Source organism: Argiope bruennichi, chromosome 10 (assembly GCF_947563725.1).
Source record: "Argiope bruennichi chromosome 10, qqArgBrue1.1, whole genome shotgun sequence".
NCBI classification, from domain to species: Eukaryota; Metazoa; Arthropoda; class Arachnida; order Araneae; family Araneidae; genus Argiope; species Argiope bruennichi.
The window spans coordinates 5,919,474-6,997,348 of NC_079160.1; the positions used below are offsets into that span (position 1 = coordinate 5,919,474).

Consider the following 1,077,875-nt stretch of genomic DNA (forward strand, 5'->3'; position numbering starts at 1 on the left):
TGACAAGAATTTCAATGTAAATGATGAAATCAATTTTATTCAACAGAAACATTCTAAATACTAAACAACAGTTTTTTTTTATCACGAATAAAAACATTATGTTGAACAATATACTTTTAAAGCAGAACATTTATGAAATTTTTTTTAATGTTAAAGTTACATTGAATGAATATCATAAAATAAAACATACAACACAGTAAATTTAATAAACAAGAATAAGGTCATGATATATATATATATATATATATATATATAAATAGAGAGAGAGAGAGAGAGAGAGAAGTTAAATAGGATATAAAGATGAGTTAGAAGAAACACTTTTATGCTTTTATAGAATTTTATACTTCAAAATTGATATGTTAAAAAAATGGGGGAAAAAAAAAAGTAAAACATGCATGTAGCAATGAAGTTGGGAATAAAAATTATATGATAAATGCTGATATGGAAATTGATTTTCAATGAAAAGACCTGTATTTATTAAAACAGAATGTAAACAATGTCAGTAAAAATATCGTTGCGGACGCCTTTTCTATTACAATTCACTCAAATGATCAAAAGATCTCCAGATGAGTGATATACTCACGAAAAAGTGTATTAATCAGTGTTCTTAAATGCAATTAACGACCTGATTGCATATCACAGCTCTTTATTAACGGACAAAACACATTCAAAAACAAACTACACTATTTACAAGATGTTGCCATACAGTACAAGCTAAATCAAAACAAAACAAATAATTCTTAGGTTATAGGTGGATGGTTTGTATTCAGACATTGAAAATAATATTGCACAATCTTAAATTGAACACATACATAAGACAAAAAAATAAACAGAGTGAAATGTTTTACAACGTGTTACATACTCCCACCTTGCAAAGTGATGGGTTACAAACTGAACTTTGCAATATAAACAAATTGAAATTTATAATACTTAATTCCTCGTGAAATCTGGTTTTAGTATGGTGTATCTCCTCAGAAATATCAGTCCTTTCAACAGGAGAATTGGGAACCTGCTCAGCAGGTAAATCAGGAACATGATCAGCAGGTGAATCAGGAACATGGTCAGTAGGTGAATCAGGAACATGGTCAGTAGGTAAATCAGGAGTCTTCTCAATAGATAAGCCACTTTTTCCTGAGGTCTTCAAAACATCAATTTCAGTTTTTGCTGACACTTCCAATGGATAAAGCCTTTGGAAGGGACGGAACCTCTCACCATGGGAGGTTCTAATTCTCGCTACTCTAGGGACACCATCTTTGCCAGGATAAACCTCCAAGATAACACCAAGAGGCCAGTCAATGCGTCGAATATTGTCATGACCAATCAGTACAACATCGCCCACTTCTAAAACATCACTTTTCCTTGTCCCTCTGTGGACCAGAAGAGCAAGATATTCATTTCTAAATCTTTGTCTAAGATCTTCACGCAACTTCTGCAAATATTTGGTGCGCTTTACCAACGAAGATCGATCTACTTTATCTAAATCTGGCGTTTCATAGTTGCTGTTTCCGTGAATAAACATGGCTGGAGTCAAAGGTAGCAATTCATTTGGATCATCTTGTATGTATGTCAACGGTCTAGCATTGATTATGGACTCACAGTCACATAAGATGGTTAGGAGTTCTTCATAATTTATAATAGATTTTCCTAATACTCGACGTAAAAGCTCTTTGAGCATTCTCACAATACGCTCCCACCATCCACCCCACCAGGCTGCTGTGGGTGGGATAAATTTCCAAGTGATTTTCTGAGCAGTTGAGTACACAGAAATTTTATCCCAATCTAATGCTCGCAACGCATTATTTGTCCCTACGAAATTAGTACCGTTGTCACTGTAAAGTACTGAAATCCTGCCTCTTCTTGCAATGAACCTTCTTAAGGCTTGAATAAAAGTATCAGTAGTGAGTGATCGGACTAATTCAAAATGCACTGCTCTGTAGACAGCACAAGTAAATAAAACAATCCAGGCCTTTCCTTTCGACTTAAGATAAAGAGGACCTGCATAGTCTACACCTGTTACTTCAAATACCTTTGTCTGAGTAACTCTATCTTTAGGCAGTGGAGCGAAGGGTACTTCAAGATGTTTAGCTTTATAACGCTTGCAAATCACACACTCAGAAAGAACCTGCTTAACTAATCTTTTGGCTCTAATTATCCAAAATTTCTCTCTAAGCCGGGCAAGTAATATTGAAGAGCCTGCATGCATTGCTTTTATATGCTCCTCACGAATTAATTTTACTACAATATCATTGGCAGGTAAGAGAATTGGGAACTTGAAATCTTCCTTCTCACAACTATCTGCTAGTTTGGTTCTTATTCTCAGAAGCCCATCTTCATCTTTAAATGCTTGCATTTTAGCAAGAAATTTCTCATCTTGAAAGGCATTTGACTGCATGGACTTGAAACACAAAATCTCTGCTTGTCTGAATTCTTCATAGACTAAGCTTCCTTTTAGCTTGGTTGCATTTGAAACGTTATGAATAAAACGTAGAATCCATGCCACTACTCTGATGTTTCTACTATAGGTGGAAAAATATTCACTCTTTATATCTGTTGTTTGAATATTCACCATAGAGGTCACGATAGCTCTTCTCTCTTTATTCACTTCTTCCTCATTGACATCTACTACAACATCACTAACAGGCCATTCATGAGACGAAAGATACAACCAACTGGGACCTTCCCACCATTTCGAACTGCAAAGCTGCTTCGCTGAACACCCTCTACTCGGACAGTCCGCTGGATTCAGTGATCCAGGAACGTGTCTCCAAGCTTTGACTGGTGTCAGCTTCCGAATTTCTTGAACACGGTTGTAAACAAATACACCCCACGGTTCTTCTCTCTTCAACCAAGCCAGCACAGTAGTAGAGTCTGTCCAGAAATAAACATTGTCTGTTGGAAACTCTTTCAAGACAGTGGAAGAAAGACGAGCAGATATAGCAGCACCAAGAAGTTCCAGCCTTGCAATAGTTGTTTCCTTTTTCCCACAAGGTGCAATTCTAGTTTTACTCTGCACCAGTTGTATGTGTACAGAGTTTCCACTATCAACTCGTAGGAAAACAACCGCAGAATAGGCTAGTTTGCTTGCGTCGCAAAAAAAATGCAATGAAATATGCTCAAATCCGCTATCACAGTGTAACCACCTTGGTACTTTAACATGCTTCAAATATTCCAGCTCCATTAGCCACTTCAGAAAATCTTGACGTGTTTTTAGATCTACTTCTTCATCCCAACCGATTTTAGATTTCCACAAATTTTGTAGCCAGAGTTTTGGTAGTAGCAACACTGGACTGGTAATCCCCAAGGGATCAAACACTTTGTGGGAAGCAGCAAGAATATTTCTTTTCGTGATTACCTCTTCCATTAGTTCTCTCAAATCAGGAATATTTATTGAAAGAGTATCACAATGTCTGTCCCAAATCGTTCCCAGGATGATTGTAGGACTTGGTATTGGATCAGATGGGCTAGAGTGCTCCCACCCTCGTAAGTCAAATTTTCTTTCAGCCATGATCTCCGTGGCTACATCAATAAATCGTTCTAGCTCCGACTGGGTTTTGACGCTTGCTAAACAATTGTCCACGTAAAAGCTGTTCATCAACTTTTGAATAATGCACTCAGGGTATCTTCCACGGCCTTGCTGCGCTTCTTCCAACTTTCTCTCCAAGTGGTATTGGATTGTTGACCCAAGCAAGAAAGGGCTGCTGGAAACACCAAACACCACTCGGCAATGTCGGTAATGTATGAGTTCTCCTTCTTCACTGTGCCACAAAAATCGCAGGAAATTTCGATCCTCCTTATATAGACTTATTTGTAAGAAGGCCTTCCGTATATCAGCCGAAATGCCAAACCTATACAGTCGAAACCTTGTTAACATGGAAGGGATCAATTCAATCAAGTTTAATCCCTTTTCCAAACAGTCATTGAGGCTGACCGCTCCCTTTTGTTTTGATGAAGCGTTAAAGACGGGCCTAATTTTCGTAGTGCTGTTCGGCTTCACCACATGTCGATGGGGCAGATAGTGACAAGCGGACTTTATTTCCTCTTGGGGAACTTCTTCAATTATGCCTTCTCGTTCCCATTCTTTAAAGACATCACCGTATTCTTGAAATAAGTTTTCCTTCTTCAGCTTATGGGTTGTCACTTGCAACCCTTTGAGTGCCAAATTGAAGTTGTCTGGAAGAGGCAAATGACCGTCAAGCCAAGGTAGGGAGACAAGGAATCGCTCTTCTTCATCGACCTTGACAGTTCTTAAGAAGTGCTCCATCGACGCTTTATGAAGCTCCTCTTTGGTTTTTTGTTCTGAAGGATCTTGGATCCCCAAGGAATCTAATCTCCATAATTGGGAGATATCCATCTCTTTCACAAATAGGGAGGCCACCAGCATAGCATTGCATAATGACGACATCTCATTCTCAGGAACTTTACCTGACAGAGTCCAGCCAAGTAGTGTCTCCATGGCAACAAGCCCACAGGATAGAACTCTACGCTGGCCAGTCATGAGCTTCCCTATCACATCTGAACCAAGAAGCACTTGAACAGATTGTGGCTCCTCCCCTACATCTGATAGCCTGATCTTCATCTCACGGAGCTCTGTAATCCATGAACCTGGAGTGACTGATGAAATTTTGTCACATATAGATGGCTGGTCTAATGCTTCCAGGTTGCATGTAACACTGTTGTCTTGATTTCTCAGTTTTATCCTATAGCAATTATGTTCGCACTTGTCAGATTTAATGCCCCCAAACAATGAGTGCATCAGAATTTCCTTTCTGAGTGGGATATATCCCATTTTCTCAACAACATTCTTTAATACATAAGTCTTTTGTGACCCAGAATCTAGAATTGCCCTAACTGGGATTTCTTTGTTACCACACACCATTTTTAATTTCAACGTTTGGAGGAACACCCTGGGACTAGAAGTGTTGTTGGCCATATTAACTTCAACATTTGGACTCTTATTCTCACTCTTGAATGAATCTTGATTCTTAGCCTCTAGAGACTCACACATAAGTGGGACATGCTTTTTCCCACATATTACACATCTTAAAAATGCCTTACAGGAACGAGATGTATGCTTTGGTGTTAAGCAAGCAAAACAACATTGCTTCTCTCTTAAAATATTATACCTTTCAGCCAAACTCATCTTCTGAGCTTGAAAACAGTCTGGGCTCGAGTGTTTCCCAGTACAGAAAACACATTCTTTCTTCACTTCTTTTGAAGTTGTAGTCAATAAATTGGCAGCTGTAGGTACCTTTTTCATTGGAAAATCTCTTACTTTTTTCTTAAATGATTGGCGATTTTCATCTGCACCCAAGCCAAAACCAGCCATAGCCAAATTAATTCTTTCTTCGCCCTCCGTTTCTGCTTTAAGAAAAGTCATCAAGTTGGTTAAACGGTCTTTAGCATCAGTTGAGACTGCCGAAGAAGCACTTCTATTCCATGCTTTCAAAAAGTCCTCTTGAAAACAAGACTCCACCATGGGATAAAGAATTGAAGCACACTTATCAGTAGTCACTCCTAAAGTCTCTAAGGCTCTCAGATAAGATTCGAGTTTATCATAGAGAGATGTCATCGATATTTTCTCATGTTTCTGAACTGAGATTATCAACTTCAATAATTCCCGAACATAAACTTCTACTAATAGTTCATCTCTCCCAAATCGTGCTTTTAAACTTTCAACTGCTTTGGCATAATTGGCTGCTGTTGCCGGGAAGCTTTCTACTACTTCTCGGGCTCGTGATCCATTTACAGTAGCTTGCACAAGATATTGAAATTTGTTCTCAGGCGCGATTTCATCATCGTTATGAATGTGTTGAAATTGGCTCCAAAATTGTAGCCAATCTTTAATATCGCCATTAAACTGTCTAAATTCTAATTTTGGCAGATTAAATTTCTTTTTAGCACCAGATATAACAGTATTTTGAGACTCACCTGTAATTGGCAACGTTGCTCTGATTCTCGCCAATTCCAGTTCGTGTTCTCTTATTTTTCCACTTTCTTCGTATTCTGTTTGCTTTTGTTTTTGTTCTTCTTTTAGTTTTCGCTGGCTCACGGCCGTTACTAAAATATTTGTCACAAAGTCTGGATCATCCAAATACTCTTTGCTATTCAAAATAATATCTTTCAGTTCAGAAATTTTTACCTTATCAGGCAGTGTCTCTCCAATTTCTTCTGCTACAAACAACAAGTCCTCTTTCAAGAAGCCCTTAGCTGTTTTAAACATGTTTGTATTCCAAAACAATGTCCTGTCGCGTAACGCCAGAAATGTAAACAATGTCAGTAAAAATATCGTTGCGGACGCCTTTTCTATTACAATTCACTCAAATGATCAAAAGATCTCCAGATGAGTGATATACTCACGAAAAAGTGTATTAATCAGTGTTCTTAAATGCAATTAACGACCTGATTGCATATCACAGCTCTTTATTAACGGACAAAACACATTCAAAAACAAACTACACTATTTACAAGATGTTGCCATACAGTACAAGCTAAATCAAAACAAAACAAATAATTCTTAGGTTATAGGTGGATGGTTTGTATTCAGACATTGAAAATAATATTGCACAATCTTAAATTGAACACATACATAAGACAAAAAAATAAACAGAGTGAAATGTTTTACAACGTGTTACACAGAAATCACTGAGGTGCACAATGGTATAACGTGATATTATGATAACAGTCAATTTCAGTTTAAATACAATAAACTATTGACATTTCATTTTTAACAATAGAAAAGTTGTTTGATATAAATTCACTTTGAATACATCACAAATCTGCAAATGTAATTAGAAAACTAGTAATAATGCTTTCTGGAGTCATCCATTTTGCTCTTTTGTTATTAGACATGATTACCCAGCAATAACTGAATAACATAAATTACTAAAAGATAAAGAAAACTTTAGGGTTCATAATAACACCCTATAATGCATTTTATTATAATGCTAAAAACTAAAAATCAAATGCAAAAATTATTTGACGTTAATTAATGGTTTTTATACTTAACTAATTTATATATTGAATTAAATGACATGTGTTTTTAAAACTTAAATATATATTTCTTACATATAGCATTCAATTTATCAAATTAAGAGCACTTTTAATAAAATACATCAATTATATATATATTATAACAGTCAATAAGAAAATTCAATTTTCAGTAGTTAGTAAAGATTTCACTTATTAAATAAATCTTTAAGAATTTATTCACTTCCACCTAAGTTTAGCATTATAGCAGTTGTTATTTTTACAGCAGGATTTTTTTTACTTACATTAATTAAATTTAGATAAGATTTTTTAGAAAATGCAATGCCCGACATTTAGTGTCTGCCGCTTTATGCTACTCTGAGTAATTAATGCCTTTAAAAATAGGTTTGTTATAAAGATGATCTTACAGCGACCAAACGGGCGATAAATGACGGTTTGTTTCGCCAGCTGGCGACAAGTAACACCCACACCTGTGGAGATGAACTTCGCTCCCCAACGAAAACGAGTGATTCACTTCCTGGCTTCGTCAACCTGCTCTGAACTTCTGCCTCGCGCTGGTCGATGGACATACGTCCGTTGTATCATCATCTATATTCGTTTGTTTAATTCGTAATTAAATTTTATTATTGTTACTCTATATGGCTGACAGTACTTTAATTTAAGGTAAATTTGGCAACTCGTTTTAAGCCACGCACCAAAATCTTTCTCCACATTTCTCAATGCTGCATCTTTTCTACATTTCTGTGTTGGATGCGAAAAAGAAAACATCGTAAGCATTGCTTTGGGTTATCAATAAACAAATATACTCTTTGTCTTGTTAGCCATATCTTAATCTAATATGGAATGATGATACCAAAAATTGTGATTAAGACAGATTCTGAAGGATTATTTGCGTATTTCCTAGATACAAAAACGTCTTAATTCATAGATTCATAGTATCTTTAGAAACAACAAACTTAAAAATTCAATAATATATTACTGTTGCTAATCTGAATTAACAACTATTTTCAAAATAATATTTATAATTATTAAACTATTTGTGAGTTACTTTTAAAGGAAATATTTATAATTTGTGTCGCAACAAAATATCATCCTGTTTTGTTCCAAATGCGCAACTCATAGGTCAAATCTTTTTGCAAAACAATATCGATCATCATTCTTGTTCTTCATTCAAAGCTTTTATTCCAAAAGCTGTTTCTAATAAACAGTATCTTTGAATTCTTCTCCAATCTCTGAGGTTTTTTTAATATCTATTGAATGCACTCTTCAGGCATTAGGGGATAAAACGGCCTTTAATAACCCAAAATTCCGTTCTCATCCTCTAATCCTATTTCAATCAATCAATCAGTGTAATAGTGATGGGAAATCTCGTTCATTTGAAAGATTAGGCTCAAAATCGTTCGTTCACCAATTTGACCCGTTCGTTTCAGGTCGTTCGCGAACGATTTCGACTCTTCGAACGAATGAGTTAGGCTCTTTCGTTCGCGAACGAATGAATTAGCTCTTTCGTTCGAGAACGAATGAACTAGGCTCTTTCGTTCGAGAACGAATGAATTAGGCTCTTTCGTTCGAGAACGAATGAACTAGGCTCTTTCGTTCGAGAACGAACGACATTGTTGCTTTTCACTCATTACGTCACTGGCCAAACCGGAAATTTCCGGTTGTATTGAGTCTCGTAAAGAAAGGTGACTTCTACTGTAAGTGTTTACTTCTCGGCGCATGCGCTGTTATTTTGCCATATGCAGTTCTTTCTGAGAAGCAGAGAATGGGGGAATTCATAGAGTCTAATGATTTTTTTCCCCTCTCGCAGGTGGGAATGAAGGAACAGGCTTTGTAATTTTGATCTTTTCTCAGTTATTCTACTGCCTGAGATTACAGTGTTAATTAATGGTTTTTTAAAGGCGTTTTTTTTCCGTTTTTACTTTTTATTTAATTATGAAATATCTTTCATGATTGGTTATTTTGGCAGTACGGAGTTTCCTATTACGTTTAGATAATTCCATAAAAAATTAAGCTCTGCTTACTAAGTATAAAAGTATTTCGTTTTACGAGATATTACATCATTTTAATATTGCTCAATAAATTTTAAAGTAACATTATAAATCATCATTTAGTTATATATTTATTTATTCAGCTTTTATTTTTATTTTTAAATTTTATTTATTTATTTTTACTTCCTAGAATATATGCCAATAGTCGTGTCTACGTAATTAAGGGCAGGATTCATTTAGAACTCGAGCTTTTAGAATTTTGATATTCCTATTGTTTTATACTTGCACAAATTTCATTAGATTTTTATTGTTTAAGAGCTATACTATTACATTTATTCTTATATATGGTTACTTGCATCTTTTATGTTCTCTCTTTAGTAGAAAAATATATCTTAAATTATCATTTAATAATTTATAATATGATAAGTAAAAGATTGTTCTTGCCTTACAGGGTGCGTAGTGACAATCTGCTGCAAAAGTAAAGTACTTTTAAGCACCTTTGTATAAGTATGCATATGTAAACTGCATATTTTCTAATCATAGAATTTTTTTTTAATTTTATAACAATATATAGTTTTTACTGAAAAAATCTTATTATTAAATTTTAATATTTATTTTTCTATTTGCACAATATCTTCTATTGTAAAATTATGCTTTTTTGGATTTGACAAAAACATAGAAATAATTATACAAATGAAAAAAATATTAATACCAAAAAATTTAAGTAAACTTTTATAAGATTAACAATAAAGATTTATGAGCTTTTCCAACATTTCTTAAAATTAAAATAAAATATACATGAACATTTCTGAAAATGCCGATAGTGATGTAGAAGAACAAATGATGCATTTTCAATATGACCTCAAATTTTGTGTGTGATTTTTATAGAAGCAACAACTATTACGATCAAACATGGCTGGGATAGAAAGAGTATTAAATAATCATTCTTACTCATTCTATTAAGTAAGTAGTGCTCGTTCAATTAAGTAATTTTATTTGCATTCTTATAAAGCTAAAAACTAAAGCTTACCTTTAGTTTTAGTTTTAGACAGTCGTATGATCATCATACGACTGCCTAAACTGCCATGAAATTGATTATAGAAAAATGCCAAGTTCTAAATAAGTTTTTAAAATCCTTTTTAATAGAAATGATTAAAACAAAATTTTTACTCAAAACTACACTTATAGTCACAAAATTACATACCAAATTTGATTATTTTAGTTCAAATTAGTTATTGTTGAGTTATCGCGTTTACATATATCTGAAAGTACAGACCGACATGCGGTGAATCCCTTGTTGGTTTTGGCACACAATTTGACAGATGTTTATACAATAGATACTAAATCTGTGTACCAAACTATCTAGCTCTCTTCGTTTTGTAGTTACCATGCTAACTTATATTTGAAACAATCAGATAGACAGATTTCCTATACACAGATGTTGCAGAAAATTTGATCGAAATCTACAAGTTTGGTGTGAAGACCGCATACCAAATTTCATCCATCTAGCTCAAAGTGCTTTTGCGTATAACATAAAACCAATTTTAACCAAATAGCAATAAGAATAAAAGCCTTTTTCCTCTTTTATAATTATTTTAACAGCAGCAAAATAATACGATTCAATGATTCGAAGAAGAAATATCATTTTGAATTTCATTATAATAAAAGTATTTGTTATAAACTGTGTCCACTTATTTCTCAGAAATTATTTTTAAAAAATTACATTCAACCAAACAAAATTTTTATTATTCAAATGCGACTCTTTTTTAACCTTTAAAATGGTGTTAAAATAATTTTTATGCGATAATATGCTTTGATGTTTTGATAAAAACACATTAAAATTCTATTTTTTAAAGTAAATTTTGAATTAAAAGTTTGAGAAATCCGTTTTTAGTATGCCTCTAACGTGCAAAAAATAACTTCCCAAATTTCATGTTCCAAATTTCAATGGCTTTATGCTAAGCATCGATCAGGACAAGACTTTATATAAGAAGAGAAATTTCATACAAAATTTAATAATACTTTATAGTTTTACCTAAAGATTTTCCAGACGTTCCATTTTTTTTATCGCTGTGTTTGATTATAATTTATTAATTACGGAAAGACGCGTTTGATGTTAAAACATAACATTGAAATAGTATATTTCCATATTTATTAAAATCATTGCTGCATCAGAAAATTTAATCATTCGAGAGGGGTTTTTTTTCTTGTTTTTTTTTTCGTCCTTTTTTTCCCTGTTTATTTTAAAAGTTATTGATATAAATAACTTACTGTAAGTACTTAATTCTTATAAATTTTAATTTTGTATTACTTAATTCCCAAAGCAATTGCTTGCATTTATTTATTAGAATATAAAGAGAATAATATTCTAATGTTGAAAACTTATTAAGATATATGTATATTCAAATCTAAGAAATAACTTTATTAACAATGTAAATTTTAAAAAATTACTAAATTTATTCATTTAAAATGATAGAATAGTAACACAGGGCAAATAATATTTTATGGAAAAAAATATTATTTTTTTTGGTCGATATATACCAATTAAAATTTGCAGGTATCCTCTCAAAATTATCCAAATCAAAACCTCTTATTTCACTTCCAAACGATTCTGCATACCCACAATAATAGTTAGAAGAGAACGCTTGCTAGCATTTTTTTAAAATTATGTTCGTTGATTTAAGCAATGCACAAAAGATATAATATCAGCCAATTTTCAAATGATTTACAAAATTCTTTAAGGAAGGAATATTTAATTTGCTATTTTATAATTAAAACTGCTTCAAGAACTGGTAGGGAGAAGATTGAGCCTCGAAAAATACTTAATACTATTTTAAACACAGTTTTCTGAAACAATAAGCATTTTAATTCATTTGTTTTTTTAATTTATTATTTTTACATACTTTCCGATATTTGTAAATTATGTGTTGGGCCTAAAAGTTGGTCGAATTTCGGAATGGAAATAATTTTATTTTCTATCAAATTTGATTTCTATTCAATAATCTGTCCCGAGTTATCTATTTTCAGAAACTTCAATATAGTCCTCGCTATCAGAATAATTTTCTAACAAAGTAGAAATATTTTCTTCTTGAAAAGAATTTGAAATGTCAAATTCAGCATCTTCCTCATCACTTATATCAAATCAGATTCATCTAAATCTTCACAGAGTATTTTATTAATTTCTTTTTGAATTAAAACTTTCCGATAACCCGGCATTTTAGCAAGAGATTTTAGTAGCTGCAGAAAGCGCACTGTAAATTAAGCATCTACCCTCAAATAATTTTTGGAAACATCAATCAACAGTGACAGGGGGAACGGAAGCAACCACTGTTAAAAAGACAAAATCGCCCCCACCGTTTTACGACCCTATTGAGAAAAGGGGAAGAAAATAAACAGGTGCCATTTCCGCCGTTCCCGTTTTTGTCTTCTTATCTGTAGGGGGTTCACGCATGAAATTAGCAAGTTCCACACCGTCGTTCGCGAACGGAAATAGCCAGGTCCACACAGTTAATGAACGGGAATAGCCGGGTCCACACAGTCGTTCGAGAACGGAAATAGCCAGGTCCACACAGTCGTTCGAGAACGGAAATAGCCAGGTCCACACAGCTAATGAACGAAAATAGCCGGGTCCACACAGTCGTGCGGGAACGAACGACTTACTCAGAAGATAGCGACCCGATTCAGTTCGTTCACTTAGAGGTCCCGTTCGTTTCGAACCGTTCGTTCGCGAACGACCCACCTCTACAGTGTAATAATTTCATTTCATTCGCGTTATTAAATAGATGTATTGATTTCATAAAAAAACATAATGTCCAATAATGGTGATACTTTACATGTGAGAATTTCTTTTTGAATTAGAAATATTTCATTTTCACTACAAGCGAATTATTTATTTAACATTCCAAACTTTTTTCTAGATTTTAATTTCTGCGGTTATATCTTGGGATCATCAGCTGGTGCGAAATCTACTAGATGAAAACCAAGAATTTTCTTTTTCAGTTAGTTAAGTATTTGATGTTGAAATTCCTCGGTTCTTTTGATGTGTGCATTTTTTAATTTACTCAAGAGTATTAAAATAATGAACATTGCATTAATTTACTATGTGTGCGTTATTTGTTTAACTTAGAAGAACTTTTTTAAGTTTGTGAATTGTAATGCAATCTGTTTTAACATAAAAAAAGTTTTAATGCAAAAAGAAAAGGAATATTTGTTAAGTTTAAATTTTTTTTACTATTTAAATGTATTAGCGTCATGTTGTATCTGAAACCATTATAAATATTTATTTAAATTATATTTCTGATTATTGTCATTTTTTAAAAATTTAATTATAATTTGTTAAAATTTTTTAAAAATTTATTTAATTAAGTTTCAGAGCCAATTATACCATTCTAACCATTTAAAGTTTTCAATTTAGTTATAATATGCTGTTTTACATTGAGGATTCACTTGTTTGTTGATAGCACCTCATTTGTTGGTAGACAGATTTGAAAGTAAAAAGCCACATTATTAAGTAATATGTTGTCTCAAGAAATATTTGAATAATTAATTTTTAGATATCAAATGATTGCATCACTTGAAACATAATACATAGCAAATAATATGGAAGCAAAAAGAATATATGATTAAAATAATATGTTTGCAAATAATAAAAATTTTTGGTTCAGTTTCAGGATAAGTTGAGCTATTTTTGAAATTTTATGTTGTTTCCAAGATTATCCAATTTCTTCTTGGAACATTTAAAACAGATTTGAATTAAAAGTAAAGACTTGAAGTTTAATGGTAGTTTTCACCATAACAATGGTTTGAAAATTCACGTGGAATGTTTGGGATTATTATCATACGAAAAGATAAAAAATCATCTTAGAGATAAAAATTTTTATGTACTTTTGTTAACTGTCTTTAGAGACTGTTTAGATGCATATCTTTGTAACATTGAAGTAATTCCAATTATTTAACCTCAAGCAAACTTTTCTATCTTCATATTTTTAATTTTTAATAAGTTTTTTTGTTAAATGTCTTGAATTAGTTTGTTTCGAGTAATTAGTGTTCTAAATAACCCATAAAGGCTGTTTAAACCCAGTATTCAAAATAATTATTGTATGGAGTGTAAAGGTTCTCTATAAGAGTCTAAATTGTTTTCCATTAGTTTAATTCCCTAGGAAATTCTTCATTCTGATACAGTATATAAATATGAGCTGAATATCCTCTTGAATCTAATTTCTTGCCATGTGAGGAAAAGGATTTTACTTCTTTAGATAATGCAATTCTTCTAGAATTTGTATAATTCCTAATATATTCAGTTATTGATGGTGACCTAGCACCTCTGACTCTGACATTTTAAGTCATTCTAGATATAACTTTGCATTAGACTTAAGATTACATTAAAAAAAACTTTTGTATTTACAGTTCAATTATGATTAAGTATAATATTAATTTGTAGGTATATCAATTTGGGTATTTCTTGTATATTGAAGGTGTTAAATCACCCCTTGTTCAAATATGATTTTATCAAGTTTAGAAGATGTTAAAAATGCCCATACAGATTCGAATATAATTTAGTTAATTTTTATTTTTAGTTAATAATTTTTTTATTATTTCACATCAAAGTTACATTTAGTTTTAAAAAAAATAAAAATTCAAAAGCATTTACTTTTGAATTTTTTCTAACTTTTTAGTTTCACTTTTAATATTGATAATCAATATGCAAGAAAGAAAATCATGCTGGATACCGGTTGTAAATATGCTTGGGTTTGTTCCTCTAGTGTCAAATAATTTCTCGGGGGAACATTCATTTTTGTAATATGAGGCTGAATTCAAAATTTGCTGTAACATTTATGTATATATATTACTTATTATTCACTGTGCATGTGGTTGTAATAACAGTTTATTTATTTCATCTGTTAAATTTAATTTGGATATAACAGGTAAAACTAAAACAAGAATTTAAAATAAGTCTTTTGTCTTTAAAACATATTTATTCCATTTGCTTTACATTTTAGAGCAGAAAAAATCTTTTGCATGTAATTTGCAATGAATCAAAGAAGTCTGAAGGAAATTGTGAGCAGCTAACATTTTTCAACATAAAGAAATCAATTATTTACATGTTGGTAGATGCTGGAGTTGACCTTGAACAACTTGATGAGGTTTTTTTTTTTAAATTTCATTTTATTAAAATCAGTGTATTTGTGTATTTAAAAAAGTATAATTTTCATAATTCTTATTCACTATTGATTTTTTAAAAATCTTTTAGTATAAGAATTTCTATTTGTTTTACAAAAATATTATGTTTCTTAACACTGGAATTGAGAGGGGGCGGGAAATGTGTGGAAATAGTCTCACTTAAAAATTGTAAGAAAGATTTTGCACATTTTGTTTTTATTGTGTTAATCATTGCATGTGTTTTTTTCATGCTAAAATACTAAAGAAAAATGGTGCCTATGCCTAGCATTTTGAAAAATAAATATTTTGATGCTTGTTTTCTAGAATTTGCCTTTTTGTTAATTATTGAAATCTATTTTTTGCATTAGATATTATTCATACATAGCATAATCATTGTATTGTGAGATAATATTACTTTAAAATTATAAATTACAAGCTTTATTGCTTATTGATGGGAAAATAAGTAATGTCAAATTTTTATTTTCATGCTCTCATATTTCCATGCAAGCTACTAATTACATTGCTCATTTAGGAATACTTGAAATGCATGTTATTGGCAAACTTAGTAAATAGACTAACATGATATCTTTGATGATCAATCATTGATTGTAATATATATAATATTTTGGGTGATTTGCTGGCACATTGTTAATACATTAGTACTCATTTTGTAGAAACCCTTGTGTATCCAAGTCATTAGATTTTGTGGTTTCTGAATACTTCCTATAAAGCTTTATTACACTGTGTGCATGCTACTATTGCCAGTAGATGGAATGAACTCCAAAATTTTATTATTCTTTTATGATCATCTGTGAGGATAACTGGGTTAAATTATGCATGACATGATGAAAGAAAAGCATATAGACACATTTATAACTTTTTAAAAATTATATGTTTCCAATCTTTTTGTTAATAATTGTTCCTTTACAGAATTATAATATTTCTTTTATGCAGTGAATAAACTCGTTACTTAAACTCGATGATTATTTTGTAATTGCCTTGCATCTAAGAATGTATGGCTTTCCATAATATAGGAACCATTATACATTATAGAATAAAGTTTTATGTAGAAATCCCTTTAAGTTATGCTACTTGTAAACAATTCTTCAATTATCATTTGAGGACTGAAAATAATAGTGAAGCAACATATCTAAAATTAAATTTTATTTTGGAACAAATTCATTTTGTATAATCTGGAAATGTTTCCTTTGTTGAATCTTCTAGATGTGCTTCTGAATTAAATTATAATTTTTGTTATTCTTTTAAAGTCAAAATAGTGCAAATCATAAATTTATGTTTTTAAAAAGGCTGGCAACACATGTTTATTCTATGTTGTGAAGAATGAAGATTGTGTGATATGTGATGTTCTTCTGCAGTGTGGAGCAGATATGTGGGCAGAGACTGAGGTAACAGGAAATTTGCTTACCACATATATAATACAAAATCAAACCTTATTTTGCTTTTAAACTATTGTATCTTTTGGTTTTCAGTTTTATTAATTCATCTTTTTTTACTTTAAATTCTTTCAGATTTATTGATTGAGAGATATTCCCATTCTTTTTATATGCATATTTATTTTCAATAAACTGTAAAAGGAAAATGTTTTTTTGAAAAATAATTTTTAATAAGAATTATTTTTAAGCATCGTGCTTCTGATATAATTTGGTTGATTATCGTTTGTTAATTATTCATTGCAAATAAAAATGTTATTTTCACACCATTTTGTTTTTTAAAAATTGGTAGAAAATAAAATTTTAATACCAGAAAGGAATGTCATTGATTCAACAAAAATACATTATATTCTTTACAGTTTTAGATAAATATATATATATTATTCTTTGCATTATCTAGACTTGAGGTGAAAGAATACAAATGGAGTAGTAACGAAATGTTATGCAGGATGGTGACAGAACTGGGAAATCAGTGAATTTTATCAATCTAAAAAAGTTAGAAAAATTCATGAAAATATATATATATATATATTTTAATGAAAATTGTGAATGCTAGAATTTTGTGCTGTTATTTCTTTACATCCAAAGCCTAATGTCATCAAAATGATCATAGCAACAGCAATCACGGACGGCTTTCATTTCAAGGGTATATTGACATCTTTTTACTTTTATTATGATAAGAAGAGCGATAAACTGATGAAAGTTGCTTACAGCAATCTTAATGAAACTTTTCAAAAGTTCAGTTTTCACTTTTCAAAGAGTGAACAAATTTTAGATCAACATGCCTTTCAATACAAAAAATCTTGCAATGATGCTGCAATGATGTTGTATATATTAAAGATAATTGTAAACTGCCTCATGATACCAGTAATATTGGGGGAGAATTTTTGATCAATAAAGATTATGTATGGGAGCATATGAAAGAGCAAACATTCATTGCAAGAAGAACTGTTTATGACAGCATTCATTCATTATTAGATATTATGAATAATTGGAAGTATCATAGTAATTGTTTTTAAGTGTGAGGAATTAATGGGCCAAATATGAAAAATATAAACAGAAGAAAGAAAAGGAATTCTGAAAAAATTTGGAAAGGATAAAAGGAAGAAAGAAGGAGTCACAATAAAAGCAAAAAAAGTTTAAATTCTTTAAATAGCTCAAAAAGAGATTTTAAGAGTTGAGGAAGAAACTGCAAGCTTTGAAATTTTGTAAAAAGGAGCTTTTAAAACTTTTTAATTCATTTAAAATATGATTAGTTGTTTTAAACCTTTTTTTTATTAGCACTCTAATAATTGATGTTTTAATTTTGAAATTAATAATTAATTTTTTATAATTTTTTTGTATTTTAATTATAATTGGCATGCATTTGTTAATTGTTACTTAAGTTATTGTCTTTAAAGTAGTATCTTACGTCTTGCATTATTTGTAATGATAAATGGAATTTTTTAAGCGAACTTTTATTTATTTATAAAAGCATAAGTTTAGTTTTTGATTATAGGAGTAATTTCTTATGATTTGTTAAAGAAAAAAAATGAAATAATATTTTGACAGTTTCTTTTGTTGAAATCTTTGCTAAAATTTATATTGTTAGGTGCTTATAACCATATTATTTTTATAATTTTTTAGGGCATTCTTTTCTTTTTTAAAAATTAAATTTCATGGAAATACATTTTTTTATATTCAATAAATCATAAAAATGTTTTTAATAATGTATATTATATACATACAATGATTTTGAGGAGGGAGAAAGTCAGGAAACTAATAAAACTAATAACCATAAATAAGGGAAATATTGCAAGCTTAGTCAGTGAAATTTTCACAACTTCCACAGTTAGCCTCTTATGGAACTGGAGCTTTCTAGAATATGTGTTGTTGCCATACTTTTGAAAATAAGCATGTGCATACATTCAATCATATAAATATTGAATGTCATTCTTTGATATAGCTATCCATGCTTGTTATACCTATTCAAAAATATTGACTAAATATTGAGGCATATAATAAAAATGAATCCTAAGTTAATTCAGCTGTAAATCTAGATCATAATATATTATCAACATTGTTAAGAGCATATCAAGTTATTGTTGCAGTGGAGCTTAGAATTGTGATGCTGGAATAAAAATCTGATAATTTTCTTTGTAATATAATAGTGTATTAAATCGTTCTTTCAAAAAATAATTAGGAAAAAAGGAAACAGCTTCCATTCCATTCAAATTTCCAGTCAACTCTTTCATAGCATCTCTGAGAATATCTGTATATTAAGAGTAAACGGTAAAAATGCAATAAAATTTTTGAATGTTGGAGCTCAAGAAATTTTCTGAAATAAGATTTTTTTTCTCCGTATTAAATTTTCATTTCTTAAATTTAATACGGAGATAGATACAAGAGATGAGACTATCTTAGAACAACTTTAAGACTTAACTTTAAGAAACTCATTTCAGATATTTTATTGATATTATATAAAATAATTATGATATTATACAGTATTCAAAATACAATTATGTAATGCCAAATGTATGATTTTAAAATAATAAGAAAGCTCATAAAGACAAAATTTCATAGTAAAATGCAAATTTTATTTTAAAATTGAATAGTTTCTCCATAACTCATCTTTTTTTTTTTATTTGTCTTGTAATTTTTTTTTTTTTTTTTTTTTTTTTGTAGCTTTATCATCCATTCTTAATAAACAATGCGCTAATAATTTAAAGCCATAATTTAAGTATAATTTTTAATCTCTATAAAATAAAATTTGAATCAAAATTTGCAATTTGTTATCGGAATGATAACAATGTGCGATGACATTCAGAAAAGCTTTCAATCTTTCTTGTTTTCTTGCTTTTCCTCTTGTCATATTTTTTTCTTTATATGCTTCCAGCTTTTCTACATCTCATTATTTAGAATTTCACCTAATTAACTGAGTACCAATGGTGAAAGCTGTATTGTATAATATGTAAGCATTGATGTTGTCTGTGTTTATAATTGTGACATAAATTTTGTAGTTACTTTTATCAATTTATGTTGCATTTGTTCATTTTATGTGCTTGCAGTTTGGTATATCTGTGTACGAATATGCTAACAGTTCGTCATCTGATGAGATGAAAGATATATTCCGTAAATATTTTGTAAGTATTCAATTTTCATTCTTACAAAAATGTAAATATTTTTCATGTTAACTTAGCATTAAAGTAGTTGTTCCTTAAAATATTGTTTTTGTAAATTATATCTGTAATGTAAGTGTACCTTTTAGGGGGGGGGAAGTGCCAGGAAGGAGTAACCATAACAACTCTGCAAAATGACAACATTTTAAAATTAAAAAGTAAACTGCAAATTACAAAAATGTGATTTATATTTTTATAACAATTAAAATGGGTCCTGGGTCCTCTGTATCTGACACAAACTCTTTAAAAATTGCAGTAATTAGTTTTTTGTAATTGTTTTTAAAAGTACCTAAAAACATGAAATAAAATCAAGCTTTGGGTGGTGTGAATAGTATTAAACATAATTCATTTTCAATGTTGAAATGTTTTCACAAGTATTATTTACATGAAATAGCCACAAGATGTTGCTTTGCATGCAAACTTTATTAAATGAAACAGTACATTGTTTTAATAAAAGTTAAAAGAAAAAGAACTTATTTTTCTGACAAATATTATTACATATAATAGTGTTTAATTTTGAAATCCCCTTATGGCATTTTTATTGAAATATTTTTTTGAGAAAAGTTCAGTCAAATTTTAGAGATGATTATAATAAATGATTTTCTGACATTCTTGTAATTAGCAATGCACAGATGTCTTGAATTCCATTTTTAAAAAAAATATAATTTGTCATATTCTAATTTTTTTTTGACAATTTATTAAACTTTTTCAGTTTGCAAGCATCTAAATAATTTATGCAAAATTCCTCTAATATTGTTTACTTGTATTTGTAAAGGTTATTGGTTTTCTAATCAGCTACTGTATTATCTACATTGACCTCAATAGTGCCAAAAAAGAGATTTTTTCCAGATAACTGAATATATGTTTCTAGATCTTGCTCATAATTTATAAATACACACATAGAAATTTAAACATACTAAGTTTGTTATGTTTTTTTTATCAGTTGGCCATGATTGAATAAATAATATCAGAAATCATGCTTATTACTTAAAATACATGCACTCAATTATATATTTTAGAAAAACAATGAACAACATTTAAAAATGTCTTTTTCATCCTTGTTATCAACTTTTCAAATATTGATTAATAAGAGCTATTATTTTCATGAAAACTACTGTGACAAAAAGGATCTTCTTCATAATAGTCTTATCAATTATTATGAGACTAAAATTAATTTCATATCTTAGTGGTGGACAAAATTTGATTAATTTCATATCTTTTTGTATAAGGTAAACTAATTTCTTAATACTTGAGCTTTGTTGTTATTATATGAGCAAGGTTTAGTATATATTTTTTATTACAATTATCTTTTTTTCTATTAATATATTTTGTTTGATTAATTTGGGCTTTATTGATTAATAACAATTAGAATTACTAACAATTATTAAGGTGGGATCTGGATTATTGTTTATACCCTGATGTACTTAATTTAAATTAATTATGGTGTAAAACTAAGTCTCATCTGATAGTCTCATTCTTTATTAATTGAGTTCCCATTTGAAACATTACCGAGCATCAAGATTTGAATTAATGATTCTATTAGTATTTTATTATGTAAATTTTGATATTTTTTATCTGCTATTTTTTTGTATTTCATGCACTACCCCTTCCCGTTTTCATTTGTTAATCTCTATGACTTTTATGTCAAGACAATAGAATTTCTTTAAAATTCTATCCATTAATTTAGTGTAAGTTAATGTTTATTTCAGCCAGGTCTTTGGAAATCGGTTGAATGTGAGGATATTTATCAAGTTCGAAGACTAATAAATCTATGGTGTAGAACAGATCTTTCAAAAGTGAGTGAGTAGTATTCTTGAAAATAAACAATAGCACTAAGAGTTTCTTAAATTTTGAGGATTTTCTCAAATGGAACTAGGCAGAAAAATATCTTTTTGTTAGATTGTTTAACATCTATATAAAAAATTTTGGAAATAATTCTTAATGAAATTTTCTACAAGTCTCGTAGATTTTTTTTTTTTCTTTTTTTCTGAGTCTTGGAATATTTCAAAAATTTTCTGATTAAAATGGCATTGAGTGTAGGAAAAAAAATTTAAAAAGCCACCAGGACCACTTTATCCAGTGCACTGTAACTCGGATTAATCCATATGATCAGGTATGATGGAACCAGACTTTCAAAATTCCATATTGACAAAATTTTTAACGACATATATTTTATTTTCCCCTACTCTTTATTATTATTATTATTATTATTAAGTAGGGCATTTTTGTTAAGCTGAAGAAGCTGAAACACCTAGTTACAATTATTATGAGACATCAATCATGACACTTAAATTTATTTAAATAGTCATATAATATATATATATATATATATATATATATATATATATATTTATTGTTGATAGTTAAATAATTGCAATTTATTTGTTGTTCTAAATATGTTCTCATTACTAGATTATTTTACTAGATCTAGATTAAAGTACTTATCTTAATTGCTAAGTGTTTATAAAGAATATGTCTGTTCCTTTTTTATATGTTGCAGAATCTCCCAAAAATATTGAAATATTAACAGCTGTTTTGTTTCTTTTATGGGATGTGCTTAATATATTTTTTACCTAACAAATACTGTTTTAGAAAGTTCAGTAAAATAGTTGGAGGCTTTCAAATCATTTTGCACCTTTTTGATGCATTTATTTTGCTTGTTAATGTAGTTATATTTGCGTATTCTGCTCTTCCGTCCAAATTATGAATTAATTTGTGCAGCTCATTTGTAGTTAAAATCCATTATAAATTATGTTTTAATGATAGGCATCCAGAGATCATTTATACTGTTTTTTTTTTTTAAATCAAAGACCTTAGAAAATTTAAGTTAAATTTGTTTTTTATATTACTAATAAATGTTATGGATTATATACACTAAAAATTATGCAATAGAACTTACAAAATCAGTTCTTTTTAACTGTGTAATTGCCTTTATTTTCTATTTGTATATTTAAACATCTCGCATTTGATAAGCATAAAGTGTTAAATTGTTTGGTATTACAGGCTTATTGTGTTTTTATTTCCTTTTATATAAAAAAAAATTATTCCCTAACTTTTGTTATTTTGATTTTTTTTGTAATTCTTTTTTTAGGAGGGGTAGGTATATTTTAGGTGTTAAGCCGAATGTAGATTATTGGTAGATTTGATTCTGTAGAGTCTTGTTATAAATTCAAAAAATGTATTTATAATTGATGAACAAAAAAGAGAAGCTGTGTATGACAAAAAGAATATCTATTATAAACATTTACTTTGTTCAGAAGTGATATCTTTAACTGAATAACATTTTATCTCCTATCTTGTAGTATGATCAGACAAATATGGAAATTGGTCTCCTTTTGTTAATTATAACAAAATTTGAAATAATATTAGAAGAAACAATATAAGGCTTAATAAAAAGGAAATAATTTAGATAGAGAAATACTGATGTTAATAGATGCATCATTTCATTTCTTTTATATTTTTTGTCCATTTTCTAAAATTATAGACACATCTTAAATGAATTCTTATTTTCCTGTTTCCTATTGATTGGGCAAGTTGATTTTTGAAACTTGCTATTTGTGTTCAAAGAGAGAAACCTCCTTTTTGTATTGTCTGTTAATTTTATACTTGCATGTAATCATTTTATCTAAATTAAATGATGCTGTATTTATTGTTTGTAAGTTACTGTATCATTTTTCTGATTTAAAAAATGCTTGTAGATTATCAAAGTAGAATTATTTTTGTTGTAATACCTTTTTTTTTAAATAAAATATTGAAATAATGATGTAGTTTGAATTGTATCTTCTTAACTCTTTTTTATTATAACTTTCACTTTTTATATTTGTTTTCTTTATTCATATTTAGGATGGAGCAATGCTTAAAGATATTGCTCTTAGTACTGGAAATGAAGAGATAATAAATTTAATTCTTGGCATATTTGATTCTATGGTATGATATTTAAAATTTCTATAAATGGCAGTGTTATTCTAGTTTCTCTCTTATAAGGAATTTTCTTAATTTACATAATATGGATTATTGAAAACATTAAAAAAAAATGGAAAAGTTTGTGGTTTTTTAAAAAAAATTTATATTTGTCCTCTAAAATGCTTTTTAATACCTTTGATGTACAATTTAAACTCTACTAATTTTGATGTACAGTATAAATTTTTATTTAAAAATATAAATGAAATATATTACAGATTTTTGTTTTGCATTATTTTATTTTATACTTAACCTTCATATTGCATACTTAATTTATAAAATACATGTAAAAGATTTTTAAGTTAATGTTTTCTATGGCCCAAAAAATTATAGAAAGAATGGAGACCATCTTGATTCTATGTTTAATGATCACTTTTAAAAAGAGCTATTAAATTTTGTATGGTAAATTTAAAAATTATTTATTTTATTTAACAAACAGAAAAAATAACTAAATAAATGAATCAGTATTTTATGGATTAAAAATTTACTTTCATCTGAAAATTAATTTGAATGGCAAAATAAATGCAAATTGTGCAATGAAGGTAAGACAAAAGAACATTTTTTGCAGATTGTGAAGTTTTTGCTCATTCAGTTTAAAGTGAGGGAGAAACATCAAAAGAGTTAACATTTTATTCTAATTAGATAAGGGGTACTGGAAAAAATTCGAGATGGGTATTTAAAAATCAAAGCAGACATATATCTATATTTTGTATATTTGTTATTATTTGCATATTGTATATTTTTTATTTATTTTGTAATTTTTTATATTCTCCCTCTGATCAATATGCATTTAATTATTTTATTTAGTTCAATATTTGTATATTTTACATTTTTAGACTTCAAATATATTTCCTTTCTTGTGATACATTATGTCTAAAAGACACAATTAATTGTTTCAGTTTTTCTCCCCTCTTTTATATCTCCAGTCTCAGAAAGTATTTCACTCTTTTTTTTTTTTTTTTTTTTTTTTGCAATAGTTCTACTTTTCATAATGTTTTCTTTTATTTAATCATTTCTTTATTTATCAAATCATTTCTTTTATTTAAGATTTCAAATAATAATTTCAAAAAGTATTGTTTATTCAAAAAAGGCTTTAACCAAACAAAACGAAACTAAAATTTAAAATAAACCAAAATTAAACACTCAATAAAAGTTACTTTATATATGGGACATGAAAACTTTTTTTAATGAAGAATCATGCTTAGTTTCTAAATATTATTTTTATTTCTTCACTTATAGAAATTAATATATCATATTTTTGCAAAGAATGTAAAAGCAGTTCGTTTATTACTTGAAACTAACCATCAAAGGGTGAGGCTTGATCTTAGAAAAATGGTGAGTATGCGAAAAGAAATTATAAAATAATTGAATTTATGATGTATTAAGTTAAGTATTGCCTTTAATAACTATTTTAAATTCTACATAAATTATACTTATGTATTTATGAAGAACACAAATGTCTGCTTGTAAGAATAATATTATCAGTTTCCTAATGATCTTAAATAATTGATTTAAGTATTTATACTACCTTTTGATATTAAAAAATTTAATTTTAAATTTGCAACTTCTACTTAGCCAGCGTATTTCTTGCCATTTTTTAAGTATATTTTTATGTTATTCGCAAGCAATCATGTACACAATAAATATTATCACATTAAATAGTATTTTTATATTGGTTGCTTATACATTTATTGAGATGATCTATAAAATAGTTTTTGTTTTAGTTTGGTTATTATAGAAATCATAGAATACTTTCAGATTATTAATTTCAGAAATATTATCAATGAATTTAGTTTGCTATGAGCTCATTTTTCATATTTATGGGTATTTTTTTAGATTTATGATTTTTTATACATATATTTTAACTATTTATGGGTTTAATGTACTGCTCAAATTTTGTTTTAAATTTTGTGCTGAAATAAAAGATAATTTTAAAGTACTTATAGATAGATAACTTTTATGGGCCTGCATTTAATAGTTGCCTTAAATATAGAAAAAAAATTTTAATAAAAAGAGAGCAGAAATTGAATACCTTAGGCTCATTTACAACTTTCATTTTTTTTAAACATTTAAATTTCATTTCTTAATTTTGATAAATTCAGTATTTTCTTTCCTACTAAAATGTTAGTTATTCCAATCATATATTAGGTACCTGATTATCTGTTCTCAGAACAAAAACCAAAAATGCTGACTCTCGCTACTATCCATTTCTAATTTCTAATAAACTAAAGGGTGAGGTTATATTGTATTTTTGTTGCACCCTTAGAAGCTTCAATTCAATGTTTCATGATATTGTGCTAAGGTAATTATATTTTTTTGGCATTCTACAGGATAGGCAATTAAACTAAGCTGTTAATTTTGTACAAATATATGGTCAAGGGTAAAAAAGTAAACCTTGACATGATTTTTAAAAAAATTCAATTAATTAATAATTAGCAGAATAATGGTGTATTAATGAGATGGTGCACCCTTAGGAACTTCAGAATTTCATGATAGTGTGCTGAGCTAATTATATTTTTTTTGGCTTTGTACAAGATTGACAATTAAATTAAGTTGTCAATATGTTCAAATATAAAAAAGTAAATCTTGAATTGATTTTTTTAAAATTAATTAATAAGTAGCTGAATAATTGTGTATTCCTGAGATAACCTGATGTGGTACCAATTTAATTGTTGTACTTTTCTGGCATAATTTAACGTAAATTTTAATGAATTTTTTTCATATAATTAGTATTTATTTCACTTAAGAAAGGAAAATTAGCTTCATTATTTCATAAAATCTTTCATTCCTAAGTTTTTATTCAATTCAAAAGTAATAAAAATATTATTCTCAATCTTGCATATTGACTTAAAAACCTAACAACAATAGTAGATACTTTTTCTTAATTTCAACTCATTTTTTTAAAAAAAAATATATTAATAAGCATGGTTTATAATATCTTATTTTTTATTGTGATAAAAGGCAATCCACTTTCTTTGCTTCTCTACCAGTTTAATTACTCAATTTCTTTTTCTACATCTATTTGAAATTAATGCATGAAATGTTTGTTTCTTTGTTTGGGTTAAATGAGAAACAGATCATAAAAATCTATTTTTCCCATTAGTTTTGATAGAATTATTTTTAGCTTAGATCTTAAATTCAGCTTTTTACTTATTACAAGAAATTAAAATGATGGGCATATATTGGTTAATTAATTTAAATTATATTTTAAATTCAATTTTTAAATTATAATTTTCATATTATTTATTTAACTTTTAATATTGTTAAGATAATTTGCAAACCAGTTGCTCACCATAGGTGGTTAATTATGTTAATAACTTTAAAATTATGCTGATTTACCTCCAACTAAGCTTTGATTCATAATTTTTCACTGGTCTAATTAATTTCCTTGAAAATATGTTTAATTATTAACTTCTTAACTTCGGAATTTTTTTTTGTGTATTACAGAAATAATCTAAATGAATCTTTTTAATTTTTCGTATTATTTGCTCATCACTTAATAATGAGCACAAACTTTTTGTTGTTAAATATTTCATAGGAATTTAATTTGTAAAGCTCTTAGCTGAATACATAGGCGATATTCAGTTTCTCAATCCCAAGTTGATGAGGAATTAATATCCTTTGATGTGAAAAATTATTCATGTTAATGTTTTTTTAAATAAGCATTTTATCTTTGCTTTCATGTTTCAACTGAATTTTCTGCTTCATAGAGTGATAGAGGAGCTCCCATTATATATTATCTTATTCAATCAGAAGAAATAGCTATCATTGAACTTTTTATACATCATGGATGTCAGCTTTATACAATAATGCAAGATGATTTGGGGGTGAGTGAAATTAAAGATGATTAGCTGTTAAAATTGTGCAATAACTATATTTTGATGTTTAATTAGCACAATGATTTTTTTAGCATGACATGCCTGTGCTGTTTTCAGCTTTGAAAGCAGAAACACCTGTGAATGTAGTTGAAGCTCTTTTACCTCCATGTAAACCACTTCAGGAAGAAATGCTCTACAAAATTCTATACAGGGTATGACAAATTTCTCTTTCTTGATAAGACAGTAGGGAATACGGGCTTACTAGACTTTTAAATTCATATTATGCCTTGGGATTAAAGCTTGGAACAAAAACTTTGAGCAAAGTTTTTTTTATGTATTACTTTTCTTAGTTTTATCCTTTAAAGAAAACATTTAGGTGATTGAAAAAGCATTTACTTTTTATAAACATCCATGGTATATAAATAAAGGTTTCTGTAGTTACAATCAAGTCCAATTCTGCTGGTTGTGGCTGTACAGAAGTTAGGAGCTGCCGTTTAACAAAATGCAGGCTCGGTCTAGAGCTTGGCAACTTGCTTAAAAAAATGGACAATTAGCTATATGTAATTTGAGATTGATCAAATGTGTAACACAAAAGTCAAAAGTTTTTGTAATGTGCATGAAATTTTAAAAGAAATTTTCTGGAAATTTTGTTAATATTTTCTTCTCATTTTTTTTTTTTTTTAATTAAGGAGTTTTAATGCATTGCTTTAGAAAATGAGTAGTATAATTTAGGATGAGAGAGAACTGAAATTAAAGGCACAGTTATGACTTTGCTTCTGAAACAGCATCCAGTTATGATATATTTTAAAGAGAAATTGAGCCTATTTAAAATGCATATTCTTTGAGATTTGTTTCCTCTACTTAACTGAACTTTTACCAAAAATCATGATAATTTACTTCCTTAATACAAAATTTGTGCTGCACATGTGTTGATTTTTTTTCTACTAATAAAATAATTTGCAATTAGATATTTTGTTAAAAGAGTTGCTATAAATTTAAAAAAAAAAAGCATTAGTTAAATAGTTGCTTTATATTTTTATTTGAAATCAATAAATTTTTGAAACAATTTTTTGGTGTGCAAAGTAAAATATAAAAGCTCCTTCGAGGATCAATTTTGCTTCAGATATTTTTTTTTCTATGAATCCTTCATATGATTATCTTTAAATATTTGGCAGATTTTTTTTTCTTGATCTTTTAAAATATTTTTAAATTAAATTATAATTGAATTACATCTCTTGTGTTATCACAGAATACAGCTCTTGCATCTTACAAATTAATAGATTAGTTAGACATAGTTAAGATAACTTTTCAATCAATTTAAATGGTTCACAGGAAAATTAAATAATGTTTCTTATTGTAGGGTTATACTGTATTGGAAGTAGCATTAGCTGAAAATGTAAACCTAGAAGTTTTCAGTTTATTAATTGATAGAGGAGGTCCACTACTTCTTTGTGAAAGAAATCAGGTTAATATGTTTTTATTTGTTCCTGTAGTATAATTTTATTCTCTGAAAGAATTTTTTTTCTTGCTGACTTTTAAAATTTAGTTTTCATTTAGTGGTTACAAATCAATTAGAAAAGAGAAATGCTATAATAAACCTTCTTCAGATGTATTATATATATATATATATATATATATATATATATATATTAGTAAGAATTTATGAAATCTCTGTACCTTAATTAAAAAAAATTAAAAGATTAGATTTAATGGTAAGGTATATATACATTTTTAAAAGAAAAATTTGTATAATTTGGTTTATTCCTGATGATAATAGAAAAATAATTATTTGTATAAAAATAGAATAATTTACTTAAAATAAACATTGGAATATATATAAAAGTATGAAATATAATGAAGTTGTGATGAACAATTTATATCAAGAAGATGAAGAGAAATCAACGGAATAGGCTGTTTGCCAAACATTGATTTTACATTTGTAAGATTTTTCATTCCTCGCTGATTAGTAGGGAGAGTAAAGAAAATTACTTTTTTGCTATGTATGCATGTTTTATCGTGCATCCCCCCCCCCAATTTTAAGTCTTGATTCACTTTCACAATTTTTTTCCCCTGTTAAATTCATTTGAACAGTATGCGAATTTGATGTTCTAATTATTGTAACAAATTATGACTGACTGGAAATTAATTTAGTTGTTTTATTTTTTATCAGATGAATCAAACAGTGAGGGACTTGGCTATTGCTTCTTGTAAAGAACAGTATCTGGATATTATCGACTCGGTAAATATTGCAAAATAGAAATAATATATTGAAATTCTTTTTTTTTGTAATATACTTTTCTATGTTATAATACTTTTAATACATTATTATATAATATATTTAATATAGTGTTATAATAGTTTTTCCATCTTAATATACTTTTCCTTTCACTAAAGATGAATGATGATTTAAAAATATTAAATATTTTTTAGATTGATATAATGACAAAGAGTTCATTATAATTTTTCCAATTAGATATTTTTTATAAAGTTACCAAATATTTTGGTCATCGATAACATTATTTGCAAGTACAGTCGTCAATAACAAGAACAAAAAGGAACACCTCTATAACTTTGTTATTTATTATCACATCTGTACAAATTTTTTATTGATGTATATAACTTAAAGAACAGATTTGTTTAGGTATACTGATTAACCAAGTTAATTAGTATAATTAACTAATTGGTATTTCGAAATTTCTCCATTATGGAAATCAACATTTTTCAATAATGTGATCCACCTAGCTTTTTTTTATGTATGTGTATCAAATTTCGCACTGAGATTCATTGTAAATTTTGAGGTAACTCCAGCCCCTCTCCCCCCAAGAAACCTCAATCCATCAGGGATCGTATATTAAGGAAATCTCGATTTATTAATAGCAAAAAGGAAGGGAGGTTTCTTTTCTCTTTTTCATTTACAGGAATTTTAAAAGAATAATCAAAAAGATAATGAGTATAATTTGAAGTGTAATTTTGCAAATTATAAATACCTTTTGGGTTTTTATATAATAATGGAGCATTTTCATTACTTTAAAAAAAGTAATTTAACTACATGAATATTTAAATATTCACCATTTTGCTATCTTAGCTGACACCACCCAATAAAATTAAAAGCCAGCTTAAGTTTTAAGGTAAAGGAAATATATTGTATAACTCATTTAAAAAAATCATTGATCTGTTAGATCTGAATAATGTAAAGGCATTTTAAGCCAATGAAATTAGTAGTGTTTATTAAAAGGAGGGAAATTCACTTTAAGGTGGAAATAATTCTTAATTCAATATGTGATAAATTTATAAAAAAAATACAAGTTCTATGAATTATAGATTATTAGTCAAGTATAATTGGTAAAGTAATTGGTTTGTAACTCTAACTAGTGAAAGTGAAATAAAAGTAAAAAAAAAGAAAAAGGAAGTGCTGAAACATAAGCAAAAAGAAGTTGAGAAAGCTTTATTTTTTGGCATGAGCACTTAAGAGGAAAAGATGTGACTGGGTGAATATTGCAGGAAAAAGTTTCGTAATTTAAGCAACAAATTGAAGGACAAACTTCAGAGTTCACTGCTAGTGATGGATGGTTAGATCGTTGGAAAAAATGTTTCGACATTTGTCAGACTATCGTAAGTAGGGAAGCATTATTTGCTGATAAAGAGGTTATAGTTATGTTCAAAGACAATCTTTTCAAGCTTATAGAAAGAAAACAAAAAAAAAAAGGAAATTTCTGGGAAGCAGTTATACAACTTCTATGAGACAATTAAATTATAAAATGGTTCCTGCAAAAACATTTGTAGCAAAAAAAGAAGCCCTGCACCATTATGCGAGAAAAGCAAGGGACAAGCCTCCATTTTGGTTTGCAGCAATGCAACTGGAAATCACAAGCTTAGGCTGACGTTAATAGGAAAATCTGAAAAACTCAATAAGAAGTGAGAAAATATGTATTATAAAGTTGGGTTCTGGTATAAAAACTAGTATTGGCGGGCAAAGAATTGAGTTCATAGAACTCTGACCTATCTGGCTTTTTTGCTATCTGACCTGCCCTTCTGCCACATTAGTTTGGATACTCGGGACTGTACTGTAATATAAAAGCCACTTGGCCCCAAACACTGACCCAACGTAAAAGCTCATAATATTCAGATATGTTATCAAGGGCTGCCTGCCATCAACCATTCTATATTTTTGTGAGAAATCTAACAAGTTATACATTCTGTGTGGGAAAAATCTCCTTCAGAGTTTCCAACCATTCCATTATATTGATTTTGAAGGCTTTGTTTTTATATGAATGTCATGCCCCACACAAGCGTCAGCAATGGTGTCTACATCCTTCCTCTGCATTTCGAAAGATATTGCAAAATAAAACCATAATAGAGGCCTCTGTCTCAGCAAATGGATGTCATCAATTTTTGGCAACAATTTGACAATCTCGCAACTTTGAAGTATAGATAACCATTTTGAATTCTCTACCATTTTGTGCAAATATAACCGAATATAACATTTTTTTACTTATATTATTATAACTATACTTTTGTTGTAATAAGGTACAACATGATTAAATGGGTTTTATTGCTTTTAATCACTTTTGGAGATCTTTTTAATGTTATCGATTTAGTTATGAATCATCAATTTTGTAGAAATACATCTTATCAAAACTAAAGAAAGAGTTATTTAAAATTATATTTGTGCAATACTGATAAAACATTCTAATTGGTTATTTGTGCTTATGAAATAGAGGAATCAATTGACAAATAAAACTAGTAAAATTGGTTTTTCGGCTGTGTCTGAGTTTTAGTTTCAATATCTCTTGAAAATGAAGGTTGATTAAAAAAATTATCTTTATAGTGACCCTAATTTCGTTAGCATAATTTTCTCTGATTTTTAATAAATTTTTAAAAGTTATTTTGAACATTATTTGTTGAAATATTAAATCTACTTCATTGCTTAATCACATGTATTATTCATACTCTCTTGCCAAATTATTTTCTTCCGACATTTTTATTTTTTGTTACATAGGGCTTTTTTTTATTAGTTGAATACAATTTTTTAATAATAAAATCATATAATTTCTTTTAATATGCATCGTTAATTCTTGCCTTTTAAAATTGTTGCAATTTCTTTTAATTTTGGGACCTATTTTGTTTCAGATTTTTGTACTTTAAAATTTTAATGCTCCCAATCAACATATATCTTTGTTTAATTGTTTTTAGCTTGAGTTTATTGAATAGGATTTTATTTTACTTGATAATTTTTTAATTTTATTATCCAAAAACTAGAATGTAATTAAACGTTACAGTGAATATGAATATCAGGTTTTTTTCTTACATAAACAAACAGAACAAATAGATGCATGTGTGGCAGATAATTTAAAGATAAATAATAATACTAAATAAAAATGGTACTATAATATATTTTGATATTCTTTTAATTATAATTCAATCGGATTATTAATCATTATTCCTAAAAGGCATTCTATTTGATAAAATGAAAAAAAAAATTATTAATTATTTATAAATTTGTTTTATTGGGCACAATTATCAGATTAACTAAGTTGTCTGATGACTAATTTGTTTAATGTGCATTTTAAAGTTTTAACATGTTCTTAGTTAAATAATCTATGGATGATTTCTGTTCTATAACCATTACATTCTGTATTCACTCAGGAAGATTGAGGAAATCAAAAAATCAGTATATGAGGAAAAAAAGGTTTTTTACAATTTTACTTTTTGTTTATTTTTGAAGTTTTTACATCTGGATTCAATTTCATTTAATATAATTCATTAATTGTGTTCATTCTATATTGTAAAGCATTTCACATAAAAAAACTTTTTGATATAATCTCCAGAAATAAATTTCGAAATTCATAAAAATTGTTTTATATATACTTTAGATATTTGTACAAGACACATTATTTATTTTTGCGCTAAATATTGCATTTATTATTATATTATTATTATTCTACTTACTTTGGAATACTATCTTAAATAAAAAAAATCTCAGCCAAGCATCCCCTTAGTGACATAAAAACTGGTGGACATTGATGGGGACAAAACAACATGCATTTCTGTCATAATGTGCAAAATCATTCTTGAACTATGTAGTATTTTAAACTCAAACTTTTGTTAATTATTTTTAATTAAATAAGTATTTTCAATTTTTGCTCTGTATTGCATATAATAATTTTTTGGCTTTGCGTTTTTAAAAATGTATGCTCGCATCTAATGTGTTTAGAGTGTCTCATCTTGGATTCTTTACCCCTGGAAATATCCTGGGAGAAGACTGAAATTGGCATTGTATGGGTGGAATCTGGAAGCCATTGAGGTGAACAAATTATTTTACATCGAGATAATAGGTTGAAAGTTTTAGAAAATTGAATTGTATTTAATAAATTTAAATGAGAAGAAAATAATTACAAAATTCTAAGATTCAATTTCATTTGATTAAAGTTCTGAAGACCAAATCAAAAAATATTGCTTTGATCTTATGATGTTTTATTTTGCTGTCAAGACAAAATGAAGCATTTGTTATTTTATTCTGGTTTCTACATAGTGTTTTTTACTACTTATTCCATTTTCTAACTTTCTATTTCAAAAATATTTTCAAGATTTTATATATTGTCTATCGAAAATGCGCTGAAGAATTTAATACACATGACTGTTTATTGGAATATATAAAGTTTTTAATCACTGTAATTCAATGTTGATTTTAAAGTATCTGAAAATGCTTCTATATAAAATAATCTCAATGTACTGAATTTTCAAGTTGCATTTTTAATATGCTATTTATTATAGTATGTTTCTATTTATTGCTTTTTCACTTTGAAAATCTCTGATTTTCTTTTAATTTAAAGGATATAATTTAAATTACTTATAAATAAGATTTCTTATTATTTTCATTTTTTTCTTTAAAACTATTTGCTGCTACTTATTATTATCTTTTATTTGGTATTATTATTATATTGTAAATAGTTAGCTTATATATATATATATATATATTGTATATGTTTGATAAACAAATTTCGTATTTCTATTTAAAACAATATATAGGATTACATATTTTCTTAACAAACACTACATTAAAACTATTTAAATCCATGTTCTTATTTTATTTATTTGTGTTTCATTTATAAAAGTTATTTCTAGGAAGAATTAAAAAGGAATTTATATGTGGATGATTATTTTGTTCATCACAAGCCATTACAAGTAAGATATTTTTTGAGAAATGCCGTAAACTTTCGGAATTAATATCTGTGTTGCCATTCTCTAAAAGATGCAATATTCTTCTACAGATACAAATGAAGCAATTAGCTGATGCTATAGAGAAAGGTGACATGAAGACATTTCTGGAAATAGAATCATCTTTGTCTGAATTAGATGATTCTGCAAATTTTTTATGGCATGGAAGAGTTGTGGTAAGTTAAGCTATTTAAAAGGCATTTGGAACAACTAATATCTGTTGTCATTTAAAAATTTTCATTTTCAGGAAAAGTATCAACTTTATTATTTTAAATCGGAAATAATTTGAATTTTATATCAGATTTTAAAATCTACTTTCAAAAAATACAATTAAATAGAATCTTTTTATTCGCTGTGCTGATTATTATAAATACTGCGAAACCAACATAAAATTCATATATAAAAGCCTTTTAATGAACAATGAAAAATATTTTTTTTTCTCTCTCATTCTCTCATATTATCTGTCTCTTTTATGCAAACAAATAGTAAAATCTTCGATTTATGAGATGGTGGCAGGAGTGTTTGAATTCAAGGTTCTTCACCTTCATGCATGACAATTGGGTACAAAAGAAGTTGCTTAACAATAACCTTATTTAATAGATTGTAATATCTTGGCTTTGAGAATGGATGTATCAAAAATTTGTCACACATATAGGCTTCATGCATGTTTAATCTAGATTCGAGAATTAATAAGCATCCTATGATGTGATAAAGATGTTTTAGTTTGCTTCAAAATCTAAAGTTGATACAGATTAACCCTTTAAAGGGCCATTTTTTTCTAGTCATATTATGTTAAAATATTTTTAGACTTGAAATTAGAATAAGAAAAGGGATTCATTTAACTTATTAGATAAATTTAATTTGATTAATTAATTAATAATTAAGTAACAAATCAAGACGGATCATTTTGTGTGAGATAAAGAACTGAAGCATCTAAGTTTCTGCCTTTCTAAAAATTTTTGTCAGAATTTATGCCAACCTACATAAATTCATACAAAGATTGATAAATTTGGTGGGAAGCATACTTCCCACGGCCCTAGAAAGGGTTAAACTAAACAAAAATAATTTTAAAAAATCTTGTTTAATTCCATTTTTTATTACTACAGAAATCAATTATGCAAGCATTTTAATTGGCTGATGTAAAGAAATGTTACAAAACACACACACACGCACACACAAATATATATATATATATATATAAAATATTTTCTTGTAGGATGATGGAATGCCTCATCTTCACAGGGCAGTACTTCACAATCAATTGAAAATGGTGGAAATAATTCTTTCTGCAAAGCCATCAAAAGAATCGATTGATAATTTGTTTGATCAGGTATGTTGCTCTGAAAATATTTTGAGAAATAATAAATTAATTTTTTTAAAAAGGAAAATAGAATAGAATAGTTTGTGGAATAACTGTAGAATTTAATTTTGAAATAAAAAATATATTTTATAGATGATCCATGTGAATAGAGATCTAACCAATAGTATGGAGCATGCTAGTCCCCAAAGGTAAAAAAGTAAAAAATAATTTTCCGGATTTTTAATACAAAATTAAATTATCCCTGCTGCTTTTTTTTTTTGTATTAGAAATCACGCAAAAATTTTAAAAACAGAGAAAAATGTATTTTTTAAGAGTTTATGAAAATAAAATATACAGTTTTAGCAAATTGATGCAACTGCACATCACTTAAAATTTGACAAAAAAAAAAATGTCTCATTAAAGTTAGGAAAATGCCAGATAGAGCCATATAAAAATTACATCTATACTTAGTATAAAATGAAGTCTCCTGAAAGCATCTGTATATTTGAAATCGAACAACACTTAACTGATATTGGAGATGTTTGTATCATTTTGTAGGGCATATATTAGGGAAGTTTTCAGTATAACGAAGTCCAGTAAAAAAAAAAAAAAAAAGTCTTATAATTGCGATTTTAATTATTTTCCTACTACTATTGACGCATGCGTAAGACAGCAGTATTTGTGCATCCGCGCATGTGCGAAAATCTCAAACCGCGCATGCGCAAATAGCAAGAGCTGTTGTATGCATATGTGATACATTTCTTTGTTTACGTCTAATTTTAGACAGCGATTCAAACCTCATTATACCCAAAAGAAGGAAATCCAACCTTGGCCGGAACACATTAAATGCCAAAAAGCTTCGTTTATTGCGTGATAAGGAAAACGAAGAGGAAAGAAACGTTCGGTTATCAGAGAAATAAAGCCCACATAAAATAAAATACACATAAGTAAAGAAATAATATCAGAGAAATAAAGTCCACATTTATTATAGAGAAGGAGAGTTTTCTGATGAGCGAAATAACCGTCTTTCTTTAAATCGCACTGCAACTTAATTGCGGAGACAGAATGAATCTCCCGAGGAACGAAATGATCGCCTGTTTGTTGACAGCGAAAGACATTTAAATTTCAGATAGGGGAGAAGAAGTGAAAAACAAACGTTCCTGACATTTGGTTTGAAAAGGAGTACTCCGCACTGAATTACGATGCATGTGTGGATTACGGAAACGATGCTTCGGTTTCAATAGGGATAATGTCTATAGTCGGACCATATCGTTCAGCTTTAAAATGTTAAGATGAATCAAAAGGCATGTGTCGTTTACAAGGGAAAATTAAATTGAAGAAATCCTCCCCCCTCCTGAACCATCACATTTACTTCTTACTAATGAACACCATCTTTACTCGATACTCCAGACCAAGTTTATTATTCAATGGACACAGTTGTGGATAGTGAAGAAGATTTTCGTTATCCAATTGAATTTTTAAATTCTCTGAATACATCTGGTCTTCCACCACACAAACTAATTTTAAAAGTTGGTGCTCCTACTATTGGCTGAACTTTGATATACAGTCATTTGGCGCCTTGCGAGGTTGGCAATTTTTTGGTGACGCTTTGTTTGGGATTACATTGCCGCCATTTTTTTTACTACTATTTTACTGTATTTCGATCTTTCCTGTTCATTTCCCTTGATTTTTTCCTGCTGTACATACTCCTTCTGCTTACTTTCATTATTTTCGATTAAACTTTCTTTATTATCATTATTTTTAATGCATTTATTGATTTTTTTTCTTTATTTCCATTAATATGCTGCAGCGTTCATCGGAACCTTAGGATTGGAAACGCTATTACTGCCATTTGCGCCACAATCGGCCATTTCGCTAGAATTTGACGTTAAACTATATTTTTGAGGAAAATTATTGTATATCAAAGTTGTTCCTTGAGGCAGTACTTTTAACTGGCTCTGGTACTGGAGAATCAGTTTTAATAGCAAAGATCCTTCTCATTGCGCCAGATTTACCGTTTTCTTTTAAAAGTGTTCAGTTCCCAGTTAGGCTCTGTTTTGCATGACAATAAATAAAGTCCAGGTACAAACGTTTCACACTGCTGGAATTGACTTAAGAGATTAATATTTTTATCATGGAAAACTTTTTGTGACACTTTCTAGAGTTACATCCAAACAAAATCTTTTTGTCTTGGCACCAGGAGGAAAAACGGCCAATATAGTTTACAAAGAAATATTATGAAGCAAGCTGAATTTGATTTTCATAACAGATTATGCATAGTTGATAAAAAAATAAAGTGTGGAACAGTGAGTACAATGACTTATTTGTATATTTTTAAATTTTAAAACAGCTTTTCTATTGTATATTTTAGTGAATTGTTTTGTCTATGAACATATCTTATTTTTACCTTTTTAACAGTCTAAATGTTTCAGAATGTGTGCTATAAAAAATTGTTTTGTGGATATTTTTAATGATTTATAAATATTTTTTTATGTTTGTTTGATGTTTTGTGACATACCCATGTCATATCGATTGGAGGCTAGACTTATGCTGGGTTTACACTCGGCCAGTAGGCAACACATGCGCAGAAAGGGACTGACTTATGTTTGCCACAATTTCATAAGATAGATTTAAGCATTCCATGCTTGCTATAAATTGTCGTTTTGGCGCCCCTGAATTTTTCTTTTTCACTGCGTATCGTATTGAAACGATGGATAATTACACAAAGAAACTTAGCAAAATTTTAAAAAAAGTCAACGTTCTCAGTTTGCAAAACTATAGAAAAAGAAAGATGGCAAATAAAAACACACATACATACACAATTCCCCTCAGAAAGAACAAAGAATGTCGGAATGAATCTATGATGAGTGATTAATTTTTTCACTTCAATAAAACAGCCAAATTCTACAAACGCACGCGCAGTAAGAAAAAAAATACAATACAGCGGCATGTTGTTCTGCCCGTCGGGACAATTACTTGCCATCGACAGAACAGCATTTTTTAGCCTTTGTACGCATGTGCTGCCTATTGGCCGTCTTATAACTGGCCGAGTATAAACCGGCATTAAGTTTAAAGCTAATTTTTCCTCCTGAATGCTATGCCATGGGCAATGCTATGCTGTTATCTATATTAAATAGTATGAAAGGAGTAGTTTTAGGAGTAGTGTACACTGGCACATGTGGCAACTTTTGGCAAATGTATTCCTTCAACAGATTACGAAAAAAAAATGATAGCTAGAAATAAATGAAAACACAAGATTGAGACCACATAGACACAAAATCTTTGGACCTTATCTCAAAAGTGGTTATTAATTAATTAACGGATGATGACACAAAACTACTTTGGGTCTCATTTGAATGTCTATAGAATTAACTTCCTGATAATGCTAGTAAAGATATCTTGTTTTGAATGTTTATAATATTAAATTTTGATTTCAATGTAATTTTCTAATGTGTATGTAAAGGATATGGCTATAAGTGAGAAAAGCTTAAGACTGTTACACTATTCCTGAATTTTATAATTTAATTATTCTTTAATGAAGATTGATTCAGAAGAAAAAGACAAATATGTCTTGTTTAGAAATTAGATGAGACAAGTGACAATCTTTATGTCTACTAAATAATTAGTAGACAAGTTAGATGCTATGTGCATCTAACTTGTCTAAGGCAGTGCCATGAGACTAAACTAGTATATTGTCACTTTTCAAATCACTGTGTAGAATGCAGGCAAAAAATATCTATGCCCCATGTTCTGTTTACATTCACTATACCGGTGGTTAGTTGGCTCTTTAAACTTCCAATGTATAATTTCTGAAAGTAGCTTGAAACTTTTTTTAATCTTCGTTTTAGTTCTTCTGAATGGACCAACATAGAAATTGCCAATGCCATTTAATTTAGCATTAAATATAAATAGTACTTAAAAAATACTTGATTTATGATGAAAATAAAAAAAAAGCATATACATGGAGAATATAATTATATTTCCTTATTTTTTTTATAATCAGAATCGTCGCACAGCTCTTCATTATGCATATGCAAGTGCTTCTATGAAAGAAATTAGAAAACTTCTGATGACTTATGGTTGTTCAGAACATGTTTTAGATAAAGTAAGTTCTTTCACTTTGAGCAAACAAATCTCTTCCAAAAACTTGGTTCAGTAGTGATCTAAGAATATTTATTTTTTCTGCATTATTTATAATTACAGCAGCACTGAAGAATTAAAATTTTTGTAAGTATGATGTACCCATGCTAGTTGTAACTGTAGAAGATATTTTTATAATATAATTTTATAAAAATATGTAAATTTTTTGTTGTATTAATTCTACAGGATACTCTGATAATATTTTTATACATCATTTATAAAGCTAGAAACTCAAACTTACATTTTTGCTACTAAAATACTTTTTTACATATAGGTATAGAAAATCCATATGAATTCCTAAATTTGGTAACTAAAATTTGTATTTTAATACCTATCCGTATACACATATACAATATTAGAATTAGTTTCATTTGTGGAAAATACATAAATGTTTAAATCACTATTTACAAAAATATAACCCAAAGAAATTCTTTTTCTTTAAAAAAAAAATTAATAAGCACATACTAGTTTAAAATAATGGGCAAAAAAAAAAAAAAAATCTTAACAAGGTTTCTACTCAAATCTGGAAAAAAAAAAAAAAAAAAAAAAAAAAAAAAATCCCTGTATGTATACTGAAGATACAAGGAAATATATGAATAGAATTCATGTGCTATTTATAATGGAAAATAGTTTTAAGGAGTAGAAAAAGAAAAGAAAGGAAGCAACAATTTAACATTATTCAAAATAATATATTAAAAAAATAATTTTATCTTTATTTATTATCTAGAATTCAGCAAGACAAAATTTATATATTGAGGGAAATACATTACTTTTCGTGCTGTTTAACTGTAAGTCATACAAAATTAAGAACTCAAGTGAAATAAAACATTTTTGTTATCATGATACAAATCATTTAATGATTACTTAACACAAAGTATTATAAATCAAGACTACTTTTTTTATTTAAACATTTTTGCCAATTCAAATATTTGGGCATCCGTTTCTAAAATTTTTGCAGATTTTTCAGCCATCCGTTTCATGGAGGTACCAGACCTAATCCATAACATATAACATTTCTATATGGCCCAACGTAAAGCTATTTCACTTTAAGTGAACATATGCGAAAATATTTCTGACATATCACTGAAGGCTTTAAAGGCGGAATGTGATGCAACACGTTTTAATGCCTATAAAAACTCAGCTTTAAATGATTGTCCTTGAACTAAAAAAAGTTCGAAATCAGTTTATTTTCGGGGATTAAATCTGATGTTTTCGGATTTACATGTCATCTTTACCTGCATTTCCTAGTCCAATATCAATGATGACTCTTTTGAAATGGCACACAGTCTTCTATGTTTTCCTCATATGGCATGACTGTAAGTGTCCATATTAGGCTTATTATCTTCTTACAAAGCGTACGTAACAAATGGATTTTGTGGAACTTCACAAATCCATTCAACAAAATCAGGATTGGATTCCTTTTAAACGGATTTTGAGAAGCCCGTTGTTTTAAAAAAAAAACTCTGATTTACTTTGAATAAGCTGACAATTTCTCAAATAATAAACAATGAGCTCAAGTATGGTAGACTATCACTGCGCTTCTTCAGATTGAATGTTCCTGCTGGAGAAACGCATTCTTTTCTTTCATGCAGTTACGAGTCTCTCGCATTCTCGTTAGCTGAAATTCGGGAATCCCATGGAAGAAGAACAATTGAAACTAGATTGATCTATACAGAAAAAAAGGGGACGAGTTTCAACGGTTACACCAATTGTTTAGTTTTTGGAAGCTATCATGACTACGATCATGCTATCATTCTACTCTTGCAGATGAGGGGAAAAAAAAAAAAAAAAAAAAATAAGAAACTTAAAATTCCCTGTATTTGCGTTTTTTATGAAAATTTCCAAATTTTCCTGGTTTTTTTCGACCGATTTTTAAATTCCCTGTGTTTTTCCGGTTCTCTCGGTGGTGTGGAAATCTTGTTTGAAATGTACCTATAAATAATAAAACATTTTAGGTAGATTCCTTTTAGAAAGATTATCAGTTATGATAGTGCTCATGGCATGATGTTTAGACCTCAAATCCAAGCTCCATTCAAAAATTATAAATCAAAAGTATTGGTCAGATTGGAATAGGAAAGAAAATCTTAGATGAGTCATTAGTAAGACAAACAATTTCATTTCCCCCAAATTTTTTCATTATCTGCATAATGAAAGTATTGTTTTGCCTAAAAATTGAGTTGGCACATCAATATATGCTTAGTTCTTGCTTTGACAAAGTTATGATGATCTTGTAGCAGGATCTCTGTTTTTCTAATTTTATCGGAAATGAGTAAAATATCTTGGTAGTACTTAGGCAACTACTAAGTGCGATCTCCCGAAACTGTCTCGCATCTTCTAGTAAATGTACTTGTGTTTTGTTAATTGTAAGCCATTGGGGAACAAGGTTTACAAAAGAGTCTATTCGAGTGCAAACTTTGATAATGAATCACTGGTAAATTGTCAGTACATAAATATGAAAAAAAAAAAAAAAAAAAAAAAACTATGTGTATTTGGATGTCTTTTTTCCTTCTTCCAAATTTTATATATTTAATTAAATATATGAAATTTATGCATAATTACGTCTATATGTTTATGAAAGAACAACACCTTCACGGATTTGGTTTCAAATTTGATATATATATACTCTTTAGATTTAAATCTGTATTCTATATTTTATTCAATTAACTTTCTCCGTTTTGTAGTTATTATATTATTTTGCATTTGGACAGTCGAACAGACATACTTTTCCTAAATGCAGGCTTCCCATTATCCTTGAAAATTCTTTATATTTTATTTTGCTGTACTCGGGGCCCCGGTAAAGTACTTGATTTTTAGTTGGGCTTTTCAAAAAGAACAAAATTCGCAACCGATTTTTTCGATTCGCGGACCAAAATAAATAAAAATTAAAAAATAGATATCCTTTTCTAAAAACGTTGCTACGATTTCGTATTGCATTATAATAGTCAATTTTCAGAAAAAATTAAATTTGAAATTAACATTTTCTCAGTTATTAAATCTGAACACATATTCCGATGGCTCTTATGCTAGGAAATACTGCTATTTCAAAACTAGTTTCCATTAAGATTTTTTTTTAATTTTATTTTCACTCTCTTTTCTGATAATTATTATACCATATGAAATCATTAAACAACAACTTAAAAAAAAATTTGTGGTCTGCAAATTCGGACCGATAAAAAAGTATTTATAGTCATTTTTTTTAACAAAAGTGAATTTTTCGAAAAGTAACGCAGATGTCAATCTAAAATTTTTACTAAGCATTTCCATCTGTTCAATACATCTTTAAATGGAATTACAAAAGTTCCTAGAATTGAAAAAAAATTAAATGTTTTAAAATTTAAGCTTTATAAAAATGTATACCAGATATAATTAAGCTATTTTAACGTCAACAACTCTTTATGTTAACTTTTTAAATATTTATAGATTTTCAATGTAAATTTTTCCACTCGCATAATAACTTTTTATTTAAAGGGGGAGAAAAGGATTTTCCCACTCCACTTCTAATCCAGGAACATAATTGTTTAACGTAAGAGACCAGTTTTTAAGAATCGGTTCAACAATTTAAATCAATAAAATGGCTACTATGTATTCCCCCCAGAACAATTCAAATTGACTATTGGTTTTGCCTTGAGAATTCCCTCAATTAAAAAAAAAAAGTGTTTTAAAAAAGATATGGGAGAGTAGACCCATATAGGGGATGGAGAGTTGATATGGGAGACAGACCCAAACAGCTGAGATCTGGCAGAACTGAAATGGTTTTTCAAGGTTGGTGAAAGTTATTTGTATAGCCCTTGTAAGGATGCATTTATATTTGGCATTATGCCATAAATTCGGAGTATTATTCTGTTTAAGAGTCTGGCTGATCTTAATATTTCTTGCATAATGCTTGAAGAGCATTCAGCCAATCATTGAAACAAAGCAAATGAATTTATACTTTTTGTTTTGGAATGTAAAAAAAGAGCAAGCAAGGGAGTTGAAATTAAATGTGTGGCTTCAGTTTTAATGGACCATTCCACAGATCAACGATATTTGACAAGATTTCATTTGCTTTGGAAAAGTTGAATTTGAGAAATATTTTATCCATTTCAATATATAGTCCATCAGAAATAGGAAATTTTAGAGTTTCTGATGATGAAATTCAAAAAGAATTCTTAAATTCGTTAATAAATGTGAGTAGTTGTAGCCTGCATATTAGTTTGAACCTATTAAAAAAATCCAAATTCATTCAAGCAATCAAAATGAGGAACAATTTGGTATTATATTTTGTGAAAAACAATTTACATTATATATGTAACAAAGCTGTTATAGGTCAAGCAAAATTTTCTCATCATTAATCAAAATTATTCAACCGTTTTTTACACTTTTCTATATAGGCAATCTACTTTTACCGTATTTAACACAGGATATGAAAAAGATAGTCATTGTCTGTTTGAAAACTTTCAATGCAATGAAAATTAATATTATTGAAAGCTTAAAAATGGTAAGTAGCATTTCTTTGATTTTTCAAATAAAGATCCATATCTCAATATCACAAAAAAAAAAATGATATTGGTTTCTTTAGTGACAAAATGAATTATTAATCAAAACACATTTCAATGAAACAACCAACAAACAGATTTGAAATATGAATGCCAGATTTTAGTATGCACTTTCATTTGTAAAATTTTGGATAATTTACTTCTTAATTCTACACTCGCTAGAAGTATGAGTCTTCAGAATAGTTGATCAAGCCCTGCTATAACAAGATGAAAGCCATTTAAATTGTTATGAATTGCAAACACCTACAAGAAAAAGAATATGATTCTATTTTAATAGAATTGATAAGCTTTCTGAATGATGTGGCTTGCAATTCAGTATAATTTGAGGAGACCCAAAACCGAATTGAAAAGTTCAAAAGCCTTATCAGAATCAGGTGGACTGTGGAATGTTTAAGATTCTGATGACATAATCCCATGGCGAGACCACTGTTGAAAGGGAATTTTTCTTAAATAAAAATACTGATGCTAAAAAACTTAAAGAAGAAATCTATATAGTAAAATATTTGGTTTTAGCTGAATTGAAAAATTACAGTGGAGTACAAAATTTTCAATTCACAATATGCAAAAAAAAAAAAAAAAAAAAAAGGCCAAGCGAAGATTATAGTTTCAAGAAAAATTAAATTATAATTTAAATGAAGAATATAAGAAAATTACATTGCAAATAAACTAAGTGATTTAAAATTTAAAAAAAAGATGAAACTTTAAGAGATGATTTTTAAATTGCAGAAATCTGCAAATAAACTAATTGAAAAGGAAGAAGTTTAGAGATTTCCACTGCACAGCAGAATCAGATAGTTTTAGAAACTGAAACTTCAAACATTGAAATTTAAAATAGTTTCATTGCACACTTTTTTTTCCCAGTTCATTTATAAATAAAGATTTCTTTTAATTTGCATTTGTCTCTTGCATTTTGTCCTTGTTTTTGCCACTTGTCAAAAGTAAAGTTTAAAAGATTTTTATGGAATTAACAATTTTTTAATGAATTTTGTTTCAACTAAATTGTGAATTGGCTAGAAGTATAAGTACTTAAAAAAGGTTTCAAGATCCCAATACAAGTTTGAACTTATTAAATGAAGATGAGTAGAACAAATATCCTTAATGCCTTCTTTTTAATCCCTTAAGCATTTAGAAGAAGTAAGCAAGAAAATAATCATACATTTGAAAATTAATTACGAAATTTATTATTTTCAATTCTATATGTAACGTATATAATTTCATAATCCTTGAATTGTTTTCCTCAATAAGAGTGTGTAGCTTGGAATGGATTTCGCACAAAATTTGATTTAAATAAATCAACACCTACAAATTTGGAGTAGATATCATATGCCAAATTTCATCCGTCTAGCTCAGATCATTTTTGAGTTATGTTCACAGACAGATATAATATCAATAAATCCCTCTCGGCAAGCAAAAAGGCAAAGGTAGATTCCTTTTCGTCTAAGTTACAATTGTGAACTCCCTTTCAAAACTTAGACAAAACCAACGGAAATGGTCTTTCCGAAACATTCTCGCATACCCTCCAATTTATTTCCCCATAAAATTGTGGACCATGGATATGGATAAGGCCACAAGTACCTTGAATGGCATTCACTAACGCCATACAAAGTACAGATCTTTGGCACTATCTATTATTTTTATTGAATCTATTTTGAGAATGCTTGTTTTGGACTCCTTTTTGCAGACTGATTCAACGAATTTCATCGATTTAAGCCACTGCGTTTATGAATTATCGCATTTACATGCATGAGAAAATGTGGCCCAACAGATGGTCAATCACTTGAAAGATCTGGTTCAAAATTTGATACGAATCCCCATTTCAGATGCTAAACCCTCTGGACAGATTTTGCTCAACATTTGACAGAAATTTACAAATTTGGTGAAAAGACCGTATATGAAATTTCATTTGCTGCCTGAAAGCATTTTTTGAGTTATCTTTGTTACATTAGACTGAGTAACAGACAGTCCATAATGCCTAAAATAATGTTTTTCGGACTCATTAAGTTCGAAACGAAGTTTCATCAAAATATCTAGTTTGAATTATTTGACGATTACAATATCTTTTCAATACTTCGTCTACGATTAATATTATAATATGCCATTAACTATTGAAGCAACCATAGGTAATGTTCATACTGCTTTCGAATAATTTAGCATTCATTGAAAAATAAATAACATCAAAGTACAAATATTATAAAAATAATATACAAATCTAGATTTGTTACAAAGTTTATAATCAAAGTTTTGAAAATCTGAAGTTTTTAGCAAGAGCCCAAAGTTTGTATTAGACAGCAAGAACTGAAAATTTATCTCTACATTTTAAACATATCTGAAGAAATTAATTATCGTTTGCAAATATTATTCTTTCAATGAAATGCAAAGAACCAATTTAACGTTTGATTATGTATATTGGATGAAAAAAAATCATCTGCTTTTCTTAATTAATATTGAAATTAAGATTTTATCTGTTGTGCACTAGGAAATTTATCATCAGATTTTTAAAAGGTATCGTTACAAACCTGTAATTTTGCTTACCAGTACGAATAGTGTCATAAGATAGACCGTTTCACAGTCATCTGTTTTAGTAATCCCAGAGATTGGCGACAAAATGAATAATGCTCGGAACTTCACTCTCAAGCTGTGGTGGTCGTCGTCGTGAATTGTAGTTGGAGTCGCCGACAAGTAACGAGTCATCGAGAGGATAGCGAAGCAACAGCGGAGTGCCAACGTTGGGTGGAGCGAGTACTGAGCTGAGCTGTGAGCATCGAGTCATGTTGTCTACTGTGGAGACAGCGTCTTAATTGTGTCTAGTAACCAGTTATGAGAAGTAGCGAGTCGGCAGCTAAACCGAGGAGACGGTGAGAAGTTCAGCAGTTGGAGAAACTGTAGAGCGAAGTCCCGAGGATCCCCTCTCCTGCTGGATTCTGTCTGGCCGCTTTCTGCAATTAATGTATGCTTTGGTAGATTACTACTTGTGGGCTAATGTCTGCTGTCCTGTGTTCGTCTCGGCTGTAAATATTTGTCGTCCGTGTACTCGTGCTCTTCATCTAAATAAATGGCGTTGTGTTCTACTGAGGCCTGCTGATTGTGTTCTCACACCATACACCCACTATCAAAAGAGCCCGGCGGTGAGGAAAATTCGTAACACTTTGGTGTCCGAAATGGGGTTGTGATTGTGTTTTCACACCATACACCCACTATCAAGCGAACCCGGCGGTGGTGAAAATCCGTAACAATATTTTTCGGTACTCTTGTATTTATTATTATTGCATGTCATTGGCGAACATAATCAATAGACTAACATGATATCTTTCTTTTTTGGCGATTGATTGTTATTAGTCGGTTAATAAAAGTACTCATACTTGGGGTAAAGCCATGGCGATTGTTTTTTATTATTATAATATTTTTTAATACAATATTTTCTTAGTAAAGCGGCAGACACCAAATCAAAGGGCCGTCAAATTAATAAAAGCTACAAAGATTTATTTTTAAAAAACATATAAAGAAAGACCAAAGAAATATGCAGTTTCTGAAAAGTTTTAAGCTGATCGTATTTACAAAATGTTGCCATTAAATCTTTATTTTTATTTAAAAATTTGTAAAATAACTAATTGAACTCTTATTTTTCTTTCATTTCTATGGTTTGAATTTAATTGCACATGGAAAAGTTTTATTTCATTTTTTTTAATCAAAACTCTCAACATAAATTGTTAATGTTGAGTAAATAGTCAAAATTAGGCACGAAAATCACTTTTTAGCCCCTAACTTCCATAATATTGCAACTATTGAAAAACTTTAAAAACAAAAGTTATTCGTCTTAAGTAGGCGCTAATTTGATTTATTTTTCAATCTTCAATAAATTATAGCGAAATGAAAGTTTCAGCCCCCACCATTTCGAGCTAGATGGGTCATTTCAGAACATTCGAGGCTTTTACATTTTTTTTACAACATATTCCAAGCCGGTTAAGATAACATAGGTAAAGAACCACACAGACACGTATATAATTTGGGTTCTAGCGACCATGATCGATGAAGAACTGCAGAAATTTCCCCGAAGTCTTGTCGTGAGAACCATTGCAGTAGGTAGTCTTTCTGTAGGAATCTACCTTAAACGTATTTTTCGAATTCTGTCACAAACATGGAGATTCGACAGAATCTCGAATATGAATTTATTCGATGATTACAATACTTTCATTTTGTGTACGAGAAAGTAAAAAGGAATGAAATCCGTATTTATTAATTTCCCCCCCTTTACACCATTAAAGGGAACATTATAGATTTTTTTTTTAATTAGGGAAAGAAAACTGGGATGAAATTCGTCCTCAAAGATTTTGTAAAGCATTGTATATCTTCATTCAGAAAAATCTGTTTATCAAATTCCGCCACTAAAAGTTTTGTATCTGAGAAAGCAAGAAAAATGTACTTAAGTCTTAGTTTTTTTTTTTTGTGTGTGTTTCCATATCGAAAGTTTCATTTCTCTTCCGTTTTTTAAGAACTGGTAGTGCAGGTTGTCCATTTATGAAAAACAATGAACGAAGAACAAGATCTTTCTATAAAATTTCTGCTTTTAATATGTGACATTTTAAGTCTTGTACCTTTTTCTTTTTTTAATTCAGATAAATCGAGAGCCCTTGGACTTCAGAGACAAACAAGACAGTCCTGATATGATTCAGCTTCTTCATAGGTTGAAATCAAAAGTAGGTTTTTTTTTTTTTTTTTTTTTTTTTTAGATATCTATTTCATGGAAGATTCGATTATCATTTTTAAAAGTACATCAAGTTTTCAGTGAATCCAGTCCTACTGGTCGTTGGGGCATTGCAAAATATCTGTTTAATTATAGAAGGGGAAAAAATTAATGGTAATTTATTTACAAATTACTTAGCTAAACACATGTTTCATTGGATGATGCCAGAAGCGAACTTGAAAAAAGATTATTAAAACGATGGATTTTAACTCTAAGCTTGTATCGCAAATGGTATTATAAAATTTGTTATAGATTTCTAATATATTTGAAAAGTAATAAGTGCTGTAATTCTAAAAACAAGCATTATTATAACATTCCCATGAATCTTTATCTACCTTTCATCTAATAAAAGATTTTTTTTTTTATTTGAAAACTTAATTATTCAAGTCATAGTCTATTATCTTTTGGGGCATAAAGCTGTGTGAATGTTGAAATTGTAGAAAGAGAGCATCAAAATGGTGTTTGCAACTTTAAAGTACAGAAATACTCTTATTTCACAATAGATTCCAGAAACAATGCTGAAACAGTGATTTCTTAAGGTGCTTACAAATAGTTACAGTTTGTCATTTTGAAAGGCATCATTTCATTAGAAAGGTATATTATACACATATTTATAATTGACTATGAAGACATATCTATTGAAAGTACATTTATTTCAGGATTTCAGCTGGTGCGAAAATGATCCCTGGAGAAATGAGAGATGTGTCGATGAGAGCAGCTATTCAGAGGAAGAGCAGTCTGCTGATCAGGAGAGTGAATTGTCAGAGGAAGATGAAATGATAAGAACAAGATCTTGTGCGATTTCTTGAGTTCTTGTTTCATATCCATATATACATTTTAAAATCAAAATGGTCTTGAACGATCTGGCCAAACGTTTGTAGCCTTATACATTCAAGTCCTTATTGCAATCTCACTAGAAAGGAGAATAATAATGGTGCATAATCAGTTGAAGGTTGTTTTTCATTTGACCACTGTCCATGTCCAAGATGAATTCTTGATTTGGAGTAGTTTTTATGTACTGGTACTGTGATAATATTGGCTGTACAGTAAATGAGAAACTAATCAATAAAAATCATAAAATGACTCAAGTGCATTTGTATATTATCTTGAAATATAAAAATATTGCAATATTTTTTTTATATGTATGAGCATAAATAATAGTCCGTTAGACTAAAATAGCAAATGATTTTATAAATCATTTTTACTTTAAAAATTTGTATTTCCACAATGTACTGCAATTTGAAAAAGGATCAAGCTCAAAAACATATGTAGAAAATTAATTCCGTGGATGGAAGTGAAAATGAACATTTAAAAAATGTATTCTTCAAACGCGCGAAAAATAGTTGGCAATAAGCGACACTGGAATTTAAAAGCGTATTTTTAACTACAAAGAAGCCAAAAACTTGAAGATTGAACTCGGATCTTAGAATAAAAATTTTAACAGTTTTCCTTTTAAATCATTAAAAGCTTGATTTGTCTCCTAGTAAAATTCAAAAACATATAAAAAATACAGATTAATGTCCCATCCAATGCAAGGATCTAAGAATTTCTTCAGCTGTAGAAGTCAATCTGCCTTCAATATAAAATAATAATAATAAAGTTTCCTTGATCAGGGTGTGTAGTGAGAAACTGCTGCAAAAAAGAAGTACTTTTATGCACCTTTGTATAAATACATATACGTAAATTGCGCATTTTCTAAGCATAAGGGGTATTTTTTTTCTGTCTTATAATAATGCATAATTTTTATTGAAAAGAACTTTAAATATTAAAAACGTGCTAGTAATGAAATATATATATATATTACAAAAACATAGAAATGATTATAAAAATGATAAAAAAAAGAAAAACACTATAACACTACAAAATTAAATGAAGATCTGTGATTTTTTTCAACATTTCTTAAAATGTCGATAGTGATGTAGAAGCACAATATGACAAAAAATTTTGTATTTGATTTTATATATGCAACAACAAATAAGATTCAACATATCTGGAATGGAAAGAGCAAATTTCCTCCAGCACTAATATTCTATTTAGTAATTTTATTTTATAAAACTAAGAACTGAAGCACTTCTATGACTCACATCAAACGATTGGCAAAACTGCCATGAAATGGGTGGTAGAACAATGCCATGTTCAAAATGATCATGATTAGATTAAAAAGAAAAGGTCTCATCGCCTCTTACTTCTTTAATAAAAGCCTTTTTTAAACTTTTAACATTTTTAAAATTTAATAAAAATCTGCCTTTTAACCTGTAAGCAAAAATTCTTATTTAAAAAAATGACAGAAGAAATGTTACATGTACTTTATAAAGAAATAAAAATGCTTTAAAAAAGTTTTCATAAATAATGCAAATAAATTCATGACAGCTCTGTCGTTTGAAGCAGTAGGAGAGTCTCCCCAAAACATTGTCACATACTGCCAGAAAATGCCTTGCATGGCATTGGTGTACAATAGTTACGAAATCTTAACCTTAGACATGAATGAAACATTTTACAGAATCCTTGGCAAGTGTTTTGGTGATTCATCCCTAACAAGCGGATGAAAATATCCGAAAAGCGAATTTGCATTTGACGCATTCTTTCATACTGATTAAAACAAAAATTTAACTCGTAGCCACACTTGTAGTCATAAATTTACTTATGAAACTTGATATATTTAAGTCACTGCATTCTGGAGTTGTCGTGTTTACATGTTGAAGGAAGCACAGACCGATATGCAGGGAATCCCTTATTGGATTAGGCTCAAACTTTTATAGATGTCTATACTACAGATATTAAATCTGTGTACAGAACTTTACTTCTCTAGCTCTCTTCGTTTTGTAGTCATTATGCTAACTTATATTCGAACAGGTGGACAAAAACTGCCTGTATAAGGATGTTTGAGGTTGGGGTAAAAGTCGTATACCTAATTGCATCCGTCTAGCTCAAAGAGATTTTGTGTTCTTTTTATCACAGACAAAAAATATGTTTTTCTAATTCAAGGAGATTTGAAACGAAGATTTTTTTAAAATCTCGTTTTCGAATTTTCTTTGGCGATTATTACACTTTCTATAAACTGCACTTGTTTTTCTATAAACTACGTATACGAGAACGTGCAAGTATAAACTGAATCCAAAATTAATTTCTCAAAAATTATTAAAACTCAAGGAAAAAAACATTCATTCAAACATTATTTTTTATAATTGAAAAGCTATTTATTTAGAATTTAAAATGGTGTTAAAATAATTTGAGCAATAATATGCTTTGATGTTATGATGAAAATACGTTAAAATTCGGTTTTCCTTCGAATTAAAAGTTTGAGAAATCCATTCTTAGTGAGCCTCTAATGCCACCAAAATAACTTCCCAAATTTCGTGCTTCTAACTTCAATGGCTTATGTTGCCCAAGACAAACCTTTATATATAAAGGGAGATTTCATTAATAATAATAATAGAAAATTCTATAAGAGTTATAGAATCTAAAACCCTGAAAAATAAATCTTGAAGAACTTTTTTCATTTGTTTCAAGAATTTTTAATACCAGATGCAACAGTTTACTAAAATTTGGCGACATTGGTCCACAAATAAAAATTTCCAAATGGATGGGAGATTAAAATACAGCAAAAAGTATAACGATCATTGAAAATTTAAGGATTCAAGTTAAAATTTGATCATACCAGATTTTACATGATTGACTACCGTAATTACATTTTGCAATTAATTACAATTCAATATAATGCAGTTGAAAACCTATAATAAGTCGTTCAAGCGAATGCTCCAAAGCAACATATTGAGAATGATGACTGAATATGTAATAATTTTAAAACAGTTTCTCTCATGTTCAATATACCTTTTCAGCGCACCGAATTCATCCTGCTGTTTTCTTAATTTTCATTTGATTGGGCTAATCTGCATATTCTTCTTCAACAACACACAAAAATTTAAATATGTACTTACCAGGCAGGCATTAAATTCTTCAACATCTAAAACACTGAAGTTCGAACGTTTTTCGAATCGTAACAAGTATGGCACAGTACATATTTCGTACTGCCCTTTCCGGATAACTATTTGAGTATTTTAATAAATGGCAATGCACTTTAATGAAGAAAAAGAACAAAAAAGAAAGAAAAATAATCATTAAGCATTGATGGCACTTCTGGGATTTCAGTTTAATTGCCAAAATAAAAATCTGGTAGACAATATTAATTTTTATGACTTAAAAATAACAAATCATAATAGCTCCCCAAAAATATCCCAAGACAAGACAAATTAACCCAAATTCAAATAATATCAAATGTGTATACACGCACACACACTTTATTAATATATCAATATACAAAACGAATAATGTCAAGATAAAGAGAAATGTCATGAAAAATATCTAGATATTCCATGTTTGCATAATGTTTCCAAATAATTTATACATGTTTAGTTTTGCTTGTATCTGGATTTCATATATCTCTAACAAGGTGGATTATGCAAATTTCCACCATATCTTGCTCTTTCTAGAAATGACAATAAGTTTATAAATAGATGGACAGCTCTGAAAAAACAGTGCAAGACTAATGAGTCTCGACAAAGAGGCTTTCAAAAATAAAAATAATTGTAAATATTCTCAGATTATATATTACATCTTTTCAACAATAAATTATGAAAGAATAAATATTTTTAAAGGCAATAAGTCAAAATAGTCATTATTAACTGTAAAATAATTTTAGACTTTGTGGCATTTCATATAATCTTAAAATATAAGACTTGTACCTTGATACATAAATAAAACTATACATGTGTATATATCTTAGTTTTTTCTTTTAATATTGTTCAGGATTTGAATTTGGGTTATTTTGTCAGGGTTATTTAGTCTTGGACTCTTTTATAGAGATATTAGTTATTTCATATGTAAATTATCAGGAAAAAAAAGTTTTTGTATCAATTAAATACGATTTCATCACCAATCACCAATACGATTTCATGAACCAAATTGGTGCAGGAAAGAAAAAAGGCATTGAAAACAAATATTTGCATATTTCATAACAAATTTATTACTTGGAGTTGTAACACTGACAAGTCTGAACAAGGTTGAAAGAAGGATACAGTGGTAATAGGAAATAATTGGATTGTTTTCATGTCATTTAAAAATTAAAATGAGCAGTCGGTAAGATGCGTACCAAACATTCAGTAAAAGAACATGTTCCTGCCTAACACACTCCACAGGTTGAATTAAAGTCAATTCATCTTTAAACTGTTTTGAAGTTGGCTTCACAGGACTACTGTTAAGCAAACTTCATTTCATGATAAAGCTAAAAGCTCTCAAATTTAAAACATCACAGCTCCAAGAAAATGTTATGGTACATTTCATTAAATAATTCTGACTCTGAATGCATTGTTAGATAAATTTTTGATAAATGTATGACCCTTTTTTTTAATACATATATTAATTTACTTTCCACACTACAAGATGACATAGGAAAACAAGAAAAGCACATATATAATAAAAATGCTCTTAAATATAGGTACCCGAATTTTAGAAGTTATAGAATTCCAACAAAGTTCTTCTTTAGTCTTAAAAAACACTGTTACTTGCAGACAAATTATTCCCAAAATACACGCGGTGGCAATAATCCTAGACAAAATGAAAAAAGCAATATAGACAGTTTCATAGTTGCCGCTTTTAAATTTCTATTTATAATCCTGGCACTAAAGTCCAATTTATTTTTCTCCTGTGTGTTGATTGCTTCCAGGCAACTCTTCTACATCTCAAACAAACCAGTAGCTTCAAAAGGATGAGGGGAAGGTGCGACTGGTGGCTCTAGACAACAAACTTCCCCAGAAAGATGCCCAATAGACCAATGGTGAGCATAACAGCCAGATAGAGCATTGGAGACTGTGGCTGTTCCTGCAAGCGGTCATCAAAGTGATGTTTCGTATCTTTGGGAGCTCCCAACTGTGAACCTGCATCACTGGTTGGATTACCACGGGAGCGTAGCCTCAAACCTTCAGCCTGGAAACAAAAGTATTCCATTTCTGATCATTTCGTCGAGTAATATCCAAATTGCACCTTCTGATTTAACTTACTTTCACGTTGAAAAACACACACAATATGTACTAATATTTAATACATATATTCATTCAGATTGTAAATAAAGCTTCATTTTCTCTAACATTTACTTTAAAGAATAAATTTATCCTTGGTGCAAATAAAATACATAAGATAGATATATAAAAAAATTTAGAATGCAATATTTTGCACTAAGTTGAAAATACTGTAGTTTAATTTTTAAAGATTAATTTTTCTGGGGTTTCATTTTTAAACAAAGTAATTTTCAAAATGAGCAGGAAATTATTATGAGTTAAAAAAACAAATTCTTTGAAATTTTTCTTAAGAAACTGCTGTCTAAACAAAAAGTCAATGACAAATTTAAATAACGAAATCTCATTTGCATAATATCAATTTATTTCCTAAAATATCAGTAATTGATCAATTGAAATATTAAAGTAATTGTAAATTAAGCTCTGTTATATAATAAATGCAACTAAGAAGTCTTCAGTGAAGTGAAGATGCAAATAAAAGTTTAATAATTTTATCAATAAAGAAAAGCATATTTATCAATAAAGAAAAGCATATTTATCAAGATTTTAAACATAATGACTGATCTTCTCTGATATGAGAATTTGCAAGCTGCATGGTGTTTATATGTTTGGTTTATTCTTTTATACAAACAGATTAAACAAAGAGAAGAGGCATAATAGCTAGTTTCTATTAAATAATGAAAAGCATGCAGTACTCACTTTCAACTGTGAATTCTCTTGCTTGATTTGATGAATTTCCTCTTTGAGCCTTTTATTTTCTTCTGCAAGTTTCTTTAACTCCGAATCTAGATTAGATGTCTGAAACAAAACAGTATATACATAAACTTTTTCTAATTTTAAGTACTAAATTATATTTTTAAAAAGGGAGGACAATAAAACTTGCAAATTGCTTTAAAATATCCACTTGCATAATCAGCGTTGCTACACAAATCTGGAAAAAAAAAAAATTCTCTGTGTTTTCTCAATACACATATTCTAGATACGAGGTAATAGAATTCATGTGCTGGTTATAATGGAACATGGTGCTAAGACGGGGGAAAAGAAAAGAAAGGAAGCAACAATTGAACATTATTCGAAAAGCATATTAAAAGGTTTATATTTACCTACAGGAGGAAAAAAAAAAAAAAAAAAAAGATTTTATCTTTATTTAAAATTTAGCAAAACAATACTTTATGGCCTAAAGTACATTTTTTTAACTATTTCACTTTCATTGAACATAAGTGAAAATATTTCCGACATATCATTGGATGCCTTAAAGAACGAATATGAAGCGGATAGCTTTAATGCTCTTAAAAATTCAGCTTTAAATTATTGTTCTTGAACTAAAATGTTCAAAATTAGTCCCTGTTTTCCCATATTATTTAGGTTTATTTTCTTACAAAGCCAGCAGTATGCAATAAATAGATTTTGTGGAACTTCTCGCATCCATTCAACAAAATCAGGATTTTTTTTTCTTTTTTTCATCTGTCCAATTAAATACGGATTTCGAGCAGCTCATTGTTTTAAAAAAATAATTAATTTACTTTGAATAAGTTCACAGTTTTTCAAATAATAAACAAACCATTCAATTAATTCGAGAATGGCCAACAAAACACCACTGCATTGTTTCCACAGATTGAACATTGGTAATCCCACCAGAGAAATTTATTCTCGTGCAGTTGCAAAAGTTTTCTGCATGCTCATTAGCTGCAATTCAGGAATCTCATGGGGGGAAAAAGAACCATCTTGCATTGAAACTGAACTGATCTATACAGAAAAAAGTGAATACATTTCTGTAGTACACAATCGCAAATGGTCTTGTTTAGTTTTTAGAAGCTATGATTATGATCTTTTGTCCTTGAAATCTTTTGAGATCAACATTTTTTAGGTAGGAAAAAAAAGAAACTTAACATTCCCTGTTTTTATAAGAATCTTCAAATTTCTCTGCATTTCCCCCCCCCTTTTTTAAAGACAATTTTTAAATTCCCTGTGTTTTCTTGGTGGCGTGGCAACTTTTATTAAATGTAGAGGCTGCTAAATAGAGGCCTCTAAGATTAAATTACAATTTGCAAATTAAAATAGAAATGCTCAGATAAATTTAAAAAATAAAAAGACTGATAATTACACAAAAGAATATAATAAATAAATACAAGTGCATTCATAATATAATGAAGTTATTTTATATATAAAATAATTTACAGATGGAAATTTGTTCAATAATAAACTATATAATAAATTCTGAGCACTTCACATACAAGAAATTATTAAGATGATATAAAGTGTCAAGAAAAAATATTATACTAATAAATGCAGTTCAATTATAAGATTTTTCACAATTTCATATTTTATTTTCACCAAGTATTTAAATAATACAGATATAATAACTAATAATAATACAAAAGATTCCCAAAAGTTAACATGGAACAATAAAGCATGCTATTCCAAGACACACATAATATAAAGAAGAAAGCTAACCAAGAATTTTCAAATGAATGCAAAAAAATTTCCAATTCTCATTGCTACATTACATTATATTATAATTATATATATATATATATATATATATATATATATATATATATATATATATATATATATTCTTTCATTTAATCATGTTTCGGAAAAATTATGCTTTTAATAGATTAGTATGCTATTTATAATGCTTCTTTCTTCCAGCAGCAGTATTTAGAACTTAAGAACTTTTGAGTTCAAGAACACTGTTAATCCATCATTTATGACCAAAAATATTGACACCTTTCACACATACAAATAATCGATCATTTTTTAACTTTCTTTTCATTTATGCAAGTTTTAAAACTTATGTCAGTGACACTTGTTTCCAAGCTGTTTTGTGCATATAGATTTCTTCATTGCTAATAATAACAAATATCCACAATAATTTTACATAATCTACAGCTGACATTAATGCAAGGAATGTATGTTAATTGTACTTCAAAATATCAGTTCTCAGTATTAATTTTATGCATAAAGAAGGAATGAATCACTGATTTAAGGATCACTGCAAAATTCTTTTAGCAAACTAAAAAATATTCATATTTGTCCAATGTGAGAAACAGTAGTTCATAAAAGGTATTTCAAAACCAGCAATAGGTGGAATCACAGTAATTATGATAAAAAGAGATGTCCATCACATTTATCGCACTACTGAAAAGAAATGTTTATTTCTCAATTTACTCATAACCCTACTAGATCACTGTAAATAACTACAATTATTATTTGATGATAATTCCTTTTATTTATAGTTATTTCTTAATTCTATCTAATTAGTTTCCTTCTATCAGAATTAAAATTCTTTTTTTATATCAGGAAGAGATGCTAGTCATTCATGCATCTCTTAGTGAGAGCTTGATTTCTTAAAATTTTATTATTTTCTATTTTGGGCAAAATTATCAACACTCAAAGTTTAAAGAATCTCTAGTTCTATCTTTTCCAACATTCATATTACAAAAAACTTTCAGCTGCTCAATTTCAAACAATCCATCATACCTAAAACTCTTGCATTTCAAAACAAGTCATTTCAACCTCTTTACATGTCGATATTGTTCCACACATTCAGCTTTTGTTTTATATAAATTTAACTGAATTTGAAAGTGGGCACAGAATGCTGTTATTCACTTTTGTGAAATGAATTCATAAGAATTTAAAAACAAAATGACAAACAAAGCCAAATCTAGAATAGTACCTGAAGCAAGCTAGCACCATGCATGAAAACAAGCAGAAGCAAATATGCAAAAAACAAGGGGAAAAAATAGCTTATCCAAAGATATCTGCAACAAAAAATTTTAGTGTTTCCTTCTTTTTTTTTTCTGGAGGCCTTTTGAACATTTTCAATAATTTTAAAGACTTGACAATATAATAAAATTCTAAAATTAAAGACAATGTAAAAATTTCCATAAAAGCCCAGCATAACAACAATAAAAAGAAATCATTAAGTAACTGAAAGCAAATGTGAATAGCAAAGGGTAGGCTATGGTTACCTTTGGATAGGATTTTACAGTAGAATCGACCACAACTTTATTAACAGCTGTTTTGTCTTCTCCTTGCACTGCATTGGTATCTAAATTATTCTGAAATACAGGCAACCACACAAAGGCAACACTTTAGGGATGGGTTCACACAGACACAAAAATATTAGTGCATGCAACATTCAATAAATTTGAGTCGGAAAAATGAAATTAACTAAAAATCATAATTTCACAAAAATTAATGATTTAGTCATAGGTCTAAATATTTAACAAATTATTAATACTAATAGTTTTTATCAAAAGAGAAACTAAGATATGTTAATGGAAATATTTAATTTTTATAAATATTAAAAACTGTCATCATACAATGAATAGTCAAATAAAGGATGATGCTCATTCAAACATTCAGGTTTGATGGGATGGTTGGGAATATAAAAAGAAAAATGATTTCACATACGAAAGCGTTTTTGTAAATGTCATAAAAGGATACAACAGGTCTGGAACTAGAAGGAAAGGAAATAGTACAAGCAAATGATAAGACAAATGTTTATATTATCACCTTATGTAGCTACAGCAGATGACAAAAGTATTCTATCATTTGCCACAACATAATATTGACAGTGACATTCCATTCACAGGTGAAAATTTCAATAAAAACCAGGTATTTTTGAGATATTGCTGGAGGGAAAAGATACTCATGCTGCAAAATAATGCAGGAGTCTGATACAAAAGATTTTCCATGCCCTCCTAAAAGGAATTAATGCAGTTGCCTAGTCACATTCCAATCTTGCATCATATATCAAATGCATTTAATCTAATTCATGAAATATATACAAATCCATGTCATTTAGGAGAAATCACATTATGAAATGACTGTTGGATAACTTTGAACATGAACAAGGTTCCAAAGATGCAGCGTCGGCTATTTCCTAGTACATAAGTAATGTATAATGTCCGTACCTTCATATGTGAAATCATTTTTTTGTGTTTGTTTCCCCCCCTCCGTACTCTTTCCATTTCAGTAAAAAATAAGCAAGTGCATATTTAAGGAAATTTTAAACCTAGAATTTGGGGAAAAGGAAAATACTAGATAAAAATTTGTATTTCTTAACTTAATCATATTACAATCAAAAAGAAGCATTAAAATTTGTCTCAATATCCAGACATGTTTTTGATGAGAATTACCATTCAAAAGATTCTAACACTGTAAAATTTGCAGGCAATTTAAAGTCAGAAAACTAACTGTACTAAACAATGTGGCTATTTTATCATAACACATGAATATATATTCTCATGAGACATACTGGCATTAATTTTCCAACAACAATAATATTATGAAATAGTAAGAGAATCTAATATCTTTGTGCTACAGTTGTACTGACAAACAATACCAGAACTACTAATGCCCTACTATACAAATTGTTTAATACTGAACAAGATCTTAGAACACAATTCCAATATTCATATAAAAAATAGCCAGAAAACAATTATACTGAAATTTTATTTCAAAACCAGCCATATTTTCAAATGAGTTTTAATCTTTATAAAATTATCTATCAACAATCTTCCAAACGATTTTTCAAGTATAAAGACCTACAGCACAGCTATTCTACATATGTGCCGCAAGAAGACATATTTAAGTGATAAAAATAGAACAATCAAATTTGATTTTTTAGCAAATTTAAATTTCAAATTTAATCTTTTAAATTTCATACACTTGAGACCACAATCACAACTGAAGATCACTTAAGTTAATGTCATATTAAAAACATGAAATATTTTTTTCTTGTCATGAAAGTAAGCAATGAGTTCTTTAAAATGATTTCTTTATTGCCTTTCATGATTAATAAAAGGAGTTTCAGTTTTCAGCAGATTAAGGCTCCTTTATTAAATCCATGATCTAGCAAAGCAGCACCCAAAAGAGGAGGATGTGGTAATGTTTTCAGAGTTAAAATAGATCCAAAAAGGATCTATTCCTAAATTTAGTTGAGACATCATTTAATTTACACACATGTAAACTGAGGAACATACTAAACTAAACTCAGTGGCACGACAGCCCATGTGGGCCAAGGCTTACAGTGCCCATATCTGTTTTCTTGACCAAGGGCTCCAGGATGCAAGGAATATGTCCCAGTTAGGAGGTCGGCCTAAAAATGGCCCGAGAAACCTCAGTGTTTAGTTGTCAAGCATGCTTGGTTCTCAGTTTATTGACCCATTGAAGGGATGAAAGCAACTGAGGAACACAGGAATTCAAAACATGCGCAACTTAGAAATTAAAGTTAAGTTTCAATTCAAATGATTAAGAAATGATTTTAAGAAGGCAAATGAACTGAAATTATTACATATTTATATACAAAGGTGTAAATATTTATATTCAAGGGGTAAAAAATTTTTAAAGCCCTTTAAATTCATCTTATAAAGCCAAGGACAATATGTGTAACTACAGCAGGAATTGGCAGACTTTTCCATCGTACAGGCTACTTTTAATTTTTTCAAGTTGTTGCAGTCCACCCAGTGGCATAGGTCTACAATATTTCTTGTAACTTAATAATAAATACGAAATACGTACTTACTTACCTAGCCACAAGCAAATAATAATAGCAAGATACAAACATAATAATAATAGCCGCAAATATAATATCAAATGATGTATTTAATATCAAACATTTCAAACTACAATAAAAAATAAATCATTTTCATTTAAAATTAGTTTTTGTAGTTAGAGTTAGTAGAAGACTTGGGCTATATACTGTCTGCCAATCTTGAATATCTCAGTAAGTAATTACTAACTGCTAATCTTTCTCTGGATTCTAAGAGGTCTGTGAGACGGCAACCATATGTTGTCTTAATTATATTCATCATTGAAAATACAGATTCATTTAGATAGGTAGAGGCAAAGAAAGATGTTAAATGATACACAATTTTTTTTAAAAATTAGGATACTTAACTTTGTTTATTAGATCCCAAAAGTCATTTTTAAATTCTGAATAATGTGCTTTTCAAATTATGTCCTTTTAAAGGAGAAAACCACCATTTTCCTCAAGAAATAAAGAGAATATAATGTTTCATAAATATGTTTCTTTTAATATGTGCTTCTTAGTAAAAACGGTCACCATAAAATGTCTTTGGGGTCCACTGGTCGATCGCGATCGACATAATGCCCACCACTGAACTACAGTAATGTGACTATGATGAATTTACAGAGACAAATTACAGCACCCCTAACGATGTAATAAGGATGCTACAAAAATAAATAAAAAAATAAAGGACATTGAAAAAAAAAGTCCAATTAGAAAAATGAATGCCATACTATAATAAAAATATAGAGAAAAGTTTCATGTAGTTATCTGTAAAATTACCAGATATATTTGTGATTAAACATATGAAATATTGACTTGAAAAAGAGTTCATAAAAGTGAAAAATGTATTCTTTGGTACTCCCTCCCCATCCCTGAGAATGTTTTTTAGATTTTTTTTTCTTTTTTTTCCTTTGTTGCTCATATTTCATTTCACTTTGGCTAACTCGAAAAAATACCAGAGTATTTCTTGTAACTTCCTTATATCATTACTGCAAACTGTCTCAATAAATTCAGCTTAGTCACAATATGTATATGTGTGTGTGTTACTTTCTGACTATACAAAACACCATTTAAAATTTAAAGAGTTTAAATTGGCTTTACCAGTCATCAAATCAAAATGGGTATAAAACCATGGCAAATTTAGTAATTGTCATTTGGCAGTGGCTTGCACTTTTGTATTGTGTGTAAGTACATTACTTTTGGATAGCTTGTCTGACCAAAAAGATTGCAATAATACTTTTTAAGTAAGATAATGCAAAATAATGAGTTTATAAGGAGTAGCTTTGATAATAAATAAAATTATACAAAACAAGAAGTTAATGTAACTGAAAATGCTGAAGAATCAAATACATGAAAGTTCAGTTGGAATGAACAAAATTTAAAAAGTGTAATTCTTACATTTTGAACAGTTCCATCAGCAGGCAAGTCAAAGACACACCTTAACTTGGAATCCATGAGGCTTTCAGGTTTGGCATCACGCCACTAGAAAACATGAAAAATTAATTTTTAAAAAAGTAAGCAATCTCTACTAAAATGAAAAGGTGTTTAAGTACATTGGTACTCTAATTTTCCAAAAGCTACCAAACTTGGTATATACTTTTGAGTGATAGAAATGGGCACTTCAAAGTTAATTTTAAAATTTTAAATAAAAAAATAAATAAAATTTTGTTGTTTTTGCAAACCAATTAAAAAAAAGAATTGCAGAACAAAAATCATTTTTACTGCTTCCAACAGTGATATTAATACTTTTACAAATTACTTTTTCAGAATCAATTAATTAAAGTTTAATTCTAAATCAATTATCAAACATATTAAATAATGCACACAAAACTCCTAAGCTGAATATTTCCTTTATCTTTTATGTATTTACAAACTTCTTTGAATTCAGCTAGAAGTTAAAAGACTGGCTTTTTATCATGTCTCTGTGAAATTAAACTCAAATTTGAAGTGAAATCATGAAACCAGAAATAAAAAATTATTGTGTAAATAAATTATAATTAAAATTGATTTTTAATGAATAAAAATTAATTTTATTACATTTTTATTATTTAATCTTGTTTTTTCTTGTTAAATTTACTCTTAAATAAGTTTTTAACAGATACTATTACTTTTGAATTGTGTATTTTAAAATAAGTAATGAGCATTAAATAAAAATGTAAAATGACTACCTAGTCTTTATGTACTAATACTCTTTAAAAAAATGTTCCTTTTTTAATCTTTGAATTCTTGAAATCTAATAAAGGTCAGTTCCTTAATACTGCAACCGTCAAAATCTTTTAAGTTGAACAGTTTGTTTTACAGAGATCAACTTGTGATGTCACTTGTTATTTTGAAGCCTTATAGCGCATGGCATGAAATAGATGCGAAAATGAATCACTTTCGTACATACATAAACTCAAGAATTTTCTACTCGTAGAATTTTTTTTTTGTCTAATTATAGTTTTTATAGAATTTTTTTTTAAAAATATATCTATTTAAAAAAATTAAATTTTAATCTTTGATTGAAAAAAAAAACAACTATTCAAATTTCAATTGATGTTTAGATGTTGAATCCAGCCCCATCTTTTATTTAAATTGACAACATTATCTTCAGCAATAATTAATTCACATTTTCAGAGTTTATTTGTATTAAGAGCAAATTGAATAGAATCAATACATGTTAAACATTAAATATTCGAATAATTTGCAAATTCAACAAAAACGGGTTCACAAAATTATTTTCACAAGATATCTGACAAAAAAATTATACTAATTATACAAAAAAAAAAAAAGACTGTAATCAATACAAGATAATACTAATAGATTTTTATCAGAATAATTTTAAATTTAAGTTTAAAAAAATTTTAAAAATCAGAAAAAATATAATTAAATAACTTTTACATCTTAATTTTTTTTGTGAACAATTTAAAAAAATTTACATATAATAAGTGCCTGACTGTTTGCCTTCTCTAATTTTTAAAATACTCAACTCAAATTTTAACATTAAAATGACAAAAATCTGACAGTATTATTTTATGTCGATAAATTAAATTAACTAATACATAAGCTTTTATTTTAATGTTATTTTTATAAAAAAATTGATTATATAAGACATTCTCTATTCATATAAATACTTATATGAATAGAAATAATAAACAGAGACACAAGAATATTATTATTACAGCAAATTAGGTAGGTAAATAGAGAAACATTATTATTATAGCTAATTTTACTTTTTAAAAAATTTCTCATTCACAATTTCAGATACTGCATCCATTCCCCCCCCCCCTCTCTATTCTTCTTTGAATGTTGTTGCACTTCACTATGAGTGAAAAATCACTTGTTTCATTAGCTTTTCTTGACAATTCTTTAATTTTTGCAATGTATAATATATGTGGGTTACTGAATATATTACAAGGAAAGTCAGTAGCATTCATTTTCTATGGAGGATAACTTACAACTGCTGTACGCGATACTTTCCACTTTGTGTTCACTAACAGATTTTTGCATGAGGTTTCTTTATCGGAACTGAATCCCAAACATATGTACACTATGAATTTGCTTCTTTCATTCTAAAAAATGGGTTTTCAAAGGAGAGGGGTAAGAATTTATTGATGGAATGCAAGTGGCTAGTATTTTTCTGAAGCTTTAAAAGAGGATGAAATTCATCAAAATACTACAGGAGGAGGTCGGATTTGAAAGCTGTTAATGTGAAAATCCTTCTAGTTCAGTTAATGCAAGCCTTCCAAGGCCATCAAAGTAATAGAAATGTGACAAGCAACAACCAAATTCACAAAAGAGCGCTGAAAAATATTACATAAGCACATTGAAGAAGGTGTAAAAATAAATTCTGTGCCATAATATTCTTAACGTGGTAAATACTTTAAAATATAAATTTTTAAAATGAATTTCTAATTAAAATTTTGCAAAATTCATCCTTAGAGAGTCTACCATCCAAAAAGTAATTGCCTGCTAAATTTTATGTCCCTTATTTCAGTGATGCTCTGTATTGGCCAAAAATGTATATATTGAGAAAGAAGATTTCGCAGGGAAACCAAAAATCATGTAAAAGTTACAAAAGGGGGGAATTAAAAAATGATATAATCTGAATCATAAAGGTTTCTTAAAACTTTATTTTATTTCCTTTAAATTTTAAATATTAGACCTAGCAGAATTTTTTAAAAATAAAAACTAAAATTTGTCAAGATTGGTTTAACAAATGATAATTTTCAAATGAATGGAGACATTTAAAAAAAGTACACCACAAAAGAAATCATTGAAAACTTATGTCTTCAAATTAAAATTTCAACTCACTGGATTTTACACAGTTGATTAAAGTAATTGCTATCACAACAAATAACTGTATAGTCAAATCCTTTTTATAATCGTTTAAAAGATCGCTAAAAACAACAGATTAACGAGAATGAATGTGTAAAGAGCATGCATGGTAATCAGAATAAAAGCAGTTATATATCAAAAATATATTTCATGCATGTGTTTAAAACAACTTCTCCCATCTCTGATTTACCTATTTCTTTTACACACTATTCTTGTATTCTTATTTTTCATCAATCAGAGCTAATATGCATAGTCTTTAAGAAAACATAAAATTACCAGGTATAACAAAAATAAATTATTCGCCATTTAGAACATTAAATGTAAAAGAAGTTTTATGTAGAAGAAGAAAACATTTTCGAGTTGCAACCAGTTCGGCATATTTTGTATTTCACATTTTTGGAATAACCATTTCAATATTTCAATACATGCCCATGCTCATTGTTGAAAAAAGAAGTGAAAAAAGTTCATTAAGCATTTTCTAAACATGGGTTGAAACTCCTGTATCCCCTTCACTAAATGCTTCCCTTTCACAGGTTTTCTTTTTTGATACAAAGACTTTTTTACAATACTTTTGATACAATACTTTTTTCAATGTATCCTATTCATTGTCTGTGGAAAGAAAAAAAGAATATCTTCTTTACACTTTGAGAACATTAAGCACTTTTAAAGACCTTTTTTCAAAAATTAAGCACTTTTAAGGTGCTTAAAAATGGTTTTCAAATTTAAGCACTTAAGGACTTTTCATGAAACTACACACCCTGCCCTTTGTAGTAGGATTGAGTTTTGAACCTTTTGCCATCATAAATTGAATTCTTAACCTCTTGCATGTACATCTTGCGAGGTTGAATTTTTAACTAAAAAAATGTAATTAGTTAAAGTTTCCCCTAAAAAAGTGTAATTAGTTTTTTTTTTAATAACCTCTTAAGCCAATTAGCTTTACGTTAATCTTAGTTGGCCAATGAGTTTTGACCTAAACTTGGTTGGGTTGGAACGATTTATGTTTTTATAAACTGTTGCATGACTTTTAAGGGAGCTTTTTCATTACTCCCAAGATGTTTGTTGCTAAAATGATCCAGATGTTAAAGATGTAATTACAGATTCTAAAAAAAAGATGATAAATGGATTTGGAAATGGATATGGACAGAAAATAGGAGCAACACTTTTTTCCCCCATATGAAGAGCTTATGAAAGGGTTATACATTACTAGCCATGTTAAACCTGCCTTAATGTTGAGAGAGAGATAGAAAATTGTGCTGTACTAGAAAATTGTACCACTGTCATCACTGCATGCACTCCTAACCTTTGTGGCATTGCCTATTTGATTAGAATGACCATCTGCTTGCTCCTTTCTATTATTTGTAGCCAATGTGTCCTGTGTTGCAAATCAGTTGTTCTCTTTCTGTGTAGTTGTAAAACTTGGTCTGTAATTCAATCCCTGAAATTCTCTGTTTATCCTGTTTTATCCCTTCCTGCACCCAATTTAACCTGCCCCCCCCAAGAGATCTAAAGAAATTAGATAGTTCTTTACATCTATTTTTCAAAAATAAGTTTATTTAGGAATGCCAAAATTTTTCTCAGCTGTAACATAATATAACGTCTATTTGTATTAGAGCTCAGGAATATGTTTGTTCATAAACAATATTTGAGGCATTTCTAATGTGCATTATATATTAAATGTCCACATGTGCATTATATATTGTTTTGAATGTGCTGCTTATTTTAATTGATATTGAGGTAATTAGATTTGATTTGAAAAACTGATGGGAGTACTTAAAAGTGCTTAAATTGCACATTGTTACATAAAAGTTATTGCACATAAAAGTTAAAATTCAGAAAGGATTAATTCCTATTTCATTCAAGATAATGTTTATTATTATAATAATTTTCTTTTTTGTCAACCATATGTATTTGGAGTAGGTCAATCTTAAAAGTATATTTAAGTTTTGTTTATATACACTTAGTTTTATTGATCATTAAAATGTTTGTAATATCATCAATAACTAAAGTATAATATGTGGAATTTGGAAGCAAGATAATTTAAATTGATATTTTTATATAATTTAATAAATGTGTTTTACTTGTTTAAACTCTGATTCTGTAATTTCTTTTCATGGATATGAGCACATGATAAAGTAGTCAGTATAAAAGAAACCTGGTAAATTTTATAAATGAACATGATTTACTGTATGATTAATTAGTTTAACGATCTAATTACTCAAATTCATCTATTTATTATCTTTGTGTTTTGTAATACCAGAGGATGTGCACACGCAAAATGAACAAAGCAATGGTAAACTTAAAAAAATATTAAGGGTTAAATAGATACAGCATGGCTCTGAAGAGTCATTGTTCAGTTCATGCGTCACAACCACTATCACACTAGTTTATTTGATAAATTTGGAAGAGAATGTGAGTCAAAGATTGTCATATTTGGCTGCTCTTCATTCCTCTATAAATGCAAGGTTATATCAATGATTAGAAATAGGGGAGGGGCGGGGGAATAACTCAGTTAATACAGTTGAATTTACTATAATCTTATTATTTCCCTACAATTCAATCCTCATTTCCTACATTTTTTCCTCTCACAAAATGAACTCATCTACTTAATATCAAAGGTCAATCATCAACATGTCAGTCATGTTATAATGCATTTTGCTTATAAAAAATATAAGGTCAAAGGTCACAAAATAGATCTTCTTAAAATAAAACAAATGTCCCTCTAAAACAAAATGGTTGCTAAAGATGGCTAATAAGATATATACTTTTGATTGCTTAGATATGAATAGTATTGAATGTAAATGAATCATAAATAATTATTGTATTTATATAATAATTTTTAAGAATTTCATATCAATTCCTTTAATTATTATTTTTCATTCATTTATATTAATCCGCAGAATTTTCACTGAAATCAATTATGAAAAGATACACAGATTTCGATAAATAATGAATTTTGGAAGATAGATGAATTTGACATTTACATTTTTAAAAAAGCTCCAATGTTATGGACTGTCTGGAACATTCATGAACAGAAAAGCACAGCTCAAGTAAGAAATTTAAAATAACTTGGCTTTAATGTCAGACAATTTGACAGAATTATGGCATTGATGATCCATTTGGAATAAAATATAACCTATATTTCCAGCAAATCAGCTGATTACATGAGGCAACTAGTACTTAACATGAATAACTTTCTTTTTCCAAATTATTGTTCTCTTATGCAATAAAGTAACAATACCAAAATGTTTCAGAAACCAAAAAAAAACAACAAAAAAAAACAAAAAATTATTCATTTCTTAACAAACCAAATATTAGAATTCCTACATTATTAGTTAAAAATTTCCATCATGAAATTTATAACAAATTGAAACGTAAGTACTTACTAGATTATCTAGATTAACATCTCCATCTGGCATTATCATTGTTTGAACCATAAATTTGTGCTTATTCTTTTCACTGGGATTATAGTCAAAAGGTTGTAACATAACTAAAGAAAAATAAACAAAACTCATTAAATTAAAATGGAAAGTTGTATCCACAAACTGTCTAGTATTCATACAATATAAGATCAGTTATAAAATGAAAATTACTTTGCTTAAAAATAATCATTAAACATTCTAAGCATATGTCTACAAAATTGCAATTCATCAATTACTAATTCAGCCTAATAATTTTAACCAACTTTTTAAGACTAAATTTAGTGCACTATCTTAGTACATCAAATTAAAAATAGTATCAAATTAAAAAGATTTATGCATAAATGACTCAAAAATCAGTCAGCAATTATATTTCCAATATTACAATAATTAACAAATAAATAAAAGAAGAAAGCAAAATACAAGGTCCCAGAAAATAAATACACTCAAATCTCTTAACAAGCCAACACTACTGTCAAGAATAACATCTTTTTTCAAAAATCTGGAATAAAAGGGAAAATTCTGACAATTTGAAATCATTCACAATATGAATACATATATATATATATATATATATGCAAGCAAAAATTTTGAAACAGCTTTTTAAAAAATTTGCTTTGCTAATTAAAAGTTAAACTGGCACAAAAGTTTCAAAAGTAGAATGTGGTGGAACAGAATTCAGAGGAAGCCCCTGGCCCACCCTGGGCTGTCTAGCCAAATATGATGATGATGAATTAAAAGTTATCAAAAATTATATTTCCCAGCATTTTATAATGTTTATTTATTTTTAATTTCTCCATATTTTGAAAACTCCATTTACTTGGTTTAAATTTTGGGAATTGCCATGCTTGTATATTTGTTGATACTTGAAAGTTCAGCATAATACAATAAAACATTTTGTGTAAATTCTAGCTTTTCACTTCAAGTAATGGATGCAAAACTGAAATATGTAATTATAAATGAACTGCTAATAAACATAATGGATCATAGAATGACTGCAATTTGGTTAAGCAATTTAGCAATTCAACAAATTCTTTAAAATATTTACAACATGTAAAACAAGGTTATCACACAAATCTGTAAGAAAAATTCTCTTTCTATTGTTTATATCTTTCCTGTATTTACATATAAGAGGAAATGTGCGAACAGCACTCATGTGCTAGTTAAAATGGAATAAGAAAACTCCACAGTTTTAATGATTGGAAAAAGCAAAGGAAGGAAGCAACAATTTAACATTAGTTGAAATAATAGATTATTAAAAGAAAGTTTTTATATAGAAAAAAATTATTTATTATTATTATATTTTATTTATTATTTATTATTTATTCAGCAAGACTTCCGATTTTTATTATCATGATACAAGCCATTCAATGATCACTTAAAAAAACATTATGAAGCAAGATTACATTTTTATTTTTATATTTATTTTTGCCAATTCATACATTTGGACTTCAATTTTTGCTATCCCCTCCCTTTTTTTTGCAATAATTTTATCCGAAATGGATTTTTAATACACACATTCTTTTCACTAAGCTTTTTTCTACTCTTCTAAAGCTTCGTATATGCTCACATATACTCATTTAGCATACTGAAGCAAATCTTTTGAAATTAGAACATTTAAAGTATCTTGATAAAAGTTTATAATAATATACACAGTTTTTTTAGATTATTTAAAGAATCTTCTTCAGATTTTTAACAAGCCTATCCTTGTTTTCCAAGCATAGCACTCATTTTCCAAAGTTGCATTGCCACATGACAAACCAAGAATTAATTTTTCCCAAACATGAGGAAATTCTTTGGACTTCAAAACAATAGAATAGAAATCACCTAAACTATTTTTTTTCATTAAATGAATCAAGTTGTTCTTTGTATACACTTAGTACAGGAAAGTCTCAAATTAGATCTTTGTGCATTCTGAATTTGCCAAGGAAAACCGTGAATAAAAAGATGAAGCAAATCAACCATTTGTTATAAGACACAGCTGTAAAAACAGCAAAATTTTTAGACCTGTGTTCCAATACTTTTTAAAATAATATTCTTCAAAAAAAAAAAAAAAAAAAAAAAAAACACCCTGCTAAAAAGCTTTTTTACTTTTTTTAATTTTAGTAACTTCATTAGTAATCTAGTAACTTGAGTCACTATTCCAATATTAGTATATATCAGTCCAATATTAGTATATAGTGCCTTAGAAATACAGAATTCTAATATCTAGGTGGGTACTTTATTGGTTTATTCGCACCAATACCTTGCAATCAGATGGTATTTTTGTTAAAAGTGGTTCAAAGCTTTTTTTTTTTTTTGCTATTCCGCAATTAATGAACATATATGAAAATATTTCCGATACAGCATTGAATGTATTAAATAACAAATGTAAGGCAATAAGTTTTAATGACCATAAAAGTTCAGCTTTAAATCATAGTTCTTGAAATAAAAAGTTCAAAATTGGCTTTTTTCAGATTGACATGTCATCTTCTCCCATATTCCTTTCAGATATGCAGTCCAATATCAATGACGACTTTTTTTGAACTGGCATGCAATGTTATACGCTTTCCTTTAATAGCATGACTAGTAAGTGCTTGTTTTCCCATATTACTTAATTTTATTATCTTCTTACAAAGCAAACAATATGCAGCTAATGGGTTTTTTTTTTGGAACTTCTCTAACCCATACAGCAAAATCAGGATAGATATTTTTATCCCTACAATCCATATTAAATATGGGTTTCGAGCAGCTCATTTTCTCTTTTTTTTTTTTTTTAAATTCAAATTTACTCAAAATAAGTTCACAATTTCTGAAATAATAAACCATTCAATAAAACACATGCGAGTGACTAAATACTACAGTAATGCTTCCATAGACTGAATGTTACTATCTTTTTCTGACAGAGAAATTTATTCTATTCTCTCACACAGTTACATGACTCTCACACATTTTCGTTAGCTGCAATCCAGAAATATCATGGGAAGAGCAATTGTCTCTGAAATTGAAATTAGACTGATATATACAGAAAAATATTGAAGCAAGTAGTAAAAGGGTGAGTTTTTACAATTACAATGTTATGTTTTTGTTGCTGCGATGATGATATCTTATTCGTGTAATATTTAGAAAATGACATGTTTTGGATGAAAAAAAATAAAATTAAGAAGCTTTAAATTCCTTATATTTTCTCAGTTTTTATGGAAATTTTCAAAATTTCCAGCATTTTTTTCATGCCATGGCAACCCTGTAAAATCCAAATAAGGTAAACAATTTTCTGACCTAAAATTTTAAGATGTATCTGTTTACTGTAAGTAAACAAGAAATATAACCAAGATGGTTTCATTGTGCATAATGGAACTTGGTGATCAGAAGAAGACTAGAGGCAGCAAATGTCCACAAGAACCATATTACTTCATAGCCTGCTTAGCAGTAAGTTAATCAATGTTAAGAATATTTACATTCTCTATGATATAATATATACCATTAATTTATCTTCGAATGATATGTTTCATCTTATATAAAATTTGAGAAAGATAATGAATATATATATTTTTTTTAAACTCAAATATTGATTTAGGAAATAAAAAGAATTTGGAATTCCAGATTATCTAAATTGCAATCAATCTTGCAAAAAATGAAAAAATTAAAAATATTACTCATATCAAAAGGTTTTTCTTTTTAATCTCTTCTTTCCTGATACAGTAACAACTAGCATGGATTTTCATGAATATGCACATAATTTTATTTCTTTTCAAGATTCTATAAAATTATGCCCATCAAGTTTTTAAAACAATGCTTGCCAAAGAATTTTAAACACACAGAACAAATATTTAGAATAGCTATAATTTTTGACTACTTACCAGCAACATTGACTACTTGTTTAGGCTCTAACACACCACTGTTGGGTCGTACACAGTATTTTTTCGGAGCTGTAGTTTTCACTTTAAAACATACACGGCGATCTATAGGATTCATCAATTTCAAATAAGAAGTGACTACATCAGTGAATGGACCTACAAATCAAAAGCTATCTTTAATAAATTTAAAATTATTATTAATCATAAAAGGAAACAAATTTAAAAATTTAATTTTTCAAAACATCTCAAAAAATAAATTGCTTAAACAAGAATGCATTGCATTTCATTTACATGCAGTTACAGGTATTTACATAAATAGAATTAGTTTTAAGGAATATGAATACTATTAGAGGAATCGAAGGAAAAAATGAAATTGAGAAAAATTAAAATTCTATTTTTATAATTAAATATTTATCAACTAAAGAATTACGTAGCAAAATCTTGTAATTTGTAAATATCAAATAACACAGAATAGAAAACAAAGCAATCTAAAATAAAATTTACAAAAAAAAGTTTCTTTAATACTGCAACTACTGAAAGCACATGAAATCTAAATATAGAAATGTTCTATCTATATATAGAAGTATATAGATAGAAAACAATGAGAATGGAATTTTAGCATCTTATATTTGTACCGAGTATGGAATAAAACAAACTGGGTTCAATATTAAAAAGGCAAAAATCTCAACTTATTTGTAAGTTTAATGTAGAAAAAGAAAACAGTAAAGTTATGTGCATGATTACTTTATTATAGTGCAAGGTGATACATCTATAAGGGTTTTCTGTTTCTTTCATTCCAATTAGGTTGTAAAGAAAAATGAAAAATATTGTCTTAGAAAATGGGATGTTATTAAAAATTCAGGTTATCAGTCAATCCAAATTTGTAATTCTGATGAAATAGTTTTATTTTGGATTTATCATTCCAGCAATAAAACAACTTGCAAAAGTATGCCAGGAAGTAAAATAAAGACACACGTGACATATGCTGTTTGGGTCGGTAGTAGCCATTTGCTTAAAACAATTATATGCAGTAAAAAAAAAAAATCATATGGCACTAAAAAACATTATGGATTATCTTAACATGCATATATTAAGAAATTTACACTCTCAATTGTATAACATTCCTAGTGCTGCGAGTGTGTGCCTAGTGGTTATTGGACATTATCACTACTCATTATTTCTTAATACAGGAAGGCTAACATTCAAGTGACAGTTCTTTGGCAGAATATTGATTTGTACTTAATACACATCCAACTTTACATCACCCCATTTTATCCATAAAACTGCTTTAAGCCAGAAAGACAATTGTTATGGAAGCTCTCAAGAGAATTTTGAAAACTTCATAATTTGCATAAGGATATTGTAACTTTAAAGATAGGATTTAAAAATTTGAGAAAGGAAATCAATATTTTTATCTGAATCGGTCAGCCACTAAGGATGAGTGTTGTACTTTTAATTACTTCAGTCCGTGAAAGACAATAGAAGACAAAATTTTGAAATTACATATTTAATGCAAAAATCAACCATCAATTACTTTGTTTCATCTGTTAATTTTTGGCAGAAAACTGCATGTGTCGCTTGTTGCTGTGCAAAAAAAAAATATTTAACTGATTTCACCACTAAAACATAGTATTAAAAATATTACTTTTTGCTTAATCATTTTATTTCATACCAATGATAAATGATACTTTATGTTTACTAGAGATAGATAAATAATCTTAATTCATGCAGATTCCAGCTTCTCAACTCTTTACAAAAATAAGTAAGAGATTTAAATGTAAAATAACACCACATTGTGTTTTGATCATCATGATGTGTTGTTCCCATTGACCAAATCAGAAATAAAATATTTTTCATTTAAAGAAACTGAGGATATTTTATCCAAGACAATTCTCTCATATTGCGAGATAAATAATTTGTGAACGACAACTCTATTTGACCTTTGATCATACGACATATTGCAAGAAATTTTCATTCCAATTTGAAAATTCTTTGTAATAAAAACCATTGTAAATATGTTTTGGGAGCCCAAAATGAACCTTATAACTGTGGAAGAAATAATGAATTAAAATACTTTTGAGATTTAAATGGTTTAATCTTTATAAAAAAAAATCAAATGAGAAACAATTGACCTTTTCAAAAATCACAAAAAAGAAAAAAAATACATATATAGGCATCTTGACATTTACTGCAGCATTAATGTTCATTGTCGATCAAAGTAAATTATGTAGGACCAACATCCTAGTATGGTGGAATTTGTCTTAGACATGGATGCTTCTTTTATCAATCTGGATATTATACTAGTAATAACCTTACTCCTTGATTAATAGTATGATGGCTTATGTCTTAGGCAGATTAATTTTATATCAAAATAATCATTTAAATTTATAAAAAATTTAAAAATTAGAATTTGAGAAAATATATGTTTCAAGTAATAATATGCCTCTCTCTATTTGTATTGCAGGAGCACTTCAAATTATTCATATTAAATGGTAAGTGGGCCTAATCCTTCTTGACTGTCAAACAAGACTACTTCAATTTTTTTTTAGGCATTTTATTGATTATATCAAAATCCTAAAAAAACTAGAATGTTACTCCTTGGTAAGTACAAAATTCAAGTGGCATCAAGATTTACTAAAGCAACCGCAGTACAATTATCATGACCTTTCATCCTTACATCTATGTTCCTTGCATAAACTGTAATTACTGATCTATTTTCGATTCCAAAAGAGGCAAAATCTCTCCTATTGATAAAAAAATTTTTTTATGCACTCTTTTGTCATCCACCAACTACTTATAAAATTTTATATAACTCTATTCATTAATTTTTACAGCAGATGCCACCAAAAAGATTTTTTGTCAATAAAATGCTCTAAATAAAAAGCAAATCAACTGCATCTGCAAAAACTGTATAATCATTTTTGTTAAGAATGAACAGTTTGTTCAAATCTTAACAACAATACTGCCAAACATCCGTAGCATCATCTTAAAATAAAATACAGATATCACCAATAAATGATAGCAGAGCAATTGATAAGCTGATATGGTATGCCAAAGAACATTCAATAACAAAATAAACAAGATAAATTATCATTCTTTTTATTGTTGTTTGTCTTTTAAGCAAAGGAGATATTTCATTAAAATAGTAAAATTAAAAAAGAAAAAATTTATCTTATTCCCATAAAAGAATGCAAAAATTGGATGTTTCACAAGTGGCCTATAGGATAAACAGTACATAATAAGAAACTTCTGTAAAACAACTTATTTGCTTTTAACAACTTAATTATTAACAACTAAATTTAAACTTAATTATTAACAACTTAACCAAATTTTAATTTAGTTAATTTTAACAACTTATTTAATTACAACTTAATCAATTTAACAACTCAATCAAAAAAAATTAAATACCTTTTTACATCTATACCTATGATCAACCGCAGATTTTCTAAACAAAGGATGCTCCTTATTTTAACTTATTACTTAAATACTTTCTAATTCTAAATATATATTTTTAATTTTAATACTCACTTCCTATATTTGCCCAACAAAAGCTTCAATTGCAAAATAAAAAATATCTTATTAGTTTAAAAAATGATAATTTTTTTAGGTAATGATAATTTAACTTAAGTCAACTTTTACATAACTAACAAAATTCAGCAACTTTTTTCAACATTTCTTAAAAATTAAAAAAAAAAAATCAATTTGGATAGATACATTTATTTCTGAAAATCTCGATATTCATCGATAGATAAATCATGCTAAGTAAAATCATAGCATGACTAAAAAATTTCAGAAAGTTGGACCCACAATTTTTTTTTTTCCCATCTATTTATTTCAAAAGATAATCAAAAATTAGAAGACACATTTAAGCAAATTCATTAATATTCTATCCTGTATTAAAAATGTTTCAAGAAATTCTTAACATAATTTATGTTTTCTCACTTTATTAATATTGATCTTTTTAAAACCTCAATATGATATATGGATATTCCTGGATTCAAATCAATACTTTCTATAGATATACACAAATAATATATGTTATCATTATGGAATAAAATTTATAATCTGACTGTCAAACTCCATTTCTCAGCTTTGTTTAAAAAAAATTTAAAACAGCTCAAATTTTTTTTAAAAAAATGAATTTCAAACTAACTTTTTCAGCAGTAGGAGAAATTATTTCTTTCGAAACTTATATGACCAGAAAAAAAAGCTAAATAGAAGAAAAAAATCTAAGGATTTTGACAATATTTCTATGCCCTATTCACACAATAGACTTTGCAACCAGAAAATAAAGATCTGACAAAAATTTGAGAGTGTAATCATTACACTTTTTCTCATTTCTCATGCGGACAATTTCCTCCATAACATTAGGTAAACAATATTCACATATGAAGCAGACTCAATGCCAATGAAGTTAACAGATTATGTAGAATTAAACATGAGCATATAGAACTAACCAAGTATAACTAAAATGATTTAGCACACAAAATATTGAAAATTAAAGAAGTTTGAACATTTTTCAACCTGTAGCAAGTTTGTCACAATCCATATTTCATACTGCATTTTCAAGCAAATCATTCACATATTTCAATACACTAGACATCTTTAGTGACCAGTTTACTCCACGAGACTGAATTTTAGACTGAAAACATGAAATACATTTCAGCCTTTTTACTTAAAATGGCTGAAAAACATGAATTCATTTGAATTAGTTTACTCAAAATTAAAAAAGTGTACATATTTCTAAATAAAAGCTAAAACGAAAATCCTACAGCAGAGTGATTGGTAAAAACATACACTGAATGCTCCAATGGACAAATTTGAATTCCAACATTTATAAACATTGTTACACATAGCGCTTCAAACTGAATTAAAAATATTATTAAAACTGAAAGAATAAATTGAACAGACATGAAATAGATATCATTAAAAAAAGCAATTTTTTAAAATCCTAAGATAATACAAAAACTATTTATGTAAGATTTGACCATCAATTTCTATAGCAAGTCAAATGATAAAAATAGGCTTAATATCATGATAATTAAGCCTATTTTTGTAATCAATTCAAGTTTATTTGAAACCTCTTTCCTGATTTCTTTTATATCTATTTTCCTCTGACTGATAGTACTTTTTGATGACACAAGGAATCATCTCCAGAACATTTCTGGTAATATTTTGCAGCTCCAATAATTAGCTAATCAAAGCATTGAATTAAATGCAGATGTAAAAACATTCTTGAAAATGAATATATGAGGTTGAAATGGGCAGCAACAATTAATGTTATTTGTTTTCAAATGTTGACACTGAGTAAATTCGTCAACATACACACATTACAAATAAAATTACAACAATAAGATTCATTACAAAATTTTAGTCCATTTGCTAATACAAAACAGTATATTAGTGATGAATTTCAATTCATATTTGTATTCCCAAAGTTTTAAACCAAGAGATACAAAATAAAGTAGCCTGAAATCTGTATAATGGTTTGTTTACATTTGATTGTTGCCATTCAACAATAAGTAATAAGCAAGATTTTTGTGCTACATATGTTTATATTATATACATATATATAGGGAGGGGGGAGAGAGAGAGAAAGAGAGAGAGAGAGAGAGATGGTGTGCTATTATTGAAGAATGAAACAACAACAACAAAAAAACACCATTAAGCATTATCTTAATATGTGTGACAATCCTAGACTACTTTCCGATTCAACAGTTTTCTTTCTTGAGATACCTGATAAACAAAGTTTTAGACTGTTCTCTTGATTTATCATATTTAATCTCAGTCAAAAAGATATTTTCTTCGCAATTCTCTAAAAAATTAAATAATTTTTAAAGACATTTTTTTTTCTTTAAATTTAAATATTATTAAGGTGCTTAGAAACTTCTTACAAAAGCAGTTTTTAAACAGTTTTTTCAATTTCCTGATGCTACACTAATAAAAACAATGTAGCACAAGAAAAGAAAGTTTACACATTCTATACTATGACTATGTTCATTACTGGGATTATAAAAAAGCCGATAGAAATAAATGGTTTAACAACCAACTGCTCAATATAATCAGGTTGCTTGCTGAAAATTTTCTTTAAAGCGAAACATAAATGCAAACCAATTCCCCTTCAGAATCATCCAAGAAAATAGCCTGCCTCTTTAGATTATTGGAGTCAATGCAGGCTATTATCTCAAATGATGCTAAGTTGCTTTGATCAACAGAATCTCTCAATCATTATTCTTGGGCTTGAATAGATATGCTAGACAAGAGGAATTTGCATTTTCTGAATTCAACACCAAGTGTACACCGAACAGATGCTAAATATATAAATGAAGTAAAACCTTCATTTAGAAAAATAGAAACATAAATCAAAATAAATGAAGAAATAATCCACTTTATTGTTATTTGAGCAATTCAGTCAACTGAACCACCTTAAAATTTTTAGGTAAAGAAACAAAAATATAATTTTTTACTACAAGAATGTAAGTAAGACAATAGTTATAAAAAAATTAATATAAGATGGCGAGCCCTTTGTGCAATATCCATTAAAGTGTCTTTCTGTTGCAATTCTACAGCCAATCCGATATACCAAAAACATTTTTTTGCTTAACATACTTTTTAATTCAATGCTGCCTTTATGATTTTGAGATATAGGACAAAAATGTAGATAAAGGTACTCAGTAAACAAAAATGAATAAATAAAGAATAAACTTAATTTTTAAGACGTGAAAGAAATATATATAGCTTTTACTTATCTCTACACAGTAATCAGCACATTAATATAGAAGAAAAAGGAAATAAGAAAACGATTACATTATTCTTGTTGATAATTTTATTTTATAATTTTATTATAAAATTAAATCAATTTTTTACTATTTAAATATAATATTTTTTCATAAATAGATATGTATTTATATGTGAATCATTCTGAACTTCATTTGTAACATAGATATATATTTAGCAAATTTGAATTAGTATGAAAGTAAACTGGAACCATCTTTGGTAAAATTCCATTATTAGGGTATCCAGACAAAAAACTGCTGTCTAAAACTCAACTTTTATCACAATAACACTAACATTGAAGTTAAAATAAATGAGTCATTCCTCACATATACACACTAATGGACTCCTTTTGCTATTAAAAGTAGATGGAAATAAAATAAGCAAACACATATAGAAGAATATTAATAATATTAAATTTTTAATGATAATTAATAAAAAGTTATTTTTTACAAAGTAAATAATAAAAATTTTACATATTACATTCAAGAAATAAAGAAATGAATGTTAAATTAATTTTAAAAGCAATAAAAAAAAAGATACTGTAGTGAGAATTTACTAGACTGAAAAATATACACATGACAGAGTGAAAAATATCACAATTTCAGAAATTAGCTTTTTCTACTCTGTTTACATTATATATATTTATAATGTATATTTTATAAATATTTATAAATTCTGAAAAAAATTAAGCAAAATTACTCTAACTCAGAGCAAATTTGAGTGTTCCAGGCCAGAATAATTTGATGCCCTATAAGAACTTTAACAAAGAATTAAAATTTCTATAGTCCAACAAAGAAACCTACTTATGAATTAACTGAGAAAGGGAGGGAAAAAATTCTTACAGTTTAGAGTTTAATCTTTTACAATTTTATTAATTTATGCTCTTTCAAAATAGATTTTATAAGCAAATTTCTACAGTCTTGGCAATATTAAATTTATATATATAAGTAATTTATTTATTAAAAAAAACAATTCTATTTCATGTATTCATTTAGTGCAATAACATATATCATACTTTTATAGCATTAAACTTTTTTATATTTAATTAATTGATGCAAAAATATTCATTATAATTTATTTTATTAAAAGAAATTATTCAAGTAAACAAATTGGAATATTTAGATAAACATAAATTAATATAGCAATCATAGGTGTATATAAACTCCTTGCACTTAAACAATTTTACCAACATTTCACATAAATTGTTTATATCATATTACAAATATATTATTACTTTATTAGTAACAAATTCATTAATAATTTAAGTTTGATTTATGCTTTCTGTTGCATTCTAAGGATGAAATATTTAAATAGTTTAATTTAGGTCTGACTAATTACAATTTTATAACTGCTTTTAAAATACCAGAAAAGTTTTAAAAAACTTTTCTGGATTGCCAATTACATTTATGTGTTTGAAATATTAACATTTCTTAACCAATCCATTGTCTAAGCTGTTATTATTTTAATAACAAAAGAACCTTTTAGTAAGAGATTTTAAAAAATTTATTAGCAAAATTATTGCTGCTATATGGTTAGTTATCAATAAAATCTGATTTTTTTTTGACAAATAATCATCCGTATCAAGTTTATATACAAGTAAATTTTTAAGATATTTCATACATAAATTTATAAATGTTGCAAATTTGTTCAACTTGATACTACAACAAAAGTTTGAATGACTACATCTGAAATGAATACATGTTTATTTCCATCTTACAGAAAGATTGCAATGAAATTAAAATAACTTGAGTGCTAAAACTATCTTTACAATAAAATATCCCTTTCGTGACAATTCAAATTTAATCCTGATCAAATATATTAATTACTATTTAAAATATTAAAATCATATTTCGAATTATGTAAATTGATCAAATGATATGCCTGTGAATATTGTTAACTTTGGCTGTGACTTACGACTGTACAATTATGAACAAAATAATAAAGTAGTTATTAAAATTATGATTGAATCTATTATACTTGTTTAGCAATTAAAATTTCAAAAATTACAAAATTTAAACGTTATGCGATTTATTTGTACAAATTTAAATAACAGTTTCACATGTGCACAGACAATGAAATAGAAGAAATCAATTAGATAAAAACAAAAAAGTTTTAGTATAGGATTTAATCAACTAAGGAACAAAAAATAACATTAAATACTTTTCTAAATGGATAAGTTTATTTTCAGTAGGAAACTATAAATTTTCAAAGTTCTACTGTCACTTTTTTTCCCCCCAAATAATTTGTATAGAAACACAACTATTAAATGCTAAAAAATTGTACAATTTTATGAAACCTACGCTTTTAAGAATAACATAAGCATTGATCAAAAATTTAATCAAAATCATGAAAATACACAAAATCTAACAAATAATATTTTAGAGTAGAAGTTAAAAAAAATAAGAATCTAATTTTTACACTCTACTTAACAAAAGTTAGTTCAATATTAAAATCCTAAAAGTAATAAGATATTTTACACTCCTCATAAATAAATTTAAAATGAAAAGTGCATTTTAATCATTTATACAGTAGGAATGACATTTGAAAATTTAACAAAAATCTCATCCATTACGGATTATGCTATTCAATACAACCATTTACAAAATTTTAATTTTTTGAAATATAAACAAATTGTATTTATCACATCTCAAATTGGCTAGGAAAAGAATTGCATAGCTACAAAGGATAAATTTAACGAAGAGGCATAAATTGCGCCGAAGAGGTAAAATAAACTATATGTCGTGTGGCAAAGTTGGACAACTTACGAGTGATAAACGATATAATCGTACTTGGAAGTTATTAAAAGTTACGTGTCGATAAATATTAGTTCAAAATTTCCTACTCGAAAGGAATATAGAATTATGTTTATATAAGAAGAAAATTTTATCAGATAATTAAGGAAAAGTGATCTCAAGACTTTAAAGCATTAGCTTTCCCTTAGCTCAATCTGACAAGTAAGATCTAGGAAGTATATAGTATTTAATAAGTTTACAATATTCAGCATCGAAAATAAGTATAAATTATAAGCATTCTTTAAGAGATATACTAATAAAATTATAAATGAAATCACAGACAATTCAATATGGCTAACCCGAAAATTACAATAATTGTTTTATAACTTGCCTACAAAATGAAGCTCAGAAGCAGGCTCTAAAATCAAGACTTGTTCTTGTTTAGCCATGTTAGATGTTAAATTTTTTTATCATCTATTAAACCGGCAATTTTTGAAGACACATAAAGTATTTTTAATTTGTGAGGAAACCAGACCCCTAAGGCTCTCTTATTTCTGGCACAGTTTACTTGAGCTCCGAAATGCAAAACCTCTACTCATGCGCTATCAATAGCTGGCGCATGATGTCACAAACTCGAGACGAGAAAAGTAACCAACCAACTAAATTCTCGATTTGAACATAATGAAAGTTGAAGTTATTTTTACAAACTCTTTTTTTTTTTTTCCTTCTTTATTTTTTATTTCATAAAAAAATTATTTTCACTTCTAGAAAATTAGCCAATATTTTTTTAAAAACTATCTGTACCTTCTGTCAGAGATAAAGAAGAAAAATTCACCGTCGAGGCATAAGTCTGAAAATCAGAAATACGAGTCAATGTAATCTTTGTAATGAAATAAATTCACTGGAGAAGGAGAGTACAGAGTAAGCGTCACATTATACAAGGCAAGTCTAATTTATTTTGATAAGTAAAGAGACGTCAACAACAAAAACCTATTATTTTTCCGTTCTTTGTTTCGTACTTTTCTGACTGTCAGCAACAACGAGTGGATGAGTTTTCTGTTTTGTTTATTTCGAATCCACAGAATATCCTACTTACTTCTCAGTTCTGAATTTTTTTATATAATATATTATGTAAAAATTAAGTAGTCATCGTTATCAAATCAATGGATTTCACTCATGTATTCGTCATATTAACGTGATGAAAGGTTGCCAAACAGCTGAATGGAGTTTTGGATAGGGTGAAGAATTACGACTGGTTTTTATGTAACCAATATCAAAAAGTCACGAATACCAGTGATCAATACTTTTCAAAGAGAAGTGGGATTCCAATCCTTCATAGGATTTTACTGATGATATTTCGATGACAGGTCTTGAAGCACGATAGAGAGTAACAATTCGAATACTAAAGAACAAGAATTCAGTCATGCGTAGGAAAAGTTCCGTTTCAACGGTCCCTTGCCTTTATGGAAATTGTCGTAAATCCACCATCCTACCCAATGTAGGACCACTCTCACCTGGGGATGTCGATCAGAAATTTCTAACAAAGTGACGGTAAAATGAATAGACATCAAAGAACCTCGGGAAACCTGAAGTGAGAGGGAAAAAAGACAAAATGCGCGGGGGCCAAGGCCAGGAAAAGACCTATATCTCCCGTATGATATAGGTCTTTTCCTTGTCTTGATGCATATATCCCTCGTAAAATGACTACATACATCTTCAAAAATCATATGCAAATTTCAGGAAGCCACCAGATGACACCGATAGTACATCACAATGATCAGAGTGTAAAAGAGTGACATATAAAGTGTTGTGAACCTTATAAGCCAAATAACAGCTACGAGACATGAGCAATTATTTTTGTCTTGTGGTCAAGTTACTCGGCTGCGAACCACAAGGTCCCAGGTTCTATTCAAGCCAATGCTCACTTCCACATTGGTGACCTCGGACGATGAGCAAAAGCGCAACATTCAACCTTCGTACAGCTCTTATAGTTCAATTAGATAAAAACAAAAAAGTTCTACTCGCAACCAAATTCGTCAGACTCACTTGACGTACAGCAATACAAAGTCACCAGACTCACTTGACGCAACAGCAACCATTCACCTGCACACGCTCGCCATAACGCTTCGCGCTACTCAAATGTGTACGATCGCATTTTCAACAACCATGAAATATCACCACTCAACAGTCATATCGTTCATCACACCTCCGACTCGAGGAAGAATACTATGGTGAACCTTATAAGCCAGATAAGAGACACGAGTAATTAATTTTGTCTTGCGGTCTTTCAAAAAGCACAATGCTAAGTATAGGAATGGATACTGCGCATGTGCGTGAACTTGCTTGTTTAAATTTTGATTAAATATAGAAATATTTTGATATTAAATTTTAATTTGAAATATATTATTTGGAGCAATTTATAGTAACTCTCTTATGATTGATGAAAAATAACGAAATAAATTGTAAAAATAAGAAAAAAAAAACTTTCTGCTTTGCGACTCGAACTAAAGACCTTTAAAAGTCAGCGTCTCGCCCTGCCGACGTAGCCACCAATCCTTATACTCCGGGAGCGTCTGAAAAGGGTAAGACTTTTATTATGACTAGCCAGTACAAGTATTAAACATGGTGTCAATCTGTTCAAAAAGCACAATGCTAAGTATAAGAGTGGATACTGCACATGTGAATGAACTTGCTTCTTTAAATTTTGATTAAATATAGAAATATTTTGATAAATTTTATTTTTGAAATATATGATTTGGAGCAATTTATAGTAACTCTCGTAAATCTGGAGAAAAATACCTAAATAAATTTTTAAAAAAAAGGAAAAAAAAAAAAAAAAGATAAAACTTTCCGCTTCGCGATTCGAACTAAAGACCTTTAAAAGTTAGCGTCTCGCCCTGACGACGTAGCCACCAATCCTTGTACTCAGACAGCCTCTGAAAAGTGTAAGACTCTTATTATGCCTAGCCAGTAAAAGTATTAAACATGGTGTCAATATGGTCAAAAAGCACAATGCTAAGTATAGGAGTGGATACTGCACATGTGCGTGAACTTGCTTGTTTAAATTTTTATTAAATATAGAATTATTTTGATATTAAATTTTAATTTGAAATATATTATTTGGAGCAATTTATAGTAACTCTCTTATAATTGGAGAAAAATACCGAAATAAATTTTTAAAAAAAAGGAAAAAGAAAAATAATAACTTTTCACTTATTCGAACTAAAGACCTTCAAAAGATAGTGTCTCGCCCTACCGACCTAGCCACCAATCCTTGTACGCCGAGAGCGTCTGAAAAGTGTAAGACTCCTATTATGACTAGCAAGTAAAAGTATTAAACATGGTGTCAGTCTAGTCGAAAAGCACAATGCTAAGTATAGGAGTGGATACTGCAAATGTGCGTGAACTTGCTTGTTTAAATTTTGATTAAATATAGAAATATTTTGATATTAAATTTTAATTTGAAATATATTATTTGGAGCAATTTATAGTAACCCTCTTATGATTGATGAAAAATACCGAAATAAATTGTAAAAAAAAGAAGAAAAAAAAAGAAAGAAAAAAAAATACTTTCTGCTTTGCGACTCGAAATAAAGACCTTTAAAAGACAGCGTCTCGCTCTGCCGACGTAGCCACCAATCCTTCTACTCCGAGAGCGTCTGAAAAGGGTAAGACTTTTATTATGACTAGCCAGTAAAAGTATTAAACATGGTGTCAATCTGTTCAAAAAGCACAATGCTAAGTATAGGAGTGGATACTGCACATGTGAATGAACTTGCTTCTTTAAATTTTGATTAAATATAGAAATATTTTGATAAATTTTATTTTTGAAATATATGATTTGGAGCAATTTAGAGTAACTCTCGTAAAATTGGAGAAAAATACCTAAATAAATTTTAAAAAAAGAGAAAAAAAAAACTTTCTGCTTTGCGACTCGAACTAAAGACCTTTAAAAGTCAGCGTCTCGCCCTGCCGACGTAGCCACCAACCCTTCTACTCCGAGAGCGTCTGAAAAGGGTAAGACTTTTATTATGACTCGCCAGTAAAAGTATTAAACATGGTGTCAATCTGGTCAAAAAGCACAATGCTAAGTATAGGAGTGGATACTGCACATGTGCGTGAACTTACTTGTTTAAATTTTGATAAAATATAGAAATATTTTGATATTAAATTTTATTTTTGAAATATATTATTTGGAGAAATTTATAGTAACTCTCTTATAATTGGAGAAAAATACCTAAATAAATTTAAAAAAAAAAAGGAAAAGAAAAATAATAACTTTCCGCTTATTCGAACTAAAGACCTTCAAAAGTTAGCATCTCGACCTGCGGACCTAGCCACCAATCCTTGTACGCCGAGAGCGTCTGAAAAGTGTAAGACTCTTATTATGACTAGCAAGTAAAAGTATTAAACATGGTGTCAGTCTAGTCGAAAAGCACAATGCTAAGTATAGGAGTGGATACTGCGCATGTACGTGAACTTGCTTGTTTAAATTTTGATTAAATATAGAAATATTTTGATATTAAATTTTATTTTTGAAATATATTATTTGGAGCAAATTATAGTAACTCTTTTGTAATTGGAGAAAAATACCTAAAGAAATTTACAAAAAAAGAAAGAAAAAAAAAAAAAAAGAAAGAAACTTTCTGTTTCGCGATTCGAACTAAAGATCTTCAAAAGTTAGCGCCTCGCCCTGCCAACCTAGCCACCAATCCTGGTACTCCGAGAGCGCCTGAAATGTTTATGACTCTCATTATGACTAGCCAGTAAAAGTTTTAAACATGGTGTCAGTCTGGTCAAAAAGCACAATGCTAAGTATAGGAGTGGATACTGCGCATGTGCGTGAACTTGCTTCTTTAAATTTTGATTAAATATAGAAATATTTTGATAAATTTTATTTTTGAAATATATGATTTGGAGCAATTTATAGTAACTCTATTATGATTGATGAAAAATACCGAAATTAATTGTAAAAATAAGAAAAAAAACTTTCTGCTTTGCGACTCGAACTAAAGACCTTTAAAAGTCAGCGTCTCGCCCTGCCGACGTAGCCACCAATCCTTCTACTCCGAGAGCGTCTGAAAAGAGTAAGACTTTTATTATGACTAGCCAGTAAAAGTATTAAACATGGTGTCAATCTGTTCAAAAAGCACAATGCTAAGTATAAGAGTGGATACTGCACATGTGAATGAACTTGCTTCTTAAAATTTTGATTAAATATAGAAATATTTTGATAAATTTTATTTTTGAAATATATGATTTGGAGCAATTTATAGTAACTCTCGTAAAATTGGAGAAAAATACCTAAATAAATTTAAAAAAAAAATTAAAAAAAAAAAAGAAAAAACTTTCCGCTTCGCGATTCGAACTAAAGACCTTTAAAAGTTAGCGTCTCGCCCTGACGACGTAGCCACCAATCCTTGTACTCCGGGAGCGTCTGAAAAGTGTAAGACTCTTCTTATGACTAGCCAGTAAAAGTATTAAACATGGTGTCAATATGGTCAAAAAGCACAATGCTAAGTATAGGATTGGATACTGCACATGTGCGTGAACTTGCTTGTTTAAATTTTGATTAAATATAGAAATATTTTGATATTAAATTTTAATTTGAAATATATTATTTGGAGCAATTTATAGTAACTCTCTTATGATTGATGAAAAATACCGAAATAAATTGTAAAAAAAAGAAAAAAAAAGAAAGAAAAAAAATACTTTCTGCTTTGCGACTCGAAATAAAGACCTTTAAAAGACAGCGTCTCGCCCTGCCGACCTAGCCACCAATCCTTGTAATCCGAGAGCGTCTGAAAAGTTTAAGAGTCTTATTATGACTTGCAAGTAAAAGTATTAAACATGGTGTCAGTCTGTTCAAAAAGCACAATGCTAAGTATAGGAGTGGATACTGCACATGTGAATGAACTTGCTTCTTTATATTTTGATTAAATATAGAAATATTTTGATAAATTTTATTTTTGAAATATATGATTTGGAGCAATTTATAGTAACTCTCGTAAAATTGGAGAAAAATACCTAAATAAATTTTAAAAAAAAGAGGGAAAAAAAAAACTTTCCGCTTCGTGATTCGAACTAAACACCTTCAAAAGTTAGCGTCTCGTCCTGACGACCTAGCCACCAATCCGTGTACTCCGAGAGCGTCTGAAAAGCGTAAGACTCTTATTATGACAAGCAAGTAAAATTATTGAACATGGTGTCAGTCTAGTCGAAAAGCACAATGCTAAGTATAGGATTGGATACTGCACATGTGCGTGAACTTGCTTGTTTAAATTTTGATTAAATATAGAAATATTTTGATATTAAATTTTAATTTGAAATATATTATTTGGAGCAATTTATAGTAACTCTCTTATAACTGGAGAAAAATACCTAAATAAATTTGAAAAAAAAAGGAAAAAGAAAAATAATAACTTTTCATTTATTCGAACTAAAGACCTTCAAAAGATAGCGTCTCGCCCTACCGACCTAGCAACCAATCCTTGTACGCCGAGAGCGTCTGAAAAGTGTAAGACTCCTATTATGACTAGCAAGTAAAAGTATTAAACATGGTGTCAGTCTAGTCGAAAAGCACAATGCTAAGTATAGGAGTGGATACTGCTCATGTGCGTGAACTTGCTTGTTTAAATTTTGATTAAATATAGAATTATTTTGATATTGAATTTTAATTTGAAATATATTATTTGGAGCAATTTATAGTAACTCTCGTAAAATTGGAGAAAAATACCTAAATAAATTTAAAAAAAAAAGGAAAAAAAAAAAAAACTTTCCGTATCGCGATTCGAACTAAAGACCTTTAAAAGTTAGCGTCTCGTCCTGCCGACGTAGCCACCAATCCTTGTACTCCGGGAGCGTCTGAAAAATGTAAGACTTTTATTATGACTAGCCAGTAAAATTAAACATGGTGTCAATCTGGTCAAAAAGCACAATGCTAAGTATAGGCGTGGATACTGCGCTTCTGCGTGAACTTGCTTGTTTAAATCTTGATTAAATATAGAAATATTTTGATATTAAATTTTATTTTTGAAATATATGATTCGGAGCAATTTCTTATAACTCTCCTATAATTGGAGAAAAATACCTAAATAAATAGTAAAAAAAAGAAAGAAAAATCTTTCCGCTTCGCGATTTGAACTGAAGAGCTTCAAATGTTAGCGTCTCTCCAGGCCGACCTAGCCACCAGACCTTGTACTCAGAGAGCGTCTGAAAAGTGTAAGACTCCTATTATGACTAGCCAGTAAAAGTATTAAACATGGTGTCAATCTGGTCAAAAAGCACAAGGCTAAGTATATGAGTGGATACCGCGCATGTGCGTGAACTTGCTTGTTTAAATTTTGATTAAATTTAGAAATATTTTGATATTAAATTTTATTTTTGAAATATATTATTTGGAGCAATTGATAGTAACTCTCTTATAAATGAAGAAAAATACCTATATAAATTTTAAAAAAAAGAAAAAAAAAAATTCCGCTTCGCGATTTGAATTAAAGACATTCAGAAAATGGCGTCACGCTGTCCGACCTAGCCACCAATCCTTGTGCCCCAAGAGTGTCTGAAATATTTAAGAATCTAATTATGACTAGCCATTAAACGTTTTAAACTTGGTGTCAATCTATACAAAAAGAACAATGATAAGTATAGGAGTGGATACTGCGCATTTGCGTGAACTTGCTTATTTAAATTTTGATTAAATATAGAATTATTTTGATATTAAATTTTATTTTTTAATATATTATTTGGAGCAATTTATAGTAACTCTCTTATAATTGAAAAAAAATACCTAAATAATTTTTTTAAAAAAAGAAAGAAAAATTAAATAAACAAAAAAAAATCTTTCCACTTCTCGATTCGAACTAAAGACCTTTAACAGTTAGCGTCTCGCCCTGCCGACCTAGCCACCAATCCTTGTACTCCGAGTGCGTCTGAAAAGTATAAGACTCTTATTATGACTAGCCAGTAAAAGTATTAAACATGGTGTCAATCTGGCCAAAAAGCTCAATGCTAAGTAAAGTAATGGATACTGCGCATGTACGTGAACTGGCATGTTTAAATTTTGATTAAATATAGAAATATTTTGATATTAAATTTTATTTTTGAAATATATGATTTGGAGCAATTTATAATAACTCTCTTATAATTGGTGAAAAATACCTAAATAAATAGTAAAAAAATAAAGAAAAAAAAAAAAAAAAAAAAAATCTTTCCGCTTCGCGATTTGAACTGAAGACCTTCAAAAGTTAGCGTCTCGCCCTGCCGACCTAGCCACCAATCCTTGTACTCAGACAGCCTCTGAAAAGTGTAAGACTCTTATTATGACTAGCCAGTAAAACTATTAAACTTGGTGTCAATCTGGTCAAAAAGAACAATGCCAAGTATAGGAGTGGATACTGCGCATGTGCGTGAAATTGCTTGTTTAAATTTGGATTAAATATAGAAATATTTTGATATTAAATTTTTTTTTGAAATATATGATTTGGAGCAATTTATAGTAACTCTCTTATAATTGAAGAAAAATATCTAAATAATTTTTTTAAAAATGAAGAAGAGAATATAAAAAACTTTAAGCTTCGCGATTCGAAATGAACATCTTTAAAAGTTAGCGTCTCGCCCTGCCGACATAGCCAACAATCCTTGTACTCCGAGAGCCTCTGAAAAGTGTAAGACTCTTATTCTGACTAGCCAGTAAAAGTATTAAACATGGTGTCAATCTGGTCAAAAAGAACAATGCTAAGTATAGGCGTGGATACTGCGCTTCTGCGTGAACTTGCTTGTTTAAATCTTGATTAAATATAGAAATATTTTGATATTAAATTTTATTTTTGAAATATATGATTCGGAGCAATTTCTTATAACTCTCCTATAATTGGAGAAAAATACCTAAATAAATAGTAAAAAAAAGAAAGAAAAATCTTTCCGCTTCGCGATTCGAACTGAAGAGCTTCAAATGTTAGCGTCTCTCCAGGCCGACCTAGCCACCAGACCTTGTACTCAGAGAGCGTCTGAAAAGTGTAAGACTCCTATTATGACTAGCCAGTAAAAGTATTAAACATGGTGTCAATCTGGTCAAAAAGCACAAGGCTAAGTATATGAGTGGATACCGCGCATGTGCGTGAACTTGCTTGTTTAAATTTTGATTAAATTTAGAAATATTTTGATATTAAATTTTATTTTTGAAATATATTATTTGGAGCAATTGATAGTAACTCTCTTATAAATGAAGAAAAATACCTATATAAATTTAAAAAAAAAGAAGAAAAAAAATTCCGCTTCGTGATTTGAACTAAAGACCTTCAAAAAATGGCGTCACGCTGTCTGACCTAGCCACCAATCCTTGTGCATAAGAGTGTCTGAAATATTTAAGAATCTAATTATGGCTAGCCATTAAACGTTTTAAACTTGGTGTCAATCTATACAAAAAGAACAATGATAAGTATAGGAGTGGATACTGCGCATTTGCGTGAACTTGCTTATTTAAATTTTGATTAAATATAGAATTATTTTGATATTAAGTTTTATTTTTTAATATATTATTTGGAGCAATTTATAGTAACTCTCTTATAATTGAAAAAAAATACCTAAATAATTTTTTTAAAAAAAGAAAGAAAAATTAAATAAACAAAAAAAAATCTTTCCACTTCTCGATTCAAACTAAAGACCTTTAACAGTTAGCGTCTCGCCCTGCTGACCTCGCCACCAATCCTTGTACTCCGAGTGCGTCTGAAATATTTAAGAATCTCATTATGACTAGCCAATAAAAGTATTAAACTTGGTGTCAATCTGGTCAAAAAGAATAATGCCATGTATAGGAGTGGATACTGCGCATGTGCGTGAAATTGCTCGTTTAAATTTTGATTAAATATAGAATTATTTTGATATTAAATTTTATTTTTGAAATATATGATTTGTTGCAATTTATAGTAACTCTCTTATAATTGGAGAAAAATATCTAAATAAATTTTTTTAAAAAAAAGATGAAAATATAAAAGACTTTAAGCTTCGTGATTCGAACTGAAGACCTTCAAAAGTTAGCGTCTCTCCCTGCCGACACTGCCACCAATCGATGTACTCCGAGAGCGTCTGAAATGTGTAAGACTCTTATTATGACTAGCCAGTAAAAGTATTAAACATGGTGTCAATCTGGTCAAAAAGCACAATGCTAAGTATAGGCGTCTCTCCCTGCCGACACTGCCACCAATCGTTGTACTCCGAGAGCTTCTGAAAAGTGTAAGACTCTTATTATGACTAGCCAGTAAAAGTATTAAACATGGTGTCAATCTGGTCAAAAAGCACAATGCTAAGTATAGGCGTCTCTCCCTGCCGACACTGCCACCAATCGTTGTACTCCGAGAGCGTGTGAAAAGTGTAAGACTCTTATTATGACTAGCCAGTAAAAGTATTAAACATGTGGTCAATCTGGTCAAAAAGCACAATGCTAAGTATAGGATACTGCGCTTGTGCTTGAACTTGCTTGTTTAAGTTTTGATTAATTATAGAAATATTTTGTTATTAAATTTTATTTTTGAAATATATGATTTGGAGCAATTTATAGTAACTTTCTTATAATTGAAGAAAAATATCGAAATAAATTTTTAAAAAAGAAAGAAGAAAATATAAAAAACTTTCCGCTTCGCGATTCGAACTGAAGACCTTCAAAAGTTAGCGTCACACCTGGCCGGCCTTGCCACCTATCTTTGTACCCCAAGAGTGTCTGAAATATTTAAGAATCTCATTATGACTAGCCAATAAAAGTATTAAACTTGGTGTCAATCTGGTCAAAAAGAACAATGCTAAGTATAGGAGTGGATACTGCGCATGTTCGTGAACTTGCTTGTTTAAATTTTGATTAAATTCAGAAGAAATTTGATATTAAATTTTATTTTTGAAATATATGATTTGGAGCAATTCATAGTAACTCTCTTATAAGTAGAGAAAAATACCTAAATAAATTTTTTAAAAAAAGAAAGAAAAATAAATAAGAAAATCTTTCCACTTCGTGATTCGAACTGAAGACCTTCAAAAGTTAGCGTCACACCTTGCCGACCTTGCCACCAATCCTTGTACCCCAAGAGTGTCTGAAATATTTAAGAATCTCACTATGACTAGCCAATAAAATTATTAAACTTGGTGTCAATCTGGTCAAAAATCACAATGCTAAGTATAGGAATGGATATTGCGCATGTGCGTGAACTTGCTTGTTAAGTTTTGATTAAATATAGATATATTTTGATATTAAATTTTATTTTTGAAATATATGATTTGGAGCAATTTATAGTAACTCTCTTATAATTGAAGAAAAGTATCTAAATAAATTTTTAAAAAAAGGAAAAAAAAAAAAAAAAAACTTTCCGCTTCGCGATTCTAACTAAAGACCTTCAAAAATTAGAGTCTCGCCCTGCCGACCTAGCCACCAATCCTTGTACTCCGAGAGCGTCTGAAATCTTTAGGACTCTCTTTATGACTAGCCAATGAAAGTATTAAACATGAAGTCAATCTGGTCAAAAAGAACAATGCTAAGCAAAGGAGTGGATACTGCGCATGTGCGTGAACGTGCTTGTTAAGTTTTGATTAAATATAGATATATTTTGATATTAAATTTTATTTTTGAAATATATTATTTGGAGCAATTTATAGTAACTCTCTTATAATTGAAGAAATATACCGAAATAAATTGTAAAAAAAAGGGGAAAAAAAAGAAAGAAAAAAAAATTTCCGCTTTCCGAATCGAATTAAAGACCTTCAAAATTCAGCGTCTCGCCCTACCGACCTAGCCACCAATCCTTCTGCTCCGAGAGCGTCTGAAAAGAGTAAGACTTTTATTATGACAAGCCAGTAAAAGTATTAAACATGGTGTCCATCTGGTCCAAAAGAACAATGCTAAGTATAGGAGTGGATACTGCACATGTGCGTGAACTTGCTTGTTTAAATTTTGATTAAATATAGAAATATTTTGATATTAAATTTTATTTTTGAAATATATGATTTGGAGCAATTTATAGTAACTCTCGTAAAATTGGAGAAAAATACTTAAATAAATTTAAAAAAAAAAGAAAAAAAACTTTCCGCTTCATGATTCGAACTAAATACCTTCAAAAGTTAGCGTTTCGCCCTGCCAACCTAGCCACCAATCCTTGTACTCCGAGAAAGTCTGAAATGTTTAAGACTCTTATTATGACTAGCCAGTAAAAGTATTAAACATGGTGTCAATCTAGTCAAAAAGCTCAAAGCTAAGTAAAGTAGTGGATACTGCGCATGTGCGGGAACTGGCATGTTTAAATTTTGATTAAATATAGTAATATTTTGATATTAAATTTTATTTTTGAAATATATGATTTGGAGCAATTTATAATAACTCTCTTATAACTGGAGAAAAATACCTAAATAAATAGTAAAAAAAAAGAAAGAAAAAAAATAAAAAAATCTGTCCGCTTCGCGATTCGAACTGAAGACCTTCAAAAGTTAGCGTCTCGCCCTGCCGACCTAGCCACCAATCCTTGTACTCAGACAGCCTCTGAAAAGTGTAAGACTCTTATTATGACTAGCCAGTAAAACTATTAAACTTGGTGTCAATCTGGTCAAAAAGAACAATGCCAAGTATAGGAGTGGATACTGCGCATGTGCGTGAAATTGCTTGTTTAAATTTGGATTAAATATAGAAATATTTTGATATTAAATTTTTTTTGAAATATATGATTCGGAGCAATTTCTTATAACTCTCCTATAATTGGAGAAAAATACCTAAATAAATAGTAAAAAAAAGAAAGAAAAATCTTTCCGCTTCGCGATTCGAACTGAAGAGCTTCAAATGTTAGCGTCTCTCCAGGCCGACCTAGCCACCAGACCTTGTACTCAGAGAGCGTCTGAAAAGTGTAAGACTCCTATTATGACTAGCCAGTAAAAGTATTAAACATGGTGTCAATCTGGTCAAAAAGCACAAGGCTAAGTATATGAGGGGATACCGCGCATGTGCGTGAACTTGCTTGTTTAAATTTTGATTAAATTTAGAAATATTTTGATATTAAATTTTATTTTTGAAATATATTATTTGGAGCAATTGATAGTAACTCTCTTATAAATGAAGAAAAATACCTATATAAATTTAAAAAAAAAAGAAAAAAAAAATTCCGCTTCGCGATCTGAACTAAAGACATTCAAAAAATGGCGTCACGCTGTCCGACCTAGCCACCAATCCTTGTGCCCCAAGAGTGTCTGAAATATTTAAGAATCTAATTATGACTAGCCATTAAACGTTTTAAACTTGGTGTCAATCTATACAAAAAGAACAATGATAAGTATAGGAGTGGATACTGCGCATATGCGTGAACTTGCTTATTTAAATTTTGATTAAATATAGAATTATTTTGATATTAAATTTTATTTTTTAATATATTATTTGGAGCAATTTATAGTAACTCTCTTATAATTGAAAAAAAATACCTAAATAATTTTTTTAAAAAAAGAAAGAAAAATTAAATAAACAAAAAAAAATCTTTCCACTTCACGATTCGAACTAAAGACCTTTAACAGCTAGCGTCTCGCCCTGCCGACCTAGCCACCAATCCTTGTACTCCGAGTGCGTCTGAAAAGTATAAGACTCTTATTATGACTAGCCAGTAAAAGTATTAAACATGGTGTCAATCTGGCCAAAAAGCTCAATGCTAAGTAAAGTAATGGATACTGCGCATGTACGTGAACTGGCATGTTTAAATTTTGATTAAATATAGAAATATTTTGATATTAAATTTTATTTTTGAAATATATGATTTGGAGCAATTTATAATAACTCTCTTATAATTCGTGAAAAATACCTAAATAAATAGTAAAAAAAAAGAAAGAAAAAAAATAAAAAAATCTGTCCGCTTCGCGATTCGAACTGAAGACCTTCAAAAGTTAGCGTCTCGCCCGGCCGACCTAGCCACCAATCCTTGTACTCAGACAGCCTCTGAAAAGTGTAAGACTCTTATTATGACTAGCCAGTAAAACTATTAAACTTGGTGTCAATCTGGTCAAAAAGAACAATGCCAAGTATAGGAGTGGATACTGCGCATGTGCGTGAAATTGCTTGTTTAAATTTGGATTAAATATAGAAATATTTTGATATTAAATTTTTTTTTGAAATATATGATTCGGAGCAATTTCTTATAACTCTCCTATAATTGGAGAAAAATACCTAAATAAATAGTAAAAAAAAGAAAGAAAAATCTTTCCGCTTCGCGATTCGAACTGAAGAGCTTCAAATGTTAGCGTCTCTCCAGGCCGACCTAGCCACCAGACCTTGTACTCAGAGAGCGTCTGAAAAGTGTAAGACTCCTATTATGACTAGCCAGTAAAAGTATTAAACATGGTGTCAATCTGGTCAAAAAGCACAAGGCTAAGTATATGAGGGGATACCGCGCATGTGCGTGAACTTGCTTGTTTAAATTTTGATTAAATTTAGAAATATTTTGATATTAAATTTTATTTTTGAAATATATTATTTGGAGCAATTGATAGTAACTCTCTTATAAATGAAGAAAAATACCTATATAAATTTAAAAAAAAAAGAAAAAAAAATTCCGCTTCGCGATTTGAACTAAAGACATTCAAAAAATGGCGTCACGCTGTCCGACCTAGCCACCAATCCTTGTGCCCCAAGAGTGTCTGAAATATTTAAGAATCTAATTATGACTAGCCATTAAACGTTTTAAACTTGGTGTCAATCTATACAAAAAGAACAATGATAAGTATAGGAGTGGATACTGCGCATTTGCGTGAACTTGCTTATTTAAATTTTGATTAAATATAGAATTATTTTGATATTAAATTTTATTTTTTAATATATTATTTGGAGCAATTTATAGTAACTCTCTTATAATTGAAAAAAAATACCTAAATAATTTTTTTAAAAAAAGAAAGAAAAATTAAATAAACAAAAAAAAATCTTTCCACTTCACGATTCGAACTAAAGACCTTTAACAGCTAGCGTCTCGCCCTGCCGACCTAGCCACCAATCCTTGTACTCCGAGTGCGTCTGAAAAGTATAAGACTCTTATTATGACTAGCCAGTAAAAGTATTAAACATGGTGTCAATCTGGCCAAAAAGCTCAATGCTAAGTAAAGTAATGGATACTGCGCATGTACGTGAACTGGCATGTTTAAATTTTGATTAAATATAGAAATATTTTGATATTAAATTTTATTTTTGAAATATATGATTTGGAGCAATTTATAATAACTCTCTTATAATTCGTGAAAAATACCTAAATAAATAGTAAAAAAATAAAGAAAAAAAAATAAAAAAATCTTTCCGCTTCGCGATTTGAACTGAAGACCTTCAAAAGTTAGCGTCTCGCCCTGCCGACCTAGCCACCAATCCTTGTACTCAGACAGCCTCTGAAAAGTGTAAGACTCTTATTCTGACTAGCCAGTAAAAGTATTAAACATGGTGTCAATCTGGTCAAAAAGCACAATGCTAAGTATAGACGTGGATACTGCGCTTCTGCGTGAACTTGCTTGTTTAAATCTTGATTAAATATAGAAATATTTTGATATTAAATTTTATTTTTGAAATATATGATTCGGAGCAATTTCTTATAACTCTCCTATAATTGGAGAAAAATACCTAAATAAATAGTAAAAAAAAGAAAGAAAAATCTTTCCGCTTCGCGATTCGAACTGAAGAGCTTCAAATGTTAGCGTCTCTCCAGGCCGACCTAGCCACCAGACCTTGTATTCAGAGAGCGTCTGAAAAGTGTAAGACTCCTATTATGACTAGCCAGTAAAAGTATTAAACATGGTGTCAATCTGGTCAAAAAGCACAAGGCTAAGTATATAAGTGGATACCGCGCATGTGCGTGAACTTGCTTGTTTAAATTTTGATTAAATTTAGAAATATTTTGATATTAAATTTTATTTTTGAAATATATTATTTGGAGCAATTGATAGTAACTCTCTTATAAATGAAGAAAAATACCTATATAAATTTAAAAAAAAAAAAGAAAAAAAAAATTCCGCTTCGCGATTTGAACTAAAGACATTCAAAAAATGGCGTCACGCTGTCCGACCTAGCCACCAATCCTTGTGCATAAGAGTGTCTGAAATATTTAAGAATCTCATTATGACTAGCCATTAAACGTTTTAAACTTGGTGTCAATCTATACAAAAAGAACAATGATAAGTATAGGAGTGGATACTGCGCATTTGCGTGAACTTGCTTATTTAAATTTTGATTAAATATAGAATTATTTTGATATTAAGTTTTATTTTTTAATATATTATTTGGAGCAATTTATAGTAACTCTCTTATAATTGAAAAAAAATACCTAAATAATTTTTTTAAAAAAAGAAAGAAAAATTAAATAAACAAAAAAAAAATCTTTCCACTTCTCGATTCGAACTAAAGACCTTTAACAGTTAGCGTCTCGCCCTGCTGACCTCGCCACCAATCCTTGTACTCCGAGTGCGTCTGAAATATTTAAGAATCTCATTATGACTAGCCAATAAAAGTATTAAACTTGGTGTCAATCTGGTCAAAAAGAATAATGCCATGTGTAGGAGTGGATACTGCGCATGTGCGTGAAATTGCTCGTTTAAATTTTGATTAAATATAGAATTATTTTGATATTAAATTTTATTTTTGAAATATATGATTTGTTGCAATTTATAGTAACTCTCTTATAATTGGAGAAAAATATCTAAATAAATTTTTTTAAAAACAAGATGAAAATATAAAAGACTTTAAGCTTCGTGATTCGAACTGAAGACCTTCAAAAGTTAGCGTCTCTCCCTGCCGACACTGCCACCAATCGATGTACTCCGAGAGCGTCTGAAAAGTGTAAGACTCTTATTATGACTAGCCAGTAAAAGTATTAAACATGGTGTCAATCTGGTCAAAAAGCACAATGCTAAGTATAGCCGTCTCTCCCTGCCGACACTGCCACCAATCGTTGTACTCCGAGAGCGTCTGAAAAGTGTAAGACTCTTATTATGACTAGCCAGTAAAAGTATTAAACATGGTGTCAATCTGGTCAAAAAGCAAAATGCTAAGTATAGGCGTCTCTCCCTGCCGACACTGCCACCAATCGTTGTACTCCGAGAGCGTCTGAAAAGTGTAAGACTCTTATTATGACTAGCCAGTAAAAGTATCAAACATGGTGTCAATCTGGTCAAAAAGCACAATGCTAAGTATAGGCGTCTCTCCCTGCCGACACTGCCACCAATCGTTGTACTCCGAGAGCGTCTGAAAAGTGTAAGACTCTTATTATGACTAGCCAGTAAAAGTATTAAACATGGGGTCAATCTGGTCAAAAAGCACAGTGCTAAGTATAGGATAGTACGCTTGTGCTTGAACTTGCTTGTTTAAGTTTTGATTAATTATAGAAATATTTTGTTATTAAATTTTATTTTTGAAATATATGATTTGGAGCAATTTATAGTAACTTTCTTATAATTGAAGAAAAATATCGAAATAAATTTTTAAAAAAGAAAGAAGAAAATATAAAAAACTTTCCGCTTCGCGATTCGAACTGAAGACCTTCAAAAGTTAGCGTCACACCTGGCCGGCCTTGCCACCTATCTTTGTACCCCAAGAGTGTCTGAAATATTTAAGAATCTCATTATGACTAGCCAATAAAAGTATTAAACTTGGTGTCAATCTGGTCAAAAAGAACAATGCTAAGTATAGGAGTGGATACTGCGCATGTTCGTGAACTTGCTTGTTTAAATTTTGATTAAATTCAGAAGAAATTTGATATTAAATTTTATTTTTGAAATATATGATTTGGAGCAATTTATAGTAACTCTCTTATAAGTAGAGAAAAATACCTAAATAAATTTTTTAAAAAAAGAAAGAAAAATAAATAAGAAAATCTTTCCACTTCGTGATTCGAACTGAAGACCTTCAAAAGTTAGCGTCACACCTTGCCGACCTTGCCACCAATCCTTGTACCCCAAGAGTGTCTGAAATATTTAAGAATCTCACTATGACTAGCCAATAAAAGTATTAAACTTGGTGTCAATCTGGTCAAAAATCACAATGCTAAGTATAGGAATGGATACTGCGCATGTGCGTGAACTAGCTTGTTAAGTTTTGATTAAATATAGATATATTTTGATATTAAATTTTATTTTTGAAATATATGATTTGGAGCAATTTATAGTAACTCTCTTATAATTGAACAAAAATATCTAAATAAATTTTTAAAAAAGAAAGAAGAAAATATAAAAAACTTTAAGCTTCGCGATTCGACCTGAAGACATTCAAAAGTTAACGTCTCGCCATTCCGACCTAGCCACCAATTCTTCTACTGCGAGAGCGTCTGAAATGTGTAAAACTCTTATTATGACTAGCCAGTAAAAGTATTAAACATGGTGTCAATCTGGTCAAAAAGCACAATGCTAAGTATAGGAGTGGATACTGCGCATGTGCGTGAACTTGCTTGTTTAAATTTAGATTAAATTTAGAAGAATTTTGAAATTAAATTTTATTTTTGAAATATATGATTTGGAGCAATTTTTAGTAACTCTCTTATAATTGAACAAAAATATCTAAATAAATTTTTAAAAAAGAAAGAAGAAAATATAAAAAACTTTAAGCTTTGCGATTCGACCTGAAGACCTTCAAAAGTTAACGTCTCGCCATTCCGACATAGCCATCAATCCTTCTACTCCGAAAGCGTCTGAAAAGTGTAAAACTCTTATTATGACTAGCCAGTAAAAGTATTAAACATGGTGTCAATCTGGTCAAAACGCACAATGCTAAGTATAAGAGTGGATACTGCGCTTGTGCCTGAACTTGCTTGTTTAAGTTTTGATTAATTATGGAAATATTTTGTTATTAAATTTTATTTTTGAAATATATGATTTGGAGCAATTTATAGTAACTCTCTTATAATTGAAGATAAATATCTAAATAAATTTTTTAAAAAGAAAGAAGAAAATATAAAGAACTTTAAGCTTAGCGATTCGAACTGAGGAAATTCAAAAGTTAGCGTCTCGGCCGGCCGACCTAGCCACCAATCCTTGTACTCCGAGAACGTCTGAAAAGTGTAAGAGTCTTATTAAGACTAGCCAGTAAAAGTATTAAACATGGTGTCAATCTGGTCAAAAAGCACAATGCTAAGTATAGGAGTGAATACTGCGCATGTTCGTGAACTTGCTTGTTTAAATTTTGATTAAATTTAGATGAATTTTGATATTAAATTTTATTTTTGAAATATATGATTTGGAGCAATTTATAGTAACTCTCTTATAAGTAGAGAAAAATACCTAAATAATTTTTTTAAAAAAAGAAAGAAAAATAAATAAGAAAATCTTTCCACTTCGCGATTCGAACTGAAGACCTTCAAAAGTTAGCGTCACACCTTGCCGAACTAGACACCAATCCTTGTACCCCAAGAGTGTCTGAAATATTTAAGAATCTCATTATGACTAGCCAATAAAAGTATTAAACTTGGTGTCAATCTGGTCAAAAAGAATAATGACATGTATAGGAGTGGATACTGCGCATGTGCGTGAAATTGCTTGTTTAAATTTTGATTAAATATAGAATTATTTAGATATTAAATTTTATTTTTGAGATATATGATTTGGTGCAATTTATAGTAACTCTCTTATAATTGGAGAAAAATATCTAAATAAATTTTTTTTTAAAAAAGAAGAAAATATAAAAGACTTTAAGCTTCGTGATTCGAACTGAAGACCTTCAAAAGTTAGCGTCTCTCCCTGCTGACACTGCCACCAATCGTTGTACTCCGAGAGCGTCTGAAAAGTGTAAGACTCTTATTATGACTAGCCAGTAAAAATATTAAACATGGTGTCAATCTGGTCAAAAAGCACAATGCTAAGTATAGGCGTCTCTCCCTGCCGACACTGCCAACAATCGTTGTACTCCGAGAGCGTCTGAAAAGTGTAAGACTCTTATTATGACTAGCTAGTAAAAGTATTAAACATGGTGTCAATCTGGTCAAAAAGCACAATGCTAAGTATAGGATACTGCGCTTGTGCTTGAACTTGCTTGTTTAAGTTTTGATTAATTATAGAAATATTTTGTTATTAAATTTCATTTTTGAAATATATGATTTGGAGCAATTTATAGTAACTTTCTTATAATTGAAGAAAAATATCGAAATAAATTTTTAAAACAGAAAGAAGAAAATATAAAAAACTTTCCGCTTCGCGATTCGAACTGAAGACCTTCAAAAGTTAGCGTCACACCTTGCCGGCCTTACCACCTACCCGTGTACCCCAAGAGTGTCTGAAATATTTAAGAATATCATTATGACTAGCCAATAAAAGTATTAAACTTGGTGTCAATCTGGTCAAAGAGAACAATCCTAAGTATAGGAGTGGATACTGCGCATGTTCGTGAACTTGCTTGTTTAAATTTTGATTAAATTCAGAAGAAATTTGATATTAAATTTTATTTTTGAAATATATGATTTGGAGCAATTTATAGTAACTCTCGTAAAATTGGAGAAAAATACTTAAATAAATTTAAAAAAAAAAGAAAAAAAACTTTCCGCTTCATGATTCGAACTAAATACCTTCAAAAGTTAGCGTTTCGCCCTGCCGACCTAGCCACCAATCCTTGTACTCAGACAGCCTCTGAAAAGTGTAAGACTCTTATTATGACTAGCCAGTAAAAGTATTAAACATGGTGTCAATCTGGTCAAAAAGCACAATGCTAAGTATAGGCGTGGATACTGCGCTTCTGCGTGAACTTGCTTGTTTAAATCTTGATTAAATATAGAAATATTTTGATATTAAATTTTATTTTTGAAATATATGATTCGGAGCAATTTCTTATAACTCTCCTATAATTGGAGAAAAATACCTAAATAAATAGTAAAAAAAAGAAAGAAAAATCTTTCCGCTTCGCGATTCGAACTGAAGAGCTTCAAATGTTAGCGTCTCTCCAGGCCGACCTACCCACCAGACCTTGTACTCAGAGAGCGTCTGAAAAGTGTAAGACTCCTATTATGACTAGCCAGTAAAAGTATTAAACATGGTGTCAATCTGGTCAAAAAGCACAAGGCTAAGTATATGAGTGGATACCGCGCATGTGCATGAACTTGCTTGTTTAAATTTTGATTAAATTTAGAAATATTTTGATATTAAATTTTATTTTTGAAATATATTATTTGGAGCAATTGATAGTAACTCTCTTATAAATGAAGAAAAATACCTATATAAATTTAAAAAAAAAAGAAAAAAAAAAATTTCCGCTTCGCGATTTGAACTAAAGACCTTCAAAAAATGGCGTCACGCTGTCCGACCTAGCCACCAATCCTTGTGCCCCAAGAGTGTCTGAAATATTTAAGAATCTAATTATGACTAGCCATTAAACGTTTTAAACTTGGTGTCAATCTATACAAAAAGAACAATGATAAGTATAGGAGTGGATACTGCGCATTTGCGTGAACTTGCTTATTTAAATTTTGATTAAATATAGAATTATTTTGATATTAAATTTTATTTTTTAATATATTATTTGGAGCAATTTATAGTAACTCTCTTATAATTGAAAAAAAAAATACCTAAATAATTTTTTTTAAAAAAGAAAGAAAAATTAAATAAACAAAAAAAAATCTTTCCACTTCTCGATTCGAACTAAAGACCTTTAACAGTTAGCGTCTCGCCCTGCCAACCTAGCCACCAATCCTTGTACTCCGAGTGCGTCTGAAAAGTATAAGACACTTATTATGACTAGCCATTAAACATTATTATTAAAGCCATTAGCCATTATTATTAAACTAGCCATAATTATTAAACATGGTGTCAATCTGGCCAAAAAGCTCAATGCTAAGTAAAGTAATGGATACTGCGCATGTACGTGAACTGGCATGTTTAAATTTTGATTAAATATAGAAATATTTTGATATTAAATTTTATTTTTGAAATATATGATTTGGAGCAATTTATAATAACTCTCTTATAATTGGTGAAAAATACCTAAATAAATAGTAAAAAAATAAAGAAAAAAAATAAAAAAAATTTTCCGCTTCGCGATTTTAACTGAAGACCTTCAAAAACTAGCGTCTCGCCCTGCTGACCTCGCCACCAACCCTTGTACTCCGAGTGCGTCTGAAATATTTAAGAATCTCATTATGACTAGCCAATAAAAGTATTAAACTTGATGTCAATCTGGTCAAAAAGAATAATGCCATGTATAGGAGTGGATACTGCGCATGTGCGTGAAATTGCTCGTTTAAATTTTGATTAAATATAGAATTATTTTGATATTAAATTTTATTTTTGAAATATATGATTTGTTGCAATTTATAGTAACTCTCTTATAATTGGAGAAAAATATCTAAATAAATTTTTTTTTTAAAAAAAGATGAAAATATAAAAGACTTTAAGCTTCTTGATTCGAACTGAAGACCTTCAAAAGTTAGCGTCTCTCCCTGAAGACACTGCCACCAATCGTTGTACTCCGAGAGCGTCTGAAAAGTGTAAGACTCTTATTATGACTAGCCAGTAAAACTATTAAACATGGTGTCAATCTGGTCAAAAAGCACAATGCTAAGTATAGGCGTCTCTCCCTGCCGACGCTGCCACCAATCGTTGTACTCCGAGAGCGTCTGAAAAGTGTAAGACTCTTATTATGACTAGCCAGTAAAAGTATTAAACATGGTGTCAATCTGGTCAAAAAGCACAATGCTAAGTATAGGCGTCTCTCCCTGCCGACACTGCCACCAATCGTTGTACTCCGAGAGCGTCTGAAAAGTGTAAGACTCTTATTATGACTAGCCAGTAAAAGTATTAAACATGGGGTCAATCTGGTCAAAAAGCACAATGCTAAGTATAGGATACTGCGCTTGTGCTTGAACTTGCTTGTTTAAGTTTTGATTAATTATAGAAATAATTTGTTATTAAATTTATTTTTGAAATATATGATTTGGAGCAATTTATAGTAACTTTCTTATAATTGAAGAAAAATATCGAAATAAATTTTTAAAAGAGAAAGAAGAAAATATAAAAAACTTTCCGCTTCGCGATTCGAACTGAAGACCTTCAAAAGTTAGCGTCACACCTTGCCGGCCTTGCCACCGATCTTTGTACCCCAAGAGTGTCTGAAATATTTAAGAATCTCATTATGACTAGCCAATAAAAGTATTAAACTTGGTGTCAATCTGGTCAAAAAGAACAATGCTAAGTATAGGAGTGGATACTGCGCATGTTCGTGAACTTGCTTGTTTAAATTTTGATTAAATTCAGAAGAAATTTGATATTAAATTTTATTTTTGAAATATATGATTTGGAGCAATTTATAGTAACTCTCTTATAAGTAGAGAAAAATACCTAAATAAATTTTTTAAAAAAAGAAAGAAAAATAAATAAGAAAATCTTTCCACTTCGTGATTCGAACTGAAGACCTTCAAAAGTTAGCGTCACACCTTGCCGACCTTGCCACCAATCCTTGTACCCCAAGAGTGTCTGAAATATTTAAGAATCTCACTATGACTAGCCAATAAAAGTATTAAACTTGGTGTCAATCTGGTCAAAAATCACAATGCTAAGTATAGGAATGGATACTGCGCATGTGCGTGAACTTGCTTGTTAAGTTTTGATTAAATATAGATATATTTTAATATTAAATTTTATTTTTGAAATATATGATTTGGAGCAATTTATAGTAACTCTCTTATAATTGAACAAAAATATCTAAATAAATTTTTAAAAAAGAAAGAAGAAAATATAAAAAACTTTAAGCTTCGCGATTCGACCTGAAGACATTCAAAAGTTAACGTCTCGCCATCCCGACCTAGCCACCAATTCTTCTACTGCGAGAGCGTCTGAAAAGTGTAAAACTCTTATTATGACTAGCCAGTAAAAGTATTAAACATGGTGTCAATCTGGTCAAAAAGCACAATGCTAAGTATAGCAGTGGATACTGCGCAAGTGCGTGAACTTGCGTGTTTAAATTTTGATTAAATATAGAAATATTTTGATATTAAATTTTATTTTTCAAATATATGATTTTTAGCAATTTATAGTAACTGTCTTATAATTGAAGAAAAATATCTAAATAAATTTTTAAAAAAGAAAGAAGGAAATATAAAAAACTTTCCACTTCGCGATTCGAACTGAAGACCATCAAATATCAAGCGTCTCGCCATACCAACCTAGCCACCAATCCCTGTACCCCGAGTGCTTCTGAAAAGTTTAAGACTCTTATTATGACTAGCCAATAAAAGCATTAAACGTGGTGTAAATCTTGTCAAAAAGCACAATGCTAAGTTTAAGAGTGGATACTGCGCATGTGCGTGAACTTGCTTGTTTAAATTTTGATTAAACATAGAAATATTTTGATATTAAATTTTATTTTTGAAATATATGATTTGGTGCAATTTATAGTAACTCTCTTATAATTAAAGAAAAATATCTAAATAAATTTTTAAAAAAAGAAATAAGAAAATATAAAAAACTTTCCGCTTAGCGTTTCGAACTGAAGACCTTCAAAAGTAAGCGTCTGGCCTTGCCGACCTAGCCACCAAATCCTTGTAAACCAAGAGTGTCTGAAATGTTTAAGCCTCTCATTATGACTAGCCAATAAAAGTATTAAACATGGTGTCAATCTGGTAAAAAACACAATGCTAAGTATAGGAGTGGATACTGCACATGTGCGTGAACTTGTTTGTTTAAATTTTGATTAAATATAGAAATATTTTGATATTTAAATTTATTTTTGAAATATTCGATTTGGAGCAATTTATAATAACTCTATATAATTGGAAAAAAATACCTAAATAAATTTTTTAAAAAAAAGAAAGAAAAAGAAATAAGAAAATCTTTCCACTTCGCGATTCGAACTGAAGACCGTCAAAAGTTAGCGTCTCGCCCTGCCTCCCTAGCCACCAATCCTTGTACTCCGAGAGCGTGTGAAAAGTGTAAGACTCTTATTATGACTGGATAGTAAAAGTATTAAACATGGTGTCAATCTGTTTACTCGGCTGCGAACCAGAATGTCCCAGGGTCTATCCTAGCCAATTCAATTTCCACAAAGGAATACAGGGAAGGAAGTAAAATTGTTCGCAAGCACTTTACAAGCCTTTCGGTGCAATAACGGCATAGTTACGACACTAAGGACGCATTTCAATGATTTTATACATGGTAGAATTATAGGCTGCCTGGAATGTGGGCGTACACAGCTGGAAGTATCCGAGGAGCTTGGAATCGCCCAGAGTGTCATCTCCAAGCTTTGACAACGATTCCAAGATGATGGTATTGTGAGTAGACGTTACAGCAAAGGTTGCTCCCAAGTTCCAGCGCCGAATGAGGACCGGTATTTGGCAGTTTCTGTGAAAAGAAACAAACGGAGCACAGCATCAGACCTGTATCGTCAGCTCTCTTCAGCCGCTAGTACGACAGTTTCAAGGCAGACCGTGTACAGACGCTTAGAGCAGATTGGTCTATATGCTTGTAGGCCTGTCTTATGTGTTCCACTTACTGCAACTCACTGTCGCCTGCGGTTAGCCTGAAGTAGAGAGCATGCATTGTGGACACCGTAACAATGCAACGTAACAATGCAGCGTAACAATGCAACTCGTTAGGAAGCTTGTGTGATGCTTCCTAACGAGTCCAGGTTTTGCTTGCAGTCAGATTCTCACCGGACTGTCATATGGAAAGCCCCAGACACCCGTTACCACCAAGAGAACATTATTGAATGACACCGTTATGGTGATGCAGAATTGCTCGTTTGGGGAGAAATATTGCCGGGTTTCAGAACTGACCTGCATGTTCAAATTTGAACTGTGACAGGCCAAATCCATCGGGAAGTCAATCTGGAACAACATATACGTTTGTTTCTGGGTGTCATGGGCGCATAATTCGTGTTTATGGATGACAACGCCCGTTCTCACCGTGCAAACATCGTAAATGAATGCCTTCGATTGTAGGATATCACCCGTATGGACTGACAAGCATTCTCACCGTACTTGAATCCAGTAAAACATTTGTGGCACATGCTTGGGCGATGAGTTGCAGCCCTTCCACCACCTCCTACATTTCTACTGGAACTTCGGAGAGCATTGCTTGATGAGTGGTGTAATATTCCCCAACATCAGATTGATAATTTTTATACTCAGCATGCCTAGGCGTTGTACGGACTGTATTGCATTCTCTGGGAGACATACTATATATTAACCATCATCCCAACCATGTAATATTGGTTTTTATAATTAGTGTTTTTTTTTTTTTTTTTTTTTTTTTTTTTGTAATTTGCTCCAGGGAGCAAAAAATTGCAATTTTTATTAATGATATCAAACATATAGCATCTTTTTTGCTCTTTACTTTTGCTTAATAAATAGGCTTTACAATTAAGTCGCATTTGTTTTGCTTCTGACTCTTTCTTTTCCTGAACTTGCATTATCCTTAATTTATGCACATGAGTGTATATTCCAGTTTGCATAATGTCTGCAAGTTATTTTTATTGGAACTTTATTTTATTTTTTCAGAAAAGTTTTTAATAAGGGAAACGCACATAGAGTTTATTTAAAAATTCATAAAATTTCAATAATTACAAAATATTTATTAGCAAAATAAAGGTATCTTCAAATTAGCAGTTTTAAATGTTAAAATAAATGCTACATTAAAAAAAAAATTCTTTTGTAAGGTTCTTAGCTATGTTCCATAGAAAACTTTTTTTCATGTATACATAAGAACAGCAAAATGTCATTGTGGCCCTCAAAACTATATAGTTTTAGGAGTGAAAAGAGCTTAACACTAAAGTTAATATTGTGTGTCGATAATATAAATAATAGTTATATATAATTAATAATTTCAAATTAAAAAAAAAACCCTAAAATTTCAAAATACTGTTCAACAAAATCATAATAGATTTTAAAGATCGAAATTTGTTACGGTCTCCTGTCTTTGTGTATTTTACCATTTAGCAAGGCAGAGGCGGCGTTAGCAGGAGGGCAAGGGGGACAATTGCGCCCCCCCCGTCGGTTTTGAGATTGAGAGTGTCGTCGGCAAAACTTTTCACCAAAATGGTTGTGGAAAAGCACGCATTCTCGAATATGAAAATTTAAAAACCATCTTAAAATTAATATGTTGTAAACAATCAAAATATCTAAGTAGCTGTTAAAGCGGTTTGACTATGTTTGGTAAAATAATCAATAGGGTGGTAGGTCAATATGATGCCGCATTTTGCGGACAATTTTTGATCGCCTGACTATGAACGCAATTTGATAGATGTAGAAGTTAAATTCACAGATATTCAGGCTTTTGATTGAAATGTCGTTCATCAAGCTTCTAATTAGCATTACTTTCGGCGATATATCCTACAGTGTGAATAAGTTATCTCATTCTGCCGACAATTTCTGGATGGCCGACTATGAACTGAATACGATGGAAGTTCACTAATTTTCAGAAATCTTTTATAAATGTCATTCATTCAGCTAATAATTTGCATTACTTTTGGCAGAATAGCCGACAACGTGTAAAGTGAGTAAGAAGTCGCATTTTTACCGATTTATCTTTGTCTTTCGGCTAAGATGTTGTCATAAGTTATGAGAAAAAATTATTTTTATCGAGTACTTCGATTATTTGCAAGTGAAATTATTAGGGAAAAATACTTTTATATTTTACAAGAATAGGGCGATAGAGTTGTTTTTCCTAATTCGGAATTCAATGAATCATTTTATGAGATTTTAGATTATAAAATGAATCATTTTATTCACCTAATTGTTTCTTCTTCGGTGTTGAATTGGTAAATTTATTTTATTTACTTCACTGTGAGAATTCTCTGAGTAAACTCTAGTTTATGGTTAAACTAAATTTAATAAAACACTCTTTTCTCTCGATACTCTTGTGTTTTATGCATGCTAAGAAGAGTTAAGTTGCTGTAGCCAGGTTATGTGAATTCATTATAAATCACTGGAATAAGTAAATTGTATTATATTAAATTATTTAATAGTAAAATATCTTTTTTCTGCAATCTAATTTACTGGCTGCAATCATTATACTAAACAAATATTACCGACTGAAAATGACGACAAAAAATAAATATATATGTTATGGTAGCTTTTTAGCTAAGCTAAGAGCTTATCCAAGTATGTACTAAATTTGTTAAATAAATTACTACCTAAATTCTTCAGATTCTGCATTCAGTATTATAACTCTGTAATCGGAAAAAGTATTTTTTAAAAACTTCTTTTTTTTCTTTTTTTTCTTCTTATAATTACTCTTTACAGTAAAATCTATATAATTTCTGGTGCTTCTAAATTTTTAATAAACTTTAGATAAAGATATCTTGATAAAATGATAATATCTTGATTCAAATATTTATTCATAGAATATTCATATATGATATATTAATACTTTGACATACAAATTTACTTAACTGCCTAATTAGAAGGTGCATCTTATTAAGGACAATTATTATTATTTTAATTATTAAAATAATATAAAGTCAGTTGAGGCACTGATGAGTTTTCCAAGTGATTTTTGAATTTTTAATCACTTAATACATTCACTTAATTGTAAATTAAAAATTTAGTAATTCGATACGCGATCCAGACTCGTCATTGTATACGAAGGGGTTAAGAAAAACCAATGCATGCAACTAAGGCGATAAAAATAATTTTTTGGAGGAATATTAGCTTGCAATAGCTTCGAGGGAAACAAGTACTTAACCACAAGAACACGTGCTTAAAAATGAAAATAGAGGAATTCATATTCTAGATCTAAATGTTTTTTAATAAAACGCTTTGTTTTTTTTTAAGTCTGATAGCTTTTTAGCATATACATAATACATGGGAAACTTAATGCTTAAGCCGCTCATTTTTCACATGTTCATTTTTCAATCTTACATAAAATAATTAAGTTTGTACATATCTTTACAAAATATATTCCCCAACTTTCTTAAGAAAAATCATTGTATCTTTTCAGCATTCTATATCGTTCGTGTCCGAACTATAGTAAATTTTTGCTGTACGCGCTCGCTTATTCGCCTCGGTTTCGAAATATATCTGAATTCAGTCTCGTTGTTGCAATTCTTATAAAAATTATTTTAGGTAGGAGACTATATAAAAGAGGGAGGAAAAATAGGTTTTTGGCGAAAACACTGAATATTCATTTTTATTAATCATGCTGGATTTCTAAAAAATTTCTTTTATAAAACTTTTTGAATATAATTTCGACATTCATTTTAAATAACTTCCATGACGGGAACATGCATTTGTTCAATTAACAATGACACTGCATTCTGCCTCAGCCTGTGTTTCTATCTATATACTACAATCTAGAATAAAATATAATTGTAGTTTTTCCACAATTAGATCTTAGTGCAAGTAAATCTCAAGAATCTCATAAAAAAATCGATAACATATTGACAATTTTTAAATGGTCAGTAAAAAAAACAACTAAGAACATTTTTTTTGCAAATATCTTTGTAAATTTTTAACAATGAAAGAAAAGGCCAGTATCTCAATAAAAAAGATTGTACAGCAAAACTTGAAATTTTTCATGAAGCATAGATAAAATAACAAAAAATGCAGATATAGTTTTTAAAAAAACTGATAAAAAATATATATATTTTAAAAAATTGTATATTTTTTAATAAGCAAGCTTAATAAGCAAGTCATATTTTCTTGATTTTTTTAACTCTATTCTCCCTCTCCTTAATTGAGGTCATAAAGGGAAGGGAGAAATCTGTGAATGGATTGAAAATTGAACCGACCAGTTATTCTTAGAATTTCAAAATTATTGAAATAATTCGAAACCGCATATCACTATAATTGGTGCTATTCACTGGAAGAGGTTGTAAGAGTGAAATCATTGCTTGCTCAGTGGTATCAGTGATTTCTTGATTTCAGTGACTTCTCGCTTAACAATATGAGTATCCCACAAAGATAATTTTTAATTGCCTATTGAGGTTTGTGAAAATGATAATAAAAAAAAATTGAAATGTGCTATCCCAAATTTCCAGTTATCATGTGAAAACATTATTTTTTTAAGTCATATGGTATGGTTACAGAAAAAAAAATCATGTTCTCATATAACTCATAATTCGCAATCACCAACATTTAGAAAAGCGATGGTTTTTTACTATCTCAAAATCAATCGAGTTCTAAAATATTTTTCTGAAGGCCAGAATTTTTCCCCTGAAGAAGCAGTTTAAGCCGGTTTGAATGAATCAAGATTACGCATGCCTCGATATTTAGAAAATGATGCTTTTTTTTCTTCTTTGAATGTTTTATCTCAAAATCTTTCGAGCTCCAAAGCTTTTAACCTGTAATGATGCTTTGCAGCACCATTAATTTCATTTTGGTAATAGTTTTCTCCAATCTAATGTAAATATTTATTTGTGATAATGCTCCAAAAAAAAAAGCAAATGGTCTCGTTCGGTTTATTTTAGACCAACACTATCAAGGTCGGGATATTACAACGAAAGCTAGCTGCCTAGAGGTTTCGCAACTTTTTTTTTTTTTTTTTGGAGGGTGGAGGATTCAAATAGTTGACAAGAGCCGTATAAAGGCAGAATTGGAATCGTCAGATCACGATTGAATTTTTTCTCATTTTTACAAATTTCCTTCCAGATTGATGTTTTCCCCTTTATTTATTTCTTTCAAATTGTCTACTTTTCTTTTTCCTTTTTCTTTATGCGGTTGGTTCACCAGTCAATGCGAACTTTGAATCTAAGAATTTAAAATATGTTGAAAAATGTTACACATTTTTTTAAGATTTTATTTACAAATATTTCAGGTTTATATATTAAAATTTTTGATATGTGACGTACTGAAACCAACTGCTTTTAAAGTAATCCATAATTAAAAATCTTTTGTTACTTTAGCCAGCTCAGTAATTGCTTTTTAAATATTGTTTTCATAGCCTGCAATGACGTAAAAGCAATTTCCATGCACTCGAAGTATGCTTTTGTTACCAAGTATGCTCAACGGACCATCTCAATATTCGTCTCTGCGATACGATAGCAACATTCAGTGTTTGTGAGACCCTCCGTATTGTTCATAGGCGTCATATAAATCTGTAATGTAAGATGACACCACATGCAAAAATCCTACACATTAAAATCCTGCGAGCATGGAGGCAAGTAATTGGTCTCGCACGCTCAGTTTACCTTCTTGAGTATGTAGCATCGAGTCGTTGACGGAAACTTGTTCAAAGCACCTTCTACGCCTTTTAAGAGCCATTATTTAATATAAGTCTCCTTTTACAATCTCTAAATTTTCCATACTTGGTACCATTTTTTAATTTGTCTTTGTTATTTGTTTAAGCAGTTGTTTACACCACCTGCTACTTCCTGTTTCATGTATGGTGTCGCCCCCTATTTTCTGTTAAAAGTCCTACAAGTCCTACTTATGCAGAGTAGTCGCGCATTTACTTTTCCTTGTAATTGTTGATTCTTTATTATACGCGTTAATAGTAATATTTTTAAAGTTAATATGGATTAAGTCCATTATTCTCAAACTGTTCACTCTACGAATTTATTCCTTGCTGGCATACCGCCAGAATTAGACCTACCGCCGACATAACAACAGTTTTATATAAAAAATTCTGATAAACAGTCAAAGCATTTAATTGTAGGGCCTTTTTTATAGAGTCGGTTTCGGCATTTCTCTTATATGAAAAAAAAAAATAAATTAATTGTCAATAATTTCACAAAAAAAAGTTTTTAAAAAAACTTCCGAGTACGATATAAATAATATTTAATTACAGAATCAATTTTTAAAAATATGAAGCAATGTCCTTTTTCAAAGATTTTAAACAACTTAATATAAAACTTGTATAACCTTTAAATATCTAATATATATCTTGTAACTACCTTAAAATAATTAATTACGAATATCAGAATAATTCTTTACCATTTAATTGGTGCACTTGATTTGAATTCGAATCGATTCGAGTCCATTATTCTGTAAATTAAACGAAAGCATAAAGTTATCATACTCAGAACAAAATGTATCGAAATGTTGAGGACTCTTTATGTTGCTGGGCCCTAAGGCAGCTGCTTACTTTGCTTATTTGAAAATCCGGTAATATCCAAGTAACATATAAATAACAGGTTCAAATGAATAAATTGGCTAACTTTAAGAAAGCCTCGTAATTTTATTCGTAGAGAACGAGGATGGCTTGAGACCAATAAAAGTTTTCTTTTTTTGATATATTTTCAAAGTAATATAATTTCGAACCTAATTTGATTTACAAGATCTTATTCATAGCATTTGAACTTATTCAAATGAAAATAAAGTATAATGTAAATTTGGAATATCATTTTAGCAACAACCATGATAAATTGCTTTTCGAACATTTTGTGTTATATTCCTGTAATCATTTTATTAATATTTTATTATTAATATTATTAATTGTTATTAATATTAATTATTATTAATATTTTAAAAATTCTTTTTTTTTTTTTTGTATTACAACCAGTTTTCTTGAAAATAATTTGTAGCTAAATATTTTACTATTTCAGCTTTATCAAAATACGGTACTTAATGATTTTATTTAATAAAGGAATTAAAATCGTAAAAATATTTGATTTTTGAATAGGAGAGGGAAAAAGTAAACTGTGAAACTTACATTATCTTAGATTCCTTACAGGCCCATCATCATTATAGCAATATTTCCAGGATTGGCTTTCAAAATATCAACATCGAGGAAATATTGGCAATGTTTGTGTTGCTCTTTGATTACTATCACAAATTTTTATAGTTTTACATTCAATATTTTTTTAATGTATGCTTTATGATTAATTATGAAATAATATTTGAAATATGGAAAAAATGCACAGTTTTCATTATGTGTAATAACAGTTGAATGAAAAACTAGTCTACAAAATCAATATGAGAATTTTTTTCAGATTACAAAATTGAAGCCTTTCTGCATTTAATATGTGATTTTTTATAGTTTTGAATTTGTTTACAACTATTCCTTCTTCTTTTTGTGCATTCACCGGAGAAGAAAAAATAGTTAACTTTGACATATTACACACATTTTTAAATTTCTATAAACTGCATTACGTGTGTGATAAAATTATAGTTTCTCATATATAGCAATTGTGTTCATTGTGACTCGGAATACGGATTAATAAAGATGAATAAACATTAATACAGGTGTGTTTTCCTAATTTCAGGATTTTTCTCTTTATTTTATTTCTATGCTCTTTCGTCACAGCCTCACCTTTCGATCATTAACAATCTGACGTCACCGGAAGTCCGTCTCTTACGTCATTCGTGCGGCTTTTCGCCAAATTGTACTGCAGCAGCTGCAGTCTTTTCACTGGCTGACTGATAGGTCTGTCAGGTCCCAGCGCTACTTGGGTAAGTAGTATTTCGCATTCTTTTGTGTCAAAAAACGACAATATTCTAATTATGCATTTTGTTACATTCAGGGAACTTTTAAAGATATTCTTCATGCATCACGTTTCTATCTTTCTCGTTTCTTTTTGATTAATTTGACCCATTTTCGAAACACCCGTATCTCAGAAATGGGATGTGTGGGGATGAACAAGTTCGCACTTTTTAAATGGATACTTTCTTAAACCATTTTCTCGATTTCAAATCAAAGAATTTTAAATTGTTTATTGTGAAGGCTGCTTCTTGTAATGAATATGAAGGTCATTTCTGTGTGCGTAGTTTGAGACCTTGCAACCAGTTGTGAAATTCTTTTACAGATGATTGAATTTTTGTATTTTGACATTGACATTTATCATTGAAGAAATCTTAAATTAAAAAGTCATAATAAGAGTGACCTTCATGCAAGTGTTTTAAAATTCATTAAATTGAATTTTAAGTAGTTTGGTGTTAACTTATTTTTTCGCTGGACATGGAAGTAATATATAATTAAAATTAATTTTCATTCAGTGTGATATTTTCTAATGTTAGTGATATATTCAATCTGTAATGTTTGTTAATATGTCGAATTTATGAAATTTTCTTTTATTCTTCTGTTTTAATGAATAAGCTTCAATTTATTTTTGTGTATTGATTTATTTAATTATTAATCAATACACAATATATATATCAGCCAAATAACTTTTTTTTCTTTGTATAACTGTAGTTGAACTTTATTGCAAGATCAGTATATACGCAGAAGTTTAATTATCTGTTTTAAGGACATTTAAATAAAAATTGCATTTGAATGGAAGAAAATTAAAATTGCTGTAGGTATGTTAAAAGCATTTCATTGTAATTCACATTTTCTTTTTTGTCTTAGAGTTAAAAAAAAAAACAAAAAAATGTGACTTGCTTATCAAGAAAACTAATTTTTAAAAATATATATATATATTTATTAGTTTTTTAAAAACTATATCTGCACTTTTTGTTATTTTATCTAGTCTTCATGAAAAATTTCAAGTTTTGCTGTACAATCTTTCAAATGTGTGGTAGATGTCTTTACTTGTAACTGTTGTGTAGAAAGCTAATGGATTGTGAGCTCTGCCATATAATAAAACCCCAGTTAAACTAGAAAGTAAATTTGCTAATTTCTTACTGTCAATAATTTGATGGCATATATATCTTTTATTGAAAATCTTGCCTTTCTACTCCCAGGAAATAAAAGGAAAGTTTAAAAGATGTACATTTTAAAAACTTTTATTGAAATATATTTAATTAGATAGATTCAATGTACTGTTAAATTATAGTTAAAAAGTAATTTTATTATATTTATAGGAAATTTTTAGATTTTTAAAATGGGAATAATTAGTTTTTCAGTCCAGTCTAGATATTCTACTCCCCATATCTATATATTTGTCAAATAAGTTGCGAGTATTGAAAATGAATACAGTGTAAAGTTGAATACAGTATTTTTTTCAAGATTAAGAAGCATATATTCCTAATAGAAATTGTTTTCATTTTATAGTGGGAAATATTTAAAATATATTAGGATTCTAATAGACAGTATAAAATTTTTGATGTAATAATGATGAACTTGCATAATGATGTCTAGTAATGATCGATGCACAATCTAGCCATAGATACAATAAACAGAAGAGATAAATAATTCTAAAGTCTATCATATTCAGTGCTTAAAATATTTTGAGTGAATCATGGACATCAATTTATATATTAGAAATTTAACTAAAATTTAAAATTTTCCGTTATTTTTTTTTTTTCCAAAAGAAATTTGCAATTTTAAAGTGTGCGAAAAAATAGATTTATTGCACTCACAGTGGTGGGGAAAAAAGATGGGGGCAGCAAAAAAAAACAAAAAAAAAACAAAAAAAAAAACAATTATAAGTTTAAAATATTTTTTATTGTGTATTACAATTTCTAAAACCTTAAGATCATAAGTCAATGCAATATTTGGAGTTATTTTGTGGAATGTTTCATTTTAATTTTTTATAGTTTTATTCAGTTTTAAATTTTACACAGAAAGGAAATTTGGAAACAAAATGAGGCTAGTTACAAATGTTTGTCACAAAACACTTAATTTTTCAGAAATTGGCTTTATTTTATGATATCCATCAATCAAGATGTCATAGCCTACATGTCTTTTTAAAAGTTGTTTGAATATTTTATACCACAAGTTAATTTTAACAATGTCCACCTGCATAAATATCGCAAGTCAGTATGTCCCTCGAAGTTCAGGTTTTTGATGACTGTTGCAATAATTCTTTCATTTTCTTAAAACCACAACTTCATAGATGACACATGGATAGAGATATCATCTTGTTGAAATATATAATGTTCACTTGTAATGAGAGGAACTTCTGTTAATAACTTTTCAGCAAACTTGTCTTGTTATCCTTCAGAGTTAGTTTGAGGTTTTAAAAAGGCAATTGGAGTTGTTCTATTATGAGCAAATCTTCTCCAAACCATAACACTACTACTGAGAAATTGACGTTTAGAAAACATTTTTCATTCACAATGTAAATCATGTCAATAATATAGGAAGCCGGTCAGGTCCATCGAAATTAAATGTCTTTTCATCCAATAAACTTGCATCCTTATATTTATCTCCAAGGACATTATGCTGTTTTTGCCTATTCTACATGATTAATCAAAATGGACAAAAGGAGGGGGATATTTTCTCATTTTGATATTTTTATGTGAAAATTTTGAAAGTATATTACACACAGTTTTTGAACAAGATAGTTGCAATTTCTTTTTGATTTGAGTAGAAGATTGGTGCTGAGAAAGGGCTCGATTAATTATAGCTCTTTTTGATTGATTGGATAAAGAAGGTTTTTTTTTTTTAATCAGATCATTTATATACAGCATAGTGGTCTGGATTTTTCAAGAAGTTATTCACTACACTATTTGATCGTCTTAATCTCCGGTAGACAAACCACATTCTCTGAAACTAAGAATCTTATCTCATTCTTCACATAACTGAGAAAATGATTTTATCAAAAATACTTTTAGCCGAAAATAGAAACTTTAATAAATAAACATTTGTTGTAAAAATAAGAGAAATAAAATAACACAATATAACACTGGCCAAAGAATATTTTTTATCAAAAGAATAACATAAATTTTATCATCAAAAACATATAGTGAAAATGAATATTGTTTGCATTAATAAAATTTACATGTACAATTTTAAAACTATTTAATAAAATTGCTTACTTTTATAAGTGATTACCAATAAACTAAAATCATTTGGGAAAGCTATTTATATTATCTAATAATGGATTCAGAGTGGCCCTGTTGTTTCCAAACTTTTAATCTGTACAAATATTTAAAAAAAATGATTAAAATATTAAACATTAAAAATTTACTAAACTTTACTAATAAATAACTTCTTTCTGCTTGATATTTAACTCCTTTAAAAGATTTAATATAAATTTTGGAAAATTATAGCTCGCCTTATCTTGGGTATCATTGTATAATATAAAAATTGTAGCTCAATATTTATTAGCTACTTTTGGTGATGCAGATATATTGCCAATTTTTTACTTCAATTTGATGTTGGATTCTCCTAATAAAAAATTTTAAGTATTGAATTTGATAGATTTTAAAGATATATTATCTGTGTTTTCTGTTTGGATTTATGTCTCTTTAATTTAGTTGAATAATTTATCATAAAAGTGTAAACCTTACCATTAAAAGTAAAGTTAAAGTCCTTTTGTCATCTATCTTCTTACCATATATTATTTTTCTCACAATACTGTAATTTCACTTTCTTATTCCTCATGTTTTTTATTTTGAACAAAGAAAGAAAATTACTTGATTAAATATTTAATTTTTTAAATATTTAAAATTAAAATATAAAAATTGTAATATAAATTTATATTTAAATATTTAAAAAAATTATATTTAAATAAAATTTTAAATTTTGGAAAAATCTATGTCAAAAAATTAAAATAATAAGTATTTAAGATTTTTTTTTTTTTTTGAAATGATTCTAAAATATTTCTTTGAAATTCTCGAAAGTTATTCATGAAAAATGTCAATTTTCCATAGTTTTTATTAAAATTCTAATCCTAATTGAATTTTTTCCACAAGTTGAACACTTTTATCTTACAAATTATGTTATATCTGGTAATTTTAAGTCCTCTGATATTCTGTAAAGAACATATTTAATTTTCTTATTAATTGGAAGTATAGTTTAATCTCTCTCATTATTTAGTATTAATCTCTTAAATTTTTAATAATTTATTATCAAAATATTTTTGTTTCCTTTATTGAAGATTAACTGTGCAAAAGAATGGCTAATGCTATCTCAGTTTTTTTTTTTTCATAAAATTTTTAGTAATATATAGTCTTATATCTGACAGGCTTCAATTTAAGTTGGTATTTCTCAAGTTTCCATTTTTAAAAATTAAAAATTGAATGAGATATGTGCTAGAATGCACCTAAAGAAAGAAATGAATTTGCTACCTGGTTACTTTCCTTTTAAGAGTGCAGTGTCTCACAATTCCATTAGTATTTGTTTCTGATTACTTGCAAAGTATAACAGTTACCATAAAACATATAAAAAGTCTAATTGCATTTTTTTTTTTTGTAAGTTGGTCTATTAATTTTTTCTGCATTGCCAGTTTGACTTGTCTTAGACAATAGGAAACTTATTCAAAATTTTCAGGCATTGCAGCTCCCTTCCCCTTTTTCTTTTTTTTCCAGGATTGGGGAAATAGCATACCTGGTGGAAGGCAGGTAGTTGTAAGAAATGTTGGATTATTGATGGGATTTATAATACCTCTTTGTATATAATATTTGATGTTGGCTCGCTGTCATCTTGACTGTTTTAAAATCATTTTTCATAAATGTTATGAAAATTTATTAAATCTAATGACTATTAACATTATATTTATTCCATAAGTAAAGTAATATTTGGCAAATATAGCCAATCTTTTTGACTGTTTGTTAATGAATTTTATTGATAGTCATAGCAAAGATAAATTTCAATGGAAACTGTTCTTGATTTATTTGGAAAAACAACTTAGTTCATATGGAGCAAAGTTGATTTATACTGTGAAAATGCCCCCCCTTCCGCCAGTCAATGCTAGAGGATAAAACTGTCCATCCCTCTTTACGTTGCATGGAATCTCAATTGCAGAAAACTTTGTACCAAACAGTATAAGGAAAAATTGCAGTGTATTTGATTTTTTTAATGCAAACTTCATTTTTTTGTGAGCTTCACAGCTTTTTCATATTAGAATTGCTATAGTCAGTGTGTTTTCTGCAGGTGGTTCAAGGTCACATTTTCTACCTTGTAACTGGTTGTCTGTCTCGCATTGCTGAAGCAAATAACAGTGTCACTCTTTTTTTTTTTTTTTTTTTTACACAGCTGTTAAGGTATTCCGAAGATACGGTTTTCCCAAAACGTACTGCCGTGGGGGGGAAAAAAAAAAAGCTTTGTCGAAACCATGGCAACGGAGAAGAAGGAAGAGTAGGGAAAACAAGTGTTCTTGAAACACCTACAGAAATTACAGACTATAGTTAAGTTGCCATTGTTAGATTATTTTAATTAGTGACATTTAAATTTTTTAAAACTTGAACTTTTGGTAAATAGTATATATTAATATACTATATATATTGATATAATGTGTCAGAAGGTAGTAAAAAAATTCTATCCACTGCTGTCTTATTCATCAATTTTTTTCTTTCTGTTAGTTTTGTAAAAAGGGATCCACACATAAGAAGTAATAAAAAAAAGGCAAATAATTTGTATAATCCCTGCTATTTGTATGTATTAGTTGCCTTTGTTCCTAAGTTCTATATCATTTTTTGCCATTTTTTTTAATACAATAAGTCAAGAACAGGACCAGTTTGACAAATGAAATTGAGTATTTGACCTGTAAGACTTTAGATTTCTGCTGAGTAAACAAATGCAATCCATCTACATGAAGACTAACTATTTATATATAACTAAACAAGAATCAAAAACACAATGAGCAAAATAAGATGAAATGTGGCATTTTACTTTATTGTGATAATTATAGATGCATACTACCAACAGTAAAAACCCATACAAATCTATAAATTCTGAAAATGTCATCTTCCTAAATCCTCGCTTACAGCAATACTAGTTATGAAAAATTTTTGCATGGTTATAAAAAACTAAAACAAAAACAGAATCTTGTTCCAGCACGAGACAAAAAACTGGAGTCACTCCTTGTGACAAAAGTATAAATGGGAGTTTGATTTGATATTAAACTGACTAATGATAAAAAGCAAAAGTGTTTGTTATTTAATGGGGGGGACGGAGTGTAAACATGTAACAAATATTGTTAATTTGTTTAATTAACAAAATTTTGCTATGTGATTTTTAATAAAAACTGTCCTATTAATATATTTAGCCAATAATAAATTTTGAATAAAGTTTGAAAATATTTGCTTTAATTAAATTCTTTGGATATAATTATTCTTCAATAATATATTGATGCTATACTATATGTAATATATTGGCAAGAAGTACTAATGACGATTAAGCACCTAATGTTAAAGAGTATGTAGATGGATATAAATTTATGCTTTAATTGCATATCTATTGTAAATGAATTAGTTAAAAACAAGATTTTGACAAAATTATATACAGATTTTCATTTTGTTATTTAGGTACTTTTGTTCTCCATCTTTTTTTTTTTTAAATCTAAACTATTGGTTTACAAATAAGACAACTTGAGAAATTATAAAAATTATTTTTCTGTTTGTCAGTATGCCTAAAAAAATCAGAATTGATTTCATCCATTTAATGACTATGCATGCTGAAATTTAACAATGAAATATTAGCAGATTAGAAAAGTTATGTACAGATTTTGAAAACTAAAATTAAACAACTTGAAAAAGGATGTAAAATTTTCAAAAATACTTTAGAAAATACTTTAGATTAATATAAAAATTATTCAGATATTTAATTTTGTTAAACATGAGTTTCTTTTAATAATTTCATAATAAATCATCATTGTAAGAAACACAGAAATCGACAACAAAAACTTAGAGGTGTGTATCATAGTGGCCCACAACATTTATTTCCAGACAGTGAAAATACATGTCACAATAACTTCTTTCTGTATAATGAATCTTGGGGTAGCAGGCAGCTATAACATATAACTGAAAAATCGGAAGGAATTTTGCATAATATTTTATTATCGAAATCTTAAGAAGTAAAGGTTATGGTCTACAATACACATTTTCATTTTTCAAAGTATATTTGTATTACTAGATCTATTTACACTGCAACGTTGAGTATTAACACATGCACATAGTTATTTGTATCATTAATAGATGTTTTAATCGTATATATAATTTCCGATGCTTATTTTCTAAAACTAATATAAGTAAGGTTTGCAAATTTTTAAGCTTTAGTTGTAGTGTTTCAAATACATCTATTACTGATAAAATGACCATAATTTTAAAATAAGCATGTGAAATTTAAAGGTTTGTATTAATATGGGTATCTTAAAGTTCTTTAAATTTTATTGAAACATAAATTTCTTAAAATACTGCACAAAAGTATAACAAATTTTCTCGACAGTGTGACCATCTCGGCAACTATATTTATTACTGAGGAGCAATTTTTTTTTTTCCACGCCTCCATTTATAAGGTTTTCTTGTTTGGAAATTTTAATCTTACCTGAACTTTGCTGCCTTTCATAATTATGATCAGCTACTCATAACTATAAATATTTTTTCAATTTCTGATTGGTTTTAAACTTGATTTTTAAAATTAAGCCATTCTTAGCCTTCCTCAAAGTATTAAGGTCTTTTAAAATTAAGGCAATTCTGCTCTCTAAAAAAAAAAATATTTACTTTTAATAATATTAGCTTAGAAATTTTAAAAATATTACTGAAGTTACTAAATTGCTGCCAAGAATAGTTTTATTTGTAAACTTCATTGGGTTACATACAAATAGTTTCATCTGTGAAAATGCTTCCTTAAATAGTTATTTTGGTATGACTTTGTAAATATTCCTTTTAAATTTATAGTCTTAAATATAATTTTGCTGTAGTATAATAAAGAATTTGACTAGTAAAATATGCTTCTTTGTTTTTGCTCTGCATTATAGACTGCTGGATCCAAATTTTTTTATATTATCATAAATATGCTTTAGAACATGTATATTTTCACATCAAATTTGCTTTTAAAAAATGCCTTTTGAATTAAAAAGTAAGCAAAGCTTTGGCCTTTTTCTGAATCATTTGAAAATATTATCTTGTAAAACAATTACTTCATTTTAAAATTCAAAAATTACTTTTGAATGACATTCATTTCATTTAACAAATAATTGAAAATATTTAACTTTGATTTGTAACAATAATAATAACAAAAAAAAAAATCAGTCTTAACTTCATTGTTCAGTTTTATTGAAATGAAAGAATGAAACCTTTGAATATTTAATTTACATCAAATGTAAAGCTATTAATTCCTTCCTTTCCCATTAGTCATAAAAGATTTGTTTACTTTGTAGACCTAATTTTAAATCTAATTTTTTGCCAAGCAAAATTATTAGAATGACATTTATAGTATTAAAAAAAAAATTTGTCTTTTTTTTTTTTTATCAATCAGTGTTTACAGGAATTCTCAGATTCCAAGTTGACAATTACTTTGGAGAAAAGAATTATAAAAATTGATTCATTATTTTTTAAATATTCATTAAAGTGATAAGATTCCTCCTTTAAATATAAGGAAGTCACAGAATCCAAAGTTTTCGAAATCATGAGAACATTACAAGTAAATTATAAAGCAAATAAAAAAAAATGCATGATCTCTTTAGTTTAAGATTTTCATAAAATCTTAAACTAAAATGTAAAATTCTGTCCTTAATATACCTATCCTCAAGAGACATAACAGTTTTTGAAGTGATTTTTTCCGCTTCTCAACCGTTTAAGCAAGCCCTTAGATATGTAAATTAATTTTTAAAAAATAATTTACTCACTTTTGGGTTTTAAAGTATGACAATATAAAATATCTATGTGAAAAATAAACATACTTCAGACAGTAAATATCTCCCTGGATTAAAATCCAGTCAAATCTGAAATAAGGAAGAATTTTCTCATTTAAGCTGGTTTCTAATTCCAAAACTAGATGAATATGTTATTTGGCAATGAAACTGATGTTAACAAAAGAGACGATGAGGCTGTATTTGTTGATGAAGAAGGCTGGAATCTCATAGGAGCACAAATCACTTTTGTAGTAGTGTATATAAGCTATGATACCACTATCACTATTGCAGAATTATTCACATTTGATAAATTAATGGTGCAAATTATTGTCTGCTTCTTACTTAAGTATAAAAATATAGTAGTCTCTAAATAGAGACTTGGATCTTATTTTATTTATCAGAATACTAGTGAAAAAATATTTGTGCTAATCATACACAATTGGAAAACTTTAGACTTAATTGTATATCATTGTTGAACAGTTGGTAGACTGTGGTATTTTTGATATTTTTTTAGAGATTGTTTCCATTTACAATATGACATCTTTGGCAATTTTTTAAAGAATGTTAATCACTGCCATGCAATTAATACAGAAGTACCGAAAAAAATCCAATGAGCTTATAAGTTTCACAATGCTGTGCTTAATATAGTTGCTGCCATTTAGTACTTCAGATGAATTTTTTAAAATTATTATTAAACACCTTACCGGTATCTACATTTCAATTGTGAAAATGCATGTTTTCTTTTTACCTTGTTTATATCTAGGGCTAGCAGATCTATAGATAATCCACAAAATGAAGAAGCAATAAAAACGAATCCAAAAGTGCCTTTGAATAATTTTATTTACTATAGGGTATCTGCTTATGTAATTAATTTACTTATTGGATGGCTTACTTTTTACAAATCTTTTTTAGTGCAAGATGTTTTATTTTGAAGTGTTCCTTTAATAACATTTGGGGTTAGCAGTTGTAAATAATCATTTATGCTAATTAATATTTACATGTCAATATTCTTTTGTGGTCTTTTTTTCTTATGTTAGATTTGGTTCTTATAATTATAAGGTCTTGCTTTATTGAAATCTTTTTATTCTTGTATTTCTACTAACAGATATATGTTAGATGATATTTTATACATAAACATTTTGTTCTCCTTTTTACTGGTTTGCATTATTAAGGGTATATCAATAACAAATGGATATTATGACATTTATCAGTTTAATTATGGGTAATGCAGGCTTAATTGTTTGAAATATGCACCTCTATTTTTTATGCATGTTAATGAAAATGCTTTATTATTTCTTCCAGTGTAGCACTGCGTCATGAACAACACTAGTGTTGCTATCAGTATGGTGTCCTCCTCTTCTGACACAGCCAGGCATATATGCAGAATCAGTGTCTCCAGCTGCAAGGAAGTGAACGCGAGGCTGGACTGGCCTCTACAGCAAATGAAGCCAGCGGACATCCAGAGGCTGCACACCATCTTCAGCCCTGTTGCAGTCAGGCACTAGTTGATAAACATAGAAGAAGAGTAAGTTTACCTTCATCCGATTGGCCCTCGTCGTTAAACCTGGGGTGACTCTTCGCACCTCGCTAACTTATCGACTCAGGTTAAGTAAATATTTTTCGATGGTCCCTTCTGCTTCCTATAGATGCTAATGCAGTCAACCCTTTTTCAATCCTTTTCATTTAACTCTTCCATTTGAGAGTTAATTTTCCTTTTCTCATTGAAAATGGTCAAAATTTGACCTTCAATACCCTTTCCTTCCTGGAATGAATATCTGAAATAGTTTTCTTACCCGTTTTCAACCTTGTAGTTTATCTATAAAGATTCAAAAGTTTGTGAATTATGATGTAAATATGTGAAGAAGAATTTTCAAAATAATGAATAAAATGTTGAAATATAATAAAATTGAATTAAAAATGAGTCCAGAAAGGTAACAATTATATGTTGGTTCACCTGAAGAATGCCTTTGTATCATTCTCGCATTTAGTAAACATAATTCACTAATGGATATATTGTTGGACCATCAGTGTCTAAAATTAACCTCTGTATTTTTTTATTAAAAAAACATGTCCTCAACTGTAGATTTTTATTATTGTCAATTCATGCTCTGATCACTATAGAAAATACATGGATATAAATTACACATTGGCAAAAAAAAGGTTGTCACTGTGGGTTATATATCTTCCAAAGCAGTTATGTATGGCTTATTCATACCTGTTAAAATGAACTGTCCAAGAAAATTTTCATTAGGTATTGTACTTCTGTTGTATAGCTTAACAAAATGAATTTCAAAATTGCGTTTATTGGAAGTTATGATGCATATTTTCTGTTCATCTATATTAGAATTGTTTTATAAAATTTTTAATATTACCAAAAGAGACATATTTTCCCTCCTATTTTGATGTTTTTATTATTTGGAAATTTAATTCTGGAAATAGGATTATTTTAATATTTTGGAAAAGTGAGATAAATATTTTTTTAAATTTAAGTTTTTAAACTGTTTGGCAAGAAAATTATCAAGAATAATTAAGACCTATTTCATATTTTCTGTTGATCTAAAAATCAATGATTGCTTTCAGCACCACTGCTTGCATATTTGCTTTTTATCTTAATGCACATTTTAAAATTAAATATATGATAAATTTTTAATGGGTAAGAGATCCAAGATGTAAAATTCTGTCTTACTTTTCAAGTTTTGAAAGAAGGTCTTATCTAAATTTATGTAGGAATTCTTAGTCACTTTTTCATATGTTTGCTTCTAATCAAAATTTCAGGAAGTACAATGGAATATTATTTACTTCTATATGAAATTTTTGTTGGTTGTATTCAAATGGATGTCAAAATAAAACCCTTACAAATAACATGCTTAGAAAATTTTGTAATATTATATTAAAATAACTTAATGAATAAGTAAAAAATATTTAATCAGGGCAAGTTTTGTTCTCATCAAATGTACATCAAAGTGTTGTTTATAACATTTACATAGAAATTTTAGTTAGAGATGGAAAGAGTATTTTTAAGCTAATGCTGCATAAAAGCATAAAGATTTCATTACAGTGTGATCATCTAATCCTTCCTATTATATTCAGATGCTGTAGATGTTTTGTTTGAAAATTAGTTTTAATATAGTCATTTTTTTCCTTTCAGGCTTCACATGTAAGTCGAATTAGGGGGTTATTTCTTGAAGATCACATATTTCGTTTGTCATTGTTATTAGCACCCAAAATGGTCACCCAAGCAATTATGGAAGGAGGACTGTCCAATACTGCCAACCCTGCTGGAGACAGTGAACAATCTGAGCTTCTGGCGCTATCAGTCTGCGCTGATGAGGAATGCCTTCGCAGTCCAGATTCCACAGCCAACATTCTTCCCTCAGACTCCGTTAGTGGGAATCTTCTGTCTGGAACAGTTAACGAAACCTACGAAGGGAGCATCAAAGATGGTTCTGTTGATCTTGATGATAAGGACCATAGTGACATTATTTTAACTATGGGTGAGGAAGGATCTGGCAAGAAGGATGAACTGCCACCCACCGAATCACTCCGAGCTATGGTTTTCCAAGTATTTATTCCATTTCTTATTGCTGGGTGTGGTACAGTTGCAGCAGGAATTGTATTGGACATTGTAAAGGTAGGTTGAATATATTCTCTCTGTGGTTGAAAAATAAATGCAAGATTATTTAAGTTTTATGTCTTCACTTTTTTAGATCTAAATAAGATGTTTATGATGCAGCTTTTTTATTTGAAATAAATTTTTTAAAAGATGCCTTTTTTCCTTTGATATTCAGTGTTCTATTTCAAAAGTTATCTTATAAATGAAATTTCGAGTTTGATGATGAGAAATTAAGTAGGTATTTTTTGATAACTGTTATTAAATACAAAATGTTACAACAGGTTAAAAAATTGCTAGTTTAATAAATATTTTGCAAGTAATTGCTAGTTTAATAAATATTTTGCTAGTAATTGCTAGTTTTGTAAATATTTGCCAAAGGTTTTTAAAATTTTGTATAACCTGTTTAGAAAGTAAGAAAAAGACAAAGAAAGGGTTTCAAATGATGGATATTGACAAGAAGTTCAGTGTTCCTCTCAATGTTATTTAAATGCTTTTGATAATATATCAAACTGGTAGGTATTGTAGTTGACACATAATAGCTAATCTTTGTAGTATGATCAGTTTGAGAGGGTATCATTTTAACTATAAAAAGTAACTAATGCAGCTTAGGTGATCAAATAGCAAATCAATTTCAATAGTCTAAACGTTTTGCAAAAGATTTGTAACCGAAAGAACTATGATTCAAAGATCTGTTGTGCGTTTTCTCTATTCCTTGTTGTGCCTGTTTACATTGGTTAGTATTATTATATTGAAGAAGTAAATGTCCGCATTAATCATTCCAGAGTAAATTAGATTGTTTTAAAAAGTTTCCATTTACAGTAGGTCTGGCATAAATGAAAAGCAGGATCATAGTGAATATAAAATATAAAACTCTTGTTCTCTATATATAATACAAAATTTCAAATGGGATTGAAGTGTAGCCATTAAGAATTCTTAATGCACAACTAATAGAAAATATGATAAGAGAAACAATTAGTTTTATTTAATGATGCTATAACTCTGAAATTAAATTACATTAAGTGCAGCTACATTGCTTTAATACCTGCCTTTAATTGCATATCAAGAAATTCTAAAATATAAATTATGAGATTGCATAGATGTGAAAATATGTAAAATTTTGTTTTATGCAGAGCTCTTTTTAGCATGTCAGTGGTTTTATTTTTAGCTGATATATTTCTAATGCATTAACTATTTAATATCATTTCTGCTGACAACATCACGAAACAAATTTAAACCAATTTGTACAGAATGATTCAAAACTTATTGTTTAAATTTCGTTTGGAGTTATGGAATACATCATGAGACCGATTTTACCTAAAGTATGTATGCATGCGTGTGTAGAAGGCGCTGTGTATACCAAACCAGTGTACAGCTCTCCCAATCACTTGCGCTGTCATCAGTATACGAGCTGACTTATTAGTGATAAGATGAATCGTTTTACACATCAAAAGCTAGCGGATATACATCTCGCATATGGATAGCTGGTGAAAGCGGCCGCCGAACTGGACAAATTTATGAAGACAGATACTCCAACAAATGAATACTGCACCATCAGATGCTTGCACGTGTGCATCGCAATCTTTACGAACATGGTTCACTGCACAGCAACATGCAGGATACAGGGGGGAAGGCGCCTGACGCATACTGTCAATGTTGCAGAAAACAAGTCCTACAATCCATAGAAGGTAATCCTAATACCTGCACACGAGGTATTGCTCAGCAGCTTGGAGTCTGTCAGTCAGCAGTGTAGTGGATACTGCATGAGGAATGTGTGCATCCTTATCATCTGAATGTGACTGTTTGAGACCTTACTTGATATCGTCCCGATTAGACTGTCAGACCTAATCTTTCTCGAAACATATGTTACAGACTTTTCTAGGCGCTGTTTCTGCGCATATCCGCCGAGATGTGTGGTAAACAACATGACAGGTCTCCAGCCGTAGCACAATTGTTGCGCATGATTACCTGAACCAAACTTTCGGAGCTCTATGACAGAGGTTGACCAATCGCTTGGCTACCCAGGTCACCTGATATCACCCATGAGTTTCTTTTTGTGGGGATTCATGAAAAACAATGCGTACGAGACCCCCGTGGACAGTGAAATGGACCTTGTTGTATGAAAAGTGGCCGCTGCAGGCATTATTCGTGATATGCCAAGTGTTTTTTAAAATGTTCGTGGTCAGTGCAACGGCGCTGTGAATCCTGTGTTTGTATATACATATATATATATATAATATAGTTCTCAGCATAATTTTTGTGAAGTAGTTTCTTTGCCAAAGAGAGAGAAAAGACTTCTAATTTTTGAAGTTAACTTTTATTCCATCCTGGGAGGCATAATTTATGTAAAATAAGTGCTGAAGGACTAGTGTCCATTTACCAGTACAAGAACATTTATCATACAAGAGCAGAAGAGCATAAAAGAGGGAAGAGAGAAAATATTTTCCCCAGTGCTTATATACAATGAGATTCTGATAGAAATTTCTTTACACATGCCAATTTAGGTATCTTTTTAAAAAGAGTCTGCTTTGCAGGACAAAACTTCTGTTGAATTAATTAAATAGAAAAAGTGGAATGTGATCAGGAAATAAAAGAATATCATGAAGGAAGTTAATATGGGCTGAATTAAGATAAAACTTTAGAAATTAATTAGGATTAAATTAAATTTTAAAATATTATTTAATATTATTTTTTAAGATTATTGCAATGTGGATTATATTCATATAGAATAATGCTCCTTGTTTTCCCTTTTATTATACTTCTCAGTTTAATTAATCGTATAAATTTCAAATAGAAAAGTATTTTGAATTTCAAGTATCAGAAATATCACAAGAATAAAATTTAGTTGCTCTATATTTCTAATATTATCTCAAATTTATACTTTCTGAAAAACTTTTAATTTCCTGCATTATAGTATAGGATTTTAATTAAAAAAATTAGAATCTTAACCGATTAAATTTCGTGTAATTTTCTAAAAATTATGACAGCACAACTAGCTTGCCTGAATTTAAGTTAGGAAATAAATATTTCATAACGAGGTTTTGTTTTACAATATCTATAATTTCATGTAAGCCTAAAATAAAATGTAGAATTAGTTTAAAATGAACATTAGCTGATAGCATATAACTGCTAAATCATTGTTGCAAGAGTAAAGTACAGGCAAAGGAATAAATGGGAGAGGGGCGAGCAAGCTTTTAATGTTAATTTTTGACTTTAAGAGATAATAATCAAACTATCATAGAACTCATTTTGAAAATTTAGAATTGTAATCTCTTAAATACATAAATGCTAATTTATATATAAAAAATGGAATGCTTGTTGAAATATGTTAATGTAAGTTGCTCAGCTGCTTATGAGATTTGATGAGGCAGACATAACCTTTTGTGCAAATTGTTAAAAAGTTTGTTGCGATTAGGCATATAATAAAAGATTTAAAATATTTATTAATTGCTTCATTCAAAAGAAATTACTAAACTTAAGATAAGTATTTTTTATATATTCTTTCCTTTGAGATAATTTCTTCTACGTTCTACTAAACTTAGATTTTAATTGATCCAAATGGGTACCATTTCATTGTCATCAAACCTTCCATGTGTTTTATCGTGTTTGTCAATTTCCTTTGAATTTTATTTACATTATCTATGGCATGTTGTTTAATTATGATTTTTCATGTTTATTAAGGTTTTGTAAGTGCATATGTATAATATTAATCTGTTTGTATAAATCTGTCACATTATTTTGAAACCATTCTTCTCTCTTCCAAACTTCGTTTATTTTTGAAGTTTAAAAACAATTTTCCTAACTAAATACATTTGTGAATAATAAATACTTGCCTGTTGGGGGGGGGACGTGTCATGGCGTGCTTGAACCAATGGTTTTTAACTTCTGGCCATAACAAGTGAATAGACAAAAATTATTGGCTCTAACATTGTTTAGTAAGTGGCTGTGTTTAGATAAATGGATTAACTTATTCAGTAACAAATTACTAATAAATTGGAAAGAAAACATTAAATATTTTAATGTTATTGTTTTGAATCCTTATAAATTTAAGAGTATTTATAACTTTCATTAAATAAAATGTCATATTTTGTATAATGTGATATTTCTTTTATTTATTAACTGGAATTTTCTTTAGACATGGCCTGTGTTTGAAAATGTCACCCAGCTGTTTATTCTTGTACCAGCTTTATTAGGATTAAAAGGAAATTTGGAAATGACTTTGGCTGCACGAATCTCTACTCAGGTTGGTTTTGCAATATAGTCATAAATTACTTTTTTTTTTTCTTGCACTAAATTTTTACTGCCAGTTTTCTAGCCCTTCTTATTTTAAATAGTTTGAATTGGGAAAGATCTAGCAAAATCTTACTTTAAGAATAATGCTGTTCTTAATACAGTACACTCCCGATTATCCGCGGAATTGGGTGGCGCGGCCGCCGCGGATAACAAAAAGCGCGGATAATCCGAAAAAAGCTAAAAACGGGAATAGCAAAAGAGAAAACAGTCATTCCAACTTTGAAAAATCGTTTTATGTACAATGAAACAGAAAATAAACAGCAGGAAATGTTTAACTAACGCTTAATATTTTAGTATATCACTCAAAACTAACCTAAAATGCATTTTGTTAATGAAAACAGAAAAGTGCTTTGTACTTACGAGAGGCGTCAAGGATACACAGAAAAATTCATACATATGTACTGTTTTAATACTGTAATGTATTATGTAATTACAAAAGCATAACTGTAAAACTACAGCTTTTTGAAGAAATCAGTCATTTGTGTTTGCTTCTTGCTTTGGAAGCATTTTCTCTTTGCTTGAAAGCAAAAAAAAAAAAAAAAAAAAAAACTTAGTGCTGCAGGCGCGGATAATTGGGAGTCTACTGTATATTAAATTTCTTTAAATTTTAAAATTCAGTTGCTTTGTTGATGCACATCTAGTGTGAAATCAGCTTCTACTTCTTATAATTTAACGTTAAAAGCAAAGCATGATTTTGATGGTTTGCACACTCTGGATTAGTCTAATCAGTCTTCTTTAAGAAATTAACTATGTCTGCGAGTTAATTTTAAGATTCATTAAATTTATTTAATGTATCTTTTGTTACTTGTGTTTATGTATATAAATAGTTTATTTTAATGCATATTTTCATTAATTACATCGTTTTTCTTTGCAGGCAAATTTAGGCCAACTGGACAGCCTTAGAGAGCAGTGGAAGATGACTTATGGCAATATGGCTCTCGTTCAAGTAAACAATTCGAGATTTATTTTCTATATTAAAGAAAATGGAACAACTTGTAACATTTAACCTTTTTTTCAGTTTTTCTATGATGTAGTAATATTTTTATTTTGGTTCATATTATAATAATTGACAATATTAAGGTGAAAAAAATTTGAAGGGGGAAAAAAAAGTCTTTAGAGCAAATGAATTAGGAAAGCATATTCAAATAAGAATTTATTTGAAAAACACTTTGTTAATATGTTTTCAGTTCATTTGTATGGATTGATACGATGGACAGTTATAAAAAAAACCATCTATGCTGTATATTTCAAAATAATCATTTGAATATTGTCTGATAATTGCTATTAAATTTACAAATAAATTAAATTGAATCTCACGTTGTCTAAGACTCTTGAGAACATACTGCTAGTAACTGATCTGTACTCTGTAATTTTTGTTTTATTGATTTTTGTAAATACAGTATGCACTGTTTTTGTATCTTTAATTTCTGACTAAATCGTATCCAGATGTGACTGTCGTGTGTTATTTATGGTTATTGTGAAATACAAACTAAGCTATTTGAATACAGAATTTCTATGAAACTTTGATTTACAGTAGGAATATGAATTATGTGGACTTTTATTGGAAAATTATATTAAGTGGTCTATTTATACTCTGTTTCATAAATCACTTGTTTCTTACAGTGTCAGGCAACCATTGTGGCATTTCTGGCTTCCATATTTGCTGTTGTAGTTGATGTGGTTCAAGAGCATACCTTTGATATCCACCATGCTTTGTTACTTTGTGCTAGCAGTTTAATCACCGCTGTCATTGCAAGTTTAGTTTTAGGTAATTTTTGATTCATTACACATGGATTAACACATGGATCTTTCAGTTGTCAGCTATTAATATAAATTTTTGTAAAAAATCATATTAAATATAATATGTAAATGTATTTATTATTTAAAGAGGAAAACAAAAAGAAAAACATTTCAGTAAGTATAGAAATTAATTTTTAGCCTTTTTTGGGGAGAAAAATATTATTCAAAAATTTGTAAATAGAATTCCAAAAAAGATGAAATATTGCATTGATTCCAAAGGAATAATGAATACAGTTATCTCTATTCTGATATCCTGTCATCAGAGTGGTGATAACTTGATGTAACCTTTTGTTGATAAAATGTATAGGAAGCAAGAATATGGTGATTGATGATATCTTAATTTTTGAAATTCTAAAATAAATAATAAGAAAGAAATAGAATCAAATAAATGAAAAGAAACCAAGTCATTATGGAATTGGGAAAAGAATGCTAAGAATCTTGTATGCTTGTATCTAGAAATTGATATAATTTGAACATGTGGCTATTGAAACATGATTATTTTTTTTCTTTTATTTTGTGAAATTTGTTTAACAGAAATAGTATTTTCTTCACTACATATAAAAACCATGTTAATGTTTTGGGAGTTTTATTTATTTTTTATTGGATATAAATTTTTTAAAAATAAAAAACCCTTTTTTACTAAGAAATTAAATTTTAAAAATTGAGAAATGAAGAATTGAAAAATTAAGAATTGAGATTAAATTTTAAAAATTGTTGAATTAATAACCTTGTGTTTCTTTTACAGGTTTCATCACTATTGGTGTTGTACTTTCTTCTCGTAAATTGCATATTAATCCTGACAACGTTGCTACACCTATTGCAGCATCTTTAGGCGATGTTACAACTTTAGGCCTCTTAGCTTCTATTAGCAGTGGCCTCTATGGAATCGTTAGTGAGTGTATTTTTTTTTTCACTTTCATTTATTGTTGGCTTAATTAAAATTGCATTCACATTAAAAAAAGTTCTATATTTGATATTTAAAAATTATTTTTATAAATTAAGGGAACTTGGAATAAGACTGGTTTATCAGTTTTTCTTATATTTTTATTTGAATAAGATAAACTTTAGTTCTCCAAACTGATAACGAAAATGAATCTTTTAGAATTTCCTTCTTTCCAATTGAAAATTTATCTTTCTAAATGTAAAAAAAAAGTGTTCCTAAAATGTAAATTTTTTTTTTTTTCTCTTAGTACTATAAAAAGTGGATTTTAAGTTTAACAGCAGAGTGGTTTTTAAATATATTTAAAATTCCAGTTTGCCTTATTTCCATTTTAAATATTATCTTTTACTCTGAGAAATTAAAATAGCTTTTTTTTTTCTCTTTAGTGACAGACAATTGGGTGGCACCCTTCCTAGTAATATTCTTTTTACTTCTAATCCCTGTTTGGGTGGTTATTGCCAAAAGAAATAAATTTACTAAACAGGTTTTGTATACTGGTTGGCTACCTGTTATTAGTGCTGTGTTCATTTCAAGGTAAGGAGGAGGTACAGGTTATTTGAAAGTGCTATTTTTGTAATTATCATTCATATTTGATATTTTTATTTCAGAAGTCTATTAATATTATATTATTGTTTTACTTTGCAGTGCTGGAGGCTGTGTTCTTGATTTAGCAATTGCAAAATTTAAAGGAATTGCAGTTTTTCAACCTGTTATTAATGGTTAGTCAGAAATTTGACATTATTTCAAATTATTTCATGAGATGTTACTCCAGTAGAGTTTTATAATAATTTGCTAATTAAATAAAATCTTGATTTTAATTTCACTTAGGAGAATGAGCTGTTACATTATGCTTTTTTATTCATGTAATTTTTTTAATTGGTGTTTTTTTTATTTAAAATATACTGATGTGCTATTGATTTTCATTGCTTTGTTGCAGCATTTAGAGTTAATTTGAAATAATAATGTAATGATGGAATGAAAATTATATAATATTTCCATAAAACAGGTTTTGTTCCTAATTAATATCAACAATTAATCACCCATTATCTAAACAGAAATGCTTGAACTGAAATGTTCGTCTGTGTTCTTTCTCTTGTATTTTGAATTAATGAAATATTTCTCAAATTATATAATTAAGATTTTTATATTGTTTGTAGTGAATGAATATGAAGCTATAAAATTTAGTGTTGCATCATTTTGAAGTAAAATTAAAAAAACTTGATTTATATATTTTCTTCCTAGGTGTTGGTGGGAATCTTGTTGCCGTTCAAGCTAGTCGTATCTCCACTTTTCTTCATCAAAGATCTGAGATGGGGACACTACCCAATTCTGATCCCAAAGTTTGCGTCAATCCTTTTACTGCATTTTTTGGAAAAGGTACTGCTTAATAAGGCTATGTTTTATGATTTTAAGATTTCTTTAAATTTATGCCCTAAAATAAGTGTGTCAAACGTTTTATTTAAGGAATGTCTGTTTATAGTGTTAAGTGTATCTGAGATTGCTGTGTAATAACATCAAATTTTCTTTTTAATGCTATCCTTCATGTACATTTTTTTTTTCAATACTGGGTCAGTAAAGTGAAGCATATGTTACTTTTTAAATTATTCAATTAAACTTTAATACAGATAATTCATCTTTGTTGCAGATTTAAACTGATAAAATTGGTCGAATCGGCTATTTTTTGGTTCATAAAGGAAATTGTTTTTTCCTCTCTGTTAATGTTTCCCCCTGTTTCTTCTTTTAAAACCAGCTTACTTTGCTTTTGATTGATATAACAAATATATTTCTATATAACATTAATATGAAGAACATAGTGGTGAGATGACACCTTTCTTTTGTATTTTGCACCAAGTGTTTACATTTATGAGTCAAAACTTACTCAATTTGATGATTTTCATCAATTTCTTATGAGAAGTATCTTCACATATTGGAAGTTACAAATTTTCAGAAATTTCCTCTTCTTGCTTTTATGCTGAATTTTATTATTAGAATATAGTTACAAGTAGAGGAAGCGAGAACAGAGTTTTATTTTATATGAAATATATATTGCCTCAAATTAGATTTCCTGCCAGATAGAGATTTCATAGGACTTAATCATCAAAGTGTGAAAATTTTGTCTAGAAATTCAAGCTTTTTTTTCCTTTGAAGAAATTTGTATAAATGAAGCAGAAATTTTCTTTTATGCGACATCGAGAGGTATTTGGAAAATTTGAAATATGAATAAATTTTTAAAATTGCATTTCTTTAATTGCTTTTTATATTGCTCTACATTTCTTTTTCTCTTTAATATATTTTAAAATTTAAACTAGTGAGCTTAAAGATGGTTCTATAAGCTGTTAAATGAATTTTTGTGACTGATTTAAAATCTGATTTTATTTTTTTGATAAAGATTCTGCTTGGTTTATTACAACAGAGAAATGAATTGCAATTTTTTTTGTCTTGTTAGTATTGACAGAATTCAATCTTTTAAAGAGGGGGAAAAAACCTCCAGTTGTGTTCTTATTGATATATGTATGTATTGTGACGATTCTATAAGATCTACATCAGTTTTCACAAAAGTTAAGATATAAGACGAACAGTTGATTCTGTAGTTAGAACCGTGAAATTGTTTCATAGTCATCTAGTTTTCTTAGATTTTATTAGCCTTATTACTGAAGTTTTTCTTGTAATTAGTATTCTAAAACTAAATCAATTTGCATCAAATACAATGCAAGTATTTGTGTTATAAAAAAACGAACATTTGTACTTCGAAAAAATTGCATTTTATTATGTGGTTTTCCAAAATTCTTATTCAAATAAAATTAAATATCTAAAATTTTGTGAATTCAATTTAATTTTGTGATAAAAAATTTTGTAAAGTGCTAAATACTAAATAAATTATTTTCCTTTTTAATAAATGCTATTATAGTGCTTCATTTTACTATCATAATTATATTTATATTGAAATGTCCACTGGAGATGTATATTTAAGAAATAGAAAAATATTGGTTCTGATGTTTACTTGAATTTTGGCTTTATTGATGATCCATGAGGCTAAAAGAACATTATATTTGTTAACAGCTATAGTCTGTGTGTTTTCTGTAGGTGGTTCAAGGTCACATTTTCTACCGCATTACTGGTACCAGACAACCAATAATGAGGTAGAAAATGTGACCTTGAACCGCCTACAGAAAATACAGACTATAATAAGGTTCTGACATTTGCAGTAATAGTTTGTAATTTTATGCAAATTATTGTAAAATCAAGACTTAAGTTTCAATCTTATTTCTTTGGAAAATAATATGGTAAGGGATACAATTCATAACTTTTGTAATTACTTTTAATTTTTCAATTTACCAGCTCATTCTGGTTTTATAAGGCTTATTTTTTTATAAGGCTCTGGCTTTATGTTTTTAAAAATTATGTTAATAGATTTCTTAATTAACTTCTCATATCTGAAGTATTTTAACTTTGTTAGGCATCATTGACTTATTAGAAAAGAGAGACCAGCTTTTGTTTCTAAGAGAACTAAATTCCTATTCCCTTGCATTGATTTTTATATATTCACATTTGAAATTATTTGATATGTAAAAGAAATGTTTTCTATTGCATAATTGGATCATTCTTGAATAGCAGTAGATATCTCTCTGTAAAATGAGCAAATAGTTGTATAATTGTAGATGTATTAAATTTGAGATAGTTATTTTTATAGAAGCATTTAAAAATAAAAATTATTTTTTTATACATTTAAAAAATAGATTTTCAATAGAATTATTTTGTAATACTTTACTCTCTAATTGATTTGCTATGTAATCTTTTAAAAATTAGTTTAAGATTATGTGCTTCCTTTCCATAAGTTTACATTGAAAAGTCCTTCAGATAAGCTGCATTTTTTTAATTAATTTTTTTTATTTTAAAAATAATAGAAAAATGTTTTAATCAATGAACCTTGTCAGATTTCTTAAGTTAGCATATGAAGAATTATGAATTCCAATGTATCCAATTTAAATTCAGTTGTCTGTATTTAAAAATGTCAGTGTGAATATCTTTTTATTTTTCTATATTTTCTAAGGCTTCTGTGCTCTTCTGTAAGGTAAGCTTTATCTTCATGTATTGATTGTAGCATTTCAGTTGTGTGTTTAGAAACTAGTAGAAGTGTTTATTAAAATAAGTTATGTAACCTCTGATGATATGTGAACTTTCATTTAGATATATAAATTCATGACATGATATCTTTAGTTCCTGGGTTTGCTGAAGTATCTCTCACTCCATGTTTTACCCTTGATATCCTTTCTACCTTAAAGTGCTTAAAATACTTTTAGAATTTGTCTTGGATGTAAATAATGCTAAAAAAAAATCAGTATTGAATTTAGTTCAATTGTAGATTGGATGGATACTTCCTATGATTCAAATACTTATTTCCTCTAATTACAATTTAAACTTTTCTTTGATTCTGCTTTCTAAATAGAGGATATCTTATATTAAATAATTTGAAAATGTTTTGATAGATTTGAAAAATAAATCAAGCATACCAAAAAACAACAACAACAAAATAGTGAAGGGGCATGTAGTACAATGAAATGAATGCAAATACGATTTACACAAAAATTATCTAATGTATAGAAGGTATTCAAAATTATCCCTATCTGTAACAGTAAATACTTTGAATATATAGTGCAAGAATTTATTAAAATATTTTAGACCTCTCTGTAGTTTAGATAATTATTTGTAAGATGTCTATATCAGAATTTAAAGAATTTGTATAAATCCACTTTGAATGAAAGCAAGTTTTGAAAAAGGTTTTGTTTAAATATTCTGAAACATGTAAATCAAAGGCTTTTTTTTTTTTCTTTCTATTCAGCTACATATTTATTATTACTAACTTTTTTTTTGTAAATATGACTCCTGCGAGATATCAAATATGATGGAGGATTATGTGTTTGGAGATATTACACCATATCGATGCTCTTCTTCTTTCTCATTTCCTGCAACCCCCACCACTCCCATACAATATTTGTATGCTCAATAGTTTTTTGTGCTGCTTAAATAACTATAATGATTTTAGTTGTAGGGGTAAAGGTTTCTTAATTCCGTTATCTAAAAAAAATCAGATTCCTAAATATTGCGAGAATAAAAGATTATAATCATAGTTCTAAAAATGAAACACTGTTCATGACTGTCTAATCACGTAAAATCTCCACTTTTCTAGTTTTACCTTTATTTTTTTCCTGCATAGATCATTCAAATTTCGATTTGAGAGACAAGAGATTCCTGGATTGGTGCTTATAAACATGCATGAGACTACTGTAATTGCATGAGAGAATAGAATAATTTACTCTGGTGTGAATAGTAACATTCAATCTTTGGAAGCATTACTGTAGTATTTAGCTACTCATATGTGAGCTGATGGAATAGTTTAGTACTTGAGAAACTGTGAGCTTTTTCAGAGTAGAAATTTTATTAAAACAATGAGCTGCTCGAAATCTGTATATAATGCAGATTGTACCGATAAAAATGTCTATCCTGACTTTGCTGTATGGGTTAGAGAAGTTCCACAAAATCCATTAGCTGCATACTGTTCACTTTGTAAGAAGATTATAAACTTAAGTAATATAGTTCATATTGATTAAGGAATGATTGGTTTAAAAAAAATCTTAATGCTTCCAAATAAAATTAACTTCTTTTTAGTTTTATATTTTGAATGAATTATGCATGTTCACTGGAGCAGTTTCTACTAATAATCATTTTGGTATTAAGTGATATAGTTTATATGAAAGTACTTGTAATTTTATTACCAAATTATCCTTTATATCCACATGATTTTTCTATAGCTGGGATAATACAAACTTCCATGTATATATATAATATATATGTATACATTATGGCTGCTTTTAAATTTAATTACATGCTAACATAAAAGAAAATCTTATGCCAATAATAAGGAATGTTTTTTTAGTCATATACATTAATTATTTCAAAGCACGTGTATTTTTGTTATAAAATTGTTTTATATTTTTTATAGCAGACTAAATTTATATTAATGCATTTTAATTAAAAAGTATCTTATTTTAGTATTAGTTTTTCAGCATTGGTGCATTAATTGTTAACTGTTGACGTGCTTTCTGTTTTTGTTTTATTATTTAGGTTTAAGATAGGAACCATTATTTTCACATTGCAAGATACAAATGAGTTTTCTTTTTTAAAAGCAAAATGTAATTTGTTTAATATTTTATCTATAAATTTTTTCTGAAATTTTCTAGTTGAAACAATTGAGGTGTTAGCTGAAATTAGTGAAAATAATCTTTTTATCGCTGTTTGTTTTTAGATTTCAAATAAATTACTTTTGCATATATCCTAAATATTTTTTGATTCTCAATCCAGTTTGGCATTCTTTTTTTTTTTTTTTGAATTTATTAAAGTTTTATTTAAAATTATTATTTTTATGTTTTTCATTTCTGAAAATGAACTATTTTTATTTTATTTTTTACATATTGAAAGACCTTTTATTTCAAAGTTGGGTGCATTGATGCAATTATTAAGCAATATTAGGCCCGACTTTATCTTAGGTGACTATTTAGGTACAACCCTAAGCAATGATTAATTTATCTATTAAATAAAATTTCCCTAAAAGATCTTTCTTTACTTTAAAAAAAAAAGTAATTTTAGGAGGACATTTTACAAATAATTTTATATCTCAAGTGGAAAGGTTTAATAGACATATTTCTGTAATTATTTTGGCTATTTAATCTTACTTAATATATAACCTTAAGTGGAAAAAGTATTTGAAATTTGATGTATTGCATATATTTGTAATATTCCAGGTATCAGTAACCAATTTCCTTTAAAAGGAGTTTTAAAAATTTGAAATATATAACAGCATACTTTCAGTCAATCATGACTGATTTATCAGAATGATTGATTGGGCTGGATATAGTATCGATTGTGTATAAAATTACCATTAATTGTGATGTCAATCATTTGTTCTAACATTTGCAAAAACAAAGGCATAAAAAAATTTCTCGTTGCAAATATTGCATTGGAACCTGTATGTTAATACATTGTTAAAAATATAAATTAATGCAGGAAATTTTTCCCATTTTTTAAATTTTAAATGCTCTTTTGTTTGTTAAAAAGAATTCAAAGTTTTTAATACTTTTATTGATATTTGACTCTGCCTTTGGAGTGTATATAATAAGGCATATATGAATTTTTCTTTGCTTTAGTGTGCTGTATTCTTGCACCAGACCTGGATATTCAGAAGAACCTTTTTGTTTAATATATATAGAAACTAATTGGGCTGGAAATAATTCAACAAATCTTCTAAACTATACACATGCATTTGGAGCTATATTAATTCCAAAGATGTTAATAAAACCATATCATTCCATGATCAAGCTGAACTTGGATCATTTCTTGAAAGCTTTTGCTTAACTGTCTGCCAGCATGCAATAATTAAATAAAACAATTTTGTGCATGTCATCTGAGGGTCAAATGTAATGTCAGCTTTTTCTACCATTGAATAGTTGTCATTCAATATTTGCTAAGTTGCAAGATTTTCCGAACTGACATTTTCAACATATTTTTGGCAGCCTTTTGCTTATATATGCTGTTCTTTGCCTTACTACAATGTGCCATTCAGCCCAAAGGCGGCATACAAATATGTTAGTCTTTGTCTAGGAAATTGATAAGTCTGACAAATTGTTCTTTTTGTGGCACAATTGCTGTTTTTTAAATGTTTGCATCACACATTATATAGTTGCCAAACCTGTTTATTGCGTATACTTGTGGACATTGGCAGCAGTGTTAGTTATCAAAATTAGGAGATGTTATATTAGGCAGATTTTTTAGAGCACCAAGGATACTCTTACTATTTGCAAGTTGAGATATGCTTTTAGAAGTGGTAGGATGTTCTTAAATTTTCAGAATCTCCATGTATTTAGATATATATAATTGCCCTTTATTAAATATACATAAATTCACATAAATACTGTAATGTACTGCACAATTTGTGTACCTATATCTGATTATCTCCTAATCTTTTCATTGTGGATGCTTTTCCTTGTGTATATAAAATATAATTATTTTATAAAAGGCATTTATAAATAAGATAGTATTTTATAGCAGTTAAGCAAGTTTCGATTTACATGTGTGTCTATAATAACATAACCAGCCTGACTGTATGATACAATTGAATTACTATATTTATGTTGTACAGGAATTTATCCACCTACCCTTAATTTATATTTTATTTGAAATTAGGAAATTCCAAAAATAATAAAGATAAATGAATATCAATATACTGTCCATTTTAGTATGTCCTTCGTTTCATCTTACCATATTTTGTCTGTACAGTTATCTCGTATATCTATGAATGAAATTTGAATTGCATCCTTAAAGATGTATTTCTCCACTTGACCAAGATTTAATTGAAATCAAGTACTTGATAATACTTGCATGTTTCATCAGAATTTATTTTAGAAATCCAATTTTGCTGCAAATCTGCTTGCAGAAAACGACTCCAGTGGGCATGCATTAAATTTAAACTGCACATGCACATTTTTGTACATTGAAAGTCACTGTTGAAGATTAATTTCTATCTCTCATTGTATTTCAGGTGCTCATGCTCGATCTGCAAGGGTTCTTCTAGCCATGGCACTTCCTGGTCATATGATATTCACATACTTAATTTGGTTGCTAAATACAGGTGGCACTACTTTTACTTATGCTTTTCTGGTGGTGTATTTAACTGCTGCCTTAATTCAGGTGAATTCTTAATTTACTCTTGTTAATTCTATTTTAAATTCTTTTATTAAGCCCATATTGATTAGAAATTTTTTTTGTTGTTGTTTAGAACAAATAGTTGCAATTGTTTTGTTGTTTGTTATCAGTTGTTTTATTGATGATTTTTCTAGTATGTACTAATAAAATTAATTTATTAAAATATACAGATTGATTACTTTTTGAATTTGAAATTTCCTATGTTTTTAGAGGCTCATGTTTAAAAGCTTTATTTCTCATTATGGATATGAAAAGATTTTACATGGCACACATATTGAGGATTATTATTGAAAAGGAGACGGTGAAATTTTATTTTAAAAAAATGTAAAATATTGCTTCTACTGTCCATCAGATTAAATTCCAGCTCATTTGCTAATTGCATTAGAAACTTTTTCTCTTGAAATAATTATTGCAAAAAACAGTTTTTTCTACAGTAATTTAGTAGTTTTTAATTATGTTTTTCATTTGGTGATTGAATGCCTTTTGGCTAAAAGAATTTAAAGATCTTGAAATATAGAGGATAATTTCAGAGAGCATTGTTTTTGGTGAGTCATTCACTGTTCATCCGTTTAATTATATCAGAAAATAAAAAACAAGAATAAAAAGTGTTTCACAAATGTTTAGTTTCTCAATTAAACCTTAGTTTTGAAAGTATAGTACAATATATTCTTAAACTTTTTCTATTGATACCCACCTCAGAATATCATTAAACAAAAATTCAAGAGATAATTGTATATTTTATTAAAAAATAGGTTTAAAATACTTAGGAAACATTTAAATTATTTTTTTGGATTTATATGAATAAAGGAATATTTTAGAAGTTTAGCATGGATGTATAATTATTGTAGCACTATTTCTTAGTTTTACTTTTATTCAAAATACTGAATATTGCTAGTTTATTAAAATTACTTATTTATTTTTGAAATTATTTTACAAATTACCAATTTTGTAATTGTCTTTTTTGTTACTGTGCTGAATTTATTTACAAAATGTATGCTAAAGCATCTAAGAATTAAAAATAAATCGCTATGAAAATATTTTGTCACATCACTCATTTTTAGACTCCACTTTCAAATTTGAATATTCAGGAATCATACTTTTATTGTCAGTTTCAAAATTCCATTATAATATCTGATATTATTGAAAATGGCAACAAAAGTAGTTTTTTCTTCTTTTCTAGGTATTTCTTTTGCTCTACTTTGCATATTGCATGATTCAGTGGATGTGGAGGCGAAAAATTGATCCTGATAACTCTGCAATCCCATATCTGACAGCGCTGGGTGATCTTCTGGGAACATCATTACTTGCATTAGCATTCCTTTTTCTCTCTAATATTGGAAGTCATGATCCAGTTCTTGAAGGAGAGTAAATAGACCACTGGCATTTCATTTAAGAATCTCGGCCATCTATAACATTTATACTGGGGATTTAAAAAAATGATTCAGAATGTTTTGGAAAATTCATCAAAACTGCATTTTTACCTTTGGAAAGATTGTAATCAAAATGATTATATGTTTTAAAATTTTTGGCAAGTATATGGTTAATGCAAAAGCTTTCTTTTTTGCAGATGTAAATTTTTTTCAATGGTAAAAAAGAATGCTGTGATTTGAATTATATGAAAATATTGGAAAATCTATGTATTAAGTATTAGTAAATGTAATGTACTTATAATGGAAAAGCATAAAATGTTTCGATATTCAAAATTAAGATTATTGAAAATATTATTGAAGTGTTTATTTCTACTATAAAAATGATTTTTTTAATTAAATCTGTTATAAACTTTTCAAAATAAGTAAAAATAATTATTTTTAAAAATTTTAAATGTATTCAAATTGTACCTTCTTGGAAGCTCTTTTTCTATTAATAATTAAATGTTAGTGATCATTAGCTTATATAAATGAATGTTGTAGTTAAGTATTTGCAAATATGTTATAGTATTAACTTTTTTCATCTGTACTTATGAAATGATTTAAATGCAGAATTAGAATGATCTTTTTTTAATAATATGGCACATTTTTTTTTGTACTATTTGATGCATTTTATTTATTCTATATATTTTAAGTTTTAGTTTTTATTTTATTTATTTATGCATTTGAGGGTACTTAAAATATCATCAAATTAAAAGAATCTCAAAGTGTCGGAATATTTTCTGTGCCTAGTTTAAAAGTGCATAGTTCTTCGGTGCCTTATGGGTTTATATACAAAATTTAACATAATTTTAAAACATTGAAAACTAAACTTTTAATGGTTGTGTTTTCTGTGAAATGCTGATAAGGAATCGTAATTTCTATTTAGCTTTAATATATTTATTAAATCTACTTGGAAATAGACTAGACATCAAAACTTGGAAAAGTTTTTGAATACATACTTTGAAGAATATTGAAAATTTAATGTGTTTAACCACAAAAATGTTGATTTCATTACTTAATCTGAAAGGCTATTCATCTTTTTTACTTAATTTTTTTGTAAGCAAATTATATGACTTAAAAGTACAGTTTCATCTAATGCTTTTATGAAAAATACATATCTGTTTCTATATTGTGTCTAAAAGCTACAAAAAAAGATGAATTATTGATTCATATTTATGAATAAAACAATGTTTGATCACATTAGTACAATACATAATTAGTGGTTGAGATTTATTTTAATTGCATAGAAAATCTTTAAATGAATCTTGCATTGAAAGAGGTTTGTCTCATTATTTTTGCATTTTTGATTTTAAACTGTACAATGTGTTTAATATTTTTAATATCGTGTAATAAACAAGTTTTTGTGGCAAAAATATTCGAAAAATATTAATTTGTTTTAGTAATTGTGATTAAGTACCTTTTCAACATTAATATTTTCCAAAAAGGAATTGATTCACATGAAAAACAAAATTGCTGTTTTCAGTAACGGAGAAATGAAGAATTTCTTTTTTTATCTGTGAAAAACACATGCTTAGTTTTTTTTGTATGTACATCACATTTTTTTATATTATTTCCTCTTCTTTAATAAACACTTTATGCCACATTTCTCGCATCTTTCAAAATGAAATATTTGAGATATAAAAGTAATATTAATATTTTTAATTTTTTTTCTGATATATGAATAAAATGTATTTATTTTCAGTCTGTAATTATCTTTAAATAAGAATATTAAAAAAATACTTTCTAATGTTCCTGATACTATCACTTGAAATTTAATGAAATTGAATGAGTACCAAATTGTTTTCATACATGATTTATAATTTTTTTAATTATTTTTCTTGCATTTTACGTAAGATTTCGTACCCTGATTATGTGTTCATATTAATTTAGAAAAATCTTTAACTTTGAAAAGGGTCCCTCTAGTCAAAGTACTCAACTTAATTTGAAGAATTTTCTTTATTTTTAATATTGCTAAATTTTGCTTTGAATAATTTAGATATCACTTTTAATAATAGGATGTTCTGTTACTCTGTTGAATAATTTTTTTTTTAAAGTTCGGTAATCAGTTTTGAATTTTATTAATTCTGTAATTTTTTTTATTTTTTTTTTAGAAATCCTACCATTTCTCCACACTCTCAATGTTAAACTAGTTTGATGTATATGTTTGTAGACTATAGTTGATTGATGTTATTGTTTATACAAAAAGAAAATCTAAGCATTATAAAATTGTAAAGAGTTATTTACATTTTACTATCCATTTAATTTCTTTCATGAATTTTCATCTTAAAAATTAGTTTGACCTTTTGCACAAATCCAGTTTTCATACCAGCATCATTCTTTCTTTTTTAATACAAGAAAGGAAGGAAACTTGTTCAGTGATTAAAAATGTTCTTACATTCTTTTATATATATATTTAAATTATGTATTTTGTGCAAGTTAAATGTTGCTTTTAATACTTATTTAGCAAGCACAAGTTTGTTTTTAATTTTTAATAAATTTTTGAATTGTAATTATTTTTCACAGTATTAATAAATGTGATATGATTGCTTGTGCATAAGGTATATATTAATTATGGGATGTTTTGGATTTTACTTTTTTATATGAATTATTAGATATTTCTTGTGTCTTTAGTATTTTAACTTCAATTTAACCAATGAATCAGGAAGGCCGATAAAGCTAAAGTTTTATTTAAACTTTGTTCTATAATATTATACTTTAAAGTACTTTAGATATAAATAAAATTTGTCATCGAAATGTTGTATATTGTACAGTAACATTATTGAAAACTGAACCATTTTAATACAATGTGAATAATGTTATAGTATAAAACATTATTAAATCTAATAGTTTTCGTTCAAGGTTTTAGATTTTAAGTCTTGCATTTACGCATTTACATCTTTTAAGTCTTAAAAAATTAGTTTTGTTTTAATAATTTATGCTAATAGAAAATGTAATATATTGTTAGTAGTCCTGCTTGAAAGCTATATTTGTTATGTTGTATGTTATTTTAATGCAAAGTTCAGCTAACATTATTAATATGAAATTCATCTTTTTAAATATTGTATTTAAATATTGGTATCTGGATGATGGACCAATTTAATGTGTTAAATAAGTTTCAAGCAGGATTATTAAAAGCAAACTGTGCAAGAATAAATTTGAAAACTAAAAGTTAAAGTTAAAATTTGAAATTGAAGAAAAGCAATGAGATTTTTTTTTTCTATAAATATAAGAAAATAATGTTAGATAAATGAATTCAAACAAGAAAGCAAAGCAGCATAAATTTTATTTTTAGAATTGCTTCTTGGTTACTATTTATATATTAGCACAAATTAAAATTGCGAATGAACTCTAAATTTATTATTAGAGTTATATATTTCTGTGCAAAAAAATAGAGTATCGACTTCCCAGGTTGGATTTCTTAATAAGTGTCATCTGCTGAAGAGATTAAATGAATCAGTTTTATTTTAAATCAAAGTATAATGATAAGCAAATGCTGTCCATTTAAAAAAAATTTTATATTTATGATTGTGTAAAGATCTGTTATATTATTGTGGTATTTGTTATGATATTTATTACTTAATCATAAATAATTTTGTTGCAAATAAAGACTGAATCAGTATTATTAGCTTTCACAATCAAGAATTATAGAAATAATTGATTTTTGATTAATCTATATTTGTGAATTTCTTTTAACCTACTAAAGATTACAATTGAAGTTTAATATGAAAAATTGGAGATAAAAATTGTGTAGAAGTCAACTTATTAATATTTTATCATTGGCTTTTCTTTCTTTCATTTTTTTTTTTCACAAGTTGTGATGTGAAGCTAGTCAACTGAAATTGTACTTGCATTAATTGTGTCAGAAGTAAATTTGTGATAGTTGCACAATCATGTGAGGTTAGTTTTACCATTTACCATGTCTTGTGTAAAATGAAAAATATTAAAAAAAGGAAACTGTTGTAGCCATGATATCCGGAAATGGATGTATTGTGATATTAAAATGTTAGTACACTTCATTTTGCTTCATTTTATTTCTTATGAGATTTTATTAGCTTTTATGCCTGTCAGTGGTTAGAATGAAAATATTTATGCATCTTTTTTCAATAAAAACGTTAAAATTAGCCCACACACATATATATTACACAGTGCGTAGCATCATGAAAAGTGCTTAAATTTGAAAACCATTTTTAAGCACCTTAAAAGTGCTTAATTTTCTCATGAAGACAAAGAAAGCTTTTCGTTTTGATTTGTTTTCTCACAAGATAAAATATGATAATTCGGAATCATGGTCGTTAAAGCTTGTTTATAGTTCGTTAACGGATTCTGAGACGACCACATTTCGACGACTCCCATTTCATTAAGGGGTGAGACGCGGAACGATGAGTGCATTTCGGGTATTCCCTTTGATCTTGTATTTCGCCTATTAGATACTAGTAAATGTAAACATCTCCTCCTTTCATCTTTCCTTTCACCCCTATTTTGAAGAATCAAACCCATCCTAACACATGTGCAAAAACGCGGAGGGTTTTACAATCCGTTGCTGAACTATACCGGATGTACCAACAAAGGGGAAGAATTCAAAGAAATATTCCAAGGGTTCCAGCATATATTAAGATACAGGGGTGTTTGTGCTCCGGGGAAACCCCGGAATTCCGGGGATTTTGAACTTCGATACCCGGAAATTCCGGGGATCGTCGTTCAAAAGGAAGTAGGAATAATAATGAATTATTTATTTTGATCTGGGTAATTTTGTTTGCTTTGAAAGCAGAAAACGCAAGGTCAGTGTGTGTGGTGAAAACTTTTCCTTTCTTTCTCCAAAGGCAGTGATAATGCGTGAAAAGGGGGAAAAAACTTCTTTTTTGTTCTTTCCTTATTGCGAGTTATGACTCATTCCCCCGGTTCTCGGACATTCTCTTCTGGATTCTTTTCGGCAAGTAGGCGCGGCAGAAAAAAAAAGGAGACTTCGTTCGACCAGATGTGCGATCACGTGACTCTGGGTTCAAAGGTCTTATCTCTCCTGGCGTGGCGCCAATAAGTAGAAAAGGGGGATTTTTCGCCGTATTCGCTATTTGTCATTGATCGCTTCGCAACTTTTTTTTCTCCGCTGTGTAAAATTTTCGTTTCATTTATTGATGCACGTGTACATTTTTCGTTTCGTTTATTGAAATATTTTTTTATTTATGTACGCAAGAGAATTTCACTATGAAATTTCTCGATATAAATAGTGATATTATACAATTAGAAGAAGGTGTCCGGAATGCATTTAGGTGGAATTGGATTGAACGGAGAGATGGTAATGGGGATACCATCGGCACATGGTGTAAGAAAATAAATGTTGCTGGACAAGCATATTGTGTTTTTTGTAACTCACTGCTGAAGTATGGTGGGGAAGGATTCAAGGCTTTCATAAATCATTCTAAAATCCAATCATCCAATAGCAAAAGAATTCCAAATTTCTCGGATGAAAGCTTATACTAATACAGCACAGCATATGAAACAGAAATTACCCCTTAAAAATTCATATCTAATTAGTTTTACAGCATTAGATCCAGAGCTAAGAGGTAAAACCAGTACAGTATTAGCTTTTGAAAAATTATCATCTTTTATGTCCCATATTTTTAGTGATAATGAAAAGTCAAAAGTAGAAGCTGGAATAAGGTTATACCAGAGTGATATTGATATCACCAAAGAAATGCTCTACACATCTGATGAAAGTGGAAATCAAGTCAAGTGTACAATTGATAAATATTGGTCTAAAGTTTTTAATTTAAAAGACGATTTCATAAATGATTATAAGTATCCTACATTGGCTAAATTGGTCAAAGCCTGCCTTAGCTGCTTCCATGGCCCATTAGTGGAAAGTGCATTCAACTTAATGGATACACTTGTCACTGACTATAGAACCTCTCTTAAGATTGATTCCCTAGATGCAGTGCAGACTATTAAATATGATTTAATGGCTTCTAAAGAAACCTCATGTGAAAAATATGGCTCAAAAAATCCAATGACTGATCCACTTCACAAAGATCTCTTACTAAATATGAACAGAAGTTGGAAAACATATCAAGAGGACTTAAAAACATGTATTTCAGATGAGTCGCCTAAAAGTCTCTGAAAAACCTTCTACATTAGCAGAAAAGCAAACTGCTTCTACCTCTGCATGTGCAGTTCTCGAGGAAATTTCTTCAACTGTAAATGAGGAAAATAAAAGTCAACCTTCCTGCAATTATGAAGTTCACCACAAAAGAAAGACAAGCCCACAAACATCAGAAAATAAAAAAAAGCAGCAGAAATTAGATAATTTTTTTTAAAGAATTAATTCAGGTAATTTAAAATATTTACATAAAATGTAGTAGTTTATATGTTTGAAAATTTATGGTTATTAATTTTGCAAAAAAAGTAATTCATTGAACTTTTATAATTAGGTCATTCAATACTTCATAATTGTAATTTTTCATTTCTCCCCCCCCCCCCTTCTCGAAACTCCAAAATGTCGGTAGTAAGTCCGTAAAAATTTCAGGGGATTTTTTGGGGTCCCACAAACACCCCTGAAGATAACACATAATGATCCTTTTTTTTTTCCCCTCCGTTTTTCTTCAACAATGTGCATTGCCATTTATTAAAATACTGGAATAGTTATATGGAAGGTGCAATAGGAAATGCGTACTATGCTATATTTATTGCGAATCGAAAAAACATTGCAATTTCAATTTTTAATGTTTTGAATGTTGAAGAATTTATTTAAGTTATGCCTAGTAAGTATAAATTTAAACTTTCATGTATTTTTAAAGAAGAATATGTGATATGGTCTGATCAATGGAAAATATGAAAATAGCGGGATGGATTTGATGCGCTAAAACGATATATCAAACATGGAAAATGCTGTTTTAAAAACACTTACATATTCAACCATCATTCTCATTAATATGTCGTTTTGGAGCAATTGCTTGAATGACATACTACAGGTATTCAACTGTACTATATTGAACTGTAAATTGCGGTATAAAATTACATTAGCAAAATCCAGTATGGTTAACTTGAAACTTTAAATTTTCAATGATCGTGTTATCTTTCGCGGTATTTTTTTTTTTTTTGTATGACCCTATCCATTTGAACATTTTTGTTTGTTGGACTAATCTTGCCAAATTTGTTTTGTTAAGGGGGAGGGGGAAGAAAAGAAAACTTGGCGGCAGATGGAGGATTTTCACCGTATGCGGCCTCGCCTCACTTAGTTTTCCTCGTTTCCACGACTAGGAGATAACTGAATCGGCGATAGGGCTACGCTGATCTTGGGCGACGTGCCGCATGGAAGCAAACTGATCTGTTGCCAGGCGTTCTCCATAAGTCAGTTTTTCTAGGTTGCATCGATGAAATGGACCGAGGACTGCGCTCGCTATAGCAGTGCCAGTTCGGTGTTGAATGGTGCGTTGGCGGCGTTGCGTTGGTCTTGCAGAAACAGGCGCCAAAACTTTTTCAACTTCCTCTTGTACTGTCTCTTCTAAGGACTGTGGATGTACATCCGAAGATTCCTCTGTTGGTTTTTAGTGAAAATAATTCTTCAAAGCAAATAAAACTTAAGTAAATCTTCTCATCTTTAATGGGGCTCTCTCATCTACCCGATGTCTTTACGGCTGTCGATTCAATAAAAAGACGCAATACTTGCTAAAAAACAGAATAGAATAACTTTATTTTAAAGACAAGACATATATACATGGAAATAGTTGCTGCTAGGTAACGGCACTATTTAGACAATAAAACATTTGTACATGGGAACAGTTACTCGGGAATGGAGCATTTGGAAACTATTCAATTCATCTGTTCCCAACAGTTAGTCTAATCATCCGCTGGACTTCTTCCTGCACAATCCTGCGTATTAGAGATACTGGATCGAATTCTTTGTCCATAGCGGCCATTGGTACCATGTTGGAAGTCTCGAATTTTCGTCTTCCCACTCTCTTTTGCTTTATGTCCTCGATGTAATCTCACCATTTTATAAAACAGGCTTTATGGCTATCTCTTTTTAATTGTGCCCAATAAATATCTTCCGACACTCCTTTATTCAGGTGCGATACTTTTTCATTCTCTGGCATCGGGGGGTTTACCTCTTGGCAAAGTCCTAAGATGCTTTGGATGTAGGACTGCGTACTCTCACCCACGCGTTGAGCCCGATATTTTAAATGTTCTTCAGTTTTCTTATATTTCTGCTGATCTCCGAAGAGCTGAGCCATTCCACTTTTAAATGCATCTCAAGAATTCAAGGCATCCTCATGGTTAACAAACCACTGCTTTCCTGTGCCGTCGGGAAAGAAGTAAACATTTGCTAAACACATCATGTCGTCCCATTTGTTAAATTTAGCCATTCTATCGTATTCTTCGAACCATTTGCTAGGATCTTCTCCAGATTCTCGAAATATTGATGGGCTCCTTAGTTGTTGGTATACGGGCATAACTACTGTTGGCTCCCATTTTCTTGATTCTGGAAAATACAGTCCAAATTCAGGCGGTAATCCTCTTGAACGAGTACTATCACCAGAATCCACGGTTAAATGTTTTTTACTCGGCACCTCCACCAAATTTGTCGCGAAGATGCAAAAAATAACGTCACAAAGTAACGCTATATCAAATTTATTAGTTTTAAGTAACTCGTAACAAGCAGGCGAAGAACCGACTCCACTGCTTGTGGAACTCAATTTATTTATTTTACAGAATAAATTAGAATTATAAAGAAGGCTATAGAAAGTTCTAGACTCTTCTAGAATATTAAATGAATAATGAGAAATTAAAATTAAAGTTCAAACTTTAAATTAATATGGCTTGGCTGGAATTCGACCCCACGCCTTTGTGCTTTCCAAGCGCGTACTATACTTTTGAGCCACACTTTGTGCAGATCTTTTTGCGACAAAATGTTGGTACAAATCTCGACTTGCCTATTTGAGATGATTCTTCCTGTTTAAACATCTCGCATGTATTTACCACAATTTCTAAAATTCATCAATAAGTACAAAATGGCACATACTATGACCAGTTACGACGATGCCAGAAAACTGTTTACATACAATTATGAATTCTTAATGACAGCCATGAGGGAAAAAAATGCATCGTTTGCGGAAGAGATAAAATTTTGTAACTATCCAAAATTTATCACATGACCACCATGATAAAAATTTTGTATTAAATGCAACATTTAAGCAGACTGTGGTGGTAACATTATAAGCCAGATAACAACTACCGGAGAAGAGTGTACACTTTTGTCTAGTGGCTATGTTACTCGGCTATGAACCCTAACGTTGCGAGTTCGAATCTCAACTTGCACAAGACTATTTCTCACTATGCTTGCATCAATCTTGTATTCGGGACGCACGAAACCCTGCTTACGGTTCGTTTATCCCATGAGGAATTGTCTAATTCTAATTAGTTAGTGGATATAATATAATTAAGCAATTTCAGACGAGTTTATTTTGATAGATTGGCAGAACGAAAACTTGAGAAAGCGGGTTGCGCCAAACACTCGATAGAAAATATCAATAATAATTAGGTAAACAAATGACAATTAAACATAATCGTACTTACTCTTTCTTGTCCATCTGTTATTCCGTTTCAAAAATGTCTTTTTTAGTACTCGAACTAGCACTCGTATCCGAGATAGAAGTCAACTATCAACTCGTAGCAGCCAAATGATACTCCAAAGTTTAGTAGCCGCAACATATCGATGAACAGAAATACACAACATGCTTTGGTATTTTCCTCCGTTTGCATCCAATTTCTAGAAAGATGAACCTGTAAGATTTATTTCATTTCCATTAGCTCATTGAAAAATGCAGTGGAATTTGTATAATTCCACGTTGACCTTAGAAAAACTGATTTCTAGAAGTGCAAACAGCAGAGAAAAGTTAAAAGAACCACAAAAATTCGTTTGATTAAAAAAAAAAATTGAATGAAGAGAAACTTGCCCCAAAAATTAAAACAGGAAAAAAAATGAAATAAAATTTAGTATTTTTAATATCTAAAAATATTTTTTTTTTTATAATTGTGGGAAAAGGCAACGACCAGCATTAATATGTGAAATATATTTATTAAGATTAAAGGAGAAAAGATAAAACATTACTACATAGAACATAAAAGATACATGAGCGTGAGCTGCACGTCTTGCAGTCTCACTGCCCAACTCTCGTCTGCCCATAATGGCGGGAAAGCATCACGTGATTAATGACGTGACGCAACGTGGCCAGCATGGCGCCATACAGGATACGGGATCTGTCAGCACTTCCCACATAATTTTAAAAAGAATTCCAATAAACAAGAAAATTTTTTACTGTAGGTATAATAAACATTACTCAGTTATGAGCAAAATTTCAAAATAAATATTTTGTCATCCGAAAATTCAGTAAATCAGATAAATTTGATTCACTGACAATTTTCAAATCAGGCTAAAATTGTATTGATTTATTTTTGTAATTCTATTAAGTATATTTTGGAAACTACGGTTCAGTACAAGATTTGCTTTCAATGTTAGATATTCTTTCTATAAAAAAAAAACCTTTCATACTATGAAGGCCAATAAAATACATTATTTAATCCGAGATTTCAGTTCATTTGCAAAAATCAGATTTAATTTATTCGAAACTCATTTAAAAAGAGAGAACTTAATGATGATGTTTCTTAATGATAATGTTTCCGTAACAATGAATGCTAATTTTCAATAAAAGTTTTATTGATTGTATTATATGTTTAACATTTTATTTGCAACTATTCACATTTCCTTGGAGGTATTGAAACTTCAATAAGAAAAATATTACAATAAATTATATTCAAACGACTTTTCCCAATCTGAATGAAGGGAAACATTCTTTGTAAAAGTGTGTGATTTAGCCCATTAATAAACACGATGATGTAATAGTCTTCTAGCCATGTAATTTGATAAAGAAAAGTAATTCTAATTGTGCGCATAAATTTACTTGAATTATGTGTTGACTTCTTTACTCATATTAAAGTTCCGCTTTAAAGCAGTAATGAGAGTATTGAAAGGTGGATCTTGTAAAGCCCCGTTCCGACGACATGTGGTCTTACGGATTTGGTCATAAATCTGCCAACTGATCCGTTGTTGGATCAACCCCGCCAAGACGCGAGCGGGAGCTTCCCGCAAATTGTCGGTAAAATGAACAGACAAAGAACCTCAGAAAATCACAAGAGAGGGGAAAGAGCGAAAAGTGTGCCAGACTCAAGGCGAGCACAGGTCGTCAAAACGGGGTTTAATTGTAAACCAAGGTGGTTCTTGCTAGAAGCTTGTAGAATATGCTCTTCTTTAGAACATCTAAAATTTTGATATCTTTTGCAATTGAGCAAAGCTCAAGTTTATCAACGTCTTTTGCTTACTTGGTGAGGTTGTATGACTTTTCGGTACAGTGCAATTTCCGTACCGATCATAAAACTATCAATCAATGGTCTTGTTTACAAGGCGGTTGTGTTACTCATAAGGATCAGTTCTAAAAGAGGTTACAACATTTTAAACGTTATCTAAAAGTGTCAGATTTGGCGAAAGTTAACATGATTTTTAACGCATTATCGAATACTTAATGATACGTTCATTAATACAATTTCATGAGTTTTAACACGATCTGAATAATTTCCACTTTGTTTTTTATGAAAGATATTACTTTTCAATGAATTTATTCAAAAATGTACGATAAAAATCAATGACGAATGATATTTCTTTTCATATAAATACAATATCGAACCATTTCGAAATAATAATAATTTCTTCTGGATTTCAGATATAAATGCATTACTTTACATAAATATAACGATTTGCATTAAACGAAAGAGTTTGGGTTTCATTAGCTTTTGCTTTATTTCTTCTTCATTCGTTTGTTTAATTCAATAAGTTCGAACATTGAAATTTATGTTATTTAAATATAGGCACTTAAAAAAATTGTTTCTTAAGTTTAAAGTACAATGAAATGAGGTTAGTGGTATTGGAATGATTTGTAAAAGCAATTCTTGAAATGCCATAAGTAGTAAGAAAAGCTTCCAATTACGGATATTAAGTTTCCATGTCACATCAGTTTAAAAAAATCAGTTTCCAGAGTAGAAGTGTCGTTACAAATGTAAACTTTTCTGTTTATAATCGTAGATTTAATTTCAATGTTGTTGCATTTAAAAAAAAATCTGTACTCTGATAAAGATAAATTATTTGTTCATTATATAACTTTTCATTTTGTATATGAAATATTGTAAGTACACAGTGCATAAAATAAACAGCTTACTAAAACAGAAGTTTATTAATATTTTGCTAACTGATCATTTGTATCTGCGAAAGTTTGTAGGAGTTGTTAGCTGAATTCAAATTTAATTTTCTTCTAGATGCACAATTTATTAAACCATAACCCAAATCTACTTCTGAAAAATAAAACAGAATTAAAAAAAAATTGGTTTTTACATTAATGTATGTTGTATATATTCATCAGAAACTTTAATTTTTCAAAAGATCGTTCTTATATATAAAGTAAGTCATTAACTATTGTGATGAATAAAGTTCTGGTAATACACTCTTCAACATCATACTTTTATACTCATCTATACTTTAATTGTAAATTTTTACTGATTTTTGCTACTATGCGTTTTTTTCCATATTTCAAACAATGTAATTATTTCCAATTTCAAAAGAATTCAGAGCCGTTTAAAATCTTCTAGGGGCTATGAGTTAATGCAAATCTCAAAAACCCCTTCTAAACCCCTCAAAAAACCCTTCAAATTTTGTATCGATTTTGATTTAATTTTTATTCAGCAGTTTTAAGTAGCAAATTTTGAAAAACTGCAGTTACAAGTCCCTTTCTAAAAAGTCCATTTCATTATTTCACGCATAAAAAAAGTGCACAGTTAAAATGTAAAATTAACTTTAAGCAAAATATTAAAAAACAAAAGAGAACTTTCTTTAATACACTCTAAATAATATTTTAAAAGGAGGGAACATGTTTTATTAACTGAAAAACTCCAAATTTTTTAGAATTATAAAATAGCATAATGAATAACTTGTAAATTGTAATTAGGAATAATACTAGAATAAAGTTTCGAAATTAATTTAATGAATACTTGATTTTGACTTGAATAAATTTGATTGCATGGGTTCTGTCATTAAATGAAATATAAAACTAAACTTTCTAAAATTGCTAAGAATTTTCAAGAGCTGAGGGGCTTCTTGGCAATTGCCAATTTTGCCTATTTAATAATCCTTCCCTTCTTCCACCATTGATTAGAATTATTTAAATAATCTCTTTGGACTGTTGACATTACAGCTCCCGTATTCAAGATTCAAATCTCTTGGGAATTTAATTGTATTTATTAGAAAGGGCTTTAAGGGCATGTTTGGATGGGCCCATTGATTCGGACGTTCTTAAGCAATTCCCCCCCCCCCCCCCCCCCGTGAAAACAATATGCATGTTGCTGATATTTTGCTCTGGAAAAGGCCTGGTTGTCTCACAATGAGTCCATAGTTTGCAGTCGTCCAGTCGAGATCAATATAAGATTAAGAGCAAATGAATTTAGAACATTAATTTCTTTATTATAAGAAATAGAGTTCTGTTATTGCAAACTGTTGCTGTAACATTAAAGAAGTTTTTAAAGAGATGTTTTATTTCCTCATAATTATATGAGTGAATATTCACTTTCATTTCTGTAATTTACTTTTAACCATAATACATGAAACCTCGATTAAATCATCAGTATATTTTCATTATAGAAATTTGTAATTGTGTTATTAAAATGAAATGAATCATTTTCTATTAATATATTGTTCAATAAAAAAGAAATTGCATTATAATATTTTTGTAACAGCTGTAATTTTTTTTTCTCAAAATAGCTAAAAGTTTGGTGATTTTGTATTAAGTTTGAAGGAATATTTAACAGAATGTTAACTCTATAACCCACAAAAAATGATTTAAATTATTTCTTAGGTCACATTTATATTTTAAAATTACAGTCAAAACAGCCTCTCACAAGGAATGTTCAAAATACTTCAAGTATAAAAATATTCCCACCATTGCTTAGCATTAATTTACTATGAAATTCATATATTACTAATACAAATATCCTTTACATAAAAAAAAAAAAAAAAAAATGTTTCCCATTTTCTCCTAATGCAAAATTATATGCTAAAAAATTTGGTATCATTAAAAAGATAATTTTTTGAAAATAGCTCCTAAAATCACTTTTCTACCCTCTAAAATATATATTTGCCAAATTTAATAGGCATAAGTCAGACAGTCTGGCTTGTACAGAGCCAGCACATACAAACTGAAACAGACATAAGCTTTTTCCTTTTGTTTAAGCATCAAATTTAGTTAAAATATCAATATATTTTCCTGCCAAATATTCTTGCCACCGGATAGCATGTTTTTAGCAAACCTATACTAATCATTCCCTATCTCCCTTGGTGTGGTGTGGTGTGGAGAGGGGGGTGCCAGCTCAGGTATCGTCCTCGTCATCTGACCGTGGTTCAAAATGACGAGGTCCGTCCCAAAATAGCCCTAGTGTTGCTTCAAACGGGACGTTAATATAACCAAACCAAACCAAACCAAACCCTATCCCCCTTTTTTTCAAAGAGCTACGCATGATTTATTTATTGGACGTTTATGATCCGTACGGGAATATCTGCCCCACTACCCTTCCACCGTCACGCCTCCTGCTTAGAGCTCAATTCCTTTTCGAGCGCTCTACCGCGAAAGAGTTAATGTGGCAGTAACGAAGACAGTCCCCACCAGTGTCCATGATCCGCTTTAATTCTTTTATGGAAACTCATTGTGGGCAATCATGCAAAATTCGACAAATTTCATTGAAAATGTTACTTTTCAAATGCACTGGATCAAGTGGTAGATTGGTGTCGCGTGTTTTTTAGTTGGACGATATGGGAGGATTTCCCAATGGACATCGTTAATTGTTTCTTTCAAATTTGCATTATTGCATTGTTTTGAAATTGTTTTTTCCCCTATGTGAATTTAAATTCTAAAACATTATGTTTATCCGAGGATTTCATATTTATTAAACAGCCGATAATTGTCTGTGTTTCAGTAATCACTGTCTGTTGCGCTTAAAAGCAAGCCAGATACCCTTATGAGTATTTGATTGAAATCTTCACACACATATACATATAAAGAAGAAAATAATAGAATAATATTCAAAATATCAGCTGAATAGAATAATGATTGCCTTTTTTAAAAATCAGAAATGGCCAAATATAGTGAATTTGCTTACGTCTAGTTAAAACTCATGGATTGCTACTTCTTATCATTCACATTCGTGATTTTATCATTGTGGCCCCTGTGCTCCGAGCTTCGAAAAGGTTCAGAAATCGTCTGCATTTCGTGAACATTTACAGCTTTTATAAAAAAAAAAAAAAAAAAAAAAAAAAATTATTGCAACTAGGTCGGTACAACAGTCATCTCTTTCTTCTTTAGATGGATAACGAGATAATTGATATTCATGTCGTCTGTACTTTTACAATTTTATGTAAAATGATGGAAGGTAGCGACTTCCAGCTGGCTCTTTAGCTATTTCTGCTCTTGCTTCATCTAAGAATTCGGCATTTTTTTGCCTCTCTTCCCTCTCCTGACATATTTATCGACGAAATTTGAATCCTTCTATGTATTTCTCATCTTGTTTTCATGCATCCAAACGGTTTTTAGTGCCATCTTTTTGAATAGATTTCTTACAAGGTGACTACTTGTTTTTCGTAAACTTTTTTTAAAAGTTTCCTAAGGACGGTGGAGTCAGTAGCGCCAATACATTTGCTTAAAATCCCTTACCTTCATTGGTTATAGTAGAAGCATTGCTTCAAATTAAATGAATGTAATTTAAAATCCCTTCACCATGTGCTTCGATGGCACTTTAACTCTTTAAAACGTCATTTTTTTTTTCTTTCCATGATATATTAAAATATATTATAAGATTGAGATTAGTGCAAGAAAAATGATAGTTTATTACAAAAACTAAATTCAATTAATTAATTAATATTATTAATTAATAATTAAGAAACAAATGAAAACATATCATTTTGTGCGAAATAAGGAATTGAAGCATCTAAGTTTCTTTCCTATTGCTTTCACTTAAAAAAATTCATAGTTGAAACACCATTTACTATTTTTTAATTAATTTTCAGTTTCACGACTCCCTATATTTTTGCGATTTTCCCCTATTAAACGTCGTTTGGAACCCCATATTTTATGGTGATTCTTTATCTTCTTGATGCCTGCTATCACCTCTCTTAATTTGTCTGTCGAATTCGGCAACACACTGTATATAAATAATGGTGAAAGGAGTAGCTGTATTACTTTTTTTATTTACAAAAGAAAATTAAAAATTTATTTGTTTGGATGTTAAAATTTCTTGCTCTAATCATATCCATATCATGCATGCAAAATATGTTTCGTTAAAAGTCTACAATTTAAGAATAAATATAAATAAGAGAAAATGATTGAATTTAAGTTATAGCTATACTAATTTTTATTTTGCTATTTATAAATTTATTGCATTAATATTAGCTCCGAATTGTTCATTTCTTATTGTGAAGCATTTGATATTTATACTTGGCAATATGTATTTGGAAAATATTTAATTTCATACTTTTTTATACTGTTGAAGAGCATGTTATAAATTCGCCATCAGTTTAATGCATTTGCTGCCGTCTAATCGTCTATGGTGGCGATTAGTTGATCTCTTCTCTATTACACTTAAAATGTAGCAGAGAAAAGGTCACTTGATCAGATAGTCTAAATCTCTGTCATGAGTTCTAACGGCAAACACAGCTAAGTATATGAAATCGATTTCGATCTCGAGACAAAAGTCGGAAAACAGTCATTACTCACAGATCTCTGCGAGGAAAGTTAAAAGAGCCATTTTATTTTCTAAGTTTATTTTGGAATCACTAACCAAATTCTAACGTTAACAATTTTAACCCATTTCAAATCAGAATTGCAACTTGCACAAATCAATATTCAGCTCCTCCTCATTGGAGCTGGCTGTTGAACGAAAAATTTCCGTCTCTTCACAAATGAGTTCGCTTCCTGAAGACGGGTGACTTTTAATTGACTGAAAAACAAAAATCATATTATAAAACTTGTAAAATTATGGAATGTTGACATGGTGCTAGTGTTCACTTACTGGATAGAGTGCACAAAATTGTTTTAATATGTAGAATTGATTATGTACTAAACGGATTGCAAATGAATTTTGTCTTATTTGAAATTTGCTTGCAATTTACACAAAAGAACAAGAACATAATTTAAATGCTAAAATTAAACAAACCAACAAAAAAGCATCGAAGTTGCTCAAAAATAGTTTTCGAATTTTCTTCAAAACTTATACATTTATTTGGAATAAAAAAAAGTCTATACTAAAATTAGAGAGGATTTTACTCTGATATTTCTGCAATCTCTTTTTCTCACACTTTGAGATTTCAATTTTTAAAAAATAAGATTTAATTGACATTTTCAGATAAATATTAAAAAATGAGAAACCATTTCTCTCGACTTTTAGTACAAACTTTACTTAGTATTTTTCTAAGATTAGAGGAAGCGCTTTGGAACAGTATTTCTTCCTCTTGATTATTTTAGTCCAAGATTTCATATGGTTCTATAGTTTTGTTGAACATCGAACTTCCTTCTTGTTTGTTTTATTGTCGAATTAACATACCTATAGAAAAACATTATTATAATTTTCCTTATTATTTTAAGATTTGAAAAAGCATGCTAAAAAGTGGAAAAATTCATCAAAATCTCGAAATAGAATTTTTTGACGGTTTCAATACGCAAAGCGATTCATAACTCAGATCAATTTTAAAAATTAATAATTAGTAAATCAATGAAAATATAGAGACGCATTTTTTATACAAAGGATGTAAATGATGCAATCAAATGAACTGCACATAGGCTGCAAATCGTTATTAAACAATCGCAATAGCATTAAATACGTAGCGCAGAGATACAATAAAACTCGCAGAGATACAATACTCCATAGAGGAATTCACTTGCTTATTATTTCTCTCGCTACCATTCCGTCTGCGCGCCTTTGCTTTTTGTCTTCCCCTTGATATACATCAGATGTTCTAGAGCAAATCTTTGAACTCTAGACTTAATGAAGATATCATCAAGACTCTTGAATATTCAGGATCCTTCATTTTGTCATCAAAGTTGGGATCATTTACGCGGTATCCATTCAATAGCCATTACAATATTGTAATTTTTTTCTTTATCTTGAAACTAATTGTGAAGCAACATTACAGATTTATAGAATTGTTTAAATTTAATTTCTTTTAAATTCTAATTCGTCATTATAAATATTATGTAATTTTGAAATAAGCATATTTTTTATAAGGGCCTTCTATATATGGAAATAAGAACCCGTATCTATGGCAATATCCATCGAATTTCAAAACTACATCAAAAGTTCTTTTCAGAAACCAAATTTCCTTCTCGTCGTTTCGAAATTGCCAGTCAACAAATTTTTGATCTTCAGATGTTAAAATTTTGAATTTTTATTCTTATCTTAAAAACAATATAGTTACTGACCAAAGTTCTTTTTTTAATAAAATATAAGATATTCTACATATACTGCACATATATTTATCATAAGAAAATGATTTTTAATGTGCGCAAATAATTTGAAAATTAGAGATTTAAAATTTTTAAATGACGCCACATTTAAATTTGGGCATACATCGAAGGCCAAAGACATTTTATGGGACTTGTTCAGCTCATTTCTATGAGCAGTTTTTCTATTACATTAAATTTTCTGTATTAATTCTAAATAGATGCATTTATGGAGCATTCCCAAATTTCAATTTTTTTTAAAAATCAAATATCATTTCTCACCTTGTTGTAATGTAAGAATTGTTGTTTAAAAAATTAAAATTACGTCAACAACAAAAAATATTAATAGTCGCTATTTTTAAATGCAAGCTAAAATTTTGACTCAATGGTTCATATAGTGAGTATTATTTACAGAATTTACGAAATTATTGAAAATATGAACTTTATTTCATAATAAGCATTTTGTAGGATTGTAACTATTTAACTTTACAATTAATGACAATCAAATTGTTGCATTTTATAGTTAATGCTTTACATTTATTGGCTACAATGAAGAATTGTAAATAATTTTATTATCCGACTGGATCCACTGTGATGAACCAAATTTGGGAGTCCAATGTCAAAAAATTATGAGATATTCTCAATGGTCTCCTTCTCAAATACTGGGCCCCGATCGATGCTGTTTGTAATTCTAGAAGAAAAAACTCGTATGGTACTCGCGAGAATATTTTATTTGTTTGTATAATGCCTGCAAATTATGCTGCCCATAAATTAATAATTAATCTTTTTAAATTGGATTTTGAGTTTTGGTCCAAAAAAGTGTGAAAATTGAACGATTTTAGCAAAAGAAATGACCAAGGTTACTTTCGATTGTAAAGCTTTCTGAGGTTTGAGTTTCACAGCAGATTTGATGATAGCTGTTCCATCTTCTGCCAGTGCTGCAAAAACATCCATGCTTAATGATAATAGTAGTTGACAAAGTAGAGAAAGCATATCAATTTCTCTTATCTACATAAGTAATTTTAATCAAAATAATTGGCGCCTTTCAATCCAATTCATAGGATGTGCTGAAATGAAAGCGAGTCTGAGACTCTAGCTGCCTCATTTCACAGCAGGATAAATCAGATAAAAGAAAGCAGATGCTACAAAATGGGGCTAAACAAGCTCAAGGTCAGCAACGTCCGAAGCTTGACTGGGACTGAAAAAGTCACAGAGAGCTGTTTTTCGATAGTGCAATGATATTTAACATGATTAAAGCTCCGACGATATTATATTTTCATTTTTCAAGTCATGAAATTATTTATCTAATTAGAAATAAACTTAATATATTTCTAATTGAATATAAAAAAGATACTCCCGAATGTATTGATGAGGAATCAAATAAGGCCAAATCTGCAACCAGATGGCACTATGGATAGAAGTCGGCTTGGATGATAGGCCTTCGGAGGAGGATTAATAAAAAGTATGGCGGGAATATGCGTTGTTTTTAATTTAACGTTAAAAATTTAATGCGACTTTCTAGACGAAGATTCAGTTGCTTAATTTATAGTTGTAAAAGTAATGTTTTCATATTTTCTTTCCGCGTGACATGGTAGTATAATCTGAAAATATATAGTATAATTATTCAAAAATTTTACAATTTGCATAGAAAAACAATTTTATATGTGAGCTCAAAAGCAAGATCTTAATGGGAAACAAGTTTTCATTCAATACAAATTAGTGTTACAAGATAGGTCGTGTATACCGATTCAAGAGTTAATGATCCCAGGTACGAAATCTTTCTTGCTTAACGATATCAGTGTTCGCAACTAAATTTGAAACATTTTCCCAGAGCGCACCGACGAGGCTTTAGTAGTCTGGAAAACATACATTTTGATAGACACACTCAAGAGCAGGGGAAAAATAGTTTCACTGCCATTTTTAATGTTATATACATTTTTTTTAATGTTCATTTACTTTATTTATCAGAAATGTATTTAGAAAAGTACTTTAGTATTCAGAAAAAGTGAAATAACTTTCTTTAATTCCTTTGTTCATTCTCTACTTCAATTATGCTTATGTTAAATTGCTAAGTTATATATTTCTTTGATTTGCCAGATGTAGCAGTGAAGAGAAAATTAAAATTTCGTTGTTGAATCTTCATTTCAAAACAGGTTAATATTCTCAATTATCCCTGATAATATTCACATCGAGGCTTTTGGGAAACAGGTTTTTAATATAACAAAAACAAAACAAAAAAAATTCTTAAATGATAAAAAAATGTTTAAACCTAGTAATATGATAGTGTTCCTTCCTGTTATTAAAACTAGTTTTTATTCATATTAATAAATGATATTTTGAAAATGTTTACCATGTTATCAACAAACATATTGTTTTACACATTTGTTCCTTTTAATGATAATGGTTTTGAAAAAAAAAACAAAAAAACATTTAAACTTTAAAGATGAAGATAAAAATGTGAGACTAATTCAGAAATCTGAAGATAATTATTTGATTTTTCATCATTAAACGGACAGAGTCAGTAATTCATCTCTAATCCTTTCATGCTTACTTTTTCAACAAATATCCATATTTTAGTTGATACATTGAAAGTATTAGAATGTAGGTAAGGCAAGTTTAATAAAGTTAGTAATGTTGCTTAGAAAATGGCGTTTCGTTAAATCATAATTTTTTATATGATAGTCGACTAGATGACTAGCAACAGGTTAAAAATCGTGTTTTAAATAAATAAAGCGTAGAAGAGACAGATTCTAAATGAAAGTATTGTTCAAACAATGCATAAAAATTGATTCTAACATTTTTTTAAATTAAAGAAAAACTTGCATGGCAACAAAATGTATATCATTGAAAAGAGTTTTTCTCAATTTTAAGATGGAATGTAAAAATCAACTTTGTGCAGTTACATGATCTTGGAATATCACCAAAACAGGATAAAATTTTGTTTGATTTTACATTTACTTTAATTATTATTAAAAAAAATAGTATAGGTGCATGTAGAGCATCATAAATTTAAAAAAAAAAAATTAATTGCTCTTCATTCTGACACATTTTTAAATACCATCCTATTAGATTTACATGCGTCAACGACAATGTTTGTGATGGTTAACCATCTTGTATGAATACGCTTGAAAAATAAAAGGGGTGTGACGCAGCCACTTATTTTAAAAGGAGCACGCCGAAACTAGAGTGTACCCACAGGAAAACTAGATTTCAGGTTAGTGTGAACATCAACATTAAACAACATAGGATCATGTGTCAACTCGAAGGGTCGTACGTACCGCAATCGTCTCGTGTGGACGTACTCTTAGGTTCCCTGCAGATTAAAAAAAAATCTTATTTATATCTATGAATCGCTGTTTGCTGTTTAATTTGATTACCCTCCTCAGTAGTACATGACGGAAAACTTAATTTTATTTTTAGCTAAAATGCTTCAATTAAATTATGTGTTAACTGAAGAGGAACCTAGTTCCTCCTTTGATTGCTAATTCAGCAGAAGAAGTTTTAAAGTGTTCTTACTTTTTTGGCCGAGTTGTTGCCAGCTTGAAGAGGAAATATTCTGGTTTGAGTTCCAGTCGCCGTATTTGACATTTTCCACATCCTCTTCAGTACCCGCAGATGCTCCGTCAGAGCTTAAAAGATGTTTAGTTTCTTTAATTATTAGGAAAAATTCTAAAAAGCTTAAAAAAAGTGTTCATAGCTAATTCGAAAACTGTTAGAAGCTTTCATGTTTTCAATCATCTTTGCCAGCCGGTAATAAGATTCAACTCGTTGTGTAATCATAATTATGAAGCAAACATATGCCCATGCCCAACAGTTGAATAAGGGATGAGAGAATATTTTCGAACTCCAGATCTTTATGGTTTTATTAAGGATATATTAAAGTGCAGACATAAAACTGTACAATTTCTGGTTCTTCTTAAAAAAATAATAACCCAATCGTCAATTTTCGAGATGGTTTATGTACGAACTACAATATCATCTAAGTTTAAAAAAATCGTGCGAGAAAGAAAGATCGTGCGCATGTCAACAGTAAAAATAGATAGTCTGAGAAACAGTAGAATATTGACTGAAACAGGGCATACTGTTGTTAATTTCTAATCCGTCTTCGATCAACCTCATTATATTTACGCAAAAATAAATTTGCATTATTACTATATAATACAACTTTTAGCGTTGCTTTATTGCAGCACAGACGAGAAAAAGCTGCAATATGTTGGAAAAACAAAAATGTACAATCCAAAAGAGATATACAACGAAAATATCAAAGAGCAAACTGTAGAAAGTAATGTAACTCTCGATAATGCATAAGGGAAAAAAAGAAATACAGTAATATAATACTATAAAAGTTATCTTATTAATCTTTTGCTTTAATATGAATCATTAAAACATATGGAAATAATGTAGCTAATGTGAATTTTTGCATAAATAAATATAAAAGAATAAAATATCTTTCATAGCAACTCATTATGATTCTTAATCAACACACCGTCAAGAGACTTTCGAAAAGAAAACTATAACGTCAAACAAAGTTTAATCGAGCATGAAAATAGGCTTAATTATTGCCAGATGGGTTATCGTCCATACATATGGGTTTACCTTTGGATATTGTTGACCATATTTTCCAATACAGTAGACTCCCGATTATCCGCGGGCGGGTTATCCGCGCCTGCCGCACAAAGTTTTTTTTTTTTTTTTTTTGACTGATTTTTTCAAAAAGGTGCAGTTTTACAGTTATGATTTTGTAATTACATAATACATTTCAGTATTAAAACAGTACATATGTATTAATTTTTCTGTGTATCCTTGACGCCTCTCGTAAATACAAAGCACTTTTCTGTTTTCATTAACAAAATGCATTTTAGGTTAGTTTTGAGTGATATACTAAAATATTAAGCGTTAGTTAAACATTTCCTGCTATTTATTTTACGTTTTATTGTACATAAAACGATTGTTCAAAGTTGGAATGACTGTTTTCTTTTTTGCTATACCCGTTTTTAGCTTTTTTCGGATTATCCGCGATTTTTGTTATCCGCGGCGGCAGCGCCACCCAATTCCGCGGATAATCGGGAGTGTACTGTATTATTATTTCACAATAAAGGTTTTGTACTTTAAAAACTCAAAAAAATTGCCTTTCTAATTATATCAATTTTATTCCTATACATTGTTTTCTTTTTCTTTTTTTAAATGTCATAAACAATTTGTAACAAATAATTTTCAATGCTTGGATGAAAACATTCAATTTTTAATGCAAACTCTATTCATCAAAACGTTCAGTAGTATACTTTTGCTAAAATTGAAACTAAGATTAATAATAGTAATAATAATTAAAAAAAATGCTTTCTTTGGACAGTAATTCCGAAGTAGGATTTCCACTTCTGCTTTTATGCAGGTAAAGATTACTATATATACACTCTTTAATCTGCACGAGTTACAATTTGTTTTGACTTATTCAATTAAATTCATGTTTTCTGTCTTATCGAATAAAAATTTGATTTAAAAAAAATGCAAAAAAAAAAAAAAAAAAAAACTATATGGGGTGAACCCATTAGTTTTTAGCCATTAAATTGACCGCAAAAAGTGGCTGCTATTTAGGAAAAGTTGTCCGTCTGCTCCATATGCAACTCAAGGACTCATTAAAGAAGACTGACTTGGAAAAATTCTTGCCTCTTCTATATTATAACTTATATCTGACCCCCTCCCCCACCTCATAAGATTTTCACCTATTTTTGTGGCTTTAAGGCTTTCTTTTTCGGCTCAAGATGTCGCTTTACTGCTGTTCGGTTCGAATCGTCCTTTACCGATGCAACATACGGTCCTTATTATGATAAATGTTGAGGAAAGACGGATGGCAATAATGTTTAAATATAATATTCAGTTAATAATAAAGAGTTTTATTCTGTTCAGTTTTGTGTTATTTTAATTGGTCGACATTTACTTACAGGATACCCTAAATTAGCCGCCTATGACGACCAGTTTATTCGCTCAGATTCGTATTATGCTGTTAAATCATTTATCGGGTGCATTAAAAAAAATTCACTCGAAATTCATTTGACTCGATTTAAAAATATACATCCATTTCAATTAGTTTATTGTAAATTAAATCCATTTATAAGCTTCTCATGACTGTTCAAAAGAGCTACAATGAGTATTTAGAAATCCCTTTTTTAAAGTGCTTTTTGATATACATTTGTAGAAAAGACCCACATATGGCAGTAGTAGTACTAGAATTATGAAAACTTGGAAAAATACCAAGATGGCTGCTATACGAATAATCCTGCCATTAAAAATAATATCACAAAATTGGTTTCTTTTGCATTGTAAAAAATTTAGTGGTAAAAAGGAATTTTTATTTTTATTGCAGAATTATTATAAAGTGATTTATGTCACTGGGATATTGTTTATTTCATAATATAGTCAATCGGTGCATTTTAATTTTTTTTAGTTTCGAAAAAACAAATAATTTATAAATTCTTTTAATAATTTTCCTAAATTATATACAGTTATTCAAAATACATACATTTCTTGTAACAAGATAAAAAGTCATGCATTCTAGGGTTAAGATAATTTAGAGACTATTTTTGTAAGATAATTGGTTTGGAAGACATAAATATGAATTTCCATAGGCAAGTCAAAACGATTGCCCATTTGGCGACAGTTAATTCTATTTTTGATCTCGATTAAATTTTCTGTTTGAAGCATATTTCTAGATTTCTTTTTATCATGTGAGAACATGATGTTTTGGTTTGAAGCCTCAAAATGCATAGGCAACAAATTGTCTATTTATTACTTTTGAGGCATCAATTTTTCGCTTTTAGGGTTATTAGAATACAGACTTGCTTGTCACATTTGGTGATTTATTACCAAGTAAAGTTACAACTTGATTTCCAAATTATTCAATCTCTGAATTCTTACGAATTGTCTTAATTAATTTAAGTCATTAACCAGTTTAAACCGGTTTGAAACAATAACGAGACTTCTCTATTGATCTCTATCCCAATATATATATATATATATATATATATATATATATATATATATATATATATATATATATATATATAAATAACGTGTCACGTTGTTTGTTCGCGATAGACTCCTAAACTACTTAACCGATTTTAATCAAATTTGCACACCTTGTGCAGTTTGATCTAACTTAAAAGATAGGATAGCCCTTTTTTTGGAATTTTTAATTAGAATTTTAATTATTAATTAAAAACTAACTTTCCCGCCAAAAAAAATCTTTTCATTTTCCTCACCGCCAAATGAGTACGGCTTCAGTTTTTTTTCCCCAACAGTCATGAGGCTAGGCTTAAGATTTTTCGGCTGATTATTTGAAACGATTCTATTTATTTTCTTAATGTTTGATGTCTTTAAAATTAAACATTGTTAATTAATCTATCTTTCAGATTCATTCTTAAGTACTTTTGAATTAAAATAAAACAGAATAAAGGAAATTAAAAATTTCTAATCTGCATAGCGTTACCCCAACTGGCGTAGAAAAACTCACGCATTTGCGTTTCGTAACTGGCGTTGAAAATTCACGCATGCGCATTGTGTTCTGATTATTGACATGACAACCATTATCAACGGATGATTTAAATTATTTTTAAGTTAGTTGCATGTTTTTGTAATTAAATTGTATTTATGTTAGTTATATATTTTTTGTATACGCTTATAGTTTTAAGTACATCGTTTTTTAAGTAGTTTTTTTTAACCTGTTTTCAACCGATTATTTTAAACGATTCGTTTTATTTTCTTAGTGTTTGATGCATTTAAAATTAAACATTGTTAATTAATCTTTCTGGTCATGATGAATCTGAGAATATTTTGTTGACAAATTCTTGAAATATTACATAAATTAGGAAAGATATTTTTTAGGGCCCATAAAGTTTAAACGCTCAGTGACTGTTTTCAGTAATCATATTACAAAAAAAAAACATAATTTGTTTCAGTAAAAAATATTATTATATAAATTGCAGATTAATCTTTTCCACTTTAATTTATAGTATAAATTCTACGTGAACTAACAGAAAATTAGAGATATACATATTACGTTATCACTGAAGGCGTTTATAATATTATGAGTGAATTATATATCAAAATTTGAAGTTTTAAAATATTTTGATGAAGAAGCTATTAAAGTAGGAATTGCATAAAATATTTAATTATTAAAATTTTAACGAACATTAAGATTGGCGAACCGGCTGCTCGCCAAAGGCGGCTATTATATATATATATATATATATATATATATATATATATATATATATATATATATATATATATATATATATATATATATATATATATATATATATATATATATATATATATAGCTTACATCTCAATTTATAGCCGCAATATTATCTTATTGCAAATTATTTGTTCATTATTTGACAGTCACAATTATCTGTTAGCGCCAAGCGATTCTAACAGATGGTGGTATCTGTTGACTGGATTGAGTAAGTATTCTAACAGATGGCGCTGCGTTAAAGTACCAACGTTTCACGTAAGCTACAATTTAATGGCATAACCACCACGTGTTGCTGAGGCTAAAGTATAAGTTAAATTTATTTCGTAGTAAACGCAATACAGTGAAATTCAATTGTTCTTACTTTTTCAATTTTTGGTATTAGCATAGCCGACCACGTCTTATTTAGACTGAAGTATAAATTGAATTCATATTATAGTAAAAGTAATACAGTGGATTTCTTGTTGCTTTTTAATTATTAGTGCTTAATTGTTCAACAAACTTTAATTAAAATATATACATGTAAGTATTATCACATAGTTATATTATTATATATTTGCTATACATCAAATCACACTGTATGATATATGTATTTTGATGGTTATGAGGTACTTAAGGCTTCAGGATCAAAAGTTAATATATATATATATATATATATATATATATATATAAACAAAAGTATTAGAATCAAGTTAATAGGAAAAACAAAAATCAAATAAAAATTAAACCAAAAAAATTATTAAAAAATATTAAAAAAGAATCCGGCCTGAAGACTTTTTCAAGGGTCACCCTCAGGCAGGGATTCAAATAAAGGGATTTTTTCTGTGAGGACATACAGACATTAAGTCTAATAATGATTCCTCGTGACCCGAAAATCCCCCGAAATTATGCTCAAGAGATATACCATTTTAACAGAAAGGAAATACAAAATAACAAATTAGAAAAAAACCACAAAGTAAAAATACAATAAAAACAATAACAATAAAAACAAAAACAGCATTAAAATTAAAATTAAAATTAAAAACGAAAAGGCCAAAACATACCATCCAACAGTGAAGGAAACTTTAAACAATCGATTGTGATTTCCTGTTTTTGAAAGTTAACGGTAAATTATGTAAATAGAGGTAGGCACCCAGCACCATCTATTGAGTGATCCAATATGCAAGTAAATTTCTATTTTTATTTAAGCCAAAAGATTAATCCCAAACCATACCTTGTTTAATTAAAAAATTGACATTACAGTAATTTCTAGGAAAATCATTTTTAATTAAATTTTTAAGGAGGATATTTGATGCTTCAATATAAGAATTTTTATTATTGCAAACCCTTTTGATCCTGTTAACTTGTGAGAAAATTAGATTTTTGAAAATTTTAGAGTTTAGATTGGAATGGTAGTTACATAGTTTTGTTATTTTAAAGTTGAAATCATCCCTTTTATCGTATATACCAACTATTGTTTTATCATTAGCAATTTCGATTTTTAAATCCAGAAAGGTAGCCTCAAGTTGATTTATATTTGTATCTTTTAGAATTAAATCTTTTGGATAGCAATTAGTAATAATATTAGTATTGTCGAAGTTAATCAAAAGTAGGTCATCAATATATCTCCACCCGTTTATTAAATTATATTTAATTATTTTTTTCTCATAGTAATGCAGGAAAATATTAGCTAAAGCACTTGATATATATATATATATATATATATATATATATATATATATATATATATATATATATATATATATATATATATATATATGAAAAAGTGGTACAAAGCTTCTCACACTTTTTCAATAATTGTACAAATATTTTTTTTTCATTATTTTTATTCAACTTCTATTAAAAATTATTTTGCACTCCTCATTTTAATGTGCTATAATAGCACGTTTTTCAGTTTTTTTTAAATATTTGAACATTTAAATTATTATTTTCAGTCGAATGCCACCGAAAAAATCTAACCTCTACAACGAGCGGAGCAGAGAGGCACGACGCAAACGTGTTGAAAGAGCTCATCAGTCGGCAGAACAAATCGCCACAGAAATGGAGCTCAAAGAATCAGAACAGCAGAGGGTCGTGCACAAGAATCTCAAGAACATCATGATGAACGTCTGCGACAGACTATTACGAGAACAAGAGCGGCACGAGAACGAACCATAGCTACAGAACGAGTACAAGAACGACAGAGGCAGCAGACCAGCCGTTCATTAATACGTGCATCATTTGTTCGTCTTTCTTTCGAATATGCACCAGATATTAACTACTCTGCGCATCCAAAAATTGATATCGGTTCAATGGATTAAGTATGTCAATATTGTCAGGCATTGAAATTTCGGAATGAAACACTCGGCATGTGCTGCGCATCAGGAAAAGTTGTGCTGTCACCTCTACCCACTCCGCCGGAACCTTTATTATCCCTTCTTGCTGGCGAGTCAGACGATTCAAAATTATTTTTGCGTAAGATACGCAAATTTAATTCTTGCTTCCAAATGACGTTATTTGGGGCAACTAAAATTTGCGATCTCGCATCCAATGGGCGTAATTTGGAAACTACATTCAAAGTACAAGGCCAGGTGTACCATAAAATCGGATCATTGTTGCCAATGCCTGATGATGATCCGAAATTTCTTCAAATTTATTTTATGGGCAATTGTGAAGAGCGCGTGACAACTCGGTGCCAGTATAATTTCATTGAACAAGCAGAGGAAAGAGCAATTGTGATATTGCTGGAAAATTTTTTAGACGATCAGAATCAACGAATTCGATTGTTTAAAAGAGTTTCGCCACAATTGCAAAATGACAACTATCAAATCGTCATAAAAGCAGACAAAGTACCATTAGGTGAACATGCAGGCAGATTCAACGCTCCAACTGTTGATGAGGTTGCCATTATTATGGTTGGTGATCCAGTTGACAAAAGAGCTATAAAAATTACACGGCGAGACAACACTGTCAGTACGATTTCGGATCTACACCGCTCATGTGACTCACTGCAATATCCATTAATATTTTGGCAAGGACAGGATGAATATCACCTTAACATCAAACAGTGTAATCCAAATACCGGTAAATTTGACAATTAACTATTTATTTTCTTACTGTATGTACGAATTTTAATTTCTTACTTCATTTTATTTTTTATTTTTTTAGGTGTTAAAGGAGATAAAAAAGTTAGTTCAATGAACTACTACGCACACAGATTGATGGTTAGACTAAATCAGAATAACTATATCCTTCGATATCGTCAGGTATTCCATCAATACATTGTTGATATGTATGCTAAGGTTGAAAGCGAACGATTGCGGTTCATTCGATACAACCAGGCTAAATTACCATCGGAAGAATACATTCACTTACGAGATGCTGTTGTTGGAAATATAGACGGAAATTTAAACCCAATGACATCGACAATGCTTTCATTTTACCTTCAAGCTACATCGGCAGTCCACGGAACATGCAGGAATACATACAAGATGCAATGACTTACGTACATCATTACGGCCGACCAGATTTGTTCATTACATTCACATGTAATCCGAATTGGAAAGAGATACAAACTTTACTATTACCAGGACAACAAACAATTCATCGGCATGATATAACTGCACGTGTATTCAAACAAAAATTGAAATCCTTAATTGATTTTATTGTTAAATATTCAGTTTTTGGTATCACACGTTGTTGGCTGTATTCGATTGAGTGGCAAAAGCGAGGTTTGCCTCATGCCCACATTTTAATTTGGCTTCAAGATAAAATCCGTTCAGAAGAAATTGATCAAATAATTTCAGCCGAAATTCCAGACCCATCAATTGATCAAGAATTGCTCGATATTGTTACCAAACACATGATCCACGGGCCGTGCGGTGCTTTCAACATGACGTCACCATGCATGGGAAATGGAAAATGCAAGAAAAATTTCCCAAAACCGTATACGAATGACACTATCACAGATATTGATGGTTATCCAATGTATCGCCGCAGAAATACTGAGAATGGTGGCCACACATTCACAATGCGACTGCCGAATTTTACAAATCAAGTAGAATTTGACAATCAATGGGTGGTACCATACTCACCATTACTTTCAAAAACTTATGAGGCTCATATCAATGTCGAGCTTTGCAGTTCTGTAAAATCAATTAAATAAATTTGTAAATATGTAAATAAAGGCAATGATTTGGCTATATTTGAAGTACAAAATATAAATAAAAATGACGAAATAACACGATACCAAATGGGTAGATACATTAGCAGCAACGAAGCTATTTGGCATATTCTTAGCTTTCCCATACACGAAAGAGACCCTTCTGTCCAGCATCTAGCAATACATCTTGAAAACGGTCAACGTGTATACTTCACTGAAGAAAATGTTCTCCAAAGAGCGCTTGAGGCTCCAAAAACGACACTAACTGAATTTTTTACATTGTGTGAAAAATCTGATATTTTTGGCCAATTCGCTAAGACATTGATATATAGTGATGTTCTACGTAATTTCACATGGAACAAATCCGGTAAAAAAATGGGAGCCACGAAAACAAGGAAAACCACATCCTTCCATTACAGGCATATTCAAAGCTAAGACATTGGAGCGGCTTTACACGGTACATCCGAAGCAACGTGAGTGCTTCTATTTACGTTTGTTATTGGTGAATGTTCCCGGACCAACGTCTTTTGAATTTTTGCGAACAGTTAATGGCCGAGTATTCAATACATACCAAGATGCATGTCGTGAACTGCATTTGCTAGAAGACGATAACCATTGGGACTTAACGCTTGCTGATGCTGCGTTAACATCAACACCCAATAACATTCGTCAGCTGTTTGCAATTATTTTGACGACATGTTATCCATCGCAAGCACAAACTTTGTGGGAAAAATATAAAAATTGTATGACAGAAGACATATTGCACCGAAGTAGACAAACAGATCAATGCTCAAACATTGATTATACGCCAGAGATGTATGATGAAGCGTTAGTGCTGATCGAGGATTTATGCGTTTTAATTTCAAATTTACCACTTAATCATTATGGTATGCCATCACCTGATCGTCCAGCCTCCAACTTAGTTAACACCGACTTACAACGAGAAAAACAATATGACCATGGTATTTTAGCAACAATTATCGTGAACAGTGAGCCATTACTGACAGCAGAACAAAAAATTATTTATGATCGGATTATGCTGACTGTTGCTGCTGAGCAAGGCGGGTTTTTTTCTTGGACGCACCAGGTGGAACCGGTAAGACATTTTGAATATCGTTGATTCTTGCCAAAATAAACAATCGCAAAACAGTTGCATCGTCAGGCATTGCGGCTACTTTGCTAGATGGTGGGTGAATGGCACATTCAACATTCAAGCTGACTTTGGACATTCATAATAAACCAAACGCAATATGTAACATAAAAAAGAATAGTGGAATAGCTGCAGTGTTGCAGAAGAGTTCAATCATAATTTGGGATGAGTGCACAATGGCTCACAAATAATCACTCGAAGCATTGCATAGAACTATGCAAGATTTAAACGGCAATGATAAACTTTTCGGTGGTGCTATCGTACTTTTGTCTGGTGATTTCCGTCAGACTTTACCGGTTATACCTCGCTCTACTTTCGCGGATGAGGTTAATGCATGTTTAAAACAATCATTCTTATGGTGAAGTATTGAAACACTTCGATTAGCCATAAACATGCGCTTACAATTGCAAAATGATCCATCAGCACAAATATTTTCTGAACAATTACTAGATATTGGGAACGGTAAAATAGAACTGCAACCAAATACACAATGCATTAAACTGCCAGACAATTTCTGCACTGTTCTTCAGGGAAAAAATGAATTGATTCAGAGTATTTTTCCGGATATACAGAGTAATTACTTGAATCATAACTGGCTCAGTGATCGGGCTATTTTGTCAGCCAAAAATGGTGATGTTGACGAAATTAACTTCCAAATACAACAGTTGTTACCAGACGATCTGATGTCTTTTAAATCAATCGATACTGCTGTTGATGAAAAAGATAGTGTAAATTTTCCAATTGAATTTTTAAATTCACTAGATATATCTGGAATGCCACCACATAACCTTCGATTAAAGATTGGTTCACCTATTATTCTCCTGCGTAATTTGAATCCACCTCGATTATGTAACGGTACGCGTTTGGTCATCAAAAAGATCACCGGAAATATACTTGAAGCTACCATTTTAACTGGAAAGTTTAAAGGAGAAGTGGTCCTGTTGCCACGTATTCCGATGATACCATCAGAATCTACGATACCCTTCAAAAGGTTACAGTTTCCAATTCGTTTAGCTTTTGCCATGTCTATAAATAAGTCTCAAGGCCAAACAATGTCCATTTGTGGTTTAGATTTGGAAAATCCATGTTTTTCTCATGGGCAACTATATGTTGCATGTTTACGTGTAGGAAAACCGTCAAATCTATTTGTGTTAGCTAAAGACAGGTTAACCAAAAATATTGTGCACCGATTAGTGCTAAATTAAATTGAAATTAAAAGTATTTATAATTCAAAATAATAAACATTATTGTCAAAGATTTAAAACTATCTGCCCTACCTACATCATTTATAAGTTTAAGTGTTACGTGTTTTTTACTAACAACTTTGTAATGTACTCATTTGTTACAAACTTGAATAGAAAAAATAAAGAAATTTAAATTTATTTTTTTTGTATTGATTTTTGCTCAATATCAACGGTAGTAGAAAATCAATCATGGAGGTCCCCATGTTTTTTTACAAATGGCATCTGTGTAAAAAAGCATGGTGGTCCCCATGACTGGTGTTCTCCTACCGTTTCCCTTGAATAGTTTACTACTATGTAATATAACAAAAACCTTAGAGACAGCAACGAGTGGCAGGGTCTGCTAGTATATATATATATATTGTGGTGAATTGGTATGAACAAGGATAGAACCTGGGACCTTGTGGTTCGCAGCCCAGTAACATGACCACAATACAAAAGCCATTGCTCGAGTAGCGTAGCTGTTAACTTTCTTATAAGCTATCACCACAGACTCGGACTATTTTATCTTATTTTCTCTGACTGAATGGACTTTTTGGTGACACTTTCCAGAAAATTTCTAATTATATTTTACAGCCCCATTTGCAATTTGCAACTCGAATCGTTGAATTCAATGCAACTGTGAGGGTGCTGAATGAAGTAGTCTGAAATTCGTACTGTTTGTTTTCATTTGACTGTTGCCATTCGACAATAAGTAATAAAAGCGATATCTGTGCCATATATGTTAACGTTTTATATACAGAGATGCTAGCATACGTAGATGTTACAATTTTGCTATCTTACATTTAGTGTAACTGATATCAAATGACGCTTAACATACCACATGATACAGATATAGGCTTGTGGGATTCTTCGTGACATAGACATTTGCTTCGGAAGTTCATCGTAGTTAATCCTCCGAATCTCTAATTATTAGAAAGAGAATTAAATATTAATACACTTATTAAATATGTTCAGAAGAGAAGCTTAAATGTTTTCTCTCTGCCAGAGCTTGCACTCGAGTGCTGATAACTGCACCACCTGCATATTCTTTTACCACTGTTATTCCTTTCAGTAGAATAAATGATACTGGGCTAAATTACAAACAGGTAAAAAATCGTCGTTTTGTTGGACTCGCGCTATTCTTCAGATGAGAAATGCGCTCCAAAATGAATTCCTTCACTTCAGCATGGAAGTTCACGTTCGGAAGTTTTTGTCTTAGAAGTGAAGAGAAGATATCTTTTTAGAAAAAAGCTTCAACTTTGAAAATATCCTTATGCTTTACATAAATAAATTAAATTATATCTGTCTATTGATCTGAGCGATTATATTTGCCGATATTTATATTTTCTATCACAATTTATATCTGCATATATATTTCTGTTTCCTGTCTTCTTAAAGGTGCAATGAACGTTCAAACAATGATTTTCAATTTATCAAATTCAATATGTCTGAAATTTTTGTTTCTTCTTCATTATATCATTCATCAAAATTCATAGGCAACTATTCATTTATTTTTTAAAGAAAGAAATGAATTAAATTTTTTAAAACTTTAAATTATTGAATTTTTTTCTAATTGTTTATTAAACCCAACATTAAACTATTTTTCCATATTTTTTAAAACAGTCATTTAGTTCTAAACAGTATTTTGAAAATTTAATATCAATGAAATGCAATTTTGTTTCAAATCGAATTACGTTAAAACTTTGTAAGAGTCATTGCGCATACGATTTTCAAAACAAAAACAATATAGTTAATCACTTCTATGTATAAAATTTCATCAATGTCAGCTTAAATAATACAGGAAAAAAGTTTCGAAGCTTTAGGTATAAAATACGGTAAACATGTAAAAATAAAAATATGGCAAGTGTTTTAAATTGTAGAAAATGTTAAAAATGTCCGGTTCAAAGCTAACTACAATCATGGAAAAATGTGAAATTGTAGATAACATCATTTTTAGAAAATCTCTTCTTGTTACCTTGTTCTGAGGTCCCAGAGCTCTGGATTAAATCTCTGCTCATTGTAAAAATGCACCGGACATTGAATGCGCCCCCGAAATGGATGGAATCGATGCTTTTCAGTCTTTCCTTTTCCCACGCTTTCGAAACAGCCTTACCGATATCCACTAACAGATGTGACCACTACAAAACGAATTTCAAAAGAGGGAAAGAAATAAAGTGTAATTAAATAATAAAAATATAAAGCAATAAAATTAAATAAAAATTATAAATATTTAAACTATGATGTTCTGTTTTAATAAACATTGTTTTTAAAACCCCACTTTACAAAAAGTAAATTTTTAATTTTATTAATTTCTAATTTCCAATTTATATTATTATAAATGTCATCGAATCTTGAAATAAGTATCTTTCAAATCTTCTACAACGCACACGAAATTAAAACGTAATTAAATTATTTCTCTAATTGAAAATCAAGTTTCGAGAACATTAAAGTTACGTACGGTCTTCGTTTACAAAATTTTAAAGCTCTTGTTCAGCGATTCGCGGTGCTTTTCACGAATCATCACGGCTTCAATTACTTTTTTTGCAAGGCAGCCAATCATTTCTGTATAAGTAAGGTGAACACATCATAAGTTATATAAATTCATTGAACATATGTGTCACATTATGGAATAAAATTGTCTTCATTTTCTTTCCCACCCGGATACTTTTATTTCATCATAGCAAATTAAAAAAAAAAAAGAATACTAGAATTATATTCTGGCAGTTACGAAAGTTAAATAAACACTATGGGAACCTCTGTTCTCCCACAGAAAGAAAAAAAAAAGATTGAAATTTCGATCACAAAATTGTATCTTCATATAAATCAAACAAGTCGTGTTGATTAAGAAAGAGAGTAAAAAAAGTAAATAAGGAAAAATCTGTTGCTTTTAACTTTTTCAGTTAATGATTTTTTTTGGTCTGCAGAATATTTGATGGATACTATTTAGAGTATCGATTGTTATTTTAGTCTGCCGGAGACCATAGAAGCAGAAAAGCTGTGTGAATATATCCTTTCTCGTTTTGATGAAATGCTATCAATCAGTTAATTAGAGATTTCCAGTTTAAAACAATTCCATGATCATAATCAAGAATCAAATATCACATTGCATGCGAAGAGATTAATAAAATACCATATGTCTAATTACAGAGCTGAAGAAAATTTATACATGAGAACAGCTACAATATAAGCTTAAAAAATGGTGCATACATTTTACATTCATTGAATTATGTTCATAAATTTTAAGACTAAAATTCATTATTACTACTGTTAAGTAATTGGCAAAATTATTTTTTTTCAATAGAAGTTTTAATATATAAAGCATGCTCAAATGAAAAGGAAGTTTTTGATATAGTGTATTTAATCGCTGTAGATTGACGTATTCGCCACTAGCAACTCGGAATCTTAATATTTTGGCTTTCAATGACTACCTACTCCTAAAACTATAAGTGATGCCCCGATTCATTTATGTTGCAAGTTGAGTATCCTATTTTACGTCCAGATGAAGTGGGAAGAGATAGTTAAGGCTTAAAGATAAATCAATATATTACAGAAATTTAAACAAGTTCTCAAAAAAAAAAAAACCTTGAAAAGGATAGCTCTACTCTTATACAAAGCTAGACCACAAGGAACCAATAAGACCTTCGATCAGCAAACAAAAGTTCGACGGGAAGCTTTAAAGTATCGTCTGTACTGCCGAAATGCCGCTTATTATGAGTCTCATATTTTCTTCCAATTTTTTATGTTATTTAATAATAATTAGTTTTTACTTTTCTATTTTTAAATGATTTTTTTAGTGGACGGAATGCTGAAATCGACTCTTTTTGGAAGTGTCTCAAAATTAAATGTTTTGTTATTTCAGTTCGTCTTAATTTACTACTTAAAACTTTCTGAAGAGATAAAAATTAATAAAATATCTTGTTTTGGAAGTTGAGATGGGGAAAGGCAGTCTAATTATATCGCTTAAGGGCTACTGAAGGAATTAATCTACACTTGGTATTAAAGTCAATGCCGTTTATGTTTAAGTGTATTGTGACAAATGATGTGTAAATAAAAAATCTTCATATATCACCGCAGTTTTTTATTTTTTCCTGTCTACGAGCTTTATATCAGCAAAATGTCGGTACGTTTAAAGTTAATTCGTCTTTTGCCATTCCCTGGCAATTCGAACCATAACAGGAAATGAGTGTGGAAATGCCATTTACCATTGAGTTTTGAGTAATGGTCATGGGGATAGCCGCCGAGAGTTGGGTCACCCTTTTATTCTTAAGACTGGCCGAGAGTGTGATGCGTCTCCTCGTATTGCTACAGGTGGTGATCCTGGAAATGAATCAACCTTATATGGTATACAAGCAAAATGAATGCCAAAAAGCACTTAAAAGAAAAACAATTTGTATTAAAAAAGCTCAGGCATGCTCAGTAGAACCTGGACTCGTGTTTCCATCACTAATGCCATGAAAAAGTGGAATTATACTGAGCTCCTAGACTAATTTTCCTTCAGTTTAAAGTACAACTTATAGGTGTGGATAAAAATTGAATTTACACCGATTCAAGGAAGACAGCTGATTTTCTGAACGAATGCGAAGGTAAATATCGTTTCACGAGCTTCTACATTTGATTTGGATTGCAGATTTCGCATGCATCAAGTCTTAAGGAAGCAAAGAATTTTCGATGAAGTCGGATCACATGTAACGGGCTTATTTTCTCTTTAAAACTGCACCTGCAAATGCATGCTATATTTAGACTCCTCATTTAATTATAATACACCCGAATCAGCTTTCTACATTGTAAAGATGATGCAAAAATCCTGTTTAGTATATTTTGATACTAGTGATAGAACAAAAGCACCCATCTGGAAGAATAGGAAGGATAGAATTATTATGGTAGTTTTGGTCCCTTTTTATTTAATCAAAAAATGACTTAGTCAACCAACAAGGCAGAGAAAAATTGAGAAAATAAGGCTTTCCATATGTGTTTAACGAACAGCGTTTGAAAGATTAAACATTGCCGTTCTTCTAAATTCGTCATTCTCGACCCCTTCAAGTCACGCCATTCTGTCTGTGGCCGGTCATTCACGAACACTCCCAGCCAAATTAATTCTGCTCTTTAAAACTCCTCTTTATTCCAGCTTCTTTTGAGAGCGTTTTGCAAAGGAAAACTACGATCCCCCCTTCCTTTACTTACTACAGGGTCACTTGCATTCACTGAGAGTTCATTTGAAATAGCGCGATGGAAATTTGGATGGTTTCAATAAACCCATCGTGTTCCAACGGATTTTTGCAGTAGAGAGCATGGCAATGGAAGCGAGACTCACCCGACGTCGATCAGGGGGCTGGCTCCGGGCGGTATGCAAATCTGGAAGACGAGGACCGGCTGCGTGGACGGGACTGCGGATAAAAGAAAGGCAATCCAATAGAACGCGAAGGGCAATGGTGAAATACAAATGTTAAGCCTGAAGGCAGTTTTATTATCTATTGTTCCTATCATTTGTAAATATATAAAACTAACTCCCGTGGTACAGAAATTGTTTTTATTTGTCATTGTTGAATGGCAACAGTCAAGTATAAACAAACCATCAACTGAATTTCACTTTGTTTTATTGAATGTTTTTACAGCTGCATTGAACTCAACGTTTCGCTTAGAGATGCAAAATAGTATGACAAAATGCTCTGGAGAGGGTTTGCCATGTCACTAAAAAGTCAATTCAGTTCCAAGCAGAAACTTCAATCAAATGCCAAAAGAGGCTTGACTTTCGCTATCAATTTTATCAATTTTCATAATTAATCTTTGATTTATGAAAATGGATGATCACATCTTACGAGACATTTATGTCATAAAAATGATCTTAAAACTCATAAAATTGCCCTTTTTAATGATATTAATTTGATTTCTGTACAATATCTTCCCTTATTTTAATAATATATTTTAATTCAATCTGATACGCAATCTGCAACAAAGTTTTTAATTCTAATGACGGGATTCAAACTTATACATTAGAACATTAGATGGCGTGCTTTTGCCGAATTTTAACATTATGTTAATATTTGGTTAATATAATAATACTCAGTTCCGCTTTCATTAATACGTACACATTTTAATTTGCAGTAAATGGATACATTTGATTTCCGGTTTTCCATTCATATCAAATGTTAAGCTGAGTCTTTTAGAAAATCATCAAATGAAAAATCTATTCAATATTAATAGTTTACGGCTTAAAAAATCCATACTCTGAGCGCACAAGCTAGACACGGCTAGTACTTGGAAATCGTCGTCAATTACCTCACTCTTGACCCATTTTATGATCCTATTGATACCAAAACGCATGCGAATGATAAGAGTGAACATGACTCATACTACAACATTATCAGCGAAGAAATAAAATGTGTTCATCATCAGCGTATTTGGTTCTCAAAATTCTGCTCTTATTCCTGCAACCAGAAATTAATTACTGATGTTCTTCATCTCGGATGCATTCAACATTCAGACGATGGGGATTGTTTCAATTTAAAATGCTTCTTATCGGAAGATAGTTTTCAGTGAATATATGTATGCATATATGTATGCATATATGCATCGTGGCATATATGTATGCCATATGAATGAAATGTTCGGTAACATTCTCCAACTATTTAGAATTGAGCAGTTTTCAAATCTTAAAATGTAACCTGATCTGAAGAAAAGTCCGAAAATTGGGGATTTATGCGTCTTGTGGTTTGTAGAGTTTGTATCTTCTTCCGAAGTCATTGCTTTTACTAACATTTCACGAGTTTGCTTATTTTATTCACATTCCACCAATGTTCCGAACGTGATCATTAGTGAGATGTTAGTAAAAGAAGTCTGCTTCAATCATTTTACTACAAAAATTGAAGTAACAGTATAATGGCATATATAACATTTATAAAAAAATTATTATATAATATACATTAATAATTCCAAAAGACTAAATTTTCAAAAAAAATAAGTGGTTTAAAGTTTTGTATAAGAATATTAATTTTATCGAGGCAAAGAATCAGAAAGTGCAACAGCCCGGGTAAATACGACCTGGCTTTTCATTTGCATAATATAATGATAATAAAATACATAAAACAAAATAAATTAGTATATAGTACCAAAAAGTGAATCGTCAAGGTAGCTCCTAATATATTGTAAAACATTTTGATAATGTCTAAATTTAAAATAGCGTTTTCAGTGCATTCTGTAATATTAAGAATATTACAGAAAAATTGCTTCTGTGAGTATTTTTAAATATATCCCAAGGCAAGTTTTTGCCCAACTTAAAAATAGATTTTTTTTAAAAAGAAATTTTTTTAAAATTATTTTTGATAATAGAGTCAATTGACAGTTTTTTTTAATACATATTATACGATATTGGTAGTACGGTGTCTGGTATTTACAATATTGTATACTATTACGTAAATAATATACAGTACTTCGATGCTATTAAGGTAAATTAGAAATTGAGCACAGTAATTTTTTTTTTCGTTTTATCACACTTCTAAGCAATATTCAAGGTTGATTCGGCAATGATTTTGCAATTTTTCATGCAGATTTGTGTTATCGTACTTGCTCTTTTGATGGTATGAAAGAAGAAAGATTTTCTGTTAAAATTTTAAAAAAAATGACGTAAAAAGAATTTTTTTTTACTCAGCTTATTGTTTGGCTTATTTGAGAATCAAAATAATATTTGTTTCAAAAATAGTATTAATCTAAATTTAGAAACCATTGGTCTTATCTTTCGGCCATTTCATAAGAGGAACGGGAGATTTCCCTTTAAGGCAATAAACGAATGTTTTCGATTGGTCATCATATACCTGAAAAAATAAAAATAAAAAGTTGATTATTTGAAAGAAAAAGGAGCACACACAAAATTGGTCTTCGAAAACATTGGTTCAAATAATTAAATATTGGCAAAACGATGGCAAGAATTCCAGCTCAAATTCTCTTACTTTTTGCAGTAAATTCAACGTTTTGTGAAAAATTTTCAAGTTTTGAGAGGAAACTAAATAATATAAATAAGAAAAAAATTTAGTAATAAAAAAAAAACGCACCAAAACGAAATTGTAAGAGCATAAGCCGTTGATATATTAAAACAGTTTAAGAAAAAAGTGAGATTTTTTAACACATTTTAAATACATTTTAATTTTTAATGATGCCTAGAAATTTGCCTTCTTACGATATTCAGTGTTTCTATGCAATATAATTTAATAGTAGTAAAGGCTGATTGAATTCTTTATGCTTATTATTTTTAACTTTTTACCTTTTAATATATTTTATAATTCATTATTATGAACAAAAAATTAGTTTTTCTTTTAATTCATTTACTACATTCATAGAATGTAGAATGAAAATTTAGTTAAATGTAATGGATTAACTGTTAGTTAAGCTTTAATGAAACGTAAGAGGTGAATGTGGTATTTATTACAAGAGGAGCTACTTGAGCTCAGCACCAACGAGGAACTGAAGGTGAAATTTATAAAAGGCTATCAAACATTTTGGCTGCAGGCAGAATTCCCCGAAAAATATCCTGGGCTGTGGGAAATTGCGAGAAAATTTTTGATAGCGTTTCGCTCGTCATATATTGTCGAAAGAAGTTTTTGTGCCGTTACCAACCTGTGAACAAAAAAAAAAGGAGCAGATTGAACATCACAGAACGGGGAGATTTGATATTACTTCTTACAAAACTGAAGCCAAATATTGATAATTTGCTGTCAATTCATCAAGTACATCCGTCTCATTAAAAGTAGGACTATTTTTTATTGTTGATTTACATTTCAGAGTTCATTGTTGATTTTTTGTCAATTGTTGATTGTTTGTAATAATAAATGTTTATAATTTTGTATAACCACAAGTATTATTTTAATAAATAGGACACAAGAAAATGTGCTACTTTTTTTTTCTTCTTAACACCCCCAATTTAGGGTGATATTTTTTAGGAGTTTTGGGAATACAGTATGTAGCAATGTAGCAACAGGGGGTCTACCGAAAATAGTAAAACTTTGAAAGTGGTCCAAGAGAAAAAAAAGTTTGGGAACCTCTGTACTACACGAACGTATCTCTCGGCTTTCTTCCACAGGAACATGCAACTTGTGTCCACGAGAAAACATGGATTCTCAAAATTATTACCCACATATTTGCAATAATTGATCATGCAGTTAACTTTACTTCATAACGCAGCAAAATCATCACAGTTAATACTGAACATTAATCTATCTCGCTATCTACATTTAAATAATAGATATATCAATAATCTGCTATTACTGATATATTAATAAACTCTTAACTTCCTGTTTATTGGTCAGATAAAAGATATCAATAACTTTGCTAATCATTTTATAAGAAATCGCGCATAAATAGGCCAAATAATTTTTTTAGTATATAAAAAGCATACATGCAAACATAACTTTTTATATAAAGCGATTTCATTTTAATAAGCTAAAAAATGCTATCATTCGATGCATTTACTTCTCCTCGAGTATAACGAGTAAGGATTTAAATTCACACCCTGGATTGCAGATATTGTTATATGATTTATATGACGAATCCATAATTTTACAGTTTACGTTAAAGATGGTAAAGCAGAAAAGTCGATATCTAAAAACCATTTCCGTTTTTGAATTATGGCACTTGGATGAATGTGAATGCCCAGACTGACAGACGGTCCATTTTCTGACAGATTTGATAAAGATATATACACACTTGGATCCTAACACTGTGAGCAGAAATTTTATTCATGAGGCTTTTTACGTTACATTGCACACATTTGTATTCGAACAGACAAACTCCCTTTGCATGGATTTTCATTCGAAATATTTTGATAGAAATGAACAAATGTAGTGTAAAAATTACACGCTATACTTTTTCACTCTAGTTCAAAGCCAGATAAAGAAGCAGGTATAGTTCCAAAGACTCAGAGCAGATAGAAACGTGGAGTTCAGTCAAAATCTCGAGAATGAAATTTTTGACGGTTACAATTCTTTCTCTTTGTATACGAAAATGCAAAAAGGTATTATGGATTGATTCATGAATATTGAAATATTTTGAGTCTCGTGACATGTGGATAGAAGGTGAATCTGAAAAAAAAAATATTGTCTATGCGTTATACGCATAAATTTTGTTTTCCGCCCTAAGGAATCTGCAGATGATTCTATTGCTAGAAGGTGGATAAATCAAAAGAGGTTTATAAACCTGAAACAGTTACTACAAATTATAAGTTTAGGTCCATCAGCCCAAATGACTACACATGAGAATAATTATTCGAAAAAAAAGCAGTCAATAGAGAATGCTGTATAATTGCTGCCAAACTGGTTCATGGATTCTTCCAATCGGTTACCGAGAGATTCCACTCAATTATTTTCCTGTTGATGCACTTCATTGAAAATTTACAGCAAAAGGAAAAGGTATGAGTGAAGCCAGTACTTCAATAAAAGTATGCTGTTCGAGATAAAAAACAGTTTTTACTCATTCAAGACTTTATTTGATAGACGTGTATGAGATAATTATTCTGTATTTGGTGAAATTTATCTTACACACTTACTCAACTTTATGTCGTAGAAAGGACAACTATGAATGCACAAATATTTCTTTAGAAATATATCTCACAAATATATACTGAGTGGCTCATTTAAAGTTTGATGCAGGACGTTATACTAATAATTTATTGTACATGAATGTATGGGCGCAAGTGATTGGGCACATGAAACAAGAGATGAAAGGAAAGATAAATGGAGTGAATGGTAAGAAAATAAAGCGAGATGCACTGAGTGTGGTCCTCTGGCTATCCCTTACTCCCGATTTATCCAATCTCCATTATTTTTTACGGGCGCTTTTGAAGAGTCTTATTTATGCTAATCCATCTCTCAGAAAAGAATCTCGTTGCTGGAATATCCGAAACCTTACAGGTATGCGTGAAATGTCTCATATCTTTTAATGTGCATAGAAATCTTTTTGCCAGCGCTTTCATGTATATATCATTTAGGGATTGCAATACCGGTATGTCGGGATACCGAGTACCGGTATTTTGAACCATTTGTACAATTTTGGTATTCACAAGTTAAAATACCGGTTTTTCGGTATTTACTAGAAATTTTTAAAATTGTCTCCACTATATGTTCAGGGATCGCCAACATAGCAAAATAGTATACTTTTTTGTTTTTATGTCTCCCTAATGGGCGAAATGAATTAGCTAATGAATGGCTTAATGAGTTGCTTAAATCTAAATGAGCGAAACATGGATTATCCCTGAAAGAAGATATAGTATCCATAACGACTAATGGAGCAACAGTTATGAAAAAAGTTGGAAAGTTGATGGGTGCAAATCAGCAATTATGCTATGCTCATGGTATTAAATTAGGAATAATAGATGTATTATACTAAAAAAATAAAGAACAGAAGAATCCAAATACTGTGGATATAGAAACTTCGGATTCCGACATTGAAGCGAGTAAGAGTGAGAGTGATATTGACAATGAAGATAATGAACAATGTAATTGTTGAAGAAGATATTGCTAATGAGGATGAAATATTAACCCATCAAGAATTTCTTCCTATAATTTATAAAGTTCAAAAAATTGTTAAGATATTTAAACGTTCCCCTATATAAATGACATATTTCTAAAATATATACTTACTGAAAATAAAACAAAGTATATATTAATAATAGATTCTAAGACATGTTGGAACAGTTTACTCCTAAAGAGGGATCGATTATTGAAATTTAGAAATCCAATCCAAAAAGCAATAATTGATTTAAACCTGTAAATTAATTTTTCAGGGAGTGAATTCGACTTAATATCCAGAACTATATCAGCTCTACTTCCAATAAAACTGACTACAGAGGCATTATGTTGGAGAGGTTTTAATTTATTAACAGCTAATGCAACAATAAATTCCATGTTACAGTTATGAAAGAACACACATCACTATCTGAAGAATTATATATTATACTAAAAAATCGCACAGAAGAAAGGCATACCGAAATAGAAAATGTCTTATGGTATTTACATAATTATAATGATTTTAAAAATGAAAATGAGAAAGAAGAAAAGAAAATAATTCAAATATGATTAAGTTTATAGTAAATTTTCTTAAAACTTTTTACCCACAAACCTATCAACACAGAAAAATTCGGTTCAGTTATCGAAGATTATGATAATCTTCGATAACTGAATGTCGATAGTGAAAAGGAATTGTCTTTTGAACAAAAATTAGAATTAGCGATAAATAAAAAAAATTCAACGAACCAAAATACAATTCAGAAATCAGCTATATCCAAAACCATCCGACAAGAAATTGATGTATTTGAAGATGAGGGATTTAGAGGTAAATACTTGGAAAAAGTATATCGTGCATTGCTATCAGTATCACCAACTAGCGTAGATGCCGAAAGAGCGTTTTCGACAGGTGGTAATTTTTTACACAAAATTAATTTTCAGGCTTAATGACAGTACAATTAATGCATTATGTTTTTTAAGATCACATTTCAAAAATTTGTAATAGTACCATAGACTGAATAGTGATATTTACACTTTTTTTGTGATTTAAATAAATAAGTTGTTCCTTTACTTTTTTGTGATTCTTTATATACTGTTATAATTTATAAGTTACATATTATTTTTGATATTTACACTCTCTTATAAAACTGGCAAATAAAACAAAGAATCACCTGTGTTTTCTTTCTTTTTCTAAAATTTCTAATACTGGTATTAAGATCTAAAAAATACCGAATACCGGTATTGAAATTTTGGTCCGGTATTGCAATCCCTAATATCATTGTAGGTCGACGAAATTTCGAACGCTTATTGCAAATATTGCACTTGGCAACGGCGCGTTTTCCCTTCCATCCCTTATTTCCTGTGCTTGCGCTTCACCGTGTCACTTGCGGCCATACATTCTTATCCACTATATAACGGTTGCAGTGTTGCAACCTTTAAAACTTGTACCATGAATTCGGGACCACCTTCTAGTTACTCTTGTATTCCTGATATTCTGGAATTTCACAGAACTTCTTTAATTTTTTAGCAATGATGTTGCATTTAATTAATTTGTTCAAGCATGTGTAATAAGTATCAAAGTGAAACACGTGAGCTTCCACGTACTTTCTTGACAGTGGAGTGCACTTTCCAGTTGTTTACTAGGTTCTGATTGTTGACTGAGAAGAGCTGGCAATATCTTCGACTATGCTATTCATAGGTGAAATAACATGACCATCAGTAAATATAAAATAATTAGTCAACTATTGAATATAAAATAAAAATAATAATATAAAAGAATAACAGCTACAAGATAGTTAATTACAACAATATTAAATAAATTGTCGATAGATAATCTATATGTATGAAATTGAAAATCCATTTGTTTGTTTATATGATTGTGTGTTATTACTTTAGGACATGCAATATTTCTCGGAATGAAAAAGCGGATTCACTCATAAAAACGGACACGGATTGAAGGGCACCCATACTTTGAAGGGATTGCAATTGCAATTGTCATTATATACAGGGTTAGCAAGAAATAAGTTACCCACTTCAGAGGGCTCAAAAATGCGTTCTATTGATCCAAATGAGATAAAATTTGAACTAAAGATTATTGAGATGATGCGCTTTCCATTTATTCAATAAAAAATAGTACAAAAGTTCACTTCTAGATGGCGTTGTAATACACATAAAACTATTTAATAGGGTTCATAATTGTTAAATAAAGTAAAATTAAAATTGCACAATATGTCCTCCTTCATTTTCAACAATATGCTCTAATCAGAGAACCATATTTTCTAAAAATGACCGGAGTGAGTCTGACGAAATATTAAGAATATGGAGCCGAATGTTGCCCTTCAGATATGGTAGAAATAAGGACCTTTGGCGATAGATATCGTCCTTCAGATAATCCCAGAACCAAAAGTCGCAAGGGGTGATGTCCGGCGAGCGAGGAGACCGCGCTATTGGGAAATGACGACTGATAACTCGTGCTTCTATGAAATGCTGTATTAACAATCGCTTTACACGACGATCAATATGAGGTGGTGCACCATCCTGCCTGAAAATGATGTATTGAAGGCATCCATGCTGTAGAAGAGTTGGCATTATAAAATCCCAGAGCATATCAGTGTACTGCTGTCCTGTGACTGAAGAGGTTTGGATTCCATTTGAAGTTATCTCTAAAGAAATACGGTCCAATAATAAATATAAATTTAAAACCACACAATACTGTCACTTTTTCAGGAAGCAAGGGTTGTGTCTGGATAACGTGAGGGTTTTCCTCTACCCAAATTCGACAGTTGTGAGTGTTAACTTTCCCATTGTGGCAAAAGTGGGTCTCATCACTCCACAGAATATTCCATGACCAAGTTATGTCAGCCACCTTTCGAGCAAGGAACTGAACTGTAAAAGTCCCCATCCTGCAACAACTGCACAGACTTGATTTTATATGTATAAAAATGCAAAATCTGCCATATGGTTTTTCGTACAATTGGATACGACATATCCAGAACACGGGAAACAACTAGCAAACTCACACTATTATACAGCGACTGACTGCAACGAGCGCGGTCGCAACATTTTGGACGCTGGAAGACGGGAATTTTTTCATCGTAGGGCACCTGGAGACATTGGTCCTCTTCGTTTCTGCTTCATACGACGAAATTCCTTTAGAACTGAAACGACATTTGTTGGTTCTGGTAGAACAATTTCACCAGTTGCGCGTTATCTTGCAACGTAGGCATGACGAACAGAGAAGAAACTAATGTTCGTGCAGAATTCGCCAGAAGTTATCCAAAGAAAAAGGGTAATAGACATGCGCTGTAACGCAAATTATGTTTCACATTTTCAATATACGCAAATAAATGCCATTTGTGCTACAACGGCATCGATTACTGAATTTTCGTACTAAATTTTTTAAACTAATAAATGTAAAACGCATCATCTGAATAGGCTGTAGTTCAAATTTTTTCTTATTTGGACAAATAGAACGAATTTTAGAGCCCTCTGAAGTGGATAACTTATTTCTTGCTAACCCTCTATTACGAAAAAGCCTCTCTGAAAAATATGAAACAAAGTAGCAAGTTATAGTATAATAAGTACAAAATAATTTTGTTATCTCTTACTCTTAAAAATAAGAGAGGACGCAATAACAATAAGTGTAATTACCCGGATGTCTATTAAATAAATTTGGACTAGATGAAAAATCTTATCGACACTTCTGAAACCATGAAAAGGGCACTGACCGCATTCTCTTAACTGCTCGACAAAATTAGGTGCAGATTAAAAATTCTGGATATAAGAAAGCCAAAAGTCACATTTCATCCAGCATGTAGCAAACCGTAGAACAAATTAAAACAATAAATACTTAATTGCGGGTCACCTTTTGGAAAATTGGTTTCGGAGCCTCGCAAATAAACCAACAGGAGTATTCTCTACTCGACTTTCTCGTATACTTGGCCAATCAGCGCTTTCTTTCCTGCTCTCTTTCTATCCTCTTCTGTATCTCCCGAACGCATGGCGAGAGAGGCAGCGAACCCTCGGAGTTTTGGTAGAAAGAATAAAAAGCAACACATTTTTTTTGTTAAGACAACACGCTAAATTTGGGAGCTCTGGTAACCGTTGTGGCATTCGCAGATAGATTCCAAAAATGTATTTTTCGGATTCAGAAAAGTTTAAAAAATTCGTTTTTCACAGAAAAGTTTTAAAAAATTGAGAAAATTCGTCAAAAACCCGAAATTTAATCTTAGAAATTCCAGATTTACAATATTTTCCTCTTGTATTTTTGATATACGAGAAGTAAAAAAAAAAAAATTGCAAAATTTAAAATTTCTAGCATGTTAAAAAAAAAAAACTGGTAAAAAGAATTACAAAACCTTTTTCACACTATACGAACTATGTACTCTATACAAAACTCCACTCATGTCCATAAATCAAGGATAATGCAAGTTCAGGGGGGAAAAAAAAAAGAGAAGCAAAAAAAAAAAAAGAAAAAAAGTGACTAGTTTGTAAAGTCTATTTATTAAACAAAAGGTAAAGAACAAAAAAGATGCTATATGTTTGATATAAGTAATAATAATTGCGATTTTTTCCTCCCTGGAGCAAATTACAACCCTATTTACAAAAACAAATATTACATAGTTGGTATGATGGTTAATACATAGTATTTTGCCCGCACGATGCAATACAATTTGTACAACGCCCAGGCATGCTATCAAATTATCGATCTGATCTTGGGGAATATTACACCACGCATCAAGCAGTGCTCTCCAAAGTTCCGGTAGACATGTAGGAGGTGGTTGAACGGGCTACAACTCGTCGACCAAGCATATTCCACACATTCTCTGTTGTTATTGTTTCTTATGGCACTTGCCGCTGTTACGAAGACAGCGATTTAAGCCGGTGAGGGAGCGTTTTTTGTGTTTTTAGTAGCGCCAACTAGGGCCAAAAATACGACTTTGCTACTCCCGCATCACTCATTCGCTTGCATAAACCCTTTTTACAGGAGGACACATTCACACATAGAACAACGGAAGAACAACCATGCCTAAACTGGGACTCGAACCCAGGACGCCCAGATCACAGGGAAGACGCGCTACACCTATGCCAGGACGCCGGCACATATTCTTTACTGAATTCAAGTCCGGTGAGAATGCTGGCCAGATTATAAGGGTGATATCCTCCAATCGAAGGCATTCGTTTACGATGTTAGCACGATGAGGAGAGGCGTTCTCATCCATAAACACGAATTCTGCGCCCATGGCGCCCCGAAACAAACGTACATGTTGTTTCAGAATGACGTCCTGATATATTTGGCCTGTCATGGTTCCAATTTGAACATGCAGGTCAGTTCTGGAATCCAGAATAATTCCTTCCCAAACGAACAATCCTGAACCACCGTAACGGTGTCGTTCAATGATGTTCTCTTGTTGGTAACGGGTACCTGGCGCTCTCCACATAAAAGTCCAGCGAGAATCAGACTGCAAGCTAAGCCTGGACTCGCCGGAAAACATCACACACTCCCACTGTTGCGGTGTCCACAATGCATGCTCTCTACTCCAGGCTAACCGCAGGCTACAGTGTGTTGCAGTAAGTGGAACACATCTGACAGGCCTATGAGTATATAGACCAATCTGCCCTAAGCCTCTGTACACAGTTTGCCTTGAAACTGTCGTACCAGTGGTTGAAGAGAGCTGACGAGACAGGTCTGATACTGGACTCCGTCTGTTTCTTTTGGCAGTAATTGCCAAATACCAGTCCTCATTCAGCGTTGTAACTCGGGGGAGACCTGTGCTATAACGTCTACTCACATTACCATCATCTTAAAATCGTTGCCAAAGCCTGGGGATGACACTCTGGACGATATCAAGTTCGTCGGATACTTTCAGCTGGGTACGCTGACATTCCAGACGACCGATAATTGTACCATGTGCAAAATTATCGAAATGCGTCCTTTGTGTCATAACTATGCGGTTATTGCACTGAAAGGCGTATAAAGCGCCTGCGAGCAACTTTTCTTGTATTCCTTATACATCACTCTCTTACACTCTCATCATTGTGACGTACTATCGGTGTCATCTGGTGGTTTCCTGCAATTTGCATATGATTTTTGAAGATGTGTGTCGTCGTTTTATGGGTGATATATGTATTTTAAAGTTCGATTTCCGCGTGACTCTCAATTATCCTTAATTTATGGATATGAGTGTATATACACTAATACAATGTTTGTCAGGAAGTTTAAGTCAATCAGACAAACTGAAACAAACTATGTCACACCACGAATTTGAAAACACAGAGAAAAAAAACTTAGAATATTGCTCTGAAATTTCAGAGAAATTTGTTTTTAATTTCATTGAATTTAAATACGTGACTCTTCATGATTAAATTAAGCACAAAATAAAATTTTCTTAAAAATAATGGAAGAAAAAAAACTTACGAGGTTTCGGGGCCGTCGCATATCTACCTATAAAAACCGCCAACTTACATTTCACAGAATTTCTCATTATCGAATGTTAAAAGACAAATATAAATAAATCATCGTGCGAATTTCAGACTGTTTCATTGAACGTTTTCACAGATGCATTGAACTCGGCGCTTCGCTTGGCTAATTAATGGATCTGCAAAATGTTATTAGATATATTTTGAGGAGAAATCACCACTAAAAAGTCTATTCAATCACTTGAAAGTAAATGTAAAAGAAATCAAGAAATAGGCTCCAAACAGAAAGTTTAATCGAGCGCAAAAATAGGCGTCACTAGATGAGTAATTCTGTAGTTTTCCTCTAGCGCAGTACAGTTAGAACTGGCTCTTGCGCCATTAAAATCCACAAACCCATTTAAATTGTGCACATTTTAAAATCCACATGCCCATGTCATATCGGGTAAAGGCTAGACTTAAATTTAAAGCTAATTTTTCCTCCTGGATATTATGCCACGTTTAATGCTGTGCGGGTACTGCTAGTATATAGATAGACAACTGGCCACTTTTGTCAACCAGGTGATTCGTCTAGATTATTAAATCTTTAGATTGTTAAATGACTAATATAGAATGCATTTAATAAAAATAGTTCTCTTCGCTGTTTCGTACGACTGAAAAATATGAATCCCTTTGGATTAGATTAAAAAGTGTATATATTACTAAAGAAAAGCGGAAGTGTTAAAATACGGACTTGAATGTTGGTTTGAATGACTTTTTGCATTTAAAAAGATTGATACAGAGAGTGTTTCAAACTGAATTAAAACTCATAATAAGATTATGCGGAAATGAAATTGATTTCTTTAAATAAATAATGGTAAAAGTTTACAATTTGGTGCTCCTTGATGTTTTGGCGATTTTTTTGACGCCAAGGGGATTTTCAGTCAGTAACCCAACGGTAACGTCAATGAAAACAAAGCATTATGGAAACTAGAAGTAGTGCTCCATCGCTGAAATTTGCTGCCAATCGAAGGGGCATCCAAATCTACACTAGAACCTAAATAATACTTAAAATAATATAAGGACAATTTTGTAAGATAATTGTTTCGGCCTTCAATTTAAGTAGGTAAATTATAACAATTATTTATTTCGCTCGGCTAAGCCTATTTTTGTGTTCGATTAAATTTTCTGTTTGAAGCTTATTTCTTGATTTCTTTTATGTGTTCTTCCTTCTGACTGAATGGACTTTTTGATGACATGGGAATCATCTCCAGAAAATTTCTAATAATTATTTGAAGCGCCATTAATTAGCTAGTAAAATGTTGGATTGAATAAAACATTGAAAGTTGCAGTCTGAAATTCGTATCATAGTGTATCATTTGACTGTTATAACTGACACAATGTTCAATTTTGTGACACTATGTTAGCTTTTTATATGCATAGATACCTTCTGAAATCCAGCAGATTCTATTTTTTTCATTGAAGTTAAAAGTTTCTCAATCAAAGTTAAATACAAATTGCTTTCTCTTTCCGGCGAATTAAAATTTAAAATGCATTCAAATCCATAGACAGGACATCATAGCATCAAAAAGTTATAATCTTTCTTAATATGGCTCTTAATAGAACAGCGATAATGTCCACATAAAAATATACCTAATATCATTGCAATATGCATGAGTATAGATATGAGAAGTATTGTTGCAAAATAGAAATAATTTTTAATTTGATTGAAACGAAAAAAAAAAAAAAATTGTACGGAAATAAGATTGAAATATTAGAATACAAAAATGATCTTTGTGAAATAATACATTTCAAAGTTATTCGGAGAAAAAATAAAATATTGATTTATTTTAAATAGTTATGTTTGTAATGTGTTCTTTTGAGAATTTAACACTTGGACTATTTTGTCATATACTCTTCGTACACTAATAGACGATGAAACGAAAAAGGGCGTAACACTCGGCCGAAAGAGGCACAAAAGCCTGAGTGATAAAAAAATTATCACATATTAGAGCCTCTCCATAATTAGAAATAAACATAATGGCGACAAAGAGATAATAGGGATATTTATGCGAATCTGCAACATTCTAAACCAAAACATACAGCATGCAGTGCTGGCCTGAACCATGGTGCTTCTTTAATCGAGCCCTGGCGCTGAAACAAAATCTCACTACTCATAAGACAATCATTAAAACTTGTCTGCGAGAAGATGTTGTCGCCAAACTCATGCCTACTTTTCAAAGGCTAGATTTAGGTAGTCGGTTGGAAAGGTGTTCAAATTTTTTCTCTATAATGCATTCTTTTTCTTGTATTCTGATTATAATAAGTGAAGAACCGACAAAAATTAAGAGGTGAAATTTGGAACATATCTTTTTAAAAGCCTTTTGCTTTAATTCTGATTCAGCAGATTTGAAAAAGATGTTTACTTTAAAAAATATGATTTTTTAGAAAAATATCTTAGAATTTTTAATAATTTTTCACTCAAATATTTTCCATTTTTTATTGAATCAATATTTTTTTTTAAATTGTTGAATCGAAATTAAAACTCATATATTTGTGTTTAATTTTTTAAAAAAATATTTGAAAATTGACCAAGAATATTTTGAATTTTAGCAATTTAAAACTGAGTCACTTTTTCTTTAAAAAATAAATTTAAAATTAAAAATTTCTTTAAAATATTTTAAGTTTTAATTTTGCTTATTAGTTGGATGGTTAATCGGCACAAAAAACTTTTAAATTAATTAATAATTTTTTTAAATGCGTCCCGGATTCCCTTAAAATTTTGAAAACGAATTTCATAGTTATGCTCAATTTGTCAGCCACAGTTTCAGTTATAAAGATCTGTAGAACGATTTTTTCATCATGTCCACTCATTTTGCATTACTCAGTCATCGGACTAAAATCAAATTTCCATTTTCTGTAAAGAACGAAACAGCATGGTCCAGCCATGAAAGTTTAATTGAATTTTAAATCAAGTTGAGCACAGTTGGAAACATAGAGATGGGATCCTAACTTGTTTTTGAAGCCAAGCTGCGGTGCTACACTATACTGTTCCCATAACGCTGTTAAAGTAAATTAAAATACTTAGCGTGTGATAGGATAGTTTGCAAGATATACCAGAAACAGCACAGTATGATTTCATTCATAAAATAAAGCAAACTCCCTATCTAAATTATGGAAAAAAAATATATTCTCCTTCATATTCACTTAATCATGCTCCAGGAATCATTCATATGATTTTTAAATTGCGATTGATGCTATGTTTGGCGATTTTAAGAAAAGGACAGTTACTCAACTGGCACATTTGGATTTCTACAGTTTAAAATATCTTAAAAATGGATAGCAGAAAAATGTTAAGGTGGTCAACTACAACATAAAATTCAACTCATATGAAATCTTTATTTTTACTATGGGATTGATAATCTCTTATATTGGCGAAGATATTGCTTAGTTCAAATCTGCCATTAGAAGAATTTAAAAAAAATGACATCTATCTAAAAGATTTAAACCCATTCGTCAGATTTTCTCTTACTTACTTATTAAAGAATGAAATATGAGTATTAAAATTTACCATCTTACTTTGCTTGCAGTTTAAAGTAAAGTTTCATGGATCCGAACCTTCATTCATTTCAATCAACTCTTTCAAAGTAAACATTTTACAAAAACACACAAGCAATAAAAAAACAGAGATGAATGAATGCGTTGAATTTCATTAGAATTACTGCTGCCAATTTCGCGCACTAAGTTTTGTTATCTCTCACCAGAATAGGATTCAAGGAATTGCGTTTTGAAACACATTCCAAATTCATATAAAAAATGCAAATATCTTCATTTATTTAATTAACAATAGATGAAACACTGAGAATCTCAATTAAAAAAATATACTAAGTTGCCATGGCCACCTTTTGAGGAACGTCGTTCATTGGTAGATAAAAATAATTTATAAATTTCATGCAATTATGTTTGAATCTGAAGAAAATTAAAAAAAAATTAAAAAAAAAAATGTTTGAATTACAAAAAAAGGCATAATTTTAAGAGATTCACAAATACAAACTCTGCATAAGTAATTTGTCACATTTTGAACCACACAATTTTTTGCACAACATAATGATCACGAAGTTCGATATTGATTGTTATCAAAACACTTTTCATTTATTCCATTTCAAATCCTCACAACTGTAGGGCAGATAACAAATTCGGATCGGTGTCTTCCAACAGGACTCATTTTATTGAAACAGAAAGTAGCAGTGAACGCAAACGCATGTGCATTCCCATCAATTGCGCCCAAGGTTATTTGAATGTGTTATTTACTTCCATTTCAGTAAACAAATTTCCCGTTTATATATATATATATATATATATATATATATATATATATATATATATATATATATATATATATATATATATATATATATATATATATATATATATATATATATATATATATATATATATATAAATATATATATATTATATATATAATATAAATATATATATATATATATATATATATATATATAACCAATCTAAAGTAAGAAAAAGTTTGAAAACGAAACTAAAATGAAAACGAAACAAAACAGTTTCGAAATCGCAACTAAATTTTATTACCTATTTAAACTGGTAACTTTAAACTATTAACTTTAAAATTTATTACCTATGTTCTGGCCTTTTCGTTTTTAATTTTAATGCTGTTTTTGTTTTTATTGTTATTTTTGTTATTGTATTTTTACTTTGTTGTGGTTATTTTTTTTCTAATTTGTTATTTTGTATTTCCTTTCTGTTAAAATGGTATATCTCTTGAGCATAATTTCAGGGGATTTTCGGGTCACGAGGAATCATTATTAGACAATGTCTGTATGTCCTCACAGAAAAAATCCCTTTATTTGAATCCCTGCCTGAGGGTGACCCTTGAAAAAGTCTTCAGGCCGGATTCTTTTTTTAATATTTTTTTAATAATTTTTTTTGGTTTAATTTTTATTTGATTTTGGTTTTCCTATTAACTTGATTCTAATACTTTTGTTATATATATATATATATATATATATATATATAAACTTTTTTAGCAGTTTGTGGCTGTGAAGATACTTATGAATTTTTAAACTCCATCCCGGGAGGCATAATTTATGTCCTAAAAGGGATGTCGAAACTGACGTCCGTTCTCACACGGTACAAGAGCAGAAGAAGCAAAACAGATCGAAATTTTTCCCTTCGATCATTTTATTATGAGATTTTGATAGGGATTTCTTTGCAACGCCTCGATTTCGAGGTGTCTATAAAAGAATGTTGCAAAAATTAAGCATTTTTATCCCTACACTCGGAGGATGAGAACTTGCAAATGTTTCCATTTTTATAGAGCGCGTGTAGCATTAATTAAATAAAAAAGGTGGATGTATGCGTAAAACATATAATTTTTAAAGCAGAGTCATGGCCGAAGAGAGAGAAGACACTTTGAATTTTTAACTTCGTTTTATTTCATCCTGAGAGGCATGATATATGAACAAGCAGAAGCAACGAGCATATCAAGACAGAATGAACCAAGAGCGAAAAGAGAAAAAGCTAATGAAATATTTATCCCAATGATTATATACTGTGAGATTTTGATAGATTTTGTGAGATTTTTTCTTCACACATGTCGATTTAGGTAGGGTAATTATAACCATCTTTTAAAGAGAGTTCGCTTAGGATGACAATTTTTTATCCCTTCACTCGGAGTGTGGGAACCGCCGACTTAATCACTTTTACAGAGCTTTCTGTAGCATTAATAAAATAGGAAAAGTGGAACGGGATCAGGTAAAAAGAGAACATTTTAGAATGAAGTTAATGTGGACTAAATTAAGCTAAAAATTAGGAAGTTAATTAACTTTAAATTAGATTTTAAAATATTATTACATATATACCGGGTGATCCAAAAGTCTGGAATAAATTTATAAATTAATAATTCAAAAACGAATAAAGATAAAAAAATGAGGTTTGCGCCAAAAAAAAAAAATAAATAAAGGTAGAGAAACCGGATTTTGTATGACTCAAAAAAAATTGTTCTGTTTTCGACTAACATATGGCACAGTAGGGTCACTGATATCAGATTACGCAAGCAGCACAAGTAGTATAAAAAGAGCGGATTCATCAGCTAGTTGAAACTGAAGGCATTGAGATGCTATTCTTGGTGAAGAAAGCCGTCTTAGTTAAACTTTTTTACAAGAATACAGAACGTTCCAGTCTGGCAATGTGAGCATATCGTAGCATGAACGGTATGCGAGGTGGTAGAGGACCAATGACATGCTCTGCATTGACCAAAATGATTCAGAAATTTGAAGCACGTCTGAGGTTATTTGGCTTCATGTCCGAGAAGTGACCGACCTACAGCATCTGCTACTGTTGTCCCGATAATCGAACAGAGTGTGCAATCGATGTCAGCAGTTTCTGCACACGGGGAATGCAGCGCCCGAGAAGTTTCGAGACAGACAGACTTGTCTTACGGATCTGGCTGGAAAGCACTGCGAATAACACTGAAATGATATCCGTACAAGCACAACCAAGAACTGAGACTTGTGAATTTCATCCAGCGACGAGATTTTGCGAGATTGGGTATTCGTTAAAATGGAACAGCAGCATGACTGGCTTCACACTGTGCTTTGGACAGATGAAGCGCATTTCACACTGTCTGGCAGTGTTAACACGCATAATTGTCGTATGTGGAGCACACAAAACACACATGCATTTGTTGAAGAATCCCTGCATCAGCCAAAAGTGACCGTCTGGTGTGGTTCCAATGCTGATTTTTTTAATCGGCCCATTTTTTTTTTTTTTTTTTTTTTTTTGAGGAAGTCACTGAGACTGGTTTAGAAATAGTTTCTGTCACTGGTGAGCGATATGCAGCATCGTTGCAGAACAAGATTATTCCATAACTGCAAACGTGTCAGGCACTACAGATAGTCACCTTTATGCAAGATGGAGCACCACTACATATTTTAGTGCCATTGCAACTATTGCCACGCTCAAAATTTGGGGAGGATTGCATTATCAGTTGAAATTTTCAAAACATATGGCCTCCAAGATCTCTCGATCTGACACCTTGTGACTTTTGACTATGGGGTTACTTGAAATCCAGGGTATACCGCGACAAACCGCAAACATTGGAAAATTTGAAAGATCCCTCCGCCAACATGTGTCTGCAATACCTAAGGAAATGTTGTTGAATGCTGTTAACTGTATTATTACTCTTTTGATAGCTGAGCTGCTGAATGATGGACAGAACTTTGAACAGTTGTAAAATTCAGCGACTTGTTATCTGAGTAAGTAATCTGTTTGTCAAATAAAAATTTCTAATATCATAGTCTCCTTGCATAATCCGATATCAGTGACACTACAACGCCATCTGTTAGTGGAAAACAGAACAATTTTTTATTTCGTAATACAAAATCCGATTTCTTGATCATTTATTTGGTGCAAACCACATCTTTTTATCTGTATTCATTTTCGAATTATTAATTTTTAAAGTTGTTCTGGATTTCTGGCATTACTCTCTTTTAGGCATTCCATTGATTCCTTAAGTTCTTGCAAGCTCGGGAGAACGCTGTTCAAGTTGAAAGTAGGTGCTGATCTGAAGGGTGCTGGAGATGGAATATTTTGTGTTTGAGGTGGCTTTCTGGGCTTGGATATATGAGATGCTGGTGGGGTTTAATATGTTTATCTGGACTTTTGGGATAGTTGGGCATCCTTTCCATGCTGCCAGATGTCTCTTGGACTTGCAGTTTATACAAAAAGGGTTTTCTATTTTTTCTTGGATGGGGAATTCTTTGGTTGATGATTACATTCAAATTTTATACATCTGGGGAGGACTCGCCGGTTTCTCGCTAAATCGTGAAAACGGGAAGAATTGTAGCAGATGGTGGTGGCTGTGGCAGGGTACAATTCTGATTTTCAGGTAGTTTAATAAGTTAATATTGCAAATCTTTTGGCAATCTGTTCTTTTCTTTTCTTCTAAGAGTAACATTTGTAGTAAGGTTTAAATCTGTAATTTATCACCTGACTTATCCGGACTATTGAGAAATTGTGGTTTCTAATTCTTGATTGATGTCTTCTATTGCGGTTGACGGAGAGTCCTTTCAGTACGACTTTTAATGGTCGCTCTTCAAAGGCTTCATTTAGGATGTAGTCTTGTTTTTAATGTCAAGGAATTTTATGCTTTGGCTTCTTATGTTGGGGGCTGAATTATTATAGACCAGTAGGAGTATTTTTTGCTGATTGTATGTGGATGTTGCCGGGTTATTTCTTGGATGATCAGATTGTAGTTTTTCTTTAGTAATAGGCTTTTTGTGGCTGGCATTTTGATGAGCGGCTCTATAGAGTCCATTTCTTCTGTATTTAGTAGAGGTACTGAGTAGGGGTTTGCAGTGCTGATTTGGCAAACGTTTTGTATTCTCAGTTTTTTGGCTTTTTTCTTTTGGGAGACTGGGTTAAATTCTTTGGTCTTTTCATTTAGAATTTCTAGAATGGACGAAGTAGGAGTTAGGTTCTCATCGGAATTAGCTGAGGTGATGTTGAAGCTTAGTAAGAATTTTTTGAAGAGTTCGTTACTTGTGATGTCTGTTGTTTCATCTTGGGTTTCTCTATCTGCCCAGTTAATTAAAGTAGTTTTTGGCTTTGGGACTTCTATGTTGTAGCTGGGAGATTTATTATATTGTAGAAGTTCGTTCGGAAGATCTTTTCTACATTGCTAACATATAACATTCATTGTCATTGTCGTTTTCCCGCAAAAGAGGCGATCAATCTTTTTGAAGAGATTCATGACCGACATCCTTTGTAACGATCAAGGTATGCTATAATTGATTCACTGCAGTTAGAGACTGCCGTCGTTTTATAGTTCCTGCGAGGCGGGCAGAGAACCTTCTGGGCGAATCAGGAATATCTCATTTACCATTGGATGGAACGTTTAAATTCCCGAAGTTTCCAGTATTATCTCTTTTGTCGCCAAATTCTTCGCCTAGTCGCCAAATGGTCGCTAAGCTCTGGGATTATTGGAGCTGCACCCGATCGGCATTCAATACAGATGATTGTAAATCGGTCTATGCGGTGATAAAACTAACCATGCTGGGAAGCAACATTACAGATTTGTAACAATATTTTTTGACTATCTAAATGATTCTATTCGAAAAAACTGGAAATAGAAGTCTGCGATTTAAATCGGACTTAACGTCATTTAGCAAGAGGTGGATATTTCTAGTTGTCGTCTTAAAAAGAGAGAAAAGGAACCTTTAATTTCTCTCCTTTAGATATTAAAGGATAGTATTTGATGAACTAATGAATTCCAGATGTGTAAAAGAAACTTCAAAATTTTAGTAATTTTGGAGTTAAATCTCTCCGGCGTTTCTCTTTCTTTAAAGTTCAAGGTTTTCTAATTTGCGCACACCGAATTCGCATAATCTATGATATTTCAAGGAAATTTGATTTCGAAATTGAACTCTTTGATACAAGAAAAGACAAAATGAAAAAATATTTTATGATAATATTATCTAAAAAGTAGAAGACAAAAATCAGTGATGTTTTGTACTGGTCATAAATTGAGGAATTCTTGTGTCTAACTTGAACCATGAAATGCAAAAAACTATACTAAATAAAACTATCTTATTTGCACTGTCGCAGTAATAGATCCTCCAGAACTATTCTGAAATTCCAAGAATTACCAATAGAAACTGCAAAATTTCTGTAAGTGTACAAAGTGCAATGATACAGATTTGCATATGCATTATTTTTGTATGTTTGCCCAAATTCTCATTAATTTAAACTTTTATTATTAATAATAATGAGAGATACACAATTTTGACAATAGAACCTTTTTCAGAATGTACTATAAATTATGTCAAAGGGTAAAATTTCATTTACAGACTTACAAAACGAAAACTGGAAAGTTTGAGAACTTCGTTTTTTGTCGCTATCCAGATTGGCGACATTTCAGTTCGCATTTTAACTCTTGGCGAAACATTCCTGATCATGGCGACAACAGTGTACCGTAGTTTTATTCCAATTATTCATTGTATTTAAAGGAGAGTTAATAATTGATTAATGATATACTTTTATTTGATTTACATTTAATTTAATAAAAGTTTTCTTCTGCGTTTCTTGCATATATTTATCTGTCTATACGTAACATTTTTTTGCAAAATGAAAAGTCATGCAGAAATGTGATTCATCAAAGGTCGATTTCATTTTTATTAAGTATCAAGTAAAAGCGCCGAATATTAAAGTACATATTCTATTCAAGGAATCGAGGTTAAAGAACAAAATAAAAAGAGTTTGTCTAACGAAGCAAAAATTTTGATCTAAAAACAAATCTCTAAAACCATAAATTTTGAAACAAAATTATATTTCTCAAAATTTTACCCCAATTGTTTACATTGTCAAATCAGTTTTTTGTCGGTTTTAAAGGCGACCACAAAGCGCAAAGAAAAAATTTCGCCAATTTGGGGATTTCAATCGTGAAGTTATATAGATGGGATTCGAACATTCAAAAGTTTTCACAATAAATAATAATTTTCTAATAAATAATAATTAAAAATAATAACAATAAGTATATTTTTATAATATGGCGACATTTTTTCTGGGCACTTTTTGGTCGCAATTAAAACCATATTGTACTTCAAATCATATTACAAGAAAGGAAGAATAATGTATATTAAGGAAAATAACCAATATAATTCAAATGATGTAAAAAAAAAGAAAATTCAACAGAAGTTAGCGATTCATTTACTTGCATCATCAATAATGAAAATTAATCAAATATCGGTGTTTTCAGCAGCAGAAAGCAGTTATAAAAAAGACTGCAGAAATCGGCAGCTTTATTCTTTAAGGAAATACGCATCGATTTTTACTCTACAATTAATATTGTCATTTCGGTGGATTTACAGATTTTCCATCATTAAAAACATGACAAGTGCTCTCTTCAAAAATATTACTTTCACTTCAAGCATATTAATTTTTCAAAAAAATAATTCCTAAATTTGTTGTTTATTTTTGAAAGATCTGATACATTTCAGATCTTCTCTCCAGCAGGTTTTTGACAGCTAAAATATTTATAATAATAAAGGGATCAGATGTTAAGCCTCCGTTAGAAAGTCCGATGCAACCCAGAAAGGGATCCAGTGTACCTGGATGGTCACAGAATTTTTACAAGTGGGAGGGATTTTTTTACTACTTGCAAAGGAAAATTAAATTTAAAGTAGCCACTTTTTTGTCTAAACAGAGCAGTCTGGGAGCCACAGTCACAGTTGGTTTCCAGCAGAGTGCCAGGGAATGTTCCCGTGTAACATTGGTGCGTGGGTGGAATACGTCATATTAAATTACGGTTAGAACTTTCTTTTGAGTATATTTCTTGATAAGTAAGAAAAGAGCCAGTAGCAGTTTATTTGTCACTACTCTCTTTGGCCGATCCCTCAGTGACCTCATTATCACTACTGTTTACACGCGATGGGATCCATTGGAGGTACTGGTCGACAGGTCGTCGTTCTGAGAGATCTTCAGTTTGAGAAGAATAGATATGATGGTTTAATCGTTTGCAGGGTATCAGTCACTACGATGTTGTAGTGCACTGCGACTGTCCTCCTCTTTATGATTTTGTTGATTCAGTATTCCTTATGATTTTATTTGTAACAAAATATATCTTTGGTAGGACAACCATTTCATATTCTTCACAGTACACCTCATTCATCAATGAATTTTTTCATAACAATATCTTCACAATGTCATCGGCAATAAGCTTAAAGAGACATCAAATTCAGGTTTTAAAATTTATTTTTATTTTTTTATGTTTGCAAACAGGATAAGAAAATCTACGAAATGTTACAGTTTCAGCAAGATATCCGATGATACTCGTTCACTTTTAGCTCGGAAGGTGTCTGACATCAGAAAACTGATACTTCTGTGTTAGCATATATTTTAAATAGAAATATTTACTTTTGATTTTAAAAAATCCAATTGATTATTTTCAATTCATTTTTAAAGATTATTTTAGAACAAGAGAATCATGATGTCTTACAAAAAAAAAACTTTTTATTTTTATCTGTCTGTTGGTAGATGTATACTCTCGATGAGTTCCGCCGTTTTTACACAAATTCGAGTTAATTACATTGCGTTAAGTACTGTACTGATTGGCGGAACATGCGCGGTTTTACGTACCTTTAATTAAATCGAAATTGTTTCTTTTTTGTGAAAATAGAATTAGTCTGTTTAATCCATTAATTTGCATTCAGATTTTAAGCACAACTTTATTCATTAGAAATCTGAAATTTTGTATCGATATATGCTACATGCAACGACACACAACTTTGTTTTGTCATACTATATTCAGAACCAATTTACAGCCAATTTATCAAAGATTTGAATTTTATTTTTTAAAATGGAATAATTAAATTTTAATAAATATTTACTAAATCGAAGAATGCAAAAAAATATAATGAATTATTCAAAGTTGAAAATTTGTGCATATTGCAGAAAATATGCTTAATTTATGGTTTGTCTTAGATGCTAATTCTGTAAAGAAAATTCCCTGATTCAGTGCAAGATGCAGACAAGAAGTAATCAAATAAATTTCGTCCAATAATTATGTAAAGAAAATGAAATTTACGTAATATTTTTTGGCATTGTTAACATATCCAATTTCCTTAACTTTAACTTCAACTTTCTCAACTCTTAATCTTATTGGTCGAAATTCATGGAACGCCCGATTTCACAATTAGAGACGCCATTTTGTGTCAAGTTTCTGAAAGTTTGAGTTGCGAAAAAGCAGCGGATATTATTTTCGAGTGACATTACTTTTTTTGAATAAAAATATTTGATTTTATTTCTTTACTTATTTACTCATATACACATAAACTATGGATTTTTGTGTCTCTTTTGTAGATCTCGTTTCAGGTATCGAGCCGATGGACTGGGAGGCTGCCTGCGCCGAGGAGCCGATGGACTGGGAGTCCGTGGATTGCCAGGAACCTATGGATTGGGAGGAAGTTCCCCTTCCTCCCCAGGTAAGTCTTCCAGGTACGTCCTTTTCTACACCTCCAGTAGTAAGGCCTGCGGCAACTCCTAGACCAACTAGTGCTAGGAGAGTTAAGAAAGCTATGCGCAGTGCGTAGGACGAAAAGATCTAACTATCACAGAATTATGTGTATTAATTATCGCTCGAATAGAAAACTGTTTCGTAAAACATCCAATTTAACTATTTTCAAAAAGTTTTAATGCATCTAAAGCTTTCAATACTTAAAATTGTTTGAATCGAGAAACTTTGCATAACATTTTGCGATTACAAAATGTAAAAAACAAATCTGATTTAAACGTTATTTAGCAATATGTTTAAGCTATTTTGTGTTTTACACTAATTATTTATCCTTATTTATCGAAATTATTTTTGCTTACTTTTAACGTTCAATGCAATTTGCAGTTGTTTACAAAAACATGAAATTTTTCTGATAATGTTATCAATTCTTTCTAATATTCAGAGTAAAATATATTTTTTGTTATTTTTATATGTTTGTACACACAAAAGTTTCTAAAAATGTTTTTCTTACATTTCCGTTACATCGCCAACAGAATGACTCAAGTTTAAATGCTGGCGAGAAATGATTCAGTTTTAATTCATTAAAATTTGCCAATTAGTGTAAACTTATGACATGGATTTGGCGTCAAACATTCGTTTCGCTGCAAACGCACATGGCTCTTGACATATTGCTTGGATAAGGGCTATCGCCAAGCATTCGTGCTGGTGCGAAACGTAGTTTAAATAGAAATTATTAATGATCCATAAAAAAATTTTGAAACTGTAAATTAAATCATTTTCAATATTTGGCAAGATTACAATTTGTGGAGTGCATACGAATCGCATTACATCGTTAACGGCAAAAGTACTGCTTATTTGAGAGCTTGAAAGAAATTGTGTTGTATTCAAATGAGATTCACATTCAATTACAATGCAGTGCCTTGCAGCGGAAATATAGCTGGATCTGCAATCTTTCATTTCTTTTAACTTTTGAAATATATTTTCAAAGCTTCAAATTAAAACTGTTTTGTGTTGCTTAAAACTTTTCTTAAAAAGTTCTTGAGACTTCTTTCTTTCATCTTAAACGTGAAAAAAGATAATTGATTCATTTTATCTGCAATTATTTTATACGTGGTAATCAATATGTGAAAATAAAAGATGTAAGAAATTAAAAAGTCAATAAAAGCTCTGCCACATCATTCAACATCCTCCATTATATTAGCATCCATTTTGTTTTTGACGAAAACTCTTCTTAGAACACTTTAGCATTTTTGATTACCAACATTTTGGATTCTAAGGAAATAAAAATTAAGAAATGTTTCCGCTTTCTGACATTTTTATTCTGTATTCCAGCCTTATATTATATTAAATATAATTTTGAACTGGAAATCTTTGAGCATACGCTTGAATTTAAAAAGGCGAAAAATGATGAACTATTTCATTCGTTTGCATCATTTTGTTATTTCTTCTGAGTATTCTGAAATATCATACATAAAGAGAGCATAATATTAGGGCATTTAAATAGAATCAAAAGAAATGATTGGCCAACTTATATATAATTCTATATTTTCATTACTTCTCATTTAGCTGGATAGTTCTTATTGCCAAGCAAAACTGTTGGTTTCAAATAACAGGTATTTGTTGTCAGTTAGGGAGTCGCCAAATTGAAATCCCATTTATAAAATGCATGAAACTGACACTTTAAATGTATTCAGAAGCTGCTTGATTTCCGGTACTGGCTGACTGTATTTGGCTAGATTTGTAATACAGTCGAAGCAAGGAGTGAGTGCTGAATTTCTCGTTGAGAAAAATACTGAAATTTTTGCTTTCTGCACGAGTCATTGCCAATAAATTGAATCCTTCATTTCATTTTCTTTCCGCTTTTTATCGGGTTTACGATATGATAACTATTTTCCTCATACTTCTAAGCAAAGGCGTATTTCGTCGGTTCATCGTGAAGAGAGCGCTGGATGCTAATAAAATCAATTTGATATCTGAAGCATGGTTTTGTTTTCTTCCGCGAGAAAAAAATTATTTTTTACAAGGTGTTCTTTCAAGTCTTTTTTTTACCGATGAAATCGCTGATGTGAATAAACACAGCTGCTGCAGGAGGTATGAATTAAATAGAATGACTGCAAAAATGACGAAATGACGAGTTACGCCAACATCTTGGCAGAACAATACATTATTAACAATCAATTTGGCACATTTACAAATAAATAGACGATTACTGGTATGAAGAGGAAGGACAAAATATTTTAATAGCTTGAATTCTATGTGTAGTTTTAAATTGAGCTTTGTTTAAATTAAGATTATAAATTGTTTTTAAAGCCAGATTTAGGCCAAAGGTCCCTTATTGATTGTTAAAATTTTATTTCAAACTTTTGTGACTCATTAATTTTAAGAATGCTGATGTTTTATTTTGACAATGTTTTGGAATATTTTTTGGAATTTTGTTATCCTGCGTGGAGAAATTATTGTTTTTATGAGCAGTATTTTTTCCCCCAATTTTCTGAAATAGTGAAAAAAAACAAAACAATATTTTAAATTCAGTTTTTTTTCCCCTTTTTTGTATTTCGCTGCCAAAACATTCCAAGATTTCCAATTGATTCTTGAATATATATCATTCTTTTTTCATCTGTTCGAGAGAAACTCTATAATACACCTACGATGAACTGGTTTGTACTATTCTAGATATAAAACTAAGATATTACAATCTAAGATAGAGTTGGAGTGCTTACTCAAGTTTTTGAAAATGTCTTCCTAAAATTTAGATACCGTTTTGGTTGAAAAGTTTTTCTTTAGCTCATTTTCTGTTTCATACCATATTTTGAGTTCTAATAGTATAGATGAAGTGCAGAAATTTTACATCTTTGATGCAAATTTAAATTTAGTTTCTGTTGCTTTTCTAACTATTCAACGACTTATGTAAAATCTTATATATATACCTTTTTCTGTGCGACCCACTTTCTTTGAAATTGCAGATAATGATTAAATACCTTATTAGCGACTGAGCTGAAAATAGAGAAAAGCATATCGACAATCTATTTAAAAATATATTCTTTCCCTTTCTTTCAAACTTTTTGGCCCGGAAACTAACTCTGATAAATGGAAAGACTTAAATTCCTGCATTTCAGTAATGCCTGCTTTAATAATTGGTTGAGAATTACAAAACGCTATTCCTTTATATAATGATTAAAGATAAGAGGCCGCAGTTTTACTAATATATTTTGCTGTGAATAGGTGCTCTTCAGATTTCATTGTGAAAACCAATGCATGGATCTCTTAATTTTCCAAAAGTTACATTTTTGCATCTAATTAACTAACTTAACAGATTTATTAAACTTTCTGAAATATGACAGATGCTATGAATTGCAGATGATTGAAATATATGAGGGTTGGGATTTTAATTGAAGTGTAACAATATATTTATATTCGAAATATGACGCGCGTTTGAATGGAATGCTTATTGTTCTTAACTCTTCTTGACTTTCTTGATACAGAGGAAGCGCTTACGCTCGAAGGATTACTTCAATGAAGCATTAGGGAATACGCGAAATGATCTTTTCAACTTCCGGAAAACCATTTTAATACTTCTTAAGAGTAGTACTGCATCCCTTATTAAGTAATTTTCCTCATATCCATGCGTTTTTTCAAAAATAACAGTCCTCTGTACAGATTTGGGTCACCTCAGAAATCATACAGTTTGAAAATTCCATACAACATTTTCAAATATATTTCGACAGACGAGCGCAACTTTGGGGACAGATCTTGATTGGAAGTAACTTCTCTTAGAAGCTGATTTCGTACACTGATTTTGTTTACTGTTTGACGTACATTTAAAGTGAAAATACTAAATTTTCAACGTTTGGAAAATTCAAGTAAACTGTTAAAAAAAATTTTAATATATATTTTCAAATTTTTCCATCATTTTAAAGAGATTTTAACTAGTATCAATCGTCAATGCTGCAGCAGCATAATCAAATATTGCTAGAATTCTACTGCGCATAGATTTCTTTTCAAAAATAAGTAACCCGAATAGTATCCGAAAAAGCAGAGAAAAATTAAACTTTGAGAAAATTTATATAACTTGAAACAAACGTGTGAATACTAGACAAATTTATAAAAATAGAGTAACTGAAATGATGTCTGATCGGAATGCTAAAAACTTTCCCTTAATTAAAAAATTGAGTATTCCTTCAAAGTTATTTCTAATCGTAAACTTTAGAGTTATAAATATCATTAAAAAACTTAATCATTAGAAGAATACAGATCTAATTTAAGAATCTGCTTAGTATAATTCACAAATAATGAACATTTCTATGGAGACTTATGCAAAAATGAATTGTTGAATCAACTGATTTTTAGAAAAGCATTGCCTTACCATTTTATATATTTTACCATGAACTCCAAATTTTATCATATTAATTTTTTAATCTCTTTCAAAGGCCTTAACCTTATAAACGGTTATGTTTGTGCGTTCAGCAGCAGATATTTTACTGTTATAAAGTTTCTTCTCAAAATAAAGAAATAAAATATTTAAATTTAGAGGCAGATATTCTTTATGAAATATACAACGTTAGTTTCCCCCATTTGATTTGAAGTTTCTCAAATTATTTTACATACGAAAATTTTTAGTAAAAAATGGAATATGACGACCAAAGACATATATATTTTTTCTCAATTATTTATAATAGTTAAAAAATTTACAATGAAGATTAAGTAAACATAAAAATAACCATAAGAAAAATACTTACTATACACACCTGAAAGAATAATATCGGGGGTAGCTTTGAATTTCAATTTAAAATAGAGAAATGGAAAAAAAATGTTATCATATCAAAACTCTATAGTAACTGGAAAAAATGATAAAGAAAACCAAAATATTTTATCCTTCAATAAGGAAATATTTATAAGAAATAAACAAGGCCGAATTTTTGAATATTTCAAACACTTAAATTTATTTATTAATTGTCAAATTACAAACTTGTGGGAAATAAAAAGCAGTTATTCATTGGTGTTGAACTTATAATTATCATTATGAATGGTAAAACAATAAAAAAAGAGAGAAAATATTTCTAGAATGTCTTCTTTTTTTATTAATTAGTTTATTATCAGAGTAGATGAAATAGTCTTCTAAAATAAGAAATGAAATTAAAAAAAATTGTTAAATTCTTACTCATTATGAAAGGAGAAGGATAAAAAACATGAAAAAATGTTTGAAACGTGTTCATACGCATAAAATTTTGGAAATGTATATTTCTTTCAGTTTTAGATATTTAAAAAGCATTTCACTTAAGCGCGAATACTTACGAATGTAGCATTATGCATTTGTATGAAATGTGAGAATATGTTTTCTTGATTGTGAAGGAGCGCGTTTTGTAATAAGGATGATTGCGCAAAAAGACTCATTTCAAATCATGATTCAAATCATGAGGTTTATTCAAAGGATTTGAAGATACGATACTCCGATTTGCTAACCTAATACATGACAAAGAAATGAAAATAGTAGAAGGAAATCGTGGAAATAGTGCAAGAAAAGAAACAAATATTTATAATCATCTCAATTTAGGAGTAAAATACTTGATTACTTATGATTTGACACATTAGCAGAGCATAGATGATCATTCAAATATAATGTCAAGGTACCATTACAAAAATTATTTATTTAAATATTTGAATTTATATTTTTAATTACGAAGAGCGCAGCATGAAAATCACCAAGTAGGTAATTTTTAGTTTAATGAATTTTAAGTTCAGCTTTTAATAAAATAAATAAACATCTATGATAATTTGAGGGAAGAATAACTTGGATAGTTCAAAATATTTAGTTCATTTATAAATTTATTAATTTCGCATTATTTTGCGGCACGAACGTAAATACTGAAATGAAGTCTAAAATTAAATATTCTTATCTAATTCCAAGTATTCTATCCAGCCTTTCTAAATCTGAAACAAAATATTTTAATCATGAAACATAGGATAGATGGAAAACCAATTTTTTTAAATAGAAAGCTCATTTTATCAGCAATACACAGAAATGAAAGGAAAAAATCCTATTTCGTTCAGAACTGATACAGCATGCAAAAATGTTTTTTTTTAAAGTTTAATTAAGAGTTTAATTTATTTAAGGAATTACACGCGTATTAGTTAATAGAATATACTGAAGGAAAGCGCAGTTACAAAATTTTCTCAGGAAAATCTAGTTCCTACTGAATCGCCAAGCCACATTTAGATATATCAAATGTCGCATTCAAGAGATTAGCCATCTCTATGACAAATGCATGTAGTAAATGGAAGCAGGAAATATGATCCTTTCTATTACAATTCCCCATAAAATGAAGTCTTCCTAGCTTATAGACATAAAAAATATTTCAAAAAGTTTTCTTTTGTTGTTTCCTTTGAAAAATTTCTATTTCGATAATTTTTGGTACTTTAAAGTAATAATATTAAAGACTAAATCTTGACTTTTGAGTTTAATTAAATTAAGATATTCGAACATAATTTCAGTGATATTTTTCTTTGAAAATTAAAAAAAAAAAATTAAGAATGGAAAAGGTAAGAAGCTTTTGTTTTGATTTTATTAAAAGCGAAACAGCATGCAAGTGTGAATTCTAAATTAAAAGTTAATATGAAAGAACATCAGTGACTTTAGTTCATGACATAAATCAGGGTCTGTGATATAAATTATGGGCTTATTGATACATTCATGTGTTAAAAACACTACATTTCTGCGTATTGCCTTTAATACAAGATCATCAACATTAAATCAGAATTATTATGGCGAATTTGTGACAAAGATTATACACTTTTTTTGGGCATTGAAAATTATTTTTGACATTTTCACTGAATGTTTTGTAGAAAATATATCCGAATGTAATATTAAAACAGTTTGTACTACTGTAAATTAAACGTTATCGAAAGAACCAGGGGAGTCTAGATATTTTATTAAAGGGGACCAAATTCTTTATTTAAAATGCCATTTCTAGGAGACTTACAAACAGTAAAAATAAACGAATATTTTTTAAATCCAGCAATTGTAAAAATTAAATATATTACTATTATGAAATGTTTCCGCCATATTATAGTATTATCCCGTATTTTCCTCCCAAGAAATAATTTGATAAATTTCTACCAATTATATATCAATTGAGAGCGAAACAATGATGGCTTCAAAAATATTTAGAAAATTGGTTAGATATGTTTTCGTATTATTAAGGTGGCATATATTATTTGAAGAATCTCAGCACAGTTAAGTAACATCTTCAACAGACACATTTAAACGTTTTTTGCTATTAAGAGCGATAGTAATATCTAAATTTCCCGATTATGAGTCTTAAATGAAAGTGGCCGCGCTGGTCCACTCCCATTCACCAGCCACCTTCAGCGCCCCACCAGTGGCCGAGCGCCGAACTCTTTGAACTGGTAGGCGGAGTCCTCCGCTGTGGAAAGCGGCACTCTGCCGGACTGGCTGTGTGGGGTTTGCCTGGTTTCCCCATGCTTTGCACGAATGTGGGCCAGTTTCCCTCCAAAGCCCTTCCAGGAAGGCACTTAGCGCACTCCAAAAATCCCTATTCGGCATCACTACTTTCCAAATTGATTGTTGAAGAGACCAGTTAGTTAAGTATCATTCACACATATTCAATTTCAACATTTCGGCTAACTAAAAGATTTAGAAATATAATTACATACTTAAGTCTACAGGAGTGCGCTAAGTTGTTGTGGACGCGTTGATCCACTCCCCCTACCGTCAACGCACGACACTTTAATTGACTCATACCTCGAATTTGTGACCAGCAGATGGAACCCGTTTCTAAGGCGTGTGCGAGGGAGGTCGAGTTTTGTTCGACCTCCCGGGGCTGTCCCGGAATGTAGTGATCGGAGTGTAGGAGGACAGCCCTCGAGGAACTCTGGTAGCCGACCTCCAAGTGGTGTTCCTCGGGCAACGCTGCTACGAAACTGAGCAGCGGCTGACGGGCTACTGATATAGTAAAAAAATAATAAACACTAAGACAATTAAGACAATATAAACGCTCCTCTAAAGACTGTCTTTATTTGTATAATTTAAAATTTAGAAAAAGAAAATTCTCCTCAGTCATTAAGAATTAAGATTTAAAAATCTTATTGATGTCTATTGAGAATACTCTGAGTTTTGTCGAACCTTTAAAAATACCCTGTATATCAAATAAAACAATTATTTGATTAAACGTACCCTGTATAATTTGGCACACCATGACAAATTCAAAGGAAATTTGTTACGAATGTTTTATAACGATTACCTGCACTAATACAATGTTTCCATGACATAGTAAAGAGATGAAATAGGTGTTAAAATATTTTAAATTTGCTAATCTATTTTCTGAAAACTTCTTTTCTTTTTATCCCACCCTAATATTGTAAAAATTAATAATACTGCAACATCAATTTTATCAAAGTAGCATTTTTCTCTAATTTTTAATCAATTTCGTAGATTTAATTTAAACATAAATTAAATTTTTTTTGTCATGCAATAATAAATCTTATGAGATAATCAATTATATCTATCATTTGCATACGTTTATCAATGTATAAATTAAGTTGTTATCTTTATTTCTACTATTATTACTTAAAATAAAATAATTAAAATGTGTTTGCCAAAATTCGTCATGAAATCCACCCCTCTGTGTCTGGATTTCATGTGCCTCTATCCAGTTTGGCATAGGAAAGGTGGAATTTATCAAATAAATAAAAAAATATAGAAATCAAAGCAAACACACACACACACATTGCATTAATTTGCGCAAAAAAGCATCAACATGACTATATATAAAAGTGACACTGAGGAATAAAAACTGAAATGGACAATGTTTATGGCACAAGAAAAATGAATGAATGAACACTGTAATCTTTATCTTTATTTACTAGTCGTTTCAGGTTACCAGTTGATTCTCTAAAAGTATTAACTGCAAACAAAAGTAGATAAATCGTTTAGATTTAATTTCCACCAAATTTTCTAATATTAAATCCTTTTTATTTTAATAGTATTAATTAATTTCTGTTTATTAAGCTCAAGCATTTTTATAAAGGGGAAAAACTTCAATGACATCATAGCGCTACAAAAACCTAAATATCTAGATAATCAGTTTTCTAACTTTCAATACATTGCTCGGCGGTCACCAAAGGCGGCTAGTGTACAATGTGAGCGAAAATGTGAAGCATTGTTTAATCTATTTATAAGGAAAAGCGCGAAAAGCTGCATTATGCATCGAATACTAAATTAAGGAAGAAAGCAATTACATAAAAATGAGATATCAAAGAATGATCGAGGCAGCATAATAAATAAGATGCGGAGAATATTGAAAGATCCAACGGGAAAATGTAATACGATTATTCTCATCGGATTAATACTGCATTACCAATTACGAATTGGATTATGCTTGCCAATCTTTTTCTTGATGATGGATTGTTAAAGAATCTTTATATGAAAGATTTTCCAGTGAAGGTAAGGACCTTTTAGAGTTCCACTGTTCCATGAAAGAATGAAAGGCCAGGGCGTGGCGCAGTTGATAGGCTCGTCGACTGTTCCCCAGAAATAAATCTGATCATCTGATAAGTGAGACAGATGAAGGAAAGAAACACCATGTCCTGTAGTAAACAAGATTTCTTCACGGCTCTAAGAGAGTGGTTTAATGTAACAGTTTTGAAGACTTTATTAACAGATCTATCAGTGTTTTGCCATCCCCTGAGGTTTTCTTCATATCCCTAAAAATATTCCTTGTAGACGCTCTTTAATCTGTTTTAAGGTTTTATAGCTTCTTCTGAAAGGACATCTATGGCGAGATGGTCAGCTTCTTTACCCGATAACCGACCCATGCTTTGATACGACTTAAGAGAATGTTTGGGTTTTGACTGAACAGTTGATAAAGTTTTAGGGAATTTTATATATTGTAGATATTTATACTTGATTTTATACACTGAAATACAATATAGTGGAGAGAACTGTCCAAATTTTCAACATTCATTTCCTTTACTTGCTCGAATAATTGTTTCTTTAATCCTTACGGTTCGGCTTGAAATATTGTATGGAATTTTTCCACCTTCCCTTTCTATTTCAGAACTTTAATGCTGTCTTTAAATGCAAAAAAGTAGCATCCTGTTCCCGTTTCTGCTTGAAAATCGTCTGCATACAGTGTCAGAGTGTTATTCTTCTCGAAAGGTTCAAGTGCTTTGATTTGGTTTTTTCCCCCTACTTCTAATAAAAATGCCATCAAAAGCATAATTTGTAAAAAAAACCAAATCTCGCAACTCAATTCTTCTATTGTAAAACGTTGTGAGATCCAAGTCGGTTAATTTAATTCAGTTCCTACTTAAGGGTCCTTCCGTCTTAAGTTATTACGTAATTAGCTAACCTAACAACATCTTATAGTGACCATATCAATATTCAAAATCTTTTATGGTCTAAATAAATAGATTTACTTGGGCATCGCATGAAAACACAATGTATCTTTACATTAAATTAGATTACATTAACATATTATATTAAATTAGATTGTTTAGTGCGATTGCCAAGTCAATCTATTTATTTAAACCATAAAAGATTTTTAATATTGATAAGGTCACTATAATGTTGTTAGGTTAGCTAATTATGTAATAACTTAAGACAGAAGGACCCTTAAGTAGGCACTGAATAAATTCACCGACTTGATATTACATGGATCTCACAACTTTTTACGATAGAAGAATTGAGTTGCGAGACTTGTTTTTTTTTACAAGTTATGTTTTTAATAGCATCTCCTTTCTTTTTGTAGATAATCCTTTTCTTATTTTTGTATGTAGTCTTCCTCCTTTTCTTTTCTGGTATTACTTCTTGAGCTTCAGCTACAGTTTTCCTCAAAGCCCACTCCCTGTCTCTATGGGTTTTTCTCGTGAGCTTTGATGTTACAATTTTTGACAAGTCTGGACGGTAAAAGCTTCTTAGTCTGTTGTATTCACAAATTAAGGATTCCTTTACTTTAATACTTCCATAGTCGACATTAATTAGATGTAAGCCCTCCAGACTTGTAACTCTCGAAAGTGCCACGTAAGTGAGACCGGATGTGAATACTGCCGAACCGATATCCATCAGTGTATTATTTACACCTAGGCCCTGACTTTTGTGTATAGTTATAGCATAGGCTATACATATCATACTTTGAAGATCAGTTTGCTTTTCTTCTACCAGATTGATTCTCTGAAAAACACCCATTGCGTTTGCAGCTTCCACAGCTTCAAATTGAACTATTTCAAATTAGATATTGTTACAAACCTGTAATTTTGCTTCCCAGTGCGAATAGTGTCATCATACGGAAGACCGTTTTGCAGTAATCTGTATTGGATGCTGTCTGATGCCGAGCCAGTGATCCCAGAGCTTGGTGATAAACTGGACGACCATTTGGTGACTTGGCGACGAATTTACCGACAAAATGGAAAAAGGCTCGAAACTTCAAGAAATTTATCGTTCCGTCCATTATTACACACATATTTTAGTTTTTCCTTGATTTATATACTAAACACTAATTGAATTCTAAATTTAAAGCTTCTATGTCTGCTAGAAGTGTCTTAGAGTTTTGATGATCGGTCAGTCAGTCAATGACAGAATTCATAAACTTTGACTAGTTACACTTAAACTAATGGTTCAAATTTAATGAAATTTGAAGCATAGCGTGTTTATATAATGACTGCTTGGTTACTGAAAATTCTGGTTTCTACTTTCATCCACAACGAAGTTATAGGGGGTCGAAAATGGCCTGAACTGCTTCGAGAAAAGGATGGTACGGCCGTGCCGCTTGTTTTTGCTCGACTTGGCGGGGGCACTGCCGTGCCCCCAAATGAATACGTGTGTGTTGATCAGGTCGTTTAATTTACATCTACCGAATTCGGCACATACAGATTTGGAAGATGGAAACATACACCATAGATCGTGTGTTTTTACATACGTCCTGAGCGTGATAATGTAATGAAATTATAGACATGATGTTATATCTAAACAATTTAAATGAAAATAAATTTAAATAATATCCCTCGGGAAATGGCTGACCGCCAAATGTGATTTGTTTTTAGTAACAAAAGCTGGATTGTGATCTTTTGACTTTTTCTTCACATTCTCGAAGTTGATGGATAAAACCATCGAATTCTATTTCTTCGATAAAGCATGTGGCATTGAAGCATATGGATTCTTGTTATGCTTTTAGGTATAGTTGCATAATGCGTGTAAGGACCTGCAAAGCAGCAGTTGCTGTTGTTCGAGGAGGTCCGTTAATAATGAGATGGAATATTTTCGTTACAGAATTCAGTTTTTTTTCCAACCTAGAAGATACCGAGAGAGAGCATGAGCCTGCACCAAACAAGAGCATTTTTTCTGTGACGTTTTAATAAAGAATTCTTCTAAAATGTTGTTGTCCCTGAGAATAACTTGCTATGAAGAAAATCTTGCTTTCGAGCAAAGTTTTTTCCAACTTTCTCTCTTTGCATGCACTACTTCTCTTTTGCAAATTGCTCTCTTTTCTTTTTAGTTTAAAATTTAGATAAAATTCCCGGGTTTCCGTGCACCTTTTCTTTGGCCTTCTCAAAGCATGTTTTTCTTTTTCTTTTTTTTCCAGTAGATGATTTCACTAAAACATATTCGCTGATGCATAAAAGTTATTAATATCTCACGAATGCGCGCAAGATTCTAAAATTTATAAATGGTGATTTTCTGAAGCAGTGACGATACATTTAGTAGTTGGACAGTCTTCAATTACTTTCATTATTTTTAAAATCTTTTCTCTGAAATACCTGAAATTTTGTACCCAAACCTTATTTTTAATTTTTTAATAAGAAAGTAATGTAATTTCTGATTTAATAAGAATTCTAATAAAATTTTTGTCTCTTAGAGATTCCTTTTTCATAACCTCCCAGTTCCATGAGTTTAAAGTTAGGTTTGCTAAGGTCAGGTTGGCCCAGATAAGGACAACCTTTTACATTATGATATTTAAAATTTGGATGATTTTTTTCAGCTAAAAGCATGCAGAATGTGAGATGCCGCAGTTAGGATCATTCTTATAGTTAGTTTCATCACAATTTATGCAGATTGTTTTGTCATACAAGTTCAAGTGTATTGATTTTCTTAATACTTCATTTGGTATTCCGTTTCTGCACCGGAGTTCTTTTGAATGTGTTAGAAGCCTTGAAAAAGAAACAACGACGAATTTGGAAAAATTCATTAATTTTATAGAAACTCCAACCCCCCATATATTTTCCTGTTGTTCGATAGTAAAAATGCAGAAGTTGGAACTCTACCATTCAATGTTATTATATTTTATTGTAGCCTTCCAGTTTAATTTGTATCATATTCATTATTGAATTTGTATCATATTCAGTAACAAATTCAATTGCGCTTGATACCTCCTGCTCTGTTGCATCTTTTGAAATGTTACAGGTAATGCATATCGGACGTCGATCCTTTAGTGTTTTCTGTACGATTTTCTACTTCAATTCGCCAGTGTTCTAAATTTTATCAATAAGACTTTTAATATCTGATTTATTCTCACAATTTACTGTTCAATATTCGTTTAGAATTTTCCAAAAATACTTTATTTTGATCTCTTTATTAGGGAATTTAAGCTTGGAGGAAGTTTTCCTACAAATAAGACATTGGAATTTTTTGGATAACTACTGTTGTACCATTTTAGACTGATTAAAAAAAATGGCGCGTGTAGGCTTATCTTCTTCTTTCCCAGCTTCAGCGTACATTTGTGTATTGATACTGACAAGCCGTTGATACTTTTTGGAAATATTGCAAAAGGAGGAGCCTATAGAAGGCAATTATTCTTTGGTTATCAGCGATTCGGTGTTTGAACTTCACTTTGCAATCAATAATTTTGTACAATTCGAATAAATTTCCTCATTTGAAAGTTATTTCACTTTTGAATCTGGCAAATCCTCCCTATTTACTTGTTGATAAACAATATTCTAGATATGAGAAAAACTTTCTTCTCTAGGAAATAATGCAAAATTTAAAAATCCAGATAAAACAATCTACAATCGAGTCAGGGAAAGGAATTCTGTTCTTCTGGATAAAGTAAATGAAATTTCTTAGTAATTTAGTTTAAGAGAAACTGAAGAAATGCTGATAATAAATAATTAATGGAAAAAATGAGTAGAGAAAGATGAAAAAAATTGATTTTACAAAGAATGTATAATTACATGTCAGAAAACATGATAACATTTATTGACATTCTTTTACAACGAGAATTGTTTCTAAATAAAACATCCAAGATATAAAGGCTGCCTTACCAAAATATACTGATTAGAAATGGTTGCGTTGGGGATGCAAGCAGTACTGCATATTAGAGGCAAAAACCAGGGGTATGTTATCAAAGCATATACATTTATAATGTTACACACTAGAGTTGAGTATTAAAAGTGGTCTATACAAAAATAACAAATGAAGCAAATGTTTCATTTTTTTTCACTTAAACGAGATGGGAAATATGAGCCTATTTTTCTCCTCTTAAAGAATATAAATATCGGCTGTTTCGCAATGATTAGTGTGCAGTAGAAAGCTTAGAAATGTTTAATTCTTCTGAAAATTAAACAAGAATTCTCGAGGTTCAAATAGAAATGTTTAATAAGGTAATTTAAAAAAATTTCGTTAATCCAAAAAAAGTTAAAAAAAGAAAGAAAAAAAAAAAAAGATGAAACAGATCCTACCGTGGTAGATTCGGATCCATATTAAAGGAAAAACAAGCACGAATTTTCGAAAGTCCAGTCGTTTTAATACTTGGTAACAGCTCTGCCATTACTTGTAAACAATTGTCGACTTATATTGCTTAGTTTGTCGTCGGTAATTTATCGTCCATTGGGGTGAGGAGAGAGAGTTTGTATTTCTTAAAGATCAATAGATTATCTACATTTTATTTGGAAAGCAGTGTCCAGATGGGTAGGGAGGCAGAGAAGGTGTCCAAATACTTCTATCAGATAAAACTGGAAATGGCAGTCTCAGATTTAAATCGAACTAAAAGTCACGTAGCAAGAAGTCCTCATTTCTTGCTGTCTTCTTAAAAAGAGAGGCTTCATTTCTGTCCTCTAGACATTCCTGGATAGTATTTGCTGAACAAATGCATTCCATATGCGTCAAAGAAACCTCAGAATTTTAGTAACTTGTTAATCAAATCTCGCCAACGTTATTTTTACTGGTTGCGCTTCTAGTTTAGATGCACTTCGATGGAACTGTGCTACTTCGATAGAATTTGATTTAGAACCTGACCTCCTCGGAGCCGAATCCGAGGTATTACCACCAGGCCATCACGGCTTCATATCTGAATTTCAGAATATTATTCTTAAGACATTTTTGGTTTTCAAATCTGCCTGAAGGTGAATATGGCACATACTCTCTTAGCAGTTGATTGACTGATTAACAAGTCAATTTCTCGGAAGTTCTGCATTAGAATATTTAAATGGTAGTGAAACGTTTTGTAATATTTTTAATATTTTGCTTAAAACTGGTTGTAAATATCTTTTTTAATTCTTAATATGAGGTGCAGAAAGTAAGAAAATATAAAGCATTGTAATCGCTGAAATATCTAAACTCGAATTTTGACGAATCTCTCCATTTCAGAGGTCCCAGAGTCTGAAAAACACACTTTTGAAGTCTGAGCGAAAACACGAACACATAAAAATGTTCTGATTTAGAAGAATGAAATTTGTAGATTTCTGTCTAAATTGAACTAAATTCATTCACAGGAAATCTGTCTGTCTGGCTGTCCATAAACAGATGAACATAATAAATACAAAAACGTAAAGAATTGGATTGAAAATAATTGTGTTCATAGATTAAGAGTCTAAACTGTAAATTAGTTATACATTTTAAACTGAATCTTGCAAAGAACTGATCATCTGACGGTCTGCATTCTTGTATGCATATGAACTCAGTACTTCAAAACTCAAGGACATGATTAAATGAAATATGATTCACAATGAAAATGACTCACATCGAAATAATATACTCATACCAAATATTAAGTTAAATATGACAAATGATCTGTCTTCTGCAGCTCTGTATTTTCGCATGCATGTGAGCACCATGACTCAGAAACGGAACTTTTATCAAAGATAAAATCTGGTTTACAGTCTTTGTGACGATTCTTTTCAAATTCTGAATTTAATCTGCCAAATGCTTTACCATTTGGCGGCGTGTACATTGTAAACGCAAAAACTCAAGAATGCAGTTAGTAATGTTCTTCCTTAAATGAAATGTGTTTCATGTTCTTGCTGCTAAAATTGCAGTTGCGTATCAAATTTTGGTGTAGGTGTTAGCGCAGCAAAATTCGGGTTTCCCTGAGTAGCTCTCCTAGCATTTAGGACTCGATCGAAGATCCTGAGATTTATGCAGTGGAAGGGAGAACGAAACAATCCTTTTTTTTTTAGAAAGTATGTGAAAAAGTTTCAGGAAGATTCTCACATTGGTTTTCATAAATAAATACAAATACGAACTCCAGTGAAGATCCTACGCAATTGACCGGTTTGTTTTCCACAGTTTCGTCGCAATAATTTTTAGTAAAATTGTTTATATGCAAATGAAATTTAAATCAATAAAAAAATATGATTTTAGAGTCAGAGAAAGAAATGATAGACGGCTCTCTTCTTGCATTGCATGTAGGTAACTACAAAATTTAACCTGCTCCTGGACTTCCTTAAATATCGTTGGGATGTAATATCTGATATTCTAGTAATTACCTGTCCATTACCTGTTAATTCAACAAAGCGCAACGATTCAGGTTTGTATACTCATCATTTTTGAATTTTTACACAAATTCTCATTTATTTAAACTTTTATAATTTATAACAGTGATAGATACGCAGTTTTAAAGATAGAGCTTTTATCAGAATATGGTATACAAATTATGTCACCGAATAAAATTTAATTTACATCCTTACAAAACGAAAATTGGAAATGCTGATAACTTCGTTTTTTGCTGCTATCCAGATTGGCGACATTTCAATTGACAATTCAACTCTTGGCGAAACTTTTCTGGTCATGGCGATAACAGCGTACCGCACTTTAATTCCAATTCTTCATTGCATTTAAATTATTAATTTAATTATTAATTAAATTTATTAATTTAATAATGGATTTTTTAATTTAATAATGGAAAATTTTAATATAACTGCAAATTTCCAAATCCATGAATTTTGAAGTAAAATTATTTTTCTCAAAAATTTACGCAAATTGTCGTTAACGGCCACCAAAGGCATCAAGAAAAAATTTCGCCAGTTTGGAGATTATGATTGTCAAACTATATCAAAAGTTCAAAATTTTTCATAATAAATAATAAAGAAAGAATCTTAAAATCTTTAAGAATCTTTAAAGAAATACGTATAAATTTTTACTATACAATTAATATTGTCATTTTGGTGGATATACCGAATTTCCGTCAATATAAAACAGATAAATATCTTCTTCAAAAATATTACTTTCTATTCAAGGATATTAGTTTTTCAAACAAATAACTCCTAAATTTGTTATTGTTGTTGCTTATCCTCAAAAGAATGACACATTTGAGATCAGTTCCAGTAGGACGTTGCCCACCAAAAAATTTATAGTAACAAGGAGATCGGATGTTAAGTCTCCCTAGTTAGTCCGATGCAATCCAGAATGTGATCCGGTAAAGCTGGAGGGTCACAGAATTTTTTACAAGTGAAATGAACTTGCTACCACTTTCAAAGGAAAAACAATTAAGGTAGCGACTTTTTAGTCTAACCAGAGTGGGCTGGGAGCCACGGTCACATATGTTTTCCAGCAGAAAGCAAGAGGATGCTCCCTTGTATTATTGGGGCGCAGGCGGAATACGCCATATTAAATCGAGATTAGATCTTTCACTTGAGTATAGTTCTTGATAAGTAAGCGGAAAGCCAGTGGCCGCTTCATTCTCAATTCCCTCTTTGGCCAATCTATCAGCGACCTCATTACCACAAAGGTTGAAGTGTGATGGGATCCATTGGAGTTGGACGTCATCGTTCTGAGAGAACTTTCCCAGTTTGAGAAGAATAGATACGATGGTTTAATCGTTTGCAAGGTATCAGTCACTAAGATGTTGCAGTGCACTGCGACTGTCCTCCTCCTTATGGTTTTGTTGATCCCTCAATTTAACTTTTGTAACAAAATACATCTTTAATAGGACAACCATTTCATAGATGGATGGATACATTCAGGACTCATGGACACATTTGATTCGGCTATGTCATAGACACGACAAAAAAAACCCCATTTCATATTCTTCACAGTACACCTCATTCATCATTGAATTTTTTCATAACAATATCTTCCCTATGTCATCGGCAACAAACGTAAACGACATTTCAAATTCAGGTTTTCAAATTTTATTTTTTGTGTTTGCAAACAGGATAAGAAAATCTAGGAAATGCTACAATTTCGGCACGATATCCGATGATTCTCGTTCACATTTAGCTGGTACCAACAAATTGATACTTCCTTGTTAGCATATCTTTAAAATAGAAATATTTACTTTAGATTTAAAAAAATCCAATTGATTATTTACAATTCATTTTTAAAGATAATTTTCGAACAAGATATAATAGATAACAAGATATACGAAAATAACGTTTTATTTTTATCAATCTATTGGTAAATGTATATTCACGTAGAGTTCGTGTTTTAGATGCGTTTGATTGAGTTGAAGTTGTTTATTTTTTGTGAAGATGAAATTAGTCTGTTGAAACCACTAATCTGAAATCAGATTTCAAGCACAACTTTATGCACTAGAAATCTGAAATTTTGTATCGATATATGCTACATGCAACGACACACAACTTTGTTTTGTCGTACTATATTCAGAACCAATTTACTGCCAATTTATCAAAAATTTCAATTTTATGTTTTAAAATGGAATAATTAAATTTAAATAAATATTTACTAAATCGAAGAATGCAAGAAAAGATAATGAATTATTCAAAGTTGAAAATTTTTGCATTATACAGAAAATATGCTTAATTTATGGTTTGTCTTAGATGCTAATTCTGTAAAGAAAATTCCCTGATTCAGTGCAAGATGCAGACAAGAAGTAATCAAATAAATTTCGTCCAATAATTATGTAAAGAAAATGAAATTTACGTAATATTTTTTGGCATTGTTAACATATCCAATTTCCTTAACTTTAACTTCAACTTTCTCAACTCTTAATCTTATTGGTCGAAATTCATGGAACGCCCGATTTCACAATTAGAGACGCCATTTTGTGTCAAGTTTCTGAAAGTTTGAGTTGCGAAAAAGCAGCGGATATTATTTTCGAGTGACATTACTTTTTTTGAATAAAAATATTTGATTTTATTTCTTTACTTATTTACTCATATACACATAAACTATGGATTTTTGTGTCTCTTTTGTAGATCTCGTTTCAGGTATCGAGCCGATGGACTGGGAGGCTGCCTGCGCCGAGGAGCCGATGGACTGGGAGTCCGTGGATTGCCAGGAACCTATGGATTGGGAGGAAGTTCCCCTTCCTCCCCAGGTAAGTCTTCCAGGTACTTCCTTTTCTACACCTCCAGTAGTAAGGCCTGCGGCAACTCCTAGACCAACTAGTGCTAGGAGAGTTAAGAAAGCTATGCGCAGTGCGTAGGACGAAAAGATCTAACTATCACAAAATTATGCATATTAATTGTCGCTCTAATAGAAAACTGCTTCGAAAAACATCCAATTTAACTAGTTGTAAAAAGATTTAATGCTTTCAGTATTTAACATTGTTTAAATAGAGAAACTTTCTATAACATTTGACAATTACAAAATGTAAAAAATTAATCTGATTTCAAACTTATTTAACAATATGGTTAAGCTATGTTGTGCTTTTCGCAAATTATTTCTCATTATTATCGAACTTTTAACGTTCAATGCAATTTAGAATTTTTTACAAAATCATTAAGTTTTTCTGATAATATTAACAATTCTTTCTAATTTTCAGAATTAAATATTTTAGTTGTTATTTCCATATGTTTGGATACACATAAACTTCTAAAAATGTTTTTCTTACATTTCCGTTAGATAGCCAACAGAATGACTAAATGCTGGCGAGAAATGATTCAGTTTTAATGCATTGAAATGTGCCAAGTAGTGTCATCTTATGACATGGATTTGGCGGAAAACATTCGTTTCGCTATATATGTATATATTTCTTGATATATTGCTTGGATAAGGACTATCGCCAAGCATTAATGCTGATGCAAAACATAGTTTAAATAGAAAATATTAATGATTCATAAAAAAATGTTAAACTATAAATTAAATCATTTTCAATATTTGGCAAGATTACAGTGGGTTGAGTTCCTACCAGTCCCATTACATCGTTAACTGAAAAATACTGCTTATTTGAGAATTTTAAAGAAACCGTGTTTTATTCAAGTCGGATTTATATTCAATTACAATACAGTGCATTCGATGGAAATATAAATGGATCGGCAATAGTTCACATTCTTTTATCTTTTGAAATATATTTTGAAAGATTCAAATTAAAATTGTCTTAAAAGTCCTTGGGGCTACTTTCTTTCATCTTAAACATGAAAAAGAGAATTGATTGATTTTATCTGCAATTATTTTATACGTGGTTATCAATTTTCTATGAAAATAAACGATGTAAGAGATTAAAAAGTCGAAACAGCTCTGCCACATCATTCAACGGCGTCCATTATAATAGCTTGTATTTTGTTTCGGTGAAAATACAACTTAGAATATATTAGCACTTCAGATCATTGGAATTTTGGCTATTCAGAAAATAAAAATTAAGGAATTTATATAATTTCTGACACAACTATTCGGCAGTCTTTTAGAATTATATAAAACTTAGTTTTGAATAAGAAATCTTTGAGCTTATGTTTGGATTTAAAAAGGAAAAAAATTGGAAACGCTTCATTCGTTTTATAATTTTCTTTTTTATATTCTCTATTATGACATTCTGAAATATGACACATAAAGAAAGCATAAAATTTAATGCATTTAAATAAAATGCAAAGAAATTATGAGTCAATTGATATATAATTCTAAATTTTCAGTACTTCTCATTTAGCTCGCTTGTTGTTACTATCGCCAAACATAAACGTAAATAATAGATAATAAATAAATAATAGATTTCTGTTATGAGTAAAGAAGTCGCCAAATTGAAATCAGGTTTATGAAACGCAGCAAACTGAGGTTTCGAATTTATCCAGAAAGTGCATGTCTTCCAACTCTAGCTGACTGTATGGGGTAGTAAATGTAAATTGTCGAAGCAAGGAAAGCATACTGAATTTTTAGTTGCGAAAGAGTACCGAAATATTGCTTTCTTATCGAGAAAGTGCAAATGATTGTCCTTCATTTCAAATATCCCAGATCATAACTTTTTTCCTTTAAGCTTTTTATCATACTTGCGATGCTATATTATTTATCCTCATATTGCTTAGCGAAGGCGAATTTCGTTGGTCTATCCTAAAGAAAGAGCTGCATGGTAATATAATCAATTTTGTCTTTAAAACGTGATTTCGCTTTCTTCCACGAGAAAAAAAATTACTTTTTCAAGGAATACTTTCAAATCCTTTTTAACCGATGAAGTCGCTAACGTGAACAAACATAAAAGCTTTCACGATGCATGGATTAAATTGAAAAAGCAGAATTTCATAAATGTCAAATTATAAAATTACGGATTATGCCAACACTTGGATTATGAACAATCAATTTGGAAGATCCATAAATACGTTGGCGATGACTGATATGAAGAGGAAGTGCCAAATATTTAATAGTTTAAGTTCTTTTCGTTTTGATATCGGACGTTGTTTAAATTAAAACTATAAATTGTTTTTAATGCCGGCTCTAGTACATGGCCTTTTCAGGATTAGAAAATTTTATATCAAAGTTTTATGAGTCAATAATTTCAAAAATGATGATTTATTTTGGATGAAAGTTTTGCAATATATTTGCTTGTCATTGAATGGAAAGGAAATATTAAAGTTTGTTTTCAGGAGTTTTATTTTTTCCTATTAAGCTGAAATAGCGATTAAAAATATTATTTGGAATCCAGAAATGCCTTTGTATTTCGCTGCCAAAACGTGCCAAATTTTCCAATTGGTACTTGATTATATATTATTCCTTTTTTTCCCATCTTGTAGTAGAGATATATAATGCGAATTTACTTAACTGGTTTGTAATATTCTAGACATGGAACTAAGAAATAAAAAAAAAATGAAGAAGGATTTTGAGGGCTTCCTTTCACTTTTGAAAATTTCCTTCAAAAATTTAGGTGTAGTTTTGAGTGAAAAATTTCTCTTTTTTTCTCATTTTCAGTTCTAATAGTTTAGATGAGGAGCCAAAAAATTTTACATCTTGGATGGATTTTTAAATTTAGTTTCTGTTACTTTTTTAAAGATTCAACGATTTATGTAAAATCTTTATATATATATATATATATATATATATATATATATATATATATATATATATATATATATATATATATATATATATATATATATATATATATATATATATGAATGTTTGAGGAGAAATTGAAGAAAAACTTATCTATACTCTTTTGAAAATATATTCTTTCACACTGTTACAAAATATTTGGTCCAAAAACTAACTCTGATAAATGGGATGAATCCATCCCGCCGTTTTGATGCATTTCAATAACATCTGCTCTAATAATGGATTGATAACTCCAAAATATCTGCATTAGGAACGCCATTCCTTGATATAATGTTTAAAGATAAGAGGAAGAAGTACTAATAATATGTTTGGCTGTAAACAGGTGTTCTTCACTCTTTATTGTAACATCCGATGCATGGCTCTTTCAATTTAGCAATAGTAATATTTTTTCATAACGTTAAATATTTTAAGAGATTTATTTATTAAATATGCTGATATATAACAGATGCCAGAAATTTTTGATGATTTCAAATACACGAGAACTGGAAGTTTCATTGGGGTGACAGCCATACATTTATATCCGAAATACTGCAAGAGCTTAATTGAAAGGTTTATTGTTGTCTGCAGGGCAATGGATAGACTTTCTTGATACAGACGCTTGAGGGATCACTGCAACGATTCGTTTAGGTATATGACAAATCGGCCTTTTCATCTTAAAGAGAAACATTTTAACACTTCTTTTGAGTCCTGCTGCATCCCTTATTAAGCAATTTTTCTCATATTCATGCGTTCTTTAAAACATATACAATCCGCTGCACAGAGTTTGGGTCAACTCAGAACTCATACAGTTCGAAAATTCCTTACAACATTTTCGAATAAATTTGATAGACGAGCACAACTTTGGGAACAGATCTTCATCGGATCTAATTTTTCTTAGAAGCTGATTCCGTACACTTATTTCGTTGTAGATCGTGCGCACATTTAAAGTAAAAATATTAAATTTCAAACTTTTAAAAAATTTAGTTAAATTGTTAAAAAAATTGTAATATATATTTTCAAATTTTTTCACGTTTTTAAAGAGACGCGTATCCAGTCGTTAATGCTGCATCAGCATAATCTAATATTGCTGGAACTTTACTGCGCATAGCTTTCTTTTCAAAAATAAGTAACCCGAATAGTAACAGGAAAATCGGAGAAAAAACCAGAGATAAAGCATATTTATATAATTTGAAACAATACATGAACATACTATAAAGATTTATAAAAATAGAGTAAATAAAATAATGTATGATTGGAATGCTAAAAATTTTCCCTTAATTAAAAAATTGAGTATTCCTTCAAAGTTATATCTAATCATACACATTAAAGTTATAAATATCATTAAAAAACTTAATCATTAGAAGAATACAGATCAAATTGAAGAATCTGCTGGATATAATTCACAAATAATGAACATTTCTATGGAGAGTGAAGCATAAATTAATTGTTGAATCAACGGATTTTAGAAAAGCATTACCTTGCCATTTTAAATCTTTCGCCATGAACGCCAAATTTTATCATATTAATTTTTAATCACTGTCAAAGACATTTACTTTACCAACTGTTATGTCTGTGCATTCAGATGCAGGTATTTTTACTCTTATAATGTTTTTTTTTTCTCAAAATAAAGAAATAAAATATTTCAATTTAGGGCTAGATATTCTGATAAAATATCCAGATTCCAAAATTCGTTTTCAAATCAAAACTCTGAAGTAACCGGAAAAAAATTATAGAAAACCAAAATATTGTATCCTTCAATAATTAAATATTTATGGGAAATTGAAGCGAGGAACAATTTCTGAGTCATTCAAATGCTTAAATATATTTATTAATTGTCAAATTACAAACTTATGAAAAATAAAAAGCAAATATTCCTTGGTGTTAAATGTATACATTATCTTTCTGAATAATAGAACAATAACGGGAGAAAATATTTTAAGAATGTCCTATCATTTATTAATTAGTTTATTATTAGTGTAGATGAAATAGGCTTCTAAAATAACATGAAATTTAATAAAATTATCAAATTCTTACTCAATTGAAAGTAGAGAAATTGCACTAAACGTGATCGTACGCATGTAATTATTGAAAATATGCATCTCTTTCAGTATAAGATATTTAAAAGACCGTTCACGTAAGCGAAAATACTTATTAATGTAGCATTTTGCATTTGTATGAAATGTAAGAATATGTTTTCTTGATTGTGAAGGAGTGCTTCTAGTAATAAGGATGATGCGCACAAAAACGCAGTTCAAATCATGATAGATTCATTCAAAAGATTTGAAGATACGATACACGATATGCTAAACTCATACAAGTAAAAGAAATGAAAATAACAGAAGAAAATTGTGGAAATAGTGGAAGAAAAGAAACAAATGGTTATAATCATCTCAATTTAAGCGTAAAATACTTAATGATTTCAAATTGAGCACATTAGCAGAGCATAGATGATGACTCAAATATAATATCAAGGTACCATTACAGAAATTGATTATTTAAAGTCTTAAATAGTTGAATTTATATTTTTAATCACGAAGAGCGCAGCCATGAATATCGCCATTTAGGAAATTTTTAGTTTTCTGAATTTTAAATTGAGTTTGCAATAGTATAAATAAAGGAATAATTTAAGGGAAGAATAATTTGGATAGATCAAAATATTTAATTTATTTATTAATTGATTAATTGCATATTTTTTGCGACACAGAAGGAAATATTGGAACTTCAACAAATACTAAATATTTTAATCTAATTCCAGCTATTCTAACCAGTATTCTAAATCTGAAATATTTTAATCATGAAACATTGGACAGAAGGACAACATATTTTTAAAACTGAAAGCTGATTTTATCAGCAATACGCAGAAATGAAGGAAAAAAAAATCCTATTTTGTTCAAAAATCTTACATCCTGCAATTTTTTAAAAATAAGGTTTAAATAAGAGTGTATTTTATTTAAGGAATTACACGCGTATCAGTCCATAGAATATACTGAAATAAAGCGCAGTTATGGAAGTTCCGGAGGAACATCTATTTCCTATTATATGATATATTTTTCTAATGTTCTTTCATTTAGCAATAATAGTTTCTTTTGATAATTTGTGGTATTTTAAAGCTGAAAAATTTTATTGAAATACTTTCTTTAAAATTAGCTAGCTACGTTTGCGCGTTTTATTAAATTTAATATTTAATATTTCAACCTAATTTCGGTTATATTTTTCTTTGAAATTTTTTTAAAATAATGAAATCTGGAAGTGTTAGGAAGCTTTTTCTCGATTTTATAAACGGCAAAAGAGCATGGAAATAAGAATTTTGAAAGAAAAAAGAAACATGAATGGACATCATTAACTAATTCAAGGAATTTTTCGCTTATTAATACATTCATGAGTTTAAAGAAAAAAAATGTGCTTCTGTATATTGCCCTTAATGCGGGATCATCAACGTTCAATTAAAACGTTCATGACGAATTTGTCACTACGATTATATATGGGTTTTTTTCCGGCACTGGAAATTATTTTTGTCATTTTCACTGATTTATGCAGCATAAATATTTGAATATCACATTTAAAATAATTTATTTTATTGCAAATGAAACGTTTTCGAAGCAACCATTAAGGAATAAGATTGTTTATTAGAGACAATACTTGCATTTACAATGCCATTGCTAGGAGACTCACAAACAACAAAAATAAAAAGAAAATGTTTTAATCCTGAAATTGGAAAAATAAAATAAATTAACATTCTGAAAGCTTGTCATCATATCATAGCATTATCACATACTTCAAAGACAAGAAATAATTTGATAAATTTCTACCAATTATATATCAATTGAGAGCGAAACAATGATGGCTTCAAAAATATTTAGAAAATTGGTTAGATATGTTTTCGTATTATTAAGGTGGCATATATTATTTGAAGAATCTCAGCACAGTTAAGTAACATCTTCAACAGACACATTTAAACGTTTTTTGCTATTAAGAGCGATAGTAATATCTAAATTTCCCGATTATGAGTCTTAAATGAAAGTGGCCGCGCTGGTCCACTCCCATTCACCAGCCACCTTCAGCGCCCCACCAGTGGCCGAGCGCCGAAGCTCTTTGAACTGGTAGGCGGAGTCCTCCGCTGTGGAAAGCGGCACTCTGCCGGACTGGCTGTGTGGGGTTTGCCTGGTTTCCCCATGCTTTGCACGAATGTGGGCCAGTTTCCCTCCAAAGCCCTTCCAGGAAGGCACTTAGCGCACTCCAAAAATCCCTATTCGGCATCACTACTTTCCAAATTGATTGTTGAAGAGACCAGTTAGTTAAGTATCATTCACACATATTCAATTTCAACATTTCGGCTAACTAAAAGATTTAGAAATATAATTACATACTTAAGTCTACAGGAGTGCGCTAAGTTGTTGTGGACGCGTTGATCCACTCCCCCTACCGTCAACGCACGACACTTTAATTGACTCATACCTCGAATTTGTGACCAGCAGATGGAACCCGTTTCTAAGGCGTGTGCGAGGGAGGTCGAGTTTTGTTCGACCTCCCGGGGCTGTCCCGGAATGTAGTGATCGGAGTGTAGGAGGACAGCCCTCGAGGAACTCTGGTAGCCGACCTCCAAGTGGTGTTCCTCGGGCAACGCTGCTACGAAATCGAGCAGCGGCTGACGGGCTACTGATATAGTAAAAAAATAATAAACGCTTAGACTTGGGGAACGCTCCAATAAAAATTGTCTTTATTTGTATGATTCAAAATTTGGAAAATCGAAATTATTCTCTGCCATTGTTTATTTATATGACGAATTATAATCCGTTTTTTTTATTATTTTTATTTCTAATGAATATTTAGATGTATTCCCTCTTTCATTTTCATTACATTTTTTTGTCCGATTTGTATATAAAATTTCTCGATTTATGGATTTTGAACTCCGGAGTTTTGGAGAAAAAAGTTATTTCTTTCATTTTTGAACAATCATATTATTATTACTTTAAAACTGTTTTTATTATTTTTTTCTGAATTTTATATTTCATGATAGTATCATTAAAATTGCCATTGAATTTCTAAATTTACGACTATGTACTATTTACTCTTCTATACTCTACTATTTACGACTATGTACTATTTCTTCGGTGAATTTAAAATTCGACAATATTGAGAGAGTAAGCTATGTTCAAATTCTGGGAATTTAATAACGATATATTCTCAATGGATACACAATCACAGGGAACTTCAGGATCCTGGCATATTATGATGAGGATGAAAAGTTGATTACACAATTTTGTCTTTTTCTGATGTAAAATATTTCTATCGCACTTGAAAAGGATTGAAATGAAAATAAAATGTTGTACATTTCTTGCAATTACTTTGAAACAAATCATGACACAAAAATCATTCTTATACCATCTTAATAAACACACTTCACTGTTCAATTAATTTTTTTCTTACACGTGTATTTACATATGTTAAAGATAGTAGCTTTCATTAGATATTTTTACTTCTTTTATACGTAATTAAAGTAAACATTTTAGTATGTTCCAAAAGAAAGAACCTTCATGGTTGTTTTTTTAATTTGTTTTATTTTCTTTGATTGGAGGACTAAATGTTGCCTCATATTTCAATAATTCTGAAATTTTGATGAGCACAATTGACAATTAATGAATCTTTTAATTTTTCATTGAATATTTATTTTAGTTGCTGACTGTTAGTATCTAGTGTATTACGTATTATATATTTTATAGCAGCAGCTTCAAAGTTATATTTTTTTAATTTCATGAACGGATATCCTCTTTTAATTCTGCAATTAGTAACCAGAATTTTATTTGAATATTTTCCAGTTTCAAATATTTAAACAAACATTTAACTTCAAAAAATGGCATTTTCTAGCTCACACAATGTTAAAAAAATTGCTTTACTTAGTAAAATCTAGAATTCATGAATGTTTTTCATACTAAAAAATGTTGCTCGATCTTCAGGCACAGATATAAGTTCAAGGGTTTGTATATGTGATTAAACATTACAATTGGTTCTTGGAATAAAAGGGACATGAACACGGATCATGAAAACTGCACCAATATTTTAACAATAAATAAATTTAAAAAACAAAAAGTAATATATAAAAAAAATTTAAGTCAATGCCTACTTATTTTCTTACATTATTTATATATATTTTATATTATTTATGATCGGGTGTCGCGTCAAGTAATCTCAGAGCTTGGTTACAATCTTGGCGACCATTTAGCGATATGACGACGGATTTGACGATTTTGGCGACCCAATAGAAATTACTGGACAAGTTTAATTAATTAATTAATATTTGAAAAAATACTGTATTAACCTGAAGTGTCATCCACTACAAGTATAAAAAAAATGTTCTTGAACTTGAGTGAATGAATAAAAAGTATTTTATTAATGATTGAAAATTTGAACAAGATGATATTTTTCAAAGTGTAAGTAATATTTTACTATACTAAACATTTTTGCTTGATATTATCTTGATATTTAACTTCTGGGCTGCTATTTTTGAAAAACAGTTGACATTACGTCATCTGCGTGAGTTATTCTACCAATATTGAAACCAGCGGGAATAGTCTCCTGAATATTTTCTCGCTTACTCTCAAATAAAGGTATTATCCAAATGGACGCTTTGCATGATTTTGGCGTACAATAGCCCAAAAATTTTTCATGAATTTATTATTTTTACTGAATCTAGTGTGATTCTTGGCGAGTATTTCTGCGATTTATGCCTGGCATGTGGTTAATAGTACTAACTACGTGAATATATAGAAGATTAAGTACGTGTTTTCGATACTTTTTTTTCCCCGACCGATTGAAACAAAAGTTTGAGACTTAACTACAATTGTAATGACAGAATCACATATCAAATTTAAATCTTTTCTTTTTCAACTTATTACGTTTACATGCGTCTGAAAGTACTCTGAAATCCCAGTTGGATTTGGCTCAAAATTTGAAAGGTGTCTCTTCAATATAGATATTGAATTTCTCCCCCGAATTTTATCCATCTTGCTCTCTTCATTTTTTTTAAATTACTGCGTTAACTTATATTCAAACCGCCGGACAGATCGACTTTCTTCGATCTTATTTTGCTCAAAATTTGATAGAAAACTCCACATTTGGTGAAAAGACTGTATACCAAATTTCGCCCGACTAGCTCAGAATCTCTAGCCTAATGTATCTTGGTCACAGAACAGACGAACGTACATTTTTCAAAAATCTCTTTCTCGTACTCAGAGAGGTGGAGATTCCACAAAATCTCGAGTTCGAATTTTTTGACGATTACTATACTATCTCTATACTACGTATATGATAAAGTAAACAGGTACTATTATCTGGAACCAAAGAGCTTCTACGTTATTTAGATTAACATTTCAATCTTTTGAAATAAAATTTAATCCTTTCTAAAAGCCAGAAGGAACACAGAATCTCACTATTTCTCCGAGAACTAATAACATATTTTCAAACTTTAGATGAGAGCTCCCATCAGTATTAGTATATATGAGTAGAATTTCAGAATAGAAGTAGCATTTTCCAAACTTTTTACTGATTAACTTTGAGGGTCCTCAACCTTCTAAAGTGGAAAAATGAATCTTATAAAAATGCACTCCGTAAAAGTATACATATTCTGCTTTTTTTCCCCACATTAAAACAGATATACAGGCAAACAGGTACAAACAACGGAAAATAGGTATCACACTTAGTTAAATCTAGGTTGTTCTATTTATGGACCAACAAATTCCGATGTTTAATACCAAGAAGATCAAAAATTGCGATGGAACATCAAGTTGCAAATCAAACTGAGAGGGTGAAGAAACGGGAAAAGAGCATGCACACTTTGAGTTTAGAAGGCATTGTCAATACACATGATGCACACGAGTAGGTAATGCATTATCCCCCATGCTAGTATGTGGTAGGAATCTTAACAACAGTTTAGGATCAACATGTGGGCAGGAATTCCCGGTCATCCATATTTAGAGCCGTACTTGCTGCTCATATGCATAAATCCAAACCAATTTTAAAGGTTTCAATCTATTCTTGTCGTAGAGCAGTCAAGCATATGGCTCAGGCATGATGGTGCCCTTTCACAGTTTCCCCGCGACGAGCGCTATCACCTCGATGTTACAAACAGAAACTGCTTATTTGGGTTTGTTTTAAATTTTTTACGAATACTATTGCTATTTTTGTTATAAATACAAAGCGGTAGATTGGACCCATTGCTTGATCACCACCTTCTCCGGATTTTAATGCCTGTGACTTTTTGCCAGAGGGTCTCTTTAAATCTCTCATTAATGCGGATGCCTTTGGACATAACGAAGGATCTCACAGCACGTCGTTTGTTACTTCGGCATACATCAATTGCTTTGCTTGTATCTTCGAGAGCGTCCAAAAATAGATTTTAAATCATTGTAAACTATACAATGATGCCAAAAGCCAACAAGATTATTTCTTTGCTTTCAGTCTTATTTTCATGTTTCAGAGCTTATGCGTACATGTGAGGATTAAAACAGTCTTCTTGGTGCTGACATATAGTCAATATTTTCAGGGAAATTTCAAATAGAAGAGCCTATAGTAGGCAGTTATTCATTGGTCATGAGCTATTCGGTGTGAGAACTTCAGTTTACTATCAAAACTTTTGTTTAATTCAAATAAAATTCTTCATTTGAAAACTTTTTGATACTTCACTTGTGTCTGGAAAATTCACCCGATTTACTAATTCATTAAAAAATCCTGGAATTGAGAAAATCTTTCTGCTATAAGAAGCTCTTCTCTAAGAAAGTATACGCACTTTAAAAATTCAGATAAAATAGCAAAGCAATATACAATCTAGCAAAGAAACGGAATTCTGTTCTTCTAGATAAAGTACATGAAACTTTCTTAGTACTTTAGCTTAAGAGAATAAATGATTAAAGGAAAAAAAACACACACAGAAAGGATTTTCAGCAAGGCCCTCGAGCATCTGGTGGTTTGATTTCTTGTCAAATACCATCTAAACCATTGCCCTTGGATACACAATTACAGGCAATTTCTGAAAAAACAGAACTTAATAGAAAAATAAGAGTCTGTTATTTTGTTTCTCCGACCAGATATAATGAGCAGACACATCTTAACGATCTTATTCAGCAAACCTCTATTTTCGCAAAGAGAGTTTAATGGTGAAAACACTCTTTGGGTAGTAGTGATCCTAATCCAACAGGTCCACAAATAGAAACACTAAAAGAAGATCACTGTTCGTGCCTTTTGAATGTCAGTAGGTGTACACACCTCCATCGGACTTTCCAAAATATTTCATGCTATTGACCTGTCCATATATTCTCTTCCATCTTTAAATTTTCCGCATCTGCAAATGTTTTTGATAGCAACCAATTTCCATTTGCACTCACATATATAGACCATACCTAAATCGCTCTCTTAAGTAAGTATATCTTTAGCAAAGCAGACAGCTGTTATTTGAATCGTTATGCCAATTGACTCTGGACAGTAATCTTTTATCCCAGATAGATAGAGACACATGCCAAAAAAAGATGATAGAGTGCCCAAAAAATACAACAGAAAGACATAATGCCAAAACAGTTTATTTTTCTGATTCAGGTACATCTAAAACATGGAGATTCCTCAAAATATCGATTCCGAATATTCGACCGTTACAATACTTTCTCTATTCCGTAAACGAAAAAGTAAACAAAAAGCATATAAGAAAATTAAATCTTCATATAGGAATTAGAAAAATAAATGATCCATTTTTCCTTTCTCGTGCCCAAAAGATATAAAAAGAAAGTAGTGTAATCGTCACAAAATTTCGATGTTGAAATTTTGACAAATCTATATGTTACAGACCACCCTGAGTCTGAAAAATAAATTTTTGCTTAATGTTTGTCTACTTGTAAGACTTGCATACTCATGTCCATAAATTAAGGATAATTCAGAGTCACGCGGAAATCGAAATCTAAAATACATATATCACCCGTAAAATGGCTACACACATCTTCAAAAATCATATACAAATTGCAGGAAGCCACCAGATGACACGGATAGTGCGTCAAAATGACGAGAGTGTAAGAGAATGATGTACAAGGAATACAGACAAAGAAGTAAAATAGTTCGAAAGTACTTTATAACCCTTTCAGTGCAATAACCGCACAGTTATGACACAAAGGATGCATTTGGATGATTTTTCATGTGGTAGAATTATCGGATGTCTGGAATGTGGGCGTTCCCAGCTGGAAGAATCCGAGAAACTTGGAATCGCCCAGAGTGTCATCTCCAGACTTTCGAAACGATTCCAAGATGTTGGTAATGTGAGTAGACTTTACAGCACAGGTCGCCCCCGAGTGACAGTGCCGAATGAGGACCGGTATTTGGCAGTTACTGCCAAAAGAAACAGACGGAGCCCAGCATCCGTCCTGTCTCGTTAGCTCTCTTTAGACACTGGTACAACAATTTCAAGGTAGACCGTGTACAGACGCTTAGGGAAGATTGGTCTGTATGCTCGCAGGCCTGTCAGATGTGTTCCACTTACTGCAACTCATTGTCGCCTGAGGTTAGCCTGGAGCAGAGAGCATGCATTGTGGACACCGCAACAGTGGGCTTGTGTAATGTTTTCCGACAAGTCCAGGTTTAGCTTGCAGTCTGATTCTCGCGTACTTTCAAATGGAGAGCGCCAGGTACCCGATACCACCAAGAGAACATCAATGAAATTCACCGTTACGATGGTGCATAATTGCGGTGGTGCATCATTGAAAGTCACCGTTACGGTGGTGCAGAATTGCTCGTTTGGGGGGAATTATTCTGGGTTCCAGAACTGACCTGCATGTTCAAATTGGAACCATGACAGGCCAAATCTATCGGGACGTCATTCTGGAACAATATGTACGTTTGTTTCGGGGCGCCATGAGTGCAGAATTAGTGCTTATGGATGACAACGCCCATTCTCAACGTGGAAACATCGTAAACGAATGCCTTCGATCGGAGGATATACCCGTATGGACCGGCCAGCATTCTCACCGGACTTGAATCCAGTAGAGCATGTGTGGGCCATGTTTGGCCGACGAGTTGCAGCCCATTCAACCACCTCCTACGTGTCTACCGGAACTTCGGTGAGCATTGCTTGATGAGTGGTGTAATATTTCCCAAGATCAATCGATAATTTGCTACTCATCATGCCTAGGCGTTATACGGACTGTATTGCATCGACTGGGAGACACACTATGCATTAACCATCATACCAACTATGTAATATTGGTTTTTGTAAATAGGTGTTTTTTTTTTTTTTTTTTTTTTGTAATTTGCTCCAGGGAGCAAAAACTCGCAATCTTTATTAATGATATCAAACATAAAGCATAATGCTTGCTATTTAACTTTTCTTTCATAAGTAGACTTTACAAAGAAGTCACATTTGTTTTACTTTTGACTGTTTCTCTTCCTGAACTTGCATTGTCTTTAATTTATGAACATGAGTGTAGTTAAAAAAACTGTTTGTGTTTCTCGGATGAAATTCGGCCCATGATCTTTAACCCATATTAGAGCACTCATAAAAAAAAAAAAAACATAGGAAAAACGTAAATTTTTAAAGACATGATCAATTCACGGGTCTTACACATATAAATCAAAAATTTAAAACAATTTTAATATTTTTTTAAAACACAGACTGCTTTATAAATAGGACAATGGTCCAATACACTACTAAAAATTAAGAAGTTTTACTTAAGTTGCAAAAAAGATTTTATAAATGAAAATCCGATAAACAGTCTCTACATCGTGTAACATTTCTGTATTAACTGTATTGTTTCCTGGACATAGCTCAAATTCACTAAGGTTGCGACAGGGTCCAGAGCATTTTCCGAATATATTTTTTAACGTGATAAAATGTGAAAACCTCTATAAAAAAATTGCCTTGAAACTTTTCAATGACACTTTGGATAACTTCAAAAGAATAATCTTTCTTTTGCGCTGTGTTTCGATTGGTCTCTGTTTCTGTTTGGGATATTATATCATTAGCCATTATGTGGAAGAGTTCAAAGGGAGTTTTCCCGAATGTCGTATCTGCAATATGTCGATGATCTTCAGAAGAAAAGAATATAGTGAAAACGAAAATTCTGTTTCACATATTTTTCCATTTAGGTGGTTTTGTATCAAGCCTAATTTCTTCACAGATATTTGACAAAAATCTCTAGTTTTATGTAGATTTTAATTGTTTCTTTTATTTTATTCACATTTAATTGCTCTCTTATAACTAAGGACAACGGTCCAATATAGACAAACCAAATTTGTTGATTTTTATTAAATTCTGAAAGAAACCCATTCAGAAGTTTATCTGTTCAGTTACCGGAATGCAAGTTTGCATGGTAATTTAAAAACGTTAAAAACAAGCTGGATAAAACATTTTTGCTCAGATTTAGTATCTAAATGATAGACCTGTAGCTATTGGAGATAGCGAGGACCGAACGTTTGGATTCGTAGCCGAGTAACATGACCAGTAGACAAAGGTGATGAATCCTGGCCAGGACCTGTTAACTGGCTTATAAAGCTTCACCACATCAAATATTAAACCAAAATCGACAAGGAGTTGTGTGTTTGTTGGTCTGGATATTCGCATGCATATGAACGCGATAATGCAGAAACACTCTTATTATGTAAACGTCTAAATTTAGTACATCGTTTTATCCTCTAAATTGTAAATCCTGATTCAGTTTTGAGTCAAATCCGACGAAAACGATTGATCGCAGATTGACCGTCCTTCGAATTGTGCATTTATGTGCATATAAATGGAATAGCTAAAAAAGAAAGGACTCAAATGAAATTTGATATATTATCTCATGATTACAATTGTAATTTATTTTATAACTTTGTTTTCAAGCGTTGGGACACAACTGACTCAAATAAGTATTTGATTTTCAGCTATTTGTGTAATAATCGTATTCCAGCGGTAAATCGCCAAAAATTTCGTAAAAAGGTAGCTCCTTATTAAATTGTTCTGTAACCATTGTTTGTAATTGGCACGCAGTAAGTAATGAGCAGAAGTGGTGTTCATGGCCTTTTCAAAAGTCCATATTTCCACTCTGTTGTGAGATGAGAGAACAGTTTTATTGAAGAGCACCAAAGAAAGTTTCTGGGAGATCACTTCGGCTGGTTTTAAAGCTGTCGTATAAAGAAATGAATGGCAAAAAAATTTGCCTCTTTTAGAAAATTTCCTGTCACAAATACAGACCAAAAGAACCTCATTTACACACAATCTGTACCGATGCCGGAGACAGAAATGAGTGCATGAAAATGTCTTCCAAAAGCTTTACTAGCACTAATTAAATTTCTTCCTTTCAAAATTGAAACCAAAAATTGCTTGCTTTTATTTTTCATAATCTATAGTAAACATTTAACAACCACGGCCGTGGCACAGGAATCGCTCTTATTACTTACTAGCTGCCTTTGGCGACCAGCCGGTTCGCCAATCTTAATTTTCGTTTAAATTTTTATAATTAAATAGGTTGAACCGGAGTTTAACCCCCTTCTTCGCCAAGTTGCGATAACGCGCCAAAGCTGGCAATCTTTATTATGCACTATAATTGAATATCTGCTCCTTTGCTTTTGAACATTTCGCAAGGCCGTTGTTAGCGATTTTTAAAAATTGCGCAAGCAGGGGGTTAAACTCCGGTCGTACCATTAAATATTTTATGCAATTCCAACTTTAATAGATTCTTCAGCAAAATATTTTAAAACTTCAAATTTTGATAGTCATATAATTCACTCATAATATTATAAAGGCCTTCAGTCATAGCGTGATATGTATCTCTCTAATTTTCTGTTACCTCTCGTAGAAATTATGCTTTAAATTAAAGTGTAAATGATTAATCTGCAATTAATATAATAATATTTTTTACTGAAACAAAGCATTTTTTTAATACTATGATTACTGATAATAGAGTCACTGAGTGTTTAAACTTTATGGACACTAAAGAATATCTTTCTTAATTTATGTAATATCTCAAGAATTTGTCTACAAAAATTTCTCAGATTCATCATGAACAGATCGATTCATTAACAATGTTTCCTTTTAAATGCATCAAACACTAAGAAAATAAAATGAATCATTTAAAATAATCGATCGAAAACAGGTTTAAAAAACTACTTAAAAAACGAAGTACTTAAAACTATAAGCATGTACAAAAAAGTATATAACTGACATAAATACAATTTAATTACAAAAACATGCAATTAAACTAAAAATAATTTAAATCATTGAAAACAGGTTAAAAAAAACTACTTAAAAAACGATGTACTTAAAACTATAAGCAAATACAAAAATATATAACTAACATAAATACAATTTACTCACAAAAGTATGCAACTAACCTAAAAATAATTTAAATCATCCGTTGGTTGTCATGTCAACAGTCAGAACATAATGCGCATACGTGAATTTTCTTCGCCAGTTACGTTAACGCAAATGCGTGAATTTTTCTACTCCAGTTAGGGTAACGCTATGCAGATTATACATTTTTAATTTCCCTTATTCTGTGTTATTTTAATTCAAAAGTACTTCAGAATGAATCTGAAACATGGATTAATTAACAATGTTTAATTTTAAATGCATAAAACATTAAGAAAATAAACAGACTCATTTGAAATAATCCGCCGAAAAATGTTAACCCTAGCCTCATTACTGTTGGGAGAAAAAAATAACTGAAGCCTTACTCATTTGGCGGTGGGGAAAATGAAAGATTTTTTTGGCGGAAAAGTTGGCGGTGGAGAAAATGGAAGATTTTTTTGGTGGGAAAGTTAGTTTTTAATTAATAATTAAAATTCTAATTAAAATTTCAAAAAAGGGACCCCAGGTGCACATTCCCGACCTCTACGGTATGCATGTACCAAATTTGATAGCTGTATGTCAAATGACCTTGCCTGTAGAGCGCCAACACACACACACACACACACATTTAGCTTTATTATAAGTATAGATAGATAATCTAACTACAAATAGCGACAATAAAATATAAACAAATCGTTATAAAATTTTCAGTTTCATTTGTTGTTTGAACAGCTATATTTAATTCATTGCTTCGCTAATTAATGGAGATTAAAAATAAGATGAGAAATGTTCTGGAGGCGAATTCGTCGCAATCCCCAAATCTTCATTCAGTCAGCGGAAACAAAATGTGAAAGACATTAAGATGTCCAAGAGATCGAGTTTAATCGAGCCCAAAATAAAGCTCAGCTGTTCGGTAAATACCATAACTAAATAGACATTTAACAGACGAGTCCTTTTCAGGCTTTTTATAACTAATTCATTTCACTATTCTACTATTTTTATTTCAGTTAAAATATTATTAAAAGGTAAAAGCAAACGATTGTTTCTTTGATAAACATATTTTATTAATGTTATTTCGTTTATTTTTTTGTATAATAGCTGATGATCAATTGTAAACCTTTTGGAATCTGGCAATGGTTTGGAAACTTCATTAACTTTAACTTCAACTTTCTAAACTCTCAATCTCATTGGTCGAAATTCATGGAACACCCGATTTTACAATTAGAGACGCCATTTAGTGTCATGTTTCTGAAATTGTGACTTGCGGAAAAACAGTGGAAATTATTTACGAATGATATTACTGTTTGTGAATGAAAATATTTGATTTTATTTCTTTATTTGTTTTCTCACTTACAAATAAACAATGGATTTTTCTGTGTCTTCTTTAGATCTCGTTGCAGGTATGGAGCCCATGGACTGGGAGGATGTCTGAACCGAGGAGCCCATGGACTGGGAAGCTGTGGACAGCGACGAGCCGATTGATTGGGAGGAAATTCCTCTTCCTCCACAGGTGAGTCTACCAGGTAGGTCTTTTTCTCCACCTACAGTCGTAAGGCCTGTGGTAGCAAAGGTAACTACTCCTACCCCGAAGGAGCCTATCAATGAAAGAACTAAGAAAACTGTGCGAAGATTGTAGGACCAGGACTATGACAAAATTATGCGTATTAATTGTCAAAGCGAAAAACCTAAAATTTAACTAGTTGCAAAAAGAATCGATAAATCTAATGCTCCTAGTATTCAAAACTGATTGAAAAAACAATTTTTGTATAAGACATAATAAGATTAAGATAGGTTTTTTTATACCAATCATTTATCATCATTTATAAAAGTTAGTTCCGTTGTTAGGCATCTTTTGGTCCTACATTCTGCGCACAGCTTTCTTAGTTCTTGCATTGATAGGCTCCTTCGGGGTAGGAGTAGTTACCTTTGCTACCACAGGCCTTACGACTGTAGGTGGAGAAAAAGACCTACCTGGTAGACTCACCTGTGGAGGAAGAGGAATTTCCTCCCAATCCATCGGCTCGTCGCTGTCCACAGCTTCCCAGTCCATGGGCTCCTCGGTTCAGACATCCTCCCAGTCCATGGGCTCCATACCTGCAACGAGATCTAAAGAAGACACAGAAAAATCCATTGTTTATTTGTAAGTGAGAAAACAAATAAAGAAATAAAATCAAATATTTTCATTCACAAACAGTAATATCATTCGTAAATAATTTCCACTGTTTTTCCGCAAGTCACAATTTCAGAAACATGACACTAAATGGCGTCTCTAATTGTAAAATCGGGTGTTCCATGAATTTCGACCAATGAGATTGAGAGTTTAGAAAGTTGAAGTTAAAGTTAATGAAGTTTCCAAACCATTGCCAGATTCCAAAAGGTTTACAATTGATCATCAGCTATTATACAAAAAAATAAACGAAATAACATTAATAAAATATGTTTATCAAAGAAACAATCGTTTGCTTTTACCTTTTAATAATATTTTAACTGAAATAAAAATAGTAGAATAGTGAAATGAATTAGTTATAAAAAGCCTGAAAAGGACTCGTCTGTTAAATGTCTATTTAGTTATGGTATTTACCGAACAGCTGAGCTTTATTTTGGGCTCGATTAAACTCGATCTCTTGGACATCTTAATGTCTTTCACATTTTGTTTCCGCTGACTGAATGAAGATTTGGGGATTGCGACGAATTCGCCTCCAGAACATTTCTCATCTTATTTTTAATCTCCATTAATTAGCGAAGCAATGAATTAAATATAGCTGTTCAAACAACAAATGAAACTGAAAATTTTATAACGATTTGTTTATATTTTATTGTCGCTATTTGTAGTTAGATTATCTATCTATACTTATAATAAAGCTAAATGTGTGTGTGTGTGTGTGTGTTGGCGCTCTACAGGCAAGGTCATTTGACATACAGCTATCAAATTTGGTACATGCATACCGTAGAGGTCGGGAATGTGCACCTGGGGTCCCTTTTTTGAAATTTTAATTAGAATTTTAATTATTAATTAAAAACTAACTTTCCCACCAAAAAAATCTTCCATTTTCTCCACCGCCAACTTTTCCGCCAAAAAAATCTTTCATTTTCCCCACCGCCAAATGAGTAAGGCTTCAGTTATTTTTTTCTCCCAACAGTAATGAGGCTAGGGTTAACATTTTTCGGCGGATTATTTCAAATGAGTCTGTTTATTTTCTTAATGTTTTATGCATTTAAAATTAAACATTGTTAATTAATCCATGTTTCAGATTCATTCTGAAGTACTTTTGAATTAAAATAACACAGAATAAGGGAAATTAAAAATGTATAATCTGCATAGCGTTACCCTAACTGGAGTAGAAAAATTCACGCATTTGCGTTAACGTAACTGGCGAAGAAAATTCACGTATGCGCATTATGTTCTGACTGTTGACATGACAACCAACGGATGATTTAAATTATTTTTAGGTTAGTTGCATACTTTTGTGAGTAAATTGTATTTATGTTAGTTATATATTTTTGTATTTGCTTATAGTTTTAAGTACATCGTTTTTTAAGTAGTTTTTTTTAACCTGTTTTCAATGATTTAAATTATTTTTAGTTTAATTGCATGTTTTTGTAATTAAATTGTATTTATGTCAGTTATATACTTTTTTGTACATGCTTATAGTTTTAAGTACTTCGTTTTTTAAGTAGTTTTTTAAACCTGTTTTCGATCGATTATTTTAAATGATTCATTTTATTTTCTTAGTGTTTGATGCATTTAAAAGGAAACATTGTTAATGAATCGATCTGTTCATGATGAATCTGAGAAATTTTTGTAGACAAATTCTTGAGATATTACATAAATTAAGAAAGATATTCTTTAGTGTCCATAAAGTTTAAACACTCAGTGACTCTATTATCAGTAATCATAGTATTAAAAAAATGCTTTGTTTCAGTAAAAAATATTATTATATTAATTGCAGATTAATCATTTACACTTTAATTTAAAGCATAATTTCTACGAGAGGTAACAGAAAATTAGAGAGATACATATCACGCTATGACTGAAGGCCTTTATAATATTATGAGTGAATTATATGACTATCAAAATTTGAAGTTTTAAAATATTTTGCTGAAGAATCTATTAAAGTTGGAATTGCATAAAATATTTAATGGTACGACCGGAGTTTAACCCCCTGCTTGCGCAATTTTTAAAAATCGCTAACAACGGCCTTGCGAAATGTTCAAAAGCAAAGGAGCAGATATTCAATTATAGTGCATAATAAAGATTGCCAGCTTTGGCGCGTTATCGCAACTTGGCGAAGAAGGGGGTTAAACTCCGGTTCAACCTATTTAATTATAAAAATTTAAACGAAAATTAAGATTGGCGAACCGGCTGGTCGCCAAAGGCAGCTAGTAAGTAATAAGAGCGATTCCTGTGCCACGGCCGTGGTTGTTAAATGTTTACTATAGATTATGAAAAATAAAAGCAAGCAATTTTTGGTTTCAATTTTGAAAGGAAGAAATTTAATTAGTGCTAGTAAAGCTTTTGGAAGACATTTTCATGCACTCATTTCTGTCTCCGGCATCGGTACAGATTGTGTGTAAATGAGGTTCTTTTGGTCTGTATTTGTGACAGGAAATTTTCTAAAAGAGGCAAATTTTTTTGCCATTCATTTCTTTATACGACAGCTTTAAAACCAGCCGAAGTGATCTCCCAGAAACTTTCTTTGGTGCTCTTCAATAAAACTGTTCTCTCATCTCACAACAGAGTGGAAATATGGACTTTTGAAAAGGCCATGAACACCACTTCTGCTCATTACTTACTGCGTGCCAATTACAAACAATGGTTACAGAACAATTTAATAAGGAGCTACCTTTTTACGAAATTTTTGGCGATTTACCGCTGGAATACGATTATTACACAAATAGCTGAAAATCAAATACTTATTTGAGTCAGTTGTGTCCCAACGCTTGAAAACAAAGTTATAAAATAAATTACAATTGTAATCATGAGATAATATATCAAATTTCATTTGAGTCCTTTCTTTTTTAGCTATTCCATTTATATGCACATAAATGCACAATTCGAAGGACGGTCAATCTGCGATCAATCGTTTTCGTCGGATTTGACTCAAAACTGAATCAGGATTTACAATTTAGAGGATAAAACGATGTACTAAATTTAGACGTTTACATAATAAGAGTGTTTCTGCATTATCGCGTTCATATGCATGCGAATATCCAGACCAACAAACACACAACTCCTTGTCGATTTTGGTTTAATATTTGATGTGGTGAAGCTTTATAAGCCAGTTAACAGGTCCTGGCCAGGATTCATCACCTTTGTCTACTGGTCATGTTACTCGGCTACGAATCCAAACGTTCGGTCCTCGCTATCTCCAATAGCTACAGGTCTATCATTTAGATACTAAATCTGAGCAAAAATGTTTTATCCAGCTTGTTTTTAACGTTTTTAAATTACCATGCAAACTTGCATTCCGGTAACTGAACAGATAAACTTCTGAATGGGTTTCTTTCAGAATTTAATAAAAATCAACAAATTTGGTTTGTCTATATTGGACCGTTGTCCTTAGTTATAAGAGAGTTCAATTAAATGTGAATAAAATAAAAGAAACAATTAAAATCTACATAAAACTAGAGATTTTTGTCAAATATCTGTGAAGAAATTAGGCTTGATACAAAACCACCTAAATGGAAAAATATGTGAAACAGAATTTTCGTTTTCACTATATTCTTTTCTTCTGAAGATCATCGACATATTGCAGATACGACATTCGGGAAAACTCCCTTTGAACTCTTCCACATAATGGCTAATGATATAATATCCCAAACAGAAACAGAGACCAATCGAAACACAGCGCAAAAGAAAGATTATTCTTTTGAAGTTATCCAAAGTGTCATTGAAAAGTTTCAAGGCAATTTTTTTATAGAGGTTTTCACATTTTATCACGTTAAAAAATATATTCGGAAAATGCTCTGGACCCTGTCGCAACCTTAGTGAATTTGAGCTATGTCCAGGAAACAATACAGTTAATACAGAAATGTTACACGATGTAGAGACTGTTTATCGGATTTTCATTTATAAAATCTTTTTTGCAACTTAAGTAAAACTTCTTAATTTTTAGTAGTGTATTGGACCATTGTCCTATTTATAAAGCAGTCTGTGTTTTAAAAAAATATTAAAATTGTTTTAAATTTTTGATTTATATGTGTAAGACCCGTGAATTGATCATGTCTTTAAAAATTTACGTTTTTCATATGTTTTTTTTTTTTTTATGAGTGCTCTAATATGGGTTAAAGATCATGGGCCGAATTTCATCCGAGAAACACAAACAGTTTTTTTAACTACACTCATGTTCATAAATTAAAGACAATGCAAGTTCAGGAAGAGAAACAGTCAAAAGTAAAACAAAGGTGACTTCTTTGTAAAGTCTATTTATGAAAGAAAAGTTAAATAGCAAGCATTATGCTTTATGTTTGATATCATTAATAAAGATTGCGAGTTTTTGCTCCCTGGAGCAAATTACAAAAAAAAAAAAAAAAAAAAAAAAACACCTATTTACAAAAACCAATATTACATAGTTGGTATGATGGTTAATGCATAGTGTGTCTCCCAGTCGATGCAATACAGTCCGTATAACGCCTAGGCATGATGAGTAGCAAATTATCGATTGATCTTGGGAAATATTACACCACTCATCAAGCAATGCTCACCGAAGTTCCGGTAGACACGTAGGAGGTGGTTGAATGGGCTGCAACTCGTCGGCCAAACATGGCCCACACATGCTCTACTGGATTCAAGTCCGGTGAGAATGCTGGCCGGTCCATACGGGTATATCCTCCGATCGAAGGCATTCGTTTACGATGTTTCCACGTTGAGAATGGGCGTTGTCATCCATAAGCACTAATTCTGCACTCATGGCGCCCCGAAACAAACGTACATATTGTTCCAGAATGACGTCCCGATAGATTTGGCCTGTCATGGTTCCAATTTGAACATGCAGGTCAGTTCTGGAACCCAGAATAATTCCCCCCAAACGAGCAATTCTGCACCACCGTAACGGTGACTTTCAATGATGCACCACCGCAATTATGCACCATCGTAACGGTGAATTTCATTGATGTTCTCTTGGTGGTATCGGGTACCTGGCGCTCTCCATTTGAAAGTACGCGAGAATCAGACTGCAAGCTAAACCTGGACTTGTCGGAAAACATTACACAAGCCCACTGTTGCGGTGTCCACAATGCATGCTCTCTGCTCCAGGCTAACCTCAGGCGACAATGAGTTGCAGTAAGTGGAACACATCTGACAGGCCTGCGAGCATACAGACCAATCTTCCCTAAGCGTCTGTACACGGTCTACCTTGAAATTGTTGTACCAGTGTCTAAAGAGAGCTAACGAGACAGGACGGATGCTGGGCTCCGTCTGTTTCTTTTGGCAGTAACTGCCAAATACCGGTCCTCATTCGGCACTGTCACTCGGGGGCGACCTGTGCTGTAAAGTCTACTCACATTACCAACATCTTGGAATCGTTTCGAAAGTCTGGAGATGACACTCTGGGCGATTCCAAGTTTCTCGGATTCTTCCAGCTGGGAACGCCCACATTCCAGACATCCGATAATTCTACCACATGAAAAATCATCCAAATGCATCCTTTGTGTCATAACTGTGCGGTTATTGCACTGAAAGGGTTATAAAGTACTTTCGAACTATTTTACTTCTTTGTCTGTATTCCTTGTACATCATTCTCTTACACTCTCGTCATTTTGACGCACTATCCGTGTCATCTGGTGGCTTCCTGCAATTTGTATATGATTTTTGAAGATGTGTGTAGCCATTTTACGGGTGATATATGTATTTTAGATTTCGATTTCCGCGTGACTCTGAATTATCCTTAATTTATGGACATGAGTATGCAAGTCTTACAAGTAGACAAACATTAAGCAAAAATTTATTTTTCAGACTCAGGGTGGTCTGTAACATATAGATTTGTCAAAATTTCAACATCGAAATTTTGTGACGATTACACTACTTTCTTTTTATATCTTTTGGGCACGAGAAAGGAAAAATGGATCATTTATTTTTCTAATTCCTATATGAAGATTTAATTTTCTTATATGCTTTTTGTTTACTTTTTCGTTTACGGAATAGAGAAAGTATTGTAACGGTCGAATATTCGGAATCGATATTTTGAGGAATCTCCATGTTTTAGATGTACCTGAATCAGAAAAATAAACTGTTTTGGCATTATGTCTTTCTGTTGTATTTTTTGGGCACTCTATCATCTTTTTTTGGCATGTGTCTCTATCTATCTGGGATAAAAGATTACTGTCCAGAGTCAATTGGCATAACGATTCAAATAACAGCTGTCTGCTTTGCTAAAGATATACTTACTTAAGAGAGCGATTTAGGTATGGTCTATATATGTGAGTGCAAATGGAAATTGGTTGCTATCAAAAACATTTGCAGATGCGGAAAATTTAAAGATGGAAGAGAATATATGGACAGGTCAATAGCATGAAATATTTTGGAAAGTCCGATGGAGGTGTGTACACCTACTGACATTCAAAAGGCACGAACAGTGATCTTCTTTTAGTGTTTCTATTTGTGGACCTGTTGGATTAGGATCACTACTACCCAAAGAGTGTTTTCACCATTAAACTCTCTTTGCGAAAATAGAGGTTTGCTGAATAAGATCGTTAAGATGTGTCTGCTCATTATATCTGGTCGGAGAAACAAAATAACAGACTCTTATTTTTCTATTAAGTTCTGTTTTTTCAGAAATTGCCTGTAATTGTGTATCCAAGGGCAATGGTTTAGATGGTATTTGACAAGAAATCAAACCACCAGATGCTCGAGGGCCTTGCTGAAAATCCTTTCTGTGTGTGTTTTTTTTCCTTTAATCATTTATTCTCTTAAGCTAAAGTACTAAGAAAGTTTCATGTACTTTATCTAGAAGAACAGAATTCCGTTTCTTTGCTAGATTGTATATTGCTTTGCTATTTTATCTGAATTTTTAAAGTGCGTATACTTTCTTAGAGAAGAGCTTCTTATAGCAGAAAGATTTTCTCAATTCCAGGATTTTTTAATGAATTAGTAAATCGGGTGAATTTTCCAGACACAAGTGAAGTATCAAAAAGTTTTCAAATGAAGAATTTTATTTGAATTAAACAAAAGTTTTGATAGTAAACTGAAGTTCTCACACCGAATAGCTCATGACCAATGAATAACTGCCTACTATAGGCTCTTCTATTTGAAATTTCCCTGAAAATATTGACTATATGTCAGCACCAAGAAGACTGTTTTAATCCTCACATGTACGCATAAGCTCTGAAACATGAAAATAAGACTGAAAGCAAAGAAATAATCTTGTTGGCTTTTGGCATCATTGTATAGTTTACAATGATTTAAAATCTATTTTTGGACGCTCTCGAAGATACAAGCAAAGCAATTGATGTATGCCGAAGTAACAAACGACGTGCTGTGAGATCCTTCGTTATGTCCAAAGGCATCCGCATTAATGAGAGATTTAAAGAGACCCTCTGGCAAAAAGTCACAGGCATTAAAATCCGGAGAAGGTGGTGATCAAGCAATGGGTCCAATCTACCGCTTTGTATTTATAACAAAAATAGCAATAGTATTCGTAAAAAATTTAAAACAAACCCAAATAAGCAGTTTCTGTTTGTAACATCGAGGTGATAGCGCTCGTCGCGGGGAAACTGTGAAAGGGCACCATCATGCCTGAGCCATATGCTTGACTGCTCTACGACAAGAATAGATTGAAACCTTTAAAATTGGTTTGGATTTATGCATATGAGCAGCAAGTACGGCTCTAAATATGGATGACCGGGAATTCCTGCCCACATGTTGATCCTAAACTGTTGTTAAGATTCCTACCACATACTAGCATGGGGGATAATGCATTACCTACTCGTGTGCATCATGTGTATTGACAATGCCTTCTAAACTCAAAGTGTGCATGCTCTTTTCCCGTTTCTTCACCCTCTCAGTTTGATTTGCAACTTGATGTTCCATCGCAATTTTTGATCTTCTTGGTATTAAACATCGGAATTTGTTGGTCCATAAATAGAACAACCTAGATTTAACTAAGTGTGATACCTATTTTCCGTTGTTTGTACCTGTTTGCCTGTATATCTGTTTTAATGTGGGGAAAAAAAGCAGAATATGTATACTTTTACGGAGTGCATTTTTATAAGATTCATTTTTCCACTTTAGAAGGTTGAGGACCCTCAAAGTTAATCAGTAAAAAGTTTGGAAAATGCTACTTCTATTCTGAAATTCTACTCATATATACTAATACTGATGGGAGCTCTCATCTAAAGTTTGAAAATATGTTATTAGTTCTCGGAGAAATAGTGAGATTCTGTGTTCCTTCTGGCTTTTAGAAAGGATTAAATTTTATTTCAAAAGATTGAAATGTTAATCTAAATAACGTAGAAGCTCTTTGGTTCCAGATAATAGTACCTGTTTACTTTATCATATACGTAGTATAGAGATAGTATAGTAATCGTCAAAAAATTCGAACTCGAGATTTTGTGGAATCTCCACCTCTCTGAGTACGAGAAAGAGATTTTTGAAAAATGTACGTTCGTCTGTTCTGTGACCAAGATACATTAGGCTAGAGATTCTGAGCTAGTCGGGCGAAATTTGGTATACAGTCTTTTCACCAAATGTGGAGTTTTCTATCAAATTTTGAGCAAAATAAGATCGAAGAAAGTCGATCTGTCCGGCGGTTTGAATATAAGTTAACGCAGTAATTTAAAAAAAATGAAGAGAGCAAGATGGATAAAATTCGGGGGAGAAATTCAATATCTATATTGAAGAGACACCTTTCAAATTTTGAGCCAAATCCAACTGGGATTTCAGAGTACTTTCAGACGCATGTAAACGTAATAAGTTGAAAAAGAAAAGATTTAAATTTGATATGTGATTCTGTCATTACAATTGTAGTTAAGTCTCAAACTTTTGTTTCAATCGGTCGGGGAAAAAAAAGTATCGAAAACACGTACTTAATCTTCTATATATTCACGTAGTTAGTACTATTAACCACATGCCAGGCATAAATCGCAGAAATACTCGCCAAGAATCACACTAGATTCAGTAAAAATAATAAATTCATGAAAAATTTTTGGGCTATTGTACGCCAAAATCATGCAAAGCGTCCATTTGGATAATACCTTTATTTGAGAGTAAGCGAGAAAATATTCAGGAGACTATTCCCGCTGGTTTCAATATTGGTAGAATAACTCACGCAGATGACGTAATGTCAACTGTTTTTCAAAAATAGCAGCCCAGAAGTTAAATATCAAGATAATATCAAGCAAAAATGTTTAGTATAGTAAAATATTACTTACACTTTGAAAAATATCATCTTGTTCAAATTTTCAATCATTAATAAAATACTTTTTATTCATTCACTCAAGTTCAAGAACATTTTTTTTATACTTGTAGTGGATGACACTTCAGGTTAATACAGTATTTTTTCAAATATTAATTAATTAATTAAACTTGTCCAGTAATTTCTATTGGGTCGCCAAAATCGTCAAATCCGTCGTCATATCGCTAAATGGTCGCCAAGATTGTAACCAAGCTCTGAGATTACTTGACGCGACACCCGATCATAAATAATATAAAATATATATAAATAATGTAAGAAAATAAGTAGGCATTGACTTAAATTTTTTTTATATATTACTTTTTGTTTTTTAAATTTATTTATTGTTAAAATATTGGTGCAGTTTTCATGATCCGTGTTCATGTCCCTTTTATTCCAAGAACCAATTGTAATGTTTAATCACATATACAAACCCTTGAACTTATATCTGTGCCTGAAGATCGAGCAACATTTTTTAGTATGAAAAACATTCATGAATTCTAGATTTTACTAAGTAAAGCAATTTTTTTAACATTGTGTGAGCTAGAAAATGCCATTTTTTGAAGTTAAATGTTTGTTTAAATATTTGAAACTGGAAAATATTCAAATAAAATTCTGGTTACTAATTGCAGAATTAAAAGAGGATATCCGTTCATGAAATTAAAAAAATATAACTTTGAAGCTGCTGCTATAAAATATATAATACGTAATACACTAGATACTAACAGTCAGCAACTAAAATAAATATTCAATGAAAAATTAAAAGATTCATTAATTGTCAATTGTGCTCATCAAAATTTCAGAATTATTGAAATATGAGGCAACATTTAGTCCTCCAATCAAAGAAAATAAAACAAATTAAAAAAACAACCATGAAGGTTCTTTCTTTTGGAACATACTAAAATGTTTACTTTAATTACGTATAAAAGAAGTAAAAATATCTAATGAAAGCTACTATCTTTAACATATGTAAATACACGTGTAAGAAAAAAATTAATTGAACAGTGAAGTGTGTTTATTAAGATGGTATAAGAATGATTTTTGTGTCATGATTTGTTTCAAAGTAATTGCAAGAAATGTACAACATTTTATTTTCATTTCAATCCTTTTCAAGTGCGATAGAAATATTTTACATCAGAAAAAGACAAAATTGTGTAATCAACTTTTCATCCTCATCATAATATGCCAGGATCCTGAAGTTCCCTGTGATTGTGTATCCATTGAGAATATATCGTTATTAAATTCCCAGAATTTGAACATAGCTTACTCTCTCAATATTGTCGAATTTTAAATTCACCGAAGAAATAGTACATAGTCGTAAATAGTAGAGTATAGAAGAGTAAATAGTACATAGTCGTAAATTTAGAAATTCAATGGCAATTTTAATGATACTATCATGAAATATAAAATTCAGAAAAAAATAATAAAAACAGTTTTAAAGTAATAATAATATGATTGTTCAAAAATGAAAGAAATAACTTTTTTCTCCAAAACTCCGGAGTTCAAAATCCATAAATCGAGAAATTTTATATACAAATCGGACAAAAAAATGTAATGAAAATGAAAGAGGGAATACATCTAAATATTCATTAGAAATAAAAATAATAAAAAAAACGGATTATAATTCGTCATATAAATAAACAATGGCAGAGAATAATTTCGATTTTCCAAATTTTGAATCATACAAATAAAGACAATTTTTATTGGAGCGTTCCCCAAGTCTAAGCGTTTATTATTTTTTTACTATATCAGTAGCCCGTCAGCCGCTGCTCGATTTCGTAGCAGCGTTGCCCGAGGAACACCACTTGGAGGTCGGCTACCAGAGTTCCTCGAGGGCTGTCCTCCTACACTCCGATCACTACATTCCGGGACAGCCCCGGGAGGTCGAACAAAACTCGACCTCCCTCGCACACGCCTTAGAAACGGGTTCCATCTGCTGGTCACAAATTCGAGGTATGAGTCAATTAAAGTGTCGTGCGTTGACGGTAGGGGGAGTGGATCAACGCGTCCACAACAACTTAGCGCACTCCTGTAGACTTAAGTATGTAATTATATTTCTAAATCTTTTAGTTAGCCGAAATGTTGAAATTGAATATGTGTGAATGATACTTAACTAACTGGTCTCTTCAACAATCAATTTGGAAAGTAGTGATGCCGAATAGGGATTTTTGGAGTGCGCTAAGTGCCTTCCTGGAAGGGCTTTGGAGGGAAACTGGCCCACATTCGTGCAAAGCATGGGGAAACCAGGCAAACCCCACACAGCCAGTCCGGCAGAGTGCCGCTTTCCACAGCGGAGGACTCCGCCTACCAGTTCAAAGAGCTTCGGCGCTCGGCCACTGGTGGGGCGCTGAAGGTGGCTGGTGAATGGGAGTGGACCAGCGCGGCCACTTTCATTTAAGACTCATAATCGGGAAATTTAGATATTACTATCGCTCTTAATAGCAAAAAACGTTTAAATGTGTCTGTTGAAGATGTTACTTAACTGTGCTGAGATTCTTCAAATAATATATGCCACCTTAATAATACGAAAACATATCTAACCAATTTTCTAAATATTTTTGAAGCCATCATTGTTTCGCTCTCAATTGATATATAATTGGTAGAAATTTATCAAATTATTTCTTGTCTTTGAAGTATGTGATAATGCTATGATATGATGACAAGCTTTCAGAATGTTAATTTATTTTATTTTTCCAATTTCAGGATTAAAACATTTTCTTTTTATTTTTGTTGTTTGTGAGTCTCCTAGCAATGGCATTGTAAATGCAAGTATTGTCTCTAATAAACAATCTTATTCCTTAATGGTTGCTTCGAAAACGTTTCATTTGCAATAAAATAAATTATTTTAAATGTGATATTCAAATATTTATGCTGCATAAATCAGTGAAAATGACAAAAATAATTTCCAGTGCCGGAAAAAAACCCATATATAATCGTAGTGACAAATTCGTCATGAACGTTTTAATTGAACGTTGATGATCCCGCATTAAGGGCAATATACAGAAGCACATTTTTTTTCTTTAAACTCATGAATGTATTAATAAGCGAAAAATTCCTTGAATTAGTTAATGATGTCCATTCATGTTTCTTTTTTCTTTCAAAATTCTTATTTCCATGCTCTTTTGCCGTTTATAAAATCGAGAAAAAGCTTCCTAACACTTCCAGATTTCATTATTTTAAAAAAATTTCAAAGAAAAATATAACCGAAATTAGGTTGAAATATTAAATATTAAATTTAATAAAACGCGCAAACGTAGCTAGCTAATTTTAAAGAAAGTATTTCAATAAAATTTTTCAGCTTTAAAATACCACAAATTATCAAAAGAAACTATTATTGCTAAATGAAAGAACATTAGAAAAATATATCATATAATAGGAAATAGATGTTCCTCCGGAACTTCCATAACTGCGCTTTATTTCAGTATATTCTATGGACTGATACGCGTGTAATTCCTTAAATAAAATACACTCTTATTTAAACCTTATTTTTAAAAAATTGCAGGATGTAAGATTTTTGAACAAAATAGGATTTTTTTTTCCTTCATTTCTGCGTATTGCTGATAAAATCAGCTTTCAGTTTTAAAAATATGTTGTCCTTCTGTCCAATGTTTCATGATTAAAATATTTCAGATTTAGAATACTGGTTAGAATAGCTGGAATTAGATTAAAATATTTAGTATTTGTTGAAGTTCCAATATTTCCTTCTGTGTCGCAAAAAATATGCAATTAATCAATTAATAAATAAATTAAATATTTTGATCTATCCAAATTATTCTTCCCTTAAATTATTCCTTTATTTATACTATTGCAAACTCAATTTAAAATTCAGAAAACTAAAAATTTCCTAAATGGCGATATTCATGGCTGCGCTCTTCGTGATTAAAAATATAAATTCAACTATTTAAGACTTTAAATAATCAATTTCTGTAATGGTACCTTGATATTATATTTGAGTCATCATCTATGCTCTGCTAATGTGCTCAATTTGAAATCATTAAGTATTTTACGCTTAAATTGAGATGATTATAACCATTTGTTTCTTTTCTTCCACTATTTCCACAATTTTCTTCTGTTATTTTCATTTCTTTTACTTGTATGAGTTTAGCATATCGTGTATCGTATCTTCAAATCTTTTGAATGAATCTATCATGATTTGAACTGCGTTTTTGTGCGCATCATCCTTATTACTAGAAGCACTCCTTCACAATCAAGAAAACATATTCTTACATTTCATACAAATGCAAAATGCTACATTAATAAGTATTTTCGCTTACGTGAACGGTCTTTTAAATATCTTATACTGAAAGAGATGCATATTTTCAATAATTACATGCGTACGATCACGTTTAGTGCAATTTCTCTACTTTCAATTGAGTAAGAATTTGATAATTTTATTAAATTTCATGTTATTTTAGAAGCCTATTTCATCTACACTAATAATAAACTAATTAATAAATGATAGGACATTCTTAAAATATTTTCTCCCGTTATTGTTCTATTATTCAGAAAGATAATGTATACATTTAACACCAAGGAATATTTGCTTTTTATTTTTCATAAGTTTGTAATTTGACAATTAATAAATATATTTAAGCATTTGAATGACTCAGAAATTGTTCCTCGCTTCAATTTCCCATAAATATTTAATTATTGAAGGATACAATATTTTGGTTTTCTATAATTTTTTTCCGGTTACTTCAGAGTTTTGATTTGAAAACGAATTTTGGAATCTGGATATTTTATCAGAATATCTAGCCCTAAATTGAAATATTTTATTTCTTTATTTTGAGAAAAAAAAAACATTATAAGAGTAAAAATACCTGCATCTGAATGCACAGACATAACAGTTGGTAAAGTAAATGTCTTTGACAGTGATTAAAAATTAATATGATAAAATTTGGCGTTCATGGCGAAAGATTTAAAATGGCAAGGTAATGCTTTTCTAAAATCCGTTGATTCAACAATTAATTTATGCTTCACTCTCCATAGAAATGTTCATTATTTGTGAATTATATCCAGCAGATTCTTCAATTTGATCTGTATTCTTCTAATGATTAAGTTTTTTAATGATATTTATAACTTTAATGTGTATGATTAGATATAACTTTGAAGGAATACTCAATTTTTTAATTAAGGGAAAATTTTTAGCATTCCAATCATACATTATTTTATTTACTCTATTTTTATAAATCTTTATAGTATGTTCATGTATTGTTTCAAATTATATAAATATGCTTTATCTCTGGTTTTTTCTCCGATTTTCCTGTTACTATTCGGGTTACTTATTTTTGAAAAGAAAGCTATGCGCAGTAAAGTTCCAGCAATATTAGATTATGCTGATGCAGCATTAACGACTGGATACGCGTCTCTTTAAAAACGTGAAAAAATTTGAAAATATATATTACAATTTTTTTAACAATTTAACTAAATTTTTTAAAAGTTTGAAATTTAATATTTTTACTTTAAATGTGCGCACGATCTACAACGAAATAAGTGTACGGAATCAGCTTCTAAGAAAAATTAGATCCGATGAAGATCTGTTCCCAAAGTTGTGCTCGTCTATCAAATTTATTCGAAAATGTTGTAAGGAATTTTCGAACTGTATGAGTTCTGAGTTGACCCAAACTCTGTGCAGCGGATTGTATATGTTTTAAAGAACGCATGAATATGAGAAAAATTGCTTAATAAGGGATGCAGCAGGACTCAAAAGAAGTGTTAAAATGTTTCTCTTTAAGATGAAAAGGCCGATTTGTCATATACCTAAACGAATCGTTGCAGTGATCCCTCAAGCGTCTGTATCAAGAAAGTCTATCCATTGCCCTGCAGACAACAATAAACCTTTCAATTAAGCTCTTGCAGTATTTCGGATATAAATGTATGGCTGTCACCCCAATGAAACTTCCAGTTCTCGTGTATTTGAAATCATCAAAAATTTCTGGCATCTGTTATATATCAGCATATTTAATAAATAAATCTCTTAAAATATTTAACGTTATGAAAAAATATTACTATTGCTAAATTGAAAGAGCCATGCATCGGATGTTACAATAAAGAGTGAAGAACACCTGTTTACAGCCAAACATATTATTAGTACTTCTTCCTCTTATCTTTAAACATTATATCAATGAATGGCGTTCCTAATGCAGATATTTTGGAGTTATCAATCCATTATTAGAGCAGATGTTATTGAAATGCATCAAAACGGCGGGATGGATTCATCCCATTTATCAGAGTTAGTTTTTGGACCAAATATTTTGTAACAGTGTGAAAGAATATATTTTCAAAAGAGTATAGATAAGTTTTTCTTCAATTTCTCCTCAAACATTCATATATATATATATATATATATATATATATATATATAAAGATTTTACATAAATCGTTGAATCTTTAAAAAAGTAACAGAAACTAAATTTAAAAATCCATCCAAGATGTAAAATTTTTTGGCTCCTCATCTAAACTATTAGAACTGAAAATGAGAAAAAAAGAGAAATTTTTCACTCAAAACTACACCTAAATTTTTGAAGGAAATTTTCAAAAGTGAAAGGAAGCCCTCAAAATCCTTCTTCATTTTTTTTTTATTTCTTAGTTCCATGTCTAGAATATTACAAACCAGTTAAGTAAATTCGCATTATATATCTCTACTACAAGATGGGAAAAAAAGGAATAATATATAATCAAGTACCAATTGGAAAATTTGGCACGTTTTGGCAGCGAAATACAAAGGCATTTCTGGATTCCAAATAATATTTTTAATCGCTATTTCAGCTTAATAGGAAAAAATAAAACTCCTGAAAACAAACTTTAATATTTCCTTTCCATTCAATGACAAGCAAATATATTGCAAAACTTTCATCCAAAATAAATCATCATTTTTGAAATTATTGACTCATAAAACTTTGATATAAAATTTTCTAATCCTGAAAAGGCCATGTACTAGAGCCGGCATTAAAAACAATTTATAGTTTTAATTTAAACAACGTCCGATATCAAAACGAAAAGAACTTAAACTATTAAATATTTGGCACTTCCTCTTCATATCAGTCATCGCCAACGTATTTATGGATCTTCCAAATTGATTGTTCATAATCCAAGTGTTGGCATAATCCGTAATTTTATAATTTGACATTTATGAAATTCTGCTTTTTCAATTTAATCCATGCATCGTGAAAGCTTTTATGTTTGTTCACGTTAGCGACTTCATCGGTTAAAAAGGATTTGAAAGTATTCCTTGAAAAAGTAATTTTTTTTCTCGTGGAAGAAAGCGAAATCACGTTTTAAAGACAAAATTGATTATATTACCATGCAGCTCTTTCTTTAGGATAGACCAACGAAATTCGCCTTCGCTAAGCAATATGAGGATAAATAATATAGCATCGCAAGTATGATAAAAAGCTTAAAGGAAAAAAGTTATGATCTGGGATATTTGAAATGAAGGACAATCATTTGCACTTTCTCGATAAGAAAGCAATATTTCGGTACTCTTTCGCAACTAAAAATTCAGTATGCTTTCCTTGCTTCGACAATTTACATTTACTACCCCATACAGTCAGCTAGAGTTGGAAGACATGCACTTTCTGGATAAATTCGAAACCTCAGTTTGCTGCGTTTCATAAACCTGATTTCAATTTGGCGACTTCTTTACTCATAACAGAAATCTATTATTTATTTATTATCTATTATTTACGTTTATGTTTGGCGATAGTAACAACAAGCGAGCTAAATGAGAAGTACTGAAAATTTAGAATTATATATCAATTGACTCATAATTTCTTTGCATTTTATTTAAATGCATTAAATTTTATGCTTTCTTTATGTGTCATATTTCAGAATGTCATAATAGAGAATATAAAAAAGAAAATTATAAAACGAATGAAGCGTTTCCAATTTTTTTCCTTTTTAAATCCAAACATAAGCTCAAAGATTTCTTATTCAAAACTAAGTTTTATATAATTCTAAAAGACTGCCGAATAGTTGTGTCAGAAATTATATAAATTCCTTAATTTTTATTTTCTGAATAGCCAAAATTCCAATGATCTGAAGTGCTAATATATTCTAAGTTGTATTTTCACCGAAACAAAATACAAGCTATTATAATGGACGCCGTTGAATGATGTGGCAGAGCTGTTTCGACTTTTTAATCTCTTACATCGTTTATTTTCATAGAAAATTGATAACCACGTATAAAATAATTGCAGATAAAATCAATCAATTCTCTTTTTCATGTTTAAGATGAAAGAAAGTAGCCCCAAGGACTTTTAAGACAATTTTAATTTGAATCTTTCAAAATATATTTCAAAAGATAAAAGAACGTGAACTATTGCCGATCCATTTATATTTCCATCGAATGCACTGTATTGTAATTGAATATAAATCCGACTTGAATAAAACACGGTTTCTTTAAAATTCTCAAATAAGCAGTATTTTTCAGTTAACGATGTAATGGGACTGGTAGGAACTCAACCCACTGTAATCTTGCCAAATATTGAAAATGATTTAATTTATAGTTTAACATTTTTTTATGAATCATTAATATTTTCTATTTAAACTATGTTTTGCACCAGCATTAATGCTTGGCGATAGTCCTTATCCAAGCAATATATCAAGAAATATATACATATATAGCGAAACGAATGTTTTCCGCCAAATCCATGTCATAAGATGACACTACTTGGCACATTCCAATGCATTAAAACTGAATCATTTCTCGCCAGCATTTAGTCATTCTGTTGGCTATCTAACGGAAATGTAAGAAAAACATTTTTAGAAGTTTATGTGTATCCAAACATATGGAAATAACAACAAAAATATTTAATTCTGAAAATTAGAAAGAATTGTTAATATTATCAGAAAAACTTAATGTTTTTGTAAAAAATTCTAAATTGCATTGAACGTTAAAAGTTCGATAATAATGAGAAATAATTAGCGAAAAGCACAACATAGCTTAACCATATTGTTAAATAAGTTTGAAATCAGATTAATTTTTTACATTTTGTAATTGTCAAATGTTATAGAAAGTTTCTCTATTTAAACAATGTTAAATACTGAAAGCATTAAATCTTTTTACAACTAGTTAAATTGGATGTTTTTCGAAGCAGTTTTCTATTAGAGCGACAATTAATATGCATAATTTTGTGATAGTTAGATCTTTTCGTCCTACGCACTGCGCATAGCTTTCTTAACTCTCCTAGCACTAGTTGGTCTAGGAGTTGCCGCAGGCCTTACTACTGGAGGTGTAGAAAAGGACGTACCTGGAAGACTTACCTGGGGAGGAAGGGGAACTTCCTCCCAATCCATAGGTTCCTGGCAATCCACGGACTCCCAGTCCATCGGCTCCTCGGCGCAGGCAGCCTCCCAGTCCATCGGCTCGATACCTGAAACGAGATCTACAAAAGAGACACAAAAATCCATAGTTTATGTGTATATGAGTAAATAAGTAAAGAAATAAAATCAAATATTTTTATTCAAAAAAAGTAATGTCACTCGAAAATAATATCCGCTGCTTTTTCGCAACTCAAACTTTCAGAAACTTGACACAAAATGGCGTCTCTAATTGTGAAATCGGGCGTTCCATGAATTTCGACCAATAAGATTAAGAGTTGAGAAAGTTGAAGTTAAAGTTAAGGAAATTGGATATGTTAACAATGCCAAAAAATATTACGTAAATTTCATTTTCTTTACATAATTATTGGACGAAATTTATTTGATTACTTCTTGTCTGCATCTTGCACTGAATCAGGGAATTTTCTTTACAGAATTAGCATCTAAGACAAACCATAAATTAAGCATATTTTCTGTATAATGCAAAAATTTTCAACTTTGAATAATTCATTATCTTTTCTTGCATTCTTCGATTTAGTAAATATTTATTTAAATTTAATTATTCCATTTTAAAACATAAAATTGAAATTTTTGATAAATTGGCAGTAAATTGGTTCTGAATATAGTACGACAAAACAAAGTTGTGTGTCGTTGCATGTAGCATATATCGATACAAAATTTCAGATTTCTAGTGCATAAAGTTGTGCTTGAAATCTGATTTCAGATTAGTGGTTTCAACAGACTAATTTCATCTTCACAAAAAATAAACAACTTCAACTCAATCAAACGCATCTAAAACACGAACTCTACGTGAATATACATTTACCAATAGATTGATAAAAATAAAACGTTATTTTCGTATATCTTGTTATCTATTATATCTTGTTCGAAAATTATCTTTAAAAATGAATTGTAAATAATCAATTGGATTTTTTTAAATCTAAAGTAAATATTTCTATTTTAAAGATATGCTAACAAGGAAGTATCAATTTGTTGGTACCAGCTAAATGTGAACGAGAATCATCGGATATCGTGCCGAAATTGTAGCATTTCCTAGATTTTCTTATCCTGTTTGCAAACACAAAAAATAAAATTTGAAAACCTGAATTTGAAATGTCGTTTACGTTTGTTGCCGATGACATAGGGAAGATATTGTTATGAAAAAATTCAATGATGAATGAGGTGTACTGTGAAGAATATGAAATGGGGTTTTTTTTGTCGTGTCTATGACATAGCCGAATCAAATGTGTCCATGAGTCCTGAATGTATCCATCCATCTATGAAATGGTTGTCCTATTAAAGATGTATTTTGTTTCAAAAGTTAAGTTGAGGGATCAACAAAACCATAAGGAGGAGGACAGTCGCAGTGCACTGCAACATCTTAGTGACTGATACCTTGCAAACGATTAAACCATCGTATCTATTCTTCTCAAACTGGGAAAGTTCTATCAGAACGATGACGTCCAACTCCAATTTATCCCATCACACTTCAACCTTTGTGGTAATGAGGTCGCTGATAGATTGGCCAAAGAGGGAATTGAGAATGAAGCGGCCACTGGCTTTCCGCTTACTTATCAAGAACTATACTCAAGTGAAAGATCTAATCTCGATTTAATATGGCGTATTCCGCCTGCGCCCCAATAATACACGGGAGCATCCTCTTGCTCTCTGCTGGAAAACATATGTGACCGTGGCTCCCAGCCCACTCTGGTTAGACTAAAAAGTCGCTACCTTAATTGTTTTTCCTTTGAAAGTGGTAGCAAGTTCATTTCACTTGTAAAAAATTCTGTGACCCTCCAGCTTTACCGGATCACATTCTGGATTGCATCGGACTAACTAGGGAGACTTAACATCCGATCTCCTTGTTACTATAAATTTTTTGGTGGGCAACGTCCTACTGGAACTGATCTCAAATGTGCCATTCTTTTGAGGATAAGAAACAACAATAACAAATGTAGGAGTTATTTGTTTGAAAAACTAATATTCTTGAATAGAAAGTAATATTTTTGAAGAAGATATTTATCTGTTTTATATTGACGGAAATTCGGTATATCCACCAAAATGACAATATTAATTGTATAGTAAAAATTTATACGTATTTCTTTAAAGATTCTTAAAGATTTTAAGATTCTTTCTTTATTATTTACTATGAAAAATTTTGAACTTTTGATATAGTTTGACAATCATAATCTCCAAATTGGCGAAATTTTTTCTTGATGCCTTTGGTGGCCGTTAACGACAATTTGCGTAAATTTTTGAGAAAAATAATTTTACTTCAAAATTCATGGTTTTGGAAATTTGCAGTTAGATTAAAATTTTCCATTATTAAATTAAAAAATCCATTATTAAATTAATAAATTTAATTAATAATTAAATTAATAATTTAAATGCAATGAAGAATTAGAATAAAAGTGCGGTACGCTGTTATCGCCATGACCAGAAACGTTTCGCCAAGAGTTGAATTGTCATTGAAATGTCGCCAATCTGGATAGCAGCAAAAAACGAAGTTATCAACATTTCCAATTTTCGTTTTGTAAGGATGTAAATTAAATTTTATTCGGTGACATAATTTGTATACCATATTCTGATAAAAGCTCTATCTTTAAAACTGCGTATCTATCACTGTTATAAATTATAAAAGTTTAAATAAATGAGAATTTGTGTAAAAATTCAAAAATGATGAGTATACAAACCTGAATCGTTGCGCTTTGTTGAATTAACAGGTAATGGACAGGTAATTACTAGAATATCAGATATTACATCCCAACGATATTTAAGGAAGTCCAGGAGCAGGTTAAATTTTGTAGTTACCTACATGCAATGCAAGAAGAGAGCCGTCTATCATTTCTTTCTCTGACTCTAAAATCATATTTTTTTATTGATTTAAATTTCATTTGCATATAAACAATTTTACTAAAAATTATTGCGACGAAACTGTGGAAAACAAACCGGTCAATTGCGTAGGATCTTCACTGGAGTTCGTATTTGTATTTATTTATGAAAACCAATGTGAGAATCTTCCTGAAACTTTTTCACATACTTTCTAAAAAAAAAAGGATTGTTTCGTTCTCCCTTCCACTGCATAAATCTCAGGATCTTCGATCGAGTCCTAAATGCTAGGAGAGCTACTCAGGGAAACCCGAATTTTGCTGCGCTAACACCTACACCAAAATTTGATACGCAACTGCAATTTTAGCAGCAAGAACATGAAACACATTTCATTTAAGGAAGAACATTACTAACTGCATTCTTGAGTTTTTGCGTTTACAATGTACACGCCGCCAAATGGTAAAGCATTTGGCAGATTAAATTCAGAATTTGAAAAGAATCGTCACAAAGACTGTAAACCAGATTTTATCTTTGATAAAAGTTCCGTTTCTGAGTCATGGTGCTCACATGCATGCGAAAATACAGAGCTGCAGAAGACAGATCATTTGTCATATTTAACTTAATATTTGGTATGAGTATATTATTTCGATGTGAGTCATTTTCATTGTGAATCATATTTCATTTAATCATGTCCTTGAGTTTTGAAGTACTGAGTTCATATGCATACAAGAATGCAGACCGTCAGATGATCAGTTCTTTGCAAGATTCAGTTTAAAATGTATAACTAATTTACAGTTTAGACTCTTAATCTATGAACACAATTATTTTCAATCCAATTCTTTACGTTTTTGTATTTATTATGTTCATCTGTTTATGGACAGCCAGACAGACAGATTTCCTGTGAATGAATTTAGTTCAATTTAGACAGAAATCTACAAATTTCATTCTTCTAAATCAGAACATTTTTATGTGTTCGTGTTTTCGCTCAGACTTCAAAAGTGTGTTTTTCAGACTCTGGGACCTCTGAAATGGAGAGATTCGTCAAAATTCGAGTTTAGATATTTCAGCGATTACAATGCTTTATATTTTCTTACTTTCTGCACCTCATATTAAGAATTAAAAAAGATATTTACAACCAGTTTTAAGCAAAATATTAAAAATATTACAAAACGTTTCACTACCATTTAAATATTCTAATGCAGAACTTCCGAGAAATTGACTTGTTAATCAGTCAATCAACTGCTAAGAGAGTATGTGCCATATTCACCTTCAGGCAGATTTGAAAACCAAAAATGTCTTAAGAATAATATTCTGAAATTCAGATATGAAGCCGTGATGGCCTGGTGGTAATACCTCGGATTCGGCTCCGAGGAGGTCAGGTTCTAAATCAAATTCTATCGAAGTAGCACAGTTCCATCGAAGTGCATCTAAACTAGAAGCGCAACCAGTAAAAATAACGTTGGCGAGATTTGATTAACAAGTTACTAAAATTCTGAGGTTTCTTTGACGCATATGGAATGCATTTGTTCAGCAAATACTATCCAGGAATGTCTAGAGGACAGAAATGAAGCCTCTCTTTTTAAGAAGACAGCAAGAAATGAGGACTTCTTGCTACGTGACTTTTAGTTCGATTTAAATCTGAGACTGCCATTTCCAGTTTTATCTGATAGAAGTATTTGGACACCTTCTCTGCCTCCCTACCCATCTGGACACTGCTTTCCAAATAAAATGTAGATAATCTATTGATCTTTAAGAAATACAAACTCTCTCTCCTCACCCCAATGGACGATAAATTACCGACGACAAACTAAGCAATATAAGTCGACAATTGTTTACAAGTAATGGCAGAGCTGTTACCAAGTATTAAAACGACTGGACTTTCGAAAATTCGTGCTTGTTTTTCCTTTAATATGGATCCGAATCTACCACGGTAGGATCTGTTTCATCTTTTTTTTTTTTTTCTTTCTTTTTTTAACTTTTTTTTGGATTAACGAAATTTTTTTAAATTACCTTATTAAACATTTCTATTTGAACCTCGAGAATTCTTGTTTAATTTTCAGAAGAATTAAACATTTCTAAGCTTTCTACTGCACACTAATCATTGCGAAACAGCCGATATTTATATTCTTTAAGAGGAGAAAAATAGGCTCATATTTCCCATCTCGTTTAAGTGAAAAAAAATGAAACATTTGCTTCATTTGTTATTTTTGTATAGACCACTTTTAATACTCAACTCTAGTGTGTAACATTATAAATGTATATGCTTTGATAACATACCCCTGGTTTTTGCCTCTAATATGCAGTACTGCTTGCATCCCCAACGCAACCATTTCTAATCAGTATATTTTGGTAAGGCAGCCTTTATATCTTGGATGTTTTATTTAGAAACAATTCTCGTTGTAAAAGAATGTCAATAAATGTTATCATGTTTTCTGACATGTAATTATACATTCTTTGTAAAATCAATTTTTTTCATCTTTCTCTACTCATTTTTTCCATTAATTATTTATTATCAGCATTTCTTCAGTTTCTCTTAAACTAAATTACTAAGAAATTTCATTTACTTTATCCAGAAGAACAGAATTCCTTTCCCTGACTCGATTGTAGATTGTTTTATCTGGATTTTTAAATTTTGCATTATTTCCTAGAGAAGAAAGTTTTTCTCATATCTAGAATATTGTTTATCAACAAGTAAATAGGGAGGATTTGCCAGATTCAAAAGTGAAATAACTTTCAAATGAGGAAATTTATTCGAATTGTACAAAATTATTGATTGCAAAGTGAAGTTCAAACACCGAATCGCTGATAACCAAAGAATAATTGCCTTCTATAGGCTCCTCCTTTTGCAATATTTCCAAAAAGTATCAACGGCTTGTCAGTATCAATACACAAATGTACGCTGAAGCTGGGAAAGAAGAAGATAAGCCTACACGCGCCATTTTTTTTAATCAGTCTAAAATGGTACAACAGTAGTTATCCAAAAAATTCCAATGTCTTATTTGTAGGAAAACTTCCTCCAAGCTTAAATTCCCTAATAAAGAGATCAAAATAAAGTATTTTTGGAAAATTCTAAACGAATATTGAACAGTAAATTGTGAGAATAAATCAGATATTAAAAGTCTTATTGATAAAATTTAGAACACTGGCGAATTGAAGTAGAAAATCGTACAGAAAACACTAAAGGATCGACGTCCGATATGCATTACCTGTAACATTTCAAAGGATGCAACAGAGCAGGAGGTATCAAGCGCAATTGAATTTGTTACTGAATATGATACAAATTCAATAATGAATATGATACAAATTAAACTGGAAGGCTACAATAAAATATAATAACATTGAATGGTAGAGTTCCAACTTCTGCATTTTTACTATCGAACAACAGGAAAATATATGGGGGGTTGGAGTTTCTATAAAATTAATGAATTTTTCCAAATTCGTCGTTGTTTCTTTTTCAAGGCTTCTAACACATTCAAAAGAACTCCGGTGCAGAAACGGAATACCAAATGAAGTATTAAGAAAATCAATACACTTGAACTTGTATGACAAAACAATCTGCATAAATTGTGATGAAACTAACTATAAGAATGATCCTAACTGCGGCATCTCACATTCTGCATGCTTTTAGCTGAAAAAAATCATCCAAATTTTAAATATCATAATGTAAAAGGTTGTCCTTATCTGGGCCAACCTGACCTTAGCAAACCTAACTTTAAACTCATGGAACTGGGAGGTTATGAAAAAGGAATCTCTAAGAGACAAAAATTTTATTAGAATTCTTATTAAATCAGAAATTACATTACTTTCTTATTAAAAAATTAAAAATAAGGTTTGGGTACAAAATTTCAGGTATTTCAGAGAAAAGATTTTAAAAATAATGAAAGTAATTGAAGACTGTCCAACTACTAAATGTATCGTCACTGCTTCAGAAAATCACCATTTATAAATTTTAGAATCTTGCGCGCATTCGTGAGATATTAATAACTTTTATGCATCAGCGAATATGTTTTAGTGAAATCATCTACTGGAAAAAAAAAGAAAAAGAAAAACATGCTTTGAGAAGGCCAAAGAAAAGGTGCACGGAAGCCCGGGAATTTTATCTAAATTTTAAACTAAAAAGAAAAGAGAGCAATTTGCAAAAGAGAAGTAGTGCATGCAAAGAGAGAAAGTTGGAAAAAACTTTGCTCGAAAGCAAGATTTTCTTCATAGCAAGTTATTCTCAGGGACAACAACATTTTAGAAGAATTCTTTATTAAAACGTCACAGAAAAAATGCTCTTGTTTGGTGCAGGCTCATGCTCTCTCTCGGTATCTTCTAGGTTGGAAAAAAAACTGAATTCTGTAACGAAAATATTCCATCTCATTATTAACGGACCTCCTCGAACAACAGCAACTGCTGCTTTGCAGGTCCTTACACGCATTATGCAACTATACCTAAAAGCATAACAAGAATCCATATGCTTCAATGCCACATGCTTTATCGAAGAAATAGAATTCGATGGTTTTATCCATCAACTTCGAGAATGTGAAGAAAAAGTCAAAAGATCACAATCCAGCTTTTGTTACTAAAAACAAATCACATTTGGCGGTCAGCCATTTCCCGAGGGATATTATTTAAATTTATTTTCATTTAAATTGTTTAGATATAACATCATGTCTATAATTTCATTACATTATCACGCTCAGGACGTATGTAAAAACACACGATCTATGGTGTATGTTTCCATCTTCCAAATCTGTATGTGCCGAATTCGGTAGATGTAAATTAAACGACCTGATCAACACACACGTATTCATTTGGGGGCACGGCAGTGCCCCCGCCAAGTCGAGCAAAAACAAGCGGCACGGCCGTACCATCCTTTTCTCGAAGCAGTTCAGGCCATTTTCGACCCCCTATAACTTCGTTGTGGATGAAAGTAGAAGCCAGAATTTTCAGTAACCAAGCAGTCATTATATAAACACGCTATGCTTCAAATTTCATTACATTTGAACCATTAGTTTAAGTGTAACTAGTCAAAGTTTATGAATTCTGTCATTGACTGACTGACCGATCATCAAAACTCTAAGACACTTCTAGCAGACATAGAAGCTTTAAATTTAGAATTCAATTAGTGTTTAGTATATAAATCAAGGAAAAACTAAAATATGTGTGTAATAATGGACGGAACGATAAATTTCTTGAAGTTTCGAGCCTTTTTCCATTTTGTCGGTAAATTCGTCGCCAAGTCACCAAATGGTCGTCCAGTTTATCACCAAGCTCTGGGATCACTGGCTCGGCATCAGACAGCATCCAATACAGATTACTGCAAAACGGTCTTCCGTATGATGACACTATTCGCACTGGGAAGCAAAATTACAGGTTTGTAACAATATCTAATTTGAAATAGTTCAATTTGAAGCTGTGGAAGCTGCAAACGCAATGGGTGTTTTTCAGAGAATCAATCTGGTAGAAGAAAAGCAAACTGATCTTCAAAGTATGATATGTATAGCCTATGCTATAACTATACACAAAAGTCAGGGCCTAGGTGTAAATAATACACTGATGGATATCGGTTCGGCAGTATTCACATCCGGTCTCACTTACGTGGCACTTTCGAGAGTTACAAGTCTGGAGGGCTTACATCTAATTAATGTCGACTATGGAAGTATTAAAGTAAAGGAATCCTTAATTTGTGAATACAACAGACTAAGAAGCTTTTACCGTCCAGACTTGTCAAAAATTGTAACATCAAAGCTCACGAGAAAAACCCATAGAGACAGGGAGTGGGCTTTGAGGAAAACTGTAGCTGAAGCTCAAGAAGTAATACCAGAAAAGAAAAGGAGGAAGACTACATACAAAAATAAGAAAAGGATTATCTACAAAAAGAAAGGAGATGCTATTAAAAACATAACTTGTAAAAAAAAACAAGTCTCGCAACTCAATTCTTCTATCGTAAAAAGTTGTGAGATCCATGTAATATCAAGTCGGTGAATTTATTCAGTGCCTACTTAAGGGTCCTTCTGTCTTAAGTTATTACATAATTAGCTAACCTAACAACATTATAGTGACCTTATCAATATTAAAAATCTTTTATGGTTTAAATAAATAGATTGACTTGGCAATCGCACTAAACAATCTAATTTAATATAATATGTTAATGTAATCTAATTTAATGTAAAGATACATTGTGTTTTCATGCGATGCCCAAGTAAATCTATTTATTTAGACCATAAAAGATTTTGAATATTGATATGGTCACTATAAGATGTTGTTAGGTTAGCTAATTACGTAATAACTTAAGACGGAAGGACCCTTAAGTAGGAACTGAATTAAATTAACCGACTTGGATCTCACAACGTTTTACAATAGAAGAATTGAGTTGCGAGATTTGGTTTTTTTTACAAATTATGCTTTTGATGGCATTTTTATTAGAAGTAGGGGGAAAAAACCAAATCAAAGCACTTGAACCTTTCGAGAAGAATAACACTCTGACACTGTATGCAGACGATTTTCAAGCAGAAACGGGAACAGGATGCTACTTTTTTGCATTTAAAGACAGCATTAAAGTTCTGAAATAGAAAGGGAAGGTGGAAAAATTCCATACAATATTTCAAGCCGAACCGTAAGGATTAAAGAAACAATTATTCGAGCAAGTAAAGGAAATGAATGTTGAAAATTTGGACAGTTCTCTCCACTATATTGTATTTCAGTGTATAAAATCAAGTATAAATATCTACAATATATAAAATTCCCTAAAACTTTATCAACTGTTCAGTCAAAACCCAAACATTCTCTTAAGTCGTATCAAAGCATGGGTCGGTTATCGGGTAAAGAAGCTGACCATCTCGCCATAGATGTCCTTTCAGAAGAAGCTATAAAACCTTAAAACAGATTAAAGAGCGTCTACAAGGAATATTTTTAGGGATATGAAGAAAACCTCAGGGGATGGCAAAACACTGATAGATCTGTTAATAAAGTCTTCAAAACTGTTACATTAAACCACTCTCTTAGAGCCGTGAAGAAATCTTGTTTACTACAGGACATGGTGTTTCTTTCCTTCATCTGTCTCACTTATCAGATGATCAGATTTATTTCTGGGGAACAGTCGACGAGCCTATCAACTGCGCCACGCCCTGGCCTTTCATTCTTTCATGGAACAGTGGAACTCTAAAAGGTCCTTACCTTCACTGGAAAATCTTTCATATAAAGATTCTTTAACAATCCATCATCAAGAAAAAGATTGGCAAGCATAATCCAATTCGTAATTGGTAATGCAGTATTAATCCGATGAGAATAATCGTATTACATTTTCCCGTTGGATCTTTCAATATTCTCCGCATCTTATTTATTATGCTGTCTCGATCATTCTTTGATATCTCATTTTTATGTAATTGCTTTCTTCCTTAATTTAGTATTCGATGCATAATGCAGCTTTTCGCGCTTTTCCTTATAAATAGATTAAACAATGCTTCACATTTTCGCTCACATTGTACACTAGCCGCCTTTGGTGACCGCCGAGCAATGTATTGAAAGTTAGAAAACTGATTATCTAGATATTTAGGTTTTTGTAGCGCTATGATGTCATTGAAGTTTTTCCCCTTTATAAAAATGCTTGAGCTTAATAAACAGAAATTAATTAATACTATTAAAATAAAAAGGATTTAATATCAGAAAATTTGGTGGAAATTAAATCTAAACGATTTATCTACTTTTGTTTGCAGTTAATACTTTTAGAGAATCAACTGGTAACCTGAAACGACTAGTAAATAAAGATAAAGATTACAGTGTTCATTCATTCATTTTTCTTGTGCCATAAACATTGTCCATTTCAGTTTTTATTCCTCAGTGTCACTTTTATATATAGTCATGTTGATGCTTTTTTGCGCAAATTAATGCAATGTGTGTGTCTGTGTTGGCTTTGATTTCTATATTTTTTTTATTTATTTGATAAATTCCACCTTTCCTATGCCAAACTGGATAGAGGCACATGAAATCCAGACACAGAGGGGTGGATTTCATGACGAATTTTGGCAAACACATTTTAATTATTTTATTTTAAGTAATAATAGTAGAAATAAAGATAACAACTTAATTTATACATTGATAAACGTATGCAAATGATAGATATAATTGATTATCTCATAAGATTTATTATTGCATGACAAAAAAAATTTAATTTATGTTTAAATTAAATCTACGAAATTGATTAAAAATTGGAGAAAAATGCTACTTTGATAAAATTGATGTTGCAGTATTATTAATTTTTACAATATTAGGGTGGGATAAAAAGAAAAGAAGTTTTCAGAAAATAGATTAGCAAATTTAAAATATTTTAACACCTATTTCATCTCTTTACTATGTCATGGAAACATTGTATTAGTGCAGGTAATCGTTATAAAACATTCGTAACAAATTTCCTTTGAATTTGTCATGGTGTGCCAAATTATACAGGGTACGTTTAATCAAATAATTGTTTTATTTGATATACAGGGTATTTTTAAAGGTTCGACAAAACTCAGAGTATTCTCAATAGACATCAATAAGATTTTTAAATCTTAATTCTTAATGACTGAGGAGAATTTTCTTTTTCTAAATTTTAAATTATACAAATAAAGACAGTCTTTAGAGGAGCGTTTATATTGTCTTAATTGTCTTAGTGTTTATTATTTTTTTACTATATCAGTAGCCCGTCAGCCGCTGCTCAGTTTCGTAGCAGCGTTGCCCGAGGAACACCACTTGGAGGTCGGCTACCAGAGTTCCTCGAGGGCTGTCCTCCTACACTCCGATCACTACATTCCGGGACAGCCCCGGGAGGTCGAACAAAACTCGACCTCCCTCGCACACGCCTTAGAAACGGGTTCCATCTGCTGGTCACAAATTCGAGGTATGAGTCAATTAAAGTGTCGTGCGTTGACGGTAGGGGGAGTGGATCAACGCGTCCACAACAACTTAGCGCACTCCTGTAGACTTAAGTATGTAATTATATTTCTAAATCTTTTAGTTAGCCGAAATGTTGAAATTGAATATGTGTGAATGATACTTAACTAACTGGTCTCTTCAACAATCAATTTGGAAAGTAGTGATGCCGAATAGGGATTTTTGGAGTGCGCTAAGTGCCTTCCTGGAAGGGCTTTGGAGGGAAACTGGCCCACATTCGTGCAAAGCATGGGGAAACCAGGCAAACCCCACACAGCCAGTCCGGCAGAGTGCCGCTTTCCACAGCGGAGGACTCCGCCTACCAGTTCAAAGAGCTTCGGCGCTCGGCCACTGGTGGGGCGCTGAAGGTGGCTGGTGAATGGGAGTGGACCAGCGCGGCCACTTTCATTTAAGACTCATAATCGGGAAATTTAGATATTACTATCGCTCTTAATAGCAAAAAACGTTTAAATGTGTCTGTTGAAGATGTTACTTAACTGTGCTGAGATTCTTCAAATAATATATGCCACCTTAATAATACGAAAACATATCTAACCAATTTTCTAAATATTTTTGAAGCCATCATTGTTTCGCTCTCAATTGATATATAATTGGTAGAAATTTATCAAATTATTTCTTGGGAGGAAAATACAGGATAATACTATAATATGGCGGAAACATTTCATAATAGTAATATATTTAATTTTTACAATTGCTGGATTTAAAAAATATTCGTTTATTTTTACTGTTTGTAAGTCTCCTAGAAATGACATTTTAAATAAAGAATTTGGTCCCCTTTAATAAAATATCTAGACTCCCCTGGTTCTTTCGATAACGTTTAATTTACAGTAGTACAAACTGTTTTAATATTACATTCGGATATATTTTCTACAAAATATTCAGTGAAAATGTCAAAAATAATTTTCAATGCCCAAATCATAAATCTTCAATAATTCATAATCAATTCAATAATCTTTGTCACAAATTCGCCATAATAATTCTGATTTAATGTTGATGATCTTGTATTAAAGGCAATACGCAGAAATGTTTTTTTTAACACATGAATGTATCAATAAGCCAATAATTTATATCACAGACCCTGATTTATGTCATGAACTAAAGTCACTGATGTTCTTTCATATTTATCTTTTAATTTAGAATTCACACTTGCATGCTGTTTCGCTTTTAATAAAATCAAAACAAAAGCTTCTTACCTTTTCCATTCTTAATTTTTTTTTTAATTTTCAAAGAAAAATATCACTGAAATTATGTTCGAATATCTTAATTTAATTAAACTCAAAAGTCAAGATTTAGTCTTTAATATTATTACTTTAAAGTACCAAAAATTATCGAAATAGAATTTTTTCAAAGGAAACAACAAAAGAAAACTTTTTGAAATATTTTTTATGTCTATAAGCTAGGAAGACTTCATTTTATGGGGAATTGTAATAGAAAGGATCATATTTCCTGCTTCCATTTACTACATGCATTTGTCATAGAGATGGCTAATCTCTTGAATGCGACATTTGATATATCTAAATGTGGCTTGGCGATTCAGTAGGAACTAGATTTTCCTGAGAAAATTTTGTAACTGCGCTTTCCTTCAGTATATTCTATTAACTAATACGCGTGTAATTCCTTAAATAAATTAAACTCTTAATTAAACTTTAAAAAAAACATTTTTGCATGCTGTATCAGTTCTGAACGAAATAGGATTTTTTCCTTTCATTTCTGTGTATTGCTGATAAAATGAGCTTTCTATTTAAAAAAATTGGTTTTCCATCTATCCTATGTTTCATGATTAAAATATTTTGTTTCAGATTTAGAAAGGCTGGATAGAATACTTGGAATTAGATAAGAATATTTAATTTTAGACTTCATTTCAGTATTTACGTTCGTGCCGCAAAATAATGCGAAATTAATAAATTTATAAATGAACTAAATATTTTGAACTATCCAAGTTATTCTTCCCTTAAATTATCATAGATGTTTATTTATTTTATTAAAAGCTGAACTTAAAATTCATTAAACTAAAAATTACCTACTTGGTGATTTTCATGCTGCGCTCTTCGTAATTAAAAATATAAATTCAAATATTTAAATAAATAATTTTTGTAATGGTACCTTGACATTATATTTGAATGATCATCTATGCTCTGCTAATGTGTCAAATCATAAGTAATCAAGTATTTTACTCCTAAATTGAGATGATTATAAACATTTGTTTCTTTTCTTGCACTATTTCCACGATTTCCTTCTACTATTTTCATTTCTTTGTCATGTATTAGGTTAGCAAATCGGAGTATCGTATCTTCAAATCCTTTGAATAAACCTCATGATTTGAATCATGATTTGAAATGAGTCTTTTTGCGCAATCATCCTTATTACAAAACGCGCTCCTTCACAATCAAGAAAACATATTCTCACATTTCATACAAATGCATAATGCTACATTCGTAAGTATTCGCGCTTAAGTGAAATGCTTTTTAAATATCTAAAACTGAAAGAAATATACATTTTCAAAATTTTATGCGTATGAACACGTTTCAAACAGTTTCTCATGTTTTTTATCCTTCTCCTTTCATAATGAGTAAGAATTTAACAATTTTTTTTAAATTTCATTTCTTATTTTAGAAGACTATTTCATCTACTCTGATAATAAACTAATTAATAAAAAAAGAAGACATTCTAGAAATATTTTCTCTCTTTTTTTATTGTTTTACCATTCATAAAGATAATTATAAGTTCAACACCAATGAATAACTGCTTTTTATTTCCCACAAGTTTGTAATTTGACAATTAATAAATAAATTTAAGTGTTTGAAATATTCAAAAATTCGGCCTTGTTTATTTCTTATAAATATTTCCTTATTGAAGGATAAAATATTTTGGTTTTCTTTATCATTTTTTCCAGTTACTATAGAGTTTTGATATGATAACATTTTTTTTCCATTTCTCTATTTTAAATTGAAATTCAAAGCTACCCCCGATATTATTCTTTCAGGTGTGTATAGTAAGTATTTTTCTTATGGTTATTTTTATGTTTACTTAATCTTCATTGTAAATATTTTAACTATTATAAATAATTGAGAAAAAATATATATGTCTTTGGTCTTCATATTCCATTTTTTACTAAAAATTTTCGTATGTAAAATAATTTGAGAAACTTCAAATCAAATGGGGGAAACTAACGTTGTATATTTCATAAAGAATATCTGCCTCTAAATTTAAATATTTTATTTCTTTATTTTGAGAAGAAACTTTATAACAGTAAAATATCTGCTGCTGAACGCACAAACATAACCGTTTATAAGGTTAAGGCCTTTGAAAGAGATTAAAAAATTAATATGATAAAATTTGGAGTTCATGGTAAAATATATAAAATGGTAAGGCAATGCTTTTCTAAAATCAGTTGATTCAACAATTCATTTTTGCATAAGTCTCCATAGAAATGTTCATTATTTGTGAATTATACTAAGCAGATTCTTAAATTAGATCTGTATTCTTCTAATGATTAAGTTTTTTAATGATATTTATAACTCTAAAGTTTACGATTAGAAATAACTTTGAAGGAATACTCAATTTTTTAATTAAGGGAAAGTTTTTAGCATTCCGATCAGACATCATTTCAGTTACTCTATTTTTATAAATTTGTCTAGTATTCACACGTTTGTTTCAAGTTATATAAATTTTCTCAAAGTTTAATTTTTCTATCTATGCGCAGTAGAATTCTAGCAATATTTGATTATGCTGCTGCAGCATTGACGATTGATACTAGTTAAAATCTCTTTAAAATGATGGAAAAATTTGAAAATATATATTAAAATTTTTTTTAACAGTTTACTTGAATTTTCCAAACGTTGAAAATTTATTATTTTCACTTTAAATGCACGTCAAACAGTAAACAAAATCAGTGTACGAAATCAGCTTCTAAGAGAAGTTACTTCCAATCAAGATCTGTCCCCAAAGTTGCGCTCGTCTGTCGAAATATATTTGAAAATGTTGTATGGAATTTTCAAACTGTATGATTTCTGAGGTGACCCAAATCTGTACAGAGGACTGTTATTTTTGAAAAAACGCATGGATATGAGGAAAATTACTTAATAAGGGATGCAGTACTACTCTTAAGAAGTATTAAAATGGTTTTCCGGAAGTTGAAAAGATCATTTCGCGTATTCCCTAATGCTTCATTGAAGTAATCCTTCGAGCGTAAGCGCTTCCTCTGTATCAAGAAAGTCAAGAAGAGTTAAGAACAATAAGCATTCCATTCAAACGCGCGTCATATTTCGAATATAAATATATTGTTACACTTCAATTAAAATCCCAACCCTCATATATTTCAATCATCTGCAATTCATAGCATCTGTCATATTTCAGAAAGTTTAATAAATCTGTTAAGTTAGTTAATTAGATGCAAAAATGTAACTTTTGGAAAATTAAGAGATCCATGCATTGGTTTTCACAATGAAATCTGAAGAGCACCTATTCACAGCAAAATATATTAGTAAAACTGCGGCCTCTTATCTTTAATCATTATATAAAGGAATAGCGTTTTGTAATTCTCAACCAATTATTAAAGCAGGCATTACTGAAATGCAGGAATTTAAGTCTTTCCATTTATCAGAGTTAGTTTCCGGGCCAAAAAGTTTGAAAGAAAGGGAAAGAATATATTTTTAAATAGATTGTCGATATGCTTTTCTCTATTTTCAGCTCAGTCGCTAATAAGGTATTTAATCATTATCTGCAATTTCAAAGAAAGTGGGTCGCACAGAAAAAGGTATATATATAAGATTTTACATAAGTCGTTGAATAGTTAGAAAAGCAACAGAAACTAAATTTAAATTTGCATCAAAGATGTAAAATTTCTGCACTTCATCTATACTATTAGAACTCAAAATATGGTATGAAACAGAAAATGAGCTAAAGAAAAACTTTTCAACCAAAACGGTATCTAAATTTTAGGAAGACATTTTCAAAAACTTGAGTAAGCACTCCAACTCTATCTTAGATTGTAATATCTTAGTTTTATATCTAGAATAGTACAAACCAGTTCATCGTAGGTGTATTATAGAGTTTCTCTCGAACAGATGAAAAAAGAATGATATATATTCAAGAATCAATTGGAAATCTTGGAATGTTTTGGCAGCGAAATACAAAAAAGGGGAAAAAAAACTGAATTTAAAATATTGTTTTGTTTTTTTTCACTATTTCAGAAAATTGGGGGAAAAAATACTGCTCATAAAAACAATAATTTCTCCACGCAGGATAACAAAATTCCAAAAAATATTCCAAAACATTGTCAAAATAAAACATCAGCATTCTTAAAATTAATGAGTCACAAAAGTTTGAAATAAAATTTTAACAATCAATAAGGGACCTTTGGCCTAAATCTGGCTTTAAAAACAATTTATAATCTTAATTTAAAGAAAGCTCAATTTAAAACTACACATAGAATTCAAGCTATTAAAATATTTTGTCCTTCCTCTTCATACCAGTAATCGTCTATTTATTTGTAAATGTGCCAAATTGATTGTTAATAATGTATTGTTCTGCCAAGATGTTGGCGTAACTCGTCATTTCGTCATTTTTGCAGTCATTCTATTTAATTCATACCTCCTGCAGCAGCTGTGTTTATTCACATCAGCGATTTCATCGGTAAAAAAAAGACTTGAAAGAACACCTTGTAAAAAATAATTTTTTTCTCGCGGAAGAAAACAAAACCATGCTTCAGATATCAAATTGATTTTATTAGCATCCAGCGCTCTCTTCACGATGAACCGACGAAATACGCCTTTGCTTAGAAGTATGAGGAAAATAGTTATCATATCGTAAACCCGATAAAAAGCGGAAAGAAAATGAAATGAAGGATTCAATTTATTGGCAATGACTCGTGCAGAAAGCAAAAATTTCAGTATTTTTCTCAACGAGAAATTCAGCACTCACTCCTTGCTTCGACTGTATTACAAATCTAGCCAAATACAGTCAGCCAGTACCGGAAATCAAGCAGCTTCTGAATACATTTAAAGTGTCAGTTTCATGCATTTTATAAATGGGATTTCAATTTGGCGACTCCCTAACTGACAACAAATACCTGTTATTTGAAACCAACAGTTTTGCTTGGCAATAAGAACTATCCAGCTAAATGAGAAGTAATGAAAATATAGAATTATATATAAGTTGGCCAATCATTTCTTTTGATTCTATTTAAATGCCCTAATATTATGCTCTCTTTATGTATGATATTTCAGAATACTCAGAAGAAATAACAAAATGATGCAAACGAATGAAATAGTTCATCATTTTTCGCCTTTTTAAATTCAAGCGTATGCTCAAAGATTTCCAGTTCAAAATTATATTTAATATAATATAAGGCTGGAATACAGAATAAAAATGTCAGAAAGCGGAAACATTTCTTAATTTTTATTTCCTTAGAATCCAAAATGTTGGTAATCAAAAATGCTAAAGTGTTCTAAGAAGAGTTTTCGTCAAAAACAAAATGGATGCTAATATAATGGAGGATGTTGAATGATGTGGCAGAGCTTTTATTGACTTTTTAATTTCTTACATCTTTTATTTTCACATATTGATTACCACGTATAAAATAATTGCAGATAAAATGAATCAATTATCTTTTTTCACGTTTAAGATGAAAGAAAGAAGTCTCAAGAACTTTTTAAGAAAAGTTTTAAGCAACACAAAACAGTTTTAATTTGAAGCTTTGAAAATATATTTCAAAAGTTAAAAGAAATGAAAGATTGCAGATCCAGCTATATTTCCGCTGCAAGGCACTGCATTGTAATTGAATGTGAATCTCATTTGAATACAACACAATTTCTTTCAAGCTCTCAAATAAGCAGTACTTTTGCCGTTAACGATGTAATGCGATTCGTATGCACTCCACAAATTGTAATCTTGCCAAATATTGAAAATGATTTAATTTACAGTTTCAAAATTTTTTTATGGATCATTAATAATTTCTATTTAAACTACGTTTCGCACCAGCACGAATGCTTGGCGATAGCCCTTATCCAAGCAATATGTCAAGAGCCATGTGCGTTTGCAGCGAAACGAATGTTTGACGCCAAATCCATGTCATAAGTTTACACTAATTGGCAAATTTTAATGAATTAAAACTGAATCATTTCTCGCCAGCATTTAAACTTGAGTCATTCTGTTGGCGATGTAACGGAAATGTAAGAAAAACATTTTTAGAAACTTTTGTGTGTACAAACATATAAAAATAACAAAAAATATATTTTACTCTGAATATTAGAAAGAATTGATAACATTATCAGAAAAATTTCATGTTTTTGTAAACAACTGCAAATTGCATTGAACGTTAAAAGTAAGCAAAAATAATTTCGATAAATAAGGATAAATAATTAGCGTAAAACACAAAATAGCTTAAACATATTGCTAAATAACGTTTAAATCAGATTTGTTTTTTACATTTTGTAATCGCAAAATGTTATGCAAAGTTTCTCGATTCAAACAATTTTAAGTATTGAAAGCTTTAGATGCATTAAAACTTTTTGAAAATAGTTAAATTGGATGTTTTACGAAACAGTTTTCTATTCGAGCGATAATTAATACACATAATTCTGTGATAGTTAGATCTTTTCGTCCTACGCACTGCGCATAGCTTTCTTAACTCTCCTAGCACTAGTTGGTCTAGGAGTTGCCGCAGGCCTTACTACTGGAGGTGTAGAAAAGGACGTACCTGGAAGACTTACCTGGGGAGGAAGGGGAACTTCCTCCCAATCCATAGGTTCCTGGCAATCCACGGACTCCCAGTCCATCGGCTCCTCGGCGCAGGCAGCCTCCCAGTCCATCGGCTCGATACCTGAAACGAGATCTACAAAAGAGACACAAAAATCCATAGTTTATGTGTATATGAGTAAATAAGTAAAGAAATAAAATCAAATATTTTTATTCAAAAAAAGTAATGTCACTCGAAAATAATATCCGCTGCTTTTTCGCAACTCAAACTTTCAGAAACTTGACACAAAATGGCGTCTCTAATTGTGAAATCGGGCGTTCCATGAATTTCGACCAATAAGATTAAGAGTTGAGAAAGTTGAAGTTAAAGTTAAGGAAATTGGATATGTTAACAATGCCAAAAAATATTACGTAAATTTCATTTTCTTTACATAATTATTGGACGAAATTTATTTGATTACTTCTTGTCTGCATCTTGCACTGAATCAGGGAATTTTCTTTACAGAATTAGCATCTAAGACAAACCATAAATTAAGCATATTTTCTGCAATATGCACAAATTTTCAACTTTGAATAATTCATTATATTTTTTTGCATTCTTCGATTTAGTAAATATTTATTAAAATTTAATTATTCCATTTTAAAAAATAAAATTCAAATCTTTGATAAATTGGCTGTAAATTGGTTCTGAATATAGTATGACAAAACAAAGTTGTGTGTCGTTGCATGTAGCATATATCGATACAAAATTTCAGATTTCTAATGAATAAAGTTGTGCTTAAAATCTGAATGCAAATTAATGGATTAAACAGACTAATTCTATTTTCACAAAAAAGAAACAATTTCGATTTAATTAAAGGTACGTAAAACCGCGCATGTTCCGCCAATCAGTACAGTACTTAACGCAATGTAATTAACTCGAATTTGTGTAAAAACGGCGGAACTCATCGAGAGTATACATCTACCAACAGACAGATAAAAATAAAAAGTTTTTTTTTTTTTTGTAAGACATCATGATTCTCTTGTTCTAAAATAATCTTTAAAAATGAATTGAAAATAATCAATTGGATTTTTTAAAATCAAAAGTAAATATTTCTATTTAAAATATATGCTAACACAGAAGTATCAGTTTTCTGATGTCAGACACCTTCCGAGCTAAAAGTGAACGAGTATCATCGGATATCTTGCTGAAACTGTAACATTTCGTAGATTTTCTTATCCTGTTTGCAAACATAAAAAAATAAAAATAAATTTTAAAACCTGAATTTGATGTCTCTTTAAGCTTATTGCCGATGACATTGTGAAGATATTGTTATGAAAAAATTCATTGATGAATGAGGTGTACTGTGAAGAATATGAAATGGTTGTCCTACCAAAGATGGATTTTGTTACAAAAGTTAAAACTGAGGAATCAACAAAATCATAAGGAGGAGGATAGTCGCAGTACACTGCAACATCTTAGTGACTGATACCTTGCAAACGATTAAACCATCGTATCGCAACAGTCGCAATGCACTTAGTGATCTTATCTTAGTGATTTGTAATCTGCAAACGGTGAAACCAGCATATCTATTCTGTTTAAACTGAAGAAGATAATCCAGAACCCCGAATCCAACTCCAATGGATCTCATCACACGTAAACATTAGTGATAATGAGGCCGCTGAAAGATTGGCCAAAGAAGGTTGTGAGAATGAAATGGCCACTCACTCGTCGTTTACTTATCAAGAACTATACTAATCTAACTGAATCTTATATGGCGTATTCCACCTGCGCACCAATGTTACACGGGAACACCCCTTTGCACTCTGCTGGAAATCAAATGTGACCGTGGTTCCCAATTTGCTCTGGCTAGATTAAGAAGTGCCCACCTTAAGTGCCTTTCTTTTGAAAATGGTAAACAAAATTCATACCATTTGTAACAAATCCTGTGGCCATCCAGCTTCACTGGATCACATTCTATGTTGCATCGAACTTTCTAAGGGAGGCAGCTTAACATCCGATCCCTTTATTATTATAGATTTTTTGGCGGGCAACATCCTACTGGAGTTGATCTCCAGTCTTTTGAGGATTAGAAACAAGAACAGCAAATTAAGGAATTATTTGTTTGAAAATTAATATCCTTGAAGTGAAAGTAATATTTTTGAAGACAGTGATTGTCATATTTTTATTGGTGGAAATTCGGTATACCGACCAAAATGACAATATTAATTGCATAGTAAAAGTTGGTGTGTATTTCCTTAAAGAACAAAGCTGCCGATTTCTTCATTCGTGTTATATCTGCTTTCTGGTGCTGAAAACACCGATTTCATATTTGATCATTTTTTTTTAATTATTATTATTATTGATGATGCACGCAAATGAATCTCTGATTTCCTGATAAACTTTCTTTTTTTATTACATTATGTGTATTATATTGGTCACTTTTCTTAATATATCTTCTTCTTTTTTTTTCTTGTGATATAATTTGAAGTACAATTTGCTTTTTACCGTGGTCAAAAAGCGCCAAGAAAAAATTTCGCTAAGTTATAAATGTATACTTAAATGCATTATTATTGATTATGAAAAATTTTGAGATTGCGAACTTTATGCTATATAGTTTGACGATTGAAGTCGCTAAATTGGCGTAACGTTTTCTTTGCGCTTTTTGGTCCCCATTAAAACCGACAAAAACCTTTCTAAACTTTTATTTGCAAATATTTTTTGCACATCTTAATTGCCATAATTCAGTTCATCATATGAAAATGCCGTTAGACTGAATGTCTACATTTGGAAATGCATTAGTAAGATATTAATTGCATTTTTTTTTTTCAAATTTGCATATTTAACTTTAGATAATGCCTTTCACATTGAAAAAAGTCATAGTTTCAAATAGATGTTTCTTTAAGATGATTTACATTTCATTCTGAATCTAATGGATTACTACGGACTATCAGATTTCCCGAGAATGACAGCTTAATGATATGAAAAAGTTCCTATTATTCATACTTTTGTTGGTTGTTGTTCAAGTAATAATTCATGCTGGACATTCATGGTAAACATCTGTAAAATATCTTTTTAGTTTAGTTTAGTCATATTAACATCCCGTTGTAAAGCAACACTAGGGCTATTTTGGGACGGACCTCAATAATTTTGAACCGCGGTCAGATGACGAGGACGACACCGCGGGAGGACGTTTGGCATGACGGATTTAACGTGCAACAGACCCCCTTACACGACGGTTCTTCGGTGGAATCGGGTCTCGAACCTGAAACCCTACGGCTCACCAGCCGGGACCTTACCTCCAGGCCACCGCGGCCTCAAAACATCTTTTTAGTATTTTTTTACAAGCATTCGTTCAATTATTCATGACCGATACCTTCCGCCATTATTCTTTCGTTTGTATAAAAAGTAATTTTTTTGTTTAAATTAATCTCAGTGTGCGTTTATGCTTTATTCATGTTTTCCGAATAAATATTAATTAAAGTCGGGGCTAAACTTTGATACACTGTCATTTGGCGCCACACGACATCGGCAATTTTTCAGTGGCGCTTTTGCTTCCGTTACGCTATTTCTGCCGTTCGCGCCGCATTCGGACATTTAGCTAAAATTTGGCGATAAACTACTTTTTTTTAGCGGAAATGACTGCATATCAAAGATCTCTGTGACTGCTGCAAAGTTGGGCCGATTCTTTTTACAAAATTAACAAAGTTATTCAATTTTCCCTAAAATCTGGGTTTTTCTACTGAAGTTTCATAGAATATTTCTTTTTTTTTAATACATGATAGAAATGCACGCTTAGATGTCCTAATTCACATTCTTTTTTTTAAAAAAAGGACACTCGCAATTGAATATTCAGGTAATGCCAGGCAAATAATTTCCATAGAGTCCAACGCAACTCCCGCTACGAAAAATAAACAAATTTTATAAATATGTTTCTGTGTTTATTTATTTGTTTTTGTGAAAATATACTTTTGGCTCGATGCAGTTTTCATGATCCGCGTTCATGTCCGCTTCCTTTCAAGAACATACTACATTGTTCAATGAAATATCCGAAACCTTGCACTTCAACGCCCTGATGTGGAAACAATGGTAAGAAAGAAAAACTCTCATGACTTCTAGATTTTAAAAGTTAAATAATGTGAAACGTTTTTGTTAAGTTAGAAAAGGCCATTTGTTTGAAAAGTTAGAGGTTTATTTAAATATTTGAAGATAGAAAATATCGAAATGAAATTCTGTTAAGAAAATGCAGAATTAAAAGAAAAGGCCCCCTGATGAGTTTTAAATAGAATAATTTTGAATGTGGTAATATAAAATATATAATACGTAATGCAATACACATTAGCATAGTCCACATGTAAAATAAAATCATAAACTCTGGAAATTAAAAAAAAATGATATCAACTGCCCGCGCCAAAATTTCAAAATAAGTAAAATTAAATCAGAGAAATTACAACATCTTAAAAAAGCAATAATTGATGGCCATTCTTCCTTCAAATTTTTCCTATTTTTTTTATACGTAATCAAAGCAAAAATACACATGTTTAAAGAAAGCAAATGCGTAAAAAGGGTGTTGAGCAAAAATGATTAAACAGTGGAGCCTGTTTATTAAGATATAAAAATCCTTTTTATGTGATGATTCGCTCCAATGAAATTGCGCGAAATAGGCAATACTTTATCTTCATTTCATTTCCTTTGAAATGGCTTAGAATTTTTTTTTTAAATTGTGCACTCCATATTTCCAGGAATATGTTCTCAAAATATTGTTCCGATTCCTACAGGGGCGTGGAATTCTATAAGATTCAACATTGTTATAAATAAGTTATAATGAGATAAACGTATTAGTTTCTAATTTCTTTTTTCTTCGTTATGGATACACATTCCAACTTAGAAGACTTGTGAATCTGATGTGAAAATGACAAATGATTCGAAAATTATTAATAGTAACTGCTGGATTAAAGTTATATAAAAATGCCGCTTTTTAATATATTTTCACTCATAATAATTTAGTTCTTTTAATATATTTTATTTAAGAATTTTTTTAATAAAACTGAGCATTTTTGACAGCATTCGATGAGTTGCTTTTAATTCATTGAGACTTTGGCATTCAACTTCCCGTTAGTGATGGGATCTTTTGCCAAGTTATGATATTCCGAACTTTATATCTTCATCTGTTTAGTGACTTTTTAAAAAAAGAATTTACTTGCACAAAATACAATACATAATCGTATGTTCCATGCAGTTAAAGATGGAATTCTAGAATGAATTTTTCATTCTGGAACTTTCCTTTTTTCATCCCATTCATATACTAGAAATTTGAAGTTCACTGTGATTGTGTGTCCGATGAGAATAAACCATTATTAAAGTTCCAAAATTTCACTCATTATCTGAATTTCATCCAATTTAAAATCCATAAAGGAAGAGACATTAATAACAAATTCAAAAATTCAATGATAATTTTAATGATGAATGATTTCAAGATGTAAAGCCCTACTGCCATCTCCTAATAATTTGACTTTTAACAAAGAGTAGAACAGCTTTAATGCCATTATATAGAGTTCGCAACTAATAGGTATGAAAATTTTATTACTGCAATAGAAATTCCATTTAACCACAACATACAAATTGCAGACAAAATCTAAAGAACCAGAATAGCAAGAGAAAAGGGCAAGATTTTAAATGAAAATGGTAGACAGTTTACATTGCTAAAGAGTAGCCTATTTTAATATAGTAAATATTCAACCCATTTCTAAATAAATGTTAACATATTGTATACTGCTCAAGAGATTTCTGGTAGCAAGCAGAACATTGTGGTCTGGTGGCGAGATTTCGTTTTCATGTTTTTACCTGCTAAATCAATGCATTACCAACCAGACGAGAATATTTAAGGACCGCAAAGGAATCTGAGACATACACCTGGGGAGCCTTATACGTTTTGGGGCAAACTTGTACATTCTAAAATCATAGCTGTCATTTATGAAGCAATAAAAGATGGGATGCGCAACACGAGAAAACTCTAGAGCGGTCCGAAACGGATGGGAGGGGAAACACGGGAATTCGCGAGCAATCCTTAAAAAGGAGATACTGCTGCAAATCGTGCAGAACACCATTTCACAAGGAAATATGCTTTACATAATATCACACTCAAAAGCTTTCTTCAAGTCTCAAATAATAGTTAAAATGTAAAAAATATTATTACTAGATATTTTGCATTTATTATGTATTTAAAAATACTTTATGTAAATATATTACCAAACGCAAAATTAAAAACGGGCATATACGCATTCTATTGCTTGCCAAGCATGTTTATAGAACGTTCAAAAGCACCGTACGCAGTGCGTTAATATGCAAAATGAGCAAAGATAATGAGATGGAACTTTAAAAATTGATGTACAGTCCACATATAGCTCGGTCCGAGATTTTAAAATGGGAGTAATTTTTTCCGAAGTTACAGATCTCAAAACTTTTCACTTGCAATCGGGAAGGGACATGCAAAGAGTTAAAAATTAACTTCGAATGACGATAAATCCGAATTCAAGACATTGAAGTTTAAATGTACGCAATGTTGCAAAGAACCAGGAGAAAATTTTCAATTGGCCAGCTTCTCTATTTCTAGAGAATGACGCGTTTCTAATATTATACTTATGTTCTATTATATTTAAATTGAAACAAAAAGATTTCTAACTAGTAATTCATCATGAATTTCTACTTTTAATTTGGATCTGTTCAGTATTTTTTAAAGGACTTGGATGCATGTACAAACTTAAATTCAGTTTACGAATTTTAGAGTAGTAGTTTCCAGGAAATATTCAATTTCAAAGGAGTGAAGAATATTTGGTAATTAAATACAAAATTGAATTCAAAATGCATACTTTATTTGCATGTTTAGTATACAAAGATCAGATAATTTACAATATTATCACAAGTAGAATATAAATGCATTCAATTAAAAACTCGGAACAGGCAACAAAATAAATTATCTTTTGTTACTTTATGTAATAAGCATAAGAAGAAATTCAGTTTTTAAAGTGAAACATTGGCTTAACAAAAAACTGATAAACTTGGAAAATTTAATACAAGTTTTGATTCTTTAAATACAACTAAAGAAAATTAACATTTAGATATTTTATAGTATACCAATAAAAATTCATTTCAGTTGGAAATTCATAATAAAACTTTTTCAATGTGTAGCAAGTGAAAATTTAATAATTTAGAATAAATGTTTTTAGAGGATCTAATGCTTCTAAGAATAAGCCTCGTATTACTGAAGAAAAAAGCAAATCGTGCTACCTTATTTAATATTCGTCCGCATCCATTCACTTTTTCTCAACAAATCCGATATTTTATTGCATTAGGTAAAATTTAGAAATTTAAATTCCTGCTTATCATGAAAGAGCGTCCTATTTTTCTTATAGGCATTTTGATCACAGTGGTGATCAGACACAGTGATCAAATGCTTTCTAAGAAAGGATATTTTGATTGGTTGGCCGGCCGAACCAATCAAAGTGTCCTTTATTCGCAGATATTTGCAAAAAATTAAAAGCCGAAATGATAAGTTATTGAAGGATTCAAGATTTAGTATTTTAAAATTTATTATATACTATAACTATTACTAGCTTATTTTAAGTAAATTTAACAAGAGTAACATCTTGTATTAAAATGCAACTGTAAACGGATGCAACGAATAGATGCTTGATTTTTATATACCTTCTCAGACTATGGTAAATTTTCGGAAAAGATTAAAATTAAATTTAACGAATATCGACACCATGCACTATTAAATTTCTATTCAGAAATAATTAATACTATGCATTTTACGACATTTTCGAATGTTAAAATTAACAGAGGAAAAAAGGGGAAAATTTATTGTATTTTATCACTTTAAAATTTCAGCTCCAGCAGTCAAACATCAAATTTAAAATTTAAGCGTAAAATCTTTTCAATCTTTCAATTTTATTGTATTAGAGTTACAGAAAATTTAGAGATTTCGAGGCCATCTACCGAAAATTAAGCATGAAACTTTTTACCATAATTAAGACCAATATTACAAAAACGAATGATAAGATACTTATGAATAGCAACATTTCTTCATACTAGAACTGTTCACAAATTAATATATCAAAAGTATTCAATTATTTGACGACTCATTTCATAAAATGAAGTTAAGTTCTAGCAATGGGCAAGATAATGAAATCGCTTTCACGAGCATAGACATTCAGTTCAAAATGAAAACAAAGGATTACAATTTTTATAACATTTGTTGATAAATTGAGAAGTATACAGAAAACTTATGCTGATGTGAACTACAGTTAATCAACTCGTAACAATAAAATTCAATTTTTCAAACTTCGTTACAGCAATCGGTGATGAAAAGTAATCTTAAAAAATCTTAATAGCATGAAACGGTTGCAGTGATTGACAATAGAAGAAAGCGCAATGCAAATGAAATGATTTGAGTTCTTATTTCAAAGAAATGACAGTTCTGCGGAAGTCGCCGCGATTCCTCCTTTTATTGCTGGGACAATGAAAGTCCTGTTTGTCAATTTGTTGAGCTCCAATAAGAAATTATGGTTACTAAAGCAACTTCAAAGCGAATTTTACCCATTTTGAAGAAATAATAATGAATTAAACTTTCAGTCTTGTTGGAAATTTGATTTAGATTATTTCTAGGAAAATCAACTATACCAGAAATTTTAATTTATCTACACAGAACATGTTTATCGACCTCGATTGTTTTAAAAATGCTTGTTTCTCAAAGAAGTAGAAATCAAGCACGACTCTTGAAGGAAATGAATGCAGAGCAATATTTTGAAATCGCTTTAAGTAGGTATACGAAACTTTCTACACAACTTTAAGATGAAATATCGATTGGTATGTCAAACGCTTGTTTTGGATGATATTCCATGCACTTCAAGCTTCAACACATTTCGAAAATGTAAAAACATTTACTATCTTGTTCTTAAAATGCTATGTGACAGTTCAAAGATGTTTTGATATGCTCAAATAATGGCCATTACATTTGAATAACATTTCCACTATACAGATATAGCTTCTGATAGTAAATATACATTAAGTAAATTATTTTTGGTAATATACATATTCATAATTTTACAAACCAACTGCATAGGTTGTTTTTCCGAACATAATTAACACCAAAGGCTCCGAATTCCAATTTACGCTTAATAGAAGCTTCAGAGGCTGTATGCTGTGGCATGATCACTTCGGTCAAAACATGTCAACATCTGAAAAGATATTTAAACATTTGAATCGATATAGATTAGATCTGAAAATAAAGAGTACCATTAAATGACAGAATAGACATGATAAATCTGCATTAATTATCCAAAAACCTGAAGAATTGTTTTATGATTTCACTATTAATAGAAGCAAAAATAGAAATCCTACTTAAAATGCAGATTTAAGTTGTGTAATTGGTGTTTTGAAAAGCAATTTAAAAATAACTAAACATTTTATCGTTCCAGAATCCTTTAGAAGCTAAGCATATATTTATTCTCTATAAGAATCAGAAATTTTAGTCCTTTAGTAGTAATCTGTACATATTGCAAAGCAAATTACCTTACAGTATATACCCATTACTACAAGTAAAGGATTAAAATTTATTTTACGTGTATATTAAATATTAATTGCAATGCATTTGATTCATTGCAAAATAGTTCATTGAAGACTGAATGAGTTCACTGAAGACTGAAAGTAGATATGAAACAGAATTGCATCTTTTGTTCATGCCATAGGAGAGGCCAGAGAAAGTTTCCGGCTGTGAAACATTTCCCTACTGACGAGGAGACCGAATCCATTCTCAGGAGGTCAATTACTTCGAAAACTATTTACAAAAATTAATCTCGCCGTATGACGCGTAGGTCCATTCGCTTCCACTATTGAGAGGTAAATGGAACTGCTGAATATATTTCAATGATTGTTTTTAAGAAATTATAGCTAATGTATAATTACTGCCTCCAAAATATTTTCTGGAGAATCCAAATAAAATGGTTACCGGGTGTCACCTTGTGCTAGTTTTATTGTTATGATTCAGTAAATAAGCATCTCCTTGAATTCCATGTACTTCGAACTCATCTTAAGGGAATATCCTCCCCGCATCAAATAGAAATGTTGTCTACTGTAGAAGTGTTTGGAATCTTGAAAGGCGTATTATCGATGGTGCCGGCATGTTCTTAAACCAGGAAAACTACATTTAATGGTCATCAATTGTCTGATCTATGAATACCTAACAATAAATAAGCTATAAATACCAAATTTTTTATAATCAAATCAAATGATTGGAGACATTCTTCATTTCAATGTGATAATTATAACTCGCATAAACTTACCAATATCGCATTGGTGATGTTCTTTCCTGATCATCCAGATACTTTCTACATATAGAAAGAAGAAGTTGTTGCTGGAGAGGAAAAGGAGTTCATTCCACATTAAAATTTTGTTCAAATAGACGACAGATTTATTCTCTGCATAGCTCGCTGCTCTAGTATCAATGGCAGGCGATTTTGTCTCGGTTTTGATTGATGTCATTTTATCTCACTTGAGGAAAAACTAAGAAATCGAGAATCTTCTTGGCATAAGTAAATTTGCTTGAAGTGATATTATCGAAGCTCTTGCTACTATCACTACAAGAAAAATCATTCAAATTAACATTTGTTCTTTCTGTTCATTTGTTAAAATGTGTGCGAAAATATTCATGTGAAATCAGCCTAATTCCGACACTCGTCGCTCAAAAAGTACTTGCGCTTTTAATACACATTCAGATGGCTTATACGTTTCGATAACTTTTCGGTCCTAAAGATAAGATTTTGTAAAGCTTGAAATATTAGTCCAAGCTCAAACTGTCGATTAAACCTGCTGGATCTCTATTCACGATTCATTCGCAAGGAATTCAAATTCCGACATACACTTGTTAATAGCACCAGATATCCGTTGTGTCGTGATCACTCCATTTAAAACATGTCAGCATCTGAAAAGATTCATTATTTAAATTAACATGGTATATATGAAACCATCCATTAAAAATTCTAGTGTATATACAATTGTACTTAATTGTATACTCTTAATCTACAACAATAATTCAAAAACCTGAAAGCAATTTGATATTCAATTGACAGCACTAAGTTAACTATATTAATTTCAATTGAAAATCTTGAAAGTAGTCGGTTCATTCTTACATCAGTTCATTTTTTCTTTTCTTTTAAGAATGAAACCATTTGCAGCAGTTGAAATACATTTGTCAAACAATTCATCCGAATATTGATTCTGATCTTTCTGAAAAACGGGTTTTTCTGAGATCTATAGGCTATTTAGAAAAATGTGTGGTGCATCCGATTAATTGATTGTCCGTTCAGCACAGTTATTGATTACATTTAATATAACGATACCATTTATTCACCAACGTTATAAAAAACTTTTCGAAATGAATTAATTTGCATAGTGAAAAAATATGAAATTTCATTTGAGATGCATTCAATTTTGTAAAGTTGCAAATCAAATTGTACTGAATGCTATATTTAGATGCTTGGAAAAATGAGTTTCGTGAAATCATCTTCCCAAGAAGCGTATTTTTGCTATTATAATAAAAGATTGAAGCAATATTGTTTTTTTCTAAGTAGTAATACGTTTGCTGATTCCAGAAAGTAAGTTTCTCATGGGCTATGCTTAAACAAAACGGAATTATCTAGAAACAATTTTTTATTCTTACCATTTGTGCTGGTATAGATTACCGGGAACTTCTTCAGCCATGCAGTAGCTCCCTTGTGACAATTACATGCAGATGTTTGTCACATGCCGACTATTCTGAGGCGTTCAATGACTTCGAATCCTGTAGTCAGGAGCACATATGACCCTGTTTCAATTCCGGTAATTCAAATGGCGGGAAGTAGCTGAAAGGAGTGCATCTATTTCAATAAATATTTCAGAATAATTATGTTTCGGATTGGCAGACTCGAGACACTTTCTAGACGAACCAATTAAAAGAGATTTCCGGAATTCTATGCCGTTTTATTAATCTAAATAGCGAACTTACTTGCCCTCGAATTTTGTTATCACCTTCAACATCATCCGAAATAAATACTTCCTCGCATCAAGCCTATTAGGTGCAGATACACGTGTGACTGGAACAGAAAGCAACACTACTGGTAGTTGACGGAGTGGCTTTATGAAGCAAAATGGCATGGATACAGGTCATGTTATCGAGTCTATCAATAGAGAAAAAATGTGTACATTTTTACAATTACCAAGGAGATAATCTCATGATTATATCCATCACGATATGATAATAAATCATAACTTACCGATATTACTTCTGTACGAAACTGAGAAAAAATTCCTTGCCCATCCAGACAGCTGCCATCCATATTTTTGTCAAGAGGAAAGTCAGTCGCTATAAATACAGGCATTGGACATTGTTTCCAGTAAACAGTATGTGTTCTTTACAGTGAACAGATCCAACAACTGCAGGCGATTTTGTTTCGTTGATGGTTTCTATGACGTTGCATTTCACTTAGATGTGTGAAAAAAACCAAGGAACCCAACAAAATTTCTCAACTCCTGATGCTTTGACTCGGAGGATTTGTCACATTTACACTAATGCATTCTGTTCATTTATAGAAGAGGGTACAAGAGAACAACTGCCATGGTTGTTTCCTCTGTCATATTAGACTGTACCATGTAGAATCCACATAATTATGGCATTTTCGTCGCTTAGAAACTACTCGAGTGGAATATTCAGAAATTATGAATATTTCTTCCGCATTAAGTGCGCACATTTTAATGCATTTTAGAAAGTTACCAACAGTTTGAAAACATTTGAGCGGGTAACTCTTTAGAAATTCTTCCATTTTGAAAGGCTATGAATTACAGAGATTATTCCGCGCTATTTTGTTTTGTTCTCAATAAGCAAATTTGATTTAAAATGGACTATAAAGCCTTGCCTCAACTCATTTCATATTTTTTAGCGTTATGGATAATTTTTTTATATACTCAAGTATAAATAAGCACAATACGAAATTTATCTGAATAATTTTCAAGTAATATCGAAGTAGCTTCATTTAGTACAATTTTTATCTCAGATGCTTAGTAACTTAATGAAATTATATTTCTAAAGGTTTTTTCCTATTCTTATTCTAACCAATTACTGCCTTTAATTCATTGATTAATTTCGATTAGTAGAAAATTGCAATTCGTTCACATGAAGACATTCAAACTTCCATTTCCTAATTGCGATATGGAACAAACTAAGTTATTTCCAGATTATTGAAGAGTAAGAATTTAATAAGCTCTACTTCTTTATTCAGTAAAAATTAAATACATTAAAATTATCTGTTAACATTATGATGTAATATTAGAGATCGAATTAAACTAGGCTTTTTTATGAGGTGCCAAATTGTTACATCAACTACAGAATAGTAAATGTACGGGAGGCCAAAAAATGAACGAGGTTGTATAGGTTCGAGATTTTAATTCCAAAACTGAGAAAAGATGGTTTACTGTACGAAATGCTACATAATTGAGCCTCATAGACACGGAGCCGTTACTACTTTTGATGACAAAAACAGCGAGTTGGAAATTGAAAGATAAAATGGGAACTTTTAATTGCATTTAGAGAAATTGACCTACGCTCAATTCTCGATAAGCCGTCACTCACTCCAATGCCCTCCTAAATGAGATTAAAATATCCAATTTCTTGGAATAAGTTGTATTAAATTAATATTTCAATTTAAATATAATTACAAGTATAGGTTTTTGTTATCGGATTCCGCCACGGCAAAACTTTTGGGTTTTCGAGGATTTATGTCACTGATATTCCCAATTTAATCTAATTATGAATTTTAATCTATTCTGCTCATTCGAAAGCGAATTAATATGGTATCCACCAATTTTTTTTCTCTCTATAAAGAAGTTACTTCAGTTATTGGTTACAGTCATTACAGGTTATAATTGCTGACTTAATCCAATAAGAACTTTTTGCTTATCTATTAATTTATTGTTCTATATTCTCTCTGGTTTGAGATTATTCAAGAAAGGTGTCTACTGATGAGATTTAAACACAATAATTTTTTAATTACGAATTAATTTCTTGCATATTAAAACCCAGTTCACTTCTGAATTTCCTAAACATTCTTTCAATAATTTTCCAGCTCCGAAACAACGTTTCAAACTCGGCGCTTATATTCCCAAATCCTATTAAAATATTGGCCACGAAGGTGAAAACCACCCTAAATGATTAGAAGTATCAAATCCTTGTACAGTACACAATTGCCACCCATTTTCTCATTTCGGATTTTCCATTCCCACAATGAAGTAAGCATGTACACAACTCGCACACACATAACCCATACCACCCCCAAGAACACAACTCGCACACACATAACCCATACCACCCCCAAGAACACAACTCGCACACACATAACCCATACCACCCCCAAGAACACAACTCGCGCACGCATACCCCCCCCCAAGAACACAACTCGCGCACGCATACCCCCCCCCAAGAACACAACTCGCGCACGCATACCCCCCCCCAAGAACACAACTCGCGCACGCATACCCCTCCCAAGAACACAACTCGCGCACGCATACCCCCCCCAAGAACACAACTCGCGCACGCATAGCCCCCCCCCAAGAACACAACTCGCGCACGCATAGCCCCCCCCAAGAACACAACTCGCGCACGCATAGCCCCCCCCCAAGAACACAACTCGCGCACGCATAGCCCCCCCCCAAGAACACAACTCGCGCACGCATAGCCCCCCCCCCAAGAACACAACTCGCGCACGCATAGCCCCCCCCAAGAACACAACTCGCGCACGCATAGCCCCCCCCAAGAACACAACTCGCGCACGCATACCCCCCCCCCCAAGAACACAACTCGCGCACGCATACCCCCCCCCCAAGAACACAACTCGCGCACGCATACCCCCCCCCCCCCCAAGAACACAACTCGCGCACGCATACCCCCCCCAAGAACACAACTCGCGCACGCATACCCCCCCCCCCAAGAACACAACTCGCGCACGCATACCCCCCCCCCCAAGAACACAACTCGCGCACGCATACCCCCCCCCCCCCCCAAGAACACAACTCGCGCACGCATACCCCCCCCCCCCAAGAACACAACTCGCACACACATAACCCACACCACCCCAACGCCAACCCGTAAAATCGCAATTCAGACACACATTACCCACACTTCAAACGCCAACCCGTAAAATCGCAATTCAGACACACATTACCCACACTTCAAACGCCAACCCGTAAAATCGCAATTCAGACACACATTACCCACACTTCAAACGCCAACCCGTAAAATCGCAATTCAGACACACATTACCCACACTTCAAACGCCAACCCGTAAAATCGCAATTCAGACACACATTACCCACACTTCAAACGCCAACCCGTAAAATCGCAATTCAGACACACATTACCCACACTTCCAACGCCAACCCGTAAAATCGCTATTCAGACACACATTACCCACACCTCCAACCCTGAAAACCAAAACTGACAGATTACTCACACCTCCAATACCATCCCGATATCACACATTACCCACGCCACCTCCAGTCCATGGTCGCAAGTATTATCCACACCACCAAAACCCTCCTTACAGTGCATAATTCCTTCCCGCTCCCCGCTAACATCACAAATTCCCAATTTTCAACATTACGTAACCAAAGGCGATAACTCGACGAATTAACCATGAAGACTAACGTTTCTTTTCCATAAGTCCATGGCGAAATAATTTACCCCGTATTCATATTTCTACATTGACTATTTCCACTCACATTACTCTATGTCGTCGCCCCATTTGCTGCCTAACGCGACTTTGCACAGATTAGACTCAACCCACAGCTCCCAAAACAAACTGTATTAGTTCCATTTAGTTCACCATGCTCAAGTTTAAGATGAGACGCGAGGTCTTTCCCAATGCACATTACTAGGCAATATTCTCATTCGCATAATGCATCTTAACCTCAGATTAAAATGTATGTCTGTACCCCCTTCCTCCGTTACGTACTGCCATGCGTCGCGTTGACAACTTTTTCTTATTGACTCTTTGTATTGAAACTAACACAAAAACGCAATTTTAAAAATACTGAACCTGGTTAATTTATGCTAGTTCTAATGAGTGAAACGTTAAATTAAAGAAGGAAAACAGCAGATTAGAGAGGACGTGCGGTTTACTCAAAAGCATTCATTTTCTAAATTCCATACAAATATTACCTACATTCTGCACTGCTTTCTTCAATTCGTGATTTTAAGTATAGATTTCCTCAAAATTCGATAAGCAAGTCAAAAACGGACATCTAGCAATTCTCGATCAGGTCCGAATAATTCGATTAATTACAATCAAAATATATTATTAAGAACTAAATTTGATAAAATGCTATCTGTATAGAATACACGAATGAATTGATTCTTAAGTTTAAAAATAGATATTTGGAAGCACAAATCCGGGTTAAGACATACTGCAAGATCGCTGACGCTTTCCTTGACATTTCGTCAGTTTACTACTTCAAATTTGCGACCTTAATATGCCAGATTTTTGTAGTTCTTACATCAGATGGAAACGAAACTAATTGTAATTTTCCAAACTTTAATAAATTGTGGATATTAATTTAACAGGGCTTTTCGGACCGAAAACGTTAAAATAAACCTCTGTTGAAATGTTACGATAGTTAATTTCATGTACTATCGTAGGGAAGAATTTGCAATTTGATTAAATAAAGGTAAACAACTATAAGCAATGAAAATAGCATTATGTGAAGGGCACAGACACAAAGTACGAATACCAACTACGTTTATACGATTTGGATTTGTTATATTAAGGTAAACCTTTACGAATGACGTCAAAATAAGTAGGAACCAAGACTAATGGCAAACTTCTTATGAAAAGCAATTTGAAGTGTTTTATATATAACGGATTAGAAAACTAAAGAAAACCTAAATATGAACGGTTTTTTTAAACAACAAGAAAATGTTTAAGATAACGATCGGGAATTTCAGTGGGCATTATGGGTTTAAAATGCGAGTAGCGCTTAACACATTTTTAAAACTTTAAAACCTTAACACTTAACGTGAATTACAAAATGACGCATTTAACACCCTATAAAATGGCCAGTGAAATTAGGATTACAACAGTTCTTGTATTCCCCTGCCACCACATAGAACAGAAATTCGATTTATCACGCATCAGTTTCAAAATATTCGGTAATTCTGAAAACCACTCAAAGTTAAAAACCTTTTTACTTTTACATTTTCACCACCCAGAAGAAAATCCTTTTTAATCATGCGCAAATTTTGATCTGCCTGAAAGGGATTTAGCATTTAATCACATCTCTAAATATAAGATACTTAGGAAGTTAATTCCATATCCTATAGAGCAGAAAATTAGTACGCCTTGGATTTTTAATACTTGAACAATTTATTCCTTTTATAAAATCTTGTTTTCGATAAAAATTGCTTTTACTCGAACAAGTATCAACTATAAGGCTCATTTTTATTTGCAACATACAGATGTGTCTTATAATTAAAATAAGTTTAACTACTTAATCAAAAGTTTAATCCTCTAAGAATTTAATTTTTACAATACGATCCGAGAGTTTCCATGTTGCAATTCTTAAACAGAAGTTTGAATAACAGCATGCAATCAGCTAAACTAACATTTGAACCTAACGATTGAAATAATTCAAAGCTTTAATACGAAGAAACCTCAGGAATTGTCAACAAGTTCGATGAAGCATTCGATATTAGAGATATCTCGACACGAAACCATATAGGAATAAATGAAAGATTTTGGACAAAATTAGAATCAATATTTAGAAGAGCTGATCTCCGAATTATCAATTACGAAAACTATTGGAATAATTTAATTGTAGTTTGAGAATCATTTTGGAAAATTCACCTAAACGGTTTTAATACATATCGTATCAGAAAGATATTCAACTTTTATTTTTAATTCCAGGGGATTGCATTTACTGCCAGGTTATTCCTTATTTGCGATTTATTAACCATTTCTGAAAGGGAATTTAATTGCTCCATATTCCAAATTGTCTTTCGTGTTTTAAAAATGTTTTGAACGATTCGTAAAGCCTTGGAAGGCATTAAAATCTAAACCTCAAGTATTCTGAAAGAGTAGGAAAGAAATATATAATCTCCGAATATTAAACAGAAGTAACCGCTAAGAGGCTAGGATGCCACAATTATGCAGACATACCTGGTTAGTCCAGTAGAGTGGAAAATCCAAAAGAAAATATTCCAAGCATGCACGGTGTAATGTGATCAAGATCAAGTTCTTTTCTCAAACATCTTGAAACCAGCATTTGATATTTAATCCAGAAATTGGAAGAATGACACTTGGAGCGGCGATAGTTTCAGCATATACAGCTCATCTAATGAGTTGAGCATACAGATGCAAGTGTTTTTCCAAAATCCAAATGTTCCTTTGTAAAAAAAGCTGAAAGAGAAATTATGGTTATTCTTAATTATATATTACGTTAAGAATTTTTTCTCCTGTCTTCGAAGCGGAACACATTATCCTATTTTATATCGATTCGTATGGAAGTTTTTACGAATGAGCGAAATATGCTCGTCGAATGAGGGTCCACTGTATCTCAATCTGGACAACCTAAGTCAATTTTAAAGTAGTTCATTTTAAAAATTCCATCGGAATATTTAAATAGCTTTACAATCACATGACAAACGTAAAAGAATGAATGAATTTTTTTTATGATACAGGAATCTGTTTTTGGCTAAGCTGCACCATTTACATTACAAACATAATAGCATATCAGACCAATTTATGAACGTCTCATTGCATAAAAGAACACACAAGTTTCCTCAACATCTTGCGATGTGTTCAAGCCCTTTGCTTTCATTACCATTAATCTGGTGCATCGGATAAGATAAAGGAAAAGTTCGTTATTCAGCTTACAAAAAAAAGATTGTCATACAAATAAGTTTCAAGTTTGTTCTTAACGGCTTTCAACGTGCTACGGGTTTTTATCTTGACGAGGTTATTATACTATAAATATTTGTTGAAATATTTCCAATAGGCAAGTTACGGTATATAATCTTATTTTAATGATTTTATTTCATTAGAATTGCCGTTGATCCCTGCGGCTCCGAACGTATTTACGAAATGTTATGTTAATGGAATTGATATTGCATATCTATATTGCTAATGTAAAGATATTATTTTACCAAGTAGAAATTTTATATATAAATTCCTAAGTTCAACTTCCACTTTTTATAAACAAAAAAGATTCAGACTAGTATTTTCTCTACCAATCGAATAATAGTAAAATCCCTTTCCATAGAGTGCATTGATTAATGAAACGAGCACTAGACGAAGACGATTGAAACCCAAAATACTATGCTATTTCGAAACAAAAATTCGAAGACTTTTTTTTTTTAAAGTTTAATAACAGTAGTGATAAATACTTTAGATTTAAACAAATTTTAAAAACTAGTCCGAAATGGAATTTTTTGCTCATAATGGACACAAAAATTCCCACTATGAAGAGAAGGTATTAAAACAATTCTGAAAATTAAAAATATGCTCTGGAATGTAAATATGAAGTCGTCAAATCCAAGAAGAATTTTTAAATATATATGAAGTATGAAACATTAACAACAAACTTCTTCGAAAAAATTATTATAAACGAATATTTCAGTATAACAATTCTTCGCATGTTCAAGTAATAAAAAATATAGCTACAAATAGTTCATTAATATAGTTACGCAAACTCCGAAAATATAAAATAACAACGCAACTTACCCACAATTATTCAACTCTGTATCAAGGGTGAGCCATTCTTGAAAAAGCAATAAAAAAGACAAAGAACCCATTAACAAAAAACAATGCCCATTTATAAAATATACAGATTCATGCTATATTCACGACATTTATATGCTTTACAATATTTTTTTTTTTTTAAGAAAACCTTCGCGGCTAGCAAGGAACCTTTGAGTTTTTATCAGTTCACCAGGATATAGAAAATTCTTATAATTCGTTCTCTTCTTCCAAAGATTTCTACTCATTAAGCCACCTTCAGGAAACATTACAAAATTATTTATCCAAATTCGAACAAGAAATAATCATTGCGATAAATTTAAAAATAAATTTTCTGCCTTTCATAGAAAATTAGCCCGTCGTTCATTCAGCAAACCTAAATGATTATTTAATATGTTAAAAGCGGGATTTTCGTATAAGGAACATCAAAAAGTGATGGCGGCTCAGTTTCATAGGCGTCAATGAAAAAGTACACCATGATACTGTTCAAATCCGAATCTCAGCTAATCCTTGCTGAAGTAATATGTATTCTTCGTTCTAGCTTGACTTCTGTCTTCGTCTCTTTAAAATGGATGGCCAAGTGTGAGTCCCACTTTCAAGATCAGACATCTGTAAGCTAAATCGTTATTCTAAAAAAGGTGTAAAACAAGACAAAGGTGTAAAAAGTGTTTCAAAAAAGGTGTAAAATTCTAAATTCCTTTATGTATGACCCTGAAGAAAGGGACCCACGTGTCAATGATTGGGCAGAAAAACGGGAAGTTCCTCACATAATGGTAACAAAATTATTCGTTCAAAACCACATACAGGACTTTTACAGATCTAATGGAGAATTTCTGGTTACTGAATACATGAAAGCAATGAGTCTTTACTACACATTATAAATACATCGAAAATTAGAGCTCAGAAAACCTGCATTCTTCAAAATGTATGGATTTTCAGAGAAAACCAGACTCTTTATAAATTATATTTAAAAATCGTTTCCAAGATGAAATGCTCCTTCATGAAACTTCCGTACATCTGCGCTGGAAACTGAATTATACATCAAAATTGTAACGAGTCCAAATTCATTTTTTCCCAAAGCGCAGCCTGCAAAGGGTTAAAAGAGGTCGCGGTGGCCAGATGTAGGGTCTTGGCCTCGGAACTGGAGGGCGTCAGGTTAGAGACACGATTCCACCGTGGAACCGTTGTGTAAGTGGGTCTGGTGCACATCAAATCAGTCGGGACCAAATGTCCTCCCACTGGTGTGGTGTGGAAGTTTCAAGAGGTGTTGCCAGCTTAGGCGTTATCCTCATCATCTGATCATTGTTCAAAATGACGAGATCCGGCCCAAAATAGCCCTCGTGGTGCTTTAAAACGGCACGGTAATGCACCTAAACTAAATTAAACATAGAAAAGAGTTGAAAGTAAGATGGATACAATTTATTTTTGAAAACTATTTAAAAAGCAGCTGCCTGTGCTATGTGTAAGTTAATAATTGAGCTAAAAATATAAAGAACTTTTTCTTAACACATCCAAATGAGCCACTTGTCCTTCTCAAAACATCATTTGCATCACCGACTCCACGGCTGACCTTTAACCTTATGCCAGACTCGTGGTCCATTTGCAGATATAAACCTAGCTCAATGACCATATTTGAGCATTTTAACGACCTTCTGAATGGTCCAATCAATTTCTCGTTTCAGTTTTAAAACAGATATTTAATATTTATAAGCATATTTTTTTAATATTGTTAGATTAAACTTTAGGATTCTTTATACATCTCCCCGTGTGTCTGCTATGGTAAGGCTTTATTCGTGGCACATGAACTACATTTCCTATTTTCCGATGGGCAAACCGAGACGTACTCAACCTCATACGTTTCATTCGATCATTTTCGTGTAACTCTATAAGATCCAAAATATTTCTTTAACAATTTTTTACATAAACCTACTTTTCTAATCGGCTTGAGAACTCATACTAAGTTTCCTCGTGCATAAGATACTAGTCGATGTTTTGCATCATATCTCTTTATGTCTTTCTCCTGTCCGTCAATAATGCGAAGATGAAATATTTATTGAACTCGTTTCGCTGTGCAAACTAGATTGGAAGTATAGTGAGTTTTTAATGACACCCTGAGTCCTTTTTGCTTCGCATCTGTGAGAGATAAAATAGTGTGAATCCCGTCGTTTCAAGACATGCAAATGGCATCCCAAACTCTTTAATAAACATCGGTAATATATCGGAGTGCGTTTTATTTCAGTTTGAATTTCATGGTGTTGGTTGAATTGGATTTAGAAGTGACTCATAATCTACATTACACAGTCATAAAAGTTTTGCAACTGGCTTTGAAAGAAACATGGTGCCTCGATCTGATCTAACACACTGGCCTCCTCACTTCATTAAGATATCCTCCAAAAGCAATTTCAGATGCTTTTGCGCCAGGGAGGTGCTTTCGCCATTGCGTATCGAATCAAATAACCCATGAAAACTGCAAACCACTTATTTAACTGCAATGAATTTGGGAAACGAAGAAATCAATTCCAGCTTGACCATAGGCAGCTTCTGCCGGCGGAAAGGATGTCAGATGCTCCGATGGAAACGGTGGAATACTCTTCCACATCTGGTTTTTTTTTATGATGGCTAAGAAATAGTCGAACAGTTCGATATGAGGAAGACTAATAAAACCGTCGTCTTATTCTATCTAACATTTTAGCGATCCCTAAATGACCTCTTGCAGGAGCATTATGAAAATGCCGGAGAATATATATATATATATACGTCTAAAATAGCACCATAGGATATTCTTTTAACTCGGAGACTAATAAAAATGTTAAAATATTGATTAAAGGACAATTAAGAAAGGAAACAACGAGGAAATGATAATAACTCAACTGATTAAACTCCACATTTGAGAGTTACAAAATTAAACAAGCACTTCATAAAAAAATTTCAGTTTGGTCACCTGTATTTTTCTTGAGCTACAATGCACTATTAATTATTATCCAAATTTTTAAAATAAGCTCCATATCCGAAACAAGTGTTGATACTCGAGATCTTGTCATTTGAGTTTTTGAAGGAGGCAAATCTCTAAGAAATTGCAAAGAAAGTTCGGTGAAGTCATGGGTGCATTCAAAGTATCAACCAAAAGAACATCTGGTAGAAATTCACATTTCGATAATTAAGGAAATCATTATTAGAAAAAAAAACGAAAAAAATTTAAAATTATTGTTGTAGAAATATCTAAAACCAATAAGTTCGTTGGTTGGCTGAGTTTTTGGCCAAGAGCCATCCTTGACTGTATTGAGTGGTAAACCACTAGGAAGAAGAGTTTCAGTCGGAATTATTACAAAGATTCTCAGAGGAGCTATTTCTAATCATATATTAGGCTACGAAAAAAAAAATCTTAACATTTAAATTTAATAAAGATAAGCGAATCTGTTTTTGCTAAAATGTGGAAAGAATTTTTTGAAAATGCCATATTTAGAGACAAAATTAAATGTAATGTTTTTGAAATGGATGACCGAAGCTAAGTTTGGCGAAAATTTAATTCTACACTATTTCTCCCAATCGTTAATCTCATAGCCAAGCATGAGGAAAACGAAGTTCTTCAACAGCGATTAAAAGGAAATATGTGGATGTATTTTAAAAAAAAAATTATGCAAAATTCCGTTATGAATTTCAAATATCGTGTCAACGATCCCAAAATATATAGCTGAAACTGTGAAATAATTGGTATCGCATTATTTCGAAATGTATTCGCATACTTAACCTTCATTCATTCATCTTAATGTCGTGGAAAAGTTGTGGTATAAATTAAGAAACTCATTTCATAACATTCAGAAGAAAGAATACGTAACCATCGGAACTTGTCTCCCGAAAAAAGTTTGCAAATATTCTTTAATAAAGTTGTTATTCCAGAAAACGCCTTGGATTGGCGAGCAATAATGACGAAACATTAACCTATGACGAGAATTTAGTATTATTTCTGAATCTGTTGTATGAACTCAAGTCAATTTCTTGACAATTAACCTCTTGCATGCGCTTAAGAATATCTGAAAATCAAATTTGTGTTTCAGAAGTGTTTTTCCAAAACAAAAATTTGAGACATACTACTCATGCAGTCACAAAATCTCGAACCATATTTGATATATTTAAACCATTACATTTTGGCGTTACGCATTTACATGCCTTTGAATGTACGGACAGACAAACGGCCAAACCCTTTTCATATTTGGCACAAAATTATTAGTCGTCCAAATCATAGATGTTAATGTATGATGGTATATCTATTCTAAAGGCGTAATGTATTGAACAGAAGCATGCACTACGAATGTAAAACATGCTGACACTTAAAAATAATAGTTCTTGTTTTGAAGTAGAGATGCATAATCCACGATAACAAATAATTTCGCTATTGTTATTTTTAAATATGCGTTCCAAATATCTGTTATTTCAATCATATTATTCATTAAAAATTATTACTTAATATTAAATATAAAATTTATTAATTGTAATTAATACTTAATTTACTAATTTAAGTAACGTGTGATTGAATTAATTTATCTGTTTCAGCTTACTTCTTAAATTTTTTTTTTTTCTCAAAACTATTTATTTATTAGAGTGAACCATTTTCTGGAAAAGATGAGTTAAAAATATATGTCATTTCTTTATAATGTTTACTTTAGTCCTATATTCTACCAATAGATGGCGCCAGCAATAAACAGAGTACATGTAATCAAAGTCAATCATGTCCCGAGCAATTAAAAATTATCTCTATGGAATAGTGCATCTTCAAATACGAATATCGGTCACTTCCGTAAAGTGGAGCGGTGACTTCGCACTTTCCGGTAAAATCACCGCTCCGATAAATTTCGTGATATGCAATTCAATGATACGATACGATAATTCCAATAACCAGTCCGTTCACTTTTCAATCCAATCACAGATTTCTTTCGAGAGCTTCCATTGGACAGATCGTATCGATTGTTACTTTGCAGGGAAGTCACCGCTCCGGCAAATTCCAGGGATATCGTATCGATTGTTACTTTCTATCGTGATTCAAAATCTGTAATCGAAATATCATCAGTAAGATCGTATCAAGGATTTGAATCACACCCCTCTTTGAAAAGTATTGATCACTTGTATTTGTGACTTTTTGATATTGGTTACGTAATAACCGCTCTGAAAATATTCGTCATTCCTATTTTGAAGTATATTTCTATTATTAGAAGGGAACATTGTGGAATGTTTTGTAGATATATGCGAAATTATGCATACAATAGTATAAAAAACTTTTTAAAAAGGCCACTCTAAATGACAGGATTCAGATCGGAACTGAAGGTCTGGAAAATGTGTGCAAGTTCCTGCCCTCTAACCACCACGCCATCCACACAGTAATGGGAGAGAAGAAATAATTCTAACTCAGGAGCACGACTTCGTTTTATCTATACTTATAAATAAAGCGTGTGTGTGTGTGTGTGTGTGTTTGCGCTCTACAGGCCAGTTCATTTGACCTATAGCTACCAAATTTGGTACATGTATACCTTAGAGGTCGGGAATATGCACCTGGGGTCCCTTTTTTTAAATTTTTTAATTAGAATTTTAATTATTAATCAAAAAATAACTTTCCCGCCAAAAAAATTTCATTTTCCCCAACGTCAAATGATTAAGGCTTCAGTTTTTTTTTCCAACAGTAATGAGGCTAGGGTTAAAATTTTTTGGCCGATTATTTCAAACGATTCTGTTTATTTTCTTAATGTTTTATGCATTTAAAATTAAACATTGTTAATTAATCCATCTTTCAGGTTCATTCTGAAGTACTTTTGAATTAAAATAACACAGAATAAAGGAAATTAAAAATTTCTAATCTGCATAGCGTTACCCCAACTGGCGTAGAAAAATTCACGCATTTGCGTTACCGTAACTGGCGTTGAAAATTCACGCATGCGTATTGTGTTCTGATTGTTGACATGACAACCATTATCAACGGATGATTTAAATTATTTTTAGGTTAGTTGCATGCTTTTGTAATTAAATTGTATTTATGTTAGTTATATATTTTTTGTATAAGCTTATAGTTTTAAGTACATCGTCTTTTAAGTAGTTTTTTTTAACCTATTTTCAATGATTTAAATTATTTTTAGGTTAGTTGCAAGCTTTTGTAATTAAATTGTATTTATGTTAGTTATATATTTTTTTGTATATGCTTATAGTTTTAAGTACATCGTTTTTTAAGTAGATTTTTACACCTGTTTTTGACCAATTATTTTAAACGATTCATTTTATTTTCTTAGTGTTTGATGCATTTAAAACGAAACATTGTTAATTAATCGATCTGTTCATGATGAATCTGAGAAAATTTTGTTGACAAATTCTTGAGATATTACATAAATTAAGAAATATATTCTTTAGTGCCCATAAAGTTTAAACGCTCAGTGACTCTGTTATCAGTAATCATATTATAAAAAAATGCTTTGTTTCAGTAAAAAATATTATTATATTAATTGCAGATTAATTCTTTCCACTTTAATTTAAAGCATAAATTCTACGAGAGGTAAGAGAAAATTAGAAAGATACATATTACGTTATGACTGAAGGCCTTCATAATATTATGAGTGAATTATTTTGAAATTTGAAGTTTTTAAATATTTTGATGAAGAATCTATTAAAGTTGGAAATGCGTAAAATATTTAATTATTAAAATTTAAACGAACATTAAGATTGGCGAACCGGCTGGTCGCCAAAGGCGGCTAGTATTTTTGTAAAATGTGTATAATAAAGGCATAATATATTTTTGCACAGAATCTGGTTTTAAATTTCTATTATTTAATAGGAATGTTTGGAAAGTCATTTAGATATATTATAAATATAATAGTATAAAAAATATGAAAAAAAAAGGAAATTCTAAATGACAGAGTTGAAATGTGGAAGGAAGAACTTCAAAATAGTAGAATGACCTTTGCCACTCTGCAGACTCTTTGAGCGATCTCGAAGATTTAACTTCTAATTTTTTAACTACGTTTCGTTTAATATATGAGGTACAGCTATTCTAAATGCACAATATATTAGATGTAAGCACGCATTGTGCAGCTGCGCGATTATGACATCAAAAAATTAGTTTTTTTCACAATTGTTTAGGAAATTTTTCATTTGAAGTGGAATTTATGGAATGTTCTGTGAATATTTTTTGGAATTACATATACAATAATATTAAAAAAAAATCTTCAAAATAGAAGAAAAGAAATTCTGAATAACTGCATTAAGATTCGAAGCGAAGCCCTGGTAAACAGTAGCATGACGCTTGCCACCGTACCACCAGGACAGATACACTTCGTTTAATGTCTGTCGGTGTATATATATTTTAAATGCCAATTGTATTGGATTGAATCACGTATTGCGCATGCGCGGGATTCTGACATCTAAAAAGTATAATTTTTGTGCAGTTATTTTATTATAAATTTCTATTATTTAAATTGAATTTATGGAAAATCTTTTAGACATATTAGGAATTATGTATACAAAATTTTTTAAAAATCTGTAAAATAAAAAAAAAAATTCTGAATGACTGGATTTAGATTCGAAATGAAGATCTGCAAAATAGTAGTATAAACTTTACCACCATGCCACCAACCCCCATACTCTTTTAATGGTTGCGAAGATATAACTTGTAATTTAAGAGCAAGACTTTATTTAATATAGGAAGGTATATCTAATCTAAAGGCACAATATGTTGGATATAAGCACGGATTGCGTAGGTAAGAGAAAGCGAGATCTAAAAATTATCATTTTTTTACAGATATTTTATTCTGAATTTCTGTTATTTGAAGGTTCTGTAGATATGTATATTCAGTACCATATATATTATAATAGGAAAATTCCATAAACCAAGAAAAAGGGAATTCTGAATGACAAGATTCAGATTCGAAACGAAGAATTTCAAAATAGCAACATGATGCTTATCCACGTACCACCACATCGAAGACTCTTTGAATGGCCTCGAAGAAATGATTTCTAATTTTTGAACTAAACTTCGTTTAATTTATGAGGGGGGCATCTATTCCAAATGCATAGTGTATTAGATATAAGCACGTATTACGCAGGTGGGAGACCCTGACATCTAAAATTTGAGATTTTTAGAGATATTTTGCTATAAATTTCTATTATTTAAGGGGAATTTATGGAAGATTATGTAGTTATATTTGGATTAATATGTAAAATGGCATAAAAACTCGGCAAGACAAGAAAAATTCTGAATGACAGGATTCAGATTTGAAATGAAGACTTGCAAAATAGTAGCATGACCATAACACCCCGGAACAGACTCTTTAAGCGGCCGCGTGTATATAACTTCTGATTTTTGAACAGGACTTCGTTTAAATTTGAGGCCTGAATTCTATCCATTTACTTCTTTTCGTTTCGTATTTATAGTTTTCACTTAGATTCGAACAGTTGGACACAGAGGTTTCTTTTGAACGGATTTTGCTTAAAATTTGATTGAAACTACCAATTTGGTGTTAAGATCATAGTCAAATTTCATCTGTCTAGCTCACACCTTCGAGTTATCTTTGCCACTGATAAACAGAAAAGCATAATGCCACATATACGTTTTTCAAATTCAAGGGAGTCTAAAACATGAAAATCTATCAAAATCTGGAGTTCGAATTTTTTGACATTCTTTTATCCAATAGTTTCACTATACTTCATACACGAGAAAGTAGAAACTGTATCTAAAGAACGGATTAAAATAATTCCTCAAGTAACAAAATCTTATTAACTGAATGCTTTGATATTAGTTCGTTATTTTGTGCTTCCGAAATAGACTAACTCTATGCTCAATCAGGTGACCAAGAAATTTGTTATCTTTGACATTATATGAATACGTTGTTGACTGACAATTTGACGCCACAGTTACGAAAACACAAGTTTAACCCGTGTGTGTTCAACAGTCCGTTGATAAAAAAAAATGCCATATATCCTTTGTTTTTGTCTTTAAATTTTAGATTTCTCAGCTCATGTTTTACTTTCTATCAAACTTAAGCACGATTTTTAAAGACTTCTTTGTACTTTTAATGAAGAGGAATTGATGTATATTTATTTTCAGAAATACTGTGTATATACAATTCAACTATGTTAAACGTTTAAATCTCCTAATTATGAAATGCTTTTTATTTTTATAGACTAATTAAAAAAAGGTTTCCCGTCATATTAAATTGGTACAAAAGATGACACTTATCTCTTGATCACATTTTGCAACATGCAGAGTGTCTGTTGAACCTAATTTGCCGTTCTTTAAAGAATTGCAAGTTATTAAGAGATAAAATCAAAACTGGCCAAAAATATCTAACCGTTCATCGAACCCTAAACGAATGGTGGAGGAGGATCAGATTCTTTGATTTATAAAATCCGCACACCGATTTCTTACACCCGGAATTAAATTGACTCGAATTTATTAAAATCAAGCAGATTTCTCGCATTAAAATCGGTTTTATAAAAAAAATCTTCCGATATTAATTTGCGATAAAGATGACTATGAAGGATGCTACTTCTCTCTGTGTGTGCGTTGGAGACAGAGACAGTCGATTCTGTAGCTATATCTAGTACATAGTATTGGAGGAGAATCCGTATAATTAAACCACTAGCGATTGAAGAAAATATTTTGAGATGTACTTAAGTGTGGGGAGGGGCTATAAAGGACCAATTAATATATTCTGGAAATTTACAACATGCGCTCACTTAAGATTGAGTAAACGGCAATTAAACATGAACTGGAGGATCAGTTAGTTTCGATTTAAGCTTTGTAATTGAATTATTAATTAATGTAATGACTGTTTAAATTAGCACCGAAAGAAATGATTTTAATTGGCTTTGTAATATTAATAATATGCAAGAAGTTAGATTTGCTTTTCCAAATTAAAAGAATTCATTAAAATTTCGATATTCCTTATCCTGGCTCATATAATAGCTTGCAGCAATCTAAATACGCCCTGCCAGTATTTATTATATATATATTATATTACTTTTATTATATTTATTATACTATATTTATATTATATTACTAGAACCCTTCCTGTATTTTTCTTAATTACTTAAATTTTGATGAACGGCTGAAAAATGTTTCCACGTTTGTAGCCTCCGTTGTTAAATCATGAATTTAAAGACGGAATTACTTTCGAAATCTCTCAAGATGCTTATTTAAAATTTAAGGAATGAATTCCACAATTTCGAAAAATAAACAATTTTGGATAATAACTTATCTCAATTTGTTATAACCATTAATACGGAATGCTTTAAAAAAATTTCATCTTATTTGAAACGACGGAAAATAAACGAATGAATGTGACGCAAATACTATTGGTGCAAATTTATATATATAAAACACGAAATAAATCTGAAGTGAAAATTCTAAAAAAAAATGTTTCTTTTTAATTGTAACACTAAGAAAATCATGGGAGTAAATGTTTTGATGGATAAGTTTGACTTTCGTAAACATTGAATTAAATGCAACTATTAGAATATTTTTTGCAGCGGTCTGAAACATTCGCATAGCTATCTATTTACATTTCCTTGTCACTTGACAAGAAGCAACGGGAATATTTAGTAAATTTTTGCGCATTTTGCATTAGCGTTTTATATATACACTTGCCACCTTAGGGGGACAAGCTTATTTATCCAGAATACTAGTTTTTTTCCCTTCGATAATAAGTAATATCACCGATTTCTCTGCCCTATACGTTGTTGTGTGATATTGATACAGATTTTGACGTGTAAGTAGCGCTTCTACGGAAGAATGAAATTTTTAAAATATTGTGTTATTGTCCGACGGGTTGCTCTTGTCAATCTGAGGCTTTTTTTAATAATGGAATAAAAGCGTGATTTTTTTTTTCAGTTTTGTTTTGCTTTGCTTACACTAGTAGCTGAATCGGGGAAAAAAAGTCAGCTCTGTGACATTCGTGTGTATTCTTTTATTATTGTTAAGATATTTCGGGTTTGTTTTCTTATAAGTATATTTATTGTCCGAATTACTAATTTTATAATAAGCATTTCAAAACAAGTTTTTCATCATTTTGTGAAAGTTGGTCTCATGTATGGTTTTTATACTCAACTGAAGGGATGAAAAGTATAATCGATATTCTACTACTATTTGGTAAAGTCTTTTAAGCCCTTTGTTATTTTTTATGAATGTTCTAAAATATGTGTTTCGTATAACTTTGTATGGAATTGACATTAAATCGTATGAAAATACTAAAGTTAAAATAACATATTCAGGAAAATACTTTTATCCATCTGATAATGAAAAATATTTTCTTGATGAATTTTATACAGCCTTTAGTAATTAACTTGTAATTATGCATCATTTGAGAGTTGATTGATAATATCTAATTATATTTAACAAAAGAGCATATTTAAAAGAAGCCTTAAGAGTTTCAAGAAACAAAATGAACGCATTTTTACATGGAATATTTTTTGTGGATGATTGCAGATTATTCCTGACATTAAGTACAATTAAAATCAAATTTTTATGAATAATAATAAATTTGTTTTGATGGTAGCATGATATTTTTAAAAAATTAATTTTGAATTATATAATTTAATTAATAAATTAAACAATAAAAGTTAATTTTGCAAAGAAGTATTAATTAAACCTTTGATAGGGAATAAAAAATGACATTTGTTTGATTTGTAAGGGGAAATGGAGGCAGAAACTATGAGAATCTAGTTATGGATACCGGGTATTAATAGTGAAGTGTCCTAAAATATGCAAATAAAGACACACAAGATACAATATACACCTAGTGGCGACGCAGCAGTCGCATACCAGCTCATAAAGTGGCGTCTGGATGCGAGTGATGCGGGTGCGTGGTAGTCTCGTCCTGGCTGCTGAAGTGTCTCCTTTTTCTTTTGCAGGAGGTTAAATAAATTTCAATCATAACAAAGAAAAATAAATACAACTGGATTTGGATAAAAAGATATTTGTAGAAAATCTTATAAAGTCCAGAGTCCGAATTGATTTGTTCGTAAAGAAGTTAAATGATCAATGACAGAGATCTTTCTGCATAAAGTACTTGTCGGAGTGTTGTAGGCAAATAACCGATCGTCTCAACCTTTCATGGTCATTACTGGCAGGCTTATTGAAAGGACACACTGCAGGGGACAACAAATTCCTACGAGTTTCCTCGATTATAAAAGTCAGTCTGCTCCTTGACAAAATGTTCTTGTAGGAATGCAAATGCTATCGCCAGGTTCCGTCCAATCATCGTGGAGGCAGATACACATCGAGGGATATAGAAAAGAAAAAATGCTATTAATAACATGTGTAAAAAGAAGTCAAAACAATATAATAAAAAGATAAATAATAGCAGAACGCAGTCAAAACTTTGCTTTAGACAAAAAAGTATTTCATAAGAACATTAGCGATTTCAATTCAGACCTAGCCTCCACTAACTGTATGCAGCTGATATGAAGTAACATTTTTAATCATTTTTTTAAATGTCAGTTTTCCATTATGATTAATATTAGCCAGGCCCGGTTGATAAGATATATGGTGCATGCGGATTCGATTTTTTTTTTCATTAAACACTTTTATTAAGTGAAAATATTTTTCAAAGCAGTTTCGTTTAGTTACATTAACGTTCCATTTTAAAGTAACACTAGGGCTATTTTGGAACAGACCTCGTCACTTTGAAGCGCGGTTAGATGATGAGAACGACAGCTGAGCTCCAAACTTCCAGACCACACTAGCGGGAGGAAGTTTTTCACCGACGGATTTAACGTGCACCAGATCCGCTAACACGATGGTTGTTCGATTCAATTGGGTGTCGAACCTGAAACCCTTCGGATCCGAAACAGAGACCTAACCATCAGACCATCGGGGCCCTTTTCAAAATAGATTTAATCTTAGAGCTCGGCTTAATTGATTACAAGATCAGCGCAACTGCATAGCGCACTCCAAGAAGTATACACTACATTAAAGTTGAACCAACCGAAGCAATCTCAAAACTTTCTCCTATACTCTCTAATAAACTTGACATGCCAAATAACGCCTTATATGGCATTGGCGTACAATAGTTACGAAATATTAAGTTCTGGCTTGAATTGATCATTTTCAATGAGTCTATCGAACCATCCTTCGCCAGATTTTTGGTGATTCATCCTCGACATGCCGTTAACAGTATCCGAAAACCGAATTTGTGTTTTAGACGCATTTTTCCCGACCTATTGACAAACTATCAAAACCACTCCCACAAAACTGCATTGGTAGTCATAAAACCCCAAACCAAGTTTGATATATTTAATTCATTCCTTTTTGAATGATCGCGTTTACATTCTCTGGGAGTGCAGCCAGACAGTCCATCCGTAGTTGGATTTGGCTCAAATTGCGATTATGGATATTAAATCTGTGTGCCGAGTTTTATCTATCACTTCGTTTTGTAATTATCACGTTCACTTATATTCGAGCAGACGAATTTTTTTTTAACAGATTGTATTCAAAATTTAATAGAAATCGGCACATTTGAAGCAAAAATTATACCACATTTCATCTGTATAGCTCAAAGCGTTTTGGTGTAATATGTATCACAGGCTAAAAATTAGGACATTTTTTAAAAATGCGTTTTTTGAACTTAAGATGTCTAAAACTTCGAGTTCGAAGTTTTTGACAATCATATCCTTTCTTTATACGGCGTATACGAGAAAATAGCTTTATAAACTTATTTTTATACGAAAAAATAGCTTTCTAAAAATGCCAATTTTGCTCCCATACCATTTTATAATTTTTAAGAATATTTTAAACCATATTTTACTACATAATTTTTCATTACTTTATACAGCTAAGCGTGTCTGTTGATATTAAATGCGTTACGTTATGTACGTTAAAGTTTGCTTTAATTAAGAATAATTTTTTAAAATCTAATCAAATTTTAACCATTATCAAACAGCAATTTGGGTTAGAATCTTGTTTCATTAAAATTTAAGAGAGGGTTTTTTGATGCTTTAGTTCAGAAAATGTATTGAAGTGGATAGTTTTCTAGAGAAAATTAGGTTAGATATAGTTAATTTTTAACAAAGTGCAGAAATAACTAGCATTTAAAAACATTTTTTTTCAGTTTTGATTTATTTGACATAAGTACGAGGAATCCAAACCCACAAAAGATTTCTAACGTTCGATCCATTATATTTCAAAGATGTTTTTTACCACTGAAATGAAGAATTTGTCTGTCTGACAGCTTATCTCTTTAAAATGACTTAGCATAACATAAGAATGATTATTCATTCATTTCATTCATGGTATTTCATTTTAAGACTTTACTTTAGACTAAAAGTAATTAATATGTGAAATAGGATGCATTACTTTAGATGCAAGGTTTCTAAATGAAAGAACTCAACTACATCCAACTAAAAAGAAGAACTGTATCTAAACTAAAGAATTAATACAGAAACCCGAGCGATGAATTCAATTGTCATCTCAGCAAAGAGTGCATTGCGTTGCCTTTTAGAAGGCAAGATTTTGAAAGTTTTCAATTAGAGAACATTTTTTATGTAGCATCGGATTTTTAAATAATCTGGCAATAAATGCATGAATTCAGTATCATTTTTATATCCTCGTTTACTAAGTACAGAGGAAGAAGTATTGTCATCGTCAAAAAATGCCTACTCGAGATTTTGAAGAATCTCTTCGCTTCAGACCTCCGCGAGTTCTATGAACACACATTTGGCACAATGTCTTTCTCTGAATACCTTAACTCAAAAATACTCAATTCGACGAATGAAGTTATAACATTTTACCCAAATTGGTTTTCACACTTTGAACGAAATCCATTCAGAAGAATATCGATCCAGTTGTTACAAAATGAAGAAAGCTGTAGAGATAAAATTTGTTACACAGGTTCGGCATCTAAAATATAAATTCTCATCACATTTTGAACCAAATGTGTCAAAAGGGTCGGCCGTCTATTGGTCTGTATTCTCGTGTACTCGTAAAACACAATTACCCATAACCGCAATGACTCAATGATATTCAATGTGTTATCTCATGGCTACAATAAATTGCTCCGTGTCGAATTTTGATGTCTATCGACCTGCAAAATGCTTACAAAATATATATTCTCACTATCCATTCAGTAAAAATGCTATATTTGTGCAAGAGATCAATATTTCCTAGCTATTTTTCGCCAATGTCTTCCTTTTTCTGCTTACTATACTAAAAAATATACAACTCTTCATGGGTGAAACTCTGAAAATAAAAATGAGGACTCGTGCTATTTACAACCTTACCAGAGCTCTAAAGTTTCATCTGGGCGATAGTGAGATAATGTCTTTATTATAGAGTATGCCGGAAACTTTCAGGGAGACCACCACCTCTCTTTTACTTACGTTACGTAGGAATATTCCAGAACCGAATCTCGGACCCACACCCTCTCTCCACTCTCCCCCCCCCCATCTCCAAGCTCAGACTCGGGTCACAGAAGATAAGTGGCCCGAAGATAAGAACAGCAACATTTAAATTTGTATGGCAGTCCTCTCATCTATTAAAATATTATCGAATTGTAAATTCGTAGAAGTGACACATATCAAATAAATTCCGATGCCAAATGTGCCGCAAAATGGAAGTCCTTTCCTTTTTGAAGGGAGATTGCGTATGCTGTTTTGCAGCTAAATAAATTATTTGCGATAGAAAGTTGAATCCCTCATCATTCGTTTCCCTGTTGCTCAACACATGAAGAGGCTTCACTCGCTCATTTGTTGCAGGACAGAGTCACTGTCTTTAGAAATAGTTATTCCCTTCAGCATCCGTCAATAAACTTATGACTGCAAAAAAATGAACATGCGATGAAATATTTCCAAATGGTGTAACCAAGTATTACATAGTTTTACAATGGAAAAAAAATTGCCACAGATGCGTTAGAGGTTGTGTGTTTAACGTTAAAAATTGACAGTTAAAGTATTTTATTTGGTTTGGAAAACAAAATGACGGACCGTATTTCATGTGAAGTTTCCTTTAAATAAAATATCATTAGTGCTTAGTTATTTTTAACACTTTAATGGCAGCACATCTAAGCAGTCAAATGTCATCTTGGCCAGTCATATTTTTAAAGAATTAAATTTTTTAAAAAGAACTATGAAAATTCATATAACAATTCAGCATGTGTGATCACATACAAAACTAACTAGCGCGAGTCGTTTCACCAAAACGTTCTCGTGTATTGGTGAATTTGTTTTAAACACGCATTTTTCCCCTACTGATTAGAACCAAAATTTGACGCACAACTGCAATGAAGTCATAAAACCACACATCCAATTTGATATATTTAAGTCATTGCGTTTTTGAGTTATAGCGTTTACATGTTTCTGAAAGTACAGGCAGACATATGGTCCACCCCTCGGAAGAATGGGCTCAAAATCTGATAGGTGTCTATATTAAGAATGTTATCCATTTAGCTCAGCTTGTTTCGCGGATTTCATGATAGTTTATATTCGAACAACCGGAGAGACGAACTTCCTCGATACATTTCACTTAAAGTTTGATAGAAATTTACAAATATGATGTCAAGACTGTGTGCCAAATGTCACCCTCTCACCTCTAAGCGTTTGAGTTTTTTTGTAATAACGGACAGATAAGCATTTTACAAATGCTTTTTTTTTTTCGAATTCAGAGAAATCTAAAATGTGGAGATGCTTCAAAATCTCGAATTCGAATTTTTGAACAATTATGATACTTTCTCCGTACTGAGAATGTAAAATATACCACACACATGTAGTCTAAGCCAACATTAAAAATTTAAAGTGATTTGATTTTCAGAAGTAGATGGACCCTTCACTTAGTAGCAAAAATCAGCAGGAGGGGTTTCACTAACACTCTCTCACACATGCTCTCTAATAAAGGCTATCCCAGAGTGCATCTTGCATGGCATTGACATATAATAGTTACGAAATATTTACCTTCTGCGTGAATTTCGCGTTTTTACTTCATCTAACATCTGATGAACTTTGGCGAGTTTTTTTTACTAGCGAGTTTTTTTAGGGGGCTTACTTTCTGATATACTTTTAATTTGAAAACAGAATTTGTGTTTCAGACGCGTTTTTCCCAACTGATTGAAACAAAAATGTGATACAAAACGACATCTGTAATCACACATTTCCTTACCAAATTTGATATAATTAAGTCACTGCGCATACATGTTTCTGAAAGTACAGACCGACAAAGGGTCGACCCATTCTTGAATTCAGCTCACCATTTTATAGGTGATTAGATCAGATAGATATTATAGACACTATCGATTATTTGCGCTATATGTTACACTATATTTATTGCACTATAGATGCTAAGTCTGCGTACCGAATTTCATCTATCTTGCTCTCTTCGCTTAGCAGATATCATGCTAACTTATATTCGAACACCCGGATTGTCAGATTTCCTCTGAATGGATTTTGTTCAAAATTTATAGATTGTTTTTATCAAAGACTATCACCAAATTTCATCCATCTAGTTCTTAGGGGTTTTGAATCATCTTTGTCACATTTTCCAAAAATCTGTTTTCAAGCTTAGAAGGGTCTAAAATGTGCAGATTCAAAAACTAGGGTCCAAATTATATTTTTAACCCATCGTTTTGAAGAATATAGCTATCGGAAAACTTTACATACAGAAGTTGTTCGCCTTAATGAAGAGTTCATTGGGCGTGTTTTATTTATTTTTCTATCTTCAATATTAAGGAAGTTATAACGAAATGAAAATGTCACTCCCCACAACCCTTTCCACTGCCTTTGAGCTAGAGGGCTCAACTACAAACTCATCCAAGATGCTTACATTTCTTAATATACAAGACGATTAAAATCCGAACAAAAGGACTCGAATTTTCACGTTAAAAGATAACATAGGTAAAGCTCAATACGCATATTATATAATTTTTGAACATAAAGTGATTTGGGGTTGTAGCGATCCATCATGATGGATGAAGAACTGCAGAAATCTTCCCGAAGTCTTGTCACGAGAAAAATTGTTTTATGTAGTTTCTTAAAAAGTAATTCGACTAGAAAAATGAAGTTTCAACATTGTGAAGTTTAATTAATCCATTATTTGCGTTTCTATTGGCGCTCTGGTGTTATGGGATTGTCTCCATTCGAAAGCATCCTATAAACAAAACTAAGAACATTTAACGAACAGGAATTTATGTTCATGATTCCACCTAATTGTGCGACATTCAAGTTATAAAACCGACCTATTTGTAATCATATATTTTACATTATAACGCTGCTCTTTCTTGTTCAGTTTATGTTTGGTTCCTATCACATCGCGGAATCTTGAAATTCATTTTGCTCACATTCACTAGTAGATGCATTAAGAATATGCAATCAAAATGGAACGAACGAATAAATCAATCCATCCATCAACTCACTGTTCATTATTTTCGGAGGATATTAAAATAACGCATCGCCATGGGAAGCACAATAAAAAACTCCAACACATCAGAAGGCGAGATGGGATAGGCATTCCAATAGCCAATTATCAAAAAAGAATCAAAATGAAAACGATTAAGGTAATAAAAAATTTTAAAACTTGCAGTCATGACTCATTTTCTGCATCTCTTGCCCTAATGTATAAAATTTAACAAACGTCTTATGAAACATTCATTAGTTATATTTCTTGAAAGTTGCATTCCATTATTTTGTCTCAAATTTTATCTTATTTATGGATGCACATTGAAATTTACAAATCTAAACTGTAGATTAGAAACTATCTAAATTCTGATAGAATACAATAGGAAAATAAACGAATAAATCAATCCATCCATCAACTCACTGTTCATTATTTTCGGAGGATATTAAAATAACGCATCGCCATGGGAAGCACAATAAAAAACTCCAACACATCAGAAGGCGATATGGGATAGGCATTCCAATAGCCAATTATCAAAAAAGAATCAAAATGAAAACGATTAAGGTAATAAAAAATTTTAAAACTTGCAGTCATGACTCATTTTATGCATCTCTTGCCCTAATGTATAAAATTTAACAAACGTCTTATGAAACATTCATTAGTTATATTTCTTGAAAGTTGCATTCCATTATTTTGTCTCAAATTTTATCTTATTTATGGATGCACATTGAAATTTACAAATCTAAACTGTAGATTAGAAACTATCTGAATTCTGACAGAATACAATAGGAAAATAAACGAATAAATCAATCCATCCATCAACTCACTGTTCATTATTTTCGGAGGATATTAAAATAACGCATCGCCATGGGAAGCACAATAAAAAACTCCAACACATCAGAAGGCGAGATGGGATAGGCATTCCAATAGCCAATTATCAAAAAAGAATCAAAATGAAAACGATTAAGGTAATAAAAAATTTTAAAACTTGCAGTCATGACTCATTTTATGCATCTCTTGCCCTAATGTATAAAATTTAACAAACGTCTTATGAAACATTCATTAGTTATATTTCTTGAAAGTTGCATTCCATTATTTTGTCTCAAATTTTATCTTATTTATGGATGCACATTGAAATTTACAAGTCTAAACTGTAGATTAGAAACTATCTAAATTCTGATAGAATACAATAGGAAAATAAATTCCTAACCAAATACATAAATATTTAGGAATTATTTTCTAGATAATTCTGTCGTCATATGCTACTCATTACATACTACTTCGCGGTAATATTTAAAACTCTATATTTATAAACTCATTGACAGTCAAAAATGATAAAAATAAAATTTTCTTCGCAAGCTGGCATTGGAAGAGATATTTCTTTTCATATCAATTCGTTTACACTTTGGATCTTCCGTGAAATCGAATGCCAAACCCGCAACCCTCCGGTCTCGAAAAGTAGAGTGTCACGAGGCCAACTTGCATTCAGCAAACAGAACCTGAATGCAAATTGCTCTGTTTTTAACTAGGAATGAGGCTAACTTTAAAGGACGGATGATCTCAAAATCCTTTTCAATAAAAATTATTCATCATGATAAAGAAATAAGGCGAATCATTGCTTCATCTACCTTTGAACCAGCTTATTAACTTTTTAGGGTTTAAATATTTAATACAAAACGCGCTTTTAAAAATGTCATCTTTTCATTTGATGCGATTGAAAAACACGAGTTCCATTGAATTCGTTTGCTGCAAATTAAAAAGGGTGTATATTACGAAACTCGCACTTGACGAAATTTTGCGAAACTCTTATGACGGAATTAAAAATGGGCGAAAGCATGCTATGGAATGCTTTGATGAATGAATTTGAATTTAATCTTAACATTTGAAATCATTGTTATTTTTATAGATTGTGTGACAAACTGTGTTTAAAAATATAACTGAAGGAAAGAACAGAAATGAACTTGTATCATTAAAAAGATCATTTTTTTAGTCTTAACGTCACTATTTTTAAAATATAATTGTTTTGGAGATATGAACCTACATTTCCTATGCAAGCTATAGAGACTATTAATCTGAGGATGGTAAAGCCTGCTTCTGCCTTCGATTCACCTTTCTTTTTGATGCATATTTATTGATTTCTTTTAAATTCCCTTTCCTTTCCTTTGCTGTTTCCTACAAAAGCAGATTTAACCAAATTCTCTCCAGAGCTCCATTCATTAATGACTCAAAGGGTTCAATTCACTGCAGTTGTAAAATCCTTCGATGAAAAAGTCTGAAGTTCGTGCGATGGTTTGTTTACATACAAAATACAACAATAAGCAACAAGAGCGATTTGTGTATTGCGTACGTTAGCGTTATAGATAAATATTTACATCTTTAAGAAGGTTGCAACGAATTGAACATTTTAATACCCCATTTAAAATTCCTTTTGACCTAACACCCTATTGAGAGCCTGCTCAAACTGAATATAAATTATTCTACTTAATGCGTTCATAAAATAACGAAGGTAAATATCATTACATTATGTAATGGACTAGCCGTCTTTGGTGACCACCTGTTTCACCATGAACATATTTTTGACTATATTTAATTTCATTTAAATTGCTTAGACATAATTTCTTGTCTATGATTCTCTCAAATTATCAGATCATTAAACCTTCATTTTAATAGCCTCACATACGTTCTGTTCATTGTGTGCCTGAACATTCCTAATGATGACAAGTCCCATTGAATCGTAGAGCTATTAGAAACGTAAATGTTCAGGTCATCCATCTTTAGAATTTCGAGATATTATAATTCCACTTTGAGTTTCTTTCCATTGTTGAAAGTTGAGGAAGAAGGACTATTTATTATATATGCAGTTTATTCGACGGAAAACACAGTATTGAATATTTAGTGTTATAACGAAACGGCTTTAAATTCAGGACAAGAAAGAATAAGGATCCATCTTTGAAAATTAGTCATTTAAAAAAATATTGTTAAAAATTCAGGAAAATTCAGTATTAGTTAAATGGATATCAGTGAATAAAATTAGTTTTTGAATGATTAGATGATACAAAAATTCTGTATTGTAACATTTGCGAACGTTATGGTTAAAATATAAAAATTTAATTTTTAATTACAATTTTGAAAATAACACTGAAGAATTCCAGAATTCCATAATTTATATGTTGAGAGAGAGAATACACAGACGCCTTTATTACTAGGAACTAGTTGCTTTTGATGCCCATTTCCCCCCCTTCCATTTCATAATATTTTAGCGATGGTATTTATTTATAATCGTATTTTGCAACAACATGGAAATACTATATTTCAAGAAATGCATGATCATTTGTAAGCAAAGCGTTTAAAAGACAAATGAAGTGCTGCAGATATTTTAAAATTTGGAGATTAAATGCATCGCCTTCGGAAAATTGAATATAACGGACTACTCACATGAACGAGCCAAAAATGTGTATGCATCTATAAAATGGTCTTGCCCTTGGATTTATATGCGAACTTCGGCATTTAAAAAGTAGAACTCGAAATTTAAAATTTTTTCACATATGAAAAAATAATTTTTAATGATTAATAGATGTGTAAAAATGTGTAGAACAATTTATACTTTCGTTACAAAAAGAATTTAGTCGATAACTTATTTTTAAGATATGAATAAAAATTTAAAAAAATGTCTTTTTAATTACTTGAGGTGGAAAGACCTGCCACACGTCGGAATGAAATGCTTTTGTCAAAGAATTGCCAACGACGTGCTATACACGCGAGTAGGAAATGGAGTAAAAATGATGTTCGCAACCCGTTCACTGAGATTGTTCTTGTAAACTGTGTTCCAGCAAATAGTCTTGGGTCGAAAATTAATTCATTTAGAAGATATAAATCTTTCTCATTTCGGTAAGGTATCGGATACTTTGTGTGGCTTTACTGCGAGTTAAGTAGACTGTTTTGGCAAGCGCGCCTATGAATTTCTTGCCACCACAAGTGGTTAATATTAAAAAGTCAACATTTTGTTAACTCATCATTTCGAAACGATACACCTAGACCAACGAAACTTGGTTGCCGAAATTAAAATTGATAAGAAAAAATAGAAGCTATTAAAATTTTAAAATTCGTTCTTATTACAGTATATAACAGGCCTTTTCAGAAGTATTTAATTAGAAATCTTTAAGGGCACGCTCATTCCTTTTTAATATAATTTTTATGATTGCAATATGAACGATATTAGATTAAAATTTAATGGCACTTTTATTACTGCGACTGTAAATAGCTCTTGCAATAACGTATGTTTTGAGAACTCAGTTCTCTTAATTAGTGACATGATATGCAAGCTGGTTGCAGTGAGCGAGTTCCCCTAAAATGTTTATGTATACGCAAATTATTAATTGCCTGGAATGATTGTTAATAGTTGTAAGCTGGAATCACGCCAAAGATTGATATTTCGTAACTATTGCTCGTCGATGCCATGTAAATGGATACACAAGCAACGATTTTCTTTTCTATACTACGAAGGACACAGACTTCAGATGTTGACTCAGACAATAAAAATCTGGGATCCTGCAATGTTTATTACTTCGCCCAAAGAACATCTTTTTATACGTAAAGGAAGCGGAGATAAAATTATTAGAGTGTATACGAGGAAACTTGGAAAAAAAATAACTTCCGCTGATTTTTTTTTTTCTCTGTCGGGGACCTCAAGGTAGCTCTTCACATGAGAGAAAACGAATCTCCATCACTCTTTCTGAAGGTGTCGAAGACTAAATTGTGTGCAGTTGTGGGGTTCAATTGGAAAGCATGAAAGTGAAAATCTTCAGAATTGTGTATCGGTGGAAGTTTCTGGAATGAAACGTTCGGATAGGGTCGCGGGTGGACACAGCAGATTTAGTGCCAACGATTAAAGCTAATTGTTCATCTACAATTAAGTAAAGATTGCTTTACATACAACAAACACAGGAGTTATATTCATAATCAAAAATAAAAAATACTCCCAAAAAATGGCAAATACCTCAAACTCAAAAACGCATTGTGTTAGATAGATGAATTCCAACATATGGTTTAAGAACCAAAACTGAGAACAAATCGGTCTCCAAGTTGCCTGTTTCCTCATCTATTTACGTAAACGGAATGTAAACAAATGATAAATTTATTGTAGGGACGTGCCACTAAAATTCTAAATTTATATGAAAATCTGGAATTAATGAGTCAACGAAATGGTCGGAGCACACATGCGATTATTCTCACTATACTACATGACAAAACAGGAAAAGCGACTCAGCTTAATTATATTAACGCCCCGTTTTAAAGCAACACTAAGGAAATTTTGGGACAGACCTAGTTATTTTGAACCGCGTCTAATGACGAGGATGACACATGAGCTGGCACCTCCACACCAAACTTCCACACCATACCGGCGGGAATACGTTTGTCCCCCTAAAGATTTAAGGTGCACCAGACCCGCTTTCGGTGAAATCGTGTCCTCGAACCTGAAACATAACGGTTCCGAAGCCGAGGCCTTACCACCAGGCCACTGCGACCTACAGGAAAAGCGACATATTCTTTTTTTAGCGTAAAGAAACACTTTAAGGAACATCCTGGATTTTTTAATATACATTAATAAGACGGTCGTATGCTCAGAATGAAAATCTAGAATTTTACTCCAATTCCAATCAGAATTCGGCATTACTGGCAATGGTAAAGAAAGCCCTTTAAAATGAGAATTAAAATTGCAATATGGTTGTGTATCAATTGCCGTACAGTTTATTTAAGTGAAGGTGTAAATAAATTTGAATTCAATTTTTCCTTTAGCAGACGCGTATTTTACAATATTTGCTCACTAAATTTCCTACTAAACATTGACGTATCTTTGCATGTTATTCAGAATCCGTAAAATAAGTCTAAATAAGATCATTTCAGTGTATTACTCAGCACTCAAGAATTTTTAAGCGTTTGTTCAAACTCATCTATCCAACTTCCAACAAAATCAACCGAATCGGCTATCATGAAAAAATTATTGCAACCGAAAGATACGGAAATTACTCAAGAAGGCATAAAATTATTTTTTTCATGCCAGTGAAGATGGATGTCGAGATAGTTGAATTCTTTATGAATCGTGACGTTTTGCAAAGTATTAAGAAATGTACGAAATACATTCCAGAGCATGACGAAATGGGTAACGAAAATCTCAAAAAACATTACATAAAAAGATACGCTAATAGCATTTGTTACAATACCAAAGGGACTGCAGTTTCAAGAAAATAGCACTTGCTGCATTATAAAATTTATAAAAGTGAGAAATTGTATGAAGCGCATTTCTTCAGTAAAACTTCATAAAGTAGGATGAGTGAATTTATAGTTTAGGACAAATATTTAAGCTAATAAAGGGGATAGGAAAGTTTCAGTCTCGATTTTTCTCTCGTGTTTATGACTTAAATTACAAATTTCTATTTAATGAATTTTTAAGAACATTACTGAGTTTCTAAGAACAATCATTTTCCTTCAATAGAGACTGGAATTTATTTTCCTTTTTTGGAACCGAGATATTTCATGAATTCAAATACATCCATTACTCATGATTTGCTTGAAATTTCATTGAAATTTAGACTGACTAACTTTTAGATTTCAACTAATCGTTTATTAAAAGTTTTTTAAAATACCAATGTGGCCTTATTAAGGCTGGAAACTTTTTATGGTCACTTTATAGTTTAATTATACAAATTTTCTGAAATATACTTCAGAAGTTCTTTCAACAGCGGCGATCAGCAGCGTCTCCGTCGATCTCCAGGGGGAATTAATAACTAAAATATCTTAAAACATTTCCAACGACACCAGTGAAGAGATCGCTACATCAGGTACTGTGTTTTTGTTGTTTTCATTAAAAGAAAAATTTAGAAGAAAGACTTCAGAAGAATTTCAGAGCCGCAGTCTTGTTGTTTATAAAATTGTTTTTAGATGAGTAAAAGGAATAATTCATATTTTTAAAGTATCATGTATTCATATTTTTAAAGTATCATGTATTCATATTTTTAAAGTATCATGTATTCATATTTTTAAAGTATCATGCGAGTTTATATTTTTTGAAATACTATTTTCTCTATTTGTGTATAGATAATCGCAACTATCAAATGCTCTGCAAGTACATCTTTTAAATATTAAGGAAATCGAACGTAACATTCAAGTTGTTTTATATGCATATTTTCATTTAAAAACGAATTGATTTATCGTATTCTGTACGTTTCTTGGTTGGCCCTCGCCAAATCTGCAAAGCTATGAAGTTTCGTTTCTGTTGCGTCACTGACCTTCGCTGACGTCTCTGAGCTTGTTAAGAATTCATTTATCTGTCGCTCTCAAGCGATTCAGTCCAAATAAAAGATTAAGTTTAGAAGGTTTTGCAAAATAATCTCTCGATCACTGATCTGTTTTTACATTTTTCCTGCAGCTGTGGGGCAATATTACGAGAACATGTTTTGACGGAATTATTATGCCTTCCATTCAAACGCGTGTTCATTTTTAGAATTTGCTGATTAAACATTTTACATGTGCTTGCTTTTGATGGTGTAATAAAATGAGTTCTTTCTCAAAGTAATTAACTTCTGTATTAATCTAATTGTTTGGGTTTTTATATAAAGAGCTTTGAATGATTAAATTCTTTCATATTTTAACAAATTTAATCACAGTTTTTAAAACAAGATTTACTTTGTTTAATTTTTTTTCTTTCAAACTCTTTTTACATTTATTCAACGAAATGAGACGACTGATATATTAAATGTTTTTATAATTTTTTTCCAGTCGAAATTATTAATTGAAGTATTTCAAATTAAGCATTACGTATTTTAGCTCGCACCGTTGTCTTTACACGCTACTGGACTAGAATATTTCTAAATGAAAAACATTTGCTTATTTCATTGTATATTTAGTGTATTTTAGGGCAAATATGATTCTATCTCGAGAATTTCGGTAAATGAAAACGAAATTTGCCATACTATAGCGACATCATTGTTATTGTCTGAACGCGTGACAATTTCGTTAATTCCTTTAGCTACTAGCTAAAATTAAATTTCAATTTTAAAATGGCTCATCTTGGCAAAGGTCGACGCGAAGATTTATTCGTCTTAGCCACAGAACTAAATTAAAAAACCCATCAATCTATGACCATCGTCACACTCAAAGACCTAATTAATGCTAGCGAAAAATGCGACGAAGACCTAACCCAAAACCTGCTTACAACGATTGTTGAAGATCGCAAAGCGAACAGCAAGAAGAAAAATTACGTAATTAATAAGAGAAAAAAAAAAACCACATATAGAAGAACGAGAAGTAAAACTGCGCCTCCAACAGTTGAGGTTAGAGAAACAAAAACGGCAGGACGAACTCGCTGAACGCAAGCGCAAGAGATTTACTTTCCCAACTCAAGTTCAAGATCCAAATGCAATCTAAATTAGTGCTGGTACATCCAAAACAAGTGTTACTAAATTTCTCATCAAAGAAGTGTCAAAATTTCTACACCGGTTCGACTTCAAATAAGAGTCAGTCTTTATCTAAAATCATTTGAACGTCAAGCACACAGAATGCATATTAAACAGCAGAAGAAAAGTACGACAGCTACGAACTAGAGGTACTTGCAATTATAAAAGCATTAAAGAAATTTCGTGTTTATCTTTTAGAACAACATTTTAAAATTGTAAATGACTGTGCAGAATTTCAGAAGACTATGCATAAAAAGGATCTAATTACAAGCATAGCCAGATGGGCACTTCAATGAGAAGAATTCGATTATGACAGAGCACAGAGCTGGAAGTCGAATGAAACATGTTGATACTCTTAGTCGATATCCAGTAATATAATCTGTGATGATACATTAACTTCAAAGTTGAAAAAAGCACAAGAAAATGATAACATCTAAACATTGAAGTCCTTTTAGAGAAGCAAGAATCAGAAGAATTTTTTTGAGCGGAACGGTATATTCTACAACTACTTAAATGGTCGAGACTTAATCGTAACATTCAAGTTGTTTTATATGCATCGTAACCCCTTAATCGTAACCCCTAAAGAAACGGAAGCTGAATTAAATTGGCTCACGAGAATAGACACTTCTAAGTAGCGAAATCAGAAGAAATTGCTAAACAGGAATTTTTTTTTATTCCACATTTAACCCACATCGTAAAAAAGTAATAGTTAATTGTATCCCATGTATCTCAGCTAATAAGAAACTGCCAAAAAAGAAAGGTTTTTAAATCTAATTTCTAAAGAATACATACCTTTAAGTGCGTACCATGTCGACTTCATTGGCCCTTTACCTTCCACAAATAAAAGTTACACATTTTCACTGTAATAGACGCATTTACCAAACTTACTTGGCTATATTCCGTCAAAACTGTGTCAGCTGAAAGCGCCTTTGAAAAGTAAAAACTACAACAGAAAATCTTTGGCAATCCCATAAGAATTATCTCTAACAGAGGTTCAGCGTTTACTTTAGAATTATTCAACGACTACTGTACCGAAGAAAACATGCAACATCTACAAATAGCAACAGGTGTTCCTCGAGGAAACGGTCAGGTTGAAAGAATGAGCCGAACTTTGATTCCCGTCCTCAACAAACTATCGTTAGACGACTCAACGAAATGGTACAGATACGTTGACATATTACAAAGAATACTTAACGGCACTACATGTCGAAGCACGAAATGGACATCGTTCGAACTTTTTGTAGGAACTAAAATGCGCAACAAGGAAGACATCCGAATCAAAGACCTACTGCTAGAAGAAATGGTAGAAGAATTACAATAACAACGTGAATTTCTAAGGAAACATGCCAAAAAGAACGTCGAAACCATACAATTTGAAAATCAAAAGGCGTACAACAAAAGAAAGAGAGCTTCAATATACAAAAAAGGTGATCTGGTAGCAATCCAAAGGACAAAATCTGGAACTGGACTAAAACTAAGACCGAAGTTCTTAGGTTCTTATAAAATAACTAAAGTGAACTCTAAAGATAGGTATGAAGTGAAATAAGTTGGTCAGCACCTCAGCTGATTTAATGAAGCATTTTTATACTAACTGAATTTTGAATATTAGTTATTATTTTTAATCTCTTATATTATATCTAGGGATTGCAATACCGGTATACCGGGATTCCGAATACCGGTATTTTGAGACATTTTACAATTTCGTAATACCGGTATTCACAAGTTTAAATACCGGTTTTTCGGTATTTACTAGAAATTTTTTAAATTCTCTCCACTATATGCTCAGGGATCACCAACATGGCAAAATATTATACGTTTTTGTTTTCATGTCTACCTAACGGGCGAAATTAATTAGCTAATTAATGGCTTAATTGCTTAAATCTAAATTAGCGAAACATGGATTATCCCTGAAAGAAGATATAGTATCCATAACGACTAATGGATTAACAGTTATGAAAAAATTTGGAAAATTTATTGGTGCAAATCAGCAAATGTGCTATGCTCATGGAATTCAATAAGGAGTAATAGATGTATTATACCAAAAAAATAAAGAACAGGCGAATCCAATTATTGTGGATATAGAAACTTCGGATTCCGACATTGAAGAGAATAAGAGTGAGAGTGATATTGACAATGAAGATAATGACAATGTAATTGTGGAAGAAGATATTGCTAATGAGGATGAAATATTAACCCATCAAGATTTGCTTCCTATAATTTATAAAGTTCGAAAAATTGTTAAGATATTTAAACCTTCCCTTACAAAAAATGCCGTATTACAAAAATATATACTAACTGAAAATAAAACAGAATATATGTTAATAATAGATTCTAAGACACGTTGGAACAGTTTACTCCTAATGATGGAACGGTTTTTGAAATTTAGAAATCCAATCCAAAAAGCAATAATCGACTTAAACCTGCAAATTAATTTTTCAGGGAGTGAATTCGACTTCATATCCAGAATTATATCAGCTCTTCTTCCAATAAAACTGACTATAGAGGCATTATGTCTGTCGGAGAGATTTTAATTTATTAATATGCATCAATAAATTTCATGTTGCAGTCACTGAAAGAACAGCACACATCACTATCTGAAGAATTATGCATTACATTGAAAAATCGCACAGAAGAAAGGCACACCGAAATAGAAAATGACTTATGGTATTTACATAATTATAATGATTTTTAAAATGAAGATGAAAAAAAAGAAAATAACCAATTCAAATCTGATTAAGTTCAAAATAAATCTTCTTACAATTATTTACCCACAAACCTATCCATATTCTAAAGAATTCGGTTCAGTTATCGAAGATTATGATGTCACTGCTGTCGATAGTGATAAGGAATTGTCTCTTGAACAAAAATTAGAATTAGCGATAAATAAAAAAAATTCAACGAACCAAAATACAGAAATCAGCTATATCCAAAACCATCCGACGAGAAATCGATTTGTTTGAAGATGAGGGGTTTAGAGGTAAATACTTGGAAAAAGTATATCGCGCATTGCTAACAGTATCACCAACTAGCCTATATGCCGAAACAGCGCTTTCGACAGCTGGTAATTTTTACACAAAATTACTTTTCAGGCTTAATGACAGTACAATTGATGCATCATGTTTTTTAAGATCACATTTCAAAAATTTGTAATAGTACCACAGACTGAATAGTGATATTTACACTTTTTTTGTGATTTAAATAAATAAGTTGTTCCTTTACTTTTTTGTGATTCTTTATATGCTGTTATAATTTATAAGTTACAATTTTTTTTTTGATATTTACCCTCTCTTATAAAACTGGCAAATAAAACAAAGAAACACCTGCGTTTTCTTTCTTTTTCTAAAATTTCTAATACCGGTATTAAAACCGGTATCCCGGTATTAAGATCTAAAAAATACCGAATACCGGTATTGAAATTTTGGTCCGGTATTGCAATCCCTAGATTATATCCTTTTTTAGAAATTGCTATTGTATGGTAAAGCTCTTTTCAAATAATTCTTATATTCGTTTGCAACAATTATCGTATTTTCATATCATTCTTTATCTTTCAACTTATTCGAAGGATTTTTTGAGATTCGATATTTAGTTAGTTGTAGGTCACAATATAGAATATTTTGGTATTTTTATATGCTTTATTTTAGATTAGGAATTGTGAATATTGGGTATACATCTTTTCATCAGTGATATTTTATTTTATTATCTTTAAGAACAGTATTATTTGTGGTTATTGCATAAACATTCCTAGATCAAATTTATGTTTGTAGCTGAAGCTAGTTTGTTAATAAAATGTAAGTTCTTATTAAAGTAATTTACCTCTCAACATTCTGTAAGGGCTGAGAGACCAGCTCTGTCAGGAGAGGGTGATTCTGTAGGATATCCCACGGAACTATTTTATTTTGCCATCATTTGATTCTGTTGTCCCATTGTAGGACGTGATTCAAAGCGATAATTGTAGAAGGTTAGATCATTTCCCAGAGGACGATCATTTTAATTAATACAGCATTCCAGATCAACGCCATCTTTCGAGCTTACGAAACGCTGACATAACTAATATTCAGGCAGAGCCCTACTAACCACCCACTGTTTGACGAAGACTTTTCGCGCATCTGCGCTCCCTAACCGCGATAAGTTGTTTCAGTCACATAATGCACTATATTTCAAACGTCCTCCAGAGGGAATTATCTAACTTTGTTTCTTTCATATCTCCATTTTTTAATCCATTTTCCTGTAAATACTCCTCCTGTAAGCGTTTTTCCTTTAACTTTAAATAAATTCTTTTATTTTTAAGAAGTCTCTTCATCCTTCGTTTGCATTATTTTGATCTTAGTTGTGAAACTGACCCTTAGTTGTGAAAAGACCCCTAGACACCTCGCCACTAAAACCTAGCTATCTGAAGAGTAACTCTTTTGGGGAGAGATTTGGTTAGACTCTCACATGAATAACATTTCTTTATAACTTTCTCACAGCCATGTGTGTATCAGGAAAAAAAAACTGGCTTACGACTAAAATATTAAATTCTAAATTCTTAATTTTAATTTAATGAAGTTTAAAAAATGAAAAATGTAAGAATAACTCATTTTAAGTTAAAACACATTCAACAATCTTTATAATTTTGAGATAAAATTCGAACAGCCCCCATAAGTGGTTTCAGGTATTACAGTTTAGTAGCGATATTCAGAGATGCATATAACATACAAATTTAAGCTAGATTAATGATTATTTCTCCTTAAGGAGTACCTTTGAAAATTTCTTTAGAGAAATTAGTATAATGCATTTTAGTGCAGAGTAATTCAAACTGAACTTTTTTAAAAATTTCTCGCGGTATCAAAACTTAATCAACCTTTACTAATAAAAGTTCAATGGAATTTTAGATTACCAGCTTATCACCGTCCACGAAATGAAAAAACTTATTTAAGACATTTCATCTGAGAGTAATAAATCCCAACTGTCTTGGGGTCCTTTATTTGTATTTTCTACAAGTCGCCTTTGGTGGCTGGGGATTTTGTTATCTTTCATTTCTGTTAAATCGTTTATATATAGCTTGATATCCAGGATGCAGTAAAAGCGTCAGACATGAAGGACGCGTTCCTTTTATTGTCTTTGCATCAACTCCGTTCACTGCTCACATGAAGCTTTCCAAAGGTTTCATGACATCATGGAGTTATTAAGAATGTAAATGTCTGATTCACCTATTTCATAATTTTTTTTTTAATATTGCTACTTCACTTTATCATCTCGTTAACTACGTAGATATTAAACAAAATCCTTCTTCCATAACTTTCAACAATAAAAAAAAATCACACGATCTCTCAATGGATGAAACGATTCGAACTTCGGTCCAACAATGTTATCAATTATTGGGAACTAGGCACATAAAAAATAATTTTAAGAAATTGCCAAAGGACAGAGAATTTTGCAAGACTGTTAAATGAGTGACATCAAAAGGCATTTAAAAAAAAATTGAGGAATTTTAAATTTCTTTTTCGGTCATTCCACGTGAAATGAGCAAATGAGTTGTAGCCAACAGGTCGATGAAAATTAATATTTAAGTTAATCGTGCAGACGTATGTATAAATGCAAAATATGAAATTTATATCTATATGAATAATTATAATATAAAAACTGTGAATAATTGTTTATTCTACCTACGTAGTTTATTTTGCACAAAAATGAATGATTGCAATAAAATGAATAGAAAATGCTGTTAAATTTAATTTCAATCTTTGGAAACCAAAAGTCAATTGATTTTTTTTCAAAACAAATAATAGATGTACTGACATATATTCTTGTAAAACATGAAAGTTGTCTTCATTGTCATGTTTCTTCATTATTTTTTTTAGCCTGCATGAGGAGGAAAATTTACCTTTCACACAATCCAGTTAAAATGGCAGAACTTTTTTTTAAGACAAAGAAATTAAAAAGCAACTTCAAAAGTAAGGTAATCGCTTTATGGTACTTAGTATTTTATTTTATACTGATTTCAATAATGCTCATAAAAGTATTTTCAGATTTTATACTTCAGTGCAAGATTGACTATTTTATTTTAAAAAGTAACTTTGAAAGAGATAAATAGCCCATGTTCCAAAGATTAAAGCAATATAAAAAATTCATTTAGATAAATTATTAAGTTACTTAAATACTTAATTTAAAAATGAAACATTAAGCAATTGTGAAGGAGCTGTTCAAAGTGTTAACTCTTCAGTTGCTTGCAAAAACTAAAATATTAAGCCAAATCATTGAGTATTTTCATGTCTAAAGTGAAATCATATACCAGATTTCATAAAAATCTGTTACGTAGCAAGTTTTTTTATTTTTTCATTTTTGCTCATTCTGCATGGGATGTCCCTTTTGTGCGACTATATTTGCAGAAGTTATGGTGGAAAACCCCCAATATTCAGGTTGATTAAAATTTTAATTAAAATCTCAAAAAATGATAAGGCCTATAAAGTACCAAAAGCACATTAAACTTTATTATCAATAAAAATTATTATGAATTACGTTGAAACCCCATATGACACTTTAAAAGGCGAAACATAACACATTGAAGATTAACATGAAAAGTAAAAAAATCGTACAAGCATTATTGAGGCAGAGTTTCTTCAACAAGTGCATACACAAGACACTGTTTATTTCAAACACTAAGTGCAAATTGGATCGATTTTGATTCAAAAACATGGACGGTCCATGCATGGACAATGAGAAACTACAGCTAGCCAATCAAGTACTAAACCCATTTTTCCTTCATGAGAATTGCGCGCCATGATAGATCTACTTTTAATATCTTGGTTCCGGAGCGTCGCTGAATAGAGACCCCATTTCATTGAAGAAATAGAGTGTAAGCGAGACTGGTGTACGCCAAATCTGTTGGAGTCGAAAGTATTAAAGGGTGGGGTGGGGGGATGGAGCAGCTCAGCTCCTTTCCACGTCATCTGAGCGTTGTTTAAAATTATACAATTTATTCTAAAATAACCCTAACAGGATAGAAATACAATAAATTACCTTTGCAGCATCATAACAGGATGCTAATGTAATCGATGTACATAAAACATTAACTACGTGGCCCAGAAATCGCTGTTATTACTTATTGCTGAATGACATAGGTGAAACAAACAAATTACTATACGAACGTTTCAGACTGCTTCATTAAATGTTTTTACAACTGCGCTTCATTCAATGTTTCATAAATTAATGAAGCTTCAAAATACTATTAGAAATGTTTTGGGGAAGGCCGGCATTCAATTAAGTCAGAGGATAAAAGTAATAAAACGTCAAACAGAAAATCTAACAAGAGCTGAAATAGGCTTGACCGTCAACAGGTGGATAATTATAAATAATTATGCCAGAACGATTAAGTTAGAGTCATCCAAAAAGTCAATCTAGGCGAACAAGCTGGTCGCCAAAGGCAGCTAGATAATATAAATTTTAGAGTTGCGGCACACATCTAGCAAGTTAAGGCAAGATAATTAGTTTTCAAAATTTATATGTTCGTTCAAAATCCCCTTTCTCATCCTTTCCTCTCTTCTTAAATCTTTCATTTTTCCTTATATTTTTCTCTTGTTATCAATAACTATGTACTCTTTTGATTTGCTTCCGTTGAAAGAGGGTCAGTTTGAAAATTTATTATTATTAGATGAAACTTTGTTAACCTCTTTCGGAGACGAATCTTGAAGGAGAGATCAGATCTCTGAGGATCCATGCGAGTATTTCAACAAAAACTCGAACTAAATGAAAGAAACACAAATGAAGATCCATCTCGTTACATAACCTCGAGATTTTGTTCCAACTTGCCTCATCATAGTTTCGGACATTTTTTCTGATTACTAAAAAAATGTCGCGTTTAGGGTAAAAAAAACGTAATAACTAGGTATAACGTAATATCTCATTTAAAAAAAAATATCTAGGTAAAAGGAAAAAATAAATATTTCTTAAAATGAACGAATTTTTTTTCACTATCGAAATAAAATGGAACCCTTGTCCACTGTCTTTCATTCTCTTTTTCGATTAGTCCCTAATTGCATTGATGTGCAAGGGGACTTTCATAAGAATTGCATTCAACACAAATTCTCATAAAAATTTTAAAATCTCTTAGTAAAGTGCGTGTTACAGCTCGCAGCTACTACAACTAGCATCACGTTAGTCCGTCTCTTTATTTGCTGAATATATAAAATATTTTGTTATCACTGAACTAGAAGTAATAATAAAATATTATTACTCAGCTTATAGAAATTTTATTTTTGATAGAAATGAAATAATACTGTCAACAAGCTGTCATTCTGCAGGCAACATCTGAGAGAGTTGTGGATTTATTAACAAATATTATTGCAGAAATTCTCGTGCACAACTATTCTGTATGAATATGATCTATAGTAAAACATGAATCTACATAATGCATCAACTATCTACAACATGAATCTATAGCAAAATTTAAAGGTTTATTTCCGCGTTATGGGATACCTAACCATAATAATCACGAATACTCAAATGAAAACTCATTACAAAGATCGGACTTAAGTTAATAGTAATCCACTCACAAACCAGCGAAAGGGACCTCCCGAAAACTTTCTCGCATATTTTCATCAAGGTTATTTCAGAGTACGCCTTGCATGGCTCTGGCGTATAATGAAATATTCACTTCTGGCCAAAATTTGGCATTTTTACTAAATCTATCAGGTATTCCTTGGCGAGCTATTCATTCCTGACTTGCGCTAATAGTATCCGAAAATCGAATTGGTTCTTTAGACATTTTTTCTCAACCTATTAAAACAAAGGTTTGAAGCAAAATGTGCACTTAATCGCATATCAAATCTTATATATTTAAGTGATGGCGTTTATGAATGATCGCATTTATATGCTTCTGTAAATACAGACATTCAACTTCGTGTTGGATTCAGCTCCAAATTTGATATGGGTCCATACTATAGATGTTCAATTTATATAGCGAACTTCATTCATCTTCCTTTTTCCGTTAACTTTACATTCGCACAGCCGAATCGACGAGATTCCTCTCAATACATTTGACACAAAATTTGATAGAAGTCTGAAAATTCGGGGTAAAGACTGTATACCAAATTTCAATTGTCTAGTTCGACCCGTTTTTGAGTTATCTTTATCACAAACAGACAAACGCTTTCCAAAGATGCGCTTTTCGAACCCGTGGAGGTCTAAGACGTGGAGATTTGCCAAAATCTCGAGTTCGAATTTTGGGCACTTACTATCATTTCTCTGTATTGCGTATTCGAGAAAGTAAAAATGCATTGCAAAATATAGAATGAAAATATTGAAATCCTGGCAATAACACCCAAAAATTAGCACAAATATAATACAAACTGCATATCTCCGTTTTCTGCCCTTCGTTATAATCCAGCATAAAGTGATGTAAATAAGATGCGATGATCTCAAAATTAATTTTTATTCATGCCTAGCTTTATTCGCACATAAATAAACGAGTCCGAGTTACTTTACGCCAAAACAATGTGGGATTGGCACATTCAATAATGCTGCAGAGCAAAATGTTGTCTACCTTCACTGGGTTTCCCTATTCTAGATGCTATTTATTCCGCTGCGCATGCGTTCGGCTATTGAGAAATAAAGTGATGTTAAAAAGGCTAAAACTAAATCAGAGATGTGAAAAGCAATGTTTTAAACCTTCTTCCGTAGCACACTTTTTTCCTCCATTCTGAACTATAAAAAAAATGGAGGATAACTATTAATAAATAAACTAGTGGGAGGGATCACCCCAAAGCATCCTAGTATACTTTCTTAAAAAGGAATTATCCCAGAAAACGCCACTGCCGCAGCAATGGATAAGAAATGTCAACTTTTGGCACCGATTTAACATTTTTGTTCAATGTATCATGATATATCTAGCTAATTTTTTGGCGATTCATCCCTGACACGCTGTAAATAGTACTCGAAAATTGAATTTGAGTTTTAAACGCGTTTTTTCCCAAACGATTGAAAAAAATGACATCGAACTACTTTTGTAGTCATAAAATTCCATACCAAATTTGATATACTGCATTCTATTGAGTTGGAGTTTATAACGTTTTCTTCCTTCTGAAGGTACAGATCGACAGACAGACAACCCTTTCTTAGATTTGGTTAAAAAATCAAATAGGTGTCGACACTACAGGTGTTGAATCTTTGCATTGAATTTTATCTAATTCTTTTCGTTTTGTAGTTATCGTGTAAACTTATATTCGAACAGTCAGACAGTCATCCGCTGAATAGAGTTTACTCAAATTTGGATGTAAATTTGCAAATTTAGTGTAAAGATCATGTATCAAATTTCATCTGTCTAGATGGAAGCGTTTTTTAGTTAGATAACTAAGAGACAGAGAGACTGACATTTTCAGAAAATGTGTTTTTCAAACTCGGAGGTTTAAAATGTGGAGATTCGTCAAAATCGAGTTCAACTTTTTTTGATGACAACTATACTTTCTCTATACTGCCAATACGAGTAAGCAAAAACCAAATAAGGTTTTAAAATTCTTAATGGAATATGGAATTCTTAATCTAATATGGAAATAACTTCCCAACACTTGCATTTAATTTTTTTTATTGTCCGGTCGCAGATAAGTAAATATTAGCTAATGAATGAAGGAAGAAAAATGCACATAAGGAATGCATGAAAAATAACTATTAATATTTTAAAGCTTATTTTATTATTTAATTAAAATGATTAAGAATAGTCATTGCTTGGTTAAATTTTACTTTCTAATTTTAGCAGTATCAAATAAAAATATAAATTGCGTGCCTAGTTCTTAAATAGGTTTGTGAATTTTGTAATTAATATTGAACTAAGTGGCTCTAAAAGGCATCAACATGCAATATAAGTTGCAGCATCCTCAGCAAAACAATGGCCAGTTTTTAAGAGAATCAGTTATAAATAATGGCGACTTCACCTTGACCATTAATGAAAAATATCCAAACAATAGACAGCTATCTTTATTTAATAGCCTTTTATTTTTTTTTAAACAGAATTATATTAAAAGCTTTTGAGTTATGTAACACACTGCTACAAATGACGACTATAGCAATAAAGGAGGAAAAAATATCGCGATAGAAAATGACAGTTGCAGAGGTCGAGAGACTGAAAAACTGCTATAATATGTGACAATTTTCACTTCCAATCATACGACAGACGTTCCATTTCATATTGCAGTTATTAACAATTGAAAAAATATGTCTTTCTGAGCAAGAATCGTCAAATTAAAAGTATGCGACAACGTCTTAATTTATTATACTAGAATATTCTGATATGATAATATTATATCATCAATATGATTATATTAATATATTATATATATATATATATATATAATATATATATATTAACATATTGTGTACATATAAAATCGTTTTTTAAACCCTCGTCATGTGCTTTTGAAACAAACTATAAATATTACGGGAAAATCTGACACGATTAATCTACTGATTACATTTAGATCTTAATACTCACCTGAAGCCTTTTAAATCTTAAGTGATTACAACCTCTATCACATATTATTACTTACCTTCAAAAAATTAATACACCTCTAAACTTCATTATAATAATACAAACAGAATTTCATATTCCACAGTTACAGAATTTCATATTCCACAGTTACAGAATCATATTCTAAAATATGTGCGAACAAGTGCGATTTTTTAACACAGTTACCGAACTCCACATGCATAAATATAAGAGAATTTTCCCCCCAATCAGAGTCGCGATCCTTCCAGTGTCGCTCCGCCGTCCTTCTCGCTTCGTTGAAGGGATTCACTCGATGCGACCCCCTCGGGATGGGGACATACCATTCCCGCAGTGTTGGGCAAGTCAGGATTTCTGTTCCCTTTGCACGGCTTACCCGGTGAGAAGCGTTGAGAATTTAGCAGTGCACAAAAGTGGAATGAAAATGTGCAATATTTTTTATTGTAACAATATATTTGTAATTACCGTAATAGCTTGCTTTAGTGACTGGGATTTGAAGAAAACATCGAATACCCAACAGCGACGTAGCCAAAGTTGTGACGAGACAAGATACTCGTCCAAAGACCATATGAAGTTCTAAATAGGGCAAAAAGTAAACAACTTTCGACAAGACACAGAATTTTTGAAATGGGACCCCTTCCCTTCTTCCTCTGTATATCAACATCTTTTGGTGGGGGAGGGAATCGGTGGCTTCATTAGTCTTTAAAGAGTATTGGCACACATTAATCTTATTATAATTCTTTCAACTTAGTCATAAAACGTTCCATACAAAGCTTAGCCACGCCGTTAATGGGTTTGTGTTGGAAATCACACTTTTCTAAGGCAAAAAGAAGAAATGCAAGCACAAGGCATTACCGATTAACGAATTGAATTTAAGTAGACATTTAGAGCAATTTTTTTCCCATTTGTCTGAAACTTATTTTCTCTATTCAACTATTAAATCCAAAAATATTTCTGGCAATCGTTTCGTTAAATCTGCAACCATTTAAAATAGATTAGATCATCGATAGACGACACCAACTGCGTTAGGAAAAAGAATAAAGTCGGGGACATCATTTAGTTTTCTGAAAGTTGCCTTTTTTTTAAAAATATGGTAGGTCTCTCGTATATCAAGATTTCAAAAAAGATATACTGAACTAATGACACATGGAGCAATATTTCTAGCACTCATTTTCTTCAGCTGCCTTTCTACTTACATTAATCTGGATAAAAGATGACGCTCATTCCGATATCAAAAGTCAAAGAAACAAAAGTAGTTTTGCTGAAGATTCAATACATGGTTTCATAGAGCATTAAACTCAGTTAAAAAGTGTTCAGATAATAATAATTCTTGAATTTTAATGATGTTGGTGCAATCCCAAGTAATAATAAGACAATAATGAAGAAACCTAAGGATGTTTAATCCTGCCTTTCTATTAAAAGTAACTGCGTGAAAAAAATGTGAAAAATTATTAATTTTCGGAGAACAAATTGATATACAATGAAATTTCAAAGCAATTAATGACAAAAAATAATAAAATCAATATTAATTTCTGAAGGGTTTTTTTTTTTTTTTTTTTTAGCATTTTCAATGTTTCAACACGAACTTAAACTGTTTTACAAAAAGTAAATCTAATAATCTTCCACCTAATCAATAGGAACTTAAACTTGACCGTTGAAACAGTACAGTAAACAAATTTGTCTTTCAAAGTAACTTTTTTTTCCTATTTCAAAATGAGTTTTTGGCAGTGAGAAATTCATTTCCTTCCATGAATTCTAATGTAATGATTCGTTAATGAATTCTTTTTGCTATGCTTGCCATTTAATTTTAAAATCGAACAAAATTTAATTTTTTCTACTGATAAAAATAATAGACAGGCAAACACACTAAGAATCAGCTGCAATTTTTGAAACATCTAGATATAAAGTGAAATCTTACTTTTAGTTGGGTTTCATGGCTTATTGGAGATTCGATATTTGGTTAGAAAAGCCAAAAAATTATGCCTAATGTGTCACACAAATTCATTTTAAGGATTTAATTAGAAAAAAATTCTGATGAACTCCGATACATCATATTCCACATAACAGATTTAGCATTCATATTTGTAACAGAACATAATGTTCAACGTTTACTACCAGTGGGGTTTCGTTTTCTACTGAATTATCTTATAAATTTCTCAATTTCTTATTAAAGACCCGAAAACGTATTAGAACTCAAATGAACATTCCCATCTTCAGTAGAATAGCTATCTGAAATGTGTCAGCAAAAATTGTTTATGGGGTCTGTGCACTTCCCCCTTGCAAAAGAGAAAGCATCGCCTTATAATGGGATAACAGAACGTAGAGGAGATGGAGGATGCATGTCAATCAGAAATAATTTTCATTGACAATTATTATTATTTATTATTCTCTTTTTTTTCTGTGTGTGTCATTTTACTAGAAATATTGCCTGAAGTTCATATTGCTCTGCTCGTATCAGTTATATCGAAATTTCATAGAAATAATTTCGTATAAAGCTTGCAGTGACACTTTTGTATAAAACTTTCAACTGTTTACTGATTTAATATCTAGAAACAAATGACTACATGTATTTTTTTAGAAATTGAAGAATCAAGAAAACGATTTTAAAAATTTAATCAAATTAAAATATTTTGCTTTGTTTCCTTTGCCAAGGAAACCGATTTAATTTGAAAAATAACTTTCAGTTTGAAATTCAACAATTTGTATTAAGTAAATAGATTAAATTATTTAAACATCCCATTTTCGTGAAAAATATGCATTGATATATGCTACACTCTTCCAAGAAGGCTTAATCTCTTTCCATATGGAAAGTTAATATATGTTACATTTCTTATAACTGTATTAATGATGGAACAAAAATTTGGGCATCCAATGAACTTTATTTTTTGCATTGCATTTCATAAAAGAAAATATTCGTTCCTTTATAGTTTATCTTATTTGACCTTAGAAACTCATAAAAAGAAGCACTAAAGAGCACAATATGGTACCGTTATTTATTTTTCATCAAAAATAAATTTTACAAAAGTATAAAAAAATATGCAGTTTGCTTTTATCAAAAGTATAAAAGCATTTCTCTAAAGTCAAAAATGGAAACATTAACTTTTTTTTAAATAAGGAAAACTTGAGAGAATCGAAATTTTTTTACATGTTGCAATTTAAGCAGACAATTGAAAGAAGAAACTATAGGAATCAAGGATCTTCAGCTCAAAGAAATTGAATTCTTGATATTATTGCAGTAGTTTCCATTCAGCGAATTCCATTCTATAAAAGTTCTAATTTAAAGAAATTTTCACCAAAATTTTTAATTAACATGTAGATGTTGTTCATTCAAAATGACGGAAAATATCTACAAAACGAAATTTTTTCAAAAGCTTTTTTCCCTCCGCTCATTCGGCATTTCTCATTTGTAAAAGTCCAGAAAATGCAACATAATGTCGTAAAAAATTGTAGTATCTAAAATATTTATTGAAGAAAATAAAAGCTGCTTAACTTTCTCCAAACTTTGGAGGCCATAGATTGTTAAACATCCCACATAGCACAATACATTTCAAAATGTTACGAGGTTGAAGGAAGCGAGTGAAAATAATCATGATGAAATCATTAATGAGAAAGAATGCTATCAATGTTTGATATAAAATTAAACGACATTTCTAAAAAAAAAATTTACCAATTTCAAATATATGATAGATTATTAATATCTACAGTAATGTAAAATTTTTATTAAAATTTTAATTTTAAAGAATTGTTAATTTTGAATAAAGTCGTGTAAAGTAGTTTTGCTCCTTTCTTTTTACAGTTTAAGACATTCTAAAATGGACAAACAAGTTCCAAGCCCAATTTTTCCTAAAATTTTAAATTTACTTTACAATTTCTATTTGACAAAATTTTTATAGCAATTTTTTTTCAGTGGAATGGTAAAAGAGACTCGATTCTGCATACCGAATCCGCATAAAAAACATCCCAATTAAGAAAGTTGTTTTCTCAAACTTAATATTCAATCTTTCTTGCTAAGATAGAATCGGATCTTATCCTCTAACAAATAGGTATATTCTTTACAATATCCGATATTCTTTACAATATCCGAACATACATGTCTAGGATTTAGTGACGCTAATAACAATTTGTTGCATATGAATTTCAGAAAATTTAGAGAGTTTCCAGTAGATTAATGCTTTAATGTCTTTGAAAAGTTAAGATGATTCAATTTTTAATACGCGTTTTATTGTTTTTATGATCAAATGTTTACCAACTTTGTACTTTGATGTGTGCCTAATAACATTGTAACAGGAGTTTCTGTTGAGTGAATTGACTCAAACGGAAACGCTATCAATGCTCTATTTTCGTCTGAACAAGTGATTGTTGCATGCAACAATCACTTAAGTTAAATATAAAAAGTTGATTAATATTATTCTATTCATCGTATAATGAGGAAGTCAAAGAAATGACAAAACTTTATTATTAACAAAAATATTCTAAGAGTTTTCATAGAAATTTACGGATTGAATTTTAAGAAATGATCTAAAAATCAGGAACTGACCGACTTGATAAACGTTCATTATTTCTCAAAAAGAAATTAAATGGATAAAGATAATACAGATCATTGGATTAGACTTTATAATTTTACATGATCTCCGTACCGTTCGAAACAAAACTTCAAAATGCTTATGCAGCGGTGCCCTAAGAATAAAAAATCCATTTCAAATTATTTTTCTTAACAAAATTTGAAGCAACATCTATAACCCTCCAAGTTTTGATAAATAAAAAAATTAAATACTATTGGAATAGTTTTCCCTGGAACAGAACCATTGAATCAGGTCTTCGGAAATTCTCATAACTAACTTTTCGCAGGGCATTTTAATTCCAGGAAAGACGGAAAAATTTTATCTTAGGAAATATTCAACATGCATGTGTTATGACAGATAAAATCATGCATCCAAATCAAACCAACCTTCCTTCCTTCCTTCCTTTCTGTTCTTACAGCTGAAGGGATTGCGGGAAGTTGTATTCTTTTTCAGCAAATGAATTTAAAAAATTCTCATCTATTTACAAAGAATATAGTTATTTTGATCTACCTTATTTGCACTTTCCAAGTGATAAGCTTCGATGTTTATAAAGTACTAAAAGAAAATTCCTAGTTTTATATTTTAATTTCCAATTTAATTGTTAGAAGCGTTTCAACTAAAAGAGAGCCTTTCTGTAGAAAAACTGAAGATTCGGCCCATATTGCTGAAGTTAGTAAAACTAGAGTGACAGGACATTGTCTTCTAATTCTTTGTATTCTAAGCATGGAAAAAAATAAGCATTTTTTTTTTAAATTTATCATTGAGTTCATGAATATTAAAATTCAAAGGTTTATACTAGAGGAAATGGTCCTTCTGTAGAAAAATTGAAGATTGGTCATATATTACTTTCTCTTTTTTTATCATTCATTTAAAGAATTAAAATGTATAAGTTTTCTTAAAGGAGATGGAACTTCTGTGTAAAAATGAAGTTGTTATGCATTTATTTTATTTATCAATGACTTCACTAATATTAAAACTCAAGGATTACACTACATCACTACAACACAGAGCCTTTAATGACGAAGAAAGCTTTGAGCATTTACATTCGTGATTGGAGAAATTGTTACTTGTTTATTTGGATAGCGAACATTTAAACTAAATGACACTTTTCATCTTAATTTTAATTTTGAAACCAAATTAAATAGTGAGCAGTGCTGCCGGATTATGTTGCTACCCTCGTATTATTTCTTATTGAATATTTAATAGTTTTATTGGGAAGGTTAAAATAATGAATGTTACCAGCACCCGTTGGTTAAATGGTCTTTAAAATAGCGCTTTTATTACAGAAAGTCAGTTGTGATCTTTAAGATTAATCTGTAAAAATAGGCATCTACATTTCTGACACAAGCACAGCAAGCAATCCTTTCATAAATGAGTATAAAATCTATTTTCAATATTATAACATGAATTTGGCGAAATGCATTTGTGGAATTTCAATCACAACCTCACATTAGATCATCTGAACTCAATTACACAGTGATAAATCATGCTTGTCCAATTAATTGCCCTACATTCATACCTTCTCTTTTTGATTGTCGTTATTACAAAATTTGTTCTCTGTTGATTTTACTGAACAGAATAAAAATAATTCAACTCAAGTTTCAGCAGAACTCGGTGGAGCTATCAGATGCCTTAAAACTATTTTCTTCTTAAAGCAGAAAAAAAGAAAGGAAATTAACTTGCTTTATTGACTTATTATTATAGACTTTCATAATGTGCATAATATGCAAGAAAGGTTAATAGTGAATAAAAATATTTCTATAACATAACTTATACTTTTAATTGCACTCATGCGCGTAAAATAATGAAATTTATGAATGACTTCTGCAATTATTAGGAAAGCTTTTTTCCAAAGTTAAAAAAATGATGAAATAATTTTCGTATTTGATATAAATTAATTTTAAGCATACAAGCTACTAAATAATTGATACAGAAAAATTCCATTGTAAAAATTCCAGATAGCCTTAAACACCATAAGAAATAAAAAAAAATTGAAACATGATTTTTTTCAAAAGAATATCAGAACTGCATGTAACTGTTTATAGAAAAGAAAATAGAGGTTTTTTTCTGTAATTTGAAAAATTAATTTTAGAAAAACGACCCTAGAAATCTACATTACAACAAACTAACTCACTTGTACAATTTTTCTAAATCAATTTTATCAATATTTCAGTATTGGACAACATAGTTTCATCAAAACACTTGCAAACACCAGATTTTATTCACCGAAAAGTTATAGATAACTACAAAAACATCGAATTTATTTTAATTCTGATAAAAAAAATCTCATCTACATAAATATTGTAGTCTAATTAAAAAGTAGTCTTCTGCCAATGCGGCGGAAATCATTCAGAACATTTTTTAATAGTTGTGGCAATAATATTTTTAATAAAAGGGTCTTTCTTTTCCGTGCAGATACAATCTTTAAAATACGTATTGCAACTAGTCAGGAAATATACTTATTTTTTAAAAAATGCTTAAAAGGTTTATGCTAGAATTAATTTGGGAACTATTAATTTACTGAAGTTATCTGGAAAAGAATCGGAATTTAAGAAAATGATTAGAATTTCCTAAATTCTATCATTTCGCGTGCTATATGCACGCAAAATAATAAATGCAAAAATTTTTTACTATTTGATATCTATAGCGTTTTAAATGTGCGTCAAATTAGCCACAAAAATGAAAAACTGGCACTTTATTTTATCAAATTACTGATATATAAATTTACTCAATTACCAGATTGATCAATCATTCAGCACATTTATAACCAATGCATTTTTCTCTTTTTTCCTTCAAATTCAAAATTATACTCACTTTTCTGTGATTATCTGTGAAAACATCCTTACTTGAATGCAATTAACTACAGATTCAACAGAAATCCGTTGCTTTAAAACAAATGAAACAGGCTTAACAGATCAGGGCAGTTTTCAATGCTGATTCGATTTGTAGCGTTTTTTGAGAAAGCTACTGTACTGAGAAAACTCAATGTGAAGATTCAGAAAGGAGAGACATTCTATATTATCTTTCTTTCAAGTTACACTTAAAAATTTGAAACTGACAAACTCTGTATATGATCTCTATAAAAAATTTTTGCAAAAGCACGTGCCATCGGATTTTAATGTTGGCAAATTTCATTTAAATGAACTGGACCCATTTTGCAGTGAACCGAATTTCTAGTGAATTGAAATCTTGAGAAAATTTACGTTTTGTGAATGCAGACTATTTACAAAATGCATGCGTTCGAGGGACATTCGATGCTCCTACAAATAAAGACGTCAAAAAGTAAATTTAAAATAAAAACTAAAGAATGAGAAACATTTTTTTCCCATTCGAATTTTCATTCATTTTCAACACCATTCATTTCATTTTTCAACGGCAATTGCCTTATTTATAATTATTGGATGAAATATATAAAATTTCTAATTTAGAAGAAAGAAAAGTTGCTCAAATAGCCAATTCTAATAATTATATTTACAAATTAAGTACTTAAAGCTGCTCGTTAAATAAAATGCTACAAAAAATGATATTTTTTATGTAAATAAAATATTTATAATAAAAATGAAACAAGTATTTTTCAGCTGATTCATTTTTTTTTTTTTTACTTCAGAAGTTCTGAAAGTTTCAATTTATCATAAATTCATGTAACACACAATTGCATCTTCATAAATATAACAGAAAATAAAACAACTACAAAAATTCAGTTTTTCGCGTTGTTTTAGTTTTTTTTTTTTTTTTTTTTAAGTTTAAAAAAATTCAGTACAATGTCATATTTGTAACATTTATCGTTAAACTTTATTATTATAATTATTTAAAGAAAATTTTCAAAAAATCAGTAAATTTTGATTCCAAAATTTTTAAATGAAAAAAAACTGACTGCCAACATATTGAAATCTAAATACGACGACAAAATTGGAAGTATTCACTTTCCTAGATACAGTGAAAGCAAATATCGGCGAATCCAAATACGAAAATTAACAATATAATTGTGATAAAAATATATAAGCTCTGAAATAACACTGATAAATACAATTAGAACTAAATTATTTTCAAACATGAGCAAGAAAACATTAGTTCACAACCAGAGCAATCAACTTTTCGTAGTTTCTAACTATAAGGAAATTTTGTTCACAATATTTTTTTAGACACACAATTAGACACAAAATTTAGACACAAAAATTTGTACACAATATTTTTTAACGCTTTTTCAATAAGTATTAAATTACCTTAATTTGTAATATATTGTATATTACGAGATTCTGAAAATGTTTTTAGCAGTCAGTTTTTTAAATGAGTTATCAATTTTTATAAAAAGATACATACACATTTTAGTAATATTAGAAGTATTTCAAACACAGTTTTTGATTTTGATTTAAGAATTGCACAACTGATAGATCAAAATAACTCGGAACAAAAAGATTGTATAACTTCAGGGGAGTATTCATCATTCCTATGATTTTTTTATTTTATTTAAGTTTTATTATTTTTTTTCTCTTTCTTTTCTTTTTTTTTTCGTTATTTGCACTTTTTTTTCTTTTTTTTTCTCTTTTTTCTTTTCATTTTTTTTTGTTATTTTTTCATTATAATTATGCTTTTTTCCTCCCCTTTACAAACAAAACAATAACAAAAATTTTCAATTTGAACATTTTACATCAGTATAATATTAACAAAACATGCTTATAAATATATAAATTTAATTGCATACAAGTCACAGCCTCCAGTTTCAAAGGCACAATAGTTGTTATACAATAGACAAGTCTGCAAGTAATCATTCAAAATGTTGTCAGAACTGCATGATCTTCAGTTTTTAGTGAAACGTGTGAATTCTCCGCATACTCGCACCAAATTTTAACATGAAGAATCGTATTTCATTTTTAAGAATTTAACAAAATCGAAACCTCCAGGTTATAAGAGTTACGTTAGAAGTTTTCGTAATAATATCTCATTTATTCAATATTTTGCTATAATACCTCAGTTCGTGTAGAGATTATGCCTGAAGTAACTATTGTCCAGTCATCTCGCCCCATGCAGTTCATTTCAACTGATCAAGTTAAGATTTTGCATAATATTTTTAGTCATTTCAATATAAAAATATAATTACAGACTGAGATACCAAAAAGTAATAGCATTTTGTTGAAACAAAATTTGTAGATGTTTTAGAAAAGGAAAATATTAACGAAATTAAAAGAAGGAATAAACTTTTTCCGCAATCAAAAGTACTTACTGAATCTTTCTGCTTCTGAACATACAGTTTTTAATAGAGCGCGACTTTTTACAGTCCTTTGCAAAATGAAAAACTGCATTATTTTCATGTTTTAATAAATGAAGAAAATTTGAAAATGAGCAAAAATTTAAAAGATTAAATGCTTAAATTTGTTCAGAAATATTAATAGATAATTTTTTGCACCAATGTGCAGGTACTGCAATGTTCTTGGAAGGAAGTTTTAACAAGCCTATAACTAAACTTGGAATTTCATTTGAAGAGAAGGGAATGGTCTCCGGTAATGTTAATTAAAAAAATTTCTTGCATCATTTTATAAAAGTTAAAATTTTAAATAAAACAGGTGTTAAACGTTATGATCAATTCATTCTGTGAAAAATACTAATACTTTTGAAAACTGCATCACCATAGAAGGATTACAATAGACGATATATATAAAACAGATGTCGTCCTGCATCCACATCTGTTGAATGCAATTTCAGTCTCAAAGTTTGTTGTTTAGCATTGGAAAGATTACCAAATCTCCATATGAAAGTTTTGATAAAAGTTTCGTTTGCATTGGTTGCCAGATGACTTCAGACATGATTCATAAATGTCTGGAATTCACTGGAGTCCCTTCCAAAAGAATGTAGAAGGCGAGTACACTGAATGCAGGAAGAAGGTATTTGTTTAGTTAGCAATTCGGATCGTCACTTAAACCAGCTTTATTTTTTTTTTTTTTTTACTTAATTTCAACATTGTTAACATAACAAATTTGTTACTGCTGTTGAGCAATGTTTCTTATGATATAGGCATCCGAATGGTATATTCCATTCTAAATCATAGAATGACAACTGATGATTCACTTCTGCTATTCCTTAAACACACATTCATAACGGTGGAAAGTGGGGATCACTGGTTATCGGTGGAGTGTGTGTTGGAAATGATCTTGCACAATCTATCTCTATTAGCAAGAAATGCTCAACGGCATTGTTACGATGTTCGCACATTACTGTCCGGCATTCAGAATATCGAAACGTATCTTGAAGATCGTAAAATATCTTGTGCTAATAGGGAAGACCATGTTATATTCAGCTAAAACCAGAGAGCAAACTTTAAGTTTGCCAACTCCCTCTGTCTCCAAACTATGGGAGTAGTGTTCATAGCTAGCGGAGTAGCAGCCTTTGCAGGAGTAATAAAAGTCATTTGATCTGCATAAGCCAACCACATCATTAGCAGTTGTCATTTGTCATTTCAAATATACTACGATGCACATCGCAATTTAAATCGACTGTTTGCTCCTGCTCAATTTGCAGAAAGGCTACTTTGTCGGTTCTGTTTAAGTTTGCCGGTTATAGATTTCTGATGCAGTTAGTGCAGATAGCCGGCTGAAGATGCTCAACATAAAAATTGTCTTTGACACAAGGACATCTTTTTAAGTCCAAAGGGAGGTTTACTCGATGAAAAATTTGCAAATTTGTCAGGCAGGCACTTGTACAATGCTGGATAGAAGAGAGATTCTGTATTTATGATAGAGACCAAGATCCCTTTATTCGAAGGTATTCAATACCTATCAAGCAGCCTGTGCGACCACTGAAGCTACAGTTCCAGGAGAGGTTCATATCATCCATGCCAAGAAATAAATCTGCAAAGTTGGTTCTGTACTCTCTTGCAGACCTGAGGAGGAAAGCTGTTGGGCACTAATAGCTATGATGCCACCAGAAGGATTCTGTTGACTATACAGCTTTTTTATGCGTGTGTTCCATGCTTTTTTTTTTTTTTTTGATGCCGGAACACAAATTTTGGTCAAAGCTATTTACGATCATAATGTTCATTATTATGATGCTACATGAGAATGAGATCCAGTCCTAATCTTTGTGTACTATTCTTTCGTTGAGTAGATTGAAGCAACATCTCGCTGCAAAGTTCCAGCAATAACTTTTACACGAGTGCACATAATATAGCTCTTGAATACCTCCTGAGCAGCAATCGATCCTTTTCAAACAGTTCATAGATAAATTATAGAAAGTATTTCAGCACAAATGTTCCGAATTCATGAACAATCAGTACTCTGAATATTACACAATATTTTTCGAGCTCTCGGAATAGTTTGATGCTGCAGTTTTCGAAAAATATTAGTATTTATAAATATTTCAAATCTAATGAATTTAAAAAATTTCCGAAAGAAAGTATTTTAAGAAATTCTAATGTTAGTCAATGATAAATTATATATATGCAAAACAAAGATTTTAGAATTTACCAAAATATTTTTAAATATCGTAATTTTTTCCATATCAATGTCAGTATTTCAAAGATGTAAAAAGCAACATATTCTATTACTCTTAAAATATAAAATTTACAAATCATTTTCTATAAATGCATCTACGTCACATGAAGTGCAGTTTAAAAATCAAATATAGCTTAATGACAATGTATATAAAGTTCCTACTTAATTGTGGACACATGATTACATACATACATGATTTTGGGCATAATATGGTTATATAACCGTTATTTCTAACAGATATGGTGAAAAACATTTATGCATTTTGTATAACAGAGCATTTTCATTCCATATACCAACATGTAATGATTTAATGCATGCTTGCAAGCAAATCGAGCGTTTCAGTGAAATAATTCAATACAATTGCAATAAACGATATATGAAGCAATTACAGCTTTTTTTTTTTTTTTTTTTTTTAAGTTTACAAGCTTGCTTTTTTTTTTTAAGTTTACAAGCTTGCTTTTTTTTTAACTTACAAATTTATTTTTTATTAAAAAATTAATTATCTTTTAATTTAAACATTGAGTTCATTATTTCACTCAAGATCTCACTACTTTCATTTCAAGCATTCATTACTAATTCCAATAATTTGTTTAAGGGTCTTTTTATTTAGATTTTAACTTCTACCAATGTTTCATACAATACTGCTCTCAAAATTTCACAGAAACGCTCTTCTCGAAAAAAATAGAAGTAAAATTTGCAGGTTCAACATTGGTGCAAAGATTAGATTCTATTTTCAAAATTTTAAGTATTACTTTTTGGAGTCTCAGTCATTTTCTTTAAATAATACATAGAAAAAATACTAATAGATCATTTCATACAATCTACATTTTCAATATTTTACTCTAAAAATTTTGGAATCATTTTATATTTTTCAAAAAGTTTTTTTTTTTTTTTCAATTTCAAATTGATTTTTCTAAACACTTTAAATTTGTTAAAAATTTGGGATGAAGATGCAAAATAAACTTTACTATAAAATGCTTTTAAAAGAAAATAAAATATTTTATTATAAAGTCTAATTCTTAAATAATATCAAAATTATGTATTTGAAAAATAGAAAAATGAAATTTAACATTTCTTTGAAATTATTTTAAACAAACTAATTATCAGCAAACAAACATTTAAAAGAAACCCTTTGGGAACTGATCCAATGATTCATATCTGAACCAAAAGGTGCATCATTTTGTTCTACTTATGCCTTTGAATCGGTTCGCAAAGCTAAATGAGCAACCTTGATAATTGTTTTTATCTGTGCTTGTTTCAGATAAAGTCTTATTAATCAGAATAGACAACATTTATGACATACTGATTCTATTTATAATCCGTTACAAATTTTACAAACGTATTCTTAAATAAATTCAATTTTCTAAAATGCAATAAAATGTTTCAAATTTTATTGCTTTTGAATATTAATGATGCTTCTGAATGAATGAATTGACCCCATGACAATATTAAATAATTGTTTCATTATTATTGTACTTATTAACTATTATAACTTAGAATTCAACTCTTCAGTGGATTCCATATATGTTAAAAAAGTTAGGAAGAAAACTTTTTCACAAAATTATTTTTATCGCTTTATGGTGCAAAGAAAAACTTATTTCAAAATTTAGTTACTCTGTATTACCAAGATATATTTTCCCAATAGATATTTTTCACTAAAATTTCAAGAGATTTTAATTGTACTAAACAAATCCCGCCGATTTAATAATCTTACTATGCAGTATTCTCGGAAGTTATTTTTTGTTCACATTAATTACAGCAGAAAACATGAATTAAAAATGTAATGTTGCGATGAAATGACTTTTAAAGAATGATTGAACCAAATACAAATATTTTCTGCATTTTGTACTAACAATTACCGAGTAAATTTCGTTAATTTAAATTTAATTTTAAATTCGTATTCAAAAGTATTCCACTGCAAAACTGTTCAAAGTTCGGAAAATTATGCAAATAACTTCAAATTTGCGTACCTTTATATTAAAGACCACATTACAATATTACTAAGTCATGAAGTTTAGAACATGAAATTTAGAACATATGAAGTTGAGAACATACAATAATAATTATTTATAAATTATTATTTTGTTCTCCTAGTAAAAAGGAAATTTTGCAATTTTGGGAAAACTCCGAGTCGTCAAAAATTGTTCCCTTCGCCTTTATGTATACGACGATTAAATTTATAAATATCATGAAATGAATCATTTATTCAACTGGAAGAACCGACATTTTCACAAAAGTTTTCAGTCATACAAAAATAGAAAGAGGCTCAACAACGCTCATTTTAGTACGAAAAATTTCACCTCAATTCTGTTGGAAATAAATTTTGATTTTTAACTAATCCAAGCCTCTTCAATTTTTAGCATCAAGGTTTAAAAGAAAATTTCCATGTGTTCTTTAAACAAGAGTTACATTTTTAATGAACGTAAACTGCATTTAGCGCAATCAGACATTTGGAGGATATATCTAATAAGACTCATCTCAGCAGAATTATTCAAAAAGAGAAAAATGCGTTGCTATCTGAAGATTTCAATAATATTTTGTTATTATGAAACGTCAAATATCATCGCTATAAATATGCAAACAGGTAAAAACATCCTAAACGCATTGCGATAAACCTGAATTTGAATCTAAAAATTTGAAGTTTCAATACTTTGACGAAATAAATGAAACTATCAGTTTTTTCCTCTTCTAGCTGCTGGTGACACAGACTCATCCAAAACGATTTCATTACCAAAACATCAAAAATTGGAGTGCTACGTCTCTTTAGAACAAATTTAAATCAGATTGAAAAATCTTGTATTTTTTTTAAAATGTTAAAAATTAAAAACCATTTCTTTTAAAATATTAATTTTTGAAAAGAAGTTTTAAGAATGTATTAGAATTTACCACTTAAAATAATTATGATTCATATGAAATGATTGAGTTTTAGTAAAATTGAAGACAGCTGCTAGTGTGGAAATAATACTATTTTGCAAAGATCTTAAAATACAAAGATGTCTCATCTCCAATCTCAAAGCTGTGTTTGCTTATGAGTTCAATTGCGCAATAGCAAAATTTAACAATTCTTTTAACAAAATTAACATGTATTAAATACTCCCAAGAAGTTAATAATGAATTAAAGAAACAGAATTAATGCTTTAAGTAATACAATAATTAGCACAGTTAAGTAATAAAAGCAAGCACATTAAATATTTGTATTACTGCTAATAATGTAAATGTGAAGTTTCCGATTTAAGCAAATAACGAAAGGAATAAAACGTTTTTCGATGTCGAAGAACTGCTGGATATTTCTCTTGTTAAATTATAAGCTAGTTTAATTTTCCCCCACAAAACTAATTTCTGCACTCGATTTAAAAACAATTTTTACTGACGATTTCCCAGCTGGACTTGGCATCGGAATGTTTTTTCCAACGGGTGCTGGTTTCTTAAAGGCGATATTCTTTTAAACTTTAAAATTCTTATTGCGAACATGTCTAATACTAGTTAGCTTTCGAATTCGTTTAAAAGTTCAGTGTTCTGTCTCAGCCCTAATTCATTATTTTTAAAAACCCAACTATAAAACGCATTTGAACTAGATATTATCTAAAATTCCTTTCTGAAATACCAGCAGGTTGATTGGTTTCAGGCTTTATGGCAAAAGAACCAATATGAAGATTATACTAGGCCAAAAAAATTTATTTCTAATCCAAAGTTTAATAAACAATTTTTATAACGGTGATGCAAAAATAAACATTACAGAAATACCAGCAACACTATGCAACACTTTCTTATACATCGCATTCAATAAGGGAATACAATATTTTAACATTTATAACCTTGAAGTAAATTTCATCATCTTAGCAATTTTGGGACTTTTAAATTTCAACTAAGGGGATAATTTTTTTTTTTTTAATTCCTTACTTTATTTTCGTTATATTAATATTTTTTATGAAAATTTTGAATATTTTTGCTTTAATTTTTTATTTAGTTTACAGAAATGTTAAATAAATTTTTTCAAGATGAATTTAAATTTAAATATTAAACTTTTATTCTGTTATATGAAAAAGGAATTTAGCAATTCGCCTCATTTTTTTTTGTATAAAAAATGTAAACAAATGAATGTTTTTTTTACATACGAAATCATACATGCATACCACATACATTATGGTAAACAGGCGTAAAAATTTAAATACCTCACCTTAAATTTTAAAGTATTTTTAGAACTGAAAATGGCGAAAAGTCCAGTCAATAAAATAAAAATCATAATTTTGGACTTTATATTGGACTATCTCAAATCTTTTAACAGAAGACTAGAAAATGCATTTTGAACAACGAACAGAAGAAAATGAATTTATTTTGGATGTGAAGTATGGTGCTATGAAGTATTCTTATAAAAATTTGGAAAAACAATTCACAAAATTTCTTAGAAAAAACATAATTTATAGGATTTTGATCGTTCCTTCGAAGATGCAATCTTTCCGCAGCAAAAAGAAATGGTTATAATATTATTCAATGAAGACTATTTTTTTAACAAGAAATATTTTTAAAAATCTCTAAACAAGCGATAAACTTCTACGCGTAAAGGTAACAGAAAACTACATTTTAAGTACAAGGATATGCCGTTTTTTTGAAGTAGTTGATAGCGAATGCAATAAAAACCTAAATGTGCATAAATGTTGGCAGTAATTAAATAAAAGAGATTGCGAAATATAATGTAACGATGATTAGCATGTAAAATAATAACCATCATCGAATGAAATAATTGAAAAATCACCGAAATATCCAGTTACCAAAACATTTAAAATGTTGGACAATGTGATAAAAAAAAAATTTCGAAAAGTAATATAATTCAAAACAAATTTTTAAAAGAAGCCTCTGAAAAACGATGCCCTATTAACCATTCGACATTAATTAGATAAATGTGTCTCAGGTTTCGACTGTCAATTTTCGATGGATAATTTAATAATCCTTAATGCTGTTAATGAAATCTGATCAGATAGTGACCATCAAAAATCATCTAACCGAAAGCGAATCTTCCTTCGGGCTATATCAGAGCATTTTTTCGCTTCCGCATGTTTGAAAAGAATTTGAAAGTAACCACACTCAGTTTAAATCAGAAAAAAATTAATTTTTCTGATGCCTTCCAATTTTTTATATAATCAAATCAAATAATTCGATTTCACTGGATGTTTTATTCCATCATTAATGTGGCGCCAGACTGAATCCTGATTGGAGGGTTGTTTTCGCCTGACTCGATATAAGACGACGAGTGACTTAACCTTTATGAGGATGACGAACTGTGTTATTATTCTCTAACTTTTTTACTTTATTTTTATTTCATATTCGAATTTCAAATATGTAAAATATTTTATATAGAATACCTACAGTTTAATAATCATAATGATTACCTCCGACCATCTCCCACATTAATGCAAACGCATTAATCAAAACGCATCTGTTGAATCAGAAATGAAAGCACGTCCTATTGGCCCTGTGCGCACGTATTCTAGTGTTTTATGATCTTAGACTGTGCAACTCACTATTTGTATCAAGCAACAACGAAAAGCACGTTACGATGTTCGGTATAACAAGATAAATTCTCTAAAATATATTTGAGTGCTTTAATATCAATTCGATTTTAAATATCAATGCGTGTCATTGCAGATCGTTCTTCATGAAAAGAAATTTAAATTAATGTGTGAACTATTAAATCCCGATTACATTCAGCTTTCATTTTTGAATTTTGTCGTTTCGTTTCGTTATTAAGTTCAGTATTTAATTACTATCCCTCCATTATTCATCACATATTTTTGTGATCAAATATCTGGACTCGTTAAATTAAACCAGTAATCTGATTGACATGTGTTCCTATTGGACGAGATGGCAACATTCAACACTAAAGATTCGGACTTCAGAAAAAGATGGCATTTTTATTAAAAGGAAAATAAATGCATGATATTCCACAAAATCTTTAATGATTTATATTACCTACAATTTTCTTTTCCTTGTTCAAAAACAACCTGAAAGGATTCTTTGATTTTCAAAAAGTGAAAGGAGAATTAATTATGAGCTTCATTTTATAATAATTCTTTTTTTTAAATTCACTAGAAAGAAACGAGAACATGCGTTCCTGTAAGCAAACGTAATGAATAGCAAAATTTATTTTTCTGGAAAATGACGAAAATGCCACTCAAATCGCCGCAACTGAAATTCTATGAAACTTAAAGAAAAAAATTTATAAATTTTTAATCATTTTTTAAACAGAATAATTGAAAGCAAAAAGGTGCCAAAATTTTCATTGATTCCATGAGAGATCTGCATGTGCTTTCAAAATTATTGTAAGCTAAAGCTTCAGGAAGACTACTTCATTCACCAAATTTCATTTATAGAGTTTTAATATCATCGTGAAGTACTACCGAAGCTAGAGTAAAATTTCACAATATCAATTTTAAAAATTCAAATGTAACAGTTATTCAAGCACTAAAGCAAGCCAGTGTATATGAACTACAGTCATGATCAGAATGCATCTTTCACCCCGGACTCAAATCAGCCTGCATATATCCTAAATTCTAGACAAAGCGGTCAAAGTCCTTTTTATAAACAAATATCGATGCATTTAGCCTGTTTATACGAAATTCCAGCTTTTTTTGTTTAAACTTTATCATCTTTTGCTTACTAACATCGCCTATTATTTTAAAATTAACGTCGATTCTCAGTGTTCATTTTCCCTCTCATTTTCGTCTTTAAACTACAATTTACTCGTACTGGAGGGATTTTTCTGAAATCATTTCATGTTAAACATTCTCATTGTTTACAAAAACGATCGCTTCGATTCAACATACCCGCGACATTCGTTGATTCATCTTGCGAACAAGCCATTTCTATTCATCCGATGAGCATTCGTTTTTCATTTAAACTGGATAAACTGAGCTGGGCGCGGAGTAAAAATAGTTTTCACCGCACAAAAGCCGATTTCTGCCGTATGCACTAATAATTAGAACCAATACAAATGATTCAAGTATTCAAACTTCATCTGTTTGATTTTGGCGCAAGATATCGTAATTACAAATAACCACGATCCAATTCAATTTCAGCAAAGTATCAAAAGTCAAATATATTTTTAATTTGAAATCTAATGTTAGGAAACGGGAGCTTTTGATTTCTAAAACAGCTTTCTAGGAATAATTTTAAATGGAAACATGGCACTCAACAATATAATACTTATGCCATTCCAACCCATTACGTATATTAAAAAAAAAAAAAAAATCAAATTTAACTCATTCACTGCTTTTTATACAATCAAAGGAATTTCAAAGTTTTCATCTTTACTTTATGTGGAATAAATTGTACGAAGCAAAGATTTAAAGAATACCTTTAGAAAAAAATGTCCATACTATTTTATCATTAAGGAGACGACTTAATCTTTTTGCGGTGTGTTGCCTCCTTTCAGTTTTTCAGAAAGTTTTTTATATACCTGTATTACTGTACATATGAAATGAAATGTGCTAGATAACGATCACTTTAAAATCAAATTTAGTTTTTATATATAAAAAAGTAGAACCAATGGATAATCACATCATTTTCTCATAACTAACCATATTAATCCTTATCGGACTCTAGGTTTTTTTTTAAATACACGATTCTCATTAGGTTGTACCGATTTTGGTAAATATGCGAAACCTTTTCAACATTATAAAAATAACCTTTGAGTTGGAAATTATTTTTGAAGTTATAAATAATTATTTTAAAATCTTATATATTTTGTATGAGTTTTTAATGTATGATATTTTTTGAAACAATCGCCAACATGGAAGTATCATTTCCCGTTGCACGTTTCCCAGAAGCATCTTGTTTTTCTTCCTCCGTTACACTTAGGATTAAAACATATTAAGCAGTCATTACGTTTTCCTTTAGCATTAAAAGTAATAAGATATGTAATTCTTCATCTAAACTCTCATCGCTGTTCGTTGTTGATTGCATTCCATATCGAGCAGTTTCACATTCATGCATATTCCCAATGAGCGGCATAACTATTTTCAGAATAAAATTGATATTAACTTTAAAGTTTAATGATGTCACTGCTAGTTCTCATCACTAGAATCAAAATATACTTTGAGAATCATTTTCGAAATGTTCACTGCCCCTGTCATCGTCGAAATTTATAAAACGTCCTTTATTCATTGTTGACTCAATATATTAAAAATCGAGTATTAAAGGGAGTTATATATCACTAGCGGTGTCAAATGCACCATTCCTGATGCTTAACTGACAATTCAATCGTGTCTGCATTTTCCAGAGAGGGAATTTCTACTGGCCCCGTCTTGTCGCATCTCACCTGATGTACGACGGCAGTGACAAAGTACTGTGGTAGTAATCTGCGATTTACAACCATTAAGGGTTTAAAAAAATTATGTTTTATTTCGAAAACGGGGAGAAAAAATTTCAGCTACTCCATACTTAACAGAAAAAATTTGTTACGTCATTGATTTTCGTTTGTCTGAAGTCTCATATTTACATAGCTTGGTAATATTGAGTGCCTATTTACAAGACGATTTTATTCTGCAGCTTCTCCCTAATTTCGTTCCATTTCGCTTTTCAAATTGTAAAAAAATTCTGAAACATCGTATTTTCATTAAATCATTTTTTTTTTCACAAATAGATGTTTCAAATTGCCATTCTTCCAGTTACGTAAATTCTCAGGTAGGTAATGAATCTCAGCCGATAGGAAGTTCGGAAAGCGAACTAAATTCTTTTTCCCGACACGAGTACCAATTCTCAAGCCCCAGTGTCTGATTAGATCATTCGCTCTAGGATGGACTCTGTCCAATTAAGATTAGTTGTCTATCCTTAAACGAATTCGAAGCGCGAAGCAATATGCACTAATAATAATTGTAAAAAAAGATCTACAATTTTTTTCGAAAAATATAGCATGCCTTTTCTTAGTTCTTCAAAACCATTTATCTTAAATTATTAACAAATTATCTTAAGAGTTATATTATTTTTAAATTAATAGTTTTCATGCTGTCATATTTAAAATAAAAAATAATTTTATGTTTCACTCGCAACAAATGCTTTACAACTATAATTTATTCGCAACATTACTTTAATTTGTCGAATTTATTCTATCCCTTCTCAAATTTTGAATAATAGTCGTCGATTCTATGTCATGCCTCAAATTCAATATTATTCTTGAATAACGAGGTTTTACAGATAAATTACGGTTTCAAACGATGCGTAGATTAACACGGGATGCGAATAAACAGCCATAATACGAAAGTGCATTAGCATGTGAAGAAAAGGATTAATACTTTAACATGTAAATTCTTGCAATAAGTAGCTTAACAAATCTTCATTTGAAATAAAGAATATAGTTATTTGACATGTCAAATATTTACGTTTTTATGATTTCGTGTCTTATTCAAGTAAAAGTCAAGTTACGTGCAGTTTCGCAGATGTCGCAATCTTCATACTTAGGCAAATTATTATACTTTTTGCTATGCATCCACATCGTTTCTGGCAGTGAATGAGTTAAAAATGATTTAAATTCTGCTCTATGACTGTAGTTCAATGTCGATGCAAAAAATATTGCAGCATTTCATTCCACTTTTGTATACTGCTAAATTCCCACCTCTTCTCACCGGGTAAGCCATGCAAAGGGAACAGAAGTCCTGACTTGCCCAACACTGCGGGAATGATGTGTCCCCATCCCGAGGAGGGTCGCGTCGAGTGAATCCCTTCAACGAAGCGAGAAGAACGGCGGAGCGACACCGGAAGGATCGCGACATGGATTAGAGGGAGAATTTCCTTATATTTATTCATGTGGAGTTAAATAACTGCATTAAAATAATCACACTCGCACCATATATTTTAAAATAAGATTCAACATAAAATTCATCAACACTCATAATAAAAAAGTGAACTTTTTGCATTCCTATGGCCACTTAAGATCACGCAAATCCTACAGATGTAAAAGATGTAACAACAATCTTAATAATCGATTTCTAATCTTATATTTTGGGATGTGAATAATTTAAAATAAATCCTTTCTTTCATTATTATGTGTAGCGGGATTATTTTTGAAACGATTCTAACATTAGCGCAATCTTTGTTTAACATTTATCCAAATAAGTTATAAACGGAGCATATTATTCCATTTTATAAGACGTGTTTATAGTTCGCTTCACTCTTTTCTATGCCGACTTGTTTTCTTTAATTTTGTATATATTATTCACTTGTTTTGGATCTACATATATTTATGTATTTTCCCGATTGCTGACTGAAGATTTTACTGATTTTTCAATCAACTATGTTTTTTTTCATCATTGTTAACCATAGACATTATAACTTCTAGATTCATTTCAGCTTTAATTATTAGATAAAATTACATATCGAGTCATTTCCTATTACATCCTTATTTACTAGATTAAGAACTTCATTTCCGAAATTAAAAACATTTTATAGAGGAACCAAGTTATAAATTAATCCCTTTTTTCCTACAGGTATAACCGAAGTTGCATCAACGATTTTCCCTCTCTGTATGGGCAGATGCAAAAATCATGCCACAAAGCCATTTGCTTCTCGTCCCTCACCTGTGGATGTTTTTAATCGCATACAAAATTTTATTCTCTGTCTCAATGGGACATAGAACTACTAGGATTATTACTGTTAAGTTAAAAGAAAACTCAAGATTAAGAGAGATTCTTCAGACAACCAGAAGAGAGAAGACTCCTCTTTTCGTCTCAAAATCCGTTTTGAAAAGGAATTTCAAATCTCGCTCGGTTAACTGAAGATGAAAGCACTTTCATCCCCCGTTATAGACAACATAGCATTCAACTTCATTTCTTGAAAATATTTCTGTTAATGCGATTGATTCGATAACTCATTTTTTTGCATTGAACTCATTTAGAACAAAGAAACGGTTTGTTAAAAATGGTTTGATTGCTGCTTGATATAATAGTTAGGTATAAAAATATATAGGATGTTTTCTGTTTCCATAAAAAACACGTGTGTGTGTGTGTGTGTGTGTGTGTGTGTGTGTGTGTGTGTGTGTGTGTGTGTGTGTGTGTGTGTGTGTGTGTGTGTGTGTGTGTGTGTCAAACATGGCATACATTCCCTTTGGACAGTAAAAATGTGCAAAACGAAACGATTTTCTTTATTGAAATTACAATTTAAATTAAAAATAAAATAAAATGTAGTATTTTTCCGCAATAACTTCCGAAAATATCATAGCACATAAGTAATTTTTTCATCTTAAAATTCATATAATTATTTTTTAATAATAATTAATGTTCACCCGAATTTTTCTGAATTTTAGTAATTTTTTTCTTTAAAAAATGTTTGCCTGATTTCCGACAGTAGCTTATATTGTTTCCTTCAGATTCGAACAATTTTTTTTTACTTGCTTCAAATATTTAAACACTTGCTTGTCTTTGTTTTAGATGGTTAAGAAAGAAGGATTTGTATTAATATTTGTTTAGTTTACATGGCAAATAAAAAATGTCTCGTGAAAGTAGAAACATCGGTGACTGTTTAAAATTAGGTTTTTAAACAATGATGACTGAATTATGTTTTTAAACAATGATGACTGAATTATGTTTTTAAAAGCGCTATGATGACGTGGGATTGGTTTCCATTAAAATAGTATGGAAACCAATTTAGAACCATAGCAAGAAAATTTGTAGTAAGGGATTGTGTATGAAAATTTGACACTAAAAAAATAGTATGTATAAACAATATTTACTGTAAACCAGCTGGTCACCAAAGACACTAGTATAGAGATAAACGTAAAAACTCATAACAGGGAACAGTTAAAATATGCTCCAAAAGTTGAAAGATTGTTAAGGTTCGGAAGCAAAGATTGTTGTCAATCAAAACCTAGGATTGTCCTTTTTAAATATTAGTAAGTAAAGCGTAATGAACATTCAAATAGTATTAATTTTTTTTTTTTTTTTTACCATTAGAAAAATTCAGTCCTCCAACTTTTATTATATATGCTTTATGATCGGTGAAAATAAATTGGACAGAAAAACAGTATATATATATATATCCATCCAAAAAATAATCTAGTTTATTGCTTAATTTTAACTATTTATCTAAACTTCCAATGAGAATCTCTGAATAAAGTCCAAACAATCTGGCTACTTGAAAGTGACGCCATTCTCTCTTCATATATATTTTCTTTCTTCTTTTTTTTTATTATCAATCTATTTTTGAAACTAAGCACTACTCTTGACAAAACTCATTTCAGCTCAAAATTTAAAAAATTGTATTATCAAGCCTATGAGTTCTTTCAAAGTGAGCCAGAACAGAACTTCAAACTAAGACTTCGGGACAAGGTTTGAAACGAGAAGCAAAAGACATCTGTAATATCTCGCTACGTATAAACTATTTCACAAGAGCGTTGAATTAAACAAATCGCCCTGAAGATACTGAATATGAAAAATGTATATCTTGATAAAAAGTGAATGAATACGTCATTTTATTCTCTTTGGCGTATGAACAGTATTATGTGATTTAGGCATTTGAAACGGATGACATAATGAAAATTCTAATTGTCTCAAATGCATAAATATTCACTCGCTCTGGAATATAATGTCTAATAAGGAGGAATACAAGATATTTTAACAGATTATATTTGGCTTTAGCTGGCGATATTTTTAAATTTACCGCGCTAAAAGACATTAGGGTAATGTGCGAGTTTGCGTTATCATAGTGGCCATAGGGAAGCAAAATGCATCGTAACATGTATGTAACTACATTCAAACACTTACCTTACTCTATTTCAGCTACATTTCCTGCAGAGACGTTTGCACATTGTAGCTACTTACCTTCCTTAAAGTTCGTCTATGCAACAACAGAAGTTATGAATTTTAAGCATCGAAGTTTCTTAAATACATATTTATTTATATAAAAACGTAATTGAAAAGAACAATTCGAATAGAAATTACTTAAGACTAAACTCATATTCAACAAGTGCTCAAATGGGATTGCAGACTTGAATGAAGTTTCATCGCAAAAACATTAATATGCCACCATCCAAATCAAAAACTATATTGAGAATTTACTTAACAGAGAGTAATGAAAAATATTTTTTTTTGATTGGCTAAATTAACATCTCACTCTCATCAAATCTCAGAATTAACTAGGGCATATATAGCCGCTTTAAATCGCGATTCATATTTGATAACTAAATATCTTGTATAAAAAATATTAAAACAAGTTATTGTAAATATTATAAGTTTTATATCAAATAATTAAAAAAAAATTTGATTCACTGAAAACAGAAAGGTACCTATACTATTTTATTAACTCTAAATAAATTAAATCGCTTTTTGAATATTACCTAAAATTAATAATTCTTCAATAATTCCAACATAGAAATTAATTCATAAATATATACAACATGTCATGTTATCTGCAATTTCCCTTCAAGATACTTGCGTCATTTAAAAAGAATACTAATATATGCATTTTGTTTACTTTCATTGGTCCCATCGAGGTTCGCTAACCTCTTGAAAACAACGAATTTATTTCGTTGCATTTCAAATTAAGGGTATTCCCCATTTCGGAATCCGCAGGTAGTCGGACATTCTCAACAGTTTGATGTTCGAGGCGTATAAATGCAGTTTCGTGTTCAATAACCCTAAAATGCTCATGCATGGAAATCGATTAAAACTAATTTTAAAGATTTGTCCTCCTTTCGATGTATAAAAAAACTGCTAAGTTCACAGGCATCACATTCGCGCTTTTCATAGCATTAGCTCTCGCTGTCTGAGCTTTGTCATTTACTTCCCAATGAGCTTTTTCATGGTAATGCTCACCAAAAAAGCAGAGTCAGTAATTTTTATTTTCATATGCGAAATGTGCAAAGACTATTATAATCGTTAAAAATATTCGACTACTAGATTTTGATTTATATTCTCGAATTTAAAAACATATAACTGTCAACAACTCAAAAACGCATTGAGCTAGAAAAATGAAATGTGGCATGTAACAAATTTATTATTCTGTTTCAAGGTATCCTGTTTTGGACGAAATAAATCTAGGATATTTGTCCGTCTGGGCACACGTCAAGCGCAAAGACCTAGATGAAAATTTGATACATCGTTTAACCATCCGAGTTTTATATTGTAACGAAAATTTGGACCATCTCAAAGGATTACAGCTTGGCAATAAGCGTGTATGTAAGCAAGACAATTCTAAAATGCAACGATCAAATAAACTATCGCAACTTCGGTAAATAGCAACAGATACCAGTTTCGATTGAAAGGACTTTCACCCAAAACCGACCCCACAATTCGGCTTGGTAAATATTCTTTTAAATATCCATTACTTAAAACAACCACTTCACTAAGAAAAAATTAAGTATCAAAGAACCGGTCAAACACATTTCATGAAACAATTTTTTTTTTAAACTATAAAACTGGAGTAACACTTACATGGACGGGACGACACAAGATGTTGCGATGATGAACTAGCCGAAAATATGTACCAATGTGAAGTCTATGCCTGAAATAAAAAATGTCATGAATAAGAATGCGAATACATCAGATTTCCATTAAATAAATTTTAATCTGTGCAAACAGATTTAACAAAACAGAACAAAATATTTAACCTAAATGATATCGAAGATGAAAAAAAAAAATGAATTATCCGGTAAAAAATAAATTTAAAGGAACGCAGCCCATTCGAACATTTCAATTCTTAATACAAAAGAACCTAGCTTAATAAAAATTGGGTTTTTCATAACTACTTCTCGATTCACATGTTTAGTTGGAAAGATGGTTAAAAGATTAAAAAAGAATTGTATAATGAAGCTGCATTTCAGGCAAGGGAAATATAAGGATATCGAGAAAAATTAAAGAAATACCTTTTATCAGGTTGTGCACGATTCGTATATAAACGATGTTTTCTCTAAAAAATATACCTAAAAGACTCCATATCAAATGGTTGCAATTATTTTGATCGCAAGTTTTATTTATCACCAAAAAAACTTTATTTTTTTTCTCATTAACAATTAAATATAGCATTGAAATCGTCAAAAATTCCATCTTCGCTTATAATTTCTATGCCACACCAACCGGTGAACATTTGAGCCTTCAATGTTGGATTTAAAATGCAACAAATTCTTAAATGGATATTTTTGGAATCGGTTTTCGAACCTACAAGCCTTCGATCACAAAGGCGAAACATATTACTCCTTATTAACACAAAACTGCCAACAATGTTACGATATCTTCACGACATTGCCCCACATTGTAAAACGACATCGTACATTTTGAGAGTAAAATGCATGTTCCTTTAATAAATCCTCCTTTTAAATGCTCCTTTCTCCTCCTGCAGCTATCTAAGTCGGGAAGAGGAGAAAGTAGCATCCAATAACTACTGTCCCCACTCTAAATCCCATTTTTTATTATTAATGAACGAAGCTTATCCATTTCTATAATGATCCCTTACAGTTACATTTATTCATTTTTTTCAACAGAATACTCAATTCAATAAAAAAAAATCATTACAATATGTCAAAAATAAAATGTTTTAACGTAAGTAGAAGTATCAAAAAGAAATTTGGACATTTTTAAAAAAAGATTTAAAAAATTTTCTATCTTGAAACGGAAAAAAAACTAAGCATGATTGAAGTTTGCAAAACTGTTAATTAATATGTAGAGATATAAATGCCAATAAGAATTTTTTTCGATTTTAAAAAAGTACTAAGAAACTAGTCATTATATGTCATTTTAGAATTGTGGAAAAAATTTCCGAAACGTCCCTTAATATTCTTAAATAAAATACTAACGTTAAAAGCTCGAAACAAATTGAGTTTATTATCCCTTCTGAATTCAAAAGATCCTGTATTAATAACATCGCAGTTGTACTCAGCGACCTCTTGCTATTCATATCAAATCACGAGTCGAAGTCAAAATAAATACGACATTAAGATCATGCATGCAATTATTTTTAAATTATTATCTATCTTGATCCATAGTTATTTTGAAGTTAAGTCAATGTCAAATCAAGACAACATGTAACAAGATTTAAAAGTTAAAATTTATTTCTGAAAGTTTCAAACTGGACACAAAAGTAAAAAGTTGTATTAAAAATTGTAGTTGTATTAAAATTGAAGTTTTATTAATAAACTTCACAGAAATTACATTAAATAAAAATCAGGATTCTTATCTTTGTCTGCATTTGATTCAAATCAAGAATTTTGTATTGCAAAAAAAATGTTTCTAAATTCAATCATTTTCTAAAAATTAATCAAAATTTCATTTTGATTTTAATTGCACAATTGTTTTCAATTATTCTTTATTTCCTGTGCTTGTTGGAATTTTATAAGATTTATAATACTGCACACAAGAGCTTGCCTTAATTTTACTCTACTTTATCATCACTCAACGAATTTAATATTTTTCAAAGTATATTTTAATTATGTATAAATTTATTTGAAGGACCGTGAAAGCAAGAATTTAGCATTACAAATAGTTATTGATTACATGAACTTGAATTTCCTTTGTCCACTGCTGTTTCCAAATCTCTCTGAAGGTTTGACTATATTTTAAGGATATGAAAAATACCATTTCAGATATGAAGATTCATTAATAGGATTAATTATATCTTCGCTCACATCAGATTTGTTATTAAAAAGCTTAAATTATTCACGATACTGAATTTTTTCAAAAAAAATTGGAAAGTTGTATTTATCATACTGGTATAAATATTTAATATTAAAAAAATATACTTAATTTTAAACAATTCTATTTTATCATATTTTAATAATTCAAAATAGACTATTCTTTCTTTTTTTTAAAGTTTTACGAATTATTTAATGATATAATGTGATTCATTTATTTGATAACGAAATAATTTTTACAAAAAAGTTTCATTTTTGTTAATTCAATAAATTTTTACTACTTTGAAACAACATTTAAGCAAATATTTAAGAATGTGAATTCTTGATTATATTTCAGACTAAGGCATCTTGAGTATTAATAGAGGTCAAAAGACTGTATAAATTAATAGCACAATTGGAATCGGTAAATCTTATTTATAAAGTTTCAAGATTATACAAAATAATATTTTAAAAAGAGACTCTCAGATATCAATATTTCAATTCCAGGTCCAATCCTTCCCTCCCCCGAGTAGAGGCCCTTATAAAAAATAATTCAACCCTAGGTCTCGTACTATAACCAATGCAGATAAACACCCAGATAGAAAAATATATCGTTAACAACAGATCTAGCTGTCGTGAACTTTCATATAAAAAATTGACAATATCCGTACATTGTCTGTGAGTGAAGGAAAGTCAATTACTTTAAATTTATCAGGGTTGAGTGTTGGTCGCCGAAGGTAACTCGAGCGATTTTAAGAGTAAAATATATTACATTAAATGGGACAGTCAATTTTCACTCTGAAAATGAATATTTTTGGCTGTCTCGTATTTTGGTTCCAGTTATCAGGTCAAATTTAACGAAAAAAGTATGTTTAATTTTGACTACTTTCTGGACAATTCTTCATATTTTAATATATAAAGAATTAAATAATTATGACCTTTGTGAAGGAATATCTTTAATATCCACAATTCTCAATATTCCTACTATATCTTTACACCATTATGTATAATAACCCATTTACATATATAAAACGCTACAGTATGTGGCACGGAAATTGCCTTTATTACAAATTGTTGAATGGCAACAGTCAGATGTAAACTAATCAAACAAATTACGAATTCTAGATTGCTTCATTGAATATTTTCACACCTGCAGCATTAAAATGGAGTTATAAAATTTTAGAGTTGCTCTGGAGATGTTCGCCTTATCCCCAAAAAAAGTACATTCAATCAGAGGAAAAATAAGAGAAATCAAGAAATAAGGTTCAAAGAGAAGCTTCAAACTCAAAAATAGAGCTAATAGTGGCCAGATAGCTTGAGCGCTTAAATTAAAGTTCATATCTTTTAAAATAATTATATTTTATAAATGAAAATATAAATTCTAAAAATTCTTAATGTTCAGGCTCAAAATTATTTTTTAATGAAATTAATTTCATTTCTATAGGAGTTTCACCTAAATTTTACATTTTAATGAAAGAATGATTCATAAACTGAAGGCAACAATATTTTCAAATGCTATGATGAAATTAAAACTCATCCATATAAAGATTCAGTCTCGTATTTTTATCAGTATGAACTGAATACTAGGATTTCCATTTCAGCTTTCATTTCAGAAAGTATGCTTTAATTTGCTCTAAGCAAATTCAATTGAATTCATGTTTTTCAATCGTATTACATAACAAGTTAAAAAGATTTTAGAAAATTGAATTCCATAAATCATTCAACAGCCAAAAACTCTGGGTCGAATTAACTATTTGAAAAAAGCAAGCAAATTTCATGAAAATACTGTAATGAATATCGGTGCTCTAAAAAGAAAGCCTGAAAAAACTAAAGCGTTATCAAAATTGTCATTTGTGTTTCGTCAGTCAATTCTTTTATTTACCCTCAAAAGATAACATATTTCTAAATTCTTTATGTACATATATTTTAGATTTTTTCCAATAATCTTTTCATCAGCGAATCTTGGCTACAGAGTGAAAGCAAGGAAATCGGATAAAATTAACCTACCTGGGCAATTCTTTTAAATATTGAGATAGTCCGATGTGCTCAGAGACTGTTTTTAAGCTTAGGTTATTCCCCCTTAGCTACTCAAGAACATAAGCATTCATGGTTTGGAAGGCGACTTTATCCAAGCCTCAAATGCAGTTAAATTTCAGCAAGTAAAGATTAAAAAATATTTTTTTATAAGATGAAGTTTTCCCAAACAAAATAATATATTAACTTGATGAGACAGCAAAAAATATGAATAGCAACTTAGAACTTGGTTTTCAGGCTGAAATACAACCTTTCTCGATTAAACAGAAAAATGTAGATAAAATCGACTCTGCGTTGTTTATACGAGTTGAGCGCAAATGTACTTTCTCACTGAATTTTAATCAATAGCTTCTGCTTTGAACTAATGTAATGCCCACGCACTCTCATGTCTTTCAAGATCATCCAGTATAGGACTCAATTGATTATTCTTTGTATGTAAATTTGCAATTATTTTAAAAACATATTACAAAGAAACTAGAAAAAATACCGTCTCTAATACATTCTTCTGCCAGTAGTTAATCAGCAGAAATAAGATATGTTTAACAGTTTCTTTCCAAACTGCAGATTGAAATTACATTAAAAAAACTATCGCAGCTCGTCAATAATTATTCGCGCAGATGGAATGGTGCCCCATGATTTGCAGTATTTTTTTTTTTTACATCTGTGTATTTGAAACGTGAAATCGGATGCTTTTCCAGCAGGAAATATTGTTTTGATTTACAGATTTCATCACTGATCCAGCTGCAGGAAGGCAGTATTCAGAAAAGACTAAATAAGTGATGAATTCAGGATAACAATGAAGGGTTGAAATGACTGACATCTGCTCTTGAATTCATAGGAATTACGGGATACAAAAATGTACAAATCAAGCCTTTCCTCCCTTAAAATAATTCTAAATTTATAGATTGAAAGTACATTATCTTCTAAGGGCAGTTTTTTTTAAAAAGGTATATCGTTACTATATTCTGTTTATAGCAGAAACCGAGATGGAGAATTAAAAAAAAATCTTTTTCAAACAAGACTTTGTTAAAATAATCGTTGGTAACTTATATAGAGAAAGTTTAATTTTATTCAAATTCAGAAAGTAGCAAGCAAAATAAAATTTATTTTCTTTTATTCTTTTGAATCTTAAGTCTGGAATTTAAATCAATCCTTTGACTAACCGATATTTTTTAAAATCAAGATTTATATTTACGTTTTCAAGCTAGCTCGAATATTTCTGAAAAATAAAATATTTTCTGCTACACGATAATAGCAAGACATAATTTATATATTTAATAGTAAAAGAAACACAAAGGAAATCGCGGGTTACAACAGAAAGTTGACTTCCAGCCAGACCACAAAGATTGCGAGGCAATCAATTCTTAGCATTCCCTGATTAATAAATTACCCCAGTTTGTTCAATAAATCTAACGAGACATTTTCATAATCGATCCCACTTCACGAGTTATGTTTTATTCTTTTCTGCTGTCTGGCAATATGCCTTTCAATATCGAAAGATTTCGATGCACAATTCAATTAAAATGTATGCGGCTAAGTGACCAGATCAAAAGAAAAGTGGGGGAGGGAGAGTAATGGGTTTTTATTATTTTAATTATTATTTAATAATTTTCATTTCATTATTTTTATTATTTCATTTATGCTGCACATAGTATATTAATATGCGCATTCATTTTTTGCTTTAGAGATGAAATACAAAATAGCATTTTACTTCCTTTTCTTTCAATGATTAGGCCACTTTTAGCTTTACACTGGCTGTACCCCACTTTTAGCTGTAATATTGTGTTAACAGTTCATTTTATTATCGCACATAACCTCGTCTTCATTTAATTAAACTCACAATTTGTATTACAAGATTCTGAAATCAGTTTGAAATTAATTGTGACATCTAATGAGGTACTTAAATAAATTAACATTTTATTTAACTTTTATTTCAAACAATACAAAAATGAAAAATACACCAAGGATATTCAAGTGTGCCCAATAACTTGTTTTAAAAGAAAATTCTGCTTATTTATAGATTTAAATATTAAAAATTCTGCAACTCAATGCTCGAGTTTGGCTTGTCATTTTGGTGCAAGGAATTAACTATCTACTTCATGTCAGTTTTTTTTAATTCCTCCTTCCTTTTCTAAGAGATGATTCGTTTCATGAAACTTTCTTCAAGTGGTTCCGATCTTGCACTGAATTTGTATACACAAACCTACCATTCTTTTTATGTCATTCCATTAAGTTTTTGAATACTGTCAGGCGACAGAAATTATTCTTCATGATATGTTTTGTTAGTCAAAAAGGTAAGGTGCAATTTAATGTCTACTATTTGATCGATTGCATACACAGTTACTGAAATGTACTCCAAAAAAGATTTTATAATTTCAGTAAAAATTAATTCAGGTTTGAATATTTTCATACTTCCTTTTTAATTATTGATTTAATTTATTATTCAATCGCATTGTACACTTTCCCATACACTAGATTTGCATAAAAACCTTATCAAATAATATCAAGTTTACACCCAAAGTGAGGCCCAATAGAAAATTTCTAAACTCGCAGATGGGCATACAATTCCAGTTGGAGCAACATTTTAAGTGACAGAATTATAATTTCGTAATCTGAGTCGATGAAAGAATTGCTGAGGAAAATTTGAAATTAAAATGTTTTATCTCACAGCCGAATTTCAGTCATATTTCGTGAATATTATTGATACAATGCTTTATTTTTTTTGAAGTCGTCCCGCTTCTCTATTATTAAAATCTGATGAGGTATGAATTTCATTATTTTAAATTCAAGTCAAGAATAAAAGCATCCAGTTGATTGGTGCATCTCCCACATGACAGGCATTGAAATGATCTAGAATTATTCGATAAGTATGCATTCATTTCATATAAAATTCATAATGAATTCTTGCTATTCACATTCGCATTTGCATAGTTATTCACAGAATTAATACTTAAAGCATTTAATTAATCTAAGCATTAGAATGTCTCCATCATAAATACTGATTTGCATCAAATATTTACAAAAAGTATTTAAGAGTAAAATTCTACTTTTCTACACACAACTCATCGATTGCAAATTAAAATATTGCCGTCACAGACTTTGTCAGATGACTTAATAACAAGCAACCGTAAAACTAAGAATTCTCGCATGACAATGAATTAATCTTTTGCAAGGTTGGCATTGCTTAAATCCAATGTACAAAACCTTTTGATCCCATTTTTACTATCAAATTAGCATCAAAAAGATACATTTACGCAATAAGGTACAAACTCCATACGAAATTTTAAAGATATTTTCTTTTTCAAAAACGTCACAAAAATTAAGTCACATTGTGCTAAACTTATTGTATTGCATTTAATTTGTCGTATAACGTTATTAAATTAGTTTAACTTCTCAAAATAAAATACACTCTTTGGTTCAGTTTTAAAAAAAAATAAGATTTAAATTTTAATAAGAAATTATAGTTAATACCTCATAGTATAAATACTCCAAATACGAAATAAAAAACATGAAATCAAATATATTCTCAAATATAAATCAGAAATGATGGCTATGAGTAACTAAAAAATGATATTCCAAAATAATTATCTTAATAGCGATTCATCGACAAAACATTATTGATCTTTTCATATTTCATTTGTGTCAGAATACGAAAATGAAATTTTTTACTAACGTATTTTATTGGTGGCTTTTAAATTTAAAAAATACGAGGCGAGTCCTTTTCAGCAATAATTCTGAAGTTGAGGGTTTTGCGAATTTATAAGCAATTTAATTTCTATTAAAGCACATTTATAAATTTTTCATACACATTTCTTATACTCATTCTTTTCCTATATTCATTCATAACCGTTATAATAATCTTTAAAAAAAAACACAAATTGTGTTCGGTATTGAAAAAAAAAAATCGCGTTTATTGGGAACAGATTTATTTCGGGAGCTTGGTAGACTGAACTAAATAATACGCCACAATCACGATAAAGGTGATAAATTGACAAATATGGTAACTTAACGGCATTCTTTCAGTGATATTTGGCGGGAAATCTGTGCCGTATTCTTTTGTTTCTGTATGTTGTTAACCGTGATACCGATTTCACATCTTCAGAATTGTTCACAACAGACGAATTAATAGAAGAAAACTGAAAAGTGCTAATTTAAACGATTATGAACAAAAATGTGAACTGATTCCATCTTCCTGTAAAGATGTCATGGATTCCACTGAAACTTTTCGAGCTTGTGACAAAGTATTCAATAACTCATTCGATTGATGCTGTATGTAGTAACTCACAGATAATCATCAAGTCAAGCGATTACATTTTTCTTCACTAAATTCTTGCTTCCATACACATATATCATTTAAAAAAGAAATGGATACTCCGGTAGCACAGAAATTGTACAGTATAGTGCGATATTATGTTCAATTTTTGAAAATTTATAGAATATTGTACGATGTATGTGTGAAACTGAGATAAATAGTAACTAAGATGAGCAATAAAGGAACAAATTTTCTCACTTTTATAAAAAAAGTATTCGATCTTAAAATTTAGGGATTGTTTTCTTGCACTATGTAGTGACGTACTATCATTATCTTCAAAATTATTACAATTAAATAAATTTACATTAGTGACCTTAAGACCTTATTAACCCTTTCGCTGTCCTCTCCTGTTAACGAAAATTTCCCTTTTTCCGCTGTTTTTGACCGCATTAGAACAAAAATAAAAACTCAAGTAAGTAAATATTTACAAAGCGTTTCATACACTTAAAAGCTTTAAACTGTAGAAGAACGCTTGGAGGGCGTTATGGCAGCCCTCCAGAAGTTTCATTTGAACGCCCTAGACGCGTTACGGACGTAGAAGAAGTTTAAGTTTGACAAACAACTTTCGATTATAAGCGTCTTTTCATTTTTACTCTTCGTATATTTCATTTCCTTGAAAAACGTGTAATCGATATTTTTTCAGTTTACGAAAATTAATCTATCTTTCTTTAATGCCGATTAATTAAAAATTACACTCTTCTTAAAAACAGCGCCTAATAGAGACAGTTTCCTTCATATCTAAAAAAAAAATCACTCACTGATGCATACTTAAACAAAATACTCGCTCTGTGTCTCATATTTAAAAATCACAAAGCCATGTTTATTACTACAACTATCCAGAATTTCACAAAGAAAAAATTTACTCTAAATATGAACTTACCAAAGACCATACGACTGAAGATGAAGATACAGCAGATTGAAAATTGTAACTTGGTTCGTTGATTTGAGGCTTTATGGCACAAGAAAGAATATGAATTTTTAAAAAAATTGGAGCTGGTATTCGATTCTATTGTTCGCATTTCACAGAGAATCTCTCAATATTCCACAGTCTTTATCTCGCAGTTCAATGCTTTATGTACACACGTGGAAATTAACGTTGATATAAAACAAGCAAGTTTATAAGTATAAACACTTTTTTTTTCCTTGAATCCTTTAGATAATCGGAAATTTAGTAAAAAAGCAGAGCAAAATTTCTCCAAAACGCATTCTTGCCTCAAACACAGAAATTTTAAATACAAAATCGACCGAGTCAAACACCAGATCCAATCATTTCTCGCTACGAAGTCGAGACCAAATGAAAAACAAAGGGAGAGGGCATTAGAAAGTGGAATGCGCGGGCAGACGTGATGACGAAATTCTGATTAACATAATATTTTCAAAAAAAAAATCAACAAATGACTTTGAAGTTTGGTAAAGACATAGCAAATTCTTTCTTACTCGATCCAATCGGACACGACAGATGTTTCCGAGGAGTTATTTTTAATTCTGACCATCTGCGTTTATTCATGTATCGTATTTTTTTTTTAATAGAATGAATGTTTATTCTTTATTTGAATATGAAACAGATTTCAGAGTGTCTGTCCCGATGTCAACTCCTTGCGTTTATACTTTTTTGGTACTGCTGATGTGGATTTGAAAGATTTGTTAAGGAAAAGGCCCACCTACGGTTGTTTAGTTTCCTTATACATATGGCTTTTTATCAAAAATCTAAAAATGTTTCTTTCCTATTTTTGTGTATTTGAGATGTTAAATTTTAGATCCGGTTTAAAATTTTAATATCGTGTTATTTTTATTTCTTACACTTCGCTGTTAAACATATGCTTCATGTTTTTTTCTATTTTACATCATTGTGCGTAAGTTTAAGAATGTTACATATATGATTTTACTATTTTAATCAGAAGTGTGGCGCAGCTTAGCCAGATATGGTTCTTGTGCCAACGAAATTCAAATTCTGAATCTGATCATAATGTTGTTATCCTTGTTCTCTTCTATCCATCTAGTTTGTGATTATCGTGTTAATTTACATTCGAACAACGAAGAGAGAAATTTTTTCTGAACGGATTTTGCTCAAAATTTGAAAAGATCCACAAATTTGATATAAAGACCGTATACCAAAATGTCATCCGTCTAGTTCGAAGAGTGTTTGAGATGTTTTTGTCACAGACAGACAGAAATTTTATAAAAATGTATTTTTTAAATCATGGAAATCTAAAACGTGGAAATCTGTCAAAATATCGAGTTTGAATATTTTTATGGTTATAACACTTTTGCTGTACTTCGTATACAAAAAAGTAATATAAATATATATACATAAAGTTTATTAGATTTCAAGGGCAGATTAGAGAGGCAATCAAACTTATTTCATTAGAATGACAGATGAAACATGCCTCGGATAAACCAAATTTCTTACTCATCGAAGTCGGTGACTGCATGAATGGTGCAAATTGAGAGATCAACACCCCGTTTTTAAACATACAGAGATATACAAGGGATTATAATTTTGAGCCGAGCTTAATTATCATGGATGATTCATGATCAACATCCCACTCATCGAACTTCCAAATCATAGAAATATTAAATTTCTAGGCAGCTTCAACTTTTCTATTGCCGTAAGAACGCGGGCTCAAGCCTAGATTCTATAGCGGTGGCACTTCTATCAGTTCATGGACAGTGGCACAAGCAACCAGGAGGTAAGGGGAGGTGCAAAGGTTTCTGGTTCTAGTCTGACAAAGTACCATAGCAATAAAATATTAATGTGTTTCATTCATTTCCCGAACTTCGTTTACAATTGCGAAGCCACTGAAGACGACGGGGGCGAAGAAATCATCTTGGACCCCATGTGTCAGTTACTTTCGCTACGCCATTAGGTATGGGCCATATTACATTTGTTATCCGGAGTAAAATGTCATCATGTTGAAAAGTTTTAAAAGTACAATAGCCACTCGCTTCTTAATTTGTCTTTCTGTTACGGTGTTAGATTTTTTTTCTTTTCCCTCTGTACTTAAACTCATTTCTATGCCATGAACTTAAGCTAAGATGCTGGTTCTATTTGAATAATTACGTTTAGATATTTGTAACTTCCACACTTTTCAATATTTTTAAGGCATGTGTACGTTAACAGTATTTTCCTGTGTTCGGCAGTTTGCTTTGTCTAAAATATTCTAAGCAGTGGGGATCTGATGGTAGGAATCGACTTTAGGGCCGGATTAGCCAAGTTTCGAATCCACCAAAGAGCTGCTATATCAACCATCAATCTCTAACAATGCAATGCGGAAAGCTTAGATAGAGGGTTGCCAACTCAAATGTCATCACGGCTAAAAATTACGAAATCTATCCTAAAATGTTCCTTAAGTGGCTTTAAAAAGTAACTTAAAGGCCATTTTAAAAAGCAACTTAAGAGCTATTTTATTCATATATAACTGGAAAAAATTATTAGTTATATTTATTCTAATATAACTGGACCAAATTGAATCTTTGCTTACATATATCCTACGACGGCGATTTTTGTTTTAAACGAATATATGATTTAGTTTTTAAAGGATATATGACCATTTTGACCATTTATGTCAAGGGTTAGTGCCTCGAAAATCCTGCACTATTTGTAATACACGTTACATACCTTCCTTGGAATTGCTGTTTTGATTACAAATTTTGTCTTACCATGAATGATAAGGAAAAAGAGATAAAGTTGCATCTTACTAAACTGGTTATGCAGTTGTGAAATGTGACTCGATGAGTACTTTTCGAATCTGAATATTCGGGTTCTACCAAATCTTTTGCACCATGAGCCTTTGAACATGGATGGGGGGGGGGGGTATTTGGGACAGTGGCGACCTAGTGATAATGTTTTAAATTCGAAACCTGATTCCACTAAAGACTTATCATGCATGTGGGTCTGGTGCGCATTATATTTGACATCGTGTACCAAACATCAACCCGTTAGTGTGGTGCGGAAATTTGAAGAGTGTAATCCAGATCAATCATCGTCCCCATCATCTGATGAGGACGATCTGATCGGGGTTCAGGATTGCAAGGTTTGTCCCAAAATAGCCTTAGCGCCGCTTCCAAATGGAACGTTAATGTAACTGAACTAAACCAGTGGTTATTTGTGCTCTTTAGTGATTGTTTAACTCTTTAATTGCCAAAAATTTTAAATCATTATTTAGATACAACGATGGAAAACAGGTTCAAATAATTTTATCTTAATAATATAATTCAATAGCATTACATAATTCAATTCATTCATCCATCAAATAGTATAATGTAATTCAATGCATTCATCAAATAGTATAATGTAATTCAATGCATTCATCAAATAGTATAATGTAATTCAATGCATTCATCAAATAGTATAATGTAATTCAACGCATTCATCAAATAGTATAATATAATTCAGCGCAATGCAAAAGATAAAGACATTAACCTGTGAAAATCGAGGAACAGAGCAGAATCTTCCATCTCGCGGAAATCAGGGCAGATACACTTGGGGAATTAACACTGAGCAGAGGTTTAATCATTTGAATCCACTTTTTGAGATTATTTGTGTCAAAGAATACATGTTTTTCTCGAAAACTCTGTTTTGTGATCTTTTTACTCTCTCTCTCTCTCTCAACTTATATTTTATTTTACTGTTTAAAATGAGTGAAGTAAAAATGAAAATTAGGGATATTTTTCCGAAATATGAGAAATGTGGCAATAATTGTTTGTGTGTTATAAAAGTAAAAATTATAGATTTAGATAAACGCTTTAAACAAAGTAGGGATAAAAAAAACTTGGAACTGATACGTCGTCTGCTTTTGAATAATATTTTGAATAGATTATTTATTTTAAGATGCATCAAAAAATTGTTTTTAGGATTTAGGATCTAAAATGGTGAATTTTGAAAATAGGATTATATCTACATGCATTATTTCAATAAATTAAAGATCCAAATAAAGATAAGAAAAGAGAACCCAAAAATAGTTTAGAAGGTACTTTAGTGGAATGACAAAAGTTAATACTATAATAGTTGATATTTCTAAGAAAAGGTTTGATTGTTTCATGATATTGAAGAAATTTCTGAAGAATCTATTCCTTATTTTGTTCAACGAAAGCATGGAACAATATGCGTATCGTTAAACCCAAGAAATCTAACCTGTCAAACAGATAATAAACTTATATTCAACTCGTTTTGCATTGAAATATCACGTCATATTTGATTAACAGGTTAATCATATAACCAATATTTGGGAATAGTTAGAAGAATGTGAAAAGAAAGTTGATGAAGTTATTCTTAGTAATTTAGCAGTTAAAGTAAAGAAGACTAATATTTGTAAGAATGGAAGGACTGCTGATATAAATCCAAAGGATAATTATATAAAGATGTTGAGATTTTGCAAGATATGTAATATATTTGTGTATTGGACCAAATATGTCCAAAGTAAGCGATGCTTTTTAAAAATATCTATTTTATTTTTCCCACTCTACTGTAAAACCCCCCAAAAGAACCGTGATATTCATAATAACTATATTGCGACAATACCCCAAGGAAACAACTATTGTTCTATTTTTAATATTTATATTTCACCAGTTAACTGTTTTTGACGAGAATATCCGTAATGGAAAAAATACAACATTTTGCGTTATGACAAGTTTATTCAATGACAATTATTATATTTATCTAATACTTGTTTAATTATCATATTTATAATTATTATATATATATATATATATATATATATATATATATATATATATATATATATATATATATATGACAATTTAGGTATGCATTTTTCGAAGAGGCCGAAGCAGTTAAATGGTTAATTTATGTTCATGTTATTAATTTTATGAATTTCAAGCTCTTCTGTTTATTTCCTGCACATGGTCTCCCATTTCAAAAGAATTTATTATATGAATTTTTAGTTACCTGCGTTATTCAAATGCGTATTGCCATTCCGTTCATGTTATCATAAATAAGTCGTTTTTAGTATGAAAATCAAGAAAAATGCCATACGAATTACGAGATATAATCAAAATGAAAATCTGAGAAAAATAGAACGTCAATCACGTTGAAATGACTGAAAAAATCATATTTCTTGATTTTAAGAAAGTATAAATATATTTTTATTACATAATGGATTTCGAAGTTATCGCTAGAAAATATCGAAATTAAAAGAGGGTTCAATTTTTACTTGAAAAAAAATTTTAGACACATATAGAATGTTTTTTAATAGTTGCAGATTCAGAATATTTTTATTGTTTATTTTAATGATATCTGATGTATATCAGAATATTTCCCCAACTTTATAATTATGAAATTTTGATAGATTCCTGTTAAGAAATCTACATATTGCAATTGTTTGTATGGATTTTCCAAAAACTTTTGCATACCTTTGCTTTGCATGACCCACAGGATCCAGCAGTGGTTAATTGTGTTAACAGAGTGACAGATGTTCAAATCTCAAAATGCGTTTTTCGGATTCAGAGTGCTCTGAAACGTGAAGATTCGTCAAAGTCTCGAGCTCGAATGTTTTGACGATTACAATACTTCGTATATGTGGAGAAAAAAAAAACTGCCTTTTTTATTTGCGTGACCTATTCTTAATGTTTTTAAATGAGCTTTCGAGTCATTTTCCATATCTTAGAGATACAAAAACGATAAATGAGAACTGTGTATTGAACTAAACATCCACATTATGGCAATTAAATGACCCATTTCAGATCACTTCAAATTTTGAAAGTTTTTATTTCATTGAACTTTTTGACATCACTATTCGCCAATGTTTCAGAGTTAAGAGTACTCACAGATTTAAACTCAAAATGTGTGCTTTGGGGGCTCGAGGAGAATTTCATCAAAATCCCGTGGTCCCGCTGTTTCTCGATTTTAACATCTTTTGTTCATTTGGTGTATGAGAAAGTAAAACGTAATATCTAATAAAAATATTTGAGAACAGTGGGGAACAAATAACAGTTCATTTAGAAGTTTTATTCAATTCACCGCAGATTTTAAAATAGTACATAATCGGGGCACATTACTTTATGGAGAAATTGGCCAAGGAGAGTTTTTTCTTCTAAACTTTCTTGCATATTCTATAATAAGGGTTTTATGCCAGAGAATGCCTGGCATGGCATTTGCGCTCAATTGTCACGAAATATTAACCTTTGGCGTGTATTTTTAGCGTTTTTACTGAATTTATTGTGTTATCCTCGGCGACTGTTTTCGCGATTAATCCCTAGCATACAGTTGATAGTATCAGAAAATCTGATTTTTATTTTAAACACGTTTTTCCCAACCGATTGAAACAAAAAATTGACAGAAAGCTACATTTATATACACTCTTCACAAAATCGGATACCAAATTTAATATATTTAAATTATTGCATTTGCATGCTTCTTAAAGTACAGACGGTCAACCCCTTCTGGATTTGGCTCCAAATTTGGGAAATGTTTTAAATATAGATGTTGTATCTATGTGCCAAAAGTTAATCCTTCTAGCTCTCTCCGTTTTGTAGGTATCGTGTCAACTTATATTCGAATATCCAGACAGACTTTCTCAAAATATATTTGCTCAAAATCTGATAGATATCTACACATTTGGTGTAAAGATCATATATTGAATTTTATCTATCTAGTTCAAGGTGTTTTCGTGTTATCTATGTCATAAATAGACATTTTCCCAAAATGTCTTTTCCGAACTCAGGAAGATCTAAAACATGAAGATTCGTCAGAATCTCTTAATCAAAAAATGATTACGATACTTTCCATATGTTTCGTACACGTCGTGAAAGTAAAAATGCAATTGCAGTAGCAGCTCCATTCATTGAATGCGTTCTTATTGAATTTTATAATAAATTGTATTGGCCTGTCAAAATTTGTTCTTTTATTTTTGTGTAAAACTAAAAAAAATTGCAAATCCTTTATTTTATAAATGGATGATGAAGTGGGAAGACATTATATGCTATGTGACAATTAATGAACTATATTTATCAGTCTTTTTTAACATATAGAATATGCATATGCTATAAACAATATTTGTAGAACTTGCATTTGCATTGCTCAGAAACATTTGAATAATTCAAATGTTTATGAAACTCCTCATACAGTAAGTCATTCCCACATAAAGTCACATTCGAATTTATCCTGGTAAAAGCTTTAGTGATAACATCTACTTACATGTTGTTGGAAAGTATAAAAAAGTCAGTCAAATCACTTTAAATGTATAGAGGAAAAGATATTTATTACATAGAAACGCTAGATGATTACTACATTATTCACAGCTAAAAATACTACCAAAAAAATATATAAATGACACAATATTTATCAAACACTGTTATCTCATCATTTGTAGATATCATTACATATAGAATTCTTTAGAAGTACAAAAATTAGAACACGGTGAAAAAAAAATAATAAGACAAGCTAATGGCTTTCAGAAATAACCTTGGTAGTTCTATTAACAATGTGATAAAAGATAAAATGATTTATAGTCACACTTTTCAAAATTTTAAAGAAGAGCTAAGTAGCTACTATGAAAAAACTTTGCCACACAATAGAAACTAATGACCATGTATATAGTTGATTTTAGTACTTATATAAAAAATGTAAAAGAAATTCCTAAGAGAAATTAAAAATGTAGTAAATATCAAATGAACAAATTTTTTTAATAGACATCATTTGTCTCTCTCTCTCTCTTACACACACACACACACACAAATCTTAAGTGTTCTAAATGTGACTACATTACTAAAATTACTACTTACTATTTCCCATCATTATATATTTGTACTTCTTATTTAGTACAAATATATAATGATGGGAAAGATGGTATTTTGAGAACATAAGCCATCAACTTCTTTCGAAAGGTTTTCAAACACTGATAACATACAAATGAACCAGAATATGAGCTTATGAAAAAATAATCTATACAAAATATACTGGCTATAACAAGAATTACAAAAGGGAGGAATTCCAAATTGTTAGTTGATGTATTTATTATCACCACTACAATTTCTATAACTTTCAACTATGCCAACTTTCATCAAGCATGAAAATAGAAAACCATATAACCAAGAATAAAAGCAAATTCGATTATCTTAAAATTGTATAAAGTTCTTCCAAATCCTTCAGTTTAATAGAATTAAAATCAAAACGTTAATTAGAAAAACCATTATACGAATGATAAGAAAATGAATTTTAAAAATTATATGCACCTTCAAATGATTGTGAAATATTGGATGCTAATTTTTTTTTTTCAGATTGTAATGCTGTGACTTACATGAATTGTAATTAACGTTAATCTACTTTTATTTGTGTAATTATTAATTCAGTATGAACCTGACAAGAAACAGTTGTGGTCAAATAGTTTTTAATTCTTTTGAAACAAATCTAATTCAACTTACACATTGACAAGGCTTTCAGCATGCCTTCATAGAAGATTATTAATCATCATAACTAGTCCAGCACAGGCAAATGATACTTGTTATACTTTCAGCATGTCTTCAAAAAGTGCGTGATTTAACAAATGATCGAATAGCGGGAGATGTTAGCAATATATTCAGCATGTCATCAAAGACGTGTTAAAATTACAGGGCATCCCACAAAGTATACAGGATCTAATATTTACAGATTCAGAGAGTAAGATTCGCAATTAGCAGATAGAATATTTACAGATTCGTTAATTAATAATTATTTCGTTAATTATGACTTAGGTGACTTTGCAAATTTGCGTACAGATACAAACTATACGTATTTGCAATACAGATAAAAATTTCATAAATCCATTCACTGATTTTAAAGTATATTAATTATAAGCAATGATTAATTTAATTAATTAACTTGGTAATTAAAATAAGACAATAGAGAAATTATAAAATGAAATTGTTTTTAATAGAAATAATTATTATGAATTAAAATATTATATTCGAAATTTATGAATTCGTATGTGTAATTTTTTAGAGGCCTCAAAAAACTTTAGCATTAGAGACCCCAACATGCTTCATCTACTCCAGATTACATGGAATTTAGATCATACATTGTACTTTCAGCTAAAAATTTAGGGGAGATTAATCGGATCTGTTTTTTTTTTTTATTTATTTATTTTTTTTTTTTTAGCAATGGCTATTTTTTGATATTGAAGAAAAATCCAGATATCCATGTATGATGTGTCTTCTTGTTAGAAAATTTATTTATCATAATCACTCTGATCAAGCAAAAACTTTCTCAAATAGATGAATATGAACGGGTTTAGTATTATCCTCGGTCGATTACTCCAAATGTTAAAAAGATATTCTACGTAAAAGGTTAAATGAAAAAATTAGAAGCAAATCCGAACTTCTTGTCCAAAATATTGTAACTGCCCAATTGTTTAAGCATAACTTCACCAATTTTTGTATTATTTTAAGAAATTACATTTTTATTATAGAAAACGATAAAGTGGGCACAATAAATGCATTGAATATCGGCACAGATTCCATGAATTTAGTAATCAGAAAAATGAACTGTATTATTTTGAAATATACTTTTAATATTTTTTTTTAAGATTTGCTAATATTAGTGATAAGTGTTAAACTGAAATAAAATTGATACCATTTAATAATAAAATATCATTTTAATAGCTGTTACTTCACATCAACAGCTATTAAAACTATTGAAGTAAAATGCAAACATTATAATTAATTTCTAATAAAAAATGCAGTTGAAAAAAACCCTTTTTTATTTTCTCTACTATTCAAAAAATAAGAATGTACAGGTGATTATCAAAATAATGGGAAAACCTTGAATAAAAGTAACATTTTTGAATGTGTTTCGTAAGCATTAAAATATAATAATTAGCGTTACATAACCATTAAAAAAAATTTCATTAAAATTTTTATTAATTACAAATTAAATAAGAGTTTGACTTTCTATCACCATAATTTCCGAAATCATTATAGCACAAACACCCTTAAATTAATTAAATTAAACACATATTTTCACTGATTAAACGATTATTTAATTAAACACATATTTTCATTGATTCGATTTATTATTTGCACATATTTTTTTTTTTTTTTAATTTTTACAGTTTATAAAAATATTTTTCTGCTTAATATTCAGCAATATTTTGTTTTTGCTCAGAAATTCAAACCGCTTTCATTGTTACATTAAATATTTTATAAGGGCCGGTATAGACCGGTTGGTAGCGCGTTGGATTCGCGTACCTTGGGTTACAAGTTCGAATCGTGCCAGCCGAAGACTCTCCGTGTGTGTGGTGGCTGGAACATGTATAAATCTGTCGTGGTCACAAAGTCCTCCATGTCGAGAGTAATACCACTGGGGGTATTGGATTAGGGGTGATCCTTCTCTGATTTAGGTCTAAATTACGATCTGTGGGTGAATGAATGAAATGCATGAAGGAAGTCCGCCCCATAAAAAGAGCCGTGACGTGTGTGCGGCTAAGTCGTACTCTTGGTCCTAGATCGCGCTACTGAAAAACAAGAGACGCACCCTTGGCTTAAAATCTCTGACTTTTAAAATCAGTGGGCTTGTCTATGGCAAGTTCCATTAGAAACAACAAATATTTTATCCCTTGATTTTCTTCCATTGTTGAAAACTAAAGGAAAAGGATTCTGTTTATATCTGTTTTGTTTGCAAAATAAATTTTAAAGCAGTGGGAGTGATCCCTAAAAGACTTTCTCGCGCAGTCCCTTATAAATTTATCATACCGGAGAACGCTTTGCATGGCAATAGTTATGAAATCTTATTTTACTTACAAAATTCATTATTTTCTGAAGTTCAGTTTGTTTTATCCCAAGTTTGTGTCATGTATGATTTAATTATTTTTGATTTGATTGTTCATGAACATTATGGATAGAGGAGATCCCATAGGAAGGAAACCAAACTATTAATATAATTATATATTTATACCTAAAGTGTGCTACAAATAATAATTTTCTTTCCTAGTATTCTGTCAATACTTATGAGATTTTCTACTACAGCTTTCGTTTGATAAACTGTGACATAACAGATCATTAATGGGCGCATCTTCTAATACCTTAATATTTTCCTTATCTGCTGAATGGCATCGAGTGAATAGCAGAGGAGGAAAGTTTTCTGTTTGTCCTTTCCGTAGAGTGGCATCGTTGAATTTCGATATTGCATCAAAGTTAAATAATATTAAATCCTGGACATGGCTCAAACCGGTAGCGGAGGTCCTCTTAGTTCTTTAGCATTATTACTCGGTGCCTCTGAGCCGGCACTTAGATTATTGTGTACAATCTTGCTTGGTAAGTGAAATAGAGCTTTTAATAACTTACTCTCTCACAAAACCGAATTCTTAAGTGTTACGTCGAGTTATCGTAGAACATCTAAGTCGTGCATGGTACTGCTAAAAAATCTATTTAATAGATTTATTGATTTCTGTGTTTAATTCCTCTGTAATAACATGGATTTTAAAATGTTTTGTGAAATTTTTATTAATTTAATTCTTTTAAATTTTATTTCTGCCGTATGCTGATTTTGAGATATCGCTAATTTCCGGGTAGCAGCGGATTAAAATATTTCAGAACTCAGTTGCGTCAGTTGTAATAACATGTCACGAGCATTTCATAAATCATTATAGATAATTTTTCCATTGCTGTTTTAAATAAAGTTTCAAAATGCTATATCTGTCTTAATATACATATTTTTTTTTATTTTAAAAATGTCTTACAATGCTATCTTCGAATTTCTGATTTTTAATTTTTTTTATATGTTATTTATTCTTGAACTTGTTTGCAGATAACATTTTGAAGAGGGAAAATAAATTGTTTTGAGAAATTTTATTTACACAAGGGGAAATGTTGATACGTTTTATATTTTAAAGTTAATGGTTGACATACAATTTATGTTTTGAAGCCTTAAGCACTTGTGTGGAGACATTTTGATTCTCTCATTTTTCTTTTGGTTAAAAAAAAAAAAAAATGTAGAGATTTTTCAAAATTTGCAGTTATTTTCTCCTACCTTCATGATGAGTACTACAGAAAGAAGGAATTGTTCACTTCTGAATGGGAAGTCGGGATCAGAATTTTCCTGTAAATGTAAAAATGTACTATTAGGTATGTTAGATAGAATGCAAATATGATCAGTGAAAGCAAAAAGAACTTGTGAGTATTCTCATGGATAGTGAAAATTATAGTTTAGATTAATAAAATTGTATTTATTTGCACATATACAAAAAAGAAATAGCTTGCTTTATATGTTAAGAGGAATTTTTTTTAATAGAAGATCATTGCGAAGCAACTATTTACTAATTTAATGTTAAAATGATCCCATATATGTACCAGTATTTTAAAGCATATTTGCTGAAGGATTAAGTGGCCTAATTCTGTGGAAAGTAATTATGCTAGTTGACAAAAATGTTTTATTGTATTGTTGAATTTCATTTGTTAATAGTTTTGTTGTTAAGCTTTTTTTAGAGGTACAATGAAAATTCAAGATCTTTTATATTATGTTTCTAAATATTTTCTTTATGTAATCTTAGGTTTTCATAGGATCACAGAAGAACTGAAGGATGGAATAAAATTTTTTATATCTTTAAAAATTATTTTCAACTGATAAACAAGATAGCAATTTATAAATTGGATATCTTGTGGAAACATGCCTTTAATTAGAACTTTATAATGCTTTTGATACTCTTCATAAATTTATGAAATTTTCCCAGATATGTTTGGGAATAAGATTTATCTTGTATGTCTAATTTATTTATTTAGGATTAGATTAACCTAGGTGATTCTGATCTAATATTTTGAGTCTTTGCTTTCTTAAAAAAAAACTAATGGCATAGAATTTAAATGCTGTGTAGTTTAATAAAAAAAATATTTTAAATGCTATAAAATATTTATTCTCATTAACCAGAAATATGTTAAGTTTTTAGCTCAGAAAATCTTTTTCAAAATACTTTATCTATGGCAAAAATATTTTAAAGATAATATAATGTGGTTCTTAATTCTTCACATTTCATAACCCATTATCTTTCTATTGATAATTATTTATTATTATTATTAGAGATGAAACTGAAATATGCTTATTTATTAATTCTTGACTCTTAAAATAAAAATCCCTCCTCACTCTTATATATATAATATTAGAGCTATAAGAATTTTTTGGAGGGTATTTAAAAAAATTGTTTTTCAATAATTATACTTGAAAATATATATTTACATGTAAATATCATGTTAATTTCCCAAATTATTTAACATTTATCCATAGATAAAAATCTATGGTATTTTTCTGAATTTTAAAAATGACCACAGTCACTCCCACACCAGTTACATGTTATAATTTTTGGAAAATATTGATTTCTAGATTACTTTCAAAATGTTACCCTTACAAAGTTTAAAATTGATTTTGAGATTATAATGCATACATTGAATAAGTTTTTACAGTAAAATAATCATGTTTCAAGTGTTATTTTATTACATAAACTTATCTATAGGAAACTCCAGAAAAGATAAAAGCATACAGTGGCTCCCAAAATTGAGTATACACTATACTCTTTCTTCTTTAATTTTATTCTTTTTGATATTAACATTCCTATTTATGGCTAATATTTATAAGAACGACAAAATATGCATTAACAAAAGTATTAGGCTAAAAAACAAAACGGAGGAATCAATAATTTTTTTATTACAGTAATTTTTATGTCAAAGTTGCAAATTCCAAAGTCACAAAATTGATTCCTTATAAAATATGAACCTTATAAAATATGCGACTTGACTACCATTATTTATTTTCAAATGAATAAGAAAAATAGTTTTGTTACTTTAATTGGCAGTCATTGATTTCCAAGTGAAAACAAACGTTTTGGTTATCATAATGAGCTCCAGAAATGAAACAAATGTTGAAATTCGGAAACTTGTTATTCAATTGTCTGAAGATGGTACATATCTATGAGAAATTGCAAGGGAAATTCAACGCAGTCACGGATGCGTTCAAAAAATTATCCAGAAGTATAAAATGTATGGACAAATTGCTAATAAACTTGGAAGAGGAAGAAAAGAAATCCTCAGTGCCACGACCAAGAGAAGAGTTATTTGAGAGGTAACAAACAATACTAAGGTGAGTGCTACAAAAATTGCTACATCTACTTCAAGAACAATTGGAAAGTGTGTTTCTGCAGAAACAATTCGAAGAGTAATCCAAAAAGCAAATTATAATGGTCGAGTAGCCAGTGCAAAACCATTCATTTCCAAAGTAAATCGGGAGAAAAAATTTCATTTGCTAAAAGTCCTATTTCAAAGCCCCCTGACTTCTGGAATCAAGTAATAATCAGTGACGAAAGTCAGTTCAATGTTTTTGGTAGTGATGGTCGATGTTATGTTTGGAGAAAGCCCAATTCTGAACTTCTTCCTAAAAACACCAATCCTTCTGTCAAGCATGGAGGTAGTTCACTTCTTGTATGGGGCTGTATGTCTGCAAAAGGAGTAGGAAATTTAGTTTTCATTGATGGAATGATGGACAAAATTAAATGTTTGGATATGTTGAAGAACAATTTAAAACAAAGTGTTCAGAATTTGGGTTTAGGGTCCAGTTTTCTGTTTCAACAAAATAATGACCCAAAACATACAGCTAAAATAGTTAAGTTATGGTTGTTGTATAATTATAAAATGCAATTGCACACCCCTCCTCAATCTCCAGATTTCAATGTGATTGAAAATTTGTGGGCGCAATTAGGAAAATCAGTTCAAAATCACGATATTATGGGCAAGGAACACTTAAAAAGAGTATTACAAGAAGAATGGTCGAAAATATCCGGCCAAACAACTCAAACTCTTGTCAACTCAATGTCACACCGTTTACAAGCTGTTCTAAATGCAAAAGGATATGCAACAAAATATTAATTTCTCTTTTTGTTGACAGATTTTACTAGATGTATACTCAATTTTGTGACTTTAGAATTTGCAACTTTGACATAAAAATTACAGTAATAAAAATATTGATTTCTCCGTTTTGTTTTTTAGCCTAATACTTTTTCTAATGTATATTTTGTCGTTCTTATAAATATTAGCCATAAATAGGAATGTTAAGTTCAAAAAGAATAAAATTAAAGAAGAAAGAGTATAGTGTATGGGTCATTTTCAAAATTCGGTGCCATTTGTTGTCCATGTGAAACACATTTTTTTTACAAGATGTTATAAAGTTTAAATGATTTTTCTTAGTACCATGCTTTTTAGCAGGCAATTTCCAGTGGAGAAACAATAAAATTAAAATAATTCATCTGATTTTTTATTTTTTTTTCTAATAAAGAAGTTGAGAGGAAACAAAAATTCAGCTGTCCAAATCATAAAACTCAAAATGTTTTTTGCTGCATTACTTTCCAAAAATTAAAATTTTTATTCTGACATATTTTTTTATTGTGAAATATACTTTTAATTATGTTATAAAGAAGGTTTTAATAACCTTTTAAGAAGAATAGATGATTTTTACCAATTAAATACAGCTGTCCAGACATTAAGTCATGTCTGTTACCATACAATATTTTCAACATTTTAAGCAACAAGATTGAAATTTTGAAATGACAACACTTGTATACCATTGAAACATGTTCTAAGAAAGAAATGCAAGCAGCCATCTTGAATGTTTGATGTTTGATTGAAGAAACTGAAGCCTTTTTGTGTAAAGTATTTTTATTGCATGTCATGTCTGTTACCTTAATATTTTGTATAAAATATATTTATTCATTAATTTATTCAACTGATTAATTTAGATTTTTAGGTTTTTAATTTTAATTAAAATTTATTTTCATGTTTTTATGGAATTATTTAGTTTCCTTAATTTTTGTACTTTGAAATGTCATGTCTGTTACTGGTCATGTCTGTTACTCTATATAGTAACAGACATGACAATCTTGGTAACAGACTTGACATGTTTCAAGATTTGAAATATGGTTCAATTTTTGGGTTTATTTTGTTTAAATTTTAGTTGATATTTTAGGAAGAATTTTTTAAGGGTGGGGGAGGGGGGGAATAAATGTAAGTTCTTACTTTTTAAAAGCGCATGTTTGTTTTTCATTTTTTCTCTTATCTTTGTTTTTTATTATCACATTGTATTTACTGAATTGATTAATGTTTGCAATGTTATCAAATCATTTGCTTTATTAAACTTTATTTCTGAAAATTACGTGTGCAAACATGCTACAGAAGTGCAGGCATTTCATTTCGGAGGATCGAGAAAGCAGGCAACTCTTCATACTGGCGTTTTATATCTAAGAAACCAGCATGAACCAATTTCGTTCTGCACAATTTCCGAATGTTACGACCATGGTCCTGCAGCAATTTGGGCTCACCTTCAGCCAATATTCAACGAGCTTAAGAGAATTTCCCCCGAAGTTGAAATTATCCACTTTTTTTTCTGATGGCCCTACCGCGCAATATCGGCAGAAGAAAAATTTCTTCCTTTTGAATGAGCATATAGCAAATAATGGTTATAAGTATGGATCATGATCTTTTTTTTAGGCTGGTCACAGCAAGGGTGCTGCTGATGGAATAGGGGAAGCCATTAAGAGAGCTGCTGACAAAATAGTTGCACAGGGGACAGATATACCTGATGAAAAAACTCTGTTTAATGTTTTAATAAATAAAACAAACATTCAGCTTCATTATATCTGTGAAACAGATGTAGAAATGTTTAAAAAAATAATTCCATCTGATATTCCGGTTTTAAAAGGAGCGATGAGCGTACATCAAATTTTTTCTTTTGGGAATGACTCAATGTTTTTTAGGGATTTAAGCTGTTTCTGCAGACAGAAAAATGTCTGTGACTGTTTTACAGTTAATGTATTTGCATTAAAAGAAAATGAACAAGAAAGCACAGCCATGACAATAAATAACGCAGAAAATAATTGTAAATCTTTTTCTTCTCCTTTATCCAACAATTTTCAACAAGATATTCAAGAAGGAAGCTTCGTACTTGTAAAATTGGAGGGTAAACGATCGATAAAATATTTCGTTTCAGAAATAATGGACATCCAGGACAACAATTTTACAGTTAAGTATTTTAAAAAAGTCAGGAATCATGCAAAGTTCTTTTGAGAGGATGATAAAGAATATAATATTGAAGCAGAGGATATTGTAATGAAACTTCCAAATCCAAATCTAACTGGATGCTCTTTTTGCCAATTATAATATTTGATGTGGATCTCTCCAAATATAATGTTGAATAAATAGCATTGTAACTCAAGAAAATACTAAAAAATAAAATGTGTACACATGTTCCAATTCTATATCTGTGAATTTCAAATAATATATACATATATATATTTTTTTTATAGTAAAAAGTTATGTACTAAAAGAGAAACACATTTTAGCTTAATTCTATCTTTCAAGCTTTACATCAAAATTTGGCTCCTGAATTTATGTCATGTCTGTTACTCAGTGTCACGTCTGTTACTTTGTGTCATGTCTGTTACCATTTCAAAATTTTCCTTAAAAAGTTTAAATTGACATAATATTGCTACAATTAGAGTTACATATTAATTGACTCTGCCTAGTATATATAAGAATGACAGACATTTTGTATTAATTGTTTTTTATAGTATTTTATATTAAAAAAATCCTTGTAAGAATTCTATATTAGTAACAGACATGACAAACAAAAGTATAAAAATACCATAAGAAATATTTTTTTATTCGAAAGTCTTTATTATATGGGTAAAATGACTCTATACTTATATTAAATATAGCTTTACATTATTGTACACTGAACTTAAATACTAAAATTACAAGAAAAATGTCCAGTAACAGACATGACAATTTTCATCATATCGGACCAAAAAAACATCAATTAAAAATATATAAAAGAAAAAAATGTATCAAAAATATTCAAGTAATATACAGAAATAATGTCTGTTTAATAATATTAAAAAAAATTTACTAATTAAAATTTTTTTTATTTTTGTCTTTTCAATTTCCAAATGGCACCGAATTTTGAAAATGACCCGTATACTCAATTTTGGGAGCCACTGTATATGATAAACTTGGTGATAAAACAAGACAGTATAGAGCTCCTAACAAAAGTTTAATATAAAGCTTTTAGAAAATCAAATTCATCACCATCACTAATTATAATGTACTTTAATTAATTGAGATGTTTAATGACTTTTTATAATTCTATTAGTTTTTTAAGAACCTTATAATTTGGAAGGAGTAAGGAAAAATTTCAGTTTTGTAAGTTAATAGTAATAATGAATAATTGAATAATTGAAAAAAGTGGGAGGGAGGCTATGCTTATATGTCTATGTTACTGTAACACTGGATCAATGCCTTCTTGAATTATGAGCCCTTGACATTTTTTCAGTCCTGTCTGCCTTTATATTGCTATCATCCTGTCATTGCTTAACTGTTTGTGTTTCTATCATTACTTAAACTATTTGTCTGTGGGTGTATTTTGTGTTACTAATTTGAAAAAGTGGCATCTAAAATGTTTATTTATTTTGCCCTTGTTTTAGATTGTATATAGGGATTGCAATACGGGACCAAAATTTCAATACCGGTATTCGGTATTTTTTAGATCTTAATACCAGTATTAGAAATTTTAGAAAAAGAAAGAAAACACAGGTGATTCTTTGTTTTATTTGCCAGTTTTATAAGAGAGTGTAAATATCACAAAAATAATATGTAACTTATAAATTATAACAGTATATAAAGAATCACAGAAAAGTAAAGGAACAACTTATTTATTTAATTCCCAAAAAAAGTGTAAATATCACTATTCAGTCTGTGGTACTATTACAAATTTTTGGAATGTCATCTTAAAAAACATGATGCATCAATTGTACTGTCATTAAGCCTGAAAAGTAATTTTGTGTAAAAATGACCAGCTGCCGAAAACGCTGTTTCGGCATATAGGCTAGTTGGTGATACTGTTAGCAATGCGCGATATACTTTTTCCAAGTATTTACCTCTAAACCCCTCATCTTCAAACAAATCGATTTCTCGTCGGATGGTTTTGGATATAGCTGATTTCTGTATTTTGGTTCGTTGAATTTTTTTTATTTATCGCTAATTCTAATTTTTGTTCGAGAGACAATTCCTTATCACTATCGACAGTAGTGACATCATAATCTTCGATAACTGAACCGAATTCTTCTGTATGTGGATAGGTTTGTGGGTAAAAAAATTGTAAGAAAATTTACTATAAATTTAATCAGATTTGAATTGATTATTTTCTGTTCTTCTTTTTCATTTTCATTTTTAAAATCATTATAATTATGTAAATACCATAAGACATTTTCTATTTCGGTATGCCTTTCTTCTGTGCAATTTTTCAATGTAATATATAATTCTTCAGATAGTGATGTGTGCTGTTCTTTCATGATTGCGACATGAAATTTATTGTTGCATTAGCTGTTAATAAATTAAAATCTCTCCGACAGACATAATGCCTCTATAGTCAGTTTTATTGGAAGAAGAGCTGATATAATTCTGGATATGAAGTCGAATTCACTCCTTGAAAAATTAATTTGCAGGTTTAAGTCGATTATTGCTTTTTGGATTGGATTTCTAAATTTCAAAAACCGTTCCATCATTAGGAGTAAACTGTTCCAACGTGTCTTAGAATCTATTATTAACATATATTCTGTTTTATTTTCAGTTAGTATATATTTTTGTAATACGGCATTTTTTGTAAGGGAAGGTTTAAATATCTTAACAATTTTTCGAACTTTATAAATTATAGGAAGCAATTCTTGATGGGTTAATATTTCATCCTCATTAGCAATATCAACTTCCACAATTACATTGTCAATATCACTCTCACTCTTACTCTCTTCAATGTCGAAATCCGAAGTTTCTATATCCACAATAATTGGATTCGCCTGTTCTTTATTTTTTTGGTATGATACATCTATTACTCCTTATTGAATTCCATGAGCATAGCACATTTGCTGATTTTCACCAATAAATTTTCCAACTTTTTTCATAACTGTTAATCCATTAGTCGTTATGGATACTATATCTTCTTTCAGGGATAATCCATGTTTCGCTAATTTAGATTTAAGCAATTAAGCCATTAATTAGCTAATTAATTTCGCCCGTTAGGTAGACATGAAAACAAAAACGTATAATATTTTGCCATGTTGGCGATCCCTGAGCATATAGTGGAGAGAATTTAAAACATTTCTAGTAAATACCGAAAAACCGGTATTTAAACTTGTGAATACCGGTATTACGAAATTGTAAAATGTCTCAAAATACCGGTATTCGGAATCCCGGTATACCGGTATTGCAATCCCTAATTGTATATATTGTCTTTTTTGCTTTCATTGTTGAGATAATGTATCTTATTTCTTGTATTCCATTGATCAGTTTATATATCTTCTATTTTACCTTTTTAGATTCTATTTATTAGACTATATCTTATATTGTATTTTTAGGCTATCCACTAGCGTTACTGCATCGCTACCTGTTATTTGGAAAATCTGCAACATTACAACATTTATTCTTTATTACATGTGGGTTGACCTTAGGAATTTTCAATTATGGTATGTATCATTTTTTTACATTTAAACTTTTTAATTCGCGATTTTTCTCTTATATTAAACTAGTCGCGTCAAATGATCAACTACTGCTTCATCAGGAATATTGATCATATTTGTTTTCAGTTAAATCATTTAGATATTGCATGACATGATTTCATTTAATTGTTTGACAATAAATTTTTGTTATTTTATTTTTTACGTAAAAGGTCTGACCCTGTGTATTGTGTTCACGAATTTTTTTTAAATGAGACAGATTCATAACATGGAAGTGCTGTGAAAAACATAAATATCGGGTTCATCTATCGTTTAAATTTTGTAATATTCTAACTGTTGTTTTTTTATTTCATGTAAATTCCACAAATATTAAGGAGATTCCTTCTTGTTTGTGATTACAAAGCAACATGATTATCAAAAATTTATAATTAAATGATTGATGAAACAATGGAAAAAGATTTAAAGTTCAGGGTAACAATGTAGTCTGTAGTTGAAAATTTAAATATATTTTTTTAAAAAAAAATTGCCAAAATTCAGCAAGATTTTGCACAACTATTTATTTCATTGCAAAGACATTTGTTAAAAATTTTGAAATGGTGCTAAATTAATTTTTATGCAAAGATATTTTCAGAAGTTATCACGAAACAATACTAAAACTCAGCTTAATTTTTTAAAAAAAAAAGCTTTGAGTTGCACAGTCTCGTCTTCGTCCTATAGGTGTCAAATTTGGTAGCAATAGGTCGAATGATCTGATCTGTAGAATGCCAACACACATGCACACACACGTTCATCTTTATTATTAATATATATTTTAAACTAACTAGTGATTTTTCTTTGTTAGAATTTTTTTTTTAATTTGCTAATAAGTTTAAAACTTAAAATAGTAGGAAAATTATTTTTTTAAGAATTTTTCCTTTGATTACTTAATAAGAGTTTATTAATGTTATTTTTTCATTTATTTTTTTTGTATTCATTTTATAAAATTCAAAATCTTGGGAATTTGTATTTTGAGTTAATCTTTGTGAATTTTAACTGTTTGTAAAATTTTTTACAGGTTTTGATATATTTCATTCTGTTTTTTGTGTGCTTGTTGTATATATTATTCTCATCACAATTGGTGGCACATTCAAGTCGGTTGTCATATCATTTTTTTTCCTTATGGTATGTATAAAAAATTATTTTAATAAGTATATATAAATTCCTGATTTCATTTTATATCAGAATTTCTTGCCCTTCTTACATTTTTAATGGTATGTATTTTTAAACATTCTTTGTTAACTTTGTTTCTATTTTTCATAAGTTTCTTTATTCATTATTTTTGCAACACATTGTCCATCTTCTTTCCATCTATATTAATTTCATTTATGAAATAAATAATTTTTTTGCATAAAAGTATTTAAAATTATAAAATTTAATATTTTATATTCTTTACTATTTTATTTAAACCTTATGATCCAAAATTTTAGCAGAAGTATTTGATAAATCTGACCTCTAATTCCCATTAAAAATATAAACCATTCCTTCTTTTGTTGCCTTATATCTGCTATATCTTTCTAAACCATCTAAGAAACCAGTGCCTGCAAGTTTTAAAAAATTGTAAGATATTTTAATTATTTTACAAAAGAAATATGAGATAATATATATTCTAAAGATATGCCTATGTTTAAATATGAATTTAATTAGTTATTTAAATCAACTGAAATATGAAATTAAAGTACAATTTTAAAAAAGCTCTTGGTTGGTTTAAAAAGAATTTTCTTAAATTGAAATTTGAAATGAAGTTGGAAAGCCTAAATTTATTTTTAACGTTGTTCTGAGAAATTTTATTCTTCATATTAAAACTTTGGCTTTTAAGAAATTGTATGTTTTTTAAACACACTTCAAAAACCATATTTCAGAATTTTATACTTTTCAGTCTGATGATCACATTTAATCTTTTTAAAGTTTAATATATTTACATTCGTTTCTAGAAGTGCTGGAATTTTTTAAAACTTTTTTTTTACTCTTGTGTGCTGTTAGTTACTGTACATTATTTAATATTTTCAGAATGTAATTATCAGTTAAGTGATAAATTTAATTAAACATGAGGACTAGCTTTCTGCTAGGTAACTCTTGAGAATCCCCTGACATCTGCCAAGCATGACAATCTTCCCAGGTTTGTTGTGAAACCATGTTCAATTCATTCATGAAATGAAGACACTGCATACTAGAACAGTAATTGTAAAATACAGGTGTGATTGATTAATGGCTTATAATGCCTTAATATACTCAGAATTGAATAAAGTATTTTGGAAGTCACGAAAACACTGAATGTAAAAATCGTCTTTAAAAAAATTGGGAAAATGTAAAGGAATTTGAAAAATAGAAAAAATACAGGAAATTTTAAGTTTCTTAGTCCTCTCCTCCCCTCCCCATCTAAAAATGACGATATCGAAAGATTGCAAGAATAAAAGATTGTAGTCATAGCTTCCAAAAACGAAAAATACCATTTGTGTTCGTGTAACGTGGAGACTCGCCCATTTTCTACTGTCTTTTATTTTTCTTTAAAGATCAATCTAGTTTTGATTTATGAGACAGTTGTGCTTTTTCTTTAAGATTCCTGAATTACAACTAATGAGCATGAGCAATAATTCTGTAAGGGCATTAAAAAATAGAATGCATTTCTCTGCTAAGATTAGCAATAACCATTGAAACAGCTTAGTGGTGTTTAGTCATCTGTACATGAGTTTGAGTGACTAGTTTATTATTTAAGAAACTGTAAAAATTATTCAAAGTAGATTATAGATATTTTTAAACAATGAGCTGCTCAAAATCTGTATTTAATTGGATGGATAAAAAAAACATTTTCACGAGTTTGCTGAATGGGTTCCAAAAATTTCACATAATCCATTTATTTTGTATTGTTGTCTTCGTAAGAAAATAAACCTAAGTAATATGGGTAAACAGGCACTATTTAATTATACCAACAAAAAGAAAAAGAAAAAAATATATATAAGACTGTGTGCCAGTTTAAAAAGAGTCATCATTAATGTTAAAATTAAAATCTAAAAGGAATACATGAAATACAGAAAACCCGTCAAATCCAAAAATGTCGAATTTAATATCCGAAAATAAACCGATGTCGAGCTTTTTAATTCAAGAACCATAATTTAAAGCTAAATTCTTATGGGCATTAAAACTTCTTGTGTCACATTCAATTTGGGAATTTGAGAAAAATTGATTTGATATTTTCATTATATTTTTATGAATAAGGCATAAAAATTCTACCTGTTAATAAATTTATAAATACATTTTTAGAAACATTTTACTCAATTTTTTCTTCTTAAATTATATGATTATCATTTTTTAAATAGGGATACTTAATATATGGATATTATATTACTGGAACAGATGAATATGATATAAAATGGAGCATGCCACAATGTGTTTTAACATTGAGATTAATTGGTATGGAACTTTTATTATTACTTTTATTCTGACTCAGTTTATAATTTATTTAAACTTTTCTATTAAATTTTTATTTAGTTTTGTTCCTTAATTATAATGTTTATTTTAATGAAAATGCATGTTGTCTAGGTCTTGCTTATGATGTTTTTGATGGTCAGAAACCTGAGGTGAGCACAAATATCTTGTAAATGTCCAACACATAAAAAAATTGATTTGATTTTAAATGGATGGATAAACTTATATGTTTGTGCATTTTCTTTAAATAGTTTTAATACTTTTTTTGAAATAAATATCTTCAATGATTGACAGAAACAAAAAAAAAATTTAAAAATATTAATGATAATGAATATAAGTTTAAATTGTATTCTTCTCGTAAATGATTATTATGAAAGGCTCTTAGTGATGAATGTTGGTATTTATGGAATGGATACAGTATTCAAGCTTTGGGCTCATTTGCAGCTTAACTATTGGAAGAGTGCCTTGATAATCCAGCTATTGTTACTTACTTTATTACTGCTGTTTATTAAACATTTAGTAAATTTTTTTTTTTTTTTTTTTTTTTTTTTTGCAATATTATTATTGGTAGCTATAAAAGTAACTGAAAATGTGATTTAGAAAATTTTTTTACAGTTTACAGAAAAATTTTGTTAAAATTTGAATTCAAATTTCTATTTTTCAATTTTTCTTTTTTTGTTTTACATTATTTCCTAGACTAGCAAGAACAAAAAATGTTCTTTCTTACACTGATTAATTATTGATTAATGTGCATTATAAAACTTGTTGATCTAACTTTTATTATTACTCTTATAGGAAAAACTATCCACTGAACAAAAGAAAACAGCTTTAAAAAAGTGCCCTTCATTGCTGGAAGTTGCTGGGCATACATACTTTTTTGGAGGATTCATGGTTGGACCTCAGGTATTTAATGCATCAAGTTTCAGTTTGACTTTTAACTGAATTTTGTCTCATTACTCATTTTCACCCTTTGTTTTAAAAATCTGTTTCCTTTTTTTATAAAATTGTATGTTTTCAAAATACGTATGTTTGAGCTTACAATTGGACATGAAAAGGAATATATTATATCCTGCTTAAATAAATTATTGAAATATCACATACAGCTCTACCCAATTGCCCTATTTGGTGTGTTCCACATTAATCCCTAAGATAGTATTAAGAACATGAAAGTTTGTTCCATTATCTCTTATATTTAATGAGTATATGGTGCATTATGACCATGTCTGGCCCTTTATCATGAAATCAAATCATTAACCCTCATGATCTCCTAACCTTTTGCTTACTGGTGGTACAACTGCTGTAGCAGAATTTTTTTTACATTTCCTTTTGGGCCAGTACAATTGTTGTACCAGTGACAAATTAGGATTTCTTTCCCCATGAGTTTACTTTCCAGCAATATTCAAGTTGACCCATAAAAACATTTTCCTATTGTGTCGCATCCCATAGGGTCAGGAGATTTCCACCAGCTAAAGTATAAAATTACTGATGACATTGATGAACCATGTTTTAGTGACTTTTTTTCTTAAACAATTTTATGATGCATGAAATGAGCAAGGTTAATTTCATTCATGAATTATACTAGATGGAATCGAAATACTTTTTTTTTACCTATTCAATAATATTGTGACACCACTTTTCCCCTTCCTTACTTTAATCTTGAATATCAAATGCTGACCTGTGTTGAAAATTCATGCAGGTTGAAGTTTTATGATGATGTTTTCAGAGAAAAGAAGTGGAAACCTTTCAGAAACAAAGCAATTTACTTTGCAACACAATATGGTCACAGCTATAATATTATGTTGAAAAGTAATAGTTTATATATAAATTACCAATTATATCAACTTATATATATGAATTAACATTCTAAGTAAACCATATGCAAATATGCAATTTTTCAATTCTCATCTGGAAAGATAAATAAGGTAGAAACTATACCTAAGTGTAAACAAAAATAATTGGTATGGCACCAAATATTAAATTTTAAACATTTGGCATGCACTTATGAGGACACATAACATACAAGAATAATATAACAAAATTTAATACAAGAACAACATCAAGCTCCAAACATCAACCCTCTCTTTGTGTCCTATCTCTCCCGCCGTTCAACTCCTCAACTCTGTTCCCTTCAGTTCATTTGCTGATTCTCATTTTCCACAGTGCCCTCACATATGTTATAGGAAATTTTATTATAAGAGTTAAATGTTGATCCTGAGTTCATTTAATAATAATAAATAAAAAAAAAGTTACATCAGTGGCATTAAGTTTGAAGTATTGAAAAGACTTGGAAATTCTTAAAATATTAAGGATTCCATATCTTTATCAAGAAAGTAATTTAAATCTTGACTGATTACGTCTTTGTAAACATGAAACAATTCAAGTTAAATAAAAGTTAGAATACTGTATTAATTTTTTGACTTGCTTTTAATGTGCTTAAGTTTTGAAACTTTTTATTCATTTGATTGTTAATGACAATACTCTATTTTAATATTTTGAGAATTCAGTTATCTCTTAATCAAATTGTTTTGATTCTGTACCAATGACTTCACCTGATCATGAATTAAAAAAAAAAATTCATTATTCAATGATGTTTAAGATATAAGAATGAATTATATATTAAAGATTAAGAAGTAAAAAAATGAATAATAACTTCCAATTTTAGAAATAAATTCTATTATATTAAAATAATTATTAGAAATAACCTCTCATTTTTATTACATTAAAATAGAAAGTACTATAACAACTGTTAAGTTAAATTTTAATTCTTAAAACAACTTTTAAAGCATTGTTTCAAAAATTGATATTTAAACATTTTCTCTAAAAAAAAAAAATAATAATTGTGCTTTCTTTGCAGTTTCCCATGAAACGATACATTGATTTTATTGAGGGGAGATTTCCTGGAAAAGATTTATCTGGAAAGCCATCCTGGTAATTTATTTAATTTGAAGTTATATTTCTTCTGTCAGTTTGCTTTTTTTTTTTAAATATGCTTTTTCTTATTTTAAAAATATTTATACTCATTTTTTTAAAGGAAAGGAATCACTGGGTTAAAAAATTTCTTTACGTTTTATTATTTTTTGGGGGTTGGGGATTGCTGAGTTGTTATCAAATATAGAGTGAATCAGAATTCACAAAGAAAACTTAAAAAAAAAAAAAAAATTAAAGAAAAAGTACATTAAAACAAACATTGAGTAGAAATATATAATTTGAAATATGGCTTATTTACTTTCATATATATAATATGAAAGTAAATATGGCATGGTTACCTTATCAACATTATTAGGTAGTAAAATATATATATATATATTATTTGCTGATTTTATTGAGATTAATTAAAATTACTCAGTCATTTGTATTTAGATCATATTGCTATCTGTGTTGCATCAAACCTTCTCCAGCCCTAAAAGGACTTTTAGAATATAGCTTTGTTCTGTCCTCAATTTCATGGCAGCTTTGCCTGTCATATGATGGTAGCCATTCTGGAATGCTTTAGTTCTGAGTTTTATAAGACTGTAAATGGAATGATTAAAAATAGTGAATTAATGGAGGAGAAAATTTACACTTTCCATCCCAACCATGTTGAATCTTATTTGCTATTGCATATATAAAAATAAAATACAAAATTTTTGGTCCCACTATACTTCAACATCAATATTGACATTTTCAGAAGTGATGTATCCATCTAAATGATTTGTTAATTACAAGAAATGTGGAGAGATTTATTATTCATCTTATAAAAGTTGGCTTAATTTTTGCTGCAGTTTCTCACTATTCACCTTGTAATAAGATATTTAATGGTATTTTTATTTTGAGTGAAATCTAAATCTTGTACCAAAGGATTCTGCCAAACTAGTCAATGTTTAGAAATTCAGGTTTTCTTGGAAGAAAGTGTTAATGGAACTTTCCTTTACTGTCACAATAGTATGAAATTGTGTGTTGTACAGTACAATTTTTCTACGGTATAGTAGTTTTTACACTAATGACTTGAATAGATGAACATGTTCATAGACAAACAACTTTGCTATAACACACATGCTCATTCAGACTTCTTCAGTCAACATTTTTCATCCTACTGAGATCTTCATACGATTAAAATTGTGTTACTATAAGATGAGCGTGCTTGAAATAATCCATGACACAGAATCACTTATTTTGTTACTTTTGTTCCATTTTAAAAAGAGTAACTACACATTGCATAGAAATTTAAAAAAAAAAATCCAATAAAAAAAGATATTTGCTGCTGGAATAATGCTGTTAGAGTCGCAGTGTTATTTTCATTTCACTTTGATTTGTACATATTGTTAGTCATAACAAAGAAAAAGTGCAGAATTTTGCATGTAAATACTTATCACATTTCATCGTTTCAACTAATTTCATAAATATTTCCCGAAAACTAAATTTCTATTAATGATTTTTTAAATTATTATATTTTATTATGGTCTCGCACACTTGAGGTCAAACAAATTGTTTCTTAAAAAAAAAAAAAAAAAAAAAAATTGTAAAAAATCAGTCTTGATTGAAGAATTGTAAAACCATGGGAAGCAAAGCCACTCTTCTACTTCTGATATTTATAGATCTCAAACTAGTACATTATCTTGCTGATTGTATTTAGGATCTATAAATACAATTGACGCATAATTCAAAATCTAAGTATGGATCAAATTGGATGACAGAGATAGAGATGATTTCACTCTTTGCTCTCATTGAAATATTTGCATTAAGAAAGATACCACCATTTTCTTATTAATGCAATTTACTAACCCTAAGCCATTTGGTGACTTGGTACCATCCATAAAAGGATCTGCCTCCTAGTGCAGCAAATACTTTTTTAAATTCTGAGTCTTAACTTTGATTGATTCATATAGGAATTGAATTGAAATACAAGAGCAATTCAGTGCTCCAAGTGTCATTAAAAGAATTTTCTTCTTGCTGGTTGATTGTAAAGATGAAAAAGTAAAACAAAACAACTTATAGCTGCTTTGAAGACTATGTAAATAATGGGACTTTTATTAATAAAATTTTTTAAGCATATAATTATGTAAAGGTGTTTCAAGCAATGTAAATCCTTCTTTTTTAGTTTATACATTTTTATTTGGTTTTATTGTTTTGTATACGCGAAGATGGGAATTTTTTTTATCGATTTTTCAATTACTTTTTTGGTGTGCTTGATTTTCAAATTCTGTAAATTTGTTTTTTTCTGGGAAATTGTTCATTATTAATATTTTTAGAATTTTAAATAAATCAAGTTTAATTAATTTTTTTTCATCATATATGAGTGACATTAATTGTTCCTAATGAAAATGCAATAAGCTAATATTTTCAAATTTTCATTATCTTTTAATTATAATCAAATCTTGATATTAATTGACATAGCATTTTGTAAATTTGATAAAAAATTAATTTTAAGATTAAAAAATATTTTTAGTAATCAATTATAAAATACATTAATGATTAAAATAAGAAGAATAATGATATAAAAAAATTATGCATGATTTATTAGTGTTGAAAAGTAAACAATTTTTTACCAAAACTATGGACATTAATTATAAAAGCATGAAATCCTGAAAACTATATTTTTTTTTTTTTTTTTTTTTTAAATTAGGCCACAATATTTAGAGGGTTGTTACAGTGCTAGGAAAATATAGGGAATTTTAAGCTTCTTCGCTCCTTTCTTTTTTTTTAATTAAGATGTCAGTCTCTTAAAATTGCAAAAAAAAAAAAAAAAAAAAAAAAAAAAATATTGTGGCCATAGTATCAAAATGGAAACAACAATGTAACCATGGAACTCTCCTATTTTCTACTTGCTCCTCTTATTTTCTTATTGATCAGTCTAATTTCAACTTTAGAGACAGTTGCTCTGATTTCATGACATTTTGAGATTGCAACTAATAGGACGCATGAGTCTGCTATAACTTTGTGAGAGAATAGAATGAATTTCTCTGGCAGAAATAGTGACAGTTTATTGAATGGCTTGTTTATTATTTGAGGTTGTGAGCTTATTCTGAGAAGATTACAAAATTGTTTTTAAACTATAAACTGCTCAAAGTCTGTATTTAATACAGATTGGATCAATAAAAATATGAGTCCTTTCTTTGCTGAATGGGTCAGAGAAGTTCCACAAAATCTGTTTGCTGCACACTACTTTTTTTGTAAAAATGTAATAAACTTAAGTAATATCGGAATTATTAGTCATGTCAAAAGAAGAAAACATATAAAAATATGTGTTAGTTTAAAAAAAGGCATAATTGATACTGGGCTTTGTATCGGAAAGGAAGACAAGAGATGATATGCCAAATTCGAAAACGTCAAATTTGATGCCCGTAAATGAGTCGATTTCAAACTTTTTAATTCAAGAGCGATAATTTAAAGTTGAACTTTTAGAGGCATTAGAACTTGTTGCATCTTGTTCATTCTGTAATGTATTCACTGAAATATCTGAATTTTTTTTACATGCAATCACTGATAGAGAAGCAGCCAAAAAATGTATTTTATGTTGTACAGAACTGTCATACAGCATTTGTTATGTTTCTGTTTTTCAACTATCTCTTAAAAAATTTGTAATGTGCTTTGACAAAGTTTTCAACCACATTTCACCAAAATACCAAATAGATCTTATGGTAAGATATTGGAGGAAACAACGAATAATCTCCAAGATATTGAAAATCAATACTTTTAAGTCTTTCATTGCTCAAGAATTGAGAATATTTCTAGTATGATCATGAATCTACTGAATAGGAAGTTGAATCTACTGAAAGATGTTTCTCTAAGAGCGATGTATAGAATATTTAAAGATAGTCCAGTTAGATTTGCTGATTTCCTGGAAGTTATTGGCTCTTCTGATTTTTCATTGAAGTTTTGTTCTTTTGTTTAGGTAGAAAATATAAGTGTTTGTGAAACTACACAAGGTTTTTAACATAAAAAAATATAAAGATTTTGATAAAACAATTTTTTTTGGTTTGTCATGAGTGATAAATTATAAATGCTTGTCAGGATAAAATGATTCTGATTAAAATTAGCATTTTTTTTTATTTTGCTAATATTCTTCAGTCAATTTTTTTAAAAATGGCATAGAAGCAATGATTACTTTCTTATATGAAAGTATTCATTTTTGTTTAAAAGTTAATGAAAAACATTGTCAAAAGAAGCATAATGAAAGAAACAAAAACATTAGACACTTATTTTTGCAGGAGATAATTATACTAAAAAAAATCTAAGGCTGAGAAAAAAAATATTGATATTAGAATAATGACTTGACCATTAGTGGACTTTTCATAAATGACCATGTATTACTTGATTACTAGTGCAGCTACTAAAACTGGAGGGGGGGGTAGCAGAGTGTTTTAGATTTGTGAAGAATGCTATAAAAAATATTTGAGTGCATGTCTAAAAATTTTCCTGTTCATAAAAACTGTGGAGTATTATTATTCCATTATAACTAGCACAATAGTGCTGTTTGCATAATTCCTCTTATATTTGATATGCATGCAAGAAAGACACAATTTTTTTCCCTCCCAGATTGGAATGTAACTTTAGGATATTATGATATAAATATTCATTAACAATTAATATATAATTGCAATAAAATTCTGAATTACTTACAATATTTTTATTAATTACCTATGATTTCATGAATTCAATATTATGTCATTGTCTTTTATTTAAAAATAATTTTTACTCTTTAGTGCATTAACTGATATTTGTTTATAAAGAATTTATTGACTTTTTACTTTATTAGTGTTGTTGCTGGCTTCAGACGCTTAGGTCTTGGATTTCTAGTTTTATCTTTATATCAAATTGGAAACATGGTCATTCCAGAAAAAACTTTACTCTCTGATGAGTTTATGGTAAGCATTTTAAATCTTTTAATGAAATTTTTGGGAGCTGGTATTTAAACTATATTTAAATAGCAATTTCAAATCAAATTTTAAAATTTGTTTTGCACTAAATTGTACTTTTATCATGATCTCTTTAGCTTCAAAATAACTAAGCTCTAATATGTTATATAACCTTGATGAAAATTGAAGCTGCAATTAATCTTGGTATTAAATATAATTTATTTCTATTAGAAATCCTATTTATGCTCCCAGCTGTACAAATAAATATTGGTAATTATCCATTAATTAATCATAGTATAGGTATCATTCCATTCTAGTACCAGTGTTAATTACTAAGAAAGCTATGCTAGGATTTGGCAGAATCTACCAAACAAAAAATCCAAATCTGCTTAAGCTCTATTAATGACGAAATCCATTTATAATATGTTAAATTGAAATTTAAACTATAAAATAAATGTTATGCAGCATACATATTTTATATACGAACAAACAAATATTAGAATCTGGAAGGACAAAAGTGATTAAATTTTATTAATTGTAATTATAAGCATTAATAAATATTCACATGTCTTAAATTGACATTCAGTTTAAAAGAATTTTTAAAATGAAACAATTATCTTTTTAAAAACAACAAGCATTTTACATCTTCAGCATGCAAATAGTTTTTAGAGCTGTAGTATTTTTATATGAAGATAGCATTTTCTTTATTCATGTTTCCATGACCAGGATATTATCTGAAAAATTCGCTGGATTATTTTGTTCTGGATGAGGCTTGTGATTAGAACCTAGTATTTTCTGTATCTTAAAACTATAATTTGTAACTTATTGAAATTGGATGAATGAATAAAGAATATTGGTATAAGATTTTTTTAATGAAAATAAAATGGAATTAAAATAATGAATAAGTTATATATAAATATTAATGTATAAATCATGTTTTAACACATTTTTCTTCATTCAGTTATTTTCTGTATTTATTTATTCAGTACAAATATTGCAAGAGATTTTAAAGTAACTTCCTGATGAGCTACAGACTTAAAAATTTTAACATAACTAATAGCTGGATGAAAATGCAAAATTATCTTCTTTCTTGTCTGTTCAGTACAAATTTTGCAATCAATTAACACAATCATGCAAGATTTGTAAAACAGAAAAAAAAAATTATTTAAATAAAGAAGTATCTATAATATACCACACTTTTAAAACTGAAAGTTTTTAAAATTTTAGTTCCGTTTTAAAGCACATTTTAAAATGGAATTAAAAATTTCTTAACCCATACAGATCGTCCTGAAAATTTGTGATTATGAATTCTTAAAATTCTGAATCACAAATTCTCAGGACTATCTGTATGGAGCTAGGAAAAATTGCTTTATACTTTTAATCTGTTTTAAAAGCATTATATATTTAAAAAAAATATTTTAGTTCTTTTTTTTCATGTATTGATTTATTGAAACACTAAGCTAAATCAAATTTATTTTTTTTATTTTTTCAGGATTATTCTCTATGGAAAAAACTTCTCATTATAGGAATATGGGGAAAAATTGTTCTGTATAAATATATGGCTTGTTGGTTGATATCAGTAAGTATTCAATTTCTAAAAATGTTGATATGTATGTAGTAAGTGTATGGTGTTCTGACTAAACATATTCTGAAGAGCATTCTGCATAAGCTGACTAATCATGTCATTATTTTATTGCACTGTTCATATATGTATTTCTGCATAACTTTTTGTTTTTTTAAAATTAATTTCGAATAATTCTATAATCATTTAAGAAAATTTATAATAATTTTCTATTTTATGCACATAAATTTTTAGCTAAGAAAGTTCTATTTAGAAATTGATAATATATGAATCAACTTGCTAATTCAGTATCTGTATTCTGAGGTTTATTTTATAGGATTTAAAAAATACATCTGCTGTAAGGCAATCTATAAGTAAAACCATGATGCCAATTTTGTTGTTCTATATAACTATTGAATATTAACTATATCTATAGTTATATTCTATATAGCTATGTCTATAATCAAAACTATTGAATAGAAAATTTTACTTGATTGTACTCTGAAGCATAGAGAAGATTTTTTTAATACTAAAAACCATGTTTTCTTGCATACATGCAGCTTTGTGCTAGCTCACAGCACCCAGGATTTATTAAACTAATAAAAGTTAGAAGCCCCAGAACATGGGGGAGAGGGATATTTAATTGTTTTACTTTCTTTTATGGATATTAAAAAAATGCTTTCATATTACTTAAAAATAGATACAAAACTTAGTTACAAATTGGTAGAGTTTGTAATTGAAAGCAGCTCCCTTCATATTACATATTGTAATTAATATTTGTAAATACATATTTCACATATAAAGCTTAATTAAATTTTGTTGTATTTGAAAGTTATTTATTTACGAGAAGATATACTTGTTTAAATGAGCCGTTATATTGTTGTCATGGATTAACTAATGAAAGTTTTAGTAAAAAGTCTCGTGTATTTTGACAGAATGCTTAAGAAATAAATTTTAAAAAGTACCATTTGTTGAGTACTTTAGATACATTAAAGACGTTAATATAACTTTAAAAAAAATCTTGTGTAAAATAAGTTAGTAATGAAGTATTTGTTCTAAAATGTTAGTCATGTTGCGGTTCAGCTCTATCTATATCGAACCATTACTATTTACTTTTGGTGGTAGGAAGAACATAAACTTGATTCCATAAATTATGCATATTCTTTTCTAATCATTTTTTAATAATTTATTCTTTTTTGTAGGAAGGTAGCTGTATAATAACTGGAATGACGTTTAATGGGAAAGATGCAAATGGAAACAACCAGTGGGATGGCTGTGCCAATGTGAAATTGTGGGATTTCTCTGTAACAATAACTTTTGAAGGCATCATTAAATCGTTTAACATTAATACCAATCTGTGGGTTGCACAGTAAGTCTTAATTATGATAGTAATTAAAGTATGTACTTTCATTATAGGAAATTTATTCAAGTCTTTGAGTGGGGAGGGATTAACACTTGCTGACAAAAATTGGTTTACTGCAGTCTCAAATTTTTTGATGGAAATCAGAGAAGGACATTATTTACTTGTTTGAAATTTAAAGTGAATTAATTTGAATAGCAGTGTCTGATAATGAGTTTTTAGAAAAAATATTTTTTAGATTCTATAATATTTACAATAATGCGAATTAAGACTAAAAAGGTAAAAAATAATTAAAATGAAAAATTTTTACATTTTTTTAAAATTTTTTTAAAAAAATTTTTACATTTTTTTACAGTAATAAAAAAGTTAAAAAAAATGTTTTTCAAAGGATTATTCAGTGATGATTTTGTTATATAGATTAATGTTCAATAATTTCTTTCCTTTGTTTAAAGTATCAATAAAGCATTTTTGTGAAGTGTAACTACAAAATGAATGTGTAGGATGTCCTTCTCCATACTTGTATAATATGCAATTTGAAGGTATTTGGGTGCTGCTTTTTTTGTCAGATACATTTTTATTGTATGTTAAGATCTTAATTCAAAGTTGAAGTAATATTTTAAATCTTATTTGGCCAGTCTGTTTGACATTTTACAGAAAGAGTTGTGTTCATACTTTGGAATTTCTCAAGTGTATCGGAATTAATTGGAAGAAAATGGCATTTAAATTTTCTTACTCATGTTAACTTTTTTTTTTTAACTAATCCTTTTTTTCTTGGTATAATTAATATATTCTAAAAATATCCTCTACCATGACACTTCAGTTAAACCAAATTAAGCTTGGAATCAATAGGATACAAACCTTATTAAAAAGCCTTTCAATAATCAGTGGACATAGTATGTTACTGATTATATTGAAAACATAATGGTCCATAATTAATATGTGTGTACTTACATTCTCCCTTCTCTTTTAAATGATTTGAAAATAATGATTAATTTTCAAAAAATTAATGAATTGTTTACTAATGTTAGTAACCATATTAAGTATATTTTAATGTCTTTTGGCTAATGTAGAGAGATTTACAAAAGAGACTAAACACATTTTGTTTTAAAATTAAATCCTTAAGTTAATTAGCAAATTTAAGATGAGTCGTAGGGAATATTTTAAAAATTTAGATGTTTCATCTGAGGAAACATTCAAGTTTAGCATTAATTTCTCTGTAATTCATCTTAATTGTGTCTATTAACATGTTAAGATATATATTTACTTTCAGAATTATTGTCTTTAGGTTAATGTGAGTATTTATATATGAACTGATTTAAGGCTGCTTTATGTGTAAAATTGAAACTGTTTCTTTTTTTACAAGATATGTGTTTAAACGTCTGAAGTTTCTTGGCAATCGCTTAATTTCCCAAGCAGCTGCTCTACTCTTCTTGGCCATCTGGCATGGTTTGCATTCTGGTTACTATCATTGTTTTATAAGCGAATTTATTGTGATGTATTTTGAAAAAGATGTAAGTATTTCTAAATCTATTTTGCTCATGATGTGTTTTTTTAAGTAGATATTTTAAGTAGAATTTATTTACACTTTTGAAAGTTTGTTTTAAAAATCAATCTGATAATTTGCAAGTTATCAGATTAAGAAGGTCTGTGATTAAGATAGGATCTAAGGTCAATTTAAATGCCATTCTTTAATATTAGGATAATTATGTTTTTCTTTCTTTGGGAAAAGTTATCAAATTGTCATGTAATGGCTAAAGGATAGTGATTTTGGCTAGTTTGTCTCAAATTTAGCCTTTATTACTTTTTTTAAATTGTGGCATTGTGAGGTTTATTTTAATCTGATTGTTTGCATGAATTTAAATTATCATGTGAAAATATCATTACTGCTCTAAATTCCTGTTGTTTGTTGAAGTTGTTTTCTTGAATAGAGAAATGACCTTTATTCTATATAATATTTAAATTAAAATAATAAGTATTTTCATATATGTTTACTGAATATGAAATAGCTAAAAAATGTACATTAGACCATACAAAATTGCTGCATCTTATTTGTAAAGAATTAGCTCCTTGAAACTGATGGCTGAAAAATCTACAAAAATTAATACCCAAATACATGAATTGGTAAAAATGAATTTAAAAAAATTATCTTGCTTTGTAATGTTTTTTAAGTAATCATTGAATGATTGTATCATGATAACAAAGATGTTTCTTGTTTTATTTCACACAGGTCCTTAATTTTGTGCGACTTGCAATTAAAGAGCATCTTTAAAATGCAACAGTAGATGCTGATTTGAAATTAATAAATTTAGTCTACTTATGGATAAATACTTTTTTTTTTTTTAATTTCAATCTCTGGAAGAATATTTTTTACAGCAATACTAAGTTTTAAGCTGACAAGTTGCCTCTAGCCAATACATTATGGAAAGTTTAATATGGCTCATATGTTTGTAACCTATGCTATTTATTATTTTAATAGGGAGCTATTTAATGTGTGTTTTGAATGTGAAACTGTAAATATTTTACAAATGTAGATGCAGTTGTGGTCAGAGAGTGAATATTAACAGATTATGTGCTGACGTGGACAGGTATGTCTTAAGAGTAGAAAACCAGTTGCACATGTCACATCACATAGCTTTAGAATTTTCTGCATACATTGTATAAACACCTTACTTCTAGCCAAGATAAATGTTTTTCCCATGAGTTATCAATTTCCAACTTTTACTTTGTATTTTACTTATAATAGAGATTTCTTATTAAAAGATAAATATATATACTTATGCAGGATGTGCAATCTGATATATATATTTTAAAATTAGTCACTACTTATAAGTATATAAATTTACTAAATATTTTTTCACAATATTTAGTCATTTTGACTTTGGCACACTCTATTATCTCATTATTTTTACCCCATTTTTATAATAGTTATTCATCTAACAAAAAAGAACTATTGCCATCAATATATGAATGTTTTACTATACAAATAAGTTGTAGTTATACTGATACAAGTGATATGGGGTTTTGCGAATCTGAATCATTGAGTTTTCATTAATTATGAGAACTCTCGCAGGAGTTTTTTCCATAACCTTAACTTATGGTTAATCTGAGAAGCCAGTATACCTGTGAAATAAATCTGACCCCATTATCTCTAAATTATGAACCATCCTAATTTGTTCCAATATCTGTTGCTCTAATCTTTCTTTTTTAAAACTATCCTTGGAGTATTAAAAGCTTTTACAATAAAAGAAATGATAATAATAAATCAAGTTGGTCAATCAATTTTTCATCAGATAGTTAAAAAAAAAAAGTGTCTTTGCTGTTTATAGTGCAAGTTCTGCAAAGTATCAGTTAATATTCATGTGTTAAGCAAAATTTAATTTCTCTTTTTATTGGACAATGTTTGTTTATATGTGTCCTGTATAGACTAAAAAAAATTTTGTGATGACTAACCAAATAATTTTTTAAATTATTTGTGTCTTCTCAGTTCACGCCTCTCCCTCGAATTTTTCTCTTCCTACGTCAATAAAGAAAAGCTGCTGGTTCTTTTCCCATGCCAGTGATAGATCTCTTACAGCATAGAAAATTATTTGCATATGCGAAGTGTGCTAAACTATTTTTCCTGTCTATAAAATTTTAAAGAGTATGCTGTTCCCCCCCCCCCACACACACACTTACATCTATGTGAGACAAAGCTTAAAAATTGCTTTGCCTGTTGTTTCAAAGGAAAATACTTATTTATTTAATGCTTTATGCATTGAAGATGAAGCATTTAATTAGTCTTTTAAATTTATTCTGATGTACTTTTGAGTTAAAAAATTAAAATTTATTTTCATGCATGTGCAGTGTGTTATTTAGATTCTGACGAGAACATTCAATTTTATGAAGTACTAATTGTGATAATTTTTCAGCTGTGTATTTCCTTCAACTAAGAGATTATTATTTTTAATTGGGTGAAATATGAATTTTAATCACTTATTTGCTTTTTATTTCCCTGATTTGGATATTGTGGAGACAATTTGAAGGATTTTGAATTTTAAGTTGATATTCTCATTTTAATAAGTTTAAAGACTATGTGTATTTAAAAATTTATATGTTCCTGAGTGAAGCTGGGTATATCAGCTAATCATTTGCATAAATTTTAGAGTGTGCATGGTGTTATCAATTTTCTAAATACTATATTTCTTAAACTAACTGCTCATTAAAAAAAAATACATCATCTTGATACACTCTTAGAGCTATATTTACATAAAATGGCTTTATGAAAAAGATTGAAAGTATAAAAGAATTTTTTTAAGTCTAGTTTTTTAATTTTTATTTACTTTAAAATCTCCATTTGCTGCAAAAATTTCTTGATGTCTTACTGTTTTGTCTTTCCTCTTAATATCAGAATTTGCCACTAAATATCTAAGATATATAATATTGTAGTACCTTGCTAATGCATCATAATGATTTCCTGTAAATTGTTTTTATTACAAAATTGTGTTAAAAGTCATTGGAAATTATAAAAGTTTTTAATTAAAAAACTGTTAGTTGTGCTAATTTTAAACAGTCATTAACAAAGTCTGGAGAATATTTATTAATCAAATCTGTTTTGTATGAAATAAATATGAGGATACTAATTAGAATGCATGAATAAAAATAATTGAAACAGATTTACCATCTGTATGGAGATTTGATGTGAGGGATTGAAGTTCAATCCTTGGTGATGTTTACTTAATGTAGAATATAGATTTTTACTATGTAAGTAGCTAGGCAGCTATATAAATGACAATTTATTAAGAAAATTCTTATAATTAAATTAGCTAAAGTTGCATCTAAAAAATGAATTTCCTATAACAATATTCAATGCATTCTTTATAAATATTGCAGCACATTGTCATCTCATTCTCTTTTAAGCATTAAAAAAGGGAGAATTGACTTAAAAAGAATATTTACTAATAAAAATGATTATCAAGTTCCTGTTTACTATTATTATTCACATAACTTAGAAAGCAAAAAAGAAAAAAAAAAGGAAAAGCAAAAGTAAGTAATCAACATTTGTATCGTAGCTGAATTTGCATAATTGTGTCCTATAAAAATATTTGATATTGAACTGAAAATTAGAATCCTGAGAGAATTCTTTCATGACTAATGTTGTAAGTATGTAAATCTTCATTATTTGAAAGCTGTAAAGATGCTAAAAAAAGATGAGGCATATCTATCTGATATATTAAAGGCTGATAGAAAATGTACTAAAAGAATTTGAGAAAATCAGCCTGATCTCTCAAAAGGTTAATAAAGATTAAATAATTGATATAAATAAGATTTGAATTCCTCCCCTTTATCATTTAGTTCCATGAACCAAAATGATATGTTATAAGTTTTAAATTGATTAAAATTTTTGTATAGTGACCATAACTTTTTATGAAAGCACTCTATTAAAACTCAGTTATTTTAATTATAATCTGCTTTCATGAAATGACTTGTATTGATATTTGTAAAGATATTTTGTTATCCATTTTCTCTCATTTCCTGAAGCCTTTAAGTTTTCAAATTTTGCATACTTGTTTGCTGTCAATGAAATTGCACTAATTTAATATTTTTGGAGTTATTTTATTAAACTGCAATTTCATATAAAAAGCAACATTTGATAATAAATTTTAAAAACTGATGTCATGATTCTGCTGTATTTAGAATATTTTTTTAAAAAAACTAGCATATATATATATATATATATATATATATATATATATATATATATATATATATATATATATATATATATATTAGTGCTCTTTATTAAATGTATTTTGTTTTAGGTTGAAGATATCTTAGACAAGCGTTTGCCAAAATTGAAAGCTCGTTTGACTCAAGGTGCCTTGAAGATTCCTGTATTGATTTTCTTGAAAATATATGTGGACGTTTTTATGGGTTATTGCCTAGTTAGCTTTGCTATGCTCTCCTGGAGTAAATACATGAAGGTATTACTGTGAAAACTCATTTTATATTATACCAGCTCATATATTCAGTATTACCTTGAAAGGAAATATTTTTCTTTTATTAATAAAATAATTAACTATTTAATTGCCCCTAAACTTTTACTGAAACATTACTTATGCTTTGTGACATTTCAAGTACCTATATCTTAACAAAGAAATTAAATATTAGATAAAAAAAATTTACTCCTACATGCAACAGAATATAAATACACATGTAAATTAATCATTTTTTAAATACAGGTATTTTTAATATAAATTTTTATATAAAATATTATGAAGCACCAGATTTTCTTCATATTATTGCAATTTTATTTTCAATTGCAATAAGAGTATTAGTTGCTTCAAATGGTTTTTAAACCTGCCATAGCAAAATTTTTTCATTAATTTATAATTTTTTAAAAAATTATACAAAATATAATTCATTATTGTAATTGGCAATACATAGGTACAAATAAATAAAATGATTTAAATATCGAATGCGAATAATATTTTCTGTTTATGAAAGTATAGTGTTTGTTATTAAAACATTAAATTTTAATGAATTGTCATGAAATCTTCTTGAAAATATTTTTTACTTTTATTTTTTTAATTTATTAATTTTGATTTGTATTTTACCCAAATAATTTATACTTTTATTTCTATCGGTTTAACTTGTTTACAGTGGAATCCTTCTTGAAAAATTAATTTTGAAATGAGCATATTAAACAGTTTAATTGTTAATATTGAGAAGTTAAGATACATGAGGATGAGTCAAAAGTTATATGCATTGAAAATTTTGCTACTTTCTTGTATGTAAAAGAACTTTGTTTTGTAATCATCAAAAAATTAGATCTGAAGAATTTTGTAAATTTTCACATTTCAGATTTTATAAAAAAAAAAATATATTGATTAAAATCAGTATGTCTATGAACTTAATTACTCTATGACAATTCAATGAGCTTGGTATTTGGTGTATTATCTTTTTGGCCACAATTACTGATTTCTGTGAAATTATAAACAAAAATCCACCAAATTAAAGTTTTTCTTCCATCACATGATCATGTTAAAATGATAAAGCCGATGAATTATGTGGATGAAATTTGACAGATAGTTTTAACAACAGAATTGAAAATGCATATCAAAATTGTACCAACATACTTTGAAATTGGTTCTGCTATCCTTATCAATTCGATATGCATGAACACACTATCCGAAACGCATTTAGCTTAGTGTAGGAGCTTTTGACACTGAAACTAGATCAGTATGGAATTTTGGATCCAATCAATTAAAGAAAGGAGATTTATTCTCTTCTGTTTACAAGGAATCGAAACTTAACTTGTACTATTTCATAGAAGTATACAAGAAAGTGAAGAGAAAATAAATTTTTGCTGGTTGCATGTTCAAAATATGAAAAGTGTTTTTACTTTTTGGGAAAATGGAAGTTAAATTACGAATTTAGTTATTGAATTAGAAATGCTTCAGCACAATTCTCTCTGATCTTGAATTACAGTTATTAATTGTTATCATAAACTTCTTCTGTTTGAATAGTTTATCATTATAAATAAATAATGCATCAACAAAAACTGATCTGCGTTAGTTTTTAAATTATTTTAAAATATTCAGTTCTATTTGTGTAATTTAATAATTCTTTCAAAAAAATATGTAAGAAAGATTTGAAGTGATAGAGGTGTGCATGTATTATATAATATTGTTATATAATAAATACTAAAAATTAAACTAAAGAAGTGCTTTTGAAGATTTTAATTAATTTTGACTGTTCATAATATAAGTGAAATATACTGACCTTTTTCAATCTTAGTATTCGATATTTATATAACATTTATTAATTGACGATTTTATATAATTTATTTATTAATTCTTAGATAATATAACAAATGCTATGCATTAAATAGTAATAAATATTTTATCAGTATTTCAGCATTAAATAAAGTTTTGTTTCAATTTTATTTCACTTGATTATATTTGATTTTGCAATCATTTCTTGATGAGCTACAGTTTTGAAATTTTATATTCTTGTGTATTTTTGATTAAGTCTGAAATTTGATCTATTCCAAATTAATTTCAATTAATAGATAACTAAATTAAACTTTAATTCTGTAGTAATGTTGCCAGTTGGTAGTGAATTTGAGGGAAAAAAATTTAAGATTCCATTATCTCTTTTGGAATCTTAATTTTATTTTGGAATCTTAAATCTATTTATTTGTCTTTATTATAAATTATAAAGACAAATAAATAATTATTTTTAAATAAAATTATTTTTGACTTTTTGTGCATTAAGAAAATATTTTTAAATTATTAATATTGTTTGAAGATTGATTTCAAATTTGTGCATTTTAATCTTTTTTAGGTCTATGGCTCTGTGTATTACATTGGGCATATATTTTATATGTCATGGCCACTTTTGTCACCCCTTGTTAGAATGCTTCTTCCAAAAGCAAGAGTGAAAGATGAGAAACACAAGACTCAATAACTAAAAACTACAATAGTCTATATGAGAAAAAACTGTTATAAGAAATTAAGTGAATCACCGAAGAAATAGAAAATGTTATTTTCTGTAATAAGTGCACCTTTTCATCATTGTTGCTTCATACCAAATAATTTATTCATATTCCGTATTTTGTGTTAGTATTGGCTATTTTTGTATAAGCAATGAAATACAGTTTGATAAAATTTCATTTTGCAATTGGAGAGAAATATATTTTACTCCTTTATTAAAAGCGAAGGATTATAGATCCTGCTATATTCAAAATTTCACATTGTCAATTTTCTTAAATCCAGAAATTCTGGAGCTGAGGAATAATCTTATTTTAAAGAAAGCACATTTAATTATGTGGATAATATATCAATGAAAATCTAAATTAACTTTACATATTGATAATTTAAAAATTGTCAGTAAAACTTTGTAATATTACTGAGTCCCATTAACTCAAAATACCTGTACAGTTTTTAGGCCAGAAAACTTTTGAGAAGGATTTTACAAATGGTAAATATTTTAAGAGATAATTATATTATACACACTGACAGATTAACCAAATTTCTCATTTATAATTTAATTATCATATTTAATATGTATATTTAATATGGTGTTTAAACATGCATATTTACATCCATGACATGAAAGAAGCATTCTGTGAATTAAAATGTGTTGGTGATCCTACTGAACTTGAAAAATAGTTTTAAATAGTATTATTTCAGTGATCATCAGAAATTAAACAACCACATTCCCCCTAAAAAATAATTGGAATAATGCATGAAAAAGTAATTAAAAAAACTATATATAATTTGCTTCATTAATAAATAATTTGAAAATATGTCTTGTATAAATATCTAATACTTTTACATCCTTTATGAATTATAGTTTTATTCTTGATAGTTTTTAGGATTTTGGAATTAAGTCACAATCACCCCTGAATTAAATTCCAAAAAAATACAAAGCTGTTAAATATATTTAGCTGATAATAATATTCTGTTACAATCAGTTACCTAATGTAAATAAACATGGTTTGCAATTTTTTAAGGATTCATGTTGATATGTGAAGAGCCAAGACATGCTATACAAGGAATGTGAAGCAAGCTTTATTTAATGCTTCTTGTTAATTTTTGTTTTAATGTCTGAGTATAAAACATTCCACATGTTTGAAAGTTTGTTTGTTAGAGTACTTAATATGTATAAACATTTGTTTGTAGATAAGATTAATATATTTTACCATGTTTGAAAGGTTGCGGATCATTTTGTGATGCATCATGAAATAAGAATAGGTTGTAAAATTAGTTGTGATCTGTCTTTTAGGAGAACAAATTTTGTGTTATGCACATACTATTAGGAAAGTATTTTACAAATTTTAACTTGAGATAATCATAAAGATACCTTCCTTCATCTGTGCAAGCTAATGTCTTGTATTTTTTTACACATTTTTCATTTTTTAAGAGATATTGAAATGTGCATTTTTTGAAGTTTTCAAATTAATAACTTCATTTTTTTTAATGCATGTAACTCTGATATTTTGTATACATTTCTGAAATAAAATCTATAACTTTTGAAACTTCTAAAATTGCTTTCTTTTTTAATATATATATAATTGCATGTCTATAAGTTATATATTATGAAAAATATGTTGTATTTATTCTTCTCTGAAAATTTTACTGAAATGAGAAAAACTTGAAATGTTCAACCCATTTTATACTATCTTTTGAATCAATGAGTACTTTGGAAAGAAATTTGATATTCATATTCACTTTATAAAGCAGAAATTGAACAAGCATGATTTTTTGCTTGCTAATCTTTGTTTTGCACTCAAAATTGTATTTCAAAATAATATTTACAAAATGAATATATCATATGTACAGAAAAAACAATGTCTATGACTTAAGTATCGAAATGCCATTCAAAGGTGTTCAAATCTTGTGTAATAATCAATCAATAAAAATTTTTAAAGTTGCATTTCTTAACAAACACATGTAAAGTAGCATTACTCATAAGAAGGAAAAACTATTTTTTGCTTTAAATAAAATGAATGTATTACATCTAATAATGTATGATCTCAATTTCCTGTTGAATCTTTGATAAATTCAGCTTTTGCTATAGCTTATTAATCAGCTTTATTCAATTAAACCAGCTTTGATAATATGCATATTAGTCAATTTGGATATGCATATGCTATTAATGAGGAATCATGGATCTGAATGAAGCAAGTTTACTTGAAAATCATAGCAGTACCATCTGCAATCCTAAATTTTTATGCAATTTTTGTTTGTCTCCATATATTTTATTTGACCTTTCATTTTGCATTATATTGAATATATTACAAAGATGATGTTCCTGTATTTCTCACCCTAGAAATATATTTTCAAATATCCATGTTATCAGTAATTTTTGTTAGCATTTCTTTATTATGGTAAAGGAAAATATTTGTGCAATAACAATTCATTATATGGTATCCAAATACCTTTATTTAGGATGTAAGCCATTTGGATTGATGTCATCTTTTATAGTAGCTCATGGTAAATCAGTTTCATAATTTTTTTTTTCATCTACTACTTGCAAAGCTTATAACTTGTTGCATTTGAATTGAAATGAATTACAATGTCATTATGCTCATGTATATTAATGTCATAAAATGGCAATGGAAGGTATAAAATTCTTATTAGATAATGCAATATAAATTTTGTTATATATTGTTTAATTATCCTATTAATTGTCACTATTGTATCACCCACTGGGATTCTCAGTACCTGTATTTGTTATTGAGTTAACTCCTTAACATTTGAAAAATCTGGGGAGATTTGCTCTCCAGTTCTATTCTTTTTTATTTGAACATGGTTCATTTTTGAAGCAAAAGTAGTATGTTTTGTAATAGAGGAAGGGATCCTTATTTTTTTACAGTAAGAAACTACCAAATAAAATTTATATTCTTTTCATGAGATAGTATTCTATCTATCCTTAAAATGATAGAAAATATTCATCCAGCACTGTTATACATTTATATAAAAAATAATAAATGAATTGAATTTTTAAAGAAAGGAACACAGTCCATCAATCCAAATGGTAAGAGTAATTTCAAATTGTGAATTTTATTGAATATTTCATGATATTTTTATGCTAAAATTATTTTTGAAATATAATTTTTGATAAATTTATGAAATTTTGTGTATGAGTGAGTGATGAATTTTGTGCATATACATACATTCCAAAATATTTATTGCAGTTCATTTTGCTTTTTCAATTTCTAATTCTGTAATAGATTCTCGATTATTTGGTCTAATATAATGAAACAACAAGCCAGATAAGTCACAGCTTTAATAATTGCTCACTCACTGTCCCACCTGTACCATCAAAAACACTCTTTGCAATAGACACCAAAAGGTATACATTCTTTGCAATTTCTGATTCCGAATAAATGTCATATAATTTATAAAATAAATTTTATATTGTCTTATTTAAAATTACTCTATGAATATTTTTGAAATAAGCACAAAATTAATGCAAATTGCTGGCTTAATTTTTATACAAAAATTATACTTATATATTTTATAAAAATTTACTGTTTATTGATCTCGCTTATTCGTTGATTACACATTAGTAAAAAAATAGACTAGAGATGAAAAGAACAGTTTATACTTTTGCAATTTAAATTCCTTATTTTATGACAGAGGTGTATAGTTTGTAATTAGGCCAAATAATTGAAAGTCACTAATACATATTTTCCATTATAAACATTCCTCGAACCTTTGATTGTTTTAAATTTTATTCATATATTATTAGGTCTTTTTTAGTGACTGATGTCATATTTACTTTATATTTGTCCCATGTAGTTGCCCTTAATAATAAGGGGAGGAAAAAAGGTAGAATTAAGACAAAAGTGAAATTGAAAGTTCGTTTTAAGCATTATGAATCTGATCGATGATTATAATCAGTTAAGAGATCTTCACAAACAAAACTGATTAAAATGAATTTTCTAAACAATATTTATTATGAATTTAGTGGAGAAGAATTTATTTTCTAATGAAAAAATAAATCACTTTTATAAGTGAGGAATATTTGAGAGGAATCGAATGTTAAATAACAAATTCACAATAATTAATAATCAAAGTGTGATTCGAAGTAATTATAATTGATTACAAATGGCTGTAACTTCATTTTAAGTAATGGTGGTTGTAGAAAGGGGTAGAATTTGAACATAATATTGAAGGAAGATTCAAATTTTATTCATGCTATAAATGACCAGTGTGGACATTTATTGCTTAAGTTACAAATTTGTTTGGGATTAGAATTTCCTAATTTTTTTCTCACAGATTTACTAACTTTCTCAGCTTTGTTTAGAACAGATATATCATTAAGATATTTTTAAAACTGTTAAATTATATAAAATTCAAATGTGATGTGAGATTTCTGCTCTAAGAAAATTCATGAAAATCCTATTTGAAATAGAAATCATGCATGTAAATTGCATTAGCATTCTGGATTATTGAAATAGTAAGTTTTTTCTTTATATCACTTTAATTCTCTACATTTTTCAAATGGAGTTGCAATCACCCCTCAATATGATTATCTATGATCAAATAGGTGTAATTGAAATGATCATAATATCACTTGGATGTGTGTACTTTCTATTACTTATTTTATTGCTTCTGGCCTATGAGATAGAATCTACAATCAATAGGAAGATTAATTTTGATGTATTAACGATGTATTTCTGCAGGTAGTTCTCTAAATCTTCGTTTATGTAACACTACAATGGACTACTATTTTAGATCAAAAAGTAATCAAATACAGTAATTGGTAATCACATAAAGCTATAATTTTGTACTGAAAAAAGTTAGAGCCTTTATTTTCTAGGAAGTTATTGCCATTTGTATTGAGAAAAATCACTGAATAATCGTAAATAAATGCTTTGATCTTATTGCTGTAAAAATAGTCAGTTTGTTAACTGTGAAAAATTGGATAATCCTGCTAAATTAAATCTGAAAAACATTTTGCTATTGGTAATATTTTGACACTTTATTTTCAAATTGTCCGATTTTTCAAAAATAAGGGTTCATAGAATTGCATAAGCCTTACAAAGGAATGCCAATTTCCACCAGTGGCAGTAATTAGATCAAATTGTATTCTCTATTGTCTTTTAATTTATTCTGCATACTTTTTTTAATTTTTCCTGCCACTTATTCAACGAAAATATTAAAAATGTCAAAGTTGGTTCCTAGTTTATCTGACAAAGCCTTATGTAATACATTTCTCTGTATCACCACTTCTTGAACATGAGATTAATGATATAATGCATTTGGAGGAAATAATGCTGTAGTTTGTAATAAAGGGAAAAGTTTGCAATCTTGCGGTTTTTTCCGTTGTAAAAACAAAGTTTAAAATGATGAAAACAAAGAGTTGGGAGGTGAAGTAATTGCTGATTCAGAAGAGGATGGAAAGTGGTTAACTAATTCAAGATGAGACCTGAATAAAGAACAAAAGAAGAAATCGTTAATACACAACACAATATCAAAAAGACAGTTGAAAAAAAAACACTTTGTGACTTATTCAATACACTAAATAACAATTCCGGGTTATCATTATTATTTTTTTTTTAACTGCCAATGCTTTTCCTTAATCTAAGACATGGACGAGTCCATGGCAAACTTCAAGGAGTGTAGTTCTGCTGCTAGTGACAAATCACAAAGGGGGGCATTTTGTAAAGATGTGTATACATATATATAAGAAGTTCAACATATTGGCTCTGCAAATACATCTTGACATTTAAAATGTTAAAAGCGATGCTGATCGTTATCGATAAAGTCTAATAGCAACTTTGATACGCATCAGAGTCTGACTATTTTCTTGTTAATAGTCATGGTTGGAAGATTTCTTTCATCTCTTTACAGGGAAACGAAAAACGTATGAGAAATTTATCTGATGTGATGTGAGCACATGCATATAAACAATGGTTACTTTCTCAATGTTTCAGTTTTTGTCTTCTGCTAAGTTATATTAAAAATATTAAAGAAAATAATTAAAAGAATAACATTTATTGCAACAAATGTTTAAAAAGAGCTTGTGATAAGTATTATTATAAATGGGATAGCATATAGTTAAAAAAAATTGTCTTTCAAATACAAAATAATCTTACTTCTTTTTACTGTGATTGTTATAATTACATTCAGATAACAAAAACTTTTTTTTTTCCATTGAGAGAAGAACTAAGAAGTTTTTTGGCTTCAACCTTTTTTTTTTAATTGTGTTCATAAATCCATATAATTTTATCCAGTTTGTCTTTTTCAAGCCGATTTCAAATAAAAAAAATTTCATCTTTTTTTGTGATATACATTTCTGGAGCTTGATACAGTCATATAATCAAGATTTTGGTTATTTATTTTCCATTGAAGATGCTGCATAATAATAGTTTAAATATAATATTTATCATTGTTTGACCATACTACATTTTACTAAATGACAGGAGAGATTACATTATAGTACATTGCAATCAATTGAGTAAATGTACACATATGCGAGATGTCCTTTTGTAACTGGCTATTTTGACAAATGTATTTAATAATATTATGTATAAAAAAAAAACTTTCCAAAAGTGATATATGTAATTAATATGCAGGCCATACTAAAGTTATACCTTTTATTATGTGGCATTATAATGCATTTCACCTATGTTATTGTCTCCCGTTTTAAGTCAAACTTTCAATCAAATGAAATAATAAAATGGACTTTTAAATCAACTATACTGTATTAGTATGTGTGATTTTTTCATTGTATTGTATTGCATGTTATGGCAAATTTTTCTTAATATATGTTTACTGGTAAAGTATGAAATCCAGCATTCTATAGAGTTCTAGGCATTGTATATAATGCCTAAAACTGGCCGACAGTGTAGGAAACAATTCATATTTCACACATTTCCTAGGAATTATATCGAATGCCAAATAAGAAAGCAGCAAAGTATGAAATACCTCCCCGATTCGTTTCGAATATCATGAAATAGTTAAAATTTCCCATGGCTTTTTTGGGAATTTTTGTTTTGAGTTCTTATTCCTGACGTCAACGAGATGATTTGTGCAATATATTGGCAGTTGTAATGAGTGTGACAAAGGATGGTTTAAACTAACTTGGAATTTCTAAAGGAATTTTAAAGCAAGTATATGCGAGATCACAATTTACTTTCTGTCCTAAGAACTTAGAATTGAAGATATTCCTGACCACATCTCCGGTCAGTTGCAATTCCTCAGTCCATTCGAAGCGGCCAAGGACTCATCAAATATATGTGTAAAACAAAGTGCCAAAATATGAAATGTCTTTGCATGAAAAAATGATGAAATGCAATTTAAAATATCATTCAAGCGTACCATGTTACAACAAACAGGTTAGTTTTAATTTTTTATTTTTTATATAAAAATTTTGTTTCCCTTAATAAGGAAGGCATAAATTTGGTTTTTTACAGCTTTCATTTTTCCAGAATAACATTTGTATTTTTGAGGAATGCATGTCATTCATTTCCTGCTATTAGCTCACACTCTCTCTCTCTATATATATATCTTGTTCAATTTTTCAATCGTTAATAAAATACTTTTTATTCATCCACTTAAGTTCAAATACATTTTTTTAAAACTTGCAGTGGATGACACTTCATGTTAATGCAGTTTTTTTAAATATTAATTAATTAATTAAATTTGTACAGTAATTTCTATTTGGTCGCCAAATCCGTAGTCATGTCGCCAAGATCTATTTTGCTACTTAATATTGTAATTCTGTCATATGTATATATTTATATTAATTGTAATTATTTAATAAAAAGTAACTAAAATAAAAAAAAAAATTGTTGACCTAAATAGGAATTGACTTAAATTTATATATATATATATATATTATTTGTTTTAATAATAGCCTTATTTTTCATATCTTGCCTAAATAGCATTTGCCATTCTGTAAAATGCCTATTTATTATATACAACGTCTAGGGAAAGATGTAATAATTACCATATTTCATACTTTGCTTAAAAATTTCCGGCATTCTAGAGAATGGAATGCCAGTGCTTCATGCTTTGTTAGTAACATATATGTAACATATATACTAGTATATGTGTTTTAAGTTTTATATATTCTCTCTCTCTCTCTGTATAATAAGAAGTATAATAATTCTCTCTCTGTAAAAATAAGAAGATAATCCATCCACTGATAATCCAAATTATATCAGGACATGGGAGATTTCCCCCATATTTCCAAAGATTTGGAAGAATGTAGGAAAATAAATGCTGCTTACCGTTTTTAAAAGGAATGCATAGAAATTCTTGGAATTAAGAAAGAATCTGAACGTTGAAAATGATGACTTAAGTATAGTACTGATGGTATGAGATAATCTTAAAACTCTGAAGGACATGATGCTAAAAATTGTCAGTTATTTACCAACTGTTTGAAAGTGTTTGGATTTCTGTTGTTGTGAAATAAGAATTTGGAGAAATATTGAGAATTTCGAGGGGATTTTCTTTTGATGATGGCCTATTCCTTGTTTAATAGGAAGATAAGTGAACGGGAAGAAGGCTGTGATTGACCACCTTGTGGCTAGGGGGCCAATTGCCTCGAAGGGGATGCCAGTTTGGTGAATCGGTCAGTATTATGGATGGACTATGCTAAAGATAGCAGTCGGCCACAACAAATCCTGTCGATATTGCTACGTTCAGTGTTGGCAGGGTGGTCAGCTGTATACAAGAAGAAGAGGGACTTCTGTACACGGAGACGCCGAATTAGCTGCTATGGAAAGATTAGTCACAAACAAGGGTTTTTAAAACATCGATATTCTTGTACCCATCGATATGCATTTAGAATGCCTTGTCGTGCACAAAGCACTAATACTTCGGGAAGAAGGTACTAAACCTTGCTGGAAATGCAATTTATGATTTTGGTTAACTCTTAGGTTACCAAGATTATTTGGATGTGATCGCCTTAATTTTCTTAGTTATGTGGGAAATAATTTAGAGTTCGGAGTACAAACGGAATTTATGATCTATTATTAAAATTTTGCCCAAGTAAAAAGTTGTTGTCTTGATTGTCTTGCTTTGATTAAGGTTTCATTACTCCCGACCAGGCTTGGTTCAAAAGGTTAGAGCATCTTTAAAAAAATTGCGGTTATTTTAAACCATTTTGTTTACAAAACAGAAGGTTGTTTATGGATTGCTAATTACATTAATTAAGTTAACAGCTCATCAATGAGAGACCCTCAAGAATGATCTGTGGATTAAGGCATACTGCCAACAACATTTTTTTAAATAAAAATAATCAATTAAATTATTATGTGGATTAAATTTATGTTGAGAAAGTCAGCAAAATTTACTACATTGGACTAAATAAATTGTTCAATTTGTACAGAGCAAGGATTATCAAAATTAATAATTCTTAAATAATAATGAGTGAATGCTGACGCTTTTAGAAATTTAGCAATATTTTGTACCTTCCAAAAGTCATTTCAAAAAGTGCCTCCACAACTTGTATTAAAATATATTCGAACAGGTAATTCCATCTTCATATCATTTTCGGGATCAAAATGAATTAGAGAGTTAAACAACATTAGCATAGGCCATTAGAAAATCAGTATTAGAACATTAAGTTATTTTTTCAACTACAAGGCTACTTTTATTTTTTATCTTCAGGGCTGTAATATCTTGATCCAGACGGATCAAATAAGAGAATAGCGTAACAAAAGAATTCTTTTATTTACAGCCTTGTGTATGTACAAAAAACAATATGTTCTCATCTAGGGTAATATTATTTACAAATATCAAATAACAGTTCAACTATAAAATAGTTCCTCTATCATGTCGGAGAATAAGTTTAAAAAAAGTAGCTCTAACAGGCTGTTAGCTCTAAACGGCTACTCCAGGAGCCACTCCAGAAATCCACCGATCATTATCGGGTGGATCCGAACACAGAAACCCGAATCAAACGTAGTTTCTCAAAAAAATCAGAAACAAATTCTTCGGACACTGATGTCTCTCCAAATTCCAATTTTTCCTCTCTTCTCTCTAAAAACAAACAAAAATACCGCATTTTATTTCCATCAGATATCCGCCTCCGATTTTCTCATTAGTGAACTTGAGTTCCCTAAGACCCAATAGCTGTTTTGCAATGCTTCCTCAATGGTCTATAATCGATCGTGGGAGTGTCTGTTTAGGTTCCATCTTTGTACCTGACCCCTCTCGAACACGCATTAATTATAATCTATTCACAGCTAACACCGGCTGACGTCCACTTGGGTTCGACACTTAATGTCAGCGGTTGCTGATGATTGATCATTCCTTGATGATTTCAGGAGTCTCTTTATAAGGGAAAAAAGTTTAGTATTGGAATGTCTTGACGTTCTTCTCCCTTGAAGACATGATGGATCTATTTGAAACGACGAGACACACATCCACGTCCCCTCACCAAAATGTAACATACGACCAGACACAATGACTACTAGTGAAAAGGATCCACATCTGGCTATCCGTACGCTTTTAACTGCGTGTGGGAAAACGAGTGGCGTTACATCTGGCCGGTAAGCCAATAATTACCATGTGAGGAAAAAAGAGGAAACATGAGAGAGTCATCAGTTTTATCATTAGATAAATCTGTTTTAGAGAGTCAATCAGTTGTACTGATCTTAATAGTTAGAATGTTATGTGGAGTTACTGAAATTTTTTAATTTATTTTCATGCTTTTATTTCAAGTTTTTTATGTTTGTAAAGACAGAATGTTTCTTTCTTTTTTTTTTAACTCTCTTTCGAAGGTGCCAGAATTTTTAATTTTGTACATTTACTTCTATCAATTAATTTAAACAGTTACTTTTATTAAACTTTGATTTCGTGTCAGCCCCATCATTAAGTAGTCAATATGATAAAAATTGACTTTTAAGATTGCATAGTACTACTGAGTGTGTTTTGCGAATTGTATTTAAGAATAAAATTGAAAATAATAAAAGCTTTTGAAAGTATGTTTAAGTATGAAAGTTTTTAAGTGTTCTAAAATATATAAAAAAAATTATTTCTTTATTTGAGATATGGATATAAAAATATTATAAAAGAAAAAAAATGGTACTTTAAGGTATTTGCACTGACACTGAATATCATAAAAATCAAATTCTTAAACATTCATGAAAAATTAAACTTTTAATTCGTTCAAAGTGCTTCTATTAGACAATAATGCTTTTTCCATTTTATTTTGATGCCCACATGTTTGATAAAAAAATTAGTACACTAGTAAAGGCATTTTTTTTTTAGAAAAATACAATCAAATTCCGATATAAAATTTTCTTGTCAACAAATGCGATTGCTGAATTATTCAGGGTAATGATGTCAAGAAACCCAAGAGATCTGCAATGTCATTATGAAGTTCCTATTAATTTTAAATGAATTCCTTGATTGAATCATTACTTTGGACGGTCGAATGTGTTTTCTAAAGAGCAATCAACTAAAATGAAGCTAACTCGAAATTGGTTTATGTGCATCAGTCTCTGAGTAACTTGATCCGAACCATCCCGCTGTAAGAAGTTAAGCTTAGTTTACGAGGTCGACCAAGTTCCGAGCAACTTAATAAAATATTTATGCTATCCCTTTGAAAATCCACCTTTCAAAGCTGCCGAGCTTTATTTAGAATTCACTTCTCTCGCGCTTCAAATATTCAGAACATGATTGGAGGAGGGGGGGGGGGTTGTGATGCAGTGCTGTTAGCTTAATTATTTTTATCCTTAATCTGGAGTTTACTCAACGAATATAATCTAATCATCAATACATTAAAAGTCATTTTGATGAGCTGCAAAAATAAACTGATTTCATCAAATCTAGGAGATATAATAAATGCTATGGAAATTTTACACTAATAAATCAAACACTATGTTGTCTCATGGGAATTTTTGAATTCATACGTGCAGGCATTATTCGATGCAAGAAAAGTGTGTAAATAAACAGATAAATAAAAATATTTATTGAATCAGATAGCCTTTACTTATAAAGTCATAGCAATTTCAAAAAATTATATTTAATTGGATGCATAATTTGACGTACGAATTTGAATGTCATAGCATTCATATCATTTTGCAATACAAGGAATTTGAAAGCTATAGCTTTCAAATCCATGATATAACACACTTTGAGGGGGGAAAATGATAATTACAAAACAGCAGAAATGCTCTTTCCTGGATTTTATCAACTATTTACACAATATGGTCCGTTTTGACTTTTACAGTATTGTGATGTAAAATGAGAATGAATTTTGGATGCCTCCCTTTCGACAAAATGGATGCACATTTTGGTACAGATTAATAGTTTTCAAGTTAAAACTGCATACCAAACTTATTTAGTTTATGAGGCTTCGCTCACCCTCCAAATAAACGGATGGATCGACTCCGACGGATTCGCAATAAAATTTGAAATAGATCTTAGATTCTAATCATAAAAAGCGGCTGCGGTGGCCTGGTGGAAGACCACGGCTTCGGAACTGGGCTTCACATTCGAGACCCGATTCAACCGTAGAATCACTAAGCGGGTATGGAGCACGCTAAATCCGTCGGAGCCAAACATCTTCCCATTAGTATGGTGTGGAAGCTTGGAGAGGAGGTGTCAGCTCAGGTATCGTCTTCGTCATCTGCTCGTTGTTCAAAATGACAAGGTACCACCCAAAATAGCCTTATTGTTGCTTTAAAACGGGTCGTTAATATAACTAATCTGAACTAAAAGTCAAATCTGATTGTGTGTCTGTTCGATAATTGTAGTCGATTTCACATCCTGATGAGTTGGAGACTTGAAACTTTAAATATAATTCAGAACTGGATGGCCGAGCAATATTAATTTGCTTTCTTGTCTCTCTCTGTTTGTTTGTTCCTTTCAAATTTTGCAATTGATTAAACATTTTAATTGCCTATTGATAGTGCCATGCCACATCGTTGGTTCATCAGGAAGTAAGTTTAAAATCAAAAGTAAAATTTCACACACATGATTAATAGGCAAAAAAAATCATCAGTTATTTAAATTAAAAAAAAACTAATACACGATAATATGTAATTTTAAAAATTGACTAAAAAGTGTAAAATAATTTTTTCCAACCCCATACAGATCGTTTCGAAAATTGGTAAATGAGAATTTTTAAACTGACAATCACAAATTTCAATCTATCTGTGCAGCGTCTGTCTATGAAGTTATAAATCTTAATAAATCGTTATAAATGGGGATAAGTAAAATTATTATATAGTTTTTAGTCTGTTTTTAAAACATGGTACATAAAAAATGTTTTTATCTAAATAATTATTTAAAAATACCCCTATCTCTTTATGCATTGTTTTTCACCAGTACGCACGAAAACTAAATCCCTTATTACACAGTTTCCATCGAAACAGTCGCTTTCTTAATTCCTTTTCCCAAATGCCAATTCATATGTTTTATATTCTGGACGCAACTGTGCATATAAATTTGTATGATAATTATTTTTTGGATTAGTTCCACCAGCCTTATACATTGATACAAATACTGAACGCTGTCGTGGAGTAAATGTGAGCGAGTCTAGTGCACTTTCATCTGTTCTCCCGCTGGAGTGAAGTAGTTTCAAAAGAGTTGTTACAGCTCAGATGTCTTCCTTATGATCTGACTCGGGTTCAGAATGACGTGTTTCGTCTCAAAATAGCCTTGCATTGCTTCAAAATTAAACTCTGCTTTTACCTCTGAGTTTTCAAAAATGTCGTTTTTCCTTAATTTAGATAACATTTCGAGGAATCCGTCATATTAGGTACTGATCATTTTATGAGATACATGACTCTCTTAAGGAGCGACAATACTGTCTAGCCATTTGTCTCCTCGCTTTACTCGATGCGTCGGGGGAGGAGAGCTTCACCCGGTACTAAGTTTGGGAGGAACTCTGGATTAATGATTTCAAACTGCAGGTATTTACCATGATGTGCGAATCGATTTTAGAATGATACATCATGAATTGACTTTAGTGTATTGTTTTAAAATTTGATAGATTAAAAATTATTTTATTTAAATTCATTTAGAACTGATTGATTTCATTTGAACTGACTGAATGTTTAAATTCATTTATCATGGATTTAAAATGGTTAAGGATTATAATTCGATATATCAAGATTTAATATAGAACAAAAGAGATATGATTCTGTGTGTTAACAGTAGATGTATGAGTTCTGAGACTTGAATGATTGAAAACACTGTCTTTGATTCGATTCGTAAATATTCACATACCATTAAATCTGTGAGTACTAACTAAGAAAAAAACTTTTTCTACAGCTATTATAAGCTACCAAAGTCATAAAAAGTATGACTGCGTGTGAATCCCATTATTCAAAAATATGAGATTGAAAGATGGAAAATGGACATCACTATTGATTTCTATCAATTTTTGAATGAAAACCCGTCTAAAAAATTGGCTGCCTATTTGTGATCATGTGAGCTTAGAAGCTCGAAAATGAAACGAATGAATGGATGAAAATCCACAAAAAAAATGTATCATTAAAATTATGTATTTGCCTCGAATTTCGGATAAAATCCGATAAAGATTTCATTTCTGTTAGATATGTCAAAGTAATGACAAGTCCAACAAGTTATATAAATTGAATTTGATGTGTGGTTTGAAAAATAAGATAATAAACTTGTATCAAAGTTTGAATTCAGTCGCTTACACAAGAAGATCTTATTGCACATTTCTCGATGATTGTGAAACAATAAGAAAAAAACCCCGGATTTTATTGTAATTTCTATCGATGATGAACAATTTTTACAGGATGCATTGAGTAAGAATACGCTGAAGTTGGAAAGAGAAAATTTGACTATACGATGGTCATCATTCAGATCTTTTTGAAATCAAAATAATGTAGAGCCTTTTGGAAGAAATGAGGCTGACAATCAACGAGATGGTTTTCCCTTATTCTTTCGCGTATACTACAGAGAATACTCTGAGTAGGCGTTTGGATTCCATATTTTACAATTTTGGTGTTACACAGGAACTCCCTTTATTTGCTTCCAATGGACCTTTTGCCTGAATGTGAAAAAATGTCATTGTACTTATTCAAATATCAAATTAATTTTAGATAATTAATATTGGGATTTTTTTTCAGATTTTAAATTCGTTTGCTGATGTATGTGCCTCATTTGTCTAAATTTCAGCTTTTAGTTTTACGTTAGTGAAATGCAGCTGCAAAAACGAGAGAAAGCGCGCTGGCTGTTTAGTCGCCTATGCCCTATCGCGAGGGTCCTGTATAGGAGGATATATTCTAGTCTGCCTTGCCGCAGACCTCAGCAGCCATTAAAAAAAATCTGAGTGATTCTCGCAAAAAACGTTTGTTGTGTTGTAAAGTAAAATTTTTTGCTGTTTTGTTTATTTAGTTGAGAAAAAGCACTGGAAGTTCTCTTAATTCTCTGCTTGAGAAAATTTTTCCCTTTCTTTTTCTCCCACATATCTTGATGGAGCTTTATGTGTATGCACCATCAAGCAAACAGGTAAGTTCGCCACACGTGTAATTTGGTTATGCCTTCGGATTGGAACATTTGTGAAAAAGTGGTTTGAAATAGATAGATCCTGAGAGATTTATGGTCGGGAAAGGCAGTTCCAAAATTTCTAAATTCTTAATGGATAAATATTCGAAATTTTTACAAAGTTAGGAAATGGATTACAAGAAAATATTTCGGTTTCACCGGCGTCATGGCCTAGGTGTAGCGCGTCTTCGTCGTGATCTGGGCATTCCGGGTTCGAATACTGGTTTGGGTATGGTTGTTCTTTATCCTGTGCTCTATCTGTGAGGTGTGTAAAAGATCCCCCTTGCAAAAAGGGGTTGTGCACGCGAGTGTGTGTGTGTGTGTGTTATCTTCTTATGAACTGAAGTTAGACTTCTGATCTACTGTACTCTTCTTTCTCCGATCTCTTACTTGGTTGCAATTGCAGTTCAATCAGATCCATACAGAAATTTATTTTGGATCCGAATTTTTATGTTGTCCTTGTGTTTTTCCAATTCCGAGCCATGATCTCAAGTAAACAAAACGATTCAAACCCGAGCTTTTTTTTTTTTTTTTGAACATGAACATCGAATTGCAGTTTTTTACATGGCTATCCTGCTGACTTCTAAAAAAAGAACGAAGTGCAATCAATTATGAATTATGTGAACGATTCCGTCGTGATTTGAAGGTCGTAAGGAGATAAGTAGATGGGATGTACATATGAAGACTGATTATTGTTGGAACCTTAAGGGAGATTGTTCATCGATTGAAGACTCCAGAAAAAGGTAAATAAAACTTTTGCCTTATGTTTACCATTTGTTAAAAGAACTTTACTATTTGTATGAATGCAATTTATATTGCAAAATTTAAAAATAGATTTTGTATGAATAAAACTGTTTGTTATGAATAGTATATTTAGTAAGTGCTTCTTTTGTTCATAAATATATTCTGTACGACTTTTGAGACACGAATTCGTTCAACCTGAGAGTTGTGACGTACTCTATGTGAAAATCATATAAAATGCTTTATAGGGAAGACTAATGAATATTAAGGTACCAAATATGGCATGCAATTATTTCTAGAATAGTACGTAATTAGTGATTGAAGTTTTCAGAATATTAGTCAGACATTTAATCAAAAAGTTATCGCCACGAATTTCAAATATGTAGTCATACAGAAAAACCAATTTTCACGCAACTTTAAAATTTAGAGATTCGGTTTTCTAGTGATACCAATTTTATTTTCCTACAATCTGTTCTTTGCAATCTGTTTTTCCTACAATCTGTTCTTTCAAAACAAATTCTTAACGTTATATTCAGATGCTCTCATGCTATCTGTGAATAGCATGAGAGTTTAAAAATCATGAGTTGACATACGTGTTTTCTAAATATTTTCTAAGATAGATCAGTGAATCTATAGTTACCAAATTCGGGAGATAATTATTTTTTAACAGCAGGAGTTCACCTGGAAAGCTCTTGTCAAAATTTTAATTAGATGTTTAATTAAGGTGAATCGCAATTTTAAAGTTTTTCCTACATAATTTTGTAGTATGGTATTGCTAAAAGAAAAAAAAAATCCTATCTGCACTCTTTTAAAATTACGATGTTCACAAGAGTGAAAGCTGCTATGTTTCAGAAAAGCGTTTCGAATCTTATTTTTCTAAAATAGTGTTTTCCTTTCTATCACGGCGTGCAATGAAATAATATTGTGATAAGTCAACATAAATATTTTTATAGCCCTCCAGCAGCTTTCCAAAAATTAGTATTAGATTTTTAATTTCTAATTAACTAACGCTTTAACAAATTTCAAAACGATGTTAAATGAAAAATTAAATTATGTAAAATTTTAATTTCGCACACATTACAACATCTGATATCATTAAACCATACGATGGCAAGACAAAGCAAACCTAGATCATTATCCTGCTATGATGTTTTTGGTTTAAAGTTTCGAATCTCTTTCCCCCCCTCCCTTTTTTCCCCTCCCTAAGTAGTAAGCATGACTTTTTATCGCTGTCATTATATCATATCATCAGAATTGATGACAAATGTTGCTTCTCATTTGACACGTAAACTGACGATACACTGAATCGCATGAAATACTGAAAATGTACAAGCCAACATTTCGGTAAAACTCGGGCATGGGTACCTGAATCAAGTAGGCTATGCGTCTTCTAGACTAAATTTAAACCTCATCCCTTGTCAATAAATGAAACCAATTAACATAAGCATACCAACATTGTTAAATATAAACAAATTTGATAGAATTTATCTGTGAAAAATCGCAGTTCACAGAAAGGAATACAATTCTAAAGAATATTCCTTATTTGAATTTTAAGCATTATAATTTATAGAATACGTAATAATACATTAACAGTTGGAAACCCCAGAGAGGCACTTCAGATATGAGGAAGATAAGTTTCCAGTAAGATCGTTGGTTCTCCCCTCCCTTGTGGATACAGAAATGGATTGTGGAGTTGATTATCCTCTACCTATGACGGGACGTGCCTCCTACGGGAGAGGTTGTACCTTGGCCTTTCACGGCCTTTAGAGCTCATTCATAGCTCCCGCCTATGCTGTCGCAGCTCTCCGATTATTGAAAATTTCCTTGTACCTCCATACGGGTTCTGGTGGTCACTTATGATTAGCAATTGGAAACATTATTTCTCGTATTTAGTAATCAATATATTGTTTTTTAACCAATCATTTTAAATATTTTTTTCATTACAACATTTTTTAAAGAAGTCTTTATTTGTGTGAGAGTTACAGAATTTTTAATTTACCCGAGTTAAAGAAATTTCTGAATATTTCTTTTAACAGGGTCTTGCACAGAATTTGCCATCGATTTTAAATTAACTTCCCGATGAGCTAAAGATTTGAAATTTTAAGCACAGTTCAGAAACGGATGACAATGTAATATTTTTATTTTGGTCTTTTTGTTGTATGGTCTTTTCTGTTGTTGGTCTTTGGTTTGTCTGTTCGGTATAAATTTTGCAATCGAATATAAAATAATCTAACAGTCTGAAACTTCTTGAAGATCTAGAGGTTTTAAATTTTAAACGCAGCTCAGAATTGAAAAATATTGCAATATTAATTCGCTTCCTTGACTGTTTGGTATAAATTTTGTCAAGGGGTGTAGCTCATGTGGAAATTAATTTGAAATCGATTAAAAAATTTCTATCACACAAAAATAGAAAGCGGAAACTAATGATTTACATAAAGATTGTTTTAACACGACACGTTTTTAAAATGTATAAAAAAGATAGTCCCGTACAGATTTACAATATCGCACAGATTATCCTAAAAAATTGTGATTTATGAATCTTTTTAAAATTCACTACAATGCAATCATATTTTAATCCGTTTTAAAAATGTGGGAAAGTTGGAAAATTTATCGGAATAATTATTTAAAATCAAACTCCTCAAATGTGTAAAATTGAATGTTGAATGTAATGTCCTCTCATACTTTTGCGCCACTGATTACGAACTGTTAGCAAAAAACGAATCGTTCGTTTTCTGCTTTAAACGCACTCTTTCTTGTGCTGAAGAATCCGTTCACTTCTCGAACAACCCGAAAGAACTGTGAAATATGCATAAGCTGGAAAGTAAACAGCATTCATTCGATTCTCCCCGAACAAATTTTTCAGCGCCTGTTTATAAATTTTTTTTCCGGATGGATATAGGCTGATATATTTATTTCATCAGGCACTCAGTCCGTGACGTCACCTTCTCCCGTTTCCATGACAACATAAGTGAGCGCGTGTTCCGCGGCGACTCAACGAGAGCTCAGAACCGAAAAAGATGCCTCGTCCGGCGGTTATCATGTGCCTGTTCAGGAATTGCGCCCAGGTGTCAGTTTATGTGGGGGAAGACGGTGCGACTTGCGAGACTTTTCCTTAGACATTCCCTTCTCTCTCGCCAAGGAATCTTTTGACATTGAAAGGTAGGAACGGATTCTTATAAGTATGCTTTGTTAGTTTGATTACGATTCTTACATTTATCCGAATGAAGCTACCTTATGTTTATTTTCTTTGTGCAAAGAAATACTTTCTTCATAATATAATCCAGTTCCATAATCGTTCACGAATTCGAATGGACACATTTCCTTGTTCAATACCTTTCTATCAATTCCTGAATTATGTATCTGCAAATGAATGCAATAATTCAAAAACTAAAAGCTCGAAATTTGGTATGCGGTCTGTATCCTTTTATCAAATTTTGGGAGAAATCTGTCACAAGAAATGCGGCCTGTCTGTCAGTGGTGTGACTAAAGTGGGGCAAGCAGGGCAAGTGGCCTCGCGCCAACACCAGGGGGCGCAAAATGGTGGAATAAATTAATCTCATGAAAGAAAAAATGACCCCTTTTTTAGTCTTATTTTCCAAAATTAAAACAAAAGTTCTAAAAACAAAAAATAATTTTTTAATATCTTTATGTGTTTAATTATCTTAAAATTTCCGAAATTCGAATCGTTATGAAGGTCCGTCAACGGTTAAAAGGCAGTTTTTGATCAAAATTCACAATTTTTTTTATTGTTTTATTTTAAAACCCATTTATTTTGAATTCCAAATCTGTTTGCTTAATACGATAAATACAAACCAAGATAAACCATTATAGTTGAAAACGAAAACGGAAGTTGAATGATTTTCCAATATTTAATGAAAAGGACACATCTCTGAATTATAATTTACTTTATAACATGTTCTATCAGCAAGCCAAGCGTATTAGAATTTTTTACGTCGGAAGAATTGACAATTACATGTGAATTGAACATTACAAAGTATTTTTAGTACAAGACAAATGAAAACTTTAAATAAATTTTTTGAAAAACATGGATTTCGTCAAAAATTTCATACGCAAAACATGATATCTTAAAAACTTATTAATATATTACCTTGAATTTTTGCATATATGTTAACTTATGTGTTCCAAAAGCAATGAACTAGGGATATAACTTTCAACCGAGTAGTTTTTGTTTTAAGAGCTGCCAAATGTCATTTTCAACAACGAATTTTATGAAATTTTCCAATATAGAAATACTTGATTAGCGATAACTTTTTTGAAAACGCACATATTTCGTAGATTCTCATTCATTCCCTTCACCATAGCTGTAAGTATGTTGTGTATAAAAATAATTGGAATATGTGCAATAGGATATTCTGCAGAGTGTTTGCTTTTTGTTGCAATTTTCACTATTTTTTACCCAAATTGACACATTTTACAAAATCTCAACTGGCACAGAATTTTTGATCAATATTTTTTATTATTTGAAATCACATCATTGATCCGGAAAATGAACTGAAATTTCTCATTAGAGGAATTTTTTAAAAATTTGTCTGCGTAGATAGACATAGCTTAAGTTCCGTGAATTCATTTCGTTTCTGACTTCCATAACCAAATCATGAACATTTGAAAATAATTTTTTGATTAATAAGTAAATAGAGATGTATTGTCAAAATATAAATGAACTATGGAAGTAGCATTCAATAAAATAAGAATGATTTAAAATTAGGCTTAGTGTAAATAAGCTCATAACATCCTATTTTTATTCATCGAATATTTCTATCAACTAGCAAAATAGCAATTAGTGTTTTAAAATATCTGATAGGTTGTTTAGATTTGCTATAAATTAAGCTGAGTCATAAGTAAGGAAATAAATTTCATTAATAATGAAAGTGCCCAGATGCAGTAAATTATAAGTAGTAAGAACTTTGTTAAGGTGGAAAAAGTAAGGAATGGATGGGATAACAAATCGTTAATTTTGTAATTTTGATAATTTTTGAGACGGGAATAAACTATTTCACTGTAAATTTGCCCCGCAGATGAACCATGAATAAAAAATATGAAAAAATATGAACGATGAAAGGGTTTTGGTCTGTAACATCTGTATAAAAATTAATTATACGCTGAAATTGCAGCTCTGTTTTATGTACTGGTTTAGTTTGAGAAATTCATACTTTCAATAATTGAATAATTAATCCAACAACATCTCACTGAACATTACAGAGAATTTTGTTTTATAAAAACTCAAAATATTTTTACATAAAACTTAGTACTTGATTCTTAATTTTATTTTTCAAAAAAAAAAAAAAAGTAAAATTTTAATTTTACTCTCTTTATTTAATTTATAATTAATACCCTTGAATTTTTAAACAATTAATTTGAGATCGGATTTTAACTTATTTAGCACTAAAGCAAAGATTTTAAAGACGATTCTTTTCTCTTTTTCTATTCCAATGATATACGTTTGATTATATATTTTCAATGATAATGGCTTCGATTGCTGAATTATTTTCTTAAAATTAATTCAATGAAAAAACGTTTATGAATTTTAGAAGTATATAGTCTTTAATAAGAGCATATTTGAAAGGTTACTGCGAAACTTTTCCCTAATAAAATTCTCAACTCAATATTAAAATAAAATAATTCAAAATAGTCTGCTTAAATTTTATATTACTAACAGCTGACTCTGATGTGGTAATAATAAAAAAATAACGTTCCTTATTTTTGAACCGGATTTCTTTTCTTCAGCTTTTAAACATGACACCATTTTAAAAAGGAAATTCTGATTTCTCTTGTGTTTTGTTAAAAGAATTCAGTTTCTGAGATTAAAAGATACATTTATGTTTGTGAAACTCATTCATTAATGTGTCATGATATAAAACTTTTAATAAATGACCTTTTCCATTGTAAGCTAATATAAATTTGAGTCTATTGCAGACATACTTATAAACATGAATTGTATATATAAATTTAAAATCACTGTTCGTTCAAGCATTAAGTTAATTGCATTCATTTTGCAATGAATCAGTCTAATTTAAATTTCAACAATGAAAACTTTAGTTTCAAATAACACTAAAAATAATTTTTAATTTGTTAAAATTGGACGAAAATTGCACAACTGTATATATCATTAAAAACTGATTTTTTAAAAAATTATTAAGACGATATATTTTTGCGTAATAATATTTTCAGAAATTTTTACTAAAACAAGTGACATTTCGCTAAATTTTTGATTCATTGAAGTTTCAAAAATTCGCTTTGACGTGCAAGTTCTCGCCATTCAAAACATATTTGAGTCAAATAAGTTTGGTAAAATTGTCGAATTGTTTTGCATGTATTGCGTCAACGGATCAGAGGCATTTCAATCTGTGCTTGTAGTGTTAGTGACTGCTCCATATAGCTACACAGTGGATTAAAATAACTGCATAATGTACATTACAGAAAACTCTTTCACTGAACAGCCATCATACAGATGTATCATCAAAATGATTTTTAAAAATTTTATACCGTTTTTAAGACATTGTAACGGAATTTTGTTAAACTTTCTCAGGAAATGCTTGATGTATAAATTCTTTAAAACACTTAAAAACGGGCATTGATGAGAAATTCAAACACTTATTTCGGAGAAAATGTTGTTGATATTCTTGGATGTCCCCTCTGTGACAATCGCATATGATGTACCATTCGATTCACCCAGTCATGACGTTTGAAAACATAATTTCAAAAGTTTTTGCACATTTTATTTAGATTCTTCTTGTTAGTCATTGCCTTTGTTACTACTATATTATTTAATTCTTCAATATAGTTTAATTAATGTTTTGAACAATTCAGATGTACTGATCGGCTGCTAAGCTTTATTATTGAATTTTTTTTATTTAATTATTTGGGATTAATTTTAATTCCGCCTCCCCTTAGTAAGTGTTTTTCGGGTAGAGTGGCGAATTTTTAAAAAAGGAGGGTGGAGCACTGCTTTGATATTTTATCTGAGCACCATTTCATACAGGCACGGATCTGCTGTCTGCTCGCCTTTAGCGCAAGAATGATGCTGAATTCAAGAGACTATCAGATTATGCATAAGTCGATATTTAGAAAAATGTGTTTTTTCTCTCTCTCTCTCTCTTTTTATCTCAAAATCGGTCGAGCTCCAAAACTTTGTTTGCCAGTTAGAAAAATTAAAAATAAAAGTTTAAAAGAATTATATATAATATGGTGTGATCAGTGGGTCTATTCATTGATAATTTTTTTTAATAGTAATAATTTTGTCAGAATATTCAAGAAATTGTTCTAAGATTATTTATAAATACGAGAAAATTATAGTAATCCCGAATATTTTTCTAATGTTGGGCGTTATGCCCATTTCAATGAAAATGAACTCGTTTGTTTCTAAATGAATTTCTAGAACCTTTGTTGAGGATTCCTCTCATTAAACACTGATTCGTCACTTTAATACATTCTCATCTGGGTTTTTTTTTTTTTTTTTTTTTTTTTTTATCTTCGGTCATCACGTTACAACTTTGTACAACTTTGACTTGACGATAATAAATAAACATCCAATTTAGAAGATTTTAAAAAATATTATGCTAAATTGCATTTTAATACTTCGTTTAGACGAATGATTTTTTAAACTATACATTTTATAAATAATTAAACTTAATTAAAGTTAATACATGCGTCATAACGCAAATGCATTTTCGATATGTTTACTACCTCCGGAAAAGACAAAGAAACGGTCGCTCAGTCTGAGATATCAAAAAAATGATCAATAAACTTATAAAATCAAGAAAAGTAATTTTTAAGTCAATAAATTCACCATTTCATATCTCAACAATTTTTGTAGATAGGAAGATGTAATTTTATATGCTTATAGATTAGTGTAAGAAAAACAGTTTACGCTTTGACATTTTTCGCTATGAGAGACATATAAGAATTTGATTTTTGTAAGTTTTTATCATCAAATTTTACAAAAATGAAAGAGTTTTAATACATTTGTAACCTTATTTGATGAAATTTTGTAAGTATACGTCTCATTGCAATAGTTAAGGAAACAAGCGCTAATTCTATCTTTCTTAGACATCCTGCATATAAACACACACACACATATATGTGAAAATCGTAAATCAATAGTAAAATTTGGAAATAAAATGTTAAAAAAAAAAAGATTGAAACAATGATCAATTTCTTAATCACTCATTAGGAGATGGAATTAATATGAATCACAAAAGGAATTATAACATTTTCTTCAAACTATATCGTACACATTATCCACTGTCTGCACTTCAAACTTTATAGTAGAGTTATGGGGGAAAATGGTAAAAGTGATACAAATTTAAGATGAAAAATAAATAAATAATACAAAAGAAAGGGCTATATATATATACCAAGATTAACAAAAAAGAATAACTAAATTACTATGATGTATTTTAATGTATATATATTGCGTTTTATTCAATTTGTGATTAGTCGATAGCCAGTCACCTGACCTATGACATCTGAGGTTTGTCTTAGCAGTATTGTTTAAAATATTCAATGAAAATTATTTTTACGTCCTAGTAAGTATTTATATTGCACTTGACGGTGAAATGGTGAAAAAAACAAGGGAAAAAAATTCAACGATTCTTTTTGTTTCGGACTTTCCGAAATTCCAAACAAACATTTTGAGAATTGTATGTAAATGCAATAAATCAAACAAGCTTTGAGTTTGAAGGAAGAAATTTACCGTAAAGACATTTGACGAAATGAGAGCCGAATACATCGATATACACTGTTAATTGGCCAATCTTTCAAATTTATTCTGATGCACTTCTGAATTAAACTTTAAAAAATGAAATCTACTATCGTAAATTTCAAGTTATGTGAGAACATTATTATTTTTTAAAGTTATTATTTATCTTAATTAATTTAAGTCATTAACCAGTTTAAACCGGTTTGAAATAATCACGAGATTTCTTTATCGGTCACTATCCCTCTCTCTTCAACGATTTAGAAAGAGAATTCGACACTTATTCTGGTTATAAAACCATATGCTAAATTCTATCCATTTAACTCAACGGTGCCAAATCTAAGAGTATGTGAATGCCCCCCCCCCAAAAAAAAAACTTTGGAAAGCTGGTTTATCTCGAAAACACAGCATGACAAAAGCATTTGGACGCTATGTAAAACTAGGCTTTCTATTGTTGTTGTTTTTGACACTTGTCATAGACAAACCTGCTGACAAAAGTAACGATTTTAAGCGGAGTATTAGTGTCTCTTGTTTCAGCAGCGCCATCTAAGGCCAAGAGTACTCATGCGTCTTAACCTTTATACGGGGAGGGGCTTATTCATGCATTTTATTCACTCATCCACTGATCGTAATTTAGGCCCGAATCAGAGAACGATCACTTCTGATCCATTACCTCCAGTGGTATTGTCTTGACTTGGAGGACTTTGGGGCTACGGCATATTTATATATGTGCACTAATCACCATATGCACGGAGAGTCATCGAACTCAGAATCCAAGGGATGTGAATTAAACGCCATAATGTTCATCACCTGGAGCAACTAATCACAATCTTTTTCTTTCCATGTGTGGTACTAGAGAAAAAAAAAGGCAATATGCACTTAATACGTAAATAGATAAAATATTGTTACAACAAAGGTTTTTTCTTTCTTCTGTTCTGCTTCTACAAAAGTTATTTATATGGATATCACCACCTAATATGTTCATGTGACGTATTTCAGAAACATGAATACGTAAGGTGTTCATGTGACAATAAATTCGCAGTTTTTCGGGATCAAAAATATTTTTTTGTCTAATTTCAGCTTTGCAATGCATTTATATTAAAAATGGAGTGTGAGACATACAACCCATGCAAGCATTTTTTTCCCCTGTAGAAATATTTTTTATTTGTTTTATGTTGCAAGCCCTCTCTAAATCTTTTCACATGCTGGATTATTTGTGATTAAAATTTGAAGTTCGGCATGTGTGTTTTTGTTTCGTGCAGTTTTACAATGTTTAGAAGGGCGCGTGCACACTTGCACGCCGGACAGTTTGCGAATTATGCGTGAAGAAATCATTTTATCGGGAAACTTGACATCAACCATGGGAACAAAGGGAAAACAACTTAAACCATCGATCATCCTTTATCAGCCACTAATAGAGAAAGGAAAAGAAGGGGAAGAGGGTCTTGAGAAACACTTCGCTTGTAGATTTGACCTTCATTAGAGGAGAGAGAACGAACTAAAGCAAATTTGTCCAAACTCGATAAGCACTGCAGTGTCACTGAGCGCCAAAAAATACCTTCTACCCCAAGGAATCGCCTTTTGCGAACCATTCGACTCCCTAAAGCTGCTAATACACTGGTGAAATTAACGAGAGCCGTCAAGGAATATCAAAGAGCATAGTCAAGGTCATACGATATGACCTTGAGTGTAAAGGCGGAGGACACCAATATTAGGTTTGACAATTAAATGTATGAAACTATGCTCTTTATAATTTTTTTAATGCCTCTTAGGAGATTTTCCATTGTTTCTTTTTTCTTTTTTTTTGCCCCTATGTTTTTGGAGGGGCAAAAACTTTCGTCTTTGTTTTGCAGATCTTGCTGTCACATCTAAAATCAAATTACTTGCTTATTTAGCAAAAGATGTTAGAGGAACATTCTGTGCATATTTCAATATAGTACTGCTGCTGCTGAATGGCAGAAATATGTGTACCTGTATCACTAAATATGATAATACAATTTCATTTATATAATCAGAATGTATCATAGTTGAGAATAAATGTTCATTTTCTGTGGGTTTTAGTATAACGAACTTAATACTGCGGATTGTTACAGTAAAATGTCATTTAGGAAATATTGAAAACTATATGAATTAAACTTCAATTGCAGGAAGTTAAATACATACTTAATGCTAACACTCATTGAAATACCAAAATGCATTTTTGAAAATATATATTATTTTCAATATTATATTTACGTGTGTGTACAAAATAGAATGAGATTAAATATTTTCTAATCAGGTTGTAATCTTAGTTATAATATGGACAAGAATATCAACTGCATTAAATCATTTTAATAATCGAAAAATATTGACCCAGAAACCTCTAAAAGCTATTTTACTTGTTAGATTTGATTTACTTTTAGAAAATGCTACAAAATTTAATAAGCGCTTTCCTGACAGCAGGCCTCTATACGGGATGGAGCGTACGCGAAAGGAATCATCCCACAGGATAGGGACTTTGTTTCGCTAAGCCTAACTTTGAAATAAAAAAAATCACAAAAAAATAAAAGTTAAATCCTAACGCCGTCATTTTTCCCCATCTTTATAGATTGTTAGTTCATTTATAATACGAGCGCATTTCCTTTCTTCTGACAAATCTCATTTTTTTCCTATAATAAACCGTAACTAAGGTCTTCCGTAATAAAGAGAAGCAAGTGAAATGCATCCTAAAGTTACGCAAAATACAACAGAACTGATTGTAAAACCCGAAAAGATTACAGTAATAACAGAAAAAAAAAAAAAGAATTCGGAGGGATACGAGAAACACGAATGATTCTATCATGAGAAAAGTTACCCAACCCAGCTCTGTTTATTTACAATACTCTTACCCCCACCTACTGTTCGTCAACGGATTCTGAGACGACCACATTTCGACGACTCCATCTTATTAAGAGGTGAGACGCGGAACGATGAGTGCATTTCCGGTATTCCTTTTGACCTTGGATTTCTTCTATTAGATACTAGTAAATGTAAACGTCTCCCCCTTTCACCTCTATTTTGACGAATTAAACCTATCCTAACGCATGCGCAAAAGCGCGGAGGGTTTTACAATCCATTGCTGAACAGTATTACCCCCCCTTCCCCTGCATGAGTAAAATACCAAAGTCAGGTTGAATATGATCAAACTGAAGGTCAGAATACTAAAACTGCGTTTATTTCAAAAGTAATGGACACAGGGAGCCCTCTAGGGACGATTAAAAATTGTTCCAGTTTAAAATGCACATATGTATCATCGTCCCATGAGTTCGATTTATAGAAATGCATGGACGGTCCGTCCGGCTGTGAGAGACGTTCGTTGGTGATGCATCTATGACACGCCCGTCGCGAAAGGATTAAACATTGCGAGAAGTAATTCGGAAATAAAAAATAAAGCATCTATAATACTTTCCCCCAATATAAATGGAAAGTCTGTATATATTAGTCTTTTCTTTGTAATTTTCCATAAATAAAAATTCACTAATTCTTTGTCACAGAAGCCTCCAGCATATTTCGGTATATTTGTGAGCAAAGTCTGTTCTGAAGTTTTCATTTCTTCGGCGCGCAAGTTACTGAAGAATTTTCTCTTCCATTTATACAGATTCAACGTTCTATCTACGGTCACGATTAATTTTTTATGATGCCCCGACAGCGCTCGCGATTCTTGGAATCTTCTCCTCGAAAGATTTTCCGCTTCTTCGAATCGCCCCGGGCAGCCCTTTAAGTTACAAATTGAATTACGGTTCCTTTCATGGAATTTTAAAAGTGCATTCGTTTAGAAATAGTAGGGAAAAAAGAAAACTTTTTAGAAGAGAAAGTTTATCAGAAAAGATGATTTTGTTTTTAAAGAAAAGAATGACTTCATCTCCGTCTGTTTCGGAAGATTCTGATGTCTTAAAAGAATTTAGATTTAAAATTACATATTCGAAAAAACAAAGCCTTATTTTTTAATTACATTTTAAATAATAGTAATAAGTATGAAGTTAAATAAACTTTTATGAAAAAATATTCTGCCATTTTTTCTTTATTTGTTTAATGTTTAATTGCTGAATTTTTGCGAGTTTTTATCTAACCACCATAAGTAATGAAAGTGAGTGCGTTTTTATGCTGTACCGCAAACCACTGAACATAGGGCTATTAAATTAGGAAAGTATGCACTGCATTAAGGACTTTTTTTCGTTTAAAATGAATAATCAGTAATATTTCGTCTTTGTTTCGAAAATATTTTTTAACAAAAACAATTTTTACAACCTTTCAAAATTTAAAAAGGTACCTTTTTATTGATATCAGTGCAATTATTGTTCTATCTTTTTCATAATTAAAAATTGTTTTAATGCATTTAAGCTTCAAGAATTCTTTCAATTATAGTAATGAAATTAAAATCAAATCCAATGTCTCTTAAAACTTTTGAACCATATACTTCCTTCTATTAAAACAGCAATAAATTTATCTTCAGTTTTTATAAAGTGCATAAAAACAGAATAATCCTTTCAATAACTCGAGTTTTGTTTCAAAGATATTATGTCTCTAATTTTAAGAAATCTGTAATAAAATTCATAAATGTAGTATTTAACTTTTCCTTCTTTTGCTGTAGGAAAAATGGAGCTAATTTTCGCTTGCTTTGATCAGTTATTTTCCCCTGTTATTTAAAATAAAATTTGAGTTTCATATTTTCTTTGCTATTAAAAGAAAAACTCTTTTCATTTATTAGCAATGACTGTTTTTTTGATTAATATAATCGATTCTGAATAAGATAGTATCCTGAGTGAAACAAGACGAGATGTCGTGAGCTGCGACATCTGAGATGAATTTTTAGTTTTTGGTGTACTTCTCTAATTCAGTTCAGGAATTGTAGTTATTCAGAAAATATAAATTTTAAACCGATTGGACTTCGTAATTTTTTTAAAAGTTATTTTCATCTTTCTCTTGTTTCTTTAAAATATAGCGCTCGTAGAAGATTGACTGCATTAAGTTCTGATTCGACATTTTTTTTTATCTTACTTTAATGATGGAATTGATAGCAAACAAAAACAACAATGAAAGCTTTGTACATTATTACGTTCCCTCAGGGGGCTTATTCAAAAGGACGAGACGCTTCCGGTACGGTGGTTGGTTCTTGCTACCTCGGTAAATACCGAAATGGTGTGGATGCAGGATGACGGGAATGGCTCTTACAGGAGGGGTGTACCATGGACATGATGACTTTTGGTCGGTTTAGTTTGGCGAAAATAATTTTTGATCTTGACCTTAGTTTTCGGTCATTCAGATTTTCCCGTATGCCTTCGGACGGGTTAGAGTAGCTATCTATGTTTGTACATTATGACAGCTATCTTTATTCTGCCTTCAATGATTTGCCATATATTTTATCGAATTCATGATAAAGTTAGTAGCAAATACTAAAATGTATTTTAATATATTTATTTTTTTTCAGCCATAGCAAAAGTTGTAAACAACTGGATAACAAACGACCCTCAATGAAAACGTATTATCTCGACATTCTCATTTCTGTATTCTATAGGACACTAAGTTCTGTAAAAAATTATTTGGAAAATCGTATTATTTGGCTATGTGGATCCAAGTAATATACAAACTCACAATTATATACGAGTATCGAATATTAAATTTCATTAATCTTGCTCATTGTATTTTTGAGTTATAGAATTCATAAATCCATGAAATAGAACTCTTAATAGCGGCTTCTTAGCAGTGGCGGATGACCTATTGCGCAGATTAAGCTAATGTGCCCAGCCTAGGTTACGAAAGGCTAAAACTTACCTCTATATTAAGGCCGGATTCGGTATATAAATTGATATCGATTTGTAAGTCTGGTAATGAAACCAAGCGCCAAATTTCATTTACCTAGTTCGATGTGATTTGAGTTATCGTTTTCGCAGGTCGATAAGCAAGTAAGCTGCATCTTGTGGAGGAAGCTTCGCTCAAGTCTCAGGAGTGATTTTTCGCCGATTACAATACTTGCATTTCGTATACAATCAGTAACAAATAAAAGCGTAGAAGAAAGTAAAAATGAAAGATAAAAAATGTAAATAAAAATGAATGATAACGGATTCAGTGAGTTAATTTAATCCCTTATTTACTTTTGTGTTTTTCAAAAATCCTTCTTCGTATTCATTCTATTTTGTTGAGATTCTTTTATGCATCCTTTTTGCTTTCGACAATTTTTCTGGGTCCTTGCACTAGTGCTGAGATGCATTTCAGATGGCAGAGATTTGTCCATTAAGGATGAGGAAAAGAAATCAGAAATCGGCTTAATGGGAAAGTTGGGAGAACATTGTATTTCTATTCCCTCACAGGTGTTACGAGTCAAATAAAGTTTTTTTTTCCCCGGCAATTCTAAAATTTGGTAAAAGTATATATTTTATTTTATTTGCTGAAAAAGTTTTTAGGAAATGTCGCATATGCTGTAAATTTTCAAGTTGGATTGTATGCAGTCTTGTTTTAATTGATTCTTTATTTATGTAATTATTCTTGCAATGCTTCTTGTTGTCTATTTTTTATGTAGGATTATAGTTATTTAAAACTGCACGTTTCTGCTCATATTCTTGATTTACCTTCTAGCAATGCTTTTTTATTTATGTGTTTGTCATTCCATACCTACTTTGTGTTTTCACCTTGTATTTGTGTCATTCACCTATTTTTCATTTTATATAATGGGATAGATATATGATTTTAGATATTGGTACATTGTTTGATATCGCTATATGTCTGTCTACTATACTACTATGGACTTTCCATCTTTTCGACATTGTGATATTTCTTTTGTGCTCGTGTGTGTTACTGTTTTCAATATGAACTTTTCAACTTATTCTCCTGAATCCAGAATGGGTTTGCAAACTATTTAATTTCAATATTTTATTTTCGTCAAATGAACTACAATGTATACCCTTATTTACCGCACCTATTCTGGCGATGACTGTAAGCTTTGTAATAAATAAATAATGGATTCTCTCCCCAGAGACCATAAGGTCTTACACCCTTTCGGGTAGGCGAGTCGTCGAATCAGCTTGGGGAATCGAGAATTTTAAAGTTACATTATCACAAATCAGAGTTTTACTAATAATCAATGTTTTAATTTTTAGTCATTTGCGTTGATTTATGCGATCCCTTCCTCTCCATGTATTATGAGAAATCATTCTTGCGATAGTGGTTGCTGATAATTGTATCTGATATTTTATCTGCTGCTAATGACTTTAAGAGATTTCAAAAATGCCGTTGGAATCTTTAGCTTTGATATTCACTAACCCATATGGATATGACTCGTTAATTGTAAATCATTTGTTCTGTGCGATTTGTTTTAATGGAAATGAACTCCTACTATACAAATGGCACTTTGAAAGGCATAAATATTTAAACGCAAGAATAAAAAGAAAAGAGTAAACAAACCTTTTTTTGGTAAAAATTTAAAATTTTTCCTCGGAATATTTTACATTCAGGAACGCTTTAATCATTGAATACTTCATTTGCATTGAAAACCAGCCGGGATATTCTACTTTCGGAATTTTCAAATATTTATGCTTTTTAATCTTTGAAAAAAGTCAGCATGTATTTTTTTTCCCCTAAAGCATTTTAATTCAAATTTTGATACAGTATTGACGAATCTAAATTTCATTTATTTGTTAATTGCGATTTAGAGTTATTCCCTAATGCATAAGCATGGCGGTATTGCAATATTCCATCTGTCATCAGTATGTGAACTTAATCATTTATTTATTTCATTTTGTATTTTATATTTATACCTAACAACGATCTGAATCAGTTTCCCATTAAACATTTTCGATCATCAAGTGTAAACACAAGGGAAAATTGGGGCATCCAAGATCCCTACCAACCGGAATTTTTTTTTTATTTGTTCATAAGTTGACCATAAGTGTTCCTCCTATTTTTTTTCCCAATCACATTTTTAAAGTAATGAAAATACGGATAATATGAATGATTCTTAGAAACGATATTTACACAATTGAATGAGAATTTATTTTTGTAGTAACTAAGTTTAATTGAAATGACTAGTAATCAAATTATTTTTTGAGCGTTTCATAATATATAATAGAATAGTCTAGTGACGTCTGTAACGTAAGGGAAATTTTAAAAATATCCCGTCCTTTTTATCTACGTCATTGGGAAGTGGGGATGCGAAAGAGAAACTCGAGCTTTTGTTTTGGCATCAATCCACTCGGAGGGGTTAAAAGTAAGAGAGTATGAATAAAAATGATGGAACTCTAAACTTGACACTTTATTTACATTATTTTATACTAGATTGCGCTAAAGGTCGATGAACTGAGGTCTACAAGTTTTGTAATTTTATATTTATGCTGATTCATTATATTCTCCCATAGAGTTATTACTTATAATTTCTATCAAGATTTTTAAACATTTTGTATTTGGTAATGCAATTTTTTTCTATTAATGTATCACTATTTATTTGACCCATTTTTAAATGATTACTTTTAATTTGAGTGCTGCTTGCAGTTTCAAAAAATCATATGGTCGAACTTCCGAATACCGCAATATTCTCTCGTATACAAGAAAGTTAAATTTTAACTTTGCTCAATCGTTTGTTAGTACGGCTTAAAAATGGTTGTCCTTGTCAATAATTTAAAAAAGGGTTAATTAAAGGAAAAGTGGAGCTCACATTTATGAGATGACATTATTGTTTCCTTCTGCCGCTAATGAAAAGCTTTCAACTCTCTGAGTGTCCATTTGAGATCTCGAAAAAATTCCGCTCTGCAGCAAATTAAAATTTTTATATCTTTCTGGGGCAAATGGATTCTTTTGCCGTAAATCACTCAATTAAACAAACAAAGTCTCTGCTCTCTTTCATTTACTCTGTGGGAAAGGAGAGAAGTGCGATGTCTCGCTTGACCTGACGGAATGTCACATCATTGGAAAATCCTCCTGGGCAAGTACATTGAATATTGTATTTTGATATGCAAGTACGATTAAGGATTCAGATGAAAAAATTAGTCACCATCCAAATGGTGTTAATTATTTTTTTTCTCGTTAAGGCCGAACCTAGGTATTTAGAAAAATTATGAAATGCTGAATGGTTGTGCCTATTACCTATTTTACCTTATTTTGCACCTAAACTAATTCATTATTATGCCATCAAGAATTCGATACAAACCATATTTTTTTTTTTGCCGTGTTTTAATGATTCAGACTATGTTAACACATTCATTTGTCACCCTTTCTCTCCGACACACGTGCACCATAGCTGCCTGTTCGGTCTCATAGAAAACATTTCTTTTACAATCCATTCCTCTGAGTCATTTGTGCAAGTAGAAGACAGTGAGAATGGCCTTTATATGGTGGCGTAATTATGGGAGGAGGTGCCTAAATGCAATTAACAGAGGCTGCAAAATTGGGGAATAAATTTTTTTTTTGTTTTTAAAAAAATGATTGTTTTCTAAGATCATATTCCAAATTTTCTTAAAAAAATAAAGCGGTTTCAACAAAGTTAGGAAAACCTAAAGGATACAATGTTTTTGTGCAATCTGAGAGCAACATCAAGTCGGATTTCTCTCGGGGAAATCAAAATAATAAATAGTATTAGGTTGCTATGATTTGATCATCGAAAGTCTTTTCTTGAAAAGGGAAGGTTCTCTTCAACGATTTGCTCATGGTATGATTGAAGATAAACTGTTACAGCCTTATTAGTCTTAATATTTGGCAATCAGCTTTCCCTAAATTTTTAGACAAATAATTTGCAAAGATATATATCATTCTTATTTCTTTCAATATAGAATGAAACACAGAGGAAGAATTAAAAGTACTTTCACAAAATCACCAAAGAAAAAAAAATCGTAAATAAATCGCCAGCAGTTTGGCGATTTTTTACGTTCCTCGGAAACGGAAATGTACCGAACTAAAGGCATTTTTTTTCTTCGAAGTAGTTTGAGAAAATTATCCAACAGCTTTAAATAATTTCACTTTATTACTTCACTATTTTTGCACTTTTAGTACGGAATAGTTATTTGCATGCATCAGTGTAATTTATATGATGAAGATAAGTAAATGACTGATATATTTGACTGATAAATTTTACTTGTATCGCAAATCGATAAAAGTAAAATTTATCAGTAAGCACTGACAACGAAATCAAAATTTATATAAACGAGTGTCCAAATAATTATCGATTTCCTGTCGAAATGCTATGCATTTTTTTCACACGAGTTCATTTGGATATTATCATCTATGAATTTTGACGCAAATAAATGCTCTTCAATTTGCCTCTACTATAAAATCAATAAAATGAATAAAGAAAGGTTGTCTAATTGGTAATTTTATTTGTTAAACTGAATTAATTATAACACAATTCATATTAAACTATTTGAACCATTGATTAAAATATTTCCATTCCAAGAAAATTTTTTTTCAGAAGATAATTACCCACATTAGTTGATATTTTTTCTTTCCCTTTTGTTCTTTTTTGCATGAAAAACTAACGTTAATTAGTTTTAATAGTTCAATATCTTTTGGATTTGTGGAAGAAAAAAAATAACTTTGTCCTTCAATTCTCGAGACTGTAACAATCAGAAAATAGTTTGACTAAACATAATATAAATTTAAAAATCTTTCTACAAAATTATTTAACGCGGCTGAAAGAATAATTAAAAAAAAGAATTCAATTTATTTGGTTTTATAAAGAATACTGCAAGCTATGTTACTAAAGTTCGAGTGATAAACGTAAAAAAGCCTTTTTTAATTGACAACAAAGAGAAATATATCCTATAAAATAATGAATCGAGAAAAAACCGTAATAAAAATATAACGGCTTTTCTTATTTAAAGTGTCAGTGGGAAGTAGTAATAATAAAACTGGGACACTAAAGTACGAGTATAAATAAATAACATGAAACAATTACATTTTTTTAAATTTTAATTTATTAAGATTTTCTATTAGACAATAAAAAAGACCAGCAATATTCTAAATGATCCTTAAGAGTTAAATTTTTCTCTTTTTTTTTCCTCTCTCTCTCTCTCTCTCTCTCTCTCTCTCTCACATAAAATCAACTTTTCCATTATATATGTCTCTCTAGCGTCTGGTACGTTCAATTGATCGAGATGAGATTTCAAATGGTTATTCAAAGGAATGAGCTCGGGATTCTATGAACGGCAACAAAATGACGTCCTCGATTAAGAATACTGGAACAGAAACTCGAAATTTTCGAATGACCCGACACAAAATGCTCGGGGTATACGAAAACTCTAAAGAGCGTTGGAACAGCACATTTATTACAAAAAACGGAAGCGTTATGCACATGCAAAAAACAACTCCGTGAAAGCCCCCCCCCCTCGCAAAAAAAACCATGATCGGGGAAGCACTGATATGATAGAGAACAACACTGCAATCGCAGAATGTCGTACGTCAGATTCAGCGTAGAAAAACCTATAGAAAATGGGATGGGAATTTTGGAAACATTGCATATTTACCGTCGGAACCATCGCCAAATACGAGAACTTATATACCCCGCAAACTCTACTTCATTTAGTAAAGAAATTCAAAGAAACTGGCTGCACCTGTGAAAGACCGTGTCCGTGTGATCAACTGTTCCTGAGGACGCTGTTATGAAACTCCGTCACACATAATGATTTCTAAAAGCATGCAAATTGCAAGAGATACAGCTCATGTATTGGATTTACCGAAAACAACGGTTCTAAAGCTACTGTTTCTATACTAGTAACAACGCATCTGTGCGTTGGACCCGATTGACTATCAACAATATATCGACTTTACAAATGATTTTCTGATTCTATATGATGGCGATAAAGACTGGCCTCTTCGCATGTTATGGACAGATGACGGATATTTCACCTCAACTCGTGAATTCTCACGCAATGTCATCAGTACCTTTATATGGTGCCAGAGTTACTTCGTGGTGCGGCTTAACAGTATTATCCTCCGCCCAGACTTCTTAGAGGATTCCACACCATCAGGAGTTCGTCACATTCGCTCTGTGGCAGCCTCTCACAGTATGGCCATGCTGCCGAATTACGTAATACCAGAAATACTGCAGCTCAATGCCCTGAATAGCATCGTTCGGAAGTAAGATGGCGCACATCCTCACATAATGACATCTATTCGGAGGGTTCTAGTACAGGATTTTGGCGATCACATCATGTCGTGCCATTTTCTATTCCCGTGGCTTCCGTGAGCCACAGGCCACATTCCTATGCTAGTCACGTAAATTAAGAAAATTTCGTTTGAATATCTAAAAACATTTTCCGAAAAGATATTTACTCCAATCAAAAATAATGAAAAGTGCAGTTTTCCAGAAAAGGCATTTAAGGACTTTAATGCAACATAAAAGATTTTTTCTCTTTAGAATGTTAATGAATGCTCCCCATTTCTTGATTTTAAACATATTTTTTTCTTTTAATTTTATTCATTATTTTTGTATTTTATTGTAATCAACAATCATTGCCGTCAGTTTGTCTAAATCCGCTCTTTTTAAATTCCCACATAGTTTTAAAATAGCAGTGGATGGATCATTATTTTTTAGCACTTGAGAACATGTTTATCATCTTTATTAATTAAATAATAGCACTCCAATATACATGCTCCTTTATACACTCATGTCCAAAATTAAGGTAACAAGAATGTTTTTCAAAGTAATTCTAAATGGCTACCAGTAAAATTTAAACAAATTATATTTTATATATTGTGAAGGACCGGTAACACGATATTAACCTTTGTTGTGGGAAAAAAATGTTGTGTAGCATTAGTTTTTGAGGACTACTGAAATTAGATCGTTTAGGCATCTGGGAGTTTTGCCTGAAATTTTGTGAATATTGCATTAAAACAAAAAAAAATTTAACGTGTTTCCAGTGTGAATGAGTTCTCATAATCGTTTAGCGATTACTTGAGATGGAGATCCGTTGGCAGGCTTGAAGCTGGGCGGTCTCAAGAGGAGATGGCTTGATGGTTACAAGTGGCACCAAAAGTGGTATCCAGGTTGTGTAATCAATTCCGAACAAGTGGTACTGTAACCAGGGAAGCCGACCAAAGCCATTACAGAGCAACGACGCCTGCACAGAATCACTATTTGGCATTAAGCGCACGACACATAGGCTGACAACGGCTCCTCAACTTGCTCGTGACCTTGATGCTACGTCTGGAATAAGAATTTCCAGTCAAACAGTATACAGACGTCTAGCAGAGAGGACCCTTTATGCCCAGCGACCAGTTGAGTGCGTTCCTTTGACTGCATCCAAAAGAAAAGACCGGTTGTTGTGGTGCCGAACACATTAGTCTTGGGCGCAGCAAGAATGGGGGCATGTTCTTTTCAGTAATGAGTCGATATTAATCCCACAGACTGACACTTGTCGAATATTCATCTTTAGAGAGCGAGGGGCTCGCTGTCATCCCTCCTACGTAAAAGATATCGGCAGATTTGGTGGCAGAGGAATCTGTGTCTGGGGTGGCATAATGTTGGGCAGTCGTACACCACTGCGCGTCTTCGATGCGGGTACTGTCAATGCACATCGCTATAGGGATGAGATTTTTGAAGCCTATGTTAAGTTGTTCCGGGGTACTTTTGGTCCAGACTTCATGTTTATAGACGATAACGCGAGCCCACACAGAGCCCAGATCGTTGATGATTTTCTTGAGGAAGAGGATATTCGACGTATGAACTGGCCGTCGAGGTCTCCGATCTCAATCCTATAGAATATGTTTGGGATGGTCTCGGAAGAGCCATTGCACAGCATTAGCCCCCTCCTAATACCCTCCAAGAGTGAAAAGCCTCACTTTTGGAAGATTGGGCTTTGTTGCCCCAAGCATTTAATGACAAACAGTATGACAGGTCGTTGTGGAGCCTGTATAGCAGTGCACGGTAGTCACACTCCATATTAGACAAAGCATTTAACTCGCGAAAAGCCTATCTCTGATTCATAATGTAACACTTTCTGATATACCCTGTTTCTTAATTCCCACTTAAAATCTTTTCCATGTTGTTATGTGTCTATGTTCTTTCTTCCATTGTAGTGTACCTCTGTGCCAAATTTCGTGGCAACACAGGGAATAGTTTTTTTTATTTTTCACAGATTTTATGTTTGTGACCTTAATTTTGGACATGAGTGTATTTTCTGTTAAACTAAAAGCTTCTTGAGGTTAAATAATCCATTATAGGTTCTTAAAATTTTTATTATTGTTCTTTGAGGCCACATAATCCTTCTTGAGCAAATTTTTGCTGCAAAATATAGAGTAAGTTAGTTTTTATTTGTTCTTATAGCTGAATGGTAAAGAACCTATAAAATTGTTCTTGGAAATTCTTTTTGTCATGTTACATTATTTACCCTGGATGCCTTTCCCAAGTATATGGAGTTTGATTGCAACAGCAACGAAGGAAGAAAAGCTGCTTTTTCAGTAAACTGCTTGTTTTCTTGTATTCCAGAATATTATTATTTTTTTTTTTTGTGGATAACAATCGGATAGGAAGTTTTCAACTTGTCTATAAGTTTGTTGTGGATTTTAACCTTTTGTTTATTTTTTCTCATTTAAATTTATATGAGAATACTCTGCTTCTTTGTCTATCATATTATATATTTTCATTTTAGTACTTTGGTTTTTCTTGCAAATATTTTTTTACTGTTATAAGAGCTTTAGAATCCTAATTTCCATAATATGTGCTGCATTGCAGTTCTCGCTCTGTCCATGATCTTTCAGAAACTCTGAATGTTTACAAGAATTACCGTATTTTCTACCAGATCTTTGTAGTTTGATGATCAAGTTTTTCCGATAATACTCATATCACACATTTTACTTCTTATTTTAAAATTTTCAAAGTATTAATGAAAAATGAGTAGGTTATAGCTAATGGCATATGGCTTCTCTACATTTCTTAACACAAATTTCAAAACCAGCTCCCAGAAGCACATGAATTAACAAAAAAGAATTAAATAAAGAAACCCAAATTTATATTTTTTTCTCTATATATTGCTTGAGAATAAAACAATGGTTGTTTAAATTAATTGTTTGCGATTTTTTAAATAATATGATTACTGAAAACAGAGTCACTGAGCATTTAAACCTTATGGCACTAAAGAATATTTTTCTTAATTTATGTAATATCTCAAGAATTTGTCAACAAAATTTTCTCAGATTCATCATCAGCAGATCGATTAATTAAGTGTTTTATTTTAAATGCACCATACGCTAAGAAAATAAACAGAATCGTTTAAAATAATCGGTCGAAAACTAGTTAAAAAACGATGCACTTAAAACTATAAGCATATACAAAAAATATATAACTAACATAAATACAATTTAATTACAAAAGCATACAATTAACCTAAAAAGAATTTAAATCAAGCCCGTTGAAAATAGTTGTCAACAATCAGAAAACAATGCGCATGCGTGAATTTTCAACGCCAGTTATAGTCACGCAAATGCGTGAATGCCAGTTGGGGTAGCGCTATGCAGATTAGAAATTTTTAATTTCTTTTTCCTTTAATTTTAATTCAAAAGTACTTCAGAATGAATCTAAAGGATCGATTAATTAACAATGCTTGATTTTAAATGCATCAAACATTAAGGAAATAAAAAGAATCTTTTGAAATAGTCGGTAGAAAAATGTTAAGCCTAACCTCATTAGCGTAGGAAGAAAACTGAAGCCTTACTCATTTGGCGGTGGGGAAATGAATATTTTTTGACGTGAAAGTTAGTTTTTAATAAACAATTAAAATTCCAATTAAACATTAAGAAAACGGGCCCCCTGGTGCCCATTCCCGACCTCCAAGGTATAAATGTACCAAATTGGGTATCTGTAGGTCAAACGGTCTGGCTTGTAGAGCGCCAACACACACACACACATACACACAGCTTTATTATAATTATAGATTATAATTTTGCTTTTAGTAATCGTAAAAGTGGAAGTAAGGCATTTTTGGATATTTAAATGTGTGGTCTAAAAAGAATACTAATGAAACAAATTAATAAACTTTTCCCCAAAACGAGGAATTTAGGGTAAGCCTTACGTTGATTTTCATTTCGAAAGTTTGCATTTATTTTATTTTCCCAAATGGGAAAATTCAAGCAAATCGGGAGAGTGAAAGTCGACGTATTTCGTATCGCAGTCACTTGCACTCGTCATTTTTGCTTTAATCCAGCATTGTGAAAGCAGAATGTTAATTAATAGTGATTCATTTTTAAGACGACAAACTTCATAAGTCACTTCACTCAGAAAAATGAATAAAATATGAAAGCGCCATTCGAAAGCTTAAAAGCCGCCACCCAAACAAAACAACGCATTCATTTCTGTTCGTAAACACAACAGTCTTGAATAAAGGAAAGAAACGAGGGCATTCCATTTTGAGACAAATTTCATTTACGATTCCAGCATTTTTACTTTAATGCTCGGTTTTCGGGGTCATTTCGTAGCAGATCGTCTCTTGAGAAATCTGTTTGTGCCGCGGAGATTGGAATTTATAATAAAATGAGATTTTGAGCCTTACGAGAGAAAGGAAATATTAAAATAAAAAAAAAAAATTCTTTTATGAGACATTCGTAATGAGGGCCTCCCATTGGACTTGCCTTCTTGTCTATTTGTGTTTCTGTTTCGGTAATGTTTATGGAAGCGACTGAATGAGGATGACTCCTCATAAATTCATGGAATAAGTTTTCTTTTAAATTTTAGTTATTGTTGCTGTCGCAGCAGTAAATCGGAGTTTTGAAATAGGATTGCCATGATTTTATGAATTAGGATGTGCTTTAGAAATGAAGATAAATATTTTTAATTTTTGTATACGAATGTCAGAAAATATAGCAAGAGTCCCGAAATTTGACCTCGACATTTTTATGAATCGACGTTTCCCGAACCAGAAAAAAAAAAAAAAAAAAAAAACCACTTTTGAAATTATACCAGATTGTCGGTTTTTGAATATGACGATTCCAAAGCGTAATCGGCTAGACTAATGAAATGTGGGATGTAGATTTTATTTTGGTTGACTGAAAAAATTTACCTTCTATTAAATTTTAGATAAAATACGAAACGTTATCTAATTTCCGTTTGTGTGCTTCGGAAATCAAAAAGATCATTGAACTCGCTGATTAAAAACTGATATATAATTTTCTTACTAAAATATTTAACCTGGCCTGCAAATGAGTCTGCAAGTTGATACGTCTATTCGTGCGAATGTAAACGCGATTCAAAGACTAAAAAATTAGATAAATAGATTTTAATATTTACGAAAAAAGTATAGATATGTATATAGTTTTGGAAAAGAATCTGTTCAATTATTTTATTGGTTTATTTATTTGTTTGCATGTTAGCACCCTAAATCCAAATAGATGCTGAAGGTTTTTTAAACACTGAAAAGATGACACCTCCGTGTCTGCCATTTTCAGTTTTCAGTTTTAAAATAAAATAACTCCGAATGATTTTGATCTTAGAAACTATTTTATTAATCTGAATTCAGTTTTATAAAAGATAAATTATTTAATATGAATCAGTTTAGTTACCATTATTAAAGTGTATATAAATATTAATTTTAAATTAATCTGTAATTGTCTTTATTTATAATGGAGTTGTAATTGCATCTATAATTTTTGCATATAAGTATTTACGTTTGATATAAAAAAAGTGCTTATAAAAGTAATTTACTTTTACAGTGACTTAATAATCTAACGATAATTAATTTGATTCTAAATACTGCAATATGATAAAGTAAGAAAGAGAAAAATATGAAATATGATATTTAAATCTTCTTGACAGGTAATGGGTCTCTGTTCTTCGACATTCTTATCTTGAAGTCTGTTATAAACCATTTTATTTTCATGTTTTAATCATTTAGGAATTTTAGATACATCGTGGCTCCACACGATTACTTTCCGTACGAATGTTTTTTAGTTTTTTAAATCCTCTTACTTATATATTTTGCATATTTAATGCCAATGCTGCAGTTATCATTTCTAACATTAAAAGCGAATATAATGCCTACTGTCTCTCCATCCGCTGGCGCATTGCAAAAATAACTTACTACATTTTGATAACAAAATTTGACTTTAAGTGACCGAAAATGCCTTGGCAATAATTTAGAAAGTGAAAATGTGCACACAAAAGCGATTTTTAAAAATTTAAATTAGATTTTTAATTTAATAAAAAATAAATGGGGATTCAATGTTTTTTCAGTGACAACTTTTGTGAATATTATAGAACACAAATAATTTTTGCATTATCTAAAAATTGCTTTCATCGAATTAATTGATTTATTTAGTTGTTTTAGAATTTTTTGGAAATGTTAAGCAGTTTTTAAAAGCACTTTTTAAATATGGTTGACAATAGCACTTTTCGTTGTTGAAATTTAAGTCGGTCCTTTTTCATTGTTCCATAAAATCTTTAAATCGTTTATTTTTCTTCTATTAGAAAAAAAAGTTATTATATATTGAATAAGTTTTTGATTAAAATTTACGTATTAAGCAATTTTAACATGAGAATATTATATTTTCTTTCTTTCTCTTTCTCCCTTTGTTCGATTTTCAGTCATTTTAAATTTATATATATATAATATAATTGGATTAAGTTTATCACGACTTTTTATTGCAAGATTATTATTCCGTAACTATTATTGCATAGACCCACCAAAAAAATGTACCCTGGAATGTTTTAAAACAGTTGTTAAGATTTTGACTCATTCCGGTGAATTGGCTTGAAAATGAAAACAGTTGTTCTTTTTCACCTCTACTTTTTGAAATTCTGCATGGGTTAATTATAAAGTTTTTTAAACGAGAAAAAGTTATTACTTGACAGGACAAATCACATGGAAAGAAGAAAAAGTAAAAGAGAGAAAGGAAGACAGTAATAGTAGCATGTTTTTCACACGAAGTCCAAAGAATCACGTTTATGTTATTACATATATGAAGACAGCCTTTACTTTGTAAATACACTGGGTGGCCATAAAACACCTTTTCCTGTTTGGCGGTATCTGCAGATAAAAAGAATGAATAAAACCGCCTTTCATATACAGACCAAGGAAGGCATAGCAAAATAAATTCACCAGGGGAAAAAAATGAGTGCTAAAATTTGCCGATAGTGGAAATACTGCCGCTGTGGGAGTACAGTTATGAATGAATTCATGAAATTCACAGAATTCTTTATCTTATTTATCATCTTTATTCATCAACAATAGGGACCCCTAGACGATGTACAGCATTTTTAATATGCTGACCTTCTTTGTGTATAACATATTGCCTAAAGTATATGACGTTCTCTACTGCTGCGTGTTCATAACAGTCCGTCTTATGATCTGTTTCGAGACATGCAGGTTTGCTTAAGAGCAGCCACGGCATTGTACTGTCTGGTGTAGTAAAACATGGTGTGGTAAAGTAGGGACCATATTAAGCACACATCAACAGTCAAGAACGAACTAATAGCAGGTCGCTTGCTCTTCTCTTTTTACAAGGAATGCATGGCGTGACTGTCTCGCACGCTCTAGGAATTTTACATAATTCTTCTCAATATGCAAATTTCCTCTTTCGTACATGACAACAGCGCCAATATTTCTCCCATCGGCAACTTTTGGTACATATTTTTTTTCCCTGCGGAATTAATCTTTCCGTGCTTTTCACAATCTGTATATGAAATGTGATTTCATTTCGTCATTCGTTTAGTTGTAGAAGCCGCTAAACAGGGAAAGTTATTTTATGGCTACCCTGTATAGTAGAAAAATAGTTTGGAACAAGTACTGAGAAATTTGAATTTGGAATTTTCTGCAAAATCCGACAGCTTATTAGCCATTCTTACTTCTTGGATCCTGTGAATGAGACAGATTTAAAAGCATGGTTGACATTTATGCTTGCTGTCATTAGTTTTCTGGGCAACCATAAAACTGAAAATTAAGTAAATTGAGCCAGCATCGTACTGAACAGATTAGGAAGCCTGGGTCGTAAAATGCACGTAGCAACTCGTTACCTGCTCATCCGCTTTGACCGCTCTCCTGGATTTTTTGCAATATTTATGACAAAGGATGAACAATTTTCTCCGGGCATAAAGACATTAGGACACCATCTGATCGTAGATTTCTCTTGGAATCTGTAAAGAAACTGCGTTAATTTGGTTCACTAAAATATGTAAAACTAATGAAGCTTCAAAGGTGAAGTGAAACAAAATAAATTTCACTTTTGTTTTGATTCCATTCTTCTTTCTTCTAAATTTCAATTCAGCTATTGTAAGTTTGTAGGAATATTGATATTTTCTCTAATAATTAAAATTTTTAATAAAATGTATCAAGGATGATGATTTCTATTTAACATCTATATGCTAAAACTTAATTTGATGTGGTATTCAGATGAATATTGTAAATTATGTAAATGAGGGTGCTATCATATCTTCCAAAAGGTGATAAGAGAAAAGAAACGCCATATTTGCTTTTAGCATGTGAATTATAGACATAAATCAGACAAAGAGAATTTTTAATCAGTTCAAAGCCCCTATCTATAAATCTAGCAAACATGTGTAAACTTGAGTTATGTGGGAGATTTTCTTAATTTAGAAAAGTATAATAATTTTCAACGGTTAATTTCATGAAAAATGGCGACTATTCTTATTTTAAGGGTTAAAGAATCTGTTGCCATTCATTTATATTATTCATTTATGCAATGATAATGATGATGATGTTGTGTCCACGCTATAACGGAAAGGGGATGCAGTAGCTTCTGCGGGTAAAAGCCCCTGAGCATCCGAGGAAAGAAGCGATTTCTAGCTCATATGAAGTTGACACTCGCACAACCCCTTTTTACAGGAAGGCCCTTTCACACACCTTACAAATAGAACACAGGATGAAGAACAAAAATGCTCGAACCGGGGCTGGAACACGGGATCATGGGGAAGACGCGCTGCAACTAGGCCACGACGCCTGCATTTATGCAATATAACTAGATAAAATATGTTATTACTAATCATCCAATAAATGAAGTTATTGCGATAACCTTTAGGATCGTGTGAATTTAATGGCAATTTTTTTTTATATATATCAAATATATTTCCCTCTTTTTAAGTCTTTAGACATTTTATGAATGATGTAGATTTATTCCCTGAGCTTGTTACTGTGGGCGTATGGTCATTTGCAGTTCAGATGTTTGGCATTAGATGTATTTTTAATGCAGTGGAATGATGTCGACAGTTGCTTTGGATTTTTATATTTTCTGGAAAGAATTTCACAAAATGGAAATTTTGCTCAATTTCAGGTGAAAACATGTGCAACTAAGAATTGGTAACTTAATGGCATGCTATAACTGTTAACAATGGAATTTATGATTACCTATGAGGGAATCTTGTAATTTAAATAAACTTTGATAGATCAAACTGATAAATATCTATAATTAAATTTTATTTTTTTAGAACATTATGTCTATCACTTTTATACAAATTAAATATAAACGCATTTAAATCAACAACTCATTAGTAAAACTATCAACCTATTTCCTTTTCCCCATAGAACAAAATTTAATTCAGATAATGATACTTATTTTCGTATATTGTTTTCCCCTGTATTTTCTGATTTATTTTTTGGTTGTTAACAGCAATGTAGTGTTTTCGCCAATGCGAAAAATTAAATAAATTTAATAACTTTATTAAAACTAGCTAATATTATGAAATTATTACAATGAACCTGATAATAAGGAATACATAATTTATATCAGGAAAGATAAATGAGTCCAAAAATGTTTAATGCTTTATCATTTAGATTTGATTGTAAATTCAATATTAACTTTTCCTGGACTAAAACTGCAGGAATGGAATAAAAAGATTACAATTTAAAAAAGTGTAGTTCTTTTTTCTTATTTGCCCTCGGTACGATTCTCTGTCGGTTGAGAACGGGTCCTTATTTCTTTCTCATATTTTTGTAAATGAAAAGTATATAAAGAATCTTAAAATCGCAAAAACTGTTATTTATTATTAACCGTTTAAGTTGTATTTATATTTCAAAATAATCGTGAAGCAATACCAATACAATATTGTTATATCTAAATTTCGCTAGAATTTGAAACTTAATCCACAAAAATCCGGAGTTAGTAATTTTTCCCTAGATAGAAATTTTACTTCTATGCGAAGAAAATAAGGAGAAAATTCTTCTCTTTTTTATTATTAATAGCTTGTTCTTAAATAAAAAAGCAACAACAAGAATAGCGATAACGCCAAACAAAATAAGTAAGAAAACAGGGTGATATTTTTTTTTCATGATATTGAGAAAAAGAGTTTCAGACGATGAAACATGAGGAGTTCGGAAAAAAATATGTTTTGAGAATATTTTTTCCTTGCCGTAAAGATATGAGAAATTGAATCGATATATATTAATGCTTCATTGTTGCTCGAGGGCAATATACCTTTAAAAGTGCGATTTCTTTCAAATTAAATATTTATTTATAATTAAATTTCAACATGTTCCTTTATTCATATCTGTGAAATGAACATTTATCCGTAATTGAAGATTTTAGCTCTAATAATTACTTTTTTATAATATATTAGAATATTTGTATGTTCACTATTTACTGCTGTTAATCTAATTATATAGTAGGTGTAAATTGCAGGCCAACAAAGTATTTATTAATCATTAATTTATTATTTTTATCTCACTTGACAGTTCTTGTAAAATAATTTGAAAGTTTTATTTGTTTGAAATTTATAATTTCTTTACTATCCGCCTTTGGCTACCAGTTGTTTTGAAAAGAATAATGGTTAGTAAAAATTTCAATTAAATATTTTATGTAAAGATTTTCTCAGTAAAATATTTTTTTAGCCATATTTTGATAAACCTATAAAATCTAATGCTGCTCAGGCTCACTTGCTGCGCCAATAGTCCTGTTAGCAATCGGTCATATTTTGATATAATTATGTTGATTTTTTGCAATAAGTTATTAAAATTCGCTTGGTGTATTCTACAAATCCCTTCTCTAATAAGGATTTGGTTGAAAAAATTTTTTATTCGAAATAACTTAACTTTTTAATAATAATAATAATTTTGCCTTCCTTTCTAGTATGAATAATAAATCCATCTCATCTATCTCATCTGATAGAATTGATTTGGTCCATTTATTGATTCGGTGATTTCCATAAATCTTTTGAATCCACATTCATTGCAAATGATCTTCATGTTCATTTAGTTTTCGAAACATGGCCAATCATATCGTCCGTTAAAACACGGCTATGCTTTCCTCACATTTCCTATCTGTATCTTTTTTTACTTTCTCGTATTCTTAGTATAGATAAAGTATAGCAATAGTGAAAAAATTCGAACTCGAGATTTGGGTTCATCTCCACGTTTTAGAATTTTCTGAGTTCGAAAACATATTGTTGGAAAATGTTCGTATGTCACACAAAGATAACTCAAAAATGAGTTAGCTATGCTATTGAAATTTGAGATATCTTTACACCAGAGATCTTTTACATATATTTACTTCAGATTACAGATTTCTGTCACATTTTGAGTAAAATTTACTTAGAGAAGTTCGTCTGTCAGCTATTTGAATATAACTACAAAACAAAGAGAACTAGATAGATAAGATTCGGTACTCGAATGTAGCATCTATAGTGTAGACACCTGTCAAAGTTTGAACCAAAACCAGCAACCGGTTTATTGTCTGTCTATCTGTACTTTCAGAAAAAAAAAACCCCGCGATAATTCAAAAACGCAAGAACTTAAATATATCCCATTGGTGTGGTATTTTGTGACTGCAGGTGTCATTTCACTTAATTTCTGTTGAGAAAAGCGCATCTAAAGCTCAAATTTGATTTTCGGATACCATTACGCATGCCAGGGATGAATCACCAAAATCCTCGCCAAGGATGTCACAACAGATTCAATAAAAATGCTAAATTAGTGCAAAAAGTGAATATTTCGTATCTATTGTACGCCATTTCTTTCTCTCTTTCGCCCGTCTCTGGCATGGCAAGTTTAATAGAGAGTGCACGACAAAGTTTTGGGGGACCACTCCCACTGGTTTTGTTATGCATCCAATTGTCTCATAATATAGAGTAGCAATGCTTAAAAAAAGGGTCGCTCTTAAATTTTTTTTCGTCGTTGTATATTTCCAAAGTTAAACTTTAACTGTAAGTATAGCAAAATTTCAAACAGCTTATGATACTGAAAATTTTATTATGTTGAAAAAAGCCCTACTCCACATGGAGAAAAATCGTAGGTCTTTTTATCTTAATCATCAATTATAAAAAGAGTCAGGATGAAATATTTGTAGCTGCAATGAATGTGATCAGCAATGAAATACAGAGTTGCCGTGAAAAAGATTTTCTTGGCAAATTACCTCATTAACTGAAGGAAACTTGATATGCTGTTGTTTGAAGATATGTGATAGAAATTGTGATGATTGAAAACAACAGAGCTCTCACTGATAAGGTTACAAAGAAACCGTTTCAAAATTTCCAAATAGCGACATCCACTGATACTTAAAAAAACCCATAAATAGCATTAAAATGATGCGGCAGAGTAATGACTTTTCAAAGATCATTCCAAATACAAATGACAACATAGAGATAAGTTGCATCGAGGTACTTTTGCTTGGTTTGCACTGGGCCAGTTACAAAACGGCCAGTACGCATGTGAAGAAAGGGACTGATTTATGTTTGCCACAATTTCATAAGACAGATTCGGGGATTCCATGCTTGGCTATAAATGACCGTTTTGGCGTCCCTGAGTTTTTCTTTTTTACTGCGTATCGTATTAAAGTCATGGATATTTACATAAAGAAACATAGTAACATATCCAAATTTGGAAAACAATAGAAAAAATGGCAAATAAAATGAAAAAACAACCGCAATCTCGCATCAGAAAGAACAAAGAGCAAAAAATGCCATAATTAATTTGTGATAAGTGATCAATTTTTTCACTCAAAAAAAAAAATCTCCAAATTCTACAAGCACATGCGCAGTAAGAAAGAGATACAATACAGCGGCATGCTGTCGTCCCGTCGGCACAATTACTTATCATCGACTGAACAGTATTTTTCAGCCTTTCTACGCACGCGCTGCCTGCTGGCCATCTTATAACTGGCCGAGTATAAACCTGGCATTTATATGATACAGCGGGACAGACAAAAGAAGAAACACCATTCAACGTAAAGTACGACTAGCAGAAGCAGTGTGAACAGACGGTTTCTTCGATCAGATGTACGGCTACGTCAACAAAATGACATTTAGAAGAAGACAACAACTGATAATGCTGTTTTAATTGAACAAAGGAGTTGAAATGTGAGTTGATCGGTAAAATCACAAGTTAAGACGATGCCATAAAAACTGCATGACATTTGGTAAAAAAATTTGAAGAAACTTGAAAATGTGCGCATTGCATAATATACAATTACTGCAGATTATTATAGGCAGCAGGGAGTGCTTCTCGCAGTTTGGATGTATTAAAAAAAACGACACCTCCTGCTTTCTATTTTGTGGATATTCGTGTTTGTGGATATTGGCATCGTGCTGACTTTTTCCAAACTTGCCCCCTCACAAGTACTCGGTATATAACGATGTTACAGAATTACGTAATTTCAGAAAATTCAACCTAATATTAAAATATTACAGCCCTTTCTCTCTTAGACCTTTGCTTTACATCATTCAATTTCCTGGATCAAAACATACGCTTATATCGGTTTTATACTATTCGGGATAGAAAAGAATAACGAAGATATAAAAAAGTGTGGTGCCATTGACATGTAAATGCAATCATAAAGAACATATTTTTTTCTTATAGTCAGGGAGAGGGGGGGGGAGACGATCGGCTTCAGTGGAACTTAGGAGAAAGAGAAAAATCAAAATGTATTAAGAAATGTGTTCGTTAAAGTTATGGTTTGGCTTTAATAATGCATATGTCAAGCGATCTCTTTTGTTTATTTATTTGCCACCCCCCTTTCTGCGTACTTTTTTTCCTACTGAAGAGCAGATGTCAAAATCGGAATTCAAGCTTCCAGGCAAATCCTCCCCCATCAGGGACAGAAGTCGTCTGTTTGAAAATATGATTTTGTCGATAAAAGGCTGGTGAAACCTGAGAACAAAATTCGTTCCTCGAAATGGATAACGAAAATATGTATAAAGAGCGGTTCTACATTTGTTGTGTTCAAATCTTGTCGATATGCGTCTCAGACGTTGGAAAGACTGGAAAAAGAACTAGAAAACTTTTAGAGTTTCAGAAATCATAAGCTTTTTAGAAAGATGGATTTTAATGGGATTTAATAGGCTGATTCTGAACCTGAAGTCGATGAAGAGATTTTGAAGGAAGGTAATTAATGAAACAAATTTTAATTATCATTAAATAACATTGTCCCAATGGAGTGAGATGAATTTTGCGGCGTAAACCGATAATTGGAATTTGGGGTTGTTATCGATTACTTTATCGGTTCATTTAGATATCTGAATTCACAATAAATATCGACCTGATGCTTCATCATTTCAAAATTATAGATTATAAACACTCACAAAAAAAATCGCCGATCCTCAGATATCAAACTGTTATTTGACTATCCAAATAAAATAAAAATAAAACTCCATTAATTATAAAATATTAAGTCTACAGTGTGTGTTTACTAAAACCATTAGTAAATAAATTCAAGTACAAGTAATTACATATTTATAATAAAATGAAATATTAATTATTCATATAATGAATGGCGTCATTTCCCACTCGATATGTCCTGCAAATGTGTTTGAAGTTTTATTAGTTCGTTATCATTAATCATAAAAATAAAATGCTTTTGTTTATAAGTAAGAAAATCCATAACTAAAATGAAGACACATTTTTCAAGAATTTTATGACGTTGATCGTATATATCATGATATATTCAAATAAATTTCCCTCTACATTATACACTAATCAATTATTTAATAATGAGCCTCCTAAATGTGCTCTGTCTGGCGTCGAGAATTGCTAAAGTCCGCCATTGTTGGATTTTGTTTTCCATTTGGACGTTTCGCAACATATATATATATATATGTGTGTGTGTGTGTGTGTGTGTGTATGTGTGTGTGTAAAACATATTTTAACAGTGGCGTGACCGAATAGAAGAAACTTTTAGAATTTTAAAATTTCGATTTATTTCACCACAGTAGCATAATTTATGTACAAACGTACAAAGAATAAATGGTAAGAAGTACGTTAGTCTACAATGCGACACAAGAGCAGAAGAAATTAAAATTTTTCCCTTCAATGCTTTTACTATGAGATTTTCAAATGGATTTCTTTAACACATATCGATTTATGCAAGGGAACTTTAGGCATCTTTAAAATAATGTGGTAAGCATTAAAGATTTTTATCCCTCCTTTTAGAGCGTGAGGAAATGCTGAATTGAGCAGTTTTATAGAGCGCATGTTGAGTTAATTAAATTTAAAAAAATTGGAATTAGATCGGGAAATAAGAGAACATTTTAGAATGAAGTTAATATGGGTTGATTTAAGATAAAAAATTGGAAATGAATTAAGATTGAAATTAGATTAAGAGATATCACACACACACACACACACATACAATTTTTTCTCACTGAATTTTCTTATATATTCTTATCGATTTTTTTTTTATTTTTCGGCTTTGAGACTTCGATGCTCTTTGAATACTCTTTCAGTCTAAGAATCCGAAAATAAAAAATCTAATAATGACGTAAAAATAAGACGGAAGATTCATCAACAAGTCAACAAGGAAGAGAAACTGAAATCGGGCGATTCGTCGAGTTGCCCATGAATGCCCACTGCGCTCATAAGTGAGATTATTCGTTAAAGAATGGTTCATTAAAAGAAAAGCAATTCTTTTCTCCCTTTCAATTTAGAGGCGATTTAACTGCAATGGAAGGAGACCTGATCACTGATTGCTTCATTCTCTTATGTAAGAGTTTACTCTTCGAAAAGTGGTACTTGAGAAATTTCCTTTAATGTTCTTGAAACAAAACATTTTTATGAGGGACCCATTATTACTAATTTTTACAAGTGAAAAATGATGACCGTTGCCGATCTCATTAGATATTCATTTTTTATACTAATATTATCGAGATGTCTGGAGGGAGATAGAAGTGTATGAATAGATAAGTGCTGTTGTAGCTTATGAATTATCACTTTAACTCTCACATAATTTTCTGTTGACGTAACTACAATGAATTTATATCATGTACTGATTATTTAATTTGTTTTGAAGAAGCGTTTATATGGGGATTTGAATTAAAAACTTTAGGCTACTTATGATGATTAAAAGTAATTTTATTTTTTATTTTACTCATTAAAAAGATTGCATATTATGTTATATGTTATTGTGTTATTATTATATGTGTTAGGGTTCATATGTTATTGTGTGTGTGTGATCTAATTTCTGATTAATCTAATCTCTAAAAATAATTTTACAGTCGTTTGAACTCTAGTTTCTCTGTAACTTTCTTTTCAGCATTGTGCGAGCAGTTAATTTTCCCACAGAATAAAAAGGATGAATTGACATATTCATTTCTGAAACTACATGAAGTCCAAATAATTTCACGCTTTCTCTTTTTTTCCTGCATGGACTGGATGAAGACGTTTTGACCAAAAATAAATATTGGATAATATCTGAAGCCAAAAATAATAATCGGAAGAAATTTTTTAAAGAGATGAAAGAAAGTTTTCTTTATTTTCCCATTTATGTACACATCCGCTTATGGCACAGTTTGAGTTCAATTTCCTAACCTTATGTATAGAACCAGGCAAATATCTGGATTTTTCCTGCATTCCGAAACACAAGACAACATAATTTGGATTGTTTAAACAACATACTAAATTTCATTTAGTTAACTTGTTCAGTTTCGTTTTCTTTAGTTGAACTTCATATCCATGAATAAACGGACTGACAATCAACCCGTGGACACAGTAGATTCAAAATGCCGACACCTAACATCCGAAATTTCCAGATCTACTATTTTGGTTCATTGATTGCGTGCCACAGGCTAGTTTATTCCAATTTTAAGTTATCTTGCTCATACACAAATATAATTTAATAATTTAAAAAGGTTTTTTTCAGTCTTGGTGTGTGTGTGTGTGTGTGTGGGGGGGGTAATGGATATGTGATAACTCAACAACATTTCAATGTAAAATTTTTTCATGATAATAATACTTCTCTTTCTATGCTTCGCATGCTACAAAGTAGAAAAGAAAGAAACCAATGGCTACAACCTCATCGATTTATCCACAGAAGAGCAGGCAGTACCTTTGCATGTTCGATGTTCTGCCATGAAAGAACATTGGAAATCACTTTTGTGACAACTGCTCTTGTAAAGGCACTTGGCTTTTCGCATAAATCTCGCACCTTTCGACGCGAGGCACTTTTATGGAGCAGAGTTTTACTGCGGACTGTTTGGAATGAGAAAAGAAGATATTAGATAATAGAAAGTTTATATCCTCTGCTCTCACTTGACGGAAATTGCTGCGAATCCATTTTACGATGGTCACGAACAGAGGCATCTCGCACGCATTCGTGATGCTCGAATGCTAAGATGGCAAAGAGGAATGCTGATTGTTTCCTTTCTGATCATCGAAGAATCTATAGGATTAATTATTAATTAATAATAATTCCTACTGAAGAAGCCGTTCCCAGAAAAGTATAAATCTTTGTGGATGACTTAATAAAGAAATGCGAAAAACATACATGGAATAAATTCCAAATATGCAGCCAGAGAAGGTTTATTATCATGAAAATCTATAGCACACATGGGAATTGTTCTCATATGGAAGCAGTTCCATTTTTTAAAAGCTACAAATATTCGCCGGTAATTTATTTTCGGTGTATTTGCCGCTGACGATGGCTTTGAATAAGCGCAATCATTCTTTGTTAACTCACTTGCTTTTATCAGTGTTGATGCCAGTTGCTGTATGTAAATGAAGGAATTTCGAATGGGTCAATAACTTCTAAAGCACTTAAAAAATGGCAAAGAAATTTGAAGAAATAGAACACTTTTCTGTTCATCTCAGCAAATAAGGGAAATCGCTCTAGAATAGAAAGAAGGTTTTCCAACCTGTAGTCCAACACCAATACCCACAACGAGTTCAATGGGATTTGTTTTTTGCAATTGTTATTGAATTAAGCTAAAAATTATTTTCACGTGTGATTCAGATTGCCTCTGTAATACGTCATCGGATGATTATATCTGGAGTTTTTCTTGAATGATTCTTTTATCCGTTTGTTAATCATCTGCAAAGTTATGCAATGAATGTTTATAGTTGTAGGCAATGGCTTCAATATCATACTTGGGGCGGAGTTGACTCATTAAAAATGAACTACATGCTATCTTTTCGATATTCCATAGGCTATACGGTATCATGAAGGCACCGCTATATTATTGTTCTAGAGCATCATGCGTTTGTCTGTTTGGCCACGAAGTGTAAGAGCAAAGATATTTCATTTATTTTTAATGCCAGTTACAGAGGACCTGTACGTTATCTTTTCATACGATACGATATTCTGAAGATTGTAAAATATCGTGAAAGAATCATTACACTATTTTAGAGCTCCATGTATTTATCTGTTTATTTACCAAGTGTAACAGTAAAGGCATTTTAATAACTTTTTATTAATCTCAAATGTATTGTTCTGTATCTTTACACGCCTAAATTGCATTCTTTATTGCATACTTTTTTTTCTAAACAGCTGTTTTGTTAGTCCTTACCTTTAATAAATTCAAATTTCAAATACATTTTTATGTAAAGTTGAATTCCGACTTTTCCTAACTCTCATCGGTCATTTATCTTCGTCCGGCGTATTGTTTATTGTTCCTGCCGGGTATCGAGTCTCTGTTACAGCAGAAAGTACTCCGGAGGCACTCAGGATGAGCGTCACGTATTCGACGATGAACTCACTTTAAGATCTCTTTGCTGAATGAGAACCGAGTGTGTTGCGCGTGCATGGAAAGACGAATTCTCAACCATGATTGAAAAGCCCTGCGGTGGCTGTTCTTAAAATGACAGGGAACTACACGAATTCATATGTTGACTCGGAAGAACTGTTCGATTAATCAATACTAAAACTGATTTTTATTGTTTATTTACAGTGGAAAATAGTTTTATAATAGAAATTAAGGATATCAAATCAAAATCGTGAAATTATGAAGCTAAAAGTATAAAGATAATTTGAGGAAATCGTAATTTGAACGGAACTTTGAAGAATATTCTTTCTTGTGAAGTTCATTATGGCATAATTTGCCATTTTATTAAGCAAGTATTTCTTTCTTATAAAACTGATGCTCATCGTATAGCTTTCTGCTTTTAAACACTTTTGTCTACAAGGTGCGTCTAAAAAGTACGGTGAATCGGAACATAAAACAAATCATGGGCACAAAATACTTTTATTTTTCTTCAAAGTAAGATCCATTGATCACAATACTCATGACATCGTTGATAAAGTTGTTGGAATGGGTCAGCGGAGGCCTCTTTTGGAATGGAATGAAGCACAGATATCGTACGTTGTCGGATGTCGGGTATATCTGCAAAACGTGTGTCCTTCAGGGTCCTCTTGTGGCAAGGAAACAAAAAGAAGTCTTCAGGTGTCAATCAAGTGAGTACGGTGGATGTGTGAGAACAATTTCATGGCGTTTGGTCAAAAAGTTGCTTACAGGTATCGCTGTATGGGGGCGGCATTGTCATGCAACAGATTCTACTTACCAGTCCTGTACAACTGTGGGCGAAGTTTTGGATGCGCACCAGTAACCTCTTCAAAACAGATTTGTAGAATTCGGCGTTGACAGTTTGCCCTTCTGGGACAAATTCCTGGTGGATCATGCCGTTACTGTCGAAAAACGCTATCAAGAGTGTCTTAATCTTGGACTTTTGTAAGTGGCTTTTTCTGGGGCATAATGAAGATAGTGAGCACCATTTCATACTTTGCCGCTTTGAGTCCCAATCATACTGGTAGCCCCAGATCTTGTCTCTTCTGACGATGGTTTGTAGAAAAATTGGATCTTGGTCACTAGTGAATGAAATGAAATCCCTAGAAGTGTGAATGCGGATTTTCTTCTGATAGTCGGTCAATGAGTGCTGTACGAAATGGGAACATATATTGCACTTACACAATTCTTTATGAATGATAGTGCTAACATTGTTCTTGCCAATTCCCAATTCCTCTGATATTCAACGTAGGGGATTTTACAACAGCATCTGTCTCATCCGCTCGATGTTGTCGGTAGTTACACTTGCTAGGGTCGACCCGAATGTGTTTCATCCTCGACGGTTTCCTTTCCCTCCCGAAAATATTTGAACCAATCGTAAACGTATTTTCTGCTAACAGCGTCAGCTCCGTACACCTGCACGAATGTTGCATGCTTTTCTGTAGCCATTTTTCCCAACTTCTAACAAAATTTCATATTAATCCGTTGCTCCATTTCAATTTAACGTGAATTTTCCCACATACGTCGTTCGATTGCCCGTAGCTGAAGAATCTGCATCAATTTCTTGAGCTCCTTGCTGCATGGCGTTTCTCCAAACGTCCCTCACTGCGCATGGGCTTGGCCGCATTTCTCACTCAAACTGCTTTTGAGATAATGATCTATTCACCGAACTGTGTAGAGGCACCTTGTAATTTGACTTTTGTTTGCAAAGACGAAATTTCATCGTCCCTTTGAAAATTGTGAAATTTTAGAAGCGCTTTCTCACCAGCTACTCTTCTCAGAATTGGCACTCTTGTGTTACCATGATAATACGTATAATCACATTCGGAAGACATTTGCATGCCTCCCTGTGGTCTGATGGATGCATCTTGGTATCAGTTTAAATCCCTTAGAAAACTTTTTTCTTTTTTTGTGGGGATGGTCATGTTTTATATTTAACATTACACCTATCGCGAAAGGTCAAATAACCGGTTTCCAATGACGGCGCAATATACTGGTGAAACGTCGGTATGTTTAGTATAATTTCCCATTTATGTAAATTTATGAAATTCACTGCAGATTATGCAAATTTATGTAATTTGATTTTTTTTCTTTGTTATACATGAGCAACTACTGTCAAACACATATTAGTTTAACCATTTGATTACTTCTTGTTCGCATTTGGTGAATAACATTTTCCCAACATAATTATGCTTGATATTGCTTGACAATATGCTATTTTAAAATTTTCAGAATCATTAATTAATTGATTAATTAAAAAAATTTTTATGTCATTTGTGAGTAGTCGATTGGCAATGATTCGAGTAAAGAGGAATTAAAGATTCCTTAATAATATTTAAAAAGGGTGTAATAATATTACAAAGTAGTCATAACAAATAAAAAATTAAAGAAAAAAAAATGTGCGATCAAATAAAATAACTGGGAACAGTGAGTACAAAGCCCAAGGTGAAAAATTTTCGAGCTGGAAAGCAAATTCATTTTTAGAGGAAACTTTAGAGGAAAAAAAAAAAAAAAAAATCGTTAGTGTGGTGAGGAAGTTCGGACGGAGGTACCTGTTCAGAAGCTGCCCTCGCCATCTGACCGTCATCATTTGTCGTAAAGATTGTCCGACAAATTACATCTGATTAATAAAAAACGATTTTGTGTTATCTTTGTCAAAAACATGCGTACAAACAGGTATAATTCTAAAACTTTATTATTCGAATTCAGGGAACTATAAAACGTGGGAAATTCCTCAAAACCTCGCGTTTAGACTATTTGACGATTGCAATACTTTTTCTATACTTCATATACGAGAAAGTAAAAAAAAAAATCACAGCGTCTACAAAATTATTCTCCAACTGTCTTTGTCTTTCTTTAATTTAAAATTAATCCTTTATCCATAATAAATAAATTTTTGATAATTGATTTAAAGTTTTTTAAGGATTGAAGTTTTAGTTATTTGTTAGTTGTGAAATTTTAGAAGTGCCTTCTTTCGTATGAATTCGGAATTCAGCCGCCTGCCAGTAAAGTGGAAATAATATTCTGTCTTGTGATTCGACATCCAGTCAGAATGCGCATCCTCCCCGACTGCATTCGAAATGCGTTTCCGAAACCGTGAAGCGTGCAGAGGAGCGTTCTCTAATTCCCATTCGAGATATTGGCTTGTGCGATGCACCGTGTGGTTAGGATATAACACAGACAGGCTCAGACTGAGACGATGGTTCAAATATCCCGAGATAGATTGGGCAATGTTAGCCACGTTTACAGGAGTGCGCGTGTTTCTACAATGGAAGCCGAATAATTCTAAAAAACTTGGGTAAATTATGTGCAATGTGCGTTTATTTTGTTTATTTTAATGGAAATGTAAACTATTTTCAGATGAATATATGTAATTATAAAACGTAACTGTATTTAATATCTGTTAATGGAGAATACGATTGATTACACTTTATATGCATACAGTTTGAAGTATTCAACATTTTAGTAATCATAATAGAGATGCTTAATTCTGACTCGTCATATAGAATATGGGGAATGCTCCATTTTCGAATGATCGTTAATCTTCATTGCTTACTCTGTCTGTACCCTCATTCAGTGAAAGCATGTTTGAAGAAGATGGAAAAAAGGCAGAAACTTATGGCTTCTGTCTTCTATACATTTTAGGAACAAGATAAAAACAGTTTGAGGAATTTAAAAGAAATGTCATTTCTATAAAAATGAGATTTTCAGACAAAATTCAGTTTCTAACGGGATTAGATATACATTAAAATCGGTGTATTTCCTTATATTGATTAACAGCTTTTTTTGACAACTGTTTAGAGACACGGTGGCCTGGCGGTAAGGTTTCGGCTACGAAATCGGAGGGCTTCAGGTTCCACTGAAGAAACGTCGTGTAAGCGGGTCTGGTGAATGCTAAATCTCCCGGGACAGAAAATCCTCACTCTTATGCGGCTTGAAAGTTTGGAGAGGAGGTGCCAGCTCAGGCAGCACCCTCGTCATCTGACCGCGGTTCAAAAGTACGAGGTCTGTCTCAAAATAGCCCTAGTGTTGCTTTAAAACGGGACGTTAATATAACTAAACTTCCTCATTTTTTTTCCTTATGATATGTCAGTAGTTATAGAACGATAGCTACTGGTATAAATATAAAAAAATAATCCTGACTTTAAAAAGTTGTATTAATTTATTAACACTTGAGAGTACCACCTAATCAGAGAGGAACATAATAATGAAAGGGAAGTCCAATTTATCTTCCTTTATTCTCGCGACTTGACTCGAGCAAATTTAAAAAGAAATTTAAAAAAAAGAAAAAGAAAGAAAATGATCATTTTTTTAAAAAAAAGCTAATACATTGAAAAATGAATGATTGCACGAGCTCTTTTGAAAGAAAATACCAAAGAAACAATAAAGCTGAAATTCGAATAACCGAATTTAACCTGCGTTCCGATAACATCTACAAGGTGTCAATCCCATGACATATTGCAGATGTAAATTTCGCTTTATGCATTGCAAGAAAATTCATTGAAGAAAATGAATCAAGAATATTCATTAAATCCTGAGGAATTTCAAGAAAACGCGTTGATCTTTGCAGGAGTTTGGGTAAATAGGGATTCTATTTTCATCCTTTTAAATACAAGATTAAGTCAACAACCACAAATACCTTTTAGGGAATTAAAATGCATTTGTATATTACGAATTTTTTTTTTTCGTATTTTCTGTATTAGAGGGAAATATACTTTCTACCAAAGAAATTACTTTCCCTTTTACATAGTAATTAATTTTACCAGTTCTGATTTGTGTTACTTTCCATTTGTTAACTTTAGAAATAGTCAATTATTGTGAAGGATTTGATCACATATTCATTGTTTTAACATTAAATTTGCACATAGAATTGAGATTAGAAAAGATCAAAAGCTCTAGTTTTGTGAGATTACCATTTTTTTATGTGGTGGTGTTCGTCTTTTTGTTATTTATTGAAATATAACGTTGCAATCTAAAGTAGAAGCAAATAATTTTTTTAAAAACTTTGCAGATACATGAATCTTTAGCAATCCTATTTTTTCTTTTTTAAATTAAGAATGGAATTTGGGATATAGGTATTTTAAGATATTCTCTTCAAAATTATGTGAAAAGAGACAGTTCAAAATAAAACTGTTGGATTTCATGTTTTGTGATTTCTTTAAAATCGAATACAGCTCGGGGACTTCAAGCATCTCCTCAGTCAGAATTCCACTGGAAAGATATCAGTAAATCTTGATGTCCTTAGAAGTATGAATTGGAACCATCATAACAGTATCTTTTACCGAACTCCAATATTGCATACTTGAAATTCTTCATGCTATGCCTGCTCTTTGTCACTTAGAAGGAGGCCGGTGTCAGACCTGTGAGAGTAAATTATGAAATCTGGAAAGATGCAGTAAACATCAAACTATCTTCATCCAACGCAGCTTATGTGTTTTCATTGTGGCGACGACATTCCATTAAGAAAGAGTGTTTCTGTTTGAAATTTCCAAAATTTTGTCGCTGTAATTGTGATCAAAATTTCGAGATGGAATTTCTCGTAAAATTATGAATATTTTCTTTGTGTACTTTTTAATTGAAAAAAATATATATTAAATGTGATATGCTTGCATTTTCACAAAAATAATTATCAATTTAATGCGATATTTCTGCATAATGGTGTTTAGAAAAATGACTGCGTTCAAAGACGATCGAGAAGGATTTTTCGATCTCAAAGAGGTATAAAACAAGGAGATTTATTAAATGGAATTTTTGATAATTACCATTTTATCATTTTACTTTTATATTTCACATTGTAAAAAAAAGATTGTAAGAAATTGTAAGAAAAAGTTTATATAAAAAGGTTTTTATTCATATTTACGCATCCGATAACTAACAATATAGTCGTGTGACACTTACAATTTAAAATTAAATTATAGTAAACAGTAATTAAAAGCGGGCATATTTATTTACATGTGTAGTAAAATTTCGTGAAAATATCTATCGACAAATTTCCAAAAAAATTATTAAGTGCTCAGCGTTAAGTATTTTATGAATATTCACTGCATTGAGAAAAGAGCAAAGAATCATCTTTCGTCGCATTCATTTTGAATAACTTTTAATAGTCGCCCCTTGTGGCTTCATTACTCCCTCAGCTTTTCAATTATGCAAGACAAATTAGGCACCTGCACTTTAGGAATAAATCCAAGTAATTTCAACCAAGTTATTTGCATGCTTTTTTTTGTAATAAACAGAGAATAAAATATTCCTTTTTAAAGAACCGAATTTAATCAACTCAAGTCATTCAGGAAATTAAAAAAAGGATGTTTCATTTACCACTCCGCCATTTGATGTTTTTTTTTAGTATTTGTGTTATTATTTTACTCTCTTTTTAATGATTTTTAAAAACTTTTATTTATTTCGAATTGTGTTTCGACTTTTTAAGAATTCTTCTCCGTGCATTTAGGTTTATTCTCGCATTTTCCCTTCTTTTAAATTTGGGAAATAATTTCTTAATAGGTTCTGATTTATAGTTTTTAGAAACAAAAATGATTAACGAAATAAATTTTGTAAAAACAGTTTTTGCAAATACTATTTCATTAGTGCGTTAAAAGGTATTCTAAAGTATATTATTAATCATTACATATATTATTATTATTTATTTTAATTGTTTTCTATTGTTTTGTCTTAATTTGATAATACATTGTTATAAATATCATGAAATCTGATACCAAATCGATACTCTTATACATAACCAAATGCTGTAAACGGAACAGATTAAAAATTAACTTAAGTGAGTTGATTAATTGATAAGTTAGCGCTGAAATTATTAAAACTATGTATTGTCATCGAAAACAAGCTAAAAAAATTGAAAAACGTGTGGAAGAGAAGGAAAAATCAATTTAAAATTCTGTTTTTTCAAACATGGAAACAGTCAAGTTAAGTAAATACAATGGAACCTTTTACTATCCGAGATTATTGAGACCTTTATCGCCTTAGATAACTGGAACTCGATTAACAAATATTTCATCTCAAATCATAACTTTTTTTCTTAACAAGGTTTTGCGAAATTATATAATTGAAATAATAATAATGATAATTTTATTAAGAAACTTGATATTTATCAAATTTCTTATAAGAGCACTCTTGCATTTTGAGGGTATTTATTATTTTTAAAAATATTTTTCCTACTGGGCAAAGTAAAACTTCCTGAACAATTTACAATGTATTTTTTTCATGGAATCAGCTCACGTTACTTCTTCACATTTCTCTCCAAATTTTTTTTCATTTCTAAATAACGCTTTTAGTTATTTACCTTGCTATGACGACCTTTACATCTTGAAAATCGGTTCCATTGACAACTTTGATACCTCCTCCGAAAAATTTACCAGTTTTATTAAAAGCTGAAAAGAAGGAAAAAAAAAAACATTTTCTATTTTCTTATATCGTCTCGCTTTACAAACTTCGGCTGATGAAAGTCTGATTAATCATGATATAACTGTTTGTGAAAATGGATGTCTTAAAAATCCTTTTAAAGATGTTTTAAAGACCATTTTATAAACAAGCCAGCTTTTCCTCCTTTTATTTAATGAGAGAATAACTGCTCCCCCCATACAAAATTTGTTCTGCTCATTTTAGGATATCCCTGAAATATTATATAGATTAGGAATTTATGAGATTTCGTCCTTTTCCCGTCGAATCCATGATATTTATAATTAGGAATCATAAGTCAAGTCGATCATTTGAAAGTAGAAAATAATGAAACTAAAATAAAATAATGAATCATAAGTTGATCACTGAAGAGCAGAAAATAATGAAATTAAAATAAAATTTCTACTTTTTAGCATTGATAAACATGTATTTCTATAAATTATATTTATTAAAGGAAAAATATCAATTAAAAATTTAATTTTTATAAATGTTTTCTTATTTTAAAAAATTTAAATTTCATAATTAATTTAATTAATGAAAGTTGAAGATGTTTTATAGAGGCAGTGACTGCCTGTGAAAAGCGATTTTCAAATGACAAAATGAAGTCATCTTTGGAAGACGTCAACATGAAAGCAAGAATTTACTCTTAGATTATCAAAACATTTCAGATAGAGAGTTTCATTTCTTCAAGCTTATCGATGTAAAGAATCGAAGGGTTTCTGGTGTTGATGGAAAATGGATATCGAAAGGGCTAGGAGGAGAGACTGTTCTTGTAAGACATTTTTTTCACACGAGATAAAATTCTCATTCCATCGACGTTTTTACACTTTCATAAGAAAGAAAATGTCCTCCATTTTAATTTGTTTCTGAACTTGAGATCACGGCAGACGAATATATGGAAGGAGACTGAGTTGCTTTCTCATTTTCTTTTTACTTATGCGAAGTGTAAGAAAAGTACTCCACTTGTCGAAAAATGAGAATTCGAGAGTTTGACAAATCTCCTACAATCCAGACCACCCTGAGTTCGAAGAGCACATTTTTGAAAAATAAATATTCGTCCGTCTGTGACAAAGATAAATAAAAAACACTTTGATCTATACAGATAAAATTTGGTACATGGTCTTTTGATACACGGTGCAGCAAATTTGTAAATTTCTATCAAAGTTTGAGCAAAATCTATTCTGTGGAAATCTCTCTGTTCGACTGATCATGTAGACACGACTTCAAATGAACAATCGGAGGCACTTCCCAAAGAGCATTGCAGACTATGGGAAAAAACCCGTGGTTTGGACGGCGAAGTTTTTCTATGAAACGGCTGCATTTGTAGGACTTTTATTTCATTAACCGTTATTAGCCAAGTTTTTTTTCTCAAGTATTGCAATTTTCATATATCGCATATCATTACTTCATGTGTTTCATTATATTACGTATATTTCTTGTTTTCATTTTATATTATTTTAGGCTAAATTTACCCCCAGTGCAAAAAGTGGGAGAATGTTGCCACTTCTAATAAGTTTTATATTTCTTGTTCGTTTTCATTTTAGAGTTTGCGTCACATCTTATTTCAACTTGAAAACTGGCGATTCAGTTTTAAATATAATAAATAGCCTCATCAAACTCTATCTTGTCATACAAAAATAAACTGATTCTAAAACGAAAGTAGAATTCCGAGTCATAACATTCAGAGTGTTATTTAAAATCTAGATAGGAGTTTCTCATATTCTTATGCATTCCTATGTAAAACTGCATATGTTGGATCTCCGGAAATTAGAAATGTGATGACATCCAAGATCCAAAATTTTTAAAGAATGCTTCATTCTTTAAGAGAAAAAAGCAATAAAGAACTAATATTCACGTTACTGAAATTTACCGGAGAAGAATGTGTAAATAGAGTTTCCATGGGTGTTAGTACTCATCGAGCCTATCTTTTCCATTTAACACTGAAAGCTTTTCTAATTTTAGAAAAGAATCCACAATTATTCAACGGAACAAGCGATGAAAATATATTAGTAGAATTTAGCTCAAGTGAAGAGTAAAAAGCAGCTGACTATTCTCAAAACAAAACTGAAATTTCTCCCGATCCGTAACACACTTCAGGATTTTATTCATCGGTTTCAAATGTTTCCGATTTGCATCTGAATTCTTAGATATATGTGTAAGCAAATGACATTTTCGTTAAAAAGTAAGTTTCGTTAAAGTTTCGTTGTGTAGGCAAATGGAATTTAGAAATTTTTTTCCTGAATAAATTTTTTATGCAATTCCCTTACGAAATAAACTTATTTCTTTTTTTAGGCATATTTGTATCATTTACTTATTATTAGTAAAATTTTATTCTGCTCTTATAAAAATCTTAAACATTTTAAAGTTAAAACATTCTAATTTATTTTCAAACTGTTTATAAAAATAACTCTGGTTTATAACAATATTTTATTTAGATGCCTAAGATATCTTTATAGGTTTCATTGAATTGGATGCACATACAATGTGAAACGTATCAAAAAAGCTGTATTTTCGTTAATATATTAGTCAAAATTTCTTTCTACAAAAATCTTTATTCCTTTTCAGTAACACTCTGTGTTCAATACTCACAATGCATTGTAACATATTTAAGACTTTGTGTAACATCGTGAAGATATTTGAGAACGTAGTCTACTTGCCTTTTAAGTTGCCACATACCTTTGCATTTTTAAAATTAATTACATTCATTGACTGAGAAATTTGACTAAGCAAACAGTCACGAACAACCGCATCACTTATGATGCGGTTGCATGTGTACCGGCCTATGAAAAGTATTTCAGGCTCAGGTTCGAGACCCCATTCCATCCAAGGACAGGCGTGTAAGGGATTTGGTACAAGTCAAATGCGTTGGGTGTAACGCCTTCCAACTGGTGTGGGGTTGAAGCTTGGAGCTGGGATACCAGCTCCGGCGTAGTCCCCTCCATATGACCGAGGTTCAAAAGTACGAGTTCCGTCTTAAAATGGCCCTAGTGTTGCTTAAAAAACACGAGACGTTAATATAACTAATCTTTTGACATGAAATTCACATTTTCTATATGAACATTAGTCGGATTGTTTTTCAAAATAAACTGAAGACGCATTTGTGCTTACTTTGGAAAGAGATAATCCGATTTCATTTCCAGTCCATTTCAAATAAAAATCCGTGAGTGTAAAGTGAAGGATTCGAAGTTATAGCAATTTATTGCTCGTATTCCTTTCCTGATAATGTATTTAAACTTGCGAATTTTTACTTTCTTGATATTTATTGTATTAAGTGAAGATCTTTCTGAATCTAAAAAAAATATTCTATTTTCGGATGTGTACCTGATTGTAAATTCTACGTGGTTACAGTTAATTCAAAAAACTATTTAGCATGAAAAATAAAACTTAGCATGTTGACTTTTATAATATCTAAAATGCAAACCTAGGTCAAATTTTGGATGAAATCCGTCGGAGGAAAATCTGACTGTCTAAATGTATGCTGATACGATAATTCAAAAATTACAGAAAAATATATTAATGAAATTTAGCACATTCTGTAGTCCCAAAAATGACAATTCTGTATCATTTTTTTTTTTTATTCAAACGATTCACAATTTGTCAGTTTGTCTGACCGCGGGAATGTAAAAGCAGAACTAAAAAATGTAATAAGAGAGAAAAATGAAATTTTATATTTTTAATTGTATTTCAAAGGTACAGATTCTTTTTAAATTTTGGTCCCAAATGATTAACGGGAAAATGTGATGAAAATGCATTTTCGATTCTCAGCATTTTATGTTGAGGCTAAATGTGAAATGCGCCGTATTGTGAATGTATAGGACTGCTGCTTAGTATTAATGGATTAAGCTCCTTTTATATCCATTTAAATACTTTCACAAGAAGGTTTTCTATTAAGTCATTTCTTTTAATTTGAATATTATCACATTCTAACCTAATCTCATGCTACCCCTCCTGCCAACTCCAAGATATATATATTTGTTGCCTTTCATTGAGTTAAGAATATGAATTAACATTAACTATACAGGTCTCACTTTAACTGTAGGACCATCAAATTCCGGCACACTTATTGCATGAAAAATTTTATTTTTCTTGTGATTTAAGATATAAATATTAAAGTATATTTGCTGTAAGTATATTGCTGTAAGTATGTAAAGTATATTACTCATTTACACATTTTCGTGTTCAATACGAAAAAAGCTTTCATTAAATGATTGAAAAGTAAAGAAAAAAAACTCTTTTATGAAAAATATTTAAATATATAGAGACAGCTTTAGTAAATTGGAATCTAAATCTATGATTTCGATTTATTTTAATTTTTAAAGAATGTCAGAATCTTATGAATTTATTGCGATTTAATTTCTTTATAATATTATTTTCAGTGGAATACACGTTTTTGATTTTGTTACGACAAAGTTAATTTTAATAAAAAAAAGCATGCTGTAAAAATTTTTTATTCTTATTTTTTTCTTTTTAGCCTTTATCTTAGCTCATAATTCGTTATTGTAAACGTCATGGAATGTTATTATTTTTTTTTTTATCAAAGTTACTTACAGTACGCATCATTTTATGGAAATCCATTTTAATTAAAGTTAGTTTATTAAATGCATAATCAATCAAGAAAAATTTTAAAGTATTGGTATTGTGATCAGGAACATAAAACAACAAAACGTCAGTACTGTGTTACATCAAGAAGTAAACGAGAAATGTATTACAATCTTTTTATAAGCATGAAGTAAGTAGTTATACAAAAATATTTCATGAAAAGTTTCAAAAGTTTAAAAATTATTTAACAATAATCTTTTTGGAATATTGTATATTCTAAACGATTCGCACAATTTTGAGTATTTAATGAAAGCAGAGAAATTCGATCCCTTCCCATCATTTGTATGCAAAGGTCTACTCAAAGGATTCCTTTATGAGTCCGATGCCGCAGATGGTGGATCCTTTGGTAATTTCACTGAATTAAGACTACCGATCGAAGACAGCCTGATCAGTGCTGGCGAAATTTAATGCGGAGATTCCGCTAATGATACATGCCACTCCCTCATCGAATATTGTGAAAAGAATGATAGACATGTTAGGGTGATTGATGGAAATCGGACAAATTGCTGGAGTGAAAGTTCCAGCCATATGAGACGAACGGTCCCATCAAGACGGTGATCATGTCAATGCAATTCATTGTATTTAAAGGCCAAAAAGCTTGGATGATAAAGGCTCCCCAAGAATAAAATTCCATGTATAATTTTATAAAACAATATTAAAAGAACTATTTACAAAGATAAATGTCTGATCGTCTTGGCTTGGATGATGGCTGACCGACCAATAAGTCAAATGGCGACTTCGGAGAATGAATGTTTAGACATTTCTGCTCCCTATATTTTCCCTAAGGAAAACTCAAAATTTCTTATGGGAAACTAATATTGGGATGACTGTGACATGGCGTCAAGGTCAGGGAGTTTGTTTTCTAAAATTACTTTCAACTTATTAACGAACAAGGTGCATAGGAAAGTCTGTTTAACCTGAACATATTTGCGAACGAAGGTAGCTACAAACTATGCACGTGAAGAAATAATATAGCACTGCCTAACCTAACCTAATGAAAACGATTTAGTGACAAAATTTGGAAGACAGCCATTATAAATCGAAAACAAAAAGAGATAGAGTAAAATTTCCAAATAGAAAGTTTTAGAGCATCCATTAATTAGTATGAAACGACATTTAGTTCTTAGTGACAAGATAAATGGTCGTCTGTATACCTAAAAATATCCGAAATCGATTCACGATTGTTCTACTCTTGCATAATCACACTTAGGAAATGTCAGCAGTGCGCAACTGCAAATTGTGACATTGTGTTGTACTGCATTTAAAATTTTTAGTTTGAAAGGTGTTGACGCTCGCTTTATACAAACAGCATAATTGAATAGCATAAAATTATCGACGGTAAAGGATAATTTTAAGATCACGTATTAAAGATCAAAAATCACGTATTAAATTTCATTCTTCTAACTGATTGCGTTTTTTAATGATCACTTTCTCAACAGTTTTTATTTTCTGTCTCAGGAAGGCTTAAAACCTGGAGATTCGTAAATTCTTGAAGTAGTTTTTTTTTTAATTATTTAGTAGTTTTTTAGTTAAAATTATCTTTATCTAATACTTCATACGAGGAAGTAAAAATGGGTGGATCTCGGGAACGGGAAAGACCTTCGTTCAATTTTGCAACGAGTTGTTTTGTTACTTCCATTTTCGTTTAAAATATTTATTTAGTATAAGTTGTGAAATTTACAGGCCCGAATAAATTACAATTGCACACTCTTGAGGCAAATCACGTATCGAGTTCTTACCCTTTTTATTTTAGATTTTTAAAGATTAATTAAATTAAGAATAACTAAATAATAATTGAATTCTTCTCCTGACTATTCTGTAAGTCAAATTTCCCTCGGAAACCAGATTTGGAAGTTAAAATTCAAGAAGTTGCCATCCGTCTTCATCTCGTTGCAATTTTATGTAAAATTAAAAGACGAGATTTTCGTGGGAATCGCTTTTACATCCCGACTGAAAGCCGCATTCCGATCAATTCATTATTTCCTCCTTTAATGCAAACGGATGATTAGCATTCAAATGAACTCTCCTCCACCCCGCGCTACTTCTATCACCCTAAATGGAATAACGAGCCTTTTCCGATTATGGCGGATCAAACAGAGCGTTGCGGCGTTTGAATATCAAAAGTTTTATAGAAAATCATAAAATGAGAATTTGATAGGGTTTTGCAAGACGTACCTGATTTTATCCGATTTTGAGAACCGCTAATAGAAGCATGTTGTACACCGGAACTGTTTCAGCCCCCAGTTTCAATTCCTTTTTATTCCCTCTTATTTTATTTCTTTTAATTTCATATTTCTAATGATTGTTGGTTGATTGAGTGGAGTTTAATGGCGAAAAAACCATTTTTGGTCATGCCGCGCCATATGTATGTGTTATCTAAACATATGGTGCGAATTAAATTCTGATTTGTAAGAATCACAGAAAAGTAATGTATAGTATAAATGTAAACAGCAAGCGTAAAATATTAAAGTAATGTAAAAATATAGTTTTTAAAATAACGAGAAATTACAATTTTTCAAAACGTGTAAAAAAATTCTTAAATAAAAATTTTCTTGATAAATGTTAACAGCTAGGAATTAAAATTTTAAAATTCAGCTGAATGCCAGCTTTTCTTCCTGCGCCTATGTTTGGAAACCTTTATTTCATGCTCAGTAAAGGACAGTCAAATAAAATTAGTACGGTTTGTAGGTGACTGCTATTCTATTAGTTCGTGGATTAAATCTTCAATGGTTTCTTCTGGATCATAGTCAATGAAATCATCATTTTTTGATATATCTGTGCCGTTATGTGAAATGTCTGTGAACATTGACTCTTATAACTGCGGAATCGAAGCTGGTAAATTAAGATTTTTATGCTCAAGATAATTTTTGAGATATTAAAATTCTTAATAGGAGCTGTAGTCTGATAATGGGTTGAGTTTTGATTAGATTGAATACTGCAATTCTTTTTAGTCCTTAGGAGGGTGCGTACCGTTACAGATCTGACCATCATTTAGTGCGGATATAAATGTCTTAGATGAAGGGGTACAGAGCATATCAGTAATATTGGATTCAGTTATGTTTTTTCTGAAGTTTGAACTGATGTGATTTGTTTCGCAAAGGTGGTAAAGGACGGAACTGGTGTAGGTAAATATAGTTTACGTGCTTCGGAATAAGATACGTTTTTGGTGACCTTTAACTTTTAAATTTGCTTTTTTGTTTCCATCTTGGAAGATGGGGGAAATTTTCTTCGTTCGGTTGTGTGCAATGAACACATTTTGGCCCTGGAGCAGAATGCTCTGTTGACACGCATCTAGAGCAAATGTGTGGCTCATGACAGGCAGCCTTGGAATGGCCATAACGTTCTCATCTGTAACATCTGATTGGGTTGGGAATGTAAGGTCTGACAAGGCAATGCAAATATCCAACTTTGAATGATTTTTGAAGTTCACTTTTACTGAAAGTTAAAATTATTTGAATGGTAGGATGAAATTCTGTACAAAGGAGTAATAATTATTTTTACATGAATGACACTCTGATAGACACTTCATTAAGAATTTCAGTTTTTGGTGATTTGAAAAGTTCTGTTCGGATGGAACACCACGAGCAGAATCTATTTTTTTGTGTGGAATGACGCAAATTGGGATATAAAGAAATTTTTTTTCGGCTTGAAGAGAGAATTTCGATTGTAAAGAGGATACCGGTTCTATTAAAAAATCGCCAGGCATTAATATTTTAATTAACTTTAACTCTATTCCTACTGTTTTAAAAGCGAAAGAGAATACAGCGATTCAACAGTATCAAGAGCTGATAAAATCAAAGATTTAGCACAATTTCTAATTTAATCAATATTCACACTGTCCGAATTTAAACTTTCCACAACAGAAAAATTTTCAAAAGAACCCATGCAAAGAAACAAAAGTATTCGGGGCCCGACGGTACCACAAACCCCGATCCAACAAGGAAAAGCAAACAACGGCTCTGGGCATTCCCAGCTTTAGCGCTTCCTTTAGTGCTAGCCCAGACCTATTCGTTCAGAGTCTCCTCCAGGAATATTGGCCACTCTTAACGCCAAGTTCCAGAGAATGACCCTTTCGTTTGATCCTGGTAAATTAGCCCCTTAGATGACAAAGCTGTCAGCCAAATTGATATACCGGGAACCAACAGTGCACCAGTGTTGACATGGGTCGCCTCGCACGACCAACACGTGGGATTTCGGCTGTCCATGAGAAGCACGAAGCAAACAGAGAGAAGAAAGGAAAACAGTTGAAAGCAGCAGGTTAAATGGAGGAAAGCATGGAAGGTAGGATATTAGGAGGTAGGATAATCACTAGGGTACCTCGGGGTAGTGAAGATTATCTCATCTAATGCAGATAGCATCTGAGAGGGTTGTATCGATGGAGGGAGAATAATTAAGCGTACTGGAAGAGGAGCTGGTTAAGCTAGAAACATAAAATAGATTAAAAGTTAAAAAAAAATATTCTGGAATTTTGTACTTGATAAAAAGTGGGAATTATCATTGTTAGAAACTTATTAACAGCATATGAAAAAATAAGCTGAAACTTAGTTTGAATGAATTGATTGATGATTTATTTTCATCCGTTTCGCCCACTAAAAAATCATTTTGTGATTATGTGCGAATCATTCATGTTTTTGGAAAAGCTGTAGCTTCATTTGACGTCATCGTGATTTTCTCTCATTTTTATCGTTAATATTTTTGCTGAAGGTTATCCAGGAAAATTTCTGAATATTCTAAAAGATTATTGATTTAAAGTTTTTATTCAAAAGCGATAGTTATAAATTAAAGAGAATTGTTTCGATATTGTTTTTGCTTGTTTTGGTGTTGAGTTGACACTGTTGTAGGGAAATAGAACAAAGTGCAAAATTAAAAATAAATCTTACGATTTATATCTCTTTAGTGTCGCTTGAGTTTTGAGGCAAGACATAACCCCCCCCCCCTGCACCCCTCGAAGTCCTATTTTCTGGCATAGTAGTCACTGTAATGCATATTCCTTTTGAGAAAGAACTGAAAGGAGTTCTCCCTCCCTTCCACTGATTAGTTTGAATCTTAACAGATATACAACGATGCTGGCAAGACCACGTATCAGTTTTTATTTGCTTAATTCCTTGTGCTATTTGGCAGGAGCCTCCACATAATCACACAGAAGGAGAGACGAACGGTGATGCGTATGAATAACCCATAGCATATGAATAATCGAAAACATATGCAGTATTTTATCCATCCAGTTATTTCCATTTTTTAAAATTTACTTGCTTCTACAGAAATTTACAGATCAACAGAGATTCCCCTTCTTCGGAACATGCGAAAATATGTATATTTTTGTGTAACAGATATTTACAAATTTGGTGAATAAGGTGCTTGCCAAATTTCACGCCCTTAGATCTTTGCGTTATTTAATTTCTCGTATACTAAGTATAGAAAAAGTATTGTAATCATCCAGAAATTCCAATTCGAGATTTCGAAGAATCTCCACTCTTCAGACCTCCCAGAGTTCGAAAAGCATATTTTTGACATACTGTGTCTGTCTGTCTGTGACAAAGATAATTAAAACATGCTTAACTAGACGGCTGAAGCTTGATGTAGATATTTTCATCCAATTTGTAGATTTTGGTCCAATTTCGAGTTCAGAGAACTTCTTCTGACATATATTCCTGATCGAATCTATGTCAATACGATAATTATAAAGCAAAGAGAGTTAAATGGATAAAAATCAGCAAGCACATTTATTATCTATGATGTGGACAACTATTAAATTTTAATGCAAATTGAACAAGGAATTAACTGTATGTCTGTCTTTATTTTCAAAAACATGTAAACAGGATAATTCAAAAACCACAATGACTTAAATAAATCAAATTTTATGTTTTTTTGCGACTACAAGAGTAGTATCAAATATTTTGTTTCATTTGGTTGGAAAAAAACGTATCTAAAACATAAATTCTATTTTCGGATACTATTCATTGCATGCTAGGGATCAATCGTCAAGAAAACGCTCCAAGAACCTCAGGCTATTTTCAGTAAAAATGCTAAATTCACATCAAGGTTTAATATCTGTGATAACACATTTATTAGACCACTCGCGCTGGTCAATCATCGTGTCCAAGAACGATAGATTCAGAGATATGATTCCTTCTTTATTTGACCCAGAAATGTGTGAAAGGGGGATATTCGTAAAAATATTGAAGTTGAAATTTTTAAAAGATTATTGTACTTTCTGTGATTACTTCGTGACAAAGTATTGAAAAATAAACTTAAACTATTGAAGTAAGGGCCATTTTCAAGGGCTGTCACTTTACCTCAGAAACAGAGAATCGCTTGGTTAAACTGCCTTATTTATGAGCTGACCTTTTCATACAAAACGCATCTTATCTCTCTTTCTTTACGGTCTTTCTTTCATGGATTCCTGACATGCGTCTCGCTAATCCGACAGGCGCGACGGAACCCGAACCCTAATGAATTTACCTTTCTTGAAGTGTTTTGACAGCCTTCCCTGCAAGGTGAAGGTTTGGGGCATCAGCAGTCGTAGTTTGATTCTTGAAGAATTAATACACGTAAAACCCGATTTTCTTGGAAATGAGGGATAATAAATTGCGCTTTTTGATGCACACCTTGCCGTAGATGAAAGGTTTAGACGCGTGAGATGTTGAACAGATTATTTCTTTATAAAATTTCTTTTGAAAACTGGAGAAAGAAGGTAGGCACCTTTTTATTTTAATGCTAATAAAATGCATACAATTGTTATAGAGAAATAATTAAACATTGCAGCACTTTACAAAAAATTACAGTAACAAAAGGGTTTAGGTTGCTAAAATTCCATAGAAAGCTAAAAGGTCAATTCTATTGACTAGACATACCAAATTTGAAAAATAAAATTATGATTTCTATATTCCAATAAGCATCTTGGAACAATTTTTTTTCGAAATTTTTTATAGAATTTCAGTAAATTAAAAAAAATATGCTATTTTTTTGCTTTATTTTAAATTTTATTACTTATAGAAAATTATTTTTTCGTTATCTTAAAATTCAAAAAATTATTCTCAATTTGTCATACAGATTTTTTCTTTAGATTTAAAAATTTTTTAGAAAGAGTTATGTATATGATTTGCAACAATGCTCCTCTTTTTAATGAAATTCAAACCATTTTCACAGTTTCTATAAATATTTAATTGGTTGTCTATGTATTATATTACGAAAAGGGTCACTTTCCAGTGAACAGTTTGCTCGTTTTTCAGTGTCTTTCGGCAGTGTCAGAAGGAATTTATTTTCATTTATTGTATTGTTCCATAAATTTTTGTGCGAGTTTTAATTACAGATCACTGAAATATTAAGTATATTTAGGAAGTGTACGGGTAGGTGCATTTTTTATTTGGTGGAAAATGTTATTTTTTATAACATATTTTTATCCCTACAATTTGCTTTTCAGAATATTATATACATGAATTGAACCACAGAGCTTCCATTTTGAAATCGATATCTATTTTTACATGGAATAAGAATATGAAATTAGTTCACAGCATATGGCAACGTACAATGAGGTGGCATTTTTTATACAATTCTTATGCTGTGTGACTTGATTCCTTAGCTAAGATCCACGTACCTCACAAATATTTCTGTCTCCATTAAAACTTAAAACTGCTTTGTTTGAGGGAACCATAAAAATGAAGCGTATGAGCAGTTGGGATAAGCATAATTGAAATTAAATACTAATATTCTTGATAAACAAACTGATGGACAAAAGTAGATTGAATTTCATCGACAGGAAAGAGGCCACGGCAGCCTGGTGGTTAGGTTTTGGCTTCGGAACCGGAAGTTTTTAGACCCGAATCCACCGAAGAAACGTAAGCGTGTCTGGCCAAACGTCCTTCCACTGGTGTAATGTCTAAATTTGGAGAGGGAGGGTGCCAGCTCTGGTATCTTCCTCGTCATCTGACCATGGTTCAAAATGACGAGGTGCGTCCGCAAATAGCCCTATTGTTGCTTTTAAACGGGACATTAATATAACTAAACTAATAATCGTCAGGAAGAATGGGATTATGGTTCAAAGCACATGATCAGAGAAACTCTGCTAATATTTACTGAAAAACATATTATGAGAATAATTCCAATAAATAGTTTTACTGTAGAGAATCTAATAAAAAAAGTTTTAAAAATTATTCCTTTCTTATTTTCAAAAGTAGAAAGTAGCTTCTTTAAAAATCAAAAATCTGATTTTATCTTTTTGGGAAAACGATTTCTGAAAAGCTAAGCCTTTATAGAATATTTTAAGAATGTTGATATTTTAATCTCATCCATAATATATTATTTGAAATGAAAATTTAGGGTTTTAATTATACCTTTTGTGGTAGTATAATTTATTTCGGATTCACACCTCTTCCATTTCATTTTGATTCTAATACAAAAAGCTTCATCTTTCTTATTAAAATTTTGTATTTTTTTATCTATACTTACGAGAGGAAGCGTTTCTGTGCGTATGTCTGTCTGTATGCTAGTTGGCAAACAAGAGTCATAACCGTGACTCAAAGCATCTTGAAGTTCTGTAAAAAAAAACTGAAGTAATTGAAAAAAATTTTTTGGAAAAGAATCTTTTTAAACGTTTTGAAGGATTTTCGCACCTATTTGGCTGCAGCATCGTTTCTAAAAACTACAAATTAAAAAAAAAATTCTGATCTTCCTTAAAGAGAGCAACCAGTTAAAATTCATTTCTTGCTTTTGACCTAATTTGTTGAGTTTTGAGAAACTTTTCAATTTTTTTTTTATTTTTCCCGAAAAATGTTAAGAATTTAAATTGAAATTCCTGAATCCGACTTTCTAATTCCATGAAAGCCATTATTCAAACGTTTTTCTCTAATTCAAATAAAGAAGGGCCAGGATAACTTTATGCGTTGATTTTTAATTAATTATTTTCTTGGTGAGTTCAAATATTTTCTCTGGATGCGGATGATCAAGTGGAAGGAGTTTTACTTATTCATAGATTTTGCAAAAAGAGTTCCTTTGTTCAGTTAGGAATCATTTAAGTTTTTTTATATGATTTGAAGTCTAATAACATCACTTAAAGTTTAGTTATATTAACATCCCGTTTTAAAGCAACTCTAGGGCTATTTTGGCAAGAACTTTGCAATTTTACCGCGGTCAGATATCGAGAACCGCCCTTTCGACACCCCTCTTTCCGAACTTCCACACTACACCAGCGGGAGTATGTTGGGCCCCGATATAGCGTGCACCAAATGCGCTTACACGACGGTTCTTCCGTAGAATCGGGTTCTCGAATCTGAGATGTTACCATCAGGTCACCGCGGCCCTAACTGCACTTTAAGAATATTTTCTAAATGAATTGCACCTCCCTCTTTTCTTTAGCGCATCTTCGTCCACAGTCATTTGTTTTGATTTTTATTGTCTGTTGTTCGCCAAGCGGAAACGAGGAAAAACAATAATCGTATGCACAGTTTTATATTTGGTTTTTCTCGTTTTGATTTCACTGAAATCAAAATAGAGTTTTGTTGTGTTTGGAATTTTTTTTCTCTTTTGCTACTTACGAGAATTCCACTCAGAATCACAGACAAGGATCGCCTCTGATCTGGAATCAAAATTTGAGGGAAATTGAAAAAGTGATTGATAAGACGATGATTTAAAAAATATATATATAAAAAGAAACAAATTATCTAATGAGCGTTTATTTACATGAAAGTATAAATGAAATGACACAAAGAGAAATAAAATCTCCATTGGTATGTATAATATTTTCTCATTTTACTGGATGGTGGTAAAAGATTTCCGCTTACTTTTCGGATAGAAAAATTTCGGATTTTTCAGAAAGCTCAGATTGCAGATGCCTGTAATTTTCTTTTCTTAATTTTTGAGATTCGCTCTGCATTTGCACAAAACAAGAAGCAATTTTCATCCATAATGAATACGAAATGTCTAAGCTAAAAACGAGATTAAAATCGCATTTGAAAGCGAAGAAAGAATTACGAAAATGTTCTCATTTCGGAAGAGGAAAAAATCAGAATTTAAGTAAGCCGAGGATTAAAAAAAAAAAAAAAAAGGCTTTAATTTTGTTTAAAGTTATACTGAGATTTTTCGAATTTCTCATTTTTTTACTGGATATATAAGACCGAAATGTTAAATAAAATGAAGCATTATGTTAAATATTTCGAAGCAAAGAATAGTCTTTAGAGAATAGCATTCCAGAAAGAAGAAAAGCCTAACCATTTTTTTTGCGCAGTTTTATTTAAGTTGTTTCCTGTTTTTAGAAATTTCAATTTTGTTAATCTCTCTTTTTTTCTTGTGCAGACAAGAATTAGCCAAGATTTGAAACATCAATCAAGAATTAAAATGTATCAAATTTATTAAAATTCCAATGCATTTAGAGGATTTCAATGAATGCTCCAAGTCTTCTTGTTTTTCTTTAACCCCTTCTATTTGAATAAAGACATATTCTTTTTTTTAGTAAGCGAATAAAATCACGTTTTCTAATAATTCTATATTTTAATTATACATGCATTACAAGTAGAGTTTCCATTTATTGAAAATAAAGCCCTCGGACAGAACCGTATGTTATTGGCGAGGATATATATTAATTAATACGGAGTGAAAATTTAAATTTCTGCATGAAAACCGAGCCCCTTTCCTTTTATATGTTTCGCATTTATTATTCATTCAGTCTCAACGGAGAGACTTGATGCCGAAATAAACAACTGAATTATAAATTAGCTTTTGATAAACGGCAAAAGTTGGAGCAAAACTTTCAAACTCCTGGATAGGATTTCACACTTCACACACAATTAAATATTTAAATTATTTTGTTATTTGGTAGCCTTATTCATTGAACTGATTATTACTTATTTGGGTTTAAAATGGGTACTGCATTTACGTGTCGGTTTTTCTAAGCAATTTCAGGTGTTAGCTTAAAAGAGGATAAGTTATACCAGCGAGAGGTTCTCCACCTGAACTTTTACATTGCAGCTACGCATTACTTTGTTAGGGTCACGACAGAACCGGAAAATCAGAGATATCACGGAAAAGTCAAAGATTTAGTTTAGTTGTATTAAAGTCCCGTTTGAAGTAACACTAGGGCTATTTTGGGACGGACCTCGTACTTTACGGTCAGATGACGAGGGCTACACCTGAGCTGGCACCCTTCTCCAAACTTCCACGCCACACCAGCAGGAGGACATTTGACCACTACGTATTCAACGTACATCAGACCTGCTTACACGACGGTTCTTTAGTGGAATCGGGTCACGAACCTGATATCCTCAGGTTCCGAACCTAAACATTGCAGCGACCCGGAAAAGTAAAAGAATTTCGTCGATCTGGGAAAAATCAGGGGAAAGGGGGGAGGAATTTTTAAAAATATCTCAAGATCAGGGGAAATTGCAGATAAGACCATTTCTCACTAAGCATGCGCACGTTCGATGATTTGGCACCACTTTTTCCTTCCATCCGAAGTCTGAAGTTGCGAAAACGATCATAACAACAGCATCCCGGAACAGTGTTATGGCGACTTTTTACAATTCCTTAATTCATCATCTTATAGAGATAAGATGATGAATGTGATTAACAACAACCTTAATGAAACTTTCAGGAAAATCGGTTTTTGCATTTCAAACAAGGAGAAGGGTTCACAATTTTGATTCGATTTACTTTTAAAACTTGCAAAGATGCCATATCATAGTTATAAATGAAGATGATACTATCACATGGCAACAGTAATACTGAAAGAGAATTTTCAGTCAATAAAGATTTTCTGTGGGAGAATATGAAAGGGCAAACACTCATTGCAAGAAGAATGGATTGATTTTATACGTTATAATCTTTCTATATAATTACAAAATAATTTAATTTTTCCCAGTTATAAAAAAAAATTAATAGGGATGTTGATGATTTTAGTTTTTTTAATGAATTCTGCGCGAATGAATTAATTAAAGCTTTAATAAAATGTAATGCAATAATGTAATGTAATGTAATAAAATGCAAATGTGTGTAAATAGTAATTTAATTTGTAATTATTGCTATAGAAAAGGGAACAAGCAGGGTCGAATCTGACCAACCCTGTTCGTTATCTGACAAACTATTAAAGCGTGATGGATATTTATTTTCTTGGAACAGGTGACTATTTCGTTTTATACAATAATGGATGAAAACTCTAAAAATAAACTATATATGCCTAATCTCATCCCGAAATGAATTTCTCAAATCATGTCTTCTTCTCGCCTAAGTAAAAATTTCAAAACTCTGGCGTATCTAAATTAAAAATATCGTAATTTATATAAAAATTATTTCTAAGGATTTCCGAAATATTCGTTTTGTATAAACTTTATACCTTATAATATATACTTTACTTTATACCTAATATGGTTTGACTAGAAATAGAATCGTGATAAATTTTTGCCTCAGACTTGCAAAATTCATACCATGCCTATTTTCCGAAGAAAATGCGGATTCAGTTTGAGACTTAAACTTACACGGTGCGTTCTAGGAAATCGATTTGCGTTGTATATGAAGAGCTTGTCATATAATCAATTCTGCCAGAATTTTTTTTATTCCCTTGCATATTCTCGTATACGTTCTGCCGAATCTTCCATTTCATTTCTTGCATTTGAAAGTATGAATTTGAACTTTCGAAGATGAAATTTGGTCTCGTTTTGCTTAATTTTTATTCAAATCCTGTTTCAAAACAACACTAGGGATATTTTGGTACGGACCTTTTAGATGATGAGAACAACGACGGGGTTGGCAAACCCACTCGAAACTTCCACCCCATACCAGCGGGACATTTAGCATCGGCATCTTAGCATGCAACAGATCCACTTACAAGGCAATTCTTCGAGCTAATCTGGTCTCGAAACTTCTCTCCTTTTCCGTAACCGAGACCACGACCTCTCAAATTTAGATGAATAAAATTCGTGATATTTTGTCATCAACATTGTAAATATGTATCTAATTCTGAATCGAATCGGCTGAAAGAAAAAAACTCAATTTACAATTAATAGTTTTGTCCAACGCATTATGAAAACTCCATACGAAAAAGTTACAGGAGAAAATGCTTCCACTGGTCGCTTTCACAGACAAAGCGCTGACTATTCAACTTTTTCATTCAAAACTAGACACACATATATAATTAATATTCGACACGCTTCTAATAACTATAAACGAATTACAATTCTGTTGCTAGTTTCTATTTAGAGTTATTATGGATTGCATGCACTCGTACGGACAGACAGACAAACTATGTGGATACATTTTTAGTTTTCGCCTAAAATTAAACAGAAATTCCCAAGTCTTCATGCTAAATTTCAAGTGTCCAACTCTTTGAGATTTTGTGTTATCGCATTCATAAGCAGAGATGATTCCAAAATATGTTTGGGCCTGTTCTCAAAGTAGAATTTTTTCAGAGGAATATACACTTCACTTCACTCAGAAGCATATATTGTTTAGGATGAATACAAATAATGCATTCCATATCTAGTTTCGGAATGAAATTTACATTCGTTTTCAGACATGATTTCAAGCACATTGTCTAATGTATATTTTAAGATTTAGGCTGTATTCGGAATTGGTAAATCCTAGAAACAAACTAGCCCAGAAACTTTGTCCACAATGCCCCATTATTTCAGGGAAGAATACTTTTCGAAACAATCCCCTCGAGTCTTCTATCGAGTGAGTACCTTAATCGATAATCAAAAGCGATGATTCTTCGTTCTCTATTGGAAAGAAAAAGCTCTCCACGTGCATCGAGTAATTCGAATCGCCAGCTGCAACGTCTGGACGAAAACAAAAGCCGAGAAGAAAGTTGAGTCTCGGAAGAGGAAATGCTGCAGCATTCTAATTGGTTATACAACGTCCGCTGCCTCTCTCTCTTACAGCAGATTATTATTTTTCGTCAGCCTTCTTATTAACGAGCGAGCGGATGAGTTACTATTTTGGGATCGGAAGACACCAGAGAGGGAAATTTCTCCTAATGAGATCGGTAAAAGCCTTTCCAAGAGGCTCTCGCCTGGAATAATAAGTGATTTTAAACCTTAATTAGAGGGGTGTATTTATCTTTTTCGATGACGAAGGCGATGAGTGGAAAAAATTCCCGTCCATTCAAAAGGGAGAACCGCATCCGTTGCAGGAATTGTTCTCGTTCTTTGTTTTAAATACGCAATTTACCACTAGAATTTTTGTTTTTAGAGCTTAATTAAAAAAGTCTTTACGAAACTGCTTACATTTTAATTCTTATTTTTTCTCTTCTTTATGGTATTCCAAAAGAAACTACTGTAGAGACTCGCCGAAAAATTTTAACCCAAGATTCTAAAGGATCCATGTTTCAGAACTTCGAGTGATCTGTAAAACTACTTTTGAAATGATGTCTGTCAATCGGCCTATGAATATGAGCACTTAAAAGTGCAAAAAGTCTAAAGTATTAAGTTTGGAATGCAGTCTTTTCATCAAAATTGTAGATTTGAATCTGATTTTAAACAGAATGCGTTTGCACGACATTTCTCTCTTTGTCTTCAGCATGCTAGCATGATCATTCAAAAATGTTAACAAACTAGGCGCATAAAACCTGGTATATAGTTTTTATCGCCAAATTTTTATATATGTATCAAGTTTTGGGCCACATTTTCCAAAATTCTAATTACCTGTTGGTTTCTCTAAGCATGTATATGCAAATAGGATGACTCGAAAATCGAAAAAGATGAGATTTGGTCTGTGGTCTTGGCATCAAAATTGATTAAATTTAAGACTCAAAGTTATTTCTGAAGGCTAATGGAATAAAAAAATCAAAAACATATTCAATTATCTTTATTACGAAGCATTGCATGAAATGCGCAGTATTCTTTTTTTTTGCGATACATTTAAGAAGAAGGTCACTCTTTTGACTTATTTAAAAAAATTTTTATCTGCATACTTTTTTTATTTAAAGAATCTTGTCAGCTAGCTTATTCTTGTTTCCTTAAGTTTGTTATTTTAATAGAAATAATTTTGCCTTTTGATTCAGTATCTGAAAAAAAAAGTCATTATTTGCTTATTTCTTCTATACACAATTATTATTAAGGTTTTTACTTTCTAGCGTAAGAAGTATAGAAAAAGCATTGTAATCATACCAAAAAAAACTCGAACTCGAGGGTTTGATGAATCACCACGATTTAGATCTCCCTGAGTTCGAGAAACACATTTTTGGCATTATGTCTGTCTATGACAAAGATAACTCAAAAATGCTTTGAGTTAGATTTTTGAAATTTAGTATGTGGTCTTTACCTTTAATTTGTAAATTTCTATCAGATTTTGTGAAAACTCTATTCAGAGAAAGTTTGTCTGTTCGAATATAAATTAACACAATAACTACAAAACAAAGAGATAGATATATTAAATTCGTTATATTGCCGCATTGAAAAGAGGCAGTCGACTCTCCATGGCTGAATGGTCATACCACTGATCTCATAATCAAGAGATTGTAAGTTCGAATCTTATTAGAGACAATGCGATTCACAGTCTGTGTAAATATTTAATTCCTTGATTTTATGTTTCCCTTTATTTCATGTTCCAGAAGATTCTGGACATTTCTTTAGTTTACCAAACAAGTGTTCTGGACTTTTCTTACTGTCTCCAGAAAAGTATTCTGGAACTTTCCCTGCAAGTATAAAAGCAGAAGATTTGTCAGTCACTGTGTTCTGAGTTGAGTTAATCAATTGGTTTAGCTCAGTTCTACTTATTGTGTGTGTCATTGCGTTCCACACTAAAGTATCTACGTGACAATATATATTTAACATCTAAAGTCTATCTAACATCACATCAAATTTTGAACCAAATCCAACAAGTGGTTGAACATCTATCGGTCATTTACTTTCAGAAGCATGTAAACGCCCTAGCATTTTGACTGCAATTTAAGTTCTGTGCCAAATTTTGGTTCAAATGATTGGGAAGAAATGCGTCTGAAACTCAAATTCAACTTTACTAGAGAGTGCGTGAGAAAGGTTTGGAAAGATCATTCATGCTGGTTTAATACACTGTCCAGAAGAATTTACGAGTAACCCACTGAAATAAGGGCGCTTAAGATGGAAGTTGCTCACCTGAAAAAGAACCAGCGGAAGAGTCCTCCTCTCCTCTGTTTGGTATAAGTATACAATGTGCACATTTAGTGTTAAGTGTTTTAAAGAAAACTGAGTACGTATTTGTACTTCTGTTTAGTTTGATAAACACAAGACTTGACAGAGATTTACCCTTTTGATTTCAAAATTATACTCAAATGTCATTTATCTATGTTGTTACATTTTTAATCAAGTCGTTCTCATGCGTCTCCAATAAACAAGCCTACAGTCAACCCTTTGGCGGATTTGGTCACTATCTATTCCAACATAAAAATGTATATTTGTCTGATGCAGCATGGACAAATAATGATGACATAAGTCCCAAAGAATTATTCCTCAAAATCGAATTCAATTTTTTCCAACAAAGCCATCACCGTGTTTACATGAATGAGCTGCCAGAAAGTTTTTCTTCTGACAGATTTCATGCAAAATTTAATGGAAGTTTGCACCTTTGATATCAAGGCCATTGTCCTCTTTCTAACTCTTTCAAATTTTGAAATATTTTGTTAATAAATGTTCGGACAGTAATAGTCCCGAATGTCGCAATTCGCTACAAACTGAAACTGAAATGGAAAAAAAAGCACTTGTACGACTCATGTCGAAAAACAAAGGTTTTCATATTTTGTATAACAGAAACAAATTCTGTCTCGACAATCAGTGCGATCGATTTAATATTTATTTTAACAACTTTCACGTTTTCTTTTCACGATTCAATGTATCGTAGATTGTTTAGCAATGAGTCAGTCCTCTCTAATGAATTATCCTAATTTAGTTTCCAGCGTTAAATAGAGAGATTAAAAAGGTAAAATGAATTACCTATTCTAATACTACTGCAAAAGAAATCACTGGTTGTTGAAACATTAAAGTTTTTATTTTATTTGAGTAATCTGATTTTTTTTAAATCTTGAGATTAGTCTTTTGAAGATGACAGTCTTACTCCAAAGAAAAAGCTTAAAACTCCAAAGCATCATTTTTGAGTCATCCATGCAAGTCTGGATTAGTTAAAACTAAGCTCTAACTTTCTAAGCTAAAACTTAAAATTTTTTTTTAATATTAAAAAAGTATTTAAAAGTTAAACTCAATACTTAAAAATTATACTGTGGAATTATATTTGCCTAGAAATTTAAATGAAATGGATTTATAGTAACCCTTTTTGCTTTCCCTTTATTTTCTGAACTTCTTTTTCGGTATCCATTACAAATCATGTTTACCTGCTAAACTGTTTGTAGCTGAGACTCGAGAGTGATTTATGATCAAAAGATCAAACCCTTCGAAGAAAGTTTGACGGCGCACCTTTAAAGTACACAGAAAGGGCGACAGTTTCTCATCCGCTCAAAAGCGTGGAATCTCTCTTGAGTTTTGGCATTTCTGGCTGACAGCTGCTTAAGAAAACAATCGGGAGCTCCTCTCAGCACGGGGGGATTATTTTCTCAACTGCATGCTGCTACGTTAGCTAAACGACCTGTCAATGCACCAGCCTCTCCCCTTATTTTCTTAAGACAACTAACATCATTCATAATTCAGAATCCTTTTTCGTATTTTATTCGCAATGGTGGAAGTCTCCGGGAGTAACTAGAAATCTAACCATAAAATGACTAACACTAATAGAAATGTAATACAAGCGAGTTCCTGCTTTTTACTTTCTCCTAAACGAAATATAGATAAAATATTGCAATCGTCAAAAAATTCGAATTCGAATCATTGGCGAATCCCTGACCTCAGTGAGTCCAATAAACACATTTTTAGAACTATGTCTCTGCCTGTGAACAGGATAAATCAAAAATCGATTTGACCTCGTCGGATGATACAACATAGCAGACTTGGATCAGATTTTGAGTGAAATCCATGTAGTGGTAGTCTGTCTGTTCGGGTGTTCGAATGTAAGTTAATGCGAGAACTGCAAATCGAAGGAATCTGGATGGATAAAATTTAATATATAGATTAAACATCTGTAGTGTAGACATCTATCAGATTTTGAGCCAACAAAGGGTTGGACGTTTCTCGGTCTGTACTTTCAAAAACATGAAAACGCGATATCTTAAAAACGCAATGACTTAATTATATTGAAATGTGGCATGTAATTTTTGTAACTGCAACTGTAGTTCTGTGTCGAATGTTGGTTTCAATCGATTGGGAAGAAACACGTCCAAACACAAATTCACCTCTATTAGAGAGTATGCGAGAAAGTTTTGGGGAAACCCCTCCCACTGGTTAATTATTACGCGCGTGATTCGTTAAGTTCATTCAGATGTCGGTTTAAAAGTTTAAACATATTATTATCTATGTAATACGTATTTAAATAAAATTCCAAACATTTAACTCTAAGTAAAAAATAAATAAAAGTAAATAAAATAAAATTTTTACCAAATTTTTACATTTTAAAAATTTCTTTGTTAACTGTGTAAACTATTACAGAGCTAAGTAAACTAGTATTTTATATCTTATCTTATAGGTCTTCTTAATAACAACATTTTTTTTAATTTACACTTTTTCTCTACGTTTAATAACTTTTTATGTAAAGAAATAACATAAGCGCTAAAATCGATGTTTGAATTTCCTTCTCTTATCTCTCCTGATCTGGGCACGTAAATCCATCGGGGCGAAACGTCGTACAGCTGGTGTGGTGTCGAGGTTTGGAAAGGGCGGTGTTAGCTCGGTGTCGTCCACAAACCTTTATGCATTTAGTTTGGTGAATGAATTTTCTTCACATAAGGCAAATGTTAAAAAAAAAACTTTCATTTATGTATTTTTGCATGCTTTTTTGGTTAATATACGATTTCTTTTCAATTCGAGTCAAATATAAAGACCAATTACTCGCAAATAATTGAAGATAGGAAGAAGTCGTTTTCATAAATAGGAGAGAAAATAAATACATAAAATCAGAATTCTCTGGAATGGAATTAAAACTTTGGAACCAGAAATGCATTGATCGCATTTGATCTCCAATAAATTTTATTATGAAAGTAGCCATGCCTTTACATAAGATAAGAAAAAGTAAAGTCTAAAATTGCTTATTGGTTCTTGGAAATAAAAAATTTGTTGGAATGGCCCTTAAGAAATATTCAATGCGTCCTCTTCCATTCAGGAATTTAGCGATCCGATAAGAAATCATGGTTTTTGAAACATTAAGCTCATATTGGATGAAATGAGAAAATAGGAGCAACAAAAAGGTTTACTCTTATTGTTGCCTATTACCCCTTACTCTATAAGTAGTATTCTCTTTTCTGGCATGGAATGATGCATGATATTGTCGTCTGGGAGCTCTATCCCGGATTAGAAAAGACCCATTAGACAATTGATAGCTACTGCTACTGCAGATATCTTATCCTCTGTAATGCAGCTAAGAGGGATGCGTCATATATGGGAATTAAACATTTCCAGAAAGATGAGCTAAGGCTGTGGAGTCGAATTATCTTCATTGCCATGAAAAGAAGGTATCTCGAGGTATTGTACTGTGTCTGGTCATTAGAACTCAACTGCTGCTACGACAATTATTTCGCAAACCTGAGCGACAAATGGCAGTGCGAATATAACTATTTGTGCAATTATTTCATGTTCATCTGATAGAATAAATTAGAAACTATTCGATCAATAAATTTTGATTTTGTAACAACAATAACAAAAATAATTTCATTTCTATCCTTCCCGAGCAAATGTCATCGAACTCTCTTCCTTCGTTTGGAAATTATTGAGCTTTACATTTACTCCGAGTATAAGAATACCGAGTATACTTCAGTACTGCCCTATATCACATTCTGTCATATACTCCAGCGTTTTTATAAATTTCGCAGATTCTAGTTTTCGTCTTTCGGGAGACATCTGAATAGGAATTTTTGTCTTAAGTAATCCGTTATTAAAAGAACCAGTCTCCGAGTATTTTTGGAAAGCATGGTTCCCATGTGCACTGTTTTATGGCTCTAAATGCTCCTTTACGACGCACCTCCGTTGTCTGCTAATAATGCCTTTCACCGGTGATTACCTCTTTTATGCCATCCATTGCCATTTTACGTTCTATTGACATTTTACGTGTTTATTTATTAGCAAGTCGAATTGATTAAAATTGGTTTTGGGAAGATGTATTGTAAAAGAGCATTTAATCATAGTTGTGATTTTTGTTTTATTGTAATTCCTCTAAAGAATTACTTTACTTTCTAAAATATTTAGCGATTTTTTTTTTTTGTAAAATTTCTTTGTTTAAAAAAGGCTCTTATAAGTATCAGAAAAAAAATTGCTCGTGCAATTTATTATAATATACAAATATACCCATATTTTGGGAAATCTTCTTCCAAAGAAGTAAAATAGATTAAACGGTTTTTAAGTACACACATTTATTGTTTTATTAAAAATTAGAAACTTTTTTTAAATTAACTATTTTTTTAAAAATTTGCTCTTTGTTTTATTACTTTATTCACCGGAATGAAAGATTGCTAAAAATTTTAGGTAAATTCCTTTATGTAACCAGGTCTTAATGATTTCTGAAGCAAAATATTTTTAAATTTTTGATTTTGAAACACTAGTAAAGGATATCATTTTAGAAGCTTTCAATTATATTTCAGAAGTCTTCATACTTCAATTAGACAGAAAGTAGAATCGTCCAGCATTAAATAATTTTTTTTTTTGTATAACATAATACGTTTCATTATTTGAATTATATCTCAGAGGATTATTTAATAACGATGGGGATTATCTCCCTAAACTTTCACGCACACTGTCTAATAAAGGTGTTATCCTTAAGAATAATTATGGAATATTAACTTATGGGGGGGGGAATTTCGCATTTTTAGTGAATCCATCGTGTGATCATTGGCAAGTGTTTTGGCGAGTAATCCATCGATGCTGTTAATGGTATCCGAAAATTGAACTTTGTGTTCTAGGCGCGTTTTTTCCAACAAATTGAAATAAAAAAAATTCACAGAACTACATTTGCAATCGCAAAATCAGATGCAAAATTTGATAATTATTAGTCATTTGAGTTATCATATGTGCATATTTCTTAAGGTACAGACCGTAAAACGTTCCACCCCTTGGTAGATTTTGTAAAAGATCTGATGGTTGCCTACACTATGGATATTAAATTCATATACTGAATTTTATTTATCTGGCTCTCTTTGTTTTGTAGTTATATTGTTAACTTATATTCGAACAGCTGAACTGGTACATTCTTCTGAACGGATTGTACGGCCTTTCCAAGAAATTTCAAATTTCTTTGAAAGACTGTATACCAGATTTAATTCGTTTAATTCAAAGCGTTTTTAAGTTATCTTTGTCACAAACAGACAGATATAATGCCAAAAATGTATAGGAGTTTATATTCAAGGAGTATGTTCAGGGTTCATACGTATGTTCAAGGAGATCTAAAATGTGAAAAATCGCCATACTTATTAATTCAAATTTTTTGATGATAACAATACTTCTCTTCACTTCGTATAAAAGAAAGTGAAATTCTCTCTGAGATTCTACTTAAAATTCTGAATGCTTTAAAAAGAAATCGATTTTTAACTTAAGAGAACAATAACATTTCTTTATGCGTTCATTTATATTACATAAAAAAGTATCAGTATTTAAAAATGAACGAAATTTGGGTAACTTTAATTGTTACTTACTTCTAAAGTTAAATCTTAATTATACGTATTATACACATTTACAAAGATTTCATTAAAAGCATGCCTTAAAATTTTATTCAAGCAAGCACACATCTACACGATATGGAAAAATAAATCGTATTTTCATATTTACTTAAAAAGAATAGAATTAAAATTTAGAATGGAATATTTGTAGCAATAATGAAATCGGTTTCAGTTTCGTTAAAAGTATATATAATATATATTGTTATTAAATAAGATAATAATACTTTTAAAGAGAATAAAAATAATTGTATGGAAAATTACATTTCTATTATTGAAAAGATTGCTCGTTGAATCTTAAGATGGCATAAAAATATATTTATAAGTTTTGACGAAAAAATGTCGCAATTTCGTTTTGTTTTTAATTAATTAAAATTTCAAAAATATCGAGGAGCTCCAGAGATGCTTGTGCCAAATTTGTTAGCTTTATATTTAACAGCTTTTTGTCATAAAGCAACAAAATTTATGCATTCTTCTTTATTATTAGTAGAAACACTTTATTATAAATAAAAAATAGTAAAACAAATTAGATTTAGGAAACACTTTTCCCTTTTCTTCAACAAAAGGTAGAAAATAATCTTGGAAGTAAAGAAATAATTTTTTAATGCGATAATAAGAATACTCTAAGGAAACTGGAATTTTAATTAAATTTATAATATATATATATAGTAACATTCATTGATTATTTAGTATTTTTTCCAATAATGCACATCAACTTAATTTCTTTATGCCTTTTTTTCACATGCGTTTGCGGTTTCTTCTGACATCCATGCAAATAAGCATTTTTCAGAGATTTTTATATGTTTTTTTTTTATCTTCTGTAGCAGTTAATGCGTTTCATAAATGATTAAATATTATGCCACTTTATAATCGATTCTTCTCTAATTCATCACAACTAGAATCAAAATCGGGTTGAATGAATGGATTAAAGGATAATGAAGTTCTGAAATGCTTAAAGCATTGTATTTTTATTGAAAACATTCAGGTGTACAGTATTTCAAAACTCCAGCACATCAAGAAACGAAAGAGAAATTGGCAATCCAATCCCAATTTTAAAAGTATGAAGCAAGTGTAGTTAAATAAAAAAGTGTAAAAAAAAATCTGCTTGAGAAATAAATTACTGAATCCACGGATTGGATTTTTTTTCCCCAACGAAATGTATCAACCCAAATATCCCGACACAAGAATAGTTTCTTCATTTTATTTCAAGTTCCATTAAAGTCGGCACTTCAATTAGATTGCAAGCTGAACCGCGTTGCCCCGCAACCTTCCAGCAATCTTATTCCCCCATCCAGAGAAAGGGGAAAGGAGTTACTAATTAAACACGGAAGAGGCAGGAATCGACATTCCTTTCAGGTTTGCAGGGTGAAATAGGCCTAACATTCCGCAGAAAATTGGCCTAATTTCTATAAATTTGTTGAATTCTTTATTTCTGACTCCATTAGAAAAGATTTACTTTTTGCCAAACATAATCCCATTAAATTGACACGTATACATTGATTCGATGAACCCTGAGGAGTGTTGTTCTCTCAATTTTTTCCTGTACTAGACAAAATGACGAGTTTGATGCTTCATAATATAATAAAGAAACGCTTATTATGCATATTTTCCTTTCCTTCAACTACCAAAGTTTGACATTATCTACTATTTCATCATCAAGATTAATTTTTATTAGTTTTAAAGACTAATTTAATAAGACTCATTCTATTAATTTTTATTTAAGGAATTTAAGTTATGATGTTCATATATATATATATATATATATATATACGATAAATGGACAAACAGCAGGTCAATCTTCTGATGCGTTAGCTCCAAGATATAGTAGTACAATTTGATCAAATTTTCAATTTGGTGCAATTTGATCAAATTTACAATTTGGTGCAATTTGATCAAATTTACAATTTGGTACAATTTGATACAAATTTACAATTTGATGCAAATTTACAATTTGGCACAATTTGATACAAACAATCAGTCAATCTTCTGCTGTATTTGATCCAAGACATAGTTGTACAATTTGATACAAACAATCAGTCAATCTTCTGATGTATTTGATCCAAGACATAGTTGTACAATTTGATACAAACAATCAGTCAATCTTCTGATGTATTTGATCCAAGACATAGTTGTACAATTTGATACAAATTTACAATCTGGTACAATTTGATACAAATTTACAATCTGGTGAAATTTGATACAAATTTGCAATCTGGTACAATTTGATACAAACAATCAATCAATCAATCTTTGATGCATTTCGACCAAGATATAGCTGTACAATTTTATGCAAATTTACAATAATATTATATATGATTTTCATCCATCGAGTTGTTTACTTTCGAAAAAGACTGTGAACTGTGTCCGAATATGTTTAAATGGATGAACAAACACCCCCAAAATAATATCTGAAACTTGATGGAAAACTCCATTACCTCATGCCAAATATCAACAGTTCAGCTTTATGCGAGTGTTCAGATTGACAAATGACAACGAAAATTAATTACAAAAATTGTATTTTCGAACTCATGTAGGTAAATGCATGTAGATTCGTGTAAATTTCGGGGTCCATTTTTTTCGACGATTACAAAATTTTCTCTTCGTGCACCTCGTATGTGAGAAGAAAGGCCAAACAAAAATTATCCAGATCCGAACATTCAACAGTCTAGGATCCTGAGAAATTTTCAAAGAGTCTTATTTATCTCGTGTCATGTTTGCAATTCATAGAATTTTCCAATTCATTTTTTTTCCGTTTCCTCATATGCTTGCCCTCAAAGTTTGTGCACCTTTGTGTTCTCAGTAACAATGCACTATTTGAATACTTCTAATGTTTAGTTACAATATAATCGAATGATTTAATAAAATTTTGATTTCGTGTCAATGACGTCATTTGGTAATGAATTTGTGGAACTATTGATATTAAGATTAAAATAGAGAATAAATAACGTTATGCTCTAAAAATGAGTTTATAGTTCAGTTATTTTTCTTTGTTATCAATGTTAGTAACTTTTATACTTTCATTTGTTGTATATACGCCATCCTTTCAAATTTACTCAAATTGATATAAACTATACTAAAGTTCATTGTTTTCAAGGTTTTAATCTCACTTCCAAATCAATATGATTCAATTTCTTTTTTTACAGTCGACTGACTGTTTCGCAAAACGACATACCCGGACCGATAAACTTTAGTTCTATACTAATAATGAACGGAAGATATAAAAAGTAATGAACCACTAAGAAGAAAGAATAATCCTCGAAACATATTTTAAAACAAAGTGACACTGATTTCTAGAGTTGCCAATGCAGTTTCAGTTCTTCTGTATAAGCCGGAATGTTCTTATATTAAGTAAATTTCTGAAACTTAAACAATGATATTGATTGAATATTTGAAAGCCATTATTTTTTAAGAGCTACTCCAGAGTTACAATATGTCGATAATCTTGAAAGTCGCTTACAATTAAATGGTTCAATATGTTAATTCGTTAAAATATTTGCTGATACCGGCTGATTATAGTTATAGGGTGTTGCAAAAGCAAGAGGGTGACCACCGCAGGTGGAATTTTACCAGAAAATTAAATGGAAAAAACAAATATACTAAAAAATGTTATACAATCGTAATTAGTTAAATAAAACTTTACAACAGCATTGCAACACAGTTATACAAATACCTGTATTACAAGTCATGCAACATGAAAGATATAATGACAAATAAGACACAATGCAGACAACAAACCTGCGGAATGTCTAAAATAAGTCTCGAAGAACATGCTATCCGAAATGATGCACGCTTTGCATGTTATTATTCATACAATTGGGCCGTTGTGCTATTTAAATCTATATCCTATTCATCTTTCTCTATGCGTCAGTTTTTTTTAATTGATTCACTGACAAAGGTCCTTTTTAGCGAAGGCAATTCCACTCTTAACTACAAAAATGATTTGTTTCATTATATCTGACTCTTTGTTCTATGATTTTATAATCATTATGCATAGAAATTAAATGTAAATGAACAAGAAATTTCTTTTGTTTTAAACTGGCCTTGAAGACGTGGTTAAATATCGATACAGAAAGAATGTAAGGTAATCAGGATTTTGTTACAGCAAACATTGGGAAAGGAAAGAGAAAGCCAAGATTTTTCATTGTCAAAGGGACCGCACAGATTTTATCGGAGTCTGGAAATGTTTTGTCTCTAGCTTCGGAGTAAAGAGAATGAGTTTAAGATAATCAAGATTTTGTTTTCGGAGGTGGCTATTTAGACATTTTATCACTTATTAACTGTCAGCCAACGAGGGGGAGCGAGCATGAGACATTGTGCATAATTAAGGAAGTTCTGGATTTTGTAGTAGAATAATCATGGTGTTGGCTGGTTAAGGACTCCATTCCTGATTGTTAAAAATTCCTTCTGAGTATTCCGCGAAATGATAAGATCTGACATTTTCGAAATGACAGGAGCTTATTTTGCTCTGTTCACTGTATCCGTATCGGCGATTGTCTACCTGACGGCGTGGAGAGACTTTATGTGATTACTTTAAATTACCACTTGTGGGTGCACAAATATTTTTTATACCATATAACCTCAGATTAATTTAGAGTGATTTTCCTTTGTAATTAATTATTTATGGTCAGAGCTATTCTTTTTTATGATGCAATGCAATCCGATTCTTTGTACTATGAAATCCGCTTCGTTATTAATTGCTGTATAATTGCCTGGACATAACGTGACCTTTTCGCCTTCATCAGAATGTAGCATAACAACAGTAATAGCATTTGGAATAGGATGTTAAATTTTCGGTTCGACATCTTATTTTTTCCGAAAAAGTGGCATTAACGAATCAATAAATTTTATCTCTATTTTTAATATGTATTCTTTCTTAAAAATAAATGAATAAATTGGTAGAAAAAAAAGAATCATATATCCTCATGACCCCCACCCCCTATCGCTACGCCACTATTTAAATAATGCGCAAGGTCTGCATACGCGGGTCTGATATAGTCGAATCTCGAATCTGGCCTCCTTTCAGACTCGCTGAGAAGAAAATGACGCCGGAAACCGGAACCCCCCCCCCCCCCGTTTCGATCCAAATCCTTGGAACGAAAGAGGTCGAAACTTTTCCTAATGACAAAGAAAAATATTTTTCATTTTTATTTTCAAGAATATTTTGTTTTTGTTCCAGACAACTGAAAGATGGTATAAATGAATACTTATTTTTATATTTATTTTTTCTGAATATAAAAATCACATAAAAATCACAGTTTCTCCTTTTATTAATTTATATTGTAGTAAAAGTTTTGACAACACGTGCCATGATTCGTTTATCGGAAAACTATATGAATATAAGGAACAATATTTCTTCACAAGAGCAGGCGAAGGAACATTCATGTCGCAATAAAGATGCTACCAAACTGCTTAGTCAAAAATTAAATGCCATTGACGCATAGTCACTGCCGGTTAAATATTGCTTTTTTACAGTTTTTATGAATTTTTGTGGAGGAGGTTTTGCCTAGCAGTACTTTGTCATGGGCTCAACTCGCTTCTCCTTGGCCTCTATTCTTGTTCAGACGCATCTGTCTTAGTAATGAAATGCTTTTATTTGAGGATAATAATCTAAGGCTAAAAATCGCTGCTTCGAAGTATCTCCACGTGTGTTTTCAATGCTTTCTTTGTATGTTTGCAGGTTTCTCCGTCACGCGAGATGGGCCTGAACGCATCATGACCCCGAGCCAGGGAAGAGGCCGGACCTTCCAAGTCTTTCGCCACTTTGTCCTTGCTCTGATCTTCGCTCATTGGATAATGCTGACGTACACCTTCGCCTCCTTTGACGGCAAGTATTCTATTGATTTGGTTTTTTTTTTTTTGTTCCTCCTTAGGTCGACTGTTCAAATTATTCCATTGAATTGGGACAACAAATAGCCATGACATATCTGCTTCAGTACCTTAACAAAAAACTACATAAGTTTACCCTCGCACATACATCAAGCCTTTCCCTCCCCATCATAAGGCCATTCCATGTGGCGTGAAATGATGGAAACCATCAAATGTAACTAAACATCTGATCGTCCACTCCACGACGGCTCTCTGTAGCTCTGTTAATTGGTAAGTGAAACGTTGAATTCAAAGCAACTTTAAAAATGTCCAATGAAGCAGTCTTTCATTCGCAAGATGGTTTATTTACATTTGATTGTTTTCATTCGACATTGAGTTATTACAACGATTTCTCTGCCGCGTGCGTTAGTGTTTTATACTATATAGAGATTTCTTAACATTATGTTTTGTAGTAATATCTTATTTTGCTTCTATTGCTTTTTCTCAATGTTGGTCATTAGGATATAATAATTCTTATTTGTAATTATTTGGAATATCTGTATTTAAGGTTATGAACTTCGACTGAAAACCACCATTATCTATAGTTTTATTTTTGTATCAATCGGTCGAAAATCAAATTGTTTCATATTTAAATTTATGTTTTTTTTAATTTCTTTACTTTGTTTAATGATGTGCACTTAGTGCCATCTGAGCTAAACTAATAAACATTCATTCTAAGTTCTATTTCTCTTTTTATCTCTCCGCTCTTATAAGGATAATAATTTTTCCCCGATAGCATTCTCTCAAATTCAAAAGAGACTGAAGCAATAACCTTGATTGGAGCCGTTGTTGATTCCTATGGAATGAGGGGTGATTCGGTTTCGATTGATTCATTACATGACGACTCTCTGAAGTGGCACCAATTAGAACACAACACAAGGCGACTGGAAAAATGGCGTCTCTTACAGGCTCATCAAATTTTCCGTGCTTTGATTCTGTCACTTTTTTCTCTTCTAACTATGCAACCCGGAGTACTCATCGCATACCCTACAAAAATATGTTTCAGAACAACAGGTTCTAATTTATTCCAGAATGGCCCAGGGAAATGATAGAAACTTAAAAAAAAACAAAAAAAACAGAAAAATGAGAAATAATTTTATTTCCTTCTATTCTACTTTTTGAGGGAATGAGATAATATATTGCTCATAGCATTATAAGATTCTCACTAAAATCCATGTATTAATACAGATACTAATAACGAAGTTCTAACATCATCCATTAAATCGTTGTTTATTTTTTCAGCATTTCAGCCGATGCATCATCAATTTTTTGGCGATTGTTAAACTTCGGTTCAGATCGCTTCATAAACATTTTCAGATTACGAACAGCGCCATTTTCATACCATAATGGGCTTATCACTAACCATTTGGAATAATTGTCAATAATTCCAAGAAATTGTATTTATTTATTGTATTGTTATTAAAATTATCCAAATACGAGCTGAGCATGATAGTGTACTTGCAAATAATATTTATATCATATAAATTGGTTTTCTTCTAATCACCGACGCACAGTCCCTATGTTTACATGAGAGTTTTAGAGCCAATCTCTGATTTACATCTGTATTTACCATTGAATTAGGTTTGGCTTCCATTTCTAGATTGGGGTCCCAATTTGTATCCTAAATATATATCCAAAACCACTTTTATGCATCAAAGATCCTCCCACTTTCTCGATTAATGTCAAAATCTAATTTTTCATGTTTGATAATAATCAAGTTTGATTTTCATCAGAAAAAAGGGAACGATTCAATAAAACGGAACATCCTCATTTGAATAATCTGCCATTATGCAGAAACGGTGTTTGGTTCTTTTTTCGAATTAATGCTTTAAAGAACACGCATTATTATTTCCGATGCGAAATCTTTTGATCATTTGGGCAGTAGGCCGAAACGTGTTTTGATTTTCAAATTCTTTTTAAAAATAATAAAAATAGAGCCTTTCTAAAAGAAAAAAAAATGCTATACTTCGAGACTACAGAAGCTATTCAACGAATTTCAAGTGAAAAAGAAAAAGAAGGAAAAAGAAAAAGAAACTCATGGCGGCCCAGAAGTTTTCCAAGAAAGGGGGAGAGGGGAAGATGGTAATCTTTTTATTTCCCAAACCTGGAACGGTGACAAAGTTGTGCGATGTCAAAGTGCGTGTCGTGCTTGAATTGCAAATCAACTGGAGAGAGGAATATTCCATTTTACCTACCATCCGTCATCAGGAGAAATATTACTTTTAGGAATCTTAAAAAACGAAAAAGTTTCTTCAGTAAAAAAATTGTCAGAAAAAGTAGAAAATGCCGCCATACTGCGAACAAATTGAACATAAAGTTGGTGTATTTTCAAAGAGAAATAAAAATTTCCTATAAATCGTTATCTGGCTAATTATAAAAATTAGCAGTCTAAGAAACTTGAATATTTTTGTCCGGGAAAAAGATAATTTTTTTGGCGAAGCATTTATTCTTCCCTAAAGTAAAGCGAGGGAAATTGTTTCTTTATAAATAAAAAAAGATTCATGACAAAGAATAAAAAAATATACAATTTCCTTTGGAAATGGATACAAGATAATTGAAAATGATTGACTTAATTACTAATGTCTATAAACTCCTTTTAAATAACGGCAGGAAGAAAACGTATGAGCACAATTCGAAAGGAAACTCGATGTTTTATTTGCATTTAACACTGAACTCCATGCGGTAATCTAAGGGGTAGTGTAACAATTGCATTACTCTATCTTCTCTTTTCGATAATCGATGGCGATGCCTGATTAGGTACGCATCGAATAGTGCATTGCGATTGTAAAAATGAGATGAGATGCTGTTCTGTTACAGGTGTGCTTGCGTTAATGCCTTGTCTCGTCTTTTCCTGTTTTGTGTTTGTTTGTGTGAAATGGGATCATTAAAGAAATGTACCCGAAAACATACGTCCTCTTGCACGGATCATAATGATCTTCATTCCGCCACAGCAGGAGGTTTTTCTCATTATATGAGGAAGTGAGCATGTAACTGTTGAAACTATGCATTTTCTGTGTTCATCTTCTCCGATTTCTTGCATCATTATTATACATTACAGATATATGATTAAAGGCAGAATGTAGAGCGAATAGAGTAGTCGACTTAATATTTTGTATGAGACCAAGTAATTAAAATTATAATTATTCAATAAATTGTAGTGTCTAATTTATAGGTCAAAGAAGGAAAGAAATATATAATTGCATAAATTGGTTTTCCAAAAAAAATTAACCTGTGGCCTTTATCGACTCTGTAAGTCAGCTTTAACTATTTAAATGACGACATTCCAAAATTATGCACCATCGAGAGAGATAGATGCCTGGGAGGAGAATTCGGAGTTCAAAAGATTAAATAGAGAAATGTGTGGATTGTACAATTCTGTAGCCATCTAAATTTTGCAATATTATCTCTTGCGTTTTCTTTTCATGGCATCTCAAGATTATGCCTGAAACACAATCTTCGCCTGTTCCAATGAACGGAGAATTATGACGCGTTCACATAACTGTGCTTGTTGAGAAAAGTCAGCGCAGTAGTTGTTGCACAAGTAGGATTTCTTCATTATGCTCAAATTTTCTTCCTCCCCTTATGTACAATCATTAGTCATCATTTTAAATATTCTTCCATTTCCTTCCATTTCGTAGATGTAGCATCCAAAAATTCTATTCCGTACTTGCAGTATCAGAGTTCAAGAATAAAACTGTTCTTTTATGCAGTTTAAAATACTGTTCATGATGACAAATGACTTCGGTATGTACAGCGTACCTTTATCTGCTACGTTCGTGAAAGAATTTTCTTTGAAGATGTCTAGATATTTATGCTAAAGCAAAAGTCATTAACCATGGACATTTCTATTTAAATATGCTCTGAAATAGTTTGATTTTCATCGTAATTGACAAAATGGAATCTCTTCATTTGAATATTCTTTCGTTATGCAACGACGGTGCTTTCTTCTTATTTCCGATTAGAGATTGGAGGTATGCATATCACTTCCTTCGATATGTGGTATGGCCGTTTAGGTGGCCTGCTACGAAGTCGTTAGACTTTGAAACTCCATTTAAACGAGAAAACGATGGAGCAAGAGACGCTATTCCAAAAATTCCCCAGAGTAAAATTCACGGACCAAAATGTTTAAAAAAATGGAGAAAAATTGGTAATCTTTTTATTTCAAGACTTTTACCTTTTGAAGCCAAAATACATCGCCGGCTTTGAATTTCTATTCGAGAGAGAGAAGAAAAAGGGGGGAAATCCTCCCCACTTACTATGTGCTACCGAGAAAAATATTAGTTTTCGTTCTTTCCCCCTTTAAGAATCTCAAGGAAGAGAAAATATCAAAAGTGCATCTGCCCTGCGGTACAATTTGAAAACCAAGTTTGCATATTTTGCAAATAAAAGTAAACATTCCGCTTTTGCTTATATTCATGGAAGAAGCGCTCGCGATTTTTTAAAAAATATTTTATTAAAATTCTACATTTATTACTTCAAGAGAATTAGAATTATTGTAAATTAGAATATCTTTTTTGTAGAAACAAAAGCTAAAACGTTTTTCTCTCTACTTCCTTGTATGCTTCCATACGTGACTCGTTTCATGTTGTATGGTGTAGGTGTTGCGTCGAGCCGGTTTATTTCTTGTTTGCTGTATTGTGCAGTTTGTCATTTTTTCCTATTTAGAGTCAATTTATTACTTTCCCTATAGCATATGTTTTTATAAAATACTGTGTATAATTGTATAACGATCAAACCCTTAATTTCCTCAAAAAATTCAAAAATTTGGACCGCAATGGATGAATTTAAACTGCACCGTATGGTTAAATAAAAAATAATTTCCGTATGATCAGACAACTAAAATATGTATTTAGGTGTTGCTAAAAACCAAAATCACGGCCTGTGTCATTTTAGCGCAAAGGAGATTTCGATGCGGAAATGTGTCATTTTTGCAGCAATTTAGGACCTTGCGGGAATTAAAGATTCAAGGTGTAAATTTTTTAAATATTTTTTTTCTGCTGATCAGCACCTAAGGATGCAATTTTTTAGTCCTATTATACTCGAATAATCGAATTTTCTCTCCCTCCCCTCTAGTGGGCAAGTTTTCTTTGGATCATCCAATATTACTGCACGCTCATTTCCATCAGTCTGATCAATCATGAAACACAATTAAACCAGGTAATACAGAAAGAAAAGAACTAAATGAATCGATAGTCATTTATATAAAGGAGAAAGGATCTATATTAAGTATCCTGGAATAAATTAATTACATGCATTAAATGAGATTAATTTTCTTTTTTTTATTCGTGATCTGTTTGTAAAGACGTCTGCTAATGCACTGGTTATTAGAAGTCCCTTTTATTTTTCTCCACTGCAAGCCAGTAATCGTCTTTCTTCTTGTGAAGAGTCCATTTGGAAAATGGATTGGATGGGTGACCGTCGGGTAACTCTATTATTCATCTGCCGGGAGGTCCACAAAAAACTTCACAACTGACCTTAAGGGAGAAAAAAAATTGTTCTTGAGGCAAACTTAATCAAATAGTAACTTCTACGGATTATGCTATCCACATTATACTATTCCTTATTTTATCCTATATGTTGAAATATTTCTCGTCTTAGAATTACAATGCGATCAAATAAAAGAAAACAACAACAAAACAAAAATAAATAGCATTTTTGAATTAAAAAAATTATTTAAGATGCTGATGTAAAAGAGGTGATAAATCATGCCATGCATTAGCGTTTGTAAGTTCATATTAATGATATGACTGAACTTCCGCACACTTTGAGGTGAAAGTGAATAGTTATTTATGCGTAATTCTATAATTGTTGGGATAAGTTTCCCTTCCTAATCCCAGATGGCAGCACATTCCCGTTGTCTTGAAAGTTATGCTGAAAAGATTTCTTGTTTGCTTGGTGGTCAACAAAAGTGGACGTTCACGTGGAGTGTGAGTGATCAGTAGCTAGCAAGGAAAATCAGAGCACATTTATTTTAAATGATAACGCCGAAACCCAGCGAGTTTCTTGTGAAATTGGTAGTTTATGAAGAAAATAATTTTTTTTGTCTTGAAGAAATATTCGCAATCGTGATATTGTATTGTTAATTGGAAATTGTATAAAAATAAGGTGTGGATCGATGTCAGTAAATGGATGACTAATCAAGAAAACTGTTTCCTGATTTTTCTTGCGTAGAGTCTTCTATTTTTGCAAACAGGAGCACAGAGTATGTGCTCACGAACAGTGCAGAAATACTTCATTAGGGAAATGCTCCTATATTCGACAATAATAATGTAAAGTTCTTACTATTCTATCTAAGTACCTTATGTCAAATTTCCCGAAGCATTCTATTGGTGCAAAACACTTGTGCTGGTTACTTATATCTGCTCTCAGACCACTGTGCGATACGTCATTGTTGTACTACAATTTATGTTATAATACACTTGTAGCACATTTCACAAAATACATTTTAATATCCGACATTTGCTAACATAACAGATATGATTTGCTAATGCTATGATCTAGTGATATAAACAATTTCACCAGAAGAATCCATTACAACATTATTCGCAAAATCATATAAGAGGCTTCCGGCTCCGATTTCTACATTGCTTACAAAATAACATACCTGTTTGAACTGCTAGTCTCACCTCAAAATCTGCCCAGAGGAATTTTTTTCTAACTATTTAAACAAATTTTGCTGCAATAATCGTATTGTATAAATATAAATACATGTTTTTCATAGTGGAAGTTACCAATGCTATTCTTTTTGTTCCACTGAATATTTATTTCGTTTAAATTAATATCTGAAAGTGAAAGGAAATCTTTCTTTTGAAGTAGTTGAAAGTAGAGATAAAGTCTGCAATTTTTGGTAAAAAGTTATTGCAGAAAAATTATTCCCAACATTCTTCAATAATAATGATGCATGAATAAGGGGGAATATTCTCCCCTCGACAGAACATGGCCCGATTTATTTCAAGCTTTGCTATGTAGTGAAGAGAATGGAGTATGCCTTCAAAGCTCATCTTTCTGAATGACTTGGCATAAAATTTAAGGCAACATTAACAACAATCATTTCATCAATCGAGCCCATTGCATTTTATAGTTAACGAAGAAACCAAAAGAAATTCAATCCCTTGTTGAATTTGATCCAAAATTTGATGTACATGTGCAGTTCTGGTGAAAAATAATATGGTAGGTTTCACCCATTCGTATTTTTCATGTTAATGCTCACAAGCAAGAGCAGATACGGATTTCGTTCAAATTCAAAGGATTTCTAGTGCAAAGACTGCATTCCAAATTCAGCTTTCTAATTGATTGCGTTTTTGATTATCGTATTCATAAACTGATAATCAGACAAAAACCATTCTGAAAATTATTTTGTTTGCCTTGAGGAGACGCGAATCCAACAATAGCTCGAGGTCGAATTTTTTCTCAAATATTACACATCACTCAAAAATGACTCTGGCATGACACATACATGGTTACATTATTGACAAATCCGTATGATTTCTAAACAATACCATCCTTCAAATAACATGTGTCAAAATTTCGTGACATTCTGACAATGAGTTTAAAGGTAACAATAGTTTTAGTAACCCCAGTTTTGCAATTTTCAGAATAAGGGATAAAAAAGAATTTCGTGTGTTGATTAAACATCGTTTTTTGAGAGAAAAATACTGTTGAAGCGAAAGAGTGGTTTGAAATGTATTTCTGCATCAGGGAAATGAACTGTTATTGATTGGTATTCTAAATTTAAACGCGGTGGTACAAATATCGGTGATTATGAATGCTCTGGTCGCCTAAAATCGGCAATTGTTCCCTGAAAACATAAAAATAAGTCAACAAAATAGTTTTGAAAGACTGCAAAGTGTAGTTACATAACATACCCGATACTTTAAAGATATTAAGTGTTTCCAATTTTACACGAAAATTTGAAGATGGGTAAGTTTCTTTCGAAATAGATGCTACTTTCGCTCACACTGGATACAAAACAGCGTGGTTCTTGGATCCTCTACTACATGAAACATGGATCCACCGTTACACACCTAAATCTAAAAGTTTGTTCGTTGAGTGGTGACGGTGAAAGTCGTTTAAAGCGATCAAAAACTAACACGTGAGCTAGCAAGGTTATGGCATCCGTATTCGGAGGTGTACATGGTATTTTGTTGATAGAGTACCAAGAGAAAGGTAAAACTATCAGTACTAATATTAGCTGACATTATTGCATCACCTGAGTGTAGAAATCAAGAAAAAATGACCTCGGATGCAAAAGAAAAAAATACTGCTCCATCAAGATGGTGGAGCAGCACTCGCCGCCATCTTGGTGACGAGAAAAAGATGGCTAAATGGAATGAATGACGCTTCAAGCTAGAGTACTCATTCAACCTACTTTCTTTCTCTTGTTGCAAACATAAAAAAAATGTTCCAGGAAAAGAAATTTGACTCAAATGAAGAAATGATTGCTGATATATTGAGAGAAAGGACAATCTGCTCCACAAAATTTAGAAGCCTTTTTGTAGAAGTTGGAATTAAGGAATGTATGTGGATGAATAAAGTCGAATTTCTAAAAAATGTTTTTCTTAGATAGTAGACATGTATAGACCGGAGGCATAGTGAGTGATGGGAAAATGATTCATTTTAACTCTTCGTTTGGGAGAAAATAAAATTATAGCATTTCATATTTTTATTAAGTTCTAACATATACAACATTAATTAAGCTAAAAAGGGAATTATTTGGGTAGGAAAGATTACAAATCTGAATTAACTATGCTGTCTGTATTAAATGCCATTGAATGAGTATGACTTTTAGCATACTAGCTTACATAAAAGGCTTCTAGTGAAAATGAGCCGCTGCCTCATTAAAAGCGAATCGCTTCTTTCGTTGTCATTTCGACCACCCATCTTCAGGTGCTTATCTCAGAATCAGTAACGAAGATAAAATGCGGAAAAATTCTTTATAAGGAGCGAATCACGTTTCCGAACATCGATGAAGATGAGTGCAGCCATGCAATGAATACTTTTAAAATAACTTTCGGAAAGTCGATCCTTCTGCCATTCAAAAATTCCCTCCTCAGTGTTTGACTAACAACGCGGCAGCCTCATCCGGGCTTCTTATTGACGTGTGCTGCTGGCATTTTTCACACTGCTGGTCGGTTGACAACAAAGTTTATAATCGCATTGCTTGCTTAGGGAAATGACATTACAGTATATGGACATTCCCACAGCAATGTATAAATCCGGAAAGGGAAACGACGGAACTTCCAGCTTTCCATATTAAAGGAGCTTTGTAAAGCGAAATTTACACGTTTTTTTTAAACGCTTCCGTCTAACTTCGGATGTCTTATGTTTGTAAAGTTGGAAATTTTTAGCATATATTTTATTTACTTCCATGTACTAGATCTCTAATATTGTGTGCATTTATTGATGCCAAAAGAATGTTTAAATATTTCCAGAGTTTTAAATCATCAATTAATATATGAATTGAAGTAATAACTGATTTCTTAGGTATGGCGTCTGCAAACGAAAATGATTTCATTTTGTGTTCAATAATACTTGTGATCCTGAATGAAAACTAAAAAGTAAAAAAATGAATATTTAAACTCTTTCATTAACGAAGTAAGAAATGATATACTTTTTATAGAAAAGTAAGCAATATCCAACGAAATCCAAAACAGCGCAATAATAAGATAAAATTTTTTTGATAGTCATTTAAAGTCAAAATAGATTGTAAACTTGATTAAAACTCTAATTTTTTCATAGAGAATTTCTGTCGGAATACCAGGATTTAAGAATTTTTTTTTGATATAAATATTGCTGATTAAAAGAAGAAATTGAAGTATGATACCAAGAATATTTTAAAAGAAATCTTTTTAGTGTTTTATAATAATTCATAATAATTCTGAGAATAGCAATATTGCTGATGCAAACTATAATTTTCACTGTTCTAATAAAACATAAAAAAAAGTTTATGTACAAATTAGAAAGTTAACAAAAGCAAGTTTTCATCACAAGAAAATTTTATATAAATGTTAAGAATGTGTGATGTTATCTTAAAGAGAGTCAGCCGATTTGAAAAAATAAAAAGTGCTGGCGTGATTCTCAGATAAAATTTAATAGTTTTATTGCGTTTTATGAATGTTACTATGAATGTCATAAAAAGTGGAATGAAAATTAGAAAATAATAAAGATGAAAGATAATTTTTATCAAAGAATAAAAAAGAGAATTAAATTTTTTATCAAAATTCTGGAGGTCAAAACTTAAATCATAAATGGATAAGGTGCAGAAAACAATAAGAGAAAGCTTTAAAAAATATCAAAATAATAAACATTTCTGTAATTTATAAAAATTATTATATTTATGTCAATTATATAAAAATTAAATAAATATCTCAATTACATAAGAATTAAAGTACTTTATAAATTTTAATAAGATTGCAATTCATTGAAGCTTTAATGTCTAATTTCATGCTTTTATGATTTTTGACTTAATATATAAATTTTTGATAAAGAAATTAATTTCCCTTTTTTATTCACTGATAAAGGGGCTTTTAAAAAAGTCTCTTGTATTTTGTTTACTATTCCCTGTGTGAAAAGCATAGTGAGTTAAACACTACACCCTTCCAAACTTTCAGTTGCAAGATCACCCGAAGGTGTCGCCAATGAGCTACATTTAGAAATTGTTCATTTTTAATAATTACGCATTTTAGTAAATTTGATTCTGTCGACCTGCCAGCGAATAAGATCATTAAAATAAGCAGAAATGGTATCCCCGAAATTTTCTCACATGCTCTCTAATAAGGATGTTATCCTTCCTCCGTAAAAAAAATGTGACACTTTGGTTAAGGCAAAGAATTCTTACATGGCATTGATGCACTGTAGTTGCAAAATATTGGCATGGATTTAGCATTTTTACCGAATCTATCATGTGATCCATGGCGTGTTTTTGGATGATTCATTCCTGGTAAATATTATCCAAGAATTGAATTTCTTCTTTAGACGCGTTTTTCCTAATAGAAAATAAAATTTGAGGCAAAATTACAATCGTATTCATAAAATCACTTACCAAATTTGATATATTTAACTAATTGCATTTTTGATATATTTAAGTTTAGCATTCACATGCTTCTGAAGATACAGGCAGGCAGGCGTTTACCCCTTTGCTGGATTTGGAAACCTTTTAAAATTTTAAAGATATCTTCTCTACAGATGTTATACCTGTGTTTCGATAGTTCCCTTCATTTTGTAGATATTGTGCTTTTGTACATCCGAAAAGCTGGATAGACAGACTTCCTCAGAATAGATTTTCCAAAAAATGTGATAGAAATTTAAAACTATTGGTGAAAATACAATATACACATGGCACGTATTTATCTCAGAACGGTTTTAAGTTACCTTTGTCACAGACAGACATAATGATAAAAACTTGTTTTGAGAGTTGAAAGAGGTCTGAGATGTGTTGGTTCGTAAAAATCTTGAGGGTGGATTTGTTTAACGATTATGACATTTTCACTAAATTTGGTATACGGGAAAGTAAAAAAAAAAAAAAAAAAAATCCTGCAAGTTGCATGCATAAAATATTGAATGTGCCTTTTTTCATTGAGTTTGCAGATTTCAATTCAACATTAGAAAAAATAATCTCAGAGTTTGGATCCTTGTAGTTAAAGTATTAACCGTCTATTGATGAGACTTAACAACAGACGTATAATAATAAGCTTAACTTAACTTAAGATAACTTAAGAGTATTTGAGCTCTATAACCTGAAGAAGCAATGATTTAGGCAATGAAAATGAAGTTTGTAGTTTTGCTGGTCGATGACCAGATTGCAGTGTCATAATATATCGTCTAAATCGTTATTTTCCGAGTATTGCGAGTTTATAATCTTTTATTGCTGTTTATTTATTATTTACTTGCCTCAACACTTTTTATTGGATTCTTTATTTTAAATCTCAAAATATGCCCATAAATTTCCAATAGGGTTTAGATCTGGTGATTGTGGACGATGGTCCAAAGTATTCGCAACATGACGGAGAAACCATTCTTTCTCAATATTTGAGGTCTGTTTGGGATCATTATTATGCTGGAAGATACAGCTCGGTGGCAATCCCAAACTCGCAACTGTGGGGACAACATTATTTTTTAAAATATTTAGGAAGTTCATTTTATTCATTGTAGATTCGACAAATACTAAATTACCGACTCCTACGGACGCCATACCCCCACAGATCATAACAGATGCAGTCACATGTTTAATTATCTTAATTAAATATTTATTACTTTATTCTTCATTCTTTGGTCTCCATATTTTTGCGAGTTTTTCTCATCGCAAAATGAAATATTATTCCAAAAATCTAGTCCTTATTAAGGTACTTTTTGGCAAAGATCAGACCCTTTTTCTGGTTCAATTTCGTGATAAATAATTTCTTACTTGCAATTTTGCCATGCAACCTATGTTCATGAAGAGTCCTCCTTATAGTGTTTGCACTTACTGTCGATGGTATCTGTCTACGTCTAAAAGGCCACTTTTGGTCAAAATTCACAATTTTATTTTAATTTTATTTTTTATTTTAAAGTGCATTTATTTAGCTTTCTAAATCTGTATTTATTTTTCTCCTACGATTGATAGAAATGGAGATATGAAGATTTATGTAATTCAAAAGAGTCGAAAACGAAACCGGAAGTGCTTACCGGAAGTTGAATGTTTTTCGTCGTTTCATCAAACATACGCTCCTAAAATCATAAATTAATTATTTTTTTAAATTTATACAAAACTATATGCAAGCCACCTAAATTTGAATTAATTCTCAGCTCTTTATATACAGAAAAGATTGGCAACAGCTGCTTCTCGAACATTGTTTACGTTTGAAAACATCTGCTCGTCTCGTGTTATATGTTTATTTACTTTGCTTTTTCGAGTGAATACAGCTTAGTTTGATTTGAATATTTATTGCTTTTTGTTTAAAAAGTGTTTTAAATGGGTGGAAAAAGCATTAACAGAAGTAAGAAACGGAAGTTTCATGGAAATAGGCATTCTTCTTCCATGCAAGCTGCAGGCTCTGTTGGTGTATCAGATTCAAAACAAAAGACTTGCAGCGAAAAGAAACTGCTGAATTCGCAGTTATGTGAAGATAATGTTCCTGATTTGAAAACAAATAACCTTTCTGGATTTCGAATTATGGATATCGAGATATTAATAAGTGTTTTTACTCTTTTATGTTGTCCTTTATGCTTCAAAAGCAACTTGTATTTGATAGAGGATTCTACCTTTGGATTGTGTTCGAATTTCTGCCTCAAATGCAAGAATTGCTCCTTTTACAAAGGTTTTTCTTCATCTAAAAAGAAAAACACATCCAATGAAATAAACACTCGACTTGTGTGTGCACTTAGAATCATTGGAAAGGGTTATACGGCTGGAAAGAAATTTTTTGCTACCCTCAATTTTCCATCTTTTCTTTCCAAACAAGCATTCAGAATGCAGGAACTGAAGCTTCTTCGTGCTGCTCGTTCTGTTGCAGAAAATTCAATGAATATTGCTGCTACTGAGTTAAAAGACAATAAAAACCCTGCTGCTATTACTGAATGTGGTGTATCTGTTGATGGAACATGGCAACGGAGAGGGTTTTCATCACTGAATGGAGTAGTGAGTGCAATCTCTGTGACATGTGGTAAGGTGCTGGATATTGAAGTGATGTCTCAGTTTTGCCAATGGTGTCACACGAAAAAGCTGAATTTATCATGTGCATCAAAACATCAGTGTGCAAATCATAAGGGTTCATCTGGAAGTATGGAAGTGCTTGGTGCTTACAGAATATTTGAGCGTTCCAAGAATTGTCGTAAACTCATTTATTCACAATACTATGGAGATGGTGACTCTAAGGGCTATGATACAGTTAAAGACATTTATGGGAAAGATTCCGTTTCAAAACTGGAATGCATTGGCCATATTCAGAAGCGAGTAGGCACTCGTTTGAGAAAATTAAAGTCATCGAATAAATCTCTTGGTGGCAAAGGGAAATTAACAGACTCCTTCATAAATAAGTTGCAGAATTACTATGGGATAGCAATAAGAGCTAATGCAGGGAATTTATTGCAAATGCAGAGTGCAACCATTGCTGCATTTGCTCACACATGTTCTAATAATAAACATCCCATGCATGGACAGTGCCCAACAGGAAAGGACAGTTGGTGTAAATATCAACGTGCAATTTCCTGTGGAAAAAAATTCAAAGAAACAAATGCAGGTCTTCCAAAGAACATTATTAAAATCATTAAGCCAACATATATGCAGCTATGCGATCAAAACTTATTGAAAAAATGCTTACACGGTAAGACTCAAAATGCCAATGAAAGCTTCAATAATCTTTTGTGGACAATAATTCCCAAAAACACATTTGTGGAGCTACAGACTTTACGTTTGGGAGCATCAATAACTGCAATAATTTTTAATGATGGATTTTATGGTCTCTTGGCAATTTTTTTTTTGAACTGGGAATAACTCCTGGGGATTATACCCTGAGACACTTCCTTTCTCTCGACAAAGAAAGAATCATCACGTCAAAAAGGCAGTCATTGGGTACAACAAAAGTTGCCAGGAAAAAATTAAGAGCTGTTAGAAAGAAGAAAACAGATAAAATTGTTAACAAAGAAGGTGTATCATATAAATGTGGTGAATATTAATAAAAATAAAGAGAGATATTTTTCATAAAACACAATTAAAAACTTTAAATGCATTTTTTGAGGAACTTTAATTTTGTAAAAATTTTGATACGCAAAACATGATATCTCAAAATATTATGAATATTTTTTAATGAAATTTTGTATGTATGTTATTTATACTATCCTAAAGGCAATGAACTAGGATTATAGTTTTGAGATGAATAGTTTTTTTATTTAGAGCTCATTAATGTTGTTTATGCATAAGAATTTTGATAAATTTTCAGTCAGGAAATACTCGAACTGCTATAACTTTCTTATAAATGCAAATATTTCTTAGATCCTAGTTCATTGCCTTCACTAAAGCTCTAACTATATTTTGTAGAAAAAGAATTTGAAAATTTTGATTAGAATTCTTGTTAGGATGTTTTGCGTTTTACACCAATTTTCACAGTTTTTTACCCAAATTTCCCCATTTGACTGAGTTGCAAATTACATAAAACTTTTTAAATGGTATTATTCATTGTTTTGAATTGCAATAACCTAAAAAATAAACTAAAAATGAAAATTAAACAGTTTTTTCAAAAATTTGTCTTCGCACGTAGACAGATACCTTAAAAATAAGCATAATTCTGCTACGTTTTAAGATAAAAATGTAACACTTTATAACTTCGTGTATGCCTAATAGGATATAACAGAAACATTTTACTACTGATTTTTTAAACATTAGAAAACTTGTACAAATTCGGCTTTTAAAAACTTTTGTACTATGAACTTCCACAGACACTAAAATGTGTCCATCTATTTTCCACCTTAGTAATAAAATTTAATAAAAGTATGTATGTTTAAACAGTAATGCTTGTCTTAAACACAGAGATTTGTTATTTGACTTTTCACTTCCAGCAGAATAAAAAAAGAACTTGAAACATAAATTTCATTCATTTCTTCTTCAAAAGAATAAAATCTGAAAAACTTTAATATGCAATCTAAAAAAAAACTCTGTCAATGCTTTAAAAAAAAAGGCAAAATAAAAAGTATTACAAAAATAAGCAGAGAAACTTCAAAATCGGGTTTCTTCGTTGTTGACATTTTCCAGCGCACAGTTTTAAAAGGCAGCGCGTTGATGGCGTGCCATCATATGGAGGGAAAGCAGTTCCGATGGCAAGGAAAAGGCGCACACAAGGGGAGATTTACTATCCATCACTGTCAACATAACTTCCTCTCTCTCTTGGCTGAGAGGAGATTGCCTCCCTGTTTATTACCAACAGTCTCTGCCACAAAGTAGCGGCCCGAAGACATGCCAGAAGGAACTCTTCTTTTTCCAAAGTACAATCCCCAAGCAAATGGAGAAGGGAGTTTATTTTCTTTTGGCCATCACTGTTCAAAATTTTTGTCTTATCTGGATATTCAGAAATTAGAGAAAGAAAAGACTTGCTGCTATGTAAGAAAGTTCACCTCAAATAACTCAAATTTCAGAAAAACTGGGCTAATTGTTTTTTTTAAAGTTATTTCTAAAAATTCAAAATGGGTCCAACTCTTTATGGAACAAAACTTTAATGTCGAACCTTACTTCTTTGTTATAAAGAGCAATTTTCTTCAAAGTTGATTTTTACATTCAATTGAAGGAAAAGTTCTTATGCACGGGCACTCGAACGAATACTTGTGAAAGCAAGAAATAAGAGCTTTATTTGTCCCAGTGAAAACTGACAAAGATTCTTTATGACAAATTTTCATACATGATTCAAAGTTAATGCGAATATCTTCATTTGTACGCATGACAATCAAGGTGAATTTAATCTAATACGTTCAATAAGTAGGAGATACCTCTGCATATTAATACTTCAGAAATTCGAGATCGGAGTGGAAGGAATTGTGGTAAATGATCTGTTCAGGGTGGTTATAATTAAAGTGGCCCTACTCAGGCATATGTAGTATAATATCTTGGTCCAATAGGAGAGTAGCGTAACAAAACAATTCTTTTATTTATAGCCATGTGTATGTGCACAAAAACAACTTGTTCTCATCTTCTCTCTGATTCTACCCTAAAACAAACAAAAAGGACATTACCAGCCAGTTACTCTTGGCAAATGTTTAGAATGGGGTCAACTCATTTCTACCATTAATTCATTTCAGAGAGTATAAATCCATCTTGAGGCAATTATTTATTGATTTTATAATCTAGATGCAGTAAAGAAATAATTTTGCATTTTTATGCGAAGCAACATATCTTAAAATCGACAGTATTTTACAATTAGTTTAAAAGATTTTATTTCGAGCCTTTATGTTAACAAAGGCGATGCTCTTCTTCAAAATCTAATGATCGAGTCCAAAGATGTTGAGTTTACAGAGTTTGTGTAATTGTCCCATATCGATTTGGTAGCCCGCGGCCTTTCCCCAGTCCATTTGTTACGTCACTCCTTCATTAATGGTAACACGCAATTTTCGCTGTTTTGAAAGTTTAACTGGCAAAAAAAAAAAAAAAAAGTGTTAAATTGCATGGGCTCAAAAATTGCTTTAGGCCATTTGCTTTGAGCCGACCAAACGAATATCTTCTCTGACCTTAAAATTTCTCGCAGATGAAGAAGTGGTTTTTCAACTCTTTTTGTACTATTTCTTACACTTACTTACGCTATTTTTATTCAAACAATTTTTGGAAATTTGGAATTAAAATATTAATCATCAGAGTTAAGAGCTAAATACTAGAGTGGCAAGATAAAAGGTAAAATGGCTGCAAAAGAATGTAATTTTCCTTCACCACAAATCTCACAATCTAGTCAGTTTTATTGAACCAGTCATAGTACCTAGTGTGGGACACGTTCAATTATATTCCAATTCTTAATCTTATAAAATTTATTAGATTTTTATTAAGATAAAATTTTAAGAATCGCATAAAATTAGCAACTTTTTTCTATTATCATAAACGGAAATCGCATGTTAGTGTCACAAAATGTCCCCAGATTCAATTATTTCAATAAATATTTCTGTTCATACATGCTATATACATGTATGTAACAGCTGCAAGTTTTTTTCTTTTGATTCTAGTTTATGACTTTATAAGTTCATCAATGTTGGTCCCCTTAATGATAAAAATCTTTCAAATATTCACTTTCCGACGTTTGTAGAATTAAATGTTTTCAATATATGTCTATAACATATAGACATATATTGAAATAACACATTTTTCTTAAATTCTTTGTTACCTGTTTTGTTCTAGATGGTCAAAATCATGCTTTGATTCTGTCTTTAAAAAACCTTCTATATCGATCAGACAGATTAAGTTTATTAAAAATTTTTTAGTTCATTGACGTTTAATACCTGGCATCAGAAATTTTGCATTAAGAACTGAGATTTTAAATATAAGAAACAATCTGTTTAAACTTATCTGCAATAACAAATACTCCATTGTTTGAAGAACTGTCATTCACTGTGCAGATAACTTAACAAAAACGTCTTTTATGATTTATATTATAGACTTCATTAAAAAGAAATATTCTGAATTAAATTGATAATTCTCGCAAAATTAAATGATTGTCAATTGAACGCTTCTTTGGACAAATGCAGAATAATGATTAAAATTTTCCATCTAACATTTAAAAGTATCCTCACATCATTTTTCAGAATGTTATATACAAATTATTTTATTCAAGGAAGTTGTACGCAGCTGAGCATACTTCCCGTATCTTATATTATTTTTGCCTAGCGCATAGTTGGCGCTACTGAAAAGACAAGAGACACTCACTCGGTTTAAATCGCTGACAGATCTGTCAGCGGGCTTGTAAAGTGCCATAAGTCACAATACAACAACAACTTATCATAATTTATATTTTCTCAAATTCTCCAGAAGGTTGTGCCACTTATATAAAAGTAAATTAAATAAGAACTATCAGTTCTTAATAGTTTAAACTTCAGTATGAAGTTTTACAAAAATTAAAACATTGTAAAAAAATATGTACACTAAAAGTGTTTTAGTGTACAAAAGCTATGTATACAAATTTTCACCAAGAAATGGGTGGAAATTTGATTACAATTTTTATCTTGAAAATCTTAATTCAAAGTAAGTTAAATAGAAGTATGCAAAAAAACTCGCTTTATTTTTTAGTGGTAAAGGAGAAATACTTCAGTTGATTTATTCATATCCAAAAAAATTAAAAGTACTCTCGAGGAAATAACATCTTGCTGAAAAATGGGGAAATACCGACTCTTTTCGCGGTCTTTTCAGCCAACAAACTCTCAAAATTTTATTTGGATTTAGTTCTTTTAAAAATATTAACATAAAACTTTTTGAAAAGCTTTTGGCATCTGGCAACGAAAAACGGCAAACTGCCTTTTTGCATTCCGTATCCCATTCGAATAAATCGCACTGTTTTGAATGGAGACTTCGTTTTGTGAGACGAGTTTTCCGTGTTCAAATAAAAAGGTGAATGAAAAGAAAGGGTTACGAGTAGCTGTAACAAAACTTTTTCAAAAGACAGCTGCAGCATAAAAAATACTCTATTGCATATATTAAGTTGCTTTGTTGACAGTGAAGCAGGATGAATATATAAGGTTATTATTGATATAAATATGCAAATCTTTCAAACTATAAGAATGATTTCTAGAGTTCATCACAATTCTCTCAAAGAAAGAGATTGATTTTCTTGTGTATTTTCATAGATGCAATTTTCTATTACGTTTCATATTCTGTTAGAGAAAGATAATCTAAAGTGCTGTCATCCCTTGGATGGATTTTATCCAAAATTGCTTATATGATTACAACTTTATCACTAAAGTTTTCCAGTGGCATTATGATCCATTTTAATGTTTATGCGAAAATGCTTGATTAACGGAATAATATTTCTTGATGACTTAATTTACTTCAATTTAATCTATCAGGTTGCATAGGTATTTAGCTTATTTCAAACCTTTATACATTCATTATAACAATTCAAATTCTCAAGTTTTAAAAATATCAATTAGTGGGAAAAACTATCTTCAGCGGTATTTGAAATGCAGCCGATAATAATATCAATGTCGTTCTGAATTTCTTCAGTAGTTAATTAGAATATTTATGGAAACTGCCCTATATATCTGATTTGAAATTATGAAATAAAAATTATGATATTTTTTTATAAATGAACTATTCAAAATTCATTTACTTCAAAGACTCATATTTCTTCGATCTTTTTAATGTTTTTATTTCTAATTTTAATGCATATTGTTTCAGTGACATTTTGTCCCCTATTCTATAAGTTTCATATAATTTGATTGTAAATTCTGGAATTTACGAACAAAAAAGCATGTGGAAAGAGTTTTATTTTGAATAAGTTCCTTATCGAATATGCATGTTGTTTATACATATCTGATTCTGCGCATGCAACATGCAAACTGTTGATGCGAAGAATGAAGTGCGAATCATTTTTAATGTTTTTATTAAATAATTTTCTTGTTTGTGATAATTTTTAAGGAGATTCTTCTCCCCCCCCCCCAAAAAAAAAATGCCATCATGAAAGAAATTCCATTCTAAAATGTTGGGGAAAATGCATCTAACGCAAATTTAATTTTCGGGTATTATTAACCACTCGCCAGGGAATAATCGTTAAAAAGCTAGCCAAAAATCAGGCAATGCATGCAGTGAAAATGCTAAATTCACTCCAAAAGTTAAAATTTTGTAACTGTTATAACCAAAGCTCTCCAAGGCATTCGATGGGAAAAAAACTTTATTAAAGAATAAGAGTGAAAACTTTCGGAAGACCATTATAGCTAGTTTAATTTTTTATTACCATGACTTAATTCAGACAATGTATTGTTGGACGAAAAGAACTTTATAACAATGTCTAAATGTATGTTCTTATTTGAAGTGTTAAGTGAAATCATAGAGGCCTCGGTGGCCTGGAGATAAGATCTTGGCTTCGGAACCTGGAGGGTTTCAGGTTCGAGAACCGATTCCACCGAAGAACCGTTTTGTAAGTGGGTTTGGTGTACGTTAAATCCGTTCGGGGACAAACGCCTCTTATTGGTATGATATGGAAGTTTGGAGAGGGGGTGTCAGTTCAGGTATCGTCCTCGTCATCTAACTGCTATTCAAAATTACGAAGTCCGTCTCAAAATAGCCCTAATGTTGCTTTAAAATGGGACGTTAATATAACTAAACTAAACTAAATTAAGACATAGTTTAATGAAGCTTACTTAAGGGCAACCACAATATCAAATTATGCTTACATATGTGAAATTGTAAATAACTCAGCCACTACTGTCGGCGAAAGAGTTTGCCATCACAGGCGGTTAGTTTTAAATAAAATCTTTTTCTGTGGAATTTAAACAAGCCAGGAGAAAACCTCTCTTCCTTGAAGAGACCTGGAGGAATGCTCTCCGACAGTATCGATTCAAATCAGTGAAGGGAAAAAAACTCGAACTTCCACGAAATGGAATCTTTTCGGGCGAGTGAATCTTGAAAGGGGCAGCAAGAGAGAGACTTTCGAGGCAAGGAACGTCAACTAAAAGTTTTCATCCAAAGAAAGAGTTATCTTTTGTTTTTCCGGAGTCTTCTGAGTAATCAGATCACACGCTCTTCTTTGGACTGATTGTCAAGATAAACCTTTGCGAGGCGTATGAAAGGCTGTAAATATTTCGTATAAAAGAAGCAAGAATCCTCCACAATGAGTAACAGAACTTGATTATTTCCGATAGTTTATACATTTTGATGAGTCAGGAGCGTTTTCCCATACAAGTGCATTTTGCAATTTATAGATTTGTAACGTATTTTGAATGTCTTTCGATACCTTAACGGGCCGCGGTCGCCTGGTGGTAGGGTCTCGGCTTCGGGACCGGAGGATTTCAGTTCGAGTCCGTATTCTGCCGAAGAACTGTCGTGTAAGCGGTCTGGTGCATGCTAAAGCGTCGAGGCCAAACGTCCTCCCGCTGGTGTGGTGCGGAAGTTCAGAGAGGGAGGTGTCAGCTGAGGTGTCGTCCACGTCATCCGACCGCCGATCGAAATTATGAGGTGCGTTCCAAAATAGCCCTATTGTTGCTTTACAACGGGACGTTAATATAACTAAACTAAACTAAATTAAACTTTGATTGATTAAGTGAACTTGAATTCATGCTGAATTTGTGCTTGTCATAAAAACAAGCACAAATTTTCAAAATTTTATCCAAACAGCGTTTGCTTGAAATATTGCATTCATTTGTTCTCTTATTTACAGAGATCATTTTATTGATGGGTTTCTTCTAAAATTTAACAGAATCTTAACTTAAACTTATTGTGCTCATAGACAGATAGTCATAAAGGGTTTCAAAATCAGTTTTTTTTTGGGGGGGAAGAGACTCTAGTGATATTATTTGATCACTTAAAAAATGTTTTTTGTATTATCGCATATGAGAAAATAATTTTAAAAAAAAATGAAAAATTTCCTTTAAGGGAACTGGGACATTCTCAAGGACGAAAAGTGTAAAATTTTGAGTTCTAAATAAAGTGGATTTTTTCACCAGTAGATTTTATATTTCACAGAAAATTTAGGACATTTAGAACGAATATTTATTTAACTATAAGACACTTGAAAATTTTTTTTTCTTAATGTCAGATTGAATATGTGTTGTGGTATGATAATTTTCAAATTCTATGATATGTGGTATGATAATTTTCAAATATGATAATAATCACAAATTGGTCCGCTTAGAAAATACTCTGGTTAAAATCAGTCCACAATTAGCATAATATATAACCAAGTTTAATAATTGCGGAGAACTTATTTTCAATCAAATATGCTTATAATAAAAATATAATAAAAAATAACCGTCTTGTAATTTGAAACTAAAAAATGTATGGCATTTTGCTTGATAAATAATCTCTAAAGATTAACACTATTGCGCAGAAAAAAATAAAAGAATGTTTAACAAATGTATAATGTTTGTAAATATTGTTGCATAAAATTTCTAATTTTTTCTAAATTTTTTTTGGTGCCTACCGAAATTTATAGAAAACATATTTTGTGAAAGTGGGAAAAAAAACAAAAACTCTTGCCTTTTTATCATGGGAATTCCTGTTAGATTCATAGTTAACGCACAATTTTTAAATGTTTGACTTTTCAAACCGTTGTAAATAATGCAATGAAGAGCCAGTCAAACTGGTATATCAGGTTGTAAGCAAATAATGGAGGTGTTCAACCAAGCCATATAAGGACAATATATAATATATATGCATATATAGGACAGCAGGTATCTGAGGAGGCTATTACATCGTTTCTTGCTGTTACAATGGCAGGTTATAAAGAATTAACTGATTTTCAGAGAGGACTAAACATCGGCTTCCGAGCGATAAAGCCTAGCATTTCCAAAGTAGCGATGGAATTTGGATTTTCACGCAGGAACCATTTCAAGGGCGTACCACGAATATCAGATTTTCGGTAAAAATTCAAATCCCTGACAGCGGTGCGGCCAAAAAAAGATCTTGACAGAACGGGATCAACGACGGTTGAAAAGAATCGTTGCACGAGATAGACATTCAACACTTCCTCAAATTGCTGTGGATTTGAATGCAGGCCGGCCCATCAACACGTGTCAGCATACGCACTGTGCAATGTTCCCTAACTGATATGGGCTTTCGTAGCCGCAGACCATTTCGTGTACCATTGTTGATTGAGCGGCACAAAGCTCTGCGCCTTGCCTGGGCTTGCCAACACCGTCGTTGGACTCTTATAAGAGTCCAATGATGGTGTTAATCATTATAATGATTGGAAAAATATTGTTTGGTCTGACAAGTCACGTTTCCTATTGTATCGAGTGGATGGCCGTGCACGGGTGTGAAGAATAGCCCATGAATTCCATGGATCTCCCATGCCTACAAGGAACTGTTCAAGCCGTTGGCGGCTCTGTGAGAGTATGGGGCCTGTGCAGATGGCATGAAATGAGATCGTTGATACGTTTAGATTCGACCATGACAGGTCAGCGGTACGTTACCATCCTTTCTGACCCCCTGCATCTATTCATGTCCTATGTGCATTCCGACGGACGTCGACAATTCCAACAGGATAACTCGCCACCCTATAGATCTACGGTAGCTACCGACTGGTTTGAGGAGCACTCTTCTGAATTTCGTTACCTCTCTTGGCCATCTAATTCCTCTGTCATGCACATTATCGAGCATATCTGGGATGTTTTGTAACACGCTTTCCGTAGGAGAGCTTCACCACCTCGCACTGTCATGGCTTTGTGGCCTGTTCTGCAGGAATAATGATCTTATCTGTCTACAGAATATCTTCACAATTTAGTTGAATCCATGCCATGCCGTGTTGCGCCACTTCCGAGGGCTCGTGAGCGCTCTACACGATATTAAGTTGGTGCATTATCAGTTTTTCTGGCACTTCAGTGTTTTTTTCTGTAATCAATGAAATGCCCTCTATTTTATCAGACTAAAATTGAAAAATGAATTTTTTAAAGGTGCAAATGTTTCCATTTCCTTTAGCTAAGTTTCCCTTCGTTACATGTATAAAAATGAATGCCGAAAATTCTGCTCAAAAGGCTTGTTACTCATTCAGGCTTCCTACTTCATTCAGCATTCTTCAATCATGAAACATTTGTAGAAAAGAAACATTCTTCTCCTGCTGCGTCTCAACGAAGTCTTTCCGAATTTGATGTTTGTCCCCAGAAACCGAATTGAAATGTATTTTTTCTTTTCGTTTATTTCTTGAGGTTGGGCGGAGGGACTGCGGAACAATGCCGTCGTTAATTAGACGGTTCCCCGAGGGGGAATTAATTTCACATTTCTACAGAATTAATGATTGATCACCAATTAGATAAAATTAAAGAGCAGACAATGAGCACCTCTCCAATCAAACATCGGAGGAAGGAAGAAACGGCGCTTATATTTTATTTTGAATTCTCAGTGCTGTATGAGGCTCAGAAAAATTGTCAGGTTTATTTTCCTTTTCTCTTTGAAATCGGTTAAAGTGGTTTTGTGTCATTTTTGCTATCTTCGAATCCATTCAGAAAGTAAGGATGAATGATGCTTTGGCTTCAGTCACTCATTTTCAAAGGTTTGACATTATAATTCCGTTCTTTTAGACAGTTCAGGATAAAAGCCCCTGATTTTTCATTTCCTTTTGGTTTTATTTTATCTACCATTTTCAGCTAGTAAATTGTATACTATTGTAATTTTTTAATATTAAATGAATTTAATATGAAGAGTGAATTTCCCTAAAAAATCGTTTGGAATAATTTATCCAAATCATTATATGTTAGTATTGGTACTTTCTACTGGGATTCTCATTCGCCTTGTATTTGCCACGTTCTTTCCAATGAGAAAGAATTCCAAAAGATTCGATGAATATTTTTGCAAGAGAGTGGAAATAAAATAATATGCACAAAGATAAATACTTTTACAGATAATAAAGGAGAATAACTATGTCTCTTTGTCTGTGTGTGTTTTCGTACGTGTGTGTATGTGTGTGGGCCTGCGTGTATGTATTGACGTTCTGGTGGTCAGACTGTTTGGCCTACAGAATCAAACTTGGCATATAGGAAGCTGAAATTGTAGTGAGGTTTTTTTTTAAGTTTTTGAAAAAAATTTTATTGATTAAAATGTATCTAGATGTTGCTATTTTTCCGTGATAAATTCCGAAAATATGATTCACCAAATAATATTGTGAAAATATCATTTGAAGAAAGAAAGGAAAATTCAAAAAATATATTTTTAATGATACGGATTTGTTTTTCATATAATTTTTTCTTGAAGTGCCGTAGTTTTATATATTATATAGATATTGAAGTTTTTCTTGCATAATCTTTAATGATAGTTTTCATTTTTGCAGTGAGACTAAAAAAATATTCAATTTTTAGTTAAGTGATGCAGCAAAAGAAAACGTGCAATTAGAAAATATATTACAGGCATAACTATATTTTGAATGGAGCTGTGATCTCATGGGAATTCACTTTTAGAAAGGCTCATTTGCTCAATAGACTGAACTGGTATAAAGATGTGTTATTTTGATAAAAATAGCACTTCTTTACAAAGTGATGTATTCTTCTTCCAGTTATTTAAAGATGTGTTATTTTGATAAAAATAGCACTTCTTTACAAAGTGATGTATTCTTCTTCTTCCAGTTATTTAAAGATGTGTTATTTTGATAAAAATAGCACTTCTTTACAAAGTGATGTATTCTTCTTCTTCCAGTTATTTAAAGATGTGTTATTTTGATAAAAATAGCACTTCTTTACAAAGTGATGTATTCTTCTTCTTCCAGTTATTTAAAGATGTGTTATTTTGATAAAAATAGCACTTCTTTACAAAGTGATGTATTCTTCTTCTTCCAGTTATTTAAAGATGTGTTATTTTGATAAAAATAGCACTTCTTTACAAAGTGATGTATTCTTCTTCTTCTTCCAGTTATTTAAAGATGTGTTATTTTGATAAAAATAGCACTTCTTTACAAAGTGATGTATTCTTCTTCTTCCAGTTATTTAAAGATGTGTTATTTTGATAAAAATAGCACTTCTTTACAAAGTGATGTATTCTTCTTCTTCCAGTTATTTAAAGATGTGTTATTTTGATAAAAATAACACTTTAAGTTTATTACGTTGAATGAATCATGAACAAGATAAGGATAAGAAATTTAATTGAAATTAAGTATTATCATGTGTCAACTAAACCAGCTGCTCGCTAAATACGGTTAGAAATAAATATAAGCAATATATATATAATATGAAAAAATGTGATCAAAGATATCGCCAGGGTTAATATAAAATACTCCTAACGAAGACTTAAATTTTAAACAAATGACATAAGAGAATGAATTAATAATTAAATTGTTCAAATTCTTTATTACTTCTAATCGGATTTTAAAGATAAAGCAAGATGAATTATTTTGTTCTTTATCAAGAATCATTTTTAATAACAGTATCGAACACTGGTTTTATTTTTATTTTCACCCATAATATTAATTTCCAGAGAGGATGGAGATAAGGATAGTGAAAAAAATATTGAAAACTTTTAATTGCATTTTTTTCATCGTAGATTTGCAAACACATCAAATAACTTTTTTACTATTATTATTATTAAATCGAAAATTGTTTAAAATCAAAGCTTATGGAAAGAGAAAAATCGAAGAAAATGAACATTTTTTCCCTAAAAATTAAAATCGTTGTAAAAAAATTGTTCTCCTTCGAATTCATTTATGTGTTATTTTTTTAACATAAATCAAGCTCGGACTGTCATATATAATTAAATATTTCTTGAGAATAATGACTTCGGAAAATTTTCAGGCTTCCAAAATAATTACTTCTCTCAGAAAAAATCCACCGTGACCTGGAAAAAAAAGCAACTTCTAGTGTGAATCCAGTTTATTAGGAGGATTCTTATGCTAGTTTTGGTGAATAAATAGAAAATTTAAAGAAGAAAGGGATTTTTTTAGAGGAAACTTACCAATTGTGCCATTTGGGAAAATTAAATTCTGACTATTATTTTTCCTTTTGATTTGCATTAAAATATCTTCTGAAATGTAATTACCATTGCTGTTGTATTTTATAAGTGTGAAATAAGGAAGAAAATACTTCTTATTAGAACTGATTTAAAAGCTCATTTTGTATGCATGAGAAAGCGAAGAATGGGACTTTTTTTTTAAATTTATTAAACAAGCATTTTTTTCGTCTATATATTAAAAACATGCCTAATGAATTATATGGGTTGCAAATTAGAGATTCAACCAAAGAGAAAGAGAGAGAGAATTAAGAAAGAATTTTTTTTATTCCCCCTTCCTGCATTCGCACAGACAATGATGGCGCTGTTTTGTGTTAAGCGTAATAGAACAACTAAAGGGAATGAAATTATGCATTTGGATCTTTTCTCTCTAACCGATTGTGTTCAAAATGTTATAAAAATTTACGATTTTAGTTTTAAAACTATTTACTCAAATTCATCGTTACATCTTTTCAATCACTGATTCCAAAGTCGAACAACGATAGTTTCTAAAATGATTTTTATTTGCACTTAAGGCAGTTTAAACTACGCTTAGAATCCTCGAATTTTTATGAATAATCTGTCAACATTTTCTATACGTATACTTTGTATATGAGAAAATGAAAAGTCTTTTCTGGAGCAAAAACTTCTTGCACCAAAACTTTTACAATATTGGTGATTGGATTTAGTTTATTTATATTAACATCCCGTATTATATCCCATTTTAAAACAACACTAGGGCTATTTCGAGATGGATCTCGTAATTTTGAACCGAGGTCAGATGACGAGGATAACATCTGAGCTGATACCTTTCACCAAGCTTCCACACCGCACCAGCGGGAGGACGTTTGACTCTTACGGATTTACCGTGCACCAAATCCGCTTACATGATAGTTCCTCGGTGGAATCGGGTCCTGAACCCTCCGGTTCCGAAATCGAGACATTATTTCCAGGCCATCGCTGCCCCATTAATGATTGAGATATTTCCTTTAGATTTAGTAAAACTGCAGAGTCACGTCAACTTTTAATATTTTGATACTGTTGTACTTAGTTCTATACAAAGCATTCTTTGGGATAGCACCTTTATTACAGAGTATGAGAGAAAGTTTTTGGGTGACTACTCTCTCTGATTTTTCTTTGTTAAGTTTAAGTGTGAATCGTACCATATTGAGCTAGTAAACGAGTAATCTTGCTCCCTAGTTTAAATTTAATCCTAAAAAAAAAAAAAAAGTTGCGGTGGCCTAGTAATAAGGTCTTGGTTTCGGAACTGAAGGATTTCAGGCTCGAGACCCTATTCCACCAAGAACAATCGTATAATCGGGTCTGGTGCACATTAAATATGTCGGGGCCAAATGTCCTCCCGCTGGTGTGATGTGGAAGTTTGGAGAGGGGCTGCCAGCTCAGGTGTTGTCCTCATTGCAATTCAAAATGACGAGGTCTGTCCCAAAATAGCCCTAGTATTGCTTCAAAACGGGACGTTAATATAATTAAACTAAACTAAACCTGTGAAATAAATTTAAACCAGAGAATTTATTTAAATACTTATAATAAATGTTCACACTTCATTGTCATAATACGCTAATATATATTTCTTTTAGAATTGCACCCATTTCTTGATAAATTGGACATGTGTAACTTTAGGTATCTCATTATATAATAGCAATCGTTGCCTTTTTTCCTTGTATGTGTTTTACTCGAGTTCCCACCGACGCAGCCTTTGCTGGCACCAGCAGCCTTCAGAATGTTTCATGAAATTAATTATTTTTTAACGAACTGCAAAAATGCTGCAATAATTTTTTGACGTCAAGCATCCATTAATAGCCAATGAACTATTTTTGTTACCGCTCACACCATATTGTCATAAACTTTTCAGTAACCAGCCGTTAGAAACACATGGCTCAAATAAATAGGAAAAAAAACCCCTCATTCTTGTTTTTGTCTTTTGTAATGAGGACGCCATTGTAAATAAAAGCGTCGTATTCATACTATTAAATGAGATAAATTTTCGTCGTTACGGATGAATAACATAAAACTGGCCTTTTCTTGCATAACTTTAGTGACATGTTTCTAAATTTTCTTTCAATTCCTCACTTACTGGAAGTCGGTTTAACAGTGAGTTATTTTACATCTTTTTTGTAATTGTTACTTTTTTTTTATTTTTGTTTTAGTAAATGGAATAATTCTTTAGATTTTTTAAAGCAGTTTGAAATTTTCACATATCAAAAAAAGTGTCATGAAAGCGAGTGAGTTATTTTTACATTTCTGTGTTAAATTTCATTTATTTAAGATGTCGCCTTTTCAATGATCACTTCTTATAGTTTCAAAGAAAGAGATAACGAGAGAGATCCATCCGAGATAAAAATCCTTGTCATCTTTTGGAGTTGAAGAATGAGAAGTTCTAAAACGGATAATTTGTTAAAATCTCAAAGTCGAATGTTTTGATAAATATAATTTCTTTTTGTTTAATTTATACATGAAAATCTAACCTACATTCTTCAAAATTTAGTTGTTATATTAACGCCTCATTTTAAAACAACCCCAGGGCAATGTCGGATCAGATGATGAAGATGGCGCCTGAGCTGGCATCCTCTCTCCAAGTTACCGTGTCACACCAGCGGGAGCAGTTTGGCCCCTATCGATTAAGAGTGCACCATCATGTTTACATGGTGGTCACAAACTTTGAACCTTATGGTACTTGGTCTCCACACATTTACACCTGGCCACCACGACCTTTATATTCTTTTTAAATCCAATTAATAAATAGAGTCGAAAAAAAATGCAATTCTTGTCAATAGGTGTGAGCGAATAATCGTAAAAATTACGTATTATCGGAATTTGGCAAGAAATAATTTGCCAAAGATAATGCTTTGTAACATTTCTGTTGCGTCATTCGAGGCTGGAGACTTCCTTTATTTCTTTTCAGAATCATATTGTGATAACATTGAATATGTATTATTTTAATAAGTTTGCAATGCACTTTTTATAGTATAAATGCGGACAGAGTAAAGTAAAATACGCGAGTAAATATTTGAACATAAAACAACGTTTCTATAAGGATTTTAAACTTTTATTTATATTTAATAATGATTAGAATGAGGATAAAATTGTCATTTATATGGATTTACGAAATATTGAAGTTTAAATGCAATGTCAACGTTTCACAATTTCAGCTATTTTCTTTCAACAATGCAACACTTTTTATAAACCCCTTGCATGATAGAAATAAATGGATTTCATTTTTAGAATAAGCAGTAAAAGTAACAGAAAAATCAGCCATCAAAATGTTAAAAAAATTTGAAAAATTATTTTTTATAAGCCTGTGTATTAAGTATTATTGATCGAAATTTTGGATTTTGAAAAACAATGTTGCATCCTAAGGTTACTGCATTAAAAAATTTCGTTATTCTGTTTGGTCGATTCTAATTTAAGCCACTTCCATTCTGAATCAGCTCTGCCTCAGGGGTGTTTCGAAAAAGGAATTAAAGAAAGTTTTAAAAATCCGATAGGAGTAGTTGACTAATGGACATTTTTGCAGTATATAGGGTGACAGAATAAAAATATGACGAAAAACTTCATAAAGTTTTACAAAATTTACAAGATTATCGCTGAAAAAGACCAATTTAGAAAAAAAAAAATCAAATTTTAGTTCATATCATTTCTACTAATGGGTCCCTAAAAAGTAGAGACTATAAAGATAATGTCGTATTCAACTAATTTCACAAAATTCAAACGTTTCTTGGGCAAGGTGAATTTTGTAGAAAATTTTTACTTAATTCATCTAACACGGCAGAGTCACTATATGCAATGCAGAAGACTGGTTGAACGTGGACGATTTTTCTTGCATCCTGATCAAGAAAAATCATTTTAAAGTATTACATTTTCTGCAAGTATCCAGTGTTAGTTTTATATGAAGTTTATAATATATTTGAGTATTGATGCATCATCATATGGCACAGCAACTTTGCTATTTCAGATACAAGACAATAATTCTAAATGAATTATTACCTATGCTTCAAGGACACTTTCTGCAACTGAAAGAAGTTATTCCTAAATAGTGAAGGAATCTCTCATTGAAGTCTTGGGTTGTGGAAAATCCCATGACTACAATATTGGCCTTACAGTAAACACTGAAACTCATAAACCATCAGTTCCCATTTTCATGAATAAAACATGAGGCGATCCTTGATGTCCTTGACTGCAGAGAATGAAACTGAAAATAATACGATATTTATGCCTGGGACAATATACACCGAGGGAATGGTGATTAAGAGCATCAGATTCATCATCATCATCTTCAAGAGTATCAGTGATTACTGATGCTCTTTGAAGAAGTCTGTAGAAGAAAGACAAGACATAGAACTCTCAAATGAAATAGCAACTTATATTCAGACGTCTGTTGCTGCTCTTCCAGCAACTGAAGAAAGACTCTCAGAAATTTCGCAAGTTCAATAAAAGGATGGAATGTGTGCTGAACTGATTAATTTTTTTAAAAATAGGGTTGCTCTGAGGAAAAAGGAAATATCTTCTTAGCTATCAAGATGTTGGGAACATAAACATTCTATAAATATTCAATATATATTGCTTGTGCTGAATGCAAGATTAATAATCCCTGGATTTATGAGATAAGAAACTTTAAAATCAATTCGTGAGGGTCATCTAGGTATAACGAAATGTCATGAAAGAGTAAAAGAGATTATTTGATAGCATGGTCTCTCTACTCAGATTGAAAGTAAATTATTTTTGTGATTCACGTCTTAAGCACAGTTTTTCTTAAAATAACCGACGATGAAGTCCGAATTCTCAGAACGCTCATAGCAGAAAGTAGATGCAGATTTATTGAAATTCAAAGCTAAAATTTTATAATCATAGACTATTATTTAGGATTTTTTTTGAAATACTCTACCTAAAAATCGAAGAGCACACATTGCTGTCAGTCACATGAATCTGATATTTTCAAGAAATAGCATCTCTTGAAAGATATCTGATTATTGCAAATCTTAATTCCACATGATTCTGTTAGTGTAAACTAAATATTCCCAGAGCAACAGTTTCATAGAATCATGGATAAAAATTTTAAGAATCCTCTCATAAAATTACTCGATGAAGATCCTTATCTAATGATGCTAGTTTTGAGAACACACCTTTAGAAAATGGTTCCTCCCTCATTGAAATCTAGATTAAAGACAAACTAAGAGCCAATTTACTTATGGTGAAGAAAAATATAATATTTAAAATTCGAAAAGCAGATGGTATACAAAGAAATGAGTTGATGGAACCCGTAAAAGAAACACTATGACAAACATCGCAGAATCAGAGATATTAAATATCATGAGCCTGGAGAAGTTGTTTGGGGAAAGCGGTGGCTTGGTGGTAAGGTCTCGGCTTCGAAACTGGAAGGCTTCAGGTTCGAGACTTGATTCTACCGAAGAACCATCTTGTAATAGGACCTGGTGCTCGTTAAATCCATCGGGTCCAAACGTCCTTCCTTTAACGTGGTGTGAATGGTTAGAGGGGGAGGGGAACCAGCTCAGTCATAGTCCTCAACATCTGACCGCAGTTCGAAATTACGAGGTCATCCCACATCAGCCCTAATGTTGATTTAAAATGGAATGTTAATATAACTAAACTAAACTGGAGCAGTTGTTTGGATCACACATCAAAGATCCTAAGAGAAGATAAAAGCAAAGTATGCTGCTACTCGATCTTACACGTAGAGGTATCATCCGGCGAAACCGTTTCATCTTCTAGGCAATTTCATTATGACCAAGATAATACAATGAGAGAACTGCCAGATCTCTCAAAGGACTCCTCACCTGTCTCACCTCCTAATGAAATGCCAGGATCTCCAAATTTATTCCAGGATTCATTTCCTACGGAACCAAAAGCGCTGTTTCCGGTAGATAGTACATCAAAATCACCTGCCAAGCTTTTATAAAGAACAAAACGTGGATGGATATCTCGGCCTTCCCAAACAAAGCCAATTTGAACTGAGAATGGAAATTTAATTTCAATCTCCAAAATTTCCCAAGAGGAAGGATAAACCTAATGATATTTTCGCAACCAATCGCGAATAAGTCTGAATTTTTTAAAAGTAGATTATTAACGTTCAATATTAAAATATTAAAGGAATATATTCCTTATCAAATATTAAAGGAAAAGCAATATGCACGGTTGATCTTTTTTGGTTTTCTTTTCCTGTAAAATTTAGAAAACTGAGATAGATGGTCTTCTGTTCTACTAACAAAATATAACAAGGTCAGTTGAACATGGGTGCTTATTTATTTGATATATTTATTTTGAAGCAGTCGATTGTCTTTTTCTTTTTATAAATTTCTTCTTTCCTTTTGATATTTCTAAATCAATTCTCAATCAACCAACCAGAAAAAAAAAAAAAAAAAAAACACTCTCTCGGGGCAAAATCTACTTGAAAGAAGAATCCCACAAAATTAAAGATTTCGCCATTTCTTTTAGTGCTCCAAGAGTTCCCATTGATTCGATCCTACGCGATAAATAAATAAAACATGAGCCAAGATGAAGCTCATCACCTTCTTCCCCTCCTTACTTAGTGTTTCCTGGAGGAAGGGGAAAACCGTTGTTTCAGCCTTTCAGAGGATTATCGAATCTCTGGGACACAAAAAATGGAGAAAAACGCACTTTTTCTTTTCTTCGTCGCTCTAGGAAAAAGAAACAGAAAAAAAAAAACCGAATGTTTGTGACCTTAAAGATTTCCTTTTGAGGGCATCTCTGCTCATTGAACGTAGACAATTTTCAGTTTATACTATTCATACACAGCAGTCAGGGGAAGAAGTACATTTTCTTTTTACTCATACAAAGATAAAGTCTTGCAGATTTTATAAATTATAGCCCTCACCTTTTAAATGAATCTATGTTGCAGTTCTCTCGACACGGAAAAAAAATTAGAAATTACTTTTATCTGTTTTATCTGTGAGAATGAAAGTTGCAAGTCTCAATGAGTAACACGAATGAAATTTGGTAAATGATATGGTAGCACTTATATGGTATGGATTCCCTATTACCATATAAGCCCCATATTGGGTTTGTACCAATATGGCACTTATATGGTAATAGGGGAAAATCTTATTTTGGGCAACGAAAAGGAATTTTTCCTTCTTTCTTTCCATAGGCATGTGCACACCATACCTCTAAAACACAAATCCAATTACATTAAGTAAAAGTTCTGTTATTTGATTTATCATTAAATCAAATTCCATCTCAAATTTGCAAAAAGGCAATAATTTCTCTATATGAAATTTGGTTTCAGATTTTTGTTACCAGATATTTGGTTCATATCGGAGAAGTGAAGCATTTTAAAATACATTTCTGGTCTCCTTCACCACCTGTTCAAGTCATTTGCACTGATAACAGGTGATTATAACTCCTGTAACTAACGATCGAGAGAAACCTTTTAAGCACTGCATTTAAAAAAGCCTTAATTTTTGTTGGCGTACATAACAATAATATCATGTGACTGTCCTCGGCCAATATACAATACATATGAGCTGATCCATTTCACATAAGACATTGTGAAGTACGTTCGCGGCCTTCAATTGCATTTGATAGCCATATCTAGAATAGGCAACCTAAATCTTTTGAATAACTTTTATTTTTATTTAAGATGCAGGTGGTGTTTGTTAGTGATGATTGCATAATAAAATAATGCGAACACCAATAACGAATACACGAATCTTTATTAATAAGGCGTAGGGTCATTTTTGATATCTAATACAACTTAGTTTCGCTTAGTTAATAGTACTTGAAAGAATATTGTTTTATTTTTCATAGAGATATAGTGAAAGTTACGGGAGAAATACTGGTGGAGGATATCGATTCCAGATTGAATGCTCTTAAATAGATCCTAATTGCTCATATATTGAGGTTGGAGGGTCAAGATAGATGTTCAGTTTCATCTACGAGTTCATTAAATCACGATCGAAAAAGCCCTCTACATGAATTATCAGCTTGGAAGATTCCATTTTCTGCAGGAAACTTTGTATCATAACATGAACCTAGTCAGCCAAAACTTATTCCGATGGCTAGTATTATATTTTAATGCATCCTTAAATGGCATTTTTTCCTAGTTGTTTCCGTTATTTTGAAACCGTATATGTTTAGATTCTATCGCATTTTTTTTTTTTTTTTTGCATGCAACAATGCATGCAAAGAAAGAGAACACCCGTAAAGAATATCAGTTGAGTGACTTAAGGCGTCCTTCTGTCTGTGATTAAATATTTTCTTAGTATCGTAATTTATAAGATAGTTTTGACCATTTTTAAAAGGCACAACAACTTCGAATAACTCTCCGAAGCTCGATAATTTGAATCAATATGGCGGTATGTTAATGCGGGTTTGAATCGGGTTTACCAAATTGTGTAAGTAGGCAGACTAAGCAACTGTCTAAGGGCACTACACTAAAACTCTTACGAATTTAACATATTAAACTATTTTGATGTAACTCCATTAATAAACTGTATCCAAAAAACTTAGAATTATTAGTTTTTTGATGAAATACTTAGTGGATAATATCTAAAAATAAACACTTTTTTCAAACTTTACCCCTTAAGCTTTCTCTAAGAAATGGGACCACAAAATACATTCACAAGATTCGCTCGTGCTTATAGGCCGAGGTGGCCTGGTGGTAAGGTTTCGGCTTCGGAACCGGAGTGTTTCAAGTTCGAGACCAGATTCCATCGGAAAGCCGTCTTGTGAGCCGGTCTGGTGCATGTTAAATCCGTTGGGGCTAAACGCCCCCCCCGCTGGTGTCGCTTTGAAATCTGGAAAGGGGAGGGACCAAGTGTTGTCCTCGTCAAACCATGGTTCAAAATTACGAGGTCCGTTCCAAAATAGACCTAGTGTTGCTTTAAAACGGGACGTTAATATAATTAAACTAAAGTAATGTTCTTTCTTATAATATTGTCTACTTTATGGCCGAATATTTATAGTTTCTGTCGACATTTCTCCACCACTGTTGATCATTTATTATAATTACAATATTGTAACCTTCTTCAGTCTATAGGTGGGCTATGATCATTTAATGCAATAAGCTTCTGTTGGTTCAATTATCCAAACAATACAGTTGAGTCAATAAAAGCTAAAAACATTTCGAAAACAAATGTTTCCTCTTCTCAACTTTCAGTCTCTATGCAAAGAGTCACGAAATGTCATTTACAAACGTTGAAAGGAGGTCACGCGTACAACCGCTTTTGCAACAGAACGTTGGTTCAGAAATGCAAAGTAAGGACGTACTAAACTTATGCCCGGAGACCCAAACGGGGACTCAAATTACCTTAAATTCTTATAAGATTTCAAAATCTATTAAAGTTAGTTTCCTATATTCCCAAGTCCACACATACTCATGCAAAACAAATTTTTAAGTGCAATAGTAAATTGCAGTTATTAAAAATAAATCTTAAACTGTATTAGCAATATAGTTTAAGATTCGGAAAATGATGATGTTCATATTAAATCCTTTGGAATATTCCGCCTTCATGTAATGCTGAGCTTATTCCTTTTTATTCCTTCCTAAGGCTCACTGAATTTGCTAATTCGTGAAAGGCTCCGCAACTATACAGCCACATCACTTGCTGGTGCGAGCTAGTAGGCTCTATAAATTACAGTTTTATTCTTTTCTTACAGAAAAATACAAAAAATTACCAATAAATTTAGCTGTTATTTACAGCATAAGAATTATAATAAACTATTACGAAAATTACAAAGCATATTACACTAAAGCTGAGAATCTTTGTTTTAGTTGCCTTGTGAGGAAATCACTTTAAATCCGCGTTAATGAATATTTTTTATTGAAGTATAGAGAAAGTATTGCGATCATCAAAAATTTCGAACTCTAGATTTTGACGAATCTCCGAGTATGAAAAATACATTTTTAGTGTTATTTCCGTCACTTTCAATTAAAAAAAAAAATTGGCATACAGTCTTTGCCAAATTTGTAAATATCTATAAAACTTTGAGCAAAATCTGTTCAGAGGAAATGTGTCCGTCCTATTATTCGAATATAAGTTAACTAGATAACTACAAAACGAAGAAAGCTAGATGGATGAAATTCGATACACATATTTTACATCTGTATTATAGACACCTATCCAAATTTGACCCTAATTCAGTGAGTTGTTGAGCTTCTATCGATCTGTACTTTCAAAAGCATGTAAATGCGATGATTCAAACATGTAATGACTTAAACATATCAAAATTTGGTATGTGATTCTTTTTACTACAATTGTATTTCTGTATCAATTTTGGATTCAAACGATTGGAAAAAAATCGCTTCTAAAACACAAATTCATCTTTATTAGAGAATATGCGAGAGACATTTCAGGAGACCATTCCCGCTGTTTTGATATGTAATGTAAAATTGTAACAAATCATTTGTATTACAAGCTAAATGACGCAAGCATAAAAAAGTGACTGCAACTTTAATAAAAAGTATTAGTCTCATGGATTAATGTTTCGTAGAGAGAAAAAGAATTTTGGGAATAAATCCTTATAACACCTCCAGAAACTAACTCATACACAATTGTTTTATTTTTATTTCATTCCGAAGCTTTCCTGCTGTAGCGTAGAAAGAAACTAATTATCGCTGCGGTAGCGAATGAGGGAACTTCATTTCTTACAAAGTGCCTAATGTCTCTACTCAGAGAGCTATATCAAAAGATAAAGTATTTTCACTGTTATTGTTGGTTGAAGAAAAGGCAGCCCAATTCTGAATGCAGCTCTGTTGATTATATTCTTTCTAAATTCGTGCGATGGAAAATTTTTGCCACAATTGAATCGTCGGGATGAACAGTGCAAGAGCAGATTCTTCCTTTTCATGATTTGATGAATGTTGGCTTAAATTAATAATTATTCATAACTGTTGGCATTGGAAAATAGAAAAATAGGGCTTCAAATATCATTATTTAAAAAGAATGCCTCCGAATATAGTCGAATATCTTAAAAGAACATGCTGTTCATTTAATAAAGTTATCTAATCAACTCCATTCTGAATTACATTATTGCTATATTGGAATGTATATCGATTAATCTGGGAAAAATTGTGAGAGGATACGTAATTTATGTCAGATATTTTATAGCATGAATATACCTTAGTTGATCTGTCACTATGAACCGTCCTCGCTCACACCCCTCGAGTCTCTTTCCACCACTACTCGATTTCAGTGCTGTTTGAGACTTCTAGAAACGGCAGCATTCTTTGTTGACATTTCAATAAATGTTACCTCTCTTACAGAATACGAATCTCAGAGATCTTCTGCAGAAATTAATTAATTAATGAAACGACTTAAAAATGATTTAAGGAATGGACTATCAATAATGAACTATTTATTTAGCATTTATTTTCAGTTCTAATACATGGGAACATCTAAATGATCGTTTCACATCTATTTTCGTAGATTTATTTATAATCTTCAAGCTTTTTCAAATTCCAGAAAATTGTTTTCTGTACCTCAAACATTTACATAAGTTTTGAAGTATACAAATTAAATATAGCAAGTATAGGAAGCAAGACTTTATTTACAAGATGGTTATACAGAGACTAAAATAACATCAATATAACTTTAATTTTACTAATAAGAACATAAAAGTAACAAGCGATTTATTCATTTGAAATCAGAAATCTATAGATAGCATCATATTAACAGAAAATGCTCATTAGTACACAAAATATTTAAAAAAGGTAGCGCATATCATATAAATCGGGAACATGAAATTACATTACATTTAAGCGAATTCCGATAACAGTATCCATCATTCAGAATATCATTATCCATTACATATTTGCAATTATGGATTTTTGAATTCACTCACTTTTTAATGGGTTGAAGCTTTAAAATGTTTGCGTACTGTCAATGATAGTACATATTTCAGAACTGGTGCGAGTGAATCTATTAATTTGATTAAATTGACGACCGCCTGGTTGTAAAAGTGAGAAAATTAGATTTAATTATACCACAGTATATTAAATAAAATGGGAATTAAGGTATCCGACTAGGTTATAAAGATGATTCTTCCAGAAATATTTGAATTTTTTTTATAATCTGAAAATAAAGTCCAAACTTCGTAGATTCTAAAACAGACATTGTTTTTAATATGTGTAAGATAGAACTATAGATACAGTAGTTTCAAAATTATACAACAAATAAAAATGAAATTGGGAACAGTGATATTTTTAACCGAAAATGAATGATTTATTTTATTTTTAACTTAAAATTTTCCGAAATAGCATTTGATATGATTATTAACTTTCTAAATACTCATCCATAGTTTGCTTATTTTTGGTATTTCTGTTAAAAAAGCGAGATAATTACATTTGTTTTCAGCGCATTTGGATGAACTAATTTACAACATCTAAATGCATTTTCTGAAGAATAAATATTTCACTGTGATTGAATCACAGAAAACATATTATCTCAAAATCAATTCAATAAAATTTTATGAAATTTGGTATGCATGTATCCAAAATCGTTGAAGGTGGACCATGGATTTTAAGATAGCTTCATTTAGGCATGTTTTACAGACACTAAGTTCAAAACATAGACAAATTTTGACAAAAACTCATTAACGGTAACTTCAAATGCATATAAAATGTTTGTTTTTTTAAATAATTTTTATCTTGTGCTCTGCTACATTTTGTGTAGTTTGGGCTATATATAGAAAAAATAAAAATTAAAAATTTTCATTATTTTTTTAACTTACTTTGTTTTTCCTAACAATGAAAATTTTATTAAATTTTCATTAAATAAGCAGTTTTTTCAAAAATTAAAGGCAATGAGTGAATTTACTTTCTTCTAATAAGCACCTTTCAAGTCTGTTTTAACTATTTGGTACAATAAAAAATGTTTATGTATCCTTTTTTTTAAAAAAAAATTCATCCCATAACCTTGTTGGATACCTTAAATTAAGAATTACAAATAGAAAATAAGATAATTTATTTTTTAGAACTCTAATAAAAAATAAACAATTTGAAAGCAACATATTTAATAGTATTAGCATTTGGAAATTTGCCAAACATGTAAAAGTATTTATTAATAATATCTATTTTTAAGTGTTCGAATTTTTTAGAGATATCAAATTTCGATCCTGTGGCAAGCAGTTTCCACATAGAAGAATAAAGCACAACCAGTAAATTTTTTCGATTTATCAGTTCTATTGGTTTTTATTGGAATATAAATATCGAAAGGTATACTTCCCCTCTCCGAATATAAATCAAAATAAATATCATACAATACATTCAAAACCACATTACATTTGGCGTTACTCGGTCAGATTAACTGAACTGACTAACTAACTAAAAATTAACTTAATTACAAGAAACAAATGTATTAAGAAAAACAAAATTTATAGTATATTTCTTAAAAAAATTACAATCATGTATGTTTTTTACAACTTATTTAGTTTCAAATTTGGTAATCAATTTTTCTTTTGCTTCCTTGTATGTTCGATGACAATGTACTAATTTAAATATTTTTAAATTAAGCAAATAAAATTTAATGCTTCACAAATGGTGACACCAAGTAGTGAGTTAGAAAAAAAATTTATTAAAAGATTATAATTGATTATAAAGTAAGAAATCAGAAAATGTTATCTTTATATCAATAAAAATAATTTTTTATAAAATTACTATTGGATTTATTATTTATAAAAAGTTTCGCTGCATTCTTATACTGTTCTCAGAAATATGCAGTTTTTTCGCCATGAGTTCAACGCTATGGTTTAAAATATATGCAACACATTTTAGAATTTTGAGTGTCAAGGGAGTTCTCATTGCATAATCAAGTGCTCTAATAAACGACAAACTCATTAAAGCAAATAGAATTCATTTCAAGTTTAAGATTCTGTAAACACTTGGTAGTTGCTAAGGTATTTCCGGAATTGTTCTTGATGAATATTTAGAGGCAGACGAGGATGAAATTTCCTATTCAACAATTATGTAAATGCAGGAAATATAATGCATATATTGAATATTTTTGCATCATCTTCCACTTGTGAAAAGTGGCACAAATGGTGAAATATTTTTCTTGGATTAAAATTGCTTGATTTGTTGTTAAAAGTCGAATTTAAATGAATGAAGAAAAAAATACTTCTATAATTAAAATCAAAAAGCTCAAACAAACTGATTATATGATCGCACGAATCCCAGACCTCATCACCAAGTTTAATAGCTCTGTCAACATTAAAGCTGAACATCATAACAGTTGCTCATATTTTTAATTTGACTTAGTGGGGGATCGAACTTTCTGGAAAATTTCTCTGTATCTTCAGAATCGAACCTGAAGAGTTCACTTTTTCCTACAAATAATTGGCGCCAGATTTGGTGCCTACTTCCGGAAAAACAAAGAAATTCAAAATCGAGATCACAGCAACAATTTTGTTCATATTTAAGTTACAGTAATTAAGAAGCTTATGACTGCAGACACCATTTCTGTTAATGTTTATGGAATAATTGAAGAAGAGGAATCATGTTATAAAATTTAAGAATAAATTAATATGTAAAATTTCATCGTTTCAAGTTTTGACGAATGATTAAAAACAACAACTTAAAAACTATTTATTTCCTATATAGTGTAATCTTTAAAAATAAAAATAAAACTTTTAAACAATGGATAAACATTCTCAAAAGTATCCATTAAAGGCGGAACTTTTCATCTTTATTGTTATGTTCAAACTGTCCTGCCATACCAGCAAAGAAATTTAAAAAAAAAAAAAAATTGCAATGAAACCAGAATGGCAAAGAAATAAATATGGCTAAATTGGCCTTTAAAAATGATTAAAAGAAGAATATTGGTTATGTGACTGGCATTTGGTGAGAAACTGGCCAGTTTCAAGAACTTCGATCCATTGGAAACCAAGAAATAACTAAAGCCCTGTTTATCACATTAATAATACTTCTATAAATGAGATGTAATTTGATAAACAGCAAATCACCTGCTATAATCTTTGAAAATTAAGAGGAGAAAGAATGAATATTACATTTAAAAAGAGTTTGAATCCATGTCAAAATGCGATACCCATTTCCAACGCTTCATTTGTCTTGGCTGAATTGAAGCATTTCCATATTCAGTAGTGGCACCAAAATGCGTGTTAGACACGCACTCTCTACTCACTCCACCCGCAATTCCTACATAGTTTTCACTCCACAGCCATTCACCACAATAGTCGTCAGAGCAGTTTTTCCATCTCTCGCCTGCTGCAACGATCTCTTCCCACTATTTTTCATCCCTCACATTAGCCACTCACTCTACGACGTTCCTCTATTTCCAGCACCGCTTACGCTTCTCACGCTACCCACCATTCCAACACCGCATGCATTTCCCAAGCTAACACCCACAATTACACACAAACCATGCTCATGTATATAGCTACTTCCAAGACCCATGTTTTTAACATTCATTATTCCACACTTACAATTTTCGCACTATATATTGCCACGATCCATTCTGTTTTACATAGCCCATACTTATGTGCATTGCTACTTTCATCTTCTAATTTTTATACATAAATAACTCAACAGGTTTTATTCAGTGCATTATCTATTGTCACGCCTCACATATCCCGAATTGTATGCAATTTTTATTCCACACATTGTACATCATGTTAAACTTTTTATTACTCAAACCACTAACTTAGATTTATTCTGCACGGTATGCACCTCCATTGGTAGAATAGCAATGTATGGAAGAAAGATATTGGCAGCTTTGAGGACCCTCTGTGGAGGCAGAATAATTGTATTCATAGAAAAAATATAATAGGCAATATTGTGTTCTACTGCCCTCCATTCTACATTACTAATATCTTGATTAATATTACAATTATATATCATACTGCAGGCTTAAGCGAGACAATTTTTCCACAAATTGTCTGCGATTCTAAAGAAACCAAAAGGTATTCCGATACTTACTCATCTTCAAATTATGCCAATCAGTCCCTAGTGTCTCAATATCGAACATTTCACGTACTACGACTTTAATCTAACTGATCTAACGATACATGATAACTTCTTGTACAGATAATGGTTTTACAATGGTCTTAAATAATGGTTTAAATTTTCTAAAAGGAGGTAACGGACGGTTCGGATTTATTACTATTGCAGTAATTTTAATATCAGCTGCTAATAATTTTAATCTAATGAAATTAATCCCATCTAAAGCAAGTTCTGTGTGGCAAATAGTTTTTCCTCCTTGAAAATAGGTTTTTTTTTCGTAATTAAACAAATTTGTGTTTCAATTTTGAGCTTTTTTTTTAATTTCCTTCTCTCCAGAGTTTTTCTGTCCCCACCCTCTAGAAGCATGTGTCTTGAAAAAATGGCTGATTCCTTTAATAAGACAATCGCTTAAATTAATGACCTCTGACGATGAATTGTCAAGTTATATGATACTTTCATTAATATTAATTCGTGATTAATTATTATCAGGATTACTTTCATTAATAGTAATTTCTGACTTTCTTACAAAAACTAAAGTTATTAATGCCCTTTTCATGCCGAAAACACATGATATATTAAGTAGTTATCTTGCCATTCGAATCCACTCGCAGTTTTCAAAATTTACATCTAGAATAACTTCAGTGCATTTGCTGAAAATTCAGTGCATTTGCTCAAATGATTTCTATCAATCAAATGACTAATTGATACGAATCAAATTGCATAATCTGAAATGCTGAATAAGATACGCAAAATTCGACATATTGGATTGGAATCAGAAAATAGTGGAGACAGCAAGTTGTGAAGCTCATGCAAAAAAGATTAAGGTTTTATGACATAATACGAATGACCTGAACTATTGAATTCAGCATAAGCAATGGGCCGCAGAGGCCTGGTGGTAAGGTCTCGGTTTCGGAGTCGGAGGATTTCGGGTTCGAAATCCTCCGACCGACCCGATACCCGATTCCTCCGAAGAACCGTCATGCAAGGGGTTCTGGTGCACGTTAAATTCGTAGGGGTCAAACATCCTTACGCTGGTGTGGAAGCTTGGAGAGGAGGTGTCAGTTCAGGTGTCGTCCTGATAGTCTGATCGATGTTCGAAATTACCAGGTCCGTCGCAAAGTAACCCTAATGTTGCTTTAAAATAGAACGTTAATATAATACTCAACATAAGCAAATATGGGATGAAATCTCTGTGAAATGTAAATACATAGAATTCAGCATCTGAGATGCATGAGGATTATTCTATGTTGAAATCTCACAAGAATTAAATGGAAAGTCTGGCGCAAGTCGAATATCAATATTTGCGGTTGAATGATTCAATTTTATTAGATAATTGTTAGCCGTGGAAGCAACGGCTACGAGAGCTACTAACAAAATTAAACTAATTAATAAATTTCAATCTCTAAGTATCTCTAATTCCATTTCAAAAAACAGGACGAAATAATCAATTGATTGTCTGTATAGGATGTCGATTTTTCCCATGCAGGGTATCTGATAGCTAGTGCTTCCCCCTTATTTTTCCAGCTGCATTTTATTGGATACATTTTTTGAATAATTTTCTCGAGATAATCCGAGAGGACGAGGAATAATTATTCCCTAATATATATACCAAATAACCAGTGCAACTAAGAAACGTTATAATTGTTGTAGTAAAGTACATCATGGCTTGACAGCATCCCCTTCCATTTTCATGGATTACCTGCAGTCACAACTTGGTAGAAACATCTCTTCAAATACAGATGGGTATGAAGATGAAGTCTGTTGGCATTGCTTTTTTTCATGCAAAACACTGAACCTGGAAAGAAGAAACTGCATTAGGCTTTTGAAAAATGAATGTGATAATATATAAAGTCAATAATTTTTGACACATGAATTTATATGGCACAATCACAAATCTAGCACAAAGTGACAAATTTTGATCTTACGATTACCAAATAGCATTAAAATTTTATTTTTCCAGTACAAAGAACAGTAGAAACCTTTTGAAATTATTTATTAATTCACGATATCATGGTTTGACATTTTACTTTTCATTCGATGTCGAACATTTATAAAATTTCAAACGTTTCTCCAAATATAACGGCAATCGAAGTACCAAAAAGCAATGACTTAAATCTATTTAAAATATTAAAAAAGTACGTTTTAACCAAATTTAGGAATTAAATAAAGTATTTGTGACATTACTTAATTATCAGTGGAAATTAGACAACGCAATTATGAATTATGGTATGTGAAATTTCCTTTTATTTGTGTATCAAATTTTATTTTCATAATTTTGCCTTTATACAAGATTTTCTACTAGGGAAATATCTTTTATATTTCATCGGACAGAAATACTGATATTAGATGGAATTAAGAACTTTCAAATGTTATCTGGCTTAAAGGATAGAAAGAAGGCAGATCCGTACATTTGATGCTGCAAAGAAAAGGAATGATTTCTTTCATCATACATAATTTAGATTTATCAGCGTTCCATTTTGGAATGGACGCATAATTTTTAGCTGTTGTCAGATGACGAGCACGGCATTTAAGCCGGCTAATTCCATTTTCCACACTTCCTAACCAGTCAGAAGATGTTGGTAGCACGATGTCATATTGAACTTGATCGAGGCCACATACTCAGATTCGAGTTTGTAGATGTAACAGTAGATTAGGGTTTCGAACGTGGAAAGTTCTGCACAGGAAGATAAGATTGTTCTATGAGATCACCGTAGCCCCCAATATGTACAGCAATGAGAAAATAGTATTAATTTTAATGCTTTCAGTGTCCCTATTTTTTATATTTAAAATAAAATGCAGTTGTTTATCTAGTGGATTCCTTTCCCATTCTTCAGTGAAATGACAGATTAGCTTTACGCCAATTGATCGATTGTCTATCTATTTTTACTTTCTCATAAGCGAAGTAGAACAAGAGAAAATATTGCAAGAAATTCGAATTCGGAATTTCCTCAAATCTCAACATTTCAAATCTCTCTAAATTCGAAAAACATTTTTGGATTTTTTTTATGTCGAAACAATTCAAAATAACTTAGCTGGATGGATAAGCAATTTTTTAATAATTTAACTCATGAAAATCATTTTTATCACAAAAATTAGAATTTAAATAAATTATTTATTATGAAAAAGTACTAAATTCTTTTATGCATAAGCTTTCTTGAGTGATCCCTTTTTTTTGTATGACACTAAACTCAAGACAGACCCAATTGTGCCAAACTGATTGCTGTCAAAATGTATTTTGAAAGCATTAATCTTAAAGCAATATTTCAATGGCATTTAATAATTTAATAATAATTTATCAGAAACTAAATGTCCCTTTTACGCTCAAATTCTTAACAGTTACATGCACCGAATTATAGTGTTTGATAATTAAATCTCCATTTAAATAACAAAAATCCTTTGGGCATGTTGATGTATAGCAGGCGCCCGTTTCGCTCGTAGTTGGAAGTGAATTATCTTCAAAATAAAATAATTAAAAAGTTTAATGGCATCTAATTAGAAGTTTAAATTTGATGTTAAAAGAGTTAATTATATTGTCAAGTCTAACATGAAAATTCACGCCGCCTCCTGTTCTTAAATTTCATCTTTTTTGCTTCTTTATGCAATATTAAAATTTTATACATTTTAATGGGATGCAAAGTCACTTTAAAACTAAATTTCTTAACGAGCTAAATGGATTGACATAAAGGTAAGTTTAAAGATATAATCTGAAAATACCAAATGAACGCATGAATAGTGAAATGAATTTATATTTCTTTAAATTTCATTATATAATTACGAAAGGCTGATTTTAAAATGTTCTACATTTCAGAATTGTTATCGTAGCCGAATAGTTAGTTTTTAAACTGTTAGAGAAAATCATATGTGCAGTTGGAAAGATATATTATGTAAAAAATTGCATTTTTTATTGTTCGAATGAAATGTTCAGCTGTTAAAATTACAGTATATAAATTTTTCAGCTGTTTCAGTTTTTTAATGACTAACTGTTCTGAAGGTTTTTTTAAATTTCAACATTTTATGTCATTCCAGGCCGTGTCGAGAAACCATTGAAGTTGCAGTAAAATGATCAAAAATAGTGGTTGAAAGCTTCATAATTTGGTCCATTTCAGTCATAGAAACACTGAATATTTTTTGTTTAAAATATTGTACGTCAAAAAACATCTTCACTGAATTATTAACTGGACCAGGAGTTGCATAAAATTTAGACTTTGTGTTTTTCTATTTGAGCCTTTATTGACTTCAACACAAAATTCACATATTTTAAGGCATTTTTTTCCCATTTCGAAAAAATATATCCTTTTTGTTTAAAAATTAGTTACTAAGCACGGTCACACAGAGATCAATAAATACTTGAATGCGTCAAATGAATCACTCCCTAAACTCAATATTAAAGGTATAGAATCGATCGAATTCAGATATTTATTTTTCACTAAATATGTTGGGTACAAATCCTAAATAATCCTTTTCAATGCTCACCTCTAGATTTAATTAGACCCAATCGTACATAGACATTTTAAATAGTATTAATAGCAATCACAAACCTGGCAACTTATCAGGTTTTCGACTCGAGGCCATCGTGATCTTCATGCCACTTCTAATATTCGATTTGAACTTCACTGGAATTATGCCGGTTCGAAGCTAAAGGGACTACATTAAAAATTCGAAATTTGATCTGAAAGGCGAGTTTACCAAAAGATTCTTTAACTTTAAAACTAAAAATGACTATAAAAGTTTAACATTTTACAATTTTAATAAATGCGTACTAGTTATTTTTAAAAAAAGTTATATTGAAACTTTTAAAAAATGGGGATTATTTTGAAAATAAATTTTAATGAATAATTATAGTACATAGGATACGGCACTTTGGGTGTAATAATAGTATTCTACAATTTGTGAATTTTACCGTTTGATGCATATATAATGAATTCAAGATATTTGAAAGGGAGGCTCAAAATTTTAACGATTCATTCCTCCTCCGTCAATACTTTGATATTATTTAGATCATTTTAAAATATAAAACATTACCTTTTCAACAATACGCATTCTCTTTCAATTACAATTCCCTTTTCTTAATTAAAAGTTTCTTTAATTTCAATAATTCTTCCACTTTAATACTTTATAAACAGATTCGAAATTCAAGATTTTTTTAATAAACACATCGAGAAATGCAGGATTTCCTATTTTCGAGATAAATCTTAATCCTCTATATCCTTCAAGGATTTGGCAAAGAAAATTCCATCTTCGTGTATTTAAAGTATTCTTCACTTATAAAATTCGAGCTAAACAGTGCCATTACAGACTGATTTTTTTAAAATTTCACCCTTATCGTGGCAAGATTGCTTTTTTGAAGAAAAGCAAAAAAACAATGTATATAGGTATGTATATATAAAAATGTGTAATAATGTTAATAATAATTAATAATTAATGTTAATGTTTAATAAAACTAAGTTAAAAGTTATTTTATAGTGGTAGTATATTTTTATAAAGTTGTATGTATTGTATACTATACAAAATGAACATAAGGGTTAAATAAATAATAAAATAATAAGCATTCCAAGTTTTCCTCAACGATATCCACTTATTTGTTTGTCTTTGAGCCTTAATTATGTCATTTGATTCATTTAATCAAATTTTTATATCATATGAATAATTTCGTAAAAGTTTTCTGGATTCTTTGATATTTATAATAAAATGAATTATAAATTAAAAACTGAAAAGTGAAAAATAATTGAAATAAAGGATATGGGTATTTTTTTAGTATTTTCATAAAAATATGGACCCTGAAAAATAGTTTTTATTAAATTTATGAAGTGATTTTCTCCTTCAGTTTAGGGGGTGAACTTTTTCTATTGACATTTCTTTTCAACATGTCTTGCTTGCTCTTTAAGATTCAAAAAATAAATAAATAAAAAAGAATTAAATTCTTTCACTATAGAAAACGTTATAAAAAAAGAACGTTTTCTTTTTGAATGAAATCTCTTCTTTTTTCAGCAACTCAAAGCCGGCAGTGCGTTTTTATTTGAAATGATGAAAGAGCGGTGCTTAGTGTGGGAATAAAAAGACCTTTTTCCGCACAACTTTTTCAAGAAATTTTTAGAATAGCATCGCCCTTTCAAATATAAGTACCCAAATGATCAAAATATCGGATATCAAAGGAACAATATATATATTTCGAAACATTAATCGGGAAAAGAACTGAAAGCCTTTCCTGCATAATAAGGGTGTATTCGAATGAAGATGTTTCGTTTTTACGAAGTGAGTTTCTACGGCGGCGGAATTTTGTTCGAATTTTGGATTGTCTTTTTTGTATGGCGCAACATCAGTATGCATATATGTGTGAAAATTAAAGCACAAATTTTGCTAACATACAGTGTGAATCATAAGGATGATTTGAATGAAGTATCGTCACAAGTCAATAAATATGAGACTGTTTATTCATTAGATGTATATCATTTTACATACATCTAATGTATTTTATCGTTATATGTATATCTTTGCAATTGATTACTGATTCTAGGGATTTTCACTTTTACCAGGACGGGTCACCCTCTCATTAAATCATTTTACTTCTTCAATACTTAAATGGTGAAATTCCGCATCATTGATTCGGACTTCACTTTGTTCTTTTGGGTCTTTAAGTCACCTTATATAAAATATTGTTACTTCTTCATTTGGATAATATTAAGGCCCTAGTTTATAAAGCAGCACTACTAAAAACATGAGAAGAGCTTAGGAAAGAAATCGATGTTGCAGTAATTACCAAAGACGGCATGATGCTACAAAACATGTGGAATGGATGTGTGTTGCGTATCTCAGGAGGAACATATAAAGATTTCTGCCCATTATTTTCCTCCAGAGTTAAACCGGGGAATCAATCAGCTGAACATAAATTTGTGCTGCCCAATCCGATTGCAGATACTGATTTTAAATTAAAATCTTTCATATATAAAACTAACTATAATTGGTTTTGTAAAAGAAAAGCATGTTTTATATGAAACAACAGGCATAGGCTGTTCAGGTTCAGGCCTTTCTACTGCAACAGTTTAATACAGGTTAGGTTAAAGACGATGCATTCTTACAAATTCATCCTAAATTCCTTGAATCATTGAACTTCTTTGGAATCTCTGACTTCTGTACACTGACAGATACAACCTTAAAAGTGGGAATCGCTTTTCAGTGGAAGCCCACATGACATTTATATAATAAGAAACTAATTTACTGTTAAACATCTTCCAAATATTTAGTTTTTCTTGGAACATTTGTATCGCTGTATTTGTTAACTGAATGCAAATTTTAATGCTTTCTTAATTTCTAGATGACGAATAGTCGACGTCGCTTGAATAAAATGGGTTTTTTGTCGGAGCGAATGCCTATCTTGCAGCTCTGTTTCATTTTCGTGCAGCTTTTATAAGACATTATCAAACTCCCACTTTCTTCTCCTTAAGAAATGTTTAAATTATCTACCAAATGGCAAACAGTTTAATGGAGCCAATTATTAATTACTAACTCTGGAAACAGTTTTTTCTCCTTAACATCGGTCTTCATTAAACGAATGGAAATGAAATGGATTACTCTTAATAGCATGGAAAACAGATTTTAATCACAATGTTGTCTAAGAAGTGGAATGTGTTTACTCATTTGAGCATTTTTTATTAATTCATTAACATATGGAAACTGCAACAAAAAAGAGAATTTTTCATTGATTTTTAGTGGATTTTTAGATGATGATAAAATAATTATTTTATTGCTTTTGATGGCAAAATAATAAAGTCCATTGAAGAATTCAAAGAGTCTTACTTTATTCTAAAATAAAAAAGGCACTTCCATCTGTTGAAAAAATATGTAATATACGAAAAATAAATTACTTTTCTTACTGGTGGTAATATTTTATTTTTATAAATTACATAAAACGAATGTAACTAAAAAATGGATACAATTTTGAAATAAATCTTAAATATTGCTTCCATTTTGAAGCATATAAAGTCTATATAAGAAAAAGTAAAAATGCTTATTTAAAAATAATTGGAGAAAAGATGACGTCGAATGTCACATATTTTAATGTTATCATGATTCAGAAAGCGCGAGTATGCAGATTAATGGATGCTCTATAAATTCAAGGATTTTGTTCAAACTGTAATAAAAATCTGCAAATGAAATGGTAAAAATAATAAAACGGATTGCATTATCACTTCCATATGTGCAAACACATACAAAATGATAAGTTTCCCGTAAACGAATAGGATCTAATAAGTGTAAACGTCTACATTTTGTGTATAGCGACCATATGTGAAATTTCACTTATTTAACTTGATCCATTTTTTAAATCATCATATTTTCCAAAAGGGAAACCTAAAATGTGAAGATTAATCAAAATTTCAAATCGAAATTGTTGGATTACAAGGTTTTTTTTGTTTGTATGTCATATACAAAAAAGCGAAGAAAAAAAAAGATTAAGAACGCTTCGATTTTTCTGTATATCAATTAAATTTATTTTTTGTTTAGAAAGAATTCTAACTCTGCAGTTAATTACTGAATATTCTACCGACGAAAATCAGGATGTAGAACTAACAGTATTAAATTGCAATCATCAAAACGCAACGATGGATGCAATAGGAAATCTTATTTATCCCTAGAATTTTATATTTGCATTCTTTTTTTTATTTTTATTTTTCTTGTTTATATAGATGGGATTATGTAATCGGTTTCCACCCTCTCCTTTAGATGCTGGAGTTCTGCAATTTTATGCAGTTGTTTGTTATTTTTTAATTAATTGTTTATCAAGTAATTTATGAAATTTTGATTCCATACGAATGGAGTTACTTGATGACAATAAGTGATAAAATTTTTTACAATATTTATAAAAAGTAATTATAAAAATAAAACATAATAAAGAGAAAATAATAAAGTTTTTTTTTAAACATGCTTTCATCAGTCTATTGAAAAATAGAAAAACTATTTTTAAAAATGAGAGGTTCGTTGCCTTGCACTTTAAGATTTTATTCATCCTTTCATTTTAACCTTATGCTTTAAGGTTTTGAAAAAACGTGGATATTTTTCAATAGAAATTGTTACATTGTTTATTAAGCACATCGAAAAGTGCATTTATCTATGTCTGTTTTCTTTTAAGGACGTCACATTTCGAATACATTTATGCTATATACCACTTTTTTCGGATACCTGTCAAACTGACAGTTTCATTATACATATTAAAAATGCTTTGCTGTAAAAAAAACTGTAATATCTTCATAGACAAAATAATAATAAACATTTAGAGTTCTTATTTGTTGGGCAACACAATTGCTCAATCTGCAGTTATATAAGTATATACCTATATTCATTAACAGGTAGTTTTAACTGGTGTACATGATTACATATGTAAACACGATAGGCATGCCAGAAAGCATATGTTTTCTCCTCCGTTTTATTTATTGTTGAGATTATAAGATGTGTTGTTGAGATTTGATCTCCGACGGTTTTCCTTTTGTCTGGGATAGACGAAGGAAGAGGAAAAACAAGCTCCGAGGCTCATCTTGCCTGTCAGGTGTTATTTATTTTGCTGCAGGAAATTACTGAAGGCATATACTTTCACTAAAAAGAAGATAGGCATTTTTAATTCTGCAGGACTTAAATTCTTTTTCAGAATGTCTTTTTACCCTAGTCTTGTTGGTCAAGAATTGCTTTATAAATAATTAAATGGGACAAAGATTTATTCAAAGGAAAATGGTAAGCGTACAGCGGCTGTTATCTGAAAATATGTCAAAAGTACAAACCACATATCAATTCTAGATTAAAATGAAATTATTTTATTATTTATTAGAGAGGATAACGTTTAGAAATTAAATAATGCATAAATACGTCATGTATAATAATAAATAATGCAGACATAGATATATGATAATAAATATAAATTCTGACAAGAGAAAAATTCCTTTTTATAATAAATTGTTTAATCTTTTCATCTTGCAATGTTTTGGAGTGTTGATGATGTGGACTGACTGTTCTTACAATAGAGCGAGGGCTACTTGAAAAATAAGCCAAAATGTCAAACTATCAAGATTCAGTCGATTGCAATCGCTAAAACGCTCTGTAAATGCATTTCCTATTAAGAAAAGGATATTTGTATTCTTCGACAACTAATCCTGCAATCCGATCAAATACAACGTAAAACGTCAACATTTCCAAACGTTCCTGAATATGTTAATGAACGTTGTTACTGAATACGTTGTTACTCTTAGAAAGAGCACAGATAATTTTATTTTCTTGCTTGGTACTTCAGTACTTTTTAAATGTTCAGTTTTTCAGATTTGTCTTTCTTTCACCATAAAGTTGAAGTGACTACTATAGACCAATTAATGTGAACATTATGCGCGATTTGCAAATTATTTTGAAGGTGATTGAATGACTTATTATTATACAATAACTACATATAACAGTTTTTATTTATTGAATGAATTTGTATTTCTGAAATAAATTGTCCCAATGAAATTTGCGAATAATCCATCTAAATTTAAAAATGAGCACATCTCTGTAGGTAGAAATTTGGCACTTTGTGTGCATAGTAATGAATCCTTTGTTCAGCTACATGGAACACCTAATTTCTCTCGCTTCTAAAATCGTTCAATTCAACTATGAATGGGGGGATACGTTTCACTTTTAACCTTTTTTGTAATTAGATGCCAATTTAAATCAAGCTGTTCCATAATTTTTAGCTAAAACACGTTTCCTAAAAGCCTATTTTCCCCCAAAGAATTTTGTCATTTTTTTTAATAAAAAATAATTTCAATGTAATTTTGTTGGCTTTATCTTAAACTATTAATTATATATATCTTTTAAATTTTATACAGAAAGCCTACGTATAGTAATTGGATAAATTTAGAAGATCCACCAGCTAGAACACTGCACACATAATGTTACGCGGGGGAGTCTATGCCGGAAAGAGAACACCTGTGTCTTCATTTCCTGTTCTTCTATTTTTTCCGTGTAAAATGAGTTCAATTCAAGGAATAGTATTTGGGAGGGTCAGAATTCTTGGAAATAACCAACCCTTACTATGGGTTTGAAGTTTTGTGGTTTTCTTTACTTTTCTTTCTTTTTTTATTACTTGTCTTGATTATCTGTACTTAGAGCGGCTCGGAGTTTCTTGCTCTTTATTTTGAATTTCGCTGACGTTCGCTTTATATATATATATATATATATATACAAAAGTATTAGAATCAAGTTAATAGGAAAAACTGGACAAAATTATCCTGGACAAAATAAAAAATGAAGACAACTTTATTATTTCTAGTAACAAAGAAGTATTGGATTTTCTTAAAGATAACAACATTAATAAACTTAATACTTTTGATTTCGAAAATTTATACACTAATCTACCTCATGAAAAATTAATAAAGGTCTGCACTTTTATATATGACGAATATTTAAATGAAAATATCATTCCTAAAAATAACTGGCTTCAGTTATGTAATTTTAATATTACTGAAAATTACGTGTTCAATGGTATTAATTTTTATAAACAAGTCAAGGGCATTCCAATGGGAACAGCTTTCTCAAATGCTTTAGCTAATATTTTCCTGCATTACTATGAGAAAAAAATAATTAAATATAATTTAATAAACGGGTGGAGATATATTGATGACCTACTTTTGATTAACTTCGACAATACTAATATTATTACTAATTGCTATCCAAAAGATTTAATTCTAAAAGATACAAATAAAAATCAACTTGAGGCTACCTTTCTGGATTTAAAAATCGAAATTGTTGGTATATACGATAAAAGGGATGATTTCAACTTTAAAATAACAAAACTATGTAACTACCATTCCAATCTAAACTCTAAAATTTTCAAAAATCTAATTTTCTCACAAGTTAACAAGATCAAAAGGGTTTGCAATAATAAAAATTCTTACATTGAAGCATCAAACAACCTCCTTAAAAATTTAATTAAAAATGAATTTCCTAGCAATTACTGTAATGTCAATTTTTTAATTAAACAAGGTTTGGTTTGGGATTAATCCTTTGGCTTAAATAAAAATAGAACTTTCCTTGCATATTGGATCACTCGATAGATGGCGCTGGGAGCCTACCTCTATTTACATAATTTACCGTTAATTTTTTTAAAAACAGGGAATCACAATCGATAGTTTAAAGTTTCCTTGACTGGTATGTTCAGGCCTTTTCGTTTTTAATTTTAATGCTAGTGCTAGTTTTTGTTTTTATTGTTATTTTTGTTATTGTATTTTTACTTTGTTGTGGTTATTTTCTTCTAATTTGTTATTTTGTATTTCCTTTCTGTTAAAATGGTATATCTCTTGAGCATAATTTCAGGGGATTTTCGGGTCACGAGGAATCATTATTAGACAATGTCTGTATGTCCTCACAGAAAAAATCCCTTTCTTTGAATCCCTGCCTGAGGGTGACCCTTGAAAAAGTCTTCAGGCCGGATACTTTTTTTATATTTTTTATATTTTTTTTAATAATTTTTTTGGTTTAATTTTTTTTGGTTTTTTGTTTTTCCTATTAACTTGATTCTAATACTTTTGTATCAATTCATCTGTGTTTTAGAAGTAGCTGCAATTGCGCTCTCTAAATACTATGAAGTTCTTTTTTGGTTTTAGTTTAAATAGGTAATAAGTTTTAGTTGCGATTTCGAAATTGTTTTGTTTCGTTTTCATTTTAGTTTCGTTTTCAAACTTTTTCTTACTTTAGATTGGTTATATATATATATATATATATATATATATATATATAAAAAGCTTATTTTATTTTTTGTAAATTAATTGTATTGAAAGTGGCGCGGAGAGATCAACTAATTTTTCCCAAAAAATTTTCCACCATAATTGCTTAAAAAATTTCCCTACAATAGCGAATCTGAGCATGCCTTCTTTTGGTGTACCTGTGATTATGCTAAATCTTCTACACAATTATAACGTAGCTCTTTTTTAATTCAAATTCTAGAGATTATTCTTATTTTCGCGCTGCACTGCAATGCTCGCTTAGTTGCACTTTTCAAAGTGAAGGCACACACTCAAAATCAAAACGATATGTACAATATTGACGAAATTTAACCTAAGTACTCCTGTAGGTCTAAATCAGTAACTTACAATTTTTAAAAAATTTTAATTGAAAATTTAAAGGGTGGTGCGCTTGAGAAGGGTAATATAGAAAAAAAAACATTTTACTCTTTGACACTTATTCGTTTTAAAGGTTTTATAAAAATTAAATTTTTGTAGTTTCCTATTATCATTCCGTCTATAAATGTTCAAAGAGTATTAATACTATTATTTGCCTTATTTAATAAAACTTTGTAATTAGAAAAATATATTTAAATGCAATATTTAGAGAAATAAACACTCGTTCCACTTTTTAGATACACTCTACACAACGATAAAATAAACGTAAGACGAACTTTTTTTGGCTCGGTTAGTAAAGCATCAGTCATTGAATATCTGTAAGTTTGAGGTTTTTCTTTTTCAAGAAAGAGAAAGTTAATGTTCTATATAAATGATATGTTTTAAACCAAAACACTCACGTTTGATATCAAATTCATTTGTAGGTTTTAGAAAAACTTTCGAGGGAATTAATTAATCCTTTTTTTTGTAAGCAAAAAAAAAAAAAAAAAAAAAAAAAAAAACGCTTTTTTTTATTTTTGTATCATCTAGTCCAGGCCTATTTATAAAAGCTTTCTTAAATGATGGAGTATCTGACACCTAACTGGCATTTCTTAATTAAATAGCAATGTTTATTTCTTGCATTTATAATGCGAGAAATTAGATTTTTTGATTAGTTCGTCTTTCCAAAGATAAAGATTTTTCATTCACGTTTCAAACGTAATAAAAACGATCCGAGGAGATGTTTTAATGCAAAGTAAAAGGAAAGGAAATCAAATTTTGAAACGGTAATTCCTTCCCACAAAATCATTCATTTTAATATTTAAATTCTCTCATTATTTATCAAACTTAATTTTTTTCGAATAAACTATATTCATCAAAACCAGAAATTCCGAATAATTTGGATTCACACCAGATGTTATTTTTTTTTACTTGCAAGAAATTGTAATAATCAATTCGAATTAATTTTCAAACTCGAGATTTTGACGAATCTCCACATTTCAGATCTTCTTGAGTTTCGAAAAACCCTTTTTTGACATTACGTCTCTCTTTCTTTGTCCATCCATCTGTCTATGAGTACTAAAATACAAAAACGTGCGGAGCTCGAAGGATGAAATTTAGTATTTAAGTTTCAAACCAAAATTATAAATTTCAATCAAATTTTGAACGAAATCCTTTCAAAGGAAGGCTATTTTTCTCTCTATTCGAGTACAGATAAAGTCGATAACTGCACAACGTAGAGTTAGAAAATGAAATTTGACATGCAGTTCAGCTTCCAAAATGCTAACTTTTATCAAATTATGAACGGAATTTGTCAAACGATTGGCCATCTGTCGATTGGTAGCTTTGCATATATGCGCATGCAATAAATTATAAGTACGACGATTTAAATCAATGAAATTCGGTATAAAACCTTGCGACAACGATTGCAATTCCATGCAAATTTTTGGATTGAATAAATCAGAAAAACAAGAGTCCAAAAAAAGAGTCACAATATACATAGAAGGCATACTCACACTATAAATTCAATAAAAATGTAAGATTCGTACGAAAGATCTTTATTTTTAATATATTTTTTCGATATTGCCATGTGAAGAATTCTCGGCCTTACCCTAAGTTCACAATTTTATTCAGGGGAAAAGGGATAAGACCATTTTTTATTAAAGAGATGCGAGAAAATTTCGAAGAGCCTACTACCGCTGTTGTATTGACTGCATACCAGGGATTAATCACCAAAAAAAAAGTTTGCTAAAGATCGTATCTAATAGGTTGTTTCGTAACTAATTTACAGGGCCACTATTTCAGATTCGAGGCCCGATTCCATCGAAGGACCATCGTATAAGCGGACCTGGTTCAAGTCAAATCCGTCGGTGCCAAATATCCTCATGCTGGTGTGACGTGGAAGTTTGGAGAGGGTGTGCCAGCTTAGATGTCGTCCTCGACATCTGACCACGGTTCAAAATTAAGAAGTCTGATCCACAGTAGCTCAAGTGTTTTTTTAAAAAAGGAATTTTAATATAACTGAAGTAAATAAAACTAACTAAACATAACTATTGTACATCAATTGTATGTGGTTAATAATGCAGTTACGTTAATGGTTAATACATTACAAAGAAAGTATGTCAGAAAGCACGCTCTGTTTTATTGAAGAGGTTTATTTCAAATATCTTTTTTGAGAAAAATAACCATATTGAAAAATCTAGAAAAATTCTGAAATCCTTATTATCATTTAATAATATATCTGACAGTCGTAACTTTTTTTGTATTTGAAAAATAACATACAAATGATTTCAAAAGAGAATACTACTGTTTGTATAGAAAGATTTGCTTTTTTTCAACTTTTTTATCTTTTTGGTCAGTAACAGTTCCATTTTTAAAGATAATAATCAAGTATTTTTTAAGTTTGGAAATATATAATAATTGAATGAAAAATTTTGGAAAGAAATTTCTTCTACATTTTTTTTACTGTTCTTTTAGGTCAACTTTGCTCTTCTTTACCGGTGAATTATTATCTGCAAAGGAAAAGGCGAAAGTTCAAACCAGTTATGAATCTAGATTTATTACAGAGAAGAATATTTATTTTATTTTTCTTTAAGCTCTAATTGCAAACGGTGTAAGAATTCCAATTATTCATTTCCTTATGCTTCATTTCCTTATTCAAACGTAAGATAAACGGCTTTTAAAAATGAACAACATAATGAAGTTTCCTGATTAATAATACAACATTTATTACCATATCTTTCTTCTGTTAATGAATCGATCTCTACACCGGTTGTAAATTAGACTACCTAGCAAAAGTGAAGTTTCATAGGAAAACAATTAAAAAACTCTTGGTTTCTGAAACAAAATACAATAGGTCGGCTTCTTTGTCATTATTATAAATGAATTAGAACTTCGTGCGTCACGTCTCTGTGTAGTATAAAGAAAATACAACAAATGAATAACATTCATTTCAATTCTGAAAAAATGAATAGAAAGGCTCTTTACTTACGGCATACAATTATATTAATTTTATACATACAATTAATTAATATATTTGGTATTAATTTAAGAAAATAATGCTGATTTTTTTTTTCTTTCAGTTTTTTACTTCTTAATTCTTCTTCTAATTTGAATCGGGGTTTTTCGAATCGACATACCTGTGTCTGAATTTCTATTCTAAAAGAATATGATGAGAACTCAAAGTAATAAAAAGTTACATACGCATGATGGATCTATTTTTAAATCGAATTTAGAATTGTATTTTGGCCCTAAGGAAAGCATTCTGCAACATTCTGGGTGTACAAGTTACACACTATAACAAAAGAGCAATGCAGAATATTTCCAAATAATGTTTAGATGATGGAAATGTAAATCATGCATAGAAACACCAATAAGTAATATAAAAAGCCTGTTGTCAAAAACACATCGCGAGGATTTAAATACCATTCAAAGCAATACTCTATTCAAGAAGATTTGAAAGAATCAATCACTATTTTTTAAATTTATTTCTGGAGACTAAGATATAATGTTTAAAGAGGAGGAAATGCTTTTGCCGAAATCATTGACAAAAACAAAATGAACACGCTGCGTTCCGTTTTGCTTCTAATCTTTCATATATTTTAACTGCAATGACTTTCCAATTAAGTCTTCTTATACATTCAAGTGACTAGTCTTATTTTTTCTAAGAAGCGATTATTAAAAGTTCTGCATTTCAAAATTGTTGTCTCTAGAAGCAACCCTAGAATGGGCGCTTGCCAACTTGGCGCGTTGGTAGCAAAGTACTGAACACTGAGTTCAAAAAATATATTGTTGACATTATGTCTGTCTAACTTAACTTAAAAACGCTTTGACCTAGACAGATGAAATTTAGTATAAAAGCTCATGAAAAAATTCGTACATTTCTTTCAATTTTGAACGAAATCCCTTGACAGGAAATCTGCCTAGCTATTCGAGTACAAATGAACCAGATAATTGCAAAACGCAAAGAACTAGGTGGACAAAATTTGATTGCCTGAATTAGCATATAGCTTATAGATTCTTATCACATTTTGCAGAAAATCTGTCAAAAGATTTCAACTGTTGTTCTGTATCAAATTTTTGTTTCATTTGTACCAGAAAATGGCATTTAAAATACATTTTCTCTAAATAAATTTCATGAAAATGTTAGATTTACGTCAAAGATCTATATTTTGTAATTATTTTTCACAATGCCATGCAAGTTCATTGCTGCATTATATAAGATCTATGATTTTCTGTGTGGGGGGGGGAGGGATAATACTTTAATTACGAAGTAAAGAGAAAATTTCGGGAAGACCACTGCCTCTGTTTGGAATCATATCTATCTTTCTGTAAAAATGATGATTCAAAAATGCTGTTTGGGTGAATTATGCACAACGGTCTATTATTAGAATTGTCGGTCTGTATCAAATTTTAAACGCCATCTATCAGTCAGCAGAATCCAGCAGATCAGTCAGCAGAATCCAGCAGATCAGTCAGCAGAATCCAGCAGAATCCGCCATCTGCAGTTTGCAGAATCCAGCAAACTGCAATGACTTAGACAAATGAATTTCGATAAGTTAGTTTATCTGTATCAAATTCTTTCCCAACCGCTAGAAAGATCCATTACTTGATTTTCTGGAGACAAAATGCTTTGCCATTTTGCTACAACAAGAAATGAAGAGGGGGCATAACCCCTCAAGTTTATTTTATGTATTTATTTTCTCGGAACATATTTTCATCTTGCCTACGGAATATTTTTAGCATCTCAAGTTTGTAATTCCTACGAGTTCTTTTTTGCATGCGCTTCTGTTTTGAAAAATCCTCACTCAACTGCATTACGTGTTCTGTGCTAAATGGATTTTTTTAAGCAACCGCTTATTCGAGAATTCTTGACAATTGTAATTGTATAGATTTTCTTAATTACAGCGCCAATAGGTGTAAATGGTATTCGTTTTCTTTTTTCACAATTGCTTTGTAAACCATGAAACATTCATTTTTAGCTCTTTTAAGCTGTTCAATATTTCGTTTTATAAATTGATGTCTAATTTTTTCTTAATGTTTCTTCCTTTTACTTTTTGAAGAAAGCTCTAATTCACCAAAGCTTTTTTAGTTAAAATGTAATTGTTTTAAAATACTTCTCAATTATTTTTCCACAACAATTTAGTGCTCATTTCTTCTATTTTAGAATGTTAAATTCCTTTTTAAAAAAATTATTCAATTCCTGTTAACCACACTCAGATTTCCGGGCAGAAGATATATCCCACAATTTGCTGCAGAAATGGAGAATAGGCACGACAAAGCGGGGACTGAGCCACTCTGTCCTAATGTGCAATCAAAAACCATAGGGCCTATTTTTTTGAAAGAAATATACCAGTCAAAAAACATTTGTTTGACTTGTATACGAGTTCGCGTAATTGTATTACCTTTTATTATCTCTCTGTTTGGTTGAACTTAACGTGTGGCGTTGCATGTATTTATTTCTTTTCTCAGTATTATTACGGAACTTCTTCCAGTAAGTTCGTAAAGTCAGTGGGTTTGCTTGTAGTGGGTGTATGATGTATCACAATCAACAGGCCTTAGTAATGAACGACCACTTTATAAATACGAAGAAACGAATACACAGACAACAAATAGACACCGAGACGAACACACGCTATATACAGCAGCACACTACAACAGACAGTAGCCCACAAGTAGTAATTCGGAAGTAATAACAATCACAGCACACGAAGCGGCCACATAGAATTCAGCAAAAGGAGAGAATCTGCGTAACTACTCTCTACGGTCTCTCTCCAAATGCCTGCAATTTTCCACTGTCTTCTCGCTTTAGCTGTATCCAAGTACCGACTCACTACTGCACGACTGGCTACTCTTCACACGACTCGATGCTGCTTCTATAATAAACTCCAAGATTCGGCACTCAGCTCAATTCACCAATCGTGTGAGTACCACTCAATGTTTGAGCTTCGCTGAACTGATCCAACTAATTCGCAGTTTACACGCAGTGTGACTCTAAAAATCTCTACACCACCATCTTCGGCTTAGACTGCCGGCCTATTATAGTCTCCGGAGAAGGGCAAGATGAGCTTCTGGAACAATCAGACTCATCTCGGTTCTTATGACCTCTATCTCCAAAATTTTGATTTTTTAATAAATATTTTATATAGAATTTTTTATATGTGTAATAATAGTAGTTAAATTAATGTCCCATTTTGAAGTAACGGCAGAATTAATTTGACAGGAATCTTATAATTCTGATCAAAATATAAGAGTAAAGACTCGGTCGACCTTCCTCTCCAAGTGTCCTTTTCTCACCTGTAGGAAGATGTTTGATTTGAAGCTTGAAACGCTATCATCGTCCTTTATAAGCAGTAAATATTATAAAAATGGAAATGTTCGGCAAGATGTTCCAAAATTAATTGTGCATGTTAGAAGACTCAGAAACGAAAATGTAACGTATTATTGCATCCCAAACCCCCTCCACTCGAGGTTGAAAGACGCTTGTCGTCTTTTCTTCCTACCATTCCTGCGACTAATCGATGACCGGTTCCAAGAAAAGCAGAAATTAGGATTCCAGAGTTTCGTTTAATTAACGGCGCATTGTTTCGAGCATATTTCACCTTGATGTACAAATAAAAATGAAAAATATGTTCCAGCTTAGTTTCTCGAAGAAAACAAGTATTTTGACAAAGTTGCAAAGTTTGCGATGGCATTGGAGAAACATGCTTCATTTTCGCAGATGTTTAAGAATTGAATCATGCTGTGCGCAAATGCCACACCTTTTGAACCTTTATATGTATTAATTTTTAAGCACCTAGTGAAGGAAAATCCAAAAAATAGCAAACATTTTTGAATAATATATTCAATATTAAAAAAGAATAGAAACTCTTGCATATATATATGGTATATATATAAACTCTTGCAGACATATATAGAAACATAATATATGAAGTATTTACATTTACTTTAAACAATATTAGATCATGAACATTACTCCATCCGTAAGTGTCGTAAGTCCATGGAATAATTATGAAATTATGTCAGAATACATATTTAAATACATGCTTGACATATTCAATATTAAAAAAAAATCTTAATATTCCAAAGTTAGTTTTGCATAATATATTCAGTTCTCAATTATGCATACATTAATTTATATGAAATCAGCGAATGGAAATTCAAGAATGGTAAAGCTCTCTGCATGACATATTCAATCCATTTACATCGGCTGACTTACATATTTGCCGACAGTTCAAGTTCGTTGTATTTTGATATCTTCTTCTTTTAATTACCATTGAATGTAATACTGTAAACGTGAAAATAAAATGATTGCCTTTTAACTGAAGATATTTTATTCTGACCTTCTGATAGCAAAAAGTATTTAACAATTGTACGTAAAGTGGAAATATATCAAACAAGAGATAATCTATGCATGATGATATTTAACATTAAAACAACATCGATTTTATTTGCAATAACACAATTAAAAATGATTAATAGAAGGAAGTACTAAAATAGAAGTAGTCAGCTACATCTACAGCAAATGAGTTGCATCACTTAGATAAAAATATCCTTGCTTGATACTGATTATTTACAAGCTGTCTTGTGTTAAAAAGAGCAAATTTATTTTCTCATATACAAAGTATGGAGGAAGTATAGTAATCAACAAAAAATACGAACTCGAGATTTTGAGTGCCAGGGTTTGAAAAGCACTTTTGTGATATTATGTCTGTGTGTCTGTCTTTAAACAAGATAGCTCAAATACCCTTTGAACTAGACGGGGATATTCAGTATAAAGTCTTGACACCAAATTTATGAATATCTATCAAATTTTGAACGAAATCCAATCTGTGTGCCTTGCTATTCAAATGAAAATACGCTCGATAACTACAAAATGCTAAAAGCTAAATAGATAGTATTTTGTATACATACTTAGCATCAAAAATATATATTATTAACAAATGTTGAACTAAAACTGTTTAACAGACCCTCTGCTGGGCTGTTCTTCCGCCCGCATGTAAACGTTATAACTCGGCTTAAATCAGTAAAATATGAATTTAAATTTTATGAAATAGCAAATTTTGCTTGAAAATGGTCGCAAAAAGGTGACCAAAATAAATATTTGCAAAATAGATTCAGTTAAAAAAAAAAAAAGATTCACACCAAAGTTTTATATCTTTATCAAGGCTGCGGGACATTGACCAACATTATAAAAGTAAATTTGAATAAAACTTTAAAAATATTTTTATAAGCGCATTAAAGCAAATTTATTTTTCTTTCCTTGAATTATTCCATTTTGGAATATCATAGAATTCCTCCGCTTTTCCTCCAATACACTATCGTTTGGCGCTATAGAATCAAATTTTTACTAAAATAATTTCTGAAAATACTAGAATATATTGCCATCATGATGAGACAAAATTTTATCATTTGTGCATCAGGGCATGCGTGAAAATTCGATTCCAGGATTCTACTATGAAACAAATCAAGTTCAATGAAAATATGTAATAAATGGGAAAATAATAAAATGGGAAACGAGTATCAAGATTTTAAGGGAAAAAGAATCGTTTTTTGTGCCTAGTTTTCATATTAATAATCATATTAATAAAAAAAGTGAAACATTTTTATTCTTTAAGTCAGTACTTATTCTTTGGATGCAAATGCATCGCTGCCAATGTTCCCCTTCAGAACTTTCATTTGTTTTTATAGAGACTATTTCTGTGTTCAGCTCCAAATGCAAAAGATTCAGTGCCATTTTTGTACTTTTTCTCCGCTTCTAAAATTTCAAACTGAACCCAAGATAAAATGCCAAATTTCATCTCATTAATTTTTTTGAGTTTCCTGCCTATCACTTTCATAAATGCGTTTACCCCTATACAATGTTTTAATAGATTTCATTGTGAATCTAGTACCTTTGCACATCTACAAAACTGGCAGTGAAATCAATACCTCATTTCATCAATCTAATTTCTCTCATTTTTCGCATTCACATGCAACGGGACGCGAAACGCGCACATGAACAGAGTTCTTGATAGGGAGGGTCGCCCAAATTTTGGCAGAAGTCTACAATTTTTGATTTTTGAAAGAACGCCAGTGAGATTTCATTATTTTAGCTCTATGTAGACATTATTTTAGCTCTACGCAGAGACAAACATAATTGAAAAATATGTTTCGGGGGCTCAAGGAGGTCTGAAGTGCACAAATTCATCAAAACCTTGAGATCGAATTTTTTTCGTCGATTACAAATAGGGGAGTAAAAATACGATCAATGGCGAAAATTCATGCATTATTCAAAATTTCATTGGTGGCTTTGGAAAGCTAAAGAACTTCACTACTGCTAAATAAACAACCACGAAATCCATTGTGCTACTTTTTTCTTGTTATGCATAGAAGATTTTATGGTTTTCGTATTTTCTGCTTAGAAATGCAAATGGCCGGTTCCACGAAAATAGCTACCACTTGAATCCTCTGCTATCTTCTAAAATACGTTTGAAATGCTCTTCGTTTTTCAGCACTTTGCTTTTGATCTGTGTATTTAACTATTTACATGAATGACAACTTTATATATACAAGACTTTATTTGAACCAAAAGAACGTAGCAAATACAAGAGGAAAAGAAGTATTTTTGCGAGCGGTGGGGTGGAGAAAGTCGAAATTCCTTCTAAAAAACTTCTTTTTACCCTTTTTTTTTTTTTAGTGTTGTTAACTTTTTCAAGGAACAGAGTTGCCATTGAAAACCCTGCCATTGAAATTCAAACAGAAGATAGAATCCACAATGGCGTCGCCGTCTTTCACTGCCGAAGAGGTTGCTCTTCTCAGAAACTTTTCGAAGAATCTTGCATATTTTAAAAGCGTAGAATCGGAATAAAATGTCGAAAGTTTGTTAACAGTGACGACTGTCAATGGCATCGTCACTGTTAACAAACTTACCCGCCTGCACTTATCATTTTTTTGCACCTTTGAACAGATAAATTAATATTTATGCGCTAAATTCGAGCAAAAAAATGCTGGAGTTCTTTATCAGCTGGAATCCACCCACCCCCTTTCACTCCTTTTTTTACTCCCCTTTGTTTTAGGCTTTTTTAGCTTTAGGAATTTTGCTATCGATTTTTCACACACTTCTTACTCTCCTAAAATTCTCAAATTTTGCAAATTCGCCTGTTGTCAATGACAATGCACTATCACAGAGGGCTTATTGTTGTTGTTGTTGTAATGTGGAAGTTTCTAGAAATGATGAGGTCCAGATGTATTTTTCACCATTTAGCTACTGTTCAAAATATCGAAGTTCCTCCTATCATCCTTCAGATGCATTAAATAACATGATGTTAATGATTCAACTGATTAAAAATTTTAGTTAATCAGATGGTTTTGCTCCACCCATATGCGGGGTGACATCGAGGTGAATTGAAACAAAATTTTATTTTACGACCCCATAATACTTATGATAATCACTTATGAAATATATCAAATTTTAAAATGTAGAAAATAATAATTATAAATAGAATTGTAAGTACATATTTATATTTCTGCATTAAATATACAGAAAAATTTTAATATATAATAATAATTTTATATTAAATTATAATTACATATTATATTATATTTATAAATATATATAGAAAAAAAAGGCTGAATTTTGAAACTAACCCATTAAAGCGAGATGTGGAAAAAAAGAATGAGATAAAGAAACGAATTGCAAAAATGACAAAAAAAATTTTTAGATAATTCATTCGTTTAAAGTATTTCTAACGACATTTCGCTCTTTAAAGTTTCTGTTTGGACCATCAAAATTTTTGATAAGAAATTCAGTTTTTATATTTAACATTAATAAAAATGGATTTTTTATTCCCTGGGTGTCCCAAGCGGATGATTGAATTTTGAAAATCAATAAAAAAAAGGGGTGGATTGTGATAAAAATGTATCATGGAAAATCAGGGAACTTTATCTCGCCAAATTGCAAATTTATTTAACATTGCCACCTGGTCTGGCAATGTTAGAATGCCAGGTAGACGAGTGAAATGAAGTTTCTCGCAATTAAGCGAATTTGAGAGCGGCGTCATCATTGGCTTGAAATCCACAAGCTGGCCGACGCACCGAGTTGCTTGGAAGGTTGATCGTTCGGGTATGCTGCCGTCTGAACATGTTGATGGCAGTGGATACGAGATGGACCCACGAGTGGTGTACTGGGTCTGTAGAGACCAGAAAGACGACGAGGCAAGTGGATCGTGCCCTAAGCGTTGTGGACCCACAGTCACTCGTTCCACGATGCAATCAGGTATAGGGATAGCAGTGGCATCACAAACCATTTCCAGACGCATTGCGGAAGCGAATCTGCAGTTCAAACACTCTATTCATGTTCTGCCTATAACACCGAAACGTCGACGACTCCGACTGCAGCAGTGAGAAGCCAAAGCGATTTGGAATTCTTCAGATTGAAAAAATGTGTTGTTTAATTATGAACCCCGGTTTATTTTGGAGACTGGTGAAAACCTTTTACGTATGTGCAGATCCCGTGATGAACGGTAGGTTGTCCCATGCTGTCATGGGCGAAATGGTCTGGGGGTCATTGAGGAATTTCTTATGATATCAACTCCACTATAACTATGGTACTTGCAACCACAGCGGCCCAGCGTTATTTTGATGATGTTCTTCGAACCTATGTGGGTCCTTTCCTAAATGGTCTTCCAGGAGCAATTTTACTGGAAGGTAATGCTCATTCTCATGCAACTCGAATTGCTCAAGACTTCCCTAAGTCATATTCATTCTTCCAATGGCCGACTGGTTCCCCGGACTTGTCCCCTATATGTGGGATGTTGCCATGCCACTCTGTAGATGATTTGAAGATAGCTGTTCAAAATGTGTGGACCCATTTGATTCGGGACAACATATGGCATCTAATCACACAAGGCCGATCCGTGTTGCTTCATATATTGCAGCAGGAGTTGGACAACGCACTACTGCAGTCGCACAGTATTTCTCTAATTGTACAAATTGTATTTGTTTAAGTATCTTGATTTTGGGATCAAGAGACTCTTTCCTCTGTATCCTTATGTGTAACAAACTTCATTTCAATCCGATGCTTCCTTCATGGCTTATGTGTTGAATATACTTGTGTGTATTTTGTGAGATTGGTTGAATTAGCCATCTTGCTATTTTCCTTAATCGCACATCAATTGAAAAGAATCGAATCATTAATACATCTTTTTTTAGGAAAGTTAAATCGATGCGCATTTAATTTTGAAGGCAGACTGACAAAATTCAGATTTATGATGAAATAATATAAATTGTAAACATGATTTTTTTCGTAATAGAATTTATTGGCGGACTGGGATATTTCATGAGGTTCCTGTTTTAATGCACTGATTAATTTAATTGTTTATCAATTACTAATTTGAATACGCTGGTCAGTGTTTTAACATATCCGTGATTATTTTATGTTAATAATTATGTGAAAATATAATTTTTATCGATTTATCTTAATTTTTATGGATTTATTTTAAATTTTATAAGATTACGCTCATCCAAGTTTATGCACAACATTAATGAAGCTGTCGTGCGGTGTTTATAAATTTACTAATAACTAAATGAATATACTGAAACATATAGAATCCTGATTAATTATATTTAATAAAATGTTAATATCAATCATAATATTTTTATAATTTATAGAATTTTATATTTTACAAATTTATTAATTTGACAATTAGGCTAACAGTATCTTTTTATTGATCCACTTGTGGCCCCATGTCAGCCTAGAGGTCCGAGGCGATTGGCTAGTTGGCAATCCACAACTGATGAGATCATTTGACGTAACAAGTTTTTTGAATGATTGAGATGCTTCTTACCATAATTATGATTGAAAAAATTATTCCATAAATTTAATGTCTTGCTTTATATTGGAAAATTTCTCTTGTCAGTCCTGGATATATTCTACAGCTTCAGGGGCTCCTCTGGTATAATAAAACATTTGGTAACTAGTTATAAAGAGTATTCTGTTATATTCGGTTAATATTCGATTCAAGAACGGGGAGAAATATTTATCAAGATAATTGTAAACTTGCGAAATTCATTTTCTTTTTTCCAGGTTTCCATCACATGATAATGGGAAAAATTTATTAATTCAAACAATTTTTTTTCTTATTCGAATACTTTATGATATTTGGGACTATTCGGATTGGCTCCATTGTGTGATCTTGGAGACAGTGAAATATCGTTCACTGACAACTGCGTTTAATCTGAAACTGCGTTCAGTTTTGTTTTTTTCTTTGATATTAAATTCTTAAATCTGACTGAGAATATATAAATTTCTCAAGTTATTTCATCAAATCGCCGAAAGTGGGACAATTGTTTTGGAAAGAATTTATACTTTTGATTTCGAGAGATTTAAATGGCTGAGGTGCTTTACCACTTCCTGATTTAAACTCTAAAACAAAAGTGTTTAAATTACATTCGTATTCTTAAGTTTTGTAGATGTGCTCATATGTGAGGTTCACGCCAATCGGAATTTAATAGTACGCATAAACATTGTAATGTGTTTAAAGAATGCATATAATTAACAATATTCTAAAGTATCAAAATAAAAAAAAATTAATGTCATTGTTTGACGTAAACATAAAAAGATATGAATTCCTACTTTAAAAATTGGCTGCATATGATTGGCCGTGGGATAAACTTGGAATTTATAGAATATATTTAAATTTATAAACCTAAAAGGCTTTTTGATTTCAGATACTTAATAGTTCTTTTAATGCACTTACTGAAAGGGATATCTCTTTAACAGAAAAGAATGTCAAATCCTAATGTCAAGTTAGTATACACCAAAATATTTCAGTGATCAAAGAACATTTTATAGATTGCACTGTCTGAAATCAGTTTTTCTTTTTTTGAGAAAAGTTTTAAATGACTGAATTTATTGGTGAGTAAGATTGATTTATTCTGGTTTTAGTTGGGTTTTTTTTTTTAATTCAAGTTTCTTCTCTGAGTTGGATATGCAAGAGAATAGGGTCCATGCCACTCTTTTGGTTCAGAAAGAATATTAGGGATTGTCTTAAATTTCCAAATTTCTTTGGTAAGGTTGGGGTATCAATCAACCGGGTAACGGGTCATTAGGCTTGTTTTTATGTCCTCTCTTTTCTTTTAGACATGGAGTAAGAGATAGAAAAAGGTAGTTCCTTAATACTTTTATTTTGATAAATTTGGTAATTTTGGAAGTGAAAGGTTTTGAAAATAGATGATAATATCTTTAACTACCCTTCACAGCATGGGTTCGACTCCATGACTTCGTTTTTGTGAGCGAATTCGCTTTTGCATCCCAAGAAATATTTGATTGTTCTGAAAACGAAACTAATACAATCTCTTGGTTTATTTTTGCTCTACTTGAAGTTCTTTTTGGCTATTCTGTGAATAATTCGGGGAGATTTGAAAGATAATTTTTTAAGGCTGGATGGAGAGAGAAACTTCCTGTCAAAAAAAATTAAATATTTCTCTAAAGCTGAGAGCTTGATATCTAATGATTATGGTAATAAAATGTTTTAAAATGATACTAAACCAGAATTCCAACAATTACAAAATTTGAAAAACTCGCCACTTAATTGTTTTTACGAAGTAAGATGCAATGTGAGTATTACGAAGGCCATCGCGCATTTTGGAAATATTTTGGCTGTTTTATTTATTTATAGTGGAAGTATTTTCGTTTTGGTGCAGATTTTATTAACGGCATTCACAGGCTTTTAGGAACTCTGATATAGATATAATTGAGAGAATTAAAATTTTAAAGTGCTAGAATATGACAGAAATTAGATCATACAGTTAAATAAATTGCAGCAATTTTAAAGGACAGAGTTTAAAAATGAATTGCTGCAAGCACGCATCAATAGGAACTGCATAACAAGTTTAATTAAAATAAACTAACAAAAGAACATATAAAAATGTAGGCCGAAAGTAAGTTAGCTTCAATATGAGTAAAAAGGCGCGATCAATAAATGTCATTAAAAATAGTCTGAATATTTCAACTGAAATCGAAACTTTATTTAAATTAATTTTGAAAAAAATATTAAAGTTAATGAAATAGTTCAACAAAAATGAAGCTTATACAAATAAAAAGACTTTTTTTATTTTAAAATTGTAAAAAAATTTGTGCAACGATTAATTCAGAATTCATGGTGTAAAACCTGTGAATCCCATTTCTTCCCCTTTGGAGAATATATATATATATATATAATATAAATTTATTTCCTTCATTAGTAGTAAATATTCTAATTAATGTAGTAGTAATGGCAGTCCTCAGCCTCCATTTTCGTAATCTGTCATCTCTCTGATTCCCAAACCTGAATCCATGCGACTTTTGGCTTTGAGGGCATTTGAAACATCTGATAAATTACGGCAATCCAAGAACTTTTAATTGAATATTTCACTATATGTTTGTAACATTTCCAAAACAATGTTCCACCATATGTTTGTAACATTTCCAAAACAATGTTCCACCATATGTTTGTAACATTTCCAAACTACGGCCAACTGAGGATCATGTTGCCTTATGATTACAGATGGTAGCTGTACATGATTGTTATATTGAAACTGTATTGTTGAAATAAAAATTGTAAACTATTGCAAATATATGCTAACTATGGAATTCCTTTAATTTATTTAACAATACGTTTTGGCACCGAAATTTTGAACTATTTGATATTTTTATTTGCTGAAGGAAAATTCCTATCCTTTATTATGTCTTATGGAAAATTTTCTAAATTTCTGTAGAATAGATTCGTCAGTTGACAACTTTAAAATAGGTTCGTTTATTTATGGATACTCCGTTTATAAGAAAATTAACATCTTTCAGCGCATCGTAGCATAATATTATTTAATTGCAGCAGCCATTGCATTCTGTGTAGAAAGACTTTTGCATAATGTGATTAATAATATTAATCTGTCTTGTAATAATTCTTTATACTACTAGTTTTTAATACTATTTTTATATGCTATTTTCTTTTCCATCTTGTAAGGAAGATGGAAAAGAAAATACAGGCTTTCTTTACAGGCTTTCATGCCGTCCTATTTATCTACAGATAAATAGGACGGCACGAAAGCCTGTAAAGAAAAGTTTAATGAAGATATTATTTAGTATGTGCGGTCTTTTCCTCGCCCAGAAAATTGAAGTAGTATGTAAAATGCATGGGCGATTAGATAATATATATAATATAATTCTTGACCAGTTTTGCTAAAATGTGTATTTAAAATATTTTTATACCATTTATCGAATATTTTACATATAAACTATCTTCCAAATATTTAGTTTCTTGTAAGTATAGCGTTATCAGTTAATTGAAATTCGGCTTAACTGCATTCCTTTTATATTTAATGGTTGATTGTCGGAATTTTCTATTTGCGCTAAAAGTAATCATCTTCATTTTATTTATTTACGGGGAAAAATAAACTTTTTCAACAGCCAAGAAATTGAAGCCAAATGATCGGAGCCACTGAAATACCGGCCATTAGATGGAATATTTAAATTTTTCATAACAGGGTGTTTTGAAAATATTCGCTACAAAAAAATAAATATAGGATAGTTCCAAGATATTTATTTGCAGCAACGCCTTACACTTACGAGAGTGAAGGATGGTGCCCTCATTACTAAAAATGAGAGCTGAATATGAAACGGCTCGATCTAATAATGGAGTCGACTGATAATGGAAGAACATAAACACAAATAAATTTAATAATAGCTTTTAAAAACACACTCTCCTAAAACGAAGAATTCTTTTTATTTTGTTTCTTCTGCCTTTTTAAATCTTTCATTTATACTATTATTTGTATAATTTAATTGAATATATATATATATATATATATATATATATATATATATATATATATATATATATATATATATATATATATATATATATTATTGAACATTTATAAATCCCCCGTGCACCACAAAGTATCACACAGGGCTTACAGAAGTAAGTATGTAACACATTACAAAAAGAAAAATAAGAAAATTTATCAGTTATGAAGGATTACATATGCCAACAATAAATTTACAGAAATTTTCAAAAGCACTTCTAGAGGAAATAAGTTTGTGAAACTCTGTAGGCCAATTTAAATTCATGTGCTTAAGAACCAGTCTTAGGATCTGTCTTTCTTTGACAAACTTGGAACATAGAAGGAGCACATGTTCAACATTTTCCTCCCCACCAATATCACAATCGCAGGAAGATGACGGAAACAAATTAAATTTGTACAAGTAACTTTTAAAGTTACCATGACCAGTTAGAAATTGGGTTATTTTGTAATTAGTATAAAAATGATGGCATGACAGTCTCTTATTAATGGATGGAAAAAATTTCTTTGTTAAGCTCCCTTTATTTGAAAGGAGGTATTCTTGATTCCAAGACTCCACCATTTTTTCTCTCGTAATCTTCTTGTAAAAGAATTTATAAATATTAACGTCAATGTCGATTTTGCGCTTAGTGGCAGCTTTAGCAAGCCAATCGGCCCGCTCATTTCCATAAATGCTCGTGTGTCCACGAACAAATGCAAAAACTATTGAGATATTTTTATCTTTCAGGCTTTTAATTTGCTTTTGGATTTCAACGATTATGTTGTTAGACGAAGAAATACACTTCAGAGAATCCAAGGATGATAGTGAATCGGTACAAATAAGATAATCTGAAATTACACTATTTTGTTCAGCGATCCATTTGATTTCGAAGTTTAAGCATAAGAGTTCAGCTACAAAAACTGTGCATTCATCACGAATTCTGAATTGAAAGTGCTCGGATTCAATACCACCCCTGAAAACAACAAATGCGAAACCAACTCTACCATCAATTTTACTGCCATCAGTATAGAAAATAACAGGAAAAACATCCTTGATTTTATCACTAAATTGAATAATATTGATAGCGGTTCTCTCTAAGGGATGAGGTAGAAAAGGTGGAGACAGAATATAATCATAATTAGAGATGTAAGAAGCAGAGAGATTTTCCTTATAGGCAATATTATGAAGAATAACAATATCAATTGGAGGGAAGCCAGAAATTGCATAAACAGACTCGTAACTAATGGTACGATATCCGCGTATGACCCGCAAAAGTATCCTTCTTTGTATGCGTCGCAGATATTTAGAATTCACCTTCCTTTTAAGCGCTGCACCCCAAACTCTAGAACCATACATTATGAAGGGTTCGATTCCTTGTTTATAAATGAGCGAATGTACGTTGGAATTAATACCAAACGTGTTGCGTGCAATCCGATTTAATCCACGCTGCAATTTGTCACATTTCTCTGATACGTAAATTAAGTGTTGCTTCCACGAAAATTTACTATCAAGAAGAACCCCAAGATATTTCATTTGCTTTACCATAATCAAGGGAGCTCCGTCGAGATAAAGCTGAAATGCATCATAGCAAACGTTTCGTTTTTCAATAGCCATGACTGGATTTTTCAGGATTAAATTCTAATTTAAAATCTTTTGACCATTCGGAAGCGAGGTTCAAAGTGTCCTGTGCGTGTAGGAATGTCGCTGGAAGATCCTTACCTTGGAAACAAATTAAGATGTCATCAGCAAAAGCTATGATGTCACAGCAGGCCAGATTTTTAAGTTTAGATAGGAGATCATTGATAATGATATTCCAAAAAATAGGTCCAGATACTGATCCCTGAGGGCAACCCCTTTCAAGACGACAGATTGCTGAAGTTGAACCCAGTTGCATTTTGGCCATTCTGTCATTTAAAAAGTCAGCAACAAGTGAAAAAATGTTAATCGGAATATCCGCTTTTTTAAGGAGATTCAGAATGCAAGGCCACCATGCATTGTTAAAAGCACCTTTTATATCAAGAGAAACCAAGATTGAGTGTAAATGTTTCTTTTTACCTCTCTGAACAATCTCATTCAAACGTAAAAGAGCGTCTTCACTACTTTTTTGAGGGGTAAAACCATACTGATCACAGGAAAGAAAGTCTCCACGGCGCAGGTACCAGCATATCCTGTTAACAAAAAGTTTCTCTAAGCATTTACCAAGAGCCGGAAGTAAGCTTATGCATCTAAGGTTATCCAAATGGGGAATTCTAAATTCATTTATTTTGGGAATAAGAATCACGCGGGCAAGTTTCCAAGCGCGTGGAAAAATACCTGCATCTAGGCAAACATTAAAAAGTTTATGAAGAAAATTGAATATATTTGAAATCAATTTTTTTCATGTTTACAAGCATTTGTTAAAAATATGTATGGAAATAAAATTCAAATGAATTAATTCGTTTACTAAATTCGTATTCTAAATGCATTAAAATATTCAATTTCGAATACTAGCGAATCAATAATCAAGCAAACATCAGTTGCAAACTTGCTTAAAAACATCTAAATACCGAGACAGTTAGCATTACTTAAATAATTATGTCAACATCATTGTTTAGAAAAATTATTTTCTTTCATTTTGACATTTTTTTCTGTCTGAAAAATTAGGGTAATTTCTGTAAGGTACTCTTAGTTTTTCGAAAAATTTGTACATTTGCACTAAAAATAGTTTTATATATTCATAACGCTTAATTCTCAACAAAACAACTTATTAGCAACATCAAGAGACTATTTTTTATTACAATTATCTTTTCAAAGAAACAGTGCTACAGATGTTTGTAACGTTTCTTTACCATTCATTTTTCATCTAAGGGGGAAAAAAAAAACCACTCTTTTGTTGAAACGAAGCTTTCATGCGAAATAGTGCGATACATGCAAATAAAAGAGGCCAACCAAAAGGATCGTTTCTACTCGCCTTTCATTTCCTGAAAGAGCCCGTGTTCACTGAAAGACTTAAAAAAATTGCATTTTTTAAAAAGTTTCGAATTGAAATAAGACATCGAGGATCTGTGAATGGAATCGATATTTTTGCGCGACCTATCTTTTCTCAAGATGCCGCGTTACTTTTCTATAAGTGAATAAATCAACCGAGGAATTACTGAACAATTGCTATATCCGTTTTAAAACCTTTTTGTACACTCTTTATTTAACTTGACTTGCTTCTTGTATTTAAAATTAGAACTTCGTAATCTATTTCTCATTCATTTCTTCAGGAGTTATGAAATTTTAAAAACCTGTGTATTTTCGATGCCGCTGCACTATTTTGATATTTTTGCAACTTCATTGGCAATTCATAAATTTATTTGATGAGATTTTAAGATTGGCGTTATTTAGTAGAGAATTTAAAAAAATAAATCTATATAGTTTCTAATGATAAATCATAAATTAAAATCTAAAAAATTAAAAATACTTTAAAATAAAAAAATCTCCTTTTTAATACTTCTACAAAAGTTATTTTTTTAAAATCTCATGCGCTTGCGGTTTTGAATATTAAGTTTATTATCGATATTTTCCTCTTACATTCTGATATGCTAAAGTACTAAAAATTCGTATAACTTGATGCGTTTTAGATGATAAAATATTTCCTTATCTGTTTTGAGAATGTAATCATAAAGAAATAGATTGCTGTTAGTTAAATTTTGCTTCTTGGCAAATAACGCATTTGAGTAATGAACCTAAAGAAAAAAATAACAATATTCCTTAAAATTTATTATTAAGTTTATTACTAAAAATGAAAAAAAGCTTTTATAAAAAAAGATTTCCAGTGTACTAAAATTTAGAATATTAATTTTTTTTAATAAAATATAGGGTGGTTTGGAACAAGAACTTAATAGCTTGATTTGGTAAGAATGACACGACAAACATCATGAAGGAAATATTTACTAAATATTCATTAAAATTCTTATTCGCTGATAGCTTATTTGTTAAGATCCCATGCTTTTATTCTTCGAACAATTTCATTATGAAAAAAAAAATTTCAAGGAGTGTTTGGAATATTTGTAGCTGTAATCATGCTGACAAAAAATTTAAATCTTGCTGTTTAATGTAAAATTCTCGATAGCTGTAATTGTCTGGGTTTACAACCCTTAGGCCCAATCCAACATATTTAAATTAAACTGAAATCAAGAAAAACTTTTGACTGTCAAGAATAGAATAGTTATAAAAGGATGCGCATGAGATTCCTGCAGAACACGCTCCTGTGATTCCAGATAAAATGATAAAAAAATAATTAAAAAAATGATCCATATATATGGATAAACAATTTTGTATGACGTGGAATTAAAAAAAAAAATTCATTTGATTTTTCTTATGAGAAAGACACTTACTTATTACTTACTTATCACCTAAAATACATTTATCTACTGCTTATACGTGACTATTAAAACAGTTTTCAAAATTTAATGTCTTCCAAGCAATATGCGTGGTTATACGTTAGAGATACGTTCGTCCTGTAATGCAGATAACACGATTTCCTGGTAAGAGGAATAAACCACAATAAACGAGAGCCACTTCATTTCATTTTTAAAAAAGGATCTTACATGAATATTTAATTACGAAAAAATGGCATTTCTTGAGCAACCATTCCTTAAAACCGGGAATTAATGAACTCTTGATGAATGTAGCAGACAGAAAAACAAGAAAAAAATACATGAAAAGTGCCTTGACTTGCACTAAATGCCGTTTAATACAGCAGAACATCTTTCGTGTAATAGTGTTTATAACGAACGATGATAATCTTTGAATGAATGAGTTGAAATATTTATTAAAATAATTGGGAAAGATCGTTCTCTTTTGCTTACGGTCAATTTTCATTGCACAATAATGGAATATATTATTTACCTCAGAAATTCTTTTCTTTCTTTTGAAAGTATTAGAGCATTGATAATTCTATTATGATTGGTTAAATGATGGGATCTTTGAGACAGTAAAATGTCATTTCCCTCGGGATTAAATTTTACATGAAACTTTCACCATTTTTCTTGCTGTCACGATATTTGATTCTTAAATCCGATATCACTTTGAATTTTCATTAATTATTTTATTCAATCATCGAAATTGAAATTACTTCAAAAAATGCTGTGAAATGGCTCATTCTTTGCGACTGTGAGGGATTTTAGAGAAATTTTTATTCGTTTGGCTAAAAGAGCATTAATCATTGCATTTTGCAATCTCTTTACAAATACAAATTATCTTTAAGATACCAAAAAAAATTAGCTAAATAATCTTTTATAACACCGAAATTGAATATTGCAAAATGTAGTGGCGTTATCATAGAATGACAAGACTAAAATGGTGATATACACTCTTATGAGATCCGGTCCCGGTCTGGTTCTACTACATAGTCATTTAGTTTCTGGATACTGCTACTGATGTCGTCAGTTGATATTTTCTTTGATCAAGTATTGGATTCAAAAGAGGCAATCACTTTTATTGAAACGAAAGCTTCAAATAAACAGTTTTCAAATATTGAAAAAACGTTCAAAAATAAAAAAATAAAACTAACTTTTGCTTCTTGAAAATTTAAATTTATACTGATATATTTCCTTTCCTCTCTATCTTTTAAAATTATAAATACTTTTATATAATAATATATTAATTATAAATATTTTTAATAATGTATTAATTATAAATATTTTTATATAAAATTATATATATATATATATATATATATATATTTAATGGCACCTTATTAAACGTTTCATTCATTCCATATTATCTAATTACGCCTTTTTCTCAAGGGAAAAGCCCACATTACCAAGCAAACTTTTACCAACAAAATGGGTCATAAATGTTACTCTCTTCAAGGGAAATACTAATGTGAAAAAAGGCGAGAGAAAATGCGAGAAACGAGAGAGGTGAGAGAGAATGAATATATGTAATGATAATGAATGTATGTATGACAATGAATCAATTTAAAAACGTTAAACACGAACAGAAGTCAAAAATGATAAATACAAGTATAAAAATCAATGTTTCTTAAAAAGTAAAAAAATATTTTGATGGTATTCTTAACCCGCCAGGTGTAGTACATCTTAAGAAGACGACGCAAGAAAACGAACACGATAATGATTTAAAGAAGGACATTCAATTAAGATATGGAGTAAATTTAAGCTGGCACCTGCTACACATACTAGGTCAAATATAAAATGTTTGTAGGTGAAGTGAGCATGTCCTACATGTAGACGAGTCATTTTAATACCCATCTCACTTATAAGAAACACAGGTACAAACAAATGATAAGTGTGATAGCATGAAATATATTCCGCATCTGCAGACCGCATGTCTCTTGCCAAGTAGAAAAAAAGTGTGACGGACAAAGGATTTCTTAACATCACAAAAAAGAAGTCCTGTGCTTAAAGAGGGAGTTGCAGATTTTATCTCCCTGACCAAATCTACCTCTTCATTCCTAGGAATCTTCATCTAGGAATTTGACTCCCCCCCCCCAAATTATAGAAAATCCACTTTTTTCCGGTGTATGTAAAGTGAACAAATTACGAATCGGAATAAACTGTTGAGAATTATCAAATCTCAAAGTCGAAACTTTTTGACTATGACAGTTCTTTATTCATTTCATATGCACGAAGATCACAAGAAAAAAAAATCGGTAATGGATGTATTTATCTTTGCGTCCATAAAGTGTTTTTCTTCAAAATTTGAAAAATCTTATTCATTACTAAGAGCGAAATCATTTCCTTTCTAAAAAAATTCTGTCGTATTTGAAAGCAGCTAACTTAACATTAACTGGGAACTATTTTATTGACAACTCCAGGCCTACATTATCCTTGTGTGTCTAACGATAATCGATAAGAAGCAACAATATTCCTTCCGTTCGATAGATGCAAGCAAATGACTGAGTTTAAGGTATAAATAGGCACAAAAATTGAATTGTCTTGTAAACGGTTTTCTGAATCGATAGTGTGGAATTATTTGAGAAGTTGGGAGACTTTTAGGGAAGGATATAATATTTCATAATGACGCAATTTTGGTGATTTTTGGCTTTTTGCTTTTCTACCAAATGAGCAATCACGATTCTAGAAAAAGATTTCCTTACAGAACTACAAGTTTACTTGTTATTATGTAAATAATTTTTATCGTCAAAATATACTTCTCGAATTCAGAAGCTCTCCGCACTTCTGCACATGCGTAAGGATACGTTTATTTCGTCCAAAAAGGGGTGAGAGTTGAAATAACATTCACATTTATCAATAGTGTGAGCTGATATTACTCTCGGAATATAGAGGCGTAACAACGGCCAACCATTCTACGTCCCACCACATAAAGAAAAACAATATATTTAGTTTCCACATTTCAGATCTTCCTGAACGCAGAGAACACATTTATTTATCTGTGAACAAGAATATAGTCTCAAAAAAATGAACTAAAATTAAGAAATAAATAAACAAACAAACCTCAATACATGCCATTTCGAATCATGGTTTATTCTTATAAACTGCATGCTTTCCGAATTTTGGTTGGAATCGTTTCACGCACAATTCAGCAAGGTTATTGAAAACCATTGCGAATGAAATTTCATGAATATTTATCAGCAGAATTATTGATGAAGGCCAAATTTAGAATGGATCACACATTGATTAGATAAAAAAAAAGTACTGAGAAGTAAAAACAAGCCTTTATGGACTTCTCAAAAGAGAGGCACCAAAAATTAATTTTCTTATATAAACCAAGTCTTCTTCATAAATCAAGAAATATTTCAATATCTATTAATTTTACGAATTTATCAAAAGACTAGCTAATTGCTGTTTTAATAGATTATATAACAATCCATTCTATCCCACGCTACATTCCCTACAACCCGTCCAATAGTACTTCCTTCTCCAGAGAAAACTTATGACCGACTTTCAAAAGGTTGGCAGTGTAAAATCTTGATCCAGACCGATCAAATAAGAGAGTAGAGGAACAAAACATTTCTTTTATTTACAACCTTATGTATGTACACAAAGACAACCTTAATGCTTCCTCAATGGTCTCCAATCAATCGTGGGAATGTCTCTTCATGATCCCTCGTTGTACCTGACCCCTCCCGAACACATGTTAATTATAATCAATTCACAGCTAACAACGTCTTAATTTCACCTGAATTCGACACTTAATAACAACTGTTGATGGTGATTGATCGTTTCTTGAAGATTTGAAGGTTATCTTCATAAGGGAAAAAAATGTAACATCTGGATGTCTTTTCCCTTGAAGACGCGATGGATCTATTTGAAACGACGAGACACCCATCTGTAGCTCTTCACCTGGGTATAACAAATGATCATACACAATGACTCTACTAGTAAAAGGATCCACATCTTGCGTTTTGTAGGCACTTAACTCTATGTGGGAAAACGGGTGACGTTACATCTGGCTGGAATGCCAATTACATTGTCAGGAAACCGGGGAAACGTTACAGAAGTCACCAGAGGCGAACCTATATGAAATGTTTCTCAGAGCAAATATCAAAACAGCGCTGCCCCCTGTATTTTTTTAACTACCCCATATAATCTCCTCCAATATTTTATTTCGTAAGAATGGAATATAAATTTAGCCTATGTAATTATGCATAAAATATTTTTGAATTGATATGAGGTAGCAGCCAATTAAAGCATCTTGATTGTCTAATGAGATGGCTTTAGTAAATTCATTTGATCAAAAAATATTTCGAAATATAAATTGCAAAAATTGTTTTTATTGTTATAATTTAAGTTGAACTTGTTTCATTGCTTCATCAAATTTTTTAATTGTTTTTCTTTTGTTGAAAAAATCATTCTATTTCTAATAACTTCTTTAATCAATAACTTTGGTTTACTTTTAAACAGTTAATGATATTATAGTTTATCAGTATCAGATTTTCTTTTCTTTTTCTGTATAATCTGTATATACTAATTTTTGCTTCAACTTTAGATCTATTATGTGATTATATTATTTAAGTGAACATGAATTATTTAGGAGATTATTTTCGATAATTCTTTCGATTATAAGAATGCATTTGTGGCTATTTATAATTTTATGTATGCGATAAAAATAAATCTGTAATTTCTATTCACTTAATGTATGCAATTATTGAAATAACCATTAGATTTATCGTTGGAAGATAATTATATATATCAGATTTCTTTATTTGCCAAGGATGAACTTTTTTAGGCATTATACAATTTATGGTTGTAGCGAACCTTTTACTGTTTTCCTTATTATGATAATAGGATAATTTCCATTTCAGAAATATATTTGGTACGCTTCTTTTTTTTTGGGGGGGGAGGGTCTTTTCTTATTCCTTTCCCTAATTTTATATGCATTTTGTTGTGCATTTCATAAGATGGTAACTTTGTTCATGCTTAGAACATTAGCGTTCCTGGCAACAATTAATGTGTGAATGAATTCTGATAAATGTTTGCATTTCTGTGATATGCATTTAGGATTTCCATAAAATTTTATAAATTATTTTATTTTATTATATTAGCCTCGTTCAATCTTAATTAAAAATTTTCAGTGGCTTTTACATATTTGTAATATTAGATTGTTCTTTTGACATAATTTTACAGTTTTGTTTGATAAATTCTGTTCAATATAATAGTTCTTGTTCAAAAAAAAAAACAAAAAAACAATAACTTAAACTTAGCAATAAATATCTGGTAAACAATAATTTCATTAATTAAGGTAATAGAAATTTAAATCGATTGCATGCTTAATCAAGATGATAAGTAATCTTAGTTAAATTATATATATATTTTTTAGAAAGAAAGTTTTAAAAATTGAATAAGAGGGCCTGAATCATTAATCATCATCATCATCGCATTTGCTGTAAAACATTCATTTTTATTTTGTTTATACATCATCAAAATTAATATACAGTTACACCCAAAAGTAATAAGCAGTTTTTTCTATTAGTGGTGATGGTAGTATTTTCCTTTTGGAAAAGAAATTATTAATTTCAACACAGCAAATATTAAATAATTCAGAAACTAATTGAATAATCGTATGACAGTATGATATTAAGATGTTCATAAATATTAAGTATTATAAATTAAACATTAATTTACAATATCAACGGTTTACTTGAAACCGTTACTACAAAAGGTGATTACTGAATAGTGAGTAAATAAAGGTAATTAGTTTTTCTTTTGTGCTTTACGAATCCGCCGTCCATTCACATAAAAATTTTAGTGCCGTACAGCATTTTTCCAAGATAATTACAAATTGACAAATATCAATTGAATGCCAGAAATTAAACTACTTTTAAGAAAGCTTTTTAATAAAGCACAAAAGATGAATCTGATTATAATTTTAAAAGTGGAAACAAATGGAACAAAAGAATGTAGGAATCCAGTTCAAAAACATACTTTAGAAATTAGATTCAGCAGCTGTTAATATAAAATTTCAACTGTATATCGATTCCGAATCCTTCCCTGCTTTAAAATAGAACCTTAACTGAGATAAGTTTTCTCAGAAACCTCTGCGATGCATTGTAATAAAAGAGTATTATACTTTTAAAATTTAGATTCTTTTATTTTTTATAGGAGGAATTACAAACAAAAAAAAAATAATACAGCAACCAATATACCAATCTTTATAAATATAAAAAATTAAGATAGAATAAAGATTATATAACTTACTTTTATGTTGAATAATCAATAAATTTATTGAGATTAAATTAATTTATTAAAATTTCTAAAACATTATTCCGATATTAGATAAAAACAACGGGATCAGAATGCTATCTTTAAAAAAAGTAAGAATTTGGCTTCAGATCAAAATATGAAAATATTTCGAATATTTATGAAATATTTTATTTCTGTTTCTTAATTTCACTGAATTTATGTAACTGTAGAAATTTGTATGATTAAACATTCACTGTCAAATACTGAGCAGTGATTAAGTGGTGCATTAAATAAATTTTATTATGAAATTTTTTGAAATATAACTAGTTAGAATGAGCGGGGTAGTATCACCAACAAAGGCAGAACATCACTGTGAGTTTTTTTAGAGGAAAGATAACAACAACCAAAAAAAGTCTCAATTTTTTAAATCTGGTATTCGAAATTACAAATAAATTTAATCATATCCAAAGTAGTATCTGATTAATCATTTGCCATTTTGTCCAGGCAAAGTATCTGATTAATAATTAATAATTTGCCATTTTATCCAGGCAAAGTATCTGATTAATAATTTGTCAATTTGTCTAGGCAAAGTATCTGATTAATAATTTGTCATTTTACCCAGTCAAAGTATCTGATTAATAATTTGCCATTTTATCCAGACCATCTTTCATCGCAGCAAAATTTTCATTGTTTCTCGAATCTGCGAGTAGAAGTCTCATTTTTAGAGAAATTTAGTCCCAATGCTTTTTATTCAGTATAGTTAGTAGAAATTTAGAACAATTTCTTTTGGTGAATAGAAATATGCTCTAATGGATTTATTTATATAAAATCTGATGGTACTTTGATGCCCCCTCCCCTCATATTCCAAATAAGGAGTTTAGAATATATAATTTTCATCAAATGCTACTCTCTTGATTCGTGTATATTACGGCGATATCTATCTTTGATATATGTTTTTCTGCGACGATTGTCTGTCAAAACCAACCAGGAAATGTGAGCAAGGATCTTAAGTAGTTACTTATATTTACTTGAGGAAAATTTCTAAATTAATCAATGTATTAAAAATCAGAATAAAAAGTCCTTTATTTTTATTTTTTTAAAATTTGGAATGGATAGAAAATAAAGATTATTAAATAAATTAAAAAAAGGTACTTTTCTCTTAGTTGCAACTATTTTTTTCTTCAATTTTACGCTCTCTGATAATGATGCCCAGGGCATTTGCACTACAAGCTTTACCCTAATTAAGCCGCACATGTTTCTTTTCTGGAAAACCATAAATATATTCAAAGAATTGAGTGGGGTGATGCAATGGAATTGGACAATTATTCCGGCTTGCATCACATGAAATTATGGATTGCTATGTAACTTTTCCCCTTTTTCCTCACATGATAGTTGGCATTCCGACCAGCGTCATCCATTTCCCCACATATAGTTAAGTGCACACGGACCACCGGATGTGATGTATCCAGGTGAAGAGCCACAAATGTGTATCTCGTCGTTTCATATAGATCCATCGTCTCTTCAAGGAAGAAGAACGTCAAGACATCCAGATGTTAAACTTTTTTTCCTCATGAAGAGAACCTTCAAATCTTCAAGAAACGATCAATCACCATCAACCGTTGTCATAAGTGTCGAATTCAGATGAACTTAGCCGGAGTTAGCTGTGAATTGATTATAACATATGTTCGGGCGATGTCAGCTACAAAGATGGATTATTAACAGACATTCCCACAATCGACTGGAGACCATTGAGGAAGTATTGCTGAGCAGCTATTGGGTGATAAGGAACTCATGTTCACCAATGAGGAAACCGGTGACGGAGATCTCACAGAAATAAAATGAGGTATTTTTGTTTGTTTTGAGGACAGAGAGGAGAGCAGTGAGAGGCGTTGAATTGAATTTCAGCGAGACGTCTTTGCTCGAAGAATTTATTTCTGATTTTTTTAAAAAGCCCCGTTTGATTCTGGTTTCTGTGTTAGGATCCAACCGATCAAGATCGTTGGATTTCTGAAGCGACTTCTGGATTAGACGTTTGAGCCAACAGCCTGTTAGCGTTTTTTATTGTTGTTGTTATTACTTATTCTTCGATTTGATCGGGGAACTATTTCATGATTAATCCTTCAACTGTTACCGGATTTTTCAAACAAGATTAACCTAGAAGAGAACAAGTTGTTTTTTAGTACATGTATAAGGCTGTAAATAAAGGAATTGTTGTGTTACGCTACTCCCATATTTTATCAATCAGGATCAAGATGTTGCAGATTGCGCATTTAATGAAAATAAAAATGAGGCAATAATTATAATCTTTTCAGTTCAAATCATGAGAATCGGAAAAGCGAACTATTAATCTGAACAGAAATTTGACAAAATATTGAAAGTGTAGACACAAACACATGACACGAAGAAAACAAGAAATCAGTTAAAGTTATTGCGCATCAAATAATCGTATTTTCTTATCTTCCTGTTTCGTACTCTTTCCTTTTTCTTCGATTCTGAGGGTAAGGAAAGTCCTGACTTCAAATCAATCTCTTTAAAACACAAGATGTGCTTGTCTCATCACGCAATAGATGTGCATTTTCAATCATCACACAATACGACGGATGTGCTCTTCCCTTTTGATATGCAAACGAATTGGAATTTTTGGCATTCATTTCGGAATTTTTAAAAGGCATTTTGAGATGCAGTAAAGCTTCATGATAGAAAATAATTCCCCCACCGTAATGCTTCAAAAATGAATCATGCTCTTTCTGAAAGAGGGAAGGGGACCTCTAGTTTTCTGGAAGATAAATGAACTGCATTCGAAATGGCATTTTCGATAAGGCTTTCATTTCCATATCATTACTGTTTCATGTTACTTTCACTGACTTTTTTATAAGTTCCAAGTTTTAAAATTTTCGGTTGGTTTTACCTCTAATGGTTCATAAGGAAGTTTTCGCAGTTTATTAAATGAGATAGTTAGGCAGTGAAAAATTTTTTAAAAATCAATCCTTCATCAAAATAATATGGCGATTTGAAAAAAAAGCTGCTTATAAAATGTTTCCGGGGAAATAGTACTAACCAACGGGAATATCTTTCCCATGATTTTTTTTTTTTGGCATAGCTTTTGCACTCGGCGCCATCTCATTATCATGAGAATCGGGTCAAATTTACCTTCTCGTGTACGAAATATAGAAAAAGAATTGTAAACGTCAAAACATTCGATTTTGAGATTTTGAAGAATCTCTATATTTCAGACCTCCCTGGGTTCGAAAAACATATTTTTGGAATCATGTCTCTCTGGATCAGACGGGTGGAAGAAATTTGATATATGGCCTTTAGTCTCAATGTGTATATTTCTACCAACTTTTTAGAAAACTCCAATCAGAGGAAGTCTAGCTCTTCGGATATAAGTTAACACAGTCACTGAAATCTAAGGAGGATAGATAGATAATTCGGTACACAGATTTAACATCTTTAGTGTAGACGCCTGCCAAATCCAACCAGGGATGGACGTCTGTCTGTTTGTACTTTCAGAAACATGCGATCGTTTAAAGACGCAGTGACTTAAATATATCAAATTTGATATGAGATTTTGTGACTGTTTGTGTAACAGTACGCCATACTTCGGTTTCAATCGTTAGTGAAAATGGTGTCTAAAACAAAAGGTTGATTTTCGGTTACTACCAACCAGATGCCAGCAGTTAACCTCCGAAATATTTGCTAACATCCGACAGATTTCGTAAAAATGCTGACTTTTCAAGATAGGTTAATACTTCGTGTCTATGGTATACCAAAGCCAAGTAAAATATTCTTTTTCTCACTTAAGATCTAGGTGAGAAATTTTTTTTTTTGCTAGGTGTAGATATAACACGTTTATTAAAGAGCACGCGGAGAAGTTTTGGAGGTATCATTCCCACTATTTTTTTTTTCTGATTAGAAAAGAAACGGAGGGGAAACTCAAGCAAGTATTAAAAATGATGCTTTTAACTATTTCATATTAGATTTAATTGCATCAGAAGCTTCTATTTTTAGCAAGTTTAACATACATGAAAGCAGAAGCACGGTTAAGACAAAACGAAAATCGTTTATATACATGTATCAACTTTAGAAGGGTTGAAAGACAGACAACAAAAATGAATAATAAAAGAACTATTAAATCGGTGCTATTTAATTGGACATACATTTGATACTAAATGACGTAATAAGCGATACGTAATACATTTTTTACAGGGTTGACACTGCACCAGAACTTGGAAAACCGGGAAAGGCAGTTAATTAAAAAAAATTATCTGAAAAACAGGGAAAATGCAGAAAAATTTGAAATTTTCCATATAAACTTGGGAAAGCAGGGAATTTTAAGTTCCTTAATTTCTTTTTTTTAATCTAAAAAATGCTGATATGTGATTGTTGCCATAGCACCAAAAATGGAACAGCTGTATAATCACCTCTTTTATATTATTTTCTCCTTTTTTTCTGTATAGATCAGTCTAATTTCGATTTCAGCGACAGTTGTTTTCTTCCCATGAGATTCCCGGATTGCAGCTAATGAGAATGTGCAAGATTGCTATAATTAAATGAGAGAATAGAATAACAACATTGAGAGGAATAGCAACATTGAATCTGCGGAAGCATCGCGGTGGTGTTTCGTCACTCATACGTGTGTTTATTGAATAGTTTGTATATTATTTAAGAAACTGTGAGCTTAATCAGTGTAGATTAGAAATTTCTTTAAATAATGAGCTGCTCAAAATTCGTATTTAATGCGGATTGTAGGGATAAAAATAGAGTTAGAGAAGTTTCGTTAAATCCGTTAGCTGCGCACAGCTCGTTTTGTAAGAAGATAATGAGCTTAAATAATATGGAGAAATCAAGCATTTACTAGTTATGCCAAATGAGGAAAACATATAAAATTTTGTGCCAGTTCAAAAAAGTCATATTCGATATTGGACTTTGTAATACAAGGAATACAGGAGAAGATGATATAAAAAGTCTCAAAACGTCCAATTTGATGTCCGAAAATAAACCGACTTCAAACTTTTTAGTTCAAGAAGAATCATGTAAAGCTAAATTATTACGGGCATTAAACCTTCTTGAGTCACATTCGTTCTTTAATATATTCAATGATATCTCGGAAATATTTTCATATATGTTCACTGAGAGTGAAAGAAAAAAATGGTACTTTAGGTCGTACAAAAATGTCGTACATTATTTGTTACGGATTAGCTTAATTTTTGAAACAAGAAATCTTTAAATAATAAAAGAATTGTATTATGTTTTAATGAAGCTTTAAATTTTATCTCACAAAAATGCCAATTTTTTTTATTGTCAAATATTGGCGGGAATTAACCAAAAGACAACATAACAAAATACATAGATTTCAATAAAAAAAACTTATCATGGATCTGCCACGAGTGATAATATTATAAATGTTTGTTTTAAAATTAGATTCTATTATATTGTTGTTAACAATCTTCAGTCATTTCTTTAAAAAATTTTGACAACTGAGCCAATGATTCTTCTCTTATATAAGACTCTTCATTTTTGTTAAACAGTGAATGAAAAACGTTGTCAAAAGAAAAATAATTGAAGAAAAAAAAACATTACAGTTATAGGACAAAATAAAGAAACGCTCATTTAAAAATGAGTCGTCCTTCGATCGTCCAATAAAAGGCTGCTTCGTGTTGCAACAGTGTGCTACCTAGTGGCGGCGAAAGGGAAGGTATTATTCAAGCATTTAGCAGTGTGAGAGTTGCATGAGAAATTCTGTATCTAGCAAAACGTGATTATACCCGACCTCTCCGGCATGAAAAAAAGGCATGATAATAGGAGCTCGCCTCGCAAGAGCGTCCGTGTCCAAAATAATCAATCTTGTGGATGTTTCAAGGGCCACTGAGTCAAGGGTTATGACAGCCTACACAAACGTGAGTAAGGCGTCTTCTGCGAAGCACAACAGCTGGCGAAAGTCGGTTGAAGGACCATGATAGACGGATGTTGAAGAGGATAGTCGACCGAAATCGCAAGACTACACTGCAGCAGATAACGTCTGAGGTGAATACCGCCTTTCAAAACCCCGTATCCATGAAAACTATTCAACGAGAGTTGCATGCTGCGAACATTCATGGCAGAGTAGCTATTCCAAAATAGTTAGTTTCGGCGCGGAATGCTATGAAGAGACTACAGTGGTGCCGAGACTACCTAAACTGGACACAAATGCAATGGGAACAAGTCATCTTGTCTGATGAATCCTCATTTGCATTATTTCAGCCCACCGGACGTGTGTTCGTCTGTCGAACACCGGCAAGAGCATTTCATGTTAACTGCCTGGTTTCAACTGTGAAATATGGAGAGGATTCTGTGATTGTGTGGGGCACAATATCTTCCCGTGGATTGGGGTCTCTCTTTGTCTTGAGGGGGATGATCACAGGCGAACATTATCGACGCATTCTCGCAGATCATCTTCACCCTATGCTTCAGACTTTCTTTCTGGGAGAACGATCAGTGTTCCAAGATGACAACGTCCCTGTTCACATATCTCGCTGAGTTTAAACCTGGTTACATGAGCATGATGATGAAGTGGAACTTCTGACCTGGTGTCCTCAGTCCCCTAATCTCAATATCATTGAGCCTTTGTGGGGTTTTTTTAGAGAACAATATCCGTGTTCGGTTTCCTCCTCCACGCACACTATATGAACTCGAGACGGCTCTGCACGAAGAATTGATGCGAATTCCATTGAACTTTGCGTCAAATGCAAATTGCCATTCAAGCCAACCCCTTACTGATTAAAAATTTTCATTTATTCACAGGTGTTCCTATTATTTTGTCCTATACCTGTAGATACTTATTTTTTTATAGAGCTTGATGATCTAAGAAATCTAAGGATGGGGGGGGGGGATACTGATATTGGAATAATGACTGCAAGTTACATGATTACTAGTGGAGCTACTGAAACTGAAAAAATAAACTTTTTTAGCAGAGTGTTTTATATTTGTGAAGAATACCAGAAAAAGTGCATGATAGCATGTCCAAAAATTTTATTGTTTTATGAACTCCCTCTTCTCTAAATCCACATTTATTGATTAACCTCGGTTTTTCCACTCATTGAAACTATCCATTATTGTTGTTCCATTATAACTAGACTGTGAGTACTATTCTCACGTTTCCTCTTCTATTGCATATACGTATTGAGAGAATACAGGGAGTTTTGTTCAGATTTGTAAGGCAACCTTATTCTAAGAATTACAGTGTTTTAATTTCTGTATTTCATTATAAAAAAGCAAATAATAATAAAGCTTCTTTTAATTAAAAGTTCAAACATAAAATTAAAAGTTATAAATGTAGAAATATTAAAAAAAAGTTTTAATAATTATTAATAAAAAGCTTTTTATTAACTTTTGAGACTAATATTAGCTTCGTCTTTGTAAGGTATGAAAACAAAAGATACTTCATAGTGATAAAACAGTTAATTGATATGTCAAGTGCACATTTCTAAACTGTAGATACAAAGCATTTTTTTAAGCTGAATGTTTTGAGCAGCCGAGTAATTCTCTTGAAAAGAAGTCAAATTAATTATCTCGTTTTAATGTCAAAACCACTCCTCAGGAATCTTCTTTCTGCATTTGAATAGGAATGTCTGGGCTGTAATTACTATATTGTATAGTTTTATGAGTAATACTTGTTAATAACCGTTTTTTTATTTTCTTAATAAAAAGAACTTATGGACACGTTTTAATGGGTTTATATATTAGAAGCAAGCGGGTCTTTTCTCCGAATTAAATAAGTTTTAGATAAGAATACATTAATATTTTTACTGCATTGGCCGCATTAATTTTTTAATCGCCATCTTATCGAATTTTACTTTTGTTTAATATTTATAAAGACGGAATTTTTGACAATTGCAATACTTTTTCTCTTGACGTATATGCTTCGTTTAGAAGAAAAGGATGAAAAAATGGAGAAAACAAATCCTTTTCTTTTACACCAATTGCAAATTGAGAAAGACTTTTCCATATTTTATACAAATTTACACATTTTTTGTAACTTTTAAATGGTGCCTGCCCTTCAGTAAAGCATTTTATAATTTTGTGTAAATAAGAAGAAATGAAGCATCATTGTGATATAATTTTGCTTTACAATGTTCTAATTTCCTACAAAGTTAGAAACTAAATCAAGTTTCCTTTGAAAACTTTTGAATCAGTCGCCTTGAGATATCTGATATTGCTAAGTAAAATGTCCGAATTACCTGCAGTAGAGGAGAAAGTAACGCGAGTGATGTCGCCCACTGAAGTGAACAGGAAAAGAGTTGATGAAAAGTCTTCTAAATCAAGTGCGGGCGGAAAAATAACTAAGGAGAGTCGGATTTTTCGAGTGGTATTTCAAAAATAATCTAACCAAAATTCCAGCTGTTGTTCGGAAAAGTGATGATAGAAAAGAGTCTGTGTTTAACATTTCAATTATGTTTTAGTCGAACTAATGGATCTTCCGGCTTTGGCATATGAGTGGTAAAAAATATGAAACTCCTTCCCTAAAATAATAGTGAACTTTTAATAAAGGCTGTAAACCCGCTAACCAATGAATTTTTTTATAAAGTCTTTGTGTTTTGTTCCACTTTTAACAATACATTTTTCGAGTGTGTTGCGTTCTTTTTCTATTTAATGAGTGGTAAATTTAACTAAATGTTTCGTGAGTTTGCTAGCATTGTTCTTCTTTTCTTTTATAAATTATGAAAGAGCAAGAAATTTTAGAAAAAATATTCTTAAATTTGGAAAACCTTTTTGTGAAGAGTTTAAACAATTCAATAGACAGAAACGTTTTAGTTCAAAGGCTTTAGAGGATATTTTTAATGCTATGAATTGTATTGAAATATAAATCGGTGATAAAACCTTCATCAAAGACATTTCAAAATTGTCTTTCTCCTCAACGGAAATTTCTCACGTCGAGGAAGCGAGTTTAAACTTCTTGCAAATCATCCTTTAAATATCTCTGAGATTATTGCAAAACTAGATTCCAGCAAAAACTTATTTTACAGTTTGGTTTGATAATCTATAAACACATCGCATCCAGCATAACTCTGTTTTAGAAAAACCATGAAATTTGCAACAGCTAGATCAGGATTGTCAGTATCAGTCAAATGTGGATCCAAACTTTAGGAAGCAGATGTTCTGTTGTTAAAGTTTCATGTGACAATTTAGAAAATTAAAATTCTTGAAACATCACAAAGTGAAAAAAAATCTAATTGCGTTGTGTCCAAGTAGAAAAAAAATTAAACCTACATCAGATATCATTAATCTCAATCTAAGTACTTTGATCCCAGTGAAGAGAATGAAGAGCCTGTTCTACAAATCCAGCACATTTATATAAATTTTAATAAAATTCAATATTAAAAAAGGAATTGAAATCATAGAACATCAAATATTTCATGATAACAATTGAAATACATTACGCAACAACACTGAACTACTCAGTTTAGTTTAGTTATATTATTTTCCAACTTTAAAGCAACATTTGGGTTCTTTTGGGATGGAATTCGTAATTTTGAATCTCGGTCAGAGAGTGAAAACGACACATGAGTTGCTACCTTCCTTCTCTAAATTTCCGCACCACAGGACTAGAGAGCCAATTGGGCTCAACGTGCACCAGACCCACTTGCATGGTAGGTTCTTCAGTGGAGTCTCGAACCTTGGACCATCCGGTGTCGAAGCCGAAAACTCACTATCGGTCACCGCGGCCGCAGTACATCGCCCATTTATATAGTTTAAGTCGATCATATATGTATTCAAATAAGTAAAAAGAAACACACATCATTATAGTATTAAATCCAAGTATTAACTTTAACTGAATTTTAAATTAAATCCCATTTAAAAATGACCACTAATAGTTAATTACCTCAACTTTAGGCATTAGGTTTTAAAGTTTAGTTTAAAGATTTTTAATTAAACTTGCTAATTAATTTTATTCTTTCTGCATAAAAATAAAACAAATACTCTCACTTAATATATTTCACTCTCCCTGATTTCAACATCTTTTTTAATGGATGTAACTCAGCTTAACAATCGACGCCATTTAGGCTTCGGTTTAAATGCAACCATTAATTCACTCTTTCAACTTACACTTCATTTTACAAATTTGTATTTCTAAATAAAAGGTAAGAAATACCAATTCCGCCTAATGTGACTAACAATTAATCAATTAATTAGTTTCGCTATTAAAAGAAATCCCTCAGGTCTTTTTCTATATTAAGGGGACAGTGAACTTTGAAATAAGCAAAAATGGACGAAAACGTGCAATTTTATTTCTATCATTTCATCAACAAATTATATGTTTAGATTTATTTAAAATAGTGTTATAAAATGTATTTTTCAATAAAATAAATATTTGAAGGGTTGAGAGGGGTAAAAGTACATCCTAATGACTTTTCTCAAAATAATATTGCAATTGAATTTAAATATCTTTAAAATGCTCCAGGTGCCTTAATTTGATAATGAAGATTTCGGTCAAACATTTAAAGAAAATGGAATATGCATTTTATGCTTCGAGTTTTTTAGCTCATTAAAAAGTCAGTTTAGTTCAGAAAATTCGTGTGAAAATTCAGTGAGTGTGCATAAAAATATTTCTAAAATAATTAGCATTTAATTGGAATTACAAAATCATACGTAGTTTTGTTCCAAATAAATTCTAATTGGAAAATTAGAAAGTGATATAAAAAATTAAAAATTATGTCGCCTAGAATATTTTGAAATTTTTAAAAATTATATATTTTTTGAAATTTTTGAAAATAATATATTTTGTTTTAAAATGTCTTTTAAGAAATTCGACGTATTTATGTTTTAATACATATGCATAAAAAAATTTCATAAGTTTAACTTCATAATTCCTAAAAATGTCTTATAGAGTTCACTGCCCCCTTGATGCATGCACTTCATATTTATGCTCATTAACTATCGGTCCTTTTTGTAGTTCGTAATAAATAATTAGGAATAAAGTGATATTCCTGATTTCAAAGAACCGCTTCTTGTTGTTTGGGAAAGTGTGACAAAGTAATACATATTGCTTACCCAGATTTTAGTTTCAATCGGGAGAAGAGAAACGCGTCTAAAATGGAAACTCTCCTTTATTAGAGTGTACGCGAGAAACATTTGGTGAATACCATCCCTGCTGGTTTAAATGGCTGATTCAGTTCATGTTTGTTTTTGAAGTTTTGCCCAAATTGCAAAATCTGACTTTAGAGCACCAGTTACTCTAGTTACTTTTTTTTATTTTATTTCCCATTCGTTTTGTCAGTACTGAGATGTTTGTCAGCGACTGCCAAAAATGACTCGAAGCATTGTTTCGACCCCTGCAAAATTCTTATGGAGTAGTGTAAAAATTAAGTATCGCAATACATGGAAAATGATTATATCAAAGCTGTAAAAAGATGGATAAGTACTCAAACATCAAACAAATTTATTGCTTCACACATAACAAAGTTATGATTATTTTAGAACGTACAAGTTTGCCCAAAAACGTGCTTACAGATTTCTTTGCAGTCCTTTTTAAATATTTGACTCTGGTTGGTTATGTATCGATTGAGCTGAAAAACATGAAAACGAGAAATCTCGTGACCCTGCCACAATGTTCGACCTGCTAAAAATGAGAAATCTCGTGATCCGGACGTAATGTGTTAATATATTTGATTTTGTTCAGCATGCGGAACAATTTTCTTTCCTGTCTGTCTGACACTTTTTCCTTCGCAATCCATTGACAGCAGGATAATAGTTTCCCTCCCCGCTGCTCGTCCCATGATATTTCCTGATGGATTCTTCGCCGGAAGAAACGTGATCATTGGACTGCGACGGAGAAAAAAAAGAGAGAATATTTATTATTCGATACATTAGTAATGGGACAAAGGGAAATGAAAGAACAGTAGCATGCAAGAATAAAACTTAACCACGTAAAGAAAGTAGGATAAAGAAAGAATGTGCGCACAAACATTTTTAATTTTCTCTTACACTTAGCACGGATAGATCAAAATTGCCTGAATGCCAAAAGATTAGGTCATCATTTTTTGAGAACTCTCCACGTTTCGGATCTCCGTGAGTTCTAAGAAACTATTTTTGGAATAATGCTTACCTACAGAATGTGACAGAAGGATGAAATACGTGCTATCATAACTCTAACTTTATATCAAATTTTGTGCACTCATGTTAAGAACTCGAGAATATGGATTGATAAAATTTGGCTCATAAATTTACTACCAAAATTTGGGTCAGAATCATCGAATAGTTGTCTGCCTGTCAGTATGTTTATCCATGTTACTAATGCATACATTAACTCAAAATCGAAAAAGATAGAGAATGAAAGTTGGAATATAGTTTCTTGGTATTATAAATGCAAGTTTGTATTATATTTTGTATCCGATGAATCAAAAGGAAGAAGTACGAAATATACTTTCATGACTATACTGCTAAGCAACATCGAAAATACATCTTATTGTGTGCACTTGAGGGGAAAACATTCTTCTTATATAATTGATATTTGAACAAAGTTATTTAAATGATAGTATTTCCTGTTTTTGTCTGATTTCCCTTTCGATCTGTGCAATTTGCTTCTACTGCGATTCCTTCTTTTCAATAAGTTCTATTATTTATTAATTAGGGTCTATGAATTTCATTAACTCAAGAGATTTTGAAGTGTTCTTCCTCACGCTGTCTCGTGCATGGGCATAACGGTGCACTTTGTTTTTCGTTGTTGTTAAATTTCAGAATACAGTGGAGAAAATTTAGTTTGTATTTAAATTTCTACTTGAGGTCTATTGCGGGATGTTGGTTATACTTAAAATTTAAACGTCAAACAAACGTCCAAACTTTCTATCCCGGACACAATGCGTATTTTTTAAAATTATCAAGTTCATATGGCAAAGAAATAAATTGATAACAATCGAAGCAATCCATTCGACGAATTAATTTTAAAAAGTATCAAAAACACTAATTAACTTCTCCCCCCTACCCTAAGGCACATGAAAAAGGTGAAAGATGTAGATGCCGCGACAGCATCAATTATGACTCATTCTTAATACACAATATCCCTATCGAAAAAAAATACGTCGCTGTATCAGCAGAGTTTGGCCAACTCCACATCGTCTCAGAGTGGAGAGAACCCACCAACGCATTGGAAGCTTCTCATTCTCATATATAGAGTGCATCCCTAGCGAGACTGAAAAACATCATAGGGAAAATATCATATACCTAACTGCAAGCATTTTTAATTTATTGAAGACTCTTTGATAGATAAAAATCAAATGTTAATAAAATCAACTGTTGGTTTTCAAAAGAATTAATACAAAGAACGTAAGTGAAAAATTGAAAAAAGTAATTATCTCAAATTATTCATGTAAAAGCATTTGCATGATAACTCCGGGTATTCATAATTAAACGGCCCTATTTTAAAGCTATCTATAGAATATTATTGAATTTTCAGTAAGATATAATAAAAGGATAAAAATTTGAGCGAATAAAAAAATTCAGTTCAAAATTTCGCCACCTAGGGCGAATTGAATCATACATTCATAACTGGTTCTTTGTTTAGTTTTTCCCGCCATTTTATATGTAGGTCAAACTATCACAATAACTTCTACGCATTAAATGACATAATCTCTGAAGTGAATTAAAAACTTTAATTGAAACATTTAAAACCATCACCTTCGATGGCCACTGCCGTCAAATGATTTGAAGTCACTGCTCTCAGCTGAAATATATATATAAACAGTTTGAAAATCCACAAGAGAAAAACAACATATTTGAACGGCGGAATGTGTTTATGTCTCACTTTGAGGCTAATACAGAACAGCTTTGGAACATCCTTAAGATAGACAAAGCACTTCATTTGGACGGTTCGGTGAATATTCACAACTGCCAAATTTACAGAGCCCGATAACCTGCGTTTAATTTTGCAGTCATTGTTGCAGTGACCAAAAATAACGGTGTGGTATGGGTTTATTTATTATCGGCTCTATTTCTTCGCTGAATGAAGTTGTAGAGGTCCGGTAACATGCTCGATCACCAACCTGTGCTAAGCTTCGTTTAAACAAAATAAAATTGTTTTAGATCTGAACGCATGGTATTGGCTTTCAAGCGCGATTTTCATGCAAAATAGAACCCTCCACACTTCAGTCTTTTTATGAAAATCCTCAAAAAAATCACTTCATAGAAGAGCATGTCATCAACCGCCTCTTTCTGTATATGTGGAATTCTCGATCGCTGAAACTAAGTCCATTGGACTTTTGGTTTTAATGATACTCAAAACATCTGGTAAATTGTGTTAATCCAATAAGTTTATCTAAATTTACAGATAATATTAAGTTTCCAACTTTGCTTCCCCCGTTTTTCAATAAATAGCTGCAACTGTAAGTTCTGTTCATCACACAGTAAGCTTGGGCGTGAGGCAACGTAACGACAGCATCATATTATTGAATTTGTATTGTCATCACAAATCATTTCTCTGTCTGAGATGCATGATTTCTGAGCCGAATTCTCGTCATTTGCAAGAAGTTTTGATTTTCTATTTCATGTCAAGAAAACTACGAATACTCTCAAGTACTTGAGTTTGCTCTTAATAAAAGAATACACGATGAGGGGTTTCAACACTTCAAACTGAACGTTGAGAGTGCCATGGCTATGCTCCTCATTTGGTGGGATTAGCTCGGTGTGATGTATCATGAAATGCTGAAACAAAATGGAACCATCACGAGGGATCAATAGAGGACTTAAATTTGCATTTGAATCTAACATTGAATAAAGAAATGGCGACTGTATTACGATATACTACAAAGTAATCTTCCAGCATGATAAGGCTCTGTCACGTATCTCAAGACATATCAAGACATACGTGGAAACGCCAAGATGATAGGTCTTACATCATCCGCTGTATTCAACATTCGTTGCTCATTTCTACTATTATTTATTTCGATCGATGACAAACCTCACCTGACTGATCAATTATTCCACTCTTAGATCCACAAATGGATCGGTTCCCGGATCGCCTCACAAGACGCATCTTTCTTCCGACATAATATCCGACAATTTCCAAATAAAAAGCAGTAGCTAACGAGAGACAGCACTTTGAATCATGAACATGTAATCACTTTTTTAGAATAAATCCTCTAAGTTTGGAAAAAAAAAGGTGGAAGCAAAGTTGAATGCCTAATATTTCATGACAAATTCATAGACTATCCGAAACACATTTCGGTCAACTGTGAAACATGCTACCTAACGATTTCAGATGGTAGCTGAAAATGTTGGCCGTCATTTCGAACATCTTTTGTTGTAATAAAATTTGTGAATTATCACACGTATGTCATTCTTTAAAGAAACGTCATCTAGAGGCCTAATTTTGAACTAATTTTTTAATTCGGTCCAGCAGGAATGCATTAACTCAACCTACATGAAATTTTATAACTTCCTAAACAATATTTCAGTCCGTAGACAACTTTAAAATAAGGTTATTCAGTTATAGACACCTATATGTTATGCAGACTATTTTAAAATATCTCTAAAATTATATTCTTAAGCATTTATCTCAATATCAATATGCTTGAATTTTCTTGGTTTCGAAGGTAAAGAAGATTTTCGATAAACTTTCCAAGCTGCGTGAAGTGCAAATTGAAAAGCAGCCATTTTCCTCCCAGCATCATTTCATTCGCTCGGTTACTGCTAGTCAAAATATAGAGGCGAGATGGATGTTTATCTTTTCTCGTTGTCAGAAATACCGAAAATATGAGGCGATGAGAAAATGCCCTGTTTCAAATATTTATTTTCGGGTTCAGGTTTCCCGCTTTTTGTTGCATTTCTAGCCTTTGGCAGATTATTTTCAAAATATTTTCCTATCCGTTTCTTGGCAAATAGCTTTGCTTTGTAAGAATTGTGTTTCCCTTTGCTTTTCAATTCGGATCGGTTGCTCTGATATTATTCTTTTTTCATATTTGTTAAGCTGAGGAATAAACATTCATAACTGAACATCTTTATGAAACATTTTCTTTTAGAATATATGTATAAGATCGGAGTGTCAGCCATCTCAAAGTAAATATCAAAGCTTAGAGCAAAAAGATATATTTTGCAAAGCATGCTTCTTCGCACTTCTCTTGAAACAGCTCATGTTTCGGTAGTGCGGAACTACAGCATCCCTAATTTTTTCAGATTATGATACGAATCAGGGAAAAAAACTGAAGTTATTCGAAAAACTCATTATTGAGAAAACGAATTGAGAATTCATTATTCTAAAAATGACAGTACAGAGAATACTTCAGCATAATTATAGGCTTTCATATAGCATAGTGAACTGCGGGAACCATTAAAGTCAGATCATGATCAACATCTAGAGTTCTAAATTGAACCTCACTTCGGGTGAATTCACATTTTTCTTTCTTGAGAAAAGTAATTGGGACAGAAAAATGCCACTTGAATCCAATTTGATTTGATAGTCATACGAACGGTACGGGAAAAAAGTTATTGATCTTTTTAAACGAATAAAAGATTTTGTTGAGTTTCATAAAGTAAAATATCTAATTAGATTTTAGTTAGTAATTAATTATTAAAAGTTAATTTAAAGGGTTTAGTTTAAATTAAGCAGAACTTTTCGTAGAAATTTAAGTTATGGTACCGCCATTGCGATTTAGCATGAGCTGCCACTGTAGGCCTAGGTCCAGAATTTGATATAGTTTTACGATTATGGTGATACAACCTTTGCGAAATTTGATCATTCTTGCTAGAAGCATTTTTCAATTACCATACTCAAGCTTCAATTTTCAATTACAATACTCAGACACAATTTCAAAAATATGTTTTATAGCAACATTTTAAGCTTCTGCTTAAAATGTTGAGATCCAGGAATAGCACAGATTCTACTTTGTGAGCGATTGTGATATTTGCCCTTCGTATACAAGAAAATAAAATACGAATATCAAATGGTCCATTCTCCATTATAGCATATATTTATGGAAAAGATTGTGTTTAGTTTCATTACTGCAAATTCAATTATGTCGCAATTATTTCTTGTGTCTTGGAATGTGCTATCATACATTTTGATAGATATCAATTATTTTGAACTCTATGAAATCCAGATGCGGATGTCACTTCTCTAAGCGAGCACTAATGGACCATAAATATCCGACACTTGGCTCCATTAATTTATTTCTTAGATATACTATCATAAATTGGGTTCACTGCTGTTCGAGTTGAGGTAATTTTGTTAATATTGATTCATTGCATCCATAATTGAAACCAGAAGAGACAGAAGGTTTTCTCTAGTTATCATTATAAATTTATGGGTACTGCTGATGTGATAATTTTGGGACCTAAAGATAATCTTATGAAATGATTTTGAAGAATTTCTATATATGAATTATTCCATTATTAGGAACCGTGCCATTTTCATTCGTCAGAAAATATTCGAAACTTTTTTTTTCTTTATCGAAATGGATAAGTGCACGGTACTAATAGAACGTATGCGAACGATTTTAACACGCATATTCATTTTAAATTCTTTTGTTTAATGTTTATAACGATTAACTTTTGTAATCGATTTTTTAGTTAATCCGTAACGTGATATTCACAACATCAGTGAGTTCTCATTGAAAATACTGAGTATTTTCTGTATACTTAGTATTAATATATATTTAATATTATACAGTATATTAATACAGTATATTTAGATATTATATTAATATATTAATACAGTATATTTAGTATTTCTATATATTAATTATCAGTTAATCGGTGAAGTTCAATTATTTATTTATTTTATTTTATTTTGCCATGAAAAGATGTCTGGTGGATATTAAATTTCAGAAATAAAAAAGAAAGAAAGAAAAAAACAGGTTAGAAAAAAATGTATTAAGCAAAAGTATTTAAACAAATTTATTATGATTGTCATTTACCGTGCTTCGAATTCTTCAATCGTGTAGGCTCATTGTAGTGTGATGGAGAAATTACTCCCATAGCTAAGCTCTAAATAAAATGATGAAGGTACGCCTCTAACACTGCATATTCTTTGGCAGGTGAAATTGGGATTTTTTTTTCTTCTTTTTTTTATAGGTCATTTCCATTTTTATAATATCTTTGTTTGAAAATATTTAGACATAACCAAAATAAAGTAATATTCGATATTGCGAGTTATTCAAGTTTCGAAAACACAGTGATAAAACAGGAATTACAAAAATGCAATGGTGATGTTTATTTAACCGCATTCAATGGCCCTAAGATGCTAAAAGTGGTTTGTTTGGATCCGCTTGGATTTGTTTCATGATTATTGAGACGTAAAAATTCTGAAGTGTTTTTTTTTTTTTTTTCATTCCATTTCTAAAATGAGAGACCAGAAATTTAAGACAACTGTTTGTTTCCGATTGAGCTGTTTTTTTTTTAATTATTTGAATATTCTAGTAATATTTTATTTAGTATTTTGTCTATTTCACCTTCTGCTAATGAGATAAAATTATAAATTTAAAATGCAAAAAGTAAAAATTATTGTTTTTTATTTAAAACTTAGAGATCAAATTTATGTTAAATTAGAGATCAATTTTATTTAAAACTTAGAGAGATCAAAGCAAAATCATGAAATCGCTCCAAACAATGTTATAAAGAAATCAAGCAACAATAAATGTAGCAAGAAAAAAAAATTCAAAAAAAGTAACTTAAAATATAAATTATAAATTTTATTAAAATTTCAAATTGTCATTTATTCTAATAGGGCTTTACGATTTCACAATTTTTTCCATATTTTCTATAAAAAATTATTTTTTAAAAACTTTTTTAAATTTTTTTATTAATATCATTCGAATTTTGAAACTGCACCCATATTGATCCAAGGTTTCATTGTCCCGGTCACTCTCTTTTCTGAATGGATTCTTTGTCTCGGTATCGATGTCTCATAGACGGATGTCTCGAGCGATGGGCTAGAAATCATTAACCTGTGATACCTGTAGACACGAAGGATTGCCCTAATGATCGTGTTTGTTGTTTGCTTAGGATCAGCCATGGCAACGGCGAACATTTTTGTTTCAAAGGAGTATAATAAGACGCTTCCTAACATTTCAGAGTCTATTTCATTCCGAAACTGCATTAGTTTCTATGAATTGTCTGCTTATTTTCTTACATTTTCGGTCGAATGGATTTATGCGAAATGGAAAGTGCTGAAAAGTAATTATTGTTATGTTGTTATTCAGATTATTTGCAGTAAAACTGAATCCACCATCATAAACGATAGTGTAAAATCTTGGTCCAGACCGATCCAATAGGAGAGTAGCGTAACAAAACAATTCTTTTATTTATAGCCTTATATATGTGCACAAAAACAACTTGTTCTCATCTAGATAAATATCATTTACAAACAAATAACAATTCGATCGCGAAATAGTTCTTCGATCAAATCAGGAAATAAGTCACTAAAAAGCCGCTAACAGGCTGTAGCTCTAAACGGCTACTCCAGGGGCCACTACAGAAATTCAGCAATCGTTATCGCGTGAAACCTAACACAGAAACTCGAATCACACGGAACTTCTTAAAAAAATCACTAACAGCTTCTCCCGACACCGACGTCTGTCCGAATTCCAATTCGAAACCTTTCACTGTTTCCCTCTCTGACTAAAAAATACAAAAAGACTGCATTTTATTTCCTCCAAATATTTGCCTCCGAGTTTCTCAGTCGTGAACTTGAGTTCCCTATCATCAAATAGCTGCTCAACAATGCTTCCTCAATGGTCTTCACTCGATCGAGAAAGTGTCTGTTAAGCATCCATCTTTGTGGCCGACCCCTTTGGAACACATGTTAATTATGATCAATTCGCAGCTAACTTCGGCTGAAATGCACCTGGATTTAATACTTAATAACATCGGTTGCTGATGATTGATCGTTTCTTGAAGATGTGAGGAGTCCCTTCATAAGGGAAAAAAAGTTAAGCATCTGGATGTCTTAACATTCTTCTCTCTTGAAGACATGATGGATCTATTTGAAACGACGAGACACACATCTGTGTCCCCTCACCTGGATATAACAAATGATCAGAAACAATGACTACTAGTGAAAAGGATCCACATCTGACGGTCCGTATCACTTAACTATGTGTGGGAAAAACGGGGACGTTACATCTGGCCAGAATGCCAATTAAAATGCGAGAAAAAAGAGGAGATGTTACAATGTAATATAAAGGATCGGCGTAAAGGGGGTAAAACACTTCATCTTCTAAGTCCCAGCGGACATTTTTTCCCTAGGAGAATTCCGCAATGATTCATCATAAAGGGCGCTTAGAATTCTATAAACGATGTAGAGCGGCGTCTATATAACATCACATATTTTCAATATTACTATTCTTTCTTTCTCATTTTTATTTTCTCCTATACAAGGTATTAAATATACAAGATATTAAATATCTCCTATACAAGGAGAGAAATCATAGTAATCATCCACTCTTGAGACTTTTGAGTTTGGAAATAATATTCTCGAGAAACCTTCTGTCTTCCTTCTATATGAAATCTTGAGGAATTCTGTTTATACTGTGGTAAAGTTTGTATTCATATGTCTACCGGAGAAGCTGATAGCTCAAAAGCTGCGATAAATTAGAATGCATTAATTACATTTAAACGATGATTTTTTTAAAGACCAATTTTGAATGATGCCTGTCTTTCTGTTTAAGCATTAATACAATAGCGACCTAAAGGGATAAAGATTTGAAAATATAGTTTTGTCATCAGAATTATACTTCTCTATGAAATCTAAGATCAAATTCGTCGAATGATACTAACTGTCTGCCTATCTTTCTATTTGAGAGGCAAATTAACGTAATAACTCAAAATTATGAGTATTTACGTAAATGAAATTTAGTATGTGGTGTTGGCATTAAAACTGCAAATTTCTATCGAAATTTATTTATTTATTTATATGAATTCTTAGAAATACGAAAAAGTTTGTAACGAAATGCACTATATTTGAGAAAGGAAAATCGGGAGGGGTATTTATTAACTGTCCGCGTCTTATTCAAGAAAAAACTTTTGTTCTTGTATTTTTGAATTTTTTTTCTATCACAAAACATTTATGGGGAAAATAATTTCTAAAACCATATTTCTACATTTCAATGAAAGTTACAAAATTCACCCAAACATAGTATAAAAAAGATTTATTTAAGTGCAGTGATCCAATTTTTAGCCAGACACTACATTCCGGAAAGCGAAGGGTTTATAATTTGATTAATGTTGCCAATATTCCGAATGAACGGAAAATCCCTCCCTAGTCATCTATCAAATATCAGAGAATTCTCATTAAATAAATTTGACTCGAAACAAAGCTTTACAAATCAAATACTTTACAAATAGAATATTTGAGGAAGTTGAGGGGGTAGGAAATTTCTGTTTATTATTCGGAGGAGGAACGGATGATTGGTGGGAATAAATTTGGAAGCCGACCTCCATTTATTACGTTACGTTAATTAAGTTACGTTTCTGCAGTTAGGGGTAAAACTGCTTGAAAGTTCGAGACTCATCTCTGCATCAGTAAAGTTGCGAGCATCCACTGGAAATATTGTTTATTTTATTTTATCGATCGTTTTGTTCAGTGTGTTCATTATTCATTGCACCAGTGAAAGGTCCAATGCATTCAACCGGATATATCTAGCATTGGGCGGCATAAAAATGTTTTCATGTCTTTCTACTATCTCTTACACGAAGTTTTCAGAAAATATTTTAACAGTCAAAATATTCAAATTCGAGATTTTGAGGAATCTCCACGTTTTGGAACTCTTTGAGTTCTAAAACCACATTTTTTAAAAGTGTGTGTTTGTTTCTCTATCTCTCTGTGTGTGGCAAAGACAAACCAAAAGATCTCTGAGCTAGGCGGATGAAATTTTGTACATGGTTTTTCATCAAATCTGAAAGGTTTCTATTAAATTTTGTGCATAATCTTTGCAGAGGCTGCCGGTTTGCTTGATTGTTCGAATATTAGTTAACACAATAACTACAAAAGGCGAAGAGAGCTAGATGGATATTATCCGATACAAGGATTTAACATCCAGAAAACAGGGTAGAAACTCGTCAAATTTTCAGTCAAATCCAACGAGGGATAGAATTCTGTCATTATGTATTTTCAGGAGTATCTAAACGCGATAATTCAAAAACATAACAACTTATAATCGTACGCCAAATATTTTGAGTTTGGTGTATGATTTTGTGATTACACGTATAGCTCCGTGTCAAAGTTTGGCTTTAATCGGTTGGAAAAACATCTGTCTAAAACACAAATTCTATATTCAGGTATTACTCACCTCATGCCAGGAATGAATCGTTAAAAACTCGCCAAGTATGACATGATAGATTTAACAAATAGGCTAAATTTACTCCTTAGTATTTCGCAGTTTTTTGAACTCCAATGCCATGCAACAGGTTCACTGCCTTACGAAAGGTTCACAATTCTTTTGTTAGACAAGATGCGAGGAAGTTTTAAGGAGAGCATTCTTGCTGGTTTCAATAAAAACGAACTTTTTAATTAATTATCACGAAATTTCTGTAATCCCTCTATGTTTGTGACTTGGTGTTTATTACACAGGAAAGATTACATTTAATCTCAATTCAAATCATTCTTTTCACGCTATCTCATGTGATCTACCTTCAACTTCAGGAGAGTAAATATACAGGGTGATTATAATTAAAATTACGATTTCAAAACTTCTGGTCTGAATGACTTGATATTTTAGCAGAACAATCGTGAAGCACTGGAATTTTGTTTGGCGACGGAAAACAAGTTCCAAAATGTACCGATAGATGGCGCTGTCAGGGGAAAGATAAAAATGGACTCGTTAAATACAGGAATATTGTTAGCCAAAAGAAAACAATAGAGTTCAGAGGTTTACAAAAAAATTTATTAGCGATTTGAGAAGAATATATGTTTATTGCGTCAACAATGATAATGACAAAAAAGGGAGAGAAAGAGAGAGAGAGAGAGAGAGAGCTTCATGGAGCAAACACCTCATGATGGGTGGTTAAAGCATAAGTTCGATATACCCTTTTCCTGCTCCGCTAATTCCCTTGTTCCTCATTGGAAGCGCAAAACGACTTGATCCACAACAGATCGGAGGGTATCTGTACTGATACACTGGATGTGGTGTGTGATGCTTGCCTTAAAGTCTGCTAGATTCTCAATCCACCCGCTGTAAACAACAGGTACATAGAAATCACACGGGTTTAAGTCGGGGGAACATAGCGGCCGCGTTATTGGAAAATGGTGGCTTATGATCTTATCATCTCCGAAATGAGCACTCAGCAGCTGCTTAATAGAAGTAGCAATGTGCGTAGGAGCGTCATCTTGCATGAATATTGTGCGATCCACACACTGACGCTGCTCAAGTACCTGAAGGACATGGCTACGCAAAAGTGTTTCATACCGCTTGTCAATAACGGTACAGGTAACGGGACTCGTAAGTGTGATCTCCTCGAAGAAAAACGGACCGACGATAAACGCTGCCGTTATTCAGCACCACACAATGACCTTTATAGACTGGAGAGGTAATGGTTGTAGTTGGAACGGATTCTCGGTCGCCTATATCCTGCAATTTTGCGTACAGAACCATGCAAATGGAAGTGAGCTTCATCAGACCACAGAATGTCCCATGGCCATCCGTTGTCCACTTCCAACCGGGCAAGAAATGGTTGTTCAAAAGATTCACGTGGTTCCAGGCCAGCAGGTAGCAACTGTTGCACATGAGTTGTCTTGTACGTATAACAGCACAAGATGTTCCATAGGACGTTATGTAACGTGCTGATCGGCATATTCAGCTTTTGACCAACTCCCCGTGCACTGCTGATTCCAGCATCACTGTTAGTCTGTTCTTTTGATGCTGTAGCCACATCTTACACAGCCGCAGCCGAAACTGGTTTCCTTCCTCTACCCCTTTTCACGTCAAATGAACCGGACTCTTCGAATTTAGCATTATTTTTTTCGTAGACCATTTGTGGTAATTGTACCTAATTTTATGGATTTTAATGTTCTGAAATTTCCTGATAGCTGTAAGTGGAAAATCATTCGTTCTTATAAAAAAAACTTCAAGAGCAGAGAGCGATACGTCAGAGTCTCATGATGAAGCATTCAGGCAAAGAACTGGTGCTTTGCATTTTTATTGCAGTTATGGCTGCGGTGCCCATCTCATGTATAAGTAATTCGCATATCTTCAGACAATGTGAAGTCTGACAGCGCTATCTATCGGTATATTTTGGAACTTTTTTCCTCCGCCAAACAAAACTCTATTGCCTCATGAAGGGTCTGCTGAAATATCAAGTCATTTGGCCAGTAGTTTTAAAATTATCGATTTTTGAAATCATAACTTTAATTATAATCGCCCTGTATATTTAATAGCAGCTCCAAACGAAATCCTTATACTTTCATAAATGACAGTTTTGTATAAAAATAAATTCATAATATATTTTATTGTAAAAAATACTTTGCTATAAAATATTGTAATGCTGAAGATATATTTGTTGTCTGAAACTTAAATTTTAATTACATTTTAAATATTTATTTTATTAAAATTACAAAAATATTCCATAAATCAACAATAATTTACAAAAACCGATATACTTTTTGAAAAATTGTAAGTAATATGCCAGAAGCAAATTTATAAAATGCTTTTAAATTATATACAGCATTTTCAATTAATAAGAATGACATCATTAAAGATAAAAAAAATTCTATACATACATTGCATTTATCTTTTCTATTATATTTCTGCACAATTTTTATTTTTTTAAAGTAATCATTTAATGAATTATTGCTCAACTTTCACTAAACTTTCCTCTTTCCTCATATTATTTGGGGGGGGATTAAAAATATATTCAGTAATTTGAATTTACACAACAGATAATTTAAAATTGATCACTTATATAGATTTTAAAAAATCATGGATCTTATTTAAATCAATCTATTTAAATTAATTTGGGATTGTTTAAAGTTGCGTAGAATTCATTTCGAAGGCATTGGCAAAATGTTCAATCTGCAGGGTAACATTAGCGCGATGATTTAGCTCCAAAGATTTCGTACGGTTATTGCTACCTTCGGATACAGCAAACTCCCATAGATGTTATCTGCCCGAAAAAGCATTTTCTGAATGCATTATCAGCGTCGCATTAGTTAGCTGAACAGGAAGTGGGAACAGGAAACGGACTCGAATGCAATAAATAGTCTTATTCCAAAGGCTCACCCATTCTCTGGATCCTGTCTGATTATTACAGAGATGTTTTACTGGTACACGGATGTTTCGGGTGACTTAATAATCGGTGTAATACCGACGACTGATTCTGCCGTTCTCATTTTTAGTGTGATGAATGTGGGTAAGCTGTTAAAACTGCAAAACTATATGCAATGCTTAGTTCATGATGAGACGAGACCTTTCTTAGCTATTTCGCGATTTACCTTTGATCTCTTTTCGTATAAGAAGCATAGAAAGAAAAAACGCAGTCATGTTGAAAAATTCAACTTTTTTATTTTTATGAACTGCCTCGTTTTGGATCTCTCCGAGTCGAAATGAACCCTTTCAGGAATTACTTCTTTCTGTTTCCAGGTAATTGAAAAATGCAATGACTCAAAAAGAAAAATTTGGTAATTTGTCTTTATATCAAATTTAAAGATGACTGAGACATTTTCGATGAATTCCGAATCTATGAACACGGCATCTCAATAATAGAAAGAGTCAGAAACGTTTCTAGATTTTATATTTTCGCTAGTAAATGTATATCAAATTTTGGATCAAATTCGTCATTTGTTTGACCGTTTCTATTTTTGTTCGTGAACGGACACATCACAAACTAAATACGGGAATCTTCAGCCCAAACCGTTCCTCAGATTTAAATTTTGAATTAAATCGATCACAAAGAGAGATGGTGCTGTAAAATGCGTATTCGATTCTCCTCCCTATGGTGAACTACATAGTAGGAGTGTACGAGGAGTAGAAAAATGTCGAAGGGTTAGAAAAGTGTTGCATTAAAGAAGCATGAATAAATCCATTTAAAATTTAAAATGCTCAAAAATGAATGCTGAAATGATTCATTCATATTTTTGAATGTGCTTTAAAAGATCGCATTTTAAAGTCTGATTTTCTTTTCTTCTTCTTTTAGGTAAGTGTTACCTTTGTAGAAGTGTTACCTTTATACCTTTCTTAGTTAAAAGATTCTGGTAAGAAAATATTCATCGTGTTAAATATTTGTAAATAGTTTTATGATGCATTTCAAAAGCATGACTTTGGGAATTCATTTTAGTTCACATTAATTGGAAAATATTAGCACTGAATGAAAGAAATATTTTTTGTTTCATTAAGTAATGTTTAGTATTCTTAAAAGATCCCTCACATAAGCAGAATTCAGATTTTACTGATGGAGCCAATAAAAATTCGAAAAATAAATCGTGAAAGTAATGCTTGTAAATCATTACAGTACGCAGTACGTTCAGCTGCGTCGTTCATACTAACATTTGACCACGGTTCAAAATGACGGTTCAATGTCCGTCCCAAGATAGCTCTAATGTTTCTTTAAAAGTGGGACGCTAATACAACTAAACTATAATTTTAAGTTTCCCTTAGAATCTCGTTATTCTTTTGTTTATTATTATATGTACATGGAAAATATAACTTGAAAGTTTGGATAACTCAAAGCAATGACAATTTCAACAATGGTAATTTAATCTTTTTATACTATTATATGGAATTTGTATTTTTGTAATTCAAATATAAAAATGGATTTAAAAAAAAATAACGTGTAAAAAGATCTCTGTTGTTTAGTGCATTCAAAATTTCAAGCTGGTCCATGATCTGTATAGAATTAATTGTGTATAATAATAATTGATTATCATTGATATAACCATAAAATAAATTTCATTTATCCAGTTTGCTTTTTTTTGCACCCATATGCACTCAAATAGAATGATTTGACTCAATGGCAATTTTAATAATACAACACTGTGTCAAATTTCGTGCATCTTGTCAAGAAGGATGCTAAATTAGGGTTGAACAACATGGTGATGATCCTATTTTACTTTCAAGAGCTGAAAATGCAATTATTAATTAGAAATCTAAATAGGTTCTATTACTTTTATCCTTTATGTATTTTCTTTAATATTTACATAATTTATGATTGAGTGTCTATCTTTTATTATTATCTGCTTATCTCCAAAACATTTTATACTTCTTTATGGCAAAATTGCCGGCAGAAATTCTATTCCATACTGAGGTTTTTTGTTTCTCATGTAATAGTAGTAGCAGTAGATTGCTGAGCCTAAAGCTTATTCATAGTTGAAGTAGTTAGTTAGTATTTTGCAGAGAATGCCAATGTGCACAAGAGAAGATAATTCGATGTGAATTTACTTTTTTGATATAAAACAAAAAAAAAACATTCTTTATCATTCCATCAGGCGGCGTTTTTGAGCAATCGAAGTCATAAACACAACGACCGACAGAAGAGACACTATTCCATTTTTTTGAAAAATCAAATTCAAGGATGTTATTAATACCAAGTTTACGGGATGCCTCATTTTGACGCATTCCCAAATTTTTTAGGAAAATTACAAAAACCGTTTGCATTTTTATTTTATCTCTTGTGCTGACTTTTATCCGTTGAACGTGGTAAATATATAATGAAGTCAGTTTTCTTCAAAAGTTTTGAAATATTGAAATTCCTTATGCGGTATACCTATTTTTACGGATGTGCGTCCATTTGATGCGATCTTCATGTTAATAAATTTTTTAGTAAATTGGTTTTGCCCATGTAAAAATGACAACAATAATAAATATAAATCCACTGACTATACCTCTATCCCGTTATTTCAAATGAAACAAGCCCGATAAGCAACAGTAGGAAGAACGGAACGCAGAATGTGAATTACGTCAGAGTGCAAAATCATTTTGAAGGTTGTAGTTGCTATTAGCACCTGTAAAAAAAATGTGAAAAGATTGTTTGCGGAAAGTGTACTAACAAAATTGAGTTTTTGTGCAAAAGATGCGAGGAATGAATGCATAATATTGAAGTAATGTACGAAAGTATTATTGAATAATAAAAATGTTCTATAAATATGCATCTCGTATTTTCATTTTTTTTACTTTCTAAGCAGTAGTTTTTCTTTAAATATGTGTATTCGCTCATGCGTCAAATGGACACGTTTTAGTAGAGATAAGTATATAAGAAATGTCCGTAAACCTAGTGTTAAAACAGTGCTTTGTGGAAATCCCTGAGTCGAGTTTTGTTGTTACTTCTGCTTGTGTTTCGCCATCGAGAACGTAAAAATCCATATTGAAGTCAAGCATGCCTGAAACGAACTGCCCATTCATGTTGCATGAAAATGTTGTTCGTTCACAACCCTGCATCTCGGAAATACTGTCCTTCGAGACGCTCATTTAAATTCTACTTCACTGAGTCATTTCTAGTAGACAATGTAACACTGTTGGAATGGCTCATTAATAATACATCAAAAGCAATGAAATTTTAACTCTTCGTCCACCGAAATCATAATAGAAGTAGCGAGAACGTAAATAAGGATCTCGCACTATCTCGTACAATTGAGATTTCGCATTAAAGTACACATCACCTCCATCATTTTTATAGGCCCTCATAATACGACAACAGACAAAAATATTTACAGAATTATGAAAGCTAGGTGAAAGATAAATATCTCTCACGTCTCTGACGCGAAAAGAGTCCACGTGCTGCTTGCTCCAGATATTTTATTCACCTCGCTAGAATTCTAGAAATAGAGAATGAATGTTGAATGGGCAAATGAAGCAATCGCGGTTACGGCCAGTGAAATGCTTCCCATTTCATTCATCTCCGAAACAATAAGACGGGGATCTGCAACTGCAACTAACGAGTGCCATCTGTAGCTCAGATTTAAAATGTCTGCGCCTTCAGAGACAAGGCTTGCTGCGATAGATTAATTAAAAGATCAGGAGGAGACTTCAGGTTCCGTAGTGCCGAAGTGTTGAGGGTGAATATTAATTGCATCCGCCAAAGCCAATTTTTAATACTGATCGGTGGCTTCTCCCGTTTCAGGGAGAAGGGATGGCATAACACACTGCCTTGATGGAGTCGCTGATTTTAATGAAAACTATGCTGTCCATTAAAATTCTGATTTTTATCATTATGCTAGTGAAGTGTCTGCAACCACAGCTACATTTTGAAGCTACGTAAGGTAAATAGTGTTGGAGGGAATAGTGATTCTTATTTTGCAGTGATTAGTACTTTATATTTTCTCTTATACGAAGTGCAAGTATTGGAAATCATCCACTTCCAGATTTATATGGATCTTTATGCTTCACACCTCAGTAAATCTGAAAAAACTGTGCTTTTTTAATGATGTGCATTTGTGAAATTATTATTTGAAACTCAGTGCGAAAAACTGAAATTGGATCATTCTTTTTGCACCAAAAATGTAATGTCTACGAAATGGTGGATAAAGTCCTTCAATGCAAAATCTGCTCATTCTTGTGGAAACAGGCATGATCATTCAAAAACTCTGCGATAGAAATGTCGCATATGGATTTATCTACAGGATGTCGATGTCTTTCGAAATCTGAACCGAGTTCATCAAAAGGTTTCTGTTATTCTGCATTTTGGTGAGCGCGTAAAGTCAGATAGGCAATGAAAGAAATCAATCTTTGAAGTGGAATCTTCACCGCACACATTGAGAGGTAAAGTTTCGTCGAAGTAATTATTTTTTTACTAATATTTAATAATCACTAGCTGTTTCCGGCGACCATCTGTTAGCCTGCGATATTGACAATCACTGTAATAAGTCATTTAGTAATGCTAACCAACTTTTATGAATTACATTTTATCAGATACATGTAAACGAACAATTTTTAATTATATTTGCACACTATATAACTATAGAACATTTTGATTGGTTTATTGATCCCCACAGTGACGAAATGAATCGACCAGAAAATTCAGTGAGTATGTTTCATTTTGCGATATCCCCAGCCGGCCAGAAGGAGGCTGGTGACAAATGATGACGTATCTAATCGTCATGGGCTCTCAAACGGAATAAATATTATTGAAATCAATACCGTAAATGGGAGTGGCGGAATTCTGTTACTTTTTTTTTGTTTTGTTTTATGCAGCAGTGCTTTTGAAATTTCTCTGGGAAATTGGGCTGAGAGGAGCGTTATTAATGTATCCAGGTGTCAGCAGCGTCCATAGCAAATAAAAGTTTATGAAATCGAATCAATATTTGAGACTCGGGGACTGGTTCTTTTGTCTACAAAAATGATGAAGTCGGGGCATTTGTTACAACTGGGAGCTTTGTTAAAACTTTATTTTACGGCAACACCGAAATCTTTAAAATGGTGAGGGGGAGACGATCATTGTCGGCGTAATGAATGAATCAAGACCTCCCTTACGAAATAAACATTCTCAAAATGAACCTTTTCGGGACTGTATCTTAGACGCACGCATGAGGCGGAGCGTACGCGAAAGGAATCATCCCACGGGACTGGGAGTTTTGCGTCGCTATGCCTAACTTTGAAAAAAAAATCTCAAGAAATAAAATTTAAGTCCTAACGTCCACATTTTCCTACCTTTTTAGATTATTAGTTCATTCATTATACGAGCACATTCTTCCACTGACCAAACGCATTTTTTTTTCTTTTTGCCATAATAAATCGAAACCAAGGCAAATTCAACAGAACTGACGGTAAAACCCATAAAGACAAGTTACGGTTACACAATAATAACAAAAAAAAAAGAAGAAGAAGAAAAGAATTCTTAGGGAGATGAGTTGCACAACCCAGCTCTGTTTATTTACATTCCTCTTACCCCCACCCCCTGCAACAGCTGATGAGTAAAATACCAAAGTCACAGATTGAATATGAGCAAACGGAAGGTCAGGATTCTAAACTACGTTTATTTCAAAAGTAATGGACACAGGGAGCCATCTAGTAGCGTTTAAAAATTGTTACAATTTAAAATGCATATATGCATCACCGTGCCATCAGTTCGATTTCCAGAAATGCACGGGCGGTACGCCCGGCTGTGATAGACATTCGTTGGTTATACATAAATAACAAGCCCGTCGCGAAAAGGTCAAATTGAAAATTTTCAAATTTAGAGATCGTGAATGGGCAACTCTGTTCTTTCCATAGAGAATGAATTTGCAAAGAATTACTGTTTTTGAATCTTCTCTTAAAAAGGGAGTGTGAAAGAGAGAAGAGGTACATTAATAACATATCCAGAGGTCTAAGCTTTCGTATGAAACACGAATTGGTGTGATGGCACTCCTTCCTTGCTATCTTTATTATTTGAAATATATACGTTAATTTTAATATTTTTTCAATTTTAATTTGCCATCACTCATGGCAAATTAAATTTAAATAAATCAATTAAATTAGAATTTAAATAAATCAATAGTTAACCTTTTATAGGACATAATTCCGGGGCAATGGCAAAAAATATTTTTTGGGGTTATATCATGATAAATTGATAATGTAAATACTAAAACATCGCTAATTTGTCATTTAATGGAATCAAAAGTTCGCTGATTTGTCATTTAATTTATGAAATAAAGGGTGGTAAATATACTTACCAGCAATCGTTCAGGGGAAACTGAAAGTAGTTAACACACTTACCACTGAGCGTTAAGGGTAAAAAATATCATCGAATGTTCAATGGCAAATTGGTAATTTTAAACAACGCTATGCATTTTGTTAGTCAGAAATCATGGAATTGTTTTGAATTCAAATTCAGTAATGTCTTACATTAAAGTTTGAAGCTCATTTTGCGTTTCTTAGGCTGACTGGGTGGATTGTTACATTGCATAAAAATAAAACTGTTCCAATCTCATGCAATTTTATTAATAACATCTTAGCCACATTTTTCATTTAGAAATAAACTAAACTGTCGTAAATTACAGTATTCAAATAATCAATAAATCAAAAATAAAGACCAAAATATGCATAAAGTCGTTAGCAAGAATACTCCGAATTTTATGAAATTCCAACTGCATCAATAGTTTTTGTTCATTTTTTAAAAAATGACAAATTTAAATTAAATAAATTCAATAACAAAAAATGATATTTAAATATTAGAATATCTTAGATATAAGAAACACAATACAGTGATTTTACATTTCTGAAAACGTTTTCGGGGTTAAAATTTGATGAAAAGTGTTGGAACTTAATGTCTCTACGAAACATCGTGAACTGGCAGTAGTAAGCAAATTTACCACTTTTGTAAATAAATGATATTTAACTAAAGATTTAATGTATTTCCGAGCTGTTAAGGTAGCACAATCGAATTTTAAGCATATGATTATCCTATTCATCATTTTACAATACTTTTTTGAACCTTTATAAAAAATCTTTTGCAGATTATAAGAATATATAATAGAGACCTATAAAGGTATTAAAATATTATAATAGTGTATTACCTTCGGGAACACGCAAAAGATAAAAGCTGTAAATTGCGAGAGCGAGTGAAAAATCAATCCCAAACAAAAAAACTGAGCAAGTTAAAATAAGAGTATGTAGAAATTAATGGGTTCAGCTCACTGATTTAAGTAATAACATAGTGAAGTTGAGACGCTGCGCCGTTTGCTGTCTGTTAAACCTTTTAAAAGAACTTTAAAATAACCAAACCTCATAATTACAATCAAAAGCACTTACTGGAATTGCTTTTTGCCAGTTACTGAGAAAAGCAATTAACATGCCAGTTGGTTTGAAAACTGGGATGTTTTCATTCGTTTTGGGACATAATTTAAGGAACTTTTACGAAACGGCTGAATTGTTCCTCCAGTGTTCATTTTAGATGCTTCTATTTAAAATTGTTGCCTCCTGTTTGTAAAGACAATATTTTTTAATCATTATTTCGCTTATATTCTTATGTGTTAGAATTCTTCCATTGTAAATAATTACTTATTCACCATAATAATATACAATTAAATATTTTAAGAATTTAATGGTCTGAAAATAGATTAATTTTATAAAATTTTGAAGTATTAGAGCTACCATCTAGTGGGGATTTCCAGAAGAATTATTCCAGAATTCCATAACATTTATATTGATGAATTATATAATAGTATATGCTATACCTGGCTCTGTTTGGGATTCAAATCCTTTTATGTGTAATTGCTTTAATGTAGAAATTACTTTTCTATACGATTTTTATTTATACTGCAAATAATAAATCTTTTTGTTGCCTGAAATCTTGTTTTATTGCTATACTATATATGTGTATTTGCAAAACTAATAAAACAAAATAATTGTATTGTGTTAGTTATATTTAATTCAAATTAAGATATAAGGAAAATTAAAATACAAACAATATCATTCAAGCAGAAAATTTTAAAAATTATGATTCCTAATTTTCTCCTTAAGTTTAAAATATATTAGTATTGCAAATTTTGTTTACTATTACTAAAGTGTAAGAAAAGTATAATGAACATTTTGAGAGACAATTACTATAGTGGTTAATTTTTCATCAACTAATTTAATAACTCAAAATAATCTAAATCAATAATTTTTCCTAAGCAAACTTTTTATCGTCTCTGCTTTTAAAGTTTTCTCTTAGAATTATGTTCATGTGTATTAGACCGCGGTGACCTGGTGGTAAAGTCTCGGCTTTGGAACCGGAGGATTTCGGTTACGTGACCAGCTTCCACCGAAGAACCATCGTGTAAGCGGGTCTAGGGCACGTTAAATCCGTTGTTTGGGTCCAAACGTCTTCACGCTGGTGTGGTGTAGAAATTTGGAGAGGGGATGGGAAGGCCAGCTCAGGTATCGTCCTCGTCATCTGACCACAGTTCAAAATGACGAGGTCCGTCGTAAAAAAAAGTGTCTGGGAGAGCATAGATTATAGAACGATATAAAATGCTTTATTCAAATGAGTGATTTAAAAGGTAAGACAGCAACATAAAAGCAAATCGTTTTTTTTTTTTTTCAGTAGCACTTGGAAACATTAAGTAACATTCGAACGTTTCGTGGGGCTTATTTTAAATGTATTTACTAAAAGAAAGACACTGAGATAGAGATTTAGAGTAATATAATTTTTGTCAACACAGGAGCGCAGTCACATAAATATGTACAAATGAGGTGTGATATTTCATCTGACTTGCCATAAATAATCGCAAACTGTACTTCCCATGATAAACACAAAAACAAATGAGATGCAATATTACATTTCACATGTAATTAATTATTTATACGGTTTGATGCTGTATTACAGAGATTTTTTTTTTTTTTTTGCACTAAATCAGTATTATATATTTTATCTGGTTAATCTTTTTCTTTTAATTAATCATTGAATAAAACGCCCCTTTTATGTTTGCAAAATCTGTTCTTTTTGAAAGAAATGATTTGTTTTTTCCATGCCTTTTAAGTTTTTATCAGGACTTTTGAATCGCTCTACGCAATGGTTTGATATTGAGTAAGTAAAACACATAAGCTATGATGCTTAGCTATTCGAAAAAAGAAAATACTTATGCACATCCGACGAGAACACGCGCACCTTTCCAAAAAAGTATTTATTCCCTTCTATCTCTTATAAGTATAACCAAGATGGAAAAAAAAAAAAGGAAAACTTTTCTTAAAAACATTTTTGAAATGTTTTTTTGCTGTTCGTAGAGAAAACCGCCCTTACTGCAGAAAGTAAAAAAAAAGACATTAAGACGGCTATCTCGAGAGGCAGAAACGAAAACTATTTGATTTAAAAATAAGTTACATAGAGTATCTTTGACGCAGAAAAAACAAATTCAGAGAAAGATTTTTATCTGCCTTCAAAAGCCACGAGTGGTAGATTCATTTCGATCACTGGTAAAAAATATTTTGAATAAATTGAAATCAGACGAATGAATACACTGGTGTGCAAAACTTAAGCAAAAGGTGCTTTTTTGCCATACATTCACGAGAAATCATTTGAAAGACATGAAATTCAGAAATGAGAGACAGCGTTTTGTAGTTAAACGATGACGGAAGCATAGTTGCGTAAAAATGAATATAATGAATAGAGTACGGAATCAAACACAAAACGGCTTTATTGAGCTCATACTATCACTACACATGATTGTCTGTCCAAGAGAAAGAACAACGAGCAGATGTTCCTTAATATGGGATACGTCCTCCCCATACTGAAATGGTTGCTTCGCACCGTCTATCCCTACTCAGCACCAGATTGTCCAACAGTTCTTGAGGTAAGAGAGCCCATTCCACAATCAGCATCTGTTTCAGTTATTGGGTGTTCCCCGGAGCATATCATCGTGCCGCCAGGCATCTCCTCAAAGTATCCCACACATGTTCCCTGGGATATAAATCAGAAGAGAATGCTGGCCAATCCATTCGAGTGATATCTTCACTTTCCAGTAGCTGCTGAACATCAGCAGTCCGGTGTGGCCGAGCTTTTTCATCCATAAAAATGAAGTGTGGTCCAATAGCACCTCGGAACAGACGCACATGGGTAAGGATCACCTCCTTGCAATAGCGATCTCTGGTGACAGAACCTCTGTCGAAAATGTGGAGCTCAGTCCGGCCGCTCAGCATAATGCCTCCCCGACGACAACTTCTGGACCACCGTTGTGCTCTCTTTCCGTGATGTTACTGGGATGAAACTGTGTCCCGACTTCTCTCTAAATCAAATGGCGTTGAGAATCACTTGCGGCACTGAAACGACTCTCATCCGTAAAGAGGACACGAATCCATTATGAGATGTCCAGTTTTCCTTACACCACCCTAAACGGTGCCACCGATGGTCTACTTTCAAAGGGATGCAGCGTTCAGGACAGTGGGCGAATAGACCACTTTTGTAAAGGCGTCTGGCCACAGTAAACCGCGACACATGACATTCACAGACAAATACGTGAAGTTTGTGGACCAAATGCGATGAATAATTATCATGGTCTAAAAGTGGATGATTCATTTCTGTGAAGGGCGTGAAAATGTTTATAATAACGAATAAAATGGACATCCAACTCTGCTTGATAATCTGATTGTAGCAATTAATGCGAAGATTATGTAGAATAGAAGTTCAAAATGACATTTTCTCTGGAATTTCCTTAGACTTCCAGGACATTCTTCATGAAATTGCGCCCGAAAGGATGAAATCCCCAAAAGCGTGTGCGCATTGAGTACCTTAAAATTTGATGGAACAGAAGAGATTCAAACGTTCAATGCAGTACTTTTAATTTCCTGATGCAACGAAAGGGGCCGCGGCGGCCTAGTGATAAGGTCTCGGCTTCGGAACCAGTTCGAAGGCCCGATTCTACCGAAGAACCGTCGCGTAAGCCTGTCTGGTGCACGTTAAATCCGTCGGGACCAAAAGTCCTCCTACTGTTGTGATGTGGTGTGGTGTGTTGGAGAATTTTGGTGAGTGGATGCCAGCTTAGGTGTCGTCCTGGTCATCTGATCGTGGTTCACAATTACGAGGCCAGTCTCAAAACAGCCCCCGTGTTGCTTTAAAAAATGGATGTCAATATAACTAAACTAAAATAATCGGTGCAATGAAAAGAGTGAAACCATCTTAACCCCCCAGCTGTTTATCTTCTTCTTGCGTACAGCCGACCACCCCGCCACCACTGAAAGTAGCAGTTATCGACAGGATATGTTGTGGCCGACTGCTATCTTGAATATTGTCCATCCTTGCATTGACCGATTTGTCAAACTGAGATTCTGTTCGAGGTAATTGGCCACAAAGTGGTCAATTACTGTCCTTCTTCCTTATCTACCTATAAAACAATGAAACGGCTATCATTAAGAGAAAATCTCCGCGAAATTCAAAATATCTCTTCAAATTCTCGTTCCCAGCTGCTTATCCAGCGATTTCCGTGGGTTAGCAGTCAGGCCATTTTCTAACACTTCGAGCGTTTTTCGAAGTTTAGAGTATTTATTTTTATGATTAAAGACTTTTATTATAGCATATGTAACGTATAGTATGAGTTCATTTAGTTTGACAAATATCTGAACTTATTTGCAAACCTCGCATCTAAATAGTGATTTTAAAAAATTACGCAATCAGAAGGTTAAATCGGTTGGTCATTGATAACAAACGTGATTGTAGCACGTAGGCCCATAATACAAATTGCAATCAATGGATAGACAACGCACATCATCGACAACAAAGACAAAAAAAAATGTAATGCCACTAATCACGCATCGCAAATTGATATGCACAGTGTATCGCTGGAAGTCGAATTTTTGGACTATTGCAATTCTTCACTTCTTATTTTTGAAAGAAAAATATAAAAGAGGGGAAAATAAGAAAGATAGCGAAAAAGAATTTAATTTTACATCGAAGCTGATATATTCTAATTATATAAGCACATATACAAATTCAGTTATACAGAAAAATAATGATATTATTTTTTTTACAATTTAATTAAATTAATTTTTAAAAAACTACAATATTCGCAATTGATTTTAATTGTTTTTGTTAATATTTAAATTAATAAGTTTAAGATACTTTCATGCATAACTGCATTTTATAAATTATGGAAATACCAGAATAAAAAGAAAAACAACCCTTTAAAATATTTAATAAATAAAACAACATCTTGAGATTAATTGGGAGACTACGCGATGCATAAAGTCGAGTTTAATTTTCTATCTCACAATCTTAGAATACAGAAGTTTTGAAATATTGTAGATTGCAGTTATTACAAGGAAAAAACATTAAATACTAAAATGATCTCCGGTGACCCATATATTTCAGAAATAGTAACACCAGGTTAAATAAAAATGGTTCTTTTCGCTTTAATTCACCTTTCCGTAAACGAGCTCACGAAACTGCGCCTTATCGGACTACTCTCCAGAAAATGTGTCCTGTGGCCAGCGAAACGTAAAGTGCCGGGAGCGAGATAAACTTTCGAAACTGCGCAACCCAAATGGAGGAGCCATTTTGTTTTCGTCATGATTTTACTTTTATGGTTATTGCGAAGCAAACATGCCGAGTCATTTCAAATCAAAACGTGTTAATCTTCCCGTCATGGGAAGATATTCGTTACTCTATTTTAACTAAATTTCTAGTTTAAAATTTCCTGAACTTGTTTTGATCTTCATTGAAGAAGAATTAAAATATCTTAGCATCGTGTTTCCTGTAAAAGTAACAATGTATTTAAGAAAAAGGTAGAAAAGTTTTAAGCTCGTTTTTGATAAAGAACGTGGGGATCTCTCATATCACGCCCTCTAATTTTTAAATATAAAATATGTTAACATTTCATTTTTATAATTGAATATCCGGTGTATTTAAATTATGCGGATTGTAATTATATAATTATGTTGCTATCATTGATATTGTACTTTTTAGAAGACACAGTGAAAAGCAGAAAAAAAAGGATTAATCGATTTTAGAAAATCCCATGAAGTTTCTCAAACAAATTAGTACGAAACATTTAATCAATATTAAGTAATTACAACCGTATGCAATTCAAAATATATAAATGTAATTTGTATTCCCAAAACTTTCTATCATTCATTCTAAAAAAAAGATGTTAACCCAGAGAACACCTTACACAGCATTTGCTTGCAAAAGTTATGAAATATTAACCTTTCTAGCGAATTTAGCATTTTTACTGAATCTATGAGTAATCTTTCGCGATTTTATGGCGATTACATCTTGAAAAGCGGTTAACAGTATCTGAAAATCAAATTCGTGTTTTAGATGTGTTCTTTCCCAACCTATCGAAATCAAAATTTGACACAGAATTGCATTTCTAATCACAAAATCCCATATCAAATTTGACATATTTAAATCACTGTGTTTTTGAGTTATCGCGTTTCCAAGTGTCTGAAAGTACAAGCCGACAGTCATCAACCCCTTTATTTGATTGGGCTCATAATTTAACTGTCTTCTCTCTATGGATGTCAAATCTGTGTACTGAATTTCATCTATCTGGTTTTATTCGTTTTGTAGTTAGCATGTTAACGTATCAGAATAACCGGACAGACAGACTTCCTGTGAATTGATTTATATCAAAATTTGACAGAAATCTACAAATTTGGTGTAAAGATCATGTACCAGATTTCATCCATTTAGCTGATCATCTTTGAATTTGATTTTATCCCAGACTGGCAGACATTTTCCAAAAAAGTGCATTTTGAATTCAGGGAGTTGTAAAACGTGGAAATTCTTCAAAATCAGGAAGTTGAATTTTTCGACTACTACTATTTTTCGACTGGCTACGCTTTCTGTATACTAAGTATAAAAAAAATAAGAGTGGAAAGATAAAAAAGACCAAACATGACACTTTCTTATTTTTTCCACATTACAAGAGGTAACACCGAATTTTGGAGAAATCTTTCGGCAGGATATTTGCCTATTCGTTTTTATGCATGTCAACATGCTGACTCAAAAACGTACACATGAATGAAATTCAATAAATCGTTTTGACAAATATACACCTACATCAAACTATGAATCCCAATATTGATCTGGTTCCCTGTCTTTTTAGTCTATTTAGGGGATATGAACACTAGCATTCATAAGTATTGAAAACTATTTAAACGCAATTTTACTTGTGACGGTAGCATCAAAACTGTCCAATCATTCAAACAGCCAGCAGAAAGAAGAATACAAAATTCGATCCCCACAATGCAACAAAACATATAACGCATCAGATTGTTCAAGTACATGGAAATATCGAAAGAAGAAAGACCTCGCTATTTGCTTATTTATTAGTAAATTGAAAGTACATCAAGACATAAGTGGCAGATTTAGATATTTTACAGCAGTACAAATTGAGGCCCTTCATTTAATAAGATGGTAAAATCAGTTTAACGCGTAACTGGAGACATGAATTCCCTCACACAATTAGATGCATGGAGTCAAAAAGACTCCATTTTTCTTTTTCTTTTTTCTTTTTTGTAAACAGCATTGGAATTTATTTTGGAAATACAATATATTCTGGAAGTCACGTAATTACCAAAAATATTAATGTTATAATATTAAATGTTGGAAATATATAAGATAAACCTAAACAATCTTTTAATGTACATTTACTTCGTTTAGATTTACGGAATTACACTAATGTTAATAACTATTAGCATTTAACAAACAAAAATGAAGAATACAATATTTTAAAATATTATTCTAAGGATATGTCTTTATTCAAAAAGAGTAATGAAATTGCTACTTTTAAACTTGAATAATGCAAAAAGTATTATTCAAATTTAAAAACCGCAATGTAAAGCAGTAGACCCATAAAGATGCGTTACTTCCACTATATCCAAATCACGCAAATCTTTTCTTGGTCTCTATAATTTTGACTAATTGCAGTAAATTTAATATTTGTATATTTTACAATCTTAAGCAACATGTCGGTCGAGAAAATGTAGGTCAAGGCTTTATTTTCAGGCAGATAGAGCCGCTGAAAATTAGGACGAATTCTGAGCAGCTTCAAAACAATATTGTGCTGAAACATCCAGGAATGTGAACTCATAAATGAACTAGAAATAATTTTCAATGTCAACCATGTCGTCTTCCTCTTCTTCTGAATTTACATCCGAATTTCCTTCACTTTTTTTCTTAACGATATCTTATAATCGTTTCTGCATCGCTCATGTCAGAATCATCTTCCCACATTTGGCATCCTTCAAACCATTGTATTACAGTTTTATCAAAATCCGAATCACACGGCCAATTTTTTTTTTCCTGGAAGTTTCCGGTTGAGTATTATTCATTTCTTTTTAAACAACAGTATGTTATTTTAGACAAAGAAAGCGAAATGCAATGCAAAATACGTAGAAATTAATTAGTACATTATATATTTTTTCAATCACAGTTTCAGAGACGTGGAATCAATGATTCCATAAATAGCAACAAAAACTTTGAAAAAGAATAACACGGTTATACGCAAGTGTTCATAAGTAGACTTTGGCCAACATATTGCTTAAAAAACAGCTTAAAGATAGTGAGAAGATGATTGTATTCCAGGACAAAAAACCACGTGATAATCGGAGCTAATGAATAATGCGGAGTCATTTTGACTCCCGTCCCCAATTATGGGTTAATATTTAAGCTTGTTTGGAACATATAAATAATTATTTTATTAACTTTATGGATATGAATTTGTTTCTATTTATTTATTAAGTCCCCAAATTTTTAGGCATTCACGTTTTGCACAATATTATTGGAGCATATGTTCGAGTTTATAAATAATCTAAAAGCTAAGTGAATGTAATGAGACATATTAGGTATCTGTTCAATTATACTTAATAAAGTGCTAATATTATCATATCATTCATAGAATTTCTATATTTATAAAAAAATTCATTTAACAATTAGAAAAATTGTCTTCTAATGAACTTGCTTGCACCTTCCGTTCAGTCTTGCCGTCCTAGGCAGCTACTTAGTAATAAATATCACTGACTCTTGACTGACCAAAAATATCACTGACTCTTCGACTCGCCCGAAGGCACACGGATAATAAATACTAAATGACCGGACCCCTGCTACAGCAACACTGGCAGGAATTGTGGTTGAGTCCTAAGGGCCATCACCGGTCACGGTACAGCTATTCCCGAAGGAAGTACGTCCCGTCATCTATGGGAGAAGCCACACCCCCACCTTTCGTGTACCCTCCAGGGTGACGAGATCCAGCCACCATGCCGGAACCAGCTCATCCTCATTTCGAGGTGCCCCCGGGAAGTAGTCAGATTAGTAAGAAATCCGCCTTCGATACTCAGTGAATCGTCAGTGTCGAATATAATAAGTATGTGGGGAGGGGGGGGGTTGTAGATGAAAGTGACTCATTTTTACCCACAACGAATTGCCACAGAATTTTCAAATTCTCTTAATCGCACTTAAGACTAATCGCACTTAAGACTGGAAATAATTCCCAAAATTTATTTTTTAAACTGAGGGACAACTAAAACATAAAGAATCCTTAAAATATCGAGATAGAATAATTAGAATATGATCTCTCATGCTACAAAGATTTAAAAGAAAATGTGAATAATATGAAGAATGAATTATTTTTGAATTTTCCTTTATGGCCTTCCAAACCCGAACAAAAGTGCAAGCACGATAGGAAATAAAATCTCTGCTATGAGCCTTAATTCGCGTTGATGTAACAACAATTCATGGAAACCATATGTTATTTACCGAAATAAAGCGAATGGTGGAATGAGGCAGGAAGAAATCCCGCAGAAACCAATCAGGAGTTTTCAACAGGAGCGGCCGAAACATTTTTAGTTTCGTGCAATATCATTAGAGAGGTCACCGCTATCTTCGTATAAAAAGAATTCATTTAAGTCCGGATACTTAAGAAAAACTCCTCCTTTCATACAAAATATATATATATATATATGGTGAGAATTAATTATTGAAAAAGAGGTCGCAGAAAGCAAATTACCGCAATATTTTTTCCTTTTATTGCACAATAAAAGTTTCGAGTTAAATATTCTTTCGTAAGAATATTTGTAACGTGGTGAAGATTTTTTCTTTAAAATATGAAGAGCAAAGACTCTTTTTTATTAAGCCAAAGATAATTAATTAAGCAGCGACAGCGAAAAACTGTTTTCATAAAACTCGATATTACTAGCAATAAAAAATAAATTTTAAAAAAATGCATTTAAGGAAAAACTCCTTAATATGCGAAAAGTAAAAATTCTTATTTTATTTGATTTCTATTGTTTAGAGCTGTATTTCCTATTCATTTCTATAAATAATATCTGAATCTTGAAATCAAATGTTTTTCTCAAATTCACTCAATATGACGTCACATGTGCTGATTGAAAATTTAATTCAATGAATCGATTCATTAAAAGTTTTAAAAGTGATAAAATAATGCGTTTTAATAGAAAACAAATAATTGTTTAAAACTGCGAAACTCTAACCGTTCAAGAAGATTCTAAAGTATGTCGGTAATAAAATTCCATCTCTATAAAACATAAAGCAAATGAAGTGAAGTAAGAATTTGAAATAAATTATATGAAGAATTAGATAGCAAATAATTGCTATATTGAGAAGTGAAAACAAATGTGAAGAAAGATCTCATCTTATTTATTATTAAAGAATATAAATTTATAAATATAAACATTTTATTGAATTTTCTACTATTTTCCTATTTATTTAAATGTGGAAGTTTGCTTCGTTAAATAAAAATAATATAAATAAAATATTGCGCATGAAACATAAATCGCAATTTTTTTTTTCAAAAACAGGTTGAAATTTTTTTTTAATTTAATTTGTTTTACTGTAAAGAAATAATTTTTTTTATCAATATTTCTCTTGCTCGTATTCCTGTTTTTTGTTTCTCTGACTTAGAATTTAAAAGTAAACTTAGAATTTAAAAGTTTCTCTGACTTAGAAAATTGCTATACCATAGCAATTTCTTGCTGTTTGATGAAAATATTTAAATAATATACTTTGTCATTGAAATTTCACCTTGCGTAAATTCTTTTCGATAAAGGCTTGTTTGCGATTCTCCTAAAATTGAGAAATTGTTGTTCGCCAAAACATTCCATTTTGGGCCTTTGTTGAATCTTTAGAAGTTTTAGATTCTTCAGAATCATTAAAAAGAAATTGTTAATAAATCTGCATTTATCCATCTGTCCAACTGATGTTTTTCAGATATTGTGTGCACATAAATATTTCGATAATTGCAATTTGGGTTATGCTTGGGTTATTAAATAAGTAACATTGTTACGGAACTTCCTCCACTAAGTCCGTGAAGTCTATGGTTTCGCTTGTAGCGGGTGTATGGTGTAACACAGCCAACAGGAGTCAGCAGTAACAAACGACGACTTTTATTAATACGCTGGCACAAATACACAGCTGAAACTTACACAAGCAACACAAAGCAGCACACTTAGTACAAACAGCAGCCTACAAGTAATCATCGGTAGCTAACAACAATCGCAGCACTCAAAGCGGTCAGTCAGAATTCAGCAGGAGGAGAAAATCTACGTAGCTACTCTCTACGGTCTCTCCAAACGCCTGCGATTCTCCATTATCTCCTCGCTTTAGCTGTATCCAACTGCCGAATGAACACTACATGATTGGATACTCCTCAACAACTCAATGCTGCTTCTATAATAAACACCAGGACTCGGCGTACAACTGAATTGAGCAATTTCTTGAGCGTCACTCCACGCTTGCTCTTCGCTGGACTGATTCAATTATTTCGCCTTTGACTGTGCGACTCTAAACCTCTCTACACGACTGTCTTCGGCTTGGGCTACTGATGTTTTATAAATCCCGGAGCAGGGCAGAAAAAGTTCTGGAACAATCAAGCATATACCTGCGTCTATTGGCTCTATTGTCAAAATTCTTAAAGATTCTAGTATTATCTATTTTGTCTCAAAAGTCGCCAAATGGTCGCCGTTAGTCTCCACGCCCTGGGATCACTGATTCGGCATCCGATCATCATCCAACAGAGCTGATCGTAAAACGATCTTTCCTACGATGGAACCAACCGTGGTGAGTAGCAACATTGCATATTCGTATCAATACTATAAACGTATATATTTTGAATGGACTTACATTCGGACCGTTGAAAAGACTTGTTTGAATATTTTTTGATCAGTATTTCTCAAACAGTTTCCAGAGATTTGTTTGAATATTCTTTGAACAGTATTTCTCAAACAGTTTCCAACTATTTTTGTACTTTATATCTTGGATTTTTAGAGAAACTAACGGGATTGTATCCCTGTTTAATTTTTAATGCATTAACACAATATTTTGTGTTACATATTCTCAATACGTTTAAAGTGTGTGACTTTATTTTGAATGGATTTTTCTATAAGACTCTCTAAAATAATTATATTTTTGAATGCTTTCATAAAAAAGCTGAAACTAAAATGCACCATTTAAATTATCCGTTTTTTTTAAATTGCTCAAAATAACCTTTTTTGTTTTACTAAAAAGAAATGTAAAGAAAAACTCTTTTAGTTTAGAAACTTATTAAATGATTCGCTTAAAAATTTTCGATATAGCTTAAGAAATATATTTCTCAGCTTCTGAACTAAAATTATAATCTGTGTTCCCATTCACTCTTTAAATATTAGGATTAAGTTAATAAATTATGTGAAATTTATAATTTATTACGCATTATATAGCATTAAAACAACTATGGAGTAGTTCTAAATGAATAGATTACTTATTCTCTAATTTAAGAACAGAAGACAATATTCAGAAACTATTATAACAAATTCGACCATGAAACATGCATTAAATTTTAATTTGTGGAATTTCTCCAAAGATTAGAATTTAAGAAAACAGCATTTAAAAATGTAAAATAGCATTAAAACGTATGCAAATGTAAATACAAAAATCAATGTAACTTTACTTTTTACTTTGAAATTGGGAACAAAATTCAAATGGTTTTATAAAGAAAATTTTTCAAACTTTAAGAATATTCAATAATAATAAATATCGTATTTTCCCCAAAATCGACTTTTCAACGTTTACTACCTTGAATTGTAACCTACTTTGAACAGTGAGTATTTAGTTCTTCCATCTTCCATCTTTCCTATTGGATTTGCAGCTCATAACTATGGTGGTTAAAACGCATACCAAGTTAATATTTTTCTGTAAAGCTGTAGAAAAAACTGTCCGATGATTTGATGTGAAATTTAACTGTAACTTAATTAATTAATTATAATACTATATAAAATGGCACATGCAAAACTATATACTTTATATGGCAGCTCATTAATTTTTGAGCAACTGTGCTCTATTGCATTCAAATGGGCAGATCGAATTTAGAATTTAAATATGAAAGTGAAATAACATATCTTATGCGTCTAATCGGATGCGTTTTTGGCTTCCACATTCATAGATAAACTGTGGCAGTGGTGGCTTGGTAATAAGATTTCGACTTGGAGACCCAATTCCACCAAAGAACCGTCGTGAAAGCGGGTCTGCTGCAAGCTAATTCCGTCGGGGCCAAACTACCTTCCGCTGGTGTGGTGTGGAAGATTATAATGGGGGTGTCAGCTCAGATGCTATATTCGTCATCTGACATCGGTTCAAATTACTAGGTCCGTCCCAAAATAGCCCTAGCGTTGCTTTAAAACGGGAAGTTAATATAACTAAACCAAACTAAACTAATCATAGGCAGACAGACAGACATAATTCTCCCAATGTTTTTTTTTCCAACAGAGGAAGGTATAAAATGTGGAAATCAGGAAAGTCTTGAAGACAAAGCAACGATTATAATACTTTTTTTTTCTTTCTATTCTTTATTCAAGAGTGAATTTAAAAAAAAAAATGCCGCAGTTTTCGTTCACTGTCATTCCTGTGCAGTTTATCACTGTCCTTATTTTGGAATACTCTCTCGTCACGAGCGAAAAGAACAGTCAGTGCAATGAGTTGTTGATCATTCCAAAAACCGGCCAGTGTTTTGGAGGACATCATTTTCTGCGATAATCTCGTCCTCTCAATTTTTGTTACAACGTTGTTTACAATGATAACGTTTGAAGAACACAGCCGTCTTGATAAAGATGTTGCAATAACATTAAATATTAGAAAAAGAAGATGAAATCGTAGCATTTTCCGGAAAGGATGGAGAATATTGTGTTTGGAGTTATCTAACACATGAGTTTAGAAAGTCTTTGCTAATGTTGCTTTATGAAAAGAGATGTACTTATGGGCTTTTATTTAACATGGCTTGTTTCATGTTCGCAAAGAAGGAATTTTGGAAAGGATTCCACCCTTACTTCCTCATACTTTAATGTTTTAAAATTTTATAATTTACATATTCAGATAGAAATTCAATTTAGTATTTCCAGAATGAAATAAAATTTTGATTCTATACGTGTTACGCAATCTGATAGTGAATTTAAACAAAAATGAATTCCCGTATTCCATAATCTTTGTAAAAAAATGAATTATTTTCTGTCTTTTTTGTCCTTAATTTCCAATTAATATAAAAAAATCGCATATTTCGATACATATGTACATATTTTAATGTGCTCTGATAAAAGCGTGTTTTTAAGCGCATACTTGTGTGTGCTTCAAATAAGATGTTGTTTTATATAATTTCCTATCTGAAGCATATTGTTATGGTCATGCTTAAATATTCTATTTAAATCCAACTAAATTATCAATAAGGTACAAAATGTTGTTTTCCGTTTGAAATAAAATAATGCTATGATGTCTAAAAAACTAATGTAATTAATTATTCAATATCTAATTAAATAGAATTCAAATTTGATACTAATAAAAAATTTCCCATAAAATAAAGAAATAAAAAGCAACAATTGAAAAAAAACACATTGCATTGCGTTGTTTATTCATTACATAAAACGTTAACCTACATTCAAATATAAAACAAACTCCGATTGCAGGATCGAGGAGGGGATTTATTAGATAGATACTATGTAAGCACGAAATGATGACTAACGCATTTCTAATTTTCGAAAGGCTAACATTTATTTTTCATTTATGGAGTTTAAATAAAAAATAATCATGCAAAATAATAAATTCAACATGGCACGACTCACTCGATTCATATTAATGAAGTAAATATAACACTAATACTCATATATATACTTTATATATTACTTTGTAAAATACGTTGTAGATTTGAGAGGTGCGTGATGAGTATTTCTTAAATTCATTGAATCAATTTTGATTGGTCTGTCTACAACTTCCTTTGCGCCTTCCAACTGGCATGTTGGCGACGTCCCTTCTTTCACCTGTAGCAGCCAGTGAGAGTGGTTACTCTCCAAAATTTTCCCGCATACTTTCTAATAAAATTATTACCGGTAACCTGTATAAAATGTTGTGCCTAGAGTAAGGCTGCAAATTCCTTGGCAATGCCAAACAGTAATTACGAAATATTGATGTTTGGCGTGAATCTAGCATTTTTACTCAATCTGTTGTGTGATCCTTGGCGATGCTTTGGCTGATAATTTTTAGCATACACCTAATTGTACCAAAAATCTTATTTCTTTTTCAGGCGCATTTTTTCCAACGAATTGAAAACAAAATTTGACACAGACCTACAATCGTAACCATAAATTCACATGCCAAATGTGATATATTTAAGTCATTGCGCTGTTGTGTTATTGCGTTTGCATGCTTGTGAAAGCGTTGCATGCTTCTGCAAATTTCGTGTTAAACCATGCACCAAACTTCTTCCGCCTAGCTCGAATAATTTTGAGTAATATTTGTCACAGACATACATACTAGCGGACGGACGGATGGACATATATAATACCAAATGCGTTTTTCGAACTCAGAGAGGTCCAAAAACATGAAGGGCCCTCACAATCTCGAGATTGAATTTTTTAACTATTATACTTCGTATAAGAGAAAGTATCTTCTCTCTCTGTGTGTGTCGCTGTTCTAAACTAAGTATAATATTCTGGATGATTCATTTCTTTACTCTCTTTTTTGATTATTACCAATTCTTTTATATCTCTTTGGATCAAATTTTTATCTTAATGCCTTTGGAGCTGTTTTCGTAAACTATCGAGTCCGCAACTATCCAATACAAATGAAGAGGGTCGGATGAATTAAAGAATTCGTAAACAAAATCTGAAACTGACAAAATATTTAAGGGGAAAACCAAAGTTAGAAGACTCTTTACGAAGTGGAGAAACATACTAGGGATTAAAAAAAGAATTTACGCATGGCGAACTAAGAAGTCTAAACTTTATAAAAAAAAAAAAAAGGCAGTATCTTTCAATATTTGTTGGTGAAAAATCCGTGGCTTCCAAAAAATCTAGTAAAGTTCGAAATTTTAGCAAGCAGGATTAGAAAATAGCCGAATGTTAATTTAATTTAATAATTTTTTTTTCGAAATTTCCTATTAGAAGTACAAAATTTTTTGATTCATTATTTATAACAATTTGCCATTAAAGTCGTTTAAATTAACTTCACAGCAAATACTTAGATATGTGCACCTCCAAAATAATGCATATAATGAATTCCTATTTAAGTTGCGAGACAATTTAAAGTAATTTAATTTCTATCAAGTCATTTTTGATATATATATATATATTAAATGAAAATATGACATAATAATTCACCTATAATAAATACTTCATTGACACTTTATTAATTTATTAAAATATTTTATACTACAGTATCGCAGTGTATCCATTACTCATTTATGGTATCCTGAGAATTTCTAAAAATCGACGAGAATATATCAATTTTCCACTTTTGAGTGAGAAATGATCCTTGAACCTTTGACTTAATAATCTGAAAATTTCAAAACAATTGTTCCAGTACTTGGTGAGATATTAATTTTTTTTTCTAACACGATATCAGGTGCCACGCCCACTTCCAGTCTTCACATCATACATATTTCACGTGCAAGTGACGAAGCCCCTTTGTTTTTTTCATGAAATAAAAGGCAGAGCAGTTTTTTAATACCTCAATGATTAAATCTTTGTTTATAATGTTACTGCTTTCGTTTTTCTTTTAGATTGAATTTTTAGTTGGTTATTATAATTATCCTCAAAATAACTAATTTCATTTGAAGTTTTGCTGTGTATTAACAGGATTTAATAAACAGAAGAGCAGATCATTTAATAAATATTTTGACGGAAAAAAATTTATCGAACAAAAAAAGTGAAAATTTTCTTTTAAAATAATCTCTATTTATAACAATGGTCATTAATAAATATGATAATAACATATATTAAAAAAATTTTTTTAGAACTTAAAAATGCGACATTATTGCTCGAAGAAAAAAAAGCTATCTGAGCTATTTTTATTACAATTTTATTGTGTTGAAAACTTTAAAGCTGTTTATCTCAGTTTGCTTTTTTCCAAAATTCTGTTTGTTACAAAATGTTAAAAGTCAATCACATTTTATTGTAATTGCATGAAATATTTTTCTGCTCACTCATAAATGCATTATTCATACAATTAGGGATGGATTTGTAAACATTTTGATTAGAATTTTTTCTAAAGATGTTCAAAATTTGACAAAATGTTCATCCATTTTTTTTCCTTAGAAACTTATATAGATATCAAAAATTCGATCCCTCATTCTGCTAAATACATTGTGAGGTCACATTAAAATATTTTGGGAAAAATATTAAAAATTGTACGAGAAAAAGCATTTTTAAAAAAGGGGGTAATATTTTTTAATTTAAAGTGTTTAAATTTTTAATTTTTGAACTGAAAAATATTTTAGAAATTTAAATTTCTGCAGTTTACATCTGTCTATCATAAAATTTGAAAAGTTTATTGGAAATTGTGGAAAAAAAATTTTAGATACCGAGTTTCTTAAGGGGAAAAATGTTTTTGTTTGCTACCAATTCTGTATCATTTTATAATATGTGTCGATATTTAATGTTCATTTACTCATTCTGTTTACTGGCTCTATCACTGCTGTGGTAACAGAGGAGGGAGAAGGCTATCGTCCCGTCTGCAACCTTTAGTGTATCTTGTGTCTAAAATATGTAATTCTATTTTTTTTTATCTAGAAAAAGATGCTCCAATTAATTTTTTTTCTTGCAGAATATATTGCGGCGGTCGCACTTGCGAGCCATTCGCACCTCCAAAGGGATCTATCTTGTCTAGACTCGTTTCTCAGGGTTGAGCTTAAATACCTATACAGTCTGCAAAAAGATGGATCTCATTACTCTCTCAAATGAGAAATAAAGAAAAGAAAGCCTCTGAAAAGTCTAGATTTTAATAATTATTGAAATTCCAGCCTTTCTGAAATCATTTTTTAAAATCATGTCTGTTTCTCTAAGCGATAACAACACAATGCAATGAGTTATAGCGATAAGAATTGGTTACAAAATTGTAAATTTCTTCCACATTTTATAAAAAAAAGTATGCCAACTGCAAGTTTGTGTATATATTCATCTTATTGCTCCTGAATAACAACTCAAAATTTTAAAGAACGTAACATCTTATTTATAATAAGAAAACTGCTGCTTAAAATTTGAATGAATCCGTGTATGAGTTGACTGTTTTCCACTTTGTCTATCCATGTATATAAATACGATAATTGTAAATAGAAACGTAAAATAATTTGTAAACATAAATTGTAAATTAAAAATTTCATCTTTAAAACCGAATTATAAATTTGTATTTATTGCTGGGTCCTATTTAGCAGCTAAAATTTGTGACGAATCTATGACGAAGTCAAAGTCAAAAAGAACCTTGATGTACAAAAATATATGAAAGTCGAGAAGAGATTATTTCCACTCTGATGGGTTCATTTGCTTTGCTTTTATACCTTGACATACTGGGCTAAGGGCAAGGCTGGAGCAACAAAACCAATTATTTCTCTGTTTGGTTAATTTTCTCCGAAATCTTTGAAAATCATGAAATCGATTTATTTAAAAATCGAAAATTCGAATAGTCTATTTTTGAGCGCAATCAAATTTAAGATTTTTCCATTACATTTTTTAATCAGTGTCTTTCAAAGTCTCTGCCAACTTTCGTCTGGAACTTTAACGCAGTTTGTAGAATATATTAATGGCCGGTTCGGCTTCTTCCGTACTCGATAATCGACTTAGTTTCGAGCGAAAGAAGACAGACTCGTCTCGGGGATTAGGAAAGCAAACAAAATATTCAATAATTCAAACGAGAGGCTTTGTCTTTGGACGGTGCAAGTCGATATTCGTTAGTTCTCCTAGTATTCGCGCCTCGGGATGTTCTCAAAAAAGAAAAGTTTCCTTCTTCCAAAATCTTTTTGTTTCCTTTTGGGATTGCGAAAGTCTGTCGAGGAATTCGTTTCCAGAGGATGAAAGATAGTTTTAATGAAATCGATCATTAAGGAAAGGCTGCCAATTTTGCACCACTTTAACAATTTTTAATATATTAAATTAAAGAAACAATTTTAATAAAAAATGGAGCAGAGTTTTTGTAATTTATGTATTTTCGAAACAATGGAGTTTATTTTTTATAAAATGCACTTTAAAAGAGTTAAACAATATAGAAATGATGCCATCAGTCAAATGAAGGAAACTAATTCCCACTCATTTCTTTAAGCACAATCAAAGCTAAGGTATTTTTCGATTTTCTAATTTTCAGTAGCATGTCCTCATTGCATTGCATTTTATGCATTATACCATATGCTCTTCTTTTGTCTCAGATACAAAACCACGTGCTTCTCTTTAATACCATCCGGATAATGGATGGTATTAATGTCTTTTAATTTATTTATTTATCTAGTATTGTTAAATTTACAATCAATGAAGAGTACTGATGATCGTAATACCTTTTGAGATATAGTACCCTATTTTACTGTTCACTTTAAAACACTGTAAGGTCTATTAATCTTATTATTAGGGCGTACACGAGAAAGTTTTGGGAGGAACACACTCGCTGGTTTATATCCCCTCACTGAGTTGAAATTGAATTCATCTAAATATTCCCATCAAGCTGCAATGGTTATTTCTCTTTTTCCCTCGTTCAGGCGACTTGTCCGCCATTTTATAACCAAGGACGACAGTGATTGTAAATAAGAGTTCCATGAATACAAGGAAAACAATCAAATATCACGCAAAGCAACATTCGCGCTAATACGTCGTGACTGGACTCTTCGCTCATTCTAAGTAGCATTTCTAGTCTTTTCAATGATTTCTTTAATAGGGTCTGTCACACATCTGTAATAAAATTCGAATACCTTTAATAGTGTCGATAATAAAATTCGAATTGTCTCAATTCAGTATATACAAGCTGAGGGTATTTTTTATAAAATTTTTAAACACAGCAAAACATGCATTTCTGAATTTTAAAACGACAAACTATTATATAACAAGATAATATTTTCACGAGTATTTGTAAACAAATTATTACATTGAACAATTAATAGCTAAAAGAACACTTTTAGATGCTCGCTCCCTCTCTCCAAGGTGATAAATTTGGCAACTCTAGATACAACGATCTCCCTTGTAAAGCAGTGAAATACTGCCTCTACTCTCTTTTATTATAAGTACTTATTCTTAGGATATGAAAATATAAGAGATGCATGACGCATTGCCCTCTCAGAAACGATAACGCAATGCATGACTAGCACACATTTTGTTTCGATAAATATATGCACGTTTTATGGGTCCTCGAACCACATTAAATTACATAATGCCCTTTTTGCAAACCACAGACAAGAAAATTTTCTTTTTCCTTCCGCTCCATAGGGATCATATTGGCCGCAATTCTGAAGCAGTTTCATTGTTTCTCGTTCTGGTTGGGGGAAAGAACTGACGGAGCGTTTTTATGCCGCTCTGAAACAGCCTCGTAAAAGGATGGATTTCGTTGTGCCTGGCGTTAGAAATGGCACGAGACCTCTGCAGAGTAGGGTGGACTAGTGAAAACAAATGAGTGGGTAAGGGAAAACAAAATTCTAATTTAATGCTCCAAAATAAATAGATTAAAAAAGAACTTACTAGTGAGAAGGATATTTCAACTATTTTGTTTCCAAATGCTTTTTTTTTTTTTTTTTCTCTTTTTCACGTAAAAGAAAAAACATAGATAATCAAAAGAATTTTTAAGAAAAATTATTATAATATTTTTTATAATGTGGACGTCAAAACAAAATCGTAAAACCGGAAGGATTTGAAGATAATATTGTAAAGAAATTAAGCCATAATGAATATTACAATGAAAATAATAATTACAATAAAAATAAATTATCATTTCTAAATGATCATCGAATATTAAAATAATGAAAGATTATTATAATTTTTTTATAATGTGGAAGTCAAAACAAAATCGTAAAACCGGAAGGAGTTGAAGATAATATTGTAAAGAAATTAAGCCACAATGAATATTACAATAAAAACAATTTCTAAATTATCCACGAATATTAAAATAATGAATATAATTAAAATTCTCAATTTGCTGGTATGTTTATATCAAACTTTGAAGATCGGAGGATTTTGTTTTAAAGTCCATCTTTTTAAAGAAAAACAAAGTTTCTATCTTTTGATACTATATGATATAAAAAAAAGTAATACGTACTTTTGAAAACAATATTATATTTTTGAAAAGTATGGATTATTTCCTATCTTTGTATGTTTCGAAATATCGCACCATGTTTATATCATATTTGATAATAACATTAATGTATGTTTATGTTATTATCTAAGAGCCTGATAAAATATTTATGGGGTTTTCAAAGAGTTCATAATGTTACAAACCTGTAAAGTTTCTTTCCATCACAGTTAGTTAAATCACTGGAAATACCGTTTTACGATCAGCCCTGTGGCTGCTGATCGGGTGCTGCGTCAGTGATCTTAGGGATTGGCGACGAATTTCGCGACAAAATAGATATTCCTGGAAACTTCGAGAATTTTAACGATTCATCCAATAGGAACTGAGACGCGCCTGATTGCTCCCGAACCTTTTCGGCCAGCCTCCCGAGAACTATAAAAGGCCAGCAGTCTTAATCTGCAAGAAATCGTGTCCGTAGTCGGAATCGTGTAAAGTGATAAGTGATAATCGTGTAAAGTACAGTGATTAGTTGCATCAGTCTAGGGAAGAGCTCAGGCGATTGCCGAACTAAGCTGTGTGCTGAGTCCTGTTGTTCATTGCAGAAGCAGCAACGTGTCATGTGTGGAGTAGCCAGTCGTGTGCAGTTGTGAGATGGCAGTTGGATACAGCTAAAGCGAGGAGACAATGGAGATTTACAGATGTTTTTAGAAGTCGTAGAGTGAAACTGCTTGAATACCCTCCTTCTGCTGAATTCTGTCTGGCCGCTTTGTGTGCTGTGGTTGCTATTGTTACCGATTACTATTTGTGGACTACTGCTTGCTGTAGTGTGCTGCTGTGTGTTTTCTATGCTCGTCTCGGCTATATATTTGTTGTCTTCATGTTAATAAAAGTCGTCGTATGTCACTAAAGGACCGTTCGTTTCATCGACCAACAAATCAAAAAGAACCCCGACGGGAGAGTAAATCCTTAACAGTACACTGCTGAAATTTTTTTAATAGAATTTTACTTGATTTGTTGGTCATGTGACTAAAGACAACGAATCAAATATTTTTTGTGGTAGTATACTTAAATATATGTTGTAAAAAATAAAATTTTAAATCATGGAATTTTAAAAGACTGCCAACAGCATTACTTAGTTGTTAAATAAATTTTGGGCTACTTTAGGGAAAGGAACTCATGAATTCGAATGAGAATCAATTAAGGAAGGAAATCTTAAATTGAGGGAAGAAATCTTCTTGTTTCAGGAAGTGAATGTACTTCTCTCAGATTCGTCAACGAGAGTAAGCAGGAAAAAAAATCGATGCCCTCGAATTTCTTGTACACTGGCTAACAGGGCGCATTTGATGAAAAGTTTCATAGAAATGTAAAGAGCGTTAAGTATGAATATGGGTTCGTTTCTTCCACAAACTGAATCCAAAATTAGACACAGACATATGATTTCGAAACAAAATTGATTAATTTGTTTCATTTCTGGGATAATTCATGGAATGGGGGGTGGGGCGCAGACATACTTTCCTGGGGTGGATTTACACCACAATTTTAAATTCGGAACGTGGACTTCATACCAAAATGAATCCTTCTGACTTATTACACTTTAAAATTATCTTGTTTATAGATAAACAGATACGCCAGTTAAAAAACATTATTCCGAAAATATCTGTATTTTTCCTAAGCTCAAAGAGGTATAAATTTTTCATATTCATTAAAGTATTGGATTTTCTATGTCACGTGCATCAAAAGTAAAAATTAACAATGCACAAAGGATACTAGATTATTAAAATATATTTTAAATTTGAATTAAAATACATAGCTGAGTTTTAACAAGAAAAGCATTTATCTATTTGGAGCTTGATTTTTCTACTTGGGACAAATACATTTTTGATATATTTAAATCTTAAAATCTCTAGTAATTTGTATAAAATGTTATCTTTTATATTGTTGCCTTTTATTGAAATAAAAATAATTCTAACCTAATGATAAAAAGAATTTATTCTATTGATAAATAGGACTTGAAAGACTTGGGCATAAAAGCAAGGCATCATTTCAAAATAATGGAATAAACTTATTTCAAAACATTTGAGTCAAGTAAATAATCTTTGAGCAAAATAGAGAATTATTCCAGAGGTTCAGTCATCCGTGGCCATTTATTGTTTCATTTGGCTTTGAGTTATAAACTTCTCCAACCAAACTATCCAGATTATTTATGGCAATTCGGAATGAAAAATTTTCTCAGGCACTAGACAATCCCCATATCTACAAAGCAGTCACGTCAGGCTATCTGAAACAAGTTTCTGCTTTATTATTAATCTCCAATAAAATTGCATTTTTATCGCCGAAAGAAAATCCCTCTTAGAGCATCATCATCAGTTTGGAGCAACGACGATAGTGAAGACCGAGTATCGTCTCATTTTACCGAAATGTTCGCTATATTTATTACAGATTTTCTTAATAGATGTAGGACTTTTATTTTCGTTACCTATTCTTTGTCGGCATTCTTTCTTGCATATAGATAAATATGTTTATTGCGTAATGTTTAATATCTAATTGTTTATTGCGTATATGTTTATTATCTAATGACAATGTCTATTCCACAATTCATATGGATAAAGTCATCTAAGATTAGAATGATTCTGATGATCCATCTCATTAATAAACCCTGTCGCGGCGAACAGATGTAGCTATAGACGTTCACTCTGAGTGAACATCACCTATAGGCGCTCCAACAGAGTTTCTCACTCCGAACGAACAGCGCCTTTTGGCGCCGTTCATTTGTGACATATTCTATCCTGAAGTAGGTTTCTAAGATGTTTTTACAGGTAATGTTTTAACTTAAAATTGTCATTGTTATTATTGTTGTTTGATCGGCGTGCCGGTCTACCTCTTCAGGTAAATGACCAGCAAAATCAGCTCCGCACACCGCGTTCGGAACGACTCGCGTACAGTGTTGTCCTCGCAGATCTTCCACCGTCACGCCGCCTGCCTAGAGTGCAATTCCTTTCTGAGTGTTCCGCCGCTGAAGGATTAACAAAAATGACACTTTATTTAAGAACAATACAAGTTTTTCAAAGCATTGTGCAAAACCGATTTCGTTCTTTTTAAAATGATAGTATGTGAAATCTCTATAGTGGGTCTCAAGATCGGATTTTAAATTTGTAGGAAAGATGGAGGGAAAATTATATTAATACAGTATATAATTATACTCTGAAACATAAATTAATACAGGAGCGAAAATCCTTCTCTGGCCCCGTAGATGACGTGAAAGTCAACAACACTTTTGCAGGGAAGCACCACTTCACTCGAAAAGGAAGACCCCCAATGAGATTCGATATAGTGGCAGCAACACAGCCGTTTAACAACAATTATTTTGATTGGATTTTCTCATCCAACTGCACTTTTGTTCTCTAGCTGGTAATTACTACTTGATCTTTCTAGAAGCTTTGTAGCTTTTGGCCACAATTTTCCAGCACTTTGGAAGGGTAGGGAACTGCAGTGACCTGGTGGTAAGGCCAAGCCGCGGAACCGGAGGGTTTCAGATTCGAGACTCGATTCCACCGAATAACCGTCGTGTAAGCCGGTCTAGTGCACATTAAATCTGTCAAGCCCAAACGTCCTCCCATTGGTGTGGTTTGGAATTTTAGAGAGGGGGTACCAGCTCAGATGTCGTCCTCGTCGTTTTACCGTGGTTCAAAATGACGAAGTCCGTCCCAAAATAGCCCTAGTGTTGCTTTAAAAACAGGACGTTAATATAAATAAACAAACATTTATCTTCTTTGTACGTGAACAACTTAAAGACCAATAGTTGATATCAGCTGATTTGGATTTATAAGCATTATTCAACCTTTGATTACTGCTTTAATCATACATTTCAACCTTTTGATCCCTGCATTTTTTTTTATTTTAAAAAGGAGGCGTTTCTAAAACCGGCAATTGTTACTTCCTCTGACTTCACAGAGAATCTTGAAGGAAATTAGAGGAGAAATTCAGGAAATTCTAATCGTTCATATGTTACTAGGAGACTGGGTGAAATTTATCCGAGCTTTTAAGATTCTTTTTGCGTTATGGATTAAGCAGAGAGATCTACTCGAGAATTTTCTCAATGTGGGGGAAACGATAATATTTCAATTTGGAAAAGTGTTTTACAGTATAACAAAGACATGTTTTTATTTGTTTGTTGGAATCAACAATAAAATAAGAATTAAACTAAAAATTTGGAGTCAAAAAGATTTTGATCCACGCTTTGTTAATATTTTAAAAACGGGTTCTATGCCGAGGATCATTTTATTACATCTAAAATTCTGTTATGCTCAGTTATAATCACTTCATTAAAGGCAAAATAATTCACACAATAGGAAAATGCTCCACAGATGCGAGAGCTGCAACGACTTGTATCCCGAAACGTTTACGTCACAGACAAAGCACAGCATAATTTCACCGAAAGATTGAACAGAATGGCTGCTCTATTTAGAATCGATTTGAACCGGTTGAAAGACAGTTGCAGTTAACGATATGTCGCCAGGAAAGCCTCTTCCAAGGAAGTATTAGAAGGCAATCCAGTTAATCGCCAAGTCGAGAATACCGGCTTTTAAAATTTAAATGAGGAGTGAAATCACAATGAGAAGTGGTGTTTACAGAGACAGTCGAATCCTGATAATCAAATAATCATTGTTCTCGCGAAAGGGTTGCTAAAGTTTCGAACAGTACTTCAGTAGCCTTTTGTTAGCATAAAATGTAGCAGATTAGAAAGGTAAGTAGCAGATGACTGATACTAGAAAGAAATCAGAGATTTTTAATAACTCTTTATCCAAACTGAATTGCCCAATTCGTGTATTTTTTTCTGACAGAAATTAGTTCAATCTTTAAAGAGTGAAAAAAATTTGTAATTTATTTATGTGATTATGTGTGGAAGCATATGAAACTAAGTTCTCAGGTATGATATTACATATTAAGCAAAAAAAAAATGAGTTGTATTATGGTGCATTATGCTACTATGGACACCAAGCCTAAATATAAAAATGTAACGTTTGCTGACGTTTTCCTTTTTTTTCCCAAATTTCCATCTGAAAAGAACGGAAGTGAATGTTTTCTTTTCAGTTTTATTAGTTCATTTTCCTCAATTTTTCTAAGGTTTGCGCAAGTGAGGCTTCAAAAAATATTCGCACCTGCAAGTAAGTTCTTTACTTTTTTTGTGGAATAATAAAATTGATATAAATTCAAATTATATTTATAAAAACGCCTTTTAATTTTTAACAAACTTGATAATAATTGCTGCTATTTCACGGGAGTTATGATAAAAACATTCATAAATTTCATGTATAAATCGGCGTTTTCATTCTTTGTGTACTTTTCTAAGACAGGTATATATTTTTTCAGTTTTTTATGTCAGATTGGATTCAGTCGCGGGGTAAGAAATCCATTAAGAAACTGCTTCATTCATTAAATATGTTCACTCCGTTCTTAAAACTGTTTCTTCTAGTTTTCGTTATTGAGAGAAAGAATACTTCTAAGGTATGGCTAAAAAGGCCTCAGAATGTTTACCTTCCACGAACATTTCATCTTCTCGATAGCAAAAAGCTCTCACCGTCTTTCTTTTCTTGGGAACGAGAAAGGCAAAAGAATTCCGTTTTCCCACCTGCTAATGGGATTAAAATAAGAATCCCGAAAAGTTGCGTCTTATTTCCTGATCCCAAGATCTTTTCAGAGCCCTCTCCTCTGTTACTTCCTTTTGATAATCCGTTTTCCAGTTTGTTCTGCAACGGAAAATTGGTTTTTGTTTCTCAATGTTAGATGAGGCATTGTTCTTTCGTTGTAAAAGAGAAGTACTCCAAACAGTCAACAGATGCAAATTCAGTACTATAACAATATTAAAAAAAGTGTGTAAAAAGATATATTTTGGAGGTTTATGTGTCCTGATTATTATTTTTTCGCATAAGAAGTCAATCGTCGAAACAATCTGACTTTCTAATTTTGTTTCTACTTTTTTTAGCTCTCCCAGAGTTTGGTTTATTCAGTTTACTGTATCAGTTCAGTTTCAGTTTACAAATACAATAACTGAGAACGTAAATAATTAGAAGAATGAGAGTTAGTATGCAGTTTAACAACGAAATTGTAGGTTTCTTTTAAAGTTTAGAGAGAATTTGCCAGCAGTACATTTGTTTGGACCCACAGTGGTACATTGTTTGACCACTTGTTCGATTAAATATTGATAAAGCAAAAATGTACAGAGCTAAATAGAGTAAGATGTTGCATATTTTGTCCAGCGTATGATGTTGCATATTTGGCTTATGAATTTCAATTATTTATTATTAAAGGTTACTAGAAACTATATACACTATGTGCAGTAAAATTGCTTTGGGAGTCAATTAATAAGCTACCGCAGTACTTTCCATCTTCGCGTTTCATTGCCTTCCACACAAGTACAAGGCTTACACTGAGTATAAGATGATGTTCAGCACTACCATCTGGAGAGTCAGAAATCTGTAACATTTGTCGGTAGGATGATTAAATTAGCTGTTTGTCGCCATGTGAATCCCAACTAGATTCGAAACTTAGTATACTTACTAGATTCGAAATGTGATTATGTGTGGATTACTAGATTCGAAACTAGTATATTTTCTTACTTTCTTACTATTTCAACTTACTAGATTCGAAATTTAGTATATTTTCTTTACATTAAAAATTAATTTATCTTAAACGTACGTTTATACGTACGTTTATTTTAAAATGTATTCCCCTTTCTCTGTTGTCTGTAAGGATGTGAGGAAATCTGAAGGAGGAAACTTCTTTTATCTCCCTCCGATGAAATTTTAATTTCAAAATATCTAATTTTTAATATAAATAATTTTTGAAAATTTTGAATTTATCTTTTTTTTATTTCGGCAGAAAGGTTTGATTCTTTAACTCGCACTTTAGAGTAAAAAGACTGGCACTTAGGTTACCGAGTGGAAATCGACAAATTCATGATAAAGATAAAATCACTCCATGTAACGGAAATCTGATAATTGTTTGGATTTTTTCTTCAAGATGTACGATGGAGAGATCTAAAATTGCGCATTTTTATAGAAGGGAGACATTTCAGTTTTCATAATTCAATAAGTTTCAATTACAAAAGAGTGGAACTTTTATCTTTAAAATATTAGGGCCCCAAGAATATTTTATTTAAATATGACTCACAGAACAGAGGATCTGCATAAAAATTCGTCATTCCTCAAGACATTTAATGATTCAAACTACCTACATAAAATACAATTATTTATTTCATTTCGATCGTTTTATTAGATGTGTACAACAATGAATAAAGTTTCAGAAATGAGCTGTTAGGCCCTGATTGGAGTGGATATTCTGTATATATTAAACTATATAAGCTTTAAATAAGACTGAATTATAGAATTAATAATATAGCTATTTAAAAATGTCGCAGAAAACTTTTCTCGCGTTCATTTAGAACATATCAAATCATATTTATTCCATTTCATACAAACACGTGCTGAACATAACACATTCCAAAGTTTAGCTTGCAGTAGGAATTAATCTTTCATTTTCTGTTTTTGTCAACGCGATAGCTGACAAAATGCGAAACGTTTTTGTCAAAGTGACGCTGACAAAAGTTAATTTTTCCCACACATTCGTGACGGAATGTGCAGATTAAATTTTATTTTCATTTTGTGTGAACTAATTGTTAGAGAGTATGATTAAAACATTTTTTTAAATTCATTAAAAATAGAAGTTGAATTTATAAGTCAAAGCATGAATATGCTTGTTTTTGAATTTTAAGATGATGTAAAAATTATTTTTTATCCTTCAAAGTATATATATACAAGTATTATATATCCTTCAAAGTACATTATATATAAGCATTAAAATCAAATTAATAGGAAAATCAAATTAAACCAAATGAAAATATAACTTTCCTTGCATATTAGATCACTCAATGGATGGCGCTGGGACCCTACAATTTATTATTTTTTTTATTTTAAATACGTTAGCTTGGTGGTTTTAAAAAGCGGGAATCGCAATCGATAACTTAAAATTTCTTTGCCTGCTGCTGGTATTCTTTCCTTTTTGTTATTTCATTACTGGTTTGAGCGTTATTATATGGTATTTTTGTTATTGTATTTTTGCTTATTACTGGATATTTTCTTCTAATTTGTTGTTTTGTATTTTCCCTTCTGTTAAAATGGTATATCTCTTGGGCCTAATTTCAGGGGATTTTCGGATCACGAGGAATCATTATTAGACTGTCTTGTCTGCATTCCTTCACCAAAAAAGTCCCCCCCCCTTTTTTTTTTTTTTTGAATCTTTGCCTGAGGTTTGAAAAAGTTTGCAGACCGGATTCTTTTTTTATTTGGTTTAATTTGATTTTTCTATTAACTTGATTTTAATACTTTTGTCTCAATTCATCTGGGTTTTAGAAATAGATGTATTTGCGCTCTCTAAATACTATGAAGTTTTTCCTGTTCCTTTTTTGGTTTTAGTTTGAATAAAAAATAATTTTTAGTTGCAATTCCGAAACTATTTCATTTCGTTTTAGTTTTAGTTTCGTTATCAAAATATTTCTTACTTTAGATTGGTTACTATATATATATAATATAATATAAAATTTGGTAGCTTGTGATCAAATTGTATGGCTTATAGAGCGCCAACACACACACACACACATTTATCTTTAATATTATTATAGATAACCAAATGTATTTCGGGTAGAGGATTTTTTTGAAAAATTTGTTTATGAAACTGTTTTTCTTAGAACATTCATTAGTCATTCTCACATTCTAACGTTCATTAGTCTTTCTTAGCACATTCATTAATTTAGTTAACTTTAGCAAACTTCCTGTCTTTTATGTCTTTACGTTTTGTATTAACATTTTAAAGCTACATTTGCTTTACTATTTTCGAGTCTGGCTCTATTTAAGCTTAACAATTCTTTAGTCATTTACTAGGTTATCTTCTTAACACTTTTTCTTCCGAAATACCTTGGGATTCTGTGGTCTGTGTTTATCAAATAATAATAATTTTAAAAAAGCAATACGTACAAGCAAAATAAGAAACATACAACTTATTCAGATTCTTGGTCAAAATGGGATTTTGAATAGAAGTCTTTTCCAACTAATACTTGCATTATTTTTTTTTTTTTTTATAAAAATGGAGTTTTCTGAGGATCAAATCCAGTTTTATAGCCTTCGATAGATCTGTGTATGGCACTCTACATTTTCTGAAGTAAATATTCTGAGCTAGCAGAATACTTTCGATTGCATTCCTTGTTTCCTTTCAGGGTATTTTGTTTGAACCACACATTTTACTTCTGCAATTGTCCTTTTGATTTCTCCTTAATTTTTGCATTTCCAAATATTGCTGTCATTTTGGGTTGAAACTCACTTTTGAATGTATTTTGGACAAAGTGTTTTAAGGACAATATTATTGAATTCAAATGGTAGTAAAGGCATTGGGTTATTGTTAATGCAGTGTTGTACTATTCCTCAACGTTTGGGTAGGATTCCTAAATTGTAATTACAATAACATGAATTTTAATCTTAGCTACAAATACAGTTTGAGGAAGAAATGAGTTATCCACTTCAGAGGGATCTAGAATGCGTTTTATTGTTCCGAATAAGACAAAATTTGACTACAGATCATTCAAATGACGGGATTTATTAAATAAATCATAATATTAAAAAATCATCCATTAGGTGGCGCTGTAATACAAATAAAAACAATTCGTATATCTCATAAAAGTTACATAGCATAAAAAAGAATGACTCAATAGGACCCTATCATGTTCAACGGTGTGTTTTAATCGCAGAATTATATATTTTTTAGATTTGACCCTTTGTGCTCTTTGATATCAAAAATATGGCGCCAAAGGTTATCTTTCAGATTTTGCAAAGATGCTGGCGATAGGTATTTTCATTCAGAAAATGACAAAATTAAAAATTGTAGGGAGCGATATATGAGGAACGTGGAGGCCTTGCTATGGGAAAATGAGGCTCTTCGCCTAATCTTGACAACTGTTTTACACAACGATAGGTGTGAAGACATAGGCAATCCTGCACAAAAATGATGCTCTGAAAGCATCCGCTGAAGTTCTGGGATTGCTAAATCTCTCAACATATCAGAATATTGTTGCCTTGTGACGGAACTGGTTTCGATTTTATTTGTAGTTAGCTTTCAAAGAATATAGTATCACACGTGCTTGTCACTGTTTCAGGATGCAAGGATTGCTCCTGGATAGCGTGAGGATTTTTCACTGTTCAGATTCTACAAGTGTGGATGTTAACACTGAATCGAAAAAGGGGTTCGCCATTCTACAGAATGTTCTATGTCTAAGTGACGTCTATCAAGAATTTAAGTTCAAAAGTTTTACGAACCTCTTAATTCCTTTTCTGCAATAGATGCTTGGACCTGATTTTGCAGAGATGAAAATGCAAAGTGCGTCATTTTTTGTACTGAGAAAAGAGGAAGCAACTAACACATTCACACTATCATGCGGCAACCGACAGCGGTAACTACATTTCCGACTCTTCAAGATTGGAATTGCTTTCTTCAGGTACCTGGAAGAAGGCGAAGTTACCCAGATATTTCAAATTTCTGTCATCTTGTCAATTGAAATCATCTTGCGAAGGATACATGGAAACATTGGACCACTTCGTGTCCACTACATATTATTAAATTCTTTTTCAGTGCAAAGGAGTTCTGCTGTTTCTCGTAGAACATATTTATCAGTAACAATTTTTGCAACGTAGACATGTGTCTACTAAGTAACTAATATTTGTGCAGAATTTGACTTATTTTTTTTAAATGAAGTCTCGCTTTTTCAATATTTACAAATAAATACCATCTGTTGTGAATTTTAGTATTAAATGATTTTATTTAATAAACAACATTTAAATTATATTAAATTCAAATTTTATCGCAACGACGCATTTTAGAGTCCTCTACACTGGAAAATTTCCTTCTTTCTAACCATGTTTATTATTTCAATTATATTTCCATAGTAATATTCAGTTAGAATTTAATAGTTATCTTTAATAGTTAGAATTTAATAGTTGTAAACTTAAATAATGCAAAACTTCCTAACATAAATTTAGAAAATAATAGAAAATGCAAAATGATATTCTACAACTTTTAATAATCGCTGTAAATCAAATTTATTTTTATACCCAATAAAATCAAATCTGACGATACTATTATTATTTGGTAGTCGCTTCTTAATAACATTCTTTACTCTATTTCATTTAATATGAACTTTTCATTTCTGAAATCTGGCGACATCATATATTTCTAATAAAAATTCACAATTTTAGTATTTTCAGTTCGTGATTTTCAGTTAATTGATTATAAAACTAAGTTCAAATTTTGCAGGATGACGTAGCCGTGTGGTAAATTTGAAAAGAAGTGATTTGAAAAACGACTAATATTTACAATAATGAATAATGAATTAAAGACTAAAAAATCATAATATTTAAAATAAAAATTAATTTGTGCACAGTTAATAATGTTTTAAACATATTTTTGTTAAATCTATCTTTTTTTAAGAAAATTCGAATTTCTGGAGTAGAAATTTATTCAGATTTTATATAGTTAAATATCATTGGTTAAGTTTAAACAAATATAAAATTATTCGTGAATATCTGCAATTATTAGAAAAAAAAATCTTTTACTGGGCTTTTTTTTTTAATTGAAAAGTGAACACGTAACTTCTATTATGCAGCAAACGGGAAAGGCTTATCGCTGAATATTTTTTTGGAACTCCTTTTTCAATAATTGCATTTTGTTTCCATTTGTAGATAAGGACTTCATATTTTCTTTGAGTGAGAAAGAAATCTCCTTCTTCAAATGACTCCTTTTTTTTTTTTTCATAGTCCGAGAAAGAACAGACATGGACCGGTTTCGGTAATGATGCCCAGTCTATAAGCGTATTAAGATTATCGATAGGACATATCGGCAAATCCTGATTAGATTTTGTTGGAGATATCGCTTTTTTCCCCATTTTAGCCAAATGCCCCTTTAAAAAGACAAAAAAAATCAATTTGTTACAACACCGCGAATTGAGCTCGTTCAGTGCATCCTTATTTCTTATCGTCATTGCACTTCGGCTCTCGCAAACAATGTTTCAGGCGCGGAAAGACCATAAAGAAAATTGGAAAATTCTGCGGTTATTTAGGGTTTACGCGAAAGCTGGTGATTCCCACTCAGCTGCAAAGCAGCCGATGCTGATGACTCACTCTTTGTTGGCGTGATCAGAAACACAGCGATTTTCTTCTCTGCTTACAAATTTGACGCGTTATCTGCATCGCTGCTTCGTGCTATGAAGAAAATCGGAGCCAATTTTCGGCATCGTTCTATTGACAGACTATTGGTTCCTCTATCACAAACCAAATTTCATTCTCATAGCTTATTTTTTTTTTTTAGTTGTATTTCAAAGGATCCGAAAAGACAAACTAATTGGCAAATAGCTCACAGATCTGGTCCTAAAACTGCACCACGTTCATAATTATTGCGAATAAAAACAATATGTAAAATATCATCAATAGTTGCGTTTACCTTGATATTGAAATATTAAGTGAGGACCTAAAGAATTTGTTAGGAAATTATCGATATGGTCAATTTGTGAGATTTAATGTCATCTGAAGCAAATTTTACAATAATTCAAAGATTTATTTTATCCCAAAGACCAAAGCTTACTCTAATGATGGAAAAATAAAGAAAAAAAAAAAAAGAAAAAGAAAAACCTCTGAACCAAGGAATACTGATGCAAATGAATTATGTATTTTTTTTATATCATAATAATTCTTGTTTAGGTAACTGCATCTAAATTGAATGCATATGCTTATCTAAATTGGATTCAAATTTAAGATTTTTATTTACACAATAGCTAAAAAATTAGCATATAATAACAACTTTGCCAGTTTTTGAGAAAATGATGTTTAATTCCTGAATAAGGCAATACAGGTACTAATGATTTAAGCGTACAGCGAAGACATTTAGTCATAATGTTATTGTAGGTTTTAACCCTTATAAATTGTTTGCGAGTTTTAATCAACACTTTTATTTTCAGCTTGTTTAACAAGTATTTTCGGTAAGTAAAGTTTGAACAGCCTGTCGTTTAAACGTAACATGAAACTAGTTGACTTGAAAAATTCAGTATAGAATTCCATTTTTGTATCACGTTTAGATTTAAATTTTATGTTACTCTTCTGTTCCATTTGAATAAGTTAGGAAGCGGAAGCGAGTTCAAAATAATATAACTATTATTTTTTCGAAACCTGTTCTTCGTAACATATTTTTTCCTCTTTCAGTAAATGCAGTTGTTTGTCTGAGATTGAAAGGTCAGATGCCATTTTATCAGAACCGCATATAATTAACTATCTGGTCTTCATATTCAAATATTGGGATCATATGAATGAAATCAATTCAAATAATAGTGTTTAATGTTTGATGTTCCACAATTCTCACCCCCAAAAGAACAAGCTCCTCGCAAGGGGGTTTTACTCTTTTTATCTCCTTGTCCTTTCAGAAATGTTCCATTTATCTGGACTTTAGATCCCGAAGAACTTTATATAACATCCTACAGGCATGAGGGACATTCAGCCGCTTTCAAAATTCCATTATCGAAATGCTGTTTTCTCTTATAATGCTGCCATAGCGAGGAAAAAAGGAACAATCGCCTTAGGAGCAAATCTGCTTTAAAGTTCAAATTTTCATTCTGCTATAAAGAGTTTTAAAACAATAGAAAATAACATTAGAGGCTCAAAGCAGTCTAAAGCATCGGATTTCCTTTTGCAGTGTGTGCTAAAGTAATATGCATTTCTCGAATTTTTGTGAGAATTATTTTTAAAGATTCGATTTTATCTAAATCGAACGTTATTTCTAAATCGAATTTTTAAAATTTGTCTTTTAAACGCGATTCATTTTATTCCGGGAGGAATAATTATTTCATTGCCTCTGAGACAATTCCAAAACACCCCATGTGCATTAACTGTCTTCGTTATATCTTTTACTTAATTGATATCTTTGAAGGATTTTAGTATTTATAAATTCCTTGCATACAAAAAAAAAAGGAGCATTATTCCTCAACTTCCTGAAATATTAACCAATTGTGTAGCGTGGGTTACAGCCTCTCGGATTGTGGTGTAAATTTGCTTTTTCCTTATATGGAAATTAAATACAATTTACGGAAGTTATGAAAAACTTTTCGGCAAACTTTCCGAGTGGTACAGAAATAAATCTTACCGATGTCGGGATGTGCTTCCCACAGAAAGGGTTGTACCATGCATTTGACCTTTAAGACAGTAAGTAGGCTTAAGTAGGGCTCACACGAGATCAACTTTTGTGAGCAATGGAAGGCCATGCCTATCTCAGCAAGAATGGTCGTCTATAAGACAACCATTTGCCATTGTCCCGCTGGGGTCAAGCGATGTTTCTGAGGTTAACATGGTCTTCCAATGCTCTCAATAGTTGGCCTCATGTGAACGCTGCTTTAGTTTCCTCCATTAGCGGCAGTCCGGTCATTCAGATTTTATTCATATGCCTCAGAACGGGTTGGAGTAGTCAATATCTGATATACACAATACTTAAGATGGGATCAACACGATAGCTATTATTACATAAAATTAAAAACACAACTTGTAACATGAATAGAATATAAAACACAGACCACCTTACAGTTATAACTGAAATCATTCTGTTATGACATGCATTTTTATTAAAAATTTATAGAATTAAAAATAAAACTCCTATCTTTAACTAAAACTATAATCGTTTTCTTTTTCTAAAAGCAAATTCTTTCATTACAATATCAATGCATGTAGCATCATGAATTTCTAGTTCAATAGTCAAGATAGCCAGATTGGCTAACCTTAAAATATTTATTGTTGAACTTTTTTTTTAATATCTTTGAATCTTTGAACAGTTTTTGATCCAAGTTTTTTAGATCTTATAAAGGGAGAGGAGATTAAAAACCAGCTCTACTCTCAAAAATAATAATTTGATTTTTAATACTGTCTTTCAAGAGAAATTTTCATTCTTTAAATCATGTTTAAGTCAGATTTCCATTTTAGACAGTCGCTCTCGTTTCAGTCCCACCTTGTTAATTAGCTCATTGAATGCAAATAGGCGAATTGAATAAAATATCTTGATAGTTAAACCATTTCGGGAAAAAGCCACACATTTTATTCAAAACTCTGTTGTTGAGATATATTCTAAACAACAGTTTCCGCCTAGCAAAGATTAACACCTTTTGATTTGAAATTACACGGCATGTTTGCGCCAACATAACCATAAAAGTGAAGTCATGCTGAAAACAAAATGGCTCCTTCTCCTTCATTTTCGTTACGCTGGAAAGTTTATCTCGCCAGTTTTCCCGCCCCGGGCTGTCCTGACACCTTACGTTTCGCTGGCCACGGGACGCATTCCGCCCGAAACTGAGACACCTTTTAGAGAGATAAACAGTTTTTATGGAATGGGTTGGGGAAAGGTGAATTAAAGCAAGAAGAGCCATTTTTATTTAGTGGAGCGTTACTTTTTCTGTAAAGCATGCAACTGAATTTCTTTATTTTTTTCTCCCGTTATAGCTCTTAGCTGCTCACCATTTAAAACTTACATGCTCTCAGTTCGTCAGGCCGAGAATTAATCCAACTTTATGTATCACGTTGTCCTTCCTCAAATATGTAACTAGGCTTTTGAAACATTTTTATTAGTATTTTTTAAAGTTTTTTAATTATGGTAGTTTGTTAATTATATTATACGTGAAAGTAAACAGAATTTATTGAACTGAATAAGAAATAAATTTAAGGAAAACTGTTTCCAAAAGAAACTTTTTTTTAAGTGTACGAAAGAAAATTACTTTTACTTTTTATATTAATAATTTTTTAACAAATCTTAACGAATAACTATTTTTAACAAATAATTCATTATTACAAATATTATGACATCTTAAAGTCAAAACTATGTCAAATTACTTTTTCACTATAATCGTATGATTAAAAATTTTATTTAATCAATAGAATAATTGGTAATTAACTCTTTCAACGTTACGGACGAAATATCTCGTCGGTAGCATTGAAATTGTTAAGATTTGAAATTATTAAAATGATGTATTGTCATCGATATCATACAAGTGGAAAAAATTCAAAAGATCATAAGTGAAAAATTATTTACGAAACTTCATCTTCAACGACATAAAGCAAATTTATCTTAACATATTTCAGGCTACTAATTTACTGTAATTTTAACATCAAGTGGATGAAAAGTGCAGTTATTTTGAATTTATTAACTTTGTTTCATTTAATTAAGTTTCTGTTTTCATGATTGTTGTTTTTATTTATGAAAAAGAATATCAAGAAATGTCAAAGGTAGTTAAATTTCGCTGCCAACAAATTTTTATTGACGTGTACGTTTTTTCTTCTATAGAGTTGTCCCCTGGCAACACAATAAACATTTTTGCCACTTCAGGAATTCCTCGAAGTAGACCAATATTTCTAAAGATCGTCATGTAGTGATTCCACTCTTGACACACGTGTGTTCCCCAAAACACTCATGGCAACATCACCGTACACTTAGTGACGCTTGGTACACTTGGTCCAATGTCTCTGCGGCAGATTTGCAGGTTCCACTTAAAATATCAAGTTCGCTCTTCGTTCATATTGAAATTACAAAACAGTTAACGTGTGTGCACTCCTTGCGATGTCTCATGACTTACTGACTGATGAATGTTAGTTTTACAAAACAGTTAACGCTGGCGCACTCTTTGCGATGTCTTATGATTGATAAATGTTAGTGTTGTGAGGCACTGTAACTTGTCTGATGGGTGAAAATTGTGCTGTACTATTGATGAGTTTCACTTTCATCTATCCACCTGGCATAGTTCACTGCACCATATACTGCTCTGAAAATATTACAGAAATTAGGTAGCTTAATTATTATTCTGCGTTCAAAGTGAATGGCATTTAATAAAACTAAGGGTTGCCTAGAATCCTGCTACATGCCAGAGGCAACAATACACTTCAATTTTTAATAGTCACAATTGTTGCTTGGAAATTTTTTGCTTTTGTGAACAAGTGAGTCAAAGAATCTGGAGACGGTCTATAACACTGATCTTTAGCAGGAGAGCATTTTGGCGCATTTGAAGATAAAATATCTCACTTTAATTTTACTTGCAATTTCCTAACTCTTATTCGCATTTGTAGATTAAATAATTTCAGTGTACCATGTAAATTCTGATGTAGGTATTTCCACTTCATTCCGTGGCGGATACTTCACCTAGTGCTGTTGGACTTACGGGAGAGGGAATTAAAATGTTATTGGTCCAGTTTACGAATAGTTGAATTAGTAATAATTAGAAGTCTGTGTATTATATAATATTAGGATTGCAATGTGTTTTGCATTTAATTATTAAAAACAATCTGAATTAAATTAAAGTATAATTAATTATTCATTATATAGCTATATTACATGTCGCTTGATAGGATCTCTAAAATAATATTTTTAACACTACTTTTGCCTTTAAATGTATTATTTCTGATTTATCTGTCATAGTAATCAAAAACTTTTATTTCTAAGAATGGAAATTATTGACTTATAAATATGGTTAATTCTTCAAGAATTTTATATCTTAAGTCATTTTTCCATAAGACTTTTAATAAAAATAAATAAATATATAAAATATATATTTTCACGAAATTCCTGACATAAAAAATTACCAGGTATTGATATGCTTCTTGAGCTCATTGACTATGGCCACAGATTATCTAAATTTCCCACTGACACTACTTGTGTAAAAATATCTTTCTTACATAAGTAGCGTCAAGTTATATCTTAAGTCATTTTTAATACATTTTGCAGCTTATAAAATGTCTAACAGCAGATGTTATGTTTGTTTAACAATGCTCAAAATTTTCATCGCTGAACACATCATTCATATTAACCACTTAACTGTTTCATTTTCTTTACTATCTAATAAGATGACACTTTCTATTTTGGGAATATTTTCTTATTTTGATTCAAATGGAAATCCATTGAATACTTGACTTTATGTATTCGAAGTAATTTTAATATTGAATTATAATCGTTATGAATGGTTCATTTTTTTGCTTACAACTATCAAAATTTGATAAATCGATGCACGTATGGCACTCGACAGAGCAGTTAAGCGGTTAAAGTATCGAGCAGCTCCGATGCTGCAGTTCCTTTCCTCACCAAATGAAATCTATTCTAGATTTCACATTCTTAAGTGCAGAACACTTATGTTCCTATTTTAAAATTTTTATTTGAAACGTTTTAAGTGGTTCATTAGTGTATTTCTACCTCAGAGATGTGCCACTCCTATTTATTATTCGATATGCTTGTCGAATGTCAGCAGAAAATGCAGAAGTGTTTGCTATATTTCACCAACGATGAAAAATGGTGCTCTCAATTTTTTTACTCTTTTAAGGTACCTATATATTGTGATGGAGCGTGCAACACTTTATCTCTGTGTCTATACTATATTTAATACCACTCAGATGCCATAAATCTCCTCATTCATTTAATATAACACTTCAGTGAAAATATTTCTTAAGAAATTTAATATTCGAAAAAACACAATCCTTTTTACAGTTTCTAAGATTCTTAAAATGGCTTATTTATTACCTGCTTCATCTCTCACAGGCGTTTATTAAGATATTCTCCTTTCATTTTCGTTACTTTTTTATCTTTCATTACTCCCAAATTCCTAAAATTTCTTCAAATTATCATTTAACTCTGTACTTAATGAAAGCAACGGTACAGAAGTGTTTGAGACTGACGCTAACACTAGTGGCAAATGAGATAATAATGCTCTTCAAAATTAAATTAGAACCTTGCTCATATATTTCAGCTTCTCTCGAAAACACATAAAATATAAATCTCGCCAGGTACATCGAACGTTTCTTGGTCTAATATAATATTTCAGATTTTCTTTATGAAACTTTAGCAGTTTAGATAATATAATTGAAAGGGAATTATTTTTTCTTAATTCCCTTTCAATTTTTTTACTTTCCTTGCCATTGATGTATTAACGCCTCCTGTAATTGGTCAAGAACAATGACTGAAGCAAGAAATAATTATAATAACTTTGTCCTTCTTCCCAGTAGCACTCTATCTGGGATTTTTTTTTTCTCATGAACTGCAACCAGAGCAGTAATCTAGTAAGATTCTCAAGGCTAAAAATCCCCTTGTCTCTCTTTTCTGAAGCCCTTTTTGCCATACTTTACAGAAATGTTTACCGTTTATTTTTCTGAATGTTAATACTACTGTTAATCCCTCTATTCTATCTGTTTCTCAGTATATAAAAATTTCCCGGCTCTGCTTTGGTTACCGTTTGGTGGTTGAAAATCCAACACTGAGTGTTTTATACTATTGTTCACATATATAAAACATAATTTTTTTCCTAACAGATCGAAAAAAGCTTGCATGATGTTTTATACCACATTAATTGCAGCTGAACTTTGCTTATGCAATTCGGAGAACCAGTTATTTCTTTTAACAAAAGATTAAACATAACACAAATGGAAAATTTCGATAAATAAAGAATTCACTTCCATTGTATTTTCAACATTTTGCACTGTAATCTGGTAAGTATGTGCAACACCTAGTAAATATTTAATGTTTATATGAAAAATCTTGATTGTTTTCAGTTATATTTCTCTCTGAAAGTAAAACATAGATCAGTATTTGATGAATCTCGAAAAGCGCTTGCCAGGTATTCAGTCTGTTTAAAACTGAATTACGTCATAACTCTGAAGAAACTAATGGTGAGAGAGAATCGAAATCTTAAAACTTCTTTTAAATTTTTGATAGTTCCAAAATTTGCTGTGAACCGCAGAGGAAATATCACATGTAATTCGTTTAGTCGTCTTCAAGTTTTCTAAACAAACTCTGAGGCCGCGATGGTCTGGTGGTAAGGTCAGTTTCGAAACAAGAGGGTTTCAGTTTCGGGCACGAAAAATCGTCGTGTAAGAGGATCTGGTGCACGCTGAATCCACCGGGGCTAAATGCCCTCCCGCTGGTGTGGCGTGGAAGATTGGTGAGGAAGGGTGCCAGCTCAGGTGTCATGCTCGTCATCTGACCGAGGCTCAAAATGACGAGGTTCGTCCGAAAATAGTAATAGTGTTGCTTTGAAACGGGATGTTAATATATAACAAAACCAGACAGACTCTGCACAAGTTTGGCTGACCCAGGAGACCACCCGCAGTTAAATGTACCATCATTAATCGCACGAGGTGTCAGCACGCCTCAAACAATTGAATGGCATATATAAGATATATATTTTTACAATTCATGCAGTGGGTCATGTCATTTTAAATAATTACCACACTTTTTGAATAAAATAATTTAAAAGTTCCGATGAATTAAAAATTATAACAAAAAATCATTTTGTCGAAGATTTGAAATCATTAAATTCTGCGTCGTAAATTCCTCTTTTTTTTAATTTATAAATGCGATTTAATCATATTTAAATAGAACTATTAATAAATATAATGTAATTCTCTTACTGTGTAATTATTTTTGTAAATAATTAGGGTATATGCTATTAGGATGCAACAGGGTATATGCATTTCTTATTTAAAGCTCCTGTTTCACAATAATCTTGACATATGTTACATTTGAATTTCATATATAGTTTTTAATTTTTTTTATCCATTTCTCTTGCACCATAGCTATCATCTGAAGTGGTATTCTTTTCTTTAATTATGACACATGGAAAAAAAACCCATGCACACATCCTTTTGTTTCTGCCGCGAATTCAGATGAGGGTCTCAAAGTGAAAAGCTAAACTCTTCAAGAAATGCTTCTTATTCTTTCTATGGTGGGATTTTGGCGAGTAACAAAGAGTTTTTGTACTTATTTTAGCAAAATTTAAAAGCAAAAAAAAAAAAAAATATAACGAAGATCATCGGTTTTGATATTCTGCTGACGAAATATGATTTCGCATTTCGTCGATGACATCTTGCTTTCGTCATGCTGTAAAATGTAGTTATCTTGGGATTTTTTAAAAAGATTTTCGCATTATTATCAAAATTGTCATCATTGTATACAGTTAAATAGGATGTTAGCATATTTTTTTTTCTTTTTGGCATATAAGGAAATATCATTACATCCTTTTGAAACAAGAAGACAATCGCATTCAGGTCGGATAATCTTCTTGTCTATTTCTGCAATGACTTGGCCAAATCATAACTGATGTGCCAATGATTTGCAATATCATTTCCAACAGAATCACACGAAAGTTGCAACATGCGCTTTACTATATCACAGGAATTATTATCTTTCTTTTAAAACCCATTTGTCTGCCGGCCTGCATAGATCTCCATGCTGAATGTGTAAAATGTTCTAGAATAGACTATACAATATTTTTCTGGTTTCTTGACATAAACGACTTTCTTACTCTTATTACGCATTTGGTTGCATTGTACAGATCAATGACAGTTTACAACTGTGTTTTTCATAAAATCTTTGTAGAGAATACCATCAGGTTTCCTTTAAGATTTTATAAATGGTGTCATTTTCAAAATATACTTAAGTTTAATTCACCTATGATGTATGGTTGGTTAGAAATATTTCTAGAAAATAGATGTTAAGATAAATGATCACTTAGAAAGCTATTATAAAACGACAATAGTGAATCTTTTGTTATGGGATCATATTCTATGGTGCTGCCATCATTTACGATCGCAACATATTGAAAGTGAATCGCTTTTGCTCTTTCACTTTCTCGTAAATATTTTATCAGCTTTAGATGCATGTAATACTGAATGCCAATTCACTAAGTAAATTTAAAAGGATTTCTGCTTTTAGATGTCACATAAAAACTGTTTTGAATGATTAAAAAAAGTAATATCTGTGCTTTCAGTTATCTAGAAAGTTCAGTGAAAAGGTTTTGAAAGTTAAAAAAAAAAAAAAAAAAAAAAAAAAAAAAAAAAAACTCGACTCTCTCACTAGCAACCACGTGAGTTTCTACTTCTCTGTTTCTTCTTCGAAGGAGTGTTATTTTAGACTTTATCTCGGACTTTCTTCCCCTCACTAGAACTCTTATGCACATTTTTCGGAAAACTTTGCAAATGAGTTCTGTTTGTCGTGTTACCACACAATGAAGTCAATGTTTTAAATCTGGCCATTGCTTTGTTTGTATTTTCTTTTGTTCCTTTTTTTGTGTTGATAGTATTATCTAGGATAATTTTACATTTGTTTTCTTTCTTTAGTCCAGATTTGATGTTAGATCTAGTATATATTTGTTCAAAAATCTTCTAACATATGTAATTCCTTTCCCTTCATTATGGAATTGGATATAGAATACATTTCCACAAACTGAAAAGGCTTGCTTTTCTTTTCAAAGTTTAGCTATTTCCACAGATAAGAAATGTCCATCATTCCATGTGCAAGGGTCATGTAATAATTTTAAAGTTGGCCCAGTTTGAGTCAATATCCAGACAGCGCTATTCAATCCCATATGAAGACGAATCCTCTTCAGTAGTCTGAGTGAAGGCAAAAGTATCATCCATCGGTTAAGTCTTAAAACGTGTCTAAGGGGACCTAGGGGGAATCGGGTAAGTAACGAAAGAAATTCTCCCCAGCAAGAATGAAATAGCGCCTACCATCTCATTAAGCTCAGTGGATCTCCCTGGGGCGTCTGACAGCCAGAATAAAAGAAATGTTAGAGAAGGGAAGACACCTTCTTCCATCGGATAATGATTTCCGGGTCAACGCAGTTATCATCCCTCGGAGGACAAAAAACATTCCAACAATCTCGTCCGGCGTCAATCGGGGTTTGTTTGTTGTCATCTGATCGCTTCTCTTCGAAGGGGAGCGGATGGGATCAGTTATGTGTGAAATTGCCAAGCTCGATGGTGTCATATCTTGATCCAGACCGATCAAGTAAGGAGAATAAGTCACTAAAAAGATTCAAAATGGAAACTAATTCAAATCATACATTTTCTTCTGTTTAATATACGAGTAAAGGTGTTTAATTTTTTGCAAATTCAATTTGACTTGGTTCTTTTTATATAAAAAATGGGTGCTTCATATATAATTTTTTTTCATAGAAATAAGCTATATTTCAGATATAAACGCGATTTTGTGAATTTGAACTATTATTGTTTTCCCTGTGTCACAACAGGATCTCTCAGCCGTTGCTGCTGAAGTCGCACTCTGAATCTTACAATTAAAGTCTCTTAAAATTCGAAGTATTTCATTTTCCCTATATTTAATCCCCCTATTTATATAATATGTGAATGAATAAGTTGTATGCAATGATAATTTCACGTGGCTTGTCCATATGGCTATCATGAATTTATCATTTTGTGCTGAATATTTTGGTGAAATAGTAATTACAACAGACAACTTAATTTGCGTAATCATTCGTAATGCATTTAATTTATTGAAGACTTGCCAGAATTATCAAGTACACAGAATAGCTACAGTACATCAAATTGCGGAGTCAAGGAGCAATTGTCTTCTCAAAGTCTCTGAAAGAATTAGTTTTTGCACATAACTCCTTACAGTCTATAGAAACCGACGACATGTTCGAAAGCCTCTACTGTCTACTTAGAACAAGTGTTCAAAGTAGTTCCATCCCCAGTTCGCAACGGTGCAGTAGGATTAGGCAATATATGACTAAAAAAGGGTCATATAGTCCGATGAATCCTATTCTCAATTCCACCATGGTAGAGTGCGGATATGAAGAAAACAATACGAAAGCATGGATCCCAATTTCATTGCCACAGCATTTCAAACTGCTGGAGGCAATATTATGGTTTGGGTATTTTCTTGCCATTTATGGATTTTTTTTTTATTACTGTGGAGCAACTTCTGAATTCTCAAGGACATTTAAGTGTTATCGCAGATCAAGTGCACCCTGCTACGATAATGATGTCCCTTGCAAAAATGGATACTTCTATTAGGAAAATGTTCCTAGTCACAAAGCTGGCATAACTCGCAGATGGTTCGAAGAACATAATAGAAGTTTAGTTGGCTTTCAGAATCTCCAAATCTTAATTTCATTAAGAATTTATTGGATGAGATTGTACGGGCCATCAGTCAGCTGGATGCAGTACCATTAAATCTTAAGGAATTGGAAAGTTCAGTTCATCGGATATGGTCTCAGATTCCTCATACCGCTGATCAATATCACAGAGTCCATGTCAAGAAGTATTCAAGCAGTATTAAGGGCAAAACTTGGTCTAATATTGTGCTGCAGAGATTGTCATAATAATTTGGCTGTCGGTATATATATCCGAAAAACTACGATCCGTCAAACGTTTTTAGCTAGAAAATTCCTTTAAGGTTCAGACTACTATATGAATTTGACTCGGAAATTCATTAATAAAGCAGGTAACAATGAATGCGTAATATTTCAAACAAAACCACTTTATTGCTGCATGCTGGCAGATTGTATGAGAAAAAAAAGAATTGATATTTCAGCAAGATTCAGAAACAGCTGCACCTATCGAAACCAACATAGACTTGATTCCAGGTTAATTACCAAGCAAGATATTCGCTGGATTTAAATTTTTCTGACTATTACATCTGGCAGATTTTAGAAGCTAATGCAAATACTACAACTCGGAAACTAGTGTGTTTAAAAATCTCTCGTGTTGCATATATATTAAAGATAATTTCTGCAACTGATTAATCTTACCTCAATCGGACAATAGCATTCGAGTTCATCATTATTTATCGATAATGATAGCGATCGATTCGAATAAAAATTTTAAAAGTAAACATTCATTTACTGTGTTTAATATATAGGTATATTAATTATTTTTCCTTTTATATCTATAAAATAAAAATGATTCAGATTTGGCGACAGTATTTATTAGCCATCCTATGGTAAACAAATAAAACTGTTTTTGAGAACTTTATTATTTTATCCATTTTTGTAGCTTTCATTATTCTATCCTTTCTATAAATATCTGAAAAAAAGTATTTATATTAAATTGAAACTCGCTCATGATTTTTACGTTAACGGGGAAAGAATAGAGATCGCTATTTTCCTAGAAGTATTCACTCCGGAGACACCATCTGCAAAGTGTAACGAACTCGCATTATCTGGAAATGACAGGAAGGCTGGAAAAAAAAAATGAGGGAAGTAAATATCGGAACAATGATTAATGGAAGGGTCCGCACATCCAATTCACTGCAAAAGAGATAGGGCGAAGAAGAAATCCCTCTTCGGTACACACAGTATTTATCTTTTTGTTTCCGGATAGATGAGTTGCAAACTGCAGAAAAATGTTTCTTTTTTTAGTTTAATTCGCTCATTTTGATAGATTTCAAGCTAAGTGGCAGTTTCAGATTTTGTGCTTCATACTCTTTATTTTTTATATGTTTTTTCCACACTTTTTACTTTCGCACATAAATAAAGAGAAAGTATCGGAATCGTTAAAATATTCGAACTCGAGATTTTGTCAAATCTCCACACTTTAGATCGCCCTGAGTTCGAAAAACATGTATCTAGTATTATATCTGCTCTTTTTTAGTATTATATCTCTGTAACAGACATGTTGTCTGTTACAAAGTAACTCGGAAACGTTTTGATCTAGATGGATAAGAACTTTTATGCTGTCCTCAAAACTAAATTTGCAGATATGCATCAAATGTTGTGCAAAAAATCCATTCTGAAAAAATCCATTCTACCTGTCTATTCGAATATAAGGTAACAGGATCACTTCAAAACGAAAAGAATAAGATGGATCAAATTCAATATACAGATTTAATATATATATTGGTGACACCTATCACATTTTGAAGCGTATACTACAAGGGGTTGACAGTCTGTTGATCTGTATTTTAAGAAACGTGTAAATGCGCATGCTCATAAAAGCAGTAACTTAAATATAGGTCTGTTTTTTTTTTTTAATGCAATTGTAATTCTTTATAAGACTTTCATAAGTCAGTTGGGGAAAAAACGCCTAAAACAGGCAATCGATTTGTGGATACTGTAAACCGCATGCCAGCGGTTAATCGCCAAATATCACAGGATAGGTCCAATAAAATACCTGATTCACGCCAAAGGTTAACATTTCTTTTGTACTCCAATCTCATATAAGGCGTTCTCTTGTATAACACTACTATTACTGAATATGCTTGAATATTTCGACCACAAAATGAGAGCTCGTTACTTTCTTTTGAATGAAGATTGTATTTATAATCTTCATTCGCACGACAGTGACGTGCGCTACCGTTTCAACAGTCAAAAATACAGCTTTGAGATATTTCAGACCTTCGCATGAGAAATCATTCCGAAAAATCCTCTTCAGAATGATGTAAACGCAATGCACTGAGCTAGAAGGATGAGATTTCCAATGCAGCAAATCTACCGAATGTTGACACAAAATTCCATCAATGAGAAGTCCAGTCAGTCCGTCTGCGAATACTCTGAAAATAAAGGGAGATGAGTGCATGAATTTAAGCATAAAATCCAGAATTGTAGATCTGTAGCATATTTTTAAACAAATTAATGAACTGTTGACCTATTTGAGAAAGTGATAACCTAAAAAAAAACCAACGGATCTTCTCCTAAAACTTTAGCTCGTATGCTCTAATAAAGGTGAATTTATGTTTTAGGCTCGCACCTGCCCTTTGAAACCAAATTGTGATACAGAATTACAATTACAATATCAACAATAAAATGTGGTATATTTAAATCGTGACGTTTTTGAGTGATCGCGTCTGAAATGACCGTAGAGTTCAACCCATTGTTGAATTTGGCTTAATATTTGCTAGGCATCTAACAGAATAAATGTTAAATCTGTGCGATGAATTTTATTCATCTCGATTCCTTCGTTTTGTAGTCATCGAATTCATTTCCATTCGAAAACCAATTAGCATAATTCCTGTAACTAGAGATTGCTCAAAATTTTATAAAAGTCGATACATTGGGTGTAAAGACCATGTATCAAATTTTATCCATATAGCTAGAAGCGTTTTTGAGTTCTCTTTCTTACCGCAAACAGGCAGACGGATAAACAAACAGAATACCGAAAATGTGTGTTTTGGAGTCAGGGAGGGCTAAAACGTAAAGATTTGTAGAAAACTGGAGTTCAAATTTTTTTGCTATTACAATACTTTCTTTTTAACACTTTAACTTGTATACTTAGCATACGAGAAAGTAATCAGAAAAAAAAAGTCAATGAATGAGTTCAAATCTTGGATCCAATTGTTCAACTAAAAGAAAACCAAACAAATTCAAAATTCTATTCAATATGTGAAGAATGTTATCAAATGCTTTATTAGTATAGCGAGATATCAGAGGTGAGAACATAAAAACTAGTTTAAGTTATTATCATCCTGTGAATCCTGTTCTTTACTTCATTATCTTTTTCTTGTATGAAATGATATTCATTTACCATTGGCGCGTGTAAGGGAAGACGGCAAAATGCAACAGACACTGTAATAGGTGAAAAAAATGGCCTCTAAGTAGATTGAATGAATAATTGATGGAAATCCTGGTGTTCAGGATCGATTAGCTGCAGAAGAAATTATGTAGGAGGGATTTAATGAAAACTGCTTTTAAAACTCATGCTCTGATTTACCATTAAACTTGTATTGCAAATTATTATTTTTTATTTTAATTCACTTGTACTATATTCATTATTTTTTATTCGTGTTTGGCGACCAACTACTACGCCGAGATGAAGGCTCGCTAATATCTTCAACTAAATATTTAACATAACTTATTCTCTTAATAGCTTCTTTAACAGAAATTTTTAAATATAGAAATCACACTCCATTCTGGCTCCCTAATTTTCTGTCAGCTGCCTTAAAATTTGAATCGAAGCGAAAATGATTAAACTTAAATGAATGTAAAAACTTTTAACCTTTTGTTTAACTATAAACAGATGATTTTTCTGTGGAAATTAAAGTTCTTGTCTTCTGAAATTATTTTTCAATTTTTATTTTGCATTACCTTAAAAATTAAAATTTTCTCTTGAATGATATCAGCTTGATTTCCGTTCAGTTTCTTAGTTAATTTCATTTGATATACAATCTGCAACATAGCTTTTAATGTCAGGATGAAATTCAAACTCATCCATCAAAATATTCAATAGCTTTCTTTCGTCAGTATTAAAATGAAGTAAAAAAAGAGGTGCTATCTTTAGATATTAACTCCGAAATCCAACTTTTATTTCATAATGTATACTTTTATTTTTAAATTTGCTCGTTCAATAACTTATAGTAAACTGATTTAATTAAATTTATATTTTTCAGTCGTATCAACTATTTAGAATAATAACTGGATATAACGTCGATGTCATTGGATCGAAAGTGGGTCTGGAAAATCATGAAAATGGTATTAGAAAGGATATTTAAAAATGCATAAAATAAACGGAATGAATATATTTAATATAAATTAATTTCAAAATCTTTCGTGCATGTGCGCATTAGAACAGAGGAAAGAAAAAAATTCATTTTATTTATAATTTAGAATTATATTTCTGATTAATATTTATTGTAATTAAATTGTATTATAATTATTCAAATTAAATATGTTGAATTTGTATTGTATATGTTGAATTTTAATTTTGATTGGTTTTATATGATTTAATACAAACTTCAATGTAAAATACAAGAAACTTTAGATTTTAATTGACATATTAGAGAGAGAATGGGTCCATTAAATCGTGAACAGTTATTAATGAAAAATATAAATAGGATATGACTTTTGTAGTTGTTTGATATAATATAAATGCAACATACTTTATATACATGCCATACAAGTTTCAAAAAATGTCTTGGAACTGCCTATTAGAAAAGAAAAAGAAATTTTAAAATGTTGTATGTATGTAGTAATGTATAATTTAAAGTTATTTGTACATTATTTATTAAAATTATATCAAATTATGCAACGTATATAGTTTAACTTCTATGATTAATCGAATAAAAATTTGGTTGTTTAATTATTTATTTATTTTAATTATTGAGACATTTCTTATATCCTTTACTTCAAAATAGCATATATATATATATAAGAGAATGGTAGAAATAATAAATTAAAAAACTACATAATTTTCAACCGCTCACAGTTTTTTAATGTATTAGATTTCTATTTAAATAAATATTTCACTGTAATGAATAATGCATAGAGTATGCATTCAAGTATAATGTTAAAAAAAATATTTAATTCATTTGTCTCTTTTTGTCTCTCTCTCTCTTTGAGAGAAAGAAGTTACAACAAGGATTCGGCGTACCCAAAGTTTAAAAAAATGCCTGTTTTCTGTGAGTTACCCTAAGATGCATAGAAATATGAATACGTCATCCATTAGTGAAGCGACCGTGTAGTTTTTTTCTTCATAGTTAGCCTGTCGTTGAGTATTGTTAAATTCTTCTAAAACTGGAAATAAAAGAATTTGTGAAAAAAAAATCTATGTAGGAGTGATGACATTTCATATGATGTAAAAAGTGATGAAATCGGTGCATTTAATATTTTATTTGACAGCTATGACTGGAAAATCCTGTTCTGTTCCTCACAGAATACAGCTAATGTGTGTCTTTGAGATTTCTCCCTCAAATTGCTGAACCATTGAGGATGTATCTAGAAGTCATCAATAAAGAATAGTAATTGACGAAATCAGTTCCAGTCGTCATACGTGGGGTACTTTCATTTTGGCAATTATTTTAAATTTAGTGTTAGCGGCCGAGCAACTAGTCGATAGATGCGACTAGTTGATTCTTTATTTCTATCAACTGTCGTTTGATTGTACGCATTTTATTATTCCGATAGAGCGCAAATAGTTATTTATTGCGAATGATTATTTATTCCAATTAAATTAGCTGTTTAATTATTAATTTAATTTCAATGTGAAATGAATTATTGTGCATTATTTTCTTCATAGATTTGAAAAATATTGTTTCTCTTTCATCAGAGATGTCTCTCTGCTCTCCCAATCCCCCCCCCCATCGGAAAATTTCTGCCGAATTTCTATCATATATGAGTCGCCTAGAAACAATATATGATTCATACTACCCACATTCTCCTTATTTTCCGTTTTTTTTTTCGCTTCAAAAGAAATCTGTATTACATAATTATGTTGCAAATATTTGGGTTATGAAATTTCATTTAGGCAATAACTTTAAATCAATATTTTCAATTCCGATTTTACTTCACATCAATATTTTCGCTTTCGCTTTGATTAACATAATAATGTTTTGAGGCTGCCATTCTTTCTATCATCTTCTATACTACCTGATGAAGAAATCGTTTCACTCCGACTGCAAGGCTTTGTTATTTAGCTACATGAAAACAATATAGATGAATCAAATCAAAAACATTAACTTATTTCATGATCACCCGTTTATTTTAACAAATTGCATGAAAACTAGTTTCTTATTCATCATCACTTAATGTATCATTTAAGGCGTGGCATTTTAAGCAATTTTCTTTTCTTTTTCCTTTGTTTTCTACATATGATATAAAACTACGTAGTAAGTTTTTGTCTTTTGTGAAAAATAATATTTTATGGCTTTATGTACTTCCATTTTTTTTTTTTTTATTATTTACTAGATCCACGTTCTATATAGGAAACCTATTGATTATTATAACTGCTTTCCAATTATTCTTCTAGTTCGAGAGCAGAAAGGCAAGCGGGGACAGGGGGGGGGGAATTGCTCTCCTGTCGGCAACCGCTTGCCCACCGTTGGCGAGAGATAGAGAGTTTCGTCGACAAAACTTTTCACCACTTCAGAATAGTTGTGAAAAAGTTGCACACTCTCGAGTATGATAAGTTAAAAACCATCTTAAATTTAATATGTTTTAAACCGTCGAAATATCTAAGTAATAGTTAAAGCGATGTAACTATATTTGGCAAAATAATCGATAGGATGGCAGGTGAATAAGATGCCGCATTTTGCGGAGAATTTTGGATCTGCTGACTGTGAACGCAATTCGACAGATGTAGAAGCTAAATCTGAAGATTTTCGGGCTTTTGATTGAGATGTCGTTCATCAAGCTTCTAAGATGCCTGACTTTTTGCAATATATCTGACAATGTGAATAAGGTATCTCATTTTGCCGATCATTTCTAGAAGGCCGATTATGAACTGAATGCGATGGAAGTCCGCGAATTTTCAGACATCTTATTCAAATGTCGTTCATTTTGGATTATAATGTGCATTACTTTCGGCAGAATAACCGACAAAGTGTCAAATGAGTAAGACATCGCATTTTTGACGACTAATCCATGTCTTTCGGCTAAGATGTTATCATATGTTATAAGAAAAAAATTATTTTCATCAAGTATTTCGATTATTCGCAAAGGAATTCTTATAGGGAAACAGACTTTTATATTTTACATTAATAGGTTTTCCTAATCCCTGTTTTCCCTAATTCAATGAATTAATCTGAAAAAAGGATTTAAAATGGATCGTCTTTTTATTCATCTAATTCTTGCTTCCTCGGTAATGAATTGGCAATTTATTTATTGTGCAATTTTATTTACTTCATTGAGAGAATTTTTTGACTAAAATCAAGCAAATGTTGAAATAAATGTAAACACTCTTTCCTCTCGTGACACTCTTGTGCAATATGCATGCTAAGGTGAGTTACTTTGCTGTTGCCAAATAATGTGAATTCATTTTAACTCACTTTAATAAGTAAATTGTATTACAGTAAATGAAGTGTATTTAACAGTAAAATATTTGTTTTTTGTGATCAAGTTTACAAACTGCAAATATTGTGCTAAAGAAATATTACCGACTGTAAATGAGGGCAAAAAATAAATATATGTGTTATGGTAGCTTTTTAGCTACACTTATAAATCTTATCCGAGCATGCACTAAATTTGTTAAATAAATTACTATCTAAATTCTACAGATTCCGCATTCAGTATTATAACTATGTAATCTAGAAACGTATATTTAATTTTTTCTTTGCAATTACTCTTTGCAGTAAAATCTATATAATTTCAGGTGCTTCTAAATTTTTAATAGAATTCAGATAAAGATGGCTTGATAAAATGATGATTAAAACAGTTATTCATAGAGTATTCATATATAATACATTAATCCCGTGACATAAGAATTTATTTAACTTCCTAATTCGATGGCACATTATTATTTAGGGACAGTTGTTATTTTAATTCCCAAAATTAAATAAAGGCATTTGAGTCAGTGATGAATTTTCAAGTGATTTTTGCATTTTGAATTACTTAGTACTTTCACTTAATTGCAGATTAAAAACTTAGTAATTCGATGCGCGGTTCAGACTCGTCATCGTACACGAAGGGGTTAAAAAATGCCAATGAATGCAACTGAGAGGATGAAATTCAATTTTTGGGAGGAATACGAATTTGCAATAGCTTAGAGGGAAACAAGTACTTAACCACAAGAATATGCACCTAAAATTGAAGATAGGGGGGTTCAAATTCTAGATCTAATTGTGTTTTAATAAAATGCATTGTTTTTTAAGTCCCAATATACACTGAAAAATAAATAAATGGGAAGTTCATCAGGTACCATTTAAGTAGTCTATTTTTCACATGCACATTCTTCATATCTTACATAAAATAGTAAGTTTGTAGATATATTTACAAAATATTTTCTCCAACGTTCTTAAGGAACAACTCCATCGTTGCATCTTTTATGCATTCTATATTGTTCGTGAGCGAACTTTAATAAATTTTTATTGCACCCACGCTCTTATTGGCCTCGATTTCGAAATATATCTGAATTCCTGCTCGTCGTTGCAATTCCAATAAAAAATATTTTAGATAGAGGACTACACTAAAATAATCGATTTTTGGAGGAGACATGGAATATTTTTTTTTATTTATCATGCTGGATTTCTAAAAACAATTCTTTTATAAAACTTTTTGAATATAATTGCTACATTCATTTTATATAGCTGCCGTGATAAGAAGATGCGCTTGCCCAATCAACATGACACATTATTCTGGTGCAATCTGTGTTTCTATCTCTATACTACAATCTAGAATGAATTATAATTATATTTTTTCCAAAATTAGATCTTAGTGCAAGTAAATATCAAGTCTCATAAAAAAAATAGACTTATAGGATAAACTTTTGATGGTCAGTGAAAAAAAAAAGCGAGAACAAATTTTTACAAATATGTTTGTAAACTTTTAGCATTGAAAGAAAGGGTCAGTATCTGAATTAAAAAAAAGAAGCTAAAAATACTTAATTCCCCTTAATTAAATGTAAAAACTAATTATTATGAGTTATTTTGAAGTCAAATGAGAGAAATGTGACTATCCTCTGTTGGATTTCTCTTGCCCATTCCCGTTGGCAAGCCTTTGTCCTCTCGCTTTGACGAGTCCGTTTCAGGCAACTGTTTATGATTCAATAGGGGCAATTTTAAAATTGCATTCATAAAAAAAATTACTTAACCCTGATTTTTAAGCTATTTTAATGAAATTGTAATAATAAATTGTAACTAAATAAATTTCCCCTCTAAGGATGAGTTAACATATTTTTGTTACTTACTTTAAGGACTATGTCTCATGTTAAAATATTTGATTGATAATTGTAAACATGGGCAGTTGTTCTTTGAATGGAATTCCCCTTAAAAAATGATTTTATAAATCACATTTACATCATAACAGCATAAATTTCCGGTTCTAGGGTAACAATATATACTGGAATCGAGATTACTTTTTACAGGAGAGGCTCCAAATAAGGCAATTCTGCTCTACTAAAAGCATATTATTTCCAAGTTATTTATTTATGATGAAATTATTATTATCTAAGCAATCAGAATATTGAAAATCGATTTAATTTAAATAAGAGATGAACAATGTCTCAAAGAAAATGTACGCGCATCTTTACATTTTTCTTTCTTTCATTTTTAGAATTAAAAACAAACATTTAAATTTGTTCTCTGACTTTAAAATAGTTGTCTGTTTCCAAATTGTCGAACACTATTAATAAATTTATCCAGCGAACACGCCTTTACTGTGTAATACTGTTCTCTTCTGTAATTAATTATCTCCTTTTCCCCGAAAAAAAAAAGCAGATCCAAAGAAACCACCTCCATTTGTAATGCCGAATGCTCTCTTAAAAATGGAGCGCTTTTAATCAAGCGGAGTTGGTCACGGGGATTGTATGTAACTTCACTGATTTCGTATCATTTATCTTGGGATCCTTTATCGATGTTTCTAAATCCGTTCAAAACCAGCCCTCTCTGATCCCAGCCCATCGGTGGAGGGTTGAAGTCTTCTGTGGCGCCATCTTTCGGTAAAATCGGATTAAATAGAGAAGGGGGAAAAAGGAATGTGGCGGATGAAACGTAGAAAACTGGAAGAATGAAATAGAACAAATGAACAATTGCTCAGTTCATATAAGTTTTAAAAAGAAGTCTGTCTTATTTTTTTAATGGAATTTATATTAATTTTAAAAAGCATTCCAAACTTAGCGAAACTTTGAAATTAAAGTTTGTTCAAAAATTCGACTTCAAACTTTTGATGAATCAGAAAAGGATAAAAAAGGATGATATTTTGTGGTGATTTTTTTACACCAAAATCTGTTTAGTTGTTGACGAAATTCTTCTAAGATAATCCGGACCAGTTGTCCGAATGCATGCGAACAGTTGATCATGATTTATGTATAAGCTACTAAAGCTGTAGTTTATGGCCACACTTCTTTGCCCCCCCCCAATTATCTGAATGAGTTAATGACATGGACAAGGTGTTCATAAAAATGAAACAGTTGTTTATTTCCTTAACTATTGCAGTTAGACGAATATTTCCGATTACAACGTGTCATTAAATAAGGTAGACAATTATATGAAAACAATTTTTTTCTAAACAGATTGATAATAAAAAGTTTTTAAAAAATTAAATTTTTACTGTACCCTCATATTGAAAATGTGTTAATTAGTAAATTGCACATTCTTATACGCTCATGTAAAGTTTCATACTTCTGTCTTCAAAATTTGCTGAAATATTCTTATTTAAAATCTTAACTAATTTCGATATAAGCATTCATTATATCGAGGTAAAATCCTTTAAACATAACTTAATGTTTATTATTCCTCCAAGAAAATATTTTTGAGCATCAAATTGTTACATATTTTCAATTGCCTTATGCATGCTCTGTACATTGCGCGTGTGAGCCATCTTTATAGACAAATTCAGTGACACTATAATGCTTTTCAACTACCTGGATAATCTATCTTCTAAATTTCACGATACTGCGATCTCACTTTGTTGTTCTTAACTAGCAGCCTCTGGCAACTAGTTGATTAGCCGGAATCAGGGGTTGCTAAAATTTTCCGATTAATATTTTATCCTATAATTAGTATTTTATTTTATTATTTATTCTGAAATTCTTTCTGGAGTTATTTTGAAATAACACCAACATTTCAATTTTAAATTACTTAAAATTTCAAAAAAAAAAAAAAAAATGCTTTGCGTTGCACAGTCCCTTCCTTCAAAATATATCTGGGAGGGGAGGGGGCTGGTGGTAAAGTATCAGCTTCGGGACGGGGTCTTTCATGTTCGAGGCCCGATTCCACCGAAGAACGTAGTGTAAGCGAGGCTGGAACCCGCTAACTCCGTTGGGGCCAAATGTGTTTCCGTTGGTATGGCGTGGAAGCTTGAAGAGGGGGAGCCAGCTTAGATGTCGTACTCGTCAACTGACCGCGATTCAAAATTACAAGGCCATTTCATTCCAAAATTGCCCTAGTGTTGCTTAAAAAAAAGGGTTATTAATATAACTAAACTTAAAGTATATCTAAACCAAAATTGCTAACTTTTAGGTCAAATGGTCTGTCTTGTAATGGTCTGTCTGCCTGCCAATGCACACTCAGATAATTCTTTATCACTTATTGCCTTTGGCGACCAGCTGATAAGCCAGAATGTTGGTTATATTTAATTTTATTGAAATAACTTCAAGTCCGGGAAGTTATTTTAATGCCTTTGGCGACCAGCTGATAAGCCGGAATGTTGGTTATATTCAAGTCCGGGATTCCATCAGATTTCCAGACATCAGAGCAGCGTGTCTGACATATGTACTGTTCCTTGTATGTACATGGCTCTTTCTAATTGACAAAAGATATCATAGCTTTAATAAAAGCGAAAATGAGTGGTTCTTTTATAAGTTCTCTCCATTGTGTGGTCACTTTTCTGTTCGTTCTGTAAACTGCATAGATATTGAACCGAATCCTTCCTCTTTACCTTTTAACAGTGTAAGGAAACAACACGATTAAATATTTGAGGAAATAACAAAAAAGGCTTGAATTAGGTAAGCTATTTTTGAAACATAGCACACAAAAAAAGAATACCAACATCCAGGGAAATTTTGTACAATAATTAATAAATTGGTATCGTTAAAAAAATATTTGTTTTTACTTTTAAAACGGTTTAAAATGGGTCTTTGTGGAATAATATTTTTGGAAGTTACCGACAAAATACGTCAAAGTTCAATTTAATTTTTCAATAATTGAAATTTTCAAAAAAATGCTCTTAGTGGTACATTCTTACCCTTCAAGGTATATGCGTCCCAAATTTGATAGCTGTAGCTCAAAGGGTCTGGCCTGTAGAGAAAAGAATATTCGCCTTTATTATTAGTAGAAATGATATGTATATCATTGCAAATTCAATCTTAATCCACTTTAGCATGAAATCTTTGAAGTTGAGGGAGGAGGGAATGCTCGAGTTTTAATTTTTATATTTAAGTGAAGCGCCGTGATTGTATATTTTCTGGGCAACATTTCATTTAAGTATACCTCTGTCAAATTCAAACAGATCACTCTATTAAGAAAAAAAATACATTATATTTTGAAAGCATAAAAAAAATCGCTGAGAAAACATTCTCGCAAGTTTATTTATTCCACTTTTTTCTCCCCTCAGAAGGGTAAAAAGCCCTAAAAAACAGTGGAGGGTTTTCCTATTTTGAAAGTATCGCGAACAGGATATAAATTGTTTCTCTTGCCGTAGTGTTGAAAACAATCAAAAAATATTGGTTACAAGAATCATGGCGAATATTTTGGACGAATGCCAAACAGCAGAAAGCTTTCATCCGAAAATGCGCCCTATTTTTTAAGAAAACTTTCAAATTTTTCAACAAGAATTATGACTGCCATATTTTCAACTTCTCGTGCGTCTCTTAATTTGCTGCATTTTGAAAATGATTTGGAGCGAAGACATAACACATTTATTACTTAAGGGATATTTGTTTAATATTTCTCATTCTACTGGTTTCCTAATCAAAGCTGCATCTGTGGAATGCCTCATAAAATCTCAAACTTCATCCGATTACTAGAAGACATGAAACTGAATTGTTTCTTAATTGAACTGTTTCGTTCAAATTCCATAGTTCATGTCTTCGGAATTTTGTTTTCCTAAAAATTAAATCGATCTCCGTGATTCTCTTATGAAATTGTATCAATTTTCTTTGTAAATTCTAAACTTCAGTACACGATTTTAAAACTTTAATTTGGGAGAAAATTGAGACAATTTCACTGTAAAAATCTTGAATAAAATACCAAGGCGTATTAGCCCTCCTCCACCTTCGCGATCTCGCAAATCATTCGAGCATACTTTGCATTCCTCTTTAAAATGAGTTTGCAATGTTTTCAGTTCCCTTCGTGTATTTTCGAAATTTAACGAGAAATTTCGAAAATTAACGTCATCCAACTCCAAAGCTTAGAAATAACAACATTCCGGTCTCTAGTGTTGCCGATTCATAGTTTCAAGGATTTTTTTATTATTATTGTTCATTTACATCTTTTAACTTGCTTACTGCTGTAATTGTTTAATTAAAAATGGATTTATACTTGCGCGTCTGTGTTCCTCCCAAAAATCGTAAATGATTGTCTAAAACTGACTCGACTCTTATGACGGTCATCATGTGCCGTCTTTGAGATAAGAACTATTTTCAAGAAATATAAAGAGTGCTTTGTATATCGTTGTGTAATCAAGGATATTCATATGTTCAACATTAAGCATATACTTCAGCGTATATTTAAAGAAAAAATGAAACATTCTAGACATTTTAAAAACGATAACATGATCTAAAAGATTATGTGAAGTCGCGCCTAACAAAGGCTGAAATAACGTTTTACAATTTATAGTTGACTAGCCGCCTTTGGCGACCAGCCTGTTCGCCAATCTTAATGTTCGTTTAAATTTTAATAACTAAATAGGTTGAACCTGTGTTTAATATTTAATATTTTATGTAATTCCAACTTTAATAGATTCTTCATCAAAATATTTTAAAACTTCAAATTTTGATAGTCATATAATTCACTCATAATATTATAAAGGCCTTCAGTCATAACGTGATTTGTATCTCTCTAATTTTCTGTTACCTCTCGTAGAATTTATGCTTTAAATTAAATTGTAAATGATTAATCTGCAATTAATATAATAATATTTTTTACTGAAGCAAAGCATTTTTTTTTAATAATATGATTACTGATAACAGAGTCACTGAGCGTTTAAACTTTATGGGCACTAAAGAATATCTTTCTTAATTTATGTAATATCTCAAAAATTTGTCAACAAAATTTTCTCAGATTCATCCTGAACAGATTGATTCATTAACAATGTTTCATTTTAAATGCATCAAACACTAAGAAAATAAAATGAATCGTTTAAAATAATCGGTCGGAAACAGGTTTAAAAAAGCTACTTAAAAAACGATGTACTTAAAACTATAAGCATATACAAAAAAGTATATAACTAACATAAATACAATTTACTTACAAAAGCATGCAACTAACCTAAAAATAATTTAAATCATCCGTTGATAATGCTTGTCATGACAACAATCAGAACACAATGCGCATGCGTGAATTTTCTTCGCCAGTTATTACGGTAACGCAAATGCGTGAATTTTTCTACGCCAGTTAGAGTAACGCTATGCAGATTAGACATTTTTAATTTCCTTTATTCTGTGTTATTTTAATTCAAAAGTACTTCAGAATGAATCTGAAACATGGATTAATTAAACAATGTTTAATTTTAAATGCATAAAACATTAAGAAAATAAACAGAATCGTTTGAAATAATCGGCCGAAAAATTTTAACCGTAGCCTCATTACTGTTGGGAGAAAAAACAAACAACTGAAGCCTTGCTCATTTGGCGGTGGGAAAAATGAAAGATTTTTTTGGCGGGAAAGTTGGCGGTGGGGAAAATGGAAGATTTTTTTGGCGGGAAAGTTAGTTTTTAATTGATAATTAAAATTCTAATTAAAAATTCAAAAAAAGGAACCCCAGGTGCACATTCCCGACCTCTAAGGTATACATGTACCAAATTTGATAGCTGTATGTCAAATGACCTGGCCTGTAGAGCGCCAACACACACACACACACACACACACACACATTGAGCTTTATTATAAGTATAGATTATTACTATTTTTTATTCTCCTTGAATTTGTTCAACTACATCGTTGAAAATCGTATGTATCACTTAAAGAAAAATTGTATTCCTACATTTGAAAATTCAATTGATTTTTAACAAAGGTAACATCAGAAAAATTTCACTCTAAAATGGCGCAACGCTTCCCCGCTTTTCCTCACAAGCTAAAATGGCATTCTAGCTTGAAGCAAATGTCACCCGCTTCCCCACACATAGTTAAGTGCCTACTGACCGCCAGTTGGGGATCCTCTTCACTATTAGTCATTGTGTCTGGTCATTTGTTGTATCCAGAGAAAGTGTCACAGATGTGTGTTTGGTCATTTCCAAGATATCCGTCATGTTTCAGAACGACAAAACATTCAGATGTCAAACTTTTTTTTTCTATTACGGAGGGAGTCCTCAGATATTCAAGAAACGATCAATCCCCAACAACCGTTGTCGTTAAGTGTCAAAGTCAAGGGGACCTTAGCCGGTGTTAGCTCTGAATTGATTATAATTAACATGGGTGCGGGTAGGGTCAGCTACAAAGATGGATCATTGACAGACATTCCCACAATCGACTGGAGACCATTGAGATTGCATTGCGAAACAGTTATTGAATAATAAGGAACTCAAATTCACCACTGAGAAAGTCAGAGGCGGAGATCCTAGGGAAATAAAATGTGGATTTTGTTTGTTTGTTTGTTTGTGTGGGGGGAAGAAGAGAGGAGAGCAGAGAGACAAGCTCCGTGTGATTTGGGTTTCTGTGTTAGGATCCACCCGATAAAGATCGGTGAATTTCTGGAGCTGCCCTTGGAGTAGCCGTTTGAGCTAACAATCCGTTAGCATCTTTTGGTGTCTATTCTCCAATTTCATCGACAAACTATTTCATGATTAAACTTTCAACTGTTGTGTGAATTTTATAAATAATATTAACCTAGATGGGAACAAGTTGTTTTTGTGCACATTTATAAGGCTGTGAATAAAAGAATTGCTTGTTTACACTACTCTCTTATTTGATCGGTCAGGATCAATATATTACAATGAATATTAATCGAAAGAAAATGTATTGTCACCTTAAAAAAAACTGTTCACCAATTCTCCAATTACTTTCAATTCTCCTAATGAAAGCTTTGTAATGAATATTACTGAACTCACTTACAATATTCTCAAATATGTCTCTGTTTGTTGTTGCAAAAATTCAGATAACCATATAATTCCTTTGGAGTGCAACTTTAAAGTAAAAGTAATCCAACTTAAAAATATCAGAGGTTGAATATATAAATATTCCGAATGTAATCGAATAATTAAAGTAAATCAATAATTCCTGAGATAATTTCTTAATCAGACTTATCTTCTATAGAATACCCCCCTTCTTTAATTACACACCTACTTCTGAGTGTTTTCCTATTGTTATAACAGCTCTTGAGAATCCTTTGTTAGAACAACTTGTCAATCTCCTGAAAAAAACTTTTTACATTATTCTGTAGTTCCAAACCTCCGACCTTTAAAGGAGTAATAAAATTTTTTGGGGTAAAAAATACTCGCAGAGTCTAATTTAGAAAGTTTCGATTTGTTGCATTCAGATTTTAGAAATATTAATTAATAGTTAAGTTAAATCCGCACGTGAACTTTCCAATAATTGATGACTACCTGTAACACGACTCAAATTTCGCCCCACCCTCAAGAAACGTTTTGCTCAATGCGATGGATTTACTTATTGAATAGAATTACATAAAATGAGTTTTTAATATTAAGATATTTAAACAGGGAATTAAAAGAACGAAACTCCGCAGGTCTTAGATTCCACAGACTGACTACTTCGATCCGCCCGATTTTACACATGGATCACGGTGATCTGGACTGGGTGGGTCAAAGTGGCTTCGGAACCGGGGGAGGGGTTCAGGTTCGAGACCGATTCCACCAAAGAGCCTTCTGTAAGCCGGTAGGATGCAAGTTAAACCCTTCGAGACCAAATGTCCTGGTGTGGTGTGCAGTTTGGAGAGGGTGGGCCAGCTCAGGTGTCCTCCTCGTTATATGATCGCGGTTTAAAATTACGAGGTCCAAAATAACTGACCAAAATAAACCTAGTGTTATTTTAAAATGGAACGTTAATATAACTAAACTAAACTCGAAGGCACAAAGAAAAATTTGAATGACCAGACCGCCATAACCCTTGAATGACCATAACCCTTCGCTCAGGCTTCGACATGAAAACAAAATGATTTTTGGTTTCGAATCAAATGCTGGACGTGATGGCATCTCTGTAAATATTGACTTCTACGCAGTTTGAATAAATATGTGAAATTGTAGCCCAAATAAATAGTTTTAGTTGCGCGGGAACTGATTTTTTTTTCTTTTCCTCTTCTCTCTTTCAGACTAGAAAGTGTGAAATAAATAAAATATGAGGAGCTTAATTCTCGGTTATTTTTTACAAAACAAGTGTCAAAAGAGTAGTCTTAAATATACGGAAAACGGAGAAATGTGGGAAAGAAAGCGTGGTGATATCTTGCAATATTAGTTTCAAAAGGCATTTCTCTTCGTTTGTTCTTGAGGTGTATTCGTTTTCGTATAAGAGTAGAATATGGAATAGAATAGAATACGTTATTCTGAACCTTTCATCGAGTTCTGGAAGTCTCAGCATTTCGGATTCGGAGAGGTTTTTCTCCCTTCAACATTCAAGTGCGACGTGTCCCAGCGTTACAACGGTGCAGAGATTGGAGTGCAACCTTTTATATATATATATATATAATATAGTTTAGTTATATTAACGTCCCGTTATGAAACAACACTAGGGCTATTTTTGGACGGACCTCGTCATTTTGAATCGCGGTCAGATGACGAGGACGACACCTGAGCTGGCATCCCCCTCTCCACACCACACCAGTGGGAGGACGTTTGGCATGACGAATTTAACGTGCAACAGACCCCCTTACACGACGATTCTTCGGTGGAATCTGGTCTCGAACCTGAAACTCTGCGGCTCACAAGCCGAGACCTTACCACCAGGTCACCGCGGCCGTGCAACCTTTTGAAGAACTCGTTTTTTTGATTGATAGAAATTAAAACTTTTTACAGCTCTGTATTTTGTATTTTTCATGTATGAAAAATAGATAAATATTGTATTTTGTATTTTTCATGTATGAAAAATAGATAAATATTGTAATCATCAAAAAATTTGAGATGGAGATTTTGACGAAACCCCATTTCACGGTTTAGCCCTTTATGAGTGAAAAATACGTTTCGGGCTCTGTCTGTAGCAAACAGAACTCAAAACCGCTTTGAGATAGATGGCTGATATCTTTTTTCTTTTTTTTTTATCGATTTTAGGGTTAAAAGACTAAATAAATTTAACAAATATAATTTTTTGAGAAACCATTAGATCACTAAAATATAGAATTTTTTCTTTAATTTTATTATCTTATTTTTTAATTTATTATTATACATATTCAGGATTGATGAACATATTCAATCTTCTATAAAGCATTTTATTCAATTTCACTGTTAGGTGGCTTTCATCTGTATAATAAGAACTTAATTTCATAAAAAAAAGATTAGTTATAATAAAGTTCAGAAAATACGAAAAAACTGTATTGTCATTGATAACATATATATATACATATATATAAACTGCAGAAGACTGGTACATCAAAGAGTGAGTGAAATATCAATTATAAAATTCGAATAAAAAATGAAAACAAACAGTTTTAGAGTAAAGAATTTTCAGCACCCGTATTAGCTAAATAAAAGAGGGGAAACAAGTATCTTTTTGTACTAAAGTAAACCTTACTGTTGATGATTATCACTATTCATCTAATAGAAAAGATGCGTTGAAACGGTAGCGTTGTAAGATTATGTTTCTTTTATAATAATTAAGTTCAAACATGGAAAAGTTAATATTTGTTCACTTTGAATACTATCTGAATTAGACTTTAACATTTCTTTAGGTCCTGTGTATTTACCCACCGATTTCAGCAGGAGAATTCCTTAGTGGCACAAAATGTCGGAGATAGATTGATATTACATTGTGAGTTGTTGAGAACTAGACTTTTACAATGCTGTGGAGAGAGTTTTTACAATGCTGTAGTGCTGGAAAAGTAATTATAGGGTGTTCTTTCCCAGGATTTTTATCAGGAAACCAGAACGGAAACAACCTGTAATTACAGCTTTCAATATATGCGGGAGGTCGTTTCCTCAACTGCTATCGATGAATGTATTTACTTCATGACTTTGATCAATTAAGGTGCGTCAAATCTTACAATTCAGCAATCTGTATGGAAAGTTAGAAAATAATAAAAATAATAGTAACAGCTTCATTTCGGAGTTCACTTTCAATCCACACCCTTGCCTTTAATTGTGTCTGCGGTAAAGTTGTTCACCTATAGGGAAATCGAATAATCAAATTAAATTTTTACATTATTGACAATTTGCTTTGTTTATTGAAGTAACTTTTGATGTTTTGGAGTAGCCCATTTTTATATAAAACAATTATTCAAGATTTGTACGTAATTATTTATGGAATAAGGCTTTAAAGAATTTAAAAATACAGTATACAATTAAAATTTCAAGTTCTTTTCTAATGGCTATATATCCTATAGGCATCCTAGGATAAGCAGATATCCTAGGTGGCATAAAATATACATTTTTCTATCCTAAATATGATATAAATTTAGTATAAACTCGTTTCTTATTATTATAAATTCGTTACTTTGACAGCGATCAAAATATTTTTTTAAAAAAATGTTTTACAAATATTAGAACAAATTGAGGCTTTCCTAGTTCGCCAAATTGAAAAATTATCAACTCTTAAAAGAACTTGTATCGAAGCCTGTATACACCATTCTCCATTTGGAATGGTTTATTTCTCTCTCAGTGGAAGCAAGAAATATTAATATAAGGGCGCCAGTGTCCAAGAAAGGGTTATCTCTTTGGGTAATCTTTTCGTCCCTGTTTATGGACTCGCACAAACAAAATGTGAGTTCGGAAGAATGCGACCGCGAGATTTATACCTCCCTAAATCGGGTTCCATTCCGGAAAAGAGAGCCATTCGGTTTATGTGCAGGTGGCAGAGAAAACGCTATTCTTCGAAACTCTACCCATTTATCTACCCAGAAATAAGATGCAGGTTTGTGTTTCTTTCAGAGTTGCAGGAAAAAAACGCTCTTCTGGTAGAATTTTAATCTGTAAATTGAAGGGTGGTTTTTGCTAAATGAAATCGCAATATGAATATGCAGTACATTTGCAGTATTTAGGTAATGACTCAATTTGAATTATCAATTGAATATGAAAAATTCCAAAATTCCATTTAAGTCATGACGCAATTTATTTTAAAGTTCTTCATTCCATCCGTGCATGTCAATGAGATTACAAAACCGTCTGTAAATTTTTATATTTGCAAGTACTCGAAAGCGATCACTCAAACATGTTGTTTGTGATGTTCATCCCATCGTGACGATAGTGGTCACCATCACTAGTATGCGCTAAGTTCTGCATACTCAATTCAATTCATACCACATTCAATTTTCTGCAATACACCGAAAGACAAAACGCGCCTTTCCTTTTCTCTCATGTAAACATGTGAGAAAATCCTTTCGGCCATTTTACTCGCTATCTGCCACATTTTTTTTAAAGCAGATTTTATAAAAGCTCTTTTTAGAATATCAAAAATTATAATTTCTTATTTCAATTATTTTCCATTTTTCTACTTCCTCGAATAAAGAAACATTTCTATGGCCCAAAGAATCGAACACGATATTTTAACGAATCACCACCTACCTGAGTCCGAAAAACATCTTGTGTTCACTTGGCACATACATAGAAGCGTAGAGGTTTAGACACAAGCAGGAAACATTTTCATTTTTTGTTATTAAAAGACACGAATGAAGTTTTTGTGGGGAAAAAAAGCAGTTCACCAAAGCAATCGAAATGATCCCATTCATCAAACATTCAAAGGAACAGAAACTTCTGTTTGACATTATTTTGTTACTTTCTTTCTATCCAATCGACTATTTTATGAGTTTATCGAGAGAATTCGACTGAGATCCGAATTTAATTCCCCTCCAATCACCTTTTCAGGAAAAGTTTCTCTCCTCTTCCTGGGAAAGAGCGAGAAAACTGATTCTCAAGTAGAGATGAAAGCTAATCATTTCAAATTGCATTTGCCGCAACAATTTAGACTGAAATAAGATGTTTGAACGGAAATGGGATTCGAGAAAAAGAATGTGTTTAATGGTGTTATCAGATATAATCGCCTCATTTGAAATGGAGGTATTAGTTTATTGAGTGCTGGTGTGTTCCGTTCTGTTATTTATTTTCAACGTTAAAAGTTCAAACCTTTTCTTTGTTCGTTCAAATTTTGTAATTATATTTGCACTCATGTCTCCATACGCAAGAGAATTGAATAAGATATTAATTTCAAGATTTCAAAGTATTTATATAAGCAAATTATAAAGATTAAAAAAGTAGGAAATAATTCTATTTTTATTTATTATTACATTAATTATTTTTGTCACATTCAGAAAAAGGTTTAATGCAATCAAATATGAAAGCAGATTGCATTAAAAGCATTCTTCAAAAATGTCTGTTGGCGGAAATTATTCAGCCTCATGGATTATGATTATTAGTGAAAAATGTATTCAGCAATAATCTGATACAAAAATTTGTGTGTATATTTTGAAGAAATTTTTATATCAGTTTTTTTACTTGATTGTTAGAAATTCAATTTTTTGTTTCTTTCATATCGGTAGCTCAGTATCCCCGAATCTGTTTTTTTATTCCTAAAAAAAGAATGTATTTTAATCGTCAAAAACGCTTGATATCGGTATTCTGATGACTCCTCGATTCTCAGTTTTCTCGATATTTGATAATTCCGACTGAAAAATATTTAACTCACCGTAACTCAAACACACGAGCTAATGACGTTGTGGCATTTGCGTTTTAAATTTTAGTGAATGGCAAAGTCTCATGACTCTTGTAGTATCTTGATTCAGACCGATCCAATAGGAGAGTAGCGTAAAAAAAACAATTCTTTTATTTACAGTCTTATAAATGTACGCAAACACAACTTGTTCTTATCTAGGTTAATATTATTCACAAAAATCGCATAACAGTTGAAAGTTTAATCATGAAACAGTTCTTCGATAAAATCGGAGAATAAGACGCCAAAAAAATATGCTGATAGGCTGTTAGCTCCAAACGGTTCCTCCAGGGACCAATCCAGAAATCCACCGATCTTTATCGGGTGGATCCTAATACAAAAAACCGAATCACACGGAGCTTCTCAAAAAATCCGAACAACTTCACCGAACACCGACGTCTCTTTGAATTCCAATTTTAATCCTCTCACTGCTCTCCTCTCTGACCCTGACAAAACAAAAATACTTCATTTTATTTTCGTCAGATCTCTGCCTCCTATTTTCTCATTGCTAAACTTAAGTTCCCTATCACCCAATAGCTGCTCAGCAATGCTTCCTCAATAGTCTCCTGTCGATCGTGGGAACGTCTATTAAGGATACATCTCTGTAGCTGATGCCTCCTGAACGCATGTTAATTACAATCAATTCACAGCTGACATCGGCTGAAGTCCACCTGAGTTCGACATATTAAAGACAACGGTCGCTGGTGATTCGTCGTTTCCTGAAGATTTGAGGAATCTCTTCATAAGGGAAAAAAATTATCATATAAATGTTCTGACATTCTTTTCCCTTGAAGACATGATGGATCTATTTGAAACGATGAAACACACATCTGTGGCCCTTCACCTGGATACAACAAATGACCAAACACAATGACTGTACTAGTAAAAGGGTTCCATGTCTGGCGGTCCGTAGGCAACTATGTGTAGAAAAACGGGTGACGTTACATCTGCCCGAAATGCCAATTACCATGTGATTAGAAAGGAGAAGCGTTACACTATCTTTCTTCGCTGAAAAAATAGAATAATTCTACTATCAAAGCTAGCTCTCTATCCGTAATACGCCAAACAAAAATATGAACGTAACAAGATAAACGAATGATAATATGTTATTTACAAACAAGTCAAGCATTACAGAATGCGAAGCTATTTTGTTAACACAGAGATTGTCTTTTGGTTTGTCTATTCGAAGGCTTATGAACATTATAACAAAAAAAAAATTCATCTGTTTAGATAAACGGATTATGGTATCCTATTTTGTTACCAGTTTTGTAGACTTTGGTCTTCATCAGATATAAGGGAATCTTCGAAATTCCATAAACGGTCACAATACTAAAAAGTACAAAAAGCACTGCATGATGGAAATGATATTGTGAACTAGAACTCCCACTCTGGTCATGATTTATTGTTTGAACAAATATAAAACGCTAATTTTTGTGCTAATGTTAATAAAAAAAAGATTTTCTTTATTGCGAGGAAGCGATGGAAATTTGTCTACCTCTTTCTATTCTAATGATCTTTCCTCATTTAAATTGCTGATTTTTCTATTAAAATCTAAAGAATTAAAAGTTTTAAAATCCATATTTCCTGACTGATGCAATTTCTCTCCAATACTCGAGAAAACTATAAAAAAAAGGGAAAATTCGTTAATAATTGTTGCTTAAAGGAATCTCAAATACCGTATGCATTTTCTTCATATTCTATAGCCCTGTAATATCGTTATTCTTTGTTTTTCCTGAAGTGATATCATTTCGAAATGTTTGTTCTTGGATGATATGGCTATCCTTTCTCAGGACAATACCATCAACTATGTTGCCAGGACATCCACAAAAAAATCGATGAGTGGTGCACTCAGTGGCGTGTTGTCATCAACGCAGAAAAAACGCATGCCACACTTTACTGGAAAAAACATTTAACAAAACACACATGTATTAATCTTCTTCGGAGATGATATATCATGGTAGAAAAAAGTAAAATACTTCGGATTTTTTTTCTGAGCAAGATCGACTTCAACGAACATGTTGCTTTGAGTGCTGATTGTTTTTGGAACAACGTCCATTTGATCATTCCCTTTATTAGCAGACATTCCACGCTATCATTAAGCCATGTTATATGAGCAAAAAATTTCTCTTATACTCAAATGATACCTGGGGGATCGCTTCAAAAACACAGAATGAAAATTCAAATTCTACTGACCAAACTTCTCCTTATTGTGATGAATGCATGAAACAGGGGTGGGCATTAAGTTGGCCGCGATCGACCAGTGGACCGCCAAGTCTTTTTGGAGTGATCGCCTTTATTATGACCTAAGACGCGCATACTAAAAGAAACATATGTATGGAACATTATACTCTGTTTATCTCTTGAAGAAAACGAAGTTTTTCTCATTTGAAAGGATATGATTTTAAAAGCACGTTGTTCAGAACCTAAGAATAACTTTTAGAATCTGATAGAGGTATCCTAATTTTAGAAAAGTTGCATATCATTTAACATCATCCTTTGGTTCTACTTTCCTATATGAATCTGCGTTTTCAAGACAACATATCTTTCCCGTATCTCAGACGACCACTTAGAATCCAGTGCAAGATTAACATTTAGTTATTATATATCGAAATATTAACGGACAGTATGCAGCCGAAGTTTTCTACTAATTATAACTAAGCGAGCTAACTTCAGATGAAAATGATTTATTTTTAATGTATTTGAATGTTTTGATATTAAGTTCATCATTTGATATTATTATATTTGTGACAATTATTATGTTTGTTGTTGTGTAGAGAAGTACATATTCCATGTTTATTATTAAGTTGTAATAAATATTGTAGACCTACACCACTGGGTGGACCGCAACAGCTTGAAAAAATTAGAAGTAGCCCGTACCCTGAAAAGGTCTGCCTACCCCTGCCATAAAATAATGCTGCCACTAGCAACAACTTGAAGATTAATAAATTTGAAGACTGCATCCAAATATACCAGCTGTACCGGAACTGTAAAAAAATTAAGAGTCATCACAATCCAACCAAATGTTGAAGATTCTTCGTCTGCGCAAGCTGCTTTAACATAAATTAAATAGTTATTTCACATGATATTACTCTTAGGCTGGCATGATGTATGTAGATGGCCAGATCCAAAAATCGTTCAAACCATTTTACAAGACATTCTTTTGTACAGAGAATTACGAAACTTCTCGTGCAGTTATTTCTAGATAGTAGATGATGACTTAGAAAGAAATTTAAAAATTTTGATTCATCGAAATGGTAACGTTTTCCTTCAATCACTCCAGAACATGTTATTGTACCAAAACCCTTTTTGCGCTACTTAGCGTTAGCTGGTTAAGTAGAGGTTTATAATTCTTTCTTTAATAAAATGCTCTGTATTCTGTTTAATTGTGAAGTCAGGTTTCGCATTATAATGTTTAATTTTAAAAAATGCGTATTTTTCCATTGCAAAATATTTAATTTTCAAATTCTCTTCATGTATTTTTGTTTTAAATGAAATGGAAGGATCTCGTATTTTGTATTATTTTGAGCTAAATGAATGAAATTGATTAAGAAATAACGGCAAAACAGTATTATAAAAATAGTGACGAAGAAATGAATCAAGTTTGGGGTGATATTATTCATGAGCTGGCATTTTTTTGTAAACTGTTTTAAAGATGATACAATCTAGCCAGTAGGAAGGAATTCATTTCAATATATTTATATAATGTGACATGATGTTTTGGGGCTTAAGGATTTTTATGAATGGCAGAACCGTTCAATATTTCTTGCTACCCATTAGTCGACACAGATTGTGAACGGATCAGTCGAATGGCATCAAGCGGACATAACTTTTTACTCCGCTGAATTTTGACAGCTCCCGATAACACCGTTGGCGAAACAAGAAAAAAAGTGTTATCCATTTGGCGCGCTTTCAGTGGATAATGGACGGTGTTATCTAAAACGTCTGCTTCTGAGCTGCTTTCCTCTCCTTTCACGCTTCTGTCATTGATGAATACCGAAAGCTGACGGCTGCGCAAACTGAGTGCATCTGAGAAAAAAAAAACGTTATAGGTCACGAAGGAACCAAAATATGTCGGCTTTTGTTGAGTAAGTGTTTGATTTTATACATCTTTATTTAACTTTTTTTCTCAAGATGTAATGTTGTAAATTATCTTTGATTCACCTCTTGATGTGCTAGAATTTTGAAATTTTCTGTTAGTTTTCTAGATGACAGTACTTTGTATTAGTACTTACAGAACATAATTATCAACAAACAATTGATTTCATTAAAATGCCTCGCCATAAAAATTGTGTCACTTAGGGGAGAAGAATGAAATGGATTTCAAGAGTCACAAATTATAAATTGAAAGATATAGAATAAAAAAATAATTAAAATAAAAAATTCAAATCTTTAATGAACTATTGAAAGCAGTTTTAAAAAGGTTGTCTTCAATAAATTCATTTTTGGATTCCAATTTATTATTGATTATAAATCATCTAATAAATAATCTAATAACAAAGTGACATTAAGGAAACACATACGAACTTGACCTCATACTTGATAGAGGGTTAATATTACTTTAATATTTTATCATTCATAGAATTTGTATTTTGTACAAACTTATTCATTTGTAACCAGGAAAAGAACTTTTTTTTAATCGACCTCTTTCCGGCCCCTCGCTGCGGAACTGCCCTAGGCATCTGTGCAGTCAGAAATTAGTGACTGCCTCTGATAAAGAAAAATAAAAGGAAAATTTGGTCTTCGTTTCGTAATGCTTTTCTTTTACAATTACGCGCCTTTGCTCTTTTTACGGTAGTCTATGGACTTATTTCTTCAATTCACGGAGGTTTAATGTACTATAAAATGTATTCCTGATTTGGAATAATATAATATATCTTAACGTAATTATATTTGTTTTTATAAAATTTATACCATTCTTTGCTTGAAATCAGACGAGATACTTATTGTTTACTATTTGCCAATGAAATAGGCAATTGTATGTATAATTGCTCTCAGGTTTTAATCTATCTTTTAATGTTTTAAATGTCTTCAGTTTTTAAATTCTTAAATAGTTTATTTGCTCTTTTATTTCATACATATATAGCTCTGTTATGTATAATTTTTCTTATTCTTAATTCCTTATTTTGCGCGTATTTTTGTATCTTCATTAATTTCGGTACCTTTTCTCAAATTGCATTCACACATTCTACGGATTGTTCCTGAAATTTGCATTCTCAAATCAGTAAAGAAATCCTTTTGAAATATGAAAACCTGAATGGTGTTTGAAATCGAATATATTTTTACGCGCTTTTATTAACTTATTTGAATATAGGGAATTTTGAAATCTATTTGTCACTCACTTTCTAATGTACTTAATCTCTGAAATTTTCATTTAAATTCGTTTCATTATATTTTTAATCATGAATTATGAATCTAAAAATCTTGTTAAAATTAAATGATAGAATATAAATGGAAATTGTATGAAAAAATTATAGATGCATCTAAGATTTTAGATTTACAGAAATGAACTTACAATTGCATCGGCATAAAAGATTTTACACTACTCGTGAAAATAAATACTAACACATTTTCTCTAATTGTAATGTTTCAATTTTTCTCTAATTTATCTAACGTTGATTTTAGTTAACAAATTAGGGCTCGCTTCGGTTGAAATGCTTATTTCAGATTAGAGGTGGCTGGGATCTGTTTAGAAATCGAGGTTCCACTTCATATTCAATTTGCCTATGCGATTTCCTTTGGGTAAACATGCTTTCATTTTCGCTGCAAACATTAAAGGGAAATTATCGTAAGTAATGGCGTTCCGTTAAGAATACTTTAAAAATTATGTTTGCTCGGCCTCTTGAACTGTTCATTAGATCCTGCATTTGGAAATATTTTCGATAAAACTGGAACCCATTTGTTCTTTGTGTAAAAATAATAGTTTATTCTACAATTTTGAAATATAAAATTATTGATATATTTATTGATATATTTTTTTTGTTGAATTAACAGATTTGTAAACTAAATATAGTTTGAAAATTAGTTTGATTTCTCGGGGATGAAAATTAGTTTGATTTCTCGGGGATTTAAAAAACATCTAGTTGATTTACGGCATTAAATACTCCAGAATATATGAAATTTCGAGAGAGTTTTGAGTACATTACATAAATAACCACTTTTGGCGAACAGTAGAGTTCAACTCGTCTCGTTCACTTTTAAAATTGGCGAATGAGGAAACACTGACAATGAATATTTGTAATAATTTATTCATTTTGGAATTAATTCTTAATTTTACTTACGGGTGTTATATTTTCAACCTTCCATCTCATTCTCCCAGAGCCCACAATACAATCCATTTCATAGTTCCGATTAGAATCATACCTTGAAATAGCGTTGATACCAGAAATCATAAGAGACGCGCAATGGAGGTCTGCAGTGAATTAATGCAGCTCAGGTGAAAGTCGTCTTAATATTGACGCCTTATTGGCGTAGATGATTACTTTGAGGGAGATTAAGGAGTCCCGTTTCAAAAAAAAATAAGCGACGTCACTTCTGTGTCTTCGGCTTTCCGATTGCATTATAAGGGCGCAACAAAGTGGCCCCAACTAGAGCCGCACTGAAAACGATGGAGAGATGGGTTCCAGCCAGGGTAAACTGGGCGTTTGAGATAGACAGAGAAAGGGAAAGGGTAGAACTTTCGTTAGAAAATCTATTGTGCCTTTCCTAAAACTAATCAATGAAACCAGGGGAAATGGTCTCCTCCAAACTTTCGCAAAAAAAAAATGTGGGCTTTGGGAAAGCCCGCAATACCTTGCATATACGAAGTACTAGCCTTTGGCGTGAGTTTAGCATTTTTACTGAATCTATGGCATAATCCTTAGCACGTTTTTTGGCGATCCACTTGGGATGCGATGAACAGTATCTGAAATTCGAATGTGTGCTCTAGACCCTTTTTTTCTCAAGCAGGATAAAAATAAAATCCGACTCAAAATAACAAATGTAGTCACAAACAAAATTGCATACCAAATTTTATTTATTTAAATTAATTGCACTTTTTTTGGGGTGGGGGAAGGAATATGGCATTCACATGCTTCTGAAAGTACAGACCGAGAGACGCTCAAATGTATGTTAGCTCACAATTTGATAAGTGTCAACAATATAGATTTTAAATCTGTTTGCCAAATTTTCTCTATTTAGCTCTCTTCGTTTCGCAGTTATCGCGTTAAGTTATAATCGAACAGCTGTACAGATAGATTTCCTCTGAATCGAACTAGATATCATAATTCCTGTAACTAGAGATTGCTCACAATTTGATAAAAATATATAAATTTAGTATAAAGGCCATGAACCAAATTTTATCCTTCCAGCTCAAAGTGTTTTTGAATTATCTTTGTCACAGATAGATACGCAAAATGCTAAAATGTATTTTTCAAACTCTGGGATCTCTGTAATTTGCAAATGCATCAAAATCTCGAGTTCGAAAATTTTTATAATTACAATACTTTCTCTCTACTTTGTTTACGTGAAATTAACTTTAAAAAAATCAGTTTTACATTACAATAAATAGCCTGTTCTATGCTTTGTATAGAAATTTCGGCGTTCAGGAAGGAATGATATCCCTCTTTGCAGAATATATTCTATTCTTACCAGAAGTGGCGAAATGAACAGTTTTTTTTCTTCTTTTTTCAGTTAAATTTTGCTGTTCCAAAAATAATGAGCAATCGAATTTGAGTCTTCGAGATAAATTCTCTGTGCCGTTGAAACTAAAATTTGTTGGGGAGAGAGTGGGACGGGAATGAACTATTCTTGAAATTTGGCGGCTAAAGTCGCATATTTAGATGCATGCTCTTTTGAGGCGCTTATCTGGACACTTTTGCATCATTGCAGAAATAATAATGCATTTTCAATCTTATTGAGCAGGTTTTTGGTGTTTCTTCAGCTGTATATAAGCCGGGAAAGTGGAATTTGAAATTTGAAACATCAGTGACTGGAATCGGGGAGAAATATTTGCACTTTTTCCATATCTTAGAATGGAGATGAAATTTTGAAATTACTGAACGTAGACAATCAAATTTTGTTATTTTGTCCATAGAATGCCATAAAGGTTCAGTGGAAGTAGTCTGCATGTGAGTGACTCATTAAGAAATGAAAAAACTCGAGAGTTTACAATCACGCGGTTATTGATGAGATTATATACAAAAGTACTGAAAGGGAAAAAGTATAATAAGATATACATGAGAATAAGAATACCAATAGTGCCTTGCTTCTTTCGACATTCGCAAACCAGCGGGAGTAGTCACCCAAAATTTCCTCTTTTTTTTTTTTTTTTTTTTTAATGAAGGAGTGTTTCCAGAAAACACTTGGCATGGCATTGGCACCCATTCGAAATGAAATACTAATCTTTGGCTTGAATTTAGTATTTTGACTGAACCTATTGTACAATTAATTATAAGCCAGGGTATTGGAGATAAATCCCTGGTATGTAGTTAATACTATTCAGAAATTGGATTTGTGTTTTAAACGCGTTTCTCCCTACCGTGTCTTCCGCTGCTGTGGTGTGAAAGTTTGGAGGGGGTTGCCAGCTCTGACGTCGTCCTCCTCATCTAACCGCGGTTAAAAATGACAAGGCCAGTCCCAAAATAGCCCTAGTGTTGCTTTAAAACGGGGCGTTAATATAATTAAACTTAATCCGATAGATTAAAACTAAAGTTTGGCACAAAACTGCACTTACAATCACAAAATGACATGCCAACTTGAATATATTTAAGTCATTGCGTTTTTGTGAGTAATACCGTTTATATTTTTCTGAAAATACAGATCGACAAGTGGTCACACCCTCGTTGGATTTGGCGCAAATGGGTCAGTGCTTAGAATAAACCTGTTAAGTATCTGTACTGATTTTAATCCATTTAGCTTTCTCTTGTGTACTTATCTTCGAACTCTCGGACAGACAGACTTCCGCAGAATAGCTGTGACTCAAAATTTGATAGAAATTTACAAATTTGGTGTTAAGTCCATATATCAAATATCAGTCGTTTAATTTAAAACATTTTTTTAGATGTCTTTGTCACTAACAGACAAACAGAAGGACAAACAGATATAATGCCAAAATTATGTTTTTCGATCTCAGAGAAGTCTAAAATGTGATAATTCGTCACAATTTCGAGTTTGGATTATTATTATTATTATTTTGTAATTTACAATACTTTTTTCTATCTTCAAGAAAGTAAAAGATGAACTTAATTAAAACAAGGAAAATGTTTTAATGTTTCAACTTTATTGAATAGTCTGAATGTTCGGAAGCTTTGCTTATAGGATAAACTATTTTGGTGAAATTTTTGAATTTTTCTTTTAGAGCAGATGGAGATTAAATATGCGTTTAATAATGCTATAAATTATTCACTCCATAATGAAGAAAAATTCGTGAACATTAATTAAAAAAATCAATACATATTATTACTGAGATTAAAATATCCATTTATTCTTCACCCTTTTTGGTAACATATTTTTATTTTTAAAAAAGTACTTTCCGGGGTTTTTTGTGCTAAGTCAACAGAAATGTTTTTTAAATGCAGTAACAACATTATAGCTTTATAATCAAATCTTTCAATGCAATTATACTACTTTAGAAACTAGAAAACAGACACAGCATGTCGTCAATATTCGTCGAATTTTATTAAAAAATGACAATTGAAACTCGCCAGTTTTCCAAGTTGGAAGACTCATTATTCTGTTGATTTCTCCCAACGGAAGGTCTTCATTTATCATTGGGTTGCTGCTCTTGAAATGCCAGAAGCAATCCACTTGTTTATTCCCGCGTATTTTATTGAATTAAAGTGTCTGAAAGAAAGCGAAACGGAATGCTTTTGAGCCACTTAAACTTCCGTCGCGGTTAGTTTGAAAATCGATGTCTGGAGGGAGTCGAGATAAAGGTCACCACAATTAAACGGAAAAATCATGTCTAACTTCTTTAAAACTAAGGGGAAATAAAAGGCCAGGTTACTGCATATATGTATTAACTTTTCTCATCTTAATAAAATAAATAAAATGCAGTGAAATAATTTAGACTTGAATTCCAGTTTAAAAAAAGTCAGAATAAATTTTATAGAAGCAAATTTTAGAATCACAATTTTACTAGCGTACTTATAAAAAGAAATTTTGGGAGGTTTTAATTATTTTCTGCTATTTATTCCTTGCCTTATAATTCATAATTCATATTATTCAAACTTAAAATAAATTTTTTCTCTGCTTATCAACTTCTTCGATTCCGTCGAGTGTGATGTACTATCGTTAGATAATTAAAAGCAACTAAGTCAAAAGAAAAAACGCAACACGTTCTTGTTGTTTTAAAATGCCTGCTCCGCGATAGAAATAAATCCTGCACATCAATATATTTATATGCCAATATATTGATGTAGTCATGATTCGCACAGCATACTAATGATATATTGACATGCTTGATGACATTCTAGGGCAAGAATTTTTATAGCTTATTCTTTCTTTTTCTTCTACTTGGTCACTTTTAGCTGCATACCGCCAATATTATTTTATTTTTATATCAAATGTTTACACCACGCAGCCAGCTGATTTGATCTTTCAAATCTCTGAAATATTCTCCAAATTATCTTCTCAAATGTCAGATTTTAAGACTCAATATAAGTTAAAATAAAGAAATCCAGCTTCCACTAACATTATCGAGTGCATGATATATTTATCAGGTTACATTATTTTTTAAATAATATTTTTTTTTCTTTTCCTATGTATTTATTTAAAATTTAAATAATATAACTTTGATATTTAAATGAATATATTAAAATTAGTAGAAACGCTTTATATTTTATTTAACATGTTTGAACTAATTTATGTAATTGATTCAAAACTCTGAATCTCATTTGATATTTATGTACAAGAAAAGAATGATTTGTATTTTAAAAAATTATGTTTACATAATGTAACATTTAAATTACTTAAACAGTACATTTTATATTTATTCATTTGAATGATATGAATATGATTATCCTAATTTCTAAATATTTTGCGTTGTTTCCTTGTAATAAATTCATCAATCATTTTATTTTGTTCATTATTTTCTAAAATATCGTAATCTATGAAAAAAATCATTCAACTTAGATATAGATCTTTGGTCTTTTTAATGTCGAAATCTCTATCACTGTCTAGCTGCATTATCTAATCACAATTTTAATTATAATTATTAAGTTTTTAGGCCCATGGCTGAAATAAATATTCATAGAGTAAATTTTAAAGTTCCATGCCATCTCTCGAATCAGAAGCACTAAAGTCATTTTATAAGATAGCCCTGAGAATATCATTGTCATATGTGCTGTTTAAATGCGGCAGCTTTGGATTTATAAAGGTATTTCATGAAAATTTTCAATTTGTTTTAGAAGTATTGAATTCAGGAAAACTGCGTTCATTATTATAGACAGAGGTGAGGATTTCAATGTCGCACTGTATATTTTTTCAATTTATATGATGTGTCGGAATATAAAGAGACTACAGATATATCCAACAATTATTTTATTTGCAATTATTGAGTAACAGAACTTCATTTCAAAGCCAAAGTCATTAATTTTGATGCAATGATTCAGGACATCTCTTCTTCTTTCTTTTAATTGCTTTGAGTGAAAAAAAAATTCTCAGGTTAGAGAGATCCATTTTCCCATGGTTACTTCCATTATCTTGCATGTGAACCATTCACTTTTCACTGATTGGAAATGAACAGGTATGGAGAAAATTCGGAGGAACCTGGAAGATACCCCATTGAGATTTTTAAAAGGAAAATCAAGGATTTTGTTGACCACAGGTGGCTTAGTTTTGTCCCTTCACAACACAATCCCTTTCAAGAGATGGTTCTGCGCTTGTTTTTGTTAGCCTCAGTAATGTGCTGCTTTGCCGTTTACTGCTTCATCCGTTTCTGTCAGTCGAAGAGTAGAAATCCTTCTTCGAAAAAGAAATGGAAAATCACTTTGTTGGCCCTCTAGCACACCACTTCGTCATCAAAGTCGTTTCTTTGACAAAAGTTCGACTTGTCAGTGTGGCACTGAAGAAGCGTCTATAAATCACGTGATCAAAGCCTGTGCACTATGGCGAGAACACAGACTCCGATGCCCAATAAATTGGATGCCTCTTGACGTCGAAGAACTCGAAAAAATTCTAGTCATTAAATCTTTTATTAGGGACATTTTATCAAAGCTCTTGTCTTTAGTTCTCCCCTAAAGTAAAAAATTAACGTACATTTAACGTATTTCAGGCATTTTTAATGTTTCACAATTTAATACGTAATATAAAATGTAATGTTTTTTTCTCTATTTTCTGTACCAATATGCTATTTCTCTAGAGGGTTCTTTGTTGTTTACAAGTGTCCAATGCCATCAAGTGTCGTTTGTTCCTTCGTGCTAGGTGGGGTTATCTTTTGGCGGTCCCATCAAGTTTCTTATGGCCTTTGGCTAATCTCGGGGTATCGCTTGCATGAACTCCGGCACATAGGTCTTTTCGAAAACTCCGTCACTCCATACTCTGTCGGTTGACACACATTAACTGAAGATCAGATAACTTCCTGATTTAGAAAAGCATTCCTTATATGAATTTTTAATTCCAAATTGCTTTTTCCTCCGTTATTGATTTTATATAATAGCACCATTTATTTTATTGTAAATAAATCAATTTAGTATAGTATTATATTACTTCTTTTGAAAAATGCTACCTCATCTTTGAGTGCTTTGATAATAGTTGTCGAAGCTAAACGACTGAAAAATGAAACCCTCAACCCAGAAAAGTTGCTTATGAATTCTCAAAATGCCTAAAGACATTCAAGTTCTTAACAACTAAGCAATTATATTCACAATTCATCAGCATACATTGCTACATTAAAAGAACAGAATATAAATGGTTTTTCCCCTTAACAAAAAGAAAGGAACTTTATTAGTCAAAAAAATAAGCTCATGAGTCTGAAAAACATATTTGGAATAATATCCCTCTGTTTGTGAACACGATTATTGAAAAATGCAAAAGAAGCTAGCGAAGTGGAATTTGATATGTAATCACTACGGAAAAATTGTAGGCTTATATAGTATTATTTCGATTTTACACTTTTCAAGAAATCAGAGGAATAGTGGTATAAAAAAGATTAAATGCATATTTCGAGAAACGATTTATGCTTAATTATTTTTAAATAAAAACCGAATAATACAAAATTCTTGTGTAAATTATTTAAAAACATTGAAGACAGGATTAATATTGCATTAAACATAAAGCATCATTAGGAAGTCTGTCCATTCGAGCACACAGAAAAAGACAACTCAAAACTCGCAACAAGTAAAATGGATGAAACTTCAGGACGAAGTCTAATATCAGGATTGAAGAGGTGTATCAAATGTTAGACGGCGTCCTTCAATCAGTCAAGTGCGTTCAATGTGTACACATGTCAGTCCAAATCTTCATTTTAACACAGTCAGTGTACAATTTTTTATCTTATAAAATGAAATATTATACACTTTATTATGATGCTAGTAAAATTTACTATGCAGCCATTTTTATTCATTTGACGTGTAAATGTGTCATTCCTAGACTTTAAAAAGGGAGACTTAAGGGGGGGGGGGCTTTGAAAAAATAAATTTCTTAGTTAACTGGTTAAGGAGTTGAAATCTATCGAGTCAAATTCATACAAATGCGGTAACTGAGAAATTGAATTTTGATGTGTTATCGTCATATCGAAATTTGATTGTAACAACAAAATGAGGTGCCATAACAAAATTTTCTCTCTTTCCGATAAGGTTAAGCGCGCACCATGACTATTTCTCAACTCTAAACAATTTCATCTTTAAAATCAAACTAAGGCTTAATCTGATGTGCGAAATATGTAGCAATTAACGAAATTAGAAGCGTGTTGAAGATAAGCATGAAAAATAGTTTTATCGATAATCAACGGTCATTGCGTGTTTGAGCTCGAAACAAAGCAGACATAACATTGAGACAGCAGAAAACTGAATATAGGTTTGGTTTAATAATATCGAATAGTTAATAATTCCTGATAATATGAAATGGAATTTCGAAGTTTATCTAAATGAACAGTTAAAGCTGTGGAATGGCGCGCGTGCATTAGTAATGGAATTCATCTGACTAGTCAGAATCTTGGATGATGATGGATTCATTTTATAAAAATTTTCAATTTTAGTATTAATCACTTTAGCTACATTATATCGAGAGACCTCTTTGGCAATATGTGTTATGCATTACAAATTCAGTCAAAAATTTCTTTTTTAAAAGTATCGAAAATATTTTTATTTTATCGAATGTTTCCTTTTAACAGTTGAGAAATTGTATTAACATCAAAGAAACTGCAAAACTTTTATTTTTCCACTGATAATTCGAACTATTCAGTAGCTTACACGAAAATAAACTCTTTTAATACAAGAATACCGCGTGACTGATCTTCGCTTAAAAAGTTTACGTTTGAAAAGTGAGATGAGAAAATGAATAAACATTGATTTAATTAATTTTGAATGAAATTATTAATGGCACTTTCTGCGCTTAGATTTGTTGTATATCGAAAGAAAACAAGTCTGTCGTAATTGTCTAAATGTGTGCACAGTTTACTTGTCATCTTGTTGGGTCAGAAATTTTAAAATCGTGCATCTAGCTTGTTCTTTCTATCTTTGAAATATCACGTTCACATATCCGCAAGAATCGAACAATGATTCGATATGACATTTGATTCATTTTTATATTTTTGGGTATGCAACACAATGTCACATTTATTTTCTTAACTTGTTGTAAGCTTGATATATCGCTGTTGGTTTGGGAGAGGAGCGGACTTCCTGCTGATGAACTTTGTTTTCGAATTCTGTCATTTTTTCCTAAAGATCGAATATTTTTTCAATAATTTATCGTTCTCAATTCGTTTTTGAATTATTGTGTTCATATGCGAAATTCGAAAATTGGTTTATTTGACTCCAGGTCTTACAACTTTCCGCACGAATAAAAAAAGGAATAAAAAATTATAATTCTTACTAAACTAATAACAGTATGTTATTCAAAACTATTTTTATTTACTATTCGAAAACCAAATAGATATATTTAAGAATCATTTTCTGGAAAATATTGCCTTTGAAAGATTAAGTTATTAGAACCAGGGAATAGTTTTAATTAAGTGTGTAAGAAATGAAAAATCGCAGATGCGATTGCGTATTTGTAGTGTTACATTTGCATTTTATTGCTATTTGAATTAGAACAATTCACAAATAGTATATGAATCACTTCATTCAGCTACAAATGAACACAATATTATGTTAAAAGAAAAATAAACGCATATTCCATAAATCAATTTGAAGGTAAATATTTGCCTCTACAATATTTATTACCTCGAGCGCACATATACAGAGAAATATCCAGTTCAATAATCACATTCATATTTATAACTTTCTTCAATTCCAGTCGCACTATTTGATTATCTTAAACAGCCTAATACTTTTAGCCTTGTGTTCCTTCTCATTGATTAAAGAACGCAGTTACATTTTTAATGACTCATTAGAAATTGTAAAAAGAATGGAAAAATAACTATACAATTGGATGTCTCGTGTCAGGACAGAAAATTATATCTTTTTGCCGGTTGTCAAAAAGTTGTTTCAGTTATAAAATTCATCCAGTTATGAGGCCCGGGTTCAATCGTGTACAAATAAATGGAGGACGACATTTCAATTGCAATAGACTTATGTTTTGAAATGTATTTTATTTATAGAAAAAAAAGAAAAATCGTATTTACTTTAATCGTATTTTTAATGAACTTTTTTTACTAATTACCACTACTCATTAGGACTAATTATAAAATTTTAGATTTTTTTAGTCTATTATTTTTTAAATATTTGAGTTTAATGTTTAAGTAAATTATAATTTTATAGCACCAGATCAAGAATACGTTTTGTTCAGTAGTAAATTCATGGACATTCAACATTTTGAAAAATACTTACAGGTACATTAATGCAACTAAAAATGTTTTTAATTTTGTCTCATTCTTTGATTTGAAACATCGAAAGAAAAAACAATATTGACTGAAATTACAAAATATATTTTTTAATAATTTTAACTCAGCTCTGCGAGACATGTTTTTTTTTATAACAAAAAATTTAGAATTTTATGTAACTTGAAATATGGAACATTAAAAAAAAACATGACCGGAAAAGTTCATTTTGTACTTAATTATGAATCCAAAATGAAGAATAAAATAAAAAGCTGTTTAATATTTTTTTTAATTCTTAAATAGAGCCATTTAATATTTTTTTTACCAATAATATGCCTTCATTAAATATTAGCTTACTATTGTTAAAAATTTTACTATTGTTTTTCGAACGACATAGAAACGAAAATAATTTGTTGAATAATTAGACAGATTACTTTTAAGCGAAGAGTGAAATATTATTGATTCTGCAGATGACCCAATATGAAGTAAATGGGTCATCTGCAGCAAACAAGATTTCCCTTCTATAAATCTTTGAATCATTCTATTCGAATCAGTGTTAGGAAGAATTGTTTCTTTTAAAAAACTGGAATGACTATGTTTTTTTTGTGTTTGGCAGTAACATGCATCTTTTCTGCACTCAAACAATACTCAGAAATGGAGGACTCATCTTTATTATTCTATATTTTACTGTACATATGGAGAGCTGACAAAAAGAAAAAGGCTGCAATTTCCTTCTCGTCCCTTTCACATCTTTATAAATTAGAGGCCAAATGGCCCACTTCGACGTCCCTGGATTATGGCCAACAGGAGAAGACTGTCCGAAATGGGCGGCGGTGCAAGATGGGAAAAGAGCATTCCTATGAGGCAATTTAATTTTAGAGAATCTTTCGGTTATTTTCCATTATTTTGATTTATTCTAAATTATTCTAACAAGCACCTGGTTGTAAATAAGTTAAAAGCGATGACAGCGGCAATAAAAAAAATAATGCTTCAGCGCTGACATCGTTCTAGTTGTGTTTATAAACGATTTCAGATAAAGACACACAAATATGTTGTCCAAACAGACGAATATCGATTATTTGCAAAATTATATGCAGTAAAATATGGGCCGAAAGCCTTTAACATTCCTGCAAATGGTTTGAATTTATGGTTAAATGATTTTTTTTATTGTTGTTTTTTAAAAATAGCTCAAATTGAAACATATGTATTTATTGGGCCAGTCAAACCAAGCATATTATTTTCTGTAAGTTAAGGAACATTTCAGAATGCATTTAAAATCACAAGTAGTTCTTATAATTTAAAAGCGAAGCAACACGCAGAAAATAAAAGAACATCCCCAATACATAAATAATGAAGTTATTAAATTTAGGTTCGTAAAGAGCAAAATTTAAGAGTATGCGGTTCTGTTTCAAATAAGAGGAAATAAAACAAGGAGAGGGCAATGCATGATCTCTAGCACTAGAATCGTGCATTGTGTGATAGTGGCAATCTGAAAGTCACAAATTACTTTTGCTTTAGTTGTACATAGAGGTATGCATACCAGTTTCAGTTCGAGGAACTGGTGTTTCTTTTTGATTGAATCGATTAGACAAGATTTTCCGCTTTTAATTGCTGTTCTTAAAAAAATTAATTTCATTGTTGTGAAGAAAAAGAAACTACAAAGTAACTTTACCTTTTAAAAATAAAATTTACTTTTCTGTCTAATAAAATGCTTAAGAGACACAAATTCGCAACTTTCTCCTACTGCTTTTCTGATACGACTTTCTCACTGCAGATACAAAACATGATATTAAGAGGGCTTGGTACCCTAAAATCCACGAAAAGGGCGATTTTGAATTTTACATTTAATATTATCTGTCAACGTGTTTTTCAATTTTCTGAAAATTTCAAAAAGATCCGACAGTTGTTTTACGAGATATAACGTCATTTTGATGGACATGACATCTAAAGCCAAGCCATCTTCCACTGTTTTATTTTATATTTTCTCTAGTTAGCTCAAAATGTTTTACTTTGAAGTAAAATAGAGTGATTTTCTGAAAATTTTATTATTTACTGAATGTTTTTTGTAAATTTTCTAAATTCGCCAGTCTTGTGTTAATATCTTGCCCATCAAGTTTGAACCATTTTTGCTATCAGCCTTTTCAAAATTGCAAAACAATTTATTTCTTACTTTAATTCTAATAGATTTGAAAATGTTGCAAATTAACAGAAATGTACATTGTTTGATAAGCGATGTAGAGAGCGTAAACCAGGTTTTCTCAAGTAAAACATTTTCAAAAAACGGTTTTGTTATTTGGTCATCAAATCCATTAATGATACTGAAATTAATGACAGTGTGTATATTATATTTTAATTTTTTCAAGGCCAAACTTACAACAGCTTTCTAATAATAGTTTTGTTTTATGTAAAAAATATTGATTATAGAATTTTATATAGATGTGTTTAAATACATTCTTGTTCATTTCGTTCTTCTATAAACTTTACTCTTTCAAATTTTTTTTCAATTTATATTTTATTTAAATGGTTTACAATTATTATAATTTATTAATAAACATTTGAGAAGGAAAAATTGCGAATGATTTCCTAAATATACTGATTATACAACATTAAAAAATTATAATGTTGTGATTTTTTAATTTTTTTCTATTTTTAGCAAAGTTAAACTAGAGCAATTATTAACTATGGAAACAATACAATTTTATAAAATCGTGTCTTTCTTGTTTAAGAATGTTTTGTTATTATTGAGAAAAATAGCTAGTTTAATAAAAACTGGGTTTAGCTGCAATATCACTCTGAGGAACCTTTAATCCTGTTTCTCTCAGTTTGCTTTTTCTGATATTATGCTTGTCACATTTAGTCAAACACATTTTATTCAAAGTACTTGAAATTTTATCTGTGAACTCAAAGGTATCAATATTATAGAATTAGGTGTCGATTTTTTTAAAATATTGATTAGAAAAATAATTAAAAATAGCAAAAGTGAAAAAATCCAAAATTTTTCAAACAAATCATACAAATTTTTTTCTTCAAAGATATTTTAAATAACAATAATTGGAAGCCTGTCTTAATTAAGTTCGTTTAGAGAGTTCTACAAAACATATTAAGCATTTAAAATTGAATAAAGAAAAGCATTTTTAAAAAATGTAATTTTAAAACAATTAAAAAGAAATTCAATTTTAAATGTTTGATCAGGAAAAATCTTTTAAAATTTAAATTTCTTAACGGTGTGCATTTAACTACAGGAAAGCAAAGCAAATTTTACAAAAATTGTAAAAAAAAAAAAAAATTAGATACCAAATCCCCTTAATTTTGATTTTCAGTTCCTTCATTTGCCAGATTCAAAGAAATCTTGCAGAAAATTATCGTTCATTCTATGTGAAACCTAAAATTACCATTTTAAATGTAGTAATGTATACTAATACTCAAAGAGGCCGTACCTAAAATTTTCGTAGATGATTTATCTACATATTTAAAATGGTACAACTTTGAAGTTTCCTGATGTAACACTCTTATATACCATGAATTGACTCCCCATGCAAAAAAATAATCGCACGACAACTTTTGGTTAATATACCGTGATTACATCGAGAGATATTCGACATTTTCTGTTAAGGAATTGTTTCCATATTTAGATGTGTAAGACTTTGATATTTTTTGTACGTCGGTAATAGCATTTGTTTCATTTTGTGTCCTTAAAAAGCTTTGTTAAAATAGATTAAAAGAACGTTAAAATCTATTACTATTTCATTCATGACAAAATATTCATAATGAAAATATTTGAAAGAATTGTGATTATTTTCTGCAAAGAAGTATTCAATAGCATTAAAAGTTTTGTTTAAATTGTACATGAGCTTGATTCTCCTTTACACTAAAGTCTGTTGATGAGCAAAATACATAAAATTAAATACATTTTTATTTTTTATTATTTGAAAGAAATGTTAATTTTAATGTTAAAATTTTTATCTTACTGATTTAGAGAGAAAACAAATATCTGGAAATAACTTTTATAGGATTCAGTTACAAAATTTAATTGGAATCGGGTCAAATGATCATCATCATTTGTCATCAAGAATTACTTACTGTGGTTCCTCGAAGCCCCAGACTATAAATAAAATGCTGAGTCCCTACATTGGGTTTTTTTAAAAACCAATTTGATGCCCTCAAAAAGTTTCCCTCCAGAATTTTTTCATTTGTTCTTGTTTGATAGTATTTGCATTCAAATTTTAAATAATTTATTTAAAAATAAATTATTGTCCTCCCGCTGTGTGGTGTGGAAGTTTGGAGAGGGAAGTGCCAGCTCAAGTGTCGTCCTCGTCATCTGATCGTGGTTCAAAATGACGAGGTCCATCCCAAAATAGCCCTAGTGTTGCTTTCAAACGGGGGTAATTTATAACTAAACTAAACTTTAAAATAAATTCTATTGTTTCCCCACTCTCGCGTATGAAGTATACTAACAAAAATTGTTATAATTGTAACGAGTCTCCGGTTTACAGACATCTGTTAATAAAAAAAAATTTATTGTAGTTTTTCTTTTTTTCTTAAAGCAAGATAGTTTCAAACAGCGAAAGCTTACTACGATGAAATTTGGCTCGTAGCCTTTACATCTTTATATTGCAGATATCTATTACATTTTGGATGGTATTTGGTTGCAGGAGAATTATCTGCCTTATCACTCGCATGACATAATAAACCAAATCCACAATGAACTTGGCATTTTTTCAGTGCAAAAATTGTAAGCCCATATCAGATTGTAATTAAATCGATTTCATCTATTCAGTAATAAGATCGAATCATTTCACATGGGAGTTTGTTGAAATATAAAACTAAATTGGCTAATTAATTAAAGAGGAATCCCATAACATGCGTTGTTTAATGTCGTAAAATGCTTATGTCTGCCTCTAGAATTTCCTCTTAGTGGATAACTCTACTTCCTCGGCTTATTATACGTGCGATGAATAGATTAAATACTGTTTGGAAGATTATAATGCTGTTTCTAGGGGGATGCATTCTATTATGCGTCTTTTGGGTATATGGTAGGGTGTATGTAGATATGAGCGGCTTCTCTTTGATTAAAATCTAGTGATAAATAAAAAAAAAGTACACCAATTTGCATTGAAAGGTACTATTTCGTTGATGTGATACTGGAATTCTAATTAAATGATGCATTGACTAAAAGTGCAATAATTTTCTTTCGTTTAATAATACAATATACAGGATATCTCAAGGTATGGCTAACGGATTTTAAAATTAGGTCAGACATAAAGAAATAAGTCCTTCTTGCAATAGGTCATCCGTTTATAAATATAAAAGTCTACAAAGATGTCTATCTTGTCAATGAATTAAGCACAAAAAAATGTTACAGAAATAAAATGCAATCAAAAGTTTAATGATATTCAAATCTGCAACAATTCATTTGCATACTATCCAGCTTTCTTTGAATATTTGCTTTAAGTATTTATGATGTTTTCTGTAAGTGATGCATCTTTCTTGGTACTTTATATTGATTTTCCCCAATATATATATATATATAATCATCGAAAAACAGAGAGGGAACTTCGAAAATAGGCTCTCATTAAAGATACCTGAATAATTCTTGTACTTTCTATAACCTTCATTTTTACTTAAAATTTAACTAGCAGTCGTTAAAAATGCAAAAATCTTTCTTACCAAGAGACTACGAGCGCAGGGATGCAATATTACAGATTCGTAATAATGACATTTCCCGTTTAAGAAGTTTACCATAAATCACCCAACAGAAGAAATTTTGAATGGAATTAACAGTAGGATTCATTCCAAACTTATTGTTGCTTCATTCTCCTTATAACAACATCAACAGCAAACATAGAGTAAATTTTTATTATTTTTTAAGTGAATATTTCCTACTGAATTGAATCAATTTAAATGCAGTGCTTATTAGTTAACTTTTCCCTTAAGTAAAAGAAACACATTTGATCAATACTATCTTAATGAATGAATGAATTTTCTATCCCTCGGACCCCCGAATCGTAATTGCAGTAAATATTTTTGCTTAAAGAGTAAAAATGTTTGTTACCTTAGCTATTCATTTATCCACGAACATGCTACTATTAAATAGTAAAATTTATTTATCCAAATCCCGAATCCACTTGAATTTTCTGGTTCGCATAAGGAAACAGATTTGATTAATATAATTACCATTTTCTCTCTAAAGTTGAAGTGAAAATGGGGATTCTTTTCCCGAGCATCAGTAAATTAAATGTAACTTGAAGTTTTAAGTGACAATTCAAGGCAACAGGCACTCGAAGTTGGGAATTTAAGTAATGAGATATCATCCTAATCAAAGTTGCTTTTGCTGTTTAAAATCAAACTTACACATTAATACCTGGATTAGTACTTGGAAAAGTCTTTCCGAGAAAGAGTCTTGAGTTAGAAATAAAAGTAAATTATCTGGAGGAAGTGAATGATAGAAAATTGCTTTCATGGTTGCGCATTTGTAATGCTACATTTTTCTCGCGGTATCTCCTAGGAATGGGAGTGGAGATCATAGGTAGAAAAAAACCATAAATCGTGCCTTCAAACTGAACAAAAACAAAAAACGGTAATCTAGAGAGAAAATCCATAAATCAGTTCAAATGTAAATATTTCCTACTGACTGCAGAATATCAATCTATTAATCATTTCATGTATTTCTATAACTTGTTCAAATGTAAACGGCATCATTAATGTTAATAATATTGTTTTAATGTTTCTGATTTAATGCTAAGTATTTATACTATTTTTCTCGCAATTTTTACTTTTCATTTCATAATTCTACTTGCTCGCAATTCAACTATAATTCAGTTTTAATTCTATAATTTTTCTTCTACGCAATCAAAATAAATCACTTCTCTTCGTGTGTTAATAACCGTAATAATAATTTGTGTAATAATAATAATAATAATTTTTCTTAACCGTATCGTTTTTATTTATATAAGCCCTAAGTATATAATGCATGCGCCTTTGTTTTAAAAGAATTTTACTATTATAATAAAATGATGTATTACTGCGCTGTTTTAGTCGTTTGATTGGGGATTTTTTCTGTATCATTGACACATAGAAATACATTACACCTTATTTTTCAAGTAATTGTTCTTGTACTATACACGAAAAAGTTAAATAGCTCCGTGATGGATGGTATATGGTGGAGTCGTACTTTTTTAGTATTAGCATGACAGAGTGAGTGTTATCCAAAATAATTAAATTCAAAGCATTTTTAAAACATAATTTTATTACTAAACAAAAGATAATTTTATATTTTATTTAATTTCTACTTTTTAGCTTTTAGTTTAAAATTCAGTATCATAAATATGACATAAGCTTTCATTTCAAATCCTCTCGAAGATTATCCTACTCATATAGAGTCAAAATAGTCCTGATTAGTGGAAAGTGGATCAAGGAGCTGATATTTAAGATCTGAATCGATCCAAATCGTGTATTACCATTGAAAATTCTTCCTAAGCGTAGAAATTTTCAAAATTCTGTTGCATCCGTAAATCAGTGAAAAAGACTGAAATTGCATCTTTACAAATTAAAGAAACACAAGATAAATAAAAGTGTTTAAAAATAAGTAAAAAAAAAGGTCTAACTTTGTTCAATTTTCTAGAAAACTACGCAAGACCGTAGGAAACCTTGCCGTTTCATTCGGGTCATTCCACGCAGTTTCCTTATAGCAAAGGAAAACAGTAGAGGATGGGGTCTCATATATTTCTCTGCTCCCCCATTTTTTTTTTTTTTTTTTTTTTTTTTTTTTTTTTTTTTTTTTTCAAAAGGAGGGTTTTAGAAAGTTTTTCAACCCTTTTTCTTCAGCTCCTCTCTTCCTCAACTAGATAAAAAAAAAGCCAGAAATTTCTCCGAAGAAGGCCACTTTTCTTTGCTAGGCCCTTTTTCTTTTCCAGAAGAGCTTGTAATCCCATCTCGTCTGGGAGGCAGTTTTTATAACTTTCAGAACCAGACGAAGTGGTACAATGTGACAAACGAGTCTCGGTCATTTCAACACAGATTATCTTTTCATGTGTAGTATTTTCTTTCATCACCTATAAGAATATTAGTTGCGGCCAATGAAAAGGATTAGAGTTACGTAACATAAATTTCTTTTTTCATGAAAAAGCAATTATGATTCGTGACTCGCTGCATCCTTGTTCATATACAGTATTGTTTAAATGAATACACCGTATTTATAAAAGCTGTAATAAATAAGTGCACGTAATGCAACTGGTTGAAGCTTTACCAATTATGCTTGATATTATCTTCTATTTCAGAATTTATAGAGTTTGGATATTTTACAAATTTATTTAGTAACTAGTCTAATAACATCTCAACTCAACGGCTTTCAGCTCTCTCTCACTCTCATAATATGCCACTTTCCCATGGTCATATGTGTAAATGTAACATATAATTGAGATACTTTTTTTACATTTTCAATTTTTTAAGAAATAGAATCTAGTAATGTGATTAATATTGTAATGACTATTTAAAAAAAGCAACTGGCATTGTTTCCTTTTCTGAATTAAAAATCGTCGCTGGTAAGCCTACATAAATACGAATTGAATCAGTTATTAGTAATTAACTATTACATGAATTTTTGCGCGAGATAATTCCGTTAAAAAAACAATCTCTTTGCAATATTTCTAATAAATTATTAAGAAAGAAATGGACTCTTTATATTTTTTATATATAAAACATTGTAAACAATCAATTACAAACCAGCTTAAAATACGGTGCTTTAAAATAAATTTGACAGGGAGTTCGGTTCATCGGTGACCACACTGAGTTTGTTCGTAGCACGGCGGGGGTAACTGATGACCGGCGAAAGATTACTGAAAACATAATTCGAATAAATTTTCAATTTAAAAAAAAAAAAATATTAGCAACGATGTGCGAAAGTTTCATCGAAAGTGCAATGTAGAGCATATAAAAATAATTTTATTTAGGCATACAACGACTAATCTTAAATATTACGTGCGCATTTTGAGATGTATTGAAACACTTCAAGTAAATGAAAGATGAATCAATACAGTATCCACAGTATGACTAAACTTTATTTAGTATAGATTTTGCGTTTAGCCTAGCTACTTCGAAATGTTCGCCCTAGTGAGTAACAATCGATTACATTTCAGCGGCTTGGGGGTCGCGGGTCATTTTAATAAAATAAATATATTACGAATGATTACACAAATGAATGTAATTAATATTTCACCAAAATATTCAACGCATAATGAGATATTCATGTTGGCCAGACGGGCAGCCCATGTGAAAGGATCGTGGCATTCAACATGTTAAATTGAAGCGATAAAATACTCAAACTGAAATTTAAATAAATCGCCCAGAAGAAATGACATTTGGAAATTTTTTGTAAACATTCAATTTATGTTGTACTGCCAGGTTCTTTCCATTTAAACCTAAAGTCAATCAGTGAAGTACTCTTAAAACTATCGGTACTCTAACATCGATTATTTATAAGCTATTATCGTTCTTAAATAAAAACAATCGCGTGGAACTGACTGGAACTCATTTTGTTGAATACACGAATGTTCATTGCTTGCAGATTCTCGTAGAGGATATTCACTCTTTTTTAGTGTTATTTCTTTTAACATAAAAAAAAAATTCTGAATGTCGTTCTTAAACGCTTTTCATAATAGTGTCTTTCGAACTTCACTGCATATTCGCCATCACGCACTCATTGTCTGCATGTATTTATCCAACATTCTTCTTGTGGAATTCAAATGTATGCTTCTCTCATAACTAAGAGCACGTCATGTCCATTTGGAGGTCGCGATTTTTCTGATTGGAGAAGTCAATGCATTGACTCGGTAATAATGTAGCAGAAACGACTTCGAATCGCATGCAAGTGCGGTTGATATTTTTTTTGTCTTATTCTTTTTCTTTCCATTATCGAACAATTGTTGCCGGTAAGAGGCGAACGCGACAGGTTATTTTTGTAACAATAGATTCAGCTACATGATAGCAAACAGTCTTGCTGTTTCATTATCTTTTGATTTTATTCGGCTGACAACCCTATCGATCGTATTGGGTTGCCTCTATAAATATTGACGGTGCGTCCTCTCCATTCCCCTTCCGATGAGAATACAACAAAGAAACCAGATATTTGCTTTTCCTTATTTCAACATTTGACTTTTTTTCTGAAATCTTTAATCAAATGCTGCCCATGTCCGAAATATGTTAATTATAGTTTTTCCGCCTTAGTAATTAAAACAAACGTATTAAACAAATCTCTTTCTGTTGATTTAAGTGGAGTGGGTGTTGTTGTTTTTTTTCATTGACTTTGCATTGAAAAGGTATTTTTATTTGTCCCGATGTAGTCACGAAGGATTGCAAAGCAACTAAAAAAATGAAGCAGTATAACAGCTCAATGAAACTAAAATAAACTGAGAAAATAAACAAAAATAACTAAGTAAGTTGATAAAATAAAGATTCAGTATTTGAAAGAAAAATATTATTTACTAAATATCTTCTTATTCATCATAATGGACAGATTGCTCATAAATACAAAAAAAAAATGCGATGACGTCTGTTTCGTGGAGATCATTCATGAATGAATGAGAATGAAAGAACTATTATAAGTCAATTTACACTTATTTTGAATAAATGGTTACCACGCGATTAGTTATAGACTGCTGCATGCTTATGTGGTACAAGGTTAATGACACTCCGTGAATGTGAATTTATATGTCCAAAGAATTCATAAATGAATCTGCAGAGTGGCGTAAAAATAATGTTGATCTGAGATCCACTGCTGTCCGTCACCGTGAGGTAGTCCAGGCAGGTATGCAGCGAAAAATTTCTTTCAATCCATTTTTGCTTCCTCATATTCGAAGGATAAAAGTCATAAAATTGGACTTCGATATTTTTGATGAATTACAATATTTCAGATCTTCCCGAGTATGAAAAACATTTTTTTTTAATTATGCATGTCTGTAAACATTATAACTATAACCACAGCCAACTGCTGACAGGAAAAGAAGATATATATCCCTACAATCGAAATAGCCTATTTGTCCTCAAATTTTAAATGAATCCTTTCATAAGAAGGCTGTTCGTTCGCCCTTCCCTGCCCTTGTGAGCACGTTAGGTCAAAAACGCTAGTAATTTGATGAATGCAATTAACCATACAGAATTATCATTAGAATTGCAGTTCTGTATCTGTGCCATCTACTGATCTCTTTGATCTTAAATCTGTAAATTTTGATCTCTGATTTCTTTCGCCATTCCAAGAATGCGTTTAATAATGAAAATGAAGGTGCAATAAATACATTACAGCAAGTGGGGAGTATTCGGATGCGAAAAACATTAATACAAGTATTACAAACTGCGTACACAAAAATTATAAAAATCAGTCATCAAATCAACAACAATGGTGAAAGCTAATTTAAACTAAAAGGTGATGTCACGGAGTTCCTTAATATTGAAAAGAAAGTACCAATACTAAACAAACCATCTCTAAATGGATTATTACTTAAATCTCAAAAACTCAGCAAGTTTCATTATTAAATCTTTTAGAAACACGTTTAAATGTTCTCTTTTCTCGAAACGCATTTCCACTTCATTACACTTCTTTGAGCCGAAATCTCTTTCAAAATGGAGTTTGAAAGGATTCGTTTCCGTTCCTAAATCAGTGCCAGTTGCTTCGGACTTCCTTTTCATCTAGTCTTGGAAACGAGAATTGCCGCAATTACCGGAAGCAAGAGGCTTGAAGAAAATTAAATCCAGACCTGGACCGAAGTTTGACTCGCTCGTCCAATTCATAACCCTCCATTGGGATTGACAGCACAGTGATTGAATCATGCTGGACAGAAGTTCCTCTCTCGTTTAGTTTTTGCCCTTCTGGTTACTTCAACAAATGCGGTTTTTTTTCCCCCCCTTTTTTGATTGAAAACGTTCACAGTGAATTGAAAAATTTTGTAAGAAACGTATAATAAAATGTTTTATCTACTATTATTATTATCATTATTGATATTCACTCTTTTCGTATATGAAATTACCCACACATTTTTGTAATGTTTTTCGTTAAATACAATTCTTAAATTCTCTTGATGAAACTTTGTAAAGTTTCAATAAATAATTTCAGAATACACAGTAATCATTTTCATAAGTTAAATTATTTAAATGATGGCTTTTACAAATCTTACATAAGTTTCTTGTATGTTAATTTTAGACACACACGTGTATATATATATATATATATATATATATATATATACACGCTTCGTATTCAGAAAGTACTGTTTCACTATACCGCCGCCGCAACGCTGCGATCAGCGTTCCAAGCATGCGCACTATTCTTCCTTATTCGTTGGCTCTCAACGGACGCCATTTTGGTTGCTCTACGTTGTGGTGTTCAGTTTTCTGTGCACATTTAAAATGTTTAAGACAATGACTGATCAACCGCCGACTGTGAGATTCGTGCTGTCATTCGATTTTTGTACGCAAGTGAAACCGACTGACATCTTTCGTCAAGTTAAAGATGTTTACGGTGAAGATACGATGAATGATGAAATGGTGAGAAAGTGGGTTAGAATGTTTAATGAAGGTCGAACAAATGTCCATGATGAGGTTCGGAGTGGTAGATATTCTGTTTTTCATTGATGATCTGGTATGGAAAGTTGATGAAAAAATCCTTGAGAATAGACGTTTCACAATGACATCGCTTTCAGATGAATTTCCACAAATTTCGTACTGTTTTTTTACGAAATTGATACAAACCACTTAGGTTATAACCAGGTGCGTTCCTGATGGGCTCTTCATCATCTGACAGTTTCTATGCAAAAGATATATAAAGGCTGGTTACCCTTTGCTCAATTGTTTGAACATTGGCGGAAACTATATAGAAGAATAGTTTAAGGTAAATTCTTTCATGTAAAAATAAAATTTGTTTGAAAAGAAAAATGTTATAAATTTTTTTAACAGTACTTATTTTCTGAATAAATAATATGTATGTTCCGTAGCAATTAGTACATGAATAAAATATATTTTCAATATATATAATAACACAAAAAGAAAGAAGTTAGTATCCAAAATATCGATATTTGTAACATGATAACGTATAGATCTATCATATTTTCGTCTCACTTGATTGAATCAACTATTTCGTTATGCGTATAACGAGTTATAACTGTAATTTGAAAGAAATGAATTTATTTGAAGGCCATATCGGTGTCCAAGCCTCATCAAGTTTGCCGACCAAGTCGAGGATCGTTGTTCCAGTAGCCGTTCAGCATCCAAAACAGTTGTCTGTAAAACAGTTGTCTGTAAAACAGTTTTCCTTGCGAATGAACTTACTGAGCTGGGAGACAACATTACAAATTCGTAACATTATCTTTAAGCCATCTTGCAAGCATTATTTATTTTTTCGCCCGAGTTTTTAAAATACTATATTATATTTCTAAAATGCTATTGTTTCTAAATCAAGTTAATAAATTTTGAAAGTTATACTTCAATTTTGTATTAAAATGATACAAAGAGCGTTAAACTTCCATTCAGTTCGAAACAAAAATACTAATCAAACATTGTGGTAAAGTGAATTTAAACATTTTTTTTTAATAAAATGTAACAATATTAAAACCAATTCCAAAATGAATGGTATACAAACGTTTCAAATAGCAAATAGTAATAATATGAATAAAATTTTTAATTAAGGCTTTGGAATTAATTGACTTTACATTCTTTATAGTAATCAACAACTCGAGATTTTATGTTCTCCGCATTTTCGATAACGAATCATATATTTTTATTGCAAAGAAGAAAAAAAAAACCTTTTCAATGACTTTTGAAAAACTTTTTTTAACAGTTTTTCTACTCTTTTTCTTGTTCTAATGAATAATTGCATATCACTCATATGCTGTTTTATTGGACATTACGTTGCTCGGACATCACAGGAACACTAACACTCGTACATTGATTGATTATGCATCATATAAAATGCCATCTCATGCCTTCTCCTTTTCATTCATTCCATAGAATAATTCAGTTCCAGACATAGTTATAAGTCTTTAATTAGATTATATCAATGTGACATCTTTAATTTTTTTATCCATAATTATAAATATTATGGAAGCTTGATGTCCGTTTTCCTCAAATTCGCTAACATTTTGTTGCACGTGTATGAACCAAAATTTTAATTGATTCTTTCATTTACTGATTTTATAATCCTGTATATTGTTTTTGGCAGCACACAAGTAAACAAAAATTTCAAAATTCTGGCGTATGAGAAGTTTTTTTTAAAAAAATCGATTACAGAATTTCTTTTCCTATTTAAATTAACTATTTTATATTTGAAAAGTGTATAAAAATATAAAAGGTCTATTTAGTTGCTGGAAGATAAACAGCGAGGTTTTTAGAAAATCGCATTACCTTTCGCGCATGTAAATAAACAAATTTCCCCTCTTTTCCGCAGAGACGCATAAATCTTGCAGGTGTATCTACCGAGCGTGCATTTAGATTAACTAAAAGCAGTTTCTTGGCCAGAAAATGATGAATAACAGGTTAATACTTTTAGGCTGGCATTCTCTTTGTAAACAGCGATGCAAAATAATTTAAAATGCCTTGCAGGACAAACTACTAGACTTAAATGATCGAATCGGGCTTTTAGTATTTTGATTCTATTTAATCTGGTCATGGTTATATTTTTAATCTCGCTTTTAGCAGCATGATTATGTTTTTAGATTGACTTACTTTCTTTAAATTCTGTGATGTGAAATTTCTTACCCACAAAAGTTAATAGCTTAAGCAATCAAATTTAAAACATCGAATGTTTCATGTTAAAGGTTCAATTTCTGTCATTTCTTTATTCCCATTCTTTATTTCATTAAAATCCAGCTTAATTTCTCTTCAGTCAAGAGAATGATACAAAATGATGTATTCGCTACTATACAGTACAGTGAAGAAAACCAGCAAGGATTTTGGACCCTTCATCGCTGATCGATTAAATGATTAATTATTTGATGCAAATGTATCAATTTGAGACAATGCCACAAAAGAGATTTCAGTTGACTATTTCGTTCAGTTGCCATTGTAATACAAAATTGGTTTGTCATTTTGCAATACAAAACTTCTCAAATCTGATGATAGAACCATGAGCTAAATTTCATTTTAAATTCTTTAGGTTTTTTAGTTTACATATCCAGATGGGAAATATGCCAAGCAGATTTTTTTTAACTGCTCGTCCAATATTTGTTAGAAATATAAAATAATTTTTGTTAGAAACTTAAAATCTATATCTTTGTTAAAAATCTAAATTGCGATATACTTCATTATATTATTGAGCTTTAAAAGCATTTCTCTTTTTATTTTCTTTACTGAAGATGCAAAATATAGACATTCATTATAATTTCTATGAAAAATGTTTTCTTTGTACAATTTTTTTGTACAACAGAAGAAGAAAAACCATAATTCTTAAGATAATGCAATTCATTTCCAGCATCGGGAGATTAAGTTAAGTTTATGGACAGGATTACTGAAGTAAGCAAGACATAATCGATCTTTTTGAGGCTTAGAAATCCAATTTAGTACGAAGCATAACATAATATCCTTATTCGGCAAGTCATTTGAGTACCTAACATGCATTATTGTTATTCATTAAGTTATTACAAGCAACATATCATGACATCTTTTCCTTCTTCTTGGGAACATCGACTGGCTGCGAAATTTCGGTGTGGTGCACCCTCATCCTTGCCTACTTCTTCGCACTGATCAACGCTCCATCGAGATTGCAGCGCCGCGAATTATTTATGATGTCTGTCGGAGCAGCCAAACTATGTTAATTTATTTCAGTGGAGTTTTGAGAGAAACGCGACGCATTAGTTCCTCATATTTCATCTATAAATGAAGCACTCTTAAAACTATTTATCGGTGTAACGGCCGACGAGATTTGATGGTGATGTACCACCAGGATTGCCGGAGTGCCGTTTTTGAAATAAAATTGAGGATTGAATATCTCCGATGGATTCGTAAACGTATTTATTATTCAGCTTAGAGAAGGAGTTGAAATTTTCACTTCATTACAATTTCTTAACATTTGATGATAGGAAAATTATTCAAATGAGGGGATTATTGTCTCTTATTAATAAACATTTTTCGTAATGAAGGCTTATTCCTTCTACAATTCTCCTTGAAAGATAAGAATCGATATTCTGCTTCTAGATACTTCAGTGCTTAAGTCCTGTTTCTGTTTATGTCGTTAGCTCATCGATTGTACGATGGTGTCTGCTTGGAGACTTGAATGTTGATTAATGAAAACTCGATTCTACGGAAAATCCGTTGTGTACAACAGCTCCACTCTGCATCGAAAATATATATTTTTTTTTTTATCTTTCGTTTTGCAGATAGGGATTATTTTAAATATACTGAAGTGGAAGGATTTAAATTAGCATATTTCGAGTATGACTGATGTTTCGCTAAAGAGCGGAGAAAAAGGTATTGAAATACAGTTTCCTCTTTCTTTTTTTTTTTTTTTTCCTTTTGCTGCAGCTCTCGCGAGGAATATGAAGTGAAGTGTACTCACCGCCAACATTGATAGAGGTAATCCAATCAAATCACGAGTGTTGTCGAATAAAAGTAAATGGTGGTGCAAGGACAGGTCTCTGTTTTCTGTCAATGCGATTGGAAGCCATTGTTACAAAAATAATCGTTTGTATTCGCTCGAGAAGAGGTGGGTTGCTTTTTCTTTTCCAGATAATCATCAATTGCTCTATAATGAATGGAGGTGGAAAAACAAAGCAAAAAAATTGTCAGCTGCACCTGAATGCCATTTAGAGTTATTTTTGTAGCTTTCTGTCGCATAACCGATCAAATCATATATTTGCATTTTCAATGGATGTCGAAAATACTCGAGGTTATAAATATATTATTATTATATAATAATTATTATTATATAATAATTATTATTATATAATAATTATTATTATAAAAATTACTCTTTCTATTTTTTCTATCTTCAAAAAGTCTATTATTAAAACTTAAAGATCAAAATATTAAATTATTTTTATGTTAAAAGGAAACAGTAGATAAAACAGCTCTTGTAATTGAAGCTAGTTTAAAGTCATTTACGATCACATTTAAGCTTAGTAATATAATTGTCTTTTTATATTCTAATTGTTTTTTTCTGAATGGCATTAAATTAGTAATTATCTGAAGATGTATTTATCTCGAAATAAACAACTCCATATGCATGACGAGTTAACAGATTCATTCACTTAAACTTTTAGTTCATGTTAATAGGATCAAATGGTATTGAATTTCAGTAAAAAATATTAGTAGTAGACTCCGTAATTATAATAAAAAATTAATTAATTATAATAATGAATAGTTACAGATTAAAAGCAGAAACTATCTAAAATATTAAATCTAGTTTTAAAAGAATTCTTTTTCTTCAAATTTTTTATTTCAAATTTATATTCTGAAGTATATTTTACTCTTAAAAAATTCATTAACGATTAATCATTTGGAAATAAGATCCTCTATAGTTAATTATTAAAGTTGCGAATACGTCGAAACTTAGTGATAGTTTTAATAATAGACCTTAACGAAAAACCAGTGTTCTAAAATTCTCATTTTTTCCTTTTTGGGGATCTTTTTAAAAACGAATTTTGCTGAAATAAAAGATGAATGAACGAAATACAAATAATTCGTTGAATGCAAAGATCCTGCCCTAAGCAATGAAATGCATATATCATTGTGGAGAGAGGAGATTGAGAATATATAAAAGAAAAAAAAATTCTGAAAAAATCTCTTTCAACTGAGTTTTACTTCTTCGAGTTAGTTTTTGTGGAAATAAGAAATTAGAGCATCGTTATTTGCGACTTTCACAATTTTTATTTTGATCCACGAAACACTTTTCTATTTTCATTTTGATTTCAAAATATAAGACCGATCCATCGCCATTTCATTGTTGGTAAGCTTCCAGTTAATGAAAATCGTAATTGATGTGGAGATGGCTATTACATAAAATTGTCATATATCAAAAATCTCACATTGCAAAGCATGCGAAATGTTGATGTTCCATAGCTGGAACTTTAGCGGCATACGGCCTTTTTTTTTTTTTTTACAAAACACAACAATCTGAGAGTAGATATGATTAAGCTAACTTATTTGGATCATAAAATAAATGGGCAAATTTGACCTATGATATTTCTTATACAACAGCTACGATATGACTGATAAATTATTTTTTGAGCAAAGCAATAATAATATTTGAATTTCTGATACGATCTCAAATGCGTTAGACTGAAAGCTGTGATCCACTTCTCTTTACTTCAATTTATTTGACCTTGGGAATCAAAAGATGCAAATAGATTTTTTAGAAATTCATAAATTTTAACGAGCACTCTCAATCAATATAATCGGGATCTGAAAACCAGTGAAGAAAGTGGGAGAGACAACCAAGGCTAGTGCTCTAGGCGCAAAATGAGTTGCATATAAGAGAAAAATACACATTTTTTTTTATCCGTAGATTCTTCAAAAACTGCTCCGGTTAAATGTAGTTATCAGCTTTTACAATCTCGGAATAAATTCTATCTTGGTGTCTCAATATAAAATAATGGATAATTTTATGTGATCGAAATCCGCCGACTAAAATTACATCCTTGGAAGGGAAAAGGTCTTTCCGAGTATTTGTGTCTCAATAGGGTGGTAAAATGATCCCAACCATATTTAGATCTTTTTAGAAAAGGGAAGCTAGTATATCGATTTACTCTATATCTTGTTTCATGTTTTGCTCGGTAATTATCAGTATTATCGCGTTTAATAACAATTATCAATAAAAAGATAAAAAAATTATGTCCCCATGTTCATATTAATAGGGTATCGGCTTCTACTGAAGTTTGCGATAAATAATTAGGAATGAAGTGTTATATAATTCAATAAATAAATACAATAAATTAATTAGAAATAAAGTTTTATTTCCATTTTCATATAGTGAAGAAAAGCACAAAAATTGCGTTTTGCTTGTTTGGTAAAGTGTCCATTTCAAGTAATCAATTAAAATATATTGATGACTTTGTTTATCCAATCCAAGTTATTTTAAGCTCCTTTATATAAAAAGTACTATTTATCATTTATTCATTATTATTATTCGTGTTATTTGAACATTTTCTTAGATGCGAAGTGAATGGAATACATATTTGTTTTATAGTTTTCTAATCCATCAAAATTTTCATAGCGGTGAATATTTTAATTTAAGCCCTTTTTAAATAGTTAAAATAATAATGTATCAAATTTTCCGAAAAAATCTAGTAAAATTTCACTATAACATTATGAAACAGTTTTTAAAAATTACACTTAAAAACATTTTTATCCTAATGATGTCTTTAAGATGAAAGAAATGTATGATTCTCTGCAAATACTAAAAGCGAATGTATATGTCTGTTTTGGGATTATCTGTTGGCGCATTATAGCCCAAACCTTTCGATTTCAGCCACTAAATTTCATTCAAATATACTTACGAATCGTGGATAATATGCATCTCTAAGCAACGTTTTCGAAACTTTAATTGAAATTTTCATTTTTAAAATGAATTAAAGCTCGGTAATTTGTTAATAGCTTCTGAAAATAATATTGATTTAAAATAATTCTATGTTATCATAGAATTTCAAAAAATAAATTTAATATTTAAATTTAATTTTTGTGAAATATTTCAGTAATTTTTAACAGGTTTTTAAAAATATTTCAACAGTAGCTGTTAAGTACACATTTTATTCAAACCATAGTTTCACCAATTCATTACATTGTTTCTTTTTTCTATAGGAAGAAGGTCATTATATTTCAGATTCAGATATTTTTAATCAAAGTTTACTTTATTTTTAATCTATGAAAAGGTAGTGGATGGTTTTATGACATAAGAATATTAGATTTTCTCCGTTCCTTTTCTTTCATGCAAGTTTTAAGATAACGTAATTTTTATTTCAGATTTAGATTTGTTATGTGTTATTTATTAAGTGTAGACTAATAATTTAGGAGAATTTCATAAATCTCTAGGTATTTGTAACGGCGTTTTAATAGAAATATTTCTCTTACTCTGTAGGTTAAATCATAATAATATTAATTCATGTTATTCATTTATGCTACATAAATCATTAAACATGCGATATTTCATCATCTAATAAATGTTGTTATCCTAATAACTATTAAAATTAAGAGTGACTCTAATGGCTAACAAATAGTTATATATGCATTCGATATCATTTTTTATCAAGAATTGAATAGTTTTATGTATTTTACAGCATATTGTAATATCTTGATCTTGACCGATCAAATAAGAGAGTAGCGTAACAAACAATTCATTAATTTGCAGCCTTATATATATATATATATATACACAGATACGGCTTATTCTCATCTAGGTAAATATTATTTACAATTATCAAGGAACAGTTCAATCACAAAACAGTTCCTCGATCAAAACGGAGGAAAATAAACACTAACAGGCTGTTAGTTCTAAACATGTACTCCACAGCCGCTCCAGAAATCCACATATCTTTATTCGGGGGGGGGGGAGGATCCTAACACAGAAACCCGAATCACACGGAGCTTCTCAAAAATCAGGAACAACTTCTCCAGACACCGATGTCTCTTCGAATTCTAATTCGAAGCCTCTCTCTGCTCTCCTCTTTGACTAAAAACAAACAAAAATATCGCATTTTTCCGTCAGATATCCGCTTCCGATTTTCTAGTTGATGAACTTGATTTCCCTAACACCCAATAGCTGCTTAACAATGCTGCTTTAATCTCGAACACATGCTAATTATAATCAATTCACAGCTAACACGGGTTGAAGACCACCTGGGTTCGACACTTAATGTCAACGGTTGCTGGTTATTTATTTTGTGTCTCATTTATCTTGTCATTATTATCTTGGCTTTATTATCTTGTCATTTGTTATATCCATTTGTGTCTCCTCACCTGGATATATCAAATGACCAGACACAATGATTCTACTAGTGAAAAGGATCCTTATCTGGCGGTTCGTATGAACTTAAAATGACTCTTCTAGTGAAAAGGGTCCACATCTGACGGTCCGTATGCACTTAACTATGTGTAGGAAAACAGGTGACGTTACATATGGCCAGAATCCCAAATACCATCTGAGGAAAAAGAGGAAACGTTACAATATGAATAGAACCAGATGTGGATTGCAAACTAGTTGCACTAAGGGCTCAGGTTGAAAGAACTTTGTATCGCTCATTTTATTTTCAAGATAAAATTATTTAATCTAGAAATTTTTCAAATTCAAATTACTAATCAAGTTCTCTAATGAACATCTTCTCCTGTACTGACAACCGATTCGTGTACGTTTGAGAATATATTTTGAAAAAAGGCTAGGGAGAAATATGATAATAGATAGACCAAGTTAATAGAATATAAATGAATCCTATGCATATTTGATAGAAATATTTACCCTTTCCTCTGTATTTAGAATGAAAGAGAAAAATCTCGTGACATCGAACTTGACATAAAAATAAGCTCGCAAGCTCTTATTTTTTTATTAATTAATAATTCGCACCAATCCACGAAAGAGCAATTAGTTTAATGAGAAAGCTAAGGAATGTTTGGCAAACTGAGCGAGAAGAATCGAAAATAATTTTTTAAAAATAAATGTACTTAATACTAGAAACAATAACAAATGCATTGTGATGACGGTTAATGTGAAAAGAATAACCAACCACTAATCCTATTTTATATCCTTTCTTGCAGCTGGAATGAGCATAATATTTCGTTGAAAGATACTCCCGGCTTCTGTGAAAGAAACCACGATAGTTTTTGGGCCTACTTTCACAGAAAAATATCAGCTTCGCGTTTGAAAATGGAACTAATGTTTTTTATGAAGCAGACAGAATACATCTTTTTTGAAAAATGGTACATTTAAAAAGTTTTTATAACAAAACAGATTTTATTAATTATGGCATTTAATTGCTTCAGATTATTTGACAGTCAATCGAGGAACTTTTTTATAGTTGCATAAATTCAATGACCGTATGAAAAAAAAGTTTGAATTTCATAAAATTTCGAAATGTTGTTGTATGAACTGTTGTATCACATTATAAATTCTATTTTAGAAAGTACAGGAGTGTATTCCTCCTGTGTTTTCTTCCTTTTTATTGAAACGCTATCAAGAATATCAATAGATTTATAAGTTATGAAATTCTCCTAAATTATTTATATACACTTAATAAATAACGCAGGACAAATCTAAATCTGAAATGCAAATTACGTTAGCTCAAAACATACATGACAGAAAAATAACGGAAGAAAATCTAATATTCTTACGTCATAAAATCATCCACTACCTTTTCATAGCTTAAAAATAAACTTTTTCATTAAAAATATCAGAATATGAAACATAATGACCTTTTTCTATAAAAAACAAACAATTATTTAAAGAATTGGTGAAATTATGGTCAACATTTTGAAGCAGATCAATCAATCAGAATTGAAGGATTCTTCGACGCAACTGTTGAATGGTCCAGAATAATGAAACTCAAAGTTTCATAACTTGAGCAGATGAAGGCAGATGAAAGTAGTTTCCTTGTTTAAATGTTAGCATGTAAAGAATGTTTTACTAAATATGATTTTTTAAAAAAAACCGTTTATTGCAAAATTATTTTATTAAATAGGGTTATATTAAAATTATTTTATTATTTAAGATAATATTATAATGTTTAGAGAGACAATGTGTGAAAAAGCAAAAATAGAATATGAACGTAAAATAGTCAATAAATATAAAATATAAGAAGGAAAGATGAAATGTAGAAATAATATGAATGTAGAAAACATAGAAATAATTAATAAAAATGAATAAATTAATAAAATTCAGAGAATAAAGAAAATATATATATGCACAAATGAAATAGTTGAACTAAAATAACAATTAATAGAACTATTAGTCATTTAAATGAAAAAGATTCTTGAAAATTTTCTGAATAATGTTTCTTATGCCCATTTTAATCCAAGTGAAAATTATTTAAAAAGGGAGTTCTTTGAGAAATATTTGCTCGCTAATATTTTTCACAAAAATATCATGCCCTGTGTTACTATTCCATTTTCAAAATTTGGACATTTCTTATGGAATCTATTTTGATGAGCCAATCAACGACCGTATATTTTGGTGATTTGTTTCAAATAATAATTATTTAATAATAGAAATGTCTAGGTAATTTTAAACACATTAATATCATAATTCAATTTGTAATTAATGTTTACGACCTTGTATTTCGAAAATTTGTTTCAAATGAAAATAACTAAATTAGCATTCATTGTAGCCCAAGAAGAAATCTGGAACCATTGGAAGGCTCCCATCCAACCTGTCAATATGGCTAATCCTCGTATCTCATCGATACGAAGATTAGCCATCGATACGAGGGGCTAATTCATAACATCCGCAGAACTTCGTAGAATGCATTAACGGTCCCGCTTTCCTGCTAATGCACGGAATGATCCGTCGCTCGTAATGGATGAAGACGCCCGTTTATCGAGTTAGGATTAGGGCCATGCGACCTTTTCTTACCTATTGATATTTCCGGAAGGGGGTGAAAATGTTAATAATACAGCACTCCTAAGAATACTCGATAAGCCTGCTGTCCTCCTTAATTATGATACCGCATTGCCTTGAAATAGTAACCAGTGGAAGGAATCTCAAGTTCTACAGTGTGACACGCTTTCCTGCTGAGATTCATGTGACGAAGAAAATAGATTATTGAAACCTTTTTTTCTTTTCCTGATTAAGCGTAAAATGTGGTACAAATCTACTATTATGGTTCTAAGACACATGCGAAATTTCATTTGTTTAGGTTATTAGGTTTTTGAGTTAATCCATCCGCGTAACCAGAAAACAGCAAATGCTATCAATTTCTTTCTTTAATAGCACAAAATTATGATATTTCACGATCAGAATCCAAATATCGTAAAATATTATAGATATCGTGCAGTGTCTTGTGATAATAGTGTTCAGTAGCATAGCTAATTTCTGTTTAATTTGAATACCGCTTTGACTGCAAAACTTCCAATCAGTTTGGGGAAAAAAGACTAGGTTGTTTGTCATCTTTCGGGGAAAGTAAACAAACTATAATTCTAATCTTTGATAATTTTAGGAAAGATTTACTGGTTAACATTTTTTTAATTGATTAATACGCTTCACGAGCAGATTCATAGATATAGAATCATATTAATGATTTCTGGACTTACAAGGTGGATATATAAATATTGAAAGAGAAATATATTTAAATAAAATCAAAATCGATATATTTTTCTCCTTTCTCGGGACTCCTTAAGCCTGATGTCTCGGCTGCTAGTATATTCTACAGTAGTTACGACTTTATTTAAAAGTGCAATAAAAACTAGAATTTTCACAATCACTTCCATCGGTTGGTGATTTTTCTTCAGCACTCCTTTTCTGCCCCACATACAATTTTTTTCTAGCGGAATACTTTTGGAGAAAAAGCTGAAATCTGAAGCCTGGAAGCTTTTGAATTTAGGCAAAACTTCTAAACTAGTTTTTAGGAACTTTTTCCATGTAATCAAGGCAGACATCATTTGTCATGCTTTTTTTGTCCGATCAATTATTTATACAATAGATGTAGTGACGTAATTTATTTCTCGTATTTAACTGAACGTCCATGCGATTGAAAAAAGTAAACTTTTCAAAATTATTCTGTTGATTTGCGGCATGAAGAACTTTTGCCTTCCGTTCAGCCTTCGTTTTATCATCATAAAGTTTTCTCTTTTCGCAAGATGTTGTCTGAAAGTGGCGTGACCTGAAAATTGTTCATTGGAAAAAGAGTAAAAAAAATGGAACCAAGTACTATATACAGAGACAGAAAAAGAGATAATTACTATAAGACAGACAGACAAATGGATAGGTCATTCTTTTTGTAAATTGCGTGATGCAAAAAGCGTTTGTTATGAAACGTAAAACATTATCATGCTACAATCTTTCGAAACTTTTAGCTCGAAACTGGCTAGATGTGTTTTACATTTCCCTTGCAAAATATGGAAAATATTGCATTCGCCAAGAAATTCGATCTGGAGTTCTGACGCTTTTCCGAATAATCAACACTACACGCCAATGAAACGCACCACTTTAGTTTTTGAATTGTTTTATTTTTGAAATGAGTTAATTACAAAATCAAAGATGCAGTCATGCTTCCTTATTACAAACCGTTCAAAATTACCTTTATTTTATCGATATTCCAGCTGGTACCCGGCGCGTTGCTGCCGCAGAAGAAATAATATTGGAAATGTCGTTTGAAATTAGAAATAGCTATCTCGTTTAATTAGGAATTACAGAAAGAATGATATTTATTTTCTTCTCGACAAAAAAATACATTCATTGAAGCTGAATGTATTTTTATAAAGGTGAGCTATATAAAGGTGAACTATAAATAATATTTATTCTACTTTTTTGACTTTACAATTCAAGTATAATTTAGGGTTGGCAGCATTTTTTTTTTGTCTTCAACAAAAACTAATAAATTTCGTGCCTGTCCGACTTTTGAGTATCCAACATACAACTGCCCACGTGAAAAGCATGGATTTCCTAGGTTCAAAGCAATAAATTGGCAAAATTTTATCGCCATCGGATGAATGGTACGACAATGTATAAAATAGGAACAAAAATTTATTGTATATTAGATTTGACAGATTTAAATTTAGGACACAATATTCCTAAAGGATACATTTTCACATTCTATTTCGTAATTCAGTGTCAAGTGTTTCTGTAAGCAGGATAAATAAAAAAAAATGGGATGAGTTCGAAGGAAGAATTTAGCGTCTGATCTTCAGACAGATAATCTTCATCAAAGGTTGTACGAAAGTCGTCAATGAAAAGACTCATCTGTAACGCGGTTCACTTTCAAGTGACTCAGATAATTAAAAAAACGCAACAAACGAGATGTGGGAAATTGTGAATTCATTTTTAGCATGAGAATCGTAATACGTACAGTCGTCAATGCAAATAATAGAATATTTCTGTAACCTTGCTATTTATTATCGCATCTTCACGAAACGGGTGTCGACGGAATTGGACCAATGGAACAGGTTTTTTTTAGATACGCGCATTGATTGATTGGGTTAATTATTGTAGTTAAATAGTATAACTAAAAGTTTTCCCATTGCAATAGCATTTTTTTGCCAATATATTCCATTGATTGCTCGTTATGCCAATATATTCCATCGAGACAATTTTTATAAGTTTCTGATGAAAATTTCGAGAGTTATAAAGTTTTACAAAATGGCGCTTCCAACACTAAATGAATCATAAAACCTTTTGGTGAGATTTCAGAAACTATAACATTTTTTTTGGGGGGGGGGAGGGGTATTTAAAGAAAATCCTTTTTTCTACACAAATGAATGAAAAAAAATGTATACATTTTTTACAAGGCTGTGATAAAAAAAAATTTATTGTAACGTATTAATAGTTCTACGTGATAGCAAAGCTGAGATACTAAAACATCAGAATCCTATGAACTGCAGACGTATCTGTAATGATTTTAGAAATATTTGCCGTAAAAAAACTAACAGAATTTTCAATGCTGATTGGTAACATCTACTTGTTGAAGGACTGCTTATTATTTTTAGTTATAAATTTTTGTATGCTCATTTTTATTTCATAAGATTAGATACACTCATGTCCAAAATTAAGGTCACAAAAATGTTTTTCAAAGTAATTCTAAATGGCTACCAGTAAAATTTGAACAAATTATATTTTATATATTGTGAAGGACCGCTAACACGAAATTAACCTTTGTTGTGGAAAAAAAATGTTGTTTAGCATTAGTTTTTGGGGAACTACTGAAATTAAACCGTTTAGACATCTGGGATTTTTGCTTGCAATTTTATGAATATTGCATTAAAACAAAATGAGTTCTCATAATCCAGTGAGAATGAGTTCTCAAAATCGTTTAGACGATGCCTTCAGATGGAGAACCGTTCGTAGGCTTGAAGCTGGGCGGTCTCAAGAGGAGGTGGCTCCATAGTTACAAGTGGCACCGAAAGTGGTATCCAGGTTGTGGAATCAATTCCAAACAAGTGGTACTGTAACCAGGAAGGCCGGCCAAGGCCATCACAGAACAACGACGCCTGCACACGATCGCTATTTGGCATTAAGCGCATGACGGCACGGCTCCACAACTTGCTCGTGACCTTGCAGCTGCGTCTGGAATAAGAATTTTCGGACAAAACGTATGCAGACGTCTAGCAGAGAGGGCTCTTTATGCCTGGCGACCAGTTGAGTGCCTCCCTTCGACTGCATCCAACAGAAAAGCCCGACTGTTGTGTTGCCTAACATATCAGTCTTGGGCACAGCAAGAATGGGGGCGTGTTTTTTTCAATGATGAGTCGAGATTTACCACCAAGAGTGACACTCGTCGAATCTTCATCTGGAGAGAGCGAGGAGCTCGCTATCATCCCTACTACGTAAAAAAAATCGACAGATTCGGTGGCAGAGGAATCTTTATCTGAGGTGGCATAATGTTGGGCAGTCGCACACCATTGCACGTCTTCGATGCGGGTACTGTCAATGCACATCGCTATAGAGATGAGATCCTTGAAGCCTATGCGAGGTTGTTCCAGGGTGCTTTTGGCCAGACTTCATGTTTATGGATAAAAACGCGCTTCCACACAGAGCCCAGATCGTTGATGATTTTCTTGAGGAAGAGGATATTCGACGTATGGACTGGCCCTCGAGGTCTCCGGATCACAATCATATTGAACATGTTTGGGATGGTCTCGGAAGAGCCATTGCACAGCGTAACCCCCCTCCTAATACCCTCCAAGAGTTAAAAGCCACGCTTTTGGAAGAATGAGCTTTGTTGCTCCAAGCATTTATTGGCACCCTCATAAACAGTATGAAAGCTCGTTGTGAAGCCTGTATAGCAATGCACGGTGGTCACATTCCATATTAGACAGGCTTTTCCCGAGATAAATGCTTTATCTCTGATTCATAATGTAACACTTTTTGATATAACATGTTTCTTAATTCCCAATTAAAATCTTTTCCATGTTATTATGTGTCTATGTTCTTTCTTCCATTGTAGTGTACCTCTGTGCCAAATTTCGGGGCAACACAGTGAATAGTTTTTCATTTTTCGCAGATTTTATGTTTGTGACCTTAATTTTGGACATGAGTGTATTTTACATATTTATATATTTTTCCATTATTTTATTTATTTGAGTGTATGTTTTTATTTATCGTTTTTTTCTATGATGTATTTTTGTTTGCTTTTATAAATAGTTATTTTTATTTAATATTATACTACCTTTATTGACTCTAGTATTTATCTTGAAGGGAAGATTTAAAAAAAGAGCACTGGCTATAAAAGATAATGATAGTAATAATTTCTTCCACATATCTTTTGTTCCAAATTAATGTTAAAACTGGAGGTGATAGATGAATAACCTTTTCCTTTTTCTTTCTTTTCTAAAATTGGACATAAATACACAGAAAAACTCACCAAGGTTACTTTTGGCCAAAAATACTTTTACCTGAAAAACTAATGAAATTAAATAGCGACACGCCTAAAAGCCAGATATGCTTTCAAATTTTTCAAATTTCCTTCATAATTTCAAACATTAATTAAATTATGATGAAGGCAATGAGTGCTGTTCCATTTTTAAGTGGGTTAACGACCTCTATTATGGCGTAATCTTAAATTGATGCAAATATTTTTTATTAAAATTTTTATTTCTATCATAAGTGTAGTATGTAGTTTTATTTGGACATCAATAAGATACAACTGCAGAAAAAAACCGGATTTCATTACTAGTAAGAAAAGGAGTTTTTTCTTAAATTTAAGTCTTCAGAAATTTATAAAATATGTTTCTTTAGAAACACTAATTTTATTCAAAAATATAATAAAAATCAACTCATACCTTGATAACAAAGTACCTGGTAAAGTAATTTTTAACAAAGCACCTGGAAAGAGAAATGAATATAAATACTTTTTCTTTCCACAAATTCAATTTTTAACATTTTTTTCTAAGAGTAAATATGCACATTTTACACAGAAATCCCTTTTCTGAAATTCTGGAAGTTGTGTACATTTTTTCAATTTTTTTTTTCTTATATACTGCTAATCTTTACTAGTTTTGCAGTAAACTTATTCTTTTAAAACTCTAATTTTTAATTTCAAATGCAATTATCTATAAAAAAATTCTTGAAAACTATAAAGATCTGATAATTTCTAATAAGTTTTTGTAGTGTTTCATTTTTATTACGAGGCTTACAAAAATTTTAATATATTCTCATCTTTAAAAAAGGAGACAAAATATTTAGAAAAATTCAAATTTATTTTTGACCGCAGTTGTATATTTAATTTTTTTCTTAATTGTTTTCTTTGCATATTATTTGAGAGATATTCAATAAATTCGGAAGATGTTAAAATATAAAGTACTCTACAAGAGATAAAAAATAAATTTATCAAAGGAATTTGGAAGAGTTTCAAAGATTGGAAAAAGTATTTGTTTAGTCTTAGGATTTAAGAATCCCTGAAGATAAATATCGAATTTCCTGTAATGTATGAATGATTTTGTATGTCGTCTATGTTTAATTTTTTTGTAACTAATTTTATTTTTGTACGAGTTTTTGCTCCATACTTGTACTTTTAATGTTCTTTCTTATTATTGAACTACAAGTTGTTAAATTTATCCTTAACTCATTTTCTACTTAAGGATACAACTGCTACTTTAAGTAATTGAATCGTGATCCAGAATTATCTATAAACTGATCTGACTTTTTATGAAAATTCATAAAGTATATATTTAAAGGTAAACATTTATTACAAATAGTGTGTTACAGAAAAAGGAAAATACAACACAAAAATACCTCTTAATCTTCTAATTTTTAGTTAAATCTCATTTATTTTCAGTCGGCTTTAAATTTACTGAATAGTATAGAATTAAAGGAATGTTCAAACATATGGATATGAATACTGTTTAACATTTCTATAATACATACTGACTCTTGGTCTATAATACTAATCTGACTATATCTATATCTTTGACTATAATGCTAGTGTCTTGACTATAATACTAGTGATGGCTCTTTTAGATTCCACTACTTTTTTATTAATTAATTAACGTGCCACCACAAATAATCGCGAAAATATCGTTTAGTAGTCTCGAACTTATTTCAGTTCTAATTATTGTACTCTTGTAATACGTAACTTACATTTACTCTTTTAACAACTTTTTGGACGCTTTATAACTGAACTCTGTTATAAATAATAGTGAATAATTTTGAAACCAAGCTCCATTATATTCATTGAATTCTGTCACACAAACAATAATTTCCAGAATATTCCAAAAATAGAGATCTTATGATCGAATGACTTAATACTATTTATTTGTTACTTGCAACTACAGCAACGCAAGGTAAACACAGGCAGATACATTCACATCTTTGGTTTATAAAACTTTTGAAGTGAAATTTGAAAAGGTAGACAATAGCTTGAGTATTGTTCTCAGGATTTCAACCATGAATTCCCAACTTACGAGATTGGTCTCAAAATTGCTATATAATCTCCACATGAAATGTCTAGGCATAACTGAGCTAAATTAAACCCAATCAATAATTAACTATAAAGCCACTGTTTATTATTTCAGTGCTTTAAATATGTATGAAAGGCATCAGACTTATTTGCAAATTTAGACGTAAAAAGCGATTTAAAATAGTCATTAAAAATCTACCTTAAATTTTTAAGAATATTCACAATTTTTTTTAAATTTATTTTTAATTTTACCTTTAATTCTATGATTATAACATTATTTCATTGATGCCATATTAAATTTTTTTCAAAAGTCATTAATTTTTTTTCTTAAGGCTTAGCAACGCAACGTAAACACACGACAGATACGTTCACATCTTTGGGTATAAAACTTTTGAAGTGAATTTTTAAAAGGTAGACAAAAACTTGAGCATTGTTCTCACGATTTCAAGTTCCTCTTTGTCGTCTGACCATTGTGGAAAATGACGAGAACCATTCTGAAATAACTTTTGTGCTACATAGAAATGGAATGTTAATGTAATTAATCTGAAATGTAATAAATATATGCATATTTCTTTTTTAGCACATCTTTATTTCTATCAACAGATAAATAACTCAACATTGAATCACAAAAAAAAAAAATTAATGTTTTACCAAATAATATTATAATACGCTAGCATATTTCAATTCAGTTAGAGAAAACTCGATTTCAGTGTTTCCAGCGCATTTACATATTATTATTTTTTCAGTAAGACATTTAATATATTCTTCACAGTAGAAAATGAGATTTCCAGTTAAGAAGTCTCGCTTGCCGAGTTTTCCAAATGTTAAATAATTTCTCGTTTGCTCAAAATTAGAACCAAAATAGTTTGCATATTTTGAAGACTTTTTTTTGAATAAACTGAACTGAACTGATAAACTGAATCATATTTGAATTCGGCTTTCTTCTTTTGCAGGTAAGTGCTCTATTCCTCGTCACACGCATTTACCGAAAGCATCTTTGAATGGTAAGCAATCACATTGTCATGAATCTAGTCTTGCGAATCCATAAATACTGTCTTCTGTATTTTAGTTATTTATTTATTTTTGAATTCCGTATTGCCATATCAGACATAGTCTATTCTAAACCAATGAAAACATTAAATGACCTGTGGATAAATATTAAATTTGTATATAATTTGTATAAATGGATGAATATTATAATTTGTATCTGTATTTCAATGTGTGTATACTTTCCAGAAAAAAGTGGGTGGCCGTAAAATAACTTTCCCTGTTTGGAGGCTTCTACGGCTAAAATGAATGAATGAACGAAATGAAATCACATTTCATATACAGGCTGTAAAATGCACGGAAAGATGAATTCTGCAGAAAAAAAAATTAGTACTGAAAGCTGCCGATAGGAGAGATATTAGCGCTGTTGTCACGCACGAACGGAGAAATTTACATATCGAGATGAATTACGTTCAATTCCTAATGCGTGCGTGACAAACGACCTTTTAGTTTTCGTTCTTGAGTGTTGTTTGTGATGAATTGTTGATGTGTGCTTCATATGGGTTCTACCTTACCTCAGCGTGCTTTATGTCAAAATTGTCCTATAGTAGACAGTGTAATGCCGGGCTTCTCTTACGCAAAGCTGCATGTCTTAAAAGAGAACATAGGACGAGATGTTATGAGCATCGAAACTGACAGTTTACATGCAGCAATAGAGAACGTCGTACACTTTAGGCAATATGTTGCACACAGAGAAGGCCAGCCTATTGAAAACATTGCACGTCGTCCAGAGGAACCCAATAATGAATAATAAATGATTATTTTCTATGAGTTTCATGAATTTGTTCATAATTGTACTCCCACAGCGCCAGTATCCTCCTTAACGGCACCTTTTAATTTTTTTTTTTGCGTTATTTTCCCATGCCTTCCACAGTCTATATATGGAATGTGGTTTCATTTCATTCATTCGTTTTAGCTGCAGATGCCACCAAATAGAGAAAGTTATTTTTTGGCCACTCTGTATTTAGAAATTTGGAAGACAATGTTCCATAATACATTCGTTATTTTTTTCCATTTTTATGGCTCTAAAACCATTCTGGGCTTGTGATGCTATTTGACATCGATGGAATAATCTAGTTTTAGTTTCGGCCGGAAAAATTTTCAAATGTATTCAAAATATTCAAAATTTAAAAAATATTCAAATTGTATATAAAAAAAAGGCTCTCTAGAGTGGAACCTCGCTCATGAGCATCATTCGTTCTCAAGTCTTACTGATAGTACGAAACACTCTTTAAGGGAAGCAATTTTAATTCAGGAATCCATGTAAGATAGGGAAATACTTTCCATATAAAAAGAAAATACAAATTTATTATTATGCCACTTATTCTTTATATTACATGCTTTTTTACATGGAAGTTGTCTAAAGACATTTGTCTTTACCTCCCCTTAAAAATTGGCGTAAATAAGACATAGTATTGCTGCCTAATTTGAGTATTGCTTTTTAGTGTATAAACGATACACTAATTTCCTACATTTTCAGCATCTCCTTTATTTTATTTTGAGATTGTTTCTCAACTGAGGTTATTATTTTCCTGACGAAATCTGCTCCGCAATTTTTTACTGTGACACAGAATACAGTTCCATTGGTTCTCCGATAGTTATGTCCAGCTTCTTTCGACAACTTTTGATATCGTTGTTGTTCATCCCAGCATCCAAAGCCTTTGACAGCGACACAATCTCTTCACAGACTCTTACTCAATTCTGTAGTGGCCTGGTGGTAAGGTCTCGACTACGGAACCGGTGGGTTTCAGGTTTGAGATCCGATTCCACAGAAGAAACTTCGTGAAAGGGGTTCTGGTTCACGTTAAATCCGCCGGGGCAAAACGTCCACCCACTGGAAGTGTGGTGAGGGGGATACCAGCTCAAGTGCCGTCATCGTCATCTGACTGCGGTTCGAAATGACGATGTCCGTCTCAAAATAGCCCTAATGTTGCTTTAAAGCGGGACTAACTAGCTAAACTAAACTTACTTAAAACCTTCGGAGTCGTGTTCGATTACGCTATGCAGCTCAAACTTCTTAGATGTAGGTATAAGGCTTCTCTTCAAATACGGCCTCAAAACAGATAGATGTCGGTCAATCCAATATGTGACATCATGCTGAAGTTTCACCAGTTGGTTCATTCGCATCCTACCCACTACCAGATCGCCCGAAGCTATCATTCTGATGAAAAGCCTTTAATCTCTCTGTATTTTTAATTCAATAAGTTGAAACATCAAATTCCAATTTTAATCTACATCAAATTTTAAACCGCGCGTCCTTTTATTAATGCATATTTTAGTGATCCTCCTCTAACTCTTCTCTCCTCTGACACTATAAATCCCATTCCTAAAATTGCTTAATAACATGCACAAGAAAAAAAATGAATAATTATGAAAATTCTTTGAACTTTTAGAAAAAGTACATTTTAAAGAATTAATATTTATGATTGACTTTCTTAAGAAATACAACCTTTCCGGAACGAGTCTTCGATTGTTATAATTAATTTGCGTATTCCCTTCGTTTTTATCGTATATTAACATGATTGACGCTGAATGCCCTCATCTCCGACGTATAGCAAAGAAAGGCAGGTTTACATATTGGAGCGCTTCTTGTTGATCGATTTGATCTAAACTTAGATGCAGGTTTTTAACTCTGGCGATAAAGCAATCTGCATAATCTCACCCCCACTGATCGTTACGTTTTGGAATCAACCTGAGAGAATTCGAATGATTTAAGTCATCGCGTTTACAGTTACAGCATTTGTATGGATGCGAAAGTACATCGAAGGATTGTCAACTCTTTGTCTGATTAGTTTCAAAATTTGGTAAAAATCTATATTTTAGTTGCTAAACCTATGTATGAAATTTTATTTTTCTAGCTTTTTATATTTAACAGTCATCGTGTTAACGTATATTTGAACAGCCGGATATCCTCTGAATAGATTTTGTTCAAAATTTGATAGAAATATACATATTTGATCCATATACCAGATAAGTCCATATACCAAATTTCATCCTTCTAGTTCTACGTATTTATCAGTTATCGTTCTAACAGACAAATGGATGATCTAATACACAGATATATTGCCAAAAATGTGTTTTTCGAAATCAGTGAATATCTAAAACTTGGAGAATCGTCAAAATCTCGCGTTCGAATTTTTTAATGATTCCAATATTTTTTTTATACTTCATATAAAACTATACTTCAAAGTAAATTAAAAAAAAGTGTTTCACACATGAAATATTTAATACCGGAAGATTACTCAGGCAATACAAATCATCTTTCACTCTTAAATAAGGGTAAGAATATTTTTTGAAAGTATATAAACATATTTGACAAAGCTTAGTTAAAATTTTTTTTCAAATAAATAATTAATTCGCAATTATAAGGAACTTAATCATGAAAATACTCGAATTGAATAACGAGGAATTGTTCATTTACTCACGGGCATATGTAAAAGCATTTATTTTTCACGTGCACCTTCATTCCGATTTGGAATTCAGGATTTTTATTGTCACCTAATCTCTGGTTCTTCCAAAGATTACCCTGGGGCTTTTCTCTTGCTTTAAATCTCTTTTCTCGATTCTCCGGGAGATTAAAACTAGGTAGGATCATGAAGAACGGAAAAAGCAGACAACAAAAGCAGTCTGATTCCCCCACTGGAGAAATCTTTCGACTTTTTGTTGCACCATTATGAGGGATTTCTTCTTTTAAAGAGGAAAAGTTCCCCCATTTTATTCTGGCTCGCTTTGAAACTAGACTCCGCATCGGAAATTGATTGAGGATTAAGAGAAGAAAAGGAGAAAAAAATGGCATTTTTATAGATCTGGATGCGATGGGATTTCTAAAACAATTTCCTGGAGCGCAGACTAGAGTCTCGGTTTTCATCTCTTTGTTATGATCCGCAAACATCAGTTACTGAGCAAGGGGATTTTCGATGTACGTCATAGAAGTCTAAAACATATTTTTTTTTTATCTTTAAATTCATTTTGATCAATACTGTTATTTCTCGCAATTTATACACTTAACAAACATTATCACACTTTTGATACCAAAAAAAAAATAAATAAATAAATAAAACCTTCTACAATATCAAATCTAATAAGGAATCGAAACCCTACTATGAAAGCTAAAAACTAATGTATCAGTGCTGTTTAGAATTTGCTGTGAAAGCTATCCAGAATTAATGTAGTTATCTTTTTATATAAAGCTTGAAAGGAGTTGCACTGATGGAATTTTTACTTACCATGCTTCTTCATCAAAAATAGGACAGAAAATATTTATTCAAATAAGACAGCGAAAGAAAAATTATAAATAAAAGTTTGATACTATTCATACGTACATGTATTATATAGATCTTTACACACTCACACACACACACGTGTGTGTGTGTGTGTGTGTGTGGTGTGTGTGTGTGTGTGTGTGTGTGTGTGTGAGTGAGTGAGTGAGGGAGTGAGGGAGTGAGTGAGTGAGGGAGTGAGGGAGTGAGGGAGGGAGTGAGTGAGTGAGTGAGTGAGTGAGTGAGGGAGGGAGGGAGGGAGGGAGGGAGGGAGGGAGGGAGGGAGGGAGGGAGTGAGGGAGTGAGTGAGTGAGGGAGGGAGAGCAATTTTGTTAATATTTACAATGGGATTTCATATTTTTAAAAGTTATGTTTTAAGAAATTTGGTTTTAAATGTAAATGATTTCACAATCACGCAGTGATTAAAAATCAACAATATCTGATAAATGACTGAAGATAGAGAGATGCAGCTTTCAGCGCAAGAAATGAAAATGGCATCGAATTTCCTTATCCCAGATAATTTCCAGTTTTTACTGTCAGATCGTTTTGCATCTGAGTGAAAGATACTTTCATAGGAAAAATAATATTGCTAACAACTTTCAAATATTCAGTTTGTCGTCGTACAATTAGGGATATTGCTAGTTAAGGCACCCCATTTTTTCAAATCATTACATGTATGTCGATCTTGTTCTGTCACGCCATCAGTAATAACCTGCCTGTCAATACAATGATTGAAAAGAACAATGACACAGAAGATCAGAATTTGGTACCTGATCCATACATTACTATTGGGTTGTTTTTTTTCCGTAAAATTTTCGATAAATTCTGTGTTTCTGTTTTTCATGTGTCTGCAAACATGATAAAGCAAAAACGCATAGAGAAATATTAATGAAATGTTGCTCATAGTTTTATAGTTAGGTATTATACAAATATTCTCAGATTTTATACTTTCTATAGATAGGAATCCTATTTTGGACCAAAATCATCAGGAAAATAGCTATCAGATAGTTTGTTAGTTCGAGAACATGTGAAATCAACGTTACAACTGGCCGCTTCATGTGCTGCGATTGTTGTTAGCTACCCATTATTACTTGTAGGCTGCTGTTTGTACTAAGTGTGCTGCTTGTGTATTTTTGTCTGCGTATTTTGTTTTGTGTTAATAAAAATAGTCGTTTGTCACTGAGGCCTGTTAATTGTGTTACACCTTACACTCACTGCCAGCGAACCCGTTGATTTTACGGACATAGTGGAGGAAGTTAAGTAACAATCCTTTATCCCTATCTCCACTTTTTTTTCTTGGTGTTCTTTATTATTTTTTTCGCATCTACAGATCTTCATTATTTTAATGTAATATGAAATTTTGGACTCTTCTGCAAGCGTCATCTTTTCTTAATGTGACTGTATCTGTTTTGTATTTTATTCTTAACACTGTTAGAATAAAACAGTGTTACACAACCTCGAATTAAAACACTCCGGGATCCGACTCTCAAATCAGTAAATATGAGAAATCTAAAACAGGCAGTGTTCATTAAAGTGAAAAACTCACCATTAAATAGCAAATTATTCTCTGAAATTTTTTCTAAACGCAGCTGTTCACTTGATGTTCACTGCTTCTTTTAATATTCCCATTAAAAAATTTCCTAAAAGCGAATGAAAAATAATATTTTTGTGCCATTTCACTCGCGGCCCGTTTATAAATTTCAGAGATATCTCATCAAAGTTGCAAAATATTGTTGAATTTCTTCTAAGCTAAATCAAAACGTTGATTTTTTAATGGAAATTCTTTGTAGTACTGATATTTCGCGAAACTATAGTTTGAAATAATTTTTTTTTCTTAGCGATACTCGCAATAAAATGACTAAAGAAATGCAAGTCCAAAGTATTTTTAAAAACAATTACTGATATTTGCATAATAATGATAGTAATGTATATTTATGCATTTACATTTCTTCTTTTCATATTGATTTTAAATTAGATAAGATTTAAATAATTTTACAGCTTTTATTAATTCAAACAGGTAAAAATTTTAACTACTAATTGTTAATAAAGCATTTAAATCTGAAATTTGTTTTTCTGTTAATTTTCCCTATTCTTTTCAATATATATAAAAATTCATACCACTCTGAATTAATATTAAAATGACTATGTAGGGCAAGATTTTTTAAAAAAATTTCTTATCAATTAAGGTGAAAATTTCAATGGCATACCTGGTATGAAAACTAAACATAATAGAATTTTATTTGTTAGTGTTAAAATTTACTAAAAAGTAAAATCCAATCCAGTGTTTTATTTCCCGATAAAACATAAATTTGGTCTTATCTTCATGCTTGCGTGTTTTATAGGAGACTCAATGTTTTATAGGAGACTCATTTTTCCATTAAAACTATTATAAATAAAAGGATTTTAAGCCCGAGTATTCAGTTAGTAAACAAAACATTTAGTCAGGAAATATAGTAATCAGAAATCAGATTCTTAAGTTTTCATGCTGTGCATTTGATTAAATGATAGGTAGGTTAATTCCTCTGCAAAAGTTAAATCGTAAAAGCATTGTTCTGAAGCGGTTGAACCGATTAGTATGAAAATTAAAAAATTGGTGAGCTTTATGCTTTTTATCACAGTGAAAACACATTTTGCACCAATTAAATCACCCGATAAGTTGTTATAGATTTACAATTGCAGTTTCAATGCCTCAAATTCCGTTTATCTCACTCCTTCAGCAAATAAGTCATCGATAAGAGATACTTGCGAATACGTAGATAGGCAGATGGTTAAGGTAGGTGATTACGTTAGAAAGTCAATTTTTTGAGAAATTAAGCATTTTTTTTAATTTAATGTTTTTAATGCTTGAACAAATTGCTTGAATCTGGTTTCTACTTTTGGAGAAGTTACACAGATTTTTATATTTGCATTTACGTATTTTTATTTTTTACCTTTAGATGCTATTTTCTCAAATTTTAATCTTATGTAGAGTTTTCTTACAAGAAACCTCATAAACTGAAAACGAATACATATTTTTTGTTCACATTTGATACAATCATTTTTCAATAGGTTCTGCAGTTCCTGCACTAGAGAATAAATAATCAATTTATTTAGAAATATTTCATAGTTGTTTTAAGGCTTCACAAAATGAAAGAAAGGAAAGTTTCATGTTATTTATCAGTCGAATCCTAATATTTAAAGAATAGATAGAAATACAATTTATTTTTTAGTTCAGGAGTTAGATAATACATTTCTTAAGTACTCTGAAAAATGTTAAGCAAATCATTTGATAAACCTCTAAAGTAGAAGATTTTAGTTTTGTGAAATTTTTTGCCGGAAAAAAACTATTTTTCCAATTTTTAAAAAACTTTTATCTCTTAACTGGTATATTTTGGTTTCAGAGATGTTTTTCAATCTTACTTACGCAACAAAAAAAATAATAATAATTAATCAATATTTTAAAGCTTTTCTTAAAAACTTTATCCCGAACTTAAGTCACATACCTTATCATACAAGTGCAGCGTCGAAATGTGATGTTTATAATTCTAATAATAAAACTACTTGCTACTAAGTTCCCTTTTCGAATTCTTTGCGTATTGTGTGGCATCGCATCTATATTCTTGCATACAAATAAACCAGCAAAATTCCCAAAAATGTTTATTCAAAGGTTAAAGATTCGTCCGAATATGAAGGTATCATTTTCTATTGATTATAATATTTTCTTCATATATTGAGACTTTCTCTATGTACGTTTTTCTTTTCTAAGGAAAGGCTTTTTTTTAAAAAAAAAATCGTTTCAAATGAATCGAATGCGGTGAAAATGCTGGAGACTTCCACAATTTTCCTCGAATCTCATTCGCCGTTTCACCTACAATTTTCGAGTCTTGTACGTATTGCAAGGAAAAACGTTGGGACTCGACGCTCCGACAAATGCACCTGGTTGAGGCAATAAATAAATCGTGAAGCTTGAATGATTTATGAATTGGCGAAGAACCAAATCTCGCCAGGAAAAAGACGCTCAGGTATAACGCCTGTAATATCTTTATTAATTCTTCGACGTCCAATTAAAAAGAATTAATGATACTATTTGAACTAAACTATATATCACCAAGATTTCAAAACTTAAATCCGAAATTCTGAGGCATGGGCGAATTTCGGCATTTTGCGGCACTAGTAGTGTATATTGCGTAAGATACCATTTTATCATTAACTGGTCAATGAAGTTTCACATTTCAAAACATTTTTTTTTATTTTACTGAAAGCATGAATGGTTTATTTTTGTGTATAACATTTGTGAAGCATTAATCATAATTGTTTGGTAATGAATTTCTTAATTACAAATAGGAGCATATGATTATTATGACAGCTTAGAAAAAAGTAAAAATTTTAAACAAATTAACATTAAAAAGGATTTTTTACCGGACCTGTCAAGTGGAATATAGTATGACTAATTAAATGAGTAATTAAATAAATAATTTTTCATCGTCTATTTAAAATATGTGACTACATGGGCCGTTATTTTAGTCTAGAATAACACATTATACATTTAGCATATCAAGGAATCTGCAAAACGAGTGTTATACGATGAACATAAAAATAAATCTCAAAAATTAGGAAATTCAAATACTGCTGGCATCGAAAATAAATAGGTGAGGGTTCTATTCTAATCGTTTATTCATTACTTGATTACAAAGAGAAATCATTAAAGAAAAAAGAAAAAACAAATCATCAGTTTAGGTTCGGTTGCAGTTAGACGGTGCTGCACAATGACATGATACTCAATTAACTTTAACAAAATAATATGACAGCTGGATTTGACATTACAATACATAATACATTTTTGAAAAACACTGCGAAATGGCTGTATTTTCCAATTTTTTTATAAAATACAGCAAAAAAAAATCTTTTTTTAATTGAAAATTTTACGAAATTATTATTAGTGAAATTATTTTTTTTAACGAAAACGATATATGAAGCAAAACCTTTCATAGTTCATAGAAATTTTTAATAAATAATGTGTTTGAAATCTTGTAGCTATCTTAAGAAATGTATAAAACCAAGTTCTTGAATTTAAAAAATAATCTTTAGATAGCGAGGTCAACTGATATATAAAATGAAATTTTTAATATTTTTCGCATTTTTAAGTATTAAAGCTTTAAAATATTTGTAATAAACAGATTACGTGTTCTCTAGTCCAGAAACTGTAGAACATATTCAAAAATTATTATGAAAAATTTGAGCTAAAGACATGCAAAAGATGTTAATTTATGATATGTTCTTATAAGGAAATTCTACAAAAATTTAGTATTTGAGAAAATTGTTTTTAGAAATCTAAAATACTATTAGGACAAGTATTGTACAGATGTAAAAATCAATATAATTCCCCAAATATTGAATTTGGATACAAAATCCTGACCAAAAAGATTGTTTAGAAATTAAGAATATTAAATTTAAAAAAATTTATAATTTAGCAACGAAAAAAATTGAGTTTTTCAATATTGTCATTTACATACAATCTTGTTCTAAATTTTCTAAATCTTATGCATTGTATTTTTTACGAATTTATTTATTTGACAATTCTAATCCTAATCTACTGACTTACGCTTTGCTCCGTCCGTCTATCAGTACTAAACATCTGCCTGTCGGTACTCCATCACTGAATAGATTAGACATATAAGTGAAATAAAATGAAAAAAAAAATCGAAACTATCGATTTGTTTAATATATCAGTTATTTAATATATTGATAGGTTTATGATATGTCGTTCTATTAATATGTTTGAATATATATATTCAAATTAAATATTTAAAGAATATGTACATTCTTTAAAAGACTATAATTGATAAAGTAGGAAATATTATAATTTTAAGTTATTTTTTCTGGGTTTTTTTCTATGCGTTCATAAAACAAATTATTTTTCAGTTAGTATAGACTTGAAAGTCACTAACTTTCAGTTACAAATTATATTCAATTAGTTTGACTTTTATTTTTCAAGTGAGTGCTTCGTTTCTCAAATAAGATCTTGACACGCATTCATCGAAGATATCTGTAGATGATAAGGAATTTCGTCTGTCACCAGAACACAAGGATGTTACTTTTTTTATTTCCATTTTGTTTTTTCCGGATATGAGGTATTCTAAATATTACTGAACGAAGCATCGGTTGATTGTCGGCATTAAATGTTATTAAACTAAGAGTTCAATGGCCGCTAAAGACGTTGGAAGACCAACAAAGTTGCTATTTTTTAGAAAGATTTTTTTTATGAAACTACCTATTACTGAGTACTTTAGAAGCAGTTACTCTCTCTAAGGTAATCTAAACGCGAAATGAAGTAAAACCAAAATAGTATAAAATGAACTGCATTTTGTTGACTTTGGAAGAGTCGATGGGGCTACTTCTGTTGTTTTGTCGATCATTTTCATCAGGACAAAGTCAATATTTTCCCTTCCTGCCTCGAGTCTCATCATATATCGCCATGGAAACCTCACACAATGGTATTTATTCGTCGTCTTCAGTTTTCATGCATTTGTCAGGAGTAGAATGCGGATGCCTTGCCGAATGACGCAAGAAAAGGAACGCACCTTTTCACTCTTTGGCCCCGGGATATGATATCGTCTGCCCCACCTTCTGGAAGAGTGAATAAATTTTTAATTTTTAGCTCAAGAAAGGGACACATAGTGGGTCGATAATAAGTTATAGCTTATCCTTATGAACTCAGAAGAAAAACAGAATTATAACTTTGTGTTATTGGCATTAATTAACGTAAGTTATCTAGTATATTTTTAAATCTTCGTACAGTATTATTATTTTCTTGTATGCGAAGTATGAAGAAAATTTTTTAATCGCCAAGAAATTCTAATTCGTGATTTGAACGTCTCATATTTTAGACGTACTTCAATGAGTTAAAAACATATTTTTTGAAAATGATGTCTGTCCATAATAAATATAATTCAAAACCGTTTTGACTTTGACGAATTAAATATGGTATACGTTGTTTAAACCCAGTTTGTAGATTTCAATGAAATTTTTTCACAATTCTATTCAATAGATGTCTGTTTGTTCCAGCTGTTTGAACATTAGTTAACACAATAACTATAAAATGAAGTGAGCTATATGGATGAAATTAGGTACATTGACTAACATCTGTAGTGTAGATACCTGTCAAATTTTGAACCAAATCCAAAGAGGGGTTGAATGTTTTTCGGTCTGAACTTTTCGAAGTATGTAAACGTGATAATTTAAAAAAGCAGTGTTTTAAATACATCAAATTTAGTTCTTAATTTTGTGATCGCAAGCTCAGTCCTGTGTCAACTTTTGGCTCCGATCGCTTAGAAAAATTCAGCTTTCTTACAAAGTACGAATTCTCCATTGTCAGAGGGTGTGTGAGAAAGCCGTGGGTAGATTGCGCAAAGTAAATGCAATAAATAGATTCATGTAAAAATATTGCCTACCCGTTAATGAGTTTGAGTTATATCATTTGTTGATTTGAACCTCATTCGTAACATTTTTTAATGGGATTGGCATTTCCAAACGAGGAAAAATGAGGAATAATAATAATTATGGCTAAAAAATGATGCAAATTTCACTCATTTTCAGCACCCAAAGGCTAATTATTTAAGAATGGCACTGTCAAGAAAATGGCAAGCCTCCTTTTCCGCCTCTCTGACACTCCCTTTCATTATATCGCGCTCAGTTCCGTCCTTGTTTCTCTTCCTATCTCTTTACATCAATAGAGCGAGTCAAAACTCTGACACTGATCTACTGTTTAAATATCAAGATCACAGGATTCATTTCATTCTTCAAGCTTGTTGCTTTCATACATTATTATGTCCACTGACAGATATAATCTCAAAAATGTGATTTTTTGATTCTGGAATGCCTGAAACGTGGAGATCATTCGAGATCTTGAATTTTTTCCATGACTGTTCCACATCGCCTTTGTGTCTGCGCACACAAAGGTTAAAAAATAGTTTTCATATAGGTGGAACATGAAGAATAAGATGACTTCTTTTACAACAATAAATGAAATCCGTTTCATTCAAGAATTTATTCATGGATTAAAGGTAATGTGCTCGTTCAGTTTTGATGTTTTTAACTATTATTACATCCATCAAAAGCAAAGGAGTTTATTAGTTCAGATTCAGTTACCAAAGGATTAAGATGAAGCTTTCACCTGATCTTACGAGTTAAATATATTTTACAAGTGTACTGCTTGATCCCAAACTCAAGGTACTTCATTTCCGCTCCGCGTTTTACGAAGACCCTCCCGGCATTCTTTTCTTGTTTAAGAGCCCTCCTCTCGGTCCTCGTCGGATTAAAACTCTCTCGAAAAAGGACGACGAAAGCAGTCTGTTCCCTCTACAAAAAGGGCTCCTTTAACTTTTTATAGGGCCATTGTAAGGAATTTCTTCTTTTAAAGACGAGAAATCCCTCATTTTATTCAGGCTGGTTTTGAAATCAACCACTACCTCGGAAATTGGTTTAGGATTAAGTTGGGAGCTGAGAAAGAGAGGGAAAAAAATATTCGATTGGTGAGGACTGGGATGCGACGGGATTTCTGAAATTATTTTGTGGAACAAGACTTAAACTTTGGTTTTATCTTGTTATGATCCACAGTTACAGAGTTTAGAAAGAAATAAAAGAAAATAAAAGAAGGAATAAAAGAAACAAAATATTCGTTACACTTTCATGTCCATTAAACTCACTTCCTGCTTCCTTCTGTAAGCTTCTAGATTATTGAAGAGAATACTCTATTTCAGTATTTTCAGAACTTATTTTTGCATTAATCAATGCGTTTAATTCAAATTTGATCCCAATAAGTGGCGCAATGTGATTGTAAATGCAAGAAAACAAATACCAAGTTCCAAAAATATCGGTATCGAATTACAAATGAAAGATTAAAAGATTAAAATATAGAAAAGAATACAAAATTAAAAAATCTTTCTTTTCGGTATTATAATAAAGACTTATATTCAAAACTTATTTTATTTCACGACGTTTTTATTAACTATGCACTTTTATTTAGTTTCTGCATACTTTTATGTCAAGGTAACTGAGCGATACCCCAACCTAACCAAAGGCCATGCGGATAACTTGATGGGGCCCTCCGAAGAGCCATCCCACCTTGCACGAAGGACCCTGTAGGCAATAATGAACCCTCTAGAGAAAACACATATTGGTACAGAAAAATAACAGAAAAACATTACATTTTACTTTACATATAAAGTTGTGAAACATTAAAAATGCATAAAATACATGAAATGAGCGTTAACTTACAATGCGTTAGTTAAATTGATGGGAGTTGTGTCAAGGTAACAAAATAAAAAAAAAGAATTATCTTTTTTACTTTAGTAACAATAAAACGAAGCTGTTCCAGCTCACATCAGATTTCTATTATCCGCCATTGCTGCTATGATTTGAGGGAGTAATTTTTTTGTATATTCTTGATTACTTATTTTCGAATCGAAAAAAATTGTTCAAATAGTGGATTCACTGAAAAATCGAACTGAGTGTCATTTCTTTGCGTCTGCTATCGGAAAATTAGTGAATGGCGTGATAAAGTGTGTTTATTCCCTGGCGAATATTAGGGTAGAATGTGTGAGGAAGCAATTTCTTCTTTTGGCTGGGGTCCAGGGATGTCGGAATAAGTCTGGCGCGGAAAGGGGTCATTTCATTCAGGATTTACAAAGAAGAAAGTGAAAGGGAATTATAGGCTTTGCCTATCAGCTAATCTCGCGCATCTTAAGATAGAAAACTGCAAAGTTTGTTCGGCCCACTTCTGCCTGCGGAGTGGAGAAGAGATGATGACGCCGGTAATCTGAATCCAATTCAATCTTTGGGGTGAAAATCCTTTATTACACTGAATCACATAATCTTAGCACAGGTATAAGCAATTGTGACTATGTATATATTCCACGTCTCTTTTTTTAACTAGCTGCGTCAAATTCAACCAAATTATCATTCTTATTTTATAAAATCATCAAACATGTCAATGTTTCAAGGTACAATAATAAATTAAAAATCCAAATTAATGAGAAATTAATAAAAATTATATTTTTTTAACACTGTGAACTACTTTATTATTATTTTTAACTCTTTTATTTTACTATCTTTTATTTATATTTAAAACAAGACTTATGCCCCGCATTCAAGAGAAGACAGCCTTTCTTGATTTTCTTTGTTCGTGAACACAACTCACAGCACTGATATAACAAATATTAATAACTTAATCAAGACAATTTCATATCGACAATTTTTTTAAAATCTTCTGGGTCAACTGATAAGCTCATTTCAATTAAAATAGATCATTAAAGACTTTAGACGATCAAAGTATTTATAATATTTAATATAATATAAAATGTAGTATAATATTTTATACAAAGTGTATTGTATGTTAAAGATATTATACATTATTTACCTCCGGCCACCAGCTAGCTAGCAGGTAATATTATTATATTTGATTTCAGCAAAATAATTTAGACATAATTTCATATTCATAATTCCCCCAAATGAACTGAAATGAAAACCGTGTTATATTTATTGTCATCGTGTACTTCTGCACTTATCATTAGAAAGTTTCACGACTTGTCATGCAATGATCATTTCCAATGAAGACATTCCATGCCATCATAGCTCCATTCAAAACATAAACATCCGATTCTTCCGAATTTCGTGATATTGTGACTTCACTTTTTTATTTGTTTTGTAAACTACACGGGTCTTTCACAGAATCCTTCTTCTTTAATTTTCTACAATGGAGCAAATCACTCCATTAAGTATTTGAAGAAACATTGAAAACGATTAGAATTTCAGGGTAAAAATGTAATATATTGTTGGACATGAGGTAAAAAAAATTAAATTTGCCAAAAAATAGCAAAAATTCGTCTGACTATTAAATTTGTACCATTAATAAGACAGGGGTTGTTTTCAATTTTGAAAAAATTAAAATAAATAATGAACGATATAAAATTTATCTTCGTGCAGTCATATTTTTGGAATTTATCGTTGAAAACTACCAAAATTCAGGTTAATTCTTAATTAATTAGAATTCTCATTACATTTCAAAAGAATGTCTCGAAGGTAAATGTTCCCACCAGCCAAGTGTATATAGGTTATACATAAGATGTCTAAAAATCAGGGAAATTGCATTCTACAACATTTCGCACCAAGCATGCCCGCGATCGAGGATTTCGCTTTATCATTTCTCCACATATGAAGCCAAATATTGCCAAAACGACCTCAGAACTGCAATAACTCTTAAACCTTCTGATCTGTAGAGCACCAATACACAAACACGCACCTTTATTATTCGTTTAGAATAAAGAATGTCAATTTCGAATAACGACGGTTATATCAGCTATTACTCTAATAAATGTTTAATAAATAAAAGATAAATAAAGGATAAGAAAAATCGATTTTATTGTAAATAATATTTTTAGTACTCGATTTTGCTTTTTTTTTCTAAATTCGATGTGGTGGCTTGGGAACAGGATTGCCAAAGTAGTTTCCCTACAACATTAGAGGGCGCCGAAGTCTCGAGATTTTTTGCAGTATTTTCAAGGATTCTGGAATTTGTTCGAATTAAGTTCAAATTCCATTTAAATTTCAGAACAGCATTCTTAAAATCTTTTTCCTTTGTTTTGAAAATCTCTTGCAAATGAATCAGGTTCTTTTATCTTTTCCTTGCCGTTGCTCACTTTTTCAGAAGTTAACAGCCACACTAGGAATAAATACGATGGATAATTTTTCTAGTCTTATTTCCCTGGCTTTTATTTTTTGCTCTTTTGGTTAAAATTACTTTCAAATTCAATTTTTTTTTTCGCAGTCAGATAATCAAATTTACTTCTTTACCACCCGCATTTTAATGTTTCATGTTTTGCTATTTCTGTTTAATGTTAATTAAAACCAAGAAAAATATCTGGTTTTAGAGGAGCCCCCGAAATTTGCATTGCTTATGGCTCCTACAGAGTTTAAGCTGGTCTTGACGATAGTTCATTAACAAAAGGTGGGAATTGGGCCAAATGTATCATGCTGTCAGGCTTTACATCAAAACTATAGATTTTCAACTAAATTAAAGAAAAATCCGTCCACGGAAAATCTATTTGGTGGTCTGACAGGACGAGAAAGCCTCCACCTGCTGAATCAGAAGTAAAATGAAATTTATCGATTCAACTTACTGTGAAATGAATACAAAGTTTCTACAAATTACATTTGTTTCACTTTTTTCACATGTGTGAAATTTACTTGGTACTTCACTCGTTTCATAATTTTCAAATTTCTCCAAATATTAAGTATTATTCTTTTAATTGTATGAGGAATATTTACAGTTATTATTTTGTCATTGGAGACATTGGTTTCCTAAATTTTATTCTTAAGTTTATTTTCAAACAAAATTCTTTATTTAAAATATAAATTCGATTCACACATGAAGTAAAAAAAAAAAAAATGTCTACGAACTTTAGAGAAACCTTTATGGAATGAAAGTGCTTAAAATAACTGATAAAACATTCAGTCTTTGTACTTCAGAAAATTTCTTTGTTATTAGAATTAAATTTCTGACATGAAACTTGGTGATTCAGTTTCTTTCAATTTCGAAATCATACTGGTGAAAACAAAGGAATGCACTGAGATTAATTTTAAATTCCGTTATAATGAAATTTATTTCATCATCATTGAAAGTTTAAATTTTTAAAAGAAAGAAAAAGTATTCTTAAAAAGGTTTTGTCTGTAATATATATATATATATATATATATATATATATATATATACAGTCATAATCATACAAATGTTTGTATAATATTTTGTTCAATATATATATATATATATATATATATATATATATATATATATATATATATATATATATATATATATATATATATATTATACAAACATTTGTATGATTATGACTTAATATTTCAAAAAAATGAAATAAATGATCCAATATCAGAAAATTGCATTTTGTTAACAAAACAAGAAAAAAATGGCTCATTTTCCATTAAATATAGTAACATAATCTTTTTAAAGAACCTATGTGTAATAGCTACAGTTATAACCGTTCGTAGTATAAATGTTTATCAGTGGAATTAAAACTATTTTTCAAGATCTTTTCATATGGAAATTGTTGACTAAGTTAAATTTTGATGGAACTTTGCCAGAGAGAGACTTTGCCTCTATGAATACAATAACTCCAAAATGCGATAAGCCCGATGGGAGAAATTTATGATTTTATCTGCAAAATTATACCCTGTAATTGTTACCCAAAGGTTGACTAGTGTTGTAAGGCACTTTCTCTATATGGTGTCAACATTCACATTTGCTTTTATTATTAACTGAAATTATATTTTCATTAAATGAGGGTTTATCCTCGTCTCTACTAATGATAAAATTGAATGTACATTTATCTGTCTTCTGCTGGCTGGTTGGTTCTTTACATTCGAAGTTACTTCCCAACAAATCAGATTTCTACCTCAATGTAGATATTTCGGAAAATTGAAATGAAATTGCATTCGCCCCTGCATGGAATTATAGATAACTCTCAAGAAAAATGGACATATCTCCCATAAAGCATTGCAAATTGCACAATCTTTCATTAAATATTGGGCACACTACATATATATCGAATAGATTTTTTATGCTTTAGTATCCGAAATAAACGTAGCATTTAAATTTTTTATTTTTAATCATCAGATATATTTTAGGGATATTTTATTTATTATTTTAACGGAGATTTGTGATAAAAACAAAAAAAACACAATCTAAATGTATAAAATGCTGATGTACATGGTATAGAAATCGTTCTTACTACTTAATGTCGAATAGCAACAGTCAAATGTAAATAAACCATCATATGAATTTCAATCCATTTCATCGAACGTTTTTAGGCTAGATGGAATTCAACGTCTCATTTAAATAATTAATGGAGTTGCGAAATACGATAATGAACGTTCTGGAGAATGTTCGCCATGTCACCAAAAAGTTAATTTAGTCAGAGGAATGAAATGTAAAAGAAATCAAGCAATGGACTTCAAACAGAATCTTTAATTGAGAGCAAAAACAGCCGTCGCCAAATAGATAATCACTATGACTTGCCCACAGAAACTGATGCTCATATCTTCCACTAACATTATCTTCCAAAAATGGTTTTTGCATTATCTTAAGATTCAAAATTTTATTTTTTAATGATATTCATTTCTTTTCCATGCAGCTTTTTCCCTTAATTTTAATAAAAATTAATATACTATCCGTAACAATGTTTTTAATTTATTAATGGGATTCATATTTATCCAACAAAATATTCGATCGCATGCTTTTGACAATCATTAACTCCACAGTAAGATTTTCACTGCCGCTTTTATTTCATAATATATATAATATGTTTTTTAATGTGCAATAAATTGATAGAATTGAATTCATATTTTTAGTGGTATTAAATAAGGTGGAATTTTTTTTTAAAAAAGGCATTCCATATAAATCATTTAACAGCCTAAAAGAGTAAATATTCTGAGAGAAAGAATGGGTAGCACAAAGCAGCTAGTTCTACTAAAACAGTCCCGCCAAATTGTGTTCGTATATATAAAAAATTTGAGCTTCATGTTTATGTTTGGAAATAAATACCGCAGTTCGCTGAAAAGAAACCGCGTCTTAAACGAAATCAGAATCAGAAACGAAGTAAATATAATACGACGTAAAACGAAGTAGCTGAAAAAGGCATTAACAAATGAATGACATAAGTATTATGAAAGTGACCTGGAGAATGCCTTTAGTGCCGTGACTGCATTCGAGGGCATTTTCGTTTTATCAGCCGTTTATCATTGCATACCTAAAGCATTGCAACTTTATTAATAATAAAGGTGAAAATATGTGTTTGCCTTTGCGACCGTTTAACATAAAGCTGTCAAATTTGGCACTCTACAGAGTAATTTTTTTGTCGGGTTTTTTTTTTTTTTTTGCAGTTTTTCTCGTAGTGATTTTTTGCCGTTATAATTACAATTTTAATTAATTAAAAGATTATACAACATTTTGACGTGTTTCCACAATCATTTCCAAAGATATTACAACACAAAAATAATTTTTAAGTCACCTTAAAATTTAAAAAATTGCTTTTTCCATGATATTAATGTGTTGGTCTTGGAATGTTTTCTTGAATTTTAGCAATTTTTAAAGGTATTTTTTTGCTTCATTTTCAACAACAGATTGCATTGTTGATATGCAACTCAAACCATTTTTTGTGGGATTTTCTTTCATTGCTGAAAGCTGAAGTGGAATGATTCTGTTAACTGTCTGTGTAGTTTACGAGACGAATAAACAATTATATTATTGCCGAGAAATTGAGAAGATAAATGAACCGCACATTTACATTTCTAATAGTGTTATAATGTCACAGGAATGATCCGCATTAGAAAGGGTCATGTGCTCAAGTAACAGGCAGGATAATCAATATAATATGGCTGAATATTTTGGTGGGATCCACGTTATGAAAATATATGTAAAAGATATAGTTGACATTAAATATAAGAAATATCCTTTCCAAACCAGCCGGTAACTTGAGGGGGGGGGCAAGTGATAGATAACAGAAGAATCTAAGTAGAAGAGTGTAGGTTTAACATATACTAACTTAGAAAAAAGAATTTTTTTAATGGAAATGGAACACGAAATAAGCACTACTAAACTGAAATTCGCCGCAAATTCCAAAATTGGCCTGAAACGTATTTTTCGCTCACAGATAAAATTTGCAATTTTGTACTTACTGCTGTCTTCTTTTTTAATTTTCGATTCCTGTAGCGGTACTCAAGAGAAGATGTTCATTTCAGTATTGTCTTGATGATGCTTGAATCACATCAAATCATAGCGAAACACGCTCCCATCTGCACTGAAATGTGCTCTTTCGCTGGGTTAAAGCATTGCCCTCCATTTTAGATTGATTCGAGAGGAGTGATCTGACATAATTTACTGAAATGGATAGCATTATTTTAGCTCAATTGTTTGGAGAAAGAGGATACACAAATATGTTTGGGTAGTCCCAGAAAACCAGAACATCTGGTCTGCTTCCACAAGTGGAAAGATATTGCTTTTTGATTAAATCGTGATTTTGTAACTTGATTTCTTTATTGTATTTATTTCTTATTCTTCTTTCTTGCTCTTCAAAATTAGAATTGAAATAAAATGGATATGTTCCAGGAAAATAGGGTAGGCAGTTCTTAAAAGTACATTTTTATTACAATAAAGAAATTCATTATAACTTTTTACCTAGTTAATAATAAGATCCTAGATCATAATAAAATGTACTGTCATTTTAATTTTAGTACTAAATATCAAATATTTTTAATTAATATTTTTTGCCATAATTGAAAATATACCTATTGTCACATATTTAAAAGCTGTTTCTTTTTAAAGCAAAGAATATTTTGGACAAATTATTGTGTCAATTTTTCGGAAATTTAATGCGCGGTTGGCTTAGTGGGGGAAAATATTAGGGCATGCACGGATAATCGGCATCTGCAGAGTTCCGACATGTGTGTGCACTTCTTTCCACGCTCATGCATCCCGAAGGTGATAATAAACTCTCTTAATTAAATTTTAGATTATGAGAACATGTATCGTAATGCATTCCTTTTGAAATGCGAATTTGAAATGAGTGCTTCCAGCATTTATCATACCTTTAAAGTAAAATCTACTGTCCCTTTTGTCGATGAGTTCTCCCCAGTTCTTTCATGCTTTTATTAATAAAAAACGTTCAGTGGTTATTTATGAAACGATCCGAATGCCAGAATGAATGGATGTACAATCTATGTACGAGATGACTGAAGCATAGAAAAATGATTTCTACTGAAAGAACAAAATCCTGATTTGCAAGCTGTCCTATAGCATTGATAATTTGAAGATTTTAATTATAACGATATGAAAAAAAAGGAAAAGAGGATCTTATTCACCTCTCATCGGGTTTGTTTTCGTTTTTTTTTTTATTTCTTGTTCACCAAGTCTAAAGAAAGTATTTTAATCGTCGAAAAAGTCGAACTCGAGATTTTGACAAATCTCTGTGTTTCAGATCTTCCTGAGTTCAAAAAACACATTTTTGGAAAATGTCTATCTTTGATAAAGATAATTCAAAAACGGTTTGAGCTATACAGATGAAATTCGGTATACCGTCTTTAATTCAACTTTGTAGATTTCTAACAAATGTTGAGAAAAATCTATTCAGAAGAAGACTGTTTGAATAGAAGTTAACTCTATAACTACAAAACAATGAGAGTTAGATAGATAAAACTCGATGCCGATTTACCATCTATATTGTAGATATCGAATTTTGAGTCAAATCATAAAGAATTTTGAGTCAATTAAGAGTTAGCTGTCTGTCGGTTTCTTACTTAATTATACATGCAAACGCGATAACTCAAAAACACGATGACTTAAATATATCAATTTTTAATTCGATTTTTTTTTATACTGTAGTTGTAGTTCAGCATCAATTTTTGGTTTCGGTCGGTTGGTAAAAATGCGTCTAAAACATAAATTCACATTTATTAGAGAATATACTGACAGTTTTAGCGAGACCACTTCCACTGGTTTCTTTTGCATATGCTTCATGCTTCATTTAATTTAATTGAACTTGCAATTTAATGCTATAAGTTTAATTTAATTAAATGCTATGAAATTTTACACACTCTTTATCTTACGTAATAGTTTCTCGTTGTGAGTAAATGACGTATTTGATTGATCGGATGAGTTTATTACGGAAATATGAATCAGAAAAGAGCGAAGCTGTTTCTCCAAGATTTATTACAATGTATCCATTAAGGAAAGACATCATTTACAATGGTTTCATTTTAGATTTATATACTCCACTTCCAAATCTATGCATCTTATTGCGTGATTGTGAAATGGTTCTCTAGAATATTCATATATACACAAAATGGATCCCTCTGTATTCGAGGGTCTCATTTCATCCATTTCTGAAAGAGCACGATTAGAGAGTGACGAAAGTCGCTTGTTAATAAAACGTCACTACTACCTCGTAATTCTACCTTCATTTGGGTTATTAAGAGCTTCAGATGACATCGTGCACTCATCCCAAATTATAAGACTTTAAATCTGAGAGCCAGATGTCTCATTACGTATTTGCTTCGAAAGATGAGACTCTAAGTTTGAGATAATTGCTTATTATTAACATAGTTAGGATTGAGAATTACTAAAAAGTTTAAAGTGCTGCATATAAGGACTCAAAAACTGTACGATGTAAAGGATAACATATTTTACTTTTACTTTTATACGTATAGAACAAATAAACGAAGAGTAGCCTTTGGGTAATTAGATAGTATTAAAATAAAAAAGAAACAAGCAGTTTATAAAAACTCCTTTTTATGAGTTACTAAGATATGGGAAGTTCCTTAGATTAATTATCTTCTACTTCTCAGTTTTTAATTTTATTTTGTATTCACTATTATTAATGATAATTTTTTTTCGAAAAGCTACTCGTATATGTCATCATCGTATGGCGTATATGGGTCTTATGAAAACAAAATAAGTAATGAACTGATAGTCATTATTGATAGTATCATGTAACTGCGCAAAATTTCAAAATTCTAGCACATTAAGAAATGACTGAAAAATCACTTCCAAAATTATATCTTATACCGAATTTGACATAACTTGAAATTATTTGGATAAAAGCCTTCATTCCCATCGCCTCCTACTTTCCGCCGTTCATTGTATCTTTCAAACGAGAAGGTAAGAGAGAAAATCGAAGTAGAGAGGTTTGAAAAAGATTTAAATGACACGAACTATCCACAAATAAAAAGTAGTTTAAAGAATTCGTTTGGAACGACAAGCCTGTCAAAATGGGAAGTTTCTGACGGAAGCAAATATTTGCTATCTGTATTTTACTTTTTCGTTATAAAAACGTTTTCCCTCGGCCTGTCGCTCCTTTCATCTTTCCTTTCGCCGAGACCTATTAACGTCGGATTCACGCGATGGCTGTTTCGTACGCACCGGATACAGAGACCCTGAAGAGAGTTTCCCACTCTGTTGGTTGCTATTCCTCGACTGCGGAAGAAATTTCCCTGCTCTCATTTGTTGTACGGAAAGAAAGAGGATTTTCGAGTGCTTTGCTATTGGTTGTTCCAGATCCCTGAGAAACCAGCTGAATTGTGCCTTTTCCTCTTATCCTTCACAAGGCATAGTGTTCTCTATTAAATTTTGCAACATAATGAGAAAAAAAATTAAGTATACATGTTGGACCAATTTCGTCCAATATCTAAAGTGTAGTGAGAATCAATTTTCACTTCTCTAGATCATTGCATTTTGATTTATCGCATTTCTATATACAATATCTATACATATAAAACCACTGACAGACGGTTCGTACATAAATAGGTTCCTCTGACGAAGATTGCTTTATTTCATCCAAAAGGTTATTGAAATATATAAGCTTGGTGTAAAAACTCTCATAGTAAATTTCACCCCTCTTCGTCGAATTTCAGAATGTTCACAATGATAAGTGTTTGCAGGCAGGGAGAATGACAGGCGTCATTTTAATAAGGAGACTTGTTTCAAGTTAGAGGCCCTGTTTACAAAAATGAATGCATAAAAGTAATATAAAGTAATGAGTGACTATCAAGTTTGCTCGTAATTTGTGACAATTAAGATGAAAAATATCGTGAAGGCTCTTGTATCGTTATGAAGTTTCAGTAAATTATATTAACACATTCGCTGCCACTGAAGCGCTGGCGCGTCGCAGATAATGCGTAATTGTACCAAGCCATCTATATTATTAGATGACACCTTCTCTGCTGCAGTTAAAAGATAGCAAAGAAGGGATCATCTAATTAGACAGAAGGCCCGGATATCAGGCTTGAACCGTGGCAGTGAACGTGTTAAAGAAGGAACAACCAGTCTAGAAATGATGCCATCAATGAATATCGACTGGTATCATTTAAATTCCGTGAAAGCATTTAATATCGTCTTTTCAGTAGACAATTTGTACCTGCTACGATCTCATCATTAAATTGCTTTCAGAAACAATTTTTCGAAATATTTTTTTTAATTGTATTCCTTTTTTTAGATCTTAAATTCAATTAGTCCGGTGAGCTTAGCGTGTTATTTTTTTCTTTAAGTGCCACGATTACTTTTTATAAAAACTCTATAATTATATATATTGTTCACAAATAAGCATATTAAAATTTTCTTTCGACTGAGTGGCAACGCGATGGTAAGCATTCAGTTCTATCCGAGTTTTGTTCCTTATGCATCTTATTATATATCTAGGATCGCACCCTTTCGCATACAATAATGAGTCTGACTCGCACATCAAATTACATGATTTTTAATTTTAAATCTGTATTTAAGTTGTTGTTGTTTCTTATGGCACTTACCATAGGAAAGCCCGCTGTTCGAAGACAGCGAATTTAAGCCTGGGGGGGAGCGCCTCTTGTTTCTATAGTAGCGCCATCTAGGGCCAAGAGAACGACTTAGCTACACACACGTCACAACCCTTTTTACGGGGTGGACTTCATTCACGCATCTCATTCACTCAACCACATATAGTAATTTAGACCCGAATCAGAGAACGATCACCCCTGATCCAGTACCCCGAGTGGTATTACTCTCGACATGGAGGACTTTGTGACCACGACAGATTTAACGCGCGTCAGCTACCAAGCACGCGGGGAATCTTCGGCCGGCGGGGTTCGAACTCGCAACCTAAGGGACGCGAATCCGACGCTCTACCAACCAGGCTAAATCATAAATGTTACAAGTAGAAAGTGTCATCTAATTAGGAACTTAGGCAAATTCGAGAAGCCCTTAGAGAATGCAAGCCCACTCCTTACTTTTCGCTGCCAAAACTGACAAAACCAGAATTTTTTAAATAATTAAGACCATAAACAGTATTTAAGTAACCAAGGATTGTGTCAAACTGAAAATATTAAAAAGTTTAATGACGGATTATGCCTTCAAGACAATTGGTTTTAGTATTCCAGGTGGGAAAACAATTTTAGAGGCATTTTAAACAATATGATAAGAATGTGTAAACATTTTTAACGCATTCTAATGGCCTTAATAAAGTTTCCTTGAGGTGGTAACATCGAAGCGCCCCCCCCCTTAAGAAGATGTCCTATACTGATCTGAAATCAAATTTCAAAAAGTAAAATAAAATATTAAGAAATTCAAAAGATGCCCGATTTTATTCAAAGACATCTGAATTTATATTGATACTCAAATTTGCTACTCCAATCTCAGGTTAAAGATACTTCATTTCTTTCAAGTGATACCTGATTTGGATTCGGATATTTTCGAGCGCATGGTCCTTGTCGATGTAACTGAAAAGTACAAAATATCGAGTCATGTAGTTTAGTCCCCACACCCCCACCCCAAATGACGAGGCAGTTTAAACTGTTAAGATGTCACTGACCGTTATTCCAGTCTTTTTATTTCTCATGAAGTTCCACGTGTCCGAACTCCTTTAAGAAAAAAAAATGTGAAATTTCCAGTGTCAAAGCTCCCATAAACACCCGTACACGGAATCACGATGGAAAAAGGGATATTAAAAAATAGAAAGAAAAATCATGTTGGTTGAACTGTAAATTACTTTCGGTGGGAAAAAAAAGTACGGCGGAAGATGCTTTTAATCGAAAAAGCAAGATGCTGCTGCAAAATTCAATATGTGCTCCGGTGAAGAGACATTAAAATACAGGCCACCAAGATCCCACGAAAACGATTGGTCGGCCAGGGCGCCATCTGTCGGTCTCGAACTCAGTTAAGCGCAAAAGTGGCCGCCAATAAAGGGTATGATCCAGTGAGCAGTGTCGGCTTGTTTATGTCGCAACTTTGGTTCGCTGAAGGCGCAACGTGCTCCACAACCGGGATTTTTGGAACTGGGTTTCAGACCTGTCTTGGATTCTCAGATTCTACTCAATACAGGTCAGTTTTCAGTATGCGATTTTTCTTCTTATAAAACCCAATTACCCCTTTTGTTTGGAAACATGGTATATATTTCGCGATAATTTTTATCTGAGTTTTTGGTATATAATTGCAAATATTTGCAATATTAATTTATTACAGGCAGTTAATTCTTGGTATATATATTAGTATAGTTTTAAATGGTGAATAATTTCATTCGAAGCTAGATGGGGTCCCGGCTAGGCTTTATAAATTCGCTGATGGTTGTTTCTCATGACCATCTTTTATTTTATTTATAAGAGAGAGAAATTTCAACTAATTGCTTCGATTTAGGATTTTTTTTTTTTTTTTTTTTTTTTTTTTTGCTATCAATAAGCACTATTTTCATCAAAATCGCCCTTTCTTAAATTACAGCTGGTGCTTTTTTTTTATTTCACGCAAAGTAATTTTGCTCATATTCAAAAATTTTGACTTGTCGAATTCAGACGTTTATTTACTGCGTTATTTAATGGCTATAAACGAGTTAGTTGATTGTTGGGTTATTTGTCTTATTTATTTTTTTAATCTGTCTTACTTAATATTTTTAAATCTTTTTTCTGAATATTTTTAAATGCCTAACCTATTTTCGTAAAATGGAAGTTAATGGTTGAGTAATATAACTGAAATTTTTGTGTCTTAATGAGATGTTATTTTTCAATAGGTTGAATTAGATTATTTTATCAGAGAACAGATATCAATAATTAGTTTTTAAAATCTTTTTCTCTCGTGTATGTATTGGTTCGCTAAATATAAGTATTTTCATTTCTTTCGGGAATAGGTGTGCAGATATTTTAAATACGATTTTAAAACATTTTCAAAGTTAATCTTTATGACATTATCCACGTTTTAATACGCACCTTACTTCATGAGCACCTATTTTTTAACTACATAAAAATGCTTAATAAACTTTAATATAATTACAGAATTTTTCAAGCCTAAATTATGAATGTTAATTTTTGTGCCTAGTCCATTACTTTAACATAGTTACAAAGAAAAATCTGGTCATTCTAGATTCTAAATAAAAATAATTGTTTCTTATGCAGTATAAAGTAAATGTTATCTAAAATATTTATTAGAAAAATTCTGAAAACTTGTTTTATATTATATTTAACGTAATTGTAAACACCGTTTATATTATATATAACGGATAATTTAATATTTTACGATATTTTAGTATATTTTATTCATTTCTCAATAAAAAAAATTAAAAGTTAAAAATGAATCTTACCGAATCATTTTAGTCAAGAATGATATAATGAAAAAGCTTCGAAAATTTCAGAACTCAAAAATTAAATTTGACGGTCCACTGCAGCCTTCGAGCACAGGTAATAAAAAAAATTTCAATAACTTAAATATTTGCTAAAGACTCCCTTTAGAATTACTAATTCATTTAGAAGAAACAGAATTATGAGCCGTTAAGAACTTCACAACTTTTATTGGAAAGAAATTGTAGTATTTCAGTTGTAATCTCAAACTAACAAACATGAGTGTGGCATTTATCCAGGGTCCTAATAAAGCCATAACCCACAAGTACCATTGATTTAAGGGGTCTAAAAAGTTACTATACTTATTATACATTTTAGTTTTGTACCGTAAGATTTATGTAATAAAAATTTTGAATACGTTAAAGATAAAAACAAGATTAGGATTGTACCGAGGCAACTTCCATTTTTTCATGTTGCATGAACGTGTTTAAAAAATTTCTATCGACCTGAAGATACAAATACAGAACGGATATATAAACATTTCATATATTTAAAAATCACTAGCTGAAACAATCATATATACTATCTGGAATGGTGGAAGTTTGTCTGATTCCTGTTTTAAAATAGAAGAAAGGTCTTCCCAAAACTTTCTCGCATGTTCTCTAATAAAGATGTTATCTCCTCCCCCCCCCCAAACAGCAAAAAATTGTGGACATCGGAAAAGGTAGAGAACGCCTTACTTGGCATTGATGTACAATCGTAATTATCGTGTTCACTTGTATTCGAACAGCCGCTCAGGCAGACTTCCTCTGAATGACTTTTGCTCAACATTTGATAAAAATCTACAAATTAGGTGCAAAGACTATATACCATATTTCATTTGTCTAAACCAAAGCATTTTTGAATAATCTTTACCACAAACAGAAATTTTTCAAAAATGTGTTTTCCGATCTCGGAGGGGAGGGGAGAGTTAAAACTTGGCGATTCGTCAATATTTCGAGTTCAATTTTTTTTGACGTTCAGAATACTTTCTCTATACTGCGGGAATTAAATGTACTGATTCTGGATATTGAAAATCATTGAACAGAGAATGTAGCATTTTTTGGTTCTCCATTATTTTATTAAGTAGATATTTCTGTTGAATATCGACGGAGCTCAAACTATTAGTTATCATTTTGAAGAAACTTCAAGTTACCTAAGACGGGCGCGCTCAAATTTCATAAGATAATCCTGGATTCTTCTGGGAAAATGTTATCCTACACCTCTTCTGTGTGTTCAAAATCAGTATTCCACTTTTCTTTTTACTGTGCGACTGCACTAACTTGTTTAAATTTCTTCTTCAACTTCACATAAAATTATCTAATAAAGTTCATTCCATATATCCAAAAACTAAAAAAACATATTTTTTACTTGATAAAAATACTCAATTTTTTTATGTTAATTGTGTTTCTATTTCTGGAATTTATCTGGTCATAATTTTTAAAACCTTAGTTAATTTTATATTGAGGTAATGCTGACGGCATTAAAAACATGTAACAATATTATTAGAAATGGAATTACTGTTGTAAAAAGTGTTTCTTTTCTTTACCCTCGAGAGCAGAGAAGCTCAGTTTTAATGCAAATTCGTTGAATGAATCATAAAACAATTTCATAACCAACGCAAAATTGGAAAAAAAATAGCGACAATAACTACTTTATTTTAAACTAGACGAAATTGAAAGGCGAATAGAAGTAAGTTTTGTATAGAAAAATAATGCGAAATTCAAATGTGAGGACCTCCGTCTTGTTTACCAAACTTCATGTTTAAATTCTGAATAAGCTTTTCAAATGGATGGAGAGAGCAGCATCATCAAAGCAAAAAGGCTACTGCTGTTTTCATGAAATACAGAAATTTCCCATGATGGCATTTTCAAAATGCATTTTTTGAAGAAATTGAAAGCGTACATATTATGTTTGCATTTTATAAAACTGCTTTCTCTGCGTTTGATCTTTTCTTTTTTATTATTATTATTTATTGTTGCTATTTAGTGAAGTGACATATATTCATTGTGAACACTATAGAAATGAAAATATTATGCGTTGAAACCAGCTTTCCGTAATATCGTAGAGAAATGTGAATTATAATAAAATATATTTTTGGGTATACAATAGATGTAATCTATTTCTATTTCCTATTCTGACTTATATATTATTGCTTTAAAGGAAAAAATAAAACTCTGAAACAGAAAGTTTAAATTGAAATACATAAAAATGCGTCACATATAGCCAAATTTCATTATACTATTTCTGTAAGTTAATGAACACTTAGCTTTGCTTAATGCCTTATATTATTTCATTTTTGTAAACATATTTATTTCTTAAAGTTAATGTTGTTCCACATTACTAAAATATTTTGAATTGGTTATTGCACCCGTGAATCAGATTTAAAGTAAAGATATTGTCATTATGAAGTAATTTTCAAGTTAATGCAACGATATCGAAAATTATTTTTGTTTAGATACTTAATTATATTAAAACCTTTTAATATAAATCTATAATCTTATTGGGAAGCACCATGAATATGTGAATATGAAGCTGCATTGTAATTCAGAACCAAGAAAAGAGTAGAGCTAGTTTACACTTTGCATCTCTTTGTGAAGCCAGAAATGAGGGCGTACACCGGTTATGACGTCAATAAATTGGCAGTGACCATTAGCAAATTAGTAAAATTCGTGCCCACTGGTATTCTTACTTCTTACTGATTAGTTCCATATTATTTAGTATTTTTTGCTATTTTGATAAAATACTAAAATATTTAGAACCTTTTTATAAATAAATTGTGCTATCGCTAATTGTTCAAATGATTACATGAAAACAAAAGGCAAACTTGCGATGTAAAGAATCTTCGGTAAGTCAGAATTTGAGTAAAATTTGAATTTCGAATTATAAAAGAAAATATCTTTTAAATATAACTCATTCTAGGATATGCAGTTACTGAGATACTATATGGATAATAAGAAGAATCCTCTATTTGATTTGAATGAAAAGAATCTTGATTTAGCTCTGAATATTAGTTTGTTCCTTCATGAGGATGAGAAAGAAATTTCAAGTAAAAGTTGAGGAAAAGAAAAATAAGTATTTTACTGGAAGAGGTCCAAAATATCGAATGCGATACGCTGATTATGGAATCATTTACTGCATCCACAACTGGATGTATTTGCTCATTCTACTCTAAAAAGGATTACATCTAGGAAGAGCTATATTTTTCGAAAAAAGATTAGAAAAAAAAAAGCAAGAAAAAAGAAAAAAATGAAAGTAGAAATGCTGATTGATCTTATTTTAACTGAAAATAAAATTTTAAGGCGTTTAAAAGCCATTACATATTAAAAAAATTTAAGAAAATTTTGGCATCAAATCTACTGATACCAGACAATAAGGAAAAAATGTTAAGCCAAGAGAATATCAGAAGATATTTCCAGGAATTGAATTATTCTATCTACTTCTGGGTGGATTTATAATTGTGCTTGATTGAGATAAATATGCTTGATATTCCCAGTGGTAGAACATTAGAGAAATGAGTGTTCAAGAATTTTTTTATGATTCATGATATTGTTATGTCTATGGAGTTAAATTAGGGAGAAATTCTATTGAATAATTGAGATCTGAATGCATTAGACATACAGGACACATAGACCATGCTCTGCTTCGAAAAGTAGAAGTATTCAACGTAGATTCGAATCTATGCATCAGACGTCTCAAGTCTTACTGAACGAGCAGTAATGCTTAACTTTCGGGAGACGTTGCTAATTTTTTATGCAGCACCATATAAATTTGGAAAAGTAGAGTTTGGACATCTAAATCTTGCAAATTATACAACTTTACACACTTATTTACATGATACTTAGTAGCAATTGCTAACAAAATTTAAACAATATAATTATAACCAGAAAAAAATAAAATTTCAATTTTATTTTTATGGATTTAAAGATATTGGTGGTACATTGCATTTCTGCCTGATGAGTTTAATTTAGTTACATTAACGTCCCGTCTTGGCAACACTAGAGCTATTTTGGGACGGACCTCGTCATTTTGAACCGTGGTCAGATGACAAGGATGAAACTTGAACTGACATCCCCTCTCCAAACTTCCACACCACATCAGTGGGAGGACGTTTAGCCCGGACGGATTTTAGCACCAGACACACTTGCAAGACGGTTCTTCGGTGGAATCGGGTCTCGAGCCTAAAACCCACCGTTTCCGAAGTCGAGACCTTAGCACCAGGCCACCGCGACCCACATGATATTGTTATGAATTGGCTGTTAGTTCCATGGTTAGGAAGATAGTTTTACAGGTAACTCTGGTGGCTACCGGATCATTGACCCGGGCTTAGCAACTATTTGGCGAAAAATTCGGATTTCAGAAACAACGAGAATCTTGGCGATAGACACCTTAGTAGCTACTAAATACCTTCTTTGTACGAATAAATACCTACCTGATCTTTCTAATATCTTCTTCACTCCTTTGCGAAAACTATAAAAAGCTGAAAGACAGAACTGAAGTCGATCAGTATTGAGTCGAGATCAAACGAATAATTCAACGAGTTCTCTCAAAGAACTTCGTGTTGTCTGTTACTGACTTATTGCTTGTGTTCTGCTGTTTGCTGCAAGTACTAATTTAGTACACGTGTGTTGTTCTGCTACCATGAATCCGTATTTCCATGTGATAATGAGCGACTTTATCTGTTTTTGAACCTTTTGAACTCTTTTTACACTATATCCAATGCATTGGACCTTTTGCTTTCGAATTCATTTTCTTTAACAATATTTTGTTACTGGTAAAAAAATATCTTATTCAAAGATAGAGTCATGGAGTATGTGTTTGCAAAATATAACATTATTGTATGTACCAATTTTAAATAAATCTTTTACTAGTGATTCAGTCAAAACATGAACATTTAAATGAATCAAATGACATGAATAAATGATTGACAAATGATACTGTCATTTGAATTTTTGACTGAATATTTTTAAAAGAAAACTGTAATGATCTTTCTTCCACAGAAACTAAATTCAAATGAAAAAATATATGTTCATTTGCCAACAATATAATAATTATATAATCATTTGATTTAGAAATTTTAATCCCATTTTAAAGAAAACTAAGTAATGGAGTAAGACAAATTCACACAAAACAATCATTTAATAATCTGAACCATGCAGTTTTCTCACGGTATGGAAATTTATATCAACTGAAATTAACTTGGATTTTTTTTTCTCTTTAGCATTTTCTAAAAAAACAAAGCTACAATTACTTCGTTCATATCACTAAGTATTTAATTGCTAAATATTAGTACTGATATGTTTAATAAATAAATAACATGAAAAGTGTCAAAGCAACATCAAAATGAATCTCGCATTTTTGTGTATAGAGTCAAGCATAAAATCCCCGCCTCAGTTCTTGATTGTAGTATCTGTGAACCGCCCCTTCTCTTTTCTTAGTCTTCCTCTATGTAAGCAGATTTTCGCTCCCCTGATAGATGTAGCAATGATGCGGTTTCGTGTTATCTCCATTCTTAAGATAGAATATATGTTTGACCTGAAGTATTGGGTAGTGGCGGTGAAGAAAAAAGTTTCAATCGTATCCCCGACTTCAGCTTCAGTCTCTTTTTGCCGTCGCGACGGTCATTCAGATCATCTCGGATTGCTTTGGCTGACTGGAGATGATACATTTATGCTTTGGTGTATAACAAAGAATTCTATATGGTTTTCAGTGAGTTTTCAATGATTTAAAAAGAAACTAAAAGAAATCTGTTCTTCTAAATTTAATTTTATTTCAAAGTTATTTTAATTTTTATAATTGACACATAATTTAAAAGAAATCTACTGAAAACAGTGCTTTAAATTGCATTGGATATGAACGTGTTAAAATACAGATAGATTTCAATAGAGCTTTTGTCAAATGTTTGATAAAGGTTTTAGCTATTCAACTGAAATCTATCAGAATTATTACAAAGCGAAATATATTTTAATTATTAAATAATTGAGCAGGAATTCTTACTTTGAATTAACTGAAATTTGTATTTCGTATTTTCATTCTGCTCGATGGTATTTTTTCACTTCACTCCTCATTTCTTATTTCGGGTCTTGAAGAATCGATTGTCCCCACTTACGGTTGACAGCAAAAAAAAAATGTGTGCAACAAATGAATAATGCAGTGCACCTTGGGCTTTCAAATATGTTCCAGTTACTCCAGTAATCCTTTTAAGCTTAGAATATCATCGCACAGGATATAAATAAGTTCTGTTCAACCTACCAATTATTTTTAAAGTCACACATCATATTGCACTGGTGCAACTGATAATTTTCTTCGCTAAATTTTGCCTCTCTATAACTGTAAATAATTTGAAACAAATTTATAACTGAATTAACATAAGAACGTAAAGCTTAGTGAAGAGAATTGGATATATAAATGCATACCGATCAATCGGCAGAATATGCTCACAGTTTGATGCATGTTTACATTTTTGATGCTAAAACGACAAAACAAATTCTATCTTGCTAGTTTATTGTATTTTTTGGGGAGGGGGGCGCGGTGGCCGGGTGGTAAGGTCTCGGCTTCGGAACCGGAGGGTTTCAGGTTCGAGACCCGATTCCACCGAAGAACCGTCGTGTAAGGGGATCTGTTGCACGTTAAATCCGTCCTGACCAAACGTACTCCCGCTGGTGTGGTGTGGAGAGGGGGGTGCCAGCTCAGGTGTCGTCCTCGTCAGCTGACCGCGGTTCAAAATGACGAGGTCTGTCCCAAAATAGCCCTAGTGTTGCTTAAACACGGGACGTTAATATAACTAAACTAAACCAAACTATTGTATTTTTTAATTATGACCTTCAACGGATTCGAATATGAAGATTTTATTGTCACCTTCTGTTTTGGAGGTAACACATAAGAGCCAAATTTCCTCCATTTCCTCCATTGTGGTCAGTTGTTCAGTGCCACGTAGATAGACTTCTCTCTGATGAATTTCCTCCAACATTTTGTTATCTGCAATTTTGGCATGAAGACTTCTGTACACTTTTCATTCTTTTAGCTAGTAGCGTTTATAAGTGATCGTGTTCACATACTGACAGACAGACAGACAGAATTAAAGTGCGTTCTTTTCCCTTTCCAATTCCAGGAGATTCTTCTAAATCTCGATGTCGATTTTTTTATTTATTAAGCTTTCTCTTTTTAAACAGTATATATGAGAAAGCGTATATAATAAACAACTCAGTATTGTCAGATAATCCAAAAACACAAAGGAAAAGATTTGTAAACATCGTTTTATTTTCGTGGACAAAAAAAACCCGTTGACAGCAGGCTTCAAATCCAGCGGATCGGTGGAGTGTCCAAATCGAATTAGGAGAAGAAATTCGACATCCGTGTGTTTATCTTAATCAGCTTCGTCCCATTGGAGTGGTCACCCACTCGAACTTTTGTAGTCCGTCACTACAGATTCCAGGAAAGTAATTTAGCGGTAGAAGACATTCTATTTGGTAAGAAAGAGATGTGTCAGAAGTTGGTTTGATTTTTGATTTTGCTGCAGCTCTTAAAGGTTGGAATGGAATGTATCGTGTCAACTTAAATTGTATTGATTTTTTTTGTTGTTGTTGTTGTTGTTGTTCGAAAGAAATATATTTAAGTTTGTATCAGATGCGCGCCATTTTGTTTTTCGATGTGAATAAAGAACGTATTTTAGAAAAATAATACAAATTATAATATATATTTATTTTTAACGAAGGTTTAGAAATTTTCATTTTTGTAGCATTATTTTGAGTCTCATGACTGTGGAATTCGTTTGGAAAAAAGTAATCTTGTTCATTGACAAAAAAAAATCGCTTCTTTTTTTAATATTTTTATTTTTTTAAACTAATTTATGATAATAAACATTATTCAGCTAATCAAATTCGTCATTCTGCTGCTACTACTACAATCTGTTTATTAGGTACACGTTGACTTGGAAAAACAATTACTACTTTGGGCTCAGTACCCGATCATCGTCAAATGCTAGACAGATGAAATGTGGCAGAAATGTGAAATTTTTAATCAAAACTAGATTTGTATAAACAATTTTTACAAAATTTACTAGACTTCTTTAAACATATAATTTTTGACAAAATACATTAAAGAAAAATCTGTCTTTCTTATTATGAGAGAAGAATATCTGATATATAGTTTTGTAGAAGAAAAATTTTATACCAAATTTTTAAACCTCTTTCTGTTTATTTTCATATGAAGTCAGAAACTAAAACAGAGAACTACTTAGGTAATTGGAATTTGTTTCATCGTCGTGTCGCCAAACTTAGAACAAAGTGACATCGACTTAATATTTCTTGGCATCTTCCCTCCATACGACTGGGTCGAAAATTTTATAGATTTATAAATTTTTACACAAGAGAAGTTACCGGGTCTCTTCACTGCAGTAGGAGTAATTCTGACATCGGTTATTATTTCTGTAATTCATGCTGACTTTACCTGAATCGAACTGAAAATGTGCATTGTGAATGAAATGAAGATGCTTGGTTATTGTAGCCAAAATTAATCACCGACGATATTTACTTTGCATTCAAACAAAACTTCCAAAAGCTGGAAGCTTTCTTTTGCATTGTATGCATTCTGAATTGTATTCCTATTAGTGTTTTCAGATAAGTTGTATTCTTTTGTAGTCATGATGATATTTCAAATTACTCTTTATTTAACCTTCGGAGCGCTCTACCAGTCGCCACAAGTTTGAAGATGAAACGTTGGCTAGCGATAAGCAAACCCTCATTCCATGGATGGGTTAGATAGTGCGTGCAGGAAAATTATTAAGAAGATGGAACGTACATTCTACAGGAAGATTTGGGTCATAGTCGGTAGATTTTTCAAGCGTATTTTTTAGGTCTTGACCTTCGATGTTTGTCTGTATTGCAGTGGCGAAGGATATTCAAATTACCTCGGTTAATTTGACAAGATGGGGATAACTCGGCCCCTGATTCACTATCATTGGCTAGAACAACGATATCTTTTATTTAGATACACCATTTAGTGTGGCACAAAGTTTGATTCGTTACTAAAAAAAACGGTTGACCAATTTGAATCTTTCGTAGTGGCAGGGGATTGATCCCCAACCGACTCCCACTTGCTAATCTCTTTCAGATGGATCGGGGATCGCTCGATAAACGGAATGATATATCTGATCGATAGTCGTCTGTAATGGCTTTCTGAAGACGCGGTCTCCTAATCGACTTGGTAATTACCCAACCTCTCTTTTTTTTTTTTTTTTTTTTCCTTTTCTTACAATTGTTTAGGTTAATTAGGCAGTAGCATCGGAAACCATCTGAATTCGGCTTTTCTCTCTCCTTCTCTTCCAAATGGTTCTTATTTATACCTCGATTAACCGTTGAAGACACTTGTTGGTGGTACAAGTTTAAAGCCTCTGCTCTTTCAATGTATTAGTGCGGTGATAAATCTTTAGCTATGATTTCCTTTTCTTTCGCATACTTAAGGAGAAAATAAAAGCAAATAAAACATAAGTAACTCACTAAAGCAAAATTCGACCTAAAAATTGCTGCGTCTCTCCTCTTTCCGAAAATTCTCATAGGTCAAATATATATATATATATATATAATATTTATAATTAAATGCGCCAAATTTTGAAAGCGTTTACTCGAAAATAGAATGCATAAAAACGGGTATTGGGGTTTGAACACTGACATTTTAATTTTTAATCAAATTTTGGATGAACTTTTTGAACAGCAGGAACTCATCTTTATGGCCGTTCCCGTGCTTTTATAAGCAAAATAGCTATTAAAAAGATACATAAGGTTTAACATATTTACTATATTATCACCTGTACTATATATTATTACCTGAAATTTTGATATGTATCCAATTTTGAGTTAGATCTGCAGAAAATGCAATGTCTTCCGGTCTGTGTATTTACATCAACATGCAGACATACAATGATTTAAATGGATGAAATATAGTCTTACCGTCAAAATGGTAGATGTACATCAAAATATTGACTTCGTTAAAAGAAAATGATATTATAAAATGATTGCTCGATTTTTCTCATTATACGACGGAGAACAAAGCGCACCCCAGGGTGGTTTCGACCAATAAGAAGAAACGCTATAAACACTCGCACTATCTTGTATATATATTTTTATGGTCAAAATATGCTAACAATTCATCTATTAAAAGAATTCTATCTTTTAATGACAGATTTATAATAGAAATAATAAAACAATAAAAAGTAAATGCAACAATATACAATACACAATACAATAAAAAGTAAATCTAAGTTTTAAAATTCCCAGTGACTTAACCGTCTTCATTTCGTGTACTCGAGGTACTTTAACTTTCTGTAGCCGAGGCCATCGTTCGACTTCCCTTTTAAAATTCTTATAACAGGTGTTTCGCACTGTTTTAGTTGTTTTTACAAACCCTGTAGAAAAGGAAATTGATGAACCTTGGGCTTCAGTAATGCAATAGTTAAGGCCAACATTTCCGAATCGTCGATTTTCCTGATTTTTCCCTTCCGTTTTTAAATTTTATTTGAGTTGTACTTTCTTGAAATTGGTTTTAAAAAAAGGTATTGTATGTGGTTATTTAATAATTGAAAAGAATTGCTGAAAGTTATTATGAATAATCTCAATATTCTTTTTAGTTCCATGTTAGACTGTAAGACACGATAAAAAAAAATTTGAAAGCTATTTCGTGGATACTTTTGAAAATTATGGGAAAAGAATAATATGCACAGAAATGATTATATTTTGGATTTTTAATTTTAAATTTAAAGCACACGGGAATATTCTCCTTCGAATACACTTACAATACGGTACGGTTTCTGTTAATCTTCGCATTACAATAATGTATTCGGTTAGATTGTGGACAACTGAACCTAAGCATTGCGCCAATTTCTCAATTCTAATATCTAAACGACGTTCCTATTTTATTAATCTTGCTTGCTTGAATTTTCTGTTTACATCCACGTAAATCAGCATACAGACAAATTTTCTGTTGGAGGATTTGGTCCGAAAATAAATAAGGTTAAATATGTAACCAGATTTTCTATATCCGGCTCGTAATGCCATCGCTATCATATGTTCAGAAACAGACAACTCGATTGTTGGTGAATCAAAAACCTGAAACGGAACAATTCTGAAAACCACAGACGGAATTTCAAAATTCTGACTCTTGAATGATCTTGTTAATGCACCAGAGAGTAAATAGGCCTGCGCAGTGAAACCTTTGATATACTTAATCCAAAATTCAAAGCAAATCTGTTGTGCTTTTGATAAAACTATGTTCCAAATTCCAGTTTTATTGCATTTTAACGAACAGAGAGATGGACCACTCTTTGACGGAATTCGATTGAAATTTGATTTAAATCTCCAGTTTTGGCATAAGGACTTTATACAAAATTCCATCCATCTAATGTATTGCGTTTTGAGCGCTTCACATGATACGTGCCTTAAGGGCCAAGAAATGTGTTCCTTCCCTCAAAATAAGCAAAAAGCAGATTGGCAAAATATTGTTCTCAGACGCTATCGATTGCGGGGCGTCTGCCGCGTGCCGCGTTTCTTCATCTGTCGCCTTTTCGGGACAGGATGATAGCGTCTTTCTAAATTTCTAATCCGTAATGGATGACAGGAACACAAAAATCGGCGAAAAAATCCACAAATGATGGGTATTCAGACGGATAATACTCCGTCTTTCACGCAGCCGTTTAGGTAACAGTTCCTGTCCCAATTTCTATTCTTCTGAAAGCGAAACAGAGAAACGATAGCTTTCCATGAGTTTGAAAATATTTTCTATTATTCTATCTATCCTTTTTTCTGTCGTTCTCCGTATCACCCTTTCTTTTGACATCTTGAACAGAATGGCATTCTGGAGACACGAGAACATTGTTCCCATTAAACATTTGTTTTGAAAAATTCATTCTTGCTCCGCATGTAAAGATTGTGCAACGATATTGAAAATAATTCTTTTCCATATAAATGTATTTTGTTCATTTTTGTAGTGAAAGTGACTTAAAGTAAATAAAATTGAAAGAGGATATATGTATATAATGAACAGATTTGTATAAGGTCGTATTGGGATAATATAGGAGAGAATGACTTATATAAGGTAGTTTAAAATGACGATATGTGCTCTAAATTTTCATAGGATCGTTCTTGAGATATATTTGCTGGTTCTAGAGTCAATAGAAAGATTGTGCATGGAGTCTTCAGTTTATAAAGAAGACTCAGTCTTGACAACCCCTCTGTTTTTCTGAGTTTTGTTCAGTTCTTTTTTCTATCGTGGTTACACAGAATACATAATCATTTGTATTCAGGACAATCATTTTAAATTACCTTATATATCAATGCATTTTTTCCACATTGCAGTGGTAAGACAATTGTGTGTTTTTGAATAACTCTTAATATAATAAATATAAGTATTGAACATAAAACTGAAGTTGAAATGGGAAGAAATATTCTTAAAAACTGAAAGCACGAATTTTGTCAAAGTACGAAAGCACGAAAATGTCAGCTGTGCGTGTGAATGGGTGACAGAAAACGACTTCATTAAGGAATGGTAGACGGATATTCAGAAAATGAATAACGTCATTCAAGAAGGGCGCATTGTTCTGGAGAATGATGTATGAATCAATGAGCTTTTCAAGGATATGTGATTTATTTAACACAGACAAATGCATTACTAACATTTTCCCTCGCAAATGAAAAATACAATTGCAGTCGACAGACGCGTCATTTGTTAAATGTTAATATTTCTCTTCGATGGAGTATTCTCTTTTATTATAATAAAATCTGTAACATAGGTGCGTCGGGATCATTATTCGTCTTCCCCTTTCCGTCCTCCCCTTTCATCTCGGGTTGTGTGACTTACAACACTGCAGACAAATGAATGTCCGGCAAGTGAGATTTAGCTCAATTATCTCTTCTCACAAATGACCTTTTTTCATACAGTACAGGTGGTTGCTGCTCCGTTGAGGAGGAAAAAATCCATCTTTCATGCGATGAGATAAATTGCATATTCTCTTCCATTTTGTGAAAAGGGATACTGTTAGCGATCTGATGAGCCATTTGTCACTGAAATGTCCATTTTGTGTTTTTTCCTTCTAATTGCTGCTAAGTAGACTGTGCCGAGCCCATGGAAGTTTTTTTTAAATTTTATTTTCTAGTATTCCAGGTATAAGTAGAGAAGTATTGTTACTGTCAGAAATACCCAACCTCTAGATGTGCGTATTTACATTTATATATACAGTTTTTGAATAAATCAAACCAAAAAGATCTATCTTTCGACTGCCTGCACCACGATGACACAAAAACTCAACGCAAAAAATAAATGAGGTTTATAGTTTAACACAAGAAATTTGAATTTCTGCCATATTTGCAATCAAATTCGTGAACTAATTAACTGTCTGTCAGTCTGTGTGTGTGTGTGTGTGTGTGTGTGTGTGTGTGTGTGTGTGTGTGTGTGTGTGTGTGTGTGTGTGTGTGTGTGTGTGTGTGTGTGTGTGTGTGTGTGTGTGTGTGTGTGTGTGTGTGTGTGTGTGTGTGTGTGTGTGTGTGTGTAATATATAAACACGACAATTCAAGCACGTAGTAGGCTAGGTGATGAGGGTTTGTATGTTATCTTGACAAAATTATAAGATCTTAAAAATATTTTGACCCATTTGGCCAAAGAAAACAGTTCTTGATGCATACTCTTCACAGTAACGAGAAGTGTTCTGATTGCTTCTAAATCAGAAGTGTGCTGATTTAGAAGCAATTCCAAATGACTAAAGAAAGGTCTTAGTGGATAACTCCTCAAAAAATGCCAGATTTCATGAAAACAAATGTAAGAATGCCCTACTAGGAGTATCTTTTGATCTAGAATTCGTTATCAATTCAACAAGTATGCTTTGAAGGGTGTGGGAGTACCCATATTTGTCCGGTTTTATTTGGCTTCGTTTTGTCCGGAATCTTAAATTATTCCAAATTAAGCGAAGTTTTAGATGTTTTTTGCATTAACTTTCAAAGCCTTTATTACTAAAAAAATTATTTATGCAGTATCAAAGAATTAGAAAAAAATTCTTTTTAAGTATGTAAATTTATTTCTGTAATTAATTCATTAACCGGTTTGTACATTTAAATAAGCAGCCCGAGGTCACCTGATCTATAACAGATGTGCTATAAGGCCACCTTTCACAATATATTTTCTTTAAAATGTCTTAAGACTAGTTCATGATTTATAAAAGAAGTTTGACAGATGATTTAAGGCGAAATATCGGGGTAGGGGGTGAAAAAATGAGTGCTTTCTTTCTGATGGTATGGATGAAAATATTTCTACCCACTGTTATTATCATTTCTACCCACTGTTATTAAAAACAGTGGAGTGTTCTATCGTCGACTTATCAGTATGTATCTAAAATATGCCATCGTACAGTGCAGAGAACCGAGTACGGTTACAGTGCTATAGTTCTCTTCAACGAAATTTGATATTTGATGAAAAAAGTATAAAACCTAATTTCATCCTTTTAGGCTCATTGCGTTTTTGAGTTAATGTGTTCCCAAATGGAGACTTTTCCAAAAAAAAAAGTGCATTTTATATTTCGAGACATATGTACATAGGGGATCATAAAATCATGAAGACGAATTATTTCACGATTATAGAATTGTCTCCTTCTCTAAAGAGAAGGAAAATGTTTAAGCACATATAGAGCATTTTAAATTATTTATTAAGTCAATAACCAGGAAAACCAGCTCCACTATTGAGTATTAGAGCCTTCATTGACCCTCCCGGAGGAGAATACTCCAGAGATAAGATGGTACGCAATAAAATGTATCAAATAAAAAATAAAGAGTAAACTTTGAAATGCTTAAAATTTAACAGAATAAGGTGAATTTTAAAATGTGCAGAAATATACTGAATGCAACAAGCCGAATAATACAGTATACAACAATTATTTACAAATAACGATGAAACTCTGTAAAATATTAAATGAGTTTTGCAATAATTCTAACAATGTGAAATCGTACAAATAAAAATTGCTAAATGTTTTAATAAAAGAAGAAAAATGATGACTCCAAAGCCAAAGAGAACTTGTTTACAATACCACTCTTTACGAAAAAAAAAATCTTCGCTCAGCAGGTTTTAGTAAAATCGTATTTTTTCGGAGTAAATATTTACATACGATTCACATACTGATTGCATATGCATATTTTTCAATCATACCTACATATGAACTGGTCATTTAAATATAAATAAATCATGAAGGTACTTAGTTTAACATGTTATTCAAAACAATATGCTGTATTACATTTTACAATTTAACTGTTATTATTTATATTTTTGAACTTGTACACAGTTTTAGTATGGTGAAATCGGGTCCGAGATGGCGTTATGTAACATTGCCTGCATGAGAGCAAATGGAAAAAGGCTTTAAAAAATATTAAATATAAATACATAATTTTAAAAAAATAAAGCAACACTTTATTAATGTTCCACGTTACGTTTTTGATTCATTACGTTTACATTATTCTGAAAGTACGAACCGTCAGACATTCAACAGTTTTTTTTTTTTGGATTTGGTTCAAAATTTGATAGGTATTCACAATATAGATGTTAAATCAGTATGTTGAATTTCATCCATCTAGCTTTCTTCGTTTTGTAGCCATGTTAATTTATATTCGAACAACCGTATAGATAGATTTGCTTTGAAGAGAGTTTTCTGAACATTTGATAGGACTCGGCAAATCGGTGCGAAGATTAAATGTTAAATTTCACTTACCTCATTCAAAGAGTTTTTGAGTTTATCTTTGTGACAGACAAGCAGACATTTTCCAAAGATATGTTTTTCGAACTCGGAGAGGTCTAAAATGTGGAGATTCGTCAAAATCTCGAGTTAACGATTCAATATTATCTCTATACTTCGTATACAAGAAATTAAAAAAAAAGCCAAGCACAAATTTTGGTTTAAAAAGCTGACCACACATTTCTTATTCGGTGTTTACAAGTAAAGCATTAACGATTTTTTAACTGAAAATAAGGCATTAGAGGACTCGTTCTACGTTTCTTAGGAATTATTTTTTATTGGACTCGTTAATCCTAAAATGTACGTCGAATGAATCGATGAGAATTTAAGAGACGGTAGTCATTTGTGTGAACAAAATATTTACAAATAATTCTTTTGACAAGATGAAATTTAACGTGAATTTTATCTCATCAGGAAGAGACCGCGGTGGCCTGGAAGTAAGGACCCGGTTCGGAACCGGAGGGGAGACCCGATTCCACCGAAGGACCGTCGTGCAAGCGAGTCTGGTGCACGTTAAATCCATCGGGGCCAAACGTCCTCCCACAGGTGTGGTGTGGAAGTTTGGAGAGGAAACGCTAACTCGGGTGTCGTCCTTGCCATCTAACCTCGGTTCAAAATGACGAGGTCCGTCCCAAAATAGCTCTAGTCTTGCTTAAACACGGGACGTTAATATAACTAAACTCATCAGGCAGAAATGAATTATTCAATAGTATTTCTCCATAATTTGGTCAGAAATACTTTGAATCGTGAGGAAAGTTTTAGAGAAGATTTAATGACAGTTCATTAAATCATGTGTCCTTTGGTTAATTTTCGAAATAATAACTGCGTCAATATGCTTTGAATGGATCTTAACGTTTTGCAATAAACTTTCCTTTCATTTTCAGCCTGACATTTTTTATTTTAGATTGTTTTTAGCATGAAACGTGTTACTTATTGATTTTTTTTCGGATAGTTTTCTGAATATAAATATATCGTATATGAAAGTAACTTTCATAATAAAGACTATCCTTATCGAAGTATTTCGGTCACTAGCAACACCAGTTATATGAATATGCCGTACAACATTGATAATTTTTCATGTTCCCATACATTTCGAATTCAATAAAGACTTGATTCTTTAAGTTTTGAAATAAACGGACAGCACATTTTGGGCGAGAAAACATGATAAATATCGGCTTTTAAAGATGGAAAGGGGTTGCATTGTGATTTTTTATGTATTAACAAACATAAAGAATTAAGAATAGAAATGAAAGATTATCATCCATTGTTATAATATTTCCGTTGCCGTTCCTTCCTGGGGAACTTTAAATCCTTTGGGATCATTATTTATGAGTGAAAGTCCGTTACAAGGTGCCAAAATTTTCCATTCATTCGGAAAACACAGCCTCAAGATAAACTGCAGCTAATTAGCCGACTCAAATCCCCTGGATTTATTTATTCAATGGATGCCGATATTTAGAGTCTGCGTAATAAATACGACATATGAGAAAAAATGAAAATAACACTGCAAACTCATTTGAAAAGGCGGATTCATTTCCTTTCACTGCGCTAAATGAATGGATTTTAATCAACACTGGTTGGTCGATGCTTTTTATTTTACATCGAGATAAGAATGAATTTCCATATTTTAGAATTGCAACAGTCCGAAAAATATTCTATCTGAAATTATATTTGTCTATCTGGGAACACAATAAATCGAAAATAAAATGATCTGGGTGGATAAAATTTTTGAATGTGTTGATTTCACCAAAATTGTTGATTTCTGTTAAATTTCGGGTCAGATTCAATCAAGGAAATCTGCCCTTCTTTCATGTTGCACGTATACGTGGTAATTCGAAACTATAAAATAGGTTGAAGGAATGGAATGAAAGCGGGAATTCTAAATTTGTATCAAATTTTAAATAGAATCCATTGAAGTTCAAAAATGCAAAATGCTACAAAAAGGAAAATGTGATAATTGATAGTTTCAGAAAATGAAACTCTAATAATATCTTATAATTTCAAAAAAAGGGAGGTGACAGCAAAGAATATGCCGTTAACAGGACGCACAACAGGATAGGACATACTTTTAGCAGCTAAAGATCTTATCAACTCTGAAAATATTCCTATAAATAAGTTGGTGGCTTAGCAACTGATAAACTCCCTGCGATGATGAGCACACAGAAAGGATTCACAATCTTGTGCCGTAAAGATAATTTATGTCTTTTGTATAATTCATGTGTCATACACCAGGAGTCACTGTGTGGAAAGACTTTAAGCATGAACAATGTAACGAAAACTGCCATAAAAATATGAACTAAGAACACATACAATTCAAAGTCGTTTGTTCAGTGCACAAATTGATTAATTAAATTGCTAGTATACTTGTCTGTTACTTCATACAAAAGCTCTGTGCTCTGTGCAGAAGAGAACAGTTTTACAATGGTTTCAAGAATTACTTCCTGCCTTAGTAGAATTCTTAAAGATCGAGATGAACGAATAGAAGATTTGGTTTTATTGCAGGATTTTGCTTTTCTCTCGGACATCACCGTAAAGGTAAATATACTTAACTTGCAGCTTCAAAGTAAGGATAAAGATATCGGCGGAATAATTTCATATGTTGCTTCATTCTCACAAAAGCTGGAACACAAAAAAATATCATGGAGCTGGAACAAAAAAAAATATCATCCAAAGTGAATATAAAAACTTTGCCCGCTTGAAACAAACTCTTGACAAGCAAAGATTTTCAACGCCTCCTTACAACAGCAAGCAATACTTTAAAAATTATTTCAGATTTGAGAAGCGAACTTCAAAAAGTCTTCCAAGATTTCAAAAGAATTTCAATTGTTGCACAGAGCGTAAAATCGCCTTTTATAGAGATTGATGCTGAAAAGTTCTTTACACGTGTCATGGAGCATTATGATTGTCAAGAATACAGTGTTGCAGTAGACAGAGTGATTGATTTTCAAAATGATTTATCTTTAAAATCGCCTTCTTGAAGCTCTGAAAATATTTGGCCTATTGTTCCTAAAAAAAATATCTGATTTTGAACCAGTTTTGTCTCAAACTGAAGACAATTTTGAGTTCTACATATCAGTGGGAGATTTCTTTTACCAGTATGAAATTTATTTTAAAAAATAAGTACAGAAACAAATTTACTCGTGAGCATATGAACAAACTGTATTCGAAAGGCAGCCACTACCTACTCTCCAGACATTTAAAAAAAACTTGATGACAAAAAGGTGTTTCATCCTTCTCATTAAAATGAGTCAATCTAATTTATAAGGAACTGAAAATAATCTTAACTTTTAGAACTTAAAGAACTTCATTACATTTGTTATTTATTACTAACTGCTCTTCATTTTTTTTTCTTATGTACAATTCAATTTCAGTTTCTTTCCGTTATATACACATCAATGAAAATTGATTTCATTTGCGGGAAACGTTATTTCCGTTATGGACAATAAATGTAAGATTTAAAAAAACGCTGATAATTCTTTTGATTGATAGTTCACAGTAGGATTTAAAAACAGTGCTGTAGCTTAGAAGTTTCGTAAGTTTGGTGACACTGCCTTAGAATATACTAGCTAGTTTGAGATCTTATTACTTTTATGCCCATTTTAGTATCAGTAATGAATCGAAAGTACTAAAACTAAACTACTAAAATTGAATTAAAAATAAACAAATCTTCTCTATATAGCTCAAAATATCGCATCTTATCACAAAATGGTCAATCAGAATGGACAAGATCTTTTCAGTATTTTTAAGTAATGTATTGCTGTTATCTAGAATTCTATAGATTTAGATCATTTTAAAATATATTTATAAAATAAGGAATAATCTATCATAATTAGTTTTCGAAAAAAATTTCATTCGTATGCTAGAAAAATCAATTTGATGAATTACATTTAAAAAAATGTGCAAATATTTAGGCCAATTTTTTCTCCCATACAAAAATGAGAGGATAAGAAAATATTTTCAAAGATTAAAAATGAGCTCTATCTAGTACCGATAGTTGGTGAGAAATGAAGAGACGCCGAATTGACTTTCGTTTGAATATTATTCAAACGGTTTAAGTATACTAATTCTCTATTGTGAAACTTTCTGGATTTTTCCCTTACTGAAAAAAATTATACGTCCAGCAGATAGTTTTATTTTCATTTTTTTTATCAGCCATTGTATATTTATTGCCTGAAAAATGAACCGACTATTGTATAGGTTGCTGAAAAATCTCCTCATGAACAATTTAAAAAACATGACAGCTTCCTATTTCCTAATCTCCATTTTGAAAGGTTATCGGTTATTTTCACCAAAAATTAGGAATAAATGATACATATCCCTCTAGTAAATTAGAAATAATTGAGTATATATGCAAATATAGCCAAAGGTCGAAATGATACAATATGAAGGACAGCACGAATAGTTCCAAGGTTCTGATGGTTGCATCATGCTGCCGGGCATGCAGTGCTGATTTTTCGTTGATTGCCTGCTATTTCTGGAAGGTAGGATGTCATTCAAGGACCGTTTGAACATTCCTTTTCCATCTAGTTAATATTGCGATGTTTCATTTTTACTCCATCTGTGACTCATTTATCACGGCAATATTGCCATGTGAACATGCTTTCGAGTTCTAACACTTACCTCAGGCACCGTATGTCCAGATTTGAATCCTGTAGAGAGCGAATACGATTTCTTGAAAAGACAGTCTCCAATACCACAAAATGTATTAGCTTTTCTTTGAGAGGCTACTGATATCCTTTGGATGCCAGCCATAAACCATATTTATATTTTTTAAAAAATTTTTTTAGAAAATCATTATTTTTGAGAAAGGTCAGGGCGCACAAACGAATATTATCGATATATAACGAAATGTGATGGCATTGATAAACCAATACGCATTTCAGAACTTCACCCCAAACCACGAGAAGCTCCGGGATCAACTGCAATCCTAATTCTAAATTAAACTCGGGTCCTTTTGTATCGGGGCTCGATAGAAATGATTCCACGAGTCGGATCGGTAGAGACTCCTTGCTAATCAACGCGAGTCTCCCGTTTTAAATCTAGGTTACAATTACAGAACGTGAGATTAAGCTGCGGAGGAGCCTTATTGATCGTCTGCTGAGGAGGGAGGGAGGGAGGGGCTGAAAAGTTTAATTGAAGTTGAGGAAGCTTTGATTATGGGGCGGCCGAATAGTTTGGAACACTGTATTCATTAAGCGACAAACTGAACATGATACTGAAAATGTTGAATGACTGCTCAAAGCTCTTTAATGTTATCCCAATGGAGTCATCTGCTATATATAATATTATTTGAAAAAACAGTTTAAACAGTTGTCGTTTTCAAAGCAGAATAGAAATCGAATGTTCGCAAATAGTATATATATCTTGCGTAAAATAACTCGCGATGTCTGGATTCAAAAATGAGTGAGAAGCAAATAAGGAATTACAACTCTTCATTGTGTAGAAAACAGTTCTTTCCGATGGTGAGAGGGACGAGAACAGATTTTTCAATTTTTATACTAAAAACAGACAGAAAAAAGTTTAAAAAATTGGACTTCCAGATGTTGTTAATATTGCATCCTCATTAGCAATATCTTCAACAATTATATTATCATTATCTTCATTGTCAATATCGCTCTCACTCTCACTTTCTTCGAAGTCGGAATACGAAGTTTCTATATCATTTGGATTCTTCTGTTCTTTATTTTTTTTTGGTAAAATACATCTATTACTCGTAACTGAATTCCATGAGCATAGCACAATTGCTGATTTGCACCCATCAACTTTCCAACTTTTTTCATAAATGTTGCTCCATCAGTCTCGTTATGGATACAATATCTTCTTTCAGGGATAATCCATGTTTCGCTAATTTAGATTTAAACCCTTCCACACATTTTTTGGCTGGCATACTTCCCGAGACACATGCAAGTCCTATATTCCATTTTTTTTCTGAATGAATACTTATATTTAAATAGCGTCTATTTCTTACACTTGTCCGTTCATCAAACGTAAGAATAAATTTTTCACCATTTCTTTTAATTGTATTAGCTCGTGTTTCAAAGAATTGCGAACACCGTTACTGTAGTTTATAACGGTTCTTCTTATAGTTTTGGTAGATTTTTATAACATATTGTTGAGACAATTTTAAAAATTTCTAGTAAATACCAAAAAAACGGTATTTAAACTTGTGAATACCGGTATTACAAAATGGTACAAATGGCTCAAAATATCGGTATTCGGTATCCCGGTATTGCAATTCCTAGCTCCGGAGGACATTCTGGAATACAATATTAGTAAGGAGTTGGAGGAGACCTCTTCAGATGTTATTACACTCGCTCCCCCTTCTCCTAAAACAACGAAACGAAAGCTTAAATATATTATTCCAACGAAGTACAAAAATGTATAATTTGTACTTGTCTATGCCTACTACGTTTTTCCCTTCCATTCTAACAAATTACTTAGTAATATTCAAAGTATAAATTTCTTTATATTTCTCTTATTTGAAAATTTTAGTCTTTACATTTTAATTCTGAAAAAAAAAACTCTGGTTTTAAAAATTTCTTGGTATTTTTCATTGTGCAATTTTATTTGTTGGGATCCTGAATTTTACTTTTGTGCTAATTATTTTTTTAAACTTTTACATCCATGTTTTTATATGAATTGTCGAAACTTTAAAATCCAATGACATTTCAATTTCAGGTTTTATATAATACCATATGCTTGGCGCAGTATAGTCGGATTTGGTTTTTGCGCCATAAAACCTCAACTATCAACCAACTAACTAGTTTGAATCAAAAGGGCAATGATCGATAATGAAGCAATTCTTTTTAATTTTATCCGATTATTAAAATATAAGCACCTTCACTTTAATTCTCAAATTTTGCAAAAAAAAAAAAAAAGTCAGTCATTAAAATCCTTACGTTCATTAAAAATGAATATTCTTAAATGTTTACTTTTTTAAAAAAATTTTTAAGATGAAAATCAGTGTCTATGTTTTGTTTGTTTTTAGGAGTAGAAGAAACTTAATATCACTGAGAAAACTATATATCGTACTAAAAATGAAGAGTATTGTTTTAGAAAAAAGCATTTGTTAATTATTTAAGACAATATTTCAATTTGTAGACAAACAAAAACTTCAATATTGCTATCAGTAGTTTTATGCGATGCGAAAATGCGATTTATGCATCATTTGTTTCTGTTTTAATGAATGGAAGTTCATGTTTCATAATACATCAACGCTTCGACGTGCACTCATCTTAAGAGAGCAAGAGCCGAACCGGCTCTGTGGTAGCGATGAAGGGTACCCTATCACCCTTCCAGGCTTTCCGAGCAAGCCTGTCGGAGAAAGCGTAACGGGAAACAAACTTTACAGGAGAAAGGCCATCATGCGCGGGTAAACTTTTGACTTATCGCTCGCAGTTTGGGACGCAAATCAAAAGTTTCCTACGGATTTCAGTTGAATGAATGCAGGAGAGGAAAGGGGAAAACTTAAGAGCAGAGACTGAATGAAGTCCTTGGATTGCTGCCAAGAAAATACGATCGTTATATATTTTGAATGCAAATATTTAATTCTTGTTGTTTTGACATGTTTTCATTTTCGAAACATTAATTCGAATCTGAAGCTGTATTTTTTGTATAAAACTTTTTAAAAATAAATACACATTCGATTTTTAAAGCTAATTGTAGCGGAGAATTAAATGGAGCGGATAGTCAAAAATGGAATGAACAGTCGATAATGAATTCATCGCTTTATGTTACTTCTAAATTCTATATAAAGTCATTTGCGGTTTCATGCGTATGAATATCCTTCGAAGTCATTTTTGTCCCTAAATGACGTTTTTAATTATCCAAAATGATCATCTTCCTTTTTACCACTGTTTTTACCGTACCTGAACATCCAGTCTATGCATCTTGCTTTTTCTTGATATTTCTTACAATGGGATCAATATAAAAGTGTTTTGCTTAGCTTATATTGAGTTAAGTATGCTTTAAAAACTATTCAAGCTGTCGAATAAATTCGCTAGTTAAAGTAAGGAAATATTCTGAATTAGTTTGGGCAATATAAATTTTTGCATCCTTTTCCTGTTTTAATAAAATGTTTAAATTTCGGATTTTTAGCTTTTTCTGATAACTAGATAGTTGACATTTTAAAATATATATATATATTACTTTATCATATGAAGATTTTTTCGTCTAATCTTTTAACTAAATGTAGAATATTAACATTGGTCTTTATAAAATAATGACAATATACTTATACTTGAAACGTGCAGCAAAAAGGGTACACATACATTTGCACATGTGTTCAAAGCGTGTAAGAAATGTTCCTCTTTGCAAACTGTAAAACGGTAAAAAAAAACTGTAAAAAAAATTTTAAAAATAAACAGCGGAAGTTATCTTTCCAAAGGTTTCTTATATACTTTCTAAAAAAGACGAAGTAGTTGCTTAAACGTATATTTCCCAACCGATTGAAACCAAGATTCGACGCAGAACTGTAGCGGCAGTCACAAAATAACATACTGAATTTCGCACATTTAAGTCATTCCGTTTTTGAATTATAATGTTCCTATGGTTCTGAAAGCACAAATAAACAGACATTCAACCCGTCGTTTATTTGGCTGAAACTTTTGGCTTAATCTTAATTTGTCGCAAAAATGCATTTTTGTAATTGTCTGTCTATCTGTCCGATTGTTGTCTCTGAACAAAATAACTCAGATTTGATTTAATTAAAATTCCGAAGTACTTTAATTTTTGCTGGAAAGTATTTTCAAAAGATAGAATAATGCCAAAATATCTCATTTCAAATGAATTAAAATTAAATGAAATCTTTTCCAGGTACGTATTTCATTATCCAAAATATATTTGAGCTAAGTTAGACAATTCCATGTCCAATCTTCTGTGCCCTGTAGAACGTCAATAAACACACTGATCTCTTTTTTTTTTATTTGTAAAAATCTGCTTTTGTATATTTTAACTTCAAATTTCGGACTCTAGAAATGTTGTTCCTTTAAATCTTTTTAAACCTCGTTTCTAGTATTTCTAGACGTACTTTTCTGCTATCATTCTTAATTTGTGTTAAAAGTGGGGAAGGGGGATTCCTTTTCCTTTTCTTACTACGAATATGCAACAGAAGCTAATTGGAACTAGGGAAACTGCAGCTTTGCGAGAAGTTTCTTTCCTTCTATGAAAAGACTTTAGCACGTCCACTGTCGCGGTTCAAGTCTGATATTCGGACCACCTTCCTAATTAGATCTAATTAATCTTTGCTATCCCTTGATTATAGTAGAGAAGAAATCATCTAATTAGATAGATGGTTCGGTATAACTAAAACGCAGGTGTGACTCTTGGGTGATGTTCATGACAGTGAACGTGTTAAAGTAAATCGTTTTCTTTTGCATCTCCTCTGAAGACTGTAAATGTTAAAAGATCAGTTGTTTAGTTAGATCAATATATTATTTACAAAGTTAAATAATTTAGTGATTGTTTTATAATAAAAAAAGTTGAGGTTGCTTCTAGTCTACAAAGTCTGTACAAGAATTCAATTTGAAACCAAGAAATAATTTTTAGATTAGAATCTCCATTTGGCGCTTTTCTTCATAGATTCTTATTGTCAATGTGCCAATGACAGAAGAAAAGAATTCCTTTCTTTAAAGAGGAAATAGATGCGATGGATCCTTTGTGTCTCTTAATCGCTCCTTTAAACGACTGCGACGGTCTCCTCTGCTGTTTTCATTATGAGAAATCCGAGTCGTTAACGAGCGGGAAATCCGTCACCTTTTTAATGACGAGCGAAATCCCGTGGCCTCGGCCGGCCGCCTTTATGACCGGGTGATGAATGATGGACGGTATACGACTCGTTACCGTTAAACGACTCTCTGATGCAAACTAGGCCCGTTTTCACTGGAATGGATCGTTAGATGGAAAGTATTAATTGACTCTGAGTATTAAAAATCGCATTTCATTTAAGTGTGGGCAGAAAAATGCCGCTTCTCTTCTTTATTTTATCTATAAATGACTTCGGCATTCAGTTACATTTCCACATTTCAGACTTTCCCAAGACCGAAAAACACATTTTTGTAATTATATCTATCTTTGAATATCCCAAAAATGACTTGAGTTGGACAGTTGAAATTTAGTATTTTGTCATTATGTGAGAATTATAGATTAAAATTATAATTTGGATAACCGTTTGAAGAAAATCTATTTCAAGGCGAAATGGACTAGTTAAATGAAATTGTTCTCATACATTTATCGTTATATTTGCACATCTGGTTCAAATTTCGAACAGTCCATCAGATGTCTGTCCATCTCTTAAAATGAACGATCTTTTTTTTTCTCCTTTTCTAGTTTCAGACTATTTCCAGCTGTTTTTGTGGTTCAAGTTCGCCAGTGAGGCGGCCTCATCGGTTGTATTTCCAAGAAATTTTTATTTTTTCTAATTTCATTCACCATGTTCAATTTTTACAGCAGAAATAATTGCAATTGTGATTGCGTTGGAAAAGATTTTATGTCCTGGATGTTATGTCATATACACCGATTCTCTGAGTCTTGCAATCACTGCCATCGGTGCATTTTCATAATCATCCACCAGTTTTTACAATTTTAGAATTTTATGAGAAATTGCACACTCAGTGTTTTGCTATTTTATTCTGCTGGATATCAGTAAGTGCTAGAACAGATACCAATGAAGAGGCTATTTGCGCTGCTACAATGGCTTCCGTATTTTATAACGCAATTGTACCAACAAACGATCTTAAAAGAAAACAGAGAATAACATTCTTTACTCTAAATATCAGGCAGAAAGGTACTTTGAAACATATAAAAACATGCAGTTAAACCTACTATACGAAACTGGCATCCTTTTAAGAATGGGGAAAGTGATACTGTTTTAAACAATGTCTGCGTATAGGTTATACACACTTCACTCATCGGCACTTATTACTAGGTGAAAAACCTCCTATCTGTGTGCATTGGGGTCGTGTTAGTTCCGTTTTCCATATTCTAATACAATGCTCATTATTCAATTGTCTTTTTTTCTTTTTCAATCAGTCTTTTTTTCTTTCAAACAATTTCAAATGCACCATCCGCATTAATTGAAAATGCATCGCATGCTCACCCTTTTGCTTTTTTAAAAGCAATTGGATTTTATAATCTGATTTAGTTGATTTTTCATTTTATATCATGCCCTTTAGTTTAATATTGATTTTACCGTCATTCCAAGAGCATTTATTAGCTTTTTAATTATTGTTTTATTTTGGTGATAATGGTTTAGATATTTTGCATAGACAGAAATATGTCATTTAGTATGTCACAGTATAGTCAAGAAATGGCTCTTGTGCCAATAAACCCAAACAACCCATCAACCGCATGCTTGAAATGGAATTTTTTTGTTCATTTAAAAATGTAGAAAACTTTTTAATGTTTAATGACATTGCAATTATTACATATCCTTGCGTTACACCAAGTGAGATAGAAGCTCTGTGTTACGGATTGAAAAACATTTTTTTTTTAAAGTTAGGTTCGAATTAAAACTAATTTATGAATTCCACAGAAAAGGAAAGTTGTTTAACACAAATGCATCGACACCTATTATTTGCTGATGACTGGGCTACATATCCGGGTGAAAGTTATTCATTTTGCAATCGCTTGCTATAAAACTCAAACATGGATAATTGAAAAAAAAAACAAAAAAAAACATAAAAAGGCAACATTTCCAATGATGAACGTTAAGAACCGTCATTACATTCATCATCATTATGCTATCAATATGATGAGATTTAAAAAAAAAGTTTGACATCAATTCAGAAATATGCATTCCATAATTAGATTAAGTAAATAAGGTAAGTTTAATTTAGTTACATTTATGTCCCACTTTTATGAAACATGAGAATCTTAGAATGTCCTTTTAAACTCTAGTCGGATAGCAATCTGAAGCCGGCATACCATTCTAAAGATTTCTGCGCTGTACTTACTGGAAAACATTTGAACCCGACGAATTTAACCGGCATGAAGTTTGCTTATACGGTAGTTCAGTAAAATAAGGGTTCGAATTTTTCGATTCATAACACTCCTGTGCCTCAGACAAAAAAACTGTTCTTTATTATCGGCATTGGCAGATCCAAAAAAATAAGATCCATTTTGAAAATGCAAATTCATAAACATAATTGGTCTCTCAACAAAAAATATGAAAGTTTAGTTTCTATGTATTCCTATATCTATGTTGTAGTCCTAGTTTTGTTCCTAAAGATTACCATTTATTTCATTTTTTAATTTTTAACTTTTCAGTAATGCCGATGCAGCATAAGTTATGACATAAAGTTGGCATAAAATATATTGCTAAAATTTCTTTAATTCCTAGTTAAAATTTCTTTAGTTCCAAAAACATTCTCGTTTTCTTTAACCTTCCGTTAGCTGCAATCTTTATTTAATTTTTTTTTCATCTTTGATAGAATTGTATCTCAAGAAGAAAAGAAAGAAATTGTGCTTTGTGATAGATTCGTCCGATTTTCAGTAAATTTATATAACTATACAAATTAACTTTTTGTGAATGAAAATGTGTATTCTGTATTGTGACGCGTTAAAATGAGAATAAAATAACACAGCTTAAATTACCTTTCATTGATATACTTATCTCTTAAACAGAGCAAATATTGGTTGCCAAACCAATATTCATCATTATTATTCACATTAAAATAAAAGGGAGAGTGAGAGAACATAGCAGTGGTCACAAAGCCTGTAACGTATAAAAAAATTAAATCGCTCTTTATGTATCGATTTTAAATATTTCCACCCAAACAGGGACGGATGTGAGCCGGAATTTGAGAGGGAGAGAAAAGGATTCGTCATCCGTGAAGACTCCCGGAGCCATCGTTCTCGAACGTGAGAAAGAAAACGAAGCACTTCAAGGGAGGGGGAGGAAGGAGGGAGTGTTCCGACCAGCTGCACATCCCCGACAGTTTTCGACATACATCGGAATGAGGAGGGGGGAGGGGATTAGCCGGAAACAGGATCGGAGAATAAACAAGTGAAATATATTTTGAGGTTCCTAAAAACTATGATCGGAATGGCAGGAATCTCCGCTCTTCAAAATTCTTTGGCTTCAAAACTGGCAACACAGACGATGGACATCCGTTCTTGACGCAGGAAGGAAGATTTTTCATTTTGATACCATTTAGGATCAAATTCCTTGATTTTAAGTCTTTTAGAATAAATCTTAGAGTGCCAGAATAAATCTGATGTTACTCGACAACATATGTGAGCACTATAAGATGAAAGATTATTCAAATTTAGGAACATGTGTTTTTGAAATAAATGGAATTACTTAATGAATCTCCTCATGCTATTACTTTATATCAGCTATTTAATTAATATTATATATATTATCCAATTGCTAATTTAATTAATATTATATATATTATCCAATTGCTAATGTCACATTAAGATGATATTATGCATATTTTATTGATTTGGATTGAGTAGGTATCGGAAATTATGTAAAATGACACGATAAAAATTATTCGATGTTTTATTATACCTAGTATACCTGTTAATATAAATAGTTCTAATATATTAACATAAGTATCGAAAAATGATAATAGAAAATATTTAAATTCTTAATGTAGTGTTTGATTTTTAAAGTGACTGTATAATGAGTCTGATGTATTTATTATATACACTAAGTTTAATAATTCCGAATATTATCATATCATCATTCCGAATATAATATTTATTGATATAATAAAGAAAAAACAATAATCGTCTTTTGTTTTTAAAACGACTCTCCAATAATTTGGACGGTGTATTTTTTCTATTAAATAGCCCCGATTATTACTAGTGAATGCGTTCAAGAACAGTAATTATAATAATCTATACCTGAAATATAATTTTGTACTTGCTTTACTTCTGCCAACAATACTTATAATAAAGCTCAATGTGTGTGTTCTGGCGCTCTACAGGCCAGACCATTCGATCTACAGCTACCATATTTGACAGGTGTGAACTTGGGAGAATTTTTTAACTAGAATTAATTAATTAGAAAATAAGCGAAGTTTTGGCGTTTTTTCGCGATAACTTCTTAAACTATTATCACATAAGAATGATTTTTTCATCAAATTAAAATTCAAAAAGTTAGCTTTTTAATGATACCAATATTATAACTAATAAATTAAGTTTCTATTTTTAAAAAATATTTTAACCATGTTTTGATTTTAATTTATTTTACATAAAATAAAATTAAAATTTAACATCCATGAGTAAGTTACGCGTGCAATAAAAAAAAAATTAGCTTTTATCAACGTGTAGCCATAATATTGACAAAAGCTCAAACTAAAAAATAAGTTAACTATTAATGCAAATTAAACCTAGAAAAGTATAATCTTCAACAAGTGCCTGTATGAAATGGAATAAATATGAAATATAATATTTTCTAAAAAAATGAATGAAAGTTTTTTGTGACTTTTAAAATAACTATATTAATTCAATAAATCAATTTTATTTAAGGCATACATTAAGGTTTAATATATATAGAATATATGTTCTAATCAGGGCCCAACAACTAATTTCTATATCTTTATTTCTAATAAAAAATTGTCTTAATGAAATTAGTAATGATATTTTATGTTGTTTAGACCAGTAATTGATGTGAAGAATTGCGATTTTTAAATTATTATAGTGATCCTCTAATTTGTGAATTATATTTAAAAATATTTTTGAGACACTAATATTTTAAATAAAAATGTTCCACACTTTCACAATTAATGTTGATTGAGTAATAAAATTTAAATGCTTCTCATGTAGTTCTAAAAAAACACACGATTTTAAACCCCTCTATCTACCATCTTGAAGAAAATAGCCAAACAGCACTTAGACTTTCTCCGAGACTGATAGTCTAAAATGAAGAAATGGTTGATCGACCTAAAATAATGATATTCAAAGCTTTATAACTCGATTAGGGTTTGATCGCAGAAGAATGAAAAGTTAGATTGTCAAAATAATTCTACAGAATATGATTTACAGAATCGAAGGATTCTATAAAATTTAGATTTCATAATTGTTTTCAAAAGTGCATTTATTGATTAAAATAAAATATTTATTTCATTTAAATTTTTTTTACTGCGTTAAATACAGCCTGTTTTAAGAAAGAAAATGAATGCTTCCTATTCTCTTTAACATTTCTGAGTTTGGGAATCCTCATTTCGATTATTTTTGAATGTTTGTTCTTGACAACTAATTCTAACACTGTGTTGCGTGTAATTCCAGCTCAACAAGCAGCTCTTTCTTGTTTCCACAAAAAATATACTTATTTGCATTATTTAAATGCTTTATTGTGATTAAAAATGAAAAGGGTCTATTAATTCCTCTCTTAAAATTTATGATATTTCATAAAACCAACATAGACGGATAGAACAATAACGGGAGAATGTAGCTGGTGGTTTTATAATGTGTATGGCATATAAAACGCTGGTTTTTAACAGACATACTATTATGTATGGAATGAATCACCGAAACACTCAATGGACGATCACATGACAGATTTTAGTAAAAATGCCAAATTTACGCCAAATGTAATATTTCGTACTTATTGTGCGCCAATGGTTTGCAAGGCGTTCTCTGGGGTAACGCTTTTATTGGAGAGTGTGCGAGAATGTTCTGGGAAGACCACTCCCCATATTTTAATACAATCCGGAATAGAAAATCAGAATAGGATTTCAAACCAAACTACTAGGATCGATTATTCGAGCAAGTGATGATAATGCAGTAAGTTGTATTTGGATGGACTATATCTCAAGTTAGTTAGCAATACAATATCTCCTAAATCCTCACAAACTGCCTGAGATAGCTAGTCCCTTTTCGTCCAAATTCCAGCATCTTTTTAAGAAAGATTCAAGGATACTGGAGTAAGGAAGAAGTTGACAGTGCCGCGCTGCCAAAGAGCCCATCCACTTTGAAGAATCGAGCTCTTAAGCAAGTTTGGAAGCGAACTAAGGCAGCATCTTCAAGAAGAAAATTGCAAAATGATAGTGACTGGTCTATATATAAAATCGCCGAAACAATTCAACTAAAACCAGTTTTTTGGGCTCGAGTAAAATTTTTGTTTGCCATTGCACACGGTCCATGTCCTTTTATTCTCTTTTCGTTTTAACCTATTGGATAACGACTCTTGAGCATGCGCATACTCCATCCACTACGTGACCTCTTGCCCTTTTACTTTTTTGAGAAAATTTTTATTCTCACTAGAAAATCTCTCGTATAAAAAAGATTTTTTGCAATCCACCATCAAAAAAAATGATTGAATTTATAGTAGATAATGAGAAAAATACATCGTTCATGATAATCATACCAACTTTCTTCGTGCTATAACTTCAATTTTTCTCTATAGTAATTTCTTATTTCTTCTTTAGTAGCTCATTTTCATATTATTTTCTCCCCTTCTTCGAATCTGTTTTGTATTTTAACGCTTCGCATTTTTACGTTTTAAAAGAAATCACGAAATGCTCCAAGTTTTCATTCACAGTGTGCGTTATCGTGCGCATTCATTCAGTATTCTTGCACTTAAGACATTCTCAAAAATTTATTTGTTTTTATTTCTGTTGCCAGAGTAAAATATTTTTTTTCTCCCTCTGATAATAAAGTTTACTTACATTCATACCAAACCAAATGACATCCACATGAGCTCAAGAAGCAGAAATAGGATTTAGTGTTAAAATGTAAATATAATCTGTTTTTGTAAAATAGGCCATATAAACACGAATCTGTTTTCTGTTATTGTATTACATAGTCAGTCACTGATTCAGTTTGCTTGTAGCTTTCAATGGATTTTTTTTTAAATCGAGGACCGCAGTGGCCTGGTGGTGAGGTCTGGGCTTCGGAACCGGAGGGTTTCGGGTTTGAGACCCGATTCCACCGAAGAACCGTCGTGTAAGTGGATCTGGTGCACGTTAAATCCGTTAGAACAAAACAGCCTCTCACTGATGTGGTGTGGAAGTTTGGAGAGGCGGCGCCAGCTCTGGTGTCGTTCTCGTAATCTGAAGGCAGCTCAAAATTTCGAAGTACGTCCCAAAATTGCTGTAGTATTGCTTTAAAACGGGACGTTAATATAATTCAACTAGTGGGGAAAAAGGTGAAGGACACTTTCATTCTTCCTGCTCGTTGTACTTTTGAGTACACATGCGTGCGGATAGACATATTTCTTGCTCAAATGTGGCAGGAGTCTGGTTTATTTTTTTATTTTTATTTTTTATTATTATTAAGTTCCAGAAGGAAATTTCATTCTTCCATCTGGCCGAGTTCTTATATCGTTGTGTTGATCGAAGGACAGACAAATTCCAAAAATTTGTTTTTCGTACTCTAGAAAGTCTGCAATACAAACGTTGGAATTTGGATTGGATTGGAGCTCAGAAATTCGTTGATCACAATATTATCTACTTGCATACAAGAGAGTAATTGGTTACGGCTTTCGAGTATACAAGATATTAAAAAACTAAATTAGCTGAAGTCATCAAGATTTTCAAAATAATCTCTCCACTACATATATAAAATAAAATCTATTGTTATACTCTGAAGCCTTGGCCGATAAAATCTTAATAATCTCTTGCAGTTAGTTCAAGTAAAAAAAAAATAACAAAGCATAAGATGACGGTAGAAGAAAAAAAAGAAAGCCCCGCGTGACGCAGTTTTTGCTGATATCAAAGAAAAACCTGCACCTAATGAAATTTTTTGCTCTCTTGAGCTTCGTCTCTTAAAGCGGACAAAAACTGGACATCGAAAGCTTGATCTTATCCGCACCCAGAAAATATTCCTAACGCGATTTGGGTGCTTGCATTTGGGATGTGCAGAGTTCTTCGAAGTGAACAACCACTTAACTATAAAGAACATTATTTTTCGAATTGCAATGACTTCTAATTTTTCGGCTATCAAATGGAGTTGATTCTAGAGCAATTATTGTTTGTTTTTATTAACAAAAGAGCTTCTTAAGTCAAAAATATCTTGACTTTTGCTTCTGCAGGAATTCGAAATTATATGTTTCCTTTTTTTCCAGTCCCACTACAGATATTTCCTATTTTAAAATTCAATATTTTTGCAAAATTAAGAATTAAAAATAAGTAGAGGAAAAAAATTCTGTTCATTTAAAAAAAAAAATAGGAAAAAGGTGAAATAGGATTTCTCACTCATGTAGTAAGAAGAAGACTGAAAGGTTTGAAAAATTAAAACCAATTCATTTTTGATAATTCCAATTTTCTTTTTTGTAGATTACATAACATCTCTAGGACATATAATGCCCAGTAACAAGAAAAATTCATTAAATTTTCTGTGTTATTAAAAGATAAGTTATTGAAACTTAAAGAAACGACAACAAAAAATTTCATAATGTTAATTTTCATATAGATTACTAATACAGATCCATCGATTATTTATCATAGTAAAATAATGAATATTTCTGAAATTTGTGATTGTTGAAATTATGTTAATTTTAAACCATTCAATTTTTCTCAATTTAAAATCTTGTTGAAAAAATTTTCTATCTTTACAAGCCGTGATTTTTGGAACTTTCATAGTAATGATGTCAGTGAAGAGCTGAGACTAGATCAGCTAACAGGAAGCATAGATGTCCTCGTCGCCAGTCTTAATGACCGACACAGAATCAAAACATCCCCAAATTTTCGAAACTAGGAAGAGGCGAAAAAATGCCATGCCACTGGTGCCATCGAGCCTTAACTGCTCTAAACTACTGATAAACTGAAAGCACATAGATTCTGTTATATTCTGAGTACCCATTACCCTCACTAAGCGACTGAAACCTACGAACGAATAACAGAAGTAGGGAAAAAAAGCGAAAGCTGTTGGGTCACTCAAAAAAGGATAACAAATAGGATAGACACCATAGAGTCTAATGAGAAACGGATCGTAGCTTCAAGGCAAGGAATAAAAAAAAAATTGCTTGTTATAAGAAACTTAACTCGATAAAAAAGAAAATGAGGGCATTAAATGAATTTCATAGATTTCACAAAACCATCTGTATCTAAATAACTCTGTTTTCATGAACCACTTTTATTTTAACTTATAGTACTGTATAAGTACTATAAATTAAAATAAAAGTGGCATGAAATTCATATTCTTTATTTTATACTAATCTTCCAAAAAGTTGTTTGCCTTACTAAACTTTTCAATTGCTTAAAATAGGCTCGTGTCATTTCGGGGCATTACTGCACTACCAAAACTTAAGTTTCGTTTGTTAAAATCATCGATAAACAACCTTCTATCTGAATGGTTTCCAGCGCAATCGGGTTTCGGGGACACTCGGCAGAAGTCGATCCATTTCGCATGACGTTGCACCGGCGTGCTCTGCAGGGAATTTCCTTTATCCAGCATCTGATTTGTGGGGGGAGGAGTGGAAGTAGGCTCTGCAAATTCAATTTTTGAACCGAAGCTCAGGCTAATGAGACAGCGATCCTTGAAAGAGAAGTGCAACGTCAGACGATTTTGTGTTAATGTTGCGAAATGCAGTGTCATACGCGATATTTATCCTAAACTATTTCTCTGAAACGCTCGGAAAGAGTTAGAGGCAAGGAATGTTTGATTGATTCTACAGCTGCAGAGTATGCTTATGAAATATACAGGCACATGAAAACTGTTTGCACATCATACTATTCTTTTTTGGCTCAATTCTTTCCGTTTCTCTTGATTTTTAGTTCAGTTATATTAACGTTCCGTTTTTAAAGCAACGCTAGGGGGGGGGGAGAGAAACGCTTATTTTGGGATGGATCTCATAATTTTGAGCCGCGGTGAGATGATGAGAACGATACCTGAGCTGGCACCCCCTCTCCAGATTTCCGCATCACACTTTCGGGAGGACGTTCGACCCCGACGGATTTAACGTGCACCAGACCGCTGAAACGAGGTTCTTCGGTGTAATCGGGTCTTGAACCTGAAACCCTCCGGTTCCGAAGCCGAGACTTACCACCAGGCCACTACGGTCTCTGTTTCGCTTGATACCCAATACAATAGCCGACTGGCCTCGAAATCGCGATTAAAAATAAGCACGCTGATTTACATTCAATAGAAAAGCTGAAATAACGATGCTTCGCCATGATATTCTTATGCATTCATCCTTTTTGTCTGCGAGAAAATCCATTTTGTGTTAACTGGTCCATTGCATACTCAGTTATCTTCCTGTCATATTACAGTGTTTAATACGGTTGGAAAAAAGAATTAAATGAGAATATCAAGTATTTAAAAAAGAATGAACAGAACTCTATGCATTGAATAGGATTCTCTGTTTATTTAGTATATCCAAAAGTATAAACTTAATTGTAAATCTATGGAATAAAACCGATTACATAAAGCCACCCAGCAATAAAACCCAATGAAATAAAACAATTATCCAATCATGTTATCGCATAATAAAAGCCTAGGATCTCAAAGCCTTGTGAATTCCCCGGGATAACGTAAGGCTGTAATTGGGGCTAAAGATAATGACACTATTATCTACAATAAATGATAATTTTTGTTTATATCACTATTCTTATGTTCGCTTTTGCTTTCTTATTACTGCTATTCCGATAAAAATTTCCATTATAAAAGTTTTTTAATAAATTCTAGACTTGATTAACTTGAAAATTATTTATATTTTTATGGTCTTTTAGTAATAAAGTTATTCTTATGAAGCAAAAAATTCTCGAAAATGTTACTTTTTGTAACGGTTTGGCCGCTATTGTCATTCATTATCAACACGAAAATTCAAAATATAGTTTTTATTTTGAAGGTAGAGAATTCAATTCACCTAAGGTCTTGATTGTATTGTTCTTAAATCCAATTTTTTTTTTTATTTCTGGTAAAATGATCCGTGTAATAATTCGGAACCTTTGTTTTCTTCTATCGTAAATCTAAACTAATGTATAAAGTAACTTGTCTATCTATTTTTCGGCGCGTCTCAGGATAAACAAATGGAAATTATTTTTTCATATCATATTGAACGCGAATTTTCTGTTTCAGGCGCAGAAAAAAAATCAACATAATTAAATAGGACTCTTAATTTAATTAGTTTAGTATAATTAGTTTTAATCATAATATATTTACCTTTTTAAGGAATTCTTAGTAATCTTCTTTCTCGCGATATTTTCTGGATTTGATTTTCAAATCTTTACATTTTGATTATATACATATAATAAAATAACCTGATATATATAATATACCAAGTTCTAGTAACAGACAATAAAACTCTGGAAATGCTGAAAAAAAAGAGCATTTTTACTTAATACACAAAATTCTATACAATTAATTATGCAAATGTGTAAAATGGATGAAGCTCTATATAAACTATAAAATCTCTAGCATTTCAGAAGGGAATAAAAAGTGATTAGAAAATTCCATCTCTTCGGGGGAGGGCGGGGAAACAAGGCAAGTAACATATAGATTTTTCGTAAAAATTTAAAAGGAAAATTAGAATTTCTAAAATTATAGAATAGAAAATTAAAAAAAACCATGGAAATAATATCCGATTCTTTAACCACTTCCAATAAAATGACGAGTTTAGCTCATTGCATTTTCACACCATGAGTACGATGACGAGTTAAGGTTAGATGATAGTAAATTTGGTTTAAAATTTCTAGTGTATTGAATCCGGCAGCACTTTCGTTACTTATATTAATATCACACATTGCTTACCGTTAGAATTTCTTGATATAAATCACGACTAAATTGTCGTTAGTCAGTGGGATTTCATCCTTATAAACATTTAGTGTAAACATCGGTCAGGCCAGTATATTTTTTTACTAATGGAAAAACAAAAATAAATACTGTAATGGTTAATTCAGACTATGAAGATGATCGGAGGGATTCTGAAGAATCGGAAGAAATAAAATTACATTTATCTGATACTGATAAGGAAACTGATGATAGTGAAATATTACAAAAAATGACGAAACCGTCCTAAGCGACTAAAAAGTTATTATAATGAATGTTCTGGAATCGTAGACACGTCATCAGAAGAGAAGAATAGGAAGAAATAGATAACGTGCCTGAAATAAATTTACTGGAATGCCTGGCGTAAACGCTCTGATGTTGAGAAAACTTAGTGTTAATCCGAAGTCATTAGAGGTTTTAGAAAAAGTGTTGAATATGAACTTTCGAATTACAATCATATCTATTATGTCCATATCAATAATATAATCTTAATTAACAATATGTAAGAATTATAAAATTATTCAAGATTTTCTTAAATAAAAAATAATTATTTCATGCACAGTTTTTCATTATAAATCTTACCGGAAAGGGTTAACGCTGTTTTTATTCAAGAAACAAAAATAAGTAAAGGGAAACAAGCGACAATGTCGATGAAAAGAAACTCTCCTACGAAATCCAGGACGAAAACATTTTAAATGAATGATTTCTCCTTATCGGGTCAAAAGAAATAATAGTAGATAAGAAATACTTTTCACGTAGTAAATGCAGAATCAACTCGCTTGAACTCGAATCCGCACAACCATTTTTCACAGCTGAAGATGATAGCCGATTTAAAGATTTTCTTATCAAGAACAATCATCAATTGTTTTTCTGAGCATGTTTTTTTTTTCAATCCACTAGATGGTTAGAAGATAAAATGTTTTTATTGTCATAATGGCGAGTGTTCTTTCGCTTTGTGTTAGCCTCTTTGGGTGCTAGCTGATTCGCCGTTCTAAAAGGAAGCAGTAATCTTACTGTTTGAGAAACGAAACTTTGCTGATAGAAAGGTATTATAAGCATTTTTAATTAAAGTAATTCAATGCAATAATTTCTACATCATATTAAACACGAATTTTCACTTCAGACATGGATATTCTGATATGTAATCATTATTCTGTAAATCATTATTTCACCCGCCTCTTGTTTCTTCCAGCTTCATTGAGAGTCCAATCTCTATACCCATTCTATTTGACCCAAAAGCTCCGTGGCGTGAAAATTTGCGATGGGAAATTTCTACCTCTTATTCTTAATCCCAGTAGGTCTGATAGCTCTCCAAAGAAACTGGAAAATTCCTATTTGCCTCGGTAATCTTTTCAGCGATACATTTATTGAATGAAAAAATACAAAATAAAATTCTTCATGAAAAGTATTTTTCCAGTAGGAAATACGCGCCTATCTCTATCGGTTTAGAAATTAATAACTGCTCCACAATTAAAGTGCACGTCCTATGTATAGGTTTAGTTAGGTAAAGCTTCAAAATTCAATATCGAGTTTTGGCAAGTGCTTTAACGTTACAATCAAGCTAATTAGATGCCTGATTACTAGGAAATTGCCGATTGGATCTCAAGAGAGACAGCCAGGATATTTATAAACACGACAACATCGAACCACTTATTGAATATTGAAATCCAACGAAACACACGAGTTCTCCAGGCAAAATGTATTGCTCAGAGAGATATTTCAATCTGCATTGTTCCGGAATAACAGTATCGGGAAATGATGTTCTCTTTTACTTAAGGGCCACTTCCGCCTGCCAGAATCCCCCTTGTTTCAATTGCTAAGCTAGGATCATTCGCAACATACGGTCGGTGGAAGTAAATAACGCTGAAGGGTATTTGTATATACAGGGTGGTTATAATTAGAGTTCTACTTTGAAATGGTCATAAAAATAAAACTACTGAACCAAATATTATCAAATTTGTTAATAGTTTAAAAGAAATAATAAAAATTTCCTTTCCGCCAAAAAAAAAAGTGCAAAGACTCACCACCAGGGGTGAAATGGCGCTGTATGCAATATTGTTAATCAAAATAGAACATGAAGACATCGGTTTAATCATTTCTGAACCATGCTACAAAGCATGTTCAATGTGTGTTATCTCAAAAGCATTGTTTTTGGTCATAATATAAACAATTTGACGGCATTGAAAGGTGCTATACATAGACATGTGTGTAACATTCCTCTTGATATGCTAAGAGCTACTGCTGAGAATGCAGCAATACGATTTAACTTGCTTTCAGAAAATGAACAGATGCCACATTGAACTTGCTTTGTAGCACGTTTCAAAAACGGTTAAACACATTTTAAACCGAAGTCTTCATGTCCTACTTTTATTAACAATATTGCATACAGCGTCATTTCACCCCTGGTGGTAAGTCTTTGAACTTTGGGGGGGGCGGAAGTGAAATTTTTGACTTCTTTTAAACTATTAACGCATTTGATAACATTTGGGGCAGTAGTTTTCCTTTTATGACCATTTCAAAGTGGAACTTAAATTATGATCTTCCTGTATATTGGTTCCATTGACTTCCACAAAGGAAGCATATGTTATATGTATTATGATTTTTTTTTCTTTTTATGCTACCGGAAACAGTTCGAATTCCTTCTCTCGATTTTTCTAGCTATATGAAGTACGGTTTATCAAGGTTTAGGTTAATTTTTAAATTTATCATTTACTTGAGTTTGTACAAATAAAATGTTTGAAGAATTTTTCCGTTCCGCATCATCTGGTACGCTCTTCTCCCTTGGGCGCTCTTGTGTACTTACAAATCATGCTGCTTTTAATTTTCTTAACATAAGGAAGAAGATCGAATAAGCAGTTTGTAGCTATTCTCAGTGAGCATGTGTGTTCAAAATTTGATACAGATTTATAATTCTGAAGACAAGACGACCTACTGAATTTCACTTATGTTTGAGAGTCATCCTGTTGACATATAGGTATTGAGCAGACTTGAAGCAAAATTTGTCACTGGTCTGCAATATTGCTGTCAAAATTATAAACCTTATTTCAATTATCTGATTTGTTGCACCTTTGAGTCACATGAACACGTACGGACAGGGACAGACAAATTTCTTGAAGGCGAATTTCGTACCTAATTTAACAAAAATTCACAATTGTGATAAAAAGAAAGCAACGAAGAAATCTTTCCAACAATCTGGAATTTTGAATGAGTGTATAGAGAGACAGAGACTTTGAAAGACTGACCAAAGAAGTGTGAAATGAGATAATCGTCAAACTTTGGAGAATGAAATTTTTGGCGGGATACATTATTATTTTAATCATTATTGTATAATTCTGAGATATTACTGTATGGTTATGTATATGTGTTTTACTGCATCTGGTAAAAGACAAGAAGCTGACTTGAAAGAAAATCCATGAACACAGGAAATTCTTCCGTTTATTTAACAACAATTTTCCAAATTTTCGATACAAAATTCATCCGTTTTCGAGGACAAAAATACATTTCGTTTTGCTACAATAGAAGATGCGAAGAACCTTTCAAGCCTGAATGAGGAAGCAAACATTTCTGAAGAAAATAGATAATATCGTCTTCTGCAATAAAGACCATTCTAAAAATAAAATATCGCAAAAATAAAGTATATATATATATATATATATATTTAATCTTGAAAATTGTACAGCGGTTCGAATTATTCTTTTTAGAAAACGGATATTTTCTAGCCTTTACAATAACATAAAAATGAGTTTCCTGATTAGAGAATATATGCATAAAATTTGTAATATCATGAAAAGCCTAAAATAAAAAAAAATTCAAATTTTAGAGTAATTTTCACGTTTTAGCTTCTACCTGCGATAATCTATCACTGTAGTAATTCTGTCTCCTATACATCAGATCCTGAATAGCGATGATAAAAACGGACGCATATACATAGGGACCCAATATTTTATATGTGATTTTTTTAATTACAGCTAATTACCTCTTTACTGCAAAACTAAGCCGTATAAACAGGTATTTATATACGAATTGTTGGGGGGAGGGGGATTTTATCCTGCCATGCTAAGCCATCTGCTGGAGAAATTTCATATTTCTGTCGTGTGGAAAATTTAAAGGCAAAGTTAGATACGCAATCCCTCTGAAAAGGCAGAAGAGAATTAGCTTCTTTCTTCTTTGGCATAATGACATCATTAAACCCAAAAATTTCATTTAAATAGACGGAAAAAGTATCGGGAGAAATGAAAGGAAAAAAAACCAAGAAATCTCTCATTCATTTTAATTTTAAATAACTTAGTATTTCGGACGTTAAAAAACTACAACAAGAAAACCGCAATTGGGATGGCTTCGAATATTAATTCATTCGTTCCCCAACAATTGGGGGGGGGAGAGAAATTGTCATCCCTCAACCAGAGGGAGATTCTTGGATTAGAACTTCCGACACTAGATGCAAATATGCCCTCCTGAGATTATTTGTATCAGGATGTCATGTTGAATGTTGTCCTTCACACTCAAGATGCTGGTGCTAATAAATCTAAATTTCTCAAAAACTAGTTGAATGTTTCATTTATATTATGGTGGTATGTTTGACTTTGCTTAGAAATTTTTTGAAAAAATTGACATTGATATGATTGTCAATGATTGAAATGAAGTTTGAGTAGGAAACTTATGATAAATAGTTATTAGAATTTTAAAAAATTTCCAAATTAATATTAATTTGTTTTTTTAATTTTACTTTCATTTTTATTGAACAGCCCTAAGCAATTGCCCTGCCTGTTCCATCCATTAAGCCACTGAGCACAGAATGTGAATGAAAAATTCTTCGTAAAATTGCGCCTTTACAAAAGTGAGTCATATAGAAAGCGTAAATAATTGCCAATATTTTCGATCTTTAATTTATTTCAGAACTTATGAGTCAAGCTCTATTTCCATTGGTAAAATAATGGAAAAAATTTAGCAAAATCTCTCCTCAGTCTCTTGTGCTACCATTGACAGTTGACTATTGACATTTTCAATTTTTAACAGAGTCCGCGAGGGTTTGTGTGCATCATTTCTTCTATATTTCGAGACTCGGATAAAACTTTTCTGCATTCGACAGCCGAAATCTTCCGATTCATTTTCATTTTTCATACTGACAGCATTTCTTTTTCCAAGATTTCGTCTCGGTTTTCTTTTATAAGAGTTTTTCCTTGACTTTTTTGTACACTAACGCAATATATTGCGTTCTGCGCTTTGAAACAGAATAAAAAAAACCTAAGTATCAAATTTTATGTCTTCCTGTTGATCCTTTGGTTCTGTAATTTTGATTAGTCTTCAATTTTGATTTCAAAATGACATGTCAAAATCCATCTTTCTATGTCTTTGCATTTTTTAGCAATCCTATTCGCATATGCACATACAGATAGTAAACCTTTCCATACATTTGAACAAAAATTTAGATTTTTCTTTTTAAGTTTTTAAAGCCATTATATCACAATTCCTTAAAAATAATGGCCCTCGTTTCTAGCACAACGATGCACTATACTGTGGAAAGTGTTGCGATGTTTAAGTTCGGAGTTCAGCGACGCTGAGATCTTGAAAAGAATCTTTCTCTAGAGTTGAAGACTGATTTTTCTCTATCATTTTGAAATTTCCAGAAATGAATAAATTGATTCTGTGATCTTAAATTGTAGAATTCAAACTATGCACTTTTAGGTTTTCAGCATAAGCACCAATTTTTTGAAACACTGAAACAGAAGCGGTTCATTTAATTACAAATTTGTAAATAATAATTTTTTGTTATATTCACTTTACAAACAAAATCAAATGGCATTATTACATTAATATTTTTTTTATACAAATACTATTTTGAACAAAATTAAAATAAAAAAAATTAAGATTCTGATATTTTTCAACTATGCATTTATTCAATTTTATACATTTCATTCGTAAAAGAAAACTTTTTATAGATGAAATAATATTTTTTGCGAAGTTACTTAAATGATAAAAGTCAATATTTTGCATATATTTAACAAAATCTCAAATATTAGCATACATAGAGTGCGAATATGATCCCCGATACACAGTAAAACAGATGATTCAATTTTGTCTTTTTCTTATATTTGCTGTTCTCTAACCTAATCCATGAAGATACAAGAGGTAACGGATATAGAATTTTCGAAATTTCTAAATAGAAGAATAAAAAATATCCATCCATCCAAGGAGTCCAAATATCCACCAGGGGCTTATCTACAGAGCAACTTTCAATAATTTTTTGTGCTCGCTAACCAATACGAATATACTCTTAGAAGCTCCAGGTTCATTACTTTATTCTCTTTTGAAAAACAAACTGTCCATTAAACCGTCTCCTCATGAAGTCTTTCAAAGCAAAAAACAAATCTGGTAAAAAAAACTATTACCGTAAATGACTAGTATCTTCTTTAAAGCCTGACACTTAAAACAAAAAGAATTTCCATTAAAATTTCCGACTGCTCAACACTCAGATCCCGCCTCCCCCCTCTCTTCCGTTGAATTAAACAGCGCCATCTCGATCAGAACCCGATCGATAACCCTCTTTCCACTCACTAGCAAAGAATTATTCCGATTAAATGGATGTTTGTTTTAAACAACTTTTTAGCTGGTTTTTTTTCTTTGAAGGTTGTCTTTATTGACGCGGACCTCGCAGAGATATTCGTAATGTGACTAAAAGTTCTGTTTGTCATATTGTTTCAGATTTCAGTGATGCAAAGTAAAGTATTGCCTCGAAGTTACACGATTCAGTGGGAATAACGCAAAGCGATTAGGTTTAATTTATTTGAGACAAGTTTAAATTTAGTTTACTTATTAGATACAAGATCAATGCAAAGGAAATAAAGCAAACGAATGCAAAAAAGTGCAAAGAAAAAGAAAATAAGCATAAGTAAAAGTAAAAGAACGTAAGCATTGATAAGTGCCTTCTATACGGCTGATAAAAATAAATAAAAAAGTCATGAAATTAAAACTCTTTGCTATATGATTATTGCTATGTTTACGAAACGTAGAAGACTTAACATATGATCGGCAAACAGTTGACGTCAAATCTTTAGAGCAGAAATGTAGAACACATTAATTGTCAATTAGTTCCTACCTTCATTTGATCAGTCTTGCACTTTAACACTTTATATTCCCATTTCGATCATTTGCTGGTTTGCTGTTATTATCTATGAGTACAAACTTGCGGTATTTCTGGAATTCTCTTTGAATACCCTATGTTTGCTCAATAGCATTTTAAGATTACTAAAGAAAGAGAACTTTAAAGTCAAAATACAGTGAGTCTCAAAATTGAGTATTTACCAATCACTTTCTTCTTTAAAGGTGTAAAAATTTAATAAAAACTTGCCATTTAAGCTTAATATTTACAAAAACATTAAAGTATACATTAATAAGTATATTGGGCTAATAAGTATATTGGGCTATTGTATTGAATCTTCAGAATATTTTAATTATATAATTTTCTTGTGGTAAACACAACATTTAAAGTCACAAATTTAATTATACACCTGAATAGTTTGTCAGCTAATCACCACTTTTTCTGATAAAGTGAATTCTAATTCAGAGAATGTGCTTTGTTCAGACATCAAATAGTCGAAAGATGACAAATCTTCAAGAGACTGCTTCATTGATTGGAAAAAATCTTGGCTGTGTCCAAAAAGTATCGTATGTGTGGCCTATATTCCATGAAGAGGATGTAAAGAAATTTCGAACATTACTGTAAAGAGGAAGATCATATGTTCAGTAACGAAATATCCAAAGTTAGCTCTCCCAAACTTGCCTCGGCTATCAGCTATTGAACTCGGCTTCTTTTTCTTGTGTTCAGCTGACCCTTCCGCCACCCCTGAAGAAGACAGTATCGACAGGATTTGTTGTGGCCTACTGCTCTTTCTGACATAATCCATCCATATTGCTGATAAATTCTCCGAACTGACATCCTCTTCGAGGCAGTTGGCACTAAGCCACAAGTGGTCAATCTCAGACCTTCCTCCTCATCTTCCTCTACATTTGACAACCTGTTTTACGAGCAGCAGGTCAACACTTTGAGAAAATCTTCTCAAATATTGCCCTCGGCTATTGGAAAAAAGCATTCGGCTTAACTATAAGATGAGTTCTTTAGAATGCGGGACTTCAGGTTCATACTCCGATATGGAAGCCACTCATTAATTGGATCAACATAAAAAAAAATCGACTCTCTTTTGCAAAAGAACATATTTGAAGGCCGGAATCAGTCTGTGACTGTATTGTTTTCTCTAAGTAAAGTTAATTTAATCTATATGGGAGTAATAGACCGAATAAACTATGGAGGGAAGTTGGAAAAGAATTGTATCCTAAGAATAGAATAAAGACGATAAAATATGGAAGTAGATCCGTCGTCGTTTTGAGCTGTATGGCAATAAAAGGAGTAACTTCCATTTACGGCATCATGACATTTTAAAGAATAATTTACAAAAAGCGTCGATAAATTAGGACTAAAGTCAAACTTCATCTTTCAGCAAGACAATGATCTCTAAAGCATATTGCAAGGATCGTCAAGTTATACTTATTATACCACTGCAAGTAACAGCTACACACGCCACCCCCACCCCTATTTCCATACTTAAATATTATAGAATATTTATGGTCTCAGTTGGAACATGGTCTCCATGAACATGGTGTGACAAGTAAAGATTGTCTAAAGAAAATATAAAAGAAAAATGGGCCAACATTTCGGATGAAAAACCGAAAAGCCAGTCATATCAATGCCATGGGGATTGCAATCGGTAGTCCAGATAAATTCTTTTGCAACTAAATATTAATTTTCTTACTGTAACAAAACTAATAAAATTGTTTACTCATTTATGTGAAATTCTTTTTCATCTACTATATTTATTTTGATATATAAATGAATTTTGTTACATAACTTTTTCTTCACATGTTGGTAGAGAATGAGCCCGAGTATCATTAGTAAAAATCACAGTTTCCTTAAAGCAAAATTTAGCCCGTTAATTAAAAACATAGTTTATATATTCAGGCGTATAGTCAATTTTGGGACCGACTGTACATTCCAATTTATTTCTAGGGCTGTTTGGTTGGTTTGTTGAAAATATGATTTATTGGTATAAGAAAATATGATTATCATGGTTGGTATATGAAAATATGATTATATTTAGTTTTTAACAATTAAAATAATGAAATTTGCAACTCTTTCTAAAAGATTTGAACCTTGAATCAATTGCGTAAAAATAAGTGTTACAAAGAGCGGAGCTATATCGCATTCTCTACTTCCATAAATTAATAAACAAAATAAAATGATATTTAATTACAATGAATTAGATTATATTATGTATAATTGTCTTGATTCACCATATTTAACAATTCATCTGAACATTCAACGACTCTTTTTCCTCATGAAAAGGGTTTTATAGCAAGCGATTTTTTTTCCTTTTATTTCCTATTTGTTTTCTAACTTGAATATTTTTTTTCAGTAGTTTATAACAAAAATAAAATAATTAGCACTAAAATAAAATAATTATTGTCACTGAATTTACCAAGTGATTTGAAATATTTCGTTACTTTTGCAACTATCATTTGCTATTTAACTGGATCTTGACCTGTGGTACCATCGTCAATAGTAGCGAGGTGATGTCAAAACAAACTAAGTGAAAGTAAATTTATTATAGTGAAAGTCAGTGAAAGAATTTGTAGTCTGTATTTTTCTCATCCATTATCCCATTCAGTCACTTGACCATTCCTGTCTCCTGTCATCGTGCCTGTGAGAATTCAACGAGTCACAACTTTTTCTGAGAGCACTGAATTCCTGACTGATTATCCGACAACAGTATTGATTCAAAGAGAGGAACATAAGTTTTTCTAGAGCCGCACAGGTGGTTCTCGGATATCCAATGCTGCCTTAATTGAATAGGAGTTTGTTCTTTCCTCCAGCAAATAGTTGCGAATCCAACCCCTCCCATCGCCATGGAGACGGAGAAAAGTAAGAGAAAATGCGTCACTCACACTTCGGAGGGGGGAGGGTGTCGGAAGTCACGATTTCTTGAAAACTGAAAATGCATTCTCGCAGATGAATAATGCAAAGGAACGAGTGTAAAAATTCCTTGTTTTATGGAAATCATGCAAACGCGGTTTGTTGGGTATCGTATTGTTAAGTGGCTCTCCATCCATCCATTCATTCATTTATTTTCCACCATTGCTATGCATAATAATGGATTTGAATGGTTGGAATAATGGATGGTGTAGATGAAACTTGTATGAAGTAAATGTCCTATAAATACATGCTTCTCAGGTATAATGGAAATGTTTATTTAAAAGTAGAAACATTTCTTAAATGAACTGTAGTATGGTAGCATTAACGCAGTGTCCATTATGCAATTTATTCAATACGAGGTATCATTTCGCATCCATATTTATTATTCCATTATTCTTTTTATTTTATTAGTTCTAGCTAAATATTTAATTTAAAATAAAAATGGGAAGTGGGTTGCGTTCGCTGTTAAGATAAACTGTTGGAATATTTAAATATAAATACATTTCCACTGGAAATATATTTCTATTACAGGAAAACTATTTCTATTTAAATAGAAATATTGTGAAAAATATTTCTATTTAAATAGAAATAGTTTTCCAATAACAATAACAATGAAATAGAATATTTGTAAAATGCGCTCACCGTAACTTATGATAATTTTGTGGTTTAGAAGGTCTAAGTTCACACTGAATGTGCTATCGTGACGTCATTAATATCATAGTCTTTAAACGAGAAGAAATTGTTAACCGAAAATATTCTAAATTTAACTCAAAATTGTTTTGACCTGTCTCTTTATTTTGGAGCCGATGGATTGTAGGATGGTAGTTACAATAATTTGTTTACAAATGTATGACATTTTATGCAAAATTAAATGAAAATCGTTTTTATATAGTCCGCAACAAGCATCCTTTTGAGTCCATCACGTGTGACTTTTCGTTGTGTATCTCAAGGATCATGAGCTCCATTATATTCACGGCTGAATTCATGCAACAAAACATTTCATTTTTTTATTAGAGAAACTTTCGAACTATCGCTGAAGATAAACAACGCTTCATCCATTTTTTGCATTAAGGAAAATAATTTTTCAGAATGTTTTATAGAGCTCTAAATATAAAATGAAATGATTATGGATCGAAAGTACTCAATGTATTTCTGTAGTAAAACACAATAAATGCTAAGTTATAAATTCAGTCATTTCCCGAGTGACGTAATAAATATCGGAAACACTGGAAAAAGAAGAATGCAGAACAAACAAGACCCTTCCTTCAACGAGAGTCGTAATCACGGGAGAATAATGATATGGAACTTCGATAATTCTTCCAGAACCAATTCGCGTCTATAAAATCAAATTACCTTCAGGAATACTTTTTTCATTTCGTATATTAATACAGTTAGTTTATATATTGATATGTTCTTTTTAAAAAATTAAAATAAATTTCAATATTTTGATGAAATGAATTTAGCATATCCTATTTATTCAATCATGGATTCTGATGACTGAGGTTATTTTTTTTAATATAGTCATTGGCCCTTATCCATACTTACTTCTATTAAAGCAACATACATATTCCGTAGATAAGCTACCTTATGAAACTCGCTGCAAATGGAGGAAATTTTAATCGAGGCGTTTTCTCGATTCGATTTAAAATCCCAGACAATGTACAAATCTTAAAATAGATATGAATTCTCAGAAAATCACCCTCCTTGCAAAAAAAATATTGGAGATTGTTGAAGACTTTTGAGACATCGTTTAATATAAATAAGGTTTCTATGAAAAAAAATTTTTGACTTAAAAACTATCCCGATGAAATAGCCAATTTTTTAAGCTGAAGTTATAAGACTCTAGCTAAAACTTGATAAAAAATAAAGAGGAGTGAATGTCCTTCATTGTTATCATCAGTTAGTCACATATTTATAATTTTAATTGATTTAATTAGGATGAAATTCATTTTTGATTCGACCTTTCTATCAAACAAATTTTTTGAAACATGGATATGAATTTAAACTTGAGGTTCTAAAATTCTTCAAAATATTCTAATTTTCCAAGTGACCCATTTTTTAAAAAGCGAGTAAGAAATTCTTTTTAAAACTATTATCAAAATTAAGTTGTCGGATATTTATTTCAATCATCAAAAGTTTTGCTTTCGCAGAGTGAGGGACAACAGCTTTATTAGAGAATACGCTAGAAAGCTTTGAAGAGACCACTCCCAATGGTTCCTCTTGGAAGCTAAAACTTCCTTTTCAGAAGAAATAAAACTTAGAATATTCATCCTAAACCCTAAAGCGATAAAAGCTATAAAAGTTAGCCATAAAAGTTTAGAAAGTTGTTAGTGGGTGAGCTTTTAGCCAGCTTCAAACATTCTATATTGATCGTCCTAAAAATATTTTAGAAATATTTTTAATGTGTTATTTTAATCATTATTACAATCTGCTGGAATTCTTAAAGGAGGCTTCTAGTTTATAAAGAACGGGGCAGAAGTTTTTAAACAATCATATTTGTTCTATTATATAAACGTACACAAAGGAACAGGGGGCTGTGAGAAAATCCGCCGTTATTCATTAGCGACGGTGAGTGAAATAAAACATCTGACGTCGCGCTGCGGATTCCTCCTGACAGAACAAGGCACAATAATTCAGTTTTTGACTTCAGAAACTAAGATGAATCTTATTCCTGTTTTAAACAGGTGACAAATATGTTGCATATTTTATTGTATAGTTTCTAATTATTTTTGTTCTGAATGATCTATAAAAATAAGTCATAATTTGTCATAAAATTGTTGTATTTTCTCTGTATAATATTACAATTTATTTTCATTTACTTTTGTCACATTATACAGGAATTAAATTAAATATTTTTTAATTTTATATTCGCAGTTTATAGAGCTTCCAACAATTTATTAATTTTCTTTGAAACTTTTATAGAATTACCAATTACAGAAGAAGCCTGTAAATGTGCAGTCCTTGTTAATAAATCTTTCTCTCCATGTAACCATAGTAAAATTGATTCTGGTATATAAAAATTTAATATTCGGAAGTAAAGTAGTCTGTAAAAATTCGAAAAAATGAATTTTGTTTAGTTGGAAAGCTTTAAAAATTGCCATTCCACACTTGCATATAAAGTTCAATTATTCTCAAAAAAGTAAAGGCTCTGCTTTACTTTTAAGATCCGTCCTATTTCCTGTGTTTTATTTTTCTTACTGTCAGTTTCATTGGCTCACTAAACATTTATCTGTTTGCTGTTGTATAGAACTTCAGACTAAAAATAAATTTTGTGACAGTAAAAAAAATTTAATATCCTGTTTCATATTGAACTTGGGATTAATTTCAGGAGAAGAAAATAACGGAAATGTATTGGACAATTGTCTAGACACAGGCACTTGAAATTTCAACGACCAACCAGACAACAGTAATTGGAAATTTTGGAGCAGAGCAAACGGGCAATGGAGTTTAAAGACTGTGATCTACATAAATTTAAAATTCTATAAAAATGCAACTCTTGAAATGAAATGATGACTGATGAAATTGGTTCTTCATACTTTTAATTTCCTGTTTTTTTAAAGTCTGTCATTACAACTTCTATCGCTGTTTTCCCATCATTTTACTTTCTTGTATATGAATACAGAACCAGCGGGAATGACCACCCAAACATTTTCTCGCATATACTCTAATAAAGATGAATTTGAGTTTTAAACGCGTGTTGAGTTCACAATTTGCCACAGAACTACAACTGCAGTCACACAATCGCATACTAAATTTAATATATTTAAGTCACTGCGTTTTGTAAATAAGTAGAATGCAGGCTGGAAATGGCAGCTTTACAGGATCCAATTGTCTTTGATGAAGATCTCATTGCAAAACTCTCAGTCGCTGCAGTAGCTATTTGCCTAACACCTAGAAATTTCGAAATAGTACACCAATCACTTATTTGCTAGACGCTACCAGACCTGCATTGATGTTAGTAATGGCATATTTATACACTTACTGTGGCTTAATAAGTGTACATTTGTGCACTTACTGTGACTTAATAAGTGTAAATTTAAGCACTTATGCTTTCTTTTCATTTCTTCGGTAATTTTGTTTTTTCTGCTAACACTTTTCATTTTCGACCCTATATTTCTATACAAAAAAAATTCTACATTCTGTATTTTACATACTCTTAAAGTTTGGCCCATGAATTCGGAAACACCCTATATATGCCAAATTTTAACCTTTCCTTTGGGCCTAATGTACTAAAGGAAAAAGGTTGAAATGCAAAATCGATTCTCTTCAATGTAATGCGAAGCTTAACAAGAAAGTCGTTTTGAAAAGAAAATCGAAGAGAAAGAACACTTTCGTTTGTTTGTTTTGTTTTTTAAGTGTTTGAAGGCTATTTGAGACACCAGCTATTGGGGATCGAAAAGAAACGGCCTCGATTTGCAAAAATGAGCGCTCACCATACAACTAATAATTCATCCACTCTTTTGTTTTCATTGCATAAATCTTAATGAATGAATTATCATAATTAGTAGAAGAAAAATTTAAATACAGATATGCATATAAATAATTCATCGCCCAAATCTCGTTAATTATGAATGTACTTAAATGCCGAATTAAAATTTCAAGAAAAGATTTTAGAACGATTGACTAAGAACGATTTTACAAATAAAATAGAATGAAATAAAGCCACTAATATTTTAAAAGAAATCTGCTGTGGCGAGCATCTTCGATCACGAAAGTCCTCTACTTTAAAGGAAGGGGCGCTCTTTATTATGCATGGAAGTGTCAGAGAGTTATAAATATTAATACCATCTAACTATGACGAACGATCTGGCCTTTGAAAAGAGCATAATTACTTGATCTCAGCAGAAAACGAAAGTTCTTTTCTGAAATACTTTTAAGCTAAAAATGGCGAGCATGGTCTCTTGCCTTTCATCAAAATGGAAATGCTTTCTCAGAAGTCATCTAACTTGTGCCAGAAGAATAACTGTTGAGAAATTTATTCTGATTAGTCTTAGATGCCGAGTTAAACCAATCCCCCCACAACTTCTTCTCTAACAATTGAGTTTAAATTCCACAGAAAAGGAAATGTAAAATCAAATGAAAAGGTCAAACTTTTCATGAACTTCGTCAAAAATTTCATATATGCATATACGTATTCTGATATTAAAATGATATACGAAATTTCTGTTATCTAAGTCATTACATTTTTGAACAACGGCGCTCTACGACGTGCTAACAAATTTCTCTTTAGATGCATGCTGGGGCCTTGGTGGTCTGGTGGTAAAGTGTCGGCTTTGGAACCGAAGGGTTTCAGGTTCGAGACCAGATTCCATCAAAGAACCGTTGTGTAAGCAGTTCTGGTGCACGTTAAATCCGTCGGGCCAAACGTCCTCCCGCCAGTGTGTTGTGGAAGTTTGGAGAGGGTGTGCCAACTCAGTTGTCGTCTTCGTCATCTGACCATAGTTCAAAATGACGAGGTCCGTCCCAAAGTAGCCATAGTGTTGCTTTAAAAACGGAACGTTAATATAACTAAACTAAAACTATCCAATTTCCAATTAGATTTAACTGGAAGACTCTGTGACAATCAAACAGAAAATGATTTAATCTAATGAAATATATAATTTTGGCATAATATAAATATAAGGAATGTATAAAGACGACCACATGCATAATTCTATATCTTGTGAAATAAAATCTGCTCCCAAGAGGCGGATTAAATCATTCAATCAAAAAATGCATCTAGATCAATCCTAGTGAATATAAACAGATTTTTTCTTAATCTCGGCTGTGCTTTTAAAATTAAGGAAGTTCCAGAGGATTGGGAAGGGTATCGGAAAGCGTGTTTTTCAGATTCGCCGGAGATTTCTTGCTGAAAAATCGAAGTATCGGATTCCGATATTCCAGTTTTCAGATCGACATTGTTCTCTGGAATTCCGAATTCGTGCGAAGAATACGAATACAGAAAAGGGGGTGGGAATAAAAAATATTCAGACATAGGATCGAATATTTTGCATTCTTTTTTCTTTTTAGTATAAGTTTTCTTACGAAAAATGGATCGAATTTATCCGATATCATGCAAGAGAAAATCAGTTTCAAAAATTGCAATGGAGTGATAAGATGCTTGATATTATATTTCGAATATTTATTTCTGAAACAATTTCATTATAGGTATATAAAAGGCAGAATGTAACAGGTATACAAAGAAAAGGGACTGCAATCGTCAAAAATGAAATCTTGCTTTTTGACGAATTTGTACAGAATGCAGATATATGGTTTTGCAGACCTTCTTCATGCCTGTGAACTCATATTTGCTACATCTATGAAAAACGAATGAGCTAAAAGGAGGAAATTTGTCGTGCAGTCTTTACATATGTACATTAAATTAAAAGATTTCCAACGGATGTTTGACAAAATCCGTACACTAGAAATTAATGTGTCTTTTTGTTCAAGTAATCGCAATAACTTTTTAACCAAAGAAATCATATAAAACATTCGCACATATCATGAGATCTGTATCAGATTTTAAGCTGTTTCGGGTTTGTTTCCTCGTGGCTCAAAAATGAAACAAGCTAAAAGAATGAATTATTATGCCATGCCTTATATCAATTTTTAAGTCCAATATACTAAAATAATGTAAAGTTGATTCTCTTTTCTGAACTAGAAACATTGTGTTAATCTTCTTCTACGGGACATACGAGACGGTGTCCCTTCTTTTAAGAATGATCTTCTCGTATGTTCCTTGCAAAAAGATTAACTTTCGATGATTGTCCTCTTGTTCTTAAATAAGAAAGCCCTGGAAAAATACCTCCGTTGGTGTGACCAATGTTTCAATAATTCTGAAAATATTTTGCTGCATTGATGGACCAAAAAATAAAATTTTGATAATTTTGACATCTATTTTTTAAAAAAACTCTGCAAAATTAGAAAGGCATATGCTGCAGAAAGGCATATTTCACTGCAACGAAGAATCGGAAACATTCGTGAAGTAATTATGTAGCTTGGGAAGTCTGCTTCCTACTTCTCGACATCCCCGTCTGCACTCTTAATGGGCGCGTAAATTCGAAAGAGCCGTTTTCACTCACCATTAGCACGTCCGGCTATAATCACCTCTTTGCGACGGCCCCTCGTCATTTCGCCGTCTGGCGGAAAATCCTCATCTATGTCCAAAGTAAGAGAAATGGCAAATGCTTTAGAATTATGTGGGTGCCGATATATTCTAGATTATTGATACTTACAGCTGACTTATTCTCGAATAAAACAACCAGAAGTTGCTTTCCTCCTATTCTAATCACGTATATCATAATGTGGCATTAATTTTCTTACACCTTGAAAAAGAAGTGTTTGTTTAAGTTTTTGTTTTCCTTCTGTTTATTGGGTCCATAATTGGATTCATATCTGCAATTATAATAACTAGAACACAAACCAAATTTCATTTAGAAAATCCATTGCGTTTTTTTTAAAAAAAATACAGTTGTTATATTAAACTTTAGTACTATTAAACCATTTAGGTTCTAATCTTTCGAATTAGAATGTTCCCATACCGTTGATGGACAAACAAATCTCCATTTACAAATGCCATTCAAAATTTGAAATTCTGCTGTTTTAGTTGAAAATTCTTATCGAATTTCATCCCGTCACTGTTGCTTTTTTCAGTTAACTTATCCGCATACAAATAATTTTTTTATTGCCACTAAAACCTGAAGATTTAGGATATTCATCTAAACCTTAAAATCATTTTTTTAATAATTAGAATACTTGTTTTTCATATTCGTATACGAGTAAAATTTCTAGGATTTAATATTAACGGTGGCGTAACTAGGGTGGAACAAGCAAAATATGTGCCTTAAGTGTCATTATCAGGAGCGGAAAACTGAAGAATAAGTTAAATACAATCAAAAGAAAAGTTCGTATTTCCGCTTTAACTCTCATTTCAACGACTCGAATTATTCACTTAATTTGGAAATTTCCAAATTTCAAATAACTAATTAAGTTTCCTAAGCAAGCTTCATCTCGGACACTGACAGTCATCTCAATGTCAATTTTTTGAGTACAAAGCAAAGTTGGATATATTACCGTAATAAAGAATCATAAAACAAATATTTAAGAAATTCATATTTTCTAGAATCCAGCATGGCATCCGATCTAAGTAATCTCAGAAGGGCATATTTTTGTTTCCTGAGCTCTCTCATTAGTCAGCAAAAAAGCTCATTGATATATAGAAGTTCTGCAGACTGACTGAATGGGAAGAAACAGAAATAAATTTCATTAGAAATAAAAGTAACAAGTGCAAATATTATTAACAGTAAAAGCTTGGCATGGATGAATTATGGTGTTTATTAAATTGCGAACGAACTATTTATTAAATTGATGTTTTTGCTACTTCTTGAGAGTAGATTGAAATTATTTCGTGTAAGTTAGAATCACAGAGTAATGAAAAAATAGACGTTGGTATTTTCTTTTTATCTTCCATAAAAAAAAATCATTAGATTTTCTCTTCCAAATTCTCCACATGGAATACACCTGCCATGTTAACTGGTTCAGTCGGAAAAGTTCTTAAATCCAAAAGGTAAAATTTATTTAATTCATCCTTTTATGACTGCTCATTATTTGACGATAAATAATTAATGTATCTTTCCAGATTTTTTCTTTCTTTATTTATTTTAGTAAAATTTTTGGAATTCCACATCAGTACGTTTTGCGTAGATGAAAATTTACTTATAAAAATTACAAATCAATACTTGCATTATTTTTTTAAAAGTCGAAGAAAGCCTTTCTTGTCAATCAGAATTCGTGCCTCAAAACAAAATGTTATTCTAAAATATTATTTTTGTATTTCAAATGGTATCATATGGTCAATTTTTGTCTTTTAAAAAAGCTGTAAAAATTAAATTTGGAATTAGTATTTTGTATTAATTGTTAAATCTGATTCATTTCCCGATGAATTCATTAATGAGTGGTTATTATTCAAACACCATTTTTTACTGTTTTCCATCAATCAGCTCAAAGTTAGATTTTTTAATTTTTTCATAATTTTCCAAAATTGCAATTCTGGATACATTGCACCTATTTGAATTTAAATAATAACTAAAACTGACAGTAAAAGGTAAGAAAGAATTGTAAAAACTTCTTTATGGAAAATTTGTTCCAGTAATAAAAAAAAATTCCATGGTCTTGCAAATTATCTTTGTAATCTTGGATATGATATTTTATTTATATTTCATTGCTGCCTTACAGCAATAACTAATAGGAGCTATTCCTGTGCCCCATACGTTAGCATATTATATACTGTCCATTTCAGAATTCCGAAAGCGCATTTTTAGATGTTGACACTTTGCTAAGGAATGGTACGCAGAAAGGATGAGCTATGTTATTATGCCTCCTACTTCCGCGAATAATTTGAGTTCACCCTATAGGTTAATGTGAACTTCCCATTTCAATTTTCATTTTACCCCTTTTTTGATGAAATAAATTCTTCCTGGTGCCTGCGCAAGAGCGCTGAGAGTTTTACAATTCAAGGATGAACATTAGATGCATGGTTTATTGTTGATAAATTGAGACATTTTTTAACTATCAACCTTTGTCATATATTAAGAAAGAAGAAAAGTAAAATGACTGTGGAAGTGTTTCAATTCGCTTAACATCGGATATTACTTTCGTTCAATTCCCCAGATGCTGTTTTCGTCTTTGTCCATACCTTTTATCGCGCATCTACAGGAAAGGAATGATCGTCTCACCCTATCCGGCTTGCACTATTCAATGAAAAGACCGTAAAACTGAAAAAAAAAATCCGCACATAGATGTATGAGTCACGAATTCTCTCGTCATAACATCAATGTTCATTTCAGAACCGTTAACCGACGGAAGAAAAGGATGAAAGAGTAAAATAAAAAAGGGAGGTCCATCCAATTACCTTCTAACTAATGCATGATCACGAAGCCCGCTGTTGAGCTACAGCTTCAGCAAGGAAGGGAGGGGTGTCGAAATGAATCAACACATGGCGAACAGATGAGCTCGCTTTATTGGAATAGGAACACCTCGGGATGGTAAAAATAAAGGAGAAAGTTTTTTCTCGTTTCATTTTTTTTCTTCTTAGGAGGGCAGCTGATTTATGGGGATGGCCAGCCCTCCCAAGAAAGATTATCTCTAATGAAAATTCCTGCTCGGTTATTTGTTCACTCCGAGTTATGATCTTACACGCTCGTTATGCCATGTTTGCTCCTCTTTCACGCGCCTCGTTTATTCTCTTCTCTCTCACTTTTCCATGAATTTACTTAAAACAGGTGCATATCTTGTCACCTATTTCACATCCAGTATTTCTAAGTAGTCAGTTTGTGCGCACTTTTATTTAACTTGTTTCACGTTGAAAGAAGGACGGTAGTGTTGTTCTATTCAATTTGTCTCTTATTTTCTGATGTGCCAGAGTTCGGAAATTTTGTCTAATTATGTGTTCTGGATAAAAATACATGTTTTTTTTATATTTTTAGAATATGATTATTAATTAATTAATTGATTGAATTCAATTGCATGCGAGTGGTGACACCTATTAGAGAATTGTTTTGTTGATTTCATATTTGCGGTTTCATGTAAAACTTTTATGGATTCTGAGATGAGAGATAAGGAAATTTAGATAAGTAAGAAAATTCATTTTAAGACATTCATTCCATTTGTATTTGCATCTACACATCAATTCTATTCATCTACAATCTTTGCATCTACACTCGTAAGTTTTCAAATGTTTCTAATACTTTATTATTTTTGTTCAAAAATTATTTTTTTAAACACCGAAATTTAAGGTATTTTGATAAAACTTAGTAAGTTATATTTGTTAAAAGCATTCTAATAAAACTAAGAAAATCAGTTTGACTAAAATCATCTTGCAGAGATTCATTGAATAACCATTTGACATATAATTTTATTTTCTAACTAATTTGTTCTTCGGTTTTTTTAATTATTATTATTATTATTATTATTATTCAATCGGTCGAAATTCTGTAATAAGGAAATAACAATTTTGCAGATTTACTACTGGGAGTTACATTGTTTACCATACGGCATTGAACAAGAATCACTTGCTCAATATACAATTTTGTTTAATTAAATGGTATATTGTTGTAAATAGGATCGTTATAGTGTGTCAACAGAGTTTGCAAAAGCAACGAAAAAATCTCAAAATGCATATTTTGCAAAACATTTTTTTGCAACTGCGCCTATTTACAGAATCTTAAGAGAAATTTCTACATCAAAACGATTTTGAAAATGGATTGATTTTGGGAAATTCTAAATGGATCATGAATTCGGGGTCATCCTCTTTATTAATTTATAAACTAATTTATAAGTTTGTAGGAAATTTAGTGAACCATTTCATTCCCTACCAAACGAACAGAATTAATTATTCTCCGACTTTCTTCTTGCTTAATTATTCTTCGACTTTCTTGTGTGCAATGGTGCATTATGTGCTTGGTAGTAAAAATAATGTGTTTTGTGTATCTCTCTCCGTTAATCATATGTGTCCAAAATTTGAAACAAGTCTAGAACTTTGATGACAAGGTTCCGTGTCAACTTTCATTTATTTAAGATCAGTTTAAGATAAGTTTCAGTAATTTAAGTTTTTATAGACGCTAACGATCGAGAAAAATAGAGAGCTTCTTATGATATTTGAAAAAGGAATTTTAAGAAGAATATTTAATAGAGTTAAATATGATTATTATTCGAGAAAAACCAACTCGAAAATTTACAAATTATATAAAGAGCCGATATTATTCAATTTATTGCAATACAGAGGATGAAATGTGCAGGACACTCATTGATAGGATGGCATTCGAGCCCCTGAAAAGTGCTTTTTGGCTAAACCATTTGGTACATGAAAAATAGGGAGATCAAAACTTGAAATGACTTCCTAGAAAAAAAGCCTAAAAACCTATTGGGGCAACAAATTAGAAAACTTGCCAAGAATAAGATGACATGGTATGGAGTTTGGAAGAAGGCCAGATCCAACCTGGGTCAACCAGCGAAAAAGATCTAACTTTTTTTATATGTCATGTACAAGAAAGCAAAGCACCGCGAACTTTTGAAATGGAGAGTTCCATTTCTCTTTGAAGAATTTGTGATTTAACACTCATTGGATCAAAAAAAGAAAACTGCCGTTACCGCAGAATGTTCATCAAAATCAAATAAAAACAACATAAATGCTTTAACCAATCTGGCATAAGTCAATCCCACAATTCGCCATTTTCTGGTGTGGAATTCACGCCGACACGAAAACAATGCTTTGCTTTCTTTCCCCCCTTTCCCCTTTATCCAATTTGGAGGAGGTGAACTGAGAAAATAAAAATGATCGCTTCATAACAAGTCTTGTGCAATTAGCTTTTAAGAGTCTCTAAAATATTTTTCTTTTCTTTGGTTAAAAGCATTAGACGAAATGTCCCACTCATTCCTTCGGATTCGTCTTTATGCATATATTAGGGGTCATATTGTAGCGTACTTTATTGAAAAGTACGCTACAATATGACACTCATACTAGCACACTATTTCTCTACATAATCTCCCAGTCGTTGGAGATATTTGTAGGAATGTTGCACTAATCGTTCGATGCTCTGACTATAGAAAATCGCACCTTTTTGGTCCTGGAGCCAATTTAAAACAGCTGTCTGAACCTGGTCATCGTTGGACAATTGACTTCGACCCAAATGTTCTTTGGGCTTGCCGAATGCGTGAAAGTCACAAGGCGCCAGATCAGGACTGTACGGTGGATGCTGCCAGACCTCTCATCCAAAACTGCGAAACAAACTGTGTGTTGCGCTTGCCGTGCACGGTCTTGCATTATCGTGCAAGAAGACAATGACTTTTCTTAACTTTTCACGTCTCTTGTTTTTCACAGCTTTGCGCAAACAATACGACAGCATTAATCGTCGTGCCCTTCCGTATAAGCTCTGTGTAGACAACTCCTTCGTAATTAAAAGAAACAGTAGCCATGACTTTACCCGTTGATGGGAGAACTTTGGAGTTTGTTTTCACGGGCGATGATGTGCGTCTCCATTCCATTGACGCTTGCTTCGTTTCTTGGATGAAGTGATGCACCTGTAATAATACAACTTAAGAAATATTTACTTTCCTCAGAATAACGTTGGAGGAATTCCAGGGGGGACGCAAACCTTGCTCCTCTCTGTTCGAAACTCAAAGAATAAGGAGCCCATCGTGAACACAATTTGCGATAATCCATTTGGTGACAGACGATGGAAGGAGCACTGCCAACGGATATTCCCAAGTCCTATGTAATGTGTGCGATGCTCACTCTGCGATTGCTGAGCATAATGTATTCCACTCGCTGCATCATGTCTGAGGTTCTCACCGTTGTTGGCTTTCCTTGCCTTCCACCTTCCACATCGGTTATGTCTGTCGACCGTCTTCGAACTACTGGCACCATTTCACAATGGCTGACATTGGCCATTTCACAATGGCTGACACAACTTGACATTGTGAAAGTGAAAGTGGCCCATACACTCCCAATAATTCACGATGAATCTCCATACTCGTTAAACATTTTGCGCACAAAGAATGAAATATTCCGCGTACTTCAACGTTGAAGTAAATTTCCAGCTGACGCACCCTTTTTTTCTCGTACTACGGCATCAACGATTTTTCACTATCCGAATGAAATTGCTACCATTGTAAGTTGTGGAACTCAATTACCGTCTGTGCAAGCTTAGCTCTTGTTCCGCCCTGATGCCATCTGTGGGGGAACAAGTATAACTTACTTTTTGAACGCCCTTTGTATTTCATTTTCGAAACAGGAAAGAACGAAGATATGTGATTTCGTTTCTAATTGCAAATAATGTAGAGGAGGGAAAATGGACATTTCAAAGTCATCCATCTGATTTTATAGTAGTGGAGATATGGAATGGGCATATAATGATTACATTAATTGCTTAGTACCACTTTTGGGGGATATTTATTTCCTAATATAGGAAGTATTGTAATCATCAAAAAATTCGAACTCGATATTTTAACGAACCTCCACATTTCAGATCTCCCTGAGTTCGAGAAACATACTTTTGGCATTATATCTGTCTGCAAACATGAAAACTCAAAACTGCTTTAAACAAAGAATATGAAAATCAGTTTGTGGACTTCAGACCATATTTGTAGATCTTTGAAATTTTGAATGAAAGAAAGGAAGGAAGGAAGAAGAGAAAGTCTGTCTGTCTGGCTGTTCCACAAATGAATTCGATAACCAAAACACAAAGACTTAAATAATTAAAATTTGATGCACAGATTTAGCATCTAAGATGCAGATTTTTATCAAATTCTGAAGCAAATCTGTTGAAGGGTTGACGGTCTGTACAATCGTGTGCATGTATACGCAATAATTCATAAACGGAATGACTTAAATGAATGAAATTCAGTATGTTATCTTATGAATAGAATTGCAGTTTCGTGTTGAATTTCAATTCCAATAGGTTGGGGGGAAAAGCGTTCAATATTCATTCTCGTACCATGGATTCAAGAAAAGTGGTAGATGCACGCTAAAAATCTGTGTTCTTTTCTTAACTTTGTCATTGCCGTGTAAGATGCCCAATTTTATTCGGGGGGATTATACCTTTATTGCTGAATATGCGAGAAAGTTTCGGAGAGACCACTCAAACTGATTCAGATTAGAAGTACAGCAAAACCTGTTTTGTGTGGCCCTTTTTTATGTGATTTTATTTTTTTGTGATTTTTTTTATGCTTTATATGAATTTCAACGGCGTTGGCACCACTGTAATGTTTTCTGTCAGTGTACATGTACACTTCAAGACGCTCTGTTCATTTGTTTCAAACAGTCTCCCGACAATGCACATTCGATCATTTTCGCTCGATGCGTTGGCAGCATACTCTTCGTTTTCCGAGCTTTATCCACGAATCACGTGTTTAAGGATTCATTTCATAGTGAGATTAAAGTTAAATGAATAAATTGCTTTTGATTCTATTTGTATATAATTTTTGTGATTTTTATTTTATTTTTAGACACAAGTTCTCGATTAAAACGAATAATTGTAGCCAAAAAAAGTTAAAAGAAAGACAATTCCATTAGAAACAAAAATTCTAATATTAAATAGATTATCAGTCTATCTCCGTTTTGGATTACGACTCGTAGCAGTGAATTATGTAATGGGCATTCTGAAAACTTCTCCATGTATACAATAAGAAATTAAATGTTTTAAAATGTTTCCATGTGTGATTTAATTAGTTATTTTGCTTCGTAGAGGCACTTTCCCATGTGCCCATTTCGTAAATAATTGATATATATTCTTAGTGCAACTTTTTTATGCGGTACCTGTCGGCCGCATAAAAAAATTTCTGTAGTATGCCGTACACATTTTTTATTATATGTAAGTATTTATGAAATTTTCGAATATATTTTTGTGCAGCTTCTTTTATGCCGTCCCTATCTATCGCATAAAAATAGTTTTTACTGTGCTAAACAGCAATTGTAATCAGAGTACTTACTATATTGTCTTTGTTATTCGCAAAATTTATGTCATTTATGAGATTTACCAACGCATTTTTCATCTATTTGAATCTGCATTACACACTTGCATCATTCAGGCCTTGAAAATCTTGGTAACGATATTTTGACGTGGTAATGTTTCCCATATCCAACTCATTTTCTTTCCACTCTCCGTCTCATTATTTGCTTTTGAATTTAGTATCGTAGCAACATTGTATTGACGGTAATAGAATGAAATTTTGAAATGAAGGGAACTGGACCGAGAGGAATATGTTATATAAATCGTAATAAAACTCAATTATTCGAACTGAGTTCAAACATTCATTTTTAATGATGTAGTTTTCTAAATCTCCGAGAGAAAAGTTTCTGGCACGCATCACATTGCACGGAGGAAACGGATTGCATTCTGTTCTTGATTCTTCCTCAATCTCATTTTTTTTCTAAATAAACAAAAAATTTAAAAAAATGGGCAGATTTTTAAGACGAACTGGACCTTTCTTTATTTATCCGGCATGACGTTTCGATTTTTGTGACACCTGATCTACATACCCGAGTCACCAAATTCTCGTTCCCGTTACCCAATCGCACTGTTCGTTTGAAACGCACTTGTCCTGGTGTGCTAATGGGCGTGTCATCCTCAATCGATTCGCGGAAAGAGATGGATTAGTGGAGGCGAGGTTGGACAACCGTCTCTTTGGATGTCGATATCCAACTCCCACGGACTTTTATTCCTTCGTTCGCTGGAACATCCGCCAGCTGCTCTACTTAGTAGCCTTTCACACCACTTCAACCAGAAATTGAATACTCTAGTGCAATACTGCAAGTCGGAATTTCTAAAGTTATATCCAATATCGACAAAGAAAGGATGCAGTTTTTAAAACATCCTTTTGAATGTTAGGAAAATGAATGAAACTAACAAGACACCTTGGTTTTCGACTTCTTATTTCAACTCTGAAAAAATGACAGTTTTTGATAACTTTTGTTCTTTAATGAAAAGAATTTTTCAAATGGACTGCCTCACCTTCTAACTTATAATCGAGCCCTGTTCGAAATGAAAATATTCTGTTTTTGCCAGTATCTTTGTCAAATTCTGATTTTAAAGTTACAAAAACAATTCATAACTAACAACACTGAGTTTTAAATAAAATGGCAATAACAGGTGTACCAAATGGCTTTTAAATCTCCTTGTTACTGTAAAATTTGCATTCTATAACGAACAACATCAAAACATATCCCAGGCTAATTTTTCCATAAGTAATTAATAATTTATAAAGAATGCTTTTAAACTTCAATTGCAGAATAGGAGTGATTTCTTGAAGGTGAATCAATAAAATGATCTAAAATGAAAACTTTAATATCTTCTTCAGATGGATTGAGATAGTTTCAAAATAGTTAGAAGATTTTATATACAATGAAGCAACTTTCATAAAAATTTTCCTAATGCTTCATAATATTTAGGATTGGACATAATTTATAAAAAAAAATCAATTAGATATTTGAATTTCTATATTGTACAAACTATTTATAAATTTTATATATGCAATATATTGTTGAGGAGAGACAGACTATGGAATAGACATTATTAATAATTTCTTCATTCAACGTACATTATTGGTAATTTATTCTTCTTACGAACACAGAACCGATAAAATATCAAAAAAGATACAAATTCAATTTTTATTCAGAAAGGCGTATTACGCATAGGACATTCCAAAGAAAATTGAAAATTTTCAAATCTGTGATTCCGAGAAACGAATGAACTATAATGATATGAAAAATCAAAATACCAATTTGTGATAGTATCAGAAATTAATTTAACTGAGTACGCGGGGCCTCTGGGCTCACTTTGTATATTTTAAAATATAAAGTAAAAAAGTTTCCAAATTATGTATCGACCCCATTGGATATGTTCAGTCCTATGCAACGGTTAAATCACCAATCGCATTCGATCAGTTGAGACGGGAGGCTGTTTATAAAAGGAAGTATGTTGTGTATTATTTTTTGCATACAGCTTGAGATAATAAATGATTCAAACTAGTATGTTATATTATTTTATTTGTTCAATAATTATAACCAGATAACTTTTGTTTGTTTGTTTGTTTAGACTGATTTTTTTAGACTAAGCAAAAAATATTCAAAGATATACCCTATTTCAATAACCGATTTGGCTCGACTAGATTCTATGCATTGGGTAACCTAAATTTCTAAGGTAAAACAGCAGTTTCATCAATCTTCAAGCCATCACAACTGAACTACTAATATATATAATAGTGGCATGATAAGATTAGCAAAATGCCTGAAGTCCATGTTACTATAAGAGCTCCGGTCCATGATGTTATTACTATAATCTGGGATTAAAAATTGTAGTCCCACACTAAAAATATTTCAGAGATCTATACTACTTTTGCAATAATGCTCTAATAAAGATTTTTTACTATAAGAACAGCTCTGGATGTTTTCAAAGTTTAGTTTAGTTATATTAACGTCCCATTTTAAAGCAACACTAGGGCTATTTTTGGGACGGAATTCGTAATTTTGAACAGCAGTCAGATGGCGAGGACAAAGCCTGAGCTGGCACCTCTTTCCCAAGCTTCCGAATTACACCAGAGTACATTCAGCCCCGACGGATTTAACGTGCACAAGACTTGCTTACACGACGATTCTTCTGTGGAACCGGGTCTCGAGCATGAAGCCCTCTGGTTCCAAAACCGAGACCTAACCACCAGGCCATTGTGGCCCTGGAGGATTTCAAAAATAATCTTTTCGTGGCATAAAGGGCCGAGAAACTGTCTATCAGAAACAATATTTTTTTTTCTGGAACAAAGAGGCCATCATTGACTTGACAGATCCGGAAAGATTTTACAATAAAGATGGAAATGAGGGAACGAAATCGATAAAAGATGAAATGTAAAAACAATATGGTTGTTAAATGTAATGATCTCAACTGCAGAATAAAACAAAACTTACTGCTTATAAAACAGAATTCTAGAAATTACAAAGTTTTAAATTGAAATAAGCAAGAAAATAATTTTTATTGAGTAGGATGCAGTGTGAATGTCAATACGCATATAAATTAACATACATTTTGAAAACATTTTAATATTTTCTATCATTTTTAAATGCAATTCTATTTAATAAGCTCGAGCTTAAAATGGATTAAAAAAGATTTATGATATGCTAATTCGCCGAAATTAAAATTTTAATATTACTAATATATGAGACAAAATTAGATCGAACATTTAAAGAAACTGCAGCTTTTTGACCTAATTCTGTTTTCTATTTTTGTAATTTTAAAACTTTAATGCCCCCAATTAGTATAACAAGAAGTCTTTTATAAAAGACGTATTAAAAGGTACTACGTGACTACAAATTCAGCTCAAACTGAACTGAAAAGAATAAAGAGCTGCGCAAAGAGAAAAAGCGAAAGTAAAAATGTCTAAAGAAAGAAACTTCGACACTATCAAACCTGCGAGAGTGATAGATGGCATTGAGTTGATATTTCAACGAAACAAAAGGCGTTGATATCAATTGTTTTTCAATTAATTTTTATACGTGATTTAAGGCAAAGAAATAATCATACAGAAATGAAAAGCTTGTCAAAAAAATCTAACTTTATACATTTTAAGATGATATAAAAGTAATGATTGTGCAATATTTTGCTCTAATTTATGGCGGATAATGTATAGTCTTTCAACCCAAATTTCACCCATTTAGAGGATCGTAGAAACCATTTGATACCGAAGTAATTCCTTCTGGAGGTAATTTCAGTCGAATCCGGCAATGTGCGTGGAATTCTAATATATATATATATATATATATATATATATATATATATATATATATATATATATATATAATGTTTAAAAAATGTAAAATTTCTTCTTTTTTTTTATTTGCATGTTTAAACCTTATAGAATTCTACATTTACCTTGATGGTTTCGGACGAATCGATTTGAATATTGTTACAAATCTGCAATGCTGCTTCCCAGCACAGTTATTTCAATTATTGGGAAAAGTCTGTCTTACGTTCAGCTCTATTGAATGCTGATTGGATGACGAATCAGTGATCCTAGGGCTTGGTGACCATTTGGGCAACTTGGCAACAAATTTGACTGCTTTGGCTACAAAATAGATAATACTGGAATCTTCCAGAATTTTAGCGGTTGAATCAATAGGATCCGAGATATGTTTGATTGTTCGAGAACTTTCTCTGCCGTATCTCTGGAACTATAAAAGACCTAGACCTAGCTGGAGTCAGTCTTTGAGTTCAACTTTGGTTAATAGTTGAACGAGTTCTCTCCCTCAGCGCTTCGAGCTGCTTATCGTGCTGCTTGCATACTGTTGTTTGCTAGAAGCGCAGCTGTGTATTGCTTGTGTGCGTCTCGGCTGTGTATGTGTTATCTGTGCTGTCATGACTTCATGTTAATAAATTCCTAGTTCGTTACTTAGACCTGTTGACTGTGCGTCTCCAGTAGCTTTTAATAATTGACTTTATATACGTAACCTTTAACTTTATTTTTAAATAATATTTTTATATAAATATTTTTATGATTAATAAAAAGCTTTATATAATTTTATATAAATTTTATTATGAATACCTCTAATTTTTGCTCTTAAATAAGAGTATAAAAAAATTTTAATTGCACTTTGGGGATAATTATTTAAATATTTAATCTTACTTTTGTGAAAGGCATGGAAATAATTTTATGCCATGAATACTGGTTATACCAGCTAGTATTAAAACATAAAGAAATCCTAAAATGTAGTAAATGATTGGAAAAAAGTTGCTATTTTGCTGTACCCTTAAACTATTATACTCTAAAAACTGTTTTTATTAAATTTTATTTCTATCCCACTCTGGATCTCATTCCCAATGCCTTGTATTTCCAAGTTTTTGCTGACACTATAACAAACTGAAATTGAAATGTTCAACAGATTGTTAAGATTTTTTTTTCTTTTTGTTACTAAGCAGGCCCTCTCTATTCAGTCACTAAGTAAAGAGATCTTTTCTGGGAGATTGTGCCTAATTGGTCGTTCTGTTGCACACAGAGAAGGAAAAAAAAACATTTTTTTTTTTAACAGAAAAAGAACTTTCTGTCTCTCAAGTAGCATGAGTTTAAATAAAAACATATAAATCTCGGCAATGGGGACCGAAAATCAATCATTTAAAAAAATTCAAAGCCACGAGCAGTTGAAAGGAAACAGCTGCTCTCTCCCTCTCAAAAAAAAAAGAAGAAAAAGAAATTTCACTCCTAAATGGATTGTGAAATAATAGATAAAAATGTTCGAAACATTCTTTTTCTTTCGGACTGAAAAAGTTGGAAAATGAGTGATGAAGGCTCCTGCCAAAACTCGATACATTCCCCGGCGCTCCTCGGAAAAGGAAACTTTTCCTGGCATGGGCAATTTTTCTTCTGGAGGGAGAAGGGTTGTTGCATCCATCTCGATATATTTCTAGAGTTCGTCACAGAATGGTAAAATGTGAGAGAAAAATATCTTTGAAAAATGTAGTTATAAAAAATAGAGCATAATAAGGTGCGAGTATTTCCTTCTAAACTCAAAATACCAATCTTTTTACTTCTGGTTATTCATTTTGGCGATTGATTTGTGCTAAAGCACATTAAACAATCATAGAAAAGGAATATAATGAATACTGTAGTAAAATTTGTTTCATAAACGAAATATTAAAAACATGCACATTTCAATCCATAGTCATAATTTGTAAATTTTATGCGTTTATTACATTTTGAATGCTGATTAGCATTTTGGAAAATCATACCCCTCCCGAAATTCTCCGATTCACAAGTGACTAATGGAGGATTAGAGAATGTAAGCTTGCTTTGACTGGGGATTAAATTCAAACACATCACATAAGTCTACCTGTGCGGGTACAACAAAAGGAGATCCGATATCCAACGCAGGGATTATATAGTTCTGTGACGCTGGACTCAGGGTGGTTTATCGTCAAACATGGTTAGACCTTATAGGAATCGTTGGTGATTACCTAATAAAGGATCTCAGTGATGAACTAGTCATGGTGATTAAAAAAATATCTAGTAGAATGAATTTAGCAAACAAATAAAAAAGCGCAGTAAATGAAATTATGGTCCTAATTTCGAATGAAATGGTAAACAATGATAGGAAAACTTCGTGCTCATTGGGAATCTTTTGTTTGTGTACTTCAAAGCACAATGTATATCAGTCGGAGAGAAGAACAGTATTATTCTTAAATTCTCAATTTGAAATGGTCATATTTTAAGTCTATACCTGCATTATTCTTTTATACTCATTCAGATTTGAAGCATTTCTGTAAGTAATGAAAGAAACCAGGTATAATGGTACTCTTACACTCAAATATTAGATTTAAATTTTCGAGTCGTTTCATTAAAAAAATCTTTAATTAAAAAAGAATTTAGATTTATTTTTCTCAGTTATTCAATTGCTCTGCTTGACTGTTCTTGGTCACAGGGACAATATCCTAGTAGTGGTTCATTTTTCTATCGCGTAAAGTATTCGATGCTTATTGTTTAAATGATAGGTGAAATGGACGGTTTTTTTCCAGCTCGTTCACTTTTCAGATTAAGATTTCAGCATATTCCAATGTAAGGAACTCGGGAAAAGGGATGTCAGAAGAATTCAGATAGTCGAAAAAAATACTTAGACAATTTTTTATCTAAGAACATTTTATTTAATTTTTTGATTAAGTCTACATTGTATAAGTGCATCCAGAAGCCCGGGTATTAAATGATGATGGCTATTACCATATTTCACTGTATTTGGCGAAAAACGGATTTCCAATGGGATATTGTTTGTTTGGCCACGGATAATCACCCAGAATAATGACTTTAAATGCAAATGAGTCTTCCATCTGCATTAGGGTCAACATTTTCATCTTATCCGACCAGATTTTGCATCCACGTAAGTATTATATATATATCGGACTCCAAAAACCATGAATTCATCAGGATCGAAAATTTTGTTCATAACATGGAGTCCAATACAAAAATTAAAAATATTCTGCACTTGTCAAATGAAACAGCCGTAATAAACAAATGCCCAAAACTATCCATAATTAGGAATTGTACACTTTTTATTCAACAGCTAAAACAACGAATAATTATTCACTAGTTAAATTGAAATTTTAAATTATGTATTGAATAATAATTGACAATTCCCTTGATTCCTGAATCGAAAAAGTATTTCTTCAACTTTTGGGAGAGAATACTGCGCCATTTATATTTTGCTGACATAAGTATGGTTACGCACTTTCCAAACCATGTAAAGTATCATAAAAAGTAACGGTTTTGATAGAAATTTCATTATCGATTTCTACATCTACTTTTCATTCTACATCTGCTATTTTTTTCCGATTAATCAACAATTTCATTAAGTTAAGTTGCGCAGATAAACATGTGACAATCATTAAAGTTTATTCCAGGTGCGACTTCTTTCTGTATGACTTCTTCTGAAGGATCAAATAGAAAGACACATTCTTCATAATTTTTATCATCCATTTGTAGGTCTTTAACTTTTGCTTTCTGGAGGCATTTTTTCATTGACATTTTTAGAAACTGGTCCCAAGGCTGTCTCACAAAATATAGAGCATCCAAAACATTGGCTTTATATTTTCTTCCAATGACGTTATAAAATTTCTCATAAACAACTTTCAGTAATTAACTTTTACAAATCTAGTGGCTGAATCTAGTAGTGAATTACAATATCTAGTGTCTGAAACACATATCAAATGGATTACAACTTCGAGGTTTTTTTAAATTACAAATTGGAAGATGCGCGAGACATAGATCAATGTTATAGAAATTTTTGTTTTATGGATTTATCTAAAGACGTCAAAAAATCTGTAAATAAAGAAAAAGTCATACAGTATTTTTTTATTTTCTGTATATTTTATTAGTAAATCCTTTGCGTTTGTAAAAGAAAGTTACTTTTCTGCCTTTCCGAAAACATATGACTTCAACTTGTCAGTTCCATGAGCAATAATCGCAAACAAATCCGCAATCTTCATTTTACATTTTTTTTTCGCCAAATCATTTTTCTTTTCTGTAGCAAAGTGTTTGATCCTGTTGTAAGTCATAAAACCGTCCTCTTTCATCCGCATTAGAGATATTGAGTACCCTTCAGTCAGATTGAGCGACTTTTCTTTCCGATCTTTAAGAACATCTTCATTTGCATCCTCCTTTCCACTCCAAGATTTCTTCTGGGTTGTGTGGCATTTTTTCTTAAAACTATCGATCCAACCATTGGATGCACAGAAGTCTTTCACAATGTGCTTTTCTGCAAATCTAAGGACTTTTTTTCTTTAATCAGAGGCCCACTAATGGCTAATTTCTTGGCACAGTTTTACAGAACAGAAAGAGAACTTTTCAATGACTTCCTTCATTTCGATGATTTTTAATCCACATTCTGCTGATGCTCTTTAAATTTCTGTTCGTCTTTTGATAATTGTAATTAATGTCGACGTGGAGGTTTTAGGTCGTTTCACTAAAGCATTTTGTAGTTCTTCGTCTTTGTAGGATTCGCATAAAACGATTTCTCTCAACAAAAAATAACGTGTTTTCTGATAGTCTGCCAAGCTTCACATTGTTTCGAAAATCTAGTGTTTTACAAAACTTAGCATACATCACACCTCACATCTCTGCATTGTAGAGTGAGGTAAGAGAAGAAAGGCCTTCTCCGTTCTATTCATGTTAAACTCATTTTTCATGTGTTCCAAAGAAGATGGAACTGTAGTCATTTGAAAAGAAATCCAAAATTTTTCTATTAAATTTTTAGTTGTTGAAATAATTTATTAATTCGAGGTTTATATAGATAATAGTTTAATGTAATAGAAGTCCTCTATAATGTAAAAAACTTATATAACGTAATAGAAGTTTTTGGCTTCATTGGCTTTATTTGGCTTCATTTCATTTGCAGAAAATTTAAAATTGGTTAAATCGCGAAATTCGATAAGTAGAGATTCGTTAAATCGGGGCTTAACTATAAATAAATAGTGTAACAATTCGGTGACTTTTCCATTCTTTGTTTTTCTTCACATTGTTTTATCTCTGTTAACAATAGTGTAAGAATAGAAATAAACAGGAAACTTTGGTCCAAACAAACCTTTTTTTCATTCTCAAGTCATTCTTCTATAACTGTAGTGACTCGACTTCTTCGCTTTATCCGGAAAAGACAGCAAAATTTTCTTTACTGCAAAGAGGCACTTTTCCGCTTGGGCGCGCTTTCCTTGAACCAAGTATTGCCCCTCAGGGACTCTGGACTCAATTCCCCTGGGCATGCTCTGAGAGACTTTGGTCTGTAACTCAGGCCTTTAGATTCAAGAACTTTAGATCAATGGACCGAATTTGAGACTTACTCACAAAATAAGAAATACAACCTTTCTTACTTTCTCGATTAAAAACTATAAAAAAGTTACTATATGTTCACGAATTCACAAATATTAGACATCGCTAGATCTGAAAAAATTACTTCCGAAATTATGTCTGCTTGTGAGCATGATAATTCATAAACTTAAGGACAATGCAAGTTCGATTGCTATATCGCCATCAAAACTGCAGCTTTGAAGAAATGTGTGAGCGAGGAATCCGTCTGTGTCTCAAAAACACATCAAGTGAATTAAATGATATTCAGTAATGCAAGGCACTCTCTTCGTTATAATATAGTTATAATGTTATGTATATAAATGTTTAGGTTAAGTCCGAACAACAAAGAAGAAAGTCTGCAATCATAAAATATAGCAAAAAAATTTAGACATGCTTGTATTTAAATGATGTCAATCAAGAATTTTCTTGTTGATTGGAAAGAATCCCATAATCAATTAAAATAGAAGAAATTATAATTAATGACATTTTAGCACCTATATTTGCAGAGATTTTAAAAGTCGTTAATTGTTTCAGTTGCTCGCATAATCCTATTATAATGATTTATTTTTCCTATTATTTTTTTCTGCCCCCATGAATTAGAATCGTGTTTGGGAGGGAGGAAAGATGTTAGCGTCCAGCTTGTTATGTCTATTCAGGATGTTAGTAAAATCTTTTATTGATGTTTCTTTAACCCGTAACTGGAGACGCGAGTCAAAATGACTCCGTGTTGTTCATTAGATCTGACTATCACGTGGTATTTTGTCCTTGAATGCAATCATCTCCTCAGTACCTCCAAATTGTTCTCTCAGCAATATGTTGGCAAAGGTCTAAGTATGAACATGTGCGTATATCCAAGTTATCCTTTCTTCGAAGTTTTTCTTGTTATTGATGGTGTCATTGACTCCACTTCTCTGAAATTGCTTTTAATTTGAATAATGCAAAAAGGATAAAGAAATATTTTTAAAAAATTATTTTAAAATAAAGTATTCTTCATTTTGTTTGTTAAATTCTAACAGTCGTTAACGTAAGTGTCATTCCGTAATATCGAACCGAAGCAAATACTCATTAAAAGATTGTTTACTTTTTCTTATAACATCTTACTAACATTTGATATTATAACATTCGACATTTTTAATATTTTTGGTAACTACATGATTTCCAGAATGTATTGTGTTTCCAAAATAAATTTCAATGCTATTTTTTAAAGATAAAAAAGAAAACTAACAATGGAGTCATTTTGATTCCATGTTTCTGTCCGCGTGAGGAAATTTGTCTCCAATTACGGGTTAAATGGCATATAAACTTTCATTCAATCTAATTTTCAAAGTTTTTTTTTTCTTATAAAGTTAAAACCTGTTTAAACAAATTCCTTTGAATATGATTATAAGCTTTCTTATTTTATCTTATTTTTAGAATACAGATAAAAGTTTCCTTTTTTTTCATTCGTAATTATTTCTGATCATTCGCTGCCATAAAAAGCTTCTAATGCTTCTTTCGAAAAAAAATTTTTACAAAATATTCTGCTTGCAAAAATTTTACTGCACGTAAGTGAACATAAAACTAAAAGTCGTTTTCAATTTATTTTTTTTTAATGGAGAAAGATGATTCACTTAAATATAAACATAAAATAAATTTGCCTTATCATCAATATAAATCATTGCTCTCAAAATTAAACAGTAATTGCTCATAAAAAATTAAATTCTTTCGAAATTTTTTACTGACCGGAAAAAAAAATTTCCGAGGAATCCCATATAACTGAAGTGAAAAAAATTACCTCTTAGCTCCGTTACTTTGCTTCCTGTATTTTAATTTTAAATTTTTTTTTAGTTAAGTCCAAACAAGAAACTGAAAAGTATGTCATCTTCAAATCTTGAAGAGTGCGTTATTTAAATATGTCAAAGTCAATGACAGATTTTTTTTCTTTAAGTTCTCTTATAAGCTTTTTTTCTTGTGATTTTTTTTATATTTATAATCTTTTATTAGATATTTTTACCTGTATTTCAATGTTTGTTCATAGGAAGAAAATTTAAAATTAATAACTTTAGTTTGAAAGTGAGATATACTATCAGACCAAAAAAAAGGAGAAAATTTGTCAATGGGTGCATTCGTAGAAATTTAATTTGTATTTTTTTAAATTTATTTTAGTTTTTTGTAAATAAAAAGCAAAATTATTCTTTGTGATTACTTATAATCAATATGTGATTAATCTTAGCTACGATGGAAACAACTTGTCTATGCGTTTTTGAGTACCATTTCAATTATCGGAAAACAAAGATGAAGGCTTTGGAAATAATTAATGTTTATATTTCTGAAAAATGCTTAAAACGGGTGAGAGAATAGAGTCACTAAATGTACACAAATAATTTTAATTTCTTTACTACAGTTTTATTCTATTTTATCAGCTTAATTTATTATTCATGTCATTTTTACTATATTGTAAATCTAGTTAATCCGGATGACATTCCCCCTATTTATACCCTTGCTAGTTCAGTGATTTTTATTAGTTCGCAGAATAAAATGTATGATGGAGCATCTTTCGTGCCATATCATTTATTATTTTTCAATATTTTAAAATTACACATTAAATAAATAATATGTTTTTATATACATTAAATATATTATGCCAGAAAGTGGACAAATACCTTATATCCAGATAATTCATTTATCATATTAGATCTTTCCGTTATGAGAAAAACAGCGAGAATCGTCTCTCCAAAACTTTCTCGTATTATGTCAAATAAAGGTGCTATCCCATAGAATGTCTAACATATAATTGTATCATAGGCGTAAAATGGCTACGAATTATTAACCTTTGGCGTGAATTTAGGTTTCTTTTTACTGAATCTGTCATGTGATCTTTGATGAGTATTTTGGCTATTAATCCCCGATATGCGGTTAATGGTATCCGAAAATCGAATTTGTTTGGCGAGTTTTTCCAAACCGATAGAAGGGTAGCGGTAGCCTGGTGTTAAGGTCTCAACATCGGAACTGGAAAGTTTCAAGTTTGAGGCCCGATTCCACCGAAGAACCGTTGTGTAAGCGGCCCATTAAATCCGTCGGGGCCAAACGTCCTCCAGCTCGTGGGACGCGGAAGTTTGGAGAGAGAGATGACAGCTCAGGTGTCGTCCTCGTCATATGACCTTGGTTCAAAATCACGAGGGCCGTATCAAAATAGCCTTACTGTTGCTTTAAAATGGGATGTTAATATAACTAAACTAAACTAAAACCAAACCGATTGAAACTAAAATGTTTTTTTTTATTTATCTTTGACATAGACAAATATAATGACAAAAATCGTCCGGGAAGATCTGGGAAGTGGAAATTCATCCTATTCTCAGCTTCGAATTTTTTGAGAATTACAATACTTTCTCTGCGTTTCGTATACGAGAAAATAAAAAGGAACGGTAACAACTGAGATAGTAAATAAGCGTAGACAGACAAATATTTAAGTAAACAATTCAAAATTATTAATTGCCCGACATCTGCAGATGTGAAGAACTTCGATGAAATATACGAGAAATTCGAGAGAGGAGCATCCGAATAATTGTAGTCATGATCCCAAACAAATATTTTTCAAACTTTTGAGCCATTCACAAAATCAAGTTTTCAGATGTCGCAGCACCTACGAATTTCATCTTTTGTACTTTTATGGGCTCGAAATGTTTTGAATTGAAAGAGAGAAATGAAATTACTATCTGAAAATAAACGGAAAGTGTTTCTGGTCAATCATAATTCAATCTTTTCCCGAGAGCAATCCAAGATTTCCTCATTTTAAAAACGCAGATAAATTTCGCAAATCTAATTCTCGTATCTTCCCATCTTCACGCTGAAATAAGAATGGATGGGTTTTCTTTTTCGCCAAAAGCACAAATGCTCCACAATGCTTTCGCCAAAAGCACAAAAGCAATTTTCTGCAGTGGTGGAGAGTCATAAAAAGAACCGTTTGGAGTTGTTATTTAATTTCCTTTCAGAACAGAAAATATTTGTATAGGCAAAAACATTGAATGGCGGGGATAATTTATGATGTATATTTTATTTTAAAGTGGCGTCTTCTACTGAAAAAAAAGGTTTTTCTTTCTCTTTCACTTTTTGGTTGTGGATATGCACATTTATGAGTTTCTACCGTAAAGATATTTATTAAAGTTCATAAGAATATTTTTAATTAACAAATAACTTTATATTTTTTATGTTACAGCAATTAAACTTGCGATAGACAGCTCATTAGACATATTAAGTTATTTTACCATGCGTCATAATAAAACGTTAAAAAGATATGTACATTTGAGTTAAAAACAGTATATATATATATATATATATATATATATATATATATATATATATATATATATATATATATATATATATATATATATATATTTGAATAGTTGCAACTGAACAAACCTTCACTTCATTCGTTCCAAAAAATTTTCGGTTGTGGTTCCCTACAGATCTGATATCTTGCATTTTTTTTTTCAAATAATTATTAAAAATAAATATTAGTATTCAGGCAAATAAATAGAAATAGAAAAAAATAAAAATAAAAATAAAAAAATAAATAGAAAGTATTCAGGTAAAAATAATTATTAAAACTTCGATTTTAGAACAATAATAAATGGGCACTCCTTTGAATTCATCACATACTTGTTGACAGATTAGTGTGTGTGTGTGTGTGTGCGTGCGTGTCATGAATGTACTCCAGTGTAATTACGTGCTGCTCTTCTCTCAACAGGTGTCTCAGAGGGATGTAAGGAGTCGTGGAACGTGTCCGTTGTGTTGATCTCGTGGCGTCCCCCCGCTGTGCGTGTCCACTGGCACTTCATTCCCACCAACTACTCCGTCGCCAGATTCGAGCTCACTTACCGTCCACTCAATGCCAGGTAAGTATCCCCCCCCCCACCTATCTGTGCATAACTAGAGTCAAATCATTCCAAGAATGAATTTACTAAAGATATAGAGAGGCACAAAATGCTTATCCTGATTTTAATGCTTTAATAGAATGCAAATTACTTGCTATCTTTATTTAGAATATAGATGCTTCGACTTGCAATATTCTCAAGTTGTGAGTGCAGCCGTTATTGATTCTTATTATACGCTCCTCTTCTAGAGCGGTTTCATAATTTTGAACTACATAATTTGACCAAATGTGTGTAGATTTTGGTTAACTCTATGGTAAGCACTAGAAATGTTTTAAAGTCGATAGCTACCATACCTAATGGAGCCCCTTCTTTTCAGAGGGTGGAAATTTGTATCAAATCCTTCAAAGGCAACAGATTTTCCTGCTTTTTTGCATTAAAAGAATCTGCATTAAGAATAAAATTTCTCATTTTCTGACTTCCCTCGTAGTTATAAGAAGACTCCTAGATAGCGACGGTAAAGTAAAAGGCACTAAAAAACTTCTTTCTAACTACTTTCTGATCGGAATCCAGAATCTCGAAAACAATCTTGTGAAGAATTACTAATTGATCTTTTGTGATTTTTAAGAATTACAAAGTCAAGGAAGTGCAATATGTAGTTTATATAAATATCATAACTAGCTCCTAACACAAAGCACCTTTAATTGCCAAATTATTAAATTAAAGCAGGCTATATGCACTTTCCTATTCGATTGCATATCCACAACTTATTTCTTTGTTTTAAATGATGAGGCTTAAGGCATTCAAAAACTTATTGGTAAGGAGTACTGATCTGCACACAGTGGGCAGACGTTATGCACAACAAGGCACATTGTACATCTGACAAATGTGTGAACTGTAAAAAAGCTCATATACCATACTGAAGGAATTGTTTCAGCATGGATACTTGAAAAAGAGATAATCAGCACAAAGATTTAAAAAAAACATGTATCATATACTAAATTTTAAACACTTGTTAAATCCTTAACCCCTCCGGCACTAAATGTGCTTCCTTATAGCTGATCAAAGTGAAGCAGCCAAAATCGCCATACATGCTGAACACTTTTATATCTTTAAGAAAATCTTTTACAATTACTAAAATACATTTTGGTTCTGATCTACTTATTTCATTTGCTACACAAATCGAATAAGTGTCTATTCCAATATGTGATATCGTTCCAATTTGACAGCATTTATCTGATTGTCAACTAAGTAACACAGCAAAAAAGGAACCTTCTACAGTTGAAAAACCTATTTTCTTCCGGAATTTTATTCATCCCCCCACCCCTCTTAACCCTGGGAATATTTTCAATTCTGTTATTACCTTTTCCAATCTTTTAGCAAATGTAACTATTTTTTATTTAATATGGATATTTTTTAAGAAAATATTGTAGTATTCAATATCAACATGGAAATTTTTACTTCTATCATAATTATTTCTATCATGTGCTTGACCCAGCATAGCCAAATCTGGTTCTTTTGCCACTAAAGAAATTAATCAACTTTAAGATGTACATTAGTTGTATTTAGTAGTATGTATACGCCAGCATATACAACGTACAAACATATAAAATATAATTCGTCATTACATTTTTTTAAATCTTGAATTTACTGGAAACACAGCTAAATACAATAAAAATTTTAGGCTAGTAGGAATTAAAATAAGTTATATTCCAAGCAAATATCAATACTGTCAAGAAACCCCATCATTTTCAGGTCTTGCTTGTTCGGCGCAGCAATGTTTCGAATTTTTTGGCTCCTTTCCACAAGCTCTGGTCTTAGGATCAGCCAAAATATCTCTCATTACATAAGCGGTCAGTGCGTCCAGTCCTCTAAGGCGTAAACGTAGTCATGGCATCGAAACAAAATTATCAGAATGAAGACACAGCAGAACGGTCAACTACATTTCCTCTAGGAAGGACAGACGATCCACAATATATTAATAGAATGAACACTGATCTCATCCCAGGGATGTAAGAAGAATGACATTTCCGCAGATATACATTGTCATTACGTTTTATGCCTGATTAGGGAAGTCTTACGACAGCAAGGATGGAGATGCAGAATTAATCCAGTCTAAATGTTATGAAAAGAATAAAATTATGATAGATATTCATAAGAGAATTTTATTGCTGTAAGTTGCTATGCTGGTCATCTAAAGAAGCCATTATATTTGTTCCCAGATATCGAATTAGACAAGGAAAAAGAAGGTAAAAATTTTTAAACATTGATTTTTGGCGTTTGAAAAATTATTATTCTGAAAGCGAAAGTTAGAGGTATAATGAAGAACTACAAAATGAGATGTAGAATATAAAGATCCTAATTTTATTAAATCAGAAGCAAATTTTAAAACAGTATAAATTTGGAAATTATTATTATTATAATTTGAGAGAAATTTATGAAATTCCAGATAAGTTCTATTTATATTGCACAGAAGAGAATACCTGATATAAATTTCAGATCAATACTAGTATTATTTTTTGAAAAATTCTAGTATTCGTAGCCAAAGAACAGGATTGTCGAAAAATCTCTAAATATTTCTCTGTGTGTCCAAAATAGCAAATAGGGAAGCAGTGCTGCTCCAAAAGTGCTACGGTACCATTTCAGTGGAATTATAATGATCATTTTCAAAAATAAGTAAATAAATAAAAAGATTAAAATTAAAAAAATAAATTCTAAAAAAATACTGTGGTGATAAATACTGTTGGGCTTAATAATTGAGACAATGCTAACAAATTTAATTTTCATCACTTTTTTCTCAAAATCGACCGATATAAAACTATCTAACTTTTTTTCAGTCCTTGAATTGAGATGTATGGAAAAGTATTTACCCGCATCTTTTGAGGAACTCTCCCTTTTTTTTTTCTTTCCTTTTCAGTAAAGCTAAATTTTTTTTTAAATTCAACTTGCAGGTATCGATCAGAAATTTTTACCAAATATTTTGTTTTGATTAACACTACTTGAGTGATAATCTTAAAATTATGCTTAAAATTAATAATAATAAAATATTTTCTTAAATTTACACTTTTTTTATTGATAGCCCAATGTTCGACAGCTCGATCTTTTTAATATCTAGTACTTTTCTTATACTTTCCATTGTACAGCGAAAACACAATGTTTCAACCTTTTCACTCTCTTCTCTTTTTGTTTGGGCTCACACATAGTGCCTATTTCGGATATCCCATCAAGTTGAAGAATAAAATTGCTATCTTGTTCTATTTTCGTATCAAAGTACAATTCGAATAGAATAGAATTGTTTTAAAAATTTTTTTCGCTATAACGTCATGCAGAGTTAATCATTTGCATCACTGTAATCCTTCACACCTGTATGGAATAATTGCTAATAAACTGTTTCGTATTAATTTGTTAAAAAGAGTTCTATTCGCGCAATAGCTATCTTCAGAGATTTTCGAAAATTGAAGATGAGTTAAGTTTGGATTTCCATCATTTACTACCATAGGCTGGAAATCCGAATTGCTAGATCATCCCGCTTTAAAGTAACGTTTTTTTAACTTTATTTTGTTTATTTATATATTTTATATTATATGCCATTGCAATCGTTAAAGATAAAAATGAGTTTATAGTGAAAACTAAATTTCATTTATAAATTTCTAATTTTTTTTTTTTTTTTGAAAGTGGGCATTTATTTTGGTAAGTTATTCTAATCACACTTTCATTAAAATGGAATAGAAAAATCTATGATCAATTAAATGAAAAAAAAAACATAAGGCTAAAAGTTTTGCAGGATTGTAGAAATAAAACAATCTGTACAAAAAAAATTAGCTACGTTTTATTGAAAATTTAAGAATTAACATAATACTGATTTTAAAAAAAAAATACAGAACATATCCTCTGAAACATTCCAGATCCTAATTGCACCTGACGAAGAATTCAACATTAATCAATTATTCGTTCAAGAATGCAATGCGATGCAAAGAATTCAATGGAAATGACTAACAAGCCATGACTTTTCTACATTTGTTCCGCCCTCTCATTGCTCCAATCACGAGACAAGGCAAATCTAGCCTTGGGAGACTGAGACGGCCATCGCAATTGAGGTTCTGCCATCCGAGCAGAAAATGAATCGTCTCACCCGCCTATCCCCCCTCCCAAGATGTAATCACCCTCTCACAATCGGCTATCCTCCAACCAGAAGCTTTAAGTAATTGCTCCGAACGACTTCCAGGGCCTTACGCTGTAATTGACATTAAGCGAATTAATGCAATTGAAAATACCGATGCCGAGTGGTATTAAGCTAATAGCATCAGGCAGGCTCGTTCTCTTTCGAAAATAAGAAAATCTTTCGTTAGGAAATTTAAATCTGTCCAGAAATACTGACTTCGTAAGCATAGCTCTATTGTCATGGACAACGGTGAAGATCATTATTTTGTGTCATTATATCATTAAGAGTGTTTCAAGCTTTTGTTATTTGAAAGACCTAGGATATTCGAGACAAATCAATAAAAGCGTTATTTTTTTTTAATTTTCCAAGAAAATAATAAATCTTTAATATCATAACTGTTTAAAGCTTTTTGTGATCTGCTATAGAAAGAAAAGGTAACCTAACTTTAAAAAAAATTCCATCTGGAAATATTGATGGGTTTCCACATTTTAGACTTCCGTTTTCGTGCGCTTTCGTATTATTGCGATAACTTAAAAACAAAATAAAATGAGTGAACAGTATTTAACATCCATTTTAACATCAAAATTGCAATTTCCTATCCAATTTTATACGAAATCCTGGAAACGGAAGGATGTCTTCCGCCTTGTCGAATTTCAAGTAAATGCAATTTCTCAAAAGCACAATTAGACATTAAAATTCACTTTGTGTCTTGCCACTACACATATAAATTGGATTCAATCAATCAAAAAGATTGGATTCAATCAATCGAAAAGAGTCTAAAACACATATTTGGTTGTCTTCGCTATACTACAAAACACATACCCGACATATCGTATATGTTGAAGAGGAGCACTTGGCCTGACTGTTAACAGCGGTGTAAGCACAAAACTGATGTAATAACATCATATAATCTGTTGAAGTCAGTCTCAAAGCACAGACCAACATATTGTGTATGTTGAGGAGGGCTCTGTTTACATTAGTGATGTAAACTGGTGTAATAACACCAAATAATCTGTTGCGATTAGTTCCAAATTCCTACCTCGAGTAAATAGGTAAAATCTGTGAATATTATTCCGGTGCATTGCACCGAAACTTTCTTGAGTTGAATTTCCTAAAAATTATCCTATCTCAATAGTCCTAAACATTTTGAACTAAAAAGGACGGATTTATTTATTTGTCTGTTTGCACAGGTTAATCGACCTACCACAAGGTGCAAAATTGTTGCAGGAAAGATGTTGTTCCAAATAGTAATTTCTGTGGGATATCAAAAAAAGATTTTCAATATACTTGAAAAATCAAATAAAATTAATCTCATTTTTAAGACATAGAAGATCAAATCTATAGTCCCTAACGTATTTCTGCACAGGTATTGCAAATATTACGATCTTCTGATTTGATGCATCCCTGCGGAAATCCGGAGAACCCATTTTTGGAATTATCTTTAAAACCTCTGTTTCAAAGTTTTCAAAGATTGTAGTACTTTATATCTGTATATTTCGTACATGAGGCAGTAAAAATGGAAATGCTTAAACTTCAACTAATATAAAAAAAACTTTTTTGCTGAAATGAATATTTTTTATTTAGAACAGAAAATTAATTCTTTCGGCATTGGTATTTTATGTGTACTACAGAATATTTTTGATAATTTAGGTAATAAGTCAGAAGATTATGCAATAAAACATTAATAAAAAAGCAATTTTCAAGCATTCAAAACACTAAAATATTTTTATACATCCAATTATATTATATTAAAGTTTTAGAATGGAATTTTGTAGGCAAAGCATTTTTTGTGTTCATCGCTTGTTAATGTAATCATGGGAAAATAAAAGGCCCATGCAACTCAGAAATGAAGCCTGTATTCGTGTAATTAGGAAACAGTTGTTTCTAGAACAGAGTACATTAAAATTATTTCTTTGTTGCATATAACGACATTTTTTATTGATCCCAAATAATTTATTACATTTGTAATGTTAAAAAGTATTGGATTTAATTTTACCACTTACCATGGCTGTAAAGCTGAAATAATTCGCGCATTTAACGGTTTTTGAGCAAGAAGAATTCAATTTCACTAAGGCATCCGTAACTATGTTGAAAAAAAAACTTTCTTGCTAATAGGTGCAATCAACTCGGAAATCTTAGCGCCTCTGTGTTAAAAGTAAAAAGAGCACTGTTTATCTCCCCCTATCCCCTTAGTCGTGTGGGGGGAAAAAGCCGAATTCTCAGAATCCCAGCTAGCCCAAACCGTAGTGTTAAGTTGCCGTAATTGCATTCTAAAAATTTGGTATTCTTTTGAGTCTTTTCATAAGTTCTGGATGTTCAAATTATAGCATAAAAAATAAAGATATTTTTTATTTGGAAAAAAGTGGAGGTTCTCAAAAAAGCCAAAGTTTACAATGGCAGTAAAGCTGATTTTGTTACATTATTAGAAACTCTATATTCAGCTTTGAAAAAGATTTTAAAGAAGCAAATGCTGTGAATCGAAATTCGCAAAAGATGAGAAAATGGGTCAAACAGAATTTTTCAAAATGTTCATTGTTTGAAAAGTTAAAAAATTTCTTGTTTCAAGAAAATTAATGCAAAAAAATTTTCTAAAAAATACCCACGTATCGAAAAAGAAGGCAGTAAAAATGGCTTCTCAACTGATAATTCAGAGATTTCCATCTTCATGGATAGATTGTTTTAAGAAGAGGCAGAATTCATCATTGAAGTTTTTTGAGACAAGTCTGCTGCAGTCGATTCCGAGACTGTCCAAGAATGGTTGGAAAAAACTTTACAGTTCTTCATGCAACAATATTCGAATACAAAATGTGGTTTTCCGGAAATCAGAGGAGATGAATTTAAAAATGAAAGTTAAAAGTCAAAATTATTCCTCGTTTCGGATTACTTTGAGGATCATATATTTTCTATCGAAACGTCTTTGCAACAGAGGTTCCGATTCCTTTGAGAGACACAGAATTAGATCATTCGAGCGATGATCAAGATGCTAATGAAGTACGTAGAATCCCCCTGCAAAAGAAGTCTTTCAATATTTGAAAATAGTGAAATTGTTCCTTTCAGTTACTAAAAGTCAAAAGAATAGTTTGGGAAAATGCATATGTGTTGAGAATGGAATTCGGGATGTAGCTGATAGAAACGATGCACAGTGTACTAGGGGCTTGCATGTATTTTAATCATTTTTTCACTTTAAAAAAGGCATTTATTGAGAAAAATTGGTGCAATTTATATATTAATCAAAATAATTTCCATCATTTTCTACAACTTTTTCGCATTTTCGTCTGATATGTCTTGCAATGGATTATGTTCAAATCTTTTTGGTCCTCTAGTCCGTTCTTTGTCATTGACATCGAAATCACCACTCTTAAATCGTTGGAATTAAAACCGTCAATTGGGATATGACGTAACAGCATCACCATAAGTTTCTAAAAGTGTCTGATGGGTTTCGGCAGCAGATTTCTTCAAATCAAAGAAAAGAAAGCAATGAATGTCGAAAATACAATTTGGATCGTTCCATGATTAGTGTCTTTATACATTGAAGAACTCAATAATACTAAATGGGAATAACAATAAAGTAATAGCAAAATGGTAAAACCCAAAACCATTGTTGTTTACATAGATACTTCGCATATTTACCAATAGATGTCGCTGATTAAAATACATGAATGCACCTAATAGAATATTTTTTACCTACCATTATTTGGCCTTTTTCCCGCGTATAGCTTTGATTTCTTTTCGATCACTTGAATGTCGTTAAATCGAGGTTATACTGTATTTACAACAGTGAATCTTAACTAACAATAAAGAAGCAGGTTTATCTCTATCGGCAGTCTAAAGCTCAGTCCGTTTGACTCAATGCTAACAAATTCTAAAACTTAATTTACCTCGAAATGTATAAATATACATCTCGGAGAGATTTTTTTCTTTTTTTTAGATTTAGATTAGGCCAATTTTAATTAGAAATTAAACGTGTTGATGACGTTTCTCCCCTATAGCTTTCCGAAAACATTATTGCACTATGTTTCTTAGACCATTTATGGGTCGCGGTGACCTGGTGGTAAGGTCTCGGCTTCGGAACCGGAGGGTTTCAGGCTCGAAACCCGATTCCACCGAAAAAACGTCGTGTAAGCGGGTCTGGTGCACGCTAAATCCGCCAGGGCCAAACGTCCTCCCGCTGATGTGATGTACAAATTTAGAGAGGAGGTCCAGCTCAGATGTCTTCCTCGTGATCTGATCGCTGTTCCAAATTACAAGGGCCTCCCAAAATGGACCTAATATTGGTTTGAAACGGGTCGTGAATATATTTAAATTAAACTAAATCTTACACCATTTAAAGGCTTTTTGGTGTTGCCAATTGAAATAGACAACAGATTTTTCCCTTACATCATAATAATTTTTATTTATTTATTCATTTTTCACAATTTGTCCAGTTATACGAAATTGGGAAAAAGAAATATTTTATCCATAGACTGCCTCGAAGTTGGTGATGGTATACTCGGTCATTTCTATTAATGATAAAAGTGGATGTGTCGGTCTGTTTATGTGTCCTTTAACGTTCTACAGAGCACCTTTATATATCCAGAGCTGTGAAAATGTGCACAAATCGACTATGGTGAATGGGAATTTTTTATATAATTTCAAATGACTAAGAATAAAGCAGAAGTTTTCTACCATAATTTCCTAAAATATTGTTGAGCATTATTGATTTTCGTATTAGCTTGAAATTCTAAAATTATGATATTAAAAGTAACATCCTGATAATTTTTTTGCATCTCAGATTTCTATTTCATCTTAAATAACATAAACGTAATTCAATTATAATTTTTTTCACATTATTTATAAATATATTCTTATAAAAAATAATCAATGTTTTCCTGGAAGCTATTTCAACTGAAATTTTAGGCATCGAAACTTTTCCAAATAACGTCCCAACAGCCATTTTTGTTGTTGTTCACTTTATTCTCATTACATTTCTTTGCAAAGCTCTAGTAATCTTTCTGAAAGAACTACAACAAAGAAATTCTGGTTTGAATAATTTATAATGCAAGGCTTTTGAATGCAATGCTTTTCTTCATGGCCCTGCTTTTGTAATCAGAACCGATTATTCGATGATAGTGCCCCATCTTCAGCTTTTGGAATAAAGAAATAAATTTCACCGTCAATCATATTTAAAAAAAGCAAACAGTTCGATCGACGCTCGAATGTCTTGTCTAAATCCATTCATTCATTCTTCCTCGCTTCTAAAGCAGAAAAGGCAGCGAGCGGCATTTGCGTAGAGAAGAATACCAATTGTCATTAGGACATTTCCTTCAGAAAATGAGCGGAAGAGCTTCGGACTAAAATGAAGGGAAGATCTCACGGGCGATTCACGGATGAATTATTCCACTGAAAGAAATTCTATTCAAACTAAAAGATGAAGTATTAGAAACTTCGTCGCACATTTTTTCACTTCAAAATCCGGTAGAACTTTCAAGTTTTTTGCGATCGGATTGACTGTCTTCTTGCATCGCCAGTTATTGCCAACTAAATCAATTTATGGGTCTTTTTTTTAATCGGTTCAAAAAAAATAACAGCTTTATTTAAGCAATGGCTGTTTTAGAATTTCGAAACTTATGCTATTCTAAAATTCAAAAATAGAAGAAAAAACTTTTCGCTGGTGTTTTCTTTTCTCAAATCTTCATATTTCCAATGACATATTTTAAGTATTTATTGTAATAAAGATTATTTTCTTTTCAGGAAGTTGTTTTTTATTCATTGTAACTTTATTCCAAGGTTAAAATAAAATAGCCGATTTCTTTGTTGAAAATAAAATCACCTTTTTATTTCTGAATCGTTCAAAGAATCTATATTCAAGTATGAAAAATAAAACCGAGTATGAAAGGTTACGCATTTTGTAATTTCTTTAAATGTGCTTGGAATTTCTTCTATGAAAATAGTAAATTATTTCCAAATTTTATTTTCAGACATGAAATTAACTTATATTTAACTATATAATTGTATTGTATTCATTAAATGCTTCGATGGAAAGCTTGATAACACGTGTAAGTTTTTTGACATGCAGCGTGTCACAAAAATATGGAACAAACTTTTATTTCCTTAACTATTGCAATGAGACATATACAACCAGTTACAAAATTTCATGAAATGAAAGAGATCTATGAAAATAATTTAGCTTCCATAGAAATGGATAGTAAAAAATAGATAGTAAATAAATTTTTAATACGGTCTACATTGCGCAAAATTGTCGGTGAAAATTTTATTTATTACCCTCATCTATAAGGATAGAAAGTTTCATGCTTCTATCTGTAAAATGCACTGAGATATTAAAAGGCAAATTTATTGACAGTGACCCATCATTTACCCATACATTTGACCAGTGCTTTAACGAGGTATTCGTTGTTATTTTCAGGGATAGTATACATATCACAAAAGATTAATAAAAAACCGAATTAGAAAATAACTCATTTATTAACTTTCATTAAATTTGAAAAAATTGTCGGATAAGATATTAATTGAAATTCTTAAAAACTCATTCAAAATGAACGTCTTCGACACTTTTATGAAGAGGAATCCTTTAAAAATCATTTGTGTTTATGAGACTTGCGATATGAAGAGAGGCTTTTAAGATTCAGATTACTGAGCGCGAACTGCCAAACCAATTCATCTGTTCAAAGATAGCGTTCCAAAAGTGTTTGTCCATAGTTATGAAGCTCTTCTATTCTTTATGTAGAAGATTTTATTTTCATGAAAAATAAATTTGAAATAGAAGAATTTTGATTCTTGCAATATATATATATATATAAACAAGACATTGATCATTAAATAAAAATTAAATTAAATTCCGTACCTTTTACTCTTCTTTTACAATTTTACAGACATCAATTATTTAACTTTTTAAAAAGAAATTAATTAGCTTATTTTGCAATTTTTTTTATTAGTTACATCCCAAATCTCATTCTCAGTACATATGTATTTCTCCAAATTTTTCTTTTGCCTTCACTATTTGAAAAGGACGGTTTCACTATTTTCAAAGATTGAAAGATTTCTATTGCAGAGGGAATTCCATGTCCTTCATTATCATCTTGATTATTGCTCGAGCTGGTGTGGGGTCTTTCAATATAGGACATTTCCGTACGAGTCACAAAAGTCCAATAAATCATCCGTAGTTCTTTGAAAAGAGGTGATAGGGACTGATTAGTTTAGTTTTGCTTAACATATTAGCTGTTGGCAAGAATTTTTGGCGAGAACTGCATTGATAAATTTTGATGCTTAGATATAAGGAAAAAGGATTTTATCTTAAAACTAGCAAACCTTTCCTTTACTTTTAACATGTAGGGCTAAATATATCAAAAATATTTGGAAATCATAGCAGCTCTCTGAATCATTTATTCGCTGTCAAAGTATGTCAAATATAATTCTAAATTAGAAATCAATAAACTGAAAAATAAATCGAAAACGATGAAAATTCTTTTGACTTTTAATAAATATTTAAATATACTTTGAGAAATCAGAAAAAAAAATTTCCTTTTGCAAAAACCTGTAATTTTACTTATTCTACTAATTGCAGTTTATTTCATTAAAAAAAAACGGAATAGCAAATAAAAAAAATCTCAAAACATTTTTCTCCATTTCTACATTATGTTTCAGAATCCTAGGTGGTGTGTACACGATACACTTATAAGCTATTGTCAACAACACTAAACTCACTTAACTATACTTCAAGCTTAGGAAACAACTTTTATTTTTTAATGGCCATGAGAAAATACCATATATTTTTTATGTTACAACCTATTGAATTTAAAAAAATGAATTAAGAGAAAGTATGGCAAAAACTGATTACGCCTAATACTTTTCGATTAATGAAAGTTGTTATATTTCAATAGAGTAACGAATTGATAGTTCAAATGTTGATTATCTAAAATATAGAGGGTATAATTATTATTTTGACATAGGTTTTTTTGATTTTTATGATAAGATTTATGATAAGAATATGATATTTTATGATAAGAAATACCATTCCTTATTAATTTTATCAGATATTTTTTAATAAATTCTTTGAAAAACATATCTTTTCTCATAAAACACAATATGGAAATTATTCAGTTGTATTAAAAGTCATGTCATTCAATATTCAAAATGTATTAAAAGGCATTTCAAATTTCGCCATATCTCAGTCTTGTATTAGTAGCACAACTGGTTTCCAAAACACCATCGATGTATGACTTGTACGGAAAAGTCATACAGTCTACCAAACTCTCCGATTCTGCATCTCTCAAAGGAATTGGAATCTCTGAGTAAGTACATTTCGATAGCAAGCTACATAATCCTCAAAGTCATCTGAAGGGAGAAAAGACTCTTCTATTTCAATAAACCTTCCATTCACAAATTCATCACTTCCGAAAAATCTTCTTTTGTAAACTCTCTGAAGAAATCTTAAAAAGGGTTTCTAGAATGTTCAACTACTTACTGAAGATGTCCACTTTGAAGATTATTTTTCAGAAGTAAATTTCCATCGTTTATTTCTCAAATCACAAGGTGATCTATTATGTGCAATTGACAGGAAGAAAGTTCACTTTTATATTTTGTAAAATCGTAGTACACGTAAAATTTTGTATAGGATGTACAAATGAAAAGAGAGAGAGAGAAAAGAAAAAAGAAAGAAAGAAAATAGACCGCATTTCTCTATCCAGTTTCCGGAGGTAGATTTAAAAAAAAATTTCTTATCATCCAAGATTTTTTTTTGTTTGTTTGTTTGAGACATATACAGTAGAAAAATTCTTCCCATTCTTGAAACACTTTTTTTCTAGAGAGTGGGGAATTTCACAATTATTGGTGTTAAATTTACCCTTCCGTCTGAGTTGGTGCAGAGAGAAACAGTGAATCGCAGTTTCGATAGTTTGCCACCTTGACGGCTCTCACTTTTACTGAAAAAAAATCTATAATGAAGAAGATTGTAAAAAACAATCCTGTCTCGTGAGTATTGAAAATGTCTTCAGTAGAATATTCTTGTATGAAAGGTAATAATATTTTTTTTCAGTTATTCTTGCACTGCCTCAGAATCGACTGCAGAGAACTCTCTCGAACAAACTGCAATAAAAAAAAATTCTATATCTTCTTAAAACGGTCTTTCTAACCATTTGAAGCTGAAAATCCTTATATGGTCAGTTTAACAGTAATTTCATTTTTTCCCCTTTGGAAACGGGACTACTTATCGGAATTATTTTTGTACGAGCCTTCTGGAACTATTGAAACAAGAAATGTTCCAATTCTCCAAACGGTGACAATTTCAAAACTTTTTTTTAGTAGATGGGTGGCAATTTTTCCATCTTTTGCGAATCTTGCTTCAGAGCATCTGCTTCTTTAAAACCATTTGTAAAGCTAAATATGGAATTTCAATTAATGTACAAATCAGTAAATGTTGTAAACTTTTATGTAGGCTTTTTTGATGACTTACAAGTTTTCCAAAATAGAAAATCTCTTATTTTTCAGGCTATAATTTGAACATCCAGATTTTAAGAAAAGACTCGAAAAAGCGGCAATTTTTAAGAATGCAATTACAGCAACTTAACACTACGGTATGGGCTAGCTGGAATTATGAGAATTCGTCTTTTGTCTTCACGTGAATAAAAGGATGGGGAGGGGGGGAGATAAAGATAGTTGTTTCTGCTATTAACAGGAAGTCACTAAGATTTATTTTCGAGTAGATTGCTTCTATTGGCAAGAAAGGTTTTTTTATTTATTTATTTTTTTCTCCGCAACGCAACGCGGATAGTTTCAGTACAATTGCACTGAATTCTTCTCGTTGAAAAAACATTAAATGTGGGAAATATTTCAAAGTGATAATGCTAAATTGGGGTTTTGAAGCATAAAGAATCATGGTATATGTGAAAAAATATGCTAAACGCGTGAAGCGAAAAACTGAGGTTTCACTACAATTAAATTTTTTAGTTTAAAGGTGCTTTGTAATTCCATATGGTGTTAATATTAAACGTATTTTTGTTTACGTATTTACTTGCATGTCACGTCTCACCATGCAATTTTTTCAAATCACATATCGAAACAAGGTTTCGATAGGTGATTACTATAATCATTGCTATAAGAATTTGAAATTTGCCTCAGAGTATAATATAATAAAGGTGCTATTGAAATTTTTTTGTGATAATTAGCGAAATAAGAAATTTTTCTTTAGTTAAAAATAACTTTATCCCGAGCAACTTTGCGCACATCAGCTTGAAAAAAAAGCGGGCTTCTTCAAGCTTCTATTTAAATGACTTATTTCAAGTTTCTCGAGATAGAATTTTGCAATCATTTTTTCATGCTCTTTATACTTTCCAATGTTTCAAATAAATATTGTGATGCTTAAAGAAAACTAAAATTATTTCTTAAATAATTCATTTGACTAAATTTGAGATAAAAATTAATTTCTAGATTCCATAAAAAAGATAATAATAATTATTAATTAAAAATTAAAAAGCAAAAAATAATTAAAATAAAAAAATCAACGTTTTAGTACTCTGATTAAGGATAGTTTTTTTACTTTAGGCTCAAATGGGTTTTTTTTCCCTTACTCTTTTCATGTAAGAAAATTCTGCAAAAATCTCGACCTATAAAATATACAGACAAGAAATCTATTTAATAATTAATACATTGTCAGTATTTGAAAATATCCAATAACAGATTGAAAATTCATTCATCAGGCAATAATATTTTGCAATTTTAAGAGCGAGAGGAATTTATTTAAATAAATGTATAGTAAGGTGCCGACTGAAGGTCAAGGAAGGGGGAGGAGTAATTACCTGGAGTGCAGTCTTAGGTATCGTCAGAGTGCAAAACATTACTGCGATTATATCGCTTTTTAAAGTAAAATACGTTGAGGAAAATAGAAAATGAGGCACTGAAGAATCAGAAAAAACTGGTACATCTACTTAATATCTTGTTGACCCCACCCCCACCCCCACCCCCCACGAGCACGCAGAAGTGCTGCAAAACTGTATTTCATGGGCTCGACTAACGCCTGAAGAAATAATGGAGACAATTCATATCATGAATTCCGCAGGGCAGTCCATAAATCTATAGCAGTGCGATGTGATGGAGATCTTTTCCGAAGAAGATTTCCACTTATGATGCTCTATATAACGCTGTAATGCATTACATATATGTTTAACATTGTTCATGTCTGGAGATTTAGATACCAATGAAAGCGTATATAATCTAAAATCAAAAGTGTTCCTAGAGCCACTGAGAGTAATTCTTGACACGTGGCATGTCGTATTGCCCTGGTGGAATTGCCGAATGCACAAGGAACGCACAAGGGCATAAATGGGTGCAGTTGAGCAAATAGGATGATGTCACTAATCAGATCATCTCTAGTATATATCAGGGTTTTCATATCACGCTAACTGACTCTAGACATATATCGGATCATATCTAGGCATATCATTCCATAGGTTCCACTAGATTGAACAATTCTCTTTTGAACATTCTGGAGTCTATAAATTCCTTACCCATACATGTCTATCCATCTGATACAACTACAGACGAGATTTGTCAGACAAGGCAACGTGTCTCTAATCAACGATCCAATAGCACTGTTGGCGTCCCAGGCAAGGCTTAAAGCGTAGTGCTGTGCAATCAAAATGGTAGAGGAGTTGACCTTCGGCTCCAAAAGCCCATATCGATGATGGCCCGTTGAATAGTTCTCACGCTGACTCTCGTTATTACCTCTGCATTGAAATGCTTGGCAATTTGTGGGACTATTTCATGTCTATCTTGTCTATCATGCTCCCTTCTTTCAAGGTCTTTTTCCGGCCACACAGATGGCGGAGACGTTTTGTTGGATATTCAGTGCATTCGTTAAAATGTCGTACTCAAAAATTCAAATTTCATCTCTACTTCGAATGTCCTTTGTTCCATCTCTACTGTGTTGACTTTAACGGCTCGTAAGAAATCCCTTAAATTTTAACCGCGTAACTGTCATTGTAGCAGCAAGAACCGATCTAACAGTTTTGTTGGATACCAGTTGTCTTATAGAGGCGTTACCGATCACATCCTGTTATGTTTATTTTCTGAATTTACAAATACATGCTATTAACTTTTCTAGCTCTTCAATATATAATTATTATTAGTATTACTCAGTATTATCAGAGTAACATTTAAATTTGCTGCTTTCTGATAAGAACTGATTGCAAAAAATTCATATTTTCCGAGGCCTTATGTATTCTCCTTACGTCTCTATGCATAAAATTTCAGTAATTAGGCAAAATTTGGATTTCTTAAATTTCAAACAATTTTTTTCAGAAATTTAAACTCACAGTTGGACTCCATTCATAAGAAAAGATTATGATAGAAAAATAAATATTTGAAAATGTATCAGTGAGTAGCGCATTCTTTAGAAACCGTAGAAAAATACTATTTTTAACAAAAAAAATAGATGCATATTTTATCATTGAAATATAACTTTAAGAATATATATATATTAAACCACTATATACACTTATATTTGTGGTTTATTTTTTATGTAAAATTATCAATAATTTATGTGTTCTAAACTTAATTTTATAAATTAAAAATAGGTTATAGTTTGGATAATTGAATTCTATTATATTCGAAAAGTTTTACAATTAATATCTGAATTTTAGGAATGCTAATAGACTTATGGACAATATTTATCTCTGTGAAAGTAGGTAATATTTTGTAGAATCTAGAAATATATTACATCCAACTGGATATAGTTTTATAAGTAATGACAGCGTAGATTGTTTATCTAGAAATAGAGCACATAAGTTGGAACGTAATGTGATTTTTTCTGTTGTTATTTTTTCATTTATTTTTGGCACAGGTATGTATTTTCAAAAATCTGAAGTCTTGCTTATTTATTATTTTTAAGTTATAAATTTTATGCTTGGTTGTTTGGCAACAAGTTTGCTTTGAGTTTGAAATGTTTCATTGAAAAAAGATACGTTTCTTTCGATTATTAATCCACTTCAAGGGAACCGAATCGATATGAATTATGTACAGAAATACAAATGTAAATTACTAAAAGAAGAAAAATTAAAATAATAGAAACACGAAATAAAAACTCACAAATTAGCACAAAAGTTAGAAAAATAATCTAGAATAAATGAATGGACAAGAGTAAAAACATGTTTAGTATAATTTGATTCCTTGCCTTCTCTCTTTAAAAATCCTTATTTGGCTCATTAAGGATTTTTAATACTGAATCTGATGATATGAGAAATTCTTGCCGTAGGAAAATCAGAAATCATAGCGGTTTAGGTCTAAATTTGGCACTTAGTTAACTGACTTTCGTATGCGATTGACTTTTGAATAAACTGAAATGTCAAAGGAGCAAGGCAAAGGGAGGTGGGTCTTCATATAAAACTATAAATAACCTGTCGATTAAACAGCTATGGAATTTGGGGTGATCCTCGTAGGATCTCTTCCGTTTTTAAACAACTGCGAATACTTAGTCACCTGTATAGACCATTTCACACGATGGCCTAAAGCAGCTCCCACCTCCGACATTTCTGCCGAAACCGTTGAGCGTGCATTCATTGGTCAGTGGATTTCACCGGTTTACCTGCAGCCATCACGACGGATCAGGGACGAAAATTCAAAAGTAATTTGTTTTTATTGCTTAGCAAACTTTTGTGTGTCCAAAAGATCAGAACAACCCCTTATCACCCATCCAACAATGGAATAATCGATCAGTTTCCTCGTTCTTTTAAAACAAAGTGTCAGATGTCACACATCCACGAAATGGACTGAGTCAATTCCACTAGTTTTATTCGGACTCAGAACGCTATTAAAGGAGGATCTGCGGTGCTCATCAGCAGAATCGGTTTATGGCTTAACCCTGAAACTACCTGCGGAATTTTGTGAGACCCTTTCTCTTAACGTCGAACCTCACGAGTTATTAAAAAAATTACGAACTGTGATGGAACAACTCAAACCTATATCAGCTACGTCTCACGATAATAAAAAAGTGTTCATTCATCCAACTTTAGAGTCTTGTACTCATGTGTTCTTGAGCCACGATGCAATTAAGAAACCCCTGCAAACACCGTATGATGGCCCTTACTGTGTACTCAGACGTACTGATAAAACCTTCACAATTGAGAAGAACAGCAAAGAATCTACGATCAGCACTGATCGTGTAAAGCCAGCATTATTCGAAATTTCTTATTAGTCATCTGTATCAATCATATCTCCACCATCAGCAGCAGCTCCATCCTCAAAACAGTCTACCTGGACCTTCTCCGTAGATTCCTGAGTTACCTTTGAATTCTACTCCACTATTTTATGTGACCAGATCTAACCGTCGAGTACTCTTTGCCCCTTGTTACCTTTAATCCCAATGCCTACTGCAATACCAGAGGTGGGAGTACCGAGGTGGTCCTGCTTTCATCAAGATGATGTCGCGGTTTAAGCTGCGTGCTCGTGCAAGCGGATTAATCATACGATGCACGAGTAACTGTATTTTTTTCTTCTGAGATTTATATGTATTCCACTAACTAGCAAAAACTTCTTAATGTTTTCTTTAAATAAAAATGTTGTTTTTTTTACCCCGTCATTGTATTAAACATTTTGGACAACATCAGCAAATTCTAGGCATGGAGGTCAGTAACCTCCATGCTTAGTTCATACCTAAATGTTCGTCTATCTAAAGGAGAGAATGTTTTTTGGCAGAGCCTTAGGTGATAAGCAAAGCATATTTTGTTCTTTTGCAGGTACCGAGTGATCCACGACATCCCCGGTGAGCAGCGGTCCCTGGTTTTGGAGCGCCTCCAGCCGGCCACCGAGTATCAGCTGTATTTGGTGGCATTCGCCCTCTCCGGTCAGCCCACCAACATCAGCGGAAAAGTGCACTTCGTCTCGCCCGATGCCACGCGTCAGTTACAGTTACAATTACTTTTATTACGATATTATTTTATGTGTAAAAAATTTTTTAACAGTTTCTTCCTCGGCTTGGCAAATTCCAATTTTTCTCTTTAAATTGTAACTGAGATAGCTTGTTCTAGAGGAATTATTGACGTTATTCTTTGGAACGGAGTTTGTTTTATCGCCTCATCAGAATGTAATCTGAGCTTCTAAACTGCTTCCGCTAGCATTTATGGTTCAACCTCAATGCTATTAAACTTCTGTTTTGATGGAATTCATTTCGTCCCCATTGTATCCGACACAGTTCTGTGCTTCGAAATCAAGACTCTCTAAAATTAAAAAATTATTTAAATCTTTGAGGAAATTACATTATCTATTTATTTTTACCTTAAAAATAAATGCTTACACGCCCGACAATAAATTATTTTACAATAAAAAAATTTTCTTACCGTCAGTTTCTTTTTCTACTCAGTGTGGGAGGACGTCTATTACTTTACCTCTCAAAAGACTTGTTTAATCCCCAAATCGTTCTCTCAACTGTTTTTTGTTGTTGTTGTTGTTATTTTTCACGTACATTGGAAGCATAAAATAGACTATTTAGCCAATTTTTTTCAAATGCCACTGAAAAATGTGGGTCTTTGATAACTATGGAAAGATGTTCTTACAATTAGAGCTCCAAATGTGGCAGGCTCTTTTATTATATTTTTATTGATGTGACCCCCTTTGATAGTTTCAGAGCTAAGCTGGTTACTCACTTTCTATCAGTAAAATTTTACTTCTTTCCTTAGTTTATTAGAAGGAATACAACAAAAATGTTTTGCAAGTACATATGCTTGCAATTATTCCTATCAGACATAAGCATAAAGAATCACAACTGTACTCTTAAGTTTGGAGAAAAGTACTGCAAGAATTTCCTCTACCTGCCTTCCCACTCTTACCAGTAATAAATTATTACAAAGAAAGACGTCTATACCTGGGATATATTTAGTAATGAAGCTATGTATAATGTATATTCGCTTTTATACACAGTAGACCATGCCTTGAAATTTCAAAAGTTGCAAGAAATGATGGCAAACTGAAGGCTTGTTTTGGGGATATTTGGGCATTCCAAGAAAATGCTGTTCATTTTTTTTTCACAAAAAAAAAAATGAAAGGCTAACATGATTTTGCCAGTTCTGTGAAGACCTAGTTTCATCTAAAAAAGTTTTTTCTGAAATTTCACTCAAAAAAATCCAGGTATGGTATTTCTTTAAAACGCACGTCCATTTCTAATTTTTTTGCCAGATACTTCTATTCAGTGCTCTGAAATACACAAAAATATTTGGATATTCGTACTAATTAGAAAACATTCGTTTATAAAAATTTATATAAACTCTCATTAAAATTCCTCCTTTAGAAATGAAATATATTATGACAGAGAATAAATATTTACCGAATTCTAAACGCAATTGATTCAAGCATTTCCATGCTGCCTTTTACAGTTCGACATACCGTTAATGTACAGTGGGACACTTTTGTCAAATCTTCTTCACTGTAATAATTGATAAACAAATTGCGATTTTGTTTTGGATGCAATCATAGAATCTTAAAAGTTTATTTTAAAATTGTAATAAGATTCAATCCGAAAATGCAAATGAAACAGAATTCCACCTTCAGATAAAGTATGAATTTAAAATAGTTTCAAGAACATTATAATAGATATTCATTAAATGTACAATTTTTTTAAAAAATTATTTATGAGTTTAAGTTTATTTTTAAAAAATCTTAAGACAAGTGTAACAGAGTTTGTTCCATTGCCGATGAAAGGGTTAACCACAATAAGTCTATCACATCTTACTTTTTAATCACTTGTTTTCTCCCTCTGAACTGTTGATTGAAACAAAGAACAAAATTCCAGATAAGCAGACAAATAATGATGTCTGCCCGTTTCACTTCAGTTGTTGATTTGAGAAACCCGCTCATGATGATCATCATAATATTCGTTTATTAGTTTCTGACTTTCTTCCCTGATTTATATTACTGGCTAACAAAATATATTTTTCAGTTTGCAAGACCATCTATTTAAGCCGACCATTTCCAAAACAATTCCCTGACATTTCTTGTTTCTTACTTCTTTCTTAATTTCTACATTTATTTTGAGGCACTTATTTTATCAATCGTTCCATAATTTCACACAGTAGGACGTTTAGACATGTTTAATGGCTTGTTTTGTTTATGAAAACAATATGCCTGGGTTTTGTTTGCAAGTAAGCAATAAATTTCATGAGAGAGCATTAAATGTTTAAAAAAGATGCCAGTCTTCTTGTTTCTTAGAAAGTTTTGCCATTTTCAAATCAGTGTGAATTTGTAATTTTGAGCTGCGCGTGTTAATGTGTTCTGGTGTCCAAAAATGAAGCATAATTGGCAATTATGTGGATATTGAAGAAAATCTTATTCGGGAGACGTGAATGGCGGAAAACGCGATTCACGATAAATCAATTATAAATTTTAAAAAAATAATATAAAATATTTATAATAATCACTTTTATTATGCATTGGAACATTCTGAAAGAAAATTGGCTTAGAAAAGCTCAAGCTTATAGCGAAACACAGATGAAATAAGTAGGCGGTATTGCAGTTTAATGACGTATGTGCTCATCTCTCAAAAGTGAGGACATTGTCCAACACTTTTGGGCTGAAAGAATTCCAAACGTCACGAAGAACTTTTTCAGTACTGGATCGGAATTTTGTAGGTGCGAAAGAGTTGCAAGTTGTCTCAAAAGCATATCTCAAACTTTCTGGGAACTAAACAGATCCGGTGAATGAGCACATCCTATGTTGGATATTTCCCGTTTCGAGAAAGTCGTTATCAGGCATGCACTGTGAAAAGGACAGTTATTGTCCATAAATATGAAGTCAAGACTGACAACACCTTGAAACAGAAGAATATAAGGAACAAAAGCTTTGTAACTTTTAACAGCCACAGATCCCATTTTAATGAAACGGAATTCTGGGGGAAAGCGTTGTTTTCTGTCAAGAAAAGGCCTTTCCACAACATGACTCTAGTTGACAGAAAACGATGTCTTTTCGTGATGTTTTAACTGGAATAATAAGCACTACGTTCTCAATAGATCATTAGATAATGAAAAGCAATATCCAGACTAAAATGAGTTTTGTCACTGTGCATCACTATTGGTCAATTGACTCAATCTCCAGTTCTGATGTTCCAAACTACAGTTTGAACGAGGACCTTTATGCTTGGATATGAGGGGAATACAAACTGTTTGTCGTCTAGCATAAAGATCAACGTGATAAAGAATTTGTTTGAAAACTCGTATTTCTATGGAGGTTGTGAGCTCTGAACCAATATCTTTGACGCCACTGTCATTCTGGCATCGCGCGTTGATACCAGTCTAAGGCGAAAGATTATCACTGTTGACCGGTGTGATACTGTTTGCCAGTAAACATTTCACGAAGTTTGAAACCTTTACACACATTGAAATATATTCAGAATTCCGGGATTTCGGCTTGTAATATTTCTCGTATTTCAACAATTCTTCCTTTCGTAAACATGCCCATTTGTCACCATTCTTTTTATGTGTCACCATTCGTTTTGCTTAATCCTTAACAACATTCTTCTGCAGAAAAATATCTATCTTAACTGTTTATGTCGGTTAAGCTGGTTCGTATTCTGACGTCAACTGAAAAGTTTTACGTACAGAGAAATTTTCATTTTCATCAAACGATTCTCCACAAAATATTTCGAATAAATTCACCAATATTTATATTTTTCACATTTTCCAGATTATGCTTCACTTTTGGACACAAGTGTATACTTGTGTTCGCACGCTTCGTTGGCGCCCAGCGGATATTCGAACACGATAATGCTCCCATGCTTTAAGTAGAACTTAATCATCGAATGAACAGTTATTTTTTAAACTAACTATTGTCCTATATTGAATTCATTCAATGAAATTTTTGTATGAGATATTATTCTGAAATTTGGGAAAGAACCGAAGATGTCGAACAGTTTCCTAGATATACGAGTTGTGATTTAATTTATATTAATGATATTTAATTATATACACACAACTTATTTTTGTAACAAACTAAACGAGTAGGCTATCACAATCTAACTAATGGCTATATGGATGACTGAATGTCTTTGCCCCACAACTTGTCTGACACTTAAAAGGGTTTTAGGGCTTAGGTTATCCAAAGAGAATCGATGCATAAAGTAATGAAATTCTCCATGAAGCATATCGACAAAGCAGCCGCAGAATTCGATTAAAGTCTGAGTAAGTGAAATTTTAAAAAATGAGGTAAATGGTTCAAAAATTTATTTTGATGTAAAGTTCTAAATTCTAAATTAGCTATCGTTTCATTACAATTTCTTTAATAAAAATCAATTGTTATTTTCGATTGATAGCACCAAATCTGTGACTATCATAATTCATTTACTTCATTAATTGTTTTACATTTAAAAGAAGATGTGGGAGTAGGGTTTTCCCTTTTGTCATTGCTAGAACTTCATTTCAAGTTTGATTCTCCAAATTATAAAAATTAAAAGGCAGAAACCATACTATGAAATAAAATCTTAAAGTCAACCATATCAACACATACATAATTTTGGCAATAAAAAAACCTAGTAATGGAAAATTCTGAAAAATAATTGTCTTTATTACTTTCCAGAGAACGACAGTTGGAGTCAGAAGGGTGATCCGTCGCAGTTGGAAGAGGAGACGCCCACCCCCTTCACAGTGCGCGAGGAGGAGGTGGTGATAGTGGTGCTGGTGCTGGCTGTCTGGGTGTTTGTCATCGTGCTCTTCTTCAATAAGTGGGGCAAGATCCGGATGCTGGAGCCGTATCAGCCGCAGTACCACTCACACCCCGTCATCGCCAAGCCCAGCCGCCTACCCCTCAACGACGCCCTTGCACCCCTCGAGCGGTTCAATCTGGAGTTTGGAGCAGCCAACACGCCATATCACCTGCATAAGATGAGGCCTCGCCAGAACTCTGTGTTCGTGGGCAGCCCCTACAGAAGCAGGAGTGGATCCATGCTGTCGGAACCGCGCATGCCAAGAAAGGTGAAGAGCGCCGAAGACCTCAAGTCCCTCGTCATTCAAGTGGGGGATCGCACTTTGCAACAGTCCACCGCCCTGTGATGCAAACCACCTTGCAAAACTTTTTTGCTACACCGTCATTCGAAGGAATTGGAAATACAGTTTTTTAGATGAAACAAACCCAACGTCTCGCTTGCTTACTGACTTTTTATCTAGATGGCGAGTTTGAATTCTGATACTGAAGTTGTACAACATGGCGCAGACTTTTGCGTCTAGTTTCCAAAGAAGTATTCATATGTTTTGCTGAATATATACATATATATATTGAAATTGCCTTGATAGTGAATATATACATATTTTTCAGCTATCGGAAATCTTCACTACAGATTAGTTGCTTCTGATTTTTATGTATTCATGCTTAAATTCTCATTCCTGGTAGAGAGCATTTCACTTATTCATTTATATTTCAATTAGATGTGTAAAAAGTGGTTTTCCAGAGGACAGAATTTGTTATGAGAAGACAAACCTTTTGTAACGTAAAATTTGTTCGTGGATTTGTTCACTTTGTCGTTTTAAAAGATTGAATTCAGATTTTATAATAGCACTATTCGAGTAATAATACTTAAAAACACGAAGCCTACCATCATTACTCACAGGCGAAATCTAGTTTATATTGCTTTATATATTCAGTCTTTTAATTATCAATAAAAACATAAAATAGATAGTATATTTTCTTTAACTCCTTCGCATACAATGACATATCTGATTCGCCAAGAGGAGTCATAGAATTTTTTTATTTTAAATTTGCAATAAAGTGAAAGTATTAAGTAATTTAAAAGGCAAAAATCGATTAAAAAACTCTTTAATAGTTCAAATACCCCTTATATTAATATTAGAATTTAAATAACAATAAATGTCCCAAATAGGATATGGCATCTAATTTAGAAGTTAAGTGAATTCATAAATTAAGATGTTAAACATTAACGTTCTTGATATCAGTTAATTTACTTATTTTATATCCGCCGATTTAAGGTATTAAAAGTATGTAAGGCCTTATTGGAATAAAGCCATTGAATCTCGTTTCAATTTCCGAGTCTAGCGAGTTAAAGTAAAAATACTCTAATTTTTTAAAAGAAAATATTAAAAGACTAAAATTACAAAATATTTGTCAGTTTCAGTCCTTAACTTTGCAAAGAGTTTAGCATTTTATTATCTGAATATACTCTCATCCAGGATAAAACAATAATGGGGGAAAGTTTATTTTATTTTCAAGATGAAGTTACATTTTAATACATAATTTTTCAAAATTTATTGAATGAAAGACAGCCTTAATAAAAAATTTCGAAATTATTATTGGAGATCCAAGTAATTACAAATCAAAAATCGGCACAAAAAGGAATGAATGTAAATATTACATTCAGAATATTTATAATAAACAAATCCATGAGCAAAATGTTTCTAAAGAAAATTCCAGTGGGGATGCACTTAAGTCGCAATTAAATCTACTTTCTTCCATTTTCTGGGAAATGATTTACAGCAAAAAAATACCTTTTTGCCATTAAAGATATTTTTTAACTTATAAAATTTTAGCTTTTTCACTTGCAGATTTAATCTCAACAAAATTCAGAAAACAGAGTTGTTTCATTATTGTGCTTTTTTTAAAAATGACAACTGAAATGATGAACTTGCTACTAAAATAGACAGCTCTCGGTGGTCTAAAATAATTCGAAAATTGATTTAAAAAACAGGGATTCAAAGTTTAATGGATTATCTGGCAAATATGAATTATCTTTTCTCACACCTTTTTCTGCGACACATGCAGACATCTGATTAATGAAGAAGAAACTCGTGAGCTTTCATGCAAATTCTGCTGACAAACAAATTTTATGAACCGCCGAATTTGAATGAATGTATCAGGCTATAGAATAGATATTCACATCATGATCTTTATCATACAGAGAATGTATGGCTTCATCCCCTGTGCCTTTCAGTTTGACAGCCCATTCAGTTACTCTTTCAACAGACCTTCCGAATTTCAAAATACTCGATCGGTAGAATTAATGCATCTCCGAATGCAGCTGCATTCAGGTTGAAAAGCTTCCAACAAAATTTTACACAAATATTTCTAATCAATTGCATTTTATCTTTGTGCATACTTCTAACATGTAATTCAAAATCATGTTTTCCGCTTGAAACAGCACGATATTACACTGACAAGCAGAATATTGATGTAAATTTCAGGAGAATTGGGAAACGAGTAAGATTTATATTACGATTTTGAATTTCGTAGTCTATTTATAAATCTGCAAGTGATAAATTTAAATTTTTACCTTATTATTTTTTTATGTGATGAAAGAAAAAAAAGTATAAATTCTTAGAAATCACGAGCAAGAATTTAACATAATAACAAAACATAATTCTTTTCATTTTGGTGTTATTTTCTTGATTGATTGTGTAACATATAATTGATGGCTGCTTGAATTGACGGAGTGACGAAAGGTACGAAACGCTTCACCACAAAACGTATCAAATTTTCCAACGTGGCTTAGACTGATAGAAAGAGTTCCATAAAATCATAAACGTCTTTCATTTTAAATACAGTAGATTTACTAAACAGTATATTGACTATTGATGTTTAAAACTGTTTGAAGCTGTTTACGGTTAATCTTTAGAATTTGGTACTGTCCTTTAGACAAATTTACAAGACTTTCGCCAACCATTTGGATGGCCACAAGCCATTAAATATTAGCAGTATTATATTTAATACGTCATTTGATGAGTTATTGCACGAAAAAAAAATTCATCTTTGGTTGCAGTACCATCTTCTTTAGTCTAACCGCAATCCAATTTTTTTCCCTAAAAGTTTCCGGATATATTTTTGTAGACATTATAAAAATCACCAGAAGGGACTATAGTGTTCTTACCAATGGAAGAATGCAAACTATATATATATATATATATAAATCTATTTCATGCATTTATGTCTGTCAAAGTGAAGCTGAATTTTTCAGAAATTAGTGAGAATGTCTGCTGAACCCATATTCACGGGCAATTATTTGATTTCACAAATACAATTTATGATTACTACTTATTCAAATTTGAGCTATTTAGTATATTTACAGTGAAACTTGGCTAATTCAAAACTTCTAACCTTTTCTCTGGTCCCTAAAATTTCGCCTTAAGATAACGTTAAAATGGCAATTGTCATTCAGATATATTTTTGTTCATTTGAAATCAAAGGTAAAAATTAGAATTTTATTATATGTCTTTTTTATTCTTATTGTTTTCTTTAATTAACTAAGCTTATACCTTATTTCCTTGGTAGTCGTTGATGGATAATGTTTTAATGCCGTGTACTCTACAAAGGCAAAATTTATTTGAAAAATAAATTCTCACTTTGAAAACATTCAAACATTGACGTCATTCGAGTTGTAACTCGAAATACTTTATACTAAATGTTTATTAAAATTATTGTTTATTATCTTAAAATGTCATTTTTAATCATTGTTAAGTTTTGGTTAAAATCATTTTCAATTTATTCATAACAATTAGTCAATCTTCACTAATCTTTTTCTTACATACTGTTTATTAAATTTATTTAAAACTATTGCATATATTGCTATATTTAGTTTTAAAAATGTGATTTCCTCCTGCTATACTCATGCTTAGACCATTAGACTTAAATTACCAAATTACTAGGTAATTAAATTCTTTAAATGAATTAATTTTTTATTCCAAATTTTTGGATAATTCGATTTTTTAATACAATTTTAATTATATTCCCATCAGCTTCGAATTAGCCAAATAAAACTGTAGATATTTTTCTATATTTTATTTCTCTATCCAGTTTTTTTTTCAAGAATGCTGTGAAAATTTATCGTTATAACTTCATCTTTGCCTTACTGACAAAAGTCTGCAACCACCACTTACGCTATTGCAAAAAGAATAGAAACAATTATCTTGAAATGCTATTTGATGTATTTTCTAAAACTGCATTGCACAGTAAAAGCACGCGACTGTGAGTGCACCTGGTTTTGTTCATGTTTGTCACATTTTTGTTTGCACCCATGCACCTGTATATGTGCAATACGTTGCAGAAGTTTCAAAGCGGTGTAACAACCGTTTTGGTATCTATCAATGATTTTGACTGACTTATTATTCTTTTTATGAAAAAAGATTTATCGTGAAGTGCGAAGTGGATCAGATCTCATTCGTAAACCATTAAGGGGCGACAATAAAACATTTTCTGCACTGTCAGACGTCGAGACACATACAAAAGAAAAGGAACATCTGTTGTGTGATGATAGCGTCATGATCAGTGCTCTTTCAGTGATTGACCAGTCAAACATTCCGCTGATATTACCAGATTGCTTTAATTTTTAGCAGACATCGAGGGGTGTCTGAAAAAAAAAATACCGCAAAGATTGATTTGTCCATAACGCTTTTAGCAAAAATCTTTAATATCTGTTTCTTCCGTTCAAGGATCTCTTGTGTCCTTTTTTCCTACACGAAAATGTATAATGACCTCCTCCCTTAATGTTTTACTAATGTATAATGACCTCCTCCCTTAATGTTTTACTAATGTATAATGACCTCCTCCCTTAATGTTTTACTTGTGAGGTCCGATTCACGTAGCATAAGTATTAATCAAGTATATACATTCTATTCTTGTAAATTAAAATTTTAATCTGTAGAAGAAAAAAATGTAGTGCATAGTTTAAAACTCTTGTGGAAATTTCATCCCTATTCCAAATCAAGAATAAAAATACTCGGAAGATTTATAAATATGCAATTCTATCAGAATGCTGAATGCCGACACAATGGAATATCATTAGAGAAAACTTCGGATATAATGAGTTCTAAACACGATTTTCCGGAAATCTCGGATTTAACAAATTTTATTTCATTCATTTATCATAAAATTTTGATCAAAAGAATTTGTGTTACGTAAAAAAAAAATTGAAACATTCTATAAAATCGCCGAGTATTAAATCTATTCAAAAATTTGCTCATACTCAAAAAAATTCATCAAAAAATTCTTTGGGAGAAATTTCCTTAAGAATGAAGTTTATAATAAGTAACAGCATTAACTTAAAGTATATGGTGCAAATTCTTACATACCAATAAACGTCCAAACTATTGACCAAATTATTGAATTTTTTTGTAAAATATATGAAATAAAACGTCTAGAAGAAGTGTTATTAAAAGTTGAACAGAAGCTGATATCGCTTATTAGTAGAAGTATTTTAATCTTCATATTTTTACTACAAGAAAATTATAGTTGTAGCAAGTTGAATATGAAGTGTATATGAAATCTTTAATAAAGTCAATTTTCTTCTGCACTCGGATGTCTTTCCTTCCCCTAGTAAAAACTATTTTGCAAAACGCTTTGCTTCCAATAAAGTTTTTAAATAAAAATTAGTCTATTATTTTTAATTATTAATTTATAACTTTTTTTTGTATATTTTGGAAAATTTTTGAATTTTTTAAATTTGCTAATGGGTGGTTCTTCTCATATGGAATCAAGACTTTAATTAATAATTAAGTTCTAAAAATATTAAAATATTGCGAGATCATCCAGAACATCCTAATTGTTCAAAATTTCAAAAAATTAATGCATCAAGAAGGGATTAAAAATACGGATAAAAAAATTTATATTTTTTCATACACGGAACAAGTCAAATTAATTAAAAGTGTTTCAAGTCAATGGCCTATTTCTTCCACAATTGAATTTGAAGGCTCATGGTTTTTTAAACACAAAGCATTAACTTATTATTAAAAATTTTAATTAAATTCTAAAAATTTAACAAAAATTTTAAGAACATAAATTTAGAAAACATATTTGTGTTAGTACACTAGGAAGAAAAAATATTTCTTTACCAGTGCTATCAAGAACTGCATCAAATCGTAAAAATGTAGATAGAAATATTCTATCTGGGTTTCGGCCTCTATATGTGATAAAGCTATTTTCTTCTTTATACTATCTTAATAAGAAAATATTTTTAAAACTTTTTTTATAGTTTTATAATTTTTTTTACTCTTTTTAATTTTTTCCCTAATTTATTTCACAATTCATTAATAAAAACATTATCGAATGGTAAAAAATATTTTTTTTTAATTCTTATTAAAAGCCTCATTTATGTTTAACGGAAATTCAAATGAATTTTAATCGATTAATACACAATTAAATTCTAAAAATATTTCATTATTGTTATGTCAGTTTAAATACATAGCTATATAAAATTTTAGTGTATCGAGGCCATTGAAGTTGATTACGAATTTGAATTTAAATGTAATAGTTGAAAATTAACCGTGTAAGAATCCACGTTAGTTCACGCTTAGGAACAGCTTTCCATATCATTCATTGAGAAATATTTGATTCCTTAAAAGGTGACACAAAAAGGGTTCCATTAGAAGGGCATCGAAGAAAATTTTCTGACTTTAAGTTGTCATATTTCGTTTTCAATAGTAAAAATAGTGCACTAGTCTTTTTTCCATTAAGAGCTTCAAATTGGTTCCGGTTCTCGACTAATTCCTCATTTTTTGTGACTGATTTGCATTCATTGTACCACTGTATTATCTTTTGAAACCTCCGCAAAGCGTCTGGTACAAAATAGATATTCTGATAAATAAAATTTCATCAGTAAATCTTCCTAGTAAGTTCGAATTTGAGGACAAGATCTGAGAGTTGTGAGCGAATCTCTAATGAAGTATCCGACATGAGAAAAACAAAATAATTCAAATTTGGCGCAATATTTCACTTATTGTGTTCATTTGACTTTCCTTGTGTGAAAGCAAGGAAAGCATTCTCACAAGGAAAGGATTCTAACTGCGAGGTAAGAATGAAAATATGTGTGTGTGTGTGTGAGAGAGAGAGAGTCGAGATTTTACAGTGACATTGAAAAATTGATTTTTGTATCACCATCGTTTTGAGGAGCAGTAAAACAGACAAGCGAAGCTCACTGAATATAGTTGTTGGAGAAATACTTCAGCATCATGATGGGAAAGAAATTTAACATGCGAAATGTATCGATTTTTTTGTTGGAATTATTTTACATCGATATGCATAAGAAATATATTTTTATTGCATTCTTTTCTTTAATCCTTACCTCTAATTAATTAAAATTCGCATGTATTTACGTACGCAGTTATTAGGTACTTGCTTGTATTTTGATCCATTTTTCACTTTAAAGAGGCATTTATTGAGAAAAGTTGATACAATATATACCAATCAAAATATTTTCCTACAACCTTTTTCCATTTTCGTCCAATAAATCTTACAATTGATTGTCTTCGATTTTTTTTTTTTTTTTGGTCCTTTAGGTCGTTCTTTATCTTTCATATCGACATCACCACTCTTAAATCGTTGAAACCCTGGAATATAACGGATCAGCATCAACATAAGTTTATAAAAGTGTCTGATGAGTTTCGGCAGCAGAATTCTTGAAATCAAACTCAAAAAGCAATGAATGACGAAAATGCAATTTGGAGCGTTCCATGGTTGGGGTCCTTATTCACTTAATAATACATTAACTCAATACCAAATGGAAAACTAATAATACTAAATGGAAATCTTTCAACATGATAACAATAAAGTAATAGTAAATTGGTAAAACCCAAAGCCATTGTCGTTCATATAGATACTTCGCATGTCGTGTCGCTTATTAAAATACGTGCAAGCATCTAATAAATCCTGAATGACGCCTTTTTCGTTGGTCTTTACAAATGATGTCTGAAGGATTTTAAGTTACTTGCTTAAAAAACAGAAATCCTTCCGATTTCTATCACATTTAAAAAAAAAAAAATTTGAAGTATTTTGCATTTGTTTATTCTCCAATCCCTTCTCCGGTTTGAAAAGTGCCCTCAAAAAGTTCTCTCGGAGTGGCGGATTCCCTCGAAAAGCTGCTTTCTCCTTTGAAGTGCTTTGGTTCTTTTTCACGTTCGAGATGGGTGGCTCCTCGGATGACGAATCTTTTCCTCTCCTTTGTAAATTCCTCCTCGACATTGTTATGATGGATGGCAAAGAAGCCGAAATCCATACAGGAAGATGAATGACCGCGATTTCACATTTTTTATGTAGTGGAATTTTATTTTCCAAGCTTAGTAATTAAATACTGTTTCTTTTTTTAATTTCAGTGTAAATTCAGATGGCTAATAAATTTTTTTAAAAAATTGACGCGAAAATGACATTACGATACATTATAGCTTTAACGAAGTTGACACCTAAGTTTTGAAGGGAAATTTCCTGAGAAATATTTGTTTAATATCGATAAGCTAAAATTCCCGCTAATCAATGTTTAAATAAAAATGCAATTTTTATTTAAACATTAAATTTCGGGTAATTAAAACTTCGTTTCCTCTAAATGTTACGGATTATTAGAAATTAGAAATACTGATCTAAAAATAATATCCATAATGTAATGGAATATTTGACCCTCCGACCCGCAACAGGGACTGCTTACAAAATGTCACTGAAAATCCACTGAAGAGTCAGGAAAACTGGTATAACACGTAGTATACAAATAATGAAGATGTTCAACCAATCAGCGTAACGTGCTGCGATCTACAATGCATATATAAGACAACAGGTGTCTCAGGAGACTATTACATTGATTCTTTTTGTTACAATGACAGGTTATAAAGAATTAACTGATTTTCAGCGAGGACTAATCATCGGCTTACGAGCGATGGAGCCCAGCATTTCCAAAGTAGTGATGAAATTTGGATTTTCAAGCAGGACCATTTCAAGGGTGTACCACGAATATCAGGTATCTGGTAAAACTGGAAATCTCTGGCAGCGGTGCGACTGGAAAAAGATCTTGACAGAACGGGATCAACGACGTCTGAAAAGAATCGTTGCACGAGATAGACGTTCAACACTTCCTCACATTGCTGTGGATTTGAATGTAGGTCCATCAACAAGTGTCAGGGTACGCACTGTGCTACGTATTTTAATTGATATGGGCTTTCGCAGCCTCAGACCATTTCATGTACCATTGTTGACTCAGGGGCACAAAGCTCTACGCCTTGCCTGGGCTCTCCAACACCGTCATTGGACTCTTAATGATTGGAAAAATGTTTTGTTCTGACAAGTCATGTTTCCTATTGTATCGAGCGGATGGCCGTGTACAAGTGTCGTGAAAATTCCATGAATTCCATGGATCTCCCATGCCTACGAGGAACTGTTCAAGCTGGTGGCGGCTCTGTGATGGCATGGAGAATTTGCAAATGGCATGAAATGAGACCTTCGATACATCTAGACTCGACCATGACAGGTCAGCGGTACGTTATCATCCTTTCTGACCCCCTGCATCTATTCATGCCCTCTGTGCATTCCGACGGACGTTGACAATTCCAACAGGATAATGCGCCACCCCACATGTCTACAATAGCTACCGAGTAACTTGATGAGCACTCTTCTGAATTTCGTTCTCTCTCTTCGCCATCTAATTCCCCTGATATGAACATTATCGAGCATAACTGGGATGCTTTTCAACGTGCTGGCCTTAGGAGACCTCCAACACCAAGCACTCTCATGGCCCTGATACAAATGTGCGGACTGCCCTGCAGGAATCATGGTGTGAATTGTCCACCGAACATCTTCACAAATTAGTTGAATCCATGCCACACCGTATTGCGGCACTTTTGCGTGCTCGGAGGGGGGGGGGACTCTATACGATATTTGATAGGTGTACCAGTTTTTCTGGCACTTCAGTGTATATAAAGTGAGTTTAATTGTTTTTATAACAAAGCGAATGCTCCAACTTATCACTTTAATCTAAATTTATTTTGACAAAAATTCATTTTTAATGGCATAATTTTTTAAATGTGTAATTAAATATAATTTTTATTTCTTATTTAAAAATGGTGCCTAAGTAAGTTATATTCATTTAAATAAAATCAATATTATATAATTATATTACTATGGATTTGCACACTGTTTTGGCCGTGTCAATATTTCATCTTTCGGAACTTCATTCACAAAAATCAGATAACTCATTTGAAACGAACGAAGAAGAATGAGAAAAGCGATTAGATGGTTGGCGTTCAGTTGATCATTTTTTTTTTCATTTGAACTCTGTATTAGAAATATTTAAAAAAATAAATTTTTAAAAATATCTTTTTTTTAGAAGGAAATACTTTATTTTTAGAGATATATAGATATTTCAATTTCAAATATACTCTTTTACGATTACCCTTTTTTTATACTACAAGAATTAATTTTACCTATTTTACATACAAAATATTCATAAAGGAAGTATTGAAGCTGTCAAAACATTTTTTTTTTCGAGATATGGAAGGATCTTCAAGATTGTGATTTTCTTTAATCGATAAACATTTATTTGGAATTATGTTATCTTATGTTCTAGAATATGATAAGTCAAAACATGAAAGAGCTAGAAAAAATGAAAATTGGCATGTAGTCTCCAAACAAAAATGATGGATATCTATAATATTCTATAAAATTCGCATATAGAAGACAGGCCGCTTTATTTTCTATAATTATATGCACAAAAACTTAAAAATCTAAAGAAATAGATGTGTCATTTTTAATATATTGTCTGTTGTGTATTCATACGCCATATCAAATAAAAAAGAGCAAGGTCTCTTTCTCTGGTGTGATGTGGTTAATAACGTTTTAACACTCAATAATCTTAAGTTGCCTTCGTCAATATGGTAAAATATGGCTGATTCTATAGTTTAGTTTAGTTATATTTAAGTCCGTTTTAAAGCAACACTAGGGTTATTTGGAGACGTACCTCGTAATTTTGAACCGTGGTCAGATGAAGAGGACGATCATTGAGCTAGCATCCCCTTTTTCAAGCTTCCACAACACACCAGCTGGAGGATGTTTCACCCCGATGGATTTAATGTGAACCAGACTCAACATTTCTTTGATGAAATCGGATCTCGAACCTCAAACAGATGCTCAGATCTTACCATTAGGCCCTGGTGGTGGATTGTGCAGAGGAAGACTGAAACTTTTCATATTGACTTCTGCCCTAGAGAGCTTAGGGCAGCTGCCATTTTAAAATTAAATTTGAATATTGGAGGAATAGAAAATAATAATTCCAGCTTCACTCGACAGAAACAGCACTAAATATTAATCCTGAAACTCAGAAGGTTGCACTTTTACTTCATGTAACTGGAGGAGACATTTGCAAGATACCACTGGCTATGGTTACGGATGCTAAGATGAATTAAATTTTTGAGAAGTTTGTTACTTAATTTTTTCCTCAACGTAATGTGACTTATAAATTATAGAAAATGCTTCTACTTGTGCAACGGAAAAGAGTAAACTGTGAAGACTTCAATACGAAATTTCGAAAATAACTTCGAAATCGTGACTTCGTTTGAGCGCTGGAACATGCAACAGTCTTCATGAACACCTATTACGAGATATTAAAAAAAACTTAGATACTGGTGAAAATCCAAAGCTTCAAATTTATTTCTATTTTAATAAGGATCAAAGTATCGGCCCTGTAAAAAAATTCAAAGACGCTGCCAGATAGGAAAACTAGAATTTCTGCACAAGCGAAAAGATTTCAAGTACCTGCATCACATGACAAAAACAAAATGGGTGGGAAAAAATGTCAATACTGTGAAAGCCAGGAAGTTGGTTCCAGTAAGATGCCCAGCTTGTGCTTTGCTTTACCGGAAATGTTCGAAAACAAAGCATTGTGTTCGAATTTGTAGATTAAGACTCGTTAACAGAGCACGCCGAAATTGCTCTGGGGAATTTAAAAATTCCGAAAATGACTGTAAGTAACCAGTTGAACATTATTACTTTTTTTTTTTGATGCTATAAGTAGTGAAACCTTATTACCATCATGACCAAGCTATTATAGTATATATTGATGATAGATAAGTTCGATTTAAAATTAAATCAGGAGTTAAGGCAAATATAATCAGTAGAGCATTATTTGATGACTTTTGAATCTGTAATTACAATATTGTAAACTTTAGTTCAGTTGTTTACGCATATCATTCAATCACGTCGGGATGCTGTAGGTACTTGTTTAAAATGAATTCAACTTTCCTTGTTATTTATTTAGATCTTTTCTTTTTTTTTTAGGTGGGAAGGGGGCGCTAGTCATTCATATCATTCAGTTTTAGAATTAAATGCTTCTGAAAATAAGTTGGAGTTCATTAAAAATGTGACATTATAAGTTATTGTAAAATGTTTCTAAATTGTTACGTAACTGCAATCAAGTATTTGAAGACCTGCTAGGTAATTTATTAGATAAATACTGTATTATTTTGTCTGAAAGCCCTGATCCTATTGATCTCGTTTCTTTCGGTCTTTTCGGAGACCTTAGAAAGTGAATTTGATTCGATGTTTAAAACTGGAGTAATTGATTGAACCAACAGATTACAAGTAGCAGAAAAATCTTCAGTCTGCATTCTGAATTCTAGTTGAGAAGAAAACCTTGGCTTTGGGAATTTGTTCGATCCCTTAAATCTGAATAGAGTCCAATATGATCTTCTTATATTTGAGAAAATAGCTAGTAAATTGGTAATGGATAATTATTTAATGTTTTAGATTAAGTGTCAATATTTTGACGAATTTCATTAGAGAATTTGCGTTTGTGGAAATTTTCATCCCCATTCGAAAAATTTAAATATCTGTGATGTCTTATAGTATCAACCTTTAGCCCTCCGAAAAGTAATAAGATGCATTATTATACATATGCGGTACATGGGTTCCTTTAAATGCTCAGAAATAATTATAGGTTTCTTAAAATTTCTAAAAATTAATTTAATTTCTATTTTAGGGCTTTTATAAAAATCATTATTCAACAAAATATGATAACGATGATAGATATAGAAATTATAAGTTAGAAAGATTTCAGAGAGTAAAAAAAATTCATCAACATTAATTCTCCTATATTGAATGAATCAAAAAGAGTACAAAATGGCTTTGGAAAATTTCCTGCGATAAAATTTTTGATCGGGTAAATGAATAGATTTTTTACCCAAGATTTGAATCTGGAATCGAAGTGGATGCATCTGCTTTTTAATTATGAACATTTTTATAGCAGAAAGGTAAACCATTTGTTTTTACTTCGTTAACTTTACTCAAACTCGGTGCAACTACGTCCATATTAAGAAAAAGCTTCTAGTAGCTATATTCTAGTAGTAAAAAATAAAAATTCACTGTGGGGTGGAATTTAATATTTATTCTGAACATAAGCTCTTTATTTTAACATCTAAAAACACCTTTGTTTGCAATGGGTTCGAGAATGCAATGGTTTGTTTACAGTTATAGTATTATAATTATGTAATTATATATAAAGCCGGCGTTGTACATATTCTCAAAAGCATCTTTTAGTTGAAAATCACCTCCCAAACCCAAAGAAAAAGCAACAGAAAAATTAAACTTCGAAGATAGTAAAAATGACTCTATAGTGTAAGAATTAAGATCATTGATGGAATTTAGTTGGAATAGCAGTAAGTGTAAATTTCACTGACAAAAAATTTTTTGCATTATGAAGATGAGTTGTACTTCGTGGAAGGCTTGTTGTTAAAGTTAGATTAAATAAGCACACCGAAAATAAATTTTAAACGGTTCACATGAAAGACATTTTGGTATTGATAAACTTTGACTCTAACATGTGTGTTCTGGCCTGGCATATCTAAAAATATCAGGTAAATGTAAGATAAATGTCCAGTATACGCTACATTTCAAACTTGTAATACACCGGCTCTTGAAATGACATGTGTGTTTTGGCACAAGGCATTTTAGACAAGAGTTTCCTACTTCTCTTAGATCAAGGTGGCTAGACTTCCTCAACCTTCATTCAACCTCAAATTTCATTGAATTGCAATTTATTAGAAATTTATTTTTGTGTAATGATACCCGCAATTAAGTCCACTTTTATGAAATACGCTATATTCTTAGAATAAATAAATAATGGAAGACCATCATCGAAATGCTTTGCCGGTAATAAAAATGGATTCTTGAAAAATAAGAACTAAAATCCATCAGTGAGAACCTTTAAAAGCTTAACATTAAAACGAAATCCTCATCGTATCGGGTTCAAACACAAAATGACAGTATACGCACTTGAAGTCATATTCCTCTTAGATCAAACTAATGTTTTGACTTGGCGTTTGTTAAGAATTTTGTGGTTCTGAGACACTCTATCAGAATCTACAGTTAAAGTAACTTGTCCTCCTGTAATGAGCTTACAAGAGCAAGTTCCAGAAAGTCAGTCTATAGCTAAGGCGTATATACATAAAAAATAGCCCCAGGGCAAGTGCCAAAGCAGCTCCCTCTGCTCCCTTTCTTTAAACTGCAATCTTCAGATTCTCTTCTATCTTGCTTCTTCCCCAAAAAAAGTGTTATGATAAGAAGAGGGAAAGAAACTAAATTATATAAAAAAACATTCTTGAATAATATAGCCTAGCAATCAATCAAAATATCTAAATTATTTAACAGATTAATTAAGCTATTCTTAAGAATTAAATAATATAACAATAATAAAAGCAGTTATTACCAAAGCGTTTGAAATTATGTTTTAAAACGTAGCGATTGATAAATAGAAATGTACATTATATGGGATTCTTTCAGAGGGGATTCTTATAATATCAACGTAATTCGAAATTTTCCCAGAAATAAGCGTTCGAATTTCACATTCAAGCCCTTTTTGAATGGTTAAAGCATTGACAAATCAAATATTTCTTGAGCAAGTTTAAAAAATTTAAATCGTTTCAAAAAATTTTTAAAAACATTTTAATGATATTGTAGCGTAGATGAAGTTAGTGTAGATAAACCGTGTGTTAACTAAAGTCGAAGTTAACACTCACTCATCTCAACTCGAGACTTTATTCCAAGGAACTAAACCTTACATCTGCTTTTATTCACAAGATGAAACGACTCGAATCGTCCAGATTTAGACAAATACAGAAATTATAAAAACATTCTAGAACAAACGAGAAATAATAGAAAGCAAATAAAAAAACAATTTTTAGGCAAGTTGCCTGCAATCAGGTGCGAACTTGCGAACTTTTGCTTTACAATTCGTAGTATTCTACCACTGAGCCATTAGTTCGCGCCAAATTACAACAAGTTCTCTTACAATATATCATTTCGATGGCTTTCAGAGGAAAGAACCATCCGTAATATACATTATGCAGTTATCCTTACCAACGTTAAGAACAGAGATTTAGATTTCTGTGAGATTGTTGCATATTATAGGAAACATTGGCTATTTATATTAAATATTTGACTTAAGTTTATCAAACTTGACTCGTATATCTTTTGGATGGTGGACTTGCACTTCAAGGCGATTTTCTGAAACTTGAATTCGTTTTAATTGGTCAAAAATTAAGAGAAATTTCACTTGTATTAGTATTTCTAAAAGTATTATTACACAAAAATATTTGTTACATTATATTAAAATTCAAAAAATCGTCTTATATATATATATAAATATATATAATAATTGAACGATTTTTCTTCAATTTCAACGAATTTTCAAAAATAAATCTAAATGTGATTTTTAATCAGTTTTCATTGTTGAAATTTAAATCAATTCTATTTCTGTATTTCATTACAAAATTAATATAATTAGCTTGATTGGTCAGCTAGCTGTGATTTTAAATTAATACATACAATTCGGATTTTAAAAATTATGCAAATTCTATAATTTGTATTAATTTCTTTCACTTAAATGATGAAACAGCATAGTATACCCCTTTCTATTGCAATCTGTGTGTTTGCTTTGTCTGAATTTTTTAAGACCAAGATTAATTATTTGAAACGATAATTGCTAAATTTATTTAATTATTGATTTACGAAGCACAATTCATTGTCCATTCCTTAAGAAAAATTCTAATCTTATGATATATTTTTGATGAGATTTACAAGCAAATGTATATATACCAATATAATCTCAAGAACTGAAATTTAAATAAAGATATATTTATTGCAAACCAAATTTGAAAAAATATTTTTTATAAAACACAAAGGGTAAATCTAAATTTATCTTTTATAGAATGGCGTAAAATTTACAAAATGAAGAAATGCCATTCAAGAGCATATTTTTAAGAATTAACATTCTTTTTTATCGAATTACAGTCTGTAGTTGTAATGTAAATTTTAAACTGATTATTTTGAATTCTTTTTATTTTAATATTGAGTCGAGGATTTGATTAAGACGAGCTTTCACAAGAACTTTCGAGATACGCTGTTATGTAAATTACACTTCAAGAATTCGGAAATAATTTTTCATCGAATTGAAATTTAAGAAAATAACTCAACAATCGATTCGCTATTATTGAAAATATAAAGAGAGGAAGAGGATAGTTAAAAACTGAAATTAAATGAACTTCTCAAGTAATAAATATGTAAAATAGAGCTGCAATTCCGTCGAATAATTCGCTTTCAAACGCATCCATATGTTATGGAACATAAAACTATTTCTCGACAGTTCTTTTGTGAGGTTCAGCGAGGCGAATTGACTCATACAGACGTCAACAAAAAAAAACTAACACACTTTTGCTAACTTTTTTACTTATCCTCGCGTCTTCACAAAATTGGTTTCGATGGAAATGACATAAAGGGGCAGGTTTGTTGAGATAGACAAACTGATTAGACGAGTTAATTAACTTCTATTACGAAATTTTTTCATTACTGAAATCGATATTTCTTAATTCGATTCAGCTGGTCTTTTTAGATACGTGTAAAAAATTTCATTCCGAAATTCGCAGTATTTCTGCAGACATACTTTATTATGTTTGCTGAAAACGCTGCCCCCCCCCAAAAAAAAGCGAATCCACTGGAAACTGTATATTAAGTAAATCTCAGCTTGTTATTAACAAAATAAGATATTTCCCATTTTTATTCGCAGGAATTTCTAAATAAACAATGCCATCATTTATCCTTAATATGAGTATTTTTTAAATGTAAATATTTTTTGTTTTTACTTAAATATCGTGGCAATTCCATTACTTTTAAAAGCAATTCATCACTTGCCTTTTTCAGTTGATTCTGCCATAATAAATTAGCATACACCTTAGTTTTTATGGCGAATGAAATACGTTGTTTAATCTATTGTTTTAAATTGTCAGTGGTGAGATATGATTACTGCAAAGATATTTTAATCCAATGAAATCATCGGTGATTATTAAAAAAAGTGGGTTTTATTTTCAGATGGAAGAAACTGTTAAACGGACAGAAGATTTATTGCATTCATTTCAGTGTAGTATTTTATTATAAAAACCAAGATATAGAGCTTATGATTTTTACGGAGATTTAAACAATACTTTAATTATTTAATTGCTCTAAGCAAATTTTAGGGCCGCGTTGGCATGGTGGTAAAGTCTCGGTTTCGGAATCGGAGGGCTTCAGGTTTGATACCCGATTTCATCAAAGAAACGCCGTATAAGCAAGTCTGGTGCATGTTAAATCCGTAAGGTAAAATATAAGTTCATTACTTACTTACCAAAATTAATTTAATGAATGGTTAGAAACTGTACGGATTTTCTTGGATATCTGTTTCATTTACTTGTAAAACGATAACTGCCGGTAAATAGTAAAAATGAATTACACATTCCTACAGTTAGTCTCTCTTGCGATCATATTTTATTTGGTCTGAAAAGAAAGTAAAATTCATGCTAAATTAAAATCATCTGATCTGAAAATAAATTTTATATTTAATTAACTGCGGTATTATAATGGCCATTAAAGCTCGTGCTTCATGAAGAGTAGATCTATATCGAATATATATTAAATACGATAACTACAAAACAATGAGAGCTAGATGGATAAAATTTGATGCACAGATTTGACATCTAAAGTATATCAAATGTGGAAACAAATAATGACTAACAAATCGATTGTGATTTGTTGATTACTGAGTCATTTTATTTGTTTTACGAATAAAAGGATCTCTTACTCTATAAGCATCAGCAGCGGCCTTTCAAATCTCATTATTTCTCATTATTCACAGCTTATTTTCTCCTCTTAATGAAAGTTCGGAAAGAGGAAAGACAGTGGAGGCAGAAAAACCTCGTGCTTCACTTTTTACTTGGAAGATCGTATTAAATTTAATCCATGTCTATGCTATCATTCCAGACAAAAATTTATTTGAACAAAAAGATATTCATTATACAAATTTTAAGACGAAACGTTATGGTTTTTCTTGTAATTATATTTTTAAAAAATTTGAATATATAGTAATATCTTGATAAATAGACGGGTATCAGGGATGATTAGCAGGGTTCATTTAAAAGTATCTTTAATTTCAGAACTTATGTTTATTAGACAAAATAAATCAAATAATACAGAAAATAATCCTATATATAAAATAGATGTTCCAAACAATAATTTTAAATCTGAACAACAACTCATTGTTTACGTTGAGGCCAGATTGAAAAAAAAGGGTAGCATTATAGAGTGGTCACTGTAATAAATTCCACATGAATGAGTGAAAATAAGATTGAAAGTAACAACATTTATGAAAAAAAAAAGTTAAATTTTATTTATACTTGTTGAAAGTTCCATCTTTAAAACTAATGTGCGCTTCTTTATATGATCATAATTTGCTTTTTTTGAAAAAGTATTCAAATATTAAGGGCAATATTTTTTTTAGAAAAATCAAAGAAATAAGATCTAATATTCTGAAAAGTAGGACTCAAAAGTTGCCCCCACGTTGGTAATATTTTATTTTTCCAAAAATATACTGAGGGATCAAAATGAAAATCAAACACAGTAATTCCATTAACACTTCCTGAAAAAAATTCGAAGGTAAATTTGAACCACAGCGAGAGCATGTAAACCAGGATCCATATTCTGCAAATTTTCGAGCAACCCCAACGAGAACGAGAGAGACATCTAGATTATGGAACACAAATTAAAATATTTTTCTTAATCAAAATACAAAATCGAATCTCCAACCAGATTGATACAACAGAAATAGCACTATTTTTCCCTTCTCAATTTTTTGCTCCATTCATTCCAAAAGTACCCCTTTTATTTACAGAAGTTGTTTTCTCAATGGGTTCCCGAAAGAATAGGCCATGACAAAAGTCTATCCTTTTCCCTCAACGTCGTACCCATGAACGCCGAAGAGAATGTCATTAAGTCAGAGAATGCAGCCGATCTCGGGAGAGCTGGGAAAATTCAATTCTTAAAGTAAAATAGAACTTAATGAGGCAGCTTAAGAGGGCTGCAGTGGGATGAGTTGGTTGGATTTCTGGGAAATGCTTAAAGGCAATTGGATATGATCCTGTAAGAAGGTATTTAAAGATCTTCATTACAGTAAAATGGCTACTTCGATTCTTATCGGAGCATTATTTCTTCAATTAATTTAGGATTCTACTGAGGAAATATCAATTAAACATAAAGTGAATCAAGATGAAGAGGCATTATTTGACAATCCACTTTAATTTAATAGCTTTGTTCAAAACCAATGTAAGCATCAGCAGGGAATGGAGGTAGAGCTGGTTGCTTGGAAGTATCGGAATGCAGAAGTGGGTCAGTTTCCCCTGAAGATCCTTCGTGACCAACATAAGTAGCCCTCATAAATTTGCTTAGCTCCAGGATCAAGCATTTGTCGCAATTAATTTGAGATGTTATAATTTACTCAAATGTGTGCTTGAAAATGAGCTAAGTAAAGTGCCATTATTGTAGTTTGAATTGAATTCACACTTGACTATAATGAAAAATAAGCTCTATAAAATCTCATTTCAGAAAGTTACTCTGTCTTTAGTTTGTAAAATATAAGGGATAAATCAAATATTTTATTTGCTACAAAACTTTTGTCTATTATTACGTACTTTTTATCGATTCATCAAAATTTAATTCAAATTGAAAAACTTTTCTGCGCACTAGTTTTTATTCGTCATTTCCAAATTATTTTTTATTCTTTTGCTGTTAACGCTTTCAGTATATGAAAAATGAGGCAGGTGTAATGACGAATTTTAAGTTAATTTAGAACATGGAATAAATTCATTTAATCTGATATGTAAATTAGAAGACCACCAAAGATGGTTGGATCATGCTAGTGTAAAAATATCTTGCATGTTCAATCTTAGCATCCAAGTATAAGAATTGATATTTCCCTGGGAGCTAATTTATATAGAGATTCTCTTTCTATGGAGTTCAAAATGTGACATATCTGTGACGTTGAAACTGCGTATCAAATGGTGTGCATAGAGTAGAACATGCAATTGTATTATCATTTCAGTATATTCACAGAACAGTTAAATCATCCCAAAATGTGACCCTATGCAGTCGGAAAGATAATTCGATGCATAATTATTCACTTAATACATGGACCTGTTTAGTACACCAAAAAATAAATACCAGCAACTGCTTTAAGTTGAGTTTCCCTGAAAAATGAATCTACATCATTTTAACATTCTGCAGGTATTTTTAACAATCAAAAAATAAATAAAATATCAAAATGATGCACCGTCTTGAAGGGTGGCTGAGAATAGACATTCGACTGCAAAGGGTTAATACATATTTGCTGGTGATAAAAGCTATATACAAAATGTCTTTATTTCTTGCTTATTGCATTGTCGCATTAATATCCAAGGGGACGGATAACAATTTACCGAAGATATTGTCTAAAGCTTCACAGAGATTTTCAATTTCACAGACAAGCAGAGGCGATAAAATTGAAAGAAAATTTTGTTTCCCGGATTTTTTGAAAAGTAGAAATCTTTCGCTGCAGCATTTTCGACGATTACATTATTTTTTTTTCTATACTTCGTAACAAAAAGTATCGAAAGTAAAAGTTTTATAGAAGTATACGAATACTTTGATGAAGAAAGTCTGTGAATTCTTCATAGCACTTGAAGCGAAACAACTGAATGTGTTTCGGCAAAAACTTTAGGTGCTAAAAGACTGGGAATTGTTTAAAGTGAGATTTCTCTTGATTGGGTTTTCTTCGTCTGTGAGTGGAAAGAGAGCGAGTCCAGTCGAGACGGCGGCGACTTTCAAACTTGTGTCTGCGGGTGGGGAGGGAGTTTGAATATTAGCAGTCGGAAATTATTGATAATCTTTTTTTTTAATGACTGTCATAACCAAGGGAATACAAAACAAATGTCATTTGTTCATGATAGTTTTTGATCTCAGATTTGCTTTTCATTATGGAAGATTCTGTTAAAAAGTTAAGGGAAGGCTCTTTAAAAGAAAGTATAGGAGTGGATATGTAGCTTCTAAAAGGGGTCGCGATGGCCTGGTGATAAGGTCTCAGCTTCGAGACCCGATTTCGCTGAAGAACCGTCGTGTAAGCGGGTCTGCTGAACGCTAAATCCGTCATGTGGTGTGGAAGCTTTGAGAGGGGAATGTTAGCTCAGGTGTCGTCCTCTTTATCTGACCGTGGTTCAAAATGACAAGGTTCGTCCCAAAATAGCCCTAGCATTGCTTTAAAACGGGACGTTAATATAAGTAAACTTAACTAAAACAGTAGCTTCTAAAAGAAACTTGTGTGTCAGCTTACCTACCAAAATTGCAAGTGAATTAAACCTGCAAGCAGAGGGTAGACACTCTATTTTTTTTTATTAAAATATTCTAGAAATATTTCAAAATCTGTAGTTTTCATTTCTATTCCATTTATGAATGATCTAGAACGAGAGGATTTTCAAGTGGCAAATGTAGGGGAAACTATCATTTTTTATTGATTAGAAATGATTATAGGTTGATTTTGTCCTTATGAAAAGGAAATTATTCAGAATGTATTAGATGGATTCCAGTATTATTCATCATCATTTATAATTTTTTTTATTATTATTATTCATTTAAAATATTTCTTCGGCGGAATCGCGCCTCGAACTTAAAACCCCACGTTTGCGGAGTCTTACCACCATGCCACCGCGGCCTAGTTATCCGAAGGCTTCTGATTGATGCATTTTCATACACCCCTTGGAGAAATTCGAAGGAAAAACACTTCTTCTGGATTCAAGAATAGCAAATAGAAATCTAAAAGAAATCAATGAAAAAGAAACGATATGAGTGTGAGAACTGAGAAAGAACTGGATGATTTTACTTTGGACTCTTAGAGAACGCATTCAAGATGAGAAATGGTCAGGAAAACAGAAGAATGATGCGTCCAGTGTGTTCGTATGCGGAGCCCATTCAGTAGGTGTAAATGTATGTAACAAACTTCAACCAAAAGCGAAAGGCATAAAGTAATATAAATGATCCCAGCTTTCGTAGGAGAAATTTTGTACCGATTTCACTTACGGCATTACTGCTACATCAACATCTTTTTTTTTTTTTTTTCTTCTCTTGTATGAAGTGTACAAAAAGAAAATATTGTGATTGTGAAAAAAAAATCCAATTCTGCATTTTTGTGTATGAAGTCCCGAATCTGATAAATACGTTTTTAAAATTATTTCTGTTTATCTGTCTCTAAAGAGTGACTCAAAACGAAAAAAAAAAAACTGAAAGAATTAAATATGATATAGTTTATATACAACATATGTAGATTTCTGCCAAATTTTTGACAAAATCTATGCTTAATCCACCAACCGGAAGAGCGCTTTTGATCAACGAGCAAAACGCATCATTTATGGGGAAAATAAAAAGAGAGTACTCCCGTAGTTTTTATCAACCGAAACAGAAGTCTTTAAAATTCAAAATGGAGTTTTGAAGATCGATTCATTTAGTCACACTTCATTTCCTTCTTATTTTTACAACTTAGCTGCGTTATAATAAAAGGAAATGGTTGAGAAAGAAATTTACTTATGAAATTTCGATATTATAAATTTGTGAGCTATTATTTTTACTTAAAAAGTGAGATTGTTTTAAACGATTTGCCACAAAAACTCTAGATTAATTAGGAGGTGAAACATCTTTTATTTGTGTATTTCGTCTCACGATCATTTGCATCAAATTTTATTTCTGAGTTGATTATTTATTTCAGGTCCCATGTTGATCCACAGTTATTTTAGAAAGACATCTCCACTCTTTTTTCTTTATTGCTTGCATAAATCTATATTTTTCAGGAGAGGGTGGGGGGGGGGCTTCCATCTGTGAAGCCTGCGAAAACTGTCTTGAGATGATGATCAAAGAAGTGCCGGCGTTTTAATAATTGTACTTTCGTAGTTCTCTTCCAGAAATGTCTTTTTGAGGTAATTAATTAACTCATGGAGCGTCCCTAATTGCGTTTATTCCCTTAATGAAGTTAAGATGATCAACCCTACGTGCGATAATGGAGGGAACCGCACCTCGATTCATTACGGAAAACGAGACACTAAAAGAAGATTCCATCCTCTGAGAGTTTTCTGGGTTGTTTTTTAAATTTTCGTTTGTGTCGTTAGAAGAATTTTTTTTTCTCTTTAATGGATTCGCTAGGCATAAAAATGCAATGAGGAAATATGAAGACGCAATGTATTTTTTAATCAGTTAATGAACTCTCAACAATGCATTTTCACAATGAACTAAAATGAATAAGAATAAGGATTCAGATAAGAAGTGGCAGGCGGTAGCTATTGGAATCATTAATATAAAATAAATTTTAGATACGAATTTGACATTTTAATATTACAGAGTACCTTTCTCTTAACACCGTAGTAAGTATAACGAACTGAGATCGGATCACACAGGACAGCAAATGAACTAAAAATTTATTTTTGGGTGTGTAGAGGAGAGATCTGCTTGTTTCTCGGTTCCTTTACACTGCTTCGTTTCTAGAATTTTTCAGGTCTTGTCATCTCCATGTAGTCTCGTCTTCATGACGTACTCCAGCGTACTATGAGATTGTCAAGAAAAGGTATCGCCAATAACAAGGAATTTTTCTAATTTCATGGCGGGTCCTACACAACCTTTACAAAGAAAATAATTAGCTAGAAATTTGGAAGATTCTTTGGCATTATTATGGAACTATTAATAACATATATGATAAAAATATATTTTATGTTCTTAATTATAAAAATTTAAATTAAAGACTCTGTAGGGTTTTTCTAAAAAAAGAGGATCCAATGTGAAAAATTGTCACGCCCTGACGTAGTCATGCTTATCGGAGATCTAAACTAGATCGAGTGCCTCAAATAATCGATTTTCCTCACTAAATCAAAGTATTTTGAATAAATAAATTCAAATAAACTATAAAAATGCCTTCTACAGAGTCCTGGGCTTCGCAGCCCAATTCGACTGCTTTCTGTTTGCAAAAGGAAATACAATTTCATGCTCCGAAGAGGAGAGAAACCCGCTTAGTGCTGAGAATCGTTCTTGCTTTCAATCCGCCACACCCTCCCAAGCAGAATGAAATCTGTTTTTGTTGCCATATCAGCTTTCAGAATTGTTCCGAAATATATGGAGTTGGATAGTTTTGTTGTTTAGATTGCTGCTGCCCTTTCTCTGCAGCCATAGACAGTCGTGTGTTCCTGATAGATAGTGTCATTCGCGTTTCACTCTTTTCTAGCAATTTCTTCTTTCTTTAAAATATGCGACGAGGATTTCACCTCCAGGTATTAATAAATCTCCACGCTTCAAACCTTCTTCCTTCCGGAAAAAGAATTTTAAAATCTGTCTGTGAATACCATAATCCAAAAATCAATGAGTTAGAGCCATTTTGAAATTTCTTATATAAACTTCACTCAAAAATTTAATTTTTCATTAAAAGTTTGAATGAAACCCGTCCACGTTAAATTCGTCAATAAACACGAATGTCCAGGAATAAAACAAGATAAATCCGGTAAATGATTTCGCAGCTCAAATTATAGATCAGAGCAAAATTGTCATAAACTCTTTCACTAATGAACCAGCCCAACCGGCCGTGCAAATTCTATATTGGTGGGACGGTTTCTGTTTCAAACGATAGGTGCAGGATGTAAAGCGAAATCATCCTTGGTGTTAACTCATTTCACATCATGTATTCCTAATTGGAACAAAAACTAGAAAGGTAATACAGATTTCGCACGTCCGGTTGGGCTCGTTTGTCGTGAAAGCGTAACCTCAGCTAAGGATTGACTTGTATGCCTTTTTGTACATACGAACAATGTATGTGAATTGAATGCAAATATAAATTTAGAACTGGGAACGATCAATAATATTTTGTTCAATAAAGGAAGGTATGTGACATTCCTTTTATAGTATAATATTATATTCATTAAAAGTAATATAATACCTTCATTTAAAGTAAATATTATAAAGTAAGAATAACAATTCTTATTTTATAATATTTTAATTCCGTTGGTGTGGGTATGAACGCTGATCATTGTTACGTTGTTACGCGAAACCGAGTAACGCATGAATGCGGTCATTCAGCAACGTAACAAGATACGTGTATGTATAAAATGTAGTCTATCCTTTTAAAAATACTGATCTCTATCAAACATCACATGTTGGATTACTAAAGGGAAAGCCATTTCCTTTAGAAAAACCTCAAGACACAAAAACTGCCATTGTAATTGAAAAAGAAAATATTATAAAACCTCAAAAATTCAATTTTTCTTCGCAATCTAGCACTTTGTGAGCTGAATAACAGTTCTTTTAATGAATAAAAATAATAATTTAATTAAAGGAGAAATTATTTTGTTTTCGAAAACTAATTAATTTAAAAGCTACTAAAGCGAACAAAACAAACTGAATTCCCTGCAAAAAAGTATTTGGATAATTAATTAAAGAGTATTTTTCCTGCACTAGTTTTACTTCATTTCGTTGAAAATTGTTAATTCAGATTTTTTTTTTTTTTTTTTTTTTTTTTTTTTTACAATTATTTCCTAATAATTGTTAACTGATGCGCAAAACTTATGGAATTTTTTTAAAAATTTAAAAATTCTGTAGGGAATTTGTTTAATATTTCAGAAGAAAAATAACTTTAATATTAAGTGACACTTCGAATTTTAGCTTTTTTTTTTTTTAAATTTTATTTTAGCTTTTTATGGACTGTTGTAACAAAAATAGAAATACGAAAGAATAAAAGTAGTAATCGAAAAAATTTTTAGAAATATATTTTTACCAATGCGTTAAAAGCTAAAATCTTGAAATTAATTTCTTTTTAATTTATAATTATTACTATAAATACAATAAGATTGTATAGTGAGTGATTTTTTTTATCTTCAAAATATCTGGAAGAAGACATGACTCTCATGGGATTAAAATTTTCTGAAATGAATCGATTCATTAGTAGTTAAATTGAAAATAGTTAATAAATTATATTAAATATTAAAATATAAATATTAAATATTATTAATAATATTAAAATTGTCAGAAAGAACTCACGAAATGACGATATTTCCTAATTTCACATCATCAAGGAGATAATGACGATAGATAGCGAGATTTCTTCTTCGCAAACCTGAAATAATGCAAAAAGGAATAGAAAAAGACGAGTTCGAATTTGTTTCGTTAAAAGGTAGACTGCAATGACATTTTGTGTTTCAGTTTTTTGTTCATTTTAACTTGAAGCGCAAAATACTCCTGATGCACGAGGAAGTCCAAAAGAGAAAACTCCTGATGGATTTTCTTCAGCACTCTTGCTATGAAATTTCTTAAGCCGAAACGGGGGAAATAAATATCCTGTGGCATCGAGTCAACACGAAGATTAGAATGGCGTTTTAGGACTGGCTTTAGGAAGTAACTTCGACAAGTGGAAAAATAAATCAATAGCGAAGTGGATAAATAATGGGCATAAAAACGTTGTTTGGTAATACTTCTGTAAGGTTTTTCTTCGTAAAAATGTTTTAAAAGTATATTTTTATGCATTTTCGCTTTGTTCGTTGCTGTCCTTAAATGAATGAGTGCCATTTTGTGTTTCTTAGACAAGGAAGGCACTACATATCCTTACCTGGCGTCCTTCATTTAAGATGAGCCATGGGTTGTTGTTTTTTTATTATTATTCAGCGAGTTTACCATATATTAAAAAAATATAGCTTGTTAATTTTTCATGCAGATTTTTCGAAATATACATTTTGTTCTTCTATTTGATCAATTACTTTTAAAATTTTGTACTCGTCTCCAATTCCGAAAACTGTACTTCACACCGCTTCATACCAATCTAGCATGTGACGTTTTCAGATTATCTCTTTCATACACAGACTCTTAAAATATAGTCTGATGACATAATCTCGGGATTCCGCATTTTTAAGCGATAAAAATGTTTTCTTACTGTTTGAGAATAACTTTAAAAAATCGTGCATATAGAAGAATATAACGAAGAGCAAACAGAGCTAGATAGCTGAAATTTGTAACTTAGAATTTACTCTCTAAATATAGATTTCTCAGATTTTCAAGAAGCTGGACTCTAAATGTGTAGAGTGCGTAAATGGGCAAGATATCGGATTATAATGGCTAAGTTATCGGAGGGCGAAATAAGAGTGTAATGCATAAACTGCACATGTCCAATAATGGTTTCGATGAAAGGCGCACAATGGAAACAAAATATTGTACGTTTATGCCACTGTTATAAATTTTTAATACAGCTTCATAGCGATAAGTTTTCTAGTAAGAAAGACAGTGTTATAGATAGTTCTAACGGATCCTGAATAAAAGCCGGAGCAATGACCCTCTGCCTTGGCAACCATTTGGTTATTTGGTTGGGAATTTGGCTATAAAACCGAAAATTCATGAAACCGGTAGATAAGATACAAAAATTTTCTAGAAAATTCGTTATCCTAACACAGAAATTATAAAATATCGAGTGAAAAAGCTGGAAATCAGTCAGTATTGAGTCAGCAGTTGAGTTCAGTTCAAGCGAGTAGTCATTTGAGAGTAGCAGACGGTTTTAAAGGTGTTGGTAGTTGTGCGAAGTCTCTCCCGCGAGCTCAGTCAGGGCATTTTTTACTGTTATGATTTTTCATTATCGATTTGTTGCTTGTGTTCTGCCATTTATTACAAACGATGTTCTTGTGTATGCTACGGATTTATTCTGGTTTTTCTGTTTATTGCAGAATAAAGCACCGTTATTTGTTACAAAGTCTTTTGGACTGTTTCACTGTACCCCCACTGCACCAGATCATGATTTTCGAATAAAATCTCCAAATCACTATTCGGAGTAAAATGTCATGAGGTCCCGAGCGCCATTTGTAATTGTTGAAATGGTGATGACAAATGGGGTTGGAAAAATTTTATATTTTTAGGCTGTTCATTAAGTGTGTATTCTACTGATAAATACAATTTGGAGCATAATTTTGTCTCCAGAATGATAGTCAAAATTTAAGTCATGGCCCATCAGAAACTGACTATCTGTTTGCCTGCCTTTGCAAATTATATGAACAATATTCAACTCAATAACGAATGAAACTAGATAAATCAAATTTTGTATATTATCTTCATATCACGACTTCAAATGTCGAGGAATTTCATAGCCAATCTGGCGAAAATGCACAAGTTCCCCTCAAAATACGAAGTTCACATGTTCGCTTGAACATGTGAGAACGCGACAGCTGTTACGGCGATTTTAAGTAGTAAAATCCAAAACTTTGGCGCACATAGAGAAAAATTCCAAAAAATAAAATGTTTCTCTTATACTTTTCAAGTATCATTTTCCAGTCGGCAAAATCTATTGGGATATTTTAAGATATATTTAATAGACATTTTTCATTGCTTAGATAACATTTCAAACAAGACTTTCGTTGCTGGTTTCAGGTATAATACACCTATTACAATAAGTTATTTACAGGTCAGAATCATAATGTATTTCAATAAGTCTATCTTAGCATCACACCGGATCGAGGGTACATATATTCTTAAACGAATGCAACTTTGCATGGATGTCGAAGGATGCCTTTTTTTTTTTAATTTATTGAAAGTTGATAAATGTATTATGATGCAAATGCATTATGATTTCGCCTTTTAATAGGTCTATTGTCCTAGAAACGAATGAAAAACTTGCTTAAGGGAACTGGGACGTTCTCGACAGCGAAAACTGGCAATATTTCAGTATTAAACAAAGGAGATTTTTTCCAAATAAAAATTTAAACTAAATTAATATATTGTACAAGTTGAAAGAGTATAATGATGTAATTATAAAATAACTCAAAAATAATTATTTCTTAAAGTATTTTTATTTTCATAACATGTCGAAAATGAGTTGTGATACGGAAATGTTTACATACATATATACACATTGGTACGCTCGTATAACACATTTCTGTCTAAAATCATTCCAAAATTATTATAATATGTAAACAAAAGTTCTATGATTGCAGTGAACTCATTTTCATTTTAATATATTCAAAAAATTATTTTTAAAAAAATATTTACTATCACATATTAGGAAAATCTCAAAAATACGTGATAATTTTTTATAGAAATATCACCTAAAATTAATATTACTGCTCAAAAATTTATAAAACAAGGTTTAACATATGCCTAATGGTTATATAAATCATATTAGAAAATTTGATGTATGTGTAATGCAAGAAATTTTTTCTAAGCGTACCTCAATTTGAAAAAAAGATGTTTTGAGAAATCAGCAAAAAACCTTATATTTACATGTAAATTAAAATATTTTCATTTTTAAAACTTTCCTGGCCCATACTCATCTTGCTGTAGCATTTCTTGAGCTTCAGATACCCTTTTTTTATGTCTTTTAAGTGTTCTAGCTTCTTTACTAACTTTTTGGTGCATAATTTCAGCTTCTTTAATGCGTAAAATGTCGATTTTTTTCAAGGCCCCACATGTATTTCTTCCAGGTGCAATACCCAAGTGTTTAAGGACTTCAATTCGACTAGAAACACCATCATTAAAACACAGCACAGCATCCATAACTCCTATCTTCAAAGTATTAATCCCTACAAATGTGTTTTTGGGAATTCTTTCCCATATACAATTGTTGAAACTCTCATTGGGATTTTGAGTTTGCCATGGAGACATTTAGACAGAAGATTTTTGACAGTTAACTCCCTGAAAACCTTCTTAATAGCCAGCAAAACAGATTCTGGAAGAGAATGCTTATGAACATACTTATCACCAGTTATTAAACTTCTGTTATATCCGCACCAACTGTCAGAGCCCAAAGGACACAAACCGTGTTGGGGCTTGGCATTGGTTGAAAGCTTGTGGAAATATATTGCCCAAATTGATTTGGACATTTCAGTCACTGACTTGGAAGCATTCCTTCTTATTGCTAGTCCATAATATTTCTGAATTAGCAGAATTTCTGCATCTGTAAGCCGACCACGTCCTGCAATTTTCTTTCCATCTGCTAACTTAGTTGATTTGAGCTTATTTTTTAAGGTTTTTAACCTTGCTCCCATTCTTTTCTGGACATGACCAATGCACTCCAATTTCTCGACCATTATTTCCTCCCCATACACTTTAGAATCACTAATTTTTTGGTATCCTTTAGAATCACCATCCCCTAAATATTTCACATAGCGAACATTTCTCGTAGAAACAGAACGCTGTTTCACTGCTATTCAATTTTCTTTTCGACGCACTTGCATTCAACAACTCGCAATCAGTAGGCATCACATTCTGTTTATTTTCAGAAAACTGATTAGGGTGTAATTTCCGCTTTCCAAACTGCTTACGTCTAGGCATCCTTATTACTTATGTTATTTGAAAAACCACTAGAAATATGAATGTAATTTGATGAAAACAATAAAGGCGAAGCAACGTAAGAATATCAGAAACAAACGAAAGCCAAAACAAAAGAACAAGCACGATGTAAACAAAATAGAAGTTCACTCAGCTTGTAAACTTCGAAGTTACTTTGTTGAGTAATTCGTATCCTTTATGGAAATGTTAAAATTAAAAAAAAATGTTTAAAAAAAAACCCAAAATAATGGCATTTTTTTCGTTGTTATCAAATGCAGTCCCTTTAAAAAGGGGCGTGGCACCTTTGTTTACATTTTTTAAAATTTAATTTATGAGCTTTCTGTATTTCAAAACTTCACATGTTATACATTGCCGGAATCAGCACAATTTACTCTATTTTTTAGGGCTAAAATTGAAAAATCGATTTTTTGAAGGTAAAAACGTCCCAGTTCCCTTAAAGCACCAGTCTGAAGTACGGGAAAATAATCTAAGTCAATCATTTTTTTTTAGATAGGAACTTAAAACTTATTGAAGAGTATAAAGGAAAAGTTTTATTTATTAACTATTTTTTCTATACGGGAACAATTTAAAAATTTAATTTTCACTTATTATCAACCTCTGCAGGAACCGAAATTTATTCATAGAATTGCTTATCGCATTACCCAAGTGCAATATTTAAACTAATAAATTCTTGTTTTAGGAGCACCCTGCATGCATTACAAATGGGCATAAAGTCGATAGTTTGACAGATGTTATTAAAATTTTAACAAAAATTTGCAAACCGGGTGATGAAACTTATACTAAATTTCCTCTGTCAACCTGCTGCTTTTTGGACTAAGCCTGTCGCAGTTGCATGGTTGAACCAAGAAACAAATTTTATCGAAGTGAAATGAATCATTGAAGTATAAAAATTTGACACTCCATCTGATTGAGCTTTTAGGATGCACACAGACATAATGTGTTTTTTTGGAGATCAGAGGTACGATGATTCCTGTAAATGTCTTTTTGTTGTTGTTGTTATTTGTACACATAAAAAAAATTAAAAAACATCATGTTCTGTAATCCACAGAGGCTAAAGAAAGAAACTTTTCTGGTATCTAATCGGAATAATGAAAAAGAAAATCTTTCTTCGCCATTTTTATAATAATTTTAACTAATAGTAATAAAAATACTAGGAATAATGCCTTTCAAAGTGCTGAATTTGGGTTCGTTTATTTGCTGATGAAAATGTAATTGAAGAAAAATAAGAATTTATTTTCGGAACCAAATACTTAAAATTTTAATATGGTGAACAGAATAAATTGATTCGGCTGCGTAGAATATTTATATACAAAGAATTTCTGAGATTAAATTTATTTACAATATTTAATGAATCGGTGTAAAAAAGACCGAAATTCACATTTCTGTGTAATCACATATTAAGCTTCGATAAATTCGCTCAAATTTAAAATAGACTTGAAACCAATGAAGATACTGTTTTTTTAATTTAGCACTATTCTTGCATTCAATATTTAAATCTACGTTTATCGAATCTATTTGGAAAAAAGAATTTGGACTCGTATTTTTCTTCTTGCTGATTCAATAAAAAAAATATTTCTCATTGAATTTTTCTTTGCTAATTAATTTTTCTAATTAAAAAATTAATTACTAATTTAGATTTTTCTTTATTTCTTTTTACCTGGCAACGAGTTGTTTTCCGTTCTAGTTGTTTATAAATTCTTTAGAATTCTTTTTTAGTGTTTTAAGGTTGCAATAAATTATGGCAGGCAAAATGGGGTTACAATTGTATAACTTGAACGAGCGAAAAGTGAATTTTTCTCCCTATAGATATTTGATAAATAGCTATAAAATATTCTTTTATAAAAATAATTTAGTTGACGTAAAATTGCGTTGCTATTTTTTTTAAATATGAAAACCAATCCACATAGCCTAAGCGTTTCGTTTAAAACCCAGCAAATAAAAAAATGAAATCTGCATTATCTCGGAACAATTAACAAAATCGATATAAAAGAATGCGAAGTTTTACTTGGTTTTTCTGTCTTGGAATCAGTAAAAGATGTTTTCACAACACGCCATTTTCTTTCCCGTAATTCCAGAAAAAAGAAAACTGTTTTCGGCCAGCCTCTCGAACTCTTCCATGCCTCTTCAATTCGAAGGAGAGGATTCAAGGAGAAGAAGGAAATAAAAAATTTTCATTGGTAGAAATTAATTCTAGCGCAAACAGATCTCGTGCAATTAGCTTCAAGAGCTCTTAAAATCTTTGCTTCTTTTGAACTATCTTGGCGAAGATTCTATCTGCCAAAGATTTCGCGGGATCGGCTTTTAGCTTTTGATTATAACTTGATTCGTGAGGAAGAAACGGAATTGCGTGTTGCGTTTCAAATTGTTAAGGAGCGGAAAAGAAATGAATGTGAACTCGAAAGTTCAAAGTTGAGGTGAAATTTATTTGGAAATTCTGTTAAAGTGGAATACAAGGAGATCTCTTCACTTTCTTCGGATATAAAACGGAAACTTATTATAAACGCGAACCTTCTGGCTATGGTTGAAATGACATGTTTCAGAACTTCTTGAGGTGTTGACATTACATCTGTATCTGAATACGAAAAATCAAAAACTCACAAATCGAAATGGAAGGAAAAATTCGAAATAACATGATATTTTTACGAAGATTACAGATTTCTGTTTCTATTCGAACATTACAGATTTCTATTCTTTTATTACAGAGTCAAAAATTTCTGAAAATTGTCAAATGGACATGTATGCAATTACTCAAATATTTTAAGGATATAAGTTTTAAAAAAACTATCAAATAGTTCACAATGATTTGCCCCTTTCTTCAATGGTTTTGCTTTCTAGGCGCAATTCTGGTTTGAATTTCTGTAAATGTCATTTATGTATGTCACCACTAAAACGCAGAAATCATTTAATCTGCAGATTCACGAGATGAACTGCACATTAGTTAGGGTGATCCGTTAAACTTGCTTCGTTTCTCAAATTATCTAAGTAATCTGCGAATTACTTAGCTAATCTACACATTACATACTAGGCATTCGTTAATCTGCACGTTACCTTCTATGCACTCGTTAAAGTGAAAATAAGATTTTTATCGGAGCAACAGTAACGTTTCTGTATGTCTAAATTAAATGTCGTTTATTTATTTAATAATATCTAAATAATCAAGTTCATATAATCGAACAATCAACACATTAGTTTATAGAATCTATCGTCAATCAAATGAAAAACTTCAATACAAAGAATCAAACGGTTTAAAATATTATTGCAATTAAGGCAATTGACATAATGTTATTTATTTTTCAGTATCTAAAGAATCATGTTAACACAATGAAGTAAACAACAAATTAGTTGATACACTCAATCGAAAAACCTAAAGCTGAGCACAACTGTAAAATTCTAGAAACAAATTGTGTAATTTTCCATACTCCATATTGTTTCCTGATTCAGGGTTGAAAAATGTAAATTCGTCGAAATCTCGAGTTCAAATTTTGTGATGATTGCAATACTTTCTCTATGTATACTTCAAGCGAAAAAATGTTTTATACATTATTTAATTTAATTTTCAATTTTAACTTCCTTAGCATAAAGCTTCACGGAATCGGAAGCTTAAGAGAGAAAAAAAAAAGAGTGGGTGCAATTTTAGTATTTGCCCATGGCATCATTTTAAGCAGATACGCTTTAGAATGGTCGCATTCGAAATTTGATAGAATTTTGGCATTAGATTTTGAGACCACCACCCGAATTTCATTAATTAAATTTGATTACACTAGTTGATTTCCAGTCATTTTGTTCACAAATCCATTGACAAAAAATCGATAGTCGGCTCTGTGGAGCATTTCATTTAAATTGTGGTATGTATCATATTTTCAAATGATAAAAAATTTGCTAAATTTCATTAACTTTTCGGCCTGGATTTTAAAGTTATCGTTTTATCGAAATCATATTGCTGAAAATAACTTTAAAGATAAAAATTTCATACAAGACAAAATAGCTGCCCAAACGCTCCCTTGGCAGTAATCGCAGTGTGAAATAGATTGATTGATGGAAACAGACAATTAACACGAGCTGCCATTGTATCAGTAAACTCTCTTTACAGTGTTTAATATGTTGAAAAAAGATTATCTGAAAGAACTTTATTTAGCAACGGTCAGCAGTGATAATTATAATTTCGGAAATAAAAATAAAGGTGAAGCACATATTTGGAGTTCTTGCAGTTTTCTTCAAAAATAGAAAACAGAAAGTAAATAACACTATATTTCTTTAGACTTTAATATTAGTAATAATTTTTCAAATCGTTTTCCCTATAACGGAGAAAAAAATTCTGAATTTCCGATTCGTGAGCACTCAAGACACTATTGTCACTATCAACTACATAATTTTTTTAAATACCGTGGGAACAATGCTATTATTAAAATAAAATTTTCAGAGTTTTTATTTAGCATTTGGAAGAGGAGCTTTTAAATATGTAACGAATGCAGCGGGAAGCCGAATAACAAGAAAGCAGCAGGCTATCACCGGCACCGGTGCAAACCCACCCGCAGTAGATAGATAACCCCGCTATCGATAGGGTATAATTACCTCACACTATTTCTGTACTCAGTAGAGCTGCAACAATCAACCACCATTCCGGAAACTTCTCATCCCCATATATGAGGTGCCTCTCGAGGGGATAGATCATCCGAATATCCTTTGCGTTACATCTTCTTAATGACGGTTTCGTCAACTTCCTTGACGTTCAAGAATAGGATGCTTCAAAATTTCTTGTTCACAAAATAAGCAATGATCTACAGTAAAAGACCGGAATTTGATCTGTCAACTCATTGCGTCAAAAGTCATAAATATTATCTTCCTTTTTTTGTTTACGGACTTCAAGTTGTTTGCTTTTGAGTTTACTAGTTAATAACACTAAAAAAAAAAAATTGTTAATTACAAAATTAGATGCAGTGAGTCAATTCCCTTCAAAACTATAAATGACTGATAAGAATCGGCTTTATCTTTCTGCGATCCTATCCTCTGAAGAGTATAATCTTTGGGATGGACGAGAAATCTGGAAGTGCGTAGCGTAATGAAAGTAAAATAATGTGTGCAGAAACAAGTACAATTTATTTCATTATAAAAACACTAACATTAAGACAATAAAGAACATATCAACTGAGAAATCGCCTTGCCTAATATTTGACATTTAATAAATACCTCGCATATTGGAAGCTATCTCCCATCAATCTTATCTAAATAAACAGCTTGAATTTTCCGATTCTCGAAGTATCGAGTCGCTATTTGCTGAGTGCCACCAACGCATTCAATTGCCGGGAGTGTTATTTTTCTATTCTCCACTCATTCTAAGTTCAGTACGTCAGCAGTTTCTTGTCGTGTCATATCTAGATTTAGAGTCAAATATTCGGCGTTAAGAGCAATAAGAAAATGAAATTTTGCACATTACAAAATTTAAGACGAACTTGTTCAGAAGAGGAAACAAGGTGGGCATTATAATTTCAAAAATCGCTATTCAAATTTTCATCATTCTATTATTAAAGGGATAACTAATCCCTTTTGGAGACCAGCTAGTTCACCAGGAATAATGCTCTCTCAAATTTTCAATTAAATATTTGTACTCCTTGGTCTCTTAAAAGTTTCTTCAGCAAAATATCTTTAAGTTTCATATTTCAATAGTCACGTAACACGTATTATTATAGAAGCTTTACGATATTGTACTATATACATGTATATCTCATTTGCTATCAGCTGCCGTTTGAATTTGAAACGGAAGAGATAAAACTTCAATAAATATAAAAATCTTTTTACTGAAACCAAATATATTTCTTTAATTGACTACAGAAATCAGGACCTTAGCGCTTAGGTAAGCACCGAGGCTGGGAATGGCCAGAGCCGGTGGCTGCCTTTCCTTGTTGGGCTCCGTGGTGGGTGGTGCCGTCGGGCCTGAAAATTTAACAATGTCATATGGGTAAATCCAAACGTTCAAACAATGTATCGACTATTCAAAATAATTTTCCACGGTTCTTTTCTTGTTGAAAAGGGTATTACTGGAAACCTAGGTGAAGTGAAATCTATTAAGAAACTTAGATCTGGCGATCTTTTGGTTGAAGTTGGATATGCCAAACAAGCCAAACAGATTTTAAACCTTAAGTCATTGTCAACTATTTCCGTAGAAGTTAATCCTCACCCATCATTAAACTCATGCAAAGGAGTTATATCATGCGATGAATTGTATAATGTTTCGATTGAAAAGATTACTCAAATACTAAAAGATCAGGGAGTGACCAATGTAAGACGTATTACTTACTGTAAGGAGGGATGGCAAACTCTTAAACACAAAGCATCTTGTGTTAACATTCAACTCTTCTAAATTACCAGATTATATTAAAGCGGGATATATGCGCCTTTCTGTAAGAACTTATATTCTTCATTTCGGACAATCGGGAAAAGTCCAAGCGCTGATTGAAGTGTTATTCAAGATGCTCAATGGAAAGGTCTAAAATCCAAATATTCATAACTCTATTCACTTTAATTGCAAAATAATAGAAATCTTTTTATTTAAAGTATTAGTGTCTCAAGAATATTTTATTAAAGACGATTCAAGAAGAAGGAATCTGTATAAAAATTTAAAAATTCTAATTCAGAAGGACAATTATTGATTCAAACAGCATAAAATATGATTTATTTCCTTTAGACCATTTTTTATTAGATACATACGCCAATTGATAGAGTTTTAAAAATTAAGTATAATGCAATCAATTTTACTTGTTGAAAAAGTATATGAATTTAATTTTCAACAGTAATATTTATTTGCATTTTGATGAATAATAGCACACCGGTTACCGCAATATCGCCGGGAACCATTTCTAAAAAAATACGTTAAAATATGTAAGAGCGAATGTAATAGAATATGAAATGAATAAAATGATAAAAATGTGAGTTGAAAGGAAACATGTGGAAAAGGAGCAGCATCGGCAATATCCTGGCCTTTTTGGTGACTCCGGTCATCTTATTTTTGATTCACGATTTCTGTTATGAAGCACTTTTGACAGTATGCATTCCTCAAATTTTTAAAGTATTTTTTTTTAATTTTCTGCACATTTATATATATGTTACAGTAAATATAATAAACTGATGATTATATATAATTAGCAATAAGTTTACTGGTTATTATAAATAATTACCGTAATTGATTCTCTACCGTATGGGGTAATGTGACAGAAAGGTGTATTGCAAAAAGGGAAATCTGGGAATAAAATTATTGTACTCTTTTTAAGATAAATTTTGTAATGTCTAGCTTAACTACAGGAAACATTAAATTATGTTCAATATTCATACATACATTTCAATGATAAATAAAATTCATCTAAGATATGTAGGTCAATTCTTATAAATATTATTCGAACTGATTTTGCTGTTTAATATAGAAATTATGAGCAGTTCAAATAGTGGTTAAATTTATTTTACTGAATAATTACTCTAAAATGTAAAGGTTGGCATCAGATGAAACACTCAATTGTGACAGAATTTTGCTGATTGTTTGCTCGCGACAAATGGATTACATAAAATCTTTCCAACTTTAAGAATAAGAATTACGTTTCAGTCTGACCTAATAATCGCTCCCAATGGGCGGGGGCACCTCATAATTGAAGATGAGAAGCGTCCGGCATGGTGGTTGGTTCTCGCCCTCCTGGTGGTTACAGAAAAGAGTGGGGTCGGTTCCTCCCATCGATGACAGAATATACTTCCCAAGGGAAGAGTTGTATCGTGGCTGGTGATGGCCCTTAGGACTCAACCATAGTTCCAGCCAGTGTTGCTGTCAGATTCCGTGCGTCTTCGGACGGATGGAAGTAGCCGGTTTAAGGTAAAAGTGATCTGATAGTCGAGATTTTATTGCGTCTCATGATGATAAAACAGTGTTTAGTTATCATATCCTGAAAATGTTTCTTGCAGTGCCTGAAGCATTTTGCAAATCCTTCTTAATAAAATTAAAATGAATCCAATCTACTTATATCTTTATAACAGATTTTTGCATCTTAAATCTGATGTAAATTCCATTTACTCCTATTCACTGTGCCGAAAATCAAAACATTTTTAATTCTTTTTTTTTTCAGTCTGCTTCTTTTTTTCGAACAGCAGGTGCCATAAAGAGCTTCTCGCGCATTCTTTGAGAAATAAATCATAACAAAATAATGCAAGTGGAAAATTTACTGGATGATGGCTAGAAAAAACAAAACTGAGTATTCCTTTCTAATTTAATTATCTCAACGAAACTCTCATTTTTTAAATAAATATAAACAGGAACTAAATTCGCAGTTTCAATATTATGCTTCGCTGGTCTTAAAAATAAGCCGCATATGTTCATACAAAATTTAATTCTATCGAGCTATTACATCCGAAATCTTACCTCTGAAAAAACAAAATGAGAAATTATAATTTAAAATATGCAAGTTATGTAAAAAAACTGAGTACATTTTCTTTATTTCGCTCTTTTTTCCTAATTTAGATATTTTTAGATAAGGAAGGGAAAATTTCTCACATTAAAATATTGTCGAGACATGACGAGATGAGCGGATTTAAAGCATGCTAAAGTATCTTAGAAGCTTCCCGCCTCTAACTAGATATAATTTCCTGCGTTATGTGGAAATAAACGTAAAAAGAGCAGACTTTCTTCCCGAGTGATAGATATTATCAAGAGCAAAGAAAAAAAAACCCACACAGTTAAGAAAATGTAACGAGAATAAACCGACTCCGCTCAACGTCCCCCTTTTCTTTAAGAAACGTAATTACAGATTTTTTAAAAATGAAAAAAAAAAAAATTTAAATATCTTGCAAATGTCTAGAGTATATTTTCTCGGGTGTTATTTTAATGAGTTAACATAAAAATGAGCTACTTTTTTTTTTTGCGTCCTTTAAATAAATGCTAGAATAAATTCAATTTATTTGTACTTGTTACTTATTACTTTCTTCTTTTTGAGTTAATACAATAATAATATTTTTATTATCGATAACATCGTAAATAAGTTTGTGTGTGTTTTTTTTTATTCCCACAAATTATCGGAGATACGAAATTACCACTGCAGCTAATGTTTTGTAAAAGTAAAAGAGCTGCCTTATCTCAAAGTTCAGTTTAGTTATATTAACGTCCCATTTTTAAACAACATTCGGGCTATTTTGGGACGGAACTCACCATTTTGAACCCCGGTTAGATGACGAGGATGATGCCGAATCTGGTATCCCTTCTCCAAACTTCCACACCACACCACACCACACCAGCCGGGGAACGTTTGGTCCCAACGGAAGCTGTCTTATCTCACAACAATGCAGAGTGCAACGACTCGGTACCGTTCGAAAACATGGATAAGCGGGGCATTTTTTTTTCCTGGTGAACTCTCTAAGAAAGATGAATTCGGTATTAGATGCGTTTTTTCGCAACCCATTGAGACTTAAATGTAATACAGAAGTAGAATTGCAGTCAGAGAGTCACGTACCAAATTCGATTTATTTAAGTCACTGCGTTAGCGTTTACATGCTTCTGAAAATACAGATCGACAGACATTCAATCTTTAATTTAATTTCGCTCACATTTTGACAGGTGTCTACAGCATGCATGTTAAATTAGTATACCGAATTTTATTTATCTAGGATTTTTCGTCTTTTAGTTATGTTAAATATATTAGAATAGCCGGTGTGACAGACTTCCTCGGAATAGATTGCGTGCAAAATTTGATGTAAAGACCACATTCTCAATTTCATCCATCTAGTTCAAAGCTTTTTTAAGTTATCTTCGTCACAAACAGACATAATGCCAAAAATTTGTTTTTTGAACTCAGAGATCTAAAACGAGAAGATTCGTCGAAATCTCTAGTTCGATGACGATTTTTGACGATCGCAATATTTTCTTTGTATTTCGTGAGCGAGAAAATAAATATAATAAGTGGCAGAAGGTGAGGACATATTGAAATCTGACGTGTTTTTATCGAGCTTGTTTTACCGACTCATTAGATCGAATAGCTAGGAACCTACTATAGATATATATTAATCTTGTATTTTTAAGAAGTACATTTTTTTAATTTTACTATTTATCAGAGTTATATTGAATATATTATAAGCTCTTTGGAATCCCACCATTTTGTTTGACGATAAAAGAATGATAATTTTATCAATAAAGATGGTAAAAGCCACATATTCTTATTTGTGCAATATTAAGGTATAATTACATTATTAATTATTGTAATATTGATAATAAATAAGGTTGGTTGGAACAAAGATATTTTGTTATAGTATTTTTATGCACGGCAAAATTCATTGTAGCAAAAAAATTAGGCTAAATTTTCAAAAATGTTACGTTTTATAATTCAGAATCTCCGTATGTTATTATTAGAAAATATAATCTAAAAATGGTTCTTAAGGAAAATGGTTTGTCAATGATTGCACTAACTAACAGTGAATTTGAGAAAAAAAAATATTTCCAAATTAAATAATAATTATAATAATGAAGTATGAAATATATAAGAAAACTAAAAAAAATAGAAAAGGAAAAAAGTCTGGAAAAAAATAAAACGTTTTTATTAGTGCATTAAAAAATGGAAAATATCTCCAAAGGAATTTTCAAAGGAGAATTTCAAATTTTTGATTCACTTTCATTATGCAGATAAAAAGCCAAATCAAAACCAAAAGAAAGAAAAGCGTTCATTAAAAATTCAATTATTATATGAAAACGATTAAAATTCCAATTTGCCAAGAATCTCAGGCTTTTACAATTTTAATATCTAGATTTTTGATAAGGTATTATATTCTTCTTTATAATCTATGTATAAAATTGTGTTTTTAAAAACATTTTCCTTTATTTTTACTATTTATAAAAAAATTGTAACCTTATTAATCGTAATACTGCTAGAATACAAAGTTCACACTTTCCAAACTTTTGAGGCATTAAAACCGTTTCGAAGCCTTATTTTCAAATGCATTAGGTGGCCACATATCTCATCTCAGCCACTTCGAATTTTTCAAACACAAACTTAAAAATGAGATTATTATCCAAGAATATACGGACAATTCTTCCAAATCAATCCTAAGGTCGCGGTGGCCCGGTGGTAAGGTCACGGCTTCGGAACAAGAGGGTGTCAGGTTCGATACCCGATTCCACCGAAGAGCGACCGTGTAAGCGGGTCTTGTGCACGTTAAATCCCTCGGGGCTAAATGTCCTCCCGGTGATGTGATGCGGAAGTTTGGAGTGGGGGATGCCAACTCAAGTGTCCTCCTCGTCATCTGACAGCGGTTTAAAATGACCAGGTCCGACCCAAAACAGCCCTAGTGTTGCCTTAAAATGGGGCCTTAATATAACTGAACTGAACTAAACTAAACTAATCTAAACCAATCCTTCACAATGCCGTAACCAGAGAGCAATCCAGGTTTCCCCGGTTTTACAAACTTAGATCAATTTCTCCAATCTAATTCTTGGATCTTCTCACCGCCGTGCAGAGATATGAATTGAATTAAAGGGAAGTTTTCTTGCCGTGAAAGGAAATTAACCGCCTGCTGCGATCCATTCTTGAAAGAAGCAATTTTCTTTGGTTGGTGGGGCTCATAAAAAACTCGTCTGCGCTATTTATTTAATTTTCTTCTGCTACAGGAAAAAAAAAAAAGCTTCTATTCGTAAAAAAAAAATGGAATTACTTTGATGTGTTTTTGCGAAGAATTAAAGGCGATACATTTTTGCATAATATGCAATTTTTTTTATGTTTCTTTTTGCAATTAAATATTCTTTACATATTCAAATGAGGCTTCACCATAAAATACTCAAAGAAAGTCATAAAAATAATTTTTATTGATAGGGAACATTTTAATTTCTCTTTAAATATAAATACATGAGTTATTTAATTTTGAAAATTTAAATAACCATTCCAAGAGAAATTCAAAATTTTTATATTTTATACTTTATGTAAAATTAGGATGATATAAATTTGATAAAATTAATGAAATAAAATTTCAAAGCTACAATTTTGTTGATGTAAAATAGGTCTTTTATTCATAATTCGGTATCATTTGCATTGAATCCAATATTTCTGAAATTTACCAGTAGATTGTCGTATGGAATTAATATTTCATTAAATTTATCGTTCTGCTCTCCTAATTATATTTTGAAAATATTAGAATATCGTATTGATGTTTAGAACATACAAACTAATATCTGAACAAACATGAAATTTGTCAAATTATAAGAAGGAATATAAAGATTGTGCTTCCTTAGTTTCAATCGCAAGATCATAATCTTATTTTTGTTTAAAAATTGTTAATCTTATTTTTGTTAAAAAATAATAGTTTCCGTAGCCACCTTTTGCCACCTTCATAAATTTAGTAGATTAGCTTTAAGAATTCTGGCTGGCCAACTCTTCCCTTCATTTAAAGGGCCATTTTTTTTCTAGTCATATTATGTTAAAATATTTTTAGGCTTGAAATTAGAATAAGAAAAGGGTTTCATTTAGCTTATTAGATAAATTTAATTTGATTGATTAATTAATTTGGTTAATAAATAATTAAGTATCAAATCAAGACACATCATTTTGTGTAAAATAAAGAACTAAAGCATTTAAGTTTCTGTCTTTCTAAAAAAAATTTGTCAGAACTTATGCCAACCTACACAATTTCATACAAAGATTGATAAATTTGGTGGGAAGCATACTTCCCACGGCCTTAGAAAGGGTTAAATTATAGAATCAATGCAAATAGTTCAAAAAAATTTAAGGATGCAAAATAGTAGACTAATCATTGTTCACCACAATGTTGTAACGAAATTAGCATTTCTGTAACAGATGATTTAAAATTTCCAATAAAATGCTGTCATATTTTTGAAAGTTTCACTCCGCCCACGCTTCATTAACCTTCCTTATCGATCGTAAGAGACTGGTGGGAAGCTCCGAATTGCTCGAAAAAGAAGAAAAAGAAAAAGGCACACTGAGGCGCTCTCTCGTCTCCCAAGATTCTGAGCGGAATGCAGCGATTTTCCCACTTCTTCACTTTAGTTTAGCTACATTAACGTCCCGTTTTAAAGCAACACTAGGGCTATTTTGAAACGCACCTCGTAATTTTGAACCACAGTCAGATGATGAGGACGACGCTTCAGCTTTCACACCTTCTCCAAACTTCCACACCACAACAACGGGAGAACGTTTGGCTCTGATGGATTTAACGTGCACCAGGCCCGCTTACATTACAGTTCTTCGGTGGAATCGGGTCTCGAACTTCAAATCCTCCTGTTCCGAAGCCGAGACCTTACCACCAGGCACCGCGGCCCATAGTCATATCTTGCCGTAAAAGAACACCGTAAACATAAATAAATGATTAAATCATGGAATGATGAATTTTAATGAACTCAGACGAAGATGTGATGTGAAAGGCGATAAATAATTCACACGTTGCCTTTTTTTTATTTCATACACATTGCTTTTGATTTTTCTACTTAATTCAATAACAACTATATGTATCAAATTTAACTCACGCTGTAACAGCAACGCAGTGATACAATAATGGCAAAGGGTTCTAAAATATATATTTTTTTTTTCCTGTTACTGTCAGTGACTTTCTTAATAAAATGAGTTGGGAAGTGGTTAGTATTTTCAAACTTTTATTGGATTTCATCCTACAATTAAATCTTAAACCGTTAAAAAAAGCAAAAAAATTATAAATAGAGCTTTCAAAAGCGCATTTTTATTAGTAGTTGTTAGTATTAATTTTCATCATTTATTCTTATCTTAATTATAGTTAAAAATTTTAAATTTATTTTGAACATGTAAAGAACACTTCAATATATATTAAATTCGTTACCTTGTGGCACGTTCGGAATGAAATCAAATTTTAATTTAGTAAATCGATTCACTGACAAATTCTGAAATCGTAAAACTAGTGCATAGGCATCGCCAACAGAACAATAACACAAAATACGGAAACTCCATGCCTTCATTCACAGAATGTAAAATGAATAAAAAAAATTCACTAAAGACAACATGGAATGAGTCGCACATATGTAAAGACATTTCTATTTTTTTTAAAAATAATTTTACAATTCCAAATGATGAGATGTTAAGCTGTAAATTCATTTGAACATTGCTTTTCGAACAATCAAGAGAAATTAATGACTGCGGACTTCAGTGAGTAATTATTTTTCCGAAGGTAATTAATCTTGCCCGATGCAGAGCACTTTTTCAGAACTTACATTTTTTTTGTCTTGCAGCAGACGTTTATTTGTGCTAATTTAATTAAAGTACGAAAGACACTATACAGAACGCTTAGCATTTAATTTTCCTCCTTTAAGAAAATATTTGGAGTAATTAGCATTTGAGCATATTTATAATTATTCAGCGATTAATCATCGAATTGCTAAAAATCAGGTGATTAAATTTATTGATCGAACTATAAGTAAGATCTATGGAGTCATTTTGTCAGATGCTTTCAAAGATTGGTTGCAGTATATCGTTCGATCAGAAAGTAAGGAGTATCAATCCAATCATCAAAAATAATTTTAGGAATATACTTAATTTACATCAGTAAATTTACACCTCAACTTAACTTAAATCTGCAATTCTAAAGATAAATTATATTATATCAATAGGTATCATTCTTATTCGTCTAAAATTTTATCAAAATCTATACAGTTAAGATACCATACCAGATTTGATCCTAGATCATTGTTTTTATGATATCTTGAGCAGAGCCAGACCATTAACCGTTACCCCCAAAAGGTTTTTGCATTTTGGGTGTTTTGAAACGTGGATGTTCATTAAAATTTCATATCGATTTCGTTTTTTTTTTTTTTTTTTTTTCTTTCTTTCTTTCTTTTTTTGAAATTGCAATAATTTTCTGTTATACTTCTTTTGAGAGAAAATAAAAATGGTAATCTTTTTGGCTGCGAGGGGCACCCGCCATATCTTGAGCTCTCTGTGTGAAATGATTTTGTGAATTTATATAAAGATTTTAACTTTATGTTAAAGTTAAAAGTTAGTTATTTGTCAATATTTCATTTCCAAACAATTGTAACCTCTATTGTATATCTGTACTAGATCATTTGTTTTATACCAACAAATTTTTGTAAATCGATAGAAGTCAGAGTAAAATGTTTAAAAGGAAAATAATTTTAAAAATTAACTTTAATCTACATTTTTTTAAATTATATCAAATAAAAGCTGTAATTATTTTATAGTTGTTTAGCTGAAAATATCTGTCTCAGGTCAAAAATATAGTGAATAAATTAATAATTACTATATTTTTGAAAAACCATAAAATGCAAAGATTTATCTGCTCTTTTTTCTGATCAAAATCATGTGGAGAAAGGTAAAAGATCATTTTTATGAAAATGATACTCAAAAACTTACTTTTTTTGGAGTTGTGAAAAGAAGAAATCTATTATTTTAATTATTTTTCTGCTCTGAAGTCTTTAATTTGTACTTCAATATTATAAGTATTAATACTCATTAAATAATTTTTTTTATTAAATTCAGTATCGATATGAATCATAGGCAAGGAAAAATTTAATAAAAGAATCAGTTAATTATCAGTGGAATTTCAAAAACTTTTTTTTTATATTTGAGTGTACAAAGTTTCAAAACAATAGTAATCAGAAACCGAGTGAAAAATATTTTATTTAATTCCATTTCTGCAAATATAAGAATGGTCAAGTTAAAGGAATGTGATTAGCAACATAGTATTTTATTAATTTTAAAACAAATTAGTATTTTTATTAGTTTTATTATTCAAATTAGTATTAGTATTTTATTAGTATTATTTTAATTAGTATTTTTATTAATTTTATAAACAAAGAAAAATATAATAATTTGATTTGGTTTGATCAGGCGTATTGTGTTTCAAACTTTCTTATAAATTTTTCTACAACACTTCTTGTGTGGCTGGAAATACGTTAGGTATCCACAAGTTTCTGCGATGTTCGAACCCTATTACGCTAATTTGATGAAGATTTAATTTCATCATATTTTTAACTTTAGAGTAGTATTGAGGTGCAGCGACCTGGCTGGAAAATTCTCACCAGAAATTCGTCGATCGTATTAATCTATCTCTACAGAAATGAAATCAGATCCAACTACACTCCTGAAACAATGAAAAGAGATCTCACCCATACATCCGATGATAGTCACAAAGTCTCTGTCAAAGGCGTGAAGACCTATGCGATCAAATCAACAAATATACACTGCCAAACCAGACTGGAAGGTACGAACAAATAAATGTACACTTCTTTACCAAACAACTGACGTTTCTTCTTATGATCTTGTCGGGATTAGTTCCCCTTCCTAACCCCAGATGATAGCACATTCCCGTTGTCGTGAAAGTTATTCAAAAAAAGATTTCTTGTTTGCTTGGCAGTCAAGAAAAGTAGACTTTCAAGTGGCGGGTGAGCGATCAGTAGCCCGCGTGGAAAAGCAGAACAAATTTATTTTAACGATCACGCGGAAACCCAGCGAGTTTCTTGTGAAATTAGTTTATGAAGAAAATAATTTTTGTTGTCTTGAAGAAATATTTGTAACCGTGATATGGAATTCCTTATCGGAAATTGTATAAAATAAGGAGTGGCTCTATGTGAATAAATGGGTGACTAGTCAAGAAAACTGTTTCCTGATTTTTCTTACATACAATTCTATTTTTTGCAAACAGGAGCACAGGGTATGTGCTCACGAACAGTGCAGAAATACTTCGTTAGGGATATGTCCCCTATAGAACTTAAATTGAGAATCGGGTGTTCGAATGAATCTGATCGTATCAGTAAATGGAACGGCCACCCATTGATACATGTTCCAATGTTGATGCTGTCTGCATTAAATCGATTCTCCATGAAGCAGAAGTAATTACGGCACTCTTCGACTTTTATCTGATAGGGAAATAAGTCCTCTATTTGATTTTTTAAGGGCATGCTTGACCCAGTTTTCCTTCTAAGGATCGCAACGATGGTCTTCAGAGAGCTCTCTGATATTTTTTGGAATATGAAGATATGCAACGTATAGGTTGGTCAATCAACTCCCAAAGAGAAAGTCGGGAAATCTTTTGAGAGAGCAATTAGATTACACCTTTCCATTTTCAGATAAAGTGCAATACCTGAAAACAGCATTTCTAATGCTGTTTCCAATTCATAGGATGAACTTTAAAATGATGTATCGTATCCAATAAAAAACGTATTTTTATAAGAATATCCAAGGGGAATAAGAATATTCATCACTTCAGGGATGGAGATTAAGAAAAATTGGATCTCTAATAATAAAAGGCCGAGACCATGAGAAGAGCATTGAGAAGTTCATTTCCATTCCTTGCTCATTCCATCATACCAAATGGACATCTGCATCTCTTTCCTCTTGCAAAATTTTCAACTCTCTTCGCAAGCACTGTTCTGCATAGATATTCCTCATTATTTAAAAGATTGCTGTCCTTTGCGGCGAAACCAAAAGTATAGGGGACGATCGACGCAGTCCTGCGTTTCCCCAGGGAGAACAGGCCGTAGCAGGATATTTATTAGAGCAGGAGAGATGATCCCACCCTGGAGGGAATAGAGAAGATGACATTCTAGAAGGACATTCATTCCCATTACACTTCTCGCGGATAAAGGAAGGCCGAAAACGAGCAAGAAAGTCCTCGTCTGGCAAGAATGGGAAAAAATAGAACCATGTTATGTTTATTGGTTATAGTGATGAGATGCATGTTTTATTGCGGCTATCTTTGTACCCGTTTGAGTCTTTTGTAGTTGCTTCCACATTGGTTATTTGCAAATACAATGTATTTTTACTTTCTCGCGTTCGAAATACAGAATGAGAAAGTACCGTCATCAACAACAACAAAAAAAATGATATCGATATCCTGATGAATATTTGCTTTTCAGATCTCTCTGAGTAGGAGAAAAATTATTTTTGTAATCATATCATATCTATTTGTTAGTGAATATAATGTCAAAAATCTGATGAGATAGAAATCCGCTGACAGGAAATATGTCTGCTTGTCCTCTCTCGCTCATATGTTTGCTATTAATCGAATTCGTTTAAGGGTCGGCATTCTGTCGATCTAGATGCTCGAGGATATAAAAACGTTTTATCTCAAAACGTAAACAAGGTAGGTAAAAGAAATATAGCATACAGTTTTCTTTTCTTCCTACATATATGAGAAAGCAGAAATAGGCAATATTAAAGATTTTACGACAATGCAGCGTCAGAGGGGGAAAATAGTCTTTTGTAATGTAAAAGCAATCCAATTCACATTATTTCAATTTTATTTTGTTATTCATCCTTAGTCGGATGAAATATTCATTGAAATCTTTCTCCTGACTATATACGTGTATGATTTCTCTATTTATTTCCCTTGGGGTGCGTGCAATAGCGCCATGCTTACTAACATCTTTTGCTTGAAGCAACTCTTAAAGTCATCCTGATGTCAGAAGTTCCATTCATCCAAGACGTTAGAATAGTGATACCTAGATGAAAAACTTTTTGGAAATTATGCCTTTTTTTTTTTTTTTTTTTTTTAATACAGAAAAATTGAACCTGGTCAGCATGGGCCTCGCATCCACCCAAAAAAATGTTTTTAACTGTGCAACTTCAAAAACGAGACTAATATAAAATAAAGATTATAAAACGCAGATTAATGGAAATATAAAACATAAAGATGACAATACATTTCAAGAAAATCTACCTCACTTCCTCTTATGTTTATTTGTAAAGTGAACATCAAAGCATAAAAAGTTGAGCAAGTTTTACCGCCACTCAAATAGACACATGTCAATAATTTCCTAATCTATGTATTTTTTTATGTGAATTTAATAGGCTCAGGTTTCTTTACAGTCAAATATAGTTTTTGGAAACATGATAATTTTTTAATATTCACATTGTTAAGAAAAATTCATTAATATTAGAAATCTTACTTAATTCATCTGGAATAATTTTTGTTATAATCCAGGTCGGTTCTTAGTTACAAAGCAGATTGACTGCACAATAAAGGAACATCTCATCAATCGGGGCCAGGGTCGGATCTAGACTAACATTTTAAGAAGGGAAGAGTATTCAAAAATATAGTCTTGGGGGCTAAAACGTTTTAGGAAGAATCAGCTAAAGGCAACAAAGCGATCAGGAATAAGACCTTTTGGGACTAAACTGCACATATTATACGCTATATGACTTTATTTAAAATACCAAATGAGAGTTGATCTTTTAAAACTTTAGCCCGTTTATTTCGAAAAAAATAAAAGCAAATTCTAGTGCATGTCACTACGTAAAGAAGTTGTCTAGAAAATGTTTGAAAAGTGTTTAGGAAATGATTACAGCTTCTTAAATTAAATTATTTATTAAGTATTTGAACATAATGTATTTTTGATCCCAAGCTTCGATCATATAATACTCTATGCTTAAGATATAGAATTTACTATTATCCTTTAATAATTTATAACATAATAAATACTCTTTTATAGAGACGACGTCTTGGCTCGACTCTACAAAATGTATTATGCATAGTGCTTATAACAATGATTTTATAAGAGAATCCCCAACAACGATGAAGTTTTTTTAAAGAAAATTGGATATGCAATGCCGTAAAAAAGATTAATTATAAAAATAAATCAACTTGTTTCATTTTTTTAACTAACTGGTTTTGATCAAAGATTTTTTTTATCAATCATATATAGCCCAGTCAACTGCTCAAATGCGATCAATCTTAAGGCCGCATTTCTTCCAGACTACAAAATGCTGTCTACGTTTGAGGGGGGAGTCATCACCCCCTCAAACTACAGATATTTTGTATCCGCTTCTGTTATGGGACTTTAACTAGTTACAGAATTTAGTCAGACTAATCGACTTTAACCAGTCTATACTATAAAACTTTTCCCATCGTGATAGTATCTTAATTTCTGAATCAAACAAAATATCTCCAGAAATTTTACGTGAACAAGGCCTTTTAAATACTTCTATTTTGTACTTAGCTAACCTTGTACTAAGCTTTTTCCCTGATTAAAATTTTGATGGAATGAAATATGATAATCCATTACAATTAAGAGGCTATTCAAAGCAATATAAGCTGTGGTTGAAAAATTGAAATTCTCAACTTTAACATGAAGCTAATAACCTGATTTGTCAGATATTTTGAACTGTCCATGGCTCTTTACTGTCTACTTTATTTTCACTTCCGTTCTTTATTTAATGCATCCAGATTTAAGGGGTCGTGATGTCCTGGTGGTAAAGTCTCGGATTCGGAACCGGCGGGTGTCAGGTTCGAGACCGGTCCGATTCCACTGAAGAACCTTCGTGTAAGCGGGTCTGGTGCAAGTTAAATCCGTTGGTTCCAAACGTCCTCCCGCTGGTGTGGAAGCTTGGAGAAGCGGGTGCCAGCTCAGGTATCGTCCTCGTCATCTGACCGCGGTTCAAAATGACGAGGCCCAACCGAAAATAGCCCTAGTGTTGCTTTAAAACGTGACGTTAATATAACTAATACTAAGCATCCAGATTTAAATTAGTAATAATTTCAAACATTTTTTTTTTTCATTTTTTATTGTTTTATGACATGAAATGGCTGCTCTGGTGCGAGTTCTTTTGCAATATCAGTCCCAGGAAGAATCTTAAGTTGAATGAGATTCTTCCTCACCTAGGGGCTGGCTGACCAGGTTGCTATCCTTTTAGGCGACAAGTAGGCCCCAAACACCTGATGCAATCTGAACTTCAGAATGTGTATGTTGGCTGAAAAATTCACCGAATCTTATTCACCGTATTAAACATTAATACTACGGTAGAGTAACAGTTTTTATTCTGTGTGAATATTCAAAAGAGCTTCAAATGAATTCAAATACATGCAGATATCATATTTAAAGTATTAAATCGTGTTTTGTTAAGTCTCAATGGCGTCGATGCATGGTAGGGAATGAGCTGACTGATCATTTTGATGAGACTACTCCATGCCCAAGTCATCAAAATTCAAACTCTTATCATAATATCTAAGATTCCTTAACATTTCATAAGATTTAACAGTATCACAAATTGCAATTTTGGACTTAGTAACTTTTACCGCAACAACGGCGAAACTTATAAGTTAAAAGGAAATTTTAAAAAAAAATTCTGGACGTTGTGCCATCAGTAATGCGCAACTCCATTACACATTTTATACTATTTTGCAAAGCTTCCTTATAAGAAATATCTGCATTAACATCACTTGAGTCAACTGAATCCAAGCATTTCATTTCAGACGAGGGAGAGACCGAAGAGGGGAAGTTTTTGCCGATAAAGAAGAGTAAAAAATAAAAACTACTTTTCTACATAGAGTGATTTTATCTTTTCTATTTTAAGCATTTCCCACAAACTCAAGGAAAAAATGATTCTCGAAACATTCATTTTTGTATCCAGATAATCGGAATACTTTTTAAGAAAAACGGTTTTTAATGATGAAATTGTTCTTTGCTGTTTCTGAAAAGGCATTGCTGGGATTATTTTATCTTTTGTAGAATAAAAAAAGAGGATACACTTAAGTGATCAGTAACAAATTTCTTTGATTGCACAGATCCGCAGGTTTTTCCCTCCTTTCCTTTTTTTTTAGGGGGGGGGGAGACTTTTAATATCTTCCACTTCCAAAAAAAGCTATTAACTTTATTCTCCATAACAGAAACGGACACTGAAACGCAGGAAAATATTACTCAGAACAAAAAAAAAGGGGTGGGGAAGAAAAACCTGGAAGTGTGCTTCCACATGTTGAAAGCGAATACATGTCTGGATATATATATATAATATACGAGATTTTAAAATATTTTCCTTTTTGTATTTGAATCAAAACGGAAATGAAAGAAAGGGAGATGGGACATAGAAAATTCTTTTTTTGGGGTCAGTTGTAAGGATTAAATAGGAATTCTAAACTTTTTTTTTTTTTTTTTTCCTTTTTTCCCTTAGTACCAATAAAAGAATTTCGAATGGAATAGCTTGAAAAATATGAATGTCCATGAACATATTTTGTTTCTTTCAGGAACAACTTTGTATAATGGTGACGCGGTGAATCAAATGTCTGTTTATATGAATGCAAATAATATTTCTTAGCAGAAAGAATTAAACTGCAAGCAACAATGCAGCTTATTTTTGTTTAGCTTACAGCCATTTGAATTTTACCATGCACAGTATAATGTAAAAATTCATTTGTTCGAAAAATTTATAAAATTCTTCACTTCCACCACTATTAGAGATATCTTGAATCGGAGAAGTTTTAAAATAACCGCTTTCGAAAATGATAAAAATGCGCCACTTATGAAAATACATTGATCCGATTTAAGTATGATTCATTCTGATTATATTTCACGTAAAAAAAGAATTTCTAAATTTAGTTGTTCAAATGCTTCTTAAAGTGATTACAGTGTCATTATATAAAAAAAAAGAAAAGAAGGTAGGTGTTTTTTCTAGTATTTCGAGCAAGCAAAAAAAAAAAAACATTTCAAACTCTTCTTCCACGTCAATAGGGGCCGAGGTGGCCTGTTTGTAAGGTCTTGGCTTTGTAACCGGGGGGCTTCAACTTCGAGACCCGATTCCATAGAAAATCCGACGTGTAAGCGTGTCTGGCACACGTTGAATACGTCAGAGCCAAACGTCCTCCCGCTCGTGTGGTGTGGTCATTTGGAGAGGGGGGTACCAACACAAGTATTGTCCTCGTCATCTGACCGCGGTTCAAAATGACGAAGTCCGTCCCAAAAAAAGCCTTAGTGTTGCTTTAGAACGGGACGTTAATGTAACTAAACTAAACTAAACTGAATCCTCTACATCCATCAAAGGAGAGAAAAAAATTCAAGTTATTGCCAGGCGAAAATTTCATGTAGAAAGAATGAATTGTTAGAAAATCATATGGAAACAATCTAAATAAATGATCGTGATTGGTTGGTATTTGAGATTGAATGGCGCAAGAGCCAAATATAACTATACTGCGCCAAACAGACGGTACTTATAAAAATATTTCACATACAATTTAAAAATTCTCATAAAATAAAAGAGATCAAATAATGAATAGTATTCAAGTCTTTAAAAATTCCTCAGGCTTAACTATCGTCGGTCATCTAAGGCATAGTTCTAAATCGCTGTGAATTTCGTCTCAACGCATCCAAAGTGCGAGGATAAAAGACGGATTCTTCGAGGAGCACCCCCTTGGGAGGTGGTGCATCCTTTTTTATCTCCTGTATGCTGCTCGCGTAGATGCGGAATGGTGTCTCGTCTCGTGGAAGAAAATTTTGTTGTCTCTCCGGAGCGGAATAAAGATGGCCGGGTCAGAACGGGCGTCGAAAAATGGCCGACGTGGGAGCTAAAAAAAAAAAAAATAAATAAAAAAAAAGACGCGTTGGACTAAAGTTAATTTTCTGTGCTTAAGGATGGTAAAATTCGAGCCATTGTGATTGCATTTCAAATGTCAACTTTTAAACCAGGGGAAATATAATATTTGAAAAGATACATAAAATCATATTTAAGAAAGATTATCAATAATAAAATGGTTACATAAAGTAATTATATCTATAAATACGTGTTATATATATATATATATATATATATATATATATATATATATATATATATATATATATATATATATATAAATATTATATATATAATAAAATTATATACATATTAATTAAATATATAAAAAAATTAAAAGAAGTTGAGGTGTTTTTTTCTAGTATTTCGAGCAGACAGAAAAAACAAATACATGACAAACTCTCCCCCCATATCAATAGGGGCCGCGGTGGCCTGATAGTAACTGGAGGGCCTCAGGTTCGAGACCCGATTCCATCGAAAATCCGACGTGTAAGCATATTTGGTGCACGTTAAATCCGTCTGGGTCAAACATTCACCCGCTAATGTGGTGTGGTAGCTTGGACAGGGAGGGTGCCAGCTCAGGCGTCGTCCTCGTCATCTGACCGGGGTTCAAAATGACGAGGTCCATCCCAAAATAGCCCTAGTGTTGCTTTAAAACTGGACGATAATAAAATTAAGCTAAACTATATATATATATATATATACGAGGCACAGAAATCGCTCTCATTACATACTGTTTGAATGAGAAGAATTAATAAATTATTGCAAGAACAGTTTTGACCACTCCACTGGACGTTTTTACAGCAGCATTTAATTCAAAGCTTCGCTAATTAATAAAACTACGAAACATCATTGAATCGCTCTGTGTAAGGCTCACCAAACACTCTATTCATTCAGAGGAAAGCTTAACAACTGCTAGAGGGATAATCGCTATGATTTACAAATCCAAAAATCCTCCAAATTATTTTCTCATGAAAATTGTTTTTGAATCACCTTAGAACTAAAAAAACTTACCTTTTTAACGAAATCATTTTCACTTCTGTACAATGTTTGCTTAATTTTTAATAAACGTTTTAATATAATACATAATTTGCCATTGATAATTTTTAATGTTACGAAATTCAAACTCATGCATTAAACCATTCAAACGCATGCATTTACTAAAATTAAGACTTTTAAAAAAAATGCTTTCTTTGGACATTAATTCCAAAATGTGAATTTTAATTTTGCTTTTATTTCGTAATATATGCAATTTTAATATGTGTTATAATTTATCTTGCCTTATTCAATTCAATTCGGGTTTTTAGGTCTTAATAATAAAGTGAATTGAATATATATATACACATTCACAATATTTAATACTATAAAAGGTCATTAATTTAGGGGAACAAGTGGGTCGCCAAATGTGGCTAGTTCTTTGAATGCGGGTCATCCATCCCTTAACAGTTACGAGGAGAAAGATTCATTCGGTTCGATACAAACAGAATTATTTTTCCTTGAACAAGAAATTTATGTTTCCAAGGAAATTATAAAGACGCTGAACATTTCTTTTTCTTTCTAACAGATTTTTTCATTCGAAATTTTTCTAAATAATGAAAGGCAGCATTTATAAAATAAATAAATAAAAATAAGAAAAAAGATTCCTTAAAAGCGGTTTGCTACAAGCATTGGTACATGATAACAATCGCCTATGTTATTGAGAAATAAAGCAGCATTGAGTTGTCTTTACATTTAATTCAATAAATATAATAAACTCCACATCAGTGATGGTTCGTCATCTCAGAAATGAGTCGTGCTGCCAAAAGTATTTATAAAAAATACATTTTTTTGCATGATGCATCGCCACTCCAGACGATGCGTCATTTTGATGTTTTATTTATTTTTAATTTTGTTTTTTTTAAAAATACAAAAGAATGTTAAAACGATGTAGATTAATTTTTTGGTGACATTCAATTTAAAACTATAATAAATATATTTTTTTCTATAGCAATATGCAAGTCCTTGTGTTAGCTGAATAATTTCGCATCGAATTACTTTTCCGACTGCAAGGGGTTAAAAAAGCTGCCTTATCTATAAGTAGCCTAAATTTTTATTTTTCAAAACCAGGCACGAAATGTGCTGTTATCAATATATGTATATGTATAAAATTACTTAATATATATGTATAAAATGTTAAGATATATGTATGTTAAGAATGTTAAGTTATATGTATAAAATTACTTAATTTGTTTCTCAGAATTTTCATGCTTTTTTTTTTAGAAAAGTAGCAAAAAAAAAAAAAAATCCTTCACACCATTAACAATCCACGCATCATCTCCGTCATGAAGCAGACAAAAGCATCCTATTAACATTACAGCCATAAAACCAATCATGTTTAGAATAAATTGCATTGAGAAATTTTTTCTCTTGTTAGGTTTTCTAGCTTAGAGGCTTTTGAACAATTATTTTGAAATTATTTCAACACCAGTTTGATTCGGCTGACATCCCCAAACAGTGGAATCGCGTTCTAATTATTCCGATACCAATAAACAGCCCCGCCTGTTTTGCTGTTCCGACGACCCGTAATCTAAAGAAAACATCTTAGCTTTCCCACATCATTGCCAGACGCTCTCCGCCGGATTTTGGTTATTTCTTTTGGAAATGAGTTTCCATAAAAATGAAATGAAATGCTGGATTCGGAGAGTGGTGAAGAAAACGCCTGTGCTGCAGCAGTTTATATGCTATTAAGTGGCGAGTGCTTGAAAAAGAAGCGCAAAAGACGTTGGTGGTTGACTTCGTTGAATAAAAGTCGAAAAAGTTATTCATAATTTTGAATAAAATATAAGGCATACTCGGAAAGTAAGAAAGTAATTTTAAAAAAATTGCAAGCCAATTATATTTTTACACGAAAGAGCATTCCTTACACTATTTTTCTATATAGTTTCCGCCAATGTTCAAACACGTGTCGTAGCGGGTTATTAGTTTTTCTATACTTCTTCATAAAAACTTTTCGTCGCATTTTTAGAACCTACCGGAAACACACCTTGTTATAACTTAAACGGTCTGTAACAATTTCGTACAAATCAGTTCGTGCAATTTGAGGAAATTCGTATGAAAGCGTTGTCATTGTCAAACATCTACTCTCATGGATTTTTTCATCAACTTTATTTACTGGATCATCGTTGACAAACGAAGGCCGATCATTCCGAGTCTCTTCATGGACATTTGTTCGACCTTCCTAATAATAAAATAAACATTCTAACTCACCATTTCATCACTCATCGTGTGCCGTAAACATCTTTAACGTGATGATAGATTTCAGCCGGTTTCACATTCCTTGCGTTCAAAAATCGAATGACAGCACGAATCTCACAGTCGGCGGGATCAGTCATTGTCTTAAATATTTTTAATGTGTACAGAAAACTGAAAACACAACTTAGAGCGACCACAATGGCGTCAATTGTGAGCCAATGAACAGGAAAATCTAGCGCGTATAAGTGGAACGCCGACCGCAGCGTTTGAATTTTCTAAACAGACTATATCCAGATGCATAGATGACGCGTGTAAGGCTATCATACAAGAGCTCACAGAAGAAATAAAGGTAAGCGGCATAAAAAAATTTTGTTTGCGAAAAGGGAAAAGTTAAATGGTAATTTAAAAAAATAAATTAAGAAATTATTATTATAAATATTATGAAATGTGTACAGTTGAAATGGTATAAATACTTTTTTAATACAAATCATTAAAATAATCATAAGCATTGATGAAATTTAAATCAATTTGATTCACTGTTCACATATAGTGATAAATAGTGTACTCACACAAAACCCACAATTATGTATACATATATTTCTTTTTACTTCATTGGCATTTTTATTCACCTTTTAGAATTCAAACGCTTTTGATCGAACGTTAACTAAAAGCAGAGATAGTGTATGTCACGTCAGAATTATGAAATAGATATTTAGCTGGTAAGTGCGCTGAAATAGACAGAATCTTTTAAAAAATATTTTAAACTACAATTTTTTTCAATGAAGTATACATTAAGAAAATATTTCAAATTAAAATATGTAATTAAAGTATGTTGCAATATTTAATAAATTCACATGATTTTGGCAATGCTATTGTTACTGTATCACCAATTTGGATTTTAATATTTTTACTTACAAATATTATACTTTTAAAAATTAATCTAAAAATACACTTTTCTCAAATAATTTTATGCATAATTTTCTCATATCTAGTATTAACTCAACATATTACCTAAAGATTAGTTTAAAATGTTATGAATACTATCTTTAATGTACTAAAATATTTATACTATATATTTTAAATTGAATATAAATCCTATTTAAGAATTATTGAATTATACTACATTTTTTCTTATCTAAAATGTATATTTTGTATCAGCATACATCCGATTTGAATTAGTATATAAGTTTGACCTCTAAAATATTTGAAACTTCAGAAAATTTTCACGAAAAACGGCATATATTAAGAAATTTTAGAGATTAATGATAATATATACACATAAAAAAATAAAGATATTGTTGAGACTCTACCTGAATTTCATTTCATTCAGTCGTTTCTCCGCTAATAAGATTCAAAGATGTGGGATCGTAATGTGAAATAATCCACTCGTTATTAATCCGACTCCATTTTATTATCTATCTAAATTACAATTCTATTTACATGCTATATTTATATTTAGTTGCCATATACAAAAACATACATTGGTTTCGCGCGCAGTTAATTCTGATTTTAGAGTTGTAAAAGCAAGTTATAGCTCTAGTATGATTAAAGTTAAAATTAGTTTTTAGCCAAAGGCGCTCGTAACATCCTCCCACCTTTTGATTTTTAAATTAGGAGGTTACAAAATCAAAATTAACAAAATATTGCATTCAAAATATTTAGAAATCAAAATATGAAATGCACATATTTGAAAAGTATATAATAAAGTTCAAAAGTTAGTTAAAACTTGAAGGTTTAACCACTCTTCTTCCACTTCTAGTTTTTGTTTCATAGTTGTTATTTTCCGAGCTTGGGATTTCGATTTCTTCATACGAAGCAACCGGTTCGTTTTTTCTCGCACCCACAGGATCGTCATTGTCTAATTCCAAGGGGTATAAACGTTGCACTGGACGCACAAGTTCCCCACTCGCTGTTTTCAGCTTCACTACTCGGATGCAGCCATCTTTCCCAGGAAACACTTCGATTACCAATCCCAAAGGCCAGTCTAGTCGCTTTTTGATATCACTTTCAATTATAACAATATCTCCCACTTGCACTTGTCTAGATTCCTTTCCTTTTGGCTTCTTCTGGATTAACAAGCTTAGATATTCTTTTCGAAATCTTTTCCTCAAGTCCTCTCGTAATTTTTGTTGATACTGATATCGTTTGGAGATATTTACTTTATCCAAAGTATCCAAATCGGGAACTCCTACCTTTGTAGTCTCTTGAATGAACATTGAGGGAGTCAGTGGAATTAAATCATTCGGATCTTCCGATAGATAATTCAAAGGTCTAGAATTGATGTTGGCTTCTACGTCACAAAGAATAGTGAACATTTCTTCGTAATGAAGCGATGCCTTTCCTAAAACTCTTCTTAAAAGCTTCTTCACCATCTTAATCAAGCTCTCAAAAAATCCGCCCCACCAAGCAGCTGTTGGGGGGTTAAATTTCCACTGAATTCTTAAGACGGAGGCGTCATTGACAATCTTGTCCCAATCAAGAGAACCCATCAAATTATTTGTTCCAGTAAAATTTGTTCCGTTATCGCTGTATATAGTCCTAGGTCGCCCTCGTCTTGCGACGAATCTTCTAAAACCTAGAAGGAATCCATTAGTTGAAAGACTCTGTATTAATTCCAAATGAATGGCCCTATATACAGCGCAAGTAAAAAGCAAGATCCAGGCCTTTTTCCCATCCTTTAAATGAAGCGGCCCTGCTAAATCCACTCCAGTGACTTCGAATATCAAGGCTTCCCGTACACGATCTTCCGGTAGTGGCGCAGGAATTGATTCAATTTTCTTGCTCGTATATCTTTTGCATCTTATACACCTTGAGAGCACTTTCTGGACAGTTTTTCGGCCCTGCAGAATCCAAAATTTTTGACGGATATCTGTTAGGACAACTTGAACTCCAGCATGGGAAGAGATCAAATGATGTTCGAAAATCAATCTCTCCACTAATGGGTGCTTACAAGGCAATACTAGAGGGTATCTAAAATTTGCTTCATCATCTCGTCTAGTAATTTTAGTTTTCAATCTAATTAGTCCATCAGAATCATTAAACACACAGAGTGATTTAAGTTTTGATCTTGCATCTTCGTTATTAAAGGTTTCTTGTTGCACGATTTGTATCACCTTTCTTTCGGCGGCATCTAGTTCTGCAACAGTTAAAAGATCTTTCATCTTGTTAATAGGATTTCGGCAATTTTGTACAAATCGTAGCATCCATGCTATCATTCGCACAATTTTTGAATATCTTGAGAACTTGTACAAATACCAGGATTTATTCAGATCTGTAGAGTTGACCAAAGTTACGACCCTCTTTTTCCTTTCCCGGAAAACCTCTTCAAAATTGTATTCAGAGTCTGTCGCTGGCCATTCTTCTTCTGGAAGTTTCAACCACTGTGGGCCCTCCCACCATCTCGATTTCAAAAATCCTTGGATTGAACAACCACGGGAAGGGAGATCAGCAGGATTGCAAGTGCCTGGGAGATGCTTCCAAGCATCCTTTGAAGAAAGACTTCTTATTTCTTCTACTCTGTTATTCACGAACGTACCCCAATGATCTTCTTTTTGAATCCAATGAAGAGCAACAGAAGAATCTGTCCAATAAAAAGTAGGTACGTCTCTCAAAGACATAGAATTTTTAATATCTGAAGTTAACCTAGCTCCAATGCAGCATGCTAGTAATTCTAGACGAGGTATTGTAATAACCTTTAAAGGTGCTACTCTACTTTTTGCCTCTATAAAATATATTTTGACTTCCTCTCCCAAGGTATTTCTCAAAAATACGACAGTACTGTATGCAACTTTGCTGGCATCACAAAAGGTATGAAGACTTAGTCCTTCTGTGCAGCCATTGATCTTTACACACCTAGGGATCTTAACTTCAGACAGCAATTTCAAATCAACAATCAAAGTTTTGAATTTTTTCTGAATGTCATCTGGTAGAATTTCATCCCACCCTAAGTTTCTTTTCCAAATATTTTGCACTAAGAGTTTTAAACATATTGTCACAGGACATAAAAATCCAAGTGGATCAAATATCTTTTGAGACGTTGACAGAATATTTCTTTTACTGCAAACATCAAAATTAAATTCTGTATTTTGTAAATCACAGAAAAGGAAATCTTCATTTGTATTCCATAACAGTCCAAGTACTGAGGTTGGAACAGTTGGCTCGTCCCGACTTAGGTCCCTTGTATATTCCCAACCTCGAAGATCAAAACAAGCCTTGGAAAGCAACAGCTTTGCTTCTTGAATGAATCGGGTAAGATCATCTTCATTGCGCACGGATGTCACACAGTTATCTACATAAAAGGAATTCTTCAATATTTCGGAGGTTTCAGGAAAGCACTCTTTACTTTCCTCTAGATGATTCATCAAAACCGCTGCCAAGAGGAAAGGACTACAAGTGAGGCCAAAAACAAGACGGCGGTGACGAAGTATCTCAAATTTTCTTGTTTCGTAATCTTTCCACCAAAGAAATCGCAAAACATCTTGATCCTCTTTTGCAATTGAGATTTGAAGAAAGGCTTTTTTAATATCAGAAATTACCCCAATGTTATTTTGTCTGAATTTTCTTAAAATGGGTGGAATTTGCTCTATTAAATTTGGTCCCTTTTCCAGACAGTCATTTAAGGACGGAACTTTCTTAACTCGACAAGAAGCGTCAAACACTGGACGTACTTTGGTTGATGAGTTTTCCTTAAAAACACCTCGGTGCGGCAAATAATAACTTGGATTTCCTTCCTCCATTTTGGGCACTTTCTCTATTATATTTTCCTCAAGCCATTCTTCAAAAACAGCTTCATATTCTGCATATTTCTTTTCACCTTTTAACTTTTGTGAAGTACGGATACAACGTTGTTCAGCTGCGGATCTATTGTCTTGTAGAATTTCTTTTGCTTCTATCCAAGGTAGCTTAACTATGTATCTGCCATTTTCATCTCTATCCACTGTTTTCATAAAATGATCCATTGCGTTTCTTTTCATTTCTTCTTTAGATTTAGTTTCAACTGGATCCATAATACCTAAAGTTTCTAATTTCCAAAGATCAGCGATAGAGCTATTTTGTATTAGCATTGAAGTCACCAGTTGAGCGGAAGTATTTTCCTCTTTTCCTCCAAAAACTTTACCCATGATCAGCCAGCCTAATTTTGTTTCATATGCTACTAATCCACATTTCAGAGCATATATATTTCCTGAGAATAACTGTCCGCAAAAGTCAGCTCCTATCAGCAATTCAATGTCCGGACAATCTTTGCCTTGATCAGAGAGTATTATATTCTTTTTCTTCAACTCCTTTTGCCAATTTCCTTTGTGGATCCGAGGTATTTTTCCGCATATAATTGGTTGATCGAGGACTTGCATATCGTAAGTGAATCCCGTATTCAAATTATGAAGGGTTATTTCATATAGTCCATGATCTTGTTTTTCTAACGTAGATCCACCAAATACCGAATGTATGATATTTTTAACTTCAATGGGCCTCAGATTCATTTCTTTAATTGTTTTCTCTAATAAGTATGATCGCTGCGAACCACTGTCAATAAGAGCTCGTACTCTGCGTGTTTTTCCTTCTGCTTTAATATTAACTTGCAATGTTTGAAGGAGAACTTCTTCAGCAGCACACTGATTGGATAAATTGACATTTAGATTCTCTTCCACCTCAGGTGTTTTGACTTTTGGTTTGTTTGTTGGCAGATCTGGACACATCAAAGTCCAATGCCTCTTATTACAAAGCAGGCACTGTACATTTGACTTGCAAATTCTTGACCTATGGCCAGGCTTTAAACAAGTGAAGCAGCATTTTTTATTTTTCAAAATCTTTTGTTTCTTTTCAAAATCAAATTTTTTGGCATAGTAACATTCTTTGCTTTCGTGAGGTTTTTCACAAAAAACGCAGATGGTATTATGTTTTCTTTTTTCTGTACCTCCTGAAAACAAATCTGTAGCAGTAGCCACAGAATCAGAATTCCTCTCCTTACACACCTTAGGCGCAAATCCTGATCTCGCTAAGCGAATTCTTTCCTCACCTTCTATTTCTGTTTTCAGAAAGAGTAATAAGTTTTTCAGTTTTTCTGAATAAGCATTGCTTTCCGGGTCATGATTTGCTATTATAATTGGATTACGCAGCCATACCCTGAATATATCTTCAGGTATGCAGGATTCCACCAGGGGGAAAAGCATTGCTGAATACTTGTCTGATGTTAAACCAATTGATTCTAGAGCTCTTAAGTAAGTTTCTAATTTATCATAAATTTGCGACGTGCTTAATTTCCTTTTAGCTTCTGAAGCATTTATTATAACTAATTTTAGTAGCTCACGAACGTAGTATTCAATAAGCAACTCATCCTTTCCGAAACGCGATTTTAAACTTTCTATTGCCTTGCAATAATTCGCATTTGTTGGAGGATAACTGTCTATAATTTCCCGAGCTCTAGTTCCTTCACTTACACATTGGATCAAATATTGAAATTTGTCTTCATTTTCTAATTTATCATCATCATGAATACGCTTAAATTGACTCCAGAAAGCCAGCCAATTCTTAATTTCACCGTTAAATTTAACGAGTTCTATTTTAGGTAACTTAAGTTTTCGTTTAATTCTAGGAGAAACAGAACCAACGCTTTCCTTTTCAGCGTAAGAAAGTTTAGTCAAATATATGTCCACATTTACTTTCGCTTCAATCATTTTTGTGCTGTATTCTTCGATTTTCATATACTCATCTTCATACTTTTCGGTATCAGAATTTTCCAGAAGAAAACTACATATTTCATTATCTAATTTGGCCAAATCCGAATAAATTCGTTCCAAATTGCCGAAAAGTGATTTAATCTCTTTTTCCTGAGGTTCATCGACCTTTAATCTTTCAATTAAAACATTATACGTTTTCGTAAAGTTAGATCTAATAGGTCTTCGCTTCTTAACGGACATCTCCATTTTTATTTCACTACTTAATTCTTATTGCAAATAAAAACAGACGTACCGTATTTTTAGCAATCACGTCCGGGTTCACCACAATGTTGAGACTCTACCTGAATTTCATTTCATTCAGTCGTTTCTCCGCTAATAAGATTCAAAGATGTGGGATCGTAATGTGAAATAATCCACTCGTTATTAATCCGACTCCATTTTATTATCTATCTAAATTACAATTCTATTTACATGCTATATTTATATTTAGTTGCCATATACAAAAACATACATTGGTTTCGCGCGCAGTTAATTCTGATTTTAGAGTTGTAAAAGCAAGTTATAGCTCTAGTATGATTAAAGTTAAAATTAGTTTTTAGCCAAAGGCGCTCGTAACAGATATTTTCTGTATGAAGTAATAAAAAAAATGGGCGAAGCAAATTTGTCTAAATAACCTATTTTATTTTGACCATGAAAATTGAAATTTTGATTTTCATCTTGTGATGATGCACTGGTCTGGGTGGGTAAAAAAAACGGTTATTAAAAATATTTGAGACTGCTGTTGTTTATGCTGTTTCCTTTTCTTTAAATTTCTTATCTCGTGAATTGCAATTTTTCTTGTATCTGAGTCTAAAGCTCTGAGCTGACAGCATAGCAACTCAAAAAATAAAAAGGCTTTCGTCTTTTATGGTTTTTGGTTTTGAAACAGCTTTCTTTGAAAAGAGAAAAGCCTCGTCCATGTGTTTTTCAATATTATCCGATTTCTCAGCTTTCCTCTTTTTGTCTCTTGGCAGCCCACCTTGAATAGCCTCATTCCCTTCATCCCCGCATTTGCTATTTGATGAGCGAGCTAAATGGTGTTTCCTCACCAATATCATCTTCATAAATACTTTCAGTATTTTCTAGTCTCTGAAAATAAAGCATAATTTTTAGCTTTAATGAAATCATTCTATTTGTGTTGTATTATATGTAACATTTTAAATTTTTCCAGTTGCCAAAAAATGAAGATGAATTAGCATAGCACAGCAATATGAAAATAAGTGGAACTTTAGAATTGATTGGGTGCGATTGACAGGAAAAGCGTGGTAATACATTGCCCAATAAATACATCTACAGATGGTTTTTTTTAACTATAAAGGCTTTAGTAGATGCACGTTATTGTTTCACATTAGTGGACATTGGATGTCAATGGCGGATGATGCAGAAGTTTTCAAGAATTCAGTTTTATTTCCGAAATTGCAAATGGGACAACTGAAACTTCCACATGATAGACAGCTGCAGTCACCAGGCAAAAAATTGCCATATGTCTTCCCTGACGATTCAGCAGCTGCTTTAAGTCGTCGCATGATGAAGCCATATCCTGGTAACTTAGAAAAAGGGAACACACAGAGAATTTCAATTACGGATTATCTCATGCAAGCCGTGTTGAAAATGTTTTCGGCAAAATGGCATAATTTTTAGAGTTTTTAGAAAACCAATGGCCTTACAACCGGATAAAGTGAGCAATGTCACTCTAGCGTGTGTCCTTTTGCATAGCTTCATGAGAAAAAGTCCATCAGCCTCATACTCCCCGCCAGGTACATTTGATACCGAATCAGATGATGACATCGTTCTCAGATCGTGGAGAAATGATCAAAATGGAATGACTTCCTTCATGCCCTTAAAGAAACGGCTAGAAAATCAGGACTCCCTCTTAGCTGGAAGTTTCGTAAAAATTGGCAAATTACCTTGGCCAGAAAAATATTGTTAATGCAAATAATCAACAAAATCAATTATTAAATATTTGTCGCCTTTGCGAAAATTACTGTTAATTTTAAACTTTAATTGTACTTCACAATGAAAACTTTTAAAATAAACCTTGTAAAGTAATTATTATAAACCAGTAGAAGAATTTCAATCAATCGTGTTCTTTAATATTCAAAACTCCATGGGGGGGGGGGATAGCACAAATTTATTCTTAGAAAAAAAGCTTTCTATATTTATTCCATAAAATATTTTTTTTTTTAATGACAGTAATTTCTTTTTCACATAACGCAATTCAAGCTCCAGATTCACTAGATTATCACACAGGAAGAACACCACTGATAGTAATAGAAATGCTTTTAATAATTCGAAAACATACAAACATTTACAACTTTAAAAATTAATATCCTTCGTGCTAGATCCACTTCTGGAAAGGCTGAGATCAACATTAGGCAAATATAGAATAGCAGAGAAGTTCTTCCCATTCAGCAGCAAACAGTCCTCCCTCGAGCACCATTCGGCACTGAAGATGGGACATTCATCTAAAAAAAATTACAGAATAAAATGCAAAAAATACCAGAGTGCCCATTAGAATAAACTGAAAAAGTACTCATTGCTGTTCTTTTAATTTAGAAGCCCTAGTCAAAAATATGGAAATAATGTCATGCCCCATAGTAAATAATAGAAATAAAGAAAATTTAATTTTTAATACAAGAAAGGAACGAACACAATATCATTGTGCCGTGTACTGCTTTTACTTGGGAAGAAGCCTCAAATGATGAGATGATAAAACTAATTCTATTTACAGACAATTTTTATAGTCAAAAATTGCGAATTCAAATGTGTGATGTAGTATGCTAATATAACTCAATTGCAATACACCACGAACTTTAGAATAGCAAGATTACTGATGTCACAGAATTTGCTATGTTTGACCATTTTCAATAGATTGGCCAACTCCAGGGCATTATTAGAAGTAGTAATTATGCTTCAGAACATTGTCAGCATTTTATAATTTAGTAAGGTAGGAGATGAAACTTTCTGGAAATCTTCGCATATTTCATTAACCAAGTTTTATTGAACTTCCCAAACATGAGTTTAGTACCAAATCAGCCAGTCAAAAATCGCTGCAACAATATGCATTCTTATCTCTTTATATATAGATTTTAGTGTGTTAAGTATTTCTAAACTAAATATATACGAATTTTAGACTGTTTCATTCAATAAACATTTTTACAGCTGTACTGAATCAAATGCTTCATTTAGCTAATGAATGGAATTGCAAAATATTATTAAAAGTGTTCTGAAGATAGTTTGCCATGTCGCCAAAGAGGACACTCAGTCAGAGAAAAGAGGATATAAAAGAAATCAAGAAATAGGCTTCATACACAAAGTTCAATCAAGCATAAAAATAAGCTTAACCATTGCTAAAGTTTATACATAGAAGTAATCGTGGTAAAAACTTAAGAATAATGTATGATTTCTCATCAAGCAGGTCAAAATCATGCCAATCGTCTAAAAACTCTCAAAAAGTCTGCTAGCCTGTTTGTATAACGGATATGTTAACAAATCTCTTTTAATGATGCAAGAAATGACTCCAAAATTGTTCAATTTTAGCGCTCATATATTAAGTTTTGCCTTAATCGTTATGACTTGCACACGGAGATTGATACTCAAATCTTTGAAAACAACTGTCTTATAAAAAATGCTTTTTGTATTATATTAAGATTTTTAAAAAATACCTTCTTAATGGTATAAATTTCATTTCTTTAACTTTAATAATATTTTAATTCAATTTCATACACTATTTTTACATGTAATGATGGAATTCAAATTCTCCATTCAAAAATTCAAGCATGTGCTTTTGCCAATCATTGAATTCATAGTAGGATCCATTTTCACTTCGTAATATGTACATTTTGTACATTGCAGTAAACTGATTTAACCCTTATGTTCATTTCGTATAGTATACCATACATACAACTTTATAAAAATATACTACCACTACAAAATAATTTTTAACTTAGTTTTATTAAACAATTTTTATTACACGATTTTTTTTATTTATTTTTTGATGTTTTTTTATAGCGTAAAGAAGCTACCTATATACATTTTTTTTTTTTTTTTTTTTTTTTTTGCTTTTCTTCAAAAAAGCAATCTTGCCACAATAAGGGTTAATTGAATTCATGTATTTTATTCATATTAAATTACTATGTGAAATGTTATTTTTAAAGAAATGCATCCCATATTAATAATTTAAAAGCCTAAAAAAGTTGACAATCTAAGTGGAAAAAACTGGTTTGCAAAGACGACTAGTTCATATAAAAGGGAGGGGAAATGAGTGTAACTACCTTTCTTGCTTTATTTTGGCAATTTTCTTCTTTTAGGAGACATAGTTATTTTAAGGGTCTTTATTATTTTAAACTTTAGAAACCTACATTGGAACTTAGCAGTAGCGACTAGAAATGTTTATTAATTTCTTACTTTGAGAAAAGTATTTCCTATTTTACAGCATTCAAATGGAGACTGTCCCATGTGCCTTCATAGAGAATATTATTAGTTTATATGGGTTTTTTTTTTTTTTTTTTTTTTTAGAAAATATGTCTTTATTGTTGTCATCATATTTTATTGTTGAAGTAAATACAATCTTTGCAATAAATGAACAGATTTTAAATCAATTTAGGCATATTTCAAAATTATACAGCAGTTTTTTACCTATAATAAGGAACCCCAGGATCCTTGGCATATGCTATGCTGATGGACCACAGGAAATAACTTACCTCTGAAGGGAGACCAGAGGGAGACACAACAGGTAGGCATCCATAAGTTCACATTCCGAGAACTACAACAAATTGCCAGAAGAGATTTTCTAGGATGCCATGATACATCTGTTCAAAAACAATTTGTAATTTTACTTTCAAAAAAATTATATAATAATGTAGGAAGATGATTACTTCCTGTAAACATACAATTTGGATTTCTAAAAATTTCTTATATGCATCAAAATCTGATGAAGGATTGTTCATCATATCTGAATTCTGTTCAACATATCAGAATATATGCCTATTTAGTTATAAAAGTACCAACTAAAAAAATTCTATAGTCAAGGTAATTGAAATTTGGATTGGAGCCTTGTCATAAAAATCCGATATCTGTGCCAAATTTTATACTAAATGAACAAATTCAATGTTATCAAGTCTCATCACTGTATTAAGAAAGTGCAACTGTGCCATATTGTGAAAGTATAGTATAGCGAAGTATACCATACTTTCAAAAAAGTGAGCTAGAAAAAGTCATCTGCACAACAGACCCATTGCTCTTACGAAATGTCTTTATAAGACCTTATAGCACATGGTCAATGCTTGCATAATCTACGAATTGGGGAAACAAAGATGCATCTCCCCATTGCAGAGTGGTTTCCGCAGTGGTAGATCATCTTTTGATAACCAAATTCTACTGGAAGCCCAAATACGCAATGATGTTAGGAGGAATCATCTTTTCTCCATATTCTTAGATATCGATACAGCATATGACCATGCATGGTGCTATGATAGATTTTCTACATTTTTCAAACTTTGGATTTAGAGGAAACTTGCTTATATTTTTATAAAACTTTTTATCGCGTCGTACCTTTAATGTTCGTTTTCGTAATTTTTATTCTAAATCATTTTATTCAAACCAAGGAAGTTCCCTCAGGAAGTGTTCTTAGTGTCACATCTTTTATAGTTTATCTGTTTTACTATTATATGATCAAGGTATTATCTATGTTGATGATCTACAAATTGCAAAATGCAATTAATAAAATGGTAAATTGGCGCAATAACAATGGCTCTCGTGAGGAGAATCGATATATTCACTTCTGCAGGAAAAAAAATATGCATTTAGATCCTGTTATCCACATACAAAATAGCCAATTTCCGTTGCGACTGAGATGCGCTTTTTGGGAATCTTCCATCGTAAACTCGTTTCCTTCCGCATATTTTGCGAAAGAGTCAAGAGAAAAATTTGAATATCTTGAAAGTACTCTCTAAAATACCTTAGGGGTGCCGGTCGAATCTCCCTTCTCAGTATCTGACAAGCGGTCATTCTTTCAAGCGCAGATTACGGATGCATGGTGTATGCTTATTCGTTATTCATCACTAGTTGTCACTTTATTTGTGGTGCACGAAATTGCCAACCTTACTTTATTTTCGTACCAAATCATGCCATATGGTTCTACCTGTTAGTCTTCGAATAATTTATAATTCCTGATCTTCGCATACTTTTTCTTTTTGAAAATAAATCAAAAAGTTTCCTGCATGACTCGAACCTTTATAATGTTGCAATTAAATCTCTAGATTTTTATTTCTTTGCCCTTTTGGATATCCCGCATTTTTCTTTTCTGAACTCTTTCCATGGAATTGATAAATCTTCCAACTAATCCCGTTATTTTCTAACAGCATTTTCATTATCACCGATGTCAATATTCTTCTACTACACCGATTTTTACACATGGCTCAAAATCGTATGGACTGTGTTTTCTCTGTTGCTCTGTGTTTACGGGCTGAGTTAGTGGCAATTTTCTGTGCACGAGAAATCTCGCCTTCTACCTAATTTCATCCATTTGAGTGCCGTCAGTATCAGCGATTTGGAGACACTCTCTCATTATCACAATCGGATGAACCCAACTGCCATTCAAAGTTTGTTTACATTACGACAACAAATAAATTACGACTCGTGCAAAATATTAGTTTCAATGTCATTTTTTGTTGGGTTCTAGGACATGTAGGTATTTCTGGCAATGAAAGGGCAGATTATGCGAAATCTGCAATACCCTTTCTAACACATTCACTTACATATTCCGACATTAGAAGGTTCTTTACTTGATCACTCTTTGCTATTTGGCAGGAATCAGGATCTGCAAATTCACAACAAATTACATTCAATCAAATCCACAATTGGTTAGTGACCTATTCATTCTGCACTTTTTACCATTGTTTTCTGTTTGTTACTGTGCTTTTAACATATCACTGTTTAATTTTTCTCTCTTTTCTTTATCCTCTTTTAGAGTAATTATTTTGCTCACTATAAATCAATGAATACATAAAGTCAAATATAACAGTGTTAATTTTTTTAATATATTTTATAGTCTGATATAAGATTAAGCCATATGCGTGGCACAATATGGCCAAAAATTTCTCTTTTTTTTTATTTTGTTTGTTTTTTGGCACAACTACATGGAACCTCGAATTATATTAATTCATGATTTTATGTTAATTCAAACTTAACGTATTTATTCAGTTCAGTAAGTTGCTGAAAGGATTAAAGAAAAAAAATCATACATCACCTTTTATTTTATGATGGTGTAAAATAACAGATGACAACATTAGAGTATTAATGTCAAATACAAACAAAACTTTTGGAAAAGAACCTGTAATAACAAAAATTTATTGATATGAAATTAAATCCATGAAAACCACTGACAAAAAATATAATATATTATAGACCATAAATTTTTGCATACCATTCAATGAAAGGAGATAATTTCCACAATGACTAAAACCCAAAGTTTTTATTCCACATTTTGCAGGTTTACACTTATTTTTTTCAGAAAGATTTCCCAAGGTAGCCAAAACAAATGGTTTCCCTTTCCGAACTTCAACTGAAATATAAATGATTATATTTAGAAGAAACAAACCAAACTATAAGCAGTAGTTTTTAATTCCTTAATTCAAATTTTAAGAAATCTTTTAACTTCATAGATGATAAATGACTTCAGTAGAATCCAAATGCAAACAAGATTCTTAACACCTTCTTCTTACACAAAGTGAATGTATTGTAATCAATGAAAACATTTATCTTGAAATTTTGTTGAAACTCTACATTTTAAAACTTCAGGAGACCAAAAAATCATTTGTGGAATGATACCTACCTGCAAATACAATAACTGACAGATGCAGATAACATTGAGTAAGAAGGGAATTTGTTAAATAATTACACCAAAATTGTTGACTTCAGTCAAATTTTAGAAAGTCTACTGACAGGAAGTTACTTTGTTGTGCAAATTATGAACAAAAAAGAAGAATATAAGGAATTAGATGGATAGATTTCAACATCCAGTTCTAATACTAGAACCGTAGATTTCTATTAAATTTCGAATCAACCTTGTTCAAATCATATTGTTGATCTGTCTGTTTGCATGTATATGAATACAGTTACTTAAAAATGCCACTTCAATATACAACAAAACTTTACACGAAACATGCTCTTGCGTATATGCATACAAACAATTTGTGAGGAAACACTCCAACCAAATGAAAAAAAAAAAAAAAAAGCTCCAATTAGGTCTAACAACAAATAAAAATAAATGAATGGACATATTTATAGATAATAAGGGACATTTCAACTATCATTTAAATAGAATTTATCCAAAAACCTATCACCTTTCAACATATGCATCAAGCTGCAGATATAATGATAAAATAGAATCATGCATACACAATTCCAAGGTAGAAGAAACATCCCCAGAAGCTTCATGCTCGACTGACTTCGGATTGATTTTATAAACAGTCTGAAATCGAAATAAATTTATCAGTATTTAGCAGATCATGGTACTACTTATTCAAATAATAAAGCTAAAACATTTTGAAAAATATATATAAAGAATTTATGAATAAGTTACTCTTGTTTTGCAAAAATAAGATGCTTTGATAATTAGATTTTTTTTTTTAAATATACATAAACAGGAAAAAATACTTCAAAATAAAGGAAATTTTTACTGACTTCCGAATTTAATACAAAAAATGATGCTACATTACAAACATATAAATAAAATAATGTCAATATTTTTCAAAATCATATTAGTTACAATGAATGAAAAAAGTACATTTTTATATAAATATATACTTACGTAATTTTAAAGACGATTAAAATTAAATTTATTTTCATACATGGTTGAAATATTATATAAAACACATGAATGTAGTATGTTGTATCCTCCCTACCATGCCATTCTCTCTCCTCTTGTTTGAAATTAGAATAACAGACCAGAGTTTTGATTCATCTATCACTGTTCTATAGAAGTTATCAAAAGATAAATTTCAGAACTAGCTGACATACTGGACCAAACATATACAGTCTGAAAGGGACTACTTCAAAAGCCATCAAATTGAATAGAATTCTATTTCATAAAACCTAACATTTACATTTTACTTGATTACTTTTTGACTTCATCTTATTTGATCTTACGTTTTTGTACCAATTTCACTTTAATGCTGGTCATCATTCTATACTTGTTTTAACATATATTGAAATCAGTCAGAATATCAAATACTTTTGGCAGCTTAAATTTAGACTAAGTAAATGAACTTTCAATTCAAAATGAGGCACAAAAAATTATCCGTACCATAAATAACTTATTCTATGGAGTTTATTCAATTTAGTTGATTGGTCAGTTAATAATTAATAATCTAATTCTAAGCTATATAGGAGTTATTGAGATCAAATTCCATGATTTCAAATCAGGATTGGTGAAATTGTAATACCTTATTTGGGAGCTTATTTCTCATCTTATTACATGAGATTTAAGATATTTAATGCTCATATACATGAATAAGATAAATAGGTTTTGATCTTTCTATTCTGATGCTACAAAAAAAATTCCTAACTGAAATTATTAACAATACTTAAATATTTTAACAATATCTCAATAGAAATTTTAAAACCAAGAGAGGAAAAAAAAAACCAAATTATCAAGAAATTGAAAATAAAATTGTTCGCATTATATAATTTTCTCTGTATAATGGATTAAAACTGCAGCATTAAATTTTCAAATTTAAGGGTAGGTAAAATAAATATAAAGGAGCTTTTCTATATTTCATAATACGGAGTTGGAAATGAAAATTGTAAGTATAACAAGTGAGTGTAAGTAAGTACAAACAAGGCAGAAAATGCAGTGTCTACGAGATTCCAAATGACTCTGATGAGAACCTCATCATAAAATTGTTAGCTGCTACTGCAACTGTTTGTGAAACATCTGGCATATTTGAAAGTGTATACAATCACTTGCTATTCATTACCAGGTCTGTATTGATATTGGTATTGACAAATTTGTGCACTTTCTGTAATATTATGTAAGTAAAGAGATTTCTTTCCATTTCCAGCATGTTTTTCTTCCAAAAATTTTCAGTTCTGCTTTCACACTGCTCTACAAAAAAATGCTTAAAGTCTGACTCATGAACTGAGGGATATCCTGTTTAGACATGACACAGATTTTGAAAAAAAAAAAGTTCTTCATAAAATAATGAATTATTCCAAATATAACCACCAGGAAGTAAAGCATAATTGATTGAACAATAAATGAATAAAATTATACAAAAAATTCTTGAGATTTTAAAAATATTGTAGAGTTATTATATAAAAGAAAATTAATTTATCTGAAAAATTATACAATTTAATCCAGAAACACTGAAATCCTTGTTTCTAGGTGTCACATCTGAAGGTGCTTTAGATTCCACCAACTGAGGTACTCCATTCATTACCATCATTTCATACTAAATTAGTAATTTTGAAATATATCCAGATTTACAAGAACTATTCTTAAAAAACTTTAAATCAACAATTAGTCAACTAGAAAATGAAATGCAAAAAGAAAGAGTGTCAGATATTAAGTCTAAAAGAAAAATTACAGTATAAAAATTCTAAATTTCAATTAAAAATATTATGAAAATAAAATTAATACCGATTATAAAAATTATATGCACAGATTTTTTTTTTCTTTGCTGAAACAAATAAACTGAACATTTGAGGCTATCTAATCATTGTTATTTTCCTTCATTTACAAGAAAAGAATCATTCCATAACAAAATTCAAAAATAATTCAAATATATCAATTATTAGTAAAGATTTGTATTCATATTAAACATAATTTAGAACAATTTCAGAAGTTCAAAAAGATATCTCAATCACAAAAATTTTATTACTGTGATTTTTGAAAGCAGAATGCTAATTATCTTCACAATTAGTTTGTATACTGTACATACGCACATTTTTGTCATATTTTGTGTTAAGTTTCAAAATTTCTTACAAATTTAGAATTTTTGTGAAATGACAAATTTCCTCGTCTTGCTTGCTAAATTTCTGAGTTAAGTGCACAGCTCACAAATAAACAACATAATTCTAAAAAGGATTTTTTTTAAGCATCTTTTAAATTTCTTTAAACACTTAGCATGCAAGAAACTAAATACCATAAACAAGAGGTTAAAAAAAGTAAAATTTTATATGCTTACTGTTTTTTCACAATCAATGCTTTCATTTTCTTGATAAGAGAATATTTCTTCATAATTAGAACTGTTAAGAATTGTTATCTAAAATGAAACATTATTTTGGAATTATATATTATCATTAAAAAATGAAATGAAACAATTCATTTAATAGAATGTCAAATGCTAATAAAATATATGCATTAATATAAAAAGAATTGAATAAGTAGAAATTCTGCAAATGTCTAACACAAAGTTTAAAAAGCTTAAATAATAAAATGATAAGACTAGAATATATACAGACAGAGAGACCACTGACAGCCTAAAAGTGAAGAAATAAATTATTAGTATGACTATTTAATTGTGTTTGGTTACATTGGGTTGGGTAATTCATTTAAGTTTTTTAAGTTTATTTTAATATTCAAATTTACTTTTTTAAAAACTCTTCCAAAAAGTTTGATAAAAAAAATCAGTTCAACATCTTTTTCTTTTTTTCTTTTTTTTTTTTTTCTTTTTTAATCTGAACATTATAGGAGATAATACTTCTCCACTCGCAACAAAGATCTCACAAATAATTTCAGCAATCTTAAAACCTTGATTAATTGCAAAAAAGAAAATGGTATAAAAAATACCCAGTTTTATCCATTTGAATTCAATTTATATGCACTGAAAATATACAAAAATGCATTATCATACCAGCATTAAATTCCATTTTCTACAAAATATTTTGTCCATACATTTAACTTCAACAAATATTTTTAAATTTGAAAAAAAAGAAAAAATGAATTATTACTCAATGCAATATGATATAAGAACATACTACCAAATAGATAGTGGAAGGACTATGTAATAAATAATTTAATACAAAAAAATCCAAAAATCACGAAAAAAATAGGTAATTTGAAAAAAAAGAAAAAAATGAATTATTACTCAATGCAATATGATATAAGAACATACTACCAAATAGATAGTGGAAGGACTATGTAATAAATAATTTAATACGAAAAAATCCAAAAATCACGAAAAAAATAGGTAAGTAAGTATACAGTTAACAATGTACATAGTTTTTTTTAAAGGAATAATCATTTCATCAGCACTTTCTAAGCACTTTTCGGGGAAAAAAAAAAAAAAAAAACCAACATTAATACTGATTTTTTTTTATTGTAGATTTATGTGTTATAATGAAATAAACTAAGTTGGGTTATTCATAATATAGCCATCAATTTCATAAAATATAAACATAAAATATCACCAATAATTTCTGGATATTTTTAATCAGTATTGGAAATAAGCTATTTAAAATGCTTTTTATGTAAGCTTCGTTTGAAAAATCTTACTAATGCACCTTTCTTACATATCTGAAATTATATTACAGTACAAATAGTAATATTAAGAAAAAACACCATACCACTACTTTACTAACATTTCAAATCCTTGAAAGAAAAACATCCAAATAAAGTTTTAAAAAAGTTTATATATAAAATTCATGCTAATTTTATTAAATATGTAAATAAAATTTTCTTTCCTTTTCTATATTTTTTCCCCAAAATCTATTCAATTTTCTCAGCAAAAAATTTTTCCCAATTCATTAGATTATGTTAATATTTAACATCACTGGATTGATGAATAAGTTCATTAGCTTTATATTTAACTTTAGCAATTTCCTTTTCTAAAAGAAAAGGAATGGAATACTTCCCGATATATATATTATCAACTTTGCATAAAATTCGCACAAAGCCACAGAAGACATGAGCTCTCTGGTTTTTATTTTCAGACTCCTGCACATGAGTGTTCAATGTTTAGCAGCATAGTAAAAACACGCATTTATAAAGGCTTTTTGATCGACTAATTTATGTCAAAATCTGATACATGGCTACAATTTTAATAAAAATATTAGTTACCAAATTTCATTCAGCAAAATTGTTGTATTTTTCAGTTTCACATTTATATGTATACACACATACAAACAGGATGGATTTCCTTTAAAAGTTCAAACTAATCTATACTTTAAATGCTAAAACTGTAAGCCAATATAGTCCTTTGTATTTTGAAATTGTTTTCACTTGCACTTGGATAGGCAGAATAAAAAAAATCCTGTTAATGGATTCCATTCCAAATTAGACAGAAATTGCAAATTTGATATTAATAAACCATTTCATCCATTTAACTTTCAGCATTTTTTAGTTATGGTATTCACAGACAGATGCACACAAATTCAAAATTTCATTTATGGAGATCTAAATCATAGAAATACGGCAAAGTTTTATGCCCGAATTTTTTGATGAATAAAATTTATTTTTGAGCACTTTATATACAAGAAAGTGAAAAAGGAATTTTATTGGTATTAATTTATTTTCGATATCTTTGACAAGAATAAGAAATGACATACAAATAACTTAGAAACAGCATGAACATTTTGCTGCATTTCTTATTATTAGAAGTCTTGAAATATTGAATGTATGCACTTTTAAAAATCGACAGTAACTTACATATACATTTTATTGATATATTTTCAAAAAGTTCTAAAAAAATCTTTTGCATAAAAATTTTTTGCGGTATAAAAATTTAAAAATATTATTATTGGTGATTAACTAAATGATGCAGAAATATAACTAACAAGTGCTCAAAAATTTACATAAAAAGCAGGGTAGAAAAGCATACTACAATGAGCTCAAATCACTTTTAAAAACTAATGCATGTTTTACATGAAATTATTCCTAAAAAGATATGTTTGTTTGTTAGTTTCCTATCTAAACAAGCAATAGGAGGTGAAATAGAAAAATATATTTTTTCCACACTATCAGTAAATTTCTAAACTGAGATCAAACCTTTTCCACAGACTTCTTAATTCATTAAGATTTATTGAAAAATAAAAGATCAGACACCACAAAGAAAATGCAATCATATAATCAGGAAAATCTAGGTTGGTTCTGCTTCTGCGAAGGTTGAAATTGGAGTGTTTTTGTTTCCCCCACCCTTAGAAAAATGGAAAACACATGGACAAATAAAAAAAAAAAAAGATACCACATTTATGGCCCTTATAAAAGGATAATTAAAAATAGGCAGTTTTTAAGGACTTCAAATAATGCTACACACCTTGGTTAAAATTTGAGATATAAAGTCCTAGAAAAGAAATTTTAAGTAAAAATGTAGAAAGAGAAAAACGTCAGTAAAAAAGTACTTTATTAAAAGAAAAATTTATATCTTTAATCTAAATTTTACTTTAAAAAGTAATATTTCATCTAAATATATATAATAAAGCACGAAAAAAATAAAATTCGGTATTTCTAAGAAATATAATATGCCAAAAATAATGAATAATTCTAGCAGCAGCAAAAATTTGTATAAGACACAGCATGCATAATATAATAACTCCCCTTTCACTGTTTATTGAATGCCAAGCATAATATTAAGTTTTATAAAAATGAATGAGAACAACACACCATTCCAAAATAATCTCCAATAGCAATAAGCTTTCCATCTGGATTCCAAGAAAAAGTAGTGAAGCCAAACATTGAAGACCTAACATATTTTCCTAGAATTCTTCCATCAATTGAATAAAATGCAACTTTTGGCTGAAAAAAAAAAATCCACATTATTTTAATAAAATAAAATTTAATCTTTGACATATTGATAATTAAACATAATGAGAAAGATTTAATCTAATTATTATCAAAAAGGTAAAAATTACAATGTGTTTCAAGACACTTTACTTTTAACTATTAAAAGGGGAAAGAAAGGAATATTTTCAACTCTTATAAAGCGCAATGCATCATCATTAATTAAAAATGAATTTGCATCGCGCAATATATAACAATGTTTCTGTGTTCCTTATACAAATCTACAATTTGCCAAATCTTGGTGTAATTCCCACATGTGTTTACCAAAACCAAAAGGGAATACTCTCAACTTTTTCAAAATGCAAAATTTAATTTAAAATTTCTCGTAAGCAAAAACTATATACCGTGGCAAAAAAAAAATTTCTTCCATAACTTTTATTGATAATAGTTTCTATTCTGTACAGTACTCAACAAAATTTCACAATTTTTGAAAAAATTAAGCATTGCTCACAATAATGTAAAAATTCATTATTCATTTTGTTTACAAGATCAGAAAATAATATTCCTTTCCGTGATGTTGTACTGCATGATCTCAGTCATAATAATATAGGAAGAAGCGAAAGATAAGTTATCTAGGACATAATATGAATTTCTTTCCCCCTGATTTATTTCAAATTCATATAAAATTCATAGAAATAATGCTTAACAAACTTTTTTGAAGTTTATTAGTGCATTTGTAATAATTTAAAATTTCGTTTTGTTTTACTTCTTTAACATTCTACTTGATTTATTAACATCATTCTTTTAAATCTCAAATATAATTATTTTTTCTTCAAAAATAATGATCAACTTGTTCTAATATTTTCAGTTTGGGAATCACTTCTTTGCATGGCTTTAATTAAACTAATATTTAATGTTTCAAACAATATACAAAGTTTTTAGCTCATCAGTGTAACTGAATGATCACTATGTTTTATGGAATAAGAATTAGTTAACCCTTTAAAGGGCCATTTTTTTCTAGTCATATTATATTAAAATATTTTTAGGCTTGAAATTAGAATAAGAAAAAGGATTCATTTAGCTAATTAGATAAAATTTAATTTGACTAATTAATTTGGTTAATAAATAATTAAGTATCAAATCAAGACACATCGTTTTGTGTAAAATAAAGAACTAAAGCATCTAAGTTTCTGTCTTTCTAAAAAAATTTGTCAGAACTTATGCCAAGCTACATAAATTCATACAAAGATTGATAAATTTGGTGGGAAGCATACTTCCCACGGCCCTAGAAGGGATTAATCAATGAACAAATCTAGCGACTTGGTTTTCAAAATCTTGGTTATGCCTCAAAATTTCAAAACCTTGGTTTTAACTTAGAACAAAAAGTGAAAATAATAGTCTTTCCATCCTGTCCAACAATTATAACATGGATACAGCCACATCAATGTCAGTGTATCAGCAATGAGGAACAAGAGATCGGTCCAGCTCCCCACCTGTTTAAAGGGCTAATCCAACATACAACAGGAAACTGAATTCATAAGAAATAAAGATCCATCATTCATATCTGTATTACATGCATAACTCTCATTACATGAACCAATTGCTGGCTTAGATGTAATGTTAATTTATTCTCATGTTGGGCATAAAATTTCATGCATAAAATAGTCAGATTAATAGCACTTATTTAAGGGGAAAAGTTATTTATCATGAATAGGCAAAAATAGAAAATACTGTTTCACCACAATATATTCAGAAATTCAAATTCAAATTCAAACCATCCAAAATTTATAAAAGTTATTTACATACTTCTTCAGTATAAGCTTCAAGAACTCCTAAGATAAGATCAGAAGGTGAAAAGTAAATTCCAGATAAATCTTTGGTCTCCACAGGGAAAAACTACAAATGAAATAATTAGAAAGGTAAATATTTATTATATCCTGTCAATAAAATTAATGTGTGTGTGTATATATTTGTGCATGTGAATAATGCTTTATTAAATACTGGAAACTGAAATATTTTTAGGCTGCAGATAAAAATAAATAAATAAAACTAAATCAATTTTTAAAAATAAGTTCTGTATGGTTTTTTCACAATACAAATGGCAAAATTTGTATGAAACATATACAAAAATATTTCAAGATAATTTAAAATTATCACATGACTTATCATGGAGAAAAAAATGAACTTCCCCAACAAATAATAGTTTTTAATCTTGTCATTTTTTATACTGAAAATTTAAAAATATTTTAAGGGAATGACTGTGACTCCATTTCAAAAATTTATGAACTTATAATAAAAGTAAACACAATTTCAAACCATTCAGGCTATATATGCCACCCATACATACTTGCAAACACCCCCATATTCAATAAATGCAATTACTCACGTCGATAGTTGGCATTAACATATCAAACTGAGGTGGTTTATGCAAATCAGAAAAACAGAGCACAATAACTTAGCACAGCACATTTTATTTTAAAGCAAACTATGTTCAACATGACCACCATCAAAAGGTATTAATCAAATGAGGCACCTAATCATGCCTATTACAGCTGAATGCAACATGTTGGCATCGATATTACCAATGGCCCATTAAATGGCATCTTTCGATTCCCCCGAAGTATCTGGGGAGACACGAGACTTTAAGTATCCTCACAATCAAAAGTACACTGGAGTAAGGTTTGGCGATTGTGAGGGTCACTTAATCTTACATCTTCAACTTATCACTCGATCCTCAGTGAATGTGTCTAGAAGGAATGTCATGATAGAACGAGTAACATGAAACAGGGCACCATTCTGCTTGAAGATGACGGCAAGTAACACTTTTCTGCACAAGGTCTTTGCTGCACAGCAGACACAACGTGGTTTTGTAAAAGCGTAAGATATCACTCAACAGTAACGGAAAATACTATCAAAAAAGAAAGGGCCCAGAATGAAGGACGTGGTGGAACCACACCAAACAGCACACGTGGTAAATGTAGTGATTAGGTCGTGTACTCAGGAGAATTTGATGTCGTTCAGATTTGACTGTTTTCCGTATTGAAGCCACCGATGCAATGAAAAGTAAGCTTTATCTGTTCATGATGTTCAGCATCCATTGTGTGTCATATTGGTTTCACAGGTGCAAGTGACACATTTGTGTAAGAAGAAATGTTACAAAGGTTTGTCTTTCATCAAAATCTACAAGCAATAATTGCTGAACTGCCTGTATCTTGTATGAATACTGTTTCAAGATTCCTTTCAGATGCATCAGATCGACGTTTCCAGAATCCCTGTTACTCTCTCAGCTTCAAGTGTGATGCTACTCCGCATTGATGCCTCGGCTATCAAATTCCCCATGACACTTTGTACTGACGGATCTACCAGTTCATGCACGATCCTCCAAACACCTCATTTCCTCAAAACAGAGTGCTAAATTTAGTATCTCATTTAATGAAATATAATACCCTCAAATCATCATTGTAATACCATAAATAATGCAAAAAATGGCGTAAAGGAATAAATTTTTTTAACTAAATATAGAGAATGTAAAAGTAATCAGAATCTATTATATGCTATAAAAGCATGAAAGTTTTTCTTCAGAATTGATGGAACTTCTCAAATATAGCACTGACGATTCTACATACTCAAAATTTCAATCCCTCAGAAACTTAAATATAAATCTTCTGCAATCTGGTGCATCGGCAGAAATGCAGATGACCTCTGATTTTGACTATCAGTAAATGTTTGATTTAATTAGTTGCCAGCGATGTTACATTCTACTAACAAAAAAATAATTACAAATTATCATGCTTGATGAGAATTACCAATTCCAGTTTTATAATAAATTTTCCTGATTTTTTCCGATCTCCTGGAATTTCCCAATGATTCCAGGCTGGCTGATATAGAATAAATTCTTAGAAATAGCCACCCTCTGATGATCAGCTTTTTCACCCAAATTATTGACTTTTTAGGTAATAAAATTATACATATGGAATGCATCTTTAAAATATTACTGCTTGGAAAGGCTGAAAACTTTAAATTTATTAGTCTACTTAAATTACCGCCCATACAAAATGAAAAGTATATGAAATAATAGTAAAAACTTTACTTCAGAGTTATTATCTAAATAAAGCTTTTTTTTTTAAAAATATTGACAAAAGTATGCAACTGAGTATGAATTTGACTTTCCTCATAACTTTAAAACATTGTTACAATTTATGCCAAATTAAAGTTTTCAATAAAACTAAAACAAAGAAATTACACAAAAATGAAATGGATATCATTAAAAATGCAATTTTTTTTAGCTTTAAAATTATGCAAAAACAATATATATAAGATAATAGTTTTGGAAGATATGATCGTCAATTTTCACAAATAGGTAAGTCCTAGGTATTACCTACTTGGTGATAATTAAGCTTATTTTTCCACTAAATTAATCTTTTAATTTGATACTTTATTCTTGATTCTATTATATTTCCTTTAATTGAACAGAGTTTATGGAGACATGACAAATCCTTTTCAGAACATTTCTGTTGTTGTTTCTAATCAAAGGTGTTATAGCTGCGCTATACCACTTCCATGAAACCAAAGATCTCTAAAAAGTCCAAAAGCAATAGCGGGTCCCTTAAAATCTCAAAAATCGTAAAATTTAAACATTTAAGAATGTGATTGGGGGAGGCTTGCTGCCCCAAGGACATTCAGCAAAGATCCTCCGTCCGTGTTCGAAGGTGAGGGATTTGGTGTGTCCACTGAAAAAACGAGAGAGAGCCGTTTGCTATTTTCTAGATATTCAGGCGATGACACCAACCAGGACTCTTACCAAAGTACCAAGGGTGAACAGGTGGGAATCTCCAAAGTGTACTCGACTCCATCTTTTTGATAGAGGAGATTTCAGAATAAGTTAGTGTTGCATCACCAAAAAATATGTCAGCTGAGGCAGTCTTAGCTAAGTTATCCGCTATGTCATTACCATTTAAACCAACATGTGAGGGGATCCATTGAAAGTGTATAGAGTGTTCAGCGGAGAGCCTGGCAATAAGATCTAAGATATTCATGCTAATCTTGTCTCCCACTTTCATCCAATGAGAAAGGTGCTGTATAGAGACAACTATCCGTTAAAATACAAATGCCTCCGAAGAAAACTTCAGAGGACATGTTGATATATTGAAGTTCCTTAGAGATTGCAATAAGTTTGGACCTGAATACAGAACAGTTGACAGGATTACTAAACAAAGTATCAGTAGTTCCTTCAGGAGTCTCAATATGCACGCCACTACCAGAAACACCACCATCTCCTTTACTGCCATCAGAGCTGAAGATGAAATGCTATGAATTGTTTCCAGAGACATTTGTCTAGTAAATTCAGGTAAGTCTGACTTTTTGCTAATCTTGGCCAAGAGATCAGTATGGAAATGAATTCGATCAGGGTTAAACTTAAAATTCCAATAAGGCTTTAAGGAATGTGGTTCCACATTTCCAGAAGGTAGACCCATCTCTTTTGGGAAAGAAAAAGGGCTGTGTTTCTTAAAACGCTTATTGTTATACCATAAATGAAGATAAGCAAACGTACTGTGATGATCATTATAGCTAAAGAGCTTGTTGTAATATTTTGAAAGACAATAACTTCTTCTCTGAGAAAGAGGTGGTAGATCACTCTCGTACAGTACAATATCATTAGGGCAGCTATTTACGAAAGCCAGTAATTATTCTTGAAGCACTTAATTGCACTCGAAAGAAAGTTTGTCTAAGTCAGCTTTTGAGGTACAAAAGTAAATTGGTAAAGCATACTCTAGAATTGGTCTGATCAGAGAGATGTAGATGGTTCTCAGTATATTAGCATCTGCACCCCAGTCTCGTCCAGAAATATATTTAAGTATGTTGAGTCTTTTCCTACATTTATTTACAAGAACCTCTATATGTTGGTTCCTCATTATCTCTTGATTGAGAACATAGCCCAAGCATTTGGCATTTTTTGCATAATTTAATTGACAGCCATTCATAAAGACACTTGGTTGATAATTATAAAGTCGTAGATCTTTTCTAAAAATATTTTGAAGCTCAGTTAATTGGCAAAATATGGAATTCTAGATGTAAAAAAATATTCATTGAAGTAGTATAAAGATTGTTTACATTTGACTACTGCCATTTGATAATAAGTAATAACAGCGATTTCTGTGCCACATATATTATCATTTTAATACATATATAGATTACACACCTTTTCAAGTCTTCAATATTCCTCAAAATTTTAGAAATATAAAATTGTGAATATTTCAAATTCAGTTTTTTTTTTTTTTTTTTTTTTTTTTTTAATGAAAGAACATTCAAACTCTAGTAATTGCTGCATTTAAATGTTTTTTAATAACACTTGAAAGTTCAGTGTGATCAAGATTTTGATGTAGATAATGGGCTTTAACTTTGCTCCTCAAGTATTAGATGTGAAACTGAAGTCTGCATATTAACAAGTCTTGTTAATAATTTGGTTAATCACCTCAACTATTCAATAAATTACCTCTAAAATATTTGTCATAGATGAAATGCTAATGAGAGGATTCAAATGTGATCTACAAACTTCACTACTTTTTGTGAAATGAAAAATAATGTTTGACATAACATGAATGGTGGTAAACTTTTGGCCTCAGAAATATTTGTTAAGAGGGAGAAAAGTAGAAACAAGAAAACAAGTAACAGAGAAATTATATGTTGTAATAAATACAATTGTATTGAACTCAGCTCGCATTTTTCCTACTTCTTACCACTGATGTGTCTTCAGATGGACATTATGAAGGAATGAAACACAACCAGATCTGACAAACCATAATCCACATCCACTTCTTAATTTATCAAAATACAAATCTGATGCAATTCTTATGTAACATCATACAAGATAAAATATTTACAGAAAACTTACATTATTAATATTAGAGGGCGTTTCTCTTGGTTATAATATCATCCATAATGTTTTGATTACAATAAAATAATCCATAACATTTCTTTAATAAGAAAACTTGAGAAAAGTATAAGCATGCATTAATAAATTCAGAATATAGTAAAACAAAAAAATTTGGCGTGAAGCACTATCAATCCTGAATCTTCAGATTTTACAATGCATTAACATTTCTTGCCAATAATGAATGAATTACAAATTACTTTATGATTACCTGGACATCTGTAAATAAGACCAGAAACATCATATTGTTTTCCATCACTGTATAACCTTACATTGATAATTCATAGCTATAATTACATTTATCAAAGTATAATACTTTTATAATAAATGCAGACTTACCTTCAAAATTTCATATGTATCACAAGTGTAAATACTTATACAATCTTCACATTTTTTTCTTTCAGTCACAGCAAGATATCTTTCACAATAAGAGAAACAGATACAGTTTTTGATTGGCTTCGGGTTTTCTATTATAGCAGTGGTAGTGGAAACAAAAGACCACACAGTTATTTTAAGCTGAAAGTTAGTACAACAGAAATTGAGATTATATATATATATAATACCTCAAAAAAAATTTTTTTAAATGAATAAATAGGTTGTTTTTTTTAAATATATTTTTTTGTTACTGGATTAAAAATTAGATTTTTTTATTTTAATTAGTTTCTATTTATTAAACTTTAATGTGTAATTCATTATTACAAATATAATGTGGCCTAAAGATTTTTTTTTTTTTTTCAAATTTAATGCTAGATGGTCCTACTCATAAGAAATCCAAATTAAATTAAATTAATTGATTGATTAACTGGTAATTAAGAATATGCTTAAATAAAGTAATTTCAACAACAGCCCATAAATATCCAGTTAAATAAAAGCATGTAAAAAGAAAAAAGATAAAACTACCAAAATACACTATCAAAAAATTTTGCAAAAAGTGGTAAAACATTTTTATATTGATGGCAAATTATTGAATTTATACGGTAAACATAATATAACTTACATATTAAACAACATAAACTTATTTCATAGACCTAAAAATATAACAGGTGTAATTTAACATAAAAATGCTCGAGATAGAGTAAATAATAAATTACCATATAAATTTGTTGAGCAGTTTTTTAATGGAATGAATGCATTGTCCTATTTTACAAAGATTCTGTGGGAAAAAATCGTTTCACTTAAGAGTAAGATTCAGTAACAAATTATGCTCATTAAACAATTTCCCACTGTATTTAAAATTAAATTCAGTTACATAAATATATAAGACAGTAATATATCTATACTTATAATAAAGCTCAATGTGTGTGCGTGTGTGTGTGTGTGTTGGCGCTCTACAGGCCAGGTCATTTGACATACAGCTATCAAATTTGGTACATGTATACCTTAGAGATCGGGAATGTGCACCTGGGGTCCTTTTTTTTGAATTTTTAATTAGAATTTTAATTATTAATTAAAAACTAACTTTCCCGCCAAAAAAATATTCCATTTTCCCCACCGCCAACTTTTCTGCCAAAAAAAATCTTCCATTTTCTCCATCGCCAAAGGAGTAAGCCTTCAGTTTTTTTTTCTCCCAACAGTAATGAGGCTAGGGTTAATATTTTTCGGCGGATTATTTCAAACGATTCTGTTTATTTTCTTAATGTTGGATGCATTTAAAATTAAACATTGTTAATTAATCCATGTTTCAGATTCATTTTGAAGTACTTTTGAATTAAAATAACACAGAATAAAGGAAATTAAAAATGTATAATCTGCATAGCGTTACCCCAACTGGCGTAGAAAAATTCACGCATTTGCGTTACCCAACTGGCGAAGAAAATTCACGCATGCGCATTGTTCTAATTGTTGTCATGACAACCATATCAACGGATGATTTAAATTATTTTTAGGTTAGTTGCATGCTTTTGTAAGTAAATCGTATTTATGTTAGTTATATATTTTTTGTATATGCTTATAGTTTTAAGTACATCGTTTTTTAAGTAGTTTTTTTTAACCTGTTTTCAGTGATTTAAATTATTTTTAGGTTAGTTGCATGCTTTTGTAATTAAATTGTATTTATGTTAGTTATATATCTTTTTGTATATGCTTATAGTTTTAACTACATCGTTTTTTAAGAAGTTTTTTTAAACCTGTTTTCGACCGATTATTTTAAACGATTCCTTTTATTTTCTTAGTGTTTGATGCATTTAAAATGAAACATTGTTCATTAATCTATGTGTTCATGATGAATCTGAGAAAATTATGTTGACAAATTCTTGAGATATTACATAAATTAAGAAAGATATTCTTTAGTGCCCATAAAGTTTAAACGCTCAGTGACTCTGTTATCAGTAATCATATTATTAAAAAAAATGCTTTGTTTCAGTAAAAAATATTATTATATTAATTGCAGATTAATCATTTACACTTTAATTTAAAACATAAATTCTACGAGAGGTAACAGAAAATTAGAGAGATACATATTACGTTATGACTGAAGGCCTTTATAATATTATGAGTGAATTATATGACTATCAAAATTTGAAGTTTTAAAATATTTTGATGAAGAATCTATTAAAGTTGGAATTGTGTAAAATATTTAATGGTATGACCGGAGTTTAACCCCTGCGTGACACAATTTTTAAAAATCGCTAACAATGGTCTTGCGAAATGTTCAAAAGCAAAGGAGCAGATATTCAATTATAGTGCATAATAAAGATTGTCAGCTTTGGCGCGTTATCGCAACTGGGCGAAGAAGGGGGTTAAACTCCGGTTCAAACTATTTAATTATTAAAATTTAAATGGACATTAAGATTGGCGAACCGGCTGGTCGCGAAAGGCGGCTAGTATCTATATATAACTATTCAATTATAGTGGACTAATGAGTGGCCCAACATTATAACAATGGAAAATTACATTGCACTTTACTTAGTTTACAAATAAACTAACTTACATGAAATTCATTGATTACAAGGAGATGTCGGCTATCAGGGGCCCAATAAACTTCAGCTATAGCAAGTGGATTTTCCATAATTTTGCATCTCCATGCTGGATTGATAAGGCTCCACACCTGTTTTCAATAGAAACTAATTAGCAAGTAAAATAGAAACTAAGATTAAGAAATATAATATGCACTACTGAAAAATTCAAGTATTAAAAATTGATTCATTAGAGCAGTTCCCTTCCCTTCCTGATTCAATAAATTCTTTAAACTGTTAACTTAATATCTATCATTTAAAAAAGTTTTTAAAAGCATACTTTTATTGATGTATTAAAAGTAAATATATTCTACTTTTTAGTTTTTAATTTAAAATTCATCATTATAAATATGAATCATGAGGTAACAGTTCTTCAAATTCACTACTAAATGGCAAGAAAAATATTTTCTAAAAAATAAAAACTACATTTATCAACATCTAATTATTAAGTTCTTGAAAAATTTAAATGTTGCATTCCATTTAGAACATAATGAACACAATAAATGCATAAAATTGTAAACAACTCAAAAACAAGAAGCAAGTAAAAAATTGATAAAAAAAAACAATATCTTTATAAACATAAAACAAAAAAAGCTTGCAAATTGATAGCAAATTAAAAGCTTGCAAATTGATAGCAAATTAAAAGCTTGCAATTGATAGCAAATAATTGCATGGATATGATGCATTCCAAAAAAAAAAAATGCTAGAAATTCCCAATATTTTCGCTGTTGTGACTATTATTTACTAACATAACAAGACAAATTCATAAGCCAAGGACTCATGATGAAATGGAAATGTATCAGCTGTTATTGGTCAAAGCAATCCAGAAGCATGTTTGTAGAACCTACCAGAAAGATTAGCTTTCGATGGACTTTCAGAAATTAGGGGCCCACATTTGCCTTTTTCCACAAATTATTTGCTCAAAAGTTTTGTAAATTATCTCAAGTAAAAAAGAATAGTACAGTTTAAATCAAAATAGTACAGTTTAAATCTTATACTTTTAACAAATGAATATTAAAATTTGAATCGATATATATATTTTTTAAAATAAAAAATGAATTAAATTTAATCCATGCACTCAGCATTAAAATCAGTAATAGAATTTGCTAATAAGTTTTAATTTTATTCTATAATAAATATAATTATATGCATAAAATTTTTAATTAAATCTTGCAATCAACAATAAATATTATAAACAGAAAATATTTTTATTGACAAAAATGATCTTACAAATTTAAAACCGTACATGAAATCCCTATAATGACAATTTTAAATGCTTAATATAAATTGGGCAGAATTTTACACTAAAGAACCAACCAGCAACTTATTGAATTATGGTTTCATTATTGAGAAATGTGAGTCAGTGGATGTGTGGATGGAAATATGAGTCAGTTTGCAATATAAAATTATTTTGTTGCACAATTAACTTTATATTCAATGCAATGCAATAGTTAGGTGTGATTTTTGGCCATATTATATTATTTCATGTTTTTATTTTAAAATGTATAATTTTCAATTGGATCTTTATAGGTAATTAAATTAAAATGAATTTAGGAAATGTAATGCAGCAAAGCATAATTATTACAACTATTAACAACAACATATTAACAATGGATATGCATCAATGATAAAACATCGAGTAAATACCTATTAAGCATTGAAAATGAATTGGCTCATGCTTAATTGAGGAGCATGAATCATCACCATATTATCGATAAATCTTTTTTCTACTTCAAAAATGAATATCGAAAAATCAATATTTCCAAAGTATCAACTTTTTCAATATATCAAAAGTCCATATACCCTACTTGTTTTTGTTTTGTTTTTTTAACTAATGGTATATTTTCTTTTTTTTAATAGTTAGAACTGAAATATTCAAAAGTCCAACAGATAGAATCTTCAATTCCAATATTAATTAAGGAAAGCAGATGATTTTTTTTTCTTCTGATATAAATGAAAAATCGAAAAATAAATTTGTACTTACTATCATAAAACATTATTCTCTGTATTTAAATTGCAAGAATAATATTTGCAAACAAAAGTTGATTTCTTCAAATAAATTTAAAATGCAGGTATAAACTTTCCGTTTTTGCCCGACTAATACAAACTTTGCTTTAAAAAACTTTAAAGTTTCATAATAAGACATATTTGTATATTATTTTTATAAAAATTGTTATTTTACTGTCATTTATTTTACAATAAATATTGAACTGTGTGATAGTAATAAAATCATTATCTATGGCTTATTCAATATATAATATTTCATTGTTTTTATCTGAGAAAATTGAAAGGAATTGTCGAAAGGAATTTTAAAACAATATCTTAGATGATAAGGAATCTACTTTGCCTTCTAGCTTGTCCCAAAAAAATTTTTATTTGATTTTTTATTTTTATTTATTTATTTATCTATTGATATTTTACAATATTCTAAGTTTTTTAATATAAAGCTATTAACAAAATTTCTTAAATGACTTTTTTATAAATTTCTTTCCAAAAAAATTAGAAAATAATGAGTTATTTTATTATTGGTACTTCTAACATGATTTAAAAGAACTTTATTTAATTTTATGATTTATATGAAATTAGGTATTAGCGAATAAGCATTTTTAAATTTGGTTCTAATGTGTTTTAAAATAATGGTTTTATATGAACCTAATTTGCTTTTCAAATTTAACATTCTTATTCAACAAAATAAAATCCATTATTAAAAATATATGTTTCTTATGAAATTCTTAAGAGCCATGCAATATATGAAAATGAATGGCTAATAACTTCTAATTAATGAGCAAAACTGAGAGTACTCAAAATCTAACAAATACACTAACACTAAAATAAAAGTTAATCATATATCATATCGGCTATATAATAGATAACTATTAAATAAACTATCATAAAAACTTCCTAATATTTTTTCTCTATGAATTTTTGAGCGAAACTTTCATTCATAAAGTTTAAATAAATTTAATGTAAAATCATTAAATAGTTGATCTATTAAAAAAATAGATATTACTTACTTATAAATACAGGTGCATTTAATTTATTTAAAACATATGAACAAAAGTTAATCAGTGCATTACTTGAATACTGCCTTGTTTTTTCATACAGCAATAAACTAATTCTGAATCTGGTGACCACTAAAAAAGAAACAAAATATTTGATTTGCTTGATTATCATGAAAAGTATACAACAAATAAAAACTAATAATAAAATAGTAATTTTATAAAATATAAAAATATAACTGCATACTAAAAAATAAGAAGTTTTAAATAGACAAAAGTATTAGAAAAATATTTTCCTGTACCTTTAAATCTAGATGTAAATTAATGAAATTACTTACTTCAAAGCAATCAACAGGGTAATCGCATATAAATTTCTGCACAATTTTTTGAGATTTTACATCTAGTAGTATAAGTTGACACTGAATAGTATATCCCTGAAAAAAATTATGGTGAAATAAAGTTTAAAAAATCTATCAAAAGTGAAATCATTTTGAAAAAAAAAGCCATATTTAAGTAGTATAACAATTTATACTTATATTATTATGAAGGGTACAATAAAACAGAATTGGGACTGTGGCACTTGCAGCAGTATTCTGCAGGGCAGATAATTAATTTCCCTCATACATAGCTCTGAATGACAGGGAACATTTGACATAAAATAGTAGTGGTGTGTCAGTGAGGGAAACAGATGCAAAAAGACACCACATCATGCCAAGAATTTTTCTAAAAAGCTCAATGAGCAGTAATTCAATTTCTCCAACTTTTTATTTTAGGGGTTCCTCTCGCAATTAACGCTGACGTTCAACTGCATAAATATTAAAAAATTAAACATCCCCTTAATAAAAATTCCACGGTCGTCGCAAGGATTGCTTTTAAAATTTGATGCTAAATATTTTATTTCAAAATGTTTCACAATCTAGTCACTTACGAAATTCAAACCGTTCGGACTGAAATATGACTTAACATCAGCATTTTGCTCAATGAGATCCGAAAAAATTGTACTCTGTAATTCTGGAAACATAATAAGGTATAAATTATTTTTCTTGTGCAATCATAATCAATGATAGATTCCCAGTTCTTGAGATTCAAAACCCTCAATGCTGAATTTCGCGCTCTCACTTTTTTACGAGATAAATAATCAGCTTATTTACTAGGATCAGTGTTACTGATAGAAAATAGTTTCAATTCCAAAGTCCGCATATGTTGGCGGTAGAATTCAAGTTCTGATTGGTGGCAGAAAGGGTGAGTGTGAAAATAGCAAAGATTGAGCAATGTTTCACAAAAATTCTAGTCGAAAATATTATTTTATGTCTATTTTTTCAGAAAAATTGGCATCTATGCTATTAATTATAATTTTTCATATAATTTCAAACGATTCCAATACCTCCATCAAAATCTCCGAAAGAAGAATCTTTTATTAAAAATATCAGTCTCATTCATAATATATTGATTCCTGCTCGAAAAAAATAATTAAAATAAGTTTTGAAAGTTTATCAAGAAAAATTTATAAATCTATGAAATAATTTCAAAGAATATTTCTTTGAGCGGGGAGGTTGAATAAAAAAAAATATTTATTATTTTTTTAACTAAAAAAAAGAAGTTTATTCTCAAAAATCATCAAATTCTTTAGATATCGTTAAATGTAAATCAATAATCATATTTGATATTTCTCAGCCAAATTTCGGATCGCAGATGCTTACAACTTTTCTGTCGATAACGGCACTCCATTGTTTGTGGTTTGGATAATTTTTTTGTTTATCTCTGTAGAAATGTGTATTTTGAAGAATTGCACGTGCTTGTCATCCGTAAATAAGTCATCGTTTATTTTAAAATATTAAATTATAAATCATTTTCATTCTTTTCATCAAGATCGAATTTGATAATTCTTGTAACATAAATATTTGATATTTCTCGCTGTGCCGAATGTTATCTTACTCCATATGTATTATAGAAAAGAAGACTGAAATATAAAAATGGAGATAAATCCTTCACGTGCTAACATACTTACTAAACATTTTGTAAGTTATCTTCACAATAAAGACTGTAATATAAATATTGTGAAACAAATTATTTTACTTGGTGCAGATGTGAATTATAGAGACAGTAGTTTAAACACACTGTTGCATATCGTTCTACAGCATTGTAATGATAAATTCAATTTGGTTCATGAATTACTAGTCGCTGGTACTCATGCGAATGCATGCAATAATCATGAAAGAACTGCTTTACATTATGCAGTTATATATAGTGACGATGTTGAAGTACTTCGTGAGCTGATAACACATGGAGCTGTTGTTAATCTCAGAGACAGTGATAATAATTCAGCGTTGCATCTTGCTGTACAACATAATAAAAGATTTTTTACCGAAGTTCTTATTCATTTTGATGCGGATGTTAATCTGAGAAATTCAGTGGGAGAAACACCTCTGATAATTGCTGTAAAAAATGGCAATCTAGAACTTGTGAAAGTTTTGTTGTCTTCAGGGGCATCTGTATCTTTGGCTGATCGAAATAAATCGAGTCCATTGCATGTGGCTGTGAAAACTCCTGTGCCAAACCAGAGTATCTTGATTGAACTAATGAAATATGGTGCAAATATGTATTATATGGATTCACATATGCACTTTCCATTAGAGTATGCTGTACAGAAATATTGCACAGACTCCTCAGAAAGCCTTCTTACAGCAAAAACCTTATTAAAATGTGGTGTTCTACAGTACAGTCCAGGAATGGAAATGTGGTCCCTGTTTGTTTATTTAAAAAAATATGGTATTTATCCTCAACTGAATACTTTTAACGAAGAGTGTATGCTTGAGATGAAGCGCATGAAATCTGAATTTATTCATAAAAACTTTTGCTTGTTTGATTTTGTACAAGAAGGTTTTGAATGTAAACCTATGTTTCAGAAGAAAACATCATACAGGGAACTGATTTTTAATCAGATACTTCATGTTTCTAGGAATTATCCTATCTATGCTGATATCATAGCATATCGTTTGGGGAAGTTAGATTTGTGTATAAAATCGATGGAATTGTGTGTTTTCACTCAGAAAGAATGTCATGAAGGAAAGCAACAAATCTTTTTGACCTCTGATTGTGTCTTCCTAATTGCAGAATTTTTGTCTAATGAAGATGTATTAAATCTCATCACAGCATTTTCAGATTCTCAATATTTTGCTACTCATGATTTTGGATTTCAAAATTTAGCATTAGGAAAATCTACAAAAAGAAAATTAAATCAAAATTGCTGAGTGTTTTGTTGGGGGGGTGGGGGAGGTTGCATTATTTAATTACATATGAAATGCAACTATAAAACTTGGAAGCATGCTGTCATTTTGGACACTTACCAATCATGTGAAATCTGATTACAAATATGATGACTTATCATTTGAAAAAATTGTGAAGTTGGTAGCAGTAATGAATTTTCTACTCTGTTTTAAGAAAAAAAAATTTTAAGATTTATTTGTTGTCCTGCATAACTTTAACATTAAAAAGCAGATTTTTTTCCCCTTCAAATTGTTTTTGTAAAAGAATGTAAAGTAAGTCTTCAGTAATGTTATAACATTTTTTTTAACTGAAACAAAGTATAATTTTTGTATATGTCACTGTTCTGCAGAAGTTTTAATGAAGATCATGTATTCAGATATTCTTAAACTCCAATCCTTACTGTTGAAAGAAAGTAGCAGTGCATCAGCAACTCTGTAATTTGAATGATTCCAGATAGGTATCTATCAGGTGAAAATGTTATTGGACTTGTAAAAATTAGTTATTATCTTTCTCGGCACAGTTTTGATATGCAGTCATTTTCATAAAAAAAAAAAAAATAGTTTGTCACAATAGTTTAGCGAAATGGCCGAGTGTGGCATGAATGGCAGCAGTAGTGTAACAGTAGCATAAGTACCACCGAAAAATTGTCAACCTTGCAAAGCGCCAAATGACTGCATATCAAAGCTTAGCCATCTTTCTCAAATGTGTGTAAAATTTTTGGATAAAAAATTATTATTATTATCATTTTGCTAATTAAATTACTTTAAAATATATGCTTACAAACCTCTAACTATATTTAAACTAATATTTGATTTTTACTTAAGAGCTTGCCAAATTTTTTTAAGTATAGTTGACTGTCTTTAATCCAACACATATAGAAGCAGACATCTGTTAGATTATATAGAATATCTTGACCATAGAGAATGATATAAATATTTCTTAATTAATTATACAATGATTCTGATAACAATACGTCAAGGGGGGGAAAAATGTTTACTTGCTAAGTAGAAGTATGTCGGATAGATAAAACATATATTGAAAAGAGAAAGTTTTAAGTGAAGGAATGTCTCATCACCAACAAATGCATTGAACAAATGATAGTGTTGGATTAAAGAAATTCAAATTTAGTATCCTAATTCCCTCAGTTTATATTAATTGAAGGAGCAATTATTTTGAATTTAGATGACTGAAATATTATCTTTAAAAAAAACGAAAATATAAAAAATAGTTCCTAATAATTATAGAATTAATTTTTCATATTTTTTTTCTTTATATACAAGGCTAATTTCTCTCTGTTAAATTATTATTGTCAGTTCAGTGGGAGAGAGCAGAAACTAAATGATTCTCAAATAAATGAAATATTGTCATTAAAAATAAGAAGATTTTTTCTTTTTTTTTTTTTTTTTTTTTTTTTTTGCAACAGTTGCATATTTATGAGATCAGTTTATGTTACCGTGGCATGAGTGAATAGGAAGTAAATGCCAAAGAAATTTGTACTCAAAATGAATAGCTTAGTAAGCAGTGTTCAAAGTCTTTAATATTTTATGTATTTTAAAAACTAATAACTTCAAAATTTCTTTTAAATTAGAAAAACACTGGATGTCATGATCTAAGAAATGGATTTAATAAAACTTTTTTTATTAATTCTTCGCTTTCCATAAATGATGAATATTTTTTTAATCATAGTTAAACATTGCAATTGATTATGTATGAAAAAATAGTTACCATGTCTCCAGTAAATGATGTAATATGTGTTAGTATATAGCTTAAATGTTGTTATTGTGAATAAAGTTTTTACTGTCAGAATAATGATTATTACCGTCTACTATTCCATTGAAAATAATACCCGATTCTTAATTTTATCTTGCTGTGGCCAATTAAACTGGTATTAATTAAACAGTATGATCTCAAGTAAATTTATGACATTCCTTAAAAGATTACATTTATTACATATCTAATTACAAAGGTGCTTTAATTTTTTGAGATACTTTATCACTCATTATATTGTTATTTGATTTTAATAAATCTTATAATTTTCAAGAAAGAAGATATTTATTTACTTTTGATACAGCTTTTTGTTAATTAAAATTAAATTAAATTCATATCAAATTAATGTTAAATTTAGTTAATGTCATACTCAAAAGCATCAAAAAAAGCATCTATTATAATTTCAAAATCCATTGTTGAGACCAAAAGGATGTTTAGTTGGCAGCATGGCTAGATGATTCAAACTCTTTATTCCTGTGTTATTACTCAAGGAAGATTCATAATTTTGAAGTTGAATGATTGATTGGCTGAAAGTGATTGAAAACTGCAGAATGTAATTTGTGTAATCTTAAAGTTTTTATTATTATTATTATTAACAAATATGCAAGTTTCCTTATGAGTGAAAATTTTTCTATCTAAAATATATTTAAAATTAAGATCCACTTCTTTACTTCTAAAGGTTTGGATAGAAGCAATCAATGTAGAACTTGGATTAGGGGTTTCCTAAGGTTGTGAATCTCAAGCATTTTGCAAGTTAGAGTGATGCCACTGTGTCTATTTTTCAAATAGGTTGATATATCTATTACACGTGGAGGAGGCTAATTTCCTTAAACAATAACAAAGGATATTTCCGAATATATGCCATTGTCTTGTATACAGAGAGAAAGTTGTGTAGTCATCAAAATATTTGGTTTTGAGATCTTAATGAGCTATGCATTTTAGAATCCCAGAATTCAAAACCCATATTTTTAAAATTAGGTCTGTCTACCTGTGATCAAGGTAACTCAAAAACATTTTTAGCTAGATGGATAAAATTTGTTATATTTACATCAAATTGTGAACAAATACCATCTACTGGAAGTTTGCCTTCCTGTGTGGATGTGAACACAATGACTAACAGAAAGAACTAAACGGATAAAATTTAGTTATTTTTTTTATCAATAGAATTATAGATATGAATTAAATTTTGTATCAAATTCATCAACTGTTTGAAGTAAATACACCCATATTGTTTTTCTCTCTTTTTGAAGTCACTTTCGAAAATTTGTTCTTAAGAATTTATTTTTTCAAAAATTTAGAAGCAAGATGAAATATCACAACACTGACAAAAATCATTGTGGTTGATATTTAGGCTTTTCTTTAAATGGTACACCTTATTCCAAAATCATGCTCACTAGCCAAAAAATCCCATTCACAAGAAAGGCTAAGATAATGAACGTAATTTATAATATTACGTTACTAGGAAAGGATTATGGCAAGGAAATGGGATTAATAAATTAGAAATTTTTTTAAGAAATATTTAATTCATTTCTATAAATCGAAAAATAGGATAGTAACAGATTTTGAAAATTTTATGGATGTAATTTAAAGCTTAACAATATATTTATAAATTCCTGTACTTAATGTTTACATTATTCTTTTTATCGCCTGAAGTACATCCAACATGTTTGCTCAATCAACATTTCAAGTCCCACAACTAAAACTCACACTAAATACTACAAGGCTTTGATATTCTGGTGTAACAATACTTTTGCTGAGTTAGATATGTGAATGGATCTTTCATCTTGTTAAAAAAATACAATCATGTCATTCTTAACTGAATGTTCCATGTCATTCATGACATTAAATCCAGTAATTGAGTTAAGTGGCATTCTGATATTAGCGGATATAGTAAGAGTTTGGCTAGTAAATTTCGGGAAATGCTCAACATCAAAGAATATTTTCTAAGGAAACACTATGCTTCAATCATTTAACACAGTATCCAGGGTGGCTAGCCGACCAGGAATCGTCAGGGAAGTCTGGAAAAGTCAGAAAAATTTATAATAAAACTTGAGTTTTTTTATATAAAAATCGGTAATTTTTATCGAACATGGTAATTCGCTGATATTTTTTTCATAAGAAGAATGAAACATTGGTTGAAGGTGGCAACTAATGAAAATCAAACTTTTACTGATAGCCAAAAACAGACTGTAGAAGAGGAAGATTAACCATCATATCTAATTTATTGCATATATGTATAAATATATAAAATTTCCGAGAAAGGTTTTTTTTTTTCAGAATGTCAAGTTCTCGACAAAATTAGCGAAAAAGGTTTTGTGTATTGTGGGAAAAGGCAGCCTAACTAAAGCCCAACTCCTATTACTGTTTTGATTTTAAGCTTTAATGGCTCTTTTTTTATTTAAAAAGATATATATAGAGCTATTCCCCCCTCCCCACACACACACACTTTATCCATCAAACGTCAAATCGATCATCCATTCATATATAGAATTACTAAATTCTATATATGAATAGATGCTATGGTCGATATTATTGCTAATATTTTCTTTCAACATTTTTCTTTTATTTTGTGTTTGTTTACAATTCCCCATATATTCAACAAAATGCTCTATAATTTAAAAATAATATTAAACACGATAAATTAATTTGTTTGATACATTATAGGTACATATGTCTCTTGTAATTTTTTCAATTTTTTTTAAGCGAGCAACAGTTTTATATATATATGGTTTGATGTATATGAAACTAATGGCCACAAAAATTTACAAAATTCACTCATACTATCTTTTTTTGAAATTTATACCTCTAGAACAATTTTCTTTTTATGTAATGAAGAAAAAATGGTAAGGACCAATTTTCCGGGGGGGGGGAGCTCTCAATTTTATGGGTTAAGCATTGAGCCAGCGTGGAAGCGATTTTTTTTTCATTATAGTTGGCCAAAAGTTAATGCAATTTTGATGTCATTGAAGGATTTTTCTTATTTTGTTGAAAAGATTTCTCTTTGTAAATGATTTTTTTTCTGTTAGTAAAATTATTGTTCAGTTCTGATTGGCGTTTTGGTAAACAGTATGGATAAGAGAGACCCCCACTGGAAGGAAACAAAACATTTCATTTTTAAGCACTCCACCAATGTGCATATATTTTTGTACTATATTTTTTTATGAGCAACTTTTACAAACAATTCTGAGATTGACTAAAAATGGATCTTGAAAGGGCTTTACATAATTAAAGTTTATTTGAAATTCAATAAGCAAAAATCATATGTGTGTTTTTTGAGATAGTTAAATTTTTGATAGTTAATGTTTGATTTTAGTTAAAAAAGTAGAACAATTTTGCAAATACAGTTAACACTTTACCGACCGGTAGCGGTTCGAACATACTATGCCATTTCACCGCGCTGGGGAGCAAACGTCGAATAATCGACGACCGGTTGGTAAGCGCTGAGAACAAAACGTCGATTAATCGACGGCCGGTTGGTAAGCGCTGAGAACAAAACGTCGATTAATCGACGGCCGGTTGGTAAGCGCTGAGAACAAAACGTCGATTAATCGACGGCCGGTTGGTAAGCGCTGAGAACAAAACGTCGATTAATCGACGGCCGGTTGGTAAGCGCTGAGAACAAAACGTCGATTAATCGACGGCCGGTCGGTAAAGTGTTAAGAACATATTGGGCAATAATTAAACAGAATAAAATAAAGTGACATCATTCTGAAAATATTAGAAACATCCGAAAAATGGCAGGGAAATTCAAACAGCAGAAATGCTGGCCACCCTAGTATCTGAATATCGATGATATTTACACTAACTTCCATTTCCAGGCGATGAATTCAAATTATATCACTGCCATGTTAGTACTTGTTAGATTGTACAAAGATGTGGTTGGGAAAAGTCATCAGCTAAGTACGTTTGACCTCTCAACTTATCAAAACGGTCATATTTCACCTCATTCTTCATTTTGTTGTGCAATGAAAGGTCTCTTTTTTTTTCTCGCTCGATTTCATTGTAGTAATATATATATATATTGTTACAAAATTTTCTTTTACTACAAATATCGTCAATAAATCGTAATGACGCAGCACATTTAATTGCTAGTTCAGCAGCTTTCTTGCTGCTTAATCCTCCAGTTTCATTACGTGTCGGCGACTTCGACTACTCTCCCACACAACAACTTTTGACGATCCACACAACTTCTCCCCAGCTTGATGATTAGGTTGACGGGGCGCCTAGCCCCGGCAGGGGCTTATCCCCGGTAAGGAGAGACTTCACAGTGCTTTGCTGTCTATGCCGTGGCCGTCTTCGACGAAATTTGGAGATGACGAGTGTCAGGACTCATTGTGATTGTCTGATATTAGGGTGAGGGGGGGGGTACGCTGCCGTTGGGCTTAGTAAGTTTTTACTGCTTGTGAGCTAGAATTGGCTATTGAGATACTGTTTAATTTGAGTTTGAAAAAATAAAAGTTAGGAAGAAAAATTAAAGTAGTATATTACGGGGTCTTCTAGAGTTTGTAGATGGTTTATATTTAGGGATTTTAGCTATTGCTTCATTTTCATTCTTATCCATGTTTTTAAAGAAGTTAGTGGCTAGATTTTTAATGAATTTTTTAAGAGGGGGATAGTCTAGGCATAAGTACATATTTGTATTGGGCATGTAGTATTTCATATTGCAGAAATTTCTAATTAAGTTATTTTGCTGGCGTTCAATAAGTCTAAGATTAGTCTTGGCAGCATATCCCCACACAGGGCAGGCATAAGTTAATACTGGACGCAAGTAGGCAGAGTAAATAAGCATTTTATTTTGTCTACTCATTTTGGAGTTTCGAGAAATTAAGGGATAAAATTTACGAGTTAGACTTCTCCCCAGCTTCAGAGTGCTCGTCTTTTATAGTTCCGGGAGGCGGGGCTAGAATCTTCAGACCAATCAGGGCGTACCTCGGTGTATCTCGGTTATTACTGGATGGATCGTGAAACTTCTCAAACTTTCCGGTATTATCCATTTAGTCGCCAAATGGTCGCCAAGCTCAGCACGCACAGTACAGATCTTACAAAGGTTTTAACGGTTTTTCCAGGATGACACTATTCACTAATTCGTGCCGGATAGCAAAATTACAGATTTGTAACAATAAATATATTGTTACAAAATTTTTTCTACTGCAAATACCGCCAATAAATCGTAACGACGCAGCACATTTAATTACTATAGTTCAGCAGCTTGCTTGCTGTCTAATCCTCTCAGTTTCTTTACTTGTCGGCGACTCCGACTCCTCTCACACACAACTTCTAACGATCCACACAACTTCACTGCAGCTTCAGAGTGCTCTTCTTTTATAGTTCCGGGAGGCGGGGCTAGAATCTTCAGACCAATCAGACCATACCTGGGTGTATCTCGGTTATTACTGGATGGATCATGAAACTTCTCGAACTTTCCGGTATTATCCATTTAGTCGCCAAATGATCGCCAAGCTCAGCACGCACAGAACAGATCTTACAACGGTTTAAACGGTTTTTCCACGATGACGCTATTCGTGCCGGGTAGCAAAATTACAGACTTGTAACAATATATATAGTATTATTATCTTTATTGTTTCAACACTTATTTATGTAACGACGTTTTGTCATCACTATGTATTGTGTTGCGATCGGTTGCTAATGTTGCATTCTAGTTGATAAAAACCTAGTTATGATTCTTATAATGCTAATTTTCTATTACAGTCATTATAAATAGAGTTAGGGCTACTAAAAATCACAATATTATCTTGCAGATATTCTGATTAAACAAATTACTATCTATAAATTTCCCTTCTCGAAGAACCTTCAAATTGTGTCACAAAAATTAATCGCATGAAGGAACGGAAAAGAAATTTTGACAATCGTGCGGAACATTAGAATTATGTCTACTTTCAGAGTCGTGAAAACTAATCGTGACAGAAATTTTATCTTTTGTGCCTGAGAGTATCCATGTTATCCAGAGTAACAGCAAAAAGTAACCTGCTTCTCATTTTGCTCAAATTTGCAACGCTTACAATATGATCTGTTCTATTACTGCATACATGTAATAACTAGGTAGTTAGCGAGGTGCTAAATAAAATGCTCCTTATTGGTAAATTTACTTGTAAATTTCCTGAGAATCGAAGATAATGAGAAAACATTAAAAGTTTTTTTTTTTTCTTTTGGAAGTATGTTTTATCCGACTGCATTCAGTTTTTCACCTTAGTCATTGCACAATTCATTCGTTTAAAACAACGATTACTTGATTGCCTTAATGATTCTTGATATAAGATGTATACAAGTTTTGGCAAAACGAATGGTGATCCTTTGCTTTGGATAAAACTTCGTTAAGAACAAAATACAGGTTGCCAACTCTACTAATAGTTCTGAAACTGTGATCAAAATATAAAACTCTTTGTCTTTCTCATTACGCCATTATTCTTAAATAAAGCTTGTTTATTATTCGAGCTATTGCAAGCTCGAATAAGTCCACACTCCAGAATTCTTATAAATTGTCAATTGAATAAGCAGTACATAATATTTTGTAGAAAAGCTGCATAGCGCTGAATATTAAGATATTAATTGAGAAAAACATTGTCATCTCTTTTTAGATCGAGAAGCTCAAATTTTATAGTATCAGTTATAATTATTTGCAAAAGCTTCTATATGTGCAGTTTATATACAATTAAGCCAAATGCTAGTGATCATATCTTAAATATTAATAAAAGTGTGCAATGGCTCAATTTTACTTTGAATTTTTTGCAGTAGTACATGTCACTAAGTTGTCAATTCTTAATTCAACATGTGTATTGCTTCTAATTGAAAGCATGCAGTTGAATGTTTTGATTTGCCTCACAAACATATTAAGTATAGGCCACAAAATAATGTATTAAGAGAACTATCATAGAAATACTTCCCTTGTATAACGCCCTCGTCTCTTTTTAAATTTTTCATCACCACGAACTACACCGTTCTTGTTTAAACAGCCAATTGTGGAAAAACTGTCCCACGAATTATTCATTTTTTTAAGTACACCCACAATTTGGAAGAATGATGGGCAAGACTTGGTGTATAGGAAAGGCCCTATTGCAAAAAGAATTTGAAGCGCTTTTTTAATGCTTAAAAAGTAATGCTAAAGTTACTGATTTAAAGTGCTTTATTGAAACTTGTTTTCCCGTCTTTGTAACGATTTCATTTTTTATATGCAATCAATAATGGTGAATTGAAGTCAAAACTGCAGAGGAGAGTAGTTATCTGCGTTTAAAATGTTCATTTTGTCTAATATTTTTTTTATGAAATGGTTTTGTAAAATAATAAATAGTCTTTTATAAGCATGGCCTGAAAGCACAAAGAGAATTATTTTTTCAACATATGTTGTTACTTATGACACTTGTCATACACAAGACGAAGTCAGCGATTTAAGCCGAGTTTTGTGCAGTAACTTCTGCTGGCAAAAGTCCCTGAGTACCCGAAAGCAAAAGTCTGATTTCTAGTTCATATGAAGATGACTCTCATACACTCGCTTGCCCACTCCTTTTTTACAGAGGGTCTCTTTCACACACCTCCCATTGAACATAGGGTAAAGAATAATCATGCCCAAATCAGGAATCGAACTCAGGACTCCCAGATCACGGGGGAAATGCGCTTCCCATAGACCAGGACGCCGGCTCAATAGATGCAATTTCATATAATTCAGAAAGTCCACTATTCTGTATTAAATTGCTGATCGATCCATGACACATGGCAAGAGATCCGACAGCCGAAAATTTCTCAATCGATTGATGCATTCAAAAACATTTCATTTTTCATTGCAGCATAATCTGCGTTCTGCTACTGAATGCAAGAGTTGCCAAAATTATCCTATCTAATACCGTTACAATAAGCATCATCAAAGAAGATAACAATGTTATACAGTAAAGTCAGAACAATTACATCATTCAACATAATCTGGACTGAAACCCGTTTTTAACGACTGCGATATCTTTAAGTAATAAGATTATAGAATGTAGTGCAAACATTTTTTTCACGCTGAAGTTATAAATACTTCATTTAAAAGAATATGTTCCAAATTTTACATCTGCAGAAGATTATGTTTCTCTTAGTGTTTAGAAAATTTTTCTCTTCCAAAATGAAATGCATAGAGCTAAAAAAGCCTATGATCGCATAGCTTTTTAAGAATATCACTGATAAAACCAGCGTAAAACAGTACAGTATATCAAATATTTAACTAAATAATAGTTATATTTTTACATTTCAAGTTTCACAATTGAATTAAATCTTATATGACTCGAATAATAATGATCAAAAAAAGAATTTTATATTTTACTGAAATTTTTATGTAAAATAAATTACAGGAAATTTATCCATTTTAATCTACTGTAATAATATATAGAATAATTAATTAACGATATTTATAAAAAATCATAGTTATAACTTGTTTTATAGGCAAGATGTAATTGTTTTACGGCTTGACTTTTTCGCATTTTTAGTAGGAAGTAAGAGGACCCCGCACACAGAGAGGAACTTTCCACTTTTTGAAGGTCGCAAAGGCGTATTTATCGAAGTTTAAAGAACATATATGATTTTTATCCTATTTTATCTAACTGCAAATTCGAATGCACTCTTTGCAAGCGCAAGAGACTCTTTTATAAAGTGAAGATTAAATTTTATGTTCGAAGTTCCATTCAATTATTTAAATATTTTGTTAGGTTTCTTAATGGCAATATTAAGTGTGATAATATGAAGTGAAGTTAATTAAAGTGAGCCATTATAAGTAAGCGGATTTCATTTGAAAATTCTGTATTTTTTTCATGGATGATGTGCAGGAAAATCAAGGGATTTGTTTGTATGCATGCTAAATGGAGACACTAAAAATACTGCATATTCGAGATAAATGTGATGAACCGGAGTTGAATACAACAATAATTACAATTAATGTAGTCCAAAACATAAAAATAAAAAAGCATATTTAATTTTAATTAAGTGTAATAATTGCTATCAACTTTCAATTGTGTTCGCTTAATATATAAGCATACTCAAATCTAGCTACAGCAAAGCATTGCAGAGTTCAGCAAGTTCAGGATCTTTTCGAAGCTGCGGAAGTCATTCTCATTTCAAACAATCCTCGCAAGCTTACACGAGACCGCTGGTTTTGTGTTTCATGACTTAATGAAGAAAATCGCATTTTCAGCGCCCTTCTTTCAACTAATTTGACACAGATCAGCAGTTAAAGTGGGTTACACTCGGCCAATTAGAAGACGGCCGGTAAGCAGCGCATGCGTATGAAAGGACTGATTTATATTTGCCACAATTTCATAAGATAGATTCAGGCATTCTATGCTTGGTTATAAATTGCCGATTTGGCATCTCTGATTTTTTTTTTTTTTTCACTGCATATCGTATTAAAATGATGGATATTTACAAAAAGAAAATTGTAAAATGAAAAAAATGTCAAATTTAGATAAATTTGAAAAACTATAGAAAAGAAATGGCAAATAAAAAGGGGGGGGGGAACCTCGTACCAAAAAGAGCAAACAGCGTAAAATTTCGGAATTAATCTATGATAAGTGATCAATTATTTCACGCCAAAAAATTCTGCCAAATTCCACTAACGCATGCGCAATAGGACGAAAAATACGATACAGCGGCATATTGTTGTCCTGTTGGGACAAGTACTTGCCATGGACCGAACAACATTTTTCAGCCTTTCTACGCATGCGCCCATCTTCGTAGATTAAAGGCTAATTTCAAATAATAGACGGGTGCACCTACTTTTCTGTCCAGGAGGGTAGGACAACAACCAGTGTCTATATACCTATGCCTATTTGACAGACATTCCCAATTTTAGTTTAAAGACAGAGCCCTGTCTACTATTTGTGTTTTATATTTACTGTGATCGCAAACCGAATAATTTCAAAATCCTTTTTTTTCAGACATGAGGAGGATGTCAACGTGGAAATCGAGGCGGAATTTCTCGACAATTACTGTACAAAGTAGAAACCAAAATTTTACGTCTTATAATAAATCTTGCGAAATATAAGAATAACTTCGAATTAAATTTTTAAAAATATTCCCACTGATTGAAAACTTTCGTTTTCTACAGAGACAAGTGGATGTCAGCGGTGTTTACTGTCCTTTTCATTTTTTTAGAAGGGCATTTACTACCGAAACAATAAAAACATTAAAAATTATTTATAAAATGTAGTTGTAGTCGAAAATTTCGACCTCGAAATTTGGAAGGATCTACACGGTCCCCCCTACGCTCATACCAGAGGTTCGATTTTTAGAATTATATTGCCTGTCTATCTGAGAACATGATAATATAAAAATGTAATGAGCTAGATGGATGAAATTTGGCACATTGCCAGTATATCAATATTCTAGGTTTTTGCAGGAAGAAATCCATGTATAGGAAGTTCATCTGTCCGTATGCAAGGATGTGGTCACGGTAACTCAAAAATAATTAACTGAAGCTAGCTAGATGGTTGAAATTTGGTATTTTATCAACAGAATTGTAAACATGTTTCAAATTTTGAGCCAACTATTAAAAGATTAACTATTATTTGTGAATGCAAAAACTGAAAAACGAAAGTGGCATGATATGAAATTCGGCCTGACATCATAATTGTAGATAAGTTTCACTTTTTGGGCCCAGCTGTCTAAAAGCAAGAAATCCAAATGCATACTACGGAAGTCAAGCAGAAAAAATGACATTTTATTCAAAAAAAGAAAATCAAATCAGTTTTCTCAACATAAGAATTTGTAATATAAATTGGAGTTAAAAGCTTACATTCATAACGTTTAGTTGCGATTCAAATGTGTGTAAAGACTGGAATGATTTTTTTTTCAAGAATCTAACCATGTGTATAACAAGATAATGTATTATGTGTAATGTAAGAACCAGATATTAATGAAGAAATGCTGATAGCAAAACATATTGCAAAAATTCACAAAACTTGACAGAAAACACCAGGAAACAAACAAAATTTCAATTCAAGTTTGTTTATTTTTTAAAATAAGAACAAAAAAAAAAGAATTACATTGTAGAATCATATTCAGCATTCATAATACATTCGCTTTTATCAAGTAAAAAAAAAAGTATACAGTTCCCCCTTTTTTTACATTACAAAACAGAATACCAATCAATAAACTTCTCAACTCTGTAGATTTATCACCCTGAGAGACATTAGTACATTACACTCTAAAAAATAACGAATCAGTTGAATTTTTTTTTTTTTCACTTAATAAATGGCACGAACCACTATAAGAAACTGTTCGTGCTCGCTAGAAGGAAGACTTCGTTCACACATTCGAGTGATGAAAGACAAAATCTCACGAACAGAGATTCCGGTGTTTTGGCCACGAAAAACGATAATTCTGGAGGGAAAAGAACTTCTTTCCACATTCGGCAGAGTTCAGACATTTTGAGAATATTCACAAGAGTTTATTCAGTTCTCAGTTTAATACTAATTGCTTGCAGATGATAAAGAAAATGTTTCAGGTAAGAAAGAACTATGCTTCGTAATAAAGGTAAAAATGACGTACCCATACATAAAATAATGAATACATTAGATATTTTCAAAACAGAACAAATGTCACTTTTTTTTACACCAAACACAAATAGTTCTCACGAATCATGGTAACATTAGTATTAAAATTTTCCAATTTTACTGTGAAGTGTACTTAAACTAAATACAATATCAATAAATTGTAAGAAAATATAACGTAAAAAATTCACAAAGGAGCTTTATGCATATTTTTTTAATGTTTTTCATAGGAAATATAAGTAATTTTCTTTAAAACAATGATAATTCTTCCGTAATTACTTTATCAAGCACAATGAAATTTAATGGATTACTTTAAAGTTCATTGCATGTTTCATTTTGAAAATTAGCATTTTAAAATTAATTTCAAAACTAAATATTAGACATGCAGTTTAATTATAAATATTTAAAAAGGAAAAAAAAATATTTGAAAAAAATTATTTTTTTGAGAACACATTTTTTGAGAACACGTTATTTACAGAGAAATCAATAAACGATTATCTATTTTTCTTAATCTAATAAATCTCCCAATCTGAATCGATTGAAATCTGTTCATTTTAATATAATTAAGAAATTCAATTGACAGATCATCAATAATTTAGTGCTGAATAATTTAGTAAACATAATTTCAACTGATTTTTAAATCAATTTTGTGATATAAAACTGATTATATATTATTGAAATGTGCGTATAATTTAACGGATTCGACCCTTACTGGAGTTTGGTTTTAAACTGAAACAAAACATATTTCATTTTTCAAATGTTTCGATAGCGGTGAAAGTTATGATTGAAAAGAACTATAATGAATCAATAGGTTATAAAGATATTATTTATTTAAATAAAACAGTAATATTTTTTTTAACTTTAAAGCTAAAGGAATTTTAGAAAGTTAAAGTGATATCTATACTCGGTGTCATTTCATTATTTCTTACATTTTGGGTTCTTGCTCATATCTAATGAACAGAGAAATAAGGATGTAAAAAGATTGTTGGTTAGTGGCAAGATGTTGAAAAATTGCTGCGTAAAAAAAAAAAAAATTCAAATGTGAAAGAAGCGAATTTTTTTTGTGAGTGTTTATATGAATGCAAGAGAAATATTTGACTAAGTGATACGAAACTTTTATACTTTGAGCATTAAAAATAAATTTTTTAAACATTTTCTTATTAGTCTCTACAATAGCCAGTTTTTTTTTTATATATATAATTGTCCATTTTATTTAATAAAACTTTGTCATTGAAAATATATGTCTGGGTACAATATTTAGGAAAATGACACTTTTTCCAATTTTTGAGACATCCTGTATGGCTTCTATGGTTCTTTTTATTAAATATGTGGTCGAATGTAGAGTTTGAAGTAGACTTCTGCATATGAAAAATTTACCTGCTGTAAAGCGAATTCACATTGCAGCATTCAACGAAACTAGAACATATCTAATCCATTGCTGTGTGTATATATTAAAAAAAAAGATAAAATATATTTAATACCATAGAAAAGAAGGAAAAATTTGAAAAATGATTTCAAAGAATCGAAACAAATCTTTAGAAAATCATTTTTAGTTGTAGCTATTTTTTATATATAAAGTGAAAAATTGAAACTAAAGTGAGATTTTTTTTTAAAAAAAGTAAAAACTAACTTCATATCCACAAAATAATGTTCAACTGCTAATATTTCAAAAAGAACACCATCTCTTTACCTACCCTCTCCTCGCGACATCATTGGATTTTTCAGGAGGGGAAACTGATGTCATCCAAAATATTTAATCCTGCTTATACATGAACTTAAGCGCATCTGGATTACCGGAAAAAATCGCAGGCGATGAAACCTCTAAGTAGGTAATATTGATTTCATTTCATTTTTGTCATAAAAAATGAAACAGAACGAGGGAGAGTATTTAAAGAAATCTCTATAAAAACTTCATTCATAATATGAACAACCTCTGTATTTTTATTCCGACATAAAGTAGACGACATTCATAGAAGGAAATAATAATCAATATCATATAAAATTTCAATTCATTTAAACCATATAAATAATTAAAATCAAAACTAATTATAAAACGAATAGTTAAAGGACGTAAAATACAGTAAAGCACCGCTTGTACGAATTATTCATCACCCATGCAATGATAAAGCAGCACTTCCTTTATATGACGCGTAGCTGCAGTTGTTACATCGCTTTCTCCTCTCATCTTCAAGAAGCACGCGACACCACAGCTTCAAAATTATTCATTAAGGAATTAGTATGAAATGAATCGCCTGGTCCTGACTTAAGTGATGATGAAGAACAATTGGAAGAAATGACTCCATTAAATGAACAAAGTGAGCTCCGCCGTAAAACTTCGCGCTTAAAACACGGGTGAAAAAGCTTTCATTGAGCTGAATTCGATTTACAACACCGTACATAATACTCACAGGCAATCAGATAACAATTGAAATATTATCTGCATGCATATAAAAAGAGTTTAAAATAAAAACTGTATAACTCAAGATATATAGTAAGGTCTATGACGTTTCAAAAACAAATGCTTATCATTGTTTCCAACACTACGTAGTTCTTAACTTCTAATATTAAAAATGAAAAGAACACTTTAAATTACTTTTAAAGTGAAGTGGCGTCAAATTTATAATTAAAATAATTTATTAAAATTTAAATTATATATCTTTTTATCCATATGCAGAGGCATAGCGACTAAGGAAATCGATGTCCCAGACGCCAGGAAAACAAAACATGAATTCGTAAATACCATGTTTAAATGTGAGATATTATGAAGGGGAAAAAAATTTATTATGTCGAGGACGCCATTTACACTTTCAAAATTTCAAATGAGGATTGAAGGCGAAATGATCATATTATGTACCAAGCATGGATTACATCTGTTAAGCCATTGTTCATGCATTATTTTATATCAGTCCTTTAGAAGTCGTATAAATGGTACTTTACTGTAGCTAAAATTAAAATATAAAACAAGTTAAAGGAACAAAACAAATAGTTAAAAATAATATATATATATATATATATATATATATATATATATAATAAATTTGGCCCATAAAGCATATTCACAAGATGTTTCACAAATTTATTTAAAGCACGAAAAACTTTCAAATAAAACTGCATAAACAAACGGTAAATTATAAATATTTTTTTAAAAAAAATCTTAAACAAGTCAATAGATCACAGCTTTCAAAACAAATTTCAGTATTAAAAAATACTTAAATTTAAAAAAATACTTAAAAATAAAATTTAAAACATTTCCACACAAAAAAATATCACAAAGAATATTAAAAATAAAAATTTAAAAAATCATAGATTTGAAAATTTGGTTTCCGTTGCCGTTCCTTTAATAAAAAACTGCGAATCATCGATTCGATCATTTTCAGTGGCAAAACACGAATTCGCTGACTACTGATAAACTAAAACACAGACTGCCCTTAAGAGAAATTTTGTAATGAGGAACGTTAATATACGAACTTTCTCCTTTAAAAATGAAAAGGGGACTCTTGCTATAGCGGCGTGCCAGAGAAATAGTACTCTGGCATGAAGGGAGAAAAGACCAGATCCCCCCCCCCCTCGACGAAGACTCTTGGACTTTCCTGAATAGAGATAAAGAATAAACCATCGACGTCACTGCAACACATTTGTAACGCTTACACAGGTCATTGAAAACAAGCATATAGGGAGGGAATAAAGTTGCTGGTGTGACCAAGATTCCGCAAAGTTCACCATGACTCCAAGATCAACAGTTCATCTGAGAGAAGGAAGGCCAAGGTAATGTGACTGAATCCAATCACTCTCTTCCTAAGTGTCTGGGATCAGAATATCATTCTCTTAGCCTTCATTTGATTCGAGTACTCTTAGTATTAACAAGGAACAAAGGGTAAAAACGCATCTGCCAAGTGAAATTTGAAATAAATATTTAAATCACAATGAGTGGAAACATGCAAAAAGAGTGCATTTTATTGATTATTTAATAACGATATTTTGAAACTCTTAAGATAGTATAGTAACGTTTCATTAACATGCACTTGTTTTAAGGACAGTCTATCTAGTGACACACAAAACCAAGGCATTCTGAGTCTGTAGCCTTTTATAAAAAAATTCCAATTTTGTCTGGTGTATGAATTGCACCTACATAGCGATTATCAAAAAGTATTGTTTAGCATTAAATAATATATAGAACAATTCTTATTTTGTAATGCGCATATTTCCTTTGAAAACATTGTCATTACTTAACTTAAAATTCTCAACATATTTGATACTAACAATTCAACATTTTTATTATATTTTTTCTGTAATATTAATTTAAGTTGTAAATAATCACAAATGACAAGTGATAATACTTTTGATATATGCAAAACAAAAAACAAAATTTAATCCTAAGGACATGCAGAATTTTTATTATTTATTTAATGCATGAAATAATTATAGTGAAATGAATTTCGAATCAACAGCTTAATAGGGATTTTCTTAAATCAAACTTTTTTTTTTTTTAATGAAACACGTTTAGCACCGAAACAGTATTCTCAGTATGGCAACTTTTTTTCGTAGATGAATGAAAATGTAGAAAGAAAGTTGCTACAGACTCATTACTCTCTAAAAATAAATAGCTTATAAGAGTTTGTCATTGTTTATAAACATTAGAATAGCACTAATCCTACAGAACAGAATTTTCGCAAGGAATTAGAAATGTTTTCTCAAAGACTATAGCCAGTACAACTAAAAATTCGGAAATGATAAAAATTGCAAAATCATAAAACAGAAGTAAAATATTATTGTACAATATTAAGTTTAAAATAACTTGCAATATTATAGTAGTAATAGTTAGGAAATGGCTTAACTTTTAAGTGAAAGAACATTTTAAAGTTTTCATTTCAAAACACAAAATTCTCGAAACGATCTCTTAAATGAAACTGACTTGTATTTGAGAAAACCGTTAACACTCATTCCTCAACTTTAAATATCTGATACACAGCATACATCCAAAACTCTAAAAAAAAAGAAAATGAAAATTTCTCACCACATAAAAAGTGTTTCGTGGCTAGCAATATAGCTATGAAAATCTGAAAGAGAAACACACAGCTGACGACAGTAACAAAGCTATATCACACAGATGCACTTATGTACAATAAATGCAATTGAGTTTCAGCTTTGAAAGTTAGTGGATTTCACACACAAAGTGAAACTTCGGAAAGCTTTGAGCACAAAAGTGCCACAGCTTTAGCTCGAAATGACGACGTTGCAAAGACAGAAATACAAACATTAATCATTCGATAAGTAAAGATACAATCATTCCTTTTATCGATGCTTTAGGGGAGCATTCTCTACCTCATCAGCAATCTCACTTCAATGAACAATTCCATTTAATTTAGAGATAACTTTATGAATTTAATATCTCTAATAGAACACATATATTTTTACAAAATTTCATGATGTAGAAACTATATACCATGGTATTTCAAGGTATTCAGTTTATTGTTACGGAACATACGGAAAGCATAGTGTTATACAATATTGTATAATCCAGAGCAATATTGTACAATTAGCTGCTTAATTCATTAATTGATATTTAATCAGTTAAAAAAAGAATTAAAAAATCTAACTATATTTGATAATTCATTTTAGTTCTCATCTTAAAAATTTTGTGCTTAAAATTTCTGAATAAAATTCCTATAGAAATAAAGAAAATCACTTTTCTTCCAAATTCATCCAATATATTTTGCTCAGCTAACAGTAACAACTTTAAAAAAGTAATAAATAAAATAAAATTCAGAAATGTACAGTTGTATAAAAGTCGGTTTGGGAGCAGAGGAGTTGGATAATATAAAACGAATAACATTAATTACTATTACATTAAGTAACGTGCAGTGCAATAAAGAAACAATACAAAAATGGAAATTAAAAAAGGAACATTAAAATAAAATATTTTAATTAAATTTAAATAAAAAAAACTGCTTTATTTAGATAATAATTCCGAAATAGGATTTTCACTTCTGCTTTTATTTTATATTTGCATGTGCAGCAATTTAAGTAGACTGATAAATTTAAATTTTTTATAAATATCAAATAGCATGACAATTTTTTCAAAAAATATTTTCCATATTTATATTTTAAATGCCCTAAAAAAGTCAATAATCTGAGCAAAAAAGCGTGTTGTCAAAGTTGACTAATTTCCTATATTATATAAAGTAGTTAATAATTTCCTTCCGCTTCGGTAACGCAACAAGCTGAACGATATTACATTATCCTTTCTATGTTGTACAATTTATGTGAGCTATTGAATTAAATATGTATTCTGACGTAATCTACACATCACAAAAAAGGAATCTATAGACACAAATAAAATTTCAAATCTTGAAAGGCCTGCTAAAAAGCCAATTATGACACCGTTTCTTTACTTTTACTTTTTAAATGGAAGCGATAAGATGTTAATCAAGACAATAATATAAAGTTTTGAGCCTGAATCATCCTTTTTTTTAAAAAAAAATAGCTTTATCTTTCTATAGAATGAATGCTATTGGCAAATTTTTGAAAGCCTTATAATCAAGATGGAGAAAAGAAAAGGTATTTATTGTTATTTTTGCAATTGAAGTCTGATTTTATTTTATTTATTCATTTTTTTCGCAAATTAAAAATGTTTTATCATTAATTTTAAATTGTGTATTTTGAAGCTTCATTTCGGAAAAAGAATCTTCTCTTCTTTAGAATCGAACGTTCGGAGGTAAGGCTGATCAGAAGCCTCCTTAGAATGCTGGCTCCTGGCATCGTGCGACGTCAACAGTTGCAACACATATCCTAATTATGCAAAAAATGGATAACAGAAAATCATATATGTAATAAATTAATTAAAACAACACCAAAAATCTTTAAAATGACTAGATCACAAGACAAAAGTCACTCAAATGTCAATATTTCTGCGATGATTGCAACGTACTCATTACTCGAAGAAGAAGTAGCAGTTGATCAGCCTCTTGTGCAGGCACATGAACATTGGAAGAAGTGTTGCTGGCAGTGACGCAGGCTGAGAAATGGCATAGCTCCTAACTCTGACTACAGTGCAGCCACAACAATGCAAAGTCAAAAAATACAATGTACATTTTTCACACACATGGACATGGCACTCTTTGTTTTTGTTTTTATTGTTCTTAATCCAATTTTTATAATGTACACTCTAATGACATTGTTTCTAGAGGGATTTTTTTCTCCTCAAGGGACAGAAAATTGGAATAATAATTATAGAGAAGTGAAACTTTAAGCTAAAGGCTTGAAAGTAATATTTGTATCAGCATTTTCGCAATAATCAAATAAACCTCTGTAATATGGGGAATGGGTTAAGCTCAGCTTACTTGCATAATAGCATCTTTTAAAAATGCACGAAGACTTCAATTTAATTCCCTTTCAAATCCAAGAAATATTTCAGTCCCAATATATTATCACTATATGCTTATGTTTTAATCAATAAACTATAGAATCACAACAATCCAATTTTATCCAACAAATCTGTTTGGAAATAGGGATCTATTTAACAATAACCAATTAAAACTCTTATTCAGATCTGTTTCTTTCTATGCAACACAAAGAAAATCCCACAAAAAGGGAAAATTGTAATTTTAAATAGAGAAGCATTTTAAAAGTAATTCAAAATTAAAAACAGTAAAAAGAGAAATTCCAACTATTTGAATACTTTCAATATCAATATTAAAAATTTTTTAAATATTTCTTGGCAATTCAAATAGTTGTAAATGATCCCAGGTTATATATATATATATACTTTTAATTAAAATTTGATTCACAAATGCAGTTTGAAAATTTTCCAATATATTTCAAGCCTTCATTTAAAGTTATTACTTGATGGTAAAATACCTTTTTTAAGGAACATAAATATTTTTTCATTAAAATCAGGCACTGAAGTAGCAACATTTACATAGATTTGTACCTATCTGAAAATCGTTTAATAAAATGGAATTTCTGATGAAGTTATAAGAATGAGAGAAATGATCAGATTAATAAATACACTAGGGAGTAAAATAACTATGCAATCAGTGTATTTAATATTAAAACAAAATCAAATATATAGATACCTAAGCTCTAGAAGAGGAACCATTCTTTATTCAAGCTACAAAATTGCAATAACAATTTCTTCATCAATCTATGAATATAGTTCTAAACTATATTTTCTCGCGTGTATTTTTTTTTTTTTTTTGTGCGTGTGAATTTTCTTACTCATATCTAACACGCATGAAATCACGCAAAAAATCTTATTTAACAAAAACTACTACTTCATTTCAAGAGTATATGCTATTTTTAAAGGTATTCTTTTTTATTTGTGGGCAATACAATTTTAATTTTCTCAATTCTACAGTTCTTAGTATCCATAAAATTATTAATACGCAGAAATGTTTGAATTCATAAAAGTTTAGGCAATATAAAAGACATATTAAGGTAAAAAAATGAAGCAAATCTAATGTATCAGATTTCTCAAAGGCCAAACAGTTTTGATCACAGCCATGACAATTATTTTAGTACATATTTACACAGGCTTTGTAAGCAAATATTCACACAAGATCATGAGATATTTATAGTGGAAGTACTGGACTACAAGACAATTTTTTCATCCAAACTTGAACGTGAAGGAAATAAAAAGGTTTACAGTAGAGAAATCGATGTATGGAAAAATATTATGTGTATGATTTCCTTCTAATTTTGGTTGAAAAATGCATATGGTAAAAGGAAAGCTACAAATGAATTTTTGATAATACTCAGAAATGTAACATTATGATCTTCAGATCTAAATTTACAATATCTGTAAAACAATAAGTAAGATTATTATTAAGAATAAAATAATTTTCTTTGTTATTTATAAATTTATTTTTAAGAAAATGAGCTATATTATTTTCTAAAAATGAAAAAAAAAAAATCACATTTCTGGGGAAGATGAGGATGATTATAAGTTCTTTAATTAGTCCTTTACAGTCATTAACTTAATTAAGGAAAATAAATGAATCAAAAACCACATATTAAATTTACCCACCCTGTGTCATATTTAGATTTTTGTTTCCATATTTTTGATTTTAAATAGCCAATATAAATGATTGAATTAATTTAGAGTAACATATTTTAAGCTTATGTGTAAACACAGTCAAGAGTTAGTTATTATTTAAATTATAAGGTGCATGTCCTGTTTTATTACCATTACGAACATAGTGATGGCAAATTCAGAACAATCAAAAATTTAACTTAAGATAAAACCTTTTATAATATTACATTAATATTTAAAAATCATGATGGCATTTTGACAAATATTAAATTAATTTGGAGTAAAAATATACATTTTTATAAAAAAATTAAATTAACAGATACAATAAACATTTTAAATGCATATAACATATAAATATCATCAAAACTACCATTATAACAATATATTTGAAGCTAAATTTAATCTAAAATTAACTTGTATTAAACATTTATTCAATTTCTGAACATATAAAAGCAATTTTTGGTGAGATGGGCTACAGTACAGAGAACTTTATACAGAATTATTTATATAATATCGAGGATATGAAGATTGCCAGATACCCAAATGTTATATGATGGATTTTTTCTATCTTTTTTTTTCCCAAAATTTCTATCATCTATTTTTATTCAGAGTTATATTGTTACACACAAGGCAGTAAGTTTATTTTCCTTTAGTAAACGAAATTTTAGAAAAATAAAAAAATCCATCTGCACAAAGATATTGAGTGGTATTGAACAATATTCACAATATAATGTAATACCATAATATATTATGCAAGATATTTCAAATTAAGTTTGTGAAACAGCCTGCTGTAGATCCGAGTAAATCTCACTTCTGCTCCATATTAAGAAATCTAAAATGAATTTATTTTTCTAAAAATAAGATCAAAATTAAAAACTGCATAAAATAACAAGCCCATATTTAATTCTATCCAAACTTTTTTTTCACCCATTTGTGAAATTTTTCCAAAATTTGATCATTTGATCGTGATTACAATATCTAACTTAATTTCATTCAATCTATGTAATTTAACGTATAAATTAATTTAATACTACAAGCACAGTAATAAAAAAATTTACTTGTTAAACATTCTTTTCATGAATATTTCAGAAAATCATATTCATTCATGAGAAAGCAAACAGCTTTCTCAAAGCAAATTTCCTATAAATGCTGACAAATACAAATAAATTAACTCCTGAAGATTTTTAAGTCCTTCTTATTTGAATATCGAAACAAAATTTTGGTAATGTCCTAGCAAATGTCATTTCAAAGCAATTACGTTTATCATTTACATGAGACATTTCGATAAGCTCTGAAATGAAAATCATCCTCATCCTAGGAGCTTAAAGATATTATATAGTATTGATTTGTAAAATAACTTTAATAATATTATCAACATTTTTCGTAACATTGCAGAATATCCTTCAATTGCAAAGAGGGCACCTGGCAACCTTGAAAGAAAACATAAAGGACACACATCATGGTACGGAGTGCCAAAGTAGGGTACAGGGGGCCAACTGTAGCCAGAGCGAAGTCAAACTAACCACTCTTTTTTGGGGGGCTGCCTGCGCCCGGCCGCAGACTTCACTTTGCATGATAGTAGACGCCTTCTCTGTGGACGCCGTCCTGGTGCAGGAAGGTGTAGGGGGGAGGCTTCTCCTCCAGCTGGCTGCTGAACGTAGGTTCGGCTATTCAGGCATGCGGGGAGAGAAAACATTTAATTTTGCAAATGAGAGCTCTGGTGAAAAGCACTGGTTCACCCAGCATTAAATACAATAATTTTGCAGTAGTGAACACTTCACTTTCATCCTTAATTTTAAACGAGCTAATAGTACTACTGAAAAGAAGGTAACGCTACAAGATTAGCATTACTGAATCGACATTTTTGCTACTATGTTATCTTTTAAGTGAATCCGGTAAATAAAATATGACACAATCTCGGCTGATACATTTTCAATGCCACTACTGTAGACTGAGAGAAGATTTCTTAAATTGTAGATTCCACAGAAAAATACTGGATCGGTCACAAAGGGTATTTGTGCTTCAAATTTTTAAACATGTGCAGGCAGAAATAAAAAATAAATAAAATTAGATTAAAATTGTTTTTAACAAAAACAGCTGATTTCCTTGTAATTACCGTAAACTGGTATTTTACTTTTTTTCATAACATACTTGAATTTAATTTGATTTATACAAATAGAATTTACTCAAAAAAATTTTACTCATTTCCTGCAACAGACTTCATATTTTGTGAACTTGCATGTTTGCGACAACAAAATACTACTTTAATATTTTCAAAAGTTAATTGATTAAGCTAAGTAAATTTTAATTCAATGCACATGATCCCACCGGTAATTAATTTGATAAAAAGAATTATTACGAGACTCCATATTAAATTATAAACTAAAAATAAATAAACAGCAGAAAATAATAAGAATTCTTATAATCTGCTTTTTAATATGCACATATAATTATAATCTTACAAAATGATTTTAAAAAAATTTATTAAGTTCTAATTCACAATGTAATTTATTTCGATCTTACACTTATAAATGGTTCGGTAGTAGCTACGATTTAAGAAGCCCTAAGTGATGGAATGGAAACACATGTGTTGCCACTCCAAATAAATTTTATATTTCCTGTTTATTTTCATTTTAGAGTTTGCGTTGCATCTTATTCCAACTTGGAATCTGGAAATCCGGTTTTGATTTAAGTAGAATATGCTGCGTTTGTTTTAAAAAAAGAATTTTGTACGTTACATTATTCATCTTTTTGATTGTATGGATCATTTGATTCATTTCAATCTACTTCATCTGTAAATACTCTGATCAGTTTCTATCATCATTATGTAAATAGCCTCATGAAATTCTCTGTCTTGTGTTGTGCAAAAATAAACTGATTTCAAAACGAAAGTAGAGTTCCAAGTCATAAGAACATGATTCATAACAACAGAAATCAGTTAATAGTTATAATAGAATATATGTCAATTGAAAGAAGTAACAATTGAAAAAGTAATTGGGATTCTAAACAATTATGATAAAAATTCAAGGCTTCGTGAGAAATATTTCCATACTTTTTTGACTTCGGAAACTAAAAAAAAAAATGATTTTAAATGTGAGTAAGTAAATAAATGACATTCAAGAAACTCAAAAGCCTTAAATATCTTACAAAATTCACAAAAATAATCCATTACACAAAATTATTGCACAGTAGCACTTAAGCAATTTGGCCACTAGTTGTATCTTCAGCATGTTTCTATAAAAATTTTAAAACCTTTAATCTTTAAATCAAAATTATCCATATAAATATTCCCAAATTAATGCTTAACCTGAATATGTTCCAGAAATCTAAACATGTGTGAACCTATATGAAAAATGGTCTTTGGCTACAGCAGTATTTAAACATATTGTCGATAGAGAAGGGAGTAGCTGGTCATCCAGCCTGCCACATCTATATAAAAAGCTCATTTTTCCATGAAAGTCAAGGAGTTTCTTTTTCTATGATGATGGACACCTCTACTCATCGATCGTCCATGAGGACCTTCACCACGTTCATAAAGCGAAATTAAAATAAATACAATGTAGTTAGTAGTAATAAAAGCTACTAATAAGTAAAATATCAATTTTGTGAATTTATTTGGAGAATTATATTTATTTATTTGGATCAATTATAAAATTCTCTTCTATGGATTTCATCCAAAATATCATACAGATCTGCCATTTTTATGCAAAGACTTTGTACCAAAGCTCATTTTTCTAGCTGGTTCTTTTTTTAAATATCATATTAAAACACATATGAACAAACAGGCACAATCCAATTTATTCCATTTTTTTGCGGGGGGGGGGAGGAGGAGGAAGATTTTAGGAGTTTTGAAACGCACATATACTTTAAAATCTCGGAGTCAAACATTTTCGTGATTATAATACTTTCAAAGAGAAATTTCAAACTCAAGAAAGAAAAAGGATTAATTTATGATAATGCATCTGTTTATAGATATGAAAAGAAACGTCTTCCCAGAAGTTCTTTAAGAAATTTTACTCCTTTAAATTTAACGATTTTATTCTAATTGTTTCATTTGTTATTTTTAATGAAAACGTGTGCCTTGTAGCTAGCTACCCGCACTTTACTCTAAATCATAATTTTTTCTTTGTGACCTTAAATAGGATCATACAGAATTATAATGGGTTTACAGACATTTTGAAGACATCCTCGTCAAATTTTACAAAATGTGTAAGCAGGAACTCAAATTTGAATAGGAAAAAAATTATTCAAATTTATTTAACAATCTTTTTAATAATTTTTATTTATCATCAATTTTTTTAACAGTTTTGATGCCGCCAACAGCCGAAGTTACTTTTAATTAAAAGCTGTATTTATGAAAATGAGCATTCTATAAGTGAGTGCGCCAACAAAAGGAAATCCACAGTTTTTGAATGGGGGAATTCCAAAAGAATCCGGTTTTCTCCCTGCGGTGCTTTTAAAACATTGAAAGAAAATAGTGCTATGCATTAAAGAATTATTACATGAAAAACAAAATAAATGAGTGATTCAATTTATACATTTATAAAAGTTGGTGTTGTTGCACTCTTATCAATCGTCCAATTGTATTATCTAATATCCAGATATCTCCATATTAGCCTCTCGTCTGCATCAGCCGCTGCTGGTCCGGCTACTTGCTTGGCGCAATAAAACTTTTATATTGGTTCTTGTGCCATAAAACCTCAAACAAACCAAACCTTAATTGAATTGCCAAGAGAGTTCTATAGACTTACCGGAACAATCAAACTCTTATAATACATAATATTGCTTTCCATTGGACTAGTGAGAGACATAGAAACAGCAATAATCTAACAAATCTTGTCAGTTATTTAATTCTTGTGAAAGTATGAACCAGTTTTACACTAACTGCTACAGATTTCCGCATAATGCGGTAATATAGTACCTAAATCCAAAATGAATTCAAATCAACTTCTAAGCATTTAAAGTTAAAATGCAAAAACATTTACGATGAATTATGTAAGGATGATTGAATAATAGATCCAAAATCTTACTTTAGCGTAACTGCGCTTTCCCAGTAATGAATTTAGCTTCACTCTCCTTTGAGAATAACGGAGCCCTAAAAAGTTAACCTTGATGTGATAATAATTTTAAGTCCTTTATAATTGGAAAGCAGAGATTTTTGCACTCCAACTGTTTAAAAAAAATGAATGTTCCTAATTATATTATGCATGTTTTATATTATGTTCAGTATGAGCTTCGGATATATAGCTTCGATATATACAATCAAATCTTTTTCAAATACCTTCGGATATATAGAGAGTGCCCTGAATTCATTGGCCAAACTTTAAGGATAGGTAAAATACATATTAAGAATCTTTATTTTTACAGCAATATAGGGTTAGAAATGAAAAAGAAAGCTCTTTATTTATATAATATTCTCAGAGCAGACAATATACAAGTGACCTAGCTTCATTAAAAATGAATTTTCGAGAAGAGAAATATTGAATAGTAATGTAAGTTTGAATCATCAAATCCCCTACAATACAATATTATTAGGTTTGTACGACATTACGCGAGATTCAAATGATTCTTTCCTATTAGATAATGTTTTTGCGTATTGAAGCGATTTACGCTGAGAAAGCAGACGCGAATCTCATGAACGGCAGAGAGGCCTTGACGAGCTCTCCCCCAAAAGGATCACTAAATTTTACACCGCCAGCTTTGCGAGAGCGTATATCATTTCATGTCAATGAAGTCACCAGCATTCCGTATAATAGGCACAAATGATTCACATGAATCGAATTTGAAGAAAACGACCCACCATTCGGGAGAAAAGCATTTAAGTTTAGGAGAAACAAAGAAGAGAGCGACTACGTCTCTCCTAATGACTTGGATAAACTGCTTGCATTAAAAATGTAAAGTATATATTGTTCGAATAAATAAAATTATTAATAGTTGCACAGTAATATATTGAAGTGAAGGCATTCATTTCAGTTCATTCGGTGTAATGAACATCTAGCCATGGAAGACTGCAAATTGATACTATGCATAAAAATATAAAACTTCGTGAGTATGCATTTAAAAAATAGCTATTAAAAAATGAGCAATAATTATTTGTTCACCTGCTCTTATCATTAAACAAAGTATGTCTTACTAGGGTACGGCGACTGTCCTACGACCATGGAGTGTGGAGTGCCCAGATGTGCTTCAGTTTCGAGCTGCCGCTGCTGCGCCTCTTTACGAAAAACACATATAATCACTCCCACAACACACACACAGCATATCAGGAAGATCCCAAGCACAAGAGACACAAACGTTCCGAAATTCAGGCCCAAGATTTGCTTGGTGGCACTTTCATCTGCAAAACAAGAATACAAATAACTCCAATGGGATAACAATAAGCATTTGATAAATCTAAATTTCGATTTTGAGAAAACCAGGCCTAAAAATGACTCAGGGAAAATTATTATTTCAAAACTAAAGTGGTCAATAAATATCCTTATTATTTCGGTTTAATCAAACAATACATCACTACAAATAGCATATGTGTTATGTGTGTGCATATGCGCGGGTGTGCTGCTACCCTATTTAGCATAAAGTTAATATATTTGATACAAATATAGTGTTTGTAATATTGTTTACCAACACAGTAAGTCTTCCAGTAAGGAAGACAGCTTTACAGACAGCTCTAATGGATGCTGATTGGATGTCGAATCAACGAACCCGCGGCAAAGGCGGCATTAGTAAGGGGCAATCACCCCCGCCCCCGTCAGCAACCGCTTGCTCCCCTCTCCCCGTCAGCGAGAGAGTGAGAGTTTCGTCGACAAATGCTTTCAGCACTTTAAGACGGCTACAAAGAGCTGGACAATAACGAATATGATAATTTCAAAATTATTTTAAATACAGCATACAGTTTATACTGTATATTATTTATTTGATATACAGTATAAGCAATCGAAATTACAATTGAAATGGTTTGACTTACATAATCGATAAGGTGACAAGTCAATAAGATGTCGCATTTTGCAAATAATTTTTGGTCGAATGCCGGCGATGTTAAGTCAGCAGTTTTTCAGACATTTGGTTCAAATGTCATTCATTCAGTTTATAAATTGCATTTCTTTTGGCAAGGCACTTTCTTTTGAATAACCGACAAGGTGGATGCTGAATAAGATATCGCATTTCGCCAACAATTATGGGTCGGCCGACTACGAACTCAATACGATTTGATTCCGATGCCGTTCATTCAGCTTATAATTTCCACAATATTAGCAGAATAATTAACAAATTAGTAAGTGATAATGACGTTGCATTTTTTAAACTGTTCTTTCTCTTGAGGGGAAAAAATTTGCATTCGCTATTTGGGAAAAGAATCGTCATTTTATTTCCAGTAGTTACTTCCTCGGTAATGAATTTGTAAGTTCACTTCGCTTTGCGAATTATCTGATAAAAATCTTGTTAATAGTTAAACTAAATTTAATAAAGCACTCTTTTCTCACCTTACTCTATTGAAATATGCACGCAAATAAGAGTTACTTTGATGTAACCAAATTATATGAATTCACTATAAATAAGCAGAGTAAATAAATTGTGTAACTGTAAATTAAGTTTATTTAAAAGTAAAACATCTGTTTTTTGGAATCCAATTCTTATTAGGTTACAATTATTTTACTATACACCATTTTGTTAGCAAATAATTTTGAAACGAACAAAACTAACCTAATGAAACTTGGTTTTAAAGAATAACTTTTGATGCAGTTTTAAATTTTTATGAGAAAAATGAGTGTTGCCATTTGAAAGTTTGAAGTTAACTCTTATTTCAATATATAGACGGTTCACTAAGGAATTTTTTAATTTTTAATTCAAAAAACTTTAAGGGCATTTTAAGGCCTTTCAAATGACAAATCTTTTATGATTATACAATGAATGCTACCAGAAAAAAAGCTGGGGGAGGGGCTCTCTTTTTTTTTTTTTTTCTGCGACTTTACATACTAAAATTTTATCTCCATGGAGACCACTAAAATGAGAGACCAAAATATACCCTGCTTGTCCCTGCCTTTTCCAGGAAATAAGTAGCTAATGAATAATCAGAAATCTGATGCCCAAGTTCTAGTTGTAGTCCATTTCATCACATTTTTATTGTAAACAACCTACAGAATTCTAGCCTAAAACTGCAGGTCTCATCGTCAAGGACGCAAATTATGGACGTATTTTATATATTTTGGACAGATATCAAATATTTATAGTTATGCATCATTTATTCAGAATTTTATCATAATTTTCAAAATTAGTTATGGAAGCAATTTTGCAGATATTTTATTAATCCCGCAATCAAATATAAAGTGATAAAAAGAATATTTTTTTAAGCAAATGTCTGTCACCATCTTTTAATTAGTTTCATATCTGTAAGTTCCTTTAACAATGAAATTATGCAGTTTCCACAGGGGCTAACAATTAAAGAGCTTTCAAAACAGTATAAGATTTATAAACAACTATTGTCAAAATCCTTTTCAGAGTTCGTACCAAAAATGTACAGAATTCTGGTAGTTCTGTAGAATAAAAGAAAAAAAGCAAATCAGAAATTTAGACATTCTGTAACTAAAATCAGGGTACATTGTGAAGCACCTCTTTTAATAAACAGACCAATTTAGTTTGAAATTTCAACACATTTCATACTTCATCCACATAATAATAATTTTTATCACGTTAATGTCTTATTTTTCCAAATTTGTAAAAATGTAAATGTTTTCTTTTATTTATTATGACTCATAACTTCATTGCATCCATATTTGTATACATATTGAAGGCACACGATGTTTATAATACTGCAATAATTAAGTAAATGCAATAAAATAGGTAGAAATCTTTCAATTATATTTCACAAAGTATATCCCAATATTTTATAATTGACAGAATTCAGAATTATAAAATATTGGGTATTTTTGTATATTTTTACAAATTTATTTGACAACTAGGTTGGATAATAACATTTTTCAACAGAAGTACTGTGAACTCTAGACAGCTGCTAGAGAGAAATACATCAATTATGAAAAAAATTCTCATCTGATGATGGATTAAGTCGTAAAAGTAGATAAATAATTCTATCAAAAACAAAACAATGTCATTAGTTTTTGGATTAAGAATAAATTAATGCTTAATAACATTTTTCATCAGAATCCCTGAAATTGTTACGATAATGTTTTCTTTAATATAGAGCCTGTTGATAATATCATAAGACACTCTTTGATAAAAGAAACTTTGTCAAATTTTCTCTATTCATTGCAGATTTAAAAAATAAAATACAAAATTTTCTTCAACAGAGTAGCAAGAGAAAAATTAGCAAAGTAGAACAGTATACTTTTATTCATTCACTAACAAAATGACAGTCGCAAAATAAAGTTTGTTACATAAAATTTAGAAAGACAATTATTTTTAAGCAGCATACTGAATGTATTTCTTAAAAACTGAATATAAAGAACGTCATATTCGTAACTGAGAGAGAATTCAATTCATAAAGCATAAAATGCCACAAATACTAAATGAATTTCAATTTAAGTAAAAAGGTTCTCAATTAATTTGAAATTTACCAGCACAGTTTGCTTGACTTGTTTCATCACTGTTATCTCCACAATGATTTACCCCATCACAGGTTAAATTCTTGGAGATACACAGATCATTCAAGCATCGGAAAGTTGGGCATCCTGTATCTGTAAAAAATAAAAATAAAACACATAATTACTTCCTAAAATAAAGTAATTTTATTGTAAACAATGTGGTATAATTTTCCATAACCTTTTCTATCACCTTATCTTTTTAAGCTTCTCTAAACACAAAATAGATTCAACAAAATAATTACAGAATATCAGTAAGATCATTTCCACTATATATCTCTATAAAGCTGTTTATTTGCAAAAATAAACATTTTGCTGATAATATTTATTTATTTACTTAAAATAACCACTATAGAGATGATTCCATTTATAGAGTGTATGAAACAAAAATTAAAACACTTAAAAGAGTAACAGTAGAGTAGCTCAAACCGATGTATAAATACAATGCAAATGCTTAGCAAGAGTCAAAAAGTGAAACACAAGCACAATAACAACAAAAACTATGAGCACACATAAACATCTTAATATGTTTGTAATATAAATATAGATATTCAGAGGCAGCTATTGGGGAGGAAAACATTGTTACAAATAAAGTATTTTATTGCCAATAAAAATAATTTCATTTGGAAACATTTTTAAAAATAAGGAGATTAATTTTTATTCAATAGTTGGAAGTTTTGAGTCTGATCAAAGTTGGGTCCAAAAGGGAGGCTGTAGGCTAGTGACCCTCTCCCTTCTGAATCTTTAATCTTAGACTATCCAGAATGATATTGATTGATTCATTTTTTTTATATTTATTTAGACTTTCTTTAAAAAATATATATATTAACAGAACAGATTCATGTTCTTATTTATGGGAATGGAAAAGAAAAAAAAATCATTTTTTATCTGCTTTTTCTTAATGAGCAAAATGTTTATAAAAACAATTTATTGAGTTCAACAAAATGGAGAAAAAAACTGAATTGAAAGCAATGTGCCCAACAAAACGAGTTGGAAGATGTGATACTTTTCTTAGATTTAAAGGTATATTCATTCTGTCATCATTTTGTTTGATAAAATCATTATCAATAAGATTCTAAAGCATCGATTAAAACGCATATGATAATGACAATAAGAGATCATGATACTCTTCAAGCAAATCATTTATTGAAAAGCAACAGAATCTTAATCTGTACTCTTCCTCAATATTGAAATACATAATAGTGATTGAAGTTTGAAAAAAGTGTCAAAAAAATAAACTATAAATTAGAAATATTTTCAAAAATTCTGCACATGTGTCTGATGATACTGACAGTAAAATCAAAAACATATAGCAACTGTTGAAAATTATTTCTGTAAATAGCATGATATAAAAACTGCTATGCACAGAAATCATCACCTGATGCAATCAGGTGAGATGAATAAGGCCAGAAACAGCATAATCTTATAACATTTCAGAGAAGTAGATTTAATTTCCCTAAATATTTTCTACAACAAAGCAACATCAGATTTATTTATGCAGTTTAATAAAACAGAGCATACTAACATTTAAAAAGATAGAAAAGCTAATGTTGCAGATATAATTAACATATTTAAAAAGATGTAAAACTTTGATGTTGATTAATTGCCAATCTTGTAGAGATGATAAAATGTAATGACTAAAAAGGATCAAACAAAATCATTTTAGTGCAACCATATAACATTTTTTTCAAGTTAAATTTCTTCATATTATCCTTCGTGAGCTTCTAGATTTCTTTTGTGAATTAAAATTAATTAATTTAGATAAAACTCTTATTTTTTAAAATTTGAAAACATGGAAAATAATTTCACACTGTATGGATTCCCTAGATTTGCCTTTGGATCTTACCATTTATATTGGGTGGTTTCATTCTTTATTATCAAAGAGAAATTTAATATTAGGGAGCAATGCATGTCAGCTTCATTACAGGGTCCTGCAGACATAAAAGGGGCCCTGAAATGAACCTTTTTTTACATAATCTTTTTAATATTGTGATAAGTTATTTCCATTAAACAAATGTAAAAACCGTTTCAGGTAATATTTGATACAATCAGATATTCTTTCTCCTAGGCTTGAGAAAAAATCCAATCATTATAAAGTAGTTATGTTCTTTGATTGTATAATCAAGAATGAACAATAGTTTTTCTTTTAAATAAATATGAGTCTGAAAGAATGATTAGAAAGTAGAAATGAAATAAGATAGATTTTTAAAGCAAATAAAGCACATAATTGATTTTATGATGCATCATATTTTAAAATTTTATCAGGAAATTGAAGATGCTTAACAATATAATTATAGCATGAAAATTTGCAAGATTTAATGATTTGTCATAGTTATAATACATAAAATTAGTAATGTTTTGGTCACAGGTAAAAAGAATGAATTTATAAAAAAAAAAACTTAGAAAATTGAAATACTTTCCTAAATTTTTCTTGAAAATAATCATTTGCTCTGTAAAAATCAAACTTATTTTACAAATAAATTGTTTTAAAAAAATGGTTGAAATTTAATAATATAATATTGATATTGATGCCTGTAATATTGATGCCTGTTTGATTCATTTTTTTTTTTCACCATTTCACTTTCTGAAACTTAAATAATTGCCATAAAAATTATTAAAATTTAATCAATTAATTGAAGAATTTTTATGCTTTTTTTTAGATGTAACTCTCGAAAAAGGAAATAATAACAATCAACAGGCAGGAGAAGTGAAACTTAGAGAAGAGTGGTAATCAAAAGAATACTACACATAAATGTTTGATGACTGATACTATTGTAAATAGTAAAAATCTGGAAATACTCTTTAATGAAGAAACAGAAAATAATAAAAGTAATCAAGAGGCGATCTCATAACCTCAGGTGATAAATCAAACTAAATTATACAATCTTTTGTAAATATTGATTAAACTTATCAATTAAACCTAAACATTAGAGCAACCATAAAAACCAATTATTGTTAATAAAAATGTAACTACTGTGATTAAAAAGATAAAAGGTAAAAATTATTTTATTTTGAAATATCAAAATATGCAAACCAATATTAATGAATGTGCTTTCAAAGTGCCCCTTAAAATTTCATCACTAGTTGTTCCGACAAGCTTATTATGCCCCTGTTCATCTAATATTCTTCATTTAATAAAAAAAACTAATGATTTTATAGATTTATAAAAGATTCATTTCATAAATCTGACATTAGCTATTGGATGAAATGGGTGTCAATGAGAATTATAGTAGCAAAGACTGTCATCCAATAATTCTATGCTAGCATAGTTAGTAAATACTGAAGTACTTCAATGCTTGAAAAAAACATTGGCTACAATCTTAGAAATATTTTGTGATGAATCTTTCATAAGAAGGAAATAATTGGTTATCAAGAAAATTGTTAAGAATTGTATTTCGAATTTTCATTTCAGTTTTGGCTATTTTCAGGCATAGTTGTTGTGCACAATTGCTGAGTTAAACATTAGAGTTTGATTTGAATCAATTCCTTAACTTCCTGGCCATGCTTATTTTGTTGCAAAAAATTTTCACCCAAACTGAAGATAAAAAAAGAAATAAAAATTCAAATTTGTAGAACTTTATTTAAAAGATGAGATTTTTTTTTTTTTATTTTTTTTTTGTACACGTCATAATTCTTAATTGAAAATTATCTCTATTATCAAAAAAATGCATACACATATTGTTGCAATATTATGTGGCATTCTGCATATTGAATATCATTATAGAGATACCTTAAAATATTTTGTGCTATTAGAGATAAATCAGGACCATGTATTCAATTTTGTTATATTTTTCTTTTTTTGCATAATTTTTACATTAAAAAATTTTTGTAATATGACTTTTTAAAAAATCAACCAACAAAGCTCTTTTGATTTACCAGCACTATATAATATAAATGATGAAAATTGATGGAAATAATTATTACAGCTTTCCCCATATGGCATAAAACAGTTCGGAAAAACAGTCAGCTTCTTTCAGCATTATTTTGCAATATGGTGTCAAAAACACAATAAACCAACAGTATATTTAATTGTTAGGGTTAACGTGAAATATAAGAGTAGTAATTTAGTTTCTTTATATTTTATAACTTTTAAAAATTTATACTAATCAAAAGATGAATGTGTGTGTGCACGTATGTTGCCGCTCTACAAGCAAAACTATCTGAACTACTGCTATCAAAATTGACCCATTCATACTTTGGAGATTGAAAATGTGCATCTTGTAGCTTTTTTAAAAATTTTAATTAATTAAAAATTAAGCTGAAAATGGGTGTTTTTCCACAATAACTTTCAACACAAAAATGAATTTTACACCGTTTAAAACTTTAGAAAATTGCCTATTGAATGATGTCACTTTAGTAATCATGGGATTTTTTTTAATTTATTTATTTATTTTTATTTTACTTTTTTATTTTTGCCTGATTTCCATTATTCTCTGAAGTTTAAACCATTTTAATTATTTCATCAACTATCTAATAGCATGATTCTTTTCTACTGTAAAATACAGAACAAGGTTTCTGTTTAATACCTGTGTAATTTACAAGGTGTATAAAAATGGAGTTTACAATATAAAGAACTTCAGAAATTAGATGAATTGGATATTTAAGATTTTAATTGTACTATGATTCATAAAACTGGTCTTAAATAAAAAAAAAATTTAATTTGCAAAAATATATATATATATTAAATTAAAGTTAAGCAAAATTATTTAAGTTTGATATAATTTTTTATTATTTAATTAAAAGTTTCAGGAAATAATTAAAATAATATCACAATTACCTACAGATCCACCCGAAAATAGCATATGCAAATTTCATGTCATAAATGTTTAGAAATATAAATATATTTTATTGAGGAAAGCATTACAATATTTTTCAATAGATATTTAAATTTTAACAACCATTAATCCCTGCAGACCAGTTGGTTTCAAATAAATAAATAAAGAATACTTTGATTTTTTTTAAATCACACTTTTAATTTGCGATAAAAAAATAAATAACAAATGGAACAATTTAAGTTGGATTGAATAAGTTTTTGCATGAAAGTATCAGGCAATGATAATTCAGATATATATTTTAAAGGGAAAAATTGATTTAATATCATGAAACTCACTTGGCTTCTTGACAGCAGTAATAATCAACTTAAAACCATTTCCAGCATGAGTTCGGTTATCTGTTTCATATTTGAGAGTAACATAGTTGCCTTGGGTGAAAATGGTCCCAACATCTGAGCGAGTACTTCGGCAGGAAAGATCATGCTGAAAAATATATATTCATAATAAGATATTCATGGAGCAAAAGAATAATTATTCCAGCTTTTAGAAATTAATTAACTAAAATAAATGAATTTATTTCAGTTAATTAAAAAATATGCTTTTATTAATGAACTGAAAAGGAGAATAGTTCCCATTTTATTTTCTCATCTCTAAATACATAAATATTATATTCTTGAAATAAAGCTTTTTTTCAAATTCATTATCAGGAAATTCCACAAAAAATTAGTAAAGTGTAAAATACTCTCACCAATCATATTAGAAATGCAATCAGACAAAGCACAACTCATGATCCTCACTTCAAATAGATTTTTAAATAATCTTTTTTTAATATTATGGCAACAATTAATAAATATTTTTAAATTCTTTAATCTTTATGTAAGATTTTTTTTTAATAAAAGCCAGTTTATTAATTCTTTTTTATTATTTTGCCTGAGTAGTGATTGCCATTTGATAGAATGCCTTTTAGAATAAATAGATAGAATGGGAAAATTTTTTGATAGAATGCATTGTTTTTTTACTAAAGCCTTTTTCACAATTACAAATTAATACTTTGCAAAAATAGAATTTATCATTTTATAAAATGACTAGATATTACATACAATGCCTAGGGAAATTAAAAATAATACTGGCAGCATCTGATAAGTATGCAATTTAAACAAAGACTACAATGATAGATTTCCTATATTGTGAATAATATATTGTACACAGCATTATAGAGAAGTGTCCGAATGCTAATTTTTGATATTAAAAAAAATTTATCATTAACATTTTTTTAAACATTTTAGTGTAAAACTATAAAACTATCATACAATAATGAAAGTAAACAATATATTTAGCAAGCAAATTTCTGTAAAAATATTCCTTTATTATGCAAGGTATACATGTACATAGATTTGTGCAATATTATCTTTGCATGTTTTTTTTATATTTTTTTATTTTGACTGTTTTTGTCCTTGTATAGATAAAATTTTGAAATAGATTTTTCACTCACTTCCTGATGCACTTGAATACAGAAATTTTGAGCAACAGTGCATTCTTAATAATGTACTACTTTACTATTTCAAAACTTAATTATCAGTCAATTGATTTAATTACTTTTTGATTCCATGAAACTGTAATCATCTTATTGTGAATTTAATAAAAAGTGACTCCATAAGGCATAATATTTATAAATAATGAATAAAAAATTAAAAAATATTTTAAAAAATCTTTTTAAAAGATTTGATAAAGGTATTATAAAAGAATATTGCTATCACCTTTATTTTATCTAGGAAGAATTCATTCTCCATTATTATATTCAAGGATTATTTTACATACAGACTTACATCTTTTATAAAAATAATAAATTATTTAATAAAATAAAATATTAGTAGGAAAAAAATACACTTTTTTTTACAATCTGGCTACTTTTTTTTTTTCACAATAAATATTCAGATATATACAAAATAGTACAAATACCACTAGTTTAAAGAAAATTCCTCTAAAATTTGCAATGCAAATGAAAGATGAATATGATAACAACAGAATAGTAAACAAAAATATCACATTCTGCATTCATCACTAGTCAAAACAACTGCATACAGTGTTATAATTGTGTATCACATGATGTAACTTTACAAGATTAAAATATTATATAAGCAACATATATTTTTGTTATCACATGAAACATGAACTAATAACCAAAAAATCCAAAACATTTTTTATAAAATTATTTAGATATACTGTAAATTACCACTTTAACCAAATTCATATTTTTGGATTTGTGATTCTACAAGTTCTACATGTCTTATAAACAAAAAACAAAAAAAATTGACTATAATCAATAGAAAGAAACAAACACTTTTATAAATATATTAAAAAGAAAAAATTTGTATTCATAATTTCTGTTTTTGTTTTCTCCTTAATTTATAACAAATATTATAAAATCTTAAAATTATTTTTTTTCTTGGATTCATTACCAAATAATGCAATTTAAACTGAATGAAAATTCAATTAAATTTGCTGACTACTAAAAGAAATTTTAAATAATGCATTGTCAAAGTTAAAAAGTTTTTACTTCTAAATTCATTATAACAAATTTTATAGAATCTTAAAATTAATTCTTTTTCCTTGAATTCATTACCAAATAGTGCAACTAGAATGGGATGAAAATACAATAAGATTTACTGATTAATAAAATTAAAATAATGTGCTATAAAAGTTTAAAATACTATCCCATCAAAAAACAAGTACAAAATCAATTACAGCATTCCATTTTCATAAACATAAAATAAGCTTTGAAAAAAGGAAGAGTACTAGCATATTAATCACATGCTATTGACAAGCTTTAGATTTAACTGCATGTCACTGGTAAACATAGTCAATAGAATAATGTGGCATATAAGGCAATTAATCACTGATTAGAATAAGCATAACATTTTTTTTGTGTGTGTGATCAAATGCTGGTATAAAATTAGTAATACACTAGCAACAAAAGTAGATCTTCCCATTTTCAGAATTAAAAAAAATTATTATAAAGAGAAATTACTTTTTTTTTTATCATACCTCATATTTCCCAAATTTTTGATCACCATCAAAGATGTATAAATGGTCTTTACAATCAAGGGCCAAGTGTTCAAACCGGAGCATGAACCTCTGCAATACGGTGTCTGTCTGAAATGTAATCACACATTTCAAATTAAGTTCATTTTCAGAGGTAACAACAGCTCCATCCACCTTTTTGTACAAAGCTTGGTCATTCTGGTGCAAGCATAATGAAGTAGTGCGATCTAAAATTTAAAAAAATAACATCTAAATATTTTTTTAATTACTTGCATTTAGATAATCAAAGCCATAACACAAACTTCACAGTAATTAGTTTACACTAGAATTACTACAGAAACTGTTCACTCATGCATATTAACTTATTACATATAGAATATTCTAAAATGAATGAAATTTTGAAATCATTTCAAAACTAAGTTTCAGTTACATAAAATTGCTGAAATTCAGGAATTAGCTCAAAACGGTATAAAACTCAGCAAATATTACTTAAAAAATACATCTTAGAAATTGTCTCATCAACCTCCAAAAGAATTTAAAGAACAAATCTTATATATATATATATATATATATATTTTAATCTTCAGTATCTTTCAGAAAATGCAACATCTTCCAACATTAAAAAAAAATAATAGAATCTTTTCCAAAAATAGTAGTAGCTTAATTATAGTAAATATAATTATTATAAGTTCATTGCTGGAATTGGAGTGTTTATTTGGAGATCTATGCTTGGGACCTGGCTGCTTTATTTCAAATTTTCTTGCATTTTATAGCTGTTACTTGCTGATTGCTAAAACAGATTTAAAAGCCATTTTTACTTATGTAATATTACAAAAATTAATTTGTATTTCATTTAATTTTACTAGCAATTTGTTTTTAAAAAATTTTCCTTCATGGTTAAATTATCCTAGTTTGCTTTAACATATTCATTGCTTAATAACATATTCAACCTCTTAATAATAACCAGGAAAATAACTACATATAAGATTGCTTCAGCCACATATTTTACTAACCAATATCTTAAATTATTCTAATTTTAAAGAAAATGGCCTTTACAGATAATATATATTATATATAACACATACCCAATGCATAATATAAATGAATAATCAGAAGGCACACATAGAAGATAAATATTTTAAAAATGAATAAAAGTGTAAAAGATAAAATGTTTTATATCATAGTTATATTCATATTTAATGTAATATTTGCATAGATAAAAGAAAATAACTGTTCTCAAATTAGGGAAAACACAAGATAAAGAAAATAAAGGAATAATAAACGAAAATGAAATATTTTCTAATGGTTAATACAAACAATATATTTTTTCTCACATGAATTTATCATTTATATACCCATTAAAACAGTTATCAATTTCCATTGCAAAAATTAATAAATAAAAATATTTTGAATAAGAATTTATTTATTCTAATAAGCATTAATTTAAGGACAGTTTTATTAAACATTTAATACAATGAAGGATTACATGAAACTAAACAAAATCATTAAATAGTTGAAAACCTATTAGTAATTAATACAGAATTTATAATCTCTCCCTTTGATTAATTTTTTTTATTCTCATTGAAGAATGTATCTTATTAACACTCTCTAGCATAGGAATTCTCAAAACATCAATATTATTGAACTTTTCAATATGTTTCTGTAACATTTGGTGACATTTCTTTTTATCCATCTAATCAAATTTTAGCTCCAAAACTGGAATTTTATGAAAATATACATGGTTAAACAAGTAATAGTAAAAATTATTTTGAAAGGAATTTATTAAAAAAAAATGTGTCAACTAATGCCCAATAATGAAAGATAAGTGTATAATAAACATATTCTATATGAAAGCAAAGTGTTGCTTTACTTGAGTAATTCAATTAATAGATATTTTTCTCATCTATAGTTAAGTGGTAAGTCGCCTTTTGCTACAATTTCCGAGATGATTTTATGTACTATTAATTTTATGAAATCGTGTACAATTGTGTTAGACGATATCTTAACATCTGACACAATCCAATTTATAATAATTTGCCAGTTGATGCGATTAAATTAGGTCGTTCTCACCAGTATCAAGATTACATTCAAGAAATGTAAAGATTTTCTTATGTTACTTCGATTCCATTTCATATAGCAGATATCATTAATAACTGTAAGTTTGAAAACTTACAGTATTTGTTACTGTCTGGCAATACCACATTTCTGCAGAGCAGCAGACTGAGCAACAAACACTGCAACCATACATAAGACCAGTGATCTCTTTGCATGCTCGCCATTTTATGCTGCTCCGAGACTGCATTGCTTTCTTTGGTGGAGAAATAACCGAATAATTCTAAGCGGAGTTCTCATGTTCACTGACATAACATTCTGCCAAAACTATAGCATCATAAAGTAGACAAGCATCTCTTTAGAATATCAGCTTTCACAATCACCAGTGTAAAGTAATTTTTCCATCATGACATTTAGTTTAGCAGACACGCCCACAAAATAACGAAACTGTTGAAAATAATGGTTACAGTTAAGAAAGTCGTTTCTTTAATTTGGAAAAAAAAAAAAAAAAAGATGTGTCTTTTTTTTTTATCTCCAATTTTTTTAAATTCCAATTTAATAGACTGATGAAACTAAAATATTAGTTAAATAAATTTTGGGATGTGTGATTACCTTATTATTATCCATCGATCGGATTTCTTAATCCCTTCTAAGGGAAAAAAAAGTTTTCATTACATTAGAATAATGGAACAATCATACAACAATTATTTAGGCTATATAATATTTTATTAAAAGTTATTATCATGTGAGAGCAAAATATTGTTTTGGTTTGGTTTTTAGGAGCCTCAAAACGCATTGGCTTCAAATAAAAGGCATAGGTCAAAAGGCAAGTCAAGAAGTTATCGAGGAAGTTGTGTGTGTGTGTGTGTGTGTGTGTGTGTGTGTGTGTGTGTGTGTGTGTGTGTGTGTGTGTGTGTGTGTGTGTGTGTGTGTGTGTGTGTGTGTGTGTGTAAGCATAATTTTTGAAGTAGAGTCGTAGCCGAAGACAGAGAAGAAGACTTTGAATTATAAGTTCGCTTTATTGCATCCCGCACAAAATGAAGGGATCTTTTAGAAGAATTTGTTTAAATCAGCAAAATTTTATCACTTCACTCGGAGTGTGGGAACTTGTCGGCCTTTAGCCGATTCTGCAATTTCAGAACTCGGGTTGAATTAATGAAATAAAAAAGTGGAATGGGATCTGGAAATAAGAGAATATTTTAAAATGAAATTGATATGAACTAAATGAACAAAAAATTAGGAAATTAATTAAGTTTAAATTAGATTTAAATTAAATTTCAAAACATCATTACATATATATATATAATGATATTTTTAAATTTAATTTAATTCTAATTAATTTCTAAAGTTTTAGCTTAATTCAGCCCATATTAAGTTCATTCTAAAATATTCTCTTATTTCTTGATCCAATTCGACCTTCTTTATTTAATTAATTCAACAGAAGCTCTGTAAAATTGCTGAAATCAGCAGTTCATACGCTCCGAGTGAAGGGATAAAAAATCGTGAAGCCAAGCACATTCCTTTAAAAAATCCCTATAATTCTCTTACCTAACTCGACACATGCAAAGAAATCCCTTTCAAAATCTCACAGTACATATTCACAAGGATAGATATTTCATTAGCTTTTCCTCATTTCGCTCTTGTGTCGTTCTGTGTTGATGTGCTCGTCGCTTCTGCTTGCATATAAATCATGCATCCCAGGATGGCATAAAACGAAGTTAAAAATTCGAAAGTATCTTCTCTGTCTTCGACCACGATTCTGCTTAAAAAATTATGTTTACACACACACACACACACACACACACACACACACACACACACACACACACATATATATATATATATATATATATATATATATATATATATATATATATATATATATATGTATGTATGTATATATATATATATACAAAAGTAATGAAGTCAAGTTAATAGGAAAATCAAATAAAACCAAATAAAAAAGAATCCTGCCTGAAGACTTTTTCAAGGGTCACCCTCAGGCAGGGATTCAAAAAAAGGGATTTTTGTTATTTTTGTTTTTGTATTTTTACTTATTAGTGGATATATTCTTCTAATTTGTTGTTTTGTTTTTTCCTTTCTGTTAAAATGGTATATCTCTTGGGCCTAATTTCAGGAGATTTTCGGGTCACGAGGAATCATTATTAGACTATTTAATCTGCATTCCTTCATAGAAAAAATCCCTTTTTTTGAATCCCTGCCTGAGGGTGACCCTTGAAGAAGTCTTCAGGCCGGATTCTTTTTTATTTGGTTTAATTTGATTTTCCTATTAACTTGATTTTATTCCTTTTGTCTCAGTTCATCTGTGTTTTAGAAGTAGCTGCATTTGCGTTCTCTAAATACTATGAAGTTTTTCCTGTTCCTTCTTTTGGCTTTAATTTGAATAAGAAATAATTTTTAGTTGTGATTCCGAAGCTATTTCGTTTCGTTTTCAAAATATTTCTTACTTTAGATTGGTTACTTATATATATATATATACTAGCCGCCTTTGGCGACCAGCCGGTTCGCCAATCTTAATGTTCGTTTAAATTTTAATAATTAAATATTTTATGCAATTCCTACTTTAATAGCTTCTTCATCAAAGTATTTTAAAACTTCAAATTTTGATATATAATTCACTCATAATATTATAAACGCCTTCAGTCATAACGTAATATGTATCTCTCTAATTTTCTGTTAGTTCCCGTAGAATTTATACTTCAAATTAAAGTGGAAAGGATTAATCTGCAATTAATATAATAATATTTTTTACTGAAACAAAGTATTTTTTTGGAATATGATTACTGAAAACAGTCACTGAGCGTTTAAACTTTATGGGCGTTTAAAACTTTTACTTAAACTATCCTATCTTTCCTAATTTATGTAATATTTCAAGAATTTGTCAACAAAATATTCTCAGATTCATCATGACCAGAACGATTAATTAACAATATTTAATTTTAAATGCATCAAACACTAAGGAAATAAAACGAATCGTTTAAAATAATCGGTTGAAAACAGGTTAAAAAAACTACTTAAAAAACGATGTACTTAAAACTATAAGCGTATACAAAAAATATATAACTAACATAAATACAATTTAATTACAAAAACATGCAACTAACCTAAAAATAATTTAAATCATCCGTTGATAATGGTTGTCATGTCAACAATCAGAACACATTGCGCATGCGTGAATTTTCAACGCCAGTTACGAACGCAAATGCGTGAGTTTTTCTACGCCAGTTGAGGTAACGCTATGCAGATTAGACATTTTTAATTTCCTTTATTCTGTTTTATTTTAATTCAAAAGTACTTAAGAATGAATCCGAAAGATCGATTAATTAACAATGTTTAATTTTAAATGCATCAAACATTAAGAAAATAAATAGAATCGTTTCAAATAATCAGCCGAAAAATCTTAAGCCTAGCCTCATGACTGTTGGGAAAAAAAACTGGGAAAAAACCGCCAAATGAGTTAGTTGGAAACTAACTCATTTGGCGGTGGGGAAAATGAAAAGATCTTTTTGGCGGGAAAGTTAGTTTTTAATTAATAATTAAAATTCTAATTAAAAATTCAAAAAAAGGACTATCCTATCTTTTAAGTTAGATCAAACTGCACACGGTGTGCAAATTTGATTAAAATCGGTTAAGTAGTTTAGGAGTCCATCGCGGACAAACAACGTGACACGTAATTTATATATATTAAGATATATATATATATATATATATATATATATATATATATATAATTTTTTCACACTGCACTTTGATGTTGCATCCTTTCCAATTTACAGGGAAAATTATGAAGAACATTTTTGAAATGGTAAAGCTCCATATTGTTCATTTCTGGGGCTTAAGATGTTTTATGATATTGATGTATATTGTATCTAACAAGTAGCAATTTTCAGACAATCATTAAAAGATACCAATGATTTCAGATTTGTAAATTTTCGAAAGATAAAAAATAATTGGAAACTTCGATAAAAACCAGTAAATGAATATGTTTCTCCTTCCGATTGGAATTGAAATTTGAAATAAAATTGTAATTGATCACATACCAAATTTCATTTATTTAAATCATTGCAATTACATTCACACGAAACTACAAACCGACAAATTATAAAATTTTTGACAGATTTGGTTCAAAATTTGAACCAAATTTCATTCACCTAAGTTGTTCAATTTTTGAATCATTGCATTTACGTGCATGCAAAAATACAGAATCAACAGCTTGACGGAGTTGACTTTAATTAAAAAAAAAAAAAAAATATATCAACCTAACAGTTTGTGTTCTGTTAGGAAAATTTTCTTTCTCATGGAGAGACTTTCTCAGAATGGATTTCCTTCAAATTCGATAGAAATCTAGAAATTTGGTGTAAAGTCGCATATATAAAGTTCAGTTTTAATTTGGTGTGTTCACAGACAGACTTAATTTCAAAAATCTGTTTTTCAGACCTGGAGATTTGAATTTAAATTTCTTGACGATTAAAATATTTTCTCATAATAAAAAACTATAACTGAGACACATATTTCAATGAATCTACTTCTTTAATTAATAATAAATTTAAATAAAAATTAAAGTAATTGCAAATAACGTGAACTCATTTGGAATTTTGAAACCCAAATAAAGTTTCTGATTTGAGAACAGGACTGCGTTCAACACTCGATGCTATATATATTCTAAAAGCACGATGTGATGGGAAGAAGCAAGTTCTGCGAATATGCGAGATCCTGATCATGAAAAATTATAATTATTCTACAAATGTTTTGTAGAAGGTTTCAGATATTTAAAGTGAAAATAATTTATCGTTCATTGAAATTTGGGAAATTGTATATACAACAATATAAAAGATCTCTGAAATCATTAAAAGAAATCTAGATACTGATGAGATTCGAGCTCAAAGCCAGCAAAATGGTTGAAATATTAGTTTGATCCTATTACCACGCTACATATCTTTTAGCGCCTATGCATATATAACCTCAATTTTAACAGATCTTTTTTTAATATTTAATTTTATTACTATTCTAAAAGCAAAATGTATTGGACAGAAGCAAGTTTTAAGCATGAGCAAGATCTAAAAATCCTGATATCTAAAAATGATTTATTTTGTTGTTGTTATTTATGACACTTGCCATAGACAAGGCAGCTGACGAAGTCAACAATTTTAAACCGAGTTTGTGCAGTAGCTTCTGAGGGTAAAGGCCCCTAAGCATCCGAGGGCAGAAGTCTGACTTCCAGCTCATATGAGGATGACACTTACACACTCGCTTGCACAACCCCTTTTTACATGGTAGCTCTTTCACACATCTCACAGATAGAACAAAAGGTAAAGAACAGCCATGCACGAACCAGGACTCGAACATGGAACGCCCAGATCATGGGGGATCCTACCCCTAGGCCAGGACGCCGGCATTGTTTCTTTTCTACATATATTTTGAAGCATATTTCAATCATTTGAAGTGAAAAATAAGAGATCGTTTCGTTGAAAAATTGGGAATAGTATGCACAATAATATAAAAAATCTCAGAAATCATTTAAAAAAACTTGAATGCTAGGATTCAGATTCGAATTCAAAAAGCACAAAATAGTTGAAATTCCCGAGCGATCATAACATCGGACGCACATTTTTTCAGCTCCGATGCAGTTAAAACTTTTATTTTCAGAATAGGACTACATTTATTATTTAATGGTATATATATTTTCTAAAAGCAATATGTATTGAAAAGAAGCAAGATCTGCGCATGTGCGAGATCTTGAGCCCCGAAAAATTATAAATACTGTATGAATGTTTTGTAGTGCATTTAAGTTATTTAAAGTGCAAATAACAGAATACTTTGTTTAAATTATATTAATTACATGTTTAATAATTTAAAAATCTCTAAAATGAAACAAAAAATAAAAAATATGGATATAGAGATTCAAATTCGAGCTGAAGACTTATAAAAAAGAAACGAAATACTACCTCGAGGACCGGGAGAGCAGATAATTCATTTTCTTACGATGTAAGAGTCCAAAATGCTGAAAGTTGTATTACATGGATAATTTTATCTCCTATTTCATTCTCTAAAAGGATTTTAATGTACCTTCAAAATAAAACAATATTTAACGAAGTCAGTCCTGGACGTTTGATCACAACACGTCCAGGACAGACGTAAAATGATCATGATATTCTCGAATGATCTGTATATACCCGAATGTTGAGAGTTAAAGTGGAACAGCAGGAAATAAACTGTTGCTCAACTTCTTTTGGGATACCTTACATATGTATATAAGAGAAATAATATATATAATCAAAAGAACGAACTCAAGAAAAAAATATCACATAAAACAAGAAACAAAGTGAAAGCCAAAAGCAAACATCAATGACGAAGAAAAATGTGTAAAACTTGTAATGTGAAAAGTGGGATGGGTATAAAACTTTAAAGAAACAATTGCTCAGAAAGCTGAAATTCAAAGAGAGCTGTAGAAATATATGAATATTTTCAAAGGAATAAAGCAATAGGTTGACTAGTAGAATAGAGTGACTAGTTCTTTGCAGGATAACATTATTTGTTAGAAGATATTTTCTCAGCTGAAACTACATTTACTTTGAATGCATCAATTGATGAGAATTTTCCAGCAAGTTAATAAAATGCTAAATAAGCATCTCATTAATTGCTTATTCTGCTTTACAATTCAACCTATTTTTTCACTTTATTGAAAGGACTTATATGTTTTAAATATCAATTTCACCTTCAGATACATTGATGATCTGATTATATTTAACCTCGAGGATTTCAACCCTCCAAGCAAAAATATTGTTCTGATGAATTAAAGCTAATTAAAAACAGAATTGCCAGTATTCTACAATTACTTGAAATCCAGAGGAACTTATAAGATTTTAAAAATGCTATTATTAAGGATTAATAAAATATGTTCAGAAACAAACTGTATCAAAAGTCAAGTCAAGCGACTAACAGATGAACTTATTATCAATAATATCCCTGCCTTTATCTTCCAAACTTTAATGAATTTGTTTTAAGATGCAAATACTGGGTTGCTGATAGAACAGTATTAGCGGAATAAAAAGTTGCCGATTAAAACTTCAAGATCTATCACTGATTTTCGTAAACTATGTTTTGGCCAGAAATTCAGACTCTTAATAATAATACATTTACTTCATAGATTTTTCTAGCTATCATTTATATAATACGTTTTTTTATTGTTTATTTTAAATGGTTTCCATTTTATTTCAAATAAGTTTTATTTCATAAGTTTTATTTCAAATATGATTTTTTAAATAGTCCCACGCATCCAGAAATTCTTAATCCCTTCACTCACAAACAGGCACCGAAATCTAGTGTTTCATATACCGTAAACATCCAGTATTCCGTAGGTCTGAAAGAGAATTTTATTATTCACGGTATTCTTTTTTAGGGATATCTATACTTAATTATTACTGTTATTGTAATAAATCAATTTTGTATCTCTTTTCTACCTTACTACATTGATAAACAATAACAGTTTGGGTGAAGACAGTATCTTTTCACTTAACTTTTTGATTGTGTTTGCAGAAACTAGTTTTCTTCCTTCATGAGCAACCAGACGCTTTAATTCAGATGACATTTTCATAAACTGACATTTACCAGAATGAAATAAAATTTGTCGGTGGAGAATCCAGTGCAGTTTAGCTTCATCTGACGGAATGGCAGCATCACTAGTTATTTCTTTTATATTTCTGAATGTATGAATGTTTGAATTACTAATATTAATACACTCCTCAGACATATAGCAAGTCTTTTCAAAAAATTCATAAGTAAATTCTGCAAGGATTGTTGAGTTAAAGTTAAGTTAAGCAAAAACATTTCCATATATAGTGCTATATATCGAATAAAGAATGGATATTCACTCATTCAAATAAATTACAGTTGAGCAGAGTTCAGCACATATTTAAATTATCTTTTAATAACGATTTTTAAAAAAATTTAAATTCGATGAATATTTCAATTTCTTAACTGCAATTAATTCATAACACTTATCGAATCTTGCGAACTAAAGATATTCTCAAATAATGACATTTTTATAGGTACAATTTGGTTGTAACCCCGGCCAAAAGAGCGAAGAAAAATTTCCGCACATTATAAAAATATGCTAAAATGTATTGTTATTTATTATGAAAAACTCTGAAAGTGAGAAACACATGTTTTACAGTTTGACGATTGAAATCACCAAATTGGCGACATTTTTTCATGTCGCTTTTTAACTGTCGTTACAGTTAAGAATGCGTTACTAATCGCCTATTTTAATATTATTTTATGACGAAAACTATTTTAATGATTTATTTAATTAATAACTATGAAAAATGCCAAATAATTCAAATGGAAATTCTTTCACAAACGTCAATAATCATGGGAAAAAAAATTCTTCATATTCAATAGAAATGTAATATTTCTTATTCGACTAAATCAATTGAATCAATTTACTGAAATAAAATACTTTTAAAATAAGAATCATGATTTTTAAAGAGAATTCCATCAATGAATAAGTCTCCATATTCCTTTCGTTGCTTTTCCAATCGTTGGTTTTATGTAGACACTTGGTAAATGGACACCCATATTTAGGACGGGTTTCGCTCTTTATGGAATGACAACAAAATGATAACCTTTCTGGCGCCAAGAAGTGTTATTCCTCTCGCCAAAATAATAATTAGATGATGATGAAGAAACCAAATCAACTGTTAGATACTCGGTTCGCAGGGTGACTAATTGTGATTTCGCTAATGTGACAAGCCACTTTTCTAATGCATCTCATTAGCTGTGACTGTGATATTCGGAATACAGCGCATTATTGTAATGAATAAAATTAAATGCTGGAGGGAAATGTTTCCAGTGCTTTTATGAGGAAAAATTATAGTGAATTTAGTAAATGAAAGAATTGTTTTGCATAAAGGTAGGACTTCGAAAGTCTTTACTTCGGAAGAATTAGATATCCCAAGTGCAAAAAATTCGGAACGAAAGCATTTTGTATAAGGAAGTTAAAAATCACTCTGAAATATTTACTATATGTATTTATTTTTAAAAAAGAACAAAGAATTTTTTTTTTAATTTTTTAAAAGCAATATTTTTTTTTATAAATTACTTGCATGAAAAACACCTATATCATAATATTATTACAATCACAATAATTCTTACGATCTTAATAGATGAATCTTAATTGTTACTTTGAGCAATAATGTGTGAATACTGTTTGTTATGCATTTCATTAAAGCATAACAATAGCCAAATAATAATGAACTGTTGTAACAATATTTCAAAGGTATAACAGCGCGAATAATGATGTGTTGTTTCATTATTTGCTTGTTTCTCTTGAGATACGGTGAGCTTTACTTCGACTGAAAATCGGCGTTTGATTTTTCAAAGTGCTTTTGATTTTAAAAACTGCCATTCAAAATGACGAAGGTGATAAAAGCTACTGTTTACCTTGTGCTCTTCTGGTTGTGGAGTTGGTTTCAAATACTCTGCAATTTTAACTTTTGGCACTGTTTCAATCTTTTTCCATATGTGGTTTTCTTCATGATTTGGGACCATTTGGACTCTAAACGCAAAAGGCGTCATGATGTAGCTGTGCAAGCGGATATTGAAATTGTGAAGGATGTTTCCACTCAAACGAATGATTTGTTTGATGAAATGAAAGTTCATGAACGTATGCTGCTTCTTGTCAAACGTTTTGTAATCAAATTGCTCACTGAGTTTGAACATTGATAATGAAACAGTTACGATGATTTTCCGGCAAATACCTGCGCCATACTTGCGATTTATATTCCAAATGAACTGAAACAAAACAGCTTTTTGGACAAATAGTTAGGAATCCTCCGCATTTTCTTCCACTATTCAGCTGAAAGGTACACACAAGATAAACTTTTTGTGAAATATTATGTTTGAAACTCCATTACAAAGAGACAGTTACAATTAAAACCACCGAAAAATATAAACTGCAATCATTTCTGCTCACTTCGTGGAATAGTTTTATCAAGAATTCTCCGAATATTGAAATTTTCTCAGCACTGAAAAAAAGAAGCAATGAAAAATCCTCAAGTTAATCTACTCTGGTATCTCCTCGTCATTTTTGAGTATTTTGTAAATACTCGTGTAAATATTGTACATAAAGTTTATTTTTATTATTTTGTTTGTATATATATTATCACTGCGGACTCTATTTTTATTATTTTGTTTGTATATATATTATCACTGCGGACTCTATTTTTATTATTTTTTAGAATATATGCTTTTTATCACTGTGGACTTTATTTTTATATGAAGATAAATAATTTCTTCTGATATTGTGAAAATACTTATCCAAATGTGACTATATGAAGCCTCATGAAGGCACAACGGACTATGACATTTCGGCCTACTCTTTAAGGCCTACCCGATTGTGACTGCTGCCTCAGTGAGGTATCCCGGACTTTGACTGTGGACATGTAATTGGAAGATTGAATGAACATACGAAACCAGCATCTGACATTGATACTTTTTGAATGAACTGATATCGCAAATGGTAGCGGCACGGCTCTGGCACTGGCTTCTGGTTGAACATCTAGTGGGTTTGCAAGAACGTACAAGACTGAATCACACTTCTCAGCATCTTCTGACTTGGCGACGGCATCTCTGGAACTTGTTTCTTTGAACATTAAAAAAATGGATCCTGAACCATTTCTCCTTGTTTTGATATATACATTTTTTCTTACAATAGTCAAAAGTTGCAATAGCTGGTTCACTCAAAAAATAAAATTTTGGCTTCAACCACATATATGTATTTGTTTCCTTTATTTTATTGATTTCTCATAATACCCCTACTAATCGTCAGCAACCACATGATTCATCCATAACCTTAATAGCATTAACTTCTTTGTTCTAACCACCGTTAAAACCTACAATTTATTCCGCTTTTGGTAAGCTGAAAGCATTCGTTATTATGATAAATAAATAAAGAATAAAATAAATAAATTCAAAAAATTTTTTAAAAAATTAGAAATCAAGAAAGTATATTAGAAATGAGTTTTTATATTTTATTTGAATTTTGATATATTAATCAAATGAAAAGGTGTCATAAGTTCTGTGTTTATTGATATATATATAATTTGCATACCATTTTTTTATATTAAAGCTGCTAAAATATTTTGCAGAACGAATCTATTCAATATGTAATATTTAATAAGCTACTTATTGAAAATGCTTTATTAATTTAATTAATTCAACATGAATTAATTAAACTTTAATTTAATTAATTCAACATGAATTAATTAATTTGACGTAAACTCTTAAGACAGCAACGTTTTGCTAAGTTTCTAATTATTCGAAATTCTAATGTAAATTTCCCCAAAAGAATATCTTGAGTTACATATTCCCAAATTGCTAAGTAAATAAGTATCAGTTTGGTAGCATTAGGTTAAAAAATTCGCACTGTTGAGAGCCTGTGCAGTTAAACACATAGTTATATACACACATTCACCTTTATTATTATTATTAGAGATTTGAATTAAATTTTGATGCATTAATGGAATAAAAATGGGCCGAGTATAATTTATCCAAAGAGGTTAATTCTTTTTATTGGTACGTTAATCGATTATTAAAGATTGAATTTGCTGAGGATATGAGATTAAATTATTTTTTTTATTGTAGTTATGCATATTTTTAAGTGAGTTTAAAATGTTTATACATTCATCACTTAATTGGATAGTTTCATTATTAGAAAACATTAACTTAAACAAATGATAAGTTAAAGTAAGAATTGGAAACGAAAATCTACCAAAAGTAATGAAAAAATAGTTTTTTAAAACGGCCTTTTTATATAAAAAAATAATTACTGAAAGTTACAATCTTTAATTTCAGATACTGAAAAAAAATATTTGAACCTAGAAAAAAAAATAATAAATAAAGAAAATGAGCTATAATTTTTTAAAAGAAAATAAAATAAACTAAGATTTATATTTAAGAAATAATAATTAAAAAAATTGTAATATATAGAAAAAACATACTACGAACATATTTATCGGAATGCATCAGTTTTTAAATGAATATAAGTACCAGGTAAGCTGTAATTTATCATAAAATATAATTTCATTTTTTTTCTTTGGACAACAAATGTAAAATTCTATTTTATCAAAGCAAAGAATTCAAAGATTCACAGATGCACGTATAATTTTGATGAGATATTGTTAGGATTTTTTAAAGAGTTATTTATATTGAAAATCTTAGTTTGTTATCGTATGTTATTTGTGAATTAATAAAGTTAATTTAAAATAAATTGAATAATTATACTCCATGGACTAATTCTCAAAAGATGACTATTAATATATAAAATAAAAACTCAATGTTAAAAGATACAGTTTTTCCTACTTTAAAGATAGCCACAATAGACTTCGATATTTTATTATAGTGTCATGGAGCTGGAATAGATAAGAATGATTCATAAACAGAATAGGTATAAAGCTCATAAAACAAAACAGTTTTGATATCCCTCCCAATTTGATTCTTAAAACTATTTTCTTGGGAGAATCATTTTTTTATTATAGTGTCGTGGAGCTGGAATAGATTAGAACGATTCATAAACAAAATAGGTATAAAGCTCATAAAACAAAACAGTTTTGATATCCCTCCCAATTTGATTCTTAAAACTATTTTCTTGGGAGAATCATTTTTTTATTATAGTGTCGTGGAGCTGGAATAGATTAGAATGATTCATAAACAAAATAGGTATAAAGCTCATAAAACAAAACAGTTTTGATATCCCTCCCAATTTGATTCTTAAAACTATTTTCTTGGGAGAATCATTTTTTTATTATAGTGTCGTGGAGCTGGAATAGATTAGAATGATTCATAAACAAAATAGGTATAAAGCTCATAAAACAAAACAGTTTTGATATCCCTCCCAATTTGATTCTTAAAACTATTTTCTTGGGAGAATCATTTTTTTATTATAGTGTCATGGAGCTGCAATAGATTAGAATGATTCATAAACAGAATAGGTATAAAGCTCATAAAACAAAACAGTTTTGATATCCCTCCCAATTTGATTCTTAAAACTATTTTCTTGGGAGAATCATTTTTTTATTATAGTGTCGTGGAGCTGGAATAGATTAGAATGATTCATAAACAAAATAGGTATAAAGCTCATAAAACAAAACAGTTTTGATATCCCTCCCAATTTGATTCTTAAAGCTATTTTCTTGGGAGAATCATTTTTTTATTATAGTGTCGTGGAGCTGCAATAGATTAGAATGATTCATAAACAAAATAGGTATAAAGCTCATAAAACAAAACAGCTTTGATATCCCTCCCAATTTGATTCTTAAAGCTATTTTCTTGGGAGAATCGTAGAACAAGAACAACAAATATTTCTGAGTGAGACATATGGTGAGAATATCGTAAAAAAGTGAATAATCTGATCGCCAAAGGCGGCTAGGAACACTTAAAATAAAAATAAACAGAAGAAGACACCATGTTCTATAAAAATCAATCATCAGTAGTTCTGGATCACGTTTGACGCGGTTTACAGATAGAATGCCAACCTATAAATATTTTCATGTTTATGCTGAGTCTGGAGACATAGAGTGCCCCTGAAATTAGTGTCCTTTTCCATCTGTCACCAGAGGGAAGAAAGTTTCCGTTCCTATTCGATTTCTGCTCCAGTTCCATTTGATTGGGAAATCGAAATTGCTTTTTTGTGTACGTTCTTTTCATGTCGTGTTTGCTTCGCCGTGCGTTGTTTTTGCCAGGTTTATTGTTTTCTATTCCTCTTTCCTCAAAGACTCTGACCTTATTTTTTATGTATATCTTAACTGGAAGACACTCGGATTGATATTGAATCGAAATCGGGTATCGAAACCTGTTTGCCTTTTGTTTGACATTTCCCTACGTTTTTTTTTTTTTTTTTTCTTCTTTTGTTTCACTTTTTTTTTTTTTTTTTTTTTTTTTTTTTGTCTCCTCCACATTCTTTGTAGTTACCACATTTCCATTTATTTTCCGAAAATCCTCGTAAGGAAATTTTTTTTTATTTCAATAATATTTTTATTTTATTATTGTTATTTTGCCTCCTTCGTGTTTTTTTATTATTTATTTATTTTTTTTTTTTTTGTCGCGCGTTTTGTCATTGATAGGTTCGATTGAAATTTATAAAGGATGGTAAAGAATTACACTAAGAGGAGAGTAAATACATATATCTTATGCTTATCGGAATTTAGCTTATAGTGCATTTTAAAAAATGTGGCTTATGTGTATTTATATGCATATTTGTAAATAATAAATAAAATTTAAGACTATTTCCTTATCTTTTCATTGTTTTTTGTAATTTATTAATTTTCTTCCATTTAAATTTTGGGACATTAGATATTGTTATGTGATGAGTTTTTGTGAGAAACTTTTGGTGATATCACAGATTATTTATTTAATAATTTATGAATTTCTTGAAAATAGAATAAAATATTTTTTGTAAAATATCAAAATTTTTTAATTAAATATTTTTAATTTCTGTGCATTTATTTTCGTTAAATTCTTTGAATTTTGTTTCTATATTTTTTTCATTTGGAAGTTTCTTCCATTTTTATATTTGTATAATTCATATTTTAATGTTTTTTTTTTGTTTTTTTTTCAAAAATTCAATATTTTCTTACGAAAACTCTGAAATTATCCAATATTGATTTTTTGAAATTTTAAAATGCTATAACAATTTTCTAATGTGTTTTGTTCTTCTCAAACAATAAAATAAGCAATATGTTCATTTGAAAAGATTTTACAGTTGTTTGAATGTTTGATAATGCAAAAACCGTTGAAATTATTTTTCAGTCGGACACCCAACATTCGAAGATATAAATAGATTTATTATCTAAAGTTATCTGCAGGCTTTTGAGCAAATCAACAGCCAAACTTCTAGATAGATTTTTTTTATGCTATTCCTTCTTTTTTCCAAAAGAAAAATATAGTTTTTCCATTTATCAGAAAGGATGTAACTTTTGACTAATATATTTTTAAATCAAAATCGGGTTTCTATATTTTTTTTTATTTCAAAATTATAAGACATTAGAAATTTAAAACATTTTTTAACAATTTAAGACAAATGAAATTATAAAATAAATAGAAATAAAATGAAATGAATAAAATTAACGGATAAAACAAATTAAAATTGCGATATTTTATAACATCAAATATTATAGTATAATATACGTATTGAAATAGCAATGTTGCACATAGTCTTAACAAGTAATTCCATTTTGAAGATTCATATAATACAAAATCAATTTATACTTGATTTCACAATGTTCTATATGTATTTTAAGATTTTCTTGAATTTGCATCTAGATGCAATGGGAGGAAAATAGCCCACAGAAGTTCTCCTGAGGAATCTTGAATCATCACGGAAATCAAATAAAATTAAATTAAACACAAAACTTGCTATTTCCGATATTGACTTTGTACGAACCGACTTTGAATTTCAAGCAAATGTATGAACCACCAAGAAAATAGCAATAGTTTCTGCAAGTTTTTCTTTTGGTGTTAAAATATAATCACATCATGAAACTAAACTTTTAAAATTTAGTGTTTTTAATTTGAAATATCTGCATCTTTTTTATCTGAATTAATTAACTGATAATATTTGAATTCCCAGACATAATAGAGAAAGCGCTTTTAAATACTTTACAATATTAATTTACACTAAAATTACAATACCATTGAATTGAAATCAAGGATGGACGCAAGCCTAAAAGCCAGATTACGATACCAGGTAACAATGATCGATCGGATTAGAAGAAATTGGTTAAGCAATGCAATACTCATTATGCTACCCTTTATATTTAGCCAATTTATTTAATAAACGGCTTGCAATTGCAGTATAATATAGAATGCATTAATAAAATATCACAGTAATAATATAAAATTTTACAGTACATATTACCATACATTTAAATATCACGCTAAAAACACAATAATTTTGATATTAAAGTAAATTTGATGTTAAAGGAAGTGAAAGCGTTTTTTTTTTTTCAACACCCAGTCTTTAAAACTAGAATAGATTCTAACACCAAATTCATTGTAATCCAGTCTTCTAATTGCAAGAAATATACAAAATAATGAAATACATTTCAATTACCGTGAAGTCCTCTTCTTACCTTACAATGAATAATTTTGGAATGCATAATTATAACTGAGAAAGGCTTAATAAGATTCTTTTTAATTCTATTCTAAACAGGTTAAATAATAACAAATCAATAAACGGCTGAAAGCGCAATGTATCATTGACCTTAAATGAATGATGTTTGGTTTAGTTTAGTTATATTAATGTCCGCTAAAGCAACACTAGGGATAGTTTGGGACAGATCTCGAAATTTTGAATCGCTGTCAGGTGACAAGGATGACACCCGAGTTTTTAAATGAATGAAGGAGAACGTCTTTCGTCGGTTTTGAACTTAAAAGCTGGATGGTGAGATTTTGACCTTAGGGCAATTTGGTAATTGATTAAAATATTTTTTGATAATAGTTGAAGAGTAACATTGACAAATGAAAGAAATCTAAACAATTTTTTTAAAAAAATACCCGATTTTCCTATCCATTCCTACTTTTCCTGAAACCAGTATTAATTATTATGGTATTGTGATCTGGAAAATGAATCTTTTCATATCTTTCGAATAAACTAATTTGACACATTTGGAAAACCCAAGTATAACAGATAGAGTGTTAATATAATTCTTTACAATCAATGTTCCATCACCAGAGGAGAGGTCATTCAGACTCACACCATTGCTATACCCCCTTTCCCCCAGGGTAACAAGAACCAATCGGAGGTTATTCATACCTCTACCTGGAATATAATCGTAGATGTGTATTCATAAAAATAGTAATTAAGTTAAGTTTGACTTTAAAATTAAAATTAACTTTGAAGTTTCAAAATGTTTGGCTTTAAAAAGCATTCGCTTGCTATTTTAAAAAATAGAAAGTTATTTTCATTTAAATATGGTATTAAAATGAAAATAACTTTGTACTTAATATAATGGATGGACGTTGGCCTTGTAGCTTAAGAACCTGACGATGAGGTTTTGACATTAAACTATTATCTTCAAGTAAGGTGTGAAGAAGAAAGTTGATTTAAGAACTCTCTCTCCTATTGTCCTAAATATGTTACTATTGGGAAGTTTTGGAAGTGAATTGTCGTATATCGTAGTCACATAAAGACTGTCTGTTAATGTCCGTCATTTCATCTTCCATTTCATCAACTAAAAAGATTTTAAAGTACCTTTAAAATAAAAAAGTATTTACCAAAACAAGCTAAACAGTGCATTTCGAGAATAAACGAAAAGTGAAGGTTCCATTTTCTGAGGATCTATGTTGAGAGCTGTTTTGTAAACGCTATTCCATCTTCTATGTTATTCCCAAAAAAAAGGATTTTAATGTACCTATAACATAAGTTTATATTTACAAAATATTGGCAAAATGGTTTCATTTTCTAATTATCTATGTATCTCACACATTTGAGAGTAGCTTTATAAACGTCATTTCATCTCCTATTTCAATCACTAATAGGATTTTAAAGTTTATTTAAAATAAAAAATAGTCACCAAATGTTGCTCTTCTGATCGCTACACATCGTGAATTCACGAAAAATGGAGATTTCATTTAGTAAAAGTTTATGTGCCCCAGAATATTCAGAGTCATTCTATATGCATCATTTCATCTCCTATTTCAATCCTTAAAAGTATTTTTGAGTACCAATGAAATATTTACCACATTTTGCTGCTTTGATCGCTACACTTCGCGAAGTAAAGAGAATCGCACTTCCTTTCAAGCATCCGAGAACGTTGAAATGTTTTATACTATTGTGCACGCAGTTTATATTTCAGTCTTTCGGTTCGAATTTGAATCTTGGCATCCAAATATTTCCTTTTTCTTGTTTTTAAGATTTTTTTTTATATTATTGAAAATGCATTTCTCAAAATATAAATGAAACTTTGTGTAATTTTCCCTTCAAACAACTGAAATTTACCACCCTATGCAAGGTGTTTGCATATATTTTGATCATTTTTTCACTTTAAAAAGGCATTTATTGAGAAAAATTGGTACAATATATATCACTCAAAATATTTTCCATCATTTTATACAACTTTTTCCCATTTTCGTACAATAAGTCTTGCAATGGATGGTGTTCGAATTTTTTTGGTCCTCCAGGCAGTCCTTTGTCATTGACATCGAAATCGCCACTCTTAAATCGTTGAAACCAAAACCGACGATTGGGATATGACGGAACAGCATCACCATAAGTTTTTATAGACGTCTGATGGGCTTCAGCTGCAGATTCCTTCAAATCAAACAAAAAAAACCAATGGATGTCGAAAATGTCATTTGGAACGTTCCATGATTGGGATCTTTATACCTTGAATCAATCAATAATTCTAAATGCAGAGCTTTCAAAATGATAATAATAAAGTAATAGTAAATTGGTAAAACCTAAAACCATTGTCGTTTATACAGATACTTAGCATGTTTACAAACAGATGTTGCTGATTAAAATATATGCAAGCATCTAATATTTACACAATATTCATAATTTTTAGATTTCGGGATCTAGAACATGCACAAAACTTGCTTTCATTCAATACATTGTGATTCTCGAATAGATATACTATGAAATATTAAACGAAGATCTGAAATTAAAAGTTATATCCGCACCGGTGCCTGAAGAATGTGTATCGTTTGATCGCAGCGGGAATTTCACCTACTTTGTAGACCTTCAATACAAATTTGGATCTTGGCATAGAGATGTTTCTTTAGTTTACAGATTTTTTATATTAATGTACATACAAATTTCAATTTTTTTTAATCAATATCCAATTTCCAAATAACATTCTATTAAGTTCAAAGAACTGAAATGACTACAAAATACTCATGAATTATTTATAATTTTTAGATACCAGCATCTCGCATATGCATAAAAGTTGATTCCATCCAATATATTGTGATTTAAAAAAAGATGTAACATCAAACATTAAATGAAGTCCCGTTCTGAATTTAGAACTTCTATCTACACTGGCCCTCAAAAGAATGTGTAGGCGTGTTGGCACGATCGTATTGGTATTTCATACTTTTAGGAGGCCCTCTGTTCCAATCTGAAGCTCGACATCTAGATTCCCAGTATATATATGCATATATATTATTGTTCATACAATTCCCAAAATTACAACGTATTTTTTTATGAATTTCACTTCAAAAAGCTGAAATGTGCCATAAAATATCTAAACTTATTTTTTTAATATTTAAGTATCAGGATCTCGCGTATGCGTGAAACTTGCTTCCATCAAATACATTGTGCTTATAGAATAGATATGCCATCATGTATTAATGACTCAAATAAGAAATGATGTCGGCACTGTAGTTCAAACAACATATGCAGTAGTGGTACGATCGCGCTGAGCTGCACCCCAAACATTTAGTCTTTCGGTTCATATCTGAATCCTGGCATCTAGTTTTATGTTTTGGAAATTTTTAATATTATTGTACACAACATTTCCAGAATGTCAACGAATTGTTTGTTCAACTATTATTTGCACTTCAAATAAATGAAATGTACTACAAAAAATATATACAATATTTTGGTGTCAGAATCTCGCACTCGTGCTTGAAACTTGCTTCTATCCAATACATTTGTTGCTATTAGCGATAGGCGAGGACCGAACTCGCAACCTCTGGGTTCGTAGCCGAGTAACATGACCACAAGACAAAAGAAATTTCTCATGTCTCGTAGCTGTTATCTGGCTTATAAAACGTCACCACATTACGCTTTATAAGCGTAAGAGATATTTCATGTTAAAATACTAACAATTTCCAAAATTTCATTTATTTTGCATTCGAAATAAATACAATCTATTACAAAATAGCTATACAATATTTATAATTTTTAAATGTCTGGGTCTCGCACATGTGCAAAACTTGCTTTTTTCCAATACATTGTGCTTTTAGAATATATATACCATCAAATATTAAACAAAGACCTGTTCTGAAATTAGAATTTATATCTGCACTAAAGTTCCTTGCATGTGTGGCGCAGAGGTATGATTGAATGTGTCTTTAAACTCTCTTCAAGCTTTTCAGAACTGAAACAAAACATTAAGTTTTCTTCCTTTTATTCTTTCTTTTTTATATATTATTGTAAATATAATTCCCAAATTTTCAACGAAACGTTTCGTTATTTTCACTTCTAATGACTGAAATATCTTGCTCCGTAGTCCTCTTCTCAAATTAGAAGTTATATCGTGACATGCACTCAAAAAATGTATGGCATGATGTTATGATCTTGCTTTTCTGGCCTTTTGTTGAAATCTGAATTCCAGCTTCCAACATGATTTTTTTTTTTTTTTTTTTTTTTTTTTACAGATTTTATTTTATAGCAAGGTTTTTATAACTCTCGAAATTTCTTCGAAACATTCCATAATTTTCATTTCAAATAAGTGAAATGTATTACAAATATCTAGAAAATATTTATAATTTTTAGAGTTCAGGATCTCGTACATGCGCAAGCATGCTTCTATCCAATTTATTTTATATTTAGAATAAATATATCAATAATTATATAACCACGTCTTGTTTTAAAATTAGAAAATATATTTACAGCTGTGTCTAAAGAATGTGTGGCTTGGTTGTATTATCGCATGTATATTTTGCTATTAGTTTAAATGTGAATCCCGGCATCCATATTTTTTTGTTTGTTTCAGAGATTTTTTTATACTATTATATATACAATTCCCAAAATTTTAACGAATCATTCCATTTTTTTTTTTCATTTGAAATATATAAAATATACTACAAAACATCCATACAAAATCTAGAATTTTGAAGTTCTGTTCTAAATTTAGAATTTATATCTAGATTGATGTTCAAAGATTGTGAGGGATGGAGGTATTATCGCAGGGGTTTTTCAGGTATTTTGCAAGTTTTCAGATCGAGTCTGAATCTTTGCATAAAGATTTTTCTTTTCTTAATTTTAGAGATTTTTTTAAAGAAATTATTTACCAGATAATTTCCAAAACGCCAAAGAAGCATTGAATTATTTCTATCTTCAAATAATTGTAATGCAATACAAAATACGTCAACAATATTTATAGTTTTTAGATATGAGCACATACGCAAAACTTTCTTCTGTCCAATTCATTGTGATTTTAAAATAGATATATCATCAAATATTAAGCGATGTCCTATTCAAGGCATTAAAAAAAAAATGTGTGTTTGGGGATATAATCGCATCTGTTTTTCAACTATTTCGAGCCTTTGAGGCCGATTGATTTTATATTTTTGTATAAATAATTGCCATCATTTTGACGAAACTTTCCTTTATTTTCACTTCGAATAACTTAAATATGCTACAAAATATCTATTAATAATACATAATTTTTTGATGTCAGAATGCCAAACATGCGCAAAAATTGCTTCTATCTATTCTTCTATTGCAATGCGTTTATAGAATATGTTTGATATTTCTTGGGTAATTTCAAATTTTAAAGCAAAAAGAAAGAAAGAAAAGAAAAAGGAATTAGACTCGAAGCAGGATATGAATCAAGTGTCAATTCTCTTCGCAATGCTCCTGGCCACTAGTTTAAGACCTGCTCTGAATCCATTATTTCCACATCAAGTAACTGAAATGTATTTCTAATATTTATATAAAATTTATAATTTTTAGATGTCAGGATCTCGTACATGTGCAAAACTTGCTTCTGTCTAATAGTACCATCATATGAAACTATCCTGTTTCAATTTTCGACTCTTGTTATTGATTATCCATGAATGCATCGTGTCTATTCATAGTCATTCATTTTGTTATTTCATGTCATTTTGCATTACAGTTGGTCTTGAATCATCATTCGATAATCTCTATGTTACAAAATTTCTTAGTCATTACACGTTATCCCCTGAGATGATGAACTAATTAAAAAAATAGACATGTATTAAATAACGATTTTAGTTTTTTTAACAGTAAACTGTAACTACAGTCTGTGTATTTTCTATGGGAGGTTCAAGATCACATTTTCTACCGCGTTACTGGTACCAGACAACCAATCACGAGGTAGAAAATGTGACCTTGAACCGCCTACAGAAAATACATAGACTATAGTAAGACAATGGAAATCTATAAACATAAGCTTATTTATTCTCTAAAGATATTATTTTCATGTAATGAAGACGAATATAAATTTGTCTTTTTTGTATTCTCTTTGCTTTAATTTATTCTTTATTTTTGTTCAATATTTATACATGTTATTAAATTTTTAATGAAAAAGAGATTTACACTCAGATAGAGAAAATCAGTACTGGAAAGGAAGATCCACTGAAAAAATTTTTAACGAGTTGTTTTATTTTCTGAATTCTTCTATCAATTATCAAAGGGTTTCCGGCGACAAGAGTATAACATTACACATTTTGTCTCAAATAATATTGCTATTTGGCTCTAAAATAAGCTTTCATATTGTAAACATTGTTTATATATATTATTATAAAAGACCTACATCTGGCAAATACCGACATTCTCTAATTTTGGTCTTTTCTGGTAATATATACGTAACTTTGCGTTGAACTGCGTTGCGTAAATTTGAATTTATGATTAGGTTTTTTTATTATAAATACAAAATAGTTTCAGAATAATAACTTGTTTCATAGTGTAATTATTCACCTATATTCAACAACAGCATTGCTGTTGCTGAAACTGGCAGAATTCGAATTTAACTGTTCGTACGTTTTTAAGATTATCATCCCTTGCTACTACCCATATTTCATTGTAATGTTAGATTTAGCATTTATATCTAGAGGATTTTTCTTTTCACTATATTTTGGACACAGCCATTCAACGACTCAAAATTTTATTCAGTTAGCTTATTAGAAAGGAATTTTGTTCGTATTAATCACTATATTTATTCTTTATCAATATGAGTCTTCTATTCAGAATGAAATGAACATACTACGTAAAATATATATATATATATATATGAAATGGTTGAAAAGAAAAAATGAGTGAAAAGAAATCGCAACATCCAGCTTAACAGACATGAATGAGAATTTACTGAATTGTCTAAAAATTATAAAGCTAAACAGAATTCAAACATTAATTTAAAAAAAAAACTTTTTCAATAAACCACTGTGTTTAAATGGGAATTGATTAGTATCATAGCATCCATTTGTTAATATCATAGCCGTCGAGAAATACTAGAATGCGGGCCCTTCGCTCACGTAACACTTCCCCTTACCCGCCTCACCTTCGTCCTAATCTCCACTGTCACTTTGTTCTTTCTAGAAAATAAGTTCAAAAATAAAATCCAGCTCATGCCAGGCTCCATTTCTCTCTCATAAAAATAAGGTGATCTTGAAAAGATCATATTTCTCCTAATCCTGGGATTGGGGACCCAGTAAATTTAATTACCAGACCTCCTTTCCCCTTACTATCGGCCAAAAAATGCTAGGTTCTTGTTTCCTGAACAAATTTTTTTCATTGTTGTCAGAAATATTTTAAACTCTTAAATAACGATTTCACGTTCTGGATGGATCGAAAACATAATTATAAGTAATTACAGTACTAATTAACAAAATTTCGGAAATTTTCATTTTATTTTATGACTGAGATATATGATTAACCCTCTGGCTGCGTAATTCTTTAAAATCACTATTTAGATGCGATGTTTGCAAATAAATTCAAATATTTTTCAAAGAAAGTGAACTGATACTATATGTTACTTGATAATAATATGATAAAATAAAAATCTGTAATTGTAAAAATAAACGCTCTAAACTGGGAAAAAAAAACATGGGATGCAACAGAAAATGGACTGATTGCCAACTCGTGGAAATCGTGGGATACGCAACTGGAGGGTTAAGCGCTTATTAAGCAAATCTATATAAACGCTTTTCTTAATTGAACTTTCTAGTTTCCTGGAGAAAATGAGTTTTCGCCGCTGATAACTTTCTACGTGAAGATATCTGAGAATACTGTTGCGAAATTTCCGGGGGTTCTTTTGGATAGTGGGAGTTATAGGGTGTGAAGAACGCTCAATCACCAGGCGGCAGTAGAAAATGAAACAACGACGTTTATTTACACGAAGACACACAGGACAGCACATAATCGAGACGTGCAGCAACAACAGCAGCATATAACAAGACTCTCTACTACAGACAGTAGCGTACAGCTTAGTTCAGCACTAGCTTGACTCCGTCGTTGCTCCGCTTATCCCTGGAAGACCAGTTCTTCACCGTCGCTTTCGACTACTCTTCGACTCCACTGGTCCACGACCACCCGGCAGCTGCGGCTGCTTCCTTTTATAGGTCTCAGGAGGCGTGGCTAGAAGCCTCTCAACCAATCAGGAACGTTCGAGGCATAACTCGGTTCCTACTGGACGGTTCAGGAAAATTCTCGATGTCTCGGGTATAATCTATTTTGGCGCCAAAGTCGCCAAGCTCTGGCATCTCCTATGGAACCAACTATGCTGGGAAGCCGAATCACAGGTTCGTAACAATATAATACCTCCGCATACATTCGATTCTGCTGGTCGTGGTTTCACTTCCCAATGATCCGAAGCACCGATTCAAGCGTGTTAAGAAATGGTTCTCCCCTATCATATGACCCTTCTTAACTGGCCAATCCTATCCTATACCTTAATATTAATGAGGAGAAGGAGTTGAAACGTCGTCTTGTAGGAAGAAATGCAGATGAAACATTTTCCCAACTTGATAAAGAGTCCTCCCTCTTTCCAAACTTTTATGGATTCTATGCCTCGTAGTAACTAAGATGGTATTGATGACAGAGGATTTTCCCATCAAGTATTAATATGTAATTGTTCATATCGTTACGAATATGCAATGTTGCTTCCCAGCACGGTCAGTTCCATCGTTTTACATTTAGCTCTAGTGGATGCTGATCGGATGCCGAATCAGTGACCCCCGAGCTTGGCGAGAATACTAGAATTTTCAAGAATTTTGGCTATAGAGCCAATAGGAGCTGAGATATGCTTTGTTCGAGAACATTATCTTCCCTGCTCCGGAAGCTATAAAAGGCCGGCAGTCCAAGCCGAAGATAGTAATAAGTAGTATAGAGTCACATAGCGAGTTAAAGGCGGAATAGTTGGACCAGTCCAACGAAGCGCAGCCGCTGAGTGGAGCTCAAGCGATTGGCGAATTGAGCTGTGTGCCGAATCTTGGAGTTTATTTTAGAAGCAGAATCGAGTTGTGTGTGGAGTAGTCAGTTGTATAGTAGTGAGTAAGCAGTTGGATACAGCTAAACTGAGGAGACATTGGTGAATAGCAGATGTTGGGAGACCGTACGTACATTCCCTCCTCGTGCTGAGTGCTGTCTGGCTATTTTGTGTGCTGTCGGTTTTGTTTACGATCGATTATTACTTGTGAATTGCTACTTGTTCTAAGTGTGCTGTTGTGTTTTGCTTGTGTACATCTCGGCTGTGTATTTGTGTCTACGTGTTAATAAACGTTATTATTTGCTATTGAGGTCTGTTGATTGTGTTACACCATACACCCACTATAAGCAAACAACAATTACAACAATTTGTTGTTAAACTTTGCATATTTTGAACGAAATAACAAAATGTTAATTTCAATTAATTTCTTGCTTTTTGCCTTATCAATGGTTTATGCACCAAACCAGTACCTATAAGTGGCTCCCGAAGCCAAATATGTTGTTGCTTAACAAGCGTAAATTGCACCAAAGTTTGCGCCCCCTTCATCATACTGTAGTATATTAGTACTATACTAATATTTTGTCACCATGGCACTCTTTTAGAGTTAAATGCAGAACATCTATATACCTTAGTAGACACGCCTCTAATAGGATGGCCATCTCAGTTTTAGAGATTGAATTCCATTCAATCACTCAACAAAAACGTCGTTCTTCCGGCTGTTCTTTTCAGTTTCTTGACACTCTTAGAATAGCTTTACAAGATTGGCGAGTTTCACTTTCCGCAGTCCTCATATTCGACAGCATCACTTATTCCTGAATGATTTGACAAAATTTTATATTAAAGATATTTTTCAAATCCAATCTTTTAATTGAATTCATCTAATATAACTTAAAGTAAAATTAATTGTTTTTATGTTACTTCATTCATTACGATGTGTTGTCACAGTTTCAATAAAATCAAAGTTATCATACATTTTGAAAGAGATATGAAATACACGAATTTTAAAAAAGAATTGTTAGAAGTTTGCAGCGCTGTTACTTTCAACTCCCTACAAATATTGAAATGAAAACGGTGACATTATTTTCTAGCGAATATTTCCTGTCTTTCCTTCCTAAGCTTATAAACAAATGAAAAAGAGAATATTTGTCATCGTGGCGTTATTCTTCGAAACGAACAACTTAGCTTTTGAAGTTATAGCTACAGGGGGTCTTCTTTAATTTATGGAAACCAGTGTAATCTAAATTATTAACAGATGGAGAATCGCTGGGTTTCTTTAAATGATTTGTTTTGAAAAACGCACTTTATTAATTATTTAAAATAGCTTTACAAGATTGGCGAGTTTCACTTTCCGCAGTCCTCATATTCGACAGCATCACTTATTGCTGAATGATTTGACAAAATTTTATATTAAAGATATTTTTCAAATCCAATCTTTTAATTGAATTCATCTAATATAACTTAAAGTAAAATTAATTGTTTTTATGTTACTTCATTCATTACGATGTGTTGTCACAGTTTCAATAAAATCAAAGTTATCATACATTTTGAAAGAGATATGAAATACACGAATTTTAAAAAAGAATTGTTAGAAGTTTGCAGCGCTGTTACTTTCAACTCCCTACAAATATTGAAATGAAAACGGTGACATTATTTTCTAGCGAATATTTCCTGTCTTTCCTTCCTAAGCTTATAAACAAATGAAAAAGAGAATATTTGTCATCGTGGCATTATTCTTCGAAACGAACAACTTAGCTTTTGAAGTTATAGCTACAGGGGGTCTTCTTTAATTTATGGAAACCAGTGTAATCTAAATTATTAACAGATGGAGAATCGCTGGGTTTCTTTAAATGATTTGTTTTGAAAAACGCACTTTATTAATTATTTAAAATTTAATGTTTAAAACAAAAAATAAAATAAAAGGCTAACAGAAACGTTAAGTAAATTGTTCACATTTCTCATTTATCGTTATTAATTAATTTCCTTATTGTTACTGCATGTAAGTATCTTTAGCGTTTCACTCCTTCCAGATTTTTGTTAAAAATATTATTTTCTACTTCAATTAACGCATAAGGAAATGAGTGAAAAACATATTAAAAACTCCTAGCTTTAAAAGTATAATAGAAGTTAAAATAAATTGCACGTCTCACGAAAAGTGAAAAAAAGAAAACCAAAGCACAAAATAATTGAACAACTCCTATTTATTGAATTAATACCTAAAGCATAGTTCAATGCTCATCATGATCGATAATCAAATGTGCGCACTCTTCGCAAGCGGATTTTATGTCAGGATAGACATATTCATAGCCGCTCTCCAAAGTCCTCTTGGGGACCACCTTCTGCCCCTCCAACATCATGCTTGCCCTCTCTTTGCCGAAAGCCAGTTCGACAGCGAACGCAGGCAGGGGAATGAGAGCCGGCCTCCACATGGCACGGGCCAGGGCCTGCGTGAATTCCTTGTTCGTGATTATCTGAGGGGATACACCATTCAGGATTCCATGCACTTTCTCGGACTGGATGCCATGGACGAAGATTCCGGCGATGTCTTCAATGTGGATCCAAGGGAAGAATTGGTTACCCGAACCGATGGGACCTCCAAACCCTAAATAGAATGGGGGGTAAACCTGCTTGACCATTCCACCGGATCTCCCAAGAACAACGCCTGCAATAATAATAAATAATATAAGCGCAATCAATCAAAAATTTTCAGAGCCGCTTTAGCTGTAAATGTATATGTTATTCTAGAATTCATAGTAGAAATATCAAGGGCCGTCAGTGACGTAACTAGTGTGGGGTAGGCAGACAAGAGCCTCAGTAGAAGGCAGAAACATGAGGAAACAATAAACTCTAGGGTTTTTTTGTTTTTTTTTTCGCTTAAGTGCAACCGAGTTAATATTCGAGTTCTTATAGTCAGCAGGAGTGGTCTCCGCAAAACTTTTAAGCATACTCTCAAATAAAGGTGGGAAAATAGTGAACCTTGGTTAAGACAGAGCATGCCTTACACGGCATTGACGTACAATAGTTACGAAATACAAACCTTTGGTCTGCATTTAATATTTTTATTGAATCTATTGTATGAATTCCTCATAATTTAGCGCCTTTTGCTAGCTATTGTCAAAACCCGTCAATGGAGAGATTTGCAGTACCTGATCTAACTATGAACCGCCTAACGTTACAGTCCGGCGACAGAGTGCTCGCTGCTTCCCAGTCGGCAGCTAATCTTGAGAAATAATCATGGTTTCCTCCAGCACTGTCTTCAGTGTATGTCGCCGTTTCGCTTGCCTTGTAGTAGCCTGCAATGAAACACTTCCGATTATCATGTGAGCATTTAGAACACTAGTTCTGTCGTCAGAGAGAGATGCTTGCTTTAGATTTCACTTTTTTCGCATACCAACACCAGATATGACGCCGAAAACTCTAGGAGGTGCCTTCATCTTCTGGATTTGCTCTGCCAACAGTTTGGTGGTATGGATGCGGCTGGCATAAACATTCTGCTGGAAGCCGGGAGTCCATCTACAAAAGGAATAAATGTTCTAAATTCCATTCTTTCTTTAGATGCTTTTATTTCAATTTGTTTCAATGCTCAGAAAGATGAAATTTTTTAAAATCAATTTTTCATTTACTGTTGTATGAGCTAGAATTCGAAAATCTGGAAAGTTTATAAGTTTCCAAAAGATATCTTAATATTTCCACAATTGAATTATCAATTAGTCGATTAATTTTATTTAATGGCATCTGCTAGTAAATTTTAAAAAATCAATTACAATATCTTCTAATAATTACAATGATTAATAATAGTTTACGTAAATACGTGTAGTTTAAAAGTTGTAAAATTTTCAGTATACAAAAATATGGAAAATAGAGTTTTTAAATAAAATTTTAGAGATGAAATAGAGAACAGTAAATGCATGGAATTTTGAAAACTGCATGGAAAAAAATTATGCTACAATAAATTTATAAAAAGAAGGCGAAAAGAAAAAAAAAATTAATTTTAATTTCAAATTAAAACATTTTATAAAGGTGATCAAAATATTAGGCTATTTCTATCAGCACTTAATGCATTTTGATTTTTATGATTTTTTTTCATTAAAAAAATTTTTTATCCTACTAATACACAAATAAATTCATTTTTTTTTAAATTTTTATTTAATGTTATGTTAACAGTTATCAGTTTTAACTTTAAAACAATCGAAAGATCATGTTTTGATAATTTGTTTAAAATGATATTTAACCCAGCTTCAAAAGCATGATTTTTATTTTGAAAGATTAATTTTTAAGGTACATTTGTTGATTCTCAATACAGTAATTATTTCTTTATTAATCATATTCACTTTTTTCATTACAATCACAACAAATAATATTTAGAAAAAAGAAATCATGCACTGTAATAAGGTTTTTTTTATGTCATCTTGCCAATATGAAAAAAAATATAGCATTAAGTGAAATTTGGGACAGATTCAGACTAATTACATTGTTTTATTTCTTATATTCTAATATCAAATAAAGAATATTCAGAAAAAAGAATTGGATGAAGTTCAATAAATTTTTATATGATAGTTTACCGGTACTATAACTTATTCTAAAATTGGCCACATTAATTTAAATTCATTTTATATCTTTGGTTTAATTACTGCTAAATATTATACATAAAACATCATTCTCAGCCAAACAGTCAATATTAAAAAGAAAACAAATTTTGAAATTATATTTTTAACCTATTTTATTCATCTGCATAAAAATTTCAATGAATTTCATTTGTTTATTTAATAGTAACTTCATTTCATTCAAAGACACTTTTTAAATGGATAAAAAAACGTTTAATGTTTCGAATTTTTATAAAACTTTAATGATTGCTGTGTAATAAAACAAAAATGTCAAAAACAAATTAATTCCTAACGAATTTCTAATTTTCTGATATAAAAATTTAGATTCCTTTCTCTTTCTTTGGAAGAATTTTAGTACAATATACCATCCATACAAAAAGTTTGTAAATTTCAAATGTGAAAAATCAAGTTTTCAATTCTGTTCTCTACAGATTTATATTATATATATATATATATATATATATATATAAATGAAACAGAAGATAGTTTGTTTTTGAAGATAGTTCAATTTTAGTACAATAGTTTGAATTCCTTTTACAAACTAATGAAACAATAACTGCAGTGCATTGAAAAGGTACAGTTTGCAATGAGTGTTCTATTGCTTTCAAATAAATTTTATGCATTCAATAATTTAAAGATTTTTTTTTTCTTATAATCATATACTTGTTATAGTGTATTATTTGTATCACAAAATAAGGAAAAAGAGAAGAAATAATTTAATATCAAAAAATTACTTAAATAAAGCTTAAATCTAAATTTACAATAAAAATAAAAATTTCACTAAACAAGCTTTTATTAGGTATTATAGAGCAAACAAAAATTTTAATACATTCATCATCTAACATCTTAATTCATTCATTAATCATCATTAATGTATTTCAGAATTTATATTATAATTAATAGATAATCTAATCAGAATTTTCTTAAATTCACTACCAGATGGAAATATTTATATGGATACCAAATTTAATTAAATGATTGGCCAAATATAGAGTTCTTATTTTGTCCCTGGATACACTCAAATATGCAAAATTTCAAAACTACAGTTCATCAAGAAGCAAGTAAATATGGATAATAAAATTCCATCCTAACAAAGCAAGAAAATTTTAGAAGTTTATCAGATGATTCCAGCTGTTGCAAAATAAGAAATTTATCTCAAATCAGAATTACTTTTATCTGCTTTTAAATAATTAATTTGAAAAAAATTTAAATATACTTTTATTTGTGAACTTAAAAAATTCATTTTTTTAAATTGTATTGATGTATATTTAAAACTAATTATTTTAAATATAAAGGAATCTTGAAATGATTTTTCTGAAATTCACTCTCAAATGGAACCTCTCTTATGAAATCAAAATTTTACTCAGATTATTATTCATTTAACAGACAATTAAGTTTTGGGAGTATTAAAATAGTGTTACATCATCAAGAAAGAAAATTTCAGGACTCCAGCATATCAGGAAGAATTACAAAATTCTGTCATTATAAGTGTGAATCTAACTAAGTTAAACAAACGTGTGAAAATAATAAAAATAATTAAATATTAATACCTTCTTTTTGGATCTAACACATTTTGACCAGCAACATTAATAACTGCCACACAAGAGTTTGGTAATCCATCCTGGCTTAAATCATTCTGTAAGAAAAAAAATATATATATAATATTTAATACAATAATAATATAATATTTGATATGTAAAATTTCATATAATGATTTCATAGGTTTTTCTCACCTATACAAATATTTTGATCTTATATAACATTTTGTAGCATACCTTAATTCTACACCAATATTAATCCAAGTTATTCTTTTCGATACACATACAGCATCAAAGCAAATGACCATTTTACTGTCATGCAAAGCAATTTGTATTCTTACTTTCAATTTATTCACTACAGCAGGCAAAAGAGACATAAAGAGAGTCTTCTGCATACATCCATGAAAGAAAGCAAACTGTGTACTGCCAGAAGATTCAGAAAGTTGTAAGGAAAATTATACTATTTGCATATTTTATCATTGTGATTAATCTTCCTATTATCTTTTTCTACACATAATCCCAAAGATAAAAAAAACATTATGCTGCACATTTAGTAAGAAGGACAAACAAAATTTACTGGCATCAATGGGATAAACATGCTTTACAATTTGAAGTATATAACAAACCATTTGGATATTATCTACGATAAAAAATAATAATAATCACATTACTAAATTATAAGAATAAAACTGAAAATATTTTCTGTCTGTACTGTCAAAATTCTTCGGATTATCATTGTTTACATGGATATTATAACTATTTGTAATCAGCTCCATAATTTTAGATTGCCTTGTTTTTACAAATGAATTAATGAAATTCTATTAGCGAAGAGTGATTTACATACAGAAATATTACAAATGGTATGTTACACTATAACTTTTAATTAATAGAATGAAAGCAAAAAAATATTTACCCAAGACATTGAATACAAATCTGGTTGCCTAGATATGGTAAGCACTTCATAGCCTATATTCTTAAGTTTTCTGCCAATAGCTCTGCCTATAAATCCACTACCTCCACCTAAAGCAATTAATAAAACCAATTTAATAAAAATAAATTATTATAAATAAAAGAACATAAATATGGGGAAAAAAATACCTTACCAATAACCACTGTTCCTAATGTCATTTTAAATATTATGTAAGTAAATGATACGGAATTGGAAACAATAATTTAAAACATTTTAACTTCAAGGTCTGAAACAATCGGAATGCAAAATATGTAATTCTTCATTAGGCACCATCGATGATTTAAAAGTCCTTGAGGGAGCAAATCATAAACTTCATTGACTTCAAAACTTATGCTAGTCCATTTATAAACACAACTAACAGTGAAAGGTATATTTCGTGCTGCCATCTATGAAAGGCGGCGGCAGAAATTGTTCGAAATATAGGCAAAGTATGGACAGATGTAGGCGAAATTTCTCACATTCAGCTTTGAAATGATAAACATGGATTAATTTTTTAATAAACTGAGGATAAATAAAAATTTATTAATTAAATTAATGCTAAAAAATAATTCTTTACAATAATTAACACTTTCTATGCCATCGGAGAATAAGAATTATTTGAAAGAATGACCATCAATAATGGAAAATGATCAACTTGGACTATAATTTCAAATGAAGTGTACTGCAATGATATTGAAAGTAACTTTTAACTTTATTATCGAAATAACAACCAAAACAAGTGAAAAAATATTAACTAATAATTAAATTCGATTAAGACACATAAGTTTCATTAGAGTAAATTTAAAATTTTACTCTAATGAAACTTATGCCCTTAAATGGAAGCTATGTGAAAGGAATCAAAATGCTAAAATATTTTTAAACATAAAATTTATTATTCTTGAAAGCCCTAAATTCAGTTGCAATGATTGCTATTATTTTTGGTGAAGTAAATAAATTTTTATTTAAAATGTAGTTACTGCTATTCAACATAAACTAAATTATCAATACCATTTTTTTTAATTCAAGAATAATATTTGGAGTATATATATATATATATATATATATATATATATATATATATATATATATATATATATATATATATATATATATATATATATATATATATATATATATATATATATATATATATATATATATATATATATATATATATATATATATATATATATATATATATATATATATATATATTAGTAAAAATGATTAAAAAAAATTTTTAACAAAACAGCAATTTATATTTTAAAATTTTTTAAATAAAAGCACCTATTTTTTTTAAAAATAAGAATTATAGAGAATAATACTAAAATATATTCCTATATTTTAAAATTCATGTAAATTTCTTTAACATTCCATCGTTTAAGAAAGTCTTTTTATAAGTTTGAAGTATGTTAAAAGGCAGCATTAAAATTGTTTTTAGTTCGAAGGCAAAATTAAAGTGCTAAATTAAATTACAAAATACAAAAATGGTTTCAATCATAATTTCAAAACATATAAGCTGAAATTTAAAATTAGCTTTAACTACAATAGCCTTCTCCTTCAATATTTCATACATACCTTATTCAAATATTTTGTGAATTTTGTATTTGAATGAATCGAATAAATGAATTGCTAAATGATGAAATTCATTCCTTCTTTATATATAAAAACAAGATGAATGATACAGTGGTAAGTGATGATAGAAACATATGATACAATTTACAAAAAAAGATAATTTCTTCATTACACATTTCTATAAAATTATTTACATCTGACAGAAAGCTCCCGTTATGAAGGTTTCGGATTTGGAATCGAGGATTTATCGATTCCGTCCAAAACCTCTATATGAGCGGAACTAGTGCACCGTTTATAAAGGCCAAATGAGCTTCCGTCGATGTAATGCGGAAGCTTAGACAGATTTTACCAGCCAAGATGTCACCTTTGTCATCTGACCACAGTTTAAAATTACGAGGTCCGTCTAAACCCTCGTGTTCTGCAAAGGTGTATATGCACGTGCAACTAAACTTACTGACAATATATTGAATCAATCTTAAAAATACTTCACACATTTTGTAATTTACCCAGCGGTGGATTTTCATCTTGTCAAAGTGAACAATTTTATAGGGTCTCTTAGCTCAGAAGGGACAGCAAGTAGCTCGATATAAAAATTTTGTTTCCCTAGTTACCAAATAAATAAGTTTATAAGGAACAGAAATTTTATAAATGCTAAAATACTAGAATAATATTAACACTTTATCAAATATAATTGATCAGATTCTTATATGTTTTATTACATTCACTTAGCAATTAAAATATTTATAAAACTGTTTCATTTATATTGCGTACAAAAGTGGATGCCCGGTAGTCTGGTATCGTCATAGATGTAAAAAAACAGGTGCATTTTCGCAAAATTTAATGAAATAAAAATGTATATATTAATTTAAAATATTTTATTAGCATGTTAAAAATTTGCTGTAATATTGACCATCTTGTTAAAAGACAGACTTCATAAGGGTCATTGCAGGACCCGCAAAAAAAAAAATCTATTGTTTTAAGACGAATATTACAGAATACGGAAAAGACATGATGACGTCGTGTTTAATTAAGAAGGCTGGAAAAAAATATTTTGGAAAACATATACGCAAACTTATTCTTTTATACTTAGTAAGATATGAAAAGCTTAGTAAGATAGTCAAATGCTTAATAAGATATGAAAAATGCAAATGTGAAAAACAACCTATTTAAATGCAAGATCTATGTATTTATTTATACGTGTACATTTACATTAGGAAACCAAAGCATTTCCTTCAAAAATAATTTGAACTTGATTCCCCCAGATTTTTTGTAAGCTAATATTACCGAAAAGAAAATGAGATATTTTTTAATTGCAGGCATTAGTTTGCATGTGTTATATATGAATATTCTATGAATAAGTATTTTGATCACCGTTTTATTAAGACAATATCAAAATCTATTAAAAAAATTAGAAAAATTTGGAATTATATATATATATATATATATTTCTAAAGATTTATTTAAAGAAAAATTAGAAGAAAAAATTACATTCCCCGATTGTATAGTTATAATACTGAAAGTAAAATCTGAAAAGTTTAAGTACTCATTTAGTTAACAAGTTTAAAACGCACTTGGATAAGTTCTTTTAGTGTAGCTAAAAACTTTACCGTAAATATATTTATTTAAAACATATTATATTTATTGAATTCACATATATTTATTTTCTACCGTCAGTTGCTGTTAGTAATATTTGATTAATAAAATTATTGTAACCTAATAAATTAGATTGGAAAAAAACAGAAATGGTGCTGTTAAACAAACTTAATTTACAATTACGCAATTTATCCATTCCTGTGGTTTTATAGTGAATTCATTTAATTTGGCTCCAGCAATGAAATTCTTGTTAGCATGCATATTGCCAAAGACTGTCGACAATACTTGCTTAAGTTTTCCTAAATTTACTTCAACTTCAACCAGATTTTAGTCGGAGAATTATCATAATGAAATAAGAATAACAGATTTGATATACTTGCAAATTAATTGAAGAAGAAGTAAAGACTGGATAAATAAAATAACGATTTTTTCCGAACTATTCAGTGAATTCTGAATCAGGGAAAACAACCCTGTCATCCTATTCATTTAAAATATAAATGCTTCATTTTCCCTAATTATTCCATTCACAGCTGATCAAAATAATGGAGGAAAATGAAAACTTAATTTTTAATAAATCACGAGGATATATTAACTAAAAGATAAAGAACAATTGGCTACAATGCGGCATCTTATTCATTTACTACCTTATAGGTTACTTTGCTAAAGTAATGCAAATTTTAAGCTGAATGAACAATATTTTAACCAAATATCCGAAAATCTGCTAACATAATGTTGTCGATATCCATCGCTTTGAGTTTTGGTCGGCAAAAATGATCGGTAAAATACGACATTCTATTGATTTGTCGCCCTGTCGACTACTTTGCCAAATATCGGTCATTCTACTAATTTAAGCCGTTACCTGGATATTTCGACTGTACAGTATTTTTTTAAATTTCAGATAATTTTTAAATTATCATATTCGTTAAGATCCAGCTTTTCTCACCCGTTCAGAAGCAGTGAAAATTGGCCGAGAAAACTCTAAGTTTCTCGCTGGCGGCATCACCCCCCCCCCTTCTCTAAACACATATTTTAAACGGTTCCTACATACGGTTGTGTAATATAGAATACGAAAGTGTGATATAGAATGAAACTATCGAACGAAAAACTTTTTTATACGTATCATGCTATATCACATTTTCAAGCTACTCTTTTTCTTTAAATTAACGAAAAGACCGATTTCGATCAGAGCACGACGAGAATTGTCGAGAAACAAACAAACTTCACATTTTTAGGAGTGAATATGCTCAAACTCTAATACTTGTGTTTTCATCTTCTGTATCAGATTGAACATCTTCTTCAAAACGGAAGGATTTTGATGGAAAGGGTAAACTTGATAAGAATTCTACGAGATGTATTGACAAAATCTACCGTTCGTTATCTTGCACTCCATAGGTCTGATGGCAATTAGGCTTGTTAAATCTTAACCTTCCATATCATGAAATGGGAAGCATTTAGTACAAAATCAAATTCTATTTAGTTCATAGCGAGATCTGCCAAAAAAATATAACGTTTGTATTTTTTGGAGCGAATAGACTCGGCCTTCATTTATACTTGTATTTTCGTCTGCTATATCATCTAATGAAGCAATAAGAACGTTTTCTCCAAAATAGAAATATTTTAGCTGAAAAGTCCAATTTCGGTTAGGGCATGCATCAAAAAGTAAAACTTTCATCATCTTGCAATCTTTAAACCCGAGCGAGCTTGGATCTGTATAGAGGTCAGAAGACAGAAGGTTCATCGGAATACTCAAATTTCCCTTGAATCACGAATATATTTACTATTTCTTACCTTTAAATATAAAATTCTTCGAGGTTTTACTAAATTTAGTCATCTGTTTCTGTACGAATGAAACTACGGTGAAAGTGTCGGGAACCTTACTCTGATATAGAACTTGATGATTTAATAGTGCCGTGTTCAATCTCCGCTCTTGAATCCGGATGAGGGATTAAATTGTAGATTTGAATTTGTATAGTGGATTTAGCATCAGGTGTGAGGTATATTTTCTTTGGCGTGGTTTCGAATCCAGACGTCGACATAGAATCCAAGGCAAGGGAGGGGGGAAGGTAATTGCTCACCCCCCGTAGTAAGCCACTTGTCCTTCTTCAGCAATAATGTAAAAGTTGCATTGATAAAAAACTTCAGCATTTTGGAGGAAAAGGTGCAAATGCTGACTCTCTTTCATACATAGAATCTAATAATTTAAAATTGTAAAGTATACAGTAGAAATAAACAAATTTTTGTTCGATTTTTAAAATAGCGTTAACAATTATTGAGAATGTTGAAAGTTGGATATCTGATTTCATCCTCTCAATCTGCGCTACATTTTTCAAGATAATCGACAAATGAATCAAATTTCGCTTTTTTACCGACTGTCTTCGGTCGGTCATTTAAGAAATCAACAAGACAGATGAATATTCACATGAATTGTTACTTTCAGCCACCGTTTCAGTCACTTGTTTAGTTTAGTTACATTAACGGTCCGTTATTAAGCAACACTATGTTTATTGCGGGACGGACCTCGTAATTTTCAACCGCCGTCAGATGACGAGGATGACACCTGAGCTAGCAGCCCCCTCTCAAAATTTTTACACCACACCAGCGTTAGGACGTCTGGTCCCGACCAAATTAGCATGCAAGTCGCTTACCGCTTACCCGTCGAACCCGCTTACAAGTCGGGTGTTCGGTGGAGTTGTCTCGAACTTGAAACCCTCAGATTCCGAAGCCGAGACCTTACCAACAAACCACTGAGTCCCGCTTAGTCGCGTGTCAATGGAATTACTAAGGAACAGTTAGGAAGTGTTAACAAAAGGAAGTGTTAAGGAAGTGTTATACAAAAATAGCGTGTTAATCTAAAGTGGCAAATACGTTGGCGCCTTTCGACTGGTTCTCATTCGAATTTTACTGAACATTCAAAAGGGGGAGGGCGGTATTTTATTTATCCAGTTATTTCATTTGGCTGCAATAAATTTTAAAGATGTAATAATTTCTTTATTTTATTTTTCTGTAGGATAATTCCTTGACTTATGAAAAATTAATCAATTAACTGACAAAACTATAGTTAACAGTAAAAAGTACAAGCAACTCTTTTGCAATACAAGCTTGCTACAAAAAAAGTGACTTGTTCTAATCAAATTGTAGGAATTCAACATAAATAAATGGAGAAAGTAAAAGATGTAAACAGAAATTAGATTTACTAAATTGTAAAACATTGGTTTTTTGTTATTTAATTAATTAAGATACAATTATTTCAATATGAAAATATTATAGAATTCAGGGTGACGATAAAAATGTAAAAATATATGATATAGTAGTTTATTATCCAGAGTTAAATAATTTTTCCTAAAATAAATTAAACTTGTTGAATGAGTTCGTATCAAAATCATTCAGATATACCATATTTGATATCATAAGTATGAGACCGGAAAAAATGATTTTTTTTCCCCTTCTGTCAAATACTTAAAAGAAAAAAAATTGTTTTATTCCAGATACTTCTTTTAACGGAATATAGATAAAAGTGTCTTGTCCAGATATGTTTCATCTCTTTTTTTTATATATTTGCTCATTGAACATTTCCACTGATACTGTTAAAGTTATCTAAGGAAAATTGCCGTACCTTTTGTGTTTTCCAAAAAAAAAAAAAAAAAGAACTTTTCATCAGAAATATATTTTACCTAATTTATTTCATTTTAGAATTCAACAGCAAGTTGCTACTAACACAACAAGGCCACTAAAAATATTTCTTAATTAACGTTGCCACTCTTAAAACAAATAAATAAAAATAATAATACATTTCCAACATTCTCCCATCTTTTGTTTATAAATAATAATCAAAACATAAAACAACTTATTAAACACAATTAAGAGTTTCTATTGATGGCAAAGTTGTGCAAATTTTCAGTTAAACCTAAATATAAAAATGAGAATAAAAATGGATGTAAAAATGTTCAATTAATCCATATAAATTAAAAAATTCTGGCACTTTAATTCTTTTTCTGCATCTACTAAATTTCCTCTCGTTGCCAGGAGTACAATACCAAGTTTTGCAGATGTCATTTGACTTTTTCAAATCATTAGAGCGGTCAATTTATGAGAGGTTATTATCTTTAATGGATATATTCTTTGAATTGGACGCAGGAAATTCTGCTGTGAAGTTTGCACTCTAACAAGTCGTACTTGTCCGTCTCTGGTATGATTTCAATGATACGACCTGAATTATATATATTAATATTATATATAATTATTTGTTTATTGGCTGCTCCCACCATAACGATTTCACCAACATTAACAGTACAATTCCTTGATTTTTTTTTATTTCTATTCATTAATAAGCGCACCTAGATACTCGAATCTGAAACGATTTTTTTTAAACTTTAAGTACTGCTTATCTGTACTTGAGTCTCTTGCAAGAAGAATTTTTCTCGACAGCATCTAAATAAGGAAGACTGCATTCATGAACATCGATGGAGAAACTGGTTTTAAAGCTTCCTCTTTACAAATGTTAATTCGAAGTCTTGAATCGATTACCTGCTCATAATGCGCCAAAACTTCTGTCATTTCCTCACAATTAAGACGTGCCTGTCCTAACACTCTTTTCAAAATAGCTTTTAAAATTCTAATTAATCTAATATATATTATATATCGATGCAACCATCACAAGCTCGAAATGAACTGTTCTGTACACTGCACAAATAAAACTTAAAACCCGGCTTTTCTTGTTTTTGTTTTTTTAATAAATAAAGAACCAGCTATATCAACACCAATTATCTGAAACACCGCGGTATATTTTGCTTTATTTTCTGAAAGGAGAGGACTTATAACTTCTAAGTTTGAACTATATCTTTTACATATAGTACAGATATGTTTCACTGCTTTTCTTTCGTTTAGAATCCATTACTTTTCCCTAAGGACATTCATAGTAACTGGACTTCTGCATGACAGTTCTTAACGTGAGCATTATAGATCAACCATTTTATCACTTCATACTTCTTTGGTAGAACAATATATCTAAGAAACTGTTCACACTGTATTTGCTGCAATTTCTTCTTTTAACGAATAATGCCAAGATCATCTTTAAACATTTGTAGGGTTTTCAATCTCTTTTTTTTCTTCTGGAAGAAAAGATTTATTCTGAATCAAAAATAAAACCTTCATTTCTGCTTCCTGAAATTCTGTGGCTGTTAATTCACCATTCATCTCATCAGTTATTTTTTTGAAATTGTGCTTGAAACAAAAGATTCATGCAACAAGACGAATAATTCTATCACAGTTTGAAAAAATATTTATCGTACGAATTTGCAGCACCGCTGGTTTCATTATTTGTTAATATATAAATAGTCTTGGAGTTTTCTTTTTCAATCTATTCTTCATTTCAATCATGGTTTGAGGAAACCATAATGTTTTGAAATTCAAAAACTGTTTTCATCCACTGTTGACCCTCTTACCATCTTAAGGATTCTAGATGTTTTGCTTTGCAGTCTCTGGAAGACAAATCTGCCGAATTCTTATCACCAAATGTATGTCTCCATGATGCAGGATTACTAAACTTCTTTATGTCCTGAACTCTATTCCTAACGAAGACCAATTTTCTTTCCAAAATATCCATGCAAGCACTATTGTAGAATCCCTCCAGTAACACTTCATAACATTTCTCCAACTTGGAACTTCACCAACAGAATTCACTAACCTCTCTCCAGTCACAAACACTGGAATTTCCATACTTGGGATAGTCGTAATAACTTGAAACTTTTCTGCATGTAGAAATAGCTCAATCCGATCATTCATTTCTAAGGAATGTAACATTAGTATATGCATCTTTACTTCCATCAAAAAATGTACGAATAGTGCAACTACTTAAATTTTCTGAAGATGCTTAAACAGACCTGGAAATCTGTATATCAGATAAATACTTCAGTTCTTGAAATGACTGCAGAAATTTTTTTAGGAGAATTCGAATTCATGATTTCGACGAATCTATATGTTTTTGTCCTCCCTGAATTCGTTAAACACATTTTTGGAACTATGTCTATCTATCTATGTTCATAATGACTGAAAACGCTTTGAGTTAGGCCAGAGGTGGGCAGACTTTTCTTCGTACTTCTAATTTTTTCAAGGTGTGGTGAGATAAAAAAAATAGCTACAATATTTATTATAACTTAGTAATAAATGCGGAATATGTACTTACTTACGTAACTACAAACATAATAATAATAACAAGATATAAACATAATAATAATAGCCACCAATATAATAATATCAGCTGAACCATTTAATATCAAACAACTGAAAATTCATTAGAAGATAAATCATTTTCATCTAAAGTTAATTCTCGAAATAGTTAGTAGAAGACTTATTCTGCGTACTGTCCGCCAATATCTTGGCTTATAGTTACTAATTGCTGATCTTGCACTAGATTCTAAATGGTCTTCTGTGAGACGGGAACGATATGTCGTCTAATTATATTCATCGTTGAAAATGCAGATTCACAGAGGTAGAAAGAGCCAAAGAATGATGTTAAATGATATGCAACTTTTTTAAAATTAGGTTATTTTACTTCGTCCATTAGTCCATTGTTATTCTTAGGTTCTGAACCAAGTGCTTTTAAAATGGTCATTTTGAAGGAGCTTCGTTTGCCTCAAGAGATAAAGATAATATATAATTTATATTTTTAGTTATTTCTTCCACATCAACATTGCTAAATGGGTAACACATGAATGTAACAATTGGACTAAATCTAATAAATTCTTGAAAACGTCCCTCGAATTCGAAGTAAAGTTTCATTATTTCATCATAATATTTCTCTTTGTTTAATGTACCTGTGTTTTTAAACAATTCATCAGAAATATTTTTGAAATTTTTCGCCAGTGTTTCATAAATATATTTATTTTAGTATGCGCGTCTTATGTCTTAGTAAAAATGATCACCCAAACCCATGTTGGCGGTCCACCAGTCGCGATCGCGATAGACTTAATGCCCACCTCTGAGATAGACGGATGGAATTTGATGCATGGATTGTAGAGCAAATCTGTATATTTCAGACAAATTTTAAACGAAATCCGCTCAGAAGAAGTCTATTTGGTTGTTCAAGAACACGATAGCTTCAAAGTGCAAAGAGCTAAATAAAATTTTTAAAAAATTGGTACACAGATGTAACATATAAAATAAAGATTCATATCAAATGTTGAGCGAAATCTGATAAAGGATTGAGCGTCTGTCTGTCTATACTTTTACATGCATGTAAACACAATGACTTAAATCAATGAAATTTGGTATGTGATCTTGTGACAACTACTGTAGTTTGTCAAATTTTTGTTACAATCGATTGGGAAAAAATACATATTCGCGTCTCAGATTTTATGAAAATGCTAGATTCATGACAAATATCTATATTTTGTAATTAATATAATTGCGGTGGAAGAAGAATATAATTTTTATTGGAGAATATGAGAGAAAGTTTTTGGGAAATCGTCATTTTTTCGTCAGTATTAAAATCTGCAAATTTCTCGTTTATAAATATGAAAAAGTTTATTGATGTATCTGAATCAAAGAAGATTCCGTTGTTCATACGACATGAAACGATGAAAGCATGCGTTGCCATCGTAACTATTCAGAAGTACTGAAGGGCGGGGTTATTATAGTTAAATATAATTTTGTAAAGATAATAATATCGAATTTGTACAGTTAAAGGAAATTTTGAGTTTCCTCTGCTTCCGTCCTTTGAAATTTTAATCGAAACTGTTTTTGCGCTATTTAATTTAATTTTAGTATTGCCATTTATATTTTCAAACCAAAACGTTTCGTACTGTTACCTTTTAACGCTCATCCGAGTTACAGAAAAATCCTTTAAAAGCGATTGTTAAAAAATTTGCATTAATTTTCAATCTATAAATACTCCTTTATATTCAGGATAAAGGAAATAATAATTGCTTTAATTTGATGAATGGAAAAATAGAAACTTTTAATTTAAAAAAACGTTTATATTTAAAAAAAATTATCAAAAGAAATAATTTTCCAAAAATGTTTTTTAATTAAAAAAAAATAGTACTTCATTTTAACTTCTACAGAGAAATACTGAATCCGTTTAAAAAAGTATTTATTTCAGCAAAAGTAACATCAATAACTTAAATTGATAATTTGATAAACAATCCTAATACGATTTTGAAAAGTTCATTAATATTTAGCTTGATTAATCTCATTTTAAATAGCGTATATTTAATTAACATATATTTAAATCAAATAGCGTAATATATAATTAATTACTTAATAATTAATATATCGTAACAATTATTAGATCGTTCACTAGTTAGAAATTATTAACTAATTATTAATTAATTAACCATTATCTTCATTTTATTTTATTTTGCTATAAAAATTAAATAAAAATGTTAAAATTTGCTTCCAATGTTATTGCGATGTATACCGTTTGAGATTATATTATTATTTTTCTTTAACCTCGTTACTCAATTATGCAATTCACATTTCTCGGCACTCCCTCCCCCCAAAATATTAATATTGCAAATAATATTTTATTATATTTACTTAGCTGTTAAATATTTAATTACTTTTATTTGAATATGAAATGAACTATTATATGTTATTTTGAAGCTGAATCGCAAAATATTTGTTTATCCATTGTCGGAAAAATTACTGACTCTACCTCTGTTCGAATATAGATATGATTTTTTTTTTTTAATTATTGACTGACCTTTCTTTAGCTTGTCGATCCTGAACTCGCATATCTTAATATCAAGCTGTTTAAACTTCATCTTTAAATTATAATGCTATTAAGGTATCCTACTAGGTTAAAATGATGGTTTTTCCAGAAATTTTTGAAATTTTTTGTACGATTTGAAAATAAAGTCCAAACTACGTAGATTCTAAAATAGATTTTGTTTTTAATATTTGTTAGATAGAACTGTGGATACAGTAGTTTCAATAATACGCAACAAATAAAAATGAAATTGGAAACATTTGTATTTTTAACCGAAAATGAGTGATTTATTTAATTTTTACTGTAAAGTTTTCCGAAATAATATTTGACATGTTTATATTATATCTCAACCTATTCAACTGTAGTTTGTTTATTTTTTGGCAATTCAGTTAAAAAAGCTTAAAAACTACATTTGTTTCCAGCGCATTTGGTTGAACTAATTTACAAGTACAATATCTAAACGCATTTTTTGAGAAATGAATATTTCACAGTGATTGACTCAAAGAAAGTATGATATCTCAAAATGAATTCAACAAAATTTCATGAAATTTGATATACATGTATCCAATACCTTTGAGGATTTTAAGGTAGCTTCATTTAGACATATTTTACAGACACTTTAAGTTCAAAGCATAGACAAATTTTGACAAAACAAATCATTAACGGCAACTTCAAATGCTCATAATTTTTTTAAAATAATTTTTATCTTGTGCTCTGTTGCATTTAATGTAGTTTGAGCTATATATAGGTGAAATAAAAATTAAATATTTCCATTAATTTTAAACTTGCTCTGTTTTTCCTAATATTGAAAATTTTGCTAATTTTTCATTAAGTGAATATTTTTTCAAAAATTACAGGCGATGAGTGTATTTTTTTCCTTCTAATAGTGGACTTTGAAGTCTGTTTTTAGTTATTTGGTACAACAAAAAAATGTTTATGTATCATTTTTTTAAGAAGTCGTTTTCAAACCTAGTCAGATACCTCAATAAAAGATCATTTTCAGCCAGAGTTGGTGGAGAACAGTAGTAAATCCAAAGCTTTTACTTTCTAAGACTAAATAAATTTAGAATTTATGAATATATGTATTTTCATTTTTTTTCACTTCATCATATTAAGCACTTTCAATGTTTTCTTCAAAATGAAAGAATTTTAACGAAAAGATAAATTTGCTAATATCGTCGCAAGATGTAGCGAAATAGTTATTTGCCAGAATTCAACAGCCTTTATGCAGAGAACATCCAATGCTTCAGCAATAGCTGAACTATATGATGTAAATTATAGACTGACTATTCCGACCCACCAGAAGGCACACGGAAAAATTTGAATGACCTTGACAGCAACACTGGCGGAATTGTGGTTGAGTTTTAAGGGCCACTACCGGCCACGGTACATCCCTTCTCTAGAGAAGTATTGCCCGTCATCAATGGAAGATAGCCAACCCCACTCTTTAGTATACTTTTAAGGATGGCGAGAACCAACCACCATACCGAAAGCTTCTCATCCTTAATGACAAGGTGCCCCTCCCGAGGGATACTATATGAGGTAAAAATGGAATTGACTGCCAGGATTCTAAAAGCAAATTTTTGAATAGAAGAGAATCCTGCTATAGAGGAGTTGTTAAAACCCATCAGTAGGCTATAATGGAGTGATTCGGGGACAAAAAAAATTCTGAATTCACTTTTATCGATTTTTTTTTTAAATCTTGACATTAGAAATTCATAAGAAATATTTGGAAGCTGTTGAAATAAGAAAGCGAAAATTTAGTTGCAGATTTTGAAAACAAATGGTATAGATTTTTTTTTTTTTTTTTTTTTTTGCTTTTCATACTTTATTGAATTACCTTATTATTGTGAGAGTCCTCTGTAAGAAGTGGAGAATCTAAATCATTAGCTATTTGAGTATAAAGGACTGGGATACCAATCACTTGATCTTTTCGGAGAGAATTTCCTAAAAAGTAATTTTTAGAAGAAAAACATTCGGTGTCCATTTAGGAAAGCCTAAAGCAATTTTCAGAGCCTTATTTTGTTTAATTTTTCTGGCTAAAACTGAGAATTCGAAAATTTATTGATTATGATACAATTTTAATAAAAATATGTCCCAAATGCTGTTACTTGTAATTTTGAAAAGATCTTTAAATATTTTGATGGTTTGGTTTTTCTGATCCAAGTATCTTGAGACCATTTATCTTTTTGGAAATTCTATTTCTTAGGTTTTTGAGCATTATTACGTTTTCTTTCTTCTTAGAAAAATGCATGCCGAGTGATTTAATCGATTCCCTCTTTTGTGAGGAGTATACCGCATAAGAAACACGTAGAAATGGTTTAATTTTTTTTTTCCTTAAATAATTCAAAATTTTCCCTTTTTTCTGAAATTTTTTCAATAGTTGGAATATTTATATACCCCTTCCAAAGTGTTTCAAATTTTTGAAAATAAATTTTAAAGAATAATGGGCACAAAAAAAGATAGCATTTGTAAAAATAATATAACAAACACCTTCTCCCATGCTTTCGTAGAAATCATGTATAAAAATATAATAAACAGAACAGGCGAAAGAGCGCTATAGTGGGATTTTGATTCTAGAGAGAAAGTGTTTCCAGAGAACTTGAAACGATGGGAGCTGGATTTCTACTTTGGCATATCGCTTGCTATATTTTTGATTTGGAAGTAAGGCATCAATACAGATGGAATTATAAGAACTCTTCACATCAAGATTTATGCTGACAGAATTTTTCTTTTCTTCATCAGCTTCTCCGATTTGTGTCTATTATATTTCGTTCTCAACATCAACAACACGACCCATTTTCTTTGCCAATAAATTCTTTTACTGTGAGTTCATAGCCAAGCAATAAAGATACTCCATCATTACTTTGAAAATATAATTTAAAACAGCATTTTCTTTTGTTTGGATAACATGAATTTCATCAAAATTGGTTATCTTATGAATATTAATGAAGTCGTTTAAAGGAGCTGATATTAATTTTAAATGTCAAAAATTTTAGAAATCATTTTTTTCTGGTACATCATATTCATTGACCATAATAGCCAGAGAATACAAACATTCTTGATTTTTTTAAATAATCCATAACAGTTTTTCAGCATCCCTCCTTACTACAGTCTCCGAATTTTTATTTATTTATTTTTACTTTCAGTCAGTTATTTCATTAACAATTTTCTCATAATTGTCAAGCATATTTAATAATCTAAATTCAGTGGCCTTGGTTTTTACCACTTTTCATTATATCTCGGATCTTCCCATCAGAAACAACAAAAGAAACATATTCTGTCTCTAAATATTTAACACTTTCAAAGACTGATAAAGACTAAATCATGAAACAAAATAATAATTTAAAAAAAAATGCACAACATCATAAAGATTTGTGAGTGAAACAATATAGAAATATTGAGACTATTATTTTAAAATTTGATTAATCTGCTTAAGCGATCATGCGAAGTACCACAGCTGTCAATTCAAAATGATTAAACACAAAATACACTTTTTAAATTGATTACTCTAATAATTACTGGAGGAAAACTAATGAATAGCATCAATGTGTTATTTTGATTATAGCATTAACTCCGAAAAATTTGGAAGATATATTCGTAAATATAGCAAATGGCAAACACCTGCCTGTGGACGTCCATCGGAAGCTTCCTGCAAACTGTCGGTAAATGGAACAAACATCAAAGAACCTCGGAAAATCACAAGTGAAGGGAAAGAGGGGAAAATGCGCCGTACTCGAGGCTCGAAAGGGCCGTCAAAACAGGCTTTACAGATATTTGACCAATAAGAGTTAAAGAGATAGAACGATATAAAGACAGTTGCAATTCCCTCGGGAAAAAATTTACGAGGGTCAACTTATTTTAACCTCTCTTTTTTTCACGGATGTGGAGGCATCATCAAATTGCAAGATCCTTCCAGTTGGCTCCAATGTAGAAAGAAGCTGTCTCGTAGCCTCTGTGGTTGACTGTCAGTGTTTTTGAATATGATTATCAAGATTTTATTCTCGAAATGTGCACATTTTACTTAAGAGGAAGAACGTCCAGAAAACTATATATATATATATATTTCTAAAGTTATTTATACCAAAAAAAGCAAAAAAAAAAAAAAATGACACGAATGATTAAAATAATATACGCAGTTCTTCAAAAATATTTAACCTTCCATTCTAAAGATGCGATTTTTATAAAGCATTTTTTGTGAGTTCAAAATATTTGATGCTGACGAAACTACAAAAAACGCGTATTTTCGACAGCATAAAAAAGGAACAGATGTTGGAAGCATTTTTTTTCTTCTTCACGGGGTTTAAGTTATGTGACAGTTCTTAAATTTGCCAAAACAATTTATGATTTGAATAGTGTCATTATTAATATGTTGTATATAACATGTAATGATTAATAGTGCTATCTATATTTAAAGAGACTAATACTTCAAAATGTTTAGAATTAAGATGTTTCATTGTTTAAATATAATTCATTGAACTTAAATGTTTCATTTCTTTTCTAAATCTGAATATTATTTGCAAAAAAATTTTTTTTAAAGAATTAAAGCATTTCAACACACACACACACGCACGCAAGCACACATACACACGAGAGAGAGAGAGAAGAGATAAAATAAGCGACATTTAAGTCTCAATAATTTGGCTTTAATAAATCTTAGCATTCACTTTAGTAAAAACTCCACCATTTAGCTAACAGTCCTTTTTCTGCTGAATAATAAGTACCATCTATATGATTTTTTATCCCAAATAAAAAAACATTATCATAATTTTTTTCATTACATATATTTTGATGAAAAGCTATTACGCTAAATATATTTTTAATGTTATTATTTTTTTATGTTGGAAATAATCTTAAGAATCCATGAAATTAAGACTTCTAAGAATATGTCTTAAAAGTGCGTTTTTTTAGAAAACTCATACAGAGAAAATTAAAATAATTATATATTCATTAGTAATTACAGAATTATAAAAACAGCTCATATTTTTTTAAATATTAAATTAATGCGCGTTTAAATAGATGGCAAATATCAAAATTAAAATTATCGTTTCACCTTTCACCTATTATTCGTCATATTTTGTTATAAATTGTGTAAAATTTTCTTAAAACCATTTTTTTAGCATATACAGAAAATTATCGAATGAATTCGCTTTAAACCCTTCAAAAATGGAAATTAATAAATATTTATAAAAACTGGGGAAACATTTCATTTTTAGTTTTTAGAAACTATTTATTTGTCTACACACTTCAAAAGATGCCCAGAAACTTGCTATCTTCAAAAACTCAGCAAATAAATAAATAAAAGTGTCAATATCTTGTGAGAATAAAAAGCTGTAACGGAAATGTAGTCTGGCAGGAAAGCAATATGCAGAAATTTCTGCAAAACAATGTTAACCCCTCGGCGTAAGATCAGGGGGGAGGGAAAATGTCACACCCTTTTCTCCGTGAAAGGAAAAAAAGAAGGTTTTTCTTTTCCCCCTTTATTTATTTTTTCCCCTTCTTTTTTTCCTTTATATTTTATAATAGCTAAAAAAATTTTGACTTGTGACTCATATAGCGAATGATAGCAAATTGGAAACATCTAATTTGCAACCAAATTTGAAATAAATAAATCCTGAGAAAATATCATAATTTGAACGAAAGTTGATTTGAATTAGAATGTGTTAGAATATAACATTATCGTAAATCAAAATAAATAAATAAAATATAGTTGCATATTTGTTCCAGAAAAAAAGCATTTGGATCATTATCTTGGTACACCACATCTTTCTGGGTTAATAATAGTATTCAAATCATATGATATTGCTAATCATATTACAACTTGTTAATAATAAGTGGTTTAATATATAGATTTTCTACAATATTTTATAATTTTTTTGTATCTTAAAATTTTTTTGAATATCTCTGCTTTCGAAATTATTTATTAATCTAGTGGGTTTTTTCCCCCCTCGTTTTCAATCATGTTTAGAGAAAAGTTAGAAGTTTCATTTGACTCATTCCATTTCTTTCTTTTTTTTTTTTTTTTTTTTTTTTTTCAAACAGCGGGGAAAAATTGTGTAAACTAATCTGCAATGCAATAAGTAAATAAATAAATAAATCACCAACTCAGTACTGCAATATAGATTATGACCCCCCCCCCCTCTTTCCATCAGGTTTCGAATCACAAGGCGACTGCAATCATAAAAATTAATTAAAAAATCTTAATTGTCAGTAAATAGAATGATAAACACATTCCACACAATTATCATCCAATAAGGCAACACATTTTTTCTCCAATTTTGTATCTTAAGAAATGTTCAACACACTTAAAGATGAAAAATAATTTGTTGTTTTAGAAATGCGCTATTTAAAAAATATATATTTAAAACAACAGAAGTTTGGCTATTTAAATCGCCAAAACATTTTTAATGATATAGAATTATAATATGTAATGAAATAATGTAATAATAACTTTAGTAATGAAGTAGCAGAAAATTTTTTTTAATAATTTATGTATCTTTCAAAATTCAATAAATGTTCTGAGAAATACACTTTTAAGCAGAATGAAACATAGTTTATTAAAATTATGTGATCGGTTCTATCAAGGAAAATGGCCCCTCAAATGACATCACCAATTTCTTTAAGCTCAATAAAACAAAATATTCTTTGATTTTCAAGTTCATATAAAGTTTGAATTCATGTTTGCCATTTTAAGAATGGTATTATTATTTTTAAATTTATTCGTTTGTTCCTCATGTATGATACAAAAATATACGATCGGAGTTTTTGTTCTATTTGAAGAATGTCATTAATATCTCTTCATTGCTTCTTTTTATGCTAACTTGTTCAATTCTAATTTATAAGAACTGGTGGTTCTTATAGCTACTTTTTCAGCAAAATAATAGTCCCTTTTATTTTGTTATTAAATTCATGCAATGATTTGATATCTTATTTAAGTAAGTTTTCAATAAAATCGAAATTATTCATCTAACCTTATTTTTAAAGTATTTGAATAAAATTATTATACCCATCTGACGAAAAAAAAAAAAAAAATTACTACTCTCAGGATAAAGCATGCTTGCTACTAGCTTTTGATAGGAAGATAAATACTTGAAATAATAGCTTCAGAACTATTTTTCTACTTAGAATAAAATGAAATAACGTATTTCAGATTTGATTGAACTTGAGTGATTTTTAATATTTTCTCAGTATATCATGAGCATAAAAAACGATAAGTTGCATAATATTTGCTTTAATTACATAATCAGAAATTTTGTTTTTGGTTAATAAAAAAAAAATTGAAATTGAAATTTTCTTGCTTGATTTTTGTTTCTTAGAAATATTTAATTGATTATTTATTCTAAGGAATCAAAAGACCAGCATATTTTTCAAAATAATTAAAAGGCATGTATGTTTTCAAAATATCTGGAACTATTCACAACTGTTTAAACGTAGAAATTTGAAAAGATTTGAAGCGAACCTGCGCAAGAGTTCTTAACTTATCAGTTATGATCGCACAAAATTTAAATCGGATCTTGAATGATGCTGACTATTATTTTACAAAAATTGCATTGATTTTATTAATTTTCAACAGCTATAATTTGTCGAATGTTTTATTTAATTGTTTGCGATTTTTTTAAATATATATAATTATGAAATTGTTAGTTTTGTAGAAATAGCAGCTATGGACGTTACATAAATTCATCATCATTGATAATTATTAATGTAGTTTCTATGCTCCCATTGCAGTTGTTGAAAATCATAGATAGATTTTGCGAGATCTATGCAATGAAAATGAGTGATTTTTGGCAAATCTTATCCGTTACTGCACTTGGATCACTTGCAACTTCAATTGACAATTGTGTTAATAGTTGGCATAAACCTCACCAAGTGAAATAAAATTTGCTGATCTTGAAAAAAATTGGTAATGATGAATCCCCACAATATTTTTGAAATACCTCAGCAATTAATAACAACTGAATATAATATTATTAGTGAGGTAATTGGAAATATTTCCGAAATCATTCTCTTAGTTAATGAAGTCAGTCATTTTAGCACCTAATAATGATGATTTTACTGTTGATGATGAGGATGTCGTGTCCGCGTTACCAAGGAAAGGGGTTGAAGTAGCTCCTGAGAGTAAAGACCCCTGAGCACCCGAGGGCAGAAGTCTGACTTCTAGCTCATATGAGGATGAAACTTACATACCCCTTCGTTTGCACAACCCCTTTTTACAGAGGGGCACATTCACACACTTCACAGATAAAACACAGATGAAGAACAACCATGCCCGAACCGGAATTCGAACCCGTTACGCCCAGATCACGGGGTAGAGCGCTACCCCTAAGCAAGGACGCCGGCGATTTTACTTTTATTAATATTAATATACTTTATCGAATACCTGTCGAACAGAGTTTCTTATCTACGTTATACCATAATTACGATAAGATAATTTGTGATGATGACAAGGAAATCAATAACTATTTAGTAAAATTTATGAATTTTTTGACATTTAATGATTTGGCACCATATAAGTGAGTATTGAAAGTTAATTGCATCGTTTTACTGATCAGAAACTTAAATACAAAGGAAACATTAGTCAATGGAACAATATACTGCACATCAAGTTTTTGTATATATGAGTATAATGCTATTGATTGCTGGAATCACACGCAACAAAAGAATTTTGATTCCACGTAAAAGTTTTTTTAAAAATTCCGATACTATTTCACCATTTAATTTTGAAAGAATTAAATTTTTAATTATACTTGAATTTTTTATGACAATAAATAAGTCTCAAGAACAAACATTCGAAAAAATTGGAATTTTATTGAGGCAGCCAGTTTTTATGCATGGTCAATTACACTTCGCAGAAAGTAGAATTCGATCATTCGATAGTTTGAGATTTCTTATTTCCGAATATAACGGTCAAGGGCACATAACAAACGATGAAAGAATGTTTATAAAAAATACCGTCTGCATAGAAGTTTTGGATAATTATATTCATTTTTAATCTATTTTAAGTTCAACGGACTGCAATTATTTTTTTACGCTCCCCCCCTGTTTTTTTTTTTTTGTTTGTTTGCTTTAGTAAAAAATATATAAAGATTTTTATTTTATTTTTCAATGAAATATAAAATTTTCATTTTTCAATATATCTTAGTTATTATTTCATTTTTCATTTTTTTCTATTAATTTTTTATTTAAATTTATATAATTGAAAAGTGAAGAAAATTAACTGTGTAACCTCCGCGAAACCTAGCCATTACCATGATAAAAAAATAGTCAAGGAAATGCCAAAAAAAAGCGTTATATTTTAAAATAAGTCTTAGCCATTTTCCCTGTTATTCTCATTTTTTAAATAACTTGGGAAAATTAATGTATAATGACTTATTTGTACGCGCTCGCAGCTGACATAATAGAACAAAATTCGAAAAAAGTATGTGCAATGATTATAGACGTATAATCTTAGACAAAAAAAAAAAAAAAAAAAAAAAACTCAATAATGTTCACATTTAAGGAATTACGGTGAAATGTCGACCATTGGTGACCACAACTTTAATTTTAAACTCTTACTCCTGATATTACTAAAAATGTAAATGATTTTTTTCTCGCTCTCTTTTGAACACTTCGATATATTCAGTTCGGAATATATCGAGCTCAAACTCGAATCACAGTTTGGAATATATCAAACCAGAACTCAAATCACTATTTTAATGCCCTACGTAAATATTGACAATGAAGCTACGCTCCTCTGAAGATTTTTTTTAATTAATAAGCAGAGATACCTGTAATAAAAGTGAATTGTATTTGAGGTAACTAGATTTTCTAGGCACCATAAATAAAATGTAAGGAAAGTAACCAGCACGACGTCCGACTTGATATAAGTAATCTGATAGAGGCATATTTTTATTTACCGAGTCAACAAAAAAGTGATAAGCATTTTGAAAAAGATAACAGATTGCTTGGAAATTCCATAAACTAATCTGAATCGGAAAAACCGGAAATAAATTCAGCTAAAATAAAAGTATTAGGCTCAGAAATATCTTCTCTATTTACAATAAAAACTAGCCCCTTTGGGGTCCAGACGGTTCACTAGAATTAATGGTCAATAAAATTTTCAATAAGTATTTTATATCACTTGGCTTGATGGCTTCCTCGGCAATATATATTTTTAAGCAAGAAATTTTGATAGACACGTAACTCATGCTATTATAGAAGCCTTACATAGTTCTGTTCAATGTGTCATGCATTTTCCTAATTTTCGGTCATCTTCCATAAAATTTGAATTTTAATGTCAAACAGAAGTAATTAAATTTTAATTAATACAAATACTTTTTTTTTTTGCTGAAACCAAATATACTTTTAAAAATATGAGTAAGGAAATCAGAATCACACAGCCATTAAGTTATAAGTGTAATGGCCCTAAATTCCGTTGGTGCAAAAAAAAAAAAAAAAAAAAAGCTGCTGAAGTTGGTGTTGAAATGATCTGGATCACAGCTCATCAGGGATATATTGAAAATGAAAAAGCAGATCACTAGCCAAGGGGAAGCTTTAAACTTAGAAACGCAAGAAATATCTTTTCGTGAGTCCAAAATCCAACTCAGAAATGCGACTAAAAATCTAATAATTAAAGATTGTCAGGAGAAATGGGATAATTCCATCAAGGGCAGAACAACTTATCAAAATTATAAAAATGTTTCGGTTAACCGAATGGAGGGTGATTGTTATCTTAACCAAGTTTACACTGGCCATAGTGTATTTTTTTGTGCAACGAAGTCGGTTCTTTGACCAAAGTTCGACTTGTCAGTGTGGCACCGAAGAAGGATCAATAAATCACGTGATCAAAGACTGTGCATTATGGCGGGAACACAGACATAGATGGCCATAAAATTGGATGTCTCATGGAGTCGAAGAATTCATAAAAATTTCCAGTCATTAAATTTTCAATTAGGAACATTTTGTCAAAACTCTTGTCTTTAGTTCTCCCCTAATGTAAAAAGTTAACACTCATTTAATGTATATTATGCATTTTTAATGTTTCACAACTTATTATGTAATGTAAAATGCAATGCTTTTTTTTTCCTATTCTTTTTCAGTACTAATACGCGTTTTCTCTAGAGTGTTCTTTATTGTTTGCAAGGGTCCAATATCATCACTTGTAGTTTGTTCCTTCGTGCTAGGTGGGATTGCTCTTCGGCGGCCCCATCAAGTTTCCAGCATGGCCTCGGGCTAGGTCGGGTATCGCACAGTATTTTTATTACTTTATATAATATCTAAAAGGATTATTGTATTAAAATATCTCTAATTAGTCATAAAATCTAGTTTTCAGTTTTAATTCCAAAATGATTTTATTGTTTTAAATACTGATATTCTATTTCGCTTTCGTCAATAAATGCACGTCTGAAACAATGCGGTGGCATCACGGATGATTAATAAAAAATCCCGCGGCTAAAGACTGCGAATGAAGCCGTTTTGGTTTTCCCACTTTCTTCCATGTACTTTATTGTGCTTCGCAGGAAGTGTGTTTTTAAGGTAAAAATTTCTCTAGTGATTGATTTGTGTATTTTAAACACCTACTCATAAATAGTTGAACAATACGGGATAACTCTAATTCGAAATAGAATTTTTCACAATGAAAATAAATAAATAAAATCTTTATCCTATTTTCTAAAATCATTCTTAGATCTCGCATCGTCATTCAGGCAAACACTTTTTTATTTTCTTGAATCCGAATCTGAATTCGAAATGTTAACGATCCTCCAAGTTTCAGATCTCTCTGAGTCCGCAAAATAATTTTTAGGAATTCTGTCTGTCTGTCTGTAAACATTTTGAGGCTATGCGAATAATATTTACACCGATAATATTTCTTTAAAGAGAAATTATTTCAGTAGAAGTCTGTTTGTCCGGCTGTCCAAATATAAGTGAGCACGATAACTACAAATGAAGAGAATTAGATGAATAAAATTTGGTCTGTAGATGTAGCAATCTAAATTACTAATCCGTATCATATTTGAACCAAATTTATCAAGGGGTTGACCGTCTGTCAGTCTGCTCTTTTGCATGCTTGTGAACGCAATTATTCAAAGACACAAAAATGTAAATCAATAAAATTCGGTTTGTGATCTTGTGACGGAAGTTGTAGTTCCATATGAAATGTTGTTTCCAATCGGTCGGGAAAAAAAGAGATCCAAAATACACATCCGGTGTTCTTATGCTTGTATATTAACCGCATGCAAACGATTAATCCTCAAAGATCGCACTCAAATATATGCTTTTTCACAACTATTGTTCTCCAGTGGGGTGCGATTAATAATACACAAGTACTTTTATTAGATACATGCGTGAAAAGTTGCGGAGAAACAATTAAAAACAACTCATTTATTTCACGAGATTCAGTGCAAATATTCCTCGGCGTCGAAATTTTGTCATCCATTTTCAGTTTATTTTTTTGTTTCTTTTCGGCCGTTAATGCTCATCAAAATTAAACAAGTTGTGTAACGAATTAAATTTGATTGAACGCAGACAATGTAAGCGATGGCCAACAAACGCAAATAACGACATCTTCGTTCTACTGGAAAACAATTTGAACTAGCTGGAGTAGTCTCTCCAAAACTTTCTTGCATACTTTCTAATATAATTGTCTGCATATAGACTTATTATAGAATATCTATATTCTATAATAAGAATTTATATTTTAGGCGCGACTCTTCTCAAACGATTGAAAGCAAAATTTTACAGATCTGCAATTGCAGCTGCAAAATCCCATACCAAATTTAATATATTTTAGTCTTTGCATTTTTGCGTTATCGAATTTACGTGTTTCGGAAAATACAGACCGATAGACGTTCTAACCCTCGTTGGATTTGGCTAAAAATTTGGCAGATGTCTACAATGTAGATGTTAAATCTGTATACTAAATTTTATTTATCTATCTCCCTTCGTTTCATAATTATCCTTCGTTACATCTGAACAGCCGGACAAAGAGATTTCTTATGAGTGGATTTTGCTCAAAATTTGATAGAATTCTACAAATTTGATGAGAAGACCTTATGGTAAATCTCATCTGTGTAACTCACAGCGTTTCTTGGTTAGCTTTGTCATAGACAGACAGATGGCATTTTCCAAAAATGTATTTTTTGAACTCAGGGTGGTCTAAAACGTGAAGATTCGTCAAAATCTCGAGTTCGATGATTACAAAACTTTATACTTCGTACACGAGAAAGTAAAAAGTAATAGGTTTCCCCATCTTCGGTCTTTTTTCTTTTTCTTTTTACAATAATCTACTTTTTAAATTCTAATCTCAGAAAACTTTTAAATAATTAAGTAAATGGCCAATGTCAGAATGTGATTTTAACAAAGGAAAGTATTATTCTAAAAAAATGTACCAATTATAATGATACGGACATTTAATATACTTTTCCATGAGATCCATGTGATGTGGACTGCATTTAAAGTAAAGTATTTCTGTAACGTTAAAAGCTTTTTTATTGCTAATGTGGGTGCTGTTCTATACAAATTCTTGAAGATGATGCCTCAAGGTACACATATTGGAAATGGCATAACACACAGTAATTACCATATTCTTAATATTTATTCATTCGTACATTATAATTAAATTCGCATTTAATATGAGAAGAAATTTTTTTTCTTTTCATTCACTGAATGTCATGCATAAAATAATAATTAATTGTTCATTGGTAAAATCTAAAATGATTTTGATAAGAAAAAGTCATTGAGGCTTCCTGTCATGCATCCTGAAATTCTTCCGCACAATTCGTCAAAAAAATATCCGTACACTGCTAGTTATTACAAAACTAATTATCACTTACTAAAATTGTAAATGCTGGTCGTTGTCGTCTTCGATTAATATGATCCGAAATAGGTAAATATGAAGGCAAGCAAAAAAGGCTGATAGCTGTACATTATTTCGTTTAAATTCGAAACGAAGTTTTGTTGGAACTACTTACATTTGTAGACCTTATTTGTGAGGTCTTGAATTTATGAAAAAAATGACAGAAGCGAAATTCTGTGCAAAGTATGATTTATACAGTGTTAAACGTTTGAATGAGCAAACCATTATTGTATAAGACACATTATCCTTGTGCGTGGATAATGAAAACGCTGACAAAATACTTTTTTTTTAAATGAAACAAAAGCTTAAAAAAGCTTTTTTTTTTATCCAGTTATAAGAGATTCTTTAAAAAATTAAACATTTTCTTTTATTCTTCAACTGCATTAAAATTATTTTTAATTGACGTTTGCTTTATTAATATTAAACTTATCCAGAGTGTTTTCATTATTATGGCCGTCAAAATACTACTTATCTACTATTTATTTATTTATTTGTAATTAAAGAAACAAGCGTTTAAAATTTTTATTTGATCTTGTTTTATCGTTCCTAATGGAGAGATTTGTCTGAGGATTTCTAATTTTACCGAATCATTTAAAAGAAGTAAAAACTGAATATTGCAACTGGAAATTTGGGAGATAATGCAAATCTAAACATATAGATGATCCCTTATGTGAATGCAGTTTAAATATTTTTAAAAAGGATGTCATTCAAAGTTGAATGACACATTTATCTTATAAATTTAGCTTTTATAAATTATGAGCAAGAAGAAATGTCCAGATATTTCTTTTTGGTGGAGTGTTCATACTTGTACACGTTTATTTAGGATATAAAATTGAAATAAATAAATTCGAGTCATCATGTTTATTAACTAGATTCATTAAACTAATTATAATAATAGATATTATCGAGTAAAATAAAATGCAGCTATTATTCATAATAAAAATAGTTTTTAAAGGCATGCTTTCATCCGCACGACTAAAAAAAAAGAAAAAAAAAAAAAGAAAGAAAGATGGATTTTTTTTTTTTTTATTTTGTATTATTATTACTTTCTACGTTTTGCTGTTTAATGTTTTTCATAATCTTAAGATAAATTCATATTCAATACTAAATAGCTTCAATCATGTGGAATAAAATTTAATTAAACCTAATCAATATATTGAAAACTAATTTCTGTAAATAACGAAGAAACTAATGAGAAAGAAAACACACAAGTGAACTCTGGCAATTAAGATAACAGCACTTGTACCAGTTAAATCGATCACAAAATTACGTTTTCACTAAGACTAACAAGTCAAAATCGAATTAAAATAAAGCTTGCTCGGGAATTATTTATTTACCCAGAAAATATTCATGCTAAACAGATATCTCTTTTTCGAAATAAATTTTATAGAAACAAATTAAATGATTTCTCAATACCGTTGGTATGTATTATAACTGCCTTGCCCTGTTTTTATTATTCAATTGATCCGTTTTCGAACCTAGATCTAGGTGAATTCTGTGTAGTCGCAATGATTATCATTGCGCCCTTGGCGGAGCGGGAACGAATTGTGTTTTCCACTCCAAAGGGTAAAGAGATTTGGCCGCGTTCCACGTCGAACGACATTCGGCGGCGCTCTCCACGGGAGAGACATGTTTTGTCTGCTCAGACGGATTAATCACGAGACGCACTCGGAAGTGCGCAGGAGTGTGCGTTGTTGCCTCATTTGCCCTTTCTCAGAAAACAAGAGGCGTGTGATGAAACCGAAACCGAACGGTTTGAGCAAAATTTTCGAAATTTAATTTAAATAATGAAAATATTTACGGGTCTTTTATAAATAAGAAATAGATTGTTACGAAATCTTCTACGCAACTTTTCTTCATACTTGAGTAATGGAGAAAGAACATTTCAGATATTTATAACATGAATAAGAATACTGTTATCACAAGTCAAATCAGCTGTCTTATGCAAGGAAAAAAATATTTAACATTAGCTCTGCGTGATTTTAATATTGTCAACGTGCAATAAATACTTTTTAATAAACTACTTGAATATAAACTTCTCTAATGTGGAAAAATTCTTTGGCAATTTTTTTTCTTGAATTCTTTCATTATTTTTAAATACAATGAGAATAGAATTTATAACAAAAAAAGATTTTGAGAAGCCGAACGAAGTTAATTTTTTTTCCCTCAATAAGTTACCAATAATATTTAAAGAAACATTTTTAAAAAATGAAATAAACATTGCAAATAGCAATTCAAAGGACAGTAAATAATATAATCTAAAATATATATATATATATATATATATATATATATATATATATATATATATATTTATTTGTTCAACAGGAATGGTAGCACTAAACTGAAATTAATATTTTTTATGTATGTAAATCTAGTTTGGAATTGACAAAAAATAGCCATTGAATGCCTCGTGGCGAAATTTTCTCTCAAACCTACTTTGTCTTTTGCAGTATTAGCAAAATGTAAAGAAAATCTCTTGAGTAGTCTGAATTCCTACTGTGCTCAAACTATTTTTGAATTTCTCTTTTATTTATATAGACAAACCGGTACATTAAATGCGACTCAGGATGAACATTTTTTCTAGTTTAATTAATTAATAAGTTTATAACAACGAAACAGGTTACAGCTCTCTTAGTGGCGAAATAGGGAAGTTAAAAAAATGGCTCAAAAAATAAAGAAAATCGGCAAAAAAAGCCAGTTGGGAAAATGTACTATAATAAAAACAAACGAAAAAAAAAACTACCTTGGAGCTATTTATAAAGTTGGCTGGAATATTTGCGATTAAAATTATGTACTTTCCTTGATTCGGAAAAGAGTTAGCCTGAAATTGAAAAATTCATGCTGCGGTATTATCATATAGCTTATCCGAATTAAACAACGGAGAAATGAAATTTGCGTAATGAAGAGAATAAACACAACAAAAATAATAATTATAATAATATACAGTGGTGGCCAAAATTGAGGACACTTTTGAAAATCGTTATGTTTTTTAAGTTTGTATGCTTATAAAATTCTGTTATTCTTATTTTAATCTGAATAGCAAACACAGTGATGAAGTGGATTGTAATTTCTAACTTTTCTGACAAGTCACTGTTCTTGTTCTGGGAACCAATCAAATGATAATAACTGCTAACCTAAGCTGACATCATGTTTACAGTTGGAACAAGTCATTATTGAGCTTTTTTTTATAAAAGAAAAATTGGTTTTTTATGTAATAAAATTGCAAGTCAGAAATTTTGTTAAACTTTTTAATATATAGTAGGAATTTTTGTAAATATTTCTAATATTTAGTCAAGAAGCAATGAAATCAAATAAAAGAATAAATTGGAGACCTAGAAAGAGAACCCAAGATTATTTTGTTACATGAATGTGGTCCTTCCTATGCTGAAATTGCAAGACAGGTGGGTGGTTCAGTGACTACATCTGGAGTCCGAAAATTTTGTTTACGATATCAGAAGACAATTTCAATAAAAAAATAAAGCAGGAAATGGCTGAAAAAGGTGCACCATATCTGTTAATGATAGAAGAATAAAGGGACTATGTCTCCAAGATAGAAGAATGGCATCATCAGCGCCATCAGAAGTCAATTGAATGATGCTGGTATCTATGTCAGTTGAAGAACAATCACGAGAAGATTATTAGATGTTGGACTAAGAGGTAGAATTCAACAAAAAAATCCTTATCTCAATTTACAGCAGCGTATAAAAAGACTACAGTGGGCAAGGGAAGGCATTAATTGGACATATGATCAGTAAGCACAAGTTATTCGGAGTGATGAAACACAGTTATTGTTATTCGGGAGTGATGGCGAAAATATATAAG

At 30.9% G+C, this 1,077,875-nt stretch overlaps 9 protein-coding genes and 2 long non-coding RNA genes across 26 annotated transcripts; 5 read left to right on the forward strand and 6 right to left on the reverse strand.

The window, feature by feature from the left end:
* Positions 1 to 844: 844 nt before the first annotated feature.
* Positions 845 to 6,220, reverse strand: LOC129988867 (uncharacterized). The gene has a single exon (XM_056097142.1). The coding sequence runs from the start codon at positions 6,218 to 6,220 to the stop codon at positions 845 to 847; it is 5,376 nt and encodes a 1,791-aa protein (XP_055953117.1).
* Positions 6,221 to 7,531: 1,311 nt separating this feature from the next.
* On the forward strand, positions 7,532 to 50,541 carry LOC129987417 (uncharacterized). Of its 11 annotated transcripts, XR_008785574.1 has the most exons (22): positions 12,707 to 12,813; positions 12,896 to 12,976; positions 14,978 to 15,121; positions 16,445 to 16,543; positions 19,636 to 19,710; positions 21,456 to 21,542; positions 23,590 to 23,673; positions 24,946 to 25,041; positions 27,417 to 27,533; positions 27,617 to 27,736; positions 28,885 to 28,989; positions 29,695 to 29,763; positions 33,739 to 33,828; positions 34,650 to 34,709; positions 34,796 to 34,918; positions 35,959 to 36,072; positions 36,196 to 36,251; positions 38,243 to 38,348; positions 40,046 to 40,147; positions 44,553 to 44,659; positions 49,331 to 49,411; positions 50,118 to 50,173. XR_008785574.1 is itself a non-coding variant. In XM_056095395.1 (21 exons), exons 2-21 carry the CDS (start codon positions 12,951 to 12,953, stop codon positions 50,265 to 50,267), a joined length of 1,908 nt encoding a protein of 635 aa, XP_055951370.1. In that variant the 5' UTR covers positions 7,532 to 7,756; positions 12,896 to 12,950; the 3' UTR covers positions 50,268 to 50,541. The 11 variants fall into 11 exon arrangements, 7 of the variants coding, with proteins under 7 accessions (XP_055951370.1, XP_055951369.1, XP_055951367.1 ...); XM_056095395.1 differs by lacking the exons at positions 12,707 to 12,813; positions 44,553 to 44,659 and adding an exon at positions 7,532 to 7,756 and having other exon boundaries at positions 12,896 to 12,980; positions 50,118 to 50,541; XR_008785577.1 differs by lacking the exon at positions 38,243 to 38,348.
* Positions 50,542 to 54,457: 3,916 nt separating this feature from the next.
* On the reverse strand, positions 54,458 to 83,799 carry LOC129988002 (vesicle-associated membrane protein-associated protein A-like). Of its 2 annotated transcripts, XM_056096068.1 has the most exons (7): positions 83,543 to 83,799; positions 73,646 to 73,798; positions 69,774 to 69,877; positions 63,472 to 63,555; positions 59,507 to 59,596; positions 56,229 to 56,327; positions 54,458 to 55,440 (listed from the first exon to the last, which is right to left on the reverse strand). In XM_056096068.1, the coding sequence occupies exons 1-7, from the start codon at positions 83,598 to 83,600 to the stop codon at positions 55,249 to 55,251; spliced, it is 780 nt and encodes a 259-aa protein (XP_055952043.1). In that variant the 5' UTR covers positions 83,601 to 83,799; the 3' UTR covers positions 54,458 to 55,248. The 2 variants fall into 2 exon arrangements, with proteins under 2 accessions (XP_055952043.1, XP_055952044.1); XM_056096069.1 differs by lacking the exon at positions 59,507 to 59,596 and having other exon boundaries at positions 83,543 to 83,798.
* Positions 83,800 to 116,306: 32,507 nt separating this feature from the next.
* Positions 116,307 to 150,259, forward strand: LOC129987750 (solute carrier family 41 member 1-like). Of its 2 annotated transcripts, XM_056095691.1 has the most exons (12): positions 116,307 to 116,426; positions 126,737 to 126,959; positions 128,583 to 129,065; positions 133,180 to 133,287; positions 134,212 to 134,283; positions 134,961 to 135,105; positions 135,883 to 136,029; positions 136,464 to 136,611; positions 136,723 to 136,796; positions 137,320 to 137,454; positions 144,671 to 144,819; positions 146,015 to 150,259. In XM_056095691.1, exons 2-12 carry the CDS (start codon positions 126,813 to 126,815, stop codon positions 146,201 to 146,203), a joined length of 1,797 nt encoding a protein of 598 aa, XP_055951666.1. In that variant the 5' UTR covers positions 116,307 to 116,426; positions 126,737 to 126,812; the 3' UTR covers positions 146,204 to 150,259. The 2 variants fall into 2 exon arrangements, with proteins under 2 accessions (XP_055951666.1, XP_055951667.1); XM_056095692.1 differs by lacking the exon at positions 116,307 to 116,426 and having other exon boundaries at positions 126,900 to 127,038.
* Positions 150,260 to 295,060: 144,801 nt separating this feature from the next.
* Positions 295,061 to 299,768, reverse strand: LOC129988966 (uncharacterized). Of its 2 annotated transcripts, XR_008785715.1 has the most exons (5): positions 299,678 to 299,768; positions 299,410 to 299,581; positions 299,086 to 299,266; positions 297,710 to 298,347; positions 295,061 to 296,605 (listed from the first exon to the last, which is right to left on the reverse strand). It is a non-coding gene; the product is annotated as an uncharacterized LOC129988966 (long non-coding RNA). The 2 variants fall into 2 exon arrangements; XR_008785714.1 differs by having other exon boundaries at positions 299,086 to 299,581.
* A 92,749-nt stretch (positions 299,769 to 392,517) lies between these two features.
* On the forward strand, positions 392,518 to 427,753 carry LOC129987920 (lysophospholipid acyltransferase 5-like). Its single transcript, XM_056095916.1, has 13 exons — positions 392,518 to 392,684; positions 401,810 to 401,917; positions 402,963 to 403,069; positions 405,262 to 405,355; positions 405,485 to 405,522; positions 406,166 to 406,273; positions 408,225 to 408,298; positions 413,106 to 413,214; positions 414,698 to 414,784; positions 415,969 to 416,135; positions 417,490 to 417,637; positions 421,925 to 422,086; positions 424,452 to 427,753. The coding sequence occupies exons 1-13, from the start codon at positions 392,588 to 392,590 to the stop codon at positions 424,572 to 424,574; spliced, it is 1,422 nt and encodes a 473-aa protein (XP_055951891.1). The 5' UTR covers positions 392,518 to 392,587; the 3' UTR covers positions 424,575 to 427,753.
* Positions 427,754 to 440,769: 13,016 nt separating this feature from the next.
* LOC129989095 (uncharacterized) lies at positions 440,770 to 883,112 on the forward strand. Its single transcript, XM_056097420.1, has 6 exons — positions 440,770 to 440,847; positions 443,767 to 444,004; positions 519,804 to 519,950; positions 855,500 to 855,647; positions 874,509 to 874,669; positions 879,331 to 883,112. The coding sequence occupies exons 3-6, from the start codon at positions 519,839 to 519,841 to the stop codon at positions 879,801 to 879,803; spliced, it is 894 nt and encodes a 297-aa protein (XP_055953395.1). The 5' UTR covers positions 440,770 to 440,847; positions 443,767 to 444,004; positions 519,804 to 519,838; the 3' UTR covers positions 879,804 to 883,112.
* On the forward strand, positions 707,545 to 756,440 carry LOC129989097 (uncharacterized). Its single transcript, XR_008785729.1, has 3 exons — positions 707,545 to 707,644; positions 750,974 to 751,024; positions 756,284 to 756,440. It is a non-coding gene; the product is annotated as an uncharacterized LOC129989097 (long non-coding RNA).
* Positions 883,113 to 944,097: 60,985 nt separating the features above from the next.
* LOC129989124 (WD repeat-containing protein WRAP73-like) lies at positions 944,098 to 972,230 on the reverse strand. 3 transcript variants are annotated; one of them, XM_056097452.1, is made up of 14 exons: positions 971,937 to 972,230; positions 971,347 to 971,442; positions 971,087 to 971,143; positions 967,985 to 968,101; positions 965,395 to 965,571; positions 959,931 to 960,020; positions 958,008 to 958,139; positions 954,592 to 954,669; positions 951,803 to 951,875; positions 950,829 to 950,966; positions 950,652 to 950,735; positions 948,106 to 948,213; positions 945,705 to 945,867; positions 944,098 to 944,491 (listed from the first exon to the last, which is right to left on the reverse strand). In XM_056097452.1, the coding sequence occupies exons 1-13, from the start codon at positions 972,027 to 972,029 to the stop codon at positions 945,719 to 945,721; spliced, it is 1,392 nt and encodes a 463-aa protein (XP_055953427.1). In that variant the 5' UTR covers positions 972,030 to 972,230; the 3' UTR covers positions 944,098 to 944,491; positions 945,705 to 945,718. The 3 variants fall into 3 exon arrangements, with proteins under 3 accessions (XP_055953427.1, XP_055953426.1, XP_055953428.1); XM_056097451.1 differs by lacking the exon at positions 944,098 to 944,491 and having other exon boundaries at positions 945,671 to 945,867; XM_056097453.1 differs by lacking the exon at positions 944,098 to 944,491 and having other exon boundaries at positions 945,671 to 945,867; positions 971,541 to 972,229.
* Positions 972,231 to 987,012: 14,782 nt separating this feature from the next.
* Positions 987,013 to 1,016,481, reverse strand: LOC129987900 (uncharacterized). The gene is made up of 6 exons (XM_056095886.1): positions 1,016,182 to 1,016,481; positions 1,014,012 to 1,014,235; positions 1,011,305 to 1,011,449; positions 1,006,171 to 1,006,290; positions 1,002,738 to 1,002,941; positions 987,013 to 998,271 (listed from the first exon to the last, which is right to left on the reverse strand). The coding sequence occupies exons 1-6, from the start codon at positions 1,016,285 to 1,016,287 to the stop codon at positions 998,168 to 998,170; spliced, it is 903 nt and encodes a 300-aa protein (XP_055951861.1). The 5' UTR covers positions 1,016,288 to 1,016,481; the 3' UTR covers positions 987,013 to 998,167.
* Positions 1,016,482 to 1,043,433: 26,952 nt separating this feature from the next.
* Positions 1,043,434 to 1,048,706, reverse strand: LOC129988550 (epimerase family protein SDR39U1-like). The gene is made up of 6 exons (XM_056096799.1): positions 1,048,496 to 1,048,706; positions 1,048,306 to 1,048,412; positions 1,047,405 to 1,047,490; positions 1,044,642 to 1,044,763; positions 1,044,397 to 1,044,543; positions 1,043,434 to 1,043,912 (listed from the first exon to the last, which is right to left on the reverse strand). The coding sequence occupies exons 1-6, from the start codon at positions 1,048,518 to 1,048,520 to the stop codon at positions 1,043,479 to 1,043,481; spliced, it is 921 nt and encodes a 306-aa protein (XP_055952774.1). The 5' UTR covers positions 1,048,521 to 1,048,706; the 3' UTR covers positions 1,043,434 to 1,043,478.
* Between the last annotated feature and the right edge of the window lie 29,169 nt (positions 1,048,707 to 1,077,875).

What these genes read in the sequence shown, in the direction of transcription:
- LOC129989124 (XM_056097452.1), bottom strand. Translation starts at nt 972,029, where the DNA reads ATGTTTCCAGAATTACAGAGTACAATTTTTTCGGATCTCATTGAGCAA. An exon ending in ATACATATGAAATTTTGAAG is followed by an intron (nt 960,021 to 965,394) that starts GTAAGTCTGCAT and finishes TTTCATTTGTAG; the next exon opens with TTTTTCCCTGTGGAGACCAA. An exon ending in TTGGAGATTATTTTGGAATG is followed by an intron (nt 954,670 to 958,007) that starts GTGTGTTGTTCT and finishes GTTTCATTTTAG; the next exon opens with ATAACAATTCTTAACAGTTC.
- LOC129987900 (XM_056095886.1), bottom strand. Translation starts at nt 1,016,287, where the DNA reads ATGGCGAGCATGCAAAGAGATCACTGGTCTTATGTATGGTTGCAGTGT. An exon ending in TACTGCTGTCAAGAAGCCAA is followed by an intron (nt 1,006,291 to 1,011,304) that starts GTGAGTTTCATG and finishes TATTTTTTACAG; the next exon opens with ATACAGGATGCCCAACTTTC. An exon ending in AAGTCAAGCAAACTGTGCTG is followed by an intron (nt 1,002,942 to 1,006,170) that starts GTAAATTTCAAA and finishes CTTGTTTTGCAG; the next exon opens with ATGAAAGTGCCACCAAGCAA.
- LOC129989095 (XM_056097420.1), top strand. Translation starts at nt 519,839, where the DNA reads ATGACCCCGAGCCAGGGAAGAGGCCGGACCTTCCAAGTCTTTCGCCAC. An exon ending in TACCGTCCACTCAATGCCAG is followed by an intron (nt 855,648 to 874,508) that starts GTAAGTATCCCC and finishes GTTCTTTTGCAG; the next exon opens with GTACCGAGTGATCCACGACA. An exon ending in CGTCTCGCCCGATGCCACGC is followed by an intron (nt 874,670 to 879,330) that starts GTCAGTTACAGT and finishes ATTACTTTCCAG; the next exon opens with AGAACGACAGTTGGAGTCAG.
- LOC129987417 (XM_056095392.1), top strand. Translation starts at nt 12,787, where the DNA reads ATGTCCAATAATGGTGATACTTTACAT. An exon ending in ATAATGGTGATACTTTACAT is followed by an intron (nt 12,814 to 12,895) that starts GTGAGAATTTCT and finishes ACTTTTTTCTAG; the next exon opens with ATTTTAATTTCTGCGGTTAT. An exon ending in TCTACAAAATTCTATACAGG is followed by an intron (nt 27,737 to 28,884) that starts GTATGACAAATT and finishes TTCTTATTGTAG; the next exon opens with GGTTATACTGTATTGGAAGT.
- LOC129988550 (XM_056096799.1), bottom strand. Translation starts at nt 1,048,520, where the DNA reads ATGACATTAGGAACAGTGGTTATTG. An exon ending in CGGCGTCATATCTGGTGTTG is followed by an intron (nt 1,044,544 to 1,044,641) that starts GTATGCGAAAAA and finishes GTTTCATTGCAG; the next exon opens with GCTACTACAAGGCAAGCGAA. An exon ending in GCGGTTCATAGTTAGATCAG is followed by an intron (nt 1,043,913 to 1,044,396) that starts GTACTGCAAATC and finishes TTATTATTGCAG; the next exon opens with GCGTTGTTCTTGGGAGATCC.
- LOC129987920 (XM_056095916.1), top strand. Translation starts at nt 392,588, where the DNA reads ATGGCTCAAACCGGTAGCGGAGGTCCTCTTAGTTCTTTAGCATTATTA. An exon ending in TGATGTATTTTGAAAAAGAT is followed by an intron (nt 417,638 to 421,924) that starts GTAAGTATTTCT and finishes ATTTTGTTTTAG; the next exon opens with GTTGAAGATATCTTAGACAA. An exon ending in CCTGGAGTAAATACATGAAG is followed by an intron (nt 422,087 to 424,451) that starts GTATTACTGTGA and finishes AATCTTTTTTAG; the next exon opens with GTCTATGGCTCTGTGTATTA.
- LOC129987750 (XM_056095691.1), top strand. Translation starts at nt 126,813, where the DNA reads ATGCAGAATCAGTGTCTCCAGCTGCAAGGAAGTGAACGCGAGGCTGGA. An exon ending in CTGCACGAATCTCTACTCAG is followed by an intron (nt 133,288 to 134,211) that starts GTTGGTTTTGCA and finishes TTTTCTTTGCAG; the next exon opens with GCAAATTTAGGCCAACTGGA. An exon ending in TTTTCAACCTGTTATTAATG is followed by an intron (nt 136,797 to 137,319) that starts GTTAGTCAGAAA and finishes TTTTCTTCCTAG; the next exon opens with GTGTTGGTGGGAATCTTGTT.
- LOC129988867 (XM_056097142.1), bottom strand. Translation starts at nt 6,220, where the DNA reads ATGTTTAAAACAGCTAAGGGCTTCTTGAAAGAGGACTTGTTGTTTGTA.
- LOC129988002 (XM_056096068.1), bottom strand. Translation starts at nt 83,600, where the DNA reads ATGGCTAAACAAGAACAAGTCTTGATTTTAGAGCCTGCTTCTGAGCTT. An exon ending in ATGTTAATCTAGATAATCTA is followed by an intron (nt 63,556 to 69,773) that starts GTAAGTACTTAC and finishes CATGTTTTCTAG; the next exon opens with TGGCGTGATGCCAAACCTGA. An exon ending in CTGATGGAACTGTTCAAAAT is followed by an intron (nt 59,597 to 63,471) that starts GTAAGAATTACA and finishes CCTGTATTTCAG; the next exon opens with AATAATTTAGATACCAATGC.